Source organism: Diorhabda carinulata, chromosome 3, assembly GCF_026250575.1.
Source record: "Diorhabda carinulata isolate Delta chromosome 3, icDioCari1.1, whole genome shotgun sequence".
Classification (NCBI taxonomy): domain Eukaryota; kingdom Metazoa; phylum Arthropoda; class Insecta; order Coleoptera; family Chrysomelidae; genus Diorhabda; species Diorhabda carinulata.
The window spans coordinates 28,542,146-29,522,395 of NC_079462.1; the positions used below are offsets into that span (position 1 = coordinate 28,542,146).

General features: G+C 31.7%; 35 protein-coding genes, 2 long non-coding RNA genes and 1 other non-coding gene across 58 annotated transcripts; 17 read left to right on the forward strand and 21 right to left on the reverse strand.

The window, feature by feature from the left end:
- Positions 1-46,054: 46,054 nt before the first annotated feature.
- LOC130891168 (homeobox protein CHOX-CAD) lies at positions 46,055-95,899 on the reverse strand. The gene is made up of 2 exons (XM_057795765.1): positions 95,094-95,899; positions 46,055-56,510 (listed from the first exon to the last, which is right to left on the reverse strand). Exons 1-2 carry the CDS (start codon positions 95,752-95,754, stop codon positions 56,104-56,106), a joined length of 1,068 nt encoding a protein of 355 aa, XP_057651748.1. The 5' UTR covers positions 95,755-95,899; the 3' UTR covers positions 46,055-56,103.
- A 7,998-nt stretch (positions 95,900-103,897) lies between these two features.
- Positions 103,898-104,671, reverse strand: LOC130891780 (ATP-dependent DNA helicase PIF1-like). The gene has a single exon (XM_057796742.1). The coding sequence runs from the start codon at positions 104,669-104,671 to the stop codon at positions 103,898-103,900; it is 774 nt and encodes a 257-aa protein (XP_057652725.1).
- A 28,391-nt stretch (positions 104,672-133,062) lies between these two features.
- LOC130891162 (leucine--tRNA ligase, cytoplasmic) lies at positions 133,063-143,946 on the forward strand. 4 transcript variants are annotated; one of them, XM_057795752.1, is made up of 16 exons: positions 133,131-133,492; positions 133,550-133,801; positions 133,891-134,061; positions 135,111-135,272; positions 135,486-135,730; positions 135,792-135,812; positions 135,888-136,113; positions 136,184-136,543; positions 136,948-137,369; positions 138,646-138,821; positions 139,125-139,458; positions 139,580-139,853; positions 140,660-140,914; positions 142,030-142,245; positions 142,310-142,541; positions 143,703-143,946. In XM_057795752.1, exons 1-16 carry the CDS (start codon positions 133,490-133,492, stop codon positions 143,900-143,902), a joined length of 3,549 nt encoding a protein of 1,182 aa, XP_057651735.1. In that variant the 5' UTR covers positions 133,131-133,489; the 3' UTR covers positions 143,903-143,946. The 4 variants fall into 4 exon arrangements, with proteins under 4 accessions (XP_057651737.1, XP_057651735.1, XP_057651736.1 ...); XM_057795753.1 differs by having other exon boundaries at positions 135,795-135,812; XM_057795754.1 differs by lacking the exon at positions 135,792-135,812 and having other exon boundaries at positions 133,063-133,492.
- A 7,203-nt stretch (positions 143,947-151,149) lies between these two features.
- LOC130891781 (achaete-scute homolog 1a-like) lies at positions 151,150-154,627 on the reverse strand. The gene is made up of 3 exons (XM_057796743.1): positions 154,335-154,627; positions 152,805-152,913; positions 151,150-151,395 (listed from the first exon to the last, which is right to left on the reverse strand). The coding sequence occupies exons 1-3, from the start codon at positions 154,625-154,627 to the stop codon at positions 151,339-151,341; spliced, it is 459 nt and encodes a 152-aa protein (XP_057652726.1). The 3' UTR covers positions 151,150-151,338.
- A 129,030-nt stretch (positions 154,628-283,657) lies between these two features.
- Positions 283,658-319,091, forward strand: LOC130891166 (ets DNA-binding protein pokkuri). Its single transcript, XM_057795763.1, has 4 exons — positions 283,658-283,942; positions 306,967-307,869; positions 309,062-309,311; positions 312,903-319,091. Exons 2-4 carry the CDS (start codon positions 306,975-306,977, stop codon positions 313,231-313,233), a joined length of 1,476 nt encoding a protein of 491 aa, XP_057651746.1. The 5' UTR covers positions 283,658-283,942; positions 306,967-306,974; the 3' UTR covers positions 313,234-319,091.
- Positions 319,092-321,552: 2,461 nt separating this feature from the next.
- LOC130891169 (serine/threonine-protein phosphatase PP1-gamma catalytic subunit B-like) lies at positions 321,553-334,963 on the reverse strand. Its single transcript, XM_057795767.1, has 7 exons — positions 334,825-334,963; positions 333,169-333,300; positions 331,373-331,603; positions 328,797-328,973; positions 325,631-325,779; positions 323,736-323,870; positions 321,553-321,706 (listed from the first exon to the last, which is right to left on the reverse strand). Exons 1-7 carry the CDS (start codon positions 334,877-334,879, stop codon positions 321,677-321,679), a joined length of 909 nt encoding a protein of 302 aa, XP_057651750.1. The 5' UTR covers positions 334,880-334,963; the 3' UTR covers positions 321,553-321,676.
- A 2,582-nt stretch (positions 334,964-337,545) lies between these two features.
- LOC130891163 (polyamine-transporting ATPase 13A3-like) lies at positions 337,546-363,721 on the reverse strand. The gene is made up of 17 exons (XM_057795756.1): positions 363,377-363,721; positions 362,317-362,544; positions 361,887-362,109; positions 359,879-360,083; positions 358,456-358,669; positions 356,762-357,075; positions 353,689-353,877; positions 352,426-352,635; positions 352,248-352,364; positions 347,112-347,393; positions 345,492-345,609; positions 344,714-344,889; positions 343,268-343,462; positions 341,656-341,862; positions 340,718-340,802; positions 339,186-339,661; positions 337,546-337,968 (listed from the first exon to the last, which is right to left on the reverse strand). Exons 1-17 carry the CDS (start codon positions 363,408-363,410, stop codon positions 337,837-337,839), a joined length of 3,405 nt encoding a protein of 1,134 aa, XP_057651739.1. The 5' UTR covers positions 363,411-363,721; the 3' UTR covers positions 337,546-337,836.
- A 273-nt stretch (positions 363,722-363,994) lies between these two features.
- On the forward strand, positions 363,995-367,804 carry LOC130891236 (actin-related protein 10). Its single transcript, XM_057795851.1, has 6 exons — positions 363,995-364,173; positions 364,225-364,465; positions 365,180-365,376; positions 365,664-365,836; positions 366,330-366,647; positions 367,426-367,804. Exons 1-6 carry the CDS (start codon positions 364,103-364,105, stop codon positions 367,542-367,544), a joined length of 1,119 nt encoding a protein of 372 aa, XP_057651834.1. The 5' UTR covers positions 363,995-364,102; the 3' UTR covers positions 367,545-367,804.
- Positions 367,805-370,197: 2,393 nt separating this feature from the next.
- On the reverse strand, positions 370,198-372,865 carry LOC130891279 (ATPase ASNA1 homolog). Its single transcript, XM_057795916.1, has 3 exons — positions 372,451-372,865; positions 372,163-372,392; positions 370,198-371,464 (listed from the first exon to the last, which is right to left on the reverse strand). The coding sequence occupies exons 1-3, from the start codon at positions 372,567-372,569 to the stop codon at positions 370,818-370,820; spliced, it is 996 nt and encodes a 331-aa protein (XP_057651899.1). The 5' UTR covers positions 372,570-372,865; the 3' UTR covers positions 370,198-370,817.
- Positions 372,866-374,625: 1,760 nt separating this feature from the next.
- On the reverse strand, positions 374,626-376,726 carry LOC130891055 (mitochondrial import inner membrane translocase subunit Tim8). Its single transcript, XM_057795561.1, has 2 exons — positions 376,426-376,726; positions 374,626-374,920 (listed from the first exon to the last, which is right to left on the reverse strand). The coding sequence occupies exons 1-2, from the start codon at positions 376,537-376,539 to the stop codon at positions 374,750-374,752; spliced, it is 285 nt and encodes a 94-aa protein (XP_057651544.1). The 5' UTR covers positions 376,540-376,726; the 3' UTR covers positions 374,626-374,749.
- A 171-nt stretch (positions 376,727-376,897) lies between these two features.
- LOC130891054 (clathrin light chain) lies at positions 376,898-383,935 on the forward strand. 2 transcript variants are annotated; one of them, XM_057795559.1, is made up of 6 exons: positions 376,898-377,142; positions 377,290-377,370; positions 378,247-378,294; positions 379,172-379,264; positions 381,003-381,114; positions 383,354-383,935. In XM_057795559.1, exons 1-6 carry the CDS (start codon positions 377,004-377,006, stop codon positions 383,535-383,537), a joined length of 657 nt encoding a protein of 218 aa, XP_057651542.1. In that variant the 5' UTR covers positions 376,898-377,003; the 3' UTR covers positions 383,538-383,935. The 2 variants fall into 2 exon arrangements, with proteins under 2 accessions (XP_057651542.1, XP_057651543.1); XM_057795560.1 differs by having other exon boundaries at positions 376,926-377,139.
- Positions 383,936-384,849: 914 nt separating this feature from the next.
- Positions 384,850-390,323, reverse strand: LOC130891056 (zinc finger protein 431-like). The gene is made up of 2 exons (XM_057795563.1): positions 389,947-390,323; positions 384,850-387,682 (listed from the first exon to the last, which is right to left on the reverse strand). Exons 1-2 carry the CDS (start codon positions 390,103-390,105, stop codon positions 385,598-385,600), a joined length of 2,244 nt encoding a protein of 747 aa, XP_057651546.1. The 5' UTR covers positions 390,106-390,323; the 3' UTR covers positions 384,850-385,597.
- A 4,144-nt stretch (positions 390,324-394,467) lies between these two features.
- Positions 394,468-409,838, forward strand: LOC130891057 (probable cytochrome P450 305a1). 2 transcript variants are annotated; one of them, XM_057795565.1, is made up of 8 exons: positions 394,468-394,597; positions 394,774-395,028; positions 396,463-396,681; positions 396,741-397,040; positions 401,993-402,173; positions 404,399-404,516; positions 407,102-407,243; positions 407,738-408,581. In XM_057795565.1, the coding sequence occupies exons 2-8, from the start codon at positions 395,013-395,015 to the stop codon at positions 407,920-407,922; spliced, it is 1,161 nt and encodes a 386-aa protein (XP_057651548.1). In that variant the 5' UTR covers positions 394,468-394,597; positions 394,774-395,012; the 3' UTR covers positions 407,923-408,581. The 2 variants fall into 2 exon arrangements, with proteins under 2 accessions (XP_057651548.1, XP_057651547.1); XM_057795564.1 differs by lacking the exon at positions 394,468-394,597 and having other exon boundaries at positions 394,733-395,028; positions 407,738-409,838.
- Positions 409,839-413,134: 3,296 nt separating this feature from the next.
- Positions 413,135-418,134, forward strand: LOC130891058 (SCY1-like protein 2). Its single transcript, XM_057795566.1, has 4 exons — positions 413,135-413,405; positions 413,459-414,285; positions 415,565-415,867; positions 416,147-418,134. The coding sequence occupies exons 1-4, from the start codon at positions 413,267-413,269 to the stop codon at positions 417,377-417,379; spliced, it is 2,502 nt and encodes an 833-aa protein (XP_057651549.1). The 5' UTR covers positions 413,135-413,266; the 3' UTR covers positions 417,380-418,134.
- Positions 418,135-419,369: 1,235 nt separating this feature from the next.
- Positions 419,370-421,097, reverse strand: LOC130891059 (uncharacterized). Its single transcript, XM_057795567.1, has 2 exons — positions 420,043-421,097; positions 419,370-419,881 (listed from the first exon to the last, which is right to left on the reverse strand). The coding sequence occupies exons 1-2, from the start codon at positions 420,344-420,346 to the stop codon at positions 419,445-419,447; spliced, it is 741 nt and encodes a 246-aa protein (XP_057651550.1). The 5' UTR covers positions 420,347-421,097; the 3' UTR covers positions 419,370-419,444.
- Positions 421,098-421,210: 113 nt separating this feature from the next.
- Positions 421,211-422,991, forward strand: LOC130891060 (uncharacterized). Its single transcript, XR_009058846.1, has 2 exons — positions 421,211-421,846; positions 422,020-422,991. It is a non-coding gene; the product is annotated as an uncharacterized LOC130891060 (long non-coding RNA).
- Positions 422,992-423,329: 338 nt separating this feature from the next.
- LOC130891061 (exocyst complex component 6) lies at positions 423,330-429,476 on the forward strand. The gene is made up of 15 exons (XM_057795568.1): positions 423,330-423,689; positions 423,743-423,908; positions 423,960-424,144; positions 424,670-424,771; positions 424,826-424,928; positions 424,982-425,054; positions 425,214-425,383; positions 425,503-425,670; positions 425,742-425,948; positions 426,279-426,457; positions 426,518-426,709; positions 426,767-427,004; positions 427,057-427,198; positions 427,904-428,090; positions 429,246-429,476. The coding sequence occupies exons 1-15, from the start codon at positions 423,589-423,591 to the stop codon at positions 429,370-429,372; spliced, it is 2,340 nt and encodes a 779-aa protein (XP_057651551.1). The 5' UTR covers positions 423,330-423,588; the 3' UTR covers positions 429,373-429,476.
- A 341-nt stretch (positions 429,477-429,817) lies between these two features.
- LOC130891064 (ATP synthase mitochondrial F1 complex assembly factor 1) lies at positions 429,818-430,817 on the reverse strand. The gene has a single exon (XM_057795574.1). The coding sequence runs from the start codon at positions 430,722-430,724 to the stop codon at positions 429,882-429,884; it is 843 nt and encodes a 280-aa protein (XP_057651557.1). The 5' UTR covers positions 430,725-430,817; the 3' UTR covers positions 429,818-429,881.
- Positions 430,818-430,932: 115 nt separating this feature from the next.
- Positions 430,933-432,048, forward strand: LOC130891063 (aminoacyl tRNA synthase complex-interacting multifunctional protein 1). The gene is made up of 3 exons (XM_057795573.1): positions 430,933-431,089; positions 431,168-431,659; positions 431,708-432,048. Exons 1-3 carry the CDS (start codon positions 430,958-430,960, stop codon positions 432,005-432,007), a joined length of 924 nt encoding a protein of 307 aa, XP_057651556.1. The 5' UTR covers positions 430,933-430,957; the 3' UTR covers positions 432,008-432,048.
- LOC130891062 (arginine/serine-rich protein PNISR-like) lies at positions 432,039-439,977 on the reverse strand. Of its 3 annotated transcripts, none has more exons than XM_057795572.1 (11): positions 439,964-439,977; positions 439,175-439,833; positions 438,906-439,123; positions 438,112-438,263; positions 437,964-438,053; positions 437,803-437,911; positions 437,584-437,634; positions 437,196-437,296; positions 436,921-437,077; positions 435,249-435,567; positions 432,039-434,320 (listed from the first exon to the last, which is right to left on the reverse strand). In XM_057795572.1, exons 2-11 carry the CDS (start codon positions 439,645-439,647, stop codon positions 434,113-434,115), a joined length of 1,878 nt encoding a protein of 625 aa, XP_057651555.1. In that variant the 5' UTR covers positions 439,648-439,833; positions 439,964-439,977; the 3' UTR covers positions 432,039-434,112. The 3 variants fall into 3 exon arrangements, with proteins under 3 accessions (XP_057651555.1, XP_057651553.1, XP_057651554.1); XM_057795570.1 differs by lacking the exon at positions 439,964-439,977 and having other exon boundaries at positions 432,039-433,796; positions 434,092-434,320; positions 439,175-439,947; XM_057795571.1 differs by having other exon boundaries at positions 439,175-439,977.
- A 41-nt stretch (positions 439,978-440,018) lies between these two features.
- Positions 440,019-440,556, forward strand: LOC130891065 (transmembrane protein 80-like). Its single transcript, XM_057795575.1, has 2 exons — positions 440,019-440,275; positions 440,334-440,556. Exons 1-2 carry the CDS (start codon positions 440,053-440,055, stop codon positions 440,525-440,527), a joined length of 417 nt encoding a protein of 138 aa, XP_057651558.1. The 5' UTR covers positions 440,019-440,052; the 3' UTR covers positions 440,528-440,556.
- Positions 440,557-441,344: 788 nt separating this feature from the next.
- On the forward strand, positions 441,345-445,070 carry LOC130891066 (PR domain zinc finger protein 5-like). The gene is made up of 3 exons (XM_057795576.1): positions 441,345-441,562; positions 441,720-442,838; positions 444,553-445,070. Exons 1-3 carry the CDS (start codon positions 441,434-441,436, stop codon positions 444,799-444,801), a joined length of 1,497 nt encoding a protein of 498 aa, XP_057651559.1. The 5' UTR covers positions 441,345-441,433; the 3' UTR covers positions 444,802-445,070.
- Positions 445,071-446,765: 1,695 nt separating this feature from the next.
- LOC130891067 (WD and tetratricopeptide repeats protein 1-like) lies at positions 446,766-452,677 on the forward strand. The gene is made up of 11 exons (XM_057795577.1): positions 446,766-446,892; positions 446,944-447,146; positions 447,198-447,309; positions 447,400-447,596; positions 447,654-447,852; positions 447,906-448,214; positions 448,685-448,788; positions 448,957-449,134; positions 449,195-449,402; positions 450,296-450,495; positions 450,571-452,677. Exons 2-11 carry the CDS (start codon positions 446,944-446,946, stop codon positions 450,733-450,735), a joined length of 1,875 nt encoding a protein of 624 aa, XP_057651560.1. The 5' UTR covers positions 446,766-446,892; the 3' UTR covers positions 450,736-452,677.
- A 1,906-nt stretch (positions 452,678-454,583) lies between these two features.
- On the reverse strand, positions 454,584-502,362 carry LOC130891068 (protein artichoke). Of its 2 annotated transcripts, none has more exons than XM_057795581.1 (10): positions 502,121-502,362; positions 468,842-469,114; positions 468,378-468,641; positions 468,219-468,318; positions 464,967-465,256; positions 463,742-463,888; positions 460,607-462,384; positions 458,021-458,313; positions 456,533-456,820; positions 454,584-456,478 (listed from the first exon to the last, which is right to left on the reverse strand). In XM_057795581.1, the coding sequence occupies exons 2-10, from the start codon at positions 469,112-469,114 to the stop codon at positions 455,895-455,897; spliced, it is 4,017 nt and encodes a 1,338-aa protein (XP_057651564.1). In that variant the 5' UTR covers positions 502,121-502,362; the 3' UTR covers positions 454,584-455,894. The 2 variants fall into 2 exon arrangements, with proteins under 2 accessions (XP_057651564.1, XP_057651563.1); XM_057795580.1 differs by lacking the exon at positions 502,121-502,362 and adding an exon at positions 501,361-501,553.
- Positions 502,363-512,034: 9,672 nt separating this feature from the next.
- On the reverse strand, positions 512,035-517,732 carry LOC130891069 (natterin-4-like). Its single transcript, XM_057795582.1, has 4 exons — positions 517,463-517,732; positions 516,458-516,657; positions 514,517-514,660; positions 512,035-512,187 (listed from the first exon to the last, which is right to left on the reverse strand). The coding sequence occupies exons 1-4, from the start codon at positions 517,467-517,469 to the stop codon at positions 512,098-512,100; spliced, it is 441 nt and encodes a 146-aa protein (XP_057651565.1). The 5' UTR covers positions 517,470-517,732; the 3' UTR covers positions 512,035-512,097.
- Positions 517,733-520,281: 2,549 nt separating this feature from the next.
- LOC130891070 (vacuolar protein sorting-associated protein 16 homolog) lies at positions 520,282-526,612 on the reverse strand. Its single transcript, XM_057795583.1, has 15 exons — positions 526,427-526,612; positions 526,184-526,373; positions 525,859-526,135; positions 525,681-525,799; positions 525,437-525,615; positions 524,152-524,404; positions 523,973-524,098; positions 523,782-523,909; positions 523,555-523,705; positions 523,155-523,289; positions 522,930-523,091; positions 522,190-522,339; positions 521,766-522,022; positions 521,161-521,361; positions 520,282-520,608 (listed from the first exon to the last, which is right to left on the reverse strand). The coding sequence occupies exons 1-15, from the start codon at positions 526,483-526,485 to the stop codon at positions 520,458-520,460; spliced, it is 2,538 nt and encodes an 845-aa protein (XP_057651566.1). The 5' UTR covers positions 526,486-526,612; the 3' UTR covers positions 520,282-520,457.
- Positions 526,613-527,588: 976 nt separating this feature from the next.
- LOC130891071 (kinesin-like protein subito) lies at positions 527,589-533,739 on the reverse strand. Its single transcript, XM_057795584.1, has 8 exons — positions 533,430-533,739; positions 531,632-531,920; positions 530,373-530,598; positions 529,753-530,237; positions 529,387-529,692; positions 528,435-528,738; positions 528,132-528,350; positions 527,589-528,071 (listed from the first exon to the last, which is right to left on the reverse strand). Exons 1-8 carry the CDS (start codon positions 533,574-533,576, stop codon positions 527,894-527,896), a joined length of 2,154 nt encoding a protein of 717 aa, XP_057651567.1. The 5' UTR covers positions 533,577-533,739; the 3' UTR covers positions 527,589-527,893.
- LOC130891072 (protein maelstrom homolog) lies at positions 533,714-539,789 on the forward strand. The gene is made up of 3 exons (XM_057795585.1): positions 533,714-534,418; positions 535,666-535,932; positions 536,549-539,789. The coding sequence occupies exons 1-3, from the start codon at positions 534,214-534,216 to the stop codon at positions 537,562-537,564; spliced, it is 1,488 nt and encodes a 495-aa protein (XP_057651568.1). The 5' UTR covers positions 533,714-534,213; the 3' UTR covers positions 537,565-539,789.
- A 4,179-nt stretch (positions 539,790-543,968) lies between these two features.
- Positions 543,969-572,523, forward strand: LOC130891076 (cyclic AMP response element-binding protein B). Of its 13 annotated transcripts, none has more exons than XM_057795590.1 (8): positions 543,987-544,088; positions 545,902-546,065; positions 555,439-555,621; positions 557,300-557,449; positions 559,069-559,195; positions 563,841-563,912; positions 565,463-565,597; positions 567,224-572,523. In XM_057795590.1, the coding sequence occupies exons 3-8, from the start codon at positions 555,451-555,453 to the stop codon at positions 567,451-567,453; spliced, it is 885 nt and encodes a 294-aa protein (XP_057651573.1). In that variant the 5' UTR covers positions 543,987-544,088; positions 545,902-546,065; positions 555,439-555,450; the 3' UTR covers positions 567,454-572,523. The 13 variants fall into 13 exon arrangements, with proteins under 13 accessions (XP_057651574.1, XP_057651581.1, XP_057651576.1 ...); XM_057795592.1 differs by having other exon boundaries at positions 559,069-559,183; XM_057795599.1 differs by having other exon boundaries at positions 555,439-555,537.
- LOC130891074 (RING finger protein 37) lies at positions 571,648-575,982 on the reverse strand. The gene is made up of 2 exons (XM_057795588.1): positions 575,806-575,982; positions 571,648-575,675 (listed from the first exon to the last, which is right to left on the reverse strand). The coding sequence occupies exon 2, from the start codon at positions 575,036-575,038 to the stop codon at positions 573,851-573,853; it is 1,188 nt and encodes a 395-aa protein (XP_057651571.1). The 5' UTR covers positions 575,039-575,675; positions 575,806-575,982; the 3' UTR covers positions 571,648-573,850.
- LOC130891073 (uncharacterized protein MAL13P1.304-like) lies at positions 575,274-591,161 on the forward strand. The gene is made up of 9 exons (XM_057795586.1): positions 575,274-575,467; positions 576,570-576,820; positions 577,164-577,307; positions 577,979-578,061; positions 578,682-581,450; positions 582,487-582,805; positions 583,139-584,019; positions 585,164-585,460; positions 585,662-591,161. The coding sequence occupies exons 2-9, from the start codon at positions 576,575-576,577 to the stop codon at positions 587,343-587,345; spliced, it is 6,423 nt and encodes a 2,140-aa protein (XP_057651569.1). The 5' UTR covers positions 575,274-575,467; positions 576,570-576,574; the 3' UTR covers positions 587,346-591,161.
- LOC130891075 (DDB1- and CUL4-associated factor 7) lies at positions 590,776-596,135 on the reverse strand. Its single transcript, XM_057795589.1, has 5 exons — positions 596,038-596,135; positions 595,677-595,965; positions 595,408-595,597; positions 594,800-595,075; positions 590,776-594,693 (listed from the first exon to the last, which is right to left on the reverse strand). Exons 2-5 carry the CDS (start codon positions 595,961-595,963, stop codon positions 594,400-594,402), a joined length of 1,047 nt encoding a protein of 348 aa, XP_057651572.1. The 5' UTR covers positions 595,964-595,965; positions 596,038-596,135; the 3' UTR covers positions 590,776-594,399.
- Positions 596,136-596,495: 360 nt separating this feature from the next.
- On the forward strand, positions 596,496-609,547 carry LOC130891077 (methionine--tRNA ligase, mitochondrial). Its single transcript, XM_057795604.1, has 7 exons — positions 596,496-596,864; positions 600,176-600,456; positions 601,789-602,023; positions 603,387-603,651; positions 603,773-603,984; positions 605,523-605,717; positions 609,086-609,547. Exons 1-7 carry the CDS (start codon positions 596,771-596,773, stop codon positions 609,484-609,486), a joined length of 1,683 nt encoding a protein of 560 aa, XP_057651587.1. The 5' UTR covers positions 596,496-596,770; the 3' UTR covers positions 609,487-609,547.
- Positions 596,831-599,147, reverse strand: LOC130891078 (glyoxylate reductase/hydroxypyruvate reductase). The gene is made up of 2 exons (XM_057795605.1): positions 598,615-599,147; positions 596,831-597,864 (listed from the first exon to the last, which is right to left on the reverse strand). The coding sequence occupies exons 1-2, from the start codon at positions 598,794-598,796 to the stop codon at positions 596,964-596,966; spliced, it is 1,083 nt and encodes a 360-aa protein (XP_057651588.1). The 5' UTR covers positions 598,797-599,147; the 3' UTR covers positions 596,831-596,963.
- On the forward strand, positions 599,180-599,270 carry LOC130892116 (U6atac minor spliceosomal RNA). The gene has a single exon (XR_009058995.1). It is a non-coding gene; the product is annotated as a U6atac minor spliceosomal RNA (small nuclear RNA).
- A 2,572-nt stretch (positions 609,548-612,119) lies between the features above and the next one.
- Positions 612,120-862,225, reverse strand: LOC130891639 (dopamine receptor 1). The gene is made up of 8 exons (XM_057796486.1): positions 862,057-862,225; positions 847,970-848,076; positions 660,070-660,157; positions 649,870-650,049; positions 648,647-648,776; positions 626,565-626,797; positions 619,977-620,174; positions 612,120-618,184 (listed from the first exon to the last, which is right to left on the reverse strand). Exons 2-8 carry the CDS (start codon positions 848,051-848,053, stop codon positions 617,769-617,771), a joined length of 1,329 nt encoding a protein of 442 aa, XP_057652469.1. The 5' UTR covers positions 848,054-848,076; positions 862,057-862,225; the 3' UTR covers positions 612,120-617,768.
- A 12,232-nt stretch (positions 862,226-874,457) lies between these two features.
- LOC130891457 (uncharacterized) lies at positions 874,458-880,529 on the reverse strand. Its single transcript, XM_057796221.1, has 4 exons — positions 879,182-880,529; positions 877,677-877,879; positions 876,832-877,517; positions 874,458-875,121 (listed from the first exon to the last, which is right to left on the reverse strand). Coding segments are annotated over exons 1-4 (2,229 nt in total). The 5' UTR covers positions 880,521-880,529; the 3' UTR covers positions 874,458-875,120.
- A 22,105-nt stretch (positions 880,530-902,634) lies between these two features.
- Positions 902,635-908,798, reverse strand: LOC130891458 (uncharacterized). The gene is made up of 2 exons (XR_009058908.1): positions 908,645-908,798; positions 902,635-903,185 (listed from the first exon to the last, which is right to left on the reverse strand). It is a non-coding gene; the product is annotated as an uncharacterized LOC130891458 (long non-coding RNA).
- Between the last annotated feature and the right edge of the window lie 71,452 nt (positions 908,799-980,250).

Below are 980,250 nucleotides of genomic sequence, written 5' to 3' on the forward strand. Positions count from 1 at the left end.
TGAAAAAACTCTGAAGAAATTGAGTATGATACTATTTGAAGTACAATTGTAAAACATGTGAGATATATCTTGATTTTCATCACACGAATATGGATATGAATGTATTATATTTAATTTATGTAAGTATGCTAATGTAGCACAGTGGTCAGAGCGGATTATTGAGATAATGCGAATCAGGGATTTTATTTTATGGGAAGTACAACTGTAATCTGAATTAGATCCACTGATATAGAACGTCTGTGGCTCTTCCTATAATGACAAGATTATCTGCACTGTCATCTCATTTGATATGACAGAATCCTGGGAACTAACTAATGGATGTATGGAGAGGAAGTTTTTGGATATATCTACATTTGTTAATACTATATTAATTGAATCATTGGGAATATTGAAATATAGAGTACTAAGAAGGAAATAAATTCCGTATTCTACATTCCCTTTGGATCAGTCAGAGACATTGAGAAATCCTATTTTAGATTGAAAGAATTGGTTAAAACAAAGCATCTTTTTAATGTTCAGTTCTATGAAATAGAAACCTAACCAAATAATCAAAAAAGTCTACTACGTTTAGTTATACTGCAAAAATCTACAAGAAGTATTCAAGTGAGACAGAATACTTGTTTTTTAGTATCAAGCAACCAAATACATTATTTGTGTTGTTTTTATGCCTATTTCGTGGATATGTCCTAAATTTTTCATGTCCATTCAAGTTCATATTACTTCGCTATCAAACAAAATGAAAAAACTTGCACCATGTCACGCTCACAATCTAATTGTTTTTTCGTAGGAACTCTCTAGTTGGATTTCGCTGCTCTTCCCATTTTAACTTTGGCCTCTCTAAATCTTTTGTTCTATTTTTTATAATGCGTAGAAAATACTTTTTCAATAAATTTGAAATTTTACAAAACAGAACGTCACAATTAAACACTTCCAATAATTATTAATCGATATTCGCGAAGCAATTTCTGCTATTGATCTGAATCCATCCTAACATCTATGAACTCCGTTTTTTTCCTATATCAACATTACATTACAAAGGCATAGGAATGAGGCCCTATAAGTTAACAGAGAGCTGTATTATATTAATTTGATTGTTATTATTTCACAAGTGGAAGTGATATTGTTCAAAAATATGTGATTACTTCACTGTATTTTCACTGTAGTAAGTTTTAGTTTTTTTGTCGCGACATCTATTAACTAGTGTCAGAATAAATTATGTCGATATCTGTTTACACTTGGGTGTTAGCTCTACTTTTATCCCACAGATGACATTCTCGTACAAGATATCTCTATCTAATTGAAAATATTTATTCAAAAACTTTATTACTCATTTTATAATATTATATTGATTTTAAATTATTTACAATCATCGACATTCTGGCTTTTACTTTTATGTACATTGTACATTCTGTATATGCATTAGATATTAGTATTTCGATGTGACATCTATTAACCGTTGACAGAACTACGTGTAATAATTATAGTTGGTAGCTATTCTAGCAGATAGCACTCTTGTATCTAATATACAGAGTTACAACAAATTCCTAAGTTGTATAACATTCATTTAAAAAAAATGCAAGAAGACGTCACATAAGGAAAAACTGAAAATTATTAAGCAACAAATTAAACTTATTTTGAGTTTATGAAAAACAAACTACACAATTAATTGAATTAAAGCTTGAAATTACCTAGTAATAAAAACTGTTTTTATCAATTGTTAAAACTGAATAGAACAATTGTTTGTTGGTGTCAGTTTTACAATCAGTGTCTTACCAATTTTATTACTACGGCTCTTTAAAGAGAAAAGAGAAATTCTAATGAAGAAAAACTTCGAAATAGGTACTCTAAGTCATGAAAAAGCATGTACATCTATCCCCCGATTTACACGGTAGATACGTTCCCGAGAAAAACGTGTAAATCGAAAATTAAAAATTTTCAAGTCAAAACCGTGTAAATCGAAAAGATTGCAAAAAATGCATAATTTTGCTATTTAACAGTTGGGATTTTTTTCAATATTTTTTGGTGTGCACGGAAATAAAAATAAAATGCATCGACAGGTTAAAATATGTAATATATTACGGAAATATCACTGTCAGAAATTACTCTCATTCTTTTTTTCGGAATCGAAGGTTCGAATTCACTTTCATCAGTTTCATCAGTTACTTTCAGAAGTTATTTGTGCCGATTCTATGTTTGAAGCTGAAATAAATCGGTTATTAACAATTGCTTCGAATTTTTTGTAAGATCTTTGTAAACTTCTTCATATTGAGCCAAGCAGCGATTTATGTCACGCTGGAATGGTAAAGCCCTTTCAACGTTTGTGTAATTTTGTATAAAATTATTACCCAGCTTTTTTCCCAATGCGCAGGGCCGGATTAAGTTAGGGGTTTGGGGGGGCTATAGCCCCGGGCCACAGGTCCAAGAGGGCCCCATCATTTGGAAATCATTCTGTATTTTTTGATGTGTTGATACCACAAATCTAACGTATTGATATTATTTTGTGAATTTTTCCGGGTTTCCGAATTCCTTAAGGGGGCCCCGTCATTATTTTAGTCCCGGGCCTTATTAATCTTAATCCGGCCCTGCCAATGCGAGTCCTTCGCGGATGACTTTAGCAGTGAATGTTACTGGTACTAATTCCTCTTCATCAGATTTGTCAGACTCACTTTCGCAAACTAAGTTAACTAAATCATCCTCACTTATTTCTTTATCAGCCATTAACTCTGCGATATCGTCATCAGTAAAATCATCAAAACCTTCTCCGCCCAATGAATGCGCCATCTGTCCTACTATCTGCGAATATTCATCATTTAACGTTGAAATGGAATGTTCATATTTGACTACATTTAGCCACAATTTTTTCCAATAGCTATTGAGCGTTGTTTGCTTAATCGTAGTGTATGATAAGGCGATATGCTTCACACAGTCTAATATTGTAAAATTTTTTCAAGCACTAATAACTGTTGAAGATTTGTTCCAAAATATATGTAAAGTCTCATTTTATGTACAAAGCTTTAAAAGTAAAAATTATCCTTGGTCCAACGGTTTTAATAACGAAGTTGTATTTTTTGGTAAACATTTTACTTCAATTCTAGATCTTGTGGGTGACCCGGCGCATTATCAATTAACGAAAGCACTTTAAAAGGCAAACCCTTTGAACTTAAATATTTTTTGGCATCTGGGATAAAACATTCATGAAACCATTCAGTAAAAATTGCAGCAGTAACCCACGGTTTCTTATTAGTCCTCCAATAAACGGGAAGATTATTGATGTTGACTCCTTTAAAGGCACGGAGCATTTTTGATTTGTTAATCACTAATGGTTTCATAATATAATCTCCTGAGGCATTGCTAGAGAAAAGTATTGTTGTGCGATCTTTTGCTGCTTTATGACCACTAGCCGATTTATAAAATTTTGAGACATAAGTCCTTTCAGGCATTTTTTTCCAGAATAACCCTGACTCATCAGCATTGAAAACCTGATCAGGGGTGTATGAATTGTCGTTAATAATTTCTGCAAAATTTGATGGATATTCTTTGGCTGCATCTACGTCACCAGAAGCAAGTTCACCTTTTAATTTTAAGCTGTCTAAAGAATGTCTTGTTTCAAATCTTTCAAACCAGCCATGACTTGCCAAAACATTTGGTTTTTTATCAGTTGAAGAAGATGGTAATTGCTCCACAATTTTTTCGTAAATTCGTAATGCTTTATTTGTTATTGCGCTTGTTTCTTTTTTGTATTTGATCTTCTATCCAAAGCATTAACGCTTTCTCCATTTTTTCCATTACGATATTTCTGGTGTATGATATTGTGCCCATACTCGTGGTATTACCAGCTGCAACACTCTTTCTAATTGTGTTTTCATTTGTTCTAATAGTTCTTATTGTAGCATCGTTCATGATATATGATTATGCAACACCTACTCTACTCTATCTCCCTTTCGTAAGCAATCCAAAATTTCGATTTTAGTTTCTAAAGAAATAACTTTTCTTTTAACTTCTTTATTCATAATAAGCCTATAATTTTTTTCGATTTATGTTAATATGGCTGTGATTAAAGTAAAATTCAGAGGGAAAAATGCGGGAAATTTTGGAGGGAAAATTAAAAACTTTTATTTTTTATTAAATATTTATTTCTTATTATTATTATATTTTGAATAAAACTTTATCAAAGCGTAAGAGAATTCTACCTAATGTTTATTGGTTAACTAAAGAAAATCAACAAATTAATTAAATATTATAATAATTGTTTTTTTCATTAATTTACATGTACTAAGCGCCAAATAAGAGCAAAATTATACCTTTAATAAAAGAAACAGTTGTTTTAACTCACCATAACTTGACTGTTTAACAAAAGTTTAATAATTAATTTTTATTCAAATTAAAATATTTTAATTTTTTTATTTCAATTAAACTTATTTGGTAAATTGCCATCATTTCCCTCCAAAACTTCCCGCATTTTTCCCTCTGAATTTTACTTTAATCACAGACGTTAATTTATAATAATCTAAATTATGCACTCACTTGTAATTTACGAATATGGAAAATTAAATCTTTCTGAAACTGTGAAACTTTCACTCAAATACAATTTTCCTTAGATAAAACTTTATGCGAAGAAATACAGACACAGTGTGCGTGTGCAGCAAGTCAGTACATAAGTTCGGGATTCCCCGTGAGATTTGTACACAGCGCGCGTGTTTAATCACAGTAGCATTTTGTAGAGTGCGATAAAAGCAAAAAAAAACTTATTTGGAAAACCGTGTAAAACAAGTAGCGTGTAAATCGGGAGATAGGTGTACTTTATTGAATGAAACACATTTTGGAAGACCTCCAATTGCTAGAAGCACAGTAAGCAGAATTGTTGCAAAATTTAATGACACAGAACACCAGGAATGAACGGCGATACGGAATTAGTTATTTTGCCGTTATTAGAAGACTTACTTATACAAAGTTCAACAAAAATCTCAGGAGATCATATCCGGACTGACGTTTGGAAGTTTGAGCAATCTTTATGAGGCATTGTGTTGATAATTCAGATTTTCTTAATAGTTTAGTACATTCAGACGAGGCAACGTTTTGTCCCAGTGATACATACAGTAAATCGACAGAATTAAAGCTACTGGGATCGGATATCCCCACTGGATTCAGATAAAACAGACACAGCGTCCCCAAAAAATTAATGTTTGAGTTGGAATCGATTGCTTAGTCCTTATTTTTTCCGCGGAAATTTGACAGGTGAGCGATATTATATGGGAAAATCTAGGAAACCAATATTTGGTTCAGATGGTATACTACCATATTATGGTTTTAATGTTTGAAGGTTTCTGGAAAACCAGTTTGATGGAAGATGAAAGAATGGATCAATTGGATGGCCTCTTAGTTCACTTGATCGTACCCCAAAAAGTCGAGTCTATGTTAAACGACAAAATTTTCGTTTAATATACTAAGTTGTTAATTGGAAAGTTTTTTCTAAAATTAAGTTTATTTCGAATTATATAAATTTTCTCGTGTTTTTTATCAAATAATGTAAAAAATCTAGCTTCTTATTGAATATAAATATTGATAACTGCATAACTTTGACAAATCTGAGGTTTTACTTTTGTGGTTTATGTTAAAAGATGCGAAATAAAATAAACTGTTTGACTTGTTTTAACATTTTTTTTCAAAAATGAACAATGTACGTTCTAAGAATTTTGTGTATTACTTTATCAAGACCCTATATAACTTTGGATGTAGCGCTTAATTGCCAACTTTGTAGTCACCAATGAATAGCAAAAACTACTATTTCCGTTTTTGCTGTTTTGGCCAAATAGATTTGCGCAATCAAAGTAACTATATGAGTCTAAAATTGAATACAATTCTCACAAGTAATTTTTCAATTCTCTGATTTTTCTCTGGTAAGCTAATTTAATTATCAATGAAAAATTTGGTAGGGTGAAATAGTAATTTCGGTTACACAAAACAATGAAAACAAGTAGAAAAAACATGTAGAGTATGATCACAGAGAAAGACAAGATTTTAACATCGGTAGACCCAATAGTGAATAGAGATAAAAGCGTGAATGTCTTCGCACATAATATTAAAAGTAAAAGTTGGATCTCCAGTTAGAATATTTTGCCAAAATGATGCAATGTCTTTAAATTACGCACTTTGTACGTTATTCTACTGAAGGTCAGTCAACGATAAAATATCCTTATGCAACTAAACATTGTTTGAGTTAAAATTAGAAAATAAAATTATCATAAATTACATATTGTCACGAGGAAACAGAATAATAAAAGAACAAACAAGACTTTTGAAATGATAAGGTAAGTGTAACAAATTGTGTATTGACGTAATTTGTAGAAGATTACTCCATGCAACCGTTTCTTTTTTCATTAAATGAAGTGAACTTGAACATCACTAAGGTTCCTTCAAATAAGTAGTATAAGTAGCTTTATGCCCACCTAACCTAACCTTCATTTCTGTCCATAAAACTGTACTTTCCCTTTGCTTCTTTTGTATACACTCCATGTGATAAATAGGATTTTGTTTGATTGTGTCTAAATCTATTATATCGTTTTGCCTAAATCGAAATTAATTGCTACTTCTGATTTTTCAAAACTAAAAGTACACAAATGTATAATACGTCACTCTATAAGTCGTATGACTGATGCACAGATGGCGCTGTTATTGTCAAATCCATATGACGTTTATGAAGTACCAACTTTCAAAAGACTGTGCGTAAAATTTCATGAAATTTCGGTTAGTCACAAAAAAAGTGACAGCCATTTAAGTGAAGCTACTTTTTTATTTTCAAAACAATTTCGTGAGTTAATTTGTCATTGCTTCTTGATAAAAAAAATACAGTACAAGCTCAGCAATGGCTTCAAGCGTATTATCCGAACTCTGCTCCATCGAAAAAAACTGCTGACTTTAAACGTGGTCGTACAAACACTGATGATGGTGAGCGTTCTGGTCGTTCACTTGAGGTGGTTACTCCAGAAAACATTGCGTGAAAGTTTGTAGTCGAAGTTTAATTGTTAATTTTGAAATACGTGTGAAAGTTTAATAGTATACCTCGCGGATCTTTTAACTTTAGGTGGTCTTAATCCCATAGGACATTTGAGCGCAAGTAACTAGGGTCAGTTCAGGGCGGAGGTAGGAGATTAAATTTATATATAATGTCTAGAGCCTAACAATTTCAAGTTACTTAGGTATTCAAAAATAAGAAAAAAATTTGATAAATTTCAAAAGCTTCAATTACACCTACTTACGTTTAATTTAATCAGAAATACGAGGTCTGGCTATTAAATAACGAGACTGCGTTGGGTATCTAGATATCTTGTCTATGCACACGCTCTATGCCATCACTATTCCGTCACTATTATAGTGTTTGTGCAATCTCAAATTTCTCGTTAAATTGAAAAAAACTCCGACTTAATGCTATAAATTGTTGCAAGAGGCCTATGGGGACAATTCTCTATCTCCTGCGCGTTTTTTGAGTGGTGTAAGCGCTTTAGTGAGGGCCAAGAGAGCGCTGAGGGCCCAGGTCGCCCTGTGACTATTTCTACTCCGGAAACAGTGACTAAAATCAACCAAATTGTGCGTGCAGATCGTCGAATGAGCGTCCGGATAATTGCCGAGGTTGTTAACGCCGATAAAGAAACGGTTAGAGAAATTTTACACGAGGAATTACACATGATCTGTGCGAAGTTGGTGCCACAAAATCTGACTCCTGACCAAAAGTATTTGGCCAGTAAGCGCACTTCAGTGCTTGAACACCCGCCCTTCTCACCAGATTTGGCACCGTGTGATTTTTTTGTTTCCGAAGATAAGATCTGCTTTAAAAGGGACCCGATTTGAGTCGGTAGAAACGGTAAAGCAAAAAACGGTATAGCTCCTAAGCGCCCTCACCAAAGAAGACTTCCAGCACTGCTTCGATCAATGGAAAAAACGTATGGAAAGGTGTGTGGCGAGGGAAGGGGAGTATATTGAAGGGGAGAATTCGAATGTAGAATAATTTTCATAATAAAACCCCTTTTCGTAGCCAGTCTCATTATTTAATAGCCAGACCTCGTATCCTTCATTCTTTTCTCTCCAGTATTTTCCGTTCTATCCCATTTCATTCAATGTCTCTTTTTTTGTCGCTATCTTCTTCATTCCATGTTCCATTCATCTTAAGTGCGCTAGGAGTTACTACTCTTTTAACAATTTGGGCATTCATTTCTTTCGGCAATTCTCTCTTTGCCAGGAAAGATATATTACTAGCGTTACTACCGTCCGTCTATCTGTAGCAGCGATATCTTCTCACAGGAAGCATTTAGCGAGCTTTACAGTTGTGAGACATGAACATTGGATCAAAAGCAAATAGTCTGTATAAATATAATGGAAATAGGATTTCTCAGAAGAATAAAAAATAAAATAAAAAAAGATAGAAATATTAAAGATAAAACAGAATACCAAAACACAATACCTAAAAAATAATCGAATCCAAAATAGCTGGTAATAATTATAGAGGAAGACCAATAGAAGCATGGATCGAAAATGTGAAAGAAGCAGTTGAGACAAACCTCAGAAAAATAAAAAAGTCGTAATGAAAAACCATAAATTAAAATTCAAAGATTATCGATATCATATTAAGATATTTATTTCATTCTACATGAGAATTTAAACACCAAAAAACTTCTTTTCAAATGGGTGCCGGGTTTTTTTCTAATGCTAATGGAATAAACACAAAGATAAGTTGATGATTTAGAGCGCCATTTAAAACTGTAAAATAATGGTTCAATATGGACAAAACTTGGATCCGCCAGTACAAACTTGAACCATAATATTAAGGAATTAGACATAACGAAACCGTAAAAAAAACAAAATACAGTTATCGACTTGTATTTGAAAGAACGGGACATAAATCGAATATTGGAGTAATTGAAGAAGGAAATCACAAAGAAACGGCTCCACACACAAAAGAAAACGAAATGACAAACTACGAACTTGGTAAACTTGAACGAATTGAAATTTCTTCCTTATCAACCACATTCTCTCTAGCGATTATCGACAATTTTCAGACTTGAAAACAAATGAGAAATATTAATCAAATACGACAGTCACTGTTGAGAGGAAAGTTTATTTTGACACCAAAGAAATGGACCTATAAAAATAGCATAGGAAGGTTTGAAAATTGTTTGACATATTGTATCACTTTCAAAGGAAAGTATCTTAACGAATAAAACGAAATTTGAGTAAGAAACTTAATTTTTGCTCACTGGATCTAGGATATATTGATGGATGTTTCAGTTATCAAACTGTTGAGCTTTCAATAGTTTTCTCAAGATTTCTAAACTCTTCATATGCACAAGTAAATAGATAAAATCAATTTCCAAAGTTTTCTTGATTAAAGGTTTTGAGAATTTTTCAAGAGTTGCAAGAGATTTTTGGACATAAAACATAACAACTGTAAAGCCTTCAGTAGCAATACCTTTTACCTTATCTTCTCACATTAGTTTATACCAGGTGAGGTTTCTTACAGTTCATTTCTTTTTGGTAATGAAAATTTAGTTCTGCATCTACTCACATACAAATATTTAAATGATTATTTTCGTTTTAATCTTTTTATGTTAGTGACTTGAATAAAAGTTCTATGTCATAGTTTCTATATCAATATTTTTGTAAAATTACATACAGAAATCTTTAAGCTAATCAATTTATTTTGTTAAATTACAAATCAAAAATATTCTCACGATTTCCATTTCGTCTTTAATTTCATAATTTCCTTAGATTGTTTCATAGTACGCTTTGCCTATTGTAATTATGAGGTTAACGCTAAACATAATTATCCCCAATAAACTTCAAATTAGTTATTTCTTGAATAGTATGAGGCATTGTAAAATTGTTGTGTTCTGGGTGCACACCTTTTGTTGCGTAACTTTCATTTTATACTAGAAATAAATTTCAGTGAATGTAAAACAACTTTTTTTCGAAAGAAATAAATGGTAATTTATGTCCAGACACGCTTTATTTAACAAAATTATTTGACATTCTTTTTCTTGATTTCTGTAATATAATTAATTAGTCATTCGAAAAGAAAAACGTCAAAATTTATGTTTCTTTTTAAAACTATCAAAAAAAACTAATTTTGAAACAGAAGAGACCTAAAATCAAGAACATTTAGATGGATTAGGGGCGGGGGAGGGGTTTCTGTTAAAAATTTAGACTATCTTTTAACAATGCCCCACCCCCGCCGCCAATCCTCTCCAGCATTAAATATAATTAGTTACGACTAATGTAATGACACAAATCAATTTCTAACAATAATCATTTATTTACACGTACAAATAATCATCAATTTCTATTAAATACATTCGTAACATTTCTTCAATAAATGCTTCAATTCTATTTGAATACGAATAATGTCTTTTAAATAGAAATTGCCCAAAATACTGACGATATCACGAATATCTCGCCAAAGTTGCTCAATATTTTGAGTATGAGCCTAACCTAACCTAAACTAACCTAACCTAACCTATTCTAACCTAACTTAACCTAACCTATCTAAATTTTCAACCTCGAAAAAGTATGTGAAGGAATAATTTCCGCGCCCTATATATATATGTATTAATTAATCTGTATAATTTTCTTCAAAATATACTAAAAATCAAGGAAACCGGGAGTATGTAACCTAAACCAAATGATTACCCAATTTTTTGAACATTTGAAAAGATCTTATAAATATATCTAAGAATGTTTTTCGTGATGATTTGTCTTGATTTTTTTAAACTTTTGATTAACAACCAGTTCAAAATAACTCTCATAGCACAACCATAATTTTGTTTATATATTTCATTTTCATACTTGAAGTACGTTGTAAGGGTTAATTCTATAACTTCGATAAATTCGTTTTAAGGTTGTCTGTGCATTCTTCAATTCTGTCCTATTTGTTGAAATTCACTTTTATTTCATGTCTTCCTTCTAAATGAATCTAAATGCCTTAAAAGATTGAAAAATTAAATTACTAGAATCAAAAAAAGTGTGAATTTTCATCATATGTTCATGCAGAGTGCGATCCTACGAAAAAAGTAAGTGCTAATCATGAAAAGGATTGGTTGAAAATTTTTCAAGCTCTTGTGCAAGCAAGTTTGAAAAAGTTGTTTTGGGAAACACGCGTCTCAAAAAAATGGTTTCAAAAAAAAAACAAAGTCAAGGCAATCATGAATTCTTTCAAATTATTGAAGCAATTCCTCTTGTTCTGAAATTCATCATTTTGAGCAGATGGCTCATCTTTTCCGTCTTTATATCAAGTTGTAAGTAAAAGGGTGACTGATCGGTTATAAGCGTGGAGAACTCGCGGGGCCTGTACGATAGCTACTCACTTTATTGGTCAATAACAAAAAACCGAGTGGAAAGTTTCAACTTTTGGAAATATATTTCTCAATAGCTTCAATACCAATTTAAGAAATTGAAAAAATCCTCCCTTTGTGGTTTTTGCGATTAGTATTTATATAATGGCCAAATCAAACGAAATTCAAATGTGTATTGTTTCCCTGTACAGTTATCAGCATTTCCAGATTTTGTCAAGTTGTCTTTTATACAACATAACTTTGTAGGTATGTATTAAAACAATGAAAACGTCAGAATTAAGTGAAGGTAAGTTAAATAATATATTTGATTTATCAGCGCCTGGAAGCTACCAAAATGATCAAATCTAAACAACGCTTAAGAAAAAATTGGCGAGAAAAGAAATGAAGCAACTAACTGACGTCTAAGTCATCCTAGCAAGACTGCAAATGACCATTAATACCTTGACGAAAGAGCTTTTAAAATTTGACAAAACAAGAAATTTCTTCATCGATGTATAACGTATACCTACACTTATTCGTCTTCTATATTTAAATAAGATGGTGGTTCTTTCTATTATTATGTTGCAGGAAGTAAAACGTTACTCGGATGGTGAAGATAAATTGGTGGCCTCCAAATCAACCGGATCTCAATTTTTCCGCTAAATTTGTTCACAAAATGATTATCTATTTACAAAATTATGTAACGAAATGAATTTTTTGAATGTTTATTCACGATAACATTCCGATAATTGGTACAACATTAATGACAAAAATTGAAAAATTTATTATATATTGATTAGCAGATATAATCCTTTTATAGACTGCGGTAAACAATGTTTCATGTTAAATTCCAGGTTTCAGATATGAGCATCACATTTATATTGGAATTTTTAATCACGTGCTCACGTTATTTTTAATTTTAATTAAAAAATATTCGCCCAAATACGTTGTTCGTACTAATCATTACAAAATTTGTATATTAGTTACGTAACAAACGTTGTATTACACACGAAGATGAAATCGTAACACGAATATGTGCTGAGTGTTGTAACACTTGCTTTGGAAATAGACTTTACGGGCGTACTGAATACTATAATTAATCCACAACTATCACATAATCTTTAGATTACTAAGAGAATATTGACAAGTTATGATAGTTGTTAGGAACTTTTGTTCATTGAATAATTTTACAATTCGATAGAATAATATCAAGTATTGAGTAATCTAACGAATTCGCAAAATCAGCTGATGCTCATTTAAAAATGGGTGACGTGGTATAAAAAATTGATTTTGCGGCAAGTTTCTGTGTGGTTTTTAAAGTTATTTGTTGGATTTTAGACCTTACTTACTACTCTTAGTTTTATTGCGATTATCGCTATACGAAATTTTGTGAAGAGGTGAACACGGATCTCAGGGAAGCGGATATAAGATTATGATTGGCAAACTGGGTAATGGATCCTCACTAAATATCAAAAATGCCCAAACGACAGGACGGATTGTTATAGATTTCCCGACACACCCGATACGGATGAACGTGACTAGCTATACTGGTACTCCCCCACCTTCACTCCGGAGTAACTCATGAGGGCGTCAAATGAGATGAATACTTGTAAAGCACAGGGATCAGATGGGGTACCGGTGGAAATTCTTCGACTGATAGTTAGGACTGAATTTTTTCTCGACCTATACATAACCTCAATATCCCGAGCAGGTGGACGACATGAGCGCGAACGATCTTCAACAGTCAAATCTCTGCTAATAAAACGATTAAACCTATGCTGTGTCGATCCCTCATTAACTGTGTCTTTCCTTTCAATTTCACATATTTCCCTTGCCGCCATTACTGCTTTAAACTTTTGGTTTCAATAATATTAACAAGTGGATTTAGAAATAAAAAAAAAATCTTCTTTTGCAAAACAAATTTCTGCTTGATCATTACTTGGACAATACGGCTTCTTTCTTATGGATAGTGGATAAATTACGTGCTGGCTATGCGTAATTGGCTACAACGTGTTTTTTCTTCATACCATTTTTTATTGCATTATTAACTTTTTAGCCTACTTCTAAGATTAATATTGTTGCTAGTTAGCTGCCAAGAAAGTATTAATCGAAGAAACAAATATAGGTTTGTTTATTAAGTACCTTATGGTACCTAGCTGGGTTACTTAGACAGTTTCAGGAACAAGTGCGTCTTCAAGGGGGGCAGTTGCCTCCCTCCTAGTGTCCGTGCGAGCAATTGACTTTCTTACCTATTAATAAATTCCGCATCGCATGACAAATTAAGGTTTAATATATATTGTTATTCAAATATTCAGAATTACATGAAGATCCGTTTTTACAATCGTTGTCATTTTCATCACGACTATATCAGATTTGCAAAAAGGCAAGGCCATTAAACGGTGTAAAAATATGTAAGGAGGTATGGTGTGTGTGTGCATTGCATTTCTTTCTACGACAGCCATTCACCAGCATTCACGTTAGTTTTGTATAATTTGTGTGGGGCATACCTAAATTACGAGAAGTTATTGTTACGAACATACACTTTTAATTGGTTTTGTACAATGCCATCCGTAAGTGTTCATAAGAAACAGCAATTGTGGCACAATAGGCTTAATCCAAAACATCTGACAGTTGTTGATGTCCTAAAAGAAACAAATTCCTTCTTTCCCGAAACGGAAAAAGCATTAAAGATTTTGATCTTTAAGCACCATGGCAGAAGATCGCCTTAATAGCCTGGCCATGAGGAATGTACACAGAGCTATAATAAAGAAAAACATAAATAATTTTAATGATAAAGTCGAGTCCAGGGAATTCAACGTAAAACGTTATTATGTTTTATTAACTTCGACAATTTGATCTCTGAAATTCGAGTTATCTAATATAAATATCAAATAATACGTGATATTTTACTTTATAATAAAGATTGGCAAAGACTGATATAGCTATTTCATGCAAATATTGAAAAATCATTCGATACAGTGAATGATCTATGAATTTTTGCTTTTATAAAAGGTAATTTTTATTTGATCGACAATCTCTCATTAGTCCAGTGAATAAGGTTAAAAAATAATTTGGTGCAACAATAATTTTTATTTAATTGTTCGGGGTAGCTGTTGATTATTTGTAATATTTGTAAGTTCAAAAAAATACAATAGAATACTGTTTTCAGAAAAACACGACCTTTTTGGATCAGTTGTTAAGTATGACTCAACGATTAAATATTATTTTCCATTTTTTTTATTTTAAAGCATTTTGACTCAATTACCAAAAAGGTATCGATTTTCCTTGACTACGGGTCAAAAGTCTTATTAATATCTCGGTGATGGTGATATTTTATATCCAGACAAAACCAAATCCTGTGCTGCAGTGCCAACTTTCCTTGTAAAAACAGCAGTATGGCTCTTTGCTGCATTAAACTCAATCAGATTATTTCCATTCCACTCCAGAATGTTTTCAAAAATGGTATTGATGGTGATGATCTGTTGCTGCCTACGGATTTAGGTGTAAAAAATTTGGATCGTTTCTATTGTAACATTTTTCCATCATTAAGTCTGCAAACTCACGTCTATCAAAATCGTCATCAGACCAGTCCTGAGCCAACATTACTTTGAATGGATGGAATTTATTATCACGTAAAATTTCCTTTACGGATGTTTGCCAAATATCAAGTTCCCTGGATATTTGTCTAATTATCAAGTGTGGATTGTCTTCTAACAGGACAAAAACATCTAAAGGCTTGTTTTCAGTTGTAAAAACAGCAGTATGGGTCTTTGCTGCATTAAACTCAATCAGATTATTTCCATCCCACTCGAGAATGTTTTCAAAAATGGTATTGATGGTGATGATCTGTTGCTGCCTACGGATTTAGGTGTAAAAAATTTGGATCGTTTCTATTGTAACATTTTTCCATCATTAAGTCTGCAAACTCACGTCTATCAAAATCGTCATCAGACCAGTCCTGAGCCAACATTACTTTGAATGGATGGAATTTATTATCACGTAAAATTTCCTTTACGGATGTTTGCCAAATATCAAGTTCCCTGGATATTTGTCTAATTATCAAGTGTGGATTGTCTTCTAACAGGATAAAAACATCTAAAGGCTTGTTTTCAGTTGTAAAAACAGCAGTATGGGTCTTTGCTGCATTAAACTCAATCAGATTATTTCCATCCCACTCGAGAATGTTTTCAAAAATGGTATTGATGGTGATGATCTGTTGCTGCCTACGGATTTAGGTGTAAAAAATTTGGATCGTTTCTATTGTAACATTTTTCCATCATTAAGTCTGCAAACTCACGTCTATCAAAATCGTCATCAGACCAGTCCTGAGCCAACATTACTTTGAATGGATGGAATTTATTATCACGTAAAATTTCCTTTACGGATGTTTGCCAAATATCAAGTTACCTGGATATTTGTCTAATTATCAAGTGTGGATTGTCTTCTAACAGGACAAAAACATCTAAAGGCTTGTTTTCAGTTGTAAAAACAGCAGTATGGGTCTTTGCTGCATTAAACTCAATCAGATTATTTCCATCCCACTCGAGAATGTTTTCAAAATTGGTATTGATGATGATGATTTGTTGTTGAGTAGGGATTTAGGTGTTTGATTTGAACGATGACACCAGTGTGCTATCGTCGGCAAAGCCATACATCGGGTTTGCAGTTTTGTAGTATTTTATTTTCTTAAATAGCACCCTAAATTTATAGAGTTTCAACCACCAAAATTGAACATTTATTTTATCAACAACTTCAACCTAACAAGGATTTGTAAATATTGAGTAATATTTATAAAATTTTAATAAATGTTTTCTGGTTCTACCTCAATCTGCTACTAGCTGTCCTTGTTTGGCACCATTTTTCGAAATATTGATACATTACTTCACACTTCTTCATCGATTTTTTGGTAGCAGCGAAAGACGAGCAATATTTTTTGATTCTTTAATATCCAGTTGATTGTTATATAAATTAATAATTTGATCAATTTTTGATAATAAACTGTCAGCTTGACGTTATTGTCACATTAGCAATGCTTATGATGGTATACAGAGTTTTATGTAGGGAACGCCTCAATTATCTTGGAAGCGACTTGTACAATTTTTAGCTCCATCAAAGTTACAATAAATATTGTACATTTAGATGTGTACGATTGAATAAACTCGTTTAATTTGAATATTCTTTGATAATTTATGTGCTAATACAAATCTAGTAACAAGGTCTAGTGTCAGTAAGTTAGTAAAAAGTTTAACGAAACTGGTGCAGTAAAATATTTATCCAAATCATGGCGCATAAATCATACAACAACTGAAGACAAATCTTTAAATGTTTGTGTAATGTTAGAAGTAGAAAAATTACGAATTTTATAAAACATACAGTAAAGGCGATTACAGCAGATGCTTAAAATGTTATCCATTTACTTCAATACTACAAGCCATGCGATTCTTAAAACTTTGCAATACATTTTGCAACATCCCTGACTGCTTAATTATTCTTATCTCTGTGGTAATCCTATCTTTCAATTTCTGATTATTGGCAGGTTTTGTTTTATAAATGATTTTTTTTAAGTGACACCACAGAAAATAGTCTAAAGGATTCGTGTCGGGTGATCGCGGGGGCCATTCGATAAAACCACGCCTTTCAATCGATCTTCTGAGAAACACGTATTTAGATATTGCCTCACCACACACGCATAGTGAGGTGGGGCACCATCTTCTAGCCAAATATTGTCGTTTGGGGTATTGTTATTGTCTGAAAATTTCTAATAATGTTTTTTAAAATGTAATGATGAAAATACCTACTTGGATTTGGAAATACCCGAGCCAACTCAGTTATAATACTATTTTCCAATAAATCTAAATACCTCAATGAAAAAGGGACCAATTATTTTGTCGCCTATTATTCCGTTCAGTTTTTCGGGACATTGGGTGTGAGATTCACGCATTCAACGAGGATTGTTACGTGACAAGTATCTACAATTATTCCGATTTATGTTTCCATTAATACAAAAAGTGGCTTCATCGCAAAACATCACATCACAAAAATTTGAATCGTTTTGATTGTAATATTTTTCCATTATCTGCAAACTCTTCATGTCTATCATAATCGTTATCTTGAACCGTTACTTTGTATGGATGGAATTTATTACCACGTAAAATTTTTATTACAGATATTTGCGAAATATCAAGTTCTTCTTCTAACAGGACACAAACATCTAAAGATTTGTTTTCAGTTTATGCAGTTTTGCATAAATCTTTTACTGAACCAGTTTTCACTAATTTACTGACAGTAGGTCTTGTTATGGGATTTCGGTTAGGATATAAATTATTAAAGATATTACACGTTTCTTGTCGACTTCTACGCCTATCACCATATCCTAACATCAATAAAATATCAAATCGTTCTTTTTCAGATAAACTATCCATTGCGACTCTCAATAAACTTCAACAATAATAATTTATTGAAAAGTCAAATTTGTTATTATAGCAGTCGCAGCCACTTAAATGTATTATTTTAACTTCGGAATGGAATTTAGGTATAGGAAACATTAGATGAAAAATTTCTTAAATAACAATAAAAATTTCTTGAAATAACAAAGGTCACTATTTTTCCGGAAAAGGAAAGATCTGACAACAATGTAAATACCACCATAATACCGGCCGTATCACAAGACCCTTGTACACAAAAATTTATAAAAATCGTTCAAGCCGTTTTCCAGATAATTGAGGCTTTTCATACATAAAACTCACTGTGTATAACCCGGTAAAAGTTATCTATAATCGAAATAAATCAATAGAAATCCAAGAATAAATTCTGAGAAAAGGAGAAAAAATCTTATATACTTTAAGAGATGCAAGTATATTTACTAATCTTGTTCTCTTCTAGTACTCGTAAATGTTATTTAAATCTCTTATAGTGTAAATATCTAATTCCATCAAACTAACATTAAATTATATGTGATAGTGCTGACATTACTTTATAACTCGCATGTTTAGCAGATATAACTAATAGTTATGGATAAAAATATTATATTCTCCTTAGCATCGAGACTTTATTTAGAATAACTCTTGTGTCAATAGAATTTGTAATCTTATTTAAATATTCTTAAAAACATTTAACAGCGTCTACTTTGGCTTGAAATATTTTAAAATAAAATTTAACTAGTTAATCATATAAGAGATATTCATAGATTTACAAAAAAGTGAAATTTCTATCTCCCGTTTATGCTATACGAGGATGGTCACAGAAGTACCTGGCCCAACAAAAAAATATACAAAATACTTTGACACAATTGTAGAATATTTCGAGAAAATCAAAAATTTTTTCCTGGAGGTGTTAAGTTTCAAATTAGACAAAGAGAAGTGCTTTATTGTCAAAAATTGTTACAATTTGTAGACAAAAGCTTGTAAAAACTAAAAAACAAACCTTAAAATAACTGAATAAAGATACAAATAAAATAAAATTTCAATATACAGAAGAAAACCACAATGAGTTACAAAATTATAGGTAATAGAAATGGGTAATAATTAGTATATAAGTTCATAGAAAAATTAAACCAGTATGCAGCATACCCAAAATTAATATTATAATTAGAATAGAAGTCGTTTACAGAGTAGAAGGGCGCTTTCCAGTAAATATTCCCTCAAATGATTGCAAAATGCGGGAAAAGATGATATCGACTTGATTTCAATTGGCAAATGATTGTGCATTTTTTAGCATTGTAAACTTTTGAGCCCTTACTAATTCTGAACGTGGAGTTGGTAGGTGAAGGTTGTGTTCCGCGTTCCTAAGTGGATAGCCGTGCAACGATTTTTTTGAAATTGGATAATCGTGCTTACGAATTAGGCAAATGGATTCAAAGATGAATAAGGAAGGAAGAGTCGGAACTTTTAATCTTTTGAGAAGTCCCTGCAATGAACCCTGTTGTTTAGTCCAAGTAAATATCTAACAGCTCTCTTTTCCCCTGAAGGGAAGAGCATATAGCAGATGCGAATCGATAAGGGCATAATAGACTGTCAAGGAGGTGGATAAGTTTAATTCTTTGGACACTGATATCAGCGCAAAACAGAATGAACTTTATTTTATCAATGAGGCGGCAATATGTGACTCCCATTTCAATTTCAATTGTACACAACAAGCCCTAAGAATTTCACAGATTCAACGATGTCAATGGTGGTGTTATTTAATAAAAAAGGCTGCAATGTATTCTTATATGATAAAATTAGAATGCGAGTGGGAAATTCAACTGCAATTGTGTTATTTGCACACTGGGTCCTTTTAACAAAAGAAAAACTAGATTGGATACTTCCAAGTTTTGGTGAAAAAAACGATACTTCACACTAGTCTCATTGTGGAAAGCATATATATTTATTCTACACATTTAGTCCAATTGTTACAAACCATCCAAAAAAATAAGCGTTTGTTTCTGGGATCATCACTTCAATTGTCTAAATTGTTTCCATTTCATGGCTGATAAAGTTGCAACAATCGAGCATGAATAGGCAGGCACATTTTGTGATGGAATAAAACAATTTTGGCATTAAAACGTGTCAGCAAATCCATTTTCATACAATTGTAATTTCAAAACAATCAGGCCGCAACCTTGGTCGAAATCACGGCTTTCGCTTGCTTTATTTTTGCTTTTACTTGGATTACGTATGAATATATTCAAACAATTCTTTTAAATATTTAATAAGAGCCAGCTTTTGATCAGCATTAGTAATGGCGACACTTACTTTGCTGTTATATGCAACGAATGTTGAAAAAACACTTTCAGAATAATATTTACGTAGCTTTTACTCGATTTCTCTTTTCACGTGAAAAATAATGTTTAATTAATGCTCTAAAGTTAATTGAAGTTTTTTTTGTCAAATGACTTCATAATAATGGCTGAAACCAACGATATATTCGATATTCACCGAAATGAAATTTTTGTTAGCTTTTGAAAAGTTACTATTCTCTCAAATAGCTCTCGTACATGTCTGGTATGTCACTTTTTAAGCGAATATTGAAATTGATTAAAATTCAAGTAATAATTAGTGTAAATCAACATCCTAAAAGATGCCATCAATTTTTTTTATTGATTTTGCTAGAATGAATTAAAATAATAATACTAAGACACGTTTTCTTCCTGTATCAGAATGAACAAAACTCACTGCATCTGGTTTAAAATGCCCACTCCAAGATGACAACTCTGATAGTACATATATTAAGATTTTAATTTATCAACTATGGCGAAGGTGCCGGGAAACCAATTACAGTACGCACTCTACTTTTAATGATCAAAAATAAATGTTTTTGAACTATTAGAATAGAAAATTTTACTATACGATTATTTACTATACGAATTATAAACGACATCGCCTATCTAGACATCAGTTGTAAAATATGTCGATTTGTAGACGACACTAGTTTCTCTTGGAGCAACCTTGATCTCACAACACTTCATAGGACCATATCTAGCGACCTATTCACCTTTAAATCACGGTGCGATTTTAATTTTCTATGTCCCAATGTTTCTAAAACTTCCCCAGTTTCAGAAAGATCGTTGCACCGCTAATCACTTTGGAACGCGGAGCACGACCTTCACCTACCTACTCTACGTTCAAAATTAGTTAAGGGCTCAATAATTTACAATGCAAAAAAATGCACAATCATTTGCCAATTGAAATCAAATCGATATCATCTTTTCCCGCATTTCCCGCAATTATTTGAGGGCATATTTACTGGAAATTGCAAAGTGCCTTATACTATGTAAACGACTATTCTTATAATAATATTTAATTCTGGGCATTCTGCATTTTGGTTTAATTTTGGTATGGACTTACATATAGGATTACCTATTAGTATTACAAATAATTTTTTTTCTGTAAATTGAAATTTTATTGCTTTTGTATCTTTATTTAGTTATTTTTATGTTTGTTTTTTAGTTTTTACAAGCTTTTGTCTACATATTGTAACAATTTTTGACAATAAAGCATTTCTCTTTCTCTAATTTGAAACTCAACGCATTAAGGAGAAAAAATTTCTTTTGATTTTCTCGAAATCTCCTACAATTGTGTCAACGTATTCAAACTCCCTCATTTTTTGGTAAGAACTTTAGAAGCTTAATTTCTTATTCGAATCTAATTATTTAGTTATTTTTGTGTTTGTTTTTTAGTTTTTACAAGCTTTTGTTTATAGATTGTAACATTTTTTTGACAATAAAAAATTTCTCTCTCGCTGTCAGTACAACAAGCATTATACATATATTTTAACTAAAATAGAAACAAATCTAGGTACTTATAGATAAAAAAATGATCTAAAAATTCTGCAACACAGCAATTAGCAACAATTGAAGTTAATAAATTTTGGAACACTAAAAGTGGACCGTGAAAGTAACAACTAGAACCGAACGAAGAGAGAACAGCATACATAATTCCAGATAAAAAGTTTAGTACTAAATGTTGAAAAAGCATACTCATAAGCAAGGGCGTAGCTTGCCCTAGAGGGTGTCAAAATATGTTAAGGGGCCTTTCAACCTAACTGCGCAGGAGGCTCAATTGAGGGTAAAATTTTTTACAAAGGACCAAAAGGAATGTTATTATATATTATGAGAATTTAGTATTACTTATTAATTAACATAAATACTCCTAGGAGCATAACAATTAAAATCAAATACTCATCCACATCGATTGCAGTTGTTCGAGATGTTTTACCTATAAATATCGTATTTAACATCAATTTACAATTCTCCCTTCGTCAAAGCCCTATTTCTTTAAGAAAATTTCTTTTTAACACGCTTGATTCATAAGTTTTTATTTGCTTTAGTTTCGAAAACTTTTTCGTATCGAATTATTTTGATCAAATTTGTGCGAACATTCACCGAATTACGAACCCTACGTGATTTTTGCATAATATTGTTCTATTCATAAAATTTTTTCGTTGTTAGATTAATAATTTTAGTTCTTGTGGGCTTAACCTAAGTGGGCTCCACCCAACTACGGAGGAGGTTAAATACCACAAATAATCATTACACTTGTGTAAGGGATTGAAAAAAAATATTATAGTTGTATTAAAAATGAAAAAATGATACCCCCATTTGAGATAAAACTAGTTTTTGACGCCCACATAGAAAGTGTTAAGATATTTATGTCAAAAAATGTTTGAATTTGAGATTGTAATTAATTAATTTCATTATGGCAGAACGTGTGTTAATATTGTTTAGCATTGAAATCAATTTTCGATTTTTTGGACGTTGAGAAAAACCTAGAAATTTCTATTGAAATGATTGGATAAATTCTAGATATATTGACAAACACCACAAGAATTGTTTACCTTGATTATCTACTTTTTACCTTTGAACGATGTAAGCTGGTAGTTCAGGACAAAATCATCGAACAAGTCTCACAACTTAAATACCTGGGTATGAACCTGTCGAGTTATTAAGACCCAGCGAAGGACCTAAGAGGCCAAATCAACAAAGATATTGCCATATCGGGCTGTTTAAAGCAGACAATATGGGCAAACGAATACATGCGAAAGGATAGCAAGGTTAGGATCTATAAGACTTGTATCAAACCAATCATGACATACGGAATAGAAACCAGAGAGGAAACTAAAAAAACGAAAAGCATGCTTCGGGTAGCCGAAATTAAAACGCTCAGGACTATAGTGGGAAAAACAAGAGTAGATCGAATCAAGAACACGAACATCAGGGAACAGCACAGGGGTGCAAGACATCGTAAGATGAGGGAGACAAAGAAAAAGATACTGGTATGCCAACGTGAGAAGACTAGAAGAGAGTAGACTGCCACACATCGTACTTGAAGGGAAACCAATAGGGAAAAGAGAACCCGGACGACCACCTAAGAGATGGAGGGACAGCTGACAATCCACCTCCCAGGAACTGATACAGAAGAACTTGCAAAATTAATAGATCATGAGATCTTAAAAATGAATAAGAAGAAGAAGAAGAAGAAGATTTTTTGGTGACGATGAACCTTGGATGGAAATAGGTGTCAGCGATCTAGAGCTAAAAATAGTCATTAGGCTCAATTGGATGCTACTTATTGATTAAATATACAAAGGCATTATCAAAAACCATTAAATATATATAATGTCGTTGAGCCTTAGGTTGGTTCTCCGCGGACATGTTGAGAGCGATAATTTTGACATATTTCTTGTACTCTTAAATTTTGCGGTTGAATTAGATGCAACTCTACGTGAGTATCGACGCATATCTCTATTTAATGAGCACATTTTTCCCATGGTTAAGTTACTGTAAGTGTTAAATCTCTTTATTTTTTTCAAAACCTTTTTGAAAACTGGAACATGACGAATTTTCTTTGATGACAATAAAAGTAAAGTATAGTAAAGACCTCGGTCAACACGTAAAGTAGAGCTTGGTGATTTATCGTTTTCTTGCGTGATATCCATTCAAATACCATAATTTCAGCACAGAAGGTGATTTAATTATTGGAAATTTGACAAAGACGGCAAAACTTCTGGATAATTTGCCTTCGAGTTTAAGCTTCAATACAAATTGTGGGAAAGTACAGGAAAATTCACTCGTAAAGGCCCTCGACAACTTCGTAAATCCATCCAATAGTCAATTAATTGGTGGTAAGTTTGTATGAGTCAAAGATGTCAGTAGCAACTGTGAACTAAATTAACAATTGTGTTGGAATGCACCAGACAAGTTATTTCTCTATTTTGGAGCCGCCAGTGAACTATATAGTTAGTAGTAGTAAGATGTTACACAAAAATTGATTATTTTATTAAAAAACCTCCTATGTATTACTTTTAGAATTTAAAAATGTATTATTATGAACCAAGCCTTGTACTTAATTAGTACACGAGTTTGCTTTTGAATTGTTTATATTACTTAATGAAATTTAGGTATACTCAATTCCTGATGTCAAATGAAATTGTTTTTGCTACGGATGCAGTATCTCAAAAAATTCTTTATTCTGTACCCTAATAACCACTAAATTGTAGGTTATTTTGCATCAGCCGAAGAAACATATCTATTACACAGAAATCACAATATTCATTCATTCACTTCTGTTTCCTTAACCCAAAACGTACCTTCTTAAAATTTCTTTACGAATTCCAAAGGTCTATACTAATTGCACGCCGTACCGTCGCTCTTTCTCAGCAAATAAAATTTTACGACACCACCGAATTGACGACTTTATTTTCATGTTTTCATAATGGACCGTCGCATCGGCATGAACCATTCTTGATCCATTTAACTACAGGACTGTATTTAGTATGATATATTGAATGTTTTTTTGTGGTATGAGATAATTGAATTTTTAAGTGAATAGATAGATACGTCATAAGATTTATTAATATGGGTTCTCTACCGTTTTATTGTTATAGAGGTTGTCACTCCATCTCTTGCAGGGACTTCCAATGCTTCGGACGCACTAAGAGCGACTTGTCTCTAGCTATTTTGACCATTCTGACGTCATTCATTCGATTTCCACTCTCTCTTTCTTGCCAATATCCATTCGTTTACGTTGGCAATCTTACATGTTATTCCAATGTCCTCGCTTCTTTCCCCGTCAAAAAGTGTTTTCTCCAGCGATCCTATATTTTCACTCCGGTGGTTTCTAATATTCTCTTTGTGTTCGATGTGTCTGGTCTGGTTTCCGCTGTGTATGTTGATATAGGCCGGATGACAGCCTTGTAGATTCTAGATTTGGTCCCCATTCCAATGTATTTGTTTTTAATTAATATGGTTAATAATAATATTTAGCAATGCTGATTTATTAGAATCTATGCCTATATATTTCTTAAGACGAAAAGTATATTAATAAAAAACTGATTTAATCCTTATCCCTAATGTAATGTAAATCATCTAGAATTAGAAAAAAAAAAACAAATTTTATAAAAATTCAACGTTAGTAAGTCAGTAACTAACCTAATCTTTAATTGGAAGGAAGAATCAAATAAATTCTATTTCTATTGTCATTTTGAACGTTGTTTTTTGAATCAGATGAATGCAATACCGCAGCTTTCGGCTAATTAATTAATGCATATTTTTACATTATTTATTATTTATATATTTGATCGAAAACTTAGAATAAATATTGAAAACTTTGGTATTTCATTGCCACAATCCCACAACAACTATGTTCATAAACTAGATAAACTAGTTGGAATTTACTTCCTAATAATCTAAAGATATTTGTGGGAATAATGAATGTAAAAATCCTTCTCTTTTAAGATATTGATTTCAATATAATTTTGGAAATGAAGTTTTCTACTTTAAATCTGTTGAATTAAGGTAGTTTAGTTCTCTCCGAGAATTAATATTGAAACCGATCGTACGATTACATGATAAAGAGGTGGTACTTCATCCTGATGTAACCTCATATTGCATCTTAGATTAAGCGGAAATAATTCTGTCTATAAAAAGTATTATTGGTAGAAACAGTATCAAAATAATAGATACTAAGTGGTATTTTGAAAAGCTGGACTGTACATCCAAAATTTCATACAATTTTCTGGTTAAAAACAAAATTTTGGATGATTCCGTTGAAAGAATAATTCTTGTCATAGTACAAACAGAATTACTGTTCAAGGAATTAATCTCCTATCCAATTACATACAACGTAATTGTGCATTATATAAAAAAATTATCAATATGTTCTGTTATGGACGGCTATTGAAGCATTTAGCCAAAGTACCTCGAAAGTACGTATCGGTACATACCTTAAATTCGCGATTGTATAAAAAAAATCCGGAATGTTTTAGTTGTTTTCTAGAAACTTAATTCAAATTTAAGAGCGACTCCAGAATTTCTAAATTAACAATAAAAACTGACAGAATTTTTGACAATCAGAGATAAAAAAGCTTATATACTATTATTGTTTATTGTGAAATATATTTAAATAAATTGATTGAATTCTGAAATTGGAGCGGGAAAAGAGGTATCTAAATAGAATATTGAACATATGATATATATTAAGTGACAGTTGTAAAAGACTTAATATCAAGCCTCAAAATTTGTGAAAAAAATATTCCTTTCACGTGAAAATTATAGTGCTTATTTTATAGTGGCTAAAGTCATCTTCTCTAACCAAAATAACATTTTACAAACTAGACGTCTATTTTAAGTAAGTGTTTTGAATCTGTAAAGGATTTGCGGTGTTTAAGTACCTAAAAATTCAGTTCAAAATTAAGTTTTGAAGATTCGGATGCACTCACAAACAACGACGTGTCAATGATAAGAGATATAAATGCATTATAAGGAACCAAAAATGTACAGATAAACAACCAGAACACCTTCAATCAATGAATTCCCACCAAAGCTATGCAAAGCGATGTCAGCGATGTGTATCAGATTGCTGCAGAACTTTCTGGATAATCGTACTGTATAATACGGCAATTTTGATAATGAAGATAATGAAGAGAATCCATGAAACCGTAACTACCTAACCTGACAAACTCACAGAGCTTCTATCTGTGGGAGTTTAGGACTTTTAAAGGACACCATCTAAGACAACTCCAACAAAAAAAGAACGAGGTGCATACTATGGGAGAAGAAGACAGCATGGGAAGTAGAGAAAGGCGCTCTAGGGTAGTTTAGACCTTAATGGGAAATGCAACCATTGAGCTAACTTTATGGTCAGATAACTGCAGAGGTCAAAACCGGAACATGTGGATTTGGTTTTCAAAAACAAAACTACAAATATATCTTGTAAGTGCATACATATATGAACGTTGACGAACAACACAGTATTAAAAGGCCAAAAAGAACTACATATCCTACTCAGTTCTTAGCTAACTGTAAGAAGAAACTATTCATTTTTACAAAACCGGGAGAATCTTCCTACATCTCCACAATTATAAAGAACCCTTTTTTCATATCGACAACTGTGTGGGTTCTACTGCGAATTAAAAAGTATGAAGGGGCAGTTTTACAAAACCAGTTTTGAAGAAGATTCCAAATGTGTTGACTTCAACCACGCCCCACGACAAAAAGGACTTATTTCCATGGCGCCAGAAATTTCTTTTTACTTTACTCCAAACCATGAAAATATGATTTACTTTCCGTAATTAGAACAGTAATTTACTGCCTATGCTTTTTTGGAGGGAAACAAGTCAAAGTGCTATTCAAAAAATAAGAGGAATATGATTTGGAAAAAAAATGTCCGCACGTGAAACTATTTTAAACAACGTCATAACAAAAAACTGTATCAAGCATCTAAAAATATCCGAATACGTATCTGTAAACTTAAGAATAATGTATTGTCGATCCGTTTATGGGTATTAACCCTTGAAGGTAACTTTTATTACCCCAAAAGTTAGAACTGGTAGAAGCGGCAACTTCCAATTTCGTCCGGAGATGTTTCATTCTCCGAATTATGTCTAAAAAACTTTTTATTCGTCAGCCGCAGTAAAACGTATTTTTTTATCATCATTCGACTTTTAATATAAACGTAGAGATACAACTCGTAATAGAAATTTAACGAGTGAATCATAAATTTTTTTGAATTTAATTAGTTGACAGAAACTGATTTCTCAACTGTAATGAGCAGGTGAATGTAATTTTCGTCATCAACGTGTCTGTATTCATAAACTACTTGTGTTTTTGTGTCTTATTGAAACATTTTTACTTATTGATATCACATAATTAATTATTCATTTCAAAACTGAAATTATTATTTCTTCTTTTTGATTTGAAGCTTTATTCATACTGAAAGAAGTATGCTGCTTTTATTTCTGAAAATAATGAGAATACTGTCATAAGAAATAACAATATCTCGAATGGTTTTCCTATAAAAAACAAGAAGACATTAAGGTTAGGTTAGTTTAGGTTAGGAGCCTCAAGAATTATTAGATAAACAAGAATTATAAAGAGACCGTAAACTATAGTCTATTTTTATGAATGAGAAAATAGTTTTGTTCTTGGTAGCTGAACTGACAGAACTAGATCAGGAAGTGTACACTAAAGCGTTCTTTGTAGCAGAGCCAGCGCTGTTCTTAGTAGCAGTGCAAGAAAACTAGTTCGCCAAGTTCATTGTACTGCTTGTACTGGGTCTAGAGTCAGTTCTACCAGTGCAGTGCAAGACAGTGCAATAAGTGTAATCTGGAAACGGTGGCACAACATCTTCGTCATCGGACGAATGTAAAATCAGTACTAAATCGTTTTTCATTAATATGGAAAATCAAGGCCTGGAAAATCAAACAAGGCCTGAATCACATCAAATAACCTAAAATACAACAATCAACAAATGCTCCATTACTCTCTGCACTACTCTGCACTAACACATCGTTCTTTTTATCCGATCTAACTAATTTTATACACTCAAGAACTGTCTTGCACTGGTCCAGTTCAGTACAGTTCCAGTGCAGCTACCAAGAACAAACCTAATTATCAAAATAAGAAAGTATTCGCAATCCATAGGCGTATCACTTATTTAAGTAGACAGTTTCTGAAGTTATAATGTTTTATTTTTCCACAAGGTATGCTAAGATCATCGTGTCGTACTGGTTATATAGTTATAAGATTTAAAACTTTGACATTTATAGTAGTAGTATTTCTTACAATCTTCAAAATGAGTGACTCGATCATTTCATCAGTAATATAGTCCAACTTCGACACTGTCTCTTCTTCTTTAATCGTATATTTTAATGAATTTTTCAGTTTTCATGCTTCACATTATTCACAGCCTCGAAAACAACTGTTTGACATCTCTCTAAAAGAATTATCTGTGCTTATACCAGTTGAATAGAGTGGTGATCTAGCCACCGTTATATCACGATATTCTGCAATTTCCTACCTTATTGAACTTTTCTCTATGAACGGAACACAAAGAATACAGTTCTTTTCTCACAGAACTGGGATGAAACTTAATATTCTTTGAATTCATCTCATTCTGTAAATCTTTTTATAACCACTTGGTTGTGGGGAATTATTCTAAAAATCTACTAGCATTATCTATTACTGTTACACAGTTCGGAGGAAGATCTATCATTTGTTTGAAACAATCTTAAAAGCGTTCCTATCCTCATGGTAATTCCAGGTATGAGTACATTCAAGTTAATAAGCCACCTTTTTCAAAACCGTTTGAACTGTCGATACGTACCTACTATTATTTAAAAAGTCTGTCTTCGACATGTAACAGTCTCATTTTGACAAAATTCATTTGATGTCACTCGTTGATCCATATTTGATCTATGTAAAATATTTATTTGTGAATGATTTAAAGCAATTAAATATTAATATTTTTCTTTGAATGATAAAGGACCGATTTTTCGACTTTTATGCGCCCTTTTCGAATCGTATTTTCGGCGAAATTTGTTGGTAAGTGATCCTTGGAATTAATACTGCATTCCAATGCCGAGAAAAAAATAAAAATGTGGCTTTTTTCTGATGCGCTCCGGAGCAGCCTGTTGCGCTGCTTAAGTGGAAACCTTGGCTTTTGATAACATGTACTCGTAGGCAAAGAAAAGCAGCATTTTCTGCTGCCCAAGTGGGAATCCTTCTTTAAGCAGACATATGAAAACTTTATTGTTCAATGTACAAGACAAGACGTTCAGATACATGAACATGTCAACAATACTGTTCTTAGTATAGTTTCTAATGTGGTCAAATTACATCGGAGCTGGAGAAGCAATCATTTATAGACTTTTGAAGCAATGAAAACATGTAAGTAACCCATTCAAATATATGGTAGAAGAATGATATAAAATCTCATAAAGAGCGATGAAATTATTTCTTGTAGAATGCAAAATTTAAGGAAGATTAGAAAATAAACAACAGAAGACTAAAAAAAAGGACATTCTGTTCAGAAACATTGACAAGATAAACTGGTTACAAGTGATAGTCAGTGATCATTTGTTGATAAAGGGGTTGTTAGAATTCGTTGCAAATTCTATGAAAAATTAATATAAAAAAACTGCTGATGTTTTTGAGGAATATTTTAGACAAATTATAGATTTAATACCGAACAATTTTGTAATGGTTACCATTGAATATTGGAGGAAACGTTACTTAAGGCTAAATGTAAAAAACAATAACACTCCGATTAGCTAATAACAAAAAGTAGTCGTTCAGAGAAATTAGATAAAAAGTACCTAGTGCAGTTAAATAAAAACATCCACCAAAATTTAAGAAGTATAGTCTAGATCTGTAGAAGAAATAGCAACAATAAATGAAGTTAAATATTGGGGTTACCACCACCTCATCACTGTTAACTTAGTATCATTGCACTAATCTGGTCTCAAATGAAGAAATATGTTGCAAAATACAATAAAACATCCAAATTTTAAGATCTTCGTTAACGTGATATCAGATGGTTCAGTTTTCGGTTCATTCGGATGAATGATCACTCAAGTGAGTGCTCTCTCTTTTTTTTCATTCTACGCTCACAAGACACACACAAAATGACAAAAAAACTTTATTCTCTCATTTCATATGTCGTCAAACGAACGTGTTATACGTTTCATTTTTCGATTTATCGTTCAATTGGAGTGCGAGTGATTAATGCCAACATTGCTGGATTGGTTCACTAATAAATTCATTTATCACTTAATTGATTCATTTAATGTCTAGACGTTTCATTCTTAACGAAAGATGCTGAATGAATGAATAAAAAGTGAACCACCTTCAACAATTATATGATTCCACATAAACAATTCACCTGAAAAATAACCAAATGCTATAATACATGTCATAGTAAGGGAAGACGAATTCTGGAAACTGAAGACAGAACAATGGAATTAATCGTTATCGGAAGAAAATTATTTATTTAAGTATGTACGAGTATATAGTTTATTTCTAAAGCTTTATTTTTTTAAACGAATAATAATATGTGAAACTCGAATATATTAGAGGTAATTTTAAAATATTTGCTTTTTTTGATAATTAAATAAATTTATTATTATGAAAGTAATAAATAATATTCGTTTGAATTAATTATAGAAACATATTCTTCTTTATATCTTTATAAAAAATAATTATACAAATTAGTTAATATTAAGAATATAAACTCCAGTGATATTAGAAGTTTTTAGTATGCGCAAATGTGAAAGATAATTACTTGTTATTTATGGTACATTTTAAAATGACAATAAAATACTGAGTAAAATCCTGAATTCTTGCTGTAAACTTTATATTTATGTAGTGATAAATATATTATTATTAATACTTTCATTCATAGTATATTTGTAACAGACGTCGAGAAAAGATTGGTCAATATATTTTTTTTTAAATATGGGAAGTCACTGTTGTAAAAGTTTCAATCATAGGGTTATATTATGGTCTAAAAATAGTGGAAGAGTCGTAAATTAATGTGAAATAGTGACACTGTTTTGTCAACAAAGCTGTGTTACCGAAAAGTCGACAGAATTTAGATATTTCATATTATGTACTTTCGTATTTTGGTTAAGAACCAAATTATACATAAAAAAATCATCCTCTATCACGTCAAATTATAACGTGTTATATGTATAAACTCATGCTAGTGACAAGTCTAAACCTATTCAAGTGTACCTATAGAAAAAGACCGAATTCGAGATAGTCATATCTGACTATTAAACTGGATCGTGTCAAGTAATTCGCGGTGATTAACTAAAGATTTGGTGGATACATGCAATATATAAACCTTCGTGTTTAGACTAACATACAGGTGAAGCACCCCACCAAGAAAACACAAAAATTTTGGAAAAAAATATATTTATTTTTCAACGTGATCTCCTTTTAGCTCCATACACTTTTCCCATCGATGTTCAATAAGTTCGATACCCATTTTTATAATAGGAATTATCTAGTTTCTCAAAATAGCAATTATCTACTGACATCATCTCTTCATTGTTGGAAAATCTTTGACCACCGAACCATTTTTTCAAGTCTTGAAACAGAAAATCATCCGATGGGGCTAAATCTGGGGAATAGCCAGGTACTTCTGGAACCATCATCATATATTTACAGCCGAACTGAACTAAACTTGTGGACATGATGCGCGAATTTTAACAGATACACTCAACGAACTCGCCAAGATATTTGTAGTCCTTTCTCAACGTACTATACACAAAATAGAAAAGTTCATGGAAATATTAGCAGCAATACATGAATGAAATCAGTGCAGAGTAAGATGTGGAAACATCGAAGTTCACTATCTTCTAAAACTTTCAAAATGCAATAATAATCAGCAAGAAAGGTCATGCTGGTCGTGCTTTGAGATGCTGGAGGTGTAATTTACCTTTAAAATAGAACCATATTTACAGTTGAGTATTACGCTTATTAAGTTTCAAAATAACGTAGGACAATACAAAGAAAAAAGTTGTGTTAATGTGTTATCGTGCATCAGGAATCACTAAACAGTTACAGTTCCGCAAAAATGGCAAAAACTCAGGAGGTCTTCAAATTAGTTGAGCGTCTGCCATATTTTATAGATTTGGCCCCCATCGATGTTATAATTTGATGTACTTTGAAAAAAGTTTAAATTTAACTTTTCACTATTCATCTTTATCGTTTTGATCCCACAAGCCTTCAACGTTTTCGTCAATTATTGAGGATGGCAGATTGAGAAACATCGATCTTCAACGTTCCTCGACATCCTTAACATGATTTATTTTAGCGAAAACTTGTGCTCTCGAAAAACAAATTTGCTATTTTATTTTTTGTTGGAATCAACACAAAGCTTGTTTGTTTACTGTTGCTCTAAACTCGATTTTTGTAACCAACAACAAAAACTCAACTCAACTGATGGCATGTTAGTTGTAAGGAATTGAAAATTCTATGGGAGAAGTGGAAGAGATTGAGGAATCGTTCTAACATGGGCCGATAGACACAACGTTACCACGCTCATTGTGTTGGTAGCATCATTAATTGCGTAGATTACCCTCACGGATCCAAGCCTCTCACAGAATAATATAATTTCATCGTCACGCTGATTGAATGTAAAAAGGGTAAATATGTGATGTTTATTAATTTTCTTCACAAAAAACTAGTGTTCTGTTATTTGACTGAACACACTCGTACTGCTACGAAAGTAAGCTGTTTACATTCAGTCTTTTAAGACGAAAACTTGCTAAATACCCTTCAATCTTTATGGTGTTGATGTAATGGTAGCAGTTAACAGTAAACTTAGACAAGCTGTTGAGATAGAAAATTGTGTGTGTCAGCTCCGACGCACGACTGGAGTTTACTCCTTAAGTTCCATAGTCTAACCAGACGCAAAAAGAGTTTATTTAATTTAAAAAAGATACTGTATAAAAGGGTAAATTTGTTAATTAATGAAAATAATATACATATATAAATATATATTTATTCAATTTATTCATTTCATATACATTTATTATAACTAATCGACGAAATATTTTACATTAAACTTTTTACAATAGTCAATAATCTCGATAATTCATATTGGGTTGATTATCTAATTTTATGTGTTGTTTTCAAATTTATATTTATATGAACTACATGGATAATTATTAAAATATTTAATAAATACAAATTACACATGCTCATACATATAATACATGAATTATAACGTACCTTGCAACCACGTGTTTGTTAGATGTTCCGGCAATATCATCTACACCTCTTTCTGCCATAGTTATTTGAAAATACTTTCAGTTCACTTCAGCGGAATACAATGATAAAAATTAAAACTTCACAGTAACAATATTAATTATTGATATTTATAATAAAAACAGCAATATAAGTATGTTGACACTGACAAATTAGAAAGTTGCGCATCATAGGGTGCGCACCAAAAACGTAACGAGGTCATTCATCGATAGATTTTACTCCTCACATTTTTATCATACCGGGCCCCTTATATATGCAAATCGATTCTTAAGGAGTAAACTCCAAAAAGTAGGCATCTACATCATAACTTGGGGCATAAAACATTATGTTTTTGATCCCATGATTGTAAAAATTAATGAATATGTGTTTTTTTGCAATCTCAACTGAAAGTTTGTCGGTAAACGACTTCAAGGAAATTGGTGTTGGATACACTCCAACAACCATGCCAAAAAAGTTGGCAACATCGCAAACTTTCAGTCTCTTCTTGTTTCAACATGGGTAAGATTCGCGGGAAAAGTGTAATATCCTCCAACTTCTTTATAAAAATGTGTTGATTCAAGTAAAATAGATAAAAATACAGAACATCTAATAACGAGTTAATTAAGAAACTTAGGAATAAAGAAATTCGAGGTTGAATTTTTTATTCATTATGTGCGAAGATTACTCTGTGAGAAATTAAAATTCCCTCCTGACAAGTTGTAGAATTCAATCTACGTAATTTAGAGAGTACAGATAATTCTTATAAGTTCTTTTTACACTGACAGCTATGTTCTTATTTTTTTATTGTGATTAGGCTCAGTAGATTAACGCGGGGTATTGAAAATAGCAGACGCTATCTGATTGATAACGCATTTAGAGCTCTATAAACAAAAATTTTACGTGTTGTACTTGATTTATTACACATAGGTATGTAACTTTCAATTTTAGTTGCATTACACTGTGTGATGATGATGAAAGAATAAATTGAATTGTAGCTCAAAAATTTATGATATATACATGTTTTCTTTGTATGTATATCAATAAAAGTTTCGGCAAGTCGTAATTCAGTTGAATATTATATTCACTATAGAAATTTATAAAATCAGAAATTTCTCGAATTTTTGCTAAAATATTTGTGTACGAAAATGAAATATGATTATTTTTATGGGACTATTTGTCAAATGCATCCTCAAATTTTGTAAATATTAATCTGTCTACAAAAGTTTACAAGTACACAAAAAAATATATTGTTGTTACAAACAATTTTCGGATTATAAACTTTTATCAAAATCTTAATTATTTTACACCTTTTTTTATAGATATCTTTGTGATTTATTCTGCTTCTAATCTACTACTAAACAGTAATGTCTTGTTATTAGAAACAAAAAACTTGATTGTTATAACAAATTATTTTTGTACTGATATGTATCTAACTATACAAAAACGCGTCAAATAATGAAAAACTGAGGGAATTAAGGGTGTGGGGGCAAATCCATACAAACTGTTTTATTTTAATTATTTTCTCTTTATTCTATGAAACAATGGTTACTTTACTATAATCACACATATTTTATGTAACTAATTTTTATTTTTAAATTTGCATTAAATTTTGAAATACTGAATCTGACGTTTGCCAGAGTGTGCTCAAAATTTTGTAGTTGCTTCTCAACCTTCAGAATAAATTTCAAATTTCAACAAAAACATTAAATTTGCCCCAGTTGAGACACATTAGGAACATTTTTACTTCTCAATGGACGGAATATTCCACTCTGCAAAAGCTCCCGCAACTTCCTTTGCTTAATGAGCAGTTGCCTGGCCAAAATATAAAATTTCCTACAGGATACTTTTTCTTCATGAACTCAGCATTAATCTAGATGTAATACACTCTTTTTCATATATTTTGGCGGTTACAGAATTTCTAGGAGGACAAATGTATGCTGGAGAAAGACCACGAGAGGATATCGATAACCACATCGACACTTACACTTTCAAGTTAAACTTTGTGTGACTTTTGAAATACACTTCTTCATTTACTTCCTCGCTTTTCTGATAATAATAATATAATAAGAATTATTCGCTGTTTCAGTCCCGTCGAAAGTGAAACACGTTGTCGACAATGATTTTCCAACCTTGTTTTCACTTTTCATTTTTAAATTTTGACTTTTGTTCCATTAGTTGCGTCTCAAAATATTTGGATGCCGATTTTATAAACTACATTCTGTTCTTTTAGAATGTTACTTGCATATTTCTTATCGATTTTGAATTTTCGGTCCGATTTTCACAAATTGACTGTAATACCTGTCTAAACACGCCAACAGATATTGTAAATGTCCCCACACCTTTAATAGAAACAAAATGAACTTGATTTTCGTAAGAAAACTACATAATTAAAACATCTGTCTTTATCAATTTTTTCATTTCATAAACCAATTGTTGTGCGGTTATATTATAATGGTTCTTTTCTTTTTACCTGAAAGAGGAAGAACAGAAATGATGGCTTGGATCCCAGTATTTGGTTCCAGCAAGATGGTGCACTACCAAATTATGGTCTTAATGTTCGAAGGTTTCTGGATAACCAGTTTGATGGAAGATGGATTGAAAGATGTGGATCCGCCTATGTCACCTCTCTTTCATTTCGCTCACTAGCTTTATTTTCTCTATCTGCTCAATATAATCAGGATAATTAGATGTTTTGATCGAATTCTTGCAACTCATGTTGTCTGTTTGACAAAGGTACAAATCAAAACAGATCGCTCAAATCGGGGCAAAAACAAGACCAAAAAGTCTGTTAAAAGTAAACAAACATTCAGGTGAAACTAATAAATGTATGATATCAAAATGTCTTTAAAGAATAATGAAATATATTTTTTCAATGTTAACGAAGTCATTTATAACTGTTTACTTATATTTTACAAAATAAAAAGATTTCGTAAATCCATCACGAAAATTATTTCCCTAGATAATCGTAGAGGTATAAAATAATATTCTTATTAAATATTTACCACAATTATTTACAACTTTACATTACTTGGTTTTCTTAAGATTTCAACGAAGATAATATAAGCCGTTTATAGCTTTTAATCTCGTCAATATGAGAAACTAAGCTAAGACACTATTTTGGGAGATTCACTATGTTTGAGCATGTATATTATATAACCAAAATTTAATTCCAACAGAAAGTTATTGGGACGAATATTTCTCAGCATTTATCTACCAATATTTTTATACAATTACACGAATCGATGTTGGCTTTACTTTATTGATAGAAAATCACCTAATTAGAAACTTTCAAGTTGGAAGAAACCACAAAGAATTGCATAAAAAATAACACCATATTAAAATGCTTCTTTGATCATTCTTTTATTTCAGTACTAGTACAGGTAAAATAGGATTAAACTCGAAATAAAATTGGGCGCTTCTGATTTTCTAGATTCTCAGAGGTTGTCGGTGACTGAATATGCCTAGCAACTCTTACAAAATTACTGGCACGAGTCCTCGAAATTTGGGAACTTGTAACTCAACAAAATTTTGAAACAAAAATAACTCAAAAACTAAAAGGAATTCGAAAAAACTGCACGAAGTAAACAATTTTTTTTCGTGGCAGTATTTTCGAAATCCTCAGAATTTACACCGTAATCCGCGTTCAAGTACTCAAAAACATTTTGAATCGCGAATAACTCGAAATCCATGAGGATTTCGAAAATACTGCCGTGAAAAAAATTTAGAACACAGTTTTGGCTCCGGCATTTTTTTCGAATTCTACGTAGTTTTCGAGTTATTCGCGATTCAAAATATTTTTCACGTTCAAACCCATTTTATAATGGAAATTTTGAGTTTAGGAAAAAATTGAAATCTGTAGCACAGATTGTTGTGATACACATTTTTTGTCCCGGCAGTTTGTGTCGAAATCCTCATAGTTTTCGAGTTACACAACTCAAAATGTTTTTGAGTACATAAACCGTAAAAATTTTGAGGTTATGAAAAAATGCTTGGAGTCCAATCTGTAGAGAATTTTGTACTGTAAACTTTTCGCTCCAGCATTTTTTCGAATTCCTCGTAGTTTTCGCGATTCAAAATATTTTTGAATATTTAAAACCCATTTTAAGGTGAAGCTATGAAAGAAACAGAAACTTACTTAAAAACAAAACTCTAAGTAAACAAAAAAAAAATAAAAATGAACAAAACCCTAATAAGACCAGTTATCACGTATGCGAAGAATTTAAAAGAACCAAGAGAAAGATAATGAGAATTATAACAGGTCCAAACATAACACAGGAGGAAGAAAGAGCAAAGAAAAATGAAGAAATAGAGAAAGAGCTGAAGAACGAAAATATAGTGGGATGCATAAAAGCACAAAGATTCAACTGGGCTGAGTATTCAATGAGAAGAAAACCGATTGAAATAATCAATAGAATAACCCAATGGCTATTGTGGAGAAGGGGCAACCAAAGAAAGACTCTGAGAAACGAATAGAGGAAGACATAAGAGCACTAAATATTGAGAACTTAAGGACAAAATGCCGGAACCGAAAGGAATGGAAAATAATAACACAAGTAGCTAAGACAAACGATAAATTAAAGAGAAAAGAAAAATAGAAAACGAGAAGTAATCCAGTTTAAAAAAGGATTTCAAAGCGTTAAAGCGATAGCCATAATCCAAAGAATTGAAAGGCTTGATGATGATTTTGCTCAATTTAAATAAAATTTTAAAAGCATTGAGAATTTTTTAGCATTATTGTTATGCTATAATAGTGAAAACGAATGGTCACTTTATGCCTGAACTACATATCAGTTGACAATCAAAAAAGTCTCCTAGATATTTATAATCATTCACCAATTATAAATTTTGGCCCTCTAATGTCATAGGCTGTTGTTGAATTTTTTTTAGAGAATAGTGTACATTTAGTTTTAGATTCAGAGTATTCCATTTCGCGATTCAGCCAAGAATTAATTCTTCTCAATTTAATTGTTATTTCGGGGATATCTCATCGAGTTGTCATTAACAAATTTCAACTCAACAAGTTTATTACGAATAACCTATTGGTGTGGATTTTTCTCGGTCCACCTCAAGGGTAACCTTTTTTATCTGAGTCACTTATGAGGTTGACGCCCTAATGATTCTGTTACTTTGGTTTCTAGCTTCTTTTGGTTTTTCAACTGTATATATTATTCCATTCTATAACGGATTGTTTTTATTTACATTCGATGTTATCAGGATGTTTTTCGATGACGCAGTTCTAGTATAAAATTATTTTCAAACAGTATCGACATTTTACTAATTCCAATAAGTTATCAATTCTGGTAATACTCTGCCGACAAAGAGATCAAAGCTATGAAGTTTTATCTTAATCCTTTTATCATTCGTTCCATATTATTAGCTTCACTTTTATTTAATCATGGTGACAATGAACACATGAAAATATGACAATTTGACAGCTTTTATTATATAATAAAAATTTACGCGAGGAATCACATTTAAGAGTAGTTTGAAATTGGATAATTATTTTATTTATAGAATATTTTTAAGTTTTCTGCTACAGATTCATTATATAAGAAGGCCGTTTATTGTTTCGGTTCTTACAACATCTTGAAGCTTTCTATTGGTATAAAACTAAAGAAATAATCTCTGACACCTCAAATATATGATTGGGAATTCACTGTTACAGAAAAACCTATTAAATTAGGAACAATCGAACATCAATCAATCAATTTTAAACTCCAATCTGAACTAACAAGACCAAAACAAAATCAAACACCTGCAATGTGGAATATTCCATGCATTTTCTATCCGTCATACTAACCATAGTAACTTGAGTATTCTTCAAAATAAAAAAATGAATGAAGACGGTGTCGTTTTATCTTAAATCTTTCATCTGATTCCCATTTCATGCGGGGTAATTGATAAAGCAGATCCTTCAAACTTTTCTAATTAAATCATTTGTTAAACAAGTATCAGCAATCTTCACCAATACGTACAGTGTACTGTAGCATCTTTGACCATTCCAATTTCCAATTTTCTACGCCATCCTCGAAATAGTAAGTTTTCAGAACCTTTATCATTTATCATTTATAAATATATTTTAATTTGGTCAATAAATATTATTAAAAACACTTGATTATTAATTAAATTCTCCTTGGATCGAAAAGTATTTTTGTTTATCTTTATTATTGAAAAAATAAATAAAAAATTTGTAAGTTAAAAAAAAATCATCATCGTAGGATTGAAGATTTTTTAGAAATACGATCTAAAATAAAGCAATGAAAAACTTTTGACTTTTTTTGGGTCGCGACATGAACATATTTCTCAAATTTGGGTCGCGGCTTAAAAAGGTTAAGAACCACTGGCCTAACATACCTTGAGTTGAAGAAAACCAAATGTCTTGTTAGAATCAAGAAGACCTTTTATTTGGTAAATAATATTTCGAAACCGTTCATTTGTACAACAGGAGATTGAAATAGATACTGCTTGCTGGTCGATATAGCTAAAATACACAATAGATTACTAGAAGAATTATATGGAAACACTGGTACTACATTGATCGGTGGCATCATTTGTACTCTATCCTTCGTAAACGTTATTCTAGCAGTAACAAATAATTGTAAGTTTGGTAAGCTTGTTGCAATCTAGATATTTTACCTACATCATAACATCAACGCTCAATTGTCGAATAAATACAAGTGACGATCGGCTAGGTCCCCTCCTATAAAATTATTTCAACAATCCTATACACATGCTTTTCAACAACAAATAATATCTACGACGAAGTCTTACTCTTTATTGTGGCTTATGGTAGAAGGTATTAGAACGAAAGATTTGAGTTGTACGCATGTCGCACTGACTCAGAGCGACTGCGACTGAATCAGATCTTGGATAAGAGTCAGATGACTGAGAGAGGGTTGTAGAAACGATTGTAACTGAAGCTGATATTCAAAATTGTTCTTCACTCAAAGAATAACTGATATTTATGACGTTACTCCTGAAATCCCATAGATACGCTGATGACTGCTGTGGTCTCAGCTTATATCAGGGCCTGTAGGCTAAATGTAATGATTTTGTTGCCTACCGCCAACCAGAATTTGTAACTTTTGGTATGGGTACCAGCTTAATATTGTTGTTTGTGTTGTTTTAAACAGCAACTCTAATTTAGCTCAATCAACTTGCTAAATTATCTTAGTGTCGAATTGTTTAAAGCCTCTACTTCCTAGATAAATTCTTACTTGGACTTTCTACTTCACTGGAGAGAACGAAAACCTGAATGCTTAGTTCAAAGAGGAGTCAGATCATCAATGCTGCCTGTTGAAGTTGAATACTGCACACAGCAAGCTCTAAACTTTTGGAAAATTCGTTGTTCTTTACAATGAGTCGGAAATTTCTCATTCTCATGCCCATTGGTATTATCAGATTTTTCAAATAACAAAATAATTAAGTACAGCGACAAAAGATGCATTTCTGAGTGATCGATTGTTATTTGTAGCAACGCTGTATCTGGGAGAAAATTGGGAGGGTTATTTTATGTAACTAGGAGTTAACGTTCGGCAAAAATATTATGCTCATCTATCGATTAGATGGTTATTGCTTAACTCGGCCTAGGACAAATCCATAAGCTGTTGGCCTATATATATTTATATATATAGCAAAATATATTTAGCATGATAGGAGCCAAATCAAAAGAGGCTTCTTAGGGTATAGGCATTTCTGAAACAGTTTAGTTAAGTAACCTTCAATAACTGATAAAAGATTCGTTTCAAATCTGATGGTACCGTTTTTAGTACCGTTAGTTAATTTTCCAAAAGCGCATTCTATTCATTATCATTAGACAGATTTTCTAAACTTTTTTATGGTTTCTAATATGGGAAGATTTTAATTGACTTTTTTATGTAAACATAGTTCATGAAGTTGAAACAATTGCGATAAAGTTTATTCAAAATAAAGCGATTTGAGAACCCCTTGCTACTAAACCACCAGTAGTTGCGAACATATATTTTCTATGAACTTGTACTAGGGGATTTCAAAGGAATTTATCCCAAATCTGAAACGGTTACAAACAACACCCTGGGGATATCTCGATGCCGACCCCAACAGACAAACTAGACAGCATTTCTTTTACATTTAGAACAACTTAACAACTTGTTTCACGGGTATGTAGGAGATATTTTTCGTTTGCTTTCTTGTTTTAATAAGTTTCAGAAAATGTTGTGTTTTCCGCAAAAAAATTGGCTTAAAAGGGAGAAATTTTATTACCTATTTGAGATGATGAATAAGGTATTTATTGTACTATGTTTTGAAATACAGAGTGTGGAACTCAAATATGAAGTAACTTCTCTTTGGTTGTCACATTAAGGGGATTAAAATCGATCTTATAAGTCAGAATTCATTTCTCAAAAATCAGTGTTACTTGTAGCTTTAAGCTAGGTTATGATTTACACTAAAGTATTAATCTGCAACTGCTTCTTCATACTAAAATGTGATGAAAATTATGACTTACCACAGATATAACTCTTTCTTAGCAGATATTTAGATATATTCAAATTAGAATTTCCGATGAACGTGTTCAAAGCTCAGTAAGTTATACAAATTTAACCTACTAAGTCAAAAATGAAGTTTAACAATATTAAACTATATAAATAATCAAAGAATTTTGAGAGCATTTAGTAAAATTGCGCTCATTAAAGTTGTGGCTAGTCTTTATATCATTCAAAGACAAATTTTTTGCATGGAAGATATTGTCTGAAATTCTGGATAATCGAAATAAATAGGTAGCACTTATAAAATTGTAAGTACATTTTCTCTTATTTTTTTTTAAATGATTTAACCATTTCTGTCATTAAAAGGTCAATAACAAAATATATGATACAGGTACACTTTCATTTTTACAATTTTCCTGAACTACCTCAAGTACCTACAGTATTTCTTTGCACACCTGAAAAAAAAACTGACGTGGAGCTTGCACTTGTCTGTAACGCCTCGGATTTCTCAGTGGGTGCGGTTTTAAAATAAAAAACCGTCCATCTGAGATTTCCGCTGATATGCTCTCATTAAAGAAACCGAAGCTCCGACGAGAAGCTAGAAAATTTTTGTCAGGATCTAAATTCAAATACCAGGAACTAGTATACGATACAGAAGCAAAAACTCGCTCGTACGTCATACAAGAAAAGCTGCCTTCGTATCTATCATCGTTTCTTAGTGATTCGTTTGGCTATTTGTCAAGAAAAATTGCCGTAAGTGCCAGGGATCAAACGTTATCAGACATGTACACGCACCTTTTGGGAGTTTTGCAAGACTCAAGCACGAGCACATCGATAACATCGTTTCCTCGTTGGCCAGTAGGTATCTCCACGATTTTTTAGAAAGACTCCTATCTTCTGAAATGGCTCTAAGATTAACCAGGAATTAGGGAAGTCAATTCGAATCAGAATTATTTCGCTAATTTAACCGGATGACGGGCACTAACCACCTGCATATGACAACATACCTTCCGCAAACAAACTGGATTTCTTGTGTACCTGTATTATGTATTTTTAAATGCGTAGGGAGGAGTGTACCTGGCGTGGTCGCCACAAGCATAAATGTTTATTTTGGAGAATTTAAAAGCATGAAATTATAAAAATGTATGCAAATTCTAACTTCTAATCACTTTCGAAATTCCTAGACACCATGTAATCCATCAGGTCTAGTAAGTTTTGTATTGATTTTTATTAAAAATTGTATCAGTAGTATCATTGGAATACCCCGTATAAAAACTTTCGTTCTATTAGTAACCATAGTAAAGTACTTTATTTAGAAATGCAGTGTTGTACGAATGTGTATACTTCCGAGTTAAATGAACTTAATACAGACCTGGCACTTGAGAATGACAAGCTAAAAATTGATGTAGGCTGGGCACTAGCTGGAGCCACGTGAGCTACGTTATGATAGGTGAACGCAGAAAATCGAAGTCGCTACCCCATTAGGACAGAATTCACAACAAAATGGTTAAAATACTGATTATATTTATATACAGTAGCGACTCGTGAAATGGAGGATTTTAATTAAAAAAACTTTCATTGTAGAGTATTGCGTTAATGTTAAGTGATAGTTTTCGATAATCAAAGCTGTAAACGGATGTGAATAATGTACGAGGGTGGTTCAAATGTAAACCGGTATTTTTAAGGAGGGGGGGTATCAACAACAATTTTCATACAGAATAAAAATAATATGGTAAAATTTTTGTATATTTAACATAAATATTATTTAGGTATAAATATAAAAAAATTTATAATATTTTATTCCTTGACATATTTTTTTCACAAAAATTTGTCAAATTACATTTGACACATAAAATGACTTTCAAAATTTCAACTGATGTCTAATATTTGAGCTTTTCCTTATCAATATTTTTTTTACTAATGACACTTTATTAAGAAGATCATTTTCAGGAATATTGCTATTTTGAAAAAGTAGCGCGTAAGATTCTTAGAACGCAAAACAATTATTTTCATAAATATAAAATTTAACTTAATTCTAAATGTCGGAATTTTTAAAAAACGTCTCGGGTCGCTGGACAAGTTGTGAAAAATCAGGACTGTCCCGCTAAAAGCGAGACGTCTGGTCACCTTAAGTATTTTGCTATAAAAATATGTATTTATTAAGTTACAGAGCTGAGATTTTCTACAGTTTTTCAAATTAGTCTCTGTAATACTTATGCGCAATCTTTCCGGAAGCTTTCGCATGCTTTTTTCGTAAAAATCTCTCGACTTGTCGTGAATATCGCGTTCTTTTGATCTGTAGACAGGTTTCACCGTGTTTTTTAGGATGTTACTATAATACTGAGCGTTCACAGTTCTTTGTACAGTGGGAAAATTATCCCCAATTACTTCTCTCATGTTCCAAAACGCTTTAACTGGTGCGTTAGCTTTTCTTCCTCCACTTCATAGACGTGCGTTTACTCTCCGGAAATCCTACAATGTTTTAACCAAGTCTGGGGTGAATTTCTACTCAAAATTCAGAAGTCTTAGCAACAGTACTGCGACAATTACCCGATAAAAAATGCACACATTTGTTGAGAAAGACTTTGAGTAATTAAGTGATTGTTCAAGAAGATTGAACAAGAAGAATTCACTTTGACACACTTCTTATCATTGGGATGTTTTTGGGTAAATGGTTGATAAATAAGAGAATTACTTAAAACATTGTTTATTGAACTTATAAACGTATGTACACAAAAATTTTAGCTCAGATATTCTAACAATTTAAACTAGCATCAATTTAAATTATTGATTTCTAAAACATAAAAAAATGTTCGTTTCTAATGGATTCGCACAAGAAAATGTAATTAAAATAATTTTTATTTCCATAAGTTCGCAAAACTAGTAATAACACATCATATTGAAACAATATCACATACAGTTTTTTTCTCGGAATAAATATATATTCTTTCAATTAGTTTTAAAATTATGAAAATCGGACAACATTGGAAGATAGCACTTATCAATAATAAAAAATTTACCCCATTGAAAGTCACTATTATACTAAATTATTCTAAAAAATTGTTTTTTATAAGAAGGCAGTGTTACCATTGAAAGTGTCAGATATAATTCAGAGTAAATCTAATATGAAACCAATGCCATGCGATTTTCAAGAAAATGTAACACAGTATAGTTAGAAATTAAGTATTTCTACAAAAATAATTCGAAAATTTGAAAAAGTATTGGACAAGCTATTTCCAATTTAACAATTTCTTTATTTGAGAATTGAGCTAAAAAATAAGATTTTTTTTTGTTATTGAAAACTGAGTATAATTAAACAATTTCATTCACATCCATTTCAACTCAATTCAATAAGTAGAAATGAAGAAATTATATAAAAACTGAAATATTGATAGTCAACCCATTAGTGACAAACTGCAATTGAAGTTGCGTGTCATTTCAAAATTTCTTGAAAAAACAACTTTTAGACAAACTTTTAATGTTAAAGTGAACAGTGAACAGACTAATGATGAAACTGAGTTGTTTTAGGTAACTCTCTTTTTTGCCAGTTACCTGCTTGGTTTGACATTGTGGAAAAAGGAAAATTATTTGCTTTATAACAGATTATAAATTTTATATTCGTGAATCTCTTCTTTTACTATTGTTAAAAAATGTATGTTTAAATTTTTATGCAACTTAAGATGCTTCTTTTTCAGAAAAAAACTTGAAAACTATAATATACAAACCGAATCCAATTTTACAACGATATATGTAAAAAATAATTTATATTCTTGATATCTCTAATAATGATAAAGTCGTTATAGTTTTGATAAATAGTGTTCCAGGGCTCCAGAATCCAATAAAAGGTTTTCTAAAAAGAATCTCGATTCAAATGATTCTGATGGGAAGAATCGATTTGATCGACAATCCATACCCACATATAAGATTTTTTAATTTTTAATTATACCGTAGAACACACACCTGAGGGTACTACTACTCGACAATATTGGATGAAACAAAAACATGTTGAATGAAAGACTGTTCAATATCTGTTCACTTCTAATTTATGCTTTTTAATTCAATTAAATTTGTGGTTTAACTAGACTCAGTTTTCAAAAAAGTCGCTTATTTGGATATAGTTCCCCGATTTACTTTCAAAAAGTATCATATATATCAAGTGTTATCGTAGTGGGATTGCGTCAAAATTAAACACTAAAGTGTACTAACTCTAATATACTTCGAGCATTCGAATACTTATGTATGCATCGCCATACAAGCTTAATGTCTTTCATAAGCTAACCAATCAATATTCAATATCATTCACAACAACCTAACCTTATCTAACCTATAAAAAAATCAACGTCATTCGTACTCTAACCAATGAAAATTAATAACGATTTCTATAGTAACCAGAATCGATGATAACCTTAGAAGATGTTACAAAATTTATCACATAACAATTGATGTAAGTGATTTTTATATTGTACTTAACCATAATTTCAGTCCCAGACGAAGAATAAATAAATATTCGAAAGCTCGGAATATCTTAGAGTTTGAGTTTGTACACTTTGGTTGTTAATTTTGCCACAATCCCACTACAGAAAACTCATCATCTAGCTGACAAAGACTTCGTTTCAATTCATATATATAGCTTGTCCAAAACTTCATTAAAAGAAAGTAAGAAGTAAAACTGTTGGCTTAGTAATTTAATTAGTGGCAAAAATATTAGCGCGTAGTTAATCACAAAAATCTCTAAAAATAAATTATACCAAGAATATTTTTTGCCAAAAACTATAAAAAAGTGTTGCAAATATCAATATATTGAATTAATATATGATAATATTTTTAAATTTACCTCTAGAAGTGAAAACGAAACCACTAATTTTCATTCATTTCTGATTTAGAATTCCCCCATAAAATGTGAAGTTGATGGGGTCATTCATAACCTATCGTCCATCAAAGTTATTATGGCCAATAAAAAAAAGTTGTTTGATATGATTTTAAAAGTTCGACTAAATTATACGGGATACAAGAAAGTTTTAGTTTTGTATTTTATAGTTTATTTTATTGATTTCAAAAGTATCTGCTTATTCAGGTATAAAATGATTGTAATAATTTCCACGATACATTTATTTATGATATAAGCGTTCGGAGGATAAAGCGACTGGAGCAATTTCGCGAGCAAAATAAAATTTTTTTTCGACACAAAATTTCGATAATAAAAGTAAGATAAGTATTTCAATAAAATCACATTTGGACGTTCACTATTTTTTGTTATTTTCACAATAATTTCTTTCTCAGAATCATTTTACTTACCAACAAACAATATTCTTTGGAAATCATGCTTTTTATTAAAAGATTTTGTTGTTATTTAATAAGAGTATCGCACAATGAAGAATTCAAATTTCTGTTTTGTGAAGTGGTGGAAAAGGGTAGCAGAAACACCAGTGAACTAGTCTTTTGAGCATACTTAGAAGTGAAATTAAAAGTATGCGAGTTGTCAACTTGTAGAATAAGTTTTCTGTAATCAAACGGAGTGTGCTAGTTAAGAATGGGATTGTTTAATACTAATATTGAGTTTTCTTTACGTAAAAAAGTGAAGGTTGTGGTTCCAAAACACCCAAAGCCCCTCGAATGTTAAAACAATTTAGAATTTTGTTCCAGATCATAAATACACTGCATTATGCCTTTCCGCTAACGTTCATCCATGTTTTTCCCTGAAATATTCAAATTATGGATGTACTGTGAACGCAGTTCGTATAAATATGTCTGGAAAAATGCCTCTTTAGTTATTGAGCTTTTAAACCTACTGGAGCCAAATAAGTACACAGATCGCTGTTTCAGAGCAAATATAATTGAAATACAAAAGCACGAAGGATGTAATATAGTGAGCTGAGTATCACATAGATCGTGAAATGGAAATTAGTGACAGACCTGACTGAAATCTGCGACGATGTATCTTCATTTCGTGAACTATGAGTGCTGATGCAATGGCACCATAGAGGACGTTATTTATCACTTGATCACTGGAGAAGAAGAATGGGTCCTATATTATAATCCAAAGTGCAAAGTCACATCTGTGTAACCTCATCAAATTAAATAGGATTGATAAACTTATTCAGTTATTTGCTTATGGGGTTTACAAAGATAATATGTTACCAGTTTTAGAACTAATTTATGATAAATTGTTGGATGTTCCTGAAGATAATTATGATTATTTAGTAAGTGACAGTGGATTTAAATACTAGAAATTGGATAATTGATTGGTGATAACGGAATCTCGGCAAATTTATGAATTTAAGAAGCATTTGCGTAAAATAAAAGGTAGTTGTCCCCATGATTTCAACTTCTTGTGGTACCAGGAAAATCGCAAACGTCAAAATCTGGTCCTAACAGAAGAAAACATTATGATTCAGATATTAATTCATGGTAAAAATAGAACTGGGCTCTTAATTTTTGTTTACTAGATGTAGCTATACAGAATAATTCGATCCTGTGCAACAAAACAAGAAGAAAAAAAGATCTCATAACCTGAATTCACGAGATAACACTATTTAGAGCAAATATGAGTTACTAACGAAAACTTAAGAAAGGCGGCCATCCTCATTTGCTTCTTTTTTACGTAGTTGAATTTGTGATTCAATAGGGATTGATAGATTCACCATTTTGTGAATGATACAGAAGAGAAGAAGAAGAAGAAAATGTGCACTGGAAGTTAATGTAAATCAATAACAAGAACAATGCAATTGCATTCAATCAAAGTGAAATTTATGATATGATGTGATTACTATATACAAAAAAATAAAAATTTTCCAAATATATTGTCAAATTCCTTCTAAAATCCCTAAAATCCTGAGCAGGTATTAGCGTTTCTATTCGTATTTAGCAAGTGCAGGTTCTCCTCTTTTAAATATTTTTTTCTCTTTTGAAACTGTATAAAATAGCAAAAATTGAAAAAAAAAACGATAAAAAGCTTAATTTTGGCTCTAGTGGTTCATAAAATTTTCAACAACTCATTTTACATGCTGTATCTACGGGACTTCAAAAACACAGACAGAAGTTCGAAAATTGGTGATTTTATACTTTCGTCGTCCCCTCGTTTTTTGGCCCTAGATTTTTTTAAATATTTGTTTTTACTGTAGATTTACGAAAAAAATTATGGGAATAAAAAAATGAAAACTCATATTGGTTTTATGGCTTTAAATGTTCATGAAAATGCACTCATTCACATATAATTGTTGATAACTTTTTTCCAAATAATCAAATGAAGTTGTTATAATCTTATTCATAATCTACACAAAAAAATGAACAAATTGAAAAAAACGTTATACAAAAATGTTCATTTATCATGTTTTTACAATTAAAAATAATAACGATTTCTCTTAAAATTGACCTATTCGTCGAAATCGGATGATTTTTCGATTTTCTAGAGCCAAAAAACAAGGGGACCTTGAAAGTAGAAAATTACCGAAAAATTCAAACATAGTTACAAAATTTTTATTAAAAACTTCTTTTCTACACCTACGGAATTATGAGGATGGTAAGGGTTGGGTAATTTATAATGAATAACACATTAATTAGAATTGACTAGATTAACGATAATGGTTATATTATCATCAGTAATGACGTAGTTTAAATTATAGTTTTTTGAATAATACAATTAAGAATTTAAAAATCAACTTATTTATTTAGAATTTATCTGATTGATTAACGCAACACTCTTTATTTTAATAAATTCGTTTATATAAATATACACCTAATATTAAAGTCCACAAACGCACATATCATACATTGTATTTATCTTCACGAACATTCATTGTTGTGTCTTGAAAGGTGTTATTATAAAAACATCAATTGAGGAAGAAATATTGAATAGTGTTAAAAATCTCATAAACAACGATTAAATTAGAAAAAAATATATTACATCTTAACTTTTTTCGTAATTAATTAAATCTCTATGGTACCTATTCAATATTACAATACATTCAATATGAATGCGAATCAGTATGATAAGAAGTTCAAAATACTGGCGTTTGTGCAATAATAATCACATTAAAAAATTGCACTGGTAAAAGTAAAAAAGTTTTTTACAAATAAAATAATAATCTACATCTACTTGGAAGATCCAAATTAACCAAAATTCAATTGATTAATTTGGATGTCATTCACAAAAAAACATCCTTAAAACAAAGCAGTAATTTTAGATATTAAAAATATAAGCGTTTCACTTTGGAATTTCTATCTTTGATTGTATGTCATCATTGAATTTGTTAAAAGAGACACACAACTAAATCGTTTTTTGATTGTATTTCCACTTCTTCCGTTAAAGAATAAAATTCTAATCAAGTCACTAAAATCCAGCACTGTAACTTTAGCTTCAAACTGATATAACAATGAGGCAGCTTAAAGAAATGATACAATCGATTCCTCTACAAATGTTTTAAATACTCATACTCTCAAATCTATGGCGTTGTAACAAATTAAAACAGAAAACATCAGGAAATTTTGTGGGATTTCACTGTATAATTCATTAGGAATCATTGGCATCCAAACATTTAAAACGATTAAAATTGTAAATTTTATAAGGAGCAGAGAACCAAATCACCGACAGTTCAGGCAATTTTTACAAGATTACATTCAAGCTTTCATGTTAGAAAAAGGCAAACCAATTGATTATGACAATGACTGGTGGATTGATCGTGCCTTTTTGGTAAGATATGAAGAAACACTTGACAGATCTGAATATAAAGTTACAGGGTAAAAATCTGATTGTCGCTCAAATGTATTCATATATTTTTGAAACAAGTTGAGGCTGTGGGAAAATCAAACGAAAGATCAAATTTTGAACCATTTCCCTCATTTAAAATCATTTGGCACATGGAACCACAAAAAATTGGATGAATATCTCAACTTCTGCAAAATTGGATTACGAAATTCAACAATCGTTTTGAAGATTTCACAAAATGAATGAAATGGAATTACCAATTTTCAACAATCCATTCAATTTTGAAGTTTCACAATTAATTTTTGTAAGTAGAGGACAGTATTTTGAAAGAAAATTTTAATGAGATTAACGCTCTTACATTCTATACACAATATTTCAGTTTGGATAAGGGCGTACCTACGAATAAAAAATTTAATATATGGCTCTCTGCAAAATTGAGTTTGATACCTCTGCTCTAAATCATATCATATTTTGATTTACATGACAAACTTATATTTCGTTATATCTAGTAGAACCTGCAAAATCTTATTTATTTGTAAGAATTGATTAATCTATACATCATTCGACACTGTTGATTACGCGAAAGATATTTAGGAATTCACAAAGACCAACAGACAATTTATCAATAAAAGTAGCCGATGGAAAAAAGTACTGCTTTGAAAAGTAACCCAATTTCAATATCTGAGGGCAACAATTATAAAAAAACATACAGAAATTCAAGAAGTAGAAAAAATAATGGGAAAAGGAAGCAAGACAGCAGAAACTAAAACAGCAGTGTTAAATTCTACATTTGATTATCAAGAGTATTGAAAACTAGAGGTGTTTGTTCAAAATTTCTCTACTGCTTCGAACTATAGATATTATCGGAGGAAACTGCAAATAAATTGGTGGTGTGGGAGAGACATTGGGGAGGTCTGGAGAAGAAGGTTAATGATCAACCAACAAACCAGACACAACGAGCTTCATGACTGGGACTCCCGTCATAATAATAGAAAACCCAAAAGTTATTGAAAGCGGGAGAAGTGGGAAATAGAAAAAATGAAGACTGAAGAAAAAATAGATTGGAGGAAAGAAGATAAATATAAGGTAATTTGGTATAGAAAGCTGAAAAGAAGAGGGACGGCATCAGATAAAAACAGAGACGTGAGACCCGACAAAACATAATACGCTACTTTCTTTATGGTCCAATTGCAGACTGACGCTGTATCAAGATGTGATATTGTCGAGTTTGTCTCTCCTATAATTTTCTTCTTGCGTAACTATAACCAACTAAATAAATAAATAAAAGTTGCAGATTTATCTAGATGTAAAGAGAGTAGCGGATAAACTGAGTTCTTGTCATAATTTAAATCCACGATGTACCCAGAAATGTTATTCATATAATCTATAACGATAATTCATTATATAAAAGACCAGCTACGAATATTTTTCGCCTGATTTTTGCGATTCCAACTTAATGAATTAAATTTTGACAGTCAATAATCCACATTTAATTTTTATCGATTCCAACAATTGTTTTACATTATTTTTAAGTTCGAAATATATTGATAAATTATTATTTATGTTTTATAATCTACAATTCATGTTTCTGAAAATTACACGTATTGTTTAGATACCTTGAACTACAGACGAATGATACATGGATACATTGACTATCGAGACTGTTATATATTTGTATTGTATTCAATCAATGGTGGTCAATTCTCAACAGAACTAGTCAAATTTTATACGAATCTCATGATATTCTCTTTAACTCATATAAAATTAAGCTGTTCTTTGATATACTATCTAGATTGGGTCGAATTTATTGGTTCCTCGGATGATAATGAAGAAAACGGGAAGTCGTAGCAACAGTATGTCTGATGATGAAGAATTATGATGTTCGTATCTTATTTGTAACAAAGATAAAAACTTTTTTATTAAAATCATAACTTTGTACTCTGTGTTGATTCCTACTTTACCAAATTTCCTTTAAACAGGCTCCCGCGCGAAATGTCACGAAACAAGATGTATATTTTTTGATAGAGTACAGTATGAGTATATGTGTTATCACTCAGAATCTAAAGAAATAAGTTCGAAGTTCGTTGCTTTAACTTATATAAGAGTCATAGTTAAATTCTTTGATTAAAAATGAAATCAGATTTGCCGCGATATGAGAATATAGATTTGATTGGTAAAAAATTATTCTTCCTAATGGTGTCAATCGTTATAGCGGTTATCGAACTAAAGAGTTATTTGCTGAAAATTGTTATAATTCAATGTATATCCAGTAACTGAGCGAAGGAAAGGACAGCGCGCGAGATTTGACCACATTTTTTTTACAGTTTCTTTTTGATTTTGGCTAATTTTTAAACTCACAAACTAAATAAATTTCACTGTAACTAACAACTATGATAACCGATGCCGATATTCATATACATACACAATAGATCTTGCATATAATATGTGTGTATGTATAGTCCAACGTTCTAACAGCAGACCGCTTTGGCAAAACTGTGTTGAACATGTTATCAAAGAAGAAGATGATCCTCTTCACAACCCTTCATAATTCAATCAAATGATTACTCTAGTTCAGACGATTCTGACTACCATGATTATTTATAAAGATACTTAAATGTTTTTTTGTTTTATTTGCAAATAATTTATTTTCCTTTATGGTTTTAGCTTTAAAATTTCGTTTTCCAGAAAAAAATAAACGAAAGGGGTACAAAAAGGGTTCAGTTCACGTCTGGCACTCTGTTTAAACCAAACATTCTTACAGGTAGGTACATTTCACTCGTCTATTTACTTTTTATCATTTAAAATTCAGTTGTAGAAAGTTAACAAGTTATAATAATGGTTTTTTCAAAGTTCTAAATGATCTGTATAAATATACTGTAGTCCAATTTATAATAATTCGATTGCCTTTTAACGAATACTTTCTCGCTTAAGATATACATATTTTTAAAAGTATTTATAGAAATGATAAATTTATTAAATGAGGTACGATATCGGTAACACTCTGTATATTTAGATATTTCTTCTATTAATTCTATTTTATATTTTGAAACATCGAAGTTATTAACATCCTCCAAAGTTTTATCTTCTTTCATTGCATCTGTTTGTATTTGGGATTCTTCTTTCCCACAGAACCGTAATGTGATTTCCCTTGTCAATTTTTTTCTATTTATATTTTTAAGCTCACAAAAATAATATAAAAAAAGTATGATATCGCTAACATACTGTATATTTAAATATTTCTCTCATTAATTCTATTTTAAATTTTTAAACATCGAATGTATTAACATTCTTCAAAGTTTTATCTTCTTTTATTGCTTTTGTTTGTATTTGGTATTTTTCTTCTTCATAGAAACATAATGTGATTCCTCTAGACATTTTTTTTTATTTCTACCACTAAATTTTAAAAAATAATAAATGTTAAATTAAAACCTTACAGTACAATATAACATACTACGCCTATGGTAGATAGATGAAACAACATTGTCGGCAAGGGTTTGTATAATCTGTAATTGATATTGAGAGAACTATACTTGTTGATGTCAATAATACTTCTAACAAGTATTTATCCTTAGTTGTTCACATTTCAAAACGTTTTCATTGTTTAAGCTTTAGATTAACATATCCGTAGAACTTTTATTATAGTTCCCAATTTGTTTATCGGTTTGTGACGTGAATCACTATGACAGTTTGAAATTTTCTGGCGCGAATTTTTGAAACCTGATATTGAATACGATATACTTGAAACGTTTATTTATAGTAAATAATCAGAAAATAATCATATTCTTATCATTAAGTGCCTTACAACTTTTGCAGTTACAATCATTTAGATAGAAATTATATTGAATTATACTATGCATCAAAATTCTCAATTACTTTTGAGTTGAGGATGTTTTTTTTAATATATAAATACACGTAATTGGTGTTAAAAGCAAATGTTTTTTTGTACCAATATTATATGGTGAAACAAATCCGCTTAGGTTCAGTATCCACATCATTTTTTATTCACGTAAAGCACAGCATTTCATCACTCACATTTTTTACACATCAAAGTTCTCTTGCAAATACAATGATAAAAACGTTTTGGATATATATAAATTACAAATATTTTTCTGTTTTTAAGTCGAACATTTATGTAATGATATCTTCAAGATGGAATTCGTCTTCTTACAGTGAGGTGATAATGATTAGAAAAACAATTTATAAAACGAGATTTTTTTATTTCTTTTTGTTAATTTTTTATATTTTTTTTTGGAATTTTTCACTTATTAATATTTTTTTTTATTTTTTATACTAGGGGCATTTAAGAAATCCACCAAAAAATCACTATCAAAAATAAGTAGTACTACGATATCAATAACATAATAGTACGACTGACGATAAAGCTTAGTGTTACTAATATATTGAACATAAACTATGTTTCTTCAAAATAGGTAAAACGGAGAATTAATAACACCTTTCTACATACAAAAAACATACAAATTTCATCACGATCAATCATCAATTTATTTAGAACAATCAAACCAGACATAAAAAACGAGTGAAGGATGCATCAGATTAGAATATTCTTTAATTCTCAATGCTATTTTCGTTTATGCAAACCTAATCAATTATTTGAAAATCTATCAGCTTTTCTTATGGCTTCTACTGAGGTCTCTAAGCAAAAAGGAAGAAAGTGAGAAGTCTTGGATTAACCAATTCAACTGAAGAATGCATAACTTGATAAAAACTACATCCATTTTCATATTTTCTCAATTCTATATGCGTATTCTGTTAACAAATAATGTTTAATTCTTTATTTTTGATCAAATTGTTGAAGGAAAAATTTAGGGAGTGTTATCCCACAGACCAGAAGAAAACCCTACATTTTGAGAAGCGATCCATAACGATTGATTACAAATTAAAACTCAATATCAGCTGTTTTAACAATGTGGATATGAAAAGACGACGCGGAAAGTCTTAACTCGAAAAAAATTAAAAAATATTTTTAAAAACGACTTATATTGAAGAGGAAAAACTGGATTTTACATTCTACTTCGTATGGTACGAATATGAAAACGCAGTTATTTACCTAATGCATCGATCGGTGTTAATTTGACTGTACTAATTTTAAGCATTCTCACTATTTTCTGATTTCAAGGGATGATTTGTATCGATGTAACGCTGCATCATAATCGAACTAGGTGGGATGTTTGCTAGAACTGGTTGATTATTATGCATATCCAAATGCTGTTGCATTTGGGGAAGTGGGTTCAGCAAATTTTGTTGATATGCACCATTATTCATGTTAAGTTGACCTTTTTCTTCTTCTCTCTTCTTGATTTGTTTTCTTTCTTTCGCCCTTCTATTTTGGAACCAGATTTTTATCTGTCTCTCCGAAAGTCCTAGGTCGGACGCCAGCTCCATTTTTCTTCTTATTGTTATGTATTTGTTAGTGAAAAGAAATTCCTTTTCAAGCTTCACTCTCTGATGATCAGTGTAGACAACTCTATATTTGTCCTTAGTTCTAGTTTTACCTGGAACAAAAACAATTGATTAATATAATATTACGAAATTAAGCTAATTTTATTTCCAGCTTTGTCAGAATAAAATGTTAATTTGCTCCTTGGTGGATTATGGAAACAACTACAAGTTATAGCTCCGAACTCTAGCAACCAATAAACTTTTTGGTGTAAATCCAATATACCTCTAAACGGTGTAAGCAAATCAATATAGTAACATGAAACTTGGAAAGTTAATTTATTAAAAAGTTATTTATTAAGTCAATGTTTTTCACGTATACGTGTTTTCAAAGTAGTCAATTACCTGTCCGTGTCCGGGTCGCTCTTCCACGTCAAAAACGGAACATGTTGAAAAGTAATCTGATTATTGGTTGAGTGTATTTCTACGATTTCTAATTATTCAGAAATTGAGAAACGCCAAATTTTCTAAGGCAATTTTAACATACAAAAAATGTATGTCAGTTTTTTATTAGATTTTTACTCATGATCCTAAAACCAAGCCAACTAAGTTCAACTGTACAAGCAATTATGATTTTTTTTCGGCACAAAATTGTGTATCTTCACTGGTTTTCCGAAGATCGCGGATCCTCCTTTAAGACAATGCTTTGAGTACCATCCGCTTAATTCTCGAGTTCTTGTGACCTGCGATTTAGATGTATTTTCTAAGTTGAAAGTTACATCAAAAGGAAAATGATTTGAGTCCATTTAAGCTGTGGCTGCTGAAGTTGGCAAAAAAATGGTTCGAAGGAATAGAGAAGGAGTATAAATTTAAGCTGATAATCATTCCTTCTTCAAGAAAGCCCAGATCAATTTTACTTAAACCAGATAAATTCGGATATTTACCAGTTTGATATGCCTCAGCAAAGTGAAAATAGGTGAAATGATGACATCAGCCCAATTTGAATCAAATTCGATCATTTGCAAAAAGACTTATTAATAAGTGAATATATGTGAATTTAAAACAAATTTATTTCATTGCGTCAGTGTTGTTATTTAGTAACCACACAACGTATTGACGTTTAAAAAAATCCTTAATATATTCATATACATATTAAACGATATGCATTTTCTCGGTATTAGGAAAATTCCACTTTACAAACTATTTGTAATTGACAGACAAGTTTTGTTTTTGCTTCATCTTCATGAGGCTCCAGGTATTGGATTGATATATTCCATATCCTATTTCTTCATATCATTCGTTTCTTGGCATATATTTTTTATACTCTATTTTATATTCTTTTCTGTATTTTCTCATTTCATCATCCTCAAAGTATTCCTCTTGGCTTATGATTGGCTTACCTACTTTCAGTATTTTCTTAGCTATTCTTTATTGGGTTATTCTTATTATGGGCCCATATCATTTGATATGTTTCTTTGATTGTTTTAATTAATTTTTATACTGCCAGTCTCCTTATTACATTCTTTTTTTTCACTTTGCTTCTTTGTTTATATGATTGTCAGTATCCGTAACCTCGCGACACAATGTTGATTTGAGTTTGGGGGTTGTTAAACCCCTCAAATTCTTTTTTAACTTGAAATATTTAAAAAGGATATGTTCGATGCTCGTAATATTATTTGAAATTTTGATAAAACAAGAACTGTTATTTCCACGTGGTATTCAATATTCATTATACAAATAGAAATTTCGGAAAATATCAATTCTAAACATGAACAGGTGTAGGTAGAATTAACCCAAATACTTATTTCATAATTTACCCAATTACGTATTTGGAAATGAAGAATTTTGGTGTGTAACAACTTACTTTGTAACATTTTTTGTTTGTTTGTCAACAAATATTTTATCTAAACGAGCATTTATCGGTAGGAAATTTTTAGAAGGCGAAATTTTGCGATAATATCTAATATCAATATTTACAAAAGAGCGACAAATTTTTTTTATATAATTATCGCCTAGCTAATTTTTAGCGAGTGTAAATAGTTTTCTTTTATATCAATTTTTTAAGAAAATTTGTATTATATACAATATATTAATCCATTAAAGATATTTGACTGATCCATATATTGAAATAATATACAATTTTCAATTGTCTTCGCCAGAAATTATTCCACTACCATTAAATAAAAAATCTAATTTCCAGACCTCGACCAACGAAATCTGTCAACGATAGAAATCTTTTAAAATATGCCAAACTACTATGACTTAATACATCACGAATCCAGAAATTACATCCGGACTAGAACAAGAAATTTGGATGGCAAAAGGATGGAAAAGCAAAAGGAATATCCACACCAGCATAGATTCGATATACCAAACGACAATTAGGTCGATTATGCCGAATGGTTGGGAACCCTGGGTACTAACTCAGAAGATTGTTGAAAAAATAGTGGTATGGACGGTTAACAAAGAAGAATGAATGCTGGTTAGAAGGAATATATATGAGGAGCTTAATACTTCACAAGTAACCTATGTAGGAGCTCCCAGGCTTGAACGATTGGGCTTAGCTTGGGCCAACGTTGGGAAACCCGGCCTTGGCACACCAATAATGACCCAGTCATTCTATAGCAGTCAAGTTTCGCCGAACTCTGGGTAACCCGAACACCTCGGCCATCCTATAGTCAGCCAGGATTGGCAGAACTCTGATTAACTGTATAAAGTTCATAACTGTATAAAGTTTTGTTCTAATATCTTATCCATAATAGATATGTTAACATTAAAAGTAGGTATGTTTTTTTATGAATAAAATTATTTCATCCATAAAAGACAATAAAAAATAGAATAATATAAAATAGTGTCACTTTTATATATGTTACTATTATATTAATCATTTTTATAGATGTTCAATTATTTAACAAATATTTTTATGTACATTAATTAGTAGAGTGCATTAATAGAAATTTGTCATAAAATTTTAATTTTATTAACAATATATTAAAAATTTATCTAAGCAACCAGCCTGGCCCAGGGATGCAGACCAGTCTTGGGTTTACCTAGGCAATCAGGCCTGGTCCAGGCTTGCAAACCAAGCGAGGGTCATTGTTATCATCACAGAGTCCCACCAAGTCTGGGCCAATAACGGCTTCCAAGCTAGGGCCAGATATGAACATATTTAGTCCAAGACCGGGCTTATACTGGGCCTATCGTAAAATCTTATATGGGAAATGCAAACAGAATAGTCAAGACAGCACACATTAAGGGAGAATGAGTCAAAAAGAGTGATAGGCCCAATAATATATGTATAAGAGAAGTAACATCAGATTTGAGAATAGTAGTAATAACAGAAACAGACAAGAAACAAGAAGAATCAAACACAGCTTAAAAGTTTGATTATATTTAAGTTTAAAATATATTTTTGTAAGCTTTCAATCCTCAAACTTTAGCCAAACGCTGTAATGTATATAACAAAATTAAAATATCGAAACAAGTAGAATAGATCCAGCTTCCAGCGCTACTAGAATCCGAATACAGCAATGTTGTGCAAGCTTAGTACTTTTCCTGTTATGTTTCCTTCCAATACAATGAATTGAGTAAAGCTATTAAAACAATTTCTGTCGAAATCATAATTGTACGTTCTCGAAAAGGGTGTTGATGCAAGTCATATTGGTTCTCGTCTGCTGTATGAAAACAATCCATAACCAAATTCATCAGTGAAATTCGCGTTCCTCCATTCATTAAACCAGTGTTGGTGTTTCAATGTTGATGTCGACTGGATCTGAAACTAACGGATTCCTCCCTTTATTGTTGAGATAAAAACATAAAAGTTTTCTTCCCAGAATTCTGTATGTAGGATTTCAAGTCTCGGGTAACGATAATCAGTACCGGTTGTTACTTTGGGTATTCCAGTTTTATGTCTCGCAACAGTTCCAGTTTCCTGGAAGCAATTAACCAACCTCGAAATGAAAATTAGGGACACATAGAATCGATTTACAATATCTAACCAACTTCAAAATAAAACTAAACCTCTTTTTCTTTAATTATAGTAAGTAATTTAGAAAATATAGATTTCGTTTTAATTCAGAAATATCCTTAACTTTTGAATAGGTGCCAATTTTCTTATAGGGTTAACAACCAAGACAATAAATTCATAATGTCCAAGATATCAGCACTAACCCGCGAATTGCGGAATATAACCATTGGAAAAAATACTAGATCAGATTGGAAGCCTTTAAAAATGACAAAAACAGAAAAAAATAATAGTAGGATGAAACCTATTGGAAAAAGACGAGAATTTAATAAAAATGATAGGAAAAATCATTTACGAGCGATGGGAGGTCGGGAATGGTAAGGGGGTAAAGGGTAAAAACGGATTTTTTAATCATTATGTTTATATATTTATAAAAATTTTTGACTTTAATTACTTATGTTTATCAATGTAACATGGAATCTCACATTTTTCGTGTTAGTTTTTTTGACTTCTCTGAGAAAATTTACCATGGTGACGGTAATATTTTTCTTTCCACGCCATCAGAAAGTAGAGATTCAAGCAAACGAAAAATTCACCGACTTTTTAGAAAAAGCTGATATTTTGAAGGAAGAATTTTTGATTGAAAATTAGTGTAATTTTTGATATTAAGCCAAAAAGGAGTTCAAAAATAAATATTCTAAACTAAATGAATTACATTGTATTTCAGACAAAAGAAGGAAAGTTTTCACCAAATTTTGTGAAAGAGAATTTTCGTAAAGATAAAAATAAAAAAAGTTTTTTTAATTTTTCACCTAAATTTTGAGGTTATTTAAAAAAAGTGTAAACACAAAAATTGTAGATCTTTTCATTACCTACAACTTTGCTATGTTTTTGTTTCCATAGGGCTTAATTTTGCTAGAAAGAGATAAACCATCATTTACCTTTAAAAACTCATATTATTTTTTTTTTCAAAACTCATCAACCTTGGTCTATACGGAATAAGCACAATTTTTGTATAATTTTTTGTTATATTTATAAATGGAAGTACTAGGTGAAAATGCTAATTTGTTCAAAAGTATTTAAAATCAAAAATGTAGCCGCCCCAGTTGAAGCTTATTCTATGGATTTGCAGATTATAGAATTGTGTAAATAAGTAACATCGGTATATATATTTGACGGTATATTCAGTACTTCATATCTAATTCAAAAGTGATAAGAGTCGATAGTTGATTAGAGAGGGATTAGTGTGTCGGTGAGATGACAGAGGGCGGCGTATTTATTAACGATAAGACTCATTTCCACGCACCTGACAGCTTATGTATTTTCCTAATACCTAGACAGAACACAGAGTGTTCTTTTTTTCTCCTTCGAGACTCTGTGTTTGTTCGTGGATTATATATCTTCACATCCGACAGCGAGAAATATATACTTTTTGAAATTAAACACCGTTTTATCGCTCTATTCAGGTTTATTTTGAATGCATAGGAGATGTGTTAACATTTAAGAAAAAAATGTGCTCTACAGTTTTATGTAAATTATGTTCGAGGTAGACTATGTACTTAGGACTCGCAGTGGAAATTCAATACTTATGTAAACGAAAATTAACTATTTATTTTTTTACGTTAAAGTTCTTTATGTATAAATACTTATTTAGATATCTTTAATTGAATCAAAATGCATATATTTCGAATTACTTTCAAATCATAATTTGAAATTTTACAAATTATATACGACTCCTACGGTAATAATTTATGCTATTTCACGCTAAAGAAAAAATAATGCAGACAGGCAACGATTAGTTGCACCAGCTATTGAAAACTTTTTTTTTTTAGAAAAATTAAGTCCCCTACAGAGATCGCTGTAACTAATGCGACAATATTGACAAATATTTGTAGGGTTCTCGGCCATGTGCTCTCCATTTTTCTCAAAATATGGTTTGTGTTGGGTTAGGTACACAATATCTATGGTCTGTGGGTGGCTCCTACATAACCACTACGACTATTGGGACATGCTTGTCAACACAGATGTTAACGTTATACAATTGAATGAATCGGCTTTTAGACACGAGTCGTGATATCTTTTTATGTTGAGAACAGTGATACACCTAAGACATCATAACAAAGACTTGGAAGCTGTATGGTTATTCATTTTCAATAGAATGGTTGACAGCGATAGAATTAATGAGATGTAATCTGTATACGTTAGAATGAAGCCGTAGAACTTCAATTTTGACGGTTTTTAAGAAGGTCCACAAAGTGTTTTTAATTTTTTTTTTATTCCCAGTGCCTGATTGTGTTTTATGTGAAAGTATTTTCAATAAATAATTACAATTTATGATAATTCTAGAAAATCGAAATATCCTCCGAATTTTTTTTTAAATCTTCGGTTTTACAGCGGATTTATGACAAAAAAGATGGGAAATATCTCACCTGGAGATTTCATTTTATGATCATAAACGCATCAAACACAGTTCATATATTTTTTTGTTAATCTACACAAAAAAAAACGAACATTTTGGAAAGAAAAAAAATTGTAAAATGTTTGTTTATTCATTTCTTATCTCACAACAGTCAACCTTAGGAAGATACCATTTTTTTAATGGTGAAAATTTTCAATTTTTCAAAGTTAACTTTTAATATTGTAGACTTGATTACAATAAGTGATTTTAAGAATATTTTTGTTCATATAACTTGATTGATTACTTAATAAAAAAGGTACAAACAATTTTATGTGAGAAAAGGTGAATTTTAAGAGAAATTAATTTAATTTAATTGTAAAAACATGATAAATGAACATTTTTATATAATTTTTTTTTCAATTTGTTCGTTTTTTTGTGTATATTATGAAAAAAGTTATAACAACTTCATTTGATTATTTGAAAAAAAGTTATCAACAATTATACGTGAATGAGTGCATTTTCATGAACATTTAAAGCTCTGAAATCAATATAAATTTTCATTTTTTTTTATTCATATAATTTTTTTCGTTAAACCGCCGTTATAACGAAGATTAAAAAAATCATCGAAATCGGATGATTTTTCGATTTTCTAGAGCCAAAAAACAAGGGAATCGCGAAAGTATAAAGTTACCATAAATTTTATCGAATTAAACAAAGAGTACCTTTTATCATTATTTCATTTTATCATTTATCATTTTATCACTCAGAAACAAGGGGACGTATGAGAAAATTTTTTCATAGCATTATATTCACGTCATCTACTAACTTCTGAATTTCATGCATTAAGTTCCGGAAGTATATTCATAACTTTTGCCCTTAGTTACATTCGTAACTGTTATACTTGTTTTGGTCACCCAGTACTAAATTTTTATTTCGTTTTCTAAAGTCAAAAAAGAAAATTGTACGCCAAATTATTCAGGAGCTGCCGCTGCGAATTATAGAATGGCATTAAACAAATAAAAAAATACGACAAGAGCAAACGCAAAGTCTAGTTAATGAATCGCACGTTTCGATAACCAAGTTCCCATCTTCAGATATTGAAGGTAAACTTCCAATTTATAACCAATATTTTCTCTTCCATCCATATTCTATCAGACATGTTGGTTACTAATTGTTGCGTGTTTTTATTTAGTTTCTGGATGATTATATAGTCATGCCTAGTAGCCTCTGCTATTTTTAAGTATTTCTATAATGCATTCTACCTGTTCAATTGTAATTAATTCGTTTCTCTTAATCATTTACATTTCAAGTTCTTTTTCTACATTCAAGAATACTCTTTTCAACTACCTGTAATAATCGCTATATCTTCTCTTTGTTCAATACCTCCAGTTTTACAATCTGAAGTAAAGTTTAAACTATGGTTTAAGCTCTAGTTTGAATCAGGAATAAACAAGATTGTTTTATTTTATAGGTCAACAGTCAAACAGTAATTTTTCTGCCAGTTGTCACTAGCGCGGAAAAATTTTGTGAAAAGTGCAACTTATCTGATAATAAAGTAGTACTTTTGGTTAACCTTGTGAAAAAATCAAAGGAATTTGCTCTAGGATAATTTCTTCATCGCCATCGTCGAGTTCATCAAATATAATGTGTAAATCTTCTCACCAAAGTCCTTGTATTGTGAAAATGTGAATAATTTGAAAAAGTTAGCCGCCGGTAACGTTTAAAGCGTAGTTTGTCGGTAAACGCCATCTATAGAACGTGAAAAAGTCTGTAATTTGTACTGACGTTTGAGGTTTAATTTTCAGTTGTAAAATTGTGTTTACAAAATAACATTAAAGAAGTTTCGTAAGCTAAACATCGATTCCGAAAATAAGACACAAAATTATTCTGGAGTTATTCTATTAACTAGATTCATTAAGCTGTCATACTATATATTGTGAAAGTTCAAATAAAAATATAAATATAAAATTTTTAAACTATTAACCGCGACCGTTCTCATGTAAATAAATTAATTTAATTAAATGGACATTCAAGTATTAAAGCAAATTATTTACTTGGTTATAAATTATTCATTATGTATCATAATTAACTCGTTACTTCATTTTATTTGTTTGTATTCTACTGAAATTTAAGTATATTAAGTCCAATACGTAACCCTAAATGTTTTTTGTGATTCTGAGAAATCGACTTATTCAAGCCATTCAGTCTTGGCATGCACTTAAATTTTCTATTTTCCAATTACTTTTTGAACAGCCTCCCCAGTTTTGATGTGTCCCTTTATTTTCCTTACATTGCAATGATTTAATCCTTTATCAGAAGCGTTTTGAAAATTGTATATTTCGTATGTTAGATTTGAGATTTGTAATTTTATTAACAAATTGCTTCCCGTCACCCAAAATCAAATCAACATTGTATGCTTCACTTTTACTGGTAGTGGGATCAAGCGAAATTGGATTTGCAATGCAAATATTCTGACAATAAATCGCTGCCATTTAACGCTTCCGCGCGATGCGTTTAAATTTAGCCAATCAGGCACCACAACAGTATGACGCGTACGGAGATAAATGGCTTGAGGAGGCTTTGGTTTCAATGTCATATTTCAGCGACAAAACTTTATAAAATTTAGCGTGTTATAAATCATTTCTTAACAAGCTATACAGCGGCTCGTCATTTTGAATTGGCTGGTCACCTCAAAACTTAATATTGGTGTTTATTGTTATTTACAATCGATTATTTTTCTGAGGAAAAACGAATTGAGAATACTTCAACAAGAAACTTGTAATGGTTTTGATAATCTATACCCTAACCGAAAACTCATAACAAGATATACTGTGAGTTGGTAAGACATCGATTCAAATGAGATCGTAGATAAAATGTATCAAGGTAATACAGGTTTTCAGGTGTTTATGTCATATTAGTAGGCAATCTAGACAAACTAGAGAATTTCTCAATTGTCTTATTAAATAATTTCTATTCACCGGCGTCGCGAAGGCATTTTAATGGGGGGGTGGGGGGTAAGAAGAAGTAAATTTTCTCAACTAGTACTCAAAAAATTCCCAACTAGCATGTTACTTTCATAAAGATGATTAAATTCTTGTATTAATATGAGTTATTGAAACAAAACGGATAATTCACATAACGTTTAATTAAAAGAGTCTGATAATTTTAGAAATATTAAAATACAAGACTAGGTCAGTTGTTTGAGGTTTTCGCGGCCATCGTCTTATGAAAATTTGATTCTCGGGTTTTTAGGCCGCCGTCGTTGGTTTACTTAGTACTCGACGTTTCGCCTGATCCAGTACCTGGAATTTTCAAGAGAGATGTTGACTGTTGCTCGGTTTACAGTCGAGTACTAAAGTAAACCAACGACGACGGCCTAAAAACCCGAGAACCCAATTTTCATAAGACTAGGTCAATTAAAAACTTTAATGTGAAGGTGTCTCTCTTTTAATTTGGCTCATCTTGCAGCCATTTCCTTTAGAATCATCTTGTTGACCAAGTCAATCTCGCTTTTCATCAGCATCAAAAAATTTAGCCTTTCTTCGGCCATTGTCGTCCTGTAGGCATTTTTTACGAAGTTGAGTTGGCTAAATTTTCTCTCATTGGTTGCTGTTGAATAGCCAGTAGTGAATACTAGTTTGCAAATAGTCGTGGTAGATTTCAGAACAGTTTTAAATTTAAGTGCTATATTTAAAACTGCTCGCATGGACTTTACACCATCCGATTCATTCTTGCAAAGGTCAAAAAATATTTCTAGTTCTCCTTTCAAAACACTTTCATCTGGTCTTGCAGAAATGGGACACAATTTTAATAGATCGCTGATGTTTTCAAAGCCATATAATTTTATTTGTAATATTTGTAGGCGTACGCTGTACAGTAAACTGTAAAAGAGTGTAAATATAAAATTGACGATTGTATGGATCATCTGTATGTAAGAAATTATAAATCTGGCTTGTAAGTATCACAATGGACAATGGGTTCATCCGTTCATCAAGCAATTCAGAGAAGATATTTAAGATAGTATCTACCTAAAGCAATCTCGCACAAATCTGATAAATAGGCAGATTTTATTTATTTATATAAAGGGCATAGTTTACTTCTTATGGATTTCTTACACCGAATTTAGAAAAAACCACTATGCTATTGAGGAAGTTGAAAAAATCATTGAATTTATGAAAAAACTAGACATGACACAATGTAATTTTCTTTTAGCATTTCTTACCTATCCTAAATTTCCCAACTCGCCTAAAAATTTCTAACTTTCCCAACTGCCCACTGCGAGAGGGGAGAGGGCTTCCCCTTTACCCTCCCGACGCGACGCCGGTGTTTCCATTGATAGAGTGCAATGTTTTTTACCATATACACGGCATTGTCGATCATATATACGAATCTGCAAACCAAAAAATTATTGGGCAGTTCTATGTTAACGTCCTGGAGTGGTTGAAAACGACCCGAAATCGCTGGAACTTGCGCATGAAAAAAAGCGTTTCAATCATCCGTCCTCAATATATTACCCTTTTTCCAAGAGGATGTCACACCTCAATAGGTGTTTATGAATTTCAGAATCGTAGGAGCAACGTTGGAATCTTTGTGTAGGGTTAAAGGGAGTGAATGTTGATGATGAAATTTTATTTGCTTATTTTGTAAAATTCCTGGAGCATAATTAGCACACCGGATATATACTGAGGTTTAGTTTTGTTTAGTGGTATTGAAAATTATTATCGATTTCCAGTATTCTCTATTCATCCAGGGTATAGTTTTTGTGATTTTTTTAACTTGGGTATCTTGGAATACTTGCCATCTCCTTGATTCAATCTAATTTTCTGAAAACATATATCGGTTTGTCTTTGAATAATACATCGAAAGATGAATTATTGGATTTATGAAAGACAGTTTCAAAAAACTTATTTGATACCTTTACATTACCTTTTTGTGTTTTCATTATATTTGTTTTTACTAACTTTTTATTCACTCGTTCATCGTTTACGATTTTAAACGCCTGTTCGTGTACCTACCAAAGAATAATTTTAACTAAAATAACGATGATTACAATCTTTCAAACTTTTCACTTCTTCAGGTATTGTTTAGATGAAGAATGAAAATTTATAGCGAATTTATTTCCATTAATAATCCATCACAGCCGAATAACACCAAATGCCACGATTTTTCTTTAAATGTTGGCGGCACGAGGGCCCTAGTGAAATGTGCCTTTCCACTTGTATCGTTCGATAATTGTCAGGGCTGTATCTCGGCCCTCACATTTTGCGGTTATGTTTCCCTAGGGCTCCATTGCCGCTATTACATTGTCATGGTTATTTCCCCTCAACTGCTTGTAGTAGCTTTTCGCGCCCACACTAATTTTACACATACAATTTATGTGATAATACCCCTCTAGAACAGTTGAATTGCTTCTAATTTCAGCCACAATGGAACTAAATATTTAACTATCATACAATGTGATCCAATAAATCGAATTTTTACTAATGCAATGTTAAATCTTAACTTATAGTATCTAAATCTTTATACTAACCAACTAGTAAAAGTAAATCTCAAAGTCAGAGTCGTAAATAATCAGGTACCTACATAGACCATCCCACCAGTAGGTAATATTATTTGTATAAATATTATTTACAATAGATGGGACGCAGGTACTTAAGAAAAGACTTGGAATAGGGGTAACTTCAGCAAATTTCTTACAATGTCGACAACACAGAAGGCTTTTATTGTTAAATATTCAAATGCCATTATTGTTACTAAAATATGTAAATTTCTTTAGAAATAATTTTGTGTTGGTTTATGCATCATTTTAAAAAGTACCTCATTTGTACAAAAAAGTGTATTAATTTTAGATATTTTTCTCATTCGATTACACCTTTTCGAGAGAAAATATATTTAATCAAATTATATCGATTGTTGTGTCATAATAATCAACCAACAGCGAAATAACACCATATTGATACCAGCACTTCACAGAGATGTAAGGCACGATTTGGGAATTGACATATGTTGTCACACTTCAAAATGTCTAATATACACAAGTTTGAGATGTTTTCCCGACAACAATAAACTTGAGAGCAATCAAATCTTCCAAAAACTTTATACTTAATCTAGACGAAATCAGAGTTTGTCTTGTGAGTGAGCTAGTTATGTTTGCCTTTTGGCCGGTTTCACGACTGAGCTGGCAGGTATAGAAAAAGTCTGTGAGTTTGAATACTTTGAATACTCCAGTTGTATTCGGTCAAACGCCTTTTTCAGGTCTATACAACACATGAACACCGTCTGGGCCTTGACTTTTTCTGCTCTTAAGTTTCATTGATACGGTTTCTATATCTCTTTCTTCTATTTCAGCTACTTCGTTAGTTGTGATTTCTGGAGTGTCCAGTATGCTTTCTGTATCTTCTTTTTTATTTTTTTCAAGTATGGTTTCATACAAAAAATAGTACAATGTCTGCAACTTTTGATTATTTTTCTAACAAAAGCTTTGAATCAAAAAAAGATTGTAGTTGTCAATTTAAGCATAGCATTTGATGTAGTTAACGTTAGAGATAAGTTTCTTTTTCGTATAGAATCATATTTAAAGAGACTTAGCCAATATGTTGAATAGGGTAAAACATGCACCATAAAGTTACATAATAATTACGGGATACCACAGGGTACAGTCCTTGGACCGCAGTTTTATTCTTCGTATGTTCATAATTTACAATTTGTTAATCTAAATCTGTAGATGATACATTATATTTCTTTTAAGAGTAAGAAGCAAATATACACAGCTTTCTTTCTATCCCATCTGAGGTATCTTTTACCCATTTGGGGAACCTGTCGGAAAAATAATAGAATGCAAATCATGCAAAACAAATTGTTGAAAATTTTGTTTAATTATGAGTATTTCACAGCAACATTGGTTTTACATGAATTGTTGGAAATGCCTAAATTAGAATGCAACTTGAACAATGTAAAATGAAATTAAATTTAGTAGCTCTTAGCAAATCTTTATTAGAAAATGTAAGAGCTTCTTAACTACTTAGTAGATGCTGGAGTTATGTTGTAAAGTGCGTACGGCGACAACTTAAAACTGTTTACTCTAAATTATATAAGTCTCGAGGCCAGAGCTTGAAACCACTGATTGAGATTCAAACAATCATTAATACTTTTGTAGTGTTTAAGCAATAAAGAAAAATGCAAAAAACCAGCTCGCTACATGCTTCTTGAGAGGAGATATCGCTTCTACAGACACACCGACGAACAAAACGGTCGCAATGGCGCATATTTTATAAAAAATTATTGAAAAAGAAAATAATGGGTTTTAAAGGCTTACAGCCCTGTTTTTATGTATATTGGTTTCCATTGAGACTTGTAATATCAATAAAAGCCATTTAAAACTTACCCCTTAATTCGAAAGAATATTTTAGGAGTATATCATTGTTTTATAGTTTTAACTTTGAACAGTTTTGACGATTATAATGGGAAATAAATGAGAATAATAAAATTCGTTGCTCCCAACTTTTATGCTAAGTCATTTGACATATAAAGAAAATTTATGATCATGTCACACATAAACCTTACTTCTAAAAGTTTAATTGTTTTCGGATTTCGAGGTGGTTTAAAGATTCATAATGCTTGATTCTTTTAATACTATTGCTAAAAGTTAAAATAACTACAAAATAATAAAATCTGTTTAGGATTTACTAAGAAAGCAAATGGTAAAATTAATTTATAACTTGACATTATCTCCAAAAAGTGCAAAGATTCCCATTTTGTGTTTATGATTAATGAATTTAAATAAAATTAAATTGTTTTCCAAAACCGATACAATAAATTTTCAAACAGAAATGGTGAAATTGGATGTCGATTAGGAAAATGTATATCAATATAATTATGCGAGGTGTTACTTCGTGTAAAATAATAAAAATCTGTTTGACTTAGTGCTTTATGGTGGGTCCACACGATACAGACTTCGACAAAATTCTATAGCATTTTGTCTATGCAAACTAGACAGTAAAGACAAATATCGGTGCAATCCAAAAGTCGGAAAATGCATGTAAGTCTGCGTATTTATCGTAGTCAAGAAATTTAAATTCGAATTTTCGAACGAAAAGTCTCTACAGACACTCTTTCTAAATATTTGAGTAAAATTTTTTACTCCGACTTCATAGTCTGTACAGATATCTGTACGAACAAAAGTCTGTATCGTGTGTACCCACCATTACAGTCCCTATATAATCGAATATATTTTCGTTTTTCTATAGACAGAGCGGGGTCTGTTGAGCCACGGGGTCTAGTGCTACACCTATAGTATCTCACACACGTTTTGTGAAACCCACGAACGGGCGGTATAAGACGAAGTGGGGGTTGAGGATCCCGCGTCACTAATCGTTCTTTTCACTACGATTATTTATTTAAAACTAACTTACTGCGTTTACACAAATCGTTTATATACCTAAAAAAATTCTACAAAGTTCTAGAACAAAAAGAAATTGAATAATAGACTTTCTTAGAAATTATTTAAAAGAAATACTGGAATAAAATAAAAACAGATTATAGGCGCCGCGCAAATTCGCCGAATTCTAAAATTCCATTGTAGCTGGACAGGGCAGACCTAAGGACCTTTTTCATAGCTATAAGAATAAAAGAAGATTTGCGATATAACACCTACTTTGGATTGTTAATGGAAGACATCAATTTTCCATAAAGGAACAATTAAACTGGCATTCACGGAATTTTGCGTAGCAAGAATTAAAAGTTGCTGTACCGTTAAAAATACTATATTGCTTAGCATAATCCTTTCTCGAGTTGAAAAACATATTACAGCGATTTTACAAGTTTCCCAAAATACACATTTATTTGTGTTGTGTTGTGTTGTTTTTTAGAAAAAAAAAATAATTTGAAACATCTAGATCAAGTTTATTTGGCAGATGTAGAAAATTTTATTAAACATAGTCAACATATATTATTGTTTCTGGGATATAATGATGTACGCAATCTTCATCTATTATATAATAGTTTCACAGATGACATCAAAAACATGGAAAACTCACTAGATAATCAATCTCTGAAAAGTCCCAGTCAAACCATCATCAAACCGATTTTATTATTTTCTTTTGAATAATTAACGAAAGTTTCAAAATTTTCAAAATTTGAACAGTAATTATGACATCGGTTTTCGGTTACAAACGCTCGGAAGGAATTTATATTTTCCTTAAAAAGAATAAAACATTGTCGAGAGAATAGCCAGGGTATACGTGAGAGATTGCCATAAAGAGACGGTTATACACTTTATGGCCATCCTAAAGATCTATTTGATTATCGATTAAGCTTTTAAATCTATTCAAATTATCACTTTTTATAGATAAATTATTGTCAGAATGTTCTATATTTTATTATTAATTATTTGTTGGTTACACCTGTTAGTTATAACCATATTTATGTTGTGTTATGCAAAATTTATTAAATTTAATCGAAATTTTTTTGTTCCAGTCGAAATCCAATGAAATCAATTAATTTGAAGCCATCTTACTGAAGACAACCAATCAGTACAACGTTATACATATCGCATGAGTTGTTTTCATTTCATCATGTTGACACTAATTTATTTCAATTTAATATTTCATAATGTCACCATTTGGTTTTAATACTGACGAGAATATTAATGAAATTATAGAATCAAACATACCAAAAAATATCGTTTACAGTAAAGTTGTGTGGACTTTTGAAATGATAGAAAGTATCAATTAGATGGAAATCGGACGGCGGAAGAATTGGCATTTATTTCAAAGGATTGGGCTGTGAACATGAGAAGAAAAGAGTACAGAGTTGAAAGAAATTTCATGTGGAGCCTAAAATGCCAGCTATTACGTCTACGTTTCCAAGCAACAAGATTTCGAAATCTGTTATAAAATTTTTTCGAACAATTATCAATGTCTTTGGGTTATTACTACCGATTATTAACCTTTTCTTACTTCGAAAGTATTTCTCCGTTAATTTTCATCCATCATGCATTGTTCACTTATTTCTGGACAAAATAAAACGGATTACCATGAAGAATGCATCTATTTATTTTTGAATCATTGTAACAAAAACGAATTATTACACCGACAATAATTATACTCCAGGATATATATTCTACAAAGTTCTAGAACAAAAAGAAATTGATAAATAGACTTTCCCAGAAATTATTTAAAAGAAATACTGTAACAAACCGCCTTCTATAATGAAAACTTCATCAGAGGCGCGTCCGTTATTTATAAAAAACAAATTAAGGCGCCGCACGAATTCCTCGAATTTTAGAATTCCATTGTAGCTAGACAGGGACGACCTAAGGACCCATTTCGCGAACTTGTTCGTAACAATCATGCATTGTTCACCTATTTCTAAATAAATCGAATTACCATGAAGAAAGCATCTATTTATTTTTGAATCATTGTAATAAAAACGAATTATTACACCTATAATAATTATACTCGAGGATATATATCTGTTGGTATTGCCTTAATTAACTTTCATTTCGATGAAGTTTTATTAGTCTCTCACATATTATTTTGTTGATAATTTACGACACATGTCCATATTAATATCAAATATGTTAATATAGTTGTATTAATGTCTTTTTAACATTAGTCCTGTGTTTGTGTGTTTGAAAATGATATTCAATGTGCGTTTTCATATGGAATGAATTTTTGCAAAAAGCCTAATCAAAACTTGTATGTTTAGGATTAAAAATAATTTTTGCTCAACAACACAAATTTTTTGTAACCCTGATTGTTAATTCGATTACGTACCAAGCTTTATTTTTCTGTTTTATTGATGAGAATTTGACTAGTAACATTATAGAACTAGATAGAAGAAATAATTGATTTTTAATACCCAAAAATGGAAGATGATGTAGGTATCTATGGAAAGTTAGTTTTTTTCCCAGAAGACTTATAGTACGGGAGCCGGGTGAAAATTTGGTTAATTATTTCATTTCGAAAGATAACTGGTGATATGCATCAGAGAGTTATGTAATAAACCCTAGTGAATGTCAGCTGCGGCTCGGTGGGTGGGATAAGCGGCAGTAGTCTCCCAAGCACGACAAAAAAAAAGAAATTCAGTAATTTCCTTCCAGCTGGAAATTTGTAAATTTATTGTTAATATACTGCTGTGATATGTAGAAAAAAACGTCTAGCAGTGAGTCGAGGAAAACCTGGTTAGCTGATGCAATAGATTCTTCCGCTTAACTCTTACGTAATAACTTCCAAAGTATCAGCTGACGGTTTTTCCACCGAGATATAGACAGCTCACTTATATATTTATTCACATCTATATATAAACTATCAAGAATGAAATTTTTATTTGAGAGGAAATCACTGAAAATATTATTTTTTTTTTCATGTTCGAGGTGCCAATTGACGTATATATATACACTATAGTTTTGTCAGCTGATTATTTTGTTTCCTAGAGATATTGGGATAGCTACAGTTTAACAAATTTTGAATTGGGAGGAAATGACTAGGCTTTCCGATGCATTCTACTAATTATCTCTTAAGAGGAACTTGGTCGTGAAGTTCTGTTGTTGGCTCCCGAACTAAGAGCCCAACTTTTTAGTTTTTCCTGTGTCTGCTAGCAGTGTTGTAGTTCAACCTTTTCAATAGCTTGATGGGATATTAGATTAGATTGTAACCATCAAATGTTTCAAGAACAGTCTCTGGCGTATCTGCAGGTACACTGTGATGATGTCACCTACGTATTTTTTCAGGATAGGGGTATTGAAAGGTAATCTTCGAATTATCTTCAGCTCTCTAACTCTAAGATTTAGAAAAACTTCTGCCTGAAGCTCTCGACTGTTAGAACTTCTTTTAAAATTTTCCAAATCTCGAAGCCATGTATAAACAATAGATTTTACATGCCTCTATAGGTAGAAGTCAGTGGAGCTATCTTTAATAATCCTCTTCGACTAATCCATCTGCCAGAAATTTCATCATTTAGCCGCTGCTTGAAGAATTTAATGTGGTAGGACTTCATCTTGTTTCCGAGTAGATATTCGTATGGGATTACCGCTTATATACATCCGGACCTTATTGGGTGCAAGCTGTATCTGCCCTACACAGTAACCACAATTAGGATACTGAGAAAAGATCATTCCAAATGAAGAAAAAGTTTGATTTTTTCTCTATTATTACTTACGTTGATTACTAGTTTGGAATTAGTCACAATTGGACTTTACCACCAAAAAATTATAGAACTTATTTACCGATGGAGCCCCGTGAGGAAAACCCCAACCGCAAAATAAAAAACTGTTTTTATAAACACCAATTGCAACTACAAAATTTATCTTTAGTATTATATTTTGTCACTCAAATCAAAGTTATTTACATTATATATATTTATTTATATATTTTGTAAATATTATAAATAAATGTTCCAAAGTAACTTATTGATTTCTGTTTGAAAAAATACTCATATCTTTAATAAAATATCAAAAAGACATCAGAATCAATGTAAAAAGTGGTGAAGTGCGAACACCCGTCTTCTTCAAAGAATAAAAAAACTTGTACATGTCTACATTGTATTTATACCATTGATATCGTGGAAGAACCTACCTATATATAGGGTCAAATCCCAACCCATCTTGGGCCAGTCAGAGATTTGCGTGATTTCTCAACTGGAACCTAATTGGTTTAATTAAAAAATTTGTAGTCCAGTTGGTGATTGAGTTCTTCTTTCAAAGTTATGTTACCAGCCGCATCAATTTGGTTAGGTTTGGTTTGGTTATTGAGGAATAGAGCTCACTTAAATACACAAAGAATACCAAAATCGATATCACGAACAGCGAAAATTTTCCTTGTACACATGTCCAATAAGAATAAACGTACACTCTTTAGCGAAGTAAAATATTCCGGTCAACATTACTTTATAAAATTCGATCATTCTATGGAAAACGTAGTGAAAAAGCTGTCGAAGAATTTACATTTTATAATACTAATTTTTTTTGTAGTAATGTTTTTCTCACTGTTTCGTGAGACATTTTCATTTCGTGTGATGGTTTCTGCAGTGAGGTTGCCTTAATATTTATAAAGGTCGGCATAACTCAAGAAAGAAATTTGCGTTAATAAAAAAAAGGTTAAAATTAATGTTCAAATGTCCATCTTGATCAACGCACTTACGGCAAAGGAGAGGCAGGTTCGGCAGATCCGAAACAACTAATGCCGACCTCAATATTTGTGCTGCTTCATCCAAAACGTAGCAGTTTAATAAACGCACAATTTTTTTTATAATGGAAATATTAATTGTTTTTATCATTTTTCTTATTTTAAATATAAAATATTTTACTTTCCACAAGAATATTTTCTGTTTTAACCGAAGAAGGCGGCCGGAAGTGCATTTTCACACCTGTACGTCAGATTTCGATTATTGTATTTCTTCTTTCTAAGTACACAACGGATGATGACGATAATATCTTATTGGTATGGTTAAAACACTGAAACTTCTCACCAACGATATTCCCATACAAAAGTTTATCAATAGTCGAGATTTCAAATGTTTTTAACAAGATTTCTCGATTTTGAGTGAATTGTCTATTGTTTCTTATAGAAATAATAGACAAATTGTAATAGATCTATTTTTGAATTTTGGAAAATATTTTTTGAACACATGAAATATTGTAAACAGCAAGTGATAACTCGAGTAATGTATTAATATATGAAAGGTTTGTTCCAACCTGATGGACTGTTCTTGGAACGGTTATTAGAAATATAAACTGCGAAATATAAATGAAATAAATTTGTGGAAACTATGTATTGAAAGGACAGTGGATTGATCATTGAAAAAACACAACAAAATGAAGATAAAATAACTTGTTGTAGGCAGCTCTTGTCAGATTCAGGTAGAACCGAAATCAATATAATTGGTTTTATCACCTTTAAAAGTAAGTCTTTTCACATTAGAATTTATTTTTTACGTTTTTTGTGATTTATCGCTAAATAAAATTCACGACACTGATTTTTTTTTGAAATTTTATGTGATCATGATGCTTTTTCAACATAATACTTTCGAAGAAAATCGTTCAAAGGTAATAATAAAAATATAATAAAATGACTTATACTGTCCATGACCTCCGTAAAATTATTAATGTCTTCACGGCATGTGACACCACTATAAATAGTATCCTCAAATTTGTAGTAGGAGGAAACGTCCTTTTTAAACTTAAAAATATACTCAACGTTTATTGATTTTAATTTTTTTGGCGAGCTTTAAGTATATGAACGAGCGTCTCTTGTTTAAAAAGGACTCGAGAATGGATCATGTGATAAAATTGTTTGTGAGTGGTGATCGGCTACCAATAGTCACCCAAAGTGTTACACCAACAATCCTGCACACATGCCTTTTACCAGCAAACCTAATACATATAACGTTTCCAAGTAATCAAATGTACCTAAACAAAATTTCTGATTGTTGTTGAATAGGATATTACGCCGTTCTTCCTACCAGTTTGCGACCTGAACCTTCAGATACTAAATATAAGCTAGAAAATATATTTGTGAATGCGTAGAGCGATTCTTATTGAAATTTGAGACATTTTGGACGCTTAATTTCTGTTCGAGAACCTCCAACTGGAAAATATTGAGAATGATACTGTCGTTAAATATTTGTTTTTGATGAAGAGTACTGAATACACTAAACATTCACAATAACACTGTCTAACTACACCAACACTCACAATTACACTGTCTAATGGTCTTCAGGTAAACAGTTTACCTTCAGTCTCTGAAGACGATAACTTGGTTGTCAAAACGCGCATTAGACAGTGTAATTGTGAGTGTTGGTGTAGTTACTTTTGATGAAGAGTAGTTTGACACTGTATACGGTGACTCTGCACCATGATTTACGACCGTAAAATTTTGATCAGCCTGACCGGCGACGAGTGTTCGAGATGGCCAAAAAATGCGACAATCGCGATATCATCGAAATGGTGCTCGATGTCCGTTGGATTAAGGTTGTAAAAATAGAAGGGAAATATTAAAAACAAAGAATTTGCCATGTACCTAAGTTCAAACAAAATTAGTCCAGTTTTGCGTCGATTTATAACTATATATGAACCATGAATCCACCACTACATTATTGAAATGAAATACAGCGGATTGTGAGGGCTAACTTGTTTCGAAAAAAGGTAAAGACGATGTTATCTGCCAAAAAAGTGAGTACAGAGCGTTTGTTGGGATAGTCAAGGTGAAACTATAACAGAAGATTATTATTCATCATTGTTTGATTAGATAAAGGGAGAACTGTAAGAAAACGACCGCATTTGAAGAAAAAGAAATTGTTTTTCCATCAGAACAACACTCTTGGTATTATTTCGTTTATCCTGAGCACATGTGCTATTTCTACAAGCCTTACCTGAAAAGCAGTAAGTGATTTTCATTATTGTATGCGTATATTTTAGTCAGAAATTGCCCAATTCAGCTCCTTTCGCTATCTCGAGCCATCTCGAGCCATCTGTATAATAGAGATAAATTTAGAGCTTTCGAAAGATCTTTATTGACCCATGATTGGTGATTTCTAGCTTTATAAATTCAAGAATTCTGTCGTTTCTTAGGCTATAGTGTGGCAAGTTGACATTATCCCTGTTATACCTCATCAGCCTTTGGATTTTATTGATTTTCTTCGGAGCTGTTGCTTGTTCGGTTTTCGACAACCGAACAAGTGATGCGTAGGTTATCATGGGTTTGATGAATGACCCAGTATATCATAGGGTACGTATAGTGAGAGGTTTATCTTATATTTCAAACACGCGGTTCTGTTCGGTTCAAGGGAAAATAAGCAAATATCAGTACTGAACTCTTGAAAGAAGAAACAGTTAAAGGAGTAAGTATTTTTGTGATAAAAGTCCACAGCCACTGTTTCCATTTACAAATCCATGTACTCTTGTTGAATAAGTTTTTCCAGAATTATATTATGAGAAAAATGCTTAATTTCAAATACAATACCTTCATCAAGTCACTAGATATTATACGAAGATACACCAAATTTTTTTGTATTAGAATATATAGTTCTGGATGGAAAATCTACATATCGCAAAATATATTTTTTTATATTATCAATATTGCTCAAAAAATTGCGACATACAAGAACGAAAATAGAATGTTAACGTCATCTGTTTGTGTTTTGTAACTTGTAGGAACAAAGTAATTTAATGTACCTGCACCTCCAAGTACACCGAGTCAGTTATTTAACTAATGTGATAAGAAAAAAACCAATATTGGATTAATTCCTTAGTTTATCTCCATTATCTTCATTTTCGAGTTATAAATCACCACAATAAGATGTATGGTTATTAAACTGTACAGTTTTTTCAACCTAATTTAATTTTAAATTAAAATGACTTTTATTCTTTGTATAACGAAAAAAAGTAGTAAATAAAAGGAAATTAAAAGCATATACAGAGAATCACGATAAAATTGCCTTTTCTTAAATAGTTATTCGACCTCTAAACTTAATTCTAGGCTTAAAAACTTCTGTTTTATAATTTTAATTTATTTTATTCACAGTTGGCTACAAAAATATCTAAAAAATTCATAGAAGTACCTTTACGGATTCTTTTAGATTTTAGAAAATAGAATTGAGCCCATTTTTTTGTATTTTCGACTATATTTTAGAAAATAGAATAGAAAATCATCGCGGGAAAATGTATACTTAGGTACGTTCATCATTAAAAATGTCAAACTTTATTATGGCAATGTCAGATTTGACATATTCATATCGGTGTTGTCATACCTCAAAACTTACATATCAACCCTCGTATTAGAATTTGAAATATTACATAAATTAAATGAACAAAATAGTTGTATGATGCCATTTGAATATTCTTGTGGTAAATGATCTATCAATTCAAATAATTATTAAACTGAATAATGTCAGATTATATTGAATAGAGACCGGAACGAAACGTTGAAAAATATATTAAAACAGATTTGAAATCAAGATCATTTATTTACGAGAATGTATAGAAGGTCTAAAAATAAAAAAAATTATTTAAATATAAAAGCTTTCATTCAATATTTATTCAATAAATTGGTATAGTTTTTTTTGGTTATGCTTCTGGCTTTGGAATTGATTGAACTGAAAAACTAGCTAAACTTGCAATTTTTATGAAAAAATCGTTTAATACTTGATGAACAATAACATGAGGGTACAATCAAACAATGTTGTCTCAAGTAGGCACTTTATTGAATTAAGTTACGTTTATGTCACTCAAATATACCAATTTATTTTTAAAGAAATAAGCAAAAATAAAATCAGTATCATAAAGTATATATTCCCGTTAACGTCAATTTGACTATTCAAAAATAAATATCTTAAAGGGACTTGTTTGTCATCAGGTCGATTTCACCAATACAAATATAGAACCTCAATGTCTCAATCGAGTAGGTAAAACTGTCCAAACAAACAAGCTGCAGTTTCATGGAATATTTTCTGAGGATTATCTATTCAAGGTTTGCTCTGATGTTTGCCGATCTTTTCAAATGACCCTCAATAAAACCCTTAGGTAAGGGCGAGAATATTGGCTCCGGACACCTCCAATAAAACTTTGATGCCGATATTCATAGAATTTTTAAAAGATGGATGTAATTAACACTCAGTCTGAATGCATTATTGAACTGAGGGGTATTGAATTTTATTGCACTGGCAAATTTTCAACTGGATTCTATGGGAAGTATTCAGAGGCAGTTTATACCAAATTTTACATATAAAAATAAATCACTTGTTTCTTTAAGGTAGAAATTCCACATCTTTAATATTCATTTTCATCCGTCTCGATAATAGTCAACTATACAAATGGATTTTTCATCAGAGCTTCTTTCCAATTTCATTACATTTTTTTCTTCACTTTGCCACGTTGTTTGTGTGTGAGTGAAGACTCAATCGCGACACACTTTTTATTTGAATTTTTTAGTACACCTCAAATAATTTTCAAACTTGAAACACCGATTTAAAATGGATTTATTTACGGTTTCTAATATTCTATTCATCAATTACAAAAGAAATATAATTTCCATGTAAAAATTAATCAAAATCAAAATCGTATGTTTCACTTTGAGACAAATTTCATTATCCAACCAACATATTGATAGAAAATTTTTTAAAAATTACCATTTTAGTAAAAAATCTACCCACTCCCGAATATTTTGCATCAAGTCCCTAAACACCAAGTTTACTTTTGAAGTTGTTAATAATTTGATTAGAACATCCTTATACTTATTTATTCTCTCGAGTTCTACGAGGTGTGACTATTAAATAAATAGCTTAACGATGCTATAGAAAAAGTGATTCTATGCTATTCTGTCAGCTGAAGCCTTTTTCAACGAATGTAGTGCATTTCGCTACTGTAAACAGATAAGTATCGCGAGTTGTTTTTTTGCCGAGAAGTGTATGGAAACTCATTGCTGTGAAATTTTACATGAAACTTGGAAAACTGCTATTGAAAATTATAATTTATTTATATTACAGTGAATGTCTAGCGCGTGATCGTGGTTTGAGCGTTTTCAACACGACGGGGAGTATTTTCTTAAAGGGTTTCCAATAGGAACTTGACAATTTTGAATTTAGTTTGTGAACGCAACTTTTCTTTTAACATCGACTTGGCACTGTCAGTTTATTCAGTAGATATAACCTTTTCATCATGGTCAAGTACACGAACGAACAACGTCTGCAAATCTTAAAAATTTACCATAGAAATTCGGAGTCGGTGGCCGCTACTTTAAGAGCGTTAACTCCCGATTTTCGGTCATAATTCTCGACCTAGTAGACAGGCAGTAACAAGTTTAGCGAAAAAGTTTGAGTCTACATATTCGTTGTGTGATGTTGCCGTGCCAATGAGACTACGGGCTGGTCTAAGTGTCGAAAATATCGCTGCCGTTGAAACATCCGGAGCAAATTATCCAAATCAGTCAATTCCATGGCGTTCTCAAGAGTTGAGCATCACCAAGACCACTTTATGGCGAGTTTTGCGTAAGGATCTTACTTTACACCCATACAAGAACAAGCTCACTCACGAATTTAAGCCGATGGATCATTCAAAGCGACGTACGTCCTCCGATTGGATTCTGGAAAAGATGCGCCAAGATGATCAATTTCATCGCAAGGTCATTTCTGGCTCAATGAGTTTGTCAATGAAGAAAATATGCGGAATTGGGCGGGTGAAAATCCACATGTGCTTAAGGAAAAATCACTGCAACGTTACTGTGAATGGTGATCGTTATCGCTCCATGATTATCGATTGTTTTTGGCTCGAATTGAAATATATGGACTTGCGACAGATGTGGTTTCAACAGGATGGCTCCACAAGCCACACAGCACGATTTATTGAAGAACAAGTTTGATGAGCGTGTTATGTTAAGAAATGGACCAGTCGATTGACCGCATCATTCGTGCGATTTAACGCCTCTAGATTTTTTTCTTTGGGGATACGTCAAATCATTGGTCTATGCTAATAAACAGACGACGTTGTAAGAGCTTAAAGCCAACATTGAACGCGAAATAGCAGCCGTTTCGAAATGTATGGCCGAGTCATGGAAAATTGGGTCCAATGAATCAACCGGTGCAAACGTGCCCGTGGTGGCGATATGTGCGAAGTCGAGTTCCATTCATAAATATTTTGAATGTACTTCAACCCGTTAGTAAAGTTTTTGAAATATCTCAAATGGTTTTCATTTTATTTTGAAAAAAAGTTGTCAAGTATTTATAGGAAAATCCCTTAGTTTATTCCTGTCCAGTCTGCTGTTTTACGGACGACAATATCGGAGAAATCTATAATCTGATTCCTTTAGACCATCGATTATGTATTCGAGCGATCACTGAAATGAAGGAGGCGCTAAAAAAATGGATGGAGCAATTCATAGTTTGAAACAATAATGAATTTTTTTTTAGATATTCATGGGATTATCTACCTTCACTGGATTTGTAAAAATTTTGTAATCAAACTACGTGATTAAGAAAACCACCCGAGCTATGGAAGGACAATTCATAGGTTCTCTGGCTTATTTTGCGTTATTTGTAAAGAGGTTTCTACCCTAGTTCAACATCCTATTGCTAGGCTAAGAAACTTATTCACAGTATCTTTGGTAATGCTATTTCTATTTTTTTTCCTTTTAGAGTTCATTACGTGATTTTCTATTGATAAGAGAAGTACAATTGGTTGAGTTTCTCTATCCCTGCAATGATATGCAGGTAATGATCCTCAGCGCGAGTTGTGGTACGTTGTGGTCCTCCATCTCGAAGTATGAAGCTGCATCATTTGTTACATAACGAACTATCACACTTTGTGAGAAATTCAATTGAACAATTTCAGGTTGCGTCTATTCTAGAAGCGTAGCGATTTGTTCTGAACGTCTTTGTGGCATATTTTTCAATAAAACCGAATACAAATCTGATATACAGGTATATCTTTCAAAATAACTGAATCAAAACTAAAGCAGAGTTTGGTTCTCAACTTTTTGTTAAAGGTTATAAAAGCATACAAAAGAGGAATTACATATAACGAATATTATTTATCATCGGCCGAAATATAAGTACCTACACGAGGTACGGTTTTTATTTAACGTAATGTAATTTCGTCTATCACAACATTCATATAAAACTAATGCAATTTTTATTACACGCACAGAAAACTATTTACAACACAATAACTAAACTTGTTTCCTAAAACTCTTATACTGCTCTGATTCTCGGTTAATTTATAAACTAAAGACAATAAAATGATTAAAATAATGTAATAAAAGAAGTTCATAAAATTATTAGGTTTATAATGGCCATATATAATGTAACACTAAAGAAAACTGATTTAGGGTTTTATTAACGATTGTAATATTATTATTGAATTGTAATTCACTTACAACGGAGTGTGTGTGTATATTGATATTGTAATTGTTTTATGATTAACGAAGTGCACAGAAAAAAAAACAAACAAATAACGAAAGATATTGGATAAATTAATTTGATAAAACAATCATTACTTCGTTGGTAGGGGTAATGGTTGTCGTTTCGATACACATCTTTGAAAAAATTAACGAGATCGGAGATTGAGAGCTTGAGATATTGTGGAAGTCATATAAACATTTCACATGGACCAGTAGTTCCATATTAGGATAATTACTTTGATATGAGAAAGATTAGCAAATGCTAATAGTCGACCACAAACGCAACTTCGCAGCGTTGTTTAACAACAATCTGGGGTCTGAGGGTCATGGATCTATCAAAACACATCAGAAACCAAGCATTCATCAAAATAGTGGATTTGTCTGAGTTGATAAGCACCAAAAAAGGCATATATTTTTTAGACTTATGTTTCGCATTGCATAACAAGTTATCTTATTTCATGTCAAGTTAGAGTTATTATGAATACGAATTTTGATCCAAATATATCGTGCCGATAGATCATTCCGAACGAACGTCTGTTTTTCAATGAGATACCAAACACTGGTAGTACAAGGATGGTCCCAGAAGTACCTGGCCTGACCTAGAGATGACGGTAGTTGCTTGAAAAATATATAGAATGATTGTCATAAGATTGAAGACGACATGTTGTTTAATATTTGTTTGGCAGTATTTATGTGATACAATAGTTTTATTTGAAAGGCTTTAGCCCAACCAATGTAAAATTTGAACTCGATTCTACTTTGAGTTTTCGTTATCAACAGTAAAATATTAGGTAACAGAGTTTAAACGGGGTGAAGGCCAATATCGCAGTGGTCGATCAAATGAGGTGACAACTTCGGAAATATTAAAGAAAATCCACAAAGTGGTACTCGATGATCGTCGACTGACAGTGCGCCAGCTAGCAGACACAGTAGGCATTTAAAAAAATGGGATACATCGCATATTAACTGAAAATTTGGACATGAGAAAGCTGTGCGCAAGATGGGTGCCGTGTTTTCTCAAAATGGAATAAAAACCGCGTCGTGAAGATGTTTCCATCGAGTGTTTAGCAATGTTTCACAGAAATAAAGCCGAACCTGAACCAAAAAAACAATGAAAATAAGGGACTGAAAATGGAGAACCGGCTTCAAAGAAGACAAATACTGTTCCATATGTAGGCAAGGTCATGGCGTCGGTTTTTTTATATGCGCGTGGAATAATTTTGAAAAAGGAAAAACTATCAACGGCAAATATTATACGAACTTATTTCCACGTTTTACAAAAACACCCGCATTTAGCTAAGAAGAAAGTGTTGTTCCATCAAGACAATGTACCAGCTCATACATCTGCTATTGCAACGGCTACAAATAATGAATTGAAGTTTGAATTGCTACCTCTTGCATCCTATTCGCCAGATTTAGCCCCCTCGGATGTTTTTCTGTTCCCAGACTTGAAAAAAAATGGCTCGGTGGTCAAAAATTTTCCAATAACTAAGGAGTTAAGTCGGCAGTTAATGGCTATCTTGAGGAGCTTGACGATTCTTATTATGTGTTTTCTTTGTTGGGCAAGTACTTTTAGGACCACGCTCGTATAACGCATATCTGAACAAATAAGCGTTCAAAGGATGCTTATTGGTTGTCGCGACTTTTATTTTCCCAGTGGTAACGATAAATCGATAAAAATTACGTATTAGAACAACAGTTTGTGGTATAGTCATAGAATTCACAACACACAAAATGTAGTATTCGCTAGAAAAGTTTCTATTTAAGATATATTAAGAAAAACAATTACCAAAAAAGTCCTTTCAAGTACGAAAGCTTCAGGTCAAACTGCGATATCCTTAGTGTAAGTATATTAGATTTCATTCATTCATGGACAAACTGTATGTTCGTAAATACACCACAAGGACAATAGATTCAAATTAGAAAGCTCTATTTGCTTGTCGTCTTACGTTTCAAATACAATGAGATCAAAGGGATTAAATAATATGTTATTTAATACTAAAAGAATTACTGTATTATAATCATAACCTCACTTCTAAATTGTTAAGTAAAAATAAAACAATTGTAACAAATAGTTATCTATATACCGAATACGCTAAAATTCGAATATTGAAGCTAAAATAAGTCATGCAAACTTGTTAGTAGTAAATAATATTTCTTTTCAACTAAATTTGATCATACTTAAAACTGTATTACTCAAACCAGTGGCATCCAACCTTTTTAGAACCGCGACCGATTTTCTACATTCAATGCAATCACCAATTCCCTGCAGCTAATACTAATAGAATGAAAAATAAACAAAATAATTAGTTTGCCGTGTTGTAATTATCATCAAAAAGTACCAATTCTTGAACTGAAATGATCACAAGTTTTGCTTGTTTCTGACGTGAATAATGTGTGTGTGCGCGCCATTACTTCTTGTTCGTTGGTACTTACATCGGTATAGAACGGCAAAAATCTTTCAATTTCAAATTCGAAAACTAAGGTTAGAAATTCCGAATCTTCAGTTCCAATGTACATACAGTAAATATTCCACACACCAGACAGTTACCTAAGGTGTTCTTTGGATCCTCGAATGCTTTATTTCTTTTCCTTTTGATAGTTCATATTAATGTTTTTCCTTAAATAGTATAGTGAGTACTGGATTTTATAAAGGTACCTAATTCTCAATTGCCACCAAAAGTCTTTGTTGGTAGCAAGTAAAAATCTGTGAACCGTAGAGGTTAGGATTGAGTCGATTTTGAAACAATGAAATCAAAATCATCCAACTAGCAAAAACTGATCATAGCTTCCCAAGGGATGGAAAATAAGTTGGTTTACTTGTTGAGTAGGTCTGAATGATTTTACTTTCAGACTAATGTTATAATATACATCGCAAAGTATTATTCTAATCAAAATGGTCAGTCGGAGACATATTGTAGTATTCTAGTATTTCAAGTAGCTATGATACGTTTAATTGGTGATGTTCATGTAGGTACCAAAATTAATATCGTCGGATCGGGAGCCCCAGTATACAAACTGTATGTTTTCAGCTAGTATTCTTGAGCGATATATCATTTGTTGATAACGAGACAAGAATAAAGAAGCAATCGACTGTTTGATTAAAAAAGGTCCGGAATAATTAAACTCTACGTTCAAATTATGTTATAAAAAATAAATGGCACTCAAACTGTCGTCGTAATTTGTAAGACATGTTTATTTTTCGTATATATTTCAGTAGGTTCATTTGCCATAAAACCTGCGCTATCATGCATATTCAAATAATGTATATTGAAACTTGTAGCTATCAAATCTAACCTCAAATTTACACGAATTAAGGCCGCTTGACATGATGCAAGGCAACGTACAATAAATTGCATGCAATAGTCAATATATTGCATTTTATTTAATATTTTTGTGCGATTTATGAATGACAATAACAAAACTAGGTAAAGTAAACAAGAAAAAAGTGGTCAGTGCATCACTGGCAATCAAAATATATATTATAACGGCTGCTACCTTACTTTTGGAGTCTGATGGATAGAAAAGAGCACCCAGACGATGGTGGACCAAGGCTTGGCCAGATAGAATAAAGGGAAACATGAGTTTAGCACGAGAAAACTTAACAAAAATTAATTGAGAATGAATGAAGAAACATTAGAAAAACTCCTAATGAAAATAAAACATAAGATAACTAAGAAATTCTTGGTGAGTAGTATTAAAGAATCGGAAACTCATTTCTCCTCATAATTGTAACGTATACGCAATAAAATTGGCATGAAACCGATAATTTTGAAAGTGCAACTTCAACTGCGCATCAAGAAATATTGCATCTTGCATTGCATTGCACGTTGTCTTGCGTCAAGCCAAGCAGGGAGTGGAGTTGAGAAGTTACACTCCTTATTCACCGGGTTTTGATGAATTAGATTCATTTCTTTTCTTAAGGCCGGTTGACATGATGCAAGACAACGTGCAATGCAATGCAAGACGCAATATTTCTTGATCAAAAGCATTTATTGCACGTTGTCTTAAGTCACGTCAAGCGGCCTTTACATACAGAAAAGTGTGACACATTTAAATGTCCGAATCAATTAAATAAACTCAAGTTTAGTACGTCGTGTTAGTTATTTTATCATAATAGAAAAATATATGAATCAATCTTCTATTAGAAAATAGAAATAGTTAAATAACGAAAGTCGAATGAATTTGAGCAACAGATTTTTTAAAAAGAGATATCAAACGTTAACTGAATACAAATAGAATAATTTGTATTTCAAATTCAACTTCCCGGCACTACAGAAGTTGGTTTACCTATGAATAATCAACGAAAAAAATTACTCAGCCGTTTTATATGTTTAATGTATCAATTAACACATTTAAAAGGTATGTGTACCGACAGATGAAGACAGATAAAAAAACATATATAAGTACACGCGTTATATAGTGGCTCGTATTTCAATTTAGAGGTAAGGATTTTTTTGATTGCATTTTTTATGATATCAAGCAACATTTGTTCTTTTTTTGTTGTTTAATTTAAAAATATATCGAATACGGGCGCATACGGGGGCAGTTCGACAAATATAGAGAAAAATGAATTTCGAGTGTTTACATTTTACGTGGGAAAGCGATGAAATAAACCATGGAAAAGCAGTTTACGGTGTTATTACTCACTAGTTTTCGATAAAACAGCTATTTGATGTTTAGCTTTATTTGTGATTTTGATAAAAATTGAAACAATAACCCAATTTTGATATTGTAGTAAATGTTTTTCAATAATATAACAATAATACAATTTTATATTAATTTAATCATGATTAATGTCGAGTGTTTAGGTAAATATTTTTGTTAAATCGTGTATACTTATACTTATAATGATGTAAATTCTGTCTTTCTCATTCATATTGCATCAATATTGTTTTTCTAAATGAGTTGTTACTTAATGTGTTACGAAATTAATATTATTATATTATTTGTATTAATATGAGTTTGTTATTGAAATTGTGTGAAATGATGTTTTCATTTGATAAATTTGATATTAACGTATCAAAACTATTTGACATTTTAGTACCATAACTAATATTTATGTTAGGAGCAGCACAATAACCATCATATTATAATTTTAGCTATGAATATTATCATACATTAGAATTTTATAGAAAATTTTATATCTTATCTATAATTTCAAGAGAAATAAATTTCTCTCTTCTTTGTTGCATGAGCGTAACATAAACTAAAAATTTGTTTCATTAAGTGATTCCACTAAGGGGAAGTACGGGATCTGATTCACTTGCTTATCTGGTTTTCTTTGTGTGAACTTATTAACACCTGTAGCTGTGGCTCCCATTTGTAAGTAAGTCTACTAAAATTACATTACATCCCAAATTAGCATGACCTTCAATACTGAAGGTTGCTGGTGATCCTCGGACATTTCCACTTTATACTCTGCATTTTGGTCTCTACATCATATAGTTGGTTCCATGACTTCAAATTTGAATGTAACTATACGGCAGCTGTTAACATTAGTGGTACCCATCGTATACAATTTATTCATGTTTAGTTCATCTGTAAATATAATATATATACTACATGATATGAGAGATAACTGTCTTCAACCATCTGTCTAATAGCCACAACTCTATTTTACAACACAAGATCGTGAACTTTCTTAGATATATGGGGGCAGTAGACGGGGCTCCACCTGCATGTTCCTCTATACTACTTATGACACAACCTTCTCAGTGTATGTGATACTATAGGTTCTCCCAATCTTCGTGGATCAAGTCTTTTGTGCGCAATCGCCTAGCGTTGCTCTACACGATCTATTTTGACTTGCCTTTCGATTACGAGCTACGATTACCGTAGACACGCTTCAGCACATTTTTATACAACAGGTTACAATGTTACGTGTTGATAAATAATTCTTTTGATTTATAAATGAGCTTGGGGCGGAGATATTGGCTTAGTTTCAATGCTATAGGGCTGGCTAGTGAAAACATTAAACGTGAATATTAGTAAGTTTATGTATCTATTGCGTGATTTTCGATTGAAGTTTATTTTGTGTGAAGCTCTAGCTTAAGTAATGCTCAATAATTTGAGTTTCATCTTAAGGTACTAAAAGTACTGAGCCCCCAATGTTTTTGTCAAAATTAATTTGTTGTTGAAGCTCTGCAAACAAAAGAAAATGAATAATTTACGCCTAGAAATTGAAAATGTGGTTAATTGTATTGTTGAAAAGAGTATATCGAGAAACTAAATCCAAATACTGAAGTCACTGTCATGAAAAACCTATGAGTAAATAAAAACAATAAATAAAGAAAAAATATTCAAACCAAGGGCGAATCCAGGGTCTTAAGAAAGGGGGGGTCATTAGTATTAGCAGGAGCCCTCCCCCAAAGACGTAGTATTCTAAGCCTTATACCCACAAAATATAAGTTAATTACGTTATTTTTGACAGCATAATGACGATTTTTACGCAATTTTTACTTTAAACCTCAATTCGAGTGAGTCGATTCTCAAGTTTACTAGTTCTTTTCCAGAAATTTGATTCTTTCCACTAGACCAACTCTTAAGTCGTTTACCCATAGAGCCCTAAACTGACTCCCGGTTCTTTTTTCGATTAGTTTGATTTGATTCATATTAATTAGTTTATGTCAGGTTCTTCTACTTCTTAGTCTTGAATTTTCTGAGTATTTTATTTTTGTTTTATTAAGTATTGTTTTGATATTCGAAATATTTGGGGGTATTGGCTCCCTTTATCCACGGTGTAAAATAATTCGTTCTTTTACATATTTCTACTTACACCCTTTTACAAGGAACAAAAAACCAAGTTAAATAATCAGGATTTAGACCCCCATGATTCCCACTAGATCCAAGCTTATACTTCAAAGCATGTTCATAATTAATCTTAATTTCTTGAACGTTCTTGTTTAATGTAGTCCAATAATACCTAATTGATTCATCCTCAAATTTTACAATAAAAAAAAGATGAAATAACTATTGATTGATATCGTTCAAACTTCCAATGAAATTCTATTTTTTTATCTCCTTTTTCTGGATTCGACTTAATTTCGAGATTTTTAAAATTGAATATATGATTTGTTTATATAGTTTTGTATTCGTATATAAAGCATCAATGGATTTTCCATATTTCGGGATGCTTTGTTGCGTTATTACGAGCGTTTTGTCCGTCCTCTGTATATCTGTAGATGTGCCGAAACGAAAGAAATTTTGTGCATTATTAGGAAAAAATTAATCAAAATACAATTTTGAGACAGGTAAAATCTTTACGTTTCGTCCTGTAGCGGTTTTTATCAAAATAGTACTTGGCATTGGCGATTTGGCTTTAGAAAATCGAAAAATGGATGGATTTTAATGATCTTGGTCTCAAAATGTTCCATTTTACGGCGGATTTATAAAAAAAATTAGTAGAAATAGCTGGAATGAAAATTTCTCATAGTTTTACTGTTTTAAATCGTAAAAAAAAACGGTTTTGCAAAATAATCCTTTACAAAAAATTATGGTAATTATACACTTTCGCGGTCACCTGGCTTTTTGGTTAGGTTAGGTTAGGTTGGCTCTAGAAAATCGAAAAATGGATGGATTTTAATGATCTTGGTCTCAAAATGTTCCATTTTACGGCGGATTTATAAAAAAAATTAGTAGAAATAGCTGGAATGAAAATTTCTCATAGTTTTACTGTTTTAAATCGTAAAAAAAACGGTTTTGCAAAATAATCCTTTACAAAAAATTATGGTAATTATACACTTTCGCGGTCACCTGGCTTTTTGGTTAGGTTAGGTTAGGTTGGCTCTAGAAAATCGAAAAATGGATGGATTTTAATGATCTTGGTCTCAAAATGTTCCATTTTACGGCGGATTTATAAAAAAAAAAAACGAAAATTAAAAAAATAAATATTTTTTACAGTTTCATGACACTAAATGCAAAAAAAAATGACTTTCTACATATAATCCTTCGTAACTGTTTCTGACGTCGTGGAATCAAGTTCGTATATTTTTTTTCGCAATTTACATAAAAAAATGAATATTTTGAAAAAAAAGTTTTTCTACTATTTAAGGTTTAAAACTATTAAAAACCGCAAATTCAGCCACTACCCCCGTGTTTTTCATAAATTCGTCGTAAAATGGAACATTTTGAGACCAAAATTATAAAATTTATCTATTTTTCGATTTTTAATGGTCCAAAAACTATTAACATTGAAGAATATAGTACGAAAATATACACAAAAATTGATTGTTTTTCATCGATTTCATTTTAAGCTATAAAAACTGAAAAAATCATTCTTTTTGGATTTTTTTTTAAATTGTTTATTAATTTATGTAGAATACAAAAAAAAATATAAGGACTTTATCTGATAATGAGATAATTTTTTGTAAAGGATTATTTTGCAAAACCGTTTTTCTTACGATTTAAAACAGTAAAACTATGAGAAATTTTCATTCCAGCTATTTCTACTAATTTTTTTTATAAATCCGCCATAAAATGGAACATTTTGAGACCAAGATCATTAAAATCCATCCATTTTTCGATTTTCTAGAGCCAAGAAACCAGGTGACCGTGAAAGTGTATAATTACCCGGACTAAAAGTGCCTATTTTTACTTGCAATTTTGCATTCACTCGGCTGCGCTGCGCTCCAACTGCAAATATTGCTCGTAAAAAAATATGCACTTTTAATCCTTATAATATAATATACTATTTTCATTAAAGATAGGCCGGAAAATAAATAAAAATGAGTCCGGTAAAGGCTTTTATCACAAAAATTTTCTGCCTCGGTCCGACAAAATGATATTCTCTGACCTAAAAATAAACCGGAAAGTTCTAATTTCTAGCCCGTTTTAAAAAAACTGCTGATTACTTTTGTTTTTATGTAAAATATATACAGAAATATAGCAGCGATAACTTTATGAGAAGATACCACTTTGTACTAAATAAAGTAAGACAATAATTATGAAATTAATTATTCTAATTCTTTATAAAAATGATAGGTATTTGTACTAGGAGAGATTATCAGAATGAATGGTTAAAACATTAGATTATTCTTGAAACCGGTCTTTTTTTATCACATAAACTGTTTTATATGGGAAAATGAATATTAAATTGAAAAATTTTCATGTTTTTATCAATGGTTAACAAGCAGTGATAAATACTACTGAAATTATTATTTTTTAATGATATTTCATTATTGACATGTAAGTTATTATCAAAAAAGAATCTTTTTATAATTTTATTGTACATTTAAATGAAAAATATATTAATTTTTTTAACAAATCTACCTATCGAGATATTCTCTATCTACATGAACTAAAATAATTAGTACGATTAAAATCGCGAGATGTTTTTCATTGTTTTCCTCTTCAAATTAACAGCTACTATCATATAGACCAAAACACGCCTTTGATTATATTTTTTTGTTTATTGCTCTAATTTCATAGTAAAGATTTGTTTGTATTTAATTTCTTCCCAAGTGCGTTTGGTTTTTATTATTTTCTCAAGAAGCTTTTGCTAATTATACCTACCTACTATTGTAGATAAAGGTAAACAAGTTTTTTCTATAAAACAGCCCAATAAAAACATACCTAATATATATCATGCTGTTAATACGATTATTATCGTATTTACATATGAAAATGATTTTTACTTCATATATTTCGTATATTTTGTATTTCTTTAATGAAGAACAGATTTTAGTTTGTTTCAAAAACGTTGAAATAATCCAAATTTTCAATTATTTATACATAAAATATCCAAATTATTCAAGTTTAATAGGTATATAAGTAGTACAGCATGTACAGCGATCGGCAACTTCGTGCGAATCATCCAAAAAAAGATATTAAACAAAAATTATTACTATCAAATAAAAATTCTGTATAAAGGTATATAATACTTAATGATTATTTTGTGTAGTAAGTAGACGAATATTATATTTCTTTAATAGTAGGTAACAGATAGTGAGTTGAAAAGAAAAGTTTTTTCGTCAATGTTTTTATTTGCATTTGGTATGTCTTCTTATTTTGTGTCATATACCAAAACTCAACTGTCAACTATGTTGCCATATTCCTCAACATTTGCATGTACGTCGATAATTTCTCATTTGCTGTTGTTGCAGGTTTTTGGTCTACACGTTTTTTTATACATGAGAAATAAAAACAATTGATGTTGTTACCGGTGGTCGCGTTCGCCAAGCTTAGTTCACTTTTCGGGAAAGTTTTAGAGTGATTCAAAAAATGTGTCCCAATTACGCGATCAGCAACGATGTCATTACAATATTTAGATCTATTTTGAATACGTTAGTATTTTCTATAAATAATTTATATTAATTTTCTTCAGAATGTCTCTTCATGGCGAAAATTCATTTTTACTATCCTTAGATTGTACAGGTTGTCCCTGTAAAGGTTACGGATTGTTAACCATTGAGCATGAGCCACCCCTGGCCTTCAGATAGTAGTGTAGAATTATTTATTCCATCAAACACACTAGGTACATTGACATACGTCATTATCCATTGAAAAATGTTAAAAGTATAATACAAAAAATATACTTAAATATAAGTTCTGAGGTCGGAACTTTAATTGACTATAAAATTATTTTCACGTCATCCACTTACTCCCGAATTTTTTGGATCAAGTCCCGGAACACCCTGTAGAGAAATATAAGGGCAGTTGCATTTAAAAAATGCTTAATTACAAGTGATTGATGCTTAAAGTAGGTACGTACTTTAAGAGGTGATTACTGGTCAGAAAAATATCAAAATAATCATCCAATTATTTTGTTTCAGTTAAATGGGAAAAAATATTTATGTGAAAAATTAAACTGGCCATAAAATTTGTTCATTCTTCGCAGAGACGTCTTAATGCATAGGTCCAGGAGACCCAGGCTGTGAGAGCCCCCTTAAGGACCACGTAAAAGCGAAAAAAAATTGTGAAATGAATTTTTTTATAAAATATATAAGAGGGTTACTAGGAAAGAAACTTGCAAATGCTGAAAAATACCTCTCTCCGGTACAATTATGCATAAATAGATCCAAAAACATATTTCGATTTTAGATGATTTGGAGGTAAGACATTATTAGTTGATATAAATCAACAAATCAATCCCAAAATTTTCGTGCCTAGTCTCTAATATAATCTTTGAATTGCAAACATTTAGATGTCAAACAATTTTTGGATAAATCATCCCTATAAATATTAGAAATATCACAGTATTCTATATCAATATGAATCTTAACATAGATTAGAAAGAAAGTACTTCTTCTTTACGTGAAACTACATAACTTAATGAAGCTGGACTAATTTCTTCCAAAAGATTATATAATATTGTATAATGAGAACCTTTTTTTTTTAGAAAAAGGCCCAACTCTATGTTAGGCTTGGGAGCCCCTGGTCTTGAAAGATTTATGGGACGTTATTAAGAACTGTTTGAACAATTTTTAAGCATTCTAAAATTAGTACTCACCAGGATTTGGTTGCGATTGGTAGGAAGGTTTTTTGATCCACTCGTAAGGACTTCTAGCAGGTTGCGGTCTGCTTTGATAGTTTTGATTCATATTCAACGATAGTTGTGCTTGCAGATTAGGAGCTATCTGTCCATTTAGATTTGGGGGTAAATGCCCGTGCAAATTTGAGGATATATGCATATTAGGAGATACATTTCCTTGCATATTAGGAGAAACTTGTCCGGTCATAATCGGAGATACATTTCCAGTCATATTTGGAGATACATTTCCTGGCATGTTAGGCGAAGTGTGTCCATTCATATTCGGAGATACATTTCCAGTTATATTCGGTGATAAATGTCCGCTATGTCCACTGGGACTAGGTAAAGAGCTAGCCGATGTGGAAGGCGACGGTATTTGATGTTCGGGAATCAACGGATGTTGTTGATGTTGCGGGTATTGCAACGCATTAAAATCTGCAAATTCGTGTTGAAACATTTGTTGATACCCGGCATGAGGATGCCATAATGGTTGTTCTTCGCAAAAACTAGTCAGTTGCGCCGGTTGGCGGAGACCAGTCGCGGCATACCACGAATGCATAGACGTATTGGGTTGGAAATGTCCAACACTATTTATTTGTTGTTGATGGTACATTGGTTGTGGATAGTAATAATTCACCATACTAAATATAGGTAAAGCACACCTATATCCCTTAAAATTGTCACAAAGTCACTAAAATAACAAACACTCAAAACATCACTATTTCAAATAAGTTTTACCGAGTAGTTATCAGTACGATTGCAACTTACCGAATAACCAACCGAGTTACCTATTTTGAATGATAAACAATAAATAAGTTGACAACAAGATAGGAGGAGCTAAGGGGTCGTAACGCGCCAATGAAACCGTCCCTTGCGGATCATGGCTGCAAAGTTCGAGCGCTACCAATCACAACGGCGAACGCAGTCAACCTGGTATATTAAGCAATATTCAATTGGGAGGTCTTAATTTAGACGCCTACATTAGGTGGTTTTACGTTTTTTTGTTATTCTAATATATTTACTATTGACTATTGTTATGTAAATTTCGTGAAGCTTTAAAAATATTTGAATATGTGGGTGAGGGTAGGATAATTTATTATACTAGAACGTAGTTTTAAGGATATAAAGGAGGAATAAATAAATTTTATTTTCACCTATATTTTCTTTATTCAATTTATTTGCTGATATAATGAAAATATTCAAATGATGTATAAAAATACTTGATCGATGACAAAAAATTCTTTTACCAATCGAATATAAGGTAATTTTATACTTTTTTGGCTCTAGAAAATCGAGGAATCATCTTATTTCCATGATTTTATTTAAATCTTTGTTTTTACGGCGGATTCACGAAAAAAAATTATGTGAATAAAAAAAATGAAAACATATATTAATTTTAGGACTTTAGAAGGTCATGGTTATTCACGTATAAGTAATTGTTGATAACTTTCTTCCAAATAATCAAATGAAGTTACATTTTTTATATGATCTACACAAAAAATGAATAAATTGAAAAATAATTTATACAAAAATGTTTTTACATTTAAAAATAATAACAATTTCTCTTAAAATTGAACTTTTTTTCACATACATATAATCTTTTGTACCTTTTTTATCAAGTAATCATTAAAGTTATATGAACAAAAACATTCTTAAAATCACTTATTGTATTCAAGTGTAAGTACAATATTAATAATTTTTTCTCTTTTGAAACTGTATAAAATAGCAGAAATTGAAAAAAAAAAACGTTAAAAAGCTTAATTTTGGCTCTAGTGGTTCATAAAACTCATTTTACATGCTATATCTACGGGACTTCGAAAAATTGGTAATTTTATACTTTCGTCGTCCCCTCGTTTTTTGGCCCAAGAAAATCGAAAAAATTGGTTCATGAAAATGCACTCATTCACGTATAATTGATGATAACTTCCTTCCAAATAATCAAATGAAGAATTTTTTTTCATGATCTTCACAAAAAAATGAGCAAATTGAAAAAGAATTTATACAAAAATGTTTTTACAATTAAAAATAATAACAATTTCTCTAAAAATTGACCTTTTCTCACATATATCGTTTGTACCTCTTTTATCAAGTAGTAATTGAAGTTATATGAACAAAAACATTTTTAAAATAACTTATTGTAATCAAGTGTACAATATTAAAAGTTAAATTTGAAAAATTGAAAATTTTAATCATTTAAAAATTGGTATCTTACCAAGGTTGATTGTTAGAGATAAAAAATGAATAGACAAACTTTTTTTGTTCTCAAAATGCTCTTTCTTTTGTGTAAATTAACAAAAAAAGGATATGAACTGCGTTTGATGCTTTGTAAAAAAGTTATGAACGATTATATGCGAACAAGTGCATTCATGATCACATTTAAACTCATAAAACTTTCTGAAATCTCTAGGTGAGATATTTCCCATATTTGTTTTCATAAATCTGTCAAAAAACGGAGATTTTAAAAAAATTGCTGAACTTCCGAAAAACGAAAATGAAATTTTACAGATAACGATGATATTTTTGAAATTCCGGCGACCTCACAAGGTCGAAACTGGCGGTCATTTCGTGGGCAGATTAGTAGGAGCAGAAATTTCTGCCATTTTGCTCGTGGATTCAATTAGTGGTAAATAAAACATTGCAAGTTTAAAACATTTTTTGTGGTTTGGTTTTTTGAGATAAAATTAAAAAGAAAGTCCAAGAATCGAGGGGTCAAATGGGGTACTCTACCACACAAGTGAAGGCCAGCCCCGTAGTTGGGTGGAAAGAAACTACAAAAACAGTACCTACTTGCGTATTCCAAAAGGTAACAAAAATTAAGAAATCCGTTTCAACTGGTTAGGTCAGGTTAGGTTAAGTTATATTAGGTGCGTTTACTATCGTATTTCTATTTTACTTTCCTTTTTCGTGGCACGAATAGGCTTTTTTTGACCGAATTTTTAATTCACGTTTTCCGCGCCTGTGCACGATCCATCCCAGGTATATTTTCTTAGTCCTTATTCCATTGTGACCATTCCCTATCATTTTTACCTTCCAATTCTTCTTGGCGTTTTTCGGAAGTACTGTATCTGTATAAATAGATTCCGCTGGAGGATATTGCGATTTTGTGGTGATATACAGCATGAGGATAAGTAATTGTCATTGCAAATGTCCAATAACATTGATTTCTTGTGATGGTTACTTATTAAGGGGGTCCACGTTTGATATTCGATGTTATCTCTTTTATATGCAACATATGTTTTTTATTTGCTATCATATAATGGCTGTTTGTCATCGCAAAGGTATCTATATAATGAATATATTCATATTTACTTTTCTTCCTTTTTTTATAAAATATAATCTATTTATATTCCTATTATGAACTTTCAAATAAATATTTCACGATTTTGTTACTTGTTTTATTCATGTAAGAATCTTAGTGTATATAATTAAAGTCGAAGATCGGTCTGAAAATTTAAAATTTATTTAAATATTTTGAAGATAGCTTCAATATTTCTTTATAATCTCTACAATTTATTTCAACCCCTTTCGAGTATTGTTCAGAATTGATTCCAAAGTTTCTAATCCTTCGGGGAATTCGGGTCAAACCAATAAAGAAATTTTCGGCAGGGCAAAGGTGTTTTATGAGGGCATGTCAAAGGTATTTTAAATGTTTAAAATTTGTTTGAAAGGGTAGAACTTTTATAATGTTAAAAATATTTTTCTAGGAATTTAGTAGGTAGATAAATTTAGTGAAAAAATTAGGTTATTGTAAATAATCGGTAGACTTAGGTATAGACGATTAGCTTTGGAATTTACTTACAGTAGTGTATATGTTACAGGAAAAGTGGATTCTCCAGTAAGAGTTGATTCTAGGTAAAGTCGACTTTTAGTGGACTTTTTAGTAAAAGTTGATTAAAAGGGAAAAGTGATAAATTTTGAACAACATTTACTAGACAGAGTTGACTAGACCTAGGGAAAATATACTCTTACTGCCTTGAGTTAGTAAAAGTTGACTTTTTGCAAGGGGAAAACCGATTTGGCCTTGGTAAAGTCGACAAATTACTGATATATTAAGGAAAAGTTGATTAAATGGAAACAGTGATATTTGAATCAGCAAGAAAGTCAGAGTTGACTATATCTAATTCTATATCTATATTCTTACTACCTTGAATTAGTGAAAGTTGACTTTCCATAAGGAAAAACAGTCTCCTAATAAATAATGGACAATGTTTATTATTTATTACAACAAGGTAAAGATTTGTGACATATTGAGTTGCAGAGTACATCTTTCTTTTTACACATGCACCTATTAGATATGCAAGGTGTGAGATAGATGTGGCAAGAACATTTGAAAAATCCTTGCCATTTCCAAGCGATTGTGAAGTTGAACAGCAATAATTTTATCCATAAGGACTTCATTTTCATTAATAATGTTTGTGGGACATTTACTGAATGGAGACCTGAAAAATATAAAAATTTAATATTGGGGACCGGGAGAGAAAGGAGAATCAGAGAGAAAGAGAGAGAAGTTACCTTGAAAAAAGCTGCTTCAGAATTCCATTTCTTGTTCCGATATGATAGAATCCATAATCGTCGACCTCCAGTATCATGCCAAGGATATATCGAGCATCTCCTCTTCCGCGGTCAACATCTGGGACAGGAATGCGGACTGATGTTCCTTTTGCTAGTGGCCGATGAATCTGATCGGAGCTTTTTTTCATGCGTTTAGCATGCTCTTCTAAACAGTGAAACGCTTCATTTCGATGGACTCTGTAGACTTGTCCAGGTCAGTGAGGATATAATTACCATCATCCACGAGCCAGTTTTCACCACTTGATAAATTTTGGTTTGGTCCAATGATATTAGTATTTCCATTCCCGTTACATTCTGTTTCGTTTTCTTGTTGTTGGTGCTCCTGTATTTGATTAAAAGCACATTGAAGATCCTCTTCTGTTTCTAAATTTGTCAATATCTCAGTAGGTAGTTTTTAAGTGGATAAGCCATGAATCGGGGGGCAACCGAACATTGCCTCATACGGAGACGTTTTTATCCCACTATGCAATGCAGTGTTTTTCATAAGTTGAATAAACTTTAAGCCTTCACTCCATTTTGATGTTTTATGGTCTTGCATCCAGGTGGCTATCATATTCTCTATGTCTTGGTTGGCTCCCTCAATACTACCTTGACTTTGACTATGTCACGATTTGCCATGCACCATTTTGAAGTTTGGTCATATAGTAACCAGATTCTCAATAATTTTATTAACGAATTCTCTGCAAATTGTCAAATTGTAAAATATAAGGAGCGCTTAACAAAGTAAAAATATCAATGATGTTTTCACATACTTCGTTTGCAGTCTTCAGATTTCAGTGGCCTTAGTACAACAAACTTTGTTAAATGATCCTGGTACACCATTATAAATTTAAAATCTCTATCGGGTTGCGACTGGAAATCAATCAAATCAATTCATTTCCTTGAATAACAAAGGCTTTACAACCAGTCCTTTCTTCTTATGGTTCAATTTTTGAATACAAGGTTCGCACAAGCTTAAAAATAGTAAAATGTCACATTTTGGAATTTTCCTTTCAATTGCTTAAGCATGCGATCTCTTCCTCCATGTCCAGTGGATATGTGCGCTTCGTTTAGAACTCCAAACAGCTCTTCATCAAAAACATAATACTTTATGTTTTCTGGGTCTGTGACAGGGTGAATTAGTTTTGTAATACCGCTTACTTCAATAATAACATATTGCCTTGAAAATCTAAGATCATTGCTTTCTTTTTTACTCGAAGTTTTTAGACTTCTGACTGTCTGACTGTCTAGCTGTCGTATTTCAATTTGGACAACGTCAGTTCCTTGGAGTCTGGCATAATTATTACACTCTGAAAGTGATAATTATTAAAATTTAAAGACACACTGAAATTAATAGTAGTCCGAAGTGAAAAAGCTTTTATATTGAATTAATTGCAAGACTAGCAAGGCATCAATTTTTAAAAACATATCATGGAAACAGAAACAGTGAGTGATCAGGAAAAAATGATTAAAAATGAAATATTATCCTTAAATGGATCATTCGATACTTGGGATGCATTTCAAACTTGAACAAATAAAACTCCAGGAATCTATAGATAACAAAATATCACTTTTCCGGTTTATCTTTGCCTTGAGCGGCATCTAAACTGCGAATGAAAGAAAAACAGATTCCGCGTCGGTTTTTGGCTGTCCAATTAGCCTAAGATCGTTCAAATTCGGAGAATCACGACACATACATTAGGTAGATAACTTTACAACTTTAAACTACTTCGTTTACTTGGCTATTAATGAAGTTTTATAAAACTGCAACTAATTATTGAAATGTAAACACTTACTGAATCCTTGGTCGCTGTTGTTAATAGCATCAAATAGACACGTGAACGGGAAGACAGTAAACAACTAGAGCTGGAATAAACATAAACAAAACAAATATGAGAAGTTCAACATCTCGGAATATACTTTTACTAAACCACAGTAGGTATAGTTAACTCTTCCTAGGTTGATCTGTTTATTCTTATCCAATTTTTACTGAAACTTTTAGTAAGAGTTAACTCTTCCTAGGCAGAGTCAACTCTTCCTAACAATTTACTTTTCCTGTAACATATATAATAACAATTGTATTAAGCTGCTTTGAATTATTTGATAGAATGATTTTAATAGGAAAAATAACCAGTTTACACATCACTTTATAGACCCTTCATAAGAGTTGCCTGGAAAGTTTACGAATTATTAAAGAAACAAGACAGTTTTTTTGCTACAATAATTTTTATTTTTTATTATAGTTTCTTGCTTCAACATTTTCATCCCTTTCAAATAAGGGCTTCTATCTTTCTTCTCAAATAGATGTTAACCAGATGAAAATCTCACTCCTGCAAATGAAACTATAAGGTTAAGAAACGAGAAAAAGTCTTTGGCGGCAATATCTCCTGCATATGGTGGATGGTCAGACGCAATTCTTTTCCTTCGAAAGGAAAGCGGTCGCTTTTATACGATTTTTCCTTCTACCTCACTCCCAAAATACTCTTCTGTTATAATTTTACTTTATTGGATATAGTCGATTAACTTAATTCTACGAGTAAAGTAAAAAACGGTCGTCATCACTTTTTCGCAATCTACTACTTTGACTTTTTTCATTTCAGAATCTTTTTGCTTAAGCCGTGGTCAAATTTAATAAACGCGACACCCATCGCGCGGATAGCTTTCCAACCCATAATTATTCAATTAATTTATGATAAATGCATTCTTTTGATATGCCGTTAGCCTTTAATGATACCTGGTTGTCGCAATTTTTGGTCGTTTCGAACGCTCGTCCTCAGTCAAGCCGATATTAACTTTCAGAAACAAATTTTCAATAACAACTCCATACTCAATTTTTCCCATTTTGAAAAAATCGTAATAAGAATTCACGATTCCAATGGCAAATATATTTTCCAAATTATATTAATAAGCGCCAACATCGTCAGTTAGAGGTCGGAAACTTTTTAGACAACCCTCGTATAGTTGCAGTGCAAATAGAAGCTTGTATACTAGTGTGATGGTATTTTTTACAGTTACATAAATTTGATATATGTTAAAAAAAGAAATATATTTCTTAAATCTATGAAACTTTCTTACATGTGATCAAATTTTCTAATCGTGAGAAATTGTTATATATAATGTGAGTTGAGATTTCCATTTCTATTTGAATAGTCTTAGTAACAAGCAGAATGCTTAGTTTTGTAATAATAGGCGATAAAAAACGGTACTCAACCATAGATACTGTGAAATGAAAGTACAATTGAATCCTGTATATGAGAACTTTGCTAAATGTAGGTACATATATATTTCCATAGTACGATTCGCAGCATAATTTTCAAGTTGGAAAAACCAATTATTATAGACTTTTGAAACAATGAAAGGAAGGAAGTATGTAGCACCTAAAACGTTAGCAGGGAGAAAACCTATTCAAATAGAGCGGGATATGAAACAACTGATCCGAAGAAAAGTGCATTCATTTTATTCACAAAAAAAGTATAACTACATTGGATAGGTATATCTACTTTTAGTATACATTCATAACAACGAAACTTTACAAAACATTATAAAGATGCTATTACCTAATTGTTGGAGAAGAAATTAATTGAAAATATTAGAAAATTATAATAATAACAAGAGATGACAATAGTTCTGTTTAGATAAATCATTAAAGAATGGAAAGCATTTTCTAAAAAAAGTTGACAAGATAAAATGGTTTCATAAGCCACTTGGCATTTATAGAAGGTTTTCAAAAAGTTCTCAACAATTGGGGCTTGTTTCTTTCAACTTTATGAAAGAATATTGGTTTAAAAGCTTTCAAGATTTCAAGATTGTGCAGAAATTGAAATAAAATAATAATTAAAAAAAAACAAAAACCCGCCTGCATGGATAACTACTATTAAAAATCAACTGAAAATACTGAAACAAGATAAAAATTCAATGATAAGGTATTTTAAAAAACTAATGATTAGGTACTTAAAACCATAAACCATAATAATTTATCTTAGCATTCAATTTCATACCTCCGACTGCAATTCTGCTTATAATGTTGCAAAAAAGTGTACAATATGCGGGTAAATTGGTTTGGTAGTGTTTCAATTTATGTTTCTGGTTTTAAGTAGCTAATCATTAGTTTTTTAAAATAACTTATCATTGAATTTTCATCTTGTTTCAGTATTTTCAGTTGATTTTTAATAGTAGTTATCCATGCAGGCGGGTTTTTGTTTTTTTTTAATTATTATTTTATTTATGTCTTTTTAGTTAAGATTACGTAACCGGATTAATTCCTTAAATGAGTTTATGTCATGTGGTTGATTAAGCAATTTGTTAGGGTCAAGAGAACTAATAGCAAGTCCGGAGACAGTCTTCACTCTGCTCAAAGCAACGTAAGCTTGACCATTTGCAAATAATTTTCTACTTAAATCTACAACTGCTCGGTCTAAAGTTGTGCCCTGTAATGTATGTACCGTCACTGCCCAGCATAAAATTAAGGGAAGCATTCGTCGCTCGATCTTGTCTTTACCACGTAAAGCATCAAATTCTGTAGCACATGGCTCTATCCGGAATCCAATACCAGGTCGGTTCCCTGTTATATTTGGGTCATCGAACTCCACAAATACTGCTTGTGGCAGTTCTCCCGGCTCCAACTGCTCTCTGCGTAGTGCTGGCCAATCTATTCGTCGGATAACACCTATAGCACCGTTAACCAGCCCATGGTTAACATTGATATTCCGTCTTAGCATGGCTCGAGAGCCTACACCTAATTTGAGTTGGTTTGGTATACCACCTGTTTCATTGGGATCTTCAGGTAAGTATTCCTCTCGTGGTTTTTGACCATATGTTTTAGGATCCAATAAGATGTCTACAGAATTAACGGTGTATACTTTTGTGAGCTTTTCTAACTTTTCTGTCATAGTCGCGCTATATGCATCAAACAGTCTAATTGTTGGGAAAATTCTGACAGCTTCTCCATCGTCAAATGGCCCTATCAAAGGTACTCTGCGGTTTTCTATGATAGATAACTGCTGCATTGTAAGTTCTCCAACGCGAAGACTGTTCCTGGCAGTCGGGTAATAAAATAAATATCGTATGGGTCGCTAAATCGTTAAATAAGCTGAAGCACAAATTGATATTGAATATCTCTTAATTTTTTTGTACTTTGAATAAGCCTATTTGTAATTTTATAAGTTCTCAATACAAATTAGCAAAAACGTTTACGAATATAGACCTCAATGGAATAACAGAACTGGGTATTTAGTAGCGACAAAAGATAGCAAAATGGTACCGAATATTGTATAAGAAGAAATAGGTAAAATTATCACGGTAGTTGCTTGTTGGTTGCGTAGGAACTGCCCTTCTCACTGCATACGTGCTCAAGAGAAATGACAGAAAAGCAGAATACGATATATTACCTGAGATAAAAATATTTTGTTCGAATTTGCTGAAGAACATAACATAATTTGATGTGTCTACCTATTCACACAACACACTATCTGCAACCTCAAAACAAAGCGTTTTCAAATAATTGAAGACATTTTTTATGATAATGCAGCTCAATAGAAAAATATCTATTATGTGAAATCTAATAATACATTATCTGGATTCAAGGTATTAAAGATTTTACCATTCAATCTTACAGAAAATCTAGAATAAGCTTATCTCAATAAAAAGAGAAACAAATTAGGAAGGAATAGTGACCCTCCGTTACCTAGTTGTATCACAAACAAATATAGTCAAGATCAGTCATCAACTTCAGCAGGTTTGAAAAGTAATTCGCTGAAAAATACGCTCTTTAGTAATAGTTCGCCGATGGTTATCACTAACAAAAATCATCACGATCAAGCGATTACTTCTCTACCTTCGTGAAATAATTCCCAGCATATACACTTCAATAAGTCACCTTTTCTCAGTCCTAAAACAATTGGTGGACTGTTCCAGCTGTTATACAGCTAGAAATAATCAGAAAAATGCTATAAGGCCTTCAAAAGAAAAGCTAGAAAGGGTGAAATATATCGAGATAACAACAAAAAATAAAGTTAAAGGAACAAATAAAAAAAAATCAAAGCCAAAAGGAAACGAAAGAGGAGCAGAACACAGTCCGGCAGTTCCGAAGAGATAATATTCCAAGAAAAACGTTGGACTAGATCCAATATATGCAGCCAGTAGTTTGAAAAAGACTACTGCAGGACTTTTTGAAGTCTATAACCCGGTTACTTGTAGATCACGATCAGCTCATTGCGGATCATAGCTCTGATCAAGATTTGTAACAATTTCCGTCAATTTTCGGTGGAAATTTCAAATTTAAAACATGATCTACGAGAAGGGTAGAAAGAATCATATCATATGACTAGGATCCGATTAACTCGATCAGTTTCCGTGATCCGGGTTAGCTTCCGAACGTTCAGATCATGATTGGGTTAACCCGATCATAGTTTCTATCCTTGAGATGTCAGCGGCAGGTTCGAGTTAAAAATAAATCCCTCACAACCAAACTTACTATCTCATAGCGAATGTTCTTTATATTAAATTTTATGAAGAACTTCACTAATAATTCTTAAATATATGAATAAAACTTTTGTCTCTTATTATCGTAAATATATTTCGCTGCTCTAGTACTAAACTATCACATCTCAAAACCAACACTTTTTAGATATTGGAGGCCGAATAATTCCTGAGGTTTTGTTTTTGACTTTCATATGCATAAATATGTTTATGATAACAATTTTATTATCAATCTTATTTTATCGGTAAGATTTACAAAAATTACACATATTTCATTTCTAAGAATTAAGTTTAAAATAATTATTACAATAACTCTACTTCGAGTTGTTACAGTATTGCCCATATATAATTTAAAAAAATTGATTTTGCACTGTAATTATTTGTTTGCTATGTTACTGTATTGCACTAAACTTTTACATAGCGTTTGTGATTTTAGCTATTTTCTTATGGGACTAATATATTTTTATATAGTATTATTACAGCAAAGGATTAAAAAAGCGAGACTTTTCTATGAAACGGCAGTTGATGACTGTGTATTTTTATTAATTTTAAGATTAGGCTACAATTTTTATTGTATACAATATTTTAGTTTTTTGAATTAGTTTGGTCATCATCATCTTCAGATTGTTCGACGACTTCACCAACAGTGGAAGTTCTCAAATTTTCAAAAAAAAAAAGGATTGTATGGACGTGGAATGACGTTGTCTCTGCACAACTGAGTTTATATGTTCAATTACATCTTTGATTATTTGAGGGTCTGTTTTGGATTGGTTCAAATGTTTGCCCCTAAGATCTGGCTCAATAACGCGTCTTTTTTACAGTAGTTAAAAAAGTAGATCTAATGCAAAATATAGCAGTAAACATCTTCACTTTATTTGTAATTGTAAGAATAATTTGCTGATCTGAGCGAGTCTTTTTTTTCTCTATTAATGTCAGATAACATTTTTTTCTTTCCTCCAAGTCAACATTTTCTCAACACTTGTCTCCACAACCTTCTCTTACAGTTTTTGCCCTTCAGGTTACCCGATTTTGTTTGCTAAGCTTCACCTGAATTCACTTTAAATTTTTTCACATTTCTTGCTCAAAATTTATCATTGTTCAATCTTTTTTTGTTCTTCTGTTTATTACAATGATTTCTTGATCTTGATGTTCCTCTTGTACTTGTTTTAACTCTAATATTTACTGTTGAACGTTATTTTCAAGGTTTTCATTCTCTTCATACTTTCTATCAGAACGATTACCATTTTTATATGGTATGTAATCATCAATCTCATTAGGATGTTTCGTCCTCATTGCCATAATTTGCTTTATTCATTTCTTGATCATAGGTTTTAACTTCTTCCTGTTCCTCATATTTCTGATTATTATTGTTGTCTTCCGTTACAAGCTGGACTTCTTATTCAATATTAGTATCACCAAACAAAAATTCACCTTTTAAAACATCATCGGCTGTAATAGTTTCATTATTATATGCCGTTAAAATGTAAAGATCTTCTGAATTTGAATACGCCACTTCCAGAACTGGTACAGAGCTGGTCTCAACTTCAACAAAATTTGATTGTCGAGTTTCAACTTGAGGCCGGTTTTCTATCTGAAAAACAAGTAGGCCTTCTCTTAACTACACGTTCGGGATTGTTGAATAATAAACTTAAATCTTACCTTTTCATGATTCGCTTTGGATTCCTCCACAAACAATATCTGTAGCATGTTTTTCCCTTTGCCTACATTGAGATTTTCAATAAACCATTAATTCCGGAAACTAATAACTGATACACTTTCAGAAATTTTATAAACCTTCGAAACTACCTTGCCAAGTTCACAAGTTCTCTTCAAAAACAATAACAAATTACAGGTGATGTCTATGAATAGCTGACAAATACAAAAACATTTAGTGATATTACACTATTACACTATAATCAAGGTATGGAACAGTATAAATAAATTGTGCTTTTGTACTATTTTCAGTTGTTAATGTGTTGACCCACTCTAAACAATCAGCTCAGGATTAAGTAAGAGTAAAACAAATGTTAAGAAAAATAAATATGGAAATGTAATATTTTTCTTTGGACGTGGTTCGGTGTCTTTCATCAGAATTAGTAATATCTCAAAATGTCAAAATTTTGAGATATTAGTGTTTTGCACCGGGACAGCGATTTAATCCATTACAAACTATCATGAAGTTACTATATACTTTTAAACAAGCCTGGGATAATAGTTGTTTATTGAATGCGAGTTTATAGTACAGCATTTCGAAGGAAATAAAATTTTTTAAATCAGATAAGAAGTTCTAACATCATTTTAACAATAGATTTATACGATTAGTTGTAAATATATCATTCCTGTTATAGGACTGACCTTTGAATGTTGCATTCAATTTAGTTAAAGTTGACTATTTACTAGGAAAGTAGGTGCCTTAGCTCAACACCACGGGGGGTAAAAATTGAAATAAACTTGGCCGGTATTTTTACTTTGTACAAAACATGGTTTCTGGATTTTATAACAAAGAAATTCAGTTGCGGCGACGGTACTGCTAAACTTTCTTTAGCAAAAATTCAGGGAGACAATCCGTTGAAATTATATTTAAAACACAATTTTTGTGAAAGTATATATATATTTGATTATATATTAGAATTTTATTAACTATTCTAAACTATACTGAACCTATCGTTGTTTCGAAGATGCACATTTCATTTTGGTTTCAATAAATATCGGATATTTACCTCTGATAATCCATGAATAGGTAGTCGATAATCTCAAACAGTAGTACAGGTAAATACGATTTTAATATGATAATTCTATCATTAGAAATATCTTTATATAGATTTTCAACCCAAAATACTATTGACAGAATCTTTGAAAATTGATTTCGAAATTGTTTTTTAACGAAAAACAGGGTTGTTGAGATACGGAATATACGCCAATCGATGAATAAGCACCTGAAGGGGGAAATAATACAAAAAAATCCATAAAAATTTGATAAATTGTGATAATTATTTATTTTGATGCAGAAAAGCTAGTGTTTTAGTGAATTTGGCCGTGAAATATTGAAATAAATGTTATTTAATTACTACTTTTAGACCTACAGTACTGCGTCTGTTTTCATTTTTTGTATAACTTTGATATTTTCAGGGCCGTATTTAGGACGGAGCATTCGGGGCTATAGCTCCACTAAAGAAGAAAAAGTCCTACAAATTAACTATTTTTCGGCGATAAAAGCTAGGGAGTTTTAACATTAATATTTATTTAAAATAATTCTAGTTTTCGATTATATGTCTGTATGTTTATTAAATACTGAGATAATTCACTTGGTTTCACAATAAATTGTTCATCAAAAAACTCGATTGATAAAAAATATTTATTCTGTATGAAACATTATTTAGGGGAGACTGTCCACTTGTTTGTTGCCCCAAGGCCTACCTCTAAGTCTGTTTCTGGATATTTTTAACTGAAATAAATTTAAAACACTTTTTTCAACCAAACAACAGTGAACGAGAAGTTATCATTTAATTTTTTTTGATTTAGTAGATTTTGAAGTAGCCAAGTTTCCAATTTCATCGTGTTTAGCAGCCAATTCAAGAGCACTATATTAAAAGCCACGGATCTAATGTCTAGCTTCTTCAGAATCTCAGTAGATTATAGCCAATATAAATTCTATTTCTATTTATTATGTCATAAACTTGTTTAAAATCTATAAACTAACACAAAAACCTACAACTCGTTCATAGCTATTATCAATTATCATCAATCAATCAATTATGTTCCTTTCTTGAAACCTCCTTGGTACACTATCACTATTTTTTCTTGATACTCATTCACCATAACTCTAACGAAAACATTGTCCACAACATATATCTAATATCCCTCTATAATTTTTACACCTACTTTTATCTTCCTTCGTGGATATTGGATATTTTATTTCATTATTCCATCTCTAAGGCATTTGTTCTTCATTCCAAATTTTCCGTATTAATCCGCATATTCTTTTCTGTATATCCTACCTGCTGTATTCAATAATTTCTGCTGGATAACATTTTCCTCTGCAGTCTTATCTTTTTTCAATTTTTTTAAACTGATCTAAGATTTCTTTATCTGTTGGGTCCTCCACGAGATCCATATTTACTATTCCTTCTTCTATATCTTATTATTGTTTCGAATCTTCCTCTTGTCTATTCAGTACTCCTCCAAAGTATTGAGCCCATTTTTAACTTTTTCTTGTGGATCTGATAAGAGCCTTGTTGATGTTTTAAGAAAATTGGAAACTCTTTGGTCTAAATATGTAGAGTGATAAGGAGATTAGGTTCGAAAATATTTTTTTTCACAGTAATGTACCTTTTCTATTTACTCTACCCTTAAACTGCCGAGGTGAATACACTTCTGCTATACTTCGTATTTATAAATTTACAAATTTCGACCAGCGATTTCCTTGTTTATCGTTACAGAAATTGGGCACTTACTGTACTAAGTTTCTAGAGCTGAAAGGAGATTCAATGATTCAATGCAATACAAGATGCGTTTGAAATAAATTTGCCACCTGTACTTTAGGATAGGTAGAAAAGTATTGTATATTATTTCAGTCAATTATACTTATTTTTTCTGAGAACAATATACGCGAAAATACTCAGATAGTTAGATATTATGTATTTATGGGGTTTACAGAACTATCAACAGCACTAAAATTGCAGTAATTAGTATTTAATATGAATGTTACCATTCACAAAAAATTTTTTTATGATGAACAGCAAAAGACGAAAAGTAAAATCAAAGCGTTTCTGAATTTGATAAAAAATCAATGGCTTATTTACTTCAATTTAACAGATGCTTTGTGATTGTCCAGTAGAAATTCTAATTTAATAGGAAAGTGCAAAAAGCGACAAGAAATATATTTTTTCTACGTTCGTTATAATATTCACGTTTTTTTTCATTCATTTGCATTCATAGAGAATGTAATTTCTGAATCGGTCAGAACGCGTGAAAAAAAGTATGGTGGTGTTTCATTTTTTCACGCTTTTGCGTTAAAAAAAGTGCCGTAATGTGTCATTTTCTAACGCAATTATAAAATTGTTTTATCAAAATAGTTGGGTGTGAACGCTTTTTTTCTCATGTTAATTCGTTTCTCCGATAAACTATCACACTTTTATTTCTTGATATTCGTTCAAGAAAATCCGTTTTCTGTCTAATTAAAAGGAGTGTAGTAGTAATAATTAATAGTGAAGAAAGTTTACACTACACACCAGAAGATGGTGTTGAATCGGCAACTCCTGCGACTAAGAATCTTCTTCCTGAGAACTCCAGGGAACAGTATTTAAAGGAATATAATTCTTTTATGAAAGGGCTTACTAAAAAAAGCAAAAACAGCTTCACAGAAAGAGTGTTACTAACTTACTTTGAGACTAAATCCAAAATGTGGGAAGCTTTAACACTTTGGTCGACTTATTCAAAACTGAAAGGCTCATTGCATATTTGAAAAATCAGTTGGCTATAGACCCAAAAAATCTAAAACATTTGCCTGTGAAGATATGAAGTTTCTGTAGCATGTTCTAGATGATCATTATCTCATACATAAGGTATTACAGCAAAAACCAGCAAAAACTTTTAATGTAAGCTTAGATATTATTTGTAACATCTTTCTGGTTGCTTCAATATAGGAAAGTATTATATAAAATGAAGTGTATTAATAGCGGAAATGTTTTAATTAGCAACATATTTGAATTTAACAAAAAACTACACTTGGCATACATTTCGACGCTCTTCTGAGTCTCTGTTAGTGGATTCCAGTGGTGATGTAATTCAATTAAAGAAGCACGGTGGGTGGAAATCCAACACAGTTGCGGAGGGATACGTAGACGACTCAATAAAAATCCTACCAACAATCCAATCAGTACTAATACAACGTTATTTCTTTGAACTCGTTAAATGTGTCCAAATTAAATACCAATAATAATGTAACTTTTTCTTCGCTTCGAATTTATAATGCTCACAGTTGTACTTTTAATTTTACTATTACAAAATAAAAATTGATCAAAGTTTTGTTGAATTTTTTTAAGTCTACGGACGTAGAAACAATTTTGTATGAAACTGGTGAGTAAAGTAACTTTTTTTCACTCGTCAAACCTTCCTACTCGTGAATAAAGTATTACTCTACTTACTTGTTGTATAAATAACTATTTAAACATATTAATAAATGAAAATGAGAACTTTATTATGGTATCATGTACTTTTTCTCTTACCTATAACATATAGAAGTTCAATGATTATCTTTAAAATTAAGTAGCTACCGTTTTCATGATAAATTATAATAAACAGAATCAGATACTGCAATGTCCATAAATTATATTGTGCCTACTGCGAGTGATACATTACAAAAATTATATTTTTACTTACTTACTGAAATATAATATATTATCTGTTGACAACAAGGCAATATCATACAACGGCAATCAGCATGACGCTTAAGAAAGGTAAATAAGCATAAACGGAAAGCCGATTTAGTAAATAATCGTCCAATTTTGGTAGAGCACACAACCATTATACAGTTTGCCCAAGACAAATACGAATACTCTTCAGTTGTTATGGGGTTTTTTAATCAAATATATTAAGAAATCAGGCCTTGACCATACCTAGGTGTGATGAATTACGAGAATATTAACAAGGTAGTAAGGAAAAGTGTAATAAATTCATTATTGCGTTTATTGAAGAGTAGTTATATTCTTACTTGAAGGGGCAAAAGATACGGTACATATAAAAAATAGCAAACGATTTATGCAGCATATCCTGAATTATAAAGCACTTTCCAGTAAATATGTTCTCAAACTATTGCGAAATGCGGGATTAGATTATATCGATTTAATTTCATTTGGTTAGTGATTGTGCATTTTTTTACATTGTAAAATATTGAGCCCTTAACTAATTCTGAACGTGGAATAGGTAAAGGTCGTGCTCCGCGTTCCTAAGTGGATAGCCGTGCAACGAGCTTTCTGAAGAAAGAGTCGGAACTATTAATCTTTTAAAGAAGTCGCTGCAGTGAGCCTTGCTGTTTAGTTTCAGTAAAAATCTAACAACTCTTCTTTGTAGTTTGAAGATTCGCTCATATTAAGTACCCCAGAAGAGAAAGGCGTATCGGAGATGCGACTTAAAAAGGGTATAATAAAATATTTTTTCAAATTATAAAATTGTTTAGCACGCAACTGGTTTTGGTCATTGAGAAATGAAGTGTTTTAAAGTTTTTATTGGTCAAATTGCTTGAATTTTATTTTAAATGCTCATTTTCGCCCTTCCTATCCTAGAATTTAAATTATTCTCATTCATATTTAAATACTCTTCGCAGGTGTTCATGAAACTTTACTTATTAATGCAGTATGTATATTATTTTTTTCTACGATATAATTAATTATGTAAACCTCATTATTCTGAAAAGCATAAATTTTAAAATATACAATATTTTGTGACTTATCTTTAAATATAATAAAACATGTATGATAATAAAACATGTAATCAAAAATCAAAATCAAAATATGCTAATGTTTCTTTTTTTCTATGAAGTTTGAAAATATTTGAAGCAATTACTTTTTTTGTTGGTCATAAAGCTACACCACATTCCTCATATATGATTTGTGATCTGTACACTTAGAGAATTTGTACCTAATCCTTTTTATGACCAAACTGGCCTGATTGTCACTTTTAATCGAATCGCGACTCTTGTTTGGGTATCTCTGTCCACGTTTCAGCTACCTCGAGTCTGAAATTTGTCTAAGATATGTCCTTTTCATGGTTTCATAAAACACTTTTTACTGGCCTATATAAAAGCCACGCTTTTACCATTTTGGTGTCCACCTAATAAATGGTAGAATACACGTTCTCTTCATCTTTTATTTCGCACTAAGTTTTATAGTATCTCATAATTCTGTCAACTAAATTAACACCACCAATTTATTGATAATTATATCCACTAACTATTAGGCAGATCAATGTTGACGTATCTCTTATTTTTTTGTCATAACATACACCATAGTTAATAACTTCATTGTTTTTCCAAGCTACATTTGAAATTTCAATACCATATCCATTTCATCTTCACTGTCTTTACCAGTTAGAATAAAGTTAATAATTTAATTCTCACGAAAGTGATGATGCCGTGAAGAAGTAATTTTGTATTAGCAATAACATAAATATTTTTACCCTCGTTTATCAATGTTACACTTATCATAAATCTTTCTAGAATACAAATACAAAAAAAACACACAACATGCTATCAAATATCTGATTTAAGAATATTTTTTGCATGTACCAACTTGCAACGCAGGGCCGGATTAAGATTTATAAAGCTCGGGGCTAAAATAATGACGGGGCCCCCTTAAGGAATTCGGAAACCCGGAAAAATTCACAAAATAGTATCAATACTTTAGATTTGTGGCATCAATACATTAAAAAATACAGAATGATTTCCAAATGATGGGGCCCTCTTGGACCTGAGGCCCGGGGCTATAGCCCCCCAAGCCCCTAGCTTAATCCGGCCCTGTTGTTTCTATAATATACTTATAATAACGATCTCTGTGTAAAATCGTTTATTATTTCGTTAGTACGGTATGTAAACGTAATGGTACAATGAGTTGAAACCAGAAGTGGGTATGGATTCTGTACGATCTTTTTTAGTTTGTTACAGAAATGTCACAAGGGTATATAATAAGTTAATAGATTGTGTGATTGGTTATCACTTAAAATTCGTTGTTTCCAATTTTTTTCACTCGAATATGTTCATCCAGGAGATATTTCAAACTATATAGATAATTTGATTTATTCGTATCCCTTGATTTTAAAATTAACGAGAGTAGACAGTTTATGACTCGAATCTAAGTATGCTGGACGAGATTATTTGATCTAGTGAATATTGTCGACTTATTAGAGTCTTTAGAAGCAAAAAAATGTCAAATGCGTGTTTAACCATTACCCCTTCATTTACATTATTACCTGTCGATGCCTTCTTAAAATATATTTTCAAGATATCAGCTCCACAATATTCACTGGACTGCTTTTAAGAATTCTAAAAGTTATAGTACATAGTGAGTGCAAAAAATTTGTTTCCTATCATCTTTTTGTACCTATTTATCGTGGGCGTGCCTGACGAACGGTAGACTTCAATAGTTGACGTTTCTTGATGACAATAAACTGCACAGTATGCGTGCTGAGACTTAGAAGTGAGGGTTTTGTGAAATTTGTTGAATGAAAAAGAGATATTGACACTACTCCCAATATTTTCAACATACACTTGTTTATTTGACAAACAAACGGTTAGTCATCTTTAGTCAACTTTTACCTTGTTCAAAAATTGCTTGTTTCTTTCAAAACACATTACATTAAGTCCGAAAAACCATCAATTCTTAATATTAAAACTACATATTAACAATATTTTACCATCAAGTAAAGTCAGAATGTACAGTTTACTGATTAATTCAGCTCTAGTTCTTTTAGAGAATCAAGAGCAAATTTACCAACGAGAATAGGAACAAAAACAAACATGTTTTATTACTTTGCTCCTATCGCATGTAACAGATGCCTTAACTCAATGCTTTTTTCTCCACTATGCTTTATTTGAAATGTTGAAATTCAAAAAAAACGAGTAGGGGAGCGAGGGGCTTGTTATAACAGGGGTAAGTAGTAACAGGATCTTTCCACTAGGATCTTAAACGCTATTAACGTATTTCTTTGACTCGATTTAACCTATAAACCGCGCCACAGTGTGCTCGCGCTTCATTTCTAAATTGTTTAAATAGTTATCTTGATAAATGTTAAAAATCATACCATATGGTTAGTTGTAACAAAATCCCGGGGCTTGTTGTAACGTGTTACAACATGCCCCAAGTTATGATGTAGATGCCTACTTTTTGGAGTTTACTCCTTAAGAATCGATTTGCATATATAAGGGGTCTGGTATGAGAAAAATGTGAGGAGTAAAATCTATCGATGAATGACTTCGTTACGTTTTTGGTGCGTACCCTATGATGCGCAACTTTCTAATCTGTCAGTGTCGACATTGCTGTTTTTATTATAAATATCAATAATTATTATTGTTATTGTGAAGTTTTAATTTTTATCATTGTGTTCCGCTAAAGTGAACTGAAAGTATTTTCAAATAACTATGGCAGAAAGAGGTGTAGATGATATTGCCGGAACATCTAATAAACACGTGGTTGCAAGGTACGTTATAATTCATGTATTATATGTATGAGCATGTGCAATTTGTATTTATTAAATATTTTAATAATTATCGATGTAGTTCATATAAATATATATTTGAAAACAACACATAAAATTAGATAATCAACCCAATATGAATTATCGAGATTATTGACTATTGTAAAAAGTTTAATGTAAAATATTTCGTCGATTAGTTATAATAAATGTATATGAAATGAATAAATTGAATAAATATATATGTATATTATTTTCATTAATTAACAAATTTACCCTATTATACAGTATCAATCTTTTTTAATTTAAATAAACTCTTTTTGCGTCTGGTTAGACTATCGAACTTAAGGAGTAAACTCCAGTCGTGCGTCGGAGCTAACACACAATTTTTTCCTCTGTTTTAGAATGAGGGTGTATAAAAGAAAGTCAGAGCGGGCAACACAAAGCCAAGAAGTGTACGAGCTAGCGGCAGCTGAAGTTTTAGAAAAAAAATGCAGTATTCGGAAAGCTAGTCAGACTTTCGGATTATGTCACGTCTCTCTTTATAGATACATAAAGAAAAATAAGAATTAAATATTTCGAGTTGTTGTGTTAAGCCTAGACAAGCAATGATAAAACCATTGCGGTGTGCAGCTTAGTGCTAAAAACATTCCTCCTTCTTGGCATCAAAATAAAATGGCTGGTACTGACTGGTTCCAAAATTTTATGGGCAGAAATTCACATTTATCTCTAAGGACACCAGAAGCTACGTCTTTAAGTCGAGCGACGTCTTTGAATAAGACTAACGTTAATTCATTCTTTGAAATATATCAACGACTTCTCCAAAAATATCAGTTTAATGCTTCTCGAATATGGAACATTGATGAAACAGGGATCACAACGGTTCAAAAATCTCAGATGAAGACTGAATTTAATTATAATGAAACCTACCAAATGTTGATCCTTAAATAAGTATAATACTTTGTTAGATAGCTATTAAGAAAAGATAATTACGAAGCATACCTTAGATATAAATAATTCAATTACTTATTGTGATTTAAAAGTGCCATGATGATTATAAGTAGTGTTTAACTAAATAAAACTGTTAATTACTCAATTTTTAAGTATTGTTTATTAAAAAAGTGTCTTTGACTTTATTTTTTATAAGAATTACAAAATACTTACTTTAGACGTCAATTATATCAAAAATATCACCCTTTGTTCAGTATAGACCATATTGTTAACCACAGTTGAGTCATCCTGTATACATATTGGTTTTATTATATATATTATATATATTATATAACTATTCTCCATTAAAATTAACAGAATATATAAATTAAAAACTTAGCAATCTCCTCTCAGTGTCTGTGTTTGTAATTTCTTATTTCTAAAAATGACCCATTCACAATATTATTATATTATATTATTCTGGATATTACAAACAATTTGGTACTAAAATTGTTTAGGGTTGAAATAAATGTAACAAAAGAAATGGGAAAACCCACGTTATAGTCAAACCGACGTGTATTTTAGCAATACCGTTTATTTTTATCTTCCTGGAATTCCAGTACCCAAAGGTATTATACCTATTGTTCCGAAATGTATGCAAAAATGTTTTACTTTACCTACATTTTACACAAGTTTCAAGTAAAAACCCTTATCTACAACCCAAAAACAGTTGTAAATTTAGACTCCTTGTTTATAGTGCAGTCACTGAAGCGTTATGAATGCGAATTTGCATGAAACTTTTGAAAGTTTCATCTTACCCTTAACTTCAAAAGTGAAAATGATCTGAACTCCGCACCCACCCTGGGGGTGGTTGCCACCTCTTCTCGGTGGTGTGATTTTCAAAATAACCTCGGATATCGATAGAAGGCCAAATTTTGAGAAAAAAATGTTCTATAAAGTTTTTCAAAAAGACTAATACTTTTCAAGTTATTGATAATTGAAAATTCGGACTTTTTTCACGTTTTTCATCGGTTTTTTTGCAAATATCTTCAAAAATATGCATTTTAATAAAAATTTATGATGAAAAAATTGTAGTAAGTAAAAAACTGAACAAATAAATTTTATAATATATATAAGTGTTATAAGTGCAATATTAAGCGAGATATTAAAGATAAAAGCCGTTTTTTAATTTGTCTGAAATTTAATCGATGTATTCAATGATTTTATGCATTCTAATAAAAGAGGGTTTTGTAGTACTGTTAAAAGTCTTTTTCACGTAAAATGAGTGAGCTGTAATGCTAATAAGAGGAACATCTAATAATTTTTTCTTTTAAATCGAAGGGTTTCATAAGTGTCATTTTCACCAAAATTAAAATTAATTGAATTCCGTCTAGAATTAATTAAAAAAAAAAGAGTTTGATGGATTCTAGCAGTTTGGTTGCTTCAAAACACATATTTCTTTTCTGACTCATGATCTATAACCTTATCAATTATATTTATCTAATCTGGCTCTTTTCTGTACTTAAACTTAAAAAATATTGGTAAAAAGCGATTTCGTACAAATTAAGAGGTAATGACTGAAACAAATATGTATTTTACAGAGATTCGGAAAGATCACTTCTACTCGTTATAAAAAAATTAAAAACTCTATGTTCTGAATACTTCTAAAGAATCCTCGGACCCGACTAAGATTCTCGAGGCCATTTTTGTGATATTTGCTAGGACCTAACCCTTAATATATGTATTTATTTACGTACTTACGTCGGATTTAGGGAGTGTCTAGGGAGGGCTAGAGCCCCAGGCCGCGAGCAGGTAGGGGCTCCGCAAAATTACTAATTTGATCATTTATTTTAAAATAAATATTGGATCCATACCAAAATTTGCATTTTTTCCAAAAATTCAATTTATTTTTACTTATAATTTATATTTAATTTAAAACTAATATATTACATTTAAGAAATTTTAAGCTGATTTTGATTTCTTTTGATTTTGAAGTGGGCCCCTCGTCGATTTTAGCGCCAGGCCCCACTACTTCTTAATCCAACACTGCGTCCTTGTAATTAAAAATCATGGTGAGTGACTTTGTACTTACAAATATCAATAATATAAATCTAAACGTTCATAAATCGTTCGTGGACGAATGGATGCTCTAAAAATGTTCTGCACAAAGCATGCGCATTTGAAACCTTTAATGAAATATAGAATTTATTCCAAATGTGCTCAAATTAACCACCGCGAACAAAGCTGCCTACCTATTGATCGATTAAAGTAATTTACGGCGTAAATTTCGTAAAAAACTATTAGAATCGAAAGATAATTTTAATATTTCTATGTTTTAAGCTTTACTTCCTTTTCAACTTACACTCATGAAAAACATATCTTTATAGCTGTTATAAATATTTCTTAGTCGTTTTGCAGCAATTGCGAATAAAGAAAAATATTTTTTGTTTATTTTATGAATAAATATGTCTTTCAAAATAAAAGATGATTAGACGTAATTTTTGTTTACATTTGGTACGAAGCTATTTAGACATAAATCACGAAAAGTTTTTGTGAATGTTGATTAATAATATTTTTTCAATTAAATATAAGTTTTAATTATAATAATGTATAAAAAATAGTGCTAAACAGTTGATAGAGATCAAAGAAATCTCGGTAATTATACACTTTCATGGTCACCTGGTTTTTTGGCTCTAGAAAATCGAAAAATGGATGGATTTTAATGATCTTGGTCTCAAAATGTTCCATTTTACGGCGGATTTATAAAAAAAATTAGTAGAAATAGCTGGAATGAAAATTTCTCATAGTTTTACTGTTTTAAATCGTAAAAAAAACGGTTTTGCAAAATAATCCTTTACAAAAAATTATGGTAATTATACACATTTTTCGATTTTCTAGAGCCAACCTAACCTAACCTAACCTAACCTAACCTAACCTAACCTAACCTAACCTAGCCTAACCTAACCTAACCTAACCTAACCAAAAAACCAGGTGACCGTGAAAGTGTATAATTACCGAAATCTCACGTTGTAGAAACGGAATAAATTCAAATACGATGATAAATAAAATTTCTTTTTATGTATGTTTTTTTTGCTCTCTTTTATTACCTTTAGCAAAAAGTTAAGAACCAAACTAAACTTGTAAAATGTCTAGAAGACGTTTGGAATCGGCTCAGATGCATCAAATTATACGGTGGTCACCAAAGTATTACCGCAATCTTAAGTTGCTCATTACTTTAGACAATATCGCGCGTGGAATCGATATGTGACAAATGATACAGCCTCAAATATTAATATTGGAGAGGGACAACGTACCGTAACTCATGCTAAGAAACCTTATCTCCGTGTTAATATAATGAGGTACCTATATAACTTACTAAGCTTCTCGCATTAACATTAACAATAATTTGAAACTTAACTATCAGAAAAGGTTTACGTATGGTTGATATTAGGGCAAGATGAAGTTAATAAAGTGATGAATATTGAAAAAACTAAATTCATGGTTATAAGTAAAAACTAAAATATTAATTTTAACCCTTTTCTCACACTGACACACAAAGATAAGTGCAAAAATATCTTGGTTCACTCATAAACGCTCTAATGGATCCAAACGAAGAAATCAAGATCAGAATTGAAATTGCTCGAAAGGTATTTGTCAAGTACTCTTCAATGTTTGCAAACAGAAATCTAAACCTCCACGTCAGAATAGGATTCATGGAATGTTATGTATAGTCAGTGCTGCTGTACTGAGTCGAAACCTGGACTTTGAAAGCTCAAATGATAAAAAAACTTGAGGCATTTGAGATGTGGCTCATATGCACATATGCAGGGCAGAGAAGAGAGAAAGAAGAAGAAACGGCAACAGCGCAACTGAACTATTCACGAATGAAGAAATTTTTTATTGGATGAGTCAAGTTTAGGGCCCTGATAATTGATTGGGGAGCAATTGGTTTCAATAGCCGCATATTTATAAATAGCAGAATAATATACAGAGATATAAAGAAATTATTCTTGTAGTAATATTGCCCTTTTTTAAAATTAAATACTATTCATTCTATTTCTAAACTCTCATATTTTGTAAAAAAAAAATTATTTTAGGCTGGAATGAAACAGCACAAATTAAATATTATTTAAATGGGATTTCGTTGGAATAGTGGGGAACGTAGAGTAATATTTTTTTAAGTTTGTCAAAAATGATATCTGGCGAATAAAAAGATAAAACACATCTTGATAAAGTTAAGTAAACCGTGTTTTGAAATAAGCCGACACACTTATATTTTATCTCAGCAGATTTTATGTTCTAAATGAGACAGGTTGTCATAAATCAAAAACAAACATGATATGATAAGAAACGTGTACTATGTAGAGTTATGGGTTGACTTCATTATCAAAGACAACGGAATAATTCAAGGTATTTCGTCAGTTTCAAAAATATAGAACATAATATGGTGTATTTTCGAGTATTTTATCTTCCATTCTTCAACAAAAAATTAATCCCATATCACACTCTATATGGGGAGCCTATTAGAAAGATCTAATAGGCTTCCCAAATTATAAACATGGTGACAAAAATTCATTTCATACTTATTTACGTTAGTTCAACTACGACGATAGTCCCAAAAGTACCTGGCCTGACCAAAAGAACTAAAAGGAGGTTACGTGGAAAATAAAAATATTTTTTTCCAAAATTTTTGTGTTTTCTTTGTTAGGCCAAGTACTTCTGGTACCATCCTCGTATATCTCAATCTGAAATCAATTTCACTGTTAATGCATTCGTAATACTATTTTCTATTGAATATCAGATTTTTGAAGGTATTTGGATGATATTCAATACGAAGAAGGCAAACGTAGACGAATTAGTTTTGGAATTCAATTCAAAATATCCATCTTTAAAGTTCAGATATGAAATGGAAAATAATGAACAGTTACCATTTTTAGATACTTTAGTAATTAGGAATAGTAATGGGTTAGAATTTGATGTATTTAGGGAAAATAACTCTACATCCCGACTGATTCTTCTCATTGTATCCAACATAAGATGGCCAGTCTCCATTTCCTGGTACATCGGTTAATCCACTTTCCACTTACCATCGAGAGATACAATAAGGAAAATTCCTTGTACTCAATGTTTATGATAAAATAATTTTAAATAGGTTAATCAATCGTCATAGGTTCCAGGAATCTCTATGTGAAACCACTTTTTTCCAAAACCAAAGTGAAAAACAAGAAAAAATTGCTCCGATACCTTCCAATCCTCTTTATATAAGAGGATTGGAAGGAATATTTAACAGAGTGGGTTTCAAATTGGTTTATAAATCCAATGATAGATTCAAAGAAATATTGGGCAATCCTAAGGATAAAATCTCAAATTTGGAACAGAGTGGTATGTATGAAATATATCTAGGAGATCCGTTATTATCCGGTTTAAATAGCACATAGCTCATTTGAAATATCACGCTGCCAGTCACAATCATGACATAAATATTAATAATGTAAAATTGTTAAAAAATGTATCCAATAATAAATTATTGGATGCATTCGAGAGCATTGAAATTGCTAGATGTAAGAGTAGCTTAAATAGGGACAAAAGGCCAATTCCTTACAGCCCACTCTATAGTTTAATAGTCAAAGAACGGAGTTTTTTCCCGCTTGGATTTAATTTTCGCGAGAGAAAGTTTATTGGTAGGAAAATTTAGTATAAAATAGGTAAGTCAAGTTATTAGATTTTAGTTTACCTTCAGTATCTGAAGACGATAACTTGGTTATCGAAATGTGTGTCAGACAGTGTAAGTGTTGGTGTAGTGGTGGTGTAAACAGTGTATTCAAATTTTTGAAGGAACATTAGGTGTTGTTGTTCAGATTAACATACTAAAAGTTCCCACCCTTTCGAGGATGCAAACAACTCCGAAGCTACCCCAATAGGTAAAGAGGGTAGGCAATTCCATCGATTGTTGCTTTGTTTCTGGATCGTAGAAATGTACCCAAGTCTTATCCATGGTAACAATTCGGTTTAAAAAGTCTACATCGTATTCAAATTGAGTACAGATCGAACGCGATACTTCTACTCTTTCACGCTTTTAGTCAACATTCAAACATTGGGGGATCCATTTTGCAGCAATTTTTCTCATGTCCAAATTGACGTGAACTATATGATGAACGCGTTCGTATGAATTATTCAGTGCTTCAGATATCCGTTTTAGCCCATTTTGACGGTCTGATAAAATCATGTCATGAACTGCATCGATATTTTCGGGGACTGACACAGAAACTGGCCTTACCGATCGGTCATCATCTTCAATGGGTATCAAGCATATCTTCGTAAATCTGGTTACCTCTTAACCCTTTGTACTTGATGATGGCTCGATACTCCAATTTTTCGATTTTCACAATTTTGGTGGACATCTTTTTCCTTTATTTATTGCATAACTCTGGTTTACTTTTTTGGCGTCAAACTTTACACTGACACTTCTAATAAATTATTGTTCGTTGCTATGGTAACGCAATATTTTGTTTATACATGGAACTGGTTTAGAGTAACTAAATATCAATACATCCTCGTAGTATCCATCGTGCAGACATTTTTTTATATACCACATGATATGAGATACCTCTAACATTTGTCTAATAGTCACCCGTTCATCTTGTAGCACGACACAATGGACAAGATTTTCGTGTGTGGTAGCGGTTTCGGTGCTCCACCGTCTGTATACGACTCTATCACATTTCCACTCAAGACTTCATCTTTACACTATGCTATATGGTACGGTTATTTATCTAATATATCCACCAAATCTTTGTGAAGATGCGTTGGGGTTATGTTTTTAAGCGAAAATATTTAATCGCCGCGTGTTTCTCGACACGAACCATTTTGATCCGTGATGACAAATAATTGCTCAGATTCATAAATAGGTCAACAAAGATATTTTTTTATTCACTGAAAGTGAAGTTGTCTCCCATATTATATAACGACTTTTATTTTATACTATGAACGATGATGATTCGGTTGCGCCGAATATATATATTGAAACCTTTTGTAGAAGTTCGCTTATTACATCCCTTGTATATAATTTATATCTTTACAAATAAATTTTTATCACTAGGACTACAAAAAATCTATTAATAGAAGTTTATTAGTTCATAAATTCCCATCATCAATAATTCCTTATTTATTGCGTGAGATTTTAAAAAATATTCGAAATCGAAATATCGATTTCCATGGTAACGTCCACTTTCAAATATTTCTCTCACTTACAGTCAGTCATTCCTGTGAATTTTTGTCTCGAAAAACGTGAAAAATATTGATTCATTTCAATATAACTATTTGTACGAATAAAGATAAAGCGATTAAGTGATTAGAATCGACTATAATCATTATTATATGTGCATTAAAAAGAATTTTAATCTAGATGAGTAAAAACAAACGAGTTACATCGTAGTAATTTCAAGTGATCCCTTCTTATATTGCAATAAAAATTATGGCGTATGGTCTTAATAAGAAGATATTAGCATGAATCACTGAAAATGGAGTATTTGATTGTTGCACCTATTTTAGGAATTATTACAATCCTTTCATTACTAAGAGTGGTTCCGTGGATTAGTTTGTATTGTGAGATAACAAATACTCTTTCAAGAGTAGGATTGTCCCGGAAGTACCTGGCTTGGCCTAGAGATGACGGTAGCTGCTTAAAAAATACACAATCTATACAGCATATGTATCAAATTTGGAGACTCCACGTAGTATTTGTTTGGCAGCCGTCAATAGTAAATGTTTTCAGTGAATTTGTTAACATGCAAAAAATTGGTCATCGTTATGTGATACAATTCTTTTATTTGAAAGCTGAACTAGATTCTACTCTGGATTAAACTGTTCCTTCGTTATCAACAGTAAAATATTGGGTAGCACAGTTTTAACGAAGTCGTACGACCTGCGAAGACCAATATCGCAGTGGTCGACCAAATAAGGTGACGAATCCAGAAATGTTGACAAAAATCCATAAAATGGTACTAGATGATTGTCGACTGACATGGCGCGAGCTAGCGGACATAGTAGGCATTTCAAAAAGTATAATACATCGCATATTAACTGAAAATTCACACATGAGAAAGCTGTGCGCAAGACAAGGTCATGGCGTCGGTTTTTTTGGGATGCGAATGTAATAAAAGGAAAAGCTATCAACAGAGAGTATTATGCGAACTTATTGCAACGCTTGAGCGAAAAAATCAAGCAACAACGGCCGCATTTTGCAAAGAAAGTGTTGCTTCATAAAGTCAATGCACCAGCTCACACATCTGTTATTGTAATGGCCAAAATTAATAAATTAATTGCTACATCATGCACCCTATTCCCCAGATTCAGCCCCCTCGGATGATTTTCTGTTTCCAGACTTGAAAAAATGGCTCGGTGGTCCAAAGATTTTTCAAACAATGTGGTGATGTCAGTTAGTTGATATCTATTTTGATGAGCTTGACGATTCTTATTATAAAAACATCCCTGGAAAATTGTATAGAGGTGGAAGGGGGGTTGAAAAATAAATAAATTTTGTTCCAAAATTTTTGTTTTATTTCTTGGGCCAGGTACTTTTCGTATGTATAAGTTCGGATAATTCCGTTGGTTTCCTATAATAAGATACACAGAGAATAAAATGTAATGAAATTCAAATTTCATTCATGTCTGGTATTTCCATGCAGACTTCAAATATAATATGATCCAACAAGAATTTTTTATCCAGTGTTATTTGCCTCATATTTTGAATATTTAGAAATCGTGCTTGAATCGATGGCAAAGATAATTCTTCACTTAATTTCCGCTCGTTTTATTCTCATTTCGTTATTTCGTAAATAAGCAACCAAGTACCTCTCAAAGATTATTATAAGTAAGTACTCGATTATATTTATTGGAGTCAAGAAGAAATATTTTAGAACAGCATCATCATTTTTCCATTCGGCATCAATGCGATCTCTTTAATATAAAAAATTACCGCCATAAAAGATAACTATCTGGCAAATTTAACTTCGATTATTATAAACATAAAAATTCGCGGCACGAAGAATCGGCAGGATGGCATGATGTGAAATCCCGGGAGAGGTCGTGAAACCGACGGGGCGGCATAAATCACGGATGCTAAGCGAACCTTAGGGACGCATTCGGACTGTTCAACCGTCGTCGAACTTCTTCATATATTCGCCGATATGATTCATGGGTTCACTAATGGCTTGCCTCTCTAACATAACAATTCAAATTTGTAAACACCATCCACACTGTAAAAAAATTTAATTATAGATTTATACAGAACAATATTTAAATGTTTCTTCACGAATGTATGTTTCATTTTTACCACATCACTATCTCTTAGAAAGGTTTTGGAACTCCATAAATTCAGTCGATCGGAATGCTAATTCAATAGCTGTTAATATTATTTTTTTAAATAATTCTTTTAATATTGAAATTTCCCACACGTTAATTGTCTAAAGTTATTAAGTTGCTTCAATCATGAGTGGTGTTCTGAATGGAGAAGAATAAAAGATAAATATCTTATTGCCAACAATATACACTGTTGTAAACGCATAAAGTTGATTGTGTCTGCAGCATCAACAGCCAACAAACCCATAAGAATTACTTGGCACAATTCTCAGGAATGTTTTCAGCATCCTCTCAAAGGAATCAAATAGTGTATGAAATAGTCCAGAATTGTCCAGTCCACGATAATCACAGACTAGGAGGCATTTCTATTCAAGAGGACTCCGATATTCAGGGTGGCCTAGTAAACATTTTTTTTAATTGGAACCCTATTATCTGACGTCGTAAATTGATTAACTTTTAGTTAAGTCATTCTTTTTGATAAGAGAACCAGGTTACGAGGTCGAAAACCAAAACTCCCCTTTGGGAAAATTCTAAATTATTCATTCGAACATTATGAATTCTCAATTGATTGTTTACACTACTATCTGAAGGCCAGGGACGGCTCATGCCCAATGGTTAACAATCCGTAACTTTTAGAGGGAAAACCTGTTCAATCTAAAGATAGAAAAAATTAATTTTTCAATCGATTTTTTAACAAAAAGTTACTCTTTGTTCAACTCGATAAAATTTATGGTTTAGGAGATATGTAGATATTTAGATCGTTCTAGATGCCAAGGAAACCATTCGCCATAAAGAAACATTCTGAGGAAAATTATCATAAATTATCACTGTCACTTATCTACCTCTTTCACCTCCAGAGAGTGCATGCCATGGAAGTAGAGGATTCCAGCAATACTAGCTTACACTTGTTGGTTTCTAGATAAACAACAAGTTGATAATACATTTATTGGAAAAGTACTGTTTACTGATGAGCTGGTTTCACATGAAACGTTTTATTAATTACCAAAATTTACATTTATAAGAAGATGCCCACTTTGAAGATTTATAATATTTTTTTTGTATTTATTTGATAACTTGTAGGCTAACTAACTAAATTTTTCTACATCTTAAGTTATTCCTCATGTAAGTAACATAATGTTCGACAGTATGCAGTTCAGTTAGAAATGATTAATCGTGTTTTAATATCCCCGGTTAGTATTTTCAATACATAATAACAATTTATGATAATTTTCTTTAGAATGTTTCTTTATGGCGAACGGTTTCTACATATCTCCTGAACCATTAATCGAGTTAAATAAAAACTTCTTTTGTGTTAAAGAATCGATTGAAAAATTCGTTTTTGCTATCTTTAGATTGTACAGGTTGTCTCTGTAAAAGATAACCATTGGGCATGAGCCGCCTCTGGCCTTCACATAGTAGTGTAGAATTATATATTTCGTTAACAACCTACATGGACATACGTAATCATCCATTAAAAATTTTGAAAGTATACTCAAATATATTCAGAAACGAGGGGTCGTATGAGAAATTTTTCTATGTCTCATCATGATTTCACGTCACGTTTATTGCATCAAGCCCCAGAACACCCTGTATGGTTTGTTCTGACAAAATTAAAAACCTCGCGATCTCGGTTCATATTAATGCTATCCCGATACTGAATTTTATTTCTTTTCTTGTTTTTACAATCCATGAGGAGTAAAGATAATTACGTTCATTGAATAAAAGCAATTACCTAGAATAGTGAAACTGGAATTTATAGTGATGACATTGGAAAAAAGCAGGAGCTAATTTTTAATGGAAAAGCACCTTATAGTTAATTTCTGTGAAGATAGATTCCTAAGCAATTTTGAGCGATTTCAGGCGATTTTTTATATGAATTTTAATTTCTTTATGTTTTTCATCAAAAAAACTATAAAAGTCTAAGCTGCAAAAACTTAAATTATGATAATCAAGTTAAATTATCGTGATGAAGATGATTCATTAATTTTGGTTAATCAAAATAGTTGTGGTACTTTTTTTAAAAACGGAAATTTTCCATGAACAAACTGTTCTTAAATTTAACAATATCCATGCTTTCAAATACATCCAACAATTTATTATTGAATATCCATTAGTATGGCTGGCAACATGATCGACCTCTTAGACCCAACATAGTACTTCCTGTGACAATCGTTGCAGCTAATTTCTTAAATACCATTCTTTTTATCCTCGCGATTACCAGAAAATTATTCGTAAGGTGGATGACGCCGAAAATATCCAAGCAACACCGGTATTCTTGGAATCGTTTATTGGCTAACGTATCTTTGAATTTATGAGATACACAAACCAGTAGATTGAATCAATAAAACACAAATTTCCATCATCCATAAATATTATAATCGTTAAAAATTAGAGGAGCTTCGAAGAGAAGATAAACATGGTGTTTTAGAAATTTAGACTGATAAGTATCAAACAATTCAAAATAGCGATACATTGTCTTCGATTTGATACGATACAACGAAAAAAATTGGCCTGAGCTTGAGTTGTGACTATATTTCTAATAATATTAATATGAGAATTAATGGATATCAATCAAACTTGAGCTTTTTAATCACTTTGTATTCCATGTATTGCGCCCGATCGACGGAGAGTTAAAACTAATTTTCGATTATTATTCTATTATGTGTTCAAGGAAAAAAACCACGAGCTATACTTTATCATTAAACAATGAAATAAAACTTTATATACGTGGTGGGGGAATAATTTCTCAATCATTTCTAACCCTTCTGAAATCAAAAAAAGTGTGAATTGTTTTACGACAGGAATTCAAATTATTTCTCTAGTAATTATTTCAGTTTTGTTTTCGTCGCTTTCCAATGAATTCTGTTTGACGTTGTCTGGGACACGTTGGCTCCGAATTACTATGTTAGAGAGAACATCCATTAGCGAATCCACGAATTTTAGATACACTGTAAAATCTAACAATCTACAAACCAACAAAGTTCAAATATTTTGTATGTAATTATTGTTTCTGCAATTTTTGACGCTTAGTTTCTATTTAACAATCGTATAAGTGATTCGTTGTGAATATTTTTCTGAAAATGGAAAAAAAACTAGTGAAGAATTGTTTATGAAAGGTAATATGCGTACTCAAATGAAAGAGGCGTTATATACTCAGTACGTAGGTTCGATCAGATACTGCCACAAGCAGCGATATCATCGAAAAAGTTCACCAAACGGTTTTTAACATGGAGTTTAACATATTTCTAGCAATGAAATTGGCAAGAAGAGCGTTGTTTGCAGCGAGTGATACCATTAAAAATTGCTCTACGAAAGCTGGATTTTGTTAGAAAAAACAAGACATTCTACCAGAGGACAGTGAGGTGGATGTTGAAGTTAGATCTCTTGGTGATGAATAAGCCAGGCTTGTGACCCATGAGACAAATGATTCTGAGTAAATACCAACTTTCGAATCTTTTACAAGAATTGAGAACGATGTTGGTATTGCTGGAGAATTCATCGAAAAGAATAATATTTAGAATTGGGTGACTGATGGGAATGAAGTTGAACAATTACAGATTTTTGATTTTTAAATCGCAAAAATTTCATAAAATTAGGAGGTTTTGAACGCTTCGAAGACGATCCGCAAGTTTTTTGAATAATCAGCAGTTGCTGATAGGACTATATTTGACAAAATTTATGAATTGGAAAGTCACAAATTAAAAAAAATTAACAGATTTCTTTAAATGAATTGAATTACATATTTGATTTATTTGTGAAATTATCAATCTAACAAATTATATTTATCTTGCCTATAACTTGATGTTTTGATTATCGAGAGAGCTCTGTAACTGAAACAGATCTCTCCTGCCTCTCTACAAACTATAAACTTCTGAGCGAAAAAAACACGAGTCCTTGAATTCTCTTTTAACCAGTTCGATTTCTCAACATGCCATTTTACAACAAATTTGTTACAATATAATAAAATTTAACATTCAAAAACACATTTGGCACTTTCTCTGTTATTAATATTATCAACATCTGTTATTTCTGCAGTTTTATTGCTTGCAGACGATAACTAATCCACGATCTTTGTTATCTAGCCGGCAGAGTGACTGGGTCGTGAAAAAAGGACTCCAATAAAATGTTTATAACATTCCTTTTTGGTGTAAGTCTATTGTTAAATATTTTGCGAGTTCTGCAACTTAAATGGTTCATGAACAAGGGCAGGAAATACCTTTGAAGTTTTAAAATTTACCGATGGAGATCTTTATGTATTTCCAGAAAAATATATCTACGTATACAAGGTCTGGCTATTAAATAACGAGACTGCGCGCCTAGAGGGCGCTCTAGACGGGTGAGGTAAAAAACAAGTAGTCCGTTGGGTATCAATATAAAATTTCTCGTTAAATTGAAAAAAATTCCGAATGAGTGCTATAAATTATTGCAAGAGGCCTATGGGGACAATTCTCTATCTCATTAACGGTATCGTGATGGCTGAATTGGTTCCAGAGGGTCAGACTGTCAACCAGACTTACTATTTGTCAGTTTTGGCAGCACTGTGAAAACGAGTTCGTAAAAAACGGCCCGTGTTGTGGAAGAACAACTCGTGGATTTTGCACGAGGGCAACGCACCTGCCCATAAGGCGCTATCTATGAAGCAGTATTTGGCCAGTAACCGCACTCCAGTGCTCAAACACCCGCCGTACTCATCAGATTCGTCACCGTGTGACTTTTTTTGTTAAAATCTGTTTTGAAAGAGACCCGATTTGAGTTGATGGAAGCGGTAAAGCAAAAAACGGCAGAGCTCCTAAAGACCCTAGGTGTGTGGCGAGTGGAAGGGAGTATATTGAAGGGGAGAATTCGAATGTAGAATGATTTTTATAATAAAACCCTTTTTTGTTACCAGTTTCGTTATTTAATAGCCAGTCCTCGTGTACAAAGTATAGCAATCTTATTACAAAGGTCTGTATACGCAATTACAACAAATAGTTGTAATAATGTACGGACTCGTTTATGTGAAAATCGTAGGTAAATCATTAATACGATCCATTATTTTTTCACGAATAGAAAAATTTACACTATTGACCTTCAATACTTATCACTTCATTGGAGAAAACTATGAAATACAGGTGACAACAACTGGTTTATTTATCACATTTTATTAAGCTTACTCCGTTAAATTGTTTGTTAGTTTAGATGGTATATACTAATCAAATTTCCACTAATATTTAATCTACCTATTAACTTAATATTACATTAACATTTTGTATATTTTTCCAATTTTCATGACAATACATAATTCGATGGAAGAAACTGGTGAAATATTTAATTATACTATATGAATAAATTTATTTAATTTCCATATGAAAACAATATTCTGAATTTTTGCCATTCTGTAATTGTATTTATAATCAAATAAATTGTTTTACAAATTTCACTTCAAATGATTTATAGAAGTCAATTCATCTCAAAAAACTTTGTCTTATTTCGGAGAAATTGAGTGGAAAAATGCTTTATAAAAATCTATACTAAAATTGCTATCTATGCTAAAATTTTAGCATAAATCTTTATACAATTGGTCTAATGATGGTAATAATTAGAATTTAATGATGATCCAAATCCAAAATAATAATATATAATAATATAAAAAATAATAATGAAATCCAAAAAGTATTTTGTGGGCATATACAGGTACAAAAGAACTTTTGTTCGCCCAGTAGTCTGATACAGTGGTGGAATATGGTTGCTGACAAAGTACGACAAAGAAAAATTAAAAAGATTCGAAATAAAAGTCATCAGGAAAATATGTGGGGACGTGAAAGTGGGAGTTTAATCAAGAATCCTATCTATCTCTGAGATATCGACATTCTACAAAACCAAGACATGGTTCGTTTCATTGAAGCTTGAAGAATTCAAGAAAAAATTATGAGGAGATGTGGAAGCCAGAAAGGAGATCTACTGAACACAATGTTTACACTAGTACTACACCAACACTGACAATTACATTTTCTGACGCGGATTTCGATAACCAAGTTATCGTCTTCAGAGTCTGGCAGGTAATTGTTAGTATGTTGGTGTAGTGGTAGTGTAAACAATGTGTTCAATATGAACATTACGAACGATTACAGAAATTTCAACTTAGTTAAAAAGAAGATGGTTGCACAATGTCATGAATGAACTCTGAACCATGGAGTTTACAGAATTCATTTACAGATTCTCACTCTTACCCACCTCTTATGAAGAGATAGACTAAAACTTGTATAATGAAAATTTTGAAGAATTCGATTATCGTATATAAAGTACCTATTAATTGAGCCGTTCTTAGTTGCCCACCCGGTACACAAATGAATTTTTGAAAATATACTTCAATTTGTTTGTATACCAGCCATCTATTGTCAAATAGTATTATCAACAGCTTTTTTCTACAATTTTCTGCATTTTCTTCTCACGTCACTAATTACATGACATTACGTCATTTTATATAAAAACGGACCCAATAAATTAAAACGGAGCAATAATAACTCAAATATTGAGGAAATATTAACTGAAACCTAATATGATCATTGTTCTAGTCGATGTCAGCAAGATGAACGCTTCCATATGATGGTTACACGTTTGCTATAATTTGTGACATACCAAAATTGGATTGTGTGGAGTTAATAAAAGTATACTATTCCTTATGAAGGGGACCTTGGTCGTTGCTGACTAAGAAAACTCGTGTAATAGAAGATTAAATCGAATGTTATAACCTAACTTTTTGACATTTCTTTAACCTCAAAATTTCAGAGATTGTGGTGGTGTATCTTCGGCAAATGGTGAAAATCCATATGTTAATAGATGACTTTAAAAATTTCTGAATATTTTTAGCTTTTTTTAATAAAATAGTTAAAATGGTACGTACTACTAGATAAATGTTGATTTAGAATATAATGTTATAACTATTTTTTTAGGTAAGCATTGAAAGAAAAGGGACATTTAAAGTGGAATATTTGCAACAAATCGAAAAAGATATTCAGAACCGTTGGAAAAATGATAGAATATTTGAAGTGGACGCTCCAGATGCTCCCAAAAAATCTGAGGATGAAAAATTCTTTTGCAATTTCCCGTACCCTTATATGAATGGGAGTTTACATTTAGGACATACCTTCAGTTTATCAAAATGTGAATTTGCTGTTCGATACCATAGACTTAAGGGCAAAAAGGTAGTATGCCAATATCATTACCATTATTGCCAATGATGCAATAATGTATAAAGTTTCTAAAGTAAGTTTTGTGTTTTTTTAATGTAAAGGTACAATTTCCTTTTGGATTCCATTGTACAGGAATGCCTATCAAGGCATGTGCTGATAAACTTAAGAGAGAAATGGAATTGTATGGAAACCCTCCCAAATTTCCTAATGTTGAAGAAGTTAAAGAAGAAGAAAATGATGGTATTCCCAAGGATAAAAGTAAATCAAAAAAGGTTAGTGTGTTTACTAGCACTATTCACTTTTGATTTCAATATAATCACAACAGTAGTAAATTAGACACATACCAGTTATTATTAGTCACTATGCTGAGAACAGGTGAAAAATTTTTTGACTGTTTTCAGACTGTTAGCTCACATACTCAACACCTATCTGCCTCACCTTATGGAAATGTGGCTATCAGAAAACCAGTACAGATTTTGTCTAAATTTAAAGGAAGCAATTACCATTTTTGTTGTTTAACAAATCAAAGAAAAGAGGTTGGAACAGCACCCACCTCTGTTGATGTGCTTTGTCAATTTTGCTGCCATAATGAGATGCTTAAAGTGGACTTGTAAGCATTAATTCAAAAACAGATAAGACATCTTGTATGAAAAAGATGTCAGCCTTATGCCCAACTCCTCTAAAACACTTTAAGCTAATGTGGACTCACTCAATGTATGATGTGGTAAATGTGTCTTAGTATCACCATTACTGAGACACAAGATCTAAAACAACCACCTGGGAAGCCAAATTCAAAACCACAGTTGCATCAGTCAACTGCAACTGTCAAGTGTTAGTAAAATGTAACTGTTGTGTCTTAAGAATATTTTAATATTAAAACTAAAATATTGGTTTACAGGCTATAGTCTTGTCATTGCTGCAGAACTGTGGTACTGATATACAGGAGACATTAAAAAAAGCCTCTGCCATTGTATAAGGCAAAGAAGGCTAAATATTTTCTATAACAAAAATTGTTCTAGATAATAAACATAAAAACAGATATGTTTTGCTCAAATCGCCCTTTATGGAAGTATTCAATAGTAATATTCATCTACCCCCAGTCAATTTTCTACTTCAAAAATCAACTGAAATCGTAGATCTACTGATAATTAATACAATCTTGTTGATCAGTTTAAATATGAATTTATATTGACTTGCTTTAAGTATTTTAAATTTTAATGAAAACTAAATTACTAACCTTATAATCACTATTCATATTCTCTAGTATAATGTATATGCACAATAATTTATATGTATATATTATTGATATTTTTATTCGCAGAGTAAAGCTGTAGCAAAAACAGGTCCTGCAAAATATCAATGGCAGATTATGCAAAGCATTGGTATTAAAGATGAAGATATTCCAAAATTTGCAGATGCTCTATATTGGTGTGAATATTTCCCCCCAAAAGCTGTTAGTGATCTCAACAGATTTGGAATTCATGTAAATATATCTAAATTTATATAGTTTGGGTTAATACTTTTTTGAAAGTAGAATATCTGCCATTATTCCAGTAAATCTTTTCATTTTTATAATGTGTTGTTTGAAAGTGCTGTTTGAAATTACATTTAATCACATCTAAATGTATAAGTAAGCTACTAATCACTATGTCTTTCACTGGACATTATTTGCACTCTAATAGTGTTATATTTTTAGACTGATTGGAGAAGAACATTCATAACTACCGATGCAAATCCTTTCTATGATTCTTTTGTTAGGTGGCAATTTATAAGGCTGAAAGAACGTAACAAGATTAAGTTTGGCAAAAGGCATACAATATTTTCAGTTAAAGATGGACAGCCTTGTATGGATCATGATCGTGCTTCAGGAGAGGGTGTTGGACCTCAGGAGTACACACTTATAAAGATGAAAGTTTTACCTCCTTATCCTAAAAAATTAAGGTTTGTGTATTTACTCTCATTAAAACCTGTATTTTGTGATAACTTAACAACATATTTTTAGCAGGAAAAAGAGATTAGAGATGTAAGTGGAATTTCTTTACATTACATTAAAACTATGATTATAACTAATTTTCTATAAGCAGTAAATGTATTTTAGCTCACTTAGTAACAAACCAGTGTTTTTGGTAGCAGCAACACTAAGACCTGAAACAATGTATGGACAAACAAATTGTTGGTTGAGACCAGATATGAAGTATATTGCATTTGAAACGAAACATGGGGAAATATTTATTTGTACAAGCCGTGCTGCAAGAAATATGGCTTATCAAGAGATGACAAAAGAACAAGGAAAGTTTGATATTATCTTGGAACTGTTAGGACAAGTAAGATATTTGAAAAACCTCTAATTTGTTTATTTACATTTTGAAACAAAACTATTTTGTTGTCTTTTAGGATATTCTTGGCTGTGCTATAAGCAGTCCAATGGCAGAATACAAAAAAATATATGCCCTTCCAATGCTTACCATTAAAGAAGACAAAGGTACTGGGGTAGTTACAAGTGTCCCATCCGATTCACCAGATGATTATGCTGCTTTGAGTGATTTGAAGAAAAAGCAAGCCCTTCGTGAAAAATATGAAATCAATGATGATATGGTTTTACCTTTTGAACCAATTCCAATTATAGAAATTCCAGAGTTTGGTAATCTTTCTGCAGTGACTGTCTGTGAAAAATTGAAAATTCAGAGTCAGAATGATAGGGATAAATTGGTAGAAGCAAAAGAAATGGTATATACTAAAGGATTTTATGAAGGTGTAAGTAGTATGCTTCACTTTTAAATTGTGACAAAATTATTAAGATCATAATCAACAAAAAGAACTTCACCACAGTGTACAAAAGAAGACTGGGGAGGAAATATAATACTTAAACAGATGGCTCAAAAACGGTCTCAGTGGCTGGTGCTGTGGTATTAGAAATGTAATTTCGAATGCTGTTACAGGTTGAGGACTCAAAATAAAACTGTCCATGAGTTTTTTAAAATGCTAACTTTTCGATCTTTTATTTGATCTTTATCAAGGCTAAAAATATAAGGTACATTATAACTCAAACGTTGATAAAGATAAAGAAGTAAACAAAAAATTGTGAAACTAGAATTATAACAATAACCAGATAGTGTGAGTAAGATTTAAAATATCTGGTATTTTATTTTTCTTTTCAGGTTATGACGATTGGTGAATTCAAAGGTAAAAAGGTGCAAGATATTAAGAAAGCTTTACAAAAAGTGTTGATAGACAAATCAGAAGCTGTAATTTACTTTGAACCCGAGAAAAAAGTAATGTCACGTTCTGGTGATGAATGTGTTGTGGCCCTGTGTGACCAGTGGTTCTTAGATTATGGTAATCAAGAATGGAAAAATGCCACTTTAAAAGCTTTAGAAAAAATAAACACTTATTATGATGAAGTCAAGAAGAATTTTATTGGATGCATTAATTGGTTACATGAACATGCTTGTTCCAGAACTTATGGTTTAGGTACTAAATTACCATGGGATACTAAATGGTTGATTGAGTCATTATCTGATTCTACCATTTATATGGCTTATTATACCATTGCACATTTTCTTCAAGGAGGCACTTTTAAGTAAGTTCAATTATCGTTAATTAGATATCCTTATATGGGAGGTTATAGATTATGGTAATACAAAATGTATCTCATTTATTTAAAAATAGTTTCCCTAGTAGGAACAAAACCTGCAGAAGATTTGTGAAATACATGTCTAACTGAAAATTGCTTTGTAATTGGTCTGCCAGAGACCACATCTGATAATCATAAATTTATAAGAATTGTCTGAAGATTACTTTGATCACAGATAGGAATTTTATGAAGGTGTAATATAGAAGATGGTTACTGACTTCCATTAATCTTTTCAATTATAGTTATTTGTGTGATACCAATTCCATAAGGAGCTGGAACATATAACACAATGTGCGTAGATATTATTAGAACCACTGTTATTGGTCCCAATTTTCATTGAAGGAAAATTAAATGCACAAAATGTTACAAAATCAAATATTTCCAGCTCTCAGGTAGGTAATAATTTCGTTGAACTTTGGTCTATCCTGTGGAGGTAACTAGAACTGAGACATTAATCCCCTATATTATTTTTGAACAAACTATACAGTATTGGAACATATTGTTAAGTACATATCAATGTCATATAAAATCTTTAACCAACTTAATTACAATTTAGAAACGTAAGTTTCAATAGAACGTTGCAATAGTTTATAATAAAGTCAACTGTTTCATTGGATTGTTACTCTATTCTTTGAGTACTGTCCCCCCTTTTCTTTAATTTGCTTTTAACATTTTGTTCATTATACCTCCAAAGAAGAAAGTGCTTAGGAAATAATCTGGTGATTTGGTAAGTTACTTGACCGCATCATGTGAAGAAATAATTTTTTAGTGGAAATTATTTCGCAAATAGTTTTCAATCTCACGTTTATTCAGCGCAGGATAACTGTTTTACTGAAACTGAAAATTCATATGTTAATAATGTTTTGAAAAACTGTTTTTTGTCGTTTTGATTTTCTTATTATCACAAAACTTCATCTGTTTGTTCTCAAGAAATAATTCTGGTGTTGTTATTTGAAGCCATAGTAACCACTTTTTCATCCTTTGTGCTTACAATCTTGAAATAAACAAAGAAGGCAAAAGACAAATCCTCAGTCATACTCTATCACTTCAATTTGGTCAAGTGGAGTGGAATAGTTTAGTTTATTTTAATTTATTGTCAAGTTCTATTGAAATATACACAAATATATATTCAAAGTAAGTTGGTTGAAGTTTTAACATTGATATTCTCATATTCCTTAAAATAGTTTCCAATACTACATAAATATATTGTAATATGTTACAGGGGGACCGGACCAAACGTGCTTGGTATCAAGCCAGAACAAATGACTCCAGATGTTTGGGATTACATATTTTTTAAAGAAGCTAAATATCCAGAAAAATGTGGTATCAAAAAAGAGAGCTTAGATAAGATGAAGCATGAATTTGAGTATTGGATGCCTTTTGATTTGAGAGTTTCAGGTAACTTTGATTACACAAACTTGTTTTTATTTTATATTAATGTTTGCAAAATAATCATGAGTCAGGACCAATAATTTATATATTTTCTAAAATTAGTAAAATTATATAATTATAAATTATTATATAATAATATCCAAGCTAAACAGTTTATCTTCGGTCTCTGAAGACGATAACTTGGTTATCAAAACGCGTATCAGACAGTGTAATTGTGTGTTGGTGTAGTGTTAGCATAAACAGGGTTTTCAATATGAATGTCACTAAAAATTCCAACTTAGTTCTGATTGATATATTTGTTCATTTTAGGTAAAGATTTAGTTCAGAATCACTTAACCTACTGCATTTTCAATCATTGTGCAATCTGGCCAAATGACAATAGTAAATGGCCAAAAAGTATATGGGCCAATGGATTACTAATGCTTAATTCTGCTAAGATGTCCAAATCTGATGGAAACTTTCTTACTCTTTCTGAAGCTATTGATAAATTCAGTGCTGACGGAATGAGGTTATGTCTTGCTGATTCTGGAGATACAATTGAAGATGCTAATTTTGTTGAAAGCAATGCAGATGCTGGTATTTTGCGACTCTATACTTTCATTGAGTGGGTGAAGGAAGTTCTGGCAAACAAGTCGACATTTAGGTAAGTAATTGAGTTTTAATTTGCTTTCAATTTTATCACTTAGTAGTATAAAAAGTACTGGAAGTAATTACTATAGATACAGATAAAAATTCATACTTGAATGTTACATATACTTTTCCAGAACCGGGGCATTCAATAGCTTCAGTGATGAAGTATTCCAAAACGAAATTAATAAGAAAATTAAAGAATCAGATGAGTACTACAAAAATATGTTGTTCAAGGAAGGCTTGAGAACAGGTCTTTTTGAATTTCAAGCTGTAAGAGACAAGTACAGAGAACTAAGCTTAGATGGAATGCATTATGAGCTAATTTTACGATTTATTGAGGTTCAAACTTTAATTTTATCTCCTATCTGTCCTCACGTTGCTGAACATGTTTGGGAACTTATTGGAAATGTGAGTAATAACTTCGTTCTATTTGGTGATATTTCTAACTCTGTGATTAATTGCAAAGGTTTAGATTAATCAATTTTTTCACTAACCCCGTATCTTGTATAAGTGATTTTTTATATATCAGTTTACAGTAGTAGTAGAAAAAGTATTTGACCAACTTACTTTGACCAATTTTCCAGTATATTATGTTTCAATAGAACACAGGTATACAATGAAGTATAACAACCCAGACACTATATCAAAAAGTACCAAAGTGTATTGTGAAATTATCATTCAAAATTAAAATAAGAAAAACATTTTTAAATCCTATTGATGAATGAGAAATTAAAAATTATTAGGTAATTACGATCGAGTGGAACTTAGTGGAATATTCTTAATCATCTCTTTCTTAGTTAAGGTATGGCAAAAATTAAACTATAAAATTTCAAACCATTTCATTATTATTTTTATAAATATATATTCTCTATTAGTTTTTTCAATGACTAGAGAATAGGGGTCTGTTTTCTCGACTTATTCTTCATACACTATATATATTCTTTCCACAAATTACTGTGACGCACAACAAAAACTAAATTTTTACTGCCTTGTATTGGTAGCATTTCTTTCAACTTATATTATAGGATTTTTTACTATCCCATTATAAGCATTTTTGTTTTTTATTCAAGAAGACTTCCACCATAAATTAATATCACCATCACAGCTAAATTGTTGAAATCAGTATAAGTTACTCTTAAACTGAAGAGTGAGATTACATATTAGAGAGTTCTGTATAAATAATTTAAAGATTTAATATTTGTTTTTTGTTTCAGAAAACTAGTATTCTCAATGCTTCATGGCCGGTGGCAGGACCCATTGATGAAATTAAAATTAAAGCATCCGATTACCTCATGGAATGTGCCCATTCATTCCGAGTTCATCTTAAAACCTATATGCAAGGTGTAAAAACTAAAAATAACCCAAATCCTCCACCTGTTGAAAAACCTAATGTAATTAATATATGGGTTGCTAAGACATTTCCTCAATGGCAGACATCTGTCTTAACTACACTAAAAACACATTTTGAGGTATTTTTTCATCAGAAAAATCTATTTAGTTTGAAAGAAACAGTTTGTAGTTAACAGTAGTGTTCATTGATAAAAACTTTTTTGTAAAGTTTGAGAAAGGAGTTATAAAGCAAAGCTTATTTGAACTTTTTGATTAATTTTATAGTAATCAAATAATCCATTCTACTAAACCTATAACTTACTGTACAACAAGTAGGCCACAGACCTTGTTGAACAGTGACAGCTGTTATTTAAGTTAATTATAGTATCACATGCATGTTTGGAACTTCACTTGGGATTATGTCTAGTAAAAAAAACGAACCGCCAAAGAAATTTACCAATGGTAGAGGCAGTGCATCGACTCTCCTGAATGAAGGATATTTAATGCGATATGTTGCCGGTTTGATAGGAAAACATCATTCCAGAATCAGTAAGATGACGTAATGGCCATCGAAAGCCAGAACAAGGCCGAAAACGTTGCTCTAATCAAATTGATGATCATTTTTTGAGACAACGTGCTCTCAGAAACAAAAGGGTCACCAGCAATGTGCAAAAAAATGAATTATAACTTGTTCGAAATATCATTATATCGTCTCCCATGCTTACCAGAGGACACAAAGTTCAGAGATTAAAACTTGCAAGACTACATCAGAATTGGAAACTGGTTCTGTTCTCAGATGAAACTAGAGTCAGCCTTAAAGCTCCAGATGGATGTGAGCATGTCTGACGAAGGTAATGAGAAAGGTTTGCCAGCTGTAATGTCTCTCCTGAAGTGCCTTTTGGTGGTGGCTCTAAAATGTTTTGGCAAGGAATTTGCTTCGAAGCCCGTACAGAATTGATCCCTATATGTGGGAGTTCTTTTAATACCCAATATTACTTAGACAACATTATTATCGAACATTGCCGTGATTATTTTCAAAATGTGGCCCAATCTTTGTTTAGTTTGGCTTTTTTCTTTATTAAAGTATTGTTTCAATAACTAATACTGCATTAATGCAACAACCAACAATTACGCTAATGCATATGTTAATTTCTACTATATTTAGTATAATACTTTGTATTTTGCTTCATGTTAAAATGTTTTTTTTTGGGGGGGGGGTATATTTTGAAATATATTTTTCTTTTGGTTTTTTTAGAAAAAAAACGGCGTTCTCCCTGATAATAAAACTCTATCTGCGGAATTTTCCAAAATGGTAGAGCTAAAAAAATACATGAAACGAGTAATGCCTTTTGTACAAGCCACAAGGGAGAAAATAGAGCAGTTTGGTGTCAAAGCTTTAGCTTTAACTTTAGAATTTGATGAAGCAGAAGTACTGAAAATTAATAGTGCCTATTTGGCAAATACTTTAGACGTACGTAAACCTTTTATAATTTGTGTCACTTTATTTATAAACTCGTATGAAATTTCAATTTTAGCTTGAGGAAGTTGTAATTAAGTTTACGGACGACCCAGAAGCTTCAGAAAAGATGAAAGAATGCTGCCCAGGTGCACCATTTGTCTTGTTTTCGACAAAACCTGGAATAAAGGTCGAATTTGTAAATCCCATAGCTCATAATGGATTATTTTCATATAATTTGATTATAAGTGATGGTGATACTTATTCTAAAGTAATTAATAGACTCGCTAAAGATATTAAAGCTATAAAAAGTAAGTTAATAGCTACACTGCTATAAGGTACTAGTTGCTCAAATAGATTATGACAGTTGACAGATTGATAGCCCAAAAAGAAAATTGTTTTTTCAACTTCTTTCACTTCACTTCTAGAAACAACAAAACTAAATTAAAGGTATATATTAGGAGGGTTCCTTGTTTCTTTTATACTTTACTGTTTTGTGAGCTACTTTTGAGGATTGGCTTTAGGAAGTTGTTATTTGGCTCTCAGTATGCAGATATCAACCTTTAATAATGTAATAGTGATTATTGTGAAATTTATTATGAGAAAAGAGAACCTAGATGTGCTCAAGGTGAGGACGAAGAAAAATTTTTCATCACGTCTGTACATGGGTGGAACAATAATTATATCAATTTACGTTACTGATTCAGTATTAAATATATGTCACGTTAAGTGCATTTACATTTTTTTTGTTTTGTTTCTTCAAGTATGTAGCAACGATTATGTTGCAAATTTTCTGTTGGTTGTTTGGACAAATAAAGTAAAAGAAACTGCTATAATTTTATAAAGTTGCTTATCAAAAATTGTGTTCTATTTGCAAATCATTTTCACTCGTCAGGATCGTAACCTTGCTAGGCACAGCATACAAGAACCATAAATATTGAGGAGGATGGAACTAAAAATGGCATTAATTAATTGATGAGCAAAGTAAATAATATAATGGGAAGAAATATGCAGATGAAAGATAAAGGAATTTATTAATTTATATTGCGACTAATGGATTAAAAGTGTAGACGATAAGTCTTGAACTAAGGAAACAAAGAATTATTAGTGGAAAGTGAAAGGATGATGAACAGAGTTATATCACTTATTAACAGATAGAACGGTTACTAATTTCATCAAGACACCATGAATACAAAAGGTATGCTATATTAAAAAAATAAAGTACCAAACAAAACACTAGCATGATCGGTACCACAAAGAAATAGGTACAGAAGAAGACAAAGAAAATAATAAAAAGAAGCAAGGCAAATAGAAAATCTAGAAGACAATTGTAGACATGAAGTGAAATATTGAAAGAAATTATCTCATTTTCCATGTATTTGATCATTATTTACTTTTTCTTTATCGAATGAATGAAATATAAGTATTTATGAATTACATACAATGATAATTATTAAATATTTTCTTTTCAGAAGAATCTTCTATTGAGTTATGGAGATTCGAAGATCCAGTACTAGGTCCAAGGAAAATACCAGTATTTGGGGAATCAACTAATTATAAAATTAAAATACCAACAGAAAGTGTTTTCAAAATCATCGATTCAAAAGTAAAATTGGAAATAAGTAATGAAGTTATCGATGTAGGAACTCAATTAACGTACATTGTTGGGTGAAAAAATCTTTTATTTGTTTTAATAAAAGCCAAATTCAGTTTAAACCGTTTATTTCTTTTTATCTCCTTGTTAAGTAGGGAAACCACCGATCCACTAAATAAGAGAACCCGATGCTACTGAAGATATATTTACGGTAGTACAATATCATCTACGCGGTGGTTGAAAATGGCCACTTCAGTAGTGCATGCACTAGCTACGCCCTAAAAAAGTTATGAAGGGAACAAAATTATGACGGATATTAAATAACACCGTAGAAAATGTCTAATTTAGAGTTTAGAATTTCTGAAACTTTACAATAGAGTGTTAAAGTTATCGTTCGAAAGATTATGTCACTTTATCTGTTAAATGGTTTTTTATCCTATGTATAAAAAACTAACAAAATAATGATAAGAAGCTGCTGACTTTCTCATTCTGGCACTACTGTAATACCATGATTATGTTTATATTGATAGTGCCCAAAATTGCTCCAGGTTCATATTATAGTTATTTACTCGATCGTGTCGATTAATATTAAGGACATAACACAATCGTTAATTTAGTGCACAGATTATACTACTGCTCACATCTTTGGTTAAAACAAACTTACGACCAACTTCTTCGCCAGCGCTAAAGCCGTTTGTGGATCTTGATCTGTTCAAGGATTCTTTCCAGAAAGGACAAGTACTCACCTTACTTCTTAGTAGATCCAGGAAGATATCGAGAGAAATATTTGGTTTCTGAAAGAACTTTTCTACCTATAGCCACAACATATGTATTAGATTAGGCATTGCCATTCATACGTGTATTGTAGCCTTAATCGCTGTTAAATGGTCAGTGGTTCATGAACAACTTTTTTATTTTTTATTATTTTATTAGAAATAAATATTATATTGACAGGGTATACATATTTGACTAGACTGAAATTTATTTTTGACTAGATTTTATTTCAAAGTGTATATATTTTCAAGATAGACAAGGCGTAAACAATCGTAAGCGTGTGATCACCGTTTGGTCACTTATTGGTGATTCAGTCGTAAAAGTGCTTAGATAGAAACTGTTCTTATAGATTGACAGTTTATTAATTTCCTACAAAAATAATTTGATGACCTTTTTGCGTACAAAACGCGATTGAATGCCAGGATGTAAGATTACGTATTTTGGAATGGTTGCAGTATGGAAAAATAAACTTTAATAAAATCATAGTAGAGACTAGGATGAAAGTACGCTGTGTGTCTCAAGACCTCCAGTTTATTTTCCAGTCTAAGTTTTTTTGGAAACACTACTGTGGAAGTGCTTCTTTATTAGTTTTAAATAAAGGAGATGGTGAAACCGAAAAAGATATACAAAAGAATTGCATCCATCTTGTATATCGTCCTGCAACCTGGTGAACCGGTTCTCTAGCCAAATGACCGACGATAGGGAATAATGCAGCCGCAGCTGTACCCTCCCGCCCCATTTTAAATTTAAAATAAATAAAAAAAACACCAAATTTTCACTAAACCCAAAAAAATTTCTTCAAAAATTAAAAACAAAAAATAAATAAAATTCTTCAAAAATTAAAAAAAAACAAACCGAGAATAGCCGTTTTTGCTTACAAGCTTCATTTTCGTTTTTTTTCTGGCCAAAATCTCCCTTCAGAAATAGTTAGACAAACACAGCTTAACGCATCCAACACAACCCCAGCGCTGCAGAGGAGCTATTCCTATATCAGGGCCTACTCCAACATAATCCCCTCCTTACAAAAATCCTCTTTATCCTACCAATCTGTAACCTCTCTCTCTCTTGTATATCGTTAATATTTTGAGATAAATTATACGTGGACGAGGAAGATTAATTCACTTACTTTCGGACGTGTCATTTTGAAAAAACCCCTCGGAGCAATAGAATTTTGGAGATGCCTCAGTTTTTTGGAACCATAGCTGTATTTCCAATTACTTTACTTATAGTAACGCTATTTGAAAACTTAGACCCAGGCTTGAAATTGATACTTTTAATGTAGGTAAAACGCATAGAAAAAGATTATTTTCAACTTTTACTGCAGAATTACGAAAAATTTGTTCGGCTGAAGAGAATGGAGATTCGTACAACTTAATTTTTTTATTTCTTCGGCAAGTAAAAACCGTGTATTTGGTTTTAATTTGTTAACAACATCCCGGAGAATGATCTAGTGGTCACTAGAAGTTGATTAAGAATTTCATCAATTAAGTATAAGAAGGCGATAGGAAGATTGGTTAGTTAAAACTAAAAAAAAAGCCAGTATAAAGTGACGCTTCCAAAAAACTTTCCGAAACATCCCTTATCCAGAATTATAAACAACTATCGTGCTCACATCATATATTAAATTATCGCATATTTATAATTGTAAGCCTTTTCCGAGAAACAAGTTTTATTTCTGTTTTTGTTCATTTTTAACCAAGTAATTCAATTTCTAAAAAACGTTTTGATTCGATTTATCGTTGAATAACATCGTTTGGCCCTCTAATGCTGTGATATTATAATTTCTTCGACTCTTTCAGTGTATCTGCTAGATGGTTTTTTACTAAAAATTCAATGCCCTGCAATCATTCCCTGAATAAACAATAGACAATTCTTAAAGTTTGTTTTTCCGTACTGCAGAAATCTGACACCGTTTCCGAAGTTCACATTCGATTTTCGGAGGAAATTTCAAATTTGAAACATAATCTTCAAGAACTAATTTTTATTACTTTTTTGTACGTTAATTTTTCAATGATATTTATTTGGTTGTATTAAACATTTCAGATGTTTGAATAATTGTTATTGAGAAGTTATCAACAATTTACCTCCAACGGATTTTGCAGTAAAGTTTAATGCCAATAAGCTATTTTTATGCGGAAATGGCGAAAATCGCAAACCTCAATAACCTATCAATTACGCTGTTGTTTATAATTAATAGTAGACAGCTCAAAAATCAATAGACAAATGAAACAACCCGCCAGCTGATCCGGCTACCAGGGTAGTATGGAGGGTGGATGTAAGGAGAACCATCTTGGTGTATCGAAAAGTGTCTGTTGAAAGGAAGCTGCTAACTGGTAAATTCATATCATTTCCACTTGCTACACTAGCGCTATTTTGGCTAGTATTCGTATTATAATTTTTTGTTTACAGCTAGATTCTTTTTCAACTAATCCCCCTACAAGACGGTTCTCCTTATCTCTACCCTCCATACAGGGTAGAAAGGATCATATCATATGACTAAGACTATTAACTCGATCAGTTTCCGCACAACATGACCGTGATCCGGGTTAGTTTCCGAACATTCAAAATCGGGTCAACCCGATCATAGTCTCTAAGTGTTTCGGCATTCAAGATAAAGAAAATATATTTTAAACGCAAAATTTTTGGCCTCACTTTACTCATTTTTTTTCTTCAAATACTTGTTTGTTTACTATTACAACACTTTATTCAATTAAAATCTCTATTTACTATACTAATTACGGTTTGTAATCATTTTCTATAATTGTGTGTATAACTTCAATCAACTCGAATGATAAAATGTCTAGAACAGACACAAAGAACTTGATTATAGCCCATTCAAAAAACGTGTTAAAAAATAATTTAAGTTTTAAATAATTTAAGAATTGAAAAACACGCAATATAAAGGAAAGTTCCGAAGGAACGGAATACCAACTTTAGGTAAAGTTGTGGGAGTGGTTAAAGATAATCCCGATTTACCAAAAGTTTATACAAAATTTCTAAAATATTCAAAGTCAATGGGTATAATAGTATTTTGATAGAAAAGCCCTAATTTATTTGATGGAGAATATATTATTTGAGAGCAATTAAGACATGCAGTGTAATTTAACTTATAATTTGAAAATTGTTACATTTGTCTCCTCTCTATTACTTTACCAAAACTTCATGAACATTCTTAAAATCGTTTTCGAGTCATAATCAACTGCAAGCAACGCGATTAAAAAGAAAAATGCATACACGTATTAACCAAGAGGAATAAAGCGTAAACAAGAAAATGTCGTACAATCACGTCCAGGTAGCATACCACGGTCGAGCTTTTGTTTTCGTCGTATCTATCTTGGAAATAAATATACTTTATTATGTCCTACTTACCTATATTAGCTTTGTTTGCGGATCACATATAGAACCCTTTCCGAACTAGTTAATAATCTTTTCAGAATCGCTGTAATACGGATGATTCGTTAAGAACCGGTTCTGGATTTTATTTTATCCCTAATGATTTAAGAAAAATTAGCCTTTATATTGATTCTATGACTATTTACTACTATCATATACGAGCCATGTTTGACGGAGGAGTGAATTTTGAGATAGAAGCTTCGATACGTTGATAATATTGTTAATTTCCACAGCGTTCTCATCTGTCAAAATTTTACATAAAACTCATAGATACATTAGTTTTAATACTCTTTCAAACGAAAAACAATTTAAGAAACAGAGAAAAAGAGACCAGAGAGGAAACTAACAAAACGAAAAGCATGCTTTGGGTAGCCGAAATGAAAACGCTCAGGACTATAGTGGGAAAAAACAAGAGTAGATCGAATCAGAGAACAATCTGGTGTGCAAGACATCGTAAGATGGAGGAGACAAAGAAAAAGATACAGGTACGTCCACGAGAGGACAATACAAGAGAGTACACTGCCACGCATCGTAATGGAAGGGAAACCAATAGGGAAAAGAGATGGATGGGCAGCTGGCAGTCCACCTCCCAGGAACTGATACAGAGAAACTAACAGATCATGAGATCTTAAAAATGAATAAGAAGAAGAAGAAAAAATTACGTGAAAATTATCCTGAAAGTTATTCGTTACTTTAAAAAGTAGCCGTATGAACATTGCCCGTCATTTACTGTAACGACTCCAGAAATAGTTAATAAAATCCGTGCTTTTCTACTTATAGATCGTCAAATAGAATTACGGGAGATAGGTGATGAAGGAAATAATTGAACGGAACGGGTATGAAAAAGCTATCTGCAGGATTGGTATCGCAAATTTCTCTAAACTTGAAGATTGGGGGACTTCTAATGTGCTATAGTTAGTTGACTTGAATTTATATTTTTTATTAAAATTTTTGGTATTGTACATGAGCAACCGAATAAAAATAAAATAACTACTACTACCGATTCTGAACGAATATTGAACTCAATAAATGTGACCCGCCAATACGGAATCACAAAAGAACTCTGAACTAGTTCGGAATCAAATCTGCGAACAAAGCTAAATTTATATAACAAATATTGTAATCTGAGGTTATTCATATTAATTTTAATTTATATCTATTTAATAATGATTTTGTTACTGTGTTTTAAATCCCATTAGTCTTTCACTCCTTTTTTGAATTATTGTTTCTAATTGATTCTATATTTCTATACCTTAATAGGGTTTTATATGGTTTCATCTCATACAAGAAATCAATAATATTGTTCCACAATTAGAAATGTCCACCACATAGTTTGTCAAGAATGAGTTATCTAGGACTATTTTAGAAGTTGCTTTCCAATTGCACAATTTAAGCACCCAATCGAACACATGGATGCGCAAAACTTTAATAGCACTTTACAAATTGTCATTTGAAAAGTTAAACCATATATTTAATACTCCTATATTGCTAGTAGGAGTCTGGAAAAGGATGACGACCCAACGGTGCAAATATACATACATCTGTTTCTGTCATTTAGACTTAAAATAATAAGCGCAAGCCCGAAAATGGAGCATGATCACCAGCGCAATTGTATGAGTAGATGTTAAATATTGATTATAACAATTAAATATTTTGACCATATAAAAATAATTTTTAATTATTTAAAATAATATATACATACATATGAATAATTAATAATAAGAATTGAAAAAAAAGAGCCGTGCATGATTTGAACTAACGAACCAAAAATGATTACTATAACTTTGCAGTTGCTGTCTCTTCTAGTAGACAACACTTCCCATATATGCAATACTTCTATATGGACAGTGTCTATAAGTGGAAGATGTTTCGACTAAGGAAGACAGAATTCCAACGATTTCTCTATCCTCCGAGGTTTCAGCTCGCTTCTGCGCATTATCAAGCATGCGCGGTATGGATAAAGTGTCTCGGACGAGAGAGAAAATGAATATTGTCGGCACCGTAACGTAGTGACGTTTTTTCCTCCATACCAACTGTCCAAATAAGAGTATTATATATATGACACTTCCACTTACAGGGACTAACAATAAGGGAATATTAAATATATACGTCAAACACAGTCGCGTTTTCCCCCTTGCCCCTCAATCACCATATAATTAATTAGGCTTCATGAGCTTCAAAAATGTGCTTCAAATACAAACTGTAGAATTGAGGTTATGTGTCTTTAGCATTATTGGATACAGAAACAAATGCATAATATAAATTACTACTCGATAAAAAAGACTATAAAAATATAAAAGAGCCTAAGAAGGGAATCTTCTATATAATTACAAAGAAGTACTTCTGTAGAATTCGTATTTTGAATTCAATTAATCGAGTATCTTGTATCTCGGACACGGCAACAAATGAACAAAAAAAATTTAGTATTTGACACATGACACCAAACTCACCGAAGTTTTATTTTTGTGTGCTAAGCTCATGAGCATAGATTTCGTGCGTAATAAATTGGAAAGCAACTAAAAGTTTTTCACTGCTGTCGTCAATACGCCTCATTTTTGGTGACGTTACATTGCCATTTTTAAACGTTGAGTTCCAAACAACATTGAAAAAATTAGAAGCAAATGTATTCATTGTCGTTACATAATTTTTACGTTGGAACAACTTCAATGTTCACATTATCTTTCGAAAAAGACTCTCTTAATGAAAATTATTAATTTCAGTTACCTTAAACCTGTCAAATAAATGGAATGATGACTGATCAACAATGACATGTCACACTTATACTGCGTATAGCTATCAAAATTCAAATCATATTTTATAAAATGTTCGTAAACAATATGATTGTTCCAAACCATCAAAAAATTGTCCTTGGTACAGTGACGATTCTGTGCAATAGAGATTATGTGTTTCAGCCTTACCGTTATAGGAACGATTCTGTTTTGCGTTCCAGCCGACTCAAATATCGTTGGTGAACCGTTTCAGAGACGGTTGGAAGACGTATCAAGGACGGTTTATTGATGGGTTGGAACGAACCTTTGGTTGATAACAAGTACTGTTACAAGAACCGTGCATACCAGGAGATTGCGCAGAAAATATCTATTAACGCTTTCCATAACCGTTACAAGTACGGTCCCGAATAGCAGGTTGGAACAAACCTAATATTATAACCGAAAAGAGAAAGCTGACAAGTTCGGACATAGTTTCAACTCAGTGTCATCATAAAATATAAAATTAAACTGACTAACCTCAGCAAGAATATTTTTTGTATTGTAATAATAATTTGAGAATTATAACCATCTTACGAATATAAGTTTGGTCTTGAATATAATTCTACGAAGATAGTTTCTTCATTCCATTTCATAATCATATTTGCCAGGTAGGTATATAAAATCATGGAATTTATCCTAAAAAATTAAAATCAATAATTTTATTTATTGTTCTTGACACAGCAGTGAATGCATAATAAGATTATACGAGGGTTGTCCGAAAAGTTTCCGATTTCAACGTGAATATATCAGTACTATCTATTTGCGAATCTATGATTCGTTGTGAAGAAAATAGAAAAAATTTAGTATTACGCTGTTATTACATATTGGCTTTTGAATTGCAATACGTATAGGTATACAAATGAAACAATGAAAGAGGAAATATAAACTGTCTACAGAGACTCTGCACTATCATTTACGATAGTAAAATTCTGGGTAGCTGAATTCAAACATGGTCATTCAGCTTGACTGACCATCAGATTTCAGAAAGAAATAAAGAAAAAATGCTAAGCTCATAGGTCCGACCTCCATAGAAGGGTTCCAATATTATTTGGATGAGAATATTAGGAGAATGATAATCTAAGCTAATACTTATAAGATATGGAAAGCTAGCAACGAGAGATAGAAACATCAGTTGAAGAATGATGAATTCAAGTCACATTGGAAAAGAGCGAAGCGTATCGTTATACAACTAGTAAGAAAAGAACAAGAAATGTGATTGGAGAATATTGAAAAAGCGAGACAGGAAGAAGCTAAACAGAAAAAATTGGGGTAGAAAGAGAATCTAGAATTATCAATGGAGCGAAAAGACATTTCCTGGAAAGTGTGAACGATAAAAAGAAAGCATTTATACCAAGGATAAGCCAAAATCGGAAATAATAGGTCTTCGATAACAGATAATAATGAAAAAATATACAGAAAACTAGAAAGGTAACATTAAAGTGAATAGTGATACTGAGCTGTTATTAGGTTGATTTGGAACCGCTAGATGTCGTAGAGGTACGAACTGGCTTGCTGCGATTAAATGGGACGTACTGGCTGTCCTTCTAATATAAATGATTATTTGGTAGAGTAAATTGATCAAAAATTCAAGAGAACATACGCTTTATGAGATTTCTTAATTATATGAACAGTTTTACCCAAAACGGGTGGTGTATTTTGCACCAGAATCCAAATAAGTCTACGGAATTCGATAGATATCACCTAAAGAAGACTACCAAACATTGTCAGTACGGAAAATCATGTATACCGTATTTTAGAACACGAAGAGTTTGTTGCTAATGAATTTTTTTGCTTAAGGGGAACAATAAATTCAACTACGTATTGATAATCAGAACAAAAGGCATGACATGATGACCACGTGCGCCTAGATAATCCCAAGATTTTATGTGGGCATTTGGTTGGGTCAAGCAACCTCCTTACACTTGATCTAGCGGACAGTTGATATATGAATGAAATTAAAATTCAACTTTCATCTCACATGGAAGGACCTTTTTAACCTGAATTAGTTTGTGTGTTATAGGTAAGTATAAATCGACCATACTTACATATTTATAATACGCCTCATATATGTTGGTATCGTGCAATATTATTTCCAACTCCTGGATATACTTTATCGCATTTTTCAGAGTTTTTACTTTACTTATCCTCTTTCCTCTGAAATCATACCAGTGTATTTTTACTATTGACAACATAAAAACCAATTATTGCTTATACGAGAGCAGAGTTTCTGATTTTTTAAAACCATGAAAAAATAATATTTTGGTACGCAAAATACGCATATATAGTTTCATATATGACATATACATAAAAAAGTTATCCATATATTAGTTCGAATTCTTAATTCCATTGAGCTTTTGATAGTATTAAACAACCGCGGCATCTACTTAGCAGATAGTTTCTTTATATGTAAACTCTCAAACCAAATTTTGTATCCCCTTTTGGTTGAAATTTATTAGTCACGAAACCTAGAGAAACTATGAGGTGGATAACACAATGTATACCTCTATGGCCAAGAGATAGAGGCAGACCAATAAATACTCGGAGAAACCAAATTGAAGAAGATACCACAATCATAAAAATAGTAGACTGGAAAGCAAAATGCAGAAACAGAAAAGAATAGATAAAGGTGACAAACGAAGACAAGACCAACAACAAACTGCAACAAAAAGAACAATGGGAGTAATCCACCTCAATAAAAGGATTTGTAGGCGCTGAAAACGCTAGCTATAGTACAAGAGATTGAACATTTATTCGACGTTCATTAAGTACAAGAGCAGAGTAGTTACCGTGAATAAATGACACGGACGTTAAATATTATCCGTGTTCACTTTTAAAAATAGGTAATAACTCACAAATCATTTCATGGGGCAAAGTATCTTCAGGATAATTATTCAAATTGAATATAATGGACATCTAACATTAATCAGATGCTTACATTTAGAATATTCTCTTAAGTATGAGTCTGTAAAATTGTCGCTTCGTTCTACAAGCGTAATCTTTACCACTAAGTTGGAATTTCTGGAACCGTTGGTGATATTCATACTGAACATACTCTTGAGAGTACCACTACATCAACACTCACAATCATACTAACGATGACCAAGTTAACGTCTTTAGAAACAGTTTACCTACCTACCAGTTTGATGTTGGTCATCTGCGATATGGAGTTTTTGAACCTGATTCTCTATAAAAAAACCTGGATTTAAGTCTAAAAGTTACGGGCTTATTGACCCTCGTATAATATATTTGATATTTAGAAAATAATATGCAAGTGATTTGAGCATGTTTTCTTTGTTGTAAATACTTGAAATTTTGATTATTGACGTACCCTCTTTATATTTTTTAATGAAATACCCGATTTTCACATACTTGATTTACCTATAAAAAGGAATTCAATATAATAAAAATATTAGATTATTTTTAGATTTTCTACTGTCGAAACGTGTTCATCTATCAATAAATAGACACATTATTTCGGTATCTCTAGAGTAAAAATATTCTCGAAAAAAGTAATTTGACTCTTAAATCTACTTTCGTCAAAGCAAACAAAATTTTTAAAAATCGTATCATATTACCTCGCATTCTGATATGGAATGGCCTTTCTCAATCTCACAAAAGCCATGTTGACAGCTTGGACTCTTCTTCTTTCTCGAGCATTCCGTCGCGCCACCACTTGCGGAGTTTTTTCTTTGTACGACACGTGTTTGATATTTTTTGGATTTTTTTCCCTCAATGGTCTTTTAGTTGTAAATTGTTTTGAATAAGTGGCATCTGTCGTAGATATATGATCCTTGGGAGACGTCCAAGGATCGTTTTGTGTGGAATATTCTGAATACATGCAGGAGACTGAGTGGTGTACGCTTTGCATTTTTTTATCACTGACAATCGAATGTTCAATTCAATGATGATGCACGGCTTTTCAGTATTATTTTGGTCCACGAACTTCAAGATGTGCCTTTATGAAAGAATAAAAAATAATATAATACATTTAATTGAAAAAGAGATGAAGCTTTAATGTAATGAATAAATAATATACCTAAATAAATGTACCTAGTAAAACAAAAACTGGAAGAACAAAAATTAGAAAATGTTTAAAATCATGTTTTTAGAATCTAAAGAGGCTTTAATTTCGACAATAACCTCCTTATCGGCTCAAAATTTCTGACCAGCGAGCGTCGATGTCTGAGAACAAGAAGAAGTCGCTGAGATCCAGATTTGGAGAATATGATGGATGAGCAAGCAAATTGAAGCTCAATTCATGCAATTTTGTTATGATTTTCACTGATTCGTGGCACGGTCCACTGTTTTGATGAAACAGTACTTTATTCTACTTCAAATGGGGCCGTTCACTTCGATTTCGTCCTTTAAACGCTCATATAACGCTACGTAATAGTCATATACGGTTTTTCCTTTTTGAAAACCGTCGATGAATATTATACTATGAGCATTCAAATAACTGATACCTTACCAGCCAGTTTTTGCGTCTTTCTACACTTTGGAGTCGGTTCATTACGTGCAGTCCATTCAGCTGACTGTCGATTAGTGTGAAAAGATAGAGTCATGTTGTAGAGTATCGACACATACTTCGAGTTTGAACAGACCCAAACACTGCTCAAAATTTCCAATTCTTCGTTACTTTTGACTGATTGTGAGGCTCACGCGACAACCACTTTGAACAGAATTTTTGCTCACACACAATGATTCACGATTCACGTTCCTTTGATATCTGTATCTTTGATATCAGCTATCTAAATAAGCTCCCAATTTACGGTTATCTGGAATTATTTTGTAGACTTTTTTTATTTTTTCGTCCGGCGACAGCTTTTTTGGGGAGTCCACTGCATTTTTCGTCCTCGGAGTTCATTTCACCCCGCTCGTTGAACTTCTTAACGTATTTAATTGTGACCTTGAATGCGAGGGAAATCGGCATATTAAATTATTAAAATACAAAAGCTCGATGTGAAAGAAAAACAAAAGGTTTAAGCAGATTTCAGTCGTTGGCGAGCTCAAGCTTGTTATACTACTTATTTTGAATGAAAATTACAGAGAAGTTTTGGAGCTGCTGTTTTGATTTGATTATTTTTACATATGGAATTTCAAAATGTATAATGTGACGTTAGGGGGTAGCAATCGTTCAAATATAATAACATATGACAGGGTGGGAGGACTTTTTTTGCTAACTGTAAAACATATTCTACTAATACCTTTAAATGTTTATCAAAGAAAATCTTGGCATTATTCTGCTTTTCCGCATATATAAACTTTCAACATTTCTCAAGGTACTTATTCTTTATTATTATCCTTTTTGACCCTTTCAAAATTATTATATTGTCAGCTGGTGCATTATCGAGATTCAAATATTATAATTTCGATTATGAATTTCAAAACCTCCAATTTCTATAAACAGTAGTGTGTAGACAAAATTTTATCCGATTTGGAGGGTAATATTTCTACGACGTTTATTTTCAATTATTGTAAAAGTTGGTTCACAAATACATTTAATGAATAGATCTTAAAAAATTCTTCGTTGATGGTCAACCAAATAACAAATATGGTAACAATAACATTGAAACTCTAGATGAAACAAGCATTTTAATCAATAAAGAAGAATTATAGAAACTTAATTTGAAATAAGAAAAAGCTGAGGATTTATGAGAGTCAGAAAGTTATGAAATGAAACTTACGCTGTTATTTAATGAAGCTCAAGCTATGATGAGTAATGAAAACACAGAAGGATTTCTTTTTAGAATCACCTTTTGAACTAATATTATAATGAAAATGTTTTTTACCTAAAAATTACATGCACCCATCAATTATTCACTGAACCTTTCATAATGCAACATGTATTTCAGAAGATAGCAAAAAACTAGTAACTTGGTTGATATTTTTGTTGAAACTGAAGGGATCATTAGTATGTATAATATTAACTTTATTTTAAATCACCCGCATACACCTGGTCAAGGCGGGGTTAACAGTGATGTTCACCTTCAACCGAAATATTCCACTTAATATATATAAAAAAGAACAAAGCGGCTTAACAAATATTTTTAATGTCTTCAGAGTCCATTTTATTCCTGGGCATCTCTTGTTAAGACCCTCAATATCTTTGAGGATTTCTCGTCTCTTCCTAAGGTTCCTAGAACCAGTTAATTTGATCCAGTTTAATCCTACACATATTTTGGTAATACTTTATAGCTCTTCGAGATTTACACGTTATTCTATCTGCTTCCAAACCTAGCTACTCTTGCTCATTTTAATCCCGCGTACCTCTCTTTAACACCATCTCTTTAATGTTTTCTTCTTCCAATACTGCTTAATCTATACACTTAGATCTATATATAGTTCTGTAATTCTGCGAATACCCTCCATTTCCTTGAGGTTTCCACGTTTTCCTTTCTGTTTTTTAATGGTGCTAGATCTAGCTATACTTTCCTATTTTAATCCTGCACTTTTTTGATGTTTTCAACGTTTTTTCTTTTATTCATTAGGCTTCTAGTGAACGATAACGCTATTAATTCTGCTGTATTATTGTTTGATATTATTTCCTGTAAATTTCCAAGTACTGCTTTATCACTTTCTTATTTTTTTCGTCTCCATTTATGGTGACGATTGTTATCTATTCATATCACTATTTTTATTAGTCATTTATTCCTCCATAACTTTACGTTTACCTAAGTAGTCCAAACTTATGATTCTTAGGTAAACATCGATGAAGAGTTTGCCTTAGGTATATGAAGAGAATAATTTGGTCATCTAAAGGCGTTGTGGGTATTGGTATAATGATAACAATGAAGAGTGTTTTAGTTTGATTTCCATCAACGATTCCAGCAATTCCTACTTAGCTCGGTGTCCGTTCATGCCTCTTTGTATACGTGGAAATAAGAAAAAGTCATTCAGGGTCAGTTCAGGCGAGTAAGGTGCGTGGAAACGTAATCAGACATTTTCAGTCAAAAAGTGTTGAAAGGATATGGCTGTATGGGTAAGTGCTTTGTCATGGTGGTAAAAATAGACTCCTGTCTGCTACAAACCGGATCTTTTTTGACGATCACAGCAGCATAGTCTTCTTAACACATAACCAAAGAAAAGATTAATATTCAACATTTTTTGATTTGATTCGGAGTTGATTAACATCTACAAAGTCCACTTGTCGCCATTTTTAAACCGGCTGCACGTTGTTCACTTGTGCGTCAAAATCGAAACAAAAAAAATAGCGCTACCAAAAAAATCACCGTAGAGAAATAGAAGAAGCCACGTCGATGTCACAGAAGACACTGAACTGGTGATTAGTTGCGCTATCTCCATCCGAGACAATGATTCAGGTGGATATACTACTGTATTTGTTCAATAGATAATTTGTCTATTGTGAGCTAGTTGTACTAGATCCAATAACATCATCTCAATGTTTAAATGATTTACCATTCCTTCAATTATCATTTATTTGTTGTTGCATCCATTCAGTCTCCTTCAATTTTTTTCTACCCTATTTGATAAATCTTTCGTATTTTTTTGCAATAACTAATAGTCAATTCAACTATTTACCACTGTTAATTGCTATAGTACGTCTTCAAATAAAATAAAAATATCATATACTCTGGTATTTTCATCTGCATTATTATCTAAACTGAAATTTTCTTTTAACTTAAATCTATCGATTTTATGACTCAAACTATTTATTATTTTCGCGAGAAGTTTATAGATGATTTTTTTCCAAATTCAAACCTGACGGTCTAATTTGTTTTGATTATAGGTGGAATTGTTTGGTTACGTTTAGATACCTCTTAACATTGTAATATTTCGATACCCAATTAGGTACTATCTTTTAACACTTTCAGCTGCCCTCTGCGCCTGTATTATTAATTAATTCGGTATTCAAAATATTGAAAACGTGTGCGTTATGATCATAATAACAGTAATCTTAGCAGATTGCGGTTTGGTTTAAAATTAGGGCTTTTGTTTTGAACGCCCACCCCACTATATTAATATTACTCTTAACTACCTGGATATTATTATTTTAATGAATTACGTAAATGATTATGTGAAGAGATCGTTCGAAAAGAGTTACTTCTGTACAAAAATCTAAAAACTATAAAATATAATTCACTAAATTCCTTCAACCATTTGAGTATAATATTTTTTCCCAATTTCTTGGTCCCATAGGATGTTTCGATGAAATGAAATTATCAGAAGTCGATTTTATTTCAAATTTTTACTTAACCATACATAACTTAAATATTATTAAAATCAATGTATTTACTTCAGAATTTCAACAAAACAATATTATACGAGGTAGATTGGAATAAATTGATAAATTTATAGTGAATTTGACTGAGGTCTTTTATATCTTGTCTACCATTCTCAGATAGTCTAGTCAAAATAGACACAAATTGATTCAGGCAAAATTCGCATTTTGAATTCATAATTATAAATGAAATGTCAGAAATCCCCTTCGATCCTACTTCTGAAAAAAATTTTATTTAAGGTTAAAAGAACAAAATTAAGGTTTTTCCCATTTTTCTCGAAAACGGTAAGTATTATCGCGAAAATAGGTTAGACAAAAGTTGTAGATTATACAATTATCTACATAAATAGTCCAGTCACTTACGACTCACCATTCGTGAGGTATGGCGTTTTTAATCATTAGAAAATTCATATTTAACATAATATTCACACATTTCCGCACCTCCTATGAGGTAATACCCTTGGCGCATTTTTTTAAACGTGGTTTCCTCAGTAGGTATACTCCACGATCTATTGTAATAAATAAAGTTTGATCAGATCGTATCCTATTGATTGAAAGTATGGTAATATTGCTAATTATCAAAGTGGAATAGGTTGTTTTCTTTCACATGTTACTTTCTTATATTATTAGATGATAGTCCAATTCTACTTCGACAATTATTTCTTCGTCTTTATTTTATTCTTCTTGCAGAATTTCTGTACGCTGTTCTACAAAAATGGATGCATCAATTTTCTCTTCATTAATATCATAAATATCTTCATCTGTTGTATTTGTTTCAATATTGAAGCAAGTCTGACCCTGACAATTGATGCAAACAAAATAATCCCACTTTTTGCCTGCTACAATTCTTAGTACAATCCGTCTTGCATTTACAAAAAATATTATTAAGCAGTTTGAATTGGCTCCAAATAATTACCTATTAATTTCCAGCCCCATTCTTTTGGGTCCAGCTCATTGCCTAGCCAAACTTGAACTGTTTTATTGTTCCAGATTTCACAAATCTCAAATATCTATGTCTACGGAATCAATTTTTTTGGAGCACCATACATCGGAAGAAGAAAACGATTCAATTTTTAACGATGTCGTGTGGAGAAGAGTCTATCTTTGTAAATACTTCGGAGCAATTAAATACTGATATTTTACCTCGTTTAAAAATAGCCGATGTAGTATCGCAACCGGTTTTTACATGTAAAAATAAAATATGAGCTTGACATTTCAGATATATAGTCGGACTTTGTGATGAATATATTGTTGGTTATACTTGAGCTTTCTCAAGTTTCAAAAAGTAAATAATTTTATCATTTGGAGTCCGTGCAGTGAGTAATATCAACAAATCAACATCTTCGCCAACAACGACAGTTGTATTTGAATTAGCGACTAACAGTATAGAGAATCTCACGAATGGTGAGTCGTAAGAGAAAAAGTGACTGGATTATTTTTGTAGAGAATTAATTGTATGATCTACAACTTTTGTCCAATCTATTTTCACGATAATACTTACCGTTTTCGAGAAAAATGGAAAAAACTTAGCTTTGACCTTGAATAAAATTTTTTGCAGAAGTAGGATCGATGGGGATTTTTGACATTTCATTTATAATGATATATTCAACGTCTCTGCCAATTTTCAGCTCTATAGCTGGTGTTTTGAACTTAGATTTTTGTTTTTTAATGTAAAATTCAATATTTTCATTTTTTTCATGTTTGTGTAAAGCAGTCGATGTATTTGTGACCATTTATTCTGATCTCCAAGTATTGTGTAGCTATATTAGAATCTGAGATATAGATCTTTGAATGTAGAAAAATTGCCAAAAACCTACAAAAATCCATAACTCCACATTGAATGTCTGCGCCTAGCTCCTCTCCAACTCAACCGATTTAAGTGTTCAAAAACTCAAAGGAAAGAAGTTGTTTCAGTGAGTGTTCTTAAACCAAAACGAACTCTGTAGCTATATTAGAGCCTGAGATATAGATCTTTGAATGTAGAAAAATTGCCAAAAACCTACAAACATCCATAACTCCACATTGAATGTCTGCGCCTAGCTCCTCTCCAACTCAACCGATTTAAGTGTTCAAAAACTCAAAAGAAAGAAGGTGTTTCAGCGAGTGTTCTTAAACCAAAACGAAGTCTCTATCTTGAATAGAACCTGAGATATTGAGGATAGAACGTGTGTATGTGAAAAGCTCCCATAAGTAATGTACAGAGGGAAATCGCATTTGAATATAACTTGAGAATGGTGAAAATTAGATGAAATCCGATGCTTGATGGCTGATCTGTGCATCAATACCTTTCAGTGAAAAAAAATTAAGCAAAGCGGTTAGGTAGAACGCCTGAACGGAATGGAAATCATCAATTTTTTTAATATATAAGATGTATCATATGAACATGTAATTTGGAATGACATAACTTCAAAAATACAAGGATTTTCAAAACCACTGCTTTAAAATGATGTTATCATAAGAAATATAGAAATTCAACTATAAACAAAGTTGGTTATAATTGGAACCGAGAAAAACCACTAATGCGAAATATTGGCCGAGATATATTTCACTTATCAATGTTCGAGGCGTGTTCAAAAAATATGGTTAATGCAACTAAAACGTCTCATACTTATCTACATGAAATAAGTATTTTGAATGTGTTCCGGTATATTAGTCAGATACGAATAGCCGCTGTCTTGGAGCATGGATCTCAAATATCGCCACATAAATTTTTGTTTACAGTTGAAATAAAGCGTCATAAACTTTGATTGCTCTATAGAAGTGGTATGAGTCAGTTGAGGATACGGCAAGATTTTTCGACCTCAAAAATAGATAAAGATATGTGAAAAATTGACAAACTTTTTTGAAGAAACGAGGAATTGACTGTTTAAGAACTGAATAATATAATATCTCGTGAAGTTCCGACGAAATTATTTTAACAGATAACTTACGAATGAGACCAGTAAATGTCAAATTTGTTCCGAGACTTTTGACTGATGAGCCAAAAGAAGCTCGGTGTTTAAATTTGCATGGAATTCAAATGAGTAGACTTGGGTCTACATCTTTATCTCGAAGATAAAAATTCAGAGTTATTTGTAAAAAACTAATTATGGTAATGGAATTAAAAGTCATTCTAAGAGGGGCAACTATAATTTCTGCATTTTAAAGGGTACCAAGTGCGAAGAAAGATACTTAAAGGATAGGTCAACTGCTTTTTGCTTTTTCATAACGTGCCGTAGATCGCTTTTGATTCGTGTGTTTTTGGATGTTGAAATTTCTCCTTTCTATTCATATCTGCATTACTAGACTTAGCACCATGTGATTTCAAATTATTCCCGAGAATTAAAATCATAGCAGATGAAAGCTTTCTACTTTATTACATATTAATAAAATAATTCCCTGTATTTTTTCATCACACCTCGTACACCAAATGTCGTTATTGTAAGTAAGAAAACTGGTTTTTGACTTATTTGAAACTGTGATTTAATAATGGTTGAGTTGGTACCTGGTACAAAAGTGTGATTTCCCAAATTTGAATAAAAATCTGTGCTCAGAATACCCATGGCAAAACCGATGATATTGGAAAGCACACAATAAGTAATATAGGTTACTTAATAGTTAATAACTCTGGGTTTTTATAATGCGTTTTACAGAAATTGTGTTTTAAGCAAATTCCAACATATTTCAAAGCTGATCAAAAGGATGTTAATGAAATTTGATTTTAAAGCTAGAAGAACAAAAAAGGGTGTATATATATGTATAAAATGGTATATATTTGTTATGGTGGCTGTATTATCATAGTATTATCTTCTTCAATTACGTTGTCTAGTTTCTGAAATTGCGTAGAGTGCTTTATTCAATATTTGCGGTCGATTCATAAACTTGACTTTCCGTTTGCATTTGCCGTTCACGGGATACGTCCTATTCATAAACGTGATATTTTTGTGCTTTTCTTTGTTTCTTTTATTGGGACAAACGCACAAAGTTGTGATTAGCCGTTTTCTATTGCTACGAATGTTGCTACAAACGGCCGATGGGAAAACATAAAATTTTTTATGTTGAAAGTCACCAACGGTAGACCGATCAACAAACAGCGACGTCAAACGGCAACTATGAATGATCATATGCGTTTCAATGTTTTTAATTTTGCAAACAGCAAACGTCAACGGTAACGAAAAACGGAAAGTCGAGTTTATCAATCGGCCATTATTCTTACCTTTCCTATAAATTTCATATGATTTCGGTTAACTCACTCATATGAAGTTGTGAATGCAGCAGTAGGTATGCGTTAATAATTTTTTTAATCACTTTTCCACTTTCTAAATTTCTTTAGATTGTTTTACTGGAAGAAGAAAATTGTGTTTTATTGATGACTCAAGAATACTCAACACAGCGACGATATTTTCATTGAGGAAATATAATCACGACGTCATTAAATTTAGTAACCACCCTGTATATAATGAATTGATTTCATTAATTAATAATACAAGCCGTATATCATAGTCGTGTTGTCAAGTTGTTATATGGATTTATTATATTCTCTCGTGATTTTTTAAATGCCATAGAGGGATCAACGTTTCATGCATAATACATAAATAATTCATAACTTTGCAGTAAACACCACCAACTACAAATACTCATAACAATTGCCATCCTGACTTGACTGTATCATGTTCATTACAAGAAATACGAGCGTTGTATATTAAATTTTATAAATGGCACCGGTAGTTCCAATATAAGGAACAACGGACTTTATATAAGATGTAGCATGTTTCCTCCAGCGGTAATTTCATGAGTATATTATTAGAATATCTTGTTTTGGACATACACATTACATAATTATCTTCAATATTATAAAGCAGAAATAGCGTTAAGAAGAATCATTTTAGTACTATACGTAATTTAAATATAAGTTTTTTGTAATGAATTAGAAGAAAATTTATTGCAAAGTAACAAATAACATCTAGATTTCAAGACGCTATATATCGCTATCTGTAACTGGAAATTCATATTATCTATTTATTATCTATTATTTTCTATTTACTGAAGAGTGAAGAGCTTATGATCTCAACCTGAAGATGTCAGCACTTGTAGATATAAGTTGGGAAATATATTTGCGCATGCATTGAAAAATTCTCACTAAAACTTCAGCCATTTTGTTTGATAATTGTATAAGTTAGTCGAGAAAGATTTTTTTGAAAATGGAAAAACTGGGTATTTGTTTTCGAAAGACAGCGTCTATTCAAATAAAAAATGACTAATGACGAGTAATTGAATCAAAATCTGTGACAAATGCGGTACACAAAAAGTACACCTAATGGTACTGTGATGTAGACCGTCTTTGGGGATCGTCATGTGATTGTGAAGCATAACAGGGTTGTATTTCGCTTGATAAGGTAAAAGAGAAGTATGGAAAAAGTGACCGATTTTGAAGAAAAAGAAAGTGCTTTTCCATTAAGTCGACGCACCTTCTTATAGTTCGGTGATTGCTATGGATAAATTTGACGAATTAAACTTCGAATTTGTTGACTGTCCACCATATTCATCAGATTTGTTTCACTGGCAGGAAAGTTATTTTCACCAGACAATGACGTTATCGCATACGTCAAAGATGGCAACAATTATTTAGAACAGTTAAAAAGGTTAAAGCATCGCTGAATCAAGTGTATAGACTTAAAAGGATATTATGTTGAAAAATAAAAATGATTATGGGAAAAACTGTCTTGCGTTGAAATGGTCTGTATGGTCATATTTTAGAAATATAAACTCAGTTTTTGCATCAGAAGCTCTTCTATATTCAGATCTGTTCTGCATACTCGTTCCATCTTAAGTGGTTCCTAACCGCATTCCCGTTTCCTTCCTAATATTATTATTTATTCGTAGCTCTGCAACTATCAAACTAGATTAAATATAAGGAAAAAACGTTAGACCCTCACCTCTTGTTGGTGGATTCCAAGGCTCTAATCTGTTAACTCATTGGAATTTTACCAAAGAAATGAAAGCTGGAAAACTATTAAAATACAAATAAAAAAAGACGTGCTTACCATAGAGAACAATGCTCTTTACCAACCCATTTTATTCCTTTTTAATTCGTTTCGTTGAAAATATACCATTTATTAAATCATTTGTAGTTCTATTGAAATTTACAAAATGAATTTATAAATTTCAATTCAATTTGTTCAGCTTTTTTTATCAGACAGTTAACTTTCTAGTTCCTACATATGTGCACAATTTCTACGACTTTTAAGAATTTAAGAAATAATCAATGAAGGCACACTACAGAAATACATCATAGAGGTAAGTTTAACTGTTAGTTAGTACCAACAGTGATAATATTACTGTTCAGGGTATTCTTATGCTTCCCATTTTCTTTTTGAAATTTCAAGGAGTGGCAGATTGACACCATGGAATGGGATCACTCCTTGCAAATGAATGAATAACCAGTCTACCTCCATCCCTCTTTGGATTATGGCTTCGAAGTGACAGCGGAAACGTCATGAACCTAGTTTTATATCGAACGAGGGGTGTTAACTGCTCTGATGAGACGTAATAACGTCGAAACTAGTCAGTAGCTACACCCTCTCCTTGCAATTGCGAGTTATTGGGGATGTTAATATTGACAAAAAGGTCGATTGACATCAAGCTCTTCAGAGGGTAGTAATTCAATATTCGTCATGACATTAGCCAGGAAAGTAGTTGTTTACCCCCTTGAAGAACAGCGGAATATATTTTCGAAATATTGATTTTTGTTATACAAAACAAAAACAACTTTTCCTGCTCTAATTATATGTAAATATAAAACTAATCTTTCCGTCTCTAGAACATGAATCAAAAAGTTTTTTTGTATCTATAAAGCAGCAGACTAATTCCATTTTTAGTTTTCTTAATTATTATAATCAATTATTTTTTATTCAATTTTAATTATTTTTTTGTCTCTCATTTTGTATACATATCTATAACCATCAAATTATCGATTATCGATTCATAATAATAAATAACACAATTGAAACTACATATCACACCAACGTTTTTTTAAATAAATATTATGTAAGCGTATTAACTAATGTAAAAACCATTGTTGGAATAGTGCTACAAATGTTGGTTAATCCTTACGGTATTCCCACACATATCTTTCAGATATTTCTTAGAATAAAGCAAACGAAATAAACATTACATAGCTGTTGTTAAAAGTCACTTCCGCTCATGGCTCGATGAAATATTTTCACGTGTACTTTTCGAAGAATAGTATGCAAAGGGTTCAATGTTTTAAATCGATTTTCTTAGAATATAATTCGAGTTATGTAATCAAAATATCGTTAATGATATATTGTTGTTTCCTTATTAGTTATTACTCGAGATTGTAAGAAATATTGTTATCTGTTAACTTTCACTATTACAGCTTTCAGGGAAATTGTATTGATAGAATTAGTGTTACCAAAATATTGAATATGAAGATGAAAAAGAAAAAGTATTCCAGACTTTGATAAATATGTCAGATAATGAACAACTTTATAACAAACACAAAACATTTCTGCAAGATTCTGATTGGATTCTATGATACTCAGTGATAATTGAAGTTTTAAGCCTAGGAGTAACTTTTTGGAAACATCATGACCATTTTATAAAAATATCAAAGCTTTATCTTCGACCACGAACGTAGACGCCGCGATCTGATATTGGGTTTGCTGCTGGAAGCAATGGATGGTATGGTAATCGATCATCATCTAGATCATCTGGGTGTTATATTGATTATCTGCCCTATCTAAACGGGCAGTTACTTTTGTCAGTATATAGAATGTACGTCGAAATTGAATTTATCGTTCATATTTTGTAGGTTTACCAAATGATATCACACGTGAAGAGCATGCGGAATTCCCCACACACAAATGCAAAACACCGCGATAAAATTATCTCTATACAAGCACTGCAGAGGCTCCAAAAACAACTTTTATCGCCATTAAAAATTTCTTAACCTAATAAAATACGGACACTCATCGCCCAACTCTCCCCACTTAATGATGAGGAGAGCCCTGTTTAATTTGTGCAACCATTTATAGATTCTGACCATACCACTCCCCATCGTGTAAAAGGTGTATTCTGTATTAACTAGTACTGGATGTGTTCATTTAATTTTTGCGTTTTTGTTCTTCGTATTTCCTTTAAAAGGTCTTCAAAATGCACATATATAAATTTTTGTACATTAACTTTATTAAAACTTGTCGATCTGCTCAGACTTGTTGCCCCTGAGTTTGGAATTGATAGAGAGTTTTGATGGCTTTTAAGAAAGCCGCGCATCCACTCACTGCATCCCACGTAACTGGATATTTCTTTTTATTGGCCTCAGCAAATTTATAAGCTATATGTCTTACGCTTTTCTTAGTTAAGCCATATTGCATCATAACAATTTTTTTTAATATATTCTGCAGAAATTTTCCTCTTCTTAAATTTTCTTGACTCTCTAAAGAGTGTGGTGGGGCTAACTTTAAACACTTTGGAAACGTCCCTAAAGCTAATTTTTTTGCTAGATCTTCATTACATACAGCCTCTGAGGCACCAGGATTTACTGGATCTCTCTTCTTACCAGTCTTGCTTCGTGGCATGACGATCTCTGCAAAAAAACCAATATCCTAACCTCCTGTACCATAGAACGAGTTCCAAGGAACATGAGGTGATTTTGTTTCAAGGTACAAGAGGATGCATTTTTTCAATCAATTAATTTTATAGCCTATAGGTTATGTTCGAAACAAATAACAACACTGCGTAATTCTTTACCAATAGTCACAAGATGTAACTAAAACCACCACTTATCCACAATCATTTGCCGTTAGCAAAAAATCTCACTCAAATATTTTAAAAATATTTACTTTAATGACTTAAAAACAATTTTTTCGTATTAATGATACAAAGCGCAGCCAATTCACTGCAGACTAGAATACATGAAGACTTACCAATTATGATCATTTATGGATTTATAGATGGAAACACTAGTTTTAAATTTATATCGTTTCAAAGTACACTATGTCCAAGGTATAACATATATGGACCATATGAACCAAATAGTGACGCTCTTTGACGTTGTCTTCAGTTCGGGTCTCAACCCCGAACGAAGATTGTTAAGCTGCTCTGATGAGACGTAAAAACGTCAAAACTAGTCAGTAGTTACAGCCTCTTGCAATTACGAGCCATTGGGGATGTTAATATCGACAAAAAAGTCGATTGACATCACGCTCTTCAGAGGAGTTGTAATTCAATATTAGTCGAGGCATTAGCCAGTAATTGTTATCTCTTTTGAAGAAATGCAGATTATATTTTCGAAATATTGAATTTCGAAATTATTTCAGGGGTGAAAAGTAGAAATCTTTTATTTTGATACATTTTACACACATGACATGGAGGAGGCCACGACTGATCAGATGAAAGATATACCGAAAAAAGACTTGCAAAAATATAATCAAATAAACTGCCGTATTGTTTAATCACAGCTCGTTGCTTGTATTAATTGAGCACGTCAAATAAATTCGTCGTTCTTACATATTCCACACTTTCATCAATTCGTTATAGAATTTTTAACATTATTAACTGTATATAACTAATTAAAAAAATCGTATTAAATTAATTTCTATGCTAGAAAAATTTGTTGTTGCGTTGTGTTTTATTTTTATGACGGAATCCATCTAGAAAGAAATGAGACTTTTTTTCGAAATTATTAAGATTTTACCTAAATCACAAGAATAAATTTACCGTCTTACTCAGTGACTTATAGGGTTTTTTTATTTAAAAATTATTTATGCCCTCTATTTTAAAACTGACGTGTCTTTATTTATTAAATATCACCTACACTTTCAATACATACAATATTTCATATAATTGGTTTAGGTTTAACACACGTTGTATAACTGAATACTCCATCTATATGCCTTTCTAATGATGTGCAACATATGGTACATTCCCTATTTTAAATGTGGTTGTGAAACTGGAAGGATGGTGTTTGACAAATGACAAATTTTTGTATCGTAAAAAATTGTCCCCCTTGGAATAAAATTCGACCGGCTTTAACATTTACTTAGTCTAATGAATAATGCTATATATCGAGGTGGTCAATTCTGTATATTTATATATATTCACCTTTTTACAATCCATTTGTCACTATTGAATGAATGTCGAATCAAAGGTTTGTATAAAATGTGTTTTTGAAACCTATAATGTAAAACTTGGGCACAAATTCTTTTCAATAACAACAATATTCACTTTGAGCTATCGGTAAGCATCTGTATAGAGATGGGATTCAAATAAGAATACAAACGTTTTCTGTAGAAAGACGAAAAATAAAACTTTCCACGTATCAAATCTGGTCAGGGAAGTATCGTAAATGTCGTAAATGTGTGGAATTTTAACTAACTAGCATATTGTCAAAAATTCATTTCCCTCTAATGATGTAGGCATAGGATAAAACACTTTTTAATCTGCAACTATAAATTAATATATCTGATAAATATATAGGGTGGCGCAATAGAACGTGCATTTATTAAGTACGAGTATAGGCTGAAAAAATAAATAAATAAGTTATTGTTGAAATAAAAGATATGATGATTAGGTAATTATATGAAGTTTATTTTTTAAAAATAACATCATAACGGCCCTTTCGAAGACGGCACTCCTTTAAACGCGAAACCAGATTTGTGAAAACTCTTGTCAATAAATCTGGGGCGATTGCTGCTATTTCCTGGCGGATATTTTTCTTTAGCTGACTGTCCCTCGGATTGTTCATGTAGACTTTAAACAAGAGGCGTCAAGTCAGGGCTTCGTGGGGGCCAAGGAATATCACCTCTTTTGGAAATTAGTCTTACAGGAAACATCTGTCTCACAGCCCCCATAGCCATTTGATGTGTGACAGTTCGCTCCGTCTTGTTGGAACCACAGTGGTTTTTGATGTTTTATTTTTGTATTTTTTTGGTCCAATCATGTCAATTTTGTTTACGAACGCATTTAAATGAAAATGGATCTTGTCAAAAGTGGAAAATCGACTAGCATTTCTACATCAAATTCCAACCTTCTGCAAAGTCGTTATCTTTTAATTCCTATGTTAACTGGAGCTTATAAGGATGCAGTTTAAGATCCAACTTCAAAATTCGCTGTAAACTTCGTCGCTACAAGTTTACAGCCGCCGATCGCTTCCGACTAGATACATGCGGATTTTCTCGTACTAAATTCTTCACCTTATCACTATTGTATGTGGTCCTAGACGTTCTTGGATGACCTTTTGCTGGTGGTTTAAACGTGGAACCGATCTCTTCAAAACGCTTAACCCATATTTTAATTAAATTTGCACTTGGAGCTTGATTAATGTCACTCGGAGCTTCATTAATGTATCTTAATCCATATTCTGAACGATACAGTCGCCTTGTCAAGATGTATGAACGACCGTGAAACGTGCGAACACAAAAATGCACCCTGTACTTTACCATATGGAATTAAATAATAACGTCAGATCCATGGAGTAAACGTATACTCCCATCTCTGCATATATATAGTATTTTTTTTGTTGGAACCTAATAAATATTTAAATACATGTCTTTAACCTTATTTTTGTCGGAAATACGTATGTGATAAAGCCGACTCCTTAATCTTCACGTAGAGAGGACCTGTCGTCTTAAGTGATTCAATAATTTTGCGTCAAGATCACCTGCGTCCATATTAATTAGTTGACAAGAATGTTCACCAAAAAAGGTAATAAACACTAACTAAACATTTTGATGCAGCTCTTTCGAATTCCGGAGTTCAACGCTAATTTATCTGAATCCTTCTTATATAAATATGATGTAGACGCAGTATTTGCTTATTGCCGTATAATAATTTTCATAAAATCATTTATTTTCATTGAATGTTCACGTTCAAAGATTACATCATAGTTTTTTAGTTTCTTCTCCACATAATAATTTGAAACTGCCATAAAACGCAATTATTTATTAAGGAGAATCAAAATATTGGGTGTTAACGACAAAAACTTATATATATTTATAAATAAAGTTACAAATAAAATATTACATATACAACTTCATTTATAATTCTCTAGCAGACATCTTGTAAAACGTTTAAAATCTTAATAAGGATACGGGAATAATTGCATTACATTAATGGACTAGCAGAATGTAAAATATAATATTTAGTCTCAAAACTTTACCAAACACATTATTACTATTATTGGTACAAAGATACATGAAGAGGTTGAAATAAGTCAGGCAATAAATTTGTATTAAGAGAAAGTTCAACATCAAAATGAAAAAAGAAGTTACAAAATGGATTTGATTCAAATTGATGCCCATCTTAATCAGTGCATTTACGGCAACGTCATACCGGTCGTCCAGAACGCGGCGTGTCGACAACAGAGCCCGTTTTTAAGAATTTTTGGTGAGTCTTCAACACTGTTGAACGATTTGGTAGCTGCGAGTCCGGAAATTGTTGTTGAAATTCGGTTAACATAGTTTCGTAATCCGCGTTCGTACGCAGATACGACGTAACAAGAAAACTCTTTCTTGAAGCGCGAACTTGTATCGGTTATTCATTCTGAAAATGCATTAAATACACGAGAACGTGTTATAATGAAATCTGTTGTAATGTTCTGTACCCTGAATCATGCAACGTTGTTCGTGGCAGGTTCTCATTAAACCCATAATTATTGCAACCTGTGCCAAACACTAATGAATTATTTCGTTGAAGACTTACTTTATCAGAAGAAATGAATGATCTAATGATTTTTTAAGAAATTTGTTGAGTTCCTCCTATGTAAAATTTCGGCTTTTTCTAGTCTATGGCTTTCAGAGTGATGTTTTAGGATCACTTGCAAGTTCTTTCAAGTTTCCAGATGGATGTTGTAGTGAGTATTCTAGATACTTTTGAGCATCGAGCAGAAAGGTAGCAGATTTTCTGTTTTCACTTTATTAGAAGCACTCACTCGTACCTACTAGTCGGTGTATGCATCTTGTGTGCGAAACAAACAGTACTAATGATAGAAATTCATAAAATTATGAATTGTACAAATAAACTTCATCTATCAATACATAGATTTTGTGATAGTTCTGGATACGAGAGTTGCTACTAAAGTTTTGAAACAGACAGAGGATATGCCTTTTTTCCATTCCGATTGACGTACCTCCAAAACATGTGAAATGCTTCTTCAGGTGTAGAAAAACGTTGACCTCGCAATTGATTTTTGAACTGCGGAAAAAAGGAGAAATCATTTGATGACAAACAAATTTTTCGAATACTTCTGGCAAACAAATGCTGGTGTATCATTCAGAATAGTTCTACGTTGCTCAGTCTAAAGGAACAGTCCAGTTATTTTATTCCGTAAAAGCACTGACGAGACCATCAAAAATTACATAGATGTATGTTGAAAATAATGCTAGTGTTTGACTTTCATTTTATTAAGATTAGGATTTGATCACCTTAATTTTAACCCCTAAATGCAGATATTAATGGCATATCTGCATTTAGGGATATATATTTCTCTATAAATTGTCCTTTGTTCTAGAAGACGCTGTTATTTCTTTCTTCTATTTCATTCGCCTTTGAATAAATATAAATCTTTTCGAAACAAGGGGCAGTCAATATAACTACATACTTGTCACTTTTGACATAAATATCCTATTAAGGTCCTGAGTGGAACTACAGTCCATGTCTATATGGTGAATTTTTTGGATTGTCTATGAATTTATGAAATAAAATAATATCACGTATTTCGTAAAGTATTTTTGATGTTTGAAAATAAAACTTTTACAGTTTCTGGGACACACTTTGTTTCATAAAAATATTTAATTGTTATTCATAGTAAATAAATACAACAATTTTTGTTCTTAGATTTTCTCACAATCGTTGAATCATGTTTGATAATTCTTCAGATACAATTACTTCATCCAGTACTTCATCTTTTTGTTTGATTTTGCATGTTTCTTTACGCTTTTGTAACAAAAGTGTTTGTGATTATATACAATCATATTGCTTGTGAACCATCCGGTATAGATACAGTTACGGCTATTATAAGAGAAACTAATGATACAGAAAATCTCCAGCAATGGCTTGCATGCCATCACCGCCAACATCATCAGTGTGTCTTTAGAACCCTCCGAAATACCGGAAACCATAACTCGTCCGTGCAATCATCGTGACTGTTCATGCCCGAAGGACGTCCACAAAGAAATTAACTCTACAGGAAATATTTTTTGCCTTCACTTCGCCGTCAATTTTTGATCGTTCGACTTTTACTTCGAATTTTTTGTTATATCAAGTCAGAGTGATACAGTTTAATAAAGCAGATGGCGACAAAATTATATAATTTATAATTTTTGATAATAAAAAATTAATATTTATTTCAATTAATTCAAAACAGTTTATGAGTACTAATTGGTGAAATCTGTAAACAGCGATTATTTTACCTTAATTACGAGGATAGTCCTAGAACTCAAAAAAACTCGTCAAGCTCCTCAAAATAGCCATTAACTGCCGACATCATCTCTTCATTGTTGAAAAATCTTGACCGCCGAGACATTTTTTCAAGTATTTCAAGTCAACAGACAATAATTCGAGGGGCTAAATCTGGCGAATAGGGTGCATGAGGTAGATTTCCTTATTTTTTACAAATAGAAAACATGATTTATTGGTATTAATTTAAACTTTTTTATGATCCTTTTTTAAAGCTGCTGCTACAGCTCCCGCCAATCCGTTGAGGAAATGTGTGACCTCTGCTCGCACTTTCTAACATTTAGCTTGAGGAAGAGGTGATAATCGATGGAGTCCACCCAAATGTCTTCAGAAGCACTTGTTTTGACGAGCGACGTGGAGTCGAGCGTTGTCGTGAATAAGCAATACTCCTTCCGTCAGTCGTTCTCTAATGTGATTCTGAATTGGACGCCGAAGTTTGACAACATCTATTTATCGTTTTTCCGTGTTTCATGAAATCCATGCTAGACCACAGTCGCTATAATCTTTTCTGCTGACTGCGTTAGCTTAAATATCTTTGTGGCGGTGAACCAAACCGATGCCACTGACAAATTTTGCTTTGTTTAATGAAATAGCCAGGGTTTATATCTTGTAACGACTTTTTGCAATTCAAAGAGCACCTGTCTTGTGATAATCCAACGTTTTTGCTGTGCCATGGACAGCTTCAGGATTGCGTTTATCAAGCTCCCAAACAGTGACTAATCTTTCAGGAGCTCACTGTTGATATTCTGGACAAACCCATCAGAAACCGGCGGTCTTCTACTCAGAAAAAGTTCTGCACCATCTGTGGACGTGCTGAACTTCATCTTAACCATCAGTCAGTTGCCGATAAATCCCATCAAAAGCTAACTTCCTTGCGTGCGACATATCGAATCGCAGCACTATTATATTTTTGAACGTTCTAGTCATTTTCGGTATCTTTTGTAAATTGTGCGATTAAAGCCTAAAGTACATCAAGAAGGAAGGTTTTGTTACTATTCGTCATTCGACAACAATTATTGGCCGATGTTTTACTGTTGCCGATAGTAGAATTATATGCGTTTTGATGAATCAGAATTTATTCTTGCGCCCCCAGAGTTTTCTTACCTATCGATAAGGGGGAAAGGTATCAATAAACCCATTTGGTAGTGATATGAAACTATCATGTGATTTGGTGTTGGGCTACAATATTGTAGTAATGTAACTGGCGTTCACCAATGATTCATGATTCACGAGTTTTGTAGACAAGTCAGATTTCTCCAAGTGGACCAATCAATTTCGTCGGGGCCATTTAAAAAGAGCTAAGCTCGAGACAATTGAGTTCGACAAATAGTCTTATTAGTGCAGTCAATCCTGGAGGAATTATTTAAGGTGGTGGGAATGTAAGGAGGTTATTTATCTACGCCTGCATAGAAGTATATATTTCTGGAATATTCAGTAAATTAATCTGACTATATTTGAGAATATGGGAGAAAATCGGCTTTGAAAAGAGTAAAATTGACAGAAAGAAATTTTAGGGAAACGTTAATTTTCCTAGCACGGTTATACTTTCGTTAAGGATTTTTATTAAAAGTTTTTCCATTTCTTGTATGCCATAAGTAGTACGCCCATGGAACGCAGCCATATAATAATGACACAACAAGTAAAAGTATGTTTCGCAAATTTCTTACCGCCCGCGGATGCTATTTCATGAAATTATGTCACAACGACAGATATTGTTCCGATTATATAACATTCTTTATATTGACTACTATTATTTATACATTTCATAGTAGGAAAATATAAAGTAAGAACAGGCGTGACAATGTTTCTTTCATCAATGATTTTTAATTGATTTTTTTAAATAATTCAAGTGTAAACTTATCCGGAACTGCTTCAGTCCTTTCATTTAAATAAATTTGATTATATTTACATAAAACATAAGTATGATTTAATTGAAAAATATTTTGAATTTATGATTAGCATGAAATTATAATATCCAAAGGATAATCGAAATGTAACTTATTTTGTTGGCCAAGAACTAGTTACAAATTATATCAAGGTCTTCTCTCCTCTCAATCCTCCGGTAGCTAGATTCTAAGGAAACGAAAGGTTCCTGAATTGCTGAATTGGGACTAATATTTTGTAGCGATCTTCTTCAAGAAAGCACAAGTACAAATATTACAAAAATTGGCATTAGTGTAAAGAACAAATGACAAAAACGAAGACATAGTTTGAGATATGAAACCTATAAGTGTATAAGTACACGAGATCATTCTTTTAAGCTCAACGATATTACAACAAATCATATTAATACCTACAAACTTTGTTTGCATTTCTGCAAATATCATTTTCAATAACAATATATAGTGAAAATGTTAGAAGAATGGAAACAATGTATTTTGACTTAGGTTAGTTTAGGTTAGGTTACTTAACGATACTTAAAAAAGAAGATAGAGAAGAAGAAAACTACCGGGTCATCAGCTTAATGAGTAGTACCTATGCTAAACTTGTATTAAACGATGTATTAAACGATAAAATAGAGGAAAGACTAAAAAATGGATCAAGCCCAACAGGAACGGAAGTAACCGCACTACTTTAGACACTATTTGATGTTATCTATATCTCAGAGATTGAAAAAACCCCAATGACTTTCTTAACCTTTTACCTATTATGTACCAATCATGTTCATTTGACGACAAATCCTGGATTCAGGGGAGCAAGGTAAGAGAAAGTACTCCAAGACGTTTATCGCTGAGCAATTGAATAATGTCCCAATATTTCTCAATTTTGACCTTGGTATATTGGTAGAACCAGGATTAATTACAATAATGTTCCATTTCTGATTATAAGAACCACCGAACCACGTTGGAACCACCGAAGTCGGTGTTCAAAAGTCAAAAGGAAATACGAACTGAAGTCGATATGAAAACAACATAAACCTTATTTGTCAACAAGCACTTTGAAAACTAATAAGCGACGATCTTGACTCCCTAATGTTCTGTTCACGGATTCTATCCCTCTGGATTTTCATGTTTCGCCTTCTAAGTGCTATGGCTGAAAACAAATAAAAATTGTATTTACACTTCTTTTTATTCTACCAGCATCTCTTGCGGCAACCTAGCTTATCGGAAACATTTCGACCTCTCTCGAACTCAATAAAGTGCCGATAATTTGCGATTCTTAGCACTCTAAGAATAGAATTCTTTTATGGCAACATGTAAAACCACTATATTCTAATAGATTCTGTATTTTTTTTAATATCGGAATGGGCTGATCAGTTCAGTACTTATGTACTTACTACAGGAATACTTACAAGAGAAATGTTCAACTGATACCACTGAAGACTTGTATATATTTTTGAATTCAAATAATATCTACTGAATTACAAAATCAGCATATAAAATAGAAACTAGTTAATATAAACAAAAAAAAATATTATTTTGCCAATAGAAAGATAACTGAATATCATCTTTGCATCTTTGAAGAAATAAATTGAGGAGTTTCTCTGATCCCGACACTGTTTAATCTTTAATATAATAATAAATGAAATGATAAAAAAAGTGCTAAAACGTTAAGTGTATAAAAGAAGGAGCTCTTAAGTTCATAATTTTAAGCTACGAACAACGAAGATGACTTGTGAAGACAAATGCATGTAATTTATTTATGTATTTATTTATTACAGTAGAACCTCTCTAATTCGACAAAAATCAATATAAAATCACAACCTCTGTAATTCAAAGTTTAATCGACCGTCAAAGGAAGAGCTGGACTTAAGTAATGAAGATAGTTGAGTATGTCAGGAAAGAGAACGAAAGATACAGGCCACAGCTGTGGGAAAAGGATCCAAGGCAATGATTCAACTTCAACCAGACTTACGCCAGAAAAAGTAGAAAGGTATCGGGATTGAGCTAAGCTACTTTTTTATTTACATCACCGCACAGCCCAAGTATCAATCAAAAACAGTGACTACAGTGCTTGGGGACGAAGAAAAACATGCTTCTCGTTGCTTTCATGAAAGATAAAGCAACAATAATAAAAAACTCTTCGATGAGATCCTACGTCGTCCCCGGAGAGCAATACAAAACAAATATGCTCTCATCTGGCGTGGCTCTGTTACATGAAAATACATGCTTTGAGTGAGATGTCTTTGTCTACCCACTTCACAGCTCTATCAAGACTCTACTTGAATCTCTTCGTTGATAGCGAAACGTGTTGTCACTGAGTATGATGATAGAGCTGTGAAGTGGGTAGACAAAGACATCTCTTTGTAAAAGTTATAGGAAAGCTAATCTGTCGTTATGACAAGTGCGATAAGCTCCATGGTGACTTTGTAGAAAAGTAAGTATGACTGTAGAAATCTTTTGGAATAAAATCATCTTGTTAACTCATTATGTTTGTCATTCATTGTTGTTCAGAACTTGGGAAAAACACCCGAGAGGGAGAGACAAAAAATAGCACTAGGAAAGTAGCAAATCAGAAAGAAAATAATTACTTTTATTAACTGTTTGACAATTTCATTACGGTGGTCGCATAATTTAAGTATTTAAACGAAAAGCCGCGTTACTATCACCAATAAAAGTCAGAATGTGAAGAGAGGGAAATAAGTTGATGGTTCTATTTGTAGTTCACTAACCTCATAATATTTGTGTCCCGCATCTCTAAAAATTAGGCATAAGTACATGGTCTCTCCACTATATGATTATTCCAAACGACCTGCATATATATTAGATATATTTAAAATGTTTTTTTACTATCTAAAAAATCACAAAAACTTGTTCAAAGGCATCAAGGTTCGCGTTGTTGAAGAAAAATGAAAACAAATTATTTATACTAGATTTATGAACTATGATGCTAATTTATATTTTGGGATTTGTGATTTCAAATACTCATCCAAGTAAAATTACTTAGATAGCAAACACTTTTTCTGAAAATCAAATTTGATAAATACGAAACTAATTTAAAAGAAATTGAAATGGAACTGTCAAGTAAAATAGAAATGAAAATGAAATGGGATACATTCAGATATACATAAAAGAGACGATATTATAAACAATTATTTAAATGAAAAAGTAACAACTGCATTCGTAGATATGCCTATCAACAAAACAATTGATGTAGATGATTAATACTTGGCAGTACAGATATCTCCGTTCCTATTGCGGTGTTGGAGGCATCAGTATAACATGTTATGCTATGATCGTTATTTGAATTGGAGTGGAGTTAGGTCTACGATAACTTATTGATGCTGTTGGTTAAGAGTACATGGTTCCTATAATCCAAACATACGTTAGACCATGCAATTTGGTCAGGTTTCGCTGTGACTACTTTGACCTAAATAGAACGACTAAGTTCTCTGCAGCTGAATATGACGAAGATTATCAATAGTCAGTTGTAAAAAATATAATGCTGTATCAAATATAACATCCTCATCAAGTGGAGAAATAAGAGCTGCAGGAAGAGTTTACAAAATCTTCTAACAAAGAAAGAGATGTCAAAGAAATACAAACAAAAATTTTGGAAAAAGTAGCAGTAGATAGAAGATAAAGGGCCAGGTATTTCTGGAACTACTCTCGTATTTGTAGCAAATCTGAATTCCCTACACAGTTTTGAACACCAAGAACCAAGTGGAGAAATAAGAGCTGCAGGAAGAGTTCAGAAAATCTTCTAACAAGGAAAGAGATGTCAAAGAAATAAAAACAAAAATTTTGGAAAAAGTAGCAGTAGATAGAAGATAAAGGGCCAGGTATTTCTGAAACTACTCTCGTATTTGCAGCAAATCTGAATTCCTTACACAGTTTTGAACACCAAGGATCAGGTGGAGAAATAAGAGCTGATATGGCCTCAGTTAAAATATATAAATAACTGGTACTCATATGGGGTGAACAATCATTATTAAATTGGACGGAAGGTTTTATTGAATTTATCGAATGGAGTGGGAGGTCGATAACAAATTAATTTCTTCAAAAACTTGAATGTTAGAATAAATAAATTCGAAGTGACTAATGTGCGACAATACGTGAACAAAATAATATTCAAAATGTATCGCCGAATGTCTTGTTACAGAGTATATAGCTTATTTAATAATTTTGGGAAAATTGATGTGATTTATTTGAGATTATACTAAACTTTAATCTATGCTGTCTATTGAATAATAGAATCTCGACGCTTTTATCTCTTTATATTCTTTTCTTCACTTTGCTCCATTGTTCGTTTTTGAGTGAATCCGCAATCTCGCGTCACAACACTAAAATAAATGGATCCGTAATATTCTATTTTGATTACAAAATGAACATTTGTTGCACGAATACATACTTTTCAGGTTTGATTTTTAGACCTTTTTCGTTAAAATTAAATTTTATCAATACAACAATACAATCTAATTTAAAACAAGAGGAATCCCAATCCAATGCCTAGCGAGCTAAACACAAAGATAACTACCACGACATCAACACTTACAATTACTCCGTCTAACATGTGTTTCAATAATAATGTTGTCTTCGGAGCCTGTACATAATCTGAGGAGAGGAACGCAGTATTATATTTAAAAACTTTAGCAGATAGTTCTAGTCTTGCTTTTTAAATTTGTTATTGACAAGTACGTCAGACAGGGTAATTATTAGTGTTGTTGGAGTGGTGTTCAATATAATACTGAATTTCGTTTTCCTAGCCGAAGCTAACCGAATTACGTACGGTTTACCACTGCAAAATTATGTTAGATAACTTCGAAAATGCAATTAACCCTAAAAAACGTGGAAATATTTATTAAAACGGTAGTAATAAGTGGTTATACAACGTGTGTATTGTTTCTGCATTACCACCGGACCATGATAGATATTTGAAACGTTTCATCGGTTTATTAATGTAAATTGTTTTTATTTGATACATAACAATTAATTAATTGCAGTTCAATGATTTCATCTCTACTGTTAATTATTAAATTAGACGAAGTAAAAAGAGATGGCGCAAAGCCCGAGAATTGTAACTAACATGAGTATGAGTGAGAATATAAGTTCTAAATAATTTAATCTTGTCAATTTAGACATTGGAAGTTACATAAATTAACACCAATCTGAAAATTAGTAAAATTGCTTAAAATATAATTGAATATAATATAATTCAAGGTCAAAAAATGGAATTTTCGTGATTTTCAGAAAAACGGTGTTTTATCATAAAAATACCTCAGGCAAAAATTGAAGATCATGAAATTATCTACAAAAAACGTATTAATATATTTTTTCCTACTAGTCATTGTTTCTGAGATATAATGATTCAAAAAGTTGTTATCGCCATAATATGCACACGTTTCCACGCTGCCTATGAGGTAGTGTACTTAGTGCGTTTTTTAAGTTTCACATTCTTCTTTTCATTCCAAATCCATGTAAATTGCGTCAATAGCGATGAATCGCATGTCGCCTCGTTGGAATCAAAGGATTCTCCACTGTTGATTCAATATTAGAGCATGACCGGCCAGAGTACAAAACAGACTTCTTTCCCACCACATTTAGCACTGCATCACTTTTTGCAGTTCCAAAAAAAATGTGTTCAGCAGTTTTTCCGGCGCAGGTGGGAATAAAGTTTGAACGGATTCTGATGTATTGTTGCCCAATTTCCAACTCCAGTCTGTAGGATGTAGTTGATAGCCAAGCCACACTTGAACTTGATAAAAAACCCGAAAAATATGTTGATGAGTAGCAAGCTTTTAGGAGCTCCGTACATAGAAAGAAGAAAGCGAATGCCGTTGGTAATAACTTCTTGTCGAGTTGAATTATTGTTTTTAAAAATTTCAGCACATTGCACTAAATCTTGTTTTTCAAACATTTTGAAAACTGTAAAATGCAGATGTCGTATCACAGCCAGTTATTGCGAGTTCATGATTTTGACCCTTTGCAAAAGTAGATAAACTTTTTGATGTTGAGTTTCTCCTGGTTTTAAGGAGAAAATAGTTTTTTCAGTTGTAGTTCGAGAAGTATAAATCTACATATTCACCACAGTTACAATCACCGATACAAAAATGTTTTTAACATATACCACAACTCTAGAGATGTATATACGTGGCGTACTCATACGTATTATGACGATCACAACTTTTTGAATCGTTATATCTCAGAAACGGTGGCTCGTAGGAAAAAAGTATTGATACGTTTTTTGTGGATAATTTTATGATCTACAATTTTTGTCTGAGGCATTTTTAAAATAAAACTCACCTTTTTGCTGAAAATGGCAAAAATTCCATTTTTTTCACTTTTGATCGTGAATAAATTTTTTTTCATACACGAGAATAATGGGGAACTTCGAAATTTTATTTTTAATTATATTTTAAGCAATTCTACTGATTTAGAACTTGATGGGAATTTATGTAGCTTCACTCTTATTTTTTGGTAAAATTTGACCGGACTAATTATACAAATAAAACTTTACTAAATAGTATATTAAAATTGCTTACTAAAATGCTCGATTGAAAAAATTGCCCAGATAAACTTTTTCGAAGAAAAATGTTTTTGTCCAACTATTTATATCACGTTATCTGATTAAGTAATTGATAAGATACTACAAAATGATATACAGATGTTTCGCAGACCTCAAGTAAGCTTCAGATAAATTACTACTCAGGAATGGATCTATTAATTAAATCATAAATGAATCAAAAGTGAAAACAAGGTAATTGCTGGTCGGAACTTGTGAAATCTCTTATAAAGACGTTGCAAATTTATACTGATTGAGCCCATTATAAACCGAGCTACGAAATTTAATGAATAATTAAAAATATCGAGTAGCCGAAGTTTATTTTCGAGCACGGTTTGATGGAAGCGATTTTTCAATGGTAATGACAAAGTTTAGGAACAAAAACACAGAGGAAGCCAGAGCTGGTGAATATGGCAGTTGAAATAATAACTCGTAACGCATTTCGGCAGACAGGTACTTGATGGAACAGAGCTGTTTTCTTCAAGAAACGCAGACTTTTCTTTTTATTTGGCTTAGCACAGGTTATATAGAACGAATAAATCACTTGGATTACATTTGAAGGTGTCATATGAATTGTTAATGTGAGCGAGCTTTTGATCAACATTGAGCAGTCGCGTCACCCATCTTGTAGATAGCATTTTCATACGTAATCTTTCATGCAAAATATTGCATATTCTTTTAGTTAGAATAGTCATATCATAAACTATCGTTGTATTATTTAATTTTAGTGAATATAGCCACTTACAAATTATTCCAAGGCACGGAGCATTTTTCTTTAGTATCTTTTTATTTTTTTCTCCAATCAAAAAATAGAATATATCTATTTATTTACTAAAATACTTTTAAAATGAAAATATCTGAACAGGCGTCAATTGAAGATGAAAGTAACATCAGATGGGGTGACCGTGGAGGCCATGGAAACTTCTTTAGAAATTATTGCTCTTCTACCTTTATATTCATATATTCTGATTATGTACCTCCGCCAATGTGACTGCTGGAGTTATGCGAAACACGTGTCCGCTGTACATGCATAACTATAAGGATCCTTATCAATTATTGCATGTTAGTACATAGGTTGCGCGGTTTGTAATTTAAACGCTCATGCAGTCGAAAGAATTGAAATTAAGGATGATTAATATGCTTCGCAAACTATTCGACCCGTTGTTCGTTATATTAAGAACATAAGGAAGTCGAATGAAATAGTTATTACAACAACTGACACAAAGTCCTTCGTCTCAACCTTGTGTTTAAGAACCGTTAGATGATTTGAAGATTTGAAATATATATATAGTCTTTACCAGCTGTATTATGAGCGTTTTCTAATTGGGAACGTGGCAATAAAACACCAAAGTAGACTAATTTTAATATATTCGAATACTTATGTATTCATCGTCTGGGAAATAATTAATTGAGATTTGTTGTGGCTTTGAGTTGTATAAATTCAAATTCAAAATACAAAGTGACGTTGATAGAATATTACTATTCTATTATTTCCCAGATGCCCTCGCTCATTCTATCTGGTAGGGATCAGTCATTGTAGTAAGTGAACAGGATTGGAAGGATTATATAAAAGATACTGAAGCAGCATATGAAACCAATGATTGTCGTCCTAAGGAGAGGTAAGGTTAAGTAACCTCAACATAGAAGCTGGAAGCGAGGTTAGAATATAAGACATCAAGATAAAGGACGAAGGCTAGTATTGTGAACAAAGTTCAATAAAGCAGTGTACCCCGACTATATATGAAGGGACTTCTGATACAATGGAACTCCGTAGCTTACTCCACTCACTCCATTTTCATATCTGTGGAGAAGAAATGCTATGAATTCTGGAATATCATTATTATTTATCAAATATACATATTAAATGAAGTTTGTTATAATTAGACCAACAATGCAATATAATTAAAATTGATTTATGAATGTTGATGAAGAAACATTGGTAACAATATTAGTCTTTCGGTTACTTCATGATTACCGCATATTTAAAGAAACTGCATGTTTATTCATATGGAAACGAATTGATGCAGAACAAATATGAATGAAGTAAATAACGTGCTCATTGAAGTGATACATCCGAATGGAAGAAATATAAGGATGTGTGAATTAATTCGAATTGATATTACGAGGGTTGACAGTTAAGTTTTGACATATCGCAACACTGATGTGAATATATCAAATCTGACATCGCTATCATAAAGTTTGATATTTTGTCATAGTGAACGTACTTAGAACTTATTGTCATATAAGTGTTATTTGAGTCGTTTCCAGATACTTGAAACATTCAACTTGGTCTTAGTTTAAACCATTGCGCTGATACATTTCATGATGAAGAGATACCTCAAGTTTCTCTGGTTTTCTGAATTCAATCGTAGTCACAAATCGCTATGGGATGATTTTCGTGAAGGTCTTCTGAAATCGGCTGTTGTGCCAGATAATATCGATGCTGTACGTAGACTGATATTGCAAGATCGCGATATGACAGATCGTGAGATTAAGGCTTACTTGGGTATTAGTTCCACTCGCATATTGCATGAACATTTGACCGTCGAAAAGATTTGTTCGCGTTGGATGCCGCATAATTTGACAATCGCTTAAAAAAAGCTCGTTCCGATTAGTGCAAAGAAATCAGCCGATGTCGTGCTAATTGTTATGAAGGATACATCAATATCTGACTATGATAAGCTACTCTTAAATTAGAATACTCAGTCATTTAATAATTTGTTGTCATGTCTCTGGATCAGCGTGTAAGTAAGGTTAATATTAATTTATTTGTTGGTCTTAAATTTTAAATCGAGATTTGAACGGGATATTTTTTCCCTTCTTCTTGTAACTTCTAGAAATTCTTAATTTTTTAGCGGAGACTATGCGCTTCACATTGTAACAAAATTTCACCGGGCCAGCCCTTAACATGGACTTGCTCGAATAATCAAAACTCTTAAAAATAATTTAAAATTATTCGGTACTGCAGATAGGGTCAAAATCACTTAATTAAGAATTGAAATAATTAATACTCTTTGTATGAACATTTACTTTTCGTTTGCCGTCTCTAAAACCACAAGTACTTCATATCTTTTACAAAAAGTTATGAACCCTATCCCTAGATTAATGCTGTATATATTGCCGTATCATATAGTCGCCCTTACTATTTGTTAAAATGCCATCTGTTCACACCACAAAGCTGACACACTGGACATGGAATGCTCGTTGCCTGAGGATGATCGACGACAAATCATTACTGAAATTCGCCTCAGAAACGTACACAAATTGCACACTCATTCATTTTAGAGCTTTAGAACGACAAATGACCTATTCTTTATGGCACCAAATTAATATAAACTCTTCCCATAATGAACAATATTGAATTTGGAATCAATTAAAAATTGTTAATTATTTGCAAAATGAATTACTTCTGATTTTCATAAAATACATTCAGATATATTTGTGGATGAAATATTCAGATTTATATTAACGTGAATAAACTTGAGGAAATGATTACTGTTTAGAGTCTCTGGTTTGTACAGCACTTATAATTGTAGCCAGGAGATGAAGCTTAATCTAGATAAAGAAGTAAAGAGTAGCCATCCGTTCCGTATTAACGAGTACTGTATACTTCCGACAAAACAGTATTTATTAATTGCATCAAATGCAATTGAACTTCCTGCTAGTAAAGTAATAGTAAAAAGTCCAATAAGTAGTTATACTACTACACATCGGATATGATTACGCTTTCCTGGATCTCACGCATATCAACATACACAGAGAATGAATAATGCATGGTTCTTTGGAAATTTATGACTGAATCATTGATATTTCGTAATCCAACACTATCGGACTAGCCCATAAAACATTTTTTTTGTTTAAGAATCATAAAAAAATATTCACTAATGTAGTCCTTATTTTTAAGAAATATTTCCGAAGCGTGATAAAAAAATACAATAATAATATAAAAGGATTTTATTAAAAATAAATTGATATGCATTATAATACTGTTATAGTAGTGAAGAATAAAAATTTGAAAGAAATATTGGAAGAATTAATAGAAGAAGGCGAAAAAATAGGTCTAAGAATTTATATTAAGAAGAATATGAAATGTGACAAGAAGAGAGAAGAAAGAAAAGAGAAATTGAAAGAAACGACAACACTGATGTGAATATGTCAAATCTGATATTATCATCATAAAGTTTGGCATTTTTAATTTAATTTAAGACAAGTTAAATCCAACAAAAGCTGTTCACTCACGAAGCAACTTTTTTTCAGAATAACTGTTCCTTTAAAGCAACGAAATATGGAGGGTAGAGATAAGGAGAACCATCTCTGTGCTACAGAAAGTGTCCATCAAATATTTTACGTTAGGGAGGCGCTACTATGGCATGAGTGTAAATTTTAAACAAACCGCTAGAAATTCAAGAATAAGAACAGAGAAAGAAAGAAATAATAATTGACACTTTCTTTCTAGAAATTCACAATAATTAATTAACATTCAGCGTTATCTCAAAGTAGCTTTTCTAGGTTATATTTACAAAATTATTTTGTACTACGTGAATAGTTTAGATTTTGTATACCAATATTTAATTAACGACTCTAGTCATTTAAAATTTTTTAACACAGCATACTTCACTCTATCCAACTATGAACTGAACGATCATATGATATCTCGTCCCACAGGAACGCCATTCTGGTCAAAATTTGAATTATTATTTACCGTCTACAAGCGGACAGTTTTTAAACTAAGCCCCCATATGAGATGGTCCTCCTTACCTCTACCCTCCATACAACGAAAAAACGATCAATTCTGAATAGTACACCAGCGTTTGTTTGCCAGAAAATGGGGAAAACCAATCGAATGATTCTCCACCTCGATAAGTTAAAACAAAAACGTTTTTGAACAGTCGAAACATCGAGTTGATAAGTCGTCCTCGTCACATCCTTGGTTGACACTCAATGATTTCTTCTTGATCCCGCAGATCAAAAAAAAATGGCGAGGTTAACTTTTTCCTACAACTGAAGAAGCGATTGATGAGTTTAAATCACATGTTTAGAAGGTACCTTAATCGGAATGGGAAAAATGATTTAATAATTGGTGCAAAAGTGTATTGATCTCAATGGGGAGTGTTTTGAAAAACAATAAAACTATTTCCAATTATAAATATTTGTTTTTATTTGCCTATCTCAAAACTTCAGTAGCAACCCCAGTTTTATTAAATGTATTCCGTAGACTCTTCATGTATAAAATGAACGAGGAACGACAGTTCGGTTCGCGGCGATGAATATAAATTAATATCTAGAAATGAATATGAATTAATTATAAGTAATTAGATAATTATGTAAGTTGAGTAAAGAGTATAAACAAATATGTCTCTAGAAAATATACCAATCCGGATCAATGTTTCCTAACCTAGTTTCACACAATTTAACGTTTAAACATAAGGAGGTGATACTGAATACATCCCCACTACACCAACACTCACAATTATACTGTCTGACGCGCGTTTCGATAACCAAGTTATCGTCTTCAGAGACTGAAGGTGAACTATTTACTTTCAGTCTCTGAAGACGGTTACTTGGTAATCGAAACGTACGTCAGACAGTGTAATTGTGAGTGTTGGTGTAGTGGTGGTGTAAGCAGTGTATTTAGTATGAATATCGCCAAAGGTTCCAGAATTTCCAGCTTACTAAGTAGGTGATGCTTTTATGAACTTACTTCAACACCGACTCTGTACATCAGAGAATTAATATGAGGCAAATATAATAGATTATTTTATTAGCATTAACATATTTTCGAAACCCGGATGTTGAATACACGAGTTATTTAAAAAATATATGTCACAGATAATATATTGTTTCGCAATGACGTAAAAAATTGCCCACGGGGAAATTGGAATATATCTTTAAGAATGTTTTATAGAGATGAGAGCTTTATTATAATACATTTTACATGAAAATGGTTCGGATAATATGGGTAGTTCTTTAATTTAATTAATTTCTTCGAAATAATAACAAAATAAGCAGTTCAAATATATTTACAAAATTAATATGTTTGTTCTGTAGACATCTATCATAATCTATTTCTTATAGCTTGTATCGTTACTAGAATAGGTTGTTTCGTGGATTTGTTTTGTATGTGCTCTTCTTTCTCAACTCATTTCTGTTCTGTTCTGTTCTTTCTGCCACCTTCATGTCAGCTAGCAATGCTAATATTGGTCTTTCTTTGGACTTGTATACGCTTGTTTCAAATACTAGTTTCACTATTCTTTCATTGCATGTGGCTAAGTTATCATTTGTCTTTTTTCTGTTGGTCTTAATTCCAGATTTTATACTGCAAATTTTATGTCTTCCTGAAATCATATAACCACATTGCTTGTATTTTAATTTGTTTGACAACTCTGCTGTTTTCATTTCCTGTTTATGTGCTGTAATCTTCTTCTTTAATTTAACGCAAAAATTTGAAGATTTTGTACAACTTTTCCCTTTTCTTCTTTATGTATTATATGCTTCTCTTTCCTATCATTACATTCTTTAGTTTTTGTTCACTCATTTTGCAGAGCCTTATAGTGTACCTCCAGATGTTCTTTCACATTTTTTCACTATAAGTCCTTTGTCGTTTTCTGACATTATTACCTTTTCTATTTTCCGTTCTATATGTCTCAACTTTTTCTCTGCTTCCTCAATTGCTTTATTTATTACCAATACTTCAAGATACATCTCTGTTTTACTCTTAATATGGTATTCATTATGTGTATTTTCCTAGGATTTGCATTCCTTTTGTTTTAGTTTCGGAAGCTCTTATATCATTTATTGTTATGCATTAACCTCTCCTTTTACATAATCGAATGCTTTTGTCTATTCTATGAAGCGAATATTCCGGTCTTTTAAATGCATTTTGTCAAATTACGTTTTTTTTAATTGGTGTTCCATTTTCACTTTGTTTTGTTTTCAAAATTCCGGCGTATTCTGCGGACACGGTACTGTATACATCCAGTCCTTTATAGTCTTCATATATTTGGTTCAGATATACAATATTTCTGATTGCGATGATTTTGTTATATTTTGGTGCTTTATTAGTTAAAGTTCCTGTCTTTTATGAGAGTTATTTTGAGATGCTCAAAAATTTTAACAATATTTTGAAATATGTGATTAAGCTCCTTAGATATCATTTTCCTTAAAATCTAGAAACATGTTTATTCATTTAAACTATTTATTCAAAGCTTCTTATCAACTTTATTGTATTGAATAGTTAATCACATAAACTTTTCTTCGTGAAATGAAATACAACCTCGAAAAAATTCTAGTTCTTGCAGCAGTGTGATTAGGAACATTGTCGTGATACCAGTCAAACTGCAAGTACATGCAACTGCTTTTGGTCACTATTTTTTAATTCCATCGAGAAATCATGATACCTACACAAGTTAGCAATCACTGTTCGTTGATTTTTCAGTGCAATCACTCTTCGAGAAGAACGTCGATTTGTTCTCTTGAAAGCGCCAAGACTTCGGCTGCTTTTTGGTTCGTAGTGATACAATAACGATTTCTGTTAAAAACATTTTTACCACATCCGTTTTCAAACTTTTCAATCCACATGTCTACCACGGGAAGGTTCATCCTCTAATACTGTCCTTTCTTTTTGCAGACGAATTGAATAGATTTATGACATTCCGCTTGTTTTAAGCCTTGTCTAAAATCATGATTTCACATTTCACAAAAACGTTAATTTTCAACGCCTCTTTGTAGAGAAACTCGAACTAAACTGATCAAGATCTTATTCCAGATATAAACACAACAAATGCCCTGCTATGCTACAAGATTGTTTCAGAAAGCGGTGTCGACGTGTGTTCTTCATATCTTTGTTACATTTTATTATCTTGTAATAAAAATGTGACAGTTATGTAAAACTTCACACGCCCTATCAAATTAGTTATAAACTGTTACATTATACCTCTTATTGTATAATAAAAATCGCTGTTAATTACTAATCAACGGATCCTAGTTGTGATGAAAATATTCTCTAATACGGACTTTCTCTGTTAAAAGTTTAATTCGATATATAATTTTTTGAATGCACTGTAGGAGCCCATAACCAAACATGTAATCTTTTGTATAAAACACTTCCTGACTTAACTCGTTACATTGTACTCTATAAATAGAAACCCACTAATATTCTCTTAATAAAAGGAATGTATGAACAATGCCAAAAGGTTAAAGATAGTTTCAAAGATAGTGAGTATCCGTCCGACTATACGATTTCATACGGACACACTTTCACTGTTTTTCGTATTAAAAAATAGTCTAAATTTTGTTGAGAATGGACCTAATAAAATTTATTATCGGTTATTTTGGAATAATAGCCGATTCATAAACTTGACTTTTCATTTACCGTTGCCGTTGATGTTTGCTGTTACGAAATGCATTGCTGTTTGACATCGCAGTTTGCCCATCGATCTGCCTTCGGTGACTTTCAACATAAACGAATTTTATCTTTTCCTGTCGGCTGTTTGTAGCAATAGAAAAGGGCCATTTGTCCCAATAAAACAAAACTATTCGTTACTTTCCTTAATATCGTCCATAAATACCGGATAACAAATTAAAACTCAAAAATATCACGACAATAAAAAGCAATACACACATCAAAAAAAATAAAAAAAATTTTAGGTTAACGGCAGCAACGTCAGTTGGCTGTAGAATTGACTACGAATGACAAATGACAAACGTCACCTGCAAACGGCAACGGCAAACGGAAAGTCAAGTTTATGAATCGGTCTTAAATCTCATTGTGTAGGAGTTGGTAATGAAATTATAGCAAGAGTGATAAATATACAAGTCGAATGAAAAACTATTTATTAACAAAAAGAGAATTTGGTGCTCATCACTTTCTAAATATTATCCAAGTTTATTTAGTCAATGGGGTTTACAAACTTCCTGTCGTCAGTGCACTGCTATATTGGTAATAAGCGGTAATTGAAAGTTCAAACACTTGACTTCAAATGTAAGTATTGATAATATAAAAAAAATTAAATTATGTCAAGTTAAAGGTACATATTTCTTTAATTTCTTATTTCTTAAACCTTTTGATATGTTTATGTTTCTAAATGTTCTTGATGTTAGGTTTTTCTAAATAATCTTTTAAAAGAAAGATAAAGATTAACGTTTCGACTGATTTTAAGTCTTATCAAAATATATATTAGTCAAATATTGTTAAACTTGTTAAACTCGTCTTGGAATAAACTAACCTTCACTCAACGTACAGAGCTGTTTGTGTCGATAGATGGAGTGCTGAATAAATTTGAAAGTGTATATTATTAGTCCGGCTTTGTGCTTATTGGTTAACGTCAAACTTAGCGAAAATATAACAAATCAAAAACGATATACTACGAGACACTATAGTTTAGCTACAGCTCTGATAATATTTCACGCAGATCAATGTGAATCATTTCTTTGAATCATGCCGGTTTCATTATTGCTATTCGCAGAACTTGGCTGACCGTTTTCTGCCGATTTTGAAATCCTGTCTGCGTAATTTAAAAGAATGACGCGATCTCAATACATGTTGTCTGCTTATTATTTCTTTACCATTAACTTTCACGATTTGACTTTGTCATATGCGGACACATTTTTTGTCCATAAAAATCGATTCATTGATCACCCGCATTTCCATACGAAATCAATTTTTTAAGTGCTTTCCCAGTTCAATCGTCCTAAATCGTCTAGAAACTTTCACTACCTACCAACACACCAACTGTTTCACAAGCGGAGCAATTTAACTCCCAAATGCTGTGGCCTGTAACATTTCATTAGGAGTCTGGAAAATTCTATTTCTGGACGATTAATGAACTATACTTATTTGAAAACAATACAAAAAGGATAAGAATGAATTAATAACATTTTGTTTTCAGTAGTAATAATCCAAGAACATTGATAATTGTTCGAAATGTTATAAATTTCGAAAGCTTGTTCTTGGAAACAGATCGATGCCGTAGATTTTTGAGCATAGAAAAATTACAGAGCATAAACAATTTATTTAAAGGTGCAATTATTCTCGTCATTAGACAGATAACTCCAAATAATTGATTTCATAGGATTTCTACTGGAGCAAAACATTTTCAAAGTAATTATAATACATCGTAATAGTACCAAACATAATTAACATTTCCATGACAACAATATCTTTATTATCAGCATTGTTTTATTTTTTATCAGTTTAATTTTATGATGGTTTTGAAAAATGAAACAAATTCCAGATGTTCTTGAAAACATATTAGAGCTAGAAGCACAAGCCAGTGCTGATTTGTTACCATAAAAATCCAGGTCAAGATGTGAACACGAGTACAAACTTTTTATGGAATGAAGAGTTCTCAAAAAAGTTAAAAATGTAAATGATGATTTTATCGAACAAGCAAAGAATATGTAATCTTTGACGTTATGGAGTCGGTTCTCAATCCCAAAGAGTTGTTTAGCTATAAAAGAAATTGCTGACAATATATCTAAAAATTATTGTTTTTCTAAAATGTCAGACTGTGGGCTGTATATCAAAAAAGTCCAGAGTACTAACGGCAGAACAACTAACCACATTTTATGCGAAGCTTCAGATGAACAATATCTACTGGCAAAAGTGTTTGAGATCTTTGTCACATGTCGTAAAGATGATTTAATACGATTTAGTTTAGACGATGTGGAAGGTAATAGACGCTTCATTATTGTGTTTTATGTACATTTGAGCTCTGTACATTTTACTGTAAATATGCAGATTTACGGCCTAAAAATATGAACAACAGAAGATGATTTGTTGCATTCCGAAATTGTAAATGTTACACTGGTTGCAAAATGCCTGAAACTGAAAAATCCCGAAGAATATACCGGGCATAAGCTAAGTCGTTCTTCGGCAACCATGTAGGGGAAAAGCGGCGATGATGGCGTTCGTTCGATTTAGAAGAAGGATACTTAGAAAATTAATTTACTATTCTCACTTGCAAATACAAACTCTGCGACATTCCATGAGGAAAATCAAAACAACTGTGAACCATCTGCTTCAACATCTTCAGTTCTAAAGAATGAAATACCGAAAGGACTTTTGCAATAATAGAAATTGTACAATGATTGTTACTATTAATACTAACGATTTCTAAATACACTAATGATGTTGTTTTCAGAAAACTGTAAATAGATAATTGTTTTCTTTATAATTAATCTCAATTGTATTTTTTTATTTAGCGCACGGAAAAAAAATCGGAAATCGGAAAAAAATTTTTGTACGCTGTTCTGAAAATGCCTCCTTTACGTTTTTGTAAAAATAGATGAAAACAGGGTGGTTTCAGATAAGTTAATAATTAATTGTTTTCTGATTTATGTACCGAGTATCTACATAGTGAAAGCTACACGTTACTTATGTAAATGCTTCAAAGTTAGTTACCACAATTTTTCATAGATAGCGGTTGATTGAGGGAATTGGTATTAATTAAAAAAACACACACACGCATACATATATATATATATATATATATATATATATATATATATATATATATATATATATATATATATATATATATGTTTCGATGTTATGGTAATGATTTGTTAATTTTGCGAAAAATACATGCTGTTAAAAAAACATGCTGTCCTTGAATAAAACTCCTGGAATAATATATTATACAAATCGTTGAAAGATAAAATTTTTAATGGCCTCGAATCTTCAAATAGAATAAATGTGTCTATACATGTGCAACATTTACTTCCTCCTCTTTTTAAATATCAATTACTGCCGACAGAACCAAACATCTATTGACTCTTTTTTAGCAATATTCTTCAAGACCAAGACCAAGGTTAAATTATTTAAAAAATTAGCATTTTAGATACCGTTCAATTTCAAATGTCTAAGTTTTTTAATAAGAGTGGTAATGTAAAAAACGAGGAACAGGAAACACTGTTAGATAAAACGCACTAATATCTTTTTCAAAATCTTACTTTTTTTTATTTTTGTTAAACACATTAACAGGTAAATTTTACTGTATCTATTATATACCAAAGTTCCGTAATTATCTTATTATCTAAACTGCCAAGTAACCCCGATGTAATATATACGATAACTGTCCCAGAAGTACCTAAGCCTGACCTAGAGATGGCAGTAGTTGCTTGAAAAATACTACTGTATTAAAAAGTACACAATCTATACAGCATATGTTTCAAGCTTCCAAGGAAACGAAAAGTCTCTCACACAGTCAAAAATATGTTACAATGAGAAATAATTTTCCACTGTTATTATGACAACCCAAGTCAAACATGAATTGTTACATGTCAAATGGATACGAAACGTTTTCCATGTAGACGACGCTAAGCCAACGATTAGCACTCAATATCTAGTTAGACAATGATATTTGCTGTAGTTTCTATAGTTACACAACCAAAACACTGCACAATCATTATTGCTATCAACTTTCCAAGCGGGAATAGTTTTATTACTGTTTCTTATACTAGATTTTTTGAAATATTAATTATAATGGTAAAAGTTTCAAAATTAACCTCCGGATATTGTTGAAAAGCGTCAGATGTTTGTGATAATTTCCTACCAAGAACGTCCAAGATAAAAACACGAAATCGCTCACACGAACTTAATGGATGAATGAATGCATTAAAATGAATTATTCTTCTGAAAATACTTTGTTGGTTCATTTTGAGGCTTTAACGAGACATTATGATTCCTGTATTTGATACTAAGAACTACTATAATTATCAGAAACCAAGTTAATATGTCAAAATTGAGGAAAGTTGAATGACGCACCTTGAAAATTGATTACATGGAAGATTTCAATTCCACTGTTTTGATAAAATGATCTGATACTAAAACCAAAGATTCTAGGAATTTCACAATATCAGTTTCGACTATGCATGGACACTCAGACACGTTATACAAAGCACCGTGGGTATGAATAAATTTGGCACCATGGTAAAATATAAAGCAGATCTTTATATCAAGTCTCGAACATGAAGATGGACATTATACCAGCTGAAATCTTTTATTTTTATATTCTTCTTCACTTATATCCCACAATCATATTTTATTTTGTGTGTACTGTAACGAAAAAAGCTAGAAAGCACCTTTTTCGGACAATAGAAGAGTAGTAGAAATTCTTCCACTAGTGCCACTAACTTCAACCTCGACTAATGTTAAATGTGTTGAAGTAAAGCGACCGATCAAAAATTAGTTCCCAAAATTCTTGAAATGACTGTTACTTACAATTTAAATTTTAATTCTGTACCTTGTTTTGGACATATAAAAACAACGCATCCGTAGAAAAAGTAGAGTGTACGACACGTGAGAAAAAAACCTATTTCTCCCTTCACATAAACAAACCTTATGAGAAATAAGTAATTTGTCACAATTGTTGTACAATCTATCATTGTTTGGAAATTGTGAGATTGAAAATATTGATTATACATTCACAGAATTCGAATTATTTCCTCTCTTCCACTTAAAACAAGAAATACACTGTTCTCGTCATCTATCAGTTATTCAAAGGAAATTCCGTAACTTCTCAATATTATGATGAAATGAGGGGTTTTGTCTTTATTAATTGCGTAATAAGAAATAAGAAGAATATACTCACATACGCTATTAGAACACGATATGTGGAAATTACGCAGATAAAGCTTAAGAAATTTAAAGTGATATTACTCAGCTACAGTAACAGAAACTGGTTTGTTTACGATTTATTAGTATTTTCATATTTGCGTGTTTCAAAACAACATTTTATAATAATGCGACCAATTAAGATGAAACTTTTACAAGAGTACAAGTTCGAAAGAGGCTGCTTAGCTGACTCCTTAAAATTTTCTATGTGTAAATCCTGCGTCAACATGCCTACCAATTTGGAGTAATTCAAAGAGTATATTGATTGTTTATCTGCTAAACTTCTTTGTCTGATACTATAAATAGTATGCTTAAACTAATTTAAGAGAGATATCTTTAAATATAGTAATATAAATGCTTTTTCACTATTGATAATGTTGGTTAGTCTTTATGAATCTACACGCGACTATCCTGGCATTTAAAAATATAAAATATTTCGCCACCTATTACGATTTCCACTGAGATTCTTATTCGGTCTGCCTTTTGGAAATCGTTAAACGTATGTAATAACTTACAAGTAACAATTTTTTTCACAAATAATTGACCATACATAATTGAATTCTGTAACTGAAGAACATGTCTTACCAGCACATGCCTCATCACCAAACGATAGCCTTTCTTTTCTAAATTCTATATACTAGCGAAACTTAGTTACTTGTTAAGGACATCCATCACCAAATGCGCGTTGCAACCGTTGAAGACTTCGTTGTTCACTTAAAATTACATTGAAATCATCGCCATCTCGAGATTTTAATACCCGCCATCAAATTTTAACGTCTGCTACAATGTTCCAATTCGTGATCGCGGTTGTCATGAAGATTAGACAACTCGTGACGGAAGATTATGTAGCTCGGGATTTTACTTATGTACATTATTGAAATTTAATCGATAGAAGGCAATGTTCATTGTGAGCGCCATGTATGGTGAATAACTGGAAAAAGTACTTTAGACAGTATTTAAAAGTTCCAACTATGTAAAAAAATTGTTGAGTTTTTTTAACAAATCAATTTGTCAATCAATTTTAATATGTTATTAGTTAAATCATTGTCTAATAAAAATAATTCTCCCTGGTCAGTTTTTGAAAGACCTGTATTATTTATAAACTTGTGAATTTAGGTTATGTAACTCAACCGAACCTAGGCTAAAGAAGGAGAAATCTATGGTTTTCATTTTTGGATTTTACAGCTTTACATAGTGGAGTGGTATTACAATCCAGGTAATACTCTTAATGAAAATGTCACGAGTTGTATTATGTATTCGGACTACCTTTTCGTTTACCTAAAATATCTCCTTCCCGAGTTGGCGCATTTTTATGTCAAAAATTCTTACGAGTTATAGCTCACTCATCATAGTAAATCATAGCGCACACCTGTACTGACTCTGGCCTATTACTGTTTCTGAGTTTTTCCGAATTGAAAAAAACGTAAAGTATATTTGAAATCTCTGCTACCATTTCATTGACAGCAACAATCGCATATGAATTAACTGTAACTAGCAACAAAATAGGTGAAAACTCCATATTGTTTATTAATGAAAATAATGTATGACATAAAAATTTTTTCTTGTTGTCGGTTGAGCACACACTACCAGTTTTAAATTAACTTCCATGTTCTTTTTCCTCTCTCTTGTTGTTGTTGTTTGTTATTAATAAAAGAGGGCATTTAAATCGAACAACACCAAGTCGAAACTAAACAAACGACGCCACTTTTATTATTGAGGCATTCTTTAACTCAACTAACCTTTGTGATCTCCACAATTGGTTCTATTGGCTTCATTGCTCGTTATATGCCTATGGCGTAATTTGGTGTAAAGGTGCTACTTTTAGCCTATAAATGCTATTATTATTGTTACTTATCAAGATATAAATAGTTAAGGAGGCAGCTGCACTCGTTATATTAATTAGTTGTTTTATTTCCTATTTGGGATACAGTGTTATACGAATTGTTCTTTTGCTCCAAAAATGAATAGAGTTTGTATAATTAAGATTTTGTCCTAGAGGAGATGATATGATGAAACTACCGTTATTTTATCAAGGTGACCATCTTCTTCAAATATTATATCCGCAATAAAAGTGTAATAAAGAAACAATATAATTTTTAGACATCAAAATTGTACAGGATGTTTTATACCGAGTCGGATGCATTACATGTTTTTTTATCTAGGAAACTAAACCCTTTAAACATTATCTATCAAATTAATAATTGTTGATATATAATTTAGAATAGAACTTAATAATCAGATAAACAGATTTTACAAATTATTTGAAAACGATCGATGAATCAATTTTCAAAAATTACTATGGGAAACAAGTTCACATTCTGCCTATAGCGGCAGACATACAAATTAAAAAATAATTTATTTTTTTCCAACGCCTATTCTTATTCAAAATTTTTCTAACATATAAGGTCGGCAGAGAGCAATTCTTATAGATACACCTGGTATACAATTGCTAATGTAATGTATAAATAAATACGACGTCTCGTACATTGATTTGTACCAACCGACACCCACTTCGAATTTAAAATCAAAATAGTTTCATGTATATCCAGACAAGAATCGTATAATTTGAAACTGCCAAATAACAGAAAAAACTTGGCAACTCGGTGAGTCTTTGGAATGTGGTTGCCTGCCAATGGCTTTAGGAGGAAGGAAGGAAAGGCGGGGGAAAGAGGTAAAATACCAGGAACCATCCTACACTGTTGCCAAGATTTTTTTTAAATCTATTTACATACATAATAATATCATATAAACATTTAAATCTACAGAGCTGACTCAAAAAGTTTTTATACAACTCTCATCAGACATAACCGATTCGTTTCTGTCGGAAATTGTTCTTAAAATATTTTTATATCTACTGTATGCACATACAAGTTATTTAAACGATATTTTACATCAGCAGTAATTAGTGGACAATATAAGATTAAAATAGAAATAGTTCTCACACTTAGTAAAAGAAAATTGAAGTGTCAGATGACTGGAATACAGTGCCGGATTAAGCCAGGGGCTTGGGGGGGCTATAGCCCCGGGCCTCAGGTCCAATAGGGCCCCATCATTTGGAAATCATTCTATATTTTTTGATGTGTTGATACCACAAATCTAACGTATTGATATTATTTTGTGAATTTTTCCGGGTTTCCGAATTCATTAAGGGGGCCCCGTCATTACTTCAGCCCCGGGCCTTATAAATCTTAATCCGGCCCTGCTGGAATAGAAAAGCATTGAATTTTCTAACGCAATGTGTTGATTTAAAATACATTGATGTCATTAAAAAACAGAGAATAAAAACTGAAGTACTGATCATATAATCTCAGTTTTTGATTAATAATCAATTAGATAGTATCTAGTATGGAAAAGCAGTTCCATAGTTTTCCTTAGTAATTATATTAGTGTTAAATCATGAAGACACGTCAACTACCTCAAATTCGTAAAATTCATCCATTTTTATTTATTTCTTATGGTTTTCTTACTTAGTGGTTAACGATGATGAAGGATTACCAAATTTCATCACATTCTTCCTTTCATCAGTTCTGGCTTTTTAGTTTTTAAATGTTGATGATACAGTGTTTCAAAATCCTTTTTGATTGTTTTATTATTGTAAATATTTAGATTTAGAAGTAAATTAACATTTCTAGTCAACCGAATGTTATATAATATTAATTTTTGTTGAAAATTGAATTTTTATTTAAATTAATCTATTTTTATCCAGCTTGTAATGATAAATGAAGAAATAAATTGGTTTCTACGAGGTGTAATAAAAAAGAAATTTATAGTAGCAATTGCCAACCCTGCATCTGTTCTTACAAATAAATTTCATAGCTTCAAGTGTTGAGACAAATAGCGACATGTCTGTTACTTTATTAGTTTTAGTGAGATCGATTTTGCAGTGGTGAAATATAGATCTTAAATAACTGATTAACATTACATATGAGAAATTGCAAAAAAGCTTACGAATGTGAAAATATAACTGTCATGACCATGTAGTAAAAGTTTACTTGTATGAACAATTTAAAAGTAGAAATGGGTTAGTTAAGATAAGGCCCCACCACAACCTTTGATGCAGATAAAAATATACGAAAAGTAGACAAATCTGTTGGTTTAAAAGTGCGATTAGCTCTAGAATTAATAACTTAAAATCTAGTACGCGTCTACGCATATCATTTCAACACATGATTTGTAAATGAAAATAGTGAGTTCCAAATTTGTTTGGAGACTTTTGACTAACGAAAACAAAAAGAAAATCTGTTCTAATTTGGCAGAAAATGAAAAATATTCATTCATTTTTTATCAAAATTGCTATTGAACATAACAACTTAACTGCGGGATAAAATTTGAATCCTCTCAATAAAAATTGCGCCAAAAAGTCTTCTACTTTGAGACTAGAGTGCAGTCATAATTCATTTCAAGGAAATCTCTTTAAACTCTGATTTCTACAAGACTCTATTGAAATGTTGTGCGAATGAAGACATGAAAATTGGTCTTTCTTCGTCATCATAACAATCCTCAATGCTCAAGACAAGTTTTTGACAGTTGTCTGTCAATTTTAGTTTTTCTCGCCAAATTTAGCACCATATGACATTTAGCTTTTTAAAAAATTACTTTCCCCTTATTTTTCTTTTATCTATTTTCTTTTTATTTAAGTCATGTTTTAGTATGAAGTTTTATTGAATTTTCCATTTTTTGGAGCAAATATAAAATTATTTATATATTACAGATTCACAATGCTGACATTTTTCCAGATTGAATAGCATTTACATGAAATAAGACTTAACTTATTTCAATTTCTCATTGTTTAGCGCTTACCTTAATTGTTTCATTAGAATGTTGGTTGTTGGATTTTCTTCTAGTGGATGCCATCTTTGACTATTCATATATAGAAGTCTATTTGTTCATTTCTTATTTAGACGATAATCTATGCTAATATGAACGTCTTTCAAATAACAAAATTTTCAATATCTACATATTTTAATTATAGTGGAGTAACGTCGTTTCCGTAAAAATCAAGTTAGTGTGTGAATTTAGGAAACTGAATAAATATGACAACATAGTTGACATGACTTAGTTGGATGCTGGAGATCAGTCGCTGACCTTGCACGACGGCCTCTCAGGCCTCCCAAACCGGACTACCACGCAGTTACAACCGGATGTACCGAGCACCGAACCACTAAAAAAAAAATAAAAAGATAAAGACGAAGACGTTACGAACACGCTATGTACCAAAGGAAAAAAAACATTATTAAAAATATTTTTTAAATGCTAACAAAACGAATAAGAAATTACCCACGCGAATAAAAAGAGAAATAATGATATCGACAATTTTCTTCACCGGATATTATTGCTGTGAATCGCTTACATACGGATTTATATATGAAGCAATTTACTAAGTTGTACAGGGTGAGTCATGAGAAATTTTACATACTTCCGCCAAATGTATAGTCCCTCATGTGGCTACTAAAAACTGTCAACTCCTCTTCTTTATTAATTTACAGGGTTAATTTGATTTTTTAAATTTTTTCACGATGCTGTACCTACTATCAAGCATTCGACTGGTATTAGCTCTGTATGGGAATTACAGGACCGGCTTTGGAAAAATCAATGTAGGGATTCGTATTAAATAATGCACCATGTATAACATTTTTTTAAATGCAATAAGTGATTCTCCAACTACATAAATAACCAATGAAAACGTCATATGCGGAAATGTTGTCGATAAAATCTTATCAAATATAGAACAAAAAACAATAACTAATAACAGTATCAAGCAACAATTTAACAACAAAAACTGTTGTTGTCGATTATTAATGTTCTCTGTTGTCACTTGTGTTCTTTTTAATATCTTCATAGTCCGCCATGTATGCAGGCAACTTCGGTTTCAAATCCGCATTTCAGATTTTACAACTTACAACAAAGAATTTTATTGTTAAAATATTTAATTTTTCAACATGATTTCCACTCAGCCCTTAGCACAAGAGTTTCCAGATTTTGCGAAACATCCACAAAAATATCTTCTAAAAGTTCCACGGAATTCACGATGATCTCTGTCACCAATTCTTCATTTGTCTCAAATCGTTCTAATGGCAAATAAGGAAATACATCTCAACGCAGTTTCTACAACAATAGCGCTCAAATTGCCGTGTTGCAGCGATAAAATAAAACTTTTCGCTATGTAAACATGTTACCAAATCAGCATAATCTAAGCAATTGAAGATTTCACCTTTGGAAATCCAAAATAGTGTGATCCTGATCTTAATGGATGGAAAAAAGTTTTTTTTCGTTTGAGCGAGCTTATGATCAGCATTAAGCGATTACGACCCCCATCTTATAATATTTCAAGGTAATAATTTTAGTGTTAAATACTAAATTTTGTACGCCTTGTTGCCACTTTCCACACCCAGATTTTTCATTTTTTATAGTGATGAAACACTTTTTTAAGTTGTTAATTTGTTACATTTGTATTAAACAAAATTGAATAGTTTGTTTTTGCTTTGAAAAAATATCCATATTTAATTTATGTATTAAAATTTATGCAAATACATAACTTATTATCAATTCATAATAATGTTTGTTATTTACAGTTAAGATGTAACATTTTTTAGTTCCTTATCAAAATATTCGACAAAACTATCCAACAAGAATTTTTAACCGTTTTGTAAGCCGGAAACAATTAAAATGTTTTGGTTAAACTTCTAAAGAAAAATATCATTGTTGACTCAGCATTATTTAAACATATCAAAATTTTCTCTATTTGAAAAGAAATGTCGTTTAAATTGTTTGCTTTCGTTAATATTTTGTATGAGAACTACAAACATTATATATTCTCGGTACGCAAAAATGTTTTACTCTCATATTCATGTCGAATAATGCTATAAAATTGAATTATTCTCTAGAAAAATCCTTCTACATACAAGGAGAATTTCCAGCCACATCGCTTCTATTTCCAGTAAAATAACTCACAAAAAACAATCTAGAAGAATAAACTCTAAGGCTCGACATAATCTAACGAGCCCCAAAGAAATAAGCACACCAAGGAAGTCTATCAACAACAAGAATTAACTAACATTAAAGGTTGTAAATCTGTCTACTAGTAATGATAGGTATGATAATCATTAGACAATAGATGCTCATTGTTTGTTACAAGATATAGAATGACGACGTAGTCATTACACCATGAAATTTATGATGACAGTAACAGTTGACACTGTCACGGCCGCGTTCCGGTCAATTCTTTTTTGCAACAAATATTTAAATATTCCTATCGCAATTACCAAATATCAAAGACGCCCTTATAATTCCTTTTCTTAAGACAAAAGAAGTGAATTTTACTCGTTTACGTATTCAGATCAAAGAAGCCGACCCATTATTTGTATTGAATAAAATATTTGGTTTGTTTTCGATTATTGGCAGAAGCGGTTCACAGAGTTACAATAATACAGTGATTTTTGACACGTTACAAGACGAAGTCAAGCCAATGTCCTTGTTTTTTCACATACACATATCATTAAGAAAATACAAGAGTAGTTTTTACATGAGTTACTAAAAGCTGCCATCCTTTACCTATTGGTGCTCAAAAATCTGTTGCATGAGGCCAGTCTCGGTAAAATATATGAGAATGGTCACAGAAGTACATCGCCCAACAAAGAAAATATAATTTGTTTTCAGCTCCATACACTTTCCCCAACAATGTTCAATAAGTTCGATTCTTTTTTTATAATAACAATCGTCAAGTTCCTCAAAATAGCCATTAAATATCGACATCACCTCTTCATTGTTGAAAAATCTGTCTGGGAACAGAAAATAATCCGAGGGGGCTAAATCTGACGATTAGGGTGCATAAGGTAGCAATTCAAATTAGAGTTCATCAATTTTGGCCATTGCAATAGAGGATATGTGAGCTGGTGCATTGTTTTGATAAAACAACACTTTCTTCTTAGCCCAATGCGGCTGTTTTTACTTGATTGTCTCACTCAAACATTGCAATAAGTTCGCCGTTGATAGTTAGTCCTTTTTCAAGATGGTCAATGAAAATTATCGCACATGCATTCCAAAAAACCGACGTCATGACCTTGTTTACAGATGAAACGGACTTTGCCTTCATTGGAGCTGGTTCTCCCTTTTCAGTCCATTATTTTGATTGTTCTTTGATTTTGGATGTGGACCCACGGACCCATGGACCCACGTTTCATCCATGGTTATAAAACGGCGCAAAAATTCGGCTTTATTTCTGTAAAACATTGCTAAACACTCGATGGAAACATCTTCACGATGCTGTTTCTGTTCCATTGTGGGCAAACGCGGCACACATCTTGCCCACAGCTTTCTCATGTGCAAATTTTCAGTTAGTATGCGATGTACCACTGTACACAGTCGACGATGATCCAGTACTGCTTTGTGGATTTTCCTCAACATTTCTGAAGTCGTCACCTCATTTGGTCGACCACTGCGATACTGGTCTTCACAGGCCTCGTTTAAATCTGCTATCCAATATTTTACTGTTGATAAGGAAGGAGCAGTCTCACCCAGAGTAGAATCTAGTTCAGCTTTTATATTGGTTGGACTAATGCCTTTCAAATCAAAGTATTGTATCACATAGCGATGACCAATTTTTCCATGTTTACAAATTCCTTAGAAAACGTTCATTATCGATAGCTTCCAAACAAATACTAAACACCTTGACATCTTCATACTTGAAACATATACTGGATAGATTTTGTAGATACTTTCTAATACAGTGGCATTTTTCAAGAAACTAGAGCCATCTCTAGGTCAGGCCAGTTACTTCTGGGACCATCCTCTAATATGAGTCTTTTTTATAAATAATGATCAGACGGTATGTGTGCACATTAAATAGAATATGTACTCTGCAACTCTGGGAGTCGTGTTTCTAAAAGCCAAGACTTTTACACCACAAGAACTTGTTTAACATATTCCATCATAATTGGAAATATAGATGATTACAACGGATCTCTTATAGTCATTTAGGTGTAGATCTAGGATTTCAGGAAATTTGTAGAAAATAACTTTAACTTTGATTATTTCTTGCCACATTAAACTTTTGTTTACATACAACAAGTTGGCATAAATCAGTTGCATGCTATAGGCATTCATAGGCGAAAATTTGTCTGAGTGGAGGTGGTGACATCACATCTGTGAGTAGGGTGGAAAGCAAACGTAGTTGCCAAAAATTACTTAACAAGAATAATTGTACCATACAAATTGTTAACAATATTAAACTACCACGAGTAAAGAAACTCCACCTGTAATTGTTAATAACTATAATAATGTTTCTATTAATTATAATTATCGTGTTGACAAAAATTAATAATAGATGTTTTTTACCGCTCTATGGAATGTCATTTTGAATAGATAAAAAAGGGAAAATTCAGAAACTGAGTGTCTTGTCGTAAACATTGTCAGCAATATTTATTATTTAAAACAAACCTGTCAGCTACATGCAAATCTAATTAAAACATTGAACAAAAACATGATTTTTACTAGTAAGTCAAGTGGAAATGGTTTAGAGAAGTGTACTTATCGCTATACATTATATAATAACTGTAAATCTTATTTTTCTAATGATTTGGAAACTTATTCCATGAAGTACTATTATACTTACCAAGAAATTCAGCAAGATTGTATTGTTAACAACAGTAATTGTTAATTTGATTACATAAGTTCAAACCTTCGACAAACCCGGATTATGAAATGATTATAGAGAGAAGGAAAACGTAATGAAGCAGCTAAACGATTTTTATTTTCGAAAATATCATGGGATGCTTACAAAATCTACTTCCTACTGAATTCAATGACCTCCTTCAGGCGGATTAGTGAGATATGAAACGTATTATCCATAATGTATTTTCCCGTTAAGTTTTACATCAATAGCTGAAATGCCAGTATAACTTGTTTGTAAAACATACGAGACTTGTGCTTCCTCCAGCCTCTGGCCATAATACGGTACCACAAATTCGTAATATACGTTTAAATTCGTTAATATTCATTTATGTTGATTTTAATAGAAATCACACTGAAAACTCATTAAGGTAGAAAAATTATTTAATAATTTAATTATTATTTATAATAAATTGTTTCGGTGTATTTGTAAAAATTAAAAGGTACCTCAGATCAAACTATGTAAACTGTATCAAAATTTAGCTGATTTAGCTGATAACAACTCACCGCTTTCTAATAAAAAACGAAATGTAAACTTAGCTCTAGCTTAAATATATTGGAAAATTTTGTTTTTCTTGTCTATATGAACACACACAAAACAGTTAATTTTTGGAGGGTATATAATGTCGAATGTTTTTTACCTTATGATTTCGCTGGTAAGTTTTTCTTATATCTTAACATGGTCATAAAATTATAGTCATCTTTAACAATACCCGTGTGTTTTAAGCAAATTTATTGGGGGAACAGAATTAATAGAATAGAAAGAATTGTACCACCACAAATTTACTAAATTTACTTTAGACAGATAGAGGACGTTTCAGTCACGAAACTGGAATTTTATTAATGTAGTGGGAAATCGCTAACAAATTAATTTCCTCAGAAACTAGAATGTTGGAAATTAATAAAACAGAAGTGACTACTAAGCCATAATACGTGAACAAAGAAAAACTCCAAAATTTCAAGTCATATCATATTACTATCGGTTTCCTTAAAAATATGAATTTTCAATGAAAGAGGCAGTGAAATTAGAGACAATTTGAAATTTTTAACATGAGTAAAGACTACAGAAACAATTGTTAGTGAAATTTCCACTACAGAATCAAATTTAACTACAAATATAAAGGCGGATACAGAAAATCTACAGAGCTAGTTTTATATGAAATAAATATAACACATTACTTTGATAATAATATGGAGCGAAGTAGTCGAAAAAATATGTACCGAATCTTTAACAACTCTAGAAGAAACGATTCTAAAATCAACGCCATATGATATATCTGAACCTAAACTTGTAACAGAAATAAAAAAGGTTGTTAAAAGAAAAACCGATCCGAGAGAAAGGTACCGGTCTAGTAAAAAGTTTCTGTGCTCTTTCCTTGTCAAGTATATAGGTCTCTTCGATACATTTGATTTTTGATTGTCCGGGCTCTATATCAAAAAGGCTTTGAATGGATAACGCGAGAAACTGAATCTCTATGTAACATTATTTTGTAGGCTCTTTCATATACTTCATGTTGGCGAGTATTCTCCCTGAAAGGCGCTAGAACAGAAGTTTAGCGTTAATGAGCTGTTGTTACCAACATCGAATTTTCCAGCGCAAGCTCCAACGTGGTTTTTAAATCATTTTTATACCATTTTCTGCTTTTCCTTGAAAGTTTTTTATTTGCTTATTACCGCGTTGTAAGCATTTTCGTTCATCTCTTCGCTAGGAAGATTCGCTGATATGTACTTGCCCAGAAAGGTTTTTGTCTATGCTTTTCAATTATCTTATTATCAATACCTCCTCCAAAAATACTGAGAATGATCTTCAAGGCTAATGTATCTATTATCAGATGTGAAGGCTTAAAATGTTTAATGCTCTAAATTGCTCTGGCTCGATACGACGTCATAGATCCGATGATACAATACCACGTCTATATATAATATAGAGAGTTTTCTTCTTTCTACTCTAACTTACTTGGGTAGAAGTACAACTATATCTTATCTTAAGGTCATCACCTTTAGGATTTATTAGTTTTAGTGGTTATGTGTAGCAGTCTCTTGAATGGTAATATAGAAAACGAGGTGTAACATCTTTTTTGTAATATACTAATGAGCTTCAACAACGTAGCAATACATTTACGTGCTCTAGTTTGCATAGAATCCCTTCTTTTCAAAGTCATATACACGTTCCACTAAAAAATTATTTAGTTTGGAAAAAAGGACATGAAAATTGTTACTCTACGCAAAAATTCTTATGATTTGAAAAAAGTTAGTTGGTACTTTTATTTGCTACATCCTATATGGATATAGAGAAGTTTTAATCAACCTTGTATGTGAATTCAGTTCCGTTTGGTCATCCGTTATATGCAAGCACATGTATTCCATCCAATAGTCAATTTGTGTTAATGTTATTTCCAAAGAAATTGCGTGAACCCAACGATTGTAAGGCGATGATAGATAATTCGATAACGGATCGGAGGATCGGATCAAAAACGAAACGGGAAGTCTTATTCCTCCTTTCTCTCAACTAGAGATGGGCAACTACCAGAAGTTGTCGAAATAATTTTCTGCTTCCAGCTTTGCTGGCGTTAAGATGGTGAATTAATTGTATATTATTCAATGAACGCTTTATACATTTTTGCCAACATTGTACTATTAACCTTTGTCTATATGATAATTATAATTATTAATAGTAATATCACAACTATTATCAACAGTGATAGGTGAATTTTCTTCATATAAGTAGTATCTACTTGTCCTTGTACAAATAAAAATAATAACAAAGTAAATCTTCCTAGACCAGATTCGAACCCAGGACCTCCAGTTTGAATACATGGAGCATTAACACTGAGCTGTCAACGACATAAATGTCATTGTCAAGGCTTGGGTAAAGGACTGACAATGCCAAAAAAATGTTGCCTTATTATACAGTGAGCAAGTGAAAGTTGGAACAAAATGAATTTACTCTTTAATTGTGACTGTTTTGTCTTTTGACAATCTCAAAGCTTCAACGTAAACTTTTGACCTGAGGTATCCCAAAATGGGAAAATATTCTTTACGTATTCTCGTATATATCGTGTATAATCTTGCTTGTATCATTCTGAATTGAAATGTCATACAGTAGCTGACAATTTTAAAAATTTAGGTGACGATTTGTAAACGTTAATAGAACATGGTCTGGCAAGTATCATCTATTTTAGCCCGCATGATGACTATCTATGATACTCAGTATGCTCTCCTATTGTCCATTGAAGATCCTCCTGTGGCCAGTATCTACCGTTGTGTCTATTTTCCGTACTATTGAAACAGAAGGTTCGTTCAATCCCATCCCAACCCATCGTTGTGAATCGGTGCATTACCATTGTCCCATATCGACACAAAAAATCTGATTTATTACGTGTAAACATGGCCAAATACTGCTCTGAATCACCAACACGTTGTTGTTTTTGATCGACTGTGAGTAAACGCGGCACTCACTTTAAAAAAAGCTTTCTCATGATTAAATGTTCATGCATAATTGTAAACACACTACCTTCTAATATCTACGGATTCAGCTAACTCATGCAATTTCAATTTACGATTAGATATAACCAAATTGTGGACTTTTTAGATGTTTTCTGGACCAACCAATTCAATTGGACGAACAAAATGTTCACTATCATCGGTGTCGGTAGGACCATGTTTTAATTCAGTAAACCAATTATAAATGGTTTGGAGCAGAGGCCGGATAATACGTTTGGAGCCATTGTTGAGCTTGTACAGTATTTTTTTTCATCAAGAAGCAATGATGATTTATCACACGAAGTAATTTTGAAAATAACAAAAGTAGCTGAACTCATAATGACACCCAAATCAAGGAAATCACTAAACATATCTTCACTGAGGCTAATATCACTACTACTAATAGTATCAAATTTGAGAAAATACTACTTGAAGGAAGAACTCAGGATAACCGACGTCATATCAAAATCACTAGAAGACATCTGTCTTTCTAAATGTGGTACAGGCATTTGACAAAGTTTGGCATGAAGAATTTAAATTTAAACTGAATAAACTCTTGCCTAAACAATACACAGAGCTAGGGAGTTGTGTGTAAAAGAATGGGCTAGAAAAACAAAAAAAATTGCTATGGTAAGACTCAAGTGGGGTCAATTTATTCTTTATAAAATTTTCTCTTGAATATGCACAAAAAATATTTCATAATATCAATAACTTATTGCTCTTTATTGCATGTTTCCCAACTCTAAGCTCTAGGATTTTCGTTGTATGTAACAATATCTTTTCAGAACCAGTCTTACTAGCAATTAGTGATTCTTCTTTGAAATTATTTTATTAACTTCTGATTTGAATTCGATAGTAATTGACATTCTAGCAGTTTCAATTGATTGCGGTAAGTAGCAAGTAAATCGTGAGAATGTTCAAGCGGTTTGAACTGATTTAAGTACCGCTAAACGATTTCTCATTACAATATTTAATATCCACTTACGTACGCATGATACCAATTTTTAATTGGAATGGAATTTTCTTCAATTACTAACTTAAACACACGCTAAGCTGGAGTTTTTTGTCAAACATGCATGAGTTTACATACCAAGGTAGAATGCTATGGTTCAAATTGATAATTTGAGGATACTACCAAATACAAACATTATTTGCCTATGATAGGATCATTTTAAGGTAAATGTCCATCTGAGACAAAACAGTTTCGAGAGTAATCTCGAGACTGTAGTCGCAGATGTATATGGGGGGACAAGTCTCCGAGAGCGCACCGATCACAGATAGACACGCATATCCCCACATGTTGGAAAAGTTTCAGAAGTCTCGGAGTGTTGTGATTTTAATGGATGGACTATGAAGTCATGGAGTTGATTTATCTCTATGAGGAACATGAGTTTTTATAGAATGTACAATATATAATGTATAAAAATTGCTATAAAACAATGCAAAAGTTTGACGAAATCACAAAATCGATAATATTTCTAAATTTTTGTGCATCTTCTACCCTCAACTCATTTACGAGTGTGGAACACGCTCCTAATTAATTTCTTCTAACCACCCATTTCCTCACCCAATAGTCCCTTTTTTTCACTCTCCGTGTTTGGGCAATTTTGTGTGCCACAATAAAAGCAAACACGTGACATGTTTCGATTTATATGAATAAAACAATTTATACTAAACTTGTCACTGTGAGTGGAGTATCACACTTTCTCTCGAGACTTAGTCTCAGGTGGACATGAAATAATCGAGGTCTCCAAACTGCAATGAATGTTGAGTCTCAGGGAGCGGCCTCGAGACCGAAAGTGATCGCAGATGGACAATAGCCTGAGACTAGTCTCGAGACTTAGTCTCAGGTGGACCTTTAAATCCATTCTGGAATCAGCGAATACAGTCAGTATTGTAACGTTTTAGGGGGGTAAATTACGTTTTTAGGTTCTCAATTTATTTCCACACTATACAATACACTTAATTTATGATAATTTACTTATAAATATCACTTAAATAATTTCTACGATTACTTTCACTAATTCGTTCTTTTCACTACGACTATTTATTTAAAACTAACTTACTGCGTTTACACAAATCGTTTATATACCACAAATAGAATTCTGTAAAGTTCTAGAACAAAAAGAAACAAAAAAAATTAAATAAATAGACTTTCCTAGGAATTATTTATAAGAAATACTGTAAATAAACCACCCGCTATAATAAAAAGTTTAAAGGAAACATCAAAGGCGCTTCCGCCATTTATAAAAAATGTGAAAGACACCGCGTGAAACCGCGATAGTAGCTGGAAAGGGCCGGGCTAGGGAATTATTTCGCGAACTTGTTCGTAATAGTATTATTCCAGTCATTAATCTTTGTCAGCAGACATCTTCAGAGAAATCCGATATTAGAATACCGCTGTATGTAAGTTAATAACAGTAGAACAAAAATAATGATAATTAGTGAAGAAATAAATGAAAATTGCAAACGCACATACAGATAACCGTCTACTTGACAACAATGATTAATAAGGTTTGACAGAAGGTTGCTGTGGATTGAGTTAGTAATAACGAAATGATAAAACAAGAAAAGAAAACTATCAAACTTTGGACAAACTATAAGAAATGATGGCTCTTAAAAACTAAACTTGATTGGAGAGCTACTAAAAAGAGCTACAATGGTGGCTTTTCTACTTTTACACTTCATCGGTTGTCGCTTGTGGAAAAAAATTATTTCAGGATTTGAATGCTTAAACGCACCAAAAGATAGAAATAAACTAACAACTTTTAGTATAGCTCCTTTTCAGATATTTCGTCTTGACTCACCACCTGCAAACCGATAGTAATAATTAAAAGATGTAAATTGCAAACAGTAAACAGTTCAAAATCGTATTTCAGGGAATTTTATTTCACATTTTTGTAATATTTGCAATTAGATACAATACATATAAAATCCATGTTCTCATTAATTATTATAAAATAAATAGAGTCAAAATATAAGATTGAAAATTTGCCACAAGCAATAAGTCAGTATTATTTAGAAAAATCATTATTTATTCCGTAATTATTTCAGTACAACTGTCATCCTTATTTGAGCTAACAACAACAACAACAGGTAGAAATCTTCAGTTTTGACTCAAACAATCATTGATTATTTCCAGCTTTCGTTTTGTCACCAATTCTATGATAATTGAATTCAGCACGAGTGGAATATTTTCAGATCTTACTTCGGATTTTAACGCATATGAAATATATAGTATGGGAGCAGCAGCAGTATTATATGTCTCAGAGTTTTACTCATAAAGTGGCAGACAACCTCATTTCAATAATGAAAGAAACACTAGGAATATCTCTAAAAAATAACTTTGCTAAAATGCCAAAATAACAAACAACTCAGTATTCTTGAATTGAATCTTTCCCACGTATTGGATATCCAACCTTATTTCCATCCACAATCATTCTTTTTCAGTCGATTGTTACTTCTGTACCTGTTAATATCCAATATATAACTAAATAATTTACAGTTTTGAACCTCTGAGATAGGTTTCAGACTTGAGCTGAGATTTACACAGCTCCAGATATTTTCTTGATTTTTTTTTATAATTAACTCTATTTTATGCTTTATTTGCCTATGATGAGGTGTGTGGTCTATCACAATATCACTGCTGTCTCGTAAATTTTGATAGTAGTCCAAATTTGAATCTTTTTTCCGCGCATTTGTAATCCACTATACTTCGATCCAGCTTGAATTATTGTGATGTATTAATTCATACGAATCTTCTAATTCTTTATATATAGTTGATTTTTACTGTATTTTTTATATCCAATACCTAATTATTTCGCCACATTCTTAAATATGTGACTCCATTATCACAAATCTTTTATCGAGCTTATAGTATCAAATCACCTCTGCCAGATAGGTTTTAGACTTAAACTAAGAGGTTTGTATATACACTACCAGCAGAAAGATCCTTTGCTACAGCTAGACCTACGCTGAACAGATATGCGATAGCTCTTCGTAGAGTCCCAGAGCATTAATGAATGTTATTATTTAAGACGGATTCAAAGAGGGTAGTTATCTAGTTTCGATCTTGGGCAAATCAAGTACAAATGCACTTTGGTCTCGGTGCACGCGGAATTTGTAAGTTATTTCTGCTTAGGTCGATTCATTTATTTCATCTTCCATAGCCAAAACTTCCGAGGAACATTCTCGCTTTCAGATAACTACTCATAGACTAGTACGGTCACATTGGATATTATATTGGTTATTAATTGATCTTTTTTAATATTATCGTGTTTTTGGTATAGTTTTTGTTTATTTCTCAAAAAATATCGTTTTCAAATTCGTTCCCTCATTAATTTTTTTGGAATTAATGCGTTTTCAATTGCGGTAGCTCCCAATCGTCGACACTATCGTTTCGTTAACTATGTTGCAAAATATGTATTACTCTACGGTTCATTGGGTTAATTATTAATGAAAAAAATGTCGTGTTACTTCATTAATATCCAAACGACTTTTGACTCCGTTGAAAAGCAAGAAATTCGTGTTATATTCCACTTAACTTCATCATATTCGGTTCTCTTTCCTCCAAGTGAAATATCACTGAATGCCTTTATCTTCTGTATTTTCCGTATTTTCAAATAATACACTTGTTCATTTCAGTATTCAGTCAGGACGCATATTACTTCACAAATAAAGACATTTTGTTTGCGCGACGTCATTTTCTTAAATAAAACATTGTCTCCGCATATGCATTTTTGCACTCAAATTATTTCACTTCATCAAGCTTAATGTACCAGGGTATTGTACATATGCTCAATTTCAAGAACTTTTCTTTGGTATGCTCGCTTTTTAACTTTTACTCAGTAGATAGATCTACATAAGGCTTTTTTAATAACCATTAAGGTTAGAGGAATAAATATCTTGAAACAAGTACGAAAAATAGGAAATTAAATTGAAAGAGTTATAATAATAAATATATGATCAAAGTAGAAATTGAATCCTTTATCATTATGCTAGATTAAAAGAGTTGATTAAAATCAAAATTAATCTGAAAAATGATACAGATGTAAACATTCTCTCGATGGAGAGGTATTGAAACAAAATAGAAACTTGATAAACGAAATGAGGGGAGAAACATTTTAAACACACATTATATGAAAAGCGTCAATCGTGAAAGGTGATTATATCAAAAATCTGAAAGATGAAAAACATGGAAACGAAAAAATTTTAGTAGTGATTATACAAGATAAAAGAAGAAGTATTTAACCGCGTATTAACTAAATGAGGAAGCAAAGAAAAGACGAAACGTTGATGAACTTCAATATGAAATAGACATTTATTTAATACATGGTTGACACTTTCATCTACCTTGTGATGTGTAAGTTTCCCATGTAGGAGCCCCCAGACTTGAACGACGGGGCTTAGCTTGGGCCAACGCTGGGAAACCCGGCTTTAACAAACTAATAATAGCCCAAGTCTGGTTGAAGTTTGGGTAACTTATCCCTGGTCATCCTATATTCACCCAAGCCGGGCTAAACTCTGGGTAAACCGACTCGGCCGTTCTATAGTCAGCCAGGATTGGCAGAACTTTAAATAACTATATAAAGTTTGTTCTAATATCTTATCCATAATAGATATCTTAACATGAACAGTAATAAAATAAAAAATAGTACCTCATATGTTTAATTATTTAACTAATATTTTATGTACATTAATTAGTAGAGTGCATCAATAGAAATTTTTCATAAAACTAACAATATTATATTAACAATATATTAAAAATCTTTTTTTACAAGCAACCAGTCTGGCCCAGGGGTGCAGACCAGTCTTGGGTTTATCTAGGCAACCAAGTTTTACAATTAAGAATACGCGACCTTGCTTGTTTCCAGTCGATATCCCTTTCTTCTGGAATATTTTACTCTTCCATTTTCCTCGGGGTGTGCCACGTATTATTTTTCATGCATGTCGTATTCCATAAGCTAATCGTGAATAACGCGATTTTTGCATTCTACTAATAACCTAACCAACGGAGCTGCATTTCTCCAATGTGAGTTTCGATCGGTTTTATATTATTGGTTGTTTTGATGGTTTATCAAGGACTCATCCCTTGAAGTCATTTCTGCGGCTTGCAGCATTGTATCTTTAGGTGAGTAGGTAGATAGTTTAGCTTTGTTTATTTGCTGGTTTCTTCTTTGGATGAAAATCCTTTATTTAGGGCAGTTTTCCGGTGATGATAACTCTGTAGTGGATCTCGACGTCTATTTTTCCATCTTAGCAAATGATGGCACCAAGATAACTGTTCGAGGTTTTCTCCATTTATTTTAATGAAATGTTTGTTAGATTAGCCATTATTAATCTCGTTTTTGATACACTTATTATAATATTTCGTCTCATTTCTTCCTTTTACTACAGAAAAATTTACCTTTGTGAAAGGGGAAAATGGAAATAGCCAAAATTTATTTCCAGCTGTCACTTATAATGATCAGTTTCAAATAAACTTTGACTTGGAGACAAAATTTTTTGTCTGTGTATGTGTACATTTTTTGCTATATTTTGACTGCAGAAAGCACTTTGAAGTGTGGTTCAGTCATAAAAAAGGTGTACAATTAATTATAAAAACCGTAAAAATATTTCCGATATTTTTTTTGTTCTGAATACATAAATAGCAATTATCGTATTGTATTATTTTGTAACACCAACTGTTTATCGTCAGTATTCCTGTGAGATAAACATGTTAGGCGCCCTCTACAATCTAATTAGTAGGTTTTCGACAAATATATTACCATCATCCGTATTAAATTACCAGAAAACGCATAAAAACGAGGAAACCGTAAAGTTTACACATCAAATTCCAAGTGAACACTTTATACCATTAGAAATTTATCTGCATCGTTAACTTCTACGGCCTTCTTCATAAAAGAGTCCATTCTTTTACTAAAAACAACAATATAGCCTCGATAAATTCAATCTTTACTCTTATTTTTCTCATTTTGAAGCGAATGAAACCTTGTCGTTGAATTTTAAATAACATCTGTTTGATTTTAAGAAGTCATGGGATTACTGTTGTCGCTTTCATAAGATTTTTATGTCAATAGGTTGTTCACATCCGAAAAATAAAATTATATCCCAGTAGATGAAAATCAACAAACGAAATCGATCAAAATCTGCCGTTTAGTGTTTAATTTTCTTATTATTGAAGAAATACAATCTTGGAAAATGGAAAAGCCCGGTTTTTGTTTTAATAAATGTCGTGGTAACTAAGAGAAGTGATCTTTAGGGTCGAAAATATTTTTTCAGGTAAAATAAATTATTGGAACCGACATATATATTAACACAGTCACATTTTACCATTGGCCTCATGCACAAGATAAATTATTGGGCTTAAAACGGGTTGTCAATCTAGAGCTAAACTATGCCCCAACTAAGCTAAGTTAACCTAACTAAAATGACGGAAGATTAACTAGAAATAAATTGGGTGTCCACCAAGAAATAAGCCAGTTATAAGTTACTATTTGTAAGTGGAGTTCAAAAAACATAACAAATATAATTGATGAAAAAAGTTCCGATGACGATTCAAATACTCAGCACAGTAAAAGGACATTATTATCTAAAAAAATCCGTAATCCAATGGAAATTGATTCACGATTTCAATGAATTGCTCCATCTTATTTTTCACTAACTACTAGAGTGCAAAACAATACGTGAAGTAAAGAAAAAGTAAGTCATGGCTAACAACTTAGAAATCGCAATTGGGATGATCAAAAAAATATTTTCTTACGTTATTGGATACTCAATAAAAAAGACTAAAAAAGAGCCTAAGAGGGTTATCTACAGTAAAAAGTACTTCTGGAGTATTCGTATTTTGTATTCAATTAATCGAGTATCTTGTATTTCTGAATAACTTGCGTATGTTTTGAAATTTGACAATTGACATAAAGGTCACCGAAGTTTGTTCCAATTGATTTTTATGTGTTAAGCTCTAAGGCGTCGAGTCCATTGGTTCAGTGCATAAAGTGCTTGATAAATTAGAGAGCAACTAAAATACGCTGTTAACACACTGTTTACAAGATGAAGATTCGGCAAATCAATAAAATTGAACAATGTCATACAATATAAAAAGTTTGATTCTTTCAGGCACGTTTTCAAGTGATCTGTATATCACGTAAAACAGAATTTTGATTGAAAGTTGAGTTCATTGTAACGTTTGTTCAATGTTTATGTAAAAATAATTTTTAAATAAGTATAACAGACCTTTATAGATAAAAAGAATCTAATTGAGAAGATTTTTTCATAAATTTATGAAATATTATATCAAAGTATGTAATTGATTGAAATTCGTGGTGACAGTGAACCATTATAGCCAATTAATAAAGGATAAATAAATAAAATAAATAAAATTCAGTTAATCCTATTTGTGTGTGTAAACTAGTCTTTTTCTTCTTATCTGATAGGTTATGTACCCAGTAATATACTGATTAACAAATGATGATGTACCAGTTACTTATCATTTGGTTTTTATAAATATTTGCAATGTTTAAAAGTATTCAGGAAGTATTTTTCTGTACACTAAGTTATAAATTTGTAATTATAAATTTGTAAGTATTACATAAACCCAACTATATATCATTTTACTTTTGTTAGACTAGTAAACCACATAAAAGCTTATCTCTATAAAACTAACTTGACATGAATTTATTAAGTTATCTAATAAAATACGTTGTTTATAATTTTTGTATGTTTCGGATATTGGCTGGAGTTGGAGAGGCTGAAAACGGGAACCCACCTATTTGCTTAAAATTTTTACCAACAACTCTTATCACACACATCATATTATTTAATTATTTAATTATTTTAATCTCAATTAGTAACATCAGTTTTCCAAATTTTAGAGTGCCTCTTGTCCCAAAGTCCTATACAACAATTTGCATGCAAACATTTTTATTTTGTTTTCCAAATAAGTACTACTAATAGAGATTTTTTCATATCACACAAAGAAATGACTTTACTTACATTTTTCATGTTGATACTCTTTCGATTATTGAGAATCAATTATTTCCTGACGGAGAACAAGTAAATTGTCTTTTATACCAACTTTGAGCACAAAGGAACCAACTTGACGAACTCCAGATTCTTTCTGCTTATAAATCTCTAAATGTCTAAATAAGTAAATCTTAAATGAGGCTTTCACTTAAAAAACTTATGGCAAACTTTAAAAGTTCTAAATAATTATCTCGGATTTGCTTTGAGAAAATCATATGACTACACAAGCCATGTCTGCTATATTTTCTCATTGGTGACATTATCAGTTATACAAGTCTTAAATTTTCCATTAACAATAGAGATCCATGTATTTATATACCGTTTGTGTCTGGTTCGCTTAAGCATCCCTTACAAGCTAGCTAAAGTATTTTTTTTTACGTGTTCTATTCCAGATGAACGCAAACTCTTCTTTATAGCCCGATATTATTATTGGTTGTAAATCTCCATGACTCGTTATCAGCAGAAGCTATTACTTGATTTATTTATGTCTGAAGTTGTAGAATAGCAAGCTACTTAAAATGAGATCAGATAATAAGTTTGAGTTTGAGATCCTCTAAATGTAGATACCTCAGCTGGGCCTTCAAAAACATCCCTCATCTTCCGTGCTTGTGCAGCCATTATGAAACTCAGTCATCCTCTATTTTACCATTAAAATTGATTTGAGTAACAGTTTTTTAAACATAAGAATAATATTTGATGAGCACATTTTTTCCTAAAACTACTAGAGAGTCTGTATCACTGGTTTCAAACCAGTCAAAATAACGCTGCTAGTGAGTGAATGGAAGATGCCCTTTGAGTGAGGTTAACTAGTATAGTATATAGATATAAGAATACAGCAGAAAGTATGTGGACACAAAGACTGATACACCAAGATGAAAACTTAAGACGAAAATGAAAAAAGTTCTCTAAACTATCTTGTTGTTCCTTGTGCAAAAATTTGCTTCCACAAAATAAGTAGAATTTGATTCTATTGAATGTATAGTAATGTAGTATTCAAATTTTCATTTGAAATAAAGTTGAAGTTTACATTTTGATCCGGAAAAATATTGTAACAAGAAAATATTTGAATTTTTAAGCACTAATACACATAATAAATACAAATAAAAATCTATCTGATTTGATTATAGTCACTCAAAGATCCACATTAAGATTCATTGTTTTTTTTTCTTTTTTACTTTGTTATCGTCATTGTAATTCAATAGATAAATCATTTTGCATGAAGCAAACAAAATGACTGTATCCAAATAATAAACCTCTTTAAAGATTATATTTGACGTCAATAATATATGATTATTTTGTTCATGTAGATAAAAACTCCATTAATAAAAATACAGAGGTTGAATATATTAACGAAAATATTATTAATTAGAAATTCTTTTATTATACAAATCATATCCAGAAATTCTATTTTAAGATTTTTTCTCCTTCAAAGTGAATGTAATTGCCATGTTGGAAGCTTCGAACAGAAGCAGATTCGTCGCTGGTGTAGACATTTGCCGGAAGGTCGTCAAAATGCCGAAGAGTGCAGTGTACCTTATCAATGATAATATTGTAGAGCGTATAAGGCAGCGCTTGATGTAGAACCGGAGCTTCATGATTATGGAGCTGAGCAGCCATTTTCCTCAGATACCGCAAAGTGAAGACACCTAACACACGCTGGTACATATCACAGGCGGCAAAGTTCTGCAACAGTTTATCCCACGATACGTTAAATGTCTAAATTCTGGTAGTGGCTATGTTGAAAAATAGCTGTTTGAGTTCTTTTTTATAGGAAAATTTACTTTCCACTATCTATAGTAAATTCATTATCATCATCATCATCACCATCATCATCTTCATATTCATTAGTTGTATCTTCGCCTAAATGTACCATTAATGGCTTGATGTCAATTTAAACAAAACTAAGACTCGGGTTTTCTTCCACTACAAGTTCCATACCTTTTATTCACAACTATGAAGTCACTTAATTTGAAAGTAATATTGTTCCTTGCTACTCTATTGTTTATTAGAGCATGTGAAAGTAGAGATGCAACATCGCTCATAAAAAACATCGATGTTAGAACATCGATATTTTGAAAAGTGAAACATCGAGGTTTATGAACGATATATCGATGTTTTTTTACAGAAATGAGACACAATTTTTAATATTTACTTTTTAAGAATTATCATTATTTTATTTTAATAGAAAACAAGCATGTATTTATTTTTTTAACAGAGAATTTAAAAATAATAAATTTGATAACCTGGTGCCCGGTTTCTCTCCTGAGAAATTGTAGCTCCAGCTTCAGAGAATAACCGCTCGCTGGGTACCGAAGTTGCCACTATAGGCAAATAGATCATAGCTAAATTATGAAGCCTGGGAAATAATGCCTTCATGTCATCCCACAATTTGATTAGTTTTTTTGTCATATTCTCATCATTATATATTTTAATATCGTTTGTTTCATCCCTAGTTTTAATAATTAACACAGAGACAGTCTTTGGAAACGATAACTTGGTTATCGAAACGCTTGTCAGGCAGTGTAATTGTGGGGCCACAGCGATGATGTGACCTGCGCGGTTGCCTGATTTGAGCATTAGCGATTACTTTCATTGGGGAAAAAGGTAACCCCAACACTCCAATATAGCTCAGAGAGCGAATTATTGACAAATAAATGTCATACCTTAAGATATATGTACAAGAAACTTTGAACAACAATGTATTTATGCTGCCATATTGAAGACATATTTTTTTGAACTAAGTGAATGTAAAATGATGTGTTTAAATAATTTAAAAACATTCTCTATGTATCGACATTTATTTTCTATTGCTCTTTAAAACTGTTCAAATTTTTTTTACTAACAATTCCCGTCTGGCCGTTATGAAATTGCTTGGGTGATAGGATCCAAGAAACTAATTTTCTGATTAAATGACGTTGTTGCCAATAACATCGATTTAATCTGCGACGACAGTGTTGATCTCAGATATCATCTATGTTAGTGAAAGATAGATACTATAATCATGCAGATAACGTTGAAAAACGAACTGTCAACGTTGAAGTTCGCTCTAAAATCTTAAGATATTTAAACAGTTTAAAAATAGACCAATTATTGAGAATAGAGGAAGGTTTCCGTAAATTCATTAGAAATAGATTATACAACAACCTAATAATTTGGTTATAATGAATTATTAAAAACATGTTTTATAGGGCAAGCGTCTAATTTAATTGGCCTATAAAATTTCTTTACATAAACATGAAGTGCTTTATTTGAATTTGTGATTTTCTATATCCGAAACAGATAGAAGGTTCGAGAATTCTTTTTACTTTTTACTTCGCTCACTCACACTATTATTTTGTTATCAAATGTTCACAACATTATTTGTTATACAGAAACAATAAATTACAAAACACGAATGATTTAACCATTATAGTAGGTAAAAGCCGTCTTTATATTCAGTATTTTAAATTATTACATGGCTTCCACTGGTTTTACTTGTTGTCAATGCCCGTTGAATCCATATAAAAGTGAATTTTAAGTTATTTTACAAAATATTCTCTGTCGATGGTATGTATGTAAGAAGTATCACGACAATGACGTACAGAACAGCAAATAACCAAAAACAATCCGCATACTTTATATAATAAAATTATAGAGAAACAACTACGTTTTCAGCTAAATCTTTTAAAGAAAAAATAAAAATGCTCAGTAGTCAGTTACTCTTAAAGTTGTCTATTATTGCTATCTAGACATTCAATAAGAATCTGAAATTTGTACTAATGGGTAGGCAAGAAAGTTTTGCGAATTTTAAGAAAATAATAATAAAAAAACTAAATATAATCCACATACAATTTTTTATTTTATTTGAAATATGGGAAATTCATCCAACATCATCCAAGTGTGTACCATCGCGTTACAAACATTCCTTGAATCTAGATCTCAAATCGGCTGGGTTATTGGAGTAGACTTTACTTTTCAGGTATCCCCAAATTAAAAAATCCCATGGTGTTAGGTCCGGACTTCAGAGCCGAGAAGGGATGCAAGGACTGCACGGCACCCGGGCGGCACTAGCACGGGGTGGCAAAAGGCAAAATGTCTCTAAAAAAAAATAACAGACTCCCATCATGCAAAACATATTTAGTCGCAAAGCGCAAAGTGTCTTTCTTTGTCTACTACTCTTGATCTTTGCAACGAAATTGATACACTGTCAATTCATATTATTGATAAAAATAATATGTCGTCATTAATGATTTAAAAGGAATATTCCCTAATTTATTTGTAACCTTACGAATATTTTTAACAATGCGGGTCACTGTGGCACATGGGGAGCGATCATTTTCGAAACTAAAACTTTAAGATCAAATATGAGCCAATCGAGGCTTAAAAATTAAGCAGTAATTATTATCGAGGAAGATATTTGTTCCAGTATAGATGTTACAGATTTCATTAAAGAATTTGTTTTAAAGAAGGCATGAAATGTAGATTTCAACATTTAAACCCATCTAGGAATATATTTTTGTTATTTTTTCGTTTTGTTTTGATTTTTCCTTTTCTTTTACTACCTTAATATAAGTTTCATTTTCATTACGTTTTTATATATTTATCAATAAATAATGTTGAAAAATGTGTTTTTATTAATTTTCCCAATCTAAAATGTAAATAGTAGGTGCTTCATACATACACCTCAATATTGGCATTGAGTTATCCAATTACTCCTATCTCCAATAAAATCTAGACACATTTGCTAGATAGAAACGATTTTTACTAATGAATATTTTCCCGGTGTAGGTAGGTACTTTTCCATCCGACTAGACTAAAAATTTACCTCATATCTCGCCTCACTAATCAAATTTCGACTAGGTATGCTAATAGGGCGGCATAATTTGCTCTTGCACCCGGGCGGCGGATAACCAAGGCTCGGTCCTGCCGGACTTCTATGCGGCCATGTAATGTCACCTCGGCGAGATATCAGTTCCCAGCAAAATATCTAGTTGACGACCGCCAAAGAGACATTAGAAATATGACGATTATAGACTTCAAATTGTTGCAGTTGCGGAAAGAAAAAATCCCTTAACATGGCTATGTATCGTTGAGAGTTTACAGTGACAGATTGCACCTGTTGATTTTGAAAGAAATAGGGTCCGAGGTTCACATTTTGTATCATCTGGTATTTTGTTTCGTTTTCATTTTTGTTCACTAAAAGTTTGTCTAAAGATTTATATATAGTTAGTCTCATATTACCATCTATTAGAATAGTCTTCCTCCCAATACATGTTTTAGGTGCTATTGTAATAATTCATCACTTCTTTGCTCCAAAAATATATAAATGATAGCTTCTCCAAATATCATCATATTTAAACAAATAGAAACTGTACTGTTGAAATGTTCAAGAAGGAATAATATCCAGAAAATAAGTTTCCTTATTTAGAAATTTATTGGCAATAAATACAACAATAGATCCACCATCAGAATTGAGACGCATCGTTTGTGAACGGTCATTGTCATGGACGAGTAAAACACCTACATTAAGCATTAAGCTTCTTGTTTTATTTCATAGGTGGCATGAAAAATAAAAAGAACTTCCATTTCGGAACAATGCCACTAGGCTAATGATATGAGGTGGCGTATGATTGATAGGTCATAGATCTGTTATGCATTAACACATTCACTTGCGTTTGCATGAAAATTAAAACATCGAGTAACTTAATTTCTAGATGTGTTTCGTATATTTAAACTAAAGTTCAACTTGAATATGCCTTTAAAATAATTTAATCATAAGAGATCCATTTATGTAGAAACACAGTTTGCTTTGAAAACCGAACATTTGAAATTGGCTATGTGACGTCGCCACTAATGGGGGGTATTAGAAATATAATACACACCCACTTAGAATTTTGTCGTATCCTTTTGTATTTACAGACCCAATTCGAGCATATTTTTACGAAACCTCTCATAGGGAATCAACGCGTTAAACATCGCAGCTGGTGTCAGGAAGTCTAAGGTTTCACACATGTTGGTGCAGGTTACAGAGACTAAGATGTTTATTCAAGCCGAGAAAATTATTTACTTAATAATATTCTGCGATTCTTATTTATAAATGAATGGCTTTTCTGATTTGGAGTTAATTATCGGTATCAGGTAAAAAGTTATAATGAATGATATAATTTATTGTATGTATTGAAATGGAAATTTATATAGGAATAGGAAGAAATAAATTTCATACAATAAACCAGATTTTTGAAATCAATAATTTCACAAAAAATCAAGGTTTATCAATTTCTACTCAAATTTTTTACGTTGTTATCATGGTACGATTCTAATCATGTCTGTCTCAACGTTTCTAAAATCAAAAATATAAAAATACATTGCTGCCTTTTTTATTAAATAACACCACCATTAACGTAGTTGAATCTGTGAAATTTTTAGAGCTTGTTGTGGACAATTCCTTGAAATGGGAGTTACATATTGCCTCCTTCTGTTTTGCTCTGAGATCAGTTTCGAAAGAACTGAACTTATACATCTCCTTAACAGTCTATTATGCCCTTACTGAGTCGCATCTCCGATAGGCCCTTCCCTTCTGGGGTAGGTGTGGTAAGACTCAATTTGAACGAAACTTCAAACTACAAAAGAAATCTTTGAATCCGTTCGCCTAATTCGTAAGCACGCTTCTCCAATTTCAGAAAAGACGTTGCTAATCACCTAGGAACACGGAGCACGACCTTCACCTACCTTCTACACGTTCAGAATTAGTTAAGGCTCATTCATTTACAATGCAAAAAATGCACAATCATTTGCCAATTGAAATCAAGTCGATATCATCTATTCTCGCATTCTGCTATAATTTGAGGGCATATTTACTGGAAAGTTCCTTCTACCCTCTAAACGACTTCTATTCTAATAATAATATTTAATTCAGGATATGCTGCATACTGGTTTAATTAATGCTATTGACTTATGTACCACTTATATACTAATCATGACCTATTACTATTATCTATAATTTTGTTACTCTCTGTGGTTTTCTCCTGTATATTGAAATTTTATTTGTATCTTTATTTTTATGTTTATTTTCTAGTTTTTACAAGCTATTGTCTACAAATTGTAACAATTTTTTGACAAAAAAGCATTTCCCTCTCTCTCTCTAATCATCGAGACTAATCAATAACTGCGTAATCATACTGTATATGCTATGGTCAGAAAAAAGAAGAATAACCTTTCTCCCTTCGTTACACAACCTTCTTCTTAGAATTATATTTCCAGAAATTACTGTACACCAAACACTAGACTTCTTCCATCTTCAACTCGTTCCTCTCACTTATCTCTCGCAAGACTCCTAGCATCTGAAGATAATTGATCTCGACGGTTTGTTGATCGATTCCAACTGTATTATTATCGTCATCTCAAACACTTATCCTGGAATTGTCGTAGTTATTGACACCATCATTATGATGACTGACATTTCGGGTTCTTTCTGGTACCATCGTCACTGTTACCCTTCCTTGAACAGTCGCTTAGTACCTGTAGTACCTGTATTTAAAAGGGTTAAGAGGTAAGCAGATTTACAAAGTTATGCTTAATACCTTTGGTGATCAATGTCCTTCGTATGCGACCGTGAAAAATTGGACTGCAAGCTTCAAAAGAGGTAAATTTTCCATTGAAAATGATGACCGATCGGGAAGGCCAGTTTTTGTCAGTCCCCGAAAATATCGATGCAGTTCATGACATGATTTTATCAAACCGTCAAATATCGCTACGGATATCTGAAGCACTGAATATTTTTAGTTCACGTCAATGTGGACATGAGAAAAATTGCTGCAAAATGGATCCCCAAATGTTTGAATGTTGACCAAAAGCGTGCAAGGGTAGAAGCTTCGCGTTCGATCTATGCTTGATTTAAAAACGATGTAGACTTCTTAAGCCGAGTTGTTACTATGGATGAGACTTGGGTACAATCTGCTGGAAAAGTTCTTGCTTCAGTTTTTTGGGATTGCCATGGAGTAATCATTATTAATTTTTTGGATAAGGGTAGAACAATAACTGGAGATTACTATTCGACATTACTGACCACTCTATGGGAAAAAAGAGAAAAAGAAAAAAGTCTAAAAGGTCGTAAATTTTCTTCCAGCGAGGAGGTAATAAAAGCTGTGGAGGTCTGGTTTGCAGAGCAAGAAGAAATATTTTTTTAAAGGTCTAGAGACGTTGCAGGTTCGCTGTAATAAATGTATCCAATTAATAGGAGAATATGTTGAGTAATAAAATATTTTCACATTGAAATTTTGTTTGGTTCTATAGTAGGCTAAGTCTTTATCAAAATATGATATTGACACTGCGTATTTATATTAATCACTAGATCACTTTCATCATGAACATCAAAATAAGAATAAAATCAAAATAGAACTTTGTTCTAATAAGAAAAATTAATTTTCCCTCAGTCCTTAAATCTCAATATGTAGCAGGCTTAATCAATCAAATTATTTGTAGTTTTATTATAATTTACAAAATAGAGCTATAAATTTTACTTAAATTATTCAGGTCTTTCTAAAAATAATAAATAATAAGTATATATAATTTAATGTAACAAATATTAAAAGTAATGTGGAGACGGGTGAAAATTTGAAGACAAAGATACAATTTAAAACATAAAAGTATAAAAATAACGGTACGCTACTGGTAACTCTCAGTTTTGAATCTCAGCGTTGGTCACCCCCTAGAGCGACGTTCCGGGCAGATGTGCAACCTGTAGAAAGAAAAATAACACACTTGCTGCGTTTCGGTGGCATCCCCACGCTTGGGTTAGTTTTATACCAAAGGCGGAACTCTGTGACTTCATCCTCCTTAATCTTTATATGAAAAACGAAACAATTTCACGATTGAAGTATGAAATTTAATAGTTTAAATTTAATTGTTTGTTTTATAATTATTGAAATTATGAAAAAAAGTTTTTATTAAATAATAGGATTGAAGAATTAGATAGTCATAAATATTAAATATGAAGCAAATTGTTCTTGTCAATATAAACGGTGTATTCATTAGTATATTTTTAACAATATTTTCAATTGTTGCCATTTCTACGAGGTTGATATTCATATTTTTGCCCTTGATAACAGTGACTGTTTGTAAGTAACAGCGAAATTTTCCGTGTAAACTTCATATTATTAAACATAATCTCAACTTTGTCATTTTTGTGCGATTCGTGTCATTTTCACGACCAAAAGTCATCAATGAAATAATACATTATAAAGGAAATCCTGGAAGTGGAAGGAAATCTATCGTTGTGCCTGGAAACATCGATGTTGTGGTGCTGTGGCCAATATTCAAAAGAAGACTAGTGCATTGAAATTTTTAAATAATTTGCGTTAAAGTTGCTTAAAAAACTGGAATTTCTCAAAACAAAATTGAATCAAATGTATGAATCTTCTAAGACGGTTCAACTCAACAAAGCACACCATGCTAGCAAATGATTACAGGTTGCTAACTTCAAACCATTTGTTTACTAGAAGTCATTTGAGAGATTATGAAAAATGCAGACAAAAGAAATTATTCTTAATGATGAAAATGCAAGATCACACGCCGCTAGATAAACAATTCAATTTTTAATCAAGTAGAGTTGAAATGATGAGTCATCCACCGTACAGACCTGATTTATATTTTTAAGCTACATCAGTCAGAGTAGAAAAAACTTTTCCAATTACAGTGAGCAAAGAAAATAAATAATAGAGAATTATAAACATCAGGTGGCGTGGATACGAGTAACTCTTCATCGCTAATGTTTTCTTTTTTTAATCATCATTCATTGTTATTCATTAATTTAGACAAAATTTCGGATAAAACAAATAGTTTCAGAAAATTAAAAATTTAAGGTTATGCAGAATCATCGAAGTGAAACTGTCAACTGTCAACATTGAAGTGGCTAGAGACACATTTGAGGAAGTTAATGCTATGTACTCCAGAACGTTCCGAAAGCGTTTTGCAGTACGGAACTGTCACTCTCACTATATGGAACACTCAAAACGCAACTTTCGGTGTGTAAATGAATACAAAACAAACAACTTTCAGATGGCGTCGTCTAAAAAAGTTATTTAAACTCATAAAATAGTGTAACGATCTCACTGGATAATATTTTTAAAATACTTGCTTTTCATTTATCAAACCAGAAAGAATAATAATAACTATTGTATTATATACCAAATATTCTTAGTAGTTTTCATCTTATAGAACTAGAACCCGTTGTATCGTATGGAAATGTGTTAAATTAATAGTGGTACTAAAGAGGAAATGAAATGTTATTGATTTATATTTTTCAATTTACCTTTTCTAACCCACGCCTATGACTAAACTTGTTATGTCGGTTTAGTTTTTACCCTAGGAAAGAATATAGTGGCCCTTACCCTCTGTAAATCCGATGCACACTAGACACAATGCCATACTTTTCAGGGTTGATTGCCTGTTTAGTGGGTCTTCGCCGCTCCCCTTCACCTTTATAACTCACCACCGGCTAGGGAATAAATTTTTGGGGATGGATACAAGTACATGTGTGTGGGTGACACGTATTTTTTCCATTTAGACTTTTTTATTGCTATACGAATGTTGCAGAAAGGGAGTTGTCGATAGGGGATAATATATGATGAATGCTGGGATTAGTTTCGGACATTTGTAGAGATCTCTGTATCATTAGTAGCTACTGGTATTCTAAAGTTCTTATCATAATTCTAATAACCACATAGAAGAAATGAAACTCAATAATACGGCGAGATTTCATATATCATGTATCAAACATATTAAAATGCACTTAAGAAGGAACATAAATGATATCAATATAATTCTATTGAAACAGAGAGCGAATTTAATACCCGAATATAGCATTTTTTATGTATCATATTTATGTTCGTGGTCTTAATTTTACAGACTCTACTTCAAAATTATTATTAATATCCTGAACATTTAGATGTCCTGGATAATCCGTCTAACTAGAAGAAGATAAATCTGCTAGATACAACATTGAAACTCGAGACGAGCAGCAAGGATTCAGATCAGGAAGATCCTAAGTGGATGCAGCGTTTGACCATATTAAAATGAAAGATGTTATTCACCTGTTGTACAATAGAAACATACCTATCAATATAATTTTGCCCATCGGAAATATTTACTTATATACAATAAAATTCAAGCTCGTAATAATAATAAACAAACGAAAGTCATACCAGTCAACGGTGGTATTAGAAAGAATCGATTAGTCCCATGTTATTCAACATAATAATAGATGAAATCATAAAAAACAGTATAATATAACTATTTCGATTGAAAACACACAATTGACATAGTCAGTTATGGAGAGATGGTGAGGTGAGAGGACAAGCAGCTAGAGCAAATAAGATCGCGGGATGTTTTCAGAATTTGGCGAAACAAACACTTAAGATGAATTTACAAAGCAACAAACCTATAATGACCTATATATCAGAAACAAGGCCAAAAACATCAGAAATGAAACAACTGTTGGAGACCACAGAATGGCAGACGGTGAAAGTAGCAAGTGCGGAATTTCCAATTGGATCACGAAAAAGAAGTCGACCACGAAAAAGGTTGAGTGACAACCAAGAGCAAGGATGAAGAAAGGAGATGGATCTATTACAGATGAACGAAAAAGAAGAAGAAGCTTAGATTATTTTTTGAGTATAATTTCAGAGATTATATTGCAGCTTTAGTGGAGGTTGTAAGGTATTTGTTATTGCCTTGGAAAGTTGAGTTTGAGATCTCACCCAAGGTGATAGAGTCACCTATAGGTTTCAAGTATTGGTATTCTGTCGATTGTTGTTTTAATCCGCAATAATAGAAATCAAAATTTCAGCTTTCCTACATATATAATAGTGGGTTATGTCTAGAGAAAAATATGTGTTTCAAGCAAATTTTCAGGATACTAGGAGGCACATTAATCTGTAGAACCCATGAATTCAAAGACAAGAATGATACCAACTGGTTAAATAATTAGAAAACCAAAAAATATTTCATGCTATGTTGTACAAACTTTACCTTTACATGGACCCAATCTAAGCATCGAAACTACTGTAACCTTAAATCCACGGCAGGGATTCCTCAGGACATCAGTTAATGTATATAAATAACTGGTAACAGATGGGGTGAATAATTAATATTAAATTGGAAGCTATCAGTTTTTTAACGAAGGACGTGAAAATTTAATAAAAAAGGAAAAGCCGGAAACACCTTATAAATTAAATTAAAATAAAAGTTAAACAATCTAAAGCTATTATCGAAATTAATATTTATTGGTAAGAACAATAGAATAACAAAAGTTTCAGCAATAAATAAATTTATTGAAAAAATAGTCAATTCGCATTAACTGCGTATCCAAAAGAGCACAAGAAACAAATATTAAAGATAAGGCTGGAACTTAGAGTTTAGGTTGAATTTGTAGTCTGGTGATTGATGTGGAAACTCCCAACCTGGCAGCTGTAGAACTGCGGAAAAAAATATAATAAGGAAGGAAATTACGGAAGAAGGAACGAGTAGAAAGAATAGACTTTAACAAAAGGAGCTTATGCTCTAACATATAAAAAAACTGAATTTATATTTTTTAAAATACAACCAAACAGGAATCTTTTCTATTCTATTCGTTTTGTTCTCCAAATTAATAGAAAATACAAATTCATATGTAAGCTATCATACAAAATTTGTTTAAAACAAAAGGAAATCCAGAAAGATAACTGGAATTTTTGTGAGCACAATAAAAAATCAAAGAAAAACTTACCAGCGAATATAAAGAATAAAATCACCACAAATTTATTAAAATTTACTTTTGCTTGAAGTGTAGTTAGGTAGAATACAGTGTGAGGTCGATAACAAATTAATTTCTTCAAAAATTCGAAAGTTAGAATAAATAAATCCGAAGTGACTACTGTGCCACAATACGTGAACAAAGGAATATTCAAAATGTTTGAAGAAAAACGTAACAATCCGAATGGCATGTTACACTACATACATCAATTAAATTATCTATCGAGACGAAGAACTGACGCCATGAACCTTTTATGTTAACACGTCTAAATAAAAAAAGTTTCTTGTGTGGGTTGTAAAGTGTTTTACTATATTTATATTATACTATATCATAATCGTTCTCTTTTATATCATACATCTCTCATCTAATTAATATAATAAAAAATAGACAAAACAATAAAACTTATACCGTTTCTAATTACATTAATTACAATTTTAAATGGTTAACAAGTATTTATTACAACAGGGCCCTGTTCAAATCCCTACAAAAATTCTCTGGAGACATAAAAATCCCAAAAAAGCAGGATAGAAATCGTACCCTAATAGAGGGTTAGTGTCATTAGGGCTACGAAGTATAATGTTTCACAAAGATTTATTTATGAATGTGAACATGTGTGTTGCTGGTATAAAAAATGTATATCTTAACAGGTTTTTTCGACTAATTATAGTTTTAACCAAACCATAGAGGTAACTATAGAGAAAAAATTTTTTGTGTATATGATACTGTTATTTCTTCAATAACAATATTATACATAATAACTAGTTATATTATCTTGTATAATTAAAAGTATTAGAAAGGTTTTTGACGGGAAAAATCCACATATGCCATACATACTATGAACTGTAGAAGTGAACAATATTATGAACAAAATATTAAAATATATGTGCTGATAATTCACGCCCATTGTAAGCTATTTCATCGAATTTTCATAATACATAGAAAAATAAAAATTTTGGCGTGACTTAACTTGTTTTATAAGAATTATTCAAATAATACTGATAAGGCCTAAGTTGAAATAGTTGAACAGAAACTCAGAAGAGAAGAAACTATTATTTTCTAATAATCAGCTATGGAGTAAAGTTAGAATTTATTGTCATAAATACTAACGAACAATGTTTAAAGTTGAAATTATTACAAAAATTATTATGACATTAGATAAATAATAAAATGAACATAAAAATGCAATAAAGAGTGGTCCATTGATATATAGAAAGCTGAGGAGCAGTGGGTGCCAAAATTCATGGCAAATTTTTATATTTTCATGTGGTTTTGGAAAAAAAATTCCACACATTTTTTTCTCTCCGCTCATCTTTCTTCCTTTTGTAACTTTTTCTACGATGAATCTCTCGCCAAACTTCTTCATAAAGTTACTAGCACCAATCTCCTATCATATGAAGTTCCAGTTGTCTGGGTAGCGGTTTATCGCCACTCAAATATCCTGGTAAAACATTCCTTACATCTTCGAAATTGTAAATGAAACTTCTTTGAATGATTATTGTTGATTCAAATTAATAGTGTCAAGTCCGATAAAGATATCTTATATTATTTCAGTTTCAGAAAGTTGTGAAATCTTTCCACATGTATCTTTGAAACATGGTCCATTTTTAGGCAAAGCCCAATGTTGGATGTACAAGTTTCATGTCGTTGAATTTTCTTCTGTATCCGTTACAGGCCATTTCTTCCTTCACCATTATTATTTCTTTCGAAACAAAAAATAGACAAGATTGCAAATGCTCCGAAAAAGGTCATGCCATGGTTAAAATTCTCGATTTGCACTTCGAATTGATGATCCATCAATTCCCATCGAATTCATCAGATCTGGCCGCCAATAACTTTCTTCTTAAATTTTCCCTTGCAGAACAGAGACTCTCATCAGACGAGGACATCATCGCATACGTAAGCTCCTTTTTTAAGGAGAAAAACAGCTTCATTCGATCAGTTTCCAGAAAACCCTCTTATAAAGAACATGAAGCCATGAAAAGCAACACAGAAGAAAATATGTGGTTTCTTTTATGATTTTATTTACAATTTTACATTTAAGTTTTTGTATAATTATATTATTTTACCATTCAATAATGCTACCAAGAAGCCGGTCAAAGATAGGTAGGTCGTGGCACCAGAGATGCAAGTAGAACCCGTTTATATTTATGAAGTAAGCAAACTAAAACGAGAAATTGAAATATCTAATGCAATAGAAAGTTATAATACGAGTAGAACTAGGGAAACGTGCGAAGCCGAGGCGGGTTGCTATTTATAATATGTGAAATGGTTTACTAAACATGACATATGATAGATTTGACATAACATTAGAACTGTTTCAAAACTTTATCATAAGTGATAAATTTCATACAGAAAATTTAGTGAAAGGTTAATAATTATAATTAGCAAATTAACACATCATCATTTTCTTGTTAATTTACACAATGTAAAAATATAAGACCGGAAGAAACGATTCGATTCAATGTCTAACAAGTTTTGGTGACCCTCTGCACGGCACTACACGATGTTATAACAATGTTAAAATAATAGGCCAGTACGATGAAAATATAACAACGTTCCAAACACTGTTATTAGTCAGACTGTTTTAAATTCCATTTTATAGTAATCTCAAGATTAACCAACATTTTGCATTTAACCTAATCTACTGAATATTTTCCTGTCCTCATCACTAGTGAAATACATTTTTGCCAATACCAAAATACCAAATCGCTAAATCAAAACAGTTATTTGTATGCTAAGGACTGAAAGTGCTACTACGAGTCCAACAAAGTAGTATTTCAGCCGCGGCGTACACAAAATTTTTTAGACGACGCATAAGATCCAAAACTTTTTCAATTACACTGAGAAAAGAAAATAAATAATAGAGAATTATAAACGTTTTATTTATTCAACAATATAATGTACTTAATGATATTTGCAACGTCAATATTAATTTATTAATTATTTGCAAAAAGTAATGTTGATTGTACCTCCAGTACAATTAGTCTATTTCTAAATACTGAGATGTAAACTATGTAAACAGCATCACAATACGATAAAAAAATAGAACTGCATTAACCATGAAATATAAAAAAAAACATAAATTCAATTATAAAGATTCAAAAATTCTTGAAACGGAATCTAATACACGAAAAAGAGAATTTTTAGAAATGGTTCACATTCATAAGAACGAAAAAGCAATAAATAGTCATCTATATAAGCTTCCTCTACGGTGGAAGAAGCCCACCTACCATGCAAAATCATCAAAGTGAAACTGTCAACATTGAAGTGGCTAGAGTCACTTAAGGAAGTTAAAGTTGTATTCTCCAGAGCGTTCCGAAAGTGTTTTGCAGTACGGATCTGTCACTTTCACTACATGGAACACTCAAAACGCAACTTTCGGTGTGTAAATGAATACAGAACGAACAACTTTCAGATGGCGTCGTCTAAAAAACAATAATGTACCTATTGTCATGTTATGTCATTGTTAAATATCAGTTTTTGACTAATAAATCATAGCCAAATCACAATTAATCGTTTTGAATAGAAAAATCAGAATATCTCAAGAACTAATAATTTTACGTATAGGAAATGCTTGATTAAAGAAAAGTACCATACGCGACTGACGCACAGCTACTTATTTAATGCGAAACCCGAACCAAAAATCATCATCAAATCTACCACTCGGAACAATACGTGAAATTTTAGGACCAAAATACAATATTACTTACCTTAAAAATTACCTTAAACAGATCTATATCATAAATTTAATTAAACAATTATTCATAAATAAAATACTTAATCTTTACAAAATCGCTAATAACCAGTATACGGTTGATGCGAATTTTGTAATAAAAAAAAAGAAAAGTATTTGTAGTAGTACTTTTCGATACTCACTAAAATACAAGGTGATCCATTTGAAGAAAACAGAAAATAATGTATTATTATTTTGATTCAATCAATATCAGATTCAATGAGTATTAACGAAATAAATAATTTCTCAGAATTTTCACTACTATTCGAATGCTTTGCAACAAATCTTCTTTCTTGAATTTCTCTTACATTGTACAGGGTATTGAACTTGTTACAATTTTTATGGATAATTGGTTTTCAAATACCTAGAAGTCAAGATGATTCCAAATATGCAAAAAAATATAGGGTATTTCATTTAAAAAATGTAACTTTGATAAAGCACAGCATTCTAGAACACCTTGTAAGATTGTAAATGATTTTTAAATGTGAAAACTAATGATGGCTATGATTTCTCAAATTTTCAAATTGATATCTTAGAGGACAAAGGAGGTACTGAACGAGATATCTGGAAATATCTTGCTAGCGTACTTGTAGCAAAGCTAATGAAGCCACGTGGAGAAGTCTTTGTAAGCTATATTATGAGCGGCTTCTTATTGGGAACGTGGCAACGAAACGCCAAAGTGGACTACCTTTAATATATTTCAATGAATACAAAGCTCTAGTTTTCGGAATTGCAGGAGGCTGTCCACTAGACGAACTTGTTTATTGTGAAATTCCATGCTTATTGCGAAAATTCCAAATTTGAAAGCGAAAAAAAGCCCAATAATTACAATAACTAATACTAGCTCTATAGATTATGTATTGTACTACAGAAAATATTGCAACTTACGGCCGCTGACTTAATTCTCACGTCGATTTTTTCTCGTCGATATATAAAAGGACGTTGCCATAATGAAGTTTTTGGAATAAATTCTATTGCAAAAATTCATATGAACATCAGCAACTCTTTTAAGTAATTCAGGCTCCAATTTTACTATTGAAACGACATAGAGACTGGAAAAGCTCAAGTATCACAGAGGATATATCGAAGAGGCCACTAGTAACAAAACTGAAATAGCCCAAAAGATTTTGTGTTCGTATGTTAATCGGAGTTTCAATCTTCACTAATACAAGACATTTCTTTTGAATAAAAAATTGCAATATATAATAATGACAATTGTAATTTCACATTCAACATTAATAAATAATATGACAACTAAAATGTTAGCGTACTATCTTAAATCATCATCCATATTATAACAAAGATATTATGAAAATCTGTTCCAATTATTAAAAGTGTGACTGTAGGAAAATTATGTGTGTTTTTCGATCGTAAAGTGATATTGCCCCTTTCAAAAGATCTCCACGCAACATTCTGAAGCGGCAATCTGTTACTTTGCGTTATAAACAACTATTTTGTCCATGAATTACATATAGACGAATAAACGTTATAGTGTAAACAATTTTTATAGTAATTTATTGTTCTACAAAGAAGTCTCATGTTTGTTTAATTAATTATATGTTAAGAATAATTTTCTACTTGAAACCATCGTCAGATTCGCCGAAGGTTTATTTAGAAAAAATATTTTTTTTAATCAATGAAAGAAAAATATGGTACGCATTTATTTCAATATCAAATGATGAAGTTTCTATTTATATACCATTTATGTTCATATTTCATGCATGATATAGATAAATTAGAAAAATAATTATATACTCGAGTATTTATAATTAATTGATAACGTTTTACACAATTACTTAAAATTACGATGATTGAATGTAGTAAATAATACAAAGAGAGACCGGAAAGTAATGACACTTATTTAAATTTAATTTGAACAAATAAATATGGTTTTCATTCATCACATTATCGCGAGTACATTCTTCCTAAATCCATTACCTGTTTCCAAGACTCGTTACTATCACAGTACTGTCTTATGGTGTTGAAGAATAACGCTTTTTTTGTTGATAATCTTCAGATACTTTCCGATTAAAGATTGATTCATTCCATCCAATCTATTACAATAAATATCCGCATTAACAGTTTGTTCAGGTTTATTCATCACAATTTTGTGAAGGAATATCAAGGAGAAACACACCAAAAATTAAGCCTTGGGGTACTGCAAAAGTAGCGTTAATTTCTATGGAGTGAGGCAAGACATAAAAAAATTGGTAAATGAATTAGTTGGATAGCTTGGTGAGAACAATGCTATGATCCAAGCGATCAAAGGCTTTGAAAAAATCTCTGTAGATGACATCAATCTGATTACCGTTATCTAAGTGTACTGCCGAATATTGCGTAAGCACATAAAACTCGAAATTGTAGATCTACCAATATAAAAACCATTCTGTCGTAAAGGGTATCACATATTTGAGAAAAGTCGTATACAATTGTAATGGTGCAACAGTTTCCAATAAAAACCTCATTATCCTTTTTAAGAATGGATAAAAATCGTTTTCCGTATCACCGGAAATTTTGAGAGATTAAATAGTTAACAATCGTTATGCAAAAACAAACACACAGTCTCGTGGTTGAAATGATGGTAAACCATCAGGACCAGATAAAAAGTTTGGTTTTATTTTTTTAAGATTAGTTACAGCTTCAGACATATCGGTTTGTCCTCAACTGTTTTTCACTTTTACTTTCAGTACTTTGTGACATGGAACAAGGGATAGGGCGGGATATATTTGAATAGATCCTTTCGTATTCTCTATACTTGATATCTATACTTGTAGTTGGAAAAATTTATTTTTATTTAATATTTGTATATATCAACCTAACCTAACCTAACCATCTCGTGGTGCACTTTGAGTGTGAAAAGTTCAAAAATCGTGGATTTTTAACAGCCAAAATTGTCTAAAAAAATCATCTTCGCATGAGGATCATTTTAGTTTTATTTTATTATTATTTTTTTCTTATGGGGGGCTTTACCCTTCTTATTCGATTAATTTGTCGTTACAAATAGGATAAATGATAGTCTGGCTTATCAATTATATAACAAACGAAAATAAATAACTTATTTAAGCATTCATATCGTACTTTTTACTCGAAAGAGGATATTTTTACATTGAATTACTAATCAAATCCTCAAACTATCATTAAATATTTTTTTTATTTTATAAATAATGAAAAACATCAAATTATTCATGTATTTATCGTACGTTAAGTTATATTCATCACAGAGTGATGAAAGTTATCAAAAATGGCTTATTTTGTTATAAAAATCTATTTTTTTCAATATAATTTTGGAGTATCAGGGTAAATAATATAAAAATTAAATGAAAAATCTTTTGTTTATTGAATTTGAAGTGATAAAATATTCATTTGAAACGAAGTATTGAACGCCATCTGTTCAATAAAGCGAATTTTGAACTAACGTTTGATTATAACTTCAAGTATCAATATCTCGAAAACGAAGCGAGATATCAAAAAATTTCATTCTTCATTTTCGATTTATTTTGGCCTAATCAAGCCAAATACGCAAATCGCGGCGCCACGGAAATCGTACTCTCCCCGCTTTATTAAAATCGGTTTTATAATTCTTTTTTTTAAATCGATGACTGGCTGCCTATATGACTCATATATTTTCAGAAATGAAGACAAAAGATACCAGTCATGTGTCGAACTTGACAATTTTTTCAAAATCGACTTTATTAAAAGTAAAAGCAAGTAATATCGAATGTAATAAAATCGCCATTATCCCGATAATTCCCCATTATAACAGTGTTGACATTTAATAAAATCAACAATCTCGTCATATCTCTAGCTGGGACACTCTTTATACATTCTTTCTGTAAGTAAAAAAAACTCAATTGAAAATAATAATCTGCGGATACGAGTATTCTGTTTTTCACCTTTATGACTGCGATTTATTAAATTATATGAATTATTATATAAAAAAAAACGATTAGTGCCGGGTACCTAGTTTACGTCTGGCCTATAATATGATAAATAACCTTAGCGACCAACTAGTCTAGAGTAACTGGAGTATAGCGGTGTGGTGGTTTACTAACTGTTAGCAAAGCATAACAGGTGTTGCGTGTTGAGTATATTTAGATTCAACAGCCTTATTTTCTTCTCTTCCTGTTAGATATTTAATAAGAACAAAAATTACTTAAACGTATCGAAAGTAACATGATGGTGTTTATGTAGACACTAAAAGGAGCAAAGTGGATTACTAAACAGTTATGGGGTGGTACTACAACTGTCTGGTAGGAAATTGATTATATATCGAAAACGGAAGTATCAGTTTGCCCTACATTTTAAATAACGTTAATGTTAAGCTCTATTAGATAACATCGAAGAGAAATTGTGAGCTCATTTTTTTATATACCGGATGAAAGAACTAAGGGTAGCTTGACGAAATGATTTTTAACTCTTCCGTATTTCCAAACAATCCAAAAAAAAAATCTCTCAGAAGTTCCGCAAAATATTTTTTGTCTCTACCATCACCTTTCCATTTGTTTTAATTCACATTTGGACACAGAAAGTAATCAGAGGGAGCAGTATATAGTAACGTAAACGCTAATATTTCTACAATATAGGCCAGCGCATTATCGTGATGAAAAAACTTTTTTCTTTAACATATGCAGGCGCTTTTTTTTGTAAGTTTGGTAACAAAACCTGTCAGCAAATAAGTATAATATCCGAAGTTTTAACTTAACCTTATGACGTTCAAGATCATACGTGTTGATATGGCCACTTTTAAAAGCATAAAACAATTACAAATCATTCAATGGGACGGAGCAATTTCAGGATAATATTTGAATGACTTTTTATCGTTTTCTTCTCTTATTTTTCCACATAAAAATATTGTTTAGTTTTGATAGATGATATCTGGAACATGAAGGCAACACCGTCACAGAAGTGATGTCAATCTCTAAAGGGTCACGGTTCCATGAAACTACTTTGGTATTCTTAATTCCAAGCCCTATACAAAAAGTAAAAACAATTTTTTAATCCTTTCACGGTTACAAAAAAACATACGAATTTTTCGGATGTTATTTCAAAATATTTTATTATGGATTCACACTTCGAGATTCAACTAAACCTCTCATAGGCTAGACTTTATCTAAACACGTATGCATGTAATTAACTTGAAGGCATTATAATTTGTCTTTTGTTTTTCCTTTATTCTTTTTTACGCCACAGTCTCTGTTAGGCAGAAAGCGTGAATGGGACCAACACATAAGTGAGCAAGGAAAGAATAGCAACTCACCACTGGGGAGAAGAAGTATGGGAAAAAGATGGAGTGATAATCTTACCATCAATTGAGGCAATAGGCATGCTGCGAAAAATGAACAGGCAATCTGCCTAAAATGGAGTAGGAAGAAGAAGAAGTCTCTGTTCGTTTGTTTCCATCTATCACAGGATTTATTCTAGAATCAACAATAGTCACAGTAAAGCCAGGAATGTATTGACGTAGCTGAGGTGCATCGGAAATCGATCCAACTTGTTCAAAAAGTGTAGTTCATTCATGCAGTATAATATAGTACATGAATATTGTCAATTGACAGACATTTCTCTAATTTGGAGGCGTAGTCACTAAGGATCTACAAAACTAATGAGTTCCAAATAAAAATTCATTCTTGAATAACGAACACTTGCTGCAAATTTTATATTCGATTATTTTTTTAAATTTTTCACCTCAAAAACAGGTTTAAGGAACTTGGGATAATATTTTGTTAAAGTTATCTAAGTTTCTAACAATCTCTCTTAAGATACCTCAAGATATGTTGGTTCTTCTATGTTTTTGGGGTCTTTATATACCTTAATTTCGTATAATCAGACCTTATTGTCAGTATCCTATATGAAATTATCAAACTTTCACGAAATATAAAATAATATAAATTATCATAAGTTCTATCGAATGACTCAATATTCTAAAAATTAATAATGTGCCAATTCTGAAGAATTGGCTTCAAATTTTTTGTTCTCTTGCACCTGGATGAAATGTAGTAATTTCAAGGTATTGAGATTCAAAAGTTTTATTTGGAAGTGTGTCTTGCCAAAGACATTTTAACCTAACTATTCCTTGCGTCGACCATACTAACTGCGCCAATTTTACCTTCTTCATTCGGGATACATCTCTTTCGCAAATCCTACTATATGTGCTAATTTTATCTTTTTTATTGGAAAGATTATTTTTAAAAATACATAATATCAAAAACTTTACAGAAACACGAGGAAAATGAAATAAAATCTACTAATCTATGATTTCTATACTAAATCAGATTACATTGTTAAAATAAAGAAAAAATCGTAAGATTAGAAATGATGACTTTTAAAGGTATTCTTATCTGATAACTCATACAAAACTTTATCTTATTCATTTTTCAATTTCAGAGTATTTGATACGATTGCATATATTTTCATTTGAACGTTCTATGAGGAAACTTGCTTTTAGTTGCATTGGAATGTTTCTAATACATTAAAACATTAAAAAGTAATAATTACAAACATGTAAATTTTACTATTGTTACGTAAACAAACTTTAGTCGCAGAAATCCTTCGCAAATAGTATATCTCATGATTTTTCTTCAAAAGCTAACCAATATTTATTTATTGTTTTTCCAATATCAATTGCTGATTATAAAAACCCTTGCCGCTAATTGCCTACTTTGAACTTCATTAAAAAAAATCATTATTATATTTCTCGTATCCTTCATCAGTGATAGATTGAGTATAGTTGTTGGTTAGAGTAGGTTGAGTTAGATGGTTGTAACAAATACCATCGATCACATGAGTAAGTTCAATTCTATAAATTCAAGTTCAATAGTTTAGTAAAAGACTGGTTGTATAATCTGATTATAGGTTTTCCAATATCAATTGCAGATTATAAAAACCCTTGTCGACAATTTTGTTTGATCTACTTGGATCTTATGGATCTTAGAGAAAAATCATTATTATACCTCGTTAACTTGCTACAACTGAATATTAAATTATAAAACGTAGATAGACGAGAAAATGTACCTGCTTGTAAGGGAGTTTGGTTTAAACAGGGTACCAGGCGTGCACTGAACCCTTTTTGTATCCCATTCGTCTATTAGAACTTCGATAGTCTTTTATCTGACGAAAATAATCTTGTCACATTCGAACTATCTTTGACGATTTGGTTATTGCTATCCGTTTATTCAGTTTTTTCGGTTTAAAACTGCATGCTGACAAAACTTGACGCAATGTTTCTAAACTGGTATCATTGTATTCTGGATGATTCGCTACATTTTGCTGTATTACTTCTGACGTCTCAGCCCTGTTGTCCTACATATAAAATCTTTAGTAGATTTGTCAACTGATTTCAGTTTTTCTTTAAATGTTTTTCGGTTCTGTGAATGATCGACAGCAACCCCTTTCGTGACTACTCGATAAATGGAAAAATTTTCCCTCTAGTTGATTCAGTAATTCTTATTATGTTTGCATTATTAGATTGTTAATTATTTTCCTTTTTTAAACATTCGAATATAGTTAAAATAACTTGCTGTGTTTGTATATATAAATTTTTATTATTAAATTCATGCCTGTCTTTATTCTCACTAAACTGTGTAATTTCATTGTCTCAATTCGCCTATGGTTTAAAGAACGCCATATTTCTATTTATTTAAAGAAATTTATAAATTAAATAAATCTCATCCAGCCGCGCCACTGCTTATCGCAGACTGTCTAGCAGGAATGTTTGAAACAAATTGTGTGCTTACGCTCTTCGACAGTTTCGGCCAATAGAAATGCATTTATGTTTACGATTTGATGTTTTCATTGGTAAACAGTGGAGATGATGAGTCCACGTAGACTGACTGTTTGCTAGATTGATATTGATATTGGAAGAACTATACTAGCATGAGTGGACATTGTAGTTCCATTGAACTCGTACAGCTTTCAAGTTACACTCACGATTTGGCTTCAAAATAAATAGTAGTGTTTACAAAATTGCAAATATAAGTGTCTGAGACATAAAAATTTAGCTGAGCTGTGATCTTTTGTGGAAATAATAGGTTAGCTTACTTCTTCTGATATAATTTATGGTTCTATGTTCTTAGAAAAGTGCTTTCTTCTGCTAACATTTCAAAAGCCCTTACCTGTAAGCAGTAGCGGAGATAAAAAAATATACATTTAATAAAATCTGAATTTATTTTTCATTTACTTATATATATAATTCGAAAAGAGAATGAATACAATAATGTAATTTAAGTAAACAAATTGAACCAAATAGATTAAGATATAATTACTACATTTACGTATATCATTTCGAATTTTAATTATACGAAAACATAGTCTGCCATTTTCTGAAGAAGAAAACAATTACTGTATTATATCCCACCCCAATAATGTGCTGCTAATCAACCTCTAATGGTTCGAACTTAAGAGATGTAAGGGTGCGTTTATGTTAGAGCTGCGATAAACGGAAAGAGTAGCAGCGACAATCTTTATACACTATTAGGGAAACACCCTGCAAAGGTCAGGGGATATATGAGAATAAAAATATAAACATTAGCCTACATACATCGTCACATTTATGATATAGTTGAATAAAGTTGGACAAATTGTTATAGAAGACCAATTCTATCCAAAGAACAAGCCTATTGTGGCGATTTCTATTTTTTTGGTCTCACAAACGGGGTTCTAGTAAATATTTCACTGACTAGTCTATCAGTATCCATGTTTGAAGAATTTCGCAACTTTATAAACAAGTAGGGGAACACTCTGCAGAATTTATAGAATATATGAAGATGAAAGTAGAATCATTTGGCTGGTTTTTTATTTTTTATGAACACCTGCATATAAAATGATGAAATATTTTCTTTGCTTCGCTACTATCGCCGTTAATATCGTTTATCGCAGCTACAGCAAAAACACAGACTAATGCGCTGATCAGTTTGTATCTTGTTAGGTTTCTGCTATTTGGTTCGTATAATTAATTGCTCAATTGCTCAATTGCGAACTATCAAATGCTCAAAACAGAGCTGGAAGTTCTGAGATACAGAGAAACTAAATAAAATAAGAGCAGCTCTGTTACTTTCGAAGAATTGGACGCAAGGTCTGACTAACTTACGGCGGTCGGAACAAAATCATAATATGAACTGTCGAAGCGTGTAAATTGGATGTGTAGATACATCAATGTGGTTAAAAAAATTCAGCTTCTTTTCTAGCCTTAATCCACACTTAAAATTGTTTTGGCTATCTATCATAAACTCAAATTTTTACTAATCATTTTTACATAAGTAATTGATTTGGTTTGTCTTCTTTACCCCGTAACTTGACCTTTGTCTATATGATTACGTGGTTATCGATTACTCTGGATTATTCTAAAGTGTCTTAGACTAACTATGTTTGAAGAAATTACGATAAAATTCGCAAGAATCGAATTGGCTATAACAGCAGCGAACAATAGAAGGGGAAGAAGTAACGGATACGATTACCTTTTAACATCATGTTCTTTCTCAAAGTGTTCTATCGAGTTCAATAATTTTGTGCTGCGGAAGAGGAGAAGCTCTTGCCAGATGATTAGCTCGAGCTGGTGCAGGTTCCGAATGTATACTCCTTTGATGGGTATTCAGATACTTTTTGGTAGTGCATTTTTTTGCATTCACTGCACTCAAATAATTTTTTAAAGTCTTATGAACATCTGTTTTACTATGAATCAAAAAAAATTTGCAATATACTTCTTAGGACATTCCAAACGATAAACAGAATGTACTTAATTTCTAATTCGACAAGGACAAATATTGATGAATACGACGAAAGCAAAATATTGGGAAGAATTTAATTGACTACAACAGCAGCGAACAATAGAAGAGAAAGAAAGAAGTTGACGGATGAGATTTTAAGAAAACTGACAAAAATTTAGTGGAGCTATAAACTACGATTTTTACCAAGAAATATAAAACTCCGTTGTATCAATAGGAATTTCTTCAATATATTCATCCAGTCAAAAATTACCTTCTCCACTATTCCCCTATCGCAATTAGGTGAATCCTGAGCCACAGTCATTTTATTTTGGTATTCCACCCGAGATATATGGCGAACGCTATCGCAAAGTAAAATCATCAACTCTAAAAGAAATCACCCCAACCATTAAAAGAGAATTTTTCCTATATCAGAACCATCCCTAAAACAGAAAACGATACCCCATGTAAAAATTTCAGTTTCTAATAATCTATATCTATTGTATTTTTTCAACTTTTAATGTCACTAAGCTAAATTGATGTTAAAACAATTCACGTTGAAAATCCAAGAGGAACTTTTCTCAAATCGAACTATTGTGCAATTTACATCCGTGGATTACTTAAAGAAGTTCTGGAACTTTCTTCTACTCCCTATTTTTTCTACTTTTCAACAAATCCAAACAATATTCAAGAAGTCTTTAACTTTATAATGAGCTTCTCAAGTTTGGAACCCAACTTTTAACTTAATGAACATCTTCAGCTCGATTTGTTTTCTATAATGAACTGTCATCACTAGCTCACTGTAATCTTTAACATATAGTATAATAGTGCAGTTCAGATCAGTCTGCGATCACTCTACTGCTACTACAAAAACTATAATCTATTAGGAGAATTGCAGAATTGCATTGGTTTATCACAATAACATTATTATATATAAGCAATGAATTTAATATGTATGAAACATGTTTTTTTCGATGTATTCATAACTTCCTCTATATAAATCCAACTTCAATTCGATTATTTTCTGTGGCTTGCATCATTTCTAATATATATACCATGAGAAAGCGGAATAACTGGAAATTATCAAATAAGTTTGTATTAGAGTCCCACAAGAAACGATTACAATATTAATTTGGTTAAGCCTATTGGCCGAAAAAACGGTTTTTATATTCCTAGGACCACGGTCCCCGAATGTTTTGTCGAATGTATTTTTGTTTCTGAAGTATAATTATGTATGTAAGTTTTATCTACGGTGACGTATCGACGATGGATTACGTTTGAAAATAGGTATTCAAAAATTTCTAATCGATGCAAATTTTTGATAAGCATCAAGCAATCGCGGCACTCACTTTGCAGATTGCTTTTTTCAGATAAAACCTGCCGTACAAAATATTGCACACCGGTTCAGTTGGAATAATTGTTTTATCAGCTACCAGTGAAAAGAGTTTTCTTTATAGAAGTATTGAAACTAATCTATCTATATGAAGTGAATAATTTTGACAGATAATATCTTAAGCATGGCGAAAACTCACAATACAACCTCGGTAGCAGAAGCTTTAAAACTAAAACTGTATAAAATCAAGCTATTTATGGAAAATTATTGCTTTTAGTTTATTTATTATAAATTTAAATCTTTCTTTCATATTTATTTATTGTCATCTACCCCTCCTGTCTCCTCACATCACTCTATATGAATCTTCCATTGTTAGAAATATCGCAGGAAGCCAGTCAGTTCCTTCAGGACGCGCGCCGCTTTTTCTTTCACATCTTCAACAGACTCAATTTTTCATTTCTCTAATTTCTAATTTCTAATCTCTAATCTCTAATTTCATTTCTCTAATGGGCAATAATAAGTCATTTTAAATCGCTAAAAGTGTAATTTTACAAATATTTTTAGGACCTTCTTGTTCAAATGTGAGGATTTTAAGAATCATTTGTTCTATTTAAAAATATTTTATTTTATTGCTTCAATTTATATTTTTTTTAATAAATTGAGTGGCAAACAGTAAAGATGTAAATTGTAATACGATTCATAATAAATGTTGGAAAAAACCACCTCTAGACAAGCGTAGCCTACGTGTCATGGATTACCGTACACGTTCAAAGATTTGAGGTGTATTTCTTATGATGTCTCAAGCTAGTTGAAATACGATTCTTCAAATCGGTCATATCAACTATAGGTGTCGTGTAGACTAATGATTTAAAGTAACCCCATAAACAGAAATCACAAGGATTAACTCAGGAGATCGAGGAGGCCAATGTTGGGACCCTTCTCGACCAATCCAACAGTTGGGATTATACACTATTCGTATGTTAAAATTTTCATGTAAAATTTGGCGCACACATTCTTTGTCAATTCCTATGAATTCAACAATCGCACCAATACTTAGCCAACGTTCAGATCAATCAAAAATACCATATTTTCATCCGTTTTTGACTTGGAGGGGCGAACCGAACGTGAATCATTCTCAACATTCTTTTCTATACACTCATTTCAGTTGCAATTTTTACACATTTCATGTGAAATTTTACAACAATCTGTTGCATTCAAAAAAGTTTTAGACTAAACAGCTGACAGTCGTTATCTTTGGCCTATGCGTAATTTTTCTGTAGCAGCTCTAGGCTCGTTGATTTATAGCTATACCTTGTATATTAGGAAGAGCCTCCTATGATAATGTACTTCTTGAAATTTAATAGCTACCTAGAATCATTCTTATATTAATATTCTATGGTATGCCATAATATTTTTCAATCTTCTTGGCACGTACAAAATTTAATATAGTATGTGATAGGAATTTGATGATTTTCACAGAGAATTAACCATTCGCATCAACAATGCATTTAATTTCTGTTGGGAAAGTCCCTCCGTTTTTTTTGACCGTTGGATTTTTGAATGCTTAACCACATCTCTTTTTTCCTGATAAATTCCTGAGCGATTACAAATGCTGAAAATACTCTCATCAGCATCAATACTCTTCAAAAATAGAAAAGAAGAACACCTCATTTTCTATTTTCACACCATTTTCTTTCTCAAAATGTTCCATCAGGTTCCATAATTTTGTCCTGCAGGGAGGAGAAGTTCTTGCCAAATTCTCGAGCTGGTGCAGGTGCCGGATATATAGTCCTTTGAAAGATATTCAGGTACTTCTTGGTAGTGCATTTTTTGCATTCACTGCACTCAAATAATTTTTCCAAGTCTTGTGAGCATATGTTTAACATGTTTAACATTTAGCAATATACTTCTTAGGACATTTCAAACGATAAACGGAATGTACTTAGTTTCTAATTCGACAAAGACAAATATTGATGAATACGATGAAAGCAAAATATTTTTGTAACGAGTTTTTATTAACAATCAGAATATTTTTTACATTCTATAATTTGCTCGCGAGTGTTAGATAATCTAACATCTATAATGTCTTGGTGAGGCTTACATCCAGTGATGAAACCTCTTGTACCTCATATTAGGTCTATTGGCCAACTTTTTTTCAGTTTTTTCGCGTTTCGTGGCATTAACAACTCCTCTAGTAGTGGATTTGGGTGGATTTCTATAGTTTTGTGGTATCTGATAATCCTCTCTTGGATAACTTCTTGTACAGTAGGCACTCCGTGAATGGTGTAATTTGTTACATACCATGGAGCAGCTACTAGTTGTATTTGTATTAGATTTGGAATCGCAACCCCACAGCTCTATTCCATATAGGCTTGATGAGAGATTTGTAGATAAGGACTTTGTTTTCAAGTGAGACTTTAGATTTTCTCCCTATCAACCAATGTAGTTCTCTTGCTTTTATGTCAAGTTGTTTTCTTTTTTTTACGATGTGTTGTTTCCAGTTAAGTATTTGACACTATCTGCTTGAGGTATTTCCGTATTGTTAAACTTGACTGGCGGACATGTACCCTTACGTAGGGTGAACATTTATTGATTTGGTCTCATTAACTTTAATCCTCCATTTGTGTAGCCACTCCTGTAATTGGTCAAGATGAGCCTGGACATTTTTTGCTGCTGTTTGTGGTTCTTGATCAGTAGAGAGGATGACTGTATCGTCAACAAAAGTTCCTGTTGTTGTATACTGTGTCTCTGGTATATCTGATGTATACAGTATGTAAAATAGTGGGCCTAGTACGCTACCCTGTGGCACCCCTGCTGCTATAGTGAAATTTTCTCAAAACTTCTCCTCATTAACTTTTGTATGGAAGGTTTTGTTGGTTAAGTAAGATTTCAGAAGTGGGTAGTAGTTTGGGGAAAGGGTTCTTTAAATTTTGTATAGAAGTCCTTGATGCCACACTCTGTCAAAAGCCTATCCAATATCAAGGAAAATAGCAGAGCAGTATTCTTTGTTTTCCAGGGCTTTATTTATTTTCTGCGTGAGTCGATGGACTTGTTGCACTGTCGATTGTTTTTGTCGGAATCCAAATTGATGGCAAGGGATCCAATTCTGTGGAAGTAAGTCTTCAGTTATTCTATGTAGGAGTAATTTTTCAAGAAGTTTGGACATTGTTGGTAGAAGGTTTATTGGTATGATGACACGTCGGTTGGTTCTTTGCCAAGTTTACCAATTAATATGATTTGTGCAACTTTATGTGATTTTGGCCAGTATGCGAGTCTCAGAATTGCATTGTAGATGTATGTTAGCATGACTACCCTTTTTGTGGCAATTCTTTCAGCATTTTGGCGATTATTAAGTCAGAGCCCGGTGAAAGCAAAATATTAAAATTAAAACATGAATTTACACATTTTGGTGCATTGATTCTTCATAATAAACTGCTTTTAGAGAAAACGTTACAACAATTTTATATTGAATATTTAATCTGCTATTATTAGCTGCTTCTTCATGAGAATGAGAGTTATTGTTTTGCAACTTAATTTTTTCGAAATCGAAAGCGAAAAAAAAATCCTTCTATTGCTAAACAAAATAAAACGAATTATATTTGAGAAAGTTACATAAACATTTTTCTCTAAAAACTAAAATAGAGTAGCATTAAAAGTGAATCAAAGTTTGATAGAAAATATTTAAATACAATAAATAAATGAAAAGTTTTAACTGATAAAGGCAAATTTTAAATTAATCTCTGCAGTTTGATAAAGAATTTTATCTTAAAGTATACGGACTTCAAACAATTATTTGGTACCACCACTGGCCATTAAGAGTTCTCTACATTAACAAAAGAGTCAGAATAGTTTTGCGGGTACCTTTAAATAGGTACTCATCCATTAATATTTCCTCTAGCCCAACATAATGGTTTCGCTATTCGGAAACGAAAAGGCATTCACTAAAATTCCTCGAAAAAACAAACTCCAATAAAGCGACAGGTAGAGACCCTATACAGTTCCTATATTATTTTCAGGTGATAATTTTCATGCTTATTTGACTCTCTCTAGTTTGTTAACATTAATCACATATGATCAAACGTTTTTTCTAACAAAGGAACCTTCCAGTCCATCCTTTTTACATCAATGTTGTTTAGAAGAAGAAATGGAACGATAAAATGGCTCTATTCTATTCATCCTTTTTATGAAGAATATTTTATTATGTATAACAATAATTGATCAATAATTCACTTCCTCAAAAGATTTTTTATTTAGACAAGAATATGATCGTCCCTACTAGAAACATCAGGTTATATCAAAGTTAAACTTATTAGGGAAAACCAGACGAGGTTTCCGCTAGGAGCGCACGTGCATCAAGCGCCCAGGCATATTTATAAAACATTTCGTGCATCTAGCGCACACCACCCGTGTCGAATCCGAAAGATCGTTCGACGAGCGCACAAGAAAATTTGATCTGCCGAAGTGAAGTTTATATTAGGTAAGCTAAATCTGGAATACACTGATCAGGCGTTGCTTGTAGTACATCGTATTTGACTGCAGTTGTTTTTAGTGAACCTTTACACTTGCTTCTTCTCTCCTGAACACACCTCCAGTAAATAAACTCTTCAGTTTTACGACCAATTCGGTAACGGTGTCCATATAATATTAGTAAATGTTTTCCTTTAAAACTTGATATCACTTCCATGGTAAGAAATTTATTTAAAAAGAAAAATTACAAAATAATAAAATAATTTTTTCTCATTAGCGTACACATGTTGGAAATCCAAAATACCTAATTGGGATATTGGGAACAACCAATAAATTTAGAAGAAGAAAAAATACTTTAAAAGGAACAAGGAATATTGATATTGATGATTCCGTAAAAAAAGGTAGTTGTTGTGAAAGGGAAGTCGGAAAATATTAAATTTTTACTCTTAACTAGAATTAATCAATCAGAATACCAGTTAAAATATCAGACATATTGTAAAATACAATCCAATAAACGAACCAACGCAACCAGACTTTTTATCCACATTTTATATTCAACAGGTGAAATTTAAACCTTGTCCAAAACTTCCAGGTCATAATCAGCAATCTCCAAAAGTTTGACAGAAATTCAAATATGTATGATTATCCTGAACTGTAGGTAGAATTAGGAGTACTTGGAGTAATTTTCATATTTCTATTGTTTTTCTAAGCCTAATATTAATGGCCTTATCATACTAGCAGATGGCGAGCGTCTTCAAAACGGAGCGAGCGCGCAACGATCACGACGCGAACGCGCAGCGATATCGCTGCAAATAGCAGCGTGGACGCCATTTTGTACTGTCGCGTATAAACGTCAACCCGTACGCTCGGTCTCAGGTCAGTGAGCAGAGAATTTAGTGATTGTAATTTAAAAAAAAAGGATGGGAAGAGGACAAGAGGATTACTGAATTCAAGTTGTTGCTGCATTGATGTAGGTAATAATTTCATAAATCAAGATTTTTTATTGCTCCTTATCAAAACAATTCACAATTGCATCCTTATTGAATTCCATCACCACCATCAGTAATTGAAATTTTTTCACTTTCAGTTCATACTGATTAAAAAATGTTAAAATAAGGACCGGTTTCATGTCCTCAATATTCATCAGAATTTTTATAATTCTAGACCGGAAATTCTTAACATTTCTTAATATCGGGTTGCGTAAGATGTATAATAATTCTTTATATATTTCTATCCATGGTTTAAATGTAGTAACATTTTTTATAAATAATAAATATCATCAGTCAACTACCCACTGTGTCGTGGTTATTATATTAGTAACACTTCCGTTTCGTTAGTCAACAATAGTTGATTTCTAGGAAGAAATTACAAGTATACAGCTGATTTATTTATTAGTGGCGTGATTCAGTTAAAATACTTTACCAGGTGTGACAAAAAGTCAAATATTCTGGGACCAAAATAAATGATACTTTCGTATATACAAATGTTTCTACAAAAAAAGTTTCAATCTTATTGATGTAACGTGAAAGAAATTAAAAGGATGGCCGAGACTCCCATGAAATGTTCACAAGATGCAATTATTTAGACATTTTTGTACAAGGTATCAAAAGAAAGCTATTCGATAAGATTACTCATAACGTGTCAAATAATTTGGAATATTCGAAATAACAATTTGAATGTATCCTTTTCTTGCTGTGATACCTGGAAAGGCTTAGTTTGGGAAGGCTAAGTTTTTATAACTGATTAATTTATCCCACTCCTTTATTTTCTATTTGATATGCCCCCAAATGTAATCCCCTGGAGTTCCGTAGTCTCTAGCATTTCAAGTGGATGTAGATAGAGGTTTCGTCCTCCTCAAAAAAATCAATTTACATCTTGTATCACATCGCACCACTATTATGATTCTAGCCATCAAGCTCAGAAATTATTTTACATGATTATGTGAAACAATGTGTATCTAGAAAACGATTTCTCTTCCTTAAATTCTGATATACCGCTAAATACGAACTTTTTTTGACCAAGCAATGTTCATGCAATATTGAATGTATGTCAGTAGAGCTAATGTCTAAGTATGCCTCAATTTCACGGTATATCACATTACGATCTTTCAGTTTACGCACAGCATCGATGTTTTCTGGCACACGAAATTAATCTTGTAGCGAAGTGCGACCACGATTGAGTTCAGAAAACCAGTGAAACACGATGGCTCCAGTCCAGTCCAGTCCAAGCGAGTTGATTGGCACACTGCTGTTGGTTTAATCCATGTCGAAAGTCATAGAAAATCTTCTTCTTATTCAGTTTTAAGGACTCATGATCTGTTAGTTTAGCAGGTTCCTCTGTATCAGTTCCTGGGAAGTGGACTGTCCATCCATCTCTTAGGTCTTTGTCTCCCCCATTTTACGATGTCTTGCACCCCACATTGTTCCCTGATGTCAGTGTTCCTGATTCGATCTTCTCTTGTTTTCCCACTATAGTCCTGAGCGTTTTATGATGTCGGAGAGGCGGACCCTATCAAATGCCTTGGTGAAATCGATGAGGCAGACATACGCTGGTTGTTTAAATTCGATCGATTTTTCTTTTAGTTGTTTAATAATGAATATGGCGTCAGTCGTGGATCTGTTTCGTCTGAAGCCTTGTCGTTCTTCCCTGTTCGTTATTTGTGTTTCAAGTATTTCCTTTAAAATGCTAGTGAAGAGTTTCATGCTTGTGCTATGCCCCTGTAGTTGTCTAGGTGCGTCTTTAGTCCTTTCTTGAATATAGGAATAGTTACACTTTTGTGCCATTCCATAGGTATTTCCGAGGTCTCTAAACTTTTGTTATAGAGAATTTTCAAATGTTTTCCTAGCTCGGGACCGGCATATAGTAGAATTTCTTTTGGGATGAGGTCTGTTTCGGGGGCTTTTCTGTAAATCATAAAATCAACGTACCAAAATGTTAATTCCATTTTTTGACCAATATGAATGCTTCAAGTATCTGTAAACAACTCAAACAGCACCGTATAACAACACGTTCACGTATGTTCACCATTAAAAATATCAAGTTTGACATAATCACATCAGTGTATTACAAAACTTAAGTAACAACCCTCGTATAAGTCATACAGGACATTGATACATTAATAAAATCTTCACAAAATTAACGTCTGAAACACCAAAAAACAAAGGAAGTAATATTATATCGAGTATCTTATCTTGATTTTAAGACAGATATCTTAGTATTTAGAAAATAGGTTAAAAGGTCACCAATTTGATAAAAAAAATAAAACTGTATTAACAAACCATGAAATTTCAAAAATCATACAATAAATTACAAAGATTTACAAATTAATATACGAAAAAGAAAATTTTTGGAGATGGTTTACATTAGACTGGGCAAAAACGACTATTTTTTCAACGATACATAATGATAAAAAAATTTATCGTGAAAATTTGAGTCCTTAATAATAATATTGAGTGAGGTGTCGTTAGGACTATTGATTTTTTAACAGTAATCGCATTTTGTACTTAAAACTTAAAACAATTATTTATTAACCTGAAAAATTTTAGCGATGCGAGCTCTTACAGGAAATTAAGTTTCCTAGAAAAAAGCTTTCATAGTAAATTAATTTGAAACGGGCCGTTTCCTTGTAATCGTGCCTTAAACATTGATTTATTTTTTTAATTCTGCGTTTCAATTAAATTGTTTTGAGTAAAAAATGCGATTACCGTTAAAAAATCCATAATCGTAACGATACATCCCTTAATATTATTAATATTATTCACGATAATATTTTTTATCATCATAAATGATATTTCCACAGTATAGTTAAAAAAAATAGACGTTTGTTTTGGCCCAGTCTTCTTTACATATACAGGCACGAAAAATGTCAATTATGAAAAATGCAACTAGGAATAATTTAACTAATGGATACTACATATTTTTGAGATGTAAAAACATATTTCTATTTTAATTTTTGATTTTCATGTTGTAGGTGACCTGTTGCTTAATATAATTACGTAAATTGTCAATATCAAGTCATATTTCGCTACAGACCGATATTTTGAACTCATTTTGTATGAAAAGAGATCGAAAATCAGAATAAATCATCACGAAATTAAATGTTGAATCTGATAAATTCTCAAAGTTTTATAAAATTCAAAAATGATAAAAACACCTGAAAAAATTGAGATTGAATTGTTTTATAAATTAATTTTACCATACAATTTCGATTTCTTAAATGAGTAAGCAGGTCACGTATTTCTAAATACCTCAAAGCAAGGTTCTTCCTGACTTCCATAACAATTTCGTAAACCTTTCTCACTCTATATCGCAACAAAGTTGTATAATTCGATGAAGGTGTTTTTGATATTATTCACATTCTAATAATAATAAATTATTATTATCCAATTAATTCGATTCAACAATGATTTTGTAATTGGAAAATAATAAAATTTGTAATTTTAAACAAAAATTTCAAAAAATAATGAGAGAAGTAGAGCAATATAAAGCTTCGCAGGAATATGAAATTAACTGCTTTATAAACGTTGAGAGAGCAGTGAAAAGTGAATCAAAGACTTTAATTGGAAGGGTGAGAACGAAAAGGGTTTAAGTGACAATTCTTTAAAAAACGAGTTATGTTGTGTTCTTTGAAGTATTTGATTATTAGTTTCTAGTATTTGGACAAATTACAAACTTGCGTCAGGTAAATTCATTGTTATATATATATATATATATATATATATATATATATATATATATATATATATATATAATATAAATATTATATGAATAAGCTAAAAGTTACAGTCAGAAATTAGCCAACCTGAGCCATATGAAAGAGATAGATGTGGATAGTGACTACTACCCATCTGATGTACCTGTTAATGCTGTTGAATGCGACAATGATGATGTGGAAAAAGTACCTTCTACTAGTAGTTTGTTACATAGTAACATAATAAAAAAAAATATGGCAAGTGTATCAATAGATACTATGGGAGGCTTTTCATTACAGTTACCCCAAAAAGCAAAAAAGAAAGCAGGCTAGGATAAGTGGTAATGAATATGAAACTGCTAAAAGAAAAAAGGTTAAAAAAGGGAGTTAGAACCGTATGGCCATCGTTGCAGATATGGTTGTAACAAAATATCTGGAGCAGGTAGACCAAATTTATCTCTGGATAATTTAAAAAAACGTCTTTATGCAGCCCTCTTGAAAATAGCATATGTAAAGTGGAAGAATCTTATTCAGCTCTTGCCTTTTATTCCACCGATACATCACACCTGTTTTTAAAACCTTGCCCATCGAAAAACCAAAAATACTAGAAAAAATAACCATCGAAAACACGGGTGGAAGAGAATGTTCAAGACAAAGGAACAGATGATGAAGATTAAGAATGCTGTATCATTTTTTGTTGTCTATTTAAATAAAGTTTACTTAATAATACAAAATTATATTTTTGTAAGACAAATTTTGAACCAAAGGAGTTTAAGTGAGATTTTTTGGCAGAAATTATCGAAAAGTATTAGAAACTTAAGTAAACTGTGCGTGTCAGGTAAAAATACGAAATTTTTGCACAGATTTTACGATAATCAACTAACTTTGACTTTTAATATCTCCAAATGAAAATAATGGCACTTAGATCCTTTTGGTTCTTACCCATTCAATTTACTCAATTATCCTGCTATCAACTATCTCGCTCATAGGTTTTTTAAATAAGTTCTATAAATAACTCTTAGTGATAACTTCCCGCTATAAACCGTTTGAGTACCTTAGATATGCGTTAAAGGGAATCCGATTAAAATGCTAATCGAAAGAGTAGGTTATGGACAACGATTATAGACACAAACGATTGCTCGGTTCTATTTAACCTGTGTTAAAACTTTTGTAAGGGATAGAAGCTCGTTGAAAAGTCATCTGACGTAACCATCGTTGCTGAATTGTTTGTTGACATTCAGTTGTATAATCCTGTGTGATTTTCGTAAATAAATTTGTGTTTTCTGAACTACTTTCAGTGTAGTTCGATTTAGACATTTCACATGTTTTAGACTGTTAATTACGTGCAATAATTAGATTTATTTTGATAAGTAAGTTCGTTATGCAAAACAAAATAAAAGTATCGTGATTCTATAAGCAAATAGGCTTCTCTTTTGTAGCAATAGTATTTCCATTGGAAATCGTTTTTTCAATTTGCTGTGCCTGGGAGAATATGTGCTGGTGTGTAAAAACAATCAATTAACCCGCAAAAACCAGGGGGTAAACTTAGTATTCCATTATTTTCCAAAAGGCGAGGATTTAGTATGTCAACTTTAGTAATTGTTAACTGAAGATAGTATATTAGTTTGTAATTACGGACAAAACGGATGCTTATTATTATTATTATTATTGGTATTTTTTTAGGTTTATACTAATTCACATGTTAGAATTTTAAATATTACTCGTTATTCTAATTATGTTTTTTTTTAATAAATTATTTTCTTAAATAAATAAATTAGCATTTCCTCCAATTTCTCCATGTCTCCATTTCATTTTTAAAAATAATTTCTTAGATTAAAGTAGTTGGAAACACATTTAAACGGTATTATGTTAATAATGATTTTAACTTCTAGCTCTTAATTACAAATAGTTAATTATGTTACTAATATAATATATTTTCAAATTTTCAAAACCTAAATATTCTTTAAGCTCAATTTGCATAAACAAAATTGCTCTAAAATCTAAAAAAAACACAATATAAGGCATGGGCGTGTACTCTGCCGAGAAAATATGGTAACGTAACATTAGATTTGACCTCGTAAATGATTTTGCCAGATAGATTTGGAGAACTGAACAATTCTATGTGTCTATAATCGTCGTTTCTATAAGTGGAAGCGGTTCCGACTAAGGAAGACAGAAAGGCAACGATTATTCTATCCTCCGAGGTTCCAGCTCGGTTCTGGGTATTCTAAAACATGCGCAGTTTAGATAAAGTGTCTCGAACGAGAGAGAAAATGAATATTGTCGGCACCGTAACTTAGGGACGTTTTTCCATTACCAACTGTCTTATTATGATAATCGTTGGGTTATGGAGACTATCAATTACTGTCATTGCAGTCATCTGTCGGAGTTACTTGAAAGATCTACAAGCTTCAAGGAAAATAGCATCATCAAAGGAAAATAGTATCATTATATTATACATCTAAAGGTTCGTATTGGTAACACGCACTGAAAATAACTTTTTTAGACGACGCCATCTGGAAGTTGTTCGTTCTGTATTCATTTACATACCGAAAGTTGCGTTTTGAGTGTTCCATGTAGTGAAAGTGACAGTTCCGTACTGCAAAACACTTGCGGGACGCTCTGGAGTAGACAACTTTAATTTTCTTAATTGTGACTCTAGCCACTTCGATGTTGACAGTTGACAGTTTCACTTCGACGATTTTGCATAACCTTAAATTTTTTATTTTCTGAAATTATTTGTTTTATCCGAAGTTTTGTCTAAATTAATGATTAACAATGAATGATGATGAGAAAGAAAACATCAGCGATGAAGAGTTACTCATTCGTTCTTAATTCGATGCAGGATAAATCACATGTAAGGTACGAAAAACAGTACGAGCTTTTTATGAAAAAGGTGAAAAACCCAACAGAAATCTTAGTGCTCGCTTATTTTTCAGAAAAATCTAAAATCTAGAAAAGTTCTACTTTGGGGTCTACATTCTCGATGATTAAAAGTACTCTCGCAATTAAACAAGATGTTCACATCAACAAATATCCAAAACTCATCAATTTCCTGAAGAAACAACAAAGGGTACACTGCAAAAAAATAAAAAACTTCAACTTTATTATATTATTTTTGGTCTTATGCGTCGTCTAAAAAATGTAGTGTTCGCCGCGGCTGAAATACTACTTTGTTAGACCCGTCTGTTGCTCGTCACACTTGCAATTTTCAGACTCGTCCAACAAAGTAGCACTTTCAGTCCTTGGCATACAAATAACTTTATATAATATCCAATGAGATTTCGAAATAAAAAATCTGAAGCAAAATTTTCGTTAAGATATACTCTGATAGGTGCATTTTGTATAATGATAAACTAAAGTATTTCTTTAAAACAATTCGAGTATTTTCGTTGGAATGTATAAAGAATAATTCACAGACGAATAATAAAATAATAAGTCAAGTTGTAGGCGTAAAAGAGATAAAATTATTAGACAAATTTAGCGTAACTTACTTTCTCTGTACGTAACCCAATTCCCGATTACCCAAGCATCTTATACAACTTCGAACGTGACGATGTTCCATCTTATATAATAAAATACAAACAAAACATTCGCGAATGTGGCATGAACGCCCGTATTTTAATTTTAAATAGGGAAGACTTATATTCAAAACGACATGTTTATGTCTATATGATTGAATTAGCAAATTTTAACATATTGTGCGACCAAAAAGTTATACTATATTGCTTTTGAAATACAATAAGGATCATAAATATACAGAATACCGCACCGGAGAGCTAGACAGAACTTATTTTCGAAACAAAACTAAAAATACTCAATGCTTTAATTGAAAATGAGGGCGGTAAATACTTATTGACAAAGGAAAAAATATTCGAAATATTTAGAAAAACTTCAAAATCCGAATTTTATTAGCAGATATCGGAATGTTTTGTGGCCGAGAAGAGACCTAAAAATGCGCGAAAAAATTATCGTGGCAACCAGCAGGGCCACAAATCACTTTTCATCTGCGAATTTTGACAGTTGAACGTCTTTATGTTTATCCACATACGCTTTACTCTCCAAATTTAGCACAAAACGACTTCTAGCTCTTTTCTTAAATAAATAATCTTCTATGAGGAAACATTTTTATGCCATTTCTAACATTTATAAATCCACAACAGAGCACATGAAAGTAATTTAGTAAAAAACGCCTTCTAATAACACTTACAGCCAGGATTTGAAGGAGGATTATGCTTTTTAATTTTGCTTTGTTTTTGATAAATAATTCAGTGTATTTCAATTTACACATTGTCGATGTTACTCTAATGAAAGATTAGTTTCAACAGTTACAAGAATGTTTGGTAACTTTTCTTTTGAGCATTTAATGTTTTGCACGAGCTCTTTTTTACCTACAACTTCGACCACATCGAAAACAGAAATATTAAATTTCAGAGTCATATTAAGTACTACCGATCATAGAAAATAATTTGATATTTACAATATGGAACCTAAGCAATGACAATTTAACTGTTAAATCATTTCATCTAAAAACAGAAAATAAAAAACAAATGCTTGGCAAAACCCACACCTAGCAATTTGATTTTCAAAAACTCTTTTTCACTGAAATCTTTTGAATTGGACTAAAAGTATAAAAATCATATTCCATTTTTTTTAAATTATGTAATTCGGACATTAATTCTTTCATCAAGTTTGGAAGTTATTGATAATTTAGTTGTAACACTGTTCAACTTGTTATATAAAATGAAAGTAGATTGAAACGATTAAATATTCAGGTCAATCTATTTTATTTCGAATGAAACAACCTTAAAATTTTTTCGCACGGCTTCGAATTTCCCTACAGTATATCTTTATAAATATTTTTCTCAATAAAGTTATACAACACTGCAAACAAGTCGCCGATAAAATATAAGTGACCTAATTACAAATATTTTTAATACAATAACTCGTATGGTCTAACCCACGTCTATGAGTCAAGCTTATAATTTTATATTAATTACGTTGTATGCGGAGGAATCGAAGTTGGCCGCTAAACGCGGAAATGCCTATTTGTATGAATTGAAGGGTCAAATTTGGCATGAAACATATACAGCCGTACATGCCGTTCGACGTCTCATTAATTTTCGTTCATTTATCTCGTCCAACCAAGATTCAACACACATAATTTTTTAAACATGTAATTCTTATGTTTTATTAGGTTGGGAAAAAAGTAACTTACGTTTTTCGTAGTAAATTGAATCTAAATTTCAAACACAAATCAATTATATATGTGCTGTTCAGAACGATAATGTTTTACAACTTTTGTTTTACCGGGAATCCCCTACTGTACAACATGAAATTTCTCAACAAAAAACCAACAAGAGAATTTTGCTGTAGTCGGAACAAGTGACAGTCCGACGAGGCTCTACGGCGAATTACTCAAAACTTCTCAACCAAATTGTTTATAAGTCAATAAAATGTGCGATATAACGTTGTTGGTGGAAATCATCTTTTCTATTGTTTAGTTCTGACCTTTATAATTTCGAATGCTTCAACCACATCAGTTTTTAACAGTAAACAGTCGAATCAATAGTTTATTCAGATTTGAGCAGCTCATGATTTACAGTACTCTTCCAACCCCATCAAATACCAAGTATCACCTTTCTTCGTGTAGACATACATACAGACTTCGCAACTGTTTGTAAATCTTCTGCAAGCATCACATACGACTTCTTTTGCCAATTATTGTTATTCGTAATTCAATTCTCATCCTCCATAGGCATTTACTTCACATGGAGGAATATGGAAGCACGTTCCATTGAATGCTTCGACAATGATTCATGTGGATCCTTCGAGGATGTATTGGTATCTAGTTAGCCTAGACCAGTTCCATGCATAAACAACCGAAATTGTGAAAATCGAAAAATTGGAGTATAGAGCTATCATCAAGTACCTGTATTTAAAAGGGTTAAGAGGTAAGCAGATTTACGAAGATATGCTTGATACCCTTGGTGATCAACATCCTTCGTATGTGACCGTGAAAAATTGGACTGTAACCTTCAAAAGAGGTAAATTTTCTATTGAAGATGATGACCGATCGGGAAGGCCAGTTTCTGTGTCAATCCCCGAAAATATCGATGTAGTTCATGACATGATTTTATCAGACCGTCGAAATGGGCTAAAACGGATATTTGAAGCACTAAATATTTCATGAGAACGCGTTCATCATATAGTTCACGTCAATTTGGACATTGATGCAAAATGTTTAAATGTTGTCCAAAAGCGTGCAAGGGTAGAAGCATCGCGTTTGATCTGTGCTCGATTTGAAAACGATGTAGACTTCTTTAACCGAATTGTTACTATGAATGAGACTTGGGTACATTTCTACGATCCAGAAACACAGCATGGTGACGCTTTGGTTCTCCAAGACCTAAGAAGTTTCGTGTCCACAAACCTGCTGAAAAAGTTCTTGCTCCAGTTTTTTCGGATTACCATAGAGTAATCATAATTGATTTTTTGGATAAGGGTAGAACAATAACTGATTACTATTCGGCATTACTGCCCACTCTACGGGAAAAAATTAAAGATAAAATACATGGAAAGCTATCCAAAGGTGTTTTGTTTTTGCAGGACAACGCCCCTCCACACAAATCTCATGTTGTCATGGAAAAAATTCGTGATTTAGGTTTTGAATTACTAGAACACCCCCCTTATCCACCAGTTTTGGATCCGTCTGACTATCATCTCTTTCCTCAACTGAAAAAAAGTTTAAAAGTTCGTAAATTTCCTTCCAACGGGAAGTTAATAAAAGCTGTGGAGGTCTGGTTTGCAAATCAAGAAGAAACATTTTTTTTTGAAAGGTCTAGAGACGTTGCAGGTTCGCTGTAATAAATGTATCCAATTAAAAGAAGAATATGTTGAGTAATAAAATATTTTGACATTGAAATTTTGTTTGGTTCTATAGTAGGCTAAGAATTTTTCAATATATACTCGTATGTGTAGAGCAACTTTTGGTGTTCAACTTCGCGTAAATAGTTTAAAATTGTTTTATGATCGACCTTTGGCTCTATAACGACGTCGTGAGATGAAATAGATCGGTTCACTTCCCTTTTTTAAAGAATTTCATCGACTTTTTCAAAGATTGACCAAAAACACATAAGCATCCATCACAGTTTTCAATCAGCAAACTCTTCAGTTTTTCTTCTTCGGAATTAAAATGTGACTAATGGAGTAGACTCATTTTTGATAAATAAACGATATTAAGTTGTACTCTAGAATACTTCTTTATATAACCAGACAGGTCGTCGTATATTTTCTTAACAGTTTCACTCTAGTGCATAATCTACACTTATTAAATGAATAGAGTTTGGATATTTTAGTATCCTGAGAGTCACGTATCTTCAAGAAAAATTTAGGTAACTTCTCAAAAATCGACAAATTTCTAATGCTTCAATTATTTTCTTTCTTTTCCCTTAAAAATTACTCTTCGATTTGATAATTTCATGTATATTTTCTCGAAATTTGGGCAATTTTTTTAAAAAAGTGGGAGCTTGAAGTGAAGAAATGAAGATAGGAAAAGTATCGTGACTTAATAATTATCTAGATGGTAAAGAATCGCTCTACTAGGACTACAAGGGCTTCTGGTTTGAAAAGTAGTTTACAAAAAAAGTGAATTTAGCTACTTTTAAAATAGAAAACTGATAATTGCAGCATTGTTTTTCCAACCATCTCGTTAAATGTATTTTAGCTTCTAAGAAATATTGAAAATTATTTTCACTGCAGTTATAAAAACTTGATAAATACAACGATATCTTTCACCACAACATTTTTAATAGTATTACAGGATATTCATATAGTTATACATTTTGTTCATGAAGTAACTTTCTGATATTTCAATTTCTGTTAAGTTCACAAAGAAATGTTGAATAAAAGTTTTTTCAAATAATTCAACCCATTTCGTCCGATATACAGGATGAGGAACTTTTACTATACATTGACCCCTCAGGGAAATTATCGTGAGGCTACTTCAAAGTGTTAATTTCTCTTCATTATTAATTTAATCGCGTTATAACCAGAAAAAGTTTTAAAATCAAGATTGGCATTTACTGTTTGACGTTTCTTTATATTGTATACCCATTCTCATTATTGACCGTAATTTATATGTATAAGAATACATATTTCTTCTGTGTATCTACGTTACTTGTTTGTTAGCTTTGGTAGAGCTTTCGTTCAAAATGCCACATCAGTTTTCGACCACAGAATATGCCGACGTAATTTTTGTTTATGGGTTCTGTAATGGCAATCGTAGAACTGCTGTGATTTGTGAACTTGACCATAAATATTAATTGACTATTGTCAATTCATTAGATTTTTTTATCACCCTGTAATTGTAATTTAAAAAATTATGAAGAATTGAAAATATATGCAGAGTATGCTATCAGTTAAAGTGAATCATTTTAAAAAAATGTTATTCAACTTAACGAAATTGTGATATTTATGAAAATTGAATTTTGCAAAAAGTAAGTTCGCTGTTATTCCTAATAATAAAATTTTAAAATATGTTCGTTCTATTCCTATTTATCTGGAGGCAATAATTTATAATAAAAAAGTATCATCGTTTATAAACGCATCACTAATGAAATTTTGGTTATGTTCGTCATTTAAAATAAACGTTTTACGTCTATCGTGGTATCTATAAGCATCCACATAAATTATCTAGAACGTTTGCCAACTGTTAAGTACTAAAATTAAAACACGTATTTTGAAATTTAAACCGGACGTTTCCGGAAATGGTCGGAAATAATTAGTTTCCAAAAATAAAGAAGAGTATTTTTATAAATTCATTAGTTCGGATAACCTTAATTTCTTAGAAACGAATGATTGAAAAGTTCTACAAACATTGAAAAAAAAATAGAAAGTTCCTGCTTTCCTGGCTAATCTATTATTCTAATTATATCATAATAAAAATTGCCGCTTATTTCCACATTTTTCCAATTTAATTACGCTGTTATACTGACGACGTTAAAAATAACAAATTGCTATTTAATAACCAGTAATTTACCCTATAAACTTAATAGTCTAGATTAGCTGGATCTTTTTTATATTCATCTACAAGAGCGGGTCAACAAATCCTTTCCATTTTAATTTTTTCTTCTTAACATAATAAGGCTCCTGTTAATATACATTTATTATTTGAATAAGCTGAAGAGGTCGAAATTTTTCATATTTTCTTTCCATAATTCATTTTGCCTCTTCGCTCACGTATTAACTTGATTTTGAATTACCAAGTAACTAACTATCAAAATCATACAAATGAATTTAGAAATTTCGTATTACCTTGTTTTGAATTGAAAAATGTATTGTTGATTTATTTATCAATTCAGTATTTCTATTCGTACTACATTTGTAGCAAAAGAGAGTTCCAGTTCTAGAAGCTTCTTTGAGAGAATTGAATTTATTTCAAATATCTCATCATTCGTATTCTACCGACTGAAAATATGATTAAATCATATTGACAGTGTCAAAATTGTGACTTGGAAGGATACAATTTGAAAAAATATTCTAGAAAATTCATTTCATTGCAAAACAAACCAATTTTAGTCATATAATGAAATAATTCTTTTTAATGAAAATGAGTTTATTTAATGTACTGAATATAAAACATGTTTTGTTGTAAAAATAAAATAAATACACTTAATGATTATTAAGATTTATATTTACATTAAAATATTATTATTATTATATTTTTACTCATTGTAAGTAATCGAGAGATGGGGATTGTCTAATGACATTAATAGCCATTACCGCACTACAGGTTTCACTTGTACGCGCCTATAACCTAACTTGCACATTCCCTATTTTTTAATGGAGATATATTTTAATATGATGCATGGATGCTTAGCGTTACTTTTATACAAGACACTAGTACTTTCAACATTCTATCAGCTTCCAAAATTTTGGTATCAGTATGTTCACCATTAAAAACGCCAAACTTTATGATTGAGAAAGCATTTTTACTCAATCTTCCTACGAGCTACTGTACAAATACATGGAAAAACTGGCTTAAATGAAGTTATTATTAATAGTAATAAATTTAAGCGAGGACCGCCAGCGTTATATTTATTTCATATCCAGAAATGTTTTTATAAGGGTTCCGTATCTAAATGAGATTATTTCGGTTGACCGGATTTCCTTAAGAAAACGAACCAACGTCTTATGGAGACGGAAGACCTTCACTTCTTTCCCACGATCGACACAATACCCGGTAACTTCTTCAAATAAAGATTGCGTATTCTTTCTTTCTTGAAAGGATATGGCACACATGCTGCCTTCCCCGTCTTTCTTCGTCTTTATTCTTTCGATCGAACCAGTCCCATTTTAGCGACGTCTCATTGTTATGTAATACTATCGAAGTAACACAAAACAGCTTAAACCTAACCTCATTTTTGGAGATGTTGATATAGTGCTTTCAATTTTTAGTCGTCTGTTCACGGTTATTGTTCAGTTACAATTTAAATGTATGCAACTCAGAGGCGCACATTAATAGTCGTAAAACGTATCACAAACAAAAAATACTACATTAAAAGATATAATATCAGACTTATATTCTTATTTTCCTAAGTATCTGTTATAACTAAATGTAACAAACCACGCATATCCTAAGCACTTCATAGACATAGAGAACCTTTTAGGTAGCTTATTGGGATAATATTTATGTCTCCTTCATCATCATCAAATTTAGCAATAAATAGAAAAATATTGAAGAAGTATTCACATTTGATATAGAAGTTTTCACTTATTGAAATCTTAAAAAAATACTTGAACCATTGAATAAACATAAATATACAAGTAAATATTCGTCTAACAACACACAACTACAAAGAAAGGCAGAGAAAACGTTATAAGAAAACAAAGAAGTCCTGGTTAATAGAAGAGAGATAAGGCCGAAAATTTGGTAGTCCAGAAGGTCTCCAAATAAACCTTTTGAATAGAATTTAAACTTTAAGATGGCACCACTGAATCAAAATTCGAAAAGTTGTTAGACTAGAACGAAACTAAAAAGAGAAAGGGAATATATTTCTGTATTCTAGAGGCGCGATTTTCAAAGAATCTCTGACGAATAATTACGAAATTCTTATAAATGCATTTTCCTATACAACAGACAGGTTTTGGGCTAGTAAAAATTTTTGCAATACCTTTCTGGTAAGTATGCTTTAGAACCCAAACAAAAAAATATATTGACTATCAGATAACATGATAACATTTGTAAGAAGTTTGATTAACATCCAGCTAACCCAGTAGCTGAATATCTCCCATATATGGTACTACCTTATTACAAGTAGGGCTAGCTGTGTGGATCAACTGCCCCAGAGTATTTGGTGGTGGTGTAAATTTAACAATAGCATAATATCCCACATATAGGATTTAAGTCTGATGCATCAACGCCGAAAAACATGTCAAAAAACAAGTGTCAAAAAGCAGGGGGGATTTGGTAGAGGTCTTGGACGTCTAATTAGGCAGTGTAACAATATTTTCGCTGGTTTTGGTGGAAAATGAGTTTCATGTTAGCTAATACTGGATCACAAACACACTCATACATTCCCAACGACATTTGAACCGATTTAGAAAAGATGAGGATTTTTAGTCATTTTATAACTTTATAAATGAAATCTAGTTCTACTTCTGTAATACTCGATGAAAATAAAAACTTAAAAAGTAGTGGAAAATCGGCAATTTGACTCCAAAACGAGTAGGTATAAGCATCAATATTTTGGAGCACAAAAGAAAATTTGATTAAGGGATCAGTTGAATATAAACATTCGTGAAACAAAACCTGGTCTAGACAAGAAAAAAAAAATTCTATTAAGATAACGAATTCTCTCTCACCGCTCATAAACCCATAAAATGTCATTGAATTAGAATACTAACCATTGCAATATTCAGCCTATTCGCCAGGCTAGGCTCCCTCTGACTCCTAGATGTTGTCCCATCTCAAAAAATTGATATAATAAAATAAAATAGGTGATAGCAGCTGTATTGCGACAGTTTTCTAGATGCCCACTCCAGGGATGGAATTTATAGATTACAACATCACTGGAACTAGAACATTGAAGTTCAGAGGGAGTATATTATTTAACTAATAATAATAGTTTGAAAAATTATGCGTTTGCTAATAAAACATTTTTAGAATTAAAAATACTCCGAGCGTATTCTGAATACGTCCAATGTATCCTCGGACTTGAGTAAGGATTTTCAATCCGGCGCATCATATTTAATAATTTTGTGATAGTTACCACTAACCTAGGTGTTTTTTATGTATTCGCAATTAAAAAAAGTGGTCAATTCAATTTATACTAACAAAAATAAATATTGGGCTACTTAATTATATAGTAAAGTGAATATTATACACAGTTTATTCTCCTAGCTAGTTTTTAATTAAAATTATAATTTTAGATGTTCATAAATCGTTCGTGGAAGAATGTATATTCAGAACATATCCTGAACAAAGCATGCGCTTTTGACAGAAGATATTTAGAATAATTTCGGATTGAGTTCAAATTGTTTATCGCGAACGAAGGTAATATAACTCAATCTCTTCCAAACCACAAAATGTAGTTATTTCTGTATACTGACAGAAAGTTATGAATATATTGTTTTTACTACTACTAGAATGAACATGGCAAAATTTTTTTCGTATTTGAAATTTCAAAACTTGTTTGCGATGTAAACTATTCATATTAAATCGCATTTTTTTTTTCAAGTAATTTTCCGCTAATGTTTTATGGAAGTGGGTTCAGTGTCCGTCATCAACCACCTAATTCAATTCAGAAACAATAAAAACAATAACACGTAGTTGAAGTGAAGTGAGCGAATAAGTGCATAACATTACATATCGGACGAAGAGTTGTCATCTACTATAAATAGCACATAAAGCAAAAGCTTCTACCTACTAGATAAAGACTTTCAACAGAGAGTTAAATATGCCGGAAGTTCACAGCATTCCGACACAAAATTCAGATAAAAAGAATAGATAGAGACGCTGTTGCACCGTTTCAAAAATAAACCACTATTAATAAATATCTTTGTGAAAAAGCGGCCGGTACGTATATTTATATAAAAGCGACTGGTTTCGACTGGAATCCGGAAATATCTGAAGATGATTAGTTTGAAGCAGTTAAAGAATGTATTCTACATAATTAGATTTAAATTAACAGCTGTCCTCATATAATTTCTATTTAGAGGTGATTATAATTACATTATTTTTAATTACTATATTTAATTTATAAAGAATATTACAAACATTACATTAAATTATCTGAAATTTACTTGTTCAGTTCAAAATTTATTACCTATCTTAAACTAAAGGCCGGTTTACACGCTCCGACAAAACGTTAGATGTGACACTTCATGCTTTCCCTTCCGTTTTCTACTTTATTTCCAATCTTATCTTAACGAGTTCATTTTTTGTAACTGTATCTTGATTTGCCATCGGATCTATTTATTTGTAATTTTTGTTACATAATATTTTTACATAAATAAATTAATTCCCCAAGAAAATCGTGGGTGAATTGCCGCAAGTCTGAAATTATTAGGTTTTTTGAAAAAAATGAAGCAAATGGAAGATTTGACGATTTGTCTGAACATGAGTTCTTCAATCTGACTTTAGGTTTCGTTTGAATGCGAAAGGACGTAAGAGGTTATATTGAAAAATTCTTAGCCTACTATAAAACCAAACAAAATAGAGTGGTCAGTAATATCGAATAGTAATTTCCAGTTATTGTTCTACCCTTATCCAAAAAATTAATCATGATTAGTCCATGGTAATCCCAAAAAACTGAAGCAAGAACTTTTTCAGCAGATTTTTGGACACGACACTTCTAAGGTCTCGAAGAACCGGAGTGTCGCCATTCCTTCGATTGTTGCTTTGCTTCTGGATCGTAGAAATGTACCCAAGTCTATTATTCTCGTCAAAATTTTTATAGAGTAACTATATATTGGCCAGAAAAATCGATGTATTTATGTCAGGGCAAAGGAACACTTGTTGTCTGTCATTCATTCCTATATTTCCTCCACCGTTACATACTTCCCACGCGCGCGGAAAAGATAAAACCCGCAAATCGATCCCCTATAATTACAAGGCAAAACTCAACAGTTAGCTCAGGACCAGCAGTGATAGTGTTAAGCATATTAAGACCACGGAATCGGATCACTTTTTAGCAACGGACGAATATCCAATTTAGACCAGATAATAAGGTCAATTTCAGCACAATGGTCTTGGTCTCAAAGATGATTTTATGATATATGATTCAGTGACCTGTTTGAGCTGCAAGTGAAATATATTTAAATTAAAAATCCAATTGATACATTCGGATATCTTTAATTTGACATTGATACTTTCCACTGAAATGTAAATACATAATTGGTTTTTTGACTTTTACATAGTGATAATTTTTATCGAAAAATTTACGATGTTTATTAAATTACACAAATTTTTAAATCTAGGTAATTAGACTATCAAAGTAGTTTGTTGTGCTCTAGAATTATTAAAAAAATAATCTTTTATTAGTTTATTGACATTGCCATATGTTACGAGCAATATTGTTTAAAGTTACATCTCTGCACTATTTAATGTAATGCACGTCTCAGTAATAACAATATTTTACAGGTGATAAAATGTATTTGAATAAACAATTATTATTATTACATTATTAACAGCTTAAATCTATTTTACTCGTAACGCCACTTATCTTCGTTTGTATGCAATCACTCACGAATTAAACGCCTTATTAACTAATAATTTTTGTTTGTTTAACTGAAAATTTATAATTATTTTTATGTACTTATATCTGGCATTGAATATATTGGTGGATTTTTAATTTGTACGATAACCATGATTTATCCAACTTAAATTCCGATTTTCGGAGGAACGAGATGAAGAAAATAAAAATTAATGCAAAGCATTGATCATATACAGACGAGACACGCTTTTTTAAATCACCGTAAAGCTGATGTACGAGGATGGAAGTTCTATACCCTTTTTATAATAAGAATCGTCAAGCTCCTCAAAATAGCCGTTAAATGCAGACATCACCTCTTCATTGTTGAAAAATCATTGACTATCGATAACGTACGTATGAACTGGTGTATTGTCTTAATGTCAATATATATTCGAGGGCCATTGTAGGCGACTCCGAAGCTCCGCACTATACACTCCGCCATTGCTGACATTCAGGACTCAGTCGGCGTTGTGTTACAGCCACGTAAACATGTCCGTTATTATAGATGCACCCGCCAAGTGTGAATTGTGAAGTGTGATTCGTTTTCTACAGGCTGCAGGCTATAGTGCTGCAGAAATCCATCGGAGAATGAGTCGAGTGTATGGGGAAAACTTCATGAGTGATGGTGTTGTGCGTGGCTGGGGCCAAGGACGCAAATCTGTCGTTTCAGATGACCTGGTTCAACGAGCGGACTGAATGGTTAAAGAAAACGGCAGATTCACCATTACTACTTTGTCTACGGAATTTCCAGAAGTTTCAAGGTCTGTTTTGTACTTGAATTCATTGCCGATAATTTTCTTTGAAGATATTGAAAAGCTTGTTAATATCTTCGGTCATTTTGTCGAAAAGTACGTGTAACAATCTTTTAGTAATAAAATTATTGTTTTATATATAAAAAGGGGTGATTGGTTACGTGGAGTAGACAGATTGAGACCACTGAATCGGATCACTTCTTATCAATGAACGAGTAACCACCCTAACCTCATTTTTCTTGTGATAATGGCTCCAAAGTGGAAGCGGAAACGTCGAGAATTTTCAAAAATTCCAACGCGGTTCAACCCGTTGTGAACCTAGTTATTTTGTTCATATATATAAATATAAATTCAATTAAAAAAAGATAAAAATGAATTCTTAGAAGTGCAATCTTCAAAATCAACACAAGTATTTTTATAAGTAAAAATTAATCTCAAAAGATATGTTTATGATAAATGTATTTAGATATTAATACACATAATTTAATAAATACTTGAAAAAGATAACAACAGTGCACGGAAGAGACGCATTTATTAAATTCAAGTATCTATATTGATGTGACGCAATTATCTTTATCATATATCGAACTGAATGAAATAATACTCAGAATTTCTTTGAAAAAATCTTCTGACAATTAGTGTCAATCTTTCTCTCCATTAATGGTATTTCGATATGCAGTTATTATTCCTTTGGGTTCACCAATACTTGCAGAAGTTTTATATTTCTTTCCCCAAGCTTTTTTGCCTTTAGTCTGTACTGAGAACGACGGATGCTTTCAAATATTTTTTTAAATGCCACTTTCTCATCATCATAATCGCCTGTAATGTATTTTCAATTACTTGTAGATCAGCCTCCGCATTCCTCCAAACCGTTCTAAGATTTTAGCTTTCTTCTCCAATCGCTTGAGAAACAGAGCTTTTTCATGTAAAACTACAACAGTCAAGTGGAGATTCTTCGCCGTAGACAACAACCTTTATAGCAGTGGGGCATCCCAAAATCCTGCTCATTTGTTGCTATGTTCAAGCTTATCTGAATCTGAAAAGATTTATATCTAGGAGACGACATGGCTGTCCAAGCCACTCGATATTGAACCTCCAAAAAATAGCGCGCCATGGATAAATGAATAACTTAAACAAAATAATAAATATTTATTTTAAATTTAATTTATCTACTGCGGAGATGTGATATTTGTGTCAATCTAACGCTCCAACAAAGGTATTTCGTTATGCAGTTATTATTCCTTTGGGTTCACCAATAATTGCAGCAGTTTTCTATTTCTTTCCTGAAGCTCCTTTGCCATTAGTACTGAGAACGACGGATGCTTCCAAATATGCCACTTTCTCATCATCATAATCGGGTGTAATGTAGTTTTAATTACTTGTAGATCAGCCTCCACCGCATTCCTTCAAACCGTGTATACCATTCCTGAGGTTGGTGGATGGAAATATTTAGTTCTAAGATTTTAGCTTTCTTCTCCAATCGCTTGAGAAATAGAGCTTTTTTATGTAAAACATTTATAGCAGTGGGGCTTTCCAACATCCTGCTAATTTATTGGTGTGTTCAAGCTTATCTGAACCTTGTGCAACAAAAGATTTATACCTAGGAGACGACAGGGCTGTCCAAGCCACTCGATATTGAACCTCCAAAAAATAGCGTGGCCCGGATAAGTAAATAACTTAAGCAAAATAACAAATATTTAGTTTCAATTCAATTATTCTACTGCGGAGATGTAAAATATTTGTAAACATATAATATGTAAGATTAGGCAATCACGTAGATAGCAAGGTTTATATCTACTTGTCAAAATAGACATTACTAGAAATACGATGGCTGATTTTACGGGATATTGAATTCCTGGCATGAAGTTATTCAATGATCCGCACATTTTCTTTGGGTCTACCTCAAGAGTGAAGTTTCTAAACACCCACAACACATATAAAGTAGGCGGTATTCCATAGACAAAGTTATGCAGAAATCTTATTAATACTATCTTTCAACTATACCTTTTTGATGCCCCGATAAAGTTTTGTTCCAATTTTTTTATTTAGTTTCAAAGTTTGTGATAATTCATTGCCCCACCTTGTATTATTATAGATGTAAAGTAACTTTTGAAAGTACAAAATTCTCTCTTTTTCTTGAAAACCTAGGATCTTTGATTGTTACAGTTCACAGGTATTAAATGCAGTGGAAGGAATGGTTAGTCGGAGCAGGTAAAATTTTTTTTCTCATAGGAGAGATTCAAAAATTTTTGTTATATATGTGAATTCTTTCATGTATTGTGATGCATGTCATCATAAATATCATATAACATAGAAAAGTCACTGGAATATTTATAAATATGTTGGTAGTGTATATTTTAGTTTTAATCCCTGCAGAATTTTGTCGATCAGTGGAATTTTATAATTCGCTAACGAGTTTAATATTCGCTTAGGCTTTGTGTTTTTGAAATTACGTCATACTATCACTGCTTATTTTTATTATTGAAAACATTTCTTGTTATTTGCAAGACACGGTCATAATAAGAAATATAAATAACAGCGAAGCCATCAAAGTAAAAAATAAACAGATTAACACAAATCAAATACAGAACTTTATAGTTATTAAATAAACATAAACGTGCATGAATGTTATTTTCTATATAATTTAAAATGAAAAATAGAATAAATCAGATATTGTAGATCAAGTATCTAAAATTGCCGTTTGAATAATTTTTTTTTATCAATAAAACTGATAAATGCTCTCATTTTCATTATTGTTGAAAATTGGAAACGAAAAAATATTGGCGTCTAAATGTGCCAAATTAGAATTGAAATTCTGGAAAATAATCAGATATGAAAATGCGAAAAACAAAAACGATTGTCGTATTAATATCTTACAAACCACCTTGGAAATTGCTTTATAATTCAATTTATTCCTGTATTCAGTTAAAATCCTTTATTTTGATATGTGCATAGTATCTATTTTCGGTTATGGTCTTTACTTCGATTAACAAATGATTTCAATTTCTCAAATTGAAGATAAACCTATTTCCATATCACTGGCATGTTTTGGAGCTTATCAATGTCCTCGTTTATTTCCAGAATTTCAAATTTTTACTTAAAGTTGGTCTAGGTAAAACGCTGGTCCTGGCAGACGACAGGCTTCATGGCTGAAGAATATTCACGAGTGGACGGACGGTTTAGACTTTCAGACGCTGATAAAAAGGGCCCGAGACAGAAATGACTTGACTGGGGTTATCGCCAACCTTCCTTTGAAGAAGGCTCTGAAAGATAAAGAAAGAAGGTAAAAGGCAATTATAAATAGATGAAAAATTGTGTGTCTTTAATGTTAAATATTAAAATGATCACTTTAAAAATAAACGTGACCTGTATGTTTGTAACATTACTCGCTAGCAACAAATAACTAGTTTCCTTGTATTCTCGCTTCTTGTTATTATTTTTTTGTTGAAACCTACGATATTACAGAGTCATGGTTTTTTTATAGTTCGACTTCCTACTATATTATTGTGTTCTAATAAGGACCAGGCTGCTTATTTTAAATAAACCACAAAGAGAATAAATAGTTGCTATTGAAAGATACAACGAACGTAATCATTAAATCCGTTAAAGTGGAACACAAAAGTCTAATGCGGAAACGAAGTTTGATAATGTAATAGGTAGACTATTAAGAATTGCACGGACGGTGGTATTATATAACATTTTGTAAGTAGATACTACTTACTTGTAAAAGTGTTGGCGTTTCGGAACATTGGAGGTACAATGAAGAATATATTTTTATTATTAAAAGAAAAATATACTGAAATTAAAGTGGAAATACCAAAAAGGGATTGCTTTTCTATTACACAAACAACTACTTCAATAATTCATCCGAGACAGAGTTTTGGGATATGGTAACACTGATGCGAATATGTCAAATCTGACATTGCCATTCTAAAGTTTGGAATTGTTAAATTTTGAACGTACTCAAGACGTGTGATATCTCAGATGTTTACAAGTACATTTTCTTGCGATAATTTTCTATGATTTTCCACGAATTCGTGGTCACACTTCGCTACTGGATGAATTTCATGAGCGTCCAAAATCAGCTGTTGCGCTAGAAAACATCGATGATATCCGTAAACTGATATCATAAGATCGGCACGTGACATATCGTGAGATTATGGCATACTTGCGCATCAATTCCACTTGCATAAATTCAATTTTTCATACATATTTGGCTGTCAAAAAGATTTTTCCACGTTCGATACCGCATAATTTGATAATCGCTCATAAATAAGTTCGTGTCGATTGGTGCAAAGAAATGATGAAAACATTCCATCGCGGTGCTTTAAAAGACGGATATAAGATCACGATTTATGAATTCGAAGCTAAACAACAATCGATTGTATGGGTCTTTCCAGACGAGCCAAATCCAGTAAAAGTTGTTTGCACACTAATCACATCGAAACAAATGGTTGCATGTTTCTTCGAAATAACTAGACTACCTTTCCATTAGAGTAACGTAGAACGGTCAATGATTTCTTTTCATTCCCGCAGATCTAAAAAATAAATTACGGGATTCACGTTTTTCTACACTTGGAAAAGCAGTTGATAGGTTCAAATCACATGGAATGGAAAAATTCCTTCAAAAATTGGTTCAAGCTCATGCATTTTTAAAAACATTAAAGCCACGTTCAATTATAAATATTTGGTTTTTATTTGTCCATCTCAAAACAACCCTCGTAACTACCTTTTTATGTAAGAACAAATCAAGAAATTGGATAAAAATGAAAAAATCCAAGACAATGTGTTATTTTGGTCAACTCTTTCCATTTATTAGTTCAACATTTTGATACACTATGTATTTTTGACACCTGCTGGTTTATAGTACCACGTACGGTTTTCACCATAAATTAACCTCACAGTAAATTTTGTTACTTGCAATTAATAGTGGTACAAGAAACTGTTTTGTACAGAAGTTGTGCAAAACCAAGGGCGGATCCAGCTTTGACGCCAGGAGGGGGTCACAAAGTCGTGGTCAAGTCAAGAACTTATAATTTAATTTTTATTTATTTATTCTTTATTGTACACTTGAAAATTTTAACACATAATAACATATTGCCATCTTCTCTTGAAGACATCTAGAGAAGCACTACCACGCACGGAATGAGGCAGCCTATTTATATTCCATGGTGAATGATTTGTCATAACAGCTAGAGGTATGTCGAGGGGTATGACGCAAAACTCCGCAAAAGTGAAGAGGTGGTACGACAAGGGTTTCTAACAAACAAAATAGAAACAGACAAAATACATATATGTATTTCAATAACAAAATCAATTTTTCGGTTACGTCTTCTCCCGAAACGCGTTATTGCACGTACACTTATATACACATTATACGTAGAAAGAAATTTTAGTTTTTTAACTTAGAAATATGTTATGATATATTGAAGTTTAGTAGTTCCCATTCCGGTTGAGGTTAGGTCTAGCTAGACGTTACGTAGTCGACAAGCGCGCGCAAGTGTGGCGCGGTAAAATTCAAATTTTTGATGCGTTCATTCCCAAACGTTTGCCATCATACAAAGTTATTATATTATATTAAATTAATTGAATATTGAAAGTATGTAGTTACATAAAATCTGTATGGTGACAAAATATATAAATAAAATCATTATGTTCAATAAGGGGTCCAGCTAAGTACTGGAACCAGCTCAGAGAGGGGTGGAGGGCATGACCCCCCTGGATCCGCCTTTGTATAAAACATCCTGATTAGTTTTGGAAATGATTTCACAAATCAAATTGTCTATTAAATGCTTAAACTTCATTTTCTTGGTCACTCTTTTTCTATTGATCTCGATCATATAGGGTGATTCATAAAAATGTTACTGCACATTAAAAAGGCAGAAATACTATTTTCATAAACATCTATTGATTAAGTTCGTTAGTGAAGTATGAAATGTTAAATTAGAAAAAATAAAATAGATTTTTGTTCATCATGAATTAGTTTCATTAATGGCAAACATGCACACATCATTAACATAGTCTAGAGATATTCTAATGTTAATACGATGTTTAGTGAAGATTTCTTAAGGCCACTTGACATGATGTAAGAAAACACAATTAATATAGGACGCAATATTTCTTGATCAGAAGTATGCGTAAATGAGTTTCTACTCTACTAAAATTACTTTTTATTTTCATTATTAGTTTTTCAAATGTTTCTTTGTCCTTTCTCAACTAATTTTTCTATGTTTTCTCGTCTAATTCTCTAGCTAATTTGTCAATCAGACTCAAAAACAAGGCAGAGGCTTGATGCACTGGCCACTTTTTTCTTGTTTACTTTAATTAGGTTTGTTATTTTCAATTTTAAACTGTCCACAAAATATCAAATAAAATGTGAGGTTAGGAATTTTGGAATTTTGATAAGTGGCAACCATGATGCAGTAGTAAGAGACTTGCCAAATGTCAAACGACATGCAATATTCGTCTATGTAATATTTTGATCTTTCAAGGAACTACATGCAATTTCTTGCATGTTGTCTTGCACCATGTCAAGCGGCATCCACTTAATAAACAACTACTTGCATGATCTTGATAAAAAAGGCTTTTTGACTTGTCATTGGTAAGAGCAGGGTCGGATTAAGCTAGGGGCTTGGGGGGGCTATAGCCCCGGTCCCCAGGTCCAAGAGGGCCCCATCATTTGGAAATCATTCTGTATTTTTTGATGTGTTGATACCACAAATCTAACGTATTGATATTATTTTGTGAATTTTTCCGGGTTTTCGAATTCCTTAAGGGGGCCCCGTCATTATTTGAGCCCCGGGCCTTATAAATCTTAATCCGGCTTTAGGTAAGAGAAAGTTTTCAACTTTTTATGACCATAGGAAAGTCTTTATATATTTCTAAAAGTAAAAAGCGTAGCGTCTCTAAGAATAAACATTGAGAATTCGACATATTGCTTTATTTTGAAGAGATGTTACTATAACTAAGTTTTGATATTTGAAAGTTATTTTATTTAAATACTACTGCAGAAATTGTTTCAAAAAATCCGGAAAATATGTGAAACGGAAATACGTTGTTAAAATGTTCATGATATATCACCAATAAATCGTCGTCTCTTCCAGGAGTCAATTCAAGAACAATAAACATTTTTAGGAATACAAAAATCAGAGGCAACGAAAAGTCATGCTTACTAAAAAATCCGTAAGATTTTAACGATTAGTACGAATAGTACGCGTCAAGCTGATTGGATATTTCAATATAAGATCCCGCAATACATTGGAATCAAGTTTAATATCAACTCATATTGGGACTCGCAACAGCTTGAGACTCCTTAATCATAATCTAATTGAAAAGATTCTCGCTCAGTTACAATATTTGCATATGAATGTTCATTATACATACAGCCATTTTAATATTGGTTGGATTCGAATATATGGTGCATGTACATGCAAAAAATACTTAAACTTCATTTCGAAAAAAAATCAGCACGATAATTCACGGTGGGATTTTTAAGTGATAATTAGCAAGCTATACAAAAAAAACTAGATATAGAGCTAAACTTTCTCATGTGAATGTAGGTGATAACGGCACTATGGATGGAATAAATGATAAATAAGATTTGTTGAGTTGATAAATAACTCTTCTAAGTAATTTCTACTTATAATAGTGTTATTGACAAAGTTTGAAAAGTAGTAGAAAGTATTTTCATAGGTATCGTAGAGATTAAATGAAGAATTTCTGGCAAAAATGGCATCTATAGTTATGGGGACAGAAGATCTGTACAAACTGTTTGTTTCAATTTAATTATTTGCACTATACTCAATGAAACAATGGTTACTGCACTATAATTACTTATATTTTATATAACTGAATCAGCACCTAGACGGCTCGCTTTCCTTTGCAAATGTTACATTAAATTATGAAATATTGAATCTGACGTTTGCCGGAGTTTGCCCAAAATACTCTCTTTCAGTTCTTCATTTTTTATTGCTTCCCAACCTTCATGATATACATTTCTCATCAAGTTTCTCTAAAAACGTTCAATTGGCATCAGTTCAGGCACATTAGAAACATTCCTGGACTCTATAAACGAAATATTCAACTCTACAAAAGCTCCCACAAAGTCTTTTGTATAAGGAGCAGTTTCCAAATCTGGCCAGAACACACACAATTTTCTTCAAAATGCTTTTATTTATGAACTGCATTAATCTAGATCCAACACACTCTTTTTCATATATTTTGGCAGTTATAGAATTTCCATGACAAATTTATGCTAAAAAACGTCCACGAAAAGATATCGTAAACCATACCAACACTTTGTTCGCCTTTTGAAATACACTTCACAAGTCACTTTCTCGCAGTTCTTATCAAAAGTAAAATTAGACGGAAACTTTTGTCATTGAGACAAGTTTTGATTTTTGTTCCATATGATGCTTCTCAGAATATTTGGATGCCGATTTTCCGTATTTTTGAGCTACATTCTGTCCAATTTTCGCAAACTGACTCCCAGTATCCCGTGAGTTGCTTTTACCAAAGATTCCCTCTTCTTTTTTAACCTTTTTTGTTGATTTTCTGCATGATCCTGACTCTATTTCAATCGAAATACCTGTCTCAATACGTCAACAGATATAATACATTGTTTATCTGGGTGATGTCAGAGAGGTGATGTTTATACATAGGAAATTTGAAAACTACAAAATTAGGAGAATCAATAACATTCTGAGTCATCGCCTACGTTAATTGCTAAGAGGTCTAAAAATGGACGAATTTTTTCTATACCCTTAAATACTGTGCAAAAGAGAGTCTACGCAAACAAAGGCCGAAACACTTCGACTTGATTTAGAGAAGCTGGAGAAATGAGGCACAGTTTTAAGCAATCAACAATCGACAACAAAAGTACCAGAAAAGGTTCAATTGTAGTTTTGTTGTTGTGAAAAAGAATAAAATACTGCAATGAAAAAACATGTAGTGATTAAAGAAGACGTTGAAAGTGTAGATAACACATTAAATATATCAATTTTTCTTTACAAAACAAATAAGAAATGCAGCACAAACAAGACAATGAAGATTGCTCTAAACATAGAAACCAGACAAGAAAAGTACATTTAGTGATACCACATTTAATTCTATTTGTTTTTTAGAATAATATTTTTAAGGAGACCTGAATTTATTTGATATGTTGGAAATTGGTTACACTACAGTACAATAATTGATTAATTTTTGAGTAATAAAAATTAAAATTCTATTAGTTGATGTTCGCACAATTCAAAATTGACAAGATTATTTACGTAAGAGTCATTTATGATTTATTACTTCTATCTTGAGTGATTCAAATGTACGGGTATTTTTGAATAGAAATTTACATATCAAATCTCAAAATGAACGGATATTGCAAACTTTGACTCGACCCATTATTAGATAATAATCAGTCGAGAAATGAATGAATATGTACTAATAAGGTTATCTAAGTATTTAGAAATTTAAGTACGAAATTAAGTATGAGTGCAATTGGGTACAAAGATATTATCATTGTTCATAACACTAAGCTTCTACGTTTCAACGTCTTTTTGAGAATAATCACATTAAGGCACAAAGTATTTTTTATCGCTTCACATTAACTGTATATACTAATGCATCTACATGTTCTTGATTTTAGACCTCTTCTGTTTTAAAATCAGTTTTTTCTAAAAATTTTTGGAAGATAAAATTTGACGTTTCGACTTTTCTTTAGAATTTTATCAAAATATGATACTAACACTGACAATTTCTGTAATTTTGTAAATTCTAATAAAACTACAAATATGTTGATTGATTACTGATACATATTTGAGATGTAAGGACTAAGGAAAAATTAATTTTTCTTATTAGAACATTTTCTATTTTGATTTTATTCTTATTTTGATTCTATATTAATATAAATACGCAAATTGTCAAAATCAATATCGTATTTTGATAAAGAAAAGTCGAAACGTCATATTTTATCTTTCCTCTAAAAATTATTAAAAATAATAGAAAAAACTAATTTCAAAACAGAAGAAACCCTAAATCAAGAACATTTAGATGCATTAATATATCAAAAGGTCTGGGAAAAAGAAATTAAAGATTAGAGCCATGATAAAGTATTACAAGAACTCCATAAAACGTACAACTTATATATTAGTTAAAAACATCGTCAAAATTTTCAAAGTTATTATATTAATACTTCCTTTAAATAGGAAACTAGTAGTAGTAGCTTAAATAGAGGCAACATAACAAAAAAAACAAAAACGAATAAGGACAGGTGACTTAGGTGCTCACTCAATTAATCCACGTCTTCCAATCCACCTTCCTCAAAATCGGTTATCCAGAAACCATCGAATATTAAGACCATAATGAGCTGGCGCATCTTGTTAGAACCAAATGGTAAGATCCAGGTTTTCCCCTCGCATCAATATGAAATGAAAGTAAGTAATTTGATACGTTAATGGAACTTCAAGTGTCACTGAGCGATGACGTTGGTTCCTATTAGAGGCGGTCAGTGTACAATAAATCTTAACGAATACAATAATAACTTCAGTCACATTAATATAAGACAAAAATTGAGTAAAATAAGAGACATTTTGTCATCATTTAACTAGATGATTAACAGATCCTAATCCCAACACAAGAGATTGTATCTCTGTCTGGCAACGCTGTCGAAAAAGATTTAAAAAAAGCATGTTGGTGCCTCAGACAGTGTTGTTTGTGACATGATAATACGTTCTCGTAGAGTAGACTAGTTTTCAGAATGAATAACCGAAGTTCACGCTTCAAGAAAGAGTGTTTTGCCGCTCAAAAGGACCACGCACTATTCCCGACCTCCGAAATGAAATTGAAGAATTTGAAACTCTTCACGGACGGCTTGAAATGCTTCGCCGGACCTGCCTCTCCGTTGAGAAACGTTGCCATAAATTTGAAAAGCAGACCAAATGTGAACATTTGTTCTGAATTTTTAGAAAACCTCCAATCTAACCAAATCTATCCTAACTTAACCTAACCTTATCTTACCTAACCTAACCTAACCAATATAAGTTTCCATTTTTTTATTCCCATAATTTTTTCGTAAATCCGCCATAAAAACGAAGATTTAAAAAAAATTAATCGAAATCGGATGATTTTTCGATTTTCTAGAGACAAAAAACGATTGGACCGAAAATTTAAAATTATATTATTATATAGCAACATTTAGGAAAAAAATTAGTAGTATTTGAGATATTCACTCGGTTATATAAAAGTGTTATTACCTCGTTTGTTTACATTTGCGTTATATAAATTATTGGCGACGTTATCCAACTCTGCAGATACCTTCGTAATTTCATTAAAAAATCCACCCTACCTAATCTGAGTAGATACAATGGAAAAAAGGTTTATGAAATAAACTAATTTTCAAATAGTTGGATTGTAAAACAAATAAATAGTTTCGACATGAAAAATAGATTGCACATTGAATTTATACGGTTCAGTGATTCATGTTTTATACTATACGTTCAAGGCAGCCTTTTTTATTCATCTTTGCTTGCCCAAATTATGTTATCCGAAAGTTGCAGATTTAGAATAATTATTATTATCAACAGTAAAAACCATACACTATTGCATGCGTTTGAACTAATTGTCGAAGTATTTTTTCCATTCCGATACCGATACCTCCAAAAAAATAATTTGAACCGCTTCTTCAGTTTTAGAAAAACGTTGATCTCGCAATTTATTTTTGATCTGCGGCAATAAAAAGAAATCATTGGGTGTCAAACAAAAACTGGACGTGGGATGACCCATCAATTCAATGTTTTTAATGTTCAAAAACGTTTATGTTTGAACTAATGTATGAGAGCTCGCATTGTCGTGGTGAAGAATGATTCGTCTTCAGCGATTGATTTCCCTGATTTTTTCGAACCCTTCTGGCAAACAAATACTGATGTACCATTCAGAATTGACCGCTTTACTTTGCTCCATTGGAACTGTAGTGACATGCCCAGTTAATCCGAAAAAACAGGCAAACATTTGCTTCGAAGTGCTTCGTGCGAGATCAAATTTTGTTGAATTAGGTCTCCAAAGATCCTTACACTCGATTGTTCCTTAGTCACGATCTTATAAACTTATTTTGAAGCAGCGTGATTGAATGTTTTCAGCATTTCTTTGCACAAATCGACACAACCGATTGTCAAATTATGGGTTATCAAACACCAAAAAATTTTATTGACAGCCAAATGCTCATGCAATATTGAATGTATGTGAGTGGAACTAATGCCCAAGTATGCCTCACGGAGAGTCCTATGACGATCTTGCAATATTAGTTAACCCACAGCATCTGTTTTCTGGCACAACAATCGATTTTGATGACATTCACGAAATTCCATTTTTTGAAAAATATAAATGATTCAAGTATGTAAAAAATTCAAATAGCATTCTTATGACAACCCGATCTGAGTACCTTCACCATTAAAAATGTCGAACTCTATGATGGCAATGTTAGATTTAACATATTCACACCAGTGATGCCATATTTTAAAACTTGAGTAGTAACCTTAGTTGTCGGTTATAGTGCATACAGAAGGGAAAAATGGATCCATGCTAAATGCTTCGCTTATTTTTAATACAAGAAGTAAGAGTAGTTTACGACATAACGACAGAAATTTAATCAATTAGCACATAAAATCTTGAGTTCAAAGTCATACCAAATTTACAACCGAGTAGAATTCTCGTTAGTTATAATGTTTCATTATTTGCTAGATTTATAATCATGATGAAAACAAGCTAATTTGTTTCAAGGTCCCAGATGTCGGAAATAAGTACTTCCAGTTTTACCAGTTCGGTTTTTTGACGTGGATTCAGGAATTATACGAAACAACAGTTATTTTTTATTATTGAAAAACATCGATTTTAATAGAATAATATCATTTTCTGAGCTCTTATCCAATCAAGATTACCTAATATGAGGTAAAATAAACCTAACCTAATCGAAGCTAAAGCAAAACTAACTTTATACAACATAATCCAACTTAACCTAATCTAACCTAACCTAAACTGACCAGAAAATCGTTCCTTTTCTCGGTCAACTTAACAACAACTAGAGATATATAAATATATAGAAACATAAATAAAAATTATTTTCGAAATTTCTCTTATTTTTTCCCTCTTCATCCAAGCTCCTATCTTGTAAAAACAGGTACTCCAAAATAAAGCATTTGTATCGAATCATACATCCAGTTTAAAAAGCAGATTATCAATATTATTAGGTTATGTTAGGTCTTCTTCAAATTGTTTGTTTCCGTATGTATATTCTTCGAAGAACATTTCAACGTTTCAAGAAACAAATCGGGGAATTTGTGATTGTTGGATTTTTAATTACCACAATTGTGTTAAAATTTTTCAAATGTATGTCTCATTTTAATCTTAAATACAAATTCCAAACATTTGCTAAAATGAAAGGTAGTTATACTGAATAAATCCTGTATATATGAAACCGTCAAACATATTATGCTCCCATCATATAATATCCCGTTGAATTAAATTTTAATAAGTACAATAAAAATATATGTACTAAGAAAACAAGTTATTTATGAAATAAGATTTATTAGTATTCGAATTACGTAAATAAAGAATAAATAGAGTATTTATTTACAATACTTCTCAATCGCCCTGTATTATTTAACATCATGTGTTACAAATAGGAAGTCTCGGCTTTTTACCCCACTCCACATTTGGCTCCACAAGTGAAGATCCGGTGTGTAAATCTGACAACATCGACATAACTATGTGTATGTGTATGACTACGTCTCCCACTCCCCCACGACGTGCGGGTAACAGCCAACGTGATGTCTGCAATCTAAGCTACACAACAGTTCCAAAACGATTGTGGTAAGGTGACGGTCTCAAAAGGCGGTCACAGTTACCTCGCGTAGGAATAAAATCAAATAGAACAATTTCGTTTTGATAGCAATTTTTGACAAGTGTGTGCTGTTACGTTAATGAATTATTAATTTACCTAATCGGATTACATAGTGATGTGTTGATGTTGCATTGACCTGGATATTTTGGAATTATCGGAACTTGCACAAAAAAGGTGATATAATCTAAATGTGCTTTCTAGTTCTATGCTTCCACGCATTTTGTGTTCATCTTTTGTACACTTGTTGATATAATTGTAATTTCTTATCAATTATGTAACTCAATTATTAGTTTAACGAGTTAACAGTGTCATTTCCGCATATAAACTAAATCTTAATATTACCTAATTCCTAATTTTTTCTTTGAAATTATTTATTTTACGCATATTGTCACCCGACACGACAAGTTAAATGGAAATTTCAACATTTTAAACTGTTAACAAATACCTACTTAACCTTTCAAGTTTATCTTTTCTGACCCTGAAATGGAGATATATTTTATTTTTTGATTGACTCCAACCGGATATTTGCTTTGATAAAAAATATTCGGTTTTAAATTTTTGGGACGTTAAAAACTGGCATAACCATTTTACTATTCGAAATAGGATATTACTGAAATTCTACCAAATAAACGCTAGTCGCAAATTGAAATATAATAATTTTATTATATTATTAGTAACTATATAATTATGTGTAATATCCTCACATTTATAAATAAATGAAAATAAGAATATTATTTTCAACAGCACTCATTATCATCTATTTAAAATTTGCAAGTTGTTTTGTACGTTTCTGTTCTGATTGGAAAAGGAAGTGGAAGCAAGTATTTACTTCCGGCTGAGATAAATAAAAGTTAAACAATAAGCGTGGGTGACGTATAAAGAATCCTTGGCCGATGTTGTCAGTGTGCACCATATGTGGTTGTGGTCTGTTATTATTTCAAGCCCACCCAACAGCGGATGGAATCAGTAAAGTGCCTTTTATAATGCCTGAGAACTGAATACTGTAAATATGGAATTTTAATGGATTTTATAGGGTGGGCTTAAACATTTGAACTTATTTAAAGATCTCACTTATGTAATATTATGATTTTCTGAATGTCTTACAACTTATTGTATTCTAAATTTTTTTCTCATTTTGTTGAGTTTAATTTCAAAATTCTAGTTAGTACTTCCCACTCAATAAATAACAACCTTAACGTACAGGGTTATTCATTATTCAATTACTTATTAATATGACTGAAATTATTAAGGAAAGTTTTTCTTCCCGATTTGTTTATTTGCTTTTCAATTTTTTCTGTTGGCCCTGTTAATCGGTCTTCCGTATTTATATTGTTCAGTCACGTAGTTAGAACCCTTTACATCCTAAAAAGCTTTTGCTAAAACGTAAAATTTCATGACCATGTTGTTGTGAATGACTGTTTCCATAAATTTAACATAATAAGTACGAAAAATATATTAAATCATAATTTAATGACGAAATGAATAAAATAAATAATACTGGCCAACAATGATTGTGTGCCCTCGATATAAGATTGATTTTGGACATATTTATACTCATAATTCATTATTATACACTTTGTGACTATCCCGAAGAAACGTACTGTCAAAACTTGTGAAGACTACAGACTGTTAAGCTTGTTGAGCCACGCACTTGTGGCTTTTTTGAAGATTATACACAAACAAATATTTAAAAAGTGCGAAGAGGTTAGTGGTGAAACGCAGTTTGTGTTTAAAAACGGGTTAGGTACCAGGGAAGCACTATTCTGTGTTCAGTTACTATTAAAAAAATGATATGATCAAAGAAAAAATGTCTTAGTTTGCTTTATAGACTACCAAAAACCGTTTGTCTCCATTCAGTATAACTAACGTGCCTGCGTAGTGCTCGGGAAAATGATTTCCGATAAATTGAAGATTTGAGCATATGAAGGTGAACTCGTTATTCATATGCCACGTAGGTTTTGCAAAAAATGCGCTACGCAGGATTATGTTGGAAGAACATTTGCCGTTACAGTATCGGTAAAACAGAATCAGCTCGGCGACTTTTCTTCTATGCTCCAAGCTGTCCAAGATTCTGTCAACTCTGGATCGCCTACAAGTTTTCTGTATTGAGTCGAGCATCTTCAGCGTATCATTGGGAGGCAAGCTCCAAATGTGCGAGCAATATTCCAAAGATGCCAAAGGGTGGAAGATAAGAAACTGTTGCCGAGTATATAGCTTTTTGGTCTTGAAAAGAGGTTCCAAGTTTTTGCAAACCTGTCTTGGCTCTGGACATATTGCTACCAACCTCAACACCCCACAAGCGAACTTGCGGTGATGGTGATATTTTACGTCCAGACAGGATCAAATCCTGAGCTGCAATGTCAGCGTTTGTAAAAATACCAGCCTGGATCTTTGTTGTATTAAACTCAATTAAATTGCTCTCACCCCACTCCAGAATGGCTCCAAGATCGCTATCGATGGTGGTGATCGGTTGCTGTCTACGGATTTGGTTGTTTGATTTGAACAATGACACCAGTCGGAGAGGCTATACATCGGGTAAGCAATTTTGTCCAGTAGATCGTTGATGTACAAAAGAAAAAGAGTCTGAGACCTTTCTGAGATGCGTCCATCGATAGCGATCTGGATGCATCGGTGGTTGATGGGGATTAATTTAAATCGATTCCCATTGTAAAATAAAACAACTATTAGAAAGAGATGCCAATTATCCTTTTTTCTTCCAGTTTTGAAGCAAACAATCCCGATACTTGTAAGATGTAGATTGTACCAATTTCTGTGAAAATTATAAACATCATTGTTTCTAAGGGCGTACGAGTGTCTATTATGTAGAGTAGAACATTTTATAAACTACGAGTTTGGATATCTCCACGTTTGATTAACAACTCTAATATCTACTATACGAAAGTAACAATAATCAAAATGATCACGGAAATACCAAAATCTAATTCAGAACGTGAAGACTCAACACAGAATTTATAAACTTATGAGGCACGTTACTTATCCAATTTTTTTCATATTTACTCCAAGATGTACAGTATAATGACTGAGATTTTTTTTTGAAAACAATGACGCTTAGATCGAACAATGACTGGAAACACAAATTTTATTATTTTAAAAACACCCAAAAAAAAACAAAAACTAGATGAAATTATTAGATAATTTCATGGTTATAGTCGTAATCGGAGCACTTGGAAACATGGTAATTTGTAGACATATCCATGGCAATAGAATAAAAGACTAGAAAGTATAAAAATAGTAGAACGAACTGGATCGTACTAAAGAAGAAAGAAAAAGTTGACTTATTATATCATATCGAAACTATAATGTAGTAAACAGAATAATGTTTTAAGAAGCGTGAAATGATGGGATACTTCTAATGATAATAGAAACAAAAACAATATAAAATATTTGCGGAAGTTCATCCAGAATTACTTCCTGTTAATTACTATTAGAAGAATTTTAGAGGATCGACTTTGAAAATAGAGGGTGATTAAAGGGTAATTAGGACCGACAAGGTCATTTGTTTGAATTTGAAAAAATTCTTTCTAAAACCTTCATTTGAAAAGCATAACAATTTTTTCTCAGTCACAAATGCATAACTAAAATGGAACGAGTTGAAATTACCTTTAAATTTTGTCCGATAAAAAAGTAATTGATATTATCTAATCTCCGAAATACCACAGATATCCTGTAAGAATATTTCAATAGTGATGAAATTTCCAAATTTATCAAATCGATTTACTTTGATAAATATCGCCATTTTGAACATTGTGTAATTGATATAGGTGTACAAAACAAGTGTTGGTGTCTCCTCATACCATTTTGAAGAATAAGAGTCATATACACTCTTGAAATAATTGGTATTGTTAATTTTTTCCGTACTATAACCGAAAATATTAGTGAATTAATTGAAAAGCTATTTTTTGTTAAGTTGATTTGCGAAGTGGAATTTTTAATCATAACAATATATCAAGAATAACGCTACTGTTTGCAGTAGATTCAGGTTGTCTTGCTAAACTGGTTATCACGATAATTCCAACAATGATAGAGGTATGAGAGAGAGTATACGAGGTCTGGCTATTGAATAACGAGACTGCGCGCCTAGAGGGCGCCCTAGACGGGTGAGGTAAAAAACGAATTGTGCGTTGGGTATCTAGATATCTTGTCTATGCACGTTATAAAACACGTTTCCGTCACTATTCTAGTATTTATGCAGTAGCGGTTTGAAACCGAAAACCACTGTGTGAAGAAAAACAGGAGCAACTTCTCAAACACAAATTTCACGTTAAATTGAAAAAAACTCCAACTGAGTGCTATAAATTGTTGCAAGAGCCCTATGGGAGAGATCACTGAAGATGACCAGCGCCCAGATCTCCCTGTGACTGTTTAAACTCCGGAAACAGTAACCAAAATCAACCAAATTGTGCGTGCAGATCTTCGAATGAGCATGGGGATGATTGCCGAGGTTGTAAACGCCTATAAAGAAACGGTTAGAAAAATTTTACACGAGGAATTACACATGACAAAAGTTGGTGCCAAAAAATCTGACTGTTGACCAAAAGATGTGGTGTGAAAGCGACCAGATTTGGAAGCGGTAAAGCAAAAAACGGCTGAGTTCCTAAAGGGACTCACCAAAAAAGACTTCCCCAGCACTGCTTGGATCAATGGTAAAAAGGTATTGAAATGTGTTTGGCGAAGGGAAGGGGAGTAAATTGAAGGGGGAGCAATCGAATGTAGAATAATTTTTATAATAAAACCCTTTTTCGTAACCAGTCTCGTTATTTAGTAGCCAGACCTCGTATTTATGTTTTCTAATAATTTAAACTGGTTGAATGTTTCCTGACTGAGTCACGATTCTACAATTCACACTAAGGGAAAACCAATAACGTTTTAGTTTCCAATATTGTCAAAAATACTCTAGTACGCAATTTTTTTGGAGAAAAAATATTCGAAGATATAATTAATGATTTGCAAGAAGTTTCATCAGAATGTCCTCAATAAAAAAATTATATGTTTAACGAAAAAAGTGTTGGTCGATGTCAGTTTGTGGCACCTTGCTCTAAACAACTTTAACTTTGTTAATAACCTGCGCATGTGGAGGGCGATGCAGACCGGGCGAAACATGTCACGTGCAATAAATGGACGTTCGTTGTCTCGCTGAACAATAACATCAATTTAGTTAAGGCAGTACAGTTTTTAGGATATCCTCAACACTAATGACGTATGGCTTCTCGTGATATTCTTTCTTCATCTTTCTATAGATTTTTATGGCTTTCAGTTACTTGAGTTATTCTGGTCCATTCTCTTCTCATGCGCTTGGTGTGTTTGACGTTTTGTTTTGTTATTTTGTATATCTTTCATTTGGTCTTCCCTCCTTATTATAGGTCGTCCTATTTGTTTATTACGGGATTTCATAAATTTAACTATGTCGTGTCTTTCCATTATCTCTTTTATTCCCTTATTCACTTACATTTTATATTCATTATCATCTATTTTATTTGGCTAGTATTTTGCTCAGTATTTTTCTTTCTTCCTTCTTCGTGAAACCCATAATATGTCTAATGGCTGCTTTTTATAATTTTCAGTTGATTTTGGCCCTTAAATTCGTGACTCATTCTAATAAATCCATGGTATTTCCAGTATGCTCCAATTCCAGATTTTATGCGGTCTTTTATATCATCTTTCATTTACTAAGATGCCTAAATACTTGCTAATCCAATTTCTTTTCTAGGGCTTTTTTATTTCTTGCAATTAGTGCTACGTCATCTTCATACACAAATAACTGCATTGGTGTTTATGCAAGTCAATTTTTATTGCGGCCTCTTTTCATAAAGTCTCGATTGAAAAAAAATGATCGATTACCATAGACAACAAACCCTCAAATCATTATTAATATCATTACTAATCTCTATTCGATGTAATTGAAAATGCAATTGTAAAGAAGATTTATGGCTATTTAATTTTTTCAATATTGTGCAAGTTTAGCTGGTTCACGATCATTAGTTAAGTTTTACAGAATGTTTTCTCATTTGTAATGAATCGCAATTCATTACAGAGGAAATTAAACCTACTAACATTTTCTCATTGAACAATAAAATAATTATTTATGCGTTATTACAAGAGATGATAATTATCATAATACTAAATGCCGGTAATTAAAATCTAGTCACAATAATTATATTTAAATTTAATTGTTTATTGTTCCGGTACATGAGGTGAATTCCAAAGGAAAAGGAATTCCTGTAGCAAATTTGCAATGTTCAACAATTATAACAGATAATAATTTACGTAAGCTTTGTGCTGAGAAGTCAAATTTCTATTAAATAAATTATATATTACATGAAAAGCGTAACGATGTAAACAACTTGAAACTACCTTAGCACGGATGTAATCTGTTAATCAAGACGCAAAAATGTTGATATTTCTGTCTTCCATTTTACAATATTTATTGAATTTGTTTCTGCTAAAATAACAAGATTTCAACAAACATCAAATAGGAACTTTTTCCATTCTTTTTTGTTCCTCGCTATCGATTTTGTCACTTTCTAGATTATATTCCATATTTCAGATCTTCGTAAGTTTTTGTTTGACTGTTTGAATTTTGCCCACCATCCCTCAATTTTGTTTATACCCCCAAACGGTGGTCCGGGACTTGATGCAAAAAATTCGGGATAAGTAGATGACGTGAAAATAATGCTGTGACATAAAATTTTTTATACGACCCCTCGTTTTTGAGTTATATGCATTTAAAGCTGCGAAATCAGAACTGACGACGGAATAAATACTATTTGAAGACCAGGGGCGGCTCATGCCCAATGGTTAACAATCCGTAACTTTTACAGGGACAACCTTCACAATCTAAAAATAGCAAAAATGAATTTTTCAATTTATTTTTTATCAAAAAATACTCTTTGTTTATCTCGAGCAAATTTATGGTTTAGGAGATATGTAGATCCTTCTAGATGCCAAGAAAACCTTTCGCTATAAAGAGACATTCTGAAGAAATTGTAATTATTTATTAAAAATACGTATAGGGGAATATGGTGGCCATGCAAATGACTAAATTACTACCGATATTACCGATTATTTCTGCCCGCACATTAACACAAAATCGATGTTACCATTGTTTGTTCATAAACGAAAATTTTCATTGCCGACTATCTTAACAATGGAAAAACTCTCAACGGCAAGTTTTATGCGAACTTATTGCAATATTTGAGGGAGAAAAATTGAGCAAAAACGGCCGCATTAGGCTAAGAAGAAAGTGTTAAACAAGACACATCCGTAATTGCAATGGCCAAAATTGATGAATTAAGGTTTGAATTGCTACCTCGAATTATTTTCTGTTCCCAGACTTGAAAAAATGGCTCGGTGGTAAAAGATTTTCCAGCAATGAAGAGGTAATTTCTGCAGTTAATAGCTTGACGATTCTTACCGTAAAAACAGTATCGAACTTATTGAATTTTTGTGTTTTCTTTGTTGGGTCAGGTACTTCTGGGACCATCGTCGTAAAATCACTATGAAGATAGCATGTTGGTGTTGTGAAGAAAAAATAGAAGAAGATTCTAAAGTAAATCAAAAACTCATCTGCAAAACATTGAGAAATATGAAAACTGAGAACAGCAGGATACTTATTTTGTTAAAAATAAGAATGATGAAATATTAAAAAAGGAAGTCATACAAAGGTGAAAAGAATATTACCAGAAGTGCTCAACAATTAGTCAGAACATACAGAAGATATAGTACAAATTGACATAATGGAAGAATCAGGAATAAAAATTAGTAAAAAAGGGATAGAACATTCTGTTTCATATTTTCAATAAAGCTATAGACGATGAGACACTCTCTACAGACCAGCAGAAGGCATTAATAGTACCAATCTTCAAAAAAGGTGCAATAACTACCATGGAAGAACATTAATTTGTACAGCGATGTACATGATTGAAAAATATTAAAGAAAAAAATTAGATTAACAGTAGACGACACACAGAATCTCAGAGTGGATTTCAAATGGGAAGAAGCATCCAAGATCATGTATTTACTATAAAATGGATGACAAAAAAAGCAATACAGGAAAAGACGAACTTGTACATGGCCTTTTTAGATTTAGAACGGTTTCTTATTTTATTTTAGGCCTTGTCAGTACTAATTACTTGCGTATTGTCTTGTGGTTTTCCGGGTGTCGCTGATTTGGAAGCAAAATTCTTCCACTATACGTAAATAAAAATAATTCAAATCAATTACGATTAATAGTATAATCACCTTTTCTTTTCATTTAAAATATCTATAAAATTACATACACCTTGCTACTAAATTTATTTATATCTTCGATTTATTTTTACGATTAACATAAACCATCATCACGACTTTCCATGTTTATATAATATTAATTATATCCGCAATTTATCTTCCCACAAAGTAATAACTTAGGTGATTAATTTGAGAATCGCACCAAAGTAGGTAATGAAATTTGTAAAATAATTACTTATTATACTCCTAGTTATTTTTAAGAAGTTAACATTAATTACTGGAAGTAACCGCAAACCAAAGACAAATCCGCAATAGATATAGACAGCGACTAATTGCTAGTAAATAAATAGGTACTTTTCTAGAATAACGCCTCTTAACGTTTCACAAATAGTTCATGGCAGCATTGTGGGCGACCAAGGGGCAGTTGAGCCCATAGGTCTTCAGATAGACCCATCGTGCGTTACCAAGGCCTATATCCTTTGAGAAGTCGATCATGCGATTTGGCTTGAACTAATGTCATTAGGCAAACTGAGAGACTTACCAAGTGTTTGAACCGCGAAACTGCAGATGAATATAAGCAGTTGTTTGGTGTCCATTTAAATGTGCATTCGATTGTCTCTATTCATCCCTGCCAAGCCTGTCTTGCAAGCAAATCGTTAACAAGACGCGATACCAACACTTTTAGCTACACCAACTATGAGTTCTGGGCCCATCTGATCCCCTTCTGCAGAGTGAGTCCCTTTCATCGTCACCTTTGTTGTCCGAGTGATCGGGTATCCAAACGAGCTGGATCTTGCAGTCATCACTCACCAGATGTTGTAGGACTTTCTTGCACTAAAGTACTGCTTAAAGCACACCTTTTTGGCCATTATGGCTTGTATGGCAGCTCTGCTATCTGAGCAGATTGAAATTACTGTGTTTCTGTGACGTCGATTCAGTATCGCTCTTCTGCATTCCATCACATCGAATACCTCTGCTTATTTTATTTTGAGATGTCCTCCGCAGAAGCTTGCTCCGGCCAATCCATTCCTCCTGGAGCCGTCTTTGTACCAGGTGGCCTTATTATTCAGTATAGCGGGCTTAAAATTACCAATATACGAGTACTTCTCCCGCTCTGTGATTTGTACCTCCAAATCCTTATCGGTTGTAGGCGCCATTTAATCATTATCCGTCTAAATTATTGGTGATCCCAAATTTTTGCATGAGCCTGCAGCTCTTAAAAGAAGTTTTAAAATAGTACAATATATTTTGAGAACATATCTGGAGGCAATAAACTTCGTCTTCGACGTGAATCATCTAGGTTTCAGATAGTTGTAGTCACTATTTGGGTTTCCAAGAATAAATAGATATTCGACGATATTAACCTCTAAAAAATACCAACGCAAACATTTAATTTCGAAATAACCTATGACTGAAAATCCTATATTATATAGAAAATTGACGTTAGCTCTATGTATGATGTATCTACAGTACCTGGGACAGGAAAGTAGAGGATAAACGCCCAAAAGGCAGATCTCCAACTAGATGGGTAGACCAAACAAAACCCCTTAATAAATATGAGGCCGCAAAGATTGCACAGGATGGGCAGGCATGGAAACAACTACTGAATCAAATATATATGTTTCATTCTTGTACCGATCTTAGTGAGGATAGATGAAATTTATGGGATGAATACCACTTTGTGATTTAATAGAAACCCGAGATACTTATCGACTAGATATTGAGCTTTCAAGTGAACCAAAACTTCCATCTCGATTACTTTATTATTGGCAGAACGCTGAAATGCCAGTCCGTTGTTTTTTAAATTCATTCATCATCTTTCTGCCAAAAAACTCTCTACTGTTCCAAAAGCTTCTTTTTTTCCTATTTCTATCTATTAAGCGAATACGCGAACATTAGAATTTCATGTTTCTTCCTGTTTTTAAATTTTTTAAAGATATATGGATGATTGTAAAGACATTTCAACGATTTTTTTTATTTCCCACGATTCCCCTTACATATTAAAAGTACAATTATTATGATAAACGTGAGACCCTTGAAATGAAAGTCGACGTAAATTACTACTTATTATTACCACATAACTGCCAAATTTTCACTCAGACCTAAATACTTTTGACTCGTTTTATTTTCGAAAATTGTTATTCCTCTCAGTGTTTTCGTGTAGTTCATTAGCAAAAATGATCATCTTATTCGACAATTAAGACTTGATAAGATCGTTTTAAATACACGCGGAAATACTCGACTTCATTATATGCTGATCTTTGTTTAGTTAGACTTAACAGGAAAATAAAATACAACTAAATAAACACGGAAGTCTAAAACTTCACGGAAAACTTTCGATGGTATGACATTGAATATTGTATTTCCTGGTAGGAAAGGCTTTTGCGAGGAATGCATTTTATACATTAAACCAGATTATTTATTTCAAATAAGGCAAATTAGAAATAAATACATTACAAAACGGTTTTATTCAATTAAGATGAACGAGGGCGGTTTGACGGAAAATGGATTTTCTAAAACACTCGCTAATGATACAAAAAAAAACTGTTTCCGTGGTTAGTAGAAAATAACAATTATAATCTTTTCTAGTGGTACAAATTGCTAACAATCAACAATTCTGGTAATTGACTACTTAAACACAAGCCCGAGAAGTAGAAGTATTTCAAAAATAATGACAGGTAGTTCATAAATACATGACATGTAGAAAATAGAGATATATACGAGAGTTGTTCAAATATTAATTAATATTTTTGAATAAACGCGTGAAAAACTGTACCGGTGTCTTTTGCGTAACGTTTTTTGGTCAAAGATAATGCAAAATCTGTATCGAAAATTACTTGAGCAACTCTGAGATAGTGTCTCTCCAATATCCAAGTGTATGAATGGTGTTCCACTTTTTAAAAAGGCCGAAAAGTGGTGACAACGTCACCGCTGTAGAAAAACTCATTTTGGGAAACCGACGCAATACTGTACATGATATGGCTAAAGAATTGGGCATCAGCGTAGGTAATATTGAGCATATAATTCATTAACGGCTCGGTTGTCGCATAATTTCAGCCAAATGGGTGCCAAGACGCAATTAACACACTTCTCCAGCAGCGGTCTAAATAGGAAGAAGAAAATTTATTGCTCCTAATATTTACCACATACGAGACTTGGATACACCACTATATTCCGGAGAGTAAACGCGTGTCGATGAAGTGGAAGAATCCAGTTAAAGCGAAAGTTACACTGTCAGCAAAGAAGGTGTTGTTTACAGTGTTTTGGGACATAAGAGAAGTAATTTCGGTTAATTTTCTTACTGGAGAACGAAATTTGAATGCCCAGTATTATAGTAACCTCCTAAAATACACGGCGAAACCTATTTACAGATCAACACGACGCGATATTCCAATCTGTAATGGGATAGACAACGCCAGACCGCATACAGCTTGACCTACGATGGAAACGTTGAACGAATTGAGTTCGAAAACACTGAAACACCTCCTTATGCGACTATTATTTATTCGGTCATTGAAAGAAGTACTTGGCAAATGGTTACATGACAAGCTAAAAATTTTTACGCAGTCGAAAGCGCCCGGAGAGGCAGCAAATGTGTAGAGCAAGAACAAGAAATATTAAAATTCGTCATTTTTTTAAACTTATCGCGTTGTTGAAAAGAGTAAATTTTTCTAACGAACCCGAAGAAGCATTTTATTTATTTTTTTCTCGACAGATGACGTAACGAAATTCACTACAAAAGAATCTAAGCAGGCTATATACTTTTTGACCTTGATTAATGACGAATAACTTTTTTATCCCGAAACGAAAGTCAATAAAGTATAAAAGTCAGTAGTGGAAAAAATATTATTACCTAATTATAACAATACTGTTGATGTGAATGTACAACCTGTGGAATAAGTTTACGTACGACGATATATGTGGATTGTTGTACTTAAATACTCGTAATCAGTAATCATATGATTGAATAACAAAACAGCCGCGTTAAAAGTATTAACCGCTAAATATCTATTAATAGTATAGTCACATATTTGATAACCCGAAGTAAAATTAATTTATGTCGTTGCAAATAATATATGGTTCTAAACTAGACACATGTGGGCGTTTTCTTAATATAATGTGACAAAAATATACGCTGGCAAAATATTTTTCACCAAATGTTTCTTTGGACTCTACAATACTAAAAACATCACATTATACAGTTGTGTTCAATTAACGTTTACACTGTAGGTTTGGCTGCTTTGTTCCCGAACAAAGAGGGAATCATTGAACACTGCCCAATACCGTCAGAGCAATGTTTATGTGGACACGCTTGCATAAAACATGATATAATGAGACCGTACTGATTAATCTCTCATCTTGCTCATTGCTCATCTCTTCTTCACATCACTATAAAGGATAATAAAACATCGACCTTTACCGAAAGGATATTTTAGTTCTAAGTTGCCATTTGCTTCGGTCCTAATTTATATAAAAATATACAAGCTATGCTTTTTTTAACGATATTCACAGAAGTTTTTACGGATCAGAAATACCTTTTGTAGAACGGAGTCATATTTAATTTGTTTGAATATTTTCTATACCCCGTTAAGTGAGACTCCTATAATCGAAAATATATAATATTCAATAAAAACTTACCAGATGCTTTCCTACCTAATTTTCCGTATTGAAAAGATTTAAAACTTCTCAACAGACATTAAAAAATCTGCTCTTATTTCAGCTTTGCGGTCTATTCAACAACTACCTGACATCTTCATAGTTTACCAAATGTTCTAAATCTGACAAAACTGTTCTCATTCCCGGCATAGACCCTGAATATTACCGCCCCATATTGGTCATCAGCGTCCTGAGTAAAGTCTTTGAACGTTTGATGAAGAATAGAATCTGGGAATAATATGCCGAGCACACTAATCTTCAGACTGTAACTCAAGCAATTATCCGAAAACACTGCGCTGCCATTTTTTTCATGGATGTCCAGAAAGCTTGCGATCAGGTCTGGCACATCGGACTTGTTCTTAGCTTCTTAGAATCCGTCTGCCATATCCAATAATACGAATTTATTTCTCACTCACTGTTCCGAAGCTCCATATTATCCTCTCTTCTACATATCATTTATAGGGGTGGTACTCCAGCACCTCCACACCCATTAGAAATAGTCTAATTATACGCGGATGACATCGTCGTCATCTTTAACCATCTTAATACCTTGAACGTTGTACTTCTATCACGTGATTTTCGTTTAATGTTTTAGGGAGAACGCTACTCTGGACAGAGTACGGACACAAATTGGTATCTTCAACATACTCGGAGGAAAATTCGGTCGAATCTAACCCTCTTCCCTAATTTATGAGTTTGAAACCTATATTCGTTTTTTGATAGAATTAAAGCACCCTATTCAACAATCTCCTTAAAAGGCTATTGTCTTGAGAGCATTCTCAAATACTCTCAAATAAGTCGTCTGTCGCCGTCAGGTAAAACCCATTCCCATATCTCACCGGGAAACCTTTTCTAAAAATCACCGCAATCTCAGTCCTGTAGAGGAACCACTCTATACCCAGCTAGGCTTTCCTTATTTTATGCCTCCGAAAAAAAATTGATAATAAATAAGGTAGCGGGTGCAAACTTCATCTCCTTACGATGTGACTCACTATAAATATTCTATTCTCGCACTGAATGGAAAACAAATAGAATGGGTGCAAAAATATAAGTATCTTGGTTCACTCATAAACGCTCTAATGGATCAAAACGAAGAAATCAAGATCAGAATTGAATTGGCTCGAGAGGCATTTGTCATTTGCTGTACGGAGTGGAAACTTGAACCCTGGAAGCTCAAATGATAAAAAAAACTTGAGACATTTGAGATGTGGCTTATAGACGCATCCTGAAGATACCCTGGACTGAAAGAATCATCAACGACGAAGTACTAAGAAGGATTGGTCGCAAAAGAAAGCTGTTGACAATTATTCAGAGAAGGACAAATCTCAGCATCGGAGAATTGTTTCATGTTGCGAGGAACTGAGACGTATTTAAAAATGTGGTCGCCAACCTTCAATGAGAAGACGTCATGAGAAGGAGAAGCCGACAGGAATGTATTGGTGGTTAGTCTTTAGGAGTATACAAAATTCAAAGCTTCTGTCTTAAATTTGAGGGAGAAAATGAAAACTCTATTTTACTCATTACCGTGTAGAATTGGCTGAGGAAATATTGTTCTAGACAAACTCATCATAATTTTATATGGCTCAATTTTGACGCTAGAAACATCCTGTATATTACAAAAATTTGTATTTGACATTGTATTCACAACATATCCCTAATTATATCCACCCTCACATCTTATTCCTTCGAACATGAACTGTTCATTTTCACTTGAATTTTTGAAATATTTATCAACTGACTTTGAGGCTGATTGTCCGTCCTATTGGTTTAAATTTAGGCAAAAGCGCAATTTTTAGTTATCAGATGTAATTTTATTTATTTCTCTGTAACTGCTAACTTGCATTCAATAACTATAAACGTGGCAACAGTTGAAATATATTAACAGACTAGTAACATGATCAAAATAGGTTTATGACAATAACCATCTCCAGTTACGCAGCGACTGCAATTTCAATACATCACTTCCTAGAAGATCAATGTACCAGGTATGCAGACATGGAAAAAAACTAGTTGTTATTGGATAGATTAGAAGTTGAATATACAGCAATTAAAAAAAATGCTGTGATCAGCCATAAATAAGAATATGCTTTATAATATTAATACATATAGTATACGTTCGAATGGTAAGCGAAAATTTTACGCAAAAAAAAACAGTCCAAACTTATGGAGGTTTTGTTTATACTATGAAATTTGTTGGAAATTACGTTACTAATGAAAATTATTCATAAACTCATGTTTTTAATGGAACATAGTATATTCAACGAGCATATAAGTAGTAATCATTCACGAAAATGAATTCTGTGAATTATGAGTTGATATTAATTATTATACAAGAGTAGAATATTATAATATTATAACTAAGACTAATAAATTTGAAGTAAACAAACTAGAAATGAAATTAGCTACATTATCAGTACATAAGCACATTCTAATTCAAGTGCCAGCAACGTGCCAGGTAGCAGAATGTCATTGTCCATTATTTGTAGAATTTTACGACAAAAAGAACGTTGTGGAACATTCTGAATACTACAGATATATTGGTACGTAAACAGAAAAAATCTTTTAAATATGAAGAGCTATAATGAACCATTATTCACTAGTAGAGTATAGGTGTTTCCATTTGTCAATAATCGGGATTTTACATACGTCAATAAGAGGAATAAAAACAAAATGAAAATTTGATATGTGCCAAAATTAAATTGAAAAATAAAAAAAGATGAATATTTTTTCACTTTTCAACAATTAACATTCAAAATATTGGCCTTTGGTTATGCCCTGCCGCCTAACCGTTAAACCAAACACTTCCCATTTTCCAATCGCTTTCCTTCCAGAAAATCCTTAAAAATTGGAAAAAGGGATTTTATGTTGTGTTGCTAGACCATCTAGATCGCTCTTCAACAGAAACATTCGTTCTTCTTCCGTTAAAGAACTTACACAATTTACTTACATTTCTATCATTATATCCCACAAACTTTCAATGGTTCGGGGTAGTAGAACTAGTCTGAATATCACGAGGAACAATCTCGCAAAGGTATAAAAGACTGGCTTGCTTATATGCAACAGGTGCCATGAATTCATGCCCATCAGCTGCACTAGAAGTGAGTCTAAATCTTCTACCTCTCCACCTAATAATGTAGAGCGTGGCAGAGAAAACATCACTTAGAATGTTTAGAGAAAAACCGTTCGTAAATAATGACCAAATCTGGGACATGCCGCTTTGAGAAACAATTCACCTTAATACTAATCTGTAGAAAATAATTGGGATCATAACACCATACAAAAAAAATGCCATTGAATGGTATACGGACGGATCTAAAACAGCAGACAGAATAGAATATTTGTGTACGGGCCCAGAACCAAACACTCTAAAAGCCTGGGCAATACACGAAATATTTTTCAAGCAGAAATCTATGCAATGGAAAAATGTGTCCAGTTAATTTAGAAAGGAACTATCGCCAACAGGATAATCATCCTCGTCCGATAGCCAAGCAGTCATTAGAGCTTTAAGCTCCGAATTCGTTTGCCAACAATAATTACACCAGGTAGGCAGGAAAAATAAAGTTACCTTACAGAGGATTGCAGAACACTTCGGAATAAACAAGGAGATTAGTGTTTAGTAATAAGTCTTATTGCATTGTCTAGTGAATAGTAGCTAATTTAGTGTGAATGTATGAATAAATTAAGAGTCAAAAACAACGTGTTTATAAATTTACCCCAACCCTAATAACTGTTTAAATAAATAAGAAAAAAATTACAGTATACTAAATGATTATCCTATTGGTTAGGTTAGGTTGTGAAAGGCTGTGAAAAATAAAATTTAGTTTATTATTAAAACAACTGATATTAATAAAAATATTTTTATCGAGTTGCTCTTCCTGTACGTCATAAATGGAAGTCATAAATCGGTGTTTTATATCTTGAGTAAATATTCATAATGTTGTAAGCCATCTTTTACGTCATAAATTTTGTTGTATACTCTTACATCTGATAAAAATGATGAAATACATAAAATTGAAAAAGGAGTAACTGTTTTGTATGACTTACAGGATTAAAACTTTTTTTGTTGAATTAAACAAAATTAAACATTCAATTTTCCTATTACAATATTTGTACAAGTGCAGAATGAAATTATTGCCTAGAAAAAAACGTTGAAACATGTGAATTGGTTTTACGTTAGCCATATTTTTGCCAATAAAAGGTTTTTTTTGCAAACCCTTAGCTCCAGGTCTACCCAATTTTGTTTCAAATACTAAGGTACGTCGTGTGTCGAATCATTGAGAAGCTTGAGAAAAATGTATGTATCGATGGGTGAATTGATGTAGCAGATGTTGAAAGTCTAGACATGCTTCCATGCGATAGTAAAAGCTAATATTGGTAGGTCAGCTCTCATTTTGACTCAGTTATTATAAACAGCCTAGTCTGGGCGGTCACTATTGATTTACCAAACTAATAACCTAACCCAACATCAACACTCTGTAGAATTTATGTTTTAATATCAAATTGAAACAAAATTAGTTTATTCTAAACAGTTGTTGAGAAAGTTACTTTAAAATAGAATAAAAGTTTTGTCAGACCTATATTATCCTATGCAGCAGAGACCCGACCTGAGACCTCTAAAACGTAACGGATATTGGAGACTACAGAAATGAAAATAGTTCGAAGAATAGCGGGAAGAACAATAATGGATAGAGAAAGGAGTGAAAACATAAGACGAACATGCGGAATAGATAATATCAATGACTGGGTACTGGATAGAAAGATAAAATGGAATGAGCACATTGACCGCATGGCGGAAGAACGAATTGTGAAAATATCAAGGGACAAATCACCAGCAGGACAAAGAAGCCTTGGAAGACCTAGGAAAAGATGGAGTGACAACCTCCCAGGTGACTGAGCAGAGGCAATGACGTGAAGAAAAATAGGCAATGATGCCTATACACAGCAGGAAGAAGAAGAAGAAAAGTTTTGTGTACTTTATTTAAAGCACGGTTAGAAAGATCTTCCACAAATTTCAATAACACGGTTCAAAAGTGGCTTGGAATATGTTCTAGTTGAAGATTATGAATTCGACGTTTCCTGATCTCTGCATGAAGATCAACATTTGTCAAGGCTCAAAATCATGCTGTGTCTAGATTGAGAGGTTTTTGAACAGAGAAACATTTAGGGTGTATCTTCTTCAAGAGCTGGAAAATATATGCAATTTTGCGATACAAGTAATCCAATAGCTGCTATAAGTTTTGTTGTACTATAAATTAAGTTGATTCATCCATGAAAAAAATAAGTTTTATCACAGCTAGTTGTCATGTCCTGAATTAAAGTATTAAATATTGAATTATGAAACAAATAAGATACCAAAATTTTCATTCAGCGAATTATTTTCTTCTAATAATACAAGGAGTAAAATCACCGTACTAAAGGCTGGTTAGTAAATTTAACTTGATTTTAGTATACTTTTTAAAGGATTCATTTTTAGAAAACACATAATAGAATTGAAAAAAAATTATTTTAACAATACTAAAAGTGTGGGCACTTAACGATAAGATATTGTACAACACCATATATTTTTCTTAAAGAGATAAAATTTATATAGAATTTAAGCTCCCACACTTTTGATATGTAATTCCAATTTTCTCTCAAATCCATTATTACTAACTTCTGACGTCATACATACCAAACCTTGTCCACCACTACTCCCTGCTCCTTATTTATATATTATTTAAGGAAATTTTATATTGATCCAGATATTTTCTTCTATTTTCATAATGTCACATTTAAAATTAGGTATTTCTTATTTCCTTATGACTAGGGTACACATTTATTGCAGTATCAGTTTTGCCATTCTCATTAAAAATTTTGGACTAAAAGTCAAATATAATTCGGTTCACGTTTTTATTTATTCAACTTTCGTTCGCTTTCGAATTAGGTTTGTTCGAATTCGTTTAGGTAACGTTTACTTCAGCTTAAGTTAGGTAATACTCAAACTATTCTTACATTTATCACTCTGTATAGTCTCAAATTTTATTTAGTTTACATTTATATTATATTAATTTATATTTATTCCTTGAAACGTTCTCTCTCCGATCATATTTTAAATGAGCTGGGTGCTCATTAAGCCGCATATAAACAGATCTCTTAGTTTGCCCAACATACTTCTTGTCACAATCATTACAGCTATTTCTTTGCCAAATCTAGTACTTTATCCTTAGAATACACTTATTTTAAAATATTGTTGGATGTATAAACCAATTTCAAACCTACGACGTTAAATATATTTTATAATCCTTTTGTATAAACAGGTACTAGAGCAAATTTTTCGTTTTGATTTTGAAAAAAGCTCCTTTCCTTGATTTATCTTTCAATGTTAAGTGGAAAATTAATCTAATGATGTACCAGGAAATGGAGACTGGCCATTTTAGGTTGAATACAATGGAAAGACTCGTGGTGTACCTATATGTGGAGTAATTTTCCCTAAATATATCAACTTCTAGCATATTACTATTCCTAATCACTATATTTTTCCTACTGGTTTTCCAGTAGGAAAAGAGGTTCATTGATGATGAAATTTAGTATAAGTGAGTTAAGTGAGGTTAAGTTTAACTCTCCGAAGACACTAACTTGTTTATCGAAACGCTTTACAGTTAGTATAATTGTGGATTGTTGGTGGATTGGTAGTGTAATCAGTGTGTTCAAGGGGTGTAAATTTTTTAACTGTAATTTATTTTTTAAATACTGATATGTCGCATTCTAATATCTACTGCTTCACAGTTCTATAGCACGCTGCCAGTAATCAAATTCTCCTATATACCGGCTAAGGACCTCACCGTATTTTAATCCTGTCAAAGATATTGATACGAAAATTATTGTTTTGTTATCTGTTTTTGACCAGTATGCAAAATTTTGAATTTGTCTATAATTTGTGTGTAAAACTGAGGCCAGAGATTCTATTACATGCCTTCTTGGTGAAGATGGCAACGATGATGATTCTAATTTCAATTCCAACGAGAGTTTACCTATCGTTAAATAAATGATCTCGCGCCGAGGAGATATTCCATGGTTTCTGATTCCTTTTTATGTGGTTTTCTTAAAAATCAAGCCTTTATGAATCAACTTAAAGCAATACTCAAATTCAAGACGAAAAACATGACATATATTATGTGTCGAAGAGTTTTTTAAAACCTAAGCGCCAGGTTTCAGGCTTGCCAGCGGTGAAATGGCAGAAACTAGATGGATATAATGTGTTTTCTTTTTTTTTTATGGCAATTTCAAAAGTGCAAAAATTTATGGTCCGCCCTATATTTATTTATATCGCTTTTGCTTTAGTTAAAATTAATTCAAACTCTAACTATAATAATTTTATCTTATCTTATTCGAAGTTTATTGTCCAAATCTGTACTGAACTATTTCTTTAACTTGTTTAGCGATTCAATTAAAGGTGAATGTGGATTTTTTTCCTGTTCTTTGTTCGATTATCATAAATATGAAGTGACAATGACTAGCTGTGACTTCGAGAAAATAATTTATCATGTTGACAAAAGCTTGTTTCAAATTCGAAAGCCTTTTATGTTTACAATAACATTTTGATGACGTTGAAACCTCTGATATTATTTAATTTAAAATTCACCTGGTATGTATAAAACATTCTCTGATATGATTAAAGACAAGACAAAAGTTGCGTAACTGCTATAGCAAGCCGCGTATTTAAAATAAGTATGACATGAAGAAATCGTTTGCGAACATAGTAGGAAGTGAAGCAATGATGCAGTGCAAATTATAAAAAAATACGATAATCACCAGCTCGACGTTTACGTAGGTTTGACACTCACGGAAGTTATTTCAAGGTGAAGTAAATGTTTTTAAACTCGTTTGCATATACTTTTTTCCGGTATGGACGAGAAATGATTTATTTGTTCTTGGAATTAATAGAAGTTCTATCGCTATGATGACCCGACTTACATCACACATTGATTTCTGATATTTAATATTTGTTTTTATGCGTGATTACGCTGTACTTTTTCGGCGTATTATACGAATATGTCTGTCTTCAAGGATAAATCCTTAACGAGATTTTTCAGATATTTTTATCTCAATTCATCAGCTCGCGTGTTTCTTCATAAACATGAAAAAATAACAAAAAATCAGTTCGTATGCATCTCATACTTTATTAACCATAAGACATGTTTTAATCATACACGGACAAGAGTGCAGATGCCGTCCGCTGTAACTTCGTTTTTTGTTATATACAGGAGTCAACAAAATTAATGGAAAGTAAGATTTATTCAAAACACCATGTGTTGAGAATAGTTGACAGACGAAAATGTTTTCGAATACTCGATGCTGCTTCATCTTTTTCCGTTTTTTATTATTTGCGGAATCTTATTTTTGAGCGAAATTACCGCATTTCCCATCACCTGTTGAAAAGTGACCTAATGGAAAATTGTATATTTTATTAAAATAAAACCAAAAGAAATATAATTGGTGAATGAATGGAGTAGACGGCTTGCAGCCTTGCGTAGTAATGAGCCAGTTGTTCAATTTGTAGGTGGTAAAGTATGCATTTTTTCGACTACTACTATTTCACAGCCTTCTGGAAGATCAAATATTCCCAGCGGAATGGAGAAAAGCCAAAGTGGTATTCATTCCAAAAGAGGGAAAAGACCCAAATAATACCGCCAACTACAGGCCGATATGCCTCATAAACTCTTACGGACAGCTGATGGAAAGCATGTTAGCAAACAATACTAACTCAAGAATTGGGGAAAAAATCGTTCCTATCCCCAACAACTCGGCTTAAGAATCGGACACTCGACAACATCGGCAATTGAGAAGCTACAAGACAAGAAACAAAATAGCAAACACAAAAATAAGCCAGTATCTCATTAAAATAGAGCAACGATACCTAAGTGATAGGAGGTAGTAGCTGGATGTATTACCAATAGATGTACGATGGGAGTGCCACAGGGCTCGGTACTTGGACCAGTTCTTTGGAACGCCATGTACTATGGGATATTGGAATTGAAATATGAACCCAAAGTAACTACCATTGCATACGTCGACGACCTAGTGCACTGGATGGAAGGAAACCACATTAACGAAGTAAAAAACAGAGCAAAAAAAGCGGCTGCATTAGCAGTTGAATGGACGCGCTCAAACGGCTTGAAAATTGCTCAAACCCAAAATAAAATACCTGGGGGTAATACTAGCAAAGAAACTAATTTCCTCTGAACACATCAGACACATAGTGGAGAAAGTGGATAACTAGGTCGGATCCTTTAATTGAAGATAGATGATCATACATTGCATAAAAAATCTATCAATTCATCGTGATCGATGGTAACAAACGGGAAAATTGGTGAGTAGAAGAGGTCAATCTCACGGTTAAGGATGTCCAGTATATTGTGTTGCAGTCTTTAGTATGACGCTATTAACTACCCAGACTACTACAGGACAACTGGAATAATGCAATAATTAGACATTCTTCTCTTTAAGCGATTCATTCCACGAAGTACGAAAAAGTATTTTAGATTGAGTTCGATACTTGAATATTCTTGAAAGAAGAATTATTACCACAGTTGGCTAATGATTTTCAAATCCTGTGAACACTAATATCCCGAATAGAGACATCTGGTTTCTACCAGATAATGCACCGTTCATTTCTCAACATCCTCTCGATGCTGTATACATTTCATTATCTTAGTATGCATGTATCATAAACACACGTTCTATCCTCGATATCTCAGGTTCTATTCAAGATAGAGACTTAGTTTTGGTTTTAGAACACTCGCTGAAACATCCTCTTTCTTTTGAGTTTTTGAACACTTAAATCGGTTGAGTTGGAGAGGAGCTAGGCGCGGACTTTCAATGTGGAGTTATGGATTTTTGTAGGTTTTTGGCAATTTTTCTACATTCAAAGATCTATATCTCAGGTTCTAATATAGCTACAGAGTTCGTTTTGGTTTAAGAACACTCGCCGAAACACCTTCTTTCTTTTGAGTTTTTAAACACTTAAATCGGTTGAGTTAGAGAGGAGCTAGGCGCGGACATTAAATGTGGAGTTATGGATTTTTGTAGGTTTTTGCAATTTTTCTATATTCAAAGATCTATATCTCAGGTTCTAATATAGCTACAGAGTTCGTTCTTTTCTATTATAATGATTTCTGATACTTATTTAATGGATTCGATGCGAGCGAAACCGCGGGTAAAAGCTACTGTTATTATTACTATTATTATTCATTTCAATATTTCTCTGTACGTACACTCCAATAACAACCATAACAAACTGTTTTTTTTTATTCCAGAAAAAATAATGAAATTAGTACCAGGACATCTACCACCGATTCCTACAAGTTCTACAATGGAACGTTTGCCGTTACCGTTACCTTTTAACGCAGATCTTCTTTGGAGATATCCATTAGGTTTTCCATCCCTGTCACATCAAAACCCTCCTTCGTCCCCACTGTTGGATTACAAAAGTCAGTTACCAGCCTCCCTGCCCTCAGATCCAAGAGTATGGAATAGAGAAGACGTAACCACATTCCTTCAATGGGCCGAACGAGAATTTGATATTCAACCCATAGATCATGATATGTTCCAAATGAACGGGAAAGCTATGTGCCTTTTAACGAGAACAGATCTAGCAGAAAGAGCTCCTGGTTCCGGTGATGTTCTACACAACGTTCTTCAAATCCTTGTTCGAGAAGCTAATAATTTACAGAGAATGCTACCAAGCAGTCCCGTTACACCAACATCGAGACATCCTTACCCGTTATCTCCACACTCCCATGCTCCGACACCAAATTGGAGCATTCTATCGCAAAACAACGATTCTGTTCATTCATCTCACGCTGCTTTAGCAGCTCATATCATGGCTCAAAGCAATTCAGTAACTTTAAGTCCCGCTCCATCAGTAGATAGTCAAGCCAGTAGTCCCCAACATGCGGATAATCAAGTTTTTAATCATTCTATATTCAACGTAAATGGTAGCAACGGTAGCGGTTCGAATCCTTCAGATTCCGACGAAGACGCGGTAGATAAGAAAGGATACAGTGGAAGTCCTCCAAACACTCCTACTACTTACTCGTTCATGAGTCAAATGCCATATTTTCCTCCCAGGAGTCCAAAGGAACCTATTTCAAGTCCTGCAGCTTTCAAAAATACCGGAAGAGAATTTTTTCCCAACGATCCTTCAGAACCCAACACAAGTAAGTAGTCATTTTAATGAAGCGTTGACTTAAGTGGATTTTTACTTTTAATATCTATCTTCCTTAGAATCTAAATTTTCGGGAATTGTAATCATTAAAAATATTAATTGGTCATTCCAACTGCAATGAATAAAAAAATGTAAATGTCTATATAACAGTTTGTCCAATAATTTGCTTAATATAAGTTTACAATCACAATATTATTTCAAGGACATTCCTTGTTGTCTGTCAAATGGTTGAGTGATCTATAACAGTTTATCTACAGCTCTTAACTCTTGTTTCAAAGGGAGCAAACAGGTGTACTTAGTTCGGAAGGTTTGGAGAAATGAGGTACCCTCAAAAACGAAAGGGGGCTCAATGGCCGTTTATTGAAAAAAATAAAATATCATTTTTTGCATTTGGATTTATTAACCTAATGAAGGTTTTATCTGAAATATAGTGAGGATCATGGCCCGTACCTGCGAACACCCTTTTATTAGAAAGAAATTTCTGATCTCTATCCCTACATCGCTCCATGCGAATCTCAAATTGTTCGAAATAGTACAGTCTTTTTCAGTACGTTCCTTCAGGAAGCGCTTTTAAATTTTTAATTCAGATTTGACCTTAGGAACAAAGTAGAAGTCGCCCGGTGCAAGATCCGACGAAAAAGGTTGGTGGTCTAATACTGGGATCTTCTACTTGGCTAAAAATTTCTTGATACACAGTGCAGATTGAGGATTCGGTATCGCACACACACATTATCTTCATCGCTTAAACCATTTAAAAACACGTGAACGCGACAAATATTCATTGCCATAAACTTGTTTAATAAATTATGAGTTTCAGTTGCAGTTTTTACAAGTTTCATGTGAAATATCACAACAATTAGTTGCTCTATTTTCACGTTAATAATTTTACGACAAAAAAAACAGCCTCTACACAAACGGCTACACTGGTTTGTCTACAGACACGATAGACATTGCAATCGAAAGAGTACGCTTCAGGCTACACACCTGATAATCTCTAAACTTTGGGCGCATGCGTACTTTTTCTGTAGCAGTGCTAGTCTCGTTACTTAATATCCACATTTCGTATAGTATTGAAATTTGTAACCCGATGAAATGAGACATTGATTCAATATCTAAAAAGTTGAGTTATGCTCAAATTTTATAAATAATGAAACCAGTCTATAAATATTAATTTTGTTTTTCAGATGGGAGATTATTGTGGGATTTCCTGCAACAACTGTTGAATGATCCTGGTCAGAGATACACCAGTTACATTGCGTGGAAAAACCGGGATACGGGAGTTTTTAAAATAGTTGATCCATCCGGTCTCGCCAAGTTATGGGGCATTCAAAAGAATCACCTTTCTATGAATTATGATAAGATGTCTAGAGCTTTAAGATACTACTACAGAGTAAATATTTTACGGAAAGTTCAGGGTGAAAGGCACTGTTACCAGTAAGTATTTCATTCAATGCTCAATTAATAATTTAAATAATTAAATCGTGTAAACTGAATTAGCGAAAATTGTCCAATTATAGTGTTTTCTTTTAAATTGTTAATCATTATCAAATGTTAAACTCAAACCAAAAAGTTATTCTGAATTGTGTTCGGATCACCTTGGGTATTTCCGAAGTAATTTGAAATAATGCTGTGGGCGGTTTGTCATTCTCTTTTATAATAAAAAATTTATGTAATAGAATTCTTATTGAGATACAAAGTACTCATTTAAAAAACCTGTAATTCACATTATTTCCTTTGGTAATGGTTTGCATAGAAAACAACTATTTTTCCGTCTCTAGAACTTTCAAATCTTTTTGAAAATCGGGAATATAATACTTTACATAGACCAGCAGATAGTTTTCCGCGATTTTTCAACTGTTCATTGATAATCTTTTTCTACATTTAGCATATTGTTGTTTTCATCGTTATAACTATTACTATCATCACATATTAAAGAATTTAAGTATTGAAAACTTAAACTTGACTTCAGCATCTATTACTGTAACCTATCAATAAATCTGTTACTTTTTTCTACATATTATAATATTCCTATTTCGTTGATTAATTAGCGCACTAGTCACTTCTGTTGCATAGCCACTTCCAATATACAAAAGAAATTACCTTGTCCGTACTCCACTCGATTCTAGTTTACAATAGCAGTATCTGAATCAGAACAGTGAGGATGGATTTCCAAAAAAAATTTCTAAATCGATGAATCGATTCATAAAAAAATCGAGTTCCAAAAAATCGATTTCTAAAAAATTGATTTTTTTGTTTGTATTCACAATGTAAACAAGGAAGATGCCATAATAAACAATCTCTGGGATCTCTATCAGTAAAATCAGGAATTTGTTAGTTCAGAAAATTCGATAGTAAAAATTATTTAATACAATATCAAATATCAGAGCAGGTATAAAAGAAAACAATTATTTTCTAAATGTATTTGTTACATTTAAAAGGTCAGAAAGTAGGTAATATAGGTCTGCTCATAACTTGCGATGTTGCCGATAATTGAAAAGGCGCTCAAAAGGAACAGATGATCCCACGATACTCATATATACCACGGCAATTTAGTGAACGTGGTGATAGAGTTTTTTTGTTCTTGTCAGTAAAAAATCAAACTAGGTGTTTGTGATGAATAATGTTTAAATCATTCGCTTAAGCCCTTTCCTGTGCAATTGTAATACAAGTAGAGAGATGCTTTTTTAGTAAACGGAATCTAACCAATCATCCATCTCGTTTTACTTAACTCGTTAATCGGCAACACCGTAATATTTCGAGTATGTTCAGCTAATTGCAAATAATTTTATGGTTTTTACCAAAAACAGAAAAAACCGAATGTCGATTTTCAACCGTGATATATCGATTCAATGCAACATATTGATTATTTTGGTCCGAGGCATCGATTCTTCGATTAATCGATTTCAGATCGGCATGTATACAAAACAGTCCTTTCCTTCATCGACTACTGAAGACATCAATGATAAAATAATTTTAATTTAATGTTTTTCAAATATATGTAGGACAAAGACATTTTTTTTTTAATTTTCTAGTTGCGGACTATTTCGTTTTCTTTTATTTCTATTATTTCAACCAACATCTTACATTTATAAAATTTAGGTTTAAATTTGTTCAACTTTATCTTTATTTTATATTGTTTCGATGTTAAATATTTAGCAGACTAGTTATTGTCAGGCAGCTATCCAGACACAGTTAGATGAATTATTTTAGAAAATTACTGATAATCATGGAATTGAGGGTTTTTCTGATGTTCTCAGCCTCTACTCGTGTGAAATAATCTCACTACAACGCAATTTATGGTTATTAAGATATACATGTTTGAGCTGGTTGATAATTTTGCCACTGATTTGAACAGTTATGTGTGTTAATGTATTGGAAGTCCACCCCATTAAATATTGGTCATACAAAATCAAAAAAAAATATCATTTTCAATATTTTTTACTCGTTTTGTTTATTTTCAACCCTTTCTTTGTAACGTTTCGTGAATTTCCTAAAATTTTCCGCCGAAAAAATAAACATAATGAAAAAAATTATTGAAAAAATTAATTCGATTTTGTATGAACAAAAATGGGGTGGACTCACTTACAAACATTTACAGACATAACTGTTCAAATCAGTGACAAAATAAGCAACCAGTTCAAACATGTATATTTGAATTGATTATCAATAATTTTCGAAAATAGTTTATCAAACTGGCTGTCTTATAAAATGTAGTAAATATTTATCAGAAACAAAATTTACCGATTGTAAAATACCCAAACAATATAAAAATAAAGTTAAAGTTTACAAATTTAAACGTAAATTATAAAATGTAACTGAAATGTACATAGGTGAAAAAGTATTTATTATTTATAATGTATATTATTTTATATATTATATAATATAACGATCTATTGCTTTATGACTATTTTTGATCTGCGGGAATAAGAAGAAATCATTGGTTGCTAAACAAGGACTGTTTTATGTTTAAAAACGTTTTTGTTTGAACTCACATTGTCGTGGTCACGATCTTATAGACACCTTTTGAAGCCGCTCGATTGAATTTTATCAGCATTTCTTTGCACCAATCCACACGAGCTTTTTTGAGCGATTGTCAATTTATGCGGTATCCAACGCGAATAAATCTTTTTGGCAGCTAAATCTTCATGTAATATTAAATGTATGCACGTGGAATTAATGACGATCTTGCGATCAGTTTTCGCACAGCTTCAATGTACGACTACAATTAAATTCGGAAAACCGAATTGGTACTTCGTTTTCAAAAGTCGAAGCGAGTTGATCGGCACACTGCTATTGGTGTAATACACGTCGAAAGTTTTAGAAAATCATGGCACGAAAATGTTGACGATTTAATTCAATTTTTAGACCAAGATGAATGTTACAAGTTTCTTTAAACAATTCAAATAGCACTTGTATAGCACCACGTTCACCATTAAAAATGTCAAACTTTATTATGGCAATGTCAGATTTGACATATTCATATCGGTGTTGCCATATCTCAAAACTTAAGTAATACTTATACATACTTTTACATTTAACCTTCTTATAATTTATTTTTTCGACGAATAGAAAATGATTATTAAATTTGATAATTTGAAATTTACTTTTACCAGAATCTTAATAGCAGTAATTGTATAAAACAAGAGGTCATTCAGATGATTCTAACTAACTGTTATCTAGCCTTCAAACTTCATTCAAAATCATTCATTACAGTGGCTCATAAAATGTGACTTAATAAATTAAGAATGCTCGGTAGAAAATTGTTGATTATATTAAAGAGCCATCATTCAAATATACTTTAAGTTGCAGTCTTTTGCCAATAACATAACATCTTCCATTCCATCAGTCATTTTCTCTTTTTACATCGTGCGTTTTTCTAAAATAATCCTACGCCTCAGAACATTTGATAATTTCCTAATCATATTATAAAAGTTATATACCTGACCAAATCAACAGCCTATATAGTCTTGTTGCATTATTATTTATTTATTGTTTCTTTACAACAATGTTTAATCTTTGTTTCAGATTTCTCAGGAACCCAACCGAACTGAAAAATATCAAGAACATATCTTTACTTCGACAGCAAATGTCCCCAACAAACACAAATACCAAACCAACACCTCAAATCCCACAACTGTCGACGACTAAGCAAGAACAACTAACTCACATGGCCCCAGTCAAATCGGAACCAGTGGAACCTGTAGAACAAGAATTACCTCAATCTCGACCTATGGTAGAATATGATGATAAGCCTACGGACTTGAGTATGGAGGGACCCACTGATCTTAGTAGTAATACAAGACATATCAATATAGTTTGTTCACCAGATCCGCCCATCGTGGGACCTCATCATTAGCGTAAAGTTTAAATTGAACTGTGCATTACGTAGTAATATAACTGGTGCCAATAACAAAAGACTTTGTTGATTATGTGCAAATAGTGATTTAAGTTATATTCAGTCAATGACGTAAACATGTTTGAACGAATAGGTGCCTCTAAGAATCAATTTTTATTTTATTATTCAGATAATGTCATTAAAATGCACCATACTGTTATAAATCTATTTTAAGATAAACCTTTCGTCTCTAAAACACGATTTTTTGCAGCTCGTATAAGTGGAAAAATTAAGTATTTGTTTACATCGCCTCGTTTTATCATGTTGACGTCATTAGAACTTTTCTGTGTATATAGATTATAGTTTTAAGTTAAGAGAACAGTGCAATTCGTATTGTTTTAAAAGATCACATGGTTCCAAGATTAACTTTGCTTTATATAATTTGAATAATTGTAAGTATCAGAGTAGTCTTCGGGACATTCAGTGTTCTTCTATTGTTTACAGCGATTTATGTGCCAAAAGTTGTAAGTTATTTTCTTTGGACACAAGAAATTTTACTTTTTTGTTTTGTTACTAGATGGATATTTTTTTTAAATTCAAAAACATATGTTTTATTTTCAGAAATATGTCAAATTTTGATTTTATTTTTTTAGAAAAATTTTGGTGACTGAGTAATATAACGTCTTCCAATAAAATAAGGCCAATTTATAAATTGATCACAGAGAATATTTCAACTGTGTATTATTATGGCAGTTAAAGGGGAGATTTTTATCCTCCTATATTTTTTTTATCGAAGTATTTTCCTCATGTACAACTCTGAAAAGTTTTTTGTACATGTAGACTCACTATTGATCTTATTTTCTACATACCCTCTGAAAATCTAATCAAATCTTCATTTTATTGGTCCTTGTTTTACAGGTTATAACTTTAAATCAAGGACTACCGTTCTCAAGCTCACAAGTTGTCTCTACCAGCTTTCAAAATTTGTTATTAAACTGTTGGAAACATCTTAAGCATAAATCATTTTGTTTCAATATTAAAATGCTAGCTTGTACAAATCCGTTTTGTTAGGGAAATAGGAGGAAAATAAGTTTCCAAAAGACAACAATCTCTTAAATCATTGATACTCTTCAAACATTCGTGACATGTCATTTCGGAAACCTCATTTACCACAATTATACTTACTACTTATTTCATCTCACATCCTTGCTTTAATCATCACCCCGTTCAATCTCTTGGATAATAGCTAGCAATTTGTGTGCCTATATATCCATTTATTGGGGTGTATTACTCCCCTTGTTCTTTTGTTATAGTTCTTTATTCAGTTTTCCCTGTATTTCTTGAAGATTTTCTATCATTCTCGCATTCTTTTGGATTTATCTATTTATTTACTGGCGTAGTGTCTTCTAGGCGGTTCGATACCAAGAGTTTACTAAGTCAGCCTCTAGCCAAACTAGAAGCTAACTATCATTATCAGCTTTTATTTATTTTCTCCTAGATACGGACCTGTTCCAATTGAATCGCTACTGTAGAGATCTGATAAGAAGTTTATTTTTGCTTATCAAGTTTTGACCAGTTTTTATTTAAATATTTGCCGTCGAATTACACTCGTTTTCCTTTTTTTTTTAAGATTCATGGAAAATTTTTAGTTATTGTCGTTTTTCTAGACCTTTTAGATCAGTACCACTGTAACGTATTTCAAAATTTTGACCCTTGTGTTCGAGGGTATTATGCACATTAAGGCAAGGCGCATACAAACACTTTTCATCGACTCAACTATTGAGTTAAAATCGATTTCACCACGACTCAACTATTTAGTTGTGTAGAGTGCGCATACAAAAAATTAATAGTAGATGAGATTTCGATTATTCCCAATTCATGAATATTCCTAAATGATTTATCGAATAGCTCTGGTCAGTGCTCTCCTTTATTTGGAGAATGAATAGAGAAAGAAGATAATCTGTTCATCCCATCAAGAGATTACCACGTGGAAAATTCCACACGTTACTTGGTAAATTGAAGAAATTATTTCGTTAATTGGTCCGCCCATCTTGAGACAACTTCCCGCCACCTCTCTCTCAATTTTCATTTTAAATTCTAGTCTAGTTCCAACCATCCACATACGACTTCCATACAAACTTCCTCCCATAGCTTTTTCTTCAGATTAATGTCTGAATACCCTTTCAGACTCTTTAAGTAAAGCGGAGGACTTTCTTCTATGCTATTAATGAACTCCTCCATGTCTGACTGGCAGTCGCGGAGCGACTGTTTAGTCAATGGTCTGCTTTTAAATCAAAAGCAAATCGATAAAGCTTTTTTACTTTTCTGTTGAGCAACTATTGAGCTGACAGTATGTGCGCTTTAATATTTTCTTTTAAACATTTGGTACATAACAAAATAGTTAAGCAACTACTGTATGTAAGAGCCTTGCCTTTTCTGTCTCCAGGACCGAATTCATGCTTTACTTTTTCACAATCAACTGTGTAACGATATTTTAAAATAATTTTTTTAATTCTTATAAGAAAGATTCGATAATTTATTAAGCCATACTACTAAATACAAAATTAGTTTCTACTGGTAATGTTATATTAATAATGTCCCAATCTCCCCTCTGGATTGTCATAAAACACAAGAAATATTGAAATATTCATTGGAAGTTCAAATAACAGAAATACTAATAATAAATTTTATTCGTGCAATATCTATTTTGAAATCTAAGTGAATACTTTAGCTTTCCATATTTGATGTGTGATAAAAATTAGGAAGACATTGGTTACTGAATATTGTGATACAAATTTTCGAGTCTCCCTATTCTTTTATGGGTTATACGACTGGAATATCTGAAATGGAGCAATAAATCTCAGTCGCCAAAAAGGGCAGCTTTAATTTTTTTTTCCATTATAAGAAACGGGAAGTGATAATTGTTGACAATATTTGGATTTTTTAAAAGTGTACAAATTTAATAGTTAGGACTGGAGTGTCCGAATCAAGCAAATTATAATAATAAAACAAAAAAATGTGACACTTCACCTTTTCTTTAAATAAATTTTAATGCAAAAAATAAGATCACGAAATTGTGTTGATATTGGAATATATTTAAATAGAAGCAACCTCAGTTAGACTTCCGTTATCCCAGCACGCTTATGCTAAAAATCATTAAGTGTAATATATGAAAAAAATCCACGTGATTGGCTCGTTACGAATCCGTCGTCAAAAAAAAACCGCGTCCTTTTGTTACCGAGATATTGTTAAAGAACTTATTTGTACTGGGTGAAAATTAATTAATTTTTTTCTCAGAAATGGTACATTATTTTTCCAATTAGAGGGCACAAAATAATTGAGTTTATTCAAATGATACAGGAAATAATTTTATTTTATGCAGAACCATGGATTAGTAATAAAATGAGAATAACAGTTTATTTCTATTAGCACAGCTGATAACGGATTATTACGCATGCTCAGCGCACCGCCGGTCATTCTTCTTCTTCGCCGGTCATCAACTTTTTTTTTATTATTGTTTTTAAAAATGATTAGTTTGATATATATTATTTACCAGCTACAACCCAATATTCTTTTTATACTGTACTGTAAAGTTGACTTTACAGTACTAGTTTGAGTCCGGAAAATGGCGCTTTTACTTTACAGTACTCTTAAATTTTCCCTTGTATTTCTTACGCCACTCGCAAAACATCACATATTCTTTTTCGTACTTTTTCGAAGACTTAATTGGAATAATTTGCCCTACTGCTTCCGCACTTTTCTCGGCAATTTTATTTGAATTATCAGCCATTCTGCTATGGATACTATTTCGCAATTTTGATTTCCTTAAGTTATAAATCTTGTAATTAATGGACATTCTTCAAGCTCTGATACGTTGAATTTACAATTTATGATGCAACCTTCAATCTCGAAATGCGATTGACTTCATTAATTCAACTCGTTTTTCGTAGAATTATTTTTTTACTTTTTTCCTCAACGAAAGTCTTAAACTTTTCAAATCTATTATTAGCAAAGGAAAATGTTTCCATTAAGGAATCCAGTGGACATGTGTTGGCACTAATACAAGAATGGAAAATTCTCCTGAGCTCCATTTAAAATCATGAATATCACTACTACACTCCTGAGGCCATAGGATGAGATGTGACGAGCGAGGGACGCCGTGAAGTTATGCAACGGGCGGTGCTCTGAGCATGCGCAGTAACCCGTATCAGCTGTGCTAATAGCAATAAACTGTTATTTTCATTTTATTGCTAATCCATGGAAGTTCTGTATAAAATAAATTCATTTCCTGTATAATTTGAATAGACTCAATCATTTGGTGCCGTCTAATAAAAAATAATGGAACATTTCTTAGAAAAAAATTTTATAACAGAATAACACGGAATTTTTTCAATTATTACACTTAATGTTTTTAGTATGTATGCTGGGGTCACGGAAGTCAGTTAATGCAATACAAGTTTCAAAATATCCGCAGGTCCGGCTTAAAAAATATTCCATTTAAAAATTATTATTATATACAATACTTATAGTAGTTGCCAGATATTGTAGTAATTGAAGACAGTATTTGATGAAACTATAATTAACAAATGTGGGTCAATCTCTCATTTTTATAGGATGAGACTTCACATTTCAGTGACTTACATGTAAAACCATTTTTCCAAATATGTTAATTTAAACCAAAGTTGGTCTGATACAAGAACTAGAAATATTCTTGTACTTTTAATAGCAGTTTTAACATTCTTCTAAATAGTTTTTTTTCTAATTGTAGACTATTTACAGGTTTTAGTAGACCCACTGCAGAGGTATTTCTGATGAAAAATATGAATATCAGCTGTATTGTTCAAAATTTACTTACTGTCTAGTCCCCCATGGACACCTGGGGGCTCACCTCGACCGCTTTGGTAAACACTGCTCTACTTCCACTCTGATTATATTGTTATTTCATTATATAATCAATCTGTAAACGCTTTTTGATTAATCCATTTTCAATCTATTTAAAATTTTAATTATTTTTCTGATACTTCTTTACAATATGTAAAAATCTCTTTGACTTTCTCAAAAATTGTTTCTGATTATTTAAAAGTCTCTGTCATCTTCATTTTCTAACTAAATTTCTTCAACCAGTATGTTTAATTCTACTGTGGTTCATCAAACTATGCTTCAAGCTACTTTATCTGGTAGTTACAAATATTTTGTGTTTATATTTAATATAAATAAAATGGATCAAAAAAAGGTTAACGATTAATTGAAAACCAAAATTTTAGAGTAACGTTGCAAACTTTTGAGTTTCTTATAACAACACAGTGAATTTTGAACTAAAAACTTACTCGGTTAAATTGTATTTATTATTATTATTATTGAAAAGGATGAAGGGAAATTTGAAGATAAAGTAAAATTTTTACTGGCTACCTGGCTTTAACGTGTGCAAAAAAATACCACATTCCATAATTGTGGCTATTGCCTTAGTTTAACTTTTATAAATGTAAAATAAAAATATAGCTGAATTTTCCAGCTCCACTTCTGTGATCTCTAAAAGTAAAAAAAATGACTCAAAATGTGTGATCATAATAGGTATATATACATATATTTATATACTTAAACATATTATATATACATTTGAAAAATTATACGTACAGGGTGGAAAGTAATGAAACTATTTTCTGTACCAACAAATGTTTTAACAAAATTTCAATGTTGGTTTGGAATTTTTGTAAATTTATAAGAGTTTTTGAAATAAAACACATGGCAGTATCTAGAGTACCCCTTTTTGTTATACTACCTTGTATATTTGTATATATTTTACAATTACAAATGAAATATATAGTTTACTTTCGATTTCTAATTGTTAATGATTTTGAAAAATAAAATGATACTCAAAATTTGTTGTTTTAATTATAATTACATCGCCAAGGTACGTAAAGACAACCACATTGGAACACAAGGTTAACTTATCTATTCTAACACTATAACGAAGAAGATTTATTGTGTTAACTCCATTATCTCAGAAGGTACTGGTTTAAACTAAAAAATTATCCTAGTATCGATGATCCATTTATCAAGGAAAGCTTAAAATCAGGCTACTACCAATAAAAATATTAACACAGAAAAAATGATGGATACCGCGTTGGAATTTGCCACTGGAGTTGCTGCTGTAGATACTGAACTCGTAAATTACATAACGAATTACTTTCAATTTTTACGGTAAATACTAATATAACTTCAAAAAGTCATATTGTCTACTTCTTCAGTCTTCTTAAATTTGGACTTTTGCCTTTCGGGACCCAGCCAGATTCATATTGTATTCGCATATCCCCTCTATCGTTCGAGACCATATATAACATAAGAAAAAGAAGCATTTCAATGCATGTTGGTGTAATGATATTATAAACAGTGTGTTCACAATCAATATGAATGTCACGGTTAGAAGTAGAAGAACTTCCTGACTTGAGTACAACTTCAAGTTGTTATGGCAGTTGTCACTGTTTAGTGGCTACAATGTAGCTTGAAAGGTTTTTACAAACGCATGAGTGTTTTAAATAAAGAGGTATAGTTATCCTTGCAAACCGCTACTAACCACTGTTTTTTCTTTCAGAAACTTTTTCAGTATAATATGAGGAAGAAAGTAATTTTTGTCGACCTTCACTCTATTAAAAAAATTTAATAAAACGATTCTAACACGTCCTCTTTCTACATTCTGCAACGCCTAATTAGAGTTGATATCAAAGTAAATTTGTGGTGACACTGTTTCATATATTCGCTGGTAAATTTTTCTAGAATGTCTTTAACTTTCCTTTTATTTCAAGTAAATTTTGTTTACTTATTTCCGTATGGATTCGTATACACAACTAATAGAACAGATTTCTGTATGGTTATATTTTTAAAAATATAAATTCAGTTTTTGTATATGGAGCATAAGCTCTTTTTTATCCAGATCTACTCTACCTACTCTTTCACTCTTTAGTAATTTCCATCAGTATTTTATATTTTTCCGCAATTCTACAGCTACCAAGTTGGAGTTTGACTATCACCAAGGATCCAGTTATCACTTACTATTTAGGCAAATTCCCTACTTTTGTCGGGGGGATAAGTGTTATAAGCGCCCCTCGATCTGAAATCTTTGAAATAAATACATTCGGAACAATGAACTTCATCGAAGGAAAGTGCCTTTTTTGAAAATGATAATTTAACTTAATCGTGATATGTTATAAACTTACCGTAATACAGCATTGGCAGTCTTCTTCAACATCGATTTTTAATATTAAAATCAAACTATACCACTTTGTTTATATTTAATATTATAAATTTTTTATCTGAGTTCCACACATCGAAGAACTGCTTTCTGCATAAAATATAGGTTACGTTGAAAATAAAATTTTTTAGCAAAACAAACAAAATGCTCATATTTTTACGACAAACTGTGAAAAGTAGTGTTTTTTTTTAGTCTTTTTGGAAAGTTAATACTTTGAATCAGGCATAAAAACGACAATAGTTGAATCAACTATAATTCAAGAAAATATTATTGATCCGAAATTATTTTTTCACATAACCTCAAATACATTTACATAGAGATGAAAACGATGAGTTCAGTGAAAATACCAAGTTGAATACTTTTATAATGTTATCTGAAAAACATTTTCCGATTTCCGATAGTGTTGTTTGCGGTAAATCAAGATCCAAGTATACATATTTTACATACGGCATTTGAGGTTACATTTTTGCGAAGAAAGTTTTGTTAGTCGGTATTTCTTCTGAAAGTTTTAAACTTTTGAAAGTAGGTAAAATTTGTGAAATAGATAATAAATAATAACAAATACGCTAAGTGAAATTTTTTCTGCTGTTACTAATATGGTTGTGTAATATTTGCCTCTCTTACTGAAAAGACTTCGTAGGTGTGTCAAGCTTAAACCATAAAATAACTTGGCATCATTTAAAAAGTGTTAGATATTTAATTTATCATACATACTTTCTTATAACACCAATTCTCAAGATATTGATAACGAGATGCGAAAAATCGATCAAATATGAGAATGTTAAATGCAAACGACGAGGTTGGAGGGTCGAAGACTTCAAAACGAGGATTGATGGCTATTAAAGTAATTCTGTTATTCTATATAGTGCAGCTAAAAGAAAATTATATACTTTGAACAAATGAAACCAGGTCAATCAGTCGATTAAGAAGTATACTACCAACAATAACAAGAGGAAATTTAAAAGAAGCGCAGGAATTGATCAAGACAACAGCGCTAGACGACACACATATTTGATGAGAAAAAGCCAAGGCTAATAATGGCACATATAACTGACAAAAATTCATTATAAACTTAAATAAAAATCGATACATTTTATATGATACTATATTTTACTAATTATATGGACAATAAGAAACATTTTACATAACTTAACTAAAATAATACACATTTTTAACAAATAATATCCGTTTATAATCACTTTTGACTAAATTATATTATTTCTTCTTTTTATGCGGTTCCAAAATCTGAAACAAAGGAAAGGAAAAATTGCTATACAGTTAAGACATTTAGTCGCATGAAGTACAGAATAAAGTCGGCGCAACCCAAATGTAAATTTCTGAATAATCTTTGTTATATAAAGTAATAGAGTTCATTTCTTCGGTCTTTGGTGTTTTTCTAATGTCCGATCCAATCTCTCGCGAGGCCCCTCCTAAATTTATTCTATATTCACGCCGTCACATCCCTTGACTTGCGCCCGAAAAACCTATACGGAGCGGAGCGACAAGGAGGCGAGCGCATCGTCCACACTCTCGCACTCCCGTTCCCTCGTTTGGCCTCACAGAGAGTATGTATCGGGCATAGGGAGTAAAATATAAAACATTTATTGTCGAATTTTAAATTTGCAACAGAAAATGAAGATATTAAGAAATTAGAAACGTACACGTGTCTGTAAAAGATATTATTTAACATCAAATAATTAATAAGAAGTTATTATTTGACGTGTAGTGTCTTCATTCTTATTAAAATTTATTGGTGAAGTACAAGTACCATTTGAATAAATCCAAACCAAAAATCCAAAGAAAAAAACTGATAAGTTGGTTACAATCCCTTAAATTTCATTTAAACTCAAATATTTTGCGTCTTCCTAAACCTCTTATATGCAATAAGTTCTCTTTCTCGTTGGATTCGTCCAAGGACCATAAAGAAGAGGAGGGTCTACTTTAAACCCACACAATTCAATTTTGTGACGTCACATCATAGCAAACGTGTAGCCATCTTATGAAAGCTTTCATCTTGGTGACATTGACAACAACAATGTGTGTGTTATTGAATCCAAATTTACCAAATGATTTTGTGATTATTCTAAACTCAGTCGGTTCCGTATAAACTTTGTAGTGAAGTTTTGTTCACATTGTAGGCATGTCATATGTTTACAACTTTACAACAAAATAAAACACCCCACTTCCTTTTCTAAGTTGCTTGTCTGGCTTTTGGTTCTCTTTTTTGTTTCCTCGACAAAAAATGTGCTTAAGAGTATCTCCAGTGGGATTGTATTCATTATGTATTTGAGTTGACATACAGTTCCACTTTAATTCATAAAATTAATATCAGTCTATCAGATTTGGATAGGTAAACCGGCTTATACTTTTTAGAAGAGTATATGTAATAATAATTGAAAATCAATAAATGTAATGGAAAAGGTTGTTAGCAACAGTTCAGATTTAATGAAATAAAATGAAAGCAGTATAAAATGAAAATCATTTATTCAAAAGATAAATCGAATATCGAACTGATTACTCTTTATTTGTTTTTATTTCCTGCGGACACGCGACCTTCTTTACATTTGACGCTACATATATTTTAGGTTCGTTCCAACCCATCAGCAAACCGTCCCTGGTACAGTGACGATTCTGCGCAATAGAGATCACGTGTTCCAATCGGGCAGTTACCGTTATAAGAATCAATACGAGCGATTCTGTTCCAAGAACAGTCCAGACTAGCAGGTTGTAACAAACCTTTTAAGTAATGTTCAATTCTAATTGTACCACTTGACCGCGTTTAACACTCGAACCGACCGAGACAAATTAAAACACTTTTTCACACGGAGAAGAATTAAAATGAATTCTAATCCTCCAGGAATATGGAAGTTGGCGAAATTCTCAAGTTCAAATAAGAAGCATATACTACCACTACATGGAGATAACATTCTAAACGAATATTAAGATGAATGGATAAGTTACTTAATTGGATATTATGGTTTGTCGTTTTTCTGTAACTATCATTTACATGCAACACAATAATATATAATTATGTGTGCTTAAGAAATTTTTTTGACCTTGTAAAAGTTTTTTGTGACGAAATGTTTGTCTATTTGTTGGCTTTCTTTAGTCTAATATTTTGATCTAAAAATAGTTTTATCTCTTTATCATATTACTCCTACTTGGATTATATTATAGTTGTATTATGAAATTTGACGTAGGTATTAAAAAATAATTGTTGACAAGGATTAAAGGATTTTAAATGACATATCGATACGGCTTAACTATATTTTACCTGAAACGAACACAACAAATCTTCATTTATTGACATTAACGCTCCAGCGTTGTCGAATGAGCCGCAGTAATTTGGCGCGGAAAATATTGTTATTAATTTTCTTTGCGCGAAAAATTCATATCCATCTTCCACTACCTAAAACAACAAGAGTAAAATTGTTTCAATCTATTTATCAAATCTTACAAAAAATGATTTACTTCGATCTTGGGTTTATATGTGTTATGCTCAAAGACCGAAAACGCCCAGTGGCCGTTTAAAACAGCCACAACGCTTTCTGTGCGCCTTGCGTTTGCCAGAACGTGTTGTGGCTGTTCTGATATACTAGCCAGAACCCGAATGAAATTATTTTAGATTTAGAAGACCTCAGCTCACGTAATATAATGCTGCTTATTAATAATCATTTGGTAACAAAGTAGTACATATCTTGTCAATAGTTAATACAAATTATTAACAGTCGTTTTAATGTAAAAAAGTATATTATTAAAATCAATCTTCGCTGCATATCCACCTATTTATTTTTGCATTGGAATTGTTGTGGCATTTTGAATTGCATTGAACTTTATGTTTGACGCAGTTAGGTTAGGTTAGTTATAACTATATGGATATAAAACATATATAAAAACGTTGTTATTAAACATTTATTCAAATAAAGAGTCTTGTACTACTTTGTTACCAAATGATTATTAATAATCAGCATTATATTACGTGAGCTGATGTCTTCTAAATCAAAAATAATTTATTTCGGGTTTTGGCTATATCAGAACACAGGGCCGGATTAAGATTTATAAGGCCCGGGGCTAAAATAATGACGGGGCCCCCTAAAGGAATTCGAAAACCCGGAAAAATTCGTTAGATTACGTTAGATACGTTAGATTTGTGGTATCAACACATCAAAAAATACAGAATGATTTCCAAATGATGGGGCCCGGGGCTATAGCCCCCCCAAGCCCCTAGCTTAATCCGGCCCTGTCAGAACAACGCGTTTTGTGCGTCTTGCGTTTGTCACAACGCGTTGTGGCTGTTTTAAACGGCCACTGGCCATTTTCGGTCTTTGAGCGTAACATATCCACCTTTTCTAATATGCTCATTTGATGAGATTTGGCAGTATGCATTGGTAACTATTTGGATAGATTAGGAAGCCTCACTGTCGATATTTTATATTAACGAATCACGGTATGCGGGATATTGAACGGTAAATTCAATTAACGGGTCACGATTTGCGAGAGGTAAGTCGAATTCACATGGATCAACTAAAATGAAACTTATTTCTGACCTTTGTATTCGAATGAGAAACTACAGACGAGGCAACTGGTTGCCAACCAGTCGGCAATCGGCTTAAAGAAAATCGACATTTTGATTCGCTGGCAACTTATATCATCCATCTCCCGAAGTTCGAATAAGCAAATCAATGATGATTTTTTTCAATATTATGTACCTTCCCGTACTTGCTAAGCTTCATGAAATAAGGAAAAAACGATCTGTACAGTGAATGTCATGCGTTCTCCAGCAATACAACCACCGCATTGTTTGACTGTGTGCCAAGTTCAGAATGCTAGTATTAAACCAAGCACTTTATTCGTTGGATCTTGCGTCGTGTGATTTTTATTTGATTCCTAAGGTGAAATCTATATACAAAGAACAATATTTGTATTTGATGAAGCTGTGAAAGAGAAATCGGTATGCGTTTCAAATAATATAAAAGAAGAAGACTTTCAGCACTGTTTGGAACAATGAAATGTGGCCTTGGAGCTTACAAGGAAAAATGAAGTCACACCTCGTATATGCTAATACGCATTAGCGTAGTAACATTATTGATCAAGTACATTTTGTTAAGAAAAATTAAACGAAACCTTTTGTTTTAGCTGTAAATCTTCAGTAAATTTCTTATATCTCACCTGATGACCTCTAACAATTAGATCAAAATCATGTTTTCTCAAAAACTTTGTTATAACATCCGCTCCAAAAGAGAACGACACTCCTCTATCGTTTGCTGTCCAACCCATTTCTAGACTAGGGTCAGACCATAATAGATCACAAAGTAAACCTGAAACCGAAATGTCGGAATTAGAATGGGGTTAATATTGAATATTATTGGTTAAATTATAATAGTATCCGTAGTTTGCCAGAATTTTTCTGAGGAATAAATAATATAAAATTAATTAATTTTGTTTATTTGATTATACAATAACAAATTATTTTTTTATTGATTACCTACTTTGCATATTTAAAATACGTCGGAACGTGTGTGAAAATCCGGCTTTCAAAAACGTGAGTTTTTTAAACTCCATGACAATAACACGAGAAAAACGTGAAGGTCTATTCTTAATGTCAACTTTTTAATTATTTATCTGTCAGGATGTATTATTCACTTAATAAAAAATGTTTCAGAAACTATATACGAATATTCAATTTAAAAATATTCTTTAAATGAAGGTGAAAAGTACACTTGGTATTGTTCCAAATATTTATGCTATGGTCTGAAGAAGAATTGGCATATTAAAAATGTTAATGAAGTAGTAGAATCCAGCTCAAAATCCCCCAGAAACAATTTCATGATTGTGTGAGAGAAAACAGGAGAATATAAAATATAGAAGCGTTTAAAATGATTCAATACACCCAACACGCCATCCTACAGAAACATTCAAATAATTGTTTTAGAGTTAACGGGAGATGATAAGTTATAAAAGAGTTCCGAATGATCCTATTGTATGTGAAAATATATAAAAAAAATCAAGCTCAAAATCCCCCAGAAACAATTCAATAATTGTGTGAGAGTGAACAGGAGATGATAAAAGATAGAAGCGTTTAAATGATTTTATTTATCCAAATAGCACCACAGTCACTCATCTCCTACAGAAACATTCCAATAGTTGTTTTAAAGTTAACGGGAGATGATAAACGATAAGAGAGGTCCGAATATTCTCATTGTACCATATAACAAGTTCCAAATCCCCCAGTAACAATTCAATAATTATGTTATAATGAACAGGAGATGATAAAAGATAGAAATAAGCGTTTAAAATTATTCAATTTATCTCACCCAACACACCATCCTACAGAAACATTCAAATAGTTGCTTTAGAGTTAACGGGAGATGATAAGTTATGTGAAAATATATATAAAAAAATCAAGCTCAAAATCCCCCAGAAACAATTCAATAATTGTGTGAGAGTAAACAGGAGATGATAAGAGATAGAAGCGTTTAAATGATTCTAATCATCCAACTATTATAAAGTCACTCATCCTACAGAAACATTCCAATAAATGTTTTACAGTAAACAGGAGATGTTAAATGGTAAGGAAGTTTCCAATATCTTATTGTATTATTTTGTAAATCAAGCTTCAAAATCCCCCAGAAACAATTCAATAATTGTTTGAGAGAAAACAGGAGATGAGAAAAAATAGAAGCGTTGGAATGATTCTAAATCCAACTAACTACACTCCACATTCACTCATCCTTCAGAAACAATCAAATAGTTGTTTTAGGTTGAACGGGAGGTGATAAATGATAAGAGAGTTCTTATTGTTTGAGAGAGAACAGATTATGATAAGAGATAGAAGAGTTTAAATGTTCTTTCTATTCATCCAACTATTTATTTATAAAGTCATTCATCCTACAGAAACATTCCAATAGTTGTTTTACAGTAGACAGGAGATGATAAATGATGAGAAAGTTCCGAATATTTTTATTGTACATAAAACACTCCAAATCCTCCAGAAACAATTCAATAATTGTGTGAGAGAAAACAGGAGATGAGAAAACATAGAAGAGAGTTCCTGATGTCCGATGCTCTTAGTGTGCGTTCAAATTGGCAACGCTCAAGCGGTGAGCGTCGAGCGATGCCACTCCAGCGGTGTTAAAAAATCTTTCTGGCTTCGATCTTGTTCGTTTTTTAGTGCGGCATCGCCTTTGTGGTGCGCTCATGTTTATATTTTTATTCAGTATGGATTCGAAGTGCGTAGTTGTTTCCTTTTGAAGTTGATGCTTGATTTTTCCCAGAATGTAATCAAACGTTTCCACTGACATTCTTAAAAACTGAAAAAATCTTATTGGATCATTTCGAAGTTCATGATGAAGGTTATGGAATTCGGCATAAGCAAGTCTATTTCTATTAAGTTCATGAACGCCTTCGCAGTCGTGTACTTTCTATAAGTAATAATCGTTTGGATACCAAATTTATTACGTCCTTTTGGTTCGAAAGCTAAAAAATAACTAAAACGACAGGACAATGCTCACCGCTTGAGCGTCGCCAATGTGAATAATACACACTTAGTGTTGTATTATTTATTTGTAAATCAAGTGTCAAATCCCCCAGAAACAATCCAATAATTGTATGCGAGAAAACAGGAGATGATAAAAGATAGAAGCGTTTAAAATGGTTCAATATACCCAACACACCATCCTACGGAAACATTCAAATAGTTGTTTTAGAGTAAACGGCAAATGATAAATGATAAGAGTGTTCCGATTGTCTTATTATACGTGTATCAATTTTTTGTTAACATTTAGCATGGTTCAACAGATATAAAGTTTTGAATATTATAACAGTAATGGAAACAAACTCAAAGCTGGCCATTTTGTTTTTCAAATCTTCAACTACCACGATGTCTGCAATTTCAATGCAATGCAATGGAATCTCGAAGATGTGAAATGCTATTGTCGTAATCGATTGATTTTTTCTTGGATAAGTTTTTTGAAGTGTCTTATAGGTATTAGGCATGGGTGGTAAGGTCGATATGTTATTTTAGTAGACACGTATAAACACCTCATTGAATGTATAGTTCGATTTAAATATAAGATATAATTTTCACTGATTCCTATACCAAAATGATTTCAGACCCTGGATGCAGGACGTCGCACTTAACTGCCTGGTGATATGACCACCGATGATAGGAAACCATAGATGGGACATACAGTTTAACAAACGATCTGAAAGTCTATGTTGAAAAATAATACTAGGCAGAATACTATCGGTGGCTTGCGATAGGTAGCATAACGAATTTTGATTTTTTATGCGGTTACGTTAACTGTTCTCTTAGCACACGTACTAATTTACCTACCTTGTATAGGAATATCAACGGGTCGTTGTATATTTCGAATTTGTCCTATGTGTAAAAGATCTGGGCTCAATCCTCCATGGCAGCAGAAAATTTTATCGTCTATTATTGCTGCTACGGGCAACGTATTAAAAACGTCAGTAAATAGTTTGAAAATTTTTGTATTATATCTTCGTTTACCTATAAAAAACCGGCACAATTAATAATGTGATTTTTCAATGATTACAATAGTTTACAAAATTTACCTTTTGGTCTGTAACTTTTAAATGTTTGTGATCGATAAATATTCACTTAAGTATGACTTGTTTTTATCAAATATGTATACCCTAAAATTTTCGAGTTACTTTGTTTTCTATTTTTATCATTTAAGCGTATGTCTTTATCGATCAAAGTCGTACTTTAATGTGTTAGAGCGCTTGTAGACGTCCGTTTTTTTCATCGGACATCGGACCGTGTTTTTTACTGTTTTCGCGGTGGTGTATGATTTATAATGGATGTGTGTACATGCGCCGGACCGATGATACTTATTTGTGTGAGAAGACCTCCAAAATGAAGTACACAAAAAATGTTTACAGATCTAAATTAACTGATGAGCATCTTAAATCTCTTTTAATAATTGGTACAAGTAAAATTAGTCCACGACTACAAACTATTGTCAATGGAAAATCTCAATTACATAAATCCCATTAGTACTTACTTCATATGTCATTATGCTTGTTATAAGTTATGTTTTTATTTAAAATGTATAAAATGTTAGTTGGATTCATTTCAATAATTTGTTAGTTATTACATATTGAAGTTAAATTTTCTGCATATTATACATGTCTTTACTCATTACAATTCTGTGTTTCTCTATCCAACTTATCCCAAAAACAATAACAATAACATGACCATATCAATGTAGATGTCATAATTATTATTCAACATAAAATTAGAATACTTCAGTAAACTAAGTTTAATTTGCTATAAAAAATATGTTCTCTAAAAGGAGTTTTCAAGTATGCTAGTTCTCCGCGGGCCGGACAAAATCTGTCCGCGGGCCGGATGTGGCCCTCGGGCCGTAGTTTGGAGACCCCTGCTTTACACAATGGAAATAAATACTCTGGGGTACCTAATGCCCACAGTACAAAGTTAAAAGAAGAATATTGTCACATTTCTCCTAAATTTACTCAATTTAGAAATTCCATTAATGAGTTTGAATTAAAGACTTAGACGCTTTCGTATCTGTGATGTAGAATTTTCTCGAAAATAAAAAGTCTTAAAATAATATGATCTTGTACAAGACCACCTGCTGCAATTGATAAATTTGGAGTGGAATATAAGCCTAAAACACCTCTATTTTTGGCCTTTGATACATCATTTTCCAAAATTGACACATCAGAGAAGAGCATGAAAACAAAATTTTGTAAAGCATTAATTTCATTTTATAAAGTTTTCTTTAGTAAATATTTTTTTATTTCATATCTACGAAGTTGAAACTTTGGTGAGGGCCCAGAGATCAAATTAAAATTCAATGTTAATCGTTGTTTTCAACATTAACGGTATCGTGATGACTGAATGGGTTCCAGAGGGTTAGACTGTCAACCAGACTTACTATTTGTCAGTTTTGACAACACTGCGAGAACGAGCTCGTAGAAAACGGCCCAATTCTGCACCAAGATGCCCAGATGCACATGCCCATAAGTCACTATCTGTGAAGCAGTATTTGGCCTAACATAACCAGAAATTTGGTTATGTTAGGTTAGAACTATCAACGTGTTATAAACCACTTTTCTATCGATGAAAACAACAGGGATGTTACTCGATCTGATTAGGGAGGTTGCTCGATTGATAAATATTAAATAATACTCACATAGATGTCAATATGTTAAATAGTATTCATTAATGTCTATTAAGGTCACTTGAAATGGAAGAAGATATTTTTCAATACGTGGTGCATTATTAACTTAATTAGAAGCTATAGCAGATGAAGCTCTGCTATTCGATTCATGCAAGATGTAGTATTGGTTCATCAGTGTTTACAATTTGCCCTTCTAAGAATAAATATATGTATTAACTTTTGGATTAACAATTACCCAAATGTCAGATCAGAAAATGATTGAAGCACTTTTGTAAACTAACTTGTATATCCGATAAATTTCTCTTCTTATTAGTATTTATTTACTTCAGTTTTATTGTTTGAGCATTGACAGCCTAACAGAAGATAAATTGGTTCGTTTTGGTTACGATATCCATGATACAATTGCAAGACATGCGATATTTATCATATGTAAAATTTTAACGTTGCATGCAATGTTTTACACGTCTTGCTTCATACCAAACGGTCTTTAATAACTCTTTTTCTCTTCTTAATTCTTAGTATTTTCAACAAACAATTTTTCGTGTTAAAATAACCCGTCTTTCAATTTTAATCTTCCATTTAATTTACTTAAATTAAAAATTTCATATTTACCGACACTGCTAAAATAGTAGTTGTAAATTATTGTTATAATTTCTTATTCTAGTTATTTGATTATGTCTCTATTAAGGACAAGAATTAACTTAATTAACAATTAATACATCATTGACACAATACTTACATTCATCAAAAAATCCATATATCTTACATACGGCAGATGTTTCGTGATTACCTCGTAAAAGAAAAAAGTTTTCAGGATATTTTATTTTATAAGCTAGTAATAGACAAATAACTTCTATTGATTGTTTCCCCCTATCGACATAATCTCCAAGAAATAAATAATTCGAATCAGGTGGGAAACCACCAAAGCCGAACAATGTCAAAAGGTCAATGAACTGTCCATGAATATCACCTGCAAAATAATAATGTCGCTCAATAAACTACAAATACAACGTGAAATCGATTATTTATTATATGAAATGTAGATCTTAATCCTCACAATTGTTTAAAATAATTTGGTGTTTATACGAGGATGGTCCCAAAAGTACCTGTCCTGATCTAGAGTTAACGGTAGTTTTAATTGAAAGGCATTAGGAGGCTCATCCCATGTGATCAATTTTTTTCATAAATTGCTTTCTTAACATGTCTAGAATACGGTAGTAAAGTGATTTTTGAAAATTCGAAGTCGTTTTAAAGATACAGCAGGTAGAAGAAAGAGCTGTTCGGATACAAGTTTAGACAAGTTTCTACACGCTTAAACAATCTGCTTTAAAAGAGTTTCAAGAGGAAGCGGAAGGAATACTCTATGGACCAGGCATCGCCGATTGAGGGTAACTTGAGATTTTCATAGTTTTAAATGGACTTGAAACTTTAAACGCGTTTTTCTCAAAACTGTGTTTTTCAAACTTCCCTCCAATGTATCCCAAAAACGGCTTGACCGAATGACTTGAAATTTATAGTGCACACTCAACACATGTAAACGCATAGAATGAACTATTATCAATTGAAAATTTCCAAAATTTCGATTTTTTTACAGCAAAAAACAGAAAAAATCGCAAAATTCGTAACTTTTATTTCAAATGTCTACCAAAAGTCCAATTTTTTGTATATTCATTTGATAATAGTCCATTCCGTGCATTTAGGCTTACAGATTAGAACGCCGTTTTTTTGTTTCGGATAAGCCAATCAGCCGAAATCGTGGAGGAAGTGCGAGCTCATTTTTTCGAAGCGGGGGTGTTCACATTGTAAACTCTAGTTCTACACAATATTTTTAGCTTAAAATTTATATTTATTCTGTCGAAATATATGTTAATAAACTTAAAGCTCTATCTATTTACTGGTTGTAAAAAAAATCCCTAAAAAACAGGCCGTCGCGTTTGTTCACAAAAACAGCGTCGTGAAGATATTTGGCATTGTTTCACAGAAATAAAGCCGTTGATACACAATGGATAAAACTTGGGTCCATCAGTTTACACCCGAAAAAAAGGAACAATCAAAACAATGGAGTCAAAAGGGAAAACCGGCTCCAAAGACGGAAAAGGCCGTACCGTACCATCTGCGTCAGTTATTTGGAATGCGCATGGGATAATTTTCATTCACTATCTTGAAAAAGGGAAAACTATCAAGGACGAATTTATTGCAACGTTTTAGCAAAGAAATCAAGCAAAAACGGCCGTGTCTGCTAAGAAGAAGTGTTGTTTCATCAAGACAATGCACCAGCTTACACATCCGTTAATTCGATTATTCACATATTCAAAACCCACTTACAGGTGAACCTAATAATAAAAGCGTGTTAAAAAGATATCCTTCCGTCAAACCATCTTCGTATTGGAAACCACTGTGGCCCTCAATGACAGCTATAAAGTATCGATAATATCATTTTGGTTGCATCTGTCAGAGCAGTAGTTTAATTTCCGACGTTTTATATCAATTTATTTTATTCTAGTTTTATTTATTTCATTGATAATTGATACTTACCGCATACTTTGATTGGTGCTTCTAGCTCAAGTAACATAGGTTGCTTCAAGAAAATATTCATAGCAGTGAAACATAATCCCTTAATATCAGATTCTGAGATATTAATATATTTTAGTTTCTTACTCTCCCTAACTGGAAAATAAATTGATATAAGTATCTACACAAAATGAAGACGTGAATAGAATTTTACATAGTTTCTACAAATTGTTGTTAATAAAAATAAATTTGCAATGGCCGAATAATTTTTTTAATACTTCTTTGTATCGGAAATAGTGGAGAAACTACACATCAGAATATATTATAACTAAAATGACGGAATATTTCAGTTATTGAAGCTAAGTTATACAAAGTATGATCGAAAAAGGGTAAATCATTTTATAAAGGACAGAGTTTCTTCAAAGTACTGCAATTGGGTAATCCCAACGTTGAATTCTTAACTGAAAGCGTGTTGGGAAGACTTCTTTCGTAATAGCCTTCATATGTTCTGTTGTGACCTTTTCAATGCTAGGAATTATATAGAAATGTGAACGTCACGTCAAGAATGATGGGAAGATATAATTTAGCGTGAAATTCTGAATTTAGCACTGTCTTTTCTTTTACCATATATTGTGACGTTGAAAAGCTGGAGTGAAAAATATGAAGATTTGAAGAAAATTGGTGCACTATAAACGCTGCCTAGTAAACGTTATTAGTGAGAAGTAACTAAACTTGTTTGGTAAGTATGGCTGCAATGTCTGAACAGAGTAGAAGTTTCGTTTGGGGTTCGGGGTAATTTTTGTGACAGAATTAAACCAGTAATTTTATACCTTTAAAAACTGTAATAAAATAAATAGGGTAGTCTCGGCGGACACGGGAGCTAGTTCTCGTGCGGTAGTGGGACGAATGTGTCCTTGTTGCCGAGTATCTACCAGATACTCTAGAATAAAAAAAACCTTGTGGCGTGTACTTTTGGATTTTCCATACTTTTTTAAATTTATTTTCGGCTGTGAGGCGCGAGGTCCTTAGCACCACGAGGCCTTACGCCGCTTCTGTTTACAAGTGGATAAGATATTTAAGTTACCACACGCAGACTCAATGCTAATGCGACACGGTTTCACTAGAACGGGTATAGTACCTGCCAGAGGAGCCGGAACGGTTCAAACTTGTTATTGCTTGTGTTCACACCAGGGTATGACAACATACGTACTGTAAAAATTTATTTTTTATCGCACCTCGTAGTAACATTTAAAATAATAAATGTTTGAATTTATGCATATCTTTTTTTGGTTGATTTTGTTGTAAAATGATATATTCTCTGTATTTACAAATACAATCAGTGGTAATTCAAAAATATCTACTGTGGTATAAACTGATATTAAAAATGACTTGTACAAACAATAGATAGACCTTTAAATTGAGATTAAAAATATATGTAAACCTATGTTATTCATGATATTCTTGTAGATTTTATCTTTTTTTTAGAATAAATTTGTATTGCAAGTTGTGCAATGCAGATTAGTGTTAATTACAGAAAAACAGAAATTACAAACAGAGTGCATATTTATTTATTTGGTAATATACTGTGATACATTATTTTCTATTTTCAATAACAAAAAATTCTGATAGTAGCCCGAACTAATAAATAAAGAAGATTTTAGAAAAAACAAAAATATTTACCTTCCTTTGACGTAAGTTTTGTTATTATTCTATCCACATCTAAAGTCGTAGCCATTTCTGAACACCTGATATTATAAAAATGATTGTAGAACGTAAGGTACACTAAGTTTGATAAGATAATATTGATATTAATGATTTTATATGATTAGAAATATATCGAATGAAACGTGTTGTGATCATCAGAGATTATTTGATATTCTAATAATTATACCATTTCCTGGCGATAATAAAAACAATTTACAGAAAAAATTATCGATAACATCCGAAAAAAATATACTGCTTCAAATAATTCAAAAATGTATGTACGAGGATGGTCTCAGAAGTACCTGGCCTGATCTAGAGATGGCGATAGTTGCTTGAAAAATACCCCTGTATTAGAAAGTGCATAATCTAGATAGCATATGTTTTAAGTTTGAAGACGTCACGTTGTAGTATTTATCAATAGTAAACGTTTTCAGTGAATTCACAAAGCGGTACTGGATGATCGTCGATTGAAAGTGCCCGAGCAGACACAGTAGGTATGTTAAAAAATGGTGTACATCGTATATTAACTGAACAGAGCTGCTATTTTCGCAAAATTTCGGAAGTTACAGTGACTCTTTAAGTCAGTGTCTTGCACTGCCACATTTAGCATCAACTAAATTTTTAACATCTTTCGAAGTGAAGTGTTGAATGAATGCAATTACATTCTTTAGAGTCTTTTGCCTTTGTTGTTGCATTTATAGTCTATTTTATAAAGGTATAGAGTAATAAAATGGGGAATTCCGTCCAGTTCGGCTCAATTTCGGTGTCGGCTATAGATGTAGGTTAATTTATAACGTCAAGAGGAGATGACTGTTTGATGACGAAGAATATTATGATTTTTTATAATTTAATTTCTGTATAATGTATTTTTTGTATAATGTTCAATAAAAAATGAGTGTGCTTAATACTTACTTAATGCCTAATTTTTTTTCTCGTACGAGTATCGTACCGGCACGCCTTTGGCACACTATTTTCAGTGTTTGTGAATGGATAACAATAGGCTAAACCCATATATTGACCCTAACCCGGGTGGTACTACCTGCACTTGATAAAAAGAGAGAAATTTACAATGAAATCAATGCCAAACTATGAAAGTGGCTTAAATATTCGTTGGGTCACTCTGTAGTCCCTTTGCATACCTAATGAGGCTTTATTAGTCTATACCTTTCTGAAATAAACTATAGAGGTGGGTAGATTAGAACTTTCATAAGCAGTTCGGTTCTACAACTTTTTTCAAATGTTTATAATATACTTAATATAAAAAAATGTTTGCTCCGCATGCGCGTAACTCCTGAAATTTTGTGAAAATACCGAGACGTTTAACTGAAAATTCAGTTATGAGACAGCTATGCGCAAGATGGATGCCGCATCTGCTCACAATGGAACAAAAACAGCGTCCATCGAATGTTTGACAATGTTTTGAGAAAGTTTCCGATTCCGATTTGACGATGGTTGAGACAGAGCTTTTAAAAATTGTCAAGAAGCATAAAAATAAGTATAACCCAAACATCATTGATGGAATGGCTAAAAAACAAATAAAACCATTTTAAGATTACCGCCCTACCATTGTGAGCTTAATCCCATTGAATTGATCTGGGCAGATATGAAACAATATATAACAGAAAAAAATTTGAATTTTCTGATGTTTAAAATATTTTTCACGAAGCTATACAGAGAATTACACCCGATAAGTGGAAAAAGTGTGTTCAACATGCCCAGGAAATGGTTGAAACCAACATTTGGAATATAGACATTGATGTGCAAGTTGAGCATTTTATTATAATGTTAACAACGGTGGAAGCTCCATGTCATCTGATGGGGAATAAGAAAATGTATTTATTGAGGTAAAAAATGAAGATTTTATTCTGTTTCAATACACATATTTTCAAATGTATGTGTTCCATATTTACCCTGTATATTTGTGTAATAATAATTGTGTATAATTATTTTTTTCTACGCTCGTTATAATATTCACGTTTTTTTCATCCTTTTGCATTCATAAATAATGTAATTTCTAAATCGGTCCAAAAACGTGAAAAGCACGGAGGGTGGAAATCCAACACAGTTGCAGAGGGTTGCGTAGTACTAATACAACTATAAACGATGTTATTTCTTTGAACTCTTTAAATGTTGCCGATTCAAGTATTAATAGTAATGTTACTTCTTCTCCACTTCAAATTAATAATGCTCACAGTTGTACTTCTAATATTACTATTACAAAATAAAAATTGATAAAAGTTTTGTTAAACTTTTTTAAGTCTACGTGGAAAAAATTTTGTGTGAAACTCGTGAATAGAGTAATTTTCATTTACTCGACGTCAAACCGTCCTACTCGTGAAAAAGTATTACTTTACTCACTTGTTCCATAAATAACTAATAATTTATATTATTAATCTGCTGTATAAAGTTCCAAATAATTTCTTAAATACGGTTTTGTTACATGCTCGGTATTCAATTCTGATCATGTACTCTATGCGAGAATATGTTTTGCTTTACTATTTTTCTTCGATAAATAGAGTATAGTTGGAGAAAACAAAATTTGAGGTGCAACATCCTCAAATCTGGAATAACGGGTTAAATTGAAAAACAGTATCGAAAATTAAAATTTTTATTTTGATAATATACAGTATTTAATATATCATTTAATAAAAAATATAATTAATAAAAATTACAAATTGTATATATATACCTATCTGATAATGTAGTGAACATAAATTTTTTATAGGCATACATTAGCCATAAATTCAGAGTAACAGAGTACATAAAGTTTCATAAATTCTATATCAATTCGTTTATGTGGTAGCAAATTAATTAAAAATATATTTCTGCTAAAAATACTGTTTTGAACATATGCAATTCAAACTCTTCAATGCAAATATGTGACTGGAATAAACTCGAGCACCATTTTGAAACAAATTTATCAATTCAATAATATGTGTTCAAACATTTGTTATTTTTATACTTAATGTCTTTAGTGTTTCCAACAATCTATGTAATATCACTATTTACCATCGAAAATTGATTTTCTTTTAAAATCAAATTGTAAAAATTTTTTGGAGTAGATTTACAGGTAAGAAATTGTATCGCCCTTTTCAACCATTCCCTATCGCTCATTCCCACCTGAAAAATAAAAGAAAATTTTCTTTAAACTTTCAAATGTAAACAAATTATAAAATTTCAACTTTAAAATTTGCTAAACCTTCATGTTTGGCTAGTAAAGTTGATACATCCATTCCTGAATATCACTGCACAATTTGTTGATAACTTTCATACCCAGTAAACAAATTATTATTATTGTCTATGTTGTACTCTAGATAATTTGACTAAAAGATTTATTAGGGTTGTTGCAAATATCAGTATAACTGCATATTATCCGCATTGTTTTTAATATCAATATCGCTACAATCGATGTGGGTTTTTAACATTAACATTTGAATTGTAACGTTGAAGGAGATACCTAATGCAGATCATATAGATTTTCTTTTTCCACTTAAATTGATTAATGGTTTGTTGTGTTAAACTTATTACTCAGGAAAATATGAAGATATGTTATAGTTCTTCCAATATCAATTGCAGAAGACAGTTATGCGAGAAACAATCAATATTTCATAGATATGCACGGCACTCATACCAAATTAAGAAATGGAAATTAATGTTTACTCCGTATAAAATTCGGTAAACATCTAACAAACCATCAGTCCACGTGGACTCACCAATGAAAACATTGAATCGTAAACATAAATGCATTTCTATTGGCCGCAGCTGTATGAACACAATTTCTTCGAAGTACTCCCGCAAAAAAGTTTGCGATAAGCAGTGGCGTTTAATTTTAATCAAATAGAATACAATGGAGCTGAAGATCATGGAAAAAACCATATATATCAAGTGTAAGGTAATGTTTCAAGGATCCACGACGGTTTAACCAAACTGTAAAACGCATTTAAACCCGGTCCCTTGGGCGAAAAGGCTTCAAATAAAATACGTCGTGCGGTCCATAGGAAAGGGAAAGTTCAGTTGCGAGCCTATGGACCGCATCGGTGCTCAACGTGTTGAAAGTTTTTACCCACTTTATTATAATTAACCAGCCACTATTATTTTCAGTTCCGACAGATGTTGATTTTTAAAGATTTGCATGGTTTCTGGCAATAACATTTTTTAAATGTATTGAAAATTAGTGGAAATTTGATTAAATATGTTTTCGAAATCAAGTAAATACTGAATCGTAAGAAAACATATAATCACTTAATCATTTCTGTGTTATGGATACTGAAGTACAATCCCTAAATAATATTAATATGTAATTTTAATTACAATTAAAGTGACTAATACTTACTAACCTCAATGAGAGCAGCAAGACACAGATGAATAAGCGGAAACACTAACAAACTATATTTAAAATCATTCTCCACTCGTTTTCCATGTGGTATGTAAACCAATCCCATCAAATCTGCCATAAATTTACAAGGATAAACAATTAACCAAGTAATAAATATTATTAATGAAAGAGCCGATACTAAAAACCAGAAATTCGTTACCAGTCTTTCACGATATGGTTGTCCTTTCGAATAAACAATAGCTAATATAATGTACTGATAACAAGACACGGTGAAAATTACAGTGTTCTCCCAAGAAACTTGTGTTTCATTCAGTGTATTGCTTGAGATAGGTGTAAACCATCTTTGAGTAAGTAGATAAAAAATAGCTGAAATTTGAACTGAGGCACAGACGATAATTTGTAAAAAGAGAGGGATGACGTTTTTGGCTGCAACCAATGAACTCATCGGACGTTTTGGACCTAATTTGTCGGACGGACCTGAAATATAAAATAAAATTCAATGAAATAAAAATTTAGTATAATTTCAATAAAAAAAGCAACAACTACATTAAGGCAAGTTGAAGTTTTTGGAACCATTGATGGATCGATTCACCATTAATCGGTACACAGAATGAACGCGAGCTTGAAGCGCTCTACACGTTCATAAATGTCAAAGATAGTTGAGACTCTGTGATAACGCAACGTCAAAAACATAACCTCACTTTTCTAGTGTAGTTTTTACTTACAGATACCCTGAAAAATGAGTTCTCTGAGTAAAAGACTGATAGAATTTGTACGTGCTAATGTATGGTTATATAATATGAATAAGAATATAGGGAATCATTTTCCCATTTGAAAATTTCGAGACAAAACTGGTGATTAACTTCCTGATCTAATCGACAATCAGGTTTACTTATTGACTGTTTTGTTAGTCTCTCCTGAATAAGTTCAAAAGTTGATCATATAATCTTCCTCACTCTCCCGGGCGTCATACAAGCTATCTGGCTGGCGGTAGTGATTGCGTTCATCAGTGAGCATCACACCTGTACAGCTGTATTGAACTTTGTGAAACATGAATTTATTATTAGCAGATATTTTTCTTATTGTTTAAACTGTGGTAGACGCTAATTTTGAATTAAAGTCTGACCTTTCCTTTTGAGCCTTCAACTTTTTTTTACAAGTCTAATTATCTTTTCTGGTATGTTATTCTCTCTGAGGCTATCATAAGCCTTCCTAAAGTCAATAAATAGTATGTATAAATCTCTACCATATTCCCAGTACTTTGAGGCCAGCTCTTTCATAATAAATATTTGGTTAGTAGTTGATATATATATATATATAAACGTCTACTGTTGTGAAAAGAATAATAATATACGACAAAATAGTTTATGAAATCTATCGAAATGCTGTCGGACATTTTTTTTTAATATCGAGCTTATTCAAATCTCAATAAGGTATGGGATTTCATTTATTGATTTATTGTCAGATCAAATACTCCACAGAATATTCCAGTATTATAATTAACAGAGATTATTTTTAAAATCATACTATTACCTTGTCTTCCTATAGTTATTGCTAAACTAGTTGTTATTATTAAGTCAACAAATAAAAACTGGTAGTCTGCCAATTCTGAATGTAACTGAAAAAAAAAATAGATGAAAGTACATGGATAAGTGGATGAAGACTTGCAGTAAGTCTATAACTGAACATTAGTAAAAACTCTGTAAATAAAGTAATTTTTATTGTATGTACCTATCGGTTTCGAAGATCATTTACTATGACCTTATTTTTTTAGTTCTGCTATCATTTAAGTTTGGATTTGTCCATAGCTATACTGGAATAGTCTAACTCCATAGCTTTAGCAGTATTATTTGTGACTTTAACTTGCAGAATCCATACATGTTCATGGAGTAAAAGAGTAAATTAAATAAAATTTACAGCATAAAGTATTAATACAAGATTGTAGATCTCCAAATACACATTTATGTGAAGTTTTTACTTTATTCATTAACATTCCACACCTCACCAACTATTTAATGTTCATCATACAAAAACTTTTCTCTCTTTTCCTACCCTTTTTAGAGTTTTGGTAACTTTCGTATGTATTTATATTCCATATATTTTTGCTACTTTCTCAATTCCTCATTCATTTCTTTTTTGATTTCCTCTTTAATTTTTTTAATGGCGTTTCTGCCTCACACCATATTTCTTATAAATCTACATGTCTTATATCCAGACCATATCCAGCTACTATTTTTATGTTTGATTTCCATTACCTTGATATTTGTTTAATATTTTCCCTTATAATTAAAAAGTTATTATAAAAAAATATAAAAAAGTTTTGTCCACACTGTCGAAAAGTACTGTATCGAAACTCTGAGTCTCCTATAGAACCCTAATTATTTCTTTTGATACGAATATACTTTTACTAATTTTTTATTATACAAGAAAATAGTGTACATGAATAGGATTTAACATTTTGTATAACGTACCTTGTATAAAATTAGGACGGAAAAAAATTGTATCAAACTATAAAGCGCCATATATTTGAAAATAGCCATACTTGTAACTAAAGCACATCTTCCTTCCAATATTAAATAAACTAAACATGAAATATTTTTTATTGAAGAGGTAAATGGAGCAGCAACACTAGCTTCTGCCTCTGATAAAGACACTCCCACGTGAGCTACTTTCAAAGCCTAAAATCAAAGTTATTCTATTAAGTTGAGTTAATAAGAAAAATAACATTTATGGATTTGAATGTTTAATATGAATTAAATTGTTAAAAACTTAAAATTTTCGACATTTGCAGCTCATCCTCTTGTTCTGGAGTTCTAATGAACTGTTATGATTTCTAGCAAATTGGATCTTTGCTCTACAGGTTTCTTGTACAAAGCTTTTTCTGTCTATGCTTGCAAAGGAAAGACATTCTAAAACCAGATTAACTTCAGTTCCACCCCTCTCTGCACTGAATCTACATTCAGTTTCAGTTAGACCTAATTTCATTCGAAGGCGGCAGCAGTGCCTTGCAAGGAAACCAGTGAAGAGGTATTTGTTTTTACTCAGATTCAAATTTTTTTTTGCATTACGTTTCCGTTTTCTTCAGAAACTCTTTATAGGTGCATTGTGCAATAGAAAAACCACAGCGTTTACTCAATCGAGTGTATTGGACATTTTCCTTGAAAGCTTTTGTGACCAGGTAACTCAACTCAACAAACTTTGTTCTTGCCTATTTTAAGTTTTTCATGAGCATTCCTATGTCAGCTGACGGACTCGCTGAACTTTATTGTGATATCAGTTACAGAACAATAGAGAAAGCATCGAAAAAAAAAATGTGGATAAGGATAAAACCAGTTACTGAGACAATCTACAGAGGCTTGGACAGGCAAAGACTCTCATGGGAAACTTTAACCAGAGATTTGCTCATTGTACCAACCTAAGTAAAAACAAACTCCGAATACTAGCAGATAATGCAGCGTGCGGATTCTCTTGCATAGAGGACGAAATCTCTATCCACATTATCTTGAAGTGTGTGACACCACGGAATTTCAGAATACTATACCTGGGAACGTACGAAATAGAAGACAAAGATCTTTAACAGCTACAGTCTTCTTATATTCTGAACCTTCTAAGAGGAGTGAGATTAATAAATCAGCTGTTAAAATACAATAGATCCTTTTGGTTGCGGTGTAGATAGTACCCTAATATAAATACATACATAGTTCGTGTGGTAGTTTTTGATCTATTTGTATTCTATTAATTTAATGACATTTCTTTTGGAAAGTTTGTGTAAAGTGTTCTCTTTTACCAGTCTCCTTTCTTACTTAGCATCTTGGCAAAGTTCTTTTCAATGTGTGTTTCATAAAAAAATAACAAAAATATATCTAAAACACAGTTGAAAAGCTCTTTAGATTAATTTGTTGAGTTGATTCTCGTTTCATTTAACAACTATGTAATACCTCATTTGTTTATAATTTTTACATATTTTTGAATATCCCATCTATCAGCTAAAGGCTATATTTGCAAAAGGAAATGAAGATACTCGACATTAGATACAATTTGCCTAGATTCGTTTCACTATACATATAATGCAACTCTTCTTACCCCACAATCATTAGCACCATCGCCTACCATAGAAACAATATAATCCAATTTTTGAAAAAACATTATCAGCTGTGTTTTCTGGTCGGGCTGGAATCTAGCAAATACCTTAGTTTTAACTAATATATTGGGAATTATATGTGGAAAATGAGTAATTAATTTGTTCCAATTTTTTCCATCTATAGCGAAGTGATGGTGCTGCAAAAATATGAAAAAATAAATTACTGTCCAAAATCAATAAAAAATAAACAAAATTTCCTGTGAACAAAAATGTTTCTTTTTAAAAAATAATATAAATCCAACATTAACAAACAAAGATCGACACAAATTTCTTAGATGTTACCTTTGATTCTTTAAACTGGAATAGTAATTATAATGATTATCGATTGTGGAAAATCGACAGCATTCAAAATATCTATAAAAAAATATAATGGCATTTCAGCGACAAATAAAATGGGGTGCTTGTTCTATTATTATCACAAACTTCCTTTTCTCTGAATAACCATGACTCCTGTACTATTGTTCAACTAAATACCATACGGATACGAAAAACCAAAGCAGATTTATTAGCTTTTTACACATATACAAAAGTCTCAATGCATCTTCTTTAGAAACGCTTTGTATAATGCAAGTCTGTCTTGTTTTCTCAATCTTAAAATTTTTAATAATGTAAGTGATCATGGAGCTTCCATAAAACACATGTATTCAATTCTTATCAGACTCGTTGGAGTACCACAGCCAGAGCATTAAATGAGTCATAAGAGTTTTTATAAACTAAATCCCATTTCCTAACAAACAAACAAAAGAGCAGGTAGTAATAAGGAGATATCATAACTAATGTCCTCTTTAACAATATTACTCAAACAGTATATGAAAAATTTTGGGGAACAAAGAAATATAAATCTAAATTCTTAAACCATCTTAATTGCAATCGAACGACAATATATAATAAACACCGCTGACTAGAGTGAAGTGGGAAAGTAAGAATGAGGATTTGTCTTTGACTCGTGATTGTTTTCAGTGATTGATTTCAAAGTTGAAGCCATAAACTTGTAATTACAAAAAATGTATATATGTTGCTTTAAAATACAAACAACTAAAGTAACTTTTTTCTTGTACATAAGAATCAAACTTAGTTGGAAAATATTTTTAACAAAATAGTTATTAAAGTAATGTGATTGAGTGGTATCAAAGATCACCAGATTTTCTCCAAATAATTTTTTTATTTTATTGTTATTAATTTGGAACAATACTTTTATCGGCATGGCTTTGGAATAGCTATAAAATCTTAACGAAAATTTCAAATAGAAAGAAAAAATTCTTGATATTTGAAAATTCTTTTATTCTTAAATAAATTAACTTATTTTTTAAAAGTAGATTACTAATCTGCTAAAAAATGCGATTGTAAGCTAATAATCTATTCAATATACACATTTGTTTACTACTCACTTCAAAATTCAAATTAATAGTAACAAAATCGTTAACTACTGGACCTCCCACCCTTTCAAAATGAATTTTAGGAACTCTATTTTCGTTATCCTCAACTGTTATAATGAAAATTTCATCTGTCTTATTCACCATATGGCAGTCATATGCCACACTAACTGCAGTTAAGATATTATCACCTAAAACAACCAAAACATTATCATGTTAAAATGTACTTGGTAGGTAAATGTGAGGTAAATGAGTTTAGCTTCAAAATGGTCAAAATTAGAAGCTAATTTAACAGTAGGTTAGGTTAGGTTAGGTACCCAGAAATAACCGGAACTTGCACAAACTTTTTAGCATTTCCAAATAAAAGGTTTGATTGACATTCTACATTTTCGTCGATTCGGACAAGAGCTGGATGTCCACTGCAAGATTTTTCATCGATAGAAAAGTCGCTATCTTTAAACTGTGCATATCGTACACTAAAGTTTTTCTCGAAGCTATTTTCAATATTAAAAGTTTCAGTAGCATTTTTATCGAACAGAAAATATATTTCATAGCTGCACATTCTTCACTCAAACTTAGAATCATAAGAATCGAAACAAGAACAAAATAGCACTAACAAAAAAACCGCTGCAGTGAAACAGAAAGGGCCACGTCAATATAACAGACTCACCGACTTCAATGTTATTCCGGTTAGTTTTGGGTTCCCGTAACAGTGATTTTGAAAATCTATAGCCAACATATTTTAAAAAATTATCAATTCAAAATATAGTTTGACTGTCTTTAACTTAAGTACCTGTTATCATAACTGTCCTTACATTCGCATTATGTAACATTTTTATTACAGGAGTAGTTTCTTCTTTCAACGGATTATGCATAATCAAAAAACCAAGAAAAGTTAAATCACATTCTATCTAAAAATATAAATTTGGTTAAAGTAACTTCTATGACACCAATATGAAATTTTCATATATATATATATTTTTCAATAGATTACAAGATTGTATAGGTAGCTCTGAAACTGCAGAAGTAGATCATTTTGTGAAAAACCATATAGAATCTATTCTTCATTTTATTTGTAATCTAAGGGTGTGTTATATTTAAACTGGATATAAAATTTGATATTTTTCGAATCACTGGAACTGGGAGAAAGGTTTGAGTAGTTAGCCCCGATATAGGAGTTGCTCCTATGCAGGGCTGCATGTTAAGAATAATCTAACATATTTCTATTAAGCAGACCCATTTTTGAAACTTTCAGGAAAACTGATATCGAAAAGTACAATCAAAAATTGGATAGTTAAGAAAATTCAATGTAAAAAAAATCGATTGTTCTATACTTCCTGGACTAACCAATAATATTTACCTTAGTTTCATTCATGAAATGTCTTTATCGGTATTAGACATTATCATTGTTTCTTTTTCAATAAAATGATTTCTTATACCATATTTGTATGGCACTAACCATTCTCCATTAAATGGTTGTTTTTTCAATGGGTTAATTTTGCCAAACAAATGGAAAGAAAAAACTAACAAAATACAAAATATATGAAATTGAAAATTTCATCAATTTATTGAAATGTCAGCCAATATTTCACATAATTAACTATTTAGATTAATTTTAATTCGTTTGAATATAAATTTCTTGAGTTTTTACTAGAAAGATAAATTGGAATGGTTTGAAAAAAGCATGTTATAGAGAAAGTAAATAAATGTTTCTTTTATGTTAACTCACTATTCCACCAATCTATTCAATAATTCATTAAAAAATTTTGAGGCAAAGAAACGTCCCAAAATAAATGAAATTTGTATGGAATCCAATGTAGAAAGGAAAATATATAATATGGAGTTAAATAACCATATTTAAAAAAGAACGAATCATATAAGTTAAAGTAAATATGAGCAGATAAATAAAAATCAGAAATAAAATAAAATGAAAATTGAGGAAAACGTTAACGAAATGTAAATGTAACTAACGATTAATTGTAACAGGGTGAAAATAATTTTAGAGAAAAAGGCATTCAAAAACTAAATAGAACAATTAGGTAGAGAAGTTGTACTACAAATGATAACGATATAACTGTTTCTAATTTACAAATCTCAATAGAGGAAAGGAAATTTGACATACGAAACGAGTTACAAAGAGTTAAAATATGTACAAGGTATAAGTGTGAAAAAATAGCAGTTGAATACATAGCAGAATCAATAAACAACATAGTTCATTTATTTAAGATTGAATTGCACTTGGTATAATTTTTTGATGATTTTAGTAAATAAAACGTGGATATTTTCCAGTAAAATTATGTGATACAAAAATTTTGCTACTAAAATTATAGCCTCAATATTTTCCGAAAATTTTCACATTTTTGTAATCTATAGTTTAAAAATTTGTTATTTATTGTTAAAAAATATTTTTTACCTTATCTCTCTTAGCTTTTTCCGCGTCGATCCATCTAAAAGTATTTGGTAAATCCTTGTAAGCCAAAGCAATAACTCTATAACCTTGCGCGGTATATTGAGACAGTCTCTCATGAAAATCTTTGGGAATACTTTCAGTATGACACAAACCGAGCAATTTTTCTGGAGCTCCTTTTGTAAAAGCAATCATATTCGTTTGGCGTAAATCACGACATATTACAGACATACATTGTAGTGTCGAAGAAAAAGTAAATTCCTTCAATATACCTATTAAATATGGTAGCTAAAAAAAGAAAACAAAACAATTTCACACGTTGGGTAAACGAATAGTAGCAAAGCACAGAATTTGCTTACATAATCAGTTTACCCCAGCAAAAACTCTTTTTTAATAAAAAACTAACAAAATATAAATAAAAATTGATAATTGCAATTAGACGGTGTCAATATAAAATAAGTTTTGTGCAGTTTGTTGCTTCTCTCAAAACATTTTCATTTTTCATCAAAATTTTAATGGTTGAAAGAGCAGTTATTTCCCTAAAACCCCGAAAACAAAGTATGGTTTATGTTTATATTTTACTTTTTATTCATTTTTATGAAAAAACTAGCGACCCTCATAATCGAATGACTCCGTTTCCATTGTAAAGACAACAAGACAATAAAATCGAGAATTCATTAGATATATTTTGGGTTTCACTTGTATACGAGTGAGGTCATACGTCAAGCAAAATCTTCTTCTTCTTTGGGTGCCCTCTTCTAACGAAGGTTGGCGATAATCCCAGCAAAGTCATTTATGTCAAGCAAAATGCTTGTGGTTATTAGTGGTGTTAAGTTGCTGTAAAAGTCAAAGAAAAAAGTCGCAATTGACATCTGTGTATCTGTATATCTGTGCATTCTGGCGTTGTTCGAAGGAGTCCTTATAAAGGGAGTAGATCAGAGATAATTATATAAATTTTTATAGCATTGGTTAATTTTGTCAGTTTTTTTTGTTGGCAAAACTTCTTATAATAATGTTTTATAGATTATTGTAAATGATATTTAGTCATTTTTGTGTTATTTTTCATTTTATTCGTGCCTTCCAGTGCTTCCCATGAAAGCACACTTTTAGTTCTACTGTTTGTAGCTTTCAAGTTTTCTTTATAATTCATTAATTTTTTGTTGGTATTTCCCTTTTTGAAAACTCATACATTTATTTTGTTTCATTGAAGAACGTTTTTTTCTTAAGGTGGGTCTATTTTTTTTTCTTCATTTCCTGACTTACAGGGGTGAATAAACATAAGGTTACGCTTTGGACAAAAATCAGATGGCGCCCTTGAGTAAAATCTTCTTCACTGTAAACTAGCTGGAACCTAAGGTTGCCAACAGACAACCGAAGAAAGAAAATTGTGACAACTAGACAAAAATATAGAACTTTTTTCGTGATAACTACAAGAGCTGTATAATATAGACGAACATGCGCACGCCGTGCGGGGATACTTTTGCTTTTTAGCGGAAAAATTTCAGTTCAATTTTAAAAAATAATTTCCGATATTGAAACTAAAAGCAAAGCAACACTTTTTCTCTCTCAGCCGCGTGTTGTCTTGCTCGTATCCTATATGAGCCGATTCATCAACGTGCGCATGCATCTGACACGAAAGCGCCCCGGCAACGACGTACGGTCGGTTATAAACGTAAGTCCGAATTTGACGAGGAAAGTTAAATGCCGTTTTTACGATGAAAAATTCCGGAAAAAATTACAGTATGCACTTAAAAAGAAAGCATGATAATAGCGATTTTACTGAAGTAAGAAGTGCCGGGCAAACATCTATCGTTGCTTTTATTTTATATAAGTCCGATACTCCGATAACTACTGCTGTTAACGATTATGATAAAGTGAAATGCTTAAGGTAACTATAGTATTTAAGTTGATAAGAATAAAGATAATAGAAGGTGTCTCGTAAGCTATCCTTATGAGATATGATACGACGGACTTTGTTGTAGATCTATAAGAGAAGAATATTTTATCATCTATCATTTGGATAAATATGGACGGATCATGCAACTTTTTGCCGAAACCCCCCAGACTTTTATCGGCAATATCAACAAATATCGTCACATTTCAACTTTGACAAACTAAATAACCTAACATAACCTTCCCTGTGGGTCACTTCATCCGTTGGTTAAAACTGTATGAAAATACGTACAGTACTTTCCGAGTTCTTCTTCTTTTTTAGTGAATTTTTTCAACTCTTCTTCTTTTAATGCATATTCCCTAATGGATGTTCACTATAACATTTTCCATCGCTTCTCTATTTCTTGCAGTGTATCTTAAGTATTTTATATCGTGTAGTACCAATCCACTGCCTGATGTTTCGCAGTCAAAACATTTTCTTCCTTGCGATCCCTCTCTCTCTTTCCTTCAATTTTACCATAGATCAGTAGGTGCAAAAATTGATATTTGTTGTTTCGCATGATGTGCCCTAGGTACGCCATTTTTATCTTCTTAATTAATTCTAATAATTCAAATTGTTTGCCGATGCGTCTCAGAATTTCTTCGTTCTTCAATTCCAACCGTCCAAGGCACCTTAAGGATTCTGCGGTGCAGCCACATCTCGAAAGCTTCCAACCGTAGAGAAGCACCGACCAAACCTAGCACTTCACGAACCTCAGTTGTAGGTTAAGATAAAAATCGGGACAAATAAGCACTCTTCTAAACCTCAAGAATGCTTGTCGGGCTTGTTCAATGCGACATTTTATTTCTTTGCCTGATGCCCAGTCTTTACGATTCCCAGATATTTGAATTTATCCTCCCTCTCTAAGGGCATAGCGTTAAATGTTATGGTGGCGTTTTCAAACATATTTATGTTTCTTGCAATAATCATAAGATTTGTTTTTTTGGTACTGATGTTTAGGCACATTGGTCTTATCTATTTATGCTTCATGTTTTGCTTTGTTTACACTGTACACTTGTTAATACTGACCAAGTTCTAGGATTATTTATAATTCAATGTTTGAAGCACTTGAACATTTTGTTTTCGCTGCTTGGAAATGTAAAACAATGTCTTGCACTAAGAACATCGTGAATAGACAGACAGATGCAGTGGATGACTTTTATAATATATGGTGGTGAAATTATGGAAAGATAACATACCTGTCATCCTTTAAAATCATAAGCAACGCTATAAAAAAAATTATTATTTATTTGTTACTAATAACTAAGTTTTAAATTTTTATTCCTAAAATCTAGTGATAAAAATCTCTGTAAATAAGACTCAAGTTAAACATTCTTTTATTAGTATAAATAATGAACATTAATAAAGGATATACGCATTAATCTATATGAAAGAGATGGACTGGATTCTCATGGGTAGTTAGGATAATAGTATCGTATGCAAATTTACCCATTGTGTGTCTTATCTGTATATATACTACCGGTCAAAATTTTTTGCCCACCCCAAAATCAATTTTATTATAATACACATTCTCTTTCATATTGTCAAGCGAAAATTGAATCGGTGTCTTACAACTCAAAAAGTAGTGTCCATTAATTGTTTGATTTATTCGAGCGTTTTTTACATTTTGGCATTGAGTGGGACAAGTTAAAACAATGCGAATACCGACTGATTTGTTTATTACTCTTTAACTATGAATTATTTCTTGGGTATTTATGATTGTAGTTTAGTCCAAGTTAACCCTGTGAGACGTAAGAGCGTATACTTTTCGCACCAAGACATCTTTTTGTGAAGTTTGTATACGATTTGTCTTCTTTCTCGCAAATTCAGACTTGTAAGTTTTAAAAATGGTAAAACCAAGAAACTATCGGTTGAAAGTCATGCATTAATCACAAGTCTTTATAGTCTAGGGAAAAGCAACCGTACCATTGCCGTCGAATTGAAAATATATCGTCTACAACGTGAAAAAATATACTTCCACCAGGAGCTATGGTGATAGAAACCGTTCAGGGTGGCCTCGAGAAACCACAATCGCTTAAGATAAACGTGTCGATATTAATCAGGCAACGTGATCGATGACTCAAGACAGCAGCTCAGATTAATAAATCTAGGAATCTGATTTTGAATACTTCTACAATGAAGTACTAGACATGAAGATTGAGATAAACTGACCTGGAAGAGTGGTAGCGAAGAAAGACGTCAAAATAAATGAGGTTTCAGTAAGCCAAAATATAAAACCTGGACGTATGAAGAGTAGGAGAGAATTTTATGGAGTGATAAGTCAAAATTAGAGATTTTTAGGTTTAGAAGAGTGAAGAAGGAATGATAGATTCATGTGTAATTCCGACTGTAAAACAAAGCGGAGACTCGGCGATGGAGATATTTTGGAGGAAGGGCGACTGGAGATTTGGTATTGGATATATTGATAGTTTTTGAAAGATTTGAAAGAAAGATTGTACTGAAAGATTTGGCCGTCATATTCGCCCGACCTCAATCCGATTGAGTTGTTGTGGGACAAATTATAAGATAGTCATAAAGAGGTGTCCTACTTCCAATTCACATCTTTGGAATATCCTAGAAAACGAATGGAACCAAATAGATGACGATTATAAAAACAAAAGTGGCTTACATCGACGAATCAAAAATTTAAATATATAAACAAATATAAATAACAAAGTCGTTTTATTGTTATTTGTTGTGCATACTTTAGAATGGGCAAAAACTTTTGACTGGTAGTAGAATTATAAAATGAATTCGATAGTGCTGAAAACTCAAAGTTAGATGAGTCAAATCTCAGAAATTTCTGTCAGTTATATATAATTTGAATTGAAGGAAGAATGGACATAGTAATTTTGTATGATAGACCTTCATATCATACAGTACTTTTTTTTCAATACTACTTCTGTCACATGATTTATATATCCATTAGTCTCTAAACACAAAAAGTTAGTTATCAAAATGCATGTCAGACTGTGTGATTGTGATTGTTAGTGTAGTTGTAACATTGTGGACAGTTTGCTTAATCGATATTAATAATAAAAAATAATTATACATTTTTCATTAGTATATTCAAGTTGTTTTCAACATATCTCTCTTCAGATACTGATTGAAAGATTTAATTGACTTTATCTTTAATTCTTTAAAACATAATTTTACTGTTGCTATTCATTAATATCAATGTAACAGAGATAACAAAAACCCTTGCTTACTTCGTAGTTAGCGATGTTCAAATCCTGTAATATGTCATTTTGGGAGAATGGTGACACTACATTTGGCCCTAGCATATCAAATCTAGTATTTTCTGATTGTCCAGGTTCTTCTAATTTCTAAAATTGATCAAATTTCATCGTTTCTTTTCAACAAAAATTAGTTCTTTAAAATACGCACCCAATTTGTGAATCGAAACATAATTAAATCCAACGGATCACCATTCAGCTCATTTTGAATTCTTGTCAAAGAGTGACAGGCAGCCATTGATTGAACCAATCGATCTTCTATATCCAAAACGTTAACGTCATTTACAGGTTCGGAAAATGTAGAATTTTTGCAAGGAATCACACAACTCATTTCTAACCCGTCATGAGTTAAAGTACCCGTCTAAAATACAATTATGAATATATACATATTCAAAAAATACTTCTAGAACAACTTGCATGTTAATTTTTATATTTTATAATTACTATAATAACCACTAAAGCCACAAAACCCTGATAGTGTGCGGAAACTTCGAAGGGATGACTTGGGATTGTAACCCAAATAACTTACTGTAGATATGCATGGCAATTGTTAGACCAATCATCACATGTGGCGCTTTTGTTTGGGGTATTAAAGCTTCCATGAAAAACAATCTCTCGAAAATACAAAGACTGGCTTTCTTATGTGCAAATAGGGCCATGAAATCATGCCCAACAGCTGCACTAGAAGTGATTCAAAATCTCTTCACATAGTTCTGGAAAGCGTGGCGGAAAAAACATTACTCAGAATGTTTAGAGACAGACCAAAACTGAGACATGGCTCAGGATAATGCACCGAAAATGTTTAGCTTTGGGAAAAATTCATCTCAATACTCAGCTGTAGAAATAAGTGGGATCATAGCACCATATGAGAAAAGAACATAAATGCCATCAAAGCGTATATCGATGGATCTAAAGCAGCACAGAACTAGAATAGAAGTGTATGGGCTCAGAAGCAAACATTCCTGGGCAACCACCAAGAATTTTTCAAGCAGAAATTTATTAATCTAGATAGGAACTATCGCAAACAGAAAATCATCATCCTGTCCGATAATCAGGCAGCCATTAGAGTTTTAAGCTCCAATGTCATAAAATCCAAACAACCTACAGGGGTTGAAACAGGCAAAGATTCTCAGGATCTGGGAAACTAACATCAGAGATTTTTGTATACATACATAAAATTGAAATATATTGTAATCTGATAATCAGCCAGTGAATAATATATTTATAGTTATGAATTATATTTTCTTGAAGACCAAAATATTAAAAAATATTTTGATAAAGAACTATTATTAATAAAATACACCAAAAATCTAGAATAATCATTGAAAATATGTTTTTCTTTATAGAAATATATTTTTGACAGTTTTTTTTCACGGTATAACGGTTTTATGTAGATGTCTGAACAAGTATTTACCTTATCGAAGCACGCAATTTTAATTTTTCCACAAACGTTAATTCTGGGTGGACTTATACAAAATATTCCAAATTTTTTCAAACGGCTTTGACTATATACTGTACCAACTGCCATTGCAGCGGGTAATGCTGGCGGAACAACGATGGTTATTAAATCCAAAGATCTTATAATGATATCTCGCAAAGGTGCCTCAAAATTAAAATTATTATTAAAGAACAATTATAGGCTTAACTTCAGTTTAACAGTACAAATATTTCTAGGGACCGTATACATATTTTGGTAGGGTACCGTTTTGTGAGTAGATCGGCATAAAAGTTTTTTTTATGAAACAAACCCTTTAAAAGTTGTAGGCAATTATATGCCCCAATATAACCAAATTGGAAATTTTAATAAATGGTAAAAAAGCTTGTCAATAAATATGAAAGAGTAATGGTTTTTCTCTATTCTAAAATATTATTTTTTAGCCAACACTGGAGTTGACATTCAGCGCATTAAGAACGGTAGCCAACAAAAGACTTCTTCTACAGATATCGTGTTCTTGAAGAAGACTTTAATGTTGAATTCATTGAATTTTGCCATCGATTTTGTCTTTTTATTTCATTAATTTATTCAAGTTAAAGTTAAGTTAGGTTGGCTTAAGTTATCGTTGTGTGGCGCATTTGCAGAGACACTGTTGTCAACGTCACCTATCGATTTTACTGTATATTAATATTTCCCATAGGGTTATAATGGGATGTATAAACCTATAATTTCTTAAGGGGTCGTTTCTTAAAATAAAAAACTTTGTCGTTCGATTCAGGAGACAGTCCCCCATCGAAATATATACACGGTCCCTAAAAATACTTGTTGCCAAACCAAAGTCTTACCCAACCATCAAATAAATATTTCCTGAGTATTTGATATCACAAATCATTATCTATTTATAATTATTAGCCATAAATCATACCTGTATAGTTTCACAATAAAAAAGTCAAAAAGGGGTTAAACAATAGGCTGCAGGTACGGTTTTATATACATTTTAAAGAAAATTAACGTTTCCAGGTGATAAGCTCAGCAATAAAAACCAATTATAAGTTTCTTAATTCTCCCTTTTGAAAGGTTGCATCTGTTTATTTTTAGATGTACTCTCAATTTTAGAAATTGTTGATATAAAGGATGTTTTCGAAAAACTGCCGCCCTACCCGATAAAGTCTTATTCGCAATTTAAAAAATGTTGAACATAAAGTACAGAAAATATATTGGAGATGGAAACTCCAAGACATTTTAAGGTAGTCTTGATACGAACCCGTATGATGATGATCCACTTGTAGAAAAAAGGAGTGTGTTGGGCGTGTTCAGAAACGTATGGATGCCAGTTTACATAAAGCAGCAGAGAAGCTGGTAAATTGACAGATAAAGTCATCAATGAGTTGAGTTTATACTACGGTCTGGCAATTAGTCGTCATCCTGATTGTGTGAAGAGTATGAAGATCGAAATATAATAATAATAATAATCCTTTATTAAAGACTCGTTTGATAGTTTTGTTTTGCAGAACATTCAATGGTTGAAGATGTGTGGCAGCAGCATATATAAAAGTATAGCATGTATAAAAGTACAAGCGATGAGAATCCACAACACTCTTGAAGGGTTTGTCCATGAACATCCCCCTCTGGATGAAAAATTAATTGAGCCCATTTATAAAAGTTTATTATCTGATGATTTTTTACATAGATATTTGCTTTGAAGCATATTCATCTTGGAACTATTCAAATTGCCAATTATTTAGCTGTTGCCATTTTCAATGAAGGTTATTTACCGATCTTAAAAATGATGGAATTTATGGGCATGGCTCTTGGTACTGAAGCTCATACATTTGCTGTCAGACTTAACTTAAGTTCGGATTGACCGCCCTGAACTACGAGCTTCTGCCGCTTCAAAACAAGGCCGAGCAGCTCGTTTAGCCGAAAGAACATACGTAATGTATGTGAGTATTAAATATTATTATGCGAGTTATTGGAATTGTTTCTCAAACTTTAAACGCGCTTTTATCGACTACCTTTTTTGAAATGGTTGACAAGAAATCTCAAGTTTCTATCCAACCGATTCCTTTGAAATTGGGTGGATTTATTTATATAAATATATATCTCTATCGGGTCTGCTTTGGATGTAAAAAAAATCAATTTGGAGTGTTTTTAAATATTCGAAAGATTCAAAAAAATTTGATAATTCATGACGACGCCATTTTGTGAATTTTTTTTTTGGTTAAGGTCAATGCGATAGCGATATCTTTACAGACTGAAAATGTTTCAAAGTTTTTTGTTCCAGATCACTACAAGGGCTAGAAACATATTAACCAGGGTGCAACGTTTTTTATAGCCCCCACTTTACCGACCTGTAATTTAATGAAATTCTGATTTTTTTTCACAATTTTTTTTATATTAAAAAGCCAATAAACATCATTTAAAAAAATTAGTAGTTTCAAAAGTGCCTAAAATTTAGGCTTCTAGACCAGCATACCCCCTTGAAAGCTAGATTTTTATTATAATTCTTAGGTTTGTTCTTGTAGTTGCACTGGAACTGTACTGAACTGGACCAGTGCAGGCCAGTTCATGAGTGTATAAAATTAGTTCGTCGGATACAAAGAACGATATAGTGCAGAGAGCAATGAAGCCTTTGTTGATTGTTGTATTTCAGGTTATTTAATGTGATTCAGACCTTGTAGTATTAACAATAATGGAAAACGATTTAGTACTTTTTGATATTTTACATTCTTCCGATGACGAAGATGTAGTGCCACCGTTTCCAGATTACACTTATTGCATCACACTGGCTGAACTGACTCTAAACCTAGTGCAAGCAGGACAGTGAAATGAGTGAACTAGTTCTCTTGCATTGCTTCTAAGAACAGCGACACTAGCGGCGGTTCTACTAGCGGCGGTTCTGCTACAAAGAACGCTTTAGTGTACTCTTCCTGAACTAGTTTTACCAGTGCAGCTACCACGAACAAACCTCTTTTATCGATATGTTTCAACTTCAATTTCTTTTTCAAATGGTATAAAATAAAAAAACAGTAATAAAACGGATCATACTTACAGATCGAGAAATATAAAGGTATAAACAATATGACATTCCAATAGTTGCTATAACAAATAAAACCAGAACGAATTTCATACTGTCTTTATAAAACTTCAAACCAACAGGTGCTGGAAATAGTATACTTTTAACAAGTGAACCTTTTGTCGTATCAAAACCAGTTCGCACTACTCTTGCTAATACGTGTTCGCCTTTGTAGTAACGTGTTTGATTCACAGTTGTACCCGAAAAGATCGTGTGTCGTTTATGTGTTTCAATGTTGTAAATTTCTGTGCTGGATTGTAATGCAGGCTTTTTTACTGGCAAACTTTCCCCTAAAAATAATATAACACAATTCTCATTTGTAAAAATATATAGGACACCATTTATAAAACTCTAAATTTGAACCAAGTTACAAAATTATGATATTACTGGTCTATATTCACCTCAACAATTGTATAAATAAATTGTATAATAAATAAAAAAAGTATATAGTTGGTTCATACTTTGGAACCATAACTTTTTGTCACAGTTGGGTAAATATTTATACTCGTTAAACCTCTTTTTTTCTTGTAAATTGGAACTTATGCTATTTTATCGAAAGAATGAGTGGTACAATATTTGAATTTGCCTCCAGTGGCATTGGTTTGAAATGAGTTCTTCGAATTGTGACTGGAGTTTTTAAAAAATTCTAGATTTTAGTTGCTATTAGTGTTGGGTGAATATTGATACTCGTCCAACTTCTGTTTTATAGTAAATTGGAATTTATGCCATTTCATCAAAAGAATGAGTGCCACAACATTCGAATTTGCCAATGTCACTTTTTGATGGCTTTGATGTATATTTGAAAATATTCAACAGTAAATATTTGTAATGTCGTCATAGCTCTGATCTATTGTAAATTGGATGATGTATTGTCACTTTAGATAGAATGTAAACCTGCTAACTCATTTCAAGGTGCTTCTAGAGGAATTAGAAAAACTTAATTGTTACTTAGGACAAAAGACAAAAAAGTAGTTTGGATATTTAACAAAATGTTTAATAAAAACCTACAAACTAGAGAAAAACAACTGATTGTTCATGGTTTTATAAACTATTTTGTAGCTTGGTAGATTTTGGCAGTCTTATTTTGTAGTAACCGTTTTCTCAGACGATAGGCCGTCTCTTTTTCTTTCGAATGGTATTCAAAAGTCATTTGCAATCAAAAATTGATTTAGTAGGTTTACATTCTAAAACAATGATATTAACTTTATTTCCTTCCCGTCATATTTGTCACCAGGGAATGTCTTGAAAAGTTGTAGTCACTAATGATATTTTTATTCATCATCCACACCATAGTCCTTCTCTTTAGTAGGATTCATTTGACAGTTTTATAATATAAAACAAAGAATATATAATAATAATATAATAACTTTCACAAAAAACATTGAATTTGAATTTAATTTTAAATTGTTCACTATTCCTCGCAAAGAATTCTAAAAATGCCTTTTTGATACGTGCTCAATTATTCTATATATTCTTAACAGTAATAAGATTAACCAATCTTCAATCACTCAAAGTTACCCTTTTTTATTAATAAAAATTTTAGGTAAAATTAATTAATCTATTACAAGGTACACAATAATATAAATCCCACTTCATATTGAAATCCAATGTTACCAAAAATTAATATTGGAAAAACATGTCTTAGATTATATTTAAAATAGTCTCTCTACCTGTCAAAACACTTTCATTGACAATACACTGGCCAGTAAGAAGTACTGCATCACACGGCATGATATATTTAGAAGCAGGAAGAACAATGAGATCTCCAGGCACCAGAAGATATGGATCAATCACCATACTTTGGTTCCCTTCTATTTTTTTACGTATCACTGTAACTTCATGACATTTCGATGATTCAATCAAATCATGAAGAGCTTCGCTTTGCTAAAAATCATATCATCTATTGAAAGGTCTTGATATATATAAGAATATAATAAATGTAATCATTCGTGTATCTCAAAACGAACCACTTAATAGTCTTCAATTTATTAATACCGATATAAGCATAATTAATATACAAGTTTTATTAAAAATGAGGCAAAATGTGTATTATGGATTTTACAAAAAATTATGTTGCTATAATATATATTCGATTTAATACAGTGTATTGGAATCCCGTGTTCCCTTCAATCCCTACTTAGAATCAACTTTATAATTGCATTTTGTCCAATCTAATATTTAGCCAATTCATTAGGTTTGCAATTGGTAGCAGTAAGATTCCAACTCTATAGCCCATATCATCTCTCAAGTGTTCAATAAGATTAAAGTCTTCTGTGGACCAAACTAGAATTGCACTTTTCACTTTGTGAGAGTAATTTTGTACAACTCTATAAATAAAAGCCTCCCCGAAACACTACCAACTCTAAGGAGGCTTCCAAACTTATACCAGATCATACCATAACACTTTCTCTACCATAATTTACCAATACGATAATGCACTCTTTTAAGGTAGACCTCATTAAAACAACAGTTATGACTGATTGTTAAATAAAATATTACCCCATTAACGTTTTTATCAGTGTAGGTGTACTTGGGCAAACTAAAAATGCTGTCTTTAATGGTCTGTGATAAAAAGACTACCAGCTGTAATCCCATATGATCTTGCCGTAACCCTTACTCCACAATTGCTGACCATAAAAATTATATAATTATGATTTTGCAGAAGTTGAATATTGAGAAGGTTTCTACACCATTTTCTATCAAACTCTTTCCATCATGGATAAGTTGGAAAAGTCTCTATGGTTTTGCTTACTCAAATGAAAAAAAAGCTTCAATATACTTTAATTTGTAAAGCAAATGGCAGTTTCCAAATCATGGAGATCCTTAGGGTACTACTAACCCTTTTCCTTTGCTGGAATGATCATTTCAATAAAAATAAAACGTTGAAACAAACTTGTATACATAAAATTAATGTGGCAATAACACAAACAACAAAACTTTGTAATATGTTGGTGTCCAATTCATAATTTTAACAATCTGCTTCTTGTTCTTAAGAATTGCAGGTCAGGTTTCTCAAATTTTAATGTTTTGCTATTTACTCTAGATTTTGAGAAATATTAATGATTATGAGGAAAATAATGTATTACTACTAACCTTCCGAGTTTGAAGTAGTGATGTTACACTAGAAAATAAAGTTAGAATAACAATACAAGCAGCATACACAGCGTAATCGTCAATACTCCATAAGATAATGGAACATACTTGAAAGGCGTAGAACGGATTAAGAATTTCTTCAATAAATAAAGTCCAATAGGATTTTATTTCCACCTCTATTTTATTAAATCCATACAAATCTAAGCTATAATAAAAATTGAATTATACAATGCTAACATATAGCAACGTTAATTACATTAATGCTTAATTCTTTTAGAAGAACAGAAACCAATGTACAAAGTCATATACAGTACAGCATCGTAAATCCGGAACGTTAGGAAAGGATTGGTTCCGGATTTTAGATTTCGCGCTAACGAAAAATTATATAGCATTACATAGTAATGTAAAGATAGGGAGAGATATTTATAAAATAATAATAATAATAAAAAGATTATAAACCTCAAGTTATATAAACATTAATAAAAATAATAGTGAAGAAACAATAAATAAATTGGTGTCGCCATCTAGTGCCAAATACAGAAGCTAAAAATTACCAATAAGAATGAATCAGTCCGAATTTCAAATATTCCACGTTTTAAAAGTCCGGATTTACGATATTCAACTGTAATTGAACATTTGTTACTCCCCTGGTACAAGACATATATTAACAAGATGGCTGATTGGTTTAGTTACCTATCTTTGAGTGACAGAAGTACAACAGAAGACATAGAAGAATGGCGGACAAAGGTAAAAAGGTGTGTTTATCACGTATGTAATACTTTTATAAAAGCAGTTTCTATAAGTGGAAGCTGTTCCGACTAAGAAAGACAGAATGGCAACGATTTCTCTATCCTCCGAGGCTCCAACTCGGTTCTGCGCATTCTCAAGAATGCAGAAATCAAGTTGAAGAATATTGAAATGGAAAATATTTTGTAATATGAATTTGTTTAAAAAATATTTAATACCAAAAACTATATGTTAAAAAGTAACAGTATACATGATTAATAAAAAAGCTTTAATCTCCACAATTTATTGCATTTGGATCATGTAATATCATTTTATAAACTGTTTAAAAGAGAAAACAATAGAATTAATTGTGATAAAATAGTTGTTTTCTAATCAAAGGAACAAGGTCATCAATACATTTTAACACATAAATATAGTGAATCATGTTACCATTCATCATATATGATACGGTTATTTTACTTAATTTATGTTTAATCCATTTACTGCTAATGAAACTATGAATAACTACAAAAATTATGAATTAACAGAATAGCATTACCTCACCTTTTTGTGAAATTATTCGATGGAATATGTTTCACTAATAATATAGCAAAATCTGAGTTAATGCATGAATTGAAATTCGCAAAATTTTTTCAACAGTTTGACAACCCTAACATATTATTGGATTTATATATTGTCATGTAGATAATATTGTCAATATTCTGGTGAAAGTCATTAACTCCAATTTTCAGCAATATATTCACACTACTCAATTTAAAATTAACCAATCTATAGACTGACAAAACTCATCAAGTCCTACAAGTAGTTAGTTTTTAATGATTTAATTCATCTACAGCACTGCCTAATAAGCTCTACACCTTCAAACTGTTCTATTGCAAAAGTGTCTTTTTGGACAGGGACTTCTGCCAGAACAATGATGATATTTTCATTCATTTAGTAATATTCTTATTGGTGTGTATAAGAGAAATCAAACAAGAACACAATTTTTGCATATTACCTTATAGTTTACGAATTAATTGTTAAGACTGACAAAAGACTATATTTTAAAAGAAATTACATCATTGAAGACTTATGATGGCACTAGCTCCATTAAAAGGAACGTTTTGGTAAAAGTAAATTAGGACAGATGCGCATGCACAGTATCTGTATTTTGTAATATTGATATTCTGGACCAACTGTATATATTAATAACAGACACCGTAATTAAATACCATTATTTTATCTAAAAAACTTTATAATTTTTATTAAAGTATCACTCTACCTGTTTTGGTATTCATCATCAGTTAGACCATCTGTATTTTTTAAATAGTCATCCACTGATTTTGATGGAATTAATTGATCTAATGTAACAAATGCATTTATATTTGCATCCCACAGATATTTGGTATGTTGATGAAAAAAATATCTAAGTTGATTTATGGTCGGCAAGGATACATTTTCAGTCTCTACTTTAATATATTTGTATTGACCATGATTATCACACACTACAAAAATATTTTGAATGTTAAATATCATGCACATAATTTGAAATACAATTAAAAAACCATATTTATTTGTAACATTTTATTTACAATCTAATGGGAAGCTTTGAATATTTTTGATCTGAAAATACCATACTCCACACTTTCACACAAACTAAAACCTCTAACTGGAACTGCTAAAAAATCATCTTGAATTAGAGATTTACTTACCTAATAAAACTGAAGCAGTCTTCAGCTCTTCTTCATTGAATTTAATCTTTTTAACCTTTGGATAAGAACTTAATATAAAATATGGTATTCCAAGAAATAACACACAAATAAAATGATAAAAAAATGTTTTGATTTTACTTTCCCTCAAACCCCATATTTTGAACTCAACTGAATCTCGTGATTCACTTAATATTTCTTGGAAATTATGAACTTCTATAGATGCATAATCTGAAATTAAAGTTTTAATATTCACATCAGACTAAATGTATGATGAAAAATTGAATTCTATGTTATATTATTTGTTAATTAACAAATTCTACTCTTTAATGGATCAGTCACTCTTAAATTATGAAATAGGCTATGCAAATCAGGTTGAAATATATGTTTCTTGAAATGATTCATCTTTTTATTAAAAATGCCCTTCTAATGAAACTACCATACTGTAAAATAATGATAGAAGTCATCATGATATATCTACTAAATCTACAATGTAAACGATAATTTCTGTTGTTTTATTAAATAATATTTAACTGAATATTTATTTGTTCCTTAATTTTTATTATAAATTGTTAGAAGATTGACTTTTGGATTATCTTTCATTTTATTTTCTAGTTCTAACAATACTATTCTATTTATCCTCTTGATCTTAAAAGTTAATCTTGATTATTAAAAATAAATGGAAAAAAATATATTCTTCATTTCTTAGACCTTTTGAAATATTAATGCATTAATATATTCATAATTTGCTATAATAATTCTTATTTTAAAATATTAAAATTATTCATTTATTAGAAAATATGAAGGATTTGGTATTTAATTATTGTAATAGAGATAAACACTGAAATTGTTCTTCATAAACATTGAATTTACTTCCTAGTCATAAAAATAGTTGTTTTATCTATTATCGGGTTAAAAGGCAAATTAATTATTTCCTATTTCCACAGATTACTACTCATGAGACTTCTCTATTAAAAAAATAAAAAGGTAATTTTGTATGAAATAGGTAGTTGAATTCCTATTTCCCTCTAAATAAATTTTTATTCACATTGTAAAAACTTACTTTCTCTATTTTCCAGTCTATTATAACCATTCATTTTTGTATTTAAAATTGATCTTTCCTTATCGTACTTTAATCAATCAATCAAATTCAAACAGTCAATTATTATGTTATAAAATTGAGACTGAGTATAATTTCCATTACTTTAGCTATCATTGTGTTATAGTCTTATAGTTAAAGCACTTATCATAAAGTAGCTATTTAACACGTTTCGTTTCTGTTGTCTGTCCAATATTATTATCTCAACAATTGTTTACATAAATTGGCATGGAAATGAAAAATCTTCAAGGTTAAAATCGTTTGAAAGATAAAACCAAATAGAAGTATTACATATATGGATAAAACGACAAACTAGAGATGTCAGTATGTTACGAAGCTAGAGTTGGATGTCGTTCACATTTAAACAAGGATACATAACGCTCTACAAACCGTTTTATTACATAAACAAAAGTATACATTATTTTAATCAAAATATCGAAACATTGGAATGAAATCGTAATTTATTCATCTAGATATATACACAAAAATAAAAGGATGCAAGTATGGAGGATATTCTAATTCTTCAACATTTTACTATTTAATGAGTTTGCCAGCCACTTAATTATTTTGATGTTTCATTTTGTCAAAAAGAAGACATTTCATTTTCCTTTGAGATAAAATTTTATAATAAAATATAAACATTAAGAAAGAATTAATTTTTGATCGTTATTGTTTGTTACAATATTCAAAATGCCAATTTATGAAAGTTTAAGTAGTGACAAATTAACAGTTGTACTCGATATAGGAGCTGCATATACAAAGTAAAATTTTTGAGTTCCCAAATATCTCTTTTTATATTCCACAATTTGCAGATTCGGTTTCACTGGAGAGTTTGCACCCAGAACAATTATAAAATCGGTAGTGAGATGTAAGAAAACTGGACAGTTGAGGAAAATTTGGGATTATGAGTCTCCTGAAGATTTGTATGATCTATTGGTAGACTTCTTACATACTATTTATTTTAAATACGCTCTTTTGAGTCCAAAAGACAAACCGGTTATTATTGTAGAATCATTATTATGTCCTACATTATTCAGAGAAACATTAGCTAAGGTAATCTTGAAAAGCATTTATTGTCTATCTTGGCACCAATTTTAAAACTTGGGAGAATTGTTAATTTAACAATATTTTCGCAAATAATTGCTGATGTATTTTTTATCATATGTTTCTTCATTATCTGAGATTGATTTGGTAGAACACTTCAAAATTAATTTTCACCTTAAAAAAATGTTTCTTAAATTCTGAAATACTTAGCTTCCATTTATTATTTTTCTACATTAGTACTTTTCGATAAATTCATTCATTATGATTTTTGAGAATGCCAAATTCTCTATTATTTGTATCCTCCCCAATTTTGGTTAACATTAATCAAAGAAAGATGGGATTATTAAAATGAATCGAAAGGTTGTATTGAAATTTACATTGGTAGATTTGGAGTAAACATTGTAATTCCTGTTTTCCTTATAATATTTTCCAATAGCCTCATAGTGATTGAAAACAAAAAATATAAACCTGAATAAAATGTTAATTGAAAAGAATTACTTAATAACTTCCATTTTGATATCTAAAGCTACTAAAGGTCAATGATCCATTTGAACAACCTCAGAAATCAATTTTTTGCCATCATTACTTGACAATTTTATTCTTGTTTTTGGTACCAATTCAATATCTGATATGGTGAATTTCTCAAGTAAAATTATTACTTTCCAACACTAGAGTTGATTATGAATTTTTTCAATCACAATTATACAATCTATATTGTTTTAGGTTTTATTTTCACATTATGAAATATCAATGATGCTCACTTTACCCTCTCATCTAATTACTTTAGCCAGTATAGCTATAGATACAGCATTGGTGGTTGATATAGGATACAAAGAATCTGTAGTTATTCCAATTTGTCATGGTTTGCCCTTGATCCAAGCATGGCAAGCACTGCCTTTAGGAGCAGAAGCTATTCATAGGTAATTGTTCTTCTCAACAGAATACTTAAGTCTATAGTTTTCTTTCTATGGACAGTTTCATATTTAACTTAATATAAAAAGATTGCGGTACTAACCATTATAATCAACTTAGAGGTGTAGAAGCACTAAAAATCTAAACAATTTGTTAGTGAATCCAAGAGCCCCTCCTTGGATCCGCCAATGACAAAACAGCCTATAGATCTTGATTTTAGTTGTATATAACTGATAATTTGATTTATAGGATAACTTTTGTGCTAAAATAATTCATTGCTCAAATTAATTTCCAGCAAATTAAAAACAATGCTCAGCAGTAATAATACAGGTATACAAAATTTATCAGAAGATATTATGGAGGATATCAAAGTAAGATGCTGCTTTGTAACAGAAAAACATAGAGCTGAACAATTAGCACTTGTTAAACCTGAAATAACTGCTTGTCCCGATGTCAAATATCCTGTAGGTAAGAAGTAATTTAATTTATAAGGCTGAATAATATCAAAGTTTAAACTGCTGCTGCCTGTACTTTTTGAAATGTATTCAATGTCGCCCAGAATGACCAGTAAATTAAATGAGTGGAAATAAAATTGTACTGCAAAGGTTTGTAATCACCATAAACAAGTACTGAAAAATAACGGCTTGCTCCAACAAACTGCAAATTACAATTGTCATATATTTAGCAAATTTACAACCTCTCTAAATGAGTTTAAAGTTATGTTTATTTAGATTATTTATCAAAGGACCTTCAACTATCTTCTTAATCAAGACTGTGTTGAAATAAGCCCAGTGGGATTGTTTATTTTTTATATTTTGATTTTCACATTTGTATATCATTATAAAATCATTCAAATTCTAAGTAGTCACTCACCCACTCTAGTCATCAATTTTATTTGTTTTTGCCTCTGAATATTTTTCAGGGGAGATAGATCATATTAATATTAGTAAATATTTTCCAGGAGGGACAGATAGTATTAATATATCAGGAAAAGTAAGAGAGAGAGCATTTGAAATTCTTTATGAAGAAGATAACGACCATCTCTGTTTATCCACAATGATACTTGATGCAATAATGCAAGTAGATATAAATCTCCGGCATAAATTGTCTGAAAACTTAGTACTTATTGGTGGTACAACAATGACACAAGGTTTTAGAGCAAGATTGAAAGAAGAATTGGAATATCAATTGAAAAGTGAACGTTACAGTAAACTTCACTTGAAGAAATTTGCTTTTCATACACTTCCTTGCAAAGAAAATTATGCCGCATGGTTAGGAGGTAATATTTAATATTTTTATTTATTATTAAAATCCATTTATATGTAGTATATAATTCGGATCTAAACCAAACACTCTGAAAGTACAACCCACGTATTTTTTAAGTAGAAATCTATGCAATTGAAAAATGTGTTTATTTAAATCTAGAGAGGAACTACCGCAAACAGGAAATCATCATCCTGTCCAATAGTTAAGCAACTATTAAAGCTCTAAGCTCCAATATCATAAAATCCAAACTCGTTTGGGATTGAGACCCGAACCCTTCTGTGGTATCAGTATCAGTTCAAAACAATGGAAAAAGCACTGGAAAAGAAGGTAGATAGGGACAAAACCAATTATTGGGACAATCTACAGGGGCGGAGATAGGCAGACTCTTCTGGAAAACTATAACCAGAGAAGATCTGCTGAATATGTCGACCTTAGTAAGAACAATCTTAAAATACTAACAGGAGTTGTATCTAGCCACTGTCGCCTCAGCAAACACATGAAGACGCTAGACAGATAATGCAGCATGCATATTTTGCTGCACAGAGATAACTGCCTTGTTTGTCTTGATATTTTTTCCTTTTCAATTGTTCTGGTTCTAATTATATTACTACTTGCTCTGTACATAATTCAAATTGCTTCAATTAATATTCTTCCAATTTTACGGTTTTCCAATTTCTTCATTTTTCTTGTTTTTGTAATTGGTGGAAAGACTTTTCTTGATCTATAAATGCAAGATCTTATTCTAATATTTTTATAAATTTTTAATAAATATTAAATTATATGTGTTTCAGGTGCAATATATGGTGCTACAGAATTACTGAATATGAAAGCAGTTACTAAAGAAAATTATTTCAAAGAGAATAAATTACCTGATTGGGTTCATTTGAGAGAAGGAATTCGTTCACTATAATTATATATAATATTACAGATATTATTAATTATTTTTTAATTTATTAATCAAATATATATATGCTTGATATTTTATAATAAATAAAATGAATTATGAATAAATAAATTCCCTACTACCTCATCAGTTGACGAAAACCATACGATATTTTTTTAGGAGAGGTAATGGAACCTTTTTGTCCTCAATGAATTTTTCTGTAAAGTTACTTATTTCTGTTCTGTTTCATAAAACCTGGGGATACATTAAATAAGAGCTAAATTTAATGTATTATTTTTTCTTCTTTTTTATTTATTGTTTATATGAAATTTTATATCAAAAAATTGAATTTAGGCTTTATATACTATCCATACTATCAATAGATCCCTCCAAGAAAAAAATATTGCCAATCAGTATTCCTTGATAGAAGTCAAGCCTTTGATGAGGTGTGGCATGAAGGCCGAGTCACCATTCTTATCGGTAAAAGGTTTTTTATCATCTGAAAATATCTTAATATTACATAAAAAACATATATATTTAGATTATCTTTTGAAATGTCAAATTTTTTGTCCCCTCACGTCAGTTAAGCTCAATCAAAACATTTTTCAATGTCACTATATTCGGGCTAACCAATGATGGAATATTCTTTCGAATTAAAACTACTACTTAATGACCAAAATATTAGTTCTTAATCTATAACCAACAACAGTCTCATCGTATTGGTTGGTTAACATACACAAGTTAAAAAATTCAAGTCACTACTTTGATAAAACTATTAAGCAAGAAAATAATTAAATTTTCAATGATCCAACTACATACTCTACGAATATCAAACAATTAAGAACCTAGTATCCGTGTATTTGCTGTCTTTAATACCAATCTTATTGTATATAAAAGCTATAATTAATTATAGAAATTGATATTTATGGTCATTAGAGTCACATCAATATCAAAAAAAGTAGTAATTTGATGCGTTAGTGGAACTTCAAGTATCTTAAGAGACACTTGGAATCACTTATCTATGACGTTGGTTCCCATCGGGTCAGTGTTCAACTTTGCTTAAGTAATAAATTTTAACGAATACAATAATAACTAGAAATTAGGTAGAAAATGTATGGTTTGTCACAGTTACATTAATATAAATGATATGATAAATTAGGTAATTCAGGACGATACGTTAATGGGCGGTAAAATAACACTTTGTATCACTTAACTATATGATTAACAGATCCTAATGGTTCTCATCAGGAAGTTTTTTTACGTGCATTTGAAATGGTAAACTTTATTTTTAAATCGTTAGTATTTAAAATTGATATTAAGAGCTCAAGCTTGCTAAGATTTTTTTTCTATATGTAGATTAATATTTTGCTTCATAACTCAACTATTTATACAGAAACAGAATAACATATACAACAAAAACACTATTCCATGTTATTAATTTCTACATATTATTTCTTGAATTTCCCTTCAATGCTGTGTGACCCACATTCAACAGATTACTGGTAGTAAATTTTTGTATGTTCTTATATAGTTATCTCTTGGATTAATAAACGAAACATTTATTTTATTAGATATTTATTAACAGATCACAATAATTTAAAATTGTAATTAAAATAGAAAATACCTTTAAATACCATTAAATAAATATAACTAACAAATATTTGAACATCATAATATTTCTATAGGTCTCTTTTGATATGCAGAGATAAAACAAACAAAAACATCTTGGACGTGGACAAACCTCCAAAAAACTGGTAAAATTTAATTCCTGATAATAAAAACCGATATTTTTCTAATACCTATATAAAAAATCAACATATTTTATAATAAAGTAGTTAAATATTTAATTTGGAATATATAAAATAATTTACTTAGATATGCCTCCTGCCACATTATTTCAACAAGTTGACATTTTTGTTTGTTAACAGTTTTCATTGGTTGTTATCCTAAGTTAATTACAATAAGTATTGTTATTATTCTAGTTTTTCCTTTTAATTGTTGTAATCATTTCAATAACAAACCCAAAAATATTTCTCTCTTAATATTAGTGGACTAGATTATTCTGTAAAGTAGTTGAAAAGGGGCACATCATGTATAAAGAATGGAAAATATATAATCATGTTTCTTAGGTTAAAAAATGAACATTATAGATGACAAACACATTAATGCAACAGCACTGAGTTTTTTTGAAACATCCAAGGCTATCCAGAAATTTTTTTACCAAATTCAAACTACAGATATTAGATGTAATGTTATGTCCATCTAATCCAATTTATATTTAGATCACATTGTTAAGTCAGTTTTCAAAGCACACCTAAAAAAATGCTACCTGTGAACACCAAACTGATAAATTTTTCTGATAAGTGGGGTTTTGATACTTCTAAGAACATCCTATGTTAACGAAACATTGGTCAAGTCAAAAAAGAATATCTATTGAAAGAAATCTCTGGAAATAGAATGTTCAATCGCCGCATACGAAATAATTTACCATCTATACTATTTGGAAAGAAATGAAAGCATTAAAAGGATATAAAGTCATATGACAAGAGATAATGAACAAACTTGTTGTAGTGAAATAGGACGCCTTGGTGGAAACAAAAGAATCATCAATTACAATAAGGTATATCCAGATATTAGAAGTGATTTTATTTCCATTTTATCCAATCACATTATTAATTCATTTTTGTAGTGAAGTAGGACGATTTAGTAGAAATAAAAGAATCATCAATTGCAATAAAGTACATCTAGTCTCTCTTTTTGTATGTGTGGCCGATTCTTCATCTCAATTGAGAAGCAACCACTAGATTGTTATACCAGTACATGTCACCATAAACTATGCGCCCTAGTGCATCATCATCACTGTCGATCACATCCAATGCAGCTACATACTATAGTGTTCCAACTGGAGCTAATTAGTCGAATATACTAAAATGCATTATATTGTGCTAGCTCAACTCTCTTATGAAGACAAAATCACATTTAGTATCTGTAGTATGGATTAGTTTCTGGATAAAATTTTGTCTATTATCATATAATATCTGTTTCTAATTAAACTCTTATTGTGAAAAGTAATATCCACAAAAAATAAGTAAAACTAATATATTTACCACATTACAAGAGATAATATTAGTTTGCTACATCATAAAACATTTAAATGGAAGCTGTAGAAATATAAAAAATACTCTCCACCAAAACATTTTTAGTTGTTCAAGTCTCCATATTTTTTCTATAACCCACCAATAAATGTGTACATCCTATTTTATAGTTGTGCACAATAAAAATAATGGAATAGGTAAAATGCTAACCGGTAAATGGTTTTATTAGATTTTCAGAAAATCTCATTACACTCTCAGTTCCTCTAACTTCTTTCTCCAGAAGAGGTAACTTTGTAACATGAAAATCTTCATATAAATCATTAATTTGATCTAAATATTTTTCCTGAATTTTAAATCTAGAAGCGCACATTTTACAATCGGTATTATTTTTGTTAAATAATAATTGGTTAACAATTATATTGTGTGTATCAATTTTGCATTTTGTTAATTCTTGAACCAACCTCTCTGTTTCATATAAAGATAAAAATTCTGCTATACAAACACAGACAAAAGTAGTTTGATCCGGATTTTTAAACTGCTCATTTACTTGTTTGATAACATTTAGCATTTCTTCCATTTTTGATGAAAAATTATCAGCACTGAAATCAGGAATACCTAAAAGACCACTTATTTGTGATATTAAAGGTGTTACTTTCAACTTGAGCCTTAATAATTTTCCCAGTCCTTTTTCTACTACCTGAGGAAATGATAGTAAACGTAAAGTATGGCCAGTTGGTGCTGTATCAAAGACAACTACAGAAAAATTCATGCCTTTTATAAGTTTCATAACTTCTGCATAACTCATAGCTTCATCTATACCTGGAAATGCACCAATAATTTCTTGAATTATCCCTAAAAAAAGAATATAATTGTAGGCTGTAGAGCAAATTTGGATGCTATCAAGAATGGGTATGTATATATTTAATAAAAATTTGATACAGCATATAGGATATGCCACAATTAATTAGATCTATATCAGAAACTACTGAAAAGTTGTATATAGGATTTTTCCTAAAATCCCATTTAACTTGAAATATTTCCAGTGGTATATGACATCTGATTACACTAGAAGTGAAACCTGTTTTTTAATTGGAATACTTCATTTTTTGAAATTTTTTGAAAAATTCTCAACTTTCAGGCAAATTAGAATAATTTTTACCAGACTCTCCTTATTTCCAAGTAACTGGGTTTTGTAAAGGGCTGCATTACTTAAAATTATCAAGAATGTGAAATAACTGAAAATTAGCACCCTTTAATTATAAAATAAATGAAAATATTTTAATTGCAATAAGCTTCTTGTAAAATATCCTTATAGAAAATTTTCAAGAAAAATAATAACTGCAGTTTCCAATATACTAAGCTCATCATATACTCTTTACTGGTATATTTTTGAAGTACTATTATGTAAAAATAATTTAATGGCAGGTTTTTTCGGATTTTTTATGTTCTTAATTCCATTGCACACTCATTATTATTTGTTAAATCAATATCCTTAGTTTCTATTCAATACTTATTCTAAACTAGAATGGTTAATGTTATTTTACAATTACCTTTGCTCATTTTCATTGCATCGGGTTCACCATCAAAATATTCATCTGGTAATTCATTAAATCCTACATTCGGATCTATTTCCATTGCATATAAATTGTTAAATCCTTTAACAAGTGTGGGAACTTTGGTGAACTTCTGATCAAAGGCATCAGATATGTTATGAGCAGGATCTGTAGATAAAATCAAAACACTTTTTCTCACTTTTGATAGTTGCACTGCTAAACTACAACTGAAAAATCAGATTTACTAATTAAAAGGGCATCTTCATACAAAGGTACTCAACTTGCCTACAAGTTGTTTTGCCAACACCACCTTTGCCACCAACAAAAATCCATTTTAATGTCGTTTGATCAATTACATTTTTTAATGAAGGTTCCAAAGATTCGTAATCTAATTCTTTAGACATGTTCAAAAGTTTTCAATAATATATCAGTAAATTCTAAATTTTTAACATTAACCTCTAATTAAAAATAGTGATATGTCACTTTCTTCTCAATCAATGTGACTAATCTTCTATTTCATAAATTTGTTTTTAACACTGCTATAGCGTTTTGTAAGGGCGTTTGTGTATATAATTATTTAAAATTATATATATATTCACATTAATTAGATAAAAGGCATCTATTGAAAAAATAAAAATATATATTTTTAAACAAGTATGAAAAACAGTATGATAAATGATATTGTTGAAAACATTTAATTGCCAAATACTGATATTTTTCTGTAATTAGAGATGTTTGCTAATAAGTAAATGTTAAAAAATAACTAATTTATTTACGGAAATATTTAGAATTTTCATATATTTTTTTTAGATTTTGATTTTAATGAAATTTTTATCTTAAAGATTTGTTTATTTAGATAATCGACTACTTTTAAATGAAGTATCGAATTCCATTTTCTGAAACTCGTGTTTCCATTATATTTTTGACTGATCGGTGAAATCCACAAAGACGCAATAATCTGATCGAAGCCCGATAAAAATGTCTTTCCGTCTTTATTAAAAAAAATAACGATTAAACTGCTTGTTACTTAATTTCATATCGATACTTGAGATTATTTTTTTAATAAAAAGTATGATTTGAAAAACTATAAACTAACTATATACATTTAACAAACAATATACCAACCATTTTAATTAAATGCGATATATATTACACAGAAAGGTATTTTTAATGAGTACTTGTAGGAATCAATAATTAGAATTGCAGTTTTACGGAAAATCCTTGACTAATATTTAATTTTTGACACCATAAAAATGATTAAATACTTTATTAAAATGACTTTGGAATCATTATCGTTAAATTGCAAAGCTTTATTTATAAGCAATTGCAGTCCCTAATTTATAAAAACTCAACATTCTGTACACTGCGACCCTTTTCATGCTCTGTCTCTGAGAGTATTTAATATTTATAGCTGTTGATCCCGCTACTTTTAGAAAATTCAGGATGTCGGATATCTCTAGCTGTCAGAAATCTTTGTCTTTTATTTCATACTCCCACAGGTATTCCATTAAGCTGAAATTCTAGCGAGGTGTTTATGAAGGTTAGAGATGTGTATTTGAAAAAATAAGGACGTTTGTAGGTTTTGCATTATTTTAACACACTTGTTCGAATATTGATGAAAAACATGCATGTTAAAAAATCACCCTCCCTCCAATGTAGCGGTGGTTAATTTTTTTATAAGTTAGCAATTGACCTTACAATCAAATTCTATTTCTATTTTGCAAGATATAAATTTGATTTTTTTATAGAACATTATATTTTTTTGGCTCGGGGCAGGGGTCCGGTCCCCCCCGTCGGCACGCCACTATTTAGCTGGGATAAAGAGGAATTCAACTGGCAGACACCGTTCTAGCTTCTTAGTTTGGTATGCAGGTCACGATTTAAAATAAAAAAAAAATAAAAAGTAAAACTTTGTTCAGAACTTTCTATAGGCGACTGATTAGTTGTCTGCCTTTAATTTTGGCACTTTGCTCAAATTGTACTGAAGCTTTGATGTCTCCTTAAAATTTTTCTTGAAAGTAAATCAGTTTGAGGGGGGATGGGGTGTCATGATTAGGGGTGGGCAATATAATCGATTAATCGGGTGATCGATTAATTACAAGTTACAAGTGAACTTTTTGCAGAATGTAAGATCCCTCTTGCAAGTATATGTTTGAGCCACTACTATGTACCAATAGTGGTATACTAGTTATGGAAACTTATTCTGATTTTAATTTTCTATAAACTTTTGGAGCACCTTTTACTAGTTGGTGACACTACATGTCATTTTTTTAGCCTTACCATCTTACCAAAATCTGAGTACTTTTTTTCTCTTTAATTTATCATATACATTTTTATAAGAGCTTTGTAATTTAGTATTTTACACAAATTCTTTTGTATTTAAACTAATCAATAAATTATATACTTTTGTATCTTTGTTATCTAAGGGATGTAGATTGAATAGATTTAGGAGAATATATCTTGAAATTACTAATCAATTATAACTAAAATTTTATTGTGACTAATTTATCATATCATACAATAAAAATAGTTCCCAATGACAATGATGAATAATAATATGTATACTACATTACATAATTATAGTTTACATTCCTCCACTTTTTTGTAACAATTGTGCAAATCTATTGGTAATCAGCAAAGACACATCAATAAATCGATCGACACAATTGGTTAAGCATGTTTCAGTTCTACTGTCCAATCTGTTTGATGGTTTGTCCACACACTTCTCCCAACAAAAATCATTGAATTCATGTATCTGAAAATGTTTTAAATGATATTTAGAAATTTTCTGGCAAAAATACACATTCATATCTGTTAGTATTAATATTATTCAAAATATAAATTCATTTTGCTCTCTCTCTCTCTCTCTCTCTCTCTCTCTATATATATATATATATATATATATATATATATATATATATATATATATATATATATATATACAGTCGAACTCCGATAATTCGAATTCCTCGTTAATTCGAACTTTTGCGTCGGTCCCTTGACATTCCTATTACTAACACATGTAAAAAAACCTCGATAATTCGAACTTTTGAAGTTCGAATTATCAAAAAATTCGTATTTTCTGTGTTAATTACCGAAAAATTCGAATTTTTGGCGTTTAAATAATTGAAAAGTTCGAATTTTTGATGTTCGAATTTTTGATGTTCGAATAATTGAAAAATTCGAATTTTTCTTGTATAAATTATGTATATACAAAGGTATTAAAAAATTCGAACTGTTAGTGTTGAAAAAAATTGAAAAATTCGAACTGTTAGTGTTGAAAAAAATTGAAAAATTCGAATCTTCAGATTCTAGGTAAGACGACGATATTTTGTCGAATCACTCGATTTGCTTCAAAGGAAAAAATCGTCAGCATGAAGCAATCTAGCATAGCTGATTTCTTTACAAGAAAATAAATATATGTATTTTTTTTTATTTTAAGATAAATAATCGGTCCTTTTTAGGACCAAAAATTCTTCAAACGTATACAAATTATTATTTTAAATAAATAAATAAATAAATAAACATGTTATATACCCATAACATATTTATTTATTTATAAAATGGAAAGATGCATCGAAATGCATACATATATGTATGTAAATGTGCACAACTCCGATAATTCGAACACCTCGATAATTCGAACTTTTGCTACGGTCCCTTGCAGTTCGAATTATTGGAGTTCGACTGTATATATAAATATATATATAAATTTATCTTTCTTTTAAAAACTATCAAAAAAACTAATTTTGAAACAGAAGAGACCTAAAATCAAAAACATTTAGATGTATTAATATGTCAAAAGATCTAAGAAACAAGAAATTGAAGAAATATATATATATATATATATATATATATATATATATATATATATATATATAAATTTATCTTTCTTTTAAAAACTATCAAAAAAACTAATTTTGAAACAGAAGAGACCTAAAATCAAAAACATTTAGATGTATTAATATGTCAAAAGATCTAAGAAACAAGAAATATATATATATATATATATGTATAAACTATCAAAAAAAATTATTATATATATACATTCAAAACACTCCATTATGGTAATTTTTATTCAAAAACCAACGATTTCTAAGATTGTTACTTTTTTACATATTAGATATTCCAAAAATATTTAGACAATAACATTTTAGAATAATAAGGAAATAAGCATTTATCTATCATATACATTTCATCATACTAATGTTGCTAATCTACTGCCCCTTCGCTTAAAAAAATATTTACGTTTAGACTTACTTGTGCATTTAATTGAGCTTTTTGCTTTTCAACCATTAAAAATTCCTGCAATTCTTTATCAGCTCCCTTTGTAGTATCTAAACCACTGGAAAATGTATCAAAAGAATCAGACATTTTCTATTTAAAATTTGTAAGTCGTTGAATGAAATGAAAGGGTTGACTTTAGTTGATTATTATAAAACTAAATGTTTTTTAGGTTAAAGTTTGGGAATACGCATGTTAAATGTGATAAGGAGGCTGCGTTTTACTGCCAATTTTTTATGTTTAAGCGTTTGCTAGGAATAAGCGTTTGTAAAAGCTCTGCGATTTGAGAACTTTGCTTTACTATATTAATTGTAAAAAACACCTAGAAATTTTATGATACTAAAATGATTGGTTATTCCACAATATTTCTATTTATGGGTTTTTGGTTCGTGCGTAGAACCATAATTTTAATTAGTTAAATGCATACATTTGGTTACAATGAACATATATGTCAAAACGATTGTCAGTGTCAAATCTTTTTGCTTTGCTGTCAGTAGAGTCGTACTGAGAGATATATTATAAGTAGGTAGTCGTTAACAACAGAAAAAATTAAAATGTCAGGATTTGGTGATAACTTTGGAACTAACGAAGAAGATCCAGCTGCAGAATTTTTAGCAAGGGAACAAGATGAATTAGCAGGTCTTGAAGATGAAGTAAAGCCAGCTGCAATTATTGCTCCTGTTCTAAATGGTGGTGAGTTCAGAGGGGCGTTTAGATATTTATTATTTTTCATTTATATATCACTAGCATGATCAATGTATATTTTTTGCACTTTTTTATGCATGCTATATTTAGAGTTACAGGCTTTGGATGTATTATTTTATTTTGCTTTATCTATAGATGATCCAACCAATTCTGCAAGCAGTTTTGAGATGGTAGAGAACAGTGAACCAGATGGTCTAGGCGAACCAAAATTTAATGGTATGTTAAATATTTCCTCAATCTGTTTGCTTTACATTTGTAAAGTTCTAAAATGTTTCTAGAATGTTAGGTGGATATAGTTTTTGCTTTTTGGAAATTAATCAATGTATTGAAATTTTGCATAGAGTATCATTTAAAATGATAGTTTCTAATTAAGAATGAATATTTAATCAACTAAACAATTACATCAATATGTGTTTTATATTTCTATTAGTCATTGTTATATGTTCAAATGCTAGGCTTATAAGAAATATTAATGGTTCATATCATAATTTTACTTAACTTATATATAAAAGCTATTGAAATACAAAAATTATTACACATCTATACATTTTTGATGAATCTTATGGAGTTCTTGAGTAAAAATATGAACTTTGATAAGGTGGACATCTCATATTACTCTATAATAGGCAGATGGTTTTATTTTGGTTTTATAGATTTAGGTAGGTGATGCTTATAGCATCGCTTTATGGTTTGCGAAAGCCCAATATAACATAAAACATATTTCCCATATGATTTTGAAGTTAATTGATTTATAGACATTCATAATCTAAAGCACAAGCTCTTAAGCTTAACGGTTTGAATAGACTCACCGATTTATTTCTGCCATAATCTCAAATCTCATCAGAAAATATGGAGATTGGCTCTATCCATTGAAATTTATGTCAAATCTCTCATGGAACCCTGTGGAATGACTTGGGAATCTAAAAAAATCTATATAAATCCTTAATAATGACATTATTTATATGCTATAAAGGGTAATGTATTATTGTACAAGTTGTTAGTGTGCTTAAGGTGGTGTTAAATTTTTTATAAGTTGCACAAAAATTATATTGTCTATTATATGTTGAAAGAGCATGGTTTTTTCCTCAACAGATATCCAAGCTGATTTTGATCCTGTAAGAGAATATAGAGAGAGAGGAGGTAAGAAAATTTTTTCTTTTATTTCAAAGAAATAAAGTTTTTTACACTAAAATTCCTAATTGTTTTGGTTACAATTACCAATTCATACATTCATTACCAAGATATATTTCAGTTTTTCAATGAACATAATCTCTATTTTTTATAATTTCATAAAACAAAGAATGTTGATACACAAATGCAAAATTGATATTGCTATTACTATGATAGTACAATTTATTCCTATCAAAGAAAGCAAGTTTTAATGAATGTATATTTTGTGGAGCATCTGTAAGTTAGTATTATATAGATTCAAAAATATGATTAAGTAAAAACAAATTTAATCAATTAATGGCAGTTGTTGAGCAATCAAGTCATAATAGTAATTCGGTCATCACAATATTTAGAAATAATTTGACCCCATTAGTGCGTCTGCTTTTTCTAAATTACTCCTTTTTGTTTTAACTTGTTACAGGTTTCTTATAATATTCATGATCTTTATTAAATACCACTATTTTTACAGTTTTTGTGTTTATGTTTCAAATTTATTATGCATTACAATTGTTTGGCAAATAAATATATATTATTTTTATACATAGTTGAATTACTTGTATAAATTATTATATTTTTTCCATCAATACATTCTCTTATTAAGTTACTATACATCTTTTCCTTCTTTTTCGGGTAACCCTATTAGTGATAACTGCCTAACATAAACTATTTGCATGTCCATAGGAAAATTTTTATATGTGCATAAAATTAGTATGTACTGTAGATCTGTCAGGCTAATCTGAGGCACTTGATGGTATTAATAAAAAATTATAATATAGTTTATTTGTAAAAAGTATCAAGTTTATACAATAAGTTGAATCACATTAAAAATATTTTCCATAATTTTTAGTATCCCCAACACCCATTAGACAAGAAGACAGGATTGAGCCAGAAAAGATCAGAATTTGGAGAGAAGAACAAATCAAGAGGTTGGAAGAAAAAGGTAATTTTATAATTTATTGTAATATTCAATTGTTTTTAAAGATTTTAAATAAATTAACTGCAGAAGTACCAGCTAACAATGAATCAATATTTTGGCGCGTGTACTTGATTGATACAATTTTCCTTAATTTATCTATAACTTTATACATTTCATAATTCAATTATTGATTGAGTTGTACAGTTAAGATCAGTGTTTTATATAATAATATATCAGATATATTTTGATATGAGATTAATAGCTAAATTACTTTCTATAACAAGCAATGATTATAGGAAAACCTATTAACATAACTCAACAAAACAGATCCAAAATGATAAAAAGTATGGAAGCATTACTGATGCTGCTATAAGAAGAGCCTTTCAAGAAAATACTAGAAGTTACTTACCATGTTTTACTTTGATAATAAAAGAAATAAAGGATGGAAAAGAAATTGTGCATTAATAATATGGAGGGGTTTGAGGGTCAATTTTTAAAATATTTTGGTGAAAAGTAAAACAGGAAAATTTTATAGAACATCTTTATTTCGGAAAATTCAATTATAATAAAAATACGAATTTGAATAATTACACTAGGCCATTGTATAATGTAGCCCAATATCGTGAACTAGTAATGAAGTAGGAAGAGTCAGTATTATATGTCGGAAGACATTTTAATTCAGAAGTATCTGAATCCATAGCACTCCACAATATTAAAACAATGGATATTTTATCCAGCTATTTATTAAGAATGGAAAGGATTGTACAGATAGAGCCAATGCTCTAATCAAAATTCTGTTTAGTTCATCATACATATGATTTATTCATTTAATTTTCTATTTTTTCTGTTGGTGTGTAAACAAAAAGATTTTTTAGCGTTTCAACTCTTGAGAAAGCAAAAGGTAATTAGCTATACCAAAAACTGCAATTGGCCATGAACCAGATGCACTGAAAAAATAACCTGAAATAGAAATACAAGTTAGTTGATATCATTGGATTTCATGATGGATCTTCTTTTCATTTGCAGATGATAGTTGTGGATTCCATTAAATTCGGTGATAGTTTCTTAATAGTAAATTTTGTTCTCTTTTATAATCTGGTGAACCTAGGTTGCAAGGGAACATTGATACTGAACTTTTAAAATGATTTATGGGGATGATTCCAAAAAGTTTAGATCTATAACTGTGTCAATCAATTCATACTTGACTTCACCAATTAGCTTTAATTGTATTTGATGGTTTATTTTTTTACATCATTCTTCAGGTCCAAAATTACATGAAGTCAATCATGATTTTGGAATTGTTTGCAAAACTTGAGAACTGCATTTGGCAAAAGTTTGGCAGAAGAGTCGACTTTGTGAATAAATCAAATGCATGGTTTATTTTATTGCATTTATAACTAAACTTGCTTAGGGTCTATCGATTGAGCAGTGCTGAACATTTGAAACTTCTCCACATTCAAGCTTCCACTTTGAAGCTATTATCAAAAGAAGTAGAATGAAGTGATTATTTCTTTTAGTCTAAGAAGTGATATGATTTCCAAGGTATTGCTTTGAATGATTCCAAGACCTCCGTCTACTACTTGGGGCTTTACAGAAAAAGGGAAGTTAAAAGTTATTACCTGTCAAAACCACTGTGGGCACTAACAATCTTAGGGGTCTGAATATTTATATATAGGGAACCTATTGACGTCTGTTTATTAGGCACTACCAGTACTCTCACTGAATAATAAGGCAATGCCAGTTAGAATAATTCTATTTTTAGATAAAGAAGAAGAGCGAAAGAAACAGGAGTTGAGAGAGATTGCAAAAAAAGAATTAGAGGACTGGTATAGAAATCATGAAGAAGCTATTGCGAAAACAAAAGCTGCCAATAGGTAAGAAATTTCGGTAAACAAATTGACGACTTGAAAATGTTAGTGGTATTTCAAGTTAACTTATTTTTCAGATATCAAAACCTCTTTATTAACAAACTTGCTATAATCAATAAAACACTTGTAATAATAAGGGCTTGGAGGCACACATCATTGAGTGAGAGCAGAGGACTGCTGACTCCAAGCCCGCTATAATAAATAATAGAGCCATCTGGTATACAGAGGGCTGCAGGATGAATAGCTTGGCCGGAGCAGGCTTCACATCCCAAAATAAGCGAATCTTTCTCGCTTGAGGAATACGCTACCATCTTATATAGCAGAGTTGCCGTAATGGTGAAATGGTATGAGCTGGGCTACTTCCGGAGTGCAAGAAAGTCCTACAAAATCTGGTGAGTAGTGGCTGCAGGATCCAACTTGTTTGGGCGCTCGTCACTTGGACAATGATGAAGTGGGCTGACTCTCCAGACTGAAATTGGCTAATTCACCAATGGCCCCAGAACCCATTCTTGGTGTATCTAAAAGTGTTGCTATTGCGTCTATCGACGGTCTGCTCGCAAAGCGGGCTCAGTGGAGATGTGTAGAGATACCTGCCTCTCTTACAAAACAACTGCTCCAATTAAAAATGAGCGAAATCCGACTAGTGGCCGAACTTTGTCATCTAAAACGCCATCTCCACACATTAAGGACGATCCAGATGCTGCTGGTGCATGGAGGAGGATGAAACTGCAGACCGAGAGCGTGGTTCAAACACTTGGGCACGCCTCATAGCTTACCTAACGACATCAAAAGGTTCAAACCATCATACTTTAGTAATGTTAAGTGGGGCGCGACGGGCGTATCAGAAGGTCTATGTGCTTAACGGCATTTGGCCGCTCACGACGCTACTATGAATCTTGTAATGAATTGAAAAAATGTATAAGTAATGAAAAAAGAATTTCATTAGATATAACATTTTTTTATAAATTTTCTAGTCAAGCTAACAAAAATATTCACTAATATTTTCAACCTCATATTAAATTTAATTCATTTTCACGTTTCAATGCTTTCTTAAAGAGATGCTGCCAGGTAATTATAAATTTTATGATTAGTAGGTAGAATAAAGTTTACTTTTTATTTGCTCATATGCTATTTCATAATTTATTTATGCCTTAAACATTTCAAGTGTAGTTTACTTGAAGCTTTATAAGACTAGTACCCTAAGGTTAAAAAAAATATTTTCAATTCCAGTGAGTGATAGTAACTTTTCTAATTGAGGTCTAGCGTGAGGTTTGTTAAATGTACAATACTGGACTAAGCAATACCGCAGCAACTTTGTATTTTATCGTATAGTTGTAAGGGATCAAATACAAAATTTGTTTTCAAGCATAATAATAGAAATTCTTCAGGGCCTTACTTTAGGGTGGTACTAACAGATAAACACCAAACGATAGCCCTCATTTATATTTCATATATATATATCGAAACCTGTCTGCTAATGCAGATGTGTGATTGAAAAAATTGATTAATTTTCAATCACAAAATTTAAGAAAATTATACCAGTTTCTAAAACCTTATGATCCCATCTAAAAACAATTATTCAGCCTCAAAGTATATTGAACTGATAGGATGGGCCAATTAATATCAACATGGACTGCGTATTAACAAAATTAATATGAAGCAATTATACACCAAAAACACAACCCTAAAGTTATCATTTGAAGACTTAAGTTTTGGCAACTGTCAGGAATTGAAAGAAAATAAAAAAAGTAAGGAAGAAAAGAGTAGGTAGAACTGATATGGGTATGCCCTAGCACATATAAAAACCATACAAAAATTGGTTCTACTCATTCAGTTCCATAAATAAATAGAAAATGTAATTGAGAACAAAACTAAACAAAAAATTTACTGACTATTTACTTCATATAGTCACATAACTAAAATAAGCCATGGTCAACATAAAATAGCATTTTCATTTTAGAATATTTTGTAAACGCTATTTATGAAGAGAAAGTATACAATAATTTAACGTACCTGCAAGTATAAGAAAAATATAACCACAGTACCATCAGAAATAATTAATTATAATGTTGCCTATGGGAACCATTAGACAAAAATAATCTTAAAATGAAATTTTGCTGCCTCTATTGACAGAAAATGATACATTAATTTCTTTTTTTTTGAATAACAAAACATATTGAGCCAGATTCTATTTTTTATAGTTCCACTGCTATTTGTTTCATAATAAAGTTTAAAATCGTTTCAGGAATGCCGAAAAACAGTTTGTGGCCGAAGATGATGAATTAGAACCCGGTACAGAATGGGAAAGAATTGCAAAATTGTGTGATTTTAATCCTAAAGCTAAACAAGGAAGCAAAGATATTTCTCGAATGCGTTCTATAGTTTTACAAATGAAACAGAATCCTATTCCGATTAAGAATAAAGCTTGAATATGTAAATAAACGTAATTCTATAATTCAATTTCAAAAATTCAAGAAGTTGTATTGAAATTAACAAATATAAGTTATTACTTTTGAATTTTATATGTACTAATGCAATTGTTAGAATTAATATGAATTTAAGAACAATAATTTATGTATATCTTGATTAATTTATATGTGTTTTAATGCATTCTCACTTATCTTATAAATGCTATGAGGGTTAGATTATATTAAGTTTTATTCTGAATCCGTCGCCCTTAAACTTAAGTTATCTATATATAAAATAGAATGGATTGTCTAAGTAATAGTATGTCTTATAGTGTAATAAACTGTTTAAAAGTTAAAAGGATACATTTCAATATATTAGTTGTATTGTCTTATGTCACCAAATATATATTCTAATACCATTGAAGTTTTTATTATTCTTTAAATAAGTGTTGATATTCATATTATTTTGTCACAAAGACGGTATATGCCATTGGAAGGCATATTTTTGAAAATCAAATATTGACTACAGAAAATTTCAAATTAACACCAATAAATTGAATACATTTCTTTGCAATATCTGTTCAATGTTTTAGGCGCGGTTTTGGAAATCAGAACTTATACTTATTTGGGTATATTTTATAATTTATACATTCGAGCATCATGAATTTTGATGGATGATTACTTATATCGATGTAGTGGGTTTGACGGAATGAATAATTCTGCCCTACTATCTGAAGACCAGGGCCGGCTCTTGCCCAATGGTCAACAATCGGAACTTTTACAGGGACAACTTTTACACCTGTGTTACATGTACTTCTATATGGACAGTTCTTATAAATGGAAGGTATTCCGACTAAGTGAAACATCTTTTGCGCGCATGAAGCATGCGCAGCATGGATAAAGTGTCTCTAATGAGAGAAAATGAATATAGTCGGCACCGTAAAGTAGGGACGTTTTTTACCATACCAACTGTCCCCATAGGATTATTAAGTATATGTTAATTCCTTAATTTTGTGAGGTTATGAGCACTGAATACGATATGTCAGTCTGCATTCGTGGTTTTGTTTTGTTCTTTGGTTATGAAAATATTATTTAAAAAAATAGGAAAAAGCAATGTGTCAATAGTGTCAGGAGCTTTCAACATTTATATGACAAAAAGGACTCATACAGAGAATTTTATTGGTTAACCAATAATTTATAATGATTCCTAATTTACAGTATAAACCAAAAAATTACCAACAAGAAAGTTCAATTTAATATTCGGTTTTGAAATGTCATATTTTAAAGACATTCTGGTATCCCAGACCTATGGGAATAAATGATAAATCAAAAACTCAATTCTTCATAAAATATATTTTAAACTATATTAATTATACAAAAATACGTATTCTAACAAAACTTCTAGTTTTAATCTGCTCTTATCTAAATATACTCTGTTTAAAGGTTCAAATCATACCTAATACTATTTTTATTCGTATTTTTCAACAATTTAAGTAAATTTTAAAGTGATTTGAAATACACTACCAAACAAAAAATTTTAAAACAAATCTTTCAAATAAAACATAAGTGTCGCCATAAAAATGAGCGAAAAAATGTTTTAAATTTCTTACTTAAAAACTAATTGAACGGCAAGGCTCTATTCATAATTAAGGAAATATACAATAGACGTCGAATTGCAGATAGAGATAGTATAATACCTGGTAGATTAGAAAACTCCCTACAGGGAGTTCTAGCAAATTTTAACTATGGATACACTCAAAAACTAAACTACAGTGTATTGGTGAAAATGTATTCTAGAGGAAATGTACTGAATCTCATTGTAACTGAGTTCTAACTAATCATTCAAGCAACGAAAACCATACTATGGACTTTTCAATCACCCGACAAAAATTATTCTTGATGAACTTGATATAAGGGTGAAATATTGATGCTTAATATAGAGCCTTTAAATAATAAAAATCATTTTAATCAAATTATTTCACCTCTTGGAGAGATTTGAACAAAACTTATTTTCAGGAACCCATATCTAAATTTATTTGAACTTTTACATCATGTACTTATCATCTACAACAAAAGGAATTTTAATTTTCTGTAAGAAATTGTAAATTCAAATTTTCAGCTTTAAATTTATTGTGAATTGCTAAATGTTTTCTTAAACTAGAGCCTGTAGGGAAACCTTTAGTACATATATCACAAGTAAATGGTTTGTCACCAGTGTGTGATCTAAGATGTTGCTTAAGATTTCCTTTTAACGAGAATTTTTTTCTACAAAATTCGCATTCAAATTTCTTTTCACCAGTATGCCACTTCATGTGCGTATGAAGATGACTACCTTGAGTAAAACTTTTCTTGCAGATTTCACATTGAAACGGTTTCTCTCCCGTGTGAATTCTGCGATGACTTTCTAACATCTGGCTGGTAGTAACTGATTTGTCACAAATGTCACATTTGAATATACGTCTTTTTGTAAAATGAACTGATATCTTGTGAGTAGTCAAGTCGTACCTCTTAGTGAAACCTTCATTACAATATCCACAGACATAAGTAAAGCCTGCATTGTGAGCTTGCTTATGACCGTCTAGATCTATAACTAGATGGTTGCACATATCGCATTTGGACTTTTCCACTTTTTTCGTACGTTTTTTTCTACTAGCTTTATGTACCTTTTCATGCTGAGTGAGTAGTTCAGAGGTCAAAAATATTTGGTGGCATGTGCTACATTGAAACTTAATATTTGAATCGTGCCCTTTTAAGTGGGTTTCAAGAAGAGATCTTTTAGTGAAATTTTTTCCACAAATATTACACTCATAAGGTTTTTCACCTGTATGTTGTCGCTCGTGGATGATTCTATGTTGATTTTTTTCAAACAGTTTATCACAAAATTCACAAGAAAAACCTTCCATTTCCACATGAACTCTTTGTTTGTGAAGTTTTAAAGAAAATTGTGAGATAAATGATTTTCCACACAGATCACATAGAGATTCTTCTGTTACTTTAGAATGCTTATGAAAACGTAGACTGGTTTTATATGCAAATTGTTTTCCACAAACCTCGCACATATACTGTTTCATATTTGTACTATGAATGGTCATATGATCTCTGAGCTTGGTTAAAGTAAATTTTTCATTGCATATGGAACATGGATACATTTTTGGTTTTCGGTTAGAATCATTTTTCACATGTAACATAAACTCGTTCTTATCATTGAAAATTCCGTTACAACAGCTACAAGTTAGATCATCACTTTGTGGATCTATCATTAATTTAGCATCTTTGCAAGTATTTTGATCATGCAAAAAATAATGTTTCTCCATTTGAAACAAAGGTATTTGTTCATTACAAATTGGACAAGGCTTCTTTTGTCTTTTTTCTTTTTCCTCTCGTCGGTGATTTATATATTCTCTTCTATTTTCAAATTTCAGATCACATAATAGACATGCATATTGAGGGGATTCCTCAATTTCCATATTATCCACAAATTCAGAATTTTCCATATAATCTAGATCAGTTATTGCATCGGAATCGTTTGACAATGTCTCCAGATAATAATGATCAGTTGTTACATCTTTATTAGTTTGTTCATTGGAGATGTTTATCAATTCTTCCGTTTCCTTTGAATCAACTTGTCCTTTCATCTTATGGACTAGAAGATGATTTTCCATTCTGTACGACATTATATTGTCATGACAAATTGGACAATCTACTTTAATTCTTTTTTCTTTTTCCTCTGTTCTATGATTAAGGTAATCAGAGTATTTATTAAATTTTTTTTTACAAAAGCGACATTGGGCCACTACTCTACTTTTTTGTTTCGTGGTATCTCCGTTTTGAATCTTTTTAATAATACCATGATCCTCGAAATTCTCTAATTCTTGTTTTACAATGTTAATATCACTAACAGTTTCTTGCTTTATGTTTTGTTCATCATCTACATAATCTTGATTTTCTTGTTTAATTCCACTATCAGCATAAATTATACTATCCACAGTTTCGTTTGTTTTTGAATCTTGTGTCTCTTCAATATTTAAATAACGTAACTTTCCTGCAGCAAGTTCGATAATTACTTGTGTCTGTAATGTACGTTCTTTGAATGCATAAAATTCAAAAACTGCTTTTGCGCATATTCCACATATTTTTTGAGGCAATCCAGAATCTGTAGGATCCATCTGAAACATAAAAAACGAGAAATAAAAATTATTGTCTACTTCTCAATATTTAGAAATAAGTTGAGCTGAATAAAAAATTGCAGTGACTTCAAAGAGTAAAGTATTGACCCAATACTTCTCAATAGTTTAACTAATTAACTTCTTGCTCCTTTAGAACTAAAAAATTGTTTCAGGCAACGAAGTTACGATGATATGAAAACATAAATAATATAAGGCATTATTTGTGAAATCAAGTACATATGTGACAGCTATTAGTTAATAGTTGTCATAGAAGGAAAATATTAATGAGTAGATGTTTTTGTAAAAGCAAAAGAAACTATGAAGAATAACTAACTTAACAATAATTTAGGAAAAATATCGATCCAAGTAACCAATCAAGTACTGTAACTGATAAATTTTTAGATGTATTTATTTCAAACTTTCATAAAAAATCCAGACAACAATTATTAAAATTGCCTTAGACTGTGTGGTATTAATGTAAAAGATATGTAAATGATCACATTCATACAAAGTATAAGTTTCTCAAGAATTCTGATAATAATTTTGATCACATATTGGAAATGTGTGTACCTATAATATTGATGGCTTTATGATGAAGCTATATTAATGCTTAGTTGTACTTTTAAAACCTGCAACTGCAGATACTGAAATTTTATCTATATCCTATATGAATACAGGAAATAGAACATAAAGATCTTTAAGAATGAATCCTATAAAAAATTCTAGTTCATTTAAATACCCAAAAGTAGTTGGAAATTCTATGTAATGTTTTGCAATGAACTTGTTTTGAAAGGAGTACAATTAAATAGTATTATCTCCAGAGATTTTACATTTTGATCTCTTTTTAGGGGTAACTGAAAAATAATATAAAGGAAACCTAACACCTGGTATTAGTAAATAAGCAAATAAATAAAACCAGGAATTCACAAGTCTTGCATAATGCCAAATTGAATATAGATGACATTTTAAACATCTCATTAAATGATATTCTAGTTAATTATTATTAAAGCAATATTTCTCCATATTTATGTTTTTATTTCTTTTTTCTACTACTTTTATATTAATAAAGATGGGAACATGATTTTCAGCAATGTGTTTGTAGAAATGAAAAAATAGACTACCTTGTAGAGTTCGTATTGATCTTGACTTTTATATTACATTTAGAACTAATACTATAATATTTAATTTATATGTAAAGCTATCAAGAACTGTGTTGGAAAGAGTGAACTTTTAATTAGACCAACTGTACAAAATTTTTGTAATATATAAAAAGTAGGGATTGCATCTCCTACTCTTAAATATATGAGGGGATCTCTCTAAGTCAGGATATTCGTAAAGACGAGAATATGTAACCAGATTTATTTTCTATTGTTAGAATTAGGCATCAATAAACAAAATATAAACTAAAGACAGTTCTTATAATTTTAACAAATTCGTCCTTCTAATACAAGAAACATTAACTGCTGTGTTGATTATATATCAAACACATACAGACATCTTTATAATATTATTCAGACAATTATAATTTTATTTAAATGATAACAATCTTCTAATTGTTTTTTTTTGTAAAGAAAATTTTACAACATCCTTGATTATCTATTGTAAATGTTTGCTTTCCTTAACTGCAACACATAAAATATTTTTTTTGTTAAATATTTAACCCCAATATTTGGAACTTTTTGGAAGATACATCAATCATCTTTTAGTTTTAATGATAATTGTGAAAGTACTATTTATATTAATGTTTAAATTCAAAATATAAGTATAAGTCATAAGCTGCAACTTTTTTCGTGAATCATAACCAACGCTAATTCAGTTTAATATTGTGAAGTATGATTAAGTTGAGGTAGGTAGGTACTTTAATAAATAGTAATCAAAGCGAGAAATGATATTATAAAGAACTTGAAGGTTTTTTGAATCAAATCTTATCAATATAATTACCCAATGATTGTTCAAATTCAATTATGCATTTTGAACGTATTATAAGCAGCTGTACTCTTCCCAAGATATAAAGTTCAACTTGTCTATTGCCAAAGAGTAACTACTACCCAAGTAAATAAAATTTGCAGTTCAGATTCAATTTAAAATAAGCATCTTCAATAGAATAGACAATAAGCATAAGAAATGTATATATATACTTTATAGATAAGTTTTTAAATTCAAAATAATGCATCCTCAGATGGATAAAAATCCTATACCAAAATATACGTCAAAGCTATTGTACATTATAATTAATAATTAAGCAAAAACAATGCATTACTTACTTCAGGTAAAGACAGCATTGGAAATAATTGGTATAACATCACATCTTTATGTCGCGTTAAGAATAAATTAAGCACTCCATCATTTTTAAGACACGTGCGGCACTTTTGAACAAGTTCTTCTGTTGGAATATTTACACGTATTTCTATTTTTTCAGCCATTTTATCTAAGGTATTTACTGAAACTTTCAGTTTTACTTTGTTTATAAATACAATTTGAATTGAAGGATGTGGAAACCATCGACATCAATTTCAAATTAAATACTTCTACATCACAGATATTAGACTACCTACATATATATCACAAATCTGTAGAAAACTAAAATTGAGATCACTGATCGCTCGGTTGGAATTGTAATGATGAAAAATCATGGTATTGCGTTTGCGCGTCCACTGCACAGAACGATTTGCTCTAATCATTGATAAGTTAGTTGTTTGACAATGTTGATTCAAACATTTTAAAGTCTTTCCACATATTAAAATCTATATGTTATTATGTATAAATGTTGCAGGTGTGAAATCAATCCCACATTAGGGTAGGTTTATTATTTTCTGCTTCACAGTTTATGTTTATCCAAAACAGAACTACTCAATTCTGCACGATAGGAGTAGACGGTAGGAACGTTCCTTTTTGTCTAATTTTGTCATCTCGAAGCTGTTTTTTTAAGATCCATTTAATTTTTTATCTGGCCATAATGTTCATTATAAACACTTTCATAAGAAAAATACGTGAAAATTTTTTCTACGTGCTCCCGAATAATCTTATCAAATAAGGCGCAAAGTAAACTGCGGTGGATTGTGAACGTACCCTTAAATTATTTTATGTTTAACGGCACAGAAATAACACTATTATTCCTATTAAGCTTAATTATAAGTATTAATATGTATGAAATGTTGCCTATTCTCAATATATTGAAATTGTATTGTGGTTTTTAGGGAATATTTTTTTAGAAATATCAAGGGTGAATAATAGGCTGCACTATGTCTTTGGTATCATGTAAAATATCATATTTACAAAGTCTAACTATTATATCATAATTTCTTATTTTGTTAATAATATTTTTAATAGTTTCTTATTTCATGGAAAAGGTGAGAAATTATAATCTTTCAAAACCGTACGCGACCTTATGAACGTGAAATTTAACTGGTAAATTGAATAACCATGTAAACAATACATATATAGATATGTCTATACATCAATTATTACTTTTGGAATCAAAATAAAACGTTATAACACGTATACAACATACATTGTACTTCGCATTTTGTTTCCAATTTTATGATGACATCATAAGCCTTTTTGTTGTTTGTAGTTACAGATCACCTTTATTTAGAGGGATCACGACAATTTTATTTGTTCTAACCAAATTGATGTCCACTGGGGGTCTGAACTTCAACTAATAATCTGACGTCCTTAATAGAATACTGGAAAATTTAAATTTTATTGATAGCGCGTGACTCAAATTATTTGACGTAGATCGTAATCTTCCAATTAATAAACTTTCAAATTCATATTTTTGTTTAAAATATTTCTCAAAATATCACATTTGTAAGATACAGTATCACAGAAGATTGAAGTTTGAAAACTATTATGATAGAAATAACAAATTTGGAAATTTATTAGTTGTAATCTTGTTAGGAGAAAAATATTAAAGTTATTGTAAGAGCACGTTTCTCCTTACTAAAGTGAAATGTAGACAAATCGAGTTTTTGAGGTAATATGATAATCCTTCAATTATAATAATAATCTTAACAAAACTTGTTATTATTTAATAAAAAGATGAAAATAAAACTTGAAAACAATATATACTTTTAAATAAAATTTGGCACACAAAAATAACCAATTAAAATGTAACATATCAAGTAATTAAACCTAATTTTCATAAATTTTATTACTTGAACTTTATAACAAATCCCTTACGGTTAATTAATACATTAATAGATTTGTTACACATAACATTTATGATGAAACATCAAGAAAAACTGTACAATGTATACCAACATTAAATTATCTAGTTTGATGTCAAATTCACCAACTTGATATATGTTATGCTGGCAGATCCATCTAGGGCTCTGAACTTTAATTACGAAATTCAACCTTGAGCCATCTGTGTGAAACGTTTCTAAAATATATGGTTTGTGCTTGTAGTATATTATTGAAATTAGTTTGATGTAAAAGTTTTAGAATTTTTTTTTTCGAAACATGTAATCAAACCCAGAATGTTGTGAAATTTGAAGTCAATAGTGAAAGTTATAGAAAATTTGATTAGAAACTAACAGATCAAGTTAAATAGAGTATGATGGTACTAACAAACCCCAGATAAAATTTATAAAATAGATACATTACGAGAAATATTAAGAGAAATATCACAACAATTTGTTTTTATTTCTGTTTAAATATTGTTCAACCTTATCTTTAAAAATATTTTAATATGTTTCCTAATATAATGTTTGCTTTTGAGCCAAAGCAGAAATATTTATTTTGATTGTTTACTGTTTTTGGTTCAACTCATATAAATTAACAGTTGTTGATTTATACTTATATATTTTATAAGCAGTTAAGGTAAAATGTTTTTCACGGTTCTAATAATTCTAGTGGTAATCATAATATTTTTCATGCGAAAACCTCAAAATTTTCCACCTGGTAAGTATTAGAAACGCCATCGTTATTTAATAGTATGAAAAAACATGAAAGAACTCCACCACGTTATTTAGTTATCAAAGTGTTTAACCCAATTTACTTTTTTTCAAACGATTTAAATGAAAAATACAGAATTTCGTTAAATTTTCTTTAGAAACTTGCCCGCGTAAAAAAAATAAAACCATGTCTAAATTTATTCAAAAAGGGCCATCCTCAGATGAAGGGCCTGGGAGTATGGGACTATAAATTTTATGTATTTAGACAACTACATATAATTTTAAATGACATGTAATAGAACAAAATGCTCGTTGCCCGTTTTTGAACACTAACAAAGTGAACATTGATTTCAAGAAACTGTTGGGTCATAAAAAAAAATCAATTATAAGTCAAGATTGCTTTTCAGAATTCCTAATTATTTGTTAGTATTACTTTGCTATGCCAGGACATAACGCAAACGTCGAAAGAGCTTACTTCTTGATAGGTCAGCAATGGACGAAAGAGCTCAACAGGTTGCATGTTGACACTTTTGACAAAATGTTGCTTGCAGAATTTAATTTATAACCTTTGACTTGTAAGGATTTTTACAAATACATGTTTAAAGAAACTGAGCTCTTAAAACAGGTTTCGGTAAACCAAAAGTGTTTAAGCATTTAGTTTAATTATGTGTCACAGCGGCAACGGTGTTTTGTTAGACTCTAACAAAAAAGATATGGTGAGATGAAGTAAGATAAAAACAATGGGACCTATATAGAGTGCCGACACAAATAATGTTTTAGTTTTAGTCTGTTAGTAGTATTTTTATTGAATAAAACAAAATTAAAAATATTCGATTGTAGTTATTTCGTAGTACTTGGTGATATAATCCAAACTGAGCTATCGAAAGGAACAAAAAATATGAATAATTATTTTTATTGTGTAACACAGAAAAGAAGTTTTTTTCGTTCTATACTTTAACTTGAAGAGAAGAGGTTTTTGATTATTTTTTTTCAGTTAAAAAAATTATTTTTTGTCGTACCGTATAAATAATGAGATAAAATCCTCAATAATTGTAAAATACAGTGTGGTGATTCGCCGTTTGAGAAAACAAAATACTTTATTCAACTTAACGTGATTGATATGTTACAAAACAATACGGTTTGAAATAAGGTTATGTATGAAAGAAAGAACATATTATATAGTGTATGGAGGGTAGAGATAAGGAGGACCATCTCAACCAAAAGTGACTGTATTTGTATAAACTACGAGGGCGAATCACTAAGTACGGACAATGACTTAGGGTGTCCGGTGTCCTACCCAAATGTCCGGCCAAACTGGCTGGTCTGTCCGGCTATTAGGTTTGGCCACCTGGCAACCTTATTCGTGGAAGTATTACAAACATTTCGAAATTTGTTTTTAATTCTGAAATATACAAATAAACAATAATATTATGTCCAAACTATTACACCTATACGGAAATATTTTATAATAATTAGAGATATACGTGGTATTGTAGTTTTCAGGGCAATATAATTATGAGTATTGTAAGATTAAAAAAAATTAACAAACTATCATTTGGGAACAAAATCATTATTCATTCAAAGTTATTATATAAAAACAATTCTTTGCATTGCACTTAAAAAATATGCCCTGTATAACAATGTTTATTAAGTTTCATGTCTTTTCTTTTTTTGTCCCTTCACTCGTTCTCCCCTTAATATAGTATTTTTCAAAATTTTACTTCTTTAAATCCTATGTATGTCTCTTTTCTCGTGCGTTTTATCTTATTTACAGTTTTCCTGCAGTTATGTTGGTTAACATCTATTTTCTTTGACAGTTTGGGGTTATGATAATTTTCTGCTTTTTTATAATCAGTAGCTTTACAGTTACTTTCTAACTAGTTTCCATTTTCTTTAGAATAACTTTGAAAAATGTTACGGTGATTTCTGGAACCTTCGAACTGGCAATAGTTTTATGTAAACACGTGCACACTATTTCTAAAAATAACACAGGAGGAATTGCATAAATATTTTGTGGGTTAGGTATTGAATTGGCACCTCAAAATTTATATAAATTTGTAAAAATTTTAGTGTTAAAACTACTTTTGCCAAATAGGTTTCCACGCACCAAATACTTTTATAATGAAAACCTATTTTCGAGAAAAATTGCACATACGAGGTATTGCACTTCGATCACCGATATGTATGTTTCAGGTCCAGTATGGTATCCCATAGTAGGTAACTTTCATATTTTAAAAAGTCTATCGAAATCAGAAGGAGGACAACACAAAGCTTTTGCAAAATTATCGAAAATTTATAACTCGAATATAATAGGATTGAAGTTGGGAACAGAAAAATTAGTTGTTGTGTCATCTTTTGATTTAATAAAAGAAGTTGCCTACGGACACGAATTTAATGGTAGGCCAAGAAATTTTTTCTTAAAGCTTCGATCTATGGGTACGAGAAAAGGTTAGTGAATATCCATCAAGTATCAATATAGTAAATTATATATTTCGGTTAAACGGAAATTGCAATAGATTTAATACCTCACTTACCAGGGGTGGATATATTATTTTTTTGAATCCATAAAACACTTTTATCAGTTAAATCACCAGTTCAAGATGTAGACTGAATTTATATTACGAAATCCTGCCTATTTGAGTTTTAGCGGTCGAAAGAAAATCTCTTCACTAGTAGAGAAGATCGTCCGCAACGATTAAAGCAGAATTAAGAAGATATGAGTGAGAAAATTCCGCGAAAGGATACCTGGTTTTGCTGCCTCCACGGAGAGGTAAATTACTTCCAAACGCTCTCTGGACGCAGATGCTTTAGAAAATACCTTCATCGGTTCAAATATGAAGCTGCACTTGAAGGAGAAGTGATGCCTGGAATTATCTTGGAGGTTATGCTGTCAAGAAGACTTCCTGAACAGCAACGAGCATATTTGTCGGAAATTCCTTTATGAAGAGAGAAGAGAACAAAAGAAAGAAGGAACATAATCGAGAAGGAGGAAGCAATTGACGGAAGAGCTGTTGAACTATATCATTTCCTTGGAAAGTAATATCTAATGGAAGTTCAACTGAGGAAATAGAGGTTAGAGATAAAAGGGGGATTTTGGCGGCATGGGAAATATCCCACATGCCAGACAAAGCATCAAATTATGAAGATATGTAAGATTATGAAAAAATACCAAGCTATTAGAAGTGTGTTGAAAATAAAAATGCCCAGTGAATATTTTCAATAACATTCGACTTGGAGTGTATCACTTCGTGACAAAATCCGTGAAGATGATCCTAAATTTGTATTTATATCTAAATAACATCAATATATGTATACTATTAAGTCATTCAAGTGAAAAAAACTTTTCGCGTATTTGAGCAATGCTCAAAAAAGATCCGCTTAAACTGGTGTATTGAAAGTTGTTATTAAAGTTATATCTGCAAAGGTGACAAATCATACAATATAGCAATCAATTGTATGGATGTTTCGGCATGAGCCAAATTCAATAAAAGGCGACGAAAGACGGTTAACTCCTACACAACTATTTCTTTGCCACAACCCAATGGAGAAATTCGGAAAATGTCAACGAAGAAGCGAGTCATTCTTCATTATGCATACAATTGAAGATCGGGTGGGCAATGTCCCATACATTCCTAATTTGGAACCTAATAACTTCTATTGGTTCCCCCACATCAAAAAGAAACTGCATGTTTGGAGATTTTCTCCACCAGAAGCCTTTTATAACACATATTTTGAAGCTGTCCAAAAAATTAGCTTAGAATAAGAAATTAGAATAAGTAAATTAAAATTTAATTTCATTATCTGAATCTAGTCTGATTAGGCTTGATCATTATGACAGGATTAAATATATTTATTAATAGCTTTAAAAAAATAATTTTGCAGGTATTGTTGGAACTGATGGAGAACATTGGAAAATACAGAGACATTTTGTAGTCACTCATCTTCGATCTCTCGGTTTTGGTCTGAAAACTATGGATGATATGGTTCGAGAAGAAGTCACCGAACTACTATCAATTTTAAAACAAAGCAAAGAGAATGAAATTAAAATAGTACCGATCATCTCAGTGTCCGTATTGAATGTTTTATGGAGATCATTGAGTGGTCAGTTATAACTAATTAGAGATAATTAAAAATACTTTCGTAATAAATTGAATTCGTAGGGTCTAGATTAGATCGCTCTGATCCAAATCTTCAGTATTTGTTGGATTTATTGGATAAAAGGGCGTTGGCCTTTAATATGGCAGGAGGAGTGTTGAACACGTTTCCTTGGTTAAGATTCATATCCCCCGAAAAATCCGGATATAATTTAGTTATTGAATTGAATAAAGAACTCAAAGCTCTACTAATGAAAACTATAAACGCACATTATGAAACTTGGACAGACGGAAGAGATGATGATTTGATATATTCCTTTATCTCAGAAATGAAAAAAAGTAATGGAGCTCCAACAACATTTACAGGTTCGATAATTTTAGTTCAAGAGACAGAGCCGAAAAAGTCTCTGAATTTATTAAATCTGGTTTTTTCTCGGGTGATTATAATCATAATTTACAATACAATGCTGCGGTCAGTCAAGCGGATATTAGAACAGGTGCCTCAGGTGCGCGGTCAAACATGTCGTGACCACTGACAAAATAAAATGAAACTTTATGAACTTTTGTTTTCTGTTATGTAAATCAAAAAAAAGCCGTAAGCAGTAGAGCTCCATCACGAAAGTCGAATTATTCATCGAATGAAGAATTTAACTAATATACAAACAAATCTTTCCATAAAATGAATTTCTTGGAAAAGATATCAATTCTCAATCTTATTTCTTTATATGGAAAATTTGCTATTTCTCAATAACTTTTCATTTCACAAGTTAACTCTCTCTCTCGAATGAAAATTCATTATTTCAATAGACCCGGTGGTCTCGAACCCTCTTGTTCAATTCCAATTGACAACAAAGAAAAAATTGTCACAATGACAAGAAATTTCGAAAATGGGAAGTAAAAAAAAATCACCTTAGCAACGATCATACTCGTATTATTCATTAAATAGGAGGCGGTCCAGTTCAACAATTACAACGATCAAAATGATTTCGGGCGTTTTGTGCTAGAAGAACTGAAGAAGAAAACTTTGGAACTTGAGAAAGACAATTCTTCAACATCACCCCTACTTGCATGCGAAGTTCGAACCCTCTAGTTAAACTTTTTCTGGCCAAAAAATAAGAAAATGTAACAAAAATGACCATAAAATGGAGAGGGGTGGAGATGGAAAGTTTCGACCTTAGACAGGAAATCATCTCGCAACTAATTGAACCTACATGTGAAATTTCATTTTTCAGTCGCTTTTCGTTTGACCTGCAGAGGTGAGCAAAGGTCAAAAACCACTTTTTTGCACTGCGACCCCTCGAAATATTCATTTGTTTTCAACCAAACTCTAATAACATCAATCCGCCGCCAAAAAAACCATGTATGCTAATTTTGAACTAAATCGGACCCATAGCAATTGCTCGAGAGACGAAAATAAGAACTGTATCGAAAAACCATCATAATCGTGTTCAGGAGGTCTCAAAACATGGGAAAAATGATGTGCCCCCCATTTTTCTTCTAGTCATTCCTTGAAAAATTCGACTAAAAATTATGATAGTCAGTCAACGTTCTACGGGGACACAGCTGGTCAGTCAGCTGTAATCTACGTAGCGAGGTTTATAAGGCTTCAATTCGTTTATTAAGCGTGAATTTTTTTTATAACAACTATTGACTATATTAACAAATAAAATTGTCAGTCAACCATAGAACAACGCCCGTCTGTCAGTGAATAAGAAATTAAATTTTTTCGTTTTCTATGGATATTACACGCGGCAGCTCGTCTTTTATTTATAATTGAGTTAAAATAAAATAACATTATCATAATCTTTTGAAACACGAGATTTATTTTGAAAAGGCACTTCCGTGTCGCAGTTGTGCCTAAAAATCTGAGAAATAAACTTCGTTCGAATACAACAGTGAAGTTAATGAACGAGGTGTATATACACAGGTAAGAACTCGTTGATTGTTAAACATTTGGAACTCATATATTCATTTATTTCATGAAGAATTCAAAATTGTACAAAGCTATAAATTATCATCACATAATTCATCATCTGAATCTTCCATATCATTAATCTCACTATGGTGATCTGATACGTCAAGCTCAGATGTTTCAGGCTGGCAATCTAAAAAATAAATAAATTCATTAAAAAAACTTATTTTCGTGATTGTTTAATTCAGATAAAGGTATTTGCATACCTGTATTTTCTTGCAAAGGTTGAATAATAAAATCCTGTACAAGTTCTGGTAATTGTTCGCCTTTGAACCAATCAAACTCATATTTTTCATCAACTAATTTACAGCCATATTCAGTGGAGCATTACGCCAAATATTTGCATTCTTTATTTTAATTTTAAACGAGTCGTTTGCGGTGCTAAAACATTTATACGTCTTGGAAAATAAAATGAATCTTTCCTCGTCGATGGATTTTATTTTTTTCAAACCGTATAAATCGCAAACAAATTCTTGAATCTTACTAAACATATTATTTTGGTTGCTTTCTTCTGCAAGTCCAAGGTCAGAGAATGTTTTTTGAAATCTTCGCTTTGCTTCATTAACTGAAGAGGCTTTTTTCTACCTTTCTTGTAAAAAGCCGGGTTAAAATCACATCCGGTCAAAGCGTGCAATCCTGGAAGAGCATTGCAAACAGAATTTCACAAATTTTTCATACATTTTACTGACATTGATCATCTTTTGATGATTTCCAGTCCCAACTTCTATCCATATTGTCGATGAACTTGATAAATTTTCCATGTTTCCTAACAAAATAATGAGAATGTCTGTGCCCGAGCACCTGATTAAAATGTTTACATCTTGTACGATTTTACAAACATGGGAAATTATTTTCGTATCAGTCTCCTAATGTGCTTCGCAGGTTAAATTTTCATTAATATAGCGTATTCGTAGCATTTATCAAAGTTTAATTGTGCCTTATTAAAATAAATGTCGTAGTTTAAATGATTATGATAATATTATTTTATTTTAACTCAATTATAAATAAAAGACGAGCTGCCGCGTGTAATATCCATAGAAAACGAAAAAATTTAATGTCTTATTCACTGACAGACGGGCGTTGTTCTATGGTTGACTGACAATTTTATTTGTTAATATAGTCAATAGTTGTTATAAAAAAAATTCACGCTTAATAAACGAATTGAAGCCTTATAAACCTGGCTACGTACATTACAGCTGACTGACCAGCTGTGTCCCCGTAGGACGTTGACTGACTATCATAATTTTGATATACATAACAGAAAACAAAAGTTCATAAAGTTTCATTTTATTATGTCAGTGGTCACGACATGTTTGACCGCGCACCTGAGGCACTTGAGGCACCTGTTCTAATATCTGCTTGAGTGACCGCAGCATTGTATTGTATATTATCATTATAATCACCTGAGAAAAAACCAGACTTAATAAATTCAGAGGCTTTTTAGTCTATTACGGTAGGCATGACTAGAAGAAAAATGGGGGGCACATCATTTTTCCCATGTTGTGAGACCTCCTGAACACGATTATGATGGTTTTTCGATACAGTTCTTATTTTCGTCTCTCGAGCAATTGCTATGGGTCCGATTTAGTTCAAAATTAGCATACATGGCCTTTTTGGCGGCGGATTGATGTTATTAGAGTTTGGTTGAAAACAAATGAATATTTCGAGGGGTCGCAGTGCAAAAAAAGTGGTTTTTGACCTTTGCTCACCTCTGCAGGTCAAATGAAAAGCGACTGAACAATGAAATTTCACATGTATGTTCAATTAGTTACGAGATGATTTCCTGTCTAAGGTCGAAACTTTCCATCTCCACCCCTCTCCATTATATGGTCATTTTTGTTATATTTTCTTATCTTTCGGCCAGAAAAAGTTTAACTAGAGTGTTCGAACTTCACATGCAAGTAGGAGTGATGTTGAAGTATTGTCTTTCTCAAGTTCAAAGTTTTCTTCTTCAGTTCTTCTAGCACAAAACGCCCGAAATCATTTTGATCGTTGTAATTGTTGAACTGGACCGCCTCCTATTTAATGAATAATACGAGTATGATAGTTGCTAGGGTGATTTTTTTTACTTCCCATTTTCGAAATTTCTTGTCGTTATGACAATTTTTTCTTTGTTGTCAATTGGAATTGAACAAGAGTGTTCGAGACCACCGGGTCTATTGAAATTATGAATTTTCATTCGAGAGAGAGAGTTAACTTGTGAAATGAAAAGTTATTGAGGAATAGCAAATTTTCCATATAAAGAAATAAGATTGAGAATCGATATCATTTCCAAGTAATTCATTTTATGGAAAGATTTGTTTGTGTTTTAGTTAAATTCTTCATTCGATGAATAATTCGACTTTCGTGATGGAGCTCTGCTGCTCACGGCATTTTTTTGGCTTTGCCTCTCCGTCTATTTCATCATTACCAATTCGAATCGATGCGTACAAGAGGTGAATTATTGTTGATTCATGCTTCCAATAAAGTTCGTCTAAATAATAATTGATGAAGTTTACGTGAGTTGCTCTAGGTTGTACTTTACGAAAAAAGCAAAATCGCCACAGCAATTGTCTATCGGTAAAAATGATCAAGAAAACTTCATAGTCAATTTTTTTATTCGTTTTATTCTTATTTTAATAAGCAAAAACATTGACATAAGAAAACGATAACAAAGTATTATGCCGTCTCCATAATAGTCAATAATGTTATGAGTCAATTTTTATACAGAAAATTTATTGCTTTTCGAAAATGATAAAAAAGTTTAGAATTTTTATATAATAACTAGCTTGAATTTTGTTGAAACCAACAAACTTTGCTGGAGTGGATATATAGAACTCCAATTATTGAAATCTCAGATCTGTAACTGTAGTAGTTTTTACTTTAACTGACGTAAAATACAAAAAACTCAACTTCAAAATACACTTTTTTACGTTTGGAGTAAAATAACTTCGTTAAATGCCCAATAAATGTATTAAACATTCAAATAAAACTTACAGAAAATTTAATTCTGAAAAGAATGATGTGTAGAACTTCAATAAAAAGTGAATACAAGTTGAAAATATCTTTATTTTACTGAATGAAAATCAAAACAAAAATGAGCAACTTGTGCAAGTAACCTTACATTTAACGATGTTGTTCTATGTTACAGATCTGAGACCGAGTTTATTAAATTTTTCAGGTCAAAATACGTATAGACCAAACAAATTTGCATGACAATTTCTGACCCGAGACGAAGTTTTGTTATACCAACTTTTTTCCTTATTTTTACCTATAGAATCATTTCCCGAGAGATTAGATGCTATTCCGAAACATGTTTTATTTTTATCATTGAAATTCACTAATAATATTTGTTTTGTAATTCTAGAGGATCAGTTGTTGATGGTATGTTTGGATATATTTATAGCTGGTTCTCAAACAACAAGTAATACTTTAGATTTTGCCATAATGATGATGATATTGTACCCAGAAATACAAGAAAAAGTTAGAAATACTTTGAATGAAGCTTTCGATAAAACAGAACATATAAGCTACAATTGCAGAGGAAGGTAATTTTTTATGTCCAGTGAAAGTATCTTTCGTATATCAGAGAAATCTCTGTTATCGATAATTATAATGAGATGCCGACACTTTTATATTGAAATATCTGCGATGCTAGGAATTTTGAGATCTTGTTTTTTTAACATGAACATCCCTTCGAATGACAGATACAACCCGAATTTTTTAAATCGGAAATATGATTGTTGTTTGAAAGGTCTCTTCATTGTCTATTCAATAATGTTATAGAGTTTCCCTACATTATTTTTTGGGAGTCCCCCAATAATATTTTTCGAAGGGCCACTAGAGATTGTTTTCATTTAACTTATATTAGAGGTTTTTTGTGCGTTAATTCTTCCATGATGTCTATTTAGTTGTATCTGTGACAATAGATCCATCACTTGAATCCGGAATCCAAACAATCATCATCTGAGTGGACTACAGCCGGTGAACCACATCCAAAAGCACAACAGTCAGTTGGGAAGGTTGTGGTTTCAGTATTTTCGGATGCGTATCAATAGCGAATACTACATATAGTTGTTGAATCGTCTGAATGCTAAAATCAAGGAAACACGGACTCATATGTCTAAGAAAAACCACTGTTTCATCAAAACAATACACCGATTAACAAGTCGATGGAAACGATGGTTAAATTGAACGACCCATAGGATTTTACGATGGGCCAAGTATGTACAACTCTGGCCGTATCTTTGAAGCCATTATTGGCCTAGTCTTGGTGGGACTCTGGGATGATAACAATGTCCCTCGCTTGGTTTGCAAGAAGCCTTGACCAGGCCTTAAACATATAAAGAAATGATACTATTTTTTATTGTCTTTTATGCATAACAGGATTTTATTCATAAAAAATTATTACTTTTAATGCTGAGATGTCTATTATGGATAAAATATTAGACCAAATCTTTATATAGTTTTTCAAAGTTCTGCCAAGTCTGGCTAACTATAGGATGGGCGAGATCAAGTTACACAGAGTTCAGCCCGACTTGGGTGAATAAGGGATGGCCGAGATAAGGTTACATAGAGTTCAGCCCGACTTGGGTGAATAAGGGATGGCCGAGGTCTGGCTAGTCAGAATTTTGCCAAGCCCGGCTGACTATAGGATGGCCGAGGTTTGGTTACCCAAAGTCCAGTCAGGCTTGGGTGAATATGGGATGGGTGAGGTAAGATTACATAGAGCTTGGCAGGCTTGGCAGACTATAGAATGACCGGTGCTAAGTTACCCACACTTTATACAGGCTTGGGCCTCATCCACCGTATAATCCAGATCTGCCCCAGTGAATACTGGCTATTCGCTGATCTCAAAAAATTGTGTTAGAGGAGCGTTGGAATGATTGTATTGCTCTTGCAGGAGATTACATTGATGAATAAAATAAATTTTTGGATAAAAAATGTATATTTCTTAGTTAGTCACACGACTTATTGAGTGATATGTTAATTCATAGGTAGTACAAATGAAAACAAAACGAATCATGTAAATTGAAATAATGTTCTGAAATCAGGATTTTCTCTCGGAGACACGCGCATTGAGCAGCTAATCCGCCCTTAAAAAATCATTTTTTTCTCGATACAATAGAAGGATGCAAATAAAAAAGTTAATATTTTTAGATGGTACAAATTAAAATAGAGATATTTACTTTTCTATTTAATCAAAAACTTCCATTTTTCTAACTTCAAAGCTAACCATGTGCGCTTTTAACAAAAAACTCTGCAAGTCTTTCTGGTGTCTACCAGGGTAGGAAGGATCATATCATATGACTACGACTCGACTATGGCGATAGTTTCCGAAAACAATAAAAGTGATCCGGGTTAGATCGGATTAACCCAATCATAATTTTCGAAAAGTCTTTATGCAACATGTATATATGCGCATGTTTTTGTAAAAAAACGATCAGCTGCTAGAACACCAGCTACGTCTTATGTTTATATTTTTGTTTTGTTTATATTTTTATGTCAAACAGAACCTCATCAACATTATGTTCGAGTTATGAGGATGTGTGTTATCTATTGTTACTTTTACAATTTTGACAGATGACAGCGCTGTGAAGAACAGGTGACCTCAATTGTCTACTGCGCATCTTGTTATTGTCACAAACCTCCTATTATTCTAGTAACCTTGTATATTTGACATATTAACCCGAGATAAAAATTTTTCTCTCTCCTGTTGTTAACATTAAATCTACCAACAATTCTAATTGTTGATTACTTTTTTTTTCTTTAGGGTGCCTTATATAGAAGCAGTTATCAGTGAGGTTCAGAGGTATTGTCACGTTATACCTGTTAGTGGACCAAAACGAACTGTCAAAGATGCAATTTTAGGAGGATATCGTATTCCTAAGGTATGTTATTAATCTTTGTATAAAATTCATATCAAAACGCCCATTTTTTTTTTCTATTTTCTAATGTAACGGGTCTCCAAAAAGTTGAATTTTCTTACATCTATACTCAAAAGTTGTCGAATTTATGATAATAAACGGTGGTTCAACCATAATACATGATTATTGTGAATAAAATGAAAAGTTTTCAAAAAATTATAACCGTTACTTAGATGGCATGCGCAAATATGAGTCTAATTGAGATTCATTTAACAGCAATAAGTGAATAGTCTCACTTTGTTCTCTTGTATGATCAGATTTTGAACGAGCTTCATGGATAATACCGGTGGACATAAAATTTAATGTCATCATCATATCTTTTAGTTATTAAATTTTCGTCTTACGTAATATTCTTTAATCTACTAAATTGTTTAGATGAAAGTGTACCTCTTGTTTCTTGTGTTATTTCTGATACATTATTATTGACGTTGTGACCTAATTTTGGTGGTTTGAACCAATTGTCGGTTTTTTAAATTCCGATTTAGGTACCTCATATGAACGAATCAACCGCTTCTTTAGGTGTAGAAAAACGTTGACCACGCAATTGATTTTTGAACTGCGGGGATAAGAAGAAATCATTGGGTGTCAAACAAGCACTGTATGGCGGATAGCCCATCAATTCGATGATAACTTTTTGTTTGAACTCATGTGTGATAGGTCGCATTGTCGTAGTGGAGTTGAATTCGTCGTCTTGTGCGATTGGTTCCACTGATATTGTCCAACACACTGGTAAAGAAGTGCCGGTGTACAATAATTGACCGTTCTACGTTGCTCTAATAGAACGGTGTCTACATGTCCAGTTATTCTGAAAAAACAGGCGACCATTTGCTTCGATGCGCTCCGTGCGCGAACAACTGTTCTGGACTTTTGCTTGTCTTGATTGTTGTTTAGTGTGCATAGATTCATGATTCGTCGCCTGACACGATATTATAGACGTCTTTTGAAGCATCGCGATTGAATTTTCCAGCATTTCTTTGCACCAACGAGCTTTTTTGAGCGATTGTCAAATTATGCGGTATCCAACGCGAATAAATCATTGTGACAGCCAAATATACCTCGATCTGCTGTTTGTTTTATCCACGTCGAAAGTTATGTTCTCGATTTAATTCCAATTTTTGATCAAAATCATGTAAACAACTCAAAATGACAACATGTTTTGAGTACGTTCACCATTAAAAATATCAAACTTTATAATGGCAATGTTTGATATGTTCAAATTAGTGCTCCCATATCTCAAAACTTAAGTAGCAATTAGAAAAAACCATTAATAATTAAAAGAAACCTAAAATCAACCCCAACATGATGACTAGCCTAATACATGAGATGTGAAGGAATATCTTTATATTTATACCTAACTAGGGTCGGATTCCTTCGACTGTGTCAGTTCATTTCGAATCATAAAACCGTGTGTATTATAAACTTTGATAGTATCTTATTAAATGTCTACAAAACAGCGCAAATGTTTGCCGTTGAGGCAAAAACTACAGTTGAAAAAGTTTACTTATATTTAGTAGAGCGAGACCACGAAAAATACTGTTCATTGAAAGAAACTTTCAACTTTAACGAGCATCCCTGAAAGTACAGTTTGGAAAATTGTCAATAATTCAATAGCTCCTAAAAAAAGACTTAATTCCCCGCAATATTTATGGAATGTGTGGAGAACAAAAATTGTCACATTCACGAGGACTGTTCGTGAAACTGATGGTAAGATTAATTGCTCCATTACAACTTTTTGGCGTACTCTACGTGTCGTTTGGGGTTATTATTCAGAAGAATAGACAGAAGGCAAGCTATAATGGAGCCCCAGCGCTTGAAAAAACTCAGATTAGAATATTTAGAAAAATTAAATACAGTTAGATCGTAAAACCGAACCATAATCTACCTAGATGTGACTTGGTACGACTCCCATTATACTCCCAGTAAAGAATGGGTTGATGGTTCAAAAAAATGTAACACGAAAGGTTCGCCCAATAAAGGTAAAGGAATAATTATTCTACATGCGGGATCAAAAGAAAGGTGGGTACCAGAATGTCTGATTTTAGCAGCCAGCAATTGCAGAGGAAACAGGTCAAGAACTAATTCAGCTTCCACCATATTACCATATTGCTAATCCAATCGATTTGATATGATGTAAATTACTTGCTCATAATAATACAACTACATTAACCAGTAGTGTGATTGAGTTGATAAAGACGGTTAGCTAAAAGTTAAAAATGTAACCGCTGTAAACTGGAAAAACTGTATTCAACACGTGAAAAAAATTGAGAACTCGTGTAGAGTATGTACACAAAAATAAATAGTTTAGAGCCCGTAACGAAACTTATTATTGATTTGCTAGATAATAACGAAATTTAGATAATATCCAGTAAAAGATAAAATGTAATATATATTTAATATACAGTGTATCATATAAATACCCATAATTTATAACTTTCGGGTCTTATTAAATTTTATATACGTTCCGGCAGTGCAGACACTTTTAGATTTAGATTTTGTAAAATATTATACATAGGTATATACCAGATTGTAAAACGTAATTCAATTTTCAGGATACTACTTTGCTATTCAGCTTTTATTCCATAAATAATGACGAAAGTTATTGGAAAGATCCAGAAGTGTTTAGACCGGAGAGATTTTTAGATAGTGAAGGCAGACTGTCAGTTCCTGAACGATTTGCACCCTATGGATTCGGTATACATATAATTTATCTATTAACGATTCATTTTAAATATAATTTATCTACTTTTATTTGAAGAACTTTACAGTATCTGTTATCACGTGCGCATATATTTTCCAATATCCATTGATAATTACTGACAACATTTCAGACATCTCTCGTATAATATATGAATTTGTAGAAAAGAAATTATACATACGAAAGTAATACATAATAAGTCTGTGGCGTGGATTTAAAGCAATGAACTGATAACCTTCATTTGATTCATTTATTGCAATTTATCGGAATAATCCAAATTTCATACTTTCTCTTAAACAAACGTTGTTGAAAAAAAAACAATAAAATTTGCAGAGAATTTTTAGAAAAGCTTTGAAAATCTATTTTCATAGAATTAGAACGCCGTTTAAAGCGGCAGAATCCTTTGTTGTTTTCCACTTTTTCCGTATTTTTCCTTCAATCAAGAATATAACCACTTTACAATGTTGTTGAAAATAAATTTGCCTTTCAGGATTAAGAAGATGCATAGGAGAAGTATTAGCGAGGACCAGTATATTCACTATTTTCGGCGAAATTTTAAGGAACTACATGATCGTGGAAGCAACTGGATCGCAAAAACCCACAGAAATATTTGTTTCCGGAATTACGCTGATTCCAAAACAATACGAAGCAAAATTCATTAGAATCTCTCACTGATTTCACCGAATTTGAAAATATACAGAGTAGCGCGAAACGAGTTGTCATGTTGTCACAGTGAACAGTATTTCGCGAAGATAACCTCTTAGCACCTCTTACTAAGAGCCGAGTTTTAGCAATGGTACCGTGGATGATGGAGTGTGTATTTAGTTGATTTAATATTTTAAAAACGATTTTTTCTTCAGCCAATGGACAATTCCAAATCGATACTCCTATAGGGTGAAACATTTTGAACTGACGGATAAGTCAAGAAGAAGAAACAATATGTTCGCCCCTTTTCGGTTGGACACCAAGCAATATTGAAACATTGAAATGAGTGATGTTTAATAGACAGTACGAGGGTGGTTTAAATATAAACTTGAATTTTGCTATAAAACGTTTATTATGTTGCAGAGCTGATTTTTTTTACACTTTTTTAGACAATACTCATCACACTTTACACACTTTTACCATGTCTCCGGAAGCTTTTGGGCTGCCTTTTTCGTAAAAATAACAGTCACATGGCGATAAATCAGGACTGTAATAAGGGTATTACGTTTTACCCAATTCGTTTAATTTTTCCGAGCTGTATGCGGTCTGGTGTTGTCTTACAGCAATCTGGCACTACAGATTGGATTATCGCTTCATTTTGATCCGTAAACAGATTTCACCGTATTTTTAGGGGGTTGCTATAATACTGCACTTTCACTTTTCGTTTTTCATTAAGAAAACATGTCCCAAAACACTGGACATAGCACATTTCTTACTGACAGTGTACACTCCGGAATATAGTGGTGTATTCAAGTCTCGTCTGTGGTGACTAATCGATGCAATAAATTTTCTTCTACCTCTTCATACCGCTGCAGGAGACGCGTGCAAGCTTCCCAGGAAGAGAATTTCTCAAAATTCAGAAGTAATGGCACCCATCTGGCTAAAATATTGCGGTAACCAATCCGTTCTTGAATTATTTGTTCAATATTATCTACGTTGATGCCCAATTCTTCAGCCATATCGCGTACAGTACTGCGTCGATCTGCTGAAATGAGTCACCACTTCTCGGCCTTTTTTGGAAAGCGGAACATCATTTATATACTTCAAACTTAGAGAGGCACTAATCTTCGAGTTGTTCAATTAATTTTCGATAAATTTCTGAGGATTTTTCTTTATCTTTGACCAAAAATCGTCATCTTTTTACCTCATGACTATAAGTACCCTAAAAAACGAAGTTATGCAGTCCCGGCTAATCTCTAAGCTTCATAACAGACTAGTTAAACATCCCGTAGGTTCACTAGACGCCGAGCTTCATCTCTACATATCCATACCTAGAACGTTTTCTCATATTTCATCTCAATATAGTAATTCTACAAGTGGTAAAGGAATTTGTACTGCTGAGACAATTAACTATTCATTTTTACTAATGATCCTGCGGTGAAGCGGTGAAAGCATCAATATTTGAAGATGTTTTCTTGACAAGAAATTTCCCGTTTCGGCGATGCTCCTTGGCTCTCATTTTCTGTAGACTTGTTTCCATACTACTTTTGCGAAGCTAACTTGAGTCTAAAGTGTACAACTAATTAACCTTGTATTCTACAAAAACTGAAAATTGCTATTCGTCAAGAAATCTCAAAAGTATCAGAAGAAATTATTTTAAGCGTGATGTACAATTGGAGGTGTGAGGAGATCTTGAGTCGGAGAGACATTTGATCATTTTATTAATTTATTTATTTTAGCTGTAACTAAAACAAAAGTTTTGAAAATAAATAATATTATGTTTATGTGAAAAAGGTGCGTTTTCTCTACGCTACCCTGTATAAGAATGATCCGCTGAAGTCAGTATTTCTCTCCATGGAAAACATATTAAATGGAAGTCATATGAATGATATTGTAGATTAGATTTTATATTTACTCATTTATAGCCATTTCCTTCAACTTATTCTATTGTAATATATATTTTTAATAAATGTTTTTTTTAAGCTCTGTTTCATTAAATCGAACAAATTCACCTACAAGTTGAAAACTTGGACTGCAATATCCGTTGCTGGAACATTTAAGGTTATGTTTCCTATAACAGCAGAATCGTTATCTAACAGTCGTCATATCACTGTTCCGGAAGAACAGTGACGTAACTCAAAAAATGTGTCAAATGGAAATAAGACGCGGGAAAAACTTAGTTGGATTTTGGGGCGACAGTTCTCAATAGCTTCGTTCGCGGTCAAGAATAGTTCACCAATAGGATTGCTCAATAAACTGAATGTGTCTGCCATGTGCGTGCGAAAAATCGCCATACGTGACGTCACCTGCAGACCTCGACCGGTCTTAACTCTTTGTTGAGCTAGACTATTTGATAAGTTTAAAGGCCAATTTTAACAAAAATACAGTTATTTTTTTAAGTGTTATTCATTATTATGAATTAATATTAATTTAAAATCCAATTTCCAATTATTCAGTTAATTTTAAGTTCCATTTATAATAGGTATACAATGAAGAAAAGAAATTAAAGAAAATGAATTATTTTTTAAAATGATCTGTATTTTATAATTAGTAAAACAGAAGCCATTAACAAACTTTAAACTAAAAATTAAAAAGTAAAAACAAATGAAATGATTTAAACTGATTTATGAAAAATATTTCTAATAATAATCTAAATTATTAAATTTAAGAAAAATAATAAAATATCAGATATATATAAAATAAAGAGATAGGTAGAAATCTGTCAATGAGTAATTTTGAACATTTTTTTTCCAGTTTTTCTGCCGTCATCTTCATCCCCTTTTACAGACTTTCTCTTCAAATTTAGCTTTTAGATTTCTAAAATTTATTCTGATTAGTCCTGATAGTCCTTAATTTACAAAAAGCCTTAATTATTTTAAATGGATAGTTCGAATCTTTTTTAAAGATTTTCTTTGCTAAATTAAAAACAACACCTGGCCCTTTTCTGAACGATTCTCCATGATGGCTTTCAAAATAAGTGTTCCAAGTTTTAACTTTTTTTAAAAATTCTTCTGATGGCTTAGTGAGACCACCGTACGACAGTTGTTGAATCCAAGAAGGAATACTAAGTACATACGAGTGTTCTTGTGTCGTTTCGTATGTAAAATCACCCAGACTTGGAAAAATATTTTTGTATTTTTTAGCAAGATAACCAGCAATATATTCTAGAGCATCATTAGTCGTTTCCTGTGAATTTTGATGATAATCTGAGCATGAGGATAAATGGTAAACAAGCCGTCGAGGTCTGCAGGTGACGTAAGCATCACTTGACCTTGGCTCAAGAATTGGCGTATGTACGTCTTATGGGATTGATCAATCCTATTGGTGAACTATTCTTGGTTCGCGGTAAATCATTTAGATACATTCCGAATGTATTTTTAATATTTTCTGGACGTGTCGAATGTGCATGCTTAGTTTAGGATATGTTTTGAACATATATTCCTCCACGAACCATTTATGAACATCTAAAATTGTAATTTGAATTCAAAACTAGCTAGGAGAATAAAAAAATTAACTGGCCGAAGGTTTATTCTTGATATTTGTTAATATAAAATCAACTAATACGATTTTGAAATACAATTACGTAGAAAACCAGATGCGCCAGATTAAAAATTCTCACCCATAATCGAGGATACATTGAACGTATTCAGAATACGTTCGGGATTAGAAATCTGTGCTCCACGAACACAGGTTTTTAAATTCTGAACATGTTTTATTAGCACAGCGAACGCACAATTTCAAACTATTCATTTGGTGACAGAACATGTTCAGGATATCTACAGCAAACAAATAACAACCTTATTAACCTTTTTAAAAACGAGACAAACTTTTATGAGAACAGACGCTCAATCTCGTAGTAGAAATGCTGATAAACCATCTGGACCAGCTAAAAAGTTTAATTTTAATTTCTTGAGGCGATTTAAAACTTCAAGCTTAGTAGAAGGGGAGGTAACCCAAGGGAAACAGTTTATATTTGAATCAATATTGTCAAAATTGGGAGTATATGAAGTAATACATCCAATAATAACCAGCAAACATTTACAATGTCATCCGGTTGGATAAGAGGTTCGCTCTTATAGAACATGCTATTGATTTTTATTACTTAAGAAAATTAATTTAAAATACAAGTGAATCAGAACGTATGTAAAAGCGTTATCGGAACATGTAACATAAAAAAACGTAAGTCAAGATGGCGCACTGAAAAGCTGCTTTTCAATTACACAATTTGAGCGCCTAATCGAGCAGATCGCTTCAAACCCGTGTTCCAAATTGTTGTTTTCCAGATCTGTGCGCCGTTGCATTTTCCCCTTGTCCCTCAAACAACAGATGAATGTTTCGGGCTCAAAGATCCTTAAAATTGGGCTTTCAGCACAAACTGTAAAATTGAGGTTATGTGGACATTTATTTCAAATTCATTTCGATTTTTTAGATTTACAGTTGTTTGCTTGAAATAAAATTTTCTTATTGAATTTAGAGATAAATTTCTTAATGAAAAAGACTATAAAAGGGTAAGAAAGTCTATATAGTAAAAAACATTTTGATCACCTTCATCATGAATATTAAAATAAGGATAAAATCAACTTCCAAGTAAAAAATATTTTGATAAAAACCGCAACAGGTCGAAACGACAAATTTTTACCTATCTTTAAATAAAAAAAAACTAATTTTAAATCAGAAAAGACCTAGAATCAAAGCTATTTAAAAATAAGCATAACAAAAGGTCTTGGAAATAAGAAATTTATAGTAAAGAAGTGCTTTCATAGTATTCGTATTTTATATACAATTAATCAAATATCTTGAATTTCGGACAGATAAACAAATAATTTCCGACATGTTTTTAAAGTTGACACTTGACACAAAGCTTAACGAAATTTGCTCCAATTGATTTGCCAAGCTCATGAGCGTCGAGCCCATGGATTTCGTGCACATAGTGCTTAATAAATTGAAAAGCGACAAATGTCACAAACAAGGCCGCCAGCCATTCAGAATAAAAAAACTGCAGTCTCCGCAGACAGCTGTTACAAAAAGAAGCGTAGAATTGGGATTCTTCAACAGCTATTTTGGACTTTTTCCTATTGGTATTTACATACAACCAAAATTTCTTATGACCATTTGCTAGCTGTTAATGTACATTTTTCATGACTTCGACGTATATCTCTTTTAAGTTTGGCTTGAATTTTACTAAATTCATTGTAGTCAGACAGAAGATATTCCACTTTTAGTTTACGAATCATGTCGTTTTAATGACGTAAATACCACTAACCAGAGTACCGATGTATATATAAGCCTTGTGTCAATTTAAATTGACTTAAATGTCATAACAAAAGTTTTGTTAAATTGGGTGTTTTTGTTTTACTTCACCTTATTTAGGAAAATGGATGTATTTAATAAAGTAATTAATCAAGTTAGTAGTTCAGTGCATAGTACTGTATCTCAATTATCGGGTGTGTTACCTGGAAATCCAGTAACTAGAGAGTTCGAATCTTCTGCCCATGTTGCTTCAGCAGGTCCAGGTATTTAATCAATTACACTGTCTTTATATTCTTCGTTATTTCCGAATTTTCAGGTTTATTATGGAAAATTTACAAAGGGAACAAGAGATCCACTAAACAAGCAGCTTCAATATTTGTATTTGAAAAACGTCAACTGGAAAGGTTCAATAAAAATGATAGAGAACTTATTCTAGAGAGCTTACGTAGAGGAATTGTACAACTTACAAAGATTCGACATCCTAAAATTCTAACAGTTCAACACCCTTTAGAAGAAAGTAGGGATAGTTTGGCATTTGCCACAGAACCAGTATTTGCCAGCATAGCAAATATTTTAGGACATACCACAAATATGCCACAACCAGCAAATATATCAGATTATAAATTATTTGATATTGAAATTAAATATGGTTTACTTCAAGTAACTGAAGGATTGGCATTTTTACATAATGATGTTAAATTGATACATAGAAATATTAGCCCAGAAAGCATTATTATAAATACACAAGGAGCTTGGAAAATATTTGGTTTCGATTTTTGTGTCATTAATACTAATCCTCCAAACATAACATCAAATTTTCCTTTCGAGGATTATAGTCCAACAATGCCTTCAGTATGCCAACCTAATTTAGATTATCTAGCTCCAGAAAATATAATATCTTCATCACATTCTCTAGCCAGTGATATGTTTTCATTGGGAATGCTAGCTTATACTTTGTACTCGCCTGATAAGAAGTGCTTTAAGCCTGTGAAGGATTTATCACAATTTAAATCAAGAGTATCAGAGCTGAAACACTTGAATACAGGAAAGTTGCAATTTGTACCAGATGAATTGAGAGATAATATTAAATTATTGATTAATGCTACTCCAGATGTTAGACCCGACACACATCAATTTCTTAAAGTAAGTATTTTTATTCAAAAATATGTTTTTCCTATGTCTTTGGTTGATTAATGCAAACATTTCAGGAACTGATCTAAGTCATAATTTTGAATTTAAAATATAACCACTTATTTTAGTTTCAGTTACTTTATTTGTTTTTTTTTGAAATTTGTGTGATTATAAGATGCCCGTGGCATTTCAATAAAAATTTTGTTTTTTACATGTCTATATGCTGCTATATATGTTTTTTCCTGTGTATATCTGTCTGCTTACACAAAATTTTTATTAGTTAGCCATTGGTGTATGAAATTAATGATAAAAATTACTCAACAGGCTTCTTTGAAAATCATGTAGTTTTGAGAAGAAAATATTTTTTTCATTTCCTATAATCTTTTTATTTGTATTATATTCTAAAATAAAATACTTGAAATTGTTATGAATATTTGATAAAACTAATTTTTCTAAAAAGATAAGGTCAGAATGGGGGTCTATACTCAGGTGTACACATGGTAATCAAAGTGTTGAAAGATATTTGAAAAACAGTGACAAAAGCTTCGTTATTCAAAATTATTATAAAAATAGAATATGATCACTACTTACATTCAATTTTTTGTATGATTCTATTGTGTAATGATGTACGAAAATATTACACCATCATTCACTACTGATAAATTCACTGTAATAAATCATTGAATTGGAAAAATATGAATAAGATCATGAAATTTTATTATCAACAGCTTTGTAATCTTTATGATTCCACAAAATTCCTACATCGTGGACTCCTTTGGACTACATATTACAGAAATAAGTAAGATACTAGTAAAGTATAATAAAATAGTTCAAATGATGTAAAGTAGTTAACAAAAACTTATTTTTGATTAAAATAAAAATAAAACTACTATTTTCCAAAATTTGGATCCTCATTTCTAATTTAATCATGCTCTTAGCTCTTATTTCAGCTGTAATTACTTTTGACATTATTTATATTCTCATCTGCTTGAATGCTGCCTGAATTATTTTAATAAAAAGTTTCCACAATCGTTTATATATTAGCATCTCCCCAAACAATAAAGTCCATAGGCATGATACCTAATAGGTCATGTTATTTATTTAGCTCTACTAATCTAGCTATTAGGACAGATACTGAGATATTGTTACAATTCATTATTAGAATGAGGAAGAAAACATTCATTCTGAAAAAAACATTGCTGGTCTCATCTAGTTTTAGTACAGCACTCATTAAATGTGCAGTTGGGTTTTTATTTCAGTTTTCTTTTATTATCTATTTTATTAATTACAGATTCCATTTTTTGACGATATTGGTATCAAAACTTTAACTTATCTTGACTCAGTCCTACAATGGGATAATCTTCAAAAATCACAATTTTATAAAGGATTACCAGAAGCATTGCCCAGATTACCACACAGGGTAAAATTGCAACGAGTTGTTTCTTGTTTAGCGCATGACTTAAATCAAAATGCAATGGTACCCTTCATTTTACCAAGTTTATTGGAAATAGCGCAAGATTGTTCACAACAGGAATACTGTACTATCATTTTGCCACTTATAAAACCTCTGATGACAATCTTAGAACCAATTCAGGTATGTATCAAATTTTCCTTTTATATAATTGCACTAAAGTAGTAATATACACTTCTATTGATATAAAGAATCTTTATACTACTATGAATTGGGTCAATATGTTGCCCAAGGATCTTATACTTTTCTTTAACTATTTACTTCTAAGGCCTTTTTATATGTTTATCTTGATGAGGTCTATTTTGATTGAAAATCACTTCAAAATAACCTGTTATTTATATATTTTATATTTATATACTTCTATTTGAAAACTTGGTTTTTATATATAAACATTTGTTTAAGGTTCTTCTCATAATGCTTCAAAATATGGAACTCCTGTTGAAACTAACTCCAGCAGAAGATATTCAAAGACACGTCCTTCCAATGTTGTACAGAGGTTTAGACGCTGATACACCACAAATCCATGAATTATGTTTATCAGTAATTCCGACTTTTGCTAATTTATTAGATCATTCGAATGTGAAAAATAGCCTCCTTCCTCGAATTAAAAAACTCTGCCTGCATACATCAACGCTGTCAGTTAGGGTAAATTGTTTGTTGTGTGTCGGTAGGCTATTAGAACATTTAGACAAATGGTTAGTACTGGATGAAGTATTACCATTTTTACCTCAAATACCGTCACGAGAACCAGCAGTTTTGATGGGGATATTGGGTATATACAAATTAGCTTTGACCCACAAAAAACTTGGAATTACAAAAGAAATCATAGCTTCTAGAGTGCTACCCTTTTTAATTCCACTATGTATAGAGAACGGTTTAACAATGTCTCAATTCAATGCATTAACTTCATTAGTAAAAGAAATGTTCCAAATAGTAGAAAACGAACATAGAACAAAATTAGAGCAATTAAATTCAGTTAAAGATGAGCAAAAAGTTTTAGCCAGTACTACACCAATAGTTACGCCCAAATCAAAACCATTGGAATTAGATTCAGCATTTGCTGGTCTTGGTCTAGATAATTATGTGAATGGAGCGAGCCTACAACCAAAACAAAATGTGAGACAACCAAAAATGGTGAATAACCAAGAAAATATCACTCCAAAGAAAACTGAAATCAATTCAACTTCATTACTAGACGACTGGATGAGTGATACAACAGTTATTAGTCAAAATCAATCTGCTAATACTTCTTTTACAATAAATAACATTTCAATGGGGTCAAATAAACCAATAAATGCAACAAATATTCAAAGTAATTGGAACGGTTTAATGAATCACAATAGCTATTCCCCTATATCATCTATGAGTAAAAGATCTGTTCAAAATAATTCTAGTTCAATGGAATTCACACCTTGGACTAGCTTCCATAATAAGACTAACGATTCATTTAATTGGAATGCTTTAGATAATCTTTTACCAAATAATAATGGTAATATTAGTAGTAATACTTCCAAAATACCTATGAATAAAATGGCAGCGCATAAAGTTCCATTATTATTACCCAACAATGGGAATACCAGTACTACGCAATCTCCAGGATTATCCAATGATGATATCATGGATCTTTTAAGTTGAGTTTCTTTTTCCTAAAATGCTGTTTATGTTGTAATGGTGGACCCAACCCTAACAGAAACTTTGTACATATTAGACAATACTTCACTTTTTGTTGCATTATATCATTTTCTGTCTCTCTATTATATTCCTCATTTTCCTAAATTTCAGCCAATAACAGATATCATAATCAATTATCTCGTAGCATTTTTTGTGATTACATATTATGCAACTGTATTTAGTAACTTCTTCATTAATTTCTAACATCCACTTTTCACATTCTCCTCGCCAAAATTTTGGATAGTTGGAGAAGTAATTTCACTCTGTTGCTATGTTTTTTAATTCTCTTGCCCTTTTTTGCATTAACAACTATATAAATCAATTGAGGCTTGCAGTACCATTTTGCATACTAATGTAGCTGGACTTAGTCTATCTTGAAAGAAAAGAGACAAATAATGCCCAATTGCTAAAAAAATTTCCTTCCATCAAATTTAAGTATGGAAATAAAATGGTAGGTTTTCTTGGTTCCATATTTTAATGATATTTTCGTTCCTTTTGTTGTCTCAATCTAGAGATCCAAGAATGCTAGTCAGCTATGAGCTCTCCCCCATTGTTTGTGGAGATATATCCACAACATTTGATATATTAGAAAAAGAGAGAAAATGAAAATCAGCCTTATTTTTCGGCACATGATTATATATTTAATGTAAAATGTATACTTGTCAAAAATTGTTCTTTATCGATTATATTGGACACACATATAAATATATCTATGAAAATGAAGTTTGTTAATATTTATCCAATTCAACCTTATGACTATTATTTAATGGCCAATTGCACCATAAGCTTAATAATGGTTTAAATTTTAACACTGCCTTAAGGCCACTTATACCGTCTGTTTAACAGTGGTTTATATTCTTTTATTTATTGACAGTTTCTGCATAAATCCTAACCCCAAAAAATGTAGGAAGCTTGTGCAAATTGCTTGTAAAAACTCAGGTCTCACTTGTGAGAGTGAAAAGGAACGTGTATTGAATAATCAAGAGTTTTGATGTAAATGGAAAGCAGCTATCATCTTTGGGTTTTCATAATAAGTTGAATTAATTTCACATTTTAAAACCTACGGTTCTTCATATTCTATAGCTTATTGGGCAGGATTTAGTTTCCTAATGACTTGTACTACCTACTGCACCACACACTATTTTTACTAGGTGACACAGCATTTTGGAGTCACCTATCCCTATGAATATTTTATTTTTGAGCATGTATCTGCTGTAAGGTGAAGTTAGTTTATTTCATATAGAAATTCCTGGAAAGGAAATATCCAACAGACTATCACTTTTCGTTTTAACAAATTTAAAAAAAAAACTACTCCGGTAACATAATCAAAAAAATGTGCTCCCTGAAGTTAGTTTCTAGTACCAACATGCCTATCTTTAACCAACTCTCTCTAAACAGAAAGTTAAATTTTAACTATGGGTTGAAATCATATGGTGCAAGGATGTAGAAATTAATTGGTTAGTTAGTTTCAAACTGCTGCTCAGCAGAGGTGGATAGACACTTGGCATGAGACAAGTGAGGCACATATAGATGAACCCGGTGCGTATCACTCCAAACAACTGCACTGCTCCAACAAGCGCGAAATCCAACTAGTGACCAGACAGTGAGTTAAAACACCTGGGTAGACCTCACAACTTACTTAATGACATCAAAAGGTTCAAGCCAGAGCGCTTGATTGGCTTCTCAAAGGACATCAGCCTCTAGTAATGTCAAGTGGAGCACAATTGGCCTATGTGCTCAACAGCTCCCTGGTCGCCCACAACTATGAACCTAAGATCAAGATATTGTAGAATTTTCACAATTTAAAATACGGGAGAATGTAGCAAAAATATTGAACTGACTGAAATAAAAAAAATGATACAGAGAATATTTAAATTATGTTATATCATTCAAGGTGGATTTTAAATACATGACATCATATCTCCTTTATATAATGTAATAGTAGAAAAAAAAATTTTCTAGAAAGTTGAAAGTATTTATTTAATTTTTATAAATATAATGAAAAACAAAACAATATATTTGGAAACCATCATTTCCCCACTCTTTGTTCACATTTACTGTACTTCTCTAAATTTTGCAAAAATATAGAAAAGTTGACATTCTTAATGGCATCAACTTTGAAAAATTCAGTTAATCTTAACTGCCATGGTGGATACTTAGAAATATTAAATTTTTTACTAAATATTAGAGCCATATCAGGATCTGGAAATTCATATTGTTTTAAAAGATAGTCACTGATAATTTCTGTATTAATGTCTATTTCTTTGCTTAATGCAAAGGTCCTTATGAGTTTAACTATACACTGTCTTCCATCTTCTTCTGTTAAGATTTTAACATGAATTTTATGGCCTGTAAAACCATTTTTATGCTGCATTCCCGATTGAGTGTGCCATATTATGTTGCAGTTATCTAGTTTATTAAAATTCACTATTTGCTGTAAGTGTTCTTCTTGCTTTTTTAAATTACCTAAAAAGAAAATAAGATAAATGTGGGAATAAATTTACTTAGCTATGAAAAGTGCTGTGAAAATAACAAAAACAACTAGCAAATATATTGGTATCAGAATAATGTACTTAATATTTAATTTGTAGAAACTTTGATTTCCAAAATACAAAATTATATTTTACCTTTATCATCATAAAAACTAATAAATGGAATTCCAGCAGTTAGGCACCAAAATATAAGATTAGCTAAATCATATAGTGAATACTCTTCTAAATCCAGTATTATAGTTAAATGTAGAGGCTTTTTTGATAAATTAAACAGTCTTTTCTGTAACTGGTCAGGTCTATCATTGTGATTAAAATTGGAATATATAATCCTAATTGCTAATTTCGATATAAAAACAGATAATCTCCAGAGATAATAAAATATTGTGTATAAAGTATGTATTAAAATGTACACAATCTTATAGTGATTTAATACCGGCATTTTGATCTTGCTTTTTTAACAATAGAATTTACATTATGATGTAAATTTTTTTTGTTATTATGATTTAGCACCTGACAAACCTCATGATTTGCGCTATTCCACACCTCACTTTACTCATTGAACGACTGAATAAGCGTACTGTGAAAACCATAGATAACCTTTATATACGGAGGTGGTTACCAACTCAGCTTAAAATTTTTAATAATACGTTAAACAATTTTTTTATTGGTTTCAAGCTAAATCGTTCAAGTGTACAATCATGATTGGTTATATTACTGATACTGATTAAACCTGTACATATGAAAAGAAGAAGTGCCACGGACTTAGTTATGGTGAATGGTCTCGATCCTATAGTATATTTTAAATTTGGTTGATATTTTCAACATGGCTGTGACTATTCACACGTTCCCAAGGAGACACGGGCACACGGATGATTTAAAAATCCGTGGTAATTTTTAAAAACTTGTGGTATCTTATTTATTACTGAATTTATACGTGTCTTGTATACTTAAAACTTTAAAAGCCAGTTTCTTAAGTAGGTAATTGTTGTTAACTTGGTTTGAAAAGCAAATAAACTATTGATGATTTATAATAATTGTAGGCAATTCGTCGACTGGTTAAAAAATTTTTTCTTGCTAAAAGCCAACATTTGTTGTAGAAATTTAAAATTATATGTTTAATTTTCTACGCTCAAGCCCGTGACACCCGTAATACAAACCGTTGATACCTTTAATATAAACCCATGACAACTGTGATACAAACTCTTGACAGGTAAAACATTATCTTATAACTTATTATTTGTCTGTTACAATCTTGTAATATGCCATTCGGCTTGTTCCGTTTTTTTTTAAATGGCATGTTACAATTTATAATTTGTCTATTTTTAATTCCGTGCAAACGTTAATTTTTTAATACCAAAAAAATGGGAGTTACAGTAGGTCATTTCGAGTAACGTTATTTGACACGTCGGTCATATTATCGTGGTGGACAAACAAAGACTATTTCATTTGTGTATAGAGAATTTATTCTTTCGAGTGCTTTTTTGATTGAAGTGAATAATAAATGAATATCTTTTGCCAAAAAAAAAACGAAAATAGAACACCAATATAACCATAATTTTAATGTAAATAATGCAATAATTGTTGCTCGTGACAATATAGTGGCTGGTTATGACGTCATGCCAAATTGACCTATTAATTATAAATAATCATGTAGATTTATGGTATTATTTCAATCACACTGTATTTTGAATTTCAAATGATTAAATCTTGAAAATGAAATCTGCATTAGTATTGGATAATTGATGTGAATTGAAATGATCAGATGTGTATGAAGTTGTGCAATTTAAATAGTATTTATTTGTCTATTAGCTATTTACATTTTTGTGCATTTAAAAGTTATTATTTGTTGCGAATTGTGCTGTCGTGTTTACTTACTCAATATGAGTAAACGAGTAAAAGCCTGCTATGTACCAGGATGCACGAATAAGCAAGCGATAAGGTGAGAGTAATATTTACTATTTATCAACATGAAAATATTTAAATTGAAATCAAGTTCATATCTATACGAGAATACTCTTTTCTTCCTTACTTCATTAATTTGTATTTAGGAAATCATTTTGTTGAATGGTTAAATATGTTGAATGATTTTATCCTGATTTTACTTTTTTATAGACATTCCATCCTACAAATGAAGACGTTTGCAGAATTTGGTTGTACAGAATAAATAATCCCAAGTTAATGCTTACAGTATTATCATCACATAGAATATGTGACATTCATTTTGAACCAATTTGTAGAAACCCCAATGGTAGGTTAAAAAAACTTTCACTGCCAACTCTACATTTATCTGGTACTATGACAATAAACTTCTTATAAATCCTAGAGAAAAGTTATGCAGAGGAAAAGAATTGCTATTTCCTCCAATAGTCAATGTCCCAATTTATAAATCATTCAATAGATGCTCAAAATATACAGGATCAGATCTTGTCACTCCTTATGTGGCAGGTTCAGTAGCGAAGAAATTATTTAAAAGTCTCAAATGCCACTTGTGTAAAAATATAATATTGTCAAACGAATTAATTAAGGCAAATTCATCAATATATTCTAGGGAACATAAAAAAATGTTTTATGTGCGCCTTCAGCAAAATTCTGTGATATTTTTAAAAGTTTTTCTGATAAAATCTTGGAAAGATTGCCCCAGTTAATCAATTCGTTAGGCATAAAGAAACAAATATTTCGTTTGGAGAATTTTACAGACATTTCCTCAATATTTTGTTCAGATAAAAGGATTATGTAAATATGTTTGTTAATATTAATTTTAACATATGCATCTTTCATTACAAAGGTATTATTAATAAAATTTTGAAGGACAAAGATCAACAATATAAAGAATCCGATGTAGTGATGAATATGGCATATGTAAAATATAGGGAAAGCTGCAAGAAAGACAATGGTAATCATTAATTATCCATGGTTATAAAATCAGTTTTTTATATACCATTGTATGTACCATGTACAAATAAACATTTTTTAAACAGCATCTCATTGTTGACAGTCTTAAGTCTGCTAAAATGTGAAGGAAAATTTTTTGTTTGTGGATATAGTTATAAAATGTCAAAAACAAAATAAAAATTATAATAATCATCCCGTGTTTCAATATTCCATCTACCTACATCTTATATACACCATTTAATTTTGAAATTTAGATGTCCCGACCTGGTTGTCACATAAATTGTAAATGGAAACAAAATATTTTACAAAATACTTCATTTAATTTCAGGTATTTATATTTTCTTGTAAACAACAATATTTGAATTTGAAATGTTAGCAAAATGAAAGTATTTTGCGTAATATTTTTGTTTCATTGACAATTTGATGCGACAACTTGCTTCGAGTATTTAAAATTACTTGAGTTATTTTCAAATTTCCCGCGAAGTTAGCATGGATATGAACCTTAGATCAAATCTTTGATTATAGAAATATTTTTCTTGGTACGGAGCCAATCCGAGAGATGTCGCTAAAATCGAACTTTGTCGTCAAATTTTTATACAGAGTGGCAGATCTATCGAGTATATAATCTTTGTAAACGATCATAGATAACTTAGAAAAGAGCTGATAACTGAGGTAATTAGTAGATTTCTGTGGTCTCGGTTATTTATTTTAGTAACCCTTAAGAAATATGATCGTGTAGTAAATAACTGTACCTATAGTATATGGTATAATTTTTCTGAAATAATTCAAATGACCATGGACCAAAAAGTTGTACCAGAAGTAAACTTGCAGCATGATTTATATTTACAAGAGATTGAAGGCATAGATGACTACTGGGGTCCCACATTCAGGTATTCGTATAATTTTCTTCCACCTTTTTTTTTCATTAATACTTCTATTCTAGAGCAATTTTTGATAACGAAGAACACATTGAGTTTAAACAAAAACTGAATGAACGAATTAAACACCATGACAAAGATATTGAAAGGCTGTGCAATGTATATTATCAAGGATTTATAGAATCCGTTAAAGAGCTATTAGAAGTTAAATCTCAGGCAAACAAGCTGAATGTAAGAATGCACAATGACTATCCATATAGCAATTGAAGTTTGTTGTTTTAGAGCCAGGTTATAACTTTGGACAAACAAGTTCATGTTGCTGCAGAAGGGATAACAAAGTCTGGATCAGAATTATTGCAAGCTAGAAAAGTTCAGAGTAATATAGCTGTAGTCATAGCTCAACTTAATTTATGCTTACCTGTTTTAACGAGTTATTCTAAGTTACAGAAACAGATTGCAGACAAAAGGTAACAAAGAATTATAAACACTGGAATCAGTGTACAGCAAAATAACTTCCTCTTTTCAAAACCTTACGAAACCTATTATATGAACAAAAAACTTTACTTTTTATAAAATATATCTAAAGTTTTGTTTTACTTGGTTTTTACAATTCACATTAGGTATCCACAGGGCTGTCTTTCAAGACCAGGGGGTTCTCAGTACACAAGATTACATGATCTTTTCAAAGAACGAAATAAATTCGAACAGCTTCATCAAGTTATGTATAATGTTTAACATACAAAATAAATTTATGGAGTGATCCCCCCTGCTTGATATACTGATTAAACTCTTTTCTAGCGTTTATCATGATTCTCGTATTGTTACCAATTGGTTCTTAGATGCTAGTCTGTAAACCAGTAGATCAAATTCAGAGCGCACTTGCCAAACTTTAGATTTCTCCATCATGACCAGACAGGATCGTCTTCACGGTCCATGTCGTGAAGGACTTCGTAACAATTTTTTCAGAATAATTAATATGTTATGTTTTGCAGATATTACCCGGCTCTCAAAACACTGGAAGAATTAGAACATTTACATTTGCCCCATGTTGCAAATTACAGATTTTCAAAGCAACTACAAGAGAATATTCCAAAGTAATGGTAAAAACAAAACTAATCATTAATTATTTATTCTATGAATTATTTTAGATATCGAGAGAAAATTGAAGCTGCTTCGATGTCTGATTTGAAAGATTTTTTAGAAAATATAAGAAAATTTTCTCCTAAAGTTGGAGAAGTGGCAATCAAACATGTAAGTTATACTCGTGGATTATATATTTGAATAATTATTTGTATTGATTTCAGACTAGTGAACAATTAGCAAGTGATCCTACTGTGGTAGGTAGAAAAAAGAAAAGAATAGCTCCACAACCACTTGGTGAGTGATTCATAAAAATTGAATTGTGATGATAAAACAAGTTTCAGAAACTTCCGATTTCTCAAATATATTATTCATAAATTGATGTTACATTAATTTTTCTTGGACTAGAACTAGTATTAGGATAATTTAATTTTTAATTGCTGAATTACCAAACAGGTCAGTATTTAGATGAGGACCGAAGTGCTCAAGAATTAATAGACTTTTCACCAATATACAGAGGTTTGCACATTGCCCATGTACTAGGAAGATCCTCAACATTTGAAACATATTATCGAGCAGAAAGAACTAAGCAAGTTAGGTTAGTTCTACAACCACCAACAAATATGGTAAGTACATAGACCATTGTAGTAATTGTGTTTTTAAATAAGTTATGAAACTCCATTATATCAGGATTATTTTAAAAGTTAACTCGGTACAAACATTTATATCTTTTTATTATGTTCAGCATGAATCTGAAGCAAGCTACCGCTCCTATATCCATGCAATTCTTGGTTTCTTTATCCTTGAAGACCATGTTCTAAATACTGGTAGAGGTTTAATTACAAGAGCGTTTTTAGATGAAATGTGGTCCATGGCATTATCCAAAATTGTTACAGCTCTCCAAACAAATTCAGTAAGAAAAAAAATAAAATTCTTTGTTCGAGATTACAATGTGTATATTGTGTAATATTGTAAAATTTTCAGGCTTATTGTACTGATGCTACTTTAATCCTAAGAATAAAAGATTTGATAATGTTATTTTGCACAACTTTGAGAAACTATGGTTATTCTGTAAAACCTCTGTGGGAATTGGTAAGAGAATTAAGAGATCATTATACAGAAGTATTGATGCAGAGATGGGTCCAGGTGTTTAGAAAAATTTTATCAGCAGAAGATTTTCAACCAATCAAAGTAAGTATATTGAAGCTCCAAATTCAATTTAACTCACTCACTCAGTTTATGATGACAAGTAATATTTTATATCAAATTTTTAAATTGTGGAACAGCAAAATGGAATAAATTTGTTAATAAATAAATAAGATAATAAAAACGCTTAGACATGTCGATTTGTATTTTTAAACGAATTTCCTACAAAAAAATTATACAAAGTGTTTCATGTTGACAATGGCCAATACCAATTTTCTTATGTTTAATTGCAACCCCCTGTATAATTCTGATCTGAAAGCAGCTGTTCAACATTAACTACACATACATGTAATATTATTGTTCATCATGTTGTAGGTGGAGAATCAAGAAGAACTAAATGAGGTATTATTGTCTTTTCCATGGGAAGGAGATATTCCAGATGATATAAAATATCCTTACAGTTTTCCTTTTTCAAGAATGGTACCAAAAATTTACAGAGAAGTTAAAGAATTCATATATGCTTGCGTAAAATTTTCAGAAGATCTGAATCTTAGGTAAGTTACGTCGCAAAAAATACTTTTATCCCGAGTTAAGTGATAATATATTATTTTTAGTCAAGTAGAAGTTGACGAAATGATAAGGAAATCAATGAATTTACTCCTTACTAGAACGTTCAATGGATGTCTCTCATCAACATTTAGAAGTCCTCATGTTAACTTACAAGAAATTATTCAAATTATTGTTGATACGGGTTATTTAGAAGAAGCAAATATCTACCTAGATGAATTCATTTCAAATATAACAGGGTTAGTATATTAATTTCTTTTAGTTGAATTTTCAGTTTATATATTTTTTTTTTTCAGAGAGGAGTCACGAGGTGCAAATTTTGGTCTTGTACATGGACAATCCGCTCTTTTTTCAGTATCCCGGGAGGAAGCCGTGAGACAAATTTGCGAAAAATTGAAGCAAAAGTTGGACGAATTTATAGAATTGGAAAATTACGATTGGCTGTTAGTAGAACCTAAAGGACACGCTTCCAGTTATATATCTGATATTATAGCATTTCTTCAAACTACATTCCAAAGTTTTACAAATATACCTGTTAGTATTCTCAAAATCACGTAAACGCTTTTTAGAACATGTTTTATTACAGTTAGAAGCCGCCCAAATTGCTTGCAAATCTGCATGTGATCATATAGCAAAATCTTTATTTGCAATGCTTATGAATGAAGAAATTAAACAAATCTCTATGGGAGCCCTTAACCAACTCAATTTAGATTTACTACAATGTGAACGTACGTAATACTCATTTGATAAACTAAGATGACATATTTTGTATTTTCTACTTGGTCTGATAGCATTACTTCCTTTTTTAAAATGCTCGCCATGGGCAGTGCTGACACAGTTCATTTGCAATCATACATCATACAAGTCATACTTTTCAATCATTCCTTTCCTTTCTTTTCAATGAACATCTTTTCCATCTATACAAGATAGCAATAATGCAGAAACTTTTTGAATGTGACTTCATTTTTCTGAGAAAGGCAAGTGCAGTTTTTCTAGAAGCCATTTCCAGTGTTTCTCCAAAAATCCCAAAGTGGTATACAATTTACTCAAATTGAATTATTGATTCCTGGTCCTATAAAAAAAATTACAGCGACACTACTTTTCGAGCGATTTGTTAACTTGTTACAGAATTTTTTTTCCTGCGGTTGGATAAGTTATGACTTCCACCGCAAGTGGTTAAAATAAGAATGAGAAATCACTACCAATGTAATGCTTGATATACTGGCAAATGTTAGTATTCGTCTTACTCTATACATGGAGATTAGGAAATCTCAAATACTTGATTTGATTTTCAAAAATAATTAAAAAAACTTAAAATGAAAAGTTTGTAATGCATATAATGAGTTTATTTAAGTGTTCAAAAAGGAAGTTATGTTGACTCAGATTATGTATTTAAAAATCAAATTATTGAATTTAAATTTTTGTTTTTGTAGAATTTGCAGCTTCTGAACCAGTGAAAGATTTACCAGAAGGAGCATTGCTTTCATATTTTGAGAGTCTTAGAGAAATTTTAGATTTATTCATATCATGGGATTGGCCTACATATTTCCATGATTATGCACAAGACACTAGTAAATACTCTAAAGTAAATCCTGATATTGCGATAGTACTCTTAGAAAAGTAAGTGTTTTCTTTGCAAGGTACGGTCTGATATAAAATATTTTTTTGCGATTGTGATTAGCATTGGTAATCTATTAATCATAAATTCCTCATTATGTAGCATATGGCAATATTTTATGTAAAATTATCAACTGGTCATATAGGATTTGTTTTATATTAATTGGATCAAGAGGAGGGTACAGTTGTGTCTGGATTATACCCTCTTATCCGCCATTTGGCTGATGAAAGAGTTTACTAGGCTACAAGGCATATTTTAGTGTTTTGAACGCTCCGGGCAAAACAAAAGTTGTCTTCCTTTTATACAAGTATATACAAATTTATTTCAAATAAAACAAACAGCAAAAAAACAATTACACAATAAAGAACTGTATAACAAATATATTTATTGCTTGTTAAAAAAATGAAGATCAATTTCAATTCATGAAACCTAAAAGGATAATGAATGTAAAAAAATACTTTTTATATTGGAGCCACGGGCGGTCATCTGCCCCTTTATTTAGCCCTGTTAGTTTATAGGAGAACCGTAAAAAATCAGCATATTGACAAGGGATGAAGGAGTGCGTTTGGAGATGTGGAATTCATTTTACCTTTGATGGTAATCGGGAGAAAGGGGTTAAGTTACTTTTTTCTTAGGTTTTCATGAAAGAAGACATCTACAAGTGATGTGAACAGGTTGAAATTGGAATTAAGTCTATATTGACATAAACTAAGATAGAAGTAGGTTTTTTATAGGCAGATATTTTCATGGATTATCTTCATGAGACCGACTTGTCTTCATACTCTGCCAGGAGTGATGGTCAAGTTGATAATTCAGTTTACACAATACTGCATTCAATCAATGTATGTATATAAATGTAATAATGGAGATCAACACGACATAATGGCCATTGAAAGAGGTCGTCTTAATGGTCATATTGTTGACATTTAGAACTATCAGTCCTACTTTTGTAGGAGACACTTTTCTCTCCTTATTTTTTCAACAGTAATGGTTGAATTTAAAATATATATTACTTTCATGTTTGTTAAGTTTCAATTCTCCCTCTATAATAGATAGTAATTTTTTGCTCAAATTCATTATATTTTTTAAAATTAAGAAATCAAATTTATGACTTAATTTTGGTGAAAAGATGAAATATATATTTGAATATTTTGTAGATTAAGAGAAGGTGACAAGAAAACTATGTTTACGGTACTGAAAAAAAGTGAGAGAGATAAAAAGAAACTTCTTGATACAGTTCTCAAACAGTTAAGACAACTGTCCCAAATACCGCCAGGAAAATAATATATTGCATAATAATCTTTATTTTCAGTAAATATTTTTATTCTATACAGATATTATTTAAAAACTTGTTAATGGTTCAAAAATAAATTGTTTTATAAAAGAAACCTTTTTTTTCACTATAGGCATATACACTAGATTGGGCAAAAAACGACTTTTTTTAAGGATACTATTAACATGATAAAAAAATATTGTGAAACGCCCCTTAATATTGTAATCAAATTTCACAAAATTTTTTTCATTAAAAAGTAAAAAGAATAATAAAAGTTCATTCTCGTAGTCTGAAGTAAACTAGTGTTTTCTCCATATTGCAAGTGTACACTTTACCATCACAATTACTCAACTATTCTATTGCAAAAGCTAATTGAGTACTTAATTTGTAATTGTACTCAATGCTGTAAAAACACATTTGGCTTTCTGTACCAGTTTCTAAATAAAAACCATGAAATAATTTGCAAGACTTTTATTAGCATTTCTATGTACAAGTTTACATTAACATATTTTCAATTTTTCTATGAAATTGACAAGTTCTCAATCTGTTTAATCAGATCAGTATGCTTGAACTTATCTGGCTCTTTAGTAAACACCTCTAGCAATTTTTTCTTTTCAGGGTCGTGTTGTACATAATACATTTGAATTTGATTTGCCAGACATTGTGCCTCCTGTGCATTGATAATATTTTTATCATACTCTCCTCTCATTAAAACTAGTCCTTTAGTATCCTTATATTCATCATAATGAGTGATAGTTAAACACTCAGGGGCATCTGCTTTATGAACTTGATAATATAATAGAGGCGTGAAGTGAACAGTATTCTGTGCAAATTGACACATAATAAATTCATAACCTTGGGAACGAGGCAGAGCAAATAAAAAAGTAGGATATTTTGCAGCATTTTCATTTAGTTTTATATAATCTTCCGATGGTATTGTTGCTGCAATGCAATGCTCTTTTTTCCTATGGTATTCTTCCCAAATATATTTTATTTCTTCACTGTTTTTGGTTTCTATTAAATCCGTTTTCATTATACTATCCAATTTTTCTTGTTTCAATAGCGTAGGTTCTAACAACTTTTCTTTAGGTTGTAACAATTGAGAGTATTGTCGATTGGGTTGTTCAATAGGGTCCGCTTTCTTTTTTTTATTCTTATTGGCATTTTCCAAGCGTACCTTTAACTCATTTGGATCTTCCTTATGTAATTTTGCGATTTTTTGAGCATATTTATCATAAAACGGATTTCCCTTTAAATCATCTAGGACTTCCTGTAGATTTCTCGGAGTTGTCATTATAGGTTTACTCATCACTCTAAAAGATGCTTTGTAAAGAACATTACGCATTAAAGATGTTATATGCATTTCAAGCTCAACGTTTACACGATTTTAACCATAATTTCACTAAATTAATAGAGTATAAAAACAGAATTAGGTTCCAACCTATATAAAAATAATTCTTCGTTTCTATACGAGGGATTCCAGTAGACTATCTAGCAACGTTGACTATTGAATTAGTGTAATTAGCCATAATGAAAAAAAAGAGGAAAATCTGACAGATCATGTCATATATCAAGATTAGGTTACCGATCACATAAATGTATTTAAGGTTGGGTCACATCTTTTTTGTGACGAAAATAAATTTCAGAATGTCTGGTAAAGAAGCTATACAACGTATTAAGCAAAATGCTCAGGTAGCAAAGCAAACCATAGATGAATTGAAAAATGAGGTAATATCAAGATATTTCTAAATTAATGTTAGTATTAGGAACAATTTTATATTATTGAAAAAACTTTTTTTGTTATAGCTAAACATATTGAACAACGAATACAATGCTATTTTAACTAGACAATTACAGGAAGAAAATTCTAAGCTCGTGGCAGCAGTAGAAGATGCGAAAAATAAGTTAATCCAATTAGAAATTCGGAATGGAATTAAACAAATTCCTATTCCAAATCAACCATTAAGTACATTTACACCGGAAATTCCAGATGCAAAGCCAGTTCTTAAAGAAAATGTACAAGCCCCTACTAAGCCAAAAAAAGAGAAAAAGGACACACCTGTAAATCAACAAAAACCTTCAAATGATTTACCAATAGATGTAGGAAGACTGGATTTACGCATTGGAAAAATTGAGGATATTAAAAGACATCCTGATGCAGATAGCCTATACGTATTACAAATTGATGTAGGAGAAAAAAAACCAAGAACCGTTTGTTCTGGTTTAGTCAAGTACGTTCCAATGGAGGATTTACAAAATAAAATGGTTGTTGTGCTTTGTAATTTGAAACCTGTGAAGGTAAAATTCAATCATTTGCTAAAATGCGCCTTAAGATTATTGTTTTAGATGAGAGGTATTACATCAGAAGCTATGGTAATGTGTGCTGTTCAAACTGAAGAAGGCGGATCAATTATTGAAACAATAATACCACCTGAAAACAGTAATCCTGGTGATCTAGTACACTGTGAAGGATATACCAGACAACCTGATTCTATTATGAATCCCAAAAAGAAAATTTTTGAAACTGTAGCTCCAGATTTGCATACTAATGACACATTGCAAGTTTGTTATAAAAATGTACCATTTCAGGTAACAGGAAAAGGAATTTGTCATTCAAAAACTTTAAAAAACGTTGTGGTTAGATAAAATGTGATAGGTCTTAGAAATAAAAACAAAGTTTTTTCCTACATCACTGTATTTTATTTCAAGAAGCTCAATCCAAAAGTAACAACAACAATGTTATATGTTCTAAAAAAGAAATTTGATTTTAAGTTATTTGAAAATGAGATGTTCCAAACTTAAACAGAAATGTGACTATTTCAATTTGTAGTTCTGATAAATGTAATTACAAAATTTTTCTTTTATTAGCTTCAAAGTAAACCAGCTCATAAATCTAGTACATGTAAAGTGCCAATCAGCCTGAATTTTTAGTTAAACAACTTCTCTCAGCTCAGTAACTGTTACGTTGTAAAACTAATATTTATATAAATTCACATAACTGTTGAACTAAAATTATTCTTTTTTGTGAGTGCCTACTGAGCCCCAATAATTACGCAAATAGATAACATATTCGAGATAAAAAGGTATGTTAAACATAAAGTTGAAAATTCGTAATGCACTTAGGGGTTCACCTCCTTGTGCTTGCTTTTTACATAAAAACATCAACCAATATTACAATTAATCAAATTTACATAGAGGAAAACAATCTATATTGTTCAAAAAAAAGAATGGAGAAGGAGGAATGTGTTCAATAGTCCTTACGGTTGTTAACGACTTTTCAAAAGTAAAATGTGTGTTGTTTTATTAAAATATGTGTAAAATGCGGAAAAATAGTGTCAAGTTACAAAATTTTCGGATTTTTATAGGGACACTCTCCATAATTTTAAACATTTCAATAAATCACTGTTGAAAGTGCCAGCCATTATTTAGATCTAAAAAGTCAATTTTGTTAATGAAAAGTCACAGTAAACAATTAATAGCCTGAACTCCTTTCATTTGTAATAATCAGAGTGGGCAGTGATCGTTAGTAGTTTGCCGTGAAAGAAGCTATGAGCGTCCTGAAGGAACTGACAGAAGAAGACTTCCTGCAATATTTTGAACAATAAAAAATTCTCATGGAGCAATGTACCAGTCTCTTTATTTAATAACCACACGTCGTACTACAATAAAATTGAAATGCTATTCAGGTGTACCTCGAATATAGCGACACAAAAAAGGTGTATACCCGTAAAATTAAAACAATTCAAGAACATATTATGTAATTTGAAATTCAAAATTAATTATTTGTGTCATGAATCTTTTTTTTGGCATCAAACAAATTGTGTAAAATTCGCTATCTATTTCAGCTAAATGACTTTGAGATATTGTTCAACACCATGGAACCTGGCTATTCCTAAAAGAATGTTTATTTTATTACGTTAAAATATTAATATGAATTGCCAAACATCTTTAACACTGTGGTTCTTTATTCTAAAGAATTGAAATGCATTTTTTCACAATCAGAGTTCATTTTAACATAGTGTTTCATATTTAATTACCCTGGTTGCTAATAGAATGTCAACTTATTGAACCTGTAGTATACTTTGACCTGCAAGATTACCTGAATTGTCACCAGAACAATGTCTCACTTTATATTAAATAGTCAGTTTATTTATATTTGTTTTAAGCTGTCTACTATCTGTTATTAAATTTCAACTTGAAGTAATTCGAAAAACAATTTGGACTGAACTTCCTTGTATTGGAGAAAAATATTCAAACATATCCATATTACAATATAAAACTGATTTTGCCCTAAAAGAATTTCATGAAACAAACTCATACACATTTGTATAAGGAAGACTTAAAACTAATTCAATAATCAATGCTAAAAGTGCAATTTTAAATAATTTACACATTTATATCACCAAGGTATGATCTCCAACTCCTTATAAAACACCTGAAGAAAGAAAATAAGTGTTGGTTCGTACTTAGAGAAAAAAATATGCAGATGGAAGGATACTTTAACTGAGGTTATGGAAAAAAATTAGCTTTTTGCACACCTATAAAGATATGTACACATAGTCCAATATGGAAAAGATCATATTTAACAATGAATAAAAATTACAACATTGTACTAAAAAATAAGAAATTGAGATCTTTAAATTTTGTACCGATCAGTTATAGCATCAGAAATAATGGTATCTGCATATTTTGAATTAACTAGGATTAAAAAATGGTACAAAATATACAACCTTTTAAGATCCAAGAGTTGTTCAATGCCTGTGAGATCTCTTACCCCTGCTGCTACTTTCTGACCTTGATCTTCTTCTCCTTCTTCTATCTGAACGTGAACTAGAAGGTGATCTTCTAGAATACCTACTCCTCGATGAACTCTTTGATCTTCTAGATCTTTCTCTAGAACGTGTCCTTTTTGATCTTTTGTATGAAGATGATCTCGATCTTCGTGATCTGGAATATGACCTAGAAATATGTTTGGTAATAATAAAATTTAATAATACATATTTTTTTTTCATTTTCACAAATTTGAAAATGATATACCATTAATTCAAGTAAAACTGATTGCAATAATTAAAAAATAAACAAGGCAGGTTCATTTCTGAACAGTGGGTTATACTTATTGACAGTCTTGTCGTTTATATTTGACTATATTGCATCCGAAGAAAACTACAACATATTTTGTTGCCAAGATAATGCCAAATTCCCAAAAAATAATCCTCCTCAGACACTGTGCTATTGAATTTTGGTAGCTACTTTGAACAATCTTTTAATAGTTATCAATACTGGATAGGCAGTTTACGAGTTATTTGTTGCTTCAAGATGTTCAGGCTTTTCAAAGCGATTGAATTTATTTTCATGTGGTAAGCCTTATGAACTAATTACCTCAACTTGACAAGCACAGAGATGTTACATGTTCTCTTTATATTACAAAAAACTGTCACGGAAATGTGCTCAAAAATGGAGCAAACAATAACAAAAAGTAGATATTCTCTTTGTTTTACACATTTTAAATTCGATAGGAACTTAGTAGATATAAAAATGAAGCAAAAAGTAGCAAAATATAAATAATACACTTAAAAGATATTAAAAATTATTATCAACAACTTTCTCAATTTCTAATTAAATTTTTATGTTTTAGCTGTCATTTCCTTAAAGATTCCAATACATCTCAAAATAACGATATATAAAAGCTATTATTTTTTTTACGATTCAATACTACTAAGTTTATTTATCAAACCCTTGGTAACATTCACAACTGATTGTGAGCACACTGTTTACACTACCACTATACCAACATTTACAATTACAGTGTCTGACGCGTGTTTCGATAACCAAGTTATCGTCTTCAGAGATTGAGTAGTATGGTGGAGTAAACAGAGTCTATACGCACCTTGATCTAGTTCTTTTCGATGAGGATTTTTTCTTGCTTCTACGGGAGTCTCTTCTAGAGCTATTAGAATCTCTTCTCGATGGTGATTTCGACCAATGTGAAGATGTGGAACTGTGTCTTTTTTTTGGAGTAGATGATCTCTTTTTTGATCTTTTGTATGAATTTTTCGATTCTTCTGACGAAGAACGTCGACTTTTCGATCTATTAATAGAATAGTCGCTATCTTGCGACGAACTCGACTGCGATCGAGCCTTTTGTTTATCGTACGATTTCGGAGAAGATGTTATTTGTCTGGTATCTTGTTCATAATACTTTCGGTCTGGAAAATAGGTTAAATATGAATCTGACGATTTATATAAAAATGCAGTTTGTTGTAATACTGGCTTGAGTAATGTCCCAACAAAAGAAGCACTTTTACCTGCATTTAAAAAAAAATTTCATCTCATAAATAGTTGTATATTTTAATCCCCACTTGCACCGTAATCTCCAATCCACTGTTTAAAATAAAACACAATAGTAAATCACAAAACTTATAAAAATAAATAATAAATAAAATAGTCCATATTTTTAGAATGATCCGCTTCATTATACATTATCCTGGGAAAACCCATATCTACAAACTGCAGAAAATCTAGATCATCTTCATAAATGTGTTCTGTAACCTGTACTGCTGCCAAATGTTATGTGCCTACAATACACCACATTTTCTCCCTTCCTTCCTAGATAACAACTCAATATAATTTCCATTTCCAGAAAAATGTAACTCAATTAGATTCACAATCATAGTCAATAGGTTTCTTTATGATTCTACCTGTATTAGTAATAAATTCATTATTAAGTATATTTTATAATTATTCAAGAATATAACATAACAAAACCAAAAGAATGTCTTGTTACTTATGAGAGCATAGACAATAATATTGTGTAATACCTATAGCGATAATTATTGTTTCTGCTGAGTTTTTCATACAAAATTACTTGAGTTATAAGATAGAAATTGTTTAACTGAAAATTAAATCGGTTTGAGCCCCCGATTTCGGGGTTTTAATTTAATGATAGTCTAAAAACTTTCAAACTTGATTTAACACACGGGACAACTAAAATAACAGAACCAAGCCAGTGTTAAAATTTAAACTATTGTTAACCTTACAGTGCAAGTGGCCATAAAAGTTTATTTTTGTGCGATTTTTTTATTTACTTTACATTCATAGCTAGTATGAAAAAATATTAAAAATAGTGGATAAGAAAATGTGTCAAAATAAAAATTTAGTTATTTCAAGAAAACACTGTTTCAATTTCACTGTAAAATAAATGTTTATTGTTAGAATATATAGACTATAAAATATAATTGAAATGAAAGTATAGTATATAAATTTTTCTAATCCACATGAAATTTTAATTAGCTCAAACAACAAACTGCAATAAACTTACAATATCTACTAATAAACATTCCATCATTACTTTACCTTCTAAGGAAAAGTCAAATTTCAATAACACTATCAAAATAAAAAAAAACTTTAACAAATGTTCACTAAGAGTTACTAACTCCACTGCTTTCTAAGCCAATTGTTTTTATTGTTTACAATATGTTGTACACAATCTGGTTTATCGCACTATAAAATTACTGGCAAAGTAATTTTTAGTTTATTTAATTTTTTTTTCAAATACTGACCTTGATCTCGAGCGTCTACCTGTGATTCGTTATCGTTGGATTCCGGACTTTGTGATCTACTTAAGCTACCTCCTTTGCGCCTTTCTGCATCTTCTAACCTATTCTCTATTTCCCTTTCGGTTTTTTGGAAATCTGCCATTTTCCTTTTAATTGTATCCTGCAACAAAATGATATTTTTACTGTTGACACTATGAATATTTATAATCAGTCATACTGACAAGATTTTAGTAATCTAGTAATCTCTAAACTTGATTAATTAATTAAAACGCTCGTACCTTTAATTCGTCATCAGAATTTCTAGAGTTTCTGCGAAAATCTTCATCAGTATCATCACCTGAACTAGTTCCAGAATCATCATCTCCGTAAATACCCAACCCTATTATCATTAAACATATTAAATATTGTGTTGGAGCTGAAAATGTTAAGCTACGAAAATTGCACAACAAACAAGATCATTATAAATCTTACCAAGAGATGAACTTTCATTTTGTTTCAACTTGTAGAGTGGAAATTTACAAAATTTGTATAAACAAATTACTCATTTCTAATAATTAGAAAAAAAGTTGTTATAATTTTGATTATTTAAAATGGAAAGTTCAAGTCCGTGACAATATATATGTAATAATAAAAAAAAATAGATTTTTACACAATTAGAATACTTACCAAGTCGGCTTCTAATCGTGGCACCGCTGGGTGCTGATGCTGCTTGGGAGGCTGAAGTTAACAACAAATTTAACAAACTGAACCCATAAATACCCTGTTAACAATCTCAGGAATAACAATAAAAAAAATTACCGTAGTGAGATAACATCAAACCTAATAGCGGTGTTATTAACAAACTTTTAATCACAAATATATTTAAAAATGTACACATTAGAATACCTTTTCGATTTTTCATAAAACGTTGCAATTCCTCTCTACATACAGATTCTATATGCCGATTAGTTACACTTAATAAGATTTCTGTCATAGTATGTCTTACTTTTAGCATCTAAAAATAAAATTTTTCAACAATTTTAATTAAAAAATAATTATTGAATTACCAATTCATCATGGGACAAAGGTGCTGGTTCTGAGCTCTTTTGTTGCTTTTTCACTTTGGTATCTTCTTCAGAATTTTCACCATCACTATCCTAATATTATAGCATGGAAAAGTAAAGTAAATTGTTATATTGCTATGAGTATACTTACAAATCTACTTTTTTGTCGTTCTTTCATTGTAGACTTCAAAATTTCAATTGTCTCTTTATTTGGTTTGGAATTTTCCAAATAAGACTCCCTTTCTTCTTTTTCTTTTTGTTTTTCCATCTGTTTCAATTTATCCTTTTCCATTTTTTCTAAACCTATTTAAGGATAAAAGATAAGAATGGTAAATTACAAAATGATCCTAAAATAACTGGGACATTCCAAAAGAAAACTGAGGTAGAAAAACAAATAAAAAGACTGCTTAATGGGAAAGCCCTTGGAGAAGATGGAATAGAGGCTGAGCTGAACACTAACATAAAAAATAAAAATACTGAGAACTATAGTCGGACTTAATATTACAGATGGAAAAAGAAAAATGAAGAAGAGCTAGGAGAAAAAATATAACAAGGTATTTAAAAACACAAACACTAAATTGGGCAGGACACATCACAAGAAGGAGACCTACAGAATTAATGAGAAGGATTAACACAACCTAACCTAACCAACAAATACATGGAGAAAGCAAATTAAAGAAGATATCAGAATCCTAGAAATAGTAGACTGGAAAGTAATATGCATAAACAGAAAAGAATGGAGAAAGCTGAAGTCAGGACAAAAAAAACTACAACAAAAAGAACAAGGGGAGTAATCCACCCCAATAGAGATTTGTAGGTGCACAAAGAGCTATCTATGATGATTTAATAAACTCATTTCATTCTCATGTGTGTCAAATAAAGTATACATTATAAAAAAAGACAATTTGTGTATCATTTATCTGATAAAAAATATATCATTAATACCTTCTCTTATCCAAGCTGGTAGTTGTTTCCTTTTGGCATTGTCTAAAGTTGTTCCTGATACTACTGTTGTGTCAACTGGAATTGCCGATGGAGTGATTGGAGCTGGTGCTCTTATAGGTACATTTACTTTACTATATCTTTTGTTGTGAGGTTTAATATGTTTTGTAGGTGAAGTTGAAGTGTTGTTCCAATAATGGGGACTGTTGGAATTTGTATGACTAAAATAAATTTATTGAACATGTTTTTTACAAAATTATACAGTTAACTACCTTCCAAAAGGTGTAGCATTATCACTAGTGCTTTCAATAGGTTCAACATAAGAATTATTAGGTGTAGGCAATAGCGGGGCTTTCACTCCACTAATACTTGGTGCAGGAGGAGGTACAGGAGGTGCCCAATTATTACTCCAATTCCAAGATGGATTTTGAGCACTCCAATTCCATGTATCTATACTTGGCGGGGGAGGTACCTCATTTGAACTCCATACAGGAGGTGGAGGTGCTTCTTTATCATTTTCTACATCCATTTCAGCTTCTCCACCTTCGGTACTGATTCTTTTTCCTTTCTGAGCAATAGGTGGATCTCCCGGCATTGGAGGAGGACCTGCTTCTTTCATTATAATCCATTGCTGGGCTAGCGCTGCCCAATCGACTTGTTCACCGGGAACATTTTGAAAAGATGCTGGGTTGAGGGCCCACTGGGCATACTTTTGGGATTCATTTGAGTCACTTCCTGAATACATAGTTCTAAATTACGGTAAGAAATTCTGGAAAAATTCTAGACTCTGTATAATTAAAGGCAAAACACTTTTTGCTAGAAATATCACATACATCGGCAAACTCTTACATGACATATATATGACAAATGATTGCTGCATAGGTATTGACTCAAAATGGAAACTTAATTTGTCACATTCAGCAAATTGATCCTGCATTAAAAGAAACAAATTTTAAAATATTGATCTATTTCTAAAACTATTCTTTATAAATTTCTCAGAGTATTCTGTAAAACAGAACATTTCACAAAATAGATATATCTAAGTATTCAGTGTAACCAACATAGTCAAAAGAATTTTTCTTGAAAAACTGCCGCGTTATCTTTAAAAGTATTGATCTGTTCGTATTTTAATACAAACATCAAAAAAGAAATGTTTAAAATGAATGTTTCTTTAACTTTCGAAGTACTACTATATTTAAATTCATATTATTTTGGTTTATTTGCAGTGTGTGAAATAGGTATGATATCGGTAAAATATTTTAGTTTTAATAGTCTTGACCATTATTCTACTGATTTTGGTATATTTATGGCTGTATGTTTAATAGAAATATTTAGAATTTTACTAGCAAGTAGAGGAAATTTAACAGAAAAAAGTAAGTACTAATCTATTATTAATCAGTCGTTATAATAACTCCTATTACTTTATTTTAGAGTGGCCCGTTATTGTTGCCATTCTATTGACAATTCCATCAGTGTTAGGTGTGGTGTATTTAATGATATGGCAAAGTGAAATACTACGTTTTGAATATGTTATATGTGGTATGCAATTGGGATTTTGTGCTGCAGAAATTGTTACCGGCATATTGTGTTTATTTTCCTGTTGCCAAACTCCAGAATATTATTAAATATTTTTTCAATAAACAAGTAATTACACTTAATATAGTTTTATTAAATATGTAAAATTTGCAAAGTAATACAATGTGCAAAAAACAATTGGTTATATTTGCCAAAATATAGTTAAAAAATAGAGACATGACGATTTAGAGCATTGAGCTGTTCTTAATAACTCGTTGGAATGTTTTTATTTGTTAATAGAATCAATTTCGTGAGAAAGTTGGTTAATTTCTGAAATATCCCTGATATAGGTTCATTTTTCCTCTGCAGGAGCTATTTTTAAGTACTACCCCTGTTTATATACAACGCCATAACTCCGCTTGTATTATCTTGAGCTACAGCGGTATTTAATGCATATTGCATTATATATTATTTGGAGATTGTTAATAGCTATTGAGATTTTACGTTATCGATGATTCAGTAACTACCCAGTTAATTCATATTCTTTACGTTTATTTTCAACGATAAACAATGAAAGCGTGCTTTAGAATGGGTCATAGATTAATGAATAAAGTAATAGACTGAAGATTTTGAAAATAAATAGTTTTTTATTTTTACATTTCGCAAACAGCTTTTGAATGGTTTTTCATACTACCACCACCTACTATTTGTTAAATTGTTGAATTTTACTTTCTATACATTCTTATAATTACTATATTAAGTTCATATTGTTAATATAAACGTATGTATTCAATCCCAACAGATTACTTTTCAATTATATGGTGTGAGTCTGTATTTATGTTTACGTTATATTGAAGAAAAAATACTGTTTGATTATGTAGTTCGATGGTTTTCGGGAAAACTGCCTATATGTCAATATAGGCAAGTATTTGTCAAGTGACAAATCAAAGCTACAAATGTCAAAAAGCGTAAACAAACAATTTATTTAAACTTTACAGTTGTTAAGGGAAATAAAAATGGTTACAAATATTACAATCGTAGATTTTCCAACAATATGTCGGTTGTGTTTAAAAACTGGAGAATCGAGAAGTATATTTTATACCCCTAAATATGTAACTTTAATTCAGAATATAACAAATTTGAAGGTAATTTACTTACAATTTTTTGAAATTACTAATAAAAAGCTATTAAACATATTTAAATAAAAAACTTTGTTAAAAATTTTACTTAGAGATTAAAAGTTTTATAAAGGGAAAACTCAATTTAAGATTAGATATTGAATCGGTTTGTAATTTCTTATAGGTAAAAGATGATGACATTTTTCCAAAAATGATCTGCCAAAATTGTTTGAACAAACTGGAAGAAATATGGACATTCATAGAAATGTGCAACAATAACAATGAAATTTTATACAATATAAAAGATGGTAGGATACATAAAAGTGAACTCGTAGATAGCCTAATAAAAGTTAGTGATTCATTTATCGATGTAGGAAATGGAAGTGATATTTCGTTAAAATCAGAAGATTTTTTCTATGCTGACCAAATATATTCAGATTCTGAAAATGAAGAACTCAAACCAAAGAAGAAAGTTACGTGTAAATTATGCCAAAATAAATTCAAAAGTTGGTATAAGCTGCAGGCACATCAGAAAAATAATTGTCCTATGGCCGACAGTAGAAAAATGGATTATATATGCTTGATATGTGATTGGGAAGGGAATACCAAACAGGCACTAAAAATTCATGAAAGGAAGGAACACACTGAAACAATCGAAATTTCTAAAGGTGTTGTTAAGAAAAAGTGGAAATGTGCCATATGTGCCAAGTTATTCACTAAAAAAATTGATTTACAAAGACACAGAAGAGTTCATACAGGCTTAAGACCATTTATTTGTACTATTTGCAATAAAGGTTTCACACAAAAAAGTACATTGGAGAGACACATGAGCTCACTACATTCAAATCAAGAGGAGAGACAGAATTTCGAGTGTTACATTTGTGAAAGAAAATTTGTAAGAAAAGATCACTTGGAAGCTCACATGCATAATGTACATATTAAAAAACAGAATGATTCTCCATTGGATATAGAATTATATTCTGAATCAAAAACTTGCCAAATATGTTTTAAAACTTTTAGCATTTTTTCTTATCTACACAGTCATTTGGTGATTGTACATCAAGAAGCAAAACCGCCTAAACCTAAACCAAAATTGAGAAAAATAAGGTTTGAACATTCTTCGAATCTATGCAGCATATGTGGTAAATCATTTGAAAAAAGGAAAACCTATCAGATGCATATGAACAGGAAACATTCCGAGAAAAAAAATGACTCTAAACTCAAAAATAAAGTTGTCGAGAGAAAGGATAAGTTTCAGTGTTGGCATTGTGGAAAAATATTCACAACACAATCAAATTTAAAGGTAAAAATTCATATTTTTCAATTAATAATTATGAAGGTAGCACCTATTTATACGAAAATCAGATAATTAATTTGTTTTTTATTCATCCAATTATTGTATGGATTATTTATTTGCTAAATGTTTGAAAGTTGTCATGAAAAATCGAAAAATTATTATTTTCTATATTTTTTTTTAAAATTTTGTTTATTATTTCAACACATTTAATATAAAAATGGAAGTTTGGAAACCAAAATTTCAACACTTTTGTGGCCTCTAAAAAATCCAAAAACCACAAATTCCCCGTTTTGTCTCTGGAAACTGTATTTAAAAATTTGTTTCGAAAAATATTGTACTCTGTTCCCTTCCTTTTCTTCATGCTTACCGCAACAAAAATTTCATTTTTTCAAAACTATTAATAACTCGTAAGAATTGCTCAAATTATGATATTCAATTTATTTTTTTCGTCTTTATATGTGCTTTCCAAAAAAATTCACAATTTTTGTCGCATTAAGCATGAAGAAAGTAAGGAAAAAACATTTTTGAAAAAAATATTGAAGTACAATTTATGTTTGTTGCCATAAAAAAATCGATAAATTAATGTTTTCTATAGTTTTTTTTTTTCATTTTGTTTATTATTTCGACACATTTAAGATAAAAATGGAAGTTTGTAAACCAAAATTTCAACACTTTTGTGACCACTAAAAAATCTGAAAACTGTATTTAAATATTTGTTTCGAAGATTATTGTATATTTTTCCATCCTTTCCTTCATGCTTACTGCAATTATTTACACTACCACTACACTAACACTCACAATCACACTGACTCGCGTTTCGATAACCAAGTTATCGTCTTCAGAGACTGAAGGTAAACTAAAACCTATTACCTTGACTTACCTGTTTTATACTAAATTCTCCCAACAATAACCTTCTCCTGCGAAAAATAATTCCAGGAGGAAACGTCATTGATGTTCCTTAATAAGGAATAAATATGAATATTCTCGCCAAGGAGGTTAGGTTAGGTTTGTTCAATTATACCTATAAATTAAAAATTTATTTTCATTTAATATAATGTTATTTAAATAATGAGGTGCTATTTGAGTTCTCAACTAATCTAATGATTATTTCGTTTTGAGACGATCTTTTCAGTGATATATGGAATAATAAAGAATAAGTGTATTTGAAATTTTAATTTGTACTTTTTAAACTTAATATAAATAAGTAGTTCACTTCTTTGAAAAATTGATATAAGTAACAATGATTAATCTATAATTGTATTGAATATATTTAACTATTTATCAAAAAATAAATAAATCACTAAATGAAAATCTGACTTTTGAATATTTTACTTATAGCGGATATTATAATTATCACTTATCAATAGGCAACAAACTATTTACACCGTATACTGAACACATTGTTTACACTACCACTACACCATCACTAACAATTACACTGCCTGACGAGCGTTTCGATAACCAAGTTATCATGTTCAGAGACTGAAGATAAACTGTTTTCGTTCAGTTTACAACTTGGTTATCGAAACGTGCGTCAGACAGTGTAATTGGGAATGTTGGTGTAGTTGTAGTGTTAACAGTGTGTTCAGTATGAATATCAGCAACGGTTCCAGAAATTCCAACTTATTTACATTGTTGTGTCTGTATCAATGTTGAAAATGAATGTTTGTTAATCATACAGTAATTATTAGGAACAGCATTTTTGTTTTATAATTACCAGGTTCATATTCGAATTCACACTGGTGAGAAACCGTATCAGTGCAAATATTGCAGCCAAAGGTTTGCCGCATATTCTAGTTGGCACGAGCATGAAAATATCCATACAGGAAATAAACCTTTCCAATGTGTCCATTGCAAGAAGGCTTTTAAACAGAGAGGATCTCTGAGAAAACATTTGCGATCATCTGTACATAGAAAACCAATGGAAGATATTTTGAGCCAGCAGGAAGTCCATATCTTAGTGCCATAGATACATTTTGTGATATAATGTTTAGTCATAAATTAGTGATTTTTCAATTACATTGTAGATCTCAAACTAATGTATATCATTTTATTGTAGCTATTCATCTTGTAATTTCTACATACACATATATGTTTATCATAATTTGTATTATTTACAATGTATTGTGATATATATGTTTGAGTGTTTTTTCAAATTCATTTTATTTTTATAACAAAAGTATTTATTCAGTATGCATGTAGTGGGTGGTTTTAATTTATTAAATTATTATAGAAGTGCTCTAACTTTATTTATTCAAAATTATTTATATAAAAGTGATAAAGTAATCCGTCTCATGTTCGGAAACTGAACATCACCGAACGTACCCTAAGATGAAATACAAACTTAGGGCCAATTTTACAACTTAGGATAAAACTGGAGATTAAACCAAAGTTTAAACTATGGTTTGAACTCTAGTTCTCGACGCGTCGCAAATGTTGATAATTTCTTCATCATCATCATCAAGTGCATCAAATATAAAGACTAAATATTCAATTATTTCATAAAACCCTTTATAATATTGTAAAAATGTGAACAATTTTAAAAAGTTAGGTTTGGATCCTCTGTTTCATATTAAACTGAATTTTAAAATACTCCCAGATCGCCGGTAACGTTTAAACCGTAGTTTGTCGGTAAACTCCATCTATAAAACGTGAAAAAGTTGATATCTGTAATTTAAATTTAAGTTTGAGCTTCAAACTTCACTTGTTAAATTGCCTACGATTAGTTGTTATTCAGTGATAACAACATTGCGGATTTTCGATGCCAGTGCCTTCGATGGTACGTGGCAGAACAAATCTATTTTCGCGGTTCATTTAAATTTACAACAATGAATATCTACTCTATTCTATGTTATTAATTTTCATCCAGTTCCTGAATTCACGATAAAAAATACCTTAAAAATGGGACACGTGTAAAATAAGCAACTTTTTTCTCTGTGTACGTATAATAAACAGCGCTTTATAAAATCGTTTTTCCATAAGATCATAAGATGAGGTTATTGGATTTCTCACCAATATTCTAGTTACATTTTAGTAATCACATTTCTGTACCTTAAAATTGTGGGATTATTTTGGCAAATCAAACATGTAATATATTTCCAAATTTTTCAAAAAGCAGCAAAAAACATTTAACACGAGAACATGGATTGAAAAATGACAATTTATAAGTCCCTGCCTTTTTTGGTTGGATCACTTCAAGCATGTAAGTTTCCTTATTATTCCTCGGATAGTTTCTACTTTCTATATACTTTTTTTCATTACGATTAAAGGTAATTGATAAAATTAATTAGATTGTTTTTCAACAATACGTCATTGTGGGGTGACGTCACAACTAAACGCCATATTATCTTGGGGGACAAATATTGCGTTATTTACATTGAAATTATGGTTATATTGGTGTGTTATTTTCATTTGTTTGTGGCCAAAGATATTCATTTCAATCCAAAGAGTGTTCGTAACAATTAATTCTCTATACAATGAAGTAAAGTATTTTTTTTCTAAAACGAAAATACAGCAGACGTCTCAAATCACGTTACTCAAAATGACCTATAAATGTGAAACTGTAACTAAATTTCAATCTGGGATACCTCCGGCTATAGTTTTCGAAAATTCCTTATAATACTTGGTAAAAAGGATCGCCTATCAGCCGATCGACTTGTATATTAGTGGAGGAAGGATACCATCTTCCTATCGTATGGCCACAACTGGATACTTTTATAAGTTTCCAGTGAACGTGATTCAGATTACTTTTCAAAAATGCAGATTATAATCTGGTTAAGTCGATCATAGTTGCCAAAAATCCTTATAGATAAGATGTTGGAATGATTGAGGGTTTATATATGGATCATAGAGTTAAATTCAACGCTGTGTGTCTATGGATACTTCGAACATTCTAGCCAACATTCTAGTTGAATACCAAAACTGATTAAAAACAAATATTTGACGTTTTGAACCTATCTATCAAAAGTTACAAATAAATTTTAACAAACATTTTAAATAAGAAACTCAACTTGCAAGTACTATCCTACATTATTTGAAAAAGATGTCTAAAGAATAGAAGGTTTAATTTATTTTCATACAGAAACTATATTTCGTAATACCAAAATTACAGATGGAGAGTAAACTTAGAAAATGGAGAACTAAACGAGACTTTATAAAACTGCTACAATCTCGTGAAAACAATGCCGAAACCTCCAAATTTTTCAAACAACATTCACAATTTACAGACAGTTTGATAAAGCGGCTTGGTTTGGAATTTGAATTAGAAGGTCACCAAGGTTGTGTTAATTGTCTAGAGTGGACCCCAAATGGACAGTAAGTTCATAGGATGCTTTTTAAATGAATATTATATTTGTAATTTTTTAGACATTTAGCATCTGGTTCTGACGATACAAATGTCATATTATGGGATCCTTTTAGACATAAGAAATTACATGTAATACCAACACATCATATTGGAAATATTTTCTCCGTTAAGGTAAACAGTTTTATCTTCAGTCTTTAGGAATTGAAATTAATCATCAATAAACTGTAACTCAAGAAGTTTATAATTTATATTTTAACATAGTTTTTAGGAACTTCTTGTTCTGAATTAGCAACAGCTTCTGGAGATTGTAGAGTTCTTGTACAGTCCATACCTACAGCTATAGCTAAAGGACCTCCAATTCTTGAATGCAGCTGTCATGTTAATAGAGTAAAAAGGTTGGCAACTTCTCCAGTTGAACCGTCTTTGTTCTGGTCTGCAGCTGAAGATGGACTCATTATGTAAGATGAATCACCTATCCATGGACAGTTATCTTCATTTATTTGTTTATTTTCTAGTCAATATGATCTAAGAGAACAACATGATTGTTCTTTATCACAAATAAAAGTTTTAATTGACCTTAGCGATAATTTTGGAGAAGTAAAATGCATAGCAGTTAATCCAACAAAACCACACTACATTGCAGTTGGGGCAAATGACTGCTACATTAGATTATATGATAGAAGAATGTTAAGACCATATATTCTCAAACATGAGGTATAATATTCTTAAATTATCAAAATCCAATATTCCAAACTATTTTTTTTAAGCGTAATCATTTTAATTTCCGTATTGATTATGGCAGTAGTAAGACACCTAAAAAGGAAATGGAAACAGAAAATTGTGTTCAATATTATGCTCCGGGCCATTTGGCAGTTGAAAATGCAAGTGTTAGTAGCTTCAAATTAGCTGTTACTAACATATCTTTCAATTCTGCTGGGTCCGAAATGTTGGCCAATATGGGAGGTGAACAAATTTATCTATTTGACATTAATAATTCTAGGCATATAAAAGATATTCAGGTGCCTCAGTTTTTCAATAAGAAACAGTTGCCTGTATGCAATCAGTGTTACAATTTGGTAAGATATTTTATAATAAATTTAATTTCTTTATAGGTATACAATATACAGAGTATACCACAATGAGCTGAGTTGATATACTGAATAATATCTAAATTATATATAGAAATTATTCAGGCAAATAAATTTTTTGTAAAAGGCTGCATTTTTTAAAAGAAATTAGTTAATCAGAAACCTTTGGACATTATGTTTCCAATAAACTTAGATTGAAATTCATTGTAGATACTAAAAAAAATCAAAGTTGGAATTCACTTTTGCTTATTTCATATAAAACTGAAAATATTTTAATTAAAACAAGCTCCTTAGGCAAATATTACGGGTGGTTTCCTTTATACATGACACAGATCAGTTCATTGGGCATATCCTATATATTTAATAAATAATGGAAATATAATTTAATAATTTATGTCATACCTTTAATCTGATTATGAACAGATATAGTTGGTTTTACATTTGTTATTTCCTTTTAGGAAGGAAATGTTTTTCTAAATAAACCTAAAATAAATCAGTTTCCTGAGGAAAATTGCGTTTGTTTTTATATAGACAGAGCAAATCAGTGTATTAAACGAAAATGGTAAGTATTTGACTTAATTTACTGCCCTATTTACATTCAATTATGTATGAAGGATATAACATTCAAAGCAGGTAAAATGTGCTCCTCAAACTATTTAGACGTCAAACTGACAGTAAAAGATGTGGCTTCCAATTAATCTACTAAATAATTAAGTTTATCTTTTTTAAGGATGGGTGATTTGTATAATGCTGCACGAGACTTTTTACATGTAATTCAAAATTGGCCTAGCAAATTGCAGGCTTATGTAGGCCTAATAGAATGTCTTTTAGAACTGAAATGGACAGCTGAAGCTAAAAAATGGTTGGATTATTTTTCAGCTTTACCAGAAAATAGTAATAATCCACAGGCAAGTATCAATTAAAGTTGCATTTTTATTTTATATTATATTAGGTAATTTATGTTGTAGATAAATTTGTTACAAGTGAAACTGGAAAAGCTCTTTGCCTCCAGTCAACCCAAAGAAAAAGACATGGACGTTTCAGAAGATAAAGATAGATATTTTAGAAAAGTAGATGAAAATGAACAAAAGAAAAGGTTGGAATCTTTAGATTTTGAAAAGAGATTTTTAGGCCATTGTAACACTACGACTGATATCAAGGAAGCTAGTTTCTTAGGTAAAAATGCCAAAATATGGTGTGAAAATATAAATTTTATAATTTAAATTAGGTTAGGTTAGTTAGTTTACATCATTTTTGACAAATAACACCAACAAAAAGAAATTCATAAGACCAAAGTAGGTCTTAACCTTTGTACAAGAATACACAAAAAAATGGGTTTGCAAAAAGGAGAGAGAAGTAATTTTACACTGTTATTTCCAAAGGCTATTGTGTCCCTCATCAGTACTGCCCTGTTGACTGGACCATCTACAGCTCGCTCTCCAGTTCTTGAATTGTAATGATCTCCATTACCTGGGATAGCTTCAAGGAGGTCATGTCCTTGCTTTTAAAAGTTTCGATAGCATTCACTGTGTTATCTTCAGATGGTAGGGCATTTTATAACAATTCCTTTTCATGAAACCCTTGTAGTGAATTTTCCTACATCATAGGCCACTAAAAGGTTTTTGCCTTCCTTTGCTGGTAAGTATTTTGGTCTCGATGCCTGAATGATCAGTAACCAAAAACGAAAAGACCTTTTGTTATTGCATTGAGTTCCTACTGCAATTCCAGATCAGCTCTATCAGTTTCTTTCCATTTCTACACATCTTACGATGGCAAATATTCCTCCCTGAAAGGCATTCCAAATATTTTAGCGTCTACTCCTGTTCTATAATATCTTCCAATTTAATCTTCTTATTTTATTAATAATTACGTCATTTGGAAGATTCAATGCTGAGATGTACTTGGTCCGAGAGAACCCTCTCATTGGCAGAGTATTTAAAAACTTTACCATCTGGTGAAGATATGAAGACTCAATAAACAATAATAGTATTGAGCTTAATATAGAATTTTTAGAGTAGACTAAAATATCTCGGCTATTCTTTGAAAATAATTTTGCATTGACTTTTTAGGTGATGACGGAAATTATGTATGCGCTGGATCAGATGAAGGAATAATTTTCATTTGGGAAAGAAAAAAATCTAAAATTGTAACGGCTTTATTTGGAGACGTATCCATAGTTAACTGTATTCAACCACATCCCAGTGCCTGTTTTATAGCTTCCAGTGGCATAGACTCAGGTGTCAAACTCTGGTCTCCACTTCCAGAACTTGTAAGTTTTAATTATTCTTTTAATATGTAGTTGTCTGTTGTTCTTATAAATTTTTATTTAAAACATTATTTCCAGGACGATTTTGTAAATCCTCGTGTAGTAACCGACGTTCAAGCAGTGGTAGAAGCGAATCAGAATAGAATGGCGATGGACCCTTTGGAATCTATGTTAGTTAACATGGGATATACCATTCCGGGAGTACACATGTCTAATGAGGTACCTTCTTGTCAGACATGTTAGTTGTGGTTCATTGTTCGCTCATATAATATATAAATATACAAAGAAGGATGCTTTGCAGAAAGTTGTCTTTTAATATAAATAACACATATTTCTTTTTTATTTATATGGTTAAATTTCACATTTTTATAGTGAGATGTAATATTAAAAATCTTTTAATTCCCGAGTGTGTTTGAACACGTTCATTGTCTTTGATGTTTTGGTTGGTTTTAACATACTAGCTGACAAAATAACTTGGAATGAACTTTGTCGGGACCTATGCAATATAGATCTACAATATCTCGAGAAAAATATAATGAAATCTTTTGTTTCTGATATTAAATTTTACAAATCATATTTACACAAATTGATATTTATATGTATTATCTCAGATTATTAATCTGCCCACCGTTTTATTTGATTTGCGGGGTGAAATTTTTTGGAATAGATACATATTGAATAGAAGGTTACAATGGCTAGGTCACTTAGAACGAATGGACTAAGACAGACTCATGAAATAAGTTGCATGGAAGATACCAGAGGGTAAGAGGAAAAGAGCTAGACCAAAAAAATGGTGGAGGGAAGTAGTGGAATAAGACCTTAAAGAAAAAAATATCCAGAGCTGGAGGGAAAAAGGAAGGGACGAAAGAAGTGAAGGAGAACCTAAATGCTCTGCAGATAAGCCTATATATAAAAACATATTGAATGCTTTCAAAATTTATATATTTAGTGAACCTTCGTCATAAATAGTTTTTAATCGTTTTTTTTTGTTTTATTGTTTTTCTTCAAATATTTTTGTAACTTTTCTGGAAATACTGCCTAACGCCCTTTTATTTGGCTACGTGATATACGGTGGGCCAGAATAAATTTTATCAAAACTTATTAAAAACCATTGTATGTATAAAGAAATTGTCATTTATTTTTTATAATTTGAGCACTAGTACCTAAAGTTTTCATTCACTTTTTTTTCGGCAATAAAACAGTAGATACGCACCCATTCTTCATACACTGAGTAAACTGATTTCCAGCTTTGCCTTGATTTCTTACTTGACGTTGGTCTCCAATCTTGTAGGACGATTCACATTCTCGGGATTTCAAAGAACTCATGCCACTCCAAAACGTTCCTAATTGAGATAAGATGCGATTGGAAAACAGATATCAATGCTCTTCCAAAGATTCCATTCCATACTTGCCTGCACATTGTGACTTTAGGAGAATACAAAGACAGTTTCTCGATGATTGGTGGCACTTTATTTAAGTATTTTTTTTAACGTCCCACAGAAATGAAAATGAATTTCATCATTACAACAACAAATAGATTTCAACGCATGATGTCAGGAAAAAGTTTGTCTTCCAGCATCTCAAACTAATCCACTAGCGCTCTGCTATGGTGTCAATCTACTCAATTTTTGAAAATGGACTCATGCTGTTGTAACCTGTATAAGGATATTGATACAACTATTTCACTAAAAACATGAAATATTTTTTTTAAATTAATCAGAAAGTAAGTGTTATTTTTTGAAAGATCTGCTTTTTGAATTGGCATCTTTATATTTACCATTGTACAGTTGCATAATTTTTTATTATATTGAATTTATCCATTTTTTACAGTGAAAATATAATTTATCTCCTTTTATTATGAGGTACATAGTTTTGGGATTCTATTTGATATTGTTTTTTGTCCTGAAGTATAAGATTTGAATTAATATTTCTATTATTAAAATATTTTTTGTTTTTAAAGTAACAAAATTTCTAATACTTTATAGTTTTTTATTATAATTTTTTGTACACATTTCAATAAAATCTTTGTTACCTATTATATTATGATATTAAAAAACAAAAACGTGTACAGCATTGTAACGGATAGTGTTTTTAGATACGTGAGTTATCGTTTATTTATTGCTTTAAATTTTTTACAATTTTATTGTTAAACTTTATTAAAAAAAAATAAAATGAAGTGAAAAAATTATTTGTTAAATTAGTATACCATCCTTTTCCGGATAAACTCTAAACACATACATGTTGGAAACCAGAAAATAATAAAATAAGATAATGGGAAACATGAATTGAAAATATTGATGCTGCTAAAAATATTTTTTACTTTTAAACTATATATTGATAATATACTTTAACAGCTAAAGGAGCATCTAGAGTAGAAGATCAATTAATAAATGTAGTTATTATCAATTAATTAAATTGTATTATTCATAAATCTTCAATGTGATATCTGCAACTGTGTTAAATCGATCTAAAAGTTGTCCAAGTGTTTTGCAAAAACTGTTAACACAATTTGTGAAATGTATGATGCAGTATTTACTTATTCCAATAATTGCGACAGATGTAACATGGTGCAATAAAATGAATAATTAAATTGATTAATACTTACTTACAATTGTATTGTTGAATATAAAGCTGTTATAATTTGTCTACGTACATATATATCATGAGGATGAACAAAACTCGAGAAGAAGATGTAATATAACTAAAGAGGAATTGGTAGCAGCAATAAAACAGCTAAAGAATGGGAAGGCACCGGAACAAGATAAAATCACATCCGAGATGATGAAGAACAAGGGAGAAAAAGCGACCTTATTACTACTATAAATTTTCAACATAGTATGGATAGAAGAAATGATCCTTGAAGATTGGAAAACGGATTTGATGCTGCCAGTGCACAAAAAGAAAAACAGAAGACTGTAAAATGTTATAAAGGAATATCCCTGTTATGTACACCACTAAATTATCGAAAAGAGACTGTGAGCTAAAATAGAACCAACTTTGAAAGAGACGCAAAGTGGATTTCGGAAAAGCAGAAGCTTAACCTGCAAAAAAGAAAAGTTAGCAGCAGATTAACGAAAGTCACTAAATGCCTGTACAAAGAAAGAATGTAATAAGCAGAAACATGAAATCAGAGACGTTCACAACATAATAAGGATAGCGACAAGAAGGCAATCTGAGTCCATTACTGTTCATAGCTAACCAGGATGAATCAATTAGAAGTGCTGAAAATAGTAAACCACTTCATAATGGATACCGACAACTAGAACGTATTAACATATCGGATGTAGAAGAAATAATAATCATAGCAGAGAATCAGAAGGATCTACAAGAAAATTAAATTTGATGCACAGCTTGAATTGTAGTTCTAAACATGTTCCTTGGACAACAATAATCAACTCGCTGTTATTGGCTTGTTGCAGTACTAGTTATCTACCCACGAAATGGAAAAAAGACATAGGGATTAAAAATATAGTTCCAGTTGCTATGATTCATACACAGAACAAACCCAATAAGGTAGACTTCAGCAACACAAATTTTGTTCTGCCTCTTACCAATCGTGACGTTAATGTAATAAAAAGGTGTTATTACTGTCAATGTCAATTGTCAAGATAAATATTGAATTGTTTGAATTTCCCAAACGCCTTTCTTTTAATGACTGTATAGTAAACCAAGAACATTCATATGCTATAAATCAAGGTATAGTAGACACTGATATGATCGTCGAAGTGCATCAAGTTGAAAGTCCGTGTGTTCATGTCTGGCAATTTACCTGTAGAAGAGCCATTGGAGTTTTCAGGCTCCATTGTTACAGAGAAAATTTAGTAGTTTTGACAAATAAAACTCGAGTATGTTCTGTGGATTCATATAAGTACCTTGTGCATTAAAAAAATATCGATGAAAAACATTTTTATATTACAAATTCGTTATAAAGACAAACATTAAATAAAATAAATTACTACGTACATTTATTACAGAAATATTTTTCATTAAATATATAATTATCTATAAAAATATAAAAAACCAACAAAATATGGCGTGTACGTAAAAATATTTATATACTTTATACAAAAATGTATTGAAAAATCTAGATAATCATGTAGCTTATGTCATAAGGATTTTGGTATGACAATAAGCTGTTGTTAAGAAATTGAAAACATCATAGGCAATTTTACAAGTGAAGTATAAACATCAAACGTCAGTTTAAAACACAGATCGACTAATTTCACGCTTTATAGATGGCATTAACCGACAAACTTCGGTTTAAACGTTACCAGTGATATGGGGGTAGTTTAAACTTTAGATAATATGATATTGAGAATTCCAACCTATCTTTTTCAAATTGATAATGTTTTTAACGATATTGCCTTGAGTAATGAAGGATGTGTGGAGATGTGTTAGCTTAAAACAAAATTTTCTTATATTATTGGATTCAGAGACCAATTGAGAATATGCATTTTTACTTAATGAAAAAAAAAAAATATAAAAGGGCTCAAAAAGGATATATACCTAATAAGAAAGAAGTGTTTCCATAGTATTCGTATTTTTTATTTAATTTATCATGTATCTTGTATTTGGGACACTGCAACGAATTAACAATTAATTTGTGACATGTTTTCAAGTTTGACACTTGACATAAAAGTTGAGAAGTTTGTTGTAATTGATTTTTGTGTGCCAAGCGCATGAGCGTCGAGCCCACAAAGTGCTTAATAAATTGGAAAGCAACTTATGACGCTGCTCATGAGAATTAACAGTAGACAGCCATTTAAGGGAAATAAATAATTTTTAATTAAAAAAAAACAAACCATAGATATACAGATCAACCCGTCACATTTATCCACCGGTCTACAAGTGTAGAAAGGATCCTATCATATGACTCCGACCTGATTAATTCGATTAATTTCTGAACAACAATGCGATCGCTCCCTAAACTGATTCGGAATTTGACCGATGAACAAAGGTGGTGGATAAGTTACCACATTATGTAGTATACGTGTTGATGAGTGTGTATGTATGCTGTTGATAAAGAAAAAGCTTTCGCTTTAATGTTTCTTGGGCTATTCGTCTTTTAAAATAACTATAACTACTTGACGTTTCGTCAACTTTTGTGGTTGGTATTTTCAGAAGTTGTCTGTTGCTCCGATTGATATTGACTGAGTCAGCCCTAGAAAGCCTACAAATAATTTAATATTTCTAAGCTTCCCTACGAACTGTTGTAGTATGTGCTGCTCATTCGTGTGATTCTAGTAAACTCATTCCATCTTTAGACTTTTTAAAATAATTAAATCGTTTGTATATTTCTATCCTCTAGAGTACAAGGAAACATTAACAGAATTATTGATTGCCGATTTATAAAATCAAAGATTTATTTGACGACCGTCACTTTTAATCGCATAATCTTAAAGCTACCGATATATTTTTTCGTCAGAAGGATACGTAGCTATAAAATACGGTTGTGTATTTGTTTGATACGGCATCCTTCCCATGGTAGAATAACTGGATGGCCTTAGAATTTGTCCCGATGCAGTAACTTTATGTGGCAATGTTGCAGAATATGCTGCTGCATACGGTGGAACCGCGTAAACTGATGGAGCACCTTTAATGCTACACGCACAGCTACTTCCAGGTCCTACTACACCAACCATCGGATTAGCAGTAGCCAACGGACCTCCCCTATACTGATTACTAGTCATTCTTAGTCTTATAATACATATTATTATTATTAATATGGCTATGAAAGCCACCACTCCCCCCACAATACCTATAATTAATGTATCATCATTTGTAATTGGAGTTTGACCCGCTTGAGCTATTTTTGGTTTAATTTTTTCTGTTGTAGGCATTGACCATATGATATCTGGTTCCGTCTGTTTTGGATGAACTTTAGAGCCTTTTGTAAAAACAGATGTCGAAGGTGAAGCAGTCGACGGTGTGATTTTCCTCGGGTCACAAGTCAGTTCGTCATCCCCGATTTCCACCAACAACTTCCCTGTCAATATACAAGAATTGTTATGACCAAAATAATGAAAATATATTTGATTACCTTTGAGATGTTGCGGTGCAGAACATTTGATAGTAGTCATGTGCAATGGCAGCCATCTTCTTAAAGCTCTGGAACTACAATCGCAAATAATTGGATTGGTTTCTAGACCAATCATTTTTAAATCTCCTCTTCGATCTTCAAAAGTGGCTAAAAGTTGTGGGTTGATGGTGGTTAACTGACTGCCAGTGACATCCAGTATAATTTTCGTTGATCTGGGTACGGGAAAAAACAAAGCTGGAGGAAGAGTCGTTATTGAAGTGTTCATCAAACGAATCACTATTTCAGATCCTAAAAAATGTTGATGATTAAACGCTTTGAGTGTTTACAAGAGTGGTGCAATGAGAAAGATATTTATAAGATTTGTTCAAACCCGTTAAAGAAATGATTCTGTTTTGTGTTCCAACCGACTTAGGTATCGTTTCAAAGATAGACTTTTCGGTACTTGGTAGAGCCAGTACTATTACCAGAATCCTGCATAGCCGGAGACTATGCAGAAAATATCTTTTAGAGCTTTTAGACATCATTCGATTCCTCTACGGATGTTTTAAATACTCGTGTCAAGTCTACGGATGTTTATAAGTAATTTCAAGGGCAGCGCGTGCCTAGACAAGCGAGAGGGAAAGACAGTTTCGCCATCTTTTAGCAACAAGCGGAAATATTCTATTATTTTTGTCGTGAACGATAGAATCTTCCACGCACTTCGAGTATAGACTAGAACTTTCCTTAACCATATAAAACGAGTGCGTCGGCTCGACTTGAGTCAGTTGAGTCGAGTAATCGAAGTGATACGGTTGGAGAAAGATTTTAATTGTAGCACCTATTTATGTGAGCAGATGTTTTTCGTCATGAAAACAAATAAAATAAGAACAAACATCGCAAAAGACTTACGATTGTACATCTCCAATCAATTCTTAGAATAACTACAACTAATATGATAACTGACATCAATGAGAAGTCAGGTATCTGGATCCTCGAGCTCAACATAATTACCTACCATCTTTAATAACTATAATTTAATAAATAAAATGTTATAATAATTCAGTTCATTTATTTATCCCTACTTTAAGGCCCTATAATTCGTCAGAAATGCTACTCAGTAAATTGTCTCAAATCGTCATATTTTAGGTTCCCCTATACGCCTCTATTCTGAGTACATCAGGACAACAACAAAATTTCATAATTTTCAGATAACCCTCGTAGATTAGAGAAAATATCCAAATTAAAAAATATTTGCAACGATGATGAATTTTTGTTTTAAATTTTTTTCACTAACAGCTAAAAACTGTCTGGATAAACCAATAATTAAAATCGCTACATGTCTTAACAAATAACATAAAAAAATTTAATCTTTTTCCATATGGTCTGAACACAATAAAATTGTAACTGAAGCAAATATTTTAAGTAGTTGTTAAACACTAGTAAATTCACGAAGATGACCAGATGACCTTCATACTAGTTTAGGTAGAATTGTACGCTGTTTATTCTTACCTTTGAGACCTGATAAAGTACCAGAAGAAATGCTCCGCAGTCTCGAACCTCTAATTCCTATTTCCTTAAGCCTCGGATGTAACAAAGATTGTAATTGGTCTTTACCTATTGCCGAATCTTTAGTTTCTATATTCAATCTTTCTAGAAGAGGCATGTTCTGTAACAAACCTTGTATATCTAAGTAACCTAATTTCGGATACCAGTATGCGTCTAATGAGGAGAGGTTTGGAACCGCTTTAAAAGCATTCTTTTCTATTCTACTACATTCATTCAAAGAATGCAATCGCAAGTACCTAAAAAATAATTATATTTTCTAAAAATTTTCCAATAAAACGACAAAATTTAATTCATTTATAAAAGCGAGTTTTGTTTTCAACCACTTTTACATTTTAAGAAACCTCATCAGAAGTTTATCGGAGTATGACTTCAAAATTATTTACCAATTATCGGTCAATTGCTCACAAAATGTTGAAACATGTCTAAATTAATAATGTAGAAACTGTTTACGCAACTCTGATCTTCTCAATCATAAGATCTTCCCTGATCGAAATGAAAGATATTTAGATGACCAAATCACTTTCTATCTTCAAATAATCCCATACTTTTATAAGCAAAGCTATGACACTAAAGGCTCCTCCACACTCTCGCGAGAATCTCGTAAGACCGCAAGAAACATGTGAGAAATGCGAATGTGGAACCGATTCGCGTATTTTTCTCAAGTTCTCGCGCGTTTTAAGCGTAACTTGGACAAACGAACTTGAAGTTTTTAGAATATTTTCAAGCGGAACCGGTTTTATGGAATAAAAATTTTAAAGGCTACAAACTAAAAAACCATAATGCGTGGAATCGTCTGAGTGCGCTGATGGAAGTACCTCTTGATGAATTAAAAAAAAACAAAAAAACTTTGCTCAGAGGGTATAAAAATAAAGTTAAGAAATCAGGAAACTGTGGAGAAGGTGTACCGCAGTCACTTCAGCGTCCATCGTTATCGAGCGGAGAACTAAAGAGAGAACTTTGTGAGAGTATGTACCCAAAAGAAGTTCTCACGAGAGTGTGGATGGGTCATAAAAAGAAAAATAAGAAGTGAGCAGATTACGTCGAAACCTAAAATTTTATCATTAAAACGGATTAGTCCCATACGAAATTAAGTAGTCCTTTACATACATTACGGAGTTTCACAAATCTTCAAGTGTTCCAGCCTCTAGGCAGCTAACTTCAGATACGAACGCTCAAAATCAGTCAACCTTTTGAGCTTGTAAAGTAGAGCTAGTGCTTTGATGTATAGTCACAATTAAGACTTGTTTTTAAATCTAATGTATCCCAGAAGAAATTGATAAAGTCATTTAAAGACATTACGATCACCATCTTCTAGGAAATCAAATCCTTATTCAAAGGCAAAAATCACGGAAACCGGTTGAGTTTGTGGAAGTAGAAAGCAGAGAAATAGATAAAGTCATTTAAAGATATTACGAGCAGAAAATATCAAAAAATCCTATTAGATGCAAATTGGCAGTCGATAGCAGAATAATACAGCAGGTATCAAGATTCAATTACCTGGGAGTGAATATATCTAGTAGAAGAAACTTGAAAGAGGAGGCACGAACACAAGCGATAAAAGCATCAAAAGTCAACGGCTCTCTGAGAGATCTAATGTTGAGAAACAAAGCTCACAGAGCAAGACCAGAATCTATAAAACGTATGTGAGACCTATTCTCACATATGCCTCAGAAACCAGAACCGAGACATCAACAAGAAAAAGAATAATGAGAACCACAGAGATGAAAATACTGGGAACTATCAAGGGCGTCACCCTCAGGGACCGAATAAGGAGTGATGACATAGAAGAAAAATTGGGCTTACAGGATGTGGTGGGATGGGTCAGGGCACAAAAAAGATTATGAAGGGATCTGTAGAAAGAATGCCAGAAGACATATGGGCAAAGTGGGCTGAAACTCAGAGACCGAACACACGCAGTTCAGTTCAGCTTCTCAGGAAGATCCAGGAAGAGGCTCAAACATACAGGATTGAACAGGACATGATCCTATTGAAAGAGGAAGAAGGAAAGGAAATCTAGGAAATCAAATCCCTATACAAAGGCAAGAAACACGGAAACCGTTTGAGTTTGTGTAAGGGGAAAGAAGGTTCAGTGCTTAGTTGTATAGTTACAATGAAGAAGTGAGCAGACTATGTCAAAAATTAAAAATTTATCCCAGAAGAAATTGATAAGGTCATTTAAAGACATTACGAGCTTCATAAAAATACCAGCTTAAGTGCTTCAGAGTCTAGAGAACCAATCCAAGGTATGAAGGTTGAAAATACGTAAACCGTGGGTGTGTAGCCACAACAAAGAAGTGAGCGAGATAAAACATGAAAAGAACTATAAGTTCGGAATTCCACTGATACACGCACTTTAATTTAATTTGCAATTAAAAAGCTGCAATGAAATAAACCGGTGAAACTTTTTGTGAAATAACTGATTTTATTTAATTATGATCTGATAACATAACGCTTGAAGATAAATAAAATCTAATGTTATATTCAAAAGATATATGAACAGGTACTTCTGGTATGCATGCGTAAACTTACCTGAGTTTGTTGAGCCCATCAAAATCATTATTGGATATGGAAACAAGAGGGTTTTGTGAAATATCCAAGGTTTGTAGATTATGTAGTAATTTCCAAATAAGCGAGAAATTTGACAAATCCTGTATGTTATTGTTAGACAAATCTAATCTTTCCAGCAAAGTAATTCGTTCAAAACTATCGACATCAAAAACTGATATGTTATTTTGTGATAAATTCAAATATTTCAGAAAAGGCGTTTCTAGCCTTGGAATTCTGTTTATGCCAGTTGCTGCCAAATTAATTTCTCTGACGGTTTTAGGTTCGCTTAAAATGTTCGTAATGGCGTTTGGTGATAGAGGATTGAAAGAAAAGTCTAATTTTTTTATATTCACCATGACACTATCATCCGCTGGTATTTCTCGTAATTTATTGTGAGATAAATCTACGGAATTAACGAAAAAGTATTGTCGTTGCAATGATTTTAAGGGTGCGATTTCGAACTGGTTTCTAGCCAAGTTTATATTTTCCAGCATTTGTAGTCTCACTCGTTCGAAGATAGTTTCCGGTAGATCCGCTAATAAATTTCCTTCGAGATTCAACAATTCCAATCGGACTAAACCTTCAAAAGTTCTATCGCCTAATCTGTCTAATTTATTATAACTGAGATCGAGTATTTGTAATTGGGTTGAGTTGTGGAATGCCATATCGCTTATTAATTCTAACTGATTATTTGTTAAAATTAAATATCTTAGACGAGGCAATTTTGCGAAATCTAACTCTTCTATCGTTTTCAGTTGGTTATGAGACAAATCTATGTATTCTAAAAATTGGAGGTGAGATATGAGCTCGGCTGGGAAAAAATTGAATTTATTTCGGTTGGCTCTTATTTCTTTTAGTCTCGGATGTATTCTAAATGATGAAGGGAAAAGGTAGCTCAATTGATTTTCCGATATATCCAATATTTCTAAACTGCTTCCTGTGTTGAAAAATTCTCCTTTGAATGATGTTAGTTGATTTCCTCTTAGGAACAATTTTTTTATGTTCATTATATTTACAAACGAGCCTAGTTTGATATTGGTTATGTTATTAAAAGACAGATCTATAGTTGATATATTAGACATGTTACTGAATGCACCTTCTGGTAATTCTAAAATATTATTATGAGTTAGATAAATTTCCTTAAGACTTTTAGATTTCATAAGAAATTCGGGTGGAAGCGATTTAATGCCCGCGTAACTCAAATCTAACACCTCTAATTCGGTCAGTTTGTGTAAAAGTGATACTGGAATATTCGTTAAATGTATATTTCTGCTTATATTCAAGTATTTCAAAGATGGTAATAAGGTAAAGAAGTTCCTCGATATATCAGTTAAGTGATTATCGCTTAAATCCAATTTTTGTAACTTGGATAAAGTTAGAGCGGTACCGGCTAAATTCGTTATACGATTCTGCGATAGGTCCAAATTTAATAAGATATTTTCCAAACCAGAAAACGCGTCCGAATTTAACGAACTTAACAAATTCCTCGATAAATCTAAATTTTCCAATTGGTTGAAATTTTGGAACGAAGCCGACGGTAATTCTCTGACTATATTTTTTGAAATAATTAGTGTGGTGATTTTGTCAGCTACGGATCGTAGAATATCTGCTGATAGAGCCGCTACTCTATTATAATCTAATTGTAAAGATGTCAGTTTCGGTAAGCGACCTAATGCAGATGCAGGAATTAGAAGAATGTTATTGTCTTTCAAATTTAGGAACTCCAAGTTATCTAGTCCCTCGAAAGCATCATCTTCAATCTAAAAATGTGAAAAATAACATTAAAGGCATAAGTTTCTTTTTTCATTTACTGTATATGATTTTGGAACATTCCAAAAACGTTAAATTGGAAATATAAATTGATGTTCTTAACACATAAATGTGATTCTTACCTTCACCAGTTTATTAAATAGGAAAAGATTGGTCATAATATAGTTTGAAAGGTTTCTTATATAATTTTCAAGTTTACTGCAAAAATTAATAGAGAAACTAAAAACTTGTGACTACCGATATTTAGTAGAAAACACTCTTCTTAAATTGGCATAATAAACACCTGTAATGATGGATCCCTTTTGCAGGTAATCTAACTAGAATCACTCTCTTTATTCAGCATTTTGGTGTCGTATATTATAGTACTGGACTCGTGACTCTTTTATTGTTATTAATCTTGTAACCAAAGATAGACAAATTAAAACAAATATTTATAACCGGATATGACTTTATCGTTTTACAAAATATTCTTCATTAATATCTACTTTTGCATAAGTTTGAACCAACTTTCAGAGCATTTATTCCATTCCGATTGAGGCACCTCAAAAAGCTCGCATTGTTGTAGAATGATTCGTCTTCTGCGATTGGTTTTCCTGATTTTTTCTAACACTTCTGTTGTTTAGTTTCGAGGTTAGATCTTATAGACGAATTTTGAAGCACTGCGATTGCTTTTTTTCGGCATTTCTTTGCACCAATCGACACGAGCTTTATTTGATCGATTGTCAAATTATGCGGTATCCAACGCAAGCAAATCTTTTTGTCAGCCAAATGTTCATTCAACATTGAATGTATGCGAGTGAAACTAATGCCCAAGTATGTTTCAATCTTATTGCATGACGGAATTGCAATATCAGTTCTCGCAAAGCATCAATGTTATCAACAACAGCTGATTTTGGAGGACCTCAAGAAATTCATCCTGTCGCGATTACGATTAAATTCAGAAACTATAATATTTCTTTAATTTCTTAGACGTTTTATATATGTTTATATCTTAAATCATCTTGATGTTAGGTCCGTTTCGTTATAAAACGGTTATAAAAGTTCTACTGGTTATGTCGGTGAAAAATTTTATCATTTTTCTAACATAACCTCTAAATACAACAAAGGCATCCAAAAGACTCTAAAGAATGATGTGGTTGCATTAATTCATCACTTCACCTCGAAAGAAGTTATAAATTTAATCATGCTAACAATGTGGCAGTGCAAGAAACTGAATTAAAGGGTCACTGTAAGAATTTTGCGAAAATACCGGCTCTGTTCAATTATGTGTTTGAGACTATCCATAAATAAGATGATTTAGTCATGTCACTATATGTATGAATTGCATATAATATTTCAATAACTTACCGTTCGTAAAGAATTAACTCCAATGTTCAATTTCCTAAGCTGTTTTAAACCTAAGAATGTACCTGGTACAATATTTGCTAAATTGTTTCTACTTAGATCCAGTTGGTACAAGCCTTGCAGATTTGCCAAATGACTGTTATCCAAGTTCTGGAATTAAGCATATACAATGGGATCGTAAAGTAATGTAACTTCCTAATAACCTGATTACTGTTAGGTTTAAAAAAAATATTGATTAAACGTTTTTCGAATACTTCGTGATTTCTGCAAAGTCGATTAGGAGTATACTTATAGGGTGTGAGTGAATAGTGTGTATAAGTGAATTTAATTTTAAGTGTTTTTTTAATGGCACTTGAAAGTGACAATTTTTCGCCGAAGCCGCAGGCCGAAATAAAAACATACAATTGTGAATGTGAATTAACATCGTCTGAAATATATGAAAAATAAATACACTTTGGCAAATACAGGAATGAATGTGAATTAGCCACGCACGTCAATGCGCGTTTCTAGATGATGGTAGTAGGGATTAGTACGGTGTCTCAAGCAGTTATACTTGACTAATATTGTCAGTTCTATTGTGTCTGTTATATAGTGAAGAGCACTGCGTGGGTACCTACTTTCATTGTTTTTATTGGATACTGAGAAAAATATTTATTGGTGCAAAATAAAGATATTTTAGTACTTTACGGTATTTGCCAAACTCTACATCTTGACGTTGTTTATTGGTCCTAATAAGTTACTGCTTCTAAATGACAGATTTCGTGAGAAAAAATTGCGTGGTATGCATTTGCAGTGTCGACTAGATTTGGATTCAATTCCACAAAAGAAAAATCGACGTGGTGGGTTACAACTCTTCACAGATTACGATGTCGATGCCCCACTATAGAATTTTAATGTTACACGTTTCAGCGTCTTTAACTTTAACAAGACTGAATATCAAACCAATGTGTGGTGCAAGATGTACGATAAGACAAATCTCCTTCAAAAAACCGATAACGGATAATGGTCAACTCCTAATACGAGACAACTCCTTCAATGTTAGAGAGAACTCTATTTAGCTCATCCACATATAGAACGCTGTTGGCTGTATCACTGGCCCCCATGTATGGAGCAGTACTACTAGGTAATGGGTACTTATAGTACCCATGAAGAATCTGTTTTATAGGATAAGTAGGATAAATCATGGGATGTCATAACGTAAAATGTCGTACATAATACAGTAACTTACCTGGATTAAATTCGAAGATAAATTTAGGTATCGAAGATTCGAAAAGGCTTTTAATGCTATATTGGGAAATTCTACAATATAATTTTGTGATAAATCCAACAACATAAGATTACTTGCTCCCTGGAAAACATCGCTGTTGAACCTAGAAAGTCTATTGTGGGCCAACCTCAAAGATTTTAACCTCTCTAACGGGGATATTGCGTTACTTTCTATTTGCGAAATTAAATTCTTACTAAGATCGATGTGCTCGAGGTAAGGTTGCGATTTAAAAGATTCCGATTTCACCACATCTAAAATAAATCATACTTTAGTAATATTGCTCAATTATGAGATAATTCTGTACAACTATTCGTAACAGCTGTAAATTTAATATTGCTAATATTGCTGCGCGGCTTCGTGCATAAATTTCATGAGTACGGAATGGGCTTACTCGTGTAACGTACTATACTTTTTCTATGCCCATTCATTTTTTCCATTAAATAAAAAACATCACAATTATTTAAACTTTATTCTAAACTTGTTAATAACAATTGAACAATTCAGAAACTTATTAATTTGTTCTGTAAAAAGGATTTTCGTTTTTTTTTTACTTCTAAAACCATTGTTAATGTTATTGTTATTATTAATGTTTAGTGTAGTTCTTAGCCTCGAATAAATGGCCCATACAGAAGATGGCTTCATAGTTTTTGATATTTTTTCAAAACACGCAATTAAAACATTCTCCAAAAAGGATTTAACGTTATGCTTGTGTCGCCAATCCATAAATTTTTGATAGATAATTTCTTACCTTTCTTTGGATTTTAGCGGTAACACATTTTGTGTGGCAGCTTGAGCTTTTTCTAAAATCTCTGGTGGAGTTCTCATAATTTCATCATTTTCACTACTAACAGACATATTCGTAGATAAAGTTGAGAAAATGTTCGTATACAATCATATTTTGTTCAAGAAATTGACAATATAAATGACATTACATTTATTTATTTGAGAAAACGTGTCCTATTTTTAAAGAAATTGTATAATGTGCTGTCTACATTTAGGGGCATCACTCTTTCAATCCTAAATATATCTCGCTAATGCCAAAAGTTTTTATATTTTTGTATTTGTATAAATAGACCAAATAAAGTCTTACGTAAATAAAAATTTGATTGTAATTTAATTAAACCAAGAAGTTTAAGTTTTCTTCTTAAAACGCACGTGTATGTTGAGACCTAATTACGTGCATGTTATTGTTAAATGTCATTTACAAGGAATGTTGACAGTGCGATTTTTGACATTTACAAACATGGGCGTAGAAAAAATCGTATTCTGAACAATCGGACGTTTTGGTTATCACTTATCACGCGAAAATGTTATTATACATCGATGTAAGTAACATTGAAACCATTCAGAATTAACAGCGCTGTTAGCGTTAAAATTTTTGTACCGAATAAGCCCATTAGGTAGAAGGCGTGACTTAGTGGTAATACATAGCATGACGAGTTTCACTACTAAAAAAATGAAGAACGACGTCAGGTATCACAATAAAAGTTTGACAATTTTGTCGTGTCCCACCACTGTGCCAATTACCCGGATGAAATTTGAATAATTTGTGGAGAATCCGACTTAGGCCCTCATCCCACTAAGGCGACGCAACGCAACGCGATTATAAATAAATATCGTGACTACGACGGGACACCAAATCGTTCACATCGATTCAATTTATATAGAATCGAATAAGATAGAATTTTTTTCATTTAGATTCAAATCAGATAGATTCCATTCATACAAATGAAATCAAGATTTAAGAAAAAACCAGTGCACATTTGCCCTAATAATTAATCGAATAATGATAATTAAGCTTGTATCTCTGAAAGTAGCTTAACGACCTCAATAGAATAGAACAATATTATAATTTATGAAGTGAGCTGAAAAATTCGTAGACTGGAATAGGAAAAACATTTTTTTTAATAGAATTTGACTGTATTATTCAATAGAATTGCCTTCGTGGGTGTTTTATAGTATGATTTCTCTTCGGCCCCCTAAATAGGATTCAGTAACCTCTTCATCATCTCAAAATGTTTGTCCAAGGAGTATCCTCTTGAAGTTTGAGAGCATCGTTTTCATTGATTTGTACCACGGTGCATTTCTTGATAAAACAGCACTTTCTTCTTTTTCATATGGGGCAGTTTTTACCTCAATTTCGTCTTTAACACGATCCAATAACACTAAATAATTGGCCCCGTTTATGGTTTTTCCGTTTTAAAGATGAATAAAGGTGAATACTAAACGTTTTGAAGACGGTTCATCACGTGCAATCTACTCGTTGACTCTCCATTGGACCATGATGTGAAAAGACAGAGACAAATTCGGATTTATTGCAATTGAATAGCTCAAAACATTGCTCAGAATCATCAATTCGTTGTTGTTTTTCGATCGATTGAAGCTTGCGCGGCACCCACTTTTAATAGAGCTTTCGCATATCCAAAAATTCATTCACGATATGTCCAACACGTTTCTTTGATATCTTTAAGTTCACAGCTATCTGTCAGTCAGCTTCAATTTTCGGTTTTCCGAAATTATTTTTTCGATGTTTTCGTCGTTGACATCCTCTTTGGAGCGTTCACTGCATGTAACGTTTTCTGCGTTCATTTAGCCTCGTTTAAACTTAGCGAACTCCTTCTAAACAATTGATTTCCTGGGACAGGGTCCAAATAATGTTTATCAAGCTGGGCTTTGGTTTCAATAGTATATTGTTGTCAAAAAGGAATGCTTTATTAAAACAGGAAAATTATTTTTACAAATTTTTTCAAATTAACAAAAATGCTTTAGTCAAAACGCTATAACTCACAAACTAATAGTACGACTAATTTGTAGACGTATCTTTTGGAGGTTAGGGTTAATTGAAAATCATATGGATTTATACTAGTAGCGTCACCTGTCATCTGTCAGCCTACGAACTTTTCGGCCCGCCTACATTCAGAAATTACTTTATATTTTTTGTACAACTGCCATTGAAAGTGTCACTTTTAATGACAGTTAACAGTGTTAAAAGTGATTGTTTACGTGAAAGTGTGTTAAAAATATTTTTAACGTGGTTTTGTGATTATTTCAAGATTAAAATCCGTTTTGAGTTCAATGTCATTCCAAATTCGCCTATTTTGTTATCAAAATAGGGCAGTTATAAAAAACATTGTATGATATTTGTGTAAATAGGGATTTTATTTTATTTGTGAAATCATTCAATCCGTTCCGCAAATTTCGATAAATATTTACCTATTCGATTATCTTCTAGAGAGAGTAGTCTCATTTTCTGCGGGCCGTTCAAAGAATAACTTGGAACAGAACTAAAACTATTTCTTCCAAGATAAAATTCCTAAAAATTGAATAGAATTTAGGAAAATACCATATATGTTTCATATTAAACACATTTACTTGTAAACTATCACATCCTTCCAAAATTCCTTCCTCGATGGCTTTAATACCGTTTCCACTTAAGTCTAAAATTTGAAGATGACTCAATCCGCGAAACTCTGTACTAGAAAAGATCGGATTCAACGTATCACCTAGAAGATTATCGCTTAGTCTAAGTTCGACAAGCGTAGATTTGAGTCCTTGTAGCATTCTTTCCGTTAGTCGTCTCAACGAGTTTCCGGATAGGTCTACGCTTCTTAAAGGAAGGTCAGTTGTTGTGAATACCTATAAATAAAAAAAATCAAAATTTAAACATAAATTTTTATTTCAGAATGTAAAACGCGATTACAAAAAAATTAACGTTCTAATTTGATGCCAAGGTGTGATCCTCTCGAGCTCGTACTTTTATTGTAGTAGGTTGCAAAGGGATAAGTGTTTACTTTCCATTCAAGTTCAATTGACATACATAAATAAATAAATCTTACCTGGGTCGGTAGTGATTGGTGACCTGACCATCTTTGACTGAAGGATACTATGGGAGCGCCGTATGGTAAAGAAGATACTTCGCTAGAAAAAACTACTCTATCACAGTTAACTTCAATTGAGGGGTTACCACCTAAAGCTTGCTCTATGGGTCCTAACGTACATCTACATGGGAATCGCAATTCTCTGGAAATTTCTATACATGGCCTGGAATCTTCCGAAGTAGATTTTGTAACAAGGAGCAGGAAGAGAAGGAAATCCTTCCAGTGATCCATCTGTAACACAATATTATACATCTTATATCAGCTTTTCTTTATTTTAAAGTGAATGTTTCGAATTCTTTATTATCGTGTAGGCAACTATATTATATCGTAGAATAAACATGATCTAATAGATGCGAGAGTACCAAAATTTGAGTAGGAGACGTTAAATATTCATAATTCTGAAATTAGTCATAATATGCTGGTTTCATCGGTTAAATTTTAACGGTAGTGTAGTCTACTTAAATTTTTTTATGCTGACAACCTCTGTTATGCAGAAAAGCCAGAAGTTAAATTCTGGTTAATCAATATTGTTTTTTATGAGTTATAATTCTGTAATTTGATAATTAACGTGTACTGTAGATGGTGTTATTTATGTAAAGAAGTTAAATAGATTATCCATTATTTAGGTTAATTTGTTCATCTATCGATATAATAACGCACTTACCGAAGACATTAATTCAAATGAATAATTTTCGTTTTATCTTCGTAACTTGTTTGCAAGTTACACATTCGCACATGAACTCCTAAGCCGTGACTATACGAAAATTTTGGTTTTTAAGCCAAATATGTTCTAAATAGCAACAGAAACAACGCTGCTAACGTGATTTTTTTGCTGGTATCTTTTTGGCAACAGTGTTTTTGACAGATCACGCGTGAATTGTGTCTTGTGTCATTGTCAAACCTGTTCAGTTTTGTCTAAAATTTAATCATGAGTCGACTTATGAACGAACAACGCTAACAAATTATTGAATTTTACTATTAAAATTCAAGCTCGGTTAAGAGAATGCATCGCTCAGTTCTTCCAATTTCTGGGCAGTTTGGTCGGCTTAGTGAGGGAATTATTCGGAAGCTTGTGACTAAATTTCGAACCCAGTTTACACTATTGGACATTTTGTGAAAGGATTTGGGTGTAAAACCTTATAAGACACAGCTGGTGCAAGAATTGAAACCACACGATCTCTCATAACGTCTAACATTTGGTGAATGGGCGCTGGCAAATTTGGAGGGAGATCCACTTTTTTATCGAAAAATTGTGTTCAGCGACGAAGCTCATTTCTGGTTGAATGGATACAACAAGCAAAATTGCCGCATCTGGAGTGAAGACCAGCCGGAAGCATTGCAAGAGCTACCAATGCATCCCGAAAAAGTCACTTTTTGGTTGGATTATGGGCTGGTGGCATCATTGGGCCGTACTTCTTCAAAATCGACGATGGCCGGAACGTTTCTGTGAATAGCGAGCGCTACCGTGTGATGAGTGACGATTTTTTTGCCCAAAATGGAAGAATTAGACATGCCCGACATGTGGTTTCAACAAGACTGTGCCACATGCTACACGGCACGCGAAACAATGGTCAAATTGAGAGCCGCCTTCAGTGAACAGTTCATCTCACGTTTGGGGCCCGCCTAGATCGTGTGATTTAACATCTTTGGACTATTTATTGGGGGGCCTTGTTAAGACTAATGTCTTCAGGGATAAACCAGCAACGATTGACGCACTGGAAGCCAATATTGAAGCATTTATACGTGAAATACCGACCGATATGTTGGAGAGAGTGTGCCAAAACTGGACCTTGTGCATGGGCTATCCAAAGCGGAGCCGCGGCCAACATTTGCATGAAATCATCTTCAAACATTAAATTATACTGATCTTTCTATCGAGTACATGTGGTTTTTTTCAAATTCAAATCCTATACCTCTTAAAAAATCACTGACTATAATGAAACACTTCCCACTTACAAAGTTTACGGCTAGATTGCGTTGGAAGCATTGGACGCTTCGTGTGGTATCGGCTTTATATTATTACGAACAAGTTCGCAAAATTATTTCGAAGTGCGAGAATTCCAGAGCAATTACATTTGGAGATGCATGAAATAGAAAATGAGAATCTATGTCAGCTAGAGTCATCCCATTTTCTCAAATCTCTGAAATGAGTAGGATAAATATATTTTCAACCAAATTTAGCTTAATTTTAGGAACAATTGTTTTTTGTTGAAGAATTGGAAGAAATGATTTGGCAACAAAATGGAGAGTTAGCTTCCAAACAGAGTCTTGGCAATACATTTATTCTACCACCATCATATGATGTTAAATTCGAACGACTTAACATGTATATATGTATGTATGTGGATATTGGGGTATCATAAACACTGCGACCCAAAGGATCTATTGTGTCCCCCTCTCTTGCTGCGATACTGGAGAACCCAGTGTTTACAGCTGATAATCCCACTTTTCTTAAAAAGTCTGTAGCTGCCAGAGTTCTTCGTCTTCTATTTTCTACGCTTCGAGAGAATGTGGATAGAGGTTTCGCCCTCTGTGCATCAAAATCTGCACGGCGCATTTTAAACATTCGGCGAATTCGCACGGCGCTTTTTCGGGCGGCGTCTTTTACAATTTTTATAAACGGCGGAACTTGTTTGATGTTCATTTTATTTTGTTCTAGAACTTAAATAGATAGTCCTAGTGATAAAAACGAATAAGTGAAAGGAATCACAAGAATTATTTAAGTGATATTTATAAGTAAATTATTATAAGTTATAAGTGTATTGTATAGTGTGTAAATAAATTAGGAAACTAAGACGCTGTGTTTATTAATTCACCCTACGAATAAAAAGAGAGTAAATAAATACGAAAAACGTTACAATATGAATTTTTTTGGGTAATAAACGAGAATTTGAATCGGTTTTGCTGTAGTTTAGTAAAAAATTACTATCTACTTTCCATAATACGGAATTTTTTTCTGCACTACTGGTTAACATAGTTTTCACTAATAAAAAATCGTTCGATGATCAGAGGCGGTGGTCTGTAATATTGTTTAATTAAAATGAAAGTTGTTTGTTAGATTTTAATTATCACTACATTGTTTGTTGATTGATCATATCTTTTAAACAGTTCTCAATCGAACTTTTCCTCAATTTGACTATATCACGGGAAGTAGAGTATAATTTTTTCACTTGAAAATTAATTTGCATATAATAGAAAAGTAATTAAAAATCGGATGAAAGTTTTTGATAAAATGTTTGAATATGGAATTTGATAGGATTTATTTATTGGTTTCTTTCATTAAGTTATCTACTTGTTGTTTCGCATTCGAAAGTGTTATAATTACGTGATAAAACCACGATGAATGAATTTTTGTAGCGGCAACTACTTATGATACATCTAATGTAGTTACTTTTGTTCAATCACAAAACCATCGGCGTTTTGCATGAAATTTTGAAACAGACGCAAGCGTTTCACTTCTTAAATAATGTAAAAAATAATCTTGACAATACTTTTCCTAATGGGTGGTTGTATAAATAATTACAATTTATGATAATTTTCTTCAGAATTTCTTTTTATAGCGAACGGTTTCCTTGACATATACAACGATCTAAAAATGTACATTCAGAAAATATAGTTAAATATAAGTTAAACATCATCTACTCCCGAATTTTTTGCATCAAGTCCCGATCACTCTGTATAGTATTGGAAAATAATGGAAATATGGGAATTGTGTTGTGACCAAAGTGTATTGTTAATAAATCAATTAATTTAGAAGCTGTGGACTGTAAACCAGGGGTGTCAAACTCAATTTTGCAGAGGGCCGTATATTAAATATTTTATTTATTAAATTATATAAGTATATAATATACGGTTGTTAAAAATCATATCAAAGTTATAAAAGATGGTAGGTGATGTTGAGCTGGAGGATCCAGATACCTGTCTTGTCAGTTATCATATTCGTTGTAGTTATTCTAAGAATTGATCGGAGATGTTTATTCGTAAGTCTTGTGCGATGTTTGTTCTTATTTATTTTCATGATGGAAAACATCTACTCACTTAAATAGGTGCTACCAAACATGCAGAGAATGCGTGCTGGATGCTTTTTTAATTCCGGGTAATTATCCAAACTGTCCGATTGAAGAATTCCATTTGCAAATGAACTGTAGGGTGTTTCATTTTTAATGGTAAAAAATAAAATATAAAATTCTTGCTGACTTTGCTTTTGCCCTGAGTCTAGGTGATGTATAAGTTATCTGTGTGAAATTTGGAGATGATTGGATAATATTTGGAGGTTGCACACTTTGAACATTTTTGGGTAAGTATTTACAAAATACAAATTTTCAACTTAAATTGATTTTATTGCTAAAATTATAAATCACAAGCTTAAGATAATGATTGATATAAACAATAAGATAGTCCTTTAGTAAAAAAATCACATATTGTATCAATTATTCAACTATGTACGATGCAATAGCCTTTTTAGTTCGTTTAGTGACGGCTTTTCTGTGATGTTCGACGATCCTCAATAAGAATTGTTTTTGTTGTTCGATTCATTGAATTGTTTTATTAATGCAATACCTCTCTCTGCAGTATCATTAACAATCTTAAGGGCATCAACATGACTTCGTAGAGATTCCATACAGGATTCTGTGATATCGGTAACTCCAAACATTTCAAAGAAAAGTGTTGTTTTTTTAGTAACAAAGTCACTGATGTCCTTCCCTTCAAAATCAAAGGTTTTGCTTTCTAATCTTCTTGTTTCTTTTTTCTTTGCAGGTTTTTGGTCTAAATTCAAGAACATTTTTTCCTTTACAGTCTTTAATTTAGGAATCGCTCGTTGTTTTTTTGTTACTGGAGCCAAAAACTCACTGTCCTTTTTCATCTTCGGATGATGACGCAAATGAGAATTCAACTGCTACTGTCTTATTAATCTCAGCTATAGATTGGAAGTGTTTGCTTTTGTATAACTCTTGTTTTTCTTTTTTTAAAGTTTTCGTTTTAGCTTTAACGGCAAAAACCTTATCAACACCACTCATTGATGCGAACTTCTCTTTGAGACATGAGAAAGTTTTTATCTTCTTGTGATACTTCAGTCATATCCATTACATTTTGGCGGGAAATGTCAAATAATTCGACCAGATCACCTTTCCACATCTCGCGTTTTAACTTAGCCTTATCCGTGTTTCTTGATTTTTCTTTGCCGAGATTTTGATATTCTTTGTACAGTTTCTGTATTCTAATACGAATGTTTTCTTCAGTTTTAACAGGTATATTTACTTGCTTCCAATTTACTTGAAGTTTAGTACTGGTGGATTTAGCTGCTTCAGAAAGTGTTTCGTTCAGTTCCTTATGATGGTGAATGAATACTAAGAGTACTTGTTCCTTTGAAAGAAGCCGAGCTCCTAAAAACTCACTACTAGGCACTTTTTCTAACAGCCAAATTCCTCTTTTAGTTGCCATTTTATATATTAATTACCTGAAACACAAGAAAACAAAGTCCATTAGAAATTAGTGTTTCCGATATAACTCAAAATTAGAAATACGCAAACCAGGTAAAAAACTGTTCATGTTCAAAGTGTGCAACCTCTAAATGTTGTCCGATCGTCCTGAAACTCGAGACAGTTAACGTTTGCATCACTTGGACGCAGGGCAAGAGCAAAGTCATTTGAAATTCAAATTTTTGGAAATTTGAAACACCCTAATGAACTGGTGCCTGTGAAGCTTCAAAATTGAATGAATTAGTAGAAAATTGGGAATTCCGTATTATTCATTTTGTGAAAGAATCGAATGAAGTCTAAAAGCTTCAAAAAACCTGATTCTTCTTTCTGTGACACAATGCGATCGCGGCCCTCATTGATACGACCCAGGGGCCGGAAGCGGTCCGCGGGCCGTATCTTTGAAATGACTGCTGTAAACAAAACATTTCCCATGATTTAATAAATTTCCATGTACGGCTCAACAGTTAACAGAAACGTTTAATATTTATTAATTCTAGGTTATACTGTGATAAAAACATTCTCTTAGTAAATATAATTTATCAGTTGATGGCTTCACACTACTGAATTTAAATACAATCTGTAAGCCATGGTATACTTTTTGTATTATTTGTTACGCTACGGTATGACCTGGATATAATATATTAATTTGTTGTTATTACATTCTGAACTCTTTTTATTTTTCTTTAGTAGGTATAATAAGCAGCATATACTTTTAATTATTATTTTACCCACTTTTAACCAAAGTAGTCAAATATTGCTTGAACTACTTGCTTGCTTGCTTGCTTGCACAATTACACTGTCTGACGTACTTTTCGATAACTAAGTTATCGACTTCAGAGACTGAAGGTAAACTAAAATCTAATAATTTTACTTACCTGTTTTATACTAAATTTTCCTAAGAATAAACCTTCTCCCGCGAAAGTTAATTCCAGCGGGAAAAAACTCCACTCTTTGGCTACTAAACTATAGAGTGGACTGTAAGGAATTGGCCCTTTGTCCCTATTTAGGCTACACTTACATCTAGCAATTTCAATGCTCTCAAATGCATCCAGCAATTTATTATTGGATAAATTTTTAAAAATTTTCCATTATTAATATTTATGTCATGATTGTGACTGGCAACGTAACATTTCAAATGAAATATGTGCTCTTTAAACCGAACAACAACAGATCTCTTAGTCTGCCCAATATACTTTCCGTCCCACCACACAACAGCTTATTTCATATATACTCTTTTCCAAATTTAGTATTTTATCTTTAGGATTGCTCAACAATTGTTTTAATGTATTAATGGATTTATAAACCAATTTGAAACCCACTCTGCTAATTATTACTTCCAACCCTTCTGTATAAAGAGGATTGAAAGGTATCAGAGCAGATTTTTCTTGTTTTCCACTTTGGGTTTGGAAAAAAGTGGTTTTACAGATGTTTCACAGTGTATTCAGTATGCTTGTACAAGGATTTATTTCCAAAACCAATAATCATCAATAAAGTAATAAATATAATAATAAATCGTATTGGTCTGATATGTGTACACAATACAATTTGCGAAGTATACAATATACAAACATCATGCAACAGTAGTGGCGAAATTCAACATATTTTACTAATAAATGGAAAACCAACATTGAAATTGAGGGTTTCAATATCGAAAACCAAAGTTAGTCCAAGCGCTGTAGCCAAAATTTTACTAAGACATGACATTAACCAATAGTGATAATTTGAGGCATACAAGTAGTTTTTGAAAAGAACTTTGAGAAAAAAATTGTTCTGCGCGTGATCGGCCATGAAAAATGGGAAAAACCACTAGAAAAACTCTAAAAATAGGTCAATTTCGTCAATAACTTTCGGTTTAGTTACAAAAGTAGTTAGAAAACGGTCTCGAGTTGTGACAGTATTGTCGAAAAATGAATAAGTATCTTCGGACTTAAGAAAGTGACTATAACAGGAAAAAAGAATTTTAGACATTCAAACAAATCTATATTAGGGCAAAAACTTGAAAAAATTTAAACAAAATACTTGTTATATGGAAAACGAACAACTTAAAAATAAATTCAAACTATTTGGATGGTATCTATCGAAACTAATTGTGCCTCTGTTGCACAAACAGAGTTCTGGAACTTACCGAAATATAACAGTTTTGAGCAAATAAGCCGTAAGTTCACTTCCCTGTCTGGTAAACAACTAAAAATGTGACTATATTGACAAGAGCTAACAAGCAACTGTTAATTTTTCAGTAACTACATAACTGCCATCTGATGCCGAGTAGAGTAAGGTGCATTTAAGACACTTTTCCAGATAAAAATTCGAAAATATCGATTTTCCTGATAAAACAATTATTGAAAAATTTGGACTTAAGACGCTTTTCTTCCAAGGTAGCGATATATGTTATTTTTCCACCTAATCACTTCCAGCCGCTTATCTATGCAAAAGAACTTTATACAGTCTGAACTAAAAACTCATTGAATAATTACAACCCAAAAAAGATAAATTTAATTACATATTTGCTTATTAAACAAACTTGTTCTGTACTTACATTTAAAAGAATTTATACCACACAATTTAAGGTCCTCGTGGAGAGCATTATAACCTTTGACATATAAATAAGTTAAATTTCTTTGAAAAATGGCATATTTACTTAACAGATTTTTTTGTCAAATAAACATGTGTCGAATGTTTTAACAGTTTCTTAAGAAAACACATAAAATGAAGGTTCACAACATTCGACATTATTAACCAATTTAATTCATTAATTTTGGCAGAAATATGTTCATACTTTCATTCACAGCACGCGTTTTGTACATATTGCACACGATTTTCGACAAGGAAAATGATCAACAATACTGTAGGTAAAAATAGACAATACTAAAGATTCACAAAGCTTTTTTCTCATGTTAACATTAAGAACAGACCTGTTCATATACATGAGTTTCATCTTTTCTGCAAAAGTATCTTTAAATCTTCTTTAAAGTCCACATCTAAAAGTAGTCCTAAGTTCCTAGCAAATGATTTGATTACCAATGTCTCACTGCCCAACTCCAATTTTAAATTTTCTCTACGTCACTGAGAACAAAACAGGAAAACTTCAGTCTTATTTGCATTCAGCTTTAGATCATTTTCAGTGGAATCTCCAACAATACTTGACAGATCTCTATTTAGGTGAGTAGCTGCTGCATCTGGATCTGCTGGATCAAAGTAGCGCCATATACGAGGAACAACAGTGGGCCAATTATTGAACCTTGCGGTATTCTTTCATTTTACTTTTTGTGACATGATAAATATTCATTTCATATACAACAAACTGGATTTTCTAACTTATTGTGTTTTTACAATAACAAAGAGAGAAAATCTGAAGAAAGTCTTCTATGTAAAAGACGGAGAATTCCAAAGGAAAAAGAGTTTGCAAAGTCACTGCAAATCCATAAGTTTAAAGCTAGCATCTGACCTTCAAAAAAGTTTACGATGAAAGTGCAAGCGTAAGCAAAGAAGTTTGCAAAGAATGGAAAAGCCAATTATAAAAAATAAAAAATTTCACGGAGGGAAACTCAGCAAGGAACGACTAACGATTCTGCTTTGTACAAATTCTAAACAAACATCTCGTTGCTTTGTGGGCTGCAGATCACTGGATTGGATTGTGAAGCCAATAAAAAGGCATGGTTGGCTGGAGCACTTTTTAAAAAAATGCGTAGATCAATCACTGTGTATATCACTTTGTCTAATTCAGCTGACAATTTTTCAATACGTGAAAACTTTCCGTTCACATTTATTAAGATATTAAAAGGCGTGTAGTTTCAGAATTTAAAAGATTATATATTTACAGAAAATAGTTTATTCGCGATTGTGATAGACCACACCTTCGATAATGAAGACGAGATTCCTTTAAAGAAGAATCTCGCCTTTAGCAAACTGAAAGCAATGGCGTACAATTTTTCTGTATATACTAACTCACCAGTATGCAGTATGCTTTCGACGATAAAAGTATACCTGCATTATGAAACAAGAATAATATGGTTGGAGATTATTGATTTACCAAATTGATTGAAAAAAATCCAATAGTTACAATTGAAAAAAGGTATGTTGTAATATGCAATTAAAAAACTCAATACTTTGTTGACTTCGTCGAAAGAAGGAAAAACTAGTCTCTACCTCCTTTGTGGGAGAAAATTGATAAACCTCTACTGTCTAGCTTTCTGTTGACTACTTTTTTTCTGCACTTTCCATCGTAGTTTGTTTGTGAGTGAACTGCAATCTCGCGACAAAATTTTGAAACACATAATGGCTCAAATGCTTTTCATTGAAAGACTTACTTGAGATGAAGGTCCTTTTTGTTTCTAATAATGTATTTTGATTTTAAATGCTTACTTTAGCCACAATAATTATCTGCGAATTATTCCGCTTCGTTGAGTGGTTGTTTTTCCTGCGTAGCCACCATCAGTCGAATGGTTGAAGGTAACTAGCTGATCTAGATCATCTCCCTCACAACAAGAAAAGAGCCTCAAATTGCCGAGACAAAACCACGTTACTCGCACCCAAAAACCGGCGCGGAACTTGCACTTGTCTGTAACGGCTTGGCAAGGAAACGTTCGAAGGATGAAAAATGTCGTGAATGTGTATTATGTATTTTCAATTACGAGGGCACATGGCATTGTCGCCATATAACACACCCCCTATCGGTTTTTTCTTTTCTGAAGTCAACGGGTATCAGCAGCGGCTTAAAATCCGGAACAGCAAGCTTTCGATAACCAATCACAGCCGATGGGTTTCCCTGCAGAGGACGACGTACAACCGAAAACCGACACGAAGCTTGCTCGTCTTCGACGGCTCGGACTTCTTGGTAAGCGCAACTTTACAACAAGGAAACGGATGAAGGATGAAAAATGTCGTGAATGAATGTGTATTATGTATTTTTAAATACGAGGGCACATTGCTTTGTGGCCACAAATAAGGGGTTTTCCAATGAGGACTTGACAACTTTTTTTAATAATAAAATGAAAACAATTTGAGATATTTCAAAAACTTTATTATCGGGTTGAAGTACATTCAAAACATTTATGAATTGAGCTCGACTTCGCTCATATGGCCACCACGGGCACGTTTGCACCGGTTGATTCGTTGAACTCAATTTTCCATGACTCGGCCATACATTTCGGCCGAAACGGCTGCTATTTCGCGTTCAATGTTGGCTTTAAGCTCTTCCAACGTCGGTCGGCTTAATAGCATAGACCAATGACTTGACGTATCCCCAAAGAAAAAAATCTAGAGGCGTTAAATCGCACTAATGATGCGGCCAATCGACTGGTCCATTTCTTGAGATAACACGCTCATCAAACTTGTTCTTCAATAAATCGATTGTAACGTGTGCTGCGTGGCTTGTGGTGCCATCCTGTTGAAACCACATGCTTTCCAAGACCATATATTTCAATTCGAGCTAAAAATAATCGATAATCATGGAGCGACAACGATCACCATTCACAGTAACATGGCGACCACTATCTTCGACGAAAAATTATGGCACTATGACGCTGCCGACAAACAAACCGCACCAAAACAATTATCTTTTGTGGATGAAGTGGTTTTTCATTAAGCACATGTGGATTTTCACCCACCCAATTCCGCATATTTTGTTTATTGACAAACCCATTGAGCCAGAAATGAGCTTCGTCAATGAAGATAATTTTGCGATGAAATTGATCATCTTGGCGTATCTTTTCCAGAGCTCAATCGGAGAACGTGAGCCTGATCTTGTATGGGTGTAAAGTAAGATCCTTACGCAAAATTCGCCTTAAAGTGGTCTTGGCAATGCCCAACTCTTGAGAACGCCGTGGAATTGACTAATTTGGATCATTTGTTACGGACACACAATGAATATGTAGACTCAAACTTTTTCACTAAACTTGTTACTGCCTGTCTATTAGGTCGAGAATTACGACCGAAAATCGGAGTTAACGCGGCCACCGACTCCGAATTTCTGTAGAAAATTTTTAAGATTTGCAGACGTTGTTCGTTCGTGTACTTTACCATGATGAAAAGGTTATGAATATTGAATAAACTGACGGTGACAGTTCAATGTTAAGTGAAAAGATGCGTTCACAAACTAATTTCAAAATTGTCAAGTCCCTATTGGAAAACCCTTTACTTATTTAGTCTACATTTAACAATTAACTAAATTTAATCAATTTTCTTTGACTAAATAAAACAAAGCAGACTAGTGATTTTTATATAGAATACGCAATTGAGTTTTTTATGATTGCATATTTATCACCAGGAAATAAATATTACAGAATCGTCAATAGATTAATAGGAATAAAAAGAAGAAATTGAGGCAGTGAAAAGAAAGAATCGTTAAAAATGTATTTTTCAAATGGTGTAATCATTTATTTTATTTAGTGTAATTTACATATTTTGGCAAAGAATACAAAATTTTGCGCGACTACCAGAGATGTAGGTTAGAGTCTTCTACCTCAAGGTTTTCTTTTCATTGAAACGTATAAGATTTATTACTTATGGCATATTATTAATTTCGTGTGTTTATTATTAAATATATAAACTGTTTAACAATATGAAATCGGTCAAATATTTTTTTTTCCTTTTGTATTTCGAAGAAATGTATGTCTATGTCACTGGAAGCGATATTGTTTGTTGCTGAAGGCAGTTTAAACGTTCTTTTAATAGTAGACTACTTGACGAGTTAACGTATGAAGCCTTGAGGCTTTACATTACCGCTATAATTGACTTTGCCCACCTCGACAAATATCTGAATCAATAAAATAGGTCTCTTATTTTAACTGGCATACAAAAAAATTGTATTTAAATCTTTAAAATAGAGTGTCAGGAAAAAAGGAAAAGATAGAAAGCTAATCTTGCGTAAAAAATGGGTCATTTAATGAAAACAAAAACATAATATGAGAATAGATCTTTCAAGAAACAATTTGATTGCGTCATTGTAAAATATCAAGGTGACATTCTTGAATGCTGTCGTATGCGTAATAATAAGTTTTTATCATGAATGTCGAAACACCCTTTATAATAAATTACATTCAAGAATAATTGAAAAAGCATTTTCAAAAATAAACGACGTAGGTATATTATCAAATAAAATAATAATTTTATTATTAACATTATTGTGACTATTATTTCTGACTATAACAAAGGTCGAGTTTCGATCAACTTTCGTTAGAAAACCACCAATTTCTAAGTAGTTCTTTCTCTGACCATCCAAAGTGATTATTATATAATCTAGGTTAGAATTTATTTGTGGGACTCATGATCTATAAATAAGAGGATTTTGAATCTGAGTTCGAAATAACTGTAAACATTCTACATCTACATATTGATCTTAATTTCGAATAATTATTATAACTGTATAAACTAGATCTAATATATTATCAATAACTTATCTTTTAACGGACATGTTGATTAGTTGATTGACAATATCAATTTTCATCATTAGTTAACATATATTCGCTTTTTGGTTTATATTTAATTATATAAAACAAAAGGATTGGGGTACGAATATGATCCGCCAAATTATGCGTTTTTTATATACTTTGGGCACACGACAAATGGAAATGATTATTTAATTAAATAACTCAGTTCACCAACTTTGCTTTTTAAAAACAATTTAATTAGCAAACTGAGGATTTAATATATCAAATTGAATGAACGAAGTATTAGTTTTACAGACTTCTTTACATATTAGTTCTTATTTTATTCAATAATAATTATAAAATTAAATAAATATATTTATGTTTCATTAATAATAATTAACTGAAGACGATACTTCAATGAGATTGAAGTGGAATCTATAAAACCGACAGACAGACTAAACATAGACATGATGTGCCGCTGTGAAGAGGGTTGTTTTGGATTACTTAACTATATTATGAGACACAATCTCAAAGAGACGTAATTTAACATTGCATATTCAGTGATTTAGACACCCATACACTAAGCAAATACGTTTCAAAAATATCTCATATAAGTGTCTCTTACCATTTCGATATAAGAATACAAAAATTTTGAGAATGGTCGAATTGTTTTTCTTCAGGAATCTACGCTATCATTTTAAGAAAATAGAATCAACAGGAACGTGGATACTATCATCAGATATTATCAGACACGGTACCAATAAGGTAATAAGGCCGAATATGATGAGCAAAAGGTGTTCAATCCCACCTAGAGTAGTTTTTACAAGACTTATTCGACAGGCACCGAGTTCTCCTGCAGACGCCCAGAACTTCTTTGGAGAAGTGCAAGCCCATTTAATCAGTTACCAAGGACACGTCTTTGCCGAGCAGTACAACCTACAGAAGTTCAAGATCAATATCCACAGGCATCTCCACACATTAGTCACCACTCGGGTGTGTTTGCCTTTTAGACAAAAAGGATAAAAGGATAAAAAGGACAAGATAGTCGCCTAAGCCTACTATCTCTACTAAATCATTTCTCATAGACAAGGAAAGTAGCTCAGTGATTTATAGGATATGGAAGGATCCTGCGACGTGTTTATAGACAGGTACGAATGTTTGGACTTCTTTCACCTCCGGCTCGTATTGGAATTTCATCGTCGTCGGTAATAGCCACCTATTATGAAACCTTGAAACTATGAATTGTTGGTAGTTTGAAACAATCTAAGACTGAAACCAGACATCCAGAGATATGGGGTTAGCATAGGAGAAGACTTCTATTCTAAAGCATTGTTAAATATTCTCCAAATCTTATAATGGTTTTCAATAAGTTCTTGTATGTACAAATGCGAAAGCAGTAAATGTGTCAGAAGCTTTGAAACTATGAATTAAAAGCCAATACACAAGCATCAAATACTCTCATTGAAAGCAGTATAAAAAAACATTAAATGCAGTAGTGAGTACAATGAAAATGTTATTTTATCGGTCTTCTACGTGTCCCGCCAATTGGCCGAGGAAGCATTGCGAATTTAAGACCGACGAACCAACTGAAGCAACGGACTAATCAAAGTAATGTTTTTAAAATGGGTCATTCTACTTTTTAGTTATAATGAATGAGTTGAGATTAGTATTTCATGCTTGAAATGAACATATTATTAAACTATTTTTTTATATTTTAGATTGTTACTTGATAAATTATTGCTTTACTTTAGAACGGTAAAACTTGATAAAAAAACTCACGTCGCATTTGTTCTTACGATGAAATTAAATTTTATAAGGCAGAAAAATGTAGAACCATTTAGAATTTCCTTTAGAAAGCAGTGGATATTTCACGCTTTTGCTGTAACACTATAACGGTAATAAAGTACTCAGAAGAGTATTTGTTTAAATGTTTAAAATCGCCTATAAACAATCATTAAAAATAGAAATTGATTTTCACGAGTATATTTTCTGCATTAATGAATTAGATAAATTAGTTTCTCGTTGAATATATTTATTTTGCATCGTAATCTCCTTTTAGCTCTATACACTTTCCCAGCGATGTTCAATAAGTTCTATACCTTTTTTACGATAATCACCTCTTCAATATTGGAAAATATTTGTCCACCGTCCTATTTTTGAAAGTCTGGGAGCAGAAAATAATCCGAGGTCATAAATCTGGCGAATAGGGTGCATGAGGTATCAATTCAAACTTTAATTTATTATATGTGAGCTAGTGTATTGTCTTGATAAAACAAAACTTTCTTCTTAGCCAAATAAAACCGTTTTTGCTCGATTTCTTCGCTCAAACTTTGCAATGCAATAAGTTCGCATAATACTCTCCTTTGATAATTTTTTCTTTTATAAGACAGTCGATGAAAACCAACGATTCATTCGTGGTTATGGAACGGCGCAAAAATTTCTGTAGAACATTGCCAAACACTCCTCTGAAACATCTTCACGACGCTGATTTGGTTCCATTGTGATCGAAGATAGCACCCATCTTGCGCACAGCTTTCTCATGTCCAAATTTTTAGTTAATATGCGATGTACCGCACTTTTGAAATGCTTACTATGTCTGCTAGCTCGCGCGTGTTCAGACGACGATCATCCAGTACCGCTTTGTAAATTTTCTTCAGCATTCCTGGAGTCATTACCTCATTTGCTCGACCACTGCGATGCTGGTCTTCGCTGATCGTACGGCCTCGTTTAAACTCCTCTACCCAATATTTTACTGTTGATAACGAAGAAGCAGTCTTACCCAGAGCAGAATCTAGTTCAGCTTTTATATTGGTTGGACTAATGCCTTTCAAATTGTATCTTCTACTTTCTAATACATTGGTATGTTTCAAATAACTACCGCCTTCTTTATGTCAGGCCAGGTACTCCTGGGATCATCCTCATAGTAGGGAAATCAGAAATAAAATGGAACATTCTTCGATCCGAAAGGCCCATTAGAAAAGATTTGAAAAATATTACAGGGCATTGGAAAAATACCAAAATTTTGGGATCGAGTGGAAGAGGAGTAGAACTAATTCAGAAGAATTCTAGCAAATCGGTGCAGAATCAACGCTTCAAATCGTTATAATATGACAACTAACTTACACATATTAGTGTTGCCCACGATATTCTCGTTTTCTTGACTCGAAACGGAGAGAACAGTTATACAATATGTCTTATATTTTAAGCTCATATATAGTATCATCTCGTATTACTAAATTTCTGTCTTATTTTAATGTGACTGCGAGGAATCATAAATCTACCTATTTAACTTTTACTTACAATTGTATTCGTTAAGATTTATTGTAAACTGACAGTCCTCAACGTCTTACTTAAGCAGTTCCATATGTCTCTTAGACACTTCTATTAACTTATCAAATAATAACTTACTCTTATTTTTGTATTTATGTCACTCTAACGACCATAAATATAATTAATTATAGCTTTTGTACACAATAGGATTAGTATTTAATAGTAGTCAGATTATTGAAACCACTTTATTTATTCATATTTTTTGCTTAATAAACAGCTTTTTACAAAGTTGTGAATTGAGTTATTTAACTCTTGTTTAATAACTAACTTTACATTTTTTGTATGTATGTATTTCTTTTTACAACTGCGTGTAGTATTTACATATAACATAACTAAGTTGGATCTCATTAATCATAAAACTAAGTCATACTGAAAGCGATCCGGTCATCCCGGTATGATGTTTTTTCTTTGTCAAACGTTACTGAATTCTTCAACGAGCCAATAAAGTTTCGAAAACAAACAAGGGTCGGTATCTTATGCAAACAAAATAATCATTACTTTGAGATAAACAGTTTCAAAAGTGTCCAGACATTATGTCGGAAAAATCGGGTTATAAATTTAAATGAGAAAGCTAAATTTTGGATATTAGGTGGGGGGGGGGGGACTAGAAAAGCTTAAGTTCAAATTGTCGACCAAAATAACCTGGCGGATTTTCCGCCATCTTGAAAAAAGGGGTAAATTCAGTTTTTTCATCATAACTCGGTTCCCCGTTGAGATTCGAAAATTTTTGTGCAATACTTTTTTGTTGCTCTTTGTACGATCTGCAAGTAAGGTCCTATACATTTTTCACGTACCGATCATCGTTATCGAGATAGAGATAAAAAAAAACATAAATTTGGGGAAAAAATTTGTTTTTCGCTATTTCCTTTTTTCTCGTGAGAGATATCGAAAAATGTCCAGTATGAAACTTGTAGAGAGTGTTCAGACCTACAAATTCGTTTTTATATTTTTTATTTTCGAGAAAAATTACAACCTCTATGGTGCCACAAAGTCGGCCCCAGCGCGCCCGACGCTGCAATGTGCGTCTCGCCATAGAGCGCGCCTATACGGCGACCGTTAGAGTTTGGGTATGAGTCAGGTATAAAAGACCATTTTCTCGTATTAGTGCCGGAACATTTGCTCCTTTTCGTAGCATTCCAGTTAGTTGTCTCGAGTCTCGAAGTGAGCGTACATGTTTAAAAATTTGTGTGAAAATGGGTGATTGTTTCATTTGCAAAAAACCTCCGATTGACAATGTTTATGTGGCTATAATATTGGAAAGTAGAAATTCATCGAGAAGAACCCGAACCTCCGGTCATCGGTAGAGCTATTTAAGCAAGATGCTAGCTTGCGCGGGAAAGCTATTCCTTATCGCTCTGTATGGTGGTGGTAAAGAGGACACAACGATGGATATTTTGCGATTCCACTGCTTTGCAAAATCAATGACGACAAATAAGATGAATAATCTTTCACTACTCCCACCAACGGAAAGCGCCGTCCGCCAACATGTTTTCCGGACATATCTACAAATACAAACGTGGCTCGGAATTCTCAAAGATTCTCAGGAATGGGGTTGGCGATAGACTAATTTAAACGGGCTTGAACCTATTTGCACCACAGCCGCACCCGCTCTACCTGAACTTTTGAAACTCATTTCGTGCAAATGTAAAGGAACGTGTGGAGCTGCTAGTGAGTGCAGGAAAGCAGGAATTAGTTGCTCCGTTATTTGCCTGCACTGTAGTGGACAGACATGCAACAGTGTCGCCAGAGTCGAGATTTTATTCAACGACGATCACGATGATGATGATTATTTTGATTTTTCGACCGTCACAACATCATTTTCTGCGATTGAAGAGTCTACCGAGGAAGAACTTCTACAGCTAGGACCATCAAAACAACGAAAAACATGTAAAAAAAATGAGCACCTGTAATTATTATTTTTTGCTGCATAAAAATTATTTGATCAATGAATTTCATGTGTTTGATTCATAATTTGGCTGGTTCATTAATTTATTTTGTATTGCAATAATTCCCTGAACAACCATTCATTCATTTTGACGTGTGGATACAACCGTGCGAGCGGCTAAATCAAAACTGGTACAGTCTTACTGACTGCGGCGCGCTAGAGGTCGTAATTTTTCTCGAAAATAAAAAATAAGAAAAAAGGAATTTGTAGGTCTGAATACGCTCTACAAGTTTCATACTAGATATTTTTCGATATCTTCCATGAGATAAAAGGAAATAGCGAAAAACAATTTTTTCTCCCCAAATTTATAGTTTATTTGATCGATATCTCGATAAGGATGATCGATACGTGAAAAAGGTATAGGACCTTAATTGCAGATCGTATAAAGGGCAACAAAAAAGTATTGCACAAAAATTTTCGTTTTTCAACGGGGAACTGAGTTATGATGAAAAAACTGAATTTAACCCTTTTTTCAAGATGGCGGAAAATCCGCCAGGTTATTTTGGTCGACAATTTGAACTTAAGCTTTTCTACGTAATATCGAAAATTTGGCTTTCTCGGTTCATTTGCATTTCCAAATATATATAATGTATGGGTTTATAGGAAGATAGTTACTTTACTATTTAAATGCATCCTTTCATTTCAGAGCCAGTAAAACGTCAAATAAAGAATTAAATAAAATGTTAATCAGTATATTACATCATGAATCATGACGCGCATGGCCGAAAATTCAGCATTTGGCTCGTGTAGTGTAATCCGCGTGTCTACTTCTTATAGGGAGTAAATGTTAAACTTTAGTCCCCGCTACTAAGAATTCATTTACTTTGTATTGAGAGAAACAACCATATTACTCGTACATTGTGTATTGATGACCATCTTGAACATTTGAACAATTCAATTTACTACATACATAAACTTCACTTCTTGGAAATCAAGATTTGGTGAAGACATCTAAATTGATAACTGTGTCAAATCATCTTTCAATCAACTTTTATCGTTTTAGATCTTCGCGGCAAATAATGGATATGTCGAAGTCATTGACTAGTTTATGGTACAAATAACTACCGACTCTAAATGGTACAGCTTGTACTTAAATAAACAAAACGTGGTTCAACGTTAACGTATAATATATTCGGCGTGAGATAACTCACATACTTTTTCTACCTATTTGCAAGGAACAGTTATCTGTATAAAGAAAATAATATATTCAATGATAAAATACAGTTCCCATAATATTTCTTTAAAAAACTTATTATGTATAATAAAGTTAAACAAAGGTATAATTTTTCATTGAATAATTATGGTTATTTACGCTATAATATCTTGTGTATACTGAAATTTAATTCGCAATATATGTTTTTATATATTCCTACTATATATGACTTCTATTTATCTAATTTTTTACTAACCTAGTTTATTGTTCTATCTTGGTATTGGTTAAATTGCATTATAATGATTTTATTTATTCAATTTATATTTAATTGTTTTATTTACAGTGCTTATAAACTCTTCTTCTTAATGGAGACGTAACCTCAGAAAAACCACACAAAGATGGGGCAATTTGGCTTGATAAAAACAGTGTGGGCCACTTTTTGATTGGTGGACCGTACGCGCGCCATGTTTGACCCCCTGGTAGTTTGTTTACAGTGATTGTTCGGATATTTTTTTGCGTTTATAGGAAGTTGTTTTGAAGTTTAATTAAATCAGTGCAATAAAATCAATTTGGAGATTATCCTTTCAGCGATCGCTCCGGGGTAGTAAGTTCATCGTTTTTCACTTTTTAAATGGTTAGTTCATAAATGTTGGGGATTGAACTTTCTAGGTGTGTTCTATTTTCAGCTATAACCTTTCTAAATCAAGTATAAATTCCGTTCTATTTTTTTTTTCGTTTCAATTTCAATAAGATTTTTGAATGATCAATTTGAGAACATTGTGTATTTGCCATGTTTCTCGTGATACATCCTCAAAATGAAAGAAATGTCAAAACAACAACGGGTACTTTATGAGTACGATAAAGAAGGATTGTTTACCACCAATGTCGTTCCTTGAGACATTGTCTCCGTTAAGAGATTTTCTTTATTATTTTTCATTTTAATTTCATTAATTTTTTATTCAATCCTCGCTAATAAAAATTTCTGAGAATATGTAGTGAAATCGGTGAGTTTTAATACTATAATGTGGTAATTCTTCAAAATTTACATTTTAGATGCCTCGTTGTTGTGCATTTGGATATTCCAACAGGTAATCAAAGGAATTCCTCATGCAGGGTATTTTGTAAGAAAATTACCGATTTTTTCTTACCCGAAAATTAGAAAAAAAAAGGAAATTTTTCCCCGAAATAGTCCGAAAATAAAAGTAAATTAAATATAAGTAATTATGATTAAATAATTAACATTTGTACCAGTTTCTCTATGCCTATACTATGCAAATATTAAATCAGATTACATCGTTTGATCCATCTTTGGTTATTAAAAACTTGCATAAAGTGATTGCTAAAGTTCTAAATTTGTCAAACTTATCTATGGAGTACAACGAAATAATTGATATGGAATTACACACATACTTGATCGATTTACCTCTAAAAGATGTAATAAAAAAATTAATCAAACTAGATAATTATCCAAATATTACTAAAGTGTTTGCACGGATTGCAGCTGCTAAACCTCACATTACTGATGTTGAGCGATTGATAATGTTTTAAAATCTAGCGGTCGATCAAAAATGTTGCTTGAAACTGAAAATTTATACTTATATATTTATTTTAATATACCTGCTCTATGTACTATACCAGCAATCGTGGAATGGATGAATAAGAAAGAAAGGCGCGTTAAAAATTGTTCTAAGGCCAAGGATCAGGATTGGTATCATGGGATCTTTGATGCTTCTACAGAGTCATCAGAACACAAGAATGTAAAAGAACCAGCGTTGAAGATTCCTCGTTTCTATTTTTTTATTATTGTGTTGATTTCGTGCCTGTTCATTACTAAGTAACTAAGTCGTGATTTGATGGTAGTCAATATTTGATTAAAAAAGAGATTCTGTTCAAGTATGCGGATAATATATTTTTCAAGTACTGCAGTGTAATAAAGATGGTAATGTACAGAATATATACGTTCTAGTATTATTTTTCTTTCGAATATAAAATGAGTTCAATTTCAACCCGTTTTGGTTTCAGAACTACCGATTTTCACAGAACTACCCTTTAGAATATACCACGAAAAGGTTTTCAAGCATTAAATTACTTTTTTAGACGACGCCATTTGAAAGTTGTTAGTTCTGTATTTATTTACATACCGAAAGTACCGTTTTGAGTGTTCCATGTAGTGAAAGTGACAGTTCTGAACTGCGAAACACTTTCGGGACACTCTGGAGTAGACAACTTTAACTTAAATGTGTCTCTAGCCACTTCAATATTGACAGTTGACAGTTTCATTTCGATGGTTTTGCATAACCTTAAATTTTTAATTTTCTGAAATTATTTGTTTTATCCGAGGTTTTGTCTAAATTAATGAATAACAATGTATGATGATGAAAAAGAAAATTAATAAACTAATATTGACATTACAAAGTTCAATAAGTACATTATATTGTTGAATAAATAAAATGTTTATAATTCTCTATTATTTATTTTCTTTCCTTAGTGTAATTGCAAAAGTTTTGGATCTTGGATGCGTCGTCTAAAAAATGTTGTGTACGCCGCGGCTGAAATACAACTTTGTTGGACTCGTTCCACAAAGTAGCACTTTCAGTCCTTGGCATACAAATAACTATTTCATTATTTAGAAAGTTCCTTGCAAGGGTTATTTCAAGTTTTTTAGTTAAAGCTACTATTGAGCCATCTCTCATGTAGCCACACTGTGAGAAACTGTAAGAAAAACATTGAGTAAATGAGTTTCAAAATCCCGTCGTCATTTGAAGTACAACACAACAGGATACTATTCAAGAGCAACTACAAATAGCTGTACTGACAATTATTAATATTTTCGCATTTTAATTAAAATCATATACTAGCTAAGTCATAAGTCAAAATAGAATATTTCTATCAACAACAATAATGTTAAGTCAGAGCCGGATTAAGATTTATAAGGCCCGGGGCTAAAATAATGACGAGGCCCCCTTAAGGAATTCGGAAACCCGGAAAAATTCGCAAAATAATATCAATACGTTAGATTTGTGGTATCAACATATCAAAAAATACAGAATGATTTCCAAATGATGGGGCCCTCTTGGACCTGGGCCCGGGGCTATAGCCCCCCCAAGCCACTAGCTTAATCCGGCCCTGTGTTAAGTCTGACTTATGAACGTGTAGTTACATCACTTATGAATTATCTAGTAAGTTGTTTAGAAAAGATAAAAGAGTATTTTCTCTAACGATTTCAAATCGAAACTTAGGTTTTTCCAAGTTCTTCATATTCTGGATAATCTGCTACCTTTTGCTGTATTACTTCTAACGTCGCAGCCCCGTTCTCATTTTATAAACTATAAATTGTCATACGTTTAAAATCTTGAGTAGCAACCCCTTTCGTGACTACTCGATAGATGGAAAATTTATTTACTCTAGTTAATTCTTACTATGATTGCATTATTAGTTTGCTGAATATTTTCCTTCTTGAAACATTCGAATATAATATTTTAAATTTTTTTTGTTATACACACGGTTGGAGATTATTCCTTATAATTTGCCTTGTTTCCAAATGATTACGTAGCTGTCAAATATTCTGGGATGTTTTTAAGTATTCATAAATGCTTGAATCTGCTCTTATACTTATTAAAAAATATTCTAGGGAGCCTTGGATTAGATAATAAGGAATAGCCGGATGATTTAGAAAAGCTTCGAAGGCGGCAACAAAGCGTTATTAAAACTACACAATAAAGTTTATTCGTATACGTAACAAACACGTCTGTTAACAAATACAGTTGATTTCAATGGAGATTTGCTCACAGCTGGTTGTAATATTGATTGCATATCGTGTCATTACAATTAGAAGCAAAGCGAGACTATTGAATATATGTATGGTTCGATGAAAGAGAAGTTTGCATTGAAAACGATATCTCATTCATGATTTGTATCCAGTTCATTCCGTTTCTACAAGATATTATATTAGTGTTCTCCAAATAATAATTATAATAAGTTTACATTATTTTGAAATTATGAAAGGAGACTTCTTCAAAATTTGGATACATGTGACTAGTTACGAATATTTACTGTTACTTCGAGCGTTTAATAAAGCACCGTATTATTTGTAAACGAATTTAATAAACAATTCCGAAATATGATACGAAACTGAAATTCACAGTTACATCTAGAAATTTGATAAATACAAATAACATGTAAAATGTCGTCGCACTCTCGGCGTGAGAGAATATATGGCATTTTTTACCGTTAGCAATCAGTAAATATTCACAAAAATCATAATTTATAGAAGGAAGTTTCCATGAAAAATGAAACAAGTAAAATATCAATAATTTCATTTATCTAATAAATAATTTTATCCTCATTATTTCTTGACAATTCTCAAGCCGGCAACGCGAAAAATAAAACGAAATGCGAAACACTCTCTTTACATTTATCTAATTTCGTTCAATTTTTTTTTCTTCGTTTTCACGATATCGACGGGGAAAAAGTTCGAGTACACGAAAAATGTTCAGTTGATGTACATGGATGAACGCGAAAAGTTGTATTTTTAGTCGAATTTTTCAAGGAAAAATTAGATTATTACGGTAGGTATGACTAGAAGAAAAATGGGGGGCACATCATTTTTCCCATGTTTTGAGACCTCCTGAACACGGTTATGATAGTTTTTCGAATGTCTGTAGTTTATATATATATATATATATATATATATATATATATATATATATATATATATATATATATATATATATATATATATATCTGTTTAAGCTACAATTCTTATTTTCGTCTCTCGAGCAATTGCTATGGGTCCGATTTGGTTCAAAATTAGCATACGTGGCTTTTTTGGCGGCGGATTGATGTTATAAGTGTTTGGTTGAAAACAAATGAATATTTCGAGGGGTCGCAGTGCAAAAAAGTGGTTTTTGACCTTTGCTCACCTCTGCAGGTCAAACGAAAAGCGACTGAAAAATGAAATTTCACATGTAGGTTCAATTAGTTACGAGATGATTTCCTGTCTAAGGTCGAAACTTTCCATCTCCACCCCTCTCCATTTTATGGTCATTTTTGTAATATTTTCTTATTTTTGGCCAGAAAAAGTTTAACTAGAGGGTTCGAACTTCGCATGCAAGTAGCGGTGATGTTGAGGACTTGTCTTTCTCAAGTTCAAAGTTTTCTTCTTCAGTTCTTCTAGCACAAAACGCCCGAAATCATTTTGATCGTTGTAATTGTTGAACTTGACCGCCTCCTATTTAATGAATAATACGAGTATGATCGTTGCTAGGGTGATTTTTTTTACTTCCCATTTTCGAAATTTCTTGTCATTGTGACAATTTTTTCTTTGTTGTCAATTGGAATTGAACAAAAGGGTTCGAGACCACCGGGTCTATTGAAATTATGAATTTTCAATCGAGACAGAGAGTTAACTTGTGAAATGAAAAGTTATTGAGGAATAGCAAATTTTCCATATAAAGAAATAAGATTGAGAATCGATATCATTTCCAAGAAATTTATTTTATGGAAAGATTTGTTTGTGTTTTAGTTAAATTCTTCATTCGACGAAAAATTCGACTTTCGTGATGGAGCTCTGCTGCTCACGGCTTTTTTTATTTTGTTTTTATAATTTTTATTTGAATAAGAATAATAATGAGCGATAGCGACGAAGATACCGTTGTTGCGGCGACTGTCATTATTGCTGCTCAATGACTTCCGTTTTCCGGATCTTTCGTAAACCTATGCTTCTAAAACCAGGAAAGGCATGCATTGTTGTTGAATGTGCTGTTCTCTTACACAATATTTTAAGAAGAAGCAGAACTTCTACTGGAGCATACACTCCAGCAAGTCTGGTGGACACTTACGTCATTGTGGATGGTCAACTTCAGTTTGTACCTGGCTCTTGGAGAGCCGATACTCCCAACTCGACTTCATCTCTACTGTTGGTACATTCAGTAAGACGATCGGAGCCAAGAGCTAAAGCAATTCGTGATGAATTTGCGGCATTTTATTGTAGTGATATGGGTAAGGTTCCTTGGCAAAATTATCTGCAGTAATATATTAGTGTACGACTTTATTCTAATAGTTTTCCCTTTTATACTTTTAATTATACTAATTGTAATTCTACTTTTATTTGTCTTTATTTGTATATAAAATGAGGCGACTAATCACCACATCACTTGCTCCTTGTGGAGCGTACTTATCGCGCAGAAAAACATCCATAGCACCGAACGCAAACCAATAGGAATGATATATTTCGTTTGCTCCAGCTCCCGATCTTATAGACGCGGCAATTTTCCTTCGATAAACTCTATAATTTTGACATAAGTTGGAATACTTTCTTCTTACCTCGCCAACCGAAAATTTTGCGCCCTCTTCTTCTAAAGTCAATGCAATTTCTTTGAAAGCATCTTCTTTTTTGACCCTTTTTTTTATGTCTTCATACACCGGATCCCATATGATGGGTCGTTCGTGAATTTCTCGAATCAAACATAGACTCAAAGATTCTGACCATTCCATGATTGAACTATGCACGACTCGCTAATAACAGACATAAAACTAAATAGACTCTATAAAAAATTCTGACCTGGTGCGATTAAATAGAGCCAGGCACTTTAAAACACAAAATGACCATGAAGAATGTGTACGCACTGCAAATTCTTGGGCACACAGCAAGTACCTCTACTTTGATTTGTTTCAAAATTTTGGGCCCTACTTTGAGGCCCTATAACTCCTCAGGGATGCAACTTCGTATAAATGTAAAATACCCCCAATCGCCATATTTTGGGCCTCCCTGTATGCCTATACTGTTTATTGCCTCCCGCTATATATCAACAATAAAAATTGATAGTACACGTTTATCCATTAATCAATGCCTAAAATATTTAAACTTTTTCATAAAGATGTTAAAATCATATCAAAATTGATTTGAAACAATATTTATATTTATTATTTTTTATATTTAATCAATGTTCGTTTTGGAGCTCATAGTATTTCATTATTTAACCTGTTAACTAAATAAGTTTTAGTAATTACTGAAAATAAAACACCTTGTATGGTAATAACGGCAAACCTTTTTACGTATGTCAAAGTGCCAATCATTTGTAACGGAGTTTATGTGACGTAAATGTAGATATCGAATTTTACACACAAGTTACCATTCAAGTTTCGTCTTAACCAACCCATACAAATACCGAAACCGACAATTATATATTAAATTCTATTTTTATATCTTCTATAGTTCACTTCATCCGTAAACTTTAACATTAATACGTTTATATAACTTGTTTACACATTTCTGCAGGTACATTTTGTAATAAAAATAGATTTTCATTATTACTTTTATACGTGGGTACGAGGATGGTACCAGAAGTACCTCGCACAACAAAGAAAATAAAAATTTTCGAAAAAATATATTTATTTTTCAACGTAATCTCTTTTAGCTCCATACACTTTTCCCAGCGATGTTCAATAGATCCTTTTTATAATAAGAATCATTAAGTTTCTTAAAATAGCCATCAACTGCCGAAATCACCTTTTCATCGTTGGAAAATTATTGACCACGGGGCTGTTTTTTTAAGTCTGGGAGCAGAAAATAATCCGAGGGCCTAAATCTGGCGAATAGGGTGCATGAGGTAGCAATTCAAACTTCAATTCATTACTTTTGGCTATTGCAATAACAGTTTTCGTTGTTTTGATGAAACAACACTTCAAATGCTGCAATCAGTTGATAGTTTTTCCTTTTTCAAGATATTCAATACAAATTATCCCAAGCGCATCCCAAAAAAACGACGACATTGCTTTACCTGTAGATAGAACGATGTTTGCCTTGTTTGGAGCCTTTGTTTTTGTTCCATTGTGAGCAAACGCGGCACCAATCCTGCGTACAGCTTTCTCATGTCCAAATTTTTAGTTAATATTCGATGAACTGCACTTTTGAAATGCTTACTATGTCTGCTAGCTCGCACGCTTCCAGCTGACGATAATCCAGTACCGCTTTGTGTATTTTCTTCAACATTTCTGGAGTCGTCACCTCATTTGGTCGACCACTACGTAACGGGTCTTCGCATGTCGTACACCCTCGTTTAAACTCTACTAACCAATATTTTACTGTTGATAATAAAGGAGCAATATCACCCAGTTCAGCTATTATATTGGTTGAGCTAAGGCCAATGGGCAATTTTTTCCATATATACAAATTCACTGAAAACTTTCACTATTGATGGCTGCCAAACAAATACAAATCAAGGTGGTGCCTTGAAACTTGAAACATATGCTGTAAGATTTTGTTCTATCTAATACAGTAGTATTTTTCAAGAAACTATCGCCATCTCTAGGTCAGGCGAGCTACTCCTGGGTCCATCCTCGTACTAGAATGAATCAGTTGCAATAATTTTGTTGAATGTGTTACTATTTTTTGGTAATAAACGCGAAAAAAAAGGTACTCTTTGACGCGTAATTAAAAAATTGATATCCTACACAAAATGGAGAAATACTATGTTTATAAGTATCACGCCAACCATCACATCTGCATATTGCGACTAGTGTGTCTCTTAGCGGTTTATCCGCTTTCTAAAGCAGTAATAGAAATAAGTTTTCGAAAAATACCTTCAATGCTTTCTTTCTTTTAACCTACACTTTTCGATTGCGTTCATTGAGCGACATTTTTAATCTAATGAGAAGCCAAAAGTTGAAGAAATCTACGTCGGAACTTTACGGAGGCTGGCGTCCTCGTTGAATGCGCTGGCGCGGTGTAATTACCAAGCAGTCAATTAACGCTTGTCCAAAGCTGTGATCTTTTCCTTCTGACTACGTCACGAAATATTTTTTATGGTTCATAGCAGTATTATTCAAAACAACCCCCTTCACAGCGGCGCATCATCATCAATCACTTATTTATTATTATGAACTCTAACCCCTTTAAGTTATCTTGCTATAAATTTGTCTATGTTTAGTCTGTCTGTAAGTTTTGTAGATTCCACTTCAACCCCATTGAAGTATCATCTTCAGTTAATTATTATTAATGTGACAATAATGAACCATAAATATATTTATCTAATTTTATAATTATTATGGTATAAGATTAGAACTAATGTATAAAGAAGTCTGTAAAACTAATACTTCCTTCATTCAATTTGATATTCCTCTAGTACGCTAGTAAGATTAGTGTAACTAATTGTAACTTTAAATTATTAAATCCTCAGTTTTCTAAATGAATCGTTCTAAAAAGCAAGTGGGTGAATTAAGTTATTTAATTCTATCTTCAAAATGAAACACAATAGCCAATAGGGCTTTTCGAAAACTATGACCCTAGATTAGGTATGTAAACTATCAGCTGATTGGGGATTTAAGCCCATAACGAAATTTTGATCACAGTTTCCAAACGTTGCGTTCAATATTCGTTGGAACTTTCAAATGTACATAACCAACAAAAAATAAATTTAGTTATGGATTCTAGATGTTTAATGCTTGTTATTGAACTAATTACCTACATATTGAGCAAAGCTCACTACCAATAAGTCATTTATATGCTGAAATGCCAAAAAATATCGGTTCAATCAAACATTAACAAACGAAAAAACCCGTGGACTGATCGCTTTTTATCTACTGGTCTACGGGGATAGGTAAGGATTCTGTCATACGAGTACGTCCCGATAAATTCGAACAACAGTGAACGTAATCCGATTTAGATTTAGATATGATTGAATTAAAACGATCATAGTGTTCGACAAGTCTTGACATTCGTCTTCCCTTTTCGACTATTCAGAATGAATGATATTGTTTTTTGTGGATTATAACCTTAAACCTATGATTTATCATCGGTAATAATTCGAAAACCTATATTTTGAGGATGATATACAAGGAAAATTTTGCTTGTCACACTAACAGTAATGTATCTAAAAGTATCATTCCACAAAAAATTGAGGATATTTTAATCAATAATCCATTTAATCTTATACTTCCATCAAATCAAAACAGGAGTAGCCTAGAGGTGGATTATAAATGAAACTACATTTTCTGGCGTACAAAAATAACTAACAAAAACGTTCAAAATAGCCTCCGCCGTCTCCAGACACTGTCGATCCTGCTTCAAAAAGAAAACCATGATTTGGAAAATCATCATCAGCATCAAAAATTTTACTCCTCAATTATTGGTTGTTTATAATTTCAGTAGGATAAAGTTATTTATTCAGAAAACCCCAGACACTTAAAGTCGATAAAAAAGAGCCTTGGTAACCCATTTGAGCTTCCAGTATATACCCCTACTCTAATAATACGTTTTGTCAAAATTGCCAATAATTTTCATAATTTAACTTCTTTAGGAAACTGGACCTTTTAAATGGTGATCCAAAATTGGTCTCCTTTCGTGACGATTCGTAATGCCATTTCTGTTAAAAATAGTTTAAGCAAACATGTATATAAATAGAAAATGTAATTACAATAAAATTAATTTGCAGATTTTGGTGTAGAAAAACGATATGGGGTTTGAATTTGATTGTTCATGAAAAAAACTATCAAGTAAAGCAAAAAATGAATAGAATTAATAGTAGACGGAGTTGGAGTTGAAAAGAATGCAAATGTTGTACATGGCTGATAGAAATTCAAAAAGAAACAACCAGTTAATATATCAAATAACGAATATTGAGACAAAATCAGGTAACAGTACAAGATCCAAAAAGGTAAAGAACAAAAAGACATCATTCGATCCATTTCATCCTATTATCTATATTACCAATATAGCTTGGATATTTTTTGCTTTTCACTCCAATGAATTCCTCGGAAATGTAATAATATGATGCGATTTCAACTTCTGGAAGATACTTCGACATCAAAACACCTTGCGTAGTGACTACTTCCTATTCTCAAATCAACTTCAACAATCATATTTGTTATGTTTCTTGTATATTAAGAAGCATTACACTGATTACCAAGAGAAAATCACCCCCTCCGCTTTTTCGTTCTTATGAATGTTTCAAGAATTTTTAAATTTTTGTAATTGAATTTATGTTTTTGTGATATTTCATGGTTCGTTAATGCAGTTCTATTTTTTTATCGTATTGATGACCTCTTAGTCTATTTTCTAAATATTGTGATGTCTGCCCTATGTAGATAGCGCCGCAATTAGTACAGGGCTCTTGATATATAATATTACTTCTTTTGTTTTTTGGTGTTTTAGATTTTAATTTAGTGAAATATTTGGATAATGTATTATTTCCTTTAAAACTTATTCTAATATCAAAATTATTGCAATAATTCGATAATTGTTGGAAAAGTCCTTGTACATATTGTAAGGAAAAATGTTTTATGTTTTGATGTTTTGTTAAATAAAGAATTAAATAAAGAACATAAGAACAGAATGGTTTATGAAACCAACTTGGTCCTCAAGACATATAAACTTCAATTCGTGTCATGATTGTAATATTTAAAGTAATCGTTAAATTCTAACCTAATCTAACCTAACTTAACCTACATATATAAATAAAAGAAGCAGGGCCGGATTAAGATTTATAAGGCCGGGGCTAAAATAATGACGGGGCCCCCTTAAGGAATTCGAAAACCCGGAAAAATTCACAAAATAATATCAATACGTTAGATTTATGGTATCAACACATCAAAAAATACAGAATGATTTCCAAATGATGGGGCCCTCTTGGACCTGGGCCTGGGGCTATAGCCCCCCCCCACAAGCCCCTAGCTTAATCCGGCCCTGAAAAGAAGCGATGATTCTACATACAGTTTGTATATCCATTTTATTTATTGTCGACCACCTCATCAAGAAAAAATCATGGAAGAGTTTTCGATAACAGCAACACCTGCTTGTAATTGGATTTCATTTTTTAGAGAAGTAAATTTTCGTTCCAACACATTGTTTTTATCATTTTTATCATACACTAGATGTAAGTTTTATTTATATTATTTTTCTATTCATGTTTATTTATTTATAGTTTTATAAGTTATATACGGAGCCAGCAAAGCCGGCGCATGTGACGTAAGGTTCTCTAAGAACGGTTCCACATGTGTTGGTGGAGAAGAGGGTGGGTTATTAGCTGGTAGGCGTCCCCACCAGTGGATAAATCTAGCTCGCCTGGGCCCACTTCCCACAGGATTTTCCCACTCACAATTAAAAAAAAAGGTTAGGTTAGGTTAGGTTTGAACGATTCATTTAAATATAACAATCACCGAAAAATCATTACAATTATTTGATTTTTTAAACGCAAATTCTTTTAACCAATGGGTATAACCTAATCTAGATAATTACTGGATATTTTTCTTTCCCCTATAACTTAACATTTGCCTATTTGTTACGCAGATATCGAATATTCTGGAGTATTGTTCTTAAGTGTTCTGAAATGGAACTGGTGAGAAGAATAAAAGATAATATTCCACTTTCGAATAGGCTATAAAAGCAGCTCATAACAGGAAAGCTTCAGGAGAAATATCAATGCTTTGAAAGTCAGTAATTCTGATATAGTCGTAAGTCGTAAAATGCAGGTTTCGGGGATCGATGCTAAGGAAAATGCCATATTTGGAAAATATTTATATTGACAATCTGAAAATAGGCAGCAATTTATAATTATTAGTAAAATACTAATGAAATTTCTGAGATATAAGAATATGGAGGTCATCTTTGACTTCTATGTAAAAAAGTTTACCGCTCACACTTCAGTGTTATAAAATGAAAGTAAATGTTTATTTATCAAGTAACAATAAGTTGAAGGTAATCGCGATTATGTTATGCATAGTACAGGGTTATTCCAAATGATGGACCCATTTTTAAAAATTCGTATTCATTAAAATACAAATGCTACATGAATAATTTTTATACCAATGAAAAGGCGAAGTTACAAATTTTTTTGGTACTAAACTACCAACTAGAAAACTAGCATTACTCGTTGGTTTCATCAATTTAAAGAGACTGGAAGTGTGTGTAAAGGAAAAAGCACAGGCCGACCGCGTGTGTCAAAAGAAGATGGATAGAAGAAAACTTTGTTCGCAACCCAAGTAAGTCTACCAACAGAGCTAGTAAAGAACTTGAAATACCCCAACCAACTGTATGGAAAGTTCTGAGACGGTGTTTGCTGTACAAGCCCTACCGTTTAGAACTCGTGCAGGCTCTCAACCCTAATGACAAAGAGAAGCGTGTCGAATTTTGCGGTAATGTATTCGAAATGGTAGAGGATGGTGTTTGCAAAATCCACATACAACATTGCAACACGAAGACTCACCGAAGATAAACGTGTTCTGTGCCTTATCACGTACAAAGGTTTATGGACCATTTTTTATGCGGAAAGATTCCCAAGATTTCATTTTTTAACATGATAGAGCTCCACCCCATTGGCACCTCGATGTACGACGCTTTTTAAATGAATCCCTTCCTCAGCGCTGGATTGGTCGCAGGGGAACTGAAGACCTGGCTCTACGCTTCTACACTTTCTTATGGAGTTATTTTAAGGAAGCTGTTTTCGTTCCGTCTTTACCAACAACTCTTAACAATCTGCGGAACCGTATCAATGCTGCCGTGCAGTAACAGCTTGTGTGTGGGATGAGTTTGGCTACCGCAAAAATGTTTGCCGTGAAGCAGCTGGAAACCATATTGAACATTTGTAATATATTAAAATAAACTTTGGAACTTTCTTTTTTCATTGGTATAAAAATTATTCATGTAGCATTTTTACTTTAATAAATATGAGTTTTTAAAAATGGGTACATCATTTAGAATAACCCTGTACCTAAATTTTCTCTTTATGGTTACGTTAATATATGAAACTCTTATATTTTTCACTTATAGTTTTCACTTTCCCTTATGTAGATTTATAGAAACGTATAATATACAGAAAAGTTGGCTCGCGTCTTCTTAAATAATGAATAAATTAAAAAAAAAACCAACTCTTAAATTTAATAATTACAAACATTTTTAGTTACAAAAACCGAACAAAACGCTCTTTTAATATAGTTGTAAATATTGTGTGATGTATTATCTCCTACCTTTAATAAAACTGTCGAAAACCCCCAAATTTGAAAATAATAACTGATATTTATAAAGTCATTGTGCACTAAAAAATATTTTTCAAGTCAAAAATCACACACTCTCACTTCATGAAACCGAAAAATTTTCCGAAAAAAATGTGTATTGGAGACTTGAATCGTGAAATCGCGAACCCAGCAGGCTCTGGTCGCACCTTTCAACTTCACTTGAATCGAAGCAATCGAGTCGACCAAATCCTTCTAGGACCTAGATACCAACTACAAACGCTCCGGGCACAACACACAAGAACCCGACTTGATGGTTATTCGACATGAACGTATCAGTCAGGGTCAACTCGATGATTTCAATTCTTAAAAATCAAACCGAAGAAATGTTTAAATTAAATTATCACCCAATAAACGTATTTATGGAAGCGTAAAACTGAATTAAATTAAATTAAAGAAAATTATTTCAACAACTAGTTGAAAATATGGAAACATTTTCATGTGTACAATTTTGATATATTTCATGCAATTTTTGAAAGAAAGTTTAACACTATTTCTGCAGACATTTTTGTAAACGAGATTCTTACTATGGCCGGTATTGGAAAAAATTTTAAATTTTGACAAAAATTGGGAAAAAAACATTTTTTGAAATCAAAATTATAGAACAAATGTTTTTTTTTAATATTAATTTCTACGTAAAGTTGTTTGTATTGTACATTTTCCACATTTTTCACACAATATTTTCACAGAATTTTATTTAGCAAGTTTTCCGTACATGTGCAGCTGAATCTACATAAGTTGGCAGATGCTGATCGCTCTTTGTATTATATATCCAAAACTTCAAAATTTCAGATTTTATATATTTCTATAATATAATTATACGGCAAGTGTATTCATTCAAAAATATACGCCACACTACGTAGCGAAACATTTGACAGAATTACTGTGTGATCCGCTCCCTCGACAAACATCACAAATATTTCCGGCAACCGGTTTTTAAAGCCGCTTGACATGTTGCAAGGCAAAGTGCAAAAAATTGCATGCAATTTCTTGCAAGGTCAAAATTATGCAAGTCTCTTGCCATTGCATCATGGCAGTCATTAAAAAAAATTCAAAAAGTGAATTAAACAAATACCTTACCTAAAATTTGATTCAATATTTTGTGATGATTACAAAACTAATTAAGTAAGTAACGAAGTGAAAGAGTGGTCAGTAGATCACTGTCAATAATTATATCTAGTGCTGCCTTGGTTTTGGAGCCTGATAGATTGGTTGGTTGTTAAGCCAAAAATAACTGGATTTCTCCCTAGAATTAATTGCAGCTTACATGCAATAGAAATGGCACCAAACCGATGATGTTGCAAGTGCCAGATCTTGCAAGAAACAAGCTGAGCTTCATTTGTGCATGCTTTTTATCAAGAAATATTGCATTTTGCATTGCATCATGTCAATCGGCCTTTAGGTAATTTAATAACGTTGGTATTTGCTTAACCTCAAATTATCCGACATCTTAAATTCTGGGATTTCTACTTTTTCTCATTTCTCTTTTGATACAACTTCTCCAGCTAGTAGAGGAATCGGTTTGATCTTAATTGTAATTCGTTGAAGAGGTAACGTCTCTTGGAGCTCTGAACATTTTTTCTTTCTTTTCCTTTTGTGTTCTCTGTTAACATCTGGTGGATCTTCGATGCTTTTTGACGGACTTATGTCTTCCGTCATACCCATTATCAACATATATTTAAGCACCATTTATTCCAGACAACTCTGTTATCGGATTCGAAATATTTGGTCTTCCCTGAGGTATTTGTTTATCAGATTGCGATATTCAATTATCATTTTCTTCCTGATCTGTTTTACTTTCCCTATTACTGTAAATTCTTCTACTTCGTCAGGATGTTTTCAAGTCTTGAACTTCTGAATCCGATGTTTTATCACATTCAGAACACTGCCAACCACACAGTTTTGATTTTTTAAGTAAACAACTGAGATTGATTAAAATAATCTAGATGAAAGTATGACATGTATCACATATTGCTGAAAGATGTTAATTTGTACGTTATCGAAATGTTCCACATTCATTTAAAAGTAAACGATCTTTATTTGCGTGACTGCTCAACATACTATCTACTCTACTTATGGAGATATTTTTCAAAGGAAATCCGACGCCTATTTTAAAGGCAGCTGCTGTTGGTACCATCATAGGCTGCGGTGTTTTACTAGCAATGGGTTGTCCGAATACATCAATTTTTTTATTTCTATCAATATTTCTAAAATATACAAGCACGGAAGTGGTTTTTTGATGTCTTTCATTTACAATTTACCTCCTGTTAAACATATTTGGATATACTTTTAGTTTAGGGCTTAGCGAGTCCTCAGAAATTAGATTTCCGTTTAACGGATACGATGAATTTTATAAATTAAACGACTTTAAAGTCATCGTAACAGAAATTAAATAATAGTTTCAATGGTTTGTTTGGTTGGTGAGTTTCAATTATGGTTGACCATATTCACTGTTCGATGCTTAAAAATTGAGGCATCTGAACAATACAGTGAAAACTATTTGCATTAGCACACTGGAACTAACCACAAAACACGATATATAACAAACAAAACTCATTGTTTGCATGAATATTTTAGTATGTCGCATGTGCGATTGATTCTGAATGTTGTGGAAAAATTTTTGCCACGAAAGATAAAGGAAAAATTTTTATTCTGGGAATGTTGACCAAACAGTCGAAAGGAGTAGAAAAATGACAGTTAACTTGTATTCAGATGTATCGAAATTTTAAATAGTACTTGAATAATGGAATAAAGTTAGACTGCAAATTTTTCGGTCAATTAGTAAAAGTATCGAAATATGTGGTAGCAGTATGAGGTAAATAATTTGTGTCAAAAAGTTATGAATATATTTGTTTATCATTTTATCGACGCGCCTATTAAAAAATACCTCCAACTGCGTTTATGTATATCTTTAAGATGAATTACGTTACGTAAGAAATCCAAGACGGAAGTCTCGAAGAGAATAACTTAACGCGAACAGAGATATTCAATACAAGAGTGTGTCTTTGATGAATACAGTAAAAGTGCTTGATGCCTTTCTCTCCAACTTGAAGTTCTTGTAGAAAGAGACCGTTGTTTTCTCGGTACGTTTGCACATTTTAAATCGTAACTTTTTCAAGAACATAGCAAGAAATTAACGGATTTTTTTTCAGCGCGGACCTAAGTAATTTGACCCAATTCACGCAACTCGGCCTCTAGAAGGTCGGGGGTACCGAATATTAATTGTTACTATTGAATACACAGTAACAAACATTGTCATTGCCAAGAATACAACTTTTATTATTGAATTTTTTTTATTGACTTGTTAAATTCAAAACAGTCATCACTGCTCACCTAGTTAAATGAATCCCCTCAATATTTCGGTATCTTTCAGTAGGACATGCATCATAAGAAATACATTTTATATGCAACAACATATTTTACATACAGGATTCAGATCTTTCATTTTCCAGTATTCTATTTATTCGTTTGTTGGTATTTCTGTTTAAGCTTTCGGTGATCATACATTTCTATCTTCTATTCTAATTCTATCATACAATCTAGTTTAATGGACTGCAATTTCATCTAGGTGAAATCAAAGCGATTAAGCTGTGATGGGTTTGAAAATCTACAAATTTTGCGAAAGGAAAATAGGCAAAAAATCAGGTTTTACACCAGCTCAAGTTTACTTAAGCGATAACTGCAAATCAAATGCTGTTAAATGATAACATTAACCCCGCAATGACGAATTTATGCTTTATAAATTCCAGCCAAAATCATGTCTTTCTTCGATTCAAATACTTCAGAGTTTAGATAAATCAACAAAAATTCTAAAACCTTTCTTTTCGCGAATTATTTTTGTTAACAGCAATTACTCATGTGCAATATCATTTTAACATTATAATCTGATCTTAAGATCAATCAATCAATTGGTAATCTCTAATATTATTAATAATATTTGTACTAATAAATTTTGTACACTAAATACTCTGCTTTAGACAATTTCACTCTAACAACTCCACAGGTTTGATCGTCTTGGTTGTCCTGCGAATAGTCCGGTCAAATTAGACCAAAAAGCTGTAAATCAGTAAAATTGTTTAAAATACAATTGAAAATAAAATTTGAATGTTCCGCATCATTTCCGTGTATGGAAAAAATTTTATTCAAGTTCGAAAGTCGAAAGCAAAATGGTAAGTTTTATCATGAAAATACCTTAAACAAAAATTGTAGATCATAAAATTATCTACAAAATCCGTTTCTGAGAGATAACGATTCAAAAAGTTGTAAAAGTTACAATGTTTCAGATTTACTATCGTATTTAATGACTATAATGATTGCATGAAAAATGTCAAAGCTGCAGAACAACATCATCGAACTTTAGCAACATCTTCGTCAATTGATAATTTATTTGATGAAATTATGACAGTTCCCACCATTTTTACAAATATGATTAAAAAATGTCACTTTCAAAGATTATAATAAACGACAAATAAAACTGAAATGACTCGGGAGAAAACTATGAACAAAATTTACTTGCCAATCAATCTCAGCTATATTTCACGTGAGATTTTTTACTGATAATCTCGGCCGGCAAGAATCTCGGTGAGAGTTCTTTAGAATCACATTCGCAACGTAGATACTCTAAACAGGTATGGGAGCGGAAGTGACGTGTATGAGCTACGTCGTAGAATGATTATCGTGCGCCTAACCGCAGATTGCGATAACAGCAATCAGGTGTGACTTGTTTTGTAAGGCGATAACGGCAAAATTGAAATACAGGGTTAAAAGAAGCAAGGTGATAACGGCAGAAGTACGTATTTTGTCAATAACGTCAAGGAGCGAGATATGTCAATGGTCAGCGAACAAGTGACATTGAGGACATTTGGATACCTGGTTGGTCATTAAATTTAACAAATGTGGTTAAAGCAACTTGGTAGAACACATTAGATACTACAATTATGTCTTTCTAAAAAATTCCGTCTCTATTTAATTTGTTGATTGTCACAAGTCTACTTCTATACTCTACTGAAGATTTAAAAGGATTTATAACTTTTGTTAAGAGCAAATCTCAGGCTTGTATTCCTTGATATCGAAAGTAAACGTACAAAAATACGTCGTTCTACAGCCAAAGATAACAATGATTTATATGTACAGAGTAAGAATTAAATCGTATGTGAAAGAAGATGAAAATTGTAGATAGGACAAGTTGCTCTTTTTCGCAGTGGTATTACAGAAACTAAACTTCAGCTTGTAAAGAAAGAGTTGAAGATAAATATGACTTGCACTGTCCGACCACATCCACATTACTTACCACATTTAGCACTATTAAACTTACCATATCTAAAAATGTGCCAATAGGGCAAGGCTTTGGCACCGTACCTGGCATTTACAAGGCCAAGAATCCGATGGAAGCCAATCCGAAAGAATTCAGCGTAGGAATGTTAGCGAAGGGCAAAACTTTGAAATTTTACTTCCATGAAATAAAATTAATCGTAAATACTATATTCAGTATCAGCCTAATTATTTTACTATTCCTATCAATGGGATTTACATCTCCATTTTTAAAACGATCTGTCACGGTTCCAAATACAGTGTATATTGAAAAATCCATTATTTATCTTTTTTTTAGAATCCTAATGTTTGCTGATGATATCGATAATAAAATTATATATAAATAACACTTTGTGTAAACTCTAACATGAACTTTGAAAATTAATTTATAACAAAAATTATCTAATGTTTACTTTGTGATACATATTTAAAAAGTCATCAGATACTTTTGATGTCGATGAGTAGAAAAAATTGTATGTATCGGGGTTACTACTACTAAAATAATATACGAGGTTTGTCCGCAAAATACGTATAAAAGTTGAATAATAACTTCATTTACAGGTTGCAGACGCCACTAGGTTGCACTGTTTCTATAGACAAGCCCATCAATGATCAGTTCGAGTCAGAGCGCTCTACGTGTGATTAGGAGTGAGCATGGACCTCTTGCTGATTGAGGAAGAGCGCATCAACATCAAGTTTATTGCAAAGCTAGACAAGAATGACTGTGTCATTTTTGAGTATTTGAAACAAGACAATTCTCTGAAAGAGCCAACCGGAAACAAGTGGTTAAAAAGAAGTGAAAGTAGACTCTCGCTCAGGACGCTCGTCGACATCGAGTTCTGATGAAACGAATTCGGGTTTGTGGTCTCAAAGACCAGAGATTGACAGTAAGAATTATAGCTGACGAGCTGTCAATCGTCAATCGTTCTCGATCACAAAGCAATGAGGGTTGATTGCTGTACGGATTTGTAGGAAGATGAATCCTAATTTTACGAATACGACGTGGAGCTCAAATCTTAAAGCGAGAAATGTAGTCCAATGTGAAGATAATGTTGACTCTTTTCTTTGATTCTAGGAGTATTGTTCACAAGAAATTTGTCCCTCCCGGTCAGAGAGGAAACGGAAATTTTTACGTTGAAGTTTTGAGACGTCTCAGAGCTCGTGTGGCTAGAGTTCAACCAGATTTCGCACAAGGGGGAAGGGGGATTCTTCATCACGACAATGTGCCCGCTTACACGTCGCTCGTTTTGCGTGTGTTTTTGGCCCTTTGTGATTCTTCTTGTTCCCAAAATGTCAAATGGTGTTTGGGGATGGCATATAGGAGATGAGGAAAAGATCGAGGCAGAAACGACATGGCAACCAAGCATCATCAAAACTGAAGGTTTTCAGCTATCTTATCGACAGTGGCAGAAGTGCATCTTGTCTCAGGGAGAGTACTTTGAGGGGACCATATTATAATACCTCAATAATTGTTGAAATATATTTATTATTCAACTTTTATACTTATTTTCCGGGCAAAATTCGTATTGGATGTGAATCTTTCTTGAATAGACATATACTTTATATTCTGTTAATAACAATATCAACGTTTTATCTTTGATCATATTTATAAAAACAATTATTTTATTCTAATTTAGTTTCTTCATGTTTATGAAGTCATACAAACAAACCACTTTTACTGCTTTATATAAATGAGCGTCAGAAAATCTTTTTTTGCCAAAATAACACACGTATATAGATTGCACGTCGAACTGTGCAAAGTGGCCACCTTGAATACCAGATTTAAATCCCATTATACATGTGAGTTATTATGGGAGGAAAACCGTCTAATTTTCACCACATTCCGTAGAGAATGACGTAATTAATCTACGGAGTTAAAGTCTCTCGGAATGAGATACCTCAACCAGACATCCTTGTCCATTGTATGTGATAACAAGTTATTAATTTTTTCCAAGTACACGTTGATAAAATTTATTTTATGAAGTAAGAGATCAAAAAAATCAAGGTCTTAATACTTCTAACGTTACGTATATGTTTATGTTATCTGCTTTTAACTTACGATAAGTTTTTCTAGAGTACAGTAGACCTAGGAAATTAATTAAGTTAAGACTATTATAGCTAAGCTACGATCTTATCGTCATCACTAATTAAAGTGCCATTGAATTTTGTCTTCCAATTCTTGACGTCAATTTACTTCTGTAGCATGTACTTTTCCCTTAAGATACGATCAAATGATTGCATTGCCAAGGAGGCCAATACATCGGAGCTTCTGAACCTCTACCAATCCATCGATTCAGCTCATAGCTAATGAACCAATTACGATACCCTAACGTCTTGGACTTGTGTGAAATGATAGGGATGTAGCTGTTGCTCTTTAAATATCCTCCAAGTACTTGGATGAAGACGTATTTGTTCCTTACGCAAACTGCTGGATCTTGATCAACTGAATTTAAAATAATATTTTCTTTATCAATGTTTTTTGTTGTTCTTGGCCCACCAGAATTTATTTTTTGTGGCCTCATGTTCAAAGGCTCTGAAAGTATTTTACTTTGTAAAACTTTTCTGCATAACGCGTAACAGCTGCTCTAGAGTTTCCTAAACACTCTCCTAAGGTTAATAAACATGTCGGTTATTTAACATTTTGATTAACACTATCTAATTCTACTAATAACAAGGTTTCAAATACCTAATTATTGTTGATCCATCATAATTATCGATGAATGACAGTGTTTCAATTGAAGCTTAGAGATAACAAAGATATACAGATTAATGGATTTTTGTTGAACATTACAAGAAAGGAAAGCTCTCAATCCCACTTTTTTAACGTGTATCTGTTTTAGCGATTAGGTCTGATCCACGCGACGAAAAATTTTAACTTACATCATGCATACTAATTAATAATAATCACTTTATCATTACTTTATATCAACCTCAGTCATTACTTTATAATGTTTAAATCCGAAAACAGTATACGGTATAAGTATACATTTTTTGTGTGAAATTGAATGATGTTCACTTGGATTAATAAACATAACCTCAAAAAATATATGTTAAACACTACTTGGGACAAACCTTGTAACTAGTGCCCTCTATGAGAGTCAAATTCATGGGATGTGTCAGAAGGTTAGGTTAGTGTCTCCGAGGTTACTAGAATAATAGAAGGTTTATGACAATAACAAGATACGCAGTAGACAACATTCGTAAACATAAATGTAAACATAATAACGTAGCTAGTGATCTAGCAGCTGATCGTTTGTTTACAAAAACATGCGCATATCACAAACAGTGTTGCCACAATTTAAAAGCTGAATGTAAAAATTGAACTAGAAAATGTACTAGATTGTACCAACTTCAAACAAATTTAATAAAATTATAATAAGATGTATAAACATAAGTTTAAATTAAATTTTTATTTCCAAAAATGTTATAGACTGTGTCAATTATTATTTTAAGGATGAAAAATTTATATAAAGTTTACCGATAAAATTAGCAATGCAGTAGAAAAATCTCACGATCTAAATATAAATCAACTTGGATCTGTTTTCTAATTATTGTTACAATCTAGTACAATTTCTAGTTTATTTTATTAAACGAAAATATAAAATAACTTTATATTTGCGAACGCAGGGAAAATGTATTAGCATTAAAATACACTAAAATGTACTAAAATTGTACAATTGTACTAGCTCTGGCAATACTGGTCACAAACCTTCTATTATTCTAGTAACCTTGGTTACGTCAAAATCCTAAAACATATATATTTGTTTTCTACACAACACTTTATCTTGGAGTTGGATGGTGTTAAGGCCGCTTGACATGATGCAAGTCTCTAGCCATTAATCACTCCATAAATAAAAATGCACAATTTTTCTAAGCCTAAATTTCATTTAATATTTTGCGGGAGATTCAAAACTAAAAATAATAAAGCTAGGTGAAGTAAACAAGAAAAAAGTGGTCGGTGCATCACTGGAAATAATTATATCTGCTGATGCCTTGCTTTTGGAATTTGACAAACAGAAAAGAACACCCAGGTGATGATAGACCAGGCTCTGGCTAGGTAAAAGATGGGGAAATATGAGTTTAGCTATAGAATTATACGAGAAAACTTAAAATTATTTGGGAATGAATGAAGACACATTTGAAAAGCTCCTAAGGAAAATAAAACATAAGATAACTAAGAAATCATTGGCTATAGACGTAATGTCAGCAGTTTATAAACTCGTTTCTTGCTAAAATTGCCACATGTACGCAATAAAAATGGCACCGAAGCGATAATGCTGAGGCGGTCTTTACTAAAAATGTTTACCACGAGAACTATACATATTTTGTTAGTTTTCTACCGGCAGGGTTACTGCTTTTGAAACATCCTGTATACGGTATGAAATGTAGCACGCTTTTTAGATTGAAACATCTAATTTACGTGAAAATGTCCTGATAATGACACCACTAATGTATTTTTTATCAGTTATTATTCAAAATCATTGATATCACTCTGTCACTGTTTGCTTTTAGATTCATAAAAATTATGGAGGTAATGTATAATAAAAAAAACTAAAAAGGAAGCGTTATATAATATTTAATCAATAAATACGGTTATAATTATGAGTACAAAAAATTAACTTTCAATGTCTGAGCACTAATATTTCATAATTAGGGTAGGCATGCTCTGCACCATTGAATGGAATGTAGCAAACACCGTGGCTTGGATGAACCTATATAAAAAGAAAAAAATATATTTTATTTATTTTCATAAAAAACTGCTTGGAATGGCATAAAATTACCTTCCTATTAACGAATTAAAACAATTACATTTAATAGCCCTCTAGTAGTTACCCCACCCCCATTTTATTTTCAAATTGCCCTTACCCTGTCCTTGAAAATTACATGTTATGATTTTTGTGTAGGGGTAGGGTAAGGTGAACTCTCTTTTATGGGGTTTAACTTTCGAATGTGTCCTCCTCTACAATATAGAAATAAAATTTTTCTCTTTTTTATTGTTGTTCTACGATTAGTTACAAATTTTGATACAGTAGCGCCATCTTAAAATTTCGTAAGAGTATGGACACTTTTTACATACAAAGAGAGCTCTACTTTTATTCTCCATACATATTTCGAATAGAACGTTAGTAGGTATTTATTCATCTCCTTTATAATCAGTGCAAACTCCAAAACGTATAAAAGCATTTCTTGTACAGGCCACGTGAATCGTAGCAATCTTCAAGTTCATCTGCACCCACAGATTGTATTTGGTAAACAGCTCTGTGCACTATAATATATCGAAATAGGATATACCGTATTTTCGTATGTGCAAATTGAGTACCATTTTTGATTTTTTTTTTCTGCTGTGACAAATTCGAGTATAAAGAAATAATTATATAAAACTGGCCTTCGATGACGTTAAGAATCATCAAGCAGCAAGTCATGCCAAGCGTACTTCTGTTGTATGACTATAATCTGGCCAGTCGGTAGTGAGAGCAATAAAAACGCATGATCGGCTCATGGGATGCTAGTGGTACCTTTTATAACGATTCGTATTGGCTTAAGCAATGTCTGAGAAAGTCAAGTTCACACAGCTGCACGTTACATTAATTTATTATTATTATATTCTAAAAATTCAAATGCGCATCGCTTTACTATAATTGTATATGCCTTTTACAAATTCTTGTTGAGTTCATGACTCACTCATGTTTGTGCCTTTTTGCTGTTCCGTCTTCGATTAGTTGCCTTTAAGTGTTTATTATCTGTTTTACAAATCAGTCTTTTTAAAGACTTTGGTAGATTGGATTTCTGTACAGGTAATTTGACCCGAAATTAAAAACTATGGTTTTTAATTTACAATACCTAATATTTTTCAGGAGGCTGTATTCACCCGTTGATTAGTAATCAAACAAATTAGTCTTTTTTCATATTCGACAAATCAGAATTATATCTAGGTAACAACTATTAAATAAGTAAATGTCTTTCCAGACAATATTTTTTATTATTCGACTTAAGTTTCGGTCTTTAACAGACCATTATCAAGAATAAATTAAAAATTATGACAAAAACATTTTTCAAAATAATTTTTGAGATTTATATGACAACGACAAAACAAATGAATTTAAATATTGACTTTTATTAATTTATTTTATTTGAATTTGTCATCCTTCAAAAAAAGAACTGTCAGGGGATTATTAAATTTGATTTCTTCGTTTAAAATATTGTTGTCTAATAATTTTGTTATAAAAAAATTGTTCCAAGAAATCTATATTATTGTTATTATTGCAAATTTGAAGTAATTCTGGTTTATTAACAAAATTATGATTTGTATTTAAAATATGGTCACTATAGGCTGATTTGTCATTAATTCCTTTTAAAATACATTTTATATGTTCTTTGAACCTTCCGCGGATCGATCTTATGGATCTTCCTATATAAAAACAATCACAGTCTTTACATTTTAATTTATAGATACCGATATGGTTGTCAAATTTGCCACTAAATACCTTTTAGTGTTGTGTATGGTGTGATTCAGGCTTACAATTTCTCTCTCACGCACTATACACGTGATTACTCTCTGTAATGAGCGGCCAGATTTTATAGCATATGTATATACGTGATTTGATAGATTTTGTATGCTTCGCGATATATAAATTTTTAAAAGTTGTATTGCGGAAAGCGATTTCAGAAAAACGAAGAGGTTATCCTAGGGACAAATACGTATTTTCGGAACTTTCTAAAGATTATTTGGATGATTTAAACTTGTCGGATTAAGTGTGTAGAGTTAAAAGTAGATTGTGTTTAAATATAATTTATTTTTTTTTATAGTTCATTAACTTTTTCATAGAGAATTCTCCCTCTTATAAAGCTAGAAATAATTCAGATTATTTTCAAATGCAGTGACTGTATCATCATATAAAATTAGAAGAGAAATTGGTTGATGATTGAAAAAAGAACATAGGAAAAAAATTACTTTCAGAGGACTGAAATAGCCAAACTACTTCTTCAGCGATCAAATGAGCTCATGATCATAACCATTCCATTTATCTAAAAAATACTTACTTTTCCAACTGTTTCAGAACCTTCATGGAAAACTCTACCAACGTAAAGTGGTTCTCCATCTGAGGTATTTCCACCTTGTACTGCATCTGGTGGAATATCCCCACCCTGACATGGTATCCAATCGAAACTTTGTTCGCATAGTACCTGGAAAGTGCAAATTGAAATAATTTTGGGAACGAAGTCTTTGCCAGCTAGTTTATGAGCGTTTTCCTAGTGGGATTGTGACAAAATTGAGCACCAAGGTGTACTATTTCTAATATATATTCCAAGCTTTCGAATCAAATAATTGAATATTGGGGTGTCTTAAATGTTGTTGCTTCTGTGCTATATTAGACTTTTGAATAGATATTTCTATCTATTAAAAATACGTGTTGCCGGTTAATCTTGATCATTTCAGTCATAAAATTTTGAACTCATATCTATAAAATGGCTTGAAATTATGTTACAACAGAACTTTTTTGCAGATAATTTCAAAAGACGCGATTCAGCTCACAGACTATTACATTTCAAGAATAACTTCGTATGTTTGTTTGTAAACAAAGAAACCCATTATTATTATTATTTTTGTTGATGGAATTTCGATATAATTATATACAAGACATCTGCAGCGTACGTGTTCACTTATTTCAGTTGATAACTATCATTGGAGAAAGTAAAACGTTTGACGTTAAAAACTCAAAATGTGGAAATAAATAGTTAGAGATTTCGTTGAAAGATAAACTTGAAATTGTAAATTTCAGTCAGACAATCGCATTTATAATAAATCTAGTCGCTCTTTTCAAATCTCAGATGCTAGATTGTAGTTGTAGTGGAGCTATTTTTTTTTAAATTTTTATTATTCGTATAATATAGATAAAATTGATTAATGTTTAATAATATTTATAACCAAATTCGTTCCCATCTATGTTGCGCTGGCTGAAAACGTGTAGATGTCTAATAGCCGATTTTTTTTTCGTTCTCCAGCGATCATCTACAATGCATTTTGATAAACAACTGTTATCGGTAAACAAACATCTGTTCAATGTTAAAATAACGATCATAAATAATGTGTGATATGTAATACTTGATTTACATTACATCATTACATCAAAATTATGTTTAACAAACCTTTGTTAAAAGTAGAAAACGAATTATTTTCTGATAGTACGAGGGGTGCTACTTAAGTTTTTAAATGGGCAATTAAAAACAAATATTATAATTAAATGTGAGTTTATTGTTTTTCGAAATATTCTCCATTAAGATCAATACATTTCTGTATGCGTTAGAATCAAATGTCGAAGCATTTTTTTAATTCCGATTGAGGTACACCAAGAACATGTGATTTTAAAGCATCAACCGCTTCTTCACGTGTAGAAAAACGTTTTAGATCTGCGGGAATAAGAAGAAATCATTGAGGGCCAAACAAGGACTGTACCCATCAATTCGATATTTTGACTGTTCAAATTGTCGTGGTGGAGAATGATTCGTCTTCTGCGATTGGACCATTTGCTTCGAAGTGCTTTTTGCGCTAACAACTTTTGTTGGATTTAATTCATCTTGAAAGACCCATACAGTCGATTGTTGTCGGGTTCATATGTATAGATCCATGAATCGTCGCCTATCACGATCTTATAGATGTTTTTTGAAGCACCGCCGATTTTGACAAACTTCACGAAATTCATCCTGTAGCGAAGCTCGACCATGATTGAATTCGGAAAACCAACGAAACACGGTGCCTCGAGATGGTGCTTCATTACCAAAAGTCCAAGCGAGTTGATCGGCTGTTAGTTTAATCTACGTCGAAATTCATAGAAAATCATCGTACGGAAATATTCCCGATTTAATTCCTTTTTTTGATCAAGATGAATGTTTCAAGTATTTGTAATCAATCAAATAAAACTCGTATGACAACACGTTCTATAAAAAATATATTTTCAACTTTTTGAAGTCGTAAATATTTACCTGGAATTGGTGAACTCCGATTTCTTCTCCATTGTAAGCAACGTAGGCGATTTCCTTACCAGGTATAACTTTTGCTGGTAACCAATCGCCCTCATGATATGCTCTGCCAACGAAAATTTCATAACCATCTACATCGGTCCCACCTCGAAGGGCTGTTTGAGGAACTCCACCACGAGCCGATGTATCAACCCAGTAATAAGCTAATGAAATATAATAAAAGGTCATATTCAGTTTTTCTCATCACGAGTACTACGTATAATGCGGCTGTACGAGAGCCGACCCCTTTGCTCCACTCCTGACCCGCTTACAAATCAAAACAATCATTCACCATCACGTCAAATTAAAACCTATTATGTATAGACTCTCGCTAGTTATTGAAAATCCTGAATGTATTCAAACGTGCCTAAATTAGAAGCCCGAATTCGAAATGGATGGTGTCAAGCAATACTGGAGAAACATTAAATTAAACGAACAAATAAATTAGTTTAATCCTAAACATATTTGAGTTCATAAATAAAAATAATGCTTTTTTAAAAAAAGTGGTGCTTAATGAGCGGTTCTATTTTTTAGGTACGAATTTTCGTTCATTTCCCTTGGAACAGGTTTTTCTACATTTTGAATACATTCTTGGCTTGTGACTTTCTGAAAGTCAAGTGTTCGTCACAACATTAGCAGGAAAATACAAAAATATTTAGATCACATCAAGTAGCAGTAAAATACTGTAAATAGTCATAAATATTATTATTCTCCATAATTTATAAATATACGTAACAAATATGGGCAAAAAGATCTATTTTAAGCGGTTTTCAAAGAAAATTATTCTTATGTAGAACATTTCTGTATATTTGTATAACTTTTTAATTATCCCTGTATATAGTTCTTCTCTATATACATTACGTCCTCACGAAACCATGTGATTGGTGTATTTATTAAACATATTCATTTAGAACTAATCTCTACAAATTATTTTATTTGACTTAAATCTTAAACTTATGACAAACTCACCTGCCATAACAATTTTTTATCAACGAAAAAATAAAACTAAACAAAGTTGAGTAGGTATTTAGTTTTTTATAGTCAACGTTTTATCTTATCTCAGGCATACGAATTAAATCACTCCACGAAAAATGGAACAGATTTTACTATAAATAATACCATATTTTTTATGTGATGTTAAAATCTGAGTCATTTAAAATTTAGATTCAATGAATTTGAACAACACGCTTCAATGTTTTAGTAAATGAGGATGTGGTATGATGAGAGCGTACCTACTATAAATTAAATGTTTCTTTTTATTAATACCCGCACCCTACACATACTTTTTTAATTAAATGATCGATTTAATTTGATATTCTTTATAATACGTGGCGAACTACATTTGCACACTAATTCCTTTATAAGTTTTATTAGAAAGATCATTTTTTCAATTTCCAGGAATTGTCCAGGGCCGGCTGATACAATAAAGATGAAAATTAATTAGTAAATGACTTTCTATACTATACTGAACTCTCTAAAATGAACAATGGACAGAAAAATAAATACTACAACGTATAATAAATAGAAAAAAAATTACTACGGGATTAAATTCATTATTATAGTTCTGTGCGCATGCGCCAAAGGTTACCGACAATATTCATTTTCTCTCTCGTTACAGACACTTTTTCTATACTGCGCATGCTTGGGAATGCCTAACCTCGAAGGATAGAGAAATCGTTGCCATTCTGTCTTCCTTAGTCGGAACAGCTTCCACTTATAGAAACTGTCCATATAGAAGTACATATTACCCTCATGCTTGGATGACAACAACATTGGGAAAATACAAACAACTGGACAAGAACACACACACAACAATTTCTACCTTACACAGGCACTTATTGGACATGGATATTTCAGAACCTATTTGTATCGTGTCCACGTCATTCACAGTCCAATTTGTTTATACGTTAACAACACGACGCTGATCATACCTTCTTTCACTGCCATCGGTGAAGCATACAAAGGGAAATATGCCAGAGAGAAATGAACATCAAACTTAATGTTGAAACCCCGCTAGTTTCTTGTAGAAATTTGACTACTTTTCCCACGATGATAAAGATAAAGAGAACTCAACAATAATATACTGAAGTAATATATTAGACAACCTGAATTAGTTAATGCTGACGCGGTCCCAAAGATTCATAAGAGTGGAAGCAGAAAGAGGTGTGGTTTTAGGGGGTAGGACGTCACCGTGGGCGAGGGCGAGGCCCACACATAAAGTATTGCCACACCTCTCAAAAAAAACGCTGCTTAGCCTGAAGCCTACAATTTCGAATGCGATGCCTAAAGTGTCTGAAGATAAGCGTAGCCGTGGCCTTCGTGTTTGACGCGTCCACGTGTTTATGAGTGTTTTAAGCGTTTTAAACATACCCGAGAAGATGTTCAAGATGATTCACGTTCGGGTAGTCCTTCCATGTTAAAACTGGATGAAAATATTGGTACGATTGCTGAATTTGTAGGAATTGACAAAAAATGCATGCGGCAAATTTCACATAAAAATTCTAACCTTAAAATGCTCACATTTGGAAAATAAGAAGCTCGCAAAAATATTTGTATCAACACTTTGCGATTATTAAAAATGACTCAAACTTATTAGAAATAAGATAGACTCATAAGATTAGTATTTAAGAGAGAGTTTTACATTCGACGAGTATAGTAGTCAGATTATTGAAACCACTTTATTTATTCATATTTTTTGCTTAATAAATAGCTTTTTACAAAGTTGTGAATCGAGATATTTAACTCATGTGAGATTCTTGGCTCCGGAAAATCCAAATGATTTTATTGTTTCGGGGGCATCTTTTAATTATTCGACCACTGTAGATGGAAAATATATAATAATCCAATAAGGGGTGTCTATCTAAGAACGATTCGCATAGGATTTTAACAGTATACAAATCTTTATAGAGAATAACGTCCTTGCGTAGATTAATTGATAAGTCAGTAAATTGCCTTCAAAAAATATAAGCCATACAAAAAATTGATCAATTTTTTCTTATCAGCTTTTTTAGGCCTTTAAGGAAGCCACTTAGATAATACAGCTTATTTCTTCTGAGATCCAAATTGTGAACTTTTTGGAGTGATACAAACTGAGAAGGAACCGCCAGTCCTCATTTTTATAGGGAGTATTTTCCTAGAGTATAGAAAGACTTCGGGCCAATGAAAAACGTTCATATTATGTCTCTATATAAGATTTCTAATTTCCATTTTATCTAGTATATAACATATCGGCTTATATACAGACCGGTCCCTTGCTTTTTCTCTACAGCTCTGGGTGTTTTTATCTCTAAAGTCTTCTTCCACTACTTCCCTCCACTGTTTTTTTGGTCTACCTCTTTTCCTCTTACCCTCTGATATCTTCCATGCAACTCGTTTCAAGAGTCTGCCTTCGTCCATTCGTTCTAAGTGACCTAGCCATTGTAACCTTCTTGTCTTTATAAACGCACTGATTGGTGAGTCATTGAAAAGTATATAAATTCCAAGGTTTGATCTTCTTTCCCATCCTAACTCTGATTTCCTCCAAAATTTCTAGTATTTTTCTCTTCCAGATTTCCAGTTTCTGTTTAATTCAATTCGTTATTATCCAGCTTTCACAGGGTGGGTCTCAAAATTGTCTTACAAAAACCGAACTTTCATAGATCTGGATATCTCTTTCGATGTTAATATTTTTCTGATGCTGTTACTTTTGACAATTGTTAGTTCAATTTCCTTTTCTTCTAGGCATGTGTATGTTAATATTACAAATAATATTTATGGTAGTAATACTGAAAGTATAAAATATAGAGACATTTAATTCATTTTTGAAACTATATTTTTATTTATTCATAAATATAACAATAATATACAATGATTAAACAAGTTAGCATAAAGGTCAGTTAAATCCAATGTGAGAAACAGAAACGTAAAAAACAGTATTGGAATTCCATTCTCTGAGGTAATCATAATAGAGGCCAGTTCATATAATCTACTTTTTGGAATCCAATTGACGTACCATGGCGTTAATTCTTTCGACTAGTTGATTTTGACTTAATTGATATCCGCATTTACTTTTGATGTAAAGAAGGCTTTGCATATCTCTCTGTTGAAAAGCTATATCGGCCGCTTCATCAAAACAACTAAAAAGAAAAATCCATATCAACTTTTCTATACCGAGATTTTTAACCTTAATTTATGACACATCGATTGGGTTTCAGTACACATAATCATAAGTACATATTATGTAATTTGTTTCTCAAAAATTTGAATCATGTTACCCTAGTTTTTTATTATAATTGTTATCGTAGTGATTAATGGGAATATCTAGAAACGGGTGGAAATCATCATTTTTAAAACAAACAAAAAAGAGAGAATAACGAAACATATTTTAAAAATGCTGTATAGCTCAATCATGAAGATTTTTAAATAAGGCAAGATAGAATAATAACATACAGTATATATTTTCAATTACAGTAATTATTAATGTATTAAATTGAAATTCTCTGTAGTCACTGCATTATCTTCATATTGGTCGAGAAAGTAATAAAATTTGTCCGACATGACTAAATTCTACACTAATATGGTGTGTATAGAAGAACAATGTTTAGAGAAATTGTTTATATAAAAGATACTCTGATCCCATTCCCCAAAAGGATATAAGAAATTTATTTTAGTATTAATGTTTAACTAACCCTGCTTTTATGCAATATTTGACTTTTATATCTTCATTAACTTTTGGTAAATATTTAAGAGCCTCCTCCTTATTTCCATTTTGTAAACAGACGTCTACGAACGGCGCATATCCAATAGGGGATCTTTTCAGCTTCGAGAATTTCTCTAATTCAAGCCAATTTTCTTGATTAGCTAAACTACTTATCTTCAACCACCAATATCTAAAAAAATGTATATAATTTTTATATAAATGTTATGTAATAAAAAAACAATAAGTAAATACGTGGTGCGGCTGTCAATGCTGTGAAAAAGAGCAGAGCAAATTGTTAAGGTTACCGTTATGTTTCCCACCTTAAAGCATTTCAGTCGCCATGCCAAGCTTTAAGAATGCTACAATAATCACTGATAAGATATAGTCAGATTTTTCAAGATGAGATAAAAATACACCACCGTTTGATCATTTTATATTGACTCATCCTGTACTTCATATATCATCAACTATTTCATATTCGCTGTGAGGGAAGGCATGGTAGGGGAAATTAAATCGACTGAAGCGTTCCCAGTGGTCATTTTAAGCATTACGGGAGGCTATTATAACCGAAATTATGAACAAATCCACGCCTACCTTTTATCTGGTATTTTGAAATCATTTTTGAATTTCTCGGGTAATTTAGTTTCTTTCATTTCTAATAATAATTTGCAAGTTTCGTGTACAGATTTTCCTTTGAATTTATTCTTTGCTCCAGGTACTTTATCTTCCACTTCCCTTTGAAATCGTATCAACTTAATAGTTTCGTCACACATCGCGACGTAAAGATCTTTTCTACCTTTTTTGTAAGCTTCCAGCGCAGAAGTGAGTAGAGCATCTTTCATGTGTTCCTTCTAAAAATTAAAACGAAAAAGGATCTAAATAAGATGTGAATAATTTCAACCAATTATATATATATATATATATATATATATATATATATATATATATATATATATATATACACTAAAAGATCATAGGAAAATGTTTGATTGATATGTCCTTTAAAATAATTATTTACCTTGTCGTCTAAACTTTCCAGAATAAAAGTTTCGGCTTGAGCACAAAAATCGTCTTCTTGAATGTATATTTCGTTCAGTGCTTGTGTGTGATGCTCTTTACAATATTTTATATACAAAGATTGAGCTACAGGGAAATTTCTAATTGTCATCTGAAATATATAATATATATAAATATATATATGGAGCTGAAAATTAATTAAACCTCCACAAATATAGAATTAATTTATCTTTAATTCCAGCTACTGTTGTAGGAAAGTCACTTGAGGAGCTCCAAATCAAAACACATTAATTGGCTTACCACAATCTGTTTAATATATTGAGGTATTGTTTAGCAGATAGAGGTGGATTATCTGAGACTTTTTTTACAATATTGTTTTGTTTCGTTTTTAAGTTTCTTTTTTATTTATTTTTAGAATCGAAGTCATTTGTTTTCTCCTTTGCTGTTTTTTAAAACTGATCTATTTTGAAACTAATAAAATGTCATGAGAGAAGGGTACTCAAAGAGTGTAATGGAAATTGAAACTTATTCTGGTGAATTAAAATCAAATTTTACATTGATGTTAAGCAAAATATGTTTCAATATAAGAAAATAATACTTATATTGCTTATGTAACTTTTTCTTATTGTGATATTTTTTCTATATATGTAAAATGGGAGGTCTATAACATACTGTTCTATTTATATTTTATTTTTCTTTTATAAAAAGATAATACTGTTTGACATAGATATTAAAAAGAACCTTAAAATCTCCCAATGGCATTTTTTCTCTCAACTTCAATATCACCATATAAATTAAATCAGTATCACCACTTTCTATGGCTTTAACCAATGCTGGAGTATTTTCTCCTAGCTCTAGTAGCAATCGAACTTGATCACTCGCTTTCGATTCATAATCTAAAAGCTAAAAAACAAATTTATATGAATTATTACACAAATCTGTTTTAAACCCAATTTAACATTTTACCTTGATGGCCAATTTTCTTCTTCCGTAGTCCGAAGCAGTACTAGCAATTTCACTGTAAGAGATTCCTGAAGAATAACCCAATTTTTCAGCTATTTCTCTTGCAACAGATTCTTCTTCTAAATGTGATTGACTAACCTAAGAAAAACTATATTGAAAATTTGTATTAAGAGATAATATTTTATAATAATGATAATAACACAAATCGCCATGCATGGAGTTATCTTTATTATAAAAACATAACCTTAGGACAATGTGGAGCTTACAAGGGATTATAGAGAACAAGAAGTATGATTGACATATTTAGCATTCTTTGAAATGAATTTCTGTGATAGTCCATAATTTAGATACTTGTTAAAAGTATATGGAGTTTATATATTCTATGATAGTAGTTTTACTTTACCTTATATTTAGCCCAATGCACTAAAATATAGCTAATACCTTCTTTTTCAGGGAGTTTGAGGTACCGAGCAATCTGTAAAGCAAGATAATAATAATTTCTGGTAATCAGTCGTTTTAATATACCTTGTTTCCTTCTTCCCATATAATTAAATCTATTATTATAAGTTAAGGAAAACAAAGGTGCTGCTTTGAAAAACTCTCATTATTTTTTTATATTCAAAAGGATACTGTGTAATTGTAATTGGTATGCCAACCTTCGGATCTCTAACGGCATTTAAAACTCTCAATAATCTACAGATCTCCACATAACTATCAGACCTCATATCTGGTATGAAACATTTACCAAATTGTGCTGCCTAAAATAAATTTTTTCAATGAGAATGTATATAAATTTTCAGTAACATAAAATTATTCCTTACTCTTATAAGCGTTTTTTGAATATCCGTATCAAATTCATATCCTACAGCTTCTATACATTGATTAACAGCTGTTTCTAAATCATTTTTTACCAAACAAATATATTCGTTAGCCTTGTGACTACCTTTCTGCAATAAAATATAAATCAGATTTTATTTTATTAAATTAATTCAGTGTTTACTTGAAATTGTTTCGAAGCTTCCAGTAGAAAACTACCAGGTTCTGTACTATTTATCCTGAATATTTTTTGTACAACTTCAGGAACTTTTTGTAGCAATTCATGGTGAGTATTAGATATTATTCTAATACCATCTATTTCTGGTACTAAAAATACGGAACTGTCATAAAAATGTGCTACTTTATTACCATGTTTGCCCACTATCAGGAATGTATTATCTTTCTCCCAATATAGAACAACAGCCTCATTACCACACCTGTAATTATATTCACAGAAAAATAATTAAAAAATCAAAAGTTCTCTTGTTATTGACAGGCAACCTAACCTAACCCTTTATTTTCTCCTTTCATAATTTCACTTCAATGACCACGTTAGAGCACATACCAACATACCTGATATACTCAATAATACACCACAATACAAAATAAATGCATATTTTCAATCATCCAAAAATTTACTTAAAGAATTTTTAAGCTGACGCCAATAAATTGAATATATTCCTTTACAATATCATTTCAATAATTTGAGACACTGGTTTACAATATTTATGAAATGGTAGTTCTGACCAGAAGGTCGTTAAAACAGTAAGGTCACAATAAATCAATATACATACATTTCAAAAGAATGAGTAATAAGGAAGATATATTAAGCAGGAAATTTACTAAAAAGAAGAAAAGAAAACCGAGGAGCTGGACAAAAGAAATTAAGTTGTCAGGAAATAAAACAAAAAACATAAGATAGGAAAAAATGGAAACTGCTGTGGAAAAATAATAAAAACATAATGACTCAGCTCCAGAATGCCTTACATCTAAAAAGGTAGAAAAACTTCAAATAAATAAGTATGGTTTAGTAGACCTTAAAAATATATTAAAGCTTTTCCAAAGTAATATTTCTACAAATTGTGTCAAAAGTAAAAAAATTGGAAGGTAAATTTTTAAAATTTTAGAATTAGAAGTTCATTTTATGACACAGGTTAATTAATGTTGATGTTTTTTTGAATTTTCAACATTCATAAGAGCTCCTATAAGTTGGAGAATAATGTTGGTATTAAAGGCAATGGAAAAGTCAATATTGTGTTCACAGAATCACTACATAGCAAGATCAAAACAAAAAGCCATTAAAACATATTTCGAAAATAAAATGAAAGCAATTAGAAGAAATATAAAATAAATCTGTGAAAGAAAATGATTTATGAAGAAAATAAGAAGTTTGATGATATGCTGACAAGTAACAAATAGATATGGAAAAAAAATCTTACTGAAATAAACTGTTGTAATTTTTTACTTACCAGAGCATCTGCTTGGGAGTATATATAATATCACAATCAATTTCACAATATTTCTTCCTCAAATCAGTAGATCCTAACCATAAATAACCAGAATCAGTAAACAAAGCTAGATGACCAGCATTTAGAGAAACAGACATTTTTATTATTGATGTATATTTGTTCATTATATCTGGCTCCAACTGTATATTACAAACAAATAAAGCAAATAGATAAAATGACCCAGCTTTCCAGTTTCTATACTCACCATAGAACTTGTATGGTGTTCATCTTGTTTTAATCTGTATAGTTCAACACCTCGAGCTAATAAAACTTCAGTAGTGTCTTCAGAAACTATAGTCCAGCTAGTAGGATGAATTCCTGACCCTACAAAGAAATTTAGAAAAATAATTCTATTGACTTTTCACAATATTTAGTTCACCCACTTGGCAAATCTGATAACTGTCTAGTTTTTGGGTCTTCAATATTATTAACTACAAATATCTTGAAATTTGAAGTCATTACAGCAATTCCAGTGAAATTTTGTGGACTAATAAAAATTTTAGCGTCAATTACTTTGGAATCCTGAATTTTTTGACTTATATTAAATGTATGTAGAAATTTTCCAAACATATTATGTTTAACCAACATGCCATCTTCTTGAATACATAACAACTCTTCATCATTTGTCCAACCCATATGAACAATAGGCCGTCTAGTCCACTATAAATGATCATGTATCAATGATACAAACCCTTTGAATTCAGTTACCTTAAAGGATGATATCTGTTTTCCAGATCCTGAGTATACAGTTATAATCGGTTGCCCAGAACCTTGAACTTTTAAAAACTTTTGATCGTCCCTTCTAATAGCAATAGGTCCTCCGTAAGACGCTGCTGTCGCTATATAATGTTCTACATTTACTTCATTTTGCCAAGCCATTGAATATATCTCAAATTTTCTAAAACACAAATTGGTAGGTGTATACAAAATTGATATTTCATGCTATGTTACCTGTAATATGCATCTCGACCTAATAAAAACCATTCTGCTGTCCACATTGCAGCAGACATTCTACTATGTTATTCTTTCACAAAACAAACAAAATGAATTAGTTTTATTTATTTACACATAAACACTAAATTAAATGATAGTATTTAACATAAGAACTGTCAGTTATCTTTGGTATCGCCATCTATAAAAATATAGTCAGAATAAGTTTTACAGGAAACTATAAGTTCACATGAGGAACATAGAGGTTTTGACCAAGCGTAACAGTCTTGTTTATATTTATTGCTCTAGAGGTAATTTGCACAGATTAACACTGGCTTTTGTAAGCCGGCGTAATTATTTAAGGAGGGCTTATCTTGTTGTCGATTGTACCGATCTCTAAATAAGTTGGCTTTAGTAAACCTTTCTTCTTCTTTCTCTATAGTGCCAATTGTCGAAAACTGATAACAATTTGAATATTTAGGTCAATTGTTGTATGTCATTTTAACTGAGAATAAATACTTCACGAACAATGCTTGCACATGCGTCTTTGCACTAGTTTTTTGTGATTAAATTAAATTTCAATAAAATATGAAAACATTTTAAGGTTATAAAATTGTAAATCCCTACATTTAAATGGAGGAATCGAAATTCCAGGACGTCTTTCAACTTCCAGGTTTTCCAAGACGCATAGGAACACTGTTAATACATAATAGAACAAACTGTGTATGATTATTGAATCGAAATCGAAGATCTCTGGAAATTGAAGCCATCTCACATTCTAAATTTTTTAAAAGGGGTGGGAATGATGGATCAGCTGGGTTCTCCACTATGACAGCAGGAAAGGACACAATAGATCCTTTGGGTCGCAGTGTATATGAGACCCCAAATCCATACATACATGATTATTTGAATAATTTTTTTTGTCTTTACTCAATTTTTTGAGAAAATTTGAAAACAGTTTACCGTAGAAAGAACCTCCATTTAAATGGAGGAATCGAAGTCCCTGGACAAATGTTTTAAATCGAGGACAGAGGGTCAAATTCCAGTTTTTCCAGAATGCACAGGAACACTGTAAACTGTGTATGATTATTTGAAGAAATATTTTTGTATAACTAAATTTTTATATTGTCCTAAATAATACGGAAATAATATTAAACTTAAATACAACAATAAAACTCAAGGAACAAACCAATACAATTTATTTAGGAACGGATTGTAATCTTGAAGCAGTGATAGTAGTATAAAGTTGTAAAACTTACAAAATTTTTATTCAAATCTACAAAAATAAATTAAAACTGTACAACTTATCATGTAAATATACTTCAGACATAATCTGTAGAAAACGATTTATAATTTTACCATTGTAAATCTCTTGTTCAATTTTTAGATATGTAAGAGTTTGACTTTGACATTTCTTATTTTAACTGTTGTATTTTTTTGTCCTTCCTGACTCCGATTGTCCGATTAAAACATCAAAATCTAAGACTGCTAGTAACTAGATTCCACTTTATGCTGTACAGATTCCTGAGATTCACTATCTTCTGGGCCACTTGATTCATCATCGAGGAAATTCATTGATTGGTGCATTAGTTGTAACTTCAATGATTCAATTTCTTCTTTTAATTTGACGACTTCCGATTTTAATTGATTATTTTCTTGCGAGACACTGAAACAAATAACACTTGATTCCAAAACTTTTGTAATCTAAGTATATTATAAAAACTACCGTTTTATTTCTAATTGTGAAGACCGATACTCTTCTTTGGCATCTTCTAACAAACTTTCTGTATATTCTAACTTTTCTTTTTGTAGTTTTCTTAAATTTTCCGATTGTTCTAATTCTCTTTTCAATCTATTATGAGATGTTTCGGTTGATTCCTCGTCATCACTCGAAATAGTTATTGTTTGCATTTCTGCAATTTTCTCTTCATATTCTTCTCGTAACCTAAAAATTGTCACAAAAAGTTGAGTATATTAAATTTAATAGTAAAATAACAAAAACTAAATCATTTATTTCATTTTTTATTACCTTCTTATTACATGTTCTTCATTTTCTTTGTATATTTTGGCATACCTCTCCATATACTCTTTATATATTGCATTTAGAGACTCCCTTTCTTCTATTATTCTCTTTTCACATGTTACCATAATGTTGTCTCTTTCATCGATAATAGTCTCTATTGCTTTGTGTAATCTTTCAATTTCCTCATTTGGATCAATCAGATTCTGTTTAATCACTAAATTTAAACGATTAATTTCCCTTTTTAGTTTGGTAATTTCATTTTGTGACTCAATCAATTTCTTTTTAAGATATCCATAATTTCGATGTTCACCTAAAAAGCATACAAATTTGTTATTATCTCTATATAAACAAACTAAGAAAAATGGCAGTAGAATGTATTAAGTTGAAATTTCTGAAACCAATCATATTAAACATTCACCGTTACCATTACAATACCAAATCAGTTGACAATAGGTTTCTGAAAATGATAACTTGGCTATTCAAATGCGTGAAATGCAGTGTAATTGTTAGTGCTAGTATAGTTTCTGTGAAGCAGTTTGTTTAGTATAATGTACTATAATAATTCAATTATATTTTTTCAATTTCCTGTGTTCTTTATGTAATTTTTCCATTGCTAATCTATGTAAGCTCCCATTCCTACGTCTCTGTAAACTATCGTCTCTGTAAACTATCGTGATCTTGAAATAACTTCTATCTTAATATTTATTGTTTTGTAACAAATATCATCAACGGAACCATTTTGTGTTATGTATTTCAACAAGTCAAGATGCTGTTTAAGCAATATCAGTATTTCTCATGAGATGTTTGATTTCACATTCACATCATTATTGTTACAAAATGTAGTTTAGTATGGTAAAAATCTCTTATCTACTCTTTCCTCCCTGTATACTACGTTTATATGAAAGTATAATGGATGTAAAAAATAATAACAAAATTAATATGTTGTGTTTATACTTACTAATGGTTACTTTATTTTCTGTTGGTGTTTCTTCTTTTTGCATCATCAACGAAAACCTGTTTTCTCTTTTAATTGGTTTGGACAATTTCTCTTCAACAATAATTGTACTTGCAAGAGCCGAAAAATTTAATACGTGAATGGTTTCATCGAACATATCTCTAGAGAGATTAACATTCACGATCATTTCTACATTTTCGTAACCCATCAAAGCCTTTTGGAAAATTTGTGTTAACTTTGACTCTCTAAAGGGAATTAGTCGTTTATCTTTTGCTTGCTGACATTTCTTGATACTATCCATACATCTACCTAATTTTAATTTTGAAATATTATTTAAAAACTACTAATTTCATTTATTACCCAACTTACCTAAAACGAGTAATGATGTATTTATATTGTTAGATTCTTTTAAGCGATCTCCGAAATTCATAGTCTTTTTTAGCCTCTCTGCACCAGCCAAATCACAAAAGTTAAAATCGCTAATATATACGTCACTACTACTTTTAGATGATTGTACCAAACGTATTGTGAATATACAGTGTGATCTACTAGAATGTGAATTAACTGCAGTAGATGCATAGTTAAGGTTGTACAAACCATATTGTAAAATTTGATATGCTTCTAAACCTTCAGTTACATGTAAATAAGTCAATTTTTTTATATACGTCCTTTCATCTTTGGATTTTCCCAAGGCTAATCTTTGACGAATTTTATTTTTGGAATTGGGTATGCTCAATAAATCATAAACAATTTCATTATAGATCTCTGCAAAACTAATCCAAGCACTAACTGATACATCTGTATCAACTGTCACTTCAGCTATTGGCTCTGTACTTAATCTGTTTTGCATCTGCCTGTAAATATAAATAACAAAATATGCAGTTACAACCGACAAGTATCTAACACTTCACTAATAAAATTTCAAATTATACCCCTCATTCACTAATGTACACAAAAATAAACAACCACCAGAACGAATTCCTACTTACATATACGTGTTAACATGAGATGTTTGATCAATGGCGTTAACAATCCAATTTTTATACTTTTCATTTTCTACCATCATATCTTTAGTAATATTCTGTGTGGTACCATTAGGGAGAGGTTTAATTTCAGGTTCTATACTCACTTTCGGTAAAGATTTAAATACATATTCTAATGCTCTAGGAATCAAACCTGGCTCCTCCGGTGTACCAACTATAGTATATGTTTTCCCTGATAAAAATGACAAAAAGCATTTACTTCATAATCTATTGTAACATTTTACATTACATAGTCAATTTGATTTCAGGAAATAAAAATTAATTGCAAACATTCATATTAAAACAAATTATAATGAACGTTAATGGTGAAACAGCAGTTAAAAATATTTGACTAGATCAACAAAAACTTTTTCTTCATACAGTTCAGAGCTCTCAGGTGCAGCTTTGTCAAGGCACGAATCTTCAACTTTCTGATCTCAAATTTCTGCCTTAGTAGTGTAATATACTATTTCTGAATCAATTAAAATAAAATAGATTATTTCTTGACTTGTAACATAAATTCCTATTCATTTATTGATAATACTAACAAAACCATAAATACAAAAAGATCCTATTGAAGTTTTAATTGAATCTATATCAATTCACATTTTTGTATCCTCAACATTCTTGTTAGTATGTTTTCAACATAGTAATTTATATCTTCACTCAAAATTATTAAAGTAAACTATTATTACGAACGCGTCTCCATCCTAGCCGGTCATGCCTAGATGTAGTGGAATTCTAAAATTCGGCGCATACATGGCGCCTTTAATGTACGTTGGAAACACCCAGAATCCGTTTGATGTTTGTTTTATATGAGTTTTTATTATAGCAGGCGGTTTGTTTACATCGTTTCTTTTAGAATAATTTCTAAGAAGGTCTATTTATTTATTTATTTGTTTTGTTTCTTCATTTTCTAGATGTTTTGAGAATTTTTTCGAGAAATATAAGGAGTTGTGTAGCGCAGTTAGTTTGTTCATAATAAATAGTCGTGGTTAACAGATAGAAATCATTTAATTTAAATGAAATATTTCAAATGTGTATTAGTATTTAAATAATTTATAAATGTAAGAGACAGTGTCTATTAATTCACCCACAAATAGAAATCATATAAATAAATAAGAAAAACATTACAATATTATTATAATATATAAGATATCAATTCTCACTATAGGGCTTAATCATTTAGAGTTAACCTTACTATCAAATAGAGAAAAAAATCTTACCTGATCCAGAAGCCCCATATGTGAATAAAGTTGAATTACTACCATTGATGAAGGATACTAATTTGGGTTTGACAATACAATCAAAAATTGTTTTTTGGTCATACTCTGGACCAAATATATTTGTAAATGTATAGGTCCTCTTCATAGTATCACCACACTTCACATTTCTAAGAGCATATGAACCTTCAGGAACTTTACAGGTAAAATTATTACCGTCTATTTTGTAAATGTTGCTTATATCAATATCCCTTCTTATTCTGAGATAAACATTGATAAACTTGTTTTCTTCCTAAAAAGAATTACAGAAAACACATATACAGGGTGTTTCTAAATTCATGCGACAAAATTGAGGAGGTGAAATGCAATCAGAGCCTTGTCACTTTACTAATGTTGTAAGTTGTAAGTAGTCCCTATCCTGTATAAGAAATATTTCTTTCTTAAAAACGTTTATTTCTTCTTTGTTTATGTCAACTTTAGGTTTTACGTCAAAAACAGCTGTAGGTGTACTTGATTCTTTTCCCTCTGCACTGCGATTCTCTTTGCTCTGGAGACTCCCAGGGTTCATAGACTCAAAAGCCGTTTGGGAAGTTTTGAGCTGTATGTTAGATATGTGTAAATTTAAAAGTAGTGGACTTTTGTAAATGACATACATTTGTAGTTCATCAACTTTGAAATTGTTGCAGTCTTTAAAATATGATTCTTCCATGTGAATTATTCATAACAGATTTTTGATGTTAATACTTTTATTATTACTGATTAGATAGTAATATTTTGATTTTCTATTAAACTATGATCATTATCTACCAGCTGAACCCATTAATATCCAGGTACAGAATACTTCATAGTGAGTTTATTTTCTCATATACCTTTAAGAAGTCCATTGTAGCATATGACATAATTGAGTTTCTGTTTTAAGGCACACATGCATCTTACCATGTAGTCAAGTTTGATAAGTTATTCTCTTCAGCTACCACATCCAAAATCTCCCTTACTGCACTTGCATTATCATTACTCTTTCTGCCAATCATGGTTTCTGTCCACAAAGCCCAATAGACCTGGTTTGTAATACTGTACACAGCTGTTATATTATGAACATTTAATTTCCTGGCATAAAAAAGAGCTTATTGCAGCTCGCATTTATAACATTTTCCAAATTAGAAAACAAGAGTTTTAAAATACTTATCACTTTTGGTATCCTCACACGTTGTATTTTTGTAAAGTATATGAGCATTGTTCTAATTAGTTGAATCTACAGAAAATTTACTAGCTTTCTCAGTTATTTTGAACCTATTGCATAGATCACAATGATAACTTGGCTGATGAAATAGTAAAATATTTTGTTATACATGGAGAGTTCAACAGGGACGGACAGAATATGAACAGATTATTAAAATATCAAAATTAATTGGGATCCTATTACACCAATATACTCTTTCACTGCAGATAAAATTTTGTCATTGTTTTAAATCTATTATTATTTGATATAGAGGAATAAAAGCCGATAAGACATATAGAGAGAAATATAAGCTGAATTATATTGTATAAAAACACAAATTTTTGCAAAAATGTCAGAACTTTGTCAAACCAAGGTAGCATAATGTTGCTTCTTCCTTTGACATCTATTGTTAGCTGAAATTTCATCTGATTATTTTCAAGAAATGTAATATTTTTCAATATCTAAATTTTACTAACTCTTTTTTCCCCTTCAAAATTTTTATGATATATAATTACTTTCAATATACATTATAAATAATTTTTTATACTCCAACAATTAGTTTATTGAATTAATTTCACTTACTATTTTTTCCTCGGCTTCAGATTCTGTACTTGCGCTACTCATGAGATCGGCTAAAACTGCTTTTACATTACCTAAATTCGTTCTATTATAAGATATAATGCTAGGATCCCTAGCTTGTAAATACGATTTGGCAAGATCAATATTCATTTTCAACGGGTCTTATAAATTATTAATATTTTTGAAAAAGTAGTTTCGTTTTTTATACCGTGTATTGGTTACAAATTACCGTTTAAAGTGTGTTCAAATCAAACAGTACATATTTGAAATTGACAGCTATGTTCGTTAGATTAGTGTTGATAGCACACCTGTCATGGTCTAATTATTTTGTCTATGTAAAACTTTTCGCTAAATAAGTGTTATTTACAAACTAGGCTATAGCGAAGCATAATATATAAACAAGGCTTTGATTAATCTAATTAATATCAACACTCGTCAAATCGAACTAAATTACAATATGACATATAATATTTGAAATAGTAGTTAACCATAGACAAAAATATTTATTTCCGTCTTGTCCTTTAACTTTTTACTGTCAATTGAATATATGGTAGATTGAACATTTTGTCAACTTTGATAACAGTTTTGCAACTTCAATTTATTATGGTTATTTATGATTGCTTAAAATTTACTCATACCGATTGCACTGTCATTTATTTCTATTGTAGTTAATTCGTCTGTTTGACATTCATAAAAACACTTGTTGCAGGTTTTTGCATTTGTAAACATATATATCTTAATTTTTTAATTTCTTAGTTGATATTTATAGCTAATAGATTTAAACAAAATGCCCCGCAATCAACCTGGCAAGAATGCTTTTTATTACTTTATGTTGGAATTTAGAGATCGGCATGGAAGATCCTTCAAAAATATGAAAGAAGTTGCTGATGCTGCAGGACCACATTGGAAAAACTTATCCAAAGAGCAAAGGAAACCATATGAGCAACAAGCTTCAATTGCAAAACAAAATAAGATCTCTAAGTTAACTTCTGGTAAACAACTAAAGTTACTATTAACCTGAGTTTTGTTAACCAACAATCTATAATTGATAACATCTAATTAAGCTATTTATGTTACCCATTATTTTCAACTAATTATTAATATTATTAGTTTTTTAATAAGAACTCAGTTTTGGAATACTAAACAACTAATTTTATATATTATAACAAGTTGTATGGGTAACCATTTTTTTTTGTAAAACAAAAATGCTGTAGGTTAGGTTTAGAGGCAAAGGTTTTCCTTATAGTAATTTGATGTATTGATGATTATTTCAAAATTATACAAACTACAAACAGAATTACAATTGGGTACATAAGTAAATAAAAAAAACTTCTCAAATTTATAGAATTGTAGCTCAACTTATATTTAGGTAGGTTGCCCAAAAGGAATAAATTTTCTGTATATTTTTCATGTTTAAATTCAAATTATCTCACCCATAACACAATGGATCTCGACCTTGAGTTTAGGAAATGTTGAGATATTTATAAAAAACAAAAAAAGAAAATTGCATAATCATTTGCTGGATGGCTCAGGTTACAAGATCAATATTATCATAATAGTGTCAAATTCAAATCCTTCACTCTTATTAAATTATTCCTTATAATTTATTTAAGTAAATCCACTTAGAAAAATCTCACACTTCACAAATGATCTTATGTCTACAAATAATTCTGTGGCTAGATGGCAAATCTAGATTTATCAATTTTTTTTATTTTGTGTTTATGTTAAATAATAACCCATCATATACATAAAACTTATTGATATAATTTTGTTTTGTCTACAAAAACTTTATTGTAATTGCAAGATGCCGAAACACAAGTCAGTATTTTTTTATTTCCACAGAACTTTAGGTCACATATCCGAAATTGTCTCCTTGTATTTTTTAAAAAAAGTGGAGATTTCTAAAGAGTATTACACTCCTCAAACTTTATTATTTTTTTATCCAGAAAAAGTCTACTTGATACTGGAATATACTGGAAAGGGTCCAGTATATTATTTGTTGTCCTCCTAATGCCAAACTTAAAACAACTTATTTTGCTTTGTCTGCTGCCACAATTAAAATTATTAACAGGTTACTACCTAGTTTGTCAACTTTAAAAAATTACAATTTGAAAATATCATATTATAGCTTTAAAGAATATTACTTTATAGGAAATAGTGGGATATATCTCATTTGCATTCTTATAAAGCAAAAAAACTAAGTCAGAAGGTATAAAAATAAAAAAAATATTTATTTTAGATGGACAAGCTGTAGATGAATTGGAAAGGCAGGAATATTTAGAACATCTTAAGACACAAGAAATGAAAGATTATATAAATGATACTATGCGTTTAGCTAGTGATAATGGAAGAATTCAAGACGAGTTTTTTTTTATCATCCATATAAATACATTTTGCTATTGTGCAAACATAAATCGCTATATACCAGGTGAAATTGCCATTACTTGCTTCAGTTTAGAAGATGGGGTACAAACTCAAAATGTTTTCCATAGAATTATAAAGCCAGGTAAATCAGATCTAATTGTTCCTAATTCGGAGAGAGTTTTAATGTTTTAATTATTGAAATATGTTGTTGTGATTTTCTTTCCAAGTCTCTTCAACAGTTACTTTTTATAATTTTATTCCTCATTTCTGTTTCAAATACTTGTTTCCCTATTTTGATCCTCATTACAAGTCCAAATATATGAACATCATTTTGCTTCAACATTTCTTCAAAATCTTATTGTCACAATATTAGAACGAATTTTTGGTTATCCAAAATTCATAGGCATGCGTTTAATAGTATTTTTCAATTATTCCAGAGTTAACTGTTTGAATATATTTTTGTATATAAATACAATTTCATAGTTTTTGTAATTTTATCTGGTTATACTAATTTATAAAACATTTAAATCTATCGAATTTTCTACATATTTCGATTTTTAGTTTTCCATAATAGTGTTTTATTTTTTACATATGATAATGTGATCTATATGTTATTTCAAATTGTCATGTAACAAAATAAATTCAAATTTTTGTATTAATTGATAATTGATGACTGAGTTGGATAACTTTTGTATATTCATGTGCACCTAATAAAATCTGTATTTTTTTAATTATTGATCTAAAATATGGCTTTTTAGGTATAATGCCTCTAGGTTACGCAAGCGAAGCTAAACTGATATCCGAACAAACTCACCAATTGCCTCTGCCTTCGTCTGCAGATGAGCTAAACATAGAAGAAGTATTCACAGAAATGAAATTATTTTTATCAAACAAGCTTTGTGGATCGAAACGCTATCCTCCTCTTTATGTAGACGAAAAAATGATGAAAATGGTACAGAGTATCTTAGATAATTGGTGTTATGATTTCGGCGAAGATAGACCTCTGTTCAAAATATATAATTTACAATACATGTTTAGAATTCTAAGGAATACTGTAGCCAATGAAACGATATATCCTTCTGATACTTACAGTGCAAGGGAAATAGAAAAAGATGTCTATGCCTACACGGCTGGTATTTGCTGTGAATATCATTCAGTAACTGATAATTTCATATACTGTAGTCGTTCAATAACAATTAGATATGCATATATAATTTGTGATAACTGTTGTGGTGATCTACGTATTATATTAGTTCCTGGTGCTCATATACCAGATCAAGCATTGACTCCTTTTACTGGTACAAGGTCCAGTTCTATTTCTAGTTTAGTTTCTAGGTCTAGTAAATCATCAAAATTAAAGACATCCATCCGTGACGATGATTCTGATACTGTTATATCATTTTCTAGTAAATCGGAATGGGATAATCAATCTATTGTATCAGATTCGTCTAATTTAACATGTGACAGTGAATTCCCCAATTTGGGGCTTAAAAAAAAGACAGTAGTCACGAACTCACAACCACATTTCTCTTCTGGGGATTCTTCAGACCAATATTCAGGTAGAAGTTATGCTGGAGCAATGAGCTCTAAGGGAAAACCAGCGAATTTCACTTTTAGAGAGTCCGATGACACAAGTTCAGTTGACTTAAATCTAGATTTTGCTATTGGACGTGGAAGAGGTACTAAATCGTTTTCTAATAATATTGACGATTTTCCTAAACTTGGTGGGGGAGGTAGAGGTAGATTATTAAGAAAAGGTAAACATACAAATTAATTGGATTTTTTTTGTTTCTATATTTTTGATTAACAGAGATAACTTCAAAAGTATATCAATGATCTAGACTACTGTCTTGATAAGATTATGCTATAAATTAATTACTCATGATTTAATTATATAATTTCTCGTACAATTTCTCCATTATGATATTTTAATTGTTGGTAATAATAAGGACGTTTAGTGGTTTTTCTTAATTAGTACTGTGAAATATTATAAAACTAAATCTGTATCATATTTTCCCCATTCAAGATATATTTATCCACAAGCTGTGGATTGCACTACAGTTTCTTCATTGTCTGATATGTTCTGCAAATGTATTAAATAGAATCTTTAAACAAAATTCTGAGATACTTCAAAATACAGAATGCAGTTGCCAAATAGAAATGAAATAGTTTTAAAACCCACCTTTTAATCATGAGAAAGTGAAAGGCCATCTTGGGTTAGAAAAAGGGTAAACAGTAAAAATCAGGATGGAGGAGTCTCAAAGGGGCTCTCAGATTGCAGACTCCAAGAACTGGTATATATAACGTACCTTAAACGTTAGCGCATTTGGAGAAACGGGGTGAGACTGGATCGATCGAGCATCAACCTCAACACCTCGTTCTCATATTTCATATTTCTGGACCACAATGACAAATCTTTACAAAAGTGCTGTTTTGAGCATATAAGCATTCTCATGTTTCTTTGAGCTTAATATGTAATTTATGACTATTGAGTTTTTTTAGAAGGTATAATTTTAAGAAATATCAACTCTTAGTATATATTCTAAAAGCCTTATTTTCATATTTTGATTTTGTCAGAATAATTCATTGTATATGTAAGTTTAATATTTGGAAATATTTGTAATAATCAGATATTATTAATTTTTTTTTGTATTATTTGATTTATTTATATCATAGAACTGTACTGACAATAGTTATTTTAAAAAACTGTTTTATTTTCCAGTATTTCTATTTTAAATAATTATTTGTTCAATTGAGGTACTATGTTTTATTTTTTTAAAGCAGAATTGTAGATTTTTATCTTAACGATAGAATTTTTATACATATGAGGACGTGTTAGAAAAGATTTTTTATTTACGCAAGTTTCTATTACTTTTAAACAATGCTCATGGTAGTCCTCTTGAGTAACTGTAAATCGGGTAGTCTTCAATTAGTATACCATTAAATCGGACGGTTATAGCTTTTTTGAGTTCCAAAATGAAGTAGTTTTAAGACACGTTTCAATTTCGATAAAAGCAGAAAGTCATAAGGATTGTTGTTATTTAGCAATCCTTCCAATAAGATCAATGCACCTGTTTCATCTAATAGAAAATTTTGATAATTCTATCTTTTGGGTTACAACTCTCCTATGACCTTGACCAATAAATATATAATTTCTGGAGTCATTCTGAGCATGTCTATGTATTTTTATATAGGGTGCTCATGCCTCTTTGTCAAATTTTTTTTCTTTCGTTTTTTTAGTTTCAATTTTTCATAATGCACGATCCTATGCTATTATATCTTCAGCTCACTGTTCCCATCGGTCTAGTGGGTACAAAACTACCCTAATCTAAGAATAATTCTATCTTTTAGGGTACAACGTACAACTCTTTTATGACCTTAAAATACATGTACTCCGACCGATTGTCGCCCTTATTTACTGAGGTTGCTCGTCAGTATCCATTAGCTATCGACGACATATTACACCTAAACTAATTCTATTGTACATATGCAATTATACACATAAATAAACACACAATATGTTCTATGCTGCACCCTACCATATATCCCAAGGTCATAGGAGAGTTGTACCCTAACAGATTGTATTTCCAAAACTTTTGTTAAGCAATTTTTCCCATAAGTCTGTTCCAATTTTCAAAAGTCACACAGGTTTGCCAAAACTTGGTTGTACAACAAAATACAACTCCTCTGATGGCACTGGAGCTGTGAGTTTTATCTTGAAGAGTAGAAGAGAACAGGCTGGTACATACAACGTTGCCATATGTTTTGCCATAGTGTTTTATTACTTTTCTCACACATCTCATATAAATTATAGATTTTGATAATAATCTGGAAACTTCTTGTCGAGTTGAATTACAAGACTTTTGTTTAAAAATGTTTTAAACATATTGTTTGTTTGTTTTGAAGTAATTTTTTAAGTTTACAATTAATATGATTATTTTTATTTTCTTATGTGTACTTTTCAATACTTTTGTTGGAAATAAATGTTTCTTGATTTTTTCCATTATTTTTTTTGAACCAGGATTATAATAACCTAACTATTACTAGAGATTAATTTATGTTATGAAATGAATAAATTTTGAAAAGATTAATTTCTTTTCCATCCAATTCAACAATTTACATATATTAGTTACATTATGCTCACTGGCGAATAGAGGGTACAAAAACGACATGGTACAAGGAATATTTAGATAAGTTACAAACAAGACCCAAAAGGCATCAATACCACAACTCAACTTAACCGTAGGTACGATAGTCGAAGAAAATCTACCACATTTAAAATGGAAATTATTTTGTGTTTTGGCCACTCATCCAGGTAGTGCAGTTGCGATTAAAACAATCAATGATATTTTAAACGCGGTGTAAAAAAATTGTGTTTTATATCTACCACCAATGATAATTAAACGAAGGACACAATATTTACATTTCAATTTGAGCAATTTCAATCCAATTTAATAATAATATCGCAATTTGCATTGAGAGCTATGCATGTTGATCCACATTCTTGTTAGAAATTTTGTTTATCACATATTTTACTTTTTGTATTATATTTCGTTTGTTTTATTCAATTGGAGTATATAAGGGAGTGGTATATACAAAATTCTTGTAATGTATAACAAGTGGGAGTTCCATCGCCCACCCTTAAATGTAGGAGGCGGTCTCTCTAGTCAGGGGAGTCGTAAAAGACGAGAATATGTAATCGGTCTTATTCTCTATAGAACTATACGTCAATAAACAAAATACAGTCCTTATTATTTTAACAAATCAGCTCTTCGAATACAAACAAGTTCTACCGTCGACATTATTGCATAGTTAAAACAATAGAAACATAATCTAACTTCGATCCAATGAAAATCCTGTCTAAATGTTTCCAATTCAAATTTTCGTCCAGATATTTAATTTTTAAAAGAAAATTTAGTAGTCATAGAATAGAGAACATAATGCTGTGGATACTGTTAACTTGAATCTTAATTTTAAAATTATTGCAATTTAACATAGCATAACTTCAAAGACATTTAATAGTAATGTTTAATCCAGTCCTACAGTTGAGAATAAATAGAAACTGTTTTAATAGCTACAGAACGTGTCCAACTAGAGCATTTAAGATTATTACACATGTGATAGCTTTTTATCTGATCATAGACAGGCCAGCCCATAAAGCAGTTGTCAGAATATCTAAAGAATTAATAGACAAGGAGAATATCAAAAATAAGGGAGGCTGATCTTCTCTAACCTGGTACATCTCATCAGCGAATCTTCTCATTGTCTTAATGGCATAGAAACTGATCATTAAAAATATTTTACAAAATTTGTACCTTACACACAGACAAATAGTTCAAGTTGAGTAAAGTACGGTAAATATGAGTGTTAACGAAAGGAGGTCTACAGTTTTTTTCCCTAACATTATTTTTCAATACTTAAAAATTTTTACTGTTCTCCCTTTTGTGGAACTTCTGAAATAAATGCAAATTGTTATTTACAGGAATGAGTGGATTATTCAATTATGTAACATCCATGGTTTTCCTCCAGAGACCCATTTCTAAATGATTCTGAACATTCCACACCAGCAAATAAAATAAATGAATTTTTTCATTTTCAATTAATCGAGAAATGACAAGAAAGAAAATACACTACTAAATTTTCAAAACAAACACTATAAAATTATACACATATAGTTTAAAAAAAACTGTAGGACCATGCGCTGGGAAATATTCATCAGTACTAGACTTCTGTTCAAGAAATACTTGCTAAATGCATAGAAGTGAACTTTGAAAGAAAATGTGACATGGTGATTCATTCTAATAACTCTTTTGTCAACTGTTAATTGATGACAATGGAATTGTCGAAAGAAACTCGATGAAATAGACAATCAGCATTATTTTGTGATGAGCTTGGTCCTTCAATGTCTTGTTTTAAGCGTTCAGATATATTTTTAAGCACCGAAGAGTCAGGTGAATGCTGCACTGGACATTAAACATAACTAGTACTTGGATCCTGCTCGATTTTTTGTGTTTAAACCGTTTACGTTCACTCTACAAAGATAACATTTTTCAAAATGCTTTCGTGGTTTTCACCATATAGTCGGTATTCCTAATTTGAATGCACTTCTTTTGCCACTTTTCCATAATCTTAAATATTCTACTCACGATTTACAAAACACAATAGGGAGCCCTAGAGTTCTCATTTCTATCCATAGATTCCCAAAATATGTGTTTTTCACCAACTCTGATATAATTTTTTCACAATCTTTAAACATATATTCTCCAAATATACAGAAACAATGATCTGAATTGTTTAAACAACGTCTCTTTGAATTACTCATGACTTAAACTTTATATACTAATCTTAACACAATAAAAATCGCCTGGTGATTAATACATACGCTTCATTAAATATTTATTAAAAATGATTTACTGCCATGAAATTGTGCTTAGAACTTCTCATGAAAAATGAAAATTTTACTCTGGGGACATTTGTTTGTTGAAAAAATAAAAAGACTGTAGAAATTTACACATACGTTTATTTTATAGGTAATAGATGGCGGCTCTAAGCGTTATTTTCAAAGCATAAGCGATATGCAAATTGTTAATTGAATATTTACGAAAAATAGTTGTATAAATTAAATTACACTATGAAATTGAATTTAATATTCCTAATTTAGGAACAAAAACTTTACACTGGTGACACCTTTTTACTTGACCATAACAGAAACTGTAGAAAATTACACATAAGCTCATTTCGTAGATAATAGATAGCACTTGTAATCGTTATTTTAAAAGCATTAGTAATATGCGAATTATTATTCAGTTAATATTTATAAAAAGTTATTTATTGAGCTAAATCAGTATAATATAAAAATTCCTTTATTATTCCTACTAACTTTAGAGTCTATACTTTAGGATAAGTGCATGTATAATAATGCAAAGTCTGCAATTTCATCGTATAAGAGAAAAGAAACCATTTATCCTAGATCAGTAGCTGAATCACATACTTAAATACAATATTATATTCACGGCATTTTTCCAGCTATTTTTTGATTTTTTCACGTTTGTAACCACCAGTAAAAGATCTTTATAAGTTGCTGAATGACTTTAGCATGATGAATCACGATGACGTCATTAAACCTTGGCATGACGTAAGCGTTCTAATATTACTGCATGTTTACGGCCATCATCGTCAGGCCATATGGTTGAAGTTTTCAATCTGTGTTGTGACCTTCAGATGTATATTTCATTAATAATTTCCAGAAAATTTAAGAAAAAATACTTAGTGACATTCACATTATAATCGGAAGAAATATATATGTAAATTCAGTTATAAACAATGATTACTTAAAAATTGTGTAGAGCTTTGCCAGTGGGGAAAGGGGAACCAGTACCGGCATGGCCTAAATTGTTTAATACAGCAACATTTATAAATAATAGTCTCGTCTTATATTCATCAGATATTGAATAGTATTTTAATAGTCGTGTCAGATCGAGAATTAGCTTGAAAATTGGTATCCTAATATACGTGGTCTAATAACAAAAATCATCTAAATAATGTATTTTGAAATTTTAAAAACGTTTTCTTTGAAAAGCATACTAAAATAAAAGTATAACGATAGTTCCAGCAAGAAAAGCATATAAAAACACATCTTTCTTCACGAGCTCTAAATAGGCCGTGAAAAATTTTAATTTAAAATATCTCATTTTTCAAATTGATCTACCTTTGGAAATATTTATTTGAGAAAATAAAATGTAGTTTAACATTACATAAATGTCGACAAGATATTATGGCCCAAAATTATAAAACTAGAAAGTTAATCGAAAGGAAGATTAAATAGATAGTTTCTTTAAAATAAAAACGAAATTTTTGCCAGAAGATCAGACAGTAAATAAGAAATTATGACGATTTAATTCCAACAAATATCCTAGAACTATTGAGATATTGTTCTGATCAAAGATTATATACACGGATGATTCTGATCACAAGCTCAAATTACCAGTTCCAGAAACTCATTTATAGTTGATAAAAGATATGAAATAGATTTGATGAATAGTTGGTTGATACGATTGTATTATGCCAACAAAGTAGTATAATTTTGATAGTGTCAAAATATTTTTTTAAATTAATTCTCCTCGATACGTCTCTGTCAAAAGAGCTGTAATAGCAGTTTTTATCCGCCATTGCTGTGACGTTCACTTGTGTTCAGAACTCGTTCAGTGACGACCGCCCTAAAATTTTGACGTGGCTACTACGTATCTCCCGTTTATCCACTCCGATTGCAGCAAGTTGGTGACGACGAATACGTAACTGGTAAGTACCCAGCTGAAGAATAATAACATGCCGACATGGACTAGACACCCCTTTAAAGTTATTATATTTTATAAAACAAGTTTCAAATACAAATTTTTCGATCAGATGAAACGGTTTTGAATCTTTACAGGGTTAGGTATGGAATATGGCGTCATATTGTTCATTGCGATTTAAATTTAGCTTTTATAGTGTGTGAATATAACGCGAAAATTGTGATAATTGTCATTGTCACGGATTAATGAAGTATTTATTTGCGTTTGAATTGTTTTATATGGAATTAGTGTTGTACTTAACCTCAAAATTTAAAGAGAGTGCCTTTTTCAAATTTGAAAAAAAAACATTCAATTTGTATTTGCGCATTTACTTTATTTATGTAAATAATTACATCACCATTTCATATTCCCGCATTTATATATTGATTGAAACTACTATATATAAATACATTTAGCAATATGTGAGCGGAAAAAAGCAAAAGTCTTATCTTAAAATTTATTTTTGTTTTAGCCATAAAAGAATGAATCAACAATGAACAAAATATGCTATCGTCATTGTATTTTTTTAGTTAATGAATTTACCAGTGGTGCTTACATTTGTTTTTAAAGGGGTAGATTTTATAAAAAAAAATTATTTGTTCTAATTATACAATTTGTATAAGGATTCAAGTTATATAAATATTTATATACGTCAATGAGTATAGACGCTAATTATATTCACGAACATAAATATATTCATAATTTCACAATTACTGCTACACAAAACAATACTTAGTATTTTAAATGGTTGTCATGGGTATACAATAGAGAATCCAAAATATTAGAAATATTTACTCAATGTTTTATATACTGTACTTCTAATATTGTTAAGCTGTCAATAGTATCAAATATTTTATCCAAGAAAATGAACAATTAATATTTCTGTTCTATCTGTACCATGTAACTCAAAACATAATTCCTCCACCTCTTTATCTGATAATTTTGGATGAATTAGTGATTGTGTCTTATGATTAATGGTTTGCAGCAATGATTTCGATGTATCAATGAGAAAATTGGGAAAACTAATTGTGTCACATAAATATTATCGGTTGCACATTTTGGATTTTCTCTATACTGGTTACTATTCCCCCATTTGCACACTACCATGTTGTTCAAATATTACTAATTGACTTTACAATTTCCATAATCAGTTTCACATTTCTATGTGGGGGTAGTCACTCAAGAGCTCTTAGGATCATCATGAGGTGAGTCAACCCACGTTCTAATCACCCAAGATCTCTAAAACTCATCATAAGGTTAGTTGGTTGATGTTCTAATCAGTTTTTTGTTTTATCAAATGTATTTCTTAGCATATTTTACCTTTTTGTTTTTCATGGTTATTATTCCATCATTGGCATATTTCCATAAAGGTTTAGACCATTATTACTTGACTATCCCATTTGCTTTTTGGTTGGTTAACTAAGGGATTCAATCCCATTATTTTTTCAATCTATCATAATTTCTAATTCATTTTAAGTGTCCCAGTATCCTTCAATAAGGATTATACATCATTCAACTTCTTTGGTCCATATAATCTTATTATTTTTCTTTCGAAGTTATTCATTAGATTGATTGCTTTTACTCCATATGGCATTTTAGCTCTTCTTTTTTCAGAATATTAAAGGGTAGAATTTTTGGTATGCTTGGTAACCTTTGTACTATTAGATATTGCTACTTATTTCAATGGATGATGCTTTAGCAGCAATTAAGTAAAATATGTGTAAAACACTGCATCAAAACAAAAGTTATTTTTTTAATTGAAATATTTAAATAAACTCTAGAAATCAAGAATTGTGGAAATGACATAATTACAAGTATAAAACTGGTTCTGGAAGTTTTATTTTATGTCATCAACAACCAAAGTGAGCACAGATGTGACACAATTAATTTCGGAAAGATGCAAATGGTTTACAAGACAAAAGAATGAAAACATAATCGATGAGAGGTACTGTTTAATTTGTCAATTATTTGACATTTCTACCTATTTCAGATTAAATCAACTTTTCATAAACCTAATAATAAACTGGGGAAAAATCTTTTGAATTTCAGTTTTTAGTTACTTCGAATATGTACTTGTCCTCTGAAAACTGAATATAAATACAAGTTTTTAAAGCTATTTCTTTTTATTTATTTATATTGCTATATAAAAGTTAGAGTTTTGATCAATATAGTGAAAAGTAAACCTTGTGTTTCAGTTATGTATCGAATTTATTATCTATTTGATTTTTAATTAAATTTATTCTTAAAAAATTTTGTTTTGGTCAATTATGTTAAAATTACAAGTATATTTATGTATGGACGTAGTTCAGGGTGACATGTACACTGCAACCCAAAGGATATAATGTATCCCCTTTTTTGTTGTGGCGCTGGAAATCCTTGTATGGGATGGCTCTAGCTAACAGAGATCTTCGTCTTCTATTTCTCACACTTCCAGGTGTTAGTATTCGTAGATTGTTATTGCCTAGGTTGATGCATTCAATAGATTTTCCTTGTTTATAGTTTCCCAAGTTTAGATTATTCCAGTTTTACCCCTAACTATCTTTTTTTCTATTGTCTTCTCTATTATTGTATAGATGATACCGCAAAAGGGTTCAGGTATTAGCTATTTCATTTCCCCTCAATCCGGTGTGGCCTGGCATTCATTTGAGACTAACTATTCTTCTTAACTAGCTCGTTAGCTTGTCCAGGCATTCCCAAATCAGTTTGAGATATGATGTTTGCGATAATTCCTTTCTAAGTTGAACTGGACACATTTTCCAATTGCTTGTATTAACTTAGAGGGAAGAATATTCGAAATATAATAATTCAATTGAAATCTTCGATTTAATCGTTTAGCAAAAATGCTAAAAATGAATTTACTCGGTAGTTTGAAAAAGTTAGGTTAGGGAGCGTAAAATTTAAGTAAAATTTTATAAATACCTATGTAAACAGTTCCGTTTAACTAACAAAAATAACTATTATTTGTTAGTCATGAATATTAATTGGAACAGAAAATTCCCAACTGAAGTTCTTTGAAGTCGATATCCAATAGTACCCATGTATAATTATAGTGAAATTTAACAGTTTTATTTGTGATCGTTTTGAACAGAATTTTATGTTCATATTTTTTTACTTGGTAGTATCGATCATTTTGTATAAATCCAGAAAATTTTGTATTTGAAATCGTGTCTATTAGGAAATTCTTCATCTTTATTACGTTGTTTACTTATTAGTTGTTAGTCTCACTTAATATAAGTGACACTCCCTATCGCACGGAACAGTAAGGCTACCATTATACAAGGTGTCCAGAAATGGTATCGGGTTTTGTAAGTTCAAGTAAACAAAAAATATTTATAAGCAATAAAAACTTTTGTTTTTTGGTAACATATGAATTTGAAAATTATTTGGAAAAGATGATGTTATCCAAATGATGACCGTTACGTTGCTGGCACTCTTCTAAACGGGAACGAAGATTGGCGATAACACGTCGACACAAAGCTCTTGATATTGCTGCCATTTCTGACCTGATGTTTTCCTTCTATTGGGTTAGGTTCGTTGGATTATTTTGATAAACCTTACTTTTAAGGTGTCCACACACAAAATAGTCAAGAGGGCTAAGGTTGAGGCTTCTGGGAGGCCAGTTGATGTTACCCCTTCGCGAAATGACTTTATTAGGGAATAATTCATTCACAACTTCCATCGAGTCATTCGAGGTATGGCAAGTGGCCCCATCTTGCTGGAACCACGTTCTTGAGTTGAAACCTGCAAACTCCTGCATCTCTGGGACCAAAAAATTTCGCAATATAACGGTCACTATTCACATTGATTGCTCGGCCTCGTTGATCTTCATGAAAATAAGGACCAATAATTCCTTTAGCAGACATAGCGGCCCAAACAACGACCTTTGGGCTGTGCAGGGGTCGTTCATGCTTTCGTCTGGGATTCTCGACTGCCCAGTACCGACAATTCTGCTTATTAACATGACCATTCAGGTGAAAATTTGCTTCGTAGCTGAACAGTATGTTTTCAAAGGACGATTTTTTGATGTTTAACGCTTGGATTTGCTTTCGGATGGATAAAGATGGATTTCGACGAACCGACGCCTCAACTTCTTCAATTGTTTCTGCATCGCGAGCTGGGATGCTGAAATGCAAGCAGCCGGTCGCTTTTTGCATCCGCGGATGCACAATTCGGTTGTGGGGCATTGGTTCAAATGCGGCGCATTATACTAGGCTGCTAGCATCCGAGCAGGCGTTAAACTGGAACTTAATAAAACGTCACACACCTACGAATTAAAGCAATTTTTCAACTATTCCATTCTAACATTCTAAAGTATCCATTCTAAAGTATCCATTCTAAAGTAATTAAAAGATCTTGTTTCATTATTGCACAGTTCATCAAACAATGTAAAATACAGGCTTTTAACACGACGGACAGCTAAAAAGGGGTCCACACTGAACTTCCTTTTTGCACGACGCCTTCTTTTCTTAACTAGTAACATCAGCAACAACATCTCTTCATTCGTTGGGGCCATATTGACGACTGGCAAAAAATTAAAATAAAAAAGCATTCCGGGATGCTAGCATCCCAACACAAATTCGACTCAAAGTGGGATGCTAGCGTCCCGGGTGCTAGCATTCTAGTATAATGGTAGCTTTACGATCGAAATAAAAACAATGCTACGATTAATATTTTTTTATTTCTCTCGATTTAGTATGGGCGTTTAGAAGTTAAAAAGTCAGCGTAGAATTTAATAATGAATAGTTACAAAACCAACAAATATTTATCAGCTTTGATTAACAATATTGACTTTCAATTAAATTCAATTCAATACCATCCCCAGGTTTGCGCTGCTGTGATAATAATTTATTATAACGTGACATTTATAGAATTTACATCGAAGGTAGATTTGTATTTGTGGGAACTTATTGAGTATTTAATTTACATATTATTTTGGATTATTATTTACACTAAAGCTGATTATTTATATCTTTTACGCGATTAATAAAAATCTAAATACAAAGATTAATAAAAGTTATTCCTATAATCTTTATATATATATAATTCTGTACGTGTGTTGACAGTGAACTCCTCGTAAACAGCTCTATAGATTTGAATGCATTTTTTGTGTGTGGATTCGAGGATGGTTTAGATTTTACAAATAAGCCCGACAGATGGCGCTGCAGTTGGTATCTAGGTTATTTATCTGTACTGCAAGTAAACAGCTGAATCGACTTGAATGAATGGTGATTTTATACATTCGCGGTTCTCTCGTTTTTTGGCTCTAGAAAATCGTAAAATCGTCCGATTTCCATGAATTTTTGTAATTCTTCGTTTTACGGCGGATTTTTGCAAATAAATATGGGAAATATCTAACCTGGAGATTTCATATAGTTTAATGACTTTAAATGTGGTCACAAATGTACTTTTTGAGATATAATCGTTCATAACTTTTTTACAAAGCATCAAACGTAGTTCATATATTTTTTTGTTAATCTACACAAAAAACGGAACATTTTGGGGAAAAAAATTGAAAAATATTTGTTTATTCATTTTTTATCTCACTTAAAGATTTCATTTGGTTTTCTGACTATAAATGTTATTATAAACGTTCTAGAAAATCGAAAAATCATCCGATATCTATGAATTTTTTAAAAAATCTTCGTTTTTACAGCGAATTTATGTGAAAAAATATCGGAAATATTGCGCTTGAATGTTTTTTATGATTTTATGACTTTAAATGTGGTCATAGATGCACTTCTTGAAATATAATCGTTCATAACTTTTGTGCCAAGCATCAAACGAAGTTTATAAGTTGTTTTGTTAATATTTTGAAAAATAAAAATCACATAATAATGTTTATTTATTAATTTTCTACTTCTTTGGTCTACAAAAAAATGAATATTTACAAAAAAAATTATGTACAACTGATGATTCTTGAATGTTATAACTTAAAATAATATTTATGACTTCGAAATTTGATATTTTCATGTTTAATAACATAAAAGTATAATTTATCCGTATTTTAAACAAAAAATAGGTAAAATTTTCAATGAATGATCTTAAAATGACAAAAATAAAGGTAATTAACTGTGTATTACATTAAAAAAAATATCGAAAAAATCTTGTCACAAAAAAAATTACGCAATCTTTGACAGTGATTGCTATATCTGCAATATATCTTGGCATATTTTCCTCTTTGCATCCGAATCTTGGAATACTGGCTCCCGCTGTTCTCCAAATTCTCTCAATATATTGAGTATGAGCACAACTATCCGGGTCAACAAAATTATTGTGTGGTTCACTGTTAAATTTTTAACCACCGAAATATTTATAAACAAGTTGATAAATTTTCCAGAACAGTAAGTACATTCGTATCCATAAATTTTTGTTGCAAAAAATCCAGAAAAAATATTTGAAATGGAAAATTGATAATTACCTTCATCATTTAAGCAATCATAAGCGTGAATAAGTGCATTTTCATAAACATTTAAAGCCCTGAAACCAATATAAGCTTTTATTTTTTTTATTCCCATAATTTTTTTTCGTAAATCCGCCGTTAAACCGAAAATTTTAAAAAATATTCATCGAAATCGGATGAACGAGGGGACTACGAAAGTATAAAATTACCGAATGAATTTTTATGTATACATTTAAGCATTCATTTTGTGTATGGATTCATTCAATGCATTTAGTTTTTTTTGTACGCTGTGTTTTGATATTGTATGTATCGCATTTACATCAATATGGAGCATATTATATTCAGATATAGTTACGTGCATAGGATTTCGTTTATTTCTCAACATTTTAGTTTGAGTGTATTATATTAAGTGTGTTTCGTTATTTTGACATTATAATTTTTTTGTACGGTGTCTTTTGATATTTCAGGTGTCGCATTTCAGTGAATATTAAGTGTATTATATTCACATATAAATTACGTGCATAAAACAATACCACGTCTTCGTGGACGAGGAGGAAATATTGTTCGACGGTCTCGGAATTCACAATTACTCCAGAACCGTCGGTTAAATAGATCGGCAGAAGACGATGAAAATTTAAGAAGCCTACAATCAGACGTGCCAATGAAAGTCGAGAGCAACGCAACGAACGCCTTCGAGCTAATGCATTGAGACATAAGGCGGGTTTACACGTTACGATAAATCGTAACAACTTGTCTGAACGATAAGTCGTTGCATGCAAGTCGGTGTGTGTAAACCGCAAGTCGTTACGACTTGTCTGAGTTGGAGCCAGGTTGGAAGGTTGGTGCAAATTTCCACAAACTTCTCGGGTTTGCAACGACAAGTCGGAGGGCTTCATCGACAAGTCGGAACGTGTAAACGGTGACTCCGTCAAATCGGTCACCTCAGTTCTATTTTTGGAGCGAAGTACCTCAGTTCTGCCGTTGTGAAGCCATCTAGACAGTGTAGTAAATTTTGTATTTTCTGGTTTTGAGTGAAAGTTTTTGTTGTTAATCAGTTTTTATTATAAGTTTGCTTCGGTGAAATGTCGGACCTACGTCAAGCCTCTCGGGAGTTCCTGTTAGAGTTCATTGAATTGTACCGAAACTCTACATGCTTGTGGCAAACCAAAAGCAAGGATTATTCTGACAGAAACAAGAAGGACTTAGCCTACGCCGAGTTAGTGAAAAAATATCAAGAGATCGACCCAAAAGCAGACAGATCTACAGTTGTCAAAAAAATCAACTCATTTAGAACAGTATATAAAAGGGAACAAAACAAAATAAACAACTCCCTGAAATCCGGAGCAGATAGTGATGAAGTTTATAAACCAAATCTGTGGTATTTCGAACATCTCCATTTCTTGAATGACGTCGAACCAGCAAGGATTTCCAAAAACACATTCGATGAAACCGAAGAAGGAAACATAAATGTCATCCTCAAGTAGTTCCTGTAATCAGCAGGTTCATTGCTCAATTCTTTTAACAATTCCATATGAGATAACCTCTTCTTTAGTAGCCAATGACGACTCCACTTACTTCTTGGTTTTCTTTTCCTCTTCACACTTGTTGCAAGGCAAGTTATGTACATATACCATAACAGTAATTCCTCCATTGCTGGAAAGCACTTCACAATTCACCTCACACAGGAGAAAATACTGACTGACTTGAACGACAAGTCGGTACGTGTAAACGGACATGCGATATTCGACAAATCATTACAACTTGTCAACGACGATTTGTCGTTCAATTTGTCGTAGGGTGTAAACCCGCCAATAGAATGGCCCGTCTACGCGTCAAAGACATATTCAGAATACGTGAACAACAGCGTATGCAAGTGTATCGCGCATTGACACGTGCATCATTTCTTCGCCTTGCGTTTGAATTTGAGTCGGACATCGAGTCACATTCACAAATTGTAATCGGTGCTATGAACAACCAATGCCAACACTGTCATGCACTTAAATACAAAGACGAATCTGCCGGTTTCTGCTGCGCATCTGGAAAAGTTGTATTGCAACCATTGAATTAGCCGACATAACCATTGAATCCACTATTGGCTGGAGCTACGAGTACATCTCAATCTAAATTGTTTTTACGTAAAATTTGCAAATTCAATTCGTGCTTTCAATCGTTCAGAATGAGGACGGTCACAATTTTCAATCAACGCTTAAAATTCCGGGTCAAGGGTATCATCAAAATCGTTCTTTAATACCGATACCTGATAACGATCCGAAATTTCTGCAAATCTACGTCATTGGTGATGAGGAGCAGCGAATAAACGCACGCTACCAGTACAACCATATCGAGCAGATGGAGGAGCGAGAAATTGTGAATATTTTAGAACCGCTTTTACGAAATCACAACCAGTTGCTCAATAGACTGCTAAACATCACCAAAGCAGAGAAAGTACCATCTGGTATTATATAATGCACCGATCATTAATGAAGTTGCAGTTGTTATGGTTGGTGATGCATTTGAACGTTGAGATATACGAATCCAACGCAGATATAACACAGTGCATACGATTGAAGACAGTCATCAAGACAAGGTAAAACAATGTCGATTTGTGGGATATATTTAGGAAATCAGGTCTTTTCACATGGCCAATTATATGTGGAGTGTTCTCGCGTTGGAAAACCGTCAAGTTTATTCATTTATACTCATCAGGAATTGACTAAAATATTGTTCATCAACTCGCATTATTGATTATAACGAATTGATTTTAGAAAGTTGATGTTATTTCAAAATAAAGAATAACAAAATTATTAGATAATTTGTCTTATTTCTTACTTTGTATAATATCCTAATCGCTTCGTATATCATGCAGGACAACGTCTGTCGGGTTCGCTAGTTATTATTTATAGATTTAAAAAAGTCGTTTACTAGGGTTTATCAGTTGTCCAGGCATTTGCTTTTATACGACAAAATCTTTCTCTTCCATTTTTTCAATTAACGGGATGTTGAACAATGAAATTCGATGCCAGATGCAGGCAAAAAGTATTAGATTAAATTTTTGAAGACTCCATAATATACATCTGTTTGACAAGCACCAATTTCCAGTTCCAAACGAATCAATATTGCCTTAAATGTTTTTTTTTTCAAATGTAACCGAAACCGTATTTATTTTTAAATTTTGATATCGTTATGACAGTAGGGATTGGGTTCACCATATTTTGTATTCATTTTGCAAATGAAAATATTATAATTTCAATTTCCATTAAAAATTGAATATATTCGGTACTAATTAATTTATTACTCTTATTAATTTATAACTAATCTAACTTAATTTTGTTTCACGTAGAGTTATCAATCTGCAATCTGCAATAGAGCAATCTGAATCATATCTTATATTAGAATTTAGTATTTTAGCTAATATGTTTAATTTGGCCTTTTAGGATTCCATTTTTCCATGATTTCTTCTTCTTCCGATATATTTTGTCACCACACACAAGCGCGCGAGTGAGAAAGCCCGTCCATGGATAAATCCACGGAGGGATGTGAAGCAGGACATTCCACCACCCCCTGTCATTCCGATAGGTCCTCATCGTATTTCGGAAGATCTTCTCTTCTTGTGAACGGTTAACCCTTATCGTCGCGGTTGTTTGGTCGTCGTAACGTGTATGTTTTCGCTGTCTTGGGTAAAGCCTTTCCAAACTTCTTCGAGAAAAAAAGATTTGATCCAAGTGGTCCTTCGCCTTCTGTAAAGATGTCCTCGATGTATAACTTGGCACTTGCTGTTAAAGTACGGAGTTACAGTGTCGGGAGGTTATATCGGGTATAACCTAGGATCCTATATTTTTTTTGGATTTCCATCTTTTACAATCTGTACAGTTTAAATTGTATTATTCCATGCATTTCACACTACTTTAAAAAACTTCTGCCTTTCTTCATAGATATTTTTCGTTTTTCCCCAAACAATCCATGATTTTTGTTTTTTTTTTGATTTTTTTTTAAATCCTTGTACTCTCTTTCTCAATTTTTGATTGTAAATCTTCTGAATTTAATATTGCATTATTAAATTTGAACCATAATTTCCCTACGATCTCATTTTTGTTGTTAATGTTTAATATTTGACCTTTATCTGTTTTTTTCTAAATTCGTAACACCTAATTCTTTTTATTTATTATTTTTCTTTTACAGTTTCATTTATTCTCAATGTTTTCTTTTTTTCATTCTTTTACAGGAGAAAATGAACGCTTCCAATTTTCGGACCTTTGTCAATTTCTTCACAAAGGTTTATTATTCTGTTGCCTTTTGTATTTTTTGTCAGTTCTCTTCGGCAGTGTTCATAACGCTGCTTTTACTTCCATTCTCCTACGTAAGTCTACCAATCTTATCACTCGAAGCTTATCCTTTCATCATAGTTCATTATTCCGATTTCTTTCTTTTTTTCATGTTATTCCGATGTAGTTCATATTCCTATTAATTCCCCTCCCTTATTATTTTTCTGGTCATCTTATCTTTCGTGTTTATATTTACCCACGGTTCTCTTCGTGTGTAGTGTTATCTTCGTTCTTTCCTTAGAATTTTTTCATCGTTGTCCATTTTTTCCTTCTTTTTGTTGCTATCTGTGTTTACCGTGTGTCTAATGTCATTTTTCTTTCCTTTCCTTCTCGTGTTCCTTTCCATAGCCTGTAATCGCTTTTGGTTCATCAGTTTTCCTAGATTTCTCTTTTTATTCTATGTTCTTTGTTATTTTTAAGCTATTTTATCATTATAAGGGATGGTCTTCATAAGAGGGGTATCACGAAAATCAATCCCTTTTCTATTACGAAGATTATGTAACTGGTATCATGTTGTCAGAAATAAATGTAATTGTTGCTGTATTTTTGATTGAACAATTTAAAAGTTTATTAAATAAAATTTATTGTTTTGACAGGTTGTTTAGGACATGGACGATATTGTGGAGGAAAAGTGTCAAGTGGATCCTCTAGCGCCATCTCCTGATCAACAAACCGGAGGTGGTGTTGCATCATCGGTAGGCGTCTCTAATTCCCAGCCTCATCTGGTGACAGCAACTAACATTGTACAGCTGACTTTACCTTCCCATACGCAAGCACAGGTAGGGGTCCTTTCGCCCCTCCCGTGCCACTTTGCTTTCTCATTTACATAAGTGTCTATAAAATATAAAAATCATCGCACGCAAAATTTCATAGTTATTAAAAAAATTTTTCATTATAAATATGCAATGCAGGTTTTTTACTAAATGCGACATTTCACAATACCCTAAGCGGTGATCGAATAAAGTATTCCCTTCAATTCAAACAAAAATAGTTTTATAATGTACGAGGGATAGTCGTTAAGTAAGTTCAGTTCCAAAGAACCGGTACAGATGCAACGAAAAATTTATTTCACAAAACTTCTACACTACTTTTAGATGGAGCTTCTGTTATTTTACTGCTATTTATCGTAGCATTACTATACAGAGGATAGTAGAAAATTTCCCAGCCCTGTATTTCTGTCCTATTACCTTGAAAGAAAATAACAACTGGCGTGTGACTCCTCGGCGTTTATTCTGTTTATCAGTTTAAATCTCACTCTGTTCAAAAAAGAAAAAAGTTGGGATTGCCTCCTTCTTATCGATTTTCATTTGGTTTCACTCACACTTTATCCCCGTTTCATTTGCTATATTGCATTCAAAAAACAGGTGGAATTACACTTAGAACAGGGTTTTTAAACAATTGAGTATATTGAATAAGCGAAGTCAAAATGGCGACAAATCGTTGTGTAAAGTAGGGTGAATAAGTCCAGATACTCGGATGTAAATTAGGACAAACCTACCCCTCTATTCTAAGTCATCCCACCCGTTATCAAATATAGGGTCATCACCTTCTCAAAAGGCTGTTGTCTTTTCGAGCAGTCAATTCTCGGATACTGCTAATACAATCGTCGATTAAGACCTACCAACACCGCTTATATCAATATAGACCTAAAACAGAGTTGGAGCCAAGCCCGATACTTGTTTCGCACCATCGAATCAGGCAATACCCTTGCTAAAAAAACCTTTTTCGCCCCCAGGTTACTACTAGACGGTTTCTTCAATAAAAATTTCCTTATGCACCTATTCCAGCGGGTTTGGAAGAAACTCGACACACGTCGGTAGTTACAGATTTTCTTGTAACCTGGTGATCTCGTTCATCAGTGAAATGGCCGACGACAGGGAGTAATAATCCACCCAAAAGCTGTTTGGTTCGTCGAGCTATTTGGTTTTATTGTAATTTTCTTCTTTCAAAGCTAAAATAATCTTGTCTTGCAGAGGAAATTTTTTCCTATATCAGGGCCATTTCCATTACAAATCCAACAAACTATATCGAACAAGGGAGTCACTCGGTGTTAAATTGTCATTTTACTGTTCGGGATACAAAATTACATTCGATTTAAGTCGGTTGTAGGTTTCAAGTTATGTTTCTTATCTATATGTTACATTGATGTTTCAGAGCAGTTGTTGTGATATATTATTGGTTCATATAGTAGTTTTGTAGTACTAACAATTCATTTGAAACACTGCCTGTAGCTAAAATTTTAATCGTTTTCTAAGCAATTTGGGTTTTCAATTCATTTTTATGTTTTTAACAAATTTCTTCCACATAATTTGTGGATGAATAGATCTATAAAATTTTAGAACAATTTTCGTAGTGTAGGTGAAAAGCTTCGGTAGATGACTCCCTGATACCATAGTGTTTGCATTTTGTTTTTAGATTGATTTACTTGGCAATATACATTTTATTACATATTCGCAGGTTCAAAGTGTTATTCAACCAAATCAACAATCTGTAATACAAACTGCAGCTAATTTACAACCTATGTTGAGTAAAGGGAACGTAATATTGGTTAGCAGCAAACCCAATTCAGTTATCCAAACGACGCAAGGAAATTTACAGACGTTACGAGTAAGTATTATAATTTAATAAAAAAATATTCATATATCAAATATCAATTAGAATTTTAAGATAGGTTAAGTTACTTAAACCACACGAACGCGAGTCTATATCCAGTGCAACTTCCCGAACAGCCGGTCCTGTCTAATATGCTAAATTTTGGCGGATCCAGTTTTTATTTCCGTAACATCTGTTTACCTATTTTTTGTAACCTGTCTACATTGGTTTTGTGACTGTTTACGGTAAATTAAATATTTCCAGGAATCGGAGTTTCTAGAATGTGATTATAATGTATAAACGAGACTTTAACAGCCCTAGAAGTATTTAAATAAAATAGGGAATAGTGTCGTGATAAGAGTTAGTGAATAGTTTAGTGTTTAATTGTTAGTGAATAGATAATGTATATAATCAGTACTGGTTAAAAGTTTTTGCCATTTTTAAATAAATTGTACAACAAAATACTCGTTTCATTTCAAATTTCACATATTTCTTTATTAGTTTTCTTATCAGGCTTCTGTCTTTTCCAAATTCAAGTTGACAATGCTGGTTCTCTCGTCAAATTAGAGATTTTCAGAAATCGAAGATTCCAGAATGTGTTGATAGTGTATAAACGAGGTTTTAACAGCGCTAGAAGTAAGTAAACAATTTTATGTCATAGTAAACACATCGTGATGTGAAAACTAAACCAAACGGCGTATTTTAATAAAATAGTGAATAGTTTCGTGATAAGGGTTAGTGAATAGTTTAGTGTTTGATTCTTAGTGAATAGATTATGTATAAAATCAGTACTGATTAAAAGTTTTTACCCTTTTCAAATAAATTGTACAACAAAATCTCGTTTCATTTCAAATTTCACATATTTCTCTATTCATTTTCTCATCAGGCCTCTGTCTTTTCAAAATTCAAGTTGGCAATGCTGGTTCTCTCGGCAAATTATAGATTTCCAGAAATCGAAGATTCTAGAATGTGATGATAGTGTATTATCGAGGCTCTAACAGCCCTAGAAGTAAGTAAACAATTTGATGTCATAGTGAACACATTGTGATAGTGAAGAATAAACCAAACGGCGTATTTTAATAAAATAGTGAATAGTTTCGTGATAAGGGTTAGTGAATAGTTTAGTGTTTGAGTGTTAGTGAATAGATGAAGTATAAATACAGTACTTCTCAAAAGTTTTTGCCGTTTTCAAATAAATTGTACAACAAAATACTCGTTTCATTTCAAATTTTATATACTTCTTTATTAATTTTCTCATCGGGCCTCTGTCTTTTCTAAATTTTTAACGGTGTATTTAAAAAAAATAATGATAAGTGATAGTGAATAGTTTAGTGATAAGGGTTAGTGAATAGTTATGCTTAAGTCTTCTAAGCAACTAACTAAGTCTCGCTCACTTTTCGTCTATTTTTTATATTGTATGACCCTACAATGGGTTCGTCGCGATGTTGTCCATACATTACTTGGGTACTTAGTTAAAGTTAAAAGAATAGAGATGGGAGAAAACGATAACTTGGTTAAAAAGAAATTTAAATTTGAAAAAATATAGTTGAGAGTTTACAGTGCGCAGATTTCTAATCACGAAAGTTGAATTACAAATTCAATTTCTATTTTTTTTTTCTCTCATCTATTTGCAGGTAGTAGAAGCAGGTAGTGACGATAGTTTTTCAGAAGAAGAATCTCCAAAAAAACGCAGGGATCTGTTGACGCGGCGGCCATCGTATAGGAAAATCTTAAATGATCTTGGAGGGGGTGAGATAGCTGGTATGTTTTTATATGCATGCCTTAGCAATTTCTTGACGTTAAAAGTTCTTTCAATTTTTTAGTTATGGAATTTTAAAAAAATTTTAGTATATATTCAAATTCTTTACAGTATATATTTTTGAGGTATAGTTATAATTTTGTTTTTTAAGTTTCTATTATAATTGCATGATTTTATTCTAAATAACACTAAATTGAAAAGCTTCATATTCTATTTTAAACAGATCTCCAACACTCAATTTGAGTGTGTAGTACCTAAAGAGGCCTGAAATATGAAAAATAATAGTGCAAAATGAAAGATTCAGACTAGATCATGCAAATAAAGGAAATCCAAGTGCAAGAAGTAAGCTGATTCGTTCGTCAAACAGGGATCAACAAAACCACCATTGGATCCGGAACCAATTTTTGGTGGCAGCCATCACATCTTTGAGAAGTCTGTTCGCAAGACTGTATCTGTGGAGATGGACGGAAACATCTGGTTCGAGATGAGCTAAAGGGCATTTAAATGGGTCTTTTGTCTGTCTTACCTCCTCTAATACAGCCGCAAAATTCGACTGGTGACTAGGAATACGCTCAACTAAGATGTAATCTCTATGGTAAAGGTATCACGGCCGACCCGGAGTGCCTTTGGTGCACGTAGAAGGAAGAAACAGCAGACCACGTCATTAGATTTTCAAGGGCATCAGCCTTTGATCTTAACTATGAAAGAAAAAAGCAATATCCGATATGAAATAGAATATAGTAAACCATAGTAACAGTAGTGAACGTGCGATTGCATAATCTCCAGCAAAAGCAAAAATAATGTCTCTAAATATTAAGAAATATAGAAGGAAGGTTACGATGATGCAACTTCTATACAAGGCTTATGTCAAAAACCATTCAGAAGCAGAAGTAACAAAGAGTCTGAGTGACAAATTTCCGCAAAATGAGATCTTTGTAGTGACAAGTATCATCAACAATATCTTATCAAACGGGCAAAGTGCTAGGACTTCAAATGCAGTCAAAAATCAGGCAGGTAGATAGTGCTTTTTACGTCATGGGTCAACCTCCAAGGGCCGAGACAGGCAAAAACTCTTCTGGGAAACTATAATCAGAGTAGATCTGCTGAATGTATCAAAAGAAATAAGAACAATCTACGAATACTATCAGGAGTTGTTAGACCTAGCAGATAATGCGGCGCACAGGACGAAACCTCTATCCACATTCTGTCGAAGTGTGAAACAATAAGGAACTCCAGAGCAGTACACCTGGAAGCATTTGAAATAGAAGACGAAGATCTCTGGAAATTAAAGCCATCCCATATTCTAGACTTTTTAAAAGGAGTGGGATTGATGGATCAGCTGTAAAAACTGCGCTTTCAAGTGTTTACAGCTCCAGGACATAATAGATCCTTTATATAAATAGATAAACTTCAAAACGGATTTAGGAAGTCGCAATGGATGGTTGGAGATGGTAACATTGCGGTTGCTTGTAAATCCACTTTTATGAACACTTTTGATGTGACAAAAAACATTTGGAAATTATTATGCAAAAAAAGAAAGTGGCGAAATAATTAACAAAGATATGAGTAATCATTCAGCTTTTGCAACATTAACTCATGATAATAAAAGTTTGTTATTGAGCACATTAAAAGATACCTGGAGATCAGTCTCATTATTCCCGCCCCAAAAGAACAAAGGAGACCAGAATCTAAACCGTCTTCATATAGCATGTATACAGAAATATCCTTACAGAAAAGTGTCCAAAGAATGTTTTATTTAGAGCCCGTAGAAGTGACACTGGACGTAAAAATAATTCGTTAAATTGAGAGTTAAAAGCGCAGACTGAAAGAAGTTTGAGTTGGACTTGCACCATCGGAAGGCAGAAACAGTTACCGTACTTGATGATCTTCCATCACTTCAGCCAGATTCGATGCTGTAACTTTGGAAACAGCTTTGTAGATAACAAACAAACATACACGTATTGCTGACGTAAAGAAGTAGCAAGACGTAGATTGTGTCTTGGTTATTGCGCGTCATAAACATGAGCATTACACATAAAAGAAATATTGTTATTAGGAATTACAAGCGTACCGTTCAGAATAAAAACAGAATTATTATGGAGTTGTGGACTCTTTGACATCATTGAACATAGATATTTGGTGGTAATAGCTTCTTTCAGTGCGCTAGGGATTTCGCCATCATCGAAAAAAGGGTCCTCCTATAGTATCAGTAGACTTAATGTAATATTATTAAGAACACATACAAACCGAAACCAAAAAGTTCTTTGATCTACAAACGGCAACCGACAAGACATTAAATCTTTTATTCTTATTCTTTCTTCCATAATAGGTCTATTGACTGTTCTGTCACTACTACTTTTCAATATTGTCATACAAAATGACTTCAGGTAGAAAATATTAGATGATATATTGATGAAGATTGTGTTCAAAGAACTGCTACTGTTAACAAATGGCATATAAAGTTGTTGACAACATTGAAGAAGGTTATAAATATGTACTAAGATTCTCTTCGATACTTGTAAATTGGTAAAATGGAAAAATTAAATTGTTCGCATGATTATATGTGTAAAAGTGTGTAACTGAAGATAATATTGAACATGTAGCACAATAATTTTGTGATACAAATATCTGAAAGACACAACTTTTGAAGCAGTGGTTAGTTATGGCCTCGTTCTACTGTTAAATGCTATTTGTGGCGACAGATTTGAGCGTAAACGGCGTCTAAACTTAGGCACGGTAGTCGACAAACAGTGCTAGCATGTAGCCGTGTGATATAACATTCATATCAATTCGACAACTAAGAGCAATGGTTCGAAATGATTAGAGACGCGGCGCAAAGCGTTTGAATGCCGCTTACGGTGTCCACACGTCACCGTGTGAAAGAGACCACTACAGTACATTCCTATCGTAAGCATGGTGATGCGGCGTACGGCGTTACGCTGTACGCGGCCGACGGCGTTTATAGGAGACCATAGTCTAACAATTAGTTACCCTATAAAAAACATTTTAAATCTAAATATTATGCAATAAAGCACTCAAAAAAGCAGTGGCATTTGATATGACACTTTGGAGGCATCTAGTGGCAAACGCGGTTGTCCCTATTGTATTTTAATTATTTTTAAAACGCGCTTCCATATAGCATTATTTTTATACAAAAAGAATATTAAGCTTTTCGTGAGTGTATATTTTAGTATTGTAATGCATGCCAAAAATATATTTTCTTAAACATTGGTAACACAATAGACGACTATTTTGTTATCAATAATGGTATAAACCCATTGTTTTTCCTTCTTAAACATTTTTCATTTTCTTATTTGAAATTTTTCTCACAAAATTTGCATGTCTGGGCTACAAGGATGTTTGATTTTTTTTTTCAAAAACTTCTTACTAAGACACGGTCTATTGTGGTATGGGATTCACACAAAAATCTTAAACAATGGGCTTGTAGAAAAGATTTTTAGTTCTCTAAAAAAATTTTTAATCAAACCCTTCAGTGAATTTCATTACATATATTTCGAATATATATTTTTCAAATTTTTAACAAACTAGATTCTCAAATAGTAACAATTTCAATTGAGTTAATATCAACTTGAGCTAAAATATTTTTATCTTTGAAAATATGTGAAAGGGAATCATGTATACTGCAAGCCCTTTACTTGCAGTGGAGGATACTAAGTATTTACAGCTGATCTATTAATCCCACTTCTCTTAGATAGTTCAAAATGTTGGATGACTCTAGATCCAGAGATCTTCGTCTTCAATTTCATACGCTTCCAGGTATAATGCCCTGGAAATCTGTAGTCTCTTACATTTAGAAAAAATGTTGATAGTCCACTAAGTAGAAGAATATGAATGTAGCACTCTCTATTAAACCTAGCGTCTTCATTGCGCCGACAAGATTCCTAGTAGTATTCATAAATTGTTCTTGCCTATGTTGATGCATATTATAGCTCTCCATCAGTATTATTACCTGTCTCAACACCTGTAGATTGTTCCAATAACCTTCTTTACCTGTGTTTTTTCTATTATTCTGTAGTTAATTTAGAAAAAGGGCTCAGGTCCTATGAAGTGTTTATTTGCCACTACTTTAGCAAGTCTCTCAGCTATATCGTTTCCCTCCACTCCAATTAGCCCGAAATCCATTGGATGGCAACTTCATTCTTCCTAGTTATCTGATTTAACATCCAGACACTCCAGACTAACTTGGATCTTATTATATTGAAGTTTAGATACCTACTTGGCTAGAAGACAAGATGATAAACATCTTCCAGCTATTTAACCCAACCTTTTATAGTATTTGGCTCTGTTCTCTCTGCTGATTTGGAGCCATCCATATACCATTTGATGGTATCTATTTCTGTATGGTGTTTTGTACCAATTTGCTTCTTCAGGTAGATAACATGAATTTCCCACACTTTTAGAAATGTGTATGTTTTGAAAAATGTTAATTACGACAATACCAACTTGAAATATGCGCAACTTTTGTTTATGACCGATGAATACAAAGTTACCATAATTTTTTAAAAGATGCGATGGTATGATAACGTTAACTCTTGGATCTATAAAGTAGCAATTTTTTTAGAGAACGAGTCTTATCAAAAATGTGAACATTGTAATAACTGAATATGAATTTTATGGTGTTCACAGAAGGAAAAATCGAGCAAACTTCATCCGAGGCAGATAGTGAGTTGTCGTCTCACTCTATCCCATACCACACAGGTTAGTTTTTCATTAAAAGTGGATTTTTCGTATTTTTTTGCAAAGAAAAAGAAATGGGATAAACGTAAATACTAATGTTTGTCTCCATTTATTTGATTTTTTCTACATCCTTCTATTAGAACGTAAGTTTTAGCCCATGCACTGTTGTTTTTACTAACATTCGAATTTTATAATTTCTGTTGTGAATTGTGGCCTACGGGCTCCGGACAACATCAAAAAATAAAAATTCTACGTGCCGCCTGTCGGTAGTCAATGACAAATCATTGTTACTATTCTGCCCGGTGTACACCAAAGAAATTCATATCTATCGTTAAACTACAAGGTGTCTCAAAAAAAATCCATCTTTGTATTGTTTAAATCGTGAACGCAGCTATTCGAAGGGACACGAGAGGTATGTCAATCGATAGCCTGTCTCTTGGTAATTTGGTTGCTATGGAGAGAATCTCCGGTGCGTGAGTGTTACAAAAAACGGTAATTCAGCGACTGTAGCGCGCAGAAAATTCTGCAAAATTGGTCGAGAAGTTTGAAGAGACTGGTTAAACTAAAATCTAGCCATCCAGAACTTCTAGACTTATTCGGTTTTTTCGTGACGAACTTGACATCATGCGTTTGATTCTAACGTCTATAGATCATCATTATTTCGCATTTTATACCAAGATGTGTTTACAAGGTTCAGTTGATGTTGGACAAGTGAACAAGCAAAATTTCCGCTACTACAAACATCAGAAATCCCTACATTCGCCTAAAGTGACCATATGGACTGCGATGTCTGCGCGAGGAATCACAGGCCACTACTTTTGTGAAGATAAAAGGAACTTACATTTAAAGATGTTAGACGACTTCTTTGGGTCTGAGCTACAAACCTTTAATAGTTATAACCAAAGAACATACACGCTCAATGCACTAATGCACTCTGCTACGAGTTAGAGAAATTTTTCCTGGAAAATTGATATCTAGGATGGGTGACTGTAAACAGTTTACCTTTAGTCTCTGGAGACGTTAACTTGGTTATCGAAACGTGCGTCAGTTTCAGTAGGATGCCACTTCTTTTCTTTTGTGGTATTAGTTCATCTGTGTCGAGCCAAAAAAGAAAATTGAGTAATTTTCTATGGCTTCACTTGCATTTTTTAAATCAGTTCAAAGATATTCGAATTTTGAATCTGCAAACAGTTATCAGTATCGATAAATCATGGTTACAGAAAGTGAACGTTGAAACAGTAAACTAAATAATGATGTCCAATTAATTTTTATTTCATAATATAATTGAATTAATTATGAAATTTCAACTTCACACGTAACGAAAATAATTGTGATGTGATGTGACGTCAGTACCAGTTAGTAGATTTTACAAATCTTCTAAAAACCGTTGGGAGGACAAAGAGCATTCCAGTTGACAGTTCATAAAATCTTGTAGTTTATCTAACAGCTTTCTTTTAGATTCGAATATCTTTTTCCTAAGTTGCACTTTAACTTATCTTTACTTTAATTAAGAAAATTGTGAATACTGTGAAAAAAATATACAGAAAGGTACAGTGTAATTTTTATTACAGTTTTACCAGCAACGGCTCTCCAAATAACTACAGGGGAAGGTGGACATCAGGGTATACAGACATTAACGATGACTAATGCAACAGCAGGAGGAGCCATTGTACAATATGCTCAAGGACAGGAATTCTTCGTACCAGGTATGAATAAACTATTAGGTTTATAACTTTTTGATTATAAGGTATAGAAAATTTACTTATAGTTTAGAATAAAACTAAAATCAAATTTCTTTCCTATCATGTAGAATATGGAGTATTTGTGACCGATTAATTCAGGAAAAATAATGCAGTTATATTATACATTTGTACCGCCTCTTTTACTCATTAATTAAAATGATGATTCATCTTCAACTCAGTAAATCCACTTGCAAGGGTGACTACCTCAGTCAGCAACAATAGTAAGATGTGCAAATTTGGTTACTTCATTTTTGTTGCAGACCGCCACAAAGGAATCTAACATAATGTAACATCCGACGTCATCGCATACCATATTTTGCCAAGTATTGCCAATGACGCATGCGACATTGCTACAAATCATTGCTAGTTGCGATTTGTTGCCGCGGATCCACAAAGGAAAAAAAGGGCAACTATTCATGCGGTTTCAAACGTATATTTTTGACTCTTAATGCAGTTAGGGAATGGTCAAACGAAAAAACTGTAATATTTATAGAAGTTTATCGAAATAACAAATTTATTTGAAATCGCCAGTTAAGAATAAAACCATCACACGCATCGAGACATAAACCACTCATAAAAACAACCGGACAGTTCCCAAACAACATGATGAAATGGTGTTATTTCGACTGTTTATCTCTTCTACTGGATGTTGATCTACCGCGAGAAGGAATATCTACTGATACGAATGAAAACGACTGTTTTTTCAATCGTCGAATCAGAACTAGATAAACCGCAGATGCAGTTCCTTTGTCCGACATAATAACTATTGTTTATTCTTGACTAGTACTGAATGATGCAGGCAATTTAGTTGCATTGATATAAATGATTTCTTGTATGCTACTTGAGTCGCAACGAACTGGTTTGAGCGACTGGCAACTTCCCAAAAGAATGTTGCATGCTACTTGTTGACAATTGTTGCCGGCTTTGGACAAATGGACAATCGAATAGATCTCAAAAAGCCTGATTACCTCAGTCAGCAACAGTAGCAAGATAGCAAATTTTAATACACCATTGCTTTCTTACAAATATTAATCGACTCAATTTTTGCTATTACTGAAAAAATATTACACTCTTTGTTGGGATTCTTCTTTGTGGCAAACTGTAACAATCGTCAGACAACGACATGACATTTGACCAACCAAATCAAAACTAACCAGCCATTCTGACTGTCTCAGTCAGCAATAGTAGCACGATAGGCAAATTTTGGCACATCATATCTGCCTTTCAGATATAAGTCAATAAAATATCATACTCGCTGTTGTATTTAATTGTTGCTGCAAATTTTAACAAAGAAACCTAAAATTTTCTGACAACCACATGTCACTTGGCTAACCAATTGGAACCCCAACAAACCATGCTGACTGTCACAATCAGTAATAGTAATGAGATAGTCAAATTTTGATACATAATTACTTTCTTTCAATTTTAAATCGACGCAATTTTCACTATTATTTAAAAAATATACTCTTTTTATTACAAACTGTAACAATTTTTAGACAACCACATGACTCTTGGCCAACCGAATGACCCCCAAATAAGCCTTGATGACTGCCTCAGTGGTTAATATTAAATAAAATTATTGTTTTTTAGTTGTGGCGCAAACTGGTAGCCTATCTGGAGGAGGTGGAGAGGACCAGGCGCGCAAGAGAGAAATGCGATTACTCAAAAATAGAGAAGCGGCTAGGGAATGTCGAAGGAAAAAAAAAGAGTACATAAAGTGTCTAGAAAACAGGGTAGCGGTCCTAGAAAACCAAAACAAAGCTCTTATTGACGAACTGAAATCGCTAAAAGAACTGTATTGTCAACAAAAGAGTGAATGAGAACCTCAATTACTTAAAATAAGGTGAAGGACTGAGTTTAAAAAATTGTGAGGGATCGAAACCGAGATGGTGGTAGGAGAGTGCAATGTCAACAACAGTATTGTTTTAATTGTTTTGAGACGCGTTTTGTTGGATTGTATTCCAGAGTTTATCGTCACTCAGCAAGATGTTGGATAATAGTTATCGTTTGTATACAGGATAAGCTCGAATTATCAGTCAATATCTTCAATTGAAAATTATTTATTGTTGTGTATGTTTTATAATATAAATAACATTTAAATTGTTTGGTAAGTACCGTTTACAGAATACGGAACTCTAAGATAATATAAAATATATCAAGAAAACGAATTTATAGCACTCAAAAAATTAGTTTGTGAACATTTAATAATTAAATCCACCCGGAATCAACTATATGTGAAAACTAATACGATTATACAAATGTACCTATTAATTTAATATAAAAATGTGGTAGTTAATTCTCCAAAACAGCAATATTTTCGATATAGTAACATTTTTCACGTGTTTCATTCAATAATACGTTTACAACGACAAGATTTATTTATCTCTAATTAGTCAAGCCACTGCCCTCGGACTTTTATACTTTATTAGAGTAAATTTCTTTAAATTAGTTCATTTTTTTCATGATGCTTACAATGGATAAGAGGAATAAGCTTGTTGGTGTCAGGTTCTTCTTGTAGTCTGATTAAGGTTTCTCTATCTTCTGTTTTTTCTCTCTTTTTGTCCTCAGTTCCTTTTTTTGGTCGATTAATTTTTCTAATACCAAATTTTGGTACTCTCAATTTGAAGATTACAAAAAAAACTTTATCATGTAATTTTGACATTACCTTCTTTTCCTTTTACCTCGTCAGATGTCTGATGTGGGTTCCGGTTCTCCTTATACCTATTCTTTCCTCTATTTTCCTCTTTTTTTTGATAAGTTATTTCTCTGATACCAAATTTTTCGTTTTATCTTGTGCCCATATCCCATCCTTGCTTCTTTTTGTTCCCAGTTCCTTTATTTGGTTGATCCCATTCTTTCTTCATTTCTCTTTTTTTTAAAGTATATTTGCAATCTTGTATCATTTATCTTGTCAATTTATATGTGTTTATATTTATATTTTGTTCAACCCATTTATCTGTTTATTCATTTTTTCCCTTATCGATTTTTTAAAACTTTTGTAATGTGTTCTTTATCTTGTCATTCTTCTATTATTTATGTTGTTAATCTATTTATATTTGATATATTGACATTGACAGTAATGACACATTTTTATTACACTAGCGACACGATTGGCAGGTGGCAGAACTAAATTTGTCTTGCCGAGATTTACATACATGTTTACCTTCTTTTTGGTATGTTCTTTGTATTTAGGTATAAATTTGGTTATTTCCCTTGTTTTTTTTATTTCTTCACTTAGTCAACAATTTGTCCTCTACAATGAGTTGCGCAGTACCGGTTACCAAATAAACAAAATTATTCCTTGTATTAAACAAATATTGTTTCTTTATCGAATATATTGATAATTATTGTAATACTTTTGGATTTTGATTTAAATAAAAAGAATTACCGCATTTTTTGCTGATCTAATAAATATTTAAACTATTTTTATACATTTTATGATATAGCATAAAATTTGATATTGTACATTTGGAAGCCGAAAATTCGGAACTATCGAGACCCCAATTATTCCGGATATTTGGATTAAATATACAAGGTCTCCAAAATATGGAAAACTCTATTATCTATTTGTTAAAATAATTTTTTCTTGATTCATTGTAAGAAATTTAACATTTGAGTTTTTAAAATTAAATTTCTAAATCAGTTCTTTTAACATTGTCGAAAATAAGGGTAGTTTACTGTTGATTAAAACTTTTTGTTCTCCTTAGAGTTTTAAAAAACAAATTTCTGATGAATAGATGATACAAAAGGATTTTATGGTGTAGACTTGATGAAACTCTGTGAAATAAAATTTTTTAATCCCTTTTATAACCGTGTCCATGACATATTCATTGGTTTCTTTCCGCTATTATCGTTTTCAATTTCCTCTTCACTTTTGTTGTGACTGAAGACCTAAGAACGCTGGTCAGCTCTGGAGCCCTTTTGTACTATTTAAATACATTTTTATGTTAAATAAAAAATCCGGCATTTGGTTTCAGCATTTTCGGCATTCCACCATATAGGAATGAAAGACTTTGTAATATTATATGATAATTTATCAAAAAAATAGTGACATACACTTTCATGTTTTTTTTAAGTAATTGGTTACATTCAAATCATATTGGTATTAGTAAAAATAAAAAACTAGCTCTAAATGTACATTTAGAGCCAAAAATGAATGAGTTCCTGGATCGTTGATAATTTTTATTTATTAAAATATTAAACATTTTTTATACCTTGAAAATAGGATCATAACAGAAGATAGAAGGCTTGTGATCACGAAGTGTTGTATTTTTTTTTAATGAACTCGATGTATATATTTAGTGAGATGTATAAAGAATCTTGCTGTTGAAATATTTCCAAAAAATCGAATAACATTCATATAAACTTTAAAGATATAGCACGGTGTTCCTTAACCATACTTGAACGTCTTCGATCTACGTATTACACTTGAACAAGAGCACGGATGCAACGTTTTAAGCCTATTCAGAAAATCGGTTTTCTCAGCTCCAATTTTACTTGACGGCTGGAGAGTCATGAGTGATCTCGCTACATGCACTTGCCAACTTCAAATGTCTGGAAGAGGCTCTTGTGTCAACTGGAACTTAAATGGAAACAAATGCAAATCCTTTTGCAAAATTGTGGCCAAAGTTGTTCTTTGAAGACCAAGCTCCTCAACACGGCGTCGATTTGAGGTTGTTGGATTGTTTTGAACACTTTCTTGAGCAGCAGTAATGTTTTCAGCCGATCTTGCAGTAGGTTGTGGTGCATGCTTGCGCCTATCAGCTACAGTCACTTTCTTCGAAATCATTCACTACTCGATAAATAGTGCGTCTTGTTGGTACGTTGTTTCGCCCGACTATAGGGATGGTCCGCGAGCACAGAACATTCGTCTAGACCTACTAAAATGTTGATAAAAGGTTGATAAAGACGAATTAACTTGTTCTTTACCTTTCAACGTACTAGATTCATTCACAGCTTTTTTAAAATTGGTTATGAAAGATGCTTTGGAGTGGCATGCATGTTTGATTCCTAATTAAATTGAAGCATTTACCACATCGCTTTTTAACTGAAGACTATCTTGTCTTACCAGCAAGCTGATCTACTTTTTAAATTGATGGAAAAATATTTTGTCTTTTATGAAAATTATTAACATAGAAAAGGTGAATGTAATTTATTTATACAATCATTAAATCAAGAAATTTTCTAAATTCAAACCCCTATCATTTTCCAAGAGTTGGAGAAACCGATTTTCTAAATAGGGTTAAAACGTTACATTTCTGTTGAAGTTTAAGTATATACATAGATTGAAGACGTTCAAGTAATTTTCATTTAAGTCTGGTTAAGGAACACCGTTATAGTTTTCATTTGGCATTAGGTCGAAATTAAAAATCTTCATCGTGTAATTGAACTTACTATACTAAATTCATGTGAGATTATCTATTGGAATGCCTTTTGGAAACTATTGTATATAACATTTACTAGTAATTCATTTTTATTTTGATGCATAACAAAAATTCGATATTTGTAGATATTTCTACAGTCCCGACCTGTAGAGTGCCTTCTAGATTATATAACAGTGTGCATTTCGTAGGACTTGTAAAATTTTTGAGCAGTGCCATTTTTATTGTGAAAACAAAAATTATTTGTGTTACGAAATTGCACTCGATGATTTTCATCTTTCCAAAAAATTAATGTATCATAATACATTTTTATATTAATATATATTCACCAGTTAAATTAAAGCATAATTTCGATTTTTCATGAATTTTTAGCAAAAAATTAGTGTATGGGGATGAAGTGTTCCCTTGAACATTATACGTTGTGTGATCCTTTGCAGTGACCTTCATATGCTCTGTAGTGACCTTCTCGATGATAATAATAAAAATTAGAAATCATTTATTATTTATCATTGATAACAAAACATCAACTCATAACTGACATTTTTGTTACATAACTGGTGAGGTGCGACTTGGCAAACCTCGAATTTAAATGACGCTGGTTGTTTAAAAAAAATAGGAAAAAAGAATCTGGTATCTATTTTTGAATAATTTTACTCATAAAATTTAAAATTGAGATAGAAAATCTTTGCAATAATAAGATACTGAGTTGAACTTCATACAAGCTAGAAAAGTGAGGTTATAACCAAAATGACGTTAGACCATAGACAACAAGAAATATTTTCGTATTGCTAACATAACAATTAAAATGTCCGCATGCGTATAGAAAAAATATTGAAACTGGTGAACTATATATGGATTTATATGAGGTATATACGTAACTTGAAATTAACGATATATTTTATGACTTAGTACAGTTTATTGAGATCCTTTTTTAATTTAAATATTTGAAATTCAACGAAAGGTGGAAATCATTTATAACGACCGATAATGGTCTTTACAGAAAAATGTTTGTACATATTTGTATGTATGTAAATGTATTTTTACATATCAAAAAAAGAAAAAAAAATACTTTCGCACAGCCAAAGTGAATATTTGTAAACCACGGTGGAACGATAATGGTTTTTTGAGTAAAAAATATGTTTCCACCCTTATTGTTGCCTTGTTAAATTAATTGAATAAATAGAACTGAGTTGCAAGATAATATTTTTTTTAATTATTACAGGAGGTGATTAATCATTTTAATTATATGTGAATATACTGATATTTCCGTAATCTTTATGATAAATAATGCAATGTATTTTTTGTTAATAATTAGATTCTTAGATATTCAACACTTATTCGAACAAGTCAGTTCTATGTATTGGAATTTCTGAAAACAAATATTTCCAATTGCTATTTTTGGTAGTTGTCTTAATTAGGGAATTTGTAAATAAGATTATTATCTACTATATGTTTAAGTATTAGTTGAAATTGATTTATTATTAATAATAAAGTGAATATTTTATTTCATATGTGTTTTTATTCCCATAACAATTATTATGTATATCTACGTAAACTTGATACCTTCGTAGGTCCATATTAAAGTAAATACTTACTACCCTGTACAATAAAGGGCACGGACACAACGAGGACCATCAACTTTCGACTATAGCACACACCACGCTTTACCCTACGCGCACTGGTGGTCATCTTAAGGCTGAAACCATCGCACTTTTATACCAGCTAAGTGATAACAAGCGTCCTATTAACAAATTTTTCGATATCTTCTTCAGAAAAGAAAGATATTCTGTATATTCGGATAAAAAGCCGCGGTATGCGATCGTGTACCTTACTGGTTAACAAGGACCGATTGACTCACTCAAAGAAACTATTTTTTCCTTATGATTTCTGTAGGGCCAATTTTACAACCTAGGGTAAGACTGGAGATTAAACTAAAGTTCAAAACAAGATTGCTCTACATACACTTTTCTACCAGTTGTCACCAGCGCGGAGGTATAACAAAAATTTTCCCGATATTAGTTTGTTAAAGTTGAATTGATTGAGAAAGTTGTATAAACAATAAAATTGTGCTTCTGGTTAACCTTGTGAAGAAATACAGAGAAACAGTCGACTTCAAAAAAGTGATACGGTAACTTGGGAGGACAAGGAAAACAATTGGGAGGAGTTGGGAAGTTAATGATGAAAATAACAAAAACGGTTTTTGAAGAACTACAATAAATTTAAAACGCGGGGCAATTTGAAGATTCGCTTTAAAACGAATAACTTGTTTTTTGGGTGCGCCGACAATTTATCATCATCCTCTTCGAGCTCATAAAATATAATATGCACATCTTCAATCATTCTAACATAACCTTTTTATAATATTATAAAAATGTAAACAATTTGAAAAAATTAGGGTTCGAATCCTCCATTTCATGTTGTGCAAAAAACGGTATCTTTGAGGTTGGAACTTCACTTATAAAATTGGGCATTAGAAAGAGAAGAGTGGTGATTAGATGAAGAATAACCATCTTATTAAATATAAATTAAAAATAAATAAGGTTGCAAAGAAAGAATTTCCAGAAAGGAATAAAAAAGGCTTGTGCAGAATTAGTCATAAATTTAAATTGAAAAGATCCGGCATCTCATTACCGTTCAAGTTTTACCATTTGTACAAATATGCTACACAAATGTTGACATAATATACCGCACGTAAAAATGTTTACGTACGATTCTAAAGATCAAGAGCATTAACTAGGAAACTTTTGATATTTGTTTAAAAATTTATTTAAATACAATTAATATAATATAAAAGTAACCTGTAATTTCAAAGAGACAAATTTATTGTGTTATATCCTTAAAAGTAACATTTTTTAACTTCGTTTTTAACAAAACTTTTATTACAAATTGAGCAGACCAAACTTTGACAAAGCTCTAATAAACATGATCTACAAAATAGATGATTGCAGGGAATTTTATACAAAAAATTAGATTCAGTCTTACACGCACCACACTTATTGATAGTACTATTTGACTCGTCACTAGTAAATATAGTGAAGTTTGCACTTCTTTTAGCATTAGCTATTGCTACCTCCAAATCACCATCATCACATTGAACTGACATTCTTTCTCTTGAAGTATCACTTTCACTAGAATTACTAATAGCACGTCCTAATATTCTTTTTGTAGTAAGTAATTCTGGCCTATGGGAGTTCTGTAGCATAAACATGTCTATTCTACTTTTTAATGCTACATTCATCACTGGTTTTAAACTATCATTAAACTTAACACCTGTGAAAGGATCACATGGTTTTCTACCAAAACACTTTTCACTTTCTAAATGTTTCTCTAATGTACTTTGATCGATAGTTTTTCCACACGGTAAGGTCATAGGTATGGTCATGATTTCATATGTTAAATCATCTTTAAAATCTTCTGGAATTATGAACTCTTCAGTTTTAATAGTTTGCGTAGGAGAAAATTCAGTACATCTGTTAGTAGCAAGTTTAGTAATAGTATTTACAGTAACTTTGGAACATGTTTTTGAAGGAATGCCCCAAACTTCCACACTTCCGAGGCAAGGCACTGATTTATCTGTACGAAAAATTAACACTTTTATTCCCGTAGCATTCAAGAAATATTTAAAAGTATCAGATTTGAAAAAAACTTTTTGGAAAGAGGTATTAAAATTTGGATATGAATCATATTTTGAATACTTTCTACTATTACAGAATATTACTCCAGCAGCATTGTAAACGGATTTTCCAATGGACGTGTAATCTAAATGTTCCGTTTTTGCAAATAATTCTATACCACTACATTTCTGATTTCCTACAGTTGTATTCAACACAATGTAGTGGATATTAACAGGACATAAAAAAACAAATTCTACATCTACAGGTGGTTTAATCGAAGGATACGAAATAAATCCCCGAATCCTGTCCAAGGAATTACTGCTGATAAGATTATCAACTTCGTAATTTTCAGTTGCTGGTGATTTGCAAGAAACTTTTGGGGCCAATTTCGAATCAACGAAGTTGAACATGATGCTAAAGTAGGATGTGTATTGTTTGAATCAACTAATAAGGTTTTTTGTTGTTGTGCAATAGTCAAATGTATTACTTTATTACGTTCAATTAATTCTGATTTACGGAAAAGTTGAAAATATTTTTTAATAATTAATACATAATATGTTGTTCAGCAATTAAATCCATCCATTTAATTTTGGAATTTATTTTAAAATTATCAGATTTGACTAGAGTAGTCTAGAATACGCATGCGTAATTGAGATGCATCTTTCCAGCATTCAAAAAAACAGTTGTTATTTTCTCGTTCAGTGGAGGTCGATTAATGTGTTTGTTGTGTTTTGATTTTCGCAACTTTCGTAATTATACCAAGGTGAATACGTGATCGTTGTTCATAGTTTGCTGGAATAAGAAAACTAATGTAGTTTAAGAACATATTAAAACAAATCGTAAGTTTGTTGTTGTTAACATATTAATAAATGTTACACTTTTGGCGGTTGAAAATAGGAGTTTTTTAAATGCCAATTACTAGTCCTATTGCTATCCAAGGGTTATGTGATTTTTTACTAATTCTCTCCAATGCCTGTATGCATCATTTCCAACTTAATAATTGAATTATAAAATTCATTTTCTGTGCCTTTCAAATTGGTGTACAATCTGTAACAAAAGTTGTAGTTATCATTTCAAATGTACAATCTCTGAAACAAAACTTGTCATTTGGAGATGTAATAAAACACCTTTCAATGAGTAATCTCTCATATTGTCAGCTAAACAACTTAATACTTACCTTTGTAATTATCCAATTTATGTATAAACTAAGTGTTTAAAATGTATTAACCATTATTCCCTGCAAAATCATATACATTTTGTTAACTATTGTCTTTCGAGATTAATAGAATGGCGTCAAGCGAATGGAACTGATCTGGCAGCAGTGCCCAAGACCCCATAGTCGTGTGCAAAGTTTGGATTTGGGATATATACATGGTATTAAATCGCTTTAAACTCTAATGCTGTTTTGCTAAATTGTAATGGATTCTGATCTCATTTTTGTCTTTAGGAAAAAATATTGACATTGTTTTCAAAAAGGTCGTTTCAATTATTTAATAGACAGAAAAGTACTTATTTATTATTTTTTTTCTTACTGGGGCTATTGATATCGAATATAATAATTAGCTGTATCTGATTGAGTTTAGAGGAAGTTATAGTTTAATCATATATTATATCGTATAAAAAACATTCGACATTATAGATCTATGGAAATTTCTCGGCATTGTACTCTTTCATTATTATAATATTCGAGGTACCTAATTTCGATGCTCGAATTTAGTCTTTCATTTAATACTGTTATCTATATGCCCTATTATAGTATCGAGGAGATTGATCCATGTGGCTGTACACCATTGCCAGCTCGGAAAATTTTCCAAGATTTGACGTCGATGCTAGCTTGTTTTATAAATAAATATTGGCATTGCCGACTGTCAATTGTCAAAATTGAATAATTTATCTTGACGCTAACCTTGTAATTCAAAATAAGTTTTAAAACTGTTTTAGATAAAATGATAACGGAAAAAAAACTAGACAAGAAAGTAATCATGGATAGTTTCGAAGAGAGTGACTCAAGTGAGCAGGAGAATGGTTTTCTCTTATTTTTAAAAAGGAATAGTGATGAAGGAACACTATATCCTTTATCAGAAGGTACAACAACAATTGGAGCTTCTTTAAGTGCAGATGTTCGTATAAAATTGGAAGATGTTCGTTTAGAAGCAATTCATTGTGTTATAGAGGTCAATGAAAACAGAATTGTAAGTAAAACTTTAAATTGATTTCCACTGCTTAGTTTCTACAACTTACAGGTGATATCTCAATATTTCGTGTTTTAAAATAGGCTAATATAAATACTGTTAAGTATAGCGTGTCTTATTCCTTTCTTAATAAATCAGAAACTATCACAATTGATTAATTAATATATAGTCATACTGAAGGTTATGTTATAGTAATATTTACAAAAGTATTAATAAAATTGTCAATTTTCTTCAAAAAGATATTGAAATTTATGCAAAAAGTAAACCTTTCTACTAATATTTTTTTACAATGTATACATATTTGGTGTAGAATATGTAAAAATTTCACTTAAACTTGTTGTAGGCGACAATTATTAACAAATCCTCTAAATATCCAATAACAGTCAACAATTCTATTGTTAGAAAAGCCAGAATTCTAAGAAATGAGGATTTAATCGAAATATTTGGAAAAAGGATTCAATATAAAAACGAATTTCTTACAGAACAGGTATGTTTTTATTTTATTGTATTGAGTGATTAAAATTCTCATTATTTCATATCTGATTAACCAAAATAAATTTTGATGCAGTAAACCTTGCTTATTTTAATCATGTATTGTTATTGAAATGTTATCAAGTTAATATTTATTCTTTATGCCACTTTTTTCCTTTGGCATTAGGGTATTTTCACATTATTGAGCAATTATGAGAATTTCCAATTTTCATTATTTTATTATGTCTAGTTATCTGATATAAGTATTTTTAGTATTTTTCACTCTTTTCATTTTTTCTCTAACATATATTAAGTTGAAGGGACCATTTTGAAAGACACATTCCTGACTTTGCTAATAATTTGTTCTAATTTGTTACTTGATAATTGTCTAGTCTCTTTTAAGAAATTGCGGTCCTCTGCCAAGTGTATGAACTATTTTTCAAGGAAATACTTGATAACTCTTTTTGGGTTACTTGCAGTATTAAGTTACGAACTAGCAGCATATTTTGTTGCTTCAAGGTGGTTTTATGGAAGAACTCACCCTTACGTTGTTGCTTTATGTTGGTATCATTAAAAAACCTCCAAATCTTAAAAGATAAGGTTTTCCTAACTGGTTAAAATCCTTAGAAATTCATCATTATTCAAAATGATAATGAGTTTTTATTTTAATCAAAATGTATATTTTAGGAAATTGGTGAGGCAGAACAGAAATTGCCTGCCTTATATAGAAACAGAAAAAAATCCCCAATACCAATAAGCCAAACAGAAAGGTAAGGTTATTAATGTTTCATCTCAATTGCTAAAAATGAATTTCGAAAATTTTATTCCTTATAATTTTATGCAAGACTGATTTTGTTAGAATAAAATAACATTTTCATATAAGATCTAATCCAATAAATATTTCAGATGCTTCATGACACTATTTAATTGCAAATTAAATTATTTACTTAATGGGTTTTCATTATCTGCCTTAGTACTTTCCAAAGAGTCAAAAATGATGAACATGAGATCTATGCATATCTATTAGTCCTGATAAGATGCCATGAAGTTAATAATGGCTTCACTTAACTGGTTACTTTTTCCAAAAGAAGAACATTATATCACATCATCTATTGTAATTACTATCACATTGGTTTGTTTTTTAACATTATGAGACCCACATTACCCCGATATTACAAAAAGTGTTACTTCTGTATGTTGGTTTTGTATCTGTTTAGTATTTAAAATTTTAAAACCTTCAAGTATACTCCTATTTATTACAATATGAAATTACTATACTTGTTAAATTTTATGTTGTATTGTTTCCTTTGAAAAATGCATACTCTGTGGATTTTATTTACAAAACTACTTCCTTATATCAATTTAACCAATTTTTTATTTTTGTCTGCAGGAAACCGATTATAGTTTCCAAAGCTCTACCCCATTCCACATCTAAACGTCGTATGTCGCTACAAGAACATCGCTACAAGAATCAAACACATCTGCTAATTCCAAAAGTTTCACATAAACTTAATATGCTAAAACCACCCCAGTCGAATGCTCAACGTTTCTCAAACAATGCGAATTGTTCTAAAGATACTTCTAGGAAGTCTAATGTGAAAACTCCTAGACAGCAAGTATACGCTAGAACTTCCATTAGAAATAGCACAAAAATAAGGCAAAGCAGAAATAAAATAATCTCATTTGAATCAGAAAACCTGCAAATGTCTGCATTGTCACCCTTACCGAAATTTTCTTTGAGTGAAAATGATACTGAAGAAGATGTATTTATAGATCAGTCTCATAATAAGGAATCTAAAAATATTGGAGATCTTGCTTCACTAGAATATTTGCTTGTGCCTGAAAAACTTGAGATTGGAAAATCTATTTGCTCAGAGTCTGAAATTGAAGAAAATGTACCACCCACATATTCATCTCCAGCTTTAAATGACGAGGAAAAAAAATTAGAATTTGATGAATCTTGGCAGGGTAATAGTGTATATGCCTCAAATATAAGTAATAATAGACAAGAGTCAGGTCTTGATGACTCTGAAAGCACAGATGATAATGTTCCTTCTAGAAAATTATCTTCAACTAAAAAAAGTACAAAGAAAAAATCCTTAAATCAATCGTCTGCCTCTAGAAAATCTTTGAAAAGGAATCAACCAGATGGGATATTACAAAAACCCAAATTGGAAGATAATATATTCTCTACCAATTTATCCTTATTTAGAAAGACAGTTGGTAAAAGAAAATCAGTACAATCGAATAAGTCATTCACTATGGAAGAACAAAGTTGTAGTACTGATGAAAGCATTATACCAACATCTTCCTCAGTTAGAAAGAGCACGGGGAACAAATCTCTCCAAATAGAAAATTATTCACACATTGCAACGATTGAATCTAAAGCAAATACTACCAAGCCATCCCGGTTAAGCGTGCAACAAAGTTTCTCAAACACCGCTAAGTATTCTGGAGGAAACTCCATAAGGAAAACTAATTTAAAAACCCCTAGACAGCAACAATATGCTAGAACTACTGTCAGTAATAGTACAAAGACTGTAACAAGACGAAGTAGAAATAAGATAGCCTCAGATGAATCTGAATACCTGCAAATATCTCCGTTTTCACCTTTATCAAAATACTCAATGAGTGAAACTGATACTGAAGACAATTCGTTTATTTACCAAAATCAAAATAACAATTCTCACAATTACATAATTGAAGATCTTTCTCCGCTAGAGTATTTGGTTACATCTGATAATCTCAAAAATGATCTTAAGTCGCCTGGTACTAGAAAGTCGAGGCAAAGAAATGGCCAAGAATCCGAACTTGAAGAAAAATCTTCCTCACGTATATTCTCAATTACTAGCGCGAAAACTAAGAAAACTAGAAATAGTGCACCAAACAAGTCTCTGATTCGGACGCCAGGAAAAACGTTAAAAATGAATCAGTCAGAAGTTGTACTTAGAAAATCAGATACAAGAGAATCCTCAGTTAGAAAGACAACAAGTAATAGAAGATCAACAAAATCAAACAAGTCATTCAATATGAAGGAACAAAGCTCTAGTAATGATTGTGGTAGAGTATCAAGATTATCATCAGTTAAAAAGAGCATAACAAATAATTCAAAAAATCAGATGCCAAATAGATCAAACTCTAGCCTGTCCTCAACTAGTGCTTTAGAAGATCTTCTTGATTATGAGATTGAAAGTGATACTTCAAAAACTAAAACATTATCTTCACCTATAAAAAGCATTTCAAATACATCTGGTTCTAGACTATCATCTCAATCTTATACCGAAGAGAATTGTGAATTTTCTACAATATTATCTGAGGCTGGAGGTGATGGACAGAACAAATCACAGATTTGCACACCAAACTTTAGGAAAGTGACATCATCTTCCTTAAGTAAAAGTGTAAGGCTAAGATCTCAAAGTACCAATTGCTCCAATTTTGAGAATCAGTCGCTTTCTCCAATTAGCTTGTCCACAACTGCAGATACTTCACTAGAAAAATCTAGGAGAAGGTCTTCAGCTAGAGCAAGTATGTCTCATGTACAGACAACAACAAATTATGAACTGTCGATCCTAGCAAATGATTCCCTAGATATCAGTAGATCTGAATTTGAACAGCATCTTTCCCCTTCGAAAATGTCTTCTGTGAGAAAGGCCACAAAATATACATCATCTAACAGTAACAGTAGAGCATCTAAAGAAGAACTTATAAGTTTGGAGGATGTGAACAATTCTGTAAAGAATTCAAAGAGTCTTAGTAATACATTAGTGAACTTGTCTGAATCAGAGAAAACAATGAGTGTGTCAAATGTACAAGATAATGTAACTAAAAGACCTCTTAGAATCAGAAAATCTACTGCTCACGATGATTTCATTTATGGTTCATTTACTTCTGAAGTTTCTTTCAAAACAGATAATTCCAATAAATATGATTCTACCACTCTTCCCTTGTATACATATATAAATAATAAGAGTTGTTCAACAAAGGAATCTGAATGCTCCAACGTAAATTCTACTAAAGACAGTGAGATTGTTTCTACAGTTTCTGTATTGTATGACAATGATAGTTCAATAAATGCCACTGATGCTAATTTAAATCAAAGAAGTAGTCGTTCAATTGTTCAAACCAATTTGTCAACTCCAAACAGCCCAAGAGTTGGAAGGTAAATTCATTACTTTTAAAACTGTAAAATTTATATTTCTAACCATTTAAAGGCAATACTATTTATATGAGGGTTATTGCTGATTCGAGATTTTATACTGATGCTGTTTTTCAAAGTCAGTGGATTATGATATTGATATTAATAAATTACTCAAACAAAACACTTACCATAGTATAAAGTTTTAGCAAATGTGACATTTTTAATAGATTAAAGGCATTGGAATTGTTTGATTCTCTTTTGATTTTCTCAAGTACAAACATATACAGTTTTGGCTGCAGTGGTATATACTCATAAAATCACTAATTTTTAAAAATTTCAATCATGTAAGAAAAGCTGTTCAACTTTGTGATGCAGCCATGAAAAATAGGTTTACGTTGATCAATGAATAAAATTAAATTCTTTCTTTGCTGTGATTAAACAACTTCTCAATTTTTTTTTGTATTGTGTGTAACGTCATACTTTTATCCAATTTTTATATGTAATTGTAGTTCATCGGCAGTCAATATCTCGAAATTGTGATATTGCCATGGTTTGTCTCTGTCTCTAATAATACAGTGTACTTTATATCTTGCTAAACCAAATTTTGTTAGCATATATTTATATTTTTCTGTTTTCTTTGACATTGAATCGATTACCTCCAACCAATTTATGCTGACAAAAAAATTTCAAGTTGAATGCCTGCATTAGAAATCAACATCAATTGTTGCTGATTTTTAATAAAATTTTATTCACAACTACCTCAATATGCAATCTGATCTTAATGTTATCTTTGATTGTGTCTTGCCTTTTCTTCATGTTGTATAATCTGGATTTCCTTAATGTTTCTGTTCTATTTATGTTTTGGCCTTCCCTTCTATTTCTGTTGACTATCCTTTCAGCAGATTTATTTAACCTGCAATTCACTCACTAAGTATTCTAACTTACTTCTTGTATTACATTTTTCGTTTTTTCTCATTATTACTGTTTCATCCCGTTTTATTTTATTGATACTACTCATTGTAAATTTTGATTATTTTTATTATTTCTTCATTTTTAGCAATATATCTCTACCATACCAACCCATCACTGAGGATATAACACCAGGAACACCTGTTGATAATACAGAAGTTGACATAGGTATCAAAACTCCACTCAATACTCCTCATCTCTTCAAAAATATAAGAAAATCTGTCTTACAATCTCGAGAAAGAAAATCTGTTTTACAATATCGAGACAGACTTAAAAAATCATGCAACCGTTATAATAAAGATACACCTTCAGAGAAGTCCAAAAAGAGACCTAGGGAATCTGCTCCTATTATCAGGTCTAATAAAAGGATCAAATTAACAGTAGATGAAAATCATAGTTACGATGAGGTAATTTTTCTAACAATCGTATATGTAATATAATTTTTATTAACCTCTTCAATGCTGAAACGTGACGACCTTAACTTGGTTCAATAATCAGAATAGTTTATTGTGCAAGATTATCTAGAATAGTAAAAACATAGTGGATAAACTTCTTCCTTCTTAAAGTAACTACCTATTATGAAAAAAAAATTATTTATCAAAAAATATGCCTAAATGGCAAAACTTGTTAATGCGTTTTTTACAATTTTCTTTAGAAAAACAGTTATTAATTGCTTTAATTTTGCATTTGATGCTCTAATTATCTTCATTATAATATTTGATAGCTGTTTTCTCTTTCAGGGGCTTTCTTCATTCACCTCTTTCACTTCTGATGAAGTGTTTGAAGAAGATGATCCTCATGATGTAGCAGCTGGTACTCCTAAACATATCATTGACCTAACGAATAAACCTGTCATTACATATCCTTTAACTAGATTTTCCACAAAGCTCCAACAGAATAAACCTATCACTGTGAGAAAGTCTTTACCATCTTTAGATCAAATTCAAAATAAGGCAAAATCTTTAAAATCTAATAGAAGATCTTTACAAATAAGTACTTTCTCGACTACAGATGTAGGTGAAACTATTTCAGAGTCAATGCCTACAATTAAATCCCCAACACCTAAAAAGAAAACTAATAAATTTCAGAAAGAGCCTAATAATGATTTGTCGAATGTAGAAGGTGTTAATAGACTATTTAGAACTCCCAGAGTACCAAAAACACCTAAAAATGATTTAACAAATATACCACCTATAAAGAAGTTTTTTACAACTCCTAAACAAGTAAATTCACCTAAAAATGATTTGACAAGTATCCCACATATCAAAAAGATCTTCGCGACTCCCAAAAAGGTCAATTCACCTAAAAATGATTTAACAGATATACCAAGTGTCAAAAATTTCTTCGCTACACCAAAAAAAGTAAATTCTCCTAAAAATGATCTAACAAATATACCATGTGTCAAGAAAATCTTCACCACTCCTAGAAAAGTAAATTCTCCTAAGAACGATTTGACAAAAGTACCGAATTTACGAAAAATTATGTCTCCTAAACAACAAAATTCTCCTAAAAATGATTTAACTGACGTAAGAGGAATAAAGAAGTTGTTAGAACCTCCTCGAGAACCCAAAGAGCCTCTTAATGATTTAACTGATGTTCATGGCTTGAAAAAATTGATGAGGTAAGTAAGGGTAATATGTAAATATTACTTATTACAAAAAGTGCATAAATGAAAACTAAAAATTCATCCCAAAATTTAATTCGTTCAAAGATAGCATAAAAAATATAAAATTCTTTATTATACCAACTTCCTGAACCGTTAAATGAGCAGCAAAAATACAATTTTTCCTCAATATACTAAATTTCATCAGCTTTAATTTTTTTTCTGATGTATAATTTTGAATCCATTTTCCACATTAAATACCTGCTTTTAAAAAAATACTGTTTGCGTTATTAGCTGCTTAAGGTAGTTCTACCACAAGTGTCAAATGTATACTATTTGTAGTTTGATTAGTGTACTATTTATATTTGGCAACGCCGCGTAAAGGAAAAGAGATGTATAACACTAATATTTCCACATACTGCGTACTGTACACGTTCAAATTTCGCGCGCGTCATCTCGTCCGCAGTGTTGCCACGTATAAGTAACAAAACACTTTTTTTAATTATTTACTAATTGTTCTTATCACAAGCCCTGAAGTTCAAATTTCAAATAACCAAAATGTCAAGAAAGTGTTTATCTTCTCATTGATACTAGTTTCACTGAAATCTGAACGTCACGCTTTGTGAAATAAAGGATAAACTCGGACCAACCATAGGCATCAATGGAAAAAGCAAAAAATTTTTTATGCTAATATCTTTTTTCCAATTCTTTGTAGACCTCTGAAAATTTAATTGGTTGATTATTTTATAATAATATACTAATATTCCTAGTTTCATTAAATTCTGAATGCAAAATCTATAACCGGTAGTACTACTGGTTAAGTTTATATAATAAATATTTAATTCTAGACATGTGACATGCTAAATCTGTGGCACTCAAATTTTTTTGTGAGAAAATTTGAAATAGATTCATTTTTCTATCAATATGAGATAAACAAGACAATCAAACTATTCTAGTACCGCAGCTGTTGGTCTGTTTAAAAGTCATACCCGAACAGTAGTTTATAGTGGGTTATAGTTATCACTATTACAGTCATTTCAAACCATCTATGTCATCATATTTCTTCTTAAAAATGATGCCACACTTGTAAATTAAGTTCTATGTTACAAGTCAGATATTATTAGTGTGTATTTAGTGGATACTTAAATTTTTCATATTTCAGTACGCCCAAAGCCCAAAAACAACCATTGAATGATCTTAGCGACGTTGAAGGAGTTGCAAATATTTTCAATACTTCAGTTAATCAAAGTTTAAGTAACGCCAGCGATATAGAAAATAATGAAGATCTATTTAATAGAATTTTCAACAAAAAAGTCCTGAAAACGTACAGATCAAAGAGCATGTCTCCTCAAAAACAATTCGATGCTTATGGGGCCATCAGAAAATCTATTGGAGATCAACCTGAAGTTAGCCCCCGAGTTTCTGTTTGGGTTAAAGAACAGAAGGAATTAAAGAAAAAGTAAGTAAATTTTTTCAAATCAAAGGAGTAAACAAATTTAGAATCAAGACAAAAGTGTATCCATAAGTAAAGAAATTTAGATGTTAAAAGACTCCATTGTTATTTAATAAAATCATGTTTACCTTCAAAAATTTATAGTAATCCACAAATGAATCAAATGCAGCTTTTGTCTTAAATATTAATATTTCATTTGTTTTATAGGGTTGCTCCAGTAATACGAAGTAAAGGAAAAAACAAAAGAAAAGAATTTGAAAATGTCCAGTGCCTCACAGTGTCTTTAACAAAAGAGAAAACAGATGCTTCTAAAGAATCAGAAAAGGTCAAAACAAAAGAAGAGCTTAACTTCAAAACTTTGGAAACAAGAAGTACCCGGAAGAAAAAGGAAAATAACGAAATGGAAATTGCTAGTACTTCTGAAGAAATAGAAGGAAGAAAAGACGTTGAAATTGACTCAGATATTCAGAACCTCGAAGGTTCATCTCCAAATAAAAAAACAAGAAGCAAGTTGAAAGCCGCACACATTGTTGAAGAAAATGCAACTCCTAATTCTCCAAAGCCCGTTAGAGGAAGACGAAATGCTACCAAGAAAGTAAAAAAAAATGAAGAAACAGTTAAAGATACAGTGTTTGCTGCTGATACAGAAGTCATCACTTTGGATTCTTCCAAATCTAATAGGAGAAGACGAAACAAAACTAACAGAACGATTTCAAATGACACAGAACCCATGACTTTAGATTCTCCTAAGCTAGTTAGAGGTAAAGCTATTAAGAAGGTAAAAGAAATCGAGAAATCCTCTAAAGATACTGTGACTGTTAATAAGGAGAATATTACAAGTAATAAAGATTTAGACACTTTAGATTCATCTAAACCTGTTCGAGGAAGAAGAAACGCTACCAAGAAGTTGGAAGATACTGAAGAGGTAACAAGAAGTATAGAGGCGACTACTAAGAATGTTAGGGGAAATTGGAATGCTAGTAAGAAGGCTGAAGAAACAGAGAAATCGGTGGAAAAAATTGCTACATTTGATTCACCTAAATCTGTTTCTGGAAGAAGAAATGCTTCTAGAAAAATAGCAGAAATTGAAGAACATGTTGAAGATATTACATCAATGATTAATGGTGATATGAAAACCACTGTTAGAACAAGACGTAATGCTGGCAAGAACAACACACTAGACATAGAACATTTAGTAGAAGATTCACCTAAATTGACTACTAGAGGAAGAAGGAATAAAAAAATAGTAAATTATGCTGAATCTTCAGAGAGGGTGAAAACTAATATACCTTCTGTGGAGGAAAACCGAGTTGTGGATTTGCCAAAAGTTAAAACAAGAGGAAGAAGAAATATAAATAAAAACGAAAATATTGATAATTCCTTACAAGAAACGTCTAAGGAAGAAACAGTAGTTGGGAAGAGAGGCAGAAAAAATGCTACTAGGAAGAACACCTTGAGAAACACTTCATCTGCGCCAAACTCCGAATCTGAAGTCAAAAAACAAGTTGATACCAAATCTATTTTACAGGAATCTAATTCTGCTGTTGAGAGTCCAAAAGTAAGAAAAAGAAAAATAAATCAAGTTGAATCAAATATAGACGGTGAGAATTGTTCCAATAAAAATACTCCACCTGCTAATAAAAGGAGTAAAAAAAAAGCTGTCGAAGATGTAAAGGAAAATCTTATCGAAAGAGACGTTGAATCAATCAAATCGGCGAAAAAATCGAAAATAAGCAAAGAAATAGATGAAAGTGAAGATAAACAACAACCTGTAAAGAAATCGACGCGTGCAAAAAAGATTGCAAAAAAACATGAATCAGAAGTAGATGATTCGCCTCAGGTAATAATAACGAGAAGAACGAGACGAAAAAAAGTACACTTTGAAATTTAATTTCTTATTGTATACGGTGTGGAAACAACTTGCCGGTTAGGAATATTTCTAATCATTGTTGAAATTTTGTTTACCGACGAGCTGCATTTTGCACTAGAGGAGAAGCAGAATCAAATTCGAACGTTGATAGGTAATGACTAATTCATAGGGCGATTTAATTTTTTGTATAGTTCGTGGCCAAAATATAGTGTACAGCACTAATTGCATAATTTACTATTTCTTTTTTAGATCTGATTTTGGTTAAGTTGAAAGTATAATTAGTGGTTGTTTAAAAACAGTCATTCGAAGTTTAGCTACTATTATTTGGATCATATCATCATTTGTTACAAAAAATATGTGATAATTGGAATAGTTTGGAATTAAAAGTATGTAACATATAAGATTTTATCAAATTGGAATTTCTGGAGTTGTTTGTGATCTTTATACAACCAATAATTACAATTACACCGTCTTTGGAGTTTTCTGTAGGTCACTGGTATGTATCCGACTCGATGGAAAAGACAGTGTAATTGTGAATGTTGGTTTAGTGGTAATAAACAGTTTGGTATAAACTTTCATTATCTATACTCTAATTGTTTAATGTTGTTATCAACCCCACTTTTCCACTATTCAGCTCTCAATTATTCTAATTTGATCTAATCTTTTTTAATTTATTGATTTTAATACCATTCTTAAATATTCACATGCACTTTTCAATTAAGTAGCTTCATATTCTTAATTATTCATAATTATTCTTCTGCAAGATTTTTTTTAAACTTTATTCTTTGTTTTATGAAAAAATTTAAATTATTATCTGATAATCAGCGAGACAGTTGAACTAATTTGCTCAAGTATCACTTTTGTAAGCGAATACAGAAAGTACGTTGTAAGTAGGTCATTTTGTATTTTCATTTACTGGGTGTTGAAATTGTCCCACACTGTATACTAACACCATATGATTTATTTGATTTTTTTATTTGTTGATTTCTAATGATACTGAAATAATTTTTATAAACCCCTGTTTTATAATTCAATGATAAAACTGAAATCCTATCTTTATATCTGTAATTCAGTAAATTTTATTTTTTCATAATATAATTCGAGGGATATTCGTGAATTAAGTTTTATTTTGAACTAGACAAACAGATACAGCAAATAAATTTATATCTCTGACCGCCAAGGAAAGTCTTCAAGTGTCGTAGCAAATTCAAATCACTAGAAGGGAGATTGGGACTGTTTGGAGGATTCTCATAAGGTCAATGTCAAGCATTGTTGAGACTTCTTTGGCGCTTATTCTGAACCAAAAGCTGTATCGTTAATTGATTCAAAAGATCTTTTGAGAACGTAGATATAAAGGAGAGGCTAATATAATGCATTTTATATCCAAGAAGAACATGTTAGATGCAGTGTTTTTAATATTCCTCAATCATCTCCATAATTGTCATTTTATACTTGTTTATGTTTTATTGTCTTCGCCAAGAAGTGATTAATGTACTATAATTCCTGTATAAATTTATCTCATCGTATATTTTAGTATTCTCATTTTTATTATTATTTTTGTTGCTCAAAGTTCTACCTCTGACCGCCAAACAAACGGAATTTGATCAGAGATGTTTGCTCCAAATGTTCACATTCTGAACACTGTATCATGCTGTTTTATCATGGTATCACTTCGTATATCTCACCGATTAATCAATGAATCAAGGGGATGGTTTGCTAATTAATTCCCATCTCAATGTTAAAACAACTAACAGAAAGTTGCAAATATCGTCATGATGCAGATAAACTTATTTTATGAATATTTCTCATTTTGATAAAATCAGTAAATAAAATTTTAAACTACTGATCACTGAGTGATTCTGTAACTGATCCAAAGTTTTCTATATTTAAATAAAAAAGAATAGGATGCTTTCTAATAGCCTTTTAAAAGAGGGAATTTTTGTGATATATTTTTTTGTCAAAAAAAATTTTTTTTGTTCTCATAACACATTGTATAGTTTTGTACTCCATTAGAACCAAATCATTTCAATTGCTTGAATATTGACAGTTTGATCCCAATTTCTACTTCTTAACAGGTTACAATAGGATTTTGCAGCAAATTGCATAAAATAATGAAATTTTGGAAATATTTTTGTATCTGTCCGATTTAGGATCACTATAAAAACACGTTAATTTGGCGTTTTCGAGGTCGCAAAATCCATTTATCGAGGTCCAAGAAGGGAATTAGTTCAGTTTGCGGTTCAGCTTTTTGAAGCGGATTCCTTTTGATTATAAAAATATCGCATTTCATAGAAAAATATCCTTTTCCTCAGTTAACGGCTAATTAAAATTACATACATTAAGCTAAAGTATACCTAAATAGAAAATAGATCCGTTCCTTGGTCTGCTTTGAAACATCGAAGGACAGTTACCAATTCGAATGTAAATGGAAGTTAAATAAATTAAAACAGGATCAATTATTTTTACTTTTTCCAATTATACGTCTTTCTCAGCCAAGCCTTCGACTCCTACAAATTGGACCCTCCAAAAATAATCTTTCGTTCAATTTTAAATCCAGTTCAAAAAACCGGAAGTGAACCAATCCATTGTTGATAAAGTGGTACTGGTACTAATATATACAGAACCTCGATAAATGGATTTTCGACCACGAAAACGCTACGTTAACACGATTTAATTATTATCCTAAACAGGAATGATATGGAAATATCTTTAATTTATATTATTTAATTAAAAATTGACTTATTTCAGTAGAATTAGTGGAAAATGAAGATTAGATCTTTAATTTGATTTTTAACCTCTAGGAGTATTAACAAAATTACAATGCAGGGAAAAAAATTTTAATATAGGCAACGAACTTCATATTCAATTTTATATTTATTTTACTGGCAGTGTGAATTCTAAATTTATTTTATGTACCTAGATATAGTTACGTGCCAAAATTATATTTTAGATATAGAAAAAGTGGTTTTTTTGGAATGTGTATTTCAAGTCCCACTTGTAGAATTAGTTAATATCACATCATACCTAATATCATAAAACTCTGTCCCCAAGAAAATTCATCAAATATTCAATACATTCAAAATGAATGAGAGAAAGTTGATTGTACCTAATTCATTTCGAAAATCTAATGTCGGTGGTACAGGAATCGAGGACATGTGTATATTTTCGCAAATAATCCTCGAATCGAAACTGTTCGTTCTAATGAAATTCCAACAATTGGAGGGTAAGTTATTTATTTATTAGGCGAGGGGAACGGATCTTAGTGGACGAAAGAACTCTATAAATATTCTCGTGCTCATTTGAACTGAAGTCAGTGCTATTACACTCTTATTCCCTCTGTATACCTTTTTAATCATCCATTTTGGTTGTGTGACTCACTTATTGGAGTATGTGCTTCTATTATATTTGTTTTTTGTAGATTTCTAGTATTTTATTCGTTGAATTCAGAATATCAGAAATAATTTTTTTTATTGTAAATTATAACAATAAAACTTTAGTTTCAGCTTACTATTTTACATATTTTTTTTATATTATAGTTCAATATTATACTTATACAGGAAACATTCGAATAAAAATTATTTTCTACTTTAACATCAGCATATACTGTATGAGTAGTAAAACATTTGTTTATTCAAATATATATGCAGTACAATTCCTTTAAAAGTCAAAAAGTGTGTTGAAACAGTACAGTTTTATGTATACATTGAATAAAATATTGTTTTACAACACTTTTATTCTTTTAAAATAAAAATCAACACTGTGTGTTGCTACAAAAATGTTTTAAGTACCCTCATAATTTAAATTGTATAAAATATTTTAATAAAGATTTTATCTAAACAATGTTGTCATTATTCTATAAAATAAAATTGAGAAAAAGATTCCCTTTTTGTCGATATTTTTCAATATACATGATTTGAGAAAAAAATAGTTTATATACAACTTTCATAAAAATTGGATTGAGACAAGCGAAGGCACACATAGGTGAGCCCTCTACCTCTCTTACCAAACAACTGCTTTAATTAAATAGGCGCAAATCCCTTTAGTTAGAAGACTTTTAATCGGACGCGGTCATCTAAGACACTCTCTTCACCATGGGAGTGACGCTGGTATATGGAAGAGGATGAAACTGCAGACCACGTCATCTGTGAGTGCCAGTACTCACACGAGAGCGTTTCAAACACTTGAGTAAGCATCACAGTGGGTCAGAAAGAATAGGGCAGAAAGTTTGAGATTTTTGAGCTCTCAAACTTCTGCCCTTGTGTATACTATTTTGCACCTTTTTAGAGGCAGAAAGTTACAGTTTTGTGCATTGGTAAAGCTGCACATAAGGAGTAAACTCGGGCATCACGGCGCGCAATTCAGAGCTATTATGCGCAGCTGTACTAATTCACAAATATTTTACTTTCTGCCTCGAAAAAGGTGCAAACGACTCGTACTTTTAACCGATGTATAAAATAAATTTTTCTGTTAGTTCGAAGAAAATTCTACTCAAAACGAAATATTCCTTTAGTAAGGTAGTACTTTATTTTTTATGAAGTGTAATTAACAATCTTTGAAACGGGTATTGGGTATTTTTCGTACAAAATATGTCTACTAGAACAACAGTAAAGCAACCAAAAAAATAAAAGTCAATCACAAGTAAATAACTTATTTTATTTGAAATTCCAGTCTAAAAGATCTTGAAAATAATTAAAAAATCACATTAAAATTTTTCTCATTTTCATATTGTGAGCTTACAACCAAAAGAGACCAAGTAAAACATTTTGCATAAATTGGAATTGAAGTTTAGATACAACTATAAAATCAGAGACTATTACTTCGCAAGTGCATTTTTTTATAAATATATAAAACAGTGATTTGTAATGAATCTACTTAGGAGGCATAATTATTTTCACTTTCCGAAAAAATATAACTTTGTCACCTTCTCCTAAGCAAAAAGATAGACACACTTGACTTAGTAGTCAAAATCAAACTTTATTAACTTACTCTGACACAAAACTGATCTAAGAATTCATCTCCGAATCACTTTCGCACTTAGATGGTTCGGGTACCTTTTTAGTATCAAATGGGATTGATTTATACAAATTTGATGTTTTCACAACAGACTGGTTTACAATGGTAGATTATTTAATGGAATGTCTGTCTGTGCCGGAAATTCATAGAGAATCAGTCGGTATAGTTGTATTTGAAGGGGATACAGTCAGATAATTTATCAGTATTTTTTTCAGCATTTGCTTTATCCCTTTCATGCTGCTTGTAGACTTTATTGGTAATGGCTTCATCTTTAAACTGATTGCACGTGGCGCAGTGATCTTTTTTTGTACCGTGCCATGTTGTACTCTTCCCAAAACGTTCTACAATAGGTTATCACTGATACATAACTTTGACTTCTTTCTATGTCAAGCAGATTTGGTCATATATTGCGAACGTCGTCTTCTTGACATGGTCATTATGGCCAAGATTATTATGACAACATAAGGTAGATGCAAGATTTGGTCATATTAACTCCAAATACCTAATTTTTGACTTGGTCAGCTTCAGTTGTAAGCTAACGACATCAAATTACTATTATTCTGGTGTTGAGTCGAATACGATTTGATAAATAGTCCATTTGAGCTGCAAATGTTGAAACAGTTAGTTTAGACCATATTAACATATTTAAAACTTTTAATCATCTGTTAAGATGATTGAATAAGTGCTTTCAATGACAAATTCCACACTATTTTCTTATATGGTTACAGTAATTTGGCCCATTTTAACTATTTTTGTAGCAATGTTTGTGGAACATCAGATCGAGCTTGATTATAGACAAAATATATATTATAATTCAAAATGCTGCTACAATCTTAAATGTAACCAATTAAATTACACTATCTTGTGCCTTATTAAGAATTTAGCTAATTTTTAGTGTGGATATATGAATTTTGTGTAAAAAACAATACAAAATGATAGCTATGAGCTGGCACTGAATTTGAAGCTATTATTTATCGACTTCAAATAGGCATATGATTCAATATTCCGGTTTGATAGAGTACAAGAGTTTGAATACCTGGGAGTGATGGTAACAAGTGAAGGAGACGAAATTAAAGAAATTGACAAAAGATTGGCAAAGGCAATAAATCAGCTGGTGATCTAGGAATCCTATTAAGGTCCAAAGATATCTCAAGGGTAGTGAAGCCAAGAATTTACAATCTACGGTGTTATATGGTAGTGAATGTTGGGTCATGAATAAAAAAGAGGTAAACAGGCCGAATGCATGGGAGAGAGGAGTGTTCAAGATGAATGGAGAAAAAGAACGAGTGCAGAGATTAAAAGGTTATATCGTCATGTAGAGATCAACTATATAGTAAGGCAAAAAGACTACGTTGGTTGGGACATATAGCCAGAATGGTGGATAGATGCATGTAAGGAAGACTTACAGAAGTTAGGGATAGCGAACTGGCGCAATGCAGCCGTGAACAAAAGGAGTTTGAGATAAGCAGTAGAGAGACTTGAAGCCATGGGTCTATAAGGCCTGCTGTGTACAAAAATTTATGTAAAACTTTCTAATATTCTTCTAAAATAAAACTAAAAGATGAAAAGATCTGTATTCTAAAGAGAATTCAGGAGTTTATCATACTTAAAAATTAAAATGGTTAATAGAAATATCCAGTTGATTTTTTCAAAAAGTCTAAATATGGAGTAGGTGCTTATGGATGAATGTATTTTTTGAATTTGATATGTGTTATGGGTTTCCAACCCACCATCAAAAATTAATAAACAAAAAAAAAAGGGGAAGATTGGTTAGAATCTACATTTCGGATATTCTGAAGATTCTTTAGCTAATGGTATAAATTACATTTATATTAAGTGCAACCTTGACAGTATAAGTTACCATAATGTTCATATATTTTCTCAATTAAGCACCAAATACTGTTATCTAAATATTAAATGAGTTTTGTTTTGTTGAATAAAAATATACCACAAGTCGATAAAAATCTGCAGTTGAATGTAGTTCAACTCACTTAGATTGTCAACAGCACTTTAACTTCCGTAATACAATCAACAGCAATCTCTCTAAGCACATTTTCACAAGTTACACCCTTAATATCTCCAAACTCTTATTATAACAAATTGCAATCCAATCAGGTTGTGTTGCTCCCCATTGAATTTGATTAACTTCACCTTCTGCTGCTGTATATGCTAAAATTGGGTCTTCGATAGCTCTGGGCATTTGCTGAATATCCCATATAAGAGCTTGATGATCATCTCCAGCTGTGCATATATGACAACTGGAGTGAGGAGCCCAAGCTATGCCATTTACACATGCGCGATGGTTGTTAAGTCTGGCTACTGGAGTGCATGGCACTCTTACATCCAGTATGATAACCTGTTAAAAAAGAAGTATTAATTTTATCATGTTTTACCCTTCTAGTAAAACTTATTATGGGTTACAGAGTACAGAACTTTTCTTAACTTTAATGAAAATTTCTTACTTCACAAGCGTCCATAGCTATTGTTGCTAAATAGTTTGGATCTTGTTTATTCCAAGCCAGCCTTAACAGTGGTGTATGTGTATGATCTTCATAAATAATTGTAGAGTGCTCTAAGTGTCGTAAATCAAACATTCTGACTGATCCATCTGCTCCAACAGATGCAAACATGTCTCTTCCTCCTCCTGCCCGAGAAAATGCAATATCATAAACTTCTTTATCATGAGCAATGAGCTGAGTCTTAACATGGCCTGAGACTAAGTTAACTCGACCCATTACCTACAACAAACGTATGTCGAAAAACAATTATTTGAAGGTACACATCTTGAAGAACATGATGTTGGCAAGAGATTGTTTTTCAACAGAAGTATTAACAGAGTAAAGAAAAGTAATATAGAATAACAACAGAAAATTGATTAAATGTAGTGGAAAAAAAGATATAAATATGAAAAATCACTCATTTTATCATTTTTCCTATTGGCACAAATAGTAACACTTTAGAGAATAAGTGTCAATGTTTTATTTTTATTTAATTATGATGAAAATGGTTAATACCTTTTTGATATGTCTGTCTTATGATAACAGACATTGAATAATAACGACATTTTTACCTGCCCAGTCTCCAATCCCCAAATGGTGCATGTTGTGTCAATAGATGAAGTACCAACCAAATTGGGATCTACTTCATTCCAATCAAAACTAGTTAAAGGTGCACAAAAATCTGAATTTTTGTTATTGTTTAAAACACATTCAAGTCTTGTGTCAGGTTCACCTGCCCTCCATATTCTTAAGTAGTCACCACTATAAAACATTTAATAATCATCTTAGTATCCCTATTTACTGTTTTAGATGAAAATGTGTATGTATCAATGTTATTTACCTAGTCGCTAGTAAATCGGGAAAAATTCCTTTGCTATCAGGTATCCACATAATTTTAGTTGTTGGATATGGATGGTCAAAAGTACTCTTTGATGAAAATTCACTGTTGTCTTCATCCAATGAAACAATTTGAACTTTATTATTATATTCTTCAACAAAACTTCCAAGAGCAAGTCGGAATCTTTTATCCGGTCTAACAGACCAGTTCATACTATATAAGGGCCATGGGGCGACGTATTTGTAAATTTCTTTGCGTTTCCCACCAGGGACAACTCCCGAGTGGGCCATTTCTACAAAGGTATTACAATATTTCAGCTAATCCACCAAAATAAAGTATAAATATACGTGCCAACAGTACTAACCTATGAAATTTTTGTTAATATTGTTGTTATTAAAAATGTGTATTTTTGTTTATAGCAGTCGGCTTGACCTTGACAAGTGACATCCGACTAATACAATCGGTAAAATTGGAGCAACAAAGCCAGATCTATGATTGATTTCGCAATTTCAAAGAAAAATTTTTCACATTCCACCTTAATCTTTTTGATTTGTGCACCTAACCAATGCATGTAGAGCTAATAGTAGTAAATCGAAGTATGATTCGATCTGGATGTACATTGTAGTAAATGGTTAAACTATAGTACAATATAGACGTTAACTAGAAACAGAGAAAATGTATCCATAATATTAATAAATAAAAGGTTACTAATAGAAACTGAAGATATGGAAAGAGGGGAGGGGAATGGGTAACAATAATTACGGGAAAGAAAAGGAAATTTTAAGTGGTCACTAAATAATGTTTATTAATGAATTTATCTTTAATATTTTAAATTGATGTGGCAACTATGTATATTCACGAGTATTCGGAATCAGTTATTCAAACCTAAAAGTTGAAGATAATATATTTATTCAAATAAATATCTAATATTTTTATAAATTCCAATTCACTTTCTAGATGCACCTAATTCAATCAAATATAATTTATAGATTGCCAAAAACATCTATTTGCCTTTAAATTGATGTTTAGAAACAGTGTCATATTAGTGTGTTTACAAGTATAAAGTATAAATTTTAAACTGTATATATTACTTCAAAATGTACACAAGGGGATTTATTTTGTTAAGAAGACTGAGCACGGATTCGAAAAATACGAAATTCTTCACAACTCCTATTTATTATGTGAATGCAAGTAAGTTAACCTAATTAATGTTCACTATCAAGCTTCACATGTACACACCATTTTAGACAGAACCGTATCATTTAAAATTTAATGAAATTTTTATTGGTTTTAAACAATCAGTTCAAACGGCAATTTTTCTCCTTTAAGAGCAGCTATAATGTTTTTAGCAGTAACTACACCCATTTCATTTCTAGTTTGTATTGCAGCACTTCCAATATGTGGTAAAACAACACAATTTTTCATTTTAAATAATGGATTATCTAAAGGCAAAGGTTCAGGTATCATGACATCTAGTCCAGCTCCCCAAATAGTTTTATTTTGAAGAGCTCGGACTAAAGCATCTTGATCGACTAGAGCTCCTCTACTTGTATTAATAAAAACCGCCGTAGGTTTCATTTTTCTGAAAGCATCGTCATCAAACATATTCTTAGTATCTGGTGTTAGAGCAGCACTTACACTGATGAAATCACTTTGGCTCAGAAGTTCATCAAACTTTACTCTCTCAGCACCTATTTCTTGGGCTTCTTTTCTTTCAGATCTATTGTAATAAATAATTTTCTTGGGATTAAATGCTTTGAGAATTTTCGCTATTTGTTGGCCTATTCTTCCAAATCCTACAATTCCCACAGTTGAGTTTTTTAAGCCTGGTCCACACATCCAAAATGGGGACCACGCTTGCCATCCGCCTGTTCTAGCCTCTTCATTTGCTTCGAAAAGTCTTCTACTAGTTGCTAAAAGGAGAGCGACAGCAAGTTCAGCTGTAGCATCTGTTAGCGTGGAAGGCGTATAACCTATTTTTATATTTCTTTTTTTAATTTCTTCTGTGTCCAAGTGGTCAAATCCCACAGACATAGTAGCAACTATTTTTAAATTATCACCAGCTTTGTCCAGAACAGCGGCATCGATTTTATCAGTTAACATACAGAAGAGCGCATCTTTATTTTCAATATTCTTGAGTAACTCTTCTCTGGGAACTGGACCTTCTCCTCTCCAAGAAGTTACTTCACAGCTGTAAAAAAACAAAACAAAGATTCAGTCATATATATTTCTAAGGAAGCGTCCATAAACAACGTTGTCATATTACAGTCCTTTTGGAACCCCTCCTTCCCTGCTCGTAGCCTAACGTAGCGTTTTCAAGATCCCGACCCCTCCTGATGCTACATGTTTTTGTTTCACAATATTTCACATTTTCTATTACATTTTTATTAAGAAAATATTAACAGTTCATTATTTTGTGAACAATGTATTTATTATTGTTCCTGAAAAATAAGCATTTGTGTACCAAAGAAAATAAACTAAAAAAAATATGTAGCTTTGCTCTCACTTCCCCCTTATCCCCCCCTCTTGGTCGAGCTACGTGGTTTATGGACGTTCCCTAAAAGATTAGTGTTGTGGACATATCCCACGGTATTTGCGACCTATTTAAAATATACTTAATACTTTATATCATTCACACACCATTCAAGCAGTTTCCATAATTTTCAACAAAATTTCGTTTAATAATAAATCCATATGAAGCAGTGAATACGAATTTCAATTGAAATAATTTATATCTAAATCTATTATATTTAAAATTTATAACAGATACAAATGTGATAAATTATTTGTGCTTTTTTTTGATATTTATTAACCATAATTTATTTTTGTGATGCTGAATACGGTCCTGTCAAATTTGCAATATTGAGTTTAGGTTAGGTTAAAACATGGTATGCTGATTTATAGAGTATTTTGTCAAAATTTACGAACGAGATTAACTTACTGTTCTCTTAATAAATCCAAAGCTTCCTTGTTGACTTGTCTTGTCACGTAAACTGATGGTTTTCCCATTTTTCCGGCTATGTAACGTTTTGGAATGTATTTATATGCTTCAATGTTTGAAAGTGTAGGTCTAACTGAACACGCAGTAGCTAAATTGTACAACGATATAATATGCCGCGCCATTTTTATATCTCCATTTTTTTGTATGTAGATGTCAAATTTGACCTTTTATCGTTTTTAAATAATGTAACCTAATAGAGTTTAATCTTCATATTACGTAATATATTTTAGTATACAAAAAAGTGCCAATCCTTATTAAGAGGAGTGCTCAAATTCTGAAATATAATGAATAAATAATTTTGTAGAAAACTGAGATATAGCATTAATATTTAAAAAAATGATCTTTTTATGTATCAGTTTAATACCGTCATTTTATCAGAAAATATTTGAAGGTCATCATTTTCATTCAATTTTAAATATAGTTGAAATGTATTGATTAAGTTATAATACACCGACGTATACTTAACTTCGTATAATACAAATACTATGTTCGAGCATTAAAAGTTGTGTTGTATGAAAGGAGAGAAGTTTAGCACTCCCCTTGACAAGGATGGAACACATATGGTTAAGAGAGAGCACACTTAACCAAAAATTTTTTTTGTGAACAACAAATGCAGAATTCAAGAATTTTGAATGAATTTATGAAAATAGTTTATAAAACGAAATAAATTGTGTTGCTACTCTCATTCATGATATGAGTACTTTTATTTTGATAATTCATATTTTTCTTCTTATTCAAGCTTCTAGTTAGCTATCGTTATAGAGTATATTGAAATAATGATAGATATATCAGCGAAACATTTTTTGAGAAATTTTAATTTCCATGGTGCATATTTGTATTATTTGAAACTAATTGAAAAAAGTAGAAAAATTGCATTTGAATACATTTCTCCAAAAATTGTTGTATCTACTCATATTACTAAAGTAATAATATAAATTTGAGTAAAATGATTTTGAAAATATTCACATTTTATAATTTGTAAAACAGAAATTCACAATTTGAGTTGTAATGAAATTTTTATAGTTGTCATATAAAATTTAACTAATTTAAATTTGGATAAAATATGGCGGTTTCATGCTATTCTGTTAGCTACTATTAGTTAGTTGTAGTCATGTAAAAACTTAAAAGACGATAAAAATGTTTGAGAATATTGTGATTTATTGTTCATAATTGACTTTCTATCGGTTCATATTTTAATTTTATTTGGAATAACTTCGAAAGTGGATAAAATATGGCGGCTCAATAGTCTAGAATCCAAAATAACAGAAGTAACTTACGTATAGATGTCAGGCAAAAACAATTTTATCGATTGAGCCAAAACAGTATGCGTTTTCCATATTTTCAATTTAAATTTCATAAATATTTGGGATTTTGAAGCTAATTTCTATAATCTTCTAATTACATGCTGGTAGTTTTAATATTAACGTCAATTCTATATACTTTATATTTTAACCAACAAATATTTAAAAATGAAAGTAAATGGTTAGACATTCAATTGCAGAACCCCACATTGGTCACCTATATAGTTCGTTAATAGCAGACGCTGCTCAAAGATGGCAGCACGTCTATCAAAAAAGCTCGTTCGTCAAATTTTCAACAGGTACTGACGAACACGGTTCGAAAATTCAACAGGCAGCCGAAAAAAACAACACCACTCCTGATAAATATTGTGATAAAATTTCGTCCGAATTCCAGAAAATGGTTTCAGAATTTGATATTAATTGTACAGATTTTATTAGGACTAGTGAGACGAGACATAAAGACACAGTCGCTAAGTTGTGGGTAAGTACGAGGGTAGATCGATTTTATTTCGTCGGCATTATGTTTCATAATTGATGGTTATATTGCACAGTTGGCTTTAGAAATCTCCATTTCCAATAAGAATTTGTCTTACGTAGAGAATATGTGTAATTTTAGAAAAATTAATGCATAAATAATTGCTCAACTTAAATAAGTGCGAAATTTGATTGACTTTTAACTGTTGTCAACATGTTGTGAGTCATCGAGTACTGATTGACTAGCGCGGTTCAAACACTTGTACATATTTTACAGCTTGGCTGATGATGCCAAAAAATTCAAGCCATATCTGAAGATCTGACAAAGCTTTGTGCCACCCATCCGCCTGAAGGATGCAAAGGTGAAAAGGTAATCTCTTAATCGCGAATTAATGATTACCTCCAGCTGCGGAAAAACTAGAAAAACTAGGGGGTTTGCTCTAATCATCTGGTTGCTGTCAGTCTCTTATTTAAATACCGAGGAATTTTCAAATATTGGATCTAGTGGAAGAATTTTGAATCAAAACCAGTTCGGATGATTCTTCAATCCTTGTGAGCCTTCATGTGTCAAGATGAGAGGGCGACCAAAAGTACTTCAAAGGCATTGCCCAGGCAACTTAGGATGATAAGCGTTTTGCATTCGATTTCTTGGTTCAATGTATTTTAGAAATTTGTTAGTAATACCACCCAAACCAGCAATTTACGTATTCTTCAATGACTTGAGAGCGTCTTCTATGTCGGATTCTTTCATTTCCACCACGTCATTAATTACTACACTATCTTGTGTATTTTTTTTGAATAACTTGATTCCACCTATTCCCCAATTTATCCATTCTTTTTTTTGTAACATTCGCTTTCGTAGGTCGTAAAACTCTTCCTCATGGAAAACTTTTTCTAATAGATATTCTTTATTTGTCCAACGAAAACTTATGTTTTATTTAGGATCTGTTTACTATAAGATTCCATTGGTTCTAAATATCTTTATTAGAATTTATTATTATTTTTTCCTTACGCTTCCAATAGAACTACGGAATTTCACTAATTTTGTTCCCCTACACGCGTTTCTAATGTTCATTTGATGCTTTCTTTTATTTTCTTTGTGTTCCAAAACTTTTAGAGGGCTTGCTTTGATCTTGCTTGGTATAACTCTCTTACGGATATATCAGTATTAGTTATTTATTAGTTTATTTTTTATAGTAGTTGATCATAGTCATTTCGTACATGAGTTAAAAGTCCTAACCGTCAAAAGTCGACCTGAATGTATTAGTAGCTTTAATACGAGGCTGGGATTAGCTGGGACTGGTGGCACACGATGAAACAAATGTTTCTTCTATTTCAGAGAGTATTGAATGATAGCAATCATATATATTTATCAAAATATGAAGGATGGTATTGCGTTTCAGATGAGACATTTTTGACAGAATCTCAACTGAAAGAAGTAACAGTAGAAGATGGTAAAAAAATTCTAGTATCTGAAGAAAGTGGAAATCCTGTCGAGTGGAGTAGCGAGGAAAATTATATGTTTAAATTGAGTGCTTTCCAGGACGATCTTAACTACTGGCTCAAAAATAATGGTAAATATTTATTTTTGAAAAGATTGTGAATACGTAATTTCTTCATTGCATGGGGACTATCAAGATGTGTGAAATGATTGATATATACTCGTGAGCGAAAAAATCGATACTCCTGCAATCGCAAGTCACTGACAAAAAACACAAAATTGCATTTTTCTTAGTAAAATCTTAAAGCTAACGGTATTAGCTTTAAAATGTTGTAAAATATTGTCTGTCTAAATAAATTCCTCAATGGATTTCCATGTGATTTCGACCAACAGATAGATTACTTTATGAGAACGGTTTACATGTACGAATTGTCAATATTTTTTTGAAATTAGTTGAAATATGGGTATTATTATCGCTACATTTTATCAAACAAAGCCATTCGCTGCGTCTCTCTGTCTGTTTGCTATAAACCCAAAACCCACTAAGAAGATTTTGATGTGGCCGTTTTAATCAGCCACAACGCGTTATGGATCTTCCAGAACATCCATACCGCGACATAGACGACCACATCGCGTATAAAGAAAGCCATAATGCGTTCTGAGCATTTCAATTTTTCTTATTTAATTAAAATATTTCTAACGGTGAGGTGAATTTATACACACTGTCTTTTACTTATCTAATTTACTTACACACTCACACTAAACACTAAAAAATCAACTTATCATTACGTCTACTATTACTTAGTTTTATATATTCACTCCCGCTGCTAAACAAGCACGATTTTATACCAGAAAGGAATTTCTAGAAATTAAATAAAGAAACAAATGAATAGGAAGGCCTTTCTGGAAGTTGGTTTTAAAAAAATCAATATAAACAAATCGTAAAATACGTTCTGGAAACTTTTTTTGTGACCAGCGCGTTTACCAAATTTTAGACTCTCATTATAATCGCACAGGACCGGCTTCATGTTCCATGACGCTGAGGAGTTTGTAACGATATGAATTAAAATTAAAAAAAAATATTAGCCACTACTTAACCTAACCTAAACTTATGCCCGCCCTCGTTAAACGGATTATCGAAAATTGCTTAGGTTATGATAGGTAGTGGCTAAGATTTTATTCAAATTCAAATTCATATAATTTGTATGACAACTTTCCCAAAACAGCTATACCGGATTCCTGCAAATATTCAACGCTCCAAATGCATTGGCTTTTATAACGGCGTCGACGCGATGTGGTCGACCATGTCGCGGCGTTGTGGATGTTCTGAAAGATCCCCAACGCGCTGGAGCTGTTTAAAACGCTTACTGAACGTTTTCGGACTTCATTTATAACATTCCATTTTATTAAACATTCTTCTTCAATAATTATGTGTTGAATTTCTTCAAACATGATTATTTTCGACATCATTTGATGAAGCATTAATTTTATTCCAGAGGACGCGATAAGACCCAGAAAATTTCATAAGATACTTCTTGATCTAATAAATAAAGATGATGGTTTACAAGATTTGTCCGTATCTAGACCGACTTCAAGGGTTCAGTGGGGTATACCAGTACCCGCCGATCCATCTCAAAAAGTTTACGTTTGGTTGGATGCCTTAGCAAATTATTTAACTGTCTCCAAGTATGCATCCGACGAGGTAACTTTCAAAAAATGCTGGCCTCCAGATGTACAAGTCATTGGAAAAGATATTTTGAAGTAAGAACACTGCTTGAATTTCAAATTATCCAATATATAGTAGGTCGTAGAAAAAAGTGCATATGTGAGGCTGGTGGTTTATCGGTCCGTCAAACTCAAAACAGCACAATATACTTTTTAGGTTTCATGGAATTTACTGGCCGGCGTTTCTTTTAGCGGCGAAACTTGAGTTGCCAAAAATGATTTTCTGTCATTCTCATTGGACTGTGAATAGTGAAAAAATGTCGAAATCTAAAGGAAACGTCGTTTGTCCTATTGAAAGTGCGAAGAAGTATACCACAGATGGAATGCGATATTTTCTTCTTCGCGAGGGGGTGGCGCATAGTGATGGAAGTGAGTAATAAATCACATCACTCAATAAGTCGTGTGACTAACTAAGAAAAACACATTATTTTTGCCAAAAAGCGATTTTATTTATCAATGTAATCTCCTTCAAAAGCAATAAAATCATTCCAACACCTCTCTAATTTTTCGATGCCGTGCTTGTGGAAGGATTTGTCTTTTGCCTTAAAATAGGCCGAGCTGACTTTCTTACCGACGTGCATTTTTTTGAGATTAGCCAATAGCCAGTAGTCACTATACGGTGGATAAGGAAGCAATTCGAAGTGGAATTCGTTCAATTTAACCATCGTTGCCATTGACTTATGAATCGGTGGATTTTTTCTTCGACATATGAGGCCGTTTTCCCTTGATTTTTGCATTCAAACGATCCAATAACTCGATGTAATATTGTTTGTCCATTTTCCCTTTTGGGAATTGTTCAAGAACAATATTCCATGTGCATTCCAAGACCAATACTTGCGGGAAACCTGACGAAATTCCAAGGACCCTGCAAGTATAGGAACCATGAAAATCCTTATCTTCCTCCCAAAGGCTCTGAGCAAACTGGGACCACGGAACCCACTAACCCCAAAGCATCAGTTTCTACCAATGTCGAAGCTCTGACCGGAGCTTTTGATAAGGCACCGTTCAAACGTCGGCGACGTCTGTATTAGAATTCTCTACACCATTTGTGTACAGTTGTCTACCAGAGAAACATTTTCCGCGTAAAAATACGTATCGCAAAGCGTAATTCACACCTGGAGTGAGAAACAAATGGAAGCTTTTTTCACGACAAAAATGAACGTTGTTGACAGCTCGCCGGGGCGGAAACTGGAAGAAAGGAAGCCAACCTACATGCTATTCTTGCCAAATCCCGTTCTCAGCGTCCGCAGTACTCATGTATGAACAACCTTCGTATTTGCTACAACTTCGATATTCCATTAATTAACTGAGTTTGCTTTTACAAGTTATCCACTTTCTGCTTATTCTCATTTGCTAAGGTACACTAGGTGTTTAATTACGCCCTATTAAGACCAGGGTCGATAAGTCTTAGAACCCCATTGGGTTCCATTCTAATAGAATGGGAAAGGAAGATAATATAACAAAAATGACAGGAAAAATAAATTTCGTGCGATCTGAGATCGTGAAGTAGAAGGGGGTGCTTGTCCGGCACTTTCGATCACTTCTTACGAAGGTTTTCCGGCCTACGTAATCACACCGCTCTTATTTGAGGTTTAAACCCCACGTTACAAAAGGTTTCACACGTTATGAGGTTTTTCACACAATTTTTCCGTTCGGGAAAACCGGCTGGCATTTTCATATCCGACCTGTGTTGACCTTAAGAAATGATGTACCAAGATGGGGTCGCCAGCTTACAAGCTGAACTGGCGCGCACCTTTTCGACCCTGTTTTTTGTAGCCAGCTCTGGGTCTACGCAAAAGTCTCCAAATTTTTTTAGGCTGGTTATTACTGATAGATTGATTAGTACTATTAAATCGTATCTTATCAGTATCAATTAAATAATTCTAATTTCGAAACGACTTTCTCAGATTACAGCGATATCAAAGTTACCAGAATTTTGAATTCCGAATTAGCGGATACGTTAGGAAACTTGTTGAGTAGGTGCACAGGGACGGCTTTAAATCCTAAACAGATATTTCCCAAATTGAAATCGGATGTTTTGGATGAAATGAAACAAATAGATGTTACCAAAAAATTAATCGACAGTGTGCAAAAGTTACCAGGTAATTTTCAAAGAAATTGATAGATATTTTTTTGTAATTTCAATTTGATAATGAAAAACAGTTTTTGACTTTATTATTGTACTAAAAGTTTCAGTTTAAACGCTCAACCACTTATTGTTTAATCAACATGGGTTCAATTGAAAAATATATTTACACCATTGTACGAGGCAGTTGACTTTTTTTCCCAAAGATCGTCAACTTTGACTTTATTTCGTTATTAATGTCAAGACAAGTCAAGACGGGCTTAAACGACAAGCTAATGATTAATTCTTAGCTTGTCACTTGTCATTTCTTGTCTACGAACTGTAGGAATTACGAGTATTAAGTACTGTGATATAAAAAGAAGTCCATTTGAGTACAATTCACTCGAGTAATACCCAGCTCTGATGACAACAAATAATTTATCAACTACTACGGGTTTTAGAGACTTGTTTATATAGATTACATTCAATTTCCATAATTTTTATCTAATTATTATTATCAATTATCATAATAATTAAAAAGACCTTCTTAGAAATTGAACATAAAACCAAACAAAAAATATTGTAAACGGGTTATAAAAACAATATCAAGAAATTGCAGCCGTATCTTTGAATACTTCCGGGAATTGTAGCTGGCGCATCCACCAAACTTTGGATTCTATTAATATAATACAACAGGACCGGCATCACGGTCTATGGCAGTGGACGAGTTCGTAACCAAAACTTCGACGTTATAGTGATACAATCATAATGAATTAGAAAGAGAAATATAGCGGTATACCGATGTTCTTTCTACCTCTATCAGTAGTTCGGGCCTGTTATCAACTTTATGTTCCAAATACGAAGAGTCTAGTTGTGTTAAATAGTCGAAGATGCATATTTATCAATTTCTTGGTGTATATGTTGAATTATCTGTTTCCTTCAACTTGATTTCGACTAAAGTGACCCTGCTACAGGATGATAAGTCTACGCCTTAGGGGCACTCCTTAATAGCTGTCACTATTTGGATCGTATCTCCGGACTTTCTGTAATTTATTATCATCGTTTAAGGGCTTTCTCTACATTTTCTTCTATTATATCGACAATATTTATTTTTGTAAATGGTCCGTTACTTTTATATATTACCCACACAAATATATGCGTAAAAAATGATGATACGGAGAGATATTTTACACCAGAAAAATTTAAGAAGTTGAAGATTAAATTCCAACATAAATTTAGTTTTAGTTGGTGCCTTTTATCTAATAAATACGATGAAAAATTATTGAGAAAAGTTGTTTGGAATCGACATTCAAATCTCTAAAACAAAATTCAAAATCGTCGTCTATAATTTTTTTGTTTTTTTCCCAAATTGAGGGACTAAATATTAGTAGACAAAGCCATTTAGTCATTTTTATGATATGCATCAACTGTGTAAAATTTCAGTGAAATTTTCAGTCTTAGTTTTGTTAATATCCGCTAGGCCGCAGCAAATTCTGTTGCTTAGTGACAGAAGTGCTGAAACTGATGAGAAAAACTCTGAAAACTCTGAACTTCAATAGTCTACTATAAGAAAAATCTTTTTGACTGCAACTTTGGTATTCATTGTTTGATAAATCAACTCCCCAGAATAAATCGATCGCGTTGTACTTAACATTTTTTAAAGCCATTAACAGTCTCATATAGTGTACCAAATTTGGTATTTTGTAGTTATAAATTAAAGAATTGTAAAGGAAGTTACTTTTTCGAAATTTTTGGTCCAACTTTGAGGCTCTATAACTCCTCTGTACTGTACTGTTCTTATACGGGACACTTTGTATAATGTATTACTAAAAACGGGGGAAAAAGATTAAGATGACCAAATTTTTGGTAGTTGTGATTATAAATGTTATTTTGTGTCCTTACGAAAAAATAATTTCGGTTGAATCGGTTTCCACTATAATTGCTGATGATCTGCGAAATACTTTGCTGATTAAAAAAGTTAATTTTCCTTTAGTTCTTTTTACTGCCAAGTCTCCCTTGGACCCTTCACTGTGAAAATTGAATTTGTACTTTTAATCGAATATGAGCATTCTTCTTCCTGTAATATCATAATTGAGTTTCTAAGTTTCCTCCCAAAAAAACTTCCTCAAATTAAATTTTCCAGTATCTAATGGAAAATAAAAAGTTTTGGTATTGGGAGTTTTGCATTTGAATCATTCAAGATATAGCCTGTAGGTGACATTTTTAATTTGGAACGAAATACATTTGAGTAATTGATGTTTATTCATTGAAATCATAGATATTCGATCAATATTTTATTGTGAAAAAGTCATATATGTAATACTCCTATATGGACATTCGGTTTGGGAAAAAACGTCGCTACGTTACGGTGCCGACAATATTCATTTTCTATCTCGTTCGAGACACTTTCTCTAAACTGCGCATGCTTTAGAATGCGCAGAACCGAGCTGGATCCTCGGAGGATAGAGAAAGCATTATCATTCTATCTTCCTTAGTCCAATTTCCACTTATATAAACTGTACGTATAGAAGTATTACATATATGGAAAAAATGAAACCAGAGACGTCTTTGGTATTCCCCACGCATATGGTTCATACGAGGTCAAAACCAGTTTTTTGTTAATTTGGGGCGGTTCGGTTTTACTTTACAGCGTTGCCTGTATATTCTTTCCAAAGAAATATAATCATAGTTTTTTCTAACTAAACCTATGAATTGTTTTGTTGGTGTGTTATTCAAATAGATCAGAATTTTCTTAAAAGGAAAACAAACCAAATAATGCGATTTTATCAAATCATCATTCATGATAATGGAAAATTACTTGCTCTACCTACAAAAAATCTTACCAATTTTTATTGGTCTCCATGCTAAACTGATGAATTGTTGGAAGTTTTCATCGAAAAATTGATGAGTAAATAGGAATAATAAAAGGTCCTTTGATGATATGTAGGATCTTGATTTACGTCGTGTTGTCTAGGGTATTTTTGGAATAAAACAGTCCGACGGATTAGTTTATAACACACGCAAAAACAAACGTTAACAATGGAAGTTAGAAAAAAAGAACCATGGAGATATAAACGTAACACAATAAAATAATGGTTTATCTACACTTTTTTTGGATTTAAGCGATCCGTCGTCTTTACGTCTTTACAGAATATCATAAATCACCAATGCTCACGTCTTCTGAGCAACTGACTCTCGAGCGCTTTTCGGTCTAATTCTTATGTGACCCCTTTTAAAATTGGAATCGTCACGATCTTGCTGGCTGCCATAAATGATGCCCCGAGGACTGAAAAGAATTGAGGAGAAAAAAACGACAACTAAGAAAAAAAACCCACAATACTATGAAACTAATAAATTGAGGAAATATATTTTCCTACAGGTATAACATATTTTTTTTCTTTTTAGATACGTGTCGTGATTATTATATACAACTAAATTTCTATAAAGCTGTCGATTCAGTTATAGCTACTCTTCATGTGGCAAATCTTTTCTTCGAAACGTTAAAACCTTGGGAATTGAAAAAAAATCCCGAAAATCATGCGAAATTAGACGTAGCTCTTCATCTTACTTTGGAAACATTGAGAATATCATGTATCCTACTGCAACCAATTGTACCGAATCTTGCGAATGTTGTATTAGAAAAATTGAATGTTCCTGAAGACAATAGATACTTTGAAAATGTGAAAACATTTTCTTGGAACATTAAAAATTCTAGTGAGAAACCTTTAAAACCGGAAAAAGTGGTTCTATTCAAAAGGATATTAACTGAAGAAGATACTAAAGTAAAAGTTAAAAAAGGTTTATAATAATATAAAAAAGGATTTTTATTAATTTATTAACATGTTTAAATAAATTTAATTATCTAACTATGTTGTGTTATTTTATCTTCTCCTAGAATTCACCTTCGGTCTCTGAAGATAATTATTTGATTGTCGAAACGCGCATCAGATAATTTAATTGTGAGGGTGTTGGTTTAGTGGTAGAAGTAAAAAGTTATTTAAAAGAATAAAATTTATCTACATTTGTTTAAAAAGCTGCAGATACCTACAAATGGACGTCTTCTGATTACTAACCGCCGTCTGTCTCTATCCTGTCATAGGTTTTCTGTTAGTTCTCTCTTCTGCATTTCCTTATCTCTTTCCAGCTTCTTCGTAGTCTTCCTCTTCTCTTTTTCTCTTATGTCCACTTTAGGACCTGTTCTCTGACAATATTAGTACAGACATATCATATTAGTTGTTTGGTTGTAATGTCATCGATTAATGTGTATCTGACGCGCATTATCTCCCTTATTCTGTCATTTCTTATGCTGTTTCCTTCTGGAATTGCCCGCTGTTCTTATCCAGAAGTCTCAGCATTTTTACCGTCTACGGTTTGATATGATGCATTTCGCTGCCAAATGTTACAATACTTTTAAGTATCGTGTTATATATTCGAGGTTAGTTGACTTTTGGAATTGTGTTGTGCCATAATATTCCATTCATCATAGATATTACTTCTCTGCCCTTTATATTTCTCGCTTTATGTTCCATCATGTTTTCTTTTATTCCTAAGTATTTGTTGCAGTGTTTTATTTCTCTCCCGTCCTCGATGTCGCCGGATTTACATGCATTTTTTAATAACAAGTTTCCCACTCTCTCCCACCACTTATTTTGAGAGATGGACTAAACCATAAAACACACCCAATAAGAATTTCATGAACACAAATTTAGTTCTATGATTTACCAATCGTGGCGCTACTGTATTAAAAAAAAAATGTCGATTGTCAAGATAAATTAAAAAATTTTTCAATTTCCCGAACCTTTCCTGATGTTTGTTTTAAATAGGAAGAATTCCATATCAACATCAAATCATCGCTTGTGTGAAATGACGGACTGTACAGGATAAAACTTTTGCTCTTTCCATGTGCAAAAGAAGTTTTTGCTTATTGCCTAATCAATATAAATAAGCAAATTAGCAATGTCAATATCATATTGTGATATAGACTTAAAGAAAAGTCGAAACGTCAAAATTTATCTTTCTTTTAAAAATTATCAAAAAGAACTAATTTTAAAACAGAAGAGACCTAAAATCGAGAACATTCAGATGCATTAAACTACTGCATTAACTGGCTTTCTACTGAAATTTGGTATGCCAGTATTTTTGAGATCGCTAATTACTAATCCCTCGACAGTTTTGTGAAAAACAAAATGGTAGCCCCAAAATGGCGACCTGCAGTGTTGCAATATCACTATTTTCTACTGAAACTTGGTACGTGGGGGGTTTTCAAGATCGTTGGTTACGAATCTCTCAATAGTTTATTAAAAAACAAAATGGCGGCCAACAATGTTAAAAAATCATATATTTTAAACTGAAATTTGGTATACGGGATTTTAAGGTCGCTAATTATGAATCTTTCAACAGTTTTGCGAAAAACAAAATGGCGGACCCAAAATGGCGGCCTGTAGTGTTGAAAAATCACTACTTTCTACTGAAATTTGGTTCGCGGGGGTTTTTGGGATCGTTGTTTTCAAATCCCTCAATAGTTTATTAAAAACCAAAATGGCGGCTAAATATGAATAATTCGACAGCATTCAAAAAAATTTTCGGCTTTAAAATAGAGGAACGTTGATATTGCCCGTTTTTCTCTCCAGATGTATCACGTGCCATGACTTGAAAGTCCCTATATAAACCTTGTTTTTTTCGACTTTTGGCTACTTTTTAGGCGTTTGGAACCACTGCTTATTGTAAATTACTTATTTCTGATTAGTATTTATTTACATATTACACTTTTCACTGCGAAATGGGTGGAAATGAATAACATAGAATTCAGTAGATATTCTGTGTTGCAAATTTAAATGATAAGGGAAAATAGATTAGTTTTGCCACTCACCATTGAGGGCACTAGCATCGAAAATCCGCCATGTTGGTTCCACTGAATAACAACAAAGTTTGCATGTCCACAGAACATACCCATTCTTAGAGTATGTTCTGTGGACTAAACTAAATGAAAATTGCGCAGAATTTGATGAGGAATTCTATTATCGTATATGAATTTAAAATAGTTAAAGGAAGGAATTTATCAATTTTCTTAACAATCTTCAGTTTTGGTTATAATAATGTTTTTGTTTATTTATCTTCAATAAGTGTTGATTTATTCTAATTACTTTATATAAATACTTTTGCTTACAATTGGTCCCTCTATCGGCTCCTGGGGTAATTGAGATTTTTTTTTAATAAAATAATTGCCACTCCCGAGAAGAGGAGGCATCCATCGCCAGAGTAAAAGATAAAGGTGGCGGCACTTGTGTTTCTTGAAGTATCTTCTAAATACTCACCAATTTTCATAAAAATCGATTCAGATTGAACGAAATTAGAGGTGAAAACCTCAGTCACTGTATTATATAATGATTGTCAGAATTTTCCGAACTCGAAGTACGCCTTGTATAAAAAAACACAGTATGAGATCATGATAATTTTTATATTTATTCTTATTTACATTCAAAGAAGTATACACACCTATTATGGGTATAAAACATTCATTTTTATACAAGAAAAAATATTAGTTTGAAACATTCAGTCTATTTACAATAGATTTTTTGACAAATAGATTTTTACAGATATGTTTGTTTTTTAAATGATATCAGTAATATTATTTTACAATAGATTTTTATGAGATAAAACCCTGTTTCTTAAGTCTATTAGGAAGAGTAAAATATTACAGATACTTAAAAACAAACTGATGTGCGTCACATCAGATATTCATCAGGTAGATTCATCGACTTACTAAAGGTTATGGACAAGCCCAATCGATATTGACGCAGTGCAAGAGAGATGAAATAAGAAGGATGGAGCTAAAGTGAGCAAAATAAAAGGATATTATATTTGCAGCCTGGAGTTTATTTCGTTTGCTTGGTTGTTTAAGATACTTCATCTTTAAGGATGTTCAAGTGCTCTTTATTTGTTAGTAACGTCTATTTGGCGATAGTGATGATTATAGATAAGTGATTTTTGTTTTTTAAGTTCATGTTTGTGGTTGATTTAATCTTGTTGTACTATAAAATGTACGGTCAGAAGGAACGATGCAGAATTAAAATTAAAAAGAAAAAGGGAAAAAATCGAACAAATATTTTTTAGAAATATGGACTTGGATTCTGCTTTAGGAAATGGCAAGATTTTGCAGAAAAAAAATTATTATTAACAAGCGTTCTGCGCTGCACATTCAATATTGAAAAATGTTTTGATTGTTGTTTACTTAATTAAAATTGAAGAAAAAGCCTCGTACATATTTGTATTGCAAATCCAAACTCGAATTGATTTCATAACTCAATAAAGAATATAAATGAAATAAGTGAAGAGATAATTATAGAAAATATAGTAGCAAGAAACAGAAACAGAAGAAACCACACAACAAATAATAATAGCAGCTGAAGAGGTCTACACTTCAGTAATAACAAAACAAAGTTAATGGAAATGTGGAAACAAGAAAATAAAACAATTTCAAATATTAATACAATTGGAGGAAATAGAAACTTTCAAGTATTGGGGTATACTACTAAATAATAAATGCAAGGAGAAGAAAAGGAAATCGAACTAAGAATTGCCAAAAGTAACAGGTGTGCAGGCAGCTTCAGGAGAATATTAACATCTAAAGACATATCCTGATCTACGAATTTATAAGACAATTTTGATACCCACTTTGACATACGCCTGTGAAACCTGGCTAATAACGAATAAAACTAAACAGAAATTAGACATTTCTAAAATACTAAGAAGATATTTTGGAGGAAAGCAGACAAAGTTAGGACGGGAGATAAGATCAAACCATGAAATCTACACACTTTTCAATGAGTCATGAATAAGCGCGTTTATAAAAACAAGGAGGTTATAATGGACGAAAACAGACTCTTTAAAGGAGTTGTATGGAAGATAATAGAGGGCAAGAAAAAAATATCCAGATCTAAAGCAAGGGACCCAAAGAAGTGGAGGCTTATATGCAGACCATTTAGGTCCATAGTTTGGGGGGTAAATAGAAGGTAAATTTTCCCAGAAAATATGAGAACGACATTTTTCTCATATAACTTGATTTTTTTAACCAATAAAAAGGTGTGAATTGAAAGATCTTTGAATAAATTTCTGTATTAATTTTGATGATAATACTTTCCGTACTATTAAAATGTTCGGGTTATAAAAGTAAAACTATTGTTGTTATCTAATATTTAGCCTATAAAATTAGACGTTGCCGAATTTCTATATTCTACGTTTAAATGTGTTTATGTGAATAAATCAGAGTTTTAGTTGAGGAATGACATCAATTTAAGCTTAATTTACTGTGAAAATACGAGTCTGCCTGAATGAATATCTACATGCAACATTTAGTTTTTATTTTGTTTAAATAAAAAAAATCAGTCATAAGGAATAACCACAACCAAGAAATGTATTGCTAATTGTCAATATTCAACTACAATAAAATATACAAAAAATATCAACAATGATATGATCAGATATTTTACAAATATGTACAGTTACATTTTCTCTTTATATTTGGTTTAATAATCATATTCAATCATCTCGAGTGTTAATAGGTATATTAAATGAGATCAAAGTAATTTTGAGTGTATATAAGAGGATTATAAAATTGATGAATAGTTTAAATACAAAGCGCGGCTGAATTATGGAACAAATTCAATATTTTGCAAACGATTTACTTTTTACAAAGGTCCTGGAATCGATTCAAACACCGATTATTTAAATAACATGCTAACGTGGTGATATCATCAGTTTAGACGTGATTGTGAATGTTTTTGAAAATATTTTAATACTGTATTGGCATATTATGTCAATGACTAATTTTACGAAGTAATCCAGTTGCTACAGAACTAGTAGAATGAGTTTTGGCGTTTCCTTGCAGAAACTAAAAACGTAGACGAACAATCGTGAGTCAATCTTTGCGCAGGAACCTTTCAAAATATCAATTTTATGTAAATACAATCAAGTCATTTATAAACAATAGACGATGTTATATCTGAAATAGTTTTTGAAAAAAATTCGTAGATTTTGACGTTTTGGCAACAAAATATACTGTCGAAATTTTTGCGAAAAAGAATCAGATAAATAAAAGATTTCGCTATATTTGAATATTTAAGAATTATGAAATAATTTTTGATGACGGATTTAAAACTGACTGAAAACCAACTTCGGAGAAAGATCTCTCGCCTTTACCCACATAGTACATTCAGGATTTTTTGTTTACCTGATACAAAACTGTCTGGCTGTGACAAAATTACGAATTCAGTTTGTTTTTCTATAATTTAGAACTATAGAGGGTGTCTCGTAAATGATGATCACTTTGCTTATTATTAAATAATGATACAAAAAGAAAGCTTTAATATTTGAAGTGTAGCCCGTCGTATTCTATGATTTACACCCAACAGGGGTTAAAACCCTGGTTTGAAATGCACGCACTGTATTGTCAATTCAAATTTTTGACACACAAGTACTTTGCCATGGATCTGAAATAGTAATTTATGTGAGCACCAGCTCTGGACTAAATGGTGGATATGGTAGGACCTCAATAGCACCAAGTTCTTCAATCTTATTCGGCGCAACTTTGGCAGAATGGGGTTTATTGTTTTGTTGTATGAAAACCCGCTTTCCGTTGACTTGACCTGGATATTTCTCACATTTTCCTTGCTGGCACGGCCACTATAAGCTTTTGTTACCAATAATATCTTAACAATAAACGAATTTCAATTTCATATTTATTAATACTATTTAATATAAAAATATACTGCGTTGTCAATAAACAAAAAGAATCACAGAAGCAGAAACAAATTGCACGATGTTGAAATTGAGGTGTAGGAAATCTCTCACATGAAAACCGACATTACTTATGAGACTCCCTCTGTAGAATCGGTAATTATTATCGACAATGCGCGTTACTACAGCCGTCGTATGAATAAAACATCTATTAATTGAAAAGGGAAAGTATAGGTTTTGATGAATCATTGTTATTTATTCAGCTACTGCATACGAGGTCTACTTATTAAATAACGAGACTGCTCGCCTAGAGGGCGCCCTAGACAAGTGGGGTAAAAAACGAGTAGTGCGTTGGGTATTTAGATATCTTGTCTATGCACGTTCCAAAACACTTTTCCATCACTATTCTCGTATTTGTGCAGTAGAGGTTGGAAACGAACGTGTTTTTTTTTCTTACCAAAAAATACAAGCAACGTATCAATCTTAAATTTCTCGTTAAATTGAAAAACCTCCAACTGAGCGCTTTAAATTGTTGCAAAAGGTCTTGTCTATCTCGTGCGCGTATTTTTGAGTGGAGTTAGCGTTTTAGTGAGGGCTGAGAGAGAACTGAAGCGCTCGGGTCGTCCTGTGACTGTTTTAACTCCGGAAACAATGACAAAAATCAACTACTAAATTGTGCGTGCAGATTGTTGAATGAACATCCGGATGATTGCCGAGGCTGTAAGCGCCAATAAACAATCGGTTAGAATAATTTTACACGAGGAATTACACATCACCGAAGTTGTGCGAAGCTGGTGCCAAAAAATCTGACTCCTGGCCAAAAGATCTTGCCAATGGGTCTGCTCGATTTACTTGAAAGGTTAGAAAAAGATTTGCTTTGGAAGGGACCTGATTTGAGTCGATGGAAGCGGTAAAGTAAAAACTGAACAGCTCCTAAAGGCTACCCAACCAAAGTAGACTTCCAGCACTGCTTCGATCAATGGAAAAAACGTATGGAAAGGTGTGTGGCGAAGGGAGGAGAGTATATTGAAGGGAAGCATTCGAATGTAGAATAATTTTTATAATAAAACCCTTTTTCGTAACTAGTCTCGTTATTTAATAGTCAGACCTCGTATTGTGCTACGATATAAGATTTATTACAAGAAGGTGGCGTCGTGAACACGGCATAACAGTATTAAAATTCATTACGAATCAAATTATGATAAATTAATATGAGGATCAATTAAAAATGATCACTTGTGAGCATAAAAATCAACTCAGGCGTCACTCCTGCAATCGAAAGTCATTTTCTCAGTAACATCTAAAAGCTAATTTTATGCTTGTTTAAAATAATAAAACCAGACTCGTTACTATTAGTTAGCAATCAAAAGCCATCCAATACACATCTCCGTTAACAACAATCAAGAAATCTACCTATAAATGGACACAACAAATGATAAAGCTGTTCAGGTGGTTACTTTATAGAGACATGGCCAGAGTCAGCGAGCAGTGGCCAGTACGCTGAACATGAGACAATCTGCTGGTTCTAGAGTTTACCTTCGTTAACAACAGACTAGTAACTTTGATAGAAGATGCGAAAGAAAAAGTACATCGGTGTTCAATCTCGAAAACAGCTCAGAGAAACGCGAGGAATGGCTGGAGTGTCTGGATAGTCAGATGAAGATTTAAGGCAACTAATCTTGAGCCATCTACTGGCCTTGAATTAACTCCAGCCCATCTACGATTTGTCAGAGAACACGTTAGTTAAACTGACGAACAATAGGGCTCGTTGTCTCCTCAGAGTATGCTTACATGGTAGCGATAGAAACGGACGAATCTACAGAAGATCTATAGAAAAATTTGCGTAGTGCTGCATAAAAGGAAACGTGGCTTTTGGAGGTGCCTATTCCTCGAAAACAATACAATGGCCGTTCACATACTGCAGGTTACGTACGGCAGTATTAACAGTATGTCGAAATTGCCGAAAGTGCGTAGCCTGGACTTACATACATTCGAGCTTTTACTGTTATTTATAACCCTTTTCCATTATTTAAGATTCCTTTTTGTTTAATATTTTTTCTTTACCCCAAAATAACTCAATAGTAATATAGACCACCCATTATAAAGGTAGAGACTTTTGACCGAGAACGTGCGACTTGAGTAGATTATTTTGCTCACGAGCCTATATTCAATATCTTCAAGCTCTTAAATTTCAAACTTGAACATAAATATCTTCATTATAATATGTTTCTGAGTATTAATTATACTTTTGGCAGGAATTAACTGAAAACTATTTTGATTCTATATTATTCGAAAACCTCAATTTTGTACCTCTATTCTACACCATGGTATCTTGCAAATTGGCACAATCCTGTCAAATGGCGCTGATATCTTCCAATATATCCTTTTCGGAATTAACTCTAGTATGTCTCACCGACTCGCAGCTAAGATGCTCGCTCGAATATTCTCCAAAGCTACCGTTTCTTCTGGCATTTACGACCAACGTTTTCGTGCCATAATCGGTCACGTATTTGTCGTTGTTAAATGAGACGCTCTGATAACCACATTTGCACCACGCTGGATAGTGTGCTGTCAAAATTCTCTTGAAAGCTTCTCTGAATTCCGTATTAAAAATTGAGTAGATTATCGGATTGAAAGCTGAGTTTGAATAACCCAGCCAAGTGAGTATTTTAAACGTGATGTCTGGTATGCATGTTTTGCAAAAGGCTGTTACTATGTTTATGCAGAAAAACGGAACCCAGCATATGAGGAAGACGCCCATTATTATGCCTGAAAAGAGATTCATACACTAATTTATGCAACTTGATAACAGGTTTTGAAACGGATTGTTCTATGTGACTAATTTAAAGAAGGTGTGGATAGAGTTTTTTCCATAAAATATTTTTTATAAAGCTTTTTTTTGATATTAAAATAATGATTTTAAAATTTGATTAATGAGTAGTTGTGTATCAACTTAAATTATTACGTAGGAAGGTGTTCCTTAGATTTTACAATGATCTACACTTAACGTGTATTGACTACTATACACAATATTAAGTTTTTTGTTGTCATCTTCAGTCCCATTAATTCAAAAGGCTTTTTTCTCTAAAGTCTTCTATCTACATTGTTATTGCCCTGGAGCTGGATGATCTAATTCTCGAAAGTTGTTGAAGTCGTTATTTCTAATATCTTGCGAAGTTCTTTTAATTTGTTGATTAGTTTCCATCTCCTGCGCAGTTTCAAAGAACGTTGGTTATTTTTTTTGTGTCGAAATCTCTGAATTATGAGTATTTTTATGTTTTTCTAATTTATTTATCCGATTTCTTTTCGAGGGGTTAATTAATAGACACTGTCTCTTACGTTCTTAATTTATTCAAATACTATACAATACACTTGACTAACTTATAATAATTCACTTATCACTATCACGTAACTAACTTAAATAATTTATTTAAATTCTTTGATTAATTTGCTAAAGCGTTCTGTTCAGTACGACTATTTATTATAAACTGAACTGAACGAACCCGCTTATATATAGAAAAGAAGATCTTGAAAATTCTAGAAAAATAAAAAACAAATAGATCTTCCTAGAAATTATCCGAAAGAAACAATGAAAATAAACCGTTTGCTATACAAACGAATATTAAAAAAACATCAAACGGATTCCGAGGTTAATAAAAAGTAAGTCAAAGGCACCGCGTGCGCCTCCGCCGAATTTTCGAATTTCAAGACAGAACCGGTTCTAGGGCAGAGACACTTTCGTAACAGTATTATTTCATCTAGAACAGCCTCAATCTTGTAGTAAGGATTCATTTCTGTACCAGTATTTTGTTGTTGAGAAAGCAGAATTTCTTCCAGGCACCCAGTACATTTTTGAGAATTTTATGTGAAGTTTTTCATGTTTCTTTATGACACGACTTTCCAGAGTAGTTTTGCGTCTAGTACAACAGGAATGTATTCATTGTTTTTGTTGGTTTTGTTGACATATACTGATTTAACTTCATTCCATTTGATTCTCCTGCTTTAATAGCAGTATCGTTTGCGAATATTGTAATTGTATTTTATGGTATCCAAGCTTAAATTTTATGAATTTTCGAGCACTATTTTTTTCGCTAAAACCTCAAGCATCTTTCTTTAATTCATGATGCTAGTACTTCTGAGTTTTGAGTATTATTTTAGCAATAGTCGATTCATTTTGTATTTGTGTCTTTTATATCAGACTTTATCAAAGGCTTTCACTACATAGAGGAAGAATGTAGAACTGACCTTCTTTTTCTCCAAAGATTTCTCAATGTGGATTTGCTCTATAGTTGAATGAATTTTTATAAATCCATACTGGTATGATTTAAGTTTTTGTCCTCCATCATAGGTTTTTTTATGTTAAACTTTTCCATACAATTTCTAGATTGTAGGAAGCAGGGATAAAAGATCATAAGACTCAATTTTTTCTTATATATGCGTGAATTTTCCTATTGCTTTCCCAGGAAGTTTCCTAGACCATCCAAGAGATGGTATAGGAATGGACAGAGATCAATGAAATTATTCTTACTGCGAAAGGGGGTTATTTGTTAAAAATACTAACCTACGGTTATGGCAGCTTTATGGTCACTAACGTGATATGGACTACTGTGATGATTGTGAAGATGGATATGAAGAGCTTTATTCTTCTGTTTCGTACTTTTCTTTTTTGTAGCTGCATCTGGTAAATCGATCGGTCTGGTGATTGCTCTAATATTTTTCACATGCTTTTGTGCATAGCAATAAAGTCTGCAGTAAATTCCTGTAACACAATAAAAGCTTCGATTATTTCATAATATTTTTCGATTTAACATAATGTGGGTTATTGATTGTATGAATTAGAATAGTTAGAAAGTGAAGTGATTTTCTAGAAATCGATACTTTCTCTACCGTGTTTAGATAGACCGTTGAAAAATCTTACGAATTGTCAAAATCAGCTGATGCCTACTCAAAAATGGCCGCCGTGTGGTAAACAAACGCTGTTGTTATTTCTGTGCGATTTGTCAAGTTATTTGTAGAATTAAAGACCTTATTATTATCATTTATTTTATAGCGAAATGGCTTCTCAAATAGTTGCTACTTAAAAAAGTGCGAAAATTCCCCCCGGAAACGTGGCTTTGTTGTTTTTTGTTGACTAAGCAGTATTGTATTCAGTGTAGGTAAATATAGTCTGGAAAGCATATTGGAAACTTGTAGAAAGTGAGTAGGTTTATGACTAAAGCTCTTTTCATGTAAAAAAGAACTCATGTTTGATAAACTTGGACAAAAGATAGGAAATAAATGTCTAAAAAACTTGATTGCTTGAAAACACTCGCATACTGACAAAGAAACTGTAAAATACTCAGTTTTAGCTGTATTCGTTCCACGGAAATAGATCTAAAATGTATCCAAGGAGTATTCCTAACACTATCATTACAATCCTCAGTGACGGAAAAAAACCAAGAAAAACTAACACGGGTACAAACGAGAAGAGAGATTGTTAACCCCACGGCCGCCATTTTGAGAAGTTTTCATAAGTTGCCAGAATTCAACACAATGTCAACTTGATGCCAAAATCCGATTTTGATTGTTGTGCCGTAAACAAAAAACTGTATATTAGGTATCCTCATGATGCTGTGTGTAGAATATATGAAAGATAGGAAAAATATGAAGTCTCTGGAGTCTTTGAGCACAACATCACAAATTTAAAACACAAAAAAGAATTAAAAGCTTTGATGTTTGTCTACACTACTAAAACTTTTTATGTTCTCGAATTTTCGTCAAATATAACAAATAGAGTTATCCATTTTTATTATATTGTGATTGTTTTGATACAGACACTTTCTCAGCAGGCCTTTTTATTTGTTTGCTATTTAAGGTTCTAGCAGCCGTAGCAGTCAGTAAATGATTCGATGTCTTAGAGATAGTTAAAAGCAAACGGCATTTTTGAATAAATTAGATAAGTGTTGAGTGTTTATGGACAGTTTAGTGAATAGCGAATAGTTTAGTGTATACGTACGATACACCATGTGTATAAACTCATCCCACTGATCAAAAACTGTTTAAATAAATACAAAGATTACAATACTTTGTTGTCTTGGTAAACATTTAAAGAAACCGAGAAGAAGGTGTGTGAATATAATCCTGAGAGTATATCATCCAATGGAATAACTAAGTGGTTCCTTGGTATTAAAATAGCTTGATGAATACGGATTGTCAAAGAACGTCGAATACTCTACGTCAGAAAATGTTAATTGAATCAGTGTCTTTGCATGGTGAGATAGCTCGTGAAATAAATATTCCAAATGAAGTGGTATACAATTTTTTTTCATTGAAAAGCCGTCCGTGTCTCAAACCGTCCTCGTACATAATTTTCATTAATTTGGGTGGATTGTATTATTAACTCAACAATCTCATCCACGTACATTGAATTCAGTAATTATCACTCAACTATTAATCACTCTGAAAAAATATTCTCACTTTCCTGTCAGAACTAGTATATGTAATTCAAATTATGGTGAATTAGCTCGCCAAGCGAAACATTCATCAAATTTTTTCCAATTTTTTTATTAGTTTCCAGAGGTAATATTTTTTAGTCTATTATTTTCCAGTTTTGATTGATTTTGTTTACCCCACATAAATAAGAGTGTTCTAGTTTTTCCAAATCCAATCATAACGTGAATAGCTGATCAGGGTTTATTTTTGGTGATCACATTAGCGCTTACGCCAAATATTAAAAAGAAAAGAAAACTACATAAATATATAATTTATTGAATATACGTTGATTAAACAAAGAGCTTGTGAATATGGTTTCCAGATCATGATAAAATTCTCACTGCTTTCACGGGTTTTATATAATTTATTTGGAGATACGTACACATATCGTCTGAGGATTTTGACGTATTTTTGAGTATAAGTTGTGGCAAGTATTTGTTTTCTTTGTTTTCCTAACAAATGTATAAGCCGTAAAATGTCATTCGTTCTGTTTTACTCTTCAAATATTCCGAATATTTAGCTTCTCAATAATATCATCTTCATCTCCAACAAGAAGTGCTGTTTCCAAACTCGCGTTGGCAGAATTGCATCACTTGAACTAGTAATTCTTGCTGCAGAGAATAATTATTTTTTAGAATAGGAACAAATTTTTCCAAAAATGCTAGAATTAAAATAGAAGTGACTACTGAGCCACAATACGTGAACAAAGGAATATTCAAAATATTTGGAGAAAACCATAATAGGCTGAATGATGTGTATAAAGAAAAACAAATGACTCTGTGCTAGCTGGTAGTAGAGCAGCGAGTTCTATAGAATCCATCAATTGGTAAATGACCTACGAGATGGAGCTAACCCCTCCAAGGGAGAAATACAATGGAAAGAGCGAGCGTTGGAATCAACGAAAATCGACAGAAGAATGCAAAATCTTAAGAGGAGTCAGATAAGGTTGCATACCCTCACCACTTGTGTTTAATTTGTCTTCAGATAAGATCTTTAAGCAAGTTAGACACAATTTATCATATGGAGTAAAAATTAACAGTAAAATTATAAATACAATCATATACGTAGACGATAAAGTTGTACTGTGTGACGACTTGAATGGACTTCAATTCCTTTTAAACGCCATTGATAGAGTGGAAAGCGATATGGGTCTAAACAATAACTGTTCTAAAGCAAAATATATGGTATTAAGTCGCTTGTCGTACCATACAAGTAAACGGCCAATTGTCTAATGATAATTTGAAATTTCAACTCCAGGAACGGATGATCACATGTTACATATGGTCAGTTTTCTTATAATGTGTCGAGATACCGTGGACAGTTATGCAAACAAACGATGCAGTCCTTAACAGAGCGGATAACATTAAATGCAGAAAAATAGCTTATTTGGAACACATAATGCGTGGTAGCCGGTTTAGTATCCTCCAGTTGATTATGATGGGTAAAATTGAAGGTCGTAGAGGAATTGGAAGGAAACAAGCCTCTTGGTCGAGGAATATTAGAGAATGGACTGGGATAACAGAAGCAGGATAGTTATTTAGACCAGCTCAACATAGAGAGAGTTTTGCCATTCTGATCGCCAACGTCAAGGGGACTTGATAGGGCACTTTATCCTTCTAACTCTAGTAGCTTCATCGCCTGCCTATATCCATGAGCTATTCGATAATGACACGTGCCACGTCCGTTCTATCACTGATCGGTCATTCCGAACGTAGTTCATCTCATGTTTCTTGCAGAAACATTGTTTTTCTTCCTCAGAGTACGGTTTACTGAGATTGTTTCTTATAGTGCCATCTATTAGTGAAATTTTTAAGTTTGAAAGTTCCATTAATACAAGCGACGTTTTTAAAGATTTCAACAATGCTCTCATTCACTCATATATTAGCAGCTAAAGCATGAAATTATGCAAAATTTCAAGTGAATGTTTTGATTAGAAGTTACTGAAGATTCGATAATAAAATTCCATAAAAACAGTCAGAAAAACAGGGCGAATCAAGTGTGGTGAAGGGGTGACTTGGATTTGCAGCTTTTTCAATTATTTATAAATATAAATGAACATTAAATTGTACTATTAACAATAATTAGTTTGATAGTAAGATTATGCTAAATTAGTTTTTGAAAAATGTTAAATTATTGTTGAAGAGACTTGAAGATCTAACAGCAAAAACTTATAAAAGGGTCTAAGAAGTAAAAATTTGAGAAAAATAATATTTTATCGAATAAGTTACGTTGTTGAGGGAATTTTTTCCATAATGTTACGTAATTTTTTGCTTCAGTGCGCTATTAAAACATCTACGTATTTTATTAAATTGGAAAAATTTCTAATCCTCTCAAACTTTTCGATCAAATTTGTTTTCCAAATGTTTCATATTCAACAAGATGAATTAGAGAATTTGAATATTCTTTAATAATTATAAATTCGTGTGGATTTTTTTTTTCCAGAAGTATTAGTAAGTTTACCGTCTTTTCACTGCCTATTCAGGAAACTCTGATGGAAACTTGGAGGAAAATTCATATTTTCAAGAACAAGGACATAATTTATCCTACTCTCATTCGGAACTTCAATTTCCCGTAATCCAGAATACGAAGCCGTAAAAATGAATATTTTATCATAGTGAAAAAGGCACTCTCAATTTCATTGGCGTGTCTATGTAGGATAAAATTGTTAAACAGATTATGAAGCTTGGTATGAAGTTACATAATTTTCTAAAAATTATATAAACTTGATTTATAAGTATGCAATTCCATACAAGTTAATCACGCATTCTTTATAAAAATTATCAGTCTGCTTCGCTGTTGATGCCTGCTGAATATCTAAACAACCATCGTAGAAGGGATAAGTACCTTCAATGTTGTTATTTCAGTTTTGAGATAGACAAATAAAAACAAATATTCATAATCGGATATGGCTTTATTGCTTTTCAATCTTTTTTTCATTAAGATCAATACACTTTTTCATGCGTTTGAAGCAACCGGTCAATATTTTGACTGTTCAAAAACGTTTTTGTTAGAACTAACGTACCTTTCAGAATTGACTGTTCTACGTTGCTCTAATGTTACGGTGGCATTCATAAACTTTTTTTACATTTTTTATTTTACTTGGATAAGTGATTCACCATAAATGTGACAGAACTTGTCAGGATCAAGTTTACAGTTATATAAGTTTAAAAATAACTGTAAATTAGAAACCAGATACAAAATGAATTGAATTATAAAAGTAAATAATAAACCGTTATTATTGATTTTAATTGATAAAAGCCGCAACAAAATCAAATAAAAATAGATGTAATTACATTATTTTGTATACAGGGTGTTTTAAAAAAAGTGATCCCGTCTCTAGGATACATAGAAAATTGAAAAATATTTGAGTTTTGCTGAGTAAAAAAATTATACACATTTTTTACGATTTTGCCGAAACCACTGGTAACATTGTATTGAAATTTTACACACATATGTTTTGGAAGTTAATACATCTGACTCTCATAGAGGGCGCTAGTTACACGGTTGGTACTAAGAAGTATTGAACATAACTTTTTTAATATTAGATTTATTAAGCAAAATTTCTAGTGAACATAATTTAATTTTACACCAAAAAGGTGCTCTTGATGAAACTCGATACAGTTTACCATATTTTGATTTGAAAATTATGATGTAATAACCGATACTGGTAAATTTTTTACTGAGCAAACCCCAAATATTTTTCAGTTTTCCATCTTTCCTAGAGACGGGATCACCTTTTTTTTGAAACGCCCTGTATAGGCAAATTTTGTTGATCGATGTAGTGTTTGTACAATTTTCATTCATCTTCATGTTCTGCTAACAAAACTCTGGGGTTTGAATTGAAATCAAACTTCTTATTATGCTAAAATTGAGCATCCAATTACACCCTACGATATCTTTCTTGTTAAAATTTTTTTGATTAATAACTTTGTTTTATTTGGTTGTTTCGTTGTTTATCAAATTATTTTTGATGAAGTTGATGTTTCTGTTATTATGACACTTTCTTGAGTTGTATTGTGAATTATTTGGAGAGAATTTTAATTGGACTTGACTACACTAATAAAATAAAAAATCTTGGAGGCCTCAAAGGAAATGAAGAGTTTTTCAGTAATATAATGAAAAAGCAGAAGGGGCTTTTGAGCAATTCATTAAAATTTTAATAAATTCCATAAAAATCAGATTAATGAATTTTCTTTTTGCGAATGCGATATACAAAAACGTCATGGAAAAACATGAAGTTTCTAATGACACCGTTCGTATTTCATGAAATTATCATTCATGATCGAGGAGACCTTTTTCTTGGCATTGAATTTCAATTATCTTATCAGTTTTTATTTTTTCAGTGTTTAAAAACACGAAGAACTCATCAATGTGCTCGTGAATCTTCAAGTTCATCTTACATTATCTCGTCGTATTGTATCAGGGTACCCATCCGTACACCATCTGACGGTACCAGTCATCTTTAGGGTAACTATTGTTCTATGTTCAAATATTTTTAGAAAAAATTAGCTATTTCTACACTCTGGAAGGTTTATCTACTATGTTCTGTGTGATTAGCTTAAGTTTTAAGTATTAATTTCTTAACCCTTATAATTTTAATGACGAAGCTTTCCCGCGACATGTCCCAGTATTTTAAGAATATGTAAACTTGAGGATGGAGAATATTTTGCGAACTTACCTATCATTACAATACATGGAACATAGAAAGATATGCAACTAGAGACAACGGCGTACGTGGGAGTAAGGTCTAGAGCGCATGTCGGATAATTCTGTCCACCCGCATTATAAACTAGTGGTTGAGGTGGCCTGTGGAGCTCTAATGAAATCGGAACAAAAGATATCAAAGCCGCCAATAGCCATATTGTAGCTATACTACCCAAAGCAACTCTTCTTGTCACCCATCTACCATATCTGAAACAATGTTCAAATTGATAATTAGTTTGTTGTTTTCTGTATTTCAATCTTTTACTAAATTTGTTTGCAAGCTAGGATCATATTTGCAAATAATTAAGCCTTTTGTTGTTTATATTAACGTCAATTGAACTGATTACATTAGTCATATTGAGGAACGTGAAACTCTACATAACATTTATGAGTTTCTAATGTTCAAAATTAATTTGTTTAGTGGGATGTCCATGCCCTAAATGGGATAATTTTATCCAATACAATAATCATAGCGTATCTTTAGGCTACGAATGACGCTTAGGGAAAAAAGTCTATAATTTAGATTTTAACTCTTTCGATGTAGTTTCATTATTTCTCAGTTTGCAGATCCGCAGATCATGGAACATCTTGAGTACTTACTGAACTCTGATAATTTGAGATCTGATATAATAGAAATATAATCACTATGTATATATAGAGCAGAGCACTTTCCAGTACAGTACAACAACGAATTTTACAAACAATACGAATAAACAGCTATCGACAATTGCCTATCACCGTTTATGACTGAACTATTCTTATACTTTGAACAATATTTGATACGAAAAAGGCAAATGTAGGAGATTTTATTTTGAAACTCAATTCGAAATGTCCATCCATAAAGTTTACCTATGAATTGGAAAATAATTGACATTTACCACTTCGAGCAGATACATCCCGGCTGTTTCTTTCCATTGAATCCAATATGGCCAGTTTCCATTATCTGGTACATCGTACAATTCATTCCCCACAATACTAGATAAGTTAATTAACAGTCATAGGCTTAAGGAATCTTTTTATAGGATCACCTTTTCCCAAAACAAAAATGGAAAACAATTCCATTTGGTGCCTTTTAATCCTGTTTATATAAAAGGATTGAAAAAAATTTTCAAAATTGATAAATAAATCCAGTACAAACTACATTAAAACAATTGTTGGGTAATCCTAAGGATAAAATAACAGATTTGGGAATGTTATCAATGAATTTGAATGTAATAATTGTGATAGTATATTGGGCAGACTAAAAGATACGTTAATATCCGGTTCATAGAGCACATTAAAAATATACAAGAGGATATATTGAGAAATTCTTAGCCTACTATAGAACCAAACAAAATTTCAATGTCAAAATATTTTATTATTCAACATATTCTCCTCTTGATGGGATACATTTATTACAGCGAACCTGCAACGTCTCTAGACCTTTCAAGAAAATATGTTTCTTCTTGCTCTGCAAACCAGACCTCCACAGCTTTTATTACCTTCTCGGCTGGAAAAAATTTACGATCTTTTAAACTTTTTTTCAGTTGAGGGAAGAGATGATAGTCGGAAGGAGCCTAATCTGGTGAATAAGGGGGGTTTTCTAGTAATTCAAACCCTAAATCACGAATTTTTTGCATGAAAATATGAGATTTGTGCGCAGGGGCGTTGTCGTGCGAAAACAAAACACCTTTGGATAGCTTTTCGCGTCTTTTCTTTTTAATTTTTCCCGTAGAGTGGTCAGTAATGTCGAATAGTAACCTCCAGTGATTGTTCCACACTTATCCAAAAAATCAATCATGATTGCTCCATGGCAATCCCAAAAAACTGAAGCAAGATTGAACTTTTCCAGCAGATTTTTGGACACGGAACTTCTTAGGTCTTGGAGAACCAGAGTGTCGCCATTCCATCGATTGCTGCTTTGTTTTAGGATCGTAGAAATGTACCCAAGTCTCATCCATAGTAACAATTCGGTTTAAGAAGTCTACATCGTTTTCAAATTGAGAACAGATCGAACGCGATGCTTCTACCCTTGCACGCTTTTGGCCAACATTCAAACATTTGGGGATCCATTTTGCAGCAATTTTTCTCAAGTTCAAATTGATGTGAACTACCTATAAGGTGGTTCATATGAAATATTCAGTGCTTCAGATATCCATTTGAGCCCAATTCGACGGTCTGATAGAATCATGTCATGAACTGCATCGATATTTTCAGAAACTTCAACAGAAACTGGCCTTCCCAATCGGTCATCATCTTCAAAGGAAAATTTACCTTTTTTGAAGTTTGCAGTCCAATTTTTCATGATCGCATATAAAGACATTGATCACCAAGGGTATTAAGCATATCTTCGTAAATCTGCTTACCTATTAACCCTTTTAAATACAGATACTTGGTGATAGCTCGATACTCCAATTTTTGGATTTCCGCAATTTTGGTTGCTTATGCATGGAACTGGTCTAGGCTAACTAGATATCAATACATCCTCGTACTGACCGAAAAATCGGGTATTGCCGAGCACACTGCCAGTCATAATAATGAAATAAATATAAATAATAGAAAATTGTTAGAATACTTATCCAATAATAAATTGTGGGAAGTTCATTGGTGGGGAAATTTGGTATAAAATGGATAAATCAGATCAAGTTAGTTAGTTTACCTTTAGTCTCTGAAGACGATAATTCGGTTATCGAGACGAGCGTACGACAGTGTGATTGTTGGTGTAGTGGTAGTGGTACTGGATGCAAAGAGATTTTTTAATTTGAAACGACGAAGGATATTCAATAATTTTAAATTCTCGAGTTTAAATTAGATTTTATATTCCACAATTGTTCGGTAGAAGTAAGTCCACAAACATTACAAACTTGATAATTATCTAGAGAAGATTAACCTTGTAGGTTATTTCATGTGACGAAAAAACAGTCACATATGAGGATGAGTAAACTAGGTAAGAAAAAGCTCAAATTAGAATATTTATGGAGCGACCGGTGTCAAAACAAAAAGTCTGAAACGAAAAATAATGTGCCCGGACACAGCGATTTTAAGATATGGAAAGTTTTAATGATAATATATTCATTTTAATTCAAGTGAGATCATTACTCATATCAAAAAAACTGTATTCCCTTATTTCGTTGGTAGTTGTCTGCTCCGTATTCTGTACAAATTGTTTCCGTTTCCGCTTATAAAAAATCTGTAACTTTCCACGGAAAAGTTATAATCTAATGAGATACTAACTCATAACTTTTGCCAGTATTGAAACTTGGAAATATCAATTTTTCTAGTTGATTTGAAGTCGATAACTGTACCCGATAAACATTTTGTTATATAATGTTGATGATTGAATCCGAAAAAATGTTAATATTGTGAAAAGTGAATGTTTGTGTTTAACCGAACTCTTTAGAAACTAATACATTTGAAATAATCTGGTGCCTCAAGTATCTAATTTATTTCCTAACCCTGAATATGCTAACGTACCAACTTATCGATTTCAATGAATGATAAAATTCAGAAACTGTTTATCAATAAACGCGAATAGGTTTTGGTTCTACAGATGTGAAATTTCGATACAAAAATCATTCATCATCTGTAATTGACAAGTGTTAGAGGTGATTTTATTTCGCATGGTTATCGAATTCGCTACGCTCGTTCAGATATATTTCGCACTTTCAAATATTCAACATTCCTATCGTGAATATCTATTTGATATGTCTATACATGGATACCTTAAATCAATTTTATTTATATTCATGGAAATTCTGTGGTAAGCAAGATTTTGATTCGAACGTGAATTCTAAAATCCTGACAAATCTAATCAACTGTTATTCGCGTGAAAAGTTATGGAATGTGATTTTTTTATTACATTAATCGTTATATTTCTTTCATGACAAGGAAATATTTTATTGAAATGATTGTTGTTACTGTATACAGATTACTTTTGTACACCAGTGGGAAAAATTTAGAAATTTATGTCATTTATCAATTCCGATTTGATGGATACAAAAATAGACAGTTCTAAGATAGGTTAAGAAATAGTTTATAATGTTCGTGAATTCATGCCAATCAAAAAATGATAACAAGAATCAATAATATCTCTAAGAAACTTTTATGAAAAATATAATTTATGTAGCTGGAAGGAAACTAGGTACCTATTTCCACCACAAGTCATCAAGAAAAATCTTCAAGCTCAAAAGAACCAGGCTAGAAAAGAAGGCCTACTATGAAAGAGATTTTGAAGAGAATGATTTCATTTTACAGACAAAAATAATAAAAAAGGTATTTTCTCTATATTGTGAACAACACATTTTAACATTGTTTTGAAAGACGTAAGTAGCAATTACACATAAGGAATAGATTTTCCTTGTAAACGGTCGGTAAATCAACTAAGAAGGGTTGTAAGTTAACTTACTATCCTATGGTGGTAATATTTTATGCCATATCAAACGTATATTTCATTTATTTGAAGAATTATGAAGATATAAATATAATGAAACATTAAGAACGAAAATGGTAAAGTTATAACAATAAATAGAAAGTTGGAAGTCGTATTTCAAGTAAATTCTGATGATGGGAATAGTAGATATGATAAACAAAATGAAGAAATTAATAAAATAAGTAACAAAGAGGACCTTGATGAAAAGGAAGAGAGGATAACGAAAGAACAAGTTACATTACTAAAAAATCGATACTACTGAATATACTGTTAACACCACCACTGCACCAACACTAAAAATTACACTGTCTGACGCGCGTTTCGGTAACCAAGTTATCGTCTTCAGAGACTGAAGGTAAACTAAAAGCTAATAACTTGACTATTTTATACTAAATTTTCCTAGCAATAAGCCACTTCCCGCGAAAATTAATTCCATGGGGGAGAAACTCCTTGGCGGGAATATTCATGTTTATTCTTTGAATACTAAACTAAAGAGTGGGCTGTAAGGATTTGGCCCTTTGTTCATATTTGAGCTACTCTTACATCTAGCAATTTCAATGCTCTCAAATGCACCCAATAATTTATTATTGGCTACAATTTTTAAGAATTTTACATTATTAATATTTATGCAATGATTGTGACTGACAGCGTGATCGGCAATACCTGATTTTCCGGTCCGTCCATATTCCAAATGAGCTATGTGTTATTTAAACTTGACATTAACGGATCTCTTAGTCTGCCCAATATACTTTCGGTCATAATCACCACAACTTATTTCATATATACCATATTTTACCCTTAGGATTGCCCAATAATTGTCTTAATGTGTTCTGGTTTTATAAACCAATTTTAAACCCACTCTGCTAAATATTCCTTCCAATCCTCCCGTGCAAAGAGGATTGAAATGTATCGAAACAACTTTTTCTTGTTTTTTACTTTGGGTTTGGAAAAAAGTGGTTTTACATTACATTACAGCCCACTCTTTAGTTTAATAGTCAAAGAATAAACATGAATGTTCCCGCCAAGGAGTTTTTTCCCGCTGGAATTAATTTTCGCGGGAAGTGGCTTATTGGTGGGAAAATTTTGTATAAAACAGGTAAGTCAAGCTATCAGATTTTATTTTACCTTCAGTAGAAGACGATAACTTGGTTACCGAAACGCGCGTCAGACAGTGTAATTGATAGTGTTGGTGTAGTGGTGGTGTAAACAGTATATTCAGTATGAATATCGCCAACGACTCCACAAATTTTAACTTAAAAAATCGATAAGCCGCTGAACGCAAAATAATAATACCTGGAGTATTAGAAATTAGAGAAAATTTATATACAGTGAATAAATTCTTAGATAGATATGGCAGAAGATCAATAACCAAACAAATTTGGATAGTTTTCGATCGAAACTCTGGATTTTGGAATTAAACTATAACGATTCATATTGAGCACAGACATAAATTTTCTCGTCCCTCGTGTCATTCTTATTTTAAAATTTATTTCTCACTGTTTAGATTGTTTGACTACAAAACCGTATTCCTTATTTTTTTTCTTATGTGTGAGTGATTGTATGGAATTGTGTATTAATTTTAACACGACATATTGTAAATCTGTGTAGGTCACCCTGACTAACCGAGACATTCCGATCTCTAATAAACACAATTAATGGCTGTAACAAACTTTCCACATAATACGAATTTAGATACTAAAATACGAAGTTCATTGTGGTAATTGTTAAAGTTCGATTGACAAAACTATTACGTCCCTCACCAACAATTAATTACGAAGCACATACCGTTCAGGTTCACGTTTTCCAATTAATTTGATAATAATATTCTAATTTATCAAGTAAGTTCGTATAGAAGAGATACGTGGCACAGAAAATACAGTACACTGTTTACCTGCCATCGAATTTGAAATTCAATAAATTAGTATATTGCGTGATTATGAAAATTATTGAATATGATTAGTGTGTGATCAGCACGTGAACACTCCGGGCGAAACGCGGCGTGACATCGTTATTGGTCCAGATCAGTGGCACTGCAGTAACATTGTTTTTATTTGTCTGTAACGTAATAATCTTAAATATGTTCGACACAGAGACAGATGAAGTTGTTGACAAATGAAACAAAACTTTTGATGAGGTTATTTCTAAAACGGCAAAACTTTAGGGAGTATCTTCTTCAATTGTCTATCGAATTCTTCGTGAGTACAGACCCAAAAAAGTATCCACCAAGGAAAAAATTAGCAATTCAATCGATGATTTCATGATGAATGTGCAAGGATGAAATTAAAATGAGAAATATAGATATTGTTTTTGATGTGCAAGTTGACCCCCTTATTATGTTAACGACAATAGTTAATATCACCTGACGATTTTATTTTAATGTTTCAATACACATATTATCTTTCGATTTCTGTATTCGGTGGTATCGATAAGAATATTTCTTAAGTGCGGTCCTGTTACTCAGTTTTGGCGTTTTCATCCCTGATCAGGTGCACTATGCGTGAATATGTTTTGGTCTACTATTTTTCTTTGATCAATAGACTTTAGAATATGTTTTTCCAACGAGGAAATTAGAATTTCCTACTTCATACGTAATATTTCGAAAAAATTAATTTCACTTTCCTATACTAATCTGTAACATGCCAATCGGCCTACAACATTTTTTGCCGATGATTTTTCCTATTTCGTGGCACTTCCAATAACCAAAAGAAAAGTATTTGACGAATTTCCACGCACTTCGATTTTATTTAAACTAGAATGAATGAAACATACGAGAAATTGGAAAATACTTTGTTCTGATGACAACTAATTTTCTAATAAATTGAATAATAAATATAAAATAAATAAATAATAAAATAAATAAAGAACGTGTCCATATGGTCCATCATTTTTACAATGTTTTTTGAGTAGACCATTTCAGTAAATTGGTTTCCTCTAGGGTGGTATCAGACAACTTGATGTTACAAATGACGAAAATGTGAAGTAGTAACCACACATCTTGCCGCAACCTTTTTTAAACATAGTATTATCTCAATGACAAAAAATATTGTCACAGAGAATAACACTTATAATAATAGTTGATGATTCAGATTTTAGACCATAAACATTCATTTTCCCGACAAAAACTGATGAAAACTTTAATTTCGTTAAACCTTGTTAATAATTAACATATGCTGGTTTGCGTTTCTGCTCTCTACACCCATTTGGATCATTTCTGTGGACTCATTCGTTTTCCCTTTCTACGTTTCAACGTTTTATTTGATTTTCTACACTAATTTATCTCAAGCGTATTAAAAGTTGAGCCGTTTGTGTTATTGTAGAAAGTGATATTGGATACGATTTGTTTGTTGGTGTTACATGTTGGAAGCCATTACGGGAATTTACGGTTCTCTTTAATTGAAATGTAATTTACGACATTTTTCAGCTGTTTACTTTGAAACGGTAACATACCATAAAAAAGTAGCGTTATATGATAATAATAAATTAAATATATTACATTGGTATATTATTTATATAATGAGTTGGTACAAAACAAAAATTTCACTCTCCAGAATTATATACTGCAAAACATTTGAAGTTTATAACAAAAATTATAACAAACAAATCATTATTATTGCAGCAAGTGAAATTAATTAGCAGCCGTGAGTGGTGTCTCAAAGGATGTGACCAATATTTTAGCCGACATCTTGTGTAATAGAAAGTTCCGCTCAAAATGGGTGTCGCGTTCTCCAAAATCATAACAAAGACACTTTAGATTGCAACTTTCTTAACAATATTTTGAACCATTTAGAAGTGATGTAAAAAATTTTGTTCCCCTTTTTATGAGTGTAGATTATACCTGGATGTACCAATATTATCCCAATTCAAAGCAAAAAATGGTGATAGCTAGCTACCGGAAATCTACCAAGAGTGTATAAGCATCAGATTGATTTATCTTCCAAGTGATAAAGCCTTATTGTGATCAACTGTATACTGAAATTATTGAAGAAAGACTTGGTTTATACATTGAAGAAGAAAAAAATTCTTCCTTCAAGAAGATCATGTACCATTGCTTATAAAACCATCGCGAAGATTAGATCCACTCTATTGGAAGAGCTGGCTTTTCTCACATCTCAAAAAATTTGTACGTGGAAAACGATTTTCATCAAATAAAGAGGTATTAGAAATGTACTTGGTTTCACAGTCTTTCAGTTTTCAGAATCTGTCTTTCAGAATGGTTAGCAGTCCTTCTAATGACATTTTTAAGTGCTGTCATCTTGAATTATTGCTTTATTTTTTACTTTATGTATACCAGTTTGCTAGTAATTTAAATTTATTTTGGCAAGTAATTAAAACTCTACAAAAACATAAATTGTGTCGGTTTGAGTTTGATTAGGTTATAATATAAAAATCACATCACATTCCAAAGGGCTTAAGTTTATAAATCAAATAAAATATATCATAATATAAAATAATAAAATTAAACTAGAAAGAGAACAGGAAAATACTTGTTTTTAACAAAATATTGTTTTGCAGTAAGTGCTGTCCAGCAAAAGCAAATAAGAGGTACGTTTTTCTTACTGGAAAAATTCAGACATGTTTATATATATAAAATCAGGTTTTTTTCATCCAATTTTATCCACACTTTGTTATTTTATCCTTTTTTATTGACTTTGGGAGCAGCTAGAAGTGCGTTAGACATAGACAACACATTTCTAAGGTATCTATTTTATACCTGAGTGGAATTGTCGTCTTATGTAAATAGAATTGTTTCAATGACTTATTTATTTCATACTCTTTATTATTTCAATAAAATTTTTCAATGAAACCCTCCTATGAATACGAATAATTGAAATTTTGGTTAGGTAAGATTCAATAATCAGTGCTCAGAAAATATCCAGCAAGAGCTGTTCAACAAACCATTTTTCAAAGAAATTCTTCTTTTATAATTGTGATTGTATCAATTAGGTGCTATTATTCTCATTTGTAAGTGAAGATGAATTTTAAACAGCTTTTTCTACCTCATTTACGAAGAAGTATCTTCGTTAAGCCAAATATTCACAACATCTTCTAGCCTTAGTCTAAAATTCGTAGGAGCTTCGTGATAATTACGATTTATTCCTGCCACATTGTAGGTATCAAAAGTTATTTCAGAAAAGGACTGTTTCCCATTTACTTTTATGGTATTGTTTGTTCTACTTTCCTCCTTAATCTCAATGTGTTTCTTGTTTTTGGCGTCGTAGTTAACAACTACAGTAACTCCGCAACGAACAGAAGAAGAATTTGCGATTAAACCGGTCACGTTTCTAACGAAGGAACATTGCTTGCACACACACCCCTTAAGAATTTCAATTAAGACCTAATTCAGCGAAATAACGTGAATTAACGGAAATAATTTCGGTACGGTCGTTATATTTCGCGTCAAGACCAGAAATTATATATTTGTGAAAACGTTGGGATTTAGCCTACTTTTCAGTTTTTGACACAACGTTGTAAAGTAGAAAGTCAATTCAAGATATCAAGTATTATATTGTTCTTTCCATTTTATGGAAGCTAAACACATACAATTATGAGCAAAGTTAGCATCTTTAAACCGACCTTCCGACTAATTATTACAATTTATGATAATTTTTTTCAGAATGTCTCTTCATGACGAACGGTTTCCTTGGCATCTAAAATCTATATATCTCCTAAACTAAAAATTTTATCGAGTTAAACATACGAGGGGTCGTATGAGAAATTTTATCTATATTACAGCATATTCACTCCCGAATTTTTTCCATCAAGTCAACAACACGCTGTATATTCTCTATGTTCCAGTATCGTACTGCATTTTAAACGAAAGTATCCATAATATGAAGCGAATTTTCATACGCTTTGGACTTTCCATTGGACATACATGTCATAAAATAATAAAATTAGCAACAAACAGAATTCGTAAAGTTGTTTTTCTATACATGTGCAAAGTAGAGACTAAAAAATTCGCCAATTGAAAGGTTTGTAAATTGATGATGGCCAAAAACAGCAAATACATGTAGTGAATTTAGAAGGAATTGGTTTTAAATTTCATAGAAATGAAACTATTCAAAACAACGTTACAAATTAATTTTTCCATTGAATAAAACGAAATTGAAGATATTGATTAAATTAATGTATGTCATGAATCTGGAGAGTGGAAATTTGTATTTGAGTTAATATTAGAAAATAGTTTTTAAGGAAATTGACAATTCCTCATTATATTTAAGGCAACTTGATTATGATAGTTACCTTTCCAAACAGTTACTTCATATATTCTGTAGAATTCTTTGTGCATAAAATGTATCAAAATCCATCATTATGTCACTAGCAAACTGGGCGTTCACAAAATGTGAACGATCAATCCCGCTGATCGTTCGCATTTTGATAATAGCTTTGTGATATAAGTGTGCAAAAGTACTTCATGCACGAGTATCATACAATATTTTATCTACGACCACATTAAAGAATATTTTTGTTGAAAACAGGATTATAGTTTGAATTTATGGTAGTTTTCAACATTCAATAATGGGACCTGTTGATGATTTCCATTGATATTGGCTTGATTTTTCCAAGAAATATGCAATAAGAGCATTTCGTGAGTTATATTTGATTTTTTTAGTGTAACATCAATTTAATATATCGCCAAATGATTTCTTGTAGGTATTTTTTTCTTGAGTTCTCCGGAAGCAGGTTTTGAGTTACATTGCACAAAATTTCTGCAATTTCAGATTTATTTAGCTTGAAAATCAGTGTTTAATTAACCAAAATTTGAAAAATATTTTGCAAAATGACGATAAATATACAAATAAAAAAGAGTGTTATAGTGATTATCCCATTAAGAGAGCATTGAATTTTTCGCACCCTTTTGGTTGTTATAATGGAACTTTAAAAATTTAAAAAGTACTGTTTTTTTTCGCACACATTTAGACGTTTGTATAATATGTAATTTCATGTATATATATGAGTGCCCTTTTTTTTTCAACCTCCGATAGGCTATAAATAAACAAGTTCATAGAAAACAATAATTTTATTACCAAAAGATGGTACACACAATTTATCCCAACAATTCAGTAACAATACATTCAAAAACAGATTTTAAATCTTCTGGAAATTCTGTATACAAATCAGTAATGGTGAATCTGTGGGTTTCTTTATCCATTCTGTCAACTCGTTGAAACAGGTCACCTAAAACGACAGATTTGCGTCCTTGGCTCCCTCCATCATGCACATCTTTAAACTTTCGACACCATTCACGCACAACACCATCATTTATGAAGTTTTCATCATACACACGACTCATTCTTTGATGTTTTTCTGCAGCACTATGGCCTATAGCCTGTACAAAACGAATCACACTTCGCAATTCATACTTGGCGGGAGCATTAATAATGGCGAACATGTTTACTTTAACATAACGCCGACTGACGCCTGAATGCCAACAATGGCGAAATGTGTAGTGTGAGAGCTTCGCAGTCGCCTACAGCGCGTGCTTGCTTTCATCTGCCCAGGGTAGCGTCTGCACGGAGTGGAGTGGAGCTTGGTCTTCAATTGCAGCTGGGATTGTCTTTTAATAGATTTGGCTAGTTATCCCATTGTATTTTTCACTAGGTAGTTGATGTATTTCTTAAATGTCTTTTCTTGGTCGAAGGGATAACTCCCAAGTACTTGGCATTTGTGTGATGTCTTCTCCTTTGATACTTACGTTGTCTTCTGGTATCTTTTTGAAGAATATAATATGGATCTTCTTCGCGTTGATGCTGATTTTCAACATTATAGCCCAGTTGTCGATTGGATCCTTCGCTTCCTGAAGTCTTTATATTACCATCGGGGGTTGGATGCTCCTGGTAGCTATGGCAGTTTTGTCTGTGTATATTGGTTAGTAATAGAAATTACAAATTCACGATCCACCTCTGTATTTTATACCTCTTACTAAATTTCAATGAAGCAGTTCCTGTTCTAGTGATTCTAATTAGTTATACGCCGCACCGAGTGCAGTATGTGGTCAAGTTATAATGCAGATGTAACCCCAGCTACGTGATCAGACTTGAAATTAACTTAATTTGAGATGCAATTGCTAAATCTACTGATTGGGGATCGAGATGCATTTGATGTATCGAGATCAGTCTCGTGGTTATTAAGGAATTTGATTGGAATATGAATTTCGAGAATATTCAAAAATTGAACTCTCAAAAACATAACGTTAAGTAAACTATTCGTGATGTTAATGTTATTTGAGCATACCCCAAGTTTATCAAACAATAAGGAATAAGGAATAGGCATAGTTATGAAAAAAGAAGATTAACTGATCTTATGTTACCAATTGATAGTTGTTATCGTATAATCTTCCATCTCTCGCACTAGTACTAACCTCATAGTTTGAAGGTGAGAGTAGGTCAATACGTTGTTGTCAAATTTCACGTGTAATTAAAAGCTGAAACTCACATTCACTCAAAGGTTTTCGCGATCAGGATTATGTAGGTACAAAAGAAGTAGATTCACGTTGGAATTTTGAAAATTCTTGACGTTTCGGCCTCCACTTTGGAGCCATTATCACGAGAAGAATGAGGATAGGGTGGTTATTCGTTCATTGATAAGAAGTGATTCAGTGGTCCCAATTTGTTTACTCCACGTAACGAATCACCCCTTTTCTTGGTTGATTTCAAGGACTCAATCTGCCTACTCCTTGGAATTTCACCGAGGAAACAAAAAGTTGAAACAAAAATATGAAATGATTTGAATAGACAATAAAAATTATATGCTTACCATCAAAAACACTGTTGACACTAGCGTACTCACTACTGGTCTCGAGTTAGCTTTGGAAAAGGGGTGATTTATTACGTGAAGTAGGCTGATTGAGACCACAGAATTGGATCAATTCTCACCAATGAACGATTAAACACCGTATCCCCATTCTTCTCTTGATAATAGCTCCGAAGTAGGAGCCGAAACGTCGTGAATTTTCAAAATTCCACCGCGGTTCAACCCGGGAACTTAGTTATTTTGTTCATTTATTTTATTTGTATTGATAGATCAAAACATGATTTATATTCAATATATTAAGATCTATTTATGATTTAATAAGGATTCTTTTGCTTCTAGTTGTTTTGCAACAAAATTGAGATTAACATCTGTATAGTTTTCAGAAATAGTTTTTATTAGATCCGATATGTGATTTGTACTAGGAAAGTTACTTAATTGATGAATTAAATATTAGATATTAGATAAATTAGATAAAATATCAACACCTACAAATTTTTTTAGAGTTTTATACAGAATTTTTTGTTCATTCAAATCCTTAATTATTTTTTCTTCACATGGTTACAAGTAATATTTTAATAATATTTTTAGAGGAATGAATGAAATTATCGTTATCCTAAATCCATACTAAATAATGGATTGAGTTTTCATTCGAAAACAAGTTTCGGAAGATCTTTCACGATAAATCCTGCTATATGAATAAAAATATTTTTGGTTACTTCAACCACTTTGGCAAAATCGGTTAATTCAAACTCACAACAATTCTCTGAATTATTTTCTTTTGATAGTGTATGAACAAATAAACCTTTAGAAGTGTTAAAAATTTATATAATATTAAAATTACGATGGAGTCTAATCAACTTCTTCCTCAATTCACTTATTCTTGAAATCGATCTTTATTGGAAACCTTAAAAATAAATATTAAAAACTTTTGCGAATTTTAAATCTTAAATAATTTATTGGGTATTTTTGAGTTTTATGGTATATTTGACGCTACCTATCCTTTTGTTATTACCATGAGTTGACCATACATACAAGAAGTTGGCAAAGATGTTAAAGCCGGTACTACAAGATGCATCCAACGTTTGCGCCAACATTCACTTTCCAGCGTTGACTGAATATTGGACGAAGACTTGAACCTTACTTGAATACCATTTAAATTTTTTTAAAATAAACTGAATCATACAGGCAACTTTGGTTTTTCATTCACACGCGAGAGGACAAGAAGTGTGTAGTTATACAACAAGTATTGGTTCCAGCTTCGTTCCAAAGCTGGATACTCCTTTGACGCGGTTCCATTCGTCGAATGATATACGCAGTACGACCACACGGGGCGTCAAATCACACTAGTGTCCAATCCTGGAAGCATGGACCGGATTTTACTAAATTAATGTTTTTTGAGTTAAGCACTGCTACAAACAATAAACTTTATTTTTTAGAGAGTTTCTGTTTCGTAATATTAATACAAAAATGGTATTTTGAATTGTGTTCTGATTATTTTTATAAATCTCCTCAACACTTAATGTGGGTTTGATCTGTTTAATACAAGTTCAATTATCTATTGGATTGAATTCAATTATATATTCAGTTCCTAATCCATTCTGTCTGCTGATTACTTTTTTAATACATTGAAGTCCCTTTTGAAGGACATTTTAGAAAGTAGATTTCTATTTCTTTTGTTGTAGCTGCAAAAGCGAGTCGAAAAAAGTAATTTTACAAATGCATCCCTGAGAATTACTGAAATTTATCACTTTTAATCACGGAAGAATTGAAATGAAAGTTTTTCGGAGGCAAAGTTGATTTTTTGAGAATATTATCAAAATGAGGTACCTATCTGGTTTTTCCAACAACAAGATATTCTTTTCATTTTTTCTACTATACACGTAATTCCAGCAATCAGTTCATTCAACGAAACATTGAATATTAGATAGATACTTTCAATATTTGAATGGCGTACATCTTCATGAGCATGGAGGGTAGAGGTTAAGAAAAGTATCTTACATAGGAGAAAATTTTAGAAAGTGTGTGAGAAAGTGATAAATAAAAGTTAAGACTGTTAGAAGACGCGAGGCTGCTATAGCGATGTTTTTGCTAATATTAATTGCTATGGTTTTCATTGAATTTTTAGAATCTACGCAAAATTTCAATATAACTTTATATAAGGCATCGTATGCCGAAAGTCCACCATTTTTTAATTATTTCACATTTTCGAAATTTTTTGCCCCATGCAGCCCTCCACTAAAAAAAATATATTTCTAAGTTTAATTAAGTCAGGTCTAGTATTTTTGGAATTTGGACAAATAACACTTACAGCTTTCAAAATCTGTGAAAACCTTGACAAAAATGTATATACGGTGTTCAGGAAATGGTGCCGAATTTCCCTATCTAAAAACTTCGAAAACTTAATTTTTTCAGAAGGCAACCCCCATTTTTCTCTTTACCATTGGATTCTAAGCTTTAAATTATGGGGACTTCGTTAGTAAATTCATATGACTCAAATTAAAGGTTTTCGTAGAAAAATGAAAAAACAGAAATCTTCATGGTTTTTCATTGTCGGTTGTCAGTTACCTGAAATAAACAAAAATTTGAAGTAAAATTCACCCTCAAATTTAAGTAGTTAGACTACTATTCAAATGGTAAACTGAAATCTTCATGGTTTTTAATTGTCGGTTTTCTGGAGCGACCAAAAAAACGCTAGCATATCAATAAACACACAAAAAATGAAAACAGATTGACGTTTAAGCGTTGCTAAAGTGTTCATCATGTCCCGTTTAGGATTTATTAATGAAGATTATTTCAATTTGCTGGTAATATACGGTGAATGTGATAGGGTTATTAAACGAGCCTGCGATACTTTCCGTTTGCGATATGCGTCTAGACCACGACCCACCTCTGATACACTTACGCGGCTCATTCATAGTTGTGAAACGGTCAGTTTGTTGCACCGTGCAGTAAAATGGAACCTATCATAGACAATGAAGCCAATGAAATTACAGTCTTGGGATAGTTCAGTGCATATCCTGAGAATTTCATTAACCGATGCGGAAAGAGATTTGGGAATATCAGAGATAAGTATTCATAGGTTTCTTAAAAAACACAAGTTCCATCCGTATTCAATCTTGTTGGTACAAAGTGGTTGGTGACGATTAAAGAAGAATTGCTCTTTGTGAATTTATATTAATTAAAACTCAGGAAGACGAAAATTTTTACAAAACTTAATTTGGACAAATGAGTGTAGAATTAAGAAGAATGGAATATCAAACCGGCGTAACTCTCATTATTGGAGTGATAGTAATCCTCACATATTGCGTGAAAGACAGTTTCAAGGGTACTGGAATTTCAATGTTTTAGCTGCGATAAAAAATGACAGTATGCTGGTGGTACATTTTTATGACGAATATTTGAGTGGTAATCTTACTACTTGAATTTGAGGGCGAATTTTATTTCAAATTTTGGTTTATTTCAGGTAACACAAAACCGACAATTAAAAACCATGAAGATTTAGTTTTTTCATTTTTCTACAAAAACCTTTAATTTGAGACATATGAATTTACTAACGAAGTCTTCTTAATTTAAAGCGTAGAATCCAATGGCAAAGAGAAAAATGGAGATTGCCTTTTGAAAAAATTAAGTTTTCAATGTTTTTAGGTAGCGAAAATTGGCACCCTATATAAATTTTTGTTTTCACATATTTTGAAAGCTGTAAGTGTTATTTGTCTAAATCCCAAAAATATTAGACCTGACTCACGTAAACTTAGAAAAATAATTTTTTGTGTCCAAAAAAGTCGAAAATGTGAAATAATTAAAAAATGGTGGACTTTAGGCATACGATTATATTGAAATTTCGTGTAGATTCCAAAAATTTAATAAAAAAAACCATAGCATTTCGCTTAAAATAACGAAGTTTGGGTCCACTTTCGGTATAACCGGAAGTTTCAGTAAGAAAAGTAAACTGAAATTATTTTAACTGAAACGAGCATTTTGGAAAACCCATACAAGCAAATTTTCAGATCATTAGTGGCAGTAATTCTTCATATACATATCGATTCAGCTCGTTGTGAAGGACACTGTATATATTGTAGATTAGCACAACAGGAAAACTTCAAAAATCAAAGTGAAAGCATAATACCATAAAGAGAATGTTGTAAATTTGTTATTTGTGTATATCACTGAATTAAATAAGAAGTATAAGATTCTCCTCACTCCAGATTTTGTTAAATTACTTACAACGATTCGAATAATTGATGTTTTTCCTTCTTGATATCAATCCCAATAATCTGCGCTTATATATACTCAATTTACGTGGTTAGATATTACATATTGCAGAAGTTTTATATTAAATTCCTCTTATTTCTAATTCTGGAGTAAAAAGCAATCGTTGCGCTTTATTCTTTGTTCTTCTGAAGTAGATGCACTGGATACTTGTTTTGAAATTCATCTTTTGTAGATCATTTAGATGCTGCACCATGTGCAGTTTTCTAGAACACGGATATTGTATTCAATATTCAATATTTCACAGAATGCCGAAAACTACTATAATTTCTGTGTTTTCAGCGTGTTTAGAGGCGTTAAAATTTCAATCGTTTCTAAACTTGAAGCTATTCACAAGCGATTTTATTTTCACATTTTTTAATTTGTTCAGAACCTTGAAAAGGTGATTTCTAATGTAACATTTGTTTGTTAGACCGATGTAATTATACAACGTTGTCAAACATATTAACACCGCGATTATAATAAATTTGTAATTTCTATTCCCTCAAGAATGCGTCCACATTTATATTGAGCCAACTGTATAATCTAATAACTGTATTCTAATCTATTCTAACTTCCAATAGTGACAGTTCTTATTTTAATACATCTGAACGTCAGTTCAAAATTTATCTCCGAGTCCTATTTTATCCTTAGAATAATGGAGCAATATATAAAGTCAAGAATCTACATATCTATTATCGAATGTTTCCACTCAAAGGAAATTGGGAAACTTTACCATCGGTCTCTTTTAACTCCATTTGTTTTTTACATCCAGTAGATATTTCGAAAAAATCGCCAAGCTGTTAATTCGTATAAAAACATATCAAATTTATTCACATGAGTCAGTGAAATTATCATGTGTGTTATTCATGTTTGACGTTGATATTATTACTGAAGTTCGTTACATTTTTCATCAAAGAGGAGTATTAATTATAATGGATATTTCATCATTTTTAACTGCAAGTCAAATGTAACAAATATCATGAAGCTTTTTGTTTTATACCATACGGTATTGAAATTTATCGCTAGTTGTTTTCATTGTATTACTGCATATACAGGGTGTTTCTATATTTGACCGACAACGTTCTACCACAGAGAGATCTCAATAAATGATTCATTTTGATATGAGAATACAAACAATTACAGGGCCTAGTTGCTGAGATATTTTAAATCAAAATAAAAAATTTGCCATAATCAAGAACGCCTTTAAATTTTTTTTTCAAATTTGGCGACTAATATGAATAATTTTTATTTGTTTACAAGTACTTTCACTTAATCATTAGTCGAAATTAATTAAATTGTAAATTACTTACGTGCTTGCAGTCTTTCGTTTAGAGGCAAATTTCTACAACACCATTCATTTTAGATCCACAAAAGGTAATTAGTCTTTTAATTAAAAATAATCAGACAATTCAAAACAAAATTGAAAAAATAGTTTGTTTAGTGGCGTAGAAAATAGTGGAATAAAAGTGACAACTAACCCTGACAGCTCGTCACTGCTAAAATTTTTGCCAAAGTTTGTTTATGTCAAAATATTACTTTATTAAGGATCATATTGGTTACCAAATTTGAAAAAAATATGAGAGGCGTTCTTGAATTATGGCAAATTTTTTTTTATTTAAAATATTGAACACCCTATATCACAGCAACTAGGCCCCGTAATTGTTTGTATTCTCATATATCAAAATGAATCATTTATTGAGATCTCTCTGTGGTAGGGCGTTGTCGGTCGATTAAAGAAACACCCTGTGTATAACATATAGTGTCTAACTTAATCTGAACAACTTAATTAACAAATAATAGCGTATTATTCAGCAGTGTATAATGAAAGTTATAATTCACTAGGTTACTACCACGAGCGCTAAAGAGTGACATAAATAATAACTCATTAGACGCGAGTAGAATACTATACTTTATCTACCACTACTAAATATTTTTATTGAAGTTTTTTGTTGAAAAATTTTGTCACATTATTAGAAGCACTATTATTTTATTGTAACAAATATTTTGAACAATATATTATTATTCATTTAAATATTATCGAAAATTATAATAATCGTATAATATGTTCATAAAATCAACATAAAAATCTATGTATTAGTTTTCTAATGAGGCTTCTCTAATTTTTGGTCGTGTCGAAGAAAAGTTATTTCATTTTCTATATCTTTTTTTTAATATAATTTGACATAAAATATTAAAATAATAAACACACTTGATGACATCTAAACATACTTGTTGAAAGGTTTGATTCAAATTTATATTGTTTTAAAAGGCAGTTCAATTTATAAATCCCATAGTACGTTGAGAAACACACCTTCAATGTCTCTGATAGCTCAGTGTTAATGTTCCGTGCCGGTTACGGCTTCGAATCCAGTCTAGGAACATTTACTTTTAAAATTGTATAGGACTGAATTGAGAATATTTACATGCGAAAATTATAGAAACCCAATAATCTGACAGCTGTGATTGATCGGCATTATTATAATCGAGAAAACATATGGGTACTTTATACAACAGTCGTGAATAAAAACTGTTGAAGCACTAATATAACTTCGCGACGATAAACCGATAATAAGCAATTTTGTTATACCAGATTATTTCAAATAAATAAAAATTCTCTGAGACTTGTATATTCATAATAATCATACCTCAATTATATTTCAAAATAATCTCTTTACGTCGAAAATTCTCCATTCACCCAGGAAAATAAAAATACATGGAATATATTCTATTCCACTTAAGAAATATGAATCGGTATCAAGTCATTAAAATTGGCTTATTACTTTGCAATTTCATCATTCTGATTCAAGTAATATTAGAAAAGTTTGGTTATAATTCAACAATGAAGTTAGAGATGTTCATCGCTATAGCGAACAAGATTTTCTACTCATTATATTTAACGTGCCTAAAGAAATATTTATATAGTTATTTTGTGAATGATAAAACGTTCTTTCAAATTTAATTCTACGCTTTATATTTATTCAGAAGATTTTAATTCCTTATAACTCACAACCAAAGTTTTTAAATAGACATCTTCTGGTGACTTATTTTTAAATATTATAAAACACGTATTTTTTCAAAAATCCATATATTCATTGTTAATCACAGAAAAATAGAAGTGTGACATATCTGTCATGTGGAGCTGATATATCTTTTTCTTGTAGCATAAAGCTACTTCACATTTACCACTTATGCTTTGGGAGACTCCCGTACACTTAAAGAATTTGCACCTTTTTCCAGTAACCTACTTGATCTTGACGTACTGCAGCACATGTTGTGCACGATCTTTTTAATCTGAATGTCAGTTTCAATCGAATAGCGGCTCTTGATTGATTTTCTCTGTCAAAGTTTGCACAAAAATTCAGCTACCTCGTGTCGAAGAATCTATTCATGGTTTTGTGATGAACTTTTTACTCGCCGGTATAAAAATCATTGTGAGATCTAATAGATTGTAGAATAAATACACTTTTTACTTTGCACTAAGATTTTAAAGTATCTCATGAAACTGTCAACTAAATCAACACCATCAATGTATTGATTACATTAATCTTGAGCAGATCAATGTTGACGTATCTCACATTTTTTTGTCATTACGTCGAACCTGGTCCTTGGGCATTTCACTTACGAAATTCGACACCATCTTAACAAATTTATTGTCTTTTCAAGCAATATTTGAAATTTGAATACCATCAACATCACCTCATCGTCATCAAAATCACAAGTAATAAGAAAGTCGATAATTTCATTCTCACGAATTAAAGACGTCTAGTCCATTAAAATGTTACACTTTGAGGACCGAATATTCCATTTTTTATCGTGTGGGGGGTCAATAGAAGCTTAACCTTAAGTTTGTGGGGTCGCCACCCTTGTATATAGTTATATAGTTATAGTTAAATAAACATTTCGTTTTGACCCCATTCTCATGAGTACTGACGAACCCGGTAAACTTTCGAGCGCTGTAGTAGCGTTTTAAATGAATGACATTAAAAAAATTACAGAGAAAACTTTTCCTCAAAAGATCATCTACAAGATTGGTCTGCGGTAATTTTTTTGTAAAATGTATAAAAAAAGTTGTAGAGCAAGTTATAGAGCAATTATGCTTTAGGGCAAAAAGTTATATAAACATATTTGTAGGCAAAACAATTTCCAGTAAATTATGTCTCTACGAATTTTTTGTAAGACGCATAGTGTCCGAGATATCGTGAAAAAGGTATTTGCACCCCTTTTTCCAGGATGGCGGCCGGGGGACAAGGGTGGCGACCCTACAAACTTAGGGTTAAGCTCTTATCGACCCCCTACATATGTCTCAAAAATAAAATTGCGTCCTCTAAAAAATTCAAAGGTCAAGTAAAATTTCAATAGACTAGTCCTGGAAAAAAGTAGTTTTGTATTGATTATACCATACATATTTTTTACCTTCGATTATGAATGCTACATAAATGACACAAACACATGTCTCAAATCTTTCTAGACTACATATACAAAAAATACACATGAGTCAATGAGTTAAAGCGAAAAAAAGTCCGCAAGGATTCCATAAGATCTTTTTTAGTTTGTTACAGAAATGTCGCAAGGGTGCACAAGGGTTTAAAATAATTATATTCAATACAAGGGTATTACGATATCATTACAAACGATTGTCTTACCTAAGGGGGTCTTTGATGTGTATATATCTGTCTAACGATATGGCGCAGAGATTGAGTATACTAGCAGTTGAGCACATTACGTCGAAGGCCACCCAAGTGTCACAGAATTGAGCACCAAATATCCAGTATCCTATAAAAATGAAATAATCGATATTTATTGTTTGAAACCTCAAAATAAGTTGTAGTCTTTCTTACAACTCACCTAATTGATCAATTTCGACCCCTTATGGTGGTATAATGCTTAAGCTCGTACAAGATATTATGAAGAGAATTTCTCAATTTATGGCTGTTTTCAGAAATACTATTTTCAGAATATTTTTGAAGATCTTTGGTCCAATATTTAATATAATGATGTATTTATATTGGGATTCTTTTCGCTGATATTATTATTAGTACTAGTATTTCTTGTTGCTTCAAGGATTTCATGGTTGAATTTTCTTCATCTCATGCAGAACTCACTTTAGATCTGGTATCGTCTACTCCGTCAAGACGTTTTAGATAAGATTTAGAGACAGGTACTCTGAATCCAGCGATAATATAAAGTTTTCTTCAGTTGAATTACAGTTTCAGCATTTTCCAGGCTTTTCTCTTAGAATGAGGCTCTTGTACAATTTTGTTGGAATGACCTGATTTTTAATAGGGTTGATGAATCATTCATTATCGGTAGATATGTTACCTTCTGAAAGCTATGAGAGTGATGAAACTGTATGCATTGATTCATTCTCGATTTTTGTAAAATATTTATCATAAAGGTCTTAACTCATTCATCATGCAATTTGTGGTTAATTTGCAGGGTTTTTGGTATCGAGTTTTTTCTCTGCAAGACGTAGTATCTGCTTTTTTATGTGTAACGTAATTCGTTCGGATTTTTTTAATAGAATTACTGCCTCAGATTACAAAGCTATTGATGGTGTCTAGCTTTTATATATGATATTTTTTCACTCCCTTTTTTTAGAGGCAAGTAAAATCTTTCGGCTGCAGACCTGTGACGAAGACATCGGGGAATACAGAATTTTTTTCTTGTTTTTATATTTAAATCTTCAATCCAAGAATTTGCTCTTCTGATTACGTAGGAAGTAGCTTACAGGAGAGATGGTGTAGGTGTTTATTGCCTTTGTGATGTTTTGGACCGATAGTTTGAATCAACGTATTCTTATTATTATTATCATCGTTTATAATTATTTATTATTACTATCAATACTTTTATTTTATTATTTACATACCTAAAATATCATTAACACCAGCGAACGTCATTACCAGACAGGCAACAAATAGATCGGCAATGGCTAAACTGGCTAGAAAAAGGTTTCCTATTCGGCGTAGGCCCCTGTCAGTATATATAGCAATACATACTAAAATGTTACCAGCTACTGACAGAAATATTAGGAGAAACAGAAATACACCTGAAAAAGAAAACAATTATAACATAACAGATAATTTGTTTCTTTGGTTATAATGGTAATATAAAATAACGAAAAGAAGTTTTTTCAACAAAGAACATGTTATTTTGATACCAGTTTATGTATCGACATTTTGTATATTTTTGTATTTTTCTCTTGTTGGTTACCGCACATCAACCACCCAAATCTTTGTGATTAGTTATTAAGATATTGTATTCTCCTATCCATTGAATACTGTGTATTATGTTCTTTTCCACAGCAATATGATATATGATATTATACTGTTATACCAGTTAAAAATTTGTCTTACAGAAAACAGTGGTAAGTACAATTTACAATGCAACCAGAATGCAAAGAAGTCTTCAAAACACCTGAAATAGTGTCACTTCCTATGCTTGTACGTTAAAAATTTCAATACAAACATATAAAAACCAATTTTTTCTAACTTCCATTATAACCGAACAAGACTAGCTTCACGGTCCATATCGTGGACGAGTTCGCAACAGTATAATACATTTGTTGAATATTTTAAGTAGCTAGGCGATATTTAATCGCTATAAAGTAGTTAAAATATTTGAATCAACACTAAAACTGTTAAGAAATACAGTCCTGTTGTATTACATTTAATTAAAATTTATTTTTTGATTCTAATAAATTCAAACTATAGAGCATTTGACTGGTAGAAAAATGCAACTATAACCAATAGACTCAATCCCAACAGTTGAATTTTCCGTCTCCTCATGGAAGGTTTCAAGAACGGAGAAAAACGTTAATAGAAAACGTGGCTGAAGTCACTCAGAGGAAAACACAACAAACGTTTTGGCATATGTTCAATTTAACCTGCATCTAAGTAATAACTAGAGAGGCTTGGGAATAAACAGAACCGCCGTTAACCGTGTTTTGACAGAATACATGTGAATTCATTAAAGGGAAAATTAGAATAGTTACTGGGTTTCTAATATTTGTTGGCGTGACTTCATTGTAATTTATTAATTATATAAGTACTTTTCAGCAGCTAACAGTATTTCTAAATAAATTACATAAGTAGATTCTCAGAAATATTTACGAACCGAATATCAACGAGGATCTTCACTTACATATATAAGCAGATTGGCTGAAAAAAAGGCAATTCAAAAATAAATGTAAGAGTGTATTAACCCAAGAACCACAAGGTCAAAGTCTTCTGTGGAACGAGGGCTTGCTTTACAAGATGATAGATGCGAATATACGAAACTTCTAATGAAACTCCTAAGTACTATCTTAAGGAAAGGTAATTTCAAGTGTAAATGGCAAACGAGAAATTGGTACTCGGAGAACAACAGCGGGAGTACCGCCGGGAGCGGTATTATCCCCGATGTTGTATAATACGTACAGCGAACAATGCAGAAACGGAGGACATCATGGTAACGTTATATGCGGGCAAAACCGCAATAGCGATAAGCTACGTGAAAGTGAAAAACATCACGAGAAGACTTCAAAACGCTGTATAAGAAAAGAACAAGTCACCGACTACAACATAAAAATCAACGACGAATAAAAACAGTGAGGTAAGTAAGACAATGCAGATTAATCGGGAAAGGGAAAGCAAACTAAAGATAGACATCTAACTTAGATTTATAATGAAACCTATTATCACGTATGCATCGTAGCATTGGGACACACATGCAAAACAATCAGGAAGAAACCTAACCAAACAGAAGATTACGTTTATAAAATCAACACATTTCAAATTAATTATATTTACAAGACAAAAAATTCCTCCCTTCACTTTTTATTTGATGTGCTGGACACTTTGGTTTGATGTTTTAAAACAATTTCGTAATTTAATGCAAGAAGTTTCATATACGTTAGTACAATGAATGAGGTATGAGAAGATAGATAGATATGTTATGATGAAGACTTTCGTCTGTTGTGACAAAATTTGCGGTCAGATCAAGCTATATTCATAAGATAAGAAATGTCAATTGCAATAAGTTTACAATTGTTGAAATATGTTCCGCACTACAACTATTTATTAGATCTGCTTTCCGATCAAAATTGCACAACCTCATGCAATATTTGCAAAAGATAACTAAATTGAAACTAGAAGAAAATAGAATTTTTGTTAATCATCAGGTGATGTTATTAATTACCACTTTTACGTTAGTAATGGGAAAGAATTGTTTTCACGATGACAAGTTTTTGAAAATTGCTTTAGTGTATCTAGAGTTATGGATGTATCTAGACTTGCATTGATTGATTTTATAAAATCAATTATGCAAAAATTGGTTTTTTGAAAAAAGATTTTCCTCGAAGGTAATTCTTCCTTCAGTTCTACGAGTATTATTTGTTCAACACGGTCTCCTTTTAAGTTTATATATTAGTCCATTAATACCCCAATTCTTCTCAATAATAGTTGCGGTATTTCTCCTCAAAATAGGTGTTTACGGTAACGTCTTCGACTGATGAAAACCTCTCACCTGCAAGTGAAATTTTGTGACTAAGAACAAGGAAAAGTCGTTGGTGATCAGATATAGTGAATACGTTGGGTGGTCGACCAATTAAACGTAAAATTCGTGAATTTTAGCAATAAAGATCTCAGAAGTGTGAGGAGGTGGGTTTGCTTGATGAGATTTTTCAAATGCGGCAGCTTTTTTGAAATTTCTTCTTTCATCTTATCAAGCAAAGATGCGTAATTCTTTCCCGTTATAGCTTCTACTTTTCAAAGATAGTTGGTGAATCACATTCTTATGAATATCATAAAAACCAATCACTATCACTTTTTTGGCCGACGAAACCGTCTTTGCCTTTTTCAGAACATGTTCGTTCTTTGAAATCCACTGTCTTGACTATTTTTTGATTCCAGGAGTGAGATAGTAGATCCAAGTTTCATATATAGTTATGAAACGATGTAAAAATTTGAATCATTGTGGTTAAATTTCATAAATGATGCCAGCGAAATGCTCTTTCTAAAGCGCTTTTTGTTCAAATTGAGCCGATGCGACATCCAATAAGCGGATGGTATACTTTCGATAGTTTTTTCTATCGCTCTAAACTTAATTCGATGGTTTTTCAGTACCATTTGGGGGTCTTTTTCGATGATATCGATGGTTGTCGCATTTTTTGACCATCCCGGACGCTCGTTGTACACGACCAAGATGGTCGTAAATGATATTCCAGTTTTCATTTGATGTAATTTGTACTCATTTGTCATTTGTGCTCATATCAAACACACACGTTCAATTTTAACCTCTGCTATTTATTGATTACCCATATACATTGTAATTGCTACTTAGCAAATATTTCATCTGAACTCATTAATCTATATTACATACCATCACAGCCTATTGCCTTTCGAAAACAAATATTTAATGACAGCTCGATACTAAATTTTCCCTATTTTAAGGAAAGTATTCACAATTACTCACTTATAGAATTATCAAACAGAAACTAAGCATTCAAATTTGGCTGAAATTTTAGTGACACAATATATTTCTCAACTATTGCTAAGTGCTGATATCTTCAGGTTAAGGCCGACAACTTTTGAGGCGAACCTCGTACTATATACGATTTCTAATATATGACTGAGAGGTATTCTAATTGGAACACCTGGTATATACAACGAGAGTTATTTGATTGAAATATTTTCAAGAGATATCGTATCCGCTACATCCAATCTCTAAACTCTAATTAAGAAACATTCAGTCAATTCTGCAGTCTTTAAATTCGCCCTCGATCCGAGAATTAGACGGAAATCAAGAACAAAAATATCTCGACAAGAATGAGAGGAATTTTCCGGTTGTTCAAGTCCGGCAACAATCAAGCTATGAGATGAGACCGGAAAATTGTTAAGAAAGTAGACAACATAAGAATCAAGTACCCCAGAGACAGCCTCAACAAATTGGGGTATGATGTTTATTTAGCAAAGATCTAATGTTAATGTGATGCTTTCGCAGAATTTCTATTTGTTTATCTTTTCGAGTTTTTAATAATTGTACGGCATTCATCTTTTACGTATATCTTTTACGAGCGAAATGAATATTTCAAATATTCGATAAAATAGAAAATTTCCAATAAAATATAACATAAAAAGCTGCTAAAACAGAAACTGATTTAAGTGAAATTGAAAACAAACATTTTAAATGTCTGGTCGTTGAGATCGGAGGTAGTAGCTCAATTCCAATATAAATAGATTATAGTGGAGAGATTTTTTAATATCCTTACTAGCGAGGATTATAATCCAATGATCCTTTTTCTTGATGTAGATATACAACTTGCGATGTCTCGAAAATGGAAAAAACTATTTTTGTACTTAATTAAATTAGGTCAAGGCTTGATTATATCGATCAAATTACTTGTAGCTTCTATTCGATTGAGTTTTCATATATATTTTGCGGATATTTATATACTTTTACAGTGGTGAATTGAGTCATTTTTAGCATAGAAATCTGACAATGATTTAGCAACACTATTGTTACGAAAAGCCCAAGGCAATTAAAGAAAATTATATTGATTTCCAATTCATCGGTATCCAATACAAAAACTGTAACATTTCCTGAATTATTTCACAATTCACATACCTATCTTACTTATTTACTCTTCAGCCCTATTGTCCATTGGAAAACTTCACCGGATATTTGTTCTATTTTATCTGGACATCCAACCTCTCTTTACTATGCCTTTTTCTTTCTAAAGTTCAGTTAACTCTGAATTTTTTCCATTAATTTTCTCAGAATTCTCCTTTCAAAAGTAAAAATCATTTTTCACTGATTTTGAATAGTAGATCTAATAATTGTTTTATATAATTTCAGTTAAATTTTTTTGTAGTTTATGACCCGGTCAAATCAGACCAAAAACTAAGAATGAAGCTACATATATTCCCATCAAGCTGAAAATCAGTGAAATTGTTTAATATACAATTAAAAATAAAATTTGAATGTTCCCCATGTATGGAAAACATTTTATTCAAGGTCAAAGGTAAAAAAAAGAGTTTTTCGCGATTATCAGCAATACGGTAACTATAATCATAGAAATACTTTTGACAAGAATTGTAGATCATAAAATTATTTACAAAAAACGTATCAATACTTTTTTTCTACGATCTACCGTTTCTGAGATATAACGATTCAGAAAAGTTGTAAAAGTTATAATATTTCAGATTTACTATCGTTTTTAATGGCTATAATGATTGCACGAGAAATACCTAAGCTGCAGAACAACATCCTCGAACTTTAGCAACATCTTCGTCAATTGATAATTTATTTGATGAAATTATGGCAGTTCCCACCAGTCAACAGAAATTTTTACAAATACTCACAAGTCTCGGTTCATTTCAATGTTGCAAGAAAAGTTTACTGCTGAAAATATATTGGTGAAACCATTAAATACGACAACTTTTACAAATTTTTGAATCATTATATCTCAGAAACGGTGACTCGTAGAAAAAAGTTTGAATACATTTTTTGTAGATAATTTTATGATCTACAATTTCTGTCCAAGGTATTTTTATGACAAAACTCACCATTTCACTGAAAGTTGTAAAAACTCATTTTTTTTACCTTTGACAAATGTATTTTAAACAATTTTACTGATTTTCAGCTTGATGACGTTAAAAATAACGTCAATTGCCAATAGTCAGCTTACATTCTATTTCTATATTTAATTCATTACTTTCAGCAATTATTGAGTCAAGGTACTTGAATCAATTCACGCTTCCATTTCAGTTTAATCTAATTTCACAATTTATTGCATCTTTACTCTATTCTCTCCATCACAATATATACAGTTCTCCCATGGTTAACTAAAACTCCCAAAGCCCGTACCTCTTCTTCAGTTTTATGTTCTTGACATCAAATCCATATCACCAGCGGATGCAAAAATTTGTGATGTTTGCTCATTATGTGCTCCAAATAAAGGTTATAAAAAGTAGTTATCCTGTGTGGATTCTCAAGTTTCTTGAAAGCTTTCTCTTTGTATTAACTTCAGCTTTTGTGAGTGTCAAAGTAATTTAAAAAATCCTTATTATTTTTCCGGATACTTTTAAATCATTTGAATTATACTACAACTTTTCTCTAAACATATAATGATATGCTTCAATTTGTAAGGCTTTCAGGCCGCCATCTATTGCTTGAATATTTCTAGGACTATTCGGCCGATTCTGACAGTCAGAATCAATCGAAACATTAAGCAACTGAAGATAGTAACCCCTCGAGCTGGCGAACAACTTCTGAAGATAGTAACCCCTCGAGTTGGAGAAGTATCAACTAGTTTTAGTTATTGCCGACGGCCAATATCGTAAGGAACATCCAAACTAAAATCATATGCCTGTTTAAAATCTATAAAACGCTGTTATAATTAGATTTTTGAAGCCGAAATGGAAGTTGTGTTATGTTTTTTCAACCTAAGGTTGTAATCTATTCGCGAATATATAGCAATTATGACATTGATTCTTGTATCCACACGGAATTCGAAAGATTTTCAGGCATCCTTGTTAGTCTTTTCAGCAATATGGATGTGGAAAGTTATGTCCTTCCATTATAGTTGGTAGTTCGCAATTTCCATCGTATTCCACACTATACTTATTTATTTATACCACCACATTGGTTACATCTACCTATTTACCTACTGGATACAAATATGGAGCCCCACTTTGTATTATTCTCATGGTACAGTTTAGAGTACGAATATTTTCGAAGCTGTAAATAAGTTTTTGTCAGTAACTAGTCAGTGATTAATGCTCCTGTAACTGATGAAGAGAAATATGATACGACCTGAAACTGGATCCGTAGGACTCTTGAAGTGAAACCAGACTAACTGTCATCTAATACATTAGATTGTAAGTTTAATACCAAGAAAAACGTAGCAAAGTAGATGTACAATTTTTAATGAATCTTGCATCTTTAACTGACATTTCAAATTAACGAAACAAATTTGGAGCTTTATTGGAAATAGCAGAAGATTGTAACATCAATTGCAAATGCAGAAAATCAGAATTAATAAATCTCTTTAGCTACTTAAAAAATGAAATATTGATACTGTTCTGAACTATTCTATGATTTTTAAACGCATTTTTTGAAGCATTGTTAGAAGCACTTGAAGAATCAAAACTTTCTTCATACAACAAAAATAAAATCTTCATATACTAAAAAGCTCCTATCAGGGGTCATGCGAATAACGGTCAACAAAAAAATTAATGAAAATGTTGGTTAAAAGTTAATTAAACCCACAAGGAATGGAATTCTCCACATTTCAAAATGAAATTCTCAGTAAATTGAACTTCGAAAAAGCGCGAATCTCATTGTAATTTCATTACATTTTTTGTTCCTTGCTTCAGGATCTGCAAGTGTCAGCAAAGTAAGAACAATCCGTATCAAGAAACACAAGCAAATTCACATGATTAAAAAGTGTCGAATCTAAAGTGGCAATTTGTATGAAAATTTATGCGGAGACTTTGCAACCAGATAACGAAACGAAGGTTTCATTTACCACAAAACATCGAATTTGTTCAATGTAATCGATACGTTTAAATTTAATGGCGCACAACAAATACCACGACGAGTTTTTTTTTCATATTGGTTTCAAATAGTAAATGTGTATATCAAACAAAAGGTTTGTAGCAAATTTATGATAAATACAAAATTGATAAAATGTTGTGAAAAATTCAACGACTCCAACATCCAATACTTCAACAACAAGTACAAAACAGTATTCATAAACTTAATTTTCAGATGAATTATCTATTCTAAACTGAACTAAAATATATATTGTTTGACTCTATGCTACTTAGGTGCTGGTTATGTCGCAATAACCATAACTATCTTCAAATCAATTCAAAAATGTAGGATCGTTTTATAAAAGACTTTTGTCTTTTATAAAGAAATCTAAATGGACAGTTTAAACAGGAAGGAATGCCCCATTATTAAGGTGCTGACAATATACTACTTTCTGTCTCGTTCCAGACACCTCGTTCAGGTTACGCATGTTTGAGAATGCGCAGATCCAAGCTGGAGCCTCGGAGGATAGAGAAAGCATTACCATTCTATCTTCCTTAGTAGAAACAACTTCCACTTATAGAAACTGTTTTCATAAACTCTCAGGTATCTGAGTTTATGAATAGTAACTCAATCAGGAACTATGTTAAAAGATGTCTCATTCTCAGTTGACAAGTTCCGGTTAGAATACTTGCCAATATTCCAGTTTATCTTTACTCAAGTACATTAATTAGATAGATATTCTGTGGTTTACGTTTTTCAGAAGTATCTGCGCTTGTTTTGAACCTCTTAGATTTCTACATTGTATTTTTATAATTTAAGTTCGGTTAACAAACTCTTCTCGACTATCATTGTCGTTGAGGATTTAATTGGACCAATTCAAAATATCATTCCATTAAAATCACAAAATATTTTTCGAAATTAGATATATCTTTTACATGCTAAAAGAAAAATCTCGTCCCCCGTTTCATTTGTTTCAAGCTTCAGCATTTTATAGATTTGTTGATGTTATTTTTATTCTAGTTATGGTTGAATTTGGTTATTGCTGCTATGGTCATATGACCTGGATACCTGTTTTCATTAGCTAAGGATCTAACATAAAAGTTGGCCATCTACCAGCTCGAATTCGGCGTAGACTTGAATGCGAGCGGGGGCGTTTGTGTTTATAAATCACACTTCGCGAACGAGGGCGTCAGTGCGGGCGTGAGTAGAAAAGTTCATAAATTGAACTTTAATATTCAATTATCCAACAGTTTAGGTGAAAAAGTTGGGCTAATGGAAACAATAGTTGTCATCTAGAGACCTTTTTACACTAAAGTGAAGAAAAAACAACAACAAGACAACGCTGCAATATTTTATCTTCTAACGTCCTCGTCTTCTTAACTTTAAACAGGCTTAGCATATTTCAATCTAATTTAGATTCTCATGAAGTAGAAAATCATTTTAATACGGTATTTGTTTTTATTAAAAACATTGAGGTTGAAATGCGATTTATCTAGTAATGGAGTCAAACATTCAAGGTAGCGTGACTTCCTTTTGTAATTATTTAGAAACAAAATAACGAAATTTGATTCAACAAACTTTGCCAATTAAGTGCTGATATAAGAAAGAGTGCGGAAAGTTGAAGGTTTTGTATAACGATTTTTATACGTCCAGTCAAAAATACAAGTACATATAAACAAAATTTATTGAAACAAAAACAGTTATATTGCTACGTTGCAGTTGTTTGTGGCGGTTTGTGATAGGTTGCCTTGATGTCCATGTAAGAAATTTATCAATAGGATACTCCTACAATTCCAAAATCTTCTCCCGCGGACAATAAACAGACCTTAACTAGCATTCGAAACGCGTGGTAGGATGTGTAATTGTGAGTGTTGGTGTATTAATTGCTACCAGTATGTTCACTATGAATATCACAAAGTTATCTAGAAATTCTAGCTTAGTCGAGTTTTGGCTTTCACCCAAGTTTCTTCTACGTTTCTCAATGCCTCGTCATAGGTGGTTATTATATGCGATAAAAGTTTTCTTTCTTATTATATACAATTATATACAAATAAACATCAAACGAGTTCCGTCATTTATTAAAAACGTAAAAGGCACCGCGCGAATTCGCCCAATTTTTAAAATTCCATAGTTGCTGGACAGGGCCGGCTTAGGGAACTTGATCGTAACAATAGTGTATTAGGTACCAAATCAATTTAGAATTAGGAACGTATCGAGTACAATTTATAAATTTCTTTAATTTCTTATTTCTTGGACCTTTTGAGATATTAATGCATCTAAATGTTCTTGATTTTAGGTCTCTTCTGTTTCAAAATTGATTATTTATATAGATCAATATAAATAAGTAAATTGTCAGTGTCAATATCATATTTTGATAAAGACTTAAAGAAAAGTCTAAACGTCAATTTTAACTATCTTTCAAAAACTATTTTAAAAAACTAATTTTGAATCAGAAAAGACCTAAAATCAAGAACATTTAGATGCATTAATTAGTACAATTTATAGTGAGTGGTATTGAGTTTAAATTTTTCATTTTAAAAAATATACTAACCTATAACCAGTATTGACATCGTGGTCACCGCATCTTGTTCTTCAATGATTTCGATTGTTTTCTCCACAAATGTGCCATTGTCAATAAGCTGTAAAGAAATAATAACATTTTAGAGAATACGTAGTTGACACAAACAAAGTAAAGACTCTAAAATTAAATAAAGAAACTTCAATATATACAATGAGTAAGGAATAAATTGATTTATCTACAACTATCACATAATTTATGCATTACTGGAATAAAATGATATTCTGGTTTACCAAGATATCGAAGAAGATATATCTGAATATCATTTAATACTAAAATTTGAACGATATTAGAGCTACAAATCCAAAATAAGTAGCTACTGTAAGTATTGATTGATTTTGAAACATTATTCTAACAAAACATTTACTTAATTAATGATTTCTAGATCGGAAAGCAATAAAAGCTTCATCTAGGAATTGGGATTCATGCAATGATTCCTGGACCAAAAAGTAATGAAAGCTTCATTTGGATGATGTGGGTACCTAGAATGTGGATATTGGGGTTCTTTTAAAGATCCCTAGACCAGAAAGCAATAAATGCTTAATTTTGGTGATGTACATACAAACAATATAGAAATTGAGGTTAATGTAATGATTCTTAAACCATCACGCAATGCAAACTCCATTTGGATGATGAGAATACCTAGAATATGGAAATTTGGGTCATATAATGATTCCTAGACCAGAAGTAATAAAAGTTTGATTTGGGTGATGTGGGTACCTAGAATATGGACATTGGGGGTTCTTATGAAGATCTCTAGACCAGAAAGCAATAATAGCTTCATTTGGATGATGTGCGTACCTAGAATATGGAAATTTGAGTTCATATAATGATTCCTAGACCAGAAGTAATAAAAGCTTGATTTGGGTGATGTGGGTATCTAGAATGTGGACATTGGGGGTTCTTATGAAGATCTCTAGACCAGAAAGCAATAAAAGCGTCATTTGGATGATGTGCGTACCTAGAATATGGAAATTGGGGTTGATGTAATAATGTTAGATCAATAAAAAAACTAGCGAATGAAATTGCATCTCTATACTCTGTATTCAAGACTTGAGTATGATTATTTTGAATTTTTGTAAATAACTCATATAATCACACAGAGTCTTCGAAATGAAAATAGAACATGTTCATAATAAGTTTCCATGGTATTCATATTAGGAACTGATAAATGGAGAATAAAACTTATTGCATTAGCGTTAACCTAAACATTATCCAAATACCATGTTACAATGGTGAATACCTAGATTTCTGCGGCAACCTACACTCACGTCTCAAAAAAAAAATGAGAGCTAGACAAAAATTTGAGGAAATGTATTGACTACTTGAATGTAATTTTGTGCAGATCATATAACTTCGAGGCAATCCAGTTCCTGGAAGCTGTGGTCTTTAGTCAACGACTCAAGAGGATCAAACTATTCAAGTTAGCTCATAAAATTAGTACAAAAGCAAAAAAATTAGAAACATCAATTGTTAGAACGCAAAGAATTCTGTAGAGGGAAGCTGTATTAGTTGTATCACATTACTGTATAATTAAATTACATTCATAATTAAATTAAAATTTGCGTAGAAGGGTATTGTTTGAAAATGAAAGAACAAACAATAGGTATAATTTAGTCAAGTTACTTTGCGCAGTGGGAACTTGAAACTGATTTATAGATGGACGACTAAAATACTTTGGATATCACCAAAATCTGTTCTAATGGAAAACTTTTATTCAACTATTCCCCTACAAGCTCTCTCTTGTTCCATCAAAACTTTTTAGAGTAGGATCCTAAGGCATCCGAGCGATAGTCCGTTATACAAGTAAAAAGCATCCACTTAACCAGACTTAGAAATGTAGCTAGGTTCGAAAAGTGTCAGAATTGTTTTGTAGAAAAGAGAAATTGGCCCGCATAAGTGCTTCTAAGTTTATGGAAACTTTACAAAGAATTTTCGACAAACTTAAACATGCTCTTTTCTATTTAAGAAAACGCGGTCGCTTAAATTATTAATTTATCCACAAACAAGTCACGCTTAACATACAATCAAAAATGATATATGGTATAAAATAACTGATAATTTTGCTCAAGTTTTAGTCACGATGGTATTGTTGACAAACTAAACTTCAACCTTTAATCACTGCAGCTTTCTAAGAAAAATATTCTGTCTTTTATTGTGAATTTCTTCTTATTTATTTATGGAGAAGCAAACCGTATTGTAATGTTTTTTTTTGTTATTTATTTATACTAATTCTATCGATGGGGTGAATTTATAAACACTGTTTCTTACTTATTTCATTTAATCAAACAATTAGACTAACTTATACAATAATTAATTATTCACTAATACTGAACTAACTTATTAAAATATCACAGATTACTTTCTATTTAGTTACTTTCCCTATAATTATTTATTATAAAGTAACTACTTTCGCTAAACAACACGTGGACCCAATTTCCTTGCTTTTGAATATATCTAGCTGTTTTTAAACGTTTTGAAATGGCTGCTTAAGTGACACCCAAAGATTCTGCAAGCCCCTCTTGTGTTTGGCAACAATGTTCATCGAGTAACGCTTCCAGTTCTTCATCTTCATCAACTTTTTTGGATGCCCAGGGCGTTCATCGTCTTCCAAGCCAAAATCACTACTTTTACATCGTGCAAACCATTTTTGTCACGTTCGCTCAGCTTGAGCGTGTCCACCAAAATACGATGACTTTTGGCAGCATTTCTCTTCATATTAAAGTAATGACGAAAAACTTTCCGCAAAACACTTTTTCAGGTACATAGTTCGACATATTTTAGTGAAAAAAAAATATTGTTGTTAACGCTTCAAATAAATGACATATACTGACATACAATAACAGTAGTTTTCCAACGCAGGTTTGGAATATTGGAACGATGAAATATACAAGTTTCGCCATCTCTTATCAAACCGCACGAATTATGTTATAGACCTAAGATTTTGCTTGAGTATCATTTGCCACCATAACTTCATATTTGGCAAAGAATGTGGTTAATATATTTCAATTGTAACATTTTGGTCTGAATAATATTATTTTCTACAGCTTAGTACAAATATATAATAAATAGATTTATACCAGCTTGTCTCTACGAACATTTCTACTTGTTCTGTCGTCAAATCGGAGATACCTCATTAGAAATCGAAACGGCTTCACAAACAACCTTTCTAAAAATGTCGATACCAATTCTATAAGACACCCAAAAATGGTTATTGTTGTGATGAATTCCTATAAATACTCCTGCTCAATCTCCTTGCTTCATATTCATTCATGTCAGTAAATGTTTATTTCATTTCATTTATTTAAATATCAGAAATATTAATGCAGAAAAAACGAATTTCCGTTTTCTTCTACTAGTTTTGGTAATTAAATCGTTTTTTTCACAGTTATATTTTATTAACAGCAATCACGATAGTGTACAAATGCGAAGATTTCGTGTTTTGAGTTTAATTTTTCATTTCAACATGTTTAATTTTTGTGTTATTAATAGTAGTAAGACTAAACCTTCAACTTAATCGTTATGTCTCCCTGTCTTAGCATCGCCGTTTTCACTTTCTTTCCTTTCATCAGTTCTTCCTATTCCCTGAACAGTTTCGGAATCGCATGGTCTTTTCTTTCAGATTCTTTGAAATCTTCCTTATTAAAACATAATTTTAAATTCCGTTTTAGAGGAAAATATTTAAAATTATTTTTAGAATAGGACCTGGTTACTGTTTACTTTATTCGATTTACAAAACTTAAGGCCGCTTGACATAATGAAATACAACGTGCAAGAAATTGCATGCAAGTCTCTGTAAACACTAAAAATGAACAAATTTCTAACCTCAAATTTTATCTAATATTGCATTGCATTGCATCATGTTAAGAAATTATTGTCAAGTCGAAATATATATCTATATAAGGTATTAAAATCTTTATTTTAATAACGAAATATATATAAAATATTTGCATGCTTTATATATGTTCTACATATAGAATTTTTTCCGAATAAATGAGAAGATTTCGAAACTATTGTTCCAGAATTGAACTTTTCATAACGAATTTATTCCACAACGACTAGGATGACGTTTTTATTCATTTGAATAAAATAAACATTCATATCAACAGAGATTGAATTTTTTGTTATTCTATTACTCAAACAAAACGTTTTGTTTTGTGATATTACATGGCTTGCAAATAGTAATCGCAACAAACTATTTTTCTTTTCAGAATCATCAAAGGTTTGTTTTCGATTCAACACTATTTGTGAAAAACAATGTTTCCCCGACGTCTTTTATAAATTCAAATGGGTAGTAAAAAATTAGTTCATTGATACTTGGATCGTGGATTATCCGTAAAATATATTCAAATCGTTGAAGAAATGAAGATGAAAGAAATATCAATATTTTCAATTAAATGGTTTCTAGATTTTGGTTACACAAAAAAACAGCTATTTTCAATTAATTGAGGAGTATTTATTGCTAAAACTTCTCTTTCGTTTTATTCTCGTTTTCCAGAATTTGTTTGTATTTGTTAATGAGTTATTGGAATTCCAAATTTAGTTAGATATTACAGGGTGTTTAAAAAATAACATAACTCGCTTTCTTTTTTAAGGAAGATAACGCTGTTAAATTTGTTTTTCAAATAAAAATAAAAAAAAATTATATCAAAAAATTTATTCTATGAGTCTGTAGGGATACATTGTTTAATACAAGCCAGAGTTTTTTATTATTATCACAAGCGTTCTATAAAAGGGGAAACGATAACGGTACAATGTTTAAAGGCTTGTAAGTTCTTTTAGGTGGACTGTTACCGGGATTCATCATTATTTGAAAGCCAAATTTTATTTATTATAATGATGAGAGGTTTGAAAATTTCTCTTTGATTTTTTTCAAGGTTCAGTATTTAGTTTGGGCTCTGGCTACAAATATTTTAATCCATTTGTTCAAATATTGTACTCAAATTTCCATTATTATTTAAAAATTTTCGTACTACAAAAAATTAATACATTATTAAGTAACACATCACCATGTTTTCTATTCAATGTCTCAATATTATCTTGGATGGTTTACAATTTTTATTAATCGTAAAATTGTTTCAGATTATTAAATTTTATTATAGACTTAGACAATCCCTGTACATATTTCGTGAAATTTTGTTGGATTAAATAAATACGTAAACTGTTATGTGTATACATTCACCTTCAAAAATCTGTGGAAATAATTTAGCTCGACGGGGATAAACCGCTTTCTGAGGTAGATCACTCTTGGGGGTCGTAACGCTGCAAGAGGCACATTTTTTTCCTAGTAACGTACAAAGGGGAAGCGCTATATCCTTTTTGACGACAGAGACGTTATAAGGATACAAAATCATGGATTAACCATTTTTTGATAGAAATCAGAAAGTTAATTGACGATACTACAGTGTGTCCATATTTTATATAACCAGCTTTCAATTTTTATCTTGTTCATTTATAATAATGTGCACCAATAGAGTAAATATTTGTTGTTTTGGTCATTTAATCCCGAGTTTCTTCGAAATAACGAAGATATAGCGCTGTCATAACCTTAAATGCGATGTACATTAGTTTATAATATTACTGCTATTTTATTATTTACTGTAAGGAACAGTTTTGATAATATAAAACCTTAAACCTCTATATATAAAGAATATGATATTGAACCTTTTGCATTCTTTTCATTTTTCAATGGTTATTATGCTAGACGTGGCCATAATACATCCATTATACGACATATGTAAACCAAAATGGACAAAAGCTTTAATTTTCATTACAATTTGCCCTTAGGAATTCCGTATTTGTTGAGTCTGACTCTGATTTTTAACCCCAGGGTTTTTGCAAATATCTCGCTCGATATTTCCGCTTCTCGCAGTTGTACTAAGGGCTGCAACTTGTCTTTTTCATTGCATTGCCAAGTTTCGTAGGTTTCCAGTGGTGAATCCTTCCTATAACATTGTAAAAAGGTGAGACAATAAGTGTGGTAGTAGTACCTTCATAAATCCAATGACTGATCGTGTCAAAGCTTTCAACAAAAAATAAGCTTTCTAAAATAAAGTTTTTTAAACCAATCTTTAACTTAGTTCAATGCATTTGAGTTTAAAAATGAGCCTACTAGAATATTTCTCTCCATAAAATCAAGAATAAGTGATTAAAAATTAAAAATCAAAGTAATTAGTTTGTCCTTTTTTGTAGTACAAAAGTTACTATTCATATGATCAGTTTAATCGTGTAGAAACAATTATTTATCATCGAAACGAGTATTTCTGTTTTACAACAACTTCTCTAACGTTATTAATATATTTTATCAATTTTCCAACTAAGGTATCTCCTGAATACGCATTTTGAATGCAAAAACGACACTTTAAAGTGACGAGAATCTTGAGCGGGAACCAGAAGTCATTGGGTGCGAAATCAGGACTTTATTGTGTTTATTACGCATTAAATTTTTTCTCCAGGTCAGGTTTTGAGCGTTTCAACGGGAACAATTTTTCTACGGCAACTAATCATGTGACTTGATCAGTTAGAGCAAGGTATCGATGTTTTCGAGCACAATAATAAGTTTTGGACGGGTTTTATATCTTTCTCGAGTGAATTGAAATTTATATATCAGTTTTTTATTCTGTTTTAGGATGGGGTTTTATCACTGATCAAATCACTTAGATATTGCACTTTGCAATTAAATGCGAACACCAATATTGTGATTCACCGACTTAGAATTAACAGAAGAAATATTAGTAACAATTATAAACACATAATGTTGCTAAAAGCAGAAATATACGTAACAACCATCGGAACCTGAGTCTTTTTAATTTATCTGATGTATTTCATCTTCTGCCTACCGAAATTCGTTATCATATATCCTTTTAGCGAAAAAACTTCAACCCAACTGTTTTTAAGATTTTCTCATTTCTGTTGAACGTGAAATGAATGGAGAAGACCTTTATTTACAGAATTCACTCACATATTCAATAAATTATGGTTTTTGTGTTTTATGCAGACTAAAATATATTACAGAGAAACATATTTGTTATAATTTTTTTACAAATATTCATACTTTTACGAGGATTGTCGATTTTAAAAAATTACTTAATGTGCTTCATAAGAAATCAATTAATTGTGAACTTTCGCGACATATTTACTTAAATTTATTTAGCTTCTGTTACAATCTAAAATTCAAATATCGTATGACTACAAAGATTTGAGTATACGTCAAAAATTGTGACGTGGAATTTCTTTTTGTTTCCTATAATCTATAATACAAGGAAAACTACTTTACTGAAACTAAGATAGTGGAAGCAGCAGGTGGCTTGAAGGAGTCTAAAAGGACTTTGAGCAATGTTTTAAACATTAAGTTCGTATAGAGCATTGTAAACATTAAGGGAGTTATTAAATAGCTCCACATTGTGTTTTTGTAGCAGTTCTTTATAGATCTTTCTTTTTAGGAATCACATAGAGTTGTTTCACCAATCAATAAATTATTAGTCATAAATTTTCTGTTAGAGACAGTTTCTACTAGTCGGCATTACCAGCATTAATAAATCGATTATTTCAAGTATTATTAAATATTGTACGCATTTGATATTTGTCGGGAGGAAGATTTATCAAATTTTTCTTTGACTAAAAACTCATAGAACAATTTTAGAGTTGTTCATTTACTCAGAGCCTTATGTATTTGACATTTTCTAATTTTTTTTAATTATAGCGCAGACCCACGGAAGTGGGAAGATGCGAACAGGCAATTGAACCCTAGAGAGAAGCCAGAAGTATGGTTAAATTATGATACGATATGCGTATTAGCCTTCATCAAGTGTTCGTACTGATCCCATCTTGTAAAAAGACATTTAATGTACCGTTTTTAACTTCAAAAATGGTTTAATATTCAGTTTTAGTGTGTTTTGTTTGTAATAAAATAATAAAAATTTAAGTTATTGAATAATTTTTCAATTGTTCGTATGTTTAAATTCGAAGTCCAGGAAATTTGTTAATAGGATGGGTCGTACTCGTACTATTCTTTTATATCGATGCTTAATAAATTTTGCTATGTTCGCAAGAAATTGCTATAATAGTATTTGTAGTGTTAGATTGTTAGGGTGATATCTAATAGACTGTCCTCTTGTTAAGCTTGATAAACTTGGCTTGTTTCTACATGCAAATCCCAAATATTGATCAAGTCTTGCATTTAAACAGAGCCAAATGCAACTTTTTGGTTATTGTGTCAGAGGCTACTTAATGTATGATATGAACGTCGGATCCCTAGCTTTTAATATATTTTTTCTAAAGTCTGAAAAAAGATCGTTTTCGGGAGTTTTGGATTGGGGTTACACGAAAAGTTGATTGAGCTTCCCTTAATTGAGAAAAGGAAAGGTTAGATTAACTTTATTTTTAAGGGGGTAATATTTGATATCAAAAATGCTTAAGTATAAATTTTCAAATTTAGAGCTCTTCTTCAACTATGGCATCAATAAAATGTGTAATTTTCAGAAGAAGAGCCAAATGAAGAACCATTATGCAGTCAGTTTCAGGGTGGATCGTATCTACTTTAAATAGGACAATCTTAACAATTGATGATGATACAAGAAGATGATATGTTACTGATACTTCAGAGAACAAAAAAAAATGAACATTTTGATGCTAGATAGTAACTTCACATCTTAATCGGCTTCGGAAAAATAAATCAATAAGAAATTATCAATATTATTTTTATTTATTATTTTTATTTACAATCTTTTCGATAGGAGGATGATGCTGATACCCCTTAACGCAATACAAGCTTCACTTGCATGCGCTAATAAGCCCTTTCTACTTCTCCAAAATATAGAAATCGTTAGTTCAGTTTTCTACAATACTGACATAACCTATTACAATTTAAAAGGATACTAATTTCACCCTTATCGGTTGTTTTTTTGTTATATATTCTTTGTTATGATAATAAAGATAAGAATCTGTAGCTATAACAATTGGCTCTGAACTAACAAACCAACTCTATCAAAGCAGCGATTGTTCTAGTTCTTATAAAATCGCATGTATCGCTAAAGATAAATCATGCATAGATCATAGTTAATTGTCAAGAGAAAAAGTTTTTTTATCGATTCTTCGAAACACGCGCGGTTGCTACATATGCATGTTATATAATGTAACGAAAGGTAGAAAATTTGCTTAATATTTAATAAGGTGACAAATATGTATGTCAATTAGGATTTAAACTAACTGGGGTGAAGAAACAGTGAACATTTATTCGCAAATTTGATTTTATTACAACACTTATGCGGCTGATAATTATTTCAAACTATATTTGAACATCAAATGTAATTAATTGATATCTAAATTTTTATCTGGTGTATTAGAAGATTTATTGCGAATATATTTTACTGGTGGGAAGTGTAATTGTAGAATTGCGATGTAAATCTTCATAAACATATTCTCAACATAGCAGGGTCACCAAATGATGAGTTCTTGCGTTCACATGATTCTAGAAGAGGTAATAAAACACGTCTTGATATAATGAAGTTTCATTATTGAATCTCTCTTTTTATAATTGTCACTAGTGCTATTTGAGTTGTTTGAACATTCATCTTGGACAAACAATGGAAATAAATTGCGAATATTTTCGTGCGATGATTTTTAAACAGTTTCGGCGTAGATTAAACCAACAGTAATGTGCCGATCAACTCGCTTCGACTTGTGTTGATGATCCACCATCTCGAGCTAGCGTGTTTCGTTGGTTTTCCGAATTCAATCTTGATCGCACATCGCTACAGGATGAATATCGTGAAGGTCGTCCAAAATCGGCTGTTGCGCCAGAAAACATCGATGCTGTGCGTAAACTGATATCGCAAGATCGTCATACATACCGTGAGATTGAGGCATATTTGGGCATTAGTTCCACCCGCATACATTAATAATTATTTGGTTGTCAAAAAGATTTGTTCACGTTGGATATAGCATAATTTGACGTACAGTCCTTGTTTGGTACCCAATGATTTCTTTTTATGGCCGCAGATCAATTATAACTTGCGAGGTCGTCAACTATTTTCTATACCAGAAGAAGAGGTTGATCCTTCCAAAAAACATGTTTTAAAATGGGAAAAATTTTTCGTTAATTGGTTCAAACGCATGCGAAAGTGTATTGAACTTGAATATTATGAAAAAAAAGGCATATCGAATTATAAATGTATGTTTTTATTCCTCTATCTCAAAACTTATGTAGCAAATCTCGTATCATCCACCTTGCTCTAGCTCCAGATAGTTATCAACAATTTTCATATTATAATAAAATAGAGCTGACACAATATTACTACTTAAATCAAAGTGAATATGTACAATTAATCGATAGGTTGATAAATCGTTTTTCAAAGTAAAAAGCAACAGTGCTAGCTACTACTTGCGATAGGTCTAGATGAAATTTCATCGAATAACGTAGACCGATTTAAATCTTCTTGGATTTCATCATAATATGTTCCATTGTTTAGAATATCTGATTTGAACAAGGGACGAATTGGATATAAATTAATTCCAATTATAGTAATAATGGAAAAAAATCTGTTGTGTCCTCTGTTCTCATTTTCAACAGCAAACAAAATCTGAATCTTTTTGATATACTATGAGAAAAATATCCACTCAAAGTGTATATAATAGTATATTTTGCAGCAAGTGGACTCTTCGACGTATCCTTCTGCGTCGATACTGGACTGCCATTCTCCAATTAGTCGAAGAGTAGCATATTTTTTATATATCTCATAAAATTCTCCCGTTACAGCTTCTTTGTTTTCGTATTATCTAATTTCATAAAGCTGAATTCAAATCCACTAAAATATCTAGATACTACAATTTTACAAAAAAATTCTTGCCTCCCGAAAGTTTTGAGCTCGGGACTAATGAGATCCAAGTGGACACACTAACATCCACTGCACCATTGACCATTGATTTAAATATATTGGTTAAAAGTACAAATATCTATCTACCATAATTTGAAATAGAATTTTTAATGATTATTTAATTCTTTTATATGTTTGTCAATCTGATTTTTTGGGGACGTAATTGTAGGACTTTCTTTTAGTCCGAGAGCCCGCAATCTCAAAAGACCCAAAGACCCGCGATCGCGGAATTACAAAATTTTTATATAAATCGGAAGCTATTAATTAGAGGTACAAAATGCACTCGATAAGTGTCGATTTATTTGGCCAAAAATAAGAAAAATATTTAAAAAAAGCAAAAATGTTTCTCCGTCATAGCGGATTTCGATAAAAAACGGTTTATTTTGTGAATTAATGAAAAAAAAAATCGGTTTACCAACCGAATGTGGATGGCAATTCACGGCACCACTAAAAGTTGAAGAAATTCTGAAGCAGCATGAAAATAATGAAGAATGTGACGAGCAGAGGATGAAAAACATTATAATTGTGATGATGATAATAAATATGTTCTGCTTTAGTATAAAAAATTGTTTATTGTATTATCTTAAATTAATAAATTGATTAGGATATTTTGATCAAGTGAAATAAAAATGAAAAAATTCCCATATTACCTTCGATTCTATTTATCCTTTTACAAGTTTAAATTTAAGATATAAATAACATTTTTTATTGTTATATGGACGCTTATTACAGAGTGAAATGATGATGATTGAAGGCTTATTGCTATTGATGAGAATCGAGTCCGTATAGATTAAAACTGGTTTGCGCGATATTTCCGGCTGTTTTTAGGCACGCATACCACGAAATTTTTAAAATTTACATAAAAATAAGCAAATTGGAAAAGAAAGGTTTCCGGAACGAAGGAAATTTCATCCCCCAATCACACAAATATGTAAGCCAGGCCTTTCCGACTGGAAAAAAGCGGGTAAGCATTTTTGCTTTTTTAAAATAATTATTTTTTTTCATACTTTCGGCCAAATAAATCGACGCTTACCGAGTGCATTTTGTTCCTCTAATTAATAGCTGGCGATTAATATAAAAATTTTGCAATTCCGCGATCACGGGTCTTTTGAGATTGCCAGCTCCCGGACTATTTTCAAAAATGAACGTGATTTCTGATACTGCGAGTACTTCGCAACAATGAATTGTGACCAAAGTGTAGACGCCTTTAAAGTTTTCGACAACTCTTCAAAGTATACCAAAAATTCAGTTTCCCAAAAAGATCTTTTTTTTGTACTTCTTTTCTATTCCATAAATTTCTCATATGCCAATTCCTATTTTTTTCTTGAAATTTCCAGCAACAAATCTGAAGTTACTTTTACTGCTTTTTGCGATATCTCTAGCGGAGTATTATCAAAATCGTCATTACTGTCAGTATCCATATTATTTATTATAAATTGGTATAATTATGTCCTACTAAAACAATATTCAATGGAAATTGCGATTTTTATCAAACCACGAATAATGGGCAAATAATATTTCTCACAGTGTGAGCAATATGTGGTTTTGAAATTAAGTTAGCTATGAGAAATACTTCACTTTTCATAGCAGTTGTAGAAAAACATATTTTCGCATCTCAAAGTAGAAATTTTACAATATTAAGAAAAACGTATCATCTTATTGTATGTGTAAGAATGAAAGGGAAAAATGAAATATTTAAATATCATGCGTAAACATACTGATACAATTTTAACAAAAACAGATGCATCATGAAAATATTTTGCTTTTTCTTTTTGTCACATTATTCACGGCTCATTTGATATTCAAGAAAGTTTTCATGTCATTGCTCGCATAAGTTACAAGTTCTTTGTTATACTCTTCAAAAGAAAATATAACGAAACAGAAGGGTGCGAAATGGATATGATAGAATTGAAAATTTTACATTGTAATTTGAACGTAAGCAGGAACTACCAGAAATGATATAGTCATCTTGTATATTGGTATTATTTCTTCTACAGAAAATCAAATCATCAAAAAAATATGACTACCACTTTTCTTTATGTTGGGAAAACGGTTGAGATTTTGTTTCTGTTCTGTAATTGGTATCCACTGCCTCTGAAATACTCTTTTGAAATTTCCACATGGCGACTGTGGTCGTTGTAATCGCGTCGAGAGCTTCACAAATGACGAAGCATTCTTGTGATCCACCACAAAATCTTTCGATCGCCGTAAAAGATATTTTGAATAAATTTTAATGCAAAATAATTTTACTCCACTAAAAGAGTCAATGTCTTACAAATTGTATCCCCAATTGTAGTAAGAAATAATTTCTCAATGTTATTATGATAACCCAAGTCAATTATGAATTGTAATATGTCGAAGTTTTTCATGTTGGTGATGATTACCACGCAATATCTAAAGGACATGAAAACATTTGCCGGTATTTCCATAAAAACACAACATTGTTTATAAATAGTTCAGTTTGTAATAGACAGTTGAACTGATGAAAACAGGCCAGGATAAATTCGTTTCCTAAATATAGTGTTAGTTGATTCCTGTACTCGATGCTGAAGAGTATAATAATTTTTGAAAACTGGGATAATAACATATAAAAATGCGTAATAATACTGTGGTTTTTGAATCGAAAATAGAGAGAATACGAGGCCTGGCTATTAAAAAACAAGACTGGTTACGAAAAAGGGTTTTATTATAAAAATTATTTTACATTCGGATGTTTCAAGTCAAGACACACACCTGTCCATATGTTTTCTCCATTGATCGAAACAGTGCTGGAAGTCTTCTTTGGTGAGGGCGTTTAGGAGCTCTGCCGTTTTTTGCTTTACCGCTTCTATCGATTCAAATCGGGTCCTTTTCAAAGCAGATTTTTTTCTAACCTTTTCAACCATTCGAGGAAATCTGAGCAAACCCGTCGACGCAAGAGTTTTTGATCAGGAATCAGACTTTTTGGCAGCAACTTGGCACAGACTTTCGTCATGTGTAACTCGTCGTGTAAAAATTTTCTAGCCATTTCTTTATCGGCGTTTACAGCCTCGGCAATCATCCGGATGCTTATTTGCGGATATGCACAATTTGGTCGGAGTTTTTTTTCAATTTAACGAGAAATTTGAGATTCATACGTTTCTCTTGTTTTTCGTCACACATAGTTTTCGGCACGAGAAAAAAACACTTTCGTTTCAAACCGCTACTGCACAAATATTATAATAGTTTCGGAAACGTGTTTTGGGACATGTATAGACAACAGCCGATTTTGGACGACTTTCACGGAAATGCGACCACGATTGATTTCGAAAAATCGGCGAAAAACGATGGATCCAGATGTTGCTTTATCACCAAAAGCCTTTGGGCACGTTGCTGATGGTATAATCCTAGTCAAAAGTCATAGAATATTAATAATTTTATCATTGAATGTTGTTTTCGAACGATTTTTAACTTTTTATTACGGGTGCGGCAGCATAACTTCCTTTTTTCAAAAGTTAATAAAACTTATTGTATGAATCAGAAAATTTTTATTCGTTTTTTATAATACAGGCACATACATAAAGTTTTGTTTTACTGAGTTTTGAAGATCAAATCAGTTAGGTGACGTCCCCCATTCTCCATACACTGAGTAAACCGATTTCTGGCGTTTGTCATGACTCTTGCCAGCATAGCAGGCGTTATGTTGGCAATATCTTCCTGGATGTTCGTCTTCAAATCTTGTAGGGTCCTTGGACGGTTCACATACACACGGGATTTCAAAAAACCCCATAGGAAATAATCACAAGGGGTCAAATCGGGAGAGCGGGCTGGCCACTCCAAATCGCCCCTAATTGAGATAAGGCGCTCTGGGAAGTGTTCCCTCAAAACAGCCATCGATGTTCTTGAAGTGTGTGCCGTTGCTCCGTCTTGTTGGAACCAAGTGTCCCCTAAGTCCAACTCATCTAGCCGTGGGAAAAAAAATTCCTGTAACATGTTTACATACCGGTGCGAATTCACTGTCACTGTGACTTCATTTTCCTCAAAGAACCAGGGACCAATAATTCCACGTGAGTAAATTGCACACCACACTGTGACTTTAGGTGAATGCAAAGGCCGTTGATGCAATTGTCGAGGATTGGTATCAGCCCAGTAGCGCATGTTTTGTTTGTTTACGGATCCACACAAATGAAAATGGGCTTCATCACTAAAAAAAACAATAGCGTCCTCAGGAACGACTTCCAGAAAAACCTCACACGCGTTCCTCCGAGAATTGAAGTCACGTTCAGAAAGTTCCTGCACAATTGCCATCTTGTATGGATGAAAATGAAGATCATCATGAAGTATTCTCCTCACAGAACGATCGGAAAGTCCAAGGGCAGACGCATGTTTGCGCGCAGAACGCCGTGGTGATCGCAACACTGAAGTTCTAACTAACTCAATGTTCTCCGGTGATCTAATGGGCCGAGGGACTCCAGTTCTTCGTCTTGTCACACTTGCAGTTTGTCTGAACGTAGTGACCCACGTAACAATTGATTTCCGGTCCGGGACAGGGGCCAAGGGGGCTAAATTAAAGCGATTCCGAAAGGCGCGCTGGGTTGCGATCACAGAACATCCGCTCGAAAAGTAAACCTCAACGGCAAACGCACGCTCCTCACTGTTCCAACGCATGATGGCGACTGAACTGTGCCGGGACAAAACTTTATAGTCCCCCCTCTCGAACGAGACCACTAGCACTCCGTTACGACATCTACCGACTAAATGGCGAACTTTTTAAAAAAGGAAGTTATGCTGCCGCACCCAAATAGCTCATACTGATGCTACATCTCCACAAGGTTAACAAGAAATGCTAAATGCTTATGCATATTCTCTTGGGGATAGTTCAGTACTGAGGTTTACTTTACCGGTGTATCGAAAACATGACAAAATTCATGATTTTGTTCTGATTTTCTATTATAATTTCCATCCTTGGTAAATATTTGTACATCAAAATAACGCTATTTTCCATATAATCATGAAAAATATTTGCTTATATATGGTTTCTGATTGAACCTAGAAAAACAAAGTAACGAAACACTTCGTAATCATTTTTTTCCAGCCACTTTTCCTTTTATCACTTCTTATCATTGTTAAGAATCTAATTTCTCTAATAATCAAGTTTCAAAGTTATTACACTTTTGCTTCGCTTCTTGTATGGATAAGTCACATGCCTACGTAAGTTACTACAAAATTAGTAATCAGCCACAAGCTTGGATTGTAGCTTTATAAAGTTCTTTTATCAAAATTAGTTGGTATGCTGGAATAACTGACATAAATTTTCCAATTCACGAGAGTGTGCGTGCACCTGTCAACTGTTTTTTTTTCTGAATATTTGCATGCATTTCTCGGTGAAGCGTGTATTTGAACGTTTCATTTATTTAAGTGAGATTTTCATGATTTAATTCCGTTCAAAGTAAATAGTAGAGTTTATCCACATTCGTTGTTGACAAGCTACCATGTAGGTTATGTGTACAATCATATTGTATTGGAAAAATCAATTCACATATAGTATTTAGTGGTTTAGTTAGAAATTAAATTTGTCTAGAACTGGACAAGCTTCCTTTTTTACATTGAATCAACATCAGACAGACGTAAATTATCATGTGTAAATATTTAAGTTCAAACATTTGTAGCAACAACTTTCCGAAACCAAATAAAAATAAATTTTCTAAATAATCTTCTCTTTTATTCAACCAGTTAAATAGCCATTTGTCTTTTAAATTGCTATTAAACAGAAATTATCCGGTATTATTACAAACAGACCAATTGTAAGCTTTATAGGTTCTGCCTAATAATAAAAGCTTCACTCCAATTATATGTTGGCCATAGTAATTGATTCATCGAGGATTCAACCGATTATCCAAAATAAAAGATGAAGTTGTTCTCGATGAAGAAGATATGCTGGTGGGCTTTGACAATTGACAACTATTGCCGGGTGATATTACTGGGCTATTTTAACACTACTGAAAAATAATATATTATTTCGTGTGGGAGGACAGATACTAACGAACAAACAGATAGTGTGGCAATAAGAAGCCCTCTGAGTCCAATTGTTGCCAGTTTTTTGACGAAGAAATTTAAAGAAGAAGCCTTGGACAATAATTTCTACAAGTCAAAGATAACGTGGATAACACATGTGTAATCTGAAATGACGGATTCACAAACATAGACAGTTAATAATAAAAACCTAATAAAAGCTAACAGCTGGCACTCCTAGATGGTCTTATCACTAGAAAATGGCAAAAAACAAGAATGTACATGGGGTATTGGAACATGATATGGGGTAGATGGAACTAGAAAAGTACACTTAAGTGACAATATAAACTTAAAATATAATCAATGACATCGTAACCAAGATTTTTAATCTGGAAGCGACAGGAACCTATTAACACCTGAGAAGTATGGGAAATTCTGAAATAGAAAAAGTAGAAATTAATGATAGAATATGCTAGGAATATTACAGCAGTGTTACAAAAAAACTACCAGGAAAAACATATTTACGGCCATAAGAGCTGCGGAATTCTGGAATGAGAAGAAGAAAAAAATAAGAATGATTTATAGAAAATCTCACGATTTATAATCTGCATCAACCCCAAGGCCCGATTATGCAATGCCAGATCAAGTGAAGCAAGAGGATTGTCAAGCAACGAATAGACATACTATTTCCCAATCATAGGAATTACGAACTATATAAGGGAAGCAAAGAAATCGACAAGGATAATATAGACAAAATATAGACTGGTCACCACCGACTTTTTCCTGTTTCCTAATCTCGAAGTTTCACTTGTAGAAGAGATATCTTGTTTGTTTGTCACGTTGGCAAATTTCAGACAACCCTACTCAATTGAAACGATAGAAGCCGAGGATTGAATAAAACATTTTTTTGTCATCAGAATTAAATTGCAAAAAATAGGTAACGAAACCTCAATGCAATATAAAAAATTGGAAATATTTACTTTTTCTTCACAAACTTACTCTTATGTCAGAGAAATCGAACATATCTTACCCTTCAATTTTATAATTTTCTATCAATTTTTTCGTTTACAAAATATCTAAAATTTCTCGTTCAAAGTTCTTCTAGGAAAATCTTTCACCAGTTGAGACTACAACTTGTAATGTACGAGGATATATTGAAAAATTCTTAGTTTACTATGGAACCAAACAAAATTTCAATGTCTAAATATTTTAATACTCAATATATTCTCGTCTTAATTGGTTACATATATTACAGGAACCTGCAACGTCTCTAGATCTTTCGAAAAAAATATTTCTTCTAGCTCTGCAAACCAGGCTTCCACAACTTTAATTATCTCCTCGTTAGAAGAAAATTTACGACCTTTTAAAAATTTTTTTCGTTGAAGAAAGAGTCGGACGGAGCCTAATCTGGTGAATAAGGGGGTGTCCCAGTAGTTCAAAACTCTAAATCACGAATTTTTTGCATGGCAACATGAGATTTGTGTGCAGGGGCGTTGTTCTGCAAAAACAAAACACCTTTTCTGTTTAATTTTTTCCCGTAGAGTGGTCAGTAATGTGTAATAGTAATCTCCAGTTATTGTTCTACCCTTATCCAAAAAATCAATTATGATTACTCCGTGGCAAACCCAAAAAACTGGATAAAGAACTTTCCAGCAGATTTTTGGACACGAAACTTCTTAGGTCTTGGAGAACCAGAGTGTCGCTATTCCATCGATTGTTGCTGTGTTTCTTGATCTTAGAAATGTACTCAAGTCTCATCCATAGTAACAATTCGGTTTAAGAAGTCTTCATCGTTTTCAAATCGAGCACAGATCGATCGCAATGCTTCTACCCTTGCACGCTTTTGGTCAGCATTCAAACATTTGGGGATCCATTTTGCAGCAATTTTTCTCATGTCCAAATTGACGTGAACTATATGATGAACGCGTTCGTATAAAATATTCATTGCTTCAGATATTCGTTTTAGCCCAATTCGACGGTCTGATAAAATCATGTCATGAACTGCATCGATATTTTCGGGGACTGACACAGCAACTGACCTTCCCGATCGGTCATCATCTTCAATGGAAGATTTACTTCTTTTGAAGTTTGCAGTCCAATTTTTCACGGTCGCATACGAAGGACATTGATCACCAAGGGTATTAAGCATATCTTTGTAAATCTGCTAACCCTTTTAAATACAGGTACTTGATGATGGCTCGATACTCCATTTTTTCGATTTTCACAATTTCGGTGGACATCTTTTTTCTTTTAATTCATTGCGTAACTCTAGTTCACTTTTTTGACGTCAAACTTTACACTGACACTTCTAATAAGTTATTGTTCGTTGCTATGGTAACGCAATATTTTGTTTATGCATAGAACTGGTCTAGGCTAACTAGATATCAATACGTAAGTAATAAGCGCTGTTGCTGTTTATGAAACGTTGAAATGAGGTTATAGTGACTATATAAGAACTATTACATGTTTTTTTGCAAAATTAGAATTGACTCTTCCATATTAATACAAATTGTTATTTTATGAAAAGGCGAATTCGTTAAAGAACATTTTTAGCCCTTCTTTGAAGAGTTTCGTTTGAGATTCTGAAATAAAGCAACTTTGAACTTTATCTTAGGGTCTGATAATACTTCATCACTGTATTCATACTTTAATTGGGTTGGTCTTCCTTTTAGACGAATCGTATTTGTAGGAGGAAATTCCGTTTCCACGTTAAGAATCTGAGCCAAATTATTAGATTTTCTTAAAGTGTTTATCCGTGCGAGGTTCGTTGAACTTAATTATCAATGTTTCTAACAAACTTTCACAGATTTGTATATTTATGTGGTTGTTTGCGTTAATTCAAAATATCCAATATAATTATTATTGAGCAATTATATTTATTATGTAGATTGTTTAATGTAAGCGAATGGGCTTTATAAGAAGTAATACTCTCTTTTTCCAGAAAAAGTATTTTTCAACTATTAGTTCTTGTACGTTCCAATAGAAATTGTTTATCATCAGTCTCTGAAGACGAGAACTTGGTTATCGAAACGCGTGTCAGACATGGTAATTGTGAGTATTGGTGTAGAACTAGTATAAACAAACTTACGCTAGAAAATAATGATTCCGAAAATGCCTATGTTAGATGCAAGAATTGGATAAAAATACGTCTCAGTATCGAAATGAATAGTGTTAAGTAACGATGCTATCGAAAATCACAAAGATTTAGTGGATACATTAGGGGAATTGGCAGTATCATATGACATTGTCGCACATAAATGGTGAATCTTTTGAACCATCTTGATAAAACCAGCGTGGAAATCATTTATGATAATCACCGTAAATTTTCTCGAAACCTAATGTTCAGATAATATCTACCTAGACAATTTATTTTTTTCTTATTCCAGCAACCTTTAAGAAAAAGTATTTTCGACATTATGCCAGTTCTGGAACATTGAAGCTTCAGAGCTTCGTTAATTGTACTACACACCAAACTACAAATAGAAGATCGAAAAGATAAATTATAAGTTGAAAAAACTAGAAAATACGCTTAGCAATAGTCAAACTAAAAAGTAGAACCGAAGGAGTTTTCTAGAGTACTTAGGATAAACCAAATAACGACCAACAGTTACGTACCGAAGTGAAGCATAAGCTTTAACATAAGCTGAAGAGACAAAACTGGTTATATTGGAAAGGAAAGTGTTGAGGAAAATATTGGGGGGAATTTAAACAAGTGAAGGGCTATAGAGAAAAAAAAACTAACGAAGAACTGATTGATTTTGAAATCAGTATATTATATTCAAAAAATGACAGGAAATGGTAAATGATATAAAAAATATTAGTACGATGTTATCTACATCTTCTATATCTATAAAAGAGTCAGGATTTCGCAAAATTTTGACATTAAATGGGTAAATTTCGATTTTTTTGTTTTTCTTGGCCGCTAATTGAGATATCGACTTCGTTTTTGGACTAAAACATTCTACGTACAAATTTCTAAAAACCAATTTCTGCGATTTTCAAAATTCGACTTGAAAAGGGTTCAAAGAGTTGAACAATATTTTTTATTACGGAACCATATATCTAGCAATTCTGCATGACGAAATGAGATATTAAAGCGAATCTTTTTTAGAAATGAGTCCCGTGTGAATATCAGAAAGCTAATTTCTCTCTTTTTTCACAAGATCAATCTTTGAAAGTGGCAGAAATCGATTTGAGAGAGAACTGTTTCTCCTATGGTCAATTTTATGTAGCCTGTTCACGAGTAAGTTCTCCGTCAAGTTTCGTTATTTTAGCAAAAGATGGCAAAACAACTAATGTGGTTTACAGAGAAGTATTAACATAAATTATATATGATACAATATTTTGTTTTGCGTTTTTGTAATCATTGTTACTTTAATAATAAATCATTTATTCAATATATTTATGTTAATGAAATGTATGTATGTATTTGTTATATTATTTATCGTATAAAGAATAAATGTGTGCAATTTTTAAATGATAATGTGTCTTTTCTTTATAGCACCGACCGACGGGTATTGCTAGTATTATATATTGCTGTAATAGATAGATGAGTTTCTAATTGACTTCCAAGGATAATTCGATCTCCATTGTAAATTATATTCACACTGTATAACATACTTGAGCACATATTGAGCATAAATATTTTCGAACCATATTGACTTTTGAGATACAACTCTCAAATTTTTATGTATATCACTCGAATTGAATTAAATCAACATTTTAGAATTCAAAAGAATTATTTTGTGTAAGCTATTTGATCAAATCGTGTTGCAAAAGTACTATTTTCGTAGAAATAAAATCTATTTATTCAACTAATTCTCATATAACTTCGCTTTACTGTACTCTGCAATTTTTCTCAATTTTGTCAGTTCTCAGAGGAGTTAAGGAGTTGAAAACAGTTGATGGTTTTGTATACCTTCCATAAATTCATCGCCGGCCCGCAAAGTGTCCTCTATTGTTTTTGCTCAAATTGTTTTTGTTTTTTGTTGGGTCGTTATTCAATTTATTACTGAGACCAACAACGTGTATGGAAGTTTGATATTGAAAAATGATCCTCACATCATTTAGTGTTTGAATTTTTGGAAAACTTTCACATCCATTCATACGAAAGAATTTAAAACTCTTCAGTATATTTTGATAAAAATAGATAGATAGCTACAAAAGTTATTTATACAAAAAGTGAGTAAAGTAATATAGCCTAGTCATATTAGGTAAACAAAGGGGTCAATCTCGAAATGAAAAATAATAAGTTAAAATTTGGTATGAACCTTTTTTTTGTCATTCTAAATATTGTCTCGAAAGTCACCAATACTATCGTGTCCGCGTCTTAAGATATTGAAGGTCAAAGGTTATCAAAATTGTTTTTTGCGAATTCTTGCGGTTTTTATTATTCAAATGAGATTTGTATCTATTATAAAAGTTGTAGAGTATAAAATTCTCTACAACTTTTGTTTGAACTTTTTTTCCATACAACCAACCATTTTTGGGGTAGAGCGCGAAGAATGCGCAGCATATAGTCATATATGGGATTATCAGTACGTTGTATAAAGTCAATTAGTTACTAAAAAATTATAATATCAAACAATGCCCATTATTTATCTACTAATTATTAATTATTTATATTTAACTATGGTATATTATTAATTCTGGATTATATATTTTAAAATAAAAAAATGTAAAGAAATAGATTTTACACGAAATTAGTACATAAATAATGAGCATTCTTCGCGCTCTACCCCAAAAATCTTTGGTAGTATTTAAAAAAAAATTCAACAAAAGTTGTAGAAAATTTTATACTGTACAACTTTTATAATAGATACAAATCTCATTTGAACAAAAAAAAACGATATAATCGAAAAAAAAATGATTTTGATAACCTTAGACCTTCAATATCTTGAGTTCGACGGTTTGGGCAATTCCTACGCGAAAAAAACTTTACACACAAGCTTCATATAAAGTTTTTCCTATGTTCGTAGATATAAAAAAAATTAGACAAAACTTTTATCAATTCTCATTTTGTAATAATAATATTAATAGTACAACTGTGAGCATTATTAATTTGAAATGAAGAAGAAGTTACTATTACATTACTATTGGTTCTCGAATTGGCAAGATTTAACGAGTTCAAAGAAATAACATCGTCTTTAGTTGTATTAGTACTCATTGAATTGTTGGTAGGATTTACAATGTTGTTTGAAGTCGAACTAGTTGTCCCCGTTAAAATTTTCATTGCGGAATCCATTTTGTTTTTTATTGAATCGTCTACTTAACCCTCCGAAACTGTGTTGGATTTCCACCTACCGTGCTTTGTTAGTTGAATTATATCACTACCGGAATCCACCAATAGAGACGCCGAAAAGAGTCGAAATGTATGCCCAGTGCAGTTTTTTGGATTAGGTAAATTGTTATTATGTTACGATAAGCGGGAGAATTTTTGAAAAGGTATTGATTCCCATAACTTGGGTTTTGCATTTTCCATTTCTATATTGCCAAAAGAAATGATCTATTTTGACATTTGTGGGTCGTTGGTTTTCATATTTTTATAGATATTTACCAAGTTTAATTTATTGTCAGATATTGCACCAATAACAGAAAATCGACTTTTGACATGAGTTTTTGTATCAGGTTAGCAGAGCTCCTGCGTTTCCGAATATTAAAGCAACCTGAAAGATGTTACAAATAATATCTAAACTTACATTAAAATTTTTTCTTCCATACCTTATGCATGAGATAATAATTGTCTGGAGCTTGGCAAAGGAAACTTATTAATTTCTTCACGGGCAAATGTTTTAGATTTTTTGGGTCTATGCCAACTGATTTATTTATCAAATATGTAATGAATTTCGAGTATTTACTGATGTCGTTATTTACCATTTGTGTGCATTTCAATTTTGAATAACTCGACCAAAGTGTTGAAGGCTTCCACATTTTGGATTTAGTTTCGAAGTAAGCTAGTAAAACTCTTTCTATCATGCTGTTTATGCCTTTTTTAGTACGCCACTCCATGAAAAAATTATATTCCTTTAAATAATGTTCCCTAGATTTCTCTGGGAGAAGATTCATAGTCGCTGCAGTTGCCGATTCAACAACTTGTAGTGTGCATTTTAAAATTTCTTCACTATTACTCTCCATCACTAATAATAATAGTACACCCCTTTCAATTAGACACAAAACAGGTGCAACAAATTTCAATTACACGTAAAAATAGCAAACAATTATAGGTTTTCACTTGAAGTAAGAAACTGGGTCCCTTCAATCTATCCCACATTTTACACAGACTTACAATTCAAGTATTTTCTTAAGCACAGCAATTCATACTTTGATTATTTTAATTTGTAATCTATTTCAACAATTTTTCTAAAGTTTTGTAGGGTAGTTTATTTTTCATGTCTACAGTTTTGTTTTTAAAACAATAACCTTGCTCATGAACGCAAGAAATTCTGTTTAACATCTAGAACTATTTCGTGATACTTTTTTTCATCTTTCTCAATCCAGTTATCCAGTAATTATAATATTTTTAAAAATTAATAAAAAAAAAACTAATTTACCATTATCGAGCCCTTCAAATATTGCAGTGGGTCAAAATTAGATACTAGTTTAGTTTTTAGGAGGATAACAACTAGAACTGATATTGAATACCTCTTTATTGAACTACCTTTAAGGTTTAGAGTTTTTCAAATTATTTTATCAAAAGCTCTTTTATACTGAAAAAATTATATCGTTTTACGAGGGTAATTGCTTGTTACCTCTAGCTCTGACAAACAAGCGATTTTCTTAAGCCCACTTGATAGATATCGGAAGAAGCAACAAGTAAAGAAAACCGAGTGAACTTATCTTAAAATCCTTCGATCGTCAAACTTTGGGCAACGTGTTGTTTGGGATCCAGCTTCTGCTTTTCCTTTTAATATTTCTCATCTCTCAAAGCCGGGAGTTACGGTTTTGGGTTATATCAGTGGCGGCATATTCATATTTAATCAGAATAGTTAATCTAAAAGTTTGTTTGGATGTGTTAGAACGATAAGAATTTTAAAATTAACTAGGTATCAAGTGTCATAGGTAAGATATTTCTTACTAAAATGTACCCTTTGTATTGTCGCAAAAGATAATAATTTCTAATATATATTAGAAAAGGTATTTCATTATACATATACAAATATGTCTTACAATGTCGAAATCCTTCCCAATGCTATGACCAGTAACAAATTTGGACTCAAGGTACTCTTCTTAACCATACAATATCTTGATGAACTTTTTTTATAACACTGCCCGTGAGAGGGCACATAATGAATAGCATATTTCTTGCATAAGTACCATCAAAAACAACATTTTCCGATACTAGCAAATGTAATGAAACAAAATAAGCAATTATACGACGGAAGCAACAGTAGTTAGTACTCTGAAGATTAGTACCAACAATTTTTATTGAATATCTATCTGAGCCTCTTTATAGGGTGAAGGGACCTAGAAATTTACATGCTATTTATCGGATTTCCTGCAAATTTCGTTACTGCGAGTTTTGTTGCTGATATAGACAGTCCTACAGTTAAGACTCATCCAATTTATTCAAGGGATTTCATCAGATGTCGTTTTCAGAAATCCGGTAATATCATCAGTTGATAATCACTATTTCTGTCTCAGTTGTTCTAAAAAATCTATCAAAACACACAGTTCAGTTCAAAAGACCTTATGTTTCCGTAAAAATATTATTTTCATTTTACTCAGTAGTTTCCAGGATCATTTTTGAGCGTTTTGACTCGATTTGTCTTCAATCTCTTATTTTTTTGTCAATTTTGATAGCTGCTTCAGGAAATATATTTCGTTTCGTGTTTTGACAGCCTATGATTTGTCTTCTCCTCGTTCACTGTTTGTTCTCTCCAAGTTGGGTAGAGAGTCCAGATGAGAAATCATCTAAGAAACCATGATGTTTGACTTTACCAGTACCAGTTGAGCTAGATTTGAATCATTGTTTGAAACGCCATATTAACTACAGAGTATGGATGCTCCCCGGATATTGGTGGCGCGCCAGTCGTCGGCCTTCCTGCATGATTTCATTCGCGATGTCATGAAAATTAATAACCCATTCTCATGGCATCAACATCGTAGAAGGTATCTCATAAATAAGGTCATTTTCCAGTGGTCACTTTGATTTTCAAATAATCATTCAAAAAGACTTAAAGTTTGAATTATAGCCTATCGTATTTAATAATTTAATCCCAATGTTTACCAAGCTTGGTGAAATGTAACGGTGCAAATTTCGCACTAAATGAAGGACATGATAGGAATTCAATAGCACCAAGTTCTTCAATTTTATTCCACGTAACTTTCGCAGAATCTGCTTCAGCATTAGCTTGTTGTAAAAGAATCCGCTTTCAGCTAACTGAATCTGGATATCTCTTAGATAATACCTCATAAATTTTCATTAAAAGTCAACTATATGCCTGAATGATTAGAAGAACGTAAAGCAATTGTACTCTTCATAGAATTAGAGACCAGTCTTAACTAGATACAATATGTTTTTATTGAGAAGTAATAATTTTCAAATATGACATTACTATAATCAAAGTTTCGATATATATGTCTCTCTAGAAATGGCTCTAATTTCATTTTTATACCTAAATGGCGTCACTCACAAATATATTTCGAATGGAAACAGAAAATTTGTGTAACTCAACGCTTTTGATTCAAAAAATATATTATAAATTCAGTGCAGACAACAATTCAATCTAATATATGTAAAATTACGCGAAGCTTATGACATTTTAAGTGAACTATTTAAGGAAAAGATCGACGCTACTGTTTCCAATAACACTCGAGGCGATTTCTCCAACCTATCGAATCTGATTACATCTTCAATATAAAAAATCGCTGTCGATAATTTGCAGTTCTGGAGGGTTGCCTATAATAAGTTATTGAGCCTTAACTTTCGTTTTAATTCACGGTTAATGATCAAATCTTGTAATGATTAGATTATGAAATGAATTCACTATAATTATGGAAAATAAACAAAATAGTGGAAAAAAATCTCTGATGCTTTTGGTTATACGATCATCAGCCATTTTCTCTACATAATCTTTCCAGTCTCTTCTCCTACCTTTGATGTTATTGTTTCTTTGGTGATTTTATTTATTATTGCCCGTAGTATTCTCGTATTATTTTTCGGAGCAAGCTGTTTCTTCTGGTCTTCACATAATGTCATGAGAAATTTCACCAATTTGGTTATATAGATACATTTATGATTTACCTCTTCACTTCTTTTTTTGAGTTTTGGCTACTGGTTTTATTGACGCCGATCTACTTCAAGCAATCTGATCGTTTATAGCCAATTCACAACTCTTTGGTTCCTTAAATATTTCCATAAATTCAGTATTCTTTAAAGTTAAATTGGACGGAATTTCTTTGATATTCGCTTCAGTAAACTTTGTATTCGATTCTCTATAGGTCTTCCTCATTCTCAACTGTAAGAACACCGTGGTTAATGTGACGATTACTTTTTAGCCTGGTTTCTTATATATTATTTGCTATTTGAGGTTTTCGTTTTATGGTTATTTAGTCGATGAAGTTGAAGCTGATAGCGGATTATCGAAAATAATCTAAAATTTTCACTAGAACTGAGAACTCTCTTTGAAACCAGAAAAAGAATTGATATAGCGTAAAATTGCTCTTCAATATTTGTTAGATCATTCATCATCATCATCATCATCATCCAGTAGACTGTCTCCTCCACTTCTGGACATAAGTCTCTCTTAATCTAGACCATTTTGCTCGGTGTTGGACACCTTGGATCCTTTCCAAATCGTTCGTCCATCGCGTGGTCGTCCAATTCTGGGATGTCATTATAGTCGTAGTATTCTTTTTGTTCATCTGACCATTTTACGATATAGCCAGCTCAGGTCCAGTTTAAATGTGTGACTCTTTCAATTGCACCTGTAATGTTTGTTCTTTTACGCAGTTTTTCGTTTTTATCTCGGAATTGGGTCTTGACAATGTTTAAACTTACTTTTTAGAAAGCTGTATATTATTTTTCAGCTTTTCTCCATTCACATTTATGTTAGATCCTCATCAGATTATTATCTAAGCAGTATTCATCTTTATTACTTTTTATCACTTTGCTCAATATGACCTCAATTTGGTTCTGGCTTTCGAAATGACAAAATGCTTAGAGCCAGTCGGTCAAATGTTGCTGATTCGTTTTTCCCAAATTTCGCAGAATGTTCTGGTTTTTACTCACGTAAAACATAATAACCTTTTTTCTTTGAAAGTAATACTATAATTCAATTTAATTTTTTTATTTATACAAATGAATACCGTAATTTTGTCCATATTTTTTTTTGATCGCAGTATTTCCTAGAGCGTATATATTTATACATAGCAGCTCCGCTTTGGGGAGGTTGATTCGTTATTAGTTTTCATTTTCCACGTAAGCGGTATTTAGAAGGGAAAAACAAATTTCTCGTATCACATACTCGTTAATAAAGAATACTTAACCTCACTTGATGGTATATTACGCAACAAGAGATGTAAGTAACCCATTACGCACGAAGTGAAAAATTAAATAAAAAGCATACTACTCAAAACAAAACGTGTCATATTTTTAATAAAATTGCATAATGTGCTGCCTACATTTAGAGGCATCACTCTTAATCAATCCTAAATATATCTCGTTAATGCTAAAAGTTTTTATGTATCAATCTGACTAAGAACGAGCGTTCGGAAAGACCGATACTGAGTCAACCAACAATATGATGAGAAAAAGTTCACAAAATCGTACTGGACCATTGTCGGATTGAGTTTATAGAAATAGAACTCTACCCGTTGAGTCCCGGGGATTACTTTGGACCAAAAGCGGGGTAATTGGAGTTGTGTTCATTGGCTATCTAAGGTACAGGAAGAGATTGCAAAAGAACGAACGCATTTGAAAGAAAAAGAGAAATATTTAAAGAGAATACGGAATCTATTAGAAAGACCCTTTGCTTAAAAATGAATGTTTAGAGGAATTAATTGTCTCATGTCTTTTTTAGGTGGATACGATCCACTTCAAATTTATATATAGAATATACTTTTATAGGTTTATTGAGCATATGTATTTTACAATGAATGCTACATGGATTAGAGCAAAATTCAATTCATCATCAATGTCGGTGAATTTTGGGATTGTAAATAATGACGAAATGAAGTTGTTTGATTTCACTATATATCAACCATCTTAATAGTAATGTAGAAATGGACATATCATAACTGTAATTACATTTAATCTCATTTATTTCATATCGGTTCCTTAATATAAGTAGAGGAATTCAGCTTATAAGTTATCTCGACTAAATAAAAGCGCTAACGCCATGCTAACTTTGAGACAATTAAATATCGCCCTAAATATAAGACGTCCTGGGAATAATTTATAATTACAATATTTACAAAGTGTAGGAAAATTCACCCTCAGATATCCTTTCTAATTAAAAAGCTCCGGAGTTGTTGGTAATCAACTTTCTAAACTACTTCATCAAAATATAAGCTCATTACTTTAATGCATTATCGTTTAATGAAATAATACTTATCTCCAGGGCTTCCCGTTTACGATTGTGCCTCAGTTCAGACAACTTTTACTAGTCAAGTTTTGAGATTTGATAGTTTTCATCGTTCTTAGTCACTTTTAGCGGTTTCAGGTCTGGTTTACTAATGCGAAAAGTTTCAAAGTTTCATCCAAAGAGAAGTTATTTATGTCTCTCTAAGTGCGGCACGTGAGATATTCAGAATGCGTTTCTCGACATTTCTATTGGATTGACTTGGAAATACTTTCAATTTAATATAAAAGTAGAAGCGACAATTTGATTTTCATATAGAGAAGTAAATAATTGGAGTATAAAAACTTCAGTTTACAAACACAAAATCTAAATATAGATACACAAGTTGCTACTTAAAGGTAGCCTAGTATTAGGACCCAATGAAAGTTTTCAAATTTTAATACAATCACAATCCTGATGAACGGAGAAGACTGTATTTGGAGGTTCATTGTCATGGTGAAAGGATCAGTTTCGTGTCTCCTGCCGTACAAACATCTTAACATATTAAAATGAAAGTTTTTTTTCAATATTGCTGTTAATTTCGATAATTGGTGTCCAGAGCTAGGTTAGCGCCCTTTCCATACTGTCCAAACCACACTTCTATTTGATTGTTTCCCATGATGTCATCTTTATTACTATTTTCCACATTAAAACAAACTCAGTACCATTTGTACAGAATAGAAAACAACATTCCACAGCTGCAATCTGTACACTTGAACCTTCACTTAAGCTTGACATCATAAGAAACGAAACAAAAAGAAAGTAGTGGCAGTAATAAATAACAATGCTATTCAATTTTTAATGGGTTCCCGTAGTATAATATAATGAAAGCTTGCTGATGTGAGTACTGGCTCCGTTAAGTTCAGGTCTGCACAGGAGGAAGAAATAATTAACATGCGAGTTGTGTATTAATGAGTACTGAGGGGTGAATTAAGCTCTGGTTACTGGAGTAGTAGATATAAACTATAATAATAATAATAATAATAATAATAATAATAATAATAATAATAATAATAATAATAATAATAATAACTTGTTCCTTACATGTTTGATTATTCTGATGCACTGCCAATTACTAGAATAGATTTCGTTGGAAAGTTAGTAACAATTTTTTGTAACCATCATTTATTTCATCTTTTGTTGTGGTATTAGCTTTGAAATTAATATAATATTTATTTCATTTATGTAGGATTTGATGGTACGGAAATGAAACTTTCTTAAAAAGTGGGTGTCATGTTTCTTCATTAAAAGTTTTCTTTTGGGTTTTGTTATTATACAACGGTAGCCTATTGACTTAACTACTTCCCGAAGAGAATCAGTTCTTTTCATATATTCTGTTCTCTAAAATGTTTTTTGAAAGACACGACTTTGTATATCGTATTTCTTATTATTTCACATTATATACTTTTATCAGCATAATTCGATTTTGACAAGAAGTTTATGTTTATCTTTGAGAATCCTTTTTTTTCGGAAGCAATAACTTCTTCATACAACTTATAAATTTGTAGTCGTTATGTATATTATTGCGATTTTGATCGTTTAAAATATTTCTATGCACTTAACTAAGTCAGTTGCATTACTATTTTTATAGGTCTCTGTACATGTTCATTGCTCGAGCAGAAGTAAAACATACTGTGCAAAGGTATGCATTCCAAGAGCAGTACTTCTGAATGGCAATACATTTGAGTGTATTTGATATTTGAAGTGATTGAAGGAAATTCAATTTGAGTCGCATTCCTGATAGTTTCTGGAAAGGGATAATGACGAAACATTTATTGTTCGAGTCTGAAACTAGTTCTATGCATAATTTAATTTGGGAAATTCCAAATAACATTTTACAGAATAGAAAATGGTATCACTAAAACCACTAAAAACTAAATAGAAAACAAAGTATTATTACGTAAATCAAACACTAAAAATTTAAAACTTTTTTCGAATCCTTTTGAGCTTTTTGTCTATTCAGGCCGATTTGATTTTAGTAACAAAATACTATTATACACTTAGTATGATTTTGTGCATTAGAGGAGTTGTTTTAACGAAAGATAGGCCTTACGGAGCTTGGCTATTGTCGCACGAGAAACCGCAACTCTGATAATTTCTGTAGACGTCTGTCCGAGCCGTCGGCACAAGTCTTTCAGCCATGAATTTTGTCTACGGCTGACCGATCGTTTTCCTTTAATCTTCCCTTCTATTATCAGGCGGAGAATCTCATATCGCTCGCTTCTCATTATATGTCCTAAGTACTGCAACTTTCTCTCTTTGATTGTCGTGAGAAGTTCTTCTTTACGTTTACTCATTTGCTGAAGATTCTCTATGTTTGTCTTTTGTTCCGTCCATGATATCCGCAGCGTTTGTCTGTAGGTGTGGATTTCGAATGCATCAATTTTCTTCTCTGTTGCCGCATCCATGGTCCAACTTTGGCATCGGTACAGAAGAATAGGAAAGATGTAACAGCGGAGCATTCTCCACGGAGTCTTAGGGTGGCTTTGAATTTTTGAGAATACTAATAGTTTGGTCTTGGACGTATTCATATAAAAACCGAATTACTCACTATATTCTACAATAACATCTATAAGAGATTGAAGTTTTGGTAGGCTACTGGCCACTACCGCGGTATCATCTGCGTAATGAAAATTGTTTATACTGTTTCCATTGATCTTTATGTCTGCAGTTGTATTCTCGAGGGCTTCGCTGAATACTGCTTCAGAGTAGAGGTTAAACAGTAAGGGAGACAATACACATCCTTGTTGTACGCCTCTTTTGATGTGGATCTTTCGATTTTGACTGTTGCTGTTTGGTGCCAGTAAAATCCGGTTATGATTTTTAGATCTTTTGGATCGATCCTGGTGGATTTTAGGATGTTGATCATTTTTTGGTTTGACACACAGTCAAAGGTTTTTTATAGTCAATTAAGCATGCAATTACATCAGCATAGGCCATTACTACATATTATTATAACAAAAACTGTTGTAGTAAGGGTAAAAGTTAAATAAGAAAATTTACTGAAGGTGTTTATGCCAAAAATTATTGGATATTTGTTTTTTTAACCAATAGAATCACATTTTATTTTACTGTTCACTCTTTGTGGCGAGAATGCTTTGAAGACCGAAAGACGCGAAAACTCCAAAAACTATCTTTAGAATATGGACTATGTGTAGTTAGGATCAATAAATATTACGGCACAAGTAGATTCTACTTATTGGTGATCATGATGAAAGTGTGTTTTAGTGAATACTCAAGATCGTTAAATTACTGGAAGTGTTGAATCTATTCAGAGTTGTTCAGAACATCTTATAAAGATAATAAAAGTGAAGTTCAAGACCTCGATGTAAAGTAGTAATCGGTGATTTATATTTTTCTTCTGTTCTTCATTTCAGAACGGAAGCCGATAAAATAAATTGAAATTTGACATAATTGACAACAGGGTGAGTTGTTTTGGAAATTTTGCAGAATACCTCAATTTTTTTTTACCATAACCACTAGTACCACTTATTGATCTGAAAAAATGGAAACATTAATGCTTTAATAGTATATTTTCAAAAAAAAGGATTTATTAACCATTAAAGACATTAAGCTTGATGTCATAACAAAAACTTCATATGTATATAGTTGATGTAATAAAAAATATCTCCCCAATGACGAATTCTATAATATTGATCATTTTAGAACCTGTAAAAGCGAAATACAATTCCAATAATTTCGTTAGCTCTTTAGCTCTTAAGCACTTGAACTAAATCATTTTGAAGTCTTTAAGAACAAGAGAGAGATATAGCAGCAAAAACCTCGTTTGATAGAAGTTAATCTTTTTGATAAGATCCTTTCTATTTTCTTACTATTCTCTTTTAGACGTTGTCCCAGCTTTGACAACGAAGTCCAATTCTAAAAGTAATTATATTATTTCATTTCAATTCTAATCATATCACTTAAGATAGTTGAGTTGATTGTATATACGAGAGCTACTCAAAAATTAGGAAATTAGAAAAGACAATTTAATTTTATTAATTTAAATGTCGGTAAAATTCCATAAATTGTGCATAGGACCAAGTTATCTAAGACGACATATCCTGCTGTTGTTTCCATACATTTTAAAATCTTAGTTTTTAAAATTACGAGTAATGAATTATGATGTCATTTGAAGTATTATTAATTTAAAAGTACTCAAGTTTAAACCAATCAAATAATTGCAATGACAAATAGATTAAATGCGAATGGATGATTCAAAATTTGGGAGTGAAAAATATACATTTGCATTGAATTCTGAATTTATATCAAAACGTAGAATATCGTAACTGATCGATACTAAAATTTACACGGAGGACTAATAAAGTTATGGGAGTTACACATTTTTTTGGTGGTAAAATTTCTCAAAGCAATTCAATTTTGTGGCTTTATCATGAAATATTGTCTTTATAGATGGTTGTTGGATTTGCTGATACAGAGAGATTGTTTATAAGAATGATACATATCCTGACAGAATTTTTAAGTGTCGAAATTTGAGGAAAGTCAATGAATCTGACAGGGTTAGAGCAAATTCTGCTAGAGGACCAAAAAGAACAGCAAAAAGCTTGTTTTAAAAGAGGTTATTCTAAATAATCTACCACTAATAGTAACTTTCAGCTTGCCCATGAGCCCAGTAGCACGTTGTTTGGTAATTAACTTGGTTATATATTGTGAAATTATAGGACCGCACAATTGTGGTTTATAATTAATTGTATACTTAAACTACTGGCTGATATATATGTGAGCACAATTTGCATCAATTGCGATCGCGTGGTATATTTAACTGATACCTACATTCTTATCTTATCTCTTTTCATTTTTCAGTTAAATTCTTCATAAGTATTTTAATCTACTTCTAAATTTCCATTCTTGTACCTTGAGCAGAGTCGCATCGATTCTTGCATGATCAGAATTAGGAAATTTTTGTTTTGTCTCTTGGTTTATTTCCATTACCTATTATATTATACTCAGTACTACCTGTAGTAGTTCTGTTTGTGCCTAATGAGTGAGAAATTAATGAACCATGTAAAGTTAATGTTCTATTAGTTTTAGAAAAAAACCAATTGGTTTGACCATAGCAGCCAATTTATTTATCCATTCATTGTATATTGCATGAACCATTCTATTTATTTGAAGAGTTTGATGTGTACATGAAGTCGTTCCGTTGAGAAACATTCTTTACGAATTTTGTAAAATTCTGCTGGTGACTTCGTCATCTGATTTATGTCTTGGTTCCATTTTTTTCTTCTTGTTATCCTCGCACCAAGATTTTTGACATACTTATGCGTGCTATGTTTTGACGTGTTTCCTCTTCCATAATGGTCTTTCTACTATATTTCGTAGGTTCTTAATTTTAGAATTTTCTTGCTTCGAAGGTATAAGCATTAACAAGTCTCCTTACAGATTTACGTACTGTTGAGTTGGTTTCTTCTCTCAAGTGATAATAATTCGGTGATATAGAATAATCAGTTCAACTTCATTCTATTAACAAGTAATTGTTTCTGAAATAATAAGGAGTAGAAAAGCATTGCTAACTTAGCACTACTTTTTTAATAAACGAATTTTCTGAAGAATGTAAGGTCGCACCAATTTTAAATTCACTTACTTATTGTTTATTTCCAATAATGATAATAGTAAATCAACTCTTCAATTAAGAACTTGTAAGGAATAAAAATAATGGTTAAACCGGCATGAAAGCTCTGGTAGTAAGTAGCGATGCTGTAAAGTTTAAAGGTTGAGAGTAAAAATCTTTTCTGGGATTTTAGATAGTTGTCAGCAGGTCGAGTATGTGTAGTTAAGAGGAAGACCTATGAGTGGTTGCATACCTAGAAATCTGAATAGTTTCTCATCTTTTTCTTCTTATAGAAATATAGATTCTGCAATCATAAAATCAATAGTAGACCAAGTTTATAAGCTGAAAATTTGACAACATTCGAACAGTTTATTGATCACACCAAGAGGAAAACTATTTGTTTACGTTAAACTAAAGGACTTATATCTCTTTCTATTGCGTAAAAGGAGATGAATACTGTATTTAGAATTGGGAATTAACCAAACAGAAGGGTTAATAGAGGTTATTTGATAAATTTTCCATGCGCTATAATCTCAAATCCTCAAATCCATAAATAAATTTATGTACATTTATCTGTTGGTCTTTAGAACACTTTTCATTTTCCATTGTTTTATGCCTCCAAATCCAAAAACAATAATCCTGTATGAAATATGGTTGATACGGTAATAATTTAAATCCTCTCCTTGAGGTTAAATGGTTTATACAAAATAACATTTCGAAATTAGTTCATATTTGTCAAGTTCAACGCGGAAAACAGATTGTTACAGATAAATATTCATGTCGAAATGTAGACGAGTGTTTCTTGGTTTTGTTTTCATGCTGTACTGTGAAATCTCAACGAATGTCTAGCTATAATTCAGGTATTTGTCAAATGGAATTTCAGCAACAGAAATCGGATGATATGTACCCTGGTAACAGCATATCTAATTAATCAGGTTGTTATAAAATGCGGCCCTTGGAAATATCACACTACGTGATAGAACGAGTGTCCTTGGCACAAATGATTTAATTTGAAATGTTTGTTTATTTCCATCTACTGCCAATCAATCGGTCTATTAATTCAAGCGTAATTGAAAAGTCACTTTTCATGTATAAATAAGGGTAAGTCACTCTAATTTATATGATGGTTCGTCAACGAACGATCATAATTTACAAAATTTTTTCTTATATACGAGGGCTGCGACGTAAGTTTTGAGATATGGCAACACTGATGAGAATATGTGAAATCTGACATCGCCATCATAACATTTGACATTTCTAAAGGTGAACGTGTTATTAATGAGTATACGTGTTCGTTCCAAGCTCTTCTACGTTTACGTCCCCATCTGACTATGTCTTCCACCTCATATTCGTGACTTATGTGTTTCTCTTTCTGTCTCTTAGTGTGTATACGCATATGTTTCTGAGTAGCTTCATTACTGTTGTTCGAATGATGTCCCTAATGGATTCTATGTTCAGTTTATCCTTAAACGTGTTTTCTGGTTTCTTCTTCTTCTCAACGTTTAGCCGTAGTTTACAAATAACTAGGAAATGTTGTTCGCTGAAGTCCGGCTTTTTGTGTCTAGTATTTGGGTTGGGTGTATGGCTCTGTTCGATATTATTTAGTCTATCGTTGAGTTTTGTCCCCTACAACATTATCCGATGCCTAATTGCCACTTTTTTCTGTCGCTGCAGCTCTTATCGTTTAGATTTCGTACTATCATTGATAATTTTGGTTTTCCCTCTTTTTCTGTTTCACCGTGAAATCTACTACATTATTTTTTTGGCAACATTTCCTCTCCAATCCTTCTCACGTGCCTGTATCAAATCCCCAATATATTTCATAATTGTTTCTCTCAGAGTTCATTTGCTCTTTTATTGTATTTCCTTGTCTTCTATTTTATAATCAGCTGTTCTTCTATTCACCTCGATTCATATACCAACGTATTCCTAATGATTGCATTCTAAATTCTCAGTTTTCATTGTTTTCCTTTCCACTATTCCACTTGTAGCAATAATAAATTAATAAAATAGTTTTGTTTTCGATATTGAATGAACCAATTTTCCTTTCCATTACGTTTAAATTTGATTTGGTTGAGAATAATCACGAGAAAATTGGTTTCAAATCAGTTGGTTGGTGATTAGATACAATGAAAAAGTCTCTTTAATACTGTGGTAAGAATATTCCATTCATTTGAATATTTTATGGAAATACGATTTTATTTATCCAATACTGGAAATCTAATTTGAATATTCAATGGAATGCGAATGTTTTTCATATAACTTCTCTTTTAAAGTTATGGCTATATTTAAAACGTAGTAAAATGTATAAATTAAACCCCGAACAAAAAAGATCCTTCGCCCGTGACTACAAAATCGCAAACTGGATCATAACATTGAATTTATCACAAGTGACCTCCATTTTTTGCTTTTTCCATTAAGGAATTTTTTGTTGTTACAACCGGGATGAGAAGAATAATGGATTACTCCGATAAAGAAACAAAAAAATATTAATATTAACTTATATTTATTTTATTGGAAAAATTATTTTACTTGTACCAAAAATTCATTAGCTATAAACTTATTACTCCCCTATCATCATCTCAGATATAAAAAAATGAATCACAATCAATCCATTAGGAGAAAAGGACAAAATGACACAAAGATTTTGTGTGTAAACTGCAACTATCATTAGAAAAAATATGATTTCATCCACAAATAACTTACGAACTCACAATATATTATCTTGAATAGGATTCTGACTGAGCTGGCCTTTGAGCTATCCAACTGTTGTCTCCGACGCCTCTGAAGAACAATTCATGTATCTGCTGTATCTTGTATGTGAAGCAATGGAGCCTACACATATTTGTCTTCTCGATTTCGTAGTTAGATTATACAATAAGTTTTTTCCTCATCTTAGTATAATGAACATTGAGCATTATGTGTGATACCCATCGCGTTAGGTACTTGGCCGTAAATCAGTGGCCGGTCTAGTATCGACCAGTACTTGAATGGTGGTTTTACTGCCACGTCAATTAGACTTTTCATGAAACTACCTGATACTATACTGAAACTAACCAAAACTTTTGAAGTTGGCAGATGCTGCAAAATAAGTTTGTACGTATTGCTCTAATGCCCAAGAAATTCCAGTTTCCATTGATTCCCATACTGAAATTATTTAGAACTGTCTCATAGAATAAAGAGTTCTTGGAAAAATCTCAACAACTTTTTGTTCTTGCAAAAATAATTAAATTGCAAAGAGTACAAAAAAGTGATAGCACTAATAAATAATAAATCATAAACATGTCATTGTCTACCACGGGGTGTAATTTTTCTAGCGTCAATTTGTTCTATTCTCAAATAATCTCCATTAAACTCAATATTTTTTTGATAAAATTGCAATGAGATATTTTTCTATTCTATATATTCTAAGTAATACAACTTGCAGCTTGAAAAGTCCTCTTATATTTCCGGATTTCAATGGTAATAGTCTTTTTGAATATACAAATTGGTGGATTATATTTAATGGCGTATTCCTGTGAGACCGATATAGAACTGCTGAACTGTTTCGTTTTACGATTTAAGTGTTAGGGGACAAACAGCTTGTTGCCGTCAATGTATTTTCTCATAAATTTTAAGGGAAAAAGTTGTATCGTGGATTTTCACCAACATTTTATCCATTGCGAAGTAGTGAGGGCGAAACGGAAACAAACTTTGTTCAAAAAGATACCGAAAGTTAGCAAACTTTCAAAGAGTTATGCAAATTCTCCGGAAAACTAGGAATTATTGGAATATTCATTGTATAATAATTGATGAATTGATATTTTTTTTATATGTTCAAAGACTGTTACAAAATCTATTACATTACGTACATTTCTAGCTTTCCAGCCTTCTATTCCGCACGCTCCCCCTTTCATTAAATGTTGCAACAAATCTACTTTTGAACTACTCGCAGCTGGAGGTCTTCCAAAAAGTGTTTCGTTCAATAGAGTTCATATTTTATGATTCCGAACCTACTCCTTATCATTGGAATATTATAATTTCTCCTCTGGATCAAGGAGCTATAATTATAAAATTGGTTTATCTCTAATTGTTATACTAATACTGATAAAGAAGTGTTTATTAGATCAATTGAGAAAATTGAGCTAAAATGAGTTTTAATTCTTTTAATTTTTGAATTTTTTCTCATAAATTTGAAATATTGTGCAGTGCAGTACTTTATTATAATTCTTATAATGCAAGGAATCATGAAGATCAAAGAGTGAATATAGAGATTAAAAAATATCTTATGCTGGAAGTGAAAATTGTAGAATAAACGGACTCATAGCAGTAAGGATAATTAAAAAGGATTCTAATGTAACAAATACGGAATAGTGACCTATTATAACACGAAGGAAAATATGGAGGTATTTAGATGAAAAATTTTTCCTTAATCAAATTCAATTTGAAATATTTCCAAATTGAATTTATTATAATTTTCTTTATAGAATCGATTTTATCTGAAACCAGTCAATACAAACCTAATTCAAAAGTGAATAAACTGAAATATTTAATAAAATCAACATTTTTAATATTGATGAGAATAAAGTTAAAGTTAAAAAATTATCAATATGATCATAAAAATCTATCTACATAAAATCCCACACGGTAAATATAGACATTAAATTTAGATATTGAAAAAATAATTCAAATCAGAAGTCACATGGTATTAAATCTGGTCAATGTATCGAATTTTTTTTTCTTGTAAACGTTCTAGTATTTTTCGCCTATTTTAAGGAAGCCTTTGTCTACTTTTTATACATCCTTATCTATTTTCGAAGGTACAAAACGTTTCAATCGTCCATCGTTTTTGTTACTGATTTATTTTCAATCGCACACACCCCTCCACCAGTCTTCATAGACAGATTGTAAAATTTCTTTAGCTTTTTTCAATTTGAAACAACTCTTATTGTTAGTGCGTTCTTCAAGATCCATTTGATCAGCAGACAATGCAACACGATGTTGTTAAAGCGACTATAGTGGCATACTGACAAATCGGGATGGTTTTAAAGTTGTCAGTGCTTCTTTTAGCAAACGATATTATTAGAAATACTGATTATTAGAAAGCTCCTTATCATCGTATACTTTATACGTAAATTATCTAAAAAACTGAATTTTGGGTTGTATTCTAGTATAAACTTTTTATTTTATCATATTTTATCACTTCTCTTGGGAAACCTTCACATCTAACGTTGACTAGAATTTTAAAAAGCTTCGGATTCCAGCTCGTTCTACCGAATGGTTCAATTTTATATAAAATTAGGAGTGTCTAGACTTAACAAACCCGTTCTCTGAGATTTAACGAGCAAATTATTTCACTTCATTTTCTCCAACAACGTCGAAATAATAATAAAATTACAAATAAACCGAACGAAAGAAAACGTCTCATTGGGTGATAAACATCCATCAGTATTCACGACACAGGTAGCATACTTATATTTTATAAACTTCTGATTGATGTATAGAAAGTACAAAAAATTAGAGAATTAGTAGATGACGTGAAAATAATACTGTAACATAAGAAGAGAATTTTCATAAGACCCCTCGTTTCTGAGTTATAGGTCTTTGAACGTATATTTAAGTATATTTTCTAAATTATACATTTGAATATTATGAATTGACTACATATGAAGAAATATATAATTATACACTACTATCTGAATGCCAAAGGAGACTCATGCCCAATAGCAAACAATGCCAAAGAAACCTTTTGCCATAAAAAGACATTCTAAAGAAAATTATCATAAATTATAATTATTTATTGAAAATACTCATTAAGTAAGTATTGGAACACAATCAAACATTTCTAATTGAAATGCATACTGTAGAACATCGTTACTTCCGGAGTCTACGTAGAATATTTCTTTGAAATAGGAAAGGGAATTCTATACCATATCCACAGAAAAATGAATCCATTGTATTGAATTCAGGGGAACGTGGTGGCCATACAAATGGACAACTCCGACCAATCCAGTTGGGAGGGTTTCCATCGTATATGATCCACATGTCTCACGTCTCATCCATGGTTATAAAACAGCGCAAAAATTCGCTTATATTTCAGTGAAACATTACAAGACACTCGATAAAACGACGTTGTTTTTATTCCATTGTGAGCAAACGCACTTTCAGTCGACGATCATTTGTGGATTTTCGTCAACACTTCTGGAGTCGTCACCTCATTTGTTCAATAGTTTAGATACTACTACTCAATATTTTACTATTGATAACGAAGGAGAAGTTTCGCCCTAACTAAAAACTAGTTCAGCTTTATATTGGTTGAGTTAAGGTCTTTCAAATGAAAGTATTGTATCAAATAACGATGACCAATTTCGATGACAAATTCAGTGAAAACGTTAACTATTGATGGCTACCAAACAAATATCAAAGGCCGCTTGACATAGTGCAAGACAACTTGCAAAAGATTGCATACAATTTTTCCAAAAGTAAAAATATTTCATGAATTAATATTTCACGTCGATGGACTAAAGTCCAGTCTCTTACCACTGAATTGAAGCTGCCCCTAACAACAATTTCATAAGTAAATTAAGCAACCTAATTTTAACATCTTTTGGCAGTTTAAAAGTGAAAATAACAAATTTTAGTGAAAAGAACAAGAAAACAGTGGTCCGTTGATAACTAGCAATAACGATATATGTCGCTGTCTCATTTTTGGAGCCCCATTGACAGGTTGGTTGTAATGCGAAAAGCTATTAGACTTTTCTCTAGAATTTCAACTTACACGCAATAAAAGTACCGACTTAATAATTTTCCAGGTGCGAGATATTGCATGAAACGATCAGCTGAACTCTATCTGTATGTAGCGTGTTCAAACCAGAAACATATGCTGAATAGATTCTGTACTTTTTAATACAGTGGTATTTTTCAAGCACCTACCGCCATATTCAGCTCAGGCCAGGTATTTCTGGAACCATATACGACTTCGAAGTTGTCTATAACTTTGTGTTAATTAAATCCAGTAGCGTTGATATACCGCTAAAAATTGTATTTTAGACTACATAACGTATCGTTATATATCCCGAAAGTTAACACAAACAATGAAAATTTTTTTTTTTTTTATTACAAAATTCGCATCAACCGTATACTGGTTATTAGCGATTTAGTAAAGATTAAGTATTTAATCTATGAATAATTGTTAAATCAATTTAATCTGTTTAAGGTAATTTTTAAGGTAAGTAATGTTGTAATTTGGTCCTAAAATTTCACGTATTGTTCCGAGTGGTAGATTTGATGATGATCTTTCTGAGTTAAGAGATGGACATTCTGCGATTATGTGTTTTATAGTTAATTTGCAATTGCAGTTGCTACATTTTGGTTCGGGTTTCGCATCAAATAGGTAGCTGTGCGTCAGTCGCGTATGGCCTAGACGCAGACGTGTTAGAAGAACTTCAACTCTGCGATTTTTCGGTAGTATTGACCATGGTTTTATTGAGTCTTTCACTTCACGAAGTTTGTGTGTGGATGTTGATCATTTGATCTCCCATTCATTAAACACTTTACGCTTTAAGATTGTTTTAATATCGGTAGTAGTTAAAAAGTTCACGCACTCCGCACTATCACTAATTACAGCTTCCTTAGCCGTTAGGTCTGCCTCTTCGTTTCCTTTTATTTCAATGTGTGAGGGGATCCAACAGAATACTATTTTTTTGTTGTTGTCTTGATATGTATTGCAGTTGTTGCTTGATTTTGATTACTAAAATGAAAATTTTGTTTTGGAGTAAATTATTTTATATTTTATAAAACAAAATCACTTAGAAATTTCATATGTCTGTTTCTAATAAATAAGTCACATTATATGACGTTTTTATTGGGAATGCCAAACAATTTCGCGACTATAAAATAGAGGAAACTCATCTTTATAGACAAATAAAAGTATAGTTGTCTTCTAAATGTATATTAAATAACGTTTTTCCGGCTACAAAACTTTTCAGTGCTTCCAAAAGCAACAAGTAATAAAACTCACTACGAAACTTTCAGCAGTTTCCATCTTATTTCTATATTTGATCCGGACGAGATAAAAATACGAACGTTAAGGGGAGTCTTGAAAGTTGTTTTGCTTTTCATCCGAATAAGAGACATATTTAGAGATGGAGTTCCAAAGTTAAAGTCCGTATTTTATGTTTTGATTTTCTCCGGCATTAGTAGAGGTTGACAAGCTCATTCAATTTTTTTCCTCAAGTTTTATATATGATGTTTCTCTTTTTTTTGTATCCAATTTATCAATAGACTGGAATTTCATTCTCATCTGTTACCGAGATAAAAAATTGTCGGGTTTGTTCATCATATTTTCACGAAAATCTCGAAGAAATAACTTATTATGACAATATTATCATGGTACAATTGATAAATTACAAATATTTCATACATAAATTAATAAATGGCGATGTATAATATTAATAGGAAAATCAATAGGTCATTTTGTGAAATCATTCTCTAAGTTAATTAACGAAAAGCTATTAAGAAAGTTAACAACTCTCGTCATACAATCACAAGTTCTACTTAGAGTTTAGCTTTGAATAATTTATTATCTAATCTGTACAAAGTGGCTTTTTAATTTATTGAAATTATTGAAAATGAAGGGAATCAATAACTTAAAAATGAATATAATTCGTTTCGAGTTCATTTGTCTATATGTTTAGGTGTACGAGGTCTGGTCATTAACTAACGAAACTGGTTACGAAAAAGGGTTTTATTATAAAAATTATTCTACATTCGAATGCTCCCCTTTAATTCACTCTTCTCTCCTCGACACATACCTTTCCATACGTTTTTTCCATTGATCGAAACAGTGCTGGAAGTCTTCTTTGGTGAGGGCGTTTAGGAGCGCTGCCGATTTTTGCTTGACCGCTTCCATCGACTCAAATCGGGTCCTTTTCAAAGCAGATTGTATCTTTTATCGAAAACAAAATAAAGTCGCGCGGTACCAAATCTGGTGAATACGGCGGGTGTTCGAGCAATGGAGTGCGCTTACTGGCCAAATACTGCTTCACAGATAGCGCCTTAAGGGCAGGTACGTTGTCCTGGTACAAAATCGGTACAAATTTTTAACGAACTTGTTCTCGTAGTGTTACCAAAAGTGACAAATACTAAGTCTGGTTTACAGTCTGACCCTCTGGTACCCATTCAGTCATCACGGTACCGTTATTAAAAAAAAAACTCACTAAAGCGCTTACACTACTCAAAAACACGCGCACGACACAGAGAATTGTTTCCATAGGCTTCTTTCAACAATTTATAAGGAGAAATTTGAGATTGATACCATTTCACACCATGTGATAGAAACTTATCGATTTTTCTAATAATTAATTTTTTCAAACCCTTTTTCGGCTTTGCAAATCCACGTAAACATCGCGTTGTTTTCAATTCCTATAGTTTTGAACTATCAGTTTTCATAAAAAAATTGCATACACGGTATGAGAGGACATTTAGATTAAAAGCTCTTGAACCGAAGAACGCATTACCTATTCTCACCTCTGAATTATACCTTTGTCTATTTAACCAATGAGCAGAATTAAGATTTAATATTGGTTGATACTGAAGATGCAACTGTGGAAATGATTTTCGAGGTCCTCATGTTTTTTTTCTTCTACATCGGTGAACCCTATTTTTTTCTAAATTTTATTACCATCAAATGTATTCAAAGAAAATAAGCATGAATTAAATAATTTTTGAAATCAATAACTTGAAACTAGATCAAATTTTTGCGGTGTACAAAGTGTTAAGAGAAAAATTTCGGCACCAGTAGAAAATTTTTAAATATTTAAAGTCACGTCACGCTTATTTGCAAGGAGGACACTTTGAATTCTAGTTGTCGACGAAAATCATTTAATGAGAATGAATTGGATTATCAATGAAGCCCTTTGTAACCGAATGCAGTGAAACATCCATTATTTTATGCGCAGCAAAATCAATCACCGAAACAATTAGATTTACTACGAGTGTTAAATAATATTTTGAGCTCAAATTATTCCCTCTGAATAATATTTCTGTATAATACTAACCAAATTGTTAACTTTGATAAAATTTCTATTTAATATGTAGTGAATTTAACGCAGAAGATTAAATCCCGGCATATAATCGACGATGTTACGTTTAGAAATGAAGCTGCTAACTCAATAGCTGGCTAAATCCATGCACGCCAGCATCAGTTTTAATTTCAATTAACGTCACAAACGATCTAATAGGAAGCTGGCAATATTCGTCATAATATGAATTCTAATACTGGACCGGTAGTTCCAATAACTTGATGTGTTTATTGCCGACGAATGTTTTCATTTCATTTTTTCATTCGTGATTAGATTTAGCCAGGTAATATTTATGAAATTTTGATTCAAATTGGATTTTGATCTAGAAAAACATTGAAAATGAAAATTTCGGTCAATAAAGCCTCTTACTTGGTTCAGATTCCTCATGTTATTCGAAATCAGTAAACTTTTGGAACAGTGATGAATTGTGTGATCTTGTTGGTATGTATCATTTCAAAAATTTACATTATTGAAAAGATGGGTACATAATGATTCGTAGATTTAACATAAATGTTGAAAGTGACTTCAGTGTTCAAGCTCAAAACACGGAACTTTCTATCAATCATATCAACAAAATCTGTTGACCAAAATAAACTTCAAAAAACTAGAAAGAGAAACAAAACCAAGTGGTAAATCTGTACTGACATCAATAGATAAACCAAGAAAAAACTTCGCAGAAAGTTGCCCAGTTCTTTAGAAGCAAGCAGAGAAAAATATTAAACACCAAATCAGACGTAATTAACAAGAAATCAATCTAATCAAGATTAGCATCGCAAACAAACACCAAAATGAAATAATACTGTACAAAATTCATTGGTTATTTGATTTCAACAATTCCTGGTGACTCCAGAAAGTAGATTAAATCCTGAAGAGCCTGAAGTGACATTCAATAAATCCAATTGAAATCATTCTACCGTCAAAAAGAGTAATTCGGTTCCACTACTGAAAGTTCTAGATTATTTCTCCTCAAGTGGTCCTTCCCAATAAAAAACGGATGGTATTAAAGCAAAAATCTGTGAACCAATTCAATATAATCATTGGTTGAGTATTTATGAACATAATCTGAAACTGAGAGGAATTGGTTCGTATGGCATATTTTATATGATTCTAAGAAGCAAGAAGCTTGCAAAAAAGTTCATTCTGATATTTGGGATGCTGTTGACAAAGCCCATAAGTTGATATGCACAGAATTTTTATCTACCGGTTTTATGAAAGAGACAGCGGGATCCAAATTGAATTGGTCAACTTGCTATACTCCTCTGCTGCGATTTTCGAATGCAAATGTGATCTTGGTAATATTTAAGCATTGTCACGAATATATATCTTTAAATGGTGGTGATAGGTATCTGGGATTCAAAGTGAAAAATCTGATTATCTATAAAACCATTGGATTGGAATTTTTATGACTTATGGCTTAATAATTAGTCGATGCTGTTATTTCATTGTAAACTTATTTGACTGTCTGCATTTACAAAATAAAAAACGAATAAATAGCGTGAACTACTAGGATCAGATTTTGGTGAATTGAATTTCTCTCAATATTTAACAATTTAGAGTTGTTATTAAGCTAACTCATATCATTTGAAACTGGAGACGAAATGATCAATACTGATTAACTCAATTCAGAGATGGTAAGGATTAAATACGTTAGTATATCAACTTTACTACCTCTGTATGTTGTATTTACACACATTGAAATCTTAGAGCTTTCATTAGGTTTCAAATTTTTTCCTCCGTGTTATGAATAGGCAATTATCTATTTAATTTCTGTACATCGCGAATAATTAAATTTGTCTCGACTTATGTTTCATAATTAGATTTTTTCAGCCAGTCTTCTCAAATAAATTCTATGTTTAAAAGCCTTACTTTCAGTAAATCTCGTTCTTTTAATTGAAATTCTTAAAACAGCAGTGATCTAATTTGGAATTATACTTTTTATGTCAAGAATTTTCCATTTTTACTAAACCACTTAGATTCTGAGATTAATTTTCCCTAATATACTTAAAAGTCGTGTTTAATCATCAGATATCCTACTTGCAATCAGCAATTCATATTTCTTCAAATTATGATCCGTTAAATTAAGACAAAGTTTATTTGATATCTGAAATCAGACAAGTTCTAAGAGAATTTATATGGAGAGGAGAATTTAATGGTGACTTTTTGAGCCTAAAAAATACTTCTAGGCTTTATTTTCACCAATGTTTAACGCTGAGAAGGGATAGGAAGAGAAAAAAGAAAGCTTTCATACTGCAGGAAAGAAAATAGATTTATTATTTTTCCAGTGATTAAATAAGCAGAATACTATTTCGTTTTACATTAGCAGAAAATAATGATATGAAAAATTTTGTAATTTTAATTTCTAGTTCAGTTATGATTATCTGTTAAATTACTGACTTGCAACTTGAAAGTTGTGTTTGTAAAAAATTCAAAAGTCAAGTCGCTAATTTGATTGATAATAAAATCTCAGAATATATAATGGAAATCTTTTTTAAGCTAAAGCCTATAAACTAGAAGAAGGCATCTATCATTCGACTCTTGTCAAAATTTGAACAAGCCGTGTCTTTGTGGGATATGCCTTTGCAGGAATTCATGACTCGAGCTAATGCCCAAACAGCATTTTTCTATCTCCCAAATACACTTTTTCGAAATCCAATGCTGCATCGTATCCAAAGTCTGCTGACGTCTGTATAAGTAGTAGTAGTAGAAATATGCAACGTCGAGATAGTGTTCACTGTTTTTTTTTTCGGAAAAACTTGAAGTTATAACAAAACTTTGATTCGAACTAATCAGTTTTCTGTGCTTATATTACATACAACACATCTGTGATAACTGATACATTTTTGAATTCTTATATTATCTTAAAAATACCCTAAAAACCTTCACAACTATTGAAATACTTTTGCAGAAAAATTGCTACAATTTTTAAAACGAAAAAGTTATAGTAAGCAAAAAATAAAATGAAATTTTGATTGGATTCTTGCAGTATAAAATACTACAATCATTTATAGAGAAAATAACTTCACATGCCAATGAAAAAACAGGGGAGAGATTAGAACTTGGGGTTCTATCAGTATTATTATTTTCTATTATATCATTTGTACTCTCATTAAATCAAGACTACTCAGAACTTGGAGGAATGTACTTCTACCCACTTAGAAATATTGGTTTATTGAGGAATAAAACATAATATTAGGCAAGTAATTTTGAGAGAAGCATATAAATTGATGTCTCCAGTTTTACACATGGCTTTAATACATATGAATAAGAAAGCCTAACCCACAAACTACGATTGTTGACATTAAAATTTTCTTTTCATTCGACTTATACCAGTCCCATTTCAGTCACATCGATAACCAGATAATCGTTAGTGCAGCTCCCGCTATTCATAGTGCAGATTTCCTCTCCTGGTGTCAAAATTAATAATGGCAATGGTAATTGTGTTTTGACAACATATCGTTTCACCCAACGTTGGTAGCTGTACAATTATTTTCTTGGAAAGTGCTTCTCCAGTCAACTTATCCTCTAGATTAAGCCTAGAGTTTCTTGTTTCAAAACCTCAATTAGTTCAACAGAAAGATATTTGACTCTATTTAAAAAAAATACCTTCGAATAAACTCGACATTTTGCATATACTTACTGACTAAACCCTAAGCCTTTCTATCCAACAGGTATAAGTCGTGTGGAGTCTAGCTACGATGTAGGATCACTTCTCCAAACACTCCTCCATTTTTTTCTATTTTTCAATCAGGATCTCATTCCATTCCATTTAATATTTGTCTGCCGATATGTTAATTCGCTATATAATTTTTACATAGTGTTTGTTTCTGTTTCTAACCATTCTCTTATTGTTGCACTATGTTCAAACTGTCTTAGCAACACTTCTTCCATTTCATCTCCTTTTTTATTGTATTTTCCTTCTTACTTCTTTATCTATGCGTTGTGGTCTACTTGTGACTACTTTTTTATCCCGTCTTCGGTTCTTTTAATTTTTCAATTCTTTAAGTTTTACTTTGTGGTTATTTCGTCCACAGGGATTAGTATCAAATCATTTTCATAGGCTATTTCCGATACAAAAACCAGTGACTGTCTTAGTAGAAGTGACCTGAGTTTATGTGAAGATTCTTGGCCTTGTAGATGTAGATTATTTGTTCACTGTTGTGAGTTTAATAAGAATTGAAATTGAAAAGGAATTTGGAGATAAACTCAATTAAAAATAACAAAAGATTTCATTATTATCTTGATAAAATCACGGTATATTTCTCGGATGTGAAAGCTTGTATTGGAATATGATATTATTCCACTTTTCATATTAACCCTTCTATAATATTCCCGCACAAAGGGTATTTATATAACTTGAAACTTTACACATTCCCATAATCCGGATTATAGTATTATTTAGAAATTTGTACGAATATCTTGAAATATACAATCCAAATCATAATGGGAATCATGGAAATGATCTTGGTAGAATACGTATATTTCAAGTATGGGAGTTGTTGAACGTGTCATTCGCTTTCCACAGAATGTAAATTCCTAGTATTTTGAGGTTTACTTCCATTACATTGAACACATTGAGGTGTTATCCAAAATGAATCAGATACAAACCAAATGAATGTTTGTTAGAAGTTGTATGTGGAATATTTGGAAACAAGATTGCTGTTCGTTGAATTCAATGCTTCCATAGAATGACTAATAATTTGATCAAAACTAAATTGAAGAATAAAAAAAGGAAAATAACACAATCTAATGATTACTAAGATAATATAAAAAAGTGATGACAATTTTCATTTTTTCAGTGAATTATTGTTGTATTAAGTCAAAGTGCTTTATTTTTGGGCAAGCAGGTGGCTGCTATAGCAATAACTTTTGGTTTTATACATATATTTAACCGCATAGTGGTGTGCGGCCTATGTTCAATTTTATGTATTAGATACAATTTTTTTCTATTCTTTTTTATCAGGTACTTTTTTAGCTTCTTTCCATTATTTGTAACTGACGCAAACAATTTAACATAATCTTCATATCTCGTCGTATTTGAAAATTTATTATTCTAATATTAGTAATACCTTTTTTTGTCTATTTTTAGATGTTTCAGATGTCAGTATTTTGCTGTAGGTCTTAAAGTTTTTTTTCAATAAGAGCTCAGATATTCTCGTTGCTTTCAGGTTCTCATGTCCAATTTTCTTTGAATTGGTTGAGCAAATATTCATTAATAACATTTTTCTTGCAGTTGTTCGTGTTAATAACTTAATCCAAGATAGCCATCATGACACCTTCGGTCTTTGGAAAGAGATTTCCGATACTAAGCCATTCGTTGAAGCTTCTTCTCAAGAATTGCTAGCTCCACCCACCAACACAGGTTTCTTTTTCGTTAGGCTTCCACATTTCTGGAATTTTTAATTATCTTGAACACTTAACTGTGATAGTAAATTAGAAAATACTTTATTTGAGATATAACTTCTTCTTAGCTACCTCGATATCAAAAGGAAAACTTTTTTTTTCACTTATTTTGATAATTTTGGTATATCTTCAACATCTACCGAAAAAACTTCATAAAATGCTTGCAGTTTAAAGTTAAAGTTTTATTGCAAACATTTTTTCGTAAACTTGCCTAAATTGAGATATTTAGGATAGGATGGATGAGTTTGAAATGAATACTGTGATCAATTTTATTGCTACGTATTTGTCTTTACATATGGAAGAAAATGGAGGTCATGAAATGATTGGGGATATAGGTTTACAATACCATATTCAGTTCCAACATCTTAAAAAACATAAGATAAAGTATTTTTAGCAAATACACATGAGATATATAAAAGCACAAAGGCTCAACTAGGCCGGACACATAATGATAAGAAAACCAATTCAAATGATCTAAAGAATAACGCAATCGATCCCATTATGGGAGAAAAACTTGGAGAAACGAAATAGAGGAGGGCCTAAGACCACTCGATATAGAAAACTGGAGAGAAAACTGCCGAGACCGAAAAGAATGGAAAATAATAACAAAAGCAGCCAAAACAAATGACAAACTATAAAGAAAATAAAAATTAGAAGAGCACAAAAAAAAGGATTTAAAGCGCCAAAAGCGATAGCCATAATCTACATGGGATTGAAAGGCTTGATGATGATTTTCAGAAAATAGATTCTAATTTTGTCATCTTTCTGTATAACTTTGGATAGTTAATATCATCATTATATATTTTTGAATGTCACTGAAAAACTTTTATTTAGAAATCTCATCAAATCCAATCCATTCCATATCTTGCGGTTCCAGTACGGTCCTGTTTCGTCAACCGATTTCCAGTTTGTTAACTACCCACATAGTAGCTCCACGCGTTGTCCCTCGTGTCAAAGGATCTCTAGTTTAGTCGTTCCATAATTGTAGGTATTGATTCCCTCTTCCCTTTTGCTCCTCTTGGATACCCATTATGTATTTGGATCTTTGTGTTGGGTCTAAACGAACGATCTAGAATGGTTCAGCGATTTTTATTTGTTTCCATACGAGCGAAAATTTTGGGTAACTGAGGAAGTACGCTAATTGTGAAGTAATTTCAATTAATTTGTGACCTTTATTGGAACGAGAACTCGTGTAGTTGTTGGTTTTGGATGTAGAACGATTGAAATCCGAAAGATATTGCTTTCGCTATAGTTACTTCGAGTTATAGAGACAAGTTTCACGAAGTTTAATAGTGTGTATAAATCTAGGGTTCAGTAAACTAATTAAAAACAAAATTAGAAAAAGACCGGAAATTATCAGGTACTATTAATCTGTTTATCCAGCGACAGAGGTCGCTAAAATCAGTTTTTTGTTTACCCGGCATCCTATTAAGTTTTTATTTATCAAAAAGAAATTCCAAGTTATCTTCTTCTGGGAATTTTTTCTTTTATAACGGTCTCAATGTCCGAATAGCATGAAATTAACTCAATCGTCTCTTATATACCTGGTACACGTATTAGGAAAAACCAACACTCTAACACGAAACTATTGAAGACGTTTTGAATCAACGAGAAGCTCGCTCTGGCTCGAGATAGCACATCGTACAGATCTCAAACGACTAGATATAATTTTGTGTATATTGTTTTGGTCTTTTGTGTATACAGTGGGTTTAAGTAGTTATCTAACTTTGTTTATTGTGCTACCTCTCCACAATCTTCGACACTAACACTAGCGCCCATACGATTTTCAAAATTTGTTTCAATAATAAATAACATTAGATAGAAAGTTGATAGCTGGATAAGTATTGATGAAATTACCTATGTTTCGTCATTTGGATAAGATAACCCACTTTAGAATGAGTTGGTATAGATAACCTCGATCTAGATTATTCGTGGTTCACTCTACCCTACCATCTTTTACTCTTATTACGCTAATTTTCAATCATTTTCAACTCAAAGTGGAGTTTTTAATTGCTTCTGTTTCATGTCAAGGTAAGGTACTGGTAAAGTTGATGCACGATCGACTCTCCTTCTCTGTCACAATCATTGCAATAGTTGACAGTCGTCACTTCCCATTTCTGGAGTCTTTTGCCAACAGTGCAGTGTCCAATAATGCATTCCGTTTAAAATAATGAAATTTGGGTCCACTTCCGGTATGCAAGCAAACTTTCAATACACTAGTCGCAGTACTTTCCCGTATACATAACGATTCAGCTCGTCCTGAAGGCCCCTGTATATGAATTATCATAGAAAAATTGATGTCAACATCTGAAAAGCCAATCTCCCATCAACCGCCTTGTAATTCATCATTTTTTTCTAAATCTCTGAGCGACTGACGCTTCCAGTAACAATGAGACTGCATCATAAGAACCTTTATATTGACTAGTAAATTTAGAAAATGTCATATTACATTGTTAAGGAAAAATAATTGTTACCGTTATAATGGAATCTCATTAATAATTTTTTTTATAACCTATGATGTACCTGAATAGGTTATTTGATACTTGAATTTTCCATTGAACTCAATACCTGCCAGTTTTCCATAAAAATGTTTCTCAATTTTCAAATATATCCTGAAAGTTACCTAAATGAGTTATTCAATCCTTCATATCTTTTCAGAAGATGACTAGATTAGTAATTCGATATTTGAACATTTTTTATTTATGCTCCTCTCCTTTCATTTACTCTATTCGAGGGATAGACAGATTAGTAAAAACTTTTGAAGTCGTAGTTATTACTATTAATTCAAACTTGCGAAGAATTTTTCATAAATAATATCTATGAGATGGAGTTCTCAGTTTCGAACATAGTTTCGAAATATATTGTTTAATGCTTTCATGACTCCACGTGGTATATACAACGAAAAACTGTTGATTTCCTGTTGGTTACGTTCCTTCAATTAGTCCTTAGTTCTAGGTGGGTTTTTTTTGAAAAACTTGAATTTTCAAATAACCCCATAGAAAAGCCGGCAGCCGTCAAGTTTATTGAAGAAGATGACCAAGGATTGCTTTGACTCCTGCTGTTAATCGTCCAGTCCATCCACATATTAAAAGTGGGATTGATAGTCAAAGTATCGTTACTACAAGCTTCATAAAGAGCAAATGGTTTCATTTGATGAACTGCACAGCAAGTTATGAGATGACCTAAAATTGTTAGACAGCATCAAAGCTTCAAATATACAATATAGTTTGAAAGGCAACTGATAATACGTCGTGTGTGGAAGCTCTCGTTTACCAAGAAGCTCCTACCAATGATGGTCTTGTAACATGTCATTTAGCCAGTTTTTCATATATGTAGTTTTTATTATCATGCTCGTTTTTAAGCAAATTAATTTGCTGTGAACCTCCCACTGCATTCGGGTAACGAAGAAATTCCAATACTTTTTTTTTGTAAACTTTTCAGTCTTCGCAAATAAGAAGCTGGACTGTGGTGAAGAGCACCAAGAAGATACAGTAGTGTTCATACATTGATGAGACTAAACGAGTACGAAATAATAGGGACAAAAATAGAACATTGGTATTAATGAGAAGCTTTTTTCTTAATTGAAGCTACAGCTTTGAAGTTATGGATATGATAATATTTCAACTGCTACTAAATTTACAGTAATTAACATACATTATATATCAACCAATTGGTTTATCAAATAAATTATCAATACTGAGTTAAAAAAATATGAAAAACAATAATTGGTGCTGAAAACTTTCTCAAAATATGGAGAACATTTCTACAAAATTATTACATTACTTTGATATTTCATAATTAATTAAAAATTTTTGGTTAAACATTTGGTTAATGCATAATGTATGGTAATGGAAATACGCTCCTATTATGAATATTTTTACGAACTCGTCTACAGCATGGAGTGTGAAGCAAGTCCTGTTCGGATATAATGGAAGTCTAAAATTTGGCGGTTCATTTGATGTTTTTTTGAAACATATTTCTATCATAATAGCGTCTTTGATATGTTTTTTTATAAACAGCGGAGAGTTGTTCATATTATTTCTAGTAAGGTATTTTTATTTGTTTGTTTGTTCACTTCCTAGAATTCTAGAAATTCCTTTCTGGTATAAATTCGAGCTTGCTTAGTAGCGAAACGAACGGTAACTGGTGAATTTAAATAAATTATACTCTAATTTGTGAAGACAAGACATTTAATGGGCCAAAAGATCATCAGCAGTGATTATCGGAGTTTGTTGCAGAGGGCTTTCCGGTGTTACCGTTTTAACTTTTTAAAAAGTATAAAGCACACTTTGAAAGAACATTACGTACCAATTACTTGTTGTGAATGGAGAAGCTTACCATGAAACTTGCATCGATTATTAATTAGCCCTCCAATTTGATCACATAACATTGAAAATCTATTACAGAAGTTTACTCGTCTAATAAAGTCTTGACGTGTAAGAGTTTGAATTCCTGCAGCTTAAAGGGATGATAGAATAGATCATTATTCAGGAATATCCTTGTGGTGTGGACATTGAGAGTAAACTCTTTGATTTGACGTTGTGTAGAATTTCACAGATTTTCTGGTACAACTTCATACACCTGATCAACATGCTCCATAGTATGATCCATAAAAGTAACACTTTTTTAGAATTTCCGTAAGGGCGTTACAACTTTTATTAAATTAACATGAACCAACGAAATGAATAAAGATATCCTTCATTTATCTCCAGTGAACTATACCCCTAAATGATTTTTTGAATTTATTCTCGAGTGAACTAAAGTACTAAGCAGTAATTCTATATTTAGTTATTTAAATTCTAGTCCTGGAAAACCGATAGTTATTAATTCTGAAATTGTACAATGCCTTATAAATTTCATTGCCGCTCCTACCTAACTGTGAATATATACGATGAGATAAATCTTTGGCTGATTTATATTAGTGTTCCGAGCGAGAAACAATAGTTAACATAATGATCATTTCAACCCTTATTGTAAGGAATATGCATGTGAGGTATAGAATATCTCACGTTAATATCGGTTATTTGAAAAGATAAATGACCTTTATGTTAACCAAAATATAAATCTCAACATCTCAGGAACAGTTTCAAGTAGCCTACTATTATTTTCTTCATTTTGGTTAGTTGTTTGTTTATTTGTGGGTGAATCTGTAATCTCGCCATAAATTTTGATTTGAATTTTGGATTATACCTCAAATATATAAAACACTTACTCTAAATAAATGTAATTTTTGTTTCTGATATTTTATTTTAATTGAAAAAGCTCACACAGAATAATTATTGCAAATATACACTAGACTCTACTTGGAAATTAATATTTTTTGAACAAATACATATATTTGAGTCTTGATATTGACATTTTTTTGATAAAGGAAATAGTTTCTCAGAATAAACAATAATAGTATGCAATGAAGCTTTTTCATGGTTCAGTTTTTGTTGTAAATTCAAATATTCTCGAGTGGCTATAGATGAAATTAATTTTCTTGTGACAAACGTTTAAAACAATCTGGTTTTTTCGAAAAGTTGCACATAAACATTCAGTTTATAGTGTACTTTAAGTATAGAGGTGAATACAAATAAAGATTAGTGAAAATTGAATAAGATTTTTTGTAATTTTGAAAATACACTTATCACTAAAGAAGAATTCATATTTATATGGTGTTATGCTAGTCTAAAATCAAGCATAACTAAATTTGTTGCAACAAATGTTCTGTACACCAACAAATAGGTTGAGAGTACTTCCCTTCTCGGAAACATATGATAGATACAACGGCCTGAAACTGCGGAAAACTCGTCCACTTACCCAGACCGTGCAGCCGATCTCGTTAGATTAAATTAGTAGAACCTAAAGTTTGGGAAATGCGCCGGTTATATTGCAGCATTTCTTTGTATAGTTTTTATTCTCTCAATATTCCGTAACCTCTGTGGCCATGTGTCAGAATCCAACGTGAAGAAACTGTATTAGTATTAGTAATATAGCGAGTAACTAGATGGATTGGTAAGTCTACAGTATTCATGGTAGAGGTGATCTGCCAAGTTACTGGTGTCTACATATCAATTTGCAGCTTTACATCCATCATCATGTAGACAGACTCTGTTTTTTTTTTTGTAAAAAGCAATAAGAATAAGAATAAGGAGGTTAACAATATTAAACTCGAGTAGTTCTGTTTCTGTTATTTTCATAAGACCGTAAAGTGTAGAAATGTCCATTTAAATATTCAATCCCGGTTATATAGAACCTTCTTCTCAGTAGAGGGTAATTTTACGAACGCGTCTACTAATATAGACCGTGAAGCTGGTCCTGGTAGATTATGTTAATACAATGTGGAGTTTGGCGGATGCGCCGGGTTAATTACATCGTATTGTGATCGTTTTTATAAAGGCGAAATCTAAGAAGGTCTTACGGTGAACCAGAGATTCCGATCATTCTAAATATTCTAGAAGTGTATATGAACGAGTCTCTAACATCTCTAGTAGTCAATAAATAACCTGATATCATACCGAATACCTTGGTATAGACAAGAAAACCAGTTAAAACATAGTTTAGTGAATAGTTAAGTCGTAGTGGATAATTTAGTAAATAGTTAATGAATAAATTATGCAAGTAAGATACGTCGTTTGCTTTTCAACATAAATAATAATGAAAACCGATAGAAATCGTTTTCGAAATTTCATTATTCAATCAATTTTCTGAAGTTTACTCTGTAGAGAATTTTAATTTTACGAAGTAATAGTAGACGTTGCTTTATAAATAAAATTAGAATCATTCATATGATTTTTTACTCTATTCTGAACAGCAAACCCATTCAGTCACTGAATTATAACACTAAGAAATAAATTTCTGTAAGTAAATTCAAATTATTCGTCAAATATCTACTTTGATATAGTATTTATTTAATAGTGAAATAATGAATGACCTTTTTTAAGGTGGATGAAATCACATTGGTTTTTTTTTGGTATGGAGTGGTACTATTATTTTTATCCAAAAGGGCCGAAAAACCCAATATACCTTTTCTGTTGAAACAAAACTATTCAAAATAAACATTATTTGAAACCCTTTCCACGCCAAACTGTTTGTCCACCGTTCCTTTTACCTTTTATTCAATTTAAATTGAATGCTAGCGAAAACACATCGAAGGTTTTATATGCAAATATCTCACGTTTTCGAGTCTTCATTTTCAGACATGTTTTGTTATTGAAATATTCAAATAATTAGTATAGTATACAACAAGAAAATAAATGAATAAAATGAATGTTCTTAACGAGGCGCTAGTCAAGTGACAGCATTCGTTTTTAATAAAATTCATTTCCTATGTTACTAAGATGTGTAAGTGTTAAACTAGTTTGATCCTCATTTGAGGAGAATATTCTACAAAAAATGTAGTAGCGGTTAAATCTATTTCTTAACATTAAAATCAATATACAGTTTTGTCAAATTATATTAAATAAATAGCTATTGGTGATTTCTACTCACTAGTCTTTGATATTTTGGAAATTATATTTGTATAAATGAGAATCTAGAAGAATATCATTGGGCATTTCACTTTCTAAACTAGACAGGGGCAAACAGTTCTTTGAAATTAAGAAAATATTAAATAAATATTTTGAATGAGAAAACCCAGACAAACCTTCGTCGCTTAGTAATTTAATCAACAGAAAACCCTTAGGGCTGTTGGTAACGACAATAAAATCAAAAATACGATGTATCAAAAACGTAGATTTTTAAGTAAGCAGCATTTTAAAAAGAAAATTGTTTTGTCATAAGAATGTGAAAAATTGAATCTGTTTGATACTGTCCTAAGAGAATAGTTGGTGAGTGGTTTGTACTTCAAACTAACGGAAACAATTTAGTTTGCGAATATGAGAGACACTAGACAAGATTAGTTGAAGCAATAAAAAAAATATATTACATTTTTAAAAATAAATATGAAAAACATGCAACAAAAAATCTATTTGACGGCCTAGTTCGGATGGTACCTATTTTCCGGAGTTCTTTCTTTGAGAAGGAAAGGCTTTTTCGGCCTAGTCCAGAAAGTACGTTGTTGTCATTGTTTTCAGCAGGTAACTAAGTATTATTACGGCAAAATATGTATGCATTAGACGAATGTAGTTCATTCTCACTATAGGAACGACATACCAACTTACTAATTACGTTTTTCCTTTTCATAAGTTTGATTGTGAGGTTGAAAATATTCTTGACGAAATTAGTAACGCAGCAGCTGCTGCTACAACACAATCACTATTCGAAGAGGTAGAGAAGAATGTTAGTTTTGTATTCACGAGATGAAGGGATCTAAAGAAATATTGGAGTATAATGGTGGACGTAATTTTAACTTATTTGACACGAAAATCAGAAATAGTCAAACCTTCTAAACATTTCAAAAGATGATTTGAAACTTTATAGTTGCGAAAGCTTCGGTTACAAAATTGAATTGATGCAAATACTTTGAACATAAACTATATCATTTCAGTGTGTAATTAAAACCTATTAGAACACTAGTAGATTGGGAGTGAGTTAGTTAAAGTATTAATCTTCATGTTCATTCAAAATTCTCCAATACTGTATACCAACTGATCATTATTCTTAGAACTAAGAATAAGATACAGCAGTAAAGTGTGTTTAACTTTTACCCTCTAACGAATCTCGGATTTTATATGAATTCAAATTCCAGTCATATTTTTAGTAGCTGTGAATGATGAATTAGGGTGAGATGTGAAACGTGACCATTATGTCAAATGAAAATTCTGCCTGACATCCAAACAACATCTGTGTTAGAAGCAAATAAGAAAATAAAATTCTACAGTGAAAGCCCACTGGTGAAATTAATTCATTGAAGTTATAAAGTTGGAATAAATGCAAATAGTTGTATATTTAAAAAATTAATTAATTACATTCATATGCATAACGAAACTTTATGTTGATACTGTACGTTTAAAACATTTTTATAGCATACGTGGTAATTTCTTTATATACACTCGTGGTCAAAAATAACACACCACCCCAATTTCTGAAAATATTTTTTTGTTTAAGAAATTTAACTTAATATTGCTATTGTTTAACTTCTTTTCAATAATTTTGACGCAATAATAAGAAATGTGTAGTGATTTTCTCTGATGCCGCTTGCTCAAGCTCATTTAAATTTAGAGGAGATGGATTTCGACGAAGAATGCGACGTTTTAGAATGTCCCAGACATGCTCGATAGGATTCATATCTGGACTTGGTGGCCGGTCCAGGGTATGAATTCCTACTTCGTTTAGGTAATTCAAAACATCTGCCGCAACGTGTGGTCTAGCATTATCATGTTTTAAACGAAAATCATCACCAATACATGGCCTAAACGGAACGACGTGATTCTGTGCGGACATCAAAACAAATTCCTCCCCAAAACGTGATAGACTTTCCTTGAAACGGCTCCCTGAGAATGATAGAAGACTGTGCAAATCTTCCTCCTCGCCGTCTTCGAATTTGATTACGTCCATTTGGACCTCTTAGACTTACTCTTGTCTCATCAGTAAATGAAATTTTGCACCAATTTTCTACATTCAAATCTAAATGTTGCCTTGCAAATCTTAGTCCAGCAATACGATGCTGCCTGGCCAGCAAAGGTGCCTAGAGAGCTCTTGTGCTGTGTAGACCGGCATTCTGAAGGTGTCGTCTTATTGATCTATCAGAGATATTTACATTTCGGACTTAACGTAAAAGGCTGTTGAGCTCGACACTAGTCACTGACGATTTCTTAATCAATTTAATTGCAAAAAACGGTCATCTCGAGGAGTTAAAAGTGAAGGACGTCCTTGTCGAGGCTTCCTAGAATGTGAGCTCAAATTCATGCGTTCTTTTTGCGCCACCCACTATGATTTATGATAATTATTGTGTTATTAGGATGTCTACATATGTTCTCAAACTCCTGAACACAAATAATGTGGGAATTATCCTGTCAGCACTTAATATTATTTTATAATAGGGTCCTTGCAGTGGTCGGTAATTGGGGTATTTAATATATTTAAAAATTTATATATCACTTCTTATTTATGAATTTAGCTTGAATTGTATTATATTATAACTTGAAATATTATAAATCGCAAATATGCATTGATGATAATTTGGATAATAATATGTGACAGAAAACATGATTCTATTGGTTACTGCGGTTGTGACGTAGAAAGTAAGTATATACTGAAACGTGTCGCCTTTCAAACGCCATTCTGTTGTTGTGAATGGAGGTAATTGGTTGTTTAGTACAATTTGTGTTTTTGTAAGGGTTTCAAAGACTACTACTAATTGAAATGAAATACGATTTATCGAAGTAAGATCGTATAATCTACCTAAGGCAGATGCATTCATGGTTGCCACTACTTTATTCACTTGATACGTGAGTACTATTAATTAGACTTTCTCATAGTAACGTCATTATCACATATGTTTGCTTGAACTTTATTAAAATGTAGTTATAAAGATGATAGCTTGGAAGGTTATGTTTAGATTAAAGCTTTCGATGTTAATACACTTGTATGTGTATTTACTTTCTACGTCATACAACGTCACATTCAATCATGTGATAACAAATGCGTTTTGGCGCGTCATTTAAGTATTTAAATTTATTTTTTTATGAATTAATATCACGTTTGAAAAAATTAAAAAATTGTGTTTGATTAACAACGATATACTAAACGTAGTTATGGTATAAAAAAAGTATGCAAGGACCATATGACTCGAGTAGTGCTGTGTAAACAGCTCTTTGATGATCGATTGATTTATCTAGACCACTCGAAAATTAGTAATTAGATAAAGGAAAATGACTAGATCCCGTTTCAAAGAGAAGTTGATTCGATCGGAAAGTCCTAATGTGTATCTCGTGGAACTATGAAATATTAGTGTAGTAAATAATTTCAAATGGTCGATTTATCAATGCCGACGTATATAGAAGACGGCTGATAAGAATTTATGAGGTTGTTTTATAGAAGAAATTTTCAGGTTTGGTTAACCGAAAGCGGATTCTCTAACAATGTTTGTTTGGAGAAAAATTTGAATCCAAAGTGCAGCTTGAAAATCCAGTGCGACAAGACAAGAAATGGTTTTACCAATGTCTCAAAGCGCTTACTGAACACGGTGTGTTATATGATTTTATTCAATGAATAAAGTGAACACGTGCAAAATATCTTATTCATTAATTTTCCTCATTTTACAAGAAAATATCCAGGCATTTTTATGAGGATAATAAAAAATAAATAAAGGCATCAGGTTGTTATTTAACTGTATTTTAAGAGCTCGAATTATGAATTACCTTATTTGAAAAATAATAAGAATATTTTCCATTCAAATAATGAAAGATTCATGTCTGACATGACTTCGTATAATTGAAATAAGAAATGCAGAGCACACTCTCTAGAATTACCATGTAGACAAAATATGATTTTATCATTTCAAGTACTTATATTATATTCACAAGTGAGAGAATAACAACTTTAAAAATAATTTATTCAGTTTCCGTAGCGTTCCTGAGAATATCCAAGGAGTCATATTTCACCTGTAACCTCAAGATATACACTTTTAAAAATTCTCTTTAATAATAATATCAAATAGAAAATATTTTTATGGAAATCACTATCTGCTTCTTTGACATACGATTGTAAGCATAAAAAAGTAAGAAAAGGGAAATAGAAAAAAACGCTTTTCATTATATTATTTTTTCTTATTGAAAGGTTTTCATTTATAATGATAGATTGGCTCATTCATAGAATGAAAAAATGTTAGATTGATAGATTCCTAGGTAATTAGAATGATGGATTTATAGATTGAATCAAGAAATTGATAGAAGTGTCAAAACTATAAGAAATTAACTGAAATATCGAAAAAATTAAAAAATTCTTTGAACTGTGTATAATTTGGAAAATTTCAGGCTGTTAGTTTAAAATAACTGCAGTTTAATATATAAGAAAACAAAATGAGCTAGTCTAATATTTGATTTCATGAAATTCTGAATTTTACAGTGTACCATTAGCAATGTACCGTGGTAGCGGGAAGCTCTATTTTGTTTTATTTTCCATCGCGAAAGTGGAAAATGAAGTCGCTTAACTTCCGGTTTTCACAGGTTGATAGCACTCGAGAATACAAATATCTTCTAATAATTTTCTAGTTACTTTTTCTTCTGATTTCAAATTCATTAGTTTTTGGAAGATTTTTTCATGAAAGAACATCGTATACAGTTACACTGAGTGACATTGAAGTTACCCAGAAAAAATATGTTGAGATTATGGATTAGGTAACGGTGTATTTTTGAAAATCGTGCTTTATTTTTATTAGAGTTTCGGAAGTACGTGTTTATAAAGTTAGGGATTGGAGAAAACCCACTACTTACAATAATTGTACTATGGTTGTCCCTTGACTAGATTCTGTATTCAAAATTATACCTGGTTTTCTGACTTTTCGGTCGTAAACCTTCATTTTTACTTTTCAGAAATACTAAAATAAATTCTTTTACAATGTTATTTACTAGATGTTATTCAAAAAGAGAACTTTACTTTCAAAATTATATTAAATATTCCACAAAATAATTTCACGAATTTTATTTATTCGCTATGATGATAATATCAATTTTAAAAGTTGATCATGTTTCTGGTCTACTTGGAAACCTCCCTTTGGTCCTCTTCATCGTTGTTTCCATATAATCTCTCCAATCTTTCATTTCCCCTCTGATCCATCTCTCACTACCAAATTTGTGGAAGTGGGAGCTTTGCAACTGCTGTTTCGACTCTTGTTTATCCATCAAATGTCTGCTTTCAATTGATATAAGCGCGTTTCTTCTTCAGACAGTCCAATAGCATAGCTGCTTCTCTCGCCGCCATCTTCATTTTTTCTCTTATATTTTTGCTATTGGTGATGTTCACGTCGAGGTATTTGAACTCATAACTCGATTCACTGTCTAATCATATACGACCAATGAAAGTGAGTGGACTGAGTAACTTGGGGGTTGGTGTTACTGATCTCAAGCCCAAATAAAGGTGCTTGAAAAATCAAAGATAATATCTCGGATTGGATCTGATCTACTCATAATAAGTTATCGAGATAATGAAGAGATCAGTAATTAAAAATCTTGAATGCATATATCAAATAAATATATCAGAAATAATACAGCACAAAGGATAATTATCGCAACAAATCGAAAAGAGGCAGGGATGTGTTCTGTCACCAATCCTGTTTAACATTGCACTAGATTTGGTAATGAGGAAAACATATGATAATAGATAAGGAATCAACTGGAAACTATTTGAAAAATTGGAAGAAATTGGAACAAATAGAAATCACATGAAACAAAAAAATAATAGGGTACATAATAAGACATGTCGAGCAATTTTGCTAGTTAGGCAGTACAAACGTAATTGCTGAAAAGGACTAACAGTTATATACGAAACGTTTTGGACAGGCAGGTTGAAGAATGTTCACCTTTGGAATATACCGGAAGAAGGGAAAATAGACGTAACGATGACGAAGCGAAAATGGAGATAGACAAGTTACACACTACGGAAATCTGCAACGAACATCACCAGATAAGCAATAAATTATAAAACAAAAGGCAAAAGAAAAAGAAGCATAATTGTGTGAACATGGGGAAAACTATTAAGAAATAACTTCAACGGATACATTTAACACGAGAAGAGGCTAGACAAAAGCCAAAAACAAAAAGAAACCTCTCGTTAACAAAATTGGATGTAACCCACAAACCGATGCATGAGGAATGAGGAATATTGGATAAAGTTGTGAATGAAAATTAATTGGAGAAGGAAAGAGCTACGTAATCAAAAATGTTATTGATATGAAGTTGTGTTTGATTGAACTATTATTACATAATCAATTGGAAAAAAGTATCTAAAGCTTACCCCTCATAAATATGAATAAAATCGATTCCCAATTTACATTTATCATCCAGTTGATTACATCACGGACGTCCATCATATAGTGGTAACGATATTTTTTTATCACCTTGATAATTTGTCAGGTGCCCCAGATTTTCAATATTCAAATTTTGATGATTTAGATTGGTGATAAATAATCAAATAAGTAATTCATTTATAATAATTCATTTGATGAAATTAGATAACTTTACAGCCTATAATTGCAAACACCAACGTGATTAACGATAATGATATACGATAAACGTTTAATTGATAAGCCTTTAGAACTAAGTAACTGGATTCTTTACCTTCTAATCATGGATCTATTCAAGTTATTTATATTTATTGATAATGTCTCCATACCAAAACTGGTTTTGCATTTCTTCCTTCATTGTTTAGTAATTACAATGAAACAGACAATAGTTACCACATAAAGACACCATTTTGAATAAAAAAAAAATTCTTTGAATTGAAACAAACTTGATACGATCCGAAAAGCATTATAAAGTAAAAAGCAAACGACTGAAAATAATGACTACAGCAACTTTTTAGTATATAAAAAGTATAAAAGCCAATTGATGAACTGAACGTAAACTCATTCGACATTCAACATGCTATGAGTCCTAAAGCCATAGGGAGAATCATTTCAAAAGCTCCGAATATAAATCTCGACATTATTGAATATATATTCCATTGCTACCCCAATTTTTACTATTAAGGCATTTTTTAATAATTTCATGATTGAAATTTTCATATTGAACCTTTTATTTCTATAATCAGTTTTTCAAGGTTATTATTTGCACAAAGCATCAACTTATCGATGTTCCCGTTCTCTTTTTGACTTTTTTTAAAAAGTCCCTCAAACACCCACACAAAACATAACAAGTGGGTGTTATACATCAAGCCTACTGACAATGGAAGGATCAAAAGCTGGAAAGGGTCTAGGAATAAAAATAAAAGATGTTTTATCTGCAAGTTCCACGTTGTACTTACTATAAAAAGAAATTGTTTTCAGAATAAAAAAAGGTTCCATCTACTTTATGGGAATGTCATGAATTACAATATAAATGAAATGATTATCTAATAATTCTGAAGATTTTGCTTGTTATATTCCAACTTGATTTTAGAATGACAATATGTTAAAATCTACCGAAAATATTCTTTGGAATCCATTGTACAACCTGCGATGAACGTAAGAGAGTTATTTCGTTATAAGTTGAAAATCAACTTGCACATTCATATATATTGTAATGTTTTTCTTATTTATTTATATGTTTTCTTTTCGTGGGGTGAATTAATAAATACTGTCTCTTACGTTTTTAAATTATTTGAATACCATATACTACACTAAATCATAATAATTTATTTATCACTGTCACTTAACTAACTTAACTAATTTATTTAAATCCTTCGCCTACTTTCTATTTTGGTCTGGTCACTACGACTATTCATTATAAACCAAACTGTGCTACATAGACTCCTTATATATCCAAAAAAATTTCCAAAGATCTATAAAAGGAAACAAATCAAATAAATGAATAGATTTTCCTAGAAATTATTCAAAAGAAACAATGTGAATAAACTGTTAGTTATAAAAAGTTAGATAAAAACGAAGATCAAACGAATTCCGTATATTTCATCAAAAGCGGCGCCTTCGCCGAATTTCAGTGGGTGCACCTCATTTTGGTGCACCCACTGAAGCTAGGGAAACTGGGATGTTACTTACGAGTAACAAGCAGATTTCTTTTCAGTAGAAACTGTTAAATTTGAATTATTTGGTAAACCAAAATCATAACAATCATAAAGTATTTGAATCGTTTCTTGATGAACATCAAGCATCAGCTGAAGTTTGAAGTTGACTACTACTTATCTACTAGAAAATAAACTGACAATTTCGAGCTTTTTTCTTATTCTTAGATCTTTTAAGGTGTCAGATTTGGTTTCCATGCTCTCTTTCGCCCATTTTTCTGGGAGGTAATTTAATTACTTTCGGATTTTTTCTTCATTTCGTCCAATTTCATCTAGCTTGGCAAGTAAAGACTAAAAATCGTAACGATTAAAGAATATGAGAAACATATCTTTATAAAAGCTTTTGTTAATAATAATATTCTTTTGTTAAAATTATGGAACAACATAAGGATTCAGATATAATGTAATGCTGAAACTACTATAGTGTGTTCCATTTCACGCTATAGTGAAAATGACCGGCTTTTATGATAATAATATACTATTAAAATTACCAACTATGAAACTTTGAAGTGAATAGTTAACGATTGTTTCAGTATGAAGTAGAAACTTTTCGTTCCCATATCCTCAGAAAATCGAGTATTCCATGCGAAACTCAACATTTTGTGTAACTTTATTCTACTATGAAATTATTTCTGTTGGGATATGTCATATTTATTCAGTGGAAAGTTTGTTTTTTTGTCTTTATTATAATGGTACGAACTCGTCCACGTAATGGACTGTGAAGCCGGTCCTTTTCGGTTATAATCGAAGTCTAGAAATGAGTAAATACGCCGGTTCGCTGCGTATTTGATTTTTTTTATTGACATATTATGATTTGTTTTTTCAACCAATTTCTTTCGATTTATTTGTTTGTTAGTTTACTTTTCAGAATTCCAGAAATGTTTTTTATAATTAAAAATTATGGTGGACGGAAAAAAACAGTGCGAAAGTAACGGAAGTATTTCAATAAATTATATAAGTTAATTATTAGAGGAGGATTATTATTAATAAGTTAGTTAAGTCTAGTGTAATTGAATAAATTAAGTTAAGTGAAAGACAATTTGTATAGTTTGACCCCATCGTTGTAAAATCCGTTTAAATAAATTAGGAAATAAAAAAAAAACATTACAATAATAAAATGTGATATCTAAAAGATCGTAAATAACACGACAGATCAATGTTTATATATAATTAAAGTTTATGAATAAAATAATTCACCTGCCACTCCAACCCACTGGGAAAATAGCTTCCATAAAAGTTTAAGCCAAGAAGAAGGCTTGCGTGTAATACCGGGTTTATAATTATTCTCAATTTTCGATTTGATTTTTCGATTCTTCCATGGATACTCAAGATATGAGAGAAGAAATGAGACTTGAGATACTGCTAATTCTAAAATCAAACACATTATATTTAAGCGTGAATTTTTGTTGTCGTTAAATTATAGATATTATGAGCAACGTTGTACTATTAACTTTTGTGTTAAACTTTGTCAATCCTCGAGTGTAAGTTTTGAAAAGTTGAAATAAGGGAACTAAACATACAAGGGATATGTGAGAACAGTGGTTTAACAAAAATGAACAAATAAATTGCAACACATGTACATCGAATTTTAATAAGTTTGTATTCAAGCACTGTTTTGTTTTTTTCCGGCGTTATGTTTATTGGAAATGAATTAGCCGTGATATTGAACACCTAATCAAGCTGTGACGACTGTGCTTTGCAGAAAAAGAATCCCTCCAAAGTTGGCATTCATCCCTGGGATATTCCTGGCGCTAATTGGGAACGAATACATTTGGATTATGCTGGTCAGTTTGCAAAATCCAAATAGCTGGAGATGAGGATACTGAAGTATGCTAATATCAAATTACTGAACGACATTTTTTTCTTCCTTGTGGTCATTCTCAAAACCCTTCTCCTGAGAGTCATGGTCCAGTTCAATTGACTATCCAGCATCCCCCAGCAATCCAAGAAGAACAACCTCAAGAAGAGCAGCCGCTGCCTACGAACCACAAGATACCCCTGTGCGCCGCTTCATCTACACCAAAAAAAGTTCAGGCTACCACAGGGACTATATCTAATGAAGATTTTTCGTTCAATATTAGTGCGGGAGATCTGTTGAAACTACAGTTAGTGCTGCACACCTGATTCTAATCAAGCTAATCATTTTATCACTGTCATATTATTATTTGATTTAGTTCCAAGCCGTACATAGCATATTCTCCAACCAATTTGCTATAACAATCTTTAAAGGACGTAATTTGTTTTTATAATTCTGGAGATCATTTGAAAGATTGTAACTGATTGTGACAATTGAGAGTCATAACAATTACTGTAACCAAGCGCCTATATCTGCACAAAGACTAATTTGCTACATCCAAAAATAAATAAATAGATTGCTAAAAGCTTTGATGTTATTTATTTAAACGCTTGTTTCTCCATATTTAGCGATTTAGTGTGGTTTTTTCACATATTTTTGATAAAATAATTCCTCAAAGTTCATTATTGATTTGATTTGATTTGATTCATTATTGATTGATAAATATATCATTTTAAATGATATATTTATAATAAATTTATTCATCACCACTTTTAGAATATAGATTTGATGCTGTAGAATGGTAGTTTTGTCTTCTATGTTCAAACTTTGTTGAGTATTTTGGCATAATGTTGGTCTATGTTTTATGAGCAAAACGTTCCAAATACACTTTTTTGACGTACAGGAAAACAATGTCTTGTCATCCGTCAATAATTCAATTCGACAATTTGGACCGATCTTCCCAGTTTTCGATGATTGACACATCAGAGCTACAGCTGTCAAAACCATTATCACAATTCGAAATTCACAATGGATGATACTTTAATTCAGCATCATTTTAATGAAGTTGTAAGAGCTTTACAAGATCTTGAAAACTTTGAAATATTTACTAAAATTAGAAAAGTTGATGAACCAAAAGTTAGCAAAATCCTAGTGAAAATAAGTTCTGTTGCAAACAATAAACTTTCTAACAGCAAAGGAAAACCAACATAAATTTCAATCACAATGTATAAAGCAGAAAGAGAGACAATAAGTGAATCAAATTAGAACAAAAGTATGTTTTGAAGTTGACAACAAGAAATATTCTTTGTAAATATCTACAAAGAAACTGAGAAATACAAATAAATTGAATTGGAAGTAAATTTGTTCGTTATTTTTATGGAGCGAGTCTTTTACTTCAGCAATTTTGAGTGAAAAAGAACTGGAGGATGAACTAACTATAAAAGGTAAGTGTAGATAAACAAAGATCACAATAATTGATAAAAGTGAACGAATTGGCTAGTAAATTCAATATTATCATAACTCCAACTCAAAATAAACATGAATATACGAAAGAAATTAACAAAGTTTGAGGTGTATACTTATAATCTCCTGACTAGATGCACATCTGGGTAAGGGAAGAAAGAGGAAAACCAACGGAGGTTCAAGATGAGTCCAATAAAATCAGTCTAAACGTAAGGAACTTATGTTTGTTTTTGTTCATTAAAATAATACGAATTATCATTATTAACCAATATTAATAGTATTTTCAAATAATAGTCTCGGAATATCACTTAGAAAAGGTTTTATTGAATTAATTCAATGAATTTTAATGTTTAATTGAAAATTTATTTCGTATCAACAAATGAGGATTTCATGACATATTTGCAAGAAATTGAAATCTATTAACAGTATATTATGTAATTAGTGTCGCAAATAGGACATTCCATGTAAGCAGGGCCGAGCCATGCCGGGGGTGCAATGGATGCATGGCACCTGGGCGGCACTAACACACGGGGCGGCAAAATGTCTCTAAAAAAATAACAGAACTCCATCATGTAAAAAATATTTAGTCGCAAGTGTAAAGTGCCTTCCTTTATATTGATAGGTTTTCTTTTTATTCGACTAGACTGGAAATTTACCTCATATCTGCCTCACTAATCAAATTTCGACTAGGTACGCAAATAGAGCGCCATATTTTGTTGTTACACCCAGACGGCGGATAGCCTAGGCTCGGCCCTGCACACAATTATGTGAAAAGGACATTTTATATTAGGCGTTAGAAATATTTCACGTATTATTATTCTTTAGATTTGTAAATTTGTATCATTTGTCTTCAAATGAACATTTCAGGTAATGGGTTACACATATATTAAACTAACAGTTAAATTTCAATTTAGATATGTTGCGTACGTAAAGTCGCCTGCGGCTAGATGATAACACCGACTCAGTTTCCACCGGTTGGCAAATACCAATTAGCACAAATGGAATCGTATGTGTTAATTATTTACATAGTGGTGGAGTTGGTTGGTATTCCGCTCACATAAGGATAGATACTGGAATGAGAAGTCAGGATTTCAATGAAAATATTTCTGAGAATCTAAGAGGTCTCAACAAGTTTAGTAGTTCTATTACTAAATATTATACCTATTTACACAGTAACAAAGGAATTTTGTTATTTAACGTTTAAACCAATTGTTCTATCCAGCAAATTGCAATTATTCAGGAATGATACTGTTTTCTTTAACAACTGTCAGCATATTCATGCTGGATATGGATATGGAGTTTTTTAACAAGTCTAGAATAAATCTAGTAAATGACATTTCTGTACGATCAACAATAATCGTGGTAATATGACCGTTATTAAAAGTGGAGAATCAATTACAACGGAGCACTTCCATGTTCTCTCTAGAAGAATTTGATAATTTGGTATAGGCTAAGAGGTACATGATAAAAAATAATGTATTCTATTTTGATGCTTCCACTCTCCTCCAGCATGTCGTCCGGCACCAAACGATCTCGATGGTTCTCCTATTAGAATTAGACCTTATCTCACTACCAAACGCAATCCTACGGACAGCTTCAGCTGCATCTTTATTGAGATTGCTGTTAATCTTTAAGTCCACTGGAACCTCATCTCACTACCGTATCGGACTTTTCGAGTCTCTGATCTAAAGACATTTTCAACTACGTCTTTATCGAGATTGTAGCAAAACACTTGGCATTGATATCGCAACAGAACAGGACTTCCTTAAGTCTCTAATCCAGAAACAGCTTCGATTGTGTTTTTATCCAGATTGTAGCTAGATATGAAGTCTATTGGAGCTTCATATGACAATGAAATCTGCTGTAGCATCATCTCATTATGAAACCTAAGGATATCATCAACTGCGTTTTTATCGAGCTTGCAGCTGAACACAAAGTTCACTGGAACCTCATCTCACTACCGTATCGGACTTTTTGAATCTCTGATCTAAAGACATTTCCACTTAAGTCTTTATCAAGATTGTAGCAAAACACCAAGCTAACTTGGCATTGATATCACAACAGAACAGGACTTCCTCTAGTCCAAAGACAGCTTCAATTGTGTTTTTATCCAGATTGTAGCTAAATATTAAGTCCATTGGAGCTTCATATGACAATCGAAAGGAAGCTTCTCAAGTCTTTAACTTGTAGACAATTTGAACTGCGTCTTTATCAAGTCCACTGGAGCATAAATTCATGTATTTAACCTGGATATCTCTTCAACCGCATCTTAAACGGACTTGATGGACGTCGCCAAAGAAACATCCTTGTAAAAAATTCTCGTGAAAGTGATGGCGGATCTATTGGCCTTCTAATTCTTTTCTAGAAACTTTTTTTAAGACCGTCGTCAATACGAGTATTGCCTTTTTGGAACAAATGACAGACGTTAGTTTATTCATCTTATCACCTTCGCATTGGTCTAAAGTTGCAACATTGACATTCCATCCTATGCCTTGAATATATGATACCTAAGTTTGCTAATTCTTTTCCATCCAGTTCTGTTTTAAGCCCCTGTATCATTTTCATTGGGCATCATTGTTTTTTTTATCAGACATCAATTTGAAACGCCTATCTATTTATTGATGGAGCTAAAGGTACAGTAAATCAAAATTTATACTTATCTAGTTGAATTTTTTGGGTTTTTCTAAATTTATTTATCAAATACTCTATATTGAACTGGTATTTTGAATATTAATTGTTAAGTATTTGATATCTGCGTTATTATATAGATGATAGGAAGAAGGAACAGGCTATCTAGCCTCGATTTAACATATTGAAATACTACTCAACTTAAGTACAAGTGTCGTTAATCTATGTCGTGTAGAATTGATGAAAAAATAAAATTTATTATTCTTATCATTGATTTTATTTATTGAAAACTTTTCTACCACCCAAGGATTTTTATGTATATTAGATTCTCACGCAGAGTGACTTGTCAAACTGTTTTCCGCATGAACGCTCGAAAAATAACGCCTTTTGCAGTAATTCCGAATTTATGTTGAAAGTGTGTCTATCTGAATGATTCTAAATTTCACATACGCCAGATGTGCCTCCACTCGGAAAGAGGACGCGCTCTTAACGATATTTAATATTTAGATTTTTTTTATAATGATAACCTGTAAAATATTTCCGAACAAAAAGGATCTTGGAGTCTGCACTATATATTTAACGAGAACGTTTCTGTAAATAAAAAACTTTCACATATAAAATTTATTAGTATGCTTATCTTTATATATATATAAATCTTCTGTACGTGTGTTTGTAATTGAACTCTTTCTAAACGGCTGGACCGATTTTGATCGACGTTCTCATAATGCGCAAATGGTCCATAACCACCGACTGAACAGAAAAGTAGAAGAACACTTGACAACTAATGTCAATATAAGAGAACAAATAGCAAACTCACGTGCAAATGAGAATTCGAAGCAACGCAATATTTTAAGGCCCATTTCGCATCAAGCCGGTTTAGTCCATTCGCGTCCAGTCAAGTCGGACGCTTTTAATTGGAAATATTAACTTACCATTAAAACAAAGAGAATGTGTAAATCTAGTTTCATAGTAAGCGCGTCCAGTCAAGTCTCAAGACTTGCCAAGACTTATTGCGACTCAGCCGGTCGAAAATTTTAAGAATCAATCAGTCGTGACAGTTGCACGTAGAAAATGGGTATAGAAGTACTAATTACATTAGTGCGAGCAAAAACGAGTATATTTTCGTGAAAAAGAGGTACAGATTTGTCTACAAAGCATCCCGACATCTCTCGTTTTGCCATGGTACTGAACCTTCTGGTGACATGAAATACTCTGTTAATTGTTCTCGGATCTACATTGCCTTTTTATTTGCTCTGTGGTTACTTGTAGGTCTTAAAGATTGAAGTTGAAGATCGATTGAATTTTGTTCCAAAAACTCGGTTTCCAGAATCTTGCCACATTCCTTTTGAACTTGTCGGATAAAATTATATAATACGCAAGCACTTTTAATTGAGTTTTTCGTTGATTGTACATCAGTTTCCATAGCTTTTTGAAATATGCCAAATTTTTGTGAAATATGTCGAAGGCACACTCAATGGTTTGCCTTGCTCTGGACAAACGATAATTAAATATTTTGCTGGGAAAATTTAACTGCCGACGAGCATAAGGTCGAATGGGTTTTCACTTAAAGGAAAAGCCTCATCGCCTACTAAATAAAAAAGTATATTAATATTCGTATTAATAATTTTTTCGGAGCTATGTATATTTAATGCATTTCCTTTAAATGCTCTTCCCATTGTAGATTGTTTGCATCAGCGATGGCCATTAAAACTATAGAAACCGAACACTGGTCTTCTTAAATGTATGGGATGAACCCAACAGAACTTTCATCTTCTTCTGTATAATCAGAGTAAAATTATGGCTTACAGAAGAGCATCCTTCTTGTCACAAATTCTTCACAACACTGACTGACTCAGACTCAACAAGCCACATATTCAGTGCGAAAGTAAATTTCGACGTGACTTGACTGAACAAAACTTGACTAGACGCGAATGGACTGGACTGGCTTGGTGCAAAATGGGCCTAAGGCAACGAGAGGCGAGTCAACGTCTGACCGACGCTCACAGAGTAAATGAACGACGGCGGGTGCAAAATCATCGAGCACTGGCACGAGCATCGTTTAATCGCCTTGCGTTTGAATATGACCCTGAAATAGACTATTCATCATAAATCTATCATCTGACTATCATCATAAATATGATTGGTAGTATGGACAAAAAATGTCAATATTGTCATGCTTTCAAATACAAAGGTGAATCGGTGGGTTTATGTTGCGCATCTGGAAACATTTCACTGCCATCACTAAATTCGCCACCAGAACCTTTGAAAACGCTATTAACTGGAAACAGATCTCAATGAAAGTTGTTTTTGCGTAGAATCCTTGAATTTACCTCTTGCTTCTATGTTGCGTATTAACCAAAAATATTGTACATCCAATGGCATTACGATAGTTTTCAGTATTTGAAAATAATTAACTCTAAGAATTGATACTCGTTATAGAATAGTTCAAGATTCAATCTTTTCACCTTCAATTAACACGACGTCAAGTTTTTATTAAACACAACTTCTACATTCAACATCTCTGACAGTATATTAATACACATACTCACACGCTATCGATTGGTTGAATTGTGATAAATGGAATAGAAGGACGTTAGGTATTGTAATTAGTTTCTGATAAAAATTTTCATTAAAACGGTCTAATTGTTACAGTTAATTTCCAAAAGTTTACATTTAAGACATGGGACAGGAAAACATCTATCGGGTCCGCTAGTCAATAATAAAAATAATACATACTAGTCATCATAATGATAGTTTTAACAAGTATATAGGATGATTAGGAAGTTATGAGGCTCGAAAGAAATTCGTTGAAGACATATTGAATTTTTGGTTTCAAAGAGCAATATGTCGTATTCATCAATCTTTATTTTCTTCCATTATAAATAAAAAAATTTTTTAATAAGCACTAATCTAAATGACGGATAACTCATAACATATTTTTCATCATGTTGTCATTCATCATAAAATTAGTATAAAATCACGTCCTTGTTTTTATGGTTTGTATATATTGACATATCGAATACCATATACTGACGTGTTGTTTGATGAAAGAATTACCTACTAGTCTTGGTCAATTCCCCATAGATTCATATTTAACCCGTGATATGAATTGTGTTTGCTGATAACACATTATTTTCCCAATTTGTTGAATTGGAGGAAAAAAGTTGAGCTTTTGTGGGAATATAATAAACTCCGGAATCAATAAAGGGATTTCAGAGTATTCGAGAAATATGATAGAAGGATATTGAGAGAGTAGAAGTAGTATTTTCTCTCAAAAATATTCCTGCTTCCATTCCGTATCGAGAATGCGATTGTATAAGATAATTTTCTCTAAACTGGGTTAACCGCCCCACATCATCGTCAAATTCTGAGTTATTTATTATAAAATGCAGAAATTCACGCATTTCATCTTCAAGATGGATATCAGTAAGCAAATTAGATGTGATAAGAATCCTTTCCATCATATATCGAAAGCAAATAAACAGTTTTTTCTCTTTAGACTGCTTGTAATATTGGAGATTATATTTTTTTTTAAATATTATTGGTGGGGGTACATGTGATTCTAATTTATATACTGTCCAAATTATATTCACAGCATTAGAAACCTTCAGTTTAATTTAATTAGAATAAACTATTACCGATATTAGTTCCTAGTTTTTCACTGCCTTCTGTCTCTTTCCATATTTCTCAATCCCTTCTTTATGCAACCAGGCGCTTTATGTTGTGTACCAAATTATGTTTTAATCTTTCCGCTTCGGTTTTTAATTAAATTCCCTGCTTATGGTGAATATATTTGTCGTCAATTTTGCTTTTTTTGTTTTCTATTATTGGCTCTTGTTTTGTCACTTTTTTGATGACTTTAAATTTACTTTGGTGTTTATGTTTACAGTAATTTTCGGCATCATTTCTTCGTCTCTGTATCTTCGTCTATTAGATTTTGAAAAATTTCCCGTTTGAGTATTCCTCTGATTTATTATGATTCTTTTTGCGTTACAAAACTATTTTCTCCTTTTTTGAATATTACTAAATTAAATATTACTAAATCTTTAATTATTGATTAACCACAAACAAAGGATAGAGGAACGGTTTATATTTCAGTACAATTCTAAAAATATGTTAAAATTATTTCCGGTGCGCCTCAAGAACCCAAGTGACGGTAGATTCACATTAAAATATTTTAATGGCAGTGCTAGAGGGCTGAACATGTGAAGGTTAAAGGATTAACCATTTTAATTGTCTTTGAATTGCAAATTTTGGCTCAATACGTGTGAAGAATTCACATTTGAGCCCATTTTCATATTTTTTTTCAGTAAGAGAAAACGGTATGTTTCATTATACAAAGTGAATAATTAAATGAAATAAACCCAGATTTTAGAAATGGCGGTTTAGTGGATAGGTTACGGGAGTCCCACATATCCATCAGCTTTCCTGGTCGAATCCGTGGATTCCACATTTTCTTGAAAAAGTCTAATAGCAATATATACACAACTAGAACCTTTTCAAGACTCACATAAATATTTTCTCACATATATAGGTTGAACAAGGACTATTTTCTAGGATGAGGCCGATTGGAGAAGTGAAACTATAAAATGCATGTCAGTGAGACATGCATCGTCACAGATACTGCATAGGAGATATTCTACTTATATCTATATAAATCCATTGACTTTTGAATTCTATTTGGTCTTATTTAGTTACAATGACTACATACCGGTAATAAATATTATCATACAATTCCACACCCAGAGATTATAACAAAAACTAATTCTTGAAGTGATTGGAAATGCTAATTAATTAAGATTTTCGGTGGTTTTGAATTGTGAAAATTTTCAAAATCTTAGGACTCAAAATTCAAAGTCACTTTGTATTCGAAAGCTCGGAAAATATATCAAAGTTAGTCCACTTTGGTTTTTCATTGCCACGTTCCCAATAAAAAACCGCTCAAAATGAAGCTGGCAAAGATTTCTTTACAATTCATTCATATATATATTCTAGATAGAATATGCTACGATAAAACTATAAAAACTATCAACCGTCTGTTTAAATATGTTCAAGCTTATTCCAAGCAATAGTTCAATATAAATTTAGATAGTAATCAATAAGTTAATAACAACCAAAACTGTGAATCTTCTCATTATTTTCTCATTTGCCTTATTAATTTGTGATAATGATGTATTGAAGTTAAATTATTGTATTGGCGATCAAATCTCCCATTTAAAATCTGGTAGTTTGATAGAACTCTCGCCAAAGCGAGTCAAGAGTAGCCCAAGGGTACTTATCTAACTTTATCTGAAGCCTTTACAACATAGATTTTGATCATACCAGATAAATAAAATCTATTCTAGATTGTATTTAATACAAAAACCCGATTTCGTCACTGCTTACAAAAAAATTGTAATATATACTGAAACTTAAAATTTCTATCACAAACTACTAAAATAGATGAAGGAAAATTTTGATGCCTTGATTGACTGAAGCCTTTAAAACATAGATTTTGATCATTCAAGATAAACAAAATCTATTCTAGATTGTATTTAATACAAAAACCCGATTTCGTCACTGTTTATAAAAAAATTGTAATATATACTGAAACTTAAAATTTCTATCACGAATTTACTAAAATAGATGAAGGAAGATATTGATCCCTTGATTGACTGAAGCCTTTAAAACATAGATTTTGATCATTCAAGATAAACAAAATCTATTCTAGATTGTATTTAATACAAAAACCCGATTTCGTCACTGTTTATAAAAAAATTGTAATATATACTGAAACTTAAAATTTCTATCACGAATTTACTAAAATAGATGAAGGAAGATATTGATCCCTTGATTGACTGAAGCCTTTAAAACATAGATTTTGATCATTCAAGATAAAAAAAATCTATTCTAGATTGTATTTAATACGAAAACCCGATTTCGTCACTGTTTATAAAAAAATTGTAATATATACTGAAACTTAAAATTTCTATCACGAATTTACTAAAATAGATGAAGGAAGATTTTGATTCCTAGATTGTTATAAATAATGACAACAAATACCCTAAATGTCCACGAAATATACATAAAAAGACGAAAAAAAAAACATCGAATAAAATTAAAAAAAGTGGTGTCATGAGCAGTTCACAAGAAATGGAATCCCATCAAAAACATTTTAATTCAGAATATGGCCGAGATAATATAGCTTGTTAAAAAGTTATCAGATCCCGTATGAAGCCAAGTTTTAACTGTTGAAATTCACAATCTCTACATCTTAGTCAAAAGATGTGGTTGGTTATTAGAGAAAATTGAACACAAATTTTGAATGAGGTATAGAGTATGCTAATTTTGGACTTGACAACTTAGGGTGTGAAGAGTTATGACTGTGTAGAGTTATGCCTGATTCTACTTAATTCTTATAATGTTTCAACAGAACTACATGGTCTTGTTTTGAGAATAACATGATATATTATAATATAATATGTGAATATTTTTGGTGTATTGTATTATTACTAACAAGTATTATTGATACAATATATTTTTTTCAACTCCTTTAATCAGGGCACTGTCCTCTTAAATCATTTTCGCGCTACATATTAATCTAATATGCAAAATAATACATCTCGTGGAACAGATTATCGAATTATAAAAGACCTTATCTTTATTATTCGCAGCGTTCGGAACTAAAATTTTAAATACGTCAACTGTCATCTTAAGCTACCCTCTTCCTTTCAGTTAATCCCTAATCCTATTGTGTCTTCGTTTTAACAACGACAGTAAATTACAAACAAGGGTCTTGTAGATATCACAGTTTAAATTCAAATTGCTAGTTTTCTGATATAAATATACGAAGCTTTCACCCGTATTGTTCGATTTAAATGTATTAGAAAATTATTATGATGAGAATGCTTTCGTTATATCCAAAAATTAATATTTTATTGTTAATTTTAAATCAATTGTTTACGACGATATTTCTTATACATTCCTTTATAACAGTGAGGACCCAGCATGAAAAAAAAGTTCTTCTGAACCAGAAAAATTGAACAGTTTCCTAACAAAAATAATTGGTTATGAATTACTCTCTCATCTATCCTATTCTCAAGATTTAGCCAGAAGAACTATTTCTTGTTTTTAAATGAGAAGTAATGTATAATAGAATAATCTCACAAACAAATAGAATACAGGTTAATGATGAAATCTTATTTTTTTGCAGTCTCTACAAAAATTGGATATAGTGTACCGAGATTGAAGCTCTGAGCTTCCTTTAACTTAAAATAAAGTTTTTGAAAATCAAGTGAAATGTATGTTTCCAGAGAACACGAAAAATAATTTCCAATGGTTTTTTTTATAATGGAAATATAGAGCTTATGAAATTCGAAAGTAGCATCCAAAAATAGATTACCATAAGCCACAGGATATTGAATTCAGTGATCTCTTTGTAATTCGTAACCTTGCATTTCCTTCTGCTCTGGAGTAAGGTTGTCTGTCTGTAAACAGATATTGACGGAAATTGGCGCTTTAACGTTACCTTCTACTTTCCTCAGAGAGCAAACCAAATTTTCACATAAAATGTGATTTATCTAAAAAGATTTTCTAGGAATTTAATGGAAACACGAACTCGTATCGATCTTCTTCTATTTTAAATTTTACAGTGACGCTATTTCCAATGGAAACCCATCAAAAGGCACATAATGGATACTAATAAGAAAGAAAAGAAAGTATGAAAGTCCTGGAAATAACGTTTAGAATTTTGTCATTTACATACAGTTAATTATTTTTGTTTATAATTATTAATTACAGGTATCAGTGTCTACTTAGGAGAATTTTACATCTTCTGTGTTCCTGAAACTTTTTTTGTGAGAAGCCTGAAAAAAATTATTACATGGATTTTAATTTAATCAAAGCTCTCATTAATTTTTCAATAAAATATTATTTCGGCGATGTCTTTCAATTCTTAATAGCAGCGCTAGATATTTTTAACCGGTATTGCTTTTAATTGGTCGGTCGCAGTATTCTAAAGAGAAGCTATGCCACACATAAATGACAACATAAAATCTAAAATCAAAGTTTGGCGGAAGACAGTGGGAAAAAGATGACCTTTTCGAATATATCTTCTCTAAAGTAGTACCCATAACCAGCAACGTACTTTTTCCAACGTTGAATTCATGACTATAAACATTGTTGAAAAGTTTCTTTTGAAATGATAATAATCTGAACTGTCGTTAACTTTCAATGTCAGGTATCATGTCAAATTTATCTTCATTACTTTTTTCGTGATTAATCCGAAAACTAAGGGGGATGTGGGAGAAGTTTAGTGATAAAAAACTCTCGATTCAACAACGACTTCTTTCTTTATTGATGAGCTGTTTTATGGTCATATACAAATTTGATGTTAATGTGGTGGCTGTAATAGGGGACTCACAAACAGCTCTGTAAAAATTTCAACAAATAATCGTCGTCTATAAGATTCCATTCGATTTTCAGGATATTCAAAAGGTGTGAAATGAAAATAAGACACTGCTTTCTGACTTTCCCAACCAATTTGTTCTATAACAACTTACCAAAACATTATATCTAATAATCTTTGCTCAGCTTAGAGAAATGCTTGGAATCATTCTCCTGCTGGACATAAATTTCCTCCCGATCAGGCGCTGGCCAGAACGTACTTAATTTTCCTTTAGTATTTTTTCAGCCTTCTTTACTTTCGTAAAACTTAGTTTTGTTATTTTAATTGTTAAACTAAGTACCAAACATCAGATAAAATTCGAGGTTAGGAATTTGTTTACTTCTACTGTTTACAGAGACTTGCATACAATTTCTTGTACGTTGTATTGCATTATGTCAAGCGACTTTTGAGAATTAAAACTGAGAAACGCTGTCAAATTTTTATATTCGAGATGGCAGTACCTTGTCTCAAGATTTCACACAATATGGGTCCATTCAGGATCCGTACTCTATTATGTATTAATGGAGGAGGTTACAGTGGACAATTTTCCAACAAAAACTCAATCGGGTTAAGGTTGGGGCACTGTAATGGCTGAATCATTCCTATCAGTATATTTTCTTTCCAATTCTAACAAATAATCTTTGCTCAGCTTAGATAAATGCTTGGGATGTTTCTCCTGCAGGATATAAATTTCCTCCCGATCATACGCTGGCCAAAACGTACTTAATTTTCCTTTAGTATTTTTTCAGCCTTCTTTACTTTCGTAAAACTTAGTTTCGTTATTTTAATTGTTAAACTAGGTACCAAACATCAGATAAAATTCGAGGTTAGGAATTTGTTTACTTCTACTGTTTACAGAGACTTGCATACAATTTCTTGCACGTTGTATTGCATTATGTCAAGCGACTTTTGAGAATTCAAACTGAGAAACGCTGTCAAATTTTTATATTCGAGATGGCAGTACCTTGTCTCAAGATTTCACACAATATGGGTCCATTCAGGATCCGTACTCTATTATGTATTAATGGAGGAGGTTACAGTGGACAATTTTTCAACAAAAACTCAATCGGGTTAAGGTTGGGGCACTGTAATGGCTGAATCATTCCTATCAGTATATTTTCTTTCCAATTCTAACAAATAATCTTTGCTCAGCTTAGAGAAATGCTTGGGATGTTTCTCCTGCAGGATATAAATTTCCTCCCGATCATACGCTGGCCAAAACGTACTTAATTTTCCTTAATAGTATTTTTTCAGCCTTCTTTACTTTCGTAAAACTTAGCTTTGTTATTTTCATTGTTAAACTAGGTACCAAATATTAGATAAAATTCGAGGTTAGGAATTTGTTTACTTCTACTGTTTACAGAGACTTACATGCAATTTCTTGCTCGTTGAATTGCATTATGTCAAGCGACTTTTGAGAATTCAAACTGAGAAACACTGTCAACTTTTTATATTCGGGATGGCAGTACTTTGTCTCAAGATTTCACACAAGATGGGTCCATTCAGGATCCGTACTCGATTACGTATTAACGGAGGAGGTTACAGTAAGCAACAGTACGATGCCGTAGTCGTGCAAGACAGCATGGAAGATGTACCTCCACAACCAAGTACACGCATTTTCTGTTACAACGACATTATTTTATTTAGGAAGTTTTTGGTCTCTATTTTGGCTCTACCGGGCCAAAAATCATTAATTTATGGTTAAAAATTTGGCACACATTTGAAAAGAAGTTCCCTGTTGACTTTTTGTATGATATTAGATGTATCCGCCGCTGAATATCATTTGTACCAATTGATTGAAATTTCAGAAGCAAAATCAACACTTATTTTCCAAGCCAATATTTTGTTTCAATGGTTTAGAAACAATGCTTCATCTCCAGATCATCCCAATCTTCAAGAAACAAATTATTGCGAAAATACAATTTGATTTCCGGTCTTTGATTTATTAATGGTATAAAATTTAAGGAACTCGTTGGTGAAATACCCTTTTAATAATTCAAGATCTATAAAAATAAATCTACCGTTACTCTCTTTCTCTCTCTCGGTTGAAACTAGCGTGTGCTATTAAAAGTTATGAATTAACAATGACACATACCATTTAGCATGCAAAACCAAGATGTCAAGTGCACTGCCAAGTGAGAAGATGTGTTTATAATTTATTGCCACAAACATGTACATATTCCATTTACGAGTATGGAAGATAACAAAGCTCTTAATTGGTTGTATCTCATTAATAGTTGGTTGTGAATTCACTGTCATTTTATGAAATTCAACCCTTCGCGCGCTTCTGTTATTTCAGAAACCCGTGGATGGAACAAGTTTAATAATACAAAAGCCTAAAGAGAATGATGAATTATGCCGGGAAAAGCATTATATATTTATGTTGGAAAAATAAAGAAGAGAAGCTTATTGTGTTAGCTTCAAAAAATGTTTACCTAATAACGTGAAAGTGAAAAATACCATCACTTCGCAATTTGAACTGCACTTTACTTGAATCGATTCGACATCAACTGTTTTTATTGCTCAAAACTTTTACATTATAGTATATTACACCCCCAAATCTTATTATAGATCAGAACCTCCAAGACTACAGAGTTGTCAAATATTAGTTTTTTGGTTCTGTTATGTTTTGTGGGAGAATATGATTTATCATGTGACAAAGAAAATGCACAGGTGAGAATATTATCACATTTAAATTGCACAAAAGCTGTTAATAAATATGTCTAATTGTGTAAAAAAGTAATAATCAGCAAACTGCTAATACACTCATAGTAAGAATTGCAGAATTTACAAAATTGTAGTGAATCATACTTAAAATAGAATAAGGTGTGAGGAAAAAGTTGAATGATTTGGCAAATCTACGAGAAAATTTATTCGTAAAACTTTTTTTACTTGATATAAGATATAAAAAAATACATGGCGATTACATAATCATCGAAGATAGTGAAATGGCCGCAATATTGACTTTGTAATAGACCTAATCTAACCTAACTTAACCTTATAATTTTTCTTGTTATAATACAGTTCGACACAATAGGGAATTGCAGTTAGGTAGACAATAGTAAAGAGTGTCATCTATCTAACTAGGCTATGCTGGGAAGGAAACCGAATTATAATATTACTCCTTGAAATCGAAGAAAATTTTGTACATTATTATCTTCTAAAAACTAACGAATTACAAAAAAGCTTAATTCTCATTTGGTACCCTATTTTTACTTGAATTAACTCAAAGCTTGACATTAGGAAGGTCCTGTTAGCATCAGTGACAGCGTTGGAAGTTGGATTGAGACTTTGATAATATTTCAGTTGCTGTTATATATGATATGTTACGTTAGCAATACCAGAGAACTACTAAATTGTTTCAAACATTATTGGTAACACCATAATACAATAACAAACCATATATTTGAATTGATTTCCAACACCAAAACAACCGCTTTATACATTTGAGTCACCCACTAATCTCACTCCCTGATTACCAAACGATCTTATCTTTGAGACCCAAGAGGAAATTTCCACATTCCTCTTTAAAACTGCCAACAATGGTCTATCAACAACTTGTTGAAAATTTATTTCATAGCGTGCCTCGACAGTGTTAGGTTTTCTGCGGTTTCTTGTAACCTCGAGAATTCGTTAATCAGCCAAATGGCTAACGATAGGAAATAATGCTTTCTCACATAAAACCACCTTGTATCAACAACCTATTTTTTTAAAATTCTTTACTCTAAATCCTCTACTTGCTGGTATTGGTAGATTTTTGTCCAATTATTAATATATAGAAGAATATTGATTTTGTCTAATGTTTCAGCTATTGATGGTCAAACCTCAGAAAGGTTTGAGGTCAACGCTTGACACCGACTCTCTCCTGTACATAAACGGTCTACTTGACAAACTTGGCTAACACCCTAATCCGTAGACAGGAACATATCTCCACCTTCAATACTGATCTTAAACATATTGTGGAGAGGAGTGAAAGCAATTTGGTTGAGTTGAGTAGAGCTCTCTTTAAGATCAAAAAGCTGTACGCTTTGCAGCAGTTTCAAATTCTCTACAAGTTCCAGTTTCGTCTATCTTTTGAGTATTGCTCACACAGGCTGAAGCTGAAGCCCGAAGATGCTCGACTCAATACAGAAGAGAGCGATTCAGAGTTGATCAAAAACTTGGAAAGCTTAGAGCATAGAAGAAATGTCGCTGATCTGACTCTGTTTTACCGATACTACTATGGCAGATGTTCAATATAATCTCACCTAGAGCAGTATTTCTAAGATCCAATTGGCAGGCAGACGTGGTTTATGAACATAGAGCTGGCCTGCAGATGCCCAGAACGCCATTTATCGTCATCCTTTTCTTGGAAAAGTTTGTGCCTGTAGAATCATTTACCACGTCTTTCTCTAACACTACAACATGCAGAAGTCCGAGATCAATATCCACAGGTATTTCCATACGGCAGGCGCCAATCGAACTATTCGAGTTTGATACGGTTTACCCTGTATTATTCCTCAACTTTCGGTACTTTTTACGTTTGTATGAAATGAGGTGGAAAATTTTCACATTTTTATGAGTGAGAATCTGACTCTTTATCTTATATATAACTGTGAATATTTTCAGTTTTGTACTCAATCTTTCTTCGAATGTTATGTCAACAGCTGTTGGTTTTTGGTCTAGTTTGTCTTTCCACATATTTTGCATGTTTGTGATGATTATATCTATCTTGATTATAATTATTGCTTCTATTTTGTCAAAGTTGGGAGTTATCATGTGGTCTTTTATTGTTGCCTCCAGTATTCTGATAAACTTTGTTTTGATTTAAACCCTTTGGAAGGTATTACGGTATCCTCTAAAATGAAGTATCCTTCATTCTAGGCTAATACAAATCATTATTTTCACATAAATCGTTAAGAAATTCGTAAAATCTAATTTTATTTAATAAAAAATACTATTATAGAATGACGTAAATGCAAAAAAAAACAACTGTCTGTTTCATATAAGTTACTTAACTCACGCTATATCATAAAATATCTCACTAATATGTTTTTATGTTATGTAGAATCATCAACAGAATTCCATCTGTATGGATAAACGAATAAACTAATAATGAATAATGTGAGGTAATAATAATTCGAACTCCAGCTCAGCAGAGGTCACTATTCCTATATCAGGGCTATATATAAAATAAAACCTTATCTCCCTTGACCTAACTAACAAATAAACCCAAAAATTGTTTCTCTCTTTCACTAAACTCACTACAGTATATCACATATATAGTGAACTAACGTTCAACCGAGCATGTTTCTATTCGAGTGTATTTTATTATTTTGAAATATTGATCAAATTCCTTTATTTATTTCTATTTTGGGAATGTTCTGGATGCAAGAGACTTGATACGTAAACACATAAAAATTCTCCATCAATGAATTTTATGGACTCTATGTAAGTAAAGAACGTAAACTTGTTGAATTATTTTCTGCTGAAGTTACGTATATTCTAACATAATTCTGGAACAGAAAAAGAAAAAGTTTTACTTACACGGTAGAAATACTTCGTTTGACTGTTGATTTTCATTTAACGTAAAGTAAATGGACGTTGAACGTGTTGAACAAAGAAAAAACTATGAAATAAATTTATAAAAGATGTTAAAATTCCGTTCAGTTCAGTGGTACTATTGTTTGTACTAATAGTTTATATTGAAAAATAGAAAACACTCAAGATTTCAAATTGAAATTCCAGTCGTAGTAACGTGCTGACTTGAACTAAAGAAACCTTTTACATTTGATTTAACACATTATCCTTATACAAGGGCAATTTAGAAAATAAGAAATATGTCCATCTAGAGCAACTGGTGTTGATGTGCACGGAATTTCAGTCTGGTTCATCCATTCCAATGGAAACAATTTTTTAATCAGTAATTTTCTAAATATACGGAATTGGAAATTCTATAGGCTTAGAGGATCAGTTTTGTTGTCAAAAAGCAAAAAGACATATGTGGTAATGTATAAGATAGTGTAAAGTATTAAATAATGAATCAAATACATATCTGCAAATAAAGCATTAGGCTTAAAATTGTTATAGGGAAGATTAGATGCCTCTGAATTAACTGATTGCCAGTTGATGAAAACTCACACTAACGGAACTTTCACTCAGTTTCTCACAAGCTTAACAGACTTTGTTATATGGAATCTTTCTAGATGATTCATAGATCACAACAATTAGAATTCTACAAAGTTCTAGAACAAAAAAAGTGAAGAGCTGAATAAAAAGACTTTCCGAGAAATTATTCAGAAGAAACATCTACTGTAGCTAAACCGCTTTCTATAACAAAGAAGTTCTAAAAGGAAACATCGATGGCGCCGCGCGATCTCGCCGAATTTTAAAATTCCAATGTATCTGGACAGGACCCATTTCGCGAGCTTGTTGGTGACAGTATTATTTATCAGGGGGTTATTATTTTACACTTCTAATACAATTTCATATTAAATGGCAGCTATTTTCACAAATATAGTTGGGTAAATTCGCCATTTTAGGTTATTGATTTATCATCTGGAAACGTTTAGAATTTTCATCGAAATTTATGAAATATTTAACTAATGTGACCTTGGGTATACTTATCAAATGAGAATGTAATCAATACCGCTTATATTCGTATACTAACTGGGCCAATTATATTGGACATACCAATATCCCTTTAAGGAATGTCGTGTTAGGATATTGCAGTGATGAAACTATTAGTTAAAATATTTAGATAATAAAGTTTAGTAGTAATTTCTCAAATAGTATCAACAAAATATATTGGATGATTATTAAATTGAAGATTTATTTAGATCGACAGTAGATTCCAATAAAATTCCAATAGCAACGATAAGCATTAGATTAACATAAATATTAGTACTTTACGTTCCACAAATAACTCAATACACAATTTTTATCATATTCGTAACCATAATTTCGAATAAAACCTGTTAGGGTTTTGTAATTTTTTCACACAATTACTACATTGTCGTTGAAAAATAGAAAAATCGATATCTCCAGCATATTTAGAGCGTCTCTATCGAATAATATCAAGTCAAGGTTGTTATTCGAGTCAATGAAACGTATAATCAAACTTTGGAACTAATGTTCGCTAGAATTTACTCATTGCACAACAAATTGGATATCAAAGAATAGAAACGACTCTTTATATTCGCAAAGTCTGAAAAGTTGACTTACAAAAAATATAAAAGCTTCAGTTAAATAACGATGTTGATAAAATATATCTCGAAGTATTTTACTACTTAAGCTTAATAATTTATTCATTAGAAACAACAAGTTTGAAAATTTCACGCTTACAAACAGCTCACTGAATTAATAATTGAAAATGGACATTAGTTTGTTTTCTGATAATTGTTAGTAACAACGAAATAAAAGGAAAAAATTTAACTATATTGAAAGAACCAAATTAAATTTAAGCCTGCATGTGATTGAATGCCCAAACACTATTCAAAAAGATGTTCAGTGCCACGAAAAATAAAAATGAAGAAAACTAAATTTGAATCTCTATCGAGAGTCTATTCGTCGAAATCTCAAACGGAACAAGATTCCAAAATTTTGACCATCTACGAATCGATCATATCCGAATCACACATTACTACCTACTAGCGGGAAAACATGAACCAATGTGCGAAATGAGTAATAGCGAGTTAACTGTGAAACACCTCACAATTGACTATAAAATATGATAACAAACGAAAGAAGAATTAACTACCGTATCCACTGGAGAAGCTATTTCAAGAAGACCAAAATAAACTTAAGAATGATCTGAAATATACAAATTAACCAGAAAAATCTAAAGACTAAATTTAGTAGCGACCTTAACCTTACCTAGTCGCTAATAACTCTACGTGGTTGACGCGAAAAAGAAACCTTTTTCGATATACTGCAAAATAATGACGAGCTACAACATTTGGAAAATGAATCATGGGCTCAAGAGGAGGATTTCTACTTCACCAGTTAAATTCTTGTTAAATCCACTATGCCGAAACAAAACAACAAAAGCGGTTGACCGTTGGTATATTAGCCACCCAGATTTCCAGATCTATTAATTTAATGAATATTTAATCAAATAAAAAATCCGATGAAGGAACAGAAACGAAATTGATGCGAGAATCGTAAGGCATTTGCAGAAATGATTTCTGCAAAATATAATAGCATTTCTCAAATATATGGAAATAGATATCAAATGAAAGTTCTATGGAAGAATTTTGTGTTTTAGTTGAATTATGTATACAATTTTATTACTAGTTAACTTCATCCATTAATAATTGGGTGTAATTCGATTCTTTCTTTAGAAATAAGAAAATATATAGAAAAGTTTCGCAAAACAATCGAGATGTATCTAGATACCTTCTCATTTGTATTGTCTATAGTAATCCGGAACAGACTGCAGCAGCTTTAGTATTGTGTTCTTAAGCATTTTATATTCTTGTAAATACTTGGAAATGAACTTAAAAAAGGAGGAATTTCTAGACGACTTTTTAAATTAGCTAGTAAAACAGGAACAAGCGATCCATGTTACGGTCTTAGTTCATAGTGAAACCAAACTAAAAAAAACTTTTTGAAGCTTGGCGTATTCATGTCTGCATCGGACGCAACGTAGAGCGTCAACTGACATGCACCGTATGCATCGCTCGAATCTGCTCATCTACAATATCGAGACGGTGGCAACGACAAGCAACTTTTGCGATGCGTGTCGTCACACGGAATCCCCAAGTGGACGGCGCCCCACGTGGATTAATAAGTTCTCCATATTTTGATCTTTCATTGAATATGTTATGTCTCCAGGTACTATGTTTCCTTTTCTTAATTTTTTTTTACATTCTCTTCTTCTCATTACATTACGCTAACACACGGGCAATTACGAATTGTTCTTTTTCGATTTTCTCGGCGATGTCGGCTATATACTTCCTGGAGTTGGGGCGGCAAATGCTACCAATGAGGTGGAGGCATCCAATGAAGGCACGTAGACTTAAAGAGGGAACAAAAAAACGAGCGAAGAACAAACAAGCGCGAGATCTAGGCAGCGACATATCAATCATGTTCACATTTTTCTGACATAATAATTTCCTAGTTAAACTTAGGCAACATTGCACGATGTAATCAGATAGAGATACAACCTCTTGTGTTAATTATCTCACCACACCTGATTGGAGCCGTGAAGATTTGTTAATCATATAGTGATACAACGTGTCTCCTATTTTACCATCCAATAACGTATCGTCTTGGATTACCTTATATTTTTCTTTTATTAGTGTGACTGTGAAAGACCATGAATCTATCTACCTAATTTCTAGTTATTATTGTATTCGTTGAGATATATTACTTAAGCCAAATTGTACCCTGACCGCTCCTAATGGAAACCATCGTCATAGATAAGTGATTCCAAGTGTCCATTAACGTATCAAATCACTTACTTTTATTTTATATTGATGTGACTTATACGACCCTGAATATTCATTTCTATAATTAATTATAGCTTTAGCATATAATAAGATTAGTACTCAAGACAGCATATATACCGATACTAGGTTCTTAATTGTTTGACATTCGTCGAGTACGGTAGTTGGATCATTGAAAGTTTAATTATTTACTTGTTTAATGAGACGGTTGTCGGTTAGAGATTATGAATAAAAATTTTGGCTATTAAGTAACAAAGTAGATTTAATGAGAAGAATATTAGTTAGCCCGAAGATACATTACACACACTTCTAGAAATTTTAACAGGGGCGTTGTATCGTACGAAATAAAATAATTTTTAATCTGATTCAGCTTTTTCCTGATATCCAAATAACCCCTAATTTAGGCTGCAGAATCTGGATGATGCACCACCATATTTATGAAATAATTTCTTAATCAGAACCTTCCCACAACGGTGGGAATAGTTCTTGATAACTTCCTGTAATCGGTAACCTCTTAATTTGTTATTTATTTCACTCTTTTTCATTTATAATAAGAAATGCCATTGAGGACTAGAGGAATTTATTCTATTTTTCATACCGAGTATATTTTCTTGGTAAGGAATTCCAATATCCAAGATAACTTAACACTTGAACGAAGTTCTATGTACACCTGTCATGCTTATAATTTCTGAAATACCTCTTGAATTTCATATTGAAAAATGATTTTCAATGTTTTGAGACAAATCGCTTTAGCAAAATTTGTTACTCCAAGGAATCCATACAGACTATCCGAGATGTGAATGAGTGATAAAACCAGATTTTTCCATTTGTTTGTTAAGATCGATAGATATGGAATATCTGTATATTCGGAGAGGTATATATTAACTCGTCATACACCATCATAGTTTCAATATAATATTCGTAATGTAAATATTTGATAGAAAAATATGGGTTCTACTGTAAAATTGATGAATGGTGATTACAAATTTTACGATGATATAAATTTTTCAACTCAAATGCATGTTTTCTATCGTATGTATTTAATGGACGAGATTTATTGAATTTTGACGCAAAATGTTTGTTTCTGAAGCAATAATCAAATTATATATCGCCTTTTTTGAATAATTTTCATAAAACCACACTAAACTCAACGCAACTGATAGAAAGATAAACGAATACAACTAATAGTTGTACCACCTTGAGATTTATTCATTCAATCATTCATTCATTAATTTATTAGTTCATCTATGAATTTATCAATTTTTTGGTTGTGAAATCGTGATTTTACGTCTTTTATTATTAATTATTAGTGTTTAAAACGGGTAATAGTATATTACATATTATTAATAAATCTTTGTTTCATTCTGAACATACTTAAAATATTACATTTAACAAAAAATTACCAAGCAATTTTCCTACATTGTTACTATTGCTATTTGGTGAAAAGCTTTCACCAATATAAATAAATGTTAGATGAAGTTATTTCTATAAACGCTTATAATAATTCAAATTTAACCATTAATTTCAAAAAGTAATTTGTTGCCATTAAATAGGTATTATAATATTTAATATGAAAAATATTTATCTAGAATAAATGAGGAAAATTTTAACAATATTTTATAGGGCGGGTAATGAGGGTTCTGTGTATTATGACACAATAATGGGTAGGAAAAACATGCATACATACAGCATGCATACAATTAGTTAGTTATATACTGTTGATAATATATTGATAAATAAAAATTCGACAAAGGAAGTAATTTAATTTTGTTATCAATCTGCAGAGAAAATTACGAAACGGTAATTTCTTTCTTAGGTTGGATTTGAGTCTGGTTTATTTGAGGTAGACTGAGCTACTACAAAGCAATAATATAATACGCAATCTTCTGAAGCACACAGAGTGTGAAGATAAATCTTCATCTGATTACGAAGAAGATTTAATCGTGGAACGATATAAATAAGAATTCGAACTAACTATTTTCATTTGAAAAAAATTGAATAGATTGATGTTTTTATTATCAAATCTAGTTTATTTTGGAACTCATAGTATGCTGTCCCAATTACGTTCTCTAATTTTTTCCCTAATGGTATTCTACGAGGTGTGTAAGAAGTAGGGTTAATGAATAATTAACAGTTAACATTAAGTTGTGAATTTAGTTGGATATATCGCCAAATAAACTCGAAAAATGTTAAATTCTGCCTAGTATGTAGTGATGTAGTCACTATGAGGACTTTTTTTAAGTACTATGTTACACTTAAAAGTGGAAATGAGACCATTATGAATAAGGAATAATAAGGATTTACTCAAAAAACAGATTGAAATCCGCCAAAAGAGGAAAACAAACAGTCAACTGACTATTTTAAAGGTTAATAATCTGTCATCAGAGTAAATTTTAACACAGATACAAATGAAACGAGTCTGTGTGAAATTTTTACTGAGATTTTTGGCTAATGAACAGAAAGCAAATCGTGTTTCAATTGGAACGGAATTGAAAAATCGTATTCATTCGTATCCAGATTCAATTACCAATATTGTTACTGGAAATAAAAGTTTCATTGGAAAATTAATGACCCACTTAGTCTTATCAATCGAGGTCAAACATCAAGATCAGGGTCATTGTTATGATGTTAATATTAAGGAAACGTTGAAAAATCATATTAAAATCGGAGCATAAATTTTTTTTTTTTACATTTAACGTTAAGATAATTGCATTCCTATTCGAGGACAGTAATTTGGAAGAATTTGATTAATTTTCTACTACATTTTCAAACGTCTATGGTACATAGCATTGAACAAAAAAATTAATGTGGAAGATAGTTAAAATATCGTTCCAGATGTTCATTGGAGAAGTGTTAAGCTTCTCCCATAAAAGTAGTGGTCAACTTTCCGAGAAATAACAAAAAGGGGAGAAAATCCTCTGAATTTCCCAATTGGATTGGGAATGTTTTACTTTCCTAACATCAGATCCGAACAGCTTCTTTGTTATTTGTAAGTAAAGATCCCAAACAAAGAAGGAAATTCGCTGTTCAACTCTGACAGATACTATTATTAGAATGAATTATATTAAAACCCTCTTGAGAATGTTGAAATACGAGGGTTGCTATTTAAGTTATCAGATAGACAAATGGAAACAAATTTATACTTGGATATATGGACATAACCGCTTCTCTATCGGAACGGTGGCGACATGTCCAGTTATTTGGAAAAAACTTTCTTCGAAGTGCTTCATGTGTTAATAACTTTTGTTGATTTGGCTCATCCTGAAAGACCTATAAAGTTGATTGTTATTTAGTTTTAAGTTCATATGCATAGATCCATGATTCGTTGCCTGTAAAAATTTTATAGATATCTTTGGAAACACGGAGATTTTTTCAGCATTTCTTTCCACTAATAGAAACGTGCTTTTTTTGAGCGAATGTTCATGCATCGGAAGCTTAGGTACGTTGAAAAAGGAATCAATGTGGCCACGGGGTGAATTACTTAAAAATAAATACATATACAAATACATAAATACATAAATACAAATACAAATTTCATTTCAAAAATAAGTAGCAAGATTCGTAAGACTGAGCAGAATCGATACTTTTATCTATATATGTAATCCGAAATGAAAATAATCAAACAATAAAAATTATTTTAGATCTGGTTGAAAAGCAAAATTCTAAGATGTTTTGAGGTTGATTATATTTTACGAACAAGGAAATTTTGTTGCGTTACCTGAAACTAATTAATAGAGCATTGAAATTCACTAAAGTATTGACTCCTGTTGCATGATGTGTATATTGTATACTTTGTAAATTGTATTTTGTACACATATCAGGCCAATAAAAACGATTTAATATTAATATTATTATATTTTCACTGCATAAAATTAAACTAACTTGTTAGTGCAAACGTTGTATTGTCAGACATGACCTGAAGATTCCAGATTCCTCCTAATTTATTCGAGAAATACTTCACAATACATCACGTCTCGAAATTTCTAGAAAACATCATGTGTTTACTCGCCAACGTAAAAAAAGTACTTCCGTGACTTTGTATTTTATATCTAGGACATAAACTCATAGTAGTATAGACATACTATGAGCTAGTAATGAGAGAAATTTAGATAATACAAAAATAGATTGGTAATGACAAAGGGACCAATAATTTGATAAAAGTACAAAATTTTCTGTATCTTTATTTGTATCCGACAAACAAAATTCATTTGACCCTCATTTTCACAGAACTTCCATGGACTTTTAAAGTTTATTCAACACACTTTCGTTCAAGACTTTCGACTCTTCAAGTTGAGATGAACTTTGCTGATCATATTACCACAAAAGTATTTTTGTTGACACAAAATTTTTTATAAATGACCTTATTATGGATTCACATCTGCTCATAGGAAACTAGAAAGTTTCGCAAGTAATAAGAAGGGAACTTTTTTTAAAAGCTAACTTAGATTGAGATTTAATCATATTTTATAGCAGCTAACAAGTCTGTATAGAATTTAGTAGTTGCTCTATAGAATAGTCAATTTTTTGAAGATGGGGAAAGGGAACTGATCCAATTTGTTTGTTGATGTTTGGGCCAAATTGTGCTATTCTCTAAGTTTGTTCAATAAATAATTTTGTCTTTTTCTCGAGATATTCCGTTTTCAGCAGCTCATTATTTATATAGCAAATCTGATTATGTGACAATAATCTTTGGACATAAGCTTAAAAATATAAAATGACAATGTACTGATAATCGATATGGAAATCAATAAATAAAAAACAAGACCCATTAGACCAAACTAGACTTATCTAAATTAGAGTAAAAGCTGCAATTACCTGTCATTAACAAAAGCTGGAAGACTGAAACAAGAGATATACGACGGAAATGAAGCAACTAGAAGATTATTCAACGTGAATAAGACACATAGTAGAGAAAATTTCAGCTTAAAATCAAATCAAGAATGGTTACTAAGATGTTTTGACCAAGTAATAATAATGGAAAAAGGACAATAAGTACAGAAGATATATAAGGTTGTCAACTAAGAACTTTTGCTTTTTACTGATAGAGAGTCTTGCTCAATTTTTTGAATAACTTATGTTAGTGCGGTTTGTCACGTGATACTGGTCAAATTGATGTAACTTTAAAGCAAGTAGTGCGTTATTTTCATTAAATGAGGTGCAGAAACGAATTTTTGGGCAAATATTACGTTTTATTTTTATTTGAAAGAGAGAAAGCTGCTGCAGCTCACAAAGAAGTATGTGAAGTTTATAGTGCTGATTTCTTAACAGATGAAAGATTAGAAATTGAAGAGGATCGTCATATAACTGTTCGAGAGGCTACAAAGAAGCTACATGTATAGCACACAACAATTAAAAAACACTTAAAATGTCTTTTGATAGTTAAGAAGCATGATAAATGGCACCTCACGAATTGGAAGGAATCAACATTTTTGATATACACCTTAGATGAAATAAAAACAACTCTTTCTTAAAAAGAATCATCAATGGTGATGAGAAATAGGTCTTTTACGGTGAGATAGTTCGAAAACGATCATGTAGCAAACACAATGAACCAGTACAAACCACATCGAAAGCTGAAAAAAAAACAAAAAAGCTCATGCTTTCAGTTTGGTTGGATTACAAAGGTGTTGTGTTTTTTAAGCTGCATCCAAGGAACCAACAATTAATTCTGATTTTTACTGCCAACAGTTTTTGAAACTGGATGAAGTAATCAAAGAAAAACAGCCAGAATTGTCAAATCGGAAAGGGTTCGTGCTCCACCATGATAATGTAAGGCCTCATACATCTTTGGCAATTCGTGAAAAACTATTGCATCTAGGTTGGGAAGTCTATATCTCTCATATAGCCCTGATCTGGTACCATCGGACTACCATTTATTTCAAAGTTTGCAGAACTCTTTGATTGGACAAACTTTCACAAATGACGATGACCTTCAATCGTTCTCGGTTCAGTTCATAAAGCTGAAAGAAAGATGCAAAAGGTGATTGAGCAAACTGGAAAATGTATAATTGATTAAAAACTATTCTTTGTGAAAATATTGTTTTATTTTATACTACAAAACCGAAATTATTTTTTTGCTAACCAATAATATGTACCTTATAAATATAAGAAAGGAAGACCGAGGAGGAGCTGGACAGAAGAAGTGAAGAGGAGAAGGAAAGATGGCAGGAAATAGAAACAGCTGTGAAAAAAGGAATGTCCCAATTTCAACAAGTCTCATTTCCAAGTAAGTAGCCTCTAAAAATTGAATGAAGTCCTCATTGCGAGCTTGATTAATCTACAAAACTATGTCATCCTGAAAGCGGTAGATCTTAGAATTGTGAAATACGTTAACCAACCAATCAACTACTTAAAGTACCAATATATCTCTCTAAATTGAGTGAATAGTTGAAATGAAACTCGCAGTCAGAGTTATTGAATCAAATCACAAAACTTAATCATTCTAAAAGCACTTGATATTCCATTTATTATAAACATTGAATACTTATTTCGTTAATATTGTTCAGCTACTCATTCATTGCTCAGAAAATGTGGCCACCAACTAATTAATGTCTCAATAAATGTCTGAAAATTGAGTGAATAACTGAATGAGAACCTGTGGTCAGCCCAAGAGACCAAATGAACTAATCTAGAGAACTTAATCATCGTAAAAGCGTTAGATATTTCATTGTCATTTGGTTCATTATTTTCTAGAAATACTGAAACTGCGCATCATTTGACACATCTCATTACTTGATTTTGGTTTTTTATTACAAGTTGACGACGAAAACATAGAAGCACACAATGGAGGTAATATATAGAGTCTTATAGTTGATAAAATGAAACAAACACTTTTCAAAATATCTTATTATGAATATAATACAATATTTATATCTTATTTCATACCAAATAGTGAATTATGACAGTCTATTGTAGATTGTAGAGTCCTGTCACAGAATAATGAGGTCCTTCAAGCAGAAATTCCTTTGTTTATCTTCGGAATTTATAAAATTTTTCTTCTAGTGGGGTAACTACCTATGAATGGGTGACTCAGTTGAGTTGTGAAAGTGTTTACGAACCAAACAAACGGATTCTACAATGAAAACAGCGGGAAGAGTGTAAATTTTATATTTTTTAAAGTAAAATTCTCAATGCGTTCTGCTATCATAAATGTAATGTGATTTGAAGAAAGATTATAAGAGGTGCAAACAACAAGACCACCAGAAAGGCGAACCATTGCGAAAATACGATTCTAACAACGAGTAGTAAATTGTTAAAGCGGTAAGAGAACGAGCTGTTTAGACAAAAATTTAATAGCAAAACAAGCAAAGAATAATTTTTTCATCAAGGTCATTACATGTATAAACCGTTGAAAAGCACCGTCAATATGTGGACCAAGATCGAATTTGAAGATCGTATCAAGTAATTATTGAATTTCAGAAGCTGTAAAACTCCTTTGTAGAACAAAAAAAGTTATCTCAGTGTGTAAACTGAGCCCGTTCGCTTCAAATCGGCACATAGTAATGGGATCTTTGCCCATGGCGGAATGTGAGTCTGTGACATCATTAATGAATACCAAAAAAAAAAAGAATTAGATCTAAAACTGAGCCACTACCAAATGGTAAATTGGCTGAAACGTTACTATTAGCTCGTACCAGTTGCCTTCTACATTCAAGGTAAGAAACAAACCATTTTAAAGGAACACCTCGGGTGCCATGGTAATCTAGTTTGTTAATTAGATCTTAATGATCAACACAATCGAAGGCCTTAGCAAAATCACAAAAAACGAAGCCGTATAAAATTTATCATTAAGTGATATATTTCATTAATAACAGAGAACATAGTGACATTAGTGCTTTTATTAGGTACAATACCAAATTATAGAGCCCCAAAGATTTTATTTTTAAAAACAAAAGACAAGGGGCGGTTTTTCTTTAGTATTTCAATTATCTTCGATAAAATTGGTAATAATGCAACAGGACGTAATAGTTATTAGTCTTATTTTTCCTGCCACCCTTGTGCAGGTGAATTATTATACCTGTTCTTAGAAAGATGGATAGAAGTTGATCATCACTTCTGGAAAATTTAAAAGTAACTTAGCTGATAACCCATCGACTCCCCAGGAAATATAGTTTTGAATGCTGGGTATGGTTTGCTCTAGATCAAATCTATCTACAAGCCCGTAGAGACTGTCATTGATTCTTTTAGAAGGAACGAGAAGAAAATAGCAGACATTATAGAGCTGGTATTTTTACTAACGTTCACGAAATAATTTTCAAGTTCGTCCGGTTCTAAGTCAATAGTGTTTGATGAACGCATTTTTCTCATGAAATTAATGATAACAGACCAATATTCTTTCAAGGATTTTTTAGCTATAGATATTCGATTGTTGTAATAGTTTTGATATTTTTCCGAAACAATAATTTATAGTTATTCATACAATTCAGTATGGATTATCTATGAACTTCTTAATATACAAGAGTGATCTATTATTGTTGTTCATTTCGTAGTACATGATTTATGATGATCAATATCACGACGGCGAAGAGGAAATGTTGTATTGAAGCACCTGAAAGTCAGAAAATTTAGATTCACTATATTCAGGAAGATCAATCCAATCATTTGCTTGACATAAATTATGAAATTTGTTTAGAGAAAATCCTCATACCGATCAAAACTCATACAAGACAACTGAAATAAATTGAATTTCGTCCTATGTAACCAAATGAGCTTTTCTGAAATGGTTGTCGCTTAATTCGGTTAAGCAATCGATATACACGGCTAAATCTCATCGCTGGACGACTCTTGAATTTGCATTTAAATTAATTATATCCGGGGTGCACCTCTTGTGGAAAATACAGATAATTTTCCCTTTGCTCAAATTTACCTTCACGCTTTCGCCTGCGGTTCATAGTTATTCACAAAGTTTCCACCTCAATTTTAAAAGGATCTAAATGTTGTTTCTACTTTAACGAAAGGTAACGTAACGCATTTACTAATAGAATTAAGGTCGTAGAATGACAAGCTATCTATCAATAAAGTTAGATTTGAAAATTTTAATCATCTCATAAGGCTCGTAAATATGGATGAGGAAGGTTATTACTCGGCATTTTGATAATAAAATTAGGACTGTTTTAGTTTTTATAGCTATTTTTTTAGATAGCAATATTGCGCTGTAATTTTTTTATTATTTTCATCTAATCTCATTTATTACGAGATTTTGAGACTATTCACAGTCTGGAAAGTAGCGTTAAAGTGTTTAGATGTTGCGATAGTAGTGTAGAATTATTTATTCCATTCAATACACTACATAGACATACGTAATCAACCATTATAAATTTATATTATTGGAATGTATACTTAAATAGAAGTTCTGATTTCGCAACTTTGAAGACCTATAACTCAGAAATGAAAGGGTCATATGAGAAAGTTATTATAATTATTTTTACGTTATCTACTCACTTCAGAATTTTTTGTATACTAACTGAGAACCACGACTTTGTTATTTTTGACAAAATGATCCAAAAAAACTTATCTATGATTCTGAGGAAACTGCAACTGCTTTTCTCCACTGGATTAAACACCTTTGTCTATATCACCTCTAAAATTTGACGCTACTTTCTTAAATATGGTCATTTCATAATATAGAATATTTTTGGTTGTCTTTCCGAATTTAATTTTTCTCATTCACTGCCAAAGAAATTTACCCAACTTGATTTTTGTATTGTAAATTGGGCGTGTTAAGTAATTCTGTCTATTGAGGTTCGAGATTGACCGTTTTCCTGAAGTATTTTTCACTAAAAAATACAATTTCCTACTGATATAACATTTTCCAAAGAAATCCTTCTATCATATTAGACAGGGGTTTCTCAAAGAGTGGTATTTTCCTGATTCGTAAATTGTATATGAGAATAACTGGAAAAAGATACGAAAAAAATAAAACCAGTTGCATAAACTCGTAGTTTCAACCATATGAAAGTTATTGTTGTATTCGTCAACCAGTAACGTCGATATTTTTTTAACAAGTGATACAAAGTAATCTACGCGAAAACCATTTTATTCACAATTAGTATGTGGATTACTAATGAAATATTGCCAAATACTGATAGAATTATAAAAAAAGTCAAGTCAAAATTAAATCATTATCATCAATTTGACGCAAGGTGCGTGACGATGGTTGCATAAAATCATGCTCGGCAATTTTATAACACATGGAAAATCCATATAAAAAATAAATAGTCTAACTGAAAATTATTTCTATATTTGACGTCAACAACGAAATTGACTCACTATTTTGAATACCTCAACTATAGTTATTTATGCAACAAGTAAGTAAAGTAATTTTTTCACGAGTTTGACGGTTTGATGGCCTACGAGTGGAAAAAGTTACTTCACTCACGAGTTTCATACAAAATTTTTTCTACGTCTGTAGACTTATTTATCAGGGATAACGCTAAAAATAGAATGATAGTTTATCCCAAAACCGGTTGCTTTCTTTTCTAGGCGTTATCTCGCCCGGTGTTTCCTGGCCATTTTGTGCAGCTACGATTAAACTTGGAATATCGATAGATGGCTTCTGGGAAAAGAGCAAAAAATCAATGCTGGCTTGCATGAACAGAAAATTTATTAAAAAATGAATAAAAAGTATAATTATAAAAATTAGTTAAAATTCACGAAATAAAATAATATTTTATTGTTTGGGAAATTCTTAAAGCAATGTTCCACACAAAGGGCTGGCTTTTCTTTACATGCTGGACAAAAATAACGCTTTTCTCTGCGTTTTTTTGCTTGAGTACGCATACGACATGGCTTTGTCGGACGCTGCTTTTTTTCTTTTTTCTCTAAATAATGAAGCTCTTGCAATTTCATTTTTTTCCAAACTGGTTAAATCTCTTCTCCAGTGGTCTTTTCTGATCCATATTGGATTCTAGATAATTTAATTATGATAATAATTATAAAACAAAACACTCAAGAAAGACGTAAATGTACTTAACTCGTAGTTGGCTTTCGCGAAGAGATTTATGAAGACAACTACGAGATAATTCGTAACAGCTTTTTTATGCTTTTTATAATAACTAAGCACTAGAATTTGAGTTCTTAATGATATAATGTAATTAAATCAAATTGTTATTTTAAACGGAATTCTGAACCTTACCGTGGCAGTCAACGTGTTAATAAATCAACAGTTTGCTGTTGCGCCTCTCGTTTTTTAGTACGAATAAGGTTCAATATCTAATTTCTATATCATTTTTTAAAATTTCAACAAACTTCTACATTTATTAATATGATAGCTTTGTGTAGAAGCATAACAAAATTAATTAACGTCAAATTCGACTGATTGTGTGCCATAATTTAGTTGGTAGATCTCCAAAGCTAATATAAGCCTATCGCTTATCCTGACGCTCCCAGAAACTAATAATTTACTACAATGACAAGTTACGTTAATTTCTGGAATTGATGGTGACATTGTAGTGTTTAAAAGTTACATAAAGCAAAAACGAAATAAATTTTGTATAAAAAAGAATCTTCGTTGATGAAGAGCTTTCATGCTGATATTAGTGGAATCATACATTTTATTGAGTACAGTTAACTGGAAATAAATCATGAAAATGTATTTAATCGTTGTGCTAAAATACCTTTTAGGTAATACATCAAATAGAAAATGACGAGGCATGCAACAAGCTACTATACATTTTATGGTTATATAATCTAAAGACACGGAATGTCAGGTCCGAACTAAATTATGAATAATCAATTTGGGAAAATTAGCGTTTAGTTAGTTTTCCTAAAATTTTGGCCGATATGGACAAAGCTTCGTTTGTTTCCTAGCCGCCTTCAAATAATAATTTCACTAAATATCTCCGAAAATAGTGATTGTACAGAAAAAAGTTGAATAAAAAATACCTAACAGATCTACAAATATTCTACTTAACATTTTTCATCTATCTTATGGCTGCTATTTCAGCAATAATCAAATTGACTATGTTTATCATGCTTTTATTAGTCTCACCTGTATGTTTGTAACAAACTTTTGGACTTAATTTTGCTCGGTTTTGAGCGATCACATTTAATTTAAACTTCGCACACTTAATTAATAATTATTCAATCAAAATATATGATTCTTATTAGATTTGGAAGGATTAATAAATTCTTTTTGTCCTTTGCTTGAGAATTAGAAAGATAGAGCTAGTGTGCGAACTACGTAAGCGCGCAGTCCTTGACTTACAAAATCGAGATGCAACCATCTACACATCTGTAAATATTGGAGACGGGTTTAAAATTAAACTGAATTGAACAAATTAAACTAAAAAGCGAAAAAAGTGAAAGAAAAATATGTCAATTTCTCTTTCCATATTCTTTTATGCTTGCTTATAACATTTTGTCGTTCTATAGCTGTTAGTTTAACATCGCCTGCAATTGATATTTACTCTTTGTACTTGCGAATGTACCATAGATATTTTTTTATTTCAAACCGTACATATCTTAAGCTTTCCCTTTGTCTTAATCCAATATTTGTGTAAGCCTTCTGATATTTTGTTATTTATCATTACTGAATTATCATTGTTTTCATAAATATTATGTATTATCTTCATAATCTTCCATATTTTCTGTGTAGGTACTCTATGAAAGGCTTTTTAAAAGTCTAAGTCTATCATATGTTTTAGAGTAAATACATAATCTTCAGTGCTTCTTTCCTTTCAAGTACAAAGTACTAAGAAACGCGCTTGTAGCAATAATCAAATTTAGAAGTAAAAAATAATTTTTTACTTTCTATGACATTTTTAACTAGCTCTGTATTCCGGAATGTAACAGTGACAAGTTGTTGAGAGTGATTTCGAGTCCAAAATTTCGATAGCCATTTTGAACGAGTAAAATGGAGAATAAAGGAAAGTAGAGACCTGCAAAAAGTCACCCCTTTCTCTCGATCGACAAAATAGAATTCTCCTTCTTTATATCGGACAAATCATTCTCCTAGTTAGATGCTTCTTCTCTTAAAAAGATCTAATATATGACCTCTGATGTTATTCTTTTGATTATCTGTTAATTGCCACTGTCTCTTTTCTACTTCTGTTTAGGGACTTAATGAAGTAACTTCTATGATCCTACACAAGTGGGTATGGTTTTACTTTATGACTGTAATCATATTAAAACAGACAATTTTGTGCTTTGGCATCGACCCTATTGAAAATAATAATTACTTTTCTGTTTTATTTTCGCATTTCTATTGATCTCTGTCTCGTCATCACCCGCTAATGAATAACAAACCTATTTATCTAATGAATTGAAAATAGTTTCAAACATCGCAACAACATTGTGGTAATCATTGATCTGTTAATAGTCTATTAATAATAAATTGGAAACGCATGTAATCAGGCAACAGAGAAATATTTGATGAAGCAGAAATTGCTTAACCGTTGGACCTCGCACAAACTTCAACAAGCACAAAAACAGGGTCAGACATGTTATCGATTTGCAGCTGAACCAGATTAGAATAATGAATTCCATCCTCTTAGAAGTTACGTGGATTCACATTGACGAAAATATTCAATTCAATCACATTCAATTGTGTAGTATTCCACATTGTCGAATAGATTACTTGCAAGAAAGATGTCTGGTTATTATATAATTTATTATTTGAAAAAAATTCAGTCTTCTCTAACAACTTAATCCTAACATGATCGTAAATTACAAGGGTTGTTCGAAAATATTCGAATCTCAACATCACTATTTCACTTATCAATAAAGGTTCGTTCGGAACCACCAAAAAACCGTCCTTGGTACGGTGACGATTCTGCGCAATAGAGATGTGTTACAACTTACCGTTATAAAAACGATTCTATTTTGCGTTCCAGTCGACTTAAGTATCTGGGAAGGGTTTATTCGATACTTCGTTGATAGCAAGTACTGTTATAAGAACCGTGCATAACCGGAGATCGCGCATTAAATATCTATAAATACTTCAGGTAACCGTTCCAATACGGTCCCGACTGGCAGTTGGAATAAACCTATAGATCGAACGTTTCTTACTACAATTGCAGCCACGTTCACCAAGTGGTACTGGACGACCATTGGATTAAGGTTAGAGAGACAGAAGAGGCTGTCGACATACCAAAACGTCGCATTTGCAATATACTGACTAAATAATTGTGTATACGTAAGCTATCCACGCGTTTGCTAACAAAATCACATTCGAATAAACATTTCCCATGCCTTATCAATGCAGGTTAAGTGAAAAGACTTTTAGGTATCTTCTGGACTCACCACTACACTTATGACACGAAAAAATAGTCAAGATCGTGGATTGAAAATGGTAAACCTGCTCTGAAAAATGTAAAGACGATTTCATGGGTCAGAAAAGTGATGTCTACTGTTTTTAGGATAGTCGTAGGATTGTGTTCATCGACTATCTTTAAAAAGGTATCATGATAACGATAAGTATAACGGATCGTTTGAAAAGGTCTATCGGAAAACGTATAGAAGGTTTTGTTTCTTTGTTTGGCTGGAAACTTCTCACACAACCCTCGTATTCTATTTATTGTTCCCTTTTTAGTCTGACACGAAATTCTAGTCTTCTAACGTTGTAATGACGAACTTTCTTTTTTTTTGAGAAGATTGTAAGTCTGAATTCATGAAGTGGGTTCCCAAAGGTTCGATACAATGTTGTTTATATTTGGCTTTCGAACTTAAAATTTCTACTTCAGCATTTTTATTTATAAAAATCTTTTAGTTCTTAAATGTGAATTTCTAATTAATTTTTCTATTTTCGTTAACAGCTGAGAATACATTGATACGGAATATAATTTAAAACAATTATAGTTGAGTGTAATGAAGAAATTTTTTATGAATAATGAGAATGACTTGCTATTAACACTTCAACCCTGTATTTTCCATAAACAGAAGTGGATTATATTATACATTCAAAGTATTTATAAGTAAAAATTATTCTTGAATCACATAATATGATAATTAGAAACTATCACAAAAATTAAATTTTTTAAAATATTTGACAAACGCGGAATGATGTGTGGAAAAGGTCACAATATAAAATGCAAACATTCAAATTTTCTATAAAATCGTATTCAATCACTTCGGACATACTTCCATTGAAAACGATATTTGCAATAAACAAAATTTATTATTCAGCCGTGTGACATATTGATAAATCTCATCTACATGTCTAACACATGATTTATTAATTCAAAAGTTTTGAAAATTTGCAATTTTCAAACATATTCTGTTTACAGCTAAAATTGAAAAATAAGAAAAAATACACCCTCAGCTTGATGTTTTAATGCAAATATTTCGGTTTCTATTGCAAATCCGTAAAAATGACTCAATACAACATTGAAAATTTTGATGCTTACATTTCTTTCTGGAACCTGTTCCACATTTTTCAATTGTTTTGTACGCTCCAAATTAAGTTATTAAATTCAATTGAGTTAAGAAGCAAATTTTCAAGAAGTAGTTATTGAAATTTCCATAAAAACATAAAAATAATTAGATACTACAAAGCTTCGACGTATCCACCATTCTCTAAAATTCTTTCATATTTCATAATTAAGTAGTATAACATAACTTTTCATGAAACAATTAATGGTAAGAGAGAAAAATTCATATTTTTTTTTGGTATGTATGTGATAGAAGTCATAAATACTGCGACCTAAAGTATCTACGTATCTTCTTTTATTGGAGTGGCTATGGAGGATTCTCTGTATTAATAAACGATCTATTAATTTCACATCTTTCAGAACAATCAGGATGTGGTGTGATTCCAGCTGCCAAAGATATCGATTACCTATTTCATACACTTCTAGGTGTAGTACTATGAATTGACATCGACAAAAACTGAATAGAAGTTATGACCTTCTAAGTAACAGAATATGAATGAAATATTGATGTTTTGTATTAAATAAACATTGTGTAGAGAGAATTCGATCAGAACGTGTCGACCTTGATGATAATGAATAAAGAGAGTGAATGGAATAAATACCTAAAACAAATCTTTCTTTATTATTGAGTATTATTGAGTTTAGAGCTCATTCGTAAGAGTCGTGAACAGATTTTGGGCACCTATATGGATGCAAACTACGAACAGCTTTAGTTAGAAATATGTTTTCCTGCTTTTTCCTATTTTACTGCTAGTTTTTAAAGAGGAAAGAGATAACCCCCCTCATTTGTAATTTGTGCAAGTTTAAAGCAGTAACGGAATTTTCATAAAGATTTCAATGAAAACGTCTATTTCCATACAATTTATTTGTGAAGGAAAATACAAACCTGTAAAATTTAATATGGGAATGCAAATCAATCTTTCAAGCAACAGGGGTTAATGTTCCTTAATGAAGTATGTTCTAGCTTCACACGAATGCAATTATAAAGCGAAGTTGGTTGTTCTATTTAACATTCTTGTACAAAAACGTTTTGTGTGACTATTTACTAGGTGACGAATAGTGATAAATTGAATGAGGAAGTATTTAAGAATATAATAGAATGTTTTCGAACTTCAAATTATTCATTAAAATAACCTTTTAACGAACAAAATTGGTTTGGTTAGTAACTGCGGGTAACAAAGCGTTATAATATTGACGGAAACTCAAGAATATCTCACAATGTGCTTTTCATTTCCCTTTGCGAGAATTCAAATTATTTTCTTCGAGATTTAACAAGTCTTAGTAATTGTTGAGCATCTTAATTTTAATTAACTCTAGTTCAGATTTCGAACTTTGCTCTGTCCAATATTTAAGTTATTCATTTTAATATGAGCTTTATAATTATGAGATTAAACTATAGTGAGATGAAATGAAAAATACCCAGAATTTCATTTGGTCGAAGGAATTTTCCATGGAAATATATGTAACGTTTCAGTTTATTATTCATATTTGTGATTTTTTGCAGTTTTCTCACTATCGCTAAAATGATAACCAGATATCAACAGATTTTGCATGGTAACCAAAGGTGCCTGAAAACAAAACAATTGACAACCTCAGTGACTTTGCTGATAGATTTTTGAATAGAATACTCGGTTACGTTACGCACTAAGGGAAGATTTGATTCGATCATGGGTGCGAATATTCCGAGCAACAATTCGGCAGTAAACAAGACCCAGCAGGACGTCGGTAACAAAGGAAAACATTGAACTCGTCGCGTCAGTCCATTCAAAGAGAGTGACTGTCTTGAGGCTTCTAAAAACTATAATGCACAAAATATTGAGGAAGGATCTTACATTTCATCCATTTCAAATTCAAATTTTCGAAGCGCTTAAGTCTAATGATCACGATATGCGTAAAAATTTCTGTGATCTGAATGTTGGAGCGATTTCGCACTGTGAACAATATCATTTGAGTGGGAGTGTAAACAAGCAAAATTATCGTTATTGGTCCCCTAAAAGACAAAACCGCGCTTAAAACATCAACAGCCTCTTCCACACTGATAGTTTGGTGTTCGTTGTCAAGCGGGGGAATAATTGGGCCCTATTTTTTTGGAAATCGTCAAGCAATTTCTATAAGTAATGCTTTTAGGTGAATGCTTAACTATTATTTATTTTTAACATTGAGAGAACATCCTGCCTTCACTTTACAGACATGGTTTCATCAAGATGGCGCCACGCCACACACCATGGCGTTGCTTCGTGATTTCTTTCCTAGCAAATTGATTAGCCGTTTTGTTGACATCCCTTGACTACCCTTGTCCCCAGATCTTACCCACATGGAATTTTTTCCAGGTTCCAAGAATGTATTCGACGTAACGGCCTACATTTGGACGATGTCATCTACCTTATAATGATTAAAATTGACTCATGAATAAGTATGCGATTTATTTAAAGAAATACATTTTGAAGCACCTCCAATTGCTAGAACTGCATTAAGCAGAATTGTTGCAAATATAATGGAAAGGAGATGCTCTAAAATCTGTAAGACCATAAATAAGCAACGATGCAAAATTATATCCCAACTAGAACAGAAATTGCTCTACAACAAAATGTTAGTCAGACGTTTGTGGTGAAGTTATTGAAAAAAAAAACGGCCCCTATACAAAGTTCAGTTTGTTCAGGAACTCTTAAAAGGCAATCAGAACAAACGTTTCGAATTTTGTGAAATATTCATGAGACATTGTGATGAGAATCCGATTTTTTTATTAGTGTAGTACTTTATGACGTAATATTCAAGTGGCACAGCAAATCGCTAGAACTAGAGCTAGAATACTGGGCTCGAGAAAATCCCTCCTGGATTCAGCCAAAATTAATATTTGGGTGGAAATCGTTATGATAATAGTAATTGATCATCATTTCTTCCGTGGAAGCTTAACAGCTGGGCGATATTAGGCAGATCTTTATATGACAATGTTTTCGGACCTAATTGTGGCAATTCCTGATCCAAATAATAAGGAACACTCAATATCCTTTCACATTATGGTCTTAATGTTCGAACTTTCTAGATAAACATTTTTTTCTCTGAAGACGTTTGAGTATTAGCCATGAAATATTTCTTTCTTTCTTTCTTTCTTTCTTTCTTTCTTTCTTTATCTCTTTCTTTCTTTATCTCTTTGTTTGTTTGTTTGTTTGTTTGTTTGTTTCTTTCTTTCTTTCTTTGTTTCTTTGTTTGTTTCATTCATTCTTCATTGTTTTCTTTCTTTCTTTCGATTCTTATCATATTTCTCTTATGTGATCATGTGATTCACTTGGATATAAACTTTCTTCGCACATTTAGCAAATATTTAAGTCGTCATGTTCTTAAGACACAAGATTATTATAGTATTAATCACCCAGCATTATTTCACGTCTTTATCGGAGTTTTAATTATAGTTTGCTAGTTTACTTTTATTATCTCTAGAGAAATTTCGCGATATTTTGATTTTTAAATGTCATGAATAGCTTGAATATATTGAGGTCACACTGCCCGTAAGTTAATTATGTATAAGCTTTCTTCATATCAACAAAGATCCCTTTTCAATTCGAATTTAATACAATCAATAATTGTGGATAATTTATTCGACACATTTTTATTATGACTCTGTATATTTAATCAATACATAGAATTCAATTGAGTTATAATATGAAGTGATTGCCAATAATATTTATGCAACATCCCCTAAACAGATTGATCTTCTTAATCATTGTTTTTCATCCAATTATTCATTACACTCAACATTATAGTTTTCAAACTTGATAATGACCTAGCTTTCTGATAAAAAATGTGAATTCAAATTGACAGTAAATTATAATTCGAATTACATAAAACTTTTAATTATACATAATGCGGTAAAGTTCTAATTTTGAACAGATTAGTCAAATTCAGTGATCGCAATAAATGTAGCGTAAGTTATTAACATCTTTTCCCAAGGGAACTTGTCGTTGAAACGCTTAGTAAACAAACTTTGTCATTGATCTGCAATATAATTTTTTTTATCAATAGAACTTTTTGTTAATCGGTAGAGTTCAGCAATAGAGAAATATTGAAGTCTCTTAAGATTTCCCAAGCTAATAACACATAATACCAGATATTTGGAATTAATTCATATTATCAAATTAAAACCAAAACGAGACTGTCCTAAGAAGTATAGATTATGACCAGGATATTATAAAGGAGAGACAATCTTAGCTCTATGCTATCCAATATTATTATAAACTGATTCATAGAAGTTTCAACATGCTTAACAAAATATCAATCATTAGAAGTGTTGATAGAGTACTAGTACCAGAGAATTAGGATTACCTACAGCCACTGATACATAGGATGATGATTTCAACTAAGAAGACTCAATCATTGATCGACAACAACATAATACAGAAAATAATGAAATTCAATTACCTTGGAGTAGCAATATTCAATTAGAGGAAATTAATGAAGCAAACACCAACTCAACCGATCAAGGATCAGCGGATATTTGAAAGAAATAATATGGAAAACAAAATGATGAAAATACCGAAAAAGATGATAAGATGCGTAAGATTTTTCTTACATATGCAACGAAAACAAGAACGGAAACATCAACGCGAAATTAGTGATGGAGACAAGTGATAAAGCTAATAACAATGAAGAATGTGAGTCTCCGAGATAAAATGAAAAGTTATGAAATAAGAGAAAATAACAACCAATAAGTAGACTACCAAATATATGGTATGATTGCTGGAGCTCAGCTTCTCAAGAGCTATATATTGGGAATTGAGCAGAACAGGATCAGTGTTACTTTTGCTAAATATTTCTTTGAGTAAAAATCATATTTCATACATTCAAATAGAATATATTTACGATTTTTGAATTTATTTATGATATATATTTATAATAATTGATCATTGTAGTAAATTACATTTTTCTTTACTAATCTCTTATCTATTAGAAATTGAAAACAAACTGTAATGTTTCACACTCCATGGAAAAATAATCTGATTGTAGTTGATGAAGGAATTTGCATTTTTTTGCATATTAAAAAATCTAAATGTAAGCAAAAAATATCAGTAACTGAAAATATCTGGTTAGAAAAACATTTTTTTCATGCCCTTTCTTTGTGAGTTACCAAAAATCCTTCTAGGAACAATCATCTAAAGTGTGATCTAAAATCTGGTAAAAATTTTAAGCCAATCGGTGGGTTCCTGTTTACAGAACTACAGCCAATTTGCGTCGTCCAGATTTTTCTAGATGTAACTTTCGATTTACTATATTTGCATCTAGATATGAGACATTTTTATTTTCAATTTCATGTCTAATTGAAGTTGTTTCAATTATTATTGGAAATTACCAAATACATCATATACTATAAAGAAATATTATTATCCCTCACTTAGAACCCCAAAAACGTTTTCAAACCACTTCTATCAGTCACCGCATCCATCAATATGTAATCCAGTAGAAACGCAGATATATTTCCAAATTTTTGACAAATTTCCGACCTAAACGGAAGCAATTCTCGGCATTTCCTCCTATTTTCTAGTTACTCAGGTTAGAATGATAAATGTCGTCTATATATTCACGTCAGGAATGGTTCTGAAGTAGAGTTTTATCAATAAGAATGTTGAACTATATAATTTATCAATTTTGCCAATTGATGAAAGTATTGTGGAATGTTTCCTGGAAGATACAAGATATGTCAAATAAAATTAATTTGTTTTTTAGACGACGCCATCTGAAAGTTGTTCGTTCTATATTAATCTACATACCGAAAGTTGCGTTTTGAGTGTTCCATGTAGTTAAAGTAACAGTAGAAAGTAAATAGCAATGAATATTCATATTCCATATTGGCTTTGAAAATTTCATGATATGTACATATTTGTGCGAGTATGAGAGATTTTTTCAATTAATGAATCAAACAATCTCCATATATCTCAACAGCTAATATACCGAGGCGTTTTCGAATTCAATCATATATCATATTATAAAAATGATTTTTTCCACATTCTTCTCTTTCAATAAGTCAGTTAAATAAATTTTAGCGGCAAAATAAAATTGATGATGAACATATGACGTACGATGTTAGTTACTTAAGTTTTGAGGTATGGCAACACTGGCATGGATATGTCAAATCTCACATCGTTATCATTAAGTTTGACGTGTTGTCATACGAGTGCAAATTGAGTTATTTACAGATACTTGAAACATTCATCTTGGTCAAAAATTGAGATTAACACTTTGGGTGTTGAAGCACCATCTCGAACCATCTTGTGCGAACCATTTGCAAGTCTCAAACGTCAGTTCAAACAAAAACGTTTTTCTACACCTGAAGCAGCGGTTAATGCGTTCAAATAACAGTCATGCTTGGACAATTGGTTCAAACGCATGCAAAAACTTAGTGATCTCAATGGAGGACATTTTAAAACAACAACAATAAGCCCATATCCAATTATAAATATTTGTAGCAACCCTCGTATATCAAGTGTCAATGTATTTGTACCAAAAATATTGATTTTCACGCGGAAATGCACATCTTGAAAAAAAAAAGAAGCAATTCCTTTGGTTTCACAGTATATATCAAAATTTATGATTCTAGCATGTAAAAATTCTCTATAAGATGGCTTTAAAGTTCTATCATGATTCCGGAAAATATATGTTTAAAAACTATCTATCCTCTGACACGTTTTCGGTGGGTTAAACTGATTCGTAACGATAACCCCGATCAGCTATCACTTTTAATCCGATAAAGAAAGTCATTAGGGGAAATGGAGATAACTCCCAATGGAACAGGTATTGAAACGTCTCGGCCCCGAAGATGGAGACCTGGAGTCGAAATAGAAAGAAATGGTTTACTCTAACCACCTGTTCATTGGGAATTCAACCGTGCATGTCTCGAGAGACCAGACTTATATTTCAATTTCTATAGGATCATCAATTTTTTAGGTTATTGGAAAATGTGTGAATGGAATAATATTAATGATACGCAGTCAATAACAGACTGTTGCTCAAATGGATGGTTTTTATAAGGAATCTTTGAGCTATTTAATACAAATAATTAAATGAAAATTCACGTGCTGCTTTCTATGAAATTGAGTAATGCTTTCGGAAATGAAGCCGTTAATCTATGACCTGGTGAAATTTCCTTACGTTCAACACACTACAGCACATCATAGTCCAGGAGCTGGAGTTATATTTTATAAATGCAAAACTAATTGTTATCAAATAACATTCTGTAGTTTGTTATGAAATGGAGGACCAGTTAATTCACAATCATGATTTAAGTTAGAACAAGGCTGTTTTGTGTTATGTGTATCTATTGATCTATCTACTTCATATCTCAAATGTAACAAACTGAAACAGAAATTAGTCAGCTTAATTATCGGTAATGGAAATATTTGTTTTGTTGTGAAAATAATTGACGTCATGTAAGTATAACATGAGTGAGATGGATAATTTTCCAAGGAATAGAAGATTGGAAAAACAAGAATATAAATCATAAATTTGATACAATTTGTCAAATTCTCCAATCCTCATTAATTGTACATGGTGTTTTGCAATATCTCATCTCTGAAAGTCACTTAGCCGTCACAGCGTATAATCATTTCGGCCCTTATTATCTACTTCTACCTAGCGTGGCTTTCTACTTTTATAACCCTTTATAGATCCAACCAAAATCACCTTTAAATTTCAATGATACCTCCTATATTATAAGGGTAACTGCGGGCGGCATGGTGAATGGCTCTTAGTCATCTATAAATAAGAAGATTTCATGCAGTTTTTTGTGCCTTGCTACAGTTATGTCTAAGGTCTACTTTAAATACTACCAATTTTATGATTAACAGGTATGTATATTGATAATTTATTAATTAATACCCTGGTGATGTTTATGTATAAGTGACATTCGAAGTGTTACTTTAGCTTCAAATATGTTCCTGTATTTATTTTTTTATGCGGTTATTCTACATATGAACAATAGCCAAGCATAACTTATAAAATGAGCACTTAAATACTGACATGCAGCGCTCAAAATATTCACGATACAAAATATAAAAGATGGATGTGAGATAGATGAAAAATAATTTTTTCTCTTTTCTTGATTATTTTGTGATATACACAACAAAATGCCTGAAATTTCCAAGTGTAAAAAAGGTCAACTAGGCGTAGTTGGGTCGAAAATGATTCGAAACTTGCAATCAAATTATCCATCAAGCTTCCTAATTTACCTACGTTCATTGAAATTCACTCAAGTGGAGGATATCGAATATCTACAGGTTGTTATTGAGAAAACAACTGAGCCAACTTCTGTATTTTCTGGTGATCACGATATAATTTTATACAGTCACACAAAAAGCATCTTATAGATACAGTTATTTTGAAATCACTGGAAAACTTTCATTACAGTGCCTCTAATGTTTAATACATAGGCAATTCCAGAATATAATTATCTCAGTTAATAGAGAAACTTACTTATAAGAAAGGAATGGTCTCTGAACGAAACTCAGTTGCTGCACAAATATCAGTCATCAACTTTCGCAAATTCGGGAACGAATTCGCTAGAAAACACACTTGTCAATAATAGTCTGTCGCTAGTTATCTCAAACAAGAATCGCCAAAGTCAAGAATAGACTTCTTTGCTTTCTGGAAGTAATTTTTTTAAGCAAATACGCCTCAATAAGTCATCTCTTGTCAGTCACTAAAAGAATAGTATACGTTGTAATCACAATCTCTGCAAAATTTGACCTGTGCAAAATATCTATTCAGAAAATACGCTCACAAACTGGCAGTTCTATGAAATTTTCAGGCGTATATTGAGCCGTTAAAAGAAAAAAAACTGGAAGTTGGCGAGAAAGCAGCAGAAGATCAATAGAATTAGCACTAAAAACAAAAGGAAGAAGTATATTTAGTATAACTCGAAGTTTGGTACTTCCGAAGACTTGGTATCTCAAGTAGAAGAATCAGACAGTGAAGGCTATTGGATAAAAATTGCCTATATATAAATATTATTGAAGCGGAAGTGAACTCTCACTACCCATACACCCACTTTACAATCTCATCTGCGTGATGGTCACCTTCTTACCCTCATAATTGAGTGTGATGGTGTATGTTGTTTGAATAGAAACTTTATTTACAATTTGAATTTATGAAGAATTTGAGAGTTATGATATAATATAGATTTATTTTATTATTTTAGTAAAATACGACTATTTTATTGATTGAATTTATTGTTCATGAACTATCTGGAAGCTACGTTAAATGAAATGAATTACGGAACTAAACTATGCAATGTTCCTCGTTGTTGAGTTTTTTGCGTCAATTAATAATAATTAATACTATCAAGTTATTTCGCAAATTGATGAACAAGGTTTGTCGTTTAAATTCATTTTAACTAAATTGAAATTTGAAATTGAAAAAATGAAAAGCTTTTTGTTCACCGAATGCCGTGGTACATTCTATTATCCTTCAATTACTGTGTTAATATACATATTGATAACTATGTATTTTATATTATCATCAATCAATACAAACTGTAGTTAATTGTTGAATTAAAAACAAACTAGAGAATTTCACTTCATGATAGTTATAAGAGTGATAGTTTAATTAATTGATAGTAAAAAATATTATAACTGTTGAATCTGTAAATCAAAACATAAGGACTAGAAATTTTTTGGATAAGATATTTTAATTATTTGCACTTTGCAACTATTAGACGTATGGTGTTCACTCTTTTCTAAGTTCTGTTGGTATTGCACATTCTATTTTTTCTATTCTTCGCCACTGTTACTTGACCTTGTCGTACGCCTATGTAGCCAAAATAGTGTATAAAACATTATTTGGTAGCTTGATTGGTACCATTGGTCTTTGTATGTATGAGGAATATCTGCAAGTTTCACACGTCAGTTCAAACAAAAACGTTTTTGAACGGTCAAAGCATCGAATTGATGGGTCATTTGCCGTACCCTTGTTTAATATCCAATTATTCCTTCTTATTCCTCAATATCAAAAATAAATTTCATTTTTATACACCTGAAGTAGCGGTTGATGCATTCAAATCACAAATTTTGAAGGTACCTCAATCGAAAAAAAAAGCTTTGACGATTAGTTCAAACGCATGCAAAAACCTATTATATATAATTATAAATATTTGATTTTATTTGTCCATCTCAAAACTTAAGTAGAAACCTTCGTATATCAAGTGTATGTATTTGTACGAAAAATATTGACATACACGTGGAAATGCACATAGTAACAAAGCATAGTGACAAAAACATAAAAAGCTATCAATACCCCTGGTTTCGCAAGTTATATTTCAAAAGTAAAGACTTCCTTTTTAAAAAAAAACTCTATTTACTCGATAACTACAACAATAGGTGATAGAATGAAGACTAACTGTATCAATGAATTAACAAACATTAAATAAATGGAAAAATGCTGAATACAGTAAAGTGTAAAAAAAATTATATTAACAGGATGTCTACATATGTCTGTTGATAACATTAAAAATATTCTCAGATTTTATGAAAAAACTGGAAATCCTGAATACAATTAAATATAAAAGAAATAGTAGATATTTGCTAACAGGATGTTTCTACACATGTTTGCTGATAACGTTAGAAAATTTTGATCAAGTTTCATTATAAGAAAATAAAATGTATGAACTGCACTGTCATCACTCTATTATAATGAATTATGTAATTGTCTCTATATGACTCGCAGAACTTATCAAAATTTCTGATTGTAGCATGTATAAATTCTCTATAAGATGTCTTGAAGGCTTGAATGTCTAATTCAAAATATAAGAAATTGACCAACATTTCTTGAATAAGATATTTTAGAATTAGCTGTACTAAATACTTTCAACCTATTAGACGTATGGTGTTCATTCTTTTTTAAGTTCTGTTGGTATTGTACATTGTACATTATTTCTATTCTTCGCGACTCTCACTTGACCTTATCGTACGCCTATGTTTTCAACCAAAAATGTCAATAAGAATGAAAATGCTGGCTACAACCATAAGTTCAATTTAGTTCCAATACGGCTGAAGCAACAGACTTGTATTACTAGTTTTATCCATATACGGTGTAATGAAACACAAACATTTGTATTGTATTTTTCATAGAGTTGCTTCCTTAAAATTGAAATTAACCAAACACGAATAAATTTCATGTTCAATTCAGAAATTGTTTCGATATTGCTAATTCTTGTATGTTATTTGATTATAATAAATGGTGCATGTTTCAGGTAATCCTGAATTTAGACAGATAGCTGTCGAAAAAGCAAAGACTACATTTAGAAAAGAAATCATACTAAAAAACGATATTTAACAAAATCAAAATAAAAAATAAATGAAATAATATACGATGTTTCTTCTAATAATTGAGTGTACATTGGGCAGACAACTCAATATTTGGAAAATAGAATAGCGACTCATCTACACCATCAAAAATGAAGCTGCATTAAAATAATGAAATGGTGAACACTATGAGAATTTAATAATAAACATTAGAAGATCCTTGGAACAAATAAGAAGAGATGTGATTTAAATACAAAAGAATGAGAGATCGATCGATATATAGCAATTTTAACAAAACATTTTCTTGAATTTATATATGAGTGTAATATAATTTGAGATATTAGTTGCTTTATTTTCGTGCATTGAAATTTCAAATAAGATAATTGAAGATGAAAAATTTGGTTAAAAGATATTCTATTTCATTATTTAAGTCGTAGGAGATCCGATGATTGATATACTCGTACTCATCTAGACTAATTACAATACACTAATTGCTCTATTAATATTATCAGGATTATAGAGATTAACAATTTCCTTACCGAGAAGCGGCCGGAAAAGCATTTACCAATTGAAAATTATCTGAAATGGTTTCACAAGATGCATACCTGTACGGTTGATGGTATACTAACCTACTAACCTTATACTCTAAATTATAGTATTCAACAAATAATTTTTTCCATCTCAAATCAATTTTAAATCAAAATATATAGCTCATATTATGAGAATAAAATGACATGTCACGGAAACAACTTTTATTTTTTCGATAGGTATAACTTATTGTATTTTTAGAAACAAAATGTGCCACACGTCAAGTTCGTATGTTTCCTAATTGCGAATAAAACCCAATTTCCATACATAGAGTAAATTTCATGACACCAAGGATCAAGGGTGTTCTTTTTTTGCTGTAACACTTTGATAATTCAGAATGTCGGAAAGATCTAACTGCCAGAAATCTTCGTCTTCTATTTCATATGCTACAGGAGTAATGCTTTGGAGTTCCATAGTCTGAGCTACATCCAATGCTCCAAGAAAACTATGGTTACTAGTAGTATTCTTCTTTTTCTTCTCTAGAGCTACTTATACCGTTTTGAGCGTTAGATTATTGGGATTTGAGTTTTCATTCTCCTTTTATCCATTTTTCTAGTTTCTCCTATCCTTTACTATTTCATTCATCTACTGTATTGTTTCCCATATCTTCTTCCTTCTCTATGCTACTTGTTGTAGCAAGTTTTTTTGGATCTCACTCTTTTTCTTTGCTTTTATCATTTTCCTTATTAGATTTGACTTTTCATGTGCCGATACCAGTTTAAACATATTTTAATTTATTTTTCTTATCGGTTCCCTTTTAAGCGTTTCTATAATTGATTACCTCCATTCTTATCCTATCCATCCTCGTCTTATTTGCTATTTTCTTTTCATCTCCGCTGGTATTACACTAATCTGTGTCTTTTTGTTCATTACACAAGCTTTACTACCATATATTAATGTGGGTACTGTTTTCGATTTGTATTTTTTTATTTTTATGTTTTCTTCAGTTTTTTTCCGAAAATTGTCTGATTTAGAGAATAGTATATTTGCTTTTATGACTCTGATTGCTAGCTCTATATCTATTTTTCAGTTTTGTACTTTTGTTATCAAATTTTGTTCTCTTCTTTGATTTACTGCCATCGTTTTGCATTTCTTAATGTCTACTTTATTCTTCTATAGTCTTCATGTACTATACTATTATACGAAGGCCGTTTTTTTTCAGCCTGCATCATTGTTGATATTCAGGGTCACTCGGCGTTGTGCTACAGCCACGTAAACATGTCCACCTTTATTGATGATTCCTCCAAGTGTGAATTGCGTGTGATTCGTTTTCTACAGGCTGAAGGCAATAGTGCTGCAGAAATCCATCGAAGAATGAGTCGTGTGTATGGGGCATGAATGGTGTCGAAAGTTTTAAGATGGCCGTAGTGATATGCATGATGAAAGGGGGCAAAGGACGCAAACCTGTCGTTTCAGATAACCTCGTTCAACGAGTTGACAGAATGGTTAAAGTAAACCGCAGATTCACCTTTTTCTACGGAATTTCCAGAAGTTTCAAGATCTGTTTTGAACTTTATTGTTACTTACCGGTTAGGCTACAATGGCGGTACTTTCATTGAAGACGGAATTGAAAAGCTTGTCCACAGATATGACATGTAATTCTTCTCCCTGTGCTATTTTCCTCAATTTCTATATGTTATTTATCGTTTATTTCTCTTTTCTATTTGCAATATGCCCTTCTCCATTTCCTCATCAATGTATTTCCTTATTTTTGTCTTTCTAGCTTTCGCACTTTGGGTCATCTTCTTTTTTATGTAGTTTTTTCTTTATGTATTATTTTATTTCCAGTCTCTGGGTATTTTTAGTATTCGTAAATGGTTCATACTTATTATTGATACGTTCAATAGATCTTCTTTAATTATAGGTTCCCAGGAGTAGCTACTCTTCTAGTAACTGCTCCATTTACATCGTGAAACTACCAGTACAGACTTACTGACTCTGCTAGTATAGAAAAACAATGTTCCTATGTTCCTATGTTCCTATTAAAAACAACAAAAAGTTTCAAGGATTATGAAGATCTTGTTTGTTGAATGATGAGGAATTTTTGTATGTATGTCTAAATAAAGGTAAATTCTATAAACGTTACTGAATGTTAATTTTATTGTCTTTTCGTGTAATTATACTAATTTAAACGTTTCTTGTGCCCCTAGCTGTATAAATGAATTACCGTTTCAAAATAATATATGTGTCTATTGTCTTAATCAGACAATAAACTAAGGAAACTTTCCCAATTCAATTGCAGTCTCTACATCAGTAACGACTAAAACAAGTTCATTTCATGATTATTTCATATCCCAGCTATTGAGAAACCCATAAAAATGAAATAGTTTATTGCAAGTTCCTCACGAATGTGTAATTAAATAAATACTGCACCAAAATAGAATAGTTGTACCAGTAGAAGCTTAGTTCAGAGCACGTGAATAACCATTATTGAGAATTATCATAGAAATAAATTTGAACTAAAAATCCCTTGTCCAAATATTTGACGGTGAAATAATGAACGAATACATATCAGGCAATATCAGTAATCACTGAAACATTTACAGCAATTATCTCAAATTTTTATTACACATAGTATATTTATTGTAGTTTTAATTAACAGTTGGAATTAGCACGACCATTGCAGAACATGATTTTATTTTGTTTGATTTCAATATTCGTAAACAGGTTGGATTCTGAAAAATGGAAATCTCATTCTGTTTTGGTTGATTTCCTGCAACGATGATTACATTTTAAACAGCTGAGCGCATTTTTTAGTGAAAAACAGTGTTTATTTGTGAAACTATGATCATTTTCATAGATACATACAAACATGATTACTCAACAAGAATTGAGAATAAAAAAAAAGATTATATCTTACTATGAGGTGAGAAGATGGGTTTATAAATAAAATGAAGCAAACAAAGAATAAAGACGAGACATGATGGATGATTTTAGTTTGAAGTGGTGAAGTAATTCAAGTATCTAGACGTAATAATAATTAACGATAGAGATAGAACAGAAGGAGTAAGAGATCATATAAGCAGCAATTACAGCATTTGAAGTCAAAAAATGAAAACAAAACTCAAAATAGAACATTAATAGAATTCATTATGAATATGCGTACTACTATGGGACCGAAAAAATAGAATGACGTATAAACAAGGATAACAATCAAAGAATGAGGAATATTGAAGAAAGAGAATGGAGAACAACAAGAGTAAGATGGCCGGGACATATATGGTGAGATAGACTGCAAATAGAAAATAAAATGTTAGAGTAGAGTGGATGCAAGGGAAGAGGAAGAAAGAAAAGCAAGGTTGAAATGGGTGGATGAGGTGTAGATGGATTTGGGCAGGTCATAGAAGGACTAAAGATAAAGCTAAAAATATGAGAAGACACGTAATTAATGATGGATCCAGTACCATAACTTGTTCAATAAGTTATCTAGAGAGTTTATAATAGGAATGTGAATAAAGCGTTATATTACCATAAAATAACATTGGAGAAGTGTTATGAATTATTCGTATCAGCGAAAATCGAGAAGAATTTGGAGAAAATAGTTTTACATTCAACGTCAAAATCACCTTGAGAAGATCACAAAGTACAATGAATCCTTCATATAAATTGTATATTTGGGGTAAGCATTTGATAAAGTTAGATTATACGATGTTTTCAAGCCATTAAAAGACTTACAAACATTTGAAAAAATTTGTGGCAGAAACAAAATAACAAAAATGGATAACTCTACAAAAGTAATTAATGAAAAATGTGAGATCAGTATGAAATGGATGAACCATGAGAAAAAAGCATTTCTTGAAATTCGACTACGCCTTTAATGTAACTATGAAACATGAACAACTTCTTAGAATGGTTGAGAGAGAGAGAGAGAGAGAGATGCTTTATTGTCAAAGAATTGTTACAATTTGTAGACAAAAGCTTGTAAAAATGAAAAAACGAACATAAAAACAACTAAATAAAGATACTAATAAAATAATATTTCAATATGCAGGAGAACACCACAAAGAGTAGCAAAATTATAGGTTATAGAAATAGATAATAATTGGTATTTAAGTAGTATATAAGTCCATAGAAAAAATTGAACCAGTATACAGCATGTCTGGTATTGAATATTATTATTAAAGTAGAAATCGTTTACAGAGTAAATATGTCCTCAAATTATTGCGGAATGCGGGAAACGATTATATCGTTTTGATTTCAATTGGCAAGTGATTGTGCATTTTTTTGCATTGTAAAATATTGAGCCCTCAACTAATTCTAAACGCGGAGTAGATAGGTAAAGGTCATGCTCCGCGTTCCTAAGTGGATAGCCGTTTTTAGAATGATTGAGATGGAAACATTACATTAAATTACAGCTAGAATATTTCTAGGTCTTAAAAGATCAAAGACATTGGAAATAATATCAGAAAGAAAGATGATTAGCGTGAAAAGAGATGGATGGAGATTATCTTATCGGTGGTATGACATTTGGTCATCAAAGTCACGACTACTTATTTGACGAAATTAAGTTAAATTTTCAATAGAAACAAATATAATGATATAGATTTTTGTCTCGGTAAGACCGCAAATACAACAAATATTTTATACACTTCACCCCGAAATTTTCTCATACATGTAATAAAGGAAAACTTTTCAAATATTCAGTTTTATCTCATCGTACTTCATAAAACCATTTATGACATAAATTAGAAGTGATTCAGTTTCTTAAATTCATCAGAGCTTAAAATTACTTTCCAGAAATGACGTCTCCATTTACTATTTGAAACTTTATAATTCAATCTCCATTAATCATTTTCTGTCGATTATCTTCAAATTTCCCGTTCCCTTAATTACAATCCTCAAAGTCTTAACATACTTGGATTCATCTTGGGTATTACCAAAGTCTTAAGACGGTCTTTTGTCCTTAAGGGAAACTTGCACATATGTCAGCTGATAAGACGTTTATATCAAAATATAACGTCAATCTACTACAGCTATTAATTCAGAGTTGTAAACCGCAATTTGTGTAGAACAGGATTATGCAAGTATGAGATAGACGTTGAGCATATGAAACATATATAATTTGTGAGCTAGTAATTGTTGGAGTGATCCAGAATTCGCGTGTATTATTGTGTAAGCTATACAAGTACTGCGATTTTAATCTCTCCCATTCTCCAATTTAGGCAAGGATACTTAACTCTTCTTTTTCTTTATACTTAGACAGGCTGCAGGTTGGAGCTTCATCTCACTTCACTCCATGTTCATCAATGACCTTTTGGTGACTCTCTTTAGCAATCGTATATCTGTCACCTAACCAAAATTGTTCTCGGCTTTGCCCTGACTTGTTAATTGTCAGGAATGTACGTCTCTATAACTATATACTTTCTTGATCTGCTCTTAATCTTCGTCTCCCACAAACCCCTGACACTTCTGCAGTGAAATATTTGAAATTAAACTTGTATTTTTGGTAACACCCAGCTTGCGACGTGTTTTAGATACTGAACAATTATAGGATCCAAAAACTCGCATCCCAAATTACTGAAACCATAACCTTACCAGCTGACTGATAAGCGTTTGGATGCTTCGAACTTGATTCTCCGGCCGCAGTTCACTCAGATGATGATCGTTTTGATTCTGGGCTTAAGTGATGGATCCATGTTTAATCCATTGTCACATCTCGATGCAAAAAATCTGATTTAAAACGTGTAAACATGGGCAAACATTGCTGTGAATTGTTGTTGTTTTTGATAGACAGTGATTAAACGCGGCATCAGCTTTGAAAAAACTTTCAGTGTAATCACACTGCCTTCTGATATCTCAGTTATATCACGCAGTTTCAATTTACGATTAGATATAACAATTTGTGGACTTTTTTAATGATTTCTGGAGTAATCACCTCAATTGGTCGACTAGAACGTTGAGTATCATCTGTACGTGTGAGACCAAGTTTAAATTCAGCAAATCAGCAACAAATTTTTCTTTTGCATGGAGCAGAGTCCGGATAATACGTTTGAAGTCATTGCTGAGCTTGTACTGTATTGTTTTTTCTTTAAGAAGCAATGATAATTATCGACATTGTTTTGAAAATAACAAAAGTTTTATGGTTGTCACTTTTTTCTGACTTATCGAAATGTCTTGAAATTTTACACATAGTCTTTTGAAAGCTGGTATTTCATAAATTTCTGAAACATTTCTACACAGTTGAGTACTAAGTGAAATTAACAGTTTTTTTCTAAATATTCGTATGTCTCGGAAAAGAAGCAACATTTGCACAAAATTATATCTACTCTTTTAATAATGAATATGGGTCACATGAAGAACGAACACTGAAATTTGTCTTCTACAGAATTTACGTCCTTTTTCACTACTAGTTACGGTTTTGATAGAAAGTAATGGAAAATCGAGCTAAGTGGACCAAATATTCGAAATGGAAAGAAATATAAGTCTGACAAACATATGTTATCGCATGTAGAGAAATATGTTTCTTTCGCAAAGGTAGGAAACCTTTTATGTTCTATAACATATTGATGTAATAAAAATTTCATTTCAAAAGCTGTACAATTTATAAATTCGTTTGGCGATATGTTATGAATATTTCCAATTTGTCCAGTGAGTGTTGCTTCCCATCTACCTAGGTGATGTTAACGCTATATGGGAATCGATAGGTATTCAGATGAATTTTCATTGTGTAAGTAACAGTGATTCAAATATGGGACTATATAGAAGTATTAGAGAATTTGAAAATAGATGATAACTTCCAATGGATTCTTATTACGAATCAATCGAAACTAGTTATTGTTTCAAAAACATATTATACAGAGATATAGGATATTCAATATTAATGTCCCGAGTGCATGTCAAATTGTCAATAATTTAATTTTCTCGAGTGCGCGAATGCGCACAAGAGGAAATTATGAGACAATTTGACATGCACGAGAGGGCATTTTGGCAGACTATTTCCTGAGAAAAATTTAATTTAAAATAAACTTAATTCTGTGTTTAAAATTTGTTATTCTTTAAATTATAATAACAAGTGGTGGAAGCAGCATAGAAACACCATCGTCGGCCTCCAGTAAAGTTGTATATTCTAATTGCATTTTCAATAATTGTTCCTTTTCTTAAAATATAAAATTAAAACAAAATGATGTTTATTAATCCTAGACGAAAATTTGGCACTAGTGCAAATTATCGATAATTTGCACTAGTGCAGTATTATCGCTGAAATTTGATCGTTGCTAGGTAAACATAAAATATTACAGCTTTTTGGTTGGCTTAAATTTTTCGAAGGAAATAGTCATTTATATACCAAAAGTTGCGTTTTGAGTGTTCCATGTAGTGAAAGTGACAGTTCCGTACTGCAAAACACTTTCGAGACGCTCTGGAGTAGACAACTTTAATTTTCTTAATGTGATTCTAGCCACTTAAATGTTGACATTTGACAGTTTTACTTCGATGATTTTGCATAACCTTAAATTTTTCATTTTCTGAAATTATTTGTTTTATCCGCAGTTTTGTCTTAATTAACGAATAACAATGAATTATGATGAAAAAGAAAACATCAGCGATGAAGAGTTACTCGAATCCACGCCACCTGATCTCATCGAAGAAAGCAATGCGGCCGTTATTAATTCGTTGCTGGTGTCACCAGAAAAAGGCGAAAAACCCATTGGAAAACGTAGTGCTCGCTTATTTTTCAGAAAAATCTGAAATCTGGAAAAGTTCTACTTTATGGTCTACATTTCATTGTTCAATGAATAAAATGTTTATAATTCTGTATTATTTATTTTCTTTCCTCAGTGTAATTGAAAAAGATTTTGGATCTTATGCGTCGTCTAAAAAATGTTGTGTACGCCGCGGCTAAGATACTACTTTGTTGGACTCGTCTGTTGCTCACAATTTTCAGATTCGTCCAACAGAGTAGCACTTTCAGTCTTTGGCATACAAAAAACTGTTGTTCTCTTTTGTGAATTTATCAAATTTTATGTGCTTCTCACCTTTTTGTAAGTCTGCATAGCTTCTATACCGTAAATTCAACGATAAATCTGCTGCTCATATCATTATTAGACATATTTCTTCTTCATTTACTACAGGCCGTTTTGCTGCGTTAATCTGTATCGACGAACCAATCGGTGTCAGTACTTCTTCTCAGTTTCATTAATACATTGATACTTAAATAAATTCCCCTCCATAATCGCTAACTGCTATACTGCAAACATTTCTCAGTAGTTTTTCTCTCGCCTTCAATTTACAGATTTCCTATTTCCAGTATCTATGCTAGTTCTCCTATAGATTTCTTCCAACTTCCAACTAATTTTCAGATCAAGTAGTATCAAAGTTACGAAGGAACTTTTTGAAGTGATCCAGCCTGGGCAGATATCCTCTCTTCCAATTTTCTTCTTTCCTCATTATTTTCAATTCATTTCCTTTGATCTGTTCTATTTATTTAGATTCTTATTTTGGGTTCTATTCAAAGTCCCAATCAATTAGTATAGCCATTTTCGCTGAATTGAAATTCTTTATACAAGAAAATATTTATACCACCTCTAGTAACTTTTTTAGTCAATATAAACCAAATACTTAATTCACGTCCTAGTTTTAAGTCGTTCAGATTTTTCCTAAAATTAATTGTAGCAGTGGCGACTCATTGTTTTTTGCGAATCTCTTTAATAATCTCTTTAATGACCCCAATCATTTTTAACTATGATACTCTCACTACCGTGGTACAGAATCTCAAAACCATCAACTAACTTCAGGCAGCTTTCAGTTCAGTCCAATGGAGAGAATTAGAATCTTGATTTAAATTTTGAAGCTGATAAAATTGACACCCCACTATCTGTCAGATTTAATGTAACAAGCAACTATTTTCAAATTCGTTAGACTTCTGAAGCTAGTTACGCCGAGAGTTATACAAATAGTGAAGTTATATAATCTATTCAGTAAACAAGTAGTTGTGCGGCATGAACAGAAGATTTTACATAGTTGTTTGGTTTCTGATTATTTGTACACATGCCTTGTTGCCGTTATGTTTTCTGAACAGTGCTGTACGAAACTACGATTAAAACTGGAAGTTAATTAAACGGCTTAAGTTTGAATCTTGATTTTCCACCACAGAGGATTTGTGTATGTCATTTTGATAGTAGAATACTTATTTTCCGCCATATATTGACCTTTAAGATAATCAAATGAATTAAATGGAAACAAAGAAATAGAAATCATCTATATTAAACAAGATAAAAGATGAGAAAAATATATATCTTTCGATAAAAATTTGATGACTTTAGAACGATTAGGGATAAGTGTAAAGTTAACTTTCATGCACTATGAGAGATTATGAAGTAATGGATTAATATCACGTCGAATAGTGAAATATATTCTTAATCACTGTTGGGAACTTCACTTCTCTCATTTAAAGAATCATTGGGATTGAGTATCCACGCAAACTCTTCATTCCGAAAAAAAAAATGAAATATTTCATGCACCGTAAAACCTATACACGGTAAAACCTAGACAAGCCATTGTTTTTGTTTCACACTGCTGACACACAACGTTTCTTCAATGTAACTTTCCTCTATCTCAAACTTTCTCTCAAAATTTTTTGTATTTTGGTGTAACTATCCTATCGTTATAAGAATAAATTTTTCCAATAAAATTTAAAAGGTTATGCGATTTGATTCAATTTTTAATCTCGACTTAATCATCTCCAGTTTATAAAAACTTTCTGGAAATACGTCACTATCAGGGCATCTGTTTTGTCTCGTTCCATTACTTTGTATTCCCTGTATAGAAAATGTATCACGCCAATGTTTTGTTACATTTCCAATTCACTTTTCTTCATGTTCCTTAAATTTTATTCTTTCGCAATCCAAAATTCACATCTACTTTTCCACTCACTAATCATTGGACCATCTTTTTAAATATTTCGCTCATATCTCTATGATTCCTTTTCCTATGAGATCTCAGAAAGCAATCGCAAAAGGTATCGAAAGAAGTCTTAACTAAGTTAGAATTTGGAAGTTTGTGATTGTTCACTTTCAGTATCTGAAGACAATAAATTTGTTATCGAAACGTGTGTAAATAGTGTAGTTGTGAGAGAAGTGTAGTGGTAGTAGTGGATAAATAAAATTTATCAACGAATTGATAATGGATTATGTTGTTATTTGGATGCTACGAATATTTGGTTTTATAAAAAAATGATATATACATATACAGAATATAACGAAATCAATAATTCTATGGAATCAACAGAACATAAAAAGAGTTTCTTTAGAGAAAAATACCGATCAACCTTATATTTCGTCTGATATGATATCAGTTTTTTCAATTCACTCTCTTTTGACTTTTATAGCTTCTAAAAGACTTAAACGTCTTTCATCCTCAAATAGAAATTCTACGGAATGCGGAAAACCCTTCCAAGATAACGATCAGGATCAACGAAGGGTACGTATAGTCCTTTTTTGGATCTTGAACACACACACGTGTTGCACAGCTTTCGTTCGGGAATCGTGACAAACTTTGGGAAAACGTAGATATTCTGTAAAATCCTGTAACTGAACAGAAAAGCTCCACAGCACGTTATTAATCCTCCAAAGGGTGACAATTATGTGCTCATTGGCGTAGAAAGAGGAGCGTTGCTGGAAATAGACACACGTCGATATTAGATATTGACGGAATGGAAATTAGGACATTTAGATGACGTCAGAGAAATTTCAGATGATTGAATCGTGTTATTGTTGGTGTTGACATCGTTGAACAAATATGTAAATGTTCCAAATTATTTAGAGTCCTGCAATAATTGCTTAACGATTAATTTCTAATTTTAAAATACTGTTTATTTAGATATACTCAAAAAACCTTTTTGCCATTTTTCTAGCAAATACGATGGACATTTATGAAGATAAATTGTTAAGAATCAACTTTCAAATCATTATAACAAACTTTCAGTAAAATTTTCAAATTCAAAACATGATCTACAAGAGCTTTTGATTTTTATCACATATTATAATTGCGCAATTAGCAATTAGCAATTTAGAAAGGATTTTATCAGATGACTAGGGTTAACTCTATCGAACAACAGTGAACGTAATCAAGGTTAGTTTCCGAACTTTCAGATCATGATGGACCCAATCATAGTTTCCGGAAAGTCCTGATAATGGATTAGTTACGTTTTGTTTTCCTGATATTATCAATTGTGTATTAAAATTTGCAGCATAATTATAACATTTCGTGGAGTTTACAAAAAAAAAAAACTGATGATTTATTCATATTTCACGAGCGACTACATCAACTGGGCTACACTCCTCACAGAGCTTGCATCTACATGATGACAGACACAGCTAGGTACGAATATATGTAATAACCACAATGTTTGCTTAATAAGATGATTTCCATATTATTGAAGCAGCTACAGGGTTGAGTGAGGTGAAACCTCCTGGAGATATTTTCATGAATCATGAGGAAAGTTTTGATTCTCAATTTATAACCAGTGTAAAAGTAAAGAGAAATATTGCAGGAAAATGAACTAAACCAGAGCACGTTCATACAATTCTCATTATTTCACTGAATAATGCAGTTACTAAGTTTTCAGAAGTCGCCGAAAGCTAAAAGCTGGTAAATCGGTTTCCTATGAACATTTTAAGGATCCATTTAAGGAAGACATCGAAATAATGAGAATTTTTCTGCAATTAGTGACTACGGAAATAACATTAAACGTTTTCCAAAGTCATAATGCATGAAAAAATGTATATCTCATTAAGTGATTAAGCATAATTTGAGTATAGAGTGAGTGGATAACGTAACAATAAATGCTAAGATATAAAAAAAAAAGAAAAAATGAATTTTCAGGGGATCGTGGTGGCTATACGAATAGACCTCACCGACCAATCCATTATTTTACGAAAAACGTTATTAAGATGATTTTATAAATCATTTAGAAACTGGGTAGGGGCTCCATCGTGCATAAACCACATATGTTTGCTAATGTTTACAGAAATATCTTTAAAGCTTGGTATGTGCAGCACCGGAAAACCCAAGAAATAAATAATCGATAGAATAAACTAAACGGAAGAAATATCTTCCATAGAGGTGTGTAAAAGTGCAAAGTGCCCACTCCAAATATTTATTACAGTTTTTTTTTGTTTGATTGTGTTTCAATACCTACCAATGGAACACCCTGTGAATTAGACTGTGATAATTATATTTGTCTTCTGAAAATAATTAATTGTAGAAACGGAGGGAAAAAACCTTTACTAGCAGGCATAAATCCAGAAAAATAGCAGTAGAAACAATTTATTATCCAGACAATTGATAAAGGGTATCAAGTTGTCTCTTTGGGCAAAAAAACTACTGAAAATAAAGATCTTCTCATCAGTTATGATTATCTGGTAACAATGATGCTATTCTGAATTGGTAAGTAGGGATATCAACACACAGGAAACATAGAAAAAGTGATGATCAGTATCACAGGTGAAAAATGTAGTAAAATTAATTCTAGAATACAAACAAAGACATATCGACACCAAAAAGTTGAGGGGGAATTCAATTCGACTATTATCTAACCCATTGTTTTATCTTTATTGAAATTATAACAGTGTAAAAATTATTATTTTATATTCAATTAGATACAAAAAATTCAATAAATCTCGTTCGTGTGAAGCTATAAAATCTGAAATAACACATTTGAAACGTTATATTCCAAAAATTGACCATGTAACAGAATGACTCTATATGTCGTCTCTTGAAATAAAAACTTTTTAGAGTACTAAAAACAAGAAAACGACACATTTATATTTCTACAGTCTGTGAATGTACAAAAAATATAAAAACTCAACAGTCTAAAGGACTATACAATCTGTTAGGGCTCATAAAACTACGGAAAAATGTGTAATAAATGTGGTGATTAACATAAGAGTTATTTCTTGTTTAAAGGAAGATATCCATATTTATATAGTGAATATTCACGTTTCACATCAAAAATTTTCAAATTTAAAATATTTTTTGTATTTAATAAGTAGTTGTTAAAAGTATTTAAAACCAAAGAGAAAGCTATATCTTAGTTTTCTTTGACTTATAATTTAATAATCGGCTCGTGGTATTTATCAGAATTTCGAGTTTGGAGAGAAGAGAGAAGTCAAACTATCTAGCAATCAAATTGATTGAAATAATTGGGTATAATGAGTGCACTTATTATTATATAAAAGAGCTTAAAAATTGTTATAAGTACAGAAACATATTTAGATTTATGGTGAAGGATAAAACATAATATACTACAACAATTTTTTCTCATTAGCATCTAACAAAACGAACGAAAGAAAAATTCGAAATTTTCAAAATATATGAAGTTATTACAGAAATATTTGTTAAATGAATACAAAATATCCATAATTATTGAATATACAGAGTTATATTCTATTCTTTCTCAAATTATTTGGAGCAGTAATATCATGATAAATAAATTATTGTCAGGCGTTCCACAGGGACATTAGCCCTATCTTCTATCTCATGTATACAGTTAATATTCCCACACTTCCAGATGATACTTCGGCGCTAACATCTCATCAGGATCCTGTTATTGCTTCCCAAATATTGTTAACAAACTCGAGTGTTATTTATTCGTAGCTAAAATCTTGTGGTGTTGAACGAGATGGCAAAAATAAAGTGCAAAATACCTTAGAATTCATCTGGACGGTCGACTGATCTGGAGAATACACGTACTAACTACTAATTCAGTAAATTGTATACAACTATGGGTCACAGTAGCTTATTCAAACATATTTTCTAGAAAGATTGTAAATACTCCATGGTATGTACCAAACAACATTTTTAATTGTGACCTTCTCTCCAAGTCAGTTGAAGAAGAAATATTCCACTTCTCCCAAAAGCATGGTCAATGGGTTGAAAATCATTCACATGCATTAGCTCAACCAGCGAAAGTTAATAATGCATTATTCGTGTGACTTTCCTGACAGATTTCAATTTCATAATGTATGTGTTGTGTAACTACTCCGAAATCAAATTATATTATTTTCAAGTGAAAGAAAATTGTCATTGGGTAGTTTTCCTACAAGTTAATTATATATTGCTGTCAACCATATACGTTACAAATTGCAAATGAGCGGGGTTATTAGAAAAATTTTGTTTCCAATAATCTTAACCTATTGAATAATAAATATTCAACCTCTAGAAATGGGCACAAAACCGTATTAGATAAAACCTTTTTTTAAAAAAATCATATAGTCAGTAAAATTTTTTTAAATATTACCTGGGGAGGCAAATTATTTGTTCCATTTTTTCAGCACAAAACTGTCCAGCCAAGAACTGAGTATCTTTTCTAATATGTATTCGGAAGTAAGCTTCAAAATTGTGTTTGAATGGAAAAATGCTAACCAACTCTCTTTTCATTCATTTTTCTATATGAAATAATTGTCGTGGTGTTCTACAGAAATGTCTTATTAGAGAATTCTAAGCAATACTGCTTTTGACTTTTTGAGAAGTAGTAGTAGAAGTAGTATAACATAGACTGATTCTTTTTAAATACACTGTGAATCCTTGAAAAGTTCAATTTTACGTGTGGCTTTTTTTACCCTATTTTCTGTTTTTTATACAAGAATTTTCCTTTAACATATTTTCCAAAGTATTCTCAAACAATTATCATAAAGTTATATTATATATTATCACTTCGAATTCTCCACATTTACTTACAGTAACATTACTTTTCCATTCCATACGACACCACTTGTTATTAAGCTTGAGAGAATTCCACATGATGATAAATATTTGAAAATGTAGTTTTGGATTCCTATTTTCTCAATACAACTTTCTTTTTTATTGGTTCTGACATTTATGCTGTTCATTCATTTATCGCTGCCTAATAAGTAATGATCCAATTATAGAGGAATGAATATACAGGGTCTCATTTGAGATAATAAATTTGAATTCGATATGTTTTCCAGCCGCATAACCTCTACATTTTCTCCAGTCTACAATATTTTCAAGCGCTACCTGAACAGGAATCATTAAATTTTATATCTCTCTATTCTATAGTTAACTCAAAAGGAGAGTCGTGTAGAGCGATCAAGGAGGATTCAAAAATTCACCAGGCGTCCCTTATATTTATTTCATGACCGCCTACCAATGAACCGTGAATAAACTATATTTCCATATACAACTTATGCTCCTAGCTTTGAGGATGCCAAGCCATGATGAAACCCAATTTTAGAGATAAGTCTTGCAGTTCCGTATTTCGATTTAGATAAAAATCTTTAAGAAAAGAACGAAGATTTGTTTTCTCGAATACTCAAATATTTATTCTCTGGTTCGTATCAGATTGTGATTGATTGAAAAAGGAGGTTCCCTTTCCCAATGGTGAGAAAATCTTATTTCTGGATAATAGAGATGATTAATACAAATGGGATATAATAAATGATAATGAAATAAATTGGCAACTGAAAGAAGTTTCCAGTCATACAGAAAAACATTTGATTTATTTAGTTTTTATGAACTACCGGAAGCTTTATTTTGTGAAATATTTAAACCGATCCACACAGTACATACAAACATGAAATAGATTTGTTTTTATTGCTTCTCATTGAGTTTGTTCTTAAAACTTAACTTAGAAACATCGGACGTGCTTAAAAACTTACTTGCTACTGGGTTTTTATTCCAAGAATTGGTAACCGCATATAGCAGCTTTCTCCTTGATCGATAGAATCTCCTCTATCAATCCTATTAATTTCAAATGCTTATTGAGAAAACAATCCCCTGTAAACACAATCACAACAGTTTCAACTTCTTATCTTCACTTATCAGATCAACCGTTAATTCTGATGATGAATCTAATAGAAGTTGTTTCCCTCGTTTTTGATCTGCACAATCTCTACAGGCTTCGATTTAAAAATGGTTGTGACACAGCTGTTTCGATGTTCTTATGACCATGACTTCACGTAAAGTACTATTGTAGTATACATTGTTGACATCTACGGCGAAATTTATATGTATTACTTATCAAGTCTATCTATTGATGTGATCAATTTTGCCTGCAAAAACTAAGCAAATTGAAATAACTACCATATTCCTGATATGGCTTCAATCAAATTTAAAACACGAGATTGAACTTCATGATATCTGTTTTTAGCTAAAAGAAATATTAAAATGTATGAGATTTAATGTAAAAATATGAAGCCTACCTCCATAATATCTGGTGAGTGACATTCTTCTTATTAATCTTCAGTTGATAAAATAATATGTTTCAAGTGAAGTTTTCACGGCCTGAAACTGTTCAATGGAAAAACTATCTTTGGTTTGCTCCGATTTTGATGTACGACAGTTTCGTATTAATGCTATAGAATGTTCCCAATTCCCAAACTCTTATTTAATTTCTGGGTTGTAACCCATGAAAGTTTCAAAAATATTTATTACAAAATCAAAATTAAACAACACACGACGTTGACGAAATAACTCGTCTAGTAGGTAACTGCATACACCAACAATTTTGTTGTTACTTGGTGCTCTATATAGGAAGCTATGATGCGGAAATATGAAAAGAAAAGAAATGAGACACTTTATACAAATATTCAGAAAGAAAAAATTGAATTTCGGCATAAAAGTTGGTCAAAAATGTAACTGATATATATTCTACCATTTTCAAGGAAAGTTGGAAGAAACTTTGAATTGAAGAGAATATTTCATATAGCAGCAAAATTGTTCGAGGAGATCCATATTTCAATATTAGAATCTTTCAGGTAGCTCCGATTTGTCATTCCTTTCTTCGTCAAAACGAAGAAAGACGTGCTCTATGGTAAAAGATTGTCAAGAACTTGTATATTCAATACCAAGGAAAATCTGTATCATTAATTCTGAAGATGATGTAACGGAATGGTTAAATGTTGTCAATGTTTGTGAAAGTATTTTTTTTTTTCGAAATAAGTTGTAAATTAGTTGGTTTTTCACTGAGCAAAATGTTTTATGTAAAATATAACAGATCTCACAAACATACTTATGAAAATGGTTTTTTCAATTAGCTTATCGGGACAATGAAAAACCATGTCAAGGTTTATGATATTTTCTGATGAAACTAAAATTTATTATATAAAATAGAGTCTTAAGTGATCATATTCTAACTCTAATAAAATACTTTGAGAGAGTTATCTATTTTTGTAAAATAATTTTTCTCAACTTATTTAAACATCTCGTAAACCTATTAGATTCACGGAATATGATATGATTTCATTAGTCTCTCTTAATTATGCTTTTGTAAATCACTTTGCGGCCATTATATCTTTTTATAACTTAGTATGCCAATAACATTATCATTACAGTAACATAAAATTCTGAAAATTTTCTCGTTAGACATTAAACGAAATCAGCTAACGCTAAAAAGCTAAACTTAAGATTGATGTTTACACTGGAGAACACTTCGTCGTATACTATCTCTGGGGTTATAATCAATAAATTATATAGTATATTAGAACGTCAAAAGAAACATGATTCACGATAGTGTGGTGAATTTTAATTTATTGTATCATTCATAAATATATATTACAATTTAATAAACTTAGATATAAGATTTTACTGCAATCTTTCAATAAATAATTCATCAGTTTAAACCATATTATGTAATTTGAGGTAATTACCTCTGAACGAGCAAGAATACACGCTACATTTGATATCATTAATATTATCATATCAAACATGTATTATCATATGAAAGTCTATTCCCTGTAAATTTTAAATTTGCCCGGTTTCAACCTATACCAAAAAAGAGGAAAAAGAGACAGTGCCTAACATCTACCGTCCTATTGATTCAGTCCCAGCCTTTCCGAAGGTCATGGAGAAAGTCGTTAACCAGTAGATCACTCGGGTATCTCATGGCCCATGTCACTAGCGTATGAACTGAAGCTGTAGAGAAATATGGAAAATTCAGAGCTTTCGCACTGGAAATATCGAAGGATTTTGACAGAATTTGACATCCCAACCTTCTATATAGAATGAGATGGTACGGTTTGTCGTCCTCACTTATGACTAGCTTAGTAGCTTTCTCGCTGGTGTTCCTCAGGGATGCATCTTGTTATCTACTCTCTTTCTTCTGTACATCAATATCCTTCTCGACAAATCTGCACACACGACCTATAGCTTCGCCGACGATACCACACACAACAGATCACCACCATCAATACCGATTTTGAAAATATTGTGGGTTGGAAGTAATCTGATTGAGTTTAATGCTGCAAAGACCCAGGCTGCTGTTTTTACAAAAAAGATAGCTTCATAAAAACCCTCTATGAATATATAAGCTAGGCTACGAATATATTTGGATAATTTTTTAGCCTTACAAAAAATTCTGCGAGCAAAGCATTGAGCAACAGCTAAGCTAACTATGGAAGAACGCAAAAAATGCCTTAAATTCTTATTCTTAGTGTCAATTAAATGACTTCCATAACTAATATAATTCTTCATTCATTAAGCCTAGAAAAAAAATAGTTATTACCACGTGTGACTTCATTCACAGAGTGAGTATATTACTTAATACGCTATTCTATAGAATCATTTGCTTTGGTTGATTCTAATTCTGATACTGATAATATCTTTCATAATTTTTTCTTGAGTGGCATCGCAATTACTTTAAGAATTTTTAAATACGGACCAGTTCAAAGTCATGTGTCACCTAGTTTTCCTTTTCTTAAGAATGAAGTAGGGTCGTGTTTGGAATTTGAGTATAAAATTGCTCAGGAGTCGATTATATTTCCCTGTAGCTATATCAAGGGTCGCTGGTGTTGAATTTAAAAATAGGTAATAGCTTTTTTGTAAAAAAGAGTTTATAATCATTTTCATTGGTAATAGTTTGAGAATATTGCTCTAGCATTTTTTTTCCGATATGTATTTTTCAATACTGGAACTGAAAATGAGACTTATTAAACTGTAAATACTCTTATGTCTGAAGCCACATTGGTTTGCTTGTTTTCTAGAATTGAACATAATTGATATCACAAATGTCGAAATGACATTTTAAAAATTGATTTAAGTCTCTAAATAGATACTTTTATGAATCCAGCATACTTTTCGGCACATACAAGCTGTTCTTTTATGAATAGACTTACACCAGAGCAACACTTGCACATTGTAATAAAATTTATTTCCAAAATAATGGTTCTGTTCATCAAATTCATCGTGAACTTCGCTCAATTCATAACATACATAACCGTCCTTCAGAGCGGCTACAATGGATAGTTTTCGTACTACGTTTCCGTAATACATTTACTCTTAACCGCCTTTGACACAGTCATTTCAGTTTTCAATTTCTCTTTGGTCTCAGTTGAACTGTCAGCTTAACCTGTGTGCTAGAAGTTAAAACTAATGAGAAAACTGAAATGGGAAGGGGAAACTGATTGGACGGACACACCCATCCGTTCCTTTTCGTTTCATTTCTCTGTAATACATCATTCCTATCCTATTAAGGTCCCAGTTTTAATGTTCAATTATGTCGAAAGACCTCGATTTTTTTTGTCAATTGTCCTAATGAACGTCTCACTTTTGGTATAAGAAGGACTATAAGAATCAGACAGCGACATGCGACATAGGCTACAATGGAAAGAAAAGTAAAAAGCCTACACTCGTCTGAAAAAAAACTGAAAACCATACATAAGTAATTCAGCCATTCATATGGTTGCAAACGAAGTGTTTTTAAGAACCAAGCTTTATTCCATTTTCTTCTGCCTTCTTTTCATTGATGAAGCCAAGGCAATTACTATAGGACTGTCTTCATCCTTAATAATAATACTGAGACTCTTAAGACGAACTACGCATTTTGGAACCCTAATTATAACCTAACAAAGCCCCTGGAGCTGAAATGACTAGAGCGGAAAACTGAACGGATCATGTAAAAATCAACACGGAAAACGGATGAACTGTCAGTTTAACTGGGACGGGAAAAAATAACCGCTGTAGATCGTATATTGGGAAGCATTGAAGAAAATCCGAATCAATCAATTCGTTCTCAACAACTGGCTTCATATCCTTCTCCTTTATGTAATATTTTACGAGAGTATTTTAGCTTAAAGGCTCAAATTGTACTGGAATTGAAACCAAACGACAATAGCATACGCCATCAAGCAGAATTGTCGCATTTGGAGTTAGAATAATCCACAAGCATCTGTCGAAATAACATCTACAAAGAATTTTTGTTAAGTACGAGTGATTGCTCTATTTTTCTTCAAAAATGGTTACAATGTTAAAGTCAACGGATAACGGTATAGAAGCTTAGAACTTTTTTTATACGAGGCCATATAGCCGATATCATATATTTAATCATTCATTCATTTAAAGACATTTTCTATCCCATTGATATTAAAGATGTATTCCTTCATTTTATCATGAAGTAAATTCGATAATATGCTCAGCATGTTGATGAATTGTACTTTTCGATGCAATAAAACTTAATAGTATTACTTTTTTGTAAAAGATCGATGATCTTTGTCCCATATGCAGTGTTATAAAGCTTTTATGCAACGCATCGTATTTACTGTTTTGATTTGTTTAACAGGATATTTTCTTTAGCACTAGCCGCTAATTTTGAAATGCCTACAAGACATATCTTCTACATCTGATTGACCTTACTGGTCCTAAGAATGATACGTTGAACAAAACAATATATAGTATAAGTGACAAATAAACCACGCAATGCACGTACTATTTCTATTCAACTTATTTTTCATTTTATGAGGGTAATTTGAATAATTTGCAATTTACAGCAGTAAACGTAATGGAAATGGAAATATTCTCAATGTCAGCATTTTTTCTCGTTTTTTTTTAGAGGCGGTCGATTTAAATTCAATCTACCAAACTTTGATTAACGTCGTTTCTTATAACCTGAGAGAGTAATTTGAAATTCATCAAAAAGTAACTGAATAAAATTATTTTCGGAAATGTGACCGAGCGGTTTGGGAAGTTTAAAAACAATTTGTAAGGCTAATCAAACTTGAACATTCCTCATTGATCGAATTTAAATTTTGAAAATATCGCAGTCAGCAATAAGTTAGTAAGAAATGGATATTAAATCTAACAAATTGATTCAGAATGTGCCATGTCATTTTGATTTTTATATTTTAAAACGTCTTTCACATCAAGGTAAAAAATTTTATTTAGTTCTACCCACATCTGCATTTATGTAGCTATTATCGAAAGAACTTATTTTTTATGTATGTGAAATATATCCCAAATCTTAATGCATGCAATTTTATACCAAGGCTTTGAAAATTGTAAGAAATTAAAGAAAAAAGTGGTAGAATGGAAAAGGAAAACCATATAACTAAAATGGAAGAAATAATAATTTACGGGCCATCTAAGATCGAGAAGTAGAAGAGTTTTTGTGGGAAAAAACGGTTAACTCGATTTCCATTTAAACTACAAATCAAGGAAAAAAATTAGATCAAAAGTGAAAAATTCAAATAACCAACTTGTTGATTTTTATTTTAAAAAATACAGATTTTTTCGGAGAAGCAAACTGTAGTTTTGTTTTAACATATTTATTTTTTCACCTAATTGTGACTACCGAATAGTACCCTAATTTTCAATCAAAACACCTCACGTCAAATTTGGCTAAAAAAATAACAATATACAATTCTTATGTATTTATTGCGATTTTTCACTCAAAAAACATCAGATTTCATTTTACATTGATGATGAGAAGTAAATGAGGTATGAAATTTTAATAGAAATATAAAATATAAAACATTTTCGGATTCTAGTTTTACCTTTTTGTACATTTTCAATAGTTTTACCGCAAATTAAATCGTTTTTTACCTTTAAAAGCCCTTCCATACACTGACTTTAGATATTTTTCCTTCCATTTTTGTTATATTCTTTTCCTTTCTTAATGGGTTTAATCTTACCACTATTTTATTTTGTGTCAAAAATTAACGACATTGGGTTGTTTGGGAATATCAAGTACAACGTTTTAAGATGTAATCTGTTCTGTTCATTTTTTGTTTTGAACTAATTTTCATAATACCCATAAACAAGTTCCCAACTCTAGAGCTCTATCAATGGTATTAAAAAATCTTATCTGATATTAAAAAGAAACCTATGGTACCAAAACCAGCTAACTGTGAAAGTGGTTCGGAAGAGATTTCTAATTAGTTCAGTTTTATAATTCAAAGTAACTTTATATAAGTTATCGGTATACACTGGCTAGTCTCACATTTACCACTACAGATATGAAATTCTTCACGATGTCTCCTGATAGGATCCGTGCATACTTCAAGGTCAACTTTCCCAGCAGGATGAAAATAACATTTCGTCTTATCTTAAGTAATCGTGTCAAATAACGTTTCCATGCTTGATTTGTATCATATATAATTTATGAATAGGAAAGAAGACCATCACACTACATTTTTCTTTGTGTAGGTTATCAATTGAGTTTCCGAGAAAACCTTCCAGTTTTATGGAAATCGTTTTGTGAAAACCACAAACAAAACAGATTCCATTCAACAATAGAAGCGTTATTAACCCGAGGCTACTTAAACCTCTAAAACTTTTGTCATGGGACACAATGCTCTTATTAATAAAGTTGGTAATGCCTTTTCATCATGCGGTTAAGTGTTATAACGTCTCCGATAGAGTTATCAAAGGTCCAAAAAACCTCCAGGGATGGGACACATTTTATCCTGTTCTATTTATAAGTGGCAGCAATATAGTTTTTTAGGACTTTCTTATGTTAAGGTTGCAACATAATTTTTTGTAGGATAACGACTGTTATAAAGTGAGGACATTATTTCTAATGAAATTCTGAATAGAAGTAAATAAATAGTAAACTCATTAATCCTTAGGTAATAACTTTTTTTTCTATGTTCACTTTCTTTGAGTAGTCTTCATTAATCCATATATTAATACCTTTCAGTTTTTTAGGTCGGTTCATAATTTCTAATTTTTTTTTTATTATACCAATACTGAAGGGAGAAAATCCCAACATATGTAGTAATTATAGAGGTATTAGTTTGCTTGATACCGTATACAAAATACTAACAACATTAATAAATGATTTACTGAAAAAGGTAGTGGAACCAGAAATAGGGGAATACCAAAAAGGTTTTAGGCAAGGAAAATCTACAGTAGATGCCATACATACTATAAAGCAAGCGGTCGAAAAAATCTGTGAGCATAAAATTAATAAGCAAATGCTATTCATCGACTTCAAACAAGCATTCGACAATCTGAAAAGGAGGACGATAAAGGACATGAAGAAACTACAAATACCCCAAAAGTTGATACGATTGGTGAAAATGACTATGCTAAATTCTAGAGCAAGGGTAATAACTAGAAACGGACCAGCTAAGGAATTTGAAATAAGACAGGGCGACGGACTCTCAGAGGTATTGTTTAACATTGCAGTTGAAGGCATAATAAGAGAATGTATCATTAATAAATCAATACAAGTAATAGCATATACTGATGATTTGACACTAATAGCAAGAGAACGAAAGAGTCTATAGAACACATTAGAGTAAATTGTAAGAGAGGCAGGAAAAAGAGGATTGAAAATAAATCGAAAAAAGACAAAATATATGGAAATTGAAAGAAAGAAGGAAATTGACAAACAGGAAACAGTTGACATAAATGATCTCATCTTCGAAGTAGTCGACACAGTACTTAGGAACAATGTTTAGCAACAAAAATGACACAGAAAACGAGACAAAACAAAGAATTCATGCGGGATATAGGGCATGTAAAAAGTACTGTAATGCAGAGAAAAAGAATTAGCAGAGCAATCAAATTGAGAGTTTACAAGACTGCGGTAAGACCAGTAGTTACATACGCCGATGAAACAATGAGGATAACAAATATAGACAAATAACAACTAAGGATATATGAGAGGAGAATAATTCATGGACTAGTAAAAGTTGGAAATAATAACTATAGAAGACTAATGAACTATGAAATTAAGAACATATTAGAAAATGAGGATATGGTAAATATAATTACAGCAAAAAGAATACAATTGTACGAGCACATTAAAAGAATGGAAGATATGGAAAATCTGGTAGTACGTGACTGGAACAAACAGATGCAGGGCAGAGAAATATGGAGAACAACAGTCGAAGCTGCAAAAATATGTGACAAACTGTAATTAAAAAGGGTAAAATGTGGGCTAACCACCCACAAAAATACGGGGTCAGAAGAGCTCATATTTGAGCGGTTACAATTCTCAATAGAATGTATAGGCTTGTATATACGAGGATGTATTGATATCAAGTTAGCCTAGATCAGTTCCATGCCTAAACAAATTATTGCGTTACCATAGCAACGAACAATAACTTATTAGAAGTGTAAGTGCAAAGTTTGACGTCAAAAAAGTAAACCAGAGTTACGCAATAAATTAAAAGAAAAAAGATGTCCACCGAAATTGTGAAAATCGAAAAATTGGAGTATCGAGCCATCATCAAGTACCTGTATTTGAAAGGGTTAAGAGGTAAGCAGATTTACGAAGATATGCTTAATACCCTTGGTGATCAATGTCCTTCGTATGCGACCGTGAAAAATTGGACTGCAAGCTACAAAAGAGGTAAATTTTCCATTGAAGATGATGACCGATCGGGAAGGACAGTTTCTGTGTCAGTCCCCGAAACGAAAAATCGATGCAGTTCATGACATGATTTTATCAGACCGTCGAATTGGGCTGAAACGGATATTTGAAAAACAAAATATTTCATACGAACGCGTTCATAATATAGTTCACGTCAATTTGGACATGATAAAAATTGCTGCTAAATGCATCTCCAAATGTTTGAATGATGACCAAAGCGTGCGAGGGTAGAAGCATCGCGTTCGATCTGTGCTCGATTTGAAAACGATGTAGACTTCTTAAACCTGATTTTTACTATGTATGAGACTTGGGTACATTTCTACGATCAAGAAACACAGCAACAATCGACGGAATGGCGACACTCTGGTTCTCCAAGACCTAAGAAGTTTCGTGTCTAAAAAAAATCTGCTGGAAAAGTTCTAGATTCAGTTTTTTGAGATTGCCATGGAGTAATCATGATCAATTTTTTGGATAAGGATAGAACAATAACTGGAGATTACTATTCGACATTACTGACCACTCTACGGGAAAAAATTAAAGAGAAGAGACGCGGAAAGCTATCCACAGGTGATTTGTTTTTGCAGGACAACGCCCCTGCACACAAATCTCCAAATGTATCCAATTATGAGGAGAACATGTTGAGTAATAAAATATTTTGACATTGAAATTTTGTTTGGTTCTATAGTAGAGTTTTTCAATATATTCTCGTATATATAAACTCTTTAATCACTATTTGTAAATAATAGATCACCCTTAGGGTAAACTATGGGAAATATTCGTTAGGAGCTGTAATTAAAAAACTATTGATAAATAGATTAATGATAAAAAACTTAAATAGTAAAATATCCCAAAGGCCGAATAACATAGTTTCTGTTTCAAACAAAAAACTAGATGACTGATCTAACATCATTGACAATTTTAGAGAAATGATTACAATCGAAACAACATTCAACATATACCAAATAGCAGCTACTCGTTCACTATTTAAAATTTTGTGATGGAAAATTAAAATTGGCTACTTTGCAAAATCACATTTAACTCTCAGCTTTTCTTTAATCATGATTTTTGTATTGAATGCCCACTCGTATAGTCATTGGGAAAGTGATTTAAGAAATAAATTTTTCAAATCCATATTCGAATATGAGTTTTTTGATACTAATTTCAGTTCTATAATTCCAAAATGAATAAAATCAGTGAGCCATAAAATATTTTCATACACAATGCCTACTTTCTATATTTGCTTTGAAACATCAAAAAGCACAATAAGGAGAATGACCCTACCCCTAATCTAACAAGGAATAAATAACGTTTATCGACTGACCTAAGAAAACTGCCGTCAACCATTGTTGCCACTTCTCAATAAACTTAAAACATATCAATTTTTCGTTATTTCGTGTTAAATGGAACACGCTAGAGCATACAACTCGCACACAATAAGTACGCTGATATATCATTATTTGAAGTTTTTATTGATATTATTGACACTATCTCTTCGTGATAATTTAAATTGTGAATATAAACATTGAGAATAAGAAATTCTGTGATAAACAAATTGTAGCAACATATGAGATGTGACAAAAACAACGTTAAGGCTTTCTTGAAAAATACATTGGTCAAAGGTCAACACTGTCTCATACTACTGGATATTTTTTCAATCATGCGGATGTGACTCATTACGAGTTTCATACATAATCGGTTGAAGACTTCGTCAATCATCCGACGTTCTTCACCGACTTTTCTATGGTGTTTTTTTTAAAAACCTACCTTGGCTATTGAATTCACAATATGTTTTGAATATACTACATATCTTTATCTGATATATCGTGTGATGGAGTATATATCAAAAACAATGATACAAGTAAAATAGCTGCTGCTGTATTAAAGAGACGTGTGATTATTTCAACAACACCATGTTAAAATCAATATTGTGTTACGCATCACGTTAATAAAACATTATGGGCATGTCTGTAGGTAGGAACATGTAAAATACTTACTTCCCCATTCTCTACATAATTTGTGATGCCGGTGTGTACTATCCATTATAACTGGATGACTTTGCTAAGCATTCGAGAAACAAGCTCATCATAATTATGAATCGAAAATTGCTGATTCGACGGTGAACTTGAAAATCCGATAATGACATTATGCCATCAATGGCAAATCAACGACTATAACGTAAAACAGGAAGGAAATGTTTGAACGATGATTTGCTAACGACCAAATGGTTTAAGTTGACAATGGTATTGTTAATTTTGTGGAAGTTTGCCAGTTTTTATGTTCAATATATATAGAGAACAAATAATCGATTACTGGAATTGTTGAAAAAAAAGTTTCATAGGTATTTAATGGAATATACGAGGATGTATTAATATCTAGTTAGCATAGTATCTAGTTAACGTAGTATATATAATATAAACAATACTCTGTTTGAAGTGAAACACTCTATTTATATTAAAAACTAAATAGTCCTTCAGATTTCTCTGAAAATTGGCCGACATAGAATTCAACATAGATTCATATTTCCTTTCAGCTTCATGCTAATACCGTTGCAAAACTGTCAGGCGTGGAATTTTATATTTGAGTTTCAGGTTGCACCTGCTTGGCAGATATTTTTTCAAGAGCATGTTTTTAGTGACAATTTCATGCAGCTAACTTCGTGTACCTGCGGAAAGAGGCTACTCTCCTATGGAATCGATATGACTCTGTCACACCAGCTCACCAAGATCTGGGGAAGGTCGCCGATTGCGTTTTTCATTATAGTCAATTCGACGGCCTCCAGGAAACTGTATAGACTAGCATCTGCTTACTTATGATTGTCAGCTCCTAGATCTGACCATAACTTTGAAATAGCATTTTTGAGTTCAAAAATGTAAGCAAATTTCAATGGCAGTGAGAGGAGGCATAAGGACTAGTGCTATCACACTACCAGCACGAGCCTGGACCGCTCCGGGTGGCGTATGTATGATACTTTTTAGATCTGTTATGCATACCCAGTTGACAACTAATTACATTCACATCACACAAGAGAGAGATTTTTTTGGATTTGACTTGTACTTCTATCCAATTATAAGTACTTATGGAACTATAAACAAACTTCGTAAAACTCTACAAATCATTTCTAATTGAGAATAAGAAGAAAAAATTGATTGTACCTACCCCAATTATAAAAAGTGCTTGTCAAAAATCTCTCTACTTTTACGGGATACAGTGAGTTAACTAACGAACTAAATAATTCTTCCAATGAGTGATTTTTACCAGAGTTTAGAAACATTAACCGTCCGAAAGAGAAACAAGTTATTATGTACGCTTAATTAGTTCTAAGCACGGCAAGGCAATTATTGATTTTGACAATAAACTCTATGATACTGGATACAGTTCTTTTATATTCAATTTAAAAATATATCCATGAATTGGAAGTTATTGGAAAATATCAACTGAATAATGAATTTATACAAGATAGTTTAGAAAATAAAGGAGGGTTGTATTTGCTTCAAAGTGCTTTGTGCGCGAACCATTTTTGTTGGATTTGGCTCGTTTGAAATACCCACAGAGTCGATTGTGGTTTAGTTTCCGAACAAATCTCTTTGGTAGGCAAATGTTGATAATATAGCATTGAATTCAAGCGGTATGTCACATGACGATCTTGCGATATCAGTTTACGCACGGCTCCGATGTTTCCTGGCACAACAGACGATTTTGGACGACATTTACGAAATTCATCCTGTAGCGAAGTGAGACCACAACTTGATTCAGAAAACTAGCGGAACAAGATGGATCCAGATGGTGATCTATCACCAAAAGTCAGAGAAATTCATTTTCCCAAAAAATTGGTTAAGTTAATTCTTATTGAAAACATCCCACTATAAAAAAATATTCAGCTTAAAAAAATAATGCTAATTAAAGATAACCTCAGCGTCTGGTGGATAATCTAATGAATAATTCATTAACACAGCCAAGAATAATGAGAAATTAATGCGACTCTCTAAGATGTCTGGCAACTTGAAAATAATTTGAAGAATATGTCTCAATTTCTTGATTATTTACGAAGCATTGTTGAGTTTCAGCATGAAATGAAACTAATAAAATTTCACAAATTTTCTTGAGAACAATGAACTAAAAACAGACGATATAATTACCAGTGGAATTAGCAGACGAAAATTCCATTCCAAATTTCATTAGATTATACAATAAGTCTTTCGAACTTAATTATTTGAATTCCTTCATAAGGTTTCGCTATAAAACATATCAATTCGTTTTTTAATGACTATTATTCTCAACTGTAATACACCAAAAATCAAGGAAAGACTAGTTTATTCTAGAGCAGCGCCCGCGGGCGTTTTACTTGCGGCCCGCGTAGTGCGTAGTGCGTAGTTGAATAATTAAATTTGCTAACGTGCGTGCAATGTTGTTACGTAGTTTTCATAAACATTACTAAAAACTGTTCATAGTATTTTGAGTGAAATCTAAATAGTGGTAAATATCAATATGTATTACTTTTTATTTTACATTTGTCATTATTAGTATGAAATTAATAACGTATTAAGTACCTACTGTTTTTTTTTTGTTCAGGTATACAACGGAACTCACCCGGAGTACCAAAGTATTATATCCAATTCGATATGGACAAGCCAGGATCTAGTAAAAAACGCAAGGTTAAAAATGAAAATCGACAGTTTCAAGACATTTGGACGACGAAATACTTTTTTGTTATGCCCCATAACAACATCGTTTGTTCAATATGCAAGAATTCGGTTTCTATTTTGGAGGAATATAACGTGAAACGACACTATAAGATACAACATACTGCTTTTGCTAACTTAAACGGTGTGTTACGGATGCAAAAAAACGGGAACTAATTGGTTAGCAAGCTATGGTTACGAAATCCGTTCAAGATTCTGAGACTAATACTAAAGTGAGCTTTGAAATTTCTCAATTAATAGCGAAAAGTTGTCGGCCCTTTGAAAAGGTCGAATTTGTTAAAGATTGTTTAGATATCACTGCAAATAAAATGTGTCCGGAAATGGCCAAGAAGTTTGAGAAAATGCAACTCAATCGGATGACCGTTCAAAGAAGGATCATGGCTTTATCGACTGATAGAGAACAGCAGTTAGGTATAATATCTGAAAACTTTGAGTTTTATTTCATTGGCACATTGGCACAAGATTTTGAAGTCTGTGAAGAGCTGATTGATATGAGTTCATTGACAAGTCAAACAAAAGGAAGTGGCATGCTCACGGCCCTTCTGCAAGAATGCTCTAAAATGGATTTAAATTTAACAAAATTATCTGGAATTGCGACTGATGGAGCTCCTTCAATGGTTGGAAGCAAATCTGGGATAATAACTTTGTTAGAAGAATATTTAAAAAGTCTAATACTTGAGTGTAGACTATAGACTCTTCTATATATCTTTCCGCTACTGTGGTCTTTCACCCTCCTTGACGTTTAAGAACTGACGTATCAGCCCCAGTATTAGCAAGCAGCGCGACAGAGCTTCTCTGAAAACAGTGACCCGTGATTATGACAGGATTTGGTAATCTGAGATACTTGACAATCATACTACCCTCCGCAACTGTGTTGGATTCCCACCCACCGTATTTCTTTAATTGAATTACATCACCACTGGAATCCACTAATAGAGACGCAGAAGATCGTCGAAATGTATGCCCAGTGTAGTTTTTTGGATTAGGTAAATTCAAATATGGAATTTTTGAAAAGGTATTGATACCTACAACTTGGGTTTTGCAAATTTACATCCCCGCTGATTCTTTTCATTGTATCCGACATAAGATGGCTAGTCTCCATTTTCTGGTACATCGGTTAATCCACTGTCCACTCACCATCGAGAGATACAATAAGGAAAAGTCCTTCATTGAGGATGTGGCTGTACTCAACGGTTATGAAAAAAGAATATTGTAAATAGGTTAATCAATCGTCATAGGTTTGAAAAATCTTTATGTGAAACCACTTTTTTCAAAACCCAACGTGAAATACAAGAAAAATTTGCTTTGATACCTTTCAATACTCTTTACACGATAGAATTGGAAGGAATATTTGACAGAGTGGGTTTAAAATTGATTTATAAATCCAACAACAAATTAAAACAATTGTTGGGCAATCCTAAGGATAAAATATCAAATTTGGGAAAAAGTGGTATATATGAAATAAGTTGTGGTGATTGTGACCGAAAGTATATTGGGTAGACTAAGAGATCCGTTATTGTCCGGTTTAAAGAACATATAGCTCATTTGGAATATGAACGGACCGGAAAATCAGGTATTGCCGATCACGCTGCCAGTCACAATCATTGCATGAATATTAATAATGTAAAATTGTTAAAAAATGTATCCAATAATAAATTATTGGATGCATTTGAGAGCATTGAAATTGTTATATGTAAGAGTAGCTTAAATAGGGACAAAGTACCAATTCCTTACAGCCCACTCTATAGTTTAGTAGTCAAAGAATAAACATGAATATTCCCGGCAAGGAGTTTTTTCCCGCTGGAATTAATTTTTCGCGGAAGGTGGCTTATTGGTGGGAAAATTTAGTATAAAACAAGTAATTCAAGTTATTAGACTTTAGTTTACCTTCAGTCTCTGAAGAAGATAACTTGGTTAATGAATCGCGCGTCAGACAGTATAATTGTGAGTGTTGGTGTAGTGATGGTGTGAACAGTATATTCAGTATGAATATTGCCAACGGTTCCAGAAGTTCCAACTTAACCCTAAAAAGTACTCTGGTCATTGCGTACTGCATACACTTTCAGCAAAATCTGGAGCATGTATGACTACAATGAAGCACCATAGTGGTTGGAAGAGCTGGAACAGCTGCTACAAGATATTTAGATGGCAGTATAACCTCAAAAATCGAGATTTCAAAGGCGTATCATCAAATTTAGTTACAAAAACTAGAGACCCAGTCTATGAATCATGTATTAACATTTCCTGCAGGAGATCTGGTTATAAGCGAAACCAAAGTTATCAATTTGTAAATACAACGATATAATTTGTGAAGGTAAATTTATATTTTGTTCTAATATTAATAAATAATTAGTTAGTAGATGCTTGCTACGTCTTAGTGTGTACTTCATTCCCAAAAAGTTATCAACTATGTAGATGATATCCAAAGTATACGAACTCAATAATGTTCTAGTATCAGATAAAAGTAATGAAATTCTTTCACAAGAAATACATAATATCAATGGAATAAAAGGAAGCGTGGGAATTGTGCGATTTTAATTGAAAATCAAAACCAATTGTATGGATTATTTTATGTAAGAATTTCTAAAAATTGAGAATTTTAAATAAAATTCCAAATGATATGAAGTGAGATAATTTGAACTGGTCTTCGGAATATCTAAATATTTATTATCTTTCGTTGAATTTTTCAAAAGTCGTGAAACTCAATTTCCTGAATAAAACCAATATCGGAAAGTCGAAATTTTATGGAAAAGTTCTATGAAGTTCACAGAAACCTATTTATATTTCTTGGTAACGAATTATTCAGTCGCAGCACTCTTAAATAAATCAATTCTGAACGATTTTAACATTCATCTGATTTAATGGAAAATATTTAGAATGATAAACGAGATGAATAACTGCTGTTTTGAAAACAGAGGAATAAAAAAATGCGGGTTTTATACTTAAAGACAAGAGATGATGGATTCATGAAACAGTTTATATGTTTTAGATGAAATAATTATAATATAGTAGCATATATTTATGTTCAATGTAGAAGACAAACTGAAGATAGACCTCAATTAAAAATCAATAATATTTTGATACATTTTTCCCTATCATTGTAATGTGATCATTATCACGAGTAATGAACCTTTTTGTTCTATCCTAAATCACTAGAAATGTCTGTGAACTAATGGTAGAAGTTCCTCGAATTCTTATAACTACAATTATTGTTGTTTATACTAACACTAATATGTGAAATTTGGCCCTTTGATCTGTTTTTACACTAAGATAACTAACTCAAACTTTAATCTTCTCTCTATGTTGGTGTTGCCTGGATGTTCACATGTATCAAAAGCTGCTGTTCGTGATTATTTGCGAATTTAGTGGATACCTGTCTTACTGTGTCTATCTCAAGGTCCCGATGAAGATCGCTTTCTCGAAAGTACCAGGGTGCATCCGCCATGCTTCTTAGCACTTTATTTTGGAATCTTTGGATTATTTGGGTGTTGCTTTGTTAGTGTCTTCACTCAATTTTTTGACATTTTAACATCCAATGTCCACTAAAAACCATTATTATCATTTTTCAGTGTCAATTGAGTCAATGTGAGTTGATGTTCATATGAATTATAAGATTATAGAACTGAAAAATTGAGTTTTTCAGGAGTTGTTCATGTACAAATAAGTTATTGAAAATTAATAGAGTTGATTGTCTTTAGTGCTAGCCCCAAATATTTTGCTGTACTAGCATATGGTTTATCGACTATTTGTACCGCTACCTATTGCTTCTTTTTATTTGTGAAATTGACATGTACCCATTTTTTCGTGGTCAGGTTTATGCTCCATTTTGTCTGATACTTTGAGAGTTTATTATTTTGATATAAATATACTATTTAGAGAGCCATTGTAATTTAGTTTGATTATGAATTATGGCAAATCAAAACACATATGAATAGAAATATGAGACATTAACGCACAAAAGTAGCTTAAAACAGAGCTTGAGTCTGACACATCCTTATTTTGAAGTGATGATGGTGAACGATGGGAGACATGAAGGGTAATCAAGCCCATTAGATAAACCGAGCAAAAAAATGATTAGGACCAGTCACGGCAAGAGAGAAAACATCAAGACGTTGTACGGCTTAAAGAAAAATATGAAATAATACAAGAAGCATTTGAAATAATATTGGAAATTAGAAGGTAAACACATAAAGAAAATATCCATTAAAAAATTGGTTATAATTTTTCAAAAAACTGAATTTGATTATTAGAATTACGATTTATAAAATATATTCTATTTCATTTTCCATAGTTATCTATGGTAATTTCTTTCCATTTCCCAAAAGTTTGTTATAAACCGAGTGTTAATAACATTGAATCAGTTATTACTTCCATTCATTTCCATATAAAATTCAAAATTTCCAGAAATATTTAAATTTTACCATTGTTCGGATATGAAATTTGTTGAGAGGTTTATTGATTCCGAGAAAATGGAGCCTGGTGTGCAAATAAAGATAGAGATTCATAGAATAATTCGAAATTTCACTCGTGAAAGTGTACCTTAGAGAATTGTTCGAGGGTTTCTGAAGTGTTGGAGTTAAATATAGAATATTTCACTCAGAATTGATAAGAAAAGGAAGAATTTTATTATAAATAATTAAAAATGGTGGGACGCAAAAACATTAATGTAGAAGGTTCAATTTGGTATATAAGACAGTACCTAGTACTTACCCAACTGAAAACTCAATTTGACATAGAAAAATGATAACAATGGTTTTTAGCGGAAATTGGATGTTGAAATATCAAAAAATTGACTGAATACACTGACAAAGCTACCGAAGGATTGAATGAAAGACAGAGAAACATTTAAAATAAAAGAAAACTGTTACAACGAAAAACATAATAACAGCAGAAATAAATAGTATCGATATAGAACAAAAATCAAATCTAAAATAACTTCATTATGAGTAAGTTGAAGGGAGACGTTTATTAAAAAGTTGTTGATTAATTTCGAATTCTTAAAATTAAATATTTGTGTATATATTACATAATTTCCTGGAACTTCGTCCCATTTTTGTCCGGTAATTGAAGCAAGTACGTTTTAATGACTTTATTAAACTTTTAAAAACATTTTAGAAGCGTGTCTTTTTATTCCGCTTGCATCTCCGGCATCGTTATGGAAACAATAAGTATCATCAGGAGCACAAACAGGCAAATAAAGTTCGTTTATTAATATAAATGAAGAAAAGTGAGATGTACACAACAATACGTTCGCGAACATGTACAATGAAAAATTCCATAAAAAGGCTTCAACAGATCTGATTATACAATTTTATTTCATTGAATAATCAATTTTCACTTTAGGCGGATATTTTTATATAAATATAGAAAAAAGTAGCAGGAATAAAATCAAGAATTATTTTTAAAAAATATATTGTACAAGGACTCAGAACACTCAACATTTCCACGAGAGTGGATTGAGTTTCTACCCAAGTGACAAATGAAAACAAATATTTATAACGGCCATGGCTTTATTGTTTTTCAACATATTTTCCATTGAGATGAATATACTATTCATACGTTGACCTCACAATTTATTTTTGATTTGCGAATATAAGTGAAAATCAGTAGGTGCCAAATAAGAACTGTATGGTGGATGATCCATCAAATCAATCTTCTGTGATTGGTTTCCTTGATTTTTCCGAGGGCTTCTAGCAAACAAATACTTGTGTACCATTCAGAATTTACCGTTCTACGTTACTAATGGAACGATGGTGACATGTCCAGTTATGCTCCAAAGTGCCTTTGTCTGCGAACAAATTTTGTTAGATGTCGATTGTTGTTTAATTTCGGGTTAGGTTACGTTAGAATTAGTGTACCTGTATTTAGATGTGAATTCCCAATTTATGATAAAAACGGAATCTTTCCAACCATACAACTAAATTTGTTCATACCAACTTCATGTTCTGGTTATTTCTGAGTGAACATTTTTCTTGGAAATGGTCGAGAAGCACCATATTCTTCATACATAAGTGATACTATATATTTTGTAATATAGAAAATTATTTTATTCAAATTCAGAGTCTACATTGATGCTTTTTTGAAAATAATACACACCACATATAGGTTTGAAGCCGGTCACCTTTAATAATGCCCTCAAAAGATGGAATTGATTAATGAATGGCTTCATTCATCTTATTTTTTTTTTCGTGGAACGTCGACCACGTGAATATTCCTTTGAAATACAAAATAACCAACAATCACGCATCGCCAAAGCAGGGATATAGGGTGGATTTTCTATTACCTAATTCTATACTTACTACATTATTTTCATGTAAAAGTTCAATTGTTTGTTGTGTTGTGGCGACGCGTTATCGTGATGCAACATCAACCCGCGGGTATTGACTGACTTAAGAAGTATAGGTGAACATTTCGTGGTACACCAGTACACCATATGAGGGTCTCCAAGCTCAGTTGCTTCCACTAATCCCTTATAATGAAGAAACCACATACATAACTTTCTTAACTGGCCATTTACTGTTACTATGACAGGAAGAATTCGATGTTTACCATCATGTGTTTCTAGTGATTCTTATGTGATTCTAGTGTTTCCTATGTGATTCTTAAGGTTAATTTACGCTCTCACCAACGTAGACACCCTCGTTCGTGTATAATATAAATTAAACAAATTTTGAAGTGTGTTTTATAAACACAAATGTCCGGGTTGGCGTTCGAAAGCCTAGCAAACGTGAACCGAATGTAAATCCAATGAGAGCGTCAGCGCGGGCTCGAACGTAAGAGCTTATGAATCCAGCGGTACTCGCTCTGCTTTTTGAAAATCGTTGCGCGTATATGACACATCACAAATATGATTTTATGAACTTATATTTGTGATAATTATTCTTATAAGCTTCTGCCTAATGAAATTTTTGTCAGTTCTTATGAATCTTTATTTTATCAGCTTAATGGCATGCTAACAACATTAACTTATTTCTAATTTCTCTATAAACGCGATTTGCGCTATTTTTCTATGCGTATATAAGTAAATTCAGAACATTAACTTCACGATAATGATAATTTTTGATGTCATAAATGGTATCGAAAATGCCTCGCATTACTGAAGCAGTGGTTATCAACTCTCTTTAGATTTCCCCGAGTTTTTTTATTATTGCATGAAAGCCGTGGCTAAATTGCTTTTTTGTCGTATATTACCTCTTCAATTTTTCACACCCATACATATTTAAAACGGTTTTCGTTCGGAGTAAATGCTTCGGAATAAAATCGAGCTATCTAAGTATTATTATCAAAAGTAGTATTATTATACTAGATCTGAGACTACTATAAATTTCTCGATTATAAATTTATTATAACAATTATTTTGTGTACGTAATGTGATACTGATCCACTCCAAGGGGATCTAGAGAGCATTTTTGCGGCAAAACAGGAGTGTTATAATAGGAGTGTTAAGCTATTATTATTATTATTTCTAGTCCTTTTAGATCATCTGCAAGTATTGACTATTAACAAAAGTGAATGAACAAATAGTAAACAACTTCTGGAGCTACTTCCATGATTTTCTGTTACATATTGCATCTTTGGTTTGGAATTGTAGCTTTGGAACTGATGCCATTATAATAGGAACTAATATCCTACTATTATTATGACAACCCAAGTCAATCTTGGTAATGGCCACATCATGAAAAAAGTTACCGGCCTTTCTATATAAACATTGCACAATTCTTATTGCTGTCAGCTTTTAAATAGTTTCATTGAAATTTCTTATATTGATCAAATTTATCAAATAAATTTCTTCAATTTCTTATTTCTTAGACCTTTTGATATATTAATGCGTCTAAATGTTCTTGATTTTAGGTCTCTTCTGTTTTAAAATTAGTTTTTTTTTGATAGTTTGATAGCTTATTTATATTGATCTATAGATCACCTTTATCATGAATATCAAAATAAGGATAAAATCAACTTAGAACTTTGTTCTAATAAGAAACATTAATTTTTTCTTGGTTTCCACATCTCAAATATATAGCAGTAATTGATTAAATTTATTAGAATTTACAAAATAGAGTTATAAATTTTACTTAAATTATTTATATCTTTTTTACCATTTATAGCTATTTCGTTCTTATGAATGTGAACCATTTCTAAAAATTCCCTTTTTCGTGTATTAGATTCCGTTTCAAGAATTTTTGAATCTTTATTTCATTTTATTAGTACAAGGCACTTTATATATAATATTACTCCTTTTGTTTTTCGGTGTTTTAGATTTTAATTTAGTGAAATATTTGTATAATATCCTTTATGACTTTACTAATATCATATTTATTGAAATAATTCGATAATTGTTGGGAAATTCCTTGTACATAGGGTAAGAAAAAAATGTTTTGATGTTTCGTTTCTGTTTTGTTTTCAAATTGATTGTAGTATCTGCTTGCTCCTTTTCTTGAATATGTTATTTATCATTTTTTCCTGATAATTTCAAAAACTATCAAAAAAAAAACTAATTTTACAACAGAAGAGACCTAAAGTCAAGAACATTTAGATACATTAATTTATCAAATATTGGTTATGATGAAATACGAAGATTTTTAATACGAGACACTCCTCCAGATATTGTTCAAAAAGCTTCTGATGCTTGTAATTATTTGTTACAAAAAACATCAAGAATATGAGATCACGAAATCACCCACAGTAACGTGGTCGACTGGAGAATGAGAGCTAAGGTAAATTTTTCTTTGAAAAATACTTTGTTATATTATTTTGCAAGAAATTAGAATCACCAACTTATTGGTCTTAGTACTCGATACTAAGGAATACATTCAGTATTAAAAACTGCGCAAATATACTTGCAATTTTGATGAAAAGAATTCGCTGATAATGAAACCTTATGAAAGATTATATATTTTTTTTAATTTCTGGTTGCTTGAGCTATCTGCCTTTCAGAGGCATTCCGTTGTGATCATTTCAGATATTAAACATGGATCACATGGACGATTTCAATCCGGATTTTTCAATGAAAATTACAAATTACTTAAGCCAAATATTCTAGAAAGTTAACAGAAATCTTTGGTATTTATCAAAAATAGGTAAAGCTTGAGCACCATCGCAAAAGATATAGCGAACTTTTTGCCATTACCAATTTAGGAATTATATACAGGGCACTGTCTTCAAAGGTCATCTGGAACTATTTTCATTAATGTACAGATCTTTTCACTCTAAAACGTCATAAGAGTTGGAATACAAACATGAGTTTGATGGTTTGTCGATAATTCACTTCATAGACCTATTTATAAATTTTACTCGATAATCCATCTTAATTTATTATTTTATTTATTTATTTTTATTATTTATTTTATTATATATATTGTTAGTTTTGAAACTAATTTTCTATCTAGCGAAACCTGAAATGAACTCATTTTATTAGAAAAAATAATATTATATATTGAGCAACTAGCGTGATAAGTCCGATAAAACAAAACTTTTGATTTTGAAATGGACATCGTAGAAAAAGTACAGTGTATGACACGTGTGAAAATGACATATTTCTCCCTCGCTTGAACTTCTACTTTCAATTTAATAACATACTATTGTAACAAATGATTTTCTTCTAATACCATATAACATGTATTTCTTTGAATCAGCAAATTATGGTTTTCATGCTCATTCTTTTTTTAAATACAAAGATAACAGTGTATAAGTACAAGAAATTTATTTTTTTTTTAAATGAAGTATATTTTCCCTCATATAAATTCATTGATCCGTTATGAACAACTGAAGAGACGAAGCTAAATAAAATCAAAGTAAATAGAAAATATTTTTATTTTCAAATAAAGTTTATTTTCGTTTCGATTCGTTTTTACGCAAGAATAATTTTTGGAATCAATAAATTATGATAAATCTTTCACAAAATGTGCTCAATTTGATCAAAGGCTCTCAAGAAACCTAAAAATTAATATGGGATTAAAACAGGGTGGTCTATAACTTTTTTAACTTTTTTCTTACAATAACAATTAGAAACAAGAAAAAAATTGAATACATTGTGATTGACAGAGAAAAACATATCCACAGATGCACTAAATACTGAACTGGAGTTCGAAAGGGAGATGAAATTGGAGTATGTTGAATCAATTATTACTGAGAGAAATGAATTGAATTGGGATATAATTGCTGGGCTAGCTGCTGGCAATCGACGCTCTCTTCCAATGATTAAGTTGCTTGAATTCTCTCTACTTTCAAAAAAATTGAATATTATGAAACAATTAGTAGAACTATTCCCACTTATGCAGATCAAACTTAAACTACCACTTAGGAAAAAATTGGTCATCGTTATGTTATACAATACTTTTATTTGAAAGGCGTTAGCCAAACCAATATAACTGCTGGACTAGAAACATTAAAATATTGGATAGAGGAGTTTAACCCTCCGCCTGCAACGTACTGTAGAAGTAAAAGTCAGTTGTTATTTTTTTTTGTGGTAACAAGTCCGTTATACATCTTCAATCATTATACATTTTATTATACTTTTGTGGTACAAAATAATCATGTAATTATACATACCATAGAATAGCATTATATTTGATAATAGGCATACATAAAACAAAATAATATTTTTCAGTTCAAAAACTTCTAGGAGGATTAATTTAATGTACAAACTAAACACAAAATATGTTTTATCATGACAAATTCCATTGAGGTGTTCTAAGCAAAAGAACCGGCTACATTTTAGGCATTTGTACCTGGTTTTCCTATTTTTCTTGAACGAACATAGCAGACATCGGCCATAAATTTGATTTTGGTTTGCAGGATCATTTTCAGCTTCTTTTCCACATATTTCCTGAAGAGGCAATCGATTTGTACGTGGAAGTCTCTTATTTGTAGATCTTCTTGAAATATGATCCTGAACAAGCTTATATCCTAACTGCTCTAAAAATGTTTGGTTGTTGTTCTTGAATACTATGCATGAATTAATACCTGCCACATTTAAAAATTCATAAAAAACAACAAGTGGCCATCTATGAGTTGCTTGTGCACAGTTGTAAGCTTCAGACAGTTGGTCCACTACATTGACACCACCTTTTGTGTGATTGTAATCTACGATTATTTCAGGCTTTCCCGTTGTTGTATCCAATTTATCATCATGGTGCATCGTTGACCAAACAATGACACATTTGTTCTTACGTGGAACGTAGGACACTAAAGTGGACGTTTCGTTAAAGGCGAACATTAAACTCTTCTCTGGTCTTCGGGTCATAATAAGTTCTGAAGGTATCTTTGGCTTATTCTTGCGCATTGTACCTATTATTGTCAGATGATTATCACGAAAAAGTGTGTCGGCAACAACTTTACTTGTGAAAGATTGTTCATTGTTATATTTCTATTTCTTCCACGGACAGGTTCACATAACCGATAAACTAGTGCAAGATTCGTATTGTCAACAGCAAAAGTTCCTTGTAGTTGTTTTCCCAAATATACTTCCAACTTAATTACATAAAATAATTTAGCATCAACTGAGTCATAAATTTTTATACCATACCGGTTTGGCTTGCTTGGTATTTATACCTTGAAAGCCCAACAACCTCTAAATGAAGCTAATATTTCATCTATAGTTAGATAATCTGAAGGATTATAATTCTTGGGTAAATTTGATACAAACTTGTCAAAAATCTCATGAAATGCAGCAAATTTGTCAAAACTTTGTCTTTCAGTTCTTGTGTTAGTTTGGTCAAAACTAATGTGGGTCAAGAGAAACTGAAATCTTTTTTGGCTCATTGTTAATCTAAATATTTCCATCACCATCCCATTGCCTCTAAATAAATCTTAAATATTTCAATATTTTGACGGCCACTTTTGGCACCAGAAATGTATAGTAGACCAATAAAGGTTTTCAGTTCTATTGGATCGGCGGTGTTATAAGTCTTTAAGTCCTTAAGTGTGAGTTTTCTAACATATTCCCATATTTCAGATGCTTTTTTTTCAATTTAATTTCGCCCTTTGGCCCTGGTAAATGAGTCACTATGTTCATCGAGCGTGTTTTCACGTTTGTTTTGTAGACAACATGTTTTCGCCACTTTGCGCCGTCTTTAGACGGAATTCTGTGCCGTTCCTGACATTCGTTCACCAAATTTCTGGCATCTTCATTATCGATGTCTTGCTCTGAATCCGTATTTTCAAGTTGCTGCTCTGTTACATCGTCTGAGAAACTCTCATCGCCATCTAAGGGGACTTTTTCATCACCTTCTTTCATCAACATTTCATCTACCAATTTCTGGAGCCGTGCATGGATTTCTTCGTATGTCATATTCGCAAATTCTATTAAAAAAAACTACTAATTATAACCTAATCAGAATTAATAAATTTTTTGGTCGTACCTAAAAATCGTACACAAACTGTAACCACGGTCTGAAAGACCGAAACGGTGATCTAAATACTTTGAGATTGTCATAAAGAATATGGTAGTATTTCAACGTCTTTATTCATTTATTCACTTCAATTTACCATACCTCAACAGTGTTGGAAAGAACTATCACACAACTATTAAATAACATAAATTATATTGTATTATATTTCATTATGTGGTAGATTTGAGGACCTCCAAAACTTTTTTTATTTCTGTTCTTCCTCTATGTTATATTCAGGATTAACTTGCTGAAGTATCCGTAGTTGTTGGTCCTAGGAGAGCAGATAAAGAAAGGTTATTTAACTATAGGTGCGACCAATTGAAGAATATAATTTATAATTGTTTGTGAGATAGTAAGACAAATGTGGTGAAAAGCGAAAAGATACTTTTGCAATATTCGAAAGAGAATTCTTCTTAAGAATAAGGGCGACTCTTTAGCTTCAACATAGAAGCTAGCAGTAAGGCTAGAGCTAAAGGCGTAGAGACGAAAAGCGGAGTTGTGAATAATGTTTTTACATACAAAAAACAAAAAATAATCCAGTTAGACACAGTCTTTCAAATAGAGTGGTAACTCTAATTTTGAACGTACGTTATAAATGAATTTGTAAAGAGAGTGGAATAAAATTCCATTTTGCCCTACTAAACTGAAAACAATCACCAATAAAAAAGTTCGCTCAAACTTTAAAGAATCCATCAAATCTCCACACATATTACTTTCACATAACTTCAACCACTTACACATATCACATAACAGTTTGGATTTGACATGATAAATAATAGTACGTAGTGTAGGTGACGTTTATATGATATAAATCATGGAGTAATCTCGGATATTCTGCTGGATATGCATAGCACGCGTCTCGTACGATTCTGCGGAAAAATCAGTTAAATCGGCTGAATCGAGTCAGTGTTTTTTTTATCAACTGAAACTGATGATTGGGATTTCTACATAAATTGTATAAAAATGTGGATGGCTTCTGTGGAATATAATAAAAAAGTGTTTAAAAAACAATATAACAAAACAATATCGTACCTAGATGTACATGTATTTCAATTCGGTACTTACATTTTATTTTCGTTACTACTAAATTAGGTAGAGCTGTGAATCAGTAAATATCACAAATAAACTTCAAAATTACACGATTATGTTAAATATATACAGGGTGATTTTTCTTAGTTCTTTGAGATATCAAATTGAAAATTTGATGGATTATTATTTCACATTTTAAAATTATTCACAATCTTAGAAGGTCTTCCAGATCGATGTGTACGTTTTTTTAAATGACACCCTATATTTTATTACATATTTGGAAGCAGCTTAATATCTCCATTACAATAAGAAAGGGCTTTGATATATTTTACGGGGTATTAAAAAAGTCATAACCACTTTTCCATAAAAATCGTAAGTTCAATACCTTGTAAAATATAAAAGAAATTCGAGAATTGAGAATAGCATTCGAAAAATAATGGAAGCTCTGGGAAATCATTAGTTCAATTATTATTCATTGAATCTGATACAGGGTGAATCAAAATGAGTGAGGTTCGAAAAGTACAACTAACATACTTTTTTTATAAAGCATTCCTTATACTTACAATAATTAGTTTTCGAGATATTTTAGCTTCTGTTTACAAAAATGATGTACTACTATGTACTATTATTATTATGTATTATATCTAATCATCACCTTAATTGATTTATTTGTCCATAACTGACTTTTGATTTGTTTAAAGGTGTACAATGTGAATCACAGGCATAGTTAGAGAGTTCAATGGGTGTTTAAGGGTTTTTTTAGTCAGAACTGGTCCATAATCATGATTAATCGAGAAGCCTCCTTTGTTATTTTTAAAACGATCAATTGCTGTTTTTTTATGTCACCCTCTCTTCTGGGTGACCTCTCTGGTGTATTGTCTTTCATAAGAAGTAGATCCACCATCCTTTTAATGTATTGTTGTTCTCTACTTTTCATCCACGAACGTTTTGTGTTTAGGCTTGGTCCCTTATCTTATAGTGTCCTGCCTGCTTCTATTCCAAACCGTTTTTGAGTTTCTTGTGGTTGGTGATCCAAATTAGTCAGAAAATATTACATATTATTTAGAAATTTCGATTTCCGTTTCTATTTCTAAATAACTTCAATTTAATATTATATTAGTGCATCATTATGCTGTACTATAAGCTTCCAGTAATTGTTTCCTGATTTCTTTTTGTTCTTTCTTGCATTGGTCTATTTTTATTTGACAAGTTTTCTCAATAAATGCCGTGTTCAGAAATTTCTTAATCACTATGTCATATTTTCGCTCCAAACCGAAGAGGAGCTGGACTCGGAAATATCAATCTTGCAACCATTTTTATTGAGTTTAAAAGTTTACGTACTGTTTCATCGGTAATATTTTGTAATGTTATAAGTTTTACTTTGCAGAGAATTCCATTCTTTTCTATATAAATTCCAAATAGCGGGAGAAACACATAGAAACAATAGTTGAAATATATGTATCATACAACCATTTTTTATTGAGTTAAGAAGTTCACGTATTTACCCATTTCAAGTAATATTTTGTAACGTTTTTATGTTTTCTTTAAAGAAAATTCCAATCCTTTCGATATGAATCTTAGACATATTTCACATTTCAACTATATACCTACTGTTTATCTGCAACAAAGAGAACCACATGGAAAACTATTTCATATTAATTTCAAGAAAAAAATCAACTCAAATTGCATCATCTAAAAATTTTTAGAAAAAAAAGTATGTACATCAGTTTAATCTAAAGTAAAAGTACTTTTTTATAACATTTTTATAACGAGATCATATCATTTTCCCATTGATTCTGATTTTGATTCAAACTGAAACTGAATATTTGACATGATTCAAATACATTCTGTAATATTAGAAGTATGACCAGACGAAGGTAAAGGTACAAGAAAAAGACCAACCGAAGGATATCACCAGGATAGGAACTTCATGCAACTTACTCTGCAATACTGTTTTGCTATCCGATATCTTTCCATAATGTCCATAAAGTTAGTGCTTCCCTTGAATGCATTTTTGACGATGTAGAAAATTACAGTCCCAGCAGGCAGAACGGCATATCCTATTCAGTGAATGGTCAGGATGCTGTGGAAGATGATCATGACGGCTAGAAATTTGAAAGACAAGCTCATAGGAATTAATGGTTTAGTGGACTAGAGCTTAAAGTATCCAATCACCACCTGTGTTTATTCAAGGTAGTTTGAACCCTGGAGGTTCACTGAAAACCACTGAACTGTTCTACCAGAATGTTTTTTTTAAATAGATAACGCATTTCCACACGTTTTTAAAACTGTGAAGTGTATTTAGATACGAAGTCACCAAATATATTATACATTTTTCCTTTCTATTCTTTCATAATATTTCTTGCAGATTATTTTATTCATTTTATTATATAATATTACTAAAAAACGAGGTGATGCATTACTTATTATATGTTTAACATTTCTAATTTGAATGACTGTACCTTATATATTCAACTGAATTGGATTAGCTCGATAGATCAAGAATTGAATCAAATGATATATGAAATAAGTTACCACCTTGTAGATAGCGATCAATTTAGTACCCATTTTGGAATCTCATACAACTATAACGTCCCATAACTTTCTAAAAGCTTGAATATTTGACACGTAGATGAAACTAAACAAAAGTTCATCGTAAATTTTCACCACATGCTGGTTCACTAACTTCACGAAGTTATTTCGGTTATAAATTTGTTTTCTTCATAATCCGCAATAAATGTGCGGACTTCCATTTAATTTAGATTAGCCGAGGAAGAAAATTAAAAACAAACAAAACTTATCAAAAATATGAGAGACACAACTCATATTACTAGTCACATTTTTTAGTTGATATATTTGAATTATATGTAATATGTAAAGAAAATTTTCAAAAACTTACTTTTATTCTTGATATGTTGAGAAACACATTTGGAAAAAGAGCTGGAAGATTTTTATTATTGTATTTTGTATAACTTGAAATGAAATGGGAAAGATTTTTATAAGGTAAGGTAATAATTTCATAGAAAACTTTTTGATGATATCTTATTTATGAGGTTTTTGAATAAAACTTTTCATATAAAAGAATAGTTAAAATTAAAAATGTGCAACTTTCCACACATAAGCATCGCACCCGTAGATAGAAAGTATAATTGAGTCCTTTTGATAACTATAAAAGGAGTGGAATAACTGCAGATGTCTCGATGAAAGTTCTCATATCTCTCACTTTCTCTAATATTCTTTTTCCTCGTGGATATAATCAAAATAGTGATTATCAGTTGGGATTAACTGTGTGGACAAAAATAAAAACCACGTTGAATGTGTGTATTTAACAAAATGGATGCTTCAATAGCGTTTTATCGGTCATTAGGCAATTCTACCATTTACAACATAATTAGAGGCGATTCTTTCAATGATTTTGATAATGTGTATGTAATTTAGAGCTCACAATTTTGTTTTTTAATTTATCACCACAAGTTTCACAAACTAGACGTTACTAGATTTCCAATCTTTTTTCGAACTTCCTGCTTAGACCCAAATTACGAAAATGTTTTTATGGAATTTGTTAAATGATAGTCATGTAGTATGCCCCAATAGCTTGATAGAACTATAAGAAATTTAATTGATATTTTTGCTTATAAGTGTAAAATATATTGATATTGTGAACCAAAGCAGTTACGTAATTCATAAATGTCTGTATGTATACATTTATCTAGATTTATAAGCCAAATATTCAATTAGCAGAAAAGCTTTATCCACTTTCAAAGTCGATTTCATATCACATTATATGAAATCAATCATATAAGAAACCAAATAAGTCCTAAAGATATTTAAACTTCATATTGATGTATCATTCAATAATATCAGTGATTATTACTTTGGCTGATAAAGCGCTGATATTGAAAAAGTAAAAACTGATTTGGAAAATATTATCTCGAAAAAATGATGAGTAATATATTCCAAGCTGAGAAAAGCACATATCATGAGCAATTAACCAGTAAAACAGATTCTAAATATAAAAAAAATCTATAAAAAATATAAAAAACTACTTTCCTTACCAAGTTTAGACAGACTTCCTCCTTGGTATCAAATAAGAATCAGTTACAAAAAATATAATATCCATTAGATGAAATACTTGAGTATTATAAACTGTAAATCATCACAAAAAACTGTTTGTAATAATATAAATTGTGTTATCATAGGACACGCATATCGAATATACGATTTAAAAGTCATCAATACGTTAACGAATTCAGTTATATCATGGAATACCCTTCAAATATATACAAATACAAGTAATATTGTCAACAATAGTTCAATAGTTCATACAGCTTAAAATAAGGATTATATTGTTATATACTCGTCAATTATATAGACCGTGAAACTGGTCCTGCTCTATTATAATAATCGATCTTAAAGTTTGGCGAATTTACCTATATACTTCAATTCAAATTATGGTTTTTCATGTATTGTTTTCATAAATTGTTAACATTATGTTGTGAATGTTTTTATGGAGACAATTTTTGTTTATTTACGATATTCTAGAGATCTCAAAAATTGGAATTGTATAGAAAGCCGTTGGATATAAATGAGCGATAATATAGCAATTTGAATCAGTAAATAATTCGTTGTCATAGTGAACAGATCGGGATTGTAAAAAACAAACGGTGAATTTAGATAAAGTGAGTGTTTAGAAATTAGTGTTAGTGGGTAGTCAATGATTTAGTATAGTCAGTGTTAGTGTGTAAATTAAATCCGTTTAAAAAGAGATTAAACAAATATCCAACAAAATTAACTTTTGACGTAACTCAAATTGAAGATACAGAATATTTATGAATGAAATAAAGTCGATTCAGATATTCATGTGGTAAGTAATCTATCAATTTATATGAGTTATCAATGCCACGTTATTTTTGATAAAGGGGATTATATTTTGCAAATTTTTCAAATTTCTAGTGTCTTTTCGTTGTCGTTTTCCCTTTATCCTCATAACTGAGTACGTAGCGTTATGTTTGTGCCAGCCGACAACATCGCGTCGTATCCATTTCAAGAGGTCATAATATATAATAATTAGAGGAAAAACGCGTGAGCAGTTGCTTAGAAGAGGAGGACTGATGTTAATAGTTATGCTGTGAATTCTGAAAATACATTATCTTGTTTAAAGACGACAGATCGCTCAAATCTCAGACTTAGACGAATAGATTAATCATTATTTTATTTCGTCACGTTTATATTTCCATTGTTATTTTTTTGTTTTAAACTTTATATCGTTAACGTTTTTTCATGACGTAAACTAAATAATACCCCAGACAAATGAACTAAATTAGAACCGCACAATATTATCAATAATCAATAAGAATTTAAACTGATTGTCTAACAATTGCTTTCAAATTAAATTATGACTCTTAGTCTACGAAGTTAAAAATAGAATGTGTTTCAATTCTTCATAATTTCCATTCTATGCTTGGGGGTATATTGTAGCGGTTTCATTTTTGACATAATCAACATTTACACATTGTTTATATGTTTAATGATATGAGAGATGATGAAATCGTAGTTCGATCCTCTCATTTCAATATTCAAATTTAGTCTACATTTGTATTTGGTAGTGTAAAATGGAAATATGAGTATATTATATACATTTACTAAAAATTGTTCAAACAACACATTAACTCTAAAACTAAAATGGTATTATGAATATTAACAAGCCACTAAATAAATAAATATATTAACCATTTTTGCGAATTTAACCATTTTATGATTTAGGTCGATAATAATGTTCCTAATTGTTACTTTGAAAATATGCTTCTAAAATCTCAATCAATACGAGAATGAACTGGTCTTTGGATAGTTGTATTGTGGAAAAGTACTGGTAATACTGGAAAAACCCTAAAAAGTAGGATTCTAATACTAAAATACTAAATTAGCAAGGCAGCATAAAATATCCACGAAGGGAACTACCAGATTAATAAGTCGCAAACCCGATCCACACTCTCTACAGAACCATACGAGGAACGCGAGTAGGAGAGGATGGAAATGCTATAGGGTCCCTTCGTCTTCCATTGTCTCGATTTGATGTCGCTCCGCTTTGTATCGGCTAGCAGTCAACTGAAGAATAAATCGAAAGTGTGGATGGCTAGAACCCCTGCAGCTTTACTCAACAAAACTCATGTTGAGTGCCTTTAGGAAGTACCTTGTGAGAATGCGGAGTGATTATTAGACGACACGTGTAGTTAGCAATACAATTTGAATCTTGGTGAATTATTGTGAGTATATTCTTTTTATTCCTGTTATGCGAAAACAAAAAAACAAAACAAATATACCTGATTTAGAATGTAAGAAATATCCTGTAATCTGTTTATCAGCAATAAGTATCCATTGTTTCCATTGTTCAATCAAATTGCTGACACAATTTTTTTGAGATAACAATTTGGATATCAAATCACAAAATTCATTGATTTGGCATATTTACAACTCGACAGTTAAATTAAGGAGAAGCGCAAAGGGCAAAAAACAAACATCCAATTTGAAAATCAGTATGGAAAAGGCCTATCTAATCTCACTGGTAAATCCCTAATTTTGATAACAGTTTACGAGCTGGAATAATGCTTTGATATGAGTTACAGAGACGGATCTTTCAAAAAGACAAAAACCTGCAGTTTCGGTTATATTATTATTTACGTTGACTGTGGGTTTGAACCTGAACTACTAATATGGCGTCCTTCATAAAATACGACCACGTTTTATTATTTATTAGCGACACATAATTTAAATTATTTCAAGGTACTGCTACTTTACTATCTAGCTCATATTAATAAATACTGAAATTATTGTTTTATTTTGTTTTAAATATAAATTTTTCAACAAAAAATGCAATTCTTTTCCGAGCATAACCAGAAAAATAACCCGGTCTTAATGTAAAATATACTTTTTCCAACGGTTGTAGTCTCCCCCGCGCTCCGAAGCTCAATGAGTCGTAGCCAAGACGACCTCACCTTTTGAACTTGATAGAGAAAGGGAAGAGTTTACAGCAATAGAAGAGATTGTACCAAATCGGAAAGGGAAGTAGTTCCGCCGACCTTATCGAATCAGTAGCAGGCGAAATCCGCGCAGGTCCGGCGGATTGGTTGAAGGGAAATACCGGTAGCCGTCTTAATATATGGAAAAGAGAAGCCTGTCCACCACGACTACAGCGAAGACCGCTCACTAAGTATTCACATCTCAGTGTTGACCGTGTTAGCGCCCTCGGCCAATTGATTATACCGAGGGTATGGAAGAGTCGCAAATGAATGCGCTACCACATCTCAGTGGTAGCCTCCATCCAACTGAGTAGGAAAACACTTTGAAAGTTGCAACCGGGATTGATAAACGCAGATGCAGTAATTTGATAAGATTTGAGAATCGCACACCTTTGACCGACCGAGAACTCAATTTTCTCATGCTGCCTAACTCCGCTTATGACACGCACCCGCTTTCGTTTTTTCACACCGTTTAGCAGTCGTTAACGCTTTTCATATCAATGCTTTTCCCAGCTTTCTTTTATTTTCATGTATAGTTCATTTTTATTTAAGTTCTAAATAAAGGAAATTGTTTTTAACCGTCGTTTCTCTTTCTTATACGACTCCCTACCTCAAAAGCTTCGAACTACCAATAAATACCCTGGTTACCAATCCAGGAGGGCAAGTAAAAACTAATTAATTAGTATCACTATACTGACCCATTTTATTTTTTTCACTGACCTCGCCCGGAGTAAGTGGAGCATACCACTATAAAAAACTGGGTAATGCGTAAAATAGTTAAATGAAAACAAAATCATTAATAATTCTTAGTTCTTGTTAGGTAATTACAAAAATTTTATTGTTCTATTGGTTCTTTTTCTGTTCGTTAGTTATAAAATATTTCATAATCATTCTTTTTGTTTTTGTCATCTCTACTATTACAAAATAAAAGAAATTTTGTAGAATTTTTTAACTTTCCAGCACACGTGTTTATATACTTTTCAACACATGTGTTGAAATACTTTTCAATATTGTGATATTGTTTAATTGACTTTATTATTCAAAAAATAGTTTCTTGGAAGAAGTTTTTACGTAGTTATAGGAAAAATAGTATACAGAACTCGTTGGAAAGTGTATTTCTTACTCGTTATGTTTCAGCACTCGCCGCTACGCGGATCTTGTAAAACTAGTGCGAAATGTATCACTTTCTAAACTCGTAAACAATTGTATTGTAGACGTTATTCTCCATTACCATCCATATATCATAAAGTTTTTCATATACAATTTTCTCTATCTACTCAGTTTATTATTCTTCTGTAATAATTTTAAAATCTTTTCACTTGCTACTAAAGCGCCACCTTAAATTGCTCTCTTTCAACCGACAATTTTTCATACGGTTATTCTTAGATCTACACTTCAAAGTAATAATTTTCAGGAAGGAAAACAAGGGAGTAGATCCAGTAGTAACTATGGAACTTTTACAAAATAATAATGCGGAAACAGACGTGTATTGAATATGACAGGAAAAGCTGACAAATACTGACACCAGGACATAGAAGTGCAGCTAAAATTGTTGCCTTGTTAGTATTTACGAAAAAAACTTAAACATTATTATTTTATATGAAGACTAGTCCATGAAGTATGGAGAAAAGATATATAGGAACTTTTCAATCTTCCGCAAAATTCGATATACCACTAAATTATATAATTCTTTCCACTACAGTTCTCTGTGTGCCCGTATTCCACCTCCAAGAATTTGGCACCGCATTTTCGAGCTAGAAATATTATAACTGTTGTTCTAGGCTGTGCTGTGTTGATTCTATATTGTTCTAAAACATTTTTGACAGCTGTTCTGGATTGCGCTAGGTTGATTTGTCCAGAAAATAATTTTTTTCCTAACACTCAGAACAACTTTTATTTTTGCGATAAATATATATAAATAAATAATTGCTGATAATCAATTTCTCTCTCTACAAAATTCGAGATTATTCGAAATTCAATCGCAACTCGCAACAAATATTTTTTTTCGACAAAAAATCCTAGCAAATGGGACAAATTTTTTGAACAAAATCCGAGAATTTTTTATCGCAAAAATAAAAGTTGTACTTACTTTTGTTAGTATCATAGTACGTCGAAAAAAATATTTTCATAAGCTGCAATTAGATCATACAAGTAGGATATAAGTTGAATAATCGATTTTCTCAAAATTTTTAAAAAGTAAATTTTTCTCGAATGCCATTCAAGAATTTTATAAAAAATAAGTTTTTCTTTAACTTCATATTTTGTAACAACATAGAACTAATGTAGCACAATACAAAACATCTGTCAAAATCGAGATACATCAAAACTTTGGATATAGTTAAAACATAAGTTAATGATATATATTTACTGCCACCAATTAAGATTATGCAATATAATCGCGATTCGATTGACTTCGCTATATCGATGCTGTTCTATTCCTATTGACAGAGCAGGAAAAAGCGACAATTTCCTGTAATCAACATGGTAATTTCGGTACGGATAAGAAAAGGAGAACAACGTCAGTTTAATAAGGCTTGTGGCGTAAAATCTACCAAGGGGAAGTAATAATCGTATTTAAACTGAAAATAATTGAGTGTTGGGTTATAATAAATTTTTATGTACGAGAAAACCTACTTAGAAATCCATTTTAAATAATATTACACAGTAACTTAAATTATTCGTGACATTTTCATAAATATACCTGAGCTAATACAATTTTTTCGACTTTTATTGATCTTTTATAACCATAAGATGTACAGAACAATAGAAAAAGGTTTGGATTGGTCGAAATCATTGTGTATTGAAGATTAAATAACCATATCATGAGATCTATGACTACCTATATTTGCTAATAAAATTTAGAAACCGAAAGAAGAAAATCATTGTAAAGAATTGTGCGAAAAATGATAAATCTTCTTCATTGGGATTGCATAATAGTAATGGATAATAATGTTATGACTCGAGACTTTTAGAAAAATTGTCCACAACCAAGTGGTTAGGAGAAAATTCACTGAATTTGCTAAATTTAGAAAAATCTCTGAGAGAAAAGAACTGTAGCCTCTGTGTTTCCTTCATAAAAAAAAGTTCAAAAAATATGAAACTGTATAAAATATTAGAATGACAGTGGTTGAATCTTTACCATATTCTTCCGTTCTAAGCCCGATTGAACTAGTATTGGAACAGATAAATGAAGAAGTTCGAAGAAAAATAATTATTTCAAAACGAATGATGTTTATCAGTTGTGAACAGCTGGGTGCAGGCAATTAATCATACGATTGAAGAAAAAAAACTGAGTAAGTTGAACAATATTACTGATGAAGCCACTCTTTAATATTGGTTAAAACAATTCATCTTCTGATTTAGATTTGTGAGCAGTAGCTCTGGTGAGTTTCTATATTAAAATAGTTCTTCATGAACGTAAGGTTACTTAGAAATCAAAGTTAAAACCTGTAACCAGTATGACATAGCAGTCTTCATACCTTCTGGATGAATGAAACATCTTTTGCACTTATTTATCCTGAGCTGTTTGGAAGGTATTAGAAGATTAATTTAATATAAGTGTACTCCCGACAACTTCATTATATTTTTTACAACTAATATTTCATACTCGAGATATAACTATAAAAATAAAATATGTCAACTGTCAACAATAAGAAGTGGATAACCATGGATTACGAATGCTTTATCATTTGATTACTCTTTAATTCATAGAAATAGACTATAGTCAGTTCGATCGTTTTTTTCTAGCTTAATTGATATTTTCTCCTCAGTTGTACTTACTATGGCAGTCACTTATAGTGCGTTCTTTGTTTGCGCATATCTCACAGACAAAGTAAAATTAGACATTTAGTCTTCTTTTTCTTCTTTCCTTAACGTGAGCAAAATGCTTGTTTTTCCTTGTATCCTCTGCCGTTTAGTTATTAGAGAGATTGTCGCTCCATCTCTTGCGGGGTCTTCCAACGCTTCGGCGCCATAAGGGCGACTTTTCTCCAGCTATTTTGACCATTTTGTCGTCATTCATTCGATCTATGTGTTTGTTCCACTCTCTCTTTCTTCCCAATATCCATTCACTTACGTTGTCAATCTTACATGTTCTTCTAATTTGCTCGCTTCTTACCCTGTCAAAAAGTGCTTTTCCAGCGATCCTGTGCACTAGTTTCATTTCGATGGTTTCTAATATTCTCTTTGTGTTCGATGTATCCGTTCTGGTTTCCGCTGTGTATGTTAATTTAGGCCGGATAACAGCCTTGCAGATTCGGGATCGATTCCGATATATTTGTTTCGAAATATTATATCGTTCAGGTAAGCTGAGGTTCTTGATGCTTTTGCCACTTGGTTTTCTTACCTCCGCTTCGATATCACCGTATCCTGATATTTCTATGCCTAGATATTCAATTTCATCTTTTGTTGTATGATTTCATCATCAACAACCAGTTTGAATCTGATAGGTGTGTTGAGGTGGTCATGCATTTCATTTTAGCTGCAGATATCTTCATTTTTAAACTTTTTGCCGTTTTGTTGAATTTGAGTAGTAATCTCTGTAGGTCATCTTCGTTTTCTGTAATCAGAACAGCATCACACACATGTAGACGTCTGTTACCATAAATAATATTTCGAAATTTTTCACACGCAACTGAAAGTACTGTCAGCAAATTTATTCTGAAAACTATCTGTTCATCTTCTGATGATGATAACTTGGTTATCGAAACGGGTTGTAGTGGTAGCAGTAAATAGTGTATTTAGTTTGTATACCACCAACGGTTCCGGAGATTCAATCTTAGAGAATTTATTTTATATAATTTTAAAACAATCAAAATAACCCTTACTGTGCCCTGTACATTTTTTATCTCCGCCAATTTGAGCGCGAAAATCGAACTTCAGCCAGTTTTCTCTGCTTTGTTCTTTGATACTATTCTTCTAATGAAAACAATAGTAAAATTAAATTACATCCCACTAAAATGATCGCTTTGAATGGATGGAACAAATAATTTCATTGTTCACTCCAATGAATGAAATTTTTAAATTGAAAATGAACGTTAACAGATGCTTTAGTAAACTTTGCATCAATAATAATCGAAGACGGAAGTTTTCCTTCTTTTTATTCTAAAATAATTACAAGGCAAAATAATCTCAAAGCGTAGCACAATGAATTTTATGTTATTTGCAAGATAATTTGTTAAAATAAACAAATATAATTATTAGTTATTTCATGTAGCATTTGATATACCTGGTTTGAAATAAGCAGATGTGAATATGGTATATTATTAAATTTTTCTGTAGCTGCTGTTCTACTGATCTTGAATATATAAGTACAATACAAATCGGTCTGTCCTTATTATTTTATCGTTTTTAGTTTTAAAATGGAATAATTTCAAAGTAAATTCATTCTTAGAGTTAGTGAAAATATTTATATAAGAGGTTTTATCTGTTGTAATGTTTGCAGTGTCAGTGCAAATAACATTTAAAACAAGAAAATCAGTTGTCCGCAAATGTTCATCCATAATATTCCCATTCCGACCACAATTGTTTAATACGAATGTGAGTTTGAAAATGTACTACCTACAACGTAGATTTTAACCTCTAGAGAAAATATGGAAAGCCATGTCATTTTAAATTTTAACGAACAAGGACAGTTTGTGATTTGTTTTTCAATCGAATGATATAAACCCTCTAGCGGACGCGGTTGCGGATTCAGTCCCAGAAATCTCAAACAAAAATAGGGATTATTTTGAAGGTCGATCAACAACCTTAATAGTTTTAGTGCATTTGAGTGAAATTTATTTCACGTAGCAAATATTGAACAAAAAATACCTCTATAGAATAAGGTACTTTTCAATAGTTTTTTATTATATTCTCAACTAATTTCTTGGAAAAAATGAAGTTCTAGTAATATTATTTCTGATAATAACAGCCCAAGAAAGTGTTTGATACAATTAGAAGGAAAAAAGCTCAATGAATCTTTAAAAATCATGAGAATCTCACTCATAATAATAGAAATGACTTTGAAAAGTCCAATTACTAGAGTAAGATCGCAATGTATCGAATATGAAAATTTATAATAAATAAAGGGTCTAGGCAAGGTTATGCACAATTATTTGTCGTTGTATAACAACGATAAACATGTTGTAAGAAAAAATGAAAATGTAATGGAAGGAATGTAGCAAGGAAGAAAGGAAAGACAAAATAAAACTTGAGAGATATGATTTGGAAGTGGTGTTAAATAATCAACGATGAAAACAGAACTGAAAAGTAAAGAGAAAAAAGTCAAAACTTGAATATATCTAAGGAACAACAAAACGCATAGCATAACTTGTTGGATACAAATGATGGGAGAGGAATGGAAAGACCGAGGTCGAGATGGTCGGCTTAGCTGGAGATGTATTTGGAAATAACGATGTTGAAGAAATGGAAACCTCCCCTAAAAACAGCTTCGTATAGATGGATAAAATGCTCAAGTGTCACATGAGGGACGTCTTGCCATTATATAAGTATTAAAAGCTCAAGCTTTCACTTTATTTGGATACTTTCTTAAAACATCGCAAATTTTCACTGCTCCAGTAACAACTATAATCATTGAAAACGACATTGTTTCACGAAATTCAATAATTCTATCGAACACATCATCAAAAAGCTGTTGAAGAATCTTCATATCTCACATGGTTGATATTCATTCAACTAAGGAAATTATCTAAATTTGGAACAATGTATATCTCAAAACGAGGTCAGGTGAAAAAAGACTAACTAATCTCATTTATAAGTTCCATTTCATTATTGGTATTTCATTTTAAGGAACAATTAGGAAAAAATTAGTTAATTCGGTACAAATTTCATTTAATATATTTTTTTTGTATCTTTAATCATTGACGAGAAAGTAAAATTGATATAAAATATCTGGTACAAAAAAGTCCCATATCCACTATATTTCACATAGTTACACATTATCTAAATGTAGTTGTCAGATAAATGGTCAATATATTTATGTAACTACCAATTCAACGTTCAATTTTATTTATCGTAATGATCAGTACGGTTTGTTGGATAATCAAAATTGTGTTAAAAGCAAGCTGCAGCAGGTTAATTTGGTATTCGTGAACTGTCGTTTAGGGAGGAGTTATTTCAACAACAGTATTTATGATAATGATTTAAACTCGTGATACTGTCATAAACATAATATGTATTTAAGTTTCTTGTAGTGTATTCTGCAACTGAAAATGATAAATTTTGGATGCATTCGAAAGAATGGATATAAATGAAATGAAAAAATGTATATAATTTATAATGTATATAATATAAAATGTATTTAAAAAAGTCATCTCTCTCTTTTATGTCTTATCTTAATACAGTAAATTTGAACCATAAATTTGATTGTTACTATTTTCTTTTAATTTTTTATGCTGCTTCATATAAATATGAGTTTTGCTAAAAAAATTACTAAAAGAAATATTGAAATAAATAGTAACATGGAAGTGTCGTTAGTATTTCCTTTTATCTCAAAAATTATTCATTTATGAGTAAAAACACTGTATACAAAATACAAATAATTATATACAATACAAGATGTTTATTATTTGTATAAATCAATAACAATTGTCAGAATAGAAGATAAGATAATATAAAAACTTAGATTGGAAATTACAACACTTTATCATTTCAACTCATCAAAAATTATTTATCTTTATGTAAACAAATAAGTAACTGTGGAATTATAACTGTGGAACTATAACATAACATACCCAAAACTAAAAGTAACATTCTTAGGGAGCCAAAGAGGATTTTCAGTTAATAAAGTTCTAATAATGGAGATTCACAAGGTATAATCCACATTGACCGTCTTGATCCATGGCAAAGATCCATTAGGTTGCTTATCCACTGTATTATGCGGACTCAGCTTTTGCTTTAATTACTTGGCAGTAAGAAGTTTAATTTCAAAACATCTCTCATTTTTACATGAAAGCCCGTACCTCAATCTACTTTTCTACATAATTTCCGTGAATATTAAGGCACAACGTGGCACCAGTTTCTGAATACCCTCCTCATAAAATTCTGCCGCCTTACTTGTTAACCACTGTATCACAACAGTTTTGACTTCGTTATCGTCTTGAAGACGTTGACCGCCCAGGTGTTTCTTCAAGTGCAGGAACAAATGGTTGTGACTGGGCACCAGATCAGGGCTGTAGGGAGTATGATCTAGAGTTTCCCATTGAAAAGATTTGATGAGATCTTTGGTCCGATTAGCCACATGTGGACGGGCATTGTCATGCAGCAAATCTATACCCTTACTCAACTTGCCACGTCTTTTGTTCTGGATTGCACGACGCAGATTGTTCAATGTCTCTCAATAAGACGCTGCATCGATTGTCTCATTACGAGGCCGAAACTCCACTAGCAATACTCCTTTTCTGTCCCAAAAAACTGTGCACATGATTTTACGGGCAGAAATTGTTTGCTTAAATTTCACCATTCCATTGATTATTGTTTCTTCTTCTTCACAGATCTCACGATGAATATCGATCGGTTTTACGCCTTTAGCACTAAGAAATCGTATAACAGGCCGTACTTCACAATCGGAGGGACTCATGATTGTCGGAGGCATCTTAAACACTCAGTAAACAACGTACACCATGAAGAGTCAGACTGTGATGGCGTCAGTAGGTAGACAAGAGATATAGGTAACCAGCACGCGTGTGCGGAACACCGAACTTGGGTTTGCGGCGGCGGAATCGCAAAATGGTACTTACTTAAAAAATATGCCTCGTATATTACATCGGAATATAATTACGTATGGCCCAAAATATTGACCATATATTTTGCGAGAAAGATGTGCTTAAAAATTTTAAATTGAGAAGCAGTTAATTATGAGAGTTATCTTGTTTTGGTGTGAAAAAAAGTTTTTGGTCTAGCCAAGTTCGAGTTGCCCTTGCATAATTATAGGATCCTCAGTCCGACCAAAATATTATAACGTCTCCAACGTGATGTTGACGTACAAAATCAACTAATTTAGTGAGGTAGTAGTTCAGAATATACCCTTTTAGTCATCTCACATAAGATCTGGATATTTTTCTTGTTGAAATCGCACAACAAACCAAAACTTAATCAGCGATTCTTCTTTTCCTTTATATTCTATAAACTTGATTCACTCTTCTATATTGTCCGTATAATTACCATCGTTTCCTTCGATTTCCACAAGTATGAAGTATTTTTCATCGTCTAAAGAAATGATTATTTTATTCTCAAAATGTATCTGCCTTGGTTGACGAGAGCATCTTGGTATTCATAATAATTGGTTTGGGCTGTATTTAGGACACTTTTTTGGGTTATTTTTGTGATAATTTCTTGCTAATTGTTAATTATGATGATATTCACACGAAAATTTTCTTACGGAAACCCCGACTCTCTTCTTACCAGGCTTTCTGGTGTTTCTGGAGTACAAATTCTTACAAGAGTAACTTTTTTTGTAGAATTTAACGTTTTTTAATATTTTTTCATTATTTTAGTTGTAAGTTTAGCCCAAAAAAAGTTTACTTTGATTTAATTAACTCACACAAGTGTAACTGGCGTCCTCCTGGCAATGTTAAATTAGAGTGCAAATTATGATTCCTCATGCCTAAAACGTAAAATTGCCAATTTTCAAAGAGAAATTGTGAAAACATAAAAAATTATTGCGAAAATTTTAATTTAAACTTTGAACACCCCGTATCTCGGAAACTAGCAATATTTGCATAAGGCATGTTGAGCAGAATCATCATATTTTAAGGTCTAGAATCTACAGTTCAGAGATTGGACGTTCTTAATGAATCACCCTGTATACAAAATATTCTAACAATAGAAATTGATAATCTTTTACTGTGAAATATGGATAGAAATTATTCTTCCCATACAATAAAATTTGTCCATATCAGCAAATTCTTCGGATAATATACATCTTATTTAATAAGGATTTTATCTGATTCAAAATTTTAGTACGTATACTATTTCCTCCCTAGGCAACTTGAGAATTCACAGGATAATCCCATTCAAGACGAAAATTATAATGGCAATTAAGAAATCCGTATATTCTGATAAATATTCGTTCCGAAAATTATGCGATCCAGTGAGAAATTAAGGAAATTAAGTTTTCTTACTAATTTGAGTTTAAATAAGAGTATAATTGTACACTGATCCCATAGTTGAAAGGATTAATATTTTTATTATCGTAAAAAATTGAAAATTAACTCAATTCAATCTACTTGCAAAGTTTAACAAGAAAATATATACGGAACAAACTGGAGAAATTATTCTCGCCATGCGAATGACTGCCAAAATTGTTGATATAATTCTGGAAGTCTTACAGTAACTTCTTTCACGACTCTGGAAGTTTTTACGAGAGCAGATGAGTAAGAAAAAGACTTCTTCCCATAAACAGTTTCATCTTTCTATGAATATCGGTCACTGTTTTCGGCGATCCTTGCTTATTTACCTTGCAGATATTGTAGCTGGCTTACTAACAGAATACAATTTTGTGGTAAATTCCATAATCAATAAACAAAAAAAGAAAGGGCGGAAATCTTTAGACGAAGTTACATGGAAAATACAGAAATTCTATATTATCTGCTTAGGTTGATATAACTAACTATTGGCGCATGTTACGATTCCAAATCGTAATAATTTTAGGACTCCAAATAATGAGGTTTCCACTTTGGTAAAAAAGGAAGAGGTAATCTTCCAATAGGTAAAATGTTCTCAAAACAGATCGCATGGTTTTAGTCATACCTTACCAACAGAAGTCAGCTTGTAAGGGTTGATACAACTACTCTTGCATTCTAATAGAATGTGGAGTGTCACAAGGCTCAGTACTAGGTTCTATTTTGTTTCCTCGTTATATTAACGATAGTGCCTACATCAATAGTAAAATATGTCTTTCTGTCTTTCTAATTTCTCTTGGAACAACCCTGATCTAACGGAAGTTCATAGGACCATATCTAGTGACCCAATCACCCTTAAATCATGGTGCGATTCTAATCTTCTCTGTTTCAACGTTTCTAAAACTAAAGTTTTGTATTAAATAACATCGTTGAGTGAAATTCTTAGTGCTTGTTGTGGACAATTATTTGAAATTGGGATTACATATTGCCATTTTATCTGAAAAGATAACTGAGATAACAAAGAACTGAACTTATCCATCTCTATTAATCTGTAATACACGGGTAGTGCGACTCAATTTGAGCGAATCTTCAAACTATTGAAAAGGGCTGTTATATATTCACTCACACTAAACAGCAGGGCTCACTACCAGGGCTTCTTCAAAAAATTAAAAATTCTGAATATTCCTTGCTTATTCATCTTTGGATCCGTTTGCCTAATTCGTAAGCACGTTTTTCCAATTTCAGAAAGATCTTTGCAAAACTATCCACTTAAGACCGCGGATGATCAATCAATTGGCAATTGATATCAGATCTATAACATGTATTTCGCAATAATTTCAAGACATATTCACAATTTTTTGGCAATAAATCATTTCTCTCTCTCTCTCCTTCTATCTCTCTAACGATTCTCTTCAAATTATGCTGCGTGTGTAGAGCTACTGGAAAGTTTCTTTAATTGATTGCTTACTACAAATTTCTCATTACAGATTTGCTAAGTAAATAAACAAGCATTAATGCGACCAAACAATAATATTTCGTAGACCCATCTTCACATCAGCACATATAGAGGTAAATTCAAACATTAATAACATGTTTAAAAATCTTATTTCATTTCACACATTCCTGAATTCGAATTAAATCTCTAAACATTATACTAATACTTGTCTCAACATGAAATCGCCAGCTTTCTTTGCAATTTTCATTCAACTATCTCATCTGTTTTGTAATCCGCATCCATTTATTTTCTCTATAGTTAGAGTTGAAATTACATACATTAGGAATTTCTTTCTACAATTACTGTAATTTCTGAAACAATTGCTACATTCAGAGCAATAAAAAAACAATTTATACAGCTTTATTCATTGTTTGTGTAGCAAAGTCTATACTTGAAACGGAAATGTCTTTTGAAATCATCTAATTGAGTCAAATTAACTCACTCTAACAAAACTTTTGCAAACAAAAAGTTTATCGAAGTTTAAAATTGCCTTCGAAATCTTTTGAACCGACAAAATGTTCTTTAATGATTATTCTCTCACCTTTCCACCCCAACAATCGAATCCTGGAAAATACAGATAATTTGGGAGGTTTTAAGAGGAAATTCAAGAATTATACCTTGATTAAATACTTCAAATATCAACAATTATCAACATAATTTGTTGGAAATGAAGTTAACCTTTGAAAACATATGTTGCTGATACGTTTATGTAATCCCATTATCTCACAATTTTCATTGAGTAGTATGAGGAGTTTAAACGTGGTTATACCAACTCCGATTATTCTAAACGATTTAGAGATGCAAAAGATATACTAGAAAAGTGCGAAAAATTCCCATAAATCGTCGTGAGAAACCATGAGATTTCGACAGTTGGTAGATTTGCAATAGATTTGGTAGAACAATACATATTCTTGTCGTATAAATCATCAACAGTTCTGGGTAGGATATTTATCCCTATAAATAAGCATAATATGCTGTAGGATTATGGGAAGATGATAGATATCTGAAATTAGAACATCCAAAAGTATGCTGCAAAAATATTATCAATTGCTGAGGATTGTATCTGATCGCCCTTTTCGGTTTGAGCTATTGGTTCCTCATCATTGAGTTCCTGGCAAGACAAAACTTGAGATTCTGCAAAAAAGTTTCTATAACGTAACTGTATAATCTCAATAAGTTTGCCATTTATAATCAATGAAAGACTGACTAATTTTACGTTCACTGAAACTGCACATCGTATTGTCATGTAGCGGTTTTCAGATAAAAATGTTTATCAAAACCACTGAAGTGAGTTGTGTGCTTATTAATATAAACTCCATAGTTAATGTTTTGTCTGAGAACCACTTAATATTACTCAAGGATTCTCCAACGGCAAACCCAAAATTATCAAAAATACACAACTCCAGCATTTATATTTTGGTTTGTAAATCATTGATCAACTTGAATTTGGTATGGAAATTCACCTACGTCTTTTAAAAAATGCCGAATCGAAATATTGGTGACATTTAACATTAGTGACTTTCAACAATGACTTGAGTTCGATAATTACGAAACATGATTGAAGACACGTCCATTCTGATTCTTATTTGTTCTTATAATTACTGATCTATCAAACCTTCCTTATCGTTGACAAAAAACAATGACGTAACAAAAAAATTTCTCAACAATAGAAAACTTGTTCATAGTAATTTTTCGTCACTAATTTTCATCATATATACAGATAAAAATAATGCTAAACAACAAAGAACGAAGTACATACAGCAACGAAATTATTGCGCATATCGTATTCATATCATTTTATTTGCATTGACAACCATCTTTTTAAATGTGTGACCAGGTTTTTCTACGATAGAACAAAAATATTGACAAATTGATGATTCACAATGCTGCTTGCGTCGATATGTGATCATCAATGGAACTTGCATCACAACAGGAGTCATCATGTTGAATGGATTCCACGAAAACTGGCTAAAGCTTGCTGCCACAACATTGAAATGCATAAGACCATTCATAGCTGCCATTTCTCGATCGGTCTGTCGTTGGTGATATTCAACATAAACGATTGTATCTTTTTCCGTCAGACGTTTGTAGCTACTTTCGTAGCAATGAAAAAGATCCAATCACATCCGTTTGCGTTTGTCACGTGATTTTGACATATACATTAGAAAGTTTTTTGTCCTCTGTTTTTTGGTCTCATTTTAAACCTTGTCATATTCTTCTTCTTTTCAAGTTTTGTTATTGCTATTACATACACGATAAGGTCTAATTGTTAAAATGAATTATTTGGTCAAAGAATTATAACATTAGGATGCATAATGCAATTAAGTTTTGTTAGCTCAAGCTGATTTAATCAACAACAAACCCTTATTTGCAATGTAAATTTACAGATCATCTACCGTAAGTAAATTGATATTAAATGGCAATTTTAACAAAGAGCAGATCTAAAAATGACATCGTTCATATATAAGATTGGCATAACGCTATATCATAAGATATTTCCATATATAACGAGAAAATAAATAGTTAATATCAGACGATGCCAACAGAAAAATATAATCCAGCCGTTTACGCTATACCCATTTCGTATTTTCCAATTTTCAAATATATATGCGCATAAATTAGGATTATACTAGATATTTTATTAAAAGCAAACAAAAAAGCATAAAATTTGAATTAATATCTTCAAAAGTACTGCCCTTAGCGAGTTATGTACTTACCCATCGTTGATTCAAGACTGGAAATTCGTTATTGGAACTCTACTTCCGGCGTGACTTTCATATGAGTAGTTGTGGCCTTTTCAAAATCAGAAATCACTCCACAAGTTTCTATTTTAGGAAAGACATCTATCAAGATGGATGTAGTGATAGAAATTTATATGTCCTGTTCAATTTTACATAGAAACAATATATTTCAAACTCCTTAACCTATCTTTCGAATATATCAAATCAATTTTCATTGGTTAGCACATAGCGTTGAATGGGAGTGAGAAAAATATGAATTGATGAACTGAGATGTGAGTAGCTAGGGCGTTACTACTAAAAAAAAACTGGAAATTCTGATACTAAATGGACAAAAATAAAATTGATATTATACAGTACATCGTTTTTCATTATTTTGAAAAAAGTAAAAATGTATATATACCTTCCTCTTTTCCTACCCAAATCTCATGTGCCATCCAACTTCTGATGATCAGTACCGAGTTCTAGATTTTCTTCTTCTTCTTCATCGTACATTAGGACTTGCCTGTGTTTGCATCAATGGTTGCCTAGCTGCAGCTGAAATGATGAAGACCAGCTTTCATACCATCTTGTAGGTAGTCGGAATGTATTCGGTTTTTCTTCCTTTGCAATCTTTGCCAACCTGTCATCCGACATTCTGTACACGTTTACTTTCTATTCCCTTCACCGATTTCTCGCCCATCTTATTACATCCTGAATGTCACATATTTCTCTTATTTCATAATTTCTCTTGTGGTCAGATAATGTGTGTCCCGCTATTGATCTCAGATTTCGCATTTCAGTAGTTCTTAAAAGCCGCTTGGTCTCACACAGGTCTTGTATATTTTAACTTTGCTCCTGGTAGTCATAATTTATTCCAACAAATTACATCTCTCATGTACCCTGATATTAATGACGCCTTCGTTGTTTGAGCTTTCACTTCATTATTTAGATTTCTATCAATGAAAAATGTTCGCTCCTAGATATTTGAATGACATCACTTGTTCTACACTCTGATCGTATATTGCGAGGCTACATCTTCTCGGTTCTCTGGATACTATAAAAGATTTGGTTCTGTTAAGGAATATTTGTATGTGAAAAGCTTTCGCTATTTGTTCAAACCTATGCAGTAGCCTTTGTAAGTATCTTTGTCTTCTGAGATGATAACTGCGTCATCAGCATAACATACTATTTTAATTTTTTGTTTCCCATCCGTATCCTCTTCCAGTTTGCTTTACCTCCTTAGTAATCTCACCCTTGTCTCCTTGTCTGATTCCAGCCGTCTCAGGCAGTCTGTTGATCATTTTATTCTCCATTCTGACATATATGTAATTATCGGAGTTCAGGTCTTCGATTACTTTTATTATGTTGGGGTGAATCTTCCTTTTCTTTAGTAGAGTTGTTGGATCCCTCAATCGTAACCTATCAAATGCTTGGATGATATTGATGAAATTTTATCGAAGTCTATAGCCTTTTCCGTAAAATAAGTTCTATAGCAGACCTGTTCTTTCTGAATCCCTGCTGTTCCTCAGATATACCAGATGACATCACTTCTTCCGCTAAAAATTTAGTGAAAAAATTTTGTGCTGCACTCATTACATCACCTTTTTTGGAAATTGGAATAGATTTTCATTACCTGTCTCTATCTCTTCTTAACACTTTCAGACACTTTCACATGGTTTTGAATATCAATAAAAATTTTAAATAAATAAAATTGTTACTTGTTACTAGTGCAGATGAATTTTATCCAATACTGTAAGCCAGAGCGTGGCAAAAGTCGAGAAACCATCCATGCTAGCACATAGAGCATTAGCATAATATACACAGAAATGTTAACATATTATACGCTAATATGTGAACATGTATCAGAATTTTTTGTACCTTTTTATTAATTGTTGTTTTAGTATAATTGAAATTTAAATATGAGCAATTAGTATCATTACAGTCTACTTACACAATGTAGGACTTAAAGTAAACGAAACATTCGAGATTAAAAGAGAAAGCGCCACCAAAAAGTATAATATGATGCTCATCCTCTATATATTTCAATTTTCGTGAAAATTTTTATTTTCTCATTAGCTCTAGTTTCGTGTTGTTAATTCGATAATTAGATTTAGGTGATTCTCCATTTTTATTCAAAGCCATTAGATTCAACAATTTACCCTTACATTTAAGATAAATGGATTCACCGTATTTTAAGACATAATTGATTAAGGCTTCACAATCTTGGGTAAGCCTTAAATCTCTGTTAATTAGTCACATTACAAAAATTTACATTTAAAATCATCTTTGAATCCAGTCTACTTTATAATGGGAAGGCGTAGGCCTGGTTGATTTTAAATTGCCATAATTTTTACGATACACACAACATTGGAGCTAACAACGTTGAAAACAAAAGTCATTAGTGCTGAAAATAAGAGAAAAACAATCAATTAGATTACTCTCCCGTTAGACTTTCATGGGCTTTTCCGAGCTACAGATAACGATTTCGTCAATCTGTTTGGTCCCAAATAACAAAAAGCTCAATAAAAAAAACAATGGCAATGTATATGGGGTATATATAGAATTATGATGTAGTATATAAATCTTCTTTTTTCTTATCAATGGTGGTATAATAATTATTATATAATATTTTGAATGAATACGCATTGTAACGAAAATTAAAAAAATTGACTACTATTGAAATCATTACTCTTACAACAGAAACTTGCATATTATATTCATTTTTAATAATCTCAATAGTGTTCAAGTTAGATTCTTGTATACTACACCAAAAAAGTCGTCCAAGTTATTGCTGCAATCGAAAATGGATTTGGTCGGCGAGCTGTTGCTAGACAAAAGGCTATGACCAACGCAGCGGTTTTGAAGAGTATGCCAACGTTATGAGGATACTGGAGGCAACCTAGAACAGGCAAAATCGATTTACAACCACTTATGATGACCGCTTTATTGTTTCAACAACAATAAGAAAAACGGAGACTGCAGGATAATAACATGACCCCTAAAATACCTGGGCCAAAACTTATTCTAGTTTTCCACAGGATCATCTGAATTGAACGTTGGGGAACATAGGGGAACTGTTCTGTTCTCATATGAGACCAGAATATGCCAACATGATAGCGAAGAACAGAAAGTGTAACGAAGACCAAGAGAGCGATTTGCAGATTGCTTCTTTGAAGAGCGCAGTGCTTATGGAGGTGGTTTCTGCATGATATGGGGTACAATTTGACAAAACTTAAGATAGATAGATATATCGAGAAGACTCTAGCAATCCGTGTGGTACCTTACATCGTCTATATTGGAGACGAATTTATCTTTATACATGACAATGCAAGACTGCACACCACCAGAATCGTGCAATATTACATTGCAGAAGTCGGTTGTCGTGTTATGGAGTGGCCAGCATACAGTCCTGTTCTAAGAGCTTATTGTTGCAGTAGAAGAAGATTGGCTAAAGATCACATAAGAAACAATAGTAAACTTGATTCGATCTATGCCTAATCGTATGAGAGATGTTATTAAGGCAAGGGGATGTCATACCCATTATTAAGAAATTTAGTGTAGATTTAAATTGGTGTTAATGTTAATAATAAAATAAACATAGGAATTTGGAATGAGTTTTCATAAATTTATACTCACACTAGCTTTTACTCTATTTTATTGCTTGGTTAGTATTATCGATATAATACAATGAAATTTCAAAATATTTGTTCTGGCGTTTCTATCGCTCTTCTAGCTACTCGCTGTTGAGCATGTCTTTCTAAATGACGTTGGGTCTGAAGAGGTGTTTCAGCATCTTTCAAATCACTTTGTTGCCTTGCTTGCTGTTGAGTTCTCAGCTCTGCATGAACCGAAGATTCTTGATTTCCTGTAACTTTTGCTGCACGGGCCCGTGACGAATTTTTAGACAATGTAGATTTACGCTTTCGAGGCATTTTTTAGAAACTATAATCAATTGAATTGGATGTATAGATTAAATAGATATTGACTTGCCCGTCGCTAATATCTTACGTCTATAATATAGTATTTAGGGTTTGAACTTCATTACTGTATGTTAGATGGCGCTGAAGTTGATATTTGTTGACAAATTTTTTTTTATTTTTGTAAAAAATATTTTTTTTAAAGTATATTATGTTACTTCTAGTACCTCCTAGAATGTGTACAAAGTTTCATGATGATTCGTCAAGTAGTTTTTGCGTGATAACATAAGAAATATCCAAGCTTTCACATTTATAATATTAGTAAGGGTTGAAGCATATGAATTTTATTAAAAAAAATTCAAGTCAAAAGTTTACAGTATGCCGATTTCTATGCACGCCAGTATATTATAGAGTCTAAGAACTAAACAAAACGACTGGAATATGAACTTGTATCGTAACAACCTGGTTACTTCAAGTGAAACTTGTATATAATGAAGAAATCTTTTTCTCAGCTGAATTTGACGCATCCGATCAATTATTGATGATCATCGGAACATTTCATATCAAATTTTCGTTACGTCGCTTTTGAGTGGGGTCTAATATTTCCATTAACTTGTCAAATATATATTAGCTGTACCTTTGTCATATCGAGAACCCTTTTTGACATAAAGTTATATCTGACCCTCCATCCGAATATCACAATAAAAACAAACTCGACGTCATCGCATATGTGTGGAATTGGAGTTTAAGGAATTCCATGATAGGTGAAAATATGAATTCTGTGTATTCCTTTATAACTGAGTATTTATCTTTATCGATAGATTTGCTTTATATTATTAGGGAAGACATAGAAGATGACAGAGTTTAATTTTCAGTTTTAATGAGGAAGTTCCTAAATGATATGAAAGGATATATGAGACAAGGTCATAAAAAGCTATGAATGAATGTTTATACCAGCAAACCTTATGAGTAAGGTTTGTATTATATGCAGTATGCGTATTTTTTTAATAAAATGCATAAATTAGGGATTTTTAGACCATTTTTTATATTCCACATTTCTTTCAAATTTTACGGCATATTTTTCTATTTTACTTTCCATGGTTACTTGGTGTTTTTTTTAGAATTCGTACATATTAACTAAAATTCAATTTCCTAAATCTCATTAATCCACTTACATGCCGGTCCTAACTGCTTTGTTAAGCAGGATGTTATGTTTATATACAGGGGATGAAAGAAACTTCTTATTTTCAATGGTTTTGTAGAACAGCCATTTACAATAATGGATATTTTACATAAATATCTACGGAAGAGTTTGATTGTTGAAGTTGGAAATGTGTTCATAAATATTATTTTTGGTGAGCCCTGTGTTGAATTAATGAGAATTTTCCAACAATCGAGAGATATATTCTTTTGAAATTTTTCATAAAATGACAATTCAATTGGTATAGGACTTGGACACCTGCAAGATTTATGTGAGGCAATGTTCGCATAGAATATACACCAAGAAAAGTTGAGAAAGCTTCCTTAAAACGTATTGTGAAAAGCACTTTACGTAAAAACACTATGGATAAATGTTACACAGAAACAATTTAAGAAATTAAACAATAGGTACTCATGGAGCCAATAGGATAGCAGAAAAAAAAAAGAAATTAGTTCATACTATCTGATAACTTCATTAACAACATGAAAAAAATGATTATTGAAGTTCCGTTGAGAATGCAAACATAAAAGAAAGCATTTCCAGATGTTTCCATGCCTCCAAAGCCAAAAGTAGTTTGAATCGGCTTATTATATTCTAACTATTTCAATTTTAAGATAAACTATATGTTAGAGATTAGAAATATTCAGTCACGCTGATTGAAGGAAGAAATAAAGTTTCTTCTTATCCAAAATTGAGCACATAATTTGAGTTTTATCAACAATAATTATAAAATAAGCATTTAAATAATTTCCAAACTGGAGAAAAGTGCACTTATATTTGATTCAATGCAGCTTGAAGAAAATTTAAAGTCAACATTATATAAAGCCCAAGATCTCATTGCTCAATCAATTTCTGAAAAATTGGAGGAACGAACTTTGATTACAACTTCACTCATCGATTTGTTCCCTGTTTCATTCGTGATGCATACATATTGTTGCATATTTCGAGATATTACTACAAATTTTCCTGTATATATATCCACATATTTCAAGTTTTTCTTTGCGAATAAATCTGAACCTTACTGATGAGACGAATAATAAAAATTTTGCACCCATTCCAGTTTTTCAATTGACTACTACCGTAACCAACGAAGTTAAAGAAATGTTTTTCCTATAGTGATAACGTATTACATTTCACACTTGTTAAACACTGTATGAGCGATTTGAAAATAGAATTGAGTTAGTTCTTAAAAACAGGTAAAAACGTGCGAACAATTGACAAACTGGTTTTTTAAGAAGCCATTGACTATTTCATACTTTTCGATTATGTCCTACTTGTTCACAACTTTTCACATCCCAAGTTGTAGCACCACACGATTTCTGGCTCCTTTCAATAAGAAGAAAAAAAAATGCTAAAAGAGAAGCCTTTTAATACCTTTTTTGATATTGAAAATACCACGGCAGAACTAATGAAAGTCATTGCCAGAATAATCGTCTAGAAATGCTTCCAGTCATGGATTGAAGAGAGTACAATACTTTGGTTTTAATAGACTAATTAACCATATTTTCATTACACCCTGTTTAATCAAGACAGACAATTGTCGCGATTGTCTGTGATTATGAAAACCTAAAGTGAGTTTAAGTATCGTTTGTCATTTCAACTGTTTACAGTGCCACATTGTGTAATTACATTATTTAGGTGTATTTAGGTATTTACTTCTCAAAAGCATACGTACCCCTTCACCATCAGTAGCACTACTATCCATATTTTCCAGGAGGTATTCCGTATTATTATTTCCCATTAAAATTATTGACTCCATATCCACAACACATTTTAGTTCATCTGAAACAATAATCATACTGAATTTCTTGTCACTGCAATGATGAGAAAATTGCGAATGAATTTCTTTGATTTTGTTCGCTTCTTCAGCATCTATTTCTGAAGCAAATATTCATATTGTACACGTAGATTACGAAAAAATAATTATTTATGCAACAAGTAAGTGAAGTAATACTTTTTTTCACGAGGACGGTTTGACCCAATTCATACAAAATTTTTTCTATATCCGTAGACTTGAAAAAATTGACAAAACTTTTATCAATTTTTATTTTGTGACGTAATATCAAAAGTAGAACTGTGAGCATTATTAATTTGAAGTGAAGAAGAAGTTACATTTCTATTGGTAACTGAATTGGCAATTAGTACGTATTGAATTGTTGGTAGGATCGTGAACATTTACAATGTTGCTTAAAGTGGAAATAGTTGTTCCTGTTAAAATTTTCACCATGGAATCCATTTTGATTTTTATTGAATCGTCTACGTAACCCTCCGCAACTGTGTTGGATTTCCACCCACCGTGCTTCTTTAGTTGAATTATATCACCAGCGAAATCCACTAATAGAGACGCCGAAGATCGTCTCGTTTAAAATCTACTACCCAATATTCTACTATTGGTAACGAAGGAGGAGTCTCATCCATAGTAGAACCTACTACTAAACAACGTGGCGTCTTCAAACTTGGAATATATGCTGTATACATCGGGTACTTTCTAATACAGTGGTATTCTTCAAACTACTACCGCCATCTCCAGGTCAGGCCAGGTACTTCTGGAACCATCCTCAACGATTTCATAAATTCGTACTCATATCTTCAGACTAGATTTTTCTCACCTACTTTCCACGATTAAATTAACTGAAAACTTTCGAAATAAGAAGACAATACAATTATTTTATAAATTCGCGTCATTTTCCTTTTCGGGGTCATTAGGTTAGCATGTAACGGACCTTTTCTTCTACCCACATAAATGAAATGGATCCAAATTTCTGTACACTTGTCGTATCAGTCTTATGACTGAACAATAATTTCATAAATTCGCACGATAATCCTCACCAGAATGTCTAGCAGAGCATGAGGCGATTATAATATAAAAATAGGAGAGTTAACTGACGTAACTATTAAGCATTATATGAAATTAGAGGACTGTGGAGTAATTCATGGAATGGGCTTGATATACGAGATATAACAAATGAATTATGGTTGAAAACACTTTCATAGTTATTCGAACTGGAAAATAGAAAATGAATTATAGCTTACGAAAGAAAAACTGTAAAATACGCTATTATCGTTATCAAACTGAAAAGTAGAAAATAAAGTAAAGTAAAAAATAAAAAAACTGACAAGAAAATTAATGTAGCTGTTCTAAAAGCGTGGAATGCTTTGTAAGACATTTTTCTTTTAAAACAAACTCTGCATTTCGGATTAGAACTAGCTAGAAATTATAACGATTAATATTGTACACCCAAGGCTTTTAGAGCAGTGATATTTTCTCGTCAGTCCTTTTATTCTCAAATTAATATTTATTTATTCTCAAATCAAATATTGTACATTCTAATATTCTAATCCTTTTTTTTATTTTTTATTTCTATAAATAGAATGGAAAAAAATATTAAATGAAAGATCAGAGAGGATTCCATGTGAGACTTTCATTTATTGATAATACATTCGTTTTACTGCAAATACTAGAGAAACGTAAAGCCAGAAATTTAGCCACTCAACTCGTATTTGTTGATTTCGAAAAGGCCTACGATACGGTGCGTTGAAAACGCTTTTTGATATATTGTCGAAATACGACCTCAGCAATGTTTATATTCTACCTAATCAGAATGTCAAATGGTGTAGTGAGGTTGGAACATACTCTATCAAAACGAATTTCGCATTCGAAAGGTTTCAGAAAAGAGTGCAGTTCATCACTAACATTATTTAAAATATACATTCAGGAAGCTCTGAGTAGTTGGTGAACTAAAAGTACGAGAATGGGAATTCAGAACGACCAAGTTATTATAGCTGGCGACGAGGAAGATGCAGATTATACGCTGAGAAAGTTTGACGACGGATATACAAAATGAGGTTTGAATATGGTTATGTCAAAAACTGTGGTCAGGAATTTACCTAAATACAAAAATGACAATATACAATGTCATAGAGGAACCTATTTTAACGTATGGATGTGAGTGCTGGCAACTAACAAATAGACAGAAGAAAAATATAGGGACTATGGAAATGGACTACTCAAGAAGATCGTGCAGGATACAGATACGAAATGGAGATATACAACGAAGAACATGTTGAGTATACATTACTTCAGAGAGAATATAGGCTAAGCAACTGCTCTAGTACCGACATGTGAAGATCCTCAAGGACCTGGAGGAAATCAATTGTACAAAATATGAAAGACAGGAAAACGAGAAAAGTGTGGCAAAGAAAGCTGTAATATCCCAGCTGCATATATAGATATAATATTCTTTTTATCTATAAATTATCTATTTCAGGCACTTCGAAACTATCGAACAGTAATGGAAATACAGTCGTTCTGTTTATTATTACTATAATCTAAATTGAAGTAATACGTATATTATCCGAATGCAAACGTTTCCATTCAACTATATAGTTCATTGCCACTTCAGATATCTCTGAACCAAATCTTGAGACATTATTGTATCGGTTTTAGCTCAACGCAGATTTTGGGCTTTTCAGATAGGTGAAATATTCAAACGTGGAATGCATAAAACAACAATGTTTAATGGTAAGTTAAGTCTCTTATTCGCACGGAACCGAATCGAAATTCAAAGCGGAAAGAAGTGAAACAGATTATTTAAATGGGTTGGATGTGATTTAAAAGCTTGAATAATTCGAAATAAACCCACTTTTTGCTGACCCTACGTTGGGTGTATTCATTTTAAACTAATTAAAAATTAACTGGTATCTGATAAAAACTCCTTATTTTCCCGAATTAATGAAGCATAGACAATTTTCCGAATATTTATATAAATTTACACCAACTTTTTAAAGAATCTAAAAAATGAATAATAATCAGAAGGTTGCATTTAAAATAATTGGTATTGTTCAGTGTCACATGACACACACATTTTTTTTAAATGCGCATTCCAAAGAATAAATCGATGTGTCTAAGCGCTTTCCCAAACACGCTCTAACTTATTTATTAACAAATTTATTCCAATTGGGTGTTTTACGCCGAATAAGCATTAAATATTTAAGTTTTTGTGATAGTGGTAACAGCCCGTCGGCATTTATTAGAAAAGCGCCACTGATTTTTCTTCTTATGGCCAAAAATAGAACCACTTTTCCATTGATTATAAATTATATTTTATCAACACGACCTAACATTAATAAGTGAATGGTCTCTTCAATATTGAAATTGACTATTCATAAAGAATATTAGTGGTTTACTGAACTAAAATGTTCGTGTCTAGATTAAGGGCTATAATTTATGTATTTGAGTTATTTTTTCAATCAAGAAATTTGTTGTTCATCCCCACACGAAGGAAGCACGTTCCATAAATAGTTGATAACCAAAAAAATCTGTGTAATGTATTATCTTATATAATCATATTTTGACATTAATCATCATTATCTTAAAAACATTTTCTTAGTGAATAATTTATTACCATAAAAATTCGCTACTTTATCCAACTTTTTATAATACGTTTTTCTGTAACGAGAGTTTGATGGATGAGTTAGTGCCAAAATATAAATACATGATAAATTATACATTTTTTAAAAAGAAAAAAAAGTAACAATCCAACTCAGTCTGAAATTAATGCCCCGAATTGATTAAAGATCCGCTAGATATTAAAAAAAACATATCTCAATAACTCAAACTTTGTATATACGAAGAAGTAAAATGTGAGTCCTGATAATGAGAGATGAAGTCGCCTTATGTATATTTTCTAAAAAAGAAAAATATTTTCTTACATACATATATTTACCATCGATTTCCATTGGAAGCAATTGAATAATATATCGACGTACCTATCCATAATTAAACCCGATTGAGAATACAATTTCCATTTAAATTACCAGAAACAAATCATCATGAAATTCATTATACATAATACTGCAGCATCACTAATATTGATATGAACAAACGTTACGCCAAAAAGGCCCATTTAATTTTGAACTGCATATTAATGCTTTTCGATTTTGGTGATGTTATTGATTACAACACAATAATTAGAATTTCGTTGCATTATTTGCATTAAATTATGATGAATAAGCAACAAAATGTTGCGAATCGATAAATGGATTTCTGATCGCAGTCAATCTAAAGATCACTTCAAGATAAACTAACTAGTTAACGAATGGGCTACAATGAACTTAATCGCCGATACAATTACAAATATTGAATGCTCGAAATGTGATTTAAGCAATTCATGAGCAGAATCGACAGCTCTAAATTTTACCAACAATAAGACAACAACTTTCTTTTGCTTTTGCTTCTTCGTCCTTGCAGATTAACCAATAATTTTGATTCAATAAATCTTGCAAAACAAGTATTCTAAGTTTTTGTTGACTCTAACAACTACTTATATTTTACTATTATACTCTGCTGACAATAATCACAATACCGGGTTTAATGACTAAGTTATTCCGATCTTCGTACTGTCTGGTGATTGTTTAACAGTTATGTAGATGTAGTCTAGCTTCATCCTTAGCAGCAAACATTTTTCGTCTTTAACTGTTAGGGATACTGAAACTTCTGTAAAGATCTTTGTTTTTAAGAGTTTGAATGCTATTTATATTGATGTCCTGTGGGTATCCCCATAATTAGATTCCATAGATCCACACCTCTTTTAGAATTTGATCGTATATTGAAATTCTGTTGAAACCCAATAATTCAATGAACATACACCAATAATAATGACTATATTTCTCGGGATTTCTATTTCCAAAGTAATTTCTAAATAATTCGCTTCATTCCTGAAATCTACATATACAGATTTCTGCTTGTTGAGTCTGAGTTCTTAATCTTAGAGGAGATTGGTTAATCTTTGTAGTTACTCATCCAAAACTTAGTACGGTCATTTTGATGATATTACTACAGAATAATCAAAATATTTCCTAAAGTTTTGAGCTTTTACTGGTCCTCTATAACAATAAGCTGTACGGAAATATTAAAGAATCCAAAGCCGTATAAAATGATCTATAACTACCTATTTGCCAATGAAAATTGAAAATTTTGTTTTATTTTGATTCTAATTTCACCGAAAATACGATTTAAGGCTTTTTCATATAGTCCAAGAGTGTATTCTTAATTTACTTTTCTTTAGTTACAACATGCTAGGTGCAGTGTGCAGTCTATTGTGAATTCTAGTGTGAATATGAAAAATTTGGAAAGGCCGCTTAAACATTTGAATTGTTCTAAATCATTCATAGACAAGCATTTATGTGAAAGTATTGAGGACCCAGTGTTGGTGTTGGTGTTGGGAAATTACGTTTACGATTTACATTGTTATTAAAGCAGAGATATGGCACACAAAAATGAATAAACAGTTCTTTTTGGAGGCTGTGTGTAATTTGAAGCCTAAAAACTGGGAAAATGTGGTGAATCACACAATTAAAGATTCTGATTTATCTACTAAATTGATAAGCTTACGAATGTTATTCAGAATTTTAGTCATAATTTTATTACTCTCTCATTAATAAAAATAGACTATAGTGTACGATCTATTATACCAATAACTGATATATTGTAGATTATTTTTGCTATGATATGATATGCTTTTACGATGCCGAAGTTTAATAAAAGGCAAAAACATACTGAATCACTTCTGCCAAAACACATTCAAGCTATTGTTAAAATTCCATAGTGGACAATTCAATTCCGATCAAATTCTGTATTCTCATATATTTTTAAAAGATGTTTCCAGTATAAAAAAATAGAACAGCTCAATTCTATTTACCACTTGTTTGAGATTCTTATTTCTGTAGAGTGATTAATCTCCCCCGATTAATTATAAAACTAGAAACAGTTCTAGTAAATAATTTTACAAAAAACTTTTTCTTATTCATTGTGAACGTTTTAGAGCAATGAAAATTTGGATGAGCCATTTCTAAAGTCACTAAAAGCTAAGTATATCGAACGTTTATTTATTTTAGTGGAATTAATGATATTAAAAATGTGTGTCTGAATAATCTAGTGCATTCCACATCAGCCAAGATATAGTAGAATATTTACTTGTTGTGATAAATCATCAAAGTCTACAACTGGAGTGAACATTATTAAGGAGGATGAAATTTCTTAATCAGTTCGAGATATTTCAATAATTTACTCATTCAAACATGTTACTGGATTCTAATTATGTGAAGGTGATTGAAGAAATATTATTCCAATACACCCAACACCGATGCCCCAGTTGAAAAATCGATACATTCATGCATATGAATCACAAGTTGGTAGACTTAATCTCTAGCAATTAGAACCTGTAGTTGATGAAATAATAGCAGAAAATGATTGCCTCGGTAGTTGTCATATCCAATTTCAATTTCCAATTAATCTGGAGTACAATTTGTTTGAATTCAATTTACATTTGAAAGTTCTCTAAACCTAGTACGCCCTTCGCATATCGTACGATTAAAACGGCGCGTCTATTTTCACCTCTACGTTAATACAATATTATATAACATAATTTAGAAACAAGGTGGTTCGGCCACAATCGTGGAAAGAATTTGTTAAAATGGATAAAGGATCAATGCTAATAATTTTTATCCAAATATGACGTCGGGATATACGACCTAAAACAATGACTTTTATGTAGAGTATATATGTAAGTAGGTTCTTCCGCGAAAATTATTTTCCAATTTATCAGATCCGTGCACGTAGCCCATTTTGTATATTGTGCTAGATTATTGATATAGTATATCATTTACAAATACATAATTAAAAAATATTCCTACAATCACTCACCATTAACAATAAATTCCAATTTTCTAGGATACTTGTTAGTAAAAAATTAATAATGGAATATCAAGTTCATGAAATAGAAACTTATCGTTTCAGATCCTTCGTAAGGAGAAGCAAAGAAACTTTAACGTTTTGTTGCGATCTTCAAGAAGTGCAGTCGCTACCACGGCTTCCAATTTCTAATGCATTTTATTTACATCAATTAAGCTTGTCATTTTGCCATGTTCCTATGAACTTAAGAGCTCAAGAAACCCAAAACCCATACTTGAAGAGAAAATCAATCTAGTAGAACAGTGTAGAAATTTGATTACCTCAACGAATCTAAAACGCACTGAAATAACCTAACCAAATCAGAATAATCTACGACGGATAAGAAAACAAATATTTTTGGTTTCTTTTGTATTCTTCAAATAATTTCCTCCATATTACAGTGAAGGTTATAGTTTTTTGTCGGCAAGTAGAATGTTGAGACTCACAGAAAAAATTTTTATAAAAACACCAAACATAGTTTCTAAAGAAAAGTTGACTTTTCCTTCAAGGTAGGATTCATAAAGGTCTTAGGATTAGGAATATTAAAAGTTGCAGGAATAATGGATTTAAAACAGATTTATTGACAAAAAATTGCATTCAAGAAACAGAAGAAATGAAAATGTCATTGGCATGCTTTCAATACAAACGAGTTGAAGCCCAATCCAAAGCTTGCGAAACCATAAACGACGAAATGATTTCAAGAATATTTTTTGGGTGACATTCGGGAAAGAGAGGGAAGGTATCAAAATTTTGATAAAGAAAACTACTGAATAATGAAGATACTGAGAAACTTAGAGAATAGCTCAAGAAGAGGATGATAAAATTACTTGGAGGAGGAGTATGCACAGCATATTCAGATTCTCCAAAGCATATCGTAAGTTTCGAAGTTTTCCCATTATGTTTTCGTCCGATTTAACATATATAAGCAGTTTTCAATTTTTATTTTGACCCAGTTTTTTCGAATAAAACTTCTGGTTCACTCGTTATTTCTAATGATTCAGGTATAGATTCTGTCTTACTTTTTCTGATTAATTTTTTTGGAAAACAGGTATAATAATATTTGTTATTAGCAGTTTAGCTAATTGATTAGGTTTAAGTGAAACTGATTGAATCCAATCTTATTTTAGATAAATTGATAGAACGAATGATTTATAAAAATTTTAATTGCGCCGAATACATTATCAATAACATTTTCTGACATAAAAAATACAAAGCTGATTATTATTATAACTTCCAGAAAACTGTAGAGTACTACTTTAGTGATAAAACACAAAAATACCTTTTATTTCGTATTTGCAGGTATTCCTTATTGAAAACGAAAAGAGATTAATACGATTTTTTAAAAGTCTCATTTCAAAAAAATCGTGTTCATAGGTGGAGCTACTTATTTAATGATTCTCAATGAAGTTTAAAGTTATGAGTGATCTTAATCTTAATTGTTACAAATATACACACTCATATATGTAAAAGAGAGTCATGTTACTTCTAATTTGGATAAGTTCGTTTTCAAATTATTTTGATTATAAAATATAATGTTTGTGTTTATTGAGCTGATATTTTTCAAGAGGAACATAAGGAATAGAATAGGTAAATGTGAGTTACTCATGTTTTATATTCTTTTCAAACATTAGAATCCCAATGAATTGTAGTAACGTGTAATATATTAACATAGAAAATGTTGCACAAATATTTATTTTCGAGCAAGTTGAATTCGACCTCGGAAACATCTATCTACAAATGTAAATACTAACTGAAATAGCTAAAAAGATGTTTATTTTGCCGCGTGGGTCAGTAGTATGCTCGATATTCAAAAAACAAACATTCCTAGTTCGTACTTTAGATTCCTAACTCTCCATGAATAAAATAAATGTGGTTATCTGGCAATTCGAAATGTTCGTTTGTGTGAATCTATTCTAATATCCTGTCACAACAAGAGATTGAAATGTTAATCAGTCACGTTTCTGCAAACGGAATTGTCTGGAATGTCATATAGTTTATGTAACTAAGCCAAGCCCTTATAAGCCGAAACGTTCAATAAACAGATCACTTAGGAGCTTACAGTTTAACATAAACAGGCAAATCCTACTACGTACAACACTACATCTTCTAGTCGTGAATGTTTACACTTGAAATCTAGATCTTGATTCATTAACAATATTTTGAAATGAACAATGATACTGATAGAGACAAATTTGTTTTTTAAAACTTCAGTCACAAAGTCGTTCAAAATTGATACATTAGTAGAATAACATATAAACTTTAACATATTGTATATTGGTTAGAATAAGCAATGGAAAAAATGATGTAACATTAAAAATATTTTTGATTTCATATGCTCTTACTAATAGTAATAAGTGAAAGATTTATAATAGTAATATAAGGAGTTTGCAAGTGCTCTAAGAACTCAAAGATCTACCCTTTGTTAAAACTAGGCTGTACAGGTAGGCTATAGCTCTTTTATGTGTTTTTATTTTATAAATTAGTACTCCATTCATCTGTTTGTAGCCAATAGATAGTGTGTTGAATGATATTATCCTCGATTTGACTTTCTTTTATTTAGATTGGATCATATTTTAATGGTTGGTACCCCCTGGTGATTAACGCCTATGAACATTCGCGTTATCTTATATATAAAAATATAAGTGTATTGTATAACATAAAACTCCACAAGAAGAAAGATTGATATCACTAGAAATACCATAATTCTTATTACAACAAAATCAATTTCAGCTCAAATAATCACAATTGACTATGGATTAGTTACTTCGTGTTCGTCCTCAGAATTTCTTCGTTGGTTTTTCTTGCCGACCATGGAACTCTCAAAATTTAGCGGTAGATCCACATCCGTTCATGGTGTCAACTTTCAGTCTCCAGCCTTCCGTACCGTATAGTACCACGGACCATACGTAGTATGCTGGAAATTTTATTCAAAGGTTGAGGTCAAAGTCGGAGTTCGTGAACACATTTTTGAAACTCATAAATAAGCTCCTTGCTTTTTCTATCCTATACAAGATCTCTACGTCTAATGATTAGTCTTCACATCACCAAGCTCCCAAATAGTTAACTTTTGTTCCATCTCTTTGCTATTGTTTGATAGTTCTGTCTTTTTTATGTTGATATTGATTCCCATAATCCGACTGTGTACTCCAACTACGTTCAGGAGCCTTTAGAGGTCATTATTATATAGTATATTAGTGATTTATGTGTCATTCGGTTTCATGTCTCATTATTAATATTGACATTGTTGAAATATGTTTTCCGAATAAAGGTTAAACAGGAGCGGGAGAGGGCACATCCCTGTCTAACACCTCTAAGGATTTTATGGGCCTTTAATCTGTAGTCTTCGAAACTTGTTTTGTTGTTATTTTTCGGTATTGGGATGAAAAGAGACAATGACAACAACGTAAAAAAAATTATGCTTCATCCGTGTTCACCCGCCAAGTTGAATCTTCATTTGGTGACGAACTAAAATAAGTTTTCCCACGTATATTCTTGGTTGGCTGATGTTATTCTTTCACATATCAATTCAAGATTTTTTACTACCGATATGAAATTCCAAATAGAATTAATTCTGCTGTTGAAATGCTGTCGTGTACTGGTACCAGTTCTCAGTTGTATCTTGATAGAATATTAACGTGGTTTCCTGTATACTCTAAAAATCCTCATAATTTTGAGAGGCCTAAATAGCGCTTTCGTCAAGGAGACTCATTTTAATTAACGGTAGGTAAATATAATTGACAAGTGAATATAGTTGGAATATTTTCTCATTAACAGACCATCGAAATATCTGAAATAAATTTTGGTTTCTATCTAAAATGTCGAAACATCATTTCAATATGTAAAAACAAGCTGACGCCAAGCATATTGTGTTTTATAAAACTGACTTAAGCCCCACAAGGAATTGAAAACACACTCGTTTTGCATTTTCAGCGTTTTGATCAAGAAATATGTGTTTGTTGATCGTTCTATCAACATTAAAAAAGAAGCAGACACCAGAAAAATGAACATCAACCAAGATAAAACAAAATATATATTAAGTACCAGACGAGATATAGAAATTGGGGCAGATATGAAAATAGGATAAAATACTTTGCAAATAACAAACTAATTCAAAACTTTGGAGTGATGGTATACAATTAGAGAATTAGAGTAGGTTATGAACTATACCAACCATTATTGAAATAAAGAAGAAAACAATATTACCAACAATAACTCATGCAGCTGAAGTAATGAGCTTAGCACAGGAAGATGCAAGAAAACTAAGAATAATGGAAATAAAAACACTGAGAAAATCACTAGAACCAAAAAATTATGAGAGAATTTATGGCGTACGCTAAGAAACAGAGAACGAGATGGTTTGGACATATACAAAGAAAATACGATTGGACATGGTTGCAAAAAATCATAAAGTAGATAACAACAATAGAAAATAGATCTAGAAGAAGATTGAAATCTAGATTATAAGACCAAATAAACGAAGACCTGAATGTACTGAGGGCAGTAAACTGAAAGGAAATGATGGCAGACAGACAACAATCGTAAAAAAAGGTCAATAACGGGAAGACACCACCTAGAAAGCAGAAGTAAGTGAGGAGAAAATAGGGAATAAACCTCCAGAAGAGCTCTCCAATAGCAATTAATATTACATTTGAGCAATTTGGAATTCAATTCAGTGTCAATTTCAAACAAAAAGAAAGGAATTTTGAAAGAAAGGGGGGTGGGAATTTAGAGAAATCATTTTATTTTGTCAAACACTAAAAAATTGAGTGAGAATTTACTTATTTACTGAGAATTAAACTTCAACACAGTTATTTGAAAAATTTTATCAGGAAATTTGTGTAACAAAATGTGCGCCTAATTATTCATACAAATTGAATTTGAATCTCGTAAGAATTATTACCAAATTACCAAATAATTGGAAATTCATTCAAAGGAACTCACCAGATCGTATTGAATTTTTGTTAATTTTATACTTTCGCGTTCCCCTCGTTTTCTGGCTCTAGAAAATCGAAAAGTTATCCGATTTCGATTAATTTCTTTTTAAAATCTCAATTTTCACGGCGAATAAAAAAAACTTATATTGGTTTCAGGGCTTTGAATGTTCATGAAAATGCACTCATTCACGTATAATTGTTGATAACTTTTTTTCAAATAATCATATGGAGACATAATCTACACATAAAAAAGAACGAATTGAAAAAAAATTTATAGAAAAATGTTGATTTTAAAATTAAGAATATAAAATAATCGTTTGTACCTTTTTTATTAAGCAATCATTAAAGTTATATGAACAAAAACATTCTTAAAACCATTTTTATTGTAATCAAGAGTTACTTTTGAAAAATTGAAAATTCTCACCATTTAAAAAATGATATCTTACTTAAGGTTGACAGCTAGAAATAAAAAATGAGTAAACAAACATTTTTCAATTGTTGTTTCCATGCTTGATGCTTTGTAAAAAAGTTATGAACGATTATATGCGAAGAAGTGCCTTTATGATCACATTTAAAGTCATAAAACTTTATGAAATCTCCATTTGAGATATTTCCCATATTTTTTCCATAAAGCTGCCGTAAAAACGAAGATTATAACAAAAATTTATCGAAATCGGATGATTTTTCGATTTTCTAAAGCCTAAAAATGAGGAGACCGCGAGTATAAAATTACCAGCCTTTACAGAAATTATTGACGTATAGTGTATATTTGAATTGAATTTTTTATTGTTATTTCAACGACAATATTGAAAAAAATATTTATCAACCCCTATATTTAATTGGATTCAATTATTGTTTTGGATCATATCTTTCAACGACAGTAGTTGTTACTGCCCAAAAGATAAGTTGGATTTATGCGTTGCTAATAATTAATTAGTTGATGGGATAATTGAATGTGAGATTATTTTTGGAAATTGTATAAATGTTAGTAAACATTATATTCAATTTTTCTTTCAAAATTAATAAGCAAGATCTCAAAAACTAATTGCAAAACAGCCATTAAACATGATGATCGACATTTACTACATTTATTGTACGTTTTTTTTTATAGAAAGCAGATTTATATAAAGCTCAATTATCCATTTATACTTTCTTAATCAAAATAATATAAAGAAACCAGAAATCAGTGATAAATTAGCATCCTCATTCGTAGATAATTCACTCAAATATTATTGTTATAATGATGAAATACTGTCCATATTACTTATTTTCAAAATTAAGTCGCTTTCGAATGAATGCATAGAAAATCATAGAATCGCAGATTAAGGAATAGACTTCATAAAAATAATCTTGATAATAGACATTTCTTTCTATAATATACACGGACAATCATTGTAATTCTATTTAAGGGATGTGAAATAAAATTCTTCGGGGATAAATTCCAAAAAAATTATATAATAGAATAGAATCATAGTCAATGTCTATATTCTGTTGATTCACTACTAAATATCTACATTTGAAATGCATAATCATCAAAATACTTTTGTAAGAATATTGATGAGTGGACGATAGTTAGAAACTTCATTTATTATAGCCTGTTCTCGACTACATTGACGAACTCCGAAAGACTTTTTCCTATTTATGCAAAAACAAACCAGAAGAATTATTTTTGTTTCGAATTGTATAGATTAAAAAGAAATATTCTTCGAATTTGTAGGGTTTCCATAGTTATACATTATACATTGATTCATTATATAATGTATCAAGATTACTACATTCTCCAGCTTGGGATGTTATTTAGAACAAAATGATGATTTTTATGAGAAAATAAAGGAAAAAGAAATGTTAAAACACAAACTCATATTGTACATTTTTTATATTGGATATTAAATTTTATTTCATGTAGAAAAATTTATGAATAAATGTAATATCTCACTCGTTCACTGTACCAGGAGTTGCTATATCGTGAAAAGATATCAACAATAATATAGGTACTTTATTTTTAATTTAATTTTTCTCTTGCCTGTTTGATATTTTTAAACATTAATCAAAATTTTTTCATTCGTGAAAGTTATCAATAACTCCAATAGATTTTACCTTTACGTTCAAAAAGAAAAAAAATCCTGAAATTTTTTCTCCACTATTAAACTAAATGAGCGGCGGTTAAAACCAAAAGGGCAGAAAGTCTACGTAAAGATTTCAAAAGGCTTCAAGCAGCGCACTTTGGATAATCAGTTGGCTCGCGCTCGACGGTCGCAACAAGACTAGCAATTGTGTTTAGATGGTTGCCGCACCTGCTGCTTCTGTGCCGAAGCGTCGCTGGAATTCACGATGCATGGAAAACTCTTTGGATATAGTCTGGAAACCGCAAAGAAAAACCAGAAAACACTAAAATGATTAGAGTGATGAAGTGGAGTTGCTTGCAGGAAATCTCTAAAAAGAAAACATATATCTTCAAGAACGAATCTGACGATAATGTATAATACTATAATAGAAATATGGAAAAAGAAATATTTTACATTGATGTTACATGTCTTATTTATAACACCACGATATTTATATTTCTTTCTGGATAAAAATTTATCACATACTAGTTTGAAAATTAGTTTAAGACAGTTTTAGGTGTCGGTTAGTATATCAAAGGAAATTCGATTTCAATTTTTACCGTAATTTTTATAATTGCTTCTTATCTTTTATTTTAAATTCAAATTTAAATTCAAAAGTGTTTAATATCGGAATACGTGTATTTCTTCATCCGCTTTAGCATGCTGCCACAAAAAATGTTTGAGAAAGTGCTCAGCTGGGATCTAAGATATTCATGAAGGAAAGGAGAGAATTAGGTGACTGAATACACATTCTTGAAATGTGGGAAGTATTTTAAAATTAAATTTCAAAAAAGGAACGTGAAAATTATTTTAAAATATGCTACAGGTGATCATAATAAAGATGAATTAAGTACTTTTTCACTACTGCATTTTTGCTGTCTGTTGTCAATATTATCAATAAATTGTGGTTGAATTTGAGTTATGAAAGCTCCTAAAAGGATACACAAAAATAAAATAGAATATGAATTTCAGAGGTCATCCATTGAAAAAACGCAAGAATATTTAAAACAATAATTTAAAGCAGCATTAGCAGCTAGAAGAATATGTTTGATTGAAGGGAAAAACATAGTTAACGAGCGAATGGCACATCGTTGATTCAATATTGGAGATTTGACGCTTGAAGATCTTTTGGTTTACCTGCGTGGGATATTGAGGTTAGAATGGTAGCAATAGAAAACCAGTCCTCGCTGATTAATGAGACTCCCTTAGACCTTCTAAAGATACCATACATCGCCATTTAAAATAATTGGGTAAGATGAAAACGTCGAGTAGAGGTTTGTAAACAGCTCCTTATCCTACCGAAAGAGGATTGTTTCAATAGTCTCATTGTTACTAGAAATGAAAGCGATAGGTCTAGACATCAATTATTATTCATAATTTGTTGAAGGAATATCAAGTAGGGGTTCATTGAGGTTCCACTAAGTATAATATCAATATGCTCAACAAAGTTCAATTTACTGTCAAATGTAACAAGATCTTTGAATGCTACACAGCTTTTAAGTACATTATATCTTGGTGAAAGAGAAGATATTACATTTTAAATGTTTGGAAAGAATGCATTTATACCACACCACCCATATTTTGGATCTACATATTGACAATCACCAATATTTTCTATAGAATGATCTAGTTTCATTGTTGATCGGCATAAAGAGGAATATTAAATTATAATTTCAAGACAGTGTCATTTTTAAATATCAAAAATCGCCCAAGAGCTTATCCTTTTGGCACTTCAGAAGTTGCGTTAGTTTTTATTAAATTGAAACCATGGTAAGTATAGTTCTTCTAATATCAATTATAGAAGACAGTTATGCAAGGATCAATCAATATTTCATAAATACGCACTGCACTGATACCAAACTAGGAAATGAAAAATAATTTATAATAATTTATAATAACAAACCGTGGACATCTCCACTTTCTACCAATGCAAACATCGAATCGTAAACATAAATGCATTTCTGTTGGTGAAATAGGAGCGGAAAGTCTTGATGTGTCTGCTGGAATTATGAAGCTTGTCGGGTTATCAATATCAAATGAACAGTAATTTGAATGTATAAGACTTAATCGGAGACATATGCAGATTTAGATAACCGAAAGCGGATTCACTTACAACAAGCTAACTAAACCACATGCTGCGAAAGCCCGGACCTTGCACCGTCAAAGATTTAACTGAACGTTGCTTTACAGCTGTAAATAAGATAAATGAATCAAATATTGAGATTTCCTTTTTGTATAATTATCTAATAAACGACATTGTCTCTGAGATACTCTCTATATAAGACGACTTTGCTTTTTTATGTCTTCCAAATAACTTCAGTACTTCATTCATATGTTTCAATGCCTTCAAATTATCGACCGAATCTACAATTGAATTTTGGCAATAACTATAATTCAAAACAATTTTTGAACAAACTACTCGATTAAGATATCTTTTTAAAAAAAGACCATTTGATTCTGAACTACTTGGATTGAATAGGTCCATTACTTCCAGTCTTAATCCGACAATTAATTCTCATGTCATCAAAAAAGTTTATGACTTTCAAAATGTTCTGCTCTCAAGATTTTCTAGCCTCTGTGTCCTGAATTTTATTAACCAACAGCTCGTTCTAAGTTAATGTAATATGGCAAACGCCCGGCGGGAGCCCTTATATATAAGTAGTTAGTGGAAGTTGGGAAGGCAGCAAAGAACTTCTCGTGATGATGCTGAAACTTTCAGAATTAATTTAGTATAGTTGATGATCTTAAAACTCACTTCCATTTATAGTTCAAGGCAGGAAATATTAATATCTATTAGGTTCTTGATTTTGAATAATATTCTGGAAATTGCCAATAATAAAACTAGTTTACAAGGTTTTTATACCTCCATTGGAAGTTGGTCAGGAAGAATGATAAAAATTTTTGTTGGGTCTGGTTTCAGAAATATTCTTTTGCATATAAAATTTGGTGAACCTCGTATGAAGTGATAAAATAATTACAAAATTGAAAATTTTTGCACTTTTCATAGTTTTTTATTATAGACCAATGATAATTCCGCATATTTTTGTTCAAGTGCCATTAAAAGTGACACTTTTAGTTTTAAGAGCAGTTCTACATAAAATATTTTATGAAATTTGCGTTAACAGTAATTTTAATTTGTTCGTAGAATTGTTCAATTCACAAACTTTTCCACCAAAATGAAACATCACTTTCACCACCACATCACAAGTAATGATTTCGACCAAAAATCCCTGATAAAGAATCTTTCAAGGAAAAAGTTCAAATGTAAGTGCAGGAAATGAATTTTCTCTGACATATTTACTTCGATCTATTAAAAATCTTCTAATAAGTCAGCTACGACATCTATGTGATTTTCAGTTATTTCATTCACCAGAAACTCTTCGACGATCTTTTCAACATGAGTTTCAATTACCTTTTTCTTTGGCAGAGACTTCTAAATTTCTAAAAATTTAGGGATCTGTATACCAACAAATATTCCCTTCTCTAATTTTCTTTCAGTAATATTTGGAAAAATTGTTTGCGAATACTATAATGCGTTACTTTTCAAATGTAGCGCCCTCACAAAGTTTTCCATAATGGTCCAATCCTCTGAGTAAGTTCACTTCGAAACTTGAAATATATACCCTATAGCGGAATATTAGTATAAACCATAATATGGTAGAGTATACGCTTCTATGAATATATCTCATTTCCTATGGGATTTTCACTATTTATATTCACTATCAATATTGTGGGTGGACACGTTTATATTCTAAATAAATTTTGTCGTGACAAGTTCCCAGCAAAGTTTATATTTTTTGATATAACTTGTATACTATTGAAAAAATGATAATATCTGAAGGCTGTAGTTTAGTTTTCACACATTGAAGAATAATTATATCGTTAAATCTCCTCTCTCCTCCATTCCATGGTCAAAATAACCATTCACTTCCTTCAACCACCATAAGTTGTGTAAACTTTCATATTTCTATAGGGTTCATCCCATCTCAACCCTTTAAATTTACTTTCCCTGTATTATTGATTTTAAATAGTCAGATGTATTCTTGATTTATCTTTCGCTGCTTTAAGTCTGATGATTATTTTCAAGATTTTCTATTCGATTTTCCTTGTAATCAATTTGCCTCTGAGGACAGGAGGAACAAAATATGTTTCGTTTCAGAACTTAATTCTCTCTCTGGATGAAATCACTTTTTAGGAAAAATATTTGACAAACAACCTAACAGATCGATTGCATGTTTAAATTATTTTCCTCGCGCTATCCACAACATTCCTAAGATGATATACATATTATTATTATGGTGATATTAGCAATAAATAATATAAAATTGAAAGTTTGAACGTTCTTTTCTTTCAATACGTCATATAAATAAAGTAAATATGCATTTTACTTTGTTGGAAAATTAATTGATGATTCTGTATTAATAAATACAATTCTGTTACAACTGTAACGAAATCCGTACCCGACATAGGCCGTGAAGCCGGCCTTGTCAGGTTATAATAGGAGTTATAATAGGAGAATTATATATGGCGATAACGGAATTCGTTTGAGGTTTGTTTTCATATAATATGTTTCTATCATAGTAGTGATTTATTTACATTGCTTGTTTTAACTAATTTTTAGGAAGGTCTTTTCATGAATATGTGCTTTCTAGAATTCTAAAAAGTCGCTATAAAATATAGCATGTTTAGCCTAGTTAGTTTAGTTTATAATTAAAAGTCATAATGAAGGAAAAAACATAGGAAAAAAATAGATGAATTCAAATAAATTATATAAGTTAGGTTAGGCTATTATTAGGAGTATTAGTGATAAATTAATTATTATATAAGTTAGTTAAGTCTAGTGTGAGTGTTTAGATTGAATAAATAAGTAAGAGACAGTGTTTATAAATTCAACCCACCAATAGAAATGAATATAAACATAAATATTTGATGCCAAATGGGAAAGCATGATATTGAGCGTCAAAATATGTTATCAACGTCATATAGCTTCCAGTGGAACAAAAAGCACTTGTCTTTGTTTCAACAGCTGTAGTAAAACAATTTTGTGATGATTTGATTCTTTCCCTGCATCTAAACATTCCAATAAATGATAAAATTGAAAATTTATTCCATAAAATTGAAAATTCTAAATTATATGGAAATGTAGAAAATCTTTCTTAAACCAAAAAAACCTTTCTAAAAGATTCATTCTATGCCCCATTTACCCCGTATCCCACTTTCTGATTTCAATCGAATAGGGCATTTCGTAGCTACCTTTGATCCTGATTATGCGGCGCAAAATTCTCGGACGCGGTATGTTCATCGTTGCGGACGTTCCGATCATACAAATACCTTCATTAGAGGGATCGGATAGGGAGAAGAGAAGGAATGATATATGAGATATTAATATGAAACGTGAAGTATAAAATATGTATGTTCAGTTTCGAGCGTATTAACCTTTTACTGAAACATAGATTCCAAATTTATTTATTGCTATTTTTCAAACCTAACAAGGGTTCTGCGTTTCATGGTACTACACATTGACTCCAATAAAGTATATAATTGATAATTCCACAACTAGTATAAGTAAGTACCAAAGATGCTCTAATATACATAGATAATTATATTATTGGAATAACCTAAGCGTAGATATTGTTAATTCAAAATAATTTCACTTCAATACCTTTTTTCCACTGAACTTAGTTTTCTTTTAGTCAATAATAACGAAGCAGACTGATAGTTTTTATATTTATTATCTGCGCGATGAAAATAAATGTATTTGTTTACTTATTACCTGATATTTGAGTTTGATATTAGATCAATTCCTTTGATAGTAATTCTATTTGTACTGTGCGACAAAAATTAGTTTGTTAAGTAAAGTTTATTAGTTTTCTTTATAAAACGGCGATTCAATCTATTCAACTGTTTTGAAACTAAACAATGCTAAAAAAGTTTTTTAAAGTGTCATATGATAAATTGAAATTAATAATGGAGATCCTTTATATTTTGTAATAATTAGGTATTTTAGTTGTGACTAGTAACCTAGTCATAATATCAAGTGCCAACAACATCGAATATATTTCGAAAGAACTTAGATCTCTAAGCGTAATGAGCTAGAGATTCCTTTCTCTGAGGGATCATTTTCAACCAGAACTTGACATGGAAATCATATATTCACAAGATCGCACACGCTACTGTGAGAACTTGGGCCTAGATATTCAAAATGAAGCGCTATGCAGGATTAAGTTGAGTAGACTAGCGGAGGAAAAGCCAGACCACAACATTACATGGACATTCTAGCGGTTAAACTCTGAAGTCTATTCACAAGGATGCTCTACATGGCACTTTCAGATAAGATCTGATCAGATCAGATATAAAATTCATTGGGGCTATAAGTGTTTTAGTAGTGGGATTGTGGCAAAATTGAACATCAAAATGTACTAACTCTAATATATTCCGTACTTGCGAATGCTTATGTATTCATCGTCTGGAAATCAATTGATTAAGAATTGCAGTGTGATAAATTTAATATCCAAATTGACGCTTGATAGAAATATTAAGCGTATGTCTAATATTTGAATTTTGAATCTACCGTTCTTTAGAAGATTTAAACAAATTTATCATACCCCACAATTATAAACTAATTGATTCCCAGACGATGAATACATAAATATATCGGAATATATTGGAGTTAGAACACTTTGGTATTTAATTTTGCCACAATTCCACTACGAAATCGCTCATAATCTAGCTGGCAAAGACTATATTCCAAGCTATAGATTTTTGGAAATATGTTGTTGAAATAGTGAAGCTAGGTTATTATTTTCGTACAAGTATCTTTTGTTGAAATCTCAGTCGATTGTCGTATATTTTTTCGTCCACACTTTTATTGTATGAAATGTGGTTTTTGCCCCCATTACCTACAATTATTCGGGAATACGTACTAAAACTAGTTAAAATGAAAGATTATTTTGATTATTTCTCAATAAGTTTTGGAATTTTGAGAGTCATTTTAAAATTACGTTATGTTGATATTTCAAACATCAACCAGGTAATTAACTGAAGATGAGATTCATTTTCTAATCGGTTAATCGGTGGTAATTAAAATGGAGTTTCTACAACAAAATTTCAAGCTCCAGAAGTTTCAACAATCAAGGACTTTTAACGGTCGGCAATTACACTCTAACTTTTCAGCTGATTTTAGCAGCAAATTTGAACCTGTTCACAAGCCCTTCCCTAATTATCGCAATGAAAAATTTTTACCTGGAAATGTTTACATTTCATTGTTTGCGTTTTACAATAACTGACTAACAATATATTATATGAGATAAAATTTCGATTATATACGAGGTATATTCAAATTTGATTACTACTTTCAACTCTTACATTGTTTTGAACTTAAATAACATAAATGTGGTTTTTGAACAATATCGCGACGATTATTGAATGAAAACTATTCTTAATTGTCGAAATTTTTGTTATTATCGACAACTCTGAGGGATTGCAATTGTAAGTGAAGAACCGTAATTTTCTGACTGGCTTCAATATCATTACATCTCATCAGAACACTCCAACAATCTCAATTCAAAATAAAGAAAACATCAACGAGATTTGCTATTTGGTGAGTGCCGTTAAATACCCCAGCATACACTCTGAAACCATTTTTATTTTTTGTTATAAATACCATATTTTTCTTTTTCAAATATATCTTGATCCCAGTTTCTTTTAGGTCTATCTGTTTTGTGTTTGTTATTAAATCGGGCTTTCCATGTAGCTTCAGCTTGATGTTCAAACCATTTTAACTTTTTTAACGTTTCAGCTATTAATTCAATACTAAATACTTCCTTCACTGTTTCGTTTCTAATTCTGTCTCCTCTTGTCATTCCTTTTATTCTTCTTAAGTACTTCATCTCTATTACTTTTTTTATGGTTTCACTCCTATTTGTTAATATTGGCCGATATACTGTTTTATATACCGTCATGAATATAAAATATAATCAGTTTGGATGCACTAGAGATTATTTCATTCAAATTTTGCGTTATCTATTCCTTCTCTTCCAACTTCTTCACATTAATCTTCAGATTTCCCTTTTGTAGTACTCTTTCTCATATCTTGGTTTTATTTATTAATCTCTTTCGGTATATGAACATATATCAAGAAGTTTTCTGCAAAAACGCACTCCAACATTTCTACTGATTTCAATATCTCATTTTTATTTTCGTTACTTTAATTCTTTAATTCACTATTTTAGACCGTCTTCCGTCTTTTATTATAAAGCTTTGAGATTCAATTCAATATTCGCTGCAGTATTAGCTAGGAATGGTGTCGATTTCATCTTCGAGGGAAGGAAACCAAATTATTAAAATTCCAAAGAATATCAAAGACGTTTTAACATATGAAACACTTAGGAACTCCAGAACACTACACCTGGAAGCGCTTGAAATATGGAACGAAGATCTCTGGCAATTAAAACCATCCCACATTTTAGACTTTAGGATCAGCTGTGAACACTGGGTTCTCCAGTATCGCAGCAAGAAAAGCGAACATAATAGAACCTTTGGGTAGCAATGTATACAAGACCCCAAATCCATACATACATACATACTTTATTATCAGAATGTTTATCTTGAAATAAACATCAGTAAGTAATGATTGGATGTTTCCTATGAACTCAATAATAAAAATGATTTTTCTTCATGAATCTTTTGTGTTTATTAATTAATTTTTTGAATGTAAGAAACACTCGGTGGTTAATTAATCATTTTAGTTACCTCGTTTGAGTTGAATAAATTAATATTGTCTAGACTAACATGAACGTGATAAGATGCCGCTTTTCCACAATTCCCTATTCTCCTTGATTTATTTGCTAATCTCGCTGGAGACAAGTTTTTCCACTATCCGTCAACATGAGATGTCAACAAAGTACGGGTTTTTTGCTATAATCTGATTGATATGTTTTAGCAAAAAACAGCATATAATGTATATACTTTAGAAGTAACACTTGATCATATTAAGTTTTATTTTTGTACAGAGAGTCTAGAAGAATTGTCGTCGTTGTTTCAAGTTTTTCGTAATTTCCGTAGCTGTATCGCCTTTACACAGACTAACTAGTGAATATACCCTGGAAGCTGTTTGGTTCGTTGAGTCATTTTTATCTAGTTTTCATTATACTCATATTAAGTGGATATTAAAGATAGAGAGAGAGTGAGGTATGGAGCTTGTCCAAAAGGAACCAAACTGATTATGAATAGAGAAAGAACATCGGTATGCCACTCTTTGCCTCTGTCTATTCTTATTGGATAACCATGACGTCGAAGTTTCGAATGGCGAGAACGGCAGAGGATGGGATTAACCAGTTTTGATTCGGATAGCGGTGGAGGGGTATACCGATGCTCTTTCTCTTTTTTCTAATACTACAATTCCATTTACATGTCGCTTTCTCTATCTTTAAGATCAACTCTATGATCGATGCACACACAGTGAGCGAGTGCTGCACACTAAAAATCCTAAAAATCACCACAATCAAAACAGTCGAAATCTCTAATGAAAAATTTGCTATAATGTTTTCAGTAAAGCTTGCAGGAAATTCCAAACCCGCGAGATATTTTTCTAGAAAAATTACTCGTATTTATCAACTTGTCAAGGTTAAAATTTGCGAGTAATGGCTTTTTCAGATATACTTAAAAAACCGACTTAATAAATATCAAACTAAGAGCTAACCGTTATTAAGTGGAAGGGGGTTTTGATTGAAGGTATTATTATTGTAATTTGTGATTAAAATTTTCCAAAAATTATTATGATGATCTATATTCTATACAATCGTACACTTTCTTTTGTATAGTGCATAGCGATTCTTGTTTGTATTTTATTTGAAAAAAACATAGTTAAACATTTACCAAACTAGAGATTTTTTAATCTTTTATATTCCTATCCATTCAAGTAGTGCGATCTGTCGTATGTTGTTTTATTTATTATTTAGTCAAGCTGCGAGGTGTGGTTCCCTACAAAGCTCCACTCGATAAATTCCTATTACACATTAGTTTGCGTATTAAGAAGTAGATGTCAGGATATATTGCATAAAATTTCATTGATATATAAAGTAAATGAACTGTTAATTATCGTAGTTTTCCATAAATATCTCTGCAACATAACTTTATTTCATTTTGAAATAAGTTATACTAATATTTTATTTAATATACTATTCAGTTCTTATGTGAAACACTTCTTAGTCAGATTTGTTTGCCTAGATACTTGTACACAATAAAAAATTGTTAGTATCAATAATTTTTGATTAGTTAATATAAAAACTAGGATTCTCACTTCAGTAAACTTATTAATAGTTTCATTTTTAACACAATAAGAAAATATCAAATCCTGAATTCGTCAGTTGAACGAGTTTCAATTTAACACGGTTGATTAATTTGGTCTTACAAATTCCATTAGGAAAGGAGCTTTAAAAAAATTATAGATCATATCTATCTTGCGGGAAATCAATAATCTCTTAAGTCAAATTTGTTTGTTAGAATGTGTAGAAGGTAAATAGGTTTCTTCGAATGAAACATCGCATTTCTGGAAGATAGAATGTAGTACATCAAACAGTCCACAACCATATTAGCAAATAGTTATTCAGGTTATAACTCCGGGAAGTGATTTAGAACGGTACGAGATAGATGTTTATGGACGAGGCGACGAAGTAGTCGAGTCAAGAATATCTAATCGAGTACCGTAATAATCTTCACGGACATATATCGTAACATGTTTTTTTTCATATTGTTTTCGGTTTTAACTGAAGAACAAAATTATATTAAAATATGAAATGCCAATTTAACAATTTTACATGTCATCGAAAGAAGAGTTATCACAAAATATTGGAGGATATTTTGACATTTCCATTATTTATTCAATTATACTTGATATCAGCGAAATATTTTATATTTTTTCAGGATGGAATGTATTTACTGTATTCCTTATAACGGAATTACTTAATCATAACACGTTTCAAAGAATTTCCACAATAATAAGAAAATGGCAAGAAATACTCCATGATGAACTTCTACTTTCAACTATTTTGCATTCATTCGCGTTAAAAGTTTTTAATTTTTCCAAACAAGTGAGCCAAACAGATTAATTTTCTAAATATCAATTGCTGAGCCAACTGAAATATGGAGTAGTTCGCGTACCCACTCTAATTATTTGAAGCACACATACATCTTGATAATTCCATGAACCCATTTAGAAACTATAGAAAGATAGTTGTTACAAAGATTTAGTGAAACAATTTTTTGAAAAAGTTTCATTGAAAAAAACTAACAGAGCTACAATAGTGAACTGTGAACTTTGAAATAGTAATCAATAATGAAGATCGCCATAAAATAATTTACTGTACACTGTTTCTCCAAATTACAACATCTAAATGAGGACAAAGTCTTCCGCATCTTTCTATCAGAATTTACTTCATCCATTTTGCTTAGAAGACATGAAAGACGCGTTGGAGAGGGTCGTAAAAGTAAAATGAAATCCATTAAGTCTTGATAATTTCATGAATCCGTTTGGAAACTATAGAAAAAAAAGTTGTTACAAATCTAGAAAGATCTATTGCAATAATTTTTGGAGAAAGTTTCATGGAAAAAACTACAGGAGTTACAATAGTGAACTTTGAAATAGTAAACAATAATGAAGGTCGTCATAAATTAATTCACTGTTTTTCCGATTTACAACATCTAAACTTCATTCATTTTGTTTGGAATTCAATCAAATAGAAGACATGGAATACGTGTTTGATGGAGCCGTAGAAGTAAAATGAAATTCATTTGCAGAGAGGTTTGCAGCCATATTTTCCCCAATATCGATGGTCATACTGTTGGAATATCGAAAGCGAAAGAATTATAGATTTGAAATATCTTCATGGATTGATATTGGAATTGATGATATCTATCTTATAACCCACTCTCTCACTTACCTCTGTATTCTACCCCTACTAGTGTCCTTTCCATCATAAAATAATAGTTATTCGTAATGGCCACAATTGAACCTTGAAGGTAGGAATAAGAACAAAATCCTCCAATTTATTACTTCAATCATCTTGACTTCTTTCAAAATAAGTTCTAAAAACCTTGAAAGTACTCTACTTTGGTGGAAGGAAATCCTTTTTTTCCTATTACAAAAAGCATAGAAAGAATGTAACAGTGCTGGATAAAGGAATTTGCGGCGTTTTTTTTGTGTCATGGGTTAGGTTGAGAAAAATTTTTTTTCATCTTCTTTTCTTGCGAGATACCAAAAATCCTTTTAGGTACAATCATCTAGTGTGTGATAGAGTATCTGGTAAAAATTATCTATTGTCTATTAAGACGTGAATATGTTTTGTTAAATTATTTTGAAAAGTGTTTGAATCTGAATTGAATGAAATACAAAAATAAGTGTAGATATTTTAATATCAAATTTTATGTACAAACCTACCATATAATAACCAAATATTTTATACAATAGCAATATTTACCTACTCACAAAAATATCACTAAGATTCGTTTTTTCTCAAACAACAATAACAAATTTACTAGAAACGGTTCTCAATTTTGTATTTGTCTCAAAGATCAAAATTGAAATGGAAACTTCATCAAATGAAATTTGATCAGATCGATAAAAATCCAACTGGCAGATGAAGTGAAGAGATTATGATTGTCAATTGTTCGTTAGTCAAAGCTTAAAATAAAAATTTTCGCCAAAATACGGTTTGATTCTCAATTAATTGACACAGTTCATTTCACTACATAAATTTCAATTTACTGTAGATACAAAGCAGCTGAGAGTAAATTATCGGTATACACAAGTTTTATTGGTTTCCATCGAACTCAACCCAAGTAAAAGCTAATTCCATAGATATCACAGAACAAAAAATAAAAACAAATATACACTATAAACAAACTGAGTTTTGTACGAAACAAATTAATACTCCATTTCCAGACTATTAAAATTTTTTAACATTATATATTGAGAACAAACATTTCTATTTACATTTGAACAAATTGTAATCACGGTACTTGAGGAAATATCACATTTCTATTTCTTCATTCGAACAATCTGCAAAAAAATATAAAGTATTAATTGTCGAGATTCCTCAATTTTCTACATACTTTTGTTATGTATGTTAATAAATAATTGATTAAAAGCAGTTTTTATTTTAAATAATTAAGAACCATGGAATATTGTTATTAAAACAGTGATTTAGGTGGCTGAAAGTATTCATTTTCTTGATGTAATAGATATTTGATGGGGTGAGGTATACAAAATCTTCGCACTAACAAACTTGACGACATCCAGAATCATAATCTACGAGGTTTTCTAATGAAATGTGTTATTCATATACTGTCAGCTCATTATGTACGTCGAAGTCGTGTCAAAGACATTATGACTTGTTCACTTCGAAGTAATTAAGTATAAGACTTCTTGTACAATAAAGATGAAATGGCCAGCTAAATATCAGAGGAGCATTGCTGACATTGTGTGATTTTTGATTTTTCAATGTTTTCCAAGTGCATCAAACTTTTGATAATTCCAAAGATGTTCAAATCCGGTAATTTTGATCTGTCTGTTTCCTGCCGATCAGGAGGGCCAACAACATCAGACAACATGTTAGATGTTAGATGTATGGGTCCTTCATAATCTCTCCGATAGAGCCAACTGATCAATCACATGCAACATTTTGCACAAAACGGCACCATACAGATAATCCCAGATGCAAACCTTTACTGGAATATAAGCGAAATTGTTAATTATGAAGTGCTGAAATCAAAAAGTATCAGACAATTGTCAACAGAAAAGAAGTGATTCTGTAACATGATAATACAAGACCACACTATGCAAGACACCTTAGAAGAAAAGAATGAATATTAGTGAGAAGTAGTGCCTCTTACTCGCCCGTTATCGAGACCTCGGATTACCATTTATTGAGACCGCTACATTGGATGATGTCCATAAACCTATCTCGAGATATTTTACTGGAAAAATAATCGATTTTCCTTCATTTGCATATCAGATTTATTTTAAATTATAAATTATTGATCCAAATTATCGAACGGTACAATATTATTGTTTCATTTCACTTGTACTACACGACATCGATCAATAAGTTCCCAGTCTAACTCATAGAAGTCTCCATAAATTACATTATCATTACTACATCATTACATTACATTACATTATTACATCATTAAACTTTGGAACAATAGAATGAAGAAGAAGAAGCTGTATTTACGAGCGGAAACATATAAATATCGCTGAACCAAACGGTTCAGTATTATGGTGAGCCTTCCGCAAGAAAATCTACCATCATCAACAGTTAATCGTACAAATATCAACGATACTCATTAACCAGGAAGTCCAAAGTAACATGTAATGGCCTCTGTATCTTGAGATATAAACGGAATATTGGTCGTCTAGTATTTTGAAAAGACAAAACCAATTGTATCTTCTATTACACTATGAAGTTCATTATGTCGAAGAAAAAAGTCTCTGCTACCAAGACAACGCACCAACTAATGGGATCGATAGTCAAATCCAATGAAATAAAATATCCAGATATGATCTTCCGCTATTACTGGCTTTGAAAAAGAAACAATATCAATAAAATGAGGAATTCACGGATAAGACTGTAGAAAAAACGTTGTAAAATTGTATAGAAAGGCTGGAACTGCGCTGGACTGAACTATTTTAATTTTAATTCTGCTGAAAAACTTGTTTTTGCTTACTAAGCCAAGGAATTATCTCCTAGAATATGAAGAAAAGTCTTACCATGAGCTTGCTTTCACCTCTTCAAGTTTAACTTGCTTCTCATGAATGGCGTTGTTGTTTTCTTTATTTGTAATCGCTTTATCAACATACTCCGTATTTCCATTCTCTAGGCTTTTGTGCACAGAAGCTATTTCAGATTCTGCATCGAGGTCAAGGGATTGTCCACTCTCAGCAACTTCGAATCCCATAGAACTAGACAATTTGATGGAAGCTTGTTGGAAAGTATTACTCAGTTTAGCTTGCACGACATTAATGCACATTGACATTAAAGCTAATCCAAATACTAAATAAACTATTGAAAGTATTAATACAACCGGATGTTCAGGAATGAAATCACCAAAACCTATCGTAGATAACGATATGAATACGAAATAAAATGAGGTAAAAAATTCCCATCTCTCCCAAGCGCAATAAACAAGTGCACCTATGAACATATAAGCAACCAAAATGAACAGAGCCACAGATATTGGCAAATTAAACTCATCGTCTATTTCGAAAGTAGATAATTCAGGTGTAGTTGGAGTTTCTTCAGATAGTTCATCACGTGAAGCACCTTCGTTTCCTAAACTGCCAATGCTAGTTACAGGCAACGAAGGATAATTATATACGGCACTTTCGTCGGGATTGACGCTTGAGCGACGAAATGTAGCTATACCATACATTAGTTGGGCACCTCGAAAGATTTCCTGCAAAGAAAAATAAATAGATACAGTAACTTATATTTGGCTTAAGGTTGAGAAGTAGATGATTGGATATTGAGGAATGAGATCTCACAATTGCGCATAAGATAGCACCAAAATTCTTAGATGTAGTTTTCAGAAACTTTAGCAAATGTAGCAACTTACCGATGCAGTCGCACTTTTCCTAACTCTTTTGCAGCTTCCTGTATAGTAAAGTCTTCGGACGAACGACCACAGAAATTTTATGCCTCTTGTGAATAATTTTCCAAAGTCCGTTAGCGCTATGAGGAATAATGGTATTCCAACGATTGCGTACACTATTGTCAATGCTCTACCTGTTGGAGTTGATGGGTATATGTGGCCATAACCTATAAACACAAATGACGATGAGCTGAAACCGTTGGTGATAGTCATACTGAACACACTGATGATAAATTGGATATCGAAACTCGCGAAACAACTGTGTCGGATCCTCTGAAAATTTTCGCTTGGAGATATTTTATTGATGAAATTTGTCTAGCTTAAATGAAAATTTAAAAGCGCGGAACAAAAATGTATACATCTAAGTACTTTTGTATACTAATCACAGCTAAATTGGTTCAAGTTAATAGATAAACCCTTTGATGAACATCCTATTAAGTAAACTGAATAGTAGATATTCAAATTTGAGTATCCATTTAGTGAAGCGTGCCTCTCCTCTGCACTAATCAACAAAACTTATTCTCATGTTTTTGACAATCTACTATTCCCTTCATTTACTATACATCTGTACCATAATCTAATGGAGAGCACACGCCTACTGCATCCTACCCAACCATCGGCTCAAAAGGCTCTTACCTTGGGAGCAGTCGATTCTCAGCTGCTGCCCATACAAGTGCTGACTCAGCCCCAGCAACCTGTTTTTTGTCAATATTGATATAACCTCGATTTCAAGCCGCCTGAATAATTTTTAAGCATTACTTTTGTTAACGGTATCCTTCTCATCCTCTGCATTACTACTAGACGTCATCTTTCCTCAAAACCCTATCCTGCACTTCGGTTGCTAGTGATGGCATACGACGAAGTCTTCGAAAATTACCTAATTTACCTTGATAATTCCCGTATGGCCATCAGATGAAATATTTTCTCAAACCCCACCTTTTCGCTTGGTAAAAGAGTAATCGGCCACATTCTGATATATGATGAAGTTGGCTGGGAGTGTGAATAGACAGATTAAGTTTGTTGAAACTTGGTGCTCTAGTTTATCAGCCAGATGGCCGAACAATAGGCAAAACTGTATCCACTCTCGCACAATAAAACCTATTTTATTGTTTGAAAGCTGTTTTGTTCGTCTAGTCATTTTGTTTTGTGTAATTTTCCTCACTTACAAAATTATATCCACGCTTCATATTAGACGGACTACATGAAAGAAGCATTTTCCTAAAAATCATCAAAATCCCTGGCCTGCAGAGGAAAATATTTTCTTTATCAAGATCGATTGTAGAATTTACTTAATCCTACATGGAAAGGTCCTTATTCCACCCAAAAAAATAACCCAACGAATCTTTATCAGAATACTGTAATAAGAAGACATCCTATAATATAACGTATATTTAAATAGACAAAATACTTCTATATGTACTTTATAGCAACAAATATTTTCTCCAATTGAGAACTATGTATGCTCTTACCAATAGTAGTAACAATAGTCAGGGCGTAGACTACTCCATTCAAGAAACTCCACGATCTTTGCCCACTGTATGTTTTCATACCTGCCTCGTGAGCTGTATGCAGCTCTTCTTCAAAAGTTCTTAGTTTATTTCGAAATAATGATTTCCAATCATCTTCCCTTAAGTTGTGACTCTTGATCCATAATAAATCTATGAAGTCCCTTTTTACTCTTTTGACACCACATTTATAATAATTTTCAAATCTACCTTCTGTATACTTGAAAATTAATCCAGCGGTACCACAAAACATCATAATTAGGAATAACTCCAGCATACACTTGTTCCATAAGAGCTTTATTCTCACGTATTCTACCCGCATTTCAACCTTATATAGTCTAAAAGCTTTGATAATGTCTATAATGGAATAATATTTGAAAATTTTAAAAACATCTCTTAGTCTTATCTGGGGCAACTTAACAATTGTTTTCCTAGAAACTACATTCTGTGTTTTCGGGTCTAATATTTCTACTACTTTTGAAGAGTAAGCTGTTTTTTTCCTTTGTTTTAAGCCGGAGGCAGAATGAGATTCCAAAACTTTGGCATTTTTTATTAGAGGTTTTGTAAATTCATTGTCTGGAATAACTGTATTAAGACTAGTGTCAGAATATTTTCTTGGTTTTTCTGCTTCAATAATACTTCTATTTTTCACTGCCTCCACAGTATCATCGGCTATATTTTGTTTCAATATTACAGAAATCTCCTTATCTACGATTTTATTTGGTGCCGACCGACTTCTTTTAACAACATCTTTATCTTTACGAAATCTATCTCTACCTTTCAAAGCAGCATTCGTTAGACTTTTTTTAGTTTTATTAAAAATCGCTACCATTTCATCTTGTGCCATATCCGACAAACTTTTCTTCCTTATAGGTTTGTCTTTTGGTTCTTGTATTGCAGCTTTGAATGTTTCGAGCTTACTTCTAAAACTGTTATTTCTACTAACATTATTACTTTTACTGCTTTCTTCTATTGAAGGTGTATCGGTTTCGCTTAAATTACGTCTAGCATAGCTTTTTGTTCTCCTAGGTTTCCTCGGCCTTTCGGGGGACTTCGGTTTTTGTTCGGTTAATTCTTCGTCTGACGTAAATTTATCATTCAAATTTCTTACCGGTGTGGGTTCTCTACGTGTTAAACTTGTACTTCTTTTTTTAGTGAATTTCCTTCGGCGTCTGGCAACCGTATCACTATGCACTTGTTCTTCTGTTAAAAGGACTTTAATTCTTTCAATACCAATTTGATCGTCATCACGATTTAATCCGTTATCTTCACTTATTACACGAGACGCTGGCACAGAATCCATACTTACAAACTGACTGAGTTAAATATAGAAACAGGAGCAGCAAAATTGTGTCAAGTAAAAGCTTATTTTTAGATTCTTAGTTGCACAGTAGCAAATAGATATAAATTCGTTGAACGTCATATAGATGGATCTAGTATATTTATTCCAATTTTTTTTTCATAGCATTAAAATGTTATTTTGAAATTGTAAGATAACTTTAAAATTTTTCTACCTTCTACTCTTTTTTCTGATTTTTTTGAACATATTCTCAGTATTTACATACATTTTATTCCAACAAAACTTCTTGATAATGAAAGTATCCCTGATAATACTACTTAAGTTTAAGATTTTAAATAATTGTACTTTTTATAAACTTATCTAAATGATGTGCTGAACATATTCTGCTGCATGTCATCAAAATAAGTTCAGTAAGTTATTGTGAAATATTTTCTAGTACCTGTTTTTACTTTCTCGAGTATTCTATTCAACTCAAACACTCGTCGTACGCTTTGGACAGATTTTTTGCATCATTCGACATTAATTATGTATTCGCAATCATCTTCAGTTGTGAATTTTCATTTTTAAGAAATTGGTACTTGTAGCAAATTCTACCTGACTTCATCACAATTTTCTTCGGCTCCTCATTTTGTCCTTATCCCTTTTCAGGTGTTGGAATAGAGCTATGGTTCCCCTTGCACTCAATCTTTCCATTTTGTACTCATTTCAATTAAGGTTTTTTTTTTCATTAATATGGTCTACCTTTTTCTCGGTCTACCTCTCCTTCTGTTTGAAACGAGTCTAAGAATATGTCAATACCGATAGAGACCCTTTCTCTATTCTTCCTATTATTTGCTCAAATTTTATTTGTCTTATTTTTCTTTAATGATTATTCCCACTTTCTCTTTTGTACTCACATGATATTGTACTCAAGAATAGTATAATGTATATTTCTGGGCTGTTTTCCCATTTCCTTTTTTCTTGTCTATTTTCTATTATTTTATTTTATTGTTGCATTGATTTTTCGTTATGATCTTGTTTATTCCCATTCTCCTTTTCTAATATTGTGCCCACTATTTTCTTTACTTGGTTTTTCGTTTTTTATTTTAATTTGCGGTTTGTTTTATTTTATTTTCCATACTTTTTTCCTTGTTTATTGCCATTATACAGATTATTAGTATTTATTAGTATATATAATAATATTACTTCCATAAAATTCTATCCAATCTAGTTCCTTGGATATTCTAGTATCATATAACTTATTCTTTTTCTAAATATTCCTCTCTTATCTATTTTTGTCAATTTCAGTTTTCTTTTGCTTCTTATAACATTATAATAAGGAGAAAAAAATGTTAAGACTCCAAAGTCTAGAGAAAGAGGCCTCATAGGTTCACATCGTATAATCGCATTTGAATTCGTACTTAACGTATCGGAAATATCGGAAAATTCGAAACAATGCCTATTACGGATAGATAATGCCCTCTCTTCCAATCTTCAGCTTGATCAGTCTTGATTTTTTAATAACAAAAAGCAAATATGCAGCATTGACTGACGGAACGAGGTATTTTTGATATTCTAAAACATGATATTCTAAAACCGTGCTTATCTTCACATCATCATAATCTGTACCCTTTAAAAACTTATGAACAAAATGCACAAAATAGCTAATGTGTAGCAGCTAACAAAAGAAAAGTGACAAAACTAGCCAAACATTTGCGTATATGAAGAAAAAATTAATGAAAATTTATTGAGAGAGAGCAGTGAAATTAAATCGGAACTGTCTGAATACCTAACTAAATACAATAATGCGTTTTGGGCATTAAGCATTTGCTCAAAGTCTGAAAAGGGCTAAATTTAGTTAAAATTTGGAGAAATAAATATAAGAATCAATCAAAGTTATGTATAACAAGACTTGTAAGGAGACTAATTAGCTTTGAATTTTCCTAAATTACTCAAAAAATCATTTCTTGGAAACAGAAGTTTTGTTGGCTTTTTGAGTTCATCACTTAAAAGTCAGGAAAACATTTCTCCACTTGCGTTTTCAGGTTGTCTATAACAAAACTAATTAGGAGACTGATTAGGGATTATTATCTGATTATAATTGTAAGATGAACTTAAATTGGAACTGAAGCCCGCACGATTAGAACTTCAAAACGAATCTGCTCGTCAATGGCGCTCTGTATGCAACAATTTGGTAGTTGGTAGATAGACAACTTCACTAACTTTTTTTATAACGATACCACATTGCATCAAATTTATTATAATTCAAAAAACTAGTGCTTCTGAAGATATAATATCTATTTTCAAAGGATTGCTGTAGAAATTACACAAGGTTTACTCAAGCTGGGAAAATCTACGGTTATTTCCTCACAAATTTGAATCTAGGATTTCTCGGTCTATATGTAAAAGCTCAATGAACGCGTTGTTGGCATTTTGCATTCGCTCAAAGGAAAAAAAAGATCATTTCAAATATTGAGCAAACGTGTTGACATTAAATTTCTGGCAGTTACCAAATTTGAATATTCTCAACGTAATTTGAATTTGGTTAAACTATTATAAGTTATTTGAGCACCAATGAGTCCATGTTTGCGATTCTCACTTCAAAAACTACAGAACAAGAATTTCTTTTCTATAATACAGTTTCAAATGTAGTTTTCCTCAATTTGAATTTTATTTCGTTGTAATATATGAGCTAGTCTCTATTTATTTTATTTGTTTTGATGTATGATAAATAGCTAGTTAATTCAAACAGCGTAAAAGTAGTTATAAGTTGAATTAAAAAGCAATTAAAAACTATTATGAATGTGAAATATGTTACCTAGCGTTGTATACACAGTAGCGCAATATACTATAGAATTCCATAAAGTCCATATCTTATTGCCTCTATTTGTGATTATTAAAGTTGACTTTTTATATGCGTCAATGATGCAATCTTCATAATCAAAAATTAACCGCGCTGCCGCCCCTTCCCATTCTGCAACCGTCGTCTTTTCCGGCATAGTGATCGAAAGATTTCGTAGCTTCCCAACTAATTCATACCGGTCATATCTTAAATCGCGCTCCACTATGTCCTCTGCGTTACCTATAATTAACAAAGTTAATTTATAAATGTTTTTCTTCTGTTAGTACTTTGATTCTAGCAAATATAATTTTAAGAAAAAAATAATTGAATTTAACTTATATACGAGATTTATCAACAATTTTAGATTCCTTTCTATTTCTATCAGCGGCAGCGCTACGATTGCAGTTCCAAGTATCAGAAGAATGTACGCCATTTCAAATCGCTCCTGTCGACGTGTTTTTTCTAGTGCTTTTCTATAATGTCAGCCTAAATAAAAAATACCGCCGCTTATGAAATCCGATTGGTGGTTCGTTTTCTTGATACAAAGAAATTAGAACCAAATGGAATTTACCGGTAAATCTGCCGGTAAATCTGCGTGGTTAACGATCAAATATCTGTGAGTGATTCACTGATTAGAAGACAGTTCAATAAAGGACGTGATCAAGTGTACGATAGTTCCTAAATTCCTAAAAATTTACTCTTCGCACCCAAAATTCTTACTGAACAATATCAAAAACAAGGGATAGAAACTAAACGTCAATGTGTGACGGTTGTTAGACCAGAAAGTTAAAAATTGATAAGGTTGATTTTAGATAAGTTGATAATAAATGTGTTGAAAGTTGAAAGTATACCAGTGATTTTGAAGATCTGGTTTGATGATGTTTCTACGGATTGAAGGACCCTCACCTTCAATCAAAACATGGAGACCTTGCTATAACACAAACGGAATGGTCTTTACAGAAAGTTCGCTTAAGCAGAATTCGAAAAATTATATGCCCCGTTTTTTTTTAGAATAGAAAAAGTATTAGGCTGATTGATTTCTGACCACAAAGCCAAAGAAAGAAGACGTGCAAGTACCTAATTTTGTTCACAATTATTATATTTGATGGTAGTGTTTCATTAATCCTAGATAAAGGTTCGAATTTTAAGGTAATTTACTATTCTGAAATTTACGTTTGAAAGATTTTATCAATATTTCTTCTCGAGAGAAATGAAAATTTTCGATTGCATCTAGTAAAATGTCTGAACAAAGAAAAATAATTACTGAAAAAATATTTTTTCTCTTCTATCAGACATTTTGAAGACATGACTTATCAGTGTATAGACAATCGAACATGAAAAACTATCGATATTATTTTGTTCAACAACAATTATTGACAGAAAAACATTAAGGGGAATGTGTAAAAGTACATAATCTCGGCTATTTTCGATCGATGCATTCTATTAATATAAAGTGGCCGTGAAAAATACAAAAACGTTGATCAAAATAATTGACGTCTGTGCATAGATTCATTCCATGCCGTTCGTTCAATAAAAAATGAGGTGTCGAGAATAGTTTACAAAAACTAGTGTTCGAAATCTCTATCGAAGGTTATGGGTTTCATTTAAGGCACATGATCGTCGTCGGTAGATAGGATTTGCCGAACATTTAACAAAGGTATTGCAATAGAATTGTCACCAAAAACGCAATATACACAGTGCAGGTTCCAGGGCACCTGAGCGAAATTTCTATGGCACAGATGCTGTTCAAACCTAACTTTTCTAACCTTTCTATCGGCGAACTCGTTCATTAAGTTATCAAAGTTGATATTTTCAGCATTTTTATTTTTGATTGACAAATTTGCCCAACGTGAATTACAGAAAATCAAATAAAGAACCTTCTACCTACATCATTAAAATGGGAAATTGAAATTTACGTTTCGGCTGCTCTTGAAATTAATTAAGAAAACAAGAATTCATCTATTGTTTTGAAACAGTCTTGTATTTATCTGTAGTCGCGTATTCCTGTCCTTCTTGCCCTGCTCTCGTTTTGAAAATTTATGTTGAAAAGGGTTAGATAATCAGTTTCTCTATATTAAGATATGCCCATTAAAATAAACTGTATGCAGTGCAGCGATTGGAAACAATATTTACTTCTCTTGTATTTATAAGTTACAGAACTGCTTCCAGCGTCTACTATATTATTTTGAATCCTAATATCGTGTTTATTCCTCTATTTCTGTTATAGTTCGAAGTTTTGCTACAAAAATCGATTCGTTTCAATGGATTCCGAGAAACATCTTACAAAATACTGTTTACATATGTCACTGAGATTTGATTTTCATTAATCCTCATTGTAACGCTATTTTACACAATGGGAAAATGAAAAATATTAGTATCCAAAACAGACAAAGAGGACGTAAAAGCCAATTTGTGAGTGTCACCCAAATATGTAAATACACCACTAACGGAAATCCTGGTTGAAGTGGTAAGTTTCACCCCAATCCACAAGAAATGTTTATGTCAGACTCGACGTTCTCATGAAGTTAAATATGCGTTCCACTTTCGTCTTCATTTATCGCAGACTTTTTAAGCAGCTGTTGACGGAGTGGACAAACCCAATGCATACTAGTGTATAATGGGGTATGAAAATTTGCATTATGATACTCATGTTATCCTAATAACTATAAATAATCACTTGTTGCATTCTTTTATAACGCAATAGAATCCTTATTATTGTTTTGAGTAGGAGTAATATTTTGTGTTTGTAATAATTACACATAAAATGTAAGTAATATAATTACTCCTATTTTTTCTCGTACATTGTTGTTTATGTAATTAAAACATTTATTGAACCGATATTTCGTAAGCAAGTTCAAATAGAAATTGATGTTTTGGTTTGAAAACAAATGAATTCTGATTTTTTACTACATGCATGTATTAACACAAGTTTAGAAATAACATTCTTTTTCAGTTGAATGAATTGGATTGGAAAATATAGTGCACATTTCAATTAATTATTGTCCATTCGAAGCGGTTTGAGTTTGAAAAGTATGTAATACCTCGAAACCCGAATCACGAAGCTGTGTACTCACACGAAGCAAAGTGAAGAAAAGATTATAATAACCATAGAGCGAATACCTCTTCTCTGAAACCAATTAATATTTAGTATTTTTTGCATTTTTTTTTTATTAGCAATTAGCATTTCATTTGTTAGTAATCAAAATACATATTGTTCTATACAGTATGGTATAAGAGCTTCCAGATCTAATTGTTCTGATGAGGTCTTTTTCAATGAAAAATCCTCTTCAACCTCATATCAGATGTGATTGTTATTCACTTCTGAGCTCAAGTATTATGAGCTTGTGTTAATGGGTGAAGTATTGCATTTATATGATTCTTCAGTTTGTTGTGGCGTTTTCTACTTTGTTCTTTAATAACGTCCTGAATGTAAGCTGTGATATATATCTGGGTGCATTTGATACCACTCTTTGTATTTTTGATTGGCTTCTCTGGATTATAGATATATGGGATTTGCTTACACGACCCCACAGCTCTATTCCATGAACCCATATTGGTCTAATGATTTCTTTATATACAAAGTATTTATTATTTAATGATAGCTTAGTTTTCATTTCGTTTAATCAGTATATTCCGTTGACCCTGCAGTATATTTTCATCAGGTGACTCTTCGTTTCTATGCACCACTAGGTGTTTTGTGGCTAATGACTATGGTATTTACATGCGGGTATTAGGGGGTAGTTTATTTGAATTAACTTGAGCAGATCTGATGTAATTTTCTTAATTTTTCATTTTTACAGCCAAACTTGTAGTTGATCTAGATGGTTCTGGATCTTCGAAGTTTGCTAGGATGGCTATATCGTCGGAGAATGTGCTTATAAGGGTGTTTATATTCGTAGGTGATTTACCGGGTAGAATATATATTAGAGCACCCAGTACGCTTCGTTGTGGGACTCCTGCCTGTCATAAGACCACTGCTAGTCATTGCTATATTCAAACGAACTCGAAATTGCAGACTATTTGCTTTAAAGTACCTCGTGTACGAACAACTATTATTGGATTTGTCTATTATTGGATTTTTTTCGTCTTGAAAAACCCATAATTTATTGTTTAATTTCGGGTTCATATGCATAGATCCATGATTCTTCGCTTGTCTTTTGAAGCTTTTGACGTACAAAGCTTTTGACAGTCAAATGGTCATGCAATATTGAAAGTATGTGAGTTTAAGTAATGCCCAAGTATGCCTACATCTCACGGTATGTCATATTTCATCCATCATCAATTCATCTTGTAGCGATTGGATTGGGAAACCAGCGAAGCACGGGTCTTGAAATGCTTCATCAACAAAAGTCTAAGCAGGTTGATTGGCACTCAGCTGTTGGTTTAATCCAAGTTATACAAAATCATCGCACAAGAATAATCGTGATTTTTTCTCATTTCTTAACCGAGATAAATGTTTTAAATATTTAAAAAAAAACTCAAATAATACTGACAACGCATTCTGAGTACGATCACCATTAAAAATGTCATGTCAAAAACTTTATGATGATAATGTCAAATTTGACATATTCACATCAGTGTTTCCATATCTCAAAACTTAAGTAGCAATCCTTATTATTAATATTGATTTCTCCATATTATTTGGACTTTAGCATCACAGCTTCACGGTATGATAGATAGATCAGACCTTTTTTCCATGAAAATAGTTGAAAATAAATGGAATGTAGTCGTTTATCACTCAACATTAATATGTGAGATCGAAGTTATTCATTGATTTATGGTTATACCAAAATTTCGATTTACTTTTTTATCTTTATGTTATTTCACCGCTATTTAAATGCACTAATATTTATTGGCCTTGGCTTAACTTTTTTTGTTCTATAAATATCTCTGAAGATTTTTATATCCCATTTTCCCGAAATACATGCCTTTTTTTATTTTCAAATTTTCCAAAACTTCTATTAAACATTTAATTACATTTACTCAACAATAAATACCAATTAGCTGTCTAAATAAAAACCATAGCACAATAAACACGAAGTAGTATACACTAGTTGATAGATTAGATAAATATTTAGATTTTTCATTTAAAATTTCCAACTTATTGCTTTATTTCTATAATTATTCAAATTATATTCAATCTATGAGGAAAAAATATGAGGAATAGAGTAACTTCAGCTCAATATTTCCTCGTCAGAAGAAACTGCTTCTGTCAGATATCGGATATCTATACAAATATCATAATGAGATCTTCTGGAAGGTATTTTCAAATTGAAGGTCAGTTCAAATGACTGAAAAATGAGCACTTCTTACATGTTTTAAATGGTGCGCGAAGGTCATCCGATCAGTACCACATATGAAATTCGAGGATATAATTGGAAAAACCACCTTGTGATGTGTTTTTGGTTCAGAAGCGGAGAGAAGACATGTTAAACCAGTATATTGATGGAAGGTTTAGATCCCCGAATTAGTCCAGGGGTCCATAGGATGCTTTAGAATAGGAGTGTACTTGAATTTCCATAGTTAGATATGATGACAAGTTGAGAATATGATGTAAATGTGTCAACTAAAATTAATAAGTATTTTGAAAGTGGTCTACGAGAAAAAAAAAATGTGGGTTTGGAGTATCAACTTCACAGGAAGGAGGCTATTATGAGAACGTGGGTAGTAGAAAACATGAGCTTCTTAATGACCCGTTACACATTAGTTTAGGGTAAAAAGTAGTAAATAAGCAGTTGATAAGCCTCCCTATGCAACTGTTAACATATCTTGACATAAATTGGTAAAAAGTGAATATGATTTCGCTAATTGAAGAAATAAACCTGTGACATAGTGAAAACCCAGTGGCTTAGATGGAATTCCAAACGTAGTCACATATATATAACGCTTTGTGGAGGCTAGTGCTTGCTTGACTTTAATGAATACAATCTTACACAAAAAATGATTTCAACTCCGTATGATAAAATTGCATTTTGGAGGATACCTACAAGGTTCAGTGCAATTTTTTTTCTTTTTAAATATCATGTAAGATGGACTACTCAAGCTTATAGTGTTGGAAGACACGAGCATCATAGCTTTCGCAGATAATATGATCGCGCCATAACACCTGATGGATATAAACCTCAATACTGTCCTTGTAGGACGGACTCAATCAACGTAACAGAGCTTAGCAAAATTCAAAGAGGTGACGAGAAATATGTGGAGACAATGAGGCTGCATGATGGAGAAAAGAGCATGACATTTCAACCATTTGATATGTACAATATGCTCAAAGTGGTTACAACTGAAGCAGCCTGTTCCTCAATACATTAAAATTCATAGTGTCGTTTAAGCTGTGGATAGTTTCGATGTTCAGTATAATGTTTGAAGCGACATACTGAATATTTCATGCGTTATGAATGAATTTCATGAATTATTGCATGTTTTCAGATTTGAATAATGTTAATCCAAAATTAGATTGTGTATGCATTAAACCTTAAGTCGATAGTAACTAACATTATTTTGTGAATTATCGTATATTATATTTTCTTTCGAAATTTTCGAAAAACGAAAATGGAATTTTACAGGTGACGTCGATAATTTTGAAATTCCCGCGACTTTGTAAGGTCGGAAATCGCGGTCATTTCGTGCGCTTTGTTGACCCTGAAACAAGGGCCTACACCCAAAATATCGAATTCAGCTGAAGGCACATGAGAAGAAGATATCGAGGGCGGCAATCAAAAGTGAATTTCTTTAAAGACGGCGAGTCCGGCGAAAAAATGTAGATCCATTTGATGCAATCATTGTACATATAAAACTTTTATATCCTGTAAAGAATGATCAACCTCCAATGGAAGAGGATGAGAAAAGTGACTAAATTTTTGTGGAATAAAATTTCTTTTCATTTATTTCTATTGTTTTTGTTTCTCTTGCGGGGTCGGGAAATATGTCGATGCTATCGATTCGGTCTGGTTAGGTTAGGTTAGGTTAGGTTAGGTGCGTTTACTATCATATTTTTATTTTTCTTTCATTTTTCGCGGCACGAATAGGCCTTTATTGACCAAATTTTTAACTCACGTTTGATCCTTTTCTTCTAACAAAATATCGTCATTTCATGTTCTGTTCCTTCTGTCTTGTTAAACAATAAAATTAACGGTCAATGTAATATCAAATTTCGAATAATTAATATTCAATCGCTATTTAGATAACTTTGGGGCAACACAGGGAGCTGCAACATCCTTGATTTCTTACACAAATTCAAATATTTTTTGTGGCAAGCATAAATTCTTCTTCTCTTCATTATTGGCATTGAAGATTTCGATTAACATATCCCCAATTTATGTAAATACGATAGATTCAACATTTATATGAACGTTAAGTTGGTTTAATTCTAGTTTTTACTACGCATCGCATCAAATTGGGGAAGTGGGAGAATACAGCATCATAAAAAGGTCATAAAATACTTGGTTTAGTTACATATGATTTATGCATTTGTGAAAATGCTGGCAATATTTTATTTAACAGATAATAAATCTGTGAAATATACGACGTTTTTATAACTAATCAAAATTTCGGAGTAATTTCAAAATATGTCGAGCAAGTTATTGAAACTGTACATTAAAAAAAAAAGAATAATATATACTGTATACCTTCAATTAGCATAAAAACATAAGCAGGAACTATGGTTCCTAATATTGCAATAATAATAACTTTCACAAAATACAAAAAATTTCGACTTCTTCGCCGTATATAAATAAAAACGTAATCTTCGAAGTTAAGGACAGCTTTCTGAAATGTGTCCATTTTGTTATATAAGGCTAGCACCAGCTTACTAACTTCCTTAAACTCCAAGTAAATCATATCTAAAAATAAATAGTTAATTTAATATTAAAACAGTATCTTCGGAGATTTATAAATACAACACCTGGAAAAATCTAAAACAGATATTTTCATTATAATTTTCGGGAAATGGAATCACATTTGGGAAATATCAATTAAAGAACGCACACTGCTAAGAGTGCAATGATGTGAATATAATTATTAAGGTCTTAAGGTGACTAACTAGATTTAATATTTTTATTATAAACACTCACCTAGTAATAATTATAGATTGAACTTTCATATCTTAATGTTCATTTCATTAATCGGTGTTTAGTACAATTATCAATTTTCTTTCTGAAATAGATCAAATATTTTCGAAATATTATCAATGTCTACTCTACCTATTCTTACTCAATAAATTATAAAAAGTATCCAAGAGATTTCCCCGCAAAACTGATATACCAGGACTAGTTTTTTAATTAGGCACTTATAATACTTATTTACATTCGTATCAAATATTCTAACGTGTCATCAAAACTAGATTATTTACTTTACGCACACCATAAAGTTAGAGGTGATATTTCTTCTCCATTTAATTCTGCTTATTCCGTTTCCAGTTAAAATCTATCTTTTCCATGTTATTTACGATTTCTGTACTCCATTCCCTTCTAGGTCTGCTTCTTCTTTTTTCTATTGATTTTAGATTTCCATATCACTTAAACACGTTGAGCCCCGACCAAAATGGATTAAATTTCCTCCTGGTCCAATAATTTTTCTGCCCTATTTTAGTCTCCATATGGGGTGTAATTTCAAGAAAAATGATGAAAAAATGTATTTGAAGTAAAAAGTGTTAAAAAATCATGTTTTTTTGTGTGTGGTTAGGCCCGCTCTAAGCCCGAGGGAAAGTTTATCGGTACAACTTTCCCTGGGCATTTGGTCCGCACATAAGAATTATGAATTTGTTTTCACTTTTCATTCGAAAAAAATCTTTTCATTTGTTTTCTTTGATATTACACCATACTTGCAGTGTGAATCTTGCAAAATAATTTTTCTCTCGCTTTTTTATCTTTTGAACCTATGCTTTTATATGAAAGCATAAAAAAGTATACGATGTGTAAAGTGAAAAATTATATTTCATATAAAAAATTACAGAAATAATGATTTTGGGTATGCTCTGGAGAAATGAAATTTGACTATTTTCCTCAAATTTACTTATCTCCAATGTCTTTATATTTTTGTGTCCAAACATTTTGAAATGTACGTATTAGTGGTTATTTTTATACCTGCCCAAGCATCATTTGATGGGTGATTTATAACTTGACCAGGTTTTCTATTGTCCTCATAACGGATGTCATCTCTTCTTTATAGTATAGTCATCCCTTCTTTGCAATCCTTTCACCCTTTTATTTTCCAAATAACTAGAGGTTTGCTTCAGTATTGAAAGAACAACATCTCGACAAAAATGAATAAGCCATCAATTACAACATTATTGTATGAGTCAAATATATAAGTTCTGTTTTTAAAATGTCATTTTTTTATACCCAAATATAAAAAAAATTATGAAAATATGTTCAGGTAATGTAAACATTTCATATAGTTAATGTTATAATCCAAGTTCATTTGAATAATGTCGAAAAAACCTAACAAAAATATGAAAGTAAGCTTTTAGGGTTTACGATGGCCTAGAAAATCAGGAAAAAAAATCAAACGGCCAAGTGTAAGGTAATGCGGTTAGGTTAGATATTTTCTCGGACTAAACAACAGTACTCACTGTCAGAAATTCTTTAGAGGATTGAAAATTCTGACTCTTCCTTCCTTTTTTATCTTTGAATCCGTTTGCTCAAGGGCTCTATATTTTACAATGCAAAAAATGCACAATCACTTGCCAATTGAAATCTAATCTATATCATCGTTTCTGGCATTTCGCAATAATTTGAGGACATATTTACTGGAAATTGCCTAATTATTACCTATAATTTTGTTACTCATTGTGGTTTTCTCTTGTATATTGAATTTTTATTTTATTTGTATCTTCATTTAGTTATTTTTATGTTCGTTTTCCAGTTTTTATAAGCTTTTGTTTACAAATTATGGCGATTTTTTGATAATAAAGCATTTATCTCTCTATAAATTTCATAATATTCATAATTTTTGTGATTGCTGAGGTATATCTTCCATAATATTTCTCTCTCCATTATTTCCATTATTTTTTCGTTCCACCAGAGTGTTAGTTTCTTTTGGTTTGGTTTGTTGTCTTACTTTTTCCACATACTTCAGTAGCTGTATTTCCGAGTACAAATTAGATTCATTTCTGGGATCTTGTCTCTTGAATCCAATATTTCTTAATCCGTTTATTTTGATCTTCTTAACATAAGTGGTTCGTATTGTTTACTATTATCTCAACGTTTTTACTGACCTCTCCGCAACTTATCCCGAAATTTGTTGTTAAATGAATACTATATATCCCAAAATACACATAACGATCTACTAAGTATGCCTAAATCGTATTATGTAAATACACTTGTCTACACGATTTTACAAAAAATAAACACACTGATATTTATATTTTGTATTTATGATACACAATCTTTATTTTTCTCAAAAACAGTGAACATGTGTTAACGTTAAATGAAGAAGGTCGATTTGCAAATTACGAGTAATCAAACAGTTTAATTTTGAACAACAATTTCCAACTAATTTTTTAGTTTATTTTCGAACTATTATAACATTTTATAGATATGAATAGAAGTCATAAAATTTGCCGGAGCGATCAAATTGAGTTGGATTTATGTGTTTTCAATTTAGTAACAGGATTATAGTTGAAATGTATCATTAAGAAATGGCCAAGTAATTGATCACAGTGGTTTATGACGATTGTATGTTCATTAAAAATTAAAAATAAATTCAGTTTAATTCAAATGGGGGATAAATTTTTCAGTAAATTAGAATGTAATCAAAAATTGTAAGTTTACTGGCAATGCATGAGATTCTCCAACACTATTTTTGACAGTTCTTAACCTATAATTAATGCTGGATAACAAACTAGTGATAGTGACAAAAACAAAAATAGATCTAATAATTTAGTAATATTTTGTTCTACTTCTTAGCTTCTTCATTATTGGACTCGAGGGCCTAAATATTAGTTTGTGAATATTTTTACACATTCTAACCTCAAACTATTCCCATTATACAACATTTTTACGTCCACACTGCTTTGGTTGATGTTAAGTTGTTTTTTTCCCTTTTTTTGTTCTAGAAATTTCTTCACATTTCATGAAATGTGTCCATAAGAAAATATTCTTTACTTTAATAGAATTGAATAAGACTCAAAATCAACACGAAAGCTTACAGAGAATGGTTCAAAAAATGATCTTAGAGACATATAGCGGCCACACTCAAGATGACTCGGCGTTAATAAAAAACGGAGGATTTACTTCACGGAAACGCTGGAAAGCGAGTTGAACAGTTTGTATTCGCTCCGATGGTGACTGCAGCGCCACAGTAAATATGGACTACGGGAGGCTGTCGGAGCATGTTTTATTACGTTTTTCAATAGTAAACGGAAAAATTTTGGAAAAAAGTATAATAAATAGTTTTAAATTAGTCGTCAAAAATAAATGTGACCATTTAATACTTACTACAATTTTATAATTATCTTGAACAACCCAAAAACACAAGTAAGTATAATGATAAAATATATAACAGAATTCAGTGAACGTATATAAGATTAAGTTCAATGGAATAAGTAAATATTTTTTCATTATTTTTAGTTGAACCAAAGACATGGATATTATTATGAAAACATGATTTAAGTCCATCAGTCATCAAATAAAATTTCAACCAAGGGTGAAAATTTTGTTCTTGCTGCGAACTTGAAGAACATCGACGAAACTTTGACAACTTTTTAATAAAGTCTTGCGTTATTCAATAATAATTTATTTTCTATGATGTATAATGGCGTAAAAATCAAAATTGTTGTGATTCTAAAAATATGCTAATTAGTTAAAAGTCAAGACAGTATTTTTATAATTAGTTATTGAAAAAGCAATATTTATTAAGTGAGTAAAAAGTGTTATTGTATGTTACAATAATGTCTGTTTAAAGGAATTTTATTATTCGTTACTAAGTTGTTAGTTCAAGTTTAAAAGAATATAACTGTTTATTACGAAAAGTTTAATTATTAATTTTATTAAAAGCTTACAATAAATTTACAATTTCTTACAAATTTTCGTTTGTATTCTTAGTACTTAATGAACAATTTTCATGAGTAATAAAATATTTTTCATCCCTCACTTTCAGGATCTCTTTTATCAGAAATAATTGGAGGCTGTAAATTTACCAAAACACAACAAATATGCAAAATATCGTCAATGCAGTGGAACAAATATTGTGGAATTTTATGCAATATTTAAGAAGTCCTTAACTGCTGCATAATTCTTTCAACGCGAATCCTAACCATTGCAACACTGTATGTCTGTTGAGTTTCTTCACTTGAAAATTCACTTTTCTTTTCTAAAAAAGGTGGTATAACCATTTGCACTTTCTTGCCACTTCAATCACTGTTTTAATTTCTGGAAAACCTTTGTCTTCCAATAAATCCAACAACCCTGACTCTATAGTAACCTGAGAATCTGATTTCAGTCCTCCAGCTACGCCAAATCTTAAGGATATAAAACCTTCATGATTATTATTTACTTATACTAAACTTAATAATTTTAAGAATATTTACAATACTCCGAATTACTATTTTTGATAACAATATGGTTATGGTACTACTTTTTTTCCATGTAGCGGTTGGAAATTTATAAAATTTGCACTTACTTTTTCTGCTAGTATTTTTACGATTCACTACACAACAACTCTGGTGACCCTTTTTATTTAATTTATTATAATTGAGACAAACAAATATTTTAACGTGTATTTGTTTAAAATTTCGGTTATAATAGCCTCCCGTAACGCTCAAAGTGACCACTGCGAACGCTTCAGTCGATTTAATTTCCCCTACCATGCCTTCCCTCACAGCGAATAGATTTTTTATAAACATCGTTTTGCGAGAGTACATGTCAATTGATCTGCTGAGCTCTACTAACGAGACTAGAATATGTCTTCATGGGAAGTGTTGTGAATAGAAAACAACTGCTTACGTACGTGGATCCAGTATCTTCTTAGGGGATGTTTCAGATGATTCTTGCAGGATAGTAGCAAAATCCAAACAGGTTGGATTGAGAAATAGCTCTTTCAAGCTATTGGTATAACAGTAAGAGGTTGTTTGGCACGCAGTACCGACCTGAATCTAATAGAAAATATGTGTAACAATCTCTCACTTTGAAATCTAGCACCCCTCATGGTTCCTTCAAGAAGCAGTCGTAGAGGAATGGGAGATGGCTTGCCAAGATTATATAACTCTGCTGATATCCTCTATGAATGTAGACATTCGGGATAGATGAGGGGTCACACATTCTGAATAAAATTCAATTTATAACATTACATTTTATTATTCCTGATAAAACTCTCACCCTTACCCCAAAAATACAAAAAAAATACTCAAAAGAATGAATGAATATTATCGATAATCTCATTTAGAATGATTCACAACATGGGTAGGTCAACTAAACTAAATGAAAAAAAATTTATTATTTTGATATCAGTTCGGCTTATGTTATTGACTCTTACTTGGATACGTTTAGGTATAACTGGAGTTGTAGACTTTAGAAAAACAAATACTTTTATCTATTCCTTCATTATTTCATAATTACAGGAGTGCTTCTATAGTATGGTGTGAGTTAAAACGAGATTTAAATCCTTTTATTGATGTTATTAAACCGGTCCAGAAATATACTTCAATGTCAATTAACAGAACACCTATTTTTCTGATGACTGAATAAAGCAGATGTACCAATGACTAATTTATCATACTATAAATTTCAGATAAACATTCTCGCGTAAACATTGAAACGATAAACTCATGAAAATCTTTAGATTTCAATGATATTATACATGAAGAAAATTTAATCAGATAATAGCAATTTACATGTACATTTCTCTATATATCTTAAATAGATAGTGACCTAGTTATTCATACTATAACTAGGAAACCATCAGATTTAGATAATGTAGAAGTTCAATGTTCGGATAAGATGATATTGACTTAACGAAGTTCAGTCAAGTTTCCAAAAAATCTAGCAACTAAGAATCGTATCTCATATGTTAAAGGAATAGATAATGCTTATATAGATTTTTAAGTTGATATGTAATTACTCGGCTCATCAGATTAACGATGATGTTGATGACACAACTTAATTAATATTAAATATCGATATAATACAGACGCTCGAGTTTACTTAAATGGAAACGAATACAGTTTGGATGACCTATGTCGATAGCTTGAACTTAATATAGCACGATATTCAGCCATTGTGTCATGAAACTTTAAGGTGAATCAATGTGCTACTGTGAAACATTTCTAAATTTACATCAAATTTCAAATTAAAAAACATTTAGGCTGAATGTTAATTATGAAACGCGCGACTTAGTTTAATGAAAGCTTATTAAATTTACAGCTTTCTTTAAATATGTTATAAAACCGGCCGTTAATGTATGTATAATATATTATAAGAACAAGGAGCTTTAATATGAAGGAACCTTTAGATAAAGTGGGATTATGAAGATTGAAGATAATATAGAACATCGCTATTAAAATATGTAGAGAATTCTCTTGTTAGTGGGACTTGAAAACTATAAGATCGATCTGTCATACTGCAATCACTCGGTGCATTCGATCAATTTCGAATACAAATGTTGTTAGGTCTCTGATTATAAATTCTGGTGATCTGCTCTTTCAAAAAACTGCGTGAAAAACACATCTAACAAGAATGTTAGAAGATGAGAATTGCATAGCACAACACCATACATTACCTCTAAACCCATGAAAGAAGAGCGACAGGATATAAGACTGATAATTCCAAGAAGTTGTATTTATGTGAAGTAAATGTATGTGTATGTGTGAAAATATCAGAATTACTGTCAAAATGTTTATTTCTCTAAATTTCCATTTTCTTTTATTGAAATTTATTTGAGAAATATCAAATTTCAAAAAAAAGTGGGTGACAACCGGAGTAAAACAGTAATTTTTGAATTGTAACAAAGCACAAAGTAAATTATACTAATCCAATTGTTTTTTCATGTTGCTGTTTTGGCAAAATGTCAGGTATTTTATTTAGTATGTAATTAGAAATCTGTAACTCATTATGACTACTAGTTAGTTTTGATTTTTCGATAAACATTGCTTCATTGAAGCTATTGCCAATAATCATCGATTGTTATGAATAAAATAATACTCAGTAATACGTTTTGAAGTTGAGCTACTTCATGTTATTAGAGAATAGGCCACTCACTATTTTTCAATATCATATAATTAAACACGTTTTTGAGGACAAAAATTCAATTTTTAGTGCTAGCTCAGAATGCTTACAAACTGCAAAATTAATATTTGTTGATAACTTCCGAAACTAACTGTTAAAAAGAGCACTCTGTATCAATAGATGAGAATTTTTAGAATAAACTATTTCATGCGAACCTAATTAACTGTTAATAATGAGGAATTGAAAAATATATTGTCCTATTTCATTTTCACACAAAGATGATTGAACATCTTCCGAGTTTACATATATATTTCTAATCCAGAAATTTCACATTTCTAATTAGAATTAAATAATTTGATTCAACTTATCTCTGATATAAAACTAATTTACTAAATTTATTAAGATAAGAAGAAGAGTTCAAAAATTCCAGCTTTAGATACACACAAAGTAAAATTGTTGATGATAGATTTGATAAAAAGCAGAAAGTGGAGTCAAGCTGCATTCCAATGTGTTGTGAAAGAAAAAGTGGTGGTTAGTTTAGGTTAGGAAATGGAAACTTATTGAACAACAGTCTAGCAGGAGAAATTCGTAGCAACAGTCGACGAAGCGAAACTTGAGAAATTTGCAGTGTATCTGCAAAATGGGGGCCATTAAGACTTGTCCAAAAAAAACAAAGAAAATTATCCTTGACTCAACTCCACGAAATTGTCAAAGAAACACTAGCCAACGAGCTCTTATTCAATATAGACAATCTCTCAAAAAAATGAAAGACAAAATTCCATACTGATTTATGATAGAAAATTTATCAAACAAAGAATTTCGAGAGGAATTACTGACCACAAGAGAAATAAATATAGATGTTTGTTGACAAAAAAATAAACCCTTTAAATCGATAAGAGCCCTTCCTAGTACCAACCGGCCATTGGAACGAGTACAAAATTCAATTTGGGCAGTAGAAATCTTATCCTAGATTCAAGCAACCACAAAGCAACCACAAACAAATAATCAAGTTAAGGATGGTCATACAATCTTTCTAAGCACTAACTGAGTGAGAACAAGTTCGTTACCAGTACACAGAAGTATACAGAAGAATAAAAAAGCGAATGATTTAGTAGAAAGTACGGTTAAAAACAAACCAGAATCATTTTGATTCCCAGATCGTAACCACATAAAAGCAGAGCTAAAGTAAAAAGAAAACGACGGTCGAACACTTAATTGGGAGTCTACATCCGATCAACGGACACTCGAGGCTGTTCCTTGGGAACAAGACAGTGAAAGGTTTAATAAATATATAGATACGTTGCTATTTGAGTCTACGTTTCAATAAACAATATAGAATTTAAGTAGAATTGATTAGTGGGAAAATATTGAACTGTTTATTTTGAGAAACATTTTGCACTCTTATCGATTTCCATAAATTTCTAAAGAAATGTACCTTCAACTTAGAAGTTAAAATACGATACCTTCTTTGTCAATCAAGGGTCAGAGACAGTAATTTTTTTTAGTGTCCAATACTGAAACTATTTCTATTTATTATATATATCATATTTTCTGGGTAGTCTTTTTTATCGTTTATTTTTTAAGCATAAATAATGAATATGAGTAGTTTTTATTACTCTTGTTGGGCGTCTACAATGCGGAGAATTTTCTTAACAAACTTAATAATCCGCAGAATGAGTGATGAATAATATTTATGAATAATTATTGCTTCAACGTTGGTGTCTTTATGTTACATATTCCGACGGTATACATGTGAATAATTCTGCGTTTCTGCATTTACTTAAGCAAAATGAAATTTCTACTGAAGATATACATATTCTAAGAGTAAAAATGAAAAACTTACCTTAAACATATTCTCATGAGAATATACGAAAACTAATAAGATTTCTGAAATTCTTTTACGATGGTATATGAAGTACAATTTTTTGACAAGTGTCAGTTATTTGTAACCTCACATAATTATTTATTATTTATATTTTTGTCAAATTTTGTTTAGAGAAAAAAGGTGATCAAATATAAAACTAGATACGATGTAAATAGCCACTTGGTAAGTATCACATTGAATTGAGCACTATAGTTAATTGCAAATCACATTAGAGATCATACAGCGTGTAAAAGTTTTTTAACATTTTAAATTTACATTTTAATTGTGAAAATGTGGTCGTTGTATTCAAATAACTTGGAAATTTTTCAAATTCAAAAATATTATCCTAATAAATAATGGAAAAAGTTAGTTTTTCAAAAATGCTTCAATCTACAGCCGGGCCAGATGCTCTGGCTAGTCGTTAAATCGAAAGTAACTGTACCACAAGTATTCCAGCTTGTATGAAATAAAAATTGCAACAAACTTGTAAAGTGGTAGCTGCCAGATCTTGCTTCAAGCAATTAGCGGATTTTAATCAGCATATGTTTTCTTTTACGATGTTTTAAGTTGCATGGATCTTGATTCATGTCATTCAATCTATCTCAATTGTTGTTGTTCGGTTATTAGTACGGCATTCATTATTTTTAGCTGACGTCCAATTTTGTAGATCGTTAGTTTATCTTTAAATCTGTGGGTTTAGTACTCAAAGATAAGCATCGATAATGGTACTGACTTCTCGTTACTATACGTTGAATTATGTTTTTCATTGAAAAATACTCTGTATAGTGCCTCGTATATGAATATTTTCTCTACTGAATACCTCTTCGCAAACTCTTGTTCATCTGGTCTCCGTAGATAGTTCAAAGCTTCTCCTATTTTTGTACTTATATTATTCCTATATCGTGTATGTTTATCTGTAGTCAGCATTACTTTATTTACTTTTCTATATTGCTTTGTAGCTCTTCCTTTATGTTTTAGCAAATATTAATATTTGTTTGTATTACTTACTTACTCAGTTATTTGTCCGTGGTTATTAGAAAAAACAACGGGATTAAAAATCTCACTTGTCTGTCAATTACGAAACTTCTCGTTATCTTCTCAATAACTTAACACATTATTTTTTCTTCTATTGATTCTAAAATAGGTTTATTGTTTGTTTAGCAGCTTTTATTGCCACCATAATTTTCCATGTGTTCAAAGGGTTTCTCAAAATCAACTATTGCACCGTAAATTTCATCGTCTGTGTCTTTATTTTTTCTGTTATTGTTCTCAAAGTGTATATCTGTCGTAGGTCAATAGACAAGTTGGGATTTTAGCTAATAACCCAGGATAATAGGCAGCTGGATAATGGCGCGCTACGCATGCCTATTCGGAAACCCAATAGTCTGTAATCCGAATTTTAGTTAAAGTCCCAGGAGAATAGAAAAACGTTTGGTCACTTTTCGACGAATAATCTATTGTGCGGTATTTATCTAATACTCCGGGAGAATAGGCATGCGTGGCGCGCTATCATCCAACTGCCTATTATCCTGGGATATTAGCTAAAATCCCAACTTGTCTATTGACCTACGACATATCCAATCTTACGATGATCTGTTATTTGCAAATACTTCATATGTATCGTTCAATGTTTTGACTACCTCCTGTTCCGGTCAGTCTCCAATTATACGTTCGTATTACTTGTATGTCGTAAAGAGCATTATCCCTTTATAATTTTTGGAATATTTATCTCATTCAATCATATTTTGTATGCTATTTTCCAATCCTTTGGAAATGTATTCTAACCTACTAGTAATATTCCGAGTCATTATTTTATTCCCTTATTTCCAAAGCTCTGTACCATTTCCATCTTTATTCTATTCATTTTCAGAGCTTTTCATATTTTTCGTTTTCCTTCTCCGTATTATCACTATTATAACATCAATATTTCCTTCAAAATACACTGATCACATAATTTTCACAGAAATTGAATTCCCTGTGTTTTTCAAGTTTCTTTCCAGACTTTTTAAAAAGAGTGGGATTGATAGATCTGCTGTAAGTACAAGATTCTTCATAAAGCAGCAAGAAAGAAGGACACAGTAGATAGATAAAACGAAGATCCCAACTCCCTTCCAGGATCACACAATGGAAGATTCGTCAATGTTATCCATGTGGAAGTAGAAAAAGCGAATCTCCTTATTTAACTAATTTTGTTTCTCAATGTCAGTTATAATGATAATAATAAAAATATATATGGCATTATTATAAATATTTAAACTATAATAAAACACATTTATATATTGTCATTTTAAGTTTAATAATGTTAGTTTTAAATTTATTGAAATTGACCTACCTTCTATATACATAAATAACAAAGCACCTCCCACAGTATAAACACCCAATACAATGGATAAAAAACAATGTGTAAACCACTTTCTACTCCACACTACTATTTTCCCATAACACCAATACGAACATCTTTCACCGAAACCTAATCCAGATTTTGCGATTCCCTTGATCCCATCAAACTGGTTCATAACGAAAAGTGACGCCTTCCTACCGTAATTTCCATATGCTGGGATACCATGGGAATGATGCGAATGAAGAGAGTGTGTACTGATCCCTCCTGGAGTGTACGCGACATACTGAGGATGGTATTGACTTTGTGGTGGTGGAATGATTAGCGTTGGTCTTGCGAAACCTACTTTTTTGGTTATACCTTCGACACCGGGAGTTCTAGGTTTACTGCCCGTAGCAGATTTCAAAGAAGAAGTTTCTGCGGCCATGACTTCAATTTAGAATAACTTTTCTGAAAGCTGAGAAATGTCCGTTTATAGTATTGTCTGAAACAAAAGAAAAAAGGATAACTATACTAAGAATTTTAGCTTACTGGAGTAACGAATCGTCACATATACTTTCAAATTTATTTCTTTCTCATTGTAATGGAGTATGAATATTTTTCATACACATCCTTAGACACAAACAATTGTTCATCAATTTGCTCTATTGATAGACTTTGAACAATCGAAAATAAGAATTAAAAAAATGAGTTAAACGGTCTACATGGAACTCTGCAATTGGTCCTCAAAACTTGTTGCCCGTATGGGAAAAATAAAAGGAAGAACCTAAAAGCAACATTTTTTACTCAATGAGAGAGCTCATTGAACAATTGGTTATGTTAAGGGGAGAATCATGAAAAATAATCTGCGCTACCTCAAGGTTTGAGCCCTATAATATATATAGAAGTGTTTATGATCTTAAAACGCAAAATCTGTAACAGATTGGAAAGATAGAGATAAATTCATTTGGTGAGGTCATGTACAGAGATTGAGAGAATCTAAAATATTTCGACAGGTATCAGGAGAAAACCATAGAGAAAGAAAATTAACATGGGATACAACAATAGCATGGATTTTCGAAAATTGAGAAATTTCATAGTTACCGATAAAAACTTTAACAAAAAATTAAAAATACTGCTTTAGATTCGTATATGAATAGAAAAAGGAATATAAATTCCAATATCAAATATGGAATTTCTATGATGCTCTTAAAGATATCTATTTCTCTATTTTTTCAATCCACTTCTATCTTAAAAAATAGATCTTAAAAAAAATCTAGTAGAATTATATAATACACTACTCTAAAAACAAAATCCGTTATTGGATTTTCTTGTTATCACTTTAATTTTTTTGTGGGATTGTATATATCAAAATAAGAAAAGATTTATTGTAATTTGTCACAAATACCATGATAATATTGATTAATGTTTGGATATTTACTATCTCCATTCGAAATTCTTCACATTTTTCTCATATTTTCGAATTTATCGCTCGAAAATTTGGCAAATAATAGATTATTTACCGATTTACTCTGCGTCATACCATTTGAAATGAATTCATTGTGTTCGTACATCTCATATAAGTTAATTTATTAGTTCCGTGTTATATGAATACCAAAAAAATACCAATGAAATTTAGTCTAATTATGAGTAATCGGTTTTGTGAGGGTTTTCTAGTGGTATCCATCCCATTACTTTCTTTGTTAGTCTTACTTTAGCCATTCTGCGAATATTACAGTAACAAAAACCAGTAATTTTATTTCTATATATGTTATAACTATCTCTTCTACGCCCATTTGATCCTTGATTTTCTCATTCTCACTATTTCGAATCTTGATGTCCTACATGCTTGTCTTATTGATGCTTCTATAATTTCCTTTTCATTTGTTCTTCTAGTCTCTGATTCATATATCATCGAGCTTTTACTCATCGTGTCATATACTCTAATTTTCCTCTGTTTGCCTATCTCTGTACTCCAGAAAATACCATTAAGTGCCTTGTTCATTCCCGATTTCATTTTGGAGTCCTGCTTTCACTAAGTTTTAAGAAGTCTGAAAAAACTATAACCAAACTTTTTATGTGGTCTGTGTCTCAACTGTTTCAAAACTATTTATTTTTCATTCAACCTTTATTCTAAACCTAGAACTACTTTAAATATTGCTTTATTATCATGTCTTGCAACACCTTAAGTCATCCACGTACAGTGGAGAGTTTAGTATTTTTGTCTAGTAGATCTACACTCTCGTCTTACAGTTACACGTTTTCTGCAAGGTCTTCAATCGTTTAGATGAAGGAAGCTCTTCAACATTGGATTCATCGGATTGTTTATTAATATTTGTCTGTCTTGATATAATATTCCAATGTTCTCAATTCATATTATTCTATATATAAAAATAATAATAAATTTTATAGTTAATTTAAGACAGTGATTTTTAGTTCAATTTGATTTATATATAAATATGCATTTCCTCTTAATACTTCAGATTGTGATATTTGATTTCTCAATTTCCCTAGAAAACGTAATCCATTCTTCTAATTATCTTATTTTTATATAAGTACTTCAAAGGTTTGCAAAGGTGAATTAAACTTTTTTAAGTACATTGATGAGACCTTTTCCAAAAACTAAATTATACCTTGTTCATGTCAACCAAATGAAAAACAAATCATATATCTCAAGAAGGACTTCAAAACATGCTGCAAGAAAGCTCTAGCCATGTATTTTTCTTCATATTTCTTAATAAAATTGCGAATAATATGAATATATAGATACTCCTCGCTCAACGACCCTGATCTGTTCTCTTTTCTAGTGCTAGTAGTATTTTACTTCAGCTTTCATCTTCATGAAAATGAAACAAATAAATTCAACAGCACTAGGAAACACATTTTCTAGTATATTTAGGCTCAGAATCAAGCTCTTGTACTCGTCTTGTATCTCATTTATATTGTTCCATATTTGATTGGTCCATGTCCATTTTGCGAACATGTTACACTCAGTATATGAGTAGAAGTAAACTACTGGCTCACGCAGCCGATTTAGCAATCCTTTCAACATCGGAAAACGAGCTTAAGGGAACTTGCAGAGTCTTCATAGAAATAACAGAGTCACCTAAGATAAATCGAAGTTCCTGATAATGATAACATCACAAAGGAAAAGATCAATGAAAAATTTCTCAATACAAAACAATGATAAGACCAGCATTGAGCTATAAGAGCGAAACTTGGATTCTAAACAAAGCAAAGAAAGAGAAGTTAGATATATGGGAGCAAAAAATTCTTGCTGAGAACAAATAATGCATTAAGGAATTTGTTTGGAGAAGCAGAACAAAGTAAAATGATAAGATTCAAATGAATAGAGTAGCTGATCCAGAGAATCTTAGATTATAGATTGATGGACATAGAACAGGAAGAACCAAAAAAGAAAGACCAAGGAAAGGATGGAACCCACAGGTGATGTAAAACAAACAAGAGAGAGTGGAAAACGAAAGAAAAAAATAGGGAAGAGTGGAAGGAAATCATTTCAATGCTATAGGCCTAAAAAGCCTGTGTGTAAAACCTCTTATATGAGAAGAAGTATCTTATTTTCTGTCCATTTTATCATTATCTTCAGAATGTTTCGTTCCATCTCAATCTGAATTTTGTGTTCAAATCTAAACTATGTTGCTAATACTTAATTCGTTTTTATTTATAAGACAAACTCACGTTGGTTTTAATTCTAATGAAACAAACTTTTCGCAGAACGTTTATCATATGTATATGATTCTCATGAACCGCACTTTAGTATCTTGGTTCAATTTACTGTTTTGTTGAAATATGTTTAATTCGCTATAAATGCATAAGTACAATAATTTTTGTTTGTAGAGTGAATTTCTTCATCTTCAGATCTCAAGATATCACCAATACTCTAAAACAAATGAGTGGAATGAAAAATTTAGTTATAAACGTTATGTAGGACAGTATATCTGAAATCCAACTATTGCCAAATCAACATTGAAAATTTGGCTCAAGTTCCACAATTTTTAAAGGTCAATCAATAAGGAGTGCAGCAGAATATTTCTACATATTTGACATTTGGAATGTAATATTTTAAACGGTTTTTCTTATAAAATCCCTGAATTGATTCACTTTTATTTTTTTATTTTTTATAACTTTTGATTCCAGTACGTAGAAGTAATGTTTCTGTATGGATCCATAATTATTATTTATGAAAGCGAATAAATTTTAAATAAAAAATCGTCAAATCAATGAAATCACATTCCAAACATGCAAAACAATACAAAATTTTTGAGGTATCTTATCCAGAGAATCTATGCTTGTTAATTGTTGTTTCGCTTTTCATCTATCGCTGTTTTCTGCTTGATGCTCACTTGATCCTATGATTATCCATATAAACAAGATAACAAAAATTAGAAAACATCTGATAACTTTATATTGATGACCAAAAGAAATTGTAATATTCTATAAGCTCATTTTTTTTCACTCGGCTTCGTTGCTTGAAGTCTTTAATTTGTTATTGAGATATATTATTCTACGAACTGTATGACTAAAAACAGGTAAAACATTGCTTTTCGGAAAATATGATTAAGTTAACTGACTTTGTTTGGAAAATGAGTGATAATTGGTCAAAAATAATTATTAATCACATAATAGTAATAATAGCAGTTACTGTCAACGTTACAAAAAAGAAATTCAATACACGGAGGAAGATAAAGTGATAGAAATATGGAGGGAATATTCCGAGGTACTTAAAAATGCTTGTATTGTTGATGAGACGATAGAAAGTGGTAGTAATGTAAGTTTTTAAGAAGATGTGCCAGCAAGGGATTATATAACTGTTGAAATGATGGAATATATGGTTAATAAAGAATAAAATAATTAACAGAAACACTAATCAGGATAATGCACCAGGAAAAAAAACCTGGATTGATACCTAAAAATTATACAAAAGAAATTGTAAGAACTAACGGAGGTATAACATTAAAAAGTATACCAGCAAAAATAATGAGCAGAATAATAAGGATAATAAGGACATAGACTCAAAATGTGACTTTAGAAGTGAAAGGAGCACAAAATACTTCATATTCTCAAATAGAGGATAATAGATCATGAATTGCATTTAAGTCTTATAGTTTGGTTGAAAGCCTTCAAATAAGAAGAGAAAATGTATTTAATATAATTCAAAACCGTAATACATATTAGAAATAATAACAATGATAAGAAGAATATATAAAAAAAAATAAAAATGTGGTACGAGCAAACAACTGGAAATCGAGGAAAAGATTCAGATGGAAAAAAATCCAAAATCCGATATAGCAGGTAAAGACTATTGAGCAAGACCAAGAAAAACATGGACTGAAAACACCGCACGCTTATCAGGCTTAGGATTAAATGAAATAAATTATCAACATGATAATTATTATTGATAGTATTGTTATTATTTTTATTAAAAGTTACAGGTAGTACTTTCCATGGTAGTTGTACTTATAATGTTGTTTTATTGTACAGTTATTTTTGTTAATAACTTCCTTGTTTTAATTTGTTATTTATGTTATCGTCGATGCACCCTTCAGCGGTTGATTTCCACCCTCATAGCTCTATCATAGCTGTGATGTCACCACTTCCACTCACACAATTTTTCTTGCGTTTTCGAAATAATTAAGGCGTTCCAAAATTAAAATGCATCATATAAAATTTAATCTTGATACATAAAATTTGGATTCAAATACAATCGTAAAAAATTGATGATTTACCACTTATTCTGTAGTTGAATCAATCCCACTTATTATGATTTAAATATCGAGACAACTGGATGTTATAAATAAATATTTGAATACGAAATGAGAGTGTTATTATTTATTTTTGAGACTTCTTAGCTTGCAATAATTTCAAATAATAATGTAACACAAAATAATTATCTGGTTCTCTTTTACATTAAATATGAAACTCGAAAAATATAGAGGAACGCACCTTAACGAAAAATCACATTTGTGACAAAAAGCTATTCGAAAAACTAATTAATAAGTTACTATCACATCACATATGATTCGATATATTCACCAAGTTAAAGTCTTGTGAACAATTTTTCGATGCGTCTGTCTGTGCAGAAAGCGCCGCGACGACTAATATTTTGGTTTTTGACTTGTTGAAGTCACACGCTAATATCTCTGCTATAACAGAGGAATATTTTTGGAAAAATTAGTTTCCATAGTCTTCTAAACACGTCGTAGGACATAATTTATTAATGCGAGGGAAAATAAAGGCGGTAGAACATTATTTATTTGACACTATAAGCTTGTGTAAAGGCGGTTTGTATCCGAAAGATCAGAAGCTATTAAAATTGTTTGTGTAACCTTTTTCTAATGTTGCAATTTCTACTTAGATTCTTATTTTTTTATCATTATCCAGTTATAAGCAATTTATTATTTCTAATATCTCATCTTAGAATTTGAATTTCATACAATTTTCATTATTAGAAACGACTTAATTTCCCCAATGTGTACATGTGTGGAAAAGTAATTTTCTGCACATATGTGGAAAAATGTGTTAAATAAGAAAAACAATGGATATTTACAAAATACTTACCTTCTCAACACATATTTCGAATATGTAGCAAGGTTTTACCAAAGAATAGAACAAAAATTATTTATCAAGTTTCTTAAATTATCGATCTGAACTTTGATTTTTATGAAGGCGTTTCGTCGGTATTGGGAGCATCAGGAAGTACTTTTATTTCCTCGACGACCACCAGTTGGATTGAACGTACACAAAAGAAAGTAAAAATCTCCAAATTGGGTTAATATACAATTGGATTAATCTAAATTAGAGGCACTATTGGATTTCTATCCCTCGTAGATGTTTAAATAATCTCTTGCAACTCCCGTAGCAACCAGCTATGTGGTTCTTCTTAAGCAATGCGCTGTGATTAGATTCACATCTTTTGATTTGGTAGGAATTTCTCTAAATATATTCTAGTGGAGACTTATTACCAAAGACATTAATATAGGATTGTTTTCCATCAAAATATTTTATATGCTTATTTAATATTCTCTCCTTCTGCTTCAATTTTTATTTGTTGTTTGTGAATATACAATCACGCGACAATATTTTGCTATGAACTTGAACACCCCAATTCCTCTTCCAACATGAAAACTCTAATATTGTATTTTGAGTATAAATATATGAGAAAGTTCACTCTAGCGATATTAACATTAGTTTTAACTTTTTTTTGGGCAAATTTTTTGTGACATCAAAACATACATTTTCATAAAAAGTAGCTACATTTACAGATATTATTGCTTAATATAGAACAAATATTCCTGGACTCCATCTCCTTTGATAGCGCTTCTCCATTTCCAGATTTTTGGCCTCAAAACTACCATTCTTCATCAGCTGCAATTTTTGTGAACCTACAAAGATTTCTACCTTGTTGAGCTTGGAGAATTTCTCTTTCAGGTACAAATCCAATGTCATTTTTAGCCAAAGTTTTACAAAAAATGTAAAGGCTGAGCTTTTTGTGCAACGGAATGTCGTAAGGGTTCACTAAAGGATAATTTTCATGGCGTAGAGTGAGTGATTCATTCTTGAGCCACATTTTCTTTGTAGTTCAAACAACAGTAGAATTACTTTTCAATAAAAAATCTTGTGTTTCGTCTCTTTCGTATTAGAACCATGAACAACCGACAGTGAAAGAAGTTTATTTTTGATATGTAGCAACATGCTTTCAAATTAGTTTTTGAGAAGTCAAGGAACAATCGCCAGTAATTTGGATCATATTAGAAATTCAATAAATTCATTAAAGCAGAAAGGTTTATTCAATAGACTTAATCATAATCGAGTATAATGTTTAGCAATGAAAAAAAAATGTATTACATATGGCCCAGATTGTTGAAATTATTCCTGGTATTACCTTAGACAAAAAAATATCAAGAAGGTGGCCTTGGGGTGGCGGAATCATGGTGTGGGAATGGGAAATCACAGATCGCATTTATTTCAAGCAAAATGATTGCAGTGATGTATTAATATGTTCTGGAAGAGTTCTTATCGCCTTTTATTACATTCAATCAAATAATTTTCAGCAGGATAACCCGACGAGTCCTATCGTATTGTATATTGGCCAGCCCTTCGACCGGATCTCAATCCAATAGAAAATTTATGGGGAGAAAATTTAAACTATTGAAGAAATGATAACCCTAACTTGAGAAAACATTCCAAAAAACATGTTTTTAATTTAATAGACAGTAACCCTGTTGAAGGTGATAAAGGAAAATGACAGAAGTTCATATTATTGAAGTGAATTTACTTGGGATGTGTTTCTTTATTTTTGAGATATTTCTGGACAGCCCTAGTCTCGGATAAGTAAGCGAAATGAATCTGAGTCTATTTTTAATTATTCATTATGTTATCACTGGAGAAAGAAACTTAAAATAGTTTTTTTTTATTGAAATATTTTACAGATTTCACAATTTCTGTTCCCACGTATGACTCCAAAATTTTTTGATAATTTAACTGTAATTATTGAATGTTGTTGTATTGTGCAATGATGAACTATTGATAACGGTCATAACTTTTTCTTTTCTCTCTTAATACTTCGAAATTTTGCTTCGCGCATCTGTTAAATTGGACTAGATTCGGTGAATTTAGATTGTGACTTATCTCATATTAACACCTCGCAGAAAATTTAACGTCAATGTATCCAGAAAATTTTATAAATCATCCACCAGAACTTATACACTCACGCCTTTTCTCAAATAAAATTCCATTACGAAATGTATCATTTTGTTTCGTATTAACTATTACGTATTAAATTATAAATAGTTCTGTTGGGGTTTCTGAAATCATCATTGTTGACTCTACTGCTCTATTTTTAGCTAACCTGCGACAAAAAAATTGGATTCCAGCTCGTTACCTCTGGGTGACAAATACAGAAGTAAATATAGACACATTCGTTTGAGATATAATATACGTGTATTGGTTTTTCATCTCACATACTTATGAAACCATTGTAAGTGTGAAATTGATTGAGTAAGACTATTAGATGAATAGTCCAATTAGAAAAAAAGTTATGAAACGTTCGGTGGAACATTTTGCAAATATAGAATATCCACAAAAACATCATTATGTCTGTTATTCAAATGCCTCTCTTATTATGGCGTACTCATAATTCGTAACTAAACACTTTGGGAGCAAAAATCTATCCATTTCAGTATTTCTTTTGAAGCCAATAGTTGTAATTTTTGACTGTTCGTAACCATTTAGTTTGGCGTGGCATAAATATAATTTGGCTAACTACAACTACATGTATGGCTACAGAAGTTAATTCCCCCCAACTGCAATGTGAAGGAAAATAGCTGAAGAAATGTTCTGTGAATTGAATTGCATTTCTAGTAAATTAAAAATAATAGCTTCTGTAGAAACATTGGGGACCCTACTACCATATTGGTATTGGTTAAGTAGATATTCTCAAAATAATCGTTACTCATCAAAATTCTTTAGGCGCATTGAGCATATTTTTTATAGATATGAAGATTTTCATCTTTCACCTTTCACAATAGTGAATGGATAAGGTTATTTAGTTTTATTTCTGTTACGCCTTCTACCTCTATATTCTTTACATCGGAAGGCACTAGAAACACTAAAAAGCTAAAAAATCTATTATATAAATCGGTTTTTAAACTGAGTATGAACCGAAGTATTTATAATTGTGTTCAAATAGAAATATTTCAACTTGTGCTATCGTGAAAACTTTTGTTTTTTGGCAATATCGTTGACGTATTAACAGTCGTATGTAAAAAATGAACTTTCAAGGAGACAAAAAACGTTATAGCCTCCAACACAAAATTTATTATTTTGTAAAAAACCTCTTTATTTCTAAATATTACACTATCAATTTTTTTGAAGTTACTTCAATACAAATTCAATACAACTTTTTACAAATATAATAAGTTATCTGGGATGAATTAAGACATCTTGCTTCACAACATGGGACAATTTGCTCTGAAATATTGACATTATAATAAAAACTAATGTCAAAGAAAATAAGGTGTATTTTATATCTCTGGAACGAAAACAATTGTGTTGCTGAAGAACATCAAAATATTATTGGAAATACGCCTTTTTTCTATTGGTCAGAGACATACGAAATTTTAAAACAAGCATGGGACAATGAAACACTAAAACCTGTGGTGACACAATAAAAAAAAAATGAAAATTAGAACATATGACATTTTCAACGAAAGGCAATGATTCATAGTTTTATTTTGTTTTTTTCTTTCATAAAATTGAGAAGTCTGAAAAATACTCTACTATATGTGCGTTGTTCAATACTATGTATTGATCTCATGATTTTATTGTAGAAGCTCCAATTTCTCCTTCATCGGCTCCTAAAACATCACCAAAGCTAGGCGGTGTGGTCCATCAGTTTCATATAACGAGTGATTTTTTTGCTGGTGTCTGTTTGGCAACACGTTTTTCACAGACCACGCGTGAATTGTGTTTTGTACCATTATCAAACTTCCTCAGTCTGGTCTATAATTTAATCAAGTATTGACTTACGAACGAACAATACTTGCAAATTATTGAATTTTACTATCAAAATTCATGCTCGGTTAAGAGAGTTCAGTTATTTAAAAAGTGAAAACTGTATTGAAAGAGAATAATTATTCTGAGCAAATGATGAATAATAGAAGATGTAAACAGATACTTATCATTTAACGAGCAAAATGAAAACTGAACATAAAAAAAATTTTTTATTACCAGATGGACAAGGATTTTTCAACAATAAATGAATTATTTCTATAGAATGGTATTGGTCAAAGTTACAAAACTATAATATAATTATCGAAATATTTCACTTAAGTAAAAACTAAGACATCAAATAACAAAAGCTTATCAATACGTTAAAAAAATGATAATGCATCAACCGACCATAAAAAATGGAAAAAGACATACATACAATTGTAAAAATTTTAGAAATGATTCACATACATAAAAACGAAAGAGCTGTAAATTATGTAAATATAAATTTGAGTAAAATTTATAGTTCTATTTCATGAATTTTATTGCTATTATGAATAATTTAATTGATGACTGCTACATATATTTATGAAATGAAGCAAATAGGGAAAAATTATGTTATTTGATTAAAAACAGATTTTTACTTTTATAATCATGTTGTACATGATCTGTTGACTATCAATGTTAATCATATTTTGATCAATTTCTTCCTCTGTTTAAGGCTAATGATCTACTAAAAGAGATCTAAAAACACTGTTTATGGCATTTCTATGATATTTTTCTCTATAAGATTCGAAATAATACGATTTAACAGCGATTAAAAATCCATACAATTTGTAATATGTTTTTTGAAAAAACTAAAATTTTTTACTAGGATCTGCCACTTGTCTATAAAGATATAAATCACAAAAATGGTGCAATGTACACCAAGAATTGTATTTATTACCATCTATAGAAAAATGATTTTTATTAATATCATAAGAATGTATTCCATACGATGAGTTTTTCTGTAATCTGTGCGAAACAAACTTCAGTCCGTGAATGGCTTTCAAAGTTTTCAAATTTCACTACTAAATAATTAGATAACAAAAATATGGAAAATACCATCCTAATCAGTTTATTTCTGCATGCATATAGTTGTTAAATGATTCGTGTCAGCATCCGCATCGGTAAACGTTGAAAAATCTGCTTCTGCAATATCACTGGTACTCATTCTTCTTCTTAAAGTGCCATCTTCGGACGAAGACCATCATGACTATTGGTACTTTATTCTCAGCTGCTCTAAACAATTGTTTAAGTTTCGCAGCCATAATATTCTTCGTCATCCTATACCTCCCTCTTCCTGCATAATTAATCTGTGGAATTTATATCGTTGTCCCTTCATTAAATGAACAAGTACTCCAATTTTCAGGCTTTTATGATAGTCAATAGTTCTCCTTGTGTTCAATATCCACATTTCAAAGGCTTCCAGTTTCTTTAATGTTACTTTCTTAAAAGTAGTTAGCCTCCATTCCGTACAGAAGAATCGAGTATATGTAACATTTTATCGTTCCCTTTTTTTAATTCGTTATTCAAATTTTTACATCGAAAGAAGTATTTCATTTTATAAAATGTACAGCGAGCAATTTCAATTCTCACTTTTATCTATCAGTACTGCCATTTTCCAATTTTCCAAATTTCTAATTTGTAGCTGTGCATTCTGATCTTGCAATTTCGAAAAGTAAAATTTATTCAAATTTATGTGTAGCCCATACTGCTCGCTGTCTCTTCTTACCTTTTCTGTAATTATTTGAAGGTCCTCTATATTCACCGCTATTAGACAGTGTCGTCAGAATTCCCTCTTCCTCTTCTGCTAGTGCTTCATGGTACTGATTAATACTTATTGGGAATATGAACAGCTCGTCGAATTTTATAAAATAACAAATTTACTACTTACATAATTCATATTCTATTGGAAATGATGTGTTTTTAAATTGGAGGAAATTCCTGAATATGATTTCAAAAAAAGTTATGCTCTGCCAAAATAATTGAAAAATAAATATATACCAAGAAATATATTTATATCTATGAGTCACTTGAACTTGAATAAAAATCATTAAATTGATAAATTATTTTTTAAACGAACATATTTTCCAGTTTTACATTTCATAATTTGATTGATATTAATTAATAAAATTGATGGAATTTTGTCAATAAATTTGTATAACCCGACAACTGACGTCTGTTTAAATTTTTAAATAGAATATTAGTTACGGACTATAATTATAGTGTGTCTGTCTTTGCGTAATTAACACAAAATCATTCATTTGTATAGAAAAATACTGCCAACGAGGGCAACAAACTAATAAACTAAGGAATGTTGAAATTGTGTTCGTTTTAACATCGACTTTATTTAGGAAAAATATTTGCAAAACGAGAACGTTGAATACAATGAACTTCAAGACTATATATTTTGATAATTAATAATCTCAAATATACAATAATTTCACAATCGATTGTTTCTTATTGTTTCACTTTTTTCTTACTTTCATTGCCCCAAAATTTCCACAAGTATTATTTTCAAAGATCATACTTTGAATTAAAATTATTAAAATTAAATAATATCTCAATATATAAAAATTCATTGTCCGTGTGTATATTCCATATAACTCAAAAACGAGTCAACTGATATCCATGAAAGTTGGCATATATACGAGGCATATTTTTTAAGTAAGTACCGTTTAGGAATTTAAAAAAGAAGTACAAAGATATCGCAATAATTTTATTTTTACATGAAAGCCTGTACCTTAATCTACTTTTGTAATAACGTGGCACCAGTTTTTGAATAACCTCCTCATAAAATTCTGCCGCCTGACTTGTTAACCACTGTATCACAACTCTTTTGACTTCGTTATCGTCTTAAAGACGCTGACCGCCCAGGTGTTTCTTCAAGTGCAGGAAGAAATGGTAGTCGCTGGACGCCAGATCAGGGCTGTAGGGAGGATCATTCACAATCATTTACAAATATTCTATCAACTGCTACGGATGGCGCTCCGGCATGGTGCCATAAAGGCTTCATAGATTAGTTAAAACATTTGGTTGATAGAAATTTAAGTGAACGACTATTTAAATAACTGCGACAAGTCAATTACATACATAACAGCTCAGAATGATTATTTCATCAGCTTTGTGTTACTAATGATAAAGATTTCAATCATTTGCTGTTGCATACTGAAGTTCGTTTGCTATCAAGAGGCATTTGTCTGACTCGATTGTACAGCCTGTCCTACTCTGTGATACATAGTATTCTTGGAAACCAAATATATAGGATTGCGCAGCGAGCTCGTCCCAACAAAGAATGGTATCGTTTACTTGTAGTTAAGACGATTTGTTTACGTTCTGCCATGCCAACATTTGGAAAACCTTCATCCGAACGATATCTGAACATTTGGAAATACCAGCCTGAGTGTTGAATCTATTTTCAAATGTCAACACACCACAACGATATTACATCAGGTGGAAGAAGAACTTATAGAATTGACAATGAACGAGGAAATGAAAATCAAGTTCAAAAATGGTTATGAAGAATTTTGGCTTCAAAAACCGCAATTGGTTCAATGATTCTTGATAGCATTCTTATCTTCATATTTATGTGAACGTAGATATAGTGCTGTGGCAGCGTTATTGTGAATAAGAGATTTTCTGAATAATGTTGTTTCAATGATCATTCTCACTGACGGGTACAGCCAGCTAGAGCTAACTTGAGACCTGAGCTCCCTTTTGTACTATCTACTGAGCTCAAGTCTTGAAGTTGTCAAGAAAGTCTCGCTCAGAATTAACAGCTACTGGAAAACCATTAGCTCGGTAGTATTGATTCAATATCGACAACGTGAAAGTAGATTCAAAAATTGTGCTGTATCAAAAAATAGTAAAAGATAGATGTTTGTAATAATTCATTTGTATTTTTTTATTTTGTAACGCATTTTACTTAGAGAATATACCTTGTATATCTGTTTTATTCTCAAATAATTTCACGAAACAACAATTCCTCGAAAATTAAAAGTCAAGTTTAAAAGCTAATCATGATGACCGAACGTCCAAAATTCTCAGTACGTATATATTTGTAACTTCTATTTTATTTTGACATTTCTGGTGATATTGAAAAAAAATTTAAGCGACACGGATATACTTATATCTATAGGTTGAATGATCTACATTTTCTTTGTTGAAAGGAATGGGTATTTTCGGAGCTAAAAACTGCGCTCTATAAACAATACTAAATTAACTGCAAAGGATTTGTTATGAAGTAATAAAATTTATTAAATTTAGAAATTTCATCTTTTGTGATACTACATCTGGAAAATGTGCCATTTTGAGAAACATTATAAAAAAACATAAATTTGAAAGTTTATTAGTTGTAAGTTAGTAGAATGTAGAACTAGCTTACAACCTACCAAATAATTTAAATCACGCGCCATGAATAAAATTTGAATTGACCAGTAATTTGTGAAGGATGCCATATTAGTAGTTCAAGTTCAAAATCCTAGTCGACGTGAATTTGGTTGAAACAAATAACATTGTCATTATCCACCTAAATAAAAATGATCTATGAGTGTAACAGATGACAAAAAACTTCAGAAGAAATATTTTCTTTTATATACTACAAATGCGTAATCTACGTTCTAATAGCTGAACCTGCGTCTATAAAATCTCGGTAATCCAGTGTTCAGTGAAATAATTATAAAGCGCCACCTATTTCTAGTCATTTCAGTTTTAGTGGAACTAGACATAGGAATCAGTATCGAAATCTTTGAGTAGTAACTACTTTTTGAATAGCTTCCACTATTCAGTAATAGATGGCAGAAAAATCCTGATTTACTTAATATTTTATAATAAATTTACGTCGTTATCTATCTAATAAGGAATTCTCAATTTCTATCTAGTAGACTAGAAAAAATAGTATAATAAACAATAAAAAAATAGTATACACAATTGTTGGAGAACTGAGATTTTTTGTGCTCCTGCTATTTTCACAAGATATCATTTGTTACCAAAAAACAATTCTTTTCTTTTAGGTCTATACGTATGCCAATCACTATAAACAGAAAAGTTTCTGAAATTGAAAATAGATGTAGAAAATGTAAAGCAATCATTCTATATGAGCAAATTCGTGGGGAAACAATATAGTCAGAGTATTTGGAATATTTGTGAGAACAATAGAGGATCAATGAAACCTCTCCCAAATGGATGTTGGTTTTCAATTTAAAGTTTACATATTAACAAGTTATTTAATTATGCCGACCCATTGTTAGTGAAGAAAGGGCAAATAGTATTACGAAATTTTCAAAAGTATATCAAGATATTATTAAATATTTTCAATAATATTTGAAAAGGTTTATATCCAAATTGAGAATAAAAATACGGGGTTTGAACGACGACCAAACAAAATATTTGTTTTGCTTCAGAGTACACGTAGGTATAAACTGAAAGAACACAACAAGTAGGGATGTTTTTTTTAAACAAAACAGTTTGAGTTTTGTAAATAAATGAGACAAATTGCTTGGTGCGTTGTTGATATATCACAAATAAAATTTAAAAAAAAATGTCAAGCAAACTGAAAGGAATGGTAGTTGCCTCTCGGGTTTCAAAACTGTTTTTGTGAATCACGCCAAACACGTATTAGATGCTTTTTGTTATATTATTTTCTAAAACAAACGACAGTGAATGTTCTCTGATGAGATGGAATTTTTTCGTGGAAATGTAAATCTCACTGTCTGTACATTTGTAGGATTACTCGGCGGTGTTAACAGAGAGTGATGGAAATTTAAAAAATCTGACAAGTTTCAGGAGGGCGGATGTTATTTTCTTTCACTTCACTTTTTATGGATAATATAACATGAACTGGAGCATAGACAGTTTTGTAAATGGATTATTTTTCATTCACTTCGCGTTGACACACAAAAAAATATTTTTAGAAAGTGGAAGAAGGAAGTGGAACTTAGATATTTTGTAAATGGATTATTTCAATCTTTCCATATTCACTCTGGGTTGAAAGTAGAAAAAGAATTTTTTAGAAAGCGGAATAAGCAACTGTCGAAACGTATTGGTCGATGAGTTGATACAACTCTTTTCTTTTGTTAAGTAGATTTCAGCATCATTTGTTATCAAGTGTTTTGCTTGATTTTTACATGTATAGAAATGTCGAATTTCAAATTTTGTATTGTGACGTACAGATTAATCAAATTTATCTGTGAAGCTTATACATTATGGACCATTTCATTATTTTTTGTATCTCATATATCCATAATCGATGTTAATATTTTTATACATCTTGTTGGATTAGTATGATTTTTTTCAAATAGAAATTTGAACTGATTTGTTGTGTATTTTATTTAGATATGATCCTGATGTCACAGACATACCCAAAAATAGACTTTCCCGACTGATTCAAAGTCTCTAGTATCGTTTCTGGGAAAGATGGTCTCGAGAATTCCTAACCGAGCAGCAAGTTATTTGCAAATGTAAAAGAAATTGTGGCTAGATAAATATTGGTTTCTACTACTAAGTAATACATAAATAAAAACTTTTGAAGAGAGAAAACAATATTATATTTTTATCTAATATTTCTCCACGCGCATCAATATTTGTGAATTTTGGAATTGCTCGATCGCAAATCACAAAACATAAGTTAACAAATATTAAACAACCAATTAATACGGTAATTCGCTGTCAGTTGAGCCTAAAAGGGAAGGGCATTTTTTTGCAGCTCAACATTTCGGATACAATCAGTCAATCAGGGAGTAATTCATCAGTTAATATCAGGAAATGGCGCCATTATTTGCGTCGACTAGCCTATTGCGATTTGCAGAACACATCACTAACGGTCTCTAATCAATATTTCCCAACGAAAAAACCACAAAGCGACGGAGAGGGTTTTTTCTCATTTCTGGTACGTTCTTTAATTATGATATCATTTCCATAAATGCTTTAGTTGGACTTTAATAAATTGGAGTAGCTTTGAGAACAAGAAAATTCTGGTTTTGGAAAAATCCACACCAGAGGATTCAATACTGATATGTTGCAATGCTATAGTATCAGAATTGCAGGATGATTTGTCGGCTTTTGTAAGTAATTATGTACTGAGGTTGCGTTCCTACGCATTAATTACATTATTCAAAGACCGGTTTTGTGTAGGTGATGTGATGATGAACTATGTAAGTTCTGAATACTTATTTAAAGATTTTGATAGTTACCTATAACAAAGCTTTAGATATTAATTTTGTAAGCAGACATTTTCTTCAACAAAGTTTTATTTTTATTTGTTAATGTATGAATAAGGTGTTGTTTAACTGTATATTTTATTCGCAGTATCTGTAGTAGTTGATAACCAACAGTCATGACATTCCAGGGCAATTGTATCCCATACTGCATCTACCAATAAAGTTAAAAAAGCAGCAAAAACATTTGAGAATATAGCAATCTCTTTTTTCATTGCTTCAAAATTATGAATGCCAATCATTTGTGAGTGATGTTTTCTAATTTGAAATTGAGATAATACCGCTTGCGATGTATCAATCAAGAAACTAACTATTTATTAACTACGATACAAAAATTTTTCTAATCTGATCTGGTTTTTATCATGATAACCTATAAATTATGCAATTGCTAGATATTAAAAACTATTGAATTATTGTGATATCCTTTATTGCCAGTTATAACTTCCCAGGAACTTCGTATATGTAATTATCTAATTGTTGGGGCAAATTTTTCTTACTGATGTTTAAGAAGTGTTCCTAATTGTAAATAATCTTCTATGTCGATTCCATCATTCTATTTAGTATACTTTTTGGCATTAAGGAAAGCCCTTAGAGGCGATACACTAAATGATTCATTACCAAAAAGTTTTTGTATACACCTCTAAATTTGTTTTTAGAGCTTCTGGAGTTTTTCGATAATTTATAGTAGCATACCTACTTGTCTTATTTTCTGAGGTGTACGTATAATTGATCTTCTCTATCAAAATTCATGTTGTTTGATACAAAATTAACGATAATTAGCTATGGAGTTAATTTAAAACCAAGAAAATTAAGTTAAAACGTGGAATTCTGTGAGACTTTCCCGGTCATCGTCTAACATACGTACAGTTTAACTATTTAACGGTCGTTGGTTGACTCTTACTATTCATGTTTCACCTACACGAGTGTTTACGATAATCATGTACATATGTACGGTTTTGGACTGATCGGCTATCATAGGCTGTCTCTTACTCTTCACGATTGCCAACAAGTGATTGTTATCTTCACAAACTGATGTATATCGATAGAAAAGCCAAGGATGGACTTTCTTGTACCTACAAAATCCCAATTGTCCAATGTATGCAAGGTTTGTGGGCTGTTCGGCCGTTGTTGGATGTCACTGGCTCTTCAAGTTGGTCCGCACAAGTGATTGGCAGCGTCACAAGCTGATGTATATCGATAGAAAAGCCAAGGAAGCTATAAGATGGGCTTTCTTGTTCGTATTCCAATTGTTCATTATATGCATGGTTTGTGGGCTGTTTCTAACCCTTCATGTTTGCTCACACAAGTGATTGGCATCTTCACAAGCTGATATATATATATATATATATATATATATATATCGATAGACAAGGTAAGAAACCTAGAAGAATGACTTTCTAGTTCTTACAATGCTCCAATTGTTAATTCATTGCCGTACATAAGTTTGGGGCTGTTCGGCTGTAGTCTCTTAATCCTCACATTTTGCCAAAACGAGAGGTTGCAGCTTCAGAAGCTACTACATCTCGATGAGATAGCTAAGGAAGCTAGAAAATTGACTTTGTTGCTTCAGAAACGTTCCAATTGTTGATATAATCCTGATATATCCTTCCCATAGAAGTTACCAATGAATTGTGTAGGGCATTCGCAGCTCTCGTTGAATGAATGTAGGGTTTTGAACTGTTCAGTAGTCGTCGCTTTTCTCCGTATACTTCGAAAACTGTACAAATTATTCCAAAAATATTTAACCAATTATTGTAGTGAGTTATTTTAACTCATATTGTTTGTTTATACATACTATTAATTGCTCGAGCAGTTGAATAATGATTATTCAAAATAAAATTATTGAATATAATATTTTATTCTATGTATATCAGCCGCAAATTATTGTGATTAACGAATTCTCAATCCATCTTCTCCTTTGAACTATTCCACTTTCTGCACTGTTTTTATAGTGATTTATATGTTTGTTCTCTACGGTACCATTCTTCAAATTATTTTAATTTTTAGCCCTCCTTTAATCCTTGAAAAAAACTAATAAACACAAACGAAGAAGATGATAGATCGCGGTTTATATTAAATGTTATCGTTTTTAGTATTTCGTTTTAAACTTCTGAAAGTACGTTAATGAAAGTTTTTTCATATTTTAACCCTGACTATATAATTTGGAAAATAAAATACAGAATAATAATCAATACAATATTCTACTTGCCAAAATTCTGCCAATAGAGAAATGATATGGAAATTTCGTAATGGATTGTTTCAGTCCATATCTTTTGTTGACTACTGGACTCGAAAGATAAAGTGATTTATAACTTTTGCAAGTTCATGGGAAATGATGGATACATTGTATCAAAAGGTTAAGGATAAGATCACGTAAAATAATAGCTCTTCATGTATCAAGGCACTAAATTCATACTTTCTGTCACGAGGCTGGAGAGGGGAAGACAAAATGAGACTTTAGTGGTGCAGCGTTACATATTATATTTTTTTCGAAATCTCCCAGAGTCAAAATACTTGCGAAAATACTTAGAATTAAGAACGTGTAGAATAGGCTATAAGTGCCGCGTTAAGTTACATAGTTTTTTTCATTTTCATTCACTCATAATAATGGTAATAGAACAGTTGGTAGACATGTAATTGACTGCTGTCAAACATGAAGTGGATGTTAGGATCAATACACCAAAAGTCCAGACAATCAACACCTATGCCACACCTTTTTTAACGTACTCTTTTGGAATCCTGTAGTGGATGAAAACAGAGATAGAGGGTATTCGGACGTTGACACGAACAATGATGACGAAGAACAACAACCACCACCCGAAGTCATCCACTATTAGAACAACATTACACCGAAAGAAGGATGGAAGAGGCTTGATCGACCTTCTTAACCTGCACTCTCGACAGATAATGGAACTACGAAAATTCTTTCTTACTAAATCTCAACTCTAGACCGGATTATATCCAAAGCGGATAAGGATTATTCACCCCTCAACTTCGCATCGCCAGAATCTGACTTAAATATAGTATTGAACACCGAGGAGCTGGAATAGTGGTAACGAAAGGCACTACACGGTAGACATCATCACGACCGCAACCAACTGCATGTTGACAAAGAAGCTTCAACCAAATGGCTTTCTAGCAGCTCTCCCTTTCCAGAGACCAAAGGCTTCATGCTAGCTATCTACGATCAAATTATTAACACGAATAACTACAAGAAAAATATTATTATGGATCCGAACACTCAATCTGACAGAAAGTGTGCAACATCATCTACTAGAAATTGAACAACAAGTTCGGTCTTCTCAATACGTATACACCGTATTAGAAGTACCAGCCGCAGAAGGAGAAACTGGCCAAATACGAGGATCTTGCAATTGAGATTGCAATTGAGGTGGTAGCAAAAATGTGGAAATATTCCCAGTTATTATGTCAGCAACTGGTTAGGTTGATTATGTGAACCGAGCCTAATCCTTTTGATACTTTGTATCCGGGATAGGTAAATAATACTGGCTCTAAGCTGAGTAGTGCATAAGTCTTTTGCATAATAATAAACTTCTCAAGGGCTCAATAGTATTTTTAACTACAAAAAATACGAAAATTTTGTGTCCTAGTTTGAGGTAAACATGGCGGCGGCTCTCATGTAGCAACACTGTCTTTGTTAAGCCACTCTACCCTGTGCTAATTGTCAGCGCCTCTGGTAATTAATTCAACAAGTTACACCAGTGCCTAGACACTAAAAACCGATTTCACTGTCGATTTCTATCGACCACTCGGCAATAATATTCCATTTTCCCGATTTCATACAAAAAATATATTATTTGGAAATATCTGGATATGTATAATAATAATTCATGAGTTAATTGCATATCTAACAGGTAACGAATGTTTCAATTAGTGTTTTACCAATTTACTATTTACGGATTTTTCAAACCTTCGCATTTTATCGTGATGGCATGAGTTTAATATTTAAAACCTCCAATCTATTTACACACATTCTGTGCTTTTCCACCGTCCACAAATCTCTCAAATGTATTCTCGATGCTCCCCAAATAAAACATAACGAGAAAAACTCGATTTCTGGTCCAAACCGAACCGATTGATTTTATGAAAATCTCAGTGAACCATAACAAAATAAAACAAAAAAAAATCAATTTGGGATTTGGTTCGGAGCGATAGCGGCTATTTAGCAAGAATTGTTTGTGCCAAATTGTTCATTCTTTTTTAACAATTTTGTGAGATTATGAAGCCCGATTTTCGGGGAATATTAAACAGATTATAATATAAACCGGTTATGTTGCTACTAAAATGAATATCAATTCTAGAAACGTTAATACTACACATTAGTTCTAAAAGGTGTCTATAGTGTACAGCAATGGACTCGATTTTTATCTCTATTCCTCAAACCAAACTTTCAAATAATAATATTCATGAGACACTTTTTGCGGAAATATTATACCAAATACTTTCCGGCTTCTTCCAAGTAATAATTTAGTTTGGCGAGGGTTATTTTTACAATAAAAATACATTACGCATTAAGTCCGCGTTTCTGTGAAGTATCTTTGTTCAAAACCGTCCATTCTTTGCCTGTATTGCACTACACCGCTATTACGTTTCACGTATTTGCCGGTATTAACTATGTAGTGCTCTATACACCTGCGAAAATACGGCCTCCGGATCATATATATTTCTGCAAAAGCTTTCCAGTGGTTCAATTGAGCTTCTTGAAATCATTATGGTCCACCAAGCAATTCCTCAATCAGTTATCTACGATATTTCGTACTAAATAACCTTAAAAGCCCCCATCTTTCCATTTTTATTACTTATAACTGACTTGTACCATGTGCAAGGATCAGAAAAGGTAGTAAATAAGTAGCTCCTATGATTTCATAAACAATATGATGTAATTTCAAACAATATAGATTTTAACTCCAATCAAGATAATCTAGTTGTTGTTCAATACCAAATATCATTTGCTTTAAACAGAATACAAGAGCCTATTGCAGCTATATTCGACTTTGTACTTTTGACACTGTTAGGAGTCACTTATTCAATTTATTCGAATTTTCTTGACTCTGTCTTCCGTTCCTGCATCTGATGATGGTACTTTCTTAGCAATTATATCCTAAATGATGGTGTTCAATTCATCTATCAGCAATATTTGCTCTGGCCTCAATCTTTTATCAAGTATGTAAACAATCTAATATTTTTCAGTTATGGAACTTCATTTCAACTACTATTGATCTAATTCACTCGGCAATAAACACTGAGCAAAAAATATAAGACACTTATGATAAATTTTATACCAAACATAAACAAAAATCATCAAATTGAGTATGCGACCACCTTTAATATCTTGATGTGCTTTTATAAGAAATAACATTATTAAAATTTCTCAGTAAAGACTTTAAATATGGAGCAGATCATCCCTCACTGTATTAGACGTCTATAATTTCCCCTTCCTGATATTGCTTCTATGTTTTCTAGCCCTTCCAATCTTATTTACCTTCTTTGTACATTGACCTTTGATATTTCTTATTATTCATTAAATATCCCAGTAATGAAGCTCATCTAATTTACTTCATCACAGCCTTACGACGGCATAGAACTTTCACAAATGAACATTTCCCCTATTGCCTCTACTTCACATTGGGGTATTAACTTTTCTGAATTTAATACATCCCTTAGGATTTATACCAAATAATTAACACCCAAATAAGTAATCAAAAAATCTTCAAAGGCATAATTACTGTTTAAAGCTTCGATTGAACTTCATATACGGATGTATCCAAGAACGTGGCAGAGGTTACCTGCAAATCTTCTCTAATTTCATCAATAACAGCGTGCACAGTGACTAACTTTTTAACATACTATGAGCTATCAATTTCAAATATTCAAAATATATCTAACGCTTCTAAATGTTCTTAATTTTGTGAGATTGATAAAGAATTGACGTATCACTCTTTCAAAAATTATTGAGAAAACTAATTTTAAAACAGAAGAGACCTAAAATCAAGAACCTTTAGATGCATTAATATATCAAAAGGTCTATTAATAAGAAATTAAAGAAATATATACAACGATCATCTTATTGTCCAATATATATGACTTCTATTAACGAACAGTTACTTCAAATGTAGAACAGAATATCATGAGAGCCGAGTTGAAATTTCCTTTGGTATTTCCTTGATAAGCCACCCCCAATCAAGAAACTTCGCAGATCTCCAAATAAGTTTTAACCGTTGTAAGATGAGTAAGAATTGCCACTCAAGACTCAATTTTATGATCTAGCACATATTAACGGAATTTTATAAATATGTCGGTTGAAAAAAACTCTTTTAGTTTCAGTTCATTAACAAATATATCCTAAACGATAATAAATCACTTTCTACTTGGATTCTTTAGAGATGTGTATTTTTACAAGAAGATTTATTCTGTCAGTTGTTGATTATAAAAATGTTTATAAAGGACAAATGTTGTAGTTGAAGAAGTATCTGGACAGCCTATTGTGAAAATTTACGCTTCACTATTGATGAGCTTTCACAAGTTTAAGATTATCATGAGTTGCTAAGAAGAAGGCATACGAGATGAAAGCAGAAAATATTAACAGATTACAAAACAAAAGGAATGGCACATTCATCTTCGTTTTTAATAAAGTTGGTGACTGATCAAATTGTGATTAAACATGGATTAAATACATATACATACACATGGAAATCCAATAATTATAATCATACAAAATATCCCACACGACAAAAGAAAAATGAAAGAAAATGGCAATAAATGCTGAGAGATGTTGGGCGATTATCATTCTATGGTAGCGTCAGTTAGCTTCACTACAATGCGACAAACAGACGCAACTAGAATATTTCTATTAGAATATAGTAGATCATCCAACATACAGTTCTAGTTTAGCACCATCTGACTTTCATTTGCTTCTTGAACTTAAAGTTGGTGATACGATATGACAGACGCTTAAACGGCGATTGTAATAATGTATAGAAGTAAAAAAATGATATTGTCAGATTGTGTAATTGTGAATGTTGGTGTAGTAGTAAATAATTTTTTTTGATTATAAAATTTACGTTTCTAGCTAAATTAATCCAGCCAAATAGAGAAAGATTCTAGCTTAGAATATGTTTCCAGTTTATACAATATGAAAATAATGGGAGAAAGAATACCAAGAGGTTCGATTGCCATGAATAATTAATGCTCTTGTCAAATTATTTCAGTCGGATAAGGAAATAGAGGCGTCGCTTAACAATTAAATAGCCGCTTTGGATTTCCCACACAACTTCTCCATTATCTACACGTTACGTAATAAAGTCAAAAAGTTTTACGAAACTTCTCTCGTCAAACTGAAAAAGTAAACAAGTTATAATGACTTTCTATCCTTCTGCTCGGCAGGTAAACTTATCTAGAGAAGATAGTCTATTCAAGCTCAGCACTAAAGCTCTTTTAATTTTAAAGGATTACATCGTCCTTGCCATGTAACGTATATTAACCCTCGTAATAATACAATGTCATTTATTTTTAAAAAGCTGAAGACCGAATAATAGTCTTAATATAACTGTCACATTTGCTTTAAAATAATGACAAAGAAATATTGATAAAAATATCTATTGTGCTATATTACATTAATTTGCAAAGAAATGAAGTTGCTGCAAGAAAATTTGACGATGACTAAGTGTTTCAAACTAATGTAGGTACGTGATGGAAAATAATTCATCCTATTTTAAAGACAAAAAGGGTAATAGATTGTGCCCTGTTGTAATAATATTTGTTTCCAGGATGACAAACGTATTACCAGATATTTGCAAAGTAATATGGATTATTGTTGAATAATTATCAAACAAACTCTGAAATTTACGAATAAGTGCAAAACAGACTCATTCGATTAATCGCTTAACTTTCATCATCAAATCTAAAATTTCAAATTACTCAATATTAGGGCTTTCAGTGTCACCGAATTCCTGCTCACACATCACGCGAACATTCATTCTAATTTATTGGATTCGTAGAACAATTTCTATGAGGATGTACTAAATATTTATTAATAGTATGAGAAGGCTTTGAGTGAATGATTATTTCACACTATAAATCAAAGGTGAGGGATATCAATGATAATGTAATTTACGTATACATATACTAACAAACAACAAAATGAAAAATTAGTCAGTTCTTTTATCGGTAGTGTTATAAACTGAATTAAATAGGTATTGCTCAATTGTATTTGTATAAATGTATACTAAATGACTACTGAATTTGGTGAATATGATAAATTATTTCATATTTATCAAATTTATCGGGTAAGTTTATAAAATCCACAGCTCGTGATGGGGAATGTGCTAAAGGTCCCCAACTTTACGAAAATTTGTTCAATTTGCGCTATCGCTTGGTATGTGATTTCGGAAGTAGTTCTAATTTCGCTGCATCTTTTTTTCGCTACCCTCTCGGGAAAAATGAAACATTGAATAATGGCTGGTATACTTTAACGATTCATCAGTTTGTACAGTTTTTTTCATCAGGAAACAATGATAAATTAACACACGAAATTTTTTTTAATCCCGTGTTTTGAGAATAACAAAAATTGCTGTCACTTTTTTCTGACCAATCGAAATATCATGAAATTCTAGATATAATCTTTTCAAAGTTGGTACTTCATAAACAAACGTCAAATTGATAATGGTAGGTGCCATGTGTGAGTCGGCCACACGACTATATATATATAGTATATATATATATATATATATATATATATATATATATATATATATATATAATATAGATCCCTAGAGTGGCGGTTGAATTTGATTGTTTTTATGTATGCGTTTTTGTACCTATAATAAAATTATATGATGAATACAAATAGTCAAAAATGAAAGAATTATTTCCGTTTCGGTTGTTTATTTATTTGTTAGTTAAATGGAACTAATTCCAATGGAAATTCACCGAGTGATACTAAAACGTTATTGATTTGGAATATTGTTCACATCCGCAAACTACCCACTGACTACAGTTGATTCAAACCTTTTAATTTGAGTAAACAACAGTGAATTGTATATGCACACGATATTCCAAATGTACCCTTCTGGGAAATTGTGAACTGTTCTTGGCAGATACACAAATAGAATACGCATTTGGATGGAAACATAATTTGAACCTATCCTACTATAAACGTTTACTGATTAGGAAATCTTATCATAGTGTACGATAGAAAATAATTACGGATTAATACAGTTCATTGTACACTGAAAAAGAAGAAGGAAAATATGAAGAAAACTCACTTATTTAACATAACTTAAAAAATATCCGTCAAATTATAATACGTAATATTCTTCATTGAATTTGTGATGGTAATTCTAGAATAGAATCTTAAGAATATTTAGAAGATGCTGAAATAGATTGGAAGGCTTGAAATGAATGTAATTCTTTGAGGTACTCTACTTATTTGTGAAAGAAATTGTGATTAATTGTTTGAATTATTCCTTGAAAATTTACAAACTAGTTTTCACACCTGATGAAAATCCCTTTTATTCACCTCCACACACACACACACACACCCTTTTGTAACATAAAATAATACAATAATTAGAGTTATCTAAGACAGGTAGAAAAACTCCAAAATACTAAATGTTTTTTTGTTTTTTTTACATCTGATATTTCAACCATCTTAGTGTGGAAGTTGGTAGTGAAAAATATGATAAAGGAACTAGTTCACCATTTATTCATTTCAAAATAAATCAGAAGAACCTTAAATTATTACGCGAAATCTTTTTGAAATTAATTAAAGATACAAATTCTACACTGAAACTAAAAATAGAAACTTTAAAATATAATTTTACAAAAGAAAGTTATTATAAATTATTTATTAAAAATTGAAATTGAAATAAACACATTTTTAATAGACCTGCATAATGTCGAGCATCGTGTTACTTGAATTTAAATTGAAATGTAGAAAAATTTAGTTGGTTAGCTTACGACTTACCAAATATAAACAAATTATAGTAAATGTTCGAAGTGGGCACCTTGTACATACTTTTGGCGTCTACGGAGAATATGTCTTTGAACTGAGAAAAGTATTCCAAGACTTTGCCCTTTAGCGTCACAGTGGAAGTTAATTATATCGATTATTTCGTTCCTTGTGTTAACATTTTTTCCAAACCAAAAAACTCATAGAGTACCTTTTGTTGGAAAATCAATTGAAAAATTCATTTTTGCGATCTTTAGTTTGTATAGTTTGTATATTGTTCTTGTAAAAGTTACGGAATTTTAACCATTGGGCGTGAGCCGCTCCTGACCTTTAGATAGTAGTGTAGAATTATTTATTCCGTCAATCGATACAAAACCATCATAATTTCTGACAAAATTGCTCTATAACCTTTTTGTTCATGTGAAAAGCAAGATCAAGAAGGTAACCCCTATTACATTCGAGTAGTCCGAGTGGTGTCTTCCGCATGAACGTGCCTGTGGATATTTATCTTAAACGTAGTAGGTTGTAGTGCCTATTAAAAAATTCTTGTCAAATTTCCTCTATGCCATGTAAGGATATTCAAGATTTTAGTATCTTCGGGAAATTTTTGGTAAAATTCGATACAAAACTATAATTTTTGTAGAAACCAATGGAATTGTGTGTGGTTCATCATTAAATTATTTTTTGTATTTAGCAGAATCATTTCAATTCTTCAGCAAATTTTTTTCGAGAATCGAGTAGGATTTTCTTCAGTTTTCAGTGGAAAAAAAATGAATGAATTGAGCTCCCAAAGACCTTCCTTTTAAATTTTGATGTTCGGTCGATTTATTTCTTTGACAATTCTCGTCATCTCATACGTGATCTATCGATATTGCTTGCGACCAAAATGAATAGGAATTTAATTTGTAATACAAAAGATTGAGTCTTGTACCCCGGCTTGTACATAATGTATCTAATGTACCTAAGCATCATGCTAAGCAAAGTGTTCACGCAAAAAATATATCAAAAGATGATTGAGATAATACTAATATTGTCACAATGATCTTGAATCAATGTGGTGACTCCTATTTCCAAGGTTTCATCAAGAAACAAAGCTTTTCATAACCAAATGAATATTGCTCTAGAAATTGTAATAAATATTGATAACATGTAAATTCATGTTTTTTATTCGCTAATAACTTCAATTATATTCCAGTGGATTGAAATTTCAATTGTGATTAGTAGTGGAGATAGAATACGGACTTCACGAGATATGCAGATCATACTATAACATGTACTTAGATCTTGAATAGATAATACAATTCGCATTGAACGAGAACTCGATATTAAGAGGATTCTTTGTTATTTTACCCATCAATTATGAATTGTATGAATATTTTTATTAAATAAGTTTGTTATAGATGTTTCATCAAAGCTAATTTATGATAAATTCCTCATGTTCTATTCCTTACTAGATACATATACAATTTTAAGTACTTGTAGACCATATATCTTACTCCACGTCATGACCTTCCTTTTTACCGTCGACATTCACAAAAATATGATGTATAGCCATCGTTTATCTTTTCCGCGCATGATTTATTTTTCGTCAGTCGAGAAATATATATTTCAGAAAGCGGACCAAGTACAAAACATTTTTTTATTTGTCAATTATTTTTGAGAAAGACAAATATTCAGAAGACATGTATAAACTATGAAATAAATACGTACAATTATAGATTGTTCTCTACATATTTCATATAGAGAACGAATCAACTTTTCATAGGATCAGCACTGTTTGATTATAATTTTATAATTAGTTGATTCTTTGGGATGAATAATGGCTTTTGCATCATTTTATTCTACCACTATCGCTGTATAGAGTTCTATATAGCGAAACCCCCAACATGGAAAATCAATATTTAATTCATTAGAATGTACAAAAGCTGGGGTCCGATTCATTCCACCCTAGCTTTAGGAGAAGTTTTCACGGAGTGAAATTCACTTTTTACAGGATTCGGTTATACCGGCTAAAATAAGTTGAAACGGAATAGCGTTCTAAGTTAATGTTCAATGAGTGAATATGAAAAAAGAATTTTAAAAATACAGTATTATTTGCTTGAAAAGTTTTCAACGTTAGGAGAAAGAGAATCTATTTATTTGAGAAAAATTTCTTTCCATTATTTGTTTCAATAGCTAACTTATATCTATGAAGCTACGTTATGAAGTTGTTGAACTACTCTAGGGAAAACGCAATCATTGACGATAGAAATAGCAGCAATCGAACAAGTTCATCGTGTAACTTGCAAAATAAACAAAGATTCACAAAATAGAAAATATTGTGCTATATCTTTCACGCGGGTATTTCACAAGATTTGGCGTTTTTTTAGAATCCTTTCCTATAAATGATTACCAAATCCTTCACTCCTACTCCACTAATTAATATTTTTTTATATTAATACCATTGTTCGAAATAAACTCCACAGCTCTCCAAGGAAATGTTCTGGGTCCGCCATTTGATCTTTTCTTCACGTCTGATTTACCAAATTGCAATGATGTTGGATTACACAAAGATCCTCTAAAAGAATCAAAAACACTATGGCTTCTTCGATATAAATTAGAAAACTGGTTAAAGTAAGTAAATTGAAGTCTGTCCAGGTAAGTTTCACTAACCGTGCAGGTAAATATCCAGAAGTCACTAACCAAACAAAGGGATGATGTCACATATCAAGGCATGCACTTGACATGGAGGAGACACATCGCCATCAAGCGCAAACTTGGTTTGAAACTGAGAGACTCGTACTGGCTAATAGGTGGAAAATCTCAATTATCTATAAATTATGAGGTACTTATCTACAAAGAAATTCTCAAGCCCATTTGGAGCTACGATATCTCATTGTGGGGACGAGTAGCTAATTCCAATATTGAAATTTTGGAGTGATTCCATCTGAAAATGCTAATGATTGTTGTAGGTGTTCCATGGTTTGGGCCAAAATAGACTTATTGCCAAACTCATTGTACAGCCAGCAGCACAGCGTAGATTTAAACTACATTATCTATACGAATTAGTTAAGGTATCAACTAGTGTTAGTGTATTTCCAATAGAAACTAATCAATCTATTATTATTTAAAGCTGTAAGAGTTAATAATCACTGTATTTCTGTCCCGCATACCAACTGAACTGTATTACCCAACGATATGCCCATTATAATGATTACCACATATTTCAAATGAACAGGAAAATAAAAAATTGTTTTCATATCTTCATTTTTGTTAGGTATATTGGAAAGGATTAATTGAATTGTATTATACTTAGAGTTTAAGAAAGTTACTCGGAATTTCTTGGGTTAGGTATCGGTTAGTCAGCTTTGGATAGAATATCGATTTATTGACGACATTTATTCGGAAAAATGTTTACCTGTTTTGAGTATTCAAGGTCACACGGTCGCTAAGCTTCCCTTTCTTCTAATAATAATATTCAATTAATCAAAAACTTCAATTATGTTGTAATATTTATTATCTATCAATACTATAATCATAAAAAAAAGATGTAAGATTTTTATATTTTTGAAATTAAAGTACCTACCTCGTACTTTTGGGCTCATGATATTTGACGGCATGATTAAGGATCTAATGTTATCAATTTGATGTTAAATTTGATCGTTTGGTTAAAGTACCTGGTTATTTACGATTCACCCTATAAATTCAAGAAGGCCTACTAATGATGTGCTTGGATCGAGGAAAACATTAGAGCTTCTCAGGTGAATATCGATAAATTTAGATCACTCCAATATCCAATTTATCACGCCCGACATTTGATCATGATGAATGGAACACTTAACAATGAAGGTGTCTTCCGCTTGGTTTTGTTTTACTTCATAATGCCGGTATGACCTCAATGTGAACATTGCCGGCCCCAAAGTTACTCCTTTTCAATTAATGTGTCTTTGGATCCTGCAATTAATTTAACAATATAAGCTTGGAAGAATACAATTACAATCTAATCAAAGTAGCGACATATCGAATTAATTATTTGTGGTTACCTCATGATTATATCAAAATTACCATTTCCTCTATTATATGATCAGATATTTCATTTCTTCAGAAAAAGGAATGGATTAGATTTGATATCAGTAGATTATGTACGTGAAAGTTTTTCCAACTGTATTTTGTATTCATATCAATAGAATGGAGTATGAAGAAAAAGGGATACTTCAACTACGGAATCCAATTCAAATTGTGAATGATATGACACTTTGAAGAACAAAACGAATTGTTTAATATTTCACAGGATATTTGGGATGTGAAATATTAAGGTCAGCTGCAATTTAGATATATGGAATAGAAAAAGTGTAAATTCATATGAAAATCTTTTTTCTAAGTGTGATTTTTTGAATGTCAAATCAATAATCGAAACTAAAGTATATAGTGGACGAAAATATTTTATTCTATCTGAACCATTAATGGGTTAACATATAGGAATTTCCAATTATTTCTTACAAATATTGACACGAAAAGTTTTGCTACTTGAAGAACTGCGCGGGCGAACTAAAATATTTACTTTTCATCATTCACTGACCGATTTTTTGGCCTCTTTGATTTTCTGTGAGCATCTGCGATATAGTAGAGTGATATCCTCCACGGACTGATATCCTAGAGAAAATTCTTACCGGTTATATAAAATAATTTCTGGGAAACATATTTTTATTTTTTCTGAGAAAATGCCCAAATCTTCCGTAAATATCATCGGAGATTCTCCCTTCACCCTTTAGGTGAACCGGTTCATTATGAGAACGAAACTTTCTAATGAATTATGAGAAACGCACAATTAAGTGCTCCATGAATAGGTAATAAACTGGGATGACTGTAACAAACTTGCCGATCAGAGAGAATAGAGGGAAAGATATCGATAATAAACCATCTTGAATGTAGGATCGTTTTAATCGAATAATCGCCCCTTATTTTCTGTCATACTTATTTTCACTCCAATTATCATTATCTGGTCTTTTCTAAACTCCATTCCCTACCATCACTTTATGAAATCGTCTGTTTCCTCATCTTCCGTTCTTAAACAAATGAATTCTTGAAGAAAGTTCACATAAGGGAATTAGTTCTACTTGGGTACCACCTATTGGCTCAACCTGTGCCTTGTGGTAAACAAAAATCTAGATTACCTCGATTAGAGAGTTTATAATACTATTTCTGGTAACCTATTGTAGTAACAGATACCCTTTAGCTATAAGGAAGTACTACGTGCCTACAAATTACAGCTACCCACCTATAAAAATCAATGTGGCCACTTACTGTAAGGAATGGAAGTTGCTTGTAGTGAAGAGCGTGATCTAGGAGTTGTTGGCTGACTACAATGATCCATAATCAGTGTTAATAAGAATGCGGGACATGAATGAGCTCCGGTAGCTCGCGAATATTACCTGTAAATAAGTAATTGATTACTTTTTTTTAGAGCTAGCATGAGGCTATGCATTGCGATTGTGATAAGTTGATGATAACGTTCGAAAATTACGTCAATTACTCAGGAAATATTCTGCATGAATTTGTGGGATATAGTTAGTTTATCCTAGCTTTAAAGTGTGATTACTAACTCATTTCAAGGTGTTGGTTTAGGAATGTGAAAAAACTTCATTGTTACTTATGGCAGAAAAGTAGTTGGTTTGTTTATCAAAATTTTGAATAAAAACCTACAAATACACGGAGACAACTGATTTCTACTATTGAATATGTAATTTTGTAACTTTTTTTGACAATTATTGTGTTTACCAAAGGACATAACTTGAATTCTGGTTATAATTTTCAGAAATGAAAGGCAGGTAGAGTTTTAAGTGACTAATCAAAAGAAATGGAAATAAAGAAAAGGTCAATTCGTATGGATTCAGATGTTTTTCTCACCACACAACTTTTTATACGCTCAGTCTTGATTTGAAGTAACTCTTTCTCAGAAGGAAAAGCGTCTCTTTCTATTTCCAATGGTATTCATAACTCATATGAGATCAAAAATAAATTCACCAGGTTTACCCTCTAAGTCGACGTTGTGATACATTTTATAAAATGGTGAATTCTCACTAGCTCCAAAAATGGTGAATGTGCGTGTGTATGCGAAATAAATTTCCGATATATATTTATCGGTAAGAACTTGCTTATATACACAAACTTTTAGCAAACTCTGTACCTATATGTGAAAGATATTAACAATTATGGAGCATCCTGTAGCCACATAACCTTGAAAAATGATTTTTCACTCAAAAAATTTCTCCCGAAACTATTAAATTGGATAATGGCTAAAATCATGCAAATTTTTAGTTGGAATTACTACGAGGAATCCACTTTCTCATCAATCTTTCGACTAGATAACATTTGGTACTTACCTGTATGTATAAATAAGGTATAGGACCTTTCACAAATATGTAGAATGTTTAAAATAGCCTCAATTCAAATGAATAACTATTCGTCCAAGAATGTTCTCAAAAATCTGAATTAAACTGATATACAATGTGTCGCCGAATAGGTAAATCGACGATTGTAAGAGATGATAAGCTCTCAGGTCTAGTTTTTATTTTCATGTTAAGCCCTGTTTGATAATAGACTAATTTGAGTTTTGGAAAACCTAGTGTGCTTCAGAAATATTCTAGAAATCCTTTTTTCCAGTAGAGTGAAATATATTTTATATAGCAAATATGAAAGATTTACTATCTTGGCGTGTATACCAAATTTATAACTCAGTTATCAACTGTAATTTTCTAGCCTAACCTAACCTAAAATAGTCCCATGATTCCTAGCTTGTACGACCCAGCACAACCAAATTTTTTTTTAATACTGTAGAAAATTGCATTTGTTTTAATATTGACAGTTTTGGAAGACGAAACACCATTTGTGATTAAAGTAGTTTCACCAGAAATACATATTAATATGTGAAAAGTTCTCATTTATATAAATAATTAGCTTGCTTATTAACAAACCGAACTACAGTCCGCTTTAATTTTTTAACTTTATACGGATGTAAATTCTTCAATTCTACGTAAATGTGTTCTACTTATATCTGTAATTATGCCTCGATCTCGGACTAAAATTTTGAGATCTCCATCTATTAAATTCAAAGCAGCTAAAGTATCTTCATCAGTCTCATTATAATTTTTGTATCATTCTTTTTATAATGAATGCTTCTTGTTGCTTATCATATATTACATAAACTTTTTTTCCCTACTAAGTAATAAACTATCTACTTCAGTGAGAAAAGCGTCAAATATCAATGATATCTTTTTATCACAAACCTAGGGTATTTAGTTGTTTTATTGTTTAAATTCAAAAAATTCTCAAGGTCGGATGTGAATATATGCACACAAATAACCTTTACGCAAAATTTTCTTATCATACAAATTATATATTAGCCAATCTGAAAATTTTATGAAATTTCTAGAAAATGAAGAGGTTCAAATTCTTATCGGAAAGTCTATGGCTTAATATTTCCATTGTAGGGCGCCAAAACGAATGAAAGTTGAACTCTAGCGGTCTCATTTTCCATCATTATTCAATCTACTCTATCCAAAATACAAAATAATTCTATCAATTGGTGGACAGAGAGAAACCATTCTATTCTATTATGAATAGAAATTCGGATAAAAATGTATTTCCACTGAATTATGCATATAAAAAAGTAGGCTTTTCTTTGGCTTCTGTTGTTTAATATAACATGTTTGCCTCAATTTTTTCCATCCAACAATATAACAAACGATTCAAAATCGATATAAAACGAATTTGGGAGTCAACCGAATTTTTATTTCCGTATAAATGATGATAAGTGAAGTAGTTAATATTTGAAGGGCAGGCCGAATTATTAAGAAACCACGGATCCAATGGGACGATCATTTTTATTCAAGTAAAAATCATGGATACTTCGAAAATATTTCCAAGAAAATTTCTGTTTTAGCTACATTTTGGAATATCGCGTTGTTTTTATATGTAAACAGGTTTCACTGTATTTTTTTGAAGGCTACTATAATATTGCGAGTTCACAGTTTGTTGCTCCGTGAGAAAACCAAAAACACCTTCCCCGCTAACAATGTAACCCTTGCTTTCATTGGCGCGCCTTCGTCTTCCTTTCTCCACTCCATAGACGCGCCTTTACTCTCTGAAATATAATGGTGAATATCCGGTGCTATAAATTTTCCCCTTCCTCTTCAAACTGCTACAGGAGATGCGTGCAAACTTCCCAGCGCGTCAATTTTGCCAAGACTAATTAGCAAAAATGTGAAACACAATTTATGCATTTGAGTTTTGAAGCGATACTTATCCCCGAATTGTAATTTTCGATCTATTAAGAGCGGTGAGACGTAGTCCTGGTTGTTCTCTACTATTCATAACAGACAAGTCTATCATCCATTTCAGTCACTAACGATACTAAAGTTTTTGGCGCTATTATTCCGATACATATATAAAACTTCCCCTGTGTATTATATTTTGTTTGTATTGATGAATTATCTCAAGATGTCAGTAGTTTTTTCCACTGTATCAACTGAAAGTGTCCCAATTCTCATTTTTATCCTGAATATAGTGTGAACCAATTATTAGAACATCTAACGATTGGAAATTGGGGATGGAAATCACGTAAAAAACAATTCCTACTCGAAACATTTAGTTTACTTTCTTTGAGAATTATTCTTACATTAGATAAACGGAATGTTTTAGGCGGTGCACTCAGCTATCGCGTTTAATCCTATCTGATTATCTCTCACTGCAGCGTTGTACTTCACTGTTAATGGTATGTGTATATTTTTTTCTATGACGGAACTGGGCACTTACCATGGAGCGTTAACTAAAATTCTCAGAACATTACTTTGGAATCTTTGTATAACTTCTTGATTTTAATGGGATGTATTCCATTTATACAAATAGGTTTTATAATGGTTTTAATATAACAGAATTTCATTTTGTAATGGCTGCTGCTTTTTTACTAATACCTATAAATGTTTCAATTCAAACCTTTTGAATAGGTTCAATTAATAGTCTCAGATCTGGCTGTAGGATTAGTGCGCTCATCTGTTTTTTGTTATAACCAAAATTTTTATACAAATTTATAATTGAAAAAATGAATATTTACCACGTTGCCTATCAAAATTTAATCTATTAATGAATGTATGTTATACATTTATCGAAATCATATCTATTTAGACAGGCACAACGTTACAGTGCCGACAGTATTCATTTTCTCTCTCGTTCGAGACACTTTATCTATACTGCGCATGCTTGAGAATGCGCAGAATCGAGCTGGAACCTCGTAGAATAGAGAAATCGTTGACATTCTGTCTTCCTTAGTCGGAACTGCTTCCATTTATAGGAATTGACCAGATAGGAGTATTACATAATATGGTTTTCAGTCATATAGTCAAAACAGAAGAATATAGTCCAAGAGAGGAAATATTTTAATGAAAATATTTCCTACATGTCTTACTATAAGTATATTAGTTAAAAAAAAGATAGACGAAATGAATAAGAGTTATTTTATACATGAATTTTCAAATGAATATTTAGAATGAATGTTTAAAGAATATTTTGCAACAGATCTGATGTCACATTATGAAAAATATAAGCAACGTACAAAATGGTATGTTACTTGGCTCATGAATAATTATTGCGCAATTTTTATCATTTTACTGCATTTAAAAAATAGCCTGTTGAACTGGGATTGACGCGAATATTGTCGGCTTTCATTCATCTTCTATTAATAGTCATCTTATATTTTTAATCGCTGGAACGGTGTTATAATTCCATTGTTGTTGTTTACAGTCGTAAAATTAATTGAATACAAACTTAACCAACGACCTTGAATATTTTTATACATGGACTTGTTTTTCATTGGCAATTATTAACAGTGAAATTTTTTTATTGGTATCATAAAGTTGATGATGAATCATGGAAAATTATTTGGTAAAGATAATATATTTAAATGTTTAATGATCGATACGGAAGCGTCGTTGTCAAGTTTTTTTATAAAATTTTCTTTGTAACTTTATTCCGTGAAGTACGTGGATACAAATTTTCTCCTGCACTGTGCTTTTTTCTGAACTTTTTTATATTATCATTGTATGCATTTACTATTGTTTCTGGACTATTTGTTCAATATTATTAACAATGTAGAAGATTTCAAATGACGAAAGTTACGATTCAAGTACAGATATATTCCTGTTATAAACATTGAAAATTAATCGATACTCTATTTTCCATGATAACATAATCTTGTGGTTGAGATTTCGCCAGACAAAAAGGTTTACTTTGAAATCGTTTTATACACATATTTACTTTCTTTTAAATGCAGTGAGTTGGCGCCGTATGGTGTCATCTATTTCAGCACATAAATACAATTGTTTATAACCATAAGGTATAAAATTTTATTGGTCACGTATTGAGTATGACTTTCGTCAATGCTAAGAATCTACTTTGTTATATGGAAAAGGTTCACAAATCATATGTACATATTCGAGAATATTGATTTAGATTGACAGATTATTTTATAAAAAGATTTAAGTTTCTCGGCAGGAGACTTTCTCAGGAAGTGGTATTCGGCATCAGTTAAAGTATATAAATAACTGGTACTCAGATGGGGTGAATAATTAATATTAAATTGCATGCCACCAGCTTTTTAACTAACGACGTTGAAGATTAACAAAAAAAGTGTGAAAGCCGGAAACAACTTATTAATTAAATTGAAAATGAATATTAAACAAACTAAAACTACCCCCGGACACGATCATCCAAATTAATATTTATTGCTAAGAACATTAAAAAAAGTTTCAGCAACAAATAATTTTATTGAAAAATAATAAATTCGCATTGACTGCGTATCCAAGGGAGCTTATCTATCCGGGATGGTTGCAGCAATCAACTGAATTCCCAGTTTTTGGAGTTGAGTTGAATTTGTTTGTTGTTGGTGTACCGGTTGAGTCCTTCAAAAATAAAATGAGGAAGGAAACGGGAACCCAGATGGAAATTATTGAAAAAGAAATGAGTAGAAAGAACATATTTGAATGAATGCTGTAACAAACTGAATTTATATTTTTAAAAATATAACCAAACAGGAATCAGTTTTATTATCTTTGTTATAAATAAATAGAAAATACGAATGTATATGAAAACTATCATACAAAATTTGATTGAAACACAAGAGAATCCATGAAGATAACTGAAATTTTTGTGAGCACAATGATAAATAAAAAACAAGGAAAAACTTACCAGTGGATATAAAGATTAAATCCCCACAAATTTACTAGAATTTACTTTTTCACCGCAGTCAATTGATTTTAGGATGCTCATTTTGAAAAAAATATTCTAAAAAATCTGGGACCTCTAGTTTTTTATATATGGTATTAGTTTTGCAAATAATAATCAATTTCAGCAATTTAATCTGGAATTTTCAGTGGATTTATACAATGACTTATCTCATAAATCACTATATTCAATGATTATTGAGTAGTCCATAACACTCTTCTCAATAAATAATCTGATGATTCATAAATTTCATTACGTTCCTCATCCCTGAAGTTTTCTCCAATTTCTTCCAGAGAGTTCAATAGTCTTGTAAAAATATGGTCCATTAAAGCCTATAATTGGACTTCTGTATGAGAATCCGTGACTCGATAGGAATTCTTATTTAGATAGCAGCCAAATTTTTCGTTTTGTAGCAAACTATAACGCGCATATAATTCTTGTTAGCTCATTCTGTCTTCTAGAGATATTTGCTTCTACAAACATCCATATCGCCTGCACAGTGGATATTTTCGTACATGTCTTATCAATCGACTGAGGGTTCTTATTTTTAGTTGATTTCCGTGGATCTTGTTTGATTTTTTCCATTACTAGAGAAGCATTACTTTATCTAACGACCTATAGTTGGAATTGCGTTGCATGAGAAATGATCTGCAAAACTGTTTCTCCACACACTTCCGTTTTTCGTCTCCTATTTCTTTTGCTATTTTTCTTGAATGATTTCTGGTCGACCTCTAGACAAAGCTATTCAAGATAATTGAAATTTTCCTTTTAACCAAGATGAAGCTCTCTAGATTGGCGGTTATTGAACTGGTATTTATTCCCTACTACCAACTATATTAAAAAAATTATTGGGGCTCATCGGGAATTATAACTTAATTATCATCGAATGTTAAAATTCACAGTAACAAGCAACAAATAAAGAAAATATTTCAGAGTTTTCTAGTGCCTCTTTTATTTTAAGTAATAATATTCATTGTAACATAGATACATACCTCCATACCTTTCTACCCATAATCGACAATGATTCATAATTGTTTTGAAATAATTTCTATTTATTCATTTGCTTTTGTTTCTTTATTTTCTAAACTTTTTAATAACTTCTTTTGTATATACGAACAGTTCGTTTAGCGTAGTTTAGTTTATAATGAATACTCATAGTGAACAGAATGAAGAATAAATAAATTAGTTAAATGGAAGTGGTAAGTTTATTATTATAAGTTAGTTAAGTGTAGTGTGAACTGTTTACATAAATAAAGAATTAAGAGAATTAAGAATAATGTCTTCAATTGACTCACGAACTTATCTAGCGCAAAGATATACATACCAATTATGTTAAATTTTTGATGAACGGATAACACGCAAAATATGGTTTCATGCAATTGTTGTGGAATGAATTGATAGGATAAAAAAGGTATTTATTACTGTCATTTGCTTCCATTTTCTAGATTTACCATGAGGATTTATTTCCAAAGTAAATTTAAGTGATATTCTGGCCCATACTATAAAACAGTTGAAACTGGAATGTTCAAATTATTTATTTTCATTTTACGTTACCTTGGCAGACATATAAAAATATAAGGAAGGGCAGAAATGATGGCAATATTTCGAATTTTAGTTATTTTTTGTTTATTGAAACATATTGAGGACAGTTGTCAAACGTATAGCGTAGCACGTCTTCTTATCACTTCAACCAAAATGCTACTTTGTGAAAATATATTTCTTTCATAGATTTGTCCATTTCTTCACTTGCATACTGAATTCATAGTACAATAATCAATATAATTTCAGAAAGTGTATATAGTATTTTCCTTACCTGTCACTTACCTTTATACTAATTGCTTCCAAAGTGGTGAAACATATATCAACGACAAGCCCATTTTGACGAGCTCACTGCTAAAAGCTTTGTGTCTAACTTGAAATCACTCTAAAGTCATTAATTGTTAATATTGTTGATATAAAAAACTACGAAAAGGACGCTTCGAAAGGTTTATTATACAGAGACCACAAGATGAGGCTCGATATTAGATAGAAACAACTTTGAGGTTTATAAGTAGTGTGTGTGAAGTTCAATATTCTGAGGTGAATCGACTGATGTCAAGTATATAAAACATCGGCTTTGGAGGTTTCGTTTGAGTGGAAAACTTGATAGATTGCATATGAATACATATTGAGGAGTTGATATATATTTGGGCTTCTTCACAGATAAAAATAATCGATGTGTGCCTCACCTCCTTTGAAGCAACTAGCGAGAAGTTAGTAATACTTTCCAAAATGAATTGCATTTCACTGTTACTAAATAGAGTTTCATACGTAGACTGACGCGTATATATGCTTCTCTAAAACGCTCTCTAGTCAACCACTAAGATCTCCTCTTTCTGTAATATTTTCTAAACTGACCACTAAGCAAGTCAAGTCACCTGAATATAATTTTGTGCACTTCAACATTATCAACCTTCAACCTTTACTTGTTATTTTTCATTTTAATAAAAGTTTAGTTCCCGAGTATTTGCTTCAACGTGACTTTGGAGCACAATCTTGACTATTTGAAACACTTTCTATGCATCGCAAACTGTTTAAATAGTGTCGCATTCTATGGTAGAATGCCTACTTTCATTTAACCTTTGTTTAAATCCGATCGTAGATACTGTGTGCTTCAGTATCTACGTGCTCGGATCACCATCGTAAATAACGCTGCAAAAGCGGCGTCGCATTCTGTCGCAAAACGACCGCAAACGATCTTATGAAACTTCCAAATATTCTTGTCGAAAAAAATTATCCATTAAATTTCGTGTTCGTATTGTTTTAATATTGAAATTGAAATATTTCTCCTCGGAGACACTATTTTCACTAATTTTTTTCTAATAAATCACCCCCTGTATATATTTCGATTGAATGAATGAGCTCACTAAACAAACTACTATATTTTCATAAAATTGTTATCAGGAATCATATCTACTCCACCAAAGTGGTTCATGTCGTCAAATATTGTAAGCAAACACCACAAATTTGATAACAAAGCATCGGCTTAAAATTCCTCCTGTTGTTTTAGAAATCTAAATTTAGAAAACACATTAGCGAAGTGTCAATTTTACTTAAGGTTTATTAAAAGTTATCCCAAAACGTGGGAAAACATTATGAATTGCGTTTGAAATTATCGAGTCATCTCTGACGTTCGTCGTTATTAAAAATAAGATTTGATTAATCAGCTTGCCATGATTATAGACAAAACAAATTAAATGGAAGTAATTTATTATTCTCCATCACCTACATAGGACTAATATTCGTGATAAAGTTGCTACGATTACAAGGCTATCATAAATTGTATGCTGCAAAATTGGAAAGTGGCTTCTCCAATCTGATACTTTTCCAAAAATGAAGGATTTTCGTCATCATATTACTACGTTCAAAAGACCATACTCACTTGAAAAATGGAAGAATTACTTCCATATAAATATATAATATTATCAGCTGAAATTTGTATCTCCAAGTGTTTTTTAGTTGAATTTTTATCAAGCTATCTTTTGTACCGATTTTGATAAATGTTCACTTCTTCATCTTTTTCTTCTGCTTTCACATATTTATGGGCTGGACTCGTTCTTTCTGTAAAATGCGTATAACGTCTTTGAGTTTCACTTTACCGAAAGCCTGGGTTAAGTCAACAAAGCATAGGAAAGGCGGCTTATTGTACTTTATAGCTTTTTATATAATTTGTCTCAGTATGAATATTACATCTGTTGTGGATTAATTGTATCTGAATCCTTGTTTCTTTCCATTTATTTCTATATTTTACAAGAGGTACTGTGTTAGCTAAAAAAGCATATGTTTCGATAATTACTTGATTCTCTTTCTTCCCTTTCTTATGAATAGGGATGGTGATTCTTAACCCTCCAGTACCCACATCCGGTCTGTGGGACCGTCGCGGCATTATGTGCATTTGCTTTAAGCAATCAAATGTCGGTTTCGGCCTCCCACCCGGGTACCTTCCTAGCTCGACCCGTTCGACGTTAGTTCAGCGGGATAGCTAGATCTGTATAGGTCTGCGAGACCGAAACGCGTATCGGAGTTGGATTTTTTCGGGCATTCGCTTGTGAAATTTCTGAAAGGTATGTTTTTTATTTGGTAAATTCTGGCACTATTTGGTACTTTATGAGAGCTTTTGTGTTATTTTTTCTGCAAATGACGTTCGATTCAAAATACTGTAACATTTTTTTTAGCTATGGGTGACTATGAGAAGGAGCAGGCACGTCTTCATAAGCTTATGCAGGAAGCATTTGTTGAGTATGAGAGGGAGAATGAAGAGGATTTTTACGACTTTCCTTCAGATTCAGACGAAGATGTCTTGAAGACAAGGCAAGATGATTCAGACACAGAACAAGAAATTTCTAATCAGGAGGATACTACTGAAGAGAAAGGAACTCTAAACTCATTTGTAGGCAAGGATGGTATTACCTTATTAGTAAAACGGTTCCGCCGAAAAATATTAGACGGAGGACCGAGAATATAGTAACAAGACTTCCAATTTCAAGGTTACCCACAAAATCATCAGTGATCCAATGTTGGACATTTTAGCAAAATTATTCAATAGTGAGTGATGCAAGAATCACTAACAAAGCTGAAATTCAGGCTCTGATGGGATTGTTATATCATGCTGGTATTTTGAAAGCATATCATCTAAATACTGAGGACCTTTGGGCAACTGACGGATCAGGGGTGGAAATTTTCCGTCTAACAATGTCTCCAAACTGCTTTATACTGGCTGCCTTTTGCTGCGTTTTGATGATAAAACCAAACGACCACAAAGGAGGGAACTTGACAAACTTGCCGTAATAAGAGAATATTTTGAAGTATTTGTCGAGGATTGTAAAAGTGGTTACAGTATGTCAGAATATGTCACGGTCGACGAAAAGTTGGAGGGTTTTCGTGGTCGATGTAGCTTCAAACAGTATATTCCATCAAAACCTAATAAATCTTTCAGACGCCCGGACATATTACACCGCTAATCTCGAGGTTTATGTAGGAAAGCAACCACCGGGACCCTTTGATAAAATCAATTCTCCGGGAGACATAGTTATGCGAATTTGTGAACCAATATATGGCTCAGGCCGAAATGTAAATTTAGATAATTGGTTTACCAGTCTAAATTTACCTCTTCTATCTATATCTGTGTTTTATTTAATAAAGAACAAACATATTTTAGTATAATTTTGTTTTAATACTTCTATATAAAATAAATAGAAAAAGCTATTATAATATTCGTTGAAAAAAAAAACGGTCTATGAAACCGAAACGGGTAACCGTTCCCAGATTTTCAAGCGGGTACCGGAGGGTTAAGTAATGCTGTCAGTTCTTTAATTAATGAATTGCCACAATACATAAGCATTGCGTTTCTGATATTATCCGGTCCTGGAGATTTCATATTTTCAACCTCGGCATCACTGTTAATTTTGAAAGTATCAGTTTCTTTGTTCAATGTGCTAGGGGTATCATCCTGGTTATCTGAGTATAGGTTCTTAAAATGGTTTATGGAATCGCTCAATGAAATTTTAGGAGCAATAAATTCAATAGTTGGTCTTTCTTTAGATCTTATCAGATATCAATATCCTTTGACTTCCATAAAGATGATGCTGCATTTCGATTGAGAAACTTTTCTAATATTCTCTTTTTGTCTTAGGTTTACCCTGTTTCATTCATATGAAGATAAATAGTTCGAAAAATTATTTTGTTTACATTTTGGGTGTTGATCGAGTCACCTATTTACTGGTTTGCCTTGTATAGTAAGTCATTCCAAGACTTCATATATGTTTTTATGAGGATGGTATTTTGATAAACTAAGCAATGAGCACAACTTTGATTTATTTTGTATTGCTGTAAATAGTAGTTAAATTACACTGTTAACATAGATAGGGTGCGACTGTTTCGAAAATTTCTAATGAATAATCTGGTAGATTCAAGCATGAAAATTATCTAAAATTAATAATTTCACTTGTAAATGTAGTAATTTTGATGTCAACATCAAGTGAACATTCTTTTTGTTCAAGTTAACAGAATACATGAACATTGACGTGTACTTGCACAAACAATTCTGTATAATGGAAACAGCATATAGATCTCATTTGATTCTATAATGTAAACATCATCATTCCTCTGAAAATCATCAGCACTTTATAATTACAATTCTGGTTTTGAAATGAAACAGGATTATTTCGAAATAGGCATATGTTGAAGACATATAAAACGAGTTTGATACTTTTGAAAATTTATGGATTGTGACAAGGTTTTGATGAACTTATAAATACATAATTCCTTTCAATATCAAGCTAAGTATTTTCGTTTTTGGTCAATAGTTTATAAATATATTAATAAAAATACATTCATTGATTTACTTATCTTTTTATATGTTTTAAATGATGAATCGTCTCGTCTCAGAACTTGTCTAACTGCAATGGCAGATGCTACTCATGACGTTTGAAACTCACTAACCATATAATAAAAAATTTATTGATTTGCAGCTTTTTTCCTTATGTTTTTGATGATAATACATCACTCAATAAGTCGTGTGACTGACACACAGATGGCGCTACCATGGTCAAAGTACAAGCTTTCAAGAGACTACCTTTATGTTGAATTTAATGACATTTCGATTAATCAGAAAAAATTGACAGCTATTTGTATGTTTATATATCATTGCTTCATGGTAAAAAATACTGTACAAGCTCAGCAATGGACTCTAAAGTGTTGTATGGACTCTGCTTAATCGAAAGGAACCATTAGTTATTGGTTTGCTGAATTTAAAAATGGTCGCAGAGCCACCTCTGATGGTGAACGTTCTGGTCGTCCACTTGAGGTAGTTACTTCAGAAAACATCAAAAAATTGATTATATCCAATCGTAAATTGGAATTCCGTGAGAAGCTGAGGTCGTAAAGATATCAGATATTACAATTATGCACGAAAATTAGAAGGCAAAAACATCAATGTAGTTACATACTTATCAAGAAAACGTAAAAGCGTAGCAGAAATATTATACATTCTCAGAAATCTTATTTAGCAACATATGTAAATAAATTTTATTTCTTGTAAATTCATTCTCATAAATTCATTCTCTGTTCAGATCTCTAACAATGAACTTGTAATTGTTTTAATAAATATATTTTTTGAGAACGAATTTTTCGTGAAGAAAAATAAAATTACGTGTTGATGATTCACAGCATGTTCACGCGTAATCAATAAGAATTTATGCGTTGATATGTGACAATGACTGGAACACGGATCCATCACTTCACTCCGGAATCAAAACGATCATCATCTGAGTGGACGGTGAGCCGGTGAACCAGGTTTGGAGCGTCCAAAGGCACAACAGTCAGCTGGGAAGGTTATGGCATCAGTATTACGGGATGCGCATATTGTTCTTCGACTATCTTCAAAAAGAGAGGACAATCAATAGCGAGAGAACTACATAAAGTTGTTGGATAGTTTGAATGCAAAAATCAAAATCATATGCCAAAAAAAAAAATCACTGTTTCACCAACACAATTCACCGATTCATATGTCGATAGCAACGATGGTTAAATTGAACAAATAACAATCGAATTGCTTCCTCATCCACCGTATAGTCCATATCTGGCCCACAGTGGCTACTAAAAGTGCTCGCTGGTAAGAAATTCAGCTGAAATGAAGAAGAAATTGCTGGAACTGGAGACTATTTTGAGGCAAAAGACAAATCCTTCAACAAGCACGACATCGAGAAGATAGAAAAGCGTTGAAATTATTATATTGATCTGAAAAGAGATTACGTTTATGTATAAAATGTGTTTTTCTCATTAACACGATTTATTGAGTGATTGTTAATGAAATAGTCTTGATTTTAGGTCCAGTCGCAACTGTTTCTCTAAAAGGTACTGCTCATGACATTTTCGACTAATTTATCTTTATCTCGTTCTTAATCAATAGTTCATAAATATTGAATAAAAAATGAAATCATTTATTCGCAAACCTTCTTTCATATCTTTTTGATAATGAATCATCTCGATTTTACATCTCGGCATTGTGAGACGTTGAGAAAAAATTTGTTTGAATACCACATTTGTTAATATAACAATCTTGTATTGGCACAATAATGCACTATTACAAAGACCGTCGAAAAGTCGACTAACTTTACTTCTGATATGTATCGATCCTATTTCTCGTTCCAAAACTTTGATGAAACAATCAGTAGATAATATGAATAAAAAGTTGTTGCAAGTATTGGCGTCTATTTTCAATTTAACTTTAAAAGCGACTACTGTTCAAGTTTGATTCTTGGTACGATTACAAATCAGATAAAAGGAAGATGTGATAGTTCTATTTTCGTAGTTAACAAAACAAAAGCATCCTTGGATCATCTCCTTCAAATGAAAAAAAAAAAAAAAACATGAGAATATCCATTTGTTGAAAAAGCGAAAACAAATTGCGAAATGGAAATTCGTCGTATATAAATTCTGTCTGATATTTACTAGAAAAATAGGGGAATCTTCTAAAAACTGCTATGTCACCAACAACTTTCCACAAGAGTATCAAAATTTATTCTGTAATAAAGTCGACAATATTTATTTGATTTCATTGGTCATGAAAATATGGTAGTCATGAATAAATTTTTTATTTAATTATTTTAACATATAAGCACAAATTGGGCAGTTAATTATATTACAGTCTGGTCAAAATAAACCAATTAGCAATTTCATTCGAAATTGTATTATACTCTAACATACTATATTTTGTTATGTAATAAACGATACTTTGAATAAATCAATTTAGGGTTTTAAAAAAATTGAAGAACGAACTTTCAGCAATGATCAAACTTAGAAATGAAAAATAATTATGGTAGAAGAATAAAATTACTGATGAGGAAATTGACGTCACTATTATAAAAGCGTCTGGCCTTTTTCATGAAATGTTTTAACTGACATTGCATTCTGTAACCAATAGATCTGAGTCTGATTCCCAGTCTGTGGACCATCCGAAATTATTCATGGAGTAGAACTTCCCTTACCATTATTTCTTTCTTTTCCAATTTTCTTACGGTTCTGTACGATAAGCTGGAAGGTACTATTTCCAGGTGGGTTCTAGGTTATGTAGGTGACTGAAATATAAATTCGATACGTGTCTCTCGGGTAACATAACTGGTGAAACTTCCAGCGCGTAAACAATAAATCTGGGTTCGATCCCTCTTTTGGGTCGTCCGATTTATTTTTCCGTAACACGAGGTTAGTTTGAGAATGACAAAGAAAGCACCTCACGCTTTTATAAAAACCATAACATCAATTTTGTTATCAGTTATTTTATTCTTATGCCAAGAATTACTGTTTGTTTTATTTTGATTATTGTTAAACGCGTGTTTTTTGGTTTCTGTCAACAATAATCCATTTTTTTTTCAAACTGTATTCCATTTTTTCTTTTTAGTTTGCTATTATGAATACATCTTCAATTTAATATTTACAAATGTGTTGATAGTTAAATTTCGATTTAGTAAAACTGGGGTAGCGCGCTTAAGCAGATCCCCCTATTCACAAAAAAATGCGCAAAAAGGTTTTAGATTCCTGTATAACTGTAGATGACCGGAAATAAAAAATTGGGCATTATTAGGAAATAATTAATCATCGCATTGATATTCATATTGTAGGTGATCTATTAATCAATATAATATTACGAATCCGTATACAACACGGCCGGAGGAGCTGGTCCTTTCGGTTATAATGTAAATTTGGCAGATGCGACACCTTTGAAACGATTTTTAATGAAGAGTGGTGATTTGTTTGTGTTAAATTCTTAGAACTATGTTGTCAGTGTTTTACAAATGCGCATATATTGAACAATAATATGTTTTTTCAAAGTAAGACAAAATTAAAGCCATAAATCAGTTACAAACATACAGGTGAAGTTGATAGAAGTGTGTTGAAATATTATTATTATATATTATTTTTTTCAGATTGCGGTCGAGTACCATATTTCAATCAGACTATGCTAAACTTTTTACTCTACTATTATTCCATTCTTCTTCTTCTTTATTCAGTGATAAGTCCACCACCTGTTCTTCATCCGAGTTGTAGGTTGTCACACCAATATCTTCGTGTTCCAATTCCTTTTATTTTATAGCTGCAATATTTGCTTGCTCACTATTTAATAGAAAATCGGTTCCCCCAATTTTTCAAATATTCATTCCCTCCAACACATTCATAGTCTTTTCGGTAATTTTTGTTGAACGTGCCTTAAATTTTCGTCTGTTGTACTCGTACAAATTATTTCGAATGTAGCACATATCACTATGCGTTTGTTCACTGTGTATTCTCGAAACAGAATATATTATTTTAGATGGCATTTTTGCCGTTTCAGATACATCAGTCTTAATAACATAAAGTAGAATGACTTTTACGAAAGTTATACAAGAGGAAACAAATTTCCAATGGAGTGGTTATTTTATATAGTTAACGATATAAAATTTCGACCTATTTATGAAATATCCTTCAAAATCCATTCGTATCCTGTACTCTCCAGAACCTATAAATTTTTGTTGCGTTGATAATTGCATAAAAGTGAGTTATTTTTTAGCACAGAATATGTGGTTAAATTTGAGACCATTTTTTGTTACTTCATTTATTTTATTGCCTTTTCATTTTAAAAATCGATATGAAGACGTACTGCTATTGAAATTTAAAATATGCAATTGAAAATAAAACACAATGATTTGAAATTTCTTCAATGCTTTCAATTTTATGAAACCTTATCGGTGCGAAAAGCTGTGCTTTCATCTGACCTATACAGTCTCCAATAAAAACCTGGCACTGATATTTGAACGTGGAAGTTAAATCTCCAGCATTAAATCTCCTAAAAAGGGTAAATTTTTTTCGGTTCAAAGAATTGCTGATTCGAAATACAGTTACGACTGTAACTGTTTTTGATTAAAACTATTTTTTCATATTCTCTTATGGATTTACAAAACATTAGTTTCATCGAGAACAGAAATTTCGGTGATTTATGAATTTATGATCTTGTTTTGAAATTCGAGTCGTGAATTGTACTATGATTTAGTTTCGACAGGTTATTTTTTGTTTTCCTCTCTCAAGATTACTCGATTTTTTCGTAGTTTATACATCCGCTTACTATTAACTAACTAACTTAGCAACATCGGGTCTTCATCGCACCAGCGTGTAAGTTTAATGAAATTGTCCGTAGTTTTTTTGAGAAAGTTTGTTAATTTTACGTAACATGAAATTAATGTGAGTTTAAGTTTTGCGACTTCTACGTTGAAGTTGAATATGTTCCGACAAAACTACCTGACTGTTAAGAAAGCAGACAGAAAATCGACCCAAAACACATTTCAAGAAAGTTGTCTTCAACATTCACAGTAGAAACAAGTGCAACTAGATAGCCTAAATGATCGTTCATCTCATATAAATTAGGACTAACAAGTTGTTAAACAATAGTACTGTATTTTTTTATTCTTTTGTTATTTATATTCGAACTTTTGCACGTGTAATATCCTCATTTATTGTAACTCAGGTTCAAACATATATGCAAATAAATTATTTGAAATATTCGCTTATATTTGTGCTGGAAATCTCCACTCCATATTTTTCAGTTAAATTAGCGAAAACTTTGTTTTTAGCTAGCAATAGCTTTCTGGTCCTTATTAACCGTTGACTCCAAAATTTCTATGAATTGTCTTAAATCAAAAGGTTCTTCACTTTTTGTAAACTGGATATTGCTTCAATGTTTACTGTTGATGAAATTTGAATTTTCGCTTGATATTAGATCGGGGAGAATTTAGTTTGCTTCTTCATCAATGCAGCTCAATTTTCATCGAACCAGAACCTATTTTTGTGACCCGATTGAAATATTTGAAATAAAGTCGTTTCAAGCGACGAAGACTTCAAAGTTGAACCCTTATAAAAATTAATAAAAATAAAAACAACTAGGATTGTGAAGCCACATAAAAAGGGTTGATAACACAGGTGAAAGGTAGAAAGGAAGATACGCTAGAAATAATCTTAGAAAATGTATGGATCGAAGCGAAAGATTTGGTGAAAGATACGAAGGACCCAAAAATCTCTATAAGGAATTTATTAAATATATATCCTACAATAATCCATTGGATTGCAGCAGAGCTTTGATCGAGGATAGACTATTTTTTTTTGTTTTTTTATTTTTTTAAAGGTAAGGTATTAAAGGTAAGGTATTTTGATATAAATAAAAATTTTGATACATTAAAATCAAAAGTTCTAGTAGAAATTGAAAATAAGAATAAATATATCAATATTTCATTGAAATCATATGAATACAAGTTTTTAATTGCTAAGAACATTATATCATCAAGATATCACAACGTGTGATGATACAATATTTGTAAAGCTAACGATTGCCTTTGATATTTAGAAGAATCTCGTATGATAGGAAGTGAAACGGTCATTTTATCCAAATCAATTAGTTTGAAATTTGATGATACTGTCGAAAACTTCGTTAAAGCTTAATTGACATTCCTGAAACTGTTCTACTCCATAAAAGACATTCTGTTGTCAACGAAATCAATAGACAAACCTTTTTTGTTTGTTTTCCATAATGAGATTTCGCAGCATGAAAAACGAACGGCTGTCTTTTCTCTTTCATTTAAGCTACGAGAAATCCTGGTGACATTTTTCATTCTATTGAAAAAATAAACACACAACGTGAAAATACGTCGTGCTTTTTTATTTTTTGATGTGACGAACTAAGGTTGAATTTTATATTTTCCGGAAATATAACAGTATACAGGGTGATTAATTAGTGTGATGAAGTTCAGAGCTTTCTTTGTCCTCTGAGATCTGAATTTGAAAATTTGAGGGATTTATTTTGCTTGGTCAGTTTTCTTTGTAAAACCACTAAAATGAGAAAGCTATTCACCGATGGAACGTGATGTTAAAAAAAAACTTTGAGTCCACCTCTAGACACCAAAATCAAAGCGGGGTTTGGTCTCATCAAAGAATCGTCCTTAGTACGGTGACAGTTACCGTTATACGAACTGATATTAAGTACTGTTACAATAACAGGATATTGCGCGAAATTATCATTTGAATGCTTCTAATGACCATTTTAAAAATAGTCCAAATATGCATGTTAGAACAATGTTAGAATTATAAGTACGTGGAATTCTGTAGAACGATAAAAGTGCGACCGAAATTAAAGAATTTTAGAACACGTATTTTATCAACCATCTTATAAAAGACAGAACAGAAATACAATTAGATCGTTCCTTCTGATCAAAAATTAATCTTCCTTGGAAAGAGGTATCTAGACATTTAAGAAGGGCTGGAAAGCTTCTATCCCTTCAAAAACTACGTGATAGATAGAATCTGAACACATGAAAGATTAAAGATTTGTTTATGCAGTCAAAATTGAAACTAAATTAAAATTTACTTTAAACTTAACTTTCTTGGCGGTGACATTTTAGTTTTTGCACTTAAGGATAATTATAAATTACTCGTAAGCCAATAGAAATTCCATCCTGACTTCCAAATAATGCTTTCTACTATATTCTTGATATCAGTTTGAAAAATAAAACACCATGACGAAAATAGGGGCAATAACGCTAATAATATTTCCATAAATAAAGAATACGGATGTTATAATCAAAAAAATACCACCATAACAGACTCATCTGACGTATTCTGGGCTCATAACCTCACATAATTGAGGAATCAAACTAAGAAGTTAAAAGTTGGCGAATTGTTTAATTTTAATTAAAATTTACTGTTAATTTTCTCTTTGAAGTACAAGTAGCATTTCAGTGTCTTTCAAATTGTAATTTAATTTGTTAGTTCAGTTGTTGATTATGGCAGCATAAAACAAGCTGAAGATTTGTTGTTTCATTTATTTTGACTAATTCGATGAGTTATTTAATCAATAAACTGGTGACGCGTTCCAAATGGTAATAATATTTCAATATGTCATACTATCTAGTTAAAGATAAGCTATCTAAGTAGTTCTAATATAGTTGTCATTGAATAAAGCAGTTAATGAAAATACAGTTGAATTAATTAGTTTTCCGATAACGAAATTTAGTACTAGGGCTTACTTTATTTCCAGATAATTGTAATTGTAAGTGTATTTTCGATAATTCATCAGTTCGCTATGATTGATATGCGTTGGATTGTAATGCGTTTATGGGAATACAATGGAAGGAAGGAAAACAATGATTCAGAATATTCTTGGTAATTTTTAAGGAGTAGAAATACAGCTATAGCTCACTGGACCTTCTCTAAATTACTAGGTTTGGAGATGTGGTTTCATCTTGAGAAATGACAAACGCAAAAATCAATCTACAAGATCCAATCTCTCTTTGCGTATCTTCAGCCTCTACAGAAAGCTAGCTTGAAACTGTTCAGTCACTGTATAGCTGGTAGAAACATATTGATAATGATTCATGCAGAGATATAGATAAAAAAGATCACTTTCTGCAGGGACTTGGAGATTTTCGCTTTTTGTTAGATATTCCTTACCCATTTCTACCCACTGCTGACTTGGGTTACAAATTTTGGTGTTATACTCTAATATCTAGGTCAATTAGTGACTTATTTTGTCCGCAATATCAAAATAGGAAGGTCAACTTCAAGATATACAAAATTATGTATGATATCTATATAAACTATTTAGATTGAGCCCAAACAAAATAGAGAAAGAAAGTGATTGACTACTGCTATGTTATGAAGGCTTACACATTATTTCAAGGACAGTTCAGTATTTGCTATTAGCTTACTTTCGAGTCGAAATATTAATATGAAGATCCTACATTATAATAGTTATAAAATACAGAACAATTGTTTAAAAATCTTGATGAGAAGACAGTTTTATAAGCATCTACTGGTTCTGCTTTTTAGAAAATTTTCTTTGATATACTATCACTACTTTAACAAAGTTTTAATGGCCAATATCATTTTTATAGCCATTCATTATTTTATCCGTTAGCTAGTCACAACAGAATATTTCAGAGAAAAAAGTTTCTAGGGATATTATACATATATCAATGTTGAAAAATAAAAATTTTTAAATGAAACAATTGAAAAATTATTAACTTCAATAGATCATTGAATGACTTTTGGATTTACGCATCAAAGATTTTGGTGGGAATGTTCCTTAAATTCATCTTTGTTTGTGAGGGAGACAGGCTTTGACACAGAAACTTTACTCTCCTTAGCGGGTGTGACATCTTCTGAATTTGCTAAAGTGGGATACGTGATACTTATTGAAAACGACTTACCTACGACTTCCTACATATTTTTATTCAATATTTCAGTAGAAAGGTATGAAAAATTTGAGATGGCCGTTCTCTTTATATTGCAAGAATTAAATCAATTTCTGTTCAAAATTCATCATATCATGAAGTAAATAATGATAAGGACGATTTGTTTGTTTTTTTATATTTTGACTGACTCGAAGAATACTTAACTAACTAACCTAACTAACTTATTGTAAATTGGAATAGTCACAAGCATGCAATTGGAAACGTTTTTGGTGAAACTATTTTTTTTTGCAAAATTTCATGTAATGTTTGAAATGATGTCGGTATAAAATTGCAGTGTTGAGGCAAGATGCAATGAACTGTAGTATAAGTGTTTATTGTACAATGTGTCCAGGAAATGGTGGAAGATTCAAGTATTGTGATAATTCAACGGAAGTAGCATAATACTACAATACAATACAAAAAAATCGTTTCTATTAACAATCGTTCTGATGAAACTGTATATTTTCGACAAAAATTATTTTAACCTTCGATTTGCTGAATAACCATCCATATCTTTTCTTTCGAAGAGAAGACATTATTTCAAAATTGAAAACTATGTAATGATAATGATAATTGGATATGGCTCTATTGTTTTTCAAAATACCCTCCATCAAGATCGATAAAATTTTGTATGCGTTTAAACTAATTGTTAGAAAAATTTTTCTACTCCGATTGAGGACCTCCAGAGAATGTGATTTGAACACATTCTGTTGTAGAAAAATGTTGATCTCGTAATTTATTCTTAATCTGCGACAATAACAATAAATTATTGGGTGTCAAACAAGGATTGTACCTCAGATGATCCATCAATTCGATGTTTTGACTGTTCAAAAACATTTTTCTTTGAACTGATGTGTAAAGAATGATTCTGCGATAGGTTCCACTGATCATTTTTTGTAAATGATTGAATTCGGAAAACCAGCGGAACACGGTGTCTGGAGATCATCACCAAAATTCGAAGCGAGTTCATCGGCACACTGTTGTTGGTTTAATCCACGTCAAAATGTGGAATTGGATGCGATTCAAACTCGAGTATATTTTCATTTGAAAGACCATAAATCATATTATTAAACATCAGCATAGTTATGTCAACTATCAACCTTAGTAAGTCCTAACATTATCAAGACTTATTTCAATATTTTCCTAGAACTTATTGGAAGGAATAATCATATTCTATGTTTCAGCTGTACGCTGTAAATAGTTTATTTTCAGTTTACATATTTTTCAACTTCCATGTTAATTTTTTTCGCTGATAGTTTTATTACGAATTCGAATTATTATCTAATTTTAGAATTGAATCGATAGAACGCCCATAAATTATTTATCAACTTCGACTTTTCCTCACCATTTTTATATTCTATAATATTTCTTAACAGTACAATTCCCTCAGCTATCTATTGTCAAGTTTATGTCAAATATTGCTTCTATATATCCTAAAAATAGTTTTTAGTGGGAAAGACTACTCATACGATAACAATATCTGGTATTTTTGATAGAAATGTGTACATCTATTGCCAAATTAATGATAAATTTATCGATTGTTGGAATTTGGATGTGATATATTACTGAATTCGTACGTTGTTGCCCTAAAATTCTTCACGAGATCCCAACTTTGATATTTTGTGATGAATCTCCGTACTCACTCAATATTATTTAGCATATTATACTTTGTATATTTTTAGATGCCACAAAACTAGAGGAGCTGAAGCTGCATATTTACATACCATCATACTTAAATAGTGAAGTTTCACCTGTAGTTCAGTTTTTTTATATCGGTTTAAGTTAACAACCTTATTTTCAACAGTAGCAACGCGCATTTGGTGATAGAAGTCTTACCCGAGCAACTTTGTTTCACTGGTATAGATAAGACGGATATCTCTTGATTATGACGTGTTGGTAGTCCATGTTCTTCAATTACCACAACACCAACAGCCAGAAGAGAGTGAGTTGAAATTCGCAAGAATAAGAAATATATTGCTTTGTTTTATATGAATTTAAAGATAGGAAGACCCTAAATATCATTTATTGAATATTTTGTTAGTTCTATTACATCACCCAATAAGTCGTGCGACTGACACACAGATGGCGCCGCCATGGTCAAATCCATATGACGTTTATGAAGTACCAACTTTCAAAAGATTATATGTAGAGTTTGATGTCTTTTTGATTAATCAGAAAAACTTGACAGCAATGAGTGAATCTACTTTCGTGCATTAATTTATCCTTGCTTCTTGCTGCAAAAAAATACTGTACAAGCTCAGTAGTGGCTTTAAAAGTGTGATATGGACTCTGCTCCATCGAAAAGAAGCAATTGTTATTGGTTTGCTGAATTTAAACGTGGTTGTACAGACACCGATGATGGTGAACGTTCAAGTCGTCCAATTGAGGTGGTTACTCCAGAAAATATAAAAAAATTCTACAAATTGGTTATATCTAATCGTAAATTGGAATTGCGTGAGATAGCTGAGGCCTTTAATATATCAGAAGGCAGTGTTTTATCAATTCTTGATGACTATTTGACCATAAGAAAGCTTTTTTCAAAGTGGATGTCGCGCTTACTCACAGTAAATCAAAAACATCAAAGTGTTGATGATTCAGAGCAGTGTTTGGCCATGTTTACACGTACTAAATTAGATTTTTCGCGTCGATATAGGTAAAACATGGCTCAATCACTTCTCTCCGGAATCAAAACGATCATCCTCTGATTGGACTGCAGCCGGTGAAACACGTCCGGAGCGTCCAAAGGCACAACAAACAGCTGGAAAGGGAAAGGCTTCGGTATTTTGGAATAAGCTTGGAATATTGTTAATCGACTATCTCCAAAAGGGAGAGACAATCAATAACTAATACTACATAGATTTATTGGATCATTTGAATACAAAAATTAAGAAAAAACGGCTTTAAATGCGAAGACAAAACCACTGCTTCACCAAGACAATGATTCATAAGTCGATGCCAACGATGGTTAAATTGAACGAATTACACTTCGAATTGCTTTCTCATCTACCGTATAGTCCAGATTTGGACTATAGTGACTACTCAAACTGAAGCCAATTTTGAGACAAGAGAAAAATCCTTTTACAAAAATGATATTGCTCTTAAAGAAGATTACTTTGATGAATAATATCGATTTTTGGCAAATGTGGTTTTTTTAGTTATTAAGTGTGTATTATTATATTTTTTTCTATAAATGGCTTCAAATTATCAAATATAATAACATAAGATATTGACTATTAACATAATTTATATTAAAAATTCATAGTTTCTATTTATTCTTACGACTTGGAAATTTAAAAATTAATACCAATGTGAAATATTCAGTGAAATATTTTTCTTCAATTGGTAACTGTATAATGGGACCATCTGGATAACATGTTTATAAATGCCCTTGAGCCACAAAGAATTCTCTTCAAATACTTGTTATTTGGAAAGAGTTAATAAACAAGCTTTTGCAAATGTCGATTTTTCAGACAATCAATACGTTCAAGAGAATCGAGAGCCCTTGACTAGAATTTCTATTTTGAAGTATGGGAGAGAAAAAACTTACAAAAAAAGAGATAAATAAGGAAATTTGTCATGTCTGACATATAAGCTACAGATATAGTTTAGATAAAAAACTGATATCTACAGTTTTTTAATAGATTGGTTGAGAAATAGTGTTCAAAACATGTTAATGTTTTCAAAGAGAAGACACAAATCCAAACTAATTAGTGAGACTTACAACGATAGATAATCCTTTTATTGAGTGTGTCCAATAGTTACCGTGAAGGATAATTTTTTGATTTTATTTGTAGGATTTGTCCCTTTATTGATCTCTGCGCTTTAGCAGTTTCATGTATTTTCACTTTGTGAATGGTCAATGTTTGGACACCGTGAATGAAAAAACATGAATACACACTGTTTAGAAATATCACGTTTTTTTAACTTTTAGAGGTAATTGAGCTTTTCGAAAGCTATCCAAACTAATTCGAATCGCTGTTTTTCTCTGAGGCGCGATTTCATTTGCTGATCTCCACATACAGTGTGTAAAAGCCAAATTGAATAATTCATTATTTCGGTTACTGTAAACTGCGATCTCTATTTTCAACCCACTCTCAATGATAGTTACAAACCCAAATTTTTTAAATAATAAGTTCGTGCGATTGTCATATATCGGTTAAACGGTTTTTACATTCTATATAGAAAAATGTTATCGATTTTAACTTAAGTCACAGATTGATAAAATAACATTTGAAATTGATTATAATACAAACGACAAGTTGAAGATAATGCAAAATTTGATGAAATATAGAACATGGGAAAAACCTACGGATGTCAGATTCAAGCTTGGTCATTATCCAATATGCGAAGAAGTCTCGAAATACTGATAAGTGAAGTAAACGGATTTCTTGAGAAAAAACTGCAAATAATAGTTGTAGAGGTTGAAAAGTTGAGATTATCGTTTGAAAAAGAGACTATTATGAAAAATAATACTGAAAAATAGGTTTTTGGTCCGAAACTGATCGAACAACCCTGCAGAGAAGTGAAAATGCTTGTCGTTTTCTATGAGACGATCCTTACATCATGTGTTTTGAGATCTCAAACCTGATTATTGGTTTTTTATTAAAAACATTGAATATAAAATTTAATTACAGCATAACCTCAAAATTGTAGAAAGTGGATATAAGCAGAATATTTTTTGTGTTTTAAGTAGTTTCTGGTAGATTCACTAGCATTTCAGGTCGAGAAAGGCACTAAGTTTTGTTGAAAAATAGTGATTTTTCATTTTTTATGTCTACTAAGTATTTGTGAGAAATTCAAAGTTGTTATCACATCAGAAAACCATTATTTTCATATTTCATTTTTCATATTTCTCACTATTTTTTGTTAGAATTTATAAATTTCAATTTTTTTATAAAATTTGACTAGAAAATATTCTTAAAAAAAATAACACCATAAAAAAAATTTCTAACATTTTAGACTACAAATTGGTCTCAACGTGGCTACCATCTAATGAGTATATGTGTTTAACCGAGAGTTTAGGATTGTCTCAATTTAAACACTTTGCCAAAATTAATTCATATTGACTTGACTCCACATTGAATTATATTGGAATAATTGGTTATACTCCATTTTATTTGCTACGGACAAAAAATTACTCTCTTAGATAATTGGCAAATGCTTGTTTCAAAATTTTTCACCAAAAAATTATATTTCTGCCGCGGGTAAATAATTTTATCGATCTGTTCCACCCCATCGATTATAAAAATTTCAATATGTGGTTTAGATTATTTCTATTATGGTAAATTTCATGATATTTACTGGATACTGCTCATTCAAAAAACGTTTTTTCATATGAACCCAAATCCTGTATCTCAATTTTAACTTAAACCCTGCTACATGTTCTTGCTTAGCTGTTTTATCAACAAAAATCCTTTTTTATGAAACTTAAACCGATGTTTCTACCTTTGAAATGTATACCTATGATAACCTAATAAATCACAATTGAAATCACAAATTCAAAATAACTGAAGTAACTGAAATAGAATATGAAGATTTTCATTAATACGTTTCAAAGTTTTCACGTGATGTATTACTCAAAAATAAATCTGGATGGTTCTTTAATTAATTTAGTGATTGATGAAGAGGAGGCAAAAAAATTTAATAAGGCAGTGGCTTCTGAATCTTCAATATTCGGATGGATGTTAATATTCTTAGTGTAGGCAAATTGTTAATCAATCATCAAATCAATCTGTTATTCAAATAGAGTATCGGCTAACTTTTAAACTGAGAACATTGTTTGAACGAAGTTTTTATTAAAATTTAGTCCACTTCCTTTTACCGTCTGGGAGAATTTCCATATTAAAACTTTTTAGTAATGTTTACCAACATCAATCATTTGAAAAGGAAAAAGTCTAAAGTTGATCGATTAAATAATGATTTTAGTTAAACCGAGTAGGGTTGACATTTTCATTAATTTCTTGTCAATATTGGCGATGTGAATATGTTTAAGGAATGAACATAATGGACGCTCAAGGTATTTAGAGGAATTATTCGCTCCGAGTAAGACTGCAGCGCCACAGTATAAAAAGTATAATAAATAGTTATAAATTAGTCGTCAAAAATAAATGTGACCATTTAATACTTACTACAATTTTATAATTATCAACCCAAAAACACAAGTAAGTATACTTACTGATAAAATATATAACAGAATGCAGTATATAAGGTTAAGTTGCTTTCAACTGTTTTTTCAATGGAATAAGTAAATATTTGCTGAATTTATTAATTTTTACATTATTTTTAGTTAAACCAAAGACATGAATATTATTATAAAAACAGGATTTCAGTCCATCATTCATTAAATAAAATTTCAACCAGAAACTATGACCAAGGGTGAAAATCTTGTTCTTGCTGGACATGTGAGAGAAGTTAAGGAACATCGACGAAACTTTGACAGCTTTTTAATAAAGTCTCGCATTATTCGACAAACCTCAGTCCACGCTACTCCTTATGTCACTTCATTAGATGTAATTCACAATAAGATAATTTATTTCATTATGTTATGTAAATTATGTTAAAGTATTATAATTAATAGGTTTTTCTATTTCAATTTCAGATTAACTAGGAACGTTTTGTGACGAATGTCCACTGTAATTGGGTATACAATAAGGGCAAGTGTAAACACGTTGCGGCTTTGATTTTTTTTATTAATAATGAGGAAAGTATTTCAAAAACAAGTCATGAGCAACAGTGGGGCAAGCCAAACGGACGTCAATTTGCTAAACATAAGTATTCTAAAGGAGAATACTTTAAGAACATGGTGCCATCTAAGTACCTACATTAGATTACATGAACCTCAGAACGTTTCAGTAACTGAATTTAAACTCGATTCACAATTAAAAAGAATCATGGAGGCACAATTGACAAAAAATAATAAACATACTGTAAGAAATGTAATCAATTTTCTGTTGACCCAAGTAGAATTGAATTTAAAAAAGAAGTATGTGCTGCATGTGTCAATAATTTTTTAATTTTTTGCGAAGAGTATTTTATTTATGAAAGTGTGTATGAACTGGATACAAACCTCCGAGAGTTTTATTTGAAAAACGTGCAATTATCGGAAGATTGTAAACAATATACAAGTTCTATATTCTAAAACTAAAAAATATCACGTTATAATATTGGATGCTTAGCTACGCTTAGTCATCAAATTTAGAAAAAATTATGGTTGGATAAAATCACCATGTCAATTTGAAAGTATACCTCTACAAGCAACTTCTCATGTATGATATTCAAGTGCGGGGTTATGCTAAGAATAATAACCTAGAAATAATCCAGCAATACCAACAAGTAATATGAAGCATTGTTAATGATTCTTGCTTTTATAGTAACAGTACTACAGAGTTTAGTGTCACCGTTATCTAGAGGATCTACGAGAAACGGTTCTCATTCCATATCCATATCCATAACTAAGTAATCCAGCTTTTAGACAATGCGATCCTGACCAAACTTAAGAAAACTAAATCTCTTTAGGTTATTCAAATTTCTATTGTAAAAGCAAAGAAAATTTAAAGGGGTAGATCCTCGGTTGAAAGTATAGTAATATACTAAGTTGACGTGAAATTTCTTATTATAATATTAGTTTAATGACTATAGCAAAGTTATGTATAAAATATATGAAGCTATAGAAGTCATTCTCTGTATGAGAAAGCATTTCAGATAAATCCACACATAATCCAACAGAATTCAATTTTTGAGATCTATTGAGTTTCATTTAGAAAAAAAATTTGAAGCCTCCACTTTCTTGAAGACATCTCAAAATCATTGGAGACATAGAAAAAAATTTGAAACAGAATATTTGAAGATTCAAATTTTTTATAAAATCGTATTGGATCGCTTTCCACGTTTTTACTAGAGAAGCCAATATGTTGAATTGTACTGAAAAAATTGAGAACGTCGTCATTCTCTGACATAAATACAGTGAAATACTTTTATATAAATATTTAGTAGGAAGGTCGCAGTTAAGTCAAAATCAGTTTGTATAATAATTGATTCCAAAATACATATAAACATTTTAAGTCGAGTGCTTTGAAGGATGAAATCAATTATGAAATCTCTGTAAATATTTGCTATAAATAAAACGACCAAAATATTGTGTGGGAATTCAATACAAATACACTACTTCACAACTATATTTTAGTCGTATTCAACTTATACCGGGTGTTTCGTGTTTCTCACTACGAACTACACGATATTACTCTGATGAATGTAAACTAATATAATTGAGATAATTACTTCTTTTTATATATAAATATACTGTAATGTGTATATTCTAGGTAAAACATATTGCTTAAAGCAAGGCAAAATTATACTCTAACCCTATACTGAGCAATTTTTTCTAGTGAATTAAAAATGATGTTTTCGGGTGCTTTGGTGGGCAATTTAATGACCAAAGATGGTGAAAAAATCTAGTTATATCAAAAAAGTGTATTGTTTTTTCAATCACTTGAGTCAAATATGATACATAGAGGATATAAGCAATTCTGTAATACCACATCATAAACAGGGCACCCGCTATCATGTGTGTAAATTGTGCAATGCACACAGGCGCCATCCTTTAGGGACCCAGGGTAAAAACAAATTCTTAAATATAAATATACACGAAATTTTATTAGTATATCATCCAGTTACTGCCGATTTCTATGTTGCAAAAACATGTCAGGCGGTAGTTTCTTGAAATTTTTGCTGGTATAAATTTTAGAGATGGAATTAATGTTGCAACTAACAGATGGACAGGAGAAAGAAAAAGAAATGGACTACTTAAGAAGATCGTCCAGGATATCCAGAACAGAGCGTGTCTGTCGCCCTTAAGTAAGTTAAGTAAATGCTTTGAAATGGGTGTGAAGAATTTATTTTAATTCATTCTGTTTCTTTTTTTTGACATTTTAGTCTAAATATAAATATGACATCTGGACTTCAGATTGCTGCTTTATTTCAACACCTACTTACCTAAGTTATTTAGACTTTTAGTTTATTTCTTTAGTCTTTAGTCTAAAGTCAAACCGTCCTACTCGTGAAAAAAGTATTACTTTACTCACTTGTTGCATAAATAACTATTTACAACCTAATAAAGGTGAACCAACAATGATATGATTTTTTCAAACTTGTTTGCAACAGTTCAAGTTCTTCTCGACTTTCGATAATCTGCACACCAGACCTCACTCACTAATCTAAATGTCTCCGAAACTAATTTACATCACATTCATTCCAGATCCGTTGAGTGCTCTTCAAAGTTTGTTCATGTAAATTAGCGTTCTAAGAAAACTGCAAAATGCCGAACTTTCATTTTAGTTCCGCTGAATACCTTCATTTTGATTCTTACAAACAAAAGACAAGTTAAATGTTTCACAGAAATAATCATATGAATGGGGATATTTCCCAACTACAAACAAGCGTAACTTGGAGAAGAAAGATTGTGAATGTACTTGGAAGCTTTTGAAATTATTGATTTATGAATTTCGCCAGAATTTACATTAAATGAATAAGCTGAAATAGTTTTCACATTTTTACTTTAGATAAAAAAAAGATGTTTTCCATTGTTATAGCGTAGCTTATGACAATTATTATTTATAATTGAACAAACATACTTCCAATCTCACAATTATAGATAAATAGTAACAATGTGTTTTACGAAATCAAGGTGCATTAGTCTTAAGTTAATTCTGCAAATTTGTGGATATTTTGAAATATATAACTAGGATGAATGCTTTTGATCGAGACAGTACTTTCTCTATCGTATTAAACAAATACAAAAAAAATCTGTTATCCAATAAATTGAAGGGGTAGTATATTGCCGTATACAAGAATTTAATGGATTAGCAAAGAATCCAAAAAACACCTTTCTGAAAATTTATTATATACTTTTCTGAATTAAACAAGATTAACAAGTCGTCGTCACTATGGGCTTTCCAATCGATGCTAATAAATGCTACTAAAGATTCACCACAAATTAAGTATGAATCTTCTAGAGTTCCCGAAAGGCCAGTCCAAAGGCTCTCGACCAAAAAACTGAGTTTCTTGCACCGGTGGTACTTCAAATCAACGATTACCATATAGTTTCAAAGTATTCATACCAGTTTTCAACGTGAACCTTGCCGCACATATTTTGATATTATTTGATTTCGTTTTAATAAGCAGAGTAGTGAAAAACTAAATTATATACCAAGTGGAACAGTTAAATATAGTTCATCGCGACGTTTTGGTTGGGTGAGTTAGTTAAACTGTTCACACCGAAATTCCAGCGTTCCGAGAACATTTTCATGATAAATAAAAATTAAATATATACATTCGTTGAAACGAAGTTCGTTTTTTTTACATTATTGTCTAAACTTTGCTTTGTTGTTCGTTTATTCGTGAGTCGTGGATCCGATCTCGTGACACAATTTTGTTTCTAAAGCACCTCAAATCCTTTCCAAACAAACTTGATATTGATATATTTCTAAGTTCGAATATGATAGATAGAAACTCACTCAAACCATATTAATTAATTGAACTAAGCATTATAATTTCCGTGAAAATGAATATTTCTCGCAGAAATTATTATTATTAAGTATTATTAAGACATTATTGGAGAAAAAAAAAAAATGAAAAGCAGCCGTTGAGGCAAGGAAAATATTGAAAGGAAAGATACCGTAAGCTAGAGAACGGCATCGACGTGGGATATTACAAGGGAAGTAGTAGAACACCAACCCATTATCAGTACTTGCCGATTGTCGGAATCACTTGGACCTTCTAAAATACCATACATCCTCATTTAAAATCAATAGGAAAGATCGAAGAGTTGTCAAATAATGCCACATGAATTAATAGAGATTCAAGCCCATTGTCGAGTAGATCTGTGTAAACAGCTGCTTTCTCAGTCGATAAATGATTATCAGATGATTCATCATTATAACTTGCGATGAAAATGAATTCATTTAAACAATCCGGATGGTGGTGGTCTGGTGGAATTATGAAAGTTTTTTATACTTCGAAATACTTCTGAATGGTCGTTCTATCAATACTGAGACATATAGTCGATAATGATGACAATTTATGAGGTTGTATCGGAGAAACATCTAGGTTTAGTGAATTGAAAGCGTCTTCTTATACAACAGGACTTAATCAGATACTGGGAGAGTTGTGCGGAATAAAATCGAGAAACTTGATGATATTGCATTCCATCCACACTCACTATTTTGTCTGGACCTGAACCGTCACATTCTATTTTATTCACATCTATGGCGAAATACTTGTGTAGGAAATAGTTTGAATCTAAAGTAGATATTGAAAATGCAGTACGACAAAGCCCAAAGAATAATTTAATCAAGGTATCAAAGAGCTTGCTGAACATAAGGTTAAAACTGGAAAATAAAATGAGTTTTCTTATTGTATGATTATTTAATAAACCTACTTCATATCTCGTTGAAATTATCAACCATATGCTGATTTCCAAGACTCTTTATCTGCACTTCTCATAGAAATCTCAAGAAACCAATTTATTTCTACTTGTTGAATTCCAAAATGCCAGTGGATATTCATCAATCGACCAAATTGTATCACCGAGTACGTAAATACAGAGAAAAAATCAAATATAGCAGGAAAGTATATTATTTTTTCGATATATTTATTGATAAAATAAATAACAAACCACGAAATATATATCTCTTCAAACCAATATTTCATCTTTTTGATTAGCTGTTCTTTGTTGGTAGGTTCCCTTGATTTTTAGTGCGAAATGATCTGATTTCACGCTACCGACGACATAAATTTGCAAAAAATATATAATTTAGTTGCCTCTTGGTTGTATATAATAATCAATAGCTTTTGACTGTCGCTCGATCACTGAAATTTACTTTGTGCGTGTCTATAAATCAATCCCTCCATTTCCCCATGGGTTGATTGATTATGTTAAGTAATATCGCTATAAAAAAATATCAATGACTTTTTAATTACTGTGCTTTAGAAAATTGTTTCAAATATTGAAGTGTTGTGATAAATGGATAAATTTAAATTGTACAGGGGACCGTAAACGTTTTCTAAATGAACTTTTGATGTGAATATTAATATGGTATTAGTTGCGTCTGCTAGTAGACCCATACGAGATAGATACCAATATCAACTTTCATTGGTTAGAAATATTTTTGAGATCAGCGAATAGCCAGTAGTCACTCGGGGCTAGATATGGACTATACGGTGGATGAGGAAGCCATTCGATCCACAATTCGTCGTTGCCATTGAATTGTGAACTGGTGCATTGTCTTGGTTTTTTCTTCGATATATGAGGCCGTTTTTCCTTGATTTTTGATTTCAGAAGATCCAACAAATCTATGTAGTATTCGCTATTGGGTGTTTACCCCTTTTCGAGATAATCGATGAACAATATCCCATGCCTGTTCCAAAATACCGAAGCCTTTCTCTTTCCAGCTAACTGTTGTTCCTTTGAACGCTTCGGAAGTGGTTCACCGGCTGTAATCCACTGAAAGCTACATGAGTTGATGTAAATCTCAAAAGAGCCCCGAGATATCTAAAAGTAACAACAGCAAGTAGGATATTCTATGGTGGAGACGAAGAAAAAGAAGATATTCTACATCTAGAAGCTTTTTGTGATGCTGAAATTGCAGGGGATGTTGAAACAAGAGACCAAGATAAAACCAAAGAAATAATAAGAGAAAGTACTTCAGGATATTTCATTATGCTATTTGATGGACAAATTGCCCGGACATCGAGAAGACAATCAATAGTCGCACAATCTACAATGGAGTCTGAACTTGCTTGCTGCGGTTGAATGTATCAAAGAATTGAAGTTTCTGATAGAGTTGCCCAAAGAATTGAATGAGAAAGAAGTGAAGGCAACGCTCTATATAGACTATCAAAGCTGGAAGAATGAAGAAGAATCAGCATATTGAAGTAGAATATTTTTTCAAAGAAGATGAGTATTATAAGAAATTGTTTCAAATTTCCTATGTATCATCTGAAAAAAATATGAGTAATATCTTTTCCTTCCTTTTCGTCATGTCAAATTTTACAACTTTGTTAAAGATTTAATGTTCTAGATATAAGTTACGGGTACCATTATTTTTGTATTCGTATACCCATATACGGGGAAGTGCTAGAAATTCAAAATTTAAGTTGGTATCAATAAATTCCTCAAGAATTATATTGGCCAAACTTTTCACGTAAAAAAAATCAGTCAGTTCAATAAAAATAAGAAGAAAACATCACTGAAATTAACATAAAATAGCAGATAATCCACAATGATCTGAGTGGTGCTATAGATCCAGGCACATATGATAAGAATAACTATTTCCTTGTTTTCATCGATAACTACACACATATTTGTAACGTATATCTTCTGATTTTAGTTTTGAGAAGAAACACATTACAAAAATTTTTTTTACATGAGCAGTTTGGACATAACAACATAATTGTTAACTAGTTTATTGATACCAACTTAAACTCAATAGTTCCAGCAGTTATGATTCCAGAGAAACTGACGGATCCATGTTTCACCCATTGTCACATATCGACGCAAAAAATCTGATTTATTACGTGTAAACATGACCAAACTCTGCTCCGAACGATTAACACGTCATTTTTGATTCACTGAAAATGGTCTCTTAAAAACTCGAGTTTTTCGTTTACTTTGAAAAAAATAGAATAAAACGAATAAATCTGATCATAGCACAAGAAATAAAATAATTGGGAAGGTTGAAAGTAGAGCAGTAGACATTCATTCATAGATTGATGAAGAATCTAATAAAACATAATAGAGAGGAGTCAAAAGAAAATTGAGGAATTAGAAAAAGATTCAGTTTGAAGCATTAATGTACTGTATACATGAAATCATTGTAAAAGAAGAGGATATGGAAAGTATGGACACATGAAACATAACATAACATGATATTTATGAAAAAGGATAGGATATGAAAAAATTAAGAGATTAAAGAAATAATGTGAATACGAATGACGAAGTTCTTAACACAAAAAGTAAGTGCAAGTATATATGTATGAAAAAAATAATAAAAATTGTTTCGAGTTTATCATGAAGATGCTAAAAATTGTTTTTGGGCAGATTTTCATTCAATACATTCGAAAATAAAGAATAACGGAGAAATAATAATCAGTAGAGGAGAAAAGAAGTAGAGAAATTGAAAAAGGGATTGGAAACCCACCAATAGGTCCATGCGTTTAGCTAATAAGAGGAGCCACTAGTCATAGTGTTACTACCCACGGTATTCTCGATGGTGAGCATAGTTTTTCTTATTCCAATTCTTATTATTATGTATCTTCACACCTTCCAGTTTCATTGAAGAATTCCTATGACGCATTGAAATCAGCCTAAAGGGGTGACTCGTTACGTGGAGTAGGAAGATTAAGATCGAGAAATCGGATAACATCTCAAATCAATGAACGAAAACCCACTCTAGGCACCTCTATTGATAATAGCTTCAATGTGGAAGTGATCAATTTTTATGGCAGAATATTATAAAAAGTCAAAAGATGATTGAAGAGTCCAAAAAAAAAGTATTGAAATTAATGGTGATATAAAAAACTAGAAGCAAATAATAGCAGCTATGAATGAAATTGGAGATTCAAAAAAGGAGATAGAACAGGAATGGTTGAAAATGAAAGCATTGAAAGGCGGTAATGGATTGCTGGGAATATTTAAACACATCATAACCAGAAGCGCAAAGTTTTATATTCATTTTAAGAGGAGTTTTAAAACGAAAACCTTCATGGTATTATTAGATTTACTATATTTCAATATACCAATAAATTAATATTTCATTTCTGTAAAGGTCATAATGTATACCAAAATTAATAGAGGACATAATTTACTTTGAAAATTTGAATGTATAGGTCATAATGCCAGTCAGTTGAAGGGTAATAATTTGATACTTCGCTACAGTGACATTTTCTAAATATAATGTGAGTTTTTTCTCCGAAGTCAAATTTCCAATACAATCATCGTCATTGTTTTTATATAACAAAATGTGAAAATGTGAGACACACAATACCCTTCATATTTGTTCGTGGCAATTCAAGTGGAATCATTAATGTATACCCAAATCCTTGATGTGAAACGTTGGTAACAGGGGCCATTTCCTTAAACAATGACACTCTAGTCATCCCTAACAATCGCTGAACAAGGTTTGATGTTCGCGTTTTCATAAACTTGTTGAGAATGAGAATGTTGAATAGTTTTTTATAGGAAAGGTCGCATTCTAGCGAAATCATCAAATATCAAGACAACTCTAAAGATAAAATATATATATTTTGGAAAGAATTTCATTCAAATTCTATTACTGCCATAAAGCTTAATTGCTCTGGGATACTTAGAATTAATTATTATATACCCAAATTGAGTTTTCTTTAGTAAATATTATTTTTCGATATGAGGTTTGATGTTTCAAGAAAATTGGCCCACAATGCTAAGATTATGAATATACAATGCGGTCCATATGCATGGAATAAATTCATTTTAGTGTTATTATGTACTATGTGAAAAAAAAAAACCTGAAACGGATCGATTTTTATTCTAAAATTGACAGAAAACAGTATGAAAATATTATCTCCCTCCAGCACCCCCTCAGAATTAAGCACCTCTTCGAAATTTTTAATTAAGAAAGGGGATCGTGTGGCATCTTGTTGAAAAGTAATTTCAGGGCTCTATTTAGCAATATAGAGTTTTTTAAATGTGGTGCAATCATAACTGAGAAAATTAATTTTTAAGATGTAAAATTTTATTATGTCTCTATCACAAAACTTTACAGAGACTGATCATAATAATATCACCTAATATTTAAAATGTATTTTCAAATGTAGTTCACAATTAAATTAAATGCTCAAGGGATCTTAGGTATTATTTTATAAATTTCTTCCGTTATCCACCAATATTGTCTGGTCTCTTAAAATATACATTAAATTTTAAATATCCTAATAAAAAGTAATCGAGAGGAGACAAATCGGGGATCTAGACGACCATTCGATCATTCCACGTCTTCCAATCCACATCTCGTTTAAATAATTTCTAGCTGTACGTGCAAAATGCGATGGAACTTCGTCTTGTTGGTAGTACATAGATCGATCTATTTCATTTGGAAGGAAAAAGTCTTTGTAATGTAGGCACTAAGAAGTTAATCAAAAAATGTAGATAGACCTCACCATTAACTGTCCATGATACCAGTACGAACGTTCATCTTTTTAGGATATTGAGTGTGGCCACTCACATCCAGTGAAGTTTCTTTCTTCTCCAATATCTACAGCTCTGTTTGTTAACCGTTCCGTTTAAATGAAACGTCGCTTCATCAGAAATAACTATTTTGTTTATGAGCTACAAATTTGGGTTAATTCTGTCCATCATCAATTCACATAATTCTTGCCTTCTATCAGGATCATCTTCATTTGAACCAACTGAACTTTGTAAGGGTGGCATTTTTCTTTATTCAAAACTCTCAAAATAGATGATTCATTTACATCATTGCCAGCGGTAGCTTCTCGAGTTGTCTTATGCGGAACTTGTTGACCAGGGTATTTATTATTAAAAATTTCACAAACCTCCTTTTGAGTTCTTGTTTTATTATTACAACCAATCATAATTACAACGTCTATTCTTTGAATCTCGGACAAATGAGCCATAATTAACCTAACGTCTATTTGAGTTTTTTTTTTTCACATAGTACATTATAAGGCTAAAATTGAATTTATTCCATACATATCATATCATATAATATGATCATATATGAGAAGTAGTAATTTCTACATTGAACTCGTATCCTTTTTGTATCGCACCATGGGCATCAGTTTTCTTTCGAGTATCGTTCTTTCAATTACATTGACTAATTTTTGGGAATTTATGTTTTTTTTATAATTTTCAAAATAAGTTTTAGTGTTTTTATATCAAATTTTAGGGAAATTAGTAGAGATCAAATAAGCTCAAGAAATATCTACGAAAAACTAAAGTAGTAATAACTACAAATTACCGATAAATTCATTGAAATTCAACTCTTCTTGTGAAAGACTAGAGAGTGGTGAAGTTTTATTGTTTCTCTACATTTCTTCCAACTTTGAGTTCTTGTTGCAAGGTTTCCAGGTGAGGACTAGATTAATTAAATTCAAAATGACGTACTGATTTGTAGTCTAATTAAAAACTGACATTGATTAAATAGAAACGAGTACGAATGCCTTGATAGTAATTAATAAATTTAGTAACAAACTAATTTGTAGTGTCTTAATGTTGAATAATTTCGTATTTTTGTGGTATGGATATTTTGAGAAGGCTCTTAAGAGTAACATTCATTAAATGTTACCTATCCAATCGTTTATTTTCTCCGATAAGATCATAATTCAAACATCTAGACTTCAGGGAGGAAAGTTCTTAGAAAAATTAGTATCGCAATTTACTAAAAACATTCACGTGTAATCAACCAGTGGCACATTTGATAGAAAAATTCCTGATATCACTTTAGAACAACAGCTGCAACTCATCCATAGCAATTCATTCAGAGATACTTCGAAACAGATATTCTAGAATTGTGGTCCATTGTTTATGGATCGCAAGTGCTACAGTTTTGTACTGTAAGCGGGTAAACTTTTTCTCCATTCAAGTGACCGAAGATATGGACTAATTCACTGTAACTATTTGTCTCTTCAATTAATATAATTTGTTCCAACAAGCTATTACACAATAAACTCAAAAAGTCCATACCTACGCGATGTCCCCGCGGCCTTCACACACGATACAGCTCTATTTGCAAAACATAAGCACAAGACCTGCTGAAGAAACGAACTATTCAAAAATCAATTGAATTCAACATAAAAATTTCTATACTGAATCTCAACGAGCATCTCTCCCAATAGTTTCTCTAAAGTTTATTATTAATTTCTTTAATTTCTTATTTCTTAGATCTTTCATATATATTTATTCTTCTAAATGTTCTTGATTTTAGGTCTCTTCTGTTTCAAAATTAATTTTTTTCAATATTTCTTTAGAAGAAAGATAGTAGTGTCCAGTAAACTCATTTTTGTTTAATAAAAAGACCTTATGGAATCAATTAACATACAGACATGGGGTCTAATTCTATATTTATGATTTTTCATCAGTTAACTATTTTTTATGACTTGATGGCTTTTGGGAGAACCTATAAAATATTGTTGTCCCATAAAAAGATTAGTCCACCTTTTTTTCGCCAGCCTATTCATTGCAGGGCACTGCAGTGGAGTCGCATACCAGCATTTACTTTCTTAACTTTGTTATTTGCTCCCAGTGAATTCAAAGATTGACTCAATTTTATATGAGTCAAGTGCTTGAAGGTTTGCTCTACTGATACGAACATTGGAGCTTTGTTTTTTGGAAAATGAGAAATCATTAATGTTGACAAATTTGTATTTTCAAGAGACCAGGCAAATGCATTTATTATTCAATCATTATTTTCTTTTATGATACACCAAAGTTGAGAATATAGGTAGGATGTGCATTGTTGACATCTTCTTGTCATTTTTACGTTAAAGTTCATGTTTTAAATTGAGCAATTCAATGCCATTTATATCAAGCAATTATAACATAGATGTAGATGTAGATAAATACTCAAATGACCGGTACCAGATTGAGGGTACTTATGGACACCAGCTAGTAGTATTGTTAGATGCTAATACTTATATTGTATTTTTCATCTTCATTTCAATTTCACTTTTTATAAAACGCTACAGCTCTATTTTGCTTACAGCTGTAGGTCATTGCAAGTCGGCACTGCCAATGACCTAACAGTTTCCATAGTACGTTTCCTGATGTTTGCTCAGAGATAAAATAATGAATTAAAAAATATCATTTAGATATTTACCCGAATTGAGTGAAATTTGAAATATTGTGTCAATGAACCAATGAATAGGACACTCATGAATCATTCTGTACTCTATTTGCTCATTTATATATCCAAAATAAACACGTCTTAAAATTCAGTTAGCGGTAAACAACCGGAAACATTTCAAATAAAACGTTTCCATCGAATTTGCAGATTGCTGTCCGAAATAAATTATCTGTGAAGGTGTTTCGAACTATATTTAATATGTATTTAAATATAATCAACTTCATTCATTATAAATGAATAATATGAATGAAATCATTCTGTATTCGGTATCGTGAAAATATGGATACATACATGTTCAAAATTTATCGATAATAAAATATATTTAAATATAGAATGTTTGATATAAAACGTAATATAGAGTGAGATAGATTTAAAGGTCATTCGAATAATTAAATTGTCAGAATAAATGGACATTTAAATAGAAAAAATTAATGAGTATAACTTCTTGTAAACTGAACAAATAATATGAGCGATTTCTTTTTGGCCAAATTGTTAATGATAAAAGAATCTCAATAATTGTAATCACAGAATTGCTTATCAATTATCTTCACGGAGATTCATGTTTCTTCCGCCATATCCTTCGCTATTATTTCCATCCCCCAATCCAGCAGGACTAATTGAAATTGGTTCACTTATCGATTTAAAAATAGTTAAGGAAAGGTGAAAGAAAGATTGGTTCGTGCTTAGGGATAGTTTTTATATGCATTAGGGGATGATTTGCTAAAAATAAATGTTAAGTACTGCAAAAAGACACACATAAAAGAGAAAGAATAGATATACAATTTTTATGGCACTTTTTCATGCAAATATAGTAGCTGGATAATTTCATATCAAAAGCTCCAATATATTCATTTGACACGTATCTTTGTTTCCAAAAAATATATGATTCCACATTGACATGAAATTAAGAATTATATATCCTTTCCTCACAATTTATATTCGCAGGGCCCTCCAAGGTATTATTCCTATAATTATATTAATTCGTTAGTCAAGTTCTCCTGAAAAGAACTCAGGAGAGTTTTTGGTTAGATTTTATTTATGTTATTTTCTATGATATACGGAAATGTCATGCAAACAGCAAGAAGTGACTCCTACTATTATGCTAAATCATAAATTATCTTCATGGAAAATCAGTAGATTGTAGATTGCTTGGTGAGCTACCTATGCCTAGAAATATATTGTATAAGACTCCATATCTTATCTTCCAAAATAAATACTCGTCCAAAAGAAGACTATTTCTTCAAGGTTTTTTTGTGTTAGTACTGTTCCTACGAGGTACTTGAGTTGTAGATGCTTGCTCACAAAATCTGTACCTATTCTCTGTCATTCCAATCGTCTTAAGGTGATATTTAATGGGGCAGTGAAGACGGGCTACCAGTTCAATATTTTTTCTGGACACCTCGAGAAGTTTCTCATACTTCTCAGCTGATATTGTTATGAATCGTTTGGAGTATCTTAGGCCTGAATTATTCCTTCGGTAAGACACCATTTGATTACTTAGCTATCCGTTCAGGTTGTTATTGGCAAGGCTGCTTGCTTCTTCATTTCGTGGTATACCCTAGTGGACTGGTAGACACATTGATGTTACTTTGATGTTGTAAGCTGCTTTCAGAGTTTGTTTGCATTCTAGCATGAACGTACACTCAATAACCTCCAGGCCTTTCAACGCCGCTTGGCTATCAGAGAGCACATATGTATATTGCTAGCAACTCTAGCCAAAAAATACTGAGTTAGTTTCCCATTCCTTATATCTGCTCACATTTTGTTCCAAAAATTCCTACTCCACCTCTTTATGTTAGCTTCGAAGCATCTGCAGATGCTCTTCGAGCTCAAGGAACATCTTCACTGATCCATGATTGGGTTGTTTACGTCCAATATGCTATGCATAAAAAATTGGTACTTTTAATCCAACTTTGAATGGAATTGGACTTCACTGATTAGTAAGATCAACGTATATGGAATAATAAAGAGAAATATTTTAGTGCCATTAGAGAAAATTGCAATTCTTTACGTTTGGGATCTGCTGTAAGACTTTGCAAGGTTAATTTGTAATATGCTGACTGTTTGAATTCCACCACTGTCTTTTTGATTTGAAACTGTTTCACGATATTGGTTGTGTAAGGGCACAGCAATTTTATTCTGCTCCGTGGAGTACTACCCGGCCCTAATCTTCTCTAGAAGTTAAGAATAAGAATATCTGTCGATTTATTCCAGGATCGTAGCTGAGATACCAGGAATCATTCGTAGTAAAAATATTGTATGTAATTCCTAACTTCATCAATAGATTCGTTAATAAGCAAGGTTGCCGATGTTTTATTAAAAGGATTATGAGAAACACTTTTCAAAAATAGGCAAAGCACTACTACACATTGCTCAATCTTTATAACCACTTACCAGTCTCCTATAAATTTATTTCAGTGGTCACGAACGACGCTCAGTTTCCATTATTTTGTCTAAATGATAAAATGTGATGGAATTAATGATAATTTATGAGTCAGTTTGGATTATATAGGTTTAAATACAGTGGAAATCATATATTCACGACCAACCACAATTGATACGAGCTAGATTTGATAAACTAGTATTTTATGAGAGGTATAAGTATATAACTATTTCGAGATATATTCGTTGTCAACCAGGAGAAAATAAAATTTATGGTGTTAGTCAGAATGTGGTGTGTGATGAGAATATAAAGAAATTACAGTTTGTAATTTCAGTACATAGGAGTAGCACAGACAAATAAAAATGAAGAACGGATAGAAATGGATGAAAGAACAGCGAAAGGAAGTGAAGCCGTGGGATCGTTAGGAAAGTTAATAATACCATTAATATTGATATGAGGGAGAATATTGAATGCGAAAAAAAGAAAACTAACTTCATAGGAGAGGAAGATGTGGTGTAAAATCTTTGAGGGAATAAGAACAAATTGAAGACATCGAGGAAGAAGAAATAAACAGGTAGTAAAAAATTTAATAAATATCTATCTGCAGTGAGTTGCAAAAATAGACAGAGATGGTTGAGGCATATCAAAAAGATCTGAAACTAAATCTACAAAAGGGGTCTTTGAAGAAGGTTGAGAAGGAGAAGAAATCAGGACAAAGGAATAATAAGGAATAATAAGTCATGTGACTTGATTTGTAGTGTAAATATACTCATTTTTATCAATAATGAGATTTTGGGATGGATTAAAAATGTCCTATTTTTTGAATTGGTATATTGTTAACGCTTAAACATATGATACCATCTGTTCAATAATTTTTTCAAAAATCGGCAGTAAACCTTTGGACCTGGTTCTTTCTTTAAGGGCAAGGGAATTTCATTGTGAAGGTGTTAGTTACACTGTTTAACCTCCAACGAAATTTATAACAATATTTATCAACAAAAAAACAAAAACCTTCAATAGCTCACATCTCATCAGTGAAATGGCGTCTCATCCTAAAAATGTAAGTTGTTTTTTTTTAATTTATAAACAATATAGTGTTTTTTGGAATGCGGTAAATTGTCTTAGTTTCATAATACTGTATAGAATGCAATTATGGAAAGGAAAAATCCCGATAACTGATTTTCTGTTCCAGAAAATTCATTTTGTGAACGTTTGCCCGTTTACGGTAAAAGTTAAAATGACTTTTTTTTGAACAAAATTAATACGCTTTTGATAAATAAATTATTATTAAATTGTTTATTGATATTTATTATATTATTTTGTGTATTATTATATACATAAATTATTATTTTTAATAAAATTATTTTGAGCTAAGATGCGTTGTTGTCTTGATTTATTGTTCTCATCTTACTGATATGATTGAATGGTCATGGGTCTTGTTCTACCATTATTAAATATATATATATATATATATATATATATATATATATATATATATATATATATTCCAATTTATTTTGAGCCGATAAAAAGCATATGTCATCTTTGTATGGTAATTTGAAAAAAAAAAAAAATAAAAATACTATCTAAATGTGAAAAAAGGAAACAAAAGATGTGATTTCAGCTGAATTCTAGTTTTTGCTAAATAACTATAAATCTCAGTGCCCCCTAAACCGGCAAGGTATCATTTACGAGTATGATATCTTATTGGAACATATGGTTCAAAAATGAAAAAAGTTTTTTTCTGACATCTCACTTGTGGTCTAAGTGATAGGAAATCATGAAAACAAGATAAAAAGTCATTGGTTAATATATTGCCAGTTTAAGGGTTGAGTTGTTTAAAAAAATTCATTCTTTTCTTTATTATCATTCATTGGTCTTTTTTGATGCAATTATCATTTTTGTAATATTCTTGTTATTTATTCATTTCTTAATCATCCTCTATTCTGATTCCAATATTGCTTGTAACCGCAGTTATATTCTGCTACTGATATTTTTTTAAGATTCCCTAGAATTATT

Excerpts from the sequence above, each read along its gene's own strand:
- LOC130891168 (XM_057795765.1), bottom strand. The coding sequence starts at position 95,754 with ATGGTGAATTATTACTATCCACAACCAATGTACCATCAACAACAAATA. Across the intron at positions 56,511-95,093 it reads CCAATCGCAACCAAATCCTG|GTAAAACTAGAACTAAGGAC; the intron begins GTGAGTACTAAT and ends TTTTTGTTCCAG.
- LOC130891780 (XM_057796742.1), bottom strand. The coding sequence starts at position 104,671 with ATGCAGCAGTTATCTATCATAGAAAACCGCAGAGTACCTTTGATAGGG.
- LOC130891162 (XM_057795752.1), top strand. Across the intron at positions 140,915-142,029 it reads CACTAAAAACACATTTTGAG|AAAAAAAACGGCGTTCTCCC; the intron begins GTATTTTTTCAT and ends TGGTTTTTTTAG. Across the intron at positions 142,542-143,702 it reads AGATATTAAAGCTATAAAAA|AAGAATCTTCTATTGAGTTA; the intron begins GTAAGTTAATAG and ends TTTTCTTTTCAG.
- LOC130891781 (XM_057796743.1), bottom strand. The coding sequence starts at position 154,627 with ATGCAAAGCGTACACCACTCAGTCTCCTGCATGTATTCAGAATATTCC. Across the intron at positions 152,914-154,334 it reads ATTCCATATCAGAATGCGAG|AGGAAAGAGGATAAGTAAAG; the intron begins GTAATATGATAC and ends GTATGATTTCAG. Across the intron at positions 151,396-152,804 it reads ATGAGGCGTATTATAAATAT|GATAAATTCCATGATTTTAT; the intron begins GTAAGTATGGTC and ends TTAATTTTTTAG.
- LOC130891166 (XM_057795763.1), top strand. The coding sequence starts at position 306,975 with ATGAAATTAGTACCAGGACATCTACCACCGATTCCTACAAGTTCTACA. Across the intron at positions 307,870-309,061 it reads TCCTTCAGAACCCAACACAA|ATGGGAGATTATTGTGGGAT; the intron begins GTAAGTAGTCAT and ends TTTGTTTTTCAG. Across the intron at positions 309,312-312,902 it reads GGTGAAAGGCACTGTTACCA|ATTTCTCAGGAACCCAACCG; the intron begins GTAAGTATTTCA and ends TCTTTGTTTCAG.
- LOC130891169 (XM_057795767.1), bottom strand. The coding sequence starts at position 334,879 with ATGGCTACGACTTTAGATGTGGATAGAATAATAACAAAACTTACGTCA. Across the intron at positions 328,974-331,372 it reads ATATGGATTTTTTGATGAAT|GTAAACGAAGATATAATACA; the intron begins GTAAGTATTGTG and ends GGTTTTTTATAG. Across the intron at positions 325,780-328,796 it reads CGTTGATATTCCTATACAAG|GTTTACTTTGTGATCTATTA; the intron begins GTAGGTAAATTA and ends TTTCGGTTTCAG.
- LOC130891163 (XM_057795756.1), bottom strand. The coding sequence starts at position 363,410 with ATGAATGGTTATAATAGACTGGAAAATAGAGAAA. Across the intron at positions 347,394-352,247 it reads TGAACATCGCTAACTACGAA|CTACCATATTTAATAGGTAT; the intron begins GTAAGCAAGGGT and ends TTCTTTTTTTAG. Across the intron at positions 344,890-345,491 it reads AAGGACAGTTATGATAACAG|GTGATAATATCTTAACTGCA; the intron begins GTACTTAAGTTA and ends TGGTTGTTTTAG.
- LOC130891236 (XM_057795851.1), top strand. The coding sequence starts at position 364,103 with ATGCCAATTTATGAAAGTTTAAGTAGTGACAAATTAACAGTTGTACTC. Across the intron at positions 364,174-364,224 it reads ATAGGAGCTGCATATACAAA|ATTCGGTTTCACTGGAGAGT; the intron begins GTAAAATTTTTG and ends CACAATTTGCAG. Across the intron at positions 364,466-365,179 it reads TCAGAGAAACATTAGCTAAG|GTTTTATTTTCACATTATGA; the intron begins GTAATCTTGAAA and ends ATATTGTTTTAG.
- LOC130891279 (XM_057795916.1), bottom strand. The coding sequence starts at position 372,569 with ATGTCTAAAGAATTAGATTACGAATCTTTGGAACCTTCATTAAAAAAT. Across the intron at positions 372,393-372,450 it reads GTTGGCAAAACAACTTGTAG|TTGTAGTTTAGCAGTGCAAC; the intron begins GCAAGTTGAGTA and ends CTGATTTTTCAG. Across the intron at positions 371,465-372,162 it reads TGCAATGAAAATGAGCAAAG|GGATAATTCAAGAAATTATT; the intron begins GTAATTGTAAAA and ends TTCTTTTTTTAG.
- LOC130891055 (XM_057795561.1), bottom strand. The coding sequence starts at position 376,539 with ATGTCTGATTCTTTTGATACATTTTCCAGTGGTTTAGATACTACAAAG. Across the intron at positions 374,921-376,425 it reads AAGCTCAATTAAATGCACAA|ATACATGAATTCAATGATTT; the intron begins GTAAGTCTAAAC and ends AAACATTTTCAG.
- LOC130891054 (XM_057795559.1), top strand. The coding sequence starts at position 377,004 with ATGTCAGGATTTGGTGATAACTTTGGAACTAACGAAGAAGATCCAGCT. Across the intron at positions 377,371-378,246 it reads AGGCGAACCAAAATTTAATG|ATATCCAAGCTGATTTTGAT; the intron begins GTATGTTAAATA and ends TTTCCTCAACAG. Across the intron at positions 378,295-379,171 it reads AGAATATAGAGAGAGAGGAG|TATCCCCAACACCCATTAGA; the intron begins GTAAGAAAATTT and ends CATAATTTTTAG.
- LOC130891056 (XM_057795563.1), bottom strand. The coding sequence starts at position 390,105 with ATGGCTGAAAAAATAGAAATACGTGTAAATATTCCAACAGAAGAACTT. Across the intron at positions 387,683-389,946 it reads CAATGCTGTCTTTACCTGAA|ATGGATCCTACAGATTCTGG; the intron begins GTAAGTAATGCA and ends TTTATGTTTCAG.
- LOC130891057 (XM_057795564.1), top strand. The coding sequence starts at position 394,761 with ATGTATGTTTCAGGTCCAGTATGGTATCCCATAGTAGGTAACTTTCAT. Across the intron at positions 395,029-396,462 it reads ATCTATGGGTACGAGAAAAG|GTATTGTTGGAACTGATGGA; the intron begins GTTAGTGAATAT and ends ATAATTTTGCAG. Across the intron at positions 407,244-407,737 it reads ATTTGCACCCTATGGATTCG|GATTAAGAAGATGCATAGGA; the intron begins GTATACATATAA and ends TTTGCCTTTCAG.
- LOC130891058 (XM_057795566.1), top strand. The coding sequence starts at position 413,267 with ATGGATGTATTTAATAAAGTAATTAATCAAGTTAGTAGTTCAGTGCAT. Across the intron at positions 413,406-413,458 it reads TGTTGCTTCAGCAGGTCCAG|GTTTATTATGGAAAATTTAC; the intron begins GTATTTAATCAA and ends CCGAATTTTCAG. Across the intron at positions 414,286-415,564 it reads ACACACATCAATTTCTTAAA|ATTCCATTTTTTGACGATAT; the intron begins GTAAGTATTTTT and ends TATTAATTACAG.
- LOC130891059 (XM_057795567.1), bottom strand. The coding sequence starts at position 420,346 with ATGCCGGTATTAAATCACTATAAGATTGTGTACATTTTAATACATACT. Across the intron at positions 419,882-420,042 it reads TAGTTTTTATGATGATAAAG|GTAATTTAAAAAAGCAAGAA; the intron begins GTAAAATATAAT and ends TTTTCTTTTTAG.
- LOC130891061 (XM_057795568.1), top strand. The coding sequence starts at position 423,589 with ATGACCATGGACCAAAAAGTTGTACCAGAAGTAAACTTGCAGCATGAT. Across the intron at positions 424,929-424,981 it reads GAGAAGTGGCAATCAAACAT|ACTAGTGAACAATTAGCAAG; the intron begins GTAAGTTATACT and ends TATTGATTTCAG. Across the intron at positions 426,710-426,766 it reads TTCATTTCAAATATAACAGG|AGAGGAGTCACGAGGTGCAA; the intron begins GTTAGTATATTA and ends TTTTTTTTTCAG.
- LOC130891064 (XM_057795574.1), bottom strand. The coding sequence starts at position 430,724 with ATGCATATAACATCTTTAATGCGTAATGTTCTTTACAAAGCATCTTTT.
- LOC130891063 (XM_057795573.1), top strand. The coding sequence starts at position 430,958 with ATGTATTTAAGGTTGGGTCACATCTTTTTTGTGACGAAAATAAATTTC. Across the intron at positions 431,090-431,167 it reads TAGATGAATTGAAAAATGAG|CTAAACATATTGAACAACGA; the intron begins GTAATATCAAGA and ends TTTTTGTTATAG. Across the intron at positions 431,660-431,707 it reads GTAATTTGAAACCTGTGAAG|ATGAGAGGTATTACATCAGA; the intron begins GTAAAATTCAAT and ends TTATTGTTTTAG.
- LOC130891062 (XM_057795572.1), bottom strand. The coding sequence starts at position 439,647 with ATGTATTCAGGAAGTGACTCAAATGAATCCCAAAAGTATGCCCAGTGG. Across the intron at positions 439,124-439,174 it reads AATGCTACACCTTTTGGAAG|TCATACAAATTCCAACAGTC; the intron begins GTAGTTAACTGT and ends AATTTATTTTAG. Across the intron at positions 434,321-435,248 it reads TCGAAAAGAACTAGATCAAG|GTCATATTCCAGATCACGAA; the intron begins GTGCGTATAGAC and ends ACATATTTCTAG.
- LOC130891065 (XM_057795575.1), top strand. The coding sequence starts at position 440,053 with ATGTTTAAAATGAATGTTTCTTTAACTTTCGAAGTACTACTATATTTA. Across the intron at positions 440,276-440,333 it reads AGGAAATTTAACAGAAAAAA|AGTGGCCCGTTATTGTTGCC; the intron begins GTAAGTACTAAT and ends ACTTTATTTTAG.
- LOC130891066 (XM_057795576.1), top strand. The coding sequence starts at position 441,434 with ATGGTTACAAATATTACAATCGTAGATTTTCCAACAATATGTCGGTTG. Across the intron at positions 441,563-441,719 it reads AGAATATAACAAATTTGAAG|GTAAAAGATGATGACATTTT; the intron begins GTAATTTACTTA and ends AATTTCTTATAG. Across the intron at positions 442,839-444,552 it reads CAACACAATCAAATTTAAAG|GTTCATATTCGAATTCACAC; the intron begins GTAAAAATTCAT and ends TATAATTACCAG.
- LOC130891067 (XM_057795577.1), top strand. The coding sequence starts at position 446,944 with ATGGAGAGTAAACTTAGAAAATGGAGAACTAAACGAGACTTTATAAAA. Across the intron at positions 447,147-447,197 it reads GAGTGGACCCCAAATGGACA|ACATTTAGCATCTGGTTCTG; the intron begins GTAAGTTCATAG and ends GTAATTTTTTAG. Across the intron at positions 449,135-449,194 it reads AAAATAGTAATAATCCACAG|ATAAATTTGTTACAAGTGAA; the intron begins GCAAGTATCAAT and ends TTTATGTTGTAG.
- LOC130891068 (XM_057795580.1), bottom strand. The coding sequence starts at position 501,411 with ATGGTCCATAAACCTTTGTACGTGATAAGGCACAGAACACGTTTATCT. Across the intron at positions 456,821-458,020 it reads TACTTTATCAGGTCTCAAAG|GATCTGAAATAGTGATTCGT; the intron begins GTAAGAATAAAC and ends AACATTTTTTAG. Across the intron at positions 456,479-456,532 it reads TGCACCGCAACATCTCAAAG|GGAAGTTGTTGGTGGAAATC; the intron begins GTAATCAAATAT and ends GTATATTGACAG.
- LOC130891069 (XM_057795582.1), bottom strand. Across the intron at positions 514,661-516,457 it reads TCGGAGTTCACCAATTCCAG|GTACTATGCGAACAAAGTTT; the intron begins GTAAATATTTAC and ends TGCACTTTCCAG. Across the intron at positions 512,188-514,516 it reads GTTCTGAAACAGTTGGAAAA|GTTCATCCAAGCCACGGTGT; the intron begins GTAAGTATTTTT and ends CTTTTTATATAG.
- LOC130891070 (XM_057795583.1), bottom strand. The coding sequence starts at position 526,485 with ATGTCTGCTGCAATGTGGACAGCAGAATGGTTTTTATTAGGTCGAGAT. Across the intron at positions 526,374-526,426 it reads GGTCGAGATGCATATTACAG|AAAATTTGAGATATATTCAA; the intron begins GTAACATAGCAT and ends TTTGTGTTTTAG. Across the intron at positions 520,609-521,160 it reads AAATATTGCATAAAAGCAGG|TTGTTTTGATGAAGCGGCCG; the intron begins GTTAGTTAAACA and ends TTTTCTTTTTAG.
- LOC130891071 (XM_057795584.1), bottom strand. The coding sequence starts at position 533,576 with ATGAATATTGATCTTGCCAAATCGTATTTACAAGCTAGGGATCCTAGC. Across the intron at positions 530,238-530,372 it reads TCTCATGTTAACACGTATAT|GCAGATGCAAAACAGATTAA; the intron begins GTAAGTAGGAAT and ends TTATATTTACAG. Across the intron at positions 529,693-529,752 it reads TACATCATTACTCGTTTTAG|GTAGATGTATGGATAGTATC; the intron begins GTAAGTTGGGTA and ends AATTAAAATTAG.
- LOC130891072 (XM_057795585.1), top strand. The coding sequence starts at position 534,214 with ATGCCCCGCAATCAACCTGGCAAGAATGCTTTTTATTACTTTATGTTG. Across the intron at positions 534,419-535,665 it reads GATCTCTAAGTTAACTTCTG|ATGGACAAGCTGTAGATGAA; the intron begins GTAAACAACTAA and ends TATTTATTTTAG. Across the intron at positions 535,933-536,548 it reads CCATAGAATTATAAAGCCAG|GTATAATGCCTCTAGGTTAC; the intron begins GTAAATCAGATC and ends ATGGCTTTTTAG.
- LOC130891076 (XM_057795591.1), top strand. The coding sequence starts at position 555,451 with ATGGACGATATTGTGGAGGAAAAGTGTCAAGTGGATCCTCTAGCGCCA. Across the intron at positions 557,450-559,068 it reads GAAATTTACAGACGTTACGA|GTAGTAGAAGCAGGTAGTGA; the intron begins GTAAGTATTATA and ends ATCTATTTGCAG. Across the intron at positions 563,913-565,462 it reads CTCTATCCCATACCACACAG|TTTTACCAGCAACGGCTCTC; the intron begins GTTAGTTTTTCA and ends TTTTTATTACAG.
- LOC130891074 (XM_057795588.1), bottom strand. The coding sequence starts at position 575,038 with ATGTTCAACTTCGTTGATTCGAAATTGGCCCCAAAAGTTTCTTGCAAA.
- LOC130891073 (XM_057795586.1), top strand. The coding sequence starts at position 576,575 with ATGATAACGGAAAAAAAACTAGACAAGAAAGTAATCATGGATAGTTTC. Across the intron at positions 577,308-577,978 it reads ACGAATTTCTTACAGAACAG|GAAATTGGTGAGGCAGAACA; the intron begins GTATGTTTTTAT and ends TGTATATTTTAG. Across the intron at positions 581,451-582,486 it reads AACAGCCCAAGAGTTGGAAG|CAATATATCTCTACCATACC; the intron begins GTAAATTCATTA and ends CTTCATTTTTAG.
- LOC130891075 (XM_057795589.1), bottom strand. The coding sequence starts at position 595,963 with ATGGCCCACTCGGGAGTTGTCCCTGGTGGGAAACGCAAAGAAATTTAC. Across the intron at positions 595,076-595,407 it reads GGGGATTGGAGACTGGGCAG|GTAATGGGTCGAGTTAACTT; the intron begins GTAAAAATGTCG and ends CGTTTGTTGTAG. Across the intron at positions 594,694-594,799 it reads TAGCTATGGACGCTTGTGAA|GTTATCATACTGGATGTAAG; the intron begins GTAAGAAATTTT and ends CTTTTTTAACAG.
- LOC130891077 (XM_057795604.1), top strand. The coding sequence starts at position 596,771 with ATGTACACAAGGGGATTTATTTTGTTAAGAAGACTGAGCACGGATTCG. Across the intron at positions 596,865-600,175 it reads TATTTATTATGTGAATGCAA|AACCCCACATTGGTCACCTA; the intron begins GTAAGTTAACCT and ends ATTCAATTGCAG. Across the intron at positions 603,652-603,772 it reads ATTGGAAAAGATATTTTGAA|GTTTCATGGAATTTACTGGC; the intron begins GTAAGAACACTG and ends TATACTTTTTAG.
- LOC130891078 (XM_057795605.1), bottom strand. The coding sequence starts at position 598,796 with ATGGCGCGGCATATTATATCGTTGTACAATTTAGCTACTGCGTGTTCA. Across the intron at positions 597,865-598,614 it reads TTGGATTTATTAAGAGAACA|CTGTGAAGTAACTTCTTGGA; the intron begins GTAAGTTAATCT and ends GTTTTTTTACAG.
- LOC130891639 (XM_057796486.1), bottom strand. The coding sequence starts at position 848,053 with ATGGAGTCAATAATTTTAATGGGAAATAATAATACGGAATACCTCCTG. Across the intron at positions 650,050-660,069 it reads GATGTCAATACTGGTTATAG|GTGTATTTCTGTTTCTCCTA; the intron begins GTTAGTATATTT and ends TTTCTTTTTCAG. Across the intron at positions 618,185-619,976 it reads TAAAGCTGCCATAACCGTAG|GCATAATAATGGGCGTCTTC; the intron begins GTTAGTATTTTT and ends ATCTCTTTTCAG.
- LOC130891457 (XM_057796221.1), bottom strand. The coding sequence starts at position 880,520 with ATGGATTCTGTGCCAGCGTCTCGTGTAATAAGTGAAGATAACGGATTA. Across the intron at positions 877,880-879,181 it reads GACTATTGTTACTACTATTG|GTTATGGCCACATATACCCA; the intron begins GTAAGAGCATAC and ends TTGTGTTTATAG. Across the intron at positions 877,518-877,676 it reads GGAAAAGTGCGACTGCATCG|GAAATCTTTCGAGGTGCCCA; the intron begins GTAAGTTGCTAC and ends TTTTCTTTGCAG.